Source organism: Haematobia irritans, chromosome 1, assembly GCF_050003625.1.
Source record: "Haematobia irritans isolate KBUSLIRL chromosome 1, ASM5000362v1, whole genome shotgun sequence".
NCBI lineage: Eukaryota > Metazoa > Arthropoda > Insecta > Diptera > Muscidae > Haematobia > Haematobia irritans.
This window is the reverse complement of record NC_134397.1, coordinates 219225749-220292717: the sequence shown is the minus strand read 5'-3', so window position 1 is coordinate 220292717 and position 1066969 is coordinate 219225749. Positions and strand designations below refer to the sequence as shown.

The window sequence follows — 1066969 nt, the reverse complement described above, 5'->3', positions numbered from 1 at the left end:
ATATCAGTGTTTTTTTCTTTTCGTGTATATGTTCGTTGGGAATAAAGTGACTTAAATCGAACTACGTGAAAGAGACGGTAATACAGTTCCAAAGTTTTGAAATCTATCTCGTGTTCCAGAACCGATTTCATAGTGTGCTTGTGCGAGATACATTCTTGGTACACGCAAAAAAGTTTTTCTACATTTTGAGATCCGGAAATAGCGAGTTTTTAATGCTGACCCTAATGTTTTTTCGTCTCTTGTAATGTTACATAGTGGTCCCAGTACATTAAGCCTTCGTTTACCTCCATTTGCGTATGAACTCAAACTTAACTCGGAATTGAAGATTCAATAGAGATCCGTAGACAGCAGTTGTTGGGGATTAATCGACATTTTATAATTTTCACTGTCCTCTTTTTGTTTATACCTGTCGTTTGGAATAATATCAGTAATTTGTGGGAAAGAATTATATATATAGTCGTGTGATACAGGGGTTCTAAACTACGGCTCCCTATGCAGTGGTTCCCAACCTCAGTTGATTTCAGACCCCATGTGTTCAAGTTGCAGTGGTTCCAACTAGCAGGGACTCTTGTTTACAGGGATATCCCAATTCGGAAACTGTTCGAAATTTCCATTTCTTTGTTCAGCTTCAATTGGCTTTTCGGGTTTGATTTTCACCGCGAGTTGTGGGCTTGTATATTGAGGAAAGTTTCGCCATAATAAAAATCTGTGTGGTTTTTTGATAACTTTCGATTGCCTCTACTCAAGTACAATATATTCGAGATTTGTAAATTGTTCGCTTGAATCAATTTTCACCATTGGGAAATTAACCCTTCCAAAAAATTAGCTTTTGGTAGCAAAGAGGTTTCAGACCCAATTTTACGGCGTTTTTTTTTTTTTTTTTTGCTTCGTCTTGGCAACGTTTGCTCTCAAACTTTGACGCAAGACATTACCATATACGATGGAGAAAGCAAAAAGTGAAAAGTTCGCAAATAGTTTGAATGATTTAAATGACTATGAAAGTACTTATGCAGTCGCAAAAACAGCAGTTGATATTCATGCTCTTGAGTCAATTCGGGTAGAGGCCACTACTTTATGGTCGAACGTTAAAAAGACCTATTTCAATTGTCGAGATCACGTCCAACAAGAGGGAGAACAACCTATCGACAAGGTAAAACTTCGGACCCTCTATAGTGAAGCTATGGAAACTTACAAGCGTATAATGGCCGCGGTCAATGATGATATATTGGCGTTGAAAGAACAAATTGACACAGACAAGAAAGAAAGGGAATCTCTTGAATCTCAGTCCACTAGTGTGGAGTTTTCGCCAGCACTGAAGCTTCCTCCAGTTGACACCGACACTTTTAAAGGGGGATATACTGCGTGGCCCACATTTCGTGATCTTTTCTCTGCTATTTATATTAAAAATTCGCGACTTAGTAATGTGGAGAAACTTTTTCATCTGACCCAGAAGACTACAGGTGAAGCAAGGGAAGTCATTAGTAATGTGCCTCTTACGAACGAGGGATTTGCGTTAGCGTGGAAGAACTTGACCGACAGGTATGAAAATAGAAGGATGCAAGTCAATGAACAGTTGCATGTTCTCTTTAACTTACCCCATGTCACATTAGACTCCACTGAAACCATACAGAGGTTACAGCGGACAGTTAATAGTAGCATTCAGACCCTTGAGACACTTGGAGTTGAAGTGAAGGAATGGGACCCGATTTTAGTTTACATTTGTTCATCCAAATTACCAAGACCTTTTCTAGAAGAGTTTGAGAGTTCATTGGATGATTGTAAATCTCTTCCGAAATGGACAACATTTGATACGTTTTTGACACACAAATTCAAAACGTTGGAATCGGTTGGCAACATCAAACCACATTTTAAAAAGCCAACTCAGAATAAACCCGAAAACAATCGTTTTAAATTAGGTCCAAATAAATTCGTCAACAGTTTCCAGACCAATATTTCACAAAGGTCACAAGGTAGAGTTGGAAGAAATAAAGCTAGCTCAAGACCCGCGACAATAAGCCCTGACCCGAATATTCTAAATTGCCAACTCTGTAAAGCGGTCCACTTTATTCGAGATTGTCCACGGTTTATTGAAAAGAATGTTAATGATCGTATACACATTGTTAAAGTTTCACATCTTTGTTATAATTGTTTATCGTCGAGCCACGGGGTAAAAGAATGTAAAAGTAAATACGGTTGTAGGGAATGCAAGATGCGTCATCACACGATGTTACACAAGGGTACCGAGACCCAAACAAGTTCTTCAGACACAAGAGATGTAGCACGACCTAGTACTAGTGCTGCAGCACTTAGTACACAGATACAGTCCGCTCCTCCTGTAGAGAACAATATCACTTCGTTGACCCTTCAGGATAATCAGCATCCTTGTGGAACGGTACTTTTTACTGCCTTGGTACTAATTGAACATCGTGGACAATTATTTGAGGCCAGAGCTATAATTGATTCTGGATCTCAGTCCACATTCATTTCAGAGAAAGTTAAGAATAAATTAAATCTGCCAACTAAAAGAAATTTAATACACGTCACGGGAATTAGTCAAGAGGTGGCAGAAACATCCACAAAGTCTTGTCTTTTCACTTTACGATCACGTTTCGACCCCAATTTTGCCTTAGACGTTTGGGCACCAGTTTTGAAAACCCTCCCTTCACATTTACCGCCACGAAACTTAGCTGTAACAGGGCTAAATGAAGTAGCTAACCTTGATTTAGCCGACCCTAGATTTCACATTAGCCAACCGGTGGATATGCTTATAGGCATGGACATTGGTCCTTTAATTTTCGAGATGGGGACCCCTATGAGATCCATCGGTACACTGATCGCTCAAAAAACAATTTTCGGGTGGATCGTTGGAGGGCCAATAGTACATCGAGCCTTCAACGATAACCGAATTGTATTACATAACACAGTTTCAATTGAAAACATTATCACGCGCTTTTGGGAGGTGGAGGAAATTCCAAAAAAGATCTTAAGGTCAGAGGAAGACACATTCTGCGAAACGAATTTTAGACGCACTACTAGGCGTAATGAGTTTGGAAGATACATCGTGACCCTACCTTTTAAAAGTTGTGAAGAGCTGGGAAGCTCTCGTAACATCGCAATGGCACAATTCTACAGAATGGAACGAAAATTGTTGAGAACCCCCGACATAAAAGAACAGTACGACAAAACCATATTAGAATATTTGGAGCTTGGTCATATGAGGAAAATTGCAGCCCATGAATTTGCTAAAACTCCAAACTATTATTTGCCACATCATGCAGTGATCAAACCTGATCGTCTTACAACGAAACTGCGTGTGGTTTTCAATGCCTCTAGTCCCTCTTCTAATAGGCGCAGTCTTAATGATAACTTGTTTGCTGGACCTATTCTTCAGCAAGATCTTGTTCTTCAAATTTTGAAATGGAGGTTTTTTAAGTATGTTTACAATGCCGATGTTACAAAAATGTACAGACAGATTCTTCTGGACCCTTCTCAGACACAATTCCAGCGCATACTCTTTAGGAAATCACCCACGGACCCACTGGAGGAATTTGAACTCCTAACGGTTACCTTTGGAGTAAATTGCGCTCCATTTCTTGCAATCCGAACACTTCTTCAACTTGCGGAAGATGTGTTGGACTCATACCCCTTGGCTTCCAAAATCATTCGTGAAAATCTTTATGTTGACGACGTTTTAGCTGGTGCACATACTATCGAAGACGCTATTAGATCACGAGAGGAATTGATTTCGGCTTTAGACTCGGCTGGGTTTCAACTTATGAAATGGACGGCCAATCACCAAAAAATTATCCAAGGGTTACCTACGGAACATTTACTTCCAGTGAATTGGTTAGACTTGTCGGAGGATTCATCCACAAAGACTCTGGGTGTTAGGTGGAATATTTCGGGAGATTATTTCACTTTTAATCAGCCTACAATCGAGATTAGGAAAAATTATACGAAACGAGATGTTCTGTCCACTATTGCCAAATTATTTGACCCTTGTGGTTGGTTAGCACCGGTAGTTGTCGTAGCCAAGTTAGTAATGCAGCAGGTATGGCTTGACAAAATCGACTGGGATGACCCACTAAAAGCCATCACCTTAATGAATTGGAACAAGTTCGTAAAAACCAGTAGCCATATAGAAACTGTAAAAATTCCAAGATGGATTCATTATGTACCCTCTTCACTAGTACAGATTCACGGTTTTTGCGATGCATCTGAGATTGCGTATGCTGCTACATTGTACATTAGGGTGGAACATAGTACAAACCAAGTTGACACTCATTTATTGGCCGCCAAGACACGAATAGCACCTATTAAAAAACTTTCCCTACCAAGACTCGAATTGTGCGGGGCGGTGTTATTATCAAAATTTGCCTCTTCCATTATTTCCAATCTCCAGATTTCAGACTTTACGACACACTTCTGGACTGATTCAACTATTGTATTAGCCTGGTTGAAGAAGCCTCCTTGCTCTTGGAGCACTTTTGTGGGAAATCGAGTTTCCGAAATCCAAGATACGTTTGCGAATAGTCAATGGAGTCACATAGATTCCGAAAACAATCCGGCTGATTTAGCTAGCCGGGGTTGCACACCACAGGAACTTCAACGTCACAATTTGTGGTGGCATGGACCAGAGTGGCTGAAATGGCCAAAAGAGCGATGGCCTATTTGTGAAGGCATCAATGATACAAACTTAGAAGCCAAAGCAGTAAAAGTCCTAACGACCACCACATTTGAAGATCCATTGTATAGATTTTCATCGTTGTCGCGAGCTTACCGCGTCCTGAGTTATGCTTTAAGGTGGTGGAGAAACACAGGCTCAAACCGACAGCATCTGAGGCTACCATCAGTTGAAATAACGCCGGAAGAAATTCACGAGGTAAAACGACGCTTGCTCAGAATGACACAGAGACAATATTTTCCCAAAGAATATAATGATTTAGAACAAAAAATTAGGATTTCACCCGACAGTGCGTTGCTTACAATGAACCCTTTTTTAGATCAACATGGTATTATGCGAGCTAATGGGCGCCTTGTTCAGTCACCCGTTTTAACGTATAGTGAGAGACATCCTATTCTGTTGCCATATGAGGCACGGTTAACTCAACTTCTAGTCGAATTCACACATAACATAACTATGCATGGGGGAAATCAGCTTATGACCCGAGTTTTGAGATCTGAATTTTGGATCTTTCGTCTAAAGCCACTTGTAAAGAAGATAATTCATAATTGCAAAATATGCATCTTGTTTAAACGACGTAACCAATCTCAAATTATGGCCTCGTTGCCTCCACAACGTTCACTACTTTCGCGACCCTTCACAAATACCGGGGTAGATTTTGCCGGTCCGGTCGACATTAAAAACTATAAGTCCCGTGGGTGCCTAATTACGAAGGGCTACATTTGTATTTTTGTGTGTTTTGCGACAAAAGCGATCCACTTGGAAGCGACGACTGATCTGTCCTCTCAATCGTTTCTTGCGGCTTTTGCACGTTTTATTGCTCGTCGAGGTTGTCCTTCATGCGTCTATTCAGATAATGGAAAGAATTTCGTAGGAGCGGTGGAGCTCCTCAAAAAGGATCGTCTTGAATTTCTTAAAACCATACAGACCCAAACTCTTAGCCAATACTCTCACCAAGATCTCGCATGGAAATTTATACCTCCTGGAGCTCCTCATATGGGAGGCTTGTGGGAGGCGGGAGTGAAGTCTCTAAAATCCCATTTGCGCAAATCTATTCCGAAAATGAGTTTCACATTTGAGGAACTCACCACAGTGTTGGCTCGTATTGAAGCCTGTTTAAATTCCAGACCCTTGTGCAGGTCTAGTGAAGATCCAAACGATTTCTCGGCATTGACCCCAGGCCACTTTTTGATTGGCACGTCAATGCTGGCGCCATCTGAGCCCAATTTTTCGGATCAAGAAGTAACATTAGCAAATAGATGGAAACGGCTTAAAATAATTTCGCAGTATTTTTGTTTGAGGTGGAAAAATGAATATTTAAATGAATTACATCGTAGGACAAAGTGGAAATACCAGCAGGAGAATCTTAAGGAAAACGACCTTGTTGTGATACGTGATGACAGATTTCCTCCAACAGACTGGTTAATGGGTCGCATTGAAAAAACATACCATGGGGTTGACGGCAATGTACGGGTCGTCGATATACGAACGTCGAACGGAACAGTAAACAGACCCATCACAAAAATTGTCAAATTGTTTTCCTCCTGACTAGGGTACTTTTCTCTAAACAAACAAACTTGGTACTCGCAGCGGTTTTTAATTACAGATATGGCAGCCTACTTACCACGACCAGAGTCTCGCGATGAGCGCCGCGGTCGCGAGCGGGGAGGTAGATCTGATGAAAGGCCACATACCTTAAACAGACAACGTTCGGTCAGTCGTCGAAATGGGCATGTGGACTGGAGAGGAAGACCCACGTCATGGCAATATTCATGCGGCATCTGCCAGGAAGATCACGCTCTGAACACAGGCCCTCGGTTCCGTGAAAAGAATCCGTCGCAAAGGTACGAGACGGTAGAGCGTCGTGGATATTGCCGGAACTGTTTGGCACGGAGCCACTTGGCCCCGGACTGCCCCTCACTCACCGGCTGCCGTCACTGTAACCGGCGTCATCACTCTCTACTACATGGAGCCCCTCAGTTTGAAGACCCTTTGCGGCCGGCTCATCTCTTTGAGGATAATGTCATCGCTGCCGCCGCTCCGCCGGCTAATCCAGTCCCATTCAGGTGGGACCTGGTCTTTGTACCAACAGCCATGGTACGGGTATCTGAGGACGAGGTTGACCGGTATACCACCATACGCGCCGTTGTCAGTCAATCGGCAACTATGACACGAATAGCGTATTCAACTTTCCGTCGAATTGGACTGAGGTCGTTCAACCATCGAGGGCAGCGGTTCACTACATTCAGGTTGATGCCTCGTAGTACTAGTGGAACGTGGGCTTTGAGGGTTAATGCCCTTATTACAGATGAATTGCCTACTAGACCCTACTCTGACCCTATCTTAGAAGACCCGACCCGAGACCTCGCCCAGGATACTTTAGCCGACATGGACCCTCGATCAAATTCACCTATCGATCTGGAACTTGGTGCTGATGTTTACCCCGCTCTTCGAAGAGATGGACACGTATTTACGGGCCTTGGCGACGTTCATGCATACCTCACAACACTCGGCTATGTCTTTGCGGGGCCTATTAGAAATATGCCGAGGGACTGAAGCTGTCACCAACATCTTTTCAAATAACACTGGTCACGGGGGGGCGGGATGTTTAGCATAGTGCTATAATTTTGGTCATTTTTGTATATACACTGGTTGTGCTAAAATTTTAACCAATGATGTCTCTAACGGTTGCTCTCATTTGCATTCATGTATGCGTATGTGATCAACCACCTGATGCATTCTCATTGCTGTTGATGTTGTAGTTTGCTGAATGTCAAAAAAGAGGACTGAAAAGACAATCAACAAAAGATCAATAGGGCAGTTAATTGTCATCGCTCTTCAACCGTGTACGTAACCCCCCGTGGCTAGTAAAAAGTATACAAAAAAGGGAAAATATATAAATAAATAGACATTTACCAATAAGAAAATAAAAGTTTTTAAACAATATAACTAAATAAAATTGCCCTATACTTACCTCAGTGTAACCTTATACTTACCTGTGAAAAACCATCATACTTACCCGCTTGTACATATTTTATACTTACCCTAAACTGAATTTACATGAAAAAGAAAACATTTACAAGCTAAAATTGTGAAATAAAATATAACTTAAAAACTAATATTGCACTTTACGTTCATTAAAACTAGTTTTATTGCACATTACATTGCACATTGTAATTAACTTAAACTACTTACCACCTTTGAATTCAAACCTAATTCAATACTTACCTATCCATGAACTTGTGAAAGCTTTGCTATACCTAGTGATACTTACCAATAAATGAAATTGAACTCAATTTAAAGTGTTTTTACAATTGGAAAATCAAATTAATAAACAAAAAAAAGGTTCGTAAGTAAACAGAATCCGTAGTTTAAATACAATTTGTCTGAAATTGGAAATTTATAGGTATTTGAGGACCATAAAGAGGTGTGCCACAAATGGTGAGTATCGGTCCATGTTTTGGTATAGCCCCCATATAGACCGATATCTAGATTTTACTTCTTGGGTTTCTAGAATCCGTAGTTTTTATGCGATTTGCCTGAAATTGTAAATATTATTTTAGGCTCCCAAAAACGTGTATCGGATTAAGTTTTTATCGGTCCTTTTGGTAATGCCTCCATATAGACCGACTTCATTTCTTGAGGGTATAGAAGGCGCACTGATCATGAAAATTGCTTGAAACTCAATGTAAAATTTTCAGATTTCAGATACTTCTCGGGTGAAAATCTACAGATTTAAGATTTCAAAGCAAGACGTTATTTTATAATTTTCTTGCACACTTACAACAGATGTTAATGATTCCTCTAAAACTCAAACAAAAATGGTTCTTATAAATCCAGAATCTGATATAGTCCTCATAGGTGAAATCTTTAAATTTATCTTCGGGAAGTGTCCTCAAGTCCTCAATCCCTCCTGAAATTTCAAAGGAAACCCTAACATTTGGTTTATGGTGGTGGGTATTTAAGATTCGACCCGGCCGAACTTAGTGCCGTATATACTTGTTTTTTTTTTTTTAATTTTTCCAATTTTTTTCCTATAGAAAATTTTGTCAAGATTTTATTTCTATAGAAAATTTTGTCCAAATTTTATTTCTATAGAAAATTTTGTCCAAATTTTATTTCTATAGAAAATTTTGTCAAATTTTAGTTTTATAGAAAGTTTTATTAAAATTTTATTTCTATATAAAATTTTGTCAAAATTTTATTTCTATAAAAAGTTTTGTCAAAATTTTATTTCTTTTTTTATTTCAGCTTAAAACCATAGATTGACTAAACTACAAGTGTAGCTTAACCAACAGAGGAAAAGATTGTTTGTCAAATTTATTTGGGCAAAGCCCACTGCAAGATGGTTGGATGGACGCACTTTTCGGAATTACCACATTTCTCATCAGCATCCTCTACTTGCAGCAAAACTATCAACCATTTAAGAGAATAAATAAAAACAAGTATATACAACACTAAGTTCGGCCGGGCCGAAGAAGAAGCTGTATTACTGTGCTCGCGGATGTGATTGAATATCTGAGATCTAAAATGGATGACAACAATGTATCTGTACTTATATTGCTTGATCATAGTAAGGCGTTTGATACTGTGAATCATGGTATTCTAACACGTAAACTGAAACATTTGTTTTACTTTTCTGATTCAGCTTGTAGACTTATTTCATCGTACCTTACTGGTAGAACCCAGTCTGTATATCACTGCAATGTAAAGTCTAGTGCTCTAAATACTAATAGAGGCGTACCTCAAGGCTCGGTGCTTGGACCGTTGCTTTTTTGCATATACGTGAATGATTTGCCTTCTGTCTTACAATATTGCAAAATTCATCTTTATGCTGACGATGTACAAGTCTATGCTAGCACATCTGTGAATAAATTACCAGACTGCATTGAGAAAATCAATACGGAATTAGAGAAAATAAACAATTGGGCATTGAATAATGATCTAATGATCAATCCAACAAAATCTAAATGCTTGTTCATCTACAAGTGAAATGTCAACATTAGTACACATTATGAAATATGTATTCATAACGAGCTGATAGATATTGTGCAAACTGCAGTAAATCTTGGTGTTACATTTAATGAGCGTCTAACGTGGACTAATCACATGCAAAGCAATATTGCGAAAACATACGGAATGTTGAGAAACTTGTGGACCGTGCAATCCTCAACCCCATATCATATACGGATGCTCTTGGCTAAAACTTATCTTGTTCCTGTTCTTCTGTATGGAGTTGAAATATTTGGAAACTGTAGCAGCGCTGACAAGAAAAAGCTAAATGTTGCTTACAACAGCATAGCAAGATATGTATTCAATAAAACTCGCTACGATCGGATATCATCTTTTGCCTACCAAATATACAATATGAGTTTCGACAGCCTCGTACATTTCAAATGCCTTGTATTTCTTCAAAGAATTATTTATTCCGGTGAACCTACCTATCTCTATGAAAGACTAAAATTTACTCAATCAAATCGTGGAAAGAAGATCATTCAACTGCGTTACAAGTATGCCATTTCGGAGTATCAATTCCTAGTCAGTACAATTCGTCTTTGGAACAATCTTCCAATCAATATACAGTTAATGAGCAACGCATTCGAATTCAAGAAAACACTTCAATCTTATTTTATAAATCAAATCTAACTTTTTTTTCTATTGCAACTATTTATTATATTTTCGTTCAATCAAAAAATGTTAAAAAAAAAAAAAAAACCTGTTCACAAATTATTTAGTTTTTATTGTAATCTTTTTTTTTTTTTTGCTGCAATGATATAATATTCAATTACTAACCTAGTACTGTAATTTATAAGATTAAACATCTTGTTGTGCTAGGAAGCCAAAATAAAAAAAATAAAAAAAAAAATAAATAAATACCCACCACCACGAACCAAATATTAGGGTTTGAGGATTTGAGGACACTTCCCTAAGATAAATTTAAAGATTTCACCTATGAGGACTATATCAGATTCTGGATTTATAAGAACCATTTTGGTTTGAGTTTTAGAGGAATCATTAACATCTCTTGTAAGTGTGCAAGGAAATTATAAAATAACGTCTTGATTTGAAATCTTAAATCTGTAGAAGTAAAATCTGGAAATTTTACATTGAGTTTCAAGCAATTTTCATGATCAGTGCGCCTTCTACACCCTCAAGAAGTGAAGTCGGTCTATATGGAGGCATTACTAAAATATGGACCGATACTCACCGTTTTCGGCACACCTCTTTATGACCCGAAAATACCTCTAGATTTCCAATTTCAGGCAAATAGGTTAAAAACTTCGGATTCTAGAAGCCCAAGATGTAAAATCGGGAAATCGGTCTATATGGGTGCTATACCAAAATATGGACCGATACTCACCATTTTCGGCACACCTCTTTATGGTCCTAAAATACCTCTAGATTTCCAATTTCAGATAAATTGGATTAAAACTACGGTTTCTATAAGCCCAAGACCCCAAATCGGGACGTCGTTTTATATGGGGACCATACCAAAACATGGACCGATACTCACAATTTTTGGCACACGTATTTGTGGTCCTACAATACCTTTAGATTTCCAATTTCAGGTAAATTGAATAAAAACTGCGGTTTCTATAAGCCCAAGAAGTAAAATCAGGAGATCGGTTTATATGGGGGCTATACCAAAATATGGACCGATACTCACAATTTTTGGCACACCTCTTTATGGTCATAAAATACCTCTAGATTTCAAATTTCAGGCAAATTGGATAGAAACTACGATTTCCATAAGCCCAAGACCCCAAATCGGGAGGTCGGTTTATATGGGGACTATATCAAAACCTTGACCGATATAGCCCATCTTCGAACTTGACCTGCCTGCAGACAAAAGACGAGTTTGTGCAAAATTCCAGCATGATTGCTTCATTATTGAAGACTGTAACATGATTACAACAGACAGACAGAGAGACAGACGGACATTGTTATATCGTCTTAGAATTTCTCCCTGATCAAGAATATATATACTTTATATAGTCGGAAATCGATATTTCGATTTGTTACAAACGGAATGACAAACTTATTATACCCCCGTCACCCTTCTATGGTGGTGTGTATAAAAAAAACAACAACAATGCTTGAAGAACAAAACCAACAATAACAAAACAAAACGAATGGAAAAAGAAGAAAAGCACGCTCAAAATAAACCCAGTGCAGTTGGACTCAAATCGATGATTTGAAAGTGGCATGCGAAGAGAGATATGTTTGTTTCGATTTTATTTCGGCATAAGCCGGCTATCATACAAAACCTTTTTTCGGAAGGTTCAAGTGTGGTTCATTGTTGGGTTTAATGAACTGCCTGAATTTATTGTGATAATTGCACGCACAGAAAAACCATGTTTGGACATGGTTGCCGCATCCATTTAATGCTTACCTAGAGCATGTAATTGCCGCGAAAACCATGTATTTTGTCTTTGTAAAAATAGTTTTCGAGCGGAGAAAAATGTATGGTGGCAATAAGCATTTGAATGGTTCTCAAATACCGCAAACATGTTCTATCATTTAAATGATAGAATTTGAGACCATTAAATGGTCGGGAAAATCATGTACCTGACCATTCAATTTTTTTTACTTTTTTACAAGGAAAAAAGTATTTTTATAGGTTAAGTATAGACATGTCTAGAACCATTACATGGTCATAAATACCATTTACATTTTTTTCGTGACCATTTAATTTTTTAACTTGTTTGCAGCGAAAAGAATTTTATAAAAAAATTTTCATTTGCGCGTCAGTCGTGTTTCATTTTGCGCGTCAGTCGTGTGTTGCTTCTTGGAATGGACGGAGAATACGGATTTACTGTGTTTTGTGTTAATTTATTTATTCAGAAGTGGCACGTGGTTTTATGTGAACACAAAAAAGGAAAGTGTAATTGAAAAAATTTACCTGTTTTTTGTTCTGCATTTTGCTATATGGTTTCATTTTTTTTATTTGCAGTTACATGATGTCTGCGTTTGTACATTTGGTGGGCACGAAGTAAATATGGAAAGATTACTTATTGTTGAAATTGAACCAAACTAGAGTGTGTAAAAATATGTGATGTTTGCTTGCACGACATTATAAATACAAATAAACAATGAATTAGTTTATAAATAAATAAAAACAAATAAATAAAGTTGATTTTGTGCTTTCTTTTATCGAGTGGCGTCCTGTTTTCGACGAAGAAAAAATTTTTTTCATAAAAATCAAAACATTTTAGGTTGTGACCATGTTCTTTTAACTAAAAGAAAAACATTTTTGACGAATAACATAACATTTTAGATCGTGACCATTGTCTTTTAATGGAAACAAAATTCTTTTTATCAATATAACATTTTAGATGAAGACAATTGTAATTTTCTTAGAACCATGTTCACTGCGCCAACATGGTTGCAGGCTAAAATGTTACATGGTCGCCGCAAAAATAGCTGCTATCATATTATTTTGCTCTTCGAATATGATTGTGACAATCATGTTTCTTCTCTGCGTGTGGTTGATAGTTTTGCTGCAAGTAGAGGATGCTGATGAGGTATGTGGTAATTCCGAAACGTGCGTCCATTCAACCATCTTGCAGTCTATAGGGCTTTGCCCAAATAAATTTGACAAACATTCTTTTTCTCTGTTGGTTAAGCTATTTACTTGTAGTTTAGTCAATGTATGGTTTTAAGCTGAAATAAAAAAACAACAACAATGCTTAAAGAACAAAACCAATAATAACAATAACAAAACAAAAAAATATTTCTATAGAATATTATGTTAAAAATTGTATTTCTATAGAAAATTTTGTCAAAATTTTATTTGTATGGAAAATTTTGTCAAAATTTTATTTCTATAGAAAATTTTGTCAAAATATTATTTCTATAACAAACTTTGTCGAAATTTTATTTCTGTAGAAAATTTTGTCAAAATTGTATTTCTAAGAAAATTTTGTCAAAATTTTATATCTATAGAAAAATTTGTCTAACTTGTATTTCTATAGAAAATTTTGTCAAAATTTTATCTCTGTAGAAAATTTTGTCAAAATTATATTTCTATAAAAAGTTTTGTCAAAATTTTATTTCTATTATTTTTTATTTTATTTTATTTTATTTTATTTATTTCTATAAAAAGTTTTGTCAAAATTTTATTTCTATTATTATTTATTTTATTTTATTAAAAAAAAATGGAATAAAAATAAGTTAAATTGTTATTTTGTCTACGTACTTTTTTCACACACATAAAGATGTAAACACATAAAAATATCCTTGGGATAAAAAAGTACCCATAGTTTGAAGAACAAACCCAAGAGGATATTTACTAGAATTCGAATTTCTTGGTCTCTTGAATTTCACTTTTAATTTCTATCATTTGAATCGAAATCAAGTGATATTTTCTATGAGAACAAATCATAAGTATTACAAAAAACTGGAGCAAATTTTAGTATTAGCTATGTTTTCTTGTTTTTAGAACTTTCTCCCAAGTTGCTCGCCATTAAAACATTGCAGTTTTACAGCAACCATAAAAAGATAGGTGTTTCGGATATCTTGTCTGGCATATAAGCCACCAAACGGAAAACATACACAAATCCTACCATGCATTATGTTTTTTTAACGCATTTTCTCTTAAAAAAATTATTTTTGAATAACTTGCAAAATTTTTTCCATTTAATTTGTTCAGAAACACAAAAAAAAAAACTAAAACCCAACGCACCACAAAATTAAATGCGCAAATGATTTTAAACCACTTAAACATGGGTTTCCGTTTTCTTGTTGTTCACAGAAAGATAGAAAGACAGACAGAGAAAAACTCAACTCGACTCTTGTAACAGGTTACATTCACCATCCCATTGACAGGTGTAAGCCAATGGACGAGATTTGGATGCATTACTCACGCAATGTACATAGACTTTTCTATCTGTAACGAAAAATGCGTTTTAAACGAATTCATTTAATTTTCTTTTGCTTGCATTGAGATGTTGTAAATTCTTGGCTATGTTTTTCTTTTAGGCTTCGAAAAAAAAAGAAACCAAAAAAAAAAGAAAATGTTAACAAGACTTACTAATCATTTCATAATAATTCAGTTGTCTTGTTGGAGTTGGCCAGGGGTAAAATATTTCAAGCCAACAATAACAATAATTAGCATAATTATAGAGTAAAAGTAAGCTTACATCATAAAATTCTTTATTTGTTGGTGGTATTACATTGACTTAAAAAAATATGTTCCAAGTGTTCTAGAAATTATTCATACAATGAAATATGAATTATTGCACAATATAAGGGCACTTATTACAGCATGCAACAACCCAGTAATTATTAACACCCGAACAAAAATAATTCTTTCCTCCCAAACGAAATTTTAGACAAACACAAATCGTTCCTCATTTGCTGTAAGGAAGTTTAATTGGAAGAAAAGTATATACTTTTTGTGGATTTAAAAAGAATTTCATAAAGACTAACTAAACAAAAAAACTATCTTTTCTGGCTAATTGCATTTTCCCTCACATCTTTCCCACTTCCACGAGGTTTTTTAGTTCTTAGCACCTTTTTCTGTAATACAAACAATGTAGAAGAAATTATTCGATTTTATAAATTCCCAGCAAAAACTGGGTAAGTAGTGATTCTTCCAGTAATACCGGTAATCAAAAACTTACTACCTGGGATTTTAAAATAATAACTTACCTGTGTAGACCAAAAGTGATTACTTTTATTAATACCAGTAATTAAAATCTTATCTTGAGGTCCGGGTTCGAATTCTGCTGAGACCCTCCATTATTATTTTTTGGTTTTTTTATTCTTATTAAATATTAATATGTTAAATTAATTTTTTCTTGAAAATTTGTTTTTTTTATCGTTAATAATAGCGAAAATAATATAAATAATGCCAAATTACATTTCAGCCAAAAATTGCAACACATTAATTGATAATGCCAATAAAATACACCCTTGTTTTTTTTTTTAATTTTATAGTACAAATTTGTATTGCAAAATTATATCATTGAATAAATCCATGCCGTGGAGTAAGGTATAGTGTGTTGGATTACAAAACAACAGGTCTGAGTTCGTTTTCTCCTGGAGTCATAGAGATTTTCAAACACAAATTGTGTACCATATATATATAAACAGAGGGAGAGAAAAGTGTAGAAAAAGGCCGAGAATAAAATCTATAAATAGATATGAGAGCAGCAACTCACTTGCACTTTTTTGGAGAGCTGTTATGCTTGCGACGATGTACTTATTATTCGACTGCTGGTATGCTTGCACCGAAACACTTTCCTCCAATTTCAGTGTAAAAGTATTACTGCTGTACAAAGAAGTTGTTATCTAATTTGGCGCAGGTACACTTGTACTCATATCTCTTAATAGGAGTTTTTGTTGTTTTTTTTTATACCCCCCACTACAGGATGGGGGGTAACAGGTTGGCTGATAAGTCCCCGGTCTAACAAAGAAAACACATTTTTTTTGTCAAAAATTCGTTTTTATTATTCAACATAGTTCCCTTCAAGAGCGATACAACGATTATTACGACCTTCCATTTTTTTGATACCATTTTGGTGGTACTCCTTCGGGTTTGCCTCAAAATTGGCCTCAGTTTCGGCGATCACCTCTTCATTGCAGCCAAATTTTTTCCCTGCGAGCATCCTTTTGAGGTCCGAGAACAAGAAAAAGTCGCTGGGGGCCAGATCTGGAGAATACGGTGGGTGGGGAAGCAATTCGAAGCCCAATTCATGAATTTTTGCCATCGTTCTCAAAGACTTGTGGCACGGTGCGTTGTCTTGGTGGAACAACACTTTTTTCTTTTTTTCATATGGGGCCGTTTTGCCGCGATTTCGACCTTCAAACGCTCCAATAACGCCATATAATAGTCACTGTTGATGGTTTTTCCCTTCTCAAGGTAATCGATAAAAATTATTCCATGCGCATCCACAAAAACAGAGGCCATTACTTTGCCAGCGGATTTTTGAGTCTTTCCACGCTTCGGAGACGGTTCACCGGTCGCTGTCCACTCAGCCGACTGTCGATTGGACTCAGGAGTGTAGTGATGGAGCCATGTTTCATCCATTGTCACATATCGACGAAAAAACTCGGGTGTATTACGAGTTAACAGCTGCAAACACCGCTCAGAATCATCAACACCTTATTATTTTTGGTCAAATGTGAGCTCCACAGAGCTTCCCATTTTGCACAGAGGATTCCGCATATCCAAATATTGATGAATGATATGACCAACACGTTCCTTTGATATTTTTAAGGCCTCTGCTATCTCGATCAACTTCATTTTACGGTCATTCAAAATCATTTTGTGGATTTTTTTGATGTTTTCGTCGGTAACCACCTCTTTCGGGCGTCCACTGCGTTCACCGTCCTCCGTGCTCATTTCACCACGCTTGAATTTTGCATACCAATCAATTATTGTTGATTTCCCTGGGGCAGAGTCCGGAAACCAAGTTTTTGCTTCCACCATATTTTTTCCCTTCAGAAAACAGTATTTTATCAAAACACGAAATTCCTTTTTTCCCCATTTTTTTTTTTCACAGTAACAAAAGTTGCTTCACAAAAGATGCTCTATCTCAAAAACTAAAGGGTGATACGGTCAAAATTTGGTCAAGGGAAAACGCATGTAAATCGGTGAAATCGTTTATTTAAAAAATCAAATTAAATTTCTTTTTCAAGTTCAATTAGTATAAAATTCAGGAAAAATATTCAGTTAAGCTTTCGCTTTTCCAAATCCGAATTGCCGGGCCTCACGCTTGACACCTGCCATCAGATTTTGTACAGTCTTCTTTAGGTTCCGCTTGACAATAGCCTAGTATTTCTCAATTGGGCGGAGCTCTGGCGTGTTGGGAGGTTTTTTGTCCTTGGGAAGCACCTGCACGTTGTTGGCGGCGTACCACTCCATGGCCTTTTTACCGTAATGGCAAGATGCCAAATCCGGCCAAAACAGTACGGAACAACCGTGTTTCTTCAGGAAAGGCAGCAGCCGTTTATTCAAACACTCTTTCACGTAAATTTCTTGGTTGAAAAGGAAAGCCACAGGTACAGATGGCTTGCCAAACCAGATATTTCTTTACGAACTTTGACAGTTTTATGTGCTTGAAAATATCTGCTATCTTTCCCCTTCCTTTTGCCGTATAAAACTCCTGTCCCGGAAGCTGCTTGTAGTCGGCTTTGACGTAGGTTTCGTCGTCCATTACCACGCAGTCAAACTTCGTATTGACTGTACAGCCTCCGGGATCGCGCTTTGGTCGTCGTATTTTGTTTATCATCGCGATTTGGAGTCACTACCTTCTTGTAAGTCGATAGTCCGGCTCGTTTTTTGGCTCGATGCACGGTTGTAGACGATACACCCAGCTTATTTGCGGCATCTCGGTGAGAGAGGTAAGGGTTTCGCTTGAAACTACCTGCAACTCTCTTTGTCGTCTCAGCGGCTTCCGGTTTTCGATTTCCCCCTGATCCAGACTTCCTGGCTGTCGACAAACGTTCCCCAAACACTTTAATTACATTTGTAACGGTTGATTTGGCAACTTTTAGCGATTTTGCCAGCTTTGCGTGCGAGTAGCTCGGATTTTCGCGATGCGCGAGCAAAATTTTGATACGCTGCTCTTCTTGCTTGGACGGCATTTTGACAACTGAAGAGTGAATTCCAAAATCAAAATAGGGGCAACATTCTACACACACACACCTTCAAAATGAGGGGTGTTCAGGTTTTTTAAATGTAAAATTGAAAGAAATACATCAAGTTTATATTGACCATATTTTGACCGTATCACCCTTTAATTGACTTACAGACGTCAAATTTTGACACGAATCGTTTGAAGGATGGTACTATAAAAAAATAATATGCATTTAATACTAGCGACGCCATCTATGTGTCAGACCGGGGACTTATCAGCCAACCTGTTATAAGGACAATACGACTTCATTGAAAAGTTTGTTGAATTTTGGACAAGGAAAAAAACTTTATATTAGAGAAATGCGTCTTCTATGCTAAATTTGCATTCGTATTTTAAGAATATGAAATCTTTGGCCTCACGACAATATTTTTTTCAGTGTAGGGTTGCTCAAGCCCAAAATATAAAAGCCAACCGTCGTATAAACATCTATGATGTTAAATCATGTAAAACCGAAGAAACGAGTGAAATAATATTTTTCCCCTTGTTAAGCATCCAAAACTAATTGAAGTGCGTCTTCAATATATTTATAGAGTGATTCTTCACTTCTTTGAATTGGAATAAATACCAGAGATGGTCTGTATCAAACATTTTAAGGTTTGCGACTGTCGCAAAGCTGTAAACGTCACATACAAGTCGTAAATGTAGAAAAAGTAGCAAACGTCGCAAACTCCAAATACTTCAGACCCTTCAGATAGGCAGCGAATGATATCCAAGATGATGATATATGCGAAGAAGTTTCAATTCTCAGGAATGTTCATAAAATTAAAGGGTGATTCTTTTGAGGTTAGGATTTTCATGCATTAGTATTTGACAGATCACGTGGGATTTCAGACATGGTGTCAAAGAGAAAGATGCTCAGTATGCTTTGACATTTCATCATGAATAGCCGAACGATCTGCCACAACGTCGAATTTTCAGTGAATGGGCCCTAGAAAAGTTGGCAGAAAATCCGCTTTTTTATCGACAAATTTTGTTCAGCGATGAGGCTCATTTCTGGTTGAATGGCTACGTAAATAAGCAAAATTGCCGCATTTGGAGTGAAGAGCAACCAGAAGCCGTTCAAGAACTGCCCATGCATCCCGAAAAATGCACTGTTTGGTGTGGTTTGTACGCTGGTGGAATCATTGGACCGTATTTTTTCAAAGATGCTGTTGGACGCAACGTTACGGTGAATGGCGATAGCTATCGTTCGATGCTAACAAACTTTTTGTTGCCAAAAATGGAAGAACTGAACTTGGTTGACATGTGGTTTCAACAAGATGGCGCTACATGCCACACAGCTCGCGATTCTATGGCCATTTTGAGGGAAAACTTCGGAGAACAATTCATCTCAAGAAATGGACCGGTAAGTTGGCCACCAAGATCATGCGATTTGACGCCTTTAGACTATTTTTTGTGGGGCTACGTCAAGTCTAAAGTCTACAGAAATAAGCCAGCAACTATTCCAGCTTTGGAAGACAACATTTCCGAAGTTGCCCAAAATTGGACTTTCCGAATGGACCACCTAAGACGCAGCCGCGGTCAACATTTAAATGAAATTATCTTCAAAAAGTAAATGTCATGGACCAATCTAACGTTTCAAATAAAGAACCGATGAGATTTTGCAAATTTTATGCGTTTTTTTTTTAAAAAAAGTTATCAAGCTCTTAACAAATCACCCTTTAGTTTGATATTAGGTTATATGGAAAATTTCCCAAAAATATTGAATGCGTCTTCAAATAAATCCAACATTCTTTAAACCCACGTAAAGTTCTATTCGCTATCAAGGTCTATGACCACCCATCGATTTTCCTATTCTCTGACATAACAATACTAGTATAACGAGAGTAAGGTGTTAACTAATTCGAAACAAATCTTCTTACAATGCTATGTAAAACCAAAAAAAAAAACAAAACTAAAACTTTTATTTTTTATGAATGCGCTGCTTCCTCTCATACATACTCACACACATTAACAATACAAAGATACTCGTAATCTTCGCTTTTCATAACGTTTTTATGAGTAACGGTTCTGCAACACTACATTTGGTTGGAAAAAGAACAACAAAACCCCCGACAAAATACTAAAGAAAAGGAAAAATGCATTTTCAAATTTGTTTTGTTTTTCTCCATTTCTAGTTGTGTTTGATGGCCACCTTACCATCTAACCCTCATTCACTAACGGCCACCACTGGCCTTTTTATGAGGAGGAAGATGCTTGATATTGATCTTCATTCATTCATTCATTCGATTTACATGGTTAAAAGCAATGGGCCAAGCATGCAACTTAGCTAGTAAACAATTGACCATCTCTAAACCAACAAAACCGTTTCAGGCAGAATGAACATAATGTTCAAAATGCATTCACACCAGAGGCGAATACAATTGAAAGGCGAGTGTTAATAAAAATGGAATCACAACAAAAGAAAGAAGTGGAAATACTCGATATGCTATTATCGAACCATATTATGAAAAAAAGCTCATACAAAGCGTTAACAATTGAAAACAATAACATAATACCAATGAATTCGTCAATATAATCCAATGGAGCACATGCACAGTGGTTGATTTAATTTTATTAATGGACAGCCCGAAATGCTGGGCAAATTACACACTCTAAAAAATCGTTTATTTCAGATATACTCTCAAACACATTTTGATTCAAGAATATATATTTTCAAAATATGTTCAAAAAAACTTTATAGCCCATTCACATTAGGCTCGAAATCTACTAAAAGTGGAATTGAAATCCCTTTTTATAAGGCAAATGACATTTGAAATCTAGTTAAAGTGGATTTTGAAAGTGTAATGTGTATGAGGTTTTAGATTATATCGTGCAAACATAATATACTGCGCCCGAAATTGAACCGAAATTCTTACCAGCGAACCATTTTTCCAAAATCAATTAATACCATTTACAAATTAATTTTTTTTTTTCTCGATAGAAAATTTTGTGAAATTCCTATTCAAAATTTTTATTTCTATAGAATTTTTTTTTTCAAAATTGTATTTCTGTAGATTTTTTTTTTTTAATTTTATTTCTATAGAAAAATTTGTCAAAATTTTATTTCCATAGAAAATTTTGTCAAAATTTTATTTCCATAGAAAATTTTATCAAATTTTATTTCCATAGACAATTTTGTCAAAGTGTTATTTCTACTCGTATGGAAAATTTTGTCAACATTTTATTTCTATAGAAAATTTTGTCAAAATTTTATTTCTATTGAAAATTTTGTTAAGGTTAGGTTAGGTGGCAGCCCGATGTATCAGGCTCACTTAGACTATTCAGTCCATTGTGATACCACATTGGTGAACTTCTCTCTTATCACTGAGTGCTGCCCGATTCCATGACAAGGGACATCCTTTTTATAGCCGAGTCCGAACGGCGGCAGTGAAACCACTTAGAGAAGCTTTGAAACCCTCAGAAATGTCACCAGCATTACTGAGGTGTGTGCAAGGCGGGCATGCTAACCATTGCACCACGGTGGCTCCCAAAATTGTGTCAAAGTTTTATTTCTATTGAAAATTTGGCCAAACTTTTATTTCTAAAGAAAATCTTGTCAATATAGAAAATTTTGTCAAAATTTCATTGCTATTGAAAATTTTGTAAAAATTGTATTTCTTTAGGAAATTTTGTCAAATTATTTATAGAAATAAACTTTAAAAAAATTTTGTATAGATATTTGTATAGAATTATGCAAAAATTTTGTATAGGAAGAAATTTTTGCCTAATTTGCTATAGAAATAAAATGTCGACAAAATTTTCTATAGAAATGAAATTTGACAACATTTCTATAGACTATTTGTCAAAATTTTATTTCTATAGAAAATTAGGCAAAATTTTATTTATATTAAAATTTTTACAAAATTTTCTTCCTATACAAAATTTTTGCATAATTCTGTACAAATTTTTCTATACAAATTTTTTTTAGGTTTATTTCTATACATAATTTTGGCAAAATTTTATTTCTACAGAAAATTTTGTGAAATTTTTTTTTTTTATAGAAATTTTTGAAAAAATTACCGATTTGACGAAAATGGACCAAAATCAATCAAATTCCATTTGGTCCAACCATCGGACCAAATTAAAAATTTATAATTTGTTGGACCAATTTTGGTCCGATCGGATGTTGCACATTCACGGAAGTTGCTTTGGATTTTGTTCACGACTCACGTGATTCACGCGTGTCACAACTAACTTCACTCAAACAAAGTTTACTTGGATCAAAAGATTTTGATTTGAATTTTTTGAGGATTATGGTATTGATTCCGAGTCAAATATGCGGCTTCTTTAAAATAAAGAAATTTTTAGCAACCTATCTAGCCTTAAATCTAGGATAAAAAAAAAAATAAAATTGGCAACCAAAACTCATTTCTAGAAATTTCCTTCTCATTTCGAGGAATATTAAAAAAGCTATTCACGTACAAACAAATACCACTTTAAAAATCCAAATTCTAACATAAACTTCAAAGTAAAAAATGTTTTCGTTTTAGCCTATATGTGAGGCGTTTTTATTTTAAATCAAAAGATTCAACATTTTAGTTAAGGACGATTTTTTGAAATCAAAAATGTGTTTCTTTACTTTAAGGAAAGTAATCCTTACACAGAAAAAAATTTCACGAAAAATTTTCCAATTAAAATTTTAATTGAGTTTTAAAAAATATTCAATTAAAAATTTAATTGAATCAACAAATTTTTTAATTGAAACAAAACTCAATCACAAAAATTAATAGTATCAATTAATTTTTTAATTGGATCAATTAATTTTTTAATTGACCTTCAATTAATTTTTAATTGATACTATCATTTCTGTGATTGAAGACATTTCAATTAAAAAATTAATTGGATCAATTAATTTCGTGATTGATTCAGAAAAAAAATTTTTTGTGTGTAGTTTAAAGATATACGACTTTAATGCAGGGATGCAAATTTCTAAAATTTGTGTCCTAAATTTAGTAAAAAAAAATTTTAATAATGAAAATAAACTTTCTTTTAATTTAAATTTCATTATTTTAAAGAAATTTGTCCTTAATATTGCATATCCTAAAATTGATATTATGAAATATTTAATAGCACATAAATATTTTTTTCAGTGTACCCTCAAAAACAGTGTAATTGGATCCAATGATTTTGACTTTACCTTAAGGATTTTGGTATTGATTCCGAGCCTACACTGGTAGAAAAAAGGCGGTATGTGGTCATTACCGTTTGGTATTAATTAATTTATTCGCGTTACCTTGTAGTTTTGATACCACTTTGTATCAAATCATTTACATCCGGTATTATTATGGTATTAACTATCATACCGCCGTAACACATGATATGTAGACGTTGCGACCAATTGTAATTGGTCGCCTTGGTAGTTTAGTTTTTTTCATGTGGTTTGTAAATAACAATTGTTTGGGATAAGATGACGAAACAATGACCCTTCAGTTTTTTTGGTGCCAATTGACCCCTTTTTCCAAGCAATTGGAATTTTATACCGGTCATGGGTCTGGTTGTATTTATCCAATTGGTAGCCACTTCATGCATTTGTCTCTAGACCACAATGAACCCATCCCCTAACCGGTTCAAATGTCTCTATCACAGGGTTAATTAACACATTTCTGACCCTTTTGCATCTATAACAGGGACAGTTCTATTTTTAGATTTTTTTCAGTTATATTTTTCCTACATTTGTTCATTTTCTACCAATACCACAAACATTTAAATTGACGTTTCAACGCTATGTGTTCAATGGCGTTTGTGGCTTAATGCATTAAGGCGTTCTGTTAAGCTGCCAGTAAACCCAGGTTCAAAACCTGGTCGGAGCGAAAAAGTTTTTCAAATTGTAAAAATTAGATAATAAGACAAATAAAAGTAAAAAACAACATTGATTGATATAAGAAGTAAAATTGGTGGAAAAATTTGTTTTTTTTTAGAACTGTCTCTCTAACATGTCTATTTGAACTGGTTAATTGATGGGTTGAAAACAACCGGTTAAAGGATTGGTTTGTAGGGATCTATGTGGGGGTCAATTGACCCTTCCTATGACAACCCCATGTTAATTTCACCGGTCACCTAACCAGTTAAAGGACCTGTACCGGCTATAAAGGACAGGTGAAACGACCGGTTTGGGACCAGTCCGAAGAACTGAAGGGGAATTCTGTGAATGTAGCAATGTATAGGTTAGTATAATATTTTTTAGCATTATTTATGTTTTCTAATTCGATCATTATTTAATTAGATGCGCAACTGAGATACAAAAACCATCCAAATACAACAACAGACGACTTGAGGGCTGCAGGGCCTGAATTGCGACATGGAGCTCAATTGGGAGGAAAACTTTGCATGGAGAAATGTTTAGGTGTTTGTATGTATGTTGTATATTGAATGAATTACATAAACAAAAACATTTTACGTTTATTTTATTAAACTAAATATGTATTACCATAATTAATACCGGGTTGGTATTAAACCCAATACCGTTTATGGAATAAATAATAGTACAGCTTAGGTATTATTTTCAATACCATATTGGTACTTTCATAACACCGAATGGTACTTTCATGCTTTGCGTACCGGCTGTACCATTCAGTATTGATATTGCACCATACGGAGTTGGCTAACTATCAATAACGTACGGTATAGCTCCCATATATATCTTTCGCCCGATTTTCCGTAATATGACCACAGAGATCAAAGTTGTAAACCGATTTACGTGAAATTGTGAACGGTAAAATTAACATTGTAGCTATGCATGTTAAATTTGGTTGAAATCGGTTCAGATTTAGATATAGCTTCCATATATATATTTTTCCAATTTGGGAAAAATGGCCAAAATATCGACATTTTCCTCATAAAATCGCTACTGCTAAGTCGAAAACTGGTAAAAATGACTCCAATTTTCCTATATGTTAATTCTAATACACATCTATCGACCGATAAATCATAAATACAATACAAAGTTGCCTCAAAATTGGTTCAGATTTAAATGTTTCTTTTTATACCCACCACCATAGAATGGTATAATAAGTTTGTCATTCCGTGTGTAACACATCGAAATATCGATTTCCGACTATAAAAGTATATATATATATTCTTGATCAGGGAGAAATTCTAAGACGATATAAGCATGTCCGTCTGTCTGTCTGTTGTAATCACGCTACAGCCTTCAATAATGGCGCTATCGTCGTGAAATTGGACACAGATTCGTTTTTTGTTTGCAGGCAGGTCAAGTTCGAAGATGGGCTATATCGGTCCAAGTTTTGATATAGTCCCCATATAAACCGACTTCCCGATTTGGGGTCTTGGGCTTATAAAAACCGTAGTTTTTATCCAATTTGCCTGAAATTGAAAATCTAGAGGTACTTGAGGTACCGATTTCTCGATTTGGCTTTTTTGGCGTCTAGAAACTGTATTTTTTATCCGATTAGCTTGAAATTGAAAATCTGGAAGTATTTTTGGACATTAAGGAGGTGTGTCGAAAATGGGGTGTATCGGTCCATATAGACCGATCTCCCGATTTTGCTTCTTAGGCTTCTAAAAACTGTATCTAATATCCGATTTGCGTGAAATTGGAAATCTGGAGGTATTTTGGGACCATAAAGAGGTGTGTAGAAAATGGTACGTATCGGTCCATATTTTGGGTTAGGCCCCTTATAGACCGATCTCCCGATTTTGCTTCTTGGGCGTCTAGAAACTGTATTTTCTATCCGATGTGCCTGAAATTGCAAATCTAGTGTTAATTTAGGACCATAAAGAGGTATATCGAAAATGGGGTGTATCGGTTCATGTTTTGGTATAGCCACCAGATAGACCGATATCCCGATTTTTATTCTTGGGCTTCTATAAACTGTATTTATTATCCGATTTGCCTGAAATTGGAAATCTAGAGGTATTTTGGGACCACAAATAGGTGTGCCGAAATTGAGGTGTATTGGTCCATTTTTTGGTATTCCCCCATATGGACCGATCTCCCGATTTTACTTCTTGGGCGTCTAGAGACTATATTTTCTAGCCGATTTGTTTGAAATTGAAAATCTGGAGGTATTTTAATATCACAAATAGGTGTGTCGCAAATGGTGCCTATCGGTCCATGTTTTCGCACTGAAAAAAATATTGTCGTGAGGTCAAAGATTTCATGTCTTTAAAATACGAATACAAATTTTGCTTAGCATAGAAGATGCATTTCTCTAAAATAAAGTTATTTTCCTTGTCCAAAAGTCGATAAACTTTTCAATGAAGTCGTATTGTCCTTATAATTAAGTGATTTGACTAAAAAATGGGTATCTTAACATGAAAGAAAAAATTTATAGGCTAAGGTCAACTTGACTTTAATAATTCAGAAAAATTCTTTAAATTTAATGAAATTGTCTTTAAATTTGTTGTCTTTTTGCATCTTGACTACAAAGCAAAAAATCGTTCAAATATAGGACATGTTTTTCGAAACTTTATTTTAAAGAAGTTTTTACTTCAAACATAGCATAATTTCTACTGGAAGTCGAGTCCTAATTTGGAAAATAAAGTTGCCGTTAACTCGTTTTTAAAGGACTTTGATAGCATATGAAGAAAAAATACTGAGAAAGCGAAAAATTAAAATTTGCTTCCTAGAAGCAAGTACACAAAACCTAAATTTAAAAGAGAATTGTGTCTTAAAAGTATCCTTACTTGTATTCTCCGCTTCTTTGGCTCGGAATCAATACCAAATTTTTTAAAGGAAAGACAAAATCTTTGGAACCGAGTATGCTTTTTTTCAGTGCGTATAGCCCCTATATAGACTGATCTCCCGATTTTACTTCTTGGGCTTCTAGAATTCGTAGTTTACACCCAATTCGTCTGAAAGTGGAATTCTAGAGGTATTTGTGGAAAATTAAGAGGTGGTGAGTATTGAACTTACTGCTGTATATACTTATTTTTACTAACAATGTGTTCCACCCCTGGTAGACGTCTAAAAAATTGTTATCCAGATCGAGTCAGATTTAAACATATGTATATGGGAAGATACACTCTTATATATACATCACATAACACATTTGACAGATTTGATATAGTATCGAAAATGTGGACCTACAAAGTGGTGCAGGGTATAATATAGTCGGCCCCGCCCGACTTTAGACTTTCTTACTTGTTTTAAACTGGCATTTGTTTGTACGGGAATAGCTTTATTGTTATACCGGAAAAGTAGCATGAAAATTCGATAAATGAGATCTGTATCCTAATTTTAATTTTATAGATCCTAGATTTAAAGCCAGATAGGTCGCCAAAACATGTCCTTATTTTAAAGAACCCGCATCTTTGGCTCGGAATCAATACCAAAATCCTTAAAGGAAGGTCAAACTCTTTGGAACCAAGTAAACTTTTTTTGGAGTGTAGCTGGGTTTTAGTATTACGTTCTACAAATATTATTTTTTTTTTTTTTGTAAAAAAGCTTCGTATTTGCTTTGGAATCAATACTAATACCAAGTAATGTGAAATTCCAAATAAAATTTTTTTGAGTGTAATACATCTCACTGTGCGTTTAGTGTTAATTCATCCAAACTTTCCATATTCGCATATGGATGAACGAACTGACAAATGCGCATATATAAGAGTAGTTTTAAATCTTTGAAATATTTATGACCATAAAACATGCATGTTAAGACAAAATTAAATGTCCGCTTAAAAACTAAAATGTGATGTGATATGATGACCACCGATGTAATGATGCAGTTGCATGAGAAAAAAATCTGGCATTTAGTTGATATTACGTATTTGTGAATATTTCGGAAGTTGCGAGTGAAAGAAAGAAAACTTAACAACTGACGACATTGATGAATATTTTTCCATTAAATATGAAGACAGATGATATTCCACGAATGTAAAGTGAATTCCATGGAATCATAATATGGAAGCTTTTATTATTGACTATTTATTTTCAATGTTTCAGCTTAAGGAGTGAAATGAGTCCTTTCACAAAAACTAAATGAACTTTCGAAATTACATCCTTTTGCAATAGAATTACATCGCCTCATAACCCATAATAGAAACTCATAAATTGCTTATAGCAAAAAACTATGGAATCCCCTTAATTGGTCCATGTAATTATTTATAGATTACAAGGAAATATATTTGCAATATAATACCATGGAGTAGCCATTAAAACCAGACAGAAAATCAGGTGTAATTAGACGAACGTACGTTCGTCCAAACTATTGGAAAGACTTTTAAATGCCTCTTGGGGATTTGGGTTGTCTTTAATTTTGTTATTAAATAATAGCAATGTGGTAAAAAAGCACCATTTCGAGAGCTTTTCCTTAGTCGTAATCGATAAAATACCGTCATTTTGTGTATAGAGACTGTCCAAAAAACTTCAGGTAAAAAAAATGAAATTTTGTGGCGATGAAAATGTATTTTTTTATTGAAACAACTGAAACTTTTGATTTGCATACAAACTAACATTATCCGTTGATTTCTGGTTTCACATCAATTTTCAAAACCAATTGCGGGGAAATTAATTTTTGGCATATGAACATCAATGAGTATTGGATAATGTCCATTTGAAGTACGCTACATTAAGGATTGTAAGGAGGATCAACAAGCATGCGTTTTTGAGCATTTCAATTTTAAATACCCTACATTTAGGATTGTAATGAGAATCAAAAAGTCAAATATATTGAAAATTTGGAAATTTCGAGTTTTGCAATAGTCCAATTTTTTCGATTTGTTATAACCACCACCATAGAATGGTGATGGGGGTATAATAAGTTTGTCATTCCGTGTGTAACACATCGAAATATCGATTTCCTACTATATAAAGTATATATATATTCTTGATCAGGGAGAAATTCTAAGACGATATTAGCATGTCCGTCTGTCCGTCCGTCTGTCCGTCCGTCTGTCTGTTGTAATCACCCTACATCCTTCAATAATGGTGCTATCGTCCTGAAATTTTGCACAGGCTCGTTTTCTATTTGCAGGTAGGTCAAGTTCGAAGATGGACTATATCGGTCCAAGTTTTGATACAGTCCCCATATAAACCAACTTCCCGATTTGGGGTCTTGGGCTTATAAAAACCGTAGTTTTTATCCAATTTGCCTGAAATTGAAAATCTAGAGGTACTTGAGAACCATAAAAAGGTGTGCCGAAAACAGTGACCATCGGTCCATGTTTTGGTATAGCCCCCATATAGACTGATCTCCCGATTTTACTTCTTGGGCGTCTAGAAACTGTATTTTCTATCCGATTTGCCTGAAATTGAAAACCTGGAAGTATTTTTGGACCTTAAAGAGGTGTATCGGTCCATGTTTTGGTATAGCCTCCATATATACCGATCTCGCGATTTTACTTCTTGGGCGTCTAGAAACTGTATTTACTATCCGATTTGCCTGAAATTGGAAACCTATAGGTATATAGGTCGAAAATGGTCCGTATCGGTCCATGTTTTGGTATAGCCGCAATGTAGACCGATCTCCCGATTTTTATACCCACCACCGTAGGATGGGGGTATATTAACTTTGACATTCCGTTTGCAACACATCGAAATATTGCTCTAAGACCCCATAAAGCATATATATTCTGGATCGTGGTGAAATTCTGAGTCAATCTGAGTATGTCCGTCCGTCCGTCCGTCTGTTGAAATCACGCAAACTTCCGAACGAAACAAGCTATCGACTTGAAACTTGACACAAGTAGTTGTTATTGATGTAGGTCGGATGATATTGTAAACGGGCCATATCGGTCCACTTTTACGTATAGCCCCAATATAAACGGACCCCCAAATTTGGCTTGCAGGCCCTCTAAGAGAAGCAAATTTCATCCGATCCGGCTGAAATTTGGTACATGATGTTAGAATATGGTCTCTAACAATCATGCAAAAATTGGTCCGCATCGGTCCATAATTATATATAGCCCCCATATAAACCGATCCCTCGATTTGGCTTGCGGAGCCTTTAAGAGAAGAAAATTTCATCCGATCCGGTTGAAATTTGGAACATGGTGTTAGTATATGATCTCTAACAACTATGCAAAAATTGGTCCACATCGGTTAATAATTATATATAGCCACCATATAAACCGATCCCCAGATTTGGTTTGCGGAGCCTCTAAGAGAAACAAATTTCATCCGATCATGGTGTTAGTATATGGTCTCTAACAAACACGCAAAAATTGGTCCACATCGGTCCATAATTATATATAGCCCCCATATAAACCGATCCCCAGATTTGACCTCCGGAGCCTCATGGATGAGGAAAATTCATTCGATTCGGTTGAAATTTGGTACGTGGTGTTAGTATAGGATCTCTAACAACCATGCAGGAATTGGTTCACATCGGTACACAATTATATATAGCCTCCATATAAATCGATCCTCAGATTTGACCTCCGGAGCTCTTGAAAGAGCAAAATTCATCCGATCCGGTTGAAATGTGGTAGGTGGTGAAATTTGGTACATTGCGCTTGTATATGGCCAGTAACAACCATGCAAAAAATTAAAATTTTATTACTATAGAAAATTTTGTCAAGATTTTATTTTTATAAAAAATTTTGTCAACATTTTATTTCAAAGAAAATTTTGTCAAGATTTTATTGCTATAGAAATTTTGCCAAACTGAATTATATACGTATTTAATCGGCCTTTTTTTGTTTCATATATTACCCGTGTGGACTCACTTACAATTGAGAGGGCGGTGTTAAGAAGTTTTACCTTGCCATCGGCAAGTGTTACCGCAACCCAAGTCATTCTATTGTGAATGACAGTTTTTAGTACAAGTTTCTATGCAATCCATGGTGGAGGGTATATAAGATTCGGCCTGGCCGAACTTACGGCCGTATATACTTGTTTTTTTTTTACGAGTATGTTATACATTGTTATTATTTTGTTGTTTTTTCGGTATATAAATTAAAAAAATCAACAAAATTAATAATTATCGTAATTTGCAAAACCTTCTCAAAAAAACTTCCAAACGGGATAGGTTCAAATCCCAGCGGGGATGAATTTTCTTTATTTTTGTACATTATTTTTTACCTTTTTATTTTATTGTCCCAAACTTAAATTTTCACTTAAAACGGCCTAATTCTGTACTTTCTTAGAATTGTCCAAAAGCATTTGCATCGGAAGTGGAAAAAATGTTTTTGGAACAACTTCCATTGTTTTGTTTTTTTTTTTTTTTTTGCCAGAAAACGTTGGGACACTTAGCGTAAAATTTCCCAGCAAAAATAGCATCTCCACAAAAGTAGTGAAAATGATCGTTTTGGATCCGGAAGTGGGGCAAAATTGGCGCCTAAGAGATAAATTTAACATGGGCTTATCTTAGGACGTATGTCCACCATTTCAACATCCGTTGCACTGAATTTGCATCACTTCTTAAAGTGTAATCCAAATTCAGTGTTTTCGATGTGAATAAAAAAAAGTATGCGATATTTTGCCAAATAATTAATTGTTATTATTTTTTTTTTTTAATTTTTAATCCATTCTAACGTTTTTCTGAAACGTTTAACCTCAAATATTTTCAAAAATTTGCAATTTTTCTAGAATGGCTTTAGCATTTTTTCCACAAAATTTAAATAATTTGTATCATCTTATAAACTCTTACTCTGTTTTAACCTATTTGAAACAAAAAAAAGTTAAAATTAACCATTAGAAATATTACAAAAGCGAGTTACAAAAAATCGATTTAAAAGAACTTCCTGTATAATTAAAATAAAGAACATCCTTGGGAGGGCATTTTTGGAAGTGCACAGAAAAAAAAATTATGAAAAAATTTTCAATTAAAATCTTAATTGAGTTAAAAAAATATTCAATTAAAAATTTAATTGATACAACAAATTTTTTAATTGTAACAAAAATCTATCATACAAATTAATAGTATCAATTAATTTTTTAATTGCATTAATTAATTTTTTAATTGACTGTCAATTAATTTTTTAATTGATATTATCATTTCTGTGATTGAAGACATTTCAATTAAAAAATTAATTGGATCAATTAATTTCGTGATTGAATCAGAAAAAAAATGTTTGTGTGTGCTTTTAAAGTTGTGCCTTTAGAATAACTTTCAAAATATTTTTTACTAATATTTACAGGAATTTAAGTCTTCTCGACTTCAACATTGATCTACAACATTTTTAAAAGTCAAAAATATTCGTATCGACCATAGTGAACTTTCCAAATTAACCGTTCCGGAAGACTATCTGGAGGAGGTCCTGCGTAAAAGTTATAATTACTTTCCTACTCGTTTCGTTATATTTCAGCTTGAATAGCCACATCCAAATACAATGTCAAGATCAAAGTCATAGATCTGGTTTGACTGGAGTTGGCAGCTAATGCATATGACCATTTTTGTGCACTCATCTAACATTACAGGCAACTGGCAATGAAAGTAAAATGTGGTCTTTTGGCAAATTTTACATAGCCCAACCACATCTAACTATATGGGGAAAAAGATCTTTGGGATATTTGGTTGAAAACTACCATGGGTTTCGGATGCTGGCTGCGAATGGAGGAGGTGGAAATGGAGTTTATTAATGGTCTCCATTGAGTAAGTCTAGTGTCCAAACTACATATGGCAGCCTTTTAAGTCATAGATAGAAAACACAAACTCTTTAACTTTCGTTTACGACCTGACCGTCAACAAAAAGACAAAACAAATTAATTTCTCCCAAAAAAAAGTTTCAAATTAAATTTTGTAAATTGTATTTCATGATTTGTTTAACTAGGTGTTTTGTTTTTTTTTTCTGGCCAAATAATTTATGTCCATAACGCCTGGCCTGGTAATTTTTCACATTTAAAGTCTTTCTTTTGTATGACTGTTTGAACTTAACCACCAGCCGCCAACCAGTCAGTCTGTCAGTCAATGACCCATTTAATCATCTACCAATGTGACCATTGACTGGCTAACTTGGCAATGCTCTTTGCCATCTGCACTTGAATTATGTTTGTAGTGTGAAATGTTTCTGGGCATTATGGTAGAAAGAACAAGTCGTTGTAGTTTGCCATTTACCTGGAACACGTCTAGTCTAAAATTAACTCTTAAGTGAAGTAATACAATGGCCTACTATAGACCAGTAATCCACTTTTGTCCACTTCGAATTGGGGTCATTTTATATTGTGGGAAAACAGGTCAAAATATTGCAATTCCCATTCATGTTGAATGTTCGATGATGATTTGAAGAACAATTTGCTGGTATTACTGCATTTCTACAAATCAAACAGAAAAAGAGGTATGCACCTAATTTAATGCAAATCGAATGGAAATAGAAGTTTTTATAAGAATTGTAACATGGCGGATTGTAATGAATTTCACTCAAATCAATTTTAACAGAGCGCGTCTGATTTCTGGACATTGCCAATCAAAGTCAATTGAGCATAGTTTAGATTCGTAAAAATTTCTTGGGAGAACTCTTTTGATTTCTAATGGATAAAATTCGAATATATGGGCATATAACAGATAGGTTAGGTTAGGTTAGGTTGTGTGGCAGCCCGATGTATCAGGCTCACTTAGACTATTCAGTCCATTGTGATACCACAGTGGTGAACTTCTCTCTTATCACTGATTGCTGCCCGATTCCATGTTAAACTCAATGACAAGGGACCTACTTTTTATAGCCGAGTCCGAACGGCGTTCCACATTCCAGTGAAACCACTTAGAGAAGCTTTGAAACCCTCAGAAATGTCACCAGCATTACTGAGGTGGGATAATCCACCGCTGAAAAACTTTTTGGTGTTCGGTCGTAGCAGGAATCGAACCCACGACCTTGTGTATGCAAGGCGGGCATGCTAACCATTGCACCACAGATAAGTCCTCTTTTCTTATAGTACACTGTATAAAGAGATTGACTTATGATGTTTTCTTTTCTGAAAGAACTGATTTGCCTTCATTTTGTCTGTACTTCAATGCGCATTTTCAAAATGTTGCCAGCCACCTATAAAAATTCATCATTTCAACGGGCAGAAAAGATTTTTTTTTATATTTTTGGTTTTTGTCCAGCTCAAGGTCATTAATGAAAAAATTCCAGATGTTTTTTATTTGAGTTTTACTTTATTGAAGCCAATATTTCGATTTGACATCGTCAATCTTCATCAGGGCCAGGTACTAAACAAATATATAACAAAAATATCACATTTTTATTTTAACATTACAAACATTTAAGTGTGTAATAATTACATTAAATAAAACAAAAGTGAATTGCACTTTACTGTTTTATGACACCTTACTGACTAACTTTCGTTGACGATCTCTGCTTTTTATAACGATATCTCTGTATATGTGTGAGCATCCATCTGTATTAGTGTTGGGAAAGTAACGAGTATTTGATTACAAGTACTCGTTACTGACTAATTTTTTGAGTACTCGTTACTAGTAAAAGAGTACTCAATATCTTCAATGCCAGTTTTTTTCTTCTGACGGTAAGTAAGTTGGCGGTTTGGAAGTAAAATTCTTGACTTCTTGGAAAATATTAATTGAAGTTTTCGAAAATCGTTTTATCAGTTAAAATAACACGAAAAGGATATATGGCTTCACCTTTGAACAAAGTGAAAAATTTATCTGATTTCTTAAAAACGTTTGCATTTGAAAAAATTTGCATTGGTTGACAGTCCAGGAAGCTATGAAAATGCTGCTTTTCAAGCCACAGGTACAGATGGCTTGCCAAACCAGATATTTCTTTGCGAACTTTGACAGTTTTATGTGCTTGAAAATATCTGCTACCTTTCCCCTTCCTTTTGCCGTATAAAACTCCTGTCCCGGAAGCTGCTTGTAGTCGGCTTTGACGTAGGTTTCGTCGTCCATTACCACGCCGTCAAACTTCGTCAGCATCGTCGTGTACAGCCTCCGGGATCGCGCTTTGGCCGTCGTATTTTGTTTATCATCGCGATTTGGAGTCACTACCTTCTTGTAAGACGATAGTCCGGCTCGTTTTTTGGCTCGATGCACGGTTGTAGACGATACACCCAGCTTATTTGCGGCATCTGGGGGAGAGAGAAGTTAGGGTTTCGCATGAAACTACCGGCAACTCTCTTTGTCGTCTCAGCGGCTTCCGGTTTTCGATTTCCCCCCGATCCAGACTTCCTGGCTATCGACAAACGTTCCCCAAACACTTTAGTTATATTTGTAACGGTTGATTTGGCAACTTTTAGCGATTTTGCCAGCTTTGCGTGCGAGTAGCTCGGATTTTCGCGATGGGCGAGCAAAATTTTGATACGCTACTCTTCTTGCTTGGACGTCATTTTGACAACTGAAGAGTGAATTTCAAAATCAAATTAGGAGCAACATTCTACATACACACACCTTCAAAATGAGGGGTGTTCAGGTTTTTTAAATGCAAAATTGAAAGAAATACGTCAAGTTTATATTGACCAAATTTTGACCGTATCACCCTTTAATCTTATAAACCACATCCGACTTTTCTTCTGTTTTTAACTTAGATTTCGTCCTAATATAAAGTTCATTAACTGTGCGATGTGTCTTCTCAGCTAACTGGAATTTTTCTTTGTCAAATATATTTGAATTCTCCAGGCTTTCCGTGAAGCCTGGTATATATGAGTCTGAAATATACTTTTTCGGATCCTCCAATCGAGTTAGTTTGTCCTCCTTTACATATTTAACTAATTGTTGTATAGTGCGAGTTGGAAACTCATTTTTATGTAAAATGTCTCCTATGCGTTTGATGTTTTTCTCGTAGAAATCCTCATCACTTACATTTAAAACTCTTCGAATGAAATTCGTGGCTATATTAATAATTGTCTTTCTTGGGTGTTTTGAATAGAAATTTATCAATCTACCCGATGCTGGGGGTTTTTTATACCAGTCAAGTTTTAGTACATTTCCTATCCGATGTACTATGGAGTCCAAATAGGGAAGTTTGTTGTCGTTTTCTTTTTCCATTGTGAATTGTATTTTTGGGTTATACTCATTGAGGATTTTTATTGTGGTATCAACTTCCCTTGTTTTGACAATTGCAAAGATGTCATCGACGTATTTTGTCAGAATTTTTGGTTTCGAAGGCATTTGTTGTATTGTTGTACTTAACAATTCTTCCATTATTATGTCAGCGACGATTGGCGATATTGGAGATCCCATTGGCATTCCTTTATTTGAACGTAAAACGTTATAAAATTCAACTCAACAAAATATAATAACGAAAAAAACAGAAAAAAATAATAAATTTAATACAACATTATAAGAATAAATACAATGCTATTAAATGATCTTCATTACATGTTCTACGTTAAACGAGGAGTTCATCAATAGAGTTATAAAGAAATGTTTTCACCCTTGATTTGAAAAGAGAGAAACATGTTAATGATTTTATCTCATTGGGCAAACTGTTAAAATTTATTGAGCCCGCGTATTCAATTCGTTGCTTTGTCGTTTCTGTTCTACAGAACGGAATTCTCAACTCATTAGCACCACGAGTATTGAATGGATTATGGTTCCTAACAAATGTAATAGTATGGTGACCAATGGAGTGTAAGCTTTTAAATATATAAAGATACAATTGAAGACAATAACTTCCATATATGGGAAGCATATTTGGGAAAATATCCCGATACAGTTTCAATGTCGGATATCTCATTGATAAGTTACCTACCGCTTTCAGCGCTTTCTTCTGCAATATTTGAAGCCCTTTAAGATCTGAACTTTTGCAACTTGCATGTACTATGCTCAAATAATTGCAATGACTTTGAATCAACGCCTGGTATAAAAGAAGTTTCATCCTTTGATCAAACTTTTTTCTAAATTTGTATAAAACACCAACAGCAGGTGCTATTCTAGATTTCACATATCTAATATGCTGATCCCAACCAAGATTACTCTGCAAATGTAGTCCTAAATACCTTAAGGAATCTACTTCCATTATTTCCTTCCCCTCGACATATATGCTAAACTCGTTGAGAAATCATGTGCGTGGTTTAAAGCGTATCAACTTAGTCTTAAGCGGGTTTACAAATAATTTATTAATACGAGCATATTCCAAGATCAATGACGAGTCACGTTCGATATAGGGCATAACCGCACCTTCAAATTTATAGCGATATAAAAGACAAATATCGTCGGCATATATAAACAATCTACCGGTTAACTCGAAACTTCCTAAATCGTTTATGTATAAGAGAAACAGTAATGGACCTAATACACTGCCCTGGGGAACACCATAACTCAATAATGCAGTGTCACTCTTTTCATTATCAATTTGCACAAACTGCGTCCTATTTTCCAAATAACTTTTTAACAATAGAAGTTCCCTACCTCGAACACCATAACACTCCAGTTTAGCTAACAATATATCATGATCAATAAGATCAAATGCCTTACTAAGGTCATAAAATACGCCACCTACCCCACAATTTCCCTCATCCAAACTTTTACATATAAAAATCTGATCATTTAGTACGGCTTCTTCCGTACCGCATCCTCTTCGGAACCCAAACTGGTAATTGTAAAGAATCTTCTTCTCAATGAGATACTCAAAAATGTTATCGTATATTAATCTCTCAAAGATATTATTTATAATTGGCAATACTGAAATAGGCCGAAATTTCTCAACACTGGATGAGGTTTTCACCTTCGGGATTGGAATAATTTTGTGGACCAGCAAAAAAAGAGCTTCCAAAAAAGTAGTTTGGATCCCCAATCTGTGATCCGGAAGTAGTGCAAACTTGGATCATCTCCAATGAATTTTACACGGGATTGTCATAGGACGGAAGTACTCCCTTTTTGGATCCTTTGCATTACTTTAGAAGTTGTGCCCTGGAAGTTAATTTGAATGAAGAAATTTAAAAAGCAAAAAAAAAATTTTTTTTCAACCAATTTCACTTTTTTTTTTCAACCATATGTTTTATTACACTATTATTTTCCTATTATCTAATTTTTACAATTTGAAAAACTTTTTCGCTCCGACCAGGGGTTGAACCTGTGTTTGCTGGCACCGTAACAGAACGCCTTAGCACACTCAACCACAAACGCCATTGAATATAAAGCGTCGAAAGGTCAATTCAAATGTGTGTGATATGTTCGTAATACGACACCAAGGAATAACATTCTAATTGCTTCTCGAGAAGTTCTTTATTAGTATGAACGAAAAAATAAGGAACGCAGGTTCAAATCTCGCCAGCGGCAATTTTTTTATCAAATATTTTTCCAAAAAAATATTTTTTTATGTTATGCACCCTTTTTATTTTTTATTTTCGACATATATTTTCGTATAAATTTATTTTTTTTTTATTACAAATCAACAAAAAAAACTAAAAATTCTCGTAATTTGCAAAATCTTCTCAAAAGAACTTCCTTGGAAGCGAAAAAGTCAAACGGCACAGGTTCAAATCCCAGCGGGGATGAAATTTATTTTTTATTATTATTATTATTTTTTTACCATTTTATTAATTTTCTATTTTTTTTTTATTTTTTTATTAGTTTTCTATTTTTTTAAATTTAATTGTCCGAAATTCGCACTTAAAATACCCTGATTGCGTTCTTTATAAGGACTGCATCGGAAGTAGAAACAAATCATTGGGGGATCCCAAGATGTGCTTTAGAGGAAATGTTAGTGCACTTGTCCAAAAGGACTGCATCGGAAGTGGAAAAAAATCATTGGGGGATCCCACGATGCTCTTTAGAAGAAAGGTTTGTGGACTTGTCCAAAAGAACTGCATCGGAAGTTTAAGAAACTCGATGGGGGATCCTGGGAAGGGCTTTAAAAGAAATGTTTGTGGAACAACTTCCAATTTTTTTTGCTGGGGCATTTTTAAATCCTAACCAAAAATGGTACCAAAATACCACAACAACATGTAACAACTTTGGCTGATATATTATCATGGCCACTGCTCTTCCCCCTAAAATCAAATTATGTATACTCTCATTCGTAGCATACGGAAATCGAAACGAATCTCTGCAAAATCTTAATGTACCAAAGGAGTTATAAGTATCAGTCGGAGAATAATCAATATTTCGCTTCAATTCATTTATTCAAAGGAGCAAAGAGAGCAATCGCAGGACTCTAGTTTGCCGGCTGTGCTGAAAATGCCCGTAATTTGCCTCTATGCGCGGCACTATTTTCACAACAGAATCCATAGCCTTTCCGCACTTTTACATGTTTTTATTAGAAAAGAACCGAAAAAGGTCATATTCCGGGAAAAATACAAAAAAGTGCGATTTTTTTACAAGAAAAGAAAATGCCATTAATGTCAAATATTACGCTAGTTTTCTTTTAGTACTGAATACCCTGAGCCGTGAAAGACTAAAAGAAAACAGAGCACTCGTCTATCCAATACATATTCACAAAATGTGCAACACTGATATCAGCTGTTTAAAAACAATCACAGAAAACAAGTGAAATCTTTAATTGTATGAAGTGTTCATATACACCCAAAGAAAAAATACTTTCTTCAGGAACGAAATTTTACACTCAAAAAAAAGTGAACTCTCTATATCACTAAAGCCAATTTAACTTTATTTTACTTCATGGAATTATTATATATGGAGAAAGTTTCCTTTAATCTAATAATTATTTGCGTACGTTAGTTAAATGAACTAAAAAACGGGAAAAAATTATACACAAATGAAGTAAAAATTTTTACTAAATTCGTATTTCTCACAAAATAGTTCATTATTTCTTTAACTTTTGTAAATTTTACTAAAAATGCGTCCATCATGAACTTCGTATGTCACTAAAGACATTCTTGCAATTCTGAACTCCAATTTTTTCTTTCAAACTACAAAATTTTCTTTAACAAGTGAAACAAATTAATTACGTCTAATAAATTTTCTTGAATTTATCGAAAAATATTTACTTATTTTTGTGATATCGGTGTGATGCCAACGTTTGTAATACTGTTTAGTTAAAATTTTCTAAAAATCTTAAGAATTTTCTAAAATTAGCCAAATGTTTTCTTCCTGGTGGGTTCACTGTTTTTTAAGTGTATAAAGCATTTTCTTGAAAAGCAGATAAACTCGAATTTATTATAAATGATTCAACGATTGTCTGTAAATTATGTTATGTATTTTTAAATAAAATTTTTTAGCGTCAAAAGAAATCTTTGCTTATCTGAAATTTCGATCCTCAGAAATCCCTTCTTTCAGTGTAGTAATAAATATTTATTGCTATGATTATTTATGACACTTTACCACTTTTAATTTCATGTTATTCAACAAATTATTCACAATAAATTGCTATTGTGAATGTAAGAAATGTCACTTTATCAAAATTTTATCTGGCAACACCTACGCGATGTGCATTGATGATATGTTCTGGATCAGTTTTGCCAGTATTGGGGATTTTTCATAGATGTACTCAAAAAAAGTTTACTTAGATCCAAAGATTTTGATCTTCCCTTAAGGATTTTGAAATTGATTCCGAGCCAAAGATGCCGCTCCTTAAAAAATAAAGACATTTTTTAGCGACTGGCTTTAAATCTAATATACGATCAATAAAATTAAAAATAGCATACAGATCTCATTTAAAAAAATTTAATTTTCTTTTCGCGGAATATTTATAAAACTACTCACGCACAAACAAAAATTCTAGTAAAGAATGTTTTCTTATTTTAAAATAAAACAAACGTTAAAGCAAAGATGTTAAATTCTCAAAATAGGTCATAACCCATATTTGAAGCGTTTTTCTTTTAAATCTTAAAATTCAATATTTCAGTTAATTTAAGAATTTGAATCAAAAATGTGTTTCTTTACTTTAAGAAAAATTTGCCTTTTACATGAAATTCTTTTTATTTTTACATTAATACACTGAAAAAAAAACATGTCCGGTCCCAACGATTTTGTTTTTACTTTAAAAATTTTGGTATTGATTTCGAGCCAAAGAAGCGGAGAATACAAGTGAAGATACTTTTAAGACACAATTCTCTTTTAAATTTGGATTTTGTGTACTTGCTTCTAGGAAGCAAATTTAAATTTTTCGCTTTTTCAGCATTTTTCCTTCATATGCTATCAAAGTCCTTTAAAAACGAGTTAACGACAACTTTATTCTCCAAATTAAGACTCGACGTCCAGTAGAAACTATGCTATGTTTCAAGTAATAAACCTCTTTAAAATAAAGTTTTGAAAAACATGTCCTATATTTGAATCATTTTTTGCTTTGCAGTCAAGATACAAAAACACAACAAATTTAAAGACAATTTCACTAAATTAAAGCTGACCTTAGCCCAAACATTTTTTTCTTTCATGTTATGATACCCATTTTGAAGTCAAATCACTTAATTATAAGGACAATACGACTTCATTGAAAAGTTTATCGACTTTTGGACAAGGAAAAAAAAAACTTCATATTAGAGAAATGCGTCTTCTATGCTAAGCAAAATTTGCATTCGTAGTTTAAAGACATGAAATCTTTGACCTCACGACAATATTTTTTTCAGTGTACTCATAAAAATGAAGCACATCGAATTGTCAAAATTTAAAAAAAGAAATCTTTGCTCGTCTTTATTCAGGGGCATACAATAGGCTACAAACAGAGCATTTGGACTAGAAACGTATATACACTGAAAAAAAAGCATGCCCGGTTGCAAAGATTTTGGCTTTACACTAATGAATTTGGTATTGATTCTGAGCCAAAGAAACGGAGAATTGAAGTAAGGATACTTTTAAGACAGAATTGTTTTTATATCCTCCACCATAGGATGGAGGTATATTAACTTTGTCATTCCGTTTGTAACACATCGAAATACTGCTCTAAGACCCCATAAAGTATATAATTCTGGGTCGTGGTGAAATTCTGAGTCGATCTGAGCATGTCCGTCCGTCCGTCTGTTGAAATCACGCTAACTTCCGAACGAAACAAGCTATTGACTTGAAACTTGGCACAAGTAGTTGTTATTGATGTAGGTCGGACGGTATTGCAAATGGGCCATATCGGTCCACTTTTACGTATAGCCCCCATATAAACGGACCCCCAAATTTGGCTTCCCGATCCTCTAAGAGAAGCAAATTTCATCCGATCCGGCTCAAATTTGGTACATGATGTTGGTATATGGTCTTTAACAACCATGCAAAAATTGGTCCACATCGGTCAATAATTATATATAGCCCCATATAAACCGATCCCCCGATTTGGCTTGCCGAGCCTCTAAGAGAAGCAAATTTCATCCGATCCGGCTGAAATTTGGTCCATGGTGTTGGTATATGGTCTCTAACAACCATGCAAAAATTGGTCCACATCGGTCCATAATTATATATAGCCCCCATATAAACCGATCCCCAGATTTGGCTTTGCCTCTACACAGAAAAAAATATCACCAAAATATTTCCAATTAAAAAGTTAATTGAAGTTGAAAATTTTTTCAATTAATAAATTAATTGATACAATTAACTTTTTAATCATGATAGAAGCATTAAGTTAATTAAGTCAATGATTGAAAATTTTTAAATTTTTAATTAAAAAATTAATTGATACAATTAACTTTTTAATCAAAGTGCTGATTTTTTTTAATTTTTAATTAAAAATGTATTTCAAACAACAATTTGTTAATCAAAATAAAAACTCTAAGCTAATTCAGAAAGTAATTAAAAATAGTTACCTTTTTTAATTAATAAATTAATTGAGTTTTGCAATCAACATCAATTAAATTTTTAATTGAATCAATTAAAAAATTAATTGAAATTAATTTGAAAATCAATTAATTTTTTAATCAAGAATTTTTTTTATGCCCAATTAAAACTATGATTGATACTATCATTTTCGTGATTGAAGACATTTCAATTAAAAACTTAATTGGATCAATTAATTTGGTGATTGAATCAGAAAAATTTTTTTTTGTGTGTAAGAGAAGAAAATTTCATCCGATCCGGCTGAAATTTGGTACATGGTGTTAGTATATGGTCTCTAAGAACCATGCAAAAATTGGTTCACATCGGTAAATAATTATATATAGCCTCCATATAAACCGATCCCCAGATTTGACCTCCGGAGCCGGAAATTTTGGTACATGATGTTAGTATATGATATTTAACAACCATGCCAAAAGTGGTCCATATCAGTCCATAATCATATATAGCCCCCATATAAACCGATCCCGAGATTTGGTTTTGGAGCCACTTGGAGGAGCAAATTTCATCCGAGTCAGTTGAAATTTGGTACATTGTGCTAGTATATGGCCGTTAACAACCATGCCTAACTAGGTCCATATCGGTCTATAGTTATATATAGCCCTCAGATAAATCGATCCCCAATCACACAAAAATTGGCCTATATCAAGTTCATAACTGTATATAGCCCACGTATATGCGACCCCCATATTTCAATTCTGGCTCTCTACCGTGCAAAAGTCCACATCGATTCGAAATTATTTGTAGACTTACCTATACATAGCTTTTTGGTCTAATATATACCACGTATGGACTAACTCACAATTTGGAAAACGATGTTAAGAAGTTTTAAGATACCACAACACAATTAATGTGGATGACAGTCTTTCGTAGAAGTTTCTACGCAATCCATGGTGGAGGGTACATAAGATTCGGCCTGGCCGAACTTACGGCCGTATATAGTTGTTACTACTACCTTAGAGTCGGCAGTGACATCAAGTGTCGACTAGTAGTATTAATGCTAGATTGACTGCGGTTGTGGACTGTGCTAAAACGTTATCGCGTTTACACTATAGTCAAACTAGATGTCGCTGATGCATATAAACTCCGTCAATGTTTTGGCGTTTGGCTACAATGTGAACGTAATGTAACATCTTTGAAACTACTACTACTTTTACAGGTGGCAACTATATTGTTGTTAATTTCCCAAATATTACATAGATGGCGCCTTATGTATTTTATGGGCAATATGCAAATTTCGATAATAAAAAAACAAAAAGTAGCAAAAATCAACCTCAAAAATTTAAATTGTTGCGAAATATGCATTTATCAATATTAACGTTTCTAAAAATGTATACGAAAATATAACGTTACATATGCGCCCTAAAGTATAACTTAGTTAAAATCTTATAAAACTTCTTAAAAAATCCCAATCCCACATACCCATACATACTCGTATGTTATTAAATATGCGTCTTAGAGGAAAACGAGTTTAATTTTTTCATAGATTTATATAATATAAAAAAATATCACACCCAAAAAAGTGAATCCACCATGAAAGAAAATATAGATTTATTTTCGAAAATTATAACTAAAATAGTTTTCTAATTGCAACATGTAATTTATCGATGTTTGTAACCCTATTCGTGATCACCTCAAAACAAAATCCAAAATTATCTTAATACGTGATCATGAAAAATCTCCTTTTTAAACTAAATGTGCGCAAAACGTTACATATTTGTGATACTACATGAAAATGCTTTTAACTCTACCATATCAAACATAAAAGCTTTAAATTTTATTCTTACTATCTGGGAAAATTCTCATGGGCATTAGACAACTAAATAAATGCGCTATTGTCATATTTGTTTGAATGAAGTTTTTAATCTTTCAAGTTACAAAAAACACTTTAAGAACTATTTTGAAAAAAAAACCATCTCATTTACAAACCAAATGCATGACTAGTACTTAATACTCTCTAAATTGTTTAATCCTTACAAACATATGAATCGACACGGTCATCAACCATAGAGACTGTGAAAAGCACATCCAATTTTCAAAGGACATATATCAAAGTCCTTTCGAAGTGTAAAATGTTTGAGTAGAAACAAAAAAAAAAAAACAGAACTGAACTGAATCCTCAAAATAAACAAAATATTATTTCAGGCAACTCAAATATGGAGCATATGTAAAAACTCTATCTCCAAAAAATGTATTTGTTTCAAAAGGAAAAGTGTTTTTTGGTGTAGTGCATACACTTAAATAAAAGTAATTGGATCGAAATATGTATATTGTCTTGGTGTTGATATGAAAGCATAACAAAACAAGTATAAACGGCCGTATGTTCGGCCAGGCCGAATCTTATGTACCCTCCACCATGGATTTCGTAGAAACTTCTACGAAAGACTGTTATACACAATGGAATTACTTGGGTTGTTGTATCTTAAATCGTTTTCTAAATTGTGAGTTAGTCCATACGTGGTATATATTAGACAAAAAGGTATGTAAGTCTACAAATAATTACGAATCGATATGGACTTTTGCACGGTACGTAGGGAGCCAGAATTGAAATATGGGGGTCGCTATATACAATTATGAACTTGATATGGACCAATTTTTGTGTGATTGGGGATCGATTTATCTGAAGGCTATATATAACTATAGACCGATATGGACCTAGTTAGGCATGGTTGCTAACGACCACATACTAGCACAATATACCAAGAGGCTCCAAAACCAAATCTTGGGATCGGTTTATATGGGGGCTATATATGATTATGGACTGATATGGACCACTTTTGGCATGGTTGTTAAATATCATATACTACCATCACGTACCAAATTTCAACCAGATCGGATGAATTTTGCTACTCCAAGAGGTTCCGGAGGCCAAATCGGGGGATCGGTTTATGTGGGGGCTATATATAATTATGGACTGATATGAACCAATTCATGCATGGTTGTTGGATACCACACTGAAAAGAAAAACATGCCCGGTTCCAAAGATTTTGTCTTTACTTTAAAAAATTTCGTATTGATTCCCAGTCAAAGAAGCGGAGAATACAAGTAAGGATACTTTTAAGACACAATTCTCTTTAAATTTGGGTTTTGTGTACTTGCTTCTAGGAAGCAAATTTTAATTTTTCGCTTTCTCAGCTTATTTTCATCATATGCTATCAAAGTCCTTTAAAAACGAGTTCAGGACAACTTTATTTTCCAAATTAAGACTCGACATCCAGTAGCAATTATGCTATGTTTCAAGTAAAAAACATCTTTAAAATAAAGTTTAGAAAAACATGTCCTAAATTTGAACGATTTTTTGCTTTATAGTCAAGACGCAAAAAGGCAACAAATTTAAAGACAAATTCATTAAATTTAAAGAATTTTTCTGAATTATTAAAGTCAAGTTGACCTTAGCCCAAACATTTTTTCTTTCATGTTATGATACCCATTTTTAAGTCAAATCACTTAATTGTAAGGACATTACGACTTCATTGAAAAGATTATCGACTTTTGGACAAAGAAAAAAACTTTATATTAGAGAAATGCGTCTTATATGCTAAGCAAAATTTGCATTCGTATTTTAAAGACATGAAATCTTTGACCTCACGACAATATTTTTTTCACTGCATATACTAACATCACGTACCAAATTTCAACCGAATCCGATGAATTTTACTCTTCCAAGGGGCTCCGCAGGTCAAATCTGGGGATCGGTTTATATGGAGCTATATATAATTATGCACCGATGTGGAGAATTTTTGCATGGTCATTAGAGACCATATACTAACACCATGTACCAAATTTCAGCCGGATCGGATGAAATTTTCTTCTCTTAGAGGCTCCGCAAGCCAAATCTGGGGATCGGTTTATATGGGAGCTATATATAATTATGGACCGATGTGGACCAATTTTTGCATGGTTGTTAAAGACTATATACTAACACAATGTACCAAATTTCAGCCGGATCGGATGAAATTTGCTTCTCTTAGCGGCTCTGAAAGCCAAATCGAGGGATCGGTTTATATGGGGGCTATATATAATTATGGACCGATGTGAACCAATTTTTGCATGGTTGTTAGAGACCATATTCTAACACCACGTACCAAATTTCAGCCGGATCGTATGAAATTTGCTTCTCTTAGAGGGTCTGCAAGCCAAATTTGGGGGTCCGTTTATATGGGGGCTATACGTAAAAGTAGACCGATATGGCCCATTTGCAATACCATCCGACCTACATCAATAACAACTACTTGTGCCAAGTTTCAAGTCGATAGCTTGTTTCCTTCGGAAGTTAGCGTGATTTCAACAGACGGACGGACGGACGGACATGCTGAGATCGACTCAGAATTTCACCACGACCCAGAATATATACTTTATGGGGTCTTAGAGCAATATTTCGATGTGTTACAAACGGAATGACAAAGTTAATATACCCCCCATCCTATGGTGGAGGGTATAAAAAATCCTAAAGAAAATATATCAACCCAATAACCGGTTAGGGCTAGTCGTTGGTGCGTATGGAGTAGACACAAAACGTATGCAATGGTCCCGCCACTTTAACATGGGGTTGCCATTGGCGGGGTAACTTTACACTTTAAGATACAGCATAGACTCATTACGAATATAACAGGTTAGCTGATAAGTCCCCGGTCTGACACATAGATGGCGTCGCTAGTATTAAATGCATATTATTTTTATATAGTACCAACCTTCAAATGATTCGTGTCAAAATTTAACATCTGTAAGTCAATTAGTTTGTGAGATACAGCTTTTTTTGTGAAGCAACTTTTGTTATTGTGAAAAAAATGTGAAAAAAGGAATTTCGTCTTTTGATAAAATACTGTTTTCTGAAGGGAAAAAATACGGTGGAAACAAAAACTTGGCTTGATAATGAGTTTCCGGACTCTGCCCCAGGGAAATCAACAATAATTAATTGGTATGCAAAATTCAAGCGTGGTGAAATGAGCACGGAGGACGGTGAACGCAGTGGACGCCCGAAAGAGGTGGTTACCGACGAAAACATCAAAAAAATCCACAAAATGACTTTGAATGACCGTAAAATGAAGTTGATCGAGATAGCAGAGGCCTTAAAGATATCAAAGGAACGTGTTGGTCATATCATTCATCAATATTTGGATATGCGGAAGCTCTGTGCAAAATGGGTGCCGCGCGAGCTCACATTTGACCAAAAACAACAACGTGTTGATGATTCTGAGCGGTGTTTGCAGCTGTTAACTCGTAATACACCTGAGTTTTTCCATCGATATGTGACAATGGATGAAACATGGCTCCATCACTACACTCCTGAGTCCAATCGACAGTCGGCTGTGTGGACAGCGACCGATGAACCGTCTCCGAAGCGTGGAAAGACTCAAAGTCCGCTGGCAAAGTAATGGCCTCTGTTTTTTGGGATGCGCATGGAATAATTTTTATCGATTATTTATCGATTGTGAAGGGAAAAACCATCAACAGTGACTATTATATGGCGTTATTGGAGCGTTTGAAGGTCGAAATCACGGCAAAACGGCACCATATGAAGAAGAAAAAAGTGTGGTTCCACCAAGACAACGCACCGCGCCACAAGTCTTTGAGAACGATGGCAAAAATTCATGAATTGGGCTTCGAATTGCTTCCCCACCCACCGTATTCTCCAGATCTGGCCCCCAGCGACTTTTTCTTGTTCTCGGACCTCAAAAGGATGCTCGCAGGGAAAAAATTTGGCTGCAATGAAGAGGTGATCGCCGAAACTGAGGCCTATTTTGAGGCAAAACCGAAGGAGTACTACCAAAATGGTATCAAAAAATTGGAAGGTCGTTATAATCGTTGTATCGCTTTTGAAGGGAACTATGTTGAATAATAAAAACGAATTTTGACAAAAAAAATGTGTTTTTCTTTGTTAGACCGGGGACTTATCAGCCAACCTGTTACATCCTGGAACAGCTTAGTAGGACCACATCATAGACAGGTCCCCATGAATGAGTATTGGACAACCTCTTAAGAATCTGTTTCATTTTGAACAGAAACAAAAAAATTGTTGGCAAGACAAAAATAAAAAAAAAGATATTTCGATATGTTACAAACGGAATGGCTAATTTATTATACTCCCATTACCGTTGTAGGGCGGCGGGTATAAAAAGTAGAATTATTTAATGACATGAACCCATTAAACATATGATAGGTTTTTGCCTATTGTAAAATTTTCTGCATGTAGAAGTGGATTTCTTCGGTTTAAGTGGTTGCGATGAATATTCATTTTTTATACCCACTACCATAGAATGGTGACAGGGGTATAATAAGTTTGTCATTCCGTTTGTAACACAACGAAATATCGATTTCCGACTATATATAGTATATAGATTCTTGATCAGGGAGAAATTCTAAGACGATATAACCATGTCCATCTGTCTGTCTGTTGTAATCACGCTACAGTCTTCAATAATAAAGCAATCGTGCTGAAATTTTGCACAAACTCGTCTTTTGTCTGCAGACAGGTCAAGTTCGAAGATGGGTTATATCGGTCCAGGACGTTATTTTATAATTTTCTTGCACACTTACAAGAGATGTTAATGATTCCTCTAAAACTCAAACAAAAATTGGTCTTATAAATCCAGAATCTGATATAGTCTTCATAGGTAAAATCTTTAAATTTATCTTCGGGAAATGTACTGGTTGAACTGTTCTGCTTGATTCACCCAGAAAAAAGTGACCCCTTCTTTAAGTTAAAATGAACTCATTGTGAAGAAAGTTGAACTTCGTATAGCGCCAAAGACATTTTTATTTGTTTGAACGATGTGATTTTCGTAGAAATTAGGAATAATGCATTCCATATATTAGTTAACATTTTCCTATATTTATATACCACTATACTACAGAATGAAAAAATTTAACTAATTTGAATTCATATATGGAATGATTTTATTGAGATTTTTTCATTCATTTCGACAAATCTTACACATTTGTGGTAAAACTTTTACTTCATAATTAGAACTGCTTACCTTCGTTTTTAAATACAATTTTATTTATTTCTATAAGCAATTTTATCTAAAAAATAAAAGACATGTTTATTAATATATTGAATATATTTATTAAGAATCAACAGCTTCGAATCTCTTTGAAATATTAGTTTATTATTCCACTATTTCCAATTTCCGTGTGATATTATCAACTGTAAAACGCACTTTTTCTTCTTCTTGTACTTTTCACTTTTAATAAGTTGCTGCCTAACGATTTTGTCCTCCTTTTACAATTTCAATACCTACAAATATAAAAAATCATAAAACATTTTTGTTGCAAAAGGTTAGCGTCACTGAATATTACCTGATAATTGAAGATTCCAAAATGAAGACAAATGAAAGGGTTGTTATTCTGCTGGTGTTTTCTTTCTTTATACACTATCACGAACATTGATAGATTTATTTAAAAAAACGAAAATTTTTCTCACTAATTTAAAATAACAAATATTTTATATATTTTATTTGTTATTTATTATATTATTTTACCATATTATTTTTTAACAATCTCTCCGTATACCAAAACAACGCGATTCCAACTAAAAAAACAACCGACGCGCAAATATATCGATTACACCCACGCGCAAACACATTGATTACGATGACAGGTATCGATTACAGGTAGACAATAGAAATTTAGGAAAATTTCCTATATTCTAACAAGTGTGCTTCCTTAAGTTTTGAAAGGATTGCATACTTCTTAGTACGAATGAACTAAAATATTTTTCTATGCCAAGTGTTGTTCGTATGTATGAAAAACTTTCTATTATAAAGGAAGTCGCAATTATCATTTTATAAGAAATTTTACTAATTTTGAAGAAACTTGATTTTAGTTCGGTTTTTGTTTATTTTTACGAATGCTTTGTTATCGGTGAATAAAATTTTCTTTTTCAGTAGTAAATTCTTATACCCAGCGAAGAAAATAGTATGAGTAAAATTCCATGCCTTATTCTAGTTAATGAACTATTCCTAACTGCTTACAGTTTAGGATTTTTTTACTGAAACGAGTAAATTTTATTATTTTTCACAAAAATTTACCTTAATGGAAATAAAATGGATAAACTATATTGATGAAAATTTTTTCCTTTAGTTTCGAAGGCACTTTTTTCTGGGTGTTTGTGCTCAAACCCCCTGAAATTTCAAAGGAAAGCCTAATATTTGATTCATGGTGGTGGGTATTTAAGTTTCGGCCCGGCCGAACTTACTGCTGTATATACTTGTTTCTTTTTTTTATACCCTGCGCCACACTGTGGAACAGGGTATTATAAGTTAGTGCATATGTTTGTAACACCCAGAAGGAGACGAGATAGGCACATGGTGTCTTTGGCAATAATGCTCAGGGTGGGTCCCTGAGTCGATATAACCATGTCCGTCTGTCCGTCCGTCCGTCTGTCTGTGAACACATTTTTGTGATCAAAGTCTAGGTCTCAATTTAAGTCCAATCGCCTTCAAATTTGGCATATGTTACTAATTTGGGCCAGAATAGAACCATATTGATTTTGGAAGAAATCGGTTCAGATTTAGATATAGCTCCCATATATATCTTTCGCCCGATATGCACTAATATGGACCCAGCAGCCAGAGTTTTGTACCGATTTGCTTGAAATTTTGTACAAACATAACACTTAGTCGTATAGTCATGTATGCAAAATTTGATTGAAATCGGTTCAGATTTAGATATAGCTCCCATATATATCTTTCGCCCGATATGGACTTATATGGCCCCAGAAGCCAGAGTTTTGGCCCAATTTGGTTGAAATTTTGCACTAGGAGTACAATAGGTAATATAGTCATGTGTGCCAAATTTGATTGAAATCGGTTCAGATTTAGATATAGTTCCCATATATATCTTTCGCCCGATATGGACTAATATGGTTCTAGAAGCCAGAGTTTTGGCCCAATTTGTTTGAAATTTTTCACTAGGAGTACAATTAGTAGTGCAGTTAAGTGTGCAACATTTGATTGAAATCGGTTCAGATTTAGATATAGCTCCCATATATATCTTTCGCCCGATATGGACTTATATGGCCCCAGAAGCCACAGTTTTGGCCCAATTTGGTTGTAATTTTGCACAGGGAGTAGATTTAGCATTGTAGCTATGCGTGCCAAATTTGGTTGAAATCGATTCAGATTTATATATAGCTCCCATATATATCTTTCGCCCGATGTGGACTAATATGGTTCTAGAAGCCAGAGTTTTGGCGCAATTTGTAGTGCAGTTAAGTGTGCAAAATTTGATTGAAATCGGTTCAGATTTAGATATAGCTCCCATATATATCTTTCGCCCGATATGGACTTATATGGCCCCAGAAGCCAGAGTTTTGACCCAATTTGGTTGAAATTTTGCACTAGGAGTACAATTGGTAATATAGTCATGTGTGCCAAATTTGATTGAAATCGGTTCAGATTTAGATATAGCTCCCATATATATGTTTTTCTGATTTCGACAAAAATTGTCAAAATACCAACATTTTCCTTGTAAAATCGCCACTGCTTAGTCGAAAAGTTGTAAAAATGACTCTAATTTTCCTAAACTTCTAATACATGTATATCGAGCGATAAATCATAAATAAACTTTTGCGAAGTTTCCTTAAAATTGCTTCAGATTTAAATGTTTCCCATATTTTTTACTAACATTGTGTTCCACCCTAGTTCATTAGCCGACTTAAAATTTGAGTCTATAGATTTTGTAGAAGTCTATCAAATTCTGTCCAGATCGACTGATATTTAAATGTATGTATTTGGGACAAACCTTTTGGAAGAAATCGGTTCAGATTTAGATATAGCTCCCATATATATCTTTCGCCCGATATGCACTAATATGGACCCAGCAGCCAGAGTTTTATACCGATTTGCTTGAAATTTTGTACAAACATAACACTTAGTCGTATAGTCAAGTGTGCAAAATTTGATTGAAATCGGTTTAGATTTAGATATAGCTTCCATATATATCTTTCGCCCGATATGGACTTATATGGCCCCAGAAGCCAGATTTTTAATTGAATTTGGTTGAAATTTTGTACAAACATAACACTTAGTCGTATAGTCAAGTGTGCAAAATTTGATTGAAATCGGTTCAGATTTAGATATAGCTCCCATATATATCTTTCGCCCGATATGGACTAATATGGTCCTAAAATCCAGAGTTTTGGCCCTATTTGGTTGAAACTTTGCACAGGGAGTAGATTTAGCATTGTAGCTATGCGTGCCAAATTTGATTGAAATCGGTTCAGATTTAGATATAGCTCCCATATATATCTTTCGCCCGATATGCACTTATATGTACCCAGAAGCCAGAGTTTTATCCCGATTAGCATGAAATTTCGCACAAGGAGTACAATTGGTAGTATAGTCATGTGTGCCAAATTTGATTGAGATTTAGATATAGCTTCCATATATTTATCGCCCGATTTGGACTTATATGGCCCCAGAAGCCAGAGTTATGGCCCAATTTGGTTGAAATTTTGCATAGGAGTACAATTAGAAATATAGTCATGTGTGCCAAAGTTGATTGAAATCGGTTCAGATTTAGATATAGCTCCCATATATATGTTTTTCTGATTTCGACAAAAATGGTCAAAATACCAACATTTTCCTTGTAAAATCGCCACTGCGTAGTCGAAAAGTTGTAAAAATGACTCTAATTTTCCTAAACTTCTAATACATATATATCGAGCGATAAATCATAAATTAACTTTTGCGAAGTTTCCTTAAAATTGCTTCAGATTTAAATGTTTCCTATAATTATACTCTGCGCCACACTGTGGAACAGGGTATTATAAGTTAGTGCATATGTTTGTAACACCCAGAAGGAGACGAGTTAGACTCATGGTGTCTTTGGCAATAATGCTCAGGGTGGGTCCCTGAGTCAATATAACCATGTCCGTCTGTCCGTTCGTCCGTCCGTCTGTCTGTGAACACATTTTTGTGATCAAAGTTTAGGTCGCAATTTAAGTCCAATCGCCTTCAAATTTGGCATATGTTACTAATTTGGGCCAGAATAGAACCATATTGATTTTTGAAGAAATCGGTTCAGATTTAGATATAGCTCCCATATATATCTTTCGCCCGATATGCACTAATATGGACCCAACAGCCAGAGTTTTGTACCGATTTGCTTGAAATTTTGTACAAACATAACACTTAGTCGTATAGTCATGTATGCAAAATTTGATTGAAATCGGTTCAGATTTAGATATAGCTCCCATATATATCTTTCGCCCGATATGGACTTATATGGCCCCAGAAGCCAGAGTTTTGGCCCAATTTGGTTGAAATTTTTCACTAGGAGTACAATAGGTAATATAGTCATGTGTGCCAAATTTGATTGAAATCGGTTCAGATTTAGATATAGTTCCCATATATATCTTTCGCCCGATATGGACTAATATGGTTCTAGAAGCCAGAGTTTTGGCCCAATTTGTTTGAAATTTTGCACTAGGAGTACAATTAGTAGTGCAGTTAAGTGTGCAACATTTGTTTGAAATCGGTTCAGATTTAGATATAGCTCCCATATATATCTTTCGCCCGATATGGACTTATATGGCCCCAGAAGCCACAGTTTTGGCCCAATTTGGTTGTAATTTTGCACAGGGAGTAGATTTAGCATTGTAGCTATGCGTGCCAAATTTGGTTGAAATCGATTCAGATTTATATATAGCTCCCATATATATCTTTCGCCCGATATGGACTTATATGGCCCCAGAAGCCACAGTTTTGGCCCAATTTGGTTGTAATTTTGCACAGGGAGTAGATTTAGCATTGTAGCTATGCGTGCCAAATTTGGTTGAAATCGATTCAGATTTATATATAGCTCCCATATATATCTTTCGCCCGATGTGGACTAATATGGTTCTAGAAGCCAGAGTTTTGGCGCAATTTGTAGTGCAGTTAAGTGTGCAAAATTTGATTGAAATCGGTTCAGATTTAGATATAGCTCCCATATATATCTTTCGCCCGATATGGACTTATATGGCCCCAGAAGCCAGAGTTTTAACCCAATTTGGTTGAAATTTTGCACTAGGAGTACAATTGGTAATATAGTCATGTGTGCCAAATTTGATTGAAATCGGTTCAGATTTAGATATAGCTCCCATATATATGTTTTTCTGATTTCGACAAAAATTGTCAAAATACCAACATTTTCCTTGTAAAATCGCCACTGCTTAGTCGAAAAGTTGTAAAAATGACTCTAATTTTCCTAAACTTCTAATACATGTATATCGAGCGATAAATCATAAATAAACTTTTGCGAAGTTTCCTTAAAATTGCTTCAGATTTAAATGTTTCCCATATTTTTTACTAACATTGTTTTCCACCCTAGTTCATTAGCCGACTTAAAATTTGAGTCTATAGATTTTGTAGAAGTCTATCAAATTCTGTCCAGATCGACTGATATTTAAATGTATGTATTTGGGACAAACCTTTATATATAACCCCCAACACATTTGACAAATGTGATATGGTATCGAAAATTTAGATCTACAAAGTGGTGCAGGGTATAATATAGTCGGCACCGCCCGACTTTAGACTTTCCTTATTTGTTTTGTTTGAAAAATATTTATATTTATTACCAAAAATGGTAGATTTTTTACAGTTTGGTAGAATGGTAGAATTCTTAATATTTTGAAAAATATTCCTCTCCAACAACTTTCCAATAGAAATACAATTTTGAATTTTTTTCTATAGAAATATAAATTTCACAAAATTTTCTATAGAAATGAAATTTTCACAAAAATTTTCTTTAGACATATAATTATGACAATATTTATTTAGAAATAAATTTTTAACAAAATTTTCTATAGAAAAAAAAAATTGACAAAATTTTCTAATGAAATAAAAAATTGACAAAATTTTCTAATGAAATAAAATTTTGATCGAATTTTCTATAGAAATAAAATTTTGAGAAAATTTTCTCAGAAATAAAATTTTGCGAAAATTTTCTATAGAAATAAAATTTTGTTGTTGCTTGATAGTTGGCCTTTAAATTGTTAATTATATTTGTTTAATTTGGCTTGAGGTCATGCGAATAAAATAACAGTTGTAAGTTTACTTGTTTGCCAATAGGTTCATTGTTCTTTACTTCTAAAATAATTTTCCCTGAAGACAAACATCGGAGATGTTTTGAAATATTGGATAATTTTAAATAAAAATTGCAACTCGCGAAAACAACAACATATGTTTTTTAAAGAAATATAAGAAATAAAATGTTGACAAAATTTTCTATAGAAATAAAATTTTGACAAAATTTACTCTACAGATAAGGTTTTGAAAAATTGTTCTACAGAAACACTTTTGACAAAATTTTCTATAGAAATAAAATTTTGAAAAAATTTTTTATAGAAATAAGATTTTGACAAAATTTTCTATAGAAATAGAATTTTGACAAAATTTTCTACAAAAATAAAATTTTGACAAAATTTTCTATAGAAATAAAATTTTAAGAAAATTTTCGATAGAACTAAAATTTTGACAAAATATTTTGTACAAATAAAATTGTGACAAAAAATTTTGTACAAATAAAATATTGAGAAAATTTTCTATAGAAATAAAATTTTGAAAAATAAATACAATTTTGATAAAATTTTCTATGGAAATAAAATTTTGACAAAATTTTCTATACACTCTTAGAAAAATATGTTTTTCATATGTTCTGATATAAACAAAATGTGTTTCGGGCACAATTTTTAAACACAATTTATTTAAGTGCAAACATGTAATGTTCCTAAACTAACACTAAATGTTTGGGACATCTATGTTAATATGTTAGAATATATTATGTTTGGGGCATGAATGTTTCATAAAAATCATATGTGTGAATGCCAACATATATGAATTTACAAATTTCGACTAAACATACATATGTTGTGATATTTTATTCAAAGCGACAGAGAGAGAGAGAGTATAGAGAAAGAAATAGAGATGGAAACCGGGAGAGTTGACGAAAGATATCAACATAACACACCGAAAGAATCAAAAGAGAAGAATTTCTGTGAAACCGCTTGCATGTTGTTTCGGAAAACTGTTTTATGATAAGGCCAAAAATTTGATATGCTTAAGTCTAAATATTATTTAATTTGAATAAAGAGAATGGACATTCCGAACCAAGAGAATAGACATTTGAAAAACAAACAGCATACGTTTTCGCCTTGAGAGCAGCATTTTATGTATGTGTGGACATGTGTTTTGTTTATCATTTTGGCATTATGGGCACAATTTTTTTCTTGGTTCGTTAAAAGAAATCAGTGGTCTTCATAAAAATAACAAAAAGGGCACTATACTCTTTTTAGAGTTGGGACAGTAAAATGAAATAAGGAGGAAATAGTGAAAAATTACGCAGTAAAATGTATAAAAACAAAGTTTAGTTCCTCTTTATTAATAAGTAGTCCACGAGGAGTTGACGGACACCTTCAAATATAAAAGCGGGCATTAAGTTCGAGTTTTGCAGCTAAAACAATTTAAAAAGTTTATTTTCTTTAAAATGAATTATTAAAGAAAAATAAAAGGCATTTTAGAGCGATGGTATTAAATGCTAGTAAAAAACTGTTCACGCCTAAATAAATTTATGTTTATATTATACAATTATTTATGTATGTTTATACTCGACTCCACGTTCTTCTTTGTTCGGTCGGACCAGGGATTGAAATGTTCGGTCGGACCAGGGATTGAACCCACGACCCTTTGCATGCAAAGCAGACATGCTAACCACTGCTCCACGTGGTAAACAAATGTATGTTTCTGTTAAATAATGTTATGTTTGCATGGACTCGTGGGCGCTGCAAACTATGCTATATAAATGTAACTTATAACGATAATTATCTGCTGGTGACCATAACAGCTACGTAGCCCAGTGGATAGTGTGTTGGTTTACAAACAGTATGGTCCTCGGTTCGATTCTCCGTGCAGGCGAAAGGTAAAATTTAAAAAATTTATAAAAGTGAATAATTTCTTCAACATTATTTGTATTACAGAAAAAGGTGCCAAGAACTAAAAATTTCGTGGAAGTGAAAATTACGATGTTAGGGAATGAGCACAATCGTCTTTGGGAAAAATTCTTCCAAGCATATAATATTTTTGGGCTCAAAATGCTTCCAAACATATCATATGTTCACATAAAACAAACATATTAATGTTTCGGCAGTATCCAATAATATATGTGCTTCCTGCAAAATATGTTTGGAACATATGTTAAAGAAGCGATTTTTTTTTGAGGGTGTAGAAATAAAATTTTGATAAAATTCTCTATAGATATAAAATTGTAATAAAATTGTCTATAGAAAAGTAAATGTTGACAACATTTTCCATAGAAATTTAATTTTCACAAGAAAGTTTAAAGAAGTACAATTTTGACAAAATTTTCGATAGAAATTAAATTTTGACAAGAATGTTTAATTTCGTTTTGTTTTCTTATTGTTGGTTTCCTTCTTTAATCATTGTTGTTGTTTTTGATTTCACCTTAAAACCATGCATTGACTAAACTACAAGTGTAGCTTAACCAACAGAGGAATATAATGTTTGTCAAATTTATTTAGGCAAAGCCCTATAGACTGCAAGATGGTTGGATGTACAGCTGTTTCGGAATTACCACATTCCTCATCAGCATCCTCTACTTGCAGCAAAACTATCAACCAATTATCAGAATAAATTCAGGCAGTTAACTAAACCCAAAAGTGAACCACACTTGAACCTTCCGAAAAAAGGGTTTACACGATAGACGGCTTTTGTCGAAATAAATTCTTACAAACATAGTTTAGTCAATGCATGGTTTTAAGCTGACATCAAAAACAACAACAAAAATGTTTAAAGAAATAAAATGTTGATAAAATTTTTAATAGAAATAAAATTTTGAAAAATTTTGAAAAAATTTCTATAGAAATAATATTTTACAAAAAAATTTCTACAGAAACAAAATTTTGACAAAATTTTCTATTGAAATAAAATTTTAAGAAAATTTTCGATAGAACTAAAATTTTGACAAAATTTGCTATAGAAGTGAAATTTTGACAAAATTTTGTCAGAATTTTCTATAGAAAAGAATTTTGTATTACATGTTAGCCTGATACCGAAACAGGCAATTGACGTCCAAATGCATTATATCTAATTATACAATTATTTTTCGAGCTTTATGGACAGATATAGATTAAGGAACATGGTTAATAGAGCCATTGAAAAGAAAACGCCAGATACAAATCTATACACGCCTGGACTTCGGTTCGGGCGAATGAACCTTTCCACAGCCTTTAGTATAGATCTGGCTGGGAGAGATGACTCAATTTTGGGCCCTTTATGCTAACTCCTTATGGAGAAAACATTTGGGAAATTTCCTCTTACAAATTGAATCATCTTTTCTCCCACTGTACATCATCTTTTCATATAACTTACGAGTCCCTTAATCTTATTTTTATTTCGTTTTTGTTACATAGTAATGCAACAACACGAAATTTATTTTTAGAAAGCTAATTTGTTAGAATTCACCTAAGTGGTGAACAGTCGAACAATGCTTATTGTTTCTACAGTCAACTACAACATATGACAATTAACAGAAACTGGTTTCCAGGATACAACAACAATTCTAACGCGTACATTAGTCGTGTTTTTCCTAGTTTTACGATGGGCTCATCGTTGCTTATTATATTACATGTAATATAATAAGCAAAGGCTGTGGAAAGGTTCATTCGCCCGAACCGAAACATGTACAGTCCAGGCGTGTATAGATTGGTATCTGGCGTTTTCTTTTCAATGGCTCTATTAACCATGTTCCTTAATCTATATCTGTCCATAAAGCTCGAAAAATAATTGTATAATTAGATATAATGCATTTGGATGTCAATTGCCTGTTTCGGTATCAGGCTAACATGTAATATAATAAGCAACGATGAGCCCGTCGTAAAACTAGGAAAAACACGACTAATGTACGCGTTAGAATTGTTGTTGTATCCTGGAAACCAGTTTCTGTTAATTGTCATATGTTGTAGTTGACTGTAGAAACAATAAGCATTGTTCGACTGTTCACCACTTAGGTGAATTCTAACAAATTAGCTTTCTAAAAATAAATTTCGTGTTGTTGCATTACTATGTAACAAAAACGAAATAAAAATAAGATTAAGGGACTCGTAAGTTATATGAAAAGATGATGTACAGTGGGAGAAAAGATGATTCAATTTGTAAGAGGAAATTTCCCAAATGATTTCTCCATAAGGAGTTAGCATAAAGGGCCCAAAATTGAGTTATCTCTCCCAGCCAGATCTATACTAAAGGCTGTGGAAAGGTTCATTCGCCCGAACCGAAACATGTACAGTCCAGGCGTGTATAGATTGGTATCTGGCGTTTTCTTTTCAATGGCTCTATTAACCATGTTCCTTAATCTATATCTGTCCATAAAGCTCGAAAAATAATTGTATAATTAAAAAAGAATTTTGGCAAAATTTTCTATAGAAATAAAATTTTGACAACAATTTTTTTAGAAATAAAATTTGGACAAAATTAACTATAGAAATAAAATGTTGTCAACATTTTCTATAGAAATAAAATTTTGCATAATAAGATAATTGGTTTAGTAGTTTTTTGGTAAAAGTTTCTTAAAATTTTGGTAGATTATATATGGCTCATTATCCTCATCTGTTAATGCAAAATCATCGTTCCTATTGCTCGGAGATTCACCCGCTTCGCTTTCCAAATCAAAATTTATTTCTGGACCATCCTGATGAATTCTTTTTCACTTTGAGCACTAATTCAACAAACTCCAAGATACAGAACAACACAAGTCACCTCTTACCCATTTGATAGAATTGCAGACTTGCCCAGGACAATTTTGTAAAACCATAAATGATCCTAATGGAAGGACAGGAAACATGTGTGCATTATTTGCTCAACCCCTTAACGGAGAAATGAACAAAGCTAAATTTTCCGTCTGTCATAACAATGTTTAACTTCAAATTCTAAAAAACAAAAATGATGTGACGGATGATAGATAGACTCCTAGCCTGCCTGACTGAAAGGCACCACCACTTTCAGAGCTAGTCATACATCCCAAAGCTCATAAATAATGACTCAATATGAAACAAAGTGTCCATTTAAATACATTCAATTATTAATCACACTCCAAAACAACACTGGACGCAAGGGAACACTGTACTCCAGGCGAATATGAAGTGCCTTAGTAACCACACAAACATACGTCATATATGTCGAGTTATAAAATTCTCAGGCGCAATTTTCTTCCTTTTGGTTTTTTTGCATGAAGTTCCGTTGTCGTGACCACAACGTGAAAGTGCCAGGATATAAGTGGCGGGTCACACTTTCGCTGTGTTCCTTGTGCATTTTGCAGACACACGTTATAGTACTCAGTGCCAACCCAGTCGTCTGGCATAAAACCAGAAATCCGTTTACCATAAAAAAAAATCATACAAAAGGATCTCTTGTCCGTGAAAAGTCGTGAACACGAGTGTGCACGGCATATCGTCGATGACTGTAGAGCTACGAAATCGAAACACAGCACGAAATTCTACAACGTAGAAAAGCGAAAGGAAGCTATGACAAATTCTTAAAATTGTCCTGCAGGAAGGAACCAAGAACGAAGTGACATATTGGTCATTACCACATATGCCACATAAATGTAAACGTGCAAAGAAACCATCACTGCATCCGGAATAGTAAAAAGAAATCAACCAAAGTAATAACCTTGATAATGAACAGTGGTTAATATGAGCGAATTAGCTGTGAATAATGTATTTAATTTTTCTATGTTTATCTAAATTTGATTTTGGCTCCTCTATTTCGAAAGGCAAGTCACTTCATATTTTGTTGTCGAGTAAATAGAAAACGAACGTATACAATATGTGTCAAAAAAAAGTAAAAACAATGTTCAAATTTGATAGAATTCTTAGGCAAAAAATTTTAAAATACTCATTTTTGATAATCAATGTATTCTCTTACAAACGACACACTGAAAAAAATATTTACCTGATATTAAAGAATACGCTACCTAAATTTTAGGATGCTCAATTTACAAAAAATATTGAGGATAAATTTCTTTAAAATAATGAAATTTAATTTAAAACAAAGTTTATAAAGTTTTGTTATTAAATTTTGTAAATTTGCGTCCCTTAGTTAAAGTACCAAAATCTTACAGACCGATCAGTCTTACATCATTTCTACTCAAAACCATGGAACGTATCGTAGACACCATGATAAAGAGTAAGATTCCAAAAACATTACTAAGGTTCAAACAACATGCATACGTGAAGGGAAGATCAGTAGAGACGGCCCTGCATGAGGTGGTGCACAATATTGAAAAATCCTTTGACGCCAAGATGTACACATTAGCGGTATGTATGGACATTGAAGGAGCCTTCAATAATGTAAGGACAGACGCGCTTATCGAATCCCTAGACCAGTATAAGGTAGACCGGGCACTATGGGACTGGATAAACCATATGCTAAGGAATAGATGGATAAGCTGTGGATTGTACGATACCAAAATAAGGGACAAAGTTACACGGGGAACACAACAGGGTGGAATTTTATCACCTCTATTGTGGGTAACCACCATTAACGGTCTGCTGAGGATTCTAACTAAGGAAGGATTTGAACCAGTCTGTTTTGCAGACAATGTTATAATACTTCTGAAGGGGACGGATCCAAACAAGCTATGTAGGAGAGCTGAGCGTGTTCTAAGGATAGCATATAATTGGGCTAGACCAAGGGGTCTGAACGTAAACCCAGAGAAGACTTATATATGCCTTTTCACCAGAAAGACGAAGATCGGCCAATACGTTGAACCTTGCTTTTTAAGCAATACTATAGCAGTATCTCACAGGGTGAAATACTTAGGAGTAATCCTTGACAGAAAGTTGAATTGTAAGTGCCACATCAAGGAGAGGGCAGAGAAAGCACACAGATGCTGGGCACTATGTCGAAAAGTCGTTGGCTCAAAATGGGGACTAAATCCCAAAATGTCGCTCTGGATACACACCGGCGTAATAAGCCCTATGGTGACTTACTCATCGGTAGTATGGTGGACATCAATGGAGAAGAAATGTAACGTAGAAACCCTGCAACGGGTCCAACGGACATGTTGTCTTGGTGTAGGCGGGGCAATGAGGACAACTTCAACTAGAGCACTAGAAACGATTCTAAACGTCCTCTAAACGTAGAGATAAAAAGTGAAGCAGCCATGACTGCAATGAGACTCAAGATGATGGGAGAATGGTACCAAATGGGGAAAAGATCAAACCATCAGAGGATAATTGAGGTGACGATAGGAGAGACGTCTGATTTAGGAGTACTCCATGATCGCATACCTGAAGAAACGCTAGAGACCGAGTGTGAAATACTCATACCGGAGAGACAATCATGGTCTAACGGAACCCTTATTGAAGCCCCTTATGGTAACAATTGTTACACAGACGAAGCGAAGATGGGGGATAGAACGGGATTGGGGGTATACTTTGAAAACTCTGGCACCGAAATCTCCTTTCGCTTGCCAGATCATACAACTATTCTGCAAGCAGAAATCAGAGCGATCACGGAGTGTGTAAAATGGCTCAGCACAAACACAAGGCCACTAAGTGTAAATGTTCTCACCGATAGCCAAATGGCTATACGAGCTATAGCATCCAATACGGTTAAATCACGAACCGTTTTGGAATGCAAAAAATATAATAAATTCCTACTCCGAGTATGGCTCCATTCGAATTATCTGGGTACCTGTTCACTGTGGGGTGGATGGAAACGAACATGTGTATGACCTAGCGATAAAAGCCAGGGAAGCTGAGGAAGTAAACTTGGATAACCCCAAGCCCTTTGGGGCTACCCGGTCCGAGTTAAAATTGTGGGCAAAGCGAGCACATGTAGAGCTGTGGAACAGAGAAATAGTCGGAAGGACCACGAAGATCATATGGAGATATCCCGATGAAGATAAAACAAGAGAACTACTGAAGGAGTGTAGGAGTACGATCAGTAGGGTTATTGGAATCATCACGGGACACTTGGACCTCAGGGCACACTTGAACCGTATAGGTGTAATAAACGATAGTTTATGCAGGGCATGTGGAGAGGACGAAGATACACTTGAACATTATCTGTGTCACTGCCCGGCATTTACAAGATACAGATCCCAACATTTGGGAGTCGAAAATATTCCAAATTTAAACCGATTGAAGGGAGTAAAATGGAAACAAATTAAGGAATTCGTCGAAAGCACAGAATTCTTAAAATAAGCATGGGGTTATAATTATAAACTAGAGCCCACAACAAGCCGATTTCTGGCTTAGGTTTATGTCATATGACATGAGACGGAGTAATCCGACTCCTCTTTTCAACCTAACCTAACCTAACCTAGTTAAAGTCATAGGTCTTTAAACTAACGAAATTTCTCCTTAAAGTTAAGAAACACATTTTTGATTTAAAGAAAGCGTCCTTCAATTAAGTGAACTATTGAATCTTTAGATCGAGATCCCCAATAAATTTTTTTCCACATCACTCCTTTTTAAAGTGAAAATTAAAGTTTTGCCCAATTAAATTTTAAAGTTTGGACAATAGAAAATAAATAAAAAAATAATAAAAAGAAAATAAAACAAAATTTTTCCCAGCTGGGATTTGAAACTGAGCCGTTTGACTATTTCACATTCATTGAAGGTCTTTTGAGAAGGTTTTGCAAATGTTTTAATTTTTTGTTGATTTTTAATGGAAAACAAGTATACACGGCAGTAAGTTCGGCTAGGCCGAAGCTTATGTAGCCTCCACCATGGATTGCGTAGAAACTTCTTCTAAACACAGCCATCAACAATCGAATGACTTGGGTTGCGGTAACGCTTGCCGAAGGCAAGGTATCTTAAAACCTCCTAACGTATATAATTCAGTTTGATAAAATTTTCTATAGAAATAAAATGTTGACAAAATTTTTTATAGAAATAAAATGTTGACAAAATTTTCTATAGAAATAAAATTTTAATTTTAATTTTGTAGAAATAAAATTAAAAAAAAAAATTTTCTATAGAAATAATATTTTGACAAAATTTTTTATAGAAATGAAATTTTAACAAAATTTTCTATAGAAATAAAATTTTAACAAAATTTTCTATAGAAATAAAATTTTTAGAAATAAAATGTTGACAAAATTTTTTATAGAAATAAAATGTTGACAAAATTTTCTATAGAAATAAAATGTTGACAAAATTTTCTATAGAAATAAAATTTTAACTTTAATTTTGTAGAAATAAAATTTTAAAAAAAATTTCTATAGAAATAATATTTTGACAAAATTTTTTATAGAAATGAAATTTTAACAAAATTTTCTATAGAAATAAAATTTTAACAAAATTTTCTATAGAAATAAAATTTTTGCAAAATTTTCTATAGACAAAAAATTTTAACAAAATTTTGTATAGAAATAAAATTTTGACAAAATTTTCAAGAGAAATAAAAATTTGGTTGATTATTTTTGGCTCGAGTGGCAACCACGATTTTGAACCGATATGGACCAATTTTTGCGTCATTGGGGATCGGTTATATATAACAATGGACTGAATAGTCTAAGTGAGTTTGAAACTTAATCGGGCTGCCACTTTAACCTAACCTAACTATACACCGATATGGACCAATTTTGGTATGGTTGTTAGCGGCCATATACTAACACCACGTTCCAAATTCCAACCGAATCGGATGAAATTTGCTTCTCTTTGAGGCTCCGCAAGCCAAATCTGGGGATCGGTTTATATGGGGGCTACATATAATTATGAACCGATGTGGACCAATTTTTGCATGGTTGTTATAGACCATATACTAACACCACGTTCCAAATTTGAACCGGATCGGATGAATTTTGCTCCTCCAAGAGGCTCCGGAGATCTAATCGGGAGAACGGTTTGTATGGGGGCTATATATAATTATGGACCGATATGCACAAATTCTGGCATGGTTGTTAGATACCATATACCAACACCATGTACCAAATTTCAGCCGGATCAGATGAAATATGCTTCTCTTCGAGGCTCCGCAAGCCAAATCTGGGGGTCCGTTTATATGGGGGTTATACGTAAAAGTGTACCGATATGGCCCATTTGCAATACCATCCGACCCACATCAATAAAAACTAATTGTGCCAAGTTTCAAGTCGATAGCTTGTTTCGTTCGGAAGATAGCGAGATTTCAACAGACGGACGGACGGACATGCTAATATCGACTCAGAATTTCACCACGACCCAGAATGTATATACTTTATGGGGTCTTAGAACAATATTTCGATGTGTTACAAACGCATTGACAATGACTATGGTGGAGGGTATACAAATATTTTTACGTTGTAAAAATATTTTTTTTTAGAACACTATTTGATAAAAAAATCGTCACTAGAGAAATTTGAACCAGCGTGTTTTTCACTCATAATAATAAAGAACATCTAAGGAAGTAGTTAGAATGTTATGCCATGGTGTCATAGTAGGCTCGTATCTCCAACATTTGCAAAGACGTTTTGAAGCATCGTGTTCAATGGCGTTTGTGGCTGAGTGTGCTTTATGCCTTAGCAAGAGCTTCCAAAACAGTAGTTTGGATCCCCAATTTGTTATCCGGAAATAGTGCAAACTTTGATCATCTGCAATAAATTTTACATGGACTTGGCATAGGCCAGAAGTACTCCATTTTTGGATTCTTTGATTTGGATGAAGAAATTTAAAAAACTAAAAAGCATTTCTTTTGTTTTTCAATTTTACTATTTATTTTTATCGGTATTTTTTGTTACACTTTTATTTTCTTATTATCTAATTATTACAAATTGAAAACTTTCTTCACTTCCACCTGGGTCTGTTGGCACCTTAACAGCACGCCTTAGAACACTCAGCCACAAACGCCAGAAAAGTCTATTAAATGTTTGTGATATGAACCTAATGTGACACCACGGCATGACATTGTAACTACTTCCTTAGATGTTCTTTATCATTATTAGGAATGCAAAAATAAATAACGCCGGTTCAAATTTCACCATCTGCAATTTTTTTATAAAATATTTTTCTAAAAAATAATTTTTTTATGTTATAACATACATCATTTTAATTTTGTTTTCTTTTTAAAGGCATATACTTTTGTATAAATTTTAATTAAATTTTTTCCATTAAAAATCGACAAAAAAAAAATTAAAAACCTTCTCAAAAGAAACTTCCATGGAAGTGAAAAAGTCAAACGGCACTGGTTCAAATCCCGGCGGGTATGATTTTTTATGTTGTTTTTTTTTGTGATTTTCTATTATTTTTTGGGAAACTTAATTGTCCAAAACTAAAATTTTGACTTAAATCTGCCAAATCCGTATTTGGTAAGATTTGCCCAAAAGAACTGCATCGGAAGTGGAAAAAATCGATAGGGGATCCCGGGATAGGCTTTAAAAGTAATGTTTGTGGAACAACTTCCAATTTTTATACCCTTCACCACTACTGTGGTACAGGGTATAATAAGTTTGTGCATTTGTATGTAACGCCGAGAAGGAGTACTCATAGACTCAACTTTTAGTATACCGATCGACTTAGAATTAAATTCTGAGTTGATTTAGCGATGTCCGTCTGTCTGTTGATGTATTTTTGTGTCGCAGTTTAAGTCCGATCGTCCTCAAATTTGGCATAGTGTCTTTTTCGGCTCAAAGACGATCTGTATTGATTTTGGAAAAATCGGTTCAGATTTAGAAATAGGTGTCATATATATATAACCGATCTGGTCATAAATGACCTATTTATCAACCGATCTTCTTCCAATTTCGTATAATCGAATATTTTATGAGTCTCATAAATTTTGCAAAATATCAGTCAAATCGGTTCAGATTCAGATATATCTCTCTTACATAGCTTTCGCCCGATTGGCCTCAGAGGCCAATCTTTTGTTACGATTTACGTGAAATTTTACACAGGGAGTAGAATTAACATTATAAATATCCACACCGAATTTGGTTGAAATCGGTTCAGATTTAGATTTAGCTCCCATATATAGCTTCAGCCCGATTTAAACTCCTATGGCCACAGAGGCCAAAATTTTACCCCGAGTTATGTAAAATTTTGCACACGGAGTAGAACTAACATTATAAATATGCATACCGGATTCGGTTGAAATCGGTTCAGATTTAGATATAGATCCCATACCCTCAAAAAAATCGCTTCTCTAACATATTTTCCAAACATATTTTGCAGGAAGCACATATATTATTGGATACCGCCGAAACATTAATATGTTTGTTTTATGTGAGCATATTATATGTTTGAAGCATTTTGAGTCCAAAAATAGTATATGCTTGGAAGAATTCCCCAAAGAAGATTGTGTTCATTCCCTCACATAATTTTCACTTCCACTAAATTTTTGAGTTCTTCGCATCTTTTTCTGTAATACAAATATGCTGTTTTTTTTTTCAAATGTCTATTATCTTGGTTCCGAATGTCTATTCTCTTTATTCCGAATACTCATTCTACTATTCAAATTAAATAATATTTAGACTTAAGCATACCAAATTTTTGGCCTTATTATAAAACAGTTTTCCGAAACAACATACAAGCGGTTTCACAGAAATTGCTCTCATTTCATTCTCTAGCTGTGTTATGTTGATATCTTTTTATTCAAATCTCCCGGTTTCCATCTCTATTTCTTTCTCTATACTAACTCTCTTTCTGTCGATCTCTGAATAAAGTATCACAACATATATATGTTTACTCGAAATTTGTAAATTTATATATGTTTACATTCACACATATTATTTTTATGAAACATTCATGCCCCAAACATAATATATTCTAACATATTAACATATGTGTCCCAAACATTTTGTGTTAGTTTAGGAACATTACATGTTTGCACTTAAATATATTGTGTTTAAAAATTGTGCCCGAAACACATTTTGTTTATATCGGAACATATGAAAAACATATTTTTCTAACAGTGCATATATAGCTTCAGCCCGATTTAAACTCCTATGGCCCCAGAAGCCAAAGTTTTACCCCGAGTTACGTAAAGTTTTGCACAGGGAGTTGAACTAACATTATAAATATGCATACCGAATTTGGTTGAAATCGGTTCAGATGTAGATATAGCTCCCATATATATCTGTCGTCCGATTTACAGATATGACCACCGTATATCAAAAGTTTCCTCCAAATTACTTAAAATTGTGAACAGGGAATGGAAATAACATTTTTTGCTATACATGCCAAATTTAATTCAAATTGGTTCAGATTTGGATATATCTACCAGAGGTCAAAATTTCACTCCGATTTACTTGAAGTTTTGCACAGACAGTAGAACTAACATTCTTGAAACACCCCAGCAAAAACTCTCATTACCCGGTAATCTTGTAGGTAAGCCTATTTAAAAATTAATAACCACTTATTAATTGGCATCGCTTCGGATTACATTTACATACGCATGTCCTAGGAGGGAAGTACTTCTTCCCAGGCGTACTTTCGGCCATAAAATAAGTAGTGCATTTAAAGCATATAATCACCTAATATGTAATGACTTATTCGTAGATACACCAGAGCTTGCAAAATAGCCACTTACTGTCTCAGGCAACCAAATCTCGAAAATATTGAGTTCTATCGCCGATTACAATGGATCAAAATATGGCGAGTGGTGCTGTAATAGGAGAACTACTTGAATAGAAACGAATATTGTATAAATAAACAAAAAATCTAATAAATAATCGAAATAAGATTACACGCAAATTAATTTCACACTTAAAATAGAAATAAATGTAGGTTGTTTAAGGTAGTTGGATTCGTGAATTACGATACAATATATCCAATAGCCAATTCACATAAGGTTCGAAATCTACTAAAAGTGGATTTTAAGTCTCTTTTTTATAAGGCAAATGGCATTTGAAATTTAGTTTAAACGCATTTTGGAAGTGTAATGTGAATGAGGTATAAGAAAGCATTTATTTAAAACATAATATGATATGTCATTAAACACAATTATTATGAAATATTTGTGATAAAAAATTCTTAACGGAAAAATCTTCAGAATTACCGTTACATTACATATTCTTTTTGATTTTTTATGTAAGTGCTCGATTATGTGAATAATTATATTAACTACAAATGCCTAAAAATTTGAGAATAACAATTCGAAAATTACCGAGAAGTATTTATTTTTGTCATTACAAGTTAGTCATTATAACTCGCCGCAATGTAATGCAACGTGTAAGAAAATGTTCATGTTTTGCACTGAGAGTTCAATTAACATTTTAGCAATGTGTGCCAAATTTGTTCAAAATCGGCTCAGAATTAGACAAAGCCCCCATATATATGTTCTTCCGATTTTAGCAAATATGGCCAAAAAACCCACATGTTCCTTGTAAAATCCTCAATGTTAAGTCGAAAACTCGGAAAAATTATTTAAATACTCTAATTCGTATATATCGACCTATAAATCATAAATGAAGATTTCCGAAATTTTATGCAATTTAAATATTTACAATATTTTTGACTAACATTGTGGTCCGTCCCGATCATTAACCAATTTAAATTTTGAATCTAGACATTTTGTGGATGTTTAAAAAATGGGTTTATAAATATTTGTATATGGGAAAATAAACCTTTATATAGGTCCTAACAAATTTGAAGGTGTTAAGACGGTATCAAAAATGTTGGTATACATAGTGGTGAAGGGTATAATATAGTCGGTCCCGCCCGACTTTAGACTTTCCTTACTTGTTTTTTTTTCTGGGTTAGGATATAAGAAGTCGCTCAAAAATGTAAACATATAACATTTAGTGGCACAACAAAAAGTGTCATATTTGCCACTAAAGTGGCATAACGGCTCCGATGTTCGTCCGAAGCGATACAACTTTTTATTTTTTACTGATTTTACATTTTTACTACATTGATAATCTAGGGATATAAAATAAGGCTGAATACTCGAGAAAGACGAAATTAAATCACTGTTAAAACAATTGTAATTGCAGAAGCACCAACTGCAAATCCTTAGACATTCATCACCATCAACTAATCCGTCTTCTTGACATGACCATTAACACAGTGTCTCGCCATTTATATAAGTGTCTGGGATCATGGTATAGAATGTCACCATATCGTATCAGAGGAACAATGCATCATTGGTGGAATAAAATATTTTTCATAGCAGTGCGAGTGGTGATTTTCCTAAATCAACTTACACTAATGGCACCCATCATCTGCACCCGAGCACCGAGGAAGATGATATTACCACAGGATACTAGAGTTTTGAAGTTTCACACACACCCTATGATGACTGCAATGGCTATGTCTCGATGTCTAGCACTTTTGATAGTAATGCCATTTTGTATCCAAGTCGTACCTGATTTGTATGAAGAACAAGATAAAGCGTTTAAGCGTATAGCTCTTCTTACTACAGTTACCGATATGATTTGCACTTTGCTAACAATGATGACTCAAATATGGCATCGTTTTCGAATCGCAGAAATTTTAAATCTCTATGTGGATATCCTATCGAGGATGAACGATATTGGAGAGGACATCATTACATTTGAAATGTTTCTTTTATTTTTATTGAAATTGGTTATGACTATGACTGATGTGATTTGGACTACGATGTCCTATTCATACAAGTCTGTCTCATATGCATCCGGCCACCTTGTATATGCTTGCCTTGGGATGGCTTTAATGTTAGACTACATCTACATATTTAATTTGGCCATATTTGTGATGATGCTAACAATTCTGGCTTTATTGCAACAAATAGAAAAGCAGTTGATACTCACCCAAAACATTTGGAATGAAAAGAAATGGACTCAGTTGATTTATTTGCAAAATGCCCTGTATCGTCTTCTGCAGCTTTTTGGGACTTTAATGCAATTTCCCATATTTTTGATTATTTTAACGCATTTTATAACGATTTTATGTAATATTTATGCTTTTATGGATTTATACTCTGATATGGGCAGAGTCCATGGGATAATTATAGCCTACAACATATGGACTATGTTTGAATTATATTCCATAATTTTGATATCGTCCAAGTGTTATCGTAGCCAACAAGAAATTCGCGATTTATTTCTAATGCAAGAGAATCATTATGTTGTGAAGGTATGAGAGTAACTGGGAAATAGGCTTTCAATATTTGTTGATTTCGATTTTTTCTATTCTTCCAGATGTCTTGGGAACGTGAGTTTATCGAAACGAGTGTTGTATGGCCTCGGGTGTATGAGTTGCACATCTTAGGTTTGTTTCCTTTAAATAATACTTTTGCTTTATTCCTATTGGCTTATTCTGTAAATTTTATTGTTATTATATTAAATTTTTTTCGTAATAGATATTAATATGTTCTTGTGAAATAAATTGCAATTGTGGTGGAGAAGTAAATTTATGAATATTTTTCGATGCGTACTTTTACGGTTTTCAAAATTGGTTGTAAACTATAAGCCACTTTGTCAAAGCTTTTGGATGTAAGGATGTTACCTCACATTTGTTTGTAGCATTTCATTTATGTCTCGGTACTTTTGAAGTGAAATATTTTCCCATAGGAATTTGAAAAAAAAAAAACAAAAACAAAAAGATAGGTTAAGTTTTTTTTTTTTAATTTCTGGAGAACGGACAAAATTATGTTCTGATTAGAAAAAATATACTACATATATTATAAAAAATAATATATTGTTACGTTTTTATATTGAGGCGTGTTTAATCACCCGATAATTAAAACACAGATCTTTTCAAATAACGACAATCTACAATTTATTTGCTTAATTTTCACTTTAGTTTACGACCAGCGTTGCCACAATGAATTTTTATTTTGGACTAACATTTTTCCAAAATTCAACCAGAACTCGTACCAGCGGACCATTTGTCCAAATTAAATTAATATAATTTAAAATTTTACTTCGATAGAATAGTTTATCAAATTTTTATTTCTATTTATTTCTATAGAAAATTTTGTCAAATTTTTATTTTTATAGAAAATTTTGTCAAAATTTTATTTCTATAGAAAATTTTGTCAAAATTTCATTTCTATAGAAAATTATGTCAAAATTTTATTTCTATAGAAAATTTTGTCAAAAAATTGTATTTCTATAAAAAATTTTGTCAATTTTTTTTGTATAGGATGACAACATTTCCTATACAAAAAAAAATTGACAAAATTTTACTTCTATAGAAAATTTTGACAAAATTTTACTTCTATAGAAAATTTTGACAAAATTTTATTTCTATAGATAATTTTGTCAACATTTTATTTTTATAGAAAATTTTCTCAACATTTTATTTCTAAAGAAAATTTTGTCAAAATTTTATTTCTATAGAGAATTTTGTCAAAATTTTATTTCTATAGAAAATTTTGTCAAAATTTTATTTATTTAGAAAATTTTGTCAAAATTTTATTTATTTAGAAAATTTTGTCAAAATTTTATTTCTATAAAATAAAATTTTGTCAAAATTTTGTCAAAATATTTCTATAAAATAAAATTTTGTCAAAATTTTATTTCTATAGAAAATTTTGTCCAAATTATATTTGTATGGAAAATTATCGCAATTTTTTTTTCTATATAAAATTTTTACAAAATTTTCTTTTTTTTATGTTTATCTCTGTAACAAATTTTGGCAAGATTTTATTTCTATAGAAAATTTTGTTGAAATTTCCATAGAAATGTTTGTGCAAATTTTATTTCTACAGAAAATTTGTCAAAATTTAATTTCTATAGAAAATTTTGTCAAAATTTAATTTTTATAGAAAATGTTGTCAAAATTTTATTTCTATAGGAAATTTTGTAAAAATTTAATTTCATTCTGATTCTTAATTTTGTTCGTACACGACAGAAATTATAGTAAGTCACCGATGTCAACTGTTTATTTCTATAGAAAATTTTGTCAATTTGTTTTTTAGAAAATTTTTATAAAATTTTATTTCTATAGAAAATTTTGTCAAAATTTTATTTTTATAGAAAATTTTTTCAAAATTTTATTTCTATTGAAAATTTGTCAAAATTTTATTTCTATAGAAAATTTTGTCAAAATTTTATTTCTATAGAAAATGTGTGATGAGAAATACGCATTGTATACACGACAGAAATTATAGTAAGTCACCGAAATCAACTGTTTATTTCTATAGAAAATTTTATCAAAATTTTATTTCTATAGAAAAGTTTGTCAAAATTTTATTTCTATGGAAAATTATCGAAAACTTTTTTTTTTATATAAAATTTTTACAAAAATGTTCTTCTTGTACAATATTTTTGAATAATTTTGTATCTATAATATTTCTATTAAGTTTATTTCTGTAAAAAATTTTGGCAAAATGTTATTTCTATAGAAAACTTTTTTTTTAATTTCCACAAAAATTTTTGTCCAAATTTTATTTCTATAGAAAATTTTTCAGAAATTACCGATTTGATAAAAATGGACCAAAATCAACAAAATTCCATTTGGTCCGACCATTGGACCAAATTTAAAAATTAATCATTTTTTGGACCAAAATGGCAACCCTGTTTACGACTGACCTCACAGCTTCCTCTGTCATCGGCTTATGTTCATTGTCTTGGCTACAATCATCTAGAACATTCTACTATCTGACAGATGTCGCACAGGCATAAATGATTATGGTCATATTACTACAACTATAACAATAAACAATGAAGATAACAAAACAAAAGGGGTTACTTTACAATGAACGATTGGGAAACTAAGAACACAAGAGATGTTTAGGAAAGTACTAGAAAATAAACAAATGATTTGGGCAAGTGATGACGTAATTTGACCGTTACAATTTGAAATTGTAAATTAACGGAAACTAATTTGAATAAACTTAAATCTAGATCTAAAATACTGTCAATAATAACTGACAGTATTTTAGATTTATCAAATATAATGAAGTTTTCACTCTGTAAAATCTTTTCAAAATAACGTTACTTCAATCTTTCAACGAACCTCGTACTACGGACCCGCAGAACAGTAGATATCGGTGACTTATTATAATTTCTATCGTCTATACAATGTGTTTTCCCTATCACACATAAAACTTGGACTAATTTGCCTAATATCTATAGATTATGCTTATTGTATTATGACTTAGCACCGAATGACTACATTTTATTCCTGTTAGGTTAGGTTATAGAGAATGACCCCAATCCGTAGAAAAGGAATCGGTTTCTACTTAGACCATATTAGTCCCTTGTGAGACTACTTAGATGTTTCTCTCCTCTTCATCATATATTTTTCTCCGTCAGGATTGATCTCATCATATTTGCGTTTCCAAGCGAGTTTTCTAGATTTTCCATCCAGAAGCCTTAAAGTAGACAAGTATATCTTTCAGATTACAATCCCGTACGTCGTAGCCCAGATTCTTCTTTCCTATAGAAAATTTTGTCACAATTTTATTTCTACGAAAATGTTAACAAAATTTTATTTCTGTTGAACATTTTGACAAAATTTTATTTCTATAGAAAATTTTGTCAAAAAATTTATGTCTATAGAAAATTTTGTCAAAATTTTATTTCTATAGCAAATTTTGCCAAATATTATTCCTATAGAAAATTTGGCAAAATTTTATTTCTATAGAAAATTTTGTAAAAATTTTATTTCTATACAAAATTTTGTCAAAATTTTATTTTTACACAAAAATTTTGTCGAAATTTTATTTCTATAAAAAATTTTATTAAAATTTAATTTATAATGAAAATTTTGTCAACATTTAATTTCTATAGCAAATTTTGCCAAATATTATTACTACAGAAAATTTGGCAAAATTTTATTTCTATAGAAAATGTGTGATAGGGAATACGCATTGTATACACGACAGAAATTATAGTAAGTAACCGAAATCAACTGTTTATTTCTACAGAAAATTTTGTCAATTTTTTTTATAGAAAATTTTGTCAATTTTATAGAAAATTTTGTCACAATTTTATTTATATAGAAAATTTTGTCAAAATTTTATTTCTATAGAAAATTTTGTCACAATTTTATTTCTATAGAAAAGTTTGTCACAATTTTTGTCACAACAGAAAATTTTGTCAACATTTTATTTCTATAGAAAATGTGTAATAGGGAAAACGCATTGTATACACGACAGAAATTATAGTAAGTCACCGAAATCCACTGTTTATTTCTATAGAACATTTTGTCACTTTTTTTCCATAGAAAATGTTGTCAAAATTTAATTTCTATAGAAAATTTTGATAAAATTTTATTTCTATAGAAAATTTTGTCACAATTTAATTTCTATAGAAAATTATGTCAAAATTTTATTTCTATAGAAAATTTTGTCAAAATTTTATTTATAAAGGAAATTTTGTCGAATCTTTTTTTATTTGTAAAAAATTTTGTCAAAATTTTATTTCTGTAGGAAAATTTGTCAAAACTTTATTTCCATAAAAAATTTTGTCAAAATTTCATTATATAGAAAAATTTGTCAAAATTGTATTTCTATAGAAAATTTTGTCAAAATGTTATTTTTAGAAAAAAAATTGTCAACATTTTATTTCTATAGAAAATTTTTTCAAAATTTTATTTCTATAGAAAATGTGTGATAGGGAAAACGCATTGTATACACGATGGAAATTATAGTAAGTCGCTGAAATCCACTGTTTATTTCTATACAAAATTTTATTTCTATATAAAATTTTGCCAAAATTTCATTTATAAGAAAATTTTGTCAAAACTTCATTTCTATAGAAAATTTTGTCAAAATTTTATTTCTATAGAAAACTATATCAACATTTTATTTCTACAGAAAATGTTGACAAAATTTTATTTCTATAGAAAATTTTGTCAAAATTTTATTTCTATAGGGAATTTTGTGAACATTTTATTTCTATAGACAATTTTTTTTTTGTTGCAAAATTTTATTTAATTTCTTTAAAACATTTTGTCAAAAGTTGTCAAAAAAAAAAATTGCCAAAATTTTATTTCTGAAAAAAAAAATCAAAAATTTTATTTCTAAAAAAAATTCAAAAATTTTATTTCTAAAAAAATTCAAAAATTTTTATCTGTAGAAAATTTTGACAATACTTGCAGCAAAACTATCAACCAATTATCAGAATAAAGTCAGGCAGTTTATTAAACCCAACAAAAACCACACTTGAACCCTCCGAAAAGAGGTTTTACATTGATAGCCGGCTTATGCCGAAATAAATTCGTACAAAAATATCTCTTTTCCTTCGCCACCGTCAAATCATCGATTTGAGTGCAGTTAGCTGGGTTTATTTTGAGTGTGCTTCTTCTTTGATTCATTCGTTTTGTTTTGTTATTGTTGTTTTTTTTTTTTCTTTAATCACTGTTGTTTTTTTATTTCAGCTTAAAACCATGCATTGACTAAACTACAAGTTTAGCTTAACCAACAGAGGAAAATAATGTTTGTCAAATTTATTTGGGCAAAGCCCTATAGACTGCAAGATGGTTGGATGAATTTTATTTCTATAGAAAATTAAGTCAAAATTCTATTTCTGTAGAAAACTTTGTCAACATTTTATTTCTATAGATAATTTTGTCAAAATTTTATTTCTGTACAAAACTTTGTCAAAATACCATTTCTAAAGAAATTTTGTCGATTTTTTGTGTTTAGAAAATTTTGTTAAAATTTTATTTCTATAGAAAATTTTGTCGAAAACTCTAACGAAAAGTGGAAATAATTCGCGAAGTAATTTATGAGACTTCACAGTCATTTAAATTGACAGATTTGCAAGCAACCGCGGTTTTTTTTGTGTATATATTCAACAACGTGCAAACAAAATCCACTTAAACTTTCATTTGACGCGCCCTTTATCCTTGCCTGAAAATAAAAAACATAACAAAAAAAAAAAAAGCCAAAGAAAATCGAATTGAAGAAAAACAAATTTTCGAAAATTAACGATTAACACGGAAATGACAAATGATGTTCAGGACGCCTTTCAGCCACGCCACCCTAACCGATATAGACAGACATACAGACAGGCAGGGCGGTTTTATAACGACAACGAGCTATCGTGAGTTGGCTGATTAGCCGGCTTAAAGGAAGTTCTGATGATTGATAGAAATCTGATTTGATTTGTTTGCCAACAATATTGGTGTGAATGAAGCATATACAACGCCAATGCTGTAACATTTACAGCAAAGGTATATACCTATATAGAGATGCCAGTGAAGAAACGCAAATCCTGGAATTCATTTGTCTGTTAAGAAATTTTCGGGATTTCATTCCTCAACAACAAAATTTTGTCATGAAATCATGATTATAATAAGGAATTGTAATCAGAATGAAAAGAGTCGATTTTTCGTCCTTTCGGCTTTTTCAAAATTTCAAAAGTCTACTTTTCGAGTTTTTATAAATTCGAGTTTATTTTCTTTTAAGGCAAATACTTTGTCACAGAGGGGAATTTTGTTTGTCTAAATTTTCGGTCTGGAGTGAATTCTTCCTAGTGTTTAACTTTAAAGTTTATTCAATGCTCCAATGATGAGCCGTCTCGGCTAAGTTTTCCTATCTAGCTTATGCCTAAAGTTTTTCCATGATCGGTGATATGAGTTTTTGCAGTTAAACTAATGGAAAGTTCTTAAACCTTTCAACAGATAAACATCCCAGACTTTTATTGCTGAAAATAATTCCTAAAATGTCAACGCTAAACGATAAAATTTCAAAAAGAGACAAACTGAGTACCTTAAACAGCCAACAAGCGTTTTGTCAGATTTTAAATGGATTTCATACCACAAAATTCACATGGCACCCTAAACACGGGCATTTATGCACCCGTCTCACTGAGATACATCTCGTATGGCCAAACTCCCAACGACAAGCAATCGAGGAAAGCAATTTTGATGATTCTATGAATGAGAGAAACGCCTCTTTTTGCTGTTGCTTTGGCAATAAGGAAACTACAACAGGAACAATGATAGCAACAACAACAACAACATTGTTAAAGGAAATGGGGGGAAATTCAAATGACAACGATGGGCAATCGAAGTGGGGAAATGATGTCATTTGCTTTTTGTCTCGTTTTCGGATTAAAACGCAATTTGGCTTCCCCCCTCCACGATTTTCTGTACTCTAATCCTGTGTGAGTGTTGTTTGTTTTTTCGTTTGTTTCTTTAGAATCCATTTTAGCTTTGAATAATTGCGATTTAAGGACAAAATTGTATCGAAATCCATAATGACCGTAGTTATGAAAAGTCACTGTAGCATGAATATACGCATATGTGTCCATTTAGTGGTAGATTACATTGGATATGGTCAAAGAGATAGAAAGAGAGAGGAGAGATGGAGACAATGTGTGAGTAAAATGAGGGTACAGTGATTAATATGAAATGTAGAGGTAAGCATTGACGATTGATGGGTTTGCAAGATGTTTACCAATTGCCAAAACTCTTAGGAGAACTGAGAGTATGTTAAACTTTGAACGTGGTGAAATTGTTACACCCAAATAAGTGAACCCACTACAAAAGAAAAATTGTAGAATAATTTTACGAAAATATATTACAAGTGGCAACTTGATAACAACCAAGTATCATAGACAAATTAGAAGAGGACGCAGTCTTGTCATTGCAAAACTGAAGCACCAGAGGACTCTGCCAACAAAATATCATAAAGTTTGCGTCGACGTGTTTCTCAGATGTACTGCCGTTTGCTTCGGAAAATATCATAACATTTGTGTTTTTCATAAATTTCTGAATTAACAAGTAAGGAAAGTCTAAAGTCGGGCGGGTCCGACTATATTATACCCTGCACCACTTTGTAGATCTAAATTTTCGATACCATATCACATCCGTCAAATGTGTTGTGTGCCATATATAAATGTTTGTCCCAAATACATACATTTAAATATCACTCGATTTGGACAGAATTTGATAGACTTTTACAAAATCTATAGACTCAAAATTTAAGTTGGGTAATGCACTAGGGTGGAACACAATTTTAGTAAAACAAAAATATGGGAAACATTTAAATCTGAAGCAATTTTAAGGAAACTTCCCAAAAGTTTATTTATGATTTATCGCTCGATATATATGTATTTATGTATTTTAGGAAAATTAGAGTCATTTTTACAACTTTTCGACTAAGCAGTGGCGATTTAACAAGGAAAATGTTGGTATTTTGACCATTTTTGTCGAAATCAGAAAAACATATATATGGGAGCTATATCTAAATCTGAACCGATTTCAATCAAATTTGGCACACATAACTATACTACCAATTGTACTCCTTGTGCAACATTTCAAGCTAATTGGGATAAAACTCTGGCTTCTGGGTCCATATAAGTGCATATCGGGCGAAATATATATATGGGAGCTATATCTAAATCTGAATCGATTTCAACCAAATTTGGCACGCATAGCTACAATGCTAAATCTACTCCCTGTGCAAAATTTCAACCAAATTGAGCCAAAACTCTGGCTTTTAGGACCATATTAGTCCATATCGGTCGAAAGATATGTATGGGAGCTATATCTAAATCTGAACCGATTTCAATCAAATTTGGCACACTTAACTATACTACTAATTGTACTCCTAGAGCAAAATTTCAACCAAATTCGGCCAAAAATCTGGCTTCTGGGGCCATATAAGTCCATATCGGGCGAAAGATATATATGGGAGCTATATCTAAATCTGAACCGATTTTAATCAAATTTTGCACACTTGACTATACGACTAAGTGTTATGTTTGTACAAAATTTCAAGCAACTCGGTATAAAACTCTGGCTGCTGGGTCCATATTAGTGCATATCGGGCGAAAGATATATATGGGAGCTATATCTAAATCTGAACCGATTTCTTCCAAAATCAATAGGGTTCTTTTCTGACCCAAATTAGGAACATGTGCCAAATTTGAAGGCGATTGGACTTAAATTGCGACCTAGACTTTGATCACAAAAATGTGTTCACAGACAGACGGACGGACGGACGGACGGACGGACGGACAGACGGACATGGTTATATCGACTCAGGGACCCACCCTGAGCATTATTGCCAAAGACACCCTGTGTCTATCTCGTCTCCTTCTGGGTGTTACAAACATATGCACTAACTTATAATACCCTGTTCCACAGTGTGGCGCAGGGTATAAATATGGGAAACATTTAAATCTGAAGCAATTTTAAGGAAACTTCGCAAAAGTTTATTTATGATTTATCGCTCGATATACATGTATTAGAAGTTTAGGAAAATTAGAGTCATTTTTACAACTTTTCGAACAAGCAGTGGCGATTTAACAAGAACAAATTTGGTATTTTGACCATTTTTGTCGAAGTCAGAAAAACATATATATGGGAGCTATATCTAAATCTGAACCGATTTCAATCAAATTTTGCACACATGACTATATTACTAATTGTACCCCTAGTGCAAAATTTCAAGCTAATCGGGATAAAACTCTGGCTTCTGGGGCCATATAAGTCCATATCGGGCGAAAAATATATATGGAAATATATATGGATGTTTGTAACACCCAGAAGGAGACGAGATAGACACATGGTGTCTTTGGCAATAATGCTCAGGGTGGGTCCCTGAGTCGATATAACCATGTCCGTCTGTCCGTCCGTCCGTCTGTCTGTTAACACATTTTTGTGATCAAAGTCTAGGTCGCAATTTAATTCCAATCGCCTTCAAAATTTGGCACATGTTCCTAATTTGGATCAGAAAAGAACCCTATTGATTTTGGAAGAAATCGGTTCAGATTTAGATATAGCTCCCATATATATCTTTCGCCCGATATGCACTAATATGGACCCAGCAGCCAGAGTTTTATACCGAGTTGCTTGAAATTTTGTACAAACATAAAACTTAGTCGTATAGTAAAGTGTGCAAAATTTGATTAAAATCGGTTCAGATTTAGATATAGCTCCCATATATATCTTTCGCCCGATATGGACTTATATGGCCCCAGAAGCCAGATTTTTGGCCGAATTTGGTTGAAATTTTGCTCTAGGAGTACAATTAGTTGTATAGTCAAGTGTGCCAAATTTGATTGAAATCGGTTCAGCTTTAGATATAGCTCCCATATATATCTTTCGACCGATATGGACTAATATGGTCCTAAAAGCCAGAGTTTTGGCCCAATTTGGTTGAAATTTTGCACATGGAGTAGATTTAGCATTGTAGCTATGCGTGCCAAATTTGGTTGAAATCGATTCAGATTTAGATATAGCTCCCATATATATATTTCGCCCGATATGAACTTATATGGACCCAGAAGCCAGAGTTTTATCCCAATTAGCTTGAAATGTTGCACAAGGAGTGCAATTGGTAGTATAGTCATGTGTGCCAAATTTGATTGAAATCGGTTCAGATTTAGATATATCTTCCATATATATTTTTCGCCTGATATGGACTTATATGGCCCCAGAAGCCAGAGTTTTGGCCCAATTTGGTTGAAATTTTCCACTAGGAGTACAATTAGTAATATAGTCATGTGTCCCAAATTTGATTGAAATCGGTTCAGATTTAGATATAGCTCCCATATATATGTTTTTCTGATTTCGACAAAAATGGTCAAAATACCAACATTTTCCTTTTTAAATCGCCACTGCTTAGTCGAAAAGTTGTAAAAATGACTCTAATTTTCCTAAAATACATAAATACATATATATCGAGCGATAAATCATAAATAAACTTTTGGGAAGTTTCCTTAAAATTGCTTCAGATTTAAATGTTTCCCATATTTTTGTTTTACTAAAATTGTGTTCCACCCTAGTGCATTACCCTACTTAAATTTTGAGTCTATAGATTTTGTAAAAGTCTATCAAATTCTGTCCAAATCGAGTGATATTTAAATGTATGTATTTGGGACAAACCTTTATATATAGCTCCCAACACATTTGACGGATGTGATATGGTATCGAAAATTTAGATCTACAAAGTGGTGCAGGGTATAATATAGTCGGCCCCGCCCGACTTTAGACTTTCCTTACTTGTTTTCTCATAGCCCTTTACACCTTGACATTAGTTTTCTCTCTATAAGAGCACAATGCTAAATCTTGTTATACTCAATTATCTTTGCAAGTATATAAAGCAGTAAGTTCGGCCAGGCCGAACCCTAAATACCATCCACCATGAATCAAATATAATAGTTTACTTTGAAAATTTCAGGTCAGTTCAACCAGTACGCTTCCCGAATGTAAGTTTGAAGATTTTATCTATGAAGACTAGATCCGATTCTGGATTTATAAGAACCATTTTTGTTTAAAATTTAGAGGAATCATAAATATCGCTTGTAAGTGTGTAAGAAAATTATGCAATAACGCCTTGATTTGAAATCTAAAATCCGTAGATTTTGACCCCCATTATTTAAATGATTACGAGAAGTAAAATCTGGAAGTTATACATTCAGTTTAAAGCAATTTTCATGATCAGTGCACTTTCTGTACCCTCAAGTAGTGGAGGCCTTACCAAATGGACCGATAAAAACTAAATCCTATATGAATTTTTGTGGGTCTAAAATAGCAGTATATTTACAATTTCATGCAAATCGGATAAAAACTACGGTTTCGAGAAACCCATGGAGTTAAATCGGGAGATCAGTCCTATGGGGGCTATGCAAAAAACATGGACGGATACACACAATTACGTCTGTAGCGTCTATGTAATTTGTACATACACATGTAAGCATGGCAATAAGCATATGTTTGCGTGTGCGTCCTGAAAAACAAACGGTAAAAAGTTCAACAGAAAACTTGTCTGATGGGCAAACCTTAACATTTACGTTCTTTTGACTGAAGAGTGCACAGGCTCATTACAGTTTCGTTGTGAATAATAAACATAGATGGTGGGTGAGTTAAATTGGTGTTTTTGGATATTCGCAAGAAATTTTGTGTAAGTTTTTAATCTTTAGTGAAAATGCCCCGGGAAGTGAACTTTGAGATGAAGGAGGCGGAACAATTAATGAACCTTGGTTGCAAAAACATTGGATAAATGGACACGGCGATACGATTATAATTTTTTGGTCTTAGAAATAAGAAGCTTTTTTTTCTTAAGTGAAAGTCACAATATATGATTATTAAATTACTTAATGTATCAATAAATATTATTTCCTAGTGTATATAAATCATATTTCAAAGATTTTAACAAAAAATAATACACTACCATTGACTGCACTCAAATGCAATAGTTGCTTGGGTTTCATTAATATAACGTTTTTGTTCATTTATACAACGTTCGCAATTCATTCATACAATGAAAAAACTGGGTTCATACAATGAGTGATTTTCATTCATACAACGTATAAGCTGCATCCATACAATGTATAAATTTCATTCATACAACGAATAATATTCGTTAATACAACGAAAAGGCTACGTAATATCAACATAATTATTCGTTAATTCTACGAAATGTATTCAATAAAGGGTTTCGTAAATATAACGTAAAATTACGTTGTTATAACGAAATGGTACGTTGACTGACAACGTAGAAATTCATCGTATTAACGAAACTTTTTCTACCAGGGTACGAGGGGGCTACATCAATTTCAGGCAAATTGAACATGAACTACTGATTCTAACATAAAAGTCCAAGAAGTAAAATCGGGAGATCGGTCTATATGGGGGCTATATCAAAACATGGACCAATACCCACCATTTTCGGCACACCTCTTTGTGGTCCTAAAATACCTCCAGATTTCGAATTCCATGCAAATTGGATAAAAACTACAGTTTCTATAAGCCCAAGACCCAAATCGGGAGGTCGGTTTATATGGGGACTATATCAAAACATGGACCGATAAACACCATTTTCGGCACACTTCTTTGTGGTCCTAAACTACCTCTAGATTTCCAATTTCAGGCAAATTGGATAAAAACTGCGGTTTCTATAAGCCCAAGACCGCAAATCGAGAGGTAGGTTTATATGGGGACTATATCATAACCTGGACCGATATAGCCCAGCTGCGAACTTGACCTGCCTGCAGACAAAAGACGAGCTTGTGCGAAATTTCAGCACGATTGCTTTATTATTGAAGACTGTAACGTGATTTCAACAGACGGACAGACAGACAGACGGACAGACGAACATGGTTAAATCGTCTTAGAATTTCTCCCTGATCAAGAATATATATACTTTATATAGTCGGAAATCGATATTTCGATGTGTTACAAACGGATTCTATGGTGGTGGGTATAAAAAAGTAGGATATTCAGTCATCGGTAAAACTGCGACCTAGACTTTGATTACAAAAATGTGTTCACGGACAGACGGACATGGCTATATCGACTGAGGAGCCCACCCTGAGCATTTTTGCCAAAGACACCATGTGTCTATCTCGTCTCTTGCTGGGTGTTGCAAACATATGCACTAACTTATAATACCCTGTTCCACAGTGTGGTACAGGGTATAAAAATTAATAAAATATATAACCTCCTCGCGCGTCAATGACATTTAGCAATCTTCTTGGAACCGAATTCAGCAATGTTTTAACGAAATCTATAGGAATTTCTCTTCAAAGATCCTTAATTTCAGAAATCGTATCCTCGAGAGTCCTTGTCAATTATGTGTTTCGTGTTTGCTTCTTATAGGCCCATACATTATTGCTTCTTATAGGCCCATCATAAAGGGTGATTCTTTTGAGGTTAGGATTTTCATGCATTAGTATTTGACAGATCACGTGGGATTTCAGACATGGTGTCAAAGAGAAAGATGCTCAGTATGCTTTGACATTTCATCATGAATAGACGAACGATCTGCTACAACGTCGAATTTTCAGTGAATGGGCCCTAGAAAAGTTGGCAGAAAATCCGCTTTTTTATCGACAAATTTTGTTCAGCGATGAGGCTCATTTCTGGTTGAATGGCTACGTAAATAAGCAAAATTGCCGCATTTGGAGTGAAGAGCAACCAGAAGCCGTTCAAGAACTGCCCATGCATCCCGAAAAATGCACTGTTTGGTGTGGTTTGTACGCTGGTGGAATCATTGGACCGTATTTTTTCAAAGATGCTGTTGGACGCAACGTTACGGTGAATGGCGATCGCTATCGTTCGATGCTAACAAACTTTTTGTTGCCAAAAATGGAAGAACTGAACTTGGTTGACATGTGGTTTCAACAAGATGGCGCTACATGCCACACAGCTCGCGATTCTATGGCCATTTTGAGGGAAAACTTCGGAGAACAATTCATCTCAAGAAATGGACCGGTAAGTTGGCCACCAAGATCATGCGATTTGACGCCTTTAGACTATTTTTTGTGGGGCTACGTCAAGTCTAAAGTCTACAGAAATAAGCCAGCAACTATTCCAGCTTTGGAAGACAACATTTCCGAAGAAATTCGGGCTATTCCGGCCGAAATGCTCGAAAAAGTTGCCCAAAATTGGACTTTCCGAATGGACCACCTAAGACGCAGCCGCGGTCAACATTTAAATGAAATTATCTTCAAAAAGTAAATGTCATGGACCAATCTAACGTTTCAAATAAAGAACCGATGAGATTTTGCAAATTTTATGCGTTTTTTTTTTTTAAAAGTTATCAAGCTCTTAACAAATCACCCTTTATTAGTTCATAGAATCATTATGTTTGGAAAAAGTTTACTTTACTCAAATAATTTTTTGCGTACGTTAGTTAAATGAACTAAAACACAGGAAAAAATTATACAAAAATAAAGCATAAAGGTTTCCTAATTTCGTATTTCTCACAAAATAGTTCATTATTTCCTTAAATTTGTAAATTTTACCAAAAATGTGTCCATCATGAACTTCGTATGGCACTAAAGACATTCTTGCAATTTTGAACTCCAAGATTTCTCATAAAACTACAAAATTTTCTTTAACAAGTGCAAGAACTTAGTTATGTCTAATAAATTTTCTTGAATTTGTCGAAAAATATTTACTTATTTTTACCATATCGGAGTGATGCCAGCGCTTGTAATACTGTTTAGTTAAAATTTTCTAAAAAAATTCAAAATTTTCTAAAATTAATCGAAAGTTATCTTTCCTGGTGGGTTCACTGTTTTTTCAGTGTATATAACCTCCTCGCGCGTCAATGACATTTAGCAATCTTCTTGGAACCGAATTCACCAATGTTTTAACGAAATCTATAGGAATTTCTCTCCAAAGATCCTTAATTTCAGAAATCGTATCCTCGAGAGTCCTTGTCAATTATGTGTTTCGTGTTTGCTTCTTATAGGCCCATACATTATTGCTTCTTATAGGCCCATCATACATATAATTACTCTGGCTTTATGACATGGAGCGTTATCCAGCTGAAAAATAAAGGACTCTCCGATAAGTTTGTCATTTGATGGGAATGAATTTTCGCTCAGAACTTGTAAATATTTTTCCTTATCCATTGTTCCATCAACAGGAACTATATTTCCGTCCCCGTTGTATTCAATACATCCCCAGAACATTACAGAACCGCCACTATGACTTATTCCCTCACAAACTGGAGCTTTCGTTTCTCGTAAAATTGTTTGAAGTCTTACGTAAACTTTATTTTTGGATGCGTGATATTGAAAAGTACTTTCGTCCGTCTATAAAACACTGTTCCAATATTATTAAGGCATCTGTATATATTTTTTTCCAAACTCCAAGCGTTTAGCCTTATTTTTAACGGAAATTTTTCTAGCAATGTAAGTGCCGAAACCACCATCCTTTCGTTGTCCCCGGATTGTCCTTTCGCTGACTTGAATGCATTCATTTTCACGGGATTCATTTGCGACTAATTTTGGAGTCTTCAGCGGGTCATTTTGAAATTGTCGCAGAATAAGGCGATCATCATGACCACTTGTTTTGCGTGGCCTTCCAGATCTTGAAAGATTTTTTCTAGTATAAGACTTCTTAAATTTGTTTATTTGATCATTTCAACCGAAATTCCTGCGTTATACTTCGCCACAATGTCAATCCTGACGCTATCACTTATTTCACCAATTTTCCCTATGATGTACTTTCGTTGAAATTAGAAAAAAAAACTCTTTGTCATCCACATACATGAACTTATTTTGCCAATCCACAGTATTTAGAAAAATTTCCGTCAACCTATACGCACCGCGAACCACGTGGAAGTGATGTCAAAGTACTTTTGTCCGTCTAAAATCATCAGGTCACTACAAAAAACAAACGGTATCATGAAGAGAAGGAGAAAGCAATTGAAACAAGTATATACGGCCGTAAGTTCGGCCAGGCCGAATCTTATGTACCCTCCACCATGGATTGCGTAGAAACTTCTACGAAAGACTGTCATCCACAATCGAATTACTTGGGTTGTGGTATCTTAAAACTTCTTAACATCGTTTTCTAAATTGTGAGTTAGTCCATACGTGGTATATATTAGACAAAAAAGTTATGTATAGTTAAGTCTACAAATAATTACGAATCGATATGAACTTTTTGCACGGTACGTAGAGAGCCAGAATTGAAATATGGGGGTCGCTTATATGGGGGCTATATACAATTATGAACTTCATATGGACCAATTTTTGTGTGATTGGAAATCGATTTATCTGAGGGATATAAATATAACTACAGACCGATATGGACCTAGTTAGGCATGGTTGTTAACAACCATATACTAGCACAATGTACCAAATTTCAACTCACTCGGATGAAATTTGCTCCTCCAAGAGGCTCCAAAACCAAATCTCGGGATCGGTTTATATGGGGCGATATATATGATTATGGACTGATATGGACCACTTTTGGCATACGATAACCACGTACCAAATTTCAAGCAGATCGGATGAATTTTGCTTCTTCAAAAGGCACCGGACGTCAAATCTGGGGATCAGCTTATATGGGAGCTATATATAATTATGGGCTGATAGGAACCAATTCCTGCATGGTTGTTGGATACCATATACTAACATCACGTACCAAATTTCAACCGAATGGGAAGAATTTTGCTCTTCCAAGGGGCTCTGGAGGTCAAATCTGGGGATCGGTTTATATGGGGCCTATATATAATTATGGTCCGATTTCGACCAATTTTTGCATGGTCATTAGAGACCATATACTAACACCATGTACCCAATTTCAGCCGGATCGGATGAAATTTGCTTCTCTTAGAGGCCTCGCAAGCCAATTCGGGGGATCGGTTTATATGGGGGCTATATATAATTATATATATATATATATAGCCGATGTGGACCAATTTTTGCATGGTTGTTAGAGACCATATACTAACACCATGTACCAAATTTCAGCCGGATCGGACGAAATTTGCTTCTCTTACAGGCCTCGCAAGCCAAATTTGGGGGTCCGTTTATATGGGGGCTATACGTAAAAGTGGACCGATATGGCCCATTTGCAATACCATCCGATCTACATCAATAACAACTACTGGTGCCAAGTTTCAAGTCGATAGCTTGTTTCGTTCGGAAGTTAGCGTGATTTCAACAGACGGACGGACGGCCATGCTCAGATCGACTCAGAATTTCACCACGACCCAGAATATATATACTTTATGGGGTCTTAGAGCAATATTTCAATGTGTTACAAACGGAATGACAAAGTTAATATACCCCCATCCTATGGTGGAGGGTATAAAAATAGTTTACATATTTTGTTCCAAAGGCACTCTGACTCTGTATTCATACGCGAAAGTAACGTTACTTTCAAACAACCCTGTTTAACTTAAAGCAAAACATTAGTAACAGGTATGTCAAAATACTTATGCCGATGACCGTATATTTGATCCGTTTGCATGGCCTATGATTTCGTTCACGTTAACTAATGTTCATTTGTTTTGATAAAGTTTTACTTGTTTGGCCCACGGTGTGACCAATCAAAAATGTCATGACAAGCCTTCCCCTATCATCTTGTAACATCCTGAAAGAAAATATTACCCTTTATCACTACTCAGTTAGCCTTATTAACTTCACAAGACGCCAATCCCACATATATTTATTTAAAGTGTTATACGTTAAAATCATTTTCACCAAGGGGTCGACAGGAACAAGCAACTGGAACAAATAACATCGACAAAATACTTACAATTATTCCCAACATTCACATAAATCATACGTCAACAACACCAACCAAAACAACGTCATTGTTACGTATCCAGCGCCTTTGCCATAAGGAAATTGCGGAAACCGGATATGGGAACGGATGCTTTTACAAACATATCGCAGTACAAAAATCAAAATTGTTTGCCATTTGTTTGTGAAAAAAAAGTGGGCAATACGATGACAGGCGAAGAGAAAATCATCATCAAACCATAACGCTAGACATACACGCTCACTCATTCTTAGACGAGTGCTACCCATACATACCACAAGACACAATGGCCCATGAAAATTTATCATCGTTCAAGTGATACGCAATGAGGGAAAAATGAAAGGAAAATTGTGATTGACAAAACCAAAACAAAAAGGCATGCTGCTCAGCCCGCATCACAGGCAGAGGGTATATTAATGCAGCACAATGAAACAACCACAACAACATGCCATTGTCAGTTTAGTGGGAACAGTTTTTTTGCATTTTGTTTATACAAAGCTGCTGCACTGTTGGAAAAGCAACAATTTGTAATGGGAACAGCTAATGTATAGTGAGAGCAATTAAGCAAGGATGTCAACAAAATTGAGAGCTCATCAATAACAAATGAGAGTTGGAGAGAGCATTCTAAGTAATTCTCCACAAAAGTAACGAGTGTCATAACTGAAAAGAGTTGCCACAATTATTTTATATTCTGCATCATTATGTAGTTCAGGGATGGAAAATGCAGTACTATAGTAGCTTTTCAATAATTTTACACCCTGGTCAGTACCGTAGTACCCACGCAAATGATTTAGTACCTTTTGTGTAGACATTTTTGTGCCGATATCAGATTTATTGACAAAATATTTTAATATTTTGAAAAAAGTCTTTAACAGACTTATTAAAACTTCAAAAAAATATTATTTAGCAAAAATGTTGTCAAAATTTTATTTCTACAGAAATTTTTGTTAATTTTTTTCTTTTGGAAAATTTTGTCAAAATTTTATTTCTATAGGAAATTTTATCACAATTTAATTTCTCTAGAAAATGTTGTCAACATTTTATTTCTATAAAACATTTTGTCAAAATTTTATTTTTAAAGAAAATTTTGTTTAAATTTTATTCCTATAGAAATGTTTAAATTTTATTTCTATAGAATATGTAGTTAAACTTTTATTTGTGTTGAAAATTTTGTTAAATTTTATTTTTATAGAAAATTTTATCAAGTTAGAAAGTTTTGTCAAAACTTTATTTCGGTAGAAAATTTTGTCAACATTTTATTTCTATAGAAACTTTTGTCAAAATGTTTTCTACACTAAATTTTTTAAAAAATTTTATTTCTATAAAAAATTTTGTCAAAATTTTATTTCTATAAAACATTTTGTCAAAATGTTATTTCATTGTTGTTGTTTTTGATTTCCGCTTAAAATCATGCATTGACAAGCAACAACAATGATTAAAGAAAAAAAAAAAAACAACAATAACAAAACAAAACGAATGGAAAATTTTATTTCTATAGAATATTTAGTCAAACTTTTATTTCTGTTGAAAATTTTGTTAAATTTTATTTTTATAGAATATTTTGTCAAAATTTTATATCTATAGAAAGTTTTGTAAAAATTTTATTTCTATAGAAAATTTCGTCAAAAAATTATTTTTATTTATCTACAGAAAATGTATGAAGTACCATGAATTCTACCAATCTACCAAACCGTGATTACAATACTACTGTTATCTTTGTAAGTGGATAAAAAAAAAACAACAAAAATAATTAAAATTGAGGAAATTCAGTCTTAAGGTACTCTTGACAATAATATTCCAATGGAATTTGTTTTTTAAATTTAGTGAAAAGTACTTTTTTGCTCAAAAAAAAACTTTTTTGTACTTTCTTAAAAATTCTATTTTCCATCCCTGATGTAGTTGGTGAATTCTAACTATAGCTATATTATAAACTAATGCTAAATTTAACTTAATTTTATTGGGAAACGCGTATTTGTTTGTTGTTAAATGCTATTATTTGTTGCGAAATTGTCGACAGCCCAATGAAATTTTCCTTATCCTTAGTATGTCCTAAAAATTTTATGAACTAAACTCGGGCATAAAATAATTCGGGTATAAAAAATTAACTAAAGCGGAAGATCATTTTTGTACGAGGTTTCTTTACTATAAGTTCATTTTATACAGATATTAAATTTCATATCCAGGCGTTATTTCATCATTTTCTTGCACATTTAGACGATATGTTTATGATCCCGCAAAAAGTCAAAAAAAAAAAATGGTTCGTATAATTCCAGAATCTAATCTAGTCTTCATAGGTAGTATCTAGTCTTCATAAGCGTACTGGTGGAACTGATCTGCTTAGGAGAATACCTGTTATCAAAACTCTTGAAATTCTATATATTATCATGTAACCCGCTACGATGAAGAGTTTTCAAAGGAAAAAAGTGATAGTTGGATATGTTGTGTGTTCGGAAAAGTCGTTGGAATATTAATATTAATTTAATGTAAAAAAAAAAACATTTTTCGTTACAGTAAAAAAATCCCTTGATGTCGCCATTCATACATCGACGAAACGTTGGGAAACATGTAATTAAAAATTGTTTTATATACATCAATGCGTTAGGCCCTATTAGCTAATGGAACATCATCCAAAAATGGAAACTATTATATTTGATTCATGGTGTAGGGTATTAAAGATTAGGCCGGGCCGAACATACTGCTCTATATACACGTTTTTAGTATACTGAAGACATCCTTAGTCATTTTGACACATTTTAGGCGCTATGTATTCCATCGCGAGTAAAAATACGAACCAAAAGTGTCTTTATATTTTAATTGAGTTAATTTTTATTAAATATTAAACAAACATGCTTCAAAGTTTTCATATTAATCTGAAAACACGAAATTTTCCGATTGGGATATTTTTCATCTCGCGCTTCATAATATTTTTTTGTGTTCAAATATTTACATAAAATTTCTCGAAAAGACAACAAATTTATTTTGTGTTATAGGAATTATATTAATATTATAAACTTTTTTTTTTAAATTGAGCGATGGCAGCCCTACCCATAAAACAAACTACTCGTTGCAAATAAAGACCACAAGTTGCTGCCACACACAACACAGCTGGCAGCTGTGGGCTGGAAAAACTCACCTCAACCAGCGAGCAGTACACACCCAAACAAACATCTTCTCCAGCAAAACGTATGGAGAATGGAAGGCCATTTAGTCTTTACGTGAACGTTGAAGGGATAAAACCTATGAACGCGCTTGAATTATTGTAGGTAGAATATGTTGCACAGTCGCATCAAATCGTTCTCGGTCAATTTGAAAATAGCAGCACATTGTTACGCACAATATTGAATTTCATACAATCGGCCCTGTCCCCAACCCAACTTACACCCACAATAATAACAAATACTCAAACCCATAGTGAAGGAAACAAGTGAGACCACAAAGAAATTCACCATAGTGAGAATAAAAAACAAAAAACAACAACAACAAGTCACAATTGCGTGTAATGTATATGTGGGGGATAAACGTCAGAGTTCTAGAGTTTCCGTTTCAGTTGCATGGTGACTTGCACTAACAACGGGTGTATTAGTCCAATCTTATCGAGAGGAAATAAAGTGAATTTAACGAAACGCAGCGAACGAACACGGTCGACAAATAACGGTATAACCATATATTGGAATAACAGCTAGCAAGCTTAGTTACGAAGCTAAAGTGAAAAAAGGAAATAATAAATATTCTCAAAGATATAGTAGCAAGTGAAAAATAATTTTTAGAAAATAATACAATAATAATACATTTGAAATTTTTAAAACATACAAAATTGTGTTTAAAAGTGTGGTGCTTTTAATAAAACCAAGAATAAAAAAAGTGTGTAAGAAATATTGCCCTTATAAAAAGTTACAAATATTAGTGATATGAAATCTTTGTAAATTGAAGTGAATTTTCGAATATTACAAGAGAAAAATCGTCTTCAGAATATCAAGAAATATCGTTAAAGCCTTCGATACAAAAAAAAAATAAACCTAGTTCTGTGTGACCCATTCCAAACAATTCAAGGAGTTTTAATCAAAGTAATTTATGGATAATTAATTGAATATCTCTTCAAAGCTGTACAGAAAAACGAAACAAAAAGGTAATTAAAGATTAACAGGAATTTGAAATATGCGAAGCAATTTTTCCTCTTTCCTCTCAACCTCCCGCCAAGAGGCTACAATGTGACATTGTAAACACCTCTCCCTATGGCTTTATAAAATGTAAACCTTAACAACAAAGGTAGCAATCGATAAAGAGAAGATGAATTTCAATTGTCTGTGATGGAGTACCTTACAGGCTTTGTTTTTGTTATTTTACTTGGTTTTTTGTTTTGCTTACTGGTGTGAGAGATGTTTTAGTGAGAGTTTCAGTTGTGTTGTATGAAAATCTTGTTTGGTTATTTATTGTTTAGCAAGGAGGGCAGTTTTGCATCTGTTTGTTGTTGTTGATGTTGCCATTCATCTACCTTGGCTCTCACTCTCAATCACACTTACTCACTCCCCTTATAGGGAGAGCATATATAACCTGGTTATGTGGATAAAGTAATAAACAAACCATGGCAAACAACAAAAACCATAACAGCTAAACAAACCAAAAACCAGGGTGGATTACAACAATCAACACCGGGCCATGTCATAGAAATACAACAACTACCCAAATCAAACATGAATGTGACAAAAAAAAAAAGAATTGAACAAAAATGAAAACAGGAATTTAAAAAAAAATGTGGAAGTATTTTTGCAGAGAGATCTGTTATCTGTATTCACCACAAAAAAAAACAATAAAGGGTCTTTGAAAAGTAACACCAAAACACGAAAAGTTCCCATTACACTCCCACACTCTAGCCCTAATCAAGAAGTGTATATATGTTCTTGTTGTTTTTATATTTTTTAGTTCACAGACAATTGAAAATTTCTACGCACCGCTATAAATGGTTAAAAAAATTACATTTTAAATTCTTGACACGCAAAACCCGGAATGATTGAACACTTTTTTGTGTTTTTTTTTTTTTATTTTCTGAGGTTCTCTCTCCCGTGTTCCATAGAAATATTTCGCTCAGATAACATCTAAGGATTGGATGCAAAAATAATGAATGCTATCTATCACGGGATGTTATCTTATTACAGGATTTTAGCGTGCAAACTTTTAAAGCGATAGGGAATGTTGGAAATATTTATTTTATGGTGATGAATGAAAAGTTTCCTGGTAAAATTTTTAAGGGCATTTAATTAAACAGATTATTTTCAAAGTTTTAAGGAATTTTTTCTAGGAAAACTTGTGTTAGAATTTTATTTCCATTTAAAGGAACACACAGAAAAAATCCATGGTTAAAGTAGCTCTAATTTAATTTATTTTTATTGTAAAACAAGTATATACGGCCGTAAGTTCGGCCAGGCCGAATCTTATCTAACATACCCTCCACCATGGATGGCAAGGTATCTTAAAACTTCTTAACACCTTGTTCTCAATTGTAAGTTAGTCCATACGGGGTATATATCAAACAAAAAGAGGCCGATTAAATACGTAAATATTTCAGTTTGACAAAATTTTCTATAGAAATAAAATTTTGACAAAAATTTCTATAGCAATAAAATTTGACAAAATTTTCTATAAAATAAAATTTTGACAAAATTTTCAATAGAAATAAAATCTTGACAAAATTTTGTATAGTAATAAAATTTTCACAAAATTGTTTATAGAAATAAAATTTTTACAAATTTTTCTATAGAAATAAAATTTTGACGAAATTTTGTATAGTAATAAAATTTTCACAAAATTTTCTACAGTAATAATATTTTGGCAAAATTTTCTATAGTAATAAAATTTTTTTTCTATAGTAATAAAATTTTGACAAAATTTTCTATAGCAATACAATTTGACAAAATTTTCTATAGAAATAAAATTTTGACAACATTTTCTATACAAATAAAATTTTGACAATATTTTCTATAGTAATAAAATCTTGACAAAATTTTGTATAGTAATAAAATTTTGACAAAATTTTGTATAGTAATAAAATTTTGACAAAATTTTCTATAGTAATAAAATTTTGACCAAATTTTCTACAGTAATAATATTTTGACAAAATTTTCTACAGTAATAAAAATTTGACAAGTTTTTCTATAGTAATAAAATTTTGACAAAATTTTCTATAGTAATACAATTTTGACAAAATTTTCTACGGTAATAAAATTTTGATAAAATTTTCTACAGTAATAAAATTTTGACAAAATTTTCTACAGTAATAAAATTTTGACCAAATTTTCTACAGTAATAGAATTTTGACAAAATTTTCTATAGAAATAAAATTTTGGTAAATTAGTTTTGGGGATCGGCTATATATAACTATAGACCGATATGGACCAATTTTGGCATGGTTGTTAGCGGTCATATACTAGCGCAATGTACCAAATTTTACCACGTACCAAATTTCAAGCGGGTCGGATGAATTTTGCTTCTCCAATAGCTTCGGAGGTTAAATCTGGGGATCGGTTTAAATAGGGGTTATATATAATTAAAACCGGGGGATCGGTTTTAATAGGGGTTGTATATAAAATTCCTGCATGGTTGTCAGAGACCATATACTAACACCACCTACCAAATTTCAACCGAATCGGATGAGTTTTGCTCATCCATGAAGCACCGGATGTCAAATCTGTTGATCGGTTTATATGAGGGCTATATATATTTATGGACCGATATAAACCAAACTTTGCATGGCTGTTAGATACCATATACTTACAGCATGTAACAAATTTCAGCTGGATCGGACAGCTGACATTACATTTTTGTTGACCTAAATTCGTAACTAAATTACACTTTAAAAAAAGATGTTCGAAATGATTGCATCATGTATCTCATAATCAGATTTAATTTCCTTGAAGTAATACTAAGAAGTGTTTTGATTATGATTCCAGTGAAAACTCTTCCAATAAAGTGTTTTGGATTTCAAACTTATATCATATTTTTTGTCATGAGGTTATGGTATTTTCATTTATTTTTTATTAATTTCATCACTTCAGAAGTTATATCATTACTTGATTTGGGAGATTTGAAAATATGAAGAAAGACATTCATACATTTTTATCTACATCAAAAAAAATGTTTACTTAGATCTAACGATTTTGACCTTCCAATAAGAAGTTTCTATATTGTTTTCGAGGCAAAATGAGACTTTTTGAAAATAAATACATATTTAGTAACCGACTTAGCTTTAAATCTGGGATCAATAGTGTTTCAAATTAAAATTCAGGTATCATTTAGCGAAATTTCATTTGTTTACTATATATTTAACAGGTTTGCTGATAAGTTCCCGGTCTAACAAAGAAAAACACTTTTTTTTGCAAAATTCGTTTTCATTATTCAACATAGTTCCCTTCAAGAGCGATACAACGATTATAACGACTTTCCAATTTTTTGATACCATTTTGGTAGTACTCCTTCGGTTTTTCCTCAAAATAGGCCTCAGTTTCGGCGATCACCTCTTCATTGCAGCCAAATTTTTTCCCTGCGAGCATCCTTTTGAGGTCTGAGAACAAGAAAAAGTCGCTGGGGGCCAGATCTGGAGAATACGGTGGGTGGGGAAGCAATTCGAAGCCCAATTCATGAATTTTTGCCATCGTTCTCAATGACTTGTGGCATGGTGCGTTGTCTTGGTGGAACAACACTTGTTTCTTCTTCATATGGTGCCGTTTTGCCGCGATTTCGATCTTCAAACGCTCCAATAACGATATAATAGTCACTGTTGATGGTTTTTCCCTTCTCAAGACAATCGATAAAAAATATTCCATGCGCATCCCAAAAAACAGAGGTCATTACTTTGCCAGCGGACTTTTGAGTCTTTCCACGCTTCGGAGACGGTTCACCGGTCGCTGTCCACTCAGCCGACTGTCGATTGGACTCAGGAGTGTAGTGATGGAGCCATGTTTTATCCATTGTAACATATCGACGGAAAAACTCTGGTGTATTACGAGTTAACAGCTGCAAACACCGCTCAGAATCATCAACACGTTGTTGTTTTTGGTCAAATGTGAGCTCGCGCGGCACCCATTTTGCACAGAGCTTCCGCATATCCAAATATTGATTAATGATATGACCAACACGTTCCTTTGATATCTTTAAGGCCTCTGCTATGTCGATCAACTTCATTTTACGGTGATTAAAAATCATTTTGTGGATTTTTTTGATGTTTTCGTCGGTAACCACCTCTTTCGGGCGTCCACTGCGTTCACCGTCCTCCGTGCTCATTTCACCACGCTAGAATTTTGCATACCAATCAATTATTGTTGATTTCCTTGGGACAGAGTCCGGAAAGTCATTATCAAACCAAGATTTTGCTTCCACAGTATTTTTTCCCTTCAGAATTTTATCAAAACACGAAATTCCTTTTTTCCATTTTTCACAATAACAAAAGTTGCTTCACAAAAGACGCTCTATCTCACAATCTAATTGACTTACAGACGTCAAATTTTGACACGAATCATTTGAAGGTTGGTACTATATAAAAATAATATGCATTTAATACTATCGACGCCATCTATGTGTCAGACCGGGGACTTATCAGCCAACCTGTTATACAGCTATTCAAGTAAAACATAATGCCAGTTCAAAAGTCCAAATTATAACAGATATCAAAGGAAAGAATGTCTTAAAGGGAGATACGGTCAAAATTTGGTCAATATAAACTTGACGTAGTTCTTTCAATTTTGCATTTAAAAAACCTAAACACCCCACATTTTGAAGGTGTGTGTGTAGAATGTTGCTCCTATTTTGATTTTGGAATTCACTCTTCAGTTGTCAAAATGCCGTCCAAGCAAGAAGAGCAGCGTATCAAAATTTTGCTCGCGCATCGCGAAAATCCGAGCTACTCGCACGCAAAGCTGGCAAAATCGCTAAAAGTTGCCAAATCAACCGTTAAAAATGTAATTAAAGTGTTTGGGGAACGTTTGTCGACAGCCAGGAAGTCTGGATCGACAGCCAGGAAGTCTGGATCAGATATCGAAGGAAAAATGTCTTATGCTCTGTTCCTGTATATAGAATGAAAGTTTTCTTTCGTATTCCAAACGAAAGAAAATTGATTTTGTTTCCTCTATTTGGAAAGGCACATCATGTTTTGTTATCGAGTAATAAAGGAACATATACAAAGTGTGTCAAGAAAAACGTAACACCGTTTTTAACATTTGAATGCATTCTTAGGTCAAAAATTAAAAAAAAAAAAAACATTTTTGATAATGTATTCTCATACGAAACGAACCTTCAAAAGTAGAATGCAGTACTTTCACAAATTTCCTCACGATTCTATACTGATACAATTTAATGATGTTCCATCCGTCTGTTCGATCGTAACTGCAACAGTTTTCCCAAAAACTTGCAAAGATCACTTGAAATTAAGTTATGGCTCCCATATTACGAGTCCTACCAATGAGAATGTTTATTTATGTCAAGGAAAAATGAAATGTGTTCATGATACTACAGTTTCGGATTTCATATGCTTTCTATTATCCGATATACTCTTGAATGTAAGCATCGTATTTTCGAGGCCGCAATTAAATTCCAGGCTCACGTTCGTGTTATATTAGCTAATAAGAGATGTAGAAAGTATACCTAGTTTGCCATTCTTTGCAAATATTCCGCCCATATGCTTAGGGTATGGTTACACAGATGTATAACATATGTATATCATCCTCTATTGATCCGGTTTTTTAGCGCTGATACAGACCTGTGCTATATCTAATTAAGAACAAGTATAAACGGCCGTAAGTTCGGCCAGGACGAATCTTATGTACCCTCCACCATGGATTGCATTGAAACTTGTACTAAAGACAAAAATTTCTATAGTAATACAATTTTGACAAAATTTTCTATAGAAATAAAATTTTAACAAAATTTTCTATCGAAATAAAATGTTGACAAAATTTTCTATAGTAATAAAATTTTGACAAAATTTTCTATAGAAACAAAATTTTGCTAGATTACTTTTGGTGATCGGCTATATATAACTATAGACGGCTATGGACCAATTTTGGCATGGTTGTTAGCGGCCATATACTGCACAATGTACAAAATTCCACCACGTACCAAATCTTAACCGGATCCGATGAATTTTGGTCCTCTAAGAGGTCCGGAGGTCAAATCTGGGGATTAGTTTAAATGGGGGTTATATAATTAAGACCGGCATGGACCAATTTTTGCATGGTTGTTATAGACCATATACTAACACCACGTACCAAATTTCAGCCGGATCGGATGGAATTTGCTCTTCCAAGGGGTTCCGGAGGTCAAATCTGGGGATCGGTTTATATGGGGGCTATATATAATTATGGACTGATATGAACCAATTCATGCATGGTTGTTGGATACCATATACTAACATCACGTACCAAATTTCAACCGAATCCGATGAATTTTGCTCTTCCAAGGGGCTCCGGAGGTCAAATCTGGGGATCATTTTATATGGGGGCTATATATAATTATGGACCGATTTCGACCAATTTCTGCATAGTGGTTAGAGACCATATACTAACACAATGTACCAAATTTCAGCCGGATCATGTGAAATTTTCTTCTCTTAGAGGCTCCGCAAGCCAAATCTGGGGATCGGTTTATATGGGAGCTATATATAATTATAGACCGATATGGACCAATTTTTGCATGGTTGTTGGAGACCATATACTAACACCATGTACCCAATTTCAGCCGGATCGGATGAAATTTGCTTCTCTTAGAGGCCTCGCAATCCAAATCGGGGGATCGGTTTATATGGGGGCTATATATAATTATGGACCGATGTCGACCAATTTTTGCATGGTTGTTAGAGACCATATACTAACACCATGTACCAAATTTCAGCCGGATCGGATGAAATTTGCTTCTCTTAGAGGCCTCGCAAGCCCAATCGCGGGATCGGTTTATATGGGGGCTATATATAATTATTGACCGATATGGACCAATTTTTGCATGGTTGTTAGAGACCATATACTAACACCCTGTACCAAATTTCAGCCGGATCGGATGAAATTTGTTTCTCTTAGAGGCCTCGCAAGCCAAATTTGGGGGTCCGTTTATATGGGGGCTATACATAAAAGTGGACCGATATGGCCCATTTGCAATACCATCCGACCTACATCAATAACAACTACGTGTGCAAAGTTTCAAGTCGATAGTTTATCTCGTTCGGAAGTTAGCGTGATTTCAACAGACGGACGGACGGACATGCTCAGATCGACTCAGAATTTCACCACGACCCAGAATATATATACTTTATGGGGTCGTAGAGCAATATTTAGATGTGTTACAAACGGAATGACAAAGTTAATATACCCCCCATCCTATGGTGTAGGGTATAAAAAGGTTACAATTTCTAATTAAAAAAAAAGATTACAAAAAGTTACACACAGTCAACTTTAGGATCGAAAGGGTTAAGTACCGTGTAGCTAGCTAGCGATGCATTAAATCTTCGAATATACAAAATTAGTTATTGCAATTGCAGACCCGTTTAATTTTTTTAGCAATACCTCTAAAAATTGGCATTGACTTCCATCACTTTATCGAATACCAATGCAACATTTTACTAAATACCGCATAAAAATCTTATATGCAGTTTAAACGAAATCCAGCCATAATAATGAACTTCATTTCTTTAATTTTCTTTAACCAAGATAGTATTTTATCGGAAAATACTTAGCCAAATATATTTGAAGTTTGAAGCCAATTGCATACAAACATTCACAAGCATATTCACAAGTTAATCATCGTCTTAATTTAAACCCCTCAGGTATGAATATGAAAACCAAAGCCAATATGAGAATACCAAACATAGCAATTGTGTAAATACCTGTGGTTTATGGTTTCATTATTCAGGAACATATTTTGAGATTAGCCCATGGCTTCACAGCAGGTATAAAAGGGGCAGGAATGATGACAGACAGCCATCCACTATCTACATGAAAGAATCCAAAAAGTATCTAGGCAACAAGCGCCTTCAACTTTAAAAATGCCACCTGTCTGCTGCTGCCAACAGAAAACATCAAATGCAACTTTGAACCCTTGAGTGAGTTCTCAGTCACAGAATCATTAAACGTGCACCAAATTTTACTGCATTTTTCATGAATTTAACACATACTGAAAATTACCATCTAAATCACATAGTTTAGTGCGCCATAGAGACACACACACGCACACGCACGTATGCACACCCATACAAACACACATGGATTTTTATTTTACACTACTACCCTGTAAAAAGCTTAAGTTTTATCTTGATTTTAGCGCATTTAACAATTGTTCGCATTTAATTGCTTTCATTTCACAGCAGTTCCTCCTACTTTCTTTAGTTAAGTCATTGCTTGTTTTATATGCTTGTCGTGTTAGAGTAAAGAGGTGGTAGAACAAGGAAAGGCCTTGGGTTAAGTCTTAGCTTATTAAGGCCTCTTAAGCAAGAAGCCGAAAGGTTTATATGGAAATCTTATTATATATTAGTAGTTTAGTTTGGGAAATGAGGTTCCAGATGACACGAGCCTTGAGAATGTTGAGAAGACTGCAATTTTTTTATCCCTAAATAGACATTAACTTTGGGAATATAGTAAATATAGAAAAAATCATAAACGGCGTTCACGTTTCAAAACGATACGTTCACGAAAATGAATCAATACACATGTGGTGTCAAACGGAGAACAGACGGTGTTAATCTGACAATGGTAAAATGACTCCGTGCCTTGACAAAACAACCAGCGTTTATAATCTGAAAACATAATGGTTGCGAATTTATAAACAAAATCGCGTTAACAACCGCCTTAGAACATTGCACCTCCGACGGAGTTGTCATAAGAACGTCTTAGGAATATTTGAAGGATTTTCATGGCCAAAGAAAAACAAAAGCCCATCATGAAATCGTGGACGAAACCGTGAACATTCCATTTTGATTTTTCGTGAACGTTTTCGTTTTATTTTGTTACCATCCGTTCATGATTTTCAAAATTTCATAGTGCCCATCTTTTATTCTGTAATTTTGTTTCCAGTGACCAGTTTTCAAAAGCCCATCATGAAATCGTGGACGAAACCGTGAACATTCCGTTTTGATTTTTCACGAACGTTTTCGTTTTATTTTTTTACCATCCGTTCATGATTTTCAAAATTTCATAGAGCCCATTTTTTATTCTGTAATTTTGTTTCCAGTGTCCAGTTTTCAAAAGCCCATTATGAAATTGTGGACGAAACCGTGAACATTCCGTTTTGATTTTTCGTGAACGTTTTCGTTTTATTTTGTTACCATCCGTTCATGATTTTCAAAATTTCATAGTGCCCATCTTTTATTCTGTAATTTTGTTTCCAGGGTCCAGTTTGCAAAAGCCCATCATGAAATCGTGGACGAAACCGTGAACATTCCATTTTGATTTTTCGTGAACGTTTTCGTTTTATTTTGTTACCATCCGTTCATGATTTTCAAAATTTCATAGTGCCCATCTTTTATTCTGTAATTTTGTTTCCAGTGTCCAGTTTTCAAAAGCCCATCATGAAATCGTGGACGAAGCCGTGAACATTCCGTTTTGATTTTTCGCGAACGTTTTCGTTTTATTTTTTTACCATCCGTTTATGATTTTTAAAATTCCATAGTGCCCATTTTTTATTCTGTAATTTTGTTTCCAGTGTCCAGTTTTCAAAAGCCCATCATGAAATTGTGGATGAAACCGTGAACATTCCGTTTTGATTTTTCGTGAACGTTTTCGTTTTATTTTGTTACCATCCGTTCATGATTTTCAAAATTTCATAGTGCCCATCTTTTATTCTGTAATTTTGTTTCCAGTGTCCAGTTTTCAAAAGCCCATCATGAAATCGTGGACGAAGCCGTGAACATTCCGTTTTGATTTTTCGCGAACGTTTTCGTTTAATTTTTTTACCATCCGTTCATGATTTTGAAATTTCATAGTACCCATCTTTTATTCTGTAATTTTTTTTCCCAGTGTCCAGTTTTCAAAAGCCCATCATGAAATTGTGGATGAAACAGTGAACATTCCGTTTTGATTTTTCGTTAACGTTTTCGTTTTATTTTGTTACCATCCGTTCATGATTTTCAAAATTTCATAGTGCCCATCTTTTATTCTGTTTTTTCCAGTCCAGTTTTCCCCTGCTCCGAATAACCTCTTTGTAAAGCTAGAGCAGTGACAAAAGTAGTGTTCCAAGGTTTTATCATCCTCAAAACAAGCCCCATATGCACCATCCTCTGCTGCTCCTATTCGGCACGGATGTGCCCTCAATTCTTCTCTTATTTCGGCATGTCCGGGCACCATATGACGCAGATACTGACGTATTTGGAGTATTCGTTGATCACGCTTTTGCATTCCTATCACGGTTACCACTCGAGCCAAAAATAATCTACCAAAATTTGGAGAAAACTTCACCAAACCAAAAAATTTTATTTTGTCAAAATTTTGTTTCTATGGAGAATTTTGCCAAAATTTTATTTCTCTAGAAATTTTGTCAAAATCTTATTTCTATAGAAAATGTTGTCAATTTTTTGCTTTACAGAAAATTTTATCATAGTTTTATTTCTATAGAATATGTAGCCAAAATTTTATATCTATAGAAAATTTTGTAAAAATTTTATTTCCACGCAAAATTTTGTCAAAATTTTATTTCCAATGAAAATTTCTTACGTACCTCTTAGTTGGAGGGGGAATATTTTACAAAATCTACCAAAACATCAAGAATACTACAAATCTACAATGAAACAAATATTTGCGTGATATTAAAGAATACGCAACCTCAATTTTAGGATGCGAAATTTACTAAATATTAAGGAAAACTTTTTTAAAATAATGACATTTTAATTATAATAAAGTTAATATACTTTGCTTCAAAATTTTTTTTCATTATATGTAGGACACAAATTTTGTAAATTTGTTAAAGTCCCATGTCTTTGAACTAAGGCTAATTTTCCTTAAAGTAAAGAAACACATTTTTGATTTAAAGAAATTGTCCTTAAATTAACTGAAATATTTAAACTTTATATTTAAGATAAAAACGCTTCAAATACAGGCTAAGACTTATTTTGAGGATTTAATGTCTTTGGTTTAAAGTTTTTTTTTTTTTTTTTTTTGAATTGAGAAAACATTTTTTACTTTGAAGTATTCGTTATAATAATTGGATTTTTAAACTGACATTTGTTTGTACGTGAGTACCTTTATTAATAAACCGCGAAAAGAGAATGAAAATTTGATAAATGAGATCTGTATCCTAATTTTAATTTTATTTGTCCTAGTTTTAAAGCCAGATAGATCGCTAAAAAAAATATTTATATTAAAGAAGCCGCATCTTTGGCTCGGAATCAATACAAAAATCCTTAAGGGAAGGTCAAAATCTTTGGCCCCAAGTAAACTTTTGTTTGAGTGTACCAAACAGTAAAAGATCTACCAGTTTTGGTAGAATTCTGCCAATTGTGGCAACCGTGATTATTATACGATTTGCGATCGAATGTCTGTTATTGTCCTCTGGCAATCTATGAAAATGTTCTCGATTTTTGTTATTTCCGAGTCATTTAAGACATTGCGTGGCACCTACTTCTGAATGCAGGATTTTGCTGTGGTCCGGTAATCGGAATAGGATCTTGGTGTCTAGGTCCTCCACATATACACCCAGTCTCGTCCTTTCACTCATCTTTGATCCATCGGTATACCAGTTATTTCCCTCTGCACGGACGAAAAAGACTCTTTTTCATATGTTTGGGTGTAAAAATTATATGTTTGAAACTCTAATTTTTTAACACAATATTTTTAAGTGCCAGCATATAATGTTCATAAACTAGAATAACATTTTTTGGACATATATGTTAATATGTTAGACCATATTATGTTTGGGACATAAAATGTTTGTAAATATAATATGCTTGGATGCAAACATATATTAATTTAGAAATAGCCTATAAACATATATGTGTTTAGAAAGAGAGACTTAGAGAGTATGCTGCAAGTAAAATAATGGAAGTAACCAATTGGCGCCTTAAAAATATATATACACAAAGAAAATGTCATTAAAATTTTTTTTAGTGCATGCCTAATGTGAAACATAATTTGTTTGAACGATACAACCAATATTTTGTTTAGACCAATCCTGAAAATATATATGCTTGAAGCAAAATGTGTTTGGGGCATATGTTACAGAAGCGATTTTTTTTGAAGGTGTGGTATCTGTTCTGGGGTCCCATTCTCCCTGGATCATCTTACTGGCGTCAGAATGTCACACTCGGTAGTCATGGCTACCTCATGTTTACGATCATGTTGTGACATTCACCAGTTCACCTACCGTCTCCACCGTTGTAAATAAATATACACAGAAAAAAGTGAACTGAGCACAGAAAAATGGGACAAGGAATTGCGTGGGACGAGGAAATTGAACAAAATTTTATTTTATTTCTTTTAGATTTTCATATTGAGGAATTACTGAGATTTTTGAATTTTGAATTAACATTTAAGAAACTCTTCCTTCTCATAGAAATAAACAAAAATTGAAGCAAAAATAATTGACGTGGAATCATCACCATATACACCCTCAAAAAATCGCTTCTGTAACATATACCCCAAACACATTTTGCTTCAAGCATATATATTTTCAGGATTGGTCCAAACAAAATATTGTTTGTATTGTTCAAACATATTATGTTTCACCTTAGGGCATACACTGGTAGAAAAAAATTTTAAACAAATTTTCTTTGTGTGGATATATTTTTAAGGCACCAATTGGTTACTTCCATTATTTTACTTGCAGCATACTCGCTAGGTCTCTCTTTCTAAACATATATATGTTTATAGCCTATTTCAAAATTAATATAAATATATGTTTGCATCTAAGCATATTATATGTACAAACATTTTATGTCCCAAACATAATATGTTCTAACATATTAACATATATGTCCCAAACATGTTATGCTAACTTATGAGCATTATATGCTTGCACTTAAAAATATTGGGTTAACAAATTTGAGTTCCAAACATATAATTTTTACACCCAAACATAAGAAAAAGAGTCTTTTTCGTCCGTGTAGTTAACACTGAACTTATTAGTATGGTCGTTGAAGTTTATTCCCACATTTAGTTCATACAATTTTCGAGACATATTTGAAATAGAGAAAATTTCATTTAGCTGGGGAAATTTTCTGCAAAAAACACATTTCTGACATTAACACATTTCGCTCTGTCCCTCGATTTTACACAGAAAAAATATCATTAAATTATTTCCAATTAAAAAGTTGATTGATGATGGAAATGTAGTAATTGAAAGTTACGAAGAAATATTTGTAATTTTCAAATAATTCTGTGATTCATCATTGTCGTGATTGAAGCTAAATTCCAATCAAACAATTAATGGGATCAATTAATTTCGTGATTGAAATTATGTGCAAAAAATTTTAAGGAAATTTTTGTATAAAAATTTTTTAGAAAATAAAAAAACCCCTTCCGACGCTCTCTTGTGGGAGTGGAATGGGAGTTTATAAGAGAATTTTCAAAAATCCACATATAACGATAATGTTTTAATTATATAAAATAGTCAAATAATAATAATAAAACTGTGATCGGAATTATTGTTATATATATATATATATATATATATATATATATATATATATATATATATATATATATATATATATATATATATATATATATATATATATATATATATATATATATATATATATATATATATATATATATATATATATATATATATATATATATATATATATCAGTTTTCTATTTTTTTTTATTTTTGGAATCACTTTAACTTGAAAAAAGAGGCCCTTTAAATTCCTCCCACTGGGAAGTTACAATCACACATTCCATACATACGAATATACATATATAGGTTCATTCCTATATATTTGTTTGTTTGCTTTTTTCATTTCTTCATTTCATTTCATCGTCGTTGTCGACATTTCTTGATCTAACTCCAGCTGTGATTTAATTGTCCTACACTTACGAACAAAAATCCTACTACAGGCTACTACACACAACAAGAATTTCTATGGCAGTTATGGCAGCAGCAGCAGCGATGGTGGTGATAGAAGCCGCGTTGACAGCGGCTGGTGGAAACTTTGGTAAAATGAATCCCAGATCCCAGATTTCCAAGAGTTTAGTGTGAGTAAAATAATAATTGTCAGATTGTTTCACAATCTTTTTTGCGGCTTTTCCACCATTTTTGCACTGGTTATACAATGTTCTACCTTTCTTCTTGGAATCTATGCAATGCCACCCCCCCGTTTGTCCTATATTTATTATGATGGTAAGGAAAACAAAATACTTCCTAATGCAGTTGGAAGCTGCAAAAAAAAGAGGGCTGGGAGTGATTTTCTCTTTAGAGGATTTTATTTCTTCTTAAATGAAATAAATGTGAAAATTACGAATGGAATACTCTGGCCCACATCGCAAAATCGTTTGTGTAAAAACAGAATTTTTGACACAGATTGTCTTTGTCGTCGTCATTTATTACATTTCATTCATTTATTTCATCCAGGATTTGCAGGAGATGTCAGTCACAATGGGGTACGGTAAAATGAGTTGGGAATGTGTTAAATGAGTGTAGTATAGTGAGAGATTTTTGTGAAATTTTATATGTCGATTAATTTAAGATGCAAATTCGAGTCTATAGGTCCGATGTTCCAATTTGGAACATGGACTTTTCGAACACTCGAAAAAAAAAACAATTACTTGGATCCAAATATTTTAACCTTCTCTTAAGTATCTAGGCATTCATTCCGTGCCAAAGATATGGCTTCTTCAAACTAACATTTTTATGGAGCTATCTACAAAAAAATGTTTACTTGATTTTATTTTAGATTTCATTTTTCTCTTTAAAATATATACAGTAGCCTTTTATATCGTTTGCAGCATTTATTGACGGGAGAGACATTCAGAGAAATGGTCTACTTGTGGCCTTAAAGGCTCTATGCTATTATATGGGAAAAAATGCAAAAAAATGTAGCAGCATGCAGAGAAGGAATATGATCACCTCAAACATGTTTCAAGAGCAAAATGTTATTTTTGTATGGTGACCATGTAACATGTTTGTCACTAAAAAATATAACCTTCTTGCCGAAATCAGATACATGATTTCCGAGAAAATAACATGGTTGCGAAAACCATGTTACATGTTCACCACCCAAAAATAACATTTTGCTCTTAAAACATGTTTGAGGTGATGATATTCCTTCTCTGGGTGAGGTCAACGTATTTAGGTTGGGATTCAGGGACATTATCTACAAAAAATATTACAGTATAAAAGGAATTAAATAAAAAGTGGCATAATATTAGATAAAAAGTGTCATAAAAATGAAAAAGTATGCCAGTGTTTACAAAAAACGTGGCACAAAATTATATTCTTGCAACCACATTCTATGGATTCTATATCCGGGTTTCAAATCACATATACGGTCATGATACGAGGGTTGCCTTTTATTTGGTGGGATTGAGCACCCCTAGTATTGCAATCTGTCAACTGACAGCTCTATCGTAAAACTTGCCATTTTTGAGATTACACGTACTGAGAATGTTTTGACATATTTGTGCTATTTGTATTATTTATAGCAACATAAAAGATTAATTTCGCCCCGAAAAAATTGTATTTTTGTGCTATTTTTTTTTAAAACTTTAACTCAACAACCGTTCGTCAATGAACTTAATTCAATTCAATTGGTGATGAAGCTCCATCAAGGATCAGTGTTTATCGTTAGGTTAGGTTAGGTGGCAGCCCGATGTATCAGGCTCACTTAGACTATTCAGTCCATTGTGATACCACATCAGGGATGGAAAATTCAATTTTTAAGAAAGTACTAAAAACGTATTTTTTGAGCGAAAAAGTACTTTTCACTAAATTTCAACAAAAATTCCATTGGTAGATTATTGTCAAGAGCTCTTTGGACTGAATTTTAAAGAAAATAAAACTTTGTTTCCCAACTCCTCAATTTTAAATATTTTTTTTAGTTTTATATCCGCTTACAAAGACTACGTAGTATTGTAATCACGGTTGCCACAGTTAATAAAATTCTACTGTTTGGTAGATTAATAGAAATCTTGGTACTTCATAAATTTTCTGTAAATAAATAAATAAAAAAAAATCTATTGAAATAAAATTTTGACAAAATATTCTATGGAAATAAAATTTTGACAAATTTTTCCATAGAAATAAAATTTTGACAAAATTTTCCATAGAAATAAAATTTTGACAAAATATTCAATGGAAATAAAATTTTGACAAATTTTTCTATAGAAATAAAATTTTCATCAGAAATAAAATTTTGACTAAATTTTCTATAGATATAAAATTTTTACCAAATTTTCCATAAAATAAAAATTTCAACAAATTTCCCATACAAATCAAATTTTGACCAAATTTCCTATAAAAATAAAATTTTGACCAAATTTCCCATAAAAATAAAATTTTGATCAAATTATCTATAAAAATAAAATGTTGACAAAATTTTCTATGGAAATAAAATGTTGACAAAATATTCTATAGAAATAAAATTTTCATCAGAAATAAAATTTTGAAAAAATTGTTTACAAAAATAAAATTTGACAAAATTTTCTGTAGAAATAAACTTTTGACAAAAATTTCTATACAAATAAAATTTTTCTGAAGAAATAAATTTTTGCAAAATAATATGTTTTGGTAGTTTTTGGTAAGATTTTCTCCAAATCTTGGTAGATTTTTTTTTGTCTCAAGTTTCAAACGTGACTGTAATGGTTCGCATTATTTTAGTACGCGATCGATAATTTCTTATCTAGAAAGTGTTCGTGTGGAAGCGTAATATAGAATCACATGCTTTTTCAACTAAAACATTCTTGAAATTCAATAAAATCGTGTGTTTGACTATGGCTAATAAGCAAATTTGTTAGACTTTCTCAAAATATTAAAATATTTCGTCAAAACTATTGTACCATAAATCTAATATCGGCTAAAAAATTTCTACACAAAAGGTACTAAATTGTTCGCGGGGGTACTACGGTACTGATCAGGATGAAAAAGTATTGAAAAAAAGTACTATAGTACTGCATTTTCCATCCCTGTACCACATTGGTGAGCTTCTCTCTTATCACTGGGTGCTGCCCGATTCCATGTTAAGCTCAATGACAAGGGACCTCCTTTTTATAGCCGAGTCCGAACGGCGTTCCATATTGCAGTAAAACCACTTAGAGAAGCTTTGAAACCCTCAGAAATATCACCAGCATTACTGAGGTGGGATAATCCGGCGCTGAAAAACTTTTTGGTGTTCGGCCGAAACAGGAATCGAACCCACGACCTTGTGTATGCAAGGCGGGAATGCTAACCATTGCACCACGGTGGCTCCCGTTGGTTGGTTGGTTGGCTACTTGTCAATCGAGGATCTTGTCGATACTCTAAAAATATGATCGCGGTACTTCGAAACATGTCTATGACATCGTGACAGATTATGAATATGAGCCCGAATGTAAATAGCACTCGATTGCATGGGTCTTTCAAGATGAGCCAAATCCACCAAAAGTTGTTTGCGCCTGAAGCACTTCCAAGCCTATGGCCGCCTGTTGTTTTCCGGAAAAAATTGACATGTTGCTATTGTATCACTAGAACAACGCAGAACAGTCAATTCTGATAGGTACACAAACACTTGTTTGCCAGCGATCTTCCAAGAAATCGGAAAAAGCAATAGCCGAAGATGGATCACTCTTCACTAGGACAATGCAAGCTCGAGCACTCAAAACTGATGGGTCATCTTCCAGGTTTCGATCTCCAGCCTTCAAATCACGCACATGGTCATCATATTTTTCAAAAATTGCTCATAAAAAATAGAAATTTCCCAAAATTTCTTCATAAAACCCTACCACTGTGACAGTTGATGGGGGCCACGTATCTATATCTAAAATACTCAAAATTACACCATAACATTGTCATGAAACACTTTTGCTTTTCATGGCAACACAAGTGTGCCATTCACAAATCGTCCTGTTTTCATTTTCATTCCCTGATTTTTGTTGTTGTCATTCTTTCCATCACAATCTGGTCCTGTTGCAAAACCCCACCACAATGATTCCCAGTACACCCGCACCCTCACCCTCACCCTCCCACCAACGATGCATAACAAAAAAAAAACGTCATCTATTCTACCTTGTGAATTCATTTGACATGAATTTCTGCTCTGATGGCTTTATTGTCGTTCACTTTTGCGTAACATCCTGAAATTGTTCTAAAGAAGAAAATCTGTTTATGGAAATTGTTGATGCTTTATAAGCATTTTTAATGATTTCCATAGATACTTGAGTTGATTCATTCAAACCCTGGGATCGGTTGGTGTTTTGGTATGGGACACACACACCATGCTCATAGAATGTGGTAAAAAGAGGCTTTATGGCAAGTTTGTATGACCAAGGTGAATCATTCAAGGAAGAAATGAAAATATAGAATTACGTTTTTCTTGGGGTAGGGGTTAGGAATACGCGCTTATGGGTGTTTAGTGGTTACTTGGTGAATTTTAAGAAGATTTCTTTTCCACTTCGCTCTGACAAAACAATATTCATATAAAACTAATAAAAGATGCAAATATTTCTAAGTAGGCTTCTACATCCTGATAGGGGCCGACGGTAGAACCTATTTTAAGATATTTGTGGTGTGGAGTGAAAAATGTAAAATGAAACACAATGTTGGTAAACTTTTTATTTTCCCCTGATAATTGAATTCCTTTTGGGAGAATGTTACCTTTAATTTGAGATGGTGATGGGGGAAAAGTTTTGGGATTGTAAGCAGGTAATATTTGCTGAAATATTTGGTTGATTTTAGAATATTTTCAATGTGCATTAACGTGGTTTTATTAGGACGAAACAATAAAGGCAGAAACTTGGTGGGAATATAAATTCATTTTAACGAAAACTTACAACTTCCTTCCTTTTGCAATTGAGGCATGTCTAAACTCGGGCTATATTCCAAAAACGGGAATATCCCAGAAAATCATAAATCGTATGTAAAATTTGAGAACGATCGGACTTGGACTATGAGCTTTACTTTGCACCCAAAAATTATAAACAAACAGACGGATAGACATAGAAAAATCGACACAAAATTTAATTCTGATCCGATTGGTATAATAAACGATGGGTCTTAGACTGGTCCTTCTTGGCGTTACATAAAAATAATACAAAGGCACAACTTACCACCCTGTACTACAGTAGTGATGAAAGCTATAAAAGTTATCCCTCTCACGTATATTATAGCCAAATTCACGTTTTGAAATTTGCTACCCACATGGGTAGCAAATTTCATCAGTTTAGGTTAGCTTGAGAACAGAATTTAGGTATCCTCACCTTCCGTTCCATGGCCAGAGAAAGCAGCCGCTGAGTCGAGGTTGAGAACTGGATGCAGGTCTCCGTCCTTCTGTCCCATTGTCGGAGAAGGAAGCAGTTTGTTATTCACGACAATTAATGCAAATATCTTTATTAGGTGGGATCCAACCACGGTTGCAACAGTTGATAGAATTCTACCAACAAATTTAAAAAAATAAATAAAATAAAATAAAATTTTGACAAAATTTTCCATAGAAATAAAATTTTTACAAAATTTTCTATAGAAATAAAAGTTTGACAAAATTTTCTATATAAATAAAATTTTGACACAATTTTCTATAGAAATAAAATTTTGACAAAATAAAATGTTGACAAAATTGTCTGTATACACAAAAATTTGACAAATTTTTTTATAGGAATATAATTTTGTCTAAATTCTCTAAAGAATTTGCAAAAATTTTCTATAGAAAGAAAATTTTGAAACAATTTTCTATACATTAAAATTTTGTTAAAAAAAATCTATTGAAATAAAATTTTGACAAAATTTTCTATAAACTAAAATTTTGACAACATTTCTTATAGGAATAAAATTTTGACAAAATTTTCGATAGAAATTACATGTCGACAAATGTTTCTACAAAAATAAAATTTTGACAAAACTTTCTGTAGAAATAACATTTTCTATAGAAATAAAATTTTGACAAAATTTTCTATAGAAATAAAATTTTGACAAAATTTTCTATAGAAATAAAATTTTGACGATATTTTCTATCGAAATAAAATTTTGACAAAATTTTCTATAGAAATAAAATTTTGACAAAATTTTCTATACAAATAAAATTTTGACAAGAAATTTTTAAAGAAATAAAATTTTGACACAATTTTCTAAAGAAATAAAAATTTGACAAAAAATTTCTGTAGAAATAAAATGTTGATAAAATTTTCTATAGAAATAAAATTTTGACAAAATTTTCTATAGAGATAAAATTTTGACAATATTTTCTATACAAATAAAATTTTGACAAGAAATTTTTAAAGAAATAAAATTTTGACACAATTTTCTAAAGAAATAAAAATTTGACAAAAAATTTCTGTAGAAATAAAATGTTGATAAAATTTTCTATAGAAATAAAATTTTGACAAAATTTTCTATAGAGATACAATTTTGACAAAATTTTCAATAGAAATAAAATTTTGACAATATTTTCTATAGATATAAACTGTTGACAAAATTTTCTTTAGAAATCAAATTTTGACAAAATGTTCTATAGAAATAAAATTTTGACAAAATTTTCTATAGAAATAAAATATTGACAAAATTTTCTATAGAAATAAAATTTTTACAAAATTTTCTTTAGAAATAAAAAATTGACAAAATTTTCTTTAGAAATAAAATTTTGGCAAAACTGTCAAAAATAAACATTTTGACAAAATTTTGTATAGAAATAAGATTTTGACAACATTTTCTATCGAAATAAAATTTTGACAACATTTTCTATAGAGATAAAATTTTGACAAAATTTGACAAAATTTTCTATAGAAATAAAATTTTGACAAAATTCTCTAAAGAAATAAAATTTTGACCACATTTTCTATAGAAATAAAAATTAAAAAAAAAATTGTATAAAAATAAAATTGTGACATAGAAATAAAGTTTTCGTGTTTGTTTTCATTGTTGGTTTGTACTGTAATCATATTTGCTGTTTTGATCTCAGCTTTAAAACCAGAAACTACAAGAGTAGCTTAACCAACAGAGGAAAAGAATGTTTGTCAAATTTAGTTGGGCAAAGCCCAATAGACTGCAAGATGGTTGGATGGACGCACGTTTCGTAATTACCACATTCCTCATCAGCATCCTCTACTTGCAGCAAAACTATCAACCAATTATCACAATAAATTCGGGTAGTTCAATAAACCCACAGTGAACCACACTCGAACAAAAAAAAATCCAAAAATGTTTAAAATAACCACAAAAATATGATCGAAAACTTAAAAAACGATATTTTAATATGGTACATTGGTTGCAAAAATTTCTTCAAATTGTGGTAAATTATTATTGGCAAGAGTGGCAATAATGACAAAGGTTTCCCAATCTCACAATAAGTCGCATGACTATCTTGTAATATCAGTTGGGGAAGGGCTTCAATGGTTTCCGGAACACCAACCGATTTTGAACGACGAAATTCGTCTTAAAGTGAACTACGATCATGGTTGAATGCACTTTATCATCGATATACGCTGGTTCTGGCCGAAGCATCATCGTCAAAAATCTAATAAAGTTCATCAATGCACTGCACGCAGAGAAGGATTATGATCACCTCAAACATGTTTTAAGAGCAAAATGTTATTTTTGTATGGTGACCATGTAACATGTTTGTCACTAAAATTTTATTTTCTCGTCAAATATAACTTGCTTGCCGAAATCAGATACATGATTTCCGAGAAAATAACTTGGTTGCGAAAACCATGTTACATGGTCACCACCCAAAAATAACATTTTGCTCCTAAAACATGTTTGAGGTGATATTCCTTCTCTGGGTGTGTAGTTCAGATAATCCACATCGAAAAATGTATGCAATAATCGCACGAAAATGCTCACGATTTTATTCCATTTTTTGTGGGCGAGAAGAATCCTTTAAGTAACATAGCAAGACAACATAAACAAGACAAGATTATTTAACCCAAAATTATAATCTTTGTTTTGAACATTTCCTTCTTAAATTCAGGCAACAAGTCTTTGAAATTTGAATCCTTTCGTTAAAGTCGTATGCCGCTGAAGTAAGATCAAGTTTTCTTAAGAAAAAACAAACATTTTTAATTTAAAGAAATAATTTTTTTTTTATTAACTGAGTTATTAAGTCTTTCGAAGAAAGATAAAAAGGCTTCAAAATTAGACTAATGCTTATTAGGATTTTGAATCTTTGGTTTAAAGTTTTTTTTCTGAAATTAAGAAAATACTATTTACATTAAAGTATTTGTCATAATGTGGATTTTTGACTGACTGTAATTTTTACATAAATAGATTTGTTAATATTGAAAATTCGATAAATGACATCTGTCTCCCAATTTTAATTTTATGAAGCCTAGATTTCAAGCTAAATAAATTAAAATTCAATTTAAATTATTAAAAAAAAAATCATTTTAATTTTCTTTTTTATTATATAAAAGAAAATTATTTTAATTTTCTTAAAAAGAAATAACTCTTAACATATTTTAGGAAATTATTATGTTGTCTGTCTTCTTCTTATTGTAGAATTTCTTAATCCCCATGCTAACATAAGAAAAACGGATATTATGTATATTTATTTGAGACACAAACACACACAAATTCCATCATGTCGGTCCATTTCATAAATTTGTCCCTTCATCCTTCCGTCTTTCTTTCTTTTAAGCCATTCATTCATTTCACCCGACAAAACCCTTGATTTGTTTCTAGAATTTTTGAATACAATTTTTATGTTTTTTTTTCTGTCGGACTTCTTTTTTCCTTTCCATCATCATCATCATCATCGTTGGGATGTTTGTTTATTTATAGAACCATTAAAAGACCTTAATGAAGTACTTGAGTTATGTTGATGTGGGTGTCGGTGTCGGTAGGGTCTTCGTGTACCAACAGACTCTTAGAGTATCTTCTCCCGGGGTTAAGTAAGATCTTGGAAGTGTTTGTTTTTTGCTTCTATGCTAAAACCTCTTGTTGAGTGAATGTTGCATCTACTACCACTCGTAAATGGGTAGTCATACAACAATCAAGGACTACCTGAATACTATTACTCCTCTTCGCCTCGTTTTTTGTTCTTAAGTTGCAATGTTTCAGTTTATGGGATGGAGGAAGGTTCATTCGTACTTCATTTTATTTGATCCTTCTTTCATACTCAGGGTTTTTCTGTTTCTGTTTTTGTGCTTGTGTTGGATCTCCTTTCCCAAGGAGCTCTTTAGAAGTTATCATTACAGTGACTTAATTTCAAAAGTCAATTACACGTTGTATATTTATGTTTATATATAAATTTTATACATCTTTATTAGTTGCTTTTCTTTAACAAATAAATGCAGCTCTCAATGCCACGGAGCAATGAATTATTTTTTTTTTTCCAATTTATTACTCTTGTTGCTTTGTATTATTTATATCTATTTATTTTAATTTATAAAATTTATGAGCTACTTAGAATGAGTTGGAAACTTAGGTTTAATCATTGCAGAATTTTTCATGAAAAAAAGAATTAAAATGAATATTATTAAATATGAGTAATCACTTTCGGTAGACAAATTCTGCTATCTGGAAAGCATACTGGACATAGATGACGACACGGAAGTAGATGTAGTAATAAAGCAAATCAGCATTTGGAATATTTGGGATCTATCGTATTACGCTGTGCATAGCTCCAAACCGAGTGAGATGGAATCTTAATTTTTGGAAAGGTTGGGTTAAGGGTTTTCAAAAGATAATAGTTCTAAAATCAATTTGTAGTTCATTACAAATTAAATTAATACGACTATGATTTAATGTATCGAAGATTTAGCTAATCTGCTTCCACTTTATTAACTCTCTGAACGTTCCCTAGTATTTGAAGGTAAATGTGGTGATTTCAAAAAGTTATCAAGACTCCAACCTCAGGTATGAACCTGGAGTTAGGAAACAATGACAAAAGATTACCCTCCTATTTAAGATGCCAGAACGTCAGCTAATGTCATTCCATTTGATTAACTCTCTAAGCGTTCCCTACTATTGGAAAGTAAATTGGTTTAGTTACCATAAATTAAAATGAAATCAAGTCTCCAAGCCGCCCATTCATTCACCTAAATTAGAAAAAGACCTCTAAGGATCAGTCAGAAGGAGCTAACCTCTATATAAGTGGAAAGAACCTCTATATAAGAAAGAAACATAAAATTGAACAGAAACCAAGATTACAGAAATGTTTAAGAAATTATATGTGTCGCATAAGTGGAAAGTTGCATGTTAAACGATTTGGCAACATTGACTTTCCAAATGGCTGACAAGGAAAGTCCCCGTTTTGATCACAGAAAAGTGGCATATCAGGAGGTCCGATATACAAAAAAAAAAAAATAATAATAATAATAATTTTACAGCAGTGTCATTCCATAAATTTCCAGTTAATCACGAGGGAGTTCCCCCTCCCCATCTAAATCACAAGTAGAAAGTACCTAATTTCTGTCTTAGGTCTCTTCTTAAATCGGATAATTTATTATTATTCAAAATGTCGAGGTCCGCTAAAATAAGTGGAGGTTACTTAGTTTTTAACTTGAAAAATGGATCACGATGGAATCCCCATTCTTTTTCTAAAAGTAAAATACCGATTTTTTTATTGCGGATTCGCCCTCTACCCACGACTACTGTTTGGTAGAATTCTTGATGTTTTGGTAGATTCTGCAAAACCTTCCTCTCCAACCAAGAGATACTATAGGAATAAATTTTGACAAAATTTTCTATAGAAATAAAACTTTGAGAAAAATTTCTATAGAAATAAAATTTTCAGAGAATTTTCTATAGAAATAAAATTTTGACAAAATTTTAACTATAAATAAATATTTTGGTAAAATTTTCTATAGAAATAAAATGTGGATAAAATTTTGACAAAATTTTCTATAGACATTAAATTTTGACAAAATATTATATAGAAATAACATTTTGAGAAAATTTTCTATAGAAATAAAATTTTTGACAAAATTTTCTATTGAAATAAAATTTGGATAAAATTTTCTATAGAAATAAAATTTTGACAAAATTTTCTATAGAAATAAAATTTTGAGAAAATTTTCAATAGAAATAAAATTTTGACAGAATTTTCAATAGAAATAAAATTTTGAACTTTTTTTCTAAAGAAATAAAATTTTGACAAAATTTTCTATAGAAAAAAAAATTGACAAAATGTTTTATAGAAATAAAACTTCCACAAGATTTTCTATAAAAATAAAATTTTGACAAAATATTCTATAGAAATAAAATTTTCACTAAATTTTCTATAGAAATAAAATTTTGAGAAAATTTTCTATAGAAATAAAATGTGGATAAAATTTTAACAAAATTTTCTATAGAAATAAAATTTTGAGAAAATTTTCTATAGAAATAAAATTTTGAGAAAATTTTTTATTGAAATAAAATTTGGAGAACGTTTTCTAAAGAAATAAAATTTTGAGAAAATTTTTTATTGAAATAAAATTTGGAGAACGTTTTCTATAGAAATAAAATTTTGAGAGAATATTCTATAGAAATAAATTTTGACAAAATTTTCTATACAAAATAAATTTTGAGAAAATTTTCACTAGAAACAAAATTTTGGTAAAATTTTCTATAGAAATAAAATGTGGATAAAATTTTGACAAAATATTCTATAGAAATAAAATTTTGACAAAATTTTCTATAGAAGTAAAATTTTGACAAAATTTTCAATAGAAATAAAATGTTGACAGAATTTTCAATAAAAATAAAATTTTGACAAAGTTTTCTAAAGAAATAAAATTTTGACAAAATTTTCTATAGAAAAAAACTTTAACAAAAATTTTTATAGAAATAAAATTTTGACAAAATATTCTAGAGAAAAAAATTTGACAAAATATTCTATAGAAATAAAATTTTCACTAAATTTTCTATAGAAATAAAATTTTGAAAAAATTTTCTATAGAAATAAAATTTTGACAGAATTTTCAATAAATTTTTACAACATTTCTAAAAAAAATAAAATTTTGACAAAATATTCTATAGAACATAAAATTGACAAAATTTTTTTTAGAAATAAAACTTCCACAAGATATTCTATAGAAATAAAATTTTGACCAAATATTCTATACAAATAAAATGTTCACTAAATTTTCTATAGAAATAAAATTTTCACTAAATTTTCTATAGAAATAAAAATTTTGAGAAAATTGTGTATAGAAATAAAATTTTGAGAAAATTGTGTATAGAAATAGAATTCCGACAAAATTGTCTACAGAACTAGCATTTTGACAAGATTTTCTATAAAAATAAAATGTTGACAAATTTTTTTATAGAAATAAAAGTTGGACAACATTTTTTATGGAAATAAAATTATGAAAGAATATTGTATAGAAATAAATTTTGACAAAATTTTCTATACAAAATAAATTTTGAGAAATTTTTCACTAGAAATAAAATTTTGTTAAAATTTTCTATAGAAATAAAATGTGGATAAAATTTTGATAAAAATTGATAAAATTTTCTATAGAAATAACATTTTGAGAAAATTTTCTATTGAAATAAAATTTGGAGAAAATTTGCTATAGAAATAAAATTGTGACAAAATTTCTAAAGAAATACAATTTTGACAAAATTTTCTATAGAAAATAAATTGACAAAATTTTTTATAGAGATAAATCTTCCACAAGATTTTCTATAGAAATAAAATTTTGACAAAATATTCTATACAAATATAATTTTCACTAAATTTTCTATAGAAATAAAATTTTGAGAAAATTTTCAATAGAAATAAAATTTTGACAAAGGTTAGGTTAGGTGGCAGCCCGATGTATCAGGCTCACTTAGACTATTCAGTCCATTGTGATACCACAGTGGTGAACTTCTCTCTTATCATTGAGTGCTGCCCGATTCCATGTTAAGCTCAATGACAAGGGACCTCCTTTTTATAGCCGAGTCCGAACGGCGTTCCACATTCCAGGGAAACCACTTAGAGAAGCTTTGAAACCTTCAGAAATGTCACCAGCATTACTGAGGTAGGATAATCCACCGCTGAAAAACTTTTTGGTGTTCGGTCGTAGCAGGAATCGAACCCACGACCTTGTGTATGCAAGGCGGGCATGCTAACCATTGCACCACGGTGGCTCCCAAAAAAATTAGTCAAATTTTGACAAAATTTTCTATAGAAATAAAATTTTGACAAGATTTTCTATAAAAATAAAATTTTGAAAATTTTTTATAAAAATAAAAGTTGGACAACATTTTCTATAGAAATAAAATTTTGAGAGAATATTATATAGAAATAAATTTTGACAAAATTTTCTATACAAAATAAATTTTGAGAAAATTTTCTATAGAAATAAAATGTGGATAAAATTTTGACAAAATATTCTATAGAAATAAAATTGTGAGAACATTTTCTATAGAAATAACATTTTCACAAAATTTTTCACTAGAAATAAAATTTTCTATAGAAATAAATTGTGGATAAAATTTTAACAAAATTTTCTATAGGCATAAAATTTTGACAAAATATTCTATGGGAATAAATTTTTGAGAAAAATTTCTATAGAACTAACATTTTGAGAAAATTTTCTATAGAAATTACATTTTGACAAAATTTTCTATAGAAATAAAATTTTGACAAAATTTTCTATACAAATAAAAATTTGAGAAAATTTTCAATAGACATTTTGGTAAAATTTTCTATAGAAATAAAATGTTCATAAAATTTTGAGAAAATTTTCTCTTGAAATAAATTTTTGAGAAAATTTTCAATAGAAATAAAATTTTGAGAAAATTTTCACTAGAAATAAAATTTTGCAATAATTTCCAATAGAAATAAAATTTTGCAATAATTTCCAATAGAAATAAAATTTTGACAAAATTATCAGTGGAATTAAAATTATTCTATAGAAGTAAAATTTTAATGAACTTCATAATATATATATTTTTTTAATTTGGCACACTTTTGTTATTGTGATTTTAAAATTTGATAGATTAGTTTTTGCACGAGTTGCAACCATGCCTCTACCCAACCTGAAAGTTTATTTTATATGTGAGAAACTAAGTTGCGTTTTCCATAAGTTTAGCAGTGGGGAATTGTACTTCGACAAATAAGGAGCTTTTATAATTAAAGAAAATGAACAAGAAGACATTTACCGACTTTTATATAACTTCAACCATATATTATCAAAACCAGCTTCCAAGAAGTCAAATCTAGCTTTCCGTTTATATTGCGGCTGGGTATAATTATAGACCAATTTTTGCATGGAAATTAGAAGGCATAACATGTCGAATTTCAAATAAATCAGATTGCGACCTTAGGATGATCAAAAAGTCGAATGTGGAATCGGTGTATATGGGGGGTTTATCTAAAAGTGGCACAATATTACCATCCGACCTAAATCAATAATTACTACTTGTATCAAGTTACAGGCGGATTTCAACAGATGGATGGACGAATGTCGTTGGATGGACATAGAATTTCTCCACTGCGAAGAATATTATATATACTTTATATACTATTCCATCTCCCTTCAAATATCACAAACGTCAAACATTTTTGTTGCAGTATTGCCTTCTACATTCCCTAGATAATTAAAGTAATTAGGAATACTTTAAGTGATTTTGGAAAAAATGTAGTAATGTAGCTAGCAGATAGCGATTCTATAGTCGGGTTGCTCTCCTACAGCAACCCGACAAAGCAAACCTTTAACATATCTGGAAATACAATATTGTTTTACCGATTTAGTACATTCAAAATGAATAATGAATAACTGTAGAAAAAATTACAAAGATGATGTCTGATAAGCAAAGTACCATGATTCAATGTAGGATTGAATGAATGATTTAAGTAGGTAAATATTCCAAAAAACCAGCAGACAAAAAAGAATCAACAACAAACAAGAGAATCACAACAGAAAAGTCAAAGAAGAATATGGCGACAAAAAAAATTAAAGCGAATAGATACATTTGCCAATAATATTAGCAAAGTGTTTTCCATTCCAAGGGATGAGAATAGATTTTACCTACTTAAGGCCAACAATTTTCATGTTGGTTCAACAGAAATTTCCTTCCTTCCTTACTTACTTCCGTTGAAATCTCTGTCATCGGAACAAGTGAAAATGCTATAGAATATAAAACCCTAGGTGGTATCCTTATTACAACGGGGTGGTAAACAGGGTTGCATAGTGAAGAATACTGTTTACCTTACTGGGCTCTAACCTCCCCTTACCCCATCCCCAGGAATCACGTTCACGTGTAGGCAAAGTTATTTAAAAGAAAACCGATAAGAATCTATTTGTCTGCTCTACTGCTCAACGCTCTCTGTAATCGTCTGGGTTTTTATTTCCGTAAAATGCGATTTTATGCGTATCGTAATCGTAATTTCAATATTTATTTATAATTTGTTGAATATGCAAATGTACGCTCTTGCCTCTATCCATCCAACCACCCTCACTTTCCGGCCACCCTTGAAATCAATCTGGAAAATGAGTATGAGAGGAAAGTCTATAGAATTTTTGTAACGTAGTCACACATTAATCTTTGAGTAAATAGCTGATTTTTGTTTTTTTGATACCGTGTGATGTGTACATAACATATAATCCCCGTGTGCAATGAAATTGGGTCGGTACTTTAGGGATTATTTCATGAACTGTTGTATAGATTTTCTGCTAATGTTGATGATTTTAGAGCATTAAAAAATGTACAAGTCTATTGATTATTCAAAGTTTATTGTCAAAGACAGTTCAAGGTTATATTAAATGTAGAAGATGGAGATGTAAAGTCTACTTTGAGGAATGGATCAGAGAAGCATTGTAAAAGAGAGGACTTTGGATAGCCTTTCGGATGGGGCCTAATTTTTTTTTACTTCTTCACCAAAAATGTATTATTTTGAGCGAAAATGTACTTTTCACTACATTTAAAAAAAATCCATTGGTAGATTATTGTCAAGAGCTCATTTAGACTGAATTTTAAAGAAAATAAAATTTTGATAAAACTTTCTACAGAAATAATATTTTGACAAAATTTTCTATAGATATAAAATTTTACAAAAATTGTCTTTAGAAATAAAATTTTACTAAAATTGTCTTTAGAAATAAAATTTTGCAAACATTTTCTATAGATATAAAATTTTGAAAAAAATTTCTTTCTTTCTACGAAAATAAAATTTTCTATTGAAACAAAATTTTGCACAAATTTTCCATAGAAATACAATTTTGATAAAATATTGTAAAGAAATAAAATTTTGCACAAATTTTCTATAGAAATAAAATTTTTCACAAATTTTCAGTAGAAATAAAATTTTGCACAAATTTTCAGTAGAAATGTTTGCAAAAATTTTCTTAGAAATAAAATGTTGCACATTTTCTAAAGAAATAAAATTTTGCAAAAATTTTCCATAGAAATAAAATATTACACAAATTTTCAGTAAAATTTTCCATAGAAATAAAATTTTGCACAAATTTTCTGTAGAAATAAAATTTTGCACAAATTTTCTAAAGAAATAAAATTTTGCACAAATTTTCTAAAGAAATAAAATTTTGCACAAATTTTCAGTAGAAATGTTTGCAAAAATTTTCTTAGAAATAAAATTTTGCACATTTTCTAAAGAAATAAAATTTTGCAAAAATTTTCTATAGAAATAAAATTTTCGTTTTTTTTATTGTTGGTTGTGTACTTCAATCATATTTGTTGTTTTGATTTCAGCTTTAAAACCATTGCGTTGTCTAAACTACAAGAGTAGCTTAACCAACAGAGAAAAAGATTGTTTGTTAAATTTATTTGGGAAAAGCCCTATAGACTGTAGGTTAGGCTAGGTTAGGTTACGTGGCAGCCCGATGTATCCGGCTCACTTAAACTATTCAGTCCATTGTGATACCACAGTGGTGAACTTCTCTCTCATCACTGAGTGCTGCCCGATTCCATGTTAAGCTCAATGACAAGGGACCTCCTTTTTATAGCCGAGTCCGAACGGCGTTCCACATTCCAGTGAAACCACTTAGAGAAGCTTTGAAACCCTCAGAAATGTCACCAGCATTACTGAGGTGGGATAATCCACCGCTGAAAAACTTTTTGGTGTTCGGTCGTAGCAGGAATCGAACCCACGACCTTGTGTATGCAAGGCGGGCATGCTAACCATTGCACCACGGTGGCTCCCTATAGACTGTAAGATGGTTGAATGGACGCACGTTTCGGAATTACCACATTCCTCATCAGCATACAATACTTGCAGCAAAACTATCAACCATTTATCAGAATAAATTCAGGCAGTTCACTAAACCCAAAGTGAACCACAGTTGAACCTTCCGAAAAAAGGTATATGATAGCCGATCTAAAAAATAAAATTTTGCAAAAATTTTCTATAGAAATGAAATTTTGAAAAATTTTCTACCAAAAAAAATTTTCTATAGAAACAAAATTTTGCACAAATTTTCTATAGAAATAAAATTTTGTAAAAATTTTCTATATAAATAAAATTTTTATAAAAAATTCTAAAGAAATAAAATTTTGCACAAATTTTCTATAAAATTAAAATTTGGCAAATTTTTTTTTTTTAAAATAAAATTTTCCATAGAAATAAAATTTTGCACACATTTTTCATACATTTGCACAAATTTTCAGTAGAAATGTTTGCAAAAAAATTCCTAGAAATAAAATGTGTGAAGAAAATAAAATTTTGATAAAATTTTCTACAGAAATATAATTTTCTATAGAAATGAAATTTTGCAAAAATTGTCTTTAGAAAGAAAATTTTTGCAAAAATTTTCTATAAAATAAAATGTTGACAAAATTTTCTATTAAAATAAAATTGTGACAAAATTTTCTTAGAAATAAAATTTTTACAAAATTTTCTATAGAAATAAAATTTTGCAATAATTTTCTATAGAAACGAAATTTTGAAAAAATTTTATAGAAACAAAATTTTGCACAAATTTTCTAAAGAAATAAAATTTTGCACAAATTTTCTAAAGAAATAAAATTTTGCAAAAATTTTCTCTTGAAATAAAATTTTGATAAAATTTTCGATAGAAACAAAATTTTGTAGAAATTTTCTAAAGAAATTAAATTTTGAAAAATTTTCTACAGAAACAAAATTTTCTACAGAAATAAAATATTGCACAAATTTTCTATAGAAATAAAATATTGCAAAAATTTTCTATAGAAATAAAATTTTGATAAAATTTTGCAAAAATTTTCTATAGAAATAAAATTTTGACAAACATTTCTATAGAAATAAAATTTTGACAAAATCTCTTTAGAAATAAACTTTTGACAAAATTTTCTATAGAAATAAAATTTTGCATACATTTTCTATAGAAATAAAATTATGAAAAATTTTCAATTGAAATAAAATTTTGACAAAATATTCTATAGAAGTAAAATTTTGCAACATAAAAATTTTGTATGTGGTAGTTTTTGTTTGGTAAAATTTTCTCCAAATTTTGGTTTTTTTTTGGCTCGAGTGGCAACCATGATTGTTACGCAGTTTTGGCTAACCATTTGTTAGGAAATGTTCAATAATTTTGACAAAATTTTCTATAGAAATAAAATTTTGCAAAAATTTTCTATAGAAATTAAATTTTGAAAAATTTTCTACTAAAATAAAATTTTCTATAGAAACAAAATTTTGAACAAATTTTCTACAGAAATAAAATATTGCACAAATTTTCTATAGAAATAAAATATTGCACAAATTTTCTACAGAAATAAAATATTGTAAAAATTTTCTATAGAAATAAAATATTGCAAAAATTTTCTATAGAAATAAAGTTTTGATAAAATTTTCTATAGAAATAAACTTTTGACAAAATTTTCTATAGAAATAAAACTTTGCATACATTTTCTATAGAAATAAAATTATGACAAAATTTTCTAGAGAAATAAAATTTTGAAAAAATTTTCTACAGAAATAAAGTTTTTTTAAAGCAACATAAAATTTTTTTGTGTGATAGTTTTTTTGGTAAAATTTTCTCCAAATTTTGGTAGTTTTTTTGTTTTGCTTGCAACCATGATTGTTACACAGTTTTGGCTTACCATTTGTTAGGAGATGTTCACTAAATTTCCGAGAGTGATATTTTCTATCAATGCATAAAATTTCTAAACTATTCATACATTTTTGTGTAGAATAGTTTTACTGATAAAAAAAAAAACTCTTCTCAAATATTTTCCAAAACAAAAACCTCATTGGTGGAATCCAAGCATGAATGCTTGACCCAGTTCTATTGGAATATCACTTAGTTGTATATTTAGATTGTTAACCCTGGGTATAAATGTTCTAAAATGTATCATTAATTGACAGACATTATAAATCACAGAAAACTTTCGCAGATCTCACATTTCCGTCATAAGTGACACACATCTGTCCAAAATCATCGCCATCACCATCATCATCATCATCATCAGCAGCAGCAGCAGTTTTCATAACCCAAAGTTACCCAAGCCAAATGCCTGCCTTTATGGATTCGTGGAATGTCACATCATCCATCCCGCAATGAGGGTAGTCAACATTGTCGTTGTCAATGACCACTTGTTCACACAATTATGTCTTAATACAATTTATCAAGAAAACGAAAAAAAGCTACTTCAAAAGTCCTTAAGTCATCATGCAGCAGCAGCAGCTTTGAACGCCCCACACATGTGCATACTTGTTGGCATGTACTCTTAAAAATTTTATTATTCCAAAAAATGGAATCAAGTGCAACTTTTAACACTTGTTGAAATTCTAAAAAAAAGTGGAAAAATATAAATTTTACAATGTTACATAAAGAAACAAAATAGGCAAAGAGCTTCATGAGATTTTAACTCTTGAAAACTCGACACAACATTTTTTTTTTCATTTTCATTTTTTGGCCAGATAAATTAAAATCAGCCCCCCAGAACCCATATGCGCTGAATTTACATATTTCGCTAGTACACCCTCCCACACCACAACGAGATTTTTAGAGATTTTTTTTATGCAAGTTCCCCCCAAAAAAATATAAAATAAAAAACCACATCACAAAAAACAGCTACATTGTCCGCCTTCTAGTTCCATGAGATTGTGGCATCAACATCAGCAACCGTTTTACCATGAACAAGGAAATCCTTTGCCAGCCACTAGAGCAAATGTGTTCAGTTCTGTCCTCCTCGTTCTGCTACTCCAGCATGCTTGTTGAGAACATTAACGAAAAGAAACAGAGGGAAAAAATACTAAAGTACTCCCACTGAAAAATAAAAACTGTTGATGTTGCATGTACTGCAGAAGTGATGGTTCTTGGATTTTTTTTTTGTTTAATCCTTCAATTCATTGTTAAAAGCTAAGTTTGTTGCTGTTGTTTGGAATTTTTAATTTCGTTCTATGACAATGAGAATTTCCCTGAAAACTGAAAACAGTTAGATATGAAAACTAGTCTAGTAAAACGAATATTGTAAATCTGACTAACATGGGATGATGAATAAAATGAATATTTTTTTGTTTTGAATTTGAAACATTTTTGCTTACAAAATGTAAATTTTTTTGAAAATTGCAATTAACATATATCAATGGGGCTTAAGCAAAAAACTACACAGTTCCCAAAATAGGCGCCCAACGCGGGGCATCACAAAATCGTTGCGGCGGGCAAAAAGTCCCGTTAGTCATTGATTTTATGTCTTTATTATAGGAACATTTTTCGATTATTATTGTTTTTATTTCACCTTAAAATCATGCGTTGACTTTTATTACAAGTCTAACTCAAGCAAAAAATTATGTTCGTCAAAGTTATTTGGGCAGAGCCCTTTAAACTGCAAGATAGTTGGATGGACAGTCGTTTCGAAATTACCACATTCCTACTTGCAACGAAATTATCAACCAATTATCAGAAAAAAAAATAATTTTTTTTAAATTTAATTTTTCTCATGAAAAAAAAAACTAAGGAAGGTAAGGAATTCGTATATCCTTCAATTTAAAACATGTTTATTCACACAACCACAATTAAATAAACTGGTGCTCAAGCAATAAACTAATTCTTTAAAATTGGCGCCCAACGTGGGACATCAGAAAATCGTTGTGAATATCGACAATTCCCGTGATCCAAATTTCGGTCATATCCAGAGAGATCATTTGTTGATAAAATCTAAGTTTTTTGCAATTATTATGCATTTTTTTTGCATTCTATTCAAAAGACCACATCCCCCAAAAACACGCAAATGTCACAAAATTTCTACAGAATAATGCGAATGTATTATATCCGCGAAAATGAATATGAATTCACAAAAAAACGTGAATTTAAAAGAAAGTAATTGTTTAGAAAATCAAAATTATCTACAAAATTCTTAAAATTGGCGCCCAACGTGGGACATCAGAAAATCGTTGTGAATATCAACAATTCCCGTGATCCAAATTTCGATCATATCCAGAGAGATCATTTGTTGAAAAAGTCTAAGTTTTGTTGTAATTATTATGCATTTTTATTTGCATTCTATTCAAAAGACCACTTCCCCCAAAAACTCGCAAATGTCAGAAAATTTCTACAGAATAATGCGAATGTATTATATCCGCGAAAATGAATATAAATAATATGAATTCACAAAAATCGTGAATTTAAAAGAAAGTAATTGTTTAGAAAATCAAAATTATCTACAAAATTCTTAAAATTGGCGCCCAACATGAGATGTAAGAGATAGCTGGACTTCTATGGAAATATATTAAGTTGTAAAATTGGAAATGGAATATCATGTTTTTTAGAACAGTATTTTTTTCTGAAAATGGAACAACAGAGCTATTTAAATTGGCGCCCAACGTGGGGAATGTAGAAGTGTAGCTCCACATAGAGCTGGATTTTACACAATCATATTATTCAGGACGGTAACCCATACAGTACTACCCGACTCTATGTCCATCTCAAGGACATGGAATCGGGAAGCATGAACTGGATTGTCTATCACAATACTTGACCTAACCTAACCCTTACATAAAATAGTTGACATTCGAACATTTTCTTATTTTGCGAAAGTGTACTTCACAACAAAATTTTAAATTGAGTTAATTGTTTAAAGTCGATTTTTGGCAAAATCAATATAAATTTTTGTATTTGGATAACATCAATCACGGTATCTTGAAAGTCATGAAAAATCGGTAAATCAAACTTTCTGATAGGAAAATGCTAATTTCGATTTCCGTTGGGCGCCAATTCTGATCAGAATCTTAGTGAAACATAGAGTTGTACATTGTTATAAGATAAGTTCTCTATTGAGTGTAATATTATCGCGCCAGAGCATTGATTATACTTGACATACATTTCAGTCCAATTCCGCTTAATTTCTGTTAATGGGCTTGGAAACGGAAGCACTTATCTCATATTATGCAAAAGCGGTGGATGGGCACATAAATAGAAGTGACTTTTGAAAACCTTAGAGCTTTTTACCATATAGCAATCTATGTTTCACTAAGATTCTGATCAGAATTGGCGCCCAACAGCGAAGGCATTCACGGCCATACGCCATGAACATCTCGTTAGGCACAGTGAATAGTTTCTTTAATATTATAATAGCTGTCATTTGGGAACCTTACAATTGTATGCTCTCAATTTGTAACTGGCGCCCAACGTTAAGTATCCTTTTTGAAAAACATTCATACACATTTTCAAATATACGCATAGTTTACATTTGATTTTCTAATTCTATGATCTAAAAAAATTTTTTTTAAAACAATTATTTTAACTGGCGTCCAACGGAAAATATCTATTCAGCTTTCTCATATCAATGAGATCAAGCTAAAGATATTGGGGAATACACAAAATTACTCGTTGTAAAATAATTCCAAATAAATTAGGTAGCTATAATAAGGTATGCGTAGTTTATTAAGCTAAATTTTAATAATCTTATTATAACTGGCGCCCAACGGGAAACGGTCCCCTTCAAAACGATTTATGCAAATGTTTAACGAATTGCGTAGGCCATTGCGTTTCATTCCCAAGTTAAACCTCCTTTTTTTGGACCATAGCTATGACCTGAATAATATGAGTTTTTATAGTGTAATGGCGCCCAATGGGAAGTGTTCTCTTAACTTTCCTTGTATCAATGAAATTTCTTATGAAATGTCCATGGTTATAAACATGGGAATATTTTGTTTTAATTTCCTGGACAACAGAGACGATTGGCTCTTAACGTAGAAATGCTTAGCACCCAGTGCTATTTGATACAAATATCCAGAAAATACCATCACACCATAATTAATTAAATTTCCCGTTGAATTTAATGCAATCTTTCACCGAAATGATGAAAACCATGATTCCCCCTCCCTGATTCAAAACAAAGTAACAAATCTAGCGGCAGTAAATGAAATCCATACAAAAGCAATATAACGCATTAAAACTCATCATACATTTTTATATGAGTCCTCCCTTTTTGGTCACCTCGGGCTTTGAACCGAAATCAACTGACAGTCAGACACTGTCAAGTATAATGCCCACTTTAAATGAAAACCATCATCGTTTATAAACTATAATTTGAACATTTCACACAATCCCATTTGTGGGACTCCTCCCCATTCTCTGCTTCTTCTTTTATGATAAATGGAAGGGGAATCGATGGTAGTATGGTGGCGGAATATCTTTTACAAAAAGTTAATTTCTTAATTTTCACCTTCCGCTGCACAAATCCAACGGTTGGGGCAATCATGAGCATTATTCCGGCTGCCATTCCCATTATGGTGGCTGCAGACAATGTTGCCGTACCCACAAGCCGTAGCCTTTTGTTGTCAATTTGAAGGCATAAAAAAGCGTTTTTTATAATACCGGCAATGGACCACAAATTTTTACATGTATGTACATGCTAGGGCTTCGAACATAATAATAGCCGGCATTATATCATATAAGAGCCTTTATTCTGTGTCATATTTGTGGTAGTTGTTGATGCCGAAACAATTTAAAGCAGTTGCTTGATTTTCGTTCACACTTCCCATCCATCCATGTATTTTCAGTCATAAATTTTACCTCCGAAATATGAGTTGTAATATTATTTAAGCTGTCACTTTGTTTTGGTTCCTTGAAATTGATGCGAGAAACGAGTCAAAATTAAAAAAAGGATTTTATAAATATTTAATGCGAAAGACCTTTATGTTTCTGCTGTATGCTTGACATTTGTGATCCTCTTATATAGGATTATTGGACGACATATCAAAAGTTGGAGGATTGCTTCTTGAGTTTCAACGAATTTATGGCTAACTGGCGCCCAACGTAAGGCATTGGAAAATTACTTGTTAAATTTCAATGAATTGGGAGGAAACTATAAGGAACCGACGTTTGGTACCAATAGAATTCAGCCATGAAACTTTACTGTATAATATTGCGAGGTTGGTCTGATATGTTCTTAGACCACAAAGCAGAAAACAAACAAATTGTTTGAGCTATATATATATCTCGAGACTTGTTAAAGAAACCTCAGTGTTGGCTATGAGCTTCTTTTATGATTCTGCGGTATACTTGACATTTTGTGTATGGATTTCAACAAAGTCTGGGCTAACTGGCGCCCAACGAAAGGCATTGAAAATTACTTATGGATTTTCAAGTAGCTGAGTAGAAAATGTGAGGTATCGACATTTGGTCCCATATTTACATATATCATAGAGCTCGTACTTCAGCCATGAAACTTTACGAGCATGGCCCGATAAGTAATTAGAAACACTTGGTTCATTGACATCTTTTAAATCGTCTGACGGTCTATTTTTTTTGGGACTTGTAACATAGTTCTCTGGGTTGATTAAGAATGATGGGAAGTGTGAGCGTGGGAATGACCATAGGACTCAAAGAGCACCTTCGTAACCACTCTTCATTTAGGAGTTATATTATTAACCGCTACACTAAATGACGTATGGACGGACATGCAGGGCTACTTTCTGCTCCTTATGTGGAGCAATTTTGCTAGCCACCTTGGTGCAATAGTTAATATGCCTGCCTTGCACACAAAGTGTCGCGGGTTCAATCCCAGTTTTGACCGTAAACCAAAATGTTTTCCAACGGTGGTTTATGACCTCTCAGAAATGCAGGTGACATAACTGAGTGTATCAAATTTCTCTAAGGTGGTTTCACCGTATTGTGAAACACCGTTTTGTTTTGGCTATAGGAAGTAATAGATCGACACTTTAGCATTTTTAGTGCCAACTTTACTCTCCAAAATACTCTAAGCGGAAAAGTACAACGGATTAATATCCGGAGGTTTTCATGGCCATCGTGCGGAAGAAATGACGACTGGTGAGTGGGATGGTACTGAGACTTATTACAATGTCCATGGTCTACGGACGAAATATTTGTCTGCCCCGGGGGCTTCAATACTGTCTTTAGGGAATTTTCCCGATAATATTTGGCATTTATTTTCACCTCAGTGTCGATAAATATTAGCGGAGAGCGTTCAGCGGCGCTTGAGTACTTGTATATATATAGCTTAGCACTTAACCACTTACATCACAATACCGAATGCAAATGACTAATGGCGATTTCGATTGGGAAAAAAGGTGCAACATTCTCGAAATTGATTGCAACATATCAAGGACACTGCCATAAATTTTGTATCCTTTATGCCTCACAATATTATAAATTAACAATAACTTTAGAATTACACTATTATTTGGGCGAAATGTCAATTAGGGAATAAGTAGTGTAACACCAAGGCAACATATTTTTTGCGAATCGAAAACGCCCTAAGAAATCAATTGCTATTCGCCCTCACCCTACCTATCCCGTCCCTATCTCCCACTGTGATATATATCACATGACCCATTAATGGGAGGTCCTACATCTCTGTCACTGTATCATGCCCGGTATAAAAATAGCAAATAATAAATAGATAAATAAATAAATAAATAAATAAATAAATATGATACCAATAAATTGTAAATATATAAATGATGCCCTATAACCCTATCCAACACTCCCATCCTAATAATGAGAATATTGTCCTCATTTCTGAGGAAAATCCTTATATCTACCTCAACATATTGCCGTCTAGGCCCCTAATTGGCTTGCCTATAGCGCTTTCGACCCACGCCAACGAGTCTCATCAGTAGGCCTACTACCCCCAACCAACAGCGTAAATTTAAGCTGGCATCTTTGGTATTTCGTTTGTTTACACCCTGCTCAATTCGGAGTGGCATCTCATCGGAGAAAACCATATTCGGTAAGTGCAAGCAAAGCAACTCCTGGGCTTCTTTCAGTCCAAGTTTTTTTGTGCATCAGTGAGCACTTGCACTTTTTGGACCTTCAAGTTTAGTTAAAGCTCATTTTTTATACCCTCCACCATAGGATGGGGGTATATTAACTTTGTCATTCCGTTTGTAACACATCGAAATATTGTCGTGGTCGTGGTGAAATTCTGAGTCGATCTGAGCATGTCCGTCCGTCCGTCCGTCTGTTGAAATCACGCTAACTTCCGAACGAAACAAGCTATCGACTTGAAACTTGGCACAAGTAGTTGTTATTGATGTAGGTCGGGTGGTATTGCAAATGGGCCATATCGGTCCAATTTTACGCATAGCCCCCATATAAACGGACCCCCAAATTTGGCTTGCAGACCCACTAAGAGAAGTAAATTTCATCCGATCCGGCTGAAATTTGGTACATGGTATTTGTATATGGTCTCTAACAACCATGCAAAAATTGGTCCACATCGGTCCATAATTATATATAGCCCCCATATAAACCATTCCCCCGATTTGGCTTTCGGAGCCTCTAAGAGAAGCAAATTTCATTCGATCCGGCTGAAATTTGGTACATGATGTTAGTATATGGTATTTAACAACCATGCAAAAATTGGTCCACATCGGTCCATAATTATATATAGCCCCCATATAAACCGATCCCCCGATTTGGCTTTCGGAGCCTCTAAGAGAAGTAAATTTCATCCCATCCGACTGAAATTTGGTACATGATGTTAGTATATGGTCTTTAACAACCATGCAAAAATCGGTCCACATCGGTGTTAATATATGGCCTCAAACACCCATTCAAAAATTGGTCCACATCGGTCCATAATTATATATAGCCCCCATATAAACCGATCCCCAGATTTGACCTCCGGAGCCCCTTGGAAGAGCAAAATTCATCCGATTCGGTTGAAATTTGGTACGTGATGTTAGTACATGATATTTAACAACCATGCCAAAAGTGGTCCATATCAGTCCATAATCATATATAGCCCCCATATAAACCGATCCCGAGATTTGGTTTTGGAGGCACTTGGAGGAGCAAATTTCATCCGAGTCAGTTGAAATTTGGTACATTGTGCTAGTATATGGCCGTTAACAACCATGCCCACCTAAGTCCGTATCGGTCTATAGTTATATATAGCCCTCAGATAAATAGATCCCCAATCACACAAAAATTGGTCTATATCAAGTTCATAATTGTATATAGCCCACATATAAGCGACCCCCATATTTCAATTCTGGCTCGCTACGTATTGTCTAATATATACCACGTATGGACTAACTCACAATTTAGAAAACGATGTTAAGAAGTTTTAAGATACCCCAACTCTAGTAATTCGTAGAAGTTTCTACGAAATCCATGGTGGAGGGTACAAAAGATTCGGCCTGGCCGAACTTACGGCCGTATATACTTGTTCAAATATGTGTTGCATCAACTCTCGCGATATGTTCATCTCCCGAACAAGTTTTCTACAAGTGATTCGTAGATTTCGATCCAATCTGACCTTCAGTTTTTCGTATTTCTGGTATTGTTACCGTTTTTTGTCGTCCACTTTTTGGACGCAATGCAATATTCCCTGCATAATGGTAACGAGCAACCGTATAAGAAAAAAAAGATTTATTCACACTTACGGTCATCGTGTAACATTTTGATCGCAAACGTTACAATATTTTAGCGCCAAAAATGATACATGTTCCCTATTAAAAAAACCTCCATGAGGTGATCATATACTTTTTCTGCGAGCAAATATAAAACGGTCGTGATTGATTTTTGTTTCAATTAAAGAATTTATTGAATCAATTAAATTTTTAATTGAATATTTCTTAAAACTCAATTAGAATTTTAATTGGAAAATTTTTCATGAATTTTTTTTGTGTGTAATATTCAAATATATTGTCAACATTTCCATAATTGCAATCTCATCCATATACCTTGCGTCACCTTATATTATATAGTGGAATACATCTTTCTTTTAAACAAATTTAGTTTACATTATATTAATTAAATTCCAACTCAGTGAAGGTTAGAATTTTATGCTAAAATTAAAAAAAAAAAATCAATATATTGAGTGTTCTTTGAAAAGAGTTCTTGAAATCATTTCTCAAAAATTCATAGTTGTCTTCCTCATCGTTTATTTTAATTTCCTGGCCTGAACAAAACGAAAAGGAATAACACTTCTGCATTTTCCCAAAAGCATCGACACAGATAGTCGTCGTACATAAGCAGCTATTGCGAAGACAAAATCATGTACCGCCTGTCATTGTCCCATTTAATATTGATACCCATTAAACCCTCCAGCTCTTGAAAGTTTCAAATAATAGCTTTGTGAATTCCGCCAAAATAATTTCCGTATTGTGCCAATATCACCAAAGCTCTACTCGATTGGTGGTAGTTGCTTTGGCACATTTTTCTAAAACGATAATGATGCTGCTGGTTCATTATGAACTGGCAATGGCATAATAAAAAAAATACCCTTGATGATCATTATTAAGACTATAGTAAAGTCTATTGGATTTATATGGACTTCATTTCTCTTGAGTTGAACTGCAATTGATTTTGGAAAGGAATTTGACAAAATTCTTTCGTTTTATTTTTGTAAGAATGATTTTCTATGAACTATGAATAATTTGAAGGAAGGTAGCAAACTAAGGATTTTCAAATTTATGATACACAAAGAGAAATAGGTTTTGTAAACATTGTAACTGTGTACTTGCGATAATACAAGGTAACTCGAGTTCTGATATTTGGGCGCAAGCATTGGTCTAGACGTTTTTCTATAGGTCAGAAGATACAAGTAAAAACTCGCTTTATTTTGATTTTTTTAATAATAAAAAGCAATAGAGTTTTTTTGTTTTTTAGAACATCAAAAAATCAATACAAGTCTTGTCAATAGGCAAAAGAACCGACTTTTCCAAATGTTCGAAAAGTCAAAAAAATTATATACAAAATATCTCTGTCTGTCTATGTTGTTTAAAGATCTCTTAAGTTACGATTTCCTCATATACCCGAAAACCTCTCAAAAATCGAAAACCTTTCAAAAGTAGAAATTTTTCGTGAGACATACGTTCAAAATAAAATTTCTCTTCTCCTAAGTAGTAATTCATTGTTGTGGTTTATCAGCAATATCTCTCTCATAATATTTCTGAGTGTATGTTCTACTATCCTTCTCTTTGCGCCCAAGGCTCTCTCTGTGTATATGTAGTTGTGTTCTGTTCTCAAAAATATTACTTTCATCCTATAGAAAAGCTATACTCTTGATTACAAACACACACACATACATTTATACAGGCCGATTGGCACATATAGCCTTTGGTTATGGAAGTATATAATTTTTTACATTTCAATGGATAACATTTCATTGCTATTCTCCTGAATTTTGTATTATTCTGTGGTCCAAACTCATGTTTTTTTGATTTTCTTCAATAATGGTAGGATTATATATTTTCACAATAATAATCATAATAATAACAATCATCATATTTTTGATGATATTTTTGAATTTTGTATCGATGTCAAGTGTTTGTGTCATGACTTTAGGAAAAGAATGAGACATAGGTGGTAAGAATGAAGATGACATAGCACTGTGGTGTAACGAGAACGGTTGTTACTCGAGCCAAAAAAAAACTACCAAAAATTTTACCAAAAAAAATCCAAACAAATATAAAATCTTATTTTACAAAATTTTATTTCTATAGACAATTTTATCAAAATTTTATTTCTATATAGAAAATTTTGTCAAAATTTTATTTCTATATAGAAAATTTTGTCAAAATTTTATTTCTATATAGAAAATGTTGGCAAAACTTTATTTCTACAGAATTATTTTGCCAAAATTTTATTGACAAAATGTCAATATTTTATTTCCATATAGAAAGTTTTGTCAAAATTTTATTTCTATAGATAATTTTGTCAAAATTTTATTTCTATAGATAATTTTGTCAACATTTTATTTCTTAAGAAAATTTTGTTAAAATTTTATTTCTATAGAAAAATTTTGTTTTTCTATAGAAAATTTTGTTAAAATTTGATTTCTATAGAACATTTTTTATTTCTATAGATAATTTTGTCAACATTTTATTTCTTAAGAAAATTTTGTTAAAATTTTATTTCTATAGAAAAAAAATTGTTTTTTCTATAGAAAATTTTGTTAAAATTTGATTTCTATAGAACATTTTTTATTTCTATAGATAATTTTGTCAAAATTTTATTTCTATAGATAATTTTGTCAACATTTTATTTCTATAGAAAATTTTTTATTTCTATAGAAAATTTTTTTAAGATTTTATTTCTATAAAAAAATTTATCAAACTTTGATCAAATTTTAAAAATTCAAAATTTTATTTCTATAGAAATATTTTATTTAAAATTTTACTGCTATAGAAAATTTTGTCAAATTTTTTTTCTATAGAAAATTTTGCCAAAATTTTATTTCTGTAGCAAATGTTGTCAGATACCGTGGTGCAATGGTTAGCATTCCCGCCTTGCATACACAAGGTCGTGGGTTCGATTCCTGCTTCGACTGAACACCAAAAAGTTTTTCAGCGGTGGATTATCCCACCTCAGTAATGCTGGTGACATTCTGATCTGAGGGTTTCAAAGCTTCTCTAAGTGGCAATGTGGAACGCCGTTCGGACTCGGCTATAAAAAGGAGGTTCCTTGTCATTGAGCTTAACATGGAATCGGGCAGCACTCAGTGATAAGAGAGAAGTTCACCAATGTGGTATCACAATGGAATGAATTATCTAAGTGAGCCTGATACATCGGGCGGCCACCTAAACTAACCTAACCTAAATGTTGTCAAAATTTTATTTTTATGGAAAATTTTTGCAAAATTTTATTGTTTTTATTACAATAGTTTTTGTTTTTTAAATTGTATTTCTATAAAAAATATTGTCAAAATTTGATTTCTTTAGAAAATTTTGCCAAAATTTAATTTCTATAGAAATTTTTGCCAACATTTTATTTCTGTAGAAAATTTTGCCAAAATTTTAGTTTCTGTAGCAATTTTCAGATAATTTTATTTCTTCTATATATCAAATGTTTTCAAATTTTTTTTCCATAGCAAATTCTGTCAAAATTTTATTTCTATGTATAAAAGTTTCTCAAAATTTTTAGTTCTATAGATTTTTTTTAAGTTTTATTTCGATAGAATATTTTATCAAAATTTTATTTCTATAGAAAATTTTGTCAAAACTTTATCTCTATAGAAAATTTTATCTCTATAGCAAATTTTCTGAAAATTTTATTTGTATAGAAAATTTTCTTAAACTTTTTCTATTGAACATTTTCTGAAAATTTATTTCTTTAGAGAATTTTCTGAATATATTACTTCTATTGAAAAATTGATCAAATTTTTATTTGTATAGAAAAATTAATTTCTATACAAAATTTATCAAGATTTTATTTCTATAAAAAATTTTGTCAAAATTTTATTTCCATAGAAAATTTTGGTAAAATTTTATTTCTATAGAATATTTTATTTAAAATTTTACTGCTATAGAAAATTTTGTCAACATTTTTTTCTATAGAAAATTTTGCCAACATTTGTTTCTACAGAAAATTTTGCCTAAATGTTATTTCTATTGAAATTTTTTGAAAAATTTTATTTCCATAGAAATAAATTTTTTGTGAAAACTTTATTTCTATAAAAAATTTTGTCAAAATTTTATTTCTATAAAAAAGTTTGAGAATAATTTATTTCTGTAGAAAATGTTGTCAAAATTTTATTTTTAGACAAAATTTTGTCAAAATTTTATTTCTATAGAAAAGGTTGTCAAAATTTGATTTCTATAGAAAATTTGGCCAAAATTTTATTTCTGTAAAATTTTGCCAAAATTTTATTTCTGTTGTAAATTTTCTGAAAATTTTATTTCTATATATCAATTTTTTAAAATTTTTTTTCTTTATTAACGTCTGTCAAAGTTTTTTTTTTATGTAAAAAAGTTTCTCAAAATTTTATTTCTATAGAAAATTTTGTTAAAATTTTATTTCTATTGAAAATTTTATGGAAATTTTGTTTCTGTAGAAAATTTTGTCAACATTTTATTTCTATAGAAAATTTTGTCCATTTTTATTCCATAGAAGATTTTATCAAAATTTTATTTCTGTAGAAAGTGTTGTTAATTTTTATTTTTATAGAAAATTTTGCCAAATTGTTATTTCTATAGAAAATTTTTGAAAAATTTTATTGTCATAGAACATTTTGTGAAAATTTTATTTCTATGTGGAAAGTTTTGTCAAAATTTTAGTTCTATAGAAAATTTTGAGAAAATTTTATTTCTGTAGAAAATGTTGTCAAAATTTTGCTGTAGGAATTTTTTAAATTATATTTCCTTAGAAAATTTCGTCAAAATTCTATTTCTATAGAAAATGTTGTCGAAATTTGATTTCTATAGAAAATTTAGCCAAAATATTATTTCTATAGAAAATTTTGCCAAAATGTTATTTCTATAGAAAATTTTTGAAAAATTTTATTTTCATTGAAAATTTTTATTTCTATAGAACATTTTGTGAAAATGTGGAAAGTTTTGTATTTCTATAGAAAATTTTGAGAAAATTTTATTTTTGTAGAAAATGTTATCAAAATTTAATTTTTATAGAAAATTTTGCAATTTTATTGTTTTTGTTACAATAGGTAATTTTTTAAATTGTATTTCCTTAGAAAATTTCGTCAAAATTCTATTTCTATAGAAAATGTTGTTAAAATTGGATTTCTATAGAAAATTTTGCCAAAATTTTATTTCTGTAGAATTTTGCCAAACTTTTATTTCTGTTGTAAATTTTCTGAAAATTTTATCTCTATATACCAAATTTCTTCAATTATTTTTTTCTATAGCAAATTCTGTCAAAATTTTATTTCTATAGAAAATTTTGTCAATTTTTATTTCTATAGAAGATTTTATCAAAATTTTATTTCTGTAGAAAATGTTGTTAATTTTTATTTCTATAGAAAATTTGTGAACATTTTATTTCTATATGGAAAATTCTGTTAAAATTCTATTTCAATAGAAAATTTTGTCATAATTTTATATCTTAAGAAAATGTTGTCCAAATTTTATTTTTATAGAAAATTTTGTCAAAATTATATTTTTATAGAAAATTTTGCCAAAATTATATTTCTATAGAAAATTTTATTAAAATTTTATTTCTATAGAAAATTTTGTCAAAATATTATTTCTACAGAAAATTGTTTAAATATGATATTTCTGTAGAAAATTGAGTCAAAATTTTATTTCTATAAAATTTTTTTTAAAATGTTATTTCTATAGAAAATTTTGTCCATATTTCCTTTCTATAGAAATTTTGTCAAAATTTTATTTCCATAAAAAATTTTGTCAAAATATCTACGAAAATTGTTTGAATATGATATTTCTGTAGAAAATTGAGTCAAAATTTTATTTCTATAAATTTAATTTAAAATGCTATTTCTATAGAAATTTTGTCAAAATTTTATTTCTACAGAGAATTTTGTCAAAATTTTATTTCCATAGAAAATTTTGTCAAAATTTTATTTCTATAGAAAGTTTATCAAAATATTATTTCTATAGAAAATTTTGTTAAAAGTTTATTTCTATAGAAATCTTTTTAAAAATTTTATTTATGTATTGAACATTTCGTCAAAATTTTATTTCTGTATTGAAAAATTTCGTCAAAATTTTATTTCTATAGACAGTTTTGTCAAAAATTTTTTGCTACAGAAAATTTTGTCAAAATTTTATTTCTACAGATAATTTTGTCAAAATTTTATTTCTATAGAAAAGTTTGTCAAATTTTTTTTTTCAATAGAAAATTTTGTACAAACTTTATTTCAATAGAATATTTTTTTAAAAACTTAATTTCAAGCGAAACTTTTGTCAAAATTTTATTTCTATTGAAAATTTTGTCAAAATCTTATTTCTATAGAAAATTTTGTCAAAATTTTATTTCTATGGAAATTTTTATTTATTAGGTTTTTTTTCGTTAAAAAATTGCGTCAAAATTATATTTCTATAGAAAATTTTGTCAAAATGTTATTTCTATATAGAAAATTTTGTCAAAGTTTTATTTCTATAGGAAGTTTTTGTCAAAATTTTATTTCTTTAAGAAGTTTTGTCAAAATTTCATTTCTATAGGAATTGTTTTCAAATTTTATTTCTAAGCAAAATTTTGTGAAAATGCTATTTCTATATAGAAAATTTTGTCAACATTTTATTTTTATGTAAACAATTTTGTCAAAATTTTATTTCTACAGAGAATTTTGTCAAAATTTTATTTCCATAGAAAATTTTGTCAAAATTTTATTTCTATAGAAAGTTTATCAAAATTTTATTTCTATAGAAAATTTTGTTAAAAGTTTATTTCTATAGAAATCTTTTTAAAAATTTTATTTATGTATTGAACATTTCGTCAAAATTTTATTTTTGTATTGAAAAATTTCGTCAAAATTTTATTTCTATAGACAGTTTTGTCAAAAATTTTTTGCTACAGAAAATTTTGTCAAAATTTTATTTCTACAGATAATTTTGTCAAAATTTTATTTCTATAGAAAAGTTTGTCAAATTTTTTTTTCAATAGAAAATTTTGTACAAACTTTATTTCAATAGAATATTTTTTTTAAAACTTAATTTCAAGCGAAAATTTTGTCAAAATCTTATTTCTATAGAAAATTTTGTCAAAATTTTATTTCTATGGAAAATTTTATTTATTAGGTTTTTTTCGTCAAAAAATTGCGTCAAAATTATATTTCTATAGAAAATTTTGTCAAAATGTTATTTCTATATAGAAAATTTTGTCAAAGTTTTATTTCTATAGGAAGTTTTTGTCAAAATTTTATTTCTTTAAGAAGTTTTGTCAAAATTTAATTTCTATAGGAATTGTTTTCAAATTTTATTTCTAAGCAAAATTTTGTGAAAATGCTATTTCTATATAGAAAATTTTGTCAACATTTTATTTTTATGTAAACAATTTTGGTCTAAATTTTATTTCTACAGAAAATTTTGTCAAAATATTATTTCTATAGAAAATTTTGTCAAAATATTATTTCTCCAATTAATGAATTGTACAATAAAAACAAGTTTGTAAAATATTATTTCTGTAGAAAATTTTGTCAAAATCAGCTGATGAACTTCTATGGATTATTTTCTAATGAAAACCGGATTAATCAAAGTCACAAAAGTGTTAAAATACACAAATTGAATTCCTTTCATATGCAATGACAGCTAGTGGAAGGATTCACAAATTTTCCCAATTAACTTCAACCCTTATATCGCAATACATTACCACATTTACATTGCGTGACATTTCCAAATTCGTAAAATAGTCCTTCATAGCACCCGCACTTTACACGACATACAAAATGGAATTCCCATTGGTGATATTACAAAAGGCAAATCAAATCACTGTCTCATCATTACAATAATTCATCCATGGCAAACGCAATTGCCTCTCCATCATTGCTCCAACAACAGTACGGCCGTATTCATTGACTGACGACTAGCATTATTGTGTGGTGTTAGTTGTCATTCAGCCATCCACCCGCTTACCTAAGACCGCTCTATGCAATGTTGTATGAAAGAAAGACTACGAGCTATGAGATTTCATGCTGTACACACCACTCTCACTCGGGGCGTCAATGGCCATATAGTCAGTCATATTATCGTCATCACAATCCTCATCATTAGAATCGGAATCATTGTTTAATGTTGTGCAAAAGCAGTCACGATGATGGCGGGCGTGTTTTTGTTTTAATGCTTTAATACCTTCCAGAGCTTTAGTCATGGGTGGATGGACGGGAATTGAGGAGCGACCAGAAGAATAAGAGCAATAACGACAATAATACAGCTATAATACCGGTTGATGCAAAGCATCATCAGCACCATTCAGCACCATCCAGCACCATCATCATCATCACAACCAGCATCAGAATCGGAATCTATGACGTGGGCTTATTCGTTCAAGCCTACACGACGACAAAATGCCATTAACCAAACGAACGATAAAATGGATACACAGGGAGGAAAATTGTGGGAAAATTGATTGAAGGTAAAAAGATTGTCATTGATCTGCTGTTCATTTTTATTTGGGTTGTTGGCGATCATCTTCCTTCAATAGTGACATCAGATGGTCTTCTTAGAATTCTGTCGCTCGTTATGCTTCGAGTCGTGTCTCCAAGGTCAAAGCCGTCACCTCACGAATCATTTTTGTTTAGTAGAAACGTCCAATATACCTTCTACGTATACATTGCGATCCAATATGTATACCTCCAAGAGATGACTAAACAGCCCATCTGGCTAATAGATGAAAATTCCATTGTTGAGGCGTAGATCAATAATTGAGGTGAAGATCAATGCTCACCTTGTGGATTTATTTGGTGAAATAAATATGAAGCTCTCTGCGCCCAACGCATCAGCAGGTATTGTTGCGTTGGGCACTAAGAAAGTGAACTAGGAGATAGAAAATCAATGATTTAGGTAAAGATCAATCCTTACTCCTTAATGTTTACCTCCACGAATTTGGGGACTTATTTGTCGACAGGAACATGAAATTTTTCGCGCTCAAATGGCGTCGGGCACTAAAAGAGTGAACTAGGAGATCGATATCCAGATCCATATCCGTGGACGGAGGAGCAAAAAATAGATCCTGAATGTATTATAGAGTCGTTACAGATGTCAAGGAACTAAGACGATGATCAACTATTTCATCCTTACATTTGGGGACTTCTATGTCGACAGGAATTCGAAACTGTTTGCCCACAAATCGGCGTCGTGGACTAAAGAATTGAACTAGGACTTGGAAATCCACATTCGTAACAGTTCCCCGTCCAAGAACTCCAAGTACTTTGGCGTGATGTTTGATGGGGAGCAGAAAAAAGATCCTGAAGGCATTGACTGGTAACACTTGGCGGACAATGCAAAATGTTGGAGACCATGATATTGAGAACCTATTTAGACTCCCTATGGGAGCCACCGTAGTGCAATGGTTAGCATGCCTGGCTTGCATACAAAAGGTCGTGGGTTCGATTCCTGCTTCGACTGAACACCAAAAAGTTTTTCAGTGGTGGATTGGTAGTAAAGGGTGATACGGTCAAAATTTGGTCAAGGGAAAATGCGTGTAAATCGGTGAAATCGTTTATTTAAAAAATCAAATTAAATTTCTTTTTCAAGTTCAATTAGTATAAAATTCAGGAAAAATATTCAGTAAGGCTTTCGCTTTTCCAAATCCGAATTGCCGGGCCTCACGCTTGATACCTGCCATCAGATTTTGTACAGCCACCTTGTCCACCTTCTTCGCCGCAGAAAGCCAGTTTGCCTTGAACTGCTGCTCGTCCTTAGCAGTTTTTTTGGTCTTCTTTAGGTTCCGCTTGACAATAGCCCAGTATTTCCCAATTGGGCGGAGATCTGGCGTGTTGGGAGGGCTCTTGTCCTTGGGAACCACCTGTACGTTGTTGGCGGCGTACCATGGCCTTTTTACCGTAATGGCAAGATGCCAAATCCGGCCAAAACAGTACGGAACAACCGTGTTTCTTCAGGAAAGGCAGCAGACGTTTATTCAAACACTCTTTCACGTAAATTTCTTGGTTGACAGTCCCGGAAGCTATGAAAATGCTGCTTTTCAAGCCACAGGTACAGATGGCTTGCCAAACCAGATATTTCTTTGCGAACTTTGCTACCTTTCCCCTTCCTTTTGCCGTATAAAACTCCTGTCCCGGAAGCTGCTTGTAGTCGGTTTTGACGTAGGTTTCGTCGTCCATTACCACGCAGTCAAACTTCGTCAGCATCGTCGGGGATCGCGCTTTGGCCGTCGTATTTTGTTTATCATCGCGATTTGGAGTCACTACCTTCTTGTAAGTCGATAGTCCGGCTCGTTTTTTGGCTCGATGCACGGTTGTAGACGATACACCCAGCTTATTTGCGGCATCTCGGAGAGAGAGGTTAGGGTTTCGCTTGAAACTACCGGCAACTATCTTTGTCGTCTCAGCGGCTTCCGGTTTTCGATTTCCCCCCGATCCAGACTTCCTGGCTGTCGACAAACGTTCCCCAAACACTTTAATTACATTTGTAACGGTTGATTTGGCAACTTTTAGCGATTTTGCCAGCTTTGCGTGCGAGTAGCTCGGATTTTCGCGATGCGCGAGCAAAATGTTGATACGCTGCTCTTCTTGCTTGGACGGCATTTTGACAACTGAAGAGTGAATTCCAAAATCAAAATAGGAGCAACATTCTACACACACACACCTTCAAAATGAAGGGTGTTCAGGTTTTTTAAATGCAAAATTGAAAGAAATACGTCAAGTTTATATTGACCAAAGTTTGACCGTATCACCCTTTACTCAGAATCTTATTGTCAATTTTTTTTTTTGAAAAGCTATCGGAGTAAGCAGAGTTTGTTTAAATTTGTCAAAGATAGATTGAATATCCCGAAAAGTCTCCAATGAACATTTTTGCTAAGTGTGTAAAATGTTGTTGTAGCATAATTTGTACTCAGTCAACTAATGGTAAATACTGCTCCTGCGACAATGGGGTATAGGCATCGCCATAATCACCATCATCATTATCGTCATCATTGCCCATCTATCGCTTCAGAATTTCACTACAAAACACTTCAGTCACATTGAAATTAACCCCTTTTGGCATAAATGTTCTATGCCATTACAACGGGCAAAACGTTTGCTTTTCTCAACGTGTTTTCGTTTTTCATATTTTTTTTCTTCTTTATTCTCAATTCCACTCTGTTGCTCTGGGTGATTTGGTGAACGAATAAAATGAACGAACTGAAGCTGGTATTTATTTTGATGGCATGGAGAAGCCTGTGCACTCTATATTTTTTCGAGTATGTTGCGCTCAATTTAGCTTTCATAATTGTATAAAAATTTATGATTTAACATAAAATGTACCCGCATTTAAAACGTACTCACTCCTCTGCTCCCCTTGAAAAAAAAATATATTTCGATATCCCAATGGAAATATGAAGTGGGCTTAGTTTGTTTTTCTGTAGCTGTATGAGCTCAAACAGCAATATGTCAGCAGAGTAGTATTGCCAAATGGCTCGTGGGGGAATTGAAAAACAAGACTAGTGAGTGCTGATGTTTAAAGGAAATGGTCAGGAAATTTTTGTGTTATAATTGGAAAATAATGACAGATGTACGAAAAAGGGATGTTGTTTTAGAAATGTCGCATAACTCACAAAAAACGGGGCGTGGTAATTCGTCAATGAAAATTGGGTTTTGGATTGGTTTGGGAATCTAGGCTTACCGATTGCACTCAGTTCGATTTTCAATTAAATTTGTTAATATTCTAGATTTAATATATTTTTATACCCTCCACCATAGGATGGGGGGTATATTAACTTTGTCATTTCGTTTGTAACACATCGAAATATTGTTCTAAGGCCCCATAAAGTATATATTCTGGGTCGTGGTGAAATTCTGAGTCGATCTCAGAATGTCCGTCTGTTGAAATCACGCTAACTTCCGAACGAAACAAGGTATCGACTTGAAACCTGACATATCGGTTCACTTTTATGTATAGCCCCATATAAACGTACCCCCAAATTTGGCTTGCGGAGCCTCTAAGAAAAGCAAATTTCATCCGATCCGGCTGAAATTTGATACATAGTGTTAGTATAAGGTCCCTAACAACCATGCACAAATTGGTTCACATCAGTCCATAATTATATATAGCCCCCATATAAACCGATCCCCAGATTTGGCTTGCGGAGCCTCAAAGAGAAGCAAATTTCATCCGATTGGGGTAAAATTTGGTACATGGTGCTAGAATATGGTCTCTAACAACCATGCAAAAATTGGCCTACATCGGTCCATTATTATATATAACCCCCATATAAACCGATCCCCAGATTTGGCTTGCGGAGCCTCAAAGAGAAGCAAATTTCATCCGATCCGGTTGAAATTTGGTATGTGGTATAAGTATATGGTATCTAACAACCATGCCAGAATTCGTCTATATCGGTCCATTATTATATATAGCCCCCATATAAACCGATTCCCAGATTTGGCTTGCGGAGCCTCTAAGGGAAGCAAATTTCATCCGATCCGGTTGAAATTTGGTACGTGGTATAAGTATATGGTATCTAACAACCATGCAAAAATTGGTCCATATTTAATTATATATAGCCCTTATATAAACTCCTTCCTTATATAAACCTCTTCAAGGAGCAAACTTCATCCGATCCGGTTGAAACTTAGTACGTGGCCTTAGTATGTGATCTCTAACAACCATGCAAAAATTGGCCCATATTGGTCCATAATTATGTATAGCCCCCATATAAACCGATCCCAAGATTTGACCTCCGGATCGTCTTGAAGGAGCAAAATTCATCCGATCTGGTTGAAATTTGGTACATTTCGCTAGTGTATGGCCGATAACAACCATGCCAAAATTGGTCCGTATCGATCTATATTATATATTGTTTAAACGGATTCTCTAGTTCTCTATGTTGGTTCTCGATTGGATTGACAAAGTATCGACGAATTATCACCTCGTTCACGATATCGATATGAAATGGGAAGAAAGGTATTTCAAGCTTGACAAAAACCTCACCAGGTGGAATGTAGTGAAAAGCTTACCGAACAGTTTAAGTGTTAAATCTAAAGTGATCATTTATTTCATTGTTACTTAAAAGCTATTGTATGGTTTCGTTAAAAAAATTAAGTGAGAGTAATATTTCGAATTTAGAAAATAGATACATGCGCCATCTGCTGATAGAAAATATACTTTAGTACAAGTAATCGTTCATGTAATGGAAGTACTTAAATGGCTGTTACACGTTCTTAATATTTACAATATAATATTTACAATAGAAAAATCAAGATAGCCACAGGAGCCAAAAAAAAAATCTACCAACATTTTATTACCATAGAAAATTTTGTCAAAATGTTATATTTCTATAGAAAATTTTGTAAAAATTTTATTTCTATAGAAAATTTTGTCAAAATTTTATGTCTTTTGGAAATTTTGTCAGAATATAATTTCTATACAAAATTTTTTCAAAAATTTGTTTTTAGAGAAAATTTTGTCAAAATTTTATTTCTTTAAAAAATTTTGTCAAAAGTTTATTTCTGTAGAAAATTTTGTTAAAATGTTATTTCTATAGAAAATTTTGTGAAGCATTTCATAATTGGAGAGGAATATTTTGCAAAATCTTCCAAAACATCAAGAATTCTACCAATCTACCAAACAGTAAAAATCTGCCATTTTTGGTAGACTCGTGTTCGTAATTGTATACAGCCCCTATATAAAGCGACCCAGATATTTCAATTCTGACTCTATAATTACCACACAAAATTTCATATCGGTTCATAATTATTTCTTCCCTATATATACCGGTCAATAACTGAATATATACGTATTTAATCGACCTTTCTGTTGCCTGTTATATATTATCCCGCATGGACTAACTTACAATTTAGAAGATTATGTTAAGAAGTTTTAAGATGCCTTGATGCCACCCCAAGTAATTTAATTGTGGATGACCGTCTTTAGTAGAAGTTTCTACGCAAACCATGGGAGAGGGTACATAAGATTCGGCCTGGCCGAACTTACGGCCGTATATACTTGTTAGTTTTAACTACACCCAAAAAAAAAAATATCGCTTCTGTAACATAACAGGTTGGCTGATAAGTCCCCGGCCTGGCAACTTTTGTTATTGTGAAAAAAATGGAAAAAAAGCAATTTCGTGTTTTGATAAAATACTGTTTTCTGAAGGGAAAAAATACGGTGGAAGCAAAAACTTGGCTTGATAATGAGTTTCCGGACTCTGTCCCAGGGAAATCAACAATAATAGATTGGTATGCAAAATTCAAGCGTGGTGAAATGAGCACGGAGGTCGGTGAACGCAGTGGATGCCCGAAAAAGGTGGTTACCGACGAAAACATCAAAAAAATCCACAAAATGATTTTGAATGACCGTAAAATGAAGTTGATCGAGATAGCAGAGGCCTTAAAGATATCAAAGGAACGTGTTGGTCATATCATTCATCAATATTTGGATATGCCGAAGCTCTGTGCAAAATGGGTGCCGCGCGAGCTCACATTTGACCAAAAACAACAACGTGTTGATGATTCTGAGCGGTGTTTGCAGCTATTAACTCGTAATACACCCGAGTTTTTCCGTCGATATGTGACAATGGATGAAACATGGCTCCATCACTACATTCCTGAGTCCAATTGACAGTCGGCTGAGTGGACAGCGACCGGTGAACCGTCTCCGAAGCTTGGAAAGACTCAAAAGTCCGCTGGCAAAGTAATGGCCTGTGTTTTTTGGGATGCGCATGGAATAATTTTTATCGATTATCTTGAGAAGGGAAAAACCATCAACAGTGACTATTTTATGGCGTTATTGGAGCGTTTGAAGGTCGAAATCGCGGCAAAACGACCCCATATGAAGAAGAAAAAAGTATTGTTCTACCAAGACAACGCACCGTACCACAAGTCATTGAGAACGATGGCAAAAATTCATGAATTGGGCTTCGAATTGCTTCCCCACCCACCGTATTCTCCAGATCTGACCCCCAGCGACGTTTTCTTGTTCTCAGACCTCAAAAGGATGCTCGCAGGGAAAAAATTTGGCTGCAATGAAGAGGTGATCGCCGAAACTGAGGCCTATTTTGAGGCAAAACCGAAGGAGTACTACCAAAATGGTATCAAAAAATTGGAAGGTCGTTATAATCGTTGTAGCGCTCTTGAAGGGAACTATGTTGAATAATAAAAACGAATTTAGAAAAAAAATGTGTTTTTCTTTGTTAGACCGGGGACTTATCAGCCAACCTGTTATGCCCCAAACACAGTTTGCTTCAAGCATATATATTTTCAGGATTGGTCCAAACAAAATATTGTTTGTATTGTTAAAACATATTATGTTTCACCTCAGGCACACACTGGTAGAAAAAAAAATTGAATGAAATTTTCTTTGTGGGGATATATTTTTAAGGAGCCAATTGGTTACTTCCATTATTTTACTTGCAGCATACTCTCTAGGTCTCTCTTTCTAAACACATAAATGTCTATAGGCTATTTGTAAATTAATATATGTTTGCACCCAATCATATTATATTTCCAAACATTTTATGTCCCAAACATGTTATGCTAGTTTATGAACATTATATGCTAGCACTTAAAGATATTGTGTTAAAAAATTTTAGTTCCAAACATATAATTTTTACACCCAAATATATGAAAAACAGTCTTTTTCATCCGTCTGTAAGGAATTTTGTATTTCCATTAAAAATTCCCAAATTTAAAGGTGGTGCCTTCGATTGAGGAAGAATATGATATTATTTAAGCCAATCGCCAAATAATTTTGTTGCTTGACTTACCAACAACTCGTAAAATTGAAAGGATTATGGTGGTATTTTACAATTAGATGGTTTTTTTTGCATATAATCTAAATCCCTAAACTATTAATGCAAATATCAGGGGGGATTTAATCATTAAGAAAAATTGTATTTATGTTTTTTTGTTTGTTTTTAATACAGGATAAAGTCCATACACCTTTCTAAAGCCATATAAAACTCTACCCTGGCTCATTACTGTGGACAAATGTTGTAGATGTAAAATATTTGCATTTCCAAACGTTTTAATGCTAATAGCTTTTAAATGTAATTTGCTCTTGCCAAAAGAGCTTTATCAGTTCAACATGATAGAATATATTTTTTTTTTTGAAAAAAAATCCTCATCTGCACATAGATCCCGTAATACGCCATGGATAGAGATAGCAGTCAGCTTTATCCTAGAGAATGACTGAACGAATGAATGAATGAATGAATGTTTATGGGATGGTTTCGGGTTGTAACATTCAACACCATTCAATGATACAAAGTAACACAAAATGGAAATGCTTCAAAGCCATGATGCTTTCATTCAAAGCAATTATCTTCACACGATGACATGAGGAAGAGGAGAGATCAGGACAAAGCATGAATCTGGAAATGAAACCGAAAGGAATTCTCTAACAACCAGTGTTGCCATAATGTTCTGAAACTTCTTTTTTTTTGTTTCCTGGTAATGTTACTGTGGTAATGTAACAGTTTTATTTTTTTTGGTGGGGGAGGAGGGAGGTATGTAAATTTTTTCCTACCTCGGTTATCCAGCAAAATTAAAAAAAAAATTCAACAACATTTGAAAGTTCATTGTTTGCTTGGTTGGTTTGATGTTCATGAGGGTTTGTTTCGAGGTTTGTAATGCAACAAAATCAGTTGTCGTTTGTTTTTTTTTGTTATGTGTGCTCTTCTCTTCTATCCTTCATATTTGACTTCCTGTACGAGTTTCTGTTTGAGTGTGTGTGTGTGTGTGGGCTTAAGGGCTACCCTTCTTATTCATTTTTATCCTAAAACTGATGGTCGTCGGAGTAACATGAGATTTTTGTTAAATTCATTTTGGAGTTTATTTTTGTTATTGTCTTTTTTTACGGGTTAGCTGCTGCATTAACTGGAAAATTAACTTTGTTTGTTCTTCAACAAACGAAAGGACGGACGGACGGACGGACGAACATCCATTAGTTCCTCACCAGCTTGCTTTGCGATCTGAACTCTCCATTACGGCTGAAAATTTTGTCACAATATCCTCTTTTCTGTTTCAGGCCCTTTTTGGTGATGAATAGCTTGGGATAATGAGTACAAAAGGATGTTAATAATGTATCCAGATAAGTGTGTGTGCGTGAATATGTGTGCGCATATACATGGTTCAAGGATTAAAATGACATTTATTAAAGATTCTGATAAAAATTGAGGAATTGCTGGGATTAAATTACCCTCAAAAATGTTAGCCAAAGCAGTTTGTGTGTTAGCTTTACAATCATATTGGATTACATAACACCTTTCTCTGGGTTAATTAGTAGAGAACAAAAGAATCCCAGAGATTCCGATAAATAAAACTATGGCTTTAGGGCATATTTTGTTTTGGAATTTCTCTATGTTATAGAAGACCTTTTTGTTTTGGTTTAAGGAGGGAGGGGGGATTTATTAGTGGTGATACAATTAATTATGATAATGTTACCTCTATTGTGTGTGTGTATTTTTGTATGAATGTGTATGTGTGTTAAATATATTAGGAAAATTCCATTACACGTTTTTGGGTAGGCGTTACATTACACAGATTGAAATCTTCTTATCTAGATTTTGCTAATATGTATAGCATGTAAAAGACAAATGGAATTTCATATAATTGCAAAGGGAATGCTTATAATTAACTACAGTGTGTGTGGTTTGTTTTTTTTTTCATTGTTTAAAAATATATTAATATTCATGCTCGGGCGCCAGTTTTATTTATTTGGGAAAATATTAGCAATGCATACATTTTACTATCCAATGAAAAAACAAACCACACACAGTGTGTGTGTGTGTGTGTGGTTTGTTTTTTCATTGTTTAAAAATATATTAATGTTCATGCTCGGGCGCCACTTTTTTTTATTTGGGAAAATATTTGCAATGCATAAATTTTAATATCCGATAATGATGTGAGCTTCGCTCTCTTCGACTAAATGGACAATATATTTGTTTTTAACAATACATTAATGTTCATGCTCGGGCGCCGGTTTTCTTTATTTTGGAAAATATTAGCAATGCATAAATTTTAATATCCGATAATGATGTGAGCTTCGCTCTCTTCGACTAAATGGACAATATATTTGGTTTTAACAATATATTAATGTTCATGCTCGGGCGCCAGTTTTCTTTATTTTGGAAAATATTAGCAATGCATAAATTTTAATATCCGATAATGATGTGAGCTTCGCTCTCTTCGACTAAATGGACATTATATTTGTTTTTAAAAAATATATTAATGTTCATGCCCGGGCGCCAGTTTTCTTTAATTGGGAGAATATTTGCAATGCATAAATTTTAATATCCGATGATGATATGGGCTTCGCTCTCTTCGATTAATGGACAATATGTTTATTTTTAATAATATTTAATATAACTGTTTACTGTGAAGAAATAAACATTCTTCTTATGAATTACGAAAATTCCACAAATTTGTCTTAGCCTTATATCATACACAAAAAAAAAATATTATTCAACAAATACAATTCTTAATACATATTTTCTATACCTTATTTATAGATATTATGATGACACTTTTATTTTTTTGATTAGCTTACTTTACAAAACTTTTCAAAGGAAAATAAGCGATAAAGCTTTATTTTAAAGACCAAAAAATATTACCACAATTTTTACAATTAAAATTTTAATTGAATTTTAAAAAAGACTTATAGAAGATATTTTTATTTTCGGCTGGATATGGTGGCCGAGACTGCTTTTAATTGACTACAGTGTATTTATTTTTCTTTTTTTACAATCATATCTAAACATGATTTCATGTTTCGTTTTATTTTTCTTTTTAGGTAATTATTCAACTAAATTGTGTTCATTGCATATTTGTGAGATCTCATTACACCAAATATAGACATTTTTTGTATTTTTAATACATTGTAAGTTAAATGGAATTTTATATACCTGGCAAGAGGATGCTTATAATTACAAAGTGAGTATCTTTTTAATTTGTTAAAATACCTGCTAGGGCGCCAGTTATAGTGTGTTATTGCGGTATTCATAGAAAAAGGATTTTTTTTAAAGATAAATGGCCAGATATTTATTTCATAATTAAGAGGAAAGTAAGGAAAATCTAATGTTGGTAGGGCTCAACTATATTATACCCTGCACCATTTTGTAAATTTTCGTTACTACGTCAAATGGCCAGATATTTATTTCATAATTAAGAGGAAAGTAAGGAAAATCTAATGTTGGTAGGGCTCAACTATATTATACCCTGCACCATTTTGTAAATTTTCGTTACTACGTCAAATCCTTCAAATTTGTTGGGTGCCATATATAAACGTTTAAGTTCTCATATACATATATTTAAATCTGAATCAATTTGGACAACATTTGTTAGATTTCTGCAAAATCTCGAAACATAATATTAAAATCAGCTAATAAATATTCTCATATTTTAGTAAAAACAAGTATATATGGCCGTAAGTTCGGCCAGACCGAATCTTTTGTACCCTCCACCATGGATTGCGTAGAAACTTCTACTAAAGACTGTCATCCACAATCGAATTACTTGGGTTGCGGCAACACTTGCCTATGGCAAGGTATCTAAAAACTTCTAAATATCGTCTTCTAAATTGTAAGTTAGTCCATGCAGGCGTATATATTAAACAAAAAAAGGCCGATTAAATACGTATATAATTCAGTTTGACAAAATTTTCTATAGAAATAAAATGTTGACAAAATTTTCTATACAAATAAAATTTTGACAAAATTTTCTATACAAATAAAATTTTGACAAAATTTTCTATAGAAATAAAATTTTGACAAAATTTTCTATAGAAATAAAATTTTGACAAAATTTTCTATAGAAATAAAATTTTGACAAAATTTTCTATACAAATAAAATTTTGTCAAAAATTTCTATAGATATAAAATTTTGACAAAATTTTCTATACAAATAAAATTTTGTCAAAATTTTCTATAGAAATAAAATTTTGACAAAATTTTCTATACAAATAAAATTTTGTCAAAATTTTCTATAGAAATAAAATTTTGACAAAATTTTCTATAGAAATAAAATTTTGTCAAAATTTTCTATAGAAGTAAAATTTTGGTAGATTTTTTTTTGGCGATTTGGACCAATTTTTGTGTGATTGGCCATCGGCTATAGTTATATATAGAACGATATGGACCAATTTTTGCATGGCTGTTAGCGACCCTCTACTAGCGCAATGTACCAAATTTCAACCGAATAGGATGAATTTTGCTCCTCCAAGAAGTTTCGGATGTCAAATCTGGGTATCGATTTATATGGGGGCTATATATAATTATGGACCTATATGGATCAATTTTTGCATGGTTGTTAGATACCACATACTAACACCAAGTACCACATTTGAACCTGACCTCCTTCCGGAGGTCAAATCTGGGGATTGGATTATATGGGGGCTATATATAATTATCGACCGATATGGACCAATTTTTGCATGATTGTTAGAGACCATATACTAACACCACGTACCAGATTTCATCCGGATCGGATGAATTTTGCTCCTCCAAGAGGTTTCGCAAGCCAAATCTGCCGGTCGGTTTATATGGGGGCTATACGTAAAAGTGGTCCGATATGGCCCATTTGCAATACCATCTGACCTACATCAATAACAACTACTTGTGCCAAGTTTCAAGTCGATAGCTTGTGTCGTTCGGAAGTTAGCGTGATTTCAACAGACGGACGGACGGGCATGCTTAGATCGACTCAGAATTTCACCACGACCCAGAATATATATACTTTATGGGGTCTTAGAGCAATATTTCGATGTGTTACAAACGGAATGACAAAGTTAATATACCCCCCATCCTATGGTGGAGGGTATAAAAATATGAGAATATTTAAATTTAATATCATTTTTATGCAATTTCGCAAACGTGGATCTATGATTTATCCATCGATACGTATTAGAGGTATAGGCAAATTTTACAAGTTTTCGACTTTACAAGGAAAATATGAACATCGGAAAAACATATATCGGGGATTTTGTCTGAACCTCAGCCGATTCGGACCACAAATTTGCCACACATTGCTAAAATGTTATTTGTTCTCTTTGTGCAAAATTTCAAGTAAATCAAAATGAAATTTTGGCCAACTTTGGTCATATGAATAAAACGGGCGAAAGCTATATCTTAATCTGAACTGATTTCAATAAAATTTGGCACACTTTACGACATTGTGTACTCCATGTGCAAAATTTAAAACTCGTATAAAACTCTGGCTTTTGGGGCCATATAAGTCTATATCGGGCGAATGATATATATGAGAGCTATATCTAAATCTGAACCGATTTCAATAGGGTTCTATTTTGGTCCAAACATATACTTGGGACAAATTTGAAACGGTTGAACTAAGACTGCGACCTAGACTTTTGTCACACAAAAATGTGTTCACAGACATGCGGATCGACTGGCTAGATCGACTCAGGGCCGGTTCTGAGCATAATTGCCAAAGACACTATGTGCCTATCTCGTCTCCTTCTGGTTGTTCGCCACGACTACACTTGCAGGACCATGAATTTTTGTATGACGAAAACTAGAAGTGATTGGCAGTTATCCTCAATAGCCTTATGAATTTTCTATATGAGGTCATGAGTGGATTCTCATTCAGGTGGCTCGAATGAAAGAGTCGTAAGTAGTTCAATCACAAGATCAATGTTGCCAATTTTGGTCACCTCTTCCAGAGATATATTGGTCCTCAAATTTTTCCGTGAAGAAACAACGCTTTTCTGTGCATGATATCTAACGCCGTCTTGTTGAAAGCAAACGCCGTCTTGTTGAAACTTCGACCATAAAAAATCATTAACTACCCAGAGCTTCAAAAAAGGTAGTTTTGATCTCCAACTTGTGATCCGTAAGTAGTTCAAATTTGTATAATCTTCGCATACAACAAATATTCAGCCAGAAGCGAACTTTAAAGACAACCATTAATGATGCATAGCGATTGATATCATGTAGGTCATATGATAACTACGGTCCTGGCCATAACACCCTCGCCACACTTCCTCCCTTTTGAAAGTAAAAAAAACGTGATGATGCCAATGTTTGGTAAACAAAGCAGTAAAGTTGCCAAATATATAAGTCCACTCCTTGGACAAAATGGTAAATTTTTCCTTTTCTGTTTAGGTCAGTGTCCAATTTTGGGCAATAAAATAACCTTGAAGAGTCAACAACCTGGCAGGATAACATTGTCCAACGTTTTGGGTGCATGAAAATGAAGACGGCAGTCGTTCCCTCATCAAAACAGAGTGGCTGGTAATAGAGATGTGTATTGACTTTCAATGAGCAAAAAAGGACAATGAATGACCCAACATCCAAATGTGACTAGAAACGAGTCAGGACTAAGGGAAAATTTAATTTTGTTTGTTTTTTCGTTTGCTTTGCTACTGCTACTGCTATTGCTATTGCTCATTGATTTTATTGTTAGTCCCCTTATTATGCCCTATTCTTCAATGATTGACCATCTGATGCAGTAGCTATTTCGTTTTGCCTCACTGCACGTAGAAATCTTTTAACGAATCGTAAATTAAGCTCACCAAAGATCTCAAAACAAAAGGGAACGATTTCATTAAAATTAATTTGTGAAAACTAAATAAAGACCATCCATCCATCCAAAGTCTCACCACCCATCGTGCCTTTACGAATATATAAAATTTCCCAATTCAATTGGAGCAAATGAAGCCAATAAGCCAACTACGAAAAACAAGAGAAACCGATTTTTTGTTTTGTGTTAAATAAAGAAAACAATATTTTGTAAACCAAAATAAAAAAAACACACTTTTTGAAAATACTGGATATAGGGATGTCGTTAAAGAAATATTGCGTTATTTTAATAAATCTCGGAGATTCACATTCCTAAATAAATTTTCATCATTCTAAGGTTTTAACAGATTTTTTGTCGAAGGGAGCCAAATATACTTGAAGTTCTAATCCAAGACCCAATGGAATAATGCCTCAAACCGAATCAGAAAGATTAGACCAAAATTAGGGTAGATTTCGTATTAACAAAATTTTATTTCTATAGGAAGTTTTGTCAAAATTTTATTTCCATGGAATATTTTGTTAAAGTTCTGTTTCTATAGAAAATTTTGTCACAATTTTATTTCTATAGAAAGTTTTGTCAAAATTTTATTTCTATGGAAATTTTTCTCAAAATTTTCTTTCCATAGAAAACTTTCTCAAATTTTCTATAGAAAAACAATTTTCGCAACATTTTACTTCTATATAAAATGTTGTCAAAACTTTATTTCTCTAGAAAATAATGTCAAAAGTTTATTTTTATAGAAAATTTTGTCAAAATTTTATTTCTATAGAAAATTTTGTCAAAATTTTATTTTTATAGAAAATGTTGTCAAAACTTTATTTCTCTAGAAAATAATGTCAAAATTTTATTTTTATAAAAAATTTCTCAAAATGTTATTTCTATTGAAAGTTTTGTCACAATTTTATTTCTATAGAAAATTTTATAATATTTTTTTCAAAACTTTATTTCTATATAAAATTTTTTTCAAAATGTTATTTCTATATAAAATTTTTACAAAATTTTATTGCTATTTCTTTGACTCCATTGGAAATTTTGTCAAAATTTTATTTCTATAGAAAATTTTGCCAAAACTTTACTTCTATAAAAAAATTGTGTCAAAATTTTATTTCTATACAAAATTTTTCAAAATTTTGCTTCTATAGAAAATTTTGACAAAATTGTACTTCTATAGAAAATTTTGTCAAAATTTTATTTCTATACAAAATTTTGTCAAAATTTTGCTTCTATAGAAAATTATGACAAAATTTTACTTCTATAGAAAATTTTATCAAAATTTAATTTTTATAGAAAATTTTGCCAAAAATTTTATTTGTATGGACAATTTTGTCAAAATTTTATTTCTATAGAAAATTTTGTCAAAATTTTATATCCATAGAAAATTTTGTCAAAATTTTATTTCTGTAGAAAATTTTGGCAAAATTGAATTTCTATAGAAAATTTTGCCTAAACTTTATTTATATAGAAACTTTTGTCAAAATTTTATTTCTATAGAAAATTTTACCAAAATTTTACTTCCATAGAAACTTTTGTCAAAATTTTATTTCTATATAAAGTTTTGTCAAAATGTTACTTCTATAGAAATTTTTTTCAAAATTTTATTTCTATATAAAATTTTCACAAAATTTTATTTTAATTCTATAGAAAATTTTAATTCTATAGAAAATTTTGTCAAAATTTTTTTTCTATAGAAAAATTTTCCAAAACTTTACTTCTATAGAAAATTTTTTCAAAACTTTATTTCTATAGAAAGTTTTGTCAAAATTTTACTTCTATAGAAAATTTTGTCAAAATTGTTTATCTATAGAAAATTTTGTCAAAATTTTATTTTTATAAAAAAATTCTCAAAATTTTATTTCTATAGCAAATTTTTTCAAAATTTTATTTCTTTAGATAACTTTGTCAAAATTTTATTTCTATGGATAATTTTTTCAAAATTTTATTTCTATGGATAATTTGGTCAAAATTTTATTTTCATAGAAAATTTTGTAAAAATTTTATTTCTAAAGAAAATTTTGTCAAAATTTTATTTCTATAGAAAATTGTGTCAAAATTTTATTTTTATAGAAAATTTTGTCAAATTTTTATTTTTATAGAAAATTTTATTTCTATAGAAAATTTTCTGAAGATTTTGTTTCTTTAGAAAATGTTTCCAAAGTTTTACTTCTATAGAAAATGTTGTAAAAATTTTATTTCTATAGAAAATTTTGTCAAAATTTTATTTTTTTAGATAATTTTGTCAACATTTTATTTCTATGAATAATTTTGTCAAAATTTTATTTCTATAGATAATTTTGTCAAATTTTTATTTTAATAGAAAATTTTGTCAAAATTTTATTTTTAAAGAAAATATTGTCAAAATTTTATTTCTATAGAAAATGTTCTCAAGATTTTGTTTCTTAAGGAAATGTTTCCAAGGTTTTACTTTTATAGAAAATGTTTCCAACATTTTATTTCTATAGTAAATTTTCTCAAAATTTTATTTCTATAGAAAATTTTGTCAACATTTTATTTTTATAGAAAATTTTGTCAAAATTTTATTTTTATAGAAAATTTTGTCAAAATTTTATTTCTATAGGAAATTTTGTCAAAATTTAATTTTTATAGAAAATTTTGTCAACATTTTATTTCTATAGAAAATTTCTCAAAAAAATTTGTATTTCTATAGAAAATTTTGTCAAAATTTTATTTTTATAGAAAATTTTGTCAAAATTTTATTTTTATAGAAAATTTTGTCAAAATTTTATTTTTATAGAAAATTTTGTCAACATTTAATTTCTATAGAAAATTTTCTCAAAATTTTGTTTTGTTAGAAAATGTTTCCAAAGTTTTACCTCTATAGAAAATGTTGACAACATTTTATTTCTATAGAAAATTTTCAACAAAATTTTATTTTTATAAAAATTGTTTCAAAATGTCATTTCTATAGAAAGTTTTGTCACAATTTTATTTCTATAGTAAATTTTGCCAAAATTTTATTTCTATAGAAATGACGTTTATTTGTTTCTTTAGAAAATGTTTTCAAAATTTTACTCCTATAGAAAATTTTATTTCTATAGAAAATTTTTTCAAAATTTCGCCAAAATTTTATTTCTATTGAAAATTTTGGCAAAATTTTATTTCTATTGAAAATTTTGGCAAAATTTTATTTCTATTGAAAATTTTGGCAAAATTTTATTTCTATTGAAAATTTTGGCAAAATTTTATTTGTATAGAAAATTTTGTCAAAATTTTATTTGTATAGAAAATTTTGTCAAAATTTTATTTGTATAGAAAATTTTGTCAAAATTTTATTTCTATAGGAAATTTTCTAAAAATTTCGTCAAAATTTTATTTCTAGTGAAAATTTTATTTCTATAGAAAATTTTCACTAAATTTTATGTCTACAGAAAATTTTGTAAAAATTTTATGTCTACAGAAAATTTTGTCAAAATTTTATTTCTATGGAAAATTTTGTCAAAATTTTTATTTCTATAAAAAACTTTCTAAACGTTGTTTCTTAGGAAAATTTTAGTTCTTATTTGCTGAAACTGGCGTCTTATGTTAAGTCGTAAAAACATAAACTCCCAAGAAGTAATATGAAAAAATCCCCAAACAGGAGGTGCCCGGCGTTGTGAAGATAGACCCTAAGAAAATTTGCGCAAGACAGGACCCCAGAAGTGGAGCGACATTTCATTATGAATATGAGCCCTATGAAAATTATCGTCAACAATAATAATTGAAGCATGAATATCGATTTCAGAGCAAAATTAGAGCTTGTTTTCACTTTTGTTTTAAAAGACAGTGAAAGAATGAAAATTGGCCCTGTGAAAATGAGTCCTAAAAATAATAACTGAAGCATGAAAATCACACCCAAAGCAAAATTATGGCTCATTTTAACGTTCAATAAAACGAGTGTGAGAAAAGAAACTCTAAATATTGGTTCGCGTTAGCTTACATTGGACTCTGTCCATAGGAGAAAGTTTTAAACCTTGGCGGAAGGTCGCCCATTTATATCGATTTAAAACCGCGATAGCGCATTTCAAATTCTGCCCATAAAATGAAGTCTTAAACGGCTTGTGATAGCCCACCTGAGACTCTTTTCATAGAACAAAGACTTCTTCGTTGTACCCGATATACCATCACCGGCTTCTCGGCTATAGCCCAAACAATGACTTTTTCCGATCTAATTTCTTACCAAGGCGTTCTTCGGATTTCCCTCACTCCGTTCTTTGGATCTGCAGTTCCCACATAGGTAACCTAAGGGCATGGGTATGGCATTCCTATTATCTCAAACTATTTTAGCAAACACAAAAAGCATAACAAGCATTAAAAAAAAAAATAAAATTGAACTTTTGCACTTGAAACTCCTTAATGGAACTAATTGAAAATTGTATTCAATTGTTATGCATTCACAAGAAGCAAGCAATTCATTGGCCCCTTCATGAAAGAGAATCATCAAGAAGCAGTACGAGCTAGAAGTCATTCAATTTCAATGTGCATTCCATTTAATTCACATCTGTGGGTGATGTTTTGTCTTCAATGACCGTTCTAGACTTCCATTCATTGTTCAGATGACATTTTTAGTTCGTTTTTTGGGTTCATATTTTGTTTTTTTTTTTTTTTTTTTTTGAAACGTCTCGAAACTTTTCTTTTGTTCCTTACCCTGGTTAGAAAATGGTTTGTTACGGCTACAAGGGAGAATTTTTATTGTTTTCGGTTTTGGAGAAAGGAGTTCATTTTTCTCATTGTCCTAGAAAACAAAATCCTTATTACTGACTTTAATGACCATATCGAAAATACTATGCTGGTTAGTAGATTGTACTATGTTGCAGTGGTGAAACTCAATGAAGGCCATTGGCCATTGTAGTGGTCATTATTGCAATTTCGATGCATTCAAAAGTAGCGAACTAGATGCAAAAACATATTCGAATAGATATTGTGATAACCCACAAAAAATATATGAGCCCCTTGAGAAGACATAAGTATAATTTTATCACATACGAGGCCCACAATGATAATGACGGAAACAGGACAATAGCAAAACTAAAGACCTAGAATTAAAATCCATGGTGTTTTCCATTAGATCTTCGATAGAGTCTAAAATTAACGTCAATATTGCTTTCCTAACCAACATAGCTTTGCTAATTATGTCCTAGCCTTAACTGATTAAAAATACGTTAAAAAAGGTTGAAAAATCATCACTTTTTATCGACCTATGAGATATTGTACTATATTGGTACATATTTCTACCAGCTTAGTACCTAAACGATAGGAGTTTGATATATCTCCTTCTGCCTTGCAATTACAAGATATAATCCCGCGCCGAAATGAATATTTCAACTACATTCCCTTTCGTATAAACTAATTGGTACCATACAGTACGTTTTTGTACAATTGGAGAAATTCGTACATATAGAATTTACATACTCTTTACTCACATCAAAACATAACTACGACCCTACATTCAAGATTCCAATTCACTCTGTAAATTATGTGCGACATAGTACCAATGGGATATATTTTAAACATTTTATTACCTAAACGTACGAATTCCGTCAAAGGTACGAAATGTGTTTCCATGTCATAAATTTACATCTCAATGACTAAATTTTTTTTTTAAATTCTTTTTATTTATGAATGATTCTTTTTAATTATGAAAAAACTATCGATCTGTTATTGACATAGTATGTGTTTAAAAATATGAAACTGGTACCATTTAGTACGTTTTTGTAAAACCAATTGAAATATTGCTTCTAAATTGGGGTCTTATTTCTCTATGTAATAAATCCCCATTTTAACGAGATGCAAATAATTTCCCAAATATGAAATAACCCTTCAATAACATTAACAGGCAACAGATAAGTCATAATTTAACAATAAAATAAAATTTACAGAAAACGAAAATGCGCACGAAGTTTATTTCTATCGTATTCTCAAATCTCAACCTAAAAATGAAATAACACCCCATCATATGTTGTGTTTACTCTTTATATAAACATTTTGGACCTTATTTCATTTCCAACTTGGGGCTATATTTCATTGCGCCAAATATCCATACGACATTCACGTGTTAGTAAAAACCTAACCCTGCTTCAACGTTAACGAATTCAATACACTCGATTAAATCGGTGTGGACTCTATGGCACAATTTAGTATTTTTTAAAAATTAGGTACAAAAATGTGTACTTTATTTTAGTTTTAGATATATTGAATTAAATTAAATTTAAAATTTTCTCTGTATTCTTCTAAACTCATTATTGTTAACAATAAAATTGTTCCTAAAATACACGATTATTTCAACGGTTAGTCAATGTATGGTACTACAGGTAATCAACTAAATGTACGGTACTATTTAGTACCTTTCTCATGTTATTAATGCGCATGTAAATAGCTAAATGTAATACATTATTCATACATATTTCTAAACTACAAGATTATTACGATCGTTCTAGGATGTATGGGTACTATTTAGTACCTTCTCGTTGTTCTTATTAAACACCCGATTATTCGAACTGTTATGCCATGTATGGTAATATTTAGTACAATGCCCATGTTATAACCATTATGTCAACAACTAAACTATTGCCTAAATATTGTACACGATTATGCTATACGAGGCTTGGCACTATTTAGTATCTCCTCCATGTTATTAATAGTCATGTGAGGAAGTAAATTATTTCTAAAATACACCATCATTCCAACTGTTATACCAGCTATGATACTATTTAGTATCATAGCTGGTATATTTACGGTACTATTTCGTACGCCCTCCATGTTATTAACGGTCGTTCAATAACTAAATTGTTCCTAGAATACCCGACTATTCCAATTGCTCTACTATGTATGTTACTACATTTTACCTTTTACATATTATAAATTATATTAAATGTACGGGACTATTTAGTACCTTTTGCATATTATTACTGGACAGGTAAACCACTTAATTAGGTAAGGTACAATCGCAGTCCGATATTTCAGGCTCATTAAGACTATTCAGTCCATTGTGGGAGAACAGTGGTGAACTTCTCTCTTATCACTGAGTGCTGCACGATTGCGAGTCCGAAATGTGGGACCCCGACATTGCGGTGAAACCACTTAGAAAATCACTCAGAAATGTTACCAACATTACTGAGAGAGGATAATCCACTGTTTATTATACCCACCACCATAGAATGGTGACGGGGGTATAATAAGTTTGTCATTCCGTTTGTAACACATCGAAATATTGATTTCCGACTATATAAAGTATATATATTCTTGATCAGGGAGAAATTCTAAGACGATATAACGATGTCCGTCTGTCTGTTGTAATCACGCTACAGTCTTCAATAATGAAGCAATCGTTCTGAAATTTTGCACAAACTCGTCTTTTGTCTGCAGGCAAGTCAAGTTCGAAGATGGGCTATATCGGTCCAGGTTTTGATATAGTCCCCATATAAACCGACCTCCCGATTTGGGGTCTTGGGCTTATAGAAATCCAAGTTTTTATCCAATTTGCCTGAAATTTGAAATCTAGAGGTATTTTATGACCATAAAGAAGTGTGCCAAAAATAGTGAGTATCGGTCCATGGTTTGGTATAGCCCCCATATAGACCGATCTCCCGATTTTATTTCTTGGGCTTATAGAAACCGCAGTTTTTATTCAATTTACCTGAAATTGGAAATCTAGAGGTATTGTAGGACCACAAATACGTGTGCCAAAAATTGTGAGTATCGGTCCATGTATTGGTATGGTCCCCATATAGAACGACCTCCCGATTTGGGGTCTTGGGTTTATAGAAACCGTAGTTTTTATCCAATTTGTCTCAAATTGGAAATCTAGAGGTATTTTAGGACCATAAATACGTGTGCCAAAAATTGTGAGTATCGGTCCATGTTTTGGTATGGTCCCCATATAGAATGACCTCCCGATTTGGGGTCTTGGGCTTATAGAAACCGCAGTTTTAATCCAATTTGTCTCAAATTGGAAATCTAGAAGTATTTTAGGAACATAAATACGTGTGCCAAAAATTGTGAGTATCGGTCCATGTTTTGGTATGATCCCCATATAGAATGACCTCCCGATTTGGGGTCTTGGGCTTATAGAAACCGTAGTTTTTATCCAATTTGTCTCAAATTGGAAATCTAGAGGTATTTTCAGGCCATAAAGAAAACGGTGAGTATCGGTCCATATTTTAGTATAGCCCTCATAAGAACGATCTCCCGATTTAACTCCTTGGGTTTCTAGAAACCGTAGTTTTTATCTGATTTGCCTGAAATTGTAAATATTCTGGTATTTTAGGCTCACAAAAACGTGTATCGGATTAAGTTTTTATCGGTCCATTTGGTAATGCCTCCATATAGACCAACTTCACTTCTTGAGGGTGTAGAAGGCGCACTGATCATGAAAATTGCTTGAAACTCAATGTAAAATTTCCAGAGTTTGCTTCTACAGATTTAAGATTTCAAATCAAGACGTTATTTTATAATTTTCTTGCACACTTACAAGAGATGTTAATGATTCCTCTAAAACTCAAACAAAAATGGTTCTTATAAATCCAGAATCTGATATAGTCCTCATAGGTGAAATCTTTAAATTTATCTTCGGGAAGTGTCCTCAAGTCCTCAAGCCCTCCTGAAATTTCAAAGGAAACCCTAATATTTGGTTCATGGTGGTGGGTATTTAAAATTCGGCCCGTCCGAACTTAGTCCGAACTTTAAATTTATCTTCGGGAAGTGTCCTCAAGCCCTCCTGAAATTTCAAAGGAAACCCTAATATTTGGTTCATGGTGGTGGGTATTTAAGATTCGGCCCGTCCGAACTTAGTGCTGTGTATACTTGTTTTTTTTGGCGTTCGATCGAAATTGTGCTTGAACCCAGGACCATTGCACGACGGTGGCTCACTTCAATTTAGTACCTCCATATCACTAACAAAATTGTTTCTAAAATACTTTTACCTAAATACTTATACTTATTGAAGAAGGTATACTCCATGTTATTATTAATGGTTAGGTCAACAACTAAATGTACGTCACTATATAGTACCCGCTACATTTTATTAACTCCGTTTATTGCATGTATATTTTAATCTCTTTATTTCGTTACATAGTATGTCGGTACTTTCTTGAATCTATTTCGGTTCTGAGTTTTAAATTATCTCTTCACTCTATGTAAGCAAATTTTCTAATATATTTCAGTACATTTTTGTACCATTTTGCAACAAATGGTACTATCTAGTTAATTGTTTTACCTCTTTGGTACAAAAAAAAGCAATTATAAAAACCAGGTCTTTTTATTCTGTTCTTTCCTATTGTATTGATTGCCTCGCATTAATACAACAACACTAATGACAATTTTTATTCAGTATTCCGATGGTAATTTTAATTTTATTGTTTTTCGAAAATAAAAGAGACAACTGAGAATAAAGAAAATCGACAATAATGAGTACTCTGTTCTCTATCTACAATCGATGAATGTTTAAATTGATGATTTTTAAAGTACCAGCGACAGAATTTGCATCCCCTCCAACTTTCCATTTTGAGAATGAGAACAATAAACAATTCACTTGAACGCCAATAACAATACCATAGCAAAGTCAACGGGGGCCATCATTAAAAATCCTCCTCCACCTCCTATCCTAATTTATTATCGATTAATGGAGAGGGGTGATATGCGAGACACATTTGGTATATGTATATAAGCCAATGTATCAATGTGTATAACAATGCACCAATATCAATAACAATCGTCATACGTTCGATCATACACCCAGAGAAGGAATATGACCACCTCAAACCGGTTTTAAGAGCAAAATGTTATTTTTGGGTGGTGACCATGTAACATGGTGTTCGCAACCATGTTATTTTCTCGGAAATCATGTATCTGATTTCGCAAGCAGGTTATATTTGACGAGAAAATAACATTTTAGTGACAAACATGTTACCTGGTCACCATACAAAAATAACATTTTGCTCTTGAAACATGTTTGAGGTGATCATATTCCTTCTCTGCGTGTACAATAGATTCGTTGAGTTACGTTCAATACAATTCTCATATCGCCATCATCATCATCGTCATTCATGCTTATCAATTGTATCTATCAATTGAGAAATTCGATTCAGATATTTGTGCATAATTTGAATACATTCATATGTGAATGTTACTTTATATATATGTGTCAATAGATTAGCATGTACCGTATGGGAAAGATGTTTTAAATTAAAAATAAAAAAATTAATGGTAATGTTAACACCTAAATTACCTAAATAAAATACATTTTTATTCCAATTTATTTACGGTGCATGGGACAATTTGATATTTCCTCCATGTTATTGATGGCCATGTCAACAACTTAATTTTTCCTACAATACACGATTATAGCATGTATGGTACTATTTAGTACCTTCTACATATTAATATCGGTTAGGTCAACAACAAAATGTACGGTACTATTTAGTAGGCCTTCCATGTTTTTAGCGGTAATGTCAGCAACTAAATTATTTCTAAAATACACGATTTCTATCTGTTCCATTTTTTACGGTTTGTAGCATTTGACAATCGAAGTCTACGAAACATATATCGATTTCCCAAAAATCCCACTAACATATTCAGTTAAATTAAAAATTACAATTAAATTTTGATTTTAAATTAAATTTTAAGTTAACATTAAAATTAAATAATATTAAATACAATTAAAATAAAAATTAAAATTAAAATTGAAATTAAAATTAAAAGTAAAATTAAAAGTAAAATAAAAAGTAAAATTAAAAATAAAATTAAAAGTAAAATTAAAAGTAAAAGTAAAAGTAAAATAAAAAGTAAAATTAAAAGTAAATTTAAAATTGTATTTAAAATTAAACTTCTTTTCCTCAGTTGGTTAAGCTACACTTGCAGTTTAGTCAATGCATGGTTTTAATCTGAAATCAAAAACAATAAAATGATTGAAGAATAAACCATCAATAATAAAACGAATTAAAACTAAAATTAAAATTTAATCTTAAGTAAAATTAAGATATTTCAATCTTAAAATTAAAAAAAAGTAAAAAAATTAAATTAAATTAAAATGATAATGAAATTAAGTTTTAAAATTAAAATATTACTATTACAATACAAATTAAAAGTAAAATTAAAATTGATATTAAAAGTAAAAGTAAAATAAAAGTAAAATTAAAATTGAAATTAAAATTAAAATTCTTTTCCTCTGTTGGTTAAGCTTGCAGTTTAGTCAGTGTATAGTTTTAAGCTGAAATCAAAAACAACAAACTGATTGAAGAATAAACCAACAATAACAAAACGAATTAAATTTAAAATTAAAACTAAAATTGACATTAAAATTAAAATTTAATCTTAAGTTAATTTAAGATGTTTCAATCTTAATTAAAAAATATGTAAAAAATTAAAATATTACTATTACAATAAAAATGAAAATTAAAAGTAAATTAAAAGTAAATTAAAATTTAAATTTAAAGCAAAATTAAAATTCTTTTCCTCAGTTGGTTAAGCTACACTTGTAGTTTAGTCACTGCATGGTTTTAAGCTGAAATCAAAAACAACAAAATGATTGAAGAATAAACCAACAATAATAAAACGAATTAAATTTAAAACTAAAATTTAAATTTAAATTTAATCTTAAGTTAAATTAAGATGTTTCAATCTTAAAATTAACAAAAAGTAAAAAAAAATAAATTTAAATGAAAATTAAATTAAGTTTTAAAACTAAAATATTACTATTACAATAAAAATAAAAATTAAAAGTGAAATTAAAAGTAAATTAAAAGTAAAATTAAAAGTAAAATTGAAATTAAAATTAAAATTCTTTTCCTCTGTTGGTTAAGCTATACTTGTAGTTTAGTCAGTGCATAGTTTTAAGCTGAAATCAAAAACAACAAAATGATTGAAGAATAAACCAACAATAACAAAAAGAATTAAAATTAAAATTTAATCTTAAGTTAAATTAAGATTTTTCAATCTTAAAATTAAAAAAGTAAAAAAATTAAATTAAATTAAAATGAAAATTAAATTAAGTTTTAAAATTAAAATATTACTATTACAATAAAAATTAAAAGTAAAATTAAAATTGAAATTAAAAGTAAAATTAAAAGTAAAATTAAAATTGAAATTAAAATTAAAATTCTTTTCCTCTGTTGGTTAAGCTACACTTGTATTTTAGTCAGTGTATAGTTTTAAGCTGAAATCAAAAACAACAAAATGATTGAAGAATAAACCAACAATAACAAAACGAATTAAATTTAAAATTAAAAGTAAAATTGACATTAAAATTAAAATTTAATCTTAAGTTAATTTAAGATGTTTCAATCTTAAAATTGAAAAATATAGAAAAAAATAAATTAAAATGAAAATTAAATTAAGTTTTAAAATTAAAATATTACTATTACGATAAAAAAAAATTAAAAGTAAATTAAAAGTGAATTGAAATTGAAATTAAAAGCAAAATTAAATATAAAATTAAAATTTTAATTCTTTTCCTCTGTTGGTTAAGCTACACTTGTAGTTTAGCCAATGCATGGTTTTAAGCTGAAATCAAAAACAGCAAAATGATTGGAGAATAAACCAACAATGACAAAACGAATTAAAATTAAAACTAAAATTGAAATTAAAATTAAAATTTTAATTAAAATTTAATCTTAAGTTAAATTAAGATGTTTCAATCTTAAACTAAAACAAGTATATACGGCCGTAAGTTCGGTCAGGCCGAATCTTATGTACCCTCCACCATGGATTGCGTAGGAACTTCTACTAAAGGCTGTCATCCACAATCGAATTACTTGGGTTGCGATAACACTTGCCGATGGCAAGTTATCGTAAAACTTTTTAACACTGTCTTCTAAATTGTAAGTTAGCCCATACGGGGTATATATTAAACAAAAAAAGGCCGATTAAATACGTATATAGTATAGTTTGACAAAAAAAAAAAATTTGACAAAATTTTCTATAGAAATAAAAACTTGACAAAATTTTCTATAGAAATAAACGTTTGACAAAACTTTCTATAGAAATGAAATTTTGACACAACTTTCTATAGTAATAAAATTTGACAAAATTTTCTATGGAAATAAAGTTTTGGTAGATTATTTTTGGCGATATAGACCAATTTTTGTGTAATAAGTCATCGGCTATATACACTCAAAAAAAAGTGAACCCTATATTTCACTAAAGCTGATTTAATTTAATTTAAGTTCATGGAATTTTTACATTTTAAGAAAGTTTCCATGACGTTAATAATTTTTTGCGTACGTTAGTTAAAATAACTAAAATAAAGGAAAAAATTATGCACAAATGAAGCATAAAGATTAACTAAATTCGGGTCTCCCACAAAATAGTTCAGAATTTCTTAAAATTTGTAAATTTTACTAGTAATGAGTCCATCATGAACTTCGTATGGTACTAAAGACGTTTTTGCAATTTTTAACTCCAATTTTTTCCTTCAAACTTCGAAATTTTCTTTAACAAGTGAAAAAAATTAATTCTGTCTAATAAATTTTCTTGAATTTATCGAAAATTATTTACTTAGTTTTGTGAAATCGGCGTGACATCTGCGTTTCTAATACAGTTTAGTTAAAATTTTCTAAAATTAATATATTTTTTCTAAAACTAACCAAAATTTTCTTTCCTGGTGGGTTCACTGTTTTTTCAGTGTATAACTAAAGACCGATATTGCCCAATTTTTACATGGCTGTTAGAGGCCATATATTGACAAAATGTACCAAATTTCAACCGCATCGGATGACTTTTGCTATATATAATTATGGACCGATATGGACCAATTTTTGCATGGTTGTTAGATACCATATACCAAACACCATGTACCAAATTTCAACTGGATCGGATGAATTTCGCTCCTCCAAGAGGCTCCTGAGGTCAAATCTGGGGATCGGTTTATATGGGAGCTATATATAATTATGAACCGATATGGACCAATTTTTCCATGGTTGTGAGACTATATACTAACACCACGTACTAAATTTCAATTGGATCGGATGAATTTTGCTCCTCCAAGAGGCTCCGGAGTTCAAATCTGGGGATCGGTTTATATGGGAGCTATATGTAATTATGAACCGATATGGACCAATTTTTGCATGGTTGTTAGAGGCCGTATACTAACATCAGGTACCAAATTTCAACAGGATCGGATGAATTTTGCCCCTCCAAGAGGCTCCGGAGGTCAAATCTGGGGATCGGTTTATATGGGGGCTATATATAATTATGGACCGATATGGACCAATTTTTGCATGGTTGTTAGAGACTGTATACTAACATCAGGTACCACATTTCAACCGGATCGGATGTATTTTTCCCCTCCAAGAGGCTCCGGAGGTCAAATCTGGGGATCGGTTTATATGGGGGCTATATATAATTATGAACCGACATGAACCAATTTTTGCATGGGTGTTAGAGACCGTATACTAAGACCACGTACTAAATTTCAACCGGATCGGATGAATTTTGCTCGTCCAAGAGGCTCCGGAGGTCAAATCTGGGGATCGGTTTATATGGGAGCTATATATAATTATGGACCGATATGGACCAATTTTTTCGTGGTTGTTAGAGGCCGTATACTAACATCAGGTACCAAATTTCAACCGGATCGGACGAATTTTGCTGCTCCGGGAGGCTCCCCAAGCCAAATTTGGGGATCGGTTTATATGGGGGCTATACGTAAACGTGGTCCGATATGGCCGATTTTCAATACCATCCGACCTACATCAATAACAACTACTTGTGCCAAGTTCCAAGTCGATAGCTTGTTTCGTTCGGAAGTTAGCGTGATTTCCACAGACGGACGGACAGCCGGACAGACGGACAGACGGACGGACGGACGGACGGACGGACATGCTTAGATCGACTCAGAATTTCACCACGACCCAGAATATATATACTTTATGGGGTCTTAGAGCAATATTTCGATGTGTTACAAACGGAATGACAAAGTTAATATACCCCCATCCTATGGTGGAGGGTATAAAAAGTAAAAAAAAAAATTAAATTAATTTTTAAAATTAAAATATTACTATTACAATAAAAATAAAAATTAAAAGTAAAATTAAAAGTATATTAAAATGAAAGTAAAATTAAAAATAAAAGTAAAAGTAAAATTAAATTAAAATTCTTTTTCTCTATTGGTTAAGCTATACTTGTAGTTTAGTCAATGTATGGTTTTAAGCTTAAATCAAAAACAACAAAATGATTGAAGAATAAACCAACAATAACAAAACTAATTAAAATTAAAATTAAAATTGAAATTAAAAGTAAAATAAAATTGAAATTAATATTAATATTAAAACTGAAATTTAAATTAAAATTATAATAAAATTTAAAATTATAATAAAAATTAAAATTGAAATTAAAATAAAATAAAAATTTTAAAATTAAGATTAACATTAAAATTATAATTAAAACAACAATTTGAATTAAAACTCAATTTTAATTGAAAAACAAGATTATTACAGCTATTATACGATATATGGTACTATTTAGTACCTTCTCCACCGTGGTGCAATGGTTAGCATGCCCGCCTTGCATACACAAGGTCGTGGGTTCGATTCCTGCTTCGACCGAACACCAAAAAGTTTTTCAGCGGTGGATTATCCCACCTCAGTAATGCTGGTTACATTTCTGAGGGTTTCAAAGCTTCTCTAAGTGGTTTCACTTCAATGTGGAACGCCGTTCGGACTCGGCTATAAAAAGGAGGTCCCTTGTCATTGAGCTTAACATGGAATCGGGCAGCACTCAGTGATAAGAGAGAAGTTCACCAATGTGGTATCACAATGGACTGAATAGTCTAAGTGAGCCTGATACATCGGGCTGCCACATAACCGAACCTAACCTAACCTTCTCCATATAACTAGGGGTTAGGACAACAACAAAATGTTTAGTAGTATTTAGTACCCCCACCATGTTATTATCAAAGTTTTCATTACATTTCATACGGTTTGTAGCATGTTCAATTTCATTAGCAATTCCCTAAAAACCTTCTATTCGGCTAAATTACAACTAAAATAAAAAATTAATATAAGTAAAATTTTTAGCTGAAATTAAAAATAATAAATAAATAAAACTAAAATTAAAGATTAAATTCTTAAGTTTAAATTAAATTTAAATTTAAATTAAATTTTAAGTTAAAATAAAAATTAATATTAAGTTGATATTTATTAAAATTAAATTTTAAATAAAATTATAGATTAAAAATAAAAATTAATTTTAAGTTAAAATTTAAAATAAAATTAAAATGTATAAATCTTAAAATTAAAGCTAAAAAAGAAAATAAGATTTTAAAATAAGAAGTAATATTAAGTTGTAAAATTAAAATCACAATAAAAATAGAATTGAATTTAATATTAAAATTAAGTTTTAAATTAAAAAAAATAAGTTTTAAATTAAAAGTGTAAATAAAAATCAAAATTTAAATTAAAAGTTAAAAGTTAAAAGAATTAAAATAAAAACTGAAATTTTAATTCAATTTTAGTTTTAAAATTAAAACTAAAAATAAGATTAAAGTAATTTGCGTTGAAATTAAAATTAAAGTTAAAATAAAAATTACAATTATAATTAAATTAAAAATTTAAATTATGTTTTAAAATTAAAACTAAAAATAGTATTAAAATTAAACTTCATAAAATACAAATTAAAATTTAAGTTGAAGTTAAAACTAAAAATAAAATAAACATGTTTAAATCATAAAAAAATAATAATAAAATAATAAAAATAATAATAGAAATTAAAATAAAGTTTTAAATTAAAATCAAAAATAGAATTAAAATTAAGTTTTTACTTAAAATTAAATCAAAATGAAAATTTAAATTATATTTTAATTTTAAAATAAAAATTTAAATTATATTTTAATTTTAAAATAAAAATAAGAATTAAAATTGAATTAAAATTAAATTAACAACTAGAAATAAAATCAAAATTAAAATAATAATGAAAATTGAAATGAAAAACAAGTATATACGGCCGTAAGTTCGGCCAGGCCGAATCTTATGTACCCTCCACCATGGATTGCGTAGGAACTTCTACTAAAGGCTGTCATCCACAATCGAATTACTTGGGTTGCGATAACACTTGCCGATGGCAAGGAATCGTAAAACTTTTTAACACTGTCTTCTAAATTGTAAGTTAGTCCATAAGGGGTATATATTAAACAAAAAAAAGGCCGATTAAATACGTATATAATTCAGTTTGACAAAATTTTCTATAGAAATAAAATTTTGACAAAATTTTCTATAGAAATAAAAACTTGACAAAATTTTCTATAGAAATAAAATGTTGACAAACATTGCTATAGAAATAAACTTTTTACAAAACTTTCTATAGAAATGAAATTTTGACAAAACTTTCTATAGTAATAAAATTTGACAATTTTTACATGGCTGTTAGAGGCCATATACTAACGAAATGTACCAAATTTCAACCGCATCGGATGACTTTTGCTCCTCCAAGAGGCTCCGGAGGTCAAATCTGGGGATCGGTTTATATGGGAGCTATATATAATTATGGACCGATATGGACCAATTTTTGCATGGTTGTTAGAGACCATATACTAACACCACGCACTAAATTTCAATTGGATCGGATGAAGTTTGCTCCTCCAAGAGGTTCCGGAGGTCAAATCTGGGGATCGGTTTATATGGGAGCTATATATATTTATGGACCGATATGGACCAATTTTTGCATGGTTGTTAGAGACCGTATACTAACATCAGGTACCAAATTTCAACCGGATCGGATGAATTTTGCCCCTCCAAGAGGCTCCGGAGGTCAAATCTGGGGATCGGTTTATATGGGGGCTATATATAATTATGGACCGATATGGACCAATTTTTGCATGGTTGTTAGAGACCGTATACATAGACCACGTACCAAATTTCAACCGGATCGGGTGAATTTTGCTGCTTCGGAAGGCTCCGCAAGCCAAATTTGGGGATCGGTTTATATGGGGGCTATACGTAAACGTGGGCCGATATGGCCCATTTTCAATACCATCCGACCTACATCAATAACAACTACTTGTGCCAAGTTTCAAGTCGATAGCTAGTTTCGTTCGGAAGTTAGCGTGATTTCCACAGACGGACGGACAGCCGGACAGACGGACGGACATGCTTAGATCGACTCAGAATTTCACCACGACCCAGAATATATATACTTTATGGGGTCTTAGAGCAATATTTCGATGTGTTACAAACGGAATGACAAAGTTAATATACCCCCATCCTATGGTGGAGGGTATAATAAACCGAAATATTGCTTCGCCGAAAACCACTTTTCGTGTTCCTAATAAAACTGTAACTCAGTTTATTTTGTATACACTGAGCAAAAAAAAAAGAACTTGGGAAACGATATGGAAAATATGAAGTGAATATTTATTTATTATACCTTAAATTAAAGCTCGGATCTCAGTCTTTAATTTAAGTTATAATAAATATGTATTTACTTGATATTTTCCATATCGTTTCATATTGGTGTACAACTTTTTTTTTTTGCTAACTGTATACGATTAATTAATTTTGCGTGAAATATGTTCCATTTTGAATTGAATTTCCAATTGAATTTATTAATTTTTGTTATACGATATACGATGCAATAAAATCGCCGTTCCACCCTAACATTGTTAATCATATGCGATACATGAATCGCACACATCACACAAGATATCGAGTAATGATTTTGGTAAACATTTTATTATATTTCAGTGTACAGACACAAACATCTGTACCCAAATATTTCGATTGGTTTAGATGTAGGATATGCTCTGTAAGTATCTGCGCGTATATCTTCTTAATGAATTGTAATGTATGGTTGTTTAACAATGTTGCCCATATTGAAAACAAATGAATGAACATCTACACTTTAATTCAATCAATTTTTCAACTTGTGTGGCATTTATGTTCCAAATTCAGAATATCAATGAACAAACGCGAGGGGTAGTTCGCTAATGTAAGGAAAAGGGATCTATGGTAGAGGAAACCAAGGATTATTCGTTAGTTTGCAATGGGCACATGAAAAATGCTTTAAATCCTGATGGCCTTGTGTTAGATATATAAAAACCCAAGAAAAAAATTATATTAGCTTTGGTTGACCTTAATATTTCATGCGCACCTCGCTAATTTTTTGTGCCAACGTCTATCTTGAATTGAAGGAATACGACAATGTGCGATATTGCTTTACTGCATATGCTTGAAAGGCAAGTCATATATATTTGACATATATCAGAAAAACTGAAGTATATTGCACTGTTCAGTGTGATCGCTTGATGAATGATTGATTAAATTATGGTTCTCATTCTAAAATAAAAAAAAATTGAAATACATTTTCCATCAAGTAAGCGTTATATACGTGCAATGCTGAACATGTGAATGTTTCAAAAATTCTCTGTGATATAGCTTTTGAGTGTTTCTTTTCTCTTTTGCTTCCTTGAAGGAATTTTAATTCAATTACAATAAATGTTAACTGAATTTAATTTTACTTCAATTGAGTTTGCTTTATTTTTACTTCCATTCTTTCGTTTTGCAGTTGCTTTTTAGGGAAGTAAAAAAAAAGAACAAAATTACAACAGATGTTAGATATTGAAAACTAAATCTAATTGCAAAATTTTTACTTTAAATAATCAAGTTATTTTATTCATATAAATGGAATAAAGAAAACTTTTTTCACAAAAAGTAGGTTAGGTTCTTGAATCGAATGGATGTCCACTTAGACCACTATATTTTAATTCAGATTTTTCAATTTTTCTGATTTTTCGATTTGTCCATTTATCCGTCTTCTGCACCCAGAGAAGGAATATGATCACCTCAAACATGTTTTAAGAGCAAAATTTTATTTTTGGGTGGTGACCATGTAACATGGTTTTCGCAACCATGTTATTTTCTCGGAAAGCATGTATCTGATTTCGGCAAGTAGGTTATATTTGACGAGAAAATAACATTTTAGTGACAAACATGTTACATGGTTACCATACAAAAATAACATTTTGCTCTTGAAACATGTTTGAGGTGATCATATTCCTTCTCTGCGTGTGTAAAGTTACATAAAACCTCCAACCAGAGGCTCTAATTAAGGAGAGTATGTTCCGTAAGGTACACCTCCACAGATCGGTGTGGGCCTGAAAGAGAAAGGAGATTCGTCCTTCCTTTCTTTCGAAGGATAATTCTGGATACTGCAATGGGAAGTGAACAAGTCCACCGGGTCCAAACCCCCATTTCCAAATGTCATCATCTTTACGGCATATTCTTGTCATATGTTTCCCAAGTGTGTTGTGTCCAGTTATAATTCCAATTAAAGATCTCAACTCCTGGCTGTCCATAGCCATCAGTGTTTCAGAAATCCTACGTTTCTTTTCTTCCCATATCCGACAGACCCCACGTTCTCGCCACAGTTCATCATATTTGACATAAAGGGTGATACGGTCAAAATTTGGTCAAGGGAAAACGCGTGTAAATCGGTGAAATCGTTTATTTAAAAAATCAAATTAAATTTCTTTTTCAAGTTCAATTAGTATAAAATTCAGGAAAAATATTTAGTTAGGCTTTCGCTTTTCCAAATGCGAATTGCCGGGCCTCACGCTTGACACATGCCGTCAGATTTTGTACAGCCACCTTATCCACTTTCTTCGCCGCAGAAAGCCAGCTTGCCTTGAACTGCTGCTCGTCCTTAGCAGTTTTTTTGGTCTTCTTTAGGTTCCGCTTGACAATAGCCCAGTATTTCTCAATTGGGCGGAGCTCTGGCGTGTTGGGAGGGTTCTTGTCCTTGGGAACCACCTGCACGTTGTTGGCGGCGTACCACTCCATGACCTTTTTACCGTAATGGCAAGATGCCAAATCCGGCCCAAACAGTACGGAACAACCGTGTTTCTTCAGGAAAGGCAGCAGACGTTTATTCAAACACTCTTTCACGTAAATTTCTTGGTTGACAGTCCCGGAAGCTATGAAAATGCTGCTTTTCAAGCCACAGGTACAGATGGCTTGCCAAACCAGATATTTATTTGCGAACTTTGACAGTTTTATGTGCTTGAAAATATCTGATACCTTTCCCCTTCCTTTTGCCGTATAAAACTCCTGTCCCGGAAGCTGCTTGTAGACGGCTTTGACGTAGGTTTCGTCGTCCATTACCACGCAGTCAAACTTCGTCAGCATCGTCGTGTACAGCCTCCGGGATCGCCTTTGGCCGTCGTATTTTGTTTATCATCGAGTTTTGGAGTCACTACCTTCTTGTAAGTCGATAGTCCGGTTCGTTTTTTGGCTCTATGCACGGTTGTAGACGATACACCCAGCTTATTTGCGGCATCTCGGAGAGAGGGGTTAGGGTTTCGCTTGAAACTACTGGCAACTCTCTTTGTCGTCTCAGCGGCTTCCGGTTTTCGATTTCCCACCGATCCAGACTTCCTGGCTGTCGACAAACGTTCCCCAAACACTTTTATTACATTTGTAACGGTTGATTTGGTAACTTTTAGCGATTTTGCCAGCTTTGCGTGCGAGTATCTCGGATTTTCGCGATGCGCGAGCAAAATTTTGATACGCTGTTCTTCTTGCTTGGACGGCATTTTGACAACTGAAGAGTGAATTCCAAAATCAAGATAGGAGCAACATTCTACACACACACACACCTTCAAAATGAGGGGTGTTCAGGTTTTTTAAATGCAAAATTGAAAGAAATACGTCAAGTTTATATTGACCAAATTTTGACCGTATCACCCTTTATGAAGACATCGGAAGAACAACGTCCTCAAGGACGTTCCAGGGGCGGCCTCTTTAACACATCTGTTGCTTCTTTTGCCATTATTCAACAGTGCCAGGGCATCGAATTGAATTGATCGAATTTATGTGCACTTAGACCACTATTTGTTTATTGTGATTTTTCGATGTTATTTTCTCCATTTATCCTTCTTCTGTAAAATTGCTTAAAACTTCCAACCAGAGGCCCTATGAAGAGGAGTATGTTTATGTATGTTTCTTAAGCTACACCCCCGCAGATCGGTGAGAGTGTGAAAGAGAAAGGAGCCCGGTCTCTTGTTTCTTTCAAAGGATATTGCTGGAAACTGGAATAGGAAAGGAACAAGTCTTCCGGGTACAGACACCATCTGCAAATGCCATCGTCTTATGTTTCCCAAGTGTGTTTACGTCCACTTATAATGTCAATTAAAGACCACAATTCGCATCTGCTCATCACCATCAGAGTTTCGTAATTTATACGTTTCTTATCGTACCATATCTACTTGGTTTGCCCGCAACCTTCCGAAGGTGGCCCAACGTCCTTGCCTTAGTTCCTTATATTTGGAATTATTCCTGTAAAGATCTGAAAACAGCGGTGGAATAGCAACCGCAAAGACGTTATTCATTCTACGAGCACCCTCCTTAGCCAGCACATCTGTTTCTTTATTCCATATTTCCAGCCCGGTCTCATGTTTCTTTGAAAGGAAATTGCTGGACACTGGAATAGGAAGGGAACAAGTCTTCCGGTCTCTTGTTTCTTTCAAAGGATATTGCTGGACACTTGAATAGGAAAGGAACAAGTCTTCCGGGTCCAGACACCATCTGCAAATGCCATCGTCTTATGTTTCCCAAGCGTGTTTACGTCCACTTATAATGCCAATTAAAGACCTCAATTCGCATCTGTTCATCACCATCAGAGTTTCGTAATTTATACGTTTCTTATCGTCTCATATCTACTTGGTTTGCCCTTAAACTTCCGAGGAGGCCCAACGTCCTCGCCTTAGTTCCTTATATTTGGAATTATTCCTGTAAAGATATGAAAACAGCGGAGGAATAGCAACCGCAAGGACATTATTCGTTCCACGAGCGCCCTCCTTAGCCAGCACGTCTGTTTCTTTATTCCATATTGCTCCACAGTAGCCTGGTACCCAGCACAGAGTAAGGTAAGTTAGGTTAGGTTAGGTGGCAGCTCGATGTATCAGGCTCATTTAGACTCTTCAGTCCATTGTGACATCGCAGTGGTGAACTTCTCTCTTATCACTGAGTGCTGCCCGATTCTATGTTAATCTCAATGACAAGAGACCTACTTTTTATAGCCGAGACCGAACGGCGTTCCACATTGCAGTGAAACCACTTAGAGAAGCTTTGAAACCCTCAGAAATGTCACCAGCATTACTGAGGTGGGACAATCCACCGCTGAAAAACTTTTTGGTGTTTGGTCGAAACTGGGTTTGAACCCACGACCCTGTGTTTGCAAGGCGGGCATGCTAACAATAACACCACGGTGGTTCCCTATCCAACACAGAGTTCATTGAGAACTCTGAGCTCTCTACGACAGTACTGACTACCTTGGAGCTTATGTCCGCATTGTCCATGGCCTTTATAGCTGCCTGTCGATGAAGAAGCTGATATAGCTTCTGAAGATTTACTGATAGCAGAAATGTATGCCTGAAAAATATTGACACCGTTATCTAACTTATGTGACCCTCGGATTCCTAGTTCACAGCAATTAATGCCGCTACCAGTTCCTCTATCCATTTTAGATCCATCTTTATACATATTCAGAGTTACGAAAGGTATCCTCCTGTCGTCCCACTCTTCCATACTTGGTATAATATATTTCAGCTTGTCGTGATAAATAAGGCTCGGCAAAAAGTCATGTATGCCTGCAAACAGTGTTTTCCAAATCGAGTTGGTAGACTCCCATCAGTACCTCTAAAATAGCAGCGGCTGTGGTCCTCAGAGTTCCGGAAGGTTATCCTCCTTCCACATTCTCCATCGTCCGCTGATTCATTTTTTTTAGAAGAGTACAATACATTCTTTAGGCTAAGATAACTCCCAAGTATCTTGCAGATTTCAAAAGATTCAACTTCGTCCTTTGAAATTCAGGAGCTTTGTATCTAATCATTTTTCTTCTTGTAATGAAGAATAGCATCACTAATTCGCCAGGGTTCACAGCCAAAAGTAACAAAGACCATTTCCCTAAATTGATATCTACGTTCGTTCAGTTACTTATGTTCAGTTCTCCTAAAGTTTCCCAAATTAGGAGAATACGGAGAATGGACCAGCACTTAGTAATCCAATTTCACAAAATTGACCATGATAGGGCGAAAGGGGTGCATTATCGTAACTAAAAGCACTTTTTTCTATTAGCCTCAAATTGGTTCACGAATTCAGCAATGCTGTATACCTCATGAATGTTGTACCAAGACGGAACTGGGCGTTTATGTAGAGACATCGAATCGAGACAGCACAATCCTGCAGGCAGATATACTCGGTGACTCGGAATTAACATGAGGCCACAAACGAGAATAATCTCACAGATTGCCAGAGGGCAATGAAGCCAATAGCAGATATTAGGGTCCGATCACAAACCGTATTGTAATGCAAAAACATGATCAAGGAATACACGGAATATGACAGGATGGCGGGATATGTCGGAATAAGGGACAAGTAAAGCCAAATGGCGATCAGAGTTAGAGCACATAGGGAAGTGAATTTAGAGAACCTAAAGCCCATAGGCGAAACATGGGCCGAGTTGGATGAATGGTGACGGGAGACACATAAGGCGATGTGGACCAATGCAACGGTCGGAAGGTCGCCGAAAATACCATTGGGGGACCCACACAAAAAAAAGTCTGAAGAACTACTCAAGGAGAGTTGGAAGACTGTTAGCAGGAAATTCGTTATAGATACAGAGTTTCTGGAATAAACAAAGGGTATGATGGAAAGGTATATGTCAGCTGACATAGTACAGGACAACCTAAATCCTCTTTTCAACCTAATCTAGCCTCATGATTACCAACAAATACAGGTCACCAACTTTCCGATTGTCTTTGTATTCTTCAGAGTGTACCAGACTCATTGACTTTCACGACACACAAACTCCCTCAGATTGGGCTTATCCAGTGCTCTGTATCCGTCCAGCGGTCTTCATATATGACATCGTAGTTTCTTTTCCTCCGTTGTAGCCCATTTTGGGACACATATCAAATTTACTAAACCAGCCCTCATACGGGGTACAGTCACCATACACAACGTCCACATTTTGTGGCTCGATTTGAGTTTTAGAAAATATCGAATCACCCCCATAATGATGTTCTTCCATTTTTCAAGTGTTCGTAGACATTGGAATCTCCATATATTTATCCAAATTGTCACAGTTTGATTTCTACTGGTCCTTGTTTGATTCCTACTGCTCCTGGTTTGATTCATACTGCTCCTGGTATGATAATACGGCCACTTGTTGGATCCATGCCACTGATTGTTCGATCGAAACCGCTCGTTGTTCGATTAAAATTGAAGGCCGACTGATTCACACTGATTATAGTTTGATTCAAACCACCGTGGTTTGATTCAAACTATTCGTCACTACTAGGCTTCTCATTTTACAAACAAGACATTAATAATCAACTTCACTTTCAAAAGGACCCTATATTAATCCAAATTGTCACAGTTTGATTCCTACTGCTCCTGGTTTGATTCATACTGCTCCCGGCATAATGATACGGCAACTTGTTGGATCCATGCCACTGATTGTTCGATTCAAAAAGCTCGTTGTTCGATTAATGGTGGTTTGATTCAAACCACCATTGATTGATTCAAACTATTCGTCACTACTAGGCTTCTCATTTTACAAACAAGACTTTAATAATCAACTTCATACTTATCGGTGTACGTTATGATATAATTGACCAGTTTGGCTTTAATCCCTTGTCTTTTCCATTTAATTAAACTATTTTCATTTTATTTCTCGTTTCAGTTGATTTCTTAACATGTAAGTATTCTTTCGAAACTACTAAAATTAAAAGGGACTTTAAACTTATTCCTAAATCTCTATTTCTATATGATGGAAGATGAAAACGCCGTTGTAATCATTTTTAAATTTATGGTTAACTTAATTCATTGCCCCCCTCCTTGGATCCAATATTTGGGTTGCAAATAGGCAACTCTTTCAACACTTTCGCTTAATTACGAGATTTGGCCAAAACACCGCGATTAGATTAACGCGGCCAGCATTTGAAGATCACCAAACCAAAGGACCACCATCTTTCAACCGCAGTAGGATTATTTAACATCCCCTTTATCCTTCAGTCCAATTCCTCGTAGGCATTACAATTTCCCAACTTCCTTTTGGAAGCATCAACGAATTGAAAAACCACAGCTAAACTGTATCACCAACGCTCTGGTGATTTTAGCTGATTCAGAGGAAATGACAATCAGCTAGTGGAAGACGGACTACCAGGAGGAATGCAAGGGAAGTGAAATGAAAATCACGGAGGACGAAGGTAAAAAGCAAAAACAAGAAAACATGCTGTAAATCCCAGAGAGTCACTTGTAGTACAATTTCCCCGGACGGCGGCCCCAAACGAACAAGGATGGCAATGCGCTAAAAACTTTGGTTGGCTGATTGGGGATTGCAGTTTAAAAATTAATTGTTTTGCAACCAAAGCCAAAATAGTGCAGTGGGTCTGAAAGACCAAATATGCTGGTTTGGGTTTAGTTTTTGGCGGGCCAGATAACGAAGTGAAATTGCAAAATTGCACAATTTCATTTTGGCTTCGGTAAAAGTGAATGAACACAGCATGAGCAAGTTAAAGGACAAAGGTAATCCAATTCGATTTCAGTCCCATATAGTTAGGAACAAAGTTAGCTTAGGCAATACCCAGGTAGGTAGGTACTAAGTGTGTAAGAAAAATTAAAGGATTTAATGTCAAAGACATATTAACGCTTCCGTTCTTCAACGTCATAGTCACAGTCCTGGTCCTTGTGGCATTCCTTGTTCACCTTTATCCTTGTGGAAGATATTAGCAGCTGAGCTACTACTAAGACGCTGCCACCACCATTGGTGCAGTATTAGTTGGTGGTTGTAGACCTAGTGGTAAGCTTACAAATGACTTAAGTGACTCATAAGCCAAAGCTTCAAAACCATCGTGTCGCACCATTCAACTCAGCTCAGGGGAGATAGGCAGAGGATGCCATAGTGGTGGCAGACATGTAGAAAACCTACGACATAAAAATTTGTTAAATTTGTCTACCCAACTATGCCTTCCTTTGGGCGCATTATTCACTTATGCACTCATTCACTCACTCATTTTGTGCCTCGGCAACCTCGTGTGTCTCAGCAAATATCCTCGTCCTTGTCCGGGTTACTCATGGAACATAGTACCCACAATCCAGCGACAACGAATGGCAGTTTGTCAGGTATTAGTGTCGCCTGTTATAATGTCAACTTACTCAGATACCATGTGTTCTTCTCCTCTTCACTACCTCGGTTTCCGTTCCTTTTAGTCGTCCTTATTGTCATCCTACCAACCATAGTTGCTACTACGACATGTAGACGATAATGGGTACAGGTTTCTCCATGGAGAGCTACATAAATTCAAATAAAAACCACAAAGCAATTACTTCAAGTAAAAGTACAAAAAAACAAAATGAGTACAAACTTTAACACTGGCTTCCATGGAAGAGAACTTGAAGTAGTTTTGGGCTTCCTTACCCAAGCTAGGAACACCATTTTTTTCCTTCATTTTCTCTCTGGCTTTGTTATATGTATGTTCGTCCTTTAGTGCGGTTAATTTTTTTTTTTTTTGCAAATATTAATGTATGTACTTCTACTTACACTTAGGTGGTGTAATAACACCTTTAAAGTGTGGAACAGTGGATTGGAGTTAAAAGGAAAATAGAAATAATTGAAGTCAAGTTTTCACTTCATTGAAAAGATTTAATCTGCAATTAGTTTGATTCAGAATATTTATTTGAGTCACTCAAAGGCGGATTCAAACTACCCTTCAGTTGATTCGAACCACTCATAGTTCGATTCAAACCAGATATAGTATGGTTCGAACCAACGAATGAATAACACTTCCTACAGTTTGATGCAACTTGTCACAGTTTGATACGAACTTCTTATTGTTTGATTCAAAGTGTTTACACTTTGATTCGAACCGAAGATATAGTTTACGGATCGTAACTTGATTCAAGCTGTAACAAATGTAGTTCCGGATACAGCAGCAAGTTGTTTCTTAAACATTTTAATAGCGGTTAGGTTAGGTTAGGTTAGGTTAGGTTAGGTTAGGTGGCAGCCCGATGTTTCAAACTCACTTAGACTATTCAGTCCATTGTGATACCGCATTGGTGAACTTCTCTCTTATCACTGAGTGCTGCCCGATTCCATGTTAAGCACAATGACAAGGGACCTCCTTTTTATAGCCGAGTCCGAACGGCGTTCCACATTGCAGTGAAACCTCTTAAAGAAGCTTTGGAACCCTCAGAAATGTCACCAGCATTGCTGAGGTTGGATAATCCACCGGTGAAAAACATTTTGGTGTTCGGTCGAAGCAGGAATCGAACCCACGACCTTGTGTTTGCAAGGCGGACATGCTAACCATTGCACCACGGTGGCTAATAGCGGTTGCTACAAACGTTAATTAGGGAAACAATTTTCAAGCACAGAGAGGTGTTCCTATTTATTTTTCAACATAGTCTTCTTTGGAATCCCTATATTTGGCTATACGGTGCTTCAATTCGATTTTTCGAGACCATCTTATTCGACTGATATTCGTTCCACGCGAGTGAGTTTTTAGGTGTGGACACTAAAATAAGTCGCATGGGATCAGGTGAACAAGATGAATGCGTCTGTCTGGCAATTTTAATTTCGTGAGTTTGTCACGCATAATGCGACAAGCCGTTCGCTAAAAGTGGGTCTCTTGTCATTGAACTAACCACGTAAAAAATTTGTTAAACAAATTTTTGGAAGCCAATCATTGCATCGGGAAGAATTACAAAAATTATTTCCAAAATTATGAATCGAATCAGCGAGCTATCCCAGCAAAAAATTTTGGAAGTTCATCTAAAGGCATAACTTTAAAAGCACTTCCAAAAATGTCCTCCCAAAGATGTTCTTTATTTTAACTACACAGGAAGTTCATTTGAGTCAATTTTTGAAATGGTGGATATCCGTCCTATGACAAGCCCATGTTAAATTCATCGCTTCTGCGTCAATTGTGCACCACTTCCGGATCCAAAAAGGGCATTTTCACTACATTTTTGGTGACGCATTTTTTGCTGGGATATTGCTCTGTTTCCATTTTTCTAAAATTCGCAAATATTCCGATCTCCATATATTGAGCAAACTTCAAGCTATTGAAAGTTTGGTTTAAACTGTTCCTTGTTCGATTCACACCGATCATAGTTTGATTCAAACTACTCTCTAGTTTGTTTCATGCTCAAACTTATTTTAGGTTGGTTCAAACTCAAACTGATTTTAGTTTGATTTAAATTCAAATTGATTTTAGGTTGATTCAAGCCAAAGACAATAAACTTCTCGCAGTTCAAACTATTGAATGTTTGGTTCAAAATGATCCTTGTTTGATTCTAGTTTGATTCAACCCCTTTTAGGTTAAGATCAATTGGCCAAAGACCACATATTCAAATAGTCCCTAATTTTGTAGGGCGAGTTATTTCTAAGAACAAAAATCGAATAAATGAGTTATTCCCACAGTTCAAACTATTTAAAGTTTGATTCAAACTACTCCTAGCTCAATTCACACCTATCATAGTTCGATTCAAACTGCTTGTGGTTTGATTCAACCTGTTTCTATTTTGAATCAAACCGCTCATAGCTTGTGTGCTACTCGCAGTTTGATGTGAACTGATTTCGTTTTGATTCAAACCACCCTTGGTCTGATTCAAACTATCTGAAATAAAAAATAACCTTAAGTTTATTAAATTCAATTGTATACCCTCCAAGATTTCTTCCAAATACTGTACCTTCAAAGGCTATTTCCATCATGACTCCTTTTGTATAAGCAGAGCTTAAATGGGATTTCAGTCAAAGGTTCTAGCCTTTTAGTGTTCAAAAGAAAACCATAGAAATTGTGGTGCAACAAGATAAGAAGGAACGAGCAACAACAACAACAATACCATACCATACCACACACAAAAAACGAACAACAACAAACAAGAAAAACACGACAAATGAGCAAATTACTTAAATGCTTGAACACAATTTGCTTTTTTTTGCTTTGCATAAAACTACTAGACCACCTTGTTTCTCATATAAAATCCGCTTATTCAATATAGGCTGCGATGAACAATTCCTTTAGGTCTGTTGGTGGGATGGTTGTTAAATGTGGTGTCTTAAACACCACTTGGCCTCTGGTCTTTCTGTTGAGGAGCGATATTGCTTGCTGTGTTTATTGTTATTCTTTGACTGGTTGTTAATATCTTAGCATTTTGCGATATCTTCCTTTTTTGTGTGCTGCCACATCCATTCAGTTCTTGGATATCCCACTGTGTATTTTTATTATATTTTTTGGTGGGCCATGTAGGTTCGCAGATTGCTTCTTTTCCGGCAATAAAAGCCCATTTGACCATGTGTTATGTGGTAGAGCAAAAAATAACAGCAACAACAAAACAACAAAATTTTATGCCACCTATTTAATTCTCTTATGCTTTGGCTTTAATAATGTCCAAGTATTCATCCACTTGTCTGTCTGCTTCCCTTGTCCATCCTAGTGGTCATCTCTCATGACCACCGAGACTCTGTGTGTTTGTGTTCTATTTACCTCACTTAGCTTATCCTGGCCTTTTGCTTTGTTCCTTCCTTGATCGTTCCCTTAAGTGTTTAAGCCTTTCTAAGCCACATTCCGTTTGTCGCCTCACATATGTAAAGACCATGTCATGTTGGCCAACCTGATGTCCGTCGTTTTGTCCAATGTAAATTTGTCTAACTTCTATCTACGAATACCGTATTCTTCTAAGGTTTTATGCAATTCCCCTTTTGGCCTCACTTGAAGGCCTTTTGCCCTCTTCACTTGATGTAGTCTTGTAGACCATTCTGTTTTCTATTTTAGCCTTTAGTTCTTTTTGTTTATTCGCCTTCTACATTTTGTTTTGCAATGGGCAATTTTCCTCTTGGGCTTTGGGCTTTGTTTTTATTAAAGTTTAACATGTCTTGTTTGGATAGTTTTGTACCTTTTTTGGGTGTTGATACACATACACATAGAGAAATTTTCCATAGAAATGAAATGTTGAGAAAATTTCCCATAGAAATGGGAAATAAAATTTTAGCAAAATTTAATATATTTTGATAAAATTGACAAAATTCCTATATAAATGAAATTTTGACAAAATTTTCTATAAAACTGAAATTTTGAGAAAATTTCCTATCAAAATGAAATTTTAACAAAATTCTCTATAGAAATAAAATTTTGACAAAAGATTTTGACACAATTTTCTATAGAAATAAAATTTTGAGAAACTTTCCCATAGAAATGAAATTTTAACAAAATTTCCCACAGAAATAAAATTTTAATACAATATCCTATAGAAATAAAATTCTGACAAAATTAATAATTGAAATGAAATGAAAAATAGAAAAGAAATTTTGACACAATTTTTGATAGAAATGAAATTTTGACAAAATTTCCTTTAGAAATGGAATTTTGACAAAATTTTCTATTGAAATAAAATTTTGACAAAGTCTCCCATAGAAATGAAATTTTAACAATTTTTGATAGAAATGAAATTTTGAGAAAAATTCCTATAGAAATAAAATGTTGACAAAAGTTCCTAGAGTAATAAAATGTTGACAAAATTTCCTATAGAAATGAAATTTTGACAGAATTTCTTATAAAACTAAAATTTTGACACAATTTCCTATAGAAATGAAATTTTGACAAAATATCCTATAGAATGTAAATTTTGACAATATTTCTAAAAGAAATTAAATTTTTAAGAAAATTTACTGTAGAAATTGAATTTGAGGAAATTTTCTAAAGATTTGTGGGAAAATGTCCTATGGAAATTAAATTTTTACAATATTTCCTATAGAAATAAAACTTTGAGAAAATTTCCTATAAAAATAAAATTTTGAGAAAATTTCCTATAAAAATAAAATTGCGACAAAAACTCATATAAAAATAAACTTTTGTCAAAATTTTTCTATAGAAATGAAATTTTGACAAAATTTCTTGTTGAAATGAAATTTTTAAAAAATATTCAATAAAAATAAAATTTTGATAAAATTTTCTATAACAATAAAATTTTGACAAATTTTTCTATAACAATAAAATTTTGACAAAAATTTTTATAAAAATAAAATTTTGACAAAATTTTCTATAAAAATAAAATTTTGACACAATTTCTTATAGAAATGAAATTTTGCCAATATTTCCTATTTTCATTCCTAAATTTTGGTAATATATGTAAAATAAACGAAATTTTAAGACAATTTCCTTTAGAAATATAATTAGTAGAAATTTTCCTATAAAAACGAAATTTTGACACAATTTTCTATAGAAATAAAATTGTGACAAAACTTGTAATAGAAATTAAATGTTAACAAAATTTCCTGTAGAAATGAAATTTTGATAAAATTTCTTATAGAAATTAAATTCTGACAAAATTTTTTATAAAAAATAAATCTTGACAAAATTTCCTAAAGAAATTCAATTTTTACAAAATTTCCTATAGAAATGAAATTTTGACACAATTTTCTATAGAAATGAAATTTTGACAAAATTTCTCATAGAAAATAAATTTTGACAAAATTTCTCATAGAAATTAAATTTTGACAAAATTTCTCATAGAAATTAAATTCTATAAAAGTTAAATTTTGACACAATTTCCTATAAAAATTAATTTTTTTTTTTTAAATTACCTATAGGAATAAAATCTTGACAAAATTTCCTAAAGAAATTAAATTTTTAAAAAATTTCCTATAAAAATGAAGTTTTGGCACAATTTTCTATAGAAATGAAATTGTGACAAAATTTCGTATAGAAATGAAATTTTGACAAAATTTCTCATAGAAATAAAAGTTTGACAAAATTTTCTATAAAAATGAAATTTTGACAAAATTTCCTATAAAAAATAAATTTTGACACAATTTCCTATAGGAATGAAATCTTGACAAAATGTCCTAGAGAAATTAAATTTTTGCAAAATTTCCTATGGAAATGAAATCTTGACAAAATTTCCTATAAAAAAATACATTTTGACACAATTTCCTATAGAAATGAAATTTTGATAAAATTGCCTATAGAAATGAAATTTTGACAACATTTCTTATAGAAATTAAATTTTGAAAAAATTTTTTATAAAAATTAAATTTTGACACAATTTCCTATAAAAATTAAATTTTGACAAAATATATGAAATTTTGGCACAATTTTCTATAGAAATGAAATTTTAACAAATTTGCCCATAGAAATGAAATTTTGACAAAATTTCTCATAGAAATTAAATTATGACAAAATTTCTCATAGAAATTAAATTTTGACAAAATTTCTCATAGAAATTAAATTTTGACAAAATTTTCTATAAAAGTTAAATTTTGACACAATTTCCTATAAAAATTATTTTTTTTTTAAATTACCTATAGGAATGAAATCTTGACAAAATTTCCTAAAGAAATTAAATTTGTACAAAATTTCCTATAGAAATTAAGTTTTGGCACAATTTTCTATAGAAATGAAATTGTGACAAAATTTCGTATAGAAATGAAATTTTAACAAAATTGCCCATAGAAATGAAATTTTGACAAAATTTCTCATAGAAATAAAAGTTTGACAAAATTTTCTATAAAAATTAAATTTTGACACAATTTTCTATAAAAATGAAATTTTGACAAAATTTTCTATAAAAAATAAATTTTAACACAATTTCCTATAGGAATGAAATCTTGACAAAATGTCCTAAAGAAATTAAATTTTTACAAAATTTCCTATGGAAATGAAATCTTGACAAAATTTCCTATAAAAAATACGTTTTGACACAATTTCCTATAGAAATGAAATGTTGATAAAATTGCCTATAGAAATGAAATTTTGACAACATTTCTTAAAATTAAATTAAATTTTGAAAAAATTTTCTATAAAAATTAAATTTTGACACAATTTTCTATAAAAATTAAATTTTGACAAAATATCCTATAAAAAAAATACATTCTGACACAATTTCCTATAGGAATGAAATCTTAACAAAATTTCCTAAAGAAATTAAATTTTTACAAAATTTCCTATATAAAAGAAATATTGACAAAATTTCCTATAAAAAATAGATTTTGACACAATTTCCTATAGAAATGAAATCTTCCTATAGAAATAAAGTTTTGCCAAAATTTCCTATAGAAAATAAATTTTGATAAAAAATTTCCTATACAAATTAAAGTGTGAGAAAAGTTTCTATAAAAATAAAATTTTGAAAAAATTTCCTGCTGTAAAGAAATTTTGACAAAATTTCCTATAGAAATAAAAATTTGTCTTTTCCGGTGTAAAATCTATTTTCAGTAAGTAAAACTATTCTTTTCCCGTATACCACTTGGGGCTTTCATCCCAACCACATCCTTTTGTTGGTGGATTCCGCTGTTTGTATGTAGATGATTGGCAGAGAAAGATATTCTTGTTGTTTAAGTCATTATTACATTTCTGGTATACGAGTATGCTTTACGCTTTTGGGTTTAGATCTTGTGAGGGAGATAGAAAAGTGAATAAAGCAAATTCATTCATACAAACCGATAGGATATTATCTAACGTATGCGAAAACAAACTAGTATTCATATACACTTCTTATTGATGGATGTAGCGACAAACGATGACATATATAGCTTCCATCCATCTAAATTTGTTTTTTGTTTTGTCAAAATTTTATTTCTATATAAATTTTTGTCAAATTTTATTTCTATAAAAAAAGTTAATCAAACTCTTATTCCTATACAACATTTTGTCAAAATTTTATTTCTATAGAAAACTTTTTAAAAATTTTATTTCTATATAAAATTGTGTCAAAATTTTATTTCTATAGAACATTTGGCCAAAATATTATTTTTTAGAAGATTTTGTCAACATTTTTTTTAAAGAAAAATTTGTCAAAGTTTTATTTCTATAGAAAATTTTGTCAAAATTTTATTTCTATAGAAAATTGTGTCAAAATTTTATTTCTATAGAAAGTTGTGTCAAATTCTATTTCTATAGAAAATTTTTTCAAAATTTTACTTCCATAGAACATTTAGTCAAAATATTATTTTTTAGACAATTTTGTCAAAATTTTATTTCCATAGAAAAATTTGTCAAAATTTTATTTCTATAGAAAATTTCGTCAAAATTTTATTTCTATAGAAAATTTTGTCAAAATTTTATTTCTATAGAATATTTGGTCAACATTTTATTTATATAGAACATTTTGTCAACATTTTATTTTGTCAAAATGTTATTTATATAGAACATTTTGTCAACATTTTATTTTTATGGACAATTTTTTTTCAAAGATTTTTTCTATTCTAATTTTTGTCCAAATTTTATTTTTATAGAAAATTTTGTCAAAGGTTTATATCTATAGAAAATTTTGTCAAAATTTTATTTTTATAAAAAATTTTGTCAAAATTTTATTACTAGAGAAAATTTTGTCGTAATTTTATTTCTATAGAAAATTTTGTCAACATTTTATTTCTATAGAAAATTTTGTCAACATTTTATTTTTATGGACAATTTTTTCAAAGATTTTTTTCTATAGACAATTTTTTCAAAATTTTATTTTTATAGAAAATTTTGTCAAAGTTTTATTTCTATAGAAAACTTTGTCAAAATTCTATTTCTATAGAAAATTTTGTCAAAATTCTATCTATAGAAAATGTTGTCAAAATTCTATTTCTATAGAAAATTTTGTCAAGATTTTATTTCAATAGAAAATTTTGTCAAAATTTTATTTCTATAGAAAATTGTGTCAAAATTTTATTTCTATAGAAAGTTGTGTCAAATTCTATTTCTATTGAAAATTGTTTCAAAATTTTACTTCTATAGAACATTTAGTCAAAATATTATTTTTTGGAAAATTTTGTCAAAATTTTATTTCCATAGAAAATTTTGTGAAAATTTTATTTCTATAGAAAATTTCGTTTAAATTTTATTTCTATAGAAAATTTTGTCAAAATTTGATTTTGTCAAAATTTTATTTCTATAGAAAATTTTGTCAAAATTTTATTTCTATAGAATATTTGGTCAACATTTAATTTCTATAGAACATTTTGTCAACATTTTATTTTGTCAAAATTTTATTTCTATAGAATATTTTGTCAACATTTTATTTTTATGGACAATTTTTTTCAAAGATTTGTTCTAATAGAAAATAGAAAATTTTGTCAAAAGTTTATATCTATAGGAAATTTTGTCAAAATTTTATTTTTATAGAAAATTTTGTCAAAAATTTTATTACTAGAGAAAATTTTGTCATAATTTTATTTCTATAGAAAATTTTGTCAACATTTCATTTCTATAGAAAATTTTGTCAAAATTTTATTTCTATATAGAACATTTTGACAACGTTTTATTTTTATGGACAATTTTTTTCTATAGAAAATTTTTCCAAAATTTTATTTTTGTGGAAAATTTTGTCAAAGTTTTATTTCTATAGAAAACTTTGTCAAAACTTTATTTCTATAGAAAATTTTGTCAAAATTCTATTTCTATAGAAAATGTTGTCAAAATTTTATTTCTATAAAAAAAAATTGTCAAACTCTTATTTCTATAGAAAATTTTGTCATAGTTTTATTTCTTTAGAAATTTTTGTCAAAGTTTTATTTTTATAGAAAATTTTGTCAAAGTTTTATGTCTATAGAAAATTTTGTCAAAATTTTATTTCTATAGAAAATTTTGTCACCATTTTATTTCTATAGAACATTTTGCCGAAATTTGATTTATATAGAAAATCTTGTCAACATTTTATTTCTATAAACAAAAAGTTTATCGAACTTTTATTTTTATAGAAAATTTTGTCATAATTTTATTTTTTTAGAAAATTTTGTTAAGGCTTTATTTCCATAGAAAATGTTGTCAAAATTTTATTTCTATAGGAAATTTTGTCAAAGTTTTATTTCGATAAAAAATTTTGTCAAAATTTTATTTCTATAGAAAGTTTTGTCAAAATTTTATTTCTATAGAAAAATAAAAATATAAAAAAAAATGTAAAGTATCTTTTATTTGGAGAGGAATGTTTTGAAAAATATATCAAATCATCAGGAATTTTACCAATCTACCAACAGAAAACAATTTACCATTTTTGTTAGAATTCTACCAACTGTGACAGCCGTGCTTACAACATGTTTGTAACACCATACTTACACGCATATACAATCTAATTGTAATTGTAGTTGTAGTTTGGGGAAGAAAACATTGCTTTCATCCCATTAGGAAACAAATTAAACTATTTGTGACATGCATGTATTTAGTTTCCTTTTTATGTCTTCAATAACACATTGCCACAGTTGCTGATGCTGAAGCCGATGCCGATGCCGGTGGTGATGGTGCCTGTTTTTGCTCTTTGCTATTAATGATGTGAGACTATGACAAGCGATGGATGCTGCTTAAGCTCTTGGTGATGCTTTAGCTAGCCGCCCTCTCCTCCCACCCCTTTGTAGAGATCTAGCCCCACCAACAATTATAGTCATATAGCTCGATTCATACACTAAGCAAGTACTGCAGTGGCATTTGTTGTATGGTGTGCTGTATATGAGTACATGCGTGTGTGTGTGAGAGTGTATAATAAAAAGCAGCACTTTATTAAGTTATTTATTGTGTTAATAACAAAAACCCAAATGGAGCTGCTGTGTTAGAGAGACTCTCTTACTTAATATGTGAGTGAACAGTGTGTTGCTGTTGTTGCTATTGTTGTTCCATTGCTGTTGTCGCAGCAGTTTAGTACTTCAGTTAAACATGCCATCGTACAACAGAATAGAATAGGATAGACAGACGGACGGACGGACGGACAGACGGCCAAGTAGTTCACAACACCACATAACACGTCTAGCAATTACTTCCATTATTGGTTCCAGTTCAACTGTAGTGAATGTGAATGAATACGCCAAACGAACCAACCAACCAACGAATGAATGAATGAACATAATAAGGAACTTATTAAGGGGGGCATATGGTGGTCGTCGTCGGTGACGGTGGTCGGAAATTGTCGTCTGTTTAATATTTAGCCATTCTAAACCACCCACATACAATGCTGGCTAACTGACTGACTATCCGTGTGCATGCCGCCAGCCTCTGCCTCTTGTTTTGTCCATCATAAACGTGTCACATAAAATGGGAAATTCCATCTAAATACAGAGCAGCATAATTTGTGCACTTTTACAACATGGCATTTTTATTTTTGCCTGGGAAAAAACATTTAAAATATACAGGATATAAAAACATGACCATGGACATGTGAGGAAGGAAGAGGATACTCACCCACACACAGATGACTAGGCTTTTGGAAACACCCACGCCCGTCATTGGAGAATTGTAATCAAAATATTTACTCAAGCAATTATTTATGGAAATATCCACCGGAGTGTAAGTGACAGAGATAACACATTGCATGCTCAACCTGATACGGAGCTGAGGCCTGATATACCACCACACACAGAATCAGTTGAATGTCCGTAATGGACATGTATGTCACACACACACACACACTCACCCACACATTTACATAACCTTATTGTGACATGTGTCCATTATACGAAATAAGAAGAAATTATTGTACACAAATTTTCCGGTTTATTTTTAATGATCAAAAAATTATTGTTATAATTTGCAAAAATTATGTAAATCGAAAGTAGATTCAATTTGGTCAAGTTAAAAGAAATTGCAGAAGAGATTTTCAAGGGGCTTATAACTGTTTAAATGTGCTGAGAATATTTCCAACATTCTTATAGACTCCGAATAAAGTCAAGAACGGGAGAAGCTAAGATTTTAGTCTCAGGTACTTCATCAGAATTTAAGAATTTTTGAGTTTAGGAATTTTTTTTTTAAATAGGGAGAAGTCGACCACACGACCTTTTTAAAACTGGAATGGCTGTCAAATTTAAAATTCGACTTTTCAACTCAAAAAAAGTTGGGCCAGGTCCAATCTTATAGAATGAAATTGGTTCCTCCAGAAGGCTCTAGATATCAAATCTTACAACGCTAATATTAATCAAATTCGTCATTGAAATTGAGTCAACGAAACAATTTTATAAACACAATGAAAGTTTTCGTTAATGTAATAATTTTTCTATTAAATAACGAAACGTTTCATACTATTAACCCTTTCACTACCGATGTCCACCTAGGAGGACATTCGAAAACGACACCAAACTCTATTTCCCCTCTTAGTTTTAATTTATTTCTCGATGTTATTTTAAAGTAGAGGCTTTAATCTAAATAAGCTACAAATATTGTCCATATTGGAGGGCACTAAAATTCAGTTTTATAATTTTCTTTAACAATAAACGAAAAATACGAAGAGACGCGCGGAAGACCCAGAACTATCGACGAAGTCCTCAGTACTTGAAGTACAAGCACGGATTTTTTTTATAGCTTAGAGGATGGTTTCAGTTCTGCTCTTATTTTTTTTGTATGGTTGATCTGAAGACCTAATTCACAATGACTTAACTACAGCGATTGAATTTAAGGTCTTCCGAAACCCGATTGAGCAGGGCTATGGAGTTGGAGTCTGAAGATTTTGCTATCAAATCAAATAAGCGTCTTTTTATTTTACTTCTTTAACTTCTGAAAGCCTAAATATTTCCGGTTTAACAAACATCAGGTAGGGGGTGTTCCCCTTCAACCAATTTTTATACCCTCCACCATAGGATGGGGGGTATATTAACTGTGTAATTCCGTTTGTAACACATCGAAATATTGCTCTAAGACCCCATAAAGTATATATATTCTGGGTCGTGGTGAAATTTTGAGTCGATCTGAGAATGTCCGTCCGTCCGACCGCCTGTTGAAATCACGCTAACTTCCGAACGAAACAAGCTATCGACTTGAAACTTGGCACAAGTAGTTGTTATTGATGTAGGTCGGATGGTATTGCAAATGGGCCATATCGGTCCACTATAAACCGATCCATATAAACCGATCCCCCGATTTGGCTTGCAGAGCCTCTAAGAGAAACAATTTTCATCCGATCCGGCTGACATTTGGTACATGGTGTTAGTATATGGTCTCTAACAACCATGCAAAAATTGGTCCATATCAGTCCATAATTATATATAGCTCCCATATAAACCGATCCCCAGATTTGACCTCCGGTGCCTTTTGGAGAAGCAAAATTCATCCGATCTGGTTGAAATTTGGTATGTGGTGGTAGTATATGATATTTAACAACCGTGTGAGTTGAAATTTGCGGATGACAGTCTTTCGTAGAAGTTTCTACGCAATCCATGGTGGAGTGTACATAAGATTCGGCCTGGCCGAACTTACGGCCGTTTATACTTGTTGTTTCTTAATTGTTCTGTATTCAAATCGTTGGACAATCTTCTACATTTCCTGAGAATTTCATGCGTGGTTTGTCAAAGGGAGATATACTTCTCCTCAACATACCGTCAATAAGTCGTGTTAGACACGGAGAATATGCCTTCGCCAAATGAAGCATCCTCTACGTTGCCTGTCAACTTCATGTAAATTTAGGTTTTTTACTGAAAAAAGTCTGCCAGAAGCCTGTGAAAAAATCATAAAATTATGTACCGAGTTCCCATTTATCTGCTGTTTTAAAAAAATCGGGCAAAATGGAATCACCCCTCCTTCGCTCCTCCCCGACCAGATATCGTAAATTCACGTATACCCTATATTCATTTCACAAACTATTCAACTTCGCAATTCCCCTTCCCCAACCAGACATCGAAAAATCATGTACCCTGTATAAATTTAATCATGTTCTCCCAATTTCAAGTAAATCGGAGAAGGTTAGATTTTGCTCTATTTTTTGTAAAGGGATGACACTTTCTCTGCAAATTCCAAGAAAATCGGTAAACTTTCCTTCAATTTTCATAGTGTGGGGCAAGTCCAAATACCCAAAAATCAAGTACACCATATTGATTTCATAACCTTCCCCTACGGCCTTTGTAAATATCAAGTAAACTTGAGAATTCTATTTTTGTCAGTTTTCGAGAGGGTCTCCCTCCCCGTCCCAATATAGAAAAATGATATAGCGCAAATTATAAGCCCAACAGGGCAAGAGAAGGCCTTTCTTTGCTATAAACCTTACTGAGCCCGAGACCTTTCCAACGAATGCAAACGCGTGGAAATCGGGTAAACTTAAGCAATCATGCCATTATTATGTGCATTGAAGTTATTAACTGAAAATTTATTATCTTACAAATGAAAGATTTACACTAGAAGATTTTCTCTTTCTTTCATCAATTCGTTATTTGTTCCTTTGAAACCTTATTCAAATTTCTGAATTTTATTCAGATATTCATCCTTATCTTAGAGCGCTTTTCCCTTAACAAATACATATATATCATTACAAATAATAATCAAACATTTGTCAAATATAATTGAAATTCATATCATTTGCCATTGATTGCAAACATACCATGAAAGGTTTAAATTTCTACATTTCAAACACATACCACCGACCACCACATCTTTACATCTTATATGCATGAATACAATTTCGATTATCATTTTCTAATGAAATTTCTGGAAATGGTGAAAATCAATTTAATAGGAAGTGAAATATTGCTTTTGGAATATTTTGAATTATTGCTGACATGAAGAGAAAATAACCTGAAACAGTTGAATCAAATCGTAGTAACAGACAACTTCACAGTCGTCTGCAATAATGGAGAAATAACAAAAAAAGGGGGAAAAACGAAAGGACAAGACAATCTATAGCAATCATCCTGACAACGAATTCTATGACAGCAATTGTATTTGGAACAGATGAATACTGATGTATGTAAATGTTGCTATGACCGAAATGAAATTGAATGACAATCTTTGGGGAGGGGGGAAATGGTGTAACGAACCTGTAGACAATCTTCACCCATATCATCATCATTCTCAAGCATATGAGCATAGCAAAAAAATGTATGTTTTTTTTGGCAATAAGTCAATCTTCAATCATTACCATTATGCATATGGAGAGTGCGGCGGAAGGGGATGATGCAACTGTAGTCTGGGGGCAATCTAGTTTCAAAGACATACACAGAGCAGACCTGCATATATGGAAATTTATTTTCTTATGAATTGGAAGATATTGAAAATTGTGACAGTAGTGAAGAGATAAGAAGCAGTAGAAACCCGACTGCAATTGGATGTAATGATCTCTGGACTGAAGTCACTAGCACCCAATACGAGGGTTGCCTTATATGTTTTGGGGATTGGGTTACCCTAAACTAATAGAAAGTATATACGGCCATAAGTTCAGCCAGGCCGAATCTAATGTACCCTCCACCATGGATTGCGTAGAAATTTCTACTTCCTGTCACCCACAGTCGAATTACTTGGGTTGTGGTAATACTTGCCGAAGGCAAGGTATCTAAGGGTATATACTAAGGGTATATACTAAAAAAAGGCAGATTAAATACGTATATAATTCAGTTGGACAAAATTTTCTATAGAAATAAAATGTTGACAAAATTTTCTACAGAAATAAAATTTTAACAAAATTTTCTATAGAAATAAAATTTTGGTAGATTATTTTTGGGATCGGCTATATATAGACCGATATGGACCAATTTTGGCATGGCAGCTAGCGGCTGTATACTAGCGCAATTTACCAAATTTCACCACGTACCAAATTTCAACCGGATCGGATGAATTTTGCTTCTCCAATAGCTCCGAAGGTCAAATCTGGGGATCGGTTTAATATAATTAAGACCAGTATGTTATGGACCAATTTTTGAATGGTTGTTAGAGACCATATACTAACACCAACGTGAGCCACCGTGGTGCAATGGTTAGCATGCCCTCCTTGCATACACAAGGTCGTGGGTTCGATTCCTGCTTCGATCGAACACCTAAAAGTTTTTCAGCGGTGGGTTATGTAATGTTGGTGACATTTCTGAGGGTTTCAAAGCTTCTCTAAGCGGTTTCACTGTAATGTGGAACGCCGTTCGGCCTCGGCTATAAAAAGGAGGTCCCTTGTCATTGAGCTCAACATGGAATCGGGCAGCACTCAGTGATAAGAGAAAAGTTCACCAATGTGGTATATCGGGCTGCAACCTAACCTAACCTAATACCACGTACCAAATTTCAACCGGATCGGGTGAATTTTTCTCTTCCAAGGGGCTCCGGAGGTCAAATCGGGGGATCGGTTTATATGGGGGCTATGTATAATTATGGACCGATGTGGACCAATTTTGGGGTAGTTATTAGAGACCATATACTGACACCATGTACCAATATTCAGCCGGATCGGATGAAATTTGCTTCTCTTAGAGGCTCCGCAAGCCAAATCGGTGGATCGATTTATATGGGGGCTATATATAATTATAGACCGATATGGACCAATTCCTGCATGGTTGTTAGAGACCATATACTAACACCATGTACCAAATTTCAGCCGGATCGGATGAAATTTGCTTCTCTTAGAAGCTCCGCAAGCCAAATCGGGGGATCGGTTTATATGGGGGCTATATATAATTATGAACCGATGTGGACCAATTTTTGCGTAGTTGTTAGAGACTATGTACTAACACCACGTACCAAATTTCAACCGGATCGGGTGAATTTTGCTCTTCCAAGGGGCTCCGGAGGTCAAATCTGGGGATCGGTTTGTATGGGGGCTACATATAATTATAGACCGATGTGGACCAATTCCTGGATGGTTGTTAGAGATCATATACTAACACCATGTACCAATATTCAGCCGGATCGGATGAAATTTGCTTCTCTTAGAGGCTCCGCAAGCCAAATCGGTGGATCGGTTTATATGGGGGCTATATATAATTATAGACCGACATGAACCAATTCCTGCATGGTTGTTAGAGACCATATACTAACACCATGTACCAAATTTCAGCCGGATCGGATGTAATTTTCTTCCCTTAGAGACTCCGCAAACCAAATCGGGGGATCGGTTTATATGGGGGCTATATACATATAATTATGAACCGATGTGGACCAATTCCTGCATGGTTGTTAGAGATCATATACTAACACCATGTACCAAATTTCGACCGGATCGGGTGAATTATGCTCTTCCAAAGGGCCCCGGAGGTCAAATCGGGGGATCGGTTTATATGGGGGCTATATATAATTATGGACCGATATGGACCAATTCCTGATTGGTTGCTAGAGACCATATACTGACACCATGTACCAAATTTTAACCGGATCGGATGAAATTTGCTTCTCTTAGAGGCTCCGCAAGCCAAATCTGGGGATCGGTTTATATGGGGGCTATTTATAATTATGGACCGATGAGGACCAATTCCTAGATGGTTGTTAGAGATCATATGCTAACACCATGTACCAAATTTCAACCGGATCCGATGACATTTGCTTCTCTTAGAGGCTCCGGAAACCAAATCGGGGGATCGGTTTATATGGGGGCTGTATATAATTATGGACCGATGTAGACCAATTTTTGCATGGTTGTTAGAGACCATATACTACCACCATGTACCAAGTTTCAACCGGATTGGATGAAATGTGCTTCTCTTAGAGGCTCCGCAAGCCAAATCTGAGTAATTGGATCAATTAATTATTTAATTGACTTTCAATTAATTGTTTAATAGATACTATCATTTCTGTGATTGAAAACATTTCAATTAAAAAATGAATTGGATCAGTTGATTTCGGGATTGAAAGCAAAAAATCTTTTTTGTGTACAGAGGATCCGCAAGTAAAATCTGGGAATCAGATTATATGGTGGCTATACGAAAAAGTGGTCCGACATGGCCCATTTGGTATACCATCTGACCTACATAAAATACTTGTGTTTCAAGTCGATAGCTTGTTTCGTTCGGAAGTTAGCAGCGTCATTTCAACAGACGGAAGGACGGACTATGTTAGATCGACTCAGAATTTCACCACGACCCCGAATATGCTATATGTTTTATGAGGTCTTAGACCCATATTTCGATGTGTTACAAACGCAATGACAAATTATAAAAATTATATTCCAAAATCGTTAACGGACTGTGATAAAATGAAACGGAAACCTTCACAAAAAATCGAAACGGAATGTTCATATTTTCGTCTACGTGCGTTTCATGAACGGCTTTCGTATTTCTTCAATCATAAAAAATCTTAAAATATTCGCTAGACGTTCTAATGGCAAGTACGTCGGTGGTGCAATTTGCTACACACAAAGAAAATTTCATTAAAAGTCAGCCAACGAAAAATGTTCATTGATATAACGAAACATTTTCATTAATACAATGAAAATATTCGTTAATAGTACGAAACGTTACGTTGATTTGCAGAAAATTAGTTATATTAATGAAAAAATCGTTGTATTAACGAATTTGTTTCATTGGCTGACTTTTAACGACACATTTCGTTAATATAACGAAACTTTTTCTATTAGTGTAAGGCGACTGTTAACGCGTATGGAGCAGACAATCCAGGTTTGAGTCACGGTAGCGGATTTTTTTGGTTATAAATTCGTGAGTGTGCGTGATTAAAATTTTTCCGTCGTGACTGTTCGTGAGTAAGACATTAGTGGGACGGGCATATATTCTATATTGCATGAGCATTTGTTGCATCCCACACAAATTGTCAATGGCTCAAAAAAGGCTCGAAGGAAATGATCCAAAAATATGATCGCGGTGCTTCGAAATACGTCTATGATATTGTGACATGTGATGAATTGTGGAGTTAGGCGTATGAGCCCGAAAGTAAACAGCAGTCGACTCTATGGTTATTTAAGGATGATCCAAATACAACAAATGTTGCTCAAAAAAACTGGACTTTGGCCACACAAAACATTGATTTGAACCGAGTGACTTCTTTTTGTTCATGAGGGGTCAACCTTTTTGTACACCTGAGGAAGCGTTTGATGCCTTCAAAATGAATGTTTTAGTGATACCTCAATCAGAGTGGCAAAAAAGCTTCGAAATTTTGAAAGACAACCCTCGTAAATACTTGGAAGTCATCTGCATAATGTCGACCTACATTGTCCCTCTCTATAAAAGTGGAAAGCAGTCAAAGTAACCAATATCACCAACATCACTATCATTAAAAGCTGCAATATTTGGAATGAATCTTTCAAAGATGGAGGGAGGGAGTCATTGTCATTATTATCTCAATTTTACCATCTAAAATTTTGGCGTACGTTTTTTTTTTTTGTCGAACACTTGAAGGTTACAACATAACTCCCTTGTTCCATAGAGTTTTTTGTTTTGCAACTTATTCTTCATCTCTCCTGGCTGGTGATGGTATTCACATTTGCAAAAGATGTGAAATGCAAATCATGTAACTCCTTGTGATTTTGTTTCTTGTTTTTCTTGTGTTGCTTCCTATCTGCAATGCATTGCTTTATCATCATATGACTTCATATACAATAAATCGCTGGCTTCTTTAGCACATCTTCGCAAGATAAGTAGAAAAGTCTTTGGATGAAGTTTTATGCGGTAAGATTGTTTAAGATATTCTACACTATCGTATACATACGCTTCAAATTAAGGGTATCATGTGAATCTCGGGTTAAGTATGGTAATGTTGCCAAAGGAATCTGAGTGAAATTATGCGAGAGTGTGTGTATGCAAGCTAATATTGAAATGGAATACTACTTGGGTGGAGAGTTATGATAAAGTTTTATGAGATGAGCTAACATATAGTCGGTAGTGGTCGGATGTGAACCTAAAATGGTTATCGATGGTGTTAGTAGAGTTTTAGTTTGTTAATGATAGGGGAATGAGGAATTCGTCGATAAGTAGATGAATTCGTTGACGGTCATGTTGATGGTCATGTTGACAATTCCGCTAAATCGTCCAAATCGGCGTTTGATGGTTAGGTTAGGTTTAGAGTAGGAACCTGTCATTTCCGAATCACTTAGGCTATTCAGACCATTCTGATATCCCTGTGGTGAACTTCTCTGTTATCACTGATACAACTGCTGAAAACCTTTTTCGCGTCCGGCAGAAACTGGTATTGAACATAGGACCTTTTGTGTGCAAGGCGGATAAGTCTAAAAATTGCAGCAAGACGGGTTCGTAGTGGTATTTTTTTTAAAGATCGACCGCTGTGTGGCCGTCACCACAATTGATTGATTGGCGAAGTCGAAAATCATGACATAAATCTATCTGATTGAAATGTTGGCAGACGGCTCTACTATTGAACTATAGAATTAAAACTTATTTATTGAACTGCTGCACGGAAACCTCAGTGCTAGAAATGCCAGACGAAATCTTGTCGATTGATTTGCTGGCCGAAATCTCAGTGATTGAGCTGATAATCAAAGTTTTAAAGAATAAAATCAAGCCGAAAATTTTGTGATTGAAGTTGTGAGCAAAATTATAGTGATTAGTAAGTGAATTGTAACACGAAATTTAAAGGATGGAACTGGATGAATGGATGGTCGCAACATCTGCAGTTGAAGAAGTGCCAGCCACAGACTCCGTGTTTGAAATGTAAGCGGAAGTTTCTGTAAATCCCTCAGTGCTTCAAAATTGAGGCTAATTTTCCAGGTTGTTTCGGGTATGACAATCGTTTTTGGTTCAGTAATTGAGCAATTTTGGAGAAGATCATTGGTTCCTACATTTAACTGCAGTCCAAAGGCTAAGTAATTGAAATGCAGGCAGAGCCATCAGTGTTTGACATTTTAAAGCAAATCGTAGTGATTAAACTCAGGGTAGTGAAACCGAAGTAATTGAACTCTAGGCCGAAATTCTAGGGATTGATCTCGGAGTTTGAAATATCGAATAAACCTATTTGATTGAAATCTTCGCTCGCAACTTCTCGATTGATCTACAGAACTAAATTAGAGCTGCAGTCCACCTATGCCGTGCATGAACTGCAGGCCGCGAACTCAACGATTGATCTGAAGCATGGAAACCTCAGTGATTGAAATGCAGGTCGAAATCGAAAAATTTTCGATCGAATTGCTGGCTGAAATCTCAGTGACTGAACTGATGACCAAAATCGTATGGAATAAAACCAAAGTCATAAGATTAGGTTAGATGGCAGCCCGATGTATCAGGCTCACTTAGACTATTCAGTCCATTGTGATACCACATTGGTGATCACTGAATGCTGCCCGATTCCATGTTAAGCTCAATGACAAGGGATCTCCTTTTTATAGCCGAGTCCTAACGGCGTTCCACATTGCAGTGAAACTACTTAGAAAAGCTTTGAAACCCTCAGAAATGTCACCAGCATTACTGAGGTGGGTTGGGTTAGGTTAGGTTATGTGGCAGCCCTATGTATCAGGCTCACTTAGACTATTCAGTCCATTGTGATACCACATTGGTGAACTTCTCTCTTATCACTGAGTGCTGCCCGATTCCATGTTAAGCTCAATGACAAGTGATCTCCTTTTTATAGCCGAGTCCTAACGGCCTTCCACATTGCAGTGAAACCACTTAGAAAAGCTTTGAAACCCTCAGAAATGTCACCAGCATTACTGAGGTGGGATAATCCACCGCTGAAAAACTTTTTTGGTGTTAGGTCGAAGCAGGAATCGAACCCACGACCTTGTGTATGCAAGGCGGGCATGCTAACCATTGCACCACGGTGGCTCCCTACTGAGGTGGGATAATCCACCGCTGAAAAACTTTTTGGTGTTCGGTCGAAGCAGAAATCTAACCCACGACCTTGTGTATACAAGGACGGTATGCTAACCATTGCACCACGGTGGCTCCCAAAAACCAAAGTCATAAACAAAGTGATTACTTTTCAAGCGAAATTGCTGTGATTAAACTGCTCAATGTGTGAACTTCTGCCAAAATTCCAAGGGTCGAAAAATCTGTAAATGAATGAAGTGCGGACCGAAAACTCAAAAATTGTTTCAATTGTAGAACTGTAAACCCTCAGTGCTGGAACTGCAGACGAAACCTCAGTGCGTGAAAGTGAGGGTGATATTTGTGGTAGGTTTGGATATGACAGTGGTTTTAGGTTCGGTGTTTTAGCTATACGCCGAAATCTCAGGAATTGCAGCTCTACAATTCAAAGATTGAAATGCAGACGGAAACCTTAGCGACTGAACTACTGGAAATTATTGAACTTTTAAGCAAAATCTTATGGAATAAGACCTTGGCCGAAGACTTAGTGATTGAGCGGATTGTTCAGTGACTGAACGGTTTAACATAGTGAGTGAACTGCGGTCCGAACTCTCAATGTACAAAAATCTGTTATTGAATGAAGTACGCAACGAATACTCAGCGTTCGAATTTTACATCGTAGCTTCAGAGATTCAACGGTGGATCGAATGCTCCACTGAACCTCAATGGTTGAAATTGAGGCTTAAAGTGGAGGAAGTTTTGGTTTTAACAGTCATTTTAGGTTTATAAACGGGGAATAAACGATATATAGATTTCTACACTGATGGCTCCAAATTGGAGACGAATTGACTGAGAAATAATGTTCCAAAACATTAATGTATACTCAGACAGTCAACCTGCAATAAATTCCTTGGACTTCGTTTTCCTTAACTCGAAAACGGTCATCGACTGCCGCAAATCTCTCAATGAGATGGCTGAGCAGAACAATATTCACCTAATATGGATGCCTGGCCATAGGAACATACCGAGGAACTGCGAAGCGGTTGAGCTAGCAAGGCTAGGGACTACCTTAATATTCCAGGGGAACTAGAATCTGTTGGTATGCCTCTGGCTACCTACAAGCTCTTACTGCATGAGAAGGCTGTTATGATGGCAAATGTTCGATGGGAGAATTGCAAGGGTTGTAACGATACCAAGCAAATATCACACCTGATATCTGCTATAACGGATCGCTGCCTGATAGGCGATTTTGCAGAAACTATTGGCGCGAAGTATAATGACTATTGCATGAGCTGTCATGATGCGGAGGAAAAGGAATCAATTAAACACCTCTTGTGTTAGTGTCCTGCATTTTGTGTGAGGCATAAGCAAATTGTTGGGGCATATAGCTTTAGATTAGCAATCTGATAATGTTTTTGGAACAAACTGCTTGGTTCAACAGAAGACAATAATCGAGAAGGTTCAGCGGTTAAAACTAGAAGTGCCCATATGTAATAGGTACTTTTAGTTAATGTGGTATCACAATGGACCGAATAGTCTAAGTGAGCCTGAAACTTAATCGGGCTGCCGCTTTAACCTAACCTAACCTAACCTAGGTTTAGTCATTGAACTACAATCCGAGACCTTAGTGATTGAATTGTAGCTCGAAAGCTCAGAGATGTTGGAGGAACCACAGTCTTATGGAAATTCCAGTGATTGAAATACTCAGCCTGAAATCTCAAGTATTTAAGTGAACGTCGAAATATCTGTAATTGAATAAGGTGCGGATCGTAGACTTAGTGTTTCAACTGTAAGTCGAAATCTCAGTGATTGTAGGCCGAAATTTCTGTAAAGCCTCAGCGCTTGAAGTGCAATCTTACGGTATGGTCACAATGAGTAAATATTTGACAGAACTCGCGATTGCAGTCAAAGCAGCTAAGATTTCTAGCTATTATTGGATATATATTACATCAAAATAGGAATATTTTCCATACACGGTATTCAGATATTTGGAAAGTGTTCCGGGAAAAATGTTTGACACTCATTTTGTATATTTGCCTAGTGTTACCATACCATACCATTAGTGCTTGAAATTTATCCTGAAGGTTGTGGAATTTTTGGAAGTTTGACTGTCGTTTTAGGCACAATAGTAGCTTCAGGGTTAGTTTTGATATAAACTTCGGGTCATAAAATTAATATACATAATATTTTCTAGTTCTTCTGCATCCCGGAACATCATTGATTAACTTTGAAGCTACAAGATCAGTGTTAGAATTGCCAGCCGATTAACTTTGAGACCACAACGTAAGTACTAGAATTACAAACCGAAACGTGATAGCGGCGTTTGGTTCAAACGAATAATGATTTGATTCAAGCTACTCGCGATCAGATTCAAACTACTTATGGTTCGATTCATACTACTAGCGGTTTGATTCAAACTGCCCGAGGTATGATTCAAACTTCAACTGAAAAAGAATCAAAGTCGAATTTAAATAGGAACACGTAGAGCATCTTCGATTCCTTTGTATGACTTTACAGTCCATAACACATTAAAGTAAACAATCAACTACTTTACGTTCCTTAAGTAGAAGACAACAAAGTGTGAAACTTGTATCGAATACAATGGGCAAAACTTAACATATTTCCCACATTCCTTTTTGCCACTTTACATATACTGTCATGGTACGTGGAATACATATTAAGAGCAGCTAAAAGGAAAAGCAAAAAAATGAAAAGTGGTCGGTGTTCTTTATCTTTGGGGCGTTATCAGTGTGTGGTCGAAGTCATCATCAGCATCGTCATCTCCTTTGTTGCTGTTATTTTTCTTTTTGTTTTGCTTCATCTTGTTTGGTTTCTTTTTTTTTTTTTTTTTTGCTTTTGTAGGGTTTATGAAGTTTTGTTGTTTTTTTTTTGGTTCAGTTTTTTAAACGCTTTGCTTTAAAGTTTAGAGACATTGGTGATATCCTTTAGACTTCGTATGTACATACATATGTCTGTGATAACCCAGCAAAAATATTGGGAAATTCTTTTCAAGTCATTACTTTTAGTGAACATCCAAAAAGGCTCTTCTAATAAATATAAAAACCATTTAACTTTTCGCTGATTTACCAAATTCCGAAATATTGAACTGACATCACATTAGAGGTGTGCACGTGAGTAATATTTTACTCACGCTCACGCACACTCACGACGGAAAAATCTTACTCACGCACACTCACGCACGATATTGTGTGGTAGGACTCACGCTCACGCACACTCACGAAAAGAAAATTTGTATTCACGCACACTCACGCACGAAAATGTCGTGACTCACGAAAAATACCGTAACTCACGAAAAATATCGTGACTCACGAAAAATGTCGTGACTCACGAACAATTTTTTGAGTAATTTACCTTAGCGACGCGTCTGAAAATATGAGCATTATTAAAATCGAGAGCGTTATTACACTCTTAACATCCCAGGTGTCACTAAAATTGTAAATGAATTTAACTCTTAAGCGTTTTATGTTGGTGAGCAGGATTATTTTCGTCAGCGTAAATCTTTACTCACGCACACTCACGAAGATAATATTTTCGTGACTCACGCTCACGCACGACATTTTGGTTTGTTAATCACGCTCACGCACACTCACGCCGTTGCCATGAGCGTGACTCACGACTCACGCGTGAGTCACGAAAATTTTCGTGAGTCACGACAATTTCGTGTCACGTGCACACCTCTACATCATATCTGAAGGACTAATAAGAAATCAACGACGTGGATGATTTCCACCCATGTAAAATTCATCCGATCGGGCTGAAATTTGGTATATGGTGTTAGTATAAGGTCTTCAACAACCATGCAAAAATTGGTCCACATCGGTCCATAATTATATATAGCCCCCATATAAACCGATCCCCCGATTTGGCTTGCGGAGCCTCGAAGAGAAGCAAATTTCATCCGATAAGGCTGAAATTTGGTACATGGTGTCAGCATATGATCTCTAACAACCATGCAAAAATTGGTACACATCGGGTCATAATTATATATATAGCCCCCATATAAACCGATCCCCCGATTTCGCTTGCGGAGCCTCTAAGAGAAGCAAATTTCATCCGATCCTGCTGAAATTTGGTACATTGTAATACCAAGTGATCTCTAATAACCATGCAAAAATTGGTCCACATCGGTCAATAATTATATATAGCCCCCATATAAACCGATCCCCCCATTTCGCTTGCGGAACCTCTAAGAGAAGCAAATTTCATCCGATCAGGCTGAAATTTGGTACATGGTGTCAGCGGATGATCTCTAACAACCATGACAAAAATGGTCCACATCGGTTCATAATTATATATAGCCCCCATATAAACCGATCTCCCGATTTGGCTTGCGGAGCCTCTAAGAGAAGCAAATTTCATCCGATCCGGCTGAAATTTGGTACATTGTGCTACCAAGTGATCTCTAACAACCATGCAAAAATTGGTCCACATCGGTCAATAATTATATATAGCCCCCATATAAACCCATCCCCCCGATTTGGCTTGCGGAGCCTCTAAGAGAAGCAAATTTCGTCCGATCCGGCTGAAATTTGGTACATGGTGTTAATATATGGTCTCAAACAACTATACAAAAATTGGTTCACATCGGTTCATAATTATATATAGCCCCCATATAAACCGATCCCCCGATTTCGCTTGCGGAGCCTCTAAGAGAAGCAAATTTCATCCGATCCGGCTGAAATTTGGTACATGGTGTTAATGTATGGTCTCAAACAACTATACAAAAATTGGTCCACATCGGTCATTAATTATATATAGCCCCCATATAAACCGATCCCCCGATTTGCCTTGCGGAGCCCCTAAGGGAAGCAAATTTCGTCCGATCCGGCTGAAATTTGGTACATAGTGTTAGTATATGGTCTCTAATGACCATGCAAAAATTGGTCCACATCGGTCCATAATTATATATAGCCCCCATATGAACCAATCCCCAGATCTGACATCCGCAGCCCCTTGGAAGAGAAAAATCCATCCGATTCGGTTGAAATTTGGTACGTGATGTTAGTATATGATATTTAACAACCATGCAGAAATTTGTTCATATCAGTCCATAATTATATATAACCCCTATATAAACCGATCCCTAGATTTAACCTCCGGTGCATTTTGGAGAAGCAAAATTCATCCGATCTGGTTGAAATTTGGTACGTGGTGGTAGTATATGATATTTAACAACCATGCCAAGAGTTGTCCTTATCAGTCTATAATCATATATAGCCCCCTATAAAACCGATCCCGAGATTGAGTTTTGGAGCCTCTTGGAGGAGCAAATTTCATCCGAGTCAGTTGATATTTGGTACATTGTGCTAGTATATGGCCGTTAACAACCATGCCTAACTAGGACCGTATCGGTCTATAGTTACATATAGTCCTCCGATACATCGATCCCCAATCGCACAAAAATTGGTCCATATCAAGTTCATAATTATATATAGCCGCCATATAAGCGACCCCATTTTTTCAATTCTGTCTCTCTACGTACCGTACAAAAAGTCCATATCGATTCGTAATTATTTGTAGACTTACATATACATATATTTTACATTGTATAGTATATATCACGTATGGGCTAACTCACAATTTAGAAAACGATGTTAAGAAGTTTTAAGATACCACAACCCAAGTAATTCGATTGTGGATGACAGTCTTTCGTAGAAGTTTCTACGCAATCCATGGTGGAGGGTACATAAGATTCGGCCTGGCCGAACTTACGGCCGTATATACTTGTTTTTTGCTGCGACACTTGTTGTTTGCTGGGAATGAATGAACATGAGTGAATGTGTTAGATAGGTAGGATCATTGTATCACCAAGTAACCTAGCAACAACCAGCAGTAAGCATAGAAATTTAAACTAAAGGATATCATGAAACCAAGCCAAAGTCAAAATACCGACAATTCAACCCAATATCAACCAAGAATCCTTAGAAACAAAACCAAATATACACTTGTTGGCTACAGATATGCCAAGGATACCCAGAGCTTGTGAACAAAGGCTTCATTGGTCTAACATAATCAGCACCAGTCAAGGGTTTTTGGTTTGCACCATTCATTCATATCGAAGAAATATCGTTAGATGTGAAGGGTTTGAGCTGAATGAACTGAAAGGAATAGTACAACAGTTTGCTATCTATCTCCAATAAGAAAAAAAAACATACATATATTGAAAAAGGATTATTGGTAGTTATTTATTTGCTAAATTTATTCCTTCCGCACAACTGAACATGAAAATGTTATAGCAGTTACAAGAAGAGACTGAACATACGTATACTTGATTTCGCATTTTTCGTAAGTAAACCAGAAAACCTGTTCGATTTCCAACCAAACCTTAATAATGCGAACTCTATGCTTACATTGGAATACAATGTTATGTTGGCATTGGGTGAGAAAATTCAATACCTATGATTATTTATTTGTATTTACTTGACTTGGTTACACCTTCTCATTGATACCCAAAGGTAACAAATATAATCTTGAGCCATATCATCATCAACAGCATCATGCTCAAAGTGAAACACAAATCACACATTGCATTTGGATTATCCACATCATTATCATCAGATCATTTGCCCATTTTAGTAGCATAAGAAATGGAAGATGAACCCCTTTGCATTGGGTATCCTTGAGGAATTGCTATCTCTTAACAAATGGGTGTAATCACAGTATACATTGTCTGCAAGCAGGATGCCATTATAGTTTGCATGTAAATGAATCGATATTTGTTGTGTTTGGGATTGGGAATTTTCTTGTGATTTAAATAAAGTTCAGATAGGTTGACTTTTACTCTTTGATTGGCCTAATAAATAATGTTCTAACATGTAATTTGCCTTAGGTGATAGACAATAGATTTATTATAAAAAGGAATGACCTGGGTTCTTTCAAATGAAAATGTAATTTTAAATAAATTTTCTAGGTATTGATGAAGTATATTAATCTAAAATATAATGAGAGGACATTGTTTGCTCTCTCAAAAAAAAAAAAAATTGTTCAAGAATCGAATACACGATACGATCAGATGATGTGGTACTATGGGCCAGGGATACAATTAGAGATACTACGTAGAAAAGGCTTCTGATGAATTTTATGTTAATCATGAATCATGGCATATTTTTTTTGCAATTCTCGAATATGAGGACTATATTTATATGTATATAGACAGATATGGAACAATTTGCGAATGATTATTAAAGGGCATGTATTGAGGTCCCAAGCCTAATCTCAAAAGGATCCGATAAACTATGCTCCTCCAGTAGGCTCCAGGAAAACTGGAGTTCGATTGATATGGTGGTCAGCGTTATTTTCTAGAAAGTTGCACAAAACGTGTCACAAAAAGGTGGCACACTCATTTTAAAACAAGTGGCACACTTTTTCATAGAGAAAATTCAACAATTAAACGCATTATATCAGCGTATAATGGACCAATTTTTGCATAATTTTTAGAGAGCATCACATCACATAATGCGGTTCATAGACAACTATGGACCGATATGGATTATTTTTTGTATGGTTGTTAGAAGGCATATAGTGACATCACGTACCAAATATCATTTGGCTCGTCTTGAATTTGCCCGTCAAGGAGGCTCAAGAAGTTAAATTCGGAGATGCACGGTTGTCACAGTTGGTAGAATTCTACCACAAATGTAAGATTTTTTACTGTTTGGTAGATTGGTAGAATTGTTTAAAGGTTTGGTCGATTTTGTTTTGTTTGTTTTTAGTTGGAGAGCAACTCCAACTACGAGGTACATCACAAATTTTCTATAGAATTAAAATTTTGACAAAATTTCCCAAAAATAAAATTTTTACAAAATTTTCTATAGAAATAAAATTTTGACAAAATTTTCTATAGAAATAAAATTTTGACAAAATTTTGTATAGAAATAAAATTTTTACAAATATGTCTATAGAAATAAATTTTCAATAGAAATAAAATGTTGATTATTTTTTTTTTATAGAAATAAAATTTTGACAAAATTTTCTATAGTAATAAGATTTTGACAACATTTTCTATATAAATAAAATTTTGACAAAATTTTCTATAGAAATAAAATTTTTACAAATATGTCTATAGAAATAAATTTTCAATAGAAATAAAATGTTGATTATTTTTTTTTTATAGAAATAAAATTTTGACAAAATTTTCTATAGTAATAAGATTTTGACAACATTTTCTATAGAAATAAAATTTTGACAAAATTTTCGAAAGAAATAAAATTTTGAAAAAAATTTCTATAGAAATAAAATTTTGACAAAAATTTATATAGAAATAAAATTTTGACAAAATTTTCTAAAGAAATAAAATTTTGAAAAAATTTTCTATAGAAATTAAATTTTCATTAGAAATAAAATTTTGATAAATTTTTTTTGAAATAAAATTTTGACAAAATTTTCTATAGTAATAAGATTTTGACAACATTTTCTATAGAAATAAAATTTTGACAAAATTTTCTATAGAAATAAAATTTTAACAAAATTTTCTATATAAACAAAATTTTAACAAAATTTTCTATAGAGATAAAAATTTTGACAAAATTTTCTATAAAAATAAAATATTGACAAAATTTTCTATAGAAATAAAATTTTCACAAAATTTTCTATAGAAATAAAATTTTCACAATATTTTTTATAGAAATAAAATTTTGACAAAATTTTCTACAGAAATATAATTTTGACAAAATTTTCTATAGAAATAAAATTTTAACAACATTTTCTATAGAAATAAAGTTTTGACAAAATTTTCTATAGAAATAAAATTTTGACAAAATTTTCTATAGAAATAAAATTTTGACAAAATTTTCTGTAGAAATAAAATTTTGACAAAATTTTCTATAGAAATAAAATTTCGACAAAATTTTCTATAGAAATAAAATTTTGACAAAATTTTCTATAGAAATAAAATTTTGACAAAATTTTGCATAGAAATAAAATTTTGACAAAATTTTCTATAGAAATAAAGTTTTGACAAAATTTTCTATAGAAATAAAGTTTTGACAAAATTTTCTATAGAAATAAAATTTTGACAAAATTTTTTATAGAAATAAAATTTTGACAAAATTTTCTATAGAAATAAAATTTTAACAAAATTTTCTACAGAAATAAAATTTTGATAAAATTTTCTATAGAAATTAAATTTTTAATAGAAATAAAATTTTCATAAATTTTTTTTTATAGAAATAAAGTTTTGACAAAATGTTCAATAGTAATAAAATGTTGACAACATTTTCTATGGAAATAAAATTTTGACAACAGTTTCTACAGAAATAAAATTTTCACAATATTTTCTATGAAAATAAAATGTTCACAATATTTTCTATGAAAATAAAATTTTGACAAAATTTTCTATAGAAATAAAATTTTAACAAAATTCTCTATAGAAATAAAATTTTGACAAAATATTCTACAGAAATAAATATTAGACAAAATATTCTATAGAAATAAAATTTTGACAAAATTTTCTATAGAAATTTTGACAACATTTTTTATAGAAATAAAATTTTGACAAAATTTTCTATAGAAATAAAAGTTTGACAGCATTTTTTATAGAAATAAAATTTTGTCAAAATTTTTTATAGAAATAACATTTTGACAAAATTTTCTATAGAAATAAAATTTTTACAAAATTTTCTATAGAAATAAAATTTTAACAAAATTTTCTAAAGAAATAAAATTTTGAAAAAATTTTCTATAGAAAAACAATTTTGACAAAATTTTCTATAGAAATACAATTTTGAAAAAATTTTCTATAGAAAAACAATATTGACAAAATTTTCTATAGAAATACAATTTTGACAAAAATTTCTACAGAAATAAACTGTTGACAAAAATTTCTATAGAAATAAAATTTTGATTAAATTTTCTTTAGAAATAAAGTTTTGACAATTTTGTCAATAATAAAGTTTTGACATTTGTTCTATAGAAATAAAATTTTTACAAAATTTTCTAAAGAAATAAAATTGTGAAAAAATTTTCTATAGAAAACAATTTTGACAAAATTTTCTATAGAAATAAAATTTTGACAAAATTTTTTATAGAATAAAATGTTCACAAAGTTTTCTATAGAAATAAAATTTTGACAAAATTGTCTATAGAAATAAAATTTTAACAAAATTTTCTATAGAAATAAAATTTTGACAAAATTTTCTACACATATAAAATTGCGACAAAATTTTCTATAGAAATAAAATTTTGATAAAATTTTCTATAGAAATAAAATTTTGACAAAATTTTCTATAGAAATAAAATTTTGACAAAATTTTGTACAGAAATAAAATTTTGACAAAATTTTCTATAGAAATAAAATTTTGATAAAATTTTCTATAGAAATAAAATGTTTACAAAATTTTCTATAGAAACAACATTTTGACAAAATTTTGTATAGAAATAAAATATTGACAAAATTTTTTGTAGAAATAAAATTTTAACAAAATTTTCTATAGAAATAAAGTTTTGACAAAATTTTCTATACAAATAAAATTGTGACAAAATTTTCTATAGAAATAAAATTTTGATAAAATTTTCAATAGAAATAAAATGTTCACAAAGTTTTCTATAGAAATAAAATTTTGACAAAATTGTCTATAGAAATAAAATGTTAACAAAATTTTCTATAGAAATAAAGTTTTGACAAAATTTTGTATACAAATAAAATTGTGACAAAATTTTCTATAGAAATAAAATTTTGATAAAATTTTCTATAGAAATAAAATTTTGACAAAATTTTCTATAGAAATAAAATTTTTACAAAATTTTCTATGGAAATAATATGTTGACAAAATTTTCTATAGAAATAAAATTTTGACAAAATTTTCTATAAACATAAAAATGATATCAAAATTGTTTATTTTTTGGGATTTGTTTTGGTAAAATTGTCTCAAAATTTTTGGCTCGAGTGGCACCGTCTTTAGTTGGTGACTATACACGTTAGTGGTACAATATGGCTCATTTCCAATAGTATCATCTTGTGCTAATTTTCAAGCCACGACCAATGGACTCTGAAGGCAATTTGTCGATTAGTTACAAATGGAAAACCTCCATCCTATGGAGTAAAAAAATCCTTCAGTAAACGTCGAATAAGACTTTTTCTAAAGGTTTCGGCAGTCGCAAAACTGTACTCGTCCTTGTGGACTAAGAGAAAAGAAATAGAACTTTTCTAGGCCAGTGCAAAAAAGTTCAACACGGAAAGCAAGTGATGCCTGGTATCTTTAACTCTAACTCATTATTTCCATTGTATCCTTTTTCTTTTTCCCGGACTTTTTTTCATTCCCGGGAAAGCTGGCATTTTTTTCGGATTTCCCGGGATCCCGGTCAAAGGGAAACCTTCTTTGATGTGGAATGCATTTACATCCACTTTAACTAGATTTCAATTGTCTTATAAATAAGGCCTTTACAACCCAATTTTAATAGATTTCAAGCCTAATGTGTATAAGGTATAAATTATCTTAAAAAGGTTGGAATTAACTTATTTCATAAAAAACATCCTTGCAATAATTATGAAATTTTGAAATTATGCAATTGTCACGTGGGGTTACTCAGTCTACCAGTCTATCGGAATGTCGGGTTACAGAAATATGACAATCATAAATTAGAAAGTGCAAACTTCTTTTTAACAATTGGGATGGTTACATCAAAACCATCCCTTCACATATGATGACAAACCGAGAACAGACATTGTCAATTTCACTACGATGAAATTACACCATGTGTGGTCAAATAACAACCACCGTTAACGATCTGAAAACGTAATTGTTACGAATTAATAATTAATTTTCAATTAAATTTTGAACTGAAATCGAACAAATGTGAGGACATTTTTTTTAAAATTTTTTTAATATCGTAATTCCTTTTTTAAAATTAATTAAATTGTTCCTTTATAGTAGGTTAGGTTAGGTTAGGTTAAAGTGGCAGCCCGATTAAGATTCAGGCTCACTTAGACTATTCAGTCCATTGTGATACCACATTAACTAAAAGTACCTATTACATATGGGCACTTCTAGTTTTAACCGCTGAACCTTCTTGATTATTTTTCTTTGTTGAACCAACCAGATTGTTCCAAAAACATTAGCAGACTGCTTAAGTTAACGTTTTCCAGATCCGCCAGTAATCTGAAGCTATATGCTCCTAAAAGTTGCTTGCGCTTTACACAAAATGCAGGACACTCACACAAGAGGTGTTTAATTGATTCTTTTTCCTCCGCATCATGACAGCTCATACAATAGTCATTATACTTCGCGCCAATAGTTTTTGCAAAATCGCCTATCAGGCAGCGACCCGTTATAGCAGATATCAGGAGTGATATCTGACGTCTCGAGAACATTAGCATATCTAGTGTGCGGTTTAAGTTGAAATGGGGCCATATTTGCTTGGTGTCGTTACAACCCTTGCAATTCTCCCATCGAACATTTGCCATCCTAACAGCCTTCTCACGCAGCATGAGCTTGCAGGTAGCTAGGGGCATACCAACAAATTCCAGTTCCCCTGGAATATGTAAGGTAGTCCCTAGCCTTGCCAACTCATCCGCTTCGCAGTTCCCCGGTATGTTCCTATGGCCAGGCACCCATATTAGGTGAATATTGTACTGCTCAGCCATCTCATTGAGAGATTTGCGGCAGTCGATGGCCGTTTTCGAGTTGAGGAACACAGAGTCCAAGGATTTTATTGCAGGTTGACTGTCTGAGTATATATTAATGCCAATATTTGTTGGAACATTACTTCTCAGCCAATTCGCCACCTCTCTTATTGCTAATATTTCAGCCTGAAAAACACTACAGTGATTAGGTAATCTTTTCGCTATTCGAATTTCCAGATCTTTAGAATATACTCCGAACCCCACTTGTCCATTCAATTTGGAGCCATCAGTATAGAAATCTATATATCTTTTATTCCCCGGGGTCTGTGTACACCACGTCTCACTGTTGGGAATTAGAGTTTCAAACTTTTTGTCGAAAAGTGGTTTTGCCAGGGTATAATCCACTACGTTAGGCACATCTGGCATTATTTTGAGGACCGAACTATGACCGTACATTTTTTCCGACCACAGCGATAGCTCGCGCAACCGCACAGCCGTTGTTGCAGCTGACTGTTTGGCCAAAATGTCTAAAGGCAATAGATGTAGCATGACATTAAGGGAGTCTGTTCCTGTCTTACTAAATGCGCCTGAGATACATAAGCTCGCCATACGCTGAACTTTATCTAAACAAGTCGGTTTCTGAAGTGCCGGCCACCAGACTACAACACCATATAGCATTATAGGTCTAACTACTGCAGTGTATAGCCAATGCACAATTTTTGGTTTTAGTCCCCACTTTTTCCCTATTGCCTTTTTGCACGAGTACAAAGCTACCGTGGCTTTTCTCGCCCTCTCTTCAATATTAAGCCTAAAATTCAGCTTCCTGTCCAAAATAACGCCAAGGTATTTTGCACACTCACCAAAGGGAATTTCAGTACCCCCTAAGGAAATGGGCCTAACCGTGGGAGTTTTACGATCTTTGCAGTACATGACTAGTTCTGTCTTTGCTGGATTTACACCAAGACCATTATCTTTCGCCCATTTCTCAGTCATCCGGAGAGCTCTCTGTATAATATCTCTGATTGTGGATGGAAATTTTCCCCTGACTGCTAGCGCCACATCATCTGCGTATGCCACCACTTTTATCCTTTCTTTTTCTAGGGAAACCAGAAGGTTGTTTATAGCAACATTCCAAAGAAGAGGTGATAGAACTCCTCCTTGGGGAGTGCCTCTGTTCACATACCTTTGTATGTTTGCTTGCCCTAGTGTGGCTGAAATACGTCTCTTTATTAGAAGTTCGTCTAACAGCCTAAGTATAACTGGATCAACATACAGAGTTGTCAGTCCATTTAATATCGAGCTCGGATGGACATTATTAACGCCCCTTCGATGTCTAGAAACGCCACGATTGTGTATTCTTTGACAGATAGTGAGCTTTCAATAAAGCTGACTAGTTCATGCAATGCGGTCTCAGTAGACCTGCCCTTCGAGTATGCATGCTGTCGTTTCGAGAGCAAACTTGAATCCACGCTATTTCTAAGATACATGTCTATCATCCTCTCCAGGGTCTTAAGTAGGAATGAGGATAAGCTGATTGGTCGGAAATCCTTCGCACTCGAGTGAGAGGCTTTTCCTGCTTTAGGTATGAAGACGACTTTTGTTTCCCTCCACTTTTCTGGAATATATGCTAAGTTTACACATCGTTTATATATCACCGTCAACCAGGGGATAACTCTTTCAGCCACTGCCTGTAACTCCGCCGGAGTAATTCCATCAGGTCCGGGGGATTTGAATGGTCCAAAGCTATTTAAAGCCCATTTTATTCTAGATTCTGACACAATTTCCTCGATAGGAAATGATCGCTGAGCCTCTGTTACACCGCCGGAACATGGTTCAACCGTCTGATTTCCAGGAAAGTGTGTGTCCAAAAGTACCTCCAACGTCTCCTCACTGGACGTTGTCCAATTTCCCTCCGATGTTTTAATGAAACCTGGAGCGGTGTTAGTGGATGCTAGTACCTTCCGTAGTCTGGAAGCCTCTGACGTATTCTCAATACTGCTACAGTAATCATCCCAAGAGTTTTGTTGAGACCTTCTCAGTTCTCGTTTATATTCTCTCAGATTCATCTTGTAAGTGTCCCAATCCTCCGGAGCTCTTGTGGACTTTGCTTTGTTAAAGAGCTTCCTGCAGGATTTCCTCATATTACTTAGCTCCGTAGTCCACCATGGCGGCCGATTTTTTCCCCTTGGCTTTCCTCTAGGGCAAGCAGCTTTCAGTGAAATGTTGAAGGCCTTAGTAATCCGCTCCACTGCGTGTTCGATATCTTGCACAGTGCAAATAGTAAAAATGGAAAAAATAAATTTTTATAATTTTTTTTATATAACATATCATTCGTATATATTAAGGACTTGAAATTTTTATTTTTGCCACACTATGTGTTCATTATAGGGCCCCGTTCAAAATTTACTAGAAGGAAAGACAAATTATACTTGAACTTAGCTACCATTTCATAAGATCTTCCCCATATTCTTACGAAACTTTAGTTGATGATTTTTTGACTTTTAATAGCATACACATGATGTACTCCTACTACTACCGAAATAATCCCTGGTGTGTAACAAATTTGGTGCATATCACATTTAAATAATGTTGATTCACCACCTTAACAAAATATAAATATTGAGTTTCCAGGAAAATTGTCAAACTTCACCCGGATGATTGTGGTCTTTTCACTTCTGCGACAAAAAAAGAAGAATGTAAATCCTCTTCGTTCACTCCATTTACTTATCAATCTTTGCACTTTGATTAGACCCCATGGAAAACATGATTTTGTTATTTTGCTCTCCTCTCTCTCTACGGTGTTATATCTTATGGGTATCATGGGAAAATTACTTCATATTTTCATGGGTCTTGGTTTGGTTTTTTTTTTTGAGGGGTAGTAAAGGCGATAAAAGTTTAAGCTTTAAATTGTAAAGAATTCTAAACTCTAGAGAGAAGAAGAAAAAAAAACGAAAGGCTAAGAAATTGCTTACCATCTTTATAGGTATGTATATATATTTGCAAAAAAAACATATACACACAAGTATGTATGTGTATACGTAAGTTTAGTTTCCATAAGGGCTAGACAAAGTGAAACAAAAAAAAAAAACATTTTTGCAATTTCCGAAAATTTAAACACGCACTCTGGTTAGTTTTTTTCATTTCCTTGGTATGAAACAATATTTTTGCTATCAAACAAACTCTTTCTCTTGCTCTCTCCTTTGCTCCCTCTCTTTTTTTATAGCTTAGTAAGGCAATAACAACAACCATAGATATCTATAAACTTACAAATTGTTGTAATAGCTCTAAAACAACAAACTTCAAGTAGGACAAACAAAACAAAAAAAAAAAGACCAACCAACCAATCTAGACAGTCAGCCACATGGAAAAAGGTACTACATACTTTCAAGACATCAAGGATGTGTAAAATAGCTTCAAAGAAGTTTCAATGGCTTCGTATGTGCGTGTATGCGAGTGTGGGTGTGTGGGTGCGTGTGTGTTAAAATACCCAAGAAAAGAGAAAACTAAAAGGCGTTTAGGAATTCAACAGAGAATGGAATTACAATTAACTAACATTCTACACCCACTGGCATCTTTCTAGAGTCATTCATCCAAGTAGCGTCGTTGTGTATTTGTTTTTGTTTCTTTAGTCACTCACTTTACCTCACAAGTTATTTCAAGATCTTTGCTGTAAAGTAAATACCAAAAGTTGTTGTACTTTCATTGAGAATGATTTTATTTTTTCTCTATTGAAAATTGTTGGTATTTTGTGTGTTTAGGTTAACGGCCATTTTCATGTAGCTCCGTTAGTGCTACGTTAGCTAACGAACTTTTAAACCGCTCTATGGACATATCTGTCATCTTGACTATATATTCCATATGCCAGTTATGAATATAATTGCTGAAAAATTTTCAGTTAAAGTTAACCGGAGAGAAAAAATTTGCAATTTAGTTTCTGTTAACTGGTAGTTAAAGCCTAACGGAGCTACATGAAAATGGCCGTAAGAGTTAAAATTAAATCCAAAGATAATATAAAATCAAAGAGAGAAATGTAGAGAGAGAGAGAGAGAGAGAGAAGTTGGTTAATGGGGATTTTTAAGCCTTTTTGTGATGGATTTAATTACACCAAAGGTTGGGAAGGAATACCCCCCTGACCACAATGCCCGTTATTGTGTTCGACAAAGAAATGTTCTTGGTTAATTCTCGTAAAAAACATAAATACATTTAGGAATATAGTTTATAGTAGTTTTGTGACGTTTGCCTTGAGTTCTTTGCTCAAAACTGCAGACTTTACTTTATCGATCGTGGCTTCTGAAAAAGACTAACATCAATGAGAAAAACTTTCCTGATCACATTTTAAAACAAAAAACGAAATTTTGTATTTTATATATGATTTGGAAAAGATGTACAAATAAATAATTACTTGCCTTTTTAAGATTTACTTGAATACTTTATCCGCACTTAATAATTTCTTAAGCTACAAGCCTTCTTAATCTTGTTATTGACTAACACAGAAATAGCGTATAACAAAATAAAATAAGTATATACGGTCGTAAGTTCGGCCAGGCCGAATCTTATGTACCCTCCACCATGGATTGCGTAGAAACTTCTCCGAAAGACTGTCACCCCCATTCGAATTAGTTGGGTTGTGGTATCTTAAAACTTCTTAACATCGTTTTCTAAATTGTGAGTTAGTCCATACGTGGTATATATTAGACAATACGTAGAGAGCCAGAATTGAAATATGGGGGTCGCTTATATGGGGGCTATATACAAATATGAACTTGATATGGACCAATTTTTGTGTGATTGGAGATCGATTTATCTGATGGCTATATATAACTATAGACCGATATGGACCTAGTTAGGCATGGTTGTTAACGGCCATATACTAGCACAATGTACCAAATTTCAACTGACTCGGATGAAATTTGCTCCTCCAAGAGGCTCCAAAACCAAATCGCGGGATCGGTTTATATGGGGGATATATATGATATGATATGGACCACTTTTGGCATAGTTGTTAAATATCATATACTACCACAACACACAAAAAAAAATTTTCTGATTCAATCACGAAATTAATTGATCCAATTAATTTTTTAATTGAAATGTCTTCAATCACAGAATTGATAGTATCAATTAAAAAATTAATTGACAGTCAATTAAAAAATTAATTGATCCAATTAAATATTTAATTGATACTATTAATTTGTGTGATTGATTTTTATTTCAATTAAAAAATTTGTTGAATCAATTAAATTTTTAATTGAATATTTTTTAAAACTCAATTAAGATTTTAATTGGAAAAATTTTCGTGAAATTTTTTTCTGTGAACGTACCAAATTTCAACTAGATCGGATGAATTTTGCTTCTCCAAAAGGCACCGGAGGTCAAATCTGGGGATCGGTTTATATGGGAGCTATATATAATTATGGACTGATATGAACCAATTCCTGCATGGTTGTTGGATACCATATACTAACTTTACGTACCAAATTTCAACTGAATCGGATGAATTTTGCTCTTCCAAGTGGCTCCGGAGGTCAAATCTGGGGATCGGTATATATAGGGCCTATATATAATTATGGACCGATTTCGACCAATTTTTGCATGAGTGTTTGAGGCCATATATTAACACCACGTACCAAATTTCAACTGAATCAGATGAATTTTGGTCTTCTAAGAGGCTCCGGAGGTTCAAATCGTTGTTAGAGACCATATACTAACACCATGTACCAAATTTCAGCCGGATCGGATGAAATTTGCTTCTCTTAGAGGCTCCGCAAGCCAAATCGGGGGATCGGTTTATATGGGGGCTATATATAATTATGGACCGATGTCGACCAATTTTTGCATGGTTGTTAGAGACCATATACTAACACCATGTACCAAATTTCAGCCGGATCGGATGAAATTTGCTTCTCTTGGAGGCCTCGCAAACCAAATCGGGGGATCGGTTTATATGGGGGCTATATATAATTATGGACCGATGTGGACCAATTTTTGCATGGTTGTTAGAGACCGTATACTAACACCATGTACCAAATTTCAGCCGGATCGGATGAAATTTGCTTCTCTTAGAGGCCTCGCAAGCCAAATCGGGGGATCGGTTTATATGGGGGCTATACGTAAAAGTGGACCGATATGGCCCATTTGCAATACCATCCGACCTACATCAATAACAACTACTTGTACCAAGTTTCAAGTCGATAGCTTGTTTCGTTCGGAAGTTAGCGTGATTTCAACAGACGGACGGACGGACATGCTCAGATCGACTCAGAATTTCACCACGACCCAGAATATATATACTTTATGGGATCTTAGAGCAATATTTCGATGTGTTACAAACGGAATGACAAAGTTAATATACCCCCATCCTATGATGGAGGGTATAAAAAAGGTTCAAATATAGGCTAAAATATATCTTAAGGATTTTGCATCTTTTGTTTAAAGTTTTGTTTTAATTAAGAAGATATACTTTACTTTGAACTATATTTCATAATTTGGAGTTTTTAACTATATATTTTCCACTATAGATATTTTAAATAAAAACCCACTCGAAAAGGCCGAAAAAATCGACGAAACATCAAGAAAATAAGTGAAATAAACTTGTATTTGTAAGAGGTCGTAAAAAGACAAAAAAGGAACCGTTTTCTTTCCTAAAGAACCACATTTTATACAAACGAATTAATATTGTAACAAAGAGGAATTTCGGTTTTGAAAAGATTTTCTTTGTGTGTCTACCTGTTTGAATTATGCCAATCAAGATCGATTCATGTTAGCCCCGATGGATTTCACTCAATTGCCAAAGTTTCTCCTTTGCCTACAACTTAAACCCAAAAACATTATTTGCCAAGGATGAAAAATCAAATTTTTAAATTTTACCAACGAGTATAAGAAAGTGTACTTTTTGGGTTAAAATTGTACCAAAATTCAAAAATAATGGATTGGAATATAGTAACTGAAAAAATAAAAAAATATTTATCAACTTGTACGATTTATTTATAAAGGATTTTGTTGTTATAGCCTTCATCATATTTTCGTATGAAAATATTCGGTCAAACACATAACAAAATTGGGGAATTTTGGTTAAACAAATTAGGAATAAAGCATTCAATATTTGAAATTAATTGAGTGAAAACAATTTTTCACTGGCAGAAGTTTCGAAGACATGACCTCAGTATCAAGACTAAAGTTCAATGGAAATTCTTTATAAAATCATAAATATATTTTTTATCCATTTCAGGATATAGAAAAATGGTCTATGTGGAGTCATGTCTTGAATAGTTTAAAAATTGCAATATTTTATTGTAAGATAAGTATCGAACTCCAAATTTTAAATAGGAATTTTGTATCCCATTTGATTGTAAATTGATCAGTACTTGATGTCCATTTTAACCGAAAACAACACAATACTAAATTTTTAATGAAATAAATTGTTTTTTCTGAATATTACGACTCGTTTACGTTGTGCAAACGTTGGGCAATCGTTTGTATGGGCTGTCGTATATTAAAAGCAAACAGCTGACACGCCACGCTACGTTTACGACCCGTTTTTGGATGCATAGCCAAACCTTAACTGGGTATTAAATAGGTCATTGTAGTACCATTGTACTTTTGAGAAATGGAATGTATCAAATTTAGTACAATTGTACCAACTTTTACATCCCCGTTATTTGCTATTACTTTACCTAAAATGTATATTAAATAAATAAGGAAATGCTGTCTAATTAAAAAAATATATTTCTCTTTGGTTTGCTTCTTCTCTTACTAAAATCAATTTTCCCTTTCTGCGGTTATATTAAAACAAAAAACTTCACTTACGGGAATATAGAAAACTAATCGATAATAAATTAAAGAAAAAATTCTACAAAAAACATAGTCTGATGGTATTGAACAAACGCTCTAATGTTTCCTCACATGATCTCCAATAGTCTTGGAAAATCTAGATAGCGTCGTGTCTGTGTGAATTCTATAGATTTATGTAAGTGTAGTAGATAGTTTTCGTAATAGCAGGGATAATGAGTTCAAAAAACAAAACCAAACCTCATTCATTTACTCTACTCTCACTCACTCCCACTCCCAGTCTCTCTGAGACTCTCTTATTGTCTTTATTCATTGGTATTTACTCGTACTAGTGCTGTAAACCAAGAGCGGCAAAAATCTTATAGTTTTTGTTTTTTCATGAGCCCCTATTGATGCTCTTGTTATTGTACTTTCTCATTGCAACACTAGTACATGGACAACAACAAGAACAACGACTACAAATAAAACGTCGAGACTTGTTCAACTTTACGAGACTTGACTAGACAAGATGAGACGACTCTTCGCGTCGTAACCATTGAAATAAACTAACACCACTATCACTTCTCTGCTCTACCACCAGACTATGTTACTTCTCAGACAACCCCCCACCCATCCTACCATTCAATTGTAAGGGCAAACCAGAATAAAGGCTTTATTGGGAGTGCGATATGAATGTGTACGTGTGTGTGTCTGTGAATTTTTGCCAACTCTTAAGTGAAATAAAATAAATCCAACAAAAAACCGAAAAAAAAGAATCGCACAAGATTCTCTGGTGTAAAGCATGATTTTGATTAAATGAATTTTATAAATTTCTTTTGGCTGGCTTGGTTGTTGTATCTTTTCGCCGACTTTGCCAAAACAGAGGGTTATGGCAGTGGCAGCAACATGTCCTGGCAGCTGCTGCTTCTTTCCTGATGATGGCTCCTTATGTGTTAGGGAACCGGAAAAGGCATTTTAAGTTGTCTTCTTGAGCGCCAATGCCGAGTGGCATGGCAAGGCGAAGTGAAGAAGTTTTCTTAATTTACAAATTGGTGCAAAATTCTGTTAAGTTTTTCCCATTTGTTCTGGGTTTTCTTTTGCTGGTCCTCTGTTTTTTTTTGTTTTCATTCAATTTCTTAAGTTTATTTTTCCCCCTTTTGTTTTGTTGGTGAATATTTTTTTCCCCTATCCAAAATAAATTTGAAAAATGAATTAAGTATATTATATTGCATGTATGAACGAGAGAGAGAGAGAGAGAGAGAGTGTGTGTATGTGTTTGTGTATTAAGCCAAGAGTATACCAAGAGACTTGTAGGTATTTAATTTAACGCTTATAATGAATGCAATGAAGAGAAACAACAAATAGATAAATAGAGGACGGACGGATGGATGGACGGACGGACAAATAGACAAAGGAGCTAACTTACAAAGTCTCAAACAAAAGGGGAAATATTTAAAAGAAAAGTTTTAAAGAGGTATTCAATGTCTTAAGGGGATTTTCCTGATGTGCTTGGAATATTTAAAAATATCGTTTGGGATTTGAATATGGGGACATTAGACTTTAAATCCTCCAGTAAAATATTAAATCCATAGAATGTGCTAAAGGTTTCGTGAAGAATTAGGTTAAAATATCATTCAGAGAAAACACTTTTTTACCATAAAACATAGCTTAAGTTAATTAGCAAAGTGGATACCGAGGATAATAAGAAAATGTATACCATTGGCAGTTCCTTTTATTGTTTACAAGTTTATAAAAGCACTTTGATCTATTGCCTTAAAAAATAGATATTCGTGATGGAATTCAAGCGTGATAGAGTGATTGCTTTATATATGGCTGGGAAACCACAAGTTAGAGCCCTCCAGCATTTTCAATGTGAATAAATATTTTCCTTCTCATGCCATTGGTCTTTATCGTAATACTGACAGTATTGTGACAACACCAGAAATAATCCGAAACGCCAGTTTTTATCGAAATCTACGCCGCATTTTCTACCAAATTTACTCGTGAGCAAGAAGTACAAGATTAAAAAAATCAAAAACGCTAGCTGGAAAGAACAGAAATATTTCTTAAATCCATCAACATACAGCCATAAACAGCCGCAAATCTCTCAACGAGATGACTGGACAGCACAAAATTCACCTAATATTGGTGTCTGTCCATAAGAACCTACCGGAGAACTAACCAGAATTTAATTAGATTACTGGCAGGCCTGAAAAATGTTAACTTAAACAGTCTGCTAATGTTTTTGGAACAAAACTGCAAAGTATGGCGAATTAAAGAAATAATCTATAAAATAACTGAGATAGGGAATCTCGGAATTAAAAATAATAAAACTTCAAGTATATAAGCTGACTTATTCTTAGGATTTAGCATCTTTGGTTTATTTTTTTTAATTATGAAAAAAAAACCGTTTACTTCGAACTCTCTGTTATAATTTAACATTTTAAACTGAACTTTATTTTTACATTAATAGCCTTGTAAATGTCCTTAATTTTAATTTTATACCGATTTAAAGCTAGATAAATGCGTAAAAATGTTTTTATTTTAAAGAATCATCATCTTTGGCCTGGAGTCGCCGCTCTGAATATGAGCCCCATGAAAATAAGCCAAAAAACCTAAGTAAAGTAGGACCTCCAAAAATTATATGGAAAACAACAACACCAATTTTTTGTGTTTTTGGGGTGTAACTTTATTTTATCTTTGGAGCCCATTTGCATTATACAAATAAACCACAATATTTCAAATAAGAATGACCCCAAATTCCCTTTTTGAGAGGGTGATTTGTTATCAAGTGGAACCTATTTTCGTATTCTACGATTTAACATGTATGTAGAGGATGCTGATGAGAAATGTGGTAATTCCGAATAAATTTGACAAACATTCTTTTCCTCTGTTGATAAGCTACTCTTGTATTGTATAGTTTAGTCAACGCAATGGCTTTAAAGCTGAGATCAAACCAACAAATATGAAATAAAATTTTGAAAAATTTGCTATAGAAATAAAATTTTAAAAAAATTTTCTACAGAAATAAAATTTTGGAAAAATTTTCTATAGAAATAACATTTTGACAAAAATTTTCTATAAAAATAAAATTTTGACAAATATTTCTCCAGAAATAGAATTTTCACAAAATTTTCTATAGAAATATAATTTTGACAACAATTTCTCTAGAAATAATTTCTATAGAAATAAATAATTTTAATTTTAACAAAATTTTCTATAGAAATAAATTTTGATAAAATTTTCTATGGAAATAAATGTTGACACAATTTTCTATTACTTCAATCATATTTGTTGTTCTCAGCTTAAAAACTATTCCATTGACTAAACTACAGAAATAAAATGTTGGAAAAATTTTCTATAGAAATAAATTTTGACAAAATTTTCTATAAAAATAAAATTTTGTCAAATATTTCTACAGAAATAAAATTTCGACAAAACTTTCTATAGAAATAAAATTTTGACTAAATTTTCTATAGAAATAAAATTTTGACAAAATTTTCTATAGAAATAAATTTTTTTTTAAATTTTCAATTGAAATAAATTTTAACAAAATTTTCTATAGAAATAAATTTTGACAAAATTTCTATAGAAATAAATTTTGACAAAATTTTCTATAAAAATAAAATTTTGGAAATATTTCTCCAGAAATAAAATTGTGACAAAATTTTTTATCGAACTAAAATGTTGAGAAAATTTTTGTATGACATAACAAAACATTTTGACAAAATTTTGTATATAGTTAAAACTATAAAATAAAAAAAAAAATACTTTTTCTATAAAAATAAAATTTTGACAAATATTTCTCCAGAAATAAAATGTTGACAAAATTTTCTCTAGAAATAAAATTTTGACAACATTTTCTATAGAAATAAATTTTGGCAAAGTTTTCTATAGAAATAAATTTTAACAAAATTTTCTATAAAAATAAAATTTTGCAAATATTTCTCCAGAAATAAAATTCGATAAAATTTTTTATCGAAATAAAATTTTGAAAAATTTTTGTATAGAAATAACATGTTGACAAAATTTTGTATAGAAATACAATTTTGACAAAATTTTGTATAGAAATAAAATTTTGATAAAATTTTTTATGGAAATAAAATTTTGTCAAAAATTTGATCAAAAACTGTAAAATAAAAAAATTTTCGACAAATATTTCTCCAGAAATAAAATGTTGACAAAATGTTCTATACAACTAAAATGTTGACAAAATTTTCTATAGAAATAACATTTTGACAATTTCTCTAGAAATAAAATTTTGACAACATTTTCTGTAGAAATAAATTTTTACAAAATTTTCTATAGAAATAAATTTTCACAAAATTTTCTAAAGAAATACAATTTTGACAAAATTTTGTATAGAAATAAAATTTTGATAAAATTTCCAATGGAAATAAAATTATGTAAAAAAATTGATCAAAAACAATAAAACAAAAAAAAATTTCTATAAAAATAAAATTTTGACAAATATTTCTCCAGAAATAAATTAAAAAAAAAAAAATCTATAGAAATAAATTTTGACAAAATTTTCTATAGAAATAAATTTAGACAAAATTTTCTATAAAAATAAAATTTTGAAATTATTTCTCCAGAAATAAAATTTTGACAAAATTTTCTATAAAAATAAAATTTTGAAAAAATTTTCTATAAAAATAAAATTTTGCAAATAGTTCTCTAGAAATAAAATTGTGACAAAATTGTTTTATCGAAATAAAATTTTGACAAACTTTTGAATAGAAATAACATTTAGACAAAATTTTCTATAGAAATAAAATTTTGATAAAATTTTCATTAGAAATAAATTTTGACAAAATTTTCTATAAAACTAAAATTTTGAGAAAATTTTCTATAGAAACAAAATTTTGAGAAAATTTTCTATAGAAACAAAATTTTGAGAAAATTTTCTATAGAAACAAAATTTTCTATAGAATTAAAAATTTTACAAAATTTTTTATAAAAAAAAGTTTTGACAAAATTTTCTATAGAAATAAAATTTTGACAATTTCTCTAGAAATAAAATTTTGACAACATTTTCTATAGAAATAAATTTTGACAAAGTTTTGTATAGAAATAAATTTTGACAAAATTTTCTATAAAAAAACAATTTTGCAAATATTTCTCCAGAAATAGAATTGTGGCCGAATGTTGATCGAAACAAAATTTTGAAAAATTTTTGTATAGAAATAACATTTTGACAAAATTTTGTATATAAATACAATTTTGACAAAATTTTGTATAGAAATATAATTTTGACAAAATTTTGTATAGAAATAACATTTTGATAAAATTTTCAATGGAAATAAAATTATGTCAAAAATTTGATCAAAAACTATAAAACAAAAAAAAATTCTATAAAAGTAAAATTTTGACAAATATTTCTCCAGAAATAAATTTTGAAAAAATTTTTTATAGAAATAAATTTTGACAAAATTTTCGATAGAAATAAATTTTGACAAAATTTTCTATAAAAATAAATTTTTGCAAATATTTCTCCAGAAATAAAATTGTGGCACAATTTTTTATCGGAATAAAATTTTGACAAACTTTTGAACAGAAATAACATTTTGACAAAATTTTGTATAGAAATAAAATTTTGACAAAATTTTGTATAGAAATAAAATTTTGATAAAATTTTCATTAGAAATAAATTTTGACAAAATTACAAAATATAAAAGTAAAATTTTGCAAATATGTCTCCAGAAATAAAATTGTGACAAAATTTTTTATCGAAATAAAATTTTGACAAATTTTTGTATAGAAATAACATTTTGACAAAATTTTGTATAGAAATAAAATTTTGACAAAATTTTGTATAGAAATAAAATTTTGATAAAAATTTCGATGGAAATAAAAGTTTGTCAAAAACTTTATCAAAAACTATAAAATAAAAAAATTTTCTATAAAAATAAAATTTTGACAAATATTTCTCCAGAAATAAAATTTTCACAAAATTTTCAATAGAAATATAATTTTGACAACAATTTCTCTAGAAATAAAATTTTGACAACATTATCTATAGAAATAATTTTTGACAAAGTTTTCTATAGAAATAAATTTTGGATTTGAAATTTTTTGAAATAAATTTTTGATACAATTTTCTATGGAAATAAAGTTTTGTCAAAAATGTGATCAAAAACTACAAAATAAGATTTAAAATTTCCTTAATTTATTGGTAGATTACTTTTGGCAGATGGGTATTATTATTTTTTTTTATTCAAATTGATTTAATTTAAATAGTGGGTTTAATGTAAAAGATGTTTCTTAAGAATTAAATAATTAAAAAAAAAAAAAAAACAAGAAGAAAAACGAGACTCTTAGAATTTCTAAATAAATTTTAGAAATTTAATATTCTTAATTTTCCTTTAAGACTTAGCAGCATTTCGAGTTAACCAAGAAAATATTTTCCTTCTTTATTTTTTTTTCTCTTTTTATCTTGAGGATATGAAATTGTGAATATAAAGTTCTGGGATTAAAAAACTTTCAACAAATAGAGTGCTTAAATTTCACAACAACCTGAGAAATTGGCTCACATAGAAATGTTAAATCATGCAAGAGATAAGAGCTGCTACCGTTCTTGCATTTAAATCTAAAAAAAAACATATTTTTTTTGTTTTTCTTTCTTGTTTTCTAAAACTTCTCAAACCACTTTTGTCTCATGCTATTTTGTTTGTTTTTTTTACTTCTTTTTCCCTTGCAGTATAAAAAGGATGACAATTTTTTGAACAGGTCTTAAATTAAACTCAACAACAGATGAGAAAACAACATCAAACGAAAATAAGAAATCCAAGAGAGAACGGAAAAATATCCAAACAGTAGAAAAACCAAGACAAAGGCCCATGAATGTAAGGGAATTTCAAAGAAAAATATTCGAAATAAAGGCAACAACTAAAAGTGACAAAATTTGTAAAAATGAAATGCTGTTGATGTTGTTGTTTGGCTAAAACAAAAAAAAAAGTTACATGAAAAGGTAACACTTGAAAACAAGGACACAAAACCGAAACCGAAGAAGAGCAGTAAAATACCAAGAAATATTAAAAAAAAACAACTAAATGCTGTTGATATTGCTGTTGGGCTAAAAAAAAAGTTACTTGAAAAGGACCCAAAACACTGAGCCCAAGAAAAAAACAAAATCATCTAGAACATCTCATAGTTCTCACACATTGGTTAGCCTGTAGAAGACAAGAGACTTATTGGCTAAAAAAAAAACCTTCCAGACCTTTGGGAACTATACAAGGTGTGATTTGTTGTGGCCTTTGCAGGATGTTTAGTCAAGCCATTTGATAGTCCTTACTAGGGTTTCGTTTTTTCAACTATGCCTTCTCTTCAATGTTTACCATAAACAAATGTTATAGTCAACTAAATACAAGCTGATTCTCTAGAAAACCCAGCAAGAGACCTTAGAATTGGAAAAATATCAAATTTTAACTCTTCCCTAATCTTTATACTCCTCGATAGAAGGAGAGAGAGAGCGACAGAGAGAAGTCCTGCTGAAAACCTATTTCCTTTAATCATTTGACTGTTCATTTTATTGAAGAATCCTGTGTGACACACAGTTTTGCTGTTTTTCTAAAGAAAATCCTGGCATTCATATGCTCACGAACACGCATACACTCTCTATACGCATAACCGTACAAAGGATAAACTCCTCTAGTCCTTCGAATGCCCTCAAGGAGTCTTGGCTATAGTTTACATTTACTTTACTTTTGCATGATTTGACAGCAGACAACAACGACAGCAAAAAGGACATTCTCCTAGAGAAACGTCATTATTGTCACAACAGGATACAAAAACAATTACCTCATAAGAAAGGAATTGGGAGTATATGCTTCTCTTGGATTTTGCTAAACAAAACAAAAGGACCTTAGATAACAAAAGCCAAAAGGCATCATCATATTCACTTGAATTGTTTGACAATATTGCAAAAAGGATACAAAATTTGACATAAAAAGGACATCTAACATTGGAAAACTATAAGAGCAGGAGATACAGAGAGAGAGCGAGAGGGAGCGAGTGACAGAGATCCCAAAAAAAAAACCCCAAGTGATGAGAAATCTCGTTTTAGGGTGATGAGACGACCATACCGCAAATCCTTACACAAACTGCAACCACAACAATAAAATCCATGAGCAGAGAATCAATGTCAAAAACAACAGTTGCCAGCAAAGACAATATGGTGGGTCTTATGCCCCCCGCAATATCAGATTCGGAAAATTCCAAAAGAGCAACAGGACTAGAAAACTCCACAACGGTAGGAGCAGCGGCATCAGCGCCGCTTTATCATCATCATCATCAGCAGCATTATCACAGCAATGCAAACTGTGATAAAACAACACCAACAACAATGGCTACAACAAAAACATATCATGGCCACAATGGCAAGAAAATGTCACAGAATACAACAGCATCAACAAATAATGAAATGTCCTTGAAGGATATCTTAGCAAAGGAAATGAATACTACTAGCCCGGGAAAAAGTGAAACACAATCGAAAACCACAATGCCACAGCAAACTAGTCGCCTTGAAGGATTTAATCATCACAAAAGAAATCCTTCATCACCTCATTTGAAAACGCAAACCACCAATACCAACACCGCCACTTCGACGAGACAACAACAGAATCCTGTACATATAGCCAGCTCTATGCCAGAGAAAACACAGGACTCACGAAAGGATAATTGTCCCCAAGCTAAAAGTAATCCCACAACATCCAGCTCTTCCAGCACCAACTCGAACACCACCACCTCCTCTGCGCTAACAGTAAAGCCACCTGCATCATTCCATATAAAATCTCTAATTGCCACAGCCTCTGGAGGAGGAGGTAGCAGCGGTCCCAGCTTCACAAAATCCTCCTCCACTTCCTTATCGCTATTAAATTTATTTTTCTTTTTGATATGCCTTAGTTCACTGGCCCTGTCACTCTATGCCAATATACGGCAAACGCATAGTGAACATTCTCTAAGGCATTTGCGGCTAATTGATGAACGTCTCGATGATATGGAAATGCAATTACGCTTGCAGCAACAACAATTGCAGCAGGTCAATGCCGATATGTTGCAATCACGTTTGTCAGCAGCAAACAAAGGTAAAAATGGCGAGAATGGTGCTGGGGCTGATGATGATGATGAAGAGATCGATGGCGATGAATTGGATGAGGATTTCGATGGTAATCAAGATTCGTCGAGTGTTTTGGACAATAGTGACGATGGTGATTATTCTGACGTGGCGTATACACCGCCATTTGGCTCCTCGCTGCATCACAATCGTGGCTTGAATGCCGTATTGAATTTGGACAATACCAAGGATGTAACGCAGGCGGTACGTTTACTGACACGGCAGGTGGGTGAACTACATCGTCTTAGACGTGATGTTTCCCAATTGCAATTGAGTAGACGTCAACATACACGACGACAAACAGGTGGTGGTGGTATAGGATCGGGCGCCACCTCATCACATGAACGTTTAGCTCCCCTACAGGATTGTGGCTGTCAACCAGGTGAGTTGAAAATAATTTTATATCCAGTAACAGTAATAAGGGGAAAGGGGATTATAGACGGAGGGGAATGAAATTAAGGGATGGTAAGGAGGGAAGTGGTTAAGCCGTTCCAGGCAAATCCCTCACAATTTGACATCAAATAAGTTTTGAGATATAAATCGGGTAACTTTGACAATCCATCCCTCTCCTAAAAATTCCGATTTACGCTTTTGGCAGCGTAATATTTCAGGGTCACTTAGCATATTCAGTGCATTGTGGTTAGGTTAGGTTAGGTGGCAGCCCGATGTATCAGGTTCACTTAGACTATTCAGTCCATTGTGATACCACAGTGGTGAACTTCTCTCTTATCACTGAGTGCTGCCCGAATCCATGTTAAGCTCAATGACAAGGGACATCCTTTTTATAGCCGAGTCTGAACGGCGTTCCGCATTGCAGTGAAACCACTTAGAGAAGCTTTGAAACCCCCAGAAATGTCACCAGTATTACTGAGGTGGGATAATCCACCTCTCAAAAACTTTTTGGTGTTCGGTCGAAGCAGAAATCGAACCCACAACCTTGTGTATGCAAGGCGGGCATGCTAACCATTGCACCACGGTGGTTCCCGAAATCCATTGTGGTAACACAGGTGGTGAATTCCTCTCTAGTCCCTGAATGCTGTCCGATTACATGTTTGGCTCAACGACAAGGGACCTCAATTTTATAGCCGAGTCCGAGTGGCGTTCCAATTGCGCTGAAACAACTTAGAAAAGTCATCACCATTACTGACAGCGGAAACCATCTCTGAAACCCTCTTTAGCTTTTGGTCGGAACTTTGATTGAACCCTTTACCTTTTTAAGGCGCTAACTAATCATTGCACCACGGTTGCTCGTGAACTTCTATGTTTTTCAATGAGTGCTGCCTGCTCTGAATCACCTATATTGTAAACTGTTTCTCTCACAAAGGCAGTATAGTGCCAAAAGTTGGGGTTCCGACGTCTCATCATCCTCAAAACACACCCCCTACATGCACCATCCTTCGTTGCTTGTATTCGATACAGATGTGTTCTCAGTGCTCTAGGTGCGCGGTCATTATTTCCACGATCCTTCTGATTGCCGTCCCACTCTCTCAAGTTCTCCAGTCAGTTTTTATACCCTCCACCATAGGATGGGGGTATATTAACTTTGTCATTCCGTTTGTAACACATCGAAATATTTCTCTAAGACCCCATAAGGTATATATATTCTGGGTCGTGGTGAAATTCTGAGTCGATCTGAGCATGTCCGTCCGTCCGTCTGTTGAAACCACGCTAACTTCCAAACGAAACAAGCTATCGACTTGAAATTTGGCACAAGTAGTTTTTATTGATGTAGGTTGGATGGTATTGCGTACGGGCCATATCGGTCCACTTTTACGTATAGCCCCCATATAAACGGACCCTCAAATTTGGCTTGCGGGGACTCTAAGACAAGCAAATTTCATCCGATCCAGCTGAAATTTGGTACATGGTGTCAGAATATGATCTTAAACAACTATACAAAAATTGGTCCACATCGCTCCATAATTATATATAGCCCCCATATAAACCGATCCCCCGATGTGGCTTGCGGAGCCTCTAAGAGAAGCAAATTTCACCCGATCCGGCTGAAATTTGGTATGTGGTGTTAGTATATGGTCTCTAACAACCATGCAAAAAATTGTCCACATCGGTCCATAATTATATATAGCCCCCATATAAACCGATCCCCCGATTTGGCTTGCGGAGCCTCTAAGAGAAGCAAATTTCATCCGATCCGGCTGAAATTTGGTACATGGTGTAAGTATATGGTCTCTAACAACTATGCAAAAATTGGTCCACATCGGTCCATAATTATATATAGCCCCCATATAAACCGATCTCCCGATTTGGCTTGCGGAGCCTCTAAGAGAAGCAAATTTCATCCGATCCGGCTGAAATTTGATACATAGTGTTAGTGCATGGTCTCTAGTGACCATGCAAAAAATAGTCCACATCGCTCCATAATTATATATAGCCCCCATATAAACCGATCACCAGATTTGACCTCCGGAGCCTCTTGGAAGACCAAAATTAATCTGATTCAGTTGAAATTTGGTACGTGGTGTTAATATATGGCCTCAAACACCCATGCAAAAATTGGTCCACATCGGTCCATAATTATATATAGCCCTCATATAAACCGATCCCCAGATTTGACCTCCGGAGCTCCTTGGAAGAGCAAAATTCATCCGATTCGGTTGAAATTTGGTACGTGATGTTAGTATATGGTATCCAATAACCATGCAGGAATTGGTTCATATCAGTCCATAATTATATATAGCCCCCATATAAACCGATCTCCAGATTTGACCTCCGCTGTCTTTTGGAGAAGCAAAATTCATCCGATCTGGTTGAAATTTGGTACGTGGTGGTAGTATATGATATTTAACAGCCATGCCAAAAATGGTCCCTATCAGTCCATAATCATATATAGCCCCCATATAAACCGATCCCGCGATTTGGTTTGGGAGCCTCTTGGAGGAGCAAATTTCATCCGTGTCAGTTGAAATTTGGTATATTGTGCAAGTATGTGGCCGTTAACAACCATGCCTAACTAGGACCATATCGGTCTATAGTTATATATAGCCCTCAGACAAATCGGCCCATATCAAGTTCATAATTGTATATAGCCCCCATATAAGCGACCCCCATATTTCAATTCTGGCTCTCTACCACGTATGTACTAACTTAACAATTTAGAAAACGATGTTAAGAAGTTTTAAGATACCACAAGCCAATTAATTCGATTGTGGATGACAGTCTTTCGTAGAAGTTTCTACGCAATCCATGGTGGAGGGTACATAAGATTCGGCCTGGTCGAACTTACGGCCGTATGTACTTGTGTTTATCTGTGTCACTCCATAGTTCTTTCGTCGAAGGGTCTTTCGGCCATTGTTGCTTCATGTGTCTCCAGTTTCCATTTATTCAACTCGGCCAGCGTTCGCTCTTTTGGCTTTGCGTTCTCTTCCATATGTGTCCTAGCCGTTAGTGCCAGTTCATTTGACTTTACGTATCCCTGAATTGCGGTCTTCTCCCGGCACCCATATTATGCGGATCTTGCCGTATTCCTATTATTCATTGACCCTGCTTTTGCTCTCCAATACGATTCGCGATCGAACCGTAATGTCTGCTATTACCTTCAGTGCCCTCTGGCAATCTGTGAAAATGTTCATGTGCTGTGGCCTCGTGTTATTTACGAGCCATTTAACATATTTCGTTATGGTACGCACTTCTGGGTCTTCTCATCCATCTTCGATTCATCGGTGTAGCACATGTCTATCCCTCTGCTATTTGTTCTGGGTCTCATTTTCACAAGACCATCATACTGGCTTCAAAATGTCACTCAATCGGCAGCTATGGCCACCTAAAATTGTTGCGGCATCCGCCATTTCACCCACCGTTTCTCCTATTGCCCTTTGATGGTTCGTTTGTCTCATGTTTCCGCCCACGTACAGTCTTATGCGCCGTTCATATTACAATTTTAATTTCCAAAAAAAAAAAACATATGGTAACACTTATTCAATTAATTGAAATTATTGACATTCAAATCAAGGTTACCACGTGTTTTATATAAAATCTCAAATAAAATTGTAATATGGTCAGGGTCACAATGGATAGTCTAAGTGAGCCTGAATCTTAATGGGGCTGCCACTTTAACCTAATATGGTCAGAGTCATGTTTTCTGATTGCCATTATGCAGATGTTCACATAGGCGTCAGCTAAGTGTTAGTTTAGAATCGGGCGCCACCGTATTACGCGATAGTATTTAGCTCCCTTCCAAGATTGGGAATATAGAAAAAATAACGCATAGCAGATATGAATGAAATGCCAAGTTGATTTTAAAATTCGTTGTACAATTAATCTCATAAGCGCATACACGCTTCCGCCGGTGTCAAAAGTTTAGTTGTCGGTATGAACGGCCCATTAGACATGACGCTTGCCAATTGGAATTAAACAGATGTCAACATATGAGGCCAAACACAGAAGTCTTAGGACCAACGAGTTGTACAGCCTATACACCTATAAAGCAACAACTAAGAGACGACTTAGAATCGGGCGCCACATTATGGCAATGGCGTTTGTGAATATCTATCGAATGACTTGAAATTAATTTGAATTTATGCATAAACAATAAAATGAATTACAAAGCTTCCCCTTAGTATGGTATTAACGTTGATTTGGAGGTTCTATAAAGAGAGAGAGAGAGAGAGAGAGAGAGAGAGAGAGAGAAGGGGCAGTTAAACCACTATCAGCTAAATCTAAACCCTTCCTCCTAGTTTTTGATCAGCATTGCAAATTTTAATATTAAGATGCATCTGGAGGGCTTAAATCCTCCTAAAGATTCTTTTTAAAAAAACCTCCTATTCATGGCATAGAAGGCTGTTGTTCAAACCTTCCGCCACCCTCCCACCTCACAATTCACTACAAAACCAAAATTTCCCCTGACATATTTAACTTTGTGGTCAACCACATTTCATTCGAAGCAAAGCAAAGCAACATTTCCCTACCGACATTTAATCATGAGTGTCAAGCATGTGGTCAATATGGACGGTTTTCCCTCATTATAAATTTTATTTTGGTTTGGCATTAGCCAAGAGGTTTTGTTGTTGTGGTTAACTGGGTGTAAATTGAAAGATTTCTATCTTTGTAATTGGTTTTATGGTTTTATGAGTACTGCAATGTCTTTTGGAAGGGTCTCATCAAGTAGGCGTTTAATTAGATGCAGATAATCAAACTGGGTAACTTAAAAGGACACAATTTTATATAATTTGTTGATGGGTGATTTAATTGTAAGATGATGATATAATGTTGACCTTAAAGAAATTTGAAGCATAACCATGGAGTGTAATTAAATCCAACGCAATGGGATTAGAATTTATCAAAGATTTGATTGGATTTTGTAAATGGAACTATAACAAAATTGGTATGGTAGGATAGATTAGGCAATTTTTTCAAAATTTTATTTCCATTGAAAATTTTGTCAACATTTGATTTCTATTGAAAATTTTGTTAAAATTTTATTTTCATTGAAAATTTTGTCAAAATTTTATTTCTAAAGAAAATTTTCTTAAAATTGTATTTCTATACAAAAAATTTTATTTCTATAGAAAATTTTAACAAAATTTTATCTCTATAGAAAGATTTCTTAAAAATTTATTTTTATAGAAAAATTTCTAAAAATGTTATTTCTATAGAAAACTATCTCTATAAAAAATTTTATTTCTATAGAAAACTATCTCTATAAAAAATTTTATTTCTATAGAAAAATTTCTCAAAATTTTATATCTATAGAAAATTTTGTTAAAATTATACTTCTATAAAAAATTATGTCGCAATTTTATTTCTATAGAAACTTTTGCAAACTTTTAGTTCTACAGAAAATTTTATACAAATTTTATTTCCAAAGAAAATTTTCTGAAAATTTTATTTCTTTTGAAAATTTTCTAAAAACTTTATTTCTATAGCAAATTTTCTCTAAATTTTATGTCTCTAGAAAATTTTATTAAAATTTTATGTCTGTAGAAAATATTGATAAAATTTTATTTCTATAGAAAATTTTCTGAAAATTTTATTTCTATAGAAAATTTTCTAAAAATTTTATTTTTATAGGAAATTTTTCTCAAAATTGTATTTCTTATAAAATTTTCTCAAAATTTTATACCTGTAGAAAATTTTCTCAAAATTTTATACATGTAGAAAATTTTCTCTAAATTTTATGTCTCTAAAAAATTTTGTTATAATTTTACGTCTCTAGAAAAGTTTGTTAAAATTTTTATTGTTATAGAAAATTTTGTTTAAATTATACTTCTATAAAAAATTATGTCGTAATTTTTTTCTATAGAAAATTTTTGCAAAATTTTATTTCCAAAGAAAATTTTCTGAAAATTTTATTTTTGCTGAAAATTTTCTGAAAATTTTATTTCTATAGCAAATTTTCTCTAAATTTTATGTCTCTAGAAAATTTTGTTAAAATTGTATGTCTCTTCTGATAATTTTATTTCTTTTGAAAATTTTCTGAAAATTTTATTTCTATAGAAAATTTTCTGAAAATTTTATTTCTATAGAAAACTTTATCAAAATTTTATCTCTATAGAAAACTTTGTCAAAATTTTATCTCTACAGAAGTTTATTTCTATAGAAATTTTTCTGAAAATTTTATTTCTATAGAAAATTTTGTCAAAGTTTTATCTCTATAGAAATTTTGTTTCTATAGAAAATTCTCTCATAATTTTATTTTTATAGACAATTTTCACTAATTTTCATTATTTATAGAAAATTTTCTCGAAATTTTATTTCTATAGTAAATGTTGTCACAATTTTAAAGGGTGATACGGTCAAAATTTGGTCAATATCAACATGACGTTTTTCTTTTAATTTTGCATTTAAAAAACCTGAATGGACCTTATTTTGAAGGTGTGTGTGTGTAGAATGTTGCTCCTATTTTTATTTTGGAATTCTCTCTTCAGTTGTCAAAATGCCGTCCAAACAAGAAGAGCAGCGTTTCAAAATTTTGCTCGCGCATCGCGAAAATCCGAGCTACTCGCACGCAAAGCTGGCAAAATCGCTAAAAGTTGCCAAATCAACCGTTACAAATGTAATTAAAGTGTTTGGGGAACGTTTGTCGACAGCCAGGAAGTCTGGATCGGGGGGAAATCGAAAACCGGAAGCCGCTGAGACGACAAAGAGAGTTGCCGGTAGTTTCAAGCGAAACCCTAACCTCTCTCTCCGAGATGCCGCAAATAAGCTGGGTGTATCGTCTACAACCGTGCATCGAGCCAAAAAACGAGCCGGACTCTCGACTTACAAGAAGGTAGTGACTCCAAATCGCGATGATAAATAAAATACGACGGCCAAAGCGCGATCCCGGAGGCTGTACACGACGATGCTCACGAAGTTTGACTGCGTGGTAATGGACGACGAAACCTACGTCAAAGCAGACTACAAGCAGCTTCGGGGACAGGAGTTTTATACGGCAAAAGGAAGGGGAAAGGTAGCGGATATTTTCAAGCACATAAAACTGTCAAATTTCGCAAAGAAATATCTGGTTTGGCAAGGCATCTGTACCTGTGGCTTGAAAAGCAGCATTTTCATAGCTTCCGGGACTGTCAACCAAGAAATTTACGTGAAAGAGTGTTTGAATAAACGTCTGCTGCCCTTCCTGAAGAAACACGGTTGTTCCGTACTGTAAAAAGGCCATGGAGTGGTACGCCGCCAACAACGTGCAGGTGGTTCCCAAGGACAAGAACCCTCCCAACACGCCAGAGCTCCGCCCAATTGAGAAATACTGGGCTATTGTCAAGCGGAACCTAAAGAAGACCAAAAAAACTGCTAAGGACGAGCAGCAGTTCAAGGCAAACTGGCTTTCTGCGGCGAAGAAGGTGGACAAGGTGGCTGTACAAAATCTGATGGCAGGTGTCAAGCGTGAGGCCCGGCAATTCGGATTTGGAAAAGCGAAAGCCTAACTGAATATTTTTCCTGAATTTTATACTAATTGAACTTGAAAAAGAAATTTAATTTGATTTTTTAAATAAACGATTTCACCGATTTACACGCGTTTTCCCTTGACCAAATTTTGACCGTATCACCCTTTATCTCTTTAGAAAATTTTATATAAAAATAAAATTTTGTCAAAAATTTTTTTTTGTATAGAACTTTTCTCAATTTTTATACCCTGCGCCACACTGTGGAACAGGGTATTATAAGTTAGTGCATATGTTTGCAACACCCAGAAGGAGACGAGATAGACACATGGTGTCTTTGGCAAAAATGCTCAGGGTGGGCTCCTGAGTCGATATAGCCATGTCCGTCTGTCCGTGATCAAAGTCTAGGTCGCAGGTTTAGTCCAATCGACTTCAAATTTGGCACAAGTATGTGTTTTGGCTCAGAATAGATACCTATTGATTTTGGAAGAAATCGGTTCAGATTTAGATATAGCTCCCATATATATCCTTCGCCCGATATAGTCTAATACGGTCACAGAAGCCAGAGTTTTACCCCAAATTGGTTGAAAATTTGCACTAGGAGTTCAATTAGCAGTGTAGTCTAGTGTGCCAAATTTGGTTGAAATCGGTTCAGATTTAGATATAGCTCCCATATATAGCTTTCGCCCGATTTACACTCATATCACACAGAGGCCAATTTTTAATTCCGTTTTAGTTGAAATTTTGCACAGGGAGTAGAATTAGCATTGTCGCTATGTGTGCCAAATTTGATTGAAATCGGTTCAGATTTAGATATAGCTCCCATATATAGGTTTCGCCCGATTTACACTCATATGACCACAGAGGCCAATTTTTTTGCTACGATTTAATTGAAACTTTGCACAGGGAGTAGAATTACCATTGTAGCTATGCGTGCCAAATTTGGTTGAAGTCGGTTCAGATTTAGATATATCTCCCATATATAGGTTTCGCCCGATTTACTCTCGTATGACCAAAGAGGCCAATTTTTAACTCCGTTTTAGTTGAAATTTTGCACAGGGAGTAGAATTAGCATTGTAGCTATGCGTTCTGATTTCGACAAAAATGGTCAAAATACCAACATTTCCCTTGTAAAATCGCCACTGCTTAGTCGAAAAGTTGTAAAAATGACTCTAATTTTCCTAAACTTCTATTACATATTTATTGAGCGATAAATCATAAATAAATTTTTGCGAAGTTTCCTTAAAATTGCCTCAGATTTACATGTTTCCCATATTTTTTTACTAACATTGTGTTCCAGCCTAGTCCATTAGCCGACTTAAATTTTGAGTCTATAGATTTTGTAAAAGTCTATCAAATTCTGTCCAGACCGAGTGATATTTAAATGTATGTATGTATATTTGATGGATCTGATATGGTATCGAAAATTTAGATCTACAAAGTGGTTCAGGGTATAATATAGTCGGCTTCGCCCGACTTTAGACTTTCCTTACTTGTTTTTTTTTTATAGAAAATTTGCTTAGAATTGTGTTTTTTATAGAAAATTTTCTGAAAATTTTATTTCTTTAGAAAATTTTTGCAAAATTTTATTGCTATATAAAATTTTTGCAAAATTTATTTTTTTTTTACAAAAGTTAGTCAAAATTGGATCCCTATAGAAAATTTTCTCAAAGCTTTTTTCATTGAAGATTTTATCAAAATTTTATTTCTACAGAAAATCTCTAGAAAATGTTCTCAAAATTTTATTTCTTTAGAAAATCTTCTCAAAATTTTTTTTCTATAGAAAATTTTGTCAAATTTTATTTCTATAGAAAATTTTGTCAAATTTTATTTCTATAGAATTTTTTTTCAAAATTTAATTTCTAAGAATATTTTCTGAAAATTTGATTTCTATAGAAAATGTTCTCAAAATTTTATTTCTATAGAAAATGTTCTCAAAAGTTTATTTCTATAGAAAATGTTCCCAACATTTTATTTCCATAGAAAATGGTGTCAAAAAATTTTTTAAAATTTTTATTTCTATAGAAAATTGTTTAAAAATATTCGTGATACTAACTCTAGAGGACTAAAATCAATTGCAGCTCCTAATATCCGCAATTTCTATTCTGATTGAGATATAGCTGCCATAAAGATGTGCTCCTTAATTTTCTTAAATATGGAAATACGATTTTTTTCTCCCAAACCTATGTTAATTATACCCTACAAATACTTATATATTATATATTGCTGAAATACTCCATGTCTTTAATAGTCCAACCTAATTTTAACATTAAAATGAAATCGATAATGCCATCGAATAGTCGAAATTCCTTTGAAAAGGAAATCCACCAACATAATGTCCTCCCTCTCCATTAACTATTTATGCCACTTAAATCCGAAAGTATTGGAAACATTTAAATCCTAATGGCTTACACATGCACCCACACACACACACACACACATACAATATTTCCTTTCAACATTTGCACAATACCAGGGCGTTGATATTTCAAACGAAATTATTCCACTCAATTATGAAAGAAGACCTCCGACCTCCTTTCAATATGACCGACCTTCTTTATTTAAGCTTTCACTAAGTCCTTTGCATTTAACCTTTACTTTGACTCGGACGGAAAGGAAAAGTTCTACAGTAGATTGGTCTCAATTCTTCTACATTCTCATAGCTGGCATTTCTGTCTATCCGGTGGCTTTGGAAAGGAAAAGCAAATGTTGTTTGTTAGCAAAGATGACAAAAACCAAGAAATGTTTGCAAAACTGGAAAAAGACCAACCATCCAACCAACCAACCAAACCAAACTGACAAGGACAATGGTGGTATTATTGTTGTCTTCAAAAGTAGGTGGATGAACTCTCTTCTTCTATTTCTCTTGATGGGGCTAAAAGATTTACGAGAATGGTAAAGGATTGTGTGTGGCTGTGTTTGTGCGAGGAGCAAAGCTTCTGTGAAAGTGAAACAAATAACAAATTTTGACAAACAAATGATGCTAATACAACATGGAATACTTAAATTTAACCATAAAATGAGCACAGATGTTCTTCACTACAAAAGACAAAGCGTGCATGCGAAAAATTATAATAGGGTTATTTAAATGAAGCTATAAAAATACAATAAAGCTCTGTTCCATGCTGTAAAAAAACGACGTTCAAGATGGACTACCTCATTAGGATTGTAGGTCTAGTGAGTCTAAAATAAAACAGCATACTAAAACGGCTCTAATACATTCTCATGACAGACCCAAAAAGTTTGGATATCCTACACCATTTTAGGTATATTATGTTGGGTTAGGTTAGATTAGGTGTAGTAGCAGCCCTATATATCAGGCTTGCTTCGACTTTTCAGTCCATTGTGATACTACACAAGACAAGACCAAACGGCACTCCGAATTGTCGTGAAACCACTTAGAGAAGGTTTCACGACATCTTTACTAATGGAAATATAGGTATCATCTCACCTGACTTGACCATCTAACTAAGATTGTTCGTTTCCTGTCGCTCAACGTATAACCCTTTAGCTCTCTCGCAGCACCCATTCATTCATTTATGAGGTTTAGCAAAGTCTGTTTACCATTTAGAAAAGCCACCATCTTCTTTGGAGGAAAAGCCAACAAACAGGCAAAGTGAGTCTTCTGTATGTACACAGACTGAATATGACAGCAGAATAGAGTATGAGAATGCTACAATGTTTTTATGGAGTATAAAGTATCTCCTTAATGGTGAAACTTTTTGTTGTTTTTTTTTGTTTGTATTATTCAGACGTTTGCATGTTTGTGTTCGATATGAACTCAAGTAGCGTATGTTTGAGATGAGACCAAATGTTTAACAAGTCCTTGCTGTCGTCATTTAATCCCATCTTCTTCGTTGGCTAATGCTGGTCTACTCTAGATAATATTTGGCTGATGTTCATTTCATTTTGTTCTCGATTTCATTTTATCTGCTCTCTAATGTCTGTTAATTGTTTGGCAAATGTCATCACCATTAACAAAACCACCAGCAGAGCAAGGCACAAGCACAGGCGTTCGCTCAAACCAAAGCAATTTATTTTGGCCATCAAGTGGACTTCTAACATCTGTACTACCAACTCACTCTGTATCTCACTCTCTCTCTTTCACTCTATTTCTCCCATTATGTTATTAGATTTTAGCAAAACTAAATAAATTTCATTGGTAATATGCGAAGCTCTTTAACAAAAGAACACAACACCAACAAATTACTTTTTGTTTTACTCCTTCCTGCCCCCCTCCTCACACTCTCTCACTCTTTGTATTCCATTTAATGATAATGAATATGGGGATAGCCAATCTGTTGTTGAAGAGTTTTATGATGAAAGGCAATATTTAGAAGTTTTAAGCTGAGGGTATACGAATACGAATTACAGACAACTATTAACACATGACAAATTTTATTATAGCTGACAGTTAATGGATGAATATTAAAACGATGACATCTGTCAACATCAGTGATATAGTTGAAGATTACGTCTACAATTCGAGAGTTAAGTAGCTGTATGATTTATGTGAACAAAATATATTTCAAGGAATATAAAATATAACAAAAAAGCTATAGATGTATTAAATAATACTGTTGTATGTCTCTTCAGGTGTATGCTAGATTTTCCAGCCATTTGATTGAGAGATGTGATTTATTGACATTTCTTTGTATCAGAACATTTGTCGAAATAACAGAAACAAATAAATAAAACAAATATATACGGCCGTAAGTTCGGCCAGACCGAATCTTATGTATTCTCCACCATGGATTGCATAGAAACTTGTACTAAACTTTGTCATCCACAATCGAATCACTTGTGTTGCGGTAACACTTGCCAATGGCAAGGTATCTTGAAACTTCTTAACATCGTCTTCTCAATTGTAAGTTAGTTCATACGGGGTATATATTACACAAAAAAGGCCGATTAAATACGTATACAATTCAGTTTGACAAAATTTTCTATAGAAATAAAATTTTGACAAAATTTGTTATAGAAATAAAATTTTGAAAAATTTTTATATAGAAATAAAAATTTGACAAAATTTTCTATACCAATAAAATTTTGACAAAATTGTCTATAGAAATAAAATTTTGACAAAATTTTGTATAGTAATAAAATTTTGACAAAATTTTGTATAGTAATAAAATTTTTAAAAAAAAATTCTATAGAAATAAAATTTTGGTAAATTTTTTTTGGGGATCAGCTATATATAGGTTAGGTTAGGTTAGTTGGCAGCCCGATGTATCAGGCTCACTTAGACTATTCAGTCCATTGTGATAGCACATTGATGAACTTCTCTCTTATCACTGAGGGCTGCCCGATTCCATGTTAAGCTCAATGACAAGGGACCTCCTTTTTATAGCCGAGTCCGAACGGCGTTCCACATTGCAGTGAAACCACTTAGAGAAGCTGTGAAACCCTCAGAAATGTCACCAGCATTACTGTGGTGGAATAATCCAACGCTGAAACACTTTTTGGTGTACGGTCGAAGCAGGAATCGAACCCACGACCTTATGTATGCAAGGCGGGCATGCTAACCATTGCACCACGGTGGCCCGATATGGACCATGTTTGGCATGGTTGTTAGCGGCCATATACTAGCGCAATGTACCAAATTTCAACCGGATCGGATGAGTTTTGCTCCTCCAAGAGCTTCGGAGGTTAAATCTGGGGATCAGTTTAAATGGGGGCTATATAGAATTATTGACTGATATGGACCAATTTTTTCATGGTTGTTAGAGACCATATACTACCACCACGTACCAAATTTCAACCGGATCGGATGAAGTTTGCTCATCCACGAGGCTCTGGAGGTCAAATCTGGGGATCGGTTTATATGGGGGCTATATAATTATGGACGGATGTGGACGAATTCTTGCATGATTGTTAGGGACCATATACTACCACCACGGACCAAGTTTTACATGGTTGTTAGAGACCATATACTAACACCATGTACCAAATTTCAACCGGATCGGATGAATTTTGCTCCTCCAAGTGGCTCCGCAAGCCAAATCTGGGGATCGGTTTATATGGGGGCTATATATAATTATGGACCGATGTGAACCAATTTTTGCATGGTTGTTAGAGACCATATACTACCACCACGTACCAAATTTCAGGCGGATCGGATGAAATTTGCTTCTCTTAGAAGCTCCGCAAGCCAAATCTGGGGATCGGTTTATATGGGGGCTATATATAATTATGGACCGATGTAGACCAATTCTTGCATGATGGTTAGGGACGCTATACTAACACCATGTACCAAATTTCAACCGGATCGGATGAAATGTGCTTCTCTTGGGGCTCCGTAAGCCAAATCTGGGGATTGTTTTATATGGGGGCTACATATAATTATAGACCGATGTGGACCAATTTTTGCATGGTTGTGGGTTCAATCCCAATTTCAACCGAATACCAACAAATTTGACCGTCGTGGTTTATCCCCACTCGGGATTCTCAGATCTCTCTCCATTGGTCGACAGTTAAACTATTGAAAGTTTGATTCATACTGCTCTTTGTTCGATTCACACCGATCATAGTTCGATTCAAAGTGCTCGTGGTTTGATTCCAGCTGTTCTTAGTTTGATTCAAACTGCTCTTAGCTTGTTTGCCACTCGCGATTTGATTCGAACTGATTTTGAGGTTGATTCAAATCATCCTTGTTAAACAACGTGGTGCATAGGTTAGCATACAGACCTTGCATACAATCGTTAAGTTTTTGAATTTTGCTTTAATTTTAACTTGAACAGTATATTTATCTCTTTTCTTCATGAATTTTTGAATATGACCTAGTGTCATTAGTTTATAAGTTTTTTCTTTTGTTGTTAGTTACGAGTAACTAGCCAGTTCTCTTGCATTTAAAAACGAAAGTTTTTTCTGGTTTTTTCATTGGTTGGGAAAGGCTTTCTCCCTCAAATTAATGAGCTCTCAGCTGGGTAGCGAAGAGTTCATCAGTAACAACACTTAAATGGATTCCAGTTGATTACTGATTTGATTAAACTGAACAAACAGGGAATGTCTTACAGATCGAGATCTCAACGATTGGGCTGCAGTCTCAGTTTTTGGATTGAAGGCCGAAATTGAATTGAAATTTCTGTGATTGTAAACCGAAATCTCTGTGATTGAACTATTGACTGAAGTCTCAGTGATGGAACCTCTGACTGAAGTCTCTGTGATTGAATTACGAACCGAGGTCTCAAATGGTTTAATGATGTCTCATTGGAAGAAATGATCCATGTTTTACTGCGGAAAGTAGTCTCAGTAATTGAAGTACAGAGGAAATGTATCAGTGGCCCCTTAATTTATCAGAGAATTTATTTACATCAGCTTCGTTTACTCGAAAATTTACGAATGTTATCACTGATCAATATCTCAATCTTATCTAATTCTTTGGAGATTCAATAGCACAAAAAGGTTGAGAGGATTTAAGTGGATCTGTTCTACTATAGCTTTTAGTTACTTTTCGAAGTATGGAAAAAAGAAGTTACCATAGGTCCAAATTTAACTGCAGCTTCTATGTAAACCGAAGTATCTGTGATTGGACCCTTGACTGAAGTCTCAGTAATCGAACCGTGATTGAATCATAGTTGTCAGGGGAAATCTTTTGTGTTTCACTGCTAAAATCAGACTCAGTGATTGAACGACAGACCAAAATTTATCACTTTCGTTTATTTGCAAGAATATTTTCACTGAAAAATATCTCAATCTTATCTAATTCCTTGGAGATTCAATAGCACAAAAAGGTTGCGAGTATTTAAGTGGATCTGTGCTATTAAAGATTGTACTGGATAGATTTTCATATATAGAGAATAGAGCCTAAGATGATTACGGCTATAGATAACTCAAACCGATTTCGAAACAATGATCTCCTTGTCAACGAAAGATTTGGCATCAATTTGACATACTGTTTGACTTCATCAATACTAGCCTTATATTATTATCCTTTAATTTATTTCTGAGTATAGCAGTTTTTCTTAAACTTTTTCCTAAAGAGTATCTACCCTACTCTGTATTTCCTAGTATCTCTTTTGAAATGTTTATGGAAACAAATTAATGTTTGGCAATGAGGGTGAAATCGGTGTAAATCTGCCAAAGTTAAGTACTATCATTATTAAATATTTATACGCATACTTGACTTAAGAAAGCAAATAAGCCATATTACTAAACCAAATCAAATGGTCTAATGTCAGTAATATCACCAGAGCAATATACGTATGTGAGGACCTCTATTTATGCATATACCACACGCAACATTGTTGACAGCAAAATGGACCCCATAGCCGGGTATATATACCCATACAGTATGGCATTCAATATTAAGTATACGCAACAAGAAACATAACAAAGCAAACCATAAGAAAAACTAGAAATAGTTTGACTTAAAGTTCAAGTTACTTTTAATCTAAAATGTAATCAAACTTTTGTGGTTTCAATAGAAAAATCCCCATAACATGGAAACATCTTAAGGAAACTAACCCCACATAACCATATCACAATATTATAAGCTTGCTTAACCAAATAGCAAAAATTCTTTGGAAATGAAGGTCATTAGTAAATTCTTGGGGAAAAGTTTAACATGATTGCAAAGTTTTACTTCCGCCCCCTCCCCCCCTAAACTGAATGTTTTATTTTCCTATATTGGTACTCATTACTTAGTGGTCATTTTCATTATGTTTCTCATAAGTGTACATGACTGGGATTTCTTTGATGTTATACATATTTTGGGGAAAATAGATTTGTACACTGAAAGAAACAATTACTAGATAACAATCACTTCACACAAAGAAAATTTCACTAAAATTAAGCCAACGAAAATTTTTCATTGATATTACGAAACATTTTCATTAATACAATGAAAATATTCGTAAATAGTACGAAACGTTACGTTGATTAACTAAAAAAATAAGGTTCAAAGTTCAAGTGTGGTTCACTTTGGGTTTAGTGAACTACCCGAATTTATGCTCATGAGGAAAGTGGTAATCTCGAAAAGTGCGTCCATCCAACCATCTTGCAGTCTATAGGGCTTTGTCCAAATAAATTTGAAAACATTCTTTTCCTCTGTTGGTTAAATTGCCACTTTTCTACTTTGTTTGTTTGATACTATTTGAGAACAATACATTTGGTACCATTTTCAACCTTCTTTGCATCACTTCTTAAGGCGTGATCCTTATTCGCAAATTTTTAATAGAAATAAAATTTTCTATAGAAATAAAATTTTGTCAAAATTTTATATAGAAATAAAATTTTGACAACATTTTCTACAGAAATAAAATGTTGACAAAATTTTCTATAGAAATAAAATTTTTACAAAATTTTCTATAGAAATAATATATTGACAAAATTTTATATAGAAATAACATTTTGAAAAAAATTTCTATAGAAATAAAATTTCGACAAAATTTTCTATAGAAATAAAATTTTTAAAATTTTTCGATTGCAAAAAAATTGTTGTCAAAATTTTCTATAGAAATAAAATTTTGACAAAATTTTTTATAGAAAAAAATTTTGACAAAATTTTCTATAGAAATAAAATTTCGACAAAATTTTCTATAGAAATAAAATTTTAACAAAATTTTTTATAGAAATAAAATTTTAACAAATTTTTTTATAGAAATAAAATTTCTATAGAAATAAAATTTTGACAAAATTTTCAAAAAATTGACAAAATTAAAAAAATGTCAAAATTTTCTATAGAAGTAAACTTTTGTATAAAAAGAAAATTTTAAGAAAATTTTCTAAAGAAATAAAATGTTGACAAAATTTTCTATAGATATAAAATTGTGACAAAATATTCTATAAAAATAAAATTTTGACAAAATTTTCTATAGAAAAAAAAATTTGACAAAATTTTCTATAGAAATAAAATGTTCACAAAATTGTCTATAGAAATAAAATTTTGACAAAATTTTCTGTAGAAATAAAGTTTTGATAAAACTTTCTATAAAAATAAAATTTTGACAAAATTTTCTATAGAAATAAAATTTTGACAAAATTTTCGATAGAAATAAAATTTTGACAAAATTTTCGATAGAAATAAAATTTTCTATAGAAATAAAATTTTGACAAAATTTTCTATAGAAATAAAATTTTGACAAAATTTTCTATAGAAATAAAATTTTGGCAAAATTTTCTATAGAAATAAAATTTTGATAAAACTTTCCATAAAAATAAAATTTTGACAATCTTTTCTATAGAAATAAAATGTACACAAAATTGTCTATAGAAATAAAATTTTGACAAAATTTTTTGTAGAAATAAAATTTTGATAAAACTTTCTATAAAAATAAAATTTTGACAATCTTTTCTATAGAAATAAAATTTTGAAAAAATTTTCTATAGAAATAAAATTTTGACAAAATTTTCTATAGAAATAAAATTTTGACAAAATTTTCTATAGAAATAAAATGTTGACAAAATTTTCTATAGAAATGAAATTTTGACAAAATTTTCTATAGAAATAAAATTTTGACAAAATTTTCTATAGAAATAAAATTTTGACAAAATTTTCTATAGAAATAAAATTTTGGCAAAATTTTCTGTAGAAATAAAATTTTGATAAAACTTTCTATAAAAATAAAATTTTGACAATCTTTTCTATAGAAATAAAATTTTGACAAAATTTTCTATAGAAATAAATTTTTGACAAAATTTTCTATAGAAATAAAATTTTGACAAAATTTTCTATAGAAATAAAATTTTGACAAAATTTTTTATAGAAATAAAATTTTGGCAAAATTTTCTATAGAAATAAAATTTTGGCAAAATTTTCTATAGAAATAAAATTTTGACAAAATTTTCTGTAGAAATAAAATTTTGACAAAATTTTCTATAGAAATGAAATTTTGACAAAATTTCCTGTAGAAATAAAATTTTGACAAAACTTTCTATAGAAATAAAATTTTGACAATATTTTTCATAGAAATAAAATTTTGACAATATTTTGTATAGAAATAAAATTTTGACAAATTTTTTGTATAGAAATAAAATTTTGACAAAATTTTCTATAGAAATAAATTGTTTAAAAATTTTCTGTAGAAATAAAATTTTGACAAGATTTTCTATAGAAATAAAATTTTGACAAAATTTGCTATAGAAATAAAATTTTTACAAAATTTTCTCCAAAAAAAAGTAAAATTTTGACAAAATTGTCTATAGAACTAAAATTTTGACATAATTTTGTATAGAAATAAAATTTTTACAAAATTTTCTATAGAAATGAATTGTTTACAAAATTTTCTATAGAAATAAAATTTTGACAAAATTTTCTATAGAAATAAAATTTTGACAAGATTTTCTATAGAAATGAAATGTTGACAAAGTTTCCTATAGAAATAAAATTTTAACAAAATTTTCTATAGAAATAAAATTTTACCAAAATTTTCGATAGAAATAAAATTTTTACAAAATTTTTTATGTAAATAAAATTTTTACAAAATTTTTTATAGAATTAAAGTTTTGACAAAATTTTCTATAGAAATAAAATTGTGGCAAAATTTTCATTAGAAATTAAATTTTCACAATATTTTTCATAGAAATAAAATTGTTACAAAATTTTTTACAGAAATAAAATTTTGACAATCTTTTCTATACAAATACAATTTTGACAAAACTTTCTATAGAAATAAAATTTTGACAAAATTTTCTATAGAAATAAAATTTTGACAAAATTTTCTATAGAAATAAAATTTTGAAAAAAATGTCTATAGAAATAAAATCTTGACAAAATTTTGACCAAATTTTCTATTAAAATTAAATTTTGACAAAATTTTCAATAGAAATTTTAATAAAATTTTTGCAATATTTTCTATAGAAATATTTTTTTGTTTAAATAAGAATTTTTTTATTTGGGTAGGTTTTTGGTAAAATTGTCTCCAAATTTTGGTAGATTATTTTCGGTTCGAGTGGCAACCGTGTTTGTAATGCATTCAAACGCTTGTCTGAGACATTTAATCTTAAATGTTATAAAAAAGAATGCATTAATCAAAATTAGTATATGCGTACAATCCAATTTGAGACTGATTCAGTATAATTTCAAGAATGATATATATCATCCCCTCGCAACCATCTTGACACTTTTTTTATTGTGCCACAAATTGTTATTCATTTTACAGTTTTCTGCCACCTTTTTGCCATGTTGTGGCACTTTTTAATTAATACCAAAAACCTTAAGGGAAGGTAAGCTTCCAATAAGGCGAGTAAACATTTCTTGGAGTGTATGTATGAGATCTTTTGGTCATACAAAATTCAGAGTAGCCTCATCCAGTCTTGTGTCTTTTCAAACCATGTCGTACACAGGAACAGCTTGTGCGAATGGTATTAATAAAAATCTCTTGTAGTTTTTCTAATTAATAAAATCTCAAAAGGGCTATAAATTATATTTGGCCTTTTTTGCCATACAAGGAATAGACTCCACCTCTACCATGTTCCTTCCCTTATTTCCATCTCCATAGACTTTTGATTTTTGTTATTGATTCTATAAAAGAGGCCAAAGGAATTGGAATGGAATGTTAATGCTTTATTGTTTTAGGACTTTTGGTGGTCGATAGTTTTAATCCCCCCCATGCGAACCATCCCCCTCCCCCCCTCCTCGACCACTATTATCACTCACCGAAAAACAATTAGTTTAAGACCTTCAGATTATTTTGTCCTTTGTTGATGTTGTTGTCATTGGCCCATATCCATGTATAGTTAACCAAACTACGTAAATTAAGGGTAGCACTTTATCCCATCATATTAGTTATTTTTTTGTTTACAATGTTTCCCTCCTTTTTGCACGCGACAAATTTTCTACTTCAAAATGCACTTCGAGCCAATGTCAACCGTCGACCATCGTTTGGTTGGTGCCTTTGTGGTCAAACAAAAGAGGGGGACGAACGAAACCAGAATGTCACTTTTGTGGGTGCGGTTATAACGTTTAAAATAAAAGCACATGGGTGGGGGGATTGACCACAGTGATCTCGTTTTTGTTCTTCGTTTTGGCAAATATGTATTGGATTACATGTGAATTGGCCTTTTTGGTCAATTGCTCTTTGTTGAAAGGGGCAGGGGGAATTTAGTGTCTCGTGTAAAAAGGGAATAAACGGTAAAAATGGAATATCGATAAGTTCTAAAAACTAAAACTAGTCCGGGGGGAGATTATAATAACAATTAGCCCTCCACCTCAAAAATAAAGCACTAAAAAAAGTTAAACCCCTTCCCTTTGGTATTAATGTCCAATTACTAGAGACGTACAGTAGAAAAATTGCCTCAAATTTGCAAAATTGGCAAAATTTTCTATAGAAATAAATTTTTTAAATTTTGGCAAAATTTTCTATAGAAATAAAATTTTCTAAATTTTTCCAAAATTTTCTATAAAAAAATTAACAAAATTTTCTATTAAAAAAAACAAAAAATTTTCAACATTTTATATAACAAAAAAAAACAAAATTGACACAAAATGTTCTTGTCATTTTTTTCTATAGAAATATGATTTTGGCAAAATTTTCTATTTATAGAAATAAAATTTTCTATAAAAATAAAATTTTCTATTGAAATAAAATTTTCTAAATTTTGGCGAAATTTTCTACAGAAATAAAATGTTGGCAAATTTTTCTATAGAAATAAAATTTTGGCAAAATTTTCTATAGAAATAAAGTTTTCTAAATTTTGCCAAAATTTTCTATAGAAATAAAATTTTCTATAAAAATAAAATTTTCTATATTCTTTCAAAATTTTGGCAAATTTTTTTATAGAAATAAAATTTTGGGAAATTTTTCTATAGAAATAAAATTTTGGCAAATTTTTCTATAGAATTAAAATTTTCTAAAGGAAAAAAAAATTGGCAAAATTTTCTACAGAAATAAAATGCTGGGAAATTTTTCTATAGAAATAAAATGTTAGCAAAATTTTCTATAGAAATAAAATTTTTGGCAAAATTTTCTATAGAAATGAAATTTAGACAAAATTTTCTGGAGAATGTTGACCAAATTTTCTACAGAAATATTAGTTTGAAAAAATTTTCTAGAGAAATAAAATATTGACTAAATTTTCTGAAGATATACAGTTTTGGCAAAATTTTGAACAAAAACTTCAAAATACATTTTTTTTTTAAATTTGGTAGATTTTTGGTAAAATTTTCTTCAACTTGTGGTAGATTATTTTTTACACGAACGGCAACCGTGGTTGGAAATATTGTCTGCCCAAGAATTCAATACGGTCTTTAAGATATTTTCCGGATAATATTCCCCATTTCGTTTACCACAAGGTCGATAAATACGAGCGGTGATGGACCATCAGTCATTACGACGGGCCAAACCGTTACCAATGGCGGCGTTTAAGTTCTGGTGGCATAGTTTCGTCAAGCCATCAGAAAGTATTTCAGCGGTGGATTATGCCCTCTCAGAAATATTGGTGATATTTTTTTTTCTTCTTCGCTTCTCTAAGTGGTTGCAGGTCCGTTTCCATCGGTGCTCTGCAAGTTTCGACTAAACTTAGGTTGTTTGCATAAAAGTCCTGCAGTGTCCTTAATACTAGAAAATTCCTCTATCAAATGCATAAAATCGATTCTTTTAACCTTCCTAGTTTCGTTTTTAAAAATTTTTCAGACGGTCTTTGCATTCATTTCACAACTGCTCGAATTTGCTAAATATTTCAAAATTTTGCAGCTTAAATCAAACTCTAAAAATCCATGCTTAGAGCAGTCTAGTCTAGTATCTGGAAATATAAGCAATTTGTAGACAGACCCAAGGGGACCACAGACAAACAGTAGTCCACAAATAAACAAAAATTCTTGTCCAGCCGTAACATAAGGTTCAGTCACATTTTCTCTTTCAAAACTTGCCAAAAACAGTAGCCCGAAAGTGTGTGCCACACTAAAATAAAAACCCCAAAATCAAATAATTTTCTTTTTTTTCATAAAGCCAAGTATGCAGTATGGGGGAATTGAATGGGTAAGGGGTGGTGGAGGATCTGGTTGGCTAGAATACACAAACAAATACCAACTACTGCTATACCCCCTAATATAAACAAACATATAAATTATGTGACAAAAAAAAAAAATAATGGAAAAGAAAAAACAAAAACGAATATTTGGCATTGTTTATATTCCTTATTTAGACCAAATATTTAGCAATAACCAAACGACCATGCTACCATCCATCCATAATGCGCATACACTCAGCTACTACACCCTCAAAAAAATCGCCTCTGCACACAAAACAAGAAAATAACTTAGATCCACAGATTTTGACCTTCCTCTAGAGATTGATTCCGAGCCAGTAATGCGGGTTTTTTTTTAATAAAAACATTTTAGGGACCTACTAGCTTTAAATTTAGGACCAATAAAATTAAAATTAGGACACAGATCTCGTTTATGGAGTTTTCATTTTGTTTTGCGATATACCTAATAATACAACTATTTACGAACAAACAAATGTCACTTTAAAAATCCATTTTTTAACATATACATCAAAGTACAAAATGTTTTATTACCTAACAAAAAAAAAAAAAAAACTAAACTAAAGATATCAAAACCTCTGAATAAGTCTTAGCCTATAATTGAAACGTTTTAAAAAGCTTTTTGCAAAATTTTAATTTTGACAAAATTTTATTTCTATAAATAGTTTTGTCAAAATTATATTGCTATATAAATTTTTTGCAAAATTTTATTTCTATAGAAAATTTTATTTTTGTAGAAAATTTTTGCAAAATTTTATTTCTATAGAAAATTTGTGCAAAATTTTATTTCTATAGAAAATTTTGCAAAATTTTATTTTTGTAGAAAATAAAGTCAAAATTTTATTTCTATAGAATTTTTTTGCAAAATTTTATCTCTATGGAAAATTTTTGCAAAATTTTGTTAAAATTTTATTGCTATGGAAAATTTTGTTAAAATTTTACTTTTGTAGAAAAATTTTATTTCTATAGAAAATTTTGTCAACATTTTATTTCTATAGAAAATGAAGTCAGAGTTTTATTTCTATAGATTTTTTTAACTCTGATGTCTATAGAAAATGTTATTTCTCTAGAAAATTTTGTTAAATTTTATTTTTATAGAAAATTTTGTCAAAAGTTTATTTCTATAGAAAATTTTGTCAAAAGTTTATTACTATAGAAAATTATTGGAAAATGTTATTTCTATAGAACATTTTGTCAAATTTTTATTTCTATAGAAAATTTTATTCAAATTTTATTTCCATAAAAAATTTTTGTTAAAATTTTATTTCTATAGAAAATTTTGCTAAAATGTTATTGCCATGGAAAATTTTGTCATAATTTAATTTCTATAGATAATATTTTTTTCAAAATTTTATTTATATAAAAAATTTTGTCAAAATTTTATTTATATAAAAAATTTTGTCAAAATTTTATTTATATAGAAAATTTTGTTAAAATTTTATTTTGAAAAATTTGTGAAAATGTTATTTCTATAGACAAGTTTGTTAAAGTTTTTGTCAAAACTTTATTTCTATGGACAATTTTGTCCAAGTTTTATTTCTGAAGAAAATTTTATTAAAATTTTATTTCTATAGATTTTTTTTAAATTTTACTCCTATAGAAGTTTTTATCAAAATTTTATTTATATAGAAAATTTTGTCAAAATTTTATTTCTATAGAAAATGTAGTAAAAGGTTTATTTCGATTGATTTCATGTCTATTTCGATTGATTTCATGTCTATAAAAATTTTTATTACTTTAGAAAATTTTGTTAACATTGTATTTCTATAGAAAATATTTTTTCAAAATTTTATTTATATAGAAAATTTTGTCAAAATTTTATTTATATAGAAAATTTTGTTAAAATTTTATTTTGAAAATTTTGTGAAAATGTTATTTCTATAGAAAATTTTGTTAAAGTTTTTGTCAAAACTTTATTTCTATGGACAATTTTGTCCAAGTTTTATTTCTGTAGAAAATTTTGTTAAAATTTTATTTCTACAGATTTTTTTTTTGAAATTTTAATCCTATAGAAGTTTTTATCAAAATTTTATTTATATAGAAAATTTTGTCAAAATTTTATTTATATAGAAAATTTTGTCAAAATTTTATTTATATAGAAAATTTTGTTAAAATTTTATTGAAATTGAAAATTTTGTCAAAATTTTATTTCTATAGAAAATGGAGTCAAAGTTTTATTTCTATTGATTTTTTTTCAAATTTCATGTCTATAGAAAATTTTGTTAAAATTTTATTTCTATAGAAAATTTTATTCAAATTTTATTACCATAAAAAATGTTGATAAAATTTTATTTCTATACAAAATTTTGCTAAAATGTTATTGCAATGGAAAATTTTGTCATAATTAATTTTCTATAGAAAATATTTTTTCAAAATTTTATTTATATAGAAAATTTTGTCAAAATTTTATTTATATAGAAAATTTTGTCAAAATTTTATTTATATAGAAAATTTTGTTAAAATTTTATTTTGATAATTTTGTGAAAATGTTATTTCTATAGAAAATTTTGTTAAAATTTTATTTTGAAAATTTTGTGAAAATGTTATTTCTATAGAAATTTTTGTTAAAGTTTTTGTCAAAACTTTATTTCTATAGACAATTTTGTCCAAGTTTTATTTCTGTAGAAAATTTTGTTAAAATTTTATTTCTACAGATTTTTTTTTTTAATTTTAATCCTATAGAAGTTTTTATCAAAATTTTATTTATATAGAAAATTTTGTCAACATTTTATTTATATAGAAAATGAAGTTAAAGTTTTATTTCTATAGATTTTTTTTTTGTAAATTTCATGTCTATAGAAAATTTGGTAACATTTTATTTCTGTAGAAAATTTTGCTAAAACTTTATTTGTATAGAAAATTTTGTCAAAATTTTATTTCTATAGAAAATGAAGTCACAGTTTTATTTCTATTGATTTTTTTCAAATTTCATGTCCATAGAAAATTTTGTTAAGATTGTATTTCTATAGAAAATTTTGTCAACATTTTAATTCTATAGAAAATTTTGTTAAAATTTTATTGAAATAGAAAATTGTGACAAAATTTCATTTCTATAGAAAATGAAGTCAAATTTTATTTATATATAGAAAATTTTTTATATAGAAAATTTGATTTTGAAAAATTTGCGAAAATGTTATTTCTATAGAAAATTTTGTTAATGTTTTTGTCAAAACTTTATTTCTATAGACAATTTTGTCCAAGTTTTATATCTGTAGAAAATTTTGTTAAAATTTTATTTCTATAGATTTTTTTTTAAATTTTACTCCTATAGAAGTTTTTATCAAAATTTGATTTATATAGAAAATTTTGTTAACATTTTATTTATATAGAAAATGAAACTAAAGTTTTATTTCTATATTTTTTTTTAAATTTCATGTCTATAGAAATAAAAACTAATAAAATTTTGTTAACATTTTATTTCTGTAGAAAATTTTGCTAAAATTTTATTACTATAGAAAATTTTGTCAAAATTTTATTTCTATAGAAAATGAAGTCACACTTTTATTTCTATTGAATTTTTTTGTTTTTCAAATTTCATGTCTATAGAAAATTTTATTATTATAGAAAATTTTCTTAAAATTGTATTTCTATAGAAAATTTTGTCAACATTTTAATTCTATAGAAAATTTTGTTAAAATTTTATTGAAATAAAAAATTGTGACAAAATTGTATTTCTATAAAAAATGAAGTCAAAGTTTTATTTCTATTGAATTTTTGTTTTCAAATTTCATGTCTATAGAACATTTTATTGCTATAAAAAATTTTGTTAAAATTGTATTTCTATAGAAAATTTTGTCAACATTTTATTTCTATAGAAAATTTTATTTAATAAGAAAATTGTGACAAAATTTTATTTCTATAGAAAATTTTGTTTAAAATTTTATTTCTATAGAAAGTTTTTTTTTTAATTTTATTTCTATAGAATATTTTGTTAAAATTTTCTTGCTATAGAAAAGTTTGTCCAAATTTTAATTTTGTATAAAAATTTTATTTCTGTAGAAAATTTTATCAAAATTATATTTCTATAGAAATCCAGCAAGAAAAGCGTCGCCAAAAAAAGTAATGAAAATGTTCTTTTTGGATCCGGAAGTGGTGCAAAATTGACGCAGAAGCGATGAATTTAACATGGGCTTGTCATAGGACGGAAGTTCTCCATTTCAACAGCCGGTGCACTGAATTTACATCACTTCTTTAGGTGTGATCCGAATTCAATGTTTTGGATGTAAATTAAAAAATTCTGTGATACTTTGTCAAATAAATTATTTTTTATAATTTTTAATGGATTCTAACGCTTGTCTGAAACGTTTGACTTCAAATATTTTCAAACATTCACAATTTTTTCAGATTTAATTTAGCATTTTTTGTCCACAAAAATTGAATAACTTGTACCATTTTATGAATTTTTAAACTGTTTTTAACCAATTTGAAACAAAAAAAGTAAAAACTACCCATTAAAAATATGAAAAAAAATTGTTATAAAAAATTTAATAAAAAGAACTTGCTGTGTAGTTTAAATAAAGAATATCATTGGGAGTACATCTTCTGGAAGTGCTTTTAAAGTTGTGTCTTTGGAAGAACTTCCAAATTTTTTTTTGCTGGGAAATTAATGTACCTCTTAGGAATATTTGGAAAAATCTCTCAAAACATCAATAATTCTACCAATATAGAATTATATATATTCCTTTTTTGTTGAATTATACCAACTGTGGTACCAACGTGGTAGAGAACCATTAGCTCACACTTGATTCTTTCACTGGGTAACGTTGAAGTCTTTCGTTATCTCTGTCCGTAGCCATCTTTATCTTTTTTATCTCTCTCTCTCTCTCTCTCTGACGTTTCTAAACATTTATATATTTATATGAAATTTCTAAATAAATATATATGTTTGCATCCAAAGGTATTTTATTTAAGAAAATAATGTCCCGAATATAATTATTATGGTGTATACATTAACAGACATGTCCCAAATATGTTATACTAGTTTACGAACATAATATACTTGCATTTAAAAATAAAGTGCTAAAAATTTAGGTTCCAAACATATGAAGATTCCGCACCCAAACATATGAAACCGCGACAGTCTTTTTCGTCCGTGTAGTCTGCAATCACAGATGCAGGAGACATTTTCAGCATCATGATGAAGGTGACAAAGCCACAATCATGATGCTTGCTATAGCTAAACTTGTAGGCAAGAAGTGTGGAGTGGAGCCTGAAATGGGAGTCACTCTTGTGAAGGTGCCAAAAACATATGAAGGCAGAGAGGGAGAAGAGGTGCGTTTACCATGACTATCCTAGGAGACACCAATTCGCTTGGAAACCAAGGCCAAAAACTAATGTGAATTCACCATTTGAATACGTATGCATGCCATGGTTGTTGCCTTGCCTGCATTTTGTTGTTGATATAGTAGCTGATGCTCTCTTGCCTGCCTGCCTGCCCGGATTGCCTGCTACTCTCATGATGTATAATGCCACTCGATTTCTTCTTTTTTTTTGCAAAGGCGTAGTACCACTAGTCCTCTGGGTGTGCAGTTTATGGAAAAAGGTGTTCGGCGGGGGGAGATGTTCCGGAGGGGAAACATGTACTGGTAAACCAGACCATAACGGGAAACAATAAATGACATTTTTAACACTTGAGTTAGACATGAATAAGAGCAACAACTGTTTGCTCTAAAACTATAGAGACGACACACACACACACTCACCTAAGTGAAGCAATAACAAGAAACTCTGGCCTGTACCACATGACATACAGCCATGTGGAAATCTTTGGGTGTGTGCGTAAGTCATTATATAAGGATTTAATGGAGGGAAATTATTGTATATGATATATTTATTTTTCACAGCCAAATTTCATTATTTGCTCAACTAATTTTCCTCACACAAATCATTTTAGTGTTAAGCAGATCAAATGCGCATTTCACAGAATGTGAATGTGATGAGTGAAAATTTGTATTTGAATTTGTACAATGAAATGAAGATGTTTGGTACTGACTACTGTTTACATAGAGTTTTGAAGATCATCCGCATACATTCGTAATTTAGAATAAATCAAGGTATTCGTTCGCATAGATAATAAATAGTAAAGGTCATAAGATAAAACCATGTGGTATACCTTGCGAAACTGGTAGTTGTTTAGATTTATTCCGACCAAACGGAACACATTGCGGATCTATTACTGAGATATGATGACATTAGACGTGAATAGCACACCGAGAAGTGCTTAAATGATGATGAACAATTGTAACGTGGTTTTATCGTGGGCTAAAGTAGGCTAGTGGCCGTTCAGGATTATCTTTTAAGGGTCCACAAACCTTAAGCAATAACACACTATTTTATTCCTTTACTGGGATTTTATTAACAATTCTTATTGCGTGAACAATACAAGTGTGGATGAGAGCAAAGAGCGGGCAGGTGACGGTGATGAGACGGTGTGATGCTGACTGGTGAAGGTTATGGACAAAATAATACGGACTAGTGACTATGATGAGATGGTGGGATGCTGACGGTGTCGGGCCAACTGGTACTCGTGAACGGGGGTAGCGATGGTGTCATGCCGACTGGTGATAGTGAACAGTGTTGTCAGATTAGGAGATTTTTTCCCCAAACTGGGGCTTTTTTCTCGTGGTTGGGGATATTTTTTCACTTTGGGGATCTGGTGATTTGGCTGGGGATAATGTCTTTTCTGGGGATATTTCCACTTTCAATCACAGTATTAAATTTGTTATAGAAAGTGTAAAAGCGAATTACAATAACGTTTATGGGTTTTGGTAGATTTTGCAAAATATTCCCATCCGACTAAGAGGTAATTCACAAATTTTCTATATAAATAAAATTTTGACAAAATTTTCTATATAAAAAAAATTTGACAAAATTATCTATAGAAATGAAATTTCGATAATATTTGCTATAAAAATAAAATTTTTTTAAAATGTTCTATATATAAATAAAATTTTGACAATATTTGCTATAGAAATAAAATTTTGACACAATTTTCTATAGAAATAAAATTTTGTCAAAATTTTATTTCTATAGAAAATTATTATCAAAAAAAATTATTATCAAATATTATCAAAATATTATTTCTATAGAAAATTTTGTCAAAAATTATTTTTCTATAGAAAATTTTGTCAAAATTTTATTTCTATAGAAAATTTTGTCAAAATTTTATTTATATAGAAAATTTGTGAATTACCTATTAGTTAGAAATGTAATTATGACAAAATTTGCTGCCATAGAAATAAAATTTTGACTACATTTTCTATAGAGGTAAAATTGTGACAAAATTTTCTATACAAATAGAATTTTGACAACATTTGCTATAGAAAAAAAATTTTGGAAAAATTAAATATTGTCAAAATTTTATTTCTATAGAAAATTGTGTCAAAATTTTATTTCTATAGCAAATATTGTCAAAATTTTATTTCTATAGAAAATTTTAAAAAATTTTATTTTTATAGCAAATATTATCAAAATTTTATTTCTCTAGAAAATTTTGTCAAAAAAATTTTTTTTCTATAGAAAATTCTGTCAAAATTTTATTTCTATAGAAAATTTTGTCAAAATTTTATTTATATAGAAAATTTGTGAATTACCTATTAGTTAGAAATGTAATTATGACAAAAGTTGCTGCCATAGAAATAAAATTTTGACTACATTTTCTATAGAGGTAAAATTGTGACAAAATTTTCTATAGAAATAGAATTTTGACAACATTTGCTATCGAAAAAAATTTTGAGAAAATTAAATATTGTCAAAATTTTATTTGTATAGAAAATTAAAAAAAAATATATTTTTATAGCAAATATTATCAAAATTTTATTTCTACAGAAAATTTTGTCAAAAATTTTTTTCTATAGAAAATTTTGTCAAAATTTTATTTCTATAGAAAATTGTGTAAAAATTTTATATATATAGAAAATTTGTGAGTTACCTCTTAGTTAGAAATGTAATTACGACAAAATTTGCTGCCACAGAAATTTTGACTACATTTTCTATAGAGATAAAATTGTGACAAAATTTTCTATTGAAATAAAAATTTTGGGAAAATTTTCTATAGAAATAGAATTTTGAGAACATTTACTATAGAAAAAAAAAATTGAGAAAATTATCTAAAGAAATAAAATTTTGAGAAAATTTTCTATAGAAATAAATTTTGACAAAATTTCCTATAAATAAAATATTCACAAAATAATTTTTGCTTGGATTTTCTAAAATTTTTGGTAGATTATTTTTGGCTCGAATAGTATAACTTTCTGAAAAACAAACTCCGCAATTTTTATAGCAAAACACACATCGATTACAAGAAATGACAAGCTAACAGGCTTGCTGAAATCCTTACCTATTAAAGAATTCGATATTTTAAGATTGTTTTTATTTTTCATAGAATAAACTTTACATAATATGTTGGCTGATAAGTCCCCGGTCTAACAAAGAAAAACACATTTTTTGTCAAAATTTGTTTTTATTATATCAACATAGTTCCCTTCATGAGCGATACAACGATTATAACGACCTTCCAATTTTTTGATACCATTTTGGTAGTACTCCTTCGGTTTTGCCTCAAAATAGGCCTCAGTTTCGGCGATCACCTCTTCATTGCAGCCAAATTTTTTTCCCTGCGAGCATCCTTTTGAGGTCTGAGAAGTCGCTGGGGGCCAGATCTGGAGAATACGGTGGGTGGGGAAGCAATTCGAAGCCCAATTCATGAATTTTTGCCATTGTTCTCAATGACTTATGGCACGGTGCGTTGTCTTGGTGGAACAACGCTTTTTATACCCTTCACCACTACTGTGGTACAGGGTATAATAAGTTTGTGCTGTTGTATGTAACGCCAAGAAATAGTGGTCATAGACCCATCTTTTAGTATACCGATCGGCTTAGAATTAAATTCTGAGTCGATTTAGCGATGTCCGTCTGTCTGTCTGTCTGTCCGTCCGTCTGTCTGTATATGTAATTTTGTGCACAAAGTACAGCTCGCAATTTAAGTCCGATCGTCCTCAAATTTGGCAGAGGGCCGTTTCTTGGGACAGAGACAATCGTTATTGGTTTTGGAAAAAATCGGTTCAGATTTAGATATAGCTGCCATATATATTTATCCCCGATGTGGTCATAGTTAGCGTGTTTATCAACCGATTTTCTTGAAATACCGTACATCCAAATATTTTATGAAGGTCGAAAATCTTGCAAAATATCAGCCAAATCGGTTCAGATTTAGATATAGCTCCCATATATATCTTTCGCCCGATATGGACTTATATGGCCCCAGAAGCCAGAGTTTTGGCCCAATTTGGTTGAAAGTTTGCACTAGGAGTACAATTAGTTAAATAGTCATGTGTGCCAAATTTGAGTGAAATCGGTTCAGATTTAGATATAGCTCCCATATATATGTTTTTCTGATTTCGACAAAAATGGTAAAAATACCAACATTTTCCTTGTTAAATCACCACTGCTTAGTCGAAAAGTTGTAAAAATGACTCTAATTTTCCTAAACTTCTAATACATATATATCGAGCGATAAATCATAAATAAACTTTTGCGAAGTTTCCTTAAAATTGCTTCAGATTTAATTGTTTCCCATATTTTTTTACTACAATTGTGTTCCACTCTAGTGCATTAGTCAACTTAAATTTTGAGTCTATAGATTTTGTAAAAGTCTATCAAATTCTGTCCAAATCGAGTGATATTTAAATGTATGTATTTGGGACAAACCTTTATATATAGGATGTGATATGATATCGAAAATTTAGATCTACAAAGTGGTGCAGGGTATAATATAGTCGGCCCCGCCCAACTTTAGACTTTCCTACTTGTTTCTTCTTCATATGGGGCCGCTGTGCCGCGATTTCGACATTCAAACGCTCCAATAACGCCATATAATAGTCACTGTTGATGGTTTTTCCCTTCTCGAGATAATCGATAAAAATTATTCCATGCGCATCGCAAAAAACAGAGGTCATTACTTTGCCAGCGGACTTTTGTGTCTTTCCACGCTTCGGAGACGGTTCACCGGTCGCTGTCCACTCAGCCGACTGTCGATTGGACTCAGGAGTGTAGTGATGGAGCCATGTTTCATCCATTGTCACATATCGACGGAAAAACTCGGGTGTATTACGAGTTAACAGCTGCAAACACCGCTCAGAATCATTAACACGTTGTTGTTTTTGGTCAAATGTGAGCTCGCGCGGCACCCATTTTGCACAGAGCTTCCGCATATCCAAATATTGATGAGTGATATGGCCAACACGTTCCTTTCTTTAAGGCCTCTGCTATCTCGATCGACTTCATTTTATGGTCATTCAAAATCATTTTGTGTTTTTTTTATGTTTTCGTCGGTAACCACCTCTTTCGGGCGTCCACTGCGTTCACCGTCCTCCGTGCTCATTTCACCACGCTTGAATTTTGCATACCAATCAATTATTGTTGATTTCCTTGGGGCAGAGTCCGGAAACTCATTATCAAGCCAAGTTTTTGCTTCCACCGTATTTTTTCCCTTCAGAAAACAGTATTTTATCAAAACACGAAATTCCTTTTTTCCCATTTTTTCACAATAACAAAAGTTGCTTCACAAAAGACGCTCTATCTCACAAACTAATTGACTTACATACGTCAAATTTTGACACGAATCATTTGAAGCTTGGTACTATATATAAATAATATGCATTTAATACTAGCGACGCCATCTATGTTTCAGACCGGGGACTTATCAGCCAACCGTTACGTAAGCCTCAACGACTTAATCATAAACTGATGTTTCGGTGGTTGAAATGCAGAACTAAATTCCAGTGAATGGATTGCAGACCTAAGTCTCAGTGATGGAATTGAGGGAGGAAGAGTCAATAGTTTAATTAACTATCCAACGTTCAGTGCTTTAATTGTTTATCGAAGCTTCAATGTTCTATCTTCGTTAGTAATTCTGCGACTATCTTAGAAATAAATGGAACTAGTTCCTTATTATTACCATATGCTTTTTAACTTTGTAAAATACCTTTCATATTATGAATCTCTATTCTTCATAGAATTGTTATAAAATTCTTCTTTGAGCTTTGAATAAAGTCATTTATTGTGTCCTTTTCTTATCTAACACTATCTTCACAGAAAACAACATAATAAAATTTCTCATGTTTCCATCTAGAACATAACAATTGTTCCTTTCTTTGCACATTTTTCTTTTTTGTTTTATTGTCATACCATCAATGACTAGTTTTCATCTCTATTCCATTTTTTTCTATTCCACTCCCTTTTAAAATGGTCGAGGCAATTTGTTTGTCATTTCGTAGTTATGAAGTTGGATTATTTCAATTTTCGAAAGGAGTTATGTTATGTCTGCAAAACTACTTCCCAAACTGTAAAAGGGTTCTCTGATGATTTGTTCAAAATTGGCTTTTGAAGAGTAGTAGTACTGCCATAATAGTCTATAATAAAAACTGTGATATTGTCTTTGTCATCATTGTCATGACAAAGAGATAGAGAGAGAGACTGAGAGTCTGTGTGTGTATGCTTGTGTATATAAGAACAGCCCAGGACTAGACAAATCATAGGGCAAATTACCAAGTCCTAGGAGTCAATTCATATGTCTGTCTGCGATAAAATACCAATGGCCGTGTAGTTTTCTGAGCAAGGATGCTTTTCTATGGAATAGAAATCCATTTTAGGTATTCCCACTAAATCATAACATACATTGCAGGACATTCTTTCTCCATGAAAATATTCAGCTCTGATTTAGCATCCATACAAGTCATCCATACACCATTCTCCTTTCTATCACTGACACTATGTCCTTTTTCACACAAATGTCCTGGTGAAATTCTCAATTCCTCCCAATCTTGTACACAAAGGCTAAGATTTAATTCCAAACTTCCCTACCCACTATGGAAAGAAATCAATGGCTGTGATTGTCAGCTGTGTGAAGCTGTAAATAAAACAAAACCGTTTGTTATTTAACCAAAGTGAAATTTTTCTTTTCAGCAATTTTTAGTGGATTTGCTCTTTCTTTGCGGAATAAGATTAAAACTAGAAAAAATCGAACTATTCTTAGACACTAAATAAAAAAAAATAAAAACTAAAATTAATATATATGTCTTTCAAACTTTTTGCAGTATGATTCAAACTACGTTAAAAGTACTCTTACACTTAGAGTGGTTTTAAAACTACACCCATACTTTCGCATTTTAAAAATGATTTCAATCAGTCAGTTGATTCACGCTAAATTTTTGTATTTCTTAATGTAATTGAAATGTGATAGTTCAAAACAAAAAAATACTATCAAACTGTGATTATTTGTGATGTAACAGGAAGTTGTTGTGTTAAATTAATAAATCCTAAATATTAACTTGAACTAAACTAAATAAAATTAAAAGCGAAATAAAACTAAAATATGTGTCTTTCAAACTTTTTTTTTCAGTATGATTGAAACTACGTTAATTTCATACTTACATTTAACGTAGTTTTAAAACTATAATACGCACACTTTATTCTAGTAACACAGATTTAAACTAGTCATACCTTTTAAATATTCATATTCTCTTATTGAAGTCCAAATGTTATCGTTTAACAAAAAGGATTTCAATCTGTAAAGTGTAAAGCTATAATCCAAATTCATTTCCTACTATAACATTTTGTTATTTGTTCAAGGAATAAAACGCAGATCTTAAACCCAAATAAACTAATTTAAGAGAAAAAAAAAATAAAATTAACATAGGTTTCTTTCAAACTCTTCAGTGCGATTCAAACTACGTTAATTTTATTCTTACACTTAAAGTGGTTTTAAAACTGTACCCACACTTAATTCTATTGGTACAGATTTAAATCGGTCAGTTACTTCCCTTTAAAGTAAAAAAAAACAAAAAAATAAATAAATTAAATGTTGTGTCTTTCAAACTTTTTCCAATATGATTCAAATTGTTTTAACTTTATATATAAAAGTAAAGTACACCCGATTTTACCGACATTTGGTCATAGTCAGCATAAAGTAAACAGACTGTAAACAATCTCACAGCAGATTAAACACGAAATTGATTGAGATGGCTATCTGGAGAATTCAGATCTGGTACCTCCAGGTACTTGAACAGTGACCTCTCACTTCTGAACTCAGCAGATCAAGATGAATACCACTAGTTTATTTAGAGTTGGTTTTCAACTACGCTCTCAATTTGTATACAGGTTTAAAACAGTCACTTTCATTTTTTCTTATTGCAGTCCATAATGTTATAATAAAACAAAGAGACTATCAAACTGTAATTGTTTGCTATAGATCAAATTAATCTCATACTATAACTGGGTGTTATTGTGTTCAATGAATAAATCCCTGGTATTAAATTTGTTAAAATTATAACTAAATAGAAATTAAACAAAATTTATGTATGCCTATATATATTTTTCAAACTAAAGCATTATGATTCAAACTGTTGTAATTTTATATAAACATTTCGTGGTTGGTTTTTAAACTACAGCCATTCTCTGATAACACAGGTTTAAATCTACTCACACACAAAAATTTTTTTGTGGTTCAATCACGAAACTAATTGATCCAATTAATTTTTTAATTGAAATGTCTTCAAACACAGAAATGATAGTATCAATTAAAAAATTATTTGAAGGTCAATTAAAAAATTAATTGATCCAATTAAAAAAATAATTGATACTATTAATTTTTGTGATTGATTTTTGTTTCAATTAAAAAATTTGTTGAATCAATTAAATTTTTAATTGAATATTTTTTAAAACTCAATTAAAATTTTAATTGGAAAAATTTCCGTGAATTTTTTTTCTGTGCTGATAATTGATTCACTTTAAAGTTTTAAGTTCCCTCATTGAAATCTAAGTGATATAGCCGAAGACTTTCAAACTGTGATAGGGCAACTAAAAATCTTTTATTACTATATTAAACGTTGTTGCTGGTTGAATTCCGATATTAAATTAAACTGAATTTAGTTATTTTCAATTAATAGTAAGAACAAACATACAATTAAAATAATGTTTTTGTTTTTAAACTTTCTTCAGTACGAATCAAACTGTGCTATTTTTGTTACTTACAATTACAGTGGTTTTTAAACTACACACACCCAAAGGTCTTTTGATACAAATTGGTATTAGACTAGTGATAGTTGATTGATTTAAAAAAAATGTATTCCCTTATTGAAATCCGTAAGTTATAGTTAAAAAAAAACTATCAAACTGTAATTGCTTGTTGTCTAGGCTCATACAAGGAATAATAGAATAATATATAGAATATAGTCTGTGTATTAAGTTGAAATATATTTAATTATTTTAAATTAAAGGTCAGGATAAACATAAAATTTAAATTAAAATCTGTGCTTTTGAGACTTTTTCAGTATAATTCAAACTTTGCTAGCTTTATACTTACAATTACAATAGTCTGTATATATAGTCTATGTATTAATTTGAAATATATTTAATTATTTTAAATTAAAGTTCAAGATAAACATAAAATTTAAATTAAAATCTATGGTGTTTAAACTTTTTCAGTATAATTCAAACTTTGCTAGCTTTATACTTACAATTACAATGGTCTGTAAGCTACACCCACAATTTAGTCTCTTAATACACATTGAAATTAGTCTAGTGATAGTTTATTGATTTTAAAAATCCATATTCTCTCATTGATCCTAACCAACAACAAAGACTATCAAACTGCGATTGCTTGTTGCCTGGGCTCATATAAGGAATAATAGAAAATATGGAATTAATTCAAGTTATTAAGTTAAACTAAGTTTATTTATTTTAAATTAAAGGTCAGGATAAACATAACATTTAAAAATCTATGGTGTTTAAACTTTTTCAGTATAATTCAAACTTTGCTAGCTTTATACTTACAATTACAATGGTCTGTAAACTACATCCACAATTTAGTCTCTTAATACACATTGAAATTAGTCTACTGATAGTTAATTGATTTTAAAAATCCATATGCTCTCATTGATCCTAACCAACAACAAAGACTATCAAACTGTGATTGCTTGTTGTCTGGGCTCATATAAGGAATAATAGAAAATATGGAATAAATTCAAGTTATTAAGTTAAACTAAGTTTATTTATTTTAAATGAAAGGTCAGGATAAACATAAAATTTAAATTAAAATCTGTGCTGTTGAAACTTTTTCAGTATAATTCAAACTTTGCTAACAATTACAATGGTCTGTAACCTACATCCACAATTTAGTCTCTTAATACACATTGAAATTAGTCTAGTGATAGTTAATTGATTTTAAAAATCCATATTCTCTCATTGATCCTAACCAACAATAAAGACTATCAAACTGTAATTGCTTGTTGTCTAGGCTCATATAAGGAATAATTGAAAATATGGAATAAATTCAAGTTATTAAGTTAAACTAAGTTTATTTATTTTAAATTAAAGCTAAGAATAAACATAAAATTTAAATTAAAATTAAAATTAAAATAAGTGATTTTTAAACTTTTTCAGTACAATTCAAACTATACATAGAATTTGAATGGTTTTGAAATTACACCCACACTTTAGTCTCTTAACAAAGATTTCAATGAGTCTAGTGATAATTGATAATCACTTTAAACTATTGTTTCATTGAAATCCTATAGTCCAACAAAAAGACTATCAAACTGTGATTGTTTGTTGGGTAAAGCTATAAATATAAGTCATTTCATACTCGTTCACGTTGTTATGTGATTTAACTTTTCTGTTGCTTTGTATCAACAAAAGTTTCATTCATATTTTTTTTATTTCTGTTATCCTTTGTTGGTTTGCCGCTTGTGGTCCCTTGGACTGTTTTATTTTTCGGTCAAATTCACCCAAATCGAAATAAAAAGGTAACGGGCAAAATAAATTTGTCATCAATTGTAGACATTTGGTCGTAGTCAGCAGACTTGGACTATGGTCTGGCTGTGCGGTTGTTGACCAGATTTTTATATCGGTTCGGCTGTTTTTTTTTTGTGAGAAGACATCGCTTAAGGTGTGTCCTTTATGTTCAATTCCGGTTCGAGGTCAGTTGTGTGTCATGTTTGTGTACATTATTATTAGTTCCCTTGGAATCATTCGTTGTAACAATATTGGGCTCACGTTGCCATTTGTGTTATTGTCGTTTAGGAAGCAGGAAAGGTGATTGAATTATTACTGACTACTGGCGATGTGGCGCTGCCGTAAGTTGTACATTGTTTAGGTTTTCTTCGTTGGTCTCTCCTACATGGTATCATTATAGAAGAAGTCATAAATAAAATTTTTGCGACATTTTCCTCTATTGGCCCACACTTCCTAGTCTTAGGGTGTGGGCTGGGAAAGCCATTTAGAAAATCCGTTACTGTTGCGAAAAGTCGTTAAGGGTACTGTTTTCCATCCATATGGATTAGAAATGTGTCGATATTTTTCACTCTTCAGAAATCATAAAAATGACATTAGGAGGTTGTGAGGAGAAAGTTTTCACCAGTTGGTTCAACACTTGCAGCATTTATTAATAAATGTTGAGAGTAACATTTTATCATAAAATATGACATTTAAAGTAGGAAAATATTGATCACTTTAGTCTGGAAGAAAATGGGAAGTAGGAGGTTATGGGGATTTTATGATACCCTATAGAAATTCTAAAAGAATTTTTCACATTTCCAAGGGTTATAGTTGGGCCAAATTTTAAGAAGACTTGTTACATGATGGAAATATGATTTGGCATCTACACTAAAAAAACGTTTAATTGTATCCAAAGATTTTGATCTTCCTTAAGGACCTTATTGATTCCTAGCCAAAGATGTGGCTTTAAATCCAGTATAGAAATAAAATTTTAACAAAATTTTCTATAGAAATAAAATGTTGACAAAATTTTGTATAGAAATAAAATTTTGACAAAATTTTCTATAGAAATAAAATGTTGACAAAATTTTCTATAGAAATAAAATTTTGACAACATTTTCTAGGGAAATAAAATTTTGATAAAAATTTCTATGGAAATAAAATTTTGACAACATTTTCTATGGAAAAAATGTTGATAAAATTTTCTATGGAAATAACATTATGACAAAATTTTCTATAGAACTAAAATTTGGACAAAATTTTCTATAGAAATAAAATTTTTACAAAATTTTCTATAGAAATTGAATTCTGACAAGATTTTCTATTGAAATAAAATTTTGACAAAATTTTCTATAGAAATAAAATTTTGACCAAATTTTCAATGGAAATAAAATTTTGACAAACTTTTCTATAGAAATAAATTTTTTAAAAAATTTTCTATAGTAATACAATTTTCTATAGAAATAGTAATAATTTTATTACAATTTTTTTTTTATAAAAATATAACTTGGAGAAAATGTTCTATAGAAATAAAATTTTGACAAAATTTTCTATAGAAATAAAATTTTGGCAAAAATTTCTATAGAAATAAAATTTTGACAAAATTTTTAATAGAAATAAAATTTTTGGCAAAATTTTCTATAAGAATAAATATTTGACAAAATTTTCTATACAAATACAAGTTTGACAAAATTTTCTATAGACATAAAATTTTGACAAAGTTTTCTGTACAAATAGAATATTGACAAAATTTTCTATGGAAATAAAATTTTGACACAATTTTCTATGGAAATATAATTTTGACAAAATTTTCTATGGAAATAAAATTGTGACAAAATTTTCTAAGAAAATAAAATTTTGAAAAAATTTTCTATGGAAATAATATTTTGAAATAATTTTCTATGGAAATAAAATTTTGACAAAATTTTCTATGGAAATAAAATTTTGACAAAATTTTCTATAAAACTAAAATTATGACAAAATTTTCTATGGAAATAAAATTTTGACAAAATTTTCTATGGAAATAAAATTTTGACAGAATTTTCTATAGAAATAAAATTTTGACAAAATTTTCTATAGATATACAATTTTGACAGAATTGTCTATAGAAATAAAATTTTGAGAAAACTTTCAATAGAAATAAATTGTTACAAAATTTTCAATAGAAATAAACTGTTTACAAAATTTTGAATGGAATAAAATTTTTACAAATTTTTCAATAGAAATAAAATGTTGACAAAATTTTCTATGGAAATAAAATTTTGACAAAATTTTCTATGAAAATAAAATTTTGACAAAATTTTCTATGGAAATAATATTTTGAAATAATTTTCCATGGAAATAAAATTTTGACAAAATTTTCTATGGAAATAAAATTTTGACAAAATTTTCTATAAATCCAAAATTATAACAAAATTTTCTATAGAAATAAAAATTTGACAAAATTTTCTATAAAATAAAATTTTTACAAAATTTTCTATAGAAATAAAATTTTGACAAAATTTTCTATGGAAATAAAATTTTGACAAAATTTTCTATAGGAATAAAATTTTGACAAAATTTTCTATAGAAATACAATTTTTACAAAATTTTCTATAGAAATAAAATTTAGACAAAATTTTGTATACAAATAAAACATTGACAAATTTTCTATAGAAATAAGAGTTTGACAAAATTTTCTATAGAAATAAAAGTTTGACAAAATTTTCCATAGAAATAAAATTTGGCACATTTTTCTATAGAAATAAAATGTTGACAAAATTTTCTATGGAAATAAAATTTTGTCCAAATTTTCTTTAGAAATAAAAATTTGACAAAATTTTTTATAAAATAAAATTTTTACAAAATATTCTATAGAAATAAAATTTTGACAAAATTTTCTATAGAAATAAAATTTTGGCAAAATTTTCTATAGAAATAAAATTTTGGCAAAATTTTCTATAGAAATAAAATTTTGGCAAAATTTTCTATAGAAATAAAATTTTGGCAGAATTTGTTATAGAAAAACAATTTTGATAAAATTTTCTATTGAAACAAATTTGACAGAATTTTCTCTGAAAATAAAATTTTGACAAAATTTTCTATAGAAAAAAAAATTGCAAAAATTTTCTATAGAAATAAAATTTTGACAAAATTTTCTATAGAAATTAAACTTGGCACATTTTCTATAGAAATAAAATTTTGTAAAAAATTTCTTTAAAAATAAAAATTTGACAAATTTTTCTATAGAAATAAAAATTTGACCAAATTTTCTATAAAATAAAATTTTTACAAAATTTTCTATAGAAATAAAATGTTTACAAAATTTTCTATAGAAATACAATTTTGACAAAATTTTGTATAGAAATAAAAGTTTGACAAAATTTTCTATATAAATAAAATTTTGACAATATTTTCTATAGAAATAAAATTTTGTATAAAAATAAAATTTTGACAAAATTTTCAATAGGAATAAAATTGTAACAAAATTTTCTATAGAAATAAAATTTTGTCAAAATTTTCTTTAGAAATAAAAATTTGACAAATTTTTCTATAGAAATAAAAATTTGACAAAATTTTCTATAAAATAAAATTTTCTATAGAAAAAATTTTCTTTTTTTATGATTTTTTATCTCATAATCTCGGCAGTAGGTCTATAAATTAAACTTGATATTGTTGGTTTCTTGTTTTTTTTTCTTTCCGATATTTCGGTTGACTTCGTCAGAACCGTTTTCAAGGCTACAAATTACAAAATTGTACAAAAATTAATTACAAAATTCACAAAATAAAATGAAACTATCTATTGTACTTTACATTTTCTCCGCTGTCTGTTTTTCTACTGGTGATTACTTTCTCTTGTGTTTTTGTATCGTATGCCGATATATTCTCGCGCAGTTCTCAATATCTTTCTTATAATTTATTCTCTCGTTAATTGGAGTGTTAATGATGTGTAACATCTCCAGAGTAAAACTTCGTCTGTAGTTGTTTTCCTTGCTTAGGATTTCTACGTCGTTTAAGTTAGGTTTGTGACCAGTCAAAGTACAGTGGGCCGTAAGTGCTGTTTTTTGTTCCATTGGCTTGTCTGTTGTTTTTAAATCCGATTTATGTGAAGACAATCTTGTTTTTAATTTTGTCATTGTTGTACCAATATATGTCTTTTCTATAGAAATTTCCTATAGAAATAAAATTTTGACAATATTTTCTATAGAAATAACATCTTGACAAAATTTTCTATAGAAATAAAATTTTGACAAAATTTTGTATAGAAATAAAATTTTGACAAAATTTTCTATAGAAATAAAATTATAACAAAATTTTATACAGAAATAAAAATTTGGAAAATGAAAATTATTTTGTTTGGTAGATTATTTATGGCTCAAGTGTCAACCATGCCACCGTGGACTTATTTTTTATAGCCGAGTCCGAACGGCGTTCCACATTGCAGTGAAACCACTTAGAGAAGCTTTGAAACACTCAGAAATGTCACCAGCATTACTGAGAGCGGATAATCCACATCCGTCATTCGGAGGGCTCTCTTTATATTAGACTCTTGTGACCAGAACTAATAGCCCTCATGGAATAGTTCTGCCCTGGTTACGGGGTATATCCATTTCCCTTAGTGTATAAAATAATTTAAAAATTTTATTTACATTTCATAAATACAAAGGATGTAATTTAATCCTCAATTCTAGGTATTTGAAATTTCGTTAGAAAAATGTTTTCTAAAAATATAAAATCTTCATTATTATTTGTTTATGTTTTCCCAGAAAAATTTTTTTCCAGGAATACCACATTTAAAGCTTTTGCAAAATCGATTCCTTCTATATGTGAGGTTTTAAATATGGGAAAATCAATTTTCCAAGCAAAGTGATATTACCACACCACAATTTCATTTGGATTATTCATCATCTTCCGTTTTGCTGTCTCCAATGTTTTTGTTTCGAAAATGTCCCAAGGAAATTATAAAATAATATTTTTTGTTGCTCTCTAAAGAAAATCCATAGATAAAATTTAATTAAATGCAAATTAATTTGCATGATTTAGCAGGCTATCTCTAGACACATAGGAAGCTATAATCGAAATTGGGTATAGGAGGAGATTTTAAGAAACAATAATAATAACTTTGTAGGACATTGCATAATTTACTGTCCATATGAGAAAAATATTTACACAGGGGAAAAAAAAACAAAAATGTTTGGAAACAGTACAAAAAATATGCGGCTTTTATAGTTTACATCAAGCTATAAATGCATGGTCCAAGAAAGGCTTAATTGTGGCCTTTGAGAATTTCGAAGGAATGTCTCAAAATTTGTCACGCAATAAAAGGTGGCACACTTATATTAAAAAGTGGCATAAAAAGTGATAAACTTTTTTTTACCACAAAAAAAAAAATATATGAATTAGATACACTTACATTATCTTTTCAATATAGAATATATCTAGATCTACAGTGTGGCTGATATGTATTGCAACCTCTTCTGACCGCTAATATATTTTTTCCCAGGGACAGTTAATTTTTTTATTTACAAGCTTATAAAAGCATTTTGATCTCTTGCATTTAGAACTAAAATTATTCGTGATGACATTCAAGTATGATTGCTTTAAATTTGGCTGAAAACCACAAGTGGCAACATTTCAATGTTACCGTGATACTGGTAATGGATACTGGCCCAAAAGTGGACGAAAACACGGTAACACGAACAAAAATGATCCCAAGGCCAAATTTGATCGAAATCCACATCCACATGGGTGAAAACTGAGTTCTAAATTTACAAGAGCCCACCGTCGCACAAAAACGACGAATTTACTTGCCAAAGTTGTCAGCTGACAATTTATATAGATCAGAACTCAAGCGTGCCGCCAATGGTAATGGCGTGGTCTTCCGTAACGGCCGATTATCGCTCACCGCCAACCAAGAATAGCTTCAAAATGAGTTTCTCGCTTCATTTCTACCATTCAATGGCCACTGCAACATCTCTGGATTTCAATCCGTTGAATTTTTACGCCTGGTTGGCACTAAAAATATCGAAATGCCGATCATTTCAAGACGACGATTCGCTGTGAATGGGTCAAAATACGGCAGAATCACTTTTCGTGCAGCATGTGATGGGATTATCGATCGTTTGAAGGCCATAATTTGTGCCAAAGGTAGCCATTTTAAAACAATCTAAACTGATGCTTAAAAGCGATGTTATTTCCGACATTTGTTTTGAAAAATAATAAAAACAAGTAAGGAAAGTCTAAAGTCGGGCGGGGCCGACTATATTATACCCTGCACCACTTTGTAGATCTAAATTTTCGATACCATATCACATCTGTCAAATGTGTTGGGTGCTATATATAAAGGTTTGTCCCAAATAAATACATTTAAATATAACTCGATCTGGACGGAATTTGATAGACTTCTACAAAATCTATAGACTCAAAATGTAAGTCGGCTAACGCACTAGGGTGGAACACAATGTTAGTAAAAACATATGGGAAACATTTAAATCTGAAGCAATTTTAAGGAAACTTAGCAAAAGTTTATTTATGATTTATCGCTCGATATATATGTATTAGAAGTTTAGGAAAATTAGAGTCATTTTTACAACTTTTCGACTAAGCAGTGGCGATTTAACAAGGAAAATGTTGGTATTTTGACCATTTTTGTCGAAATCAGAAAAACATATATATGGGAGCTATTTCTAAATCTGAACCGATGTCAACCAAATTTGGCACGCATAGCTCCAATGCTAATTCTACTCCCTGTGCAAAATTTCAACCAAATCGGAGTAAAAAATTTGCCTCTGTGGTCATATGAGTGTAAATCGGGCGAAAGCTATACATTGGAGCTATATCTAAATCTCAACCGATTTCAACCAAATTTGGCACGCATAGCTACAATGCTAATTCTACTTCCTGTGCAAAATTTCAACTAAATCGGAGTAAAAAATTGGCCTCTGTGGTCATATGAGTGTAAATCGTGCGAAAGCTATATATGGGAGATATATCTAAATCTGAACCGATTTTAACCAAATTTGGCACGCATAGCTACAATGCTAATTCTACTCCCTGTGCAAAATTTCAACTAAATCGGAGCAAGAAATTGGCCTCTGTGGTCATATGAGTGTAAATCGGGCGAAAGCTATATATTGGAGCTATATCTAAATCTCAACCGATTTCAACCAAATTTGGCACGCATGACAACAATGCTAATTCTACTCCCTGTGCAAAATTTCAACTAATTCTACTCCCTGTGCAAAATTTCAACTAAATCGGAGCAAAGTATTGGCCTCTGTGGTCATATGAGTGTAAATCGGCCGAAAGCTATATATTGGAGCTATATCTAAATCTGAACCAATTTCTTCCAAAATCAATAGGGATCTATTCTGAACCAAAACACATACTTGTGCCAAATTTGAAGTCGATTGGACTAAAACTGCGACCTAGACTTGGATTACAAAAATGTGTTTACGGACAGACGGACATGGCTATATCGACTCAAGAGCCCACCCTGAGCATTTTTGCTAAAGACACCCTGTGTCTAACTCGTCTCCTTCTGGGTGTTGCAAACATATGCACTAACTTATAATACCCTGTTCCACAGTGTGGCGCAGGGTATAAAAATTTCCATTGAATTGTGTCAATGTGCTTTTGAATGATGATCTTAACACGATTATAAACTTCCTTCATTATCCTTTAAAAATTCAAATCTATGTTGGAGGATAAATCTAATTCAACCCGAAATATCAATTTTTATTCGGAATCTAAAACCAAATAAATTTCCATGGTCTTCGTTGGTCCCAGCATACATTGTTATCTACATCATGAAAATATTCCATATAATCCATTAAATCTATGGCAATTGCAAATAATTCATGATAGATTGAATCTTCCTCTCCAAAATTTCCCACATCATCGATTATCACCATTTAATATTTCACGAAAATTTGATTTCATCTTTCCCAACAATGGGGTCTCAGTTGGTCGAAAATTTAATGCTACATAGCAACACAAATTGGTTTAACTTGGAAATTCAATATGACCACAAGATTTCCAAGGGAAATTATCAAATATAATACAGGCAAACGCACACACACACAAACACATGCTTGTATACACTCAAAGTCATATGTATTCTATATTGAATTATCCTTATAAAGATGCGTAGATGAAAACTCATAGACGTCCGTGTATGTGTATGTATTGACCACAAAATTCATACACAATTCTCAACATGCTGACTTATATGCAATCACACAAGCGAAACATGACCATTTACACGAAGAAACTTGAAATATAGATAGGCAAAGAACCACACGCACTGGTATAGACACTCGCACAAACACACACACACTCGCACACACATGCCACATTTATTACGGATGTCATTAATTTATCTTAAGTTGGCAGTTACCCTCACACCGCTATCATCACTGTACCACCATCACCATTCAGTAGCTAAAACAGAAATCCTGGTGGTGGTGAAGACCAGCCATTCCATACTTAACCGCCTCCCCGCTTCCACCCATAATGCTGACCAAAAATTCGTATAGATTTTTGATTTATTTATTATCGGTAGATTGGTTTAGTGGCATACACCCGGAACTGAAGGGGGCGAAATGAAAGCGATTCGATAAGGAGGGAAAAGAAACCGGCTGTATGTCCTTTAGGACATATCATGCGTCAGCTTGGTTTCATTATGTCCAGTCTGTGGAATTAGAAATTTCAAAATCATAATTTACCAAACATTATCTAAACATCGTTCGTCTAGAATATTGAGGTTCTTCTAGGATATTGTGGGCCTTAAATTCATTGATTCATTGTATGCATAATCAATGAAGCTCCAAATCAAATCCATCTGTGTTGCTTCTGTCTCGTCTGTGGGAAATCCTTAAAGGACAAGCCACATGGTTTGGTCATGAAAAGTGTGTGTTTATTAAATATTTCCATTATTATGATTATTTGAATTTGCCAGTTGATAAAAATAAATTGGTCTCTGTCTCTTGGAATACACAGAAAAAAAAAATATAACATTATAAAATAAAATAACAATATGTGAATAACATACGTATTAAAATAAAGTAAAATTCAAAAGCACATTGAAATTGAAATTAGCATTCAAATTAAAATTAGAACTTAAATTAAAATTTAAACATAAATTAAAATCAAAAGATGAAAGTACATAAAAAAAATTAAATTAAAATTAACAAATACATTTAAAATTTTTATTAAAATTGGGGACTTTGGGAAAATGTGTCCCAAAACACAAAAGAAAAAGGACCACAAATATGGGGCTACGTATAATGAATATGAGCCTCTGAAAAAAGCCCAAACAATATAACTGAAGCATGACAATTATCTTTAAAAATTATAGATCACCGTCTGAAAGTGACCCCTAACCACGGTTGCCACTCGAGCTACCCAAACTAATCTAGCAATATTTTATTTCTATAGAAAGTTTTATCAAAATTTTACTTCTATAGAACATTTTGACAAAATTTTATATCTATAGAAAATTTTGTCAAAATTTTATTTCTATAGAACATTTTGTCAAAATCATAGAAAATTTTAGCAAAATTTTATTTCCATAAAAATTTTATTCAAAATTTTATTTCTATAATAAAGTTTTGCAAAACTGTATTTCTTTAGAAAATTTTATCAAAATTTTATTTCTATAGAAAATTTTATGAATTTTTTTTTATAGAAAAGTTTGTCAAAATTTTATTTCTATAGAAATTTTTTTTCAAAATTTTATTTCTATAGAAAATGTGGTCAAAATTTTATTTCTATAGAAATTTTATTAAAAATTTTATTTCTATAGAAAGTTATGCAAAACTGTATTCCTTTGGAAAATTTTATCAACATTTTATTTCTACAGAAAGTTTTGTAAAAATTTGATTTCTATAAAAGATTTTGTGAAAATGTTATTTCTATAGAAAATTTTGTGAAAATTTTATTTCTATAGAAAATTGTGTCAAAATTTTATTTCAATAGAAAATTTTGCCAAATTTTATTTCTATAGAAAATTATTTCAAATTTTATTTCAATAGAAAAATTTATCATAATTTTATTTCTATAGAAAATTTTATCAAAATTTTATCTCTATAGAAAATGTTGGCAAATGTTATCTCCATATGAAATGCTGGCAAACTTTTATTTCTATGGAAAATTTTATCAACATTTTATTTCTATAGAATATTTTGTCAAAATTTTATTTCTGTAGAAAATTTTGGCAAAATTTTATTTCTATAGAAAATTTTGTCAAAATTTTACTTCTATAGAAAATTTTATTTCTATAGAAAATTTTATTTCTATAGAAAATTTTGTCAAAATTTTATTTGTATAGAAATTTTTTTTCAAAATTTTATTTCTATAGAAAATTTTGACAAAATTTTATATCTATAGAAAATTTTATCAAAATTTTATTGCTATAGAAAATTTTGTCAAAATTTTATTTCTATAGAAAATTTTGGCAAAATTTTATATCTATAGAAAATTTTGTCAAAAATTTTATTTCTATAGAAAATTTTGTCAAAATTTTATTTCTATAGAAAATTTTGTCAAAATCTTATTTTTATAGAAAATTTTGTCAAAATTTTATTTCTATAGAAAATTCTGTCCAAATTTTAATTCTATAGAAGATTTTGTCAAAATTTTATTTTTATTGAAAATTTTGTTTCTATAGAAAACTTTATATCTATAGAAAATTTTGTCCACATTGTCAATTTTTTTTTCTATAGAAAATTTTGTCAAAATTGTATGTCTATAGAAATTTTTGTCAAAATTTTATTTCTATAGATAATTTTATTAAAAATGTTTTTTTCTGTAGAAAATTTTGTCAAAATTTTATTTCTATAGAAACTTTTGTCAAAAATTTTATTTCTACAGAAAGTTTTGTCAAAATTGTATTTGTATAGAAAATTTTGTCTAAATCTTATTTTTATAGAAAATTTTGTCAAAATTTTATTTCAGTAGAAAATTCTGTCTAAATTTTATTTCTATAGAAAATTTTGTCAAAATTGTATTTCTATAGAAAATGTTGTCAACATTTTATTTTTATAGACAATTTTGTGAAAATTTAATTTCAGTAGAAAATTTTTTCAAAATCTTATTTTTATAGAAAATTTTATTTCAGTAGAAAATTTTGTCAAAATATTATTTAGTTGTGTTTTGTTATTGTTGGTTTTGTTCTTTAAGCATTGTTGTTGTTTTCTATCTCAGCTTAAAACCATACATTGACTAAACTACAAGTGTAGCTTAACCAACAGAGGAAAAGAATGTTTGTCAAATTCAGAATTACCACATTCCTCATCAGCATCCTCAACAAAATTTTATTTTTATAAAAAATTCTGTAAAAATTTTAATTCTATAGAAGATTTTGTCAAAATTTTATTATTATTGAAAATATGTTAAAACTTTATTTCTATAGAAAACTTTATATCTGAAGAAAATTTTGTCAAAATTTTATTTCTATAGAAAATTTTGTCAAAATTGTATATCTATAGAAAATTTTGTCAAAATTTTGTTTCTAAGCAAATGTTGTCAAAATTTTATTCCTATAGATAATTTTACTAAAAATTTTATTTCTATAGAAAATGTTGTCAAAATTTTATTTCTATAGGAACTTTTGTCAAAAATGTTATTTCTACAGAAAATTTTGTCAAAATTTTATTTGTATAGAAAATTTTGTCAAAATCTAATTTTTATAGAAAATTTTGTCAAAATTTTATTTCAGTAGAAAATGTTGTCAAAATTTTTATTTCTATAGAAAATGTTGTCAAAAATTTTTTCTATAGAAAATTTTGTTAGATTTTATATTTCAATAGAGATTTTGTCTAAATCTAATTATACAATTATTTTTCGAGCTTTATGGACAGATATAGATTAAGGAACATGGTTAATAGAGCCATTGAAAAGAAAACGCCAGATACAAATCTATACACGCCTGGACTGTACATGTTTCGGTTCGGGCGAATGAACCTTTCCACAGCCTTTAGTATAGATCTGGCTGGGAGAGATAACTCAATTTTGGGCCCTTTATGCTAACTCCCTATGGAGAAAACATTTGGGAAATTTCCTCTTACAAATTGAATCATCTTTTCTCCCACTGTACATCATCTTTTCATATAACTTACAAGTCCCTTAATCTTATTTTAATTTCGTTTTGTTACATAGTAATGCAACAACACGAAATTTATTTTTAGAAAGCTAATTTGTTACAATTCACCTAAGTGGTCAACAGTCGAACAATGCTTATTGTTTCTACAACATGTGACAACTTACAGAAACTGGTTTCCAGGATACAACAACAATTCTAACGCGTACATTAGTCGTGTTTTTCCTAGTTTTACGACGGGCTCATCGTTGCTTATTACATTTTATTTCTATAGAGATTTTGTCAAAATTTCATTTTTATAGAAAATTTTGTCAAAAATTTTATTTGTATACATAATTTTGTCAAAATTTTATTTCTATATAGAGAATTTCATCAAAATTTTATTTTATGTTGGTTCACATTTAAATGCTGGATGGTTCTAACTATAACCGCATGTGATTTTACAGCCAAATATAAAGCAATCACACTAAAACGCTTGAATTTCATCACGAAAAACTTTATTTCTGAATTCAATGGATCAGAGTGATCTTGTAAACAATAAAATAAACTGGAACTGGAGCTGGTAACAGATTTAGACAAGCGGTTACGGGTGGAAAAACATATCATCCACCTTGTAAAAAAAACTAATGAAAAATTTGTCCACATTTTATTTCTATAGAAAATTTTGTCAAAATTTTATTTTTATAGAAAATGTTGTCAATTTTTTTTTTCTATAGAAAATTTTGTCAAAATTGTATGTCTATAGAAAATTTTGTCAAAATTTTATTTCTATAGAAAATTGTGGCAAAATTTAATTTCCATAGAAAATTTTGTCCACATTTTATTTCTATAGAAAATTTTGTCAAAATTTTATTTCTATAGCAAATTTTGTCAAAATTTTATTTCTATTGAAAATTTTGTCGAACTTTTATTTCTATAGAAAATGTCAAAAAATTTTTCTATAGAAAATTTTGTTAGATTTTCATTTCTACAGAGATTTTGTCAAAATTTTATTTCTATAGAAAATTTTGTTAAAATGTTCATTTCTATAGAAAATTTTGACAAAATTTCATTTTTATAGAAAATTTTGTCAAAAATTTTACTTGTATACACAATTTCATCAAAATTTTTTTTCTGTATAGAAAATTTCATCAACATTTTATTTTTATGTTGGTTCACATTTAAATACTGGATGGTTCTAACGATAGCCGCATGTGATTTTAAAGCAAAATATAAAGCAATCACACTATAACGCTTGAATTTCATTACGAATAATTTTATTTCTGAATGCAATAGATCAGAGTGCTCTTGTAAATATGTAAATAATAATATATACTGTAACTGGAATAAATCTGTTAGACAAGCGGTTTAGAAATGTTAGCAACCAGTTATGGGTGGCAAAACATATCAGCCACCTTGTGAAAAAACGATAATCTTGAACCAATTACAAAATTTATTGAAAGTGCCAAAGAAATCAAATAGTTTCATCAATATTTCTTATTTTTAATTCTGTGAATGATCTATCATTTTCGTTATTAGAGCAATCGTAGTTAAAAAAATAATCGGAGCAATTAATTTTGTGATTGAATCAAAAGATTTTTTTTTTCTGTGAATTTTCTTCCTACGTATATCCCATTAGAAAAAAATCCAAGTTAAATTTTTCACATATTTAAAAAAAAGCCAGTTGTCTATTTCAGTATAAAATTGATACATGACTCTTCTATACATTCGATATGAATCAATTTCGTTTCGATCGTTTTCATCGTTTTTCATTCCTACAGATGGATGTTCTTCAATGTGAACATTTGTGTAATGTCATGGGTGGTTAGAAATATTTTTGCCATGCATAAATACTCCCATACCCTGACAACAAAAAAAAAACCAAACCGTACGAAACGAAACCGAATCTCAATTCTAGTTGAATCCTTGTGTATAGAAATATAAGTATACACCAACCAACCATCATGTATAGATGGGCAAAAGGACACAAAGCCAACCATAAAATCAGACAGATGAAAGGACCTATGTATGGCCCGAGGGACGGACATATGCGAGATGCTGTGGTGTGATATGTTTTTGGTCATTGATTCTATATGAGTTTGATTAAGAGTTTTAGCTTGTAAATGACATTTTTCATTTGCCTTCTCTCGTACAAATGTGTTATCTCGATATTTTGCTCCCTACTCCCCCACACTCTCTATATCTCTCTGTTGGTAGGTACTTTGAATCTATTGAACACACGCTATGGTTTATTTTGGTGAGTATAGAGAGCATTGTGTTCTTTCTCCCCATGTACATATATGTATATTGTTCTGGTTGGCTTTATGTCAATGATTTTATTCACACATTCCACAATCAAACATTTGGTTATGATTCGTGTGTGTGCCAGTGTATGTGTTAGTGGTAATTGCATTTTATTTGTATGCGTGCCCATAGTTAAGAGTGAGGGAGTATGGAATTGATGGTCTTTGATTTCGACAATAGGATTTTGAATGTTGAAAACTCTTTTGAGTGTATATGGTCCAATAGCATATTGTGTTATTACTGGTCCTCCTGCTTCAAAGTGAGCTTTATTGAAAGCATTAATGTTATTCCCCTCTCCGTTGCTCGCATTCTCTCTCTCACCATAATTTGCGAAAGTCTATGGAGTAGTAGTTTTGATGATGATTTAGTATCTGTTGGAGGCATAAAGTGTGTTCAATTGCTGCTGCAAATATTCAAAATATCTCCAATGATGTCGACGATGATGATGATGATGAAAAATAGAATTATGGACAAATGTATAAGAGGATATTGCATATTTCCCCCTATATGTGTATGTCCATGGGTCATATTCAATATATGTTAACTACATCCCAAATCAATGGTGAAAAGCAAAGGAATAATGATGATCCCAAATAAATTGAGAGAATTAAACGAGGGCTTACATAGAACATTTTTCAATATCTAAAGGATGTGGGCAATTGCATGAAATGTGATCGACTGTGAAGATCAATTGGAGATGATATGTGGATGGTAAATAAATCTTAATGGCAATTGCTTCCACTTAAGAGACAATACTCACACAAATGAGTCATGTTTTTGTTAGCTTATGGATGATAAAATCTTAAGTAGTAATCAAATATGAGGGAAAATGTTGTCCGATATTTAATATTTTCGTCTTTTATGCAGGGGGTAATGTACTGAGAAGAATAGTGGAACATTAATCCTAAAATGGTATTCGCTGATAATTAATAATCTGTAATATCAGTAATACTGAGAACATACCTCAATAATTTAATACCGCTCGGATTTGACTATAGGAAAGAGCCCTCTAAAAATATATCATCATAGGGTTTTCCTGTAAAGTTATAGCCAATCAGATATCAATTGTATATAAAAAAAAAAAAAAACAAGTATATACAGTAGTAAGTTCGGCCGGGCCGAATCTTAAATACCCACCACCATGAATCAAATATAATAGTTTCCTTTGAAAATTTCAGGGGGGTTTGATGTCGGATATTTTCCCAAGCAGATCAGTTCAACCAGTACGCTTCCCACAGAAAAATGTAAACATTTCACCTATGAAGACTAGATCAAATTCTGAATTTATAAGAACCATTTTTTGTTTGAGTTTTAGAGGAATCATAAACATCTCTTTTAAGTGTACAAGAAAATGATGAAATAACGCCTTGATTTCAAATCTAAAATATGTAGATTTTTACCCCAATTATTTAAATGATTACGAGAAGTAAATTTGCATTCAGAAAATTATGTGTCAAGTCCGTTGGCTTTACAGAGCATACTAAAAGGTAGCCCGTAATGTGAGAGGACCTTTATTTTCTATTGCTGGCTTCAGGAGAAAGAGATAGCTGTCCCAAGTACCCAAAGATATCAGACCTGAGATGGGATAAGACCTCCATAGGTACTCTTCTATCGTATTCCCTAATCGTAGGTGGTCGTCCACCAAGGACAACTGTGTACCGATAGGACAGCATTGCGCCCTGAGCTGTTTCCATGCCAGTCTGCTCATCGCTATTATCGCTGATCCGATGACCAATACAGTGGAATCTTATGGACTGGCTTCTTGGGAAATATTGCTGCTAATTTTGGATTTCTTCACTCCACAACTCTAAATTATGGACTAATTTTTGAGGCGCTTCGCATCTGTCTTAGGGAGAGGATAGCAAAAGTTCGATGGGAGAATTGCAAGGGTTGTAACGACACCAAGCAAATATGGCCCCATTTAAACTTGAACCGCACACTAGATATGCTAGTGTTCTCAAGACGTCAGATATCACTTCTGCTATAACGGGTTGCTGCCTCATAGGCGAATTCGCAAAAACTATTGGTGCGAAGTATAATGACTACTGTATGAGCTGGTTGTCATGATGCGGAGGAAGAGGAATCAATTAAACACCACTTGTGTGAGTGTCCTGCTATTTGTGTAAGGCGTAAGCAAATTTTAGGGGCATATAGCTTCAGATTACTGGCGGACCTGGAAAACGTTAACTTTAGCAGTCTGTTAATGTTTTTGGTACAATCAGGTGGTTCAACAAAAGAAAATAATAGAGAAGGTTCAATGGTTAAAACTAGTACTTATGTAATAGGTACTTTCAGTTGAATGTGGTATCACAATGAGCTTGAAACTTAATCGGGCTGCCACTTTAACCTAACCTAGGCAGAGGACTTGATGCGATTCCCCGTCGCCTGTATGTTTCTCCACTTCATTGTACTGAGGACCGGAGTACAAATGTAGTACTCCATCTCCACTCCAGTCTTTGGCCCACGGGCTTCTTGCCATCAACTTCACGATCTTGTTTTTCGGGGACGAGTTCCTACTGTTTGCTAATTAATAAATGGTGAACGATTGAGACTTCAAAAATATTAGGGTTCTTTAAAATAAAAACCCTTCGGCTACAATTGTGGATGTCATAGTGCATTTTAATCTTTACAAGCTTACAAAAGCACTTTGGATCTATTGAACTCAGAAATAAAGTTAATCACATCAAGCGTGATAGTGTGATTGCTTCATATTTGCCTGAAAAAACACAAGTGACTATCGTAAGATGCCTCCAGCATTTAAAGGTGAATAAATCTTTTGTGTTTGCTTGTGATACTGGCAGTATTGCATCGCAATCAACAAGTGGTTGGTGAGGACACCAGATCTGATTTTGGTTTTCCCCAAGGAGAAGCAATTCCTAATTGAGCAGTTTTTGAATAAACAGAATGATCGGATTTACTTGCCAAAAAAAGGGGGTTGAGAATTTACACCTTTGATTGGCGACCAGAACTCAAGCGCCGCCTATGGTAATGGTCTTAATAGTCGACGGGCCGACATAGTGGTCGATGGTCCCGCTCCCCGCTTGTATTCATCGACCGTGTGGTCAAAATAAATACCAAATATTGTCGGGTAAATGTTATAAAGACAGTATTGAAACCCTGGTTTGAAAAATATGTCGGCGGCCTACCATGGACATTCCGACAGGGCTCAGAATTCGTCAACAAATATAGCTTAGAAATGGACATTCCTACACCCAAAGAAAAAAAATGCTTATAAAGAGCACATAACATATATTCCAATCTATAACAAGTATATACGGCCGTAAGTTCGGCAAGGTCGAATCTTATGTACCCTCTACCATGGATTGCATAGAAACTTGTACTAAATACTGTCATCCACAATTGAATTAATTGGGTTGCGGTAAAACTTGCTGGTGGCAAGGTATCTTAAAACTTCTTAACACCGTCTTCTCAATTGTAAGTTAGTCCATACGGCCGATTAAATACGTAAATAATTCAGTTTGACAAAACTTTCTATAGAAATAAAATTTTGACAAAATTTTCTATAGCAATAAAATTTGGCAATATTTTCTATAGAAATAAAATTTTGACAAAATTTTCTATAGAAATAAAATTATTACAATACTTTCTATAGAAATAAAATTTTGACACAATTTTCTATAGAAATAAAATCTTGACAAAATTTTGTATAGTAATAAAATTTTCACAAAATTTTCTATAGAAATAAGATCTTGATAAAATTTTGTATAGTAATAAAATTTTGATAAAATTTTCTATAGTAATAAAATTTTGACAAAATTTTCTATAGTAATAACATTTTGACAAAATTTTCTATGAAATAAAATTTTGGTAGATTATTTTAGGGATCAATTTTGGCATGGTTGTTAGCGGCCATATACTAGCGCAATGTACGAAATTTCACCACGTACCAAATTTCAACCGGATCGGATGAATTTTTCTCCTCCAAGAGCTCCGGAGGTCAAATCTGGGGATCGGTTTAAATGGGGGTTATATATAATTAAGACCGGTACGGACAAATTTTTGCATGGTTGTTAGACACTATATACTAACACCACGTACCAAATTTCAACCGAATCGGATGAATTTTGCTCATCCATGAGGTCAAATCTGGGGATTTGTTTATATGGGGGCTATATATAATTATAGACCGATGTGGACCAATTTTTGCATGGTTGTTAGAGACCATATACTAACACCATGCACAAAATTTCAACCGAATTGGATGAATATTGCTCCTCCAAGAGGCTCTGCAAGCCAAATTTGGGGGTCCGTTTATATGGGGCCTGTACGTAAGAGTGGTCCAATATGTCTCATTTGCAATACCATCCGACCTACATCAATAACAACGACTTGTCCCAAGTTTCAAGTCGAAAGCTTGTTTCGTTCGGCACTTAATGCGATTTCAACAGACGGAAGGACGGACATGCTTAGATCGATTCAGAATTTCACCACGACCCGGAATACAAAGGGTGATACGGTCAAATTTTGGTCAAGGGAAAACGCGTGTAAATCGGTGAAATCGTTTTTTTAAAAAATCAAATTAAATTTCTTTTTCAAGTTCAATTAGAATAAAATTCAGGAAAAATATTCAGTTAGGGCCTCGCGCTTGACACCTGCCATCAGATTTTGTACAGCCACCTTGTCCACCTTCTTCGCCACAGAAAGCCAGTTTGCCTTGAACTGCTGCTCGTCCTTAGCAGTTTTTTGGTCTTCTTTAGGTTCCGCTTGACAATAGCCCAGTATTTCTCAATTGGGCGGAGCTCTGGCGTGTTGGGAGGGTTCTTGTCCTTGGGAACCACCTGCACGTTGTTTGGCAAGATGCCAAATCCGGTCAAAACAGTACGGAACAACCGTGTTTCTTCAGGAAAGGCAGCAGACGTTTATTCAAACACTCTTTCACGTAAATTTCTTGGTTGACAGTCCCGGAAGCTATGAAAATGCTGCTTTTCAAGCCACAGGTACAGATGGCTTGCCAAACCAGATATTTCTTTGCGAACTTTGACAGTTTTATGTGCTTGAAAATATCTGCTACCTTTCCCTTCCTTTTGCCGTATAAAACTCCTGTCCCGGAAGCTGCTTGTAGTCGGCTTTGACGTAGGTTTCGTCGTCCATTACCACGCAGTCAAACTTTGTCAGCATCGTCGTGTACAGCTTCCGGGATCGCGCTTTGGCCGTCGTATTTTGTTTATCATCGCGATTTGGAGTCACTACCTTCTTGAAAGTCGATAGTCCGGCTCGTTTTTTGGCTCGATGCACGGTTGTAGACGATACACCCAGCTTATTTGCGGCATCTCGGAGAGAGAGAGGTTAGGGTTTCGCTTGAAACTACCGGCAACTCTCTTTGTCGTCTCAGCGGCTTCCGGTTTTCGATTTCCCCCGATCCAGACTTCCTGGCTGTCGACAAACGTTCCCCAAACATTTGTAACGGTTGATTTGGCAACTTTTAGCGATTTTGCCAGCTTTGCGTGCGAGTAGCTCGGATTTTCGCGATGCGCGAGCAAAATTTTGATACGCTGCTCTTCTTGCTTGGGCGGCATTTTGACAACTGAAGAGTGAATTCCAAAATCAAAATAGGAGCAACATTCTACGCACACACACCTTCAAAATGAGGGGCGTTCAGGTTTTTTAAATGCAAAATTGAAAGAAATACGTCAAGTTTATATTGACCAAATTTTGACCGTATCACCCTTTATATACTTTATGGGGTCTTAGAGCAATATTTCAATGTGTTACAATCGGAATGACAAAGTTAATATACCCCCCATCCTATGGTGGAGGGTATAAAAAGCGTTGCAATGATTGTCCCCAATCTTTTTTATTTGCCTTTAAAGAATATTTTTTTAGGTTCAAAAGAAAACGTTGTTTGTCTAAAATTTCATTCCTCAGAAAAGAAAACTCGTCTTTCATTGAAGCCTAATTTCTACAATGCCCACTAAAGTCTCCGAATCTTAATCCGTTTGACTTTTGCCCCGGCAGCATATTGAAGTCTAAGGTTGGCACTAAAAAATACCAAATTGCCAATCATCTGAAGACGGCTCTTCGCCAGGATTTGGCCAAATTACCGCGGAGTCACTGATGTACAGTGTGCGAAGGATTTTCCGGGCATTATTCGTGTTAAAGGTACAAAGCTTGATGTTATTTCTATCAGTTTTTGCAATACAATTATCAAAATTAAAAAATTCAGCGCTCTAGTTTGATTTACTTTCTGACATATTAACTACCCTATAATTTGGAATATTAACGATTTCCCATGGATTTTAAACGACCCCAAATCATTAAATCATTTCCAAAGGCTGTATGGATTCTTACCATTTAAAAAAAATTTTAAATTTATTGGGAGATCAATGAATTTTTGAAATTTATGGTCCCATTTTCGAAAGAGAAGAAATTGGTTTTTAATCTTTTTCCACCTAGGTTTCCTTCGCCATCCCCCCTCCACCATTATGACATAAATTATAATTTACAGTGTGGTGAAAGAATTTTTGTTTAGTAAGCATTTCGATAAATCCTAAATTTCTTTCATTAGACCGAGTTAACTAATGGGAGTGTCATCCATATACCCTTCCACTTGGTGGAATATCCCACCATGTATTAACACGTGGTGGCCACAGAAGAATGAACCAAACCAAATGCTTACAACCTTATGATTTGAATTTTTGGAAATATTTGTGAGAGGGGGAGGGGAGTATGTTTTAATCCTTGTGTAGAGAAGATCTGTTGGTGCTACTGGCAATCTTTGTCACTTGCCATAGTCATACACTTCTGAAGGTAGTTGGTAGAGAGCTAGAACACATCGAAATCCCTGAACATGCCAAGGTTTTGTCTACACAATGTTTTGTGTCATGTAAAATTCAACACTTTGGACGACTATTCATCGATTTTAAGGGGCATGAGAGAGCCAAATGGTGGCTGCTGATGTATCCTCAAACTAAAAATAGGAATGTGAATGACCAGACACAATAAGTGGACAAATGTCATAGCCATATAGAAGTTAAATCAGGCATAGTGTTAACTGGTATTTGCCTCCATTCCCTTATGGCCTACACCTATGGTAATACCTTGGCCAAAGTGTGGACATACCTTTAAATTGTCCTTTGGTTAGGTTGTTTTATTCTCTGCACCATGGTATGGTACTAACCATCTCACTCAGTGATTATGAATGAGCCTAGGCATCAATTATCCTTAACTTGGCACATTTGGCCAACAAATTGGAGGCAACATTGATAGTGAACCAAATGAATGTCCGCACATCATCTTCACCAAAGACAGAACAATAATCCCATAGTTATGGACATTTGTCGTTTTTTTTTTTGTTCTACGACAATAGAGTCACTTATCCAAGGGGTTACCATAGACAGTTCGATTGAGAAAGAACTCAGAGACTTTTAAACTTCAATCTGCTTGGGGTTTTCCCCCCTTCATTTAAGTGAGGTTAGTTGCTCTAGCATTCCCTGCAACATTGTGGACTATGGAAATTTCCAATTATGGTCTAATGTCGATACATTCGAACTGAGAAGGAAGGAAATTCTCTATTTGCTTTTGCAATTGAATTCCGGAAGAAACGACCATAATTGTGGAGAAGGAAAAAAAAACAGGAAAACTTTCCATATCATGATGTAGTCATCTGAGAATATAGCAATAAACCAAAAAACATGATATGAGCAAATATTGAAAATATTTCTTGTTTACCTTTTAATTGAGGTTGCTGCCAAGCAGGCTGTGGTTTCATCAAGTGACCTTCATTGAGGAGAAGAAAGATGTTGTTGCTTTAATAAGAAATGAGACTAATAATGTGAATGGCCATGAGATGTGTACACACCCAGAGAAGGAATATGATCACCTCAAATATGTTTTAAGAGCAAAATGTTATTTTTGGGTGGTGACCATGTAACATGGTTTTCACAAACATTTTATTTTCTCGGAAATCATGTATCTGATTTCGGCAAGCAGGTTATATTTGACGAGAAAATAACATTTTAATGACAAACATGTTACATGGTCAACATACAAAACTAACATTTTGCTCTTGAAACTTGTTTGAGGTGATCATATTCCTTCTCTGTGTGCAGGCTTTATTGGGTATATCAGCCAAAATTAATAAAACACTTACTTATTCTCTTAATGTCATATTGCATATTTTGTCTTTAGATATATTTTCTAAACAGTCAGCAGCAACAACGGCAAAAATCACTATGATCGTCAAAAGATCACTGGTAGGGTGAGATCTAATGAGATCTTTCCACCACATCAAGAGAAGGACTATGATCATAACAAACATGTTTGAAGAGCCACATGTTATTTTAGAATGGGGAATAGGCAACATGTTTGTAGCAATCAAGTTATGTTCTTGAAAATTATGTATCTGATTTCGGCAACTATGAATATATTCAAATAACCTGGAGAGTTACCAAGGCTCAACGGTTACCTTATGTAGTATACTATTAAAGAGAAATTTTTGCAACGATGTAATATTTTTATACCCTCCACCATAGGATGGGGGTATATTAATTTTGTCATTCCGTTTGTAACACATCGAAATATTGCTCTACGACCCTATAAAGTATATATATTCTGGGTCGTGGTGGAATTCTGAGTCGACCTGAGCTTGTCCGTACGTCCGTCTAACTGCCGAAGGAAACAAGCTATTACTTGAAACTTGGCACAAGTAGTTGTTATTGATGTAGGTCGGATGGTATTGCAAATGGGCCATATCGGTCCACTTTTACGTATAGCCCCCATATAGACAGACCGCAAAATTTGGCTTGCGATTGCTCTAAGAGAAGCAAAATTTGGTACATGGTGTAAGTACATGGTATCTCACAATCATGCACAAATTGGTCCACATCGGTCCATAATTACATATAGCCCCCATATAAACCAATCCCCCGATTTGGCTTGCGAAGCAAATTTCATCCGATCCGGCAGAAATTTGGTATATGGTGTTAGTATATGGTCTCTAATGACCATGTAAAAATTGGTCCACATCGGTCCATGATTGTATATAGCCCCCATCACCAGATTTGACCTCCGGAGCCTCTTGCAGGAGCAAAATTCATCCGATCCGGTTGAAATTTGGTACATGGTATTAGTATATGGTCTCTAATAACCATGCAAAAATTGGTCCATATCGGACCATAATTATATATAGCCCTCATATAAAAAGATCCCCAGATTTGATCTCCGGAGCCTCTTAGAGGAGCAAAATTCATCCGATCCGGCTGAAATTTGGTACATGGTGTAAGTATATGGTCTCTAATAACCATGCAAAAATTGGTCCATATTGGTCCATAATTATATATAGCCCCCATATAAACCGATCCGCAGATTTGACCTCCGGAGCCTCTGGCAGGAGCAAAATTCATCCGATCCGGTTGAAATTTGGTACGTGGTGTTAGTATATGGTCTCTAACAACCATGCCAGAAATGGTTCATATCTGTCCATAATTATATATAGCCCCCATATAAATCGATCCCCAGTTTTGGTTTGCGGATCCTCTAAGAGTAGCATATTTCATCCGATCTGGTACATGGTGTAAGTATATGGTCTCTAACAACTATGCAAAAATTGGTCCATATCGGTCCATAATTATATGTAGCCCCCATATAAATCGATCCCCAGATTTGGTTTACGGATCCTCTTGCAGGAGCAAAATTCATCCGATCCAGTTAAAATTTTGTACGTGCTGTTAGTATATGGCCGCTAATAACCATGTCAAAATTAGTCCCTATCGATCTATAGTTATATATAGCCCATCCCCAATCACACAAAAATTGGTCAATATCGGTTCATAATCATCGTTGCCACTCGAGCCAAAAATAATCTACCAAAATTTTGTCAATTTTATTTCTATAGAAAATTTTGTCAAAATTTTATTCCTATAGAAAATTTTGTCAAATTTTATGTCTATAGAAAATTTTGGCAAAATTTTATTTCTATAGAAAATTTTGTCAAAATTTTATTTCAATATAAAATTTTGTCCAAATTTTGTTTCTGTAGAAAATTTTGTCCAAATTTTATTTCTATAGCAAATTTTGTCAAAATTTTATTTCTGTAGAAAATTTTGTCAACATTTTATTTCTATTGAAAATTTTGTAAAAATTTTATTTCTATTGAAAATTATGTCAAAATTTTATTTCCATAGAAAATTTTGTCATAATGTTATTTCCATAGAAAATTTTATCAACATTTTATTTCCATAGAAAATGTTGTCAAAATTGTATTTCTATAGAAAATTTTATTTCTATGGAACATTTTGTCAAAATTTTATTACTATAGAAAATTTTGTCAAAATTTTATTTCTATAAAAAATTTTGTCAAAATTTTATTTCTATACAAAAATTTTGTCAAAATGTTATTTCCATAGAAAATTTTGTCAAAATTTTATTTCTATAGAAAATTTTGTCAAAATTTTATTTCTATAGAAAATTTTATTTCTATGGAAAATTTTGTCAAAATTTTATTTCTATAGAAAATTTTGTAAAAATTTTATTTCTATAGAAAATGTTGTCAAATTTTATTTCTATAGAACATTTTGTCAAAATTTTATTTCTATAGAAAATTTTATTTCTATGGAAAATTTTGTCAAAATTTTATTTCTATAGAAAATTTTGTCAAAATTTTATTTCTATAGAAAATTTTGTCAAAATTTTATTCCTATAGAAAATGTTGTCAAATTTTATTTCTATAGAACATTTTGTCAAAATTTTATTTCTATAGAAAATTTTGTCAAAATTTTATTTCTATAGAAAATTTTGTCAAAATTTTATTTCTATAGAAAATTTTGTCAAAATTTTATTTCTATAGAAAATTTTGTCAAAATTTTATTTCTATAGAAAATTTTGTCCAAATTTTATTTCTATAGAAAATTTTGTCAAAATTTTATTTCTATAGAAAATTTTGTCAAAATTTTATTTCTATAGAAAAATTTTGTCGAAATATTATTTCTATAGAAAATTTTGTCAAAATTTTATTTCTATACAAAATTTTGTGAAAATTTTATTTCTAAAGAAATTTTGTCCAAATTTTACTTCTACAGAAAATGTTGTCAACATTTTATTTCTATAGAAACTTTTGTCAAAATTTTATTTCTATAGTAAATTTTTTCAAACTTTATTATTTATATACGTATTTAATCAGCCTTGTTTAGTTTAATATATACCACGTATGGACTATCTTGAAATTTTGGGAAGTTAGGAAGTTTTAAGATACCTTGCCATCGGCAAGTGTTATCGCAACCCAAGTAATTCTATTGTGGATGCCAGTCTTCAGTAGAAGTTTCTACGCAATCCATGGTGGAGGGAACGTAAGCTCCGGCCTGGCCGAACTTACGGCCGTATATACTTTTTCTTTTTTTTTTTTGAACCAATCTTACTCCGTCTCAGGCTCAAAACTCATTTCACGCTATACTTAGTTGAATTGTACTGAGTTCGATGGTGCTAAGGCATATTGGTCTGCGTCAATACTTTAGGACATATTCCCGATAATTTTCGTTTTTTTTTTGGACCCCACGGTCGATGACTAAGAGTGGGAAGCGACCGATCGGACGTCCATACCGTTACCATCGGTGGCGCTTGAGTTCTGGTGGCTACTCGAAGGTACAGATTTTCAGCTGACCTCTTCGAAAGCCTTTATTTCATTTGTTTGTAAACTGATCAATTTGGAATGGCTTCTCATAGGAGAAAAATAAATTCCTAACTTGTTACTTTCACCCAGAGAAGGAATATGATCACCTCAAACATGTTTTAAGAGCAAAATGTTATTTTTGGGTGGTGACCATTTAACATGGTTTTCGCAACCATGTTATTTCCTCGGAAATCATGTATCTGATTTCGGCTAGCAGGTTATATTTGACGAGAAAATAACATTTTAATGACAAACATGTTACATGGTCACCATACAAAAATAACATTTTGCTATTGAAACATGTTTGAGGTGATCACATTCCTTCTCTGCGTGTTGGTACAAACGAAGCAACTCCTTGGATTTTTTTTGTGTGCATCGGTGTGCTCTGGCAATTTTTGAGATCTTCGCTGGCTTTAACATAGTCCTCATTTCATATTTCAACATGTGTTGCATTCATTCTCGCGATATATTCAGCTCACAAGGAAGTTTTCGGTTTCGGCCTTCACATGGCCATATAATATTAGTGACTGGTTCAAACAGCCGAGATTAATATAATTTTATTTTTTTTGTTCGAAAAGAATAACCCTACTAATTCACGTTTTTTACTTTTTTTCTTTTTTTAGGTATGTTTATCACATTAGTTTTTAACGCAAAACGTCAAGTAAGTAAAACACATTGATATACATGGCTATATATACCCTAAGAGATGCAAGGCAAAGTATGTCTAAAAAATTTGGTAACTATATCAAATTCCAGTAGAAATAAAATCGTACGATTCATAAAACTAGTAAGAATGAAATATTAACGCCCAGTAATTATGGTAATAATTCAGTGCCAATGATTTTCTTTATTTTAGTTTAGTGAATTGCTATTTGAAAGTATAGCAAGATTTTCTTTTCATTGTGGAAATCTCAAACAAATGCAGTACAATTTAGTTAAATTTCTACACGGAATAGTTCATTTGTTCCCTTAAACTGTTTACTTGTTTTCTTGGTATACAGATCTCTACTATTTATCCTACATCGTCTACATCTATGACATTGAAATTTTTTTCTTCCCATAACTCAATCACAGTTCCTAAGGTAAAATCCCATTCACCTGTCATATTCATAATGCAAATCCAAAGGACAAAAGATGACAATATCATGGTGAGCAGTAGTAGTTACCCAAAAGCTACCATCATCATCATAGTCATCATTATCCTGCACATTATATGCCTACTGTTTGAGAGCAAAAACAAAGAGTTCAATAGATGACAGACGGTTTTGAAGTTAAATTATTACGATAGGGAGCAAATCAAAAACAGATAGAAAATCAATGACAATACCTACTAATAACATCAAGCAAATTGGCAAGAAAGCAAATTCTAGGAGTGCCAACTTACCATCGTAGGATCTGGGCTGGGAGAGGGGGTTAGAAGTTATGCAAACAAAAAAATTTTGTTGTTCAACTAGGGAAATATTCTCTATCAGAAAAAAATCGAAAAATTGCTGTTAAGTGTCAATAACACCAAAGACAAGTATCGGAAATTTATTAAACCATAAATTTTCATTTTATGCTGTGTTTGTATAGTCTCACAATATTTCCATGCTCTTTTCTTCACCACATGGCACTAACTCTCTCACACACACACACAATCGAAACCAGCAAAAGTAAAATATCATCATCATCTTTAGCATTTAGGAAAAATCTAATTTCCGACATTTCCTTTTAACCAAAGTAAGCAGTCATTGGTGTACGTACCCCCATGGTACTCACTCACTAACTCACTGCAATCACAACGACTCCTTGTTTGATGATACGCACTGGGATATTGGAGTCTAGCATAAAAGCAATCTTATTCGTTTATTTTCAGATGTATACATATGTATGTATTTCATTTATTTTGTGTTTACAATAGGTTAAGAAGGAATTTAATTTTATGAAATTGAATTTTATCAAATTAAATTAAAAAACTTTTGTTTTAATATTTCCTTTGAAATCTCTTCGATTTATCGAATTAGTTGGAAACGTGTAGAATTTCAGCCGGATTTGATGGCAGATACTCTCTCAAACAGATCGATTCAAATGATCGGCTGTTAGAATTTAAATTTAAAGTTTAAAATACCCCGAAGTGACCACTTTCAGGTAAATCGGATAAAGATTTCGGTTTCTGAAAGTCCACGAAGTCAAATCGAGAGATCGGTCCATATGGAGTCTACACCAAATCATGGACTAATACATAGCACATTCAGCATTCAGTACATCTACATCTAAAATACTTTTCGATTTCAGCCAAATTGGATAACAATTGAAGTGTCGCTGAGGATCCCAAATCGGAGGGTCGGCTTATACACCCAGAGAAGGAATAGGATCACCTCAAAACATATTTCAACAGCAAACTATTATTTTTAGATGGGGAATATGTGACATGTTTGTCCCCCCCTTTTTTTCGTGTAATGGTTTTCTTCACTGCATCCACACTGACATATTTTTATTGCACCATAGAAACATCGAAATATTTGTATCTCAGCCCATAAAGTAGCCATATTCTGGTCCATGGTGAAATTTTGAGTCGATCCAGTGATTCTGAGATGATCTAGTGATTTCACCGTCTAACAATAACAGTTTGCTCTTGAAACATGTTTGGGGTAGGGATGGAACATTTTTGAGCGAAAAAGTACTTTTCACTAACTTTCGGGATTTATTCAACAAGAAAATACTATGAACATGAGTTTGTCTAATTCATTTTGAATGATGCTGGCATTTCGGCAAAAATTACTAACGGTATTATGTTTTTGTTGGTCAGAAAAAAAAATCAGATTTCATTTTCTCTCATCAGGGAAAAATTTAGTTTATTTTAAGTATTTTCCATACTCTTATTTCAAAAATATTGCATATATAAGAGTTTCATTTTGGAATCGAAACTGTATATACAAGAGGTACTAAATCATTCGCGAGGGTACTGCCGTACTGATCAGAGTGAAAAAAATACAATAGTACTGCATTTTCCATCCCTGGTTTGGGGGATCATATTCCTTCTATGCTTATATAACAGGTGATAAGTCTCCGGTCTAACAAAAAAACACATTTTTTTTGTCAAAATTCGTTTTTATTATTCAACACAGTTCCCTTTAAGAGCGATGCAACGATTATAACGACCTTCCAATTTTGTGATAACATTTTGGTAGTAGTCCTTCGGTTTTGCCTCAAAATAGGCCTCAGTTTCGGCGATCGCCTCTTCATTGCAGCCAATTTTTTTTCCTGCGAGCATCCTTTTGAGGTCTGAGAACAAGAAAAAGTCGCTGGGGGCCAGATCTGGAAAATACGGTGGGTGGGGAAGCAATTCGAAGCCCAATTCATGAATTTTTGCCATCGTTCTCAATGACTTGTGGCACGGTGCGTTGTCTTGGTGGAACAACACTTTTTTCTTCTTCATATGGGGCCGTTTTGCCGCGATTTCGACCTTCAAACGCTCCAATAACGCCATATAATAGTCACTGTTGATGGTTTTTTCCCTTCTCAAGATAATCGATAAAAATTATTCCATGCGCATCCCAAAAAACAGAGGCCATTACTTTGCCAGCGGACTTTTGAGTCTTTCCACGCTTCGGAGACGGTTCACCGGTCGCTGTCCACTTAGCCGACTGTCGATTTGACTCAGGAGTGTCGATTTGACTCAGGAGCCATGTTTCATCCATTATCACATGGAAAAACTCGGGTGTATTACGAGTTAACAACTGCAAACACCGCTCAGAATCATCAACACGTTGTTGTTTTGGTTAAATGTGAGCTCGCGCGGCACCCATTTTGCACAGAGCTTCCGCATATCCAAATATTGATGAATGATATGACCAACACGTTCCTTTGTTATCTTTAAGGCCTCTGCTATCTCGATCAACTTCATTTTACGGTCATTCAAAATCATTTTGTGGATTTTTCCGATGTTTTCGTCGGTAACCACCTCTTTCGGGCGTCCACTGCGTTCACCGTCCCCCGTGCTCATTTCACCACGCTTGAATTTTGCATACCAATCAATTATTGTTGATTTCCCTGGGGCAAAGTCCGGAAACTCATTATCAAGCCAAGTTTTTGCTTCCACCGTATTTTTTCCCCTTCAGAAAACAGTATTTTATCAAAACACGAAATTCCTTTTTTTCCATTTTTTTCACAATAACAAAAGTTGCTTCACTAAGAATGCTCTATCTCACAAACTAATTGACCTACAGACGTCAAATTTTGACACGAGTCATTTGAAGGTTGGTACTATATAAAAATAATATGCATTTAGTACTAGCGACGCCATCTATGTGTCAGACCGGGGACTTATCAGCCAACCTGTTATATATAGCCACCATAAAACCGTTCTCCAGATTTGTCCTCCGGAGCCTCCTAAAGGAGTAAAATTCATCCGATCCGGTTGAAATTTAGTACGTGGTGTTAGTATATAGTTTCTAATAATCATGCAAAAAATTGGTCCATATCGGTCCATGATTATATATAACCGTTCTCCAGATTTGTCCTCCGGAGCCTCTTGGAGGAGCAAAATCCATCCGACCCGGTTCAAATTTGGAACATGGTGTTAGTATATCCCCCATATAAACCGATCCCCAAATTTGGCTTGTGGAGCCTCTAAGAGAAGCAAATTTCATCCGATCCGGTTGAAATTGGATCATGGTGTTAATATATGATCTCTAACAACCATGCAGGAATTGGTCAATATCGGTCCATAATTATATATAGCCCCCATATAAACCGTTCCCCAGATTTGACTTCCGGAGCTTCTTGGAGTAGCAAAATTCATCCGATCCGGGTCAAATATGGAACGTGGTGTTAGTATATGGTCTCTAACAACCATACAAAAATTGGCCCACATCGATCCATAATTATATATAGCCCCCATATAAACCGATCCCCAAATTAGACTTGCGGAGCCTCAAAGAGAAGCAAATTTCATCCGATCCGGTTGAAATTTAGTACATGGTATTAGTATATGGTCTCTAATAACCATGCAAAAATTGGTCCACATCGGCCCATAATTATATATAGCCCCCATATAAACCGATCCCCAGGTTTGGCTTGCGGAGCCTCAAAGAGAAGCAAATTTCATCCGATCCGGTTCAAATATGGAACGTGATGTTAGTATATGGTCTCTAACAACCATGCCAGAATTGGTCCATATCGGTCCACAATTATATATGGCCCCCATATAAACCGTTCTCCAGATTAGCCTCCGGAACTTCTTGGAGCAGCAAAATTCATCCGATCCGGTTCAAATTTGGAAAGTGTTTTTAGTATATGGCCGCTAACAACCATACAAAAATTGGTCCATATCGGTATATAGTTAGGTTAGGGTAAAGTGGCTACCCGATTAAGTTTCAGACTCACTTAGACTATTCAGTCCATTGTTATATATAGCCGATCCCGAATCACACAAAAATTGGTCCATATCGGTTCATAATCATGGTTGCCACTCGAGCCAAAAATAATCTACCAAAATTTTATTTCTATAGAAAATTTTGTTAAAATTTTATTTCTATAGAAAATTTTGTAAAAATTGTATTTCTATAAAAAACTTTTGACAAAATTTTATTTCTATAGAAAATTTTGTTAAAATTTTATTTCTATAAAAAAGTTTTGACAAAATTGTATTTCTATAGAAAATTTTGTTAAAATTTTATTTCAATAGAAAATTTTGTCAAACTGAATTATATACGTATTTAATCGGTCTTTTTTAACTTAAAATATACCACGTATGGACTAACTTACAATTTACACACAAAAAAATAATACATTTATTTTATGAATAGTGTTCATAAAATTTTTCCAAACACTGGATTCATAAACTATATGAAAACAATTCATAAATTAAAATACAGGTTTTCATTGATTACGAATGTATACATAATATGAATGGAAATTTTAATATTATAAATGAAGTATACATATTTTTGTCATTGAAAAATATGAACTTTTACATAATATATAATGAAACCGTCATGCATTAAATGTAACTTTTCATTTAGATATCGGATTCTTAATGCCTGCATAATTGGTCAAAATATATGAACCCATTTATTAAAACCCGCATTAAAGTCCAGCCAGCAAAGAACATAATTATATAATTAATAATTATAATATTTTATATTATTTATAAACATAAGCACCAACGGTTCCAGTTAATATTGTTTTTTCGTCAATTTTTTTACGGCAATAAATAATCTTGGAATCGCGACGGAGACTCAACCTGTACTGAAAAACTCAAACACACGTGTTGCCTTCAAAACGTTATGTTTCGTTTTTTTTGTCTCATATTATATGCTTGTATTGTATACACATGAGAGTAACTCTATGTTGTGGCTCTCTCACGCTAAGAGAAAACCAGTATTTTTGATATATTAAGTAAAGTTTCATTAATTTTATGAAACCGTCACTATATGTTATTAAAAAATTCATAATTTCATAACAAGTATTTACGAAAAATATATATTTTATAGGTGTACACATTTTTTATGAAAAAGTCCATAAATTTATAAAAATGTACAAATTTATGTACAAATTCATATTTTATTTTTTTGTGTGTAGAAGACGGTGTTAGGAGGTTTTAAGATACCTTGCCATCGGCAAGCCCTACCGCAACCCAAGTAATTCGATTGTGGATGGCAGTGTTAAGAAGAAGTTTCTTCGGCCTAGCCGAACTTACGGCCGTATATACTTGTTTTTTTAAGACAGTTAATTTTAAAAATATTTCTTTAAATCAAAAATGGGTTTCTTTAGTTTTGACTTACTTCAAAGAGGACTTTAACGAAGGGCCCCAAATTTCAAAGATTAGTTTCCTAAATTTAATGAAAAAATATTTTTTTTTTAGTTTTTTTTTTTTAAATTTTTAGTTTTTTTTTTAATTTCTTCATTCAAATGAACTTCAAGGCACAACATTTCAAGCAATGCAGAGGATTCAAAACTGGAGTTCTTTCGTCATATGACAAGCCCAGGAAGCTCTTTTTTTGCTGGGCATATATGCGAGGTAATCGTTCCACCCCAATACCTATAAATATAGATATTGTGCCATCATCAAAACCCGAAGAATCATCTTCATCATCGTCATATTATTATAGTATTATGTGATTATTGCCGTTATGTTTTATATACAACTACATCCAAAAAATATAGGGTAGTGTTTAGAAATAGAGAGTTTATTTGTATGCGTGCAAATGTATCTCTCCATTTTGTTTATGCTCTCACAGGTGTGAATTAGCAGTTTCCGTTTCCGTATGCCAATTTATATATGTAAGTACACGTCTTTGGCACATTTTTTACCCACGTTTAGTTCATAAAATGATTAAGACATACACTGAAAAAAAAAATTTCGTAGTTAAACTAAAGCTAAATTTAAATTATTTTTAGTGCAAAAATATTATTTATTTGTTGTTAAATTTTATTTATTTTTCTCATATTTGTTCTTTTTTCTCATATTTGTTCTCAGCTTAAAAACCATTGCGTTGACTAAACTACAAAGTAGCTTAACCAACAGAGGAAATGAATATTTGTTAAATTTATTTATATTTTTTTTTCGAATTATAATTTTTTATTTATTCTCATATTTGTTCTTTTTTCTCATATTTGTTCTCAGCTTAAAAACTATTGCGTTGACTAAACTACAAGAGTAGCTTAACCAACAGAGGAAATGAATGTTTGTTAAATTTATTTATATTTTTTTTCGAATAAATATATTTTTATTTTATATTTTTTTCGAAATTTTCCAATGCCCAATGAAATTTTTCTTTTGTTAAGTATGTCTCAAATATTGTATGAACTAAACGTGGGTATAAAGTTCAATGACCGTACTCATAGGTTCAATATGAACTATAGCAGAAGAAAATTTTCGTGCGATTCCCAAAAATAGTAAGAATGAACTACTGTATGGTTAAAATGGTCATGATTTGGGGCCAATAATGTTCTTTTTTACTTTTTGTTAATTTTTTTTCTTTGAATTGTAGTAAAAATTTGGACTGAGGAAATTTTCGAAAAAAAATAATAAATTTTAATTAAAACCAAATAATTGTTATCCAATAAAATTAAATGAAATTTAGCAATTGATGAATGATGAACTTATTTCTATGTGTATATCCATTGGTCCATAGAATTTCCCACATACTAAATACCCTAATGTATGGTATGTGTTTGTCTTTCAATAAACATGAAACTTAACCACTCTATTTTGGTAGTGAATCTCCCTGGGAGGAAAGGTGATGATGGTCATGATGATTTCATCGAGGAAAATCTAATAAAAATATTATCTTTTATAAGTTTCCTTCCCCCCTTATCATTTGTGGTAATATTTTCTTAGAGAGTGGGTAGAGGGTAGGGAGTTTTTTTTTTGATGTTCTCACCGGAGAAAGGAAACAACAAATAAACCAAAAGTCATCAACACCATAATCATCATCATCATCATTTTTGCCAGACATTATTATTTTCTCTCAACTATGAAAGCCTTTCATCACTTATGCTACTCCTACATCTTCCCCTCCTCCACAGGAAAAAAAGAACATAATCAGTTTTCATTTTTGGTTTAGAATTTGTGCACCCCCCACCAAAAAAAAAAGATTTTTCTTTTCTTGAATTTATGAGTGCCACGTGTTAATATTTGCTATTTTAAGAATTTGTTTCCAAAATCCCAAGATGGCAAAAGGCAACCAAGGAACCACACAACATGTCTCCAATAATTTTGTATCGCGTGCCCTGATGCGATTTGTCGTCGATGTATTATGGTTTCCTCTTTAGCTCTTCCGGTGATGTGTGTGGTTTTTTTGTTTTCTCGTTTTTCTACCATTCATTCGTCCATCCATGATTTGGGTGTTCTCTGGGGTTACGCCCTGTTAGGCTTTAAATGATTCTTAATAGCTGGCCAATAAACACAATTCATCATTTCGCCGTTCGAATGAACACGCACCACCAAGCTACACTATGGAGGATAGAGGCCAGACCAAGGGAATTTTTCGGGTAAGTCAGTTGGTCTGTTGATCCATGGATCTCATTGTGGCCAGGCGTTTGTCGAATAACCACAAAAACATTAATAATACAAAGCTGCCGACACAGTGGAAAATACAAATGAGTGGCTGTGGCAGCAATGGAAGTGGCTTCTTAAAATAGGGATGCCCCTAAAGACGGCATTTTTATATGGGCTATAGATTAGCCATACATCGATAATCAAATTTAATTTTTAATAGGAAATTAAGAATCCATGGTTGAAATGGGTAATTTTAACATTACTTTTACAAAAATCTAAAAATAAAAATTCCACTATGTCATCCCTATACAACATCATAATGAATGAGAGATTTTTTGGTTCATCAAGCTTATTGCCATGAAACGGAAAACCAAGCACCAAATGCCAGCCAGGAAGAAAAATATTCTCATAATGTTTTATGAAAACACACAAAAACAAATTATCATTAATTAGTGAATAAATTTCTTATAAGAAAAATTGTCATCATTATTTATTATGTTGTTGTATTTGCTATAATCGAATACAAAGGGAAATGGATGATAATCCTTAAAAAAAAAAAAAACAAAAGAAAAAACAAAAATGTGGGAGCCATTCTAATTTCCCACACCCTCCCCCCAACAAAAAAGCTAATTTTAATACCACCACTTTAGGTGATTCGTGACAATATGTGGGATTGGATTATTTTCCATAGAATATTTTATAGAAGGGTTTGTAGGAAACGAAATTTATTGAATATTTCTAGTATTTTGAAGATAAAATTAAATTCGAGCATTGTTTGTATGTGCAACATGGTATCATAACCACCCAGCAAAAAATTTTGGAAGTTCTTGCAAAGGCACAACTTTAAAAGCACTTCCAGAAGATGCACTCCCTATGATGTTCTTTATTTTAACTACCCTGGAAGTTCTTTTAATTCAATTTTTTATAACTTGGTTTTTTCATACTTTAAATGGATAATTTTAACTTTTTTTGTTTCAAATAGGTTAAAAACAGAGTAAAAATTCATAAAATGGTACAAATCATTTAAATTTTGTCGACAAAAATAAATAAATCCAATCTGAAAAAAATTGTGAAATTTTGAAAATGTTTGAGGTCAAACGGTTCCGACAATCCTTAGAATCCATTAAAACTTATAAAAAATTATAAAAATGATTTATTTGACAAAATATCACAGAATTTTAAAATTTACATCCAAAACATTGAATTCGGATCGCACACAAAAAAAAAATTTCACGAAAAATTTTCCAATTAAAATTTTAATTGAGTTTTAAAAAAATATTCAATTAAAAATTTAATTGATTCAACAAATTTTTTAATTGAAACAAAAATCAATCACAAAAATAATGGTATCAGTTAATTTTTTAATTGGATCAATTAACTTTTTAATTGACCTTCAATTAATCTTTTAATTGATACTATCATTTCTGTGATTGAAGACATTTCAATTAAAAATTAATTGGATCAATTAATTTCGTGATTGAATCAGAAAAATAATTTTTTGTGTGCACTTAAAGAAGTGATGCAAATTCAATGCAACGGCTGTTGAAATGGAGGACTTCCGTCCTATGACAAGCCCATGTTAAATTCATCGCTTCTGCGTCAATTTTGCACCACTTCCGGATCCAAAGAGAACATTTTCATTACTTTTTTGGCGACGCTTTTTTTTGCTGGGCACGGTTGGCACATTTGGTAGAATTCTATCCAAAATGGTAGATTTTTACTGCTTGCCTAGACATACTTTTCTATGAAAATAAAATTTCGAAAAAATGCAGAAATAAAATTTTGACAAAATTTTCTATAGCAAAAAAATGTTAACAAAAATTTCTATAGAAATAAAGTTTTGACAAAATTTTCTATAGCAAAAAAATTTAAACAAAATTTTTTTATAGAAATAAAGTTTTGACAAAATTTTTTATAGAAAAAAAAGTAAATTTTTTATAAAAAAAATTGAGAAAAATTTTCATTACAAATAAAATCTTGACAACACTTTCTATAGAAATAAAATGTCGATAAAATTTTCTATAGGAATAAAATTTTTGACAAAATTTCTTATAGAAATAAAATTTTGGCAAAATTTTCCATAAAAAATTAAATTTTGAAAAAATTTACTGTAGAAATAAAATTTTCTATAGAAATTTTCTGCAGAAATAAAATTTTGACAAAATTTTGTATAGAAATAAAATGTTGACAAGATTTTCTATACAAATAAAATTTTGAGAAAATTTTCTATAGAAATAAAATTTTGAAAAAATTTTGTATAGAAATAAAATGTTGAAAAAAATTTCTATACAAATAAAATTTTGACAACATTTTCAATATAAATAAATTCTTGACAACATTTTGAGAAAGTTATCTATAGAAATAAAACTTAGACAAAATTTTCTATAGAAATAAAATTTTGATAAAATCTTCTATAGAGATAAAAGCTGACAAAGTCTTCTATAGAAATAAAATTTTCACACAGGTTTCAATAGAAATAAAATTTTGACAAAAATTTCCATAGAAATTAAATTTTGAGAACATTTACTATAGAAATAAAATTTTCTATTGAAATTTTCTGCAGAAATAAAATTTTCACAAAATTTTCTATAGAAAATAAAATTGTGACAAAATTTTCTATAGAAATAAAATTTTGACAAAATATTCTATAGATATAAAATTTTGACAAATTTTCTATAGAAATAAAATGTTGACAAAATTTTCTATACAAATAAAATTTTGACAACATTTTCAATATAAATAAATTTTTGACAAAATTTTCTATATAAACAATATTTTGAGAAAGTTATCTATAGAAGAAATAAAATTTTGATAAAATCTTTTATAGAGATAAAAGCTGACAAAGTTTTCTATAGAAATAAAATTTTCACACAGGTTTTTATAGAAATAAAACGTTGACAAAATTTTCCATAGAAATTAAATTTTTAGAAAATTTACTATAGAAATAAAATTTTCTATAGAAATTTTCTGCAGAAATAAAATATTCACAAAATTTTCTATAGAAATAAAATTTTCAAAAACTTTCTATTAAAATAAAATTTTGACAAAATTTTCAATATAAATAAATTTTTGACAAGATTTTCTATATAAACAAAATTTTGAGAAAATTATCTATAGAAATAAAACTTAGACAAAATTTTCTATAGAATCTTCTACAGAAATAAAAGTTTACAAAATTTTTTTTAGAAATAAAATCTTGACAGAATATTGTATAGATATAAAATGTTGACAAGATTTTCTATAAAAATAAAATTTTGAGAAAATTTTCTATAGAAATAAAATTTTCACAAAACTTTCTATTGAAATAAAATGTTGACATTTTGAGAAAATTATCTATAGAAATAAAACTGAGACAAAATTTTCTATAGAAATAAAATTTTGACAAAATATTCTATAGAAATAAAATGTTGACAACATTTTCTATAGAAATAAAATTATGACAAAATTTTCTTTAGAAATAAAATTTTGATAAAATCGTATGTAGGTTAGGTTATGTTGCAGCCCGATGTATCAGGCTCACTTAGACTATTCAGTCCATTGTGATACCACAGTGGTGAACTTCTCTCTTATCACTGAGTGCTGCCCGATTCCATGTTAAGGTCAATGACAAGGGACCTCCTTTTTATAGCCGAGTCCGAACGGCGTTCCACATGGCAGTGCAACCACTTTGTGAAGCTTTGAAACCCTCAGAAATGTCACCAGCATTACTGAGGTGGGATAATCCACCGCTGAAAAACTTTTTGGTGTTCGGTCGTAGCAGGAATCGAACCCACGACCTTGTGTATGCAAGGCGTGCATGCAAACCATTGCATCACGGTGACTCCCAAAAATCTTCTATAGAAATAAAAGTTGACAAAATTTTCTATAGAAATAAAAATTTCACACAATTTTCTATAGAAATAAAATTTTGACAAAATTTTCTATTGAAATAAAATTTTGACAAAATTTTCTATAGAAATAAAATTTTGACAAACTTTTCTATAGAAATAAAATTTCGACAAAATTTTCTATAGAAATAAAATTTTTGGAAAATTTTCTATTAAAATAAAATTTTGTTGTTGTTCTTGATTTCAGCTTGAAACCATGCATTGACTAAACTACAAGTGTAAACTTAACCAACAGAGGAAAAGAAGAAGAGGATGCTGATGAGGAATGCGGTAATTCCGAAACGTGCGTCCATCCAACCATCTTGCAGTCTATAGGGCTTTGCCCAAATAAATTTGACAAACATTCCTTTCCTCTGTTGGTTAAGCTACACTTGTAGTTTAGTCAATGCATGGTTTCAAGCTGAAATCAAAAACAACATTAATGATTAAAAGCAAAAAATCAACAATAACAAAACAAAACGAATGAAAATAAAATTTTGAAAAATTTTTTTATAGAAATCAAATTATGACTAAATTTTGTATAGAAATATAATTATGACAAAATTTTCTATCGAAATAAAATATATATTTTAGAGGCATTGCATACAATTTTGGCAAAATTGTCCATAGAAACAAAATTTTCTATAGAAATAAAATTTTGACAAAATTTTCAATAGAAATAAAATTTGACAAAATTTTCTAAAGAAATAAAATTTTGACAAAATTTTCAATAGAACTAAAATTTAAAAAAAAAAATTTCAATAGAACTTAAATTTAAAAAATAAAATTTCAATAGAAATAAAATTTTCTGTAGAAAAAAAAAATTTTGAGAAAATTTTCTATAGAAATAAAATTTTGACAAAATTTTCTAAATAAATAAAATGTTGACAAAGTTTTTTGTATAGAAATGAAATTTTGAGAAATTTTTCTTTAGAAATAAAACCTATAGCAGAAAACCAATTGTGGTAACTGTCCACTTTCATGCAAGCGAAACAACTCATTGACTCTTTTCAGTCGAACGTTTTTTGGTGCATCGTTGAGCTCTTGAAGTTTTTCGAACTTCAATGGTTAAATGCGAAATCTAAAAATTTGGGTTATATTTTATCTTAATAAGCTCATCAATTATTTCAACATCACTTACTGTAGTTTCTCATAAAAAAATTAATAAATCTTTTTCCAAGAGCAATCCTTTGACTTCAGCTAATTTTGCCTTATCAGAAAAAAATGAAAGAAAATCTGATCAATGCTTAACGCAAAAAAAAAAAAAAATACAAACTCATAAATATTTTGCGTGTTTTCCATTTCTTTGAATACATTCCATTTTTCAGAAAAAAGAAAAATATATTTTAAAAAGGCCATACCAACGAAAAAAACAAATGTAAAACATAACTCTTTAAAAATGCATATATGCATGCCGCCGTAGCTGTCGTTGAAATATTTTTTAAATCGACTCTTTCTTTTTTCCTGCATGTTTAACACATCAAACTGTCATTTATTGGCCTCCATCAGCAACAACATCGAGCATGCATATTTGCAATCACACATCTGGATCATGGTAATGTATAGGAGGTAGGGGTGGAGGAGGTGGTAGAATGGACTTGCGACAACAGCAAAAATTCTGTAAATGTGCAATGAATGACAATATGATCACCACCCAATCAACCCCGTGCGATTCCATATCTCCTATTACAAATGTGTTAAAGCTACGGACCTGGGAAATTGCTCCAGTGGGGGCAAAAGGCATCACAGTGGAAAATTTCAAATAAAAATATTTTCTATAGACAATTTTATTTACTCGGAATTCTCTTTATAGGACCACTTTCCGAGAAATTTTGTAATTTGTTTTTGTCGTCGGTTGCCACCATATTACTTCTAAAGAAAAAAAATTTTCCTTATTTCTATGGAAATTTTGTCAGAATTTTATTTCCATCGAAAATTTTGTCAAAATTGCATTCCTATACAAAATGTTCACAAAATATTATTTCTATAGAAAATTTTGTCAAGATTTTATTTCTATAGAAAATTTTGTCAAAATTTTACTTCTATAGAAAATTTCCTCAAAATTTTATTTCTACAGAAAATTTTTTCAAAAAATTTATTTCTATAGAAAATTTTGTCAAAATTTTATTTCTACAGAAGACTTTCTCAAAGTTTTATTTCTGCAACACATTTTCTCAAAATTTTAGTACTATAGAAAATTTTGTCAAAATTTTAGTACTATAGAAAATTTGTCAAAATGTCATTTCAATAAAAATTTCTGTCAAAAATTTAGTTCTAAAGAAAATTTTGTAAAATTTTTAGTTCTATAGATAATCTTGCCAAAATTTTAGTTTTATAGAAATTTTTCTCAAAATATTATTGCTGTACAAAATTTTGTCAAAATTTTATGTCTATAGACAATTTTGTAAAAATTTTATTTCTATAGAAAAATTTGTAAAAATTTTAGTTCTACAGAAAAATTTTTAAAATTTTTAGTTCTGTAGAATTTCTTGTCCAAATTTTAGTTTTTTAGAAAATTTTCTCAAAATACTATTGCTGTAGAAAATTTTATTTCTATAGAAAATTTTGTCAAAATTTTAGCTCTATAGATTTTGTATAAATTTTAGGTCTACAGGATTTTCTTTTCAAAAATTTAGTTCTGTAGAAAATTTTGTTAAAATATTAGTTCTATAGAAATTTTTGTAAAAATTTTAGTTCCATAGAAAATTTTGTACAAATTTTATTTCTATAGAAAATTTTGTAAAAATGTTATTTCGATAGAAAATTTTGTCAAAATTTTATTTCTAGAAAAGGTTGTCAAAATTTCTATAGAAAATTTTGTCAAAATTTTATTTCTACAGAAGATTTTCTACAAGTTTTATTTCTACAGCACATTTTCTCAAAATTTTAGTTCCACAGAAAATTTGGTCAAAATTTTAGTACTATAGAAAATTTGCCAAAATGTAATTTCTATAGAAAATGTTTGCTTCTATAGAAAATTTCTTCCAAATTTTATTTCTATATAAAATTTTGTCACAAATTTAGTTCTAAAGAAAATTTTGTCAAAAAATTTAGTTCCAAACAAAATTTTGTAAAATTTTTAGTTCTATCGAAAATCTTGCCCAAATTTTAGTTTTATATTAGTTTTATTTTATATTTTTAATTTTCTCAAAATATTATTGCTGTAGAAAATTTTATTTCTAGACAAAATTATGTCAAAATTTTAGTTCTATAGGATATTTTTTCAAAATTTTAGTTCTAAAGAAAATTTTGTTAACATATTAGTTGTATAGAAAATTTTGTAAAGATTTTATTTCTATAGAAAGTTTTGTAAAAATTTTATTTCGATAGAAAATTTAGTCAAAATTTTATTTCTATTGAAAATTTTGTCAAAATTTTACTTCTATAGAAACTTTCTCAAAATTTTATTTCTATAGAAAAATTTGTCAATATTTTATTTCTATAGAAAAGTTGCCAAATTTTATTTCTATAAAAAATTTTCTCAAATTTTTATTTCTATAAAAATTTTTGTCAAAATTTTATTTCTATAGAAAATTTTGTCAAAATCTTATTTCTGTAGAAAATCTTGTCAAAATTTTATTTCTATAAAAATTTTTGTCAAAATTTTATTTCTATAGAAAATTTTATCAAAATTTTATTTCTATAGACATTTTTTTTTAACGTTAGTTCTATAGCATTGTTTTTTTCACAATTTTGGTTCTATTGAAAATTTTGTAAAAATATTAGTTGTATAGAAAATGTATTCAAAAATTTATTTCTAGGGAAAATTTTGTAAAAATTTTATTTCGATAGAAAATTTTATCAAAATTTTATTTCTATTGGAAATTTTGTCAAAATGTTAGTTGTATTGAAAATTTTGTTAAAATTTTAGTTCTATAGAAAATTGTGTCAAAATTTTATTTCTATAGAAAATTTTGTCAAAATTTTATTTCTATAGAAAATTTTTTTAAAATTTTATTTCTATAGAAAATTTTCTCAAAATTTTATTTAATAGAAAATTGTCTCAAAATTATTTTTCTATAGATAAATTTGTCAATATTTTATTTCTATTGAAAAGTGGCCAAATTTTATTTCTATAAACAATTTTTTTTTAATTTTATTCCCATAAAAATTTTTGTCAAAATTTTATTTCTATAGAAAATTTTGTCAAAATCTTATTTCTGTAGAAAATTTTGTCAAAAATTTATTTCTATAGAAAATTTTGTCAAAATGTTAGTTCTATAAATTTTTTTTTCAAAATTTTGTAAAAATATTAGTTGTATAGAACATGTGTTCTAAAATTTATTTCTATAGAAAAGTTTGTAAAATTTTATTTCTATTGAAAATTTTGTCAAAATGTTAGTTCTATAGAAAATTTTGTTAAAATTGTAATTCTATAGAAAATTTTGTCAAAATTTTATTTCTATAGAAAATTTTCTCAGAATTTTATTTCTATAGAAAATTTTCTCAAAATTTTATTTCTATAGAAAATTTTGTCAAAATTTTATGTCTATAGAAAATTTTGTCAAAATTTTATTTCTATAGAAAATTTTGTCAAAACTTTATTTGTATAGAAAAATTTGTCAATATTTTATTTCTATAGAAAATTTTCTCCAAATTTTATTTCTATAGAAAAATTTGTCAATATTTTATTTCTATAGAAAAGTTGCCAAATTTTATTTCTATAAAAAGTTTTCTCTAATTTTGATTTCTATAAAATTTTTTGTCAAAATCTTATTTCTGTAGAAAATCTTGTCAAAATTTTATTTCTATAGAAAATTTTGTCAAAATGTTAGTTCTATAGTAAATTTTATTTCTTTAGAAAATTTTGTCAAAAATTTATTTCTATAGATAAATTGTCAACATTTTTTTCTATAGAAAAATTTGCCAAAAATATTTTTTTCCATAGAAAATTTTGTCAAAATTGTTTTTCCATTTAATTTTATTCTATAGGACTTTTTGTAAAAGTTGTATTTCTATATTTTATTTATTTGTTTCAAATTAAAAAATGTTCATAACATTTTTTTTTCTAATACTTATTTTAATTTCAAAAATTTGCAAATTTTTTTCTTATATTAAAGGCCTTTTTATAGCCACTCTTGACTTTATTTTGCTCTTTTTGAAATAACAGGACTACGTCATTAAGTCTGATTTTGCTTCTTGTTGTGGACTCCATACACAAATGTGTCTGCCTGATTGTGTCATCTGAATGAATAAACGAATGTCGGTCGACCAGTGTATTTTTAATGGCTTGAAACTTCTGTTACCAATTTAAAATGTAAGACAACCGAAAAAGCCAACATGAGTACATGCCACAAAACAACATAAGCACACAAACACAAACACACACACACACACATTCACATTCACTTCCAAAGACCAAATCCAAATTTCCTACAGTACCAAATTGAGTTTTGTGGAGGAAGGATGTGAGGAAACAGAGTGCGGTGATGTAGGAGACGAAAGCCCCAAAGCATTTTCAGGCTTTAATTGAACATAATATACATGCGTATATGCTGCTTCATGCACTTGTTTATTGTACGAGGATCAATTTTTCGTTTTTGAAAATATGACAATGATTGGGAATCTGTAAATTGATGATATTTGAAGAGTTTTTTTCATAGTTAGGAAATACTTCTTCAGAATTCTTTTAATCTTCAGAATTATTTTTAATCATAATACTTTAAGGCCCATAACTTTCCCAACGTACCTCGTTAATGTCTTGGGATTTATTGCATATTGTCACTGCTTTAAAGCGTGCGAAAAATTAAAGTTTTTCACATTTTTTTGTTCTGGTCATACAAGACAGAAACATTTTACTAGCAACACTGGTTGACTGACAAACTGACTGAGTGCTTTAACTTGCAGCAAACAGCACATTTCATTATGTTGCGACAGCCATGTTAAACACAGCCCCAAAAGCAAGCAATGCAATTTGTTTGCCTGCAACCAACCAACTAGCCAGCAATGGCAATCAAATAGAATGCTAATGACAACTACAAGGCAATTTTCGTAAATGAGGCTCACACACGCTTTCAAAATATGTCCAAAAACCACAAAAGAAAGACATCCCAATCAAAGTCCAGGGAGTGGTGTGTCTCTGTCTCTTCTGCCATTCATGTGTCATGTGTGTGGCAAGCGATTGACAAAAGTGGCTATAACCGCAATACCAGACGGGTCATATGGCAATAAGGCCAAAAAAAACAAAAGAAGCTTCTAACAAAAGAGACCTAATTATTGGTAACTAAGTTAGTACCGGTTTTTGTCTAAAGATAGAAAATGAGGTTGCAGTAAAGTGGTGCCGTTTGTAGAGTTAGAACTTCAGAAAATCCTTCATAGCTTCAGTCCCTTGCCTCACGAAAACAACCTCAAAAAGCTTCCTATGTGAATTGAAGTTAGCTGTCGAAATAATTAATGCGGAAGAAAGTTTGCTGCCGAAAGAACTAGTGTCTTCACGTTCCTATTGCGTTTAGTTTGAACGGAAAGCGGGTATGCCACTGGCCTTGTTCTTGCCTTTCGCTGTCGGGGCTCTATTTTATATTATCGTACTATCAAAACGTAGGTGGGAAGTATGTTCTTACTACGGAAAATTCATGTTGTTGTAGGTCAGAATATCATGTTAATCCATCTAATTGAAGAAGCAATCAGTGCGGAAGAAAGTTAAACCCTAAGCATTTAGTGCGGAAGCAAACTTACTGCCGAAGAATTAGTACAGAAGCAAGCTAAATGGCAGAGGCAATCTAATCTTCGAAGCAATCAGTTAGTGCAGACCCAAATTAATTTCCGATACAATCTGTGCGGACGCATGCTAGTTGCCGGAAGAATTAGTGTGGTATGTTTGAATTTTGGTGGTACGACTTTTATTCTCTGTATAAAAAATTGTTTTTAGAAATTTTTTCGAATAAAAATTCAAAATATTTTCATATCGAAAAACAAAATCTTATAGAAAATGTTTTTCTATAAACAAAATATGAATTACCATTGGGATTTTAAGATTAGTGGACAAATATGGTAGACTTAATATAGCATAATGCATTCACGGTTGCCACTCGAGCCAAAAATAATCTATCAAAATTTGGAGAAAATTTTACCGCAAAACAACCAAACCAAAAAATTTATTGAGCAAAATTTCTATATTCTATAGGAAATTTTGTCAAAATTTTATTTCTATAAATTTGTTTTCCAAATTTTTTCCAAAATTTTATTTCTATAGAAAACTTTGTCAATTTTTTTTTAGAAAATTTTTTAATAATTATATTTCTATACAATTTTTTTTTATTTCTATAGAAAATATTTCAAAATTTTATTTCTAAAGAAAATTTTGTCAAAATTTTATTTCTATAGAAAATGTTGTCAAATTTTTATTTCTATAGAATTTTTTTTTCAAAATTTTATTTCTAAACCACATAGTGGTTAGGGTATAATAAGCTCGATTGGCCAAAAAATGTGCCTATATACCGATCGACTCAGAATCACCCCCTGAGTCGATCTAGCGCTTAGTGTCCGTCCGTCCGTCTGTCCATGTATTTGTTGTTCACAGGATTCCGGTCGCAATTATTAACCGATTTAGATGAAATTTGGTACAGGGTGTTTTTTGGGCATAAGGACGAACGCTATTGAATTTGGAAGAAATCGGATCAAATTTAGATATAACTCCCATATATATGTATCGCCCGACTTCGACAAATGGAGTCACGTTGCGCTGTTTAACAAACCGATCGTCATCAAATTTTGCACATAGTAAACGTTTTCATCGCCCTTCAAGTCTGCAAAATTTCATCGAAATCGGTTTAGATTTAGATATAGCTCCCATATATATGTATTGCCCGATTTTCCCAAATTTGGCCATAAAAACCTTATTTATAAGCGATCTAACTTAAACTTGGCTTACTCTAATCTTTTATGGTACTGACAATATGTGCCAAAAATAATCGAAATCGGTTCAGATTTAGATATAGCTCCCATATATATGTATCGCCCGATTTTGCCAAATTTGGCCGAAAACCCCCTTATTTATCAACCGATAGTACTCAAAGTTGGCTAAATATAATACTCTATAGCTCTAACTATATGTGCGCAATTTCATCGAAATCGGTTCAGATTTAGATATAGCTCCCATATATATGTATCGCCCGATTTTGCCAAATTTGGCCGAAAAACCCCTTATTTATCAACCGATAGTACTCAAAGTTGGCTAAATGTAATCTTCTATAGCTCTAACTGTATGTGCGAAATTTCATCGAAATCGGTTCAGATTTAGATATAGCTCCCATATATATGTATCGCCCGATTTGGTCAAATTTGGCCGTAAAACCCTTATTTATCAACTGATCGTACTCAAAGTTGGCTAAATGTAATCTTCTATAGCTCTAACTGTATGTGCGAAATTTCATCGAAATCGGTTCAGATTTAGATATAGCTCCCATATATATGCATCGCCCGATTTTTAAAAATTTGCCCTTAATAACCTTATTTTTGGCCATAGGGGCCTCATTTATTAACTGATCGTACTCAAATTTTATACCAAGTGACCTTCTGTGGTATCAATCATACCTGCAAAATATTATACAAATTGGTTCAGATTTAGATATAGGTCCCATATATATGCATCGCTCGATTTTCCCAAATTTGGTCATAATACTTTTATTTATTAACCAATGTTACTCAGATTTCAAATTTTGATGTACTAGCCGATCGTATTTAGACTTACATTTAGCTCTTACATAAATCTATTGCCCTATTTGCAGAAATTTGGATTTATTACCCACAACTAATTGACCGATTTCCTCTTTTTTAATAATGGACTCAATATTAGTGGCATACTAACTCTTTTGGTGCAAAATAAACTATAGCTCTTAATATTAGACATTTCTGCTCAGATTGTGACAAGACACTCATAAACATGTACCCCCCTTTATGTTCTCCAAAACCTATACCAATGATACTCCAAAACCTATACCAATGATACCCCACAAATGCTTATGTTTACTAATTCAGTAGGTGTGGTTTAGGGTATGATATAGTTGGCCCCGTCGACTTTCTACTTTACTCACTGGTTTTTTTATAAGTTTAGTTGGAGAGGAATATTTTGCAAAATCTACCAAAACATGACGAATTCTACTGTGGCAACCGTGAGTGCAATCCCTATTGTGTTAGAATTAAGAAGCAAAGGAAGCTGGCTAATCACTGCCAAGGACAAATGGAAGGATAGACTTCAAAATTCAGTTAGTGAATGAACTTCAGCTAATAGTTAAGGCACATTGTAATGACCACTATGTCAACTACGATGTCTTTTTGTCCAGAATTATTCGTATTCTACGTTGCCGCACTTTGCCACCACAGATACCAAAGAATGTCTTCATACTTCGTTAATGTTGGAGATTTTTGTATGCGGTCATGTAAACATGTTAATTCTGGTTATAACTTGGCTGGTTGGTTGGCTAGCTGCCGCACTTAATCTGATGCCATTATTGCTGTGGATCTTCATATACTACCGAGTACTCGTCTTCATTTATAAGACCACAAGACATGAGACACACTCAATGAATGGGTAGATGGGACCACAAAAACACACGGCCACATCATTGCAGAAACCACTCGTAGTCGTACAGGCATCACCATTATCGTCACATCATGTCAGGACAGCTGCATGATTAATTAACCCTTGTGGGCTTTCTTGGTTACTGTTAAAGATATTAATTTGTCTTTTGTTTTCTGGTTATTAAAAATGATTATCGACGCTCATTGATTTACATTAAAGGCCAAGCATGTAATACTTGTGGTGGGTTCGTTGAAAGACCTTGAAATGATCAATTACTCAGTTTGGTTGAATTGTGGTTACAACAGAAGGAACATGATGGGACAAGGTCTGGAGGTCTAGGTTCAAAGTGGCATAACTTCTAATCAAAAATACGAAATTCCTATAATTTTATTTCCATTTAATCAAAAATCATTCATTGATATTAACCACGGTTGCCACTGTTGGTAGAATTTTAAGAAGAATTGTATTTTTTTTACTGTTTGGTGGATTGATAGAATTATTGATGCATTGGTAGATTTTGCAAAATATCCCAGCAAAAAAAGCGTCGCCAAAAAAGTAGTGAAAGTGTTCTTTCTGGATCCGGAAGTAGTGCAAAATTTGCGCAGAAGCGATGAATTTAACGTGGGAGCCACCGTGGTGCAATGGTTAGCATGCCCGCCTTGCATACACAAGGTCGTGGGTTCGATTCCTGCTTCGACCGAACACCAAAAAGTTTTTCAGCGGTGGATTATCCCACCTCAGTAATGCTGGTGACATTTCTGAGGGTTTCAAAGCATCTCTAAGTGGTTTCACTGGAATGTGGAACGCCGTTCGGACTCGGTTATAAAAAGGAGGCCCCTTGTCATTGAGCATAACATGGAATCGGGCAGCACTCAGTGATAAGAGAGAAGTTCACCAATGTGGTATCACAATGGACTGAATAGTCTAAGTGAGCCTGATACATCGGGCTGCCACCTAACCTAACCTAACATGGGCTTGTCATAGTATGAATGTCCACCATTTCAACAGCCGCTGCACTTAATTTGCATCACTTATTACGGTGTGATCCGAATTCATTGTTTTGGATGTGAATTAAAAAATTTTGCGACATTTTGCTAAATAAATAATTTTTATATTTTTTTTTTTAAATGTTTTTTAATACATTCTAACGCTTTTCTGAAACGTCTGAATTAAAATATTTGGAAAAATTCGTAATATATCTTGAATGGATTTATAATTTTTTTCGACAAAATTTCATAAATGGTGCATGCTTATTCTGTTTTTAACCATTTTAAACAAAAAAAAAAAAATAAATTTACGCATTAAAAATAAGAAAAAAGCGAGTTATAAATAATTGAATAAAAGAACTTCCTGTGTAGTTAAATAAAGAACATCTTTGGGAACACATTCTTTGGAAGTGTTTTTTAAAGTTGTGCCTTTAGAAGAACTTCCAAATTTTTTGCTGGGATTCCCAACTAAGAGGTACTTTAAAAATGTTCTATACAAATAAAAATTTGACAAATTTTTTTACAACATTTTTTATAGAAATAAAATTTTGACAAAATTTTCTATAGAAATAAAATTTTGACAAAATTTTCTATAGAAATAAAATTTTGACAAAATTTTCTATAGAAAAAAATATTTACAAAATTTTCTATAGAAATAAAATTTTGACAAAATTTTCTATAGAAATAAAATTTTGACAAAATTTTGTATAGAAATAAAACGTTGACAGAATTTTCTATAAAAAAAATTACAAAATTTTCTATAGAAATAAAAAGTTGACAAAATTTTTTATAGAAAGAAAATTGAAAAAATTTTCTATATAAAATTTCGACAAAATTTTATATAGAAATAAAATTTTGACAAAATTTTCTTCAGAAAAAAATTTAACAAAATTTTCTATAGAAATAAAAATTTGACACAATTTTCTTTAGAAATAAAATTTTGATAAAATTTTCTATAGAAATACAATTTTGACAAAATTTTCTTTAGAAATAAAATTTTGACAAAATTTTCTTCAGGAAAAAAATTTTACAAAATTTTCTATAGAAATAAAATTTTGACACAATTTTATATTGAAATAAAATCGTTACAACAATTTCTATAGAAATAAAAATTTGACAAAATTTTCTATAGATATAAAATTAAAAAAAAAATCTATATAAATAAAATTTTGACTAAATTTTTTATAGAAATAAAATTTTGAAAAAAATTTCTATAGAAATAAAATTTTTGAAAAAATTTCTATACAAATAAAATTTTGAAAAAAACTTTTATAGAAATAAAATTTTGACAAAATTTAGTATAGGAATAAAAATTTAAAATTTCGTGTTTTGTTTTTTATTGTTGGTTTGTACTGTAATCATATTTGTTATTTTGATCTCAGCTTTAAAACCATTGTGTTGACTAAACTACAAGAGTAGCTTAACCAACAGAGGAAAAGAATGTTTGTTAAATTTATTTGGGCAAAGTACTATAGACTGCAAGATGGTTGGATGGACGCACGTTTCGGAATTACCGCATTACTGATCAGCATCCTCTACTTGCAGCAAACCTATTAACCAATTATCAGAATAAATTCAGAAAGTTCGCTAAACCCTAAGTGAACCACACTTGAACCTTCCGAAAAAATAAAATTTTGAAAAAATTTTCCACAGAAATAAAATTTTGACGAAAATTTATATAGAAATAAAATTTTGACAAAATTTTCTTTAGAAATAAAATTTTGACGAAATTTTTTATAGAAATAAACATTTGAAAAAATATTCTATAGAAATAAAATTTTTACAAAAATTTTCTATATAAATAAAATAAAAAAATGTTAACAAAATTTTCTATAGAAAAAAATTTTTGAGACAATTTTATATTGAAATAAAATTTTGACAAAATGTTCTATAGAAATAAAATTTTGAAAAAAATTTCTATAGAAATAAATTTTGGGACAATTTTATATTGAAATAAAATTTTAACAAAATTTTCTATAGAAATAAAATTTTGAGACAATTTTATATTGAACTAAAATGTTGACAAAATTTTCTTTAGAAATAAAATTTTGACAAAAATTTCCTTTAGAAATAAAATTTTGACAAAATTTTCTATAGAAATACAAATTTTACAAAAATTTTCTATATAAATAAAATGTTGACAAAAAATTCTATAGAAATAAAATTTTGACACAATTTTCTATACAAATAAAATATTGAGCAATTTTATATTGAAATATAATTTTGTTTAGAAATAAAATTTTGACAAAATTTTCTATAGAAATAAAAGTTTGACAACATTTTCTTTAGACAAAATTTTCTATAGAAATAAAGTTTTGACAAAAAATTTTCTATAGAAATAATATTTGGACATTATTTTTTATTGAAATAAAATTTTAACAAAATTTTTTATAGAAATAAAATTAAATTTTTTCAAAACTTTCTATAGAAATAAAATTTTGACAAAATTTTTTATAGAAATAAAATTTTGACGAAAATTTCTATAGAAATAAAATTTTGATAAAATTTTCTTTAGAAATAAAAAATATTGAAATAAAATTTTAACAAAATTTTCTATAGAAATAAAATTTTTACAAAAATTTTCTATATAAATAAAATGTTGACAAAAATTTCTATAGAAATAAAATTTTGACACAATTTTCTATACAAATAAAATATTGAGCAATTTTATATTGAAATATAATTTTGTTTAGAAATAAAATTTTGACAAAATTTCTTTTAAAAATAAAATTTTGATAAAATTTTCTTTAGAAATAAAATTTTGATAAAATTTTCTTTAGAAATAAAAAATATTGAAATAAAATTTAAACAAAATTTTCTATAGAAATAAAATTTTGAGACAATAATATTGAAATAAAATTTTGATGAGATTTATATAGAAATAAAATTTTGAAAAAAAAATCCTTTAGAAATAAAATTTTGACAAAATAGAAATAAAATTTTGACATCAATTTTCTATACAAATAAAATTTTGACAAAAATTTTCTATACAAATAAAATTTTGACAAAATTTTGTATAGAAATAAAATTTTTACAAAATTTTCTATTGAAATACAATTTTGACAAATATTGCTATGGAAATAAAATTTTGAAAAAATTTTCTTTAGAAATAAAATTTTGACAAAAATTTCTATGGAAATATAATTTTGACAAAATTTTCTATACAAATACATTTTTTAAAACAATTTTCTCCAAATTTTGGTAGATTAGCTTTGGCTCGAGTGGCACTGGGTTTAGCAATTTACAAAATATTATAATAAAAAAAATACAGAATAATATGAATTATTTAATTAAATGTAGGAAAACATGGCCAAAAATGTTAAAATTAATAAAAGAATTTTTTTTTGAAAATTTTAAGCTTTTTAAGTAGGCCTTCCCTTAATATGCCTACCTCTTCAGCTGGCTTACTCTTAAAAAAAAATCTGTATGAATTTATTTAATGAGAAGATATTCCAATATGCATTGCAAAATTTTCGTTTTTGTCTGCTTCAAGTACACTAAACCCGTTTCCACTTTCCATAGTGTAGATGAAAATTTATGCTAATTTTCCTTATTGAGATTACCTAGCAAGTCTTTCTATTGTTCTTTAAAATATATTAAGGAAAACAAAAAAAAAACGCTGTCTTAGTTCATGGAAACTAATCCTTATACCTTTTCTATGGAATATTACACCAATATAATAATAAAGAAAGAAAGAAAAATGCTAAACACAATAAAGTTTTATTCTTTAACAATTCATTAATCGGTTATATGCACAAACAACATTAAAACAAAATTTTTAATGCCAAGTTTGTTATGGCTACCAATTTTTTTGATTTTTTAATCAAAAAATATATTCCATAGATTGAATAAATAAATAAATATATAGAAAAATATAAAATGTCGATTTGCCGATTTTTGTCTCGCAATTTTATTTTAGAAAATTAAATTTTTTATTAAATTTTTTTAAATTAAATTTTTAGTCTCAGAGTTTAATGAAATAAACTTTTTAAATTGTGAAGAACTTTTGAAACTATTGACATAAATTTGAAATTTCGGAAATAAAACGTGGGAACTTCTTTTTGACTTCTCCAGCTTTGTCAAAAATTTCTAAAAAACTTAAGTGATTTTTCCGCCATTTCAAGGCCATAATTCGTGGCAAAGGTTGCAATTTCGTACGAATCTATATTGATTCTGAAATTTCCGACATTTTCTTGTTTTTGAGTAATAAAATTAACTATATACGTGTTAAACTTCGCGCAGCCCGAATCTTATGTACCCTCCACTATACATTGCCTAAAGAATTATACCAGAGACTGTCATTCGGAATCTAATTACTTGGGTTGTGATAACTGTTGAGGAGGGCAACTGGCATTTTGGAGAGTGAATTTGGCACTAAATAATACCAAATTGTCGATCATCTCAAAACAGTGGGCAAAAATACCGCAGAGCCACTTTCGTGGATCCTTTCAAGGATTTGTTGGTCTTTGGATACCATAATTCGACACTTTTTGTTTTTGAAAAAAAAAAAAACAATAAAGAAAATTCGAAAACATAGAATTTTATTTTATTGCATTACATATCAGCCACCCTTTATATCACACAGAACCACATTTTACAACTCTTAAACACCTTTTTTTAAGATCAATTAAATTGCATTGAAAAAAAAAAACTTAAAAAAAAAATTATAATAATAGTACAATTACTTTAAATTTAAATATTGCTGCACATATTCAAAAGTGATGCACACATAAAAACTGGAATTACATTGTGGTACTAGAAGCAAAGCTAATTTTATATTTGATATTTGTATTGACAAATCAATTCCTAATTTAACAAAAACTATGTAGTCTCTGTCGATCATGCAATGAAAGTCCAACAATTCGGGTTAATGCACCGATTTATAATTTCACGTTTTCATAGATGGATTGTTCTATATTTTAAAATGAAATCTTCGTTATTGTAGGTTAGGTTTGGTATAGTGACATCCCGTTATTTCAGGCTATTCGGTCCAATGTATTAGCACATTGATGAACTTCTCGTTATTATAAGCTGTGGCTTGATTACTATAGACAGACGGATATCGATATATCGCTTCAGAGCATTAAACTGCTCAAAAAGGCATATACTGCTAAAACTGGTATTTCGATTTATTATAAATAAAAACAATGCACACATGGAAATCCTTTTGAAGTTAGTTACCAGGGAGAAAATAGGTCATACTTTTGACCGTAGTTGCCATTGATCAATTGATTTGCTTTAAAGAAGGGTATACAGATTATTACTAATAATAGAACACATTGCACTGAATTTACGTGTTGCACACATAAACAACTTTATTGTATTCTGATACAAGAACCACAGACGTTTTTATGTGTAATAATTATTCTCATAAATCAATTAAAATTAATTGTAAATTTTCCAATTTTAATTAATGGTTTGTAATGCAGGCCATAAATACATAACTGCTTGTATTGGCTTGTTTTAATAAAGGGCCATCTGTTCTGATTTTTTCTTTTTTTTTAATCTTTTTATGAATATTATCTCATGTTTGAGATTATTTCCCAATAATGTTTTCCCAATTTATATCTTAAATATTATTAAGCGCCAGCTTATTTGTTAACATTCACACAACATTCTTTCCTATAATTTTTTTTTTTTTTTGATTTTTATTACCAAGTAAATTTTTCATTACAAAATAGGGGTATCATAAATTCCACATTAAAAAAACCCTTATTAAAAAAAAAAAAACAAACAAACATATGCATGACCCTGTCACGGCTATCAAAATTTGTTTTTATCACTTCAATGATGCTTGACAATCAGCTACATAAAGACATAAAATATTCTGAACACAAAGATAAAAATTCTGGAAAAAAATAAAATTCTTTAAAATATTATTTCTTAAGAAAATTATTTTGGTAAAATGTGAAAAGGGGGGGGGGAGCCTTGTTAGTCCATCTCTTGATAAACATAAGACAAATTCTCTATGAGGCATGCCTCATTTATTTGATGAGATAATACGGTTGAGAGACGATGTCATTTGTGGTGTTAACGCCAATGGTGATTGTGTGGTAGTGGTGTGAAATACAACCATAACCCATTTTGGTACTTGATACGTGCATTTATCAAAACAGGCAGACAAGTCCACAAAAGCTTCCATTTCAAGGTGTGTTTTCGGGGAAAATTAATGCATTGGAATGTTACATCAAAACATAAAGCGAAACGTTTCTTCTCTACAGTAAACAAAAAAAGAGGAGAAAACACGTCTGTTTCGAAAATTTTGTAATAGTGTAGGTAAATATGGGACCGAATATTAGGTGGTTTCGCACCTTTGCCCTTGTCTGTATCGAGGATGAAAAATGTTCTTCACCCTAACCAATAGACCATGACCAAGTGTCTACCATTATCATTATAACACCTCATTATTATCGCCATCATAATCTCATCATGATACAGGAGGGGTAGAAACAACACCACACCATACAATAGATGACTGGATAACTTAGCGATATCTGCTGGTATAGAAAATGTCTTTTTCTTCACTACTGACTGGGGTTTTAGTAGTTTTGGTGTTGATGCAAAGTTGCAGCATCAATTACATGGACGTTGAAAGATATCCAGACATTCATCTCATTCTCATGGCACTCATCGTCATTCATACAACTATTCAACTTTTGGTATCATTCCATCTCTCTCCTCTGAGTGGGTGTTGGACAAACACTATCATTGGGTATCTGGACGATGGACACTTAATAAATAAACAAACACCGGCATTAACTTAAAATAAACAAAACCAACAACGACTCCGCCACTTGCAAATGGTGCAACATCATCAACACTATGAGGCCCAAAATTTTCACGAAAACAGGCCACAACAAAAAGTAGACTCATGCAGTACTGAGTCAATGAAAGCATCATAATGTTCCCTTAACCTCATATAAATATATGCATAATATGGGGCCATACTGATGGGATTATATGTATCAACTTTAGTGATACATTCACAACAAAGTTTCATAGATAAACACTCAAAAATCTCATTTTGCCAAATTTTATTTATTCTATGAAAAATTTTTTCAAAGCATTATTTTTTTAAATTTTATTTTTGTATAACATTTTGTCAAAATTTTATTACTATAGCAAATTTTGTCAAAATTTTATTTTTATGGAAAATTTTGTCAAAATTTTATTTCTATAGAAAATTTTGTCAAAATTTTATATCTATAGAAAATTTTTACAAAATTTTATTTCTGCAGAAAATTTTGTCAAAATTTTATTTCTATAGAAAATTTTGTCTAAATTTTATTTCTACAGAAAATTTTGACAAAATTTTATTTCTATAGAAAATTTTGTCAAATTTCATTTCTACAGAAAATTTTGTCAAAATTTTATTTCTTTAGAAAATTTTGTCAAAATTTTACTTCTATAGAAAATTTTGTCAAAATTTTATGTCTATAGAAAATTTTGTCAAAATTTTATGTCTATAGAAAATTTTGCAAAATTTTATTTCTATAGAAAATTTTGTCAAAATTTTATTTCTATAGAAAATTTTGTTAAAATTTTATTTCTACAGAAAATTTTGTCAAAATTTTATTTCTATAGAAAATTTTTACAAAATTTTATTTCTGCAGAAAATTTTGTCAAAACTTTATTTCTATAGAAAATTTTTTCTAAATTTTATTTCTACAGAAAATTTTGACAAAATTTTATTTCTATAGAAAATTTTGTCAAATTTCATTTCTACAGAAAATTTTGTCAAAATTTTATTTTTATAGAAAATTTTGTCAAAATTTTATTTCTACTGAAAATTTTGTCTAAATTTTATTTATACAGAAAATTTTGACAAAATTTTATTTCTATATAAAATTTTATAAAAATTTTACTTCCGCAGAAAATTTTGTCTAAATTTTATTTTTATAGAAAATTTTGTCTAAATTTTACTTCTATAGAAAAATTTGTCAATATTTTATTTCTCCAGAAAATTTCGTCATAATTTTATTTCTATAGAAAATTTTGTCACAATTTTATTTCTATAGAAAATTTTGTCATAATTTTATTTCTATAGAAAATTTTGTCACAATTTTTTTTCTATAGAAAATTTTGTCAAAATTTTATTTTTATAGAAAATGTTGTCAAAATTTATTTCTATAGAAATTTTTGTCAAAATTTTATTTCTTTAGAAAATTTTGTCAAAATTTTACTTCTATAGAAAATTTTGTCAAAATTTTATTTCTATAGAAAATGTTATCAAAATTTTATTTTTATAGAAAATTTTGTCAAAATTTTATTTCTATAGAAAATTTTGACAAAATTTTATTTCTATAGAAAATTTTGACAAAATTTTATTTCTATAGAAATTTTTGTCACAATTTTATTTCTTTAGAAAAATTTGTCAAAATTTTACTTCTATAGAAAATTTTGTCAAAATGTTATTTCTATAGAAATTTTTGTCAAAATTTTATTTCTTTAGAAAATTTTGTCAAAATTTTACTTCTATAGAAAATTTTGTCAACATTTTATTTCTATAGAAAATGTTATCAAAATTTTATTTTTATAGAAAATTTTGTCAAAATTTTATTTCTATAGAAAATTTTGACAAAATTTTATTTCTATAGAAAATTTTGACAAAATTTTATTTCTATAGAAATTTTTGTCACAATTTTATTTCTTTAGAAAATTTTGTCAAAATTTTACTTCTATAGAAAATTTTGTCAAAATGTTATTTCTATAGAAAATTTTGTCAAAATTTCATTTCTATAGAAAATTTTGTCAAAATTTCATTTCTATAGAAAATTTTGTCAAAATTTTATTTCTACAGAAAATTTTGTCAAAATTTTATTTCTATAGAAAATTTTGTCAACATTTTATTTCTATAGAAAATGTTGTCAAAACTTTATTTCCATTTATCAGAATAAATTCAGGCAGTTCGCTAAAAAATTTTTTATAAAAATAAAATCTTGACAAAATTTTTATTTCTATACAAATTTTGCTAAATTTTATTTGTATAGATAATTTTGGAAAAATTTTATTTCTATTGAAAATTTTATAAAATTTTTATTTCTATCGAAAATGTTGTCAAAATTTTATTTCTATAGAACATTTTTTCAAAATTTTATTTCTATAGAATATCTTGTCAAAATTGTATTTCTATAAACAATTTTGCCAAAATTTTATTTTTAAAGAAAATTTTGTCAAAACTTTATTTCTATAAAAAATTTTGTCAAAATGTCATTTCTATAAAAAATTTTGTCAAAATTTCATTTCTATAAAAAATTTTGTCAAAATTTCATTTCTATAAAAAATTTTGTCAAAATTTTATTTCTGTAGAAAATTTTGTCAAGATTTTATTTCTATAAAAAATTTGTTAGCGAACTGCCTGAATTTATTCTGATAAATGGTTGATAGTTTTGTTGCAAGTAGAGGATGCTGATGAGGAATGTGGTAATTCTGAAACGTGCGCCCATCCAACCATCTTGCAGTCTATAGGGCTTTGCCCAACTAAATTTAACAAACATTATTTTCCTCTGTTGGTTAAGCTACTTGTAGTTCCGTCAACATAATGGTTTTAAAGCTGTGATCAAACAAATGTAGAATATTTTGTAAACATTTCAGTTCTATAGAAATTTTTATCACAATTTTACTTCTTTAGAAAATTTTGTCAAAATTTTACTTCTATAGAAAATTTTGTCAAAATTTTATTTTTATAGAAAATTTTGTCAACATTTTATTTCTATAGAAAATTTTGTCAAAATTTTATTTCTATAGAAAATTTAGTCAAAATTTTATTTCTATAGAAAATTTTGTCAAAATTTCATTTCTATAGAAAATTTTGCCACAATTTTATTTTTATAGAAAATTTTGTCTAAATTTTATTTCTACACAAAATTTTGACAAAATTTTATTTCTATAGAAAATTTTATAAAAATTTTATTTCTGCAGAAAATTTTGTCAAAAATTTGTTTCTATAGGAAATTTTGGTTAAATTTTATTTCTACAGAAAATTTTGTCTAAATTTTATTTCTACAGAAAATTTTGTCTAAATTTTATTTCTACAGAAAATTTTGTCAAGATTGTATTTTTATAGAAAATTTTGTCAAAATTTTATTTCTATAGAAAATTTTGTCAAAATTTTATTTCTATAGAAAATTTGGTCACAATTTTATTTCTATAGAATATTTTGTCAAAATTTTATTTCTATAGAATATTTTGTCAAAATTTTATTTCTTTAGAAAATTTTGTCAAAATTTTCTTTCAGTAGAAAATTTTGCCAAAATTTTATTTCTATAAAAAAAATTGTCAAAATTTTATTTCTGTAGAAAATTTTGGCAAAATTTTATTTCTAGAAACAAAACGCCTTTTGTATGTAATAATCGCAAATTTAATTTAATTAATTTCTTTTTTGTTTTTTGCTGGTAAGGGTAGGAAAATACTTTATGCACCTGAGAGTGTGTCCACTCGTGAGCCGGACTTCAAATGGCTACCGGCTAAAAACCCATCCCTATTCCTTTGGGGTATGATTACCACCCGCTTTCGCATTACTTCGAGGTGGACGCACCGTGGTCCGTGACCATCTCCTTGTAGTCTGCATCCAGATTCAAGCTTACATTACTCATATCGTAGTGTCCATGATAATCTTTTTCCTGGTGAGAACGTGTTCTACAAATCGCCCTATGGCCTCCCTGTTCTTCTCACTCTGTACCATCTTCTGGACTATATTTCTCGAACAGACTTGTCCATTTTCACCCTCTAGCGCTGTCCGTCGTTCTGCCCTACGGCTACATATAATAAATGTATTTTCGGCATTATCCGCGACCTCTTCTTCTTCCTTAATGTACTTCTCTGAGCAGCATTCTTCCATACGATGCATACGATACTTTCTAAAGTATCCGTGACCAGAGAGCATCTGAGTCATGTAATACGTTACTTATCCGCATCTTCTCTCTCGCCATAACTGAGAGCATCTGAGGAATACATAATACGTTACTTCTCCGCATCGCCATAACTCTATGTTAGTTCTAAGGCGGTGTGTCCATCTGCCCTTTGTCGCATTGATCCATCGTTCCAGCCATCTATCTCTGGTGTCATGTGCATCACGTCTTGTTGGAGGTTTATTGGGATCGTTCCTGCTTGCTATCAATAATGCGTCTTCCCCGATACCGTGCGGTATGCTGAAGTGATTCTCAGATGTGCCGTTCTCTGTACTGAAAACAGCTTCTTCGCTAGTCCGTCTTTGTAGGTTCGACGTCCAGATCTCACATCCATAGTCATCACCAACTCTGTAAATTTTACAAAAATTAATTATTACTATAATTTAAATTGAATTAATTTAATTTAAATTACTAAAATTCAAATTAAATATTGCTGTAATATAAATTGAAAATTGAAACCGATCAAATTAATTAAATCCAAATAAATTAAATAAATTTTAAAGTAATATCACCCAAATAAAATCACATTAAAGTATACAAAAAAGTTTACATTAAATTAAAATAAATTAAACTTTATTCTTTTTCGCTTCCTCTATTTGGGTCCACTGTTATGGTATGGCCTATTTTCATTCGTCCAGTTAGGGGATGCATATTTCCATATCTTTGTGTGTGTGTGTGTGCGTTTTTAAATTATGTGAGACAGAGCACGTGTATCATGTCACTCTCTGTGTGTCAGAGTAGTTGTAAGTCAGTGCAAGGATACGCTACAAGTATGTGCTCTTTGCATAATACATGCAAATTCTGCTGGTATCACATCTGCTGCTTATGCGGCTTTTAATTTAGCAGAGTTGACTTGTTAAAACCGTAAAATGGAGTGAAAGAACATTGCGGTGCAACGTGACTGACCAAACTAACGAAAGGCAAACGGAGAACCGACATGGAGACTTAAGAACCGAAAAAAGCTGGCACACTACAAAAAGGAATTGCAATATGCCATAGATATTATTCTAAAGAAAGCACACAATAGAAGAGGAAAAAATGGAATACATGAAAGGAAGAAGTAATGATGCTTTTTCTTAGCATATTCACATATATATTTTACCCATTCAGTCAGTCGATGGATACTATGTCTTTTCTCAGATAGGTCATGTAAAACACTGTCAAAGAATTTCTTTAAAAATGTAAAAAAAAAAAAATTGAAAAAATTATCCAATGAAACCTCCCAAGTGGTGACACTTGTGACAAAAATGGAAAATCTCTCAAATTTGGACAAAATTTAGAAGACATTGGGTATGTTAACAATTCTATTAATTAAAAATTTATCCATGCTTGACCTTTAAGGAAATAACCTTATCATAGTAAAGAAAATTGTATTGCGATAATTTTCTTTGATTAACAATTCTTTTGTTTCACTACATTAAGGCCACAAATGTTAAAGCCTCACCTCGTAACTTCGATGATGAGGTTTACTTCTACCTCTCTCGGACAATATGTCTATCCATTCATGTCTATACGTAAGCCACTCGTATGACCCTATTCCGAATAAGCTACACTTGAATCAAGGTTTCTCATGTTTTGTTTCCTCCTTTTTTTTGGGATTTTCCCCAGTTTTTGACTCTAGGGTGCGTTTGTCCCCAAGCGGAAAAAAATCCATGGCAGCCAGACAGAGTGACTGACTATGGTCTATGTATCTAGTTAAGACTCATGCATTAGTATGCAGCAACATTGTTGAATATTGTCATTCGTATTTGGCCAAATGCAATTGCCAAGAGGATAAAATCGCCTATACTCGTATAACCCATGTGAAGTATGACGTTGTTGAAAAATGTTGTCAGTTCATTAAGCGATATGTGAGAAAATTTGGTATGTATCAGATTTTCAATAAGAAAAAAAAAGTTTTAATAAAATTAGCTGAAGACACAAATTATGTGATTTTTTTTATACTACGTTGAAATTTTTTAAAAATTCTCTACACTGAAAAAATAATGAACCCTATGTCCATTATATTAAAATTGACCATTTGTTAGCATTTAGGATGGATTTCTTCTTGCTTTTTAGTTCACCAAAACCGTAGTATATCTAAATTACGTATCTCGTTCTTATATACTATAACAGGTTAGCTGATAAGTCACCGGGTTTTTTTGTCAAAATTCGTTTTTATTATTCAACGTAGTTCCCTTCAGGAGCGATACAACGATTATAACGACCTTCCAATTTTTTGATACCATTTTGGTAGTACTCTTTCGTTTTTGCTTCAAAATACGCCTCAGTTTCGGCGATCACCTTTTGAGGTCGCTGGGGGCCAGATCTGGAGAATACGGTTGGTGGGGAAGAAATTCGAAGCCCATTTCATGAATTTTTGCCATCGTTCTCAATGACTTGTGGTACGGTGCGTTGTCTTGTTCGAACAACACTTTTTTCTTCTTCATATGGGGCCGTTTTGCCGCGATTTCGACCTTCAAACGCTCCAATAACACCATATAATAGTAACTGTTGATGGTTTTTCCCTTCTCAAGATAATCGATAAAAATTATTCCCTGCGCATCCCAAAAAACAGAGGCCATTACTTTGCCAGCGGACTTTTGAGTCTTTCCACGCTTCGGAGACGGTTCACCGGTCGCTGTCCACTCAGCCGACTTTCGATTGGACTCAGGAGTGTAGTGATGGAGCCATGTTTCATCCATTGTCACATATCGACAGAAAAACTCGGGTGTATTACGAGTTAATAGCTGCAAACACCGCTCAGAATCATCATCACGTTGTTGTTTTTGGTCAAATGTGAGCTCACGCGGCACCCATTTTGCACAGAGCTTCCGCATATCCAATTATTGATAAATGATATGACCAAGACGTTCCTTTGATATCTTTAAGGCCTCTGCTATCTCTATCAACTTCATTTTATGGTCATTCAAAATCATTTTGTGGATTTTTTTGATGTTTTCGTTGGTAACCACTTCTTTCGGGCGTCCACTACGTTCACCGTCCTCCGTGCTCATTTCACCACACTTGAATTTTGCATACCAATCAATTATTGTTGATTTCCTTGGGGCAGAGTCCGGAAAATCATTATCAAGCCAAGTTTTTGCTTCCACCGTATTTTTTCCCTTCAGAAAACACGAAATTCTTTTTTTCCATTTTTTTCACAACAACAAAAGTTGCTTCACAAAAGACGCTCTATCTCACAAACTAATTGACTTACAGACGTCAAATTTTGACACGAATCATTTGAAGGTTGGTACTATATAAAAATAATATGCATTTAATACTAGCAACGCCATCTATGTGTCAGACCGGGGACTTATCAGCCAACCTGTTATATGGTTCATGAATAAGAACCACATCTGTGTTCCATTTCATCAGGAGAATTTTTAAGGCAGTACAAGCAGCTGACTTATCTGGAAAAGAAGCATCAAACTCTTCAACCACCGTCACATCAGTCATTTTCATTTAGTCATCAAGAATTTCCTCTTCACAGATCTCGGTAACTTTCGGAACAACCTTTGGTTCAACTTTGGTGGTTTTTGAAGCTGTCGAAACTTCTCGCATACGATGTTCGTCAATATCTGCATTTTTTTATGTCTGCTTCGACTTCGCAAGGAGGTCTGTTCACTTCTGGTTCTAATAAAGGATTTTCCGATTCATAATTCTTTGGCTGATTGCTTTTGTATATCTTGCTTTCGATAACATGAAAGCCTTAACTTGCACAGCCTTGGTCCTTGGCTAGATGTGGCAGAGACTCAACATTCAATATAAACCCCGCATGTCGCCTCGGTCCATCCGGACAACTTTCCAATCGGCTATTGGAAGATCTGGATTGCATTCCTTTAGTCTGTTTAATGTAGACTCATACTCATGGCAGGAGGGTACATGTGCTCTAGGTCTAGCGGGTATGTCCTTCTCGACTAACTCCAAAGCGGCTCGTCCGCAAAAGCTATTAACCTAAATCGTCCATGATACCATCCAACTTCTTGGCGTCGAGAACTTGGTCCGGGAAACTTTTCTAGTATCTGCGAATAGATACCAGACATCGCGTTCTCAATTTCCCCCCATTTTTGCTTTGCAACCATACCGTCCAATGCTCCTTTATTAATTATAGCCATCACAAAGCTGTCTTTTGCAACTGAGGGAAACTATATTTGATACTTTTTGGAGGATGGTAGCTAATCCAGCGATCGTTCCATTTTGTCAGCTTCAAACCGAAAACGTGCTTAACCGAAAACGTGTTTGAGTTGACTGATACTAGCATTTATGCGTTCCTTGAACCTCTTTCTTGATGTATTACCACCTTTCGATGTCGTTACCTTAGCAATGAATGGTTCGTCTTGCCAAAGAGGTGTTGCAACATGTCGACCTGTCTATAGATTGACTAATTGGGCCTAACTCTTGATCAGTCGAAGCTAGCGGCCAAGTGGATGACTTCGCTGCAAGGTGGCTTAATGTATCACCTCATTTGCAATTCGTAATAAGAACTTTTGACGGTAAATTAAATCAATCCGATATGTGAAAAACACGTCTGTTCAGTTCGACGGTTGAATTTTTAAGTATACCTTTGGACGATATTCCATACTCTATGGGGTTCCAATCTGAAGATTGGGGAAGGTGAATTGAGCTGATATTTAACAATCACAACTGCACATTTAGAGCGGTATGCTTCAGATCGTTGTCCTGCTGGAACCATGAATCATCTCCAAGGGCAAGTTTCTCAACACTTTGGCGTAAATATTGTCTCAAAATATTGATGTAGCCTTATTGATCCATAGTAGTCTCTATAAATGTTAATTTTCCAACATGCACCCCCGTACCATGACACTTTCTCCTTCCTTTCTGTACTCCTTGTGGAAAATTGCAAGCAAGTCAGGATAAAACTCTGGCTTCTGGCGTCATATAAGCCCATGTCGGGCGAATGATATATATGGGAGCTATATCTAAATCTGAACGGATTTCAATCAAATTTCGCATACTTGACGGTACTACCAATTGTACTCCTTGTGGAAAATTTCAAGCAAATCAGGGTAAAACTCTGGATTTTGGGACCATATTAGTTCATATGGGGCGAAAGATATATATGGGAGCTATAACTAAATCTGAACCGATTTCAATCAAATTTCGCACACTTGACGGTACTACCAATTGTACTCCTTGTGGAAAATTTCAAGCAAATCAGGGTAAAACTCTGGATTTTGGGACCATATTAGTTCATATGGGGCGAAAGATATATATGGGAGCTATAACTAAATCTGAACCGATTTCAATCAAATTTCGCACACTTGACGGTACTACCAATTGTACTCCTTTTGGAAAATTGCAAGCAAATCATGGTAAAACTCTGGATTTTGGGACCATATTAGTGCATATGGGGCGAAAGATATATATGGGAGCTATAACTAAATCTGAACCGATTTCAATCAAATTTCGCACACTTGACGGTACTACCAATTGTACTCCTTTTGGAAAATTGCAAGCAAATCATGGTAAAACTCTGGATTTTGGGACTATATTAGTGCATATGGGGCGAAAGATTTATATGGGAGCTATAACTAAATCTGAACCGATTTCAATCAAATTTCGCATACTTGACGGTACTACCAATTGTACTCCTTGTGGAAAATTTCAAGCAAATCAGGGTAAAACTCTGGATTTTGGGACCATATTAGTTCATATGGGGCGAAAGATATATATGGGAGCTATAACTAAATCTGAACGGATTTCAATCAAATTTCGCATACTTGACGGTACTATCAATTGTACTCCTTGTGGAAAATTTCAAGCAAATCAGGGTAAAACTCTGGATTTTGGGACCATATTAGTGCATATGGGGCGAAAGATATATATGGGAGCTATAACTAAATCTGAACCGATTTCAATCAAATTTCGCACACTTGAAGGTACTACCGATTGTACTCCTTTTGGAAAATTGCAAGCAAATCAGGGTAAAACTCTGGATTTTGGGACCATATTAGTGCATATGGGGCGAAAGATATATATGGGAGCTATATCTATATCTGAACCGATTTCAATCAAATTTCGCACACTTGACGGTACTACCAATTGTACTCCTTGTGGAAGATTGCAAGCAAATCAGGATAAAACTCTGGATTCTGGGGTCATATAAGCCCATGTCGGGCGAAAAATATATATGGGAGCTATATCTATATCTGAACCGATTTCAATCAAATTTTGCACACTTGACGGTACTGCCAAGTGTACTCACCGTGCAAAATTTCAAGTAAATCAGGGTAAAACTCTGTCTTTTGGTACCATATGAGTGCATATCGGGCGAAAGATATATATGGGAGCTATATCTAAATCTGAACCAATTTCTTTCAAAATCAATAGGGTTCTATTCTGACCCAAAACAGAAACTTGTGCCAAATTTGAAGTCGATTGAAATAAAACTGCGTCCTGAACAATATTGCCAAAAACACATGGTGTCTATTTCGTCTCCTTCTGGATGTTGCAAATATATACACTAACTTATAACACCCTGTTCCACAGTGTGGCACAGGGTTGGGAGCCACCGTGGTGCAATGGTTAGCATGCCCGCCTTGCATACACAAGGTCGTGGATTCGATTCCTACTTCGACCGAACACCAAAAAGTTTTTCAGCGGTGGATTATCCTACCTCAGTAATGCTGGTGACATTTCTGAGGGTTTCAAAGCTTCTCTAAGTGATTTCACTGCAATGTGGAATGCCGTTCGGACTCGGCTATAAAAAGGAGGTCCCTTGTCATTGAGCTTAACATAGAATCGGGCAGCACTCAGTGATAAGAGAGATGTTCACCAATGTGGTACCACAATGGAGTGAATAGTCTAAGTGAGCCTGATACATCGGGCTGCCACCTAACCTAACCTAAACGTAGTTAAAAAAGAAATATTCAAATGCGTAATTAAATTTCATTTTATTACATTAACGGCCATTTTCATGTAGCTCCGTTAGGCTTTAACTGCCAGTTAACAGAAAGAAAAATGGAAATATCTTTTCTCCGGTTAACTTTAACTGAAAAATTTTCAACAGTTAAGTTCCTAACTGGCATTTGAAATATATATACGCAAAGTGACAGATATGTAGATATCACGGTTTAAAAGTTCGTTAGCTAACGTAGCACTAACGGAGCTTCATAAAAATGGGGGTTAATAGTATACACTTACATTTTCTAATAAAATGTGAATTTAAAACTATCAAAAAAATATTTATTTATTAATTGCGATGATGAAAATTCTTTCAAAATTCTTCAAATTGTTTGCAGTGGTAATTCATGTAGAGAAAGCACTGTGTCCACTAACAAATTTGATTATTTTCCACAGTAATTGTCTGTGTATGTATGAAAATATTGCAACACACTCGCACAGACTCAAATAAGCTCTATTACACACATTACCAATTCCAGTAGTAGCGTATGAGTGAGTGCATTACATTTAAGTGACAACTGGTTTATGGTCATTTTGATAAAAATAAACCAAAAAAAAAAAAAAAAAAAGAATTACAAAATGTGCAAGAATGTTGAAAAATGTGTATGGAGTAATGCTAAAGAATCATACAGATTCTGGGATTGTCAGTCAAATGGAAATAATCGTGAGGGGAAGGGAAAATGTGAAAAATACGATAAAATACAAAATCATGATCCTGTTGACAAGTGCCAGAACTCCTACATAAATCCAGTCTTGACAGTGACATTTGCCATGACAGTGATGTCGGCCTTCATGATATCTTTATTGCCCAGAGCAGATAAAGGATATATTTATGTATGCCTTTTGGTTATGTGATTAACCCTTTTTGCCAGTGATTCAAAATGTCGCCAATAACTGTAGGCAAATGTAGAAAAGGTAGACATTGTGAATAATTTTAATCGTAATGTTAAAAGATTAAAGAAATTAAATTAAAAAACGTAAAGGTTAAACCATATAGTATCACTATCAGAAATCGCCTCAATAATTCATTAACTATATATTGTTTTGCTGCCGTTACATAGTTCAATGAAATTTTTAATTCTTGTGGAATATTTTCTTTTTTATTTGTTGCTATTGGGATGATGTGAAAGTTACTCGTATTACTTATGAAAGTTATATCCAAAGAGTGCAGTTTCGAATTTTCAAAAACCCAAAGATTATGTTTACAGAGAAGTCGCGATGGTCCATAATGGTTAGTATCTCCGACGTTTTTCCTCCGCTTTCTTTGTTTATGTACAGGATCAATATGAAGATTTATGGAAGATACCATAGGCTTCTTATGTAGGCTGTGAACAAACGAAACTAATATGGGACCAAAATAATATTAGGAACTCTGAAATCCTAATGTCATTGCAAATAGAGGAGGTGAGGCCTATAATAGGTATCATAACAGGACACAACACTCTGGGAAAACATATGGTAAGGATTGGTCTAGCGAATGATGATATTTGTAGGTGGTGTCTGGAACCCGAGGCTACGGAAGATTCCTCACTAACTTTCAGGAGAAACAAGATATTGGGCTCTTATTTCTTTCAGACTATGACCGACTTGCGAGAATGCAACCTGAGGAGTATTCTCGCTTTCATTAAGACATCGGGGTGGAGGATGGACTCATTCCGGCCGGAGTGAGACAGACTCGAAGAGGAAGATGGAAAGAAGTGTAAGGAAAAGCAATGGATCAACTATGGTTTAAGTGGACACAAATCCGTTAGCACGGATTCGTGTCATCCTTCATAACCTAACCTAACCATAAGGGTTTGTATTCTAAGTAACTGATGCAGATAAACTTCATGTGTTGCATAAGTATAACCATTTTTGAGTTTAGAGTTAGACCTATTGATTGATAAAATAAATTTGTTTACTAAAAACGGTTAGTATTCACGTCTACCATCAAAAAAATTTGGAAGTTCTTCTAAAGGCACAATTTTAAAAGCACTTTCAAAACTGTTCTCCCAAAGATGTTCTTTATTTTAGCTATACAGGAAGTTCTTTTAATTCGATTTCTTATAACTCGCTTTTTCATATTATTGATGGGTAGGTAATTTTAACTATTTTTGTTTTAAATAGCTTAGAAAACATATTAGGGAGTAACAAAATGGTACAAATTATTTAAATTTTATCGAAATAAGTGCTTAGTCCATTCTAGAAAAATTGCGAATTTAAAAAAAAAATTGAGGTCAAACGTTTCAGACAAGCATTAGAATGCAATAAAAATCATAAAAATTAAAACAATAGTTTATTGGGCAAAATACCACAATTTTTTTTTTAATTCACAATAAAAACACTGAATTCGGATCACACCTTAAGAAGTGATGTACATTCAGTGCAACGGCTATGAAATGGTGGACAACCGTCCTTTGAGAAGCCGGTGTTCAACTAATTGCTTCTGTGCAAATTTTACACAACTTCCCGATCCAGTAAGAACATTTTCACTTCGTTTTTGACGACGTTTTTAAAACCCTCCACCATAGGATGGGGGAATATTAACTTTGTCATTCCGTTTTTAACACATCGAAATATTGATCTAAGTAACCATAAAGTAAAGGGTGATTTGTTAAGAGCTTGATAACTTTTTTTTAAAAAAAAACGCATAAAATTTGCAAAATCTCATCGGTTCTTTATTTGAAACGTTAGATTGGTCCATGACATTTACTTTTTGAAGATAATTTCATTTAAATGTTGACCGCGGCTGCGTCTTAGGTGGTCCATTCGGAAAGTCCAAGTTTGGGCAACTTTTTCGAGCATTTCGGCCGGAATAGCCCGAATTTCTTCGGAAATGTTGTCTTCCAAAGCTGGAATAGTTGCTGGCTTATTTCTGTAGACTTTAGACTTGACGTAGCCCCACAAAAAATAGTCTAAAGGCGTCAAATCGCATGATCTTGGTGGCCAACTTACCGGTCCATTTCTTGAGATGAATTGTTCTCCGAAGTTTTCCCTCAAAATGGCCATAGAATCGCGAGCTGTGTGGCATGTAGCGCCATCTTGTTGAAACCACATGTCAACCAAGTTCAGTTCTTCCATTTTTGGCAACAAAAAGTTTGTTAGCATCGAACGATAGCGATCGCCATTCACCGTAACGTTGCGTCCAACAGCATCTTTGAAAAAATACGGTCCAATGATTCCACCAGCGTACAAACCACACCAAACAGTGCATTTTTCGGGATGCATGGGCAGTTCTTGAACGGCTTCTGGTTGCTCTTCACTCCAAATGCGGCAATTTTGCTTATTTACGTAGCCATTCAACCAGAAATGAGCCTCATCTCTGAACAAAATTTGTCGATAAAAAAGCGGATTTTCTGCCAACTTTTCTAGGGCCCATTCACTGAAAATTCGACGTTGTGGCAGATCTTTCGGCTTCAGTTCTTGCACGAGCTGTATTTTATACGGTTTTACACCAAGATCTTTGCGTAAAATCTTCCATGTGGTCGAATAACACAAACCCAATTGCTGCGAACGGCGACGAATCGACATTTCACGGTCTTCAGCAACACTCTCAGAAACAGACGCAATATTCTCTTCTGTACGCACTGTACGCATTCGTGTGGTTGGTTTAATGTCCAATAAAGTAAACTGAGTGCGAAACTTGGTCACAATCGCATTAATTGTTTGCTCACTTGGTCGATTATGTAGACCATAAATCGGACGTAAAGCGCGAAACACATTTCGAACCGAACACTGATTTTGGTAATAAAATTCAATGATTTGCAAGCGTTGCTCGTTAGTAAGTCTATTCATGATGAAATGTCAAAGCATACTGAGCATCTTTCTCTTTGACACCATGTCTGAAATCCCACGTGATCTGTCAAATACTAATGCATGAAAATCCTAACCTCAAAAGAATCACCCTTTATATATATATTTTATGGGTCGTGGTGAAATTCTGAATCTATCTAGCGATGTGCGTCCGTCTGTCCGTCCGTCTGTTGAAATCACGGTAACTTGCGAACGAAACAAACTATCGACTTGAAACTTGGCACAAGTAGTTGGTATTGTAGTAGGTCGGATTGTATTGCAAATGGGCCATATCGAACCACTTTTACGTATAGCCCCCATATAAACGGGCCTCCAGATTTGGCTTGCGGAGCCCCTTAGAGAAGCAAATTTCATCCGATCCGGTTGAAATTTGATACGTGGTGTTAGTATTCGGTCTCTAACATTCACGCTAAAATTGGTCCATATCGGTCCATAATTATATATAGGCCCCATATAAACCGATCCCCATATTTTGCTTGCGGATCCTCTTGGAGAAGCAAGTTTCATCCGATCCGGTTGAAATTTGGTACGTAGTGTAAGTATGCGGTCTCTAACATTCACGCTAAAATTGGTCCATATCGGTCCATAATTATATATGGGCCCCATATAAACCGATCCTCTTGCGGATCCTCTTGGAGAAGCAAGTTTCATCCGATCCGGTTGAAATTTGGTACGTAGTGTAAGTATGCGGTCTCTAACATTCACGCTAAAATTGGTACATATCGGTCCATAATTATATAGGCCCCATATAAACCGATCCCCAGATTTTGCTTGCGGATCCTCTTGGAGGAGCAAAATTAATCCGATGCGGTTGAAAGTTCGTACGTGGTGTTAGTATGTGGGTTCTAACAACCATACAAAAATTGGTCCATATCGGTCCATAATTATATATAGCCCCCTTATAAACCGATCTCCAGATTTGGCCTCCGGAGACCCTTGGAGGAGCAAAATAATCCGATCCGGTTGAAATTTGGTACGTGGTGTCGAACAACCATGCAAAAATTGGTCCATAATTGTATAACATATAGCTACTAGATAAACCGATCCCCAATCACTCAAAAATTGGCCCTTTTCGGTTCATAATCACGGTTGCCACTCGAGCCAAAAACAATCTATCAAAATTTTATTGCAATAGAAAATTTTGTCAAAATGTTATTCCTAGAGAAAATTTTGTCAAAATTTTATTGCCATAAAAGTTTTATCAAAATTTTATTTATATAGAAAATTTTGTCAAAATTTTATTTCTATAGAAAATTTTGTCAAAATTTTATTTCTATAGAAATTTTTGTCAAAATTTTATTTCTATAGAAAATTGTGTCAAAATTTTATTTCTATAGGAAATTTTTAAAGTGCTTCTTAGTTGGAGAGGAATATTTTACAAAATCTTTCAAAACATCAAGAATTCCACCAATCTGCCAAACAGTAAAAAATCTGCCATTTTTGGTAGAATTCAACAACTGTGACTCATAATTGTATATAGCCCCCATATAAAGCGACCCCCATACTTCAATTCGGTACGTACACGCAAAAAAATAATTCTTTCCTCCCAAACGAAATTTTAGACAAACAAAGTTCGTTTCTCATTTGCTTGTCGCTGTAAGGAAGTGAATTTGGGAGAAAAGTACATACTTTTTGTGATAAACGTTTATACTTTTCCAGGATGTAAAAGCAATTTCATAAGGACAAACTCAAAAAAAAAAAAAAAAACATTGTTTTCTTGCTAATTGCATTTTCCCTCACATCTTTCTCACATCCACGATGTTTTTTAGTTCTTAACACCTTTTCCTGTAATACCAACAATGTAGAAGAAATTATACGATTTTATAAATTTTTAAATTTTTTTTTACCTTTCGCCTGGACGGAGAATCGAACCACGGACCATGCACTTTGTAAGCCAACACACTAACCACTGAGCTATGTACCTGTTATGGTCATCAATAGATAAATATCCATATAAGTTATATTTATATAGCATAGCTTGCGGCGCCCACGAACCGAATAAACAAAGTTTATTTAACAGAAACAAACATTTAGTTTGGCACCGTGGTGCAGTGGTTACTACGTCCGACTTGCATGCCAAGGGTCGTGGGTTCGATCCCTGCTTCGACCAAAGTTTTTTTTTGTTTTTTTTTTTTACATATATTCCAGATATGTTCGGAAGATTCCGAAAAAATGTTCAACATTACATTGTAGTATATAAAATTTTGAACTGTAAAATGTGTCTTATTAAAGACCTAAAGTCAGAAAAAAACAGTGTTTGATATAAACGAAATGGACTGTGTTGATGTTTAAAAAATAACTTTTTTTATTGAAAAAATAAAAATTTTGTAACAAACGAATTTTTTTTTGGTGATAAAAGTTTTAAATTTTCGAAGCAATTCAAAAAACTCTAACAAAAGAAAAACGTTTTCGGTACACGTTTTTCAAACGTTTTTTTTTCTTTGCGTGTAATTATTTATTCCCTATATATACCGGGAAAGAACTGAATATATACATACGTATTTAATCGACATTTGTTTGTCTAATATATATCCCGTATGGACTAACATACATTTTAGAAGATGATATTAAGAAGTTTTAAGATGCCTTGCCATCAGCCGCAACCCAATTAATTCGATTGTGGATGACAGTCTTTAGTAGAAATTTCTGCGCAATCCATGGTGGAGGCTACATAAAATTCGGTCTGGTCCAACTTGCAGCCGTATATACTTGTTTTTCTAGGGCTTGTATATAAGAGTTCATGCGTTCCAATTTATCTCCCCTCCGTTTTGCAATTTTGGTTCAATCGGAGCAAAATAGATCCAAACGATTTGTTCCGAATCCTAATTTTTTAGGGTTTCAATAATCTATTCACTGAAATGTTTAATTTCTCGTAACTTAAATCATACAATCAAATATATGATTATTGGGGAAATAAAACTATAACTATATTAAATATTGTGCTATTCTCCAAAAATTTTATATCCAAAATTATTGCTCCATAAAATATTCAAACTGTTGTCTTAAAACTTTACGCTTGGCTGAAAGTTTGTTACTCGTGATGTGGAAAAAAATCCAGAGACGAACGGCTTTTATATAAAGAATTGGCATTCGTAAATTCGTACCACTAACTACACGGGTGAAAAAGACTGTTTTTCATATGTTTGGATGTAAAAATTATATGTTTAGAACTCAAATTTTTTAACACTATATTTTTAAGTGCAAGCACATTATGTTCATAAATTAGCATAACATGATTGGGATATATATGTTAATATGTTAGAACATATTATGTTTGGGACATGAAATGTTTGTAAATATAATATGCTTAGATGCAAACATATATTAATTTAGAAATAGCCTGTAAACATATATGTGTTTAGAAAGAGAAACCTACAGAATATGCTGCAAGTAAAATAATGGAAGTAACCAATTGGCGCCTTAAAAAATATATCCACACAATGATAATTTCATTAAATTTTTTTTCTACCAGTGTATGTCCTAAGGTGAAACATAATATGTTTGAACAATACAAACAATATTTTGTTTGGACCAATCCTGAAAATATATACGCTTGAAGCAAAATTTGTTTGGGGTATATGTTACAGAAGCGATTTTTTTTTTTTTGAGGGTGTACCTACGAAGATAATCTTCAGGGATCGTAGCCTGGAAGATGACGTCGTATTTCTTTGAATGGCAGCTTGGAATATAAAATGTAAAACAGTGGAAGATCTTCGGTCTATAAATTCTAAAATTCTATAGTCAATTAATTAAAATGCGACAAACCCTTTTAGATAACCGAAAATAAATAAATCTTATATTTTACCTCTTAAACCCTTTCGAAAATTTTATACTGTTGCAAGTTTGGCAGTGAAGCCTTATTTTCCTAACGACATATATTACTATGACTTATTACGAATCTTTTTAAAATAATTGCATAAAAAAGTTGTACAATAAATCTTATTGCTCCTTTTTGTCTTTTCCGTTTCAGGTATGTTTTATTCTCCCTATGTTTATTCGTCAAAATTTATGTAAGTAAAAAAAAATGGATTACTGCAAGGACTATCAAATATTAATCCATATTCTTCGATGCAAATACAAAAAGTCATGGACGAATTTTTTACTCCTAATTAAAATGAATTTCTATAAAAATTCGAACAATGACAATAAACATGAAAACACTTTTTACACAAAATTAGTGCAAGTCACATCAATTATTTATTCAAATGGATGATGTTGCAAATTCCATGAACTATTTTAATATAACTGAGGTAAAATAAAAATCACAAAAAAATTATATTTATTACTTTAAAAAAGGCGTCTAAAATCCTAGCTAAGAAATTTATCCAAAAAAAAATCACTGACGATATTTCAAATGGCTAAATAAGCCAATCCAACAGATGTCATGTTCAACAAAATTAATAGTTTTTATTGCAAACAACCACCACACTTTACATCAATACATCATTTACACCATTGTATAACAACTTAATTGAGGAAAAAAAGGATTTTTATTACCATTGTATAGGCCATTGAAAAATCGTGATGGAAAAGATGGATGGACGGACAAATCAACGAACGATCGGACACACGCTTTGTGGATCCAACCGTTAAATAAACACAAATTAAAGACACACTCTCAATTTTTATATCCAGCAAAGAATTTATGAGCTCAAATCCAAAAAGCAATTTTTGTTATATGATAGAGAGAGAGAAGGGGGCCAGACAAATGGAAGGATGGACGGACTTCCATATTCAGTCATCCACTTGACAATGATCGATGATTGTTTGGAAATGTCTGAAGTGGTTCATTTCGTGTGGACTTTTGTGCGTTTTTTTGTAAGCCTAGGTATAAATATATCATTGTCCAAAGACTTGTGATGCAATTAATATGGAACAAGTTATAAAAATAATAATATAAAAAAAAACATAATCGAAGGGATGGATAAAGAAAACGACAAACAAGGAAAACAATCAAAAATGTATAAAAGAGCTAAGGAAAATACATTATGAGAAGATTGAAAGGCAAGAGGAAAATGCCTTTTAATGCCTTAACAAGGGGATGCCAGCAAATATGTATTCTTCTTACAATAGAGATGCGTTTTGAGAAGTCATCGAAATGGACACTTTTATTTAATTTAAAATTTTATAATTTATTTAAAATTAATATTTTAATTTAATTTTTTTTTTACTGTAGTTTAATTTAATTTACTTGAATTTTTATTTAATTTTAATTTTATTAATTTAACCTAATTTAATTTAATTCATTTAATTTACATACATTTATTTTAAATTAATTTAGGAAAACTTTAATTTCATTGCATTTTCTCCTCTTCATAAAGGGTGATTTGTTAAGAGCTTGATAACTTTTTTTTTTTAAAAAACGCATAAAATTTGCAAAATCTCATCGGTTCTTTATTTGAAACGTTAGATTGGTCCATGACATTTACTTTTTGAAGATAATTTCATTTAAATGTTGACCGCGGCTGCGTCTTAGGTGGTCCATTCGGAAAGTCCAATTTTGGGCAACTTTTTCAAGCATTTCGGCAGGAATAGCCCGAATTTCTTCGGAAATGTTGTCTTCCAAAGCTGGAATAGTTGCTGGCTTATTTCTGTAAACTTTAGACTTGACGTAGCCCCACAAAAAATAGTCTAAAGGCGTCAAATCGCATGATCTTGGTGGCCAACTTACCGGTCCATTTCTTGAGATGAATTGTTCTCCGAAGTTTTCCCTCAAAATGGCCATAGAATCGCGAGCTGTGTGGCATGTAGCGCCATCTTGTTGAAACCACATGTCAACCAAGTTCAGTTCTTCCATTTTTGGCAACAAAAAGTTTGTTAGCATCGAACGATAGCGATCGCCATTTACCGTAACGTTGCGTCCAACAGCATCTTTGAAAAAATACGGTCCAATGATTCCACCAGCGTACAAACCACACCAAACAGTGCATTTTTCGGGATGCATGGGCAGTTCTTGAACGGCTTCTGGTTGCTCTTCACTCCAAATGCGGCAATTTTGCTTATTTACGTAGCCATTCAACCAGAAATGAGCCTCATCGCTGAACAAAATTTGTCGATAAAAAAGCGGAATTTCTGCCAACTTTTCTAGGGCCCATTCACTGAAAATTCGACGTTGTGGCAGATCGTAAGTCTATTCATGATGAAATGTCAAAGCATACTGAGCATCTTTCTCTTTGACACCATGTCTGAAATCCCACGTGATCTGTCAAATACTAATGCATGAAAATCCTAACCTCAAAAGAATCACCCTTTAGTAGCCTCCATTTCAATATCTATATTGGAATCCCTACTACAATTTTTTTGATCGAAAAGACCCACTAGCCCAACTATCACCAAGTAACTCTTGTTTCCAGTATTTTCGCCATAACTCAAGCCTAAGAAAGCCAAGAAAATAACTTCATTTGAAGACACAAGTATCTGGTAATACCACGAAAATTGATAACATCATCTTGCCATTGTTTTCTGGCCTGGAGATTTCTTGCAATTCTCCCCTCCATTACCATTTTGTGGCTCATTTCTATAGCACATAGCCTTTATCGTTTATGTACGAACAAATACCTCTCGTACGTACATGGTAAAGATGACACAGTAAAGCCGGGAAAATTTTCAATAAAAAAAGCATCTTGGTTGGTTTGGCTGAACGCAACAACAATGGCCAAGATTGATTTCACTTTGAGCCGCCAGACAATGTTGTAATACCCTGTTACATTGCTGACAATTCCAATCCCCGGAAAAGAAACCCAAAATGATGATTTCGTTTTTTGTCGTTTCTTGTATCATAGTCCTTCTCAATGGATGATAATATGGGGTGGGGGGAATATAGTGTTGATGACAAGAATGATGAAAAGAAGTAGTGTAGAAAAATAATAAAAACAAAAAAGAGACAGAAAAACAAAAATAAACGAAGAAACTTCCAGGAATATCTGGAAATGATGACAAAATGGTCAACACTATTATCTCTGGTGAGGACATGAGATTTAATAAAGAATTGTCCCAGGGAGAATACATGACGGTGACCAGTTCAATGAAATATGTAATTAAGAAATGCTGATAATAATTCGAGGTGTTCACAAAAGGGACATATACTCGTTAATAGAAACAAGTAAAAAAAAAACAACAAAACAAAAAAATATTTTCTTCAGAAAATTTTGTCAAAATTTTGTTGTCGATAGGAAATTTTGTTAACATTTTATTTCTATAGATAATTTTGTCAAAATTTTATTTCTATAAAAATTTGTCAAAATTTTATTTCTATAAAAAATTTGTCAAAATTTTATTTCTATAGAAAATTTTTTCACTTCTACAAAAAATTTTGTCAATTTTTTTATGCAATAAAAAAATTTGTCAAATTCAAATGTCAAATTTTATTTCTATAGAAACTGTTGTTTTTTATTTTATACAAAATTTTATTTCCATAGAAAATTTTGTAAAAATTTTATTTCTATAAAAAACTTTGTCAAAATTTTATTTTCATAGAAAATTTTGTCAAAATTTCTATAGAAATAAAATTTTGACAAAATTTTCTACATAAATAACATTTTGACAAAACTTTCTATAGAAATAAAATTTTTACCACATTTTCTGTAGAAATGAAATATTGACATAATTTTCTATAGAAATAAAATTTTGACAAAATTTTCTATAGAAATAAAAATTTGACAAAATTTTCTATAGAAATAAAATTTTGACAAAATTTTCTATGGAAATAAAATTTTGACAAAATTTTCTTTAGAAATAAAATTTTGGCAAAATTTTCTATAGAAATAAAATCTTGCCAAAATTTTCTATAGAAATAAAATTTTTGCAAAATTTTCTAAAGAAATAAAATTTTGGCAAAATTTTCTATAGAAATAAAATTTTGGCAAAATTTTCTATAGAAATAAAATTTTGGCAAAATTTTCTATAGAAATAAAATTTTAGCAAAATTTTCTAAAAAAATAAAATTTTGGCAAAATTTTCTATAGAAATAAAATTTTGACAAAATTTTCTATAGAAACAAAATTTTGACAAATTTTTTATAGAAATAAAATTTTGACAAAATTTTCTATGGAAATAAAATGTTGAGAAAAATTTCTATAGAAATAAAATTTTGGCAAAATTTTCTATACAAATAAAATTTTGGCAAAATTTTCTATAGAAACAAAATTTTGACAAATTTTTTATAGAAATAAAATTTTGACAAAATTTTCTATGGAAATAAAATGTTGAGAAAAATTTCTATAGAAATAAAATTTTGGCAAAATTTTCTATAGAAATAAAATGTTGACAAAATTTTCGATATAAATAAAATATTGACAAAATTTTCTATAGAAATAAAATTTTGACAAAATTTTCTATAGAAATAAAATGTTTACCAAATTTTCTGTAGAAATAAAATTTTGACAAATTTTTTATAGAAATACAATTTTGACAAAATTTTCTATATAAATAAAATTTTGACAAAATTTTCTATAGAAATAAAATTTTTAGAAAATTTTCTACATAAATAAGATTTTTCTATAGAAATAAAATGTTTACCAAATTTTCTGTAGAAATGAAATCTTGGCATAATTTTCTATAGAAATCAAATTTTTACAAAATTTTTTATAAAAATAAAATGTTTGCAAAATTTTCTAAAGAAATAAAATTTTGACAAATTTTTTATGGAAATAAAATTTTAAAAAAATTTTCAATAGAAATAACATTTTGATAAAATTTTCTATAGAAATAACATTTTGGCAAAATTTTCTATAGAAATAACATTTTGGCAAAATTTTCTCTAGAAATAAAAATTTTCTATAAAAATACATTTTTGACAATTTTGATAAAATTTTGACAAATTTTTTTAAAGAAATCTGTAGAAATTAAATCTTGAAAAAATTTTCTATAGAAATCAAATTTTGACAAAATACCAAAAATAGTAGATTTTTTACTGTAGAATTCTTGGTAGAATTCTTTATGTTTTTATAGATTTTGCAAATTGTTCCTCTTCACAAACTTTGAATAGAAATAACATTTTGACAAAATTTTCTATAAAAATAGTAATAATTTTGACAAAATTTCTATAGATAATTTTATTTTATATAAAATTTTGTCAAAATTTTATTTCTATTCAAAGTTTGTGAAGAGGAACAATTTGCAAAATCTAGAAAAACATCAAGAATTCTACCAAATTATTTACCAAACAGTAAAAAATCTACTATTTTTGGTATTTTGTCAAAATTTAATTTCTATAGAAAATTATGTTGTTTCATATCTACAGAAACTTTTGTCAAAATTTTGTTCTATAAAACATTTTGTCAAAATTTTATCAAAATTGTCAAAATTGTATTTGTATAAAAAATTTTGTCAAAATTTTATTTCGATAAAAAAAAAAAAAAAAAATTAAGAAAATTTTATTTTTATAGAAAATTTTGGCAAAATTTTATTTCCATAGAAAATTTTGCCAAAATTTTATTTCCATAGAAAATTTTGTCAAAATTGTATTTCCATAGAAAATTTTGTCAAAATTTTATATCCATAGAAAATTTTGTCAAAATTTTATATCCATAGAAAATTTTGTCAAAATTTTATTTCTATAGAACATTTTATTTCTATCAAAAATTTGTGAAGAGGAATAATTTGCAAAATCTACAAAAATATCAAGAATTCTACCAATTTATGTTACCAAACAGTAAAAAATCTACTATTTTTGGTAGAATTCTACCAAGTGTGGCAACGCCTACTCAAGAGGCCAAATCGGGGGTTGATGGTGTAGAGTAAAAAATTAGCGAAGGAGGGGTGAATAGAATACGTCGGGCAATGGCTTATTAAATGCAAATTTTTTCTTCATCTTCGTCTTGCCTGCAAAAGACATTCAATTCCCATGGATTGGGGGTATAATCAATGACCAACGGATACTACCTTGGGATTTTTTATGCAATGAAATTGAGAGGTAGAGATGATGGAAAGTGCCAATAGGAAAATTGGCTTAAGCAAGTCGCGAACATCCACAAGGAGCTGTTTTTCTTGCTCGAAATCATAAAAGATTCTCCTCCTTTGATAGTCTCATCGATGTTTTCGCTCTCTCTCTCTCGCTTCCAGTTTCGGATATTCTTTTGTTGGGTGTGTCACAATTTATTTGTTGTGTTTTTTGTAGCTTAATTCATTCAATTTTTTTGTTTTGTTTATATTCCCCTGAGTTTTTCCATTGCGTTTTCTCCCACACCTCGGTTCCCGATTATCGTTGTTTTCTGGCTATTTAAGCTGATATAAACGATTGACTGTGGTGTGAGTATGAGTGATTTTTATTTAATGGTTAACATGATGGTTCTCTTGGCCCAAAGTGAAAAAGTGATAAATTTCAATTTAAATATTCACACAATATTTTACGCTTCGATTTGGGAGGGACTATTCATTCGGTTTTACTTCCGCAAAGCCATACCAACTCCAATCCAAGTAGGCCTTATTGATGGTTTTTGTGGTGGCGATTATTCGGTTTAAACTTTTTAGTTAATAGCCGAATATAGATTAATATTCGGTGTGCAATTATGCAAAATTTTAAAGTCCGACTAAAGGTTGCTCTCACTTCTTAATCGCTCGTCTGATAGCTGACAGATTTTTTTTATTATTGACAAGCTTACAACGATGCACCATAAAGTTAGACTGGAAAGAGCAGCTACCAATTTTGGTTTCTTGCTTTCCAAATTTATGAGTTTGTGAACAAACAAAATGATTAGGTAAGCTGAATATATACACATGAAAATATACACGATTATGTATGTATTTCTATAGAATATTTTTGTCAAAATTTTATTGCTATAGAATATTTTTGTCAACATTTTATTTCTATAGAAAATTTTGTCAAAATTTTATTTTATAGAAAATTTTGTCAATATTTTATTTCTATAGAAAATTTTGTCAGAATTTTATGTCCATAGAAAATTGTTGTCTGGATTTTATGTCCATAGAAAATTTTGTCAAAATGTTATCTATATAGAAAATTTTGTCAAAATTTTATTTCTATAGAAAATTTTGTCAAAATTTTATTTCTATAGAAAATTTTGTCAAAATTTTATTTCTATAGAAAATTTTATCAAAATTTTATTTCTATAGAAAATTTTGTCAAAATTTTATTTCTATAGAAAATTTTATCAAAATTTTATTTCTATAGAAAATTTTGTAAAAATTTTATTTCTATAGAATATTTTGTAAAAAATTCAATTCGATAAAAAATGTCGTCAAAAATTTTATCTCTATAGACAATTTTGTCAAAATTCTATCTCTATAAAGAGATGTCAAAATTTTATTTCTATAGAAAATTTTGTCAAAATTTTATTTCTATTGAACATTTTTGTCAGAGTTTTATGTCCATAGAAAATTTTGTCAAAATGTTATCTATATAGAAAATTTTGTGAAAATTTTATTTTTATAGAAAATTTTGTCAAAATTTTATTGTATACAAAATTTTGTCAAAATTTTATTCTATACAAAATTTTGTCAATGTTTTTGTTCTATAGAAAATTTTGTCAAAATTTTATTTCTATAGACAATTTTGTCAACATTTTATTTCTATAGAAAATTTTGTCAAAATTTTATTTCTATAATATATTTTGTTAAAATTTTACTGTATAGAAAATTTTGTCAAAATTTTATTCTATAGAAAATTTTATCAAAATTTTATTTCTATAGAAAATTTTGTCAAAATTTTATTTCTATAGAAAATTTTGTAAAAATATTATTTCTAAAGAAAATTTTGTCAAAATTTTATTCTATACAAAATTTTGTCAAAATATTTGATCCAAATTAGGTCCGAAATCTCCTTTTGATTCGTTTTAGCCGTGGTTGTGCCCGTTCTTTTTTCGTCAGTGGGACATTGCAGATCTTAATGACATGTCGCACAGAAACCTTTTTGGTACAAGGGCCGTATTGAATGAGGGAAAAAATCTGAACAAATTAGGATTTATATTTATATTGCCCGATATGCTAAATATAATCATATGCCTAAGAATCTTCTTGATGCCCCACATAGAAAAACAATATTCGGTGAGGCAAATATAAAAATGCATTTTTCATTTACCTACGACAAAACTTCGGTTGAACGAAATATCCACCATACTCTATAGTCTTTTTTTATATTTTTCCTTCAATCTCGCGGGAGAGTCATTAATTAATTGAGCCTTAAATCATTTTAAACAATTATAAATTATTTGTTTTTATGACTTTGCATATATCAGGGATTTGGTGTTTTTTTTTTTTTCTTAACGTCATGACCTACGTATGCTGGTTCGCTTGGCTGGACGCAGGGTATTTAAAAATTTAATACATCGCTCATCTCTTGCAATTTTTGTAGCGGATAAGTATGATTCCTGTTTTTCTTTTGTAATTGGATATTTTCAGTTCATGCGTTTTACATGAAAGGCATTTGTGATGGGCAGAAAAGAAAAAAAAAACACAAAACGAGAATGGTAAATATTGCGAATGTTGAATAATGCTAATTAGTGGGCTTAAATAAAATGCGACTTGAACTTTGAATCGATTTTTGTTTTTGGTAGCCGGCTTAAGTTGTGAAGGAAAAGCTTTTAATAAGGGCAAAAAAAATTCCATCGTTTACATATAAAAGTATAAATATGCCAGATTATCGTTTATTTTTGGTTTTTTGTTTTCAAAAGGCTTGCAAAATTTTTCTTGGTATTTATTCCATAAATACGGATTACATTTGGAACATGGATATTGACGAAAAAATATGAACCAAAAGTTTATTGAATTGGAATCTGTTTTGTTGCTTCAAGAGGCTACGGATGCAAGCGTGCCTAAGCTCAACAAATGGTCTAGATTTGAGGGGGGGTCAATTCTGGTTTTGCACCCAAATTGGGGGGGGGGCGTGATTGCAAAGAAATCAGCAACTATAAGGTGTTAGAGCATGGTCGAGCGAAAGGACTTTTTCGACAATTAAATCCGTAAAACTTTTTTTTGGAAACTTAATTTTGTTAAATTTAATTCAAATTAGTTAAATTTTTATAATAATTGTTATTTGAAATTTTAATTGTAATTTAAACTCAATTTTTTAATTCTTGTTCAAATTTTATTTGCAGTTTTATTTAAATTTCTAATTGTGAAATTGAGTCTATGACATTAGAACATAGTTTTAATTTTATTTTGATATGAATTTTAGTTTTAATTTTAGTTTAGGCTTAAATTTTACTTTTAACTTTAATTTTAATTTAGTTTTAGTTTTAATTTGATTTAAAAATTTTAATTTAAAATTTAATTTAAACTTTTTTAAATTAATTTTAATTTAAATTTAGAATTTTATTTTCAAAATTGTATTTCTATAGAATATTTTTGCCAAAATTTTATTTCTATAGAAAATTTTGTTAACATTTTATTTCTTTGAAAATTTCGTCAAAATTTTATTCTGCAGAAAATTTTGTCAAAATTTTATTCTATACAAAATTTTGTCAAAATTTTATTCTATACAAAATTTTGTCAATATTTTTTTTGCTATAGAAAATTTTGTCAGAATTTTATTTCTATTGAAAATTGTTGTCTAAATTTTATGTCCATAAAAAATTTTGTCAAAATTTTTTTTTCTATAGAAAATTTTGTCAAAATCTTATTTCTATAGAAAATTTTGTCAAAATTTTATTTCTACAGAAAAACTTAAAAAAAAAAAACTTTAATATTAATTCAGTTTTATTTTGATTTCAAATTTTAATTTAAAATGTAATTTGAACTTTTTTAAATTAATTTTAGTTTAAAATTAGTTTTAATTTTAAATTTAATTTTAATTTCAATTTTATTTAAATTAAAAGTAAAAGCAAAAGTAACATATACAGTTTAATTTTAATTAAAATTTTAGTTTATTTAATTTAAAAGTATTTAATAATAATAAATATAATTAATTTAATTAAAACTAACTAAAATTAAAATTAAATTTTATATTTTATTTTTACTTTTAATTTAAATAAATAAATAAAATTGAAATTAAATTAAATATTATCTTTAAAATTAAAATTAATTTAAAATAAAAATCAAGGTTTAAATTACATTTTAAATTAAAGTTATAACTACAATAAAATTTGAAATTAAAATAAAGCTAAATTAAAATTAAAAGTAAAAGTAAAATTTAAACTTAAATAAAACTAAAATTCATATCAAAATAAAATTTAGTTTCATTTTAATTTTAAAAAATTTAAAATAAAAATTTTAATTTAAAATTTAATTTAAACTTTTTAATTTAAATTAACATTAATTTAAATTTAGTTTTAATTTTAGTTTAGTGCTAATTTTAATTTCAATTTCAGTTATTTATTTGAATTAAAAGTAAAAGTAACATATACATTTTAACTAAATGACAATTTTAGTTTATTTAATTTAAAAGTAAATTTGAAATTTAATTAAAACTAACTCAAATTAACATTAAATTTTTTGCTTAAATTGTACTTCTTCTTAAATAAATAAATAAAAGTGAAATTATATTAAATTTAGTTTTAAAATTAAAAATAATTTAAAATAAAAATCAAAGTTTAAATTAGATTTTAAATTAAAATTACAACTACAATAAAAAAATGAAATTAAAATTAAAATAACACTAAATTAAAATTAAAGTTAATATTAAAAGTAAAAGTAAAATTTAAAGTTAAATTAAAATTAAAACTAAAATTCATATCAAAATAAATTTAAGTTTTATTTTAATTTAAAATTTTAATTTAAAATTTAATATAAACTCTTCATTTTAAATTAATTTAGATTTAGTTTTAATTTTAATTTTAATTTCAATTTTATCTATTTATTTGAATTAAAAGTAAAAGTAACATATACATTTTAATTAAAATGAGAATTTTAGTTTATTTAATTTAAAAATAAAATTTAAATTTGAAATTTAATTAAAACTAACTAAAATTAAAATTAAATTTTATATTTCAAATTTACTTTTAATTTAAATAAATAAATAAAATTTAAATTAATTTAAAATTACTTTTTAAATTAAAATTAATTTAAAATAAAAATCAAAGTTTAAATTAGATTTTAAATTAAAATTACAGCTACAATAAAAACTGAAATTATAGAAAAACTTAATTAAAATTAAAAGTAAAATATAAACTTAAATTAAAATTAAAATTCATATAAAAATAAAATTAAGTTTTATTTTAATTTAAAATTTAATATAAACTTTTTATTTTAAATTAATTTTAATTTAAATTTAGTTTTAATTTTATTTTATTTTCAATTTTATTTATTTATTTGAATTAAAAATAAAAGTAACATATACATTTTAATTAAAACGAGAATTTTAGTTTATTTAATTCAAAAGTAAAATTTAAATTTGAAATTTAATTAAAACTAACTAAAATTTAAATTAAATTTTTTACTTAAATTTTAGTTTTAATTTAAATAAATAAATAAAATAAAAATTTAGTTTAATAAAAAATTTAGTTTTAAAATTAAAATTATTTTAAAATAAAAATCAAAGTTTAAATTAGATTCAAAATTACAATTACAACTACAATAAAAATTGAAATTAAAATAAAACTAAATTAAAATTAAACTTAAAATTAAAAGTAAAAGTAAAATTTAAACTTAAATTAAAATTAAAACTAAAATTCATATCAAAATAAAATTTAGTTTTATTTTAATTTAAAATTTTAATTTAAACTTTTTATTTTAAATTAGTTTTAATTTAAATTTAGATTTAATTTTAATGTTATTTATTTATTTAAATTAAAAGTAAAAGTAACATATACATTTTAATTAAAACTAAAATTTTAGTTTTTTTCATTTAAAAGTAAAATTTAAAATTTAATTAAAACTAATTAAAATTAAAATTAAATTTTATATTTAAAATTTACTTTTAATTTAAATAAATAAATAAAATTGAAATTAAATTTAGTTTTAAAATTAAAAATAATTTAAAATAAAAATCAAAGTTTAAATTAGATTTTAAATTAAAATTACAACTACAATAAAAATTGAAATTAAAATTAAGATAAAACTAAATTAAAATTAAATTTAATATTAAAAGTAAAAGTAAAATTTAAATTTAAATTAAAACTAAAATTCATATCAAAATAAAATTAAGTTTTATTTTAATTTAAAATTTAATATAAAATTTTTATTTTAAATTAATTTTAATTTTAATTTAAATTTAATTTTATTTTTTTATTTATTTATTTGAATTAAAAGTAAAAGTAACATATACATTTTAATTAAAATGAGAATTTTAGTTTATTTAATTTAAAAATAAAATTTAAATTTGAAATTTAATTAAAACTAACTAAAATTAAAATTAAATTTTATATTTAAAATTTACTTTTAATTTAAATAAATAAATTAAATTTAAATTAAATTACTTCTTAAATTAAAATTAATTTAAAATAAAAATCAAAGTTTAAAATAGATTTTAAATTAAAATTACAACTACAATAAAAATTGAAATCAAAATAAAACTAAATTAAAATTAAAGTTAAAAGTAAAATATAAACTTAAATAAAAATTAAAACTAAAATTCATATCAAAATAAAATTAAAAATTAAATTTTAATCAAAATTTTTATTTCAATTAAATTTGAAATTTAAATTTTAGTTTTACTTTTAATTTAAATATTAAACTCAATTAAAATTTACATTTTTTTTGTAAACGTATTTGTATTTTCTTGTTCATAATTTTTTAAATTCTGTTTCTATACTTTGTCATCCATTTTTCCAATTTTCCAACATCCTAATCCCTTAAATCTCAAAATTGCATGGCTACCTTTAAAGTTGCAGCATGTTATCCTTGCAACATGTCTTCCTTAGTACTGCTACTTACTTCACCACAGCTCACATGGACATAAAATAAAGACAACTTTGTTATGGTAATAAATCATAGGAGTCTTTAAACCCGGACACACGTCATCGTTTCTAGTCTCCGGCATGGCATCGGTAAATAGCGTTGGCAACACCTAGGTTCATGGTCCTTCTGTGTATTTAGTTTTAAGTCTTCGAACGTGTTAATATTTAAGCCTCACTGCGACAGTTGTCTGGCAATAAATACGTTGTGCAAAACAAGACAAGAGTCGAACTGAAAACTGTCAGTAACAAAAATCGACAATAATCAAATAACATCAAGTCCAGGCAGTTGACATAGACCTGACACAATGGCAATTCCATGAAAGACACAATGCGACACATAGTAGATAGATAGAAAAATAACGAGAACCAACAAACCCATAGACGAAGAGACAATGCGCCGTCCGTCTTCTGTAAATCCTTAGCAATAGAATAAATATTGAGACAGACCATGGCCAAATGATGAGGCAGATGAAGTATGGTGGGAAAAAAACTTAATCACAAATAAAAACGTTTGCGTGCATCTGAGCTAATCAATGAAATTGACAATGATTTAGGATCCCAGGAGCCCAAGAATAAATGGAATGGAATATATTTTTGATATCAAATAAGAAATGAATACTGACTGGGGCTTTATCAAGGTGATAAGGATAAATAAAATTGCCTGTCATTTGGGAAATATTCGAATGAATGGTGGGGTAATTGAAATTTCTATATACGAGTATATCCAAATATTACTTTGACGTTGATTTACTTTTGATGGAAAAATTGCTTAGACTTACAAGTCCAGATTAGTGGATATGTACTCTATAAAAACAGTATGTAGACTTCCAATGACGTATACATGGCGCAATATGATGATCTTCAATTCAAATTCTGGAATCCTTATATTAAGTTTAGTTAGGTTACATTGAAAAGAGAGTCCAGGATTCCCTGTCTCATATCGACTAACATAACTAACCCAGGTTATGTTAGGTTAGGTTTAGGTGGCAGTCCGACGTATCAGGCTCACTTAGACTATTCAGTCCATTGTGATACCACATTGGTAAACTTCTCTCTTATCACTGAGTGCTGCCCGATTCCATGTTAAGCTCAATGATAGCCGAGTCCGAACGACGTTCCACATTTCAGTGAAACCACTTAGAGAAGCTTTGAAAACCTCAGAAATGTCACCAGCATTACTGAGGTGGAATAATCCACCGCTGAAAAAAACTTTTTGGTGTTCGGTCGACGAAGAAATCGAACCTACGACCTTGTGTATGCAAGGCGGACATGCTAACCATTGCACCACGGTGGCCCCTAACCCAGTATTCAGCTTATTGTGATCTCTAACTTCTTCTTTCCATGATATTCTTTTTTATTCGAGGAACTCGAGGACTTTAAAAAATTTCCTAATTTCTTTCTAGTTCACGTTTTCAAGACAGACCATGTCCCGAACTATCCCTACTCCGATATGAAGTCGTGCTCTCCTTTTCAAAACTTCTTCAGTCTTTTGCTTATTTCAGTCACTCCAAAATAAATTTTGTCGCCTTTCCAACTGTGTTGTCGTCCGTCAATCGAAATAAGATCTCGGTGTCCGGATCCACCATTTCTCATCGACAATCCATAGCTATAATAGTATTAGTTCTTGGATTCCATTTTCCCAAGACTGTCTTTCAGACGTCAGAAAGTCACACGCGGAGATCATGGGCAACTGAGTAATGCTAACGTGGATTGCCGATCCGCCGATACACTCAGATAATATGACCACCCCAAACATGTATCAGGCATCTGTTCTAGGGTTCCATTCTTCCAGGACTGACACGCGGAGATGATGGGCTCCTCAATTACGCGATCGGTATCCGTCGCTACACCCAGCGAAGGAATAAGATGGCCTCAAACATTTTTCACCGAACATGTTACATGTTTGTCGCAACCATGTTATTTTCTGTTCTAGAGTTCCATTCTTCCAGGTCTGACACACGGAGATGATGGGCTCCTCAATTACGCGATCTGTATCTGTCGCTACACCCAGCGAAGGAATAAGATGGCCTCAAATATTTTTCACAGAACATGTTACATGTTTGTCGCAACCATGTTATTTTCTGTTCTAGAGTTCCATTCTTCCAGGTCTGACACACGGAGATGATGGACTCCTCAATTACGCGATCAGTATCCGTCGCTACACCCAGCGAAGGAATAAGATGGCCTCAAACATTGTTCACAGAACATGTTACATGTTTGTCGCAACCATGTTATTTTCTCGAACTAATGTTTTTGATTCCGGTAAGCAGACATACGTTTTGTAAGATAACAATATTTTTTGAACAATATGTTTGAGGTGATCGTATTCCTTCTCTTCCTGTTCTCCCATTGTCACCTCTGTTATCCTATGAGAGGTTAGTGGCAGCCCGTTATTTCAGGCCCACTTAGACTACTCAGTCCATTGTGATACCACAAGTGCTGAACTTCTCTCTTATCACTGAGTGCTGCCCGATTCTATTTTTAGCTCAATACCAAGGGACCTCCTTGTAAGCTACCGTGGTGCAATGGTTAGCATGTCCGCCTTGCATACACAAGGTCGTGGGTTCGATTCCTGCTTCGACCGAACACCAACAAGTTTTTCAGCGGTGGATTATCCCACCTCAGTAATGCTGGTGACATTTCTGAGGGTTTCAAAGCTTCTCTAAGTGGTTTCACTGAAATGTGGAACGCCGTTTGGACTCGGCTATAAAAAAGAGGTCACTTGTCATTGAGCTTAACATGGAATCGGGCAGCACTCAGTGATAAGAGAGAAGTTCACCAATGTGGTATCACAAAGGACTGAAAAGTCTAAGTGAGCCTGATACGTCGGGCTGCCACCTAACCTAACCTATCACTGAGTGCTGCCTGATTCTATTTTTAGCTCAATGCCAAGGGACCTCCTTTTTATAGCTGTGTCGTAAAAGCTTTGAAACGCTCAGGAATATCACCAGCAATACTGAGAGGGGATAATCCATCGCTGGAAAACGTTTTGGTGTTTAGTAGAAACTGGGATTGAATCGAAGATCCCTTGTATAGAAGGCGGACATGCTAGCCATTGCACCACGTTATGTTTCATGCTTCCGTATATTGTCCAATAATTTAAATCTCATCACTGTCATGGCGATAACCGATATAGCGGTTTCTTCTACTTAAAAGGCAAAGTTAATACTTATCCGGGTCCACATACAGGATCCGTCCCCTCTATAGTACCTTTGGAATCCACTGCGTATCAAACAGGTTCCTATTCTTCCTTGGTGAAAATCTTTAGTAGGCCATGTATAGTGATTACCCACGTCCGTCTGCCCTGATTCCGCCCATTTCCCAATATTTTATCGACGCCATGGCTGCCTCGATTTTGAGGTTTATGGTTGGATTGGTTCAATTAGGCTCTCATATATCCAGGTCGTCTTTGGATTTAGGCCCCACTTCGAACCTACAGCTCTTCTGCATGTTGCCCAACATCTGTATCTGATTTCACTCCTGTTCGCTGTTTGATGTGACTCAGTGAAATTTCGCATATATAAAGCGTTTTTTTTTTCTAGTGACAAGGCGAGGCAAAATTCTGTATTCTCGGGATTCACATTCTGTTCCCATGGTTTATCCCAGACATAAACAATCCTCAGGACTTTCTCTGCTTTCCAGTCGTGCCTATTTAGATCGATCGCCCGAAAAATAGCTATAGTATTACCTGCGTGATGGGAGCTACCGTGGTGCAATGGTTAGCAAGGCCGCCTTGCATACACAAAGTCGTGGGTTCGATTCCTGCTTCGACCGAACACCAAAAAGTCTTTCAGCGGTGGATTATCCCACCTCAGTAATGCTGGTGACATTTCTGCGGGTTTCAAGACTTCTCTATGTAGTTTCACTGCAATGTGGAACGCCGTTCGGACTCGGCTATAAAAAGGAGGTCCCTTGTCATTGAGCTTAACATGGAATCGTGCAACACTCAGTGATAAGAGAGAAGTTCACCAATGTGGTATCACAATGGACTGAATAGTCTAAGTGAGCCTGATACATCGGGCTGCCACCTAACCTAACCATTACCTGCGTGATAGACTGGTTCAATTCTTTCCTTGGGCAAAATCCTTAGTACGCCGTACAGAGTGATTACCCCCTTCCATCTGTCATGTTTCCTGCTTGTCTCCATTCTCCCAATATTATTAATCTAATAACGGTCATTGTGGCCTAGCTTTTGAGTCCTAAAGTCCAGTCTCGTTTCCTACACTCTTTTTGGCGTGTTCTTCATTGTCCCGGTTATGCCAAGACAACATGTCCGTTTGACCTGATTCGATCGACGCCTATGTTAGGATTGGCCTAATTACTCTCTCATATACCCAGTGTGTCATCTTTGGATTCAGGCGCCATTTCGAACTCAACGATCTTCTGCATATTGCCCAACATCTGTAGCCGATTCCAGTTCAGTCTGCTGTTTGATGCGACACTTTCAGTTCAGTTTCCTGTCTAAGAGTACTCCTAAGTACATAACCTTATCCCATACTGGGATCAACTTGCCCAATTCCTGTAGCTGTTCTTTCTAGTGACAAGGCACTGTTCTGTATTCTCTGTATTCAGATTCATTCCCCTGGGAATAGCTCAGACATAAGCGATCCTCTCTCTCTCTGTCCTCCTGCCGAGCCTGTTAGGATCCGTCTCCTTCAAAAGCATTATCATACCATCTGCGTAAAAGACAGGTTCGAATCCCTTCTTGGTCCCTTAGTTAGCCGTGTATGTTAGGTTAGGTGGCAGCCCGATGTATCAGGCTCACTTAGACTATTCAGTCCATTGTGATACCACATTGGTGAACTTCTCCCTTATCACTGAGTGCTGCCCGATTCCATGTTAAGCTCAATGACAAGGGACCTCCTTTTTATAGCCGAGTCCGGACGGCATTCCACATTGCAGTGAAACTACTTAGAGAAGCTTTGAAACCCTCAGAAATGTCACCAGCATTACTGAGGTGGGATAATCCACCGCTGAAAAACTTTTTGGTGTTCGGTCGAAGCAGGAATCGAACCCACGACCTTGTGTATGCAAGGCGGGCATGCTAACCATTGTACCACGGTGGCTCCCATCCGTCCCCGTAATGTCATCCGAACTTGTTAGAATCCATCCCACGGAAAAGAATTACAATATCTTCTGCGTAACATACAGATTCGAATCCTTCCTTGATCAGAATATTTAGTAGGCCGTATATACGTTTCATGCTACATTCCTCAATAATGTAGAAATCGTTCTGAAGATTGGTACAAATTCGCGTTTGGTCTAGAGCAGGACATGTTCGAAGAAATCATAAAAACAATCGGGGACAGGAGAATATGGTGACAGGACTCCTTTTTATGGGACCATTTTCCCTTCAATTCAGCATTTAATCAACACAACAATTCGGCAGGACTCTGGTTATTTTAAGCTTTTCCAGGTAGTCGATGTGGATCAAATCTGGTGCATGCCAGGAAATGGTAGTCATCACCTCTTTTGGCGATGGGACTTTGCCTTCTTCTGTACCGTTTTTAACCAACTATTTCGAATTTGCAAATTTCTTGGCTTACTAGCAATCCATGTCTGATGTATTGAAATTCATATGATCCCTTTAACATGCAGTAAACCTTGCAAAAAAATTGCGTGTGATCACACTCAACTGACGTATGAAGAATTTTTGCAAACGCATTTGTCGCATTTGCTTCACTTTAGCAACATCGCCAATTTTTTTTATTGCATCGGATTACCGGGCTTTGTCATAGTCCCAGATGAGTTCTCCTATGTTTCATTCTTTGCATTTGGGCGGCAATGGTGCATATAAATGGGAATTGCTATCGAAATGAATGGATGTCTTGTTGGTTATGAATGTTTCTGGTACTGCTGGAACTGCTGCTGGTTGCTCGAGCTAAAACTGAATCTGAAGTTGTCGTTGTCGTTGGTTGATGCCGCTTATGATGTTGGTGTTGTCTTGGTCATATTTAACAGATAAATATTCTACGTTTTATGATGTATAATAAATGGCTTCATTGTTGGGTGACAAATAGTCCGGTTTGTCATTGTTGGAATTCTCATTCTCTCGTCGTCGTTTGTCTGGATGATGCTTTGCTTTAGCTTTGCAGTCAGCCAGAAAACAAAAAAAAGCGTTTTGTTCTGCTTTTTTATGGTTTATTTGGATTTTTCGCCATATATTCTTGTCAACTCTCAGCGCTATGGCAATGGCAAATGGTGACGGTTTGGTGTAAAAGATTTACCCTAAGGTCGCTTGATTTGTTTTTCGCAAAAAAAAATTTTTTTTTTGCTTCGATATGATTCTTTTTTCTGTAGCTTTAAAACTATTCATGTGAAATGTATTAAAAATTGTCCTTGTTAACGAGTCATATACAAAACGCCTTTATTACACGCACAAGTTTCAAGTGGGTTTTTGTGCGTTTTTTTTGTTTGCATTGCAAGACTTTACCTTCTTGACTTTTGCTCAGATTTTAAGGAGGTGTTAAAGAAAGTCTATAAAGATTTCATGTGTCACGAAGGCTTTAATTTATGAGCAATAAATATTATTAATTGCATTGGCAATGTCAACTTTGGTTTTACTGATTTCTCCAAGGGTCCAGAATTATGTTACCTTAAATGATTTTGCTGTGCAAACCCACAGTTTGAGATTTAATGAATTTCCTCTTTTTTTTGCCTTGGCTGATACAGAATTCTAAGTATACCAGTGGGTGTTTTAGGCAAAAGTTAAAAGAATTTAATTTATATCTAACCTTAGGGTTGTATACCTACACATGATTCAAAAAAAAAAAAACAGTCTTCTTTTGGACTTTTTGAAAAAAAAAAACTTTATAATAAGCCTTGTAAAAGTCCATATACTTTATTCCTAAACATGTGACAGAAAATATTGACAAGATTTTTCTTTTCAATATATTTTTAAAATGTTGACCTTTGCCTTTCATCTGAATTCTTAAGAATCAAAAATTCAAAATCCTTCATAAATGTAGAAATTTGTAATCAGTAAAACAAAACACTTCCACTTCTAATGTGATCTAACAAAGTTATAAAAAGAATATAGCACACATTGTTACAAAGTCATTAAAGATTTTTTTTCATGTTGATACTTGGAAGAATAGATTGAAACTATGCACATTTAATACCAGATCCAATTACCTGCTATTTTATATCCTCATAAATTGTAACCTTTTTTCAAACATTTAGCCTTTAAATTAACTAACTCGATAGAGATTTTTTTCTAGAGCCTGTAAATTTAATATAAAACAATAGATACAATACTCTCATAGAAATACTGTGGAAAGTGGAGAAAAATGTTGACAAAAAAATAGAGTATCAAAATATTATGTGAGATAGCCTGAGAATATGGTGTCAATTAACCGATTACCTTTGATGGTGGTCACAATGAATGGTCACACGAACAATATGGAACAGTGTAAGAAAAAAACAATTTCAGATTTAATAAATAAAATTGTGTATACATTGAGATCGCTCAAACTTGGACGGATGACTTTCGTGGGACATTGGCTATATTAACACACTAAAATTAACCACTAATAAGTAGATATCTTCAAAATTTGGACAAAAAATTAGAAGTTTCACAGTATTTGCACAATTCGATCCTAGTTTATTAAATCCCATTATATTCATAGTAAGAAAAGAGAGTTGGTTGGATCCAAAACTTGTGATCTGGAAGTGTTGCAAATTTGGATAATTTCCCTCAGAATTTTGAATGGACTTGTCCTTGGTCAACCTATCATTCTAAAAGTCAATGAAATTATGGAAAAGATTGATCAGGCCTACACGCAGAGAAGGAATATGATCACCCCAACCATGTTTCGAGAGCAAAATGTTATTTTTGGACGGTGACCATGGAACATTTTTGTCGCAAAAATTTTGTTTTCTCGGCAAATATATACATGGTTGCCGAAGTCAGACATATGCTTTTTGAGAAAATAACATGGTTGCCGCAAACATGTTACATGTTCTCCGTCCAAAAAAAAAACATTTTGCTCTCGAAACATGGTTGAGGTGATCACATTCCTTCTCTAGGTGTATCGTTGAAAAGTTCAACTAAAATATGAATGATGTGTAAAGCAAAGCATTTTTATACCCTCCACCATAGGATGGGGGTACATTAACTTTGTCATTCCGTTTGTAACACACCGAAATATTGCTCTAAGACCCCATAAAGTATATATATTCTGGGTCGTGGTGAAATTCTGAGTCGATCTGAGCATGTCCGTCCGTCCGTCCGTCCATCTGTTGAAATCACGCTAACTTTCGAACGAAACAAGGTATCGACTTGAAACTTGGCACAAGTAGTTGTTATTGATGTAGGTCGGATGGTATTGCAAATGGGCCATATCGGTCCACTTTAACGTATAGCCCCCATATAAAGGGACCCCCAAATTTGGCCTGTGATTGCTCTAAGACAAGCAAATTTCATCCGATCCGGCTGACATTTGGTACATGGTGTTAGTATATGGTCTCTAACAACCATGCAAAAATTGGTCCATATCGGTCCACTTTTACGTATAGCCCCCATATAAACGGACCCCCAAATTTGGCTTGCGATTGCTTTAAAAGAAGCAAATTTTATCCAATCCGGCTGAAATTTGGTACATGGTGTTATTATATGGTCTCTAACAACCATGCAAAAATTGGTCCATATATGTCCACTTTTACGTATAGCTCCCATATAAACGGACCCCTAAATTTGGCTTGCGATTGCTCTAAGAGAGGCAAATTTCATCCGATCCGGCTGAAATTTGGTACATGATGTTAGTATATGGTCTCTAACAACCATGCAAAAATTGGTCCACATCGGTCCATAATTATATATAGCTCCCATATAAACCGATCCCCCGATTTGGCATGAGGAGCCTCTAAGAGAAGCAAATTTCATCCGATGTGGCTGAAATTTGGTACATGGTGTTGGTATATGTTCTCTAATGACCATGCAAAAATTGGTCCACATCGACCCATAATTATATATAGCCCCATATAAGCCGATCCCCAGATTTGACCTCCGGAGCCTCTTGGAGGAGAAAAATTCATCCGATCCGGTTGAATTTTGGAACATGGTATTAGAATTTGGTCTCTAACAAACACGCAAGAATTGGTCCATATCGGTCTATAATTATATATAGCCCCCATATAAACCGTTCCCCAGATTTGATCTCCGGAGCCTCTTGGAGGAGTAAAATTCATCCGATCCGGTTGAAATTTGCAACGTGGTGTTAGTATAAGGCCGCTAATAACCATGCCAAAATTGGTCCATATCGGTCTATAGTTATATATAGCCGATCCCCAATCACACAAAAATTGGTCCATATCGGTTCATAATCATGGTTGCCACTCGAGCCAAAAATAACCTACCAAAATTTTATTTTTATAGAAAACATTGTCAAAATGTTATTTCTATAGAAAATTTTGTCAAAATTTTATTTTTATAGAAAATTTTGTCAAAATTTTTAGTTCTATAGAAAATTTTGACAAAATTTTATTTCTATAGAAAATGTTGTCAAAATTTTATTTCTATAGAAAATTTTTTCCAAAACTCCATTTTTGGTTGTTGAGTGCGATGGTGGTGAAGTGATGTCCGTTGGTCAGCGGCCGAAATGTTTGTCTGCCCAGGGCTTCAATATTCTCTTTATGACATCTTCCCAATAAAATTCAGCATTTATTTTGACGAATATAAGCGGGCAGCGACCACCAGCTATTACGGCCACAAACACCAGAGACTGCGTTCGAGTTCTGGTAGTCACTTGAAAGTGTAAATTTTAAGCTGCCATCTTTGGCATGTAAACCCGATCAATTTGTTTGTTGACTCAATTGCTCAATTTGTAATGGCTTCTGATCGGAGAAAACCAAATTCGGTAACTGGCCACTTTCGTGCAAGCGAAGAAACTCCTTACTGCACTAGGCAAATATTTGACATAAATTGAAAAAGAATTCATAGCTCATATTTCATATATAACAAAACGATAGGAGTAATTTCAAAAACGGTATCAAAAATTGTCCTGGGAAAAAGGTTGGTCAAATATTTGTCTAGTATGACAATGGACTGAATAGTCTAAGTGAGCCTGAAACTAAATCGGGCTGCCACTTTAACCTTTTTAACTTTAACCTAGTATGACTCATTCCAGTCTAACTTTTTTTGTGCATCTGTGAGCTCTTGGACTTTTTGGAACTTCAATGGCTTAGTCCAAGCTCGTTTTTTCAATATTAGTTGCTTCCGTTTTAGCGATATGTTCTACTCTCGACCAAGATTTCTATCATTGCGGTGGTTAATTAACCGATCAAATCTGGCCTTCACTTTTCAGATTATTTCCGATGTTGTTACCGTTTTCTTGTCCATTTTTTGGATGCGATGTAAAACTACCAGTATCACAGTAACGAGCAATGTTATGAAAAATAAACGTAGTTTTCGCATTTAAATGCTGGAGGTACTCTAACGATAGCCATTTGTGGCACCCCATCCAAATATAAAGCAATCACACTATCACGCTTGAATTCCATTACGAATAACTTTATTTCTGAATACAATAAATCAAAATGCTTTCGTAAGCTTGTATACAATAAAATGAACTGTCACTGGAATAAATCTGTCAGCTGCCAGGCGAGCGCTTTAGAAATTATTACAATCTGTAGTTGGTTGTATCAGCCAAACTGTAAATATTTGACAATAAGACAATATTTTTTGAGTAAAAATATTCCATGTTCCCCATGCAGTAGTTACAATATGCTCTTGAAGGATTTCTGAGGAGATTACATTCCTTTTCTGTGTGTGGCTTCAAGAGAAGCCTGAGAAAATTATTTGTCGCAGTTTTTCGTCGAGATACCACATACGATCTACACTGATGTAATAACGGCTCTAGCAAAACACCGACTAAACAAAAAAAAAAAACATAAATAAATAAAATTTCGTCGGATATGTCCATAGTGCGGTTTAAAAGTTCGTTAGCGAACGAAGCACTAACGGAGCTTCATAAAAATGGGGGTCAATTAACTTAATGTTTATATCTCTATAAAAAAAGTTAATTGTATCACTTAACTTATTAATTGAAAAAAAAAAAAAAATTCAACTTCAATCAACTTTTTAAGTGGAAATATTTTGGTGGTATTTTTTTATGTGTACCCACACCCATAAAAAAGACAACGAAATTTTTTTATAGACGATTTAACTTTATTTTAGTTCATAAAAGTTAGTTGATTTTAGTTCAATTTTGCCAAATTTCTCTCATTTAAGTATTTTTTGCTTCCTTTAATGACGTGAACTAAAAATGAGAAAAAAACGTTTTATACACAATTTTACTAAATAAGAAAAGTGTTATTTTCTTCCTAAAACAGGTGAATTTTGCAGAAATTGGGTTCACAAGTTCCTCAAATGAGTATATGTTACATAAATTGTTTCGGTCTAGAACTTCATATAGCGCTAAAGACATTTTAAAAATTTTTAACTCAAATTTTTATACCCTCCACCATAGGATGGGGGTATATTAACTTTGTCATCCCGTTTGTAACACATCGAAATATTGCTCTAAGACCCCATAAAGTATATACACTTAGAGAAGGAATGTGATCACCTCAACCATGTTTCGAGAGCAAAATGTTATTTTTGGACGGAGAACATGTAACATGTTTGCGGCAACCATGTTATTTTCTCAAAAAGCATATGTCTGACTTCGGCAACCATGTATATGTTTGCCGAGAAAACAAAATTTTTGCGACAAAAATGTTCCATGTTCACCGTCCAAAAATAACATTTTGCTCTCGAAACATGGTTGAGGTGATCATATTCCTTCTCTGCGTGTATATTCTGGGTCGTGGTGAAATTCTGAGTCGATCTGAGCATGTCCGTCCGTCCGTCTGTTGAAATCACGCTAAATTCCGAACGAAACAAGCTATCGACTTGAAACGTGGCACAAGTAGTTGTTATTAATGTAGGTCGGATGGTATTGCAAATGGGCCATATCGGTCCACTTTTACGTATAGCCCCCATATAAACGGACCCCAAAATTTGGCTTGCGATTGCTCTAAGAGAAGCAAATTTCATCCGATCCGGCTGAAATTTGGTACGTGGTGTTAGTATACGGTCTCTAACAACCATGGAAAAATTGGTCCATATCGGTCCACTTTTACGTATAGCCCCCATATAAACGGACCCCCAAATTTGGCTTACGATTGCTCTAAGAGAAGCAAATTTCATCCGATCCGGCAGAAATTTGGTACATAGTGTTAGTATATGGTCTCTAACAACCATGCAAACATTGGTCCACATCGGTCCATAATTATATATAGCCCCCATATAAACCGATCCCCCGATTTGGCTTGCGGAGCCTCTAAGAGAACCAAATTTCATCCGATCCGGCAGAAATTTGGTACATGGTGTTAGTATATGGTCTCTAACAACCATGCAAACATTGGTCCACATCGGTCCATAATTATATATAGCCCCCATATAAACCGATCCCCCGATTTGGCTTGTGGAGCCTCTAAGAGAAACAAATTTCATGCGATCCGGCTAAAATTTGGTACATGGTGTTGGTATATGTTCTCTAATGATCATGCAAAAATTGATCCACATAGGCCCATAATTATATATAGCCCCCATATAAACCGATCCCCAGATTTGACCTCCGGAGCCTCTTGGAGGAGCAAAATTCATCCGATCCGGTTGAAATTTGGAACATGGTGTTAGAATGTGGTCTCTGAGTAACACGCAAGTTGGTCCATATCGGTCCATAATTACATAAAGCCCCCATATAAACCGTTCCCCAGATTTGATCTCCGGAGCCTGTTGGAGGAGCAAAATTCATCCGATCCGGTTGAAATTTTCAACGTGGTGTTAGTATAAGGCCGCTAATAACCATGCCAAAATTGGTCTGTATCGGTCTATAGTTATATATAGCCGATCCCCAATCACGCAAAAATTGGTCCATATCGGTTCATAATCATGGTTGCCACTCGAGCCAAAAATAATCTACCAAAATTTTATTTTTATAGAAAACATTGTCAAAATGTTATTTCTATAGAAAATTTTGTCAAAATGTTATTTCTATAGAAAATTTTGTATATACTTGTTTCTTCTAAAATATATAAAAAATATTATTTTCAATCATTTTTCTTTAATTTGATAAAAATTATAAACTAATTTGAATCATGTTGCAATGCTAAAATATTTTAATTAAATTTTTCTAATATAAATCTACATTTTCTTTCATGGTGGGTTAACTTTTTTTTTTTGGGTGCAATAATAAAAAAAAATTAATAAAAAATAAAATTTTTGTATTACAGTAAATCAGGTTGCTAAATTTAGCAAACTTATATTTAAATTAATATTAAAGAAACTATGATTACTATGAAAATTAATTAAAATTAAAGCTTAACTTAAAATTATAAACTATAAAGAAAAATTTTAAAATTCATCATCGGCCCACTGTCCCATTGAGTATAGATGCCGATGCACATGTAAATGAACTGCAACTCATACAATGGCAATGGACCGCACATAGAGATCTATAGAGAAAAAAAGAAACCTGTACACCGGTAACAAAAAACAAAAACATTGACACCAACACCTCCAGAGTGTTAAAATGTCATTGCAGGTTTGTCTGTCTGTCTGTCTAGCCGGCCATCCAGCCAGCCAGCAGGTTATATTAACGTCGACACTCATAGAATTCTAAACTATTCACGGGAAACACTAAATATTGCATTGGCCATGAAGCCACAAGAGACCTTAGTTGACCAGGACCACCACTATTGTCAACATCCACCATGACCAACATCGTCGTCGTCGTCATCATCATCACCATCATCGCTGTCGTTAGTGTCAACTTAAGCGTCACTAGGGTATATAATGGCGCAGAATCTAGATGAACAAAACAAATTACAAAAAAAATAGTTGGAAACAAATACTGAACTATGTGGCAGCAATAAGAGCAAAAGGTCCAGAATGCTATGCAACAAAATCCAGTTTAGATTGTGTGGCCTGCTCAACACTTTAAAATAACACCGAGGCGGCCGGCCCAAAACTAAATTGAGCCAAAAACACATGTAAACCCACGAAGACCACCACCACCAGACCGCCGACCCATTGATATCTTCTTCATCTACATCATCATCGCTGGAACCACACAAAACATAACACTCTGAAAAATAGCCACTCTGTGGGTTCCGCTTAAAAAGAAGAGATAAAATAGTGGAGTGTTTTTCGAGAGAAAAAACAAAACCAGCACGAGATTTTAAAACACCTTTCGAACAAATATTCTAGATTAGCTTCAATGTGTTCTGATCCTCATTCTCATCGTCCAGTTTTAGTTCTGGCCAAGATATCATTTGTATGTTTGGGTATATTTCCTTCCAAAAAGGTTTTTTTATTTTTTGAAGCATCATTTATGAATGGACACGTCGCTGGAAATTGTAAACGATGGCGAGACTAAAGGCTCATTTGCCAGCTCAACTTTGCTTGAGCTCTTGTAGGTAAATACAATTGAAAAAATTGCAAATAATCGATTGTTTACAATAGAGCAATTGTGGAGAATGGATTTTTTTTTGAGAAGACTCAATACATAATAATATGAAAAAATGCTCTATAAAAGCGGATTCTTACAGTTAGAAGGACAAGATCGAATAAAGAGAGGACATGTTGAGATCTCCATAAAAATCCAGCAAAAAATGGAATTTATTCAACAAGTGTTAGTTTTTAAACACACTTGGGATCCGACATCCCTTCCCACTTTCGTGGTAGTTTTTTTTTTACTAATTACGGTTGTAGCTCGTCTTAATGCTTTCTTCAAAGTGTTTTATTATTTCTTTTGGAATATCTGCCTAATTGTGCGAACTTTGTTCTAGAGCTCATCGCTATTTTTAGATGCCTTTTGGTGTAACCTCAAGCGTCTCAAGGTATCTGGTTAACGTTACATTTTCGATGGGTTTGAGATCGGGCCTTGTGGTGGCTATTTGAGTATTTGAGAACTTTGCTCCGACAACCATTTCTTTACAATTTTGTAAGTATGCTTGGGTTTGTCGTCTAGTTGAAAAAACAAATTGTTCCTCCTCCACAAACTTAGAGAAATTTGATTGCAATTGATATTTTTATACCCTCTATTATACCCTCCATTAACTTTGTTATTCCGTTTGTAACACATCGAAATATTGCTTTAAGACCCCATAAAGTATACATATTTTGGGTCGCGGTGAAATTCTGAGTCGATCTAAGCATGTCCGTCCGTCTGTTGAAATTTCCGAACGAAACAAGCTATGGACTTGAAACTTGGCACAAGTAGTTGTTATTGATGTAGGTCGGATGGTATTGCAAATGGGCCATATCGGTCCACTTTTAGGTATAGCCCCCATATAAACCGATCCCCAGATTTGGCTTGCGGAGCCTCTAAGAGAAGCAATTTTCATCTGATCCGGTTGAAATTTGGAACATGGGGTTAGTATATGGTCTCTAACAACCGTGCCAGAATTGGTCCACATAGGTCCATAATTAAATATAGCCCCCATACACACCGATCCCCAGATTTGGCTTGCGGAGCCTCTAAGAGAAGCAAATTACATCCGATCCGGTTGAAATTTGATACATGGTGTTAGTATATGGTCTTTAATAACCATGCAAAAATTGGTTCACATCCGTCCATAATTATATATAGCCCCTATATAAACGGATCCCCAGATTTGGTTGCGGAGCCTCAAAGAGAAGCAAATTTCATACGATCCGGTTGAAATTTGGTACATTGTGTTAGAATATGGTCTCTAATAACCATGCCAGAATTGGTCCATATCGGTCCATAATTATATATAGCCCCCATATAAACCGATCCCCAGATTTGGCTTGCGGAGCCTCAAAGAGAAGCAAATTTCATCCAATCCGGTTGAAATTTGGTACATGGTGTTAGAATATGATCTCTAATAACCATGCCAGAATTGGTCCATATCGGTTCATAATTATATATAGCCCCCATATACACCGATCCCCAGATTTGGCTTGCGGAGCCTCAAAGAAAAGCAAATTTCATCCGATCCGGTTGAAATTTGGGACATGGGGTTAGTATATGGTATCTAACAACCATGCCAGAATTGGTCCACATCGGTCCATAATTATATGTAGCTCCCATATAAACTGTTCTCCAGATTTGACCTCCATAGCTTCTTGGAGCAGCAAAATTCATTCGATCCGGTTCAAATTTGGAACGTGGTGTTAGTATATGGCTGCTAACAACCATACCAAAATTGGTCCATATCGATCTATAGTTAGGTTAGGTTAAAGTGACAGCCCGATTAAGTTTCAGACTCACTTAGACTATTCAGTCCATTGTTATATATAGCTGATCCCCAATCACACAAAAATTGGTCCATATCCGTTCATAATCATGGTTGCCACTCGAGCCAAAAATAATCTACCAAAATTTTATTTCTATCGAAAATTTTCAAAGCTTCACTAAGTGCTTTCACTGCAATGTGGAACACCGTTGGGACTGGGCAATAAAACGGAGGGCGATTTGAAGAGGTCGCTGAATGGTCTAAGTGAGCCTGATACATGCACTGTTAGAAAAATATGTTTTTCATATGTTCCGATATAAACAAAATGTGTTTCGGGCACAATTTTTAAACACAATATATTTAAGTGCAAGCATGTAATGTTCCTAAACTAACACAAAATGTTTGGGACACATATGTTAATATGTTAGAATATATTATGTTTGGGGCATGAATGTTTCATAAAAATAATATGCGTGAATGTAAACATATATAAATTTACAAATTTCGAGTAAACATATATATGTTGTGATACTTTATTCAGAGAGCGACATAGAGAGAGAGAGAGTTAGTATAGAGAAAGAAATAGAGATGGAAACCGGGAGGGTTGAATCAAAAGATATCAACATAACACAGCGAGAGAATGAAATGAGAGCAATTTCTGTGAAACCGCTTGTATGTTGTTTCGGAAAACTGTTTTATAATATGGCCAAAAATTTGGTATGCTTAAGTCTAAATATTATTTAATTTGAATAGTAGATTGAGTATTCGGAATAAAGAGAATAGACATTCGGAACCAAGAAAATAGACATTTGAAAAAAAAACAGCATATTTGTATTACAGAAAAAGATACGAAGAACTCAAAAATTTCGTGGAAGTTAAAAATATGTGAGGGAATGAACACAATCTTCTTTGGGGAATTATTCCAAGCATATACTATTTTTGGACTCAAAATGCTTCCAAACATATAATATGCTCACATAAAACAAACATGTTAATGTTTCGGCGGTATCCAATAATATATGTGCTTCCTGCAAAATATGTTTGGAACATATGTTAGAGAAGCGATTTTTGAGGGTGTGGGGCTGAAACCTAGCTTAGGTCGATTTTTTGAATTTATTTTGTTCACCGTTCCAAGAGAGTTGCTTTGCTTTCGGGCCTATAACAGACATTTGAAAAGACCTACAAATTGTGGGCATGAGAATACTTTCGTCGTGAAAACTGCCGGCTGAAACATCCTCGCCTCACCACTATCGAATTGTGCTAAGAGTTGTTGCCCCATAATCGAACGCTTTCCCATGGACCGCAAAAGGTAATGAGCTAATGCTGAAGCAACCATGAGCTAATGCTGAAACTGTTGCAGAGCTATGCTTTGACAAATTATTAGGTCCAATCGATGCCGAATTCGTCGGTTCCAGAAGAAGAAGTTCTCTTCTTGATTATAAAGCAGGGGTATAAATCTCCTCGCCACTCCACAATCGAAGTGGGCTAAGAGTTGCTGTCCCATAGGCCGCAGAAAGTGTTGGTTACGGTTGCCAGGCCAATGGTAAAACGATTATAGGGCTACATTTGGACGAAATGTTAGGCCGCATCGGCGGTTCCAGTAGACCGAGAAAAGTGATGTTTCTCATAATCCTTGTTTTCCCACGAACGAATTGGGTTAAGATTTGCTATTCCATAGGCCCTTAAAGTTTATGGTCTTTGTTACAGAGCTGAACTTTGACGAATCTAAGCTGAATTTTTAATAACGCAATAGCTCAAACCTCCTCGCCACGAACGAATTCGTGACGAGTGTTGCTAGTATTGGAGATTTTCCCCAAATTTGGAATATTTCTTGGGAACTTTCCATAAATTTGCAGATTTTTTCCACGGCATACAATAGGGTGCACATAGTGGGAGCCACCGTGGTACATGCACACCTTGCATACACAAGGTCGTGGGTTCGATCCCTGCTTCGACCGAACACCAAAAAGTTTTTTAGCGGTGCATTAACCCACCTCAGTAATGCTGGTGACATTTCTGAGGGTTTCAAAGCTTCTGTAAGTGGTTTCACTGCAATGTGGAACGCCGTTCGGACTCGACTATAAAAAGGAGGTCCCTTGTCATTGAGCTTAACATGGAATCGGGCAGCACTCAGTGATAAGAGAGAAGTTCACCAATGTGGTATCACAATGGACTGAATAGTCTAAGTGAGCCTGATACATCGAGCTGCCACCTAACCTAACCTACTAAAAAAGAGGTTTGGATCTCCAACTTGTACTTCGGAATTACTACAAATTATGATCATCCCAAATATCTATATTGGTATCATTGTAGCTTATATCCCACTGTATTGTGATATTTTTCTTTTATTTTCCCCAAAATTACAAAAAAAAGGTGTCGCCATTTGACACCTTATTTTGTTGTTCACTCGTTAGTTAGTTCTACCTGTTCTGACTATCGTTTGATCCTTTTTAGTTTTTTTTTTTGCTTTTTGGTCGTCATGTGGATGTTAGTTTACCATAAATTTGTAAATATTTTGTTGAATGGACAGTTTTGTTGAAACTATCCATGAATCTCATTCAATGATTTGTTGTTATTAGTTGAGTTCATCCAGGATGGTTGGTTGGTTCTGGTCTGTCTACCATTCAATCTCTGGAGTCTCGTGAATATGATGTTCACATGGTTATTTATTCTCGGTCTTATTTTAGCTTATTTGTTGGCTAGGGAAAAACCCAAACCATTTAAATCTCATGAGTGGGTAGCTTATCGAAGTGCATACAAGTATAGATGACAAAATTGTACTGAAGAGTTATGTTGCAGTTACCAGGGAAAATATTTTAGTTTTTGTTTTTTTTTTTTTTTGCTGATAATCGTTGTCTGGTGGGGGATAGATATGATGTAGTTGCAGTTGCTACAAAAATCCCTTTTAATAAAACACATTTGTAATATCTGTTGAAATAGTCCCAAATGCATAGAGAAGCAAATAGTTGTTCGTTATAAGTATCCAAAGGGTTATGAAATTCGTGGGAAAATTATAATAATGAAGAAGACGTTGGGATGCTCCAGAGTTGATATGCTCTCTGTTCTTTGTAATCAAGCTATAGCCTACGTAATGGAGATATTGTCCGAGAAGTTGGCACATATTCATCTACTGTCTGACAACCAGGGTGGAACCTTTGTGGAAAATTTGCCAATTTTTACACAAGCGATAATACTTTGACGATCCCCTTTTGTTGTGCCACCAATTATCATATTTGTTTATTTTGTGCCACTTTTTACTAAATCCTGATTTTCTTTTCTATATTTTGAATTTAAAATTTTACGAATTTTGAAAAAAATTTAGCTTTGGTGTTAGTCAAGATCTTCGAATTTTTAAAAATTTGGAAGAGTTGTATTTTTACATAGCGACCTTTGAAAATAATCGTTACATCGCTTCCCCTTTTTAATTATAAGTCAACTTTTTGGGTTTATTATTAAAATTCGATTAGCCTATTTTGGTCGCTATATAATCCTTAAAGATCGATAGGACAATAAATCTTCCTAAAAGGTCGATTAGTCGAATTTTAAAATTGCACAATATCAGCTACGACTTTTCGGCATTTATCCTCAGATCATGCCCTGCCCAGCCAATGGTGTTTTTTCTCCCCAAATTGCGAGGCTTTCATCTCCAAAATGTTTCAGAAGTTTTTGTAAATAATCCGGTGTGTTATTCTAGTCCAAATGCACTATGTTAGGTGGCAGCCCGATGTATCAGGCTCACTTTGGCTATTTAGTCCATTGTGATACCACATTGGTGAACTTCTCTCCTATCACTGAGTGCTGCCCGATTCCATGTTAAGCTCAATGACAAGGGACCTCCTTTTTATAGCCGAGTCCGAACGGCATTCCACATTGCAGTGAATCTACTTAGAGAAGCTTTGAAACACTCAGAAATGTCACCAGCATTACTGAGGTGGGATAATCCACCGCTAAAAAACTTTTTGGTGTTCGGTCGAAGCAGGAATCGAACCCACGACCTTGTGTATGCAAGGCGTGCATGCTAACCATTGCACCTCGGTGGCTCCCACTATGTGCCGTGGAAAAAATCTGCAATTTTTTGGAAATTTCCCACGAAATATTTCAAATTTGGGGAAAATATCCAATACTAGCAACACTCGTCACGAATTCGATCGTGGCGAGGAGGTTTGAGCCATTGCGTTATTACAAATTCAGCTTAGATTCGTCAAAGTTCAGCCCTGTAACCAAGACCATAAACTTTTAAGGTCTATGGAATAGCAAATATTAACCCAATTCGTTCGTGGGAAAACAAGGATTATGAGAAAGAACACTTTTCTTGGTCTACTGGAACCGCTGATTCGACCTAACAATTCGTCAAAGTGTAGCCCTATAATCGTTTTACCATTAGCCTGGCAACCGTAACCAACACTTTCTGCGGCCTATGGGACAGCAACTCTTAGCCCAATTCGATCGAGGCGTGGCGAGGGGATCTATACCCCTGCTTCATAATCAAGAAGTGCACTTCTTCTGGAACCGACGAATTCAGCATCGATTGGACCTAATAGTTTGTCGAAGCATAGCCCTGTAACTGTTTCAGCATTAGCAACCATGATCATTACCTTTTGGGGTCCATGGGATAGCGTTCGATTATGGGGCAACAACTCTTAGCCCAATTCGATAGTGGTGAGGCGAGAATGTCCACAATTTGTAGGTCTTTTCAAATGTCTGATATAGACCCGAAAGCAAAGCAACTACTCTTAGCCTAATTCGATAGTGGTGAGTCGAGGATGTTTCAGCCGACATTTTTCACGACGAAAGCATTCTCATGCCCACAACTTGTAGGTCTTTTCAAATGTCTGATATAGGCCCGAAGGCAAAGCAACTATCTTGGAACGGTGAAAAAAATGAATTTAAAAAATCTACCCAAGCTAGGTGACACCTCGATGTATCAGACTCACTTAGACTATTCAGTGACCTCTTCAAATCGACCTGGAAGTTTACCAAATCGGCGCCGCATATTATGAACGAAGTTTGCAATTCAAAATCGTGGTGGGAGTTCATGAGTTTGTCGGTTTTGAGAGTGTTTAACCAGGACATGCGCAATCTTGTGATCATCTTATGTAAATAAACTTCAAACCGTAAAAAAAACTTCAGTACCTACCCCCTTCATATATGTCCCTGCTCGGGCGCCACAGAAAAGCCTTTCAAAAATATTTTGATATATTTTCCAAAAATAAGCCCTTATTATAGAATCATAGATATAGAATCTCCCTTATAGATATAGAATCTCCCATATTCTATTGATTAATCCATTGCCTACCTTGGTCACACATCGACGCCGCATATCATTAGCGGAGCGATCAGTTTACAATTCATATTTTCGGAGTGTATAAGCAGGACATGCACAATCTTAAGATCATCTCTATGCAAATACATTTTCTACCATGAAAAAATTTCATTGTCTATCCGTTTCTCTATGTCCCTGCTCGGGCGCCACGGAAAAGCCCTCCTCATAAGTATCTCTCAGTTTCTATTGAATAACCACTTGGCTAATATATTGATCGAACTATTAACGCTGTTTTTTGTTCTGAGGCTACGTTTGTGCCTGGATAGCACTCACCTCTAAGTGACTTTTTTGCATACTATGCCCATAATTCCAAAACTTGACCTAGAAATTTGCCCGCATAGATCATCATATCATTAACGAAGCGATCAGTTTTCAATTCATATTCGTTGTTGTAGTTCCAGAGTTTATACTTTTTCAGAGTGTGCCACCAGGATATGCGTAATCTTATGATCATCTCTATCAAAACAAACCAACCCGAAAGATCTCCTTTTCTGCTCGGGCGCCTCAGAAATAGTTTTTTTTTTTAAATATATTGCATTTTTTTTAATGGGCTTTCATCATACGATCATAGTGCAAAGCAAAATGTAAAATCGACGTTGCGTATCCTTGCGAATCGTTCTGTTTTGGACTCACTGCGGTAGTTCATGGGTTTGTCTCAGGATGTATAAGAAGGACCCCCTAATATTGTGCTTATCTCATTGTAAATAGTCTTTATACAAAGACAGGACTTCTTTGTCTATCCCTTTCATTATGTCTCTGCTCGGGCGCGACAGAAAACAGCTATAGTTTTTTCCAATACAGGACTTTTTTGTCTATCACTTTCATTATGTCTCTGCTCGGGCGCCACAGAAAAAATCCATTCTCTATGTAAATAGTCTTTATAACAAGACAGGACTTCTTTGCCTATCCCTTTCATTGTGGTTCTGCTCGGGCGCCACAGAAAAATCCATTCTCTATGTAAACAGTCTTTATACCAAGACAGGACTTCTTTGCCTATCCCTTTCATTATGTCTCTGCTCGGGCGCCACAGGAAAAAGCCTTTTTACAAAATATTTTGAATTTAAAGGAAAAAATAGAATCTCTCAGTTTCTATTGAATAACCCGTTGTCTTGATCACACTATCAGCTAGAGGTGTTATACTAATGCTGATTGTACATGACCATAACATAGATGAGGGTTCGTCCTCCACTTGTTGTTCCAGCAGAATATCGTCCCTAACCGACAATGCCTATGTAGCTATCTAGACGAACCAAACCAAATTTAGTATTAATAACATTTCCGTCCAGACAATACCGTGGAGGGGTCTATAACAAACAAAACAATGAATACTACAGACTATGGTCCATTAGCGATAATGAAATAATGACCATTTCACACCATTTTACAATTTTGTTTTTTTTTTTTTTAATGAATTTTCATATGGACAAACAACCAGCGAAGAATTGGAAAAAAGGGGCAGAGATGATAGCTAATGTTTTTATGAGAGAATTTCTAGGGAAAGGGAAATCTAACTTCAATGAGAAAGAATTGCTGCTGCATCATTATGGATACCCACACACACACACACTACTATTGCTGGTTGATAATATGGTTGGACAAATCAAATGATAGTTTATGGTACAATTTCCAATATCATCATTATCTCTGCTGAAGTAGAATCATCTGTATTGTGTCATAACAGAAACAACAGAAATCGAGACAATGACTAAATTAATTTCATTTGTTTATTGTTGTTAAATATTGACATGGTTAGAGAAAGATTCTTAGATGACAAAGTTTGGAATGCAGCAGTCATTTTTCCCGATTTAATACCAATTTTTATTAGTTTGAACAAAGAGTTTTTGTTTTTCTTTTTATTCATCAATGAGCTTTTGGAGGAAGAAAATCCCTTAAAAGCTTCCAAATTCCCCAAAATTTATTGAAAAGAAAATCTATACAAATATTTAATGATACCGAAATAAAAAAGGTTTTAACTACCATAACTTCATATTAATTTAATCTGAAGCAATGTTAAGGGTTTTAAGCTTAATAATAAGGATTTGAGTATATTTAAAAATTTTAATAGTTCTATTTAATAACTGGGGTCAGTTATAGTAGACCATGACATAAATGGAGTAATCCCAAAATGTTTGTCTAAACTAATCCATAAAATAATGCTCTAGGTGGTGGTCTTTGTAGTGTTTGCTTTTTTCTGGAGTACTTATTTTATGGTGCTATCATAAAAATCGCTATGGGAGGTCCATTGATTGATAAAGAAGCTGTATGCGGTCTGGTCTTTATTTTATAAAGCTTCAGAGTTGAATAGTGGGTGGGTGGCATGTTAAAGCAATTGACATGAAAAATCTAAAATAGAGCGATGCAGAATTGAAATTTCTTAAAAGTGGCAAAAAGTATGAGATTCACAAAAAAAAAGTGAACCCTCTATTTCACTAAAGCCAATTTAACTTTAGTATAGTTCATGGAACTATCAGTTTTGAAGAAAGTCTCCTTTACTCTAAAAATTTTTTGCGTACGTTAGATAAATGAACTAAAAACGGGAAAAAATTATACACAAATGAAGCATAAAGATTTACTAAATTCGTACTTCTCACGAAATAGTTCATTATTTCTTTAAATTTGTAAATTTTACTAAAAATTGCGCCCATACACGCAAAAAAATAATTCTTTCCTCCCAAACGAAATTTTAGACAAACAAAGTTCGTTTCTCATTTGCTTTTCGCTGTAAGGAAGTGTATTTGGAAGAAAAGTATATACTTTTTGTGATAAACGTTTATTCTTTTCCAGGATGTAAAAACAAATTCATAAAGACAAACTCAAAAAAAAAAAACATTGTTTTCTTGCAAATTGCATTTTCCCTCACATCTTTCTCACATCCACGAGGTTTTTCAGTTCTTAACACCTTTTCCTGTAATACCAACAATGTACAAGAAATTATACGATTTTATAAATTTTTAAAATTTGTTTTACCTTTCGCCTGGACGGAGAATCGAACCACGGACCATGCACTTTGTAAGGCAACACACTAACCACTGAGCTATGTACCTGTTATGGTCATCAATAGATAAATATCCATATAAGTTATATTTATATAGCATAGCTTGCGGCGCCCACGAACCGAATAAACAAAGTTTATTTAACAGAAACAAACTTTTAGTTTGGCACCGTGGAGCAGTGGTTGCTACGTCCGGCTTGCATGCCAAGGGTCGTGGGTTCGATCCCTGCTTCGACCAAAGTTTTTTTTTTACATATATTCCAGATATGTTCGGAAGATTCCGAAAAAATGATCAACATTACATTGTAGTAAAGGGTGATACGGTCAAAATTTGGTCAATATAAACTTGATGTATTTCTTTCAATTTTGCATTTAAAAAACCTGAACACCCCTCATTTTGAAGGTGTGTGTGTGTAGAATGTTGCTCCTATTTTGATTTTGGAATTCACTCTTCAGTTGTCAAAATGCCATCCAAGCAAGAAGAGCAGCGTATCAAAGTTTTGCTCGCGCATCGCGAAAATCCGAGCTACTCGCACGCAAAGCTGGCAAAATCGCTAAAAGTTGCCAAATCAACCGTTACAAATATAATTAAAGTGTTTTGGGAACGTTTGTCGACAGCCAGGAAGTCTGGATCGGGGGGAAATAGAAATCCGGAAGCCGCTGAGACGACAAAGAGAGTTGCCGGTAGTTTCAAGCGAAACCCTAACCTCTCTCTCCGAGATGCCGCAAATAAGCTGGGTGTATCGTCTACAACCGTGCATCGAGCCAAAACACGAGCCGGACTATCGACTTACAAGAAGGTAGTGACTCCAAATCGCCATGATAAACAAAATACGATGGCCAAAGCGCGATCCCGGAGGCTGTACACGACGATGCTGACGAAGTTTGACTGCGTGGTAATGGACGACGAAACCTACGTCAAAGCCGACTACAAGCAGCTTCCGGGACAGGAGTTTTATACGGCAAAAGGAAGGGGAAAGGTAGCAGATATTTTCAAGCACATAAAACTGTCAAAGTTCGCAAAGAATTATCTGGTTTGGAAAGCCATCTGTACCTGTGGCTTGAAAAGCAGCAGTTTCATAGCTTCCGGGACTGTCAACCAAGAAATTTACGTGAAAGAGTGTTTGAATAAACGTCTGCTGCCTTTCCTGAAGAAACACGGTTGTTCCGTACTGTTTTGGCCGGATTTGGCATCTTGCCATTACGGTAAAAAGGCCATGGAGTGGTACGCCGCCAACAACGTGCAGGTGGTTCCCAAGGACAAGAACCTTCCCTACACGCCAGAGCTCCGCCCAATTGAGAAATACTGGGCTATTGTCAAGCGGAACCTAAAGAAGACCAAAAAGACTGCTAAGGACGAGCAGCAGTTCTAGGCAAACTGGCTTTCTGCGGCGAAGAAGGTGGACAAGGTGGCTGTACAAAATCTGATGGCAGGGGTCACGCGTGAGGCCCGGCAATTCGGATTGGGAAAAGCGAAAGCCTAACTGAATATTTTTCCTGAATTTTATACTAATTGAACTTGAAAAAGAAATTTAATTTGATTTTTTAAATAAACGATTTCACCGATTTACACGCGTTTTCCCTTGACCAAATTATGACCGTATCACCCTTTATATTAAATTTTGAACTGTAAAAGGTGTCTTATTAAAGACCTAAAGTCAGAAAAGAACAGTGTTTGATATAAACGAAATGGACTGTGTTATTGTTTCAAAAATATTTTTTTTTATTAAAAAAATAAAAATTTTGTAACAAACGAATTTTTTTTGGTGATAAAAGTTTAACATTTTCGAAGCAATTCAAAGAACTCTAACAAAAGAAAAACGTTTTCGGTACACGTTTTCCAAACGTTTTTTTTTTGCGTGTAGTGAACTTTGTATGGCACTAAAGACACTCCTGCAATTTTGAACCATATAAACCGATCCCCCGATTTGGTTTGCGGAGCCTCTAAGAGAATCACATTTCATCCGATCCGGTTGAAATTTGGTACATGGTGTTAGTATATAGTCTCTAATAACCACGCAAAAATTGGTCCACATCGGTCTATAATTACATATAGCCCCCATATAAACCGATTCCCCGATTTGGCTTGCGGAGCCTCTAAGAGAAGCAAATTTCATCCGATCCGACTGAAATTTTGTACATGGTGTTAGTATATAGTCTCTAATAACCACGCAAAAATTGGTCCACATCGGTCTATAATTACATATAGCCCCCATATAAACCGATTCCCCGATTTGGCTTGCGGAGCCTCTAAGAGAAGCAAATTTCATCCGATCCGGCTGAAATTTCGTACATGGTGTTAGTATAGGGTCTCTAGTGACCATGCAAAAATTGGTCGAAATCGGTCCATAACTATATATAGCCCCCATATAAACCGATCCCCCGATTTGGCCTGCGGAGCCTCTAAGAGAAGCAAATTTCATCCGATCCGGCTGAAATTTGGTACATGGTGTTAGTATATGGGCTCTAATGACCATGCAAAAATTGGTCCACATCGGTCCATAATTATATATAGCCCCCATATAAACCGATCCCCCGATTTGGCTTGCGGAGTCTCTAAGAGAAGCAAATTTCATCCGATCCGGCTGAAATCTGGTACATGGTGCTACTATATGGTCTCTAAAAACTATGCAAAAATTGGTCCACATCGGTTCATAATTGCATATAGCTCCCACATAAACCGATCCCCCGATTTGGCTTGCGGAGCCTCTAAGAGAAGCAAATTTCATCCGATCCGGCTGAAATTTGGTACATGGTGTTAGTAAATGGTCTCTAACAACCATGCAAAAATTGGTCCACATCGGTCTATAATTGCATATAGTCCCCATATAAACCGATACCCCGATTTGGCTTGCGGAGACTCTAAGAGAAGCAAATTTCATCCGATCCGGCTGAAATGTGGTACATGGTGTTAGTATATGATCTCTAACAACCATGTAAAAATTGGTCCACATCGGTCCATAATTATATATAGCCCCCATATAAACCGATCCCCCGATTTGGCTTGCGGAGCCTCTAAGAGAAGCAAATTTCATCCGATCTGGCTGAAATTTTGTACATGGTCTCTAACAACCATGCAGAAATTGGTCGAAATCGGTCCATAACTATATATAGCCCCCATATAAACCTATTACCAGATTTGACCTCCGGAGCCTCTTGGAAGACCAAAATTCATCTGATTCAGTTGAAATTTGGTACGTGGTGTTAATATATAGCCTCAAGGTTAGGTTAGGTTAGGTTATGGGGCAAGCCGATGTATCAGGCTCAATTAGACTATTCAGTCCATTGTGATACCACATTGGTGAACTTCTCTCTTATCACTGAGTGCTGCCCGATTCCATGTTAAGCTCAATGACAAGGGACCTCCTTTTTATAGCCGAGTCCGAACGGCGTTCCACATTGCAGTGAAACCACTTAGAGAAGCTTTGAAACCCTCAGAACTGTCACCAGCATTACTGAGGTGGGATAATCCACCGCTGAAAAATTTTTTGGTGTTCGGTCGGAGCAGGAATCGAACCCACGACCTTGTGTATGCAAGGCGGGCATGCTAACCATTGCACCACGGTGGCTCCCATATATGGCCTCAAACACCCATGCAAAAATTGGTCGAAATCGGTCAATAATTCTTTATATAGGCCCCATATACACCGATCCCCAGATTTGACCTCCGGAGCCCCTAGGAAGAGCAAAATTCATCCGATTCGGTTGAAATTTGGTACGTGATGTTAGTATATGGTATCCAACAACCATGCAGGAATTGGTTCATATCAGTTCATAATTATATATAGCCCCCATATAAACCGATCCCCAGATTTGACCTCTGGTGCCTTTTGGAGAAGCAAAATTCATCCGATCTGGTTGAAATTTGGTACGTGAATTTAGTACATGATATTTAACAACCATGCCAAAAGTGGTCCACATCAGTCCATAATCATATATAGCCCCCATAGAAACCGATCCTGAGATTTTGTTTTGGAGCCTCTTAGAGGAGCAAATTTCATCCGAGTCAGATGAAATTTGGTACATTGTGCTAGTATATGGCCGTTAACAACAATGCCTAACTAGATCCATATTGGTCTATAGTTATATATAGCCCTCAGATAAATCGAACTCCAATCACACAAAAATTGGTCCATGCCAAGTTCATAATTGTATATAGCCCCCATATAAGCGACCCCCATATTTCAATTCTGGTTATCTACGTACCGTGCAAAAGTCCATGTCGATTCGTAATTATTTGTAGACTTACATATACATAACTTTTTTGTCTAATATATACCACGTATGGACTAACTCACAATTTAGAAAACGATTTAAGATACCACAACCCAAGTAATTCGATTGTGGATGACAGTCTTCCGTAGAAGTTTCTACGCAATCCATGGTGGGGGGTACATAAGATTCGCCCTGGCCGAACTTACGACCGTATATACTAGTTTATTTTAAATCTAAAGATTCAATATTTCAATAGCGATTTCTTTAAATCAAAAATGTGTTTCTTTATTTTAAATAAAATTTGCTTTGGTTCAAAGACATACGACCTTAATAGAGCGACGAAAATTTCCCAGATTTGTGTCCTAAAATTACGCAATGAGAATTTCTGTAAGCATGGATTATACACTTTCTTTTAATTAAAATGTTATTATTTTAAAGAAATTTGTCCTTAAAATTGTATAAATTCCTTAACCAAAAACATAATTTTTATATAATCTTTCATATTAAGTCAATATTTTTTCAGTGTACACATAACTTTAAATGAGCTTCATCCCTACCTAACTCAGAGCCGTTTTATTGTTTCATTCTTTTCCATTATAAAATTAACTTAAATTTCGAGTTCAATGTAGGTTTTTTTCTCTCTAGATTCTAGAGAAATTCAATATTCCAGAAAAATATAATTCCTTTGAAATTCTATTGCATTTGTTTTTAGAATATGAAAGAAATGGTCTGACTGACCGTTCTGTCTATCACATTTAGGTTGATGTGGATATTTTGTAAATGTCTTTATTGTTTTAACAAAAAATAAAGAAGTCTGTAAATATTTTACTTTGTCTGTCACTTTCGGGGAGACACCTGATGTTACGAACAAATGTCATTGTTGTCATCATCATCATCTTCATCATACATCAAATGAAAATTTTTCTATAGAATAAAATAGCAACCTAGTACGTGCTTTTGCACACAAAGACATAGCCAATAAAACCGATTCAAATATAAAACAAATGTTCAACCAATTGTTCTACTTAAGATGTTCTCCTTTTTTTCAGAACTGAACTGCTACTAATAAATTCTAAGGACTTAGTGTTTTGCAAAAAAACATTCTATAAATATCACGTAAAGATATTTCGTAGAAAACTAAATGACAAATGTAATATTTGTGTAAATGCATTAAAATGTCTGGTATAAATTTCACATAATGAAAAATGACAATGAATTAAAAGAATAGTTATTATGTGGAAAGTGAAGCATGGTTAGGTTAGGTAAAGTATACAGAAAATTTTATATGGAAATAATTTTATATAGAAACAAAATTTTCTATAGAAATAAAATTTTGACAAAATTTTCTATAGAAGTAAAATTTTAACAAATTTTTTATAGAAATAAAACTTTGACGACATTTTCTATAGAAATAAAATTTTGACAAAATTATCAATAGAAACAAAATTTTTGACAAATTTTCTATAGAAATAAAGTTTTTGACAAAATTTTGTATAGAAATAGAATTTTGACAAAATTTTCTATAGAAATAAAATTTTTGACAAATTTTCTATAGAAATAAAGTTTTTGAAAAAATTTTCTATAGAAATGAAATTTTGACAAAATTTTCTATAGAAATAAAATTTTGACAAAATTTTTTAATAAATAAAATGTTGACAAAATTTTCTATAGAAATAAATTTTTGACAAAATTTTCTATAGAAATAAAATTATGACAAAATTTTCTATAGAAATAAAATGTTGACAAATTTTTCTATAGAAATAAAATTTTGACAAAATTTTCTATAGAAATAAAATTTTGACAAAATTTTCTATGGAAATAAAATTTTGACAAAATTTTCTATAGAAATAAAATTTTGACTAAATTTTCTATAGAAATAAAATTTTGACAAAATTTTCTATAGAAATAAAATCTTGACAAAATTGTCTAGAGAAATAAAATGTTGACAACATTTTCTATAGAAATAAAATTTTTGACACTATTTTGTATAGAAATAAAATTTTGACAAAATTTTCTATAGAAATAAAATTTTGACAAAATTTTCTATAGAAATAAAATTTTGACAAAATTTTCTATAGAAATAGAATTTTGATAAATTTTCTAAGGAATAAAATTTTGACAAATTTTCTATAGAAATAAAATTATGACAAAATTTTCTATAGAAATAACATTTTGACAAAATTTTCTATAGAAATTAAATTTTGACAAAATTATCAATAGAAATAAAATTTTGACGAAATTATCAATAGAAATAAAATTTTGACAAAATTATCAATAGAAATAAAATTTTGGCAAAATTATCAATAGAAATAAATTTTTTGACAAAATTTTCTATAGAAATAAATTTTTGACAAAATTTTCTATAGAAATAAAATTTTGACAACATTTTCTATAGAAATAAAATTTTGATAAAATTTGCCATAGAAATAAAATTTTTACAAAATCTTCTATATTGTTGTTTGTGATCTCAGCTTAAAGCCATGCATTGACTAAACTACAAGTGTAGCTTAACCAACAGAGGAAAAGTATGCTTGTCAAATTTATTTGGGCAAAGCCCAATTTTGACAACATTTTCTATAGAAATAAAATTTTGACAAAATTTTCTATAGAAATAAAATTTTGACAAAATTTTCTATAAAAATAAATTTTTGTATAGAAATAAAATTTTGACAAAATTATCAATAGAAATAAAATTTTTGACAAAATTTTCTACAGAAATAAAATTTTGACACAATTTTCTATAGAAATAACATTTTAGCAAATTTTCTATAGAAATAAAATTTTGACAAAATTTTCTATAGAAATAAAATATGACAAAATTTTCTATAGAAATAACATTTTAACAAAATTTTCTATAAAAATAATAATTTTGATAAAATTGTTCTATAGATATAAAATTTTGATAAAATTGTTCTATATATACAATTTTGATAAAATTTTCTATAGAAATAAAATTTTGACAACATTTTCTATAGAAATAAAATTTTGACAAAATTTTCTATAGAAATAAAATTTTGTTCTAGAAACAAAATTTTCTATAGAAATAAAATTTTTGACAAAATTTTGTATAGAAATAAAATATTTGTATAGAAATGAACTTTTGACAATATTTTCTATAGAAATAAAGTTTTTGACAAAATTTTGTATAGAAAAAGAATTTTGACAAAATTTTGTATAGAAATAGAATTTTGACAAAATTTTCTATAGAAATAAAATTTTGACAAAATTTTCTATAGAAATGATGATCCCAGCTCGGACCGGAATATATGAAAATCACACTTATATTGTTTCCTTCTGTTCTTTCCTTTTTACCTTGTAATATAAAAATTAATCAAATTCTATTTCTTTCATTTCAGGTATGTGTTTCTCTCAATATTTATAAGCATAAATTGTGGTAAGTTATTTTTTTCAATGAAGAGAAATTATTTCGTTTACAGGACAGATTTCTAATCAGGCATATTGTCTTAATTTTTATAGAGTTTTTAAATTGATTATATTGTTTGTAGCTAATAAAAAAAAAAACGTTTTATATCTTGGTAACAATCAATATATAATGAATTCAATATATGGTGATGAATACAAAACATCATAAAAATTTTGAAACCTTTGAATTTTCAAAAAACAAGAAACGAAAACACTTCAAAAGCAATCATCTTTGGTAACAAACAAACCATTAAGGAGATTTCCAAAGACACCCACAAAGAGCCATTTAATTTTTTCCAGCATCACCTTAGATCCATACACCCTTGGCGAGAGTAGAATAAATACAAGGAACTCTAAAAGCCAAAACTTACAATAAGAAGTCATTAAGATAAGCTATTCATAGGTCCCCCTAAAAACCAAAACACACACCTCTCCAGAAAAAGGCATCCCATAGGACAAATATCAACAATCCTCTAGACAACCATAGAAAAGCAAAAGACTGCTGCTGTCTGTAAAAATGCATCTGCAAAATGGAAAATCGCATTAAAGTGCAGTCAAAGTGTTTATGTTTTGAAGAAATAAAAAAACTAACACATAGATCCAATTGTTTTGCATAAAAATAATAAAATTTCACAGTATTTTGTCTGGCATGTGGTTTGTTTCTGTCTGTTCTTATGGCCCAAAGATATTTAAACGAGATCTACTTCAGAGTTTGAATATTTGTTGTTCAAGTTTTTTCTCCCGTATATAAGTATCAAGGCTTGAATAGGGATTCAGGTATTTTTTCTCCCTTCATTTCGGCCATCAACCTTTCTGGAAATGGTAATTTCACATTCAGTTTTTTTTTTTTACATTTACGACTACGGTGCACGGTTGCCACTCGAGCCAAAAATAAACTACCAAACTTGAAGGAATATTTTACAAAATATTACCAAACAAAAAATTTTTATTTCTATAGAAAATTTTGTAAAAATTTTATTTTGTAAAAGTTTTATTTCTATAGAACATTTTGTCAAAATTTCATTTCTATAACAAAATTTTATTTGTATAGAAAATTTTGTCAAAATTGTATACCTATAAATAATTTTATAAAAATGTTATACCTATAGAAAATTTTATTTCTATAGAAAATTTTTTCAAATGTTTATTTGTATTGAACAATTTGTCAATTTTGTAAAAATTTTATACCTATAGAAAATTTTGTGAAAATTTTATTTCTATAGAATTTTGTCAAAACTTTATTTCTATAGAAATTTTTGTTAAAATTTTATTTCTATAGAAAATTTTATCAACATTTTATTTCTACAGAAAATTTTATATATATTTCATTTCTACAGAAAATTTTATTTATATTTCATTTCTATAGAAAATTTTGGCAACATTTTCTTTTTATAGAAAATTTAGTCAACATTTTATTTCTATATAATATTTTTGCTAAATTTTATTTCTATAGAAAATTTTGTAAAAATTTTAGATCTATAAAAAATTTTGTCAAAAATTCATTTATTTAGAAAATGTTGTCAACATTTTATTTCTATAGGAAATTTTTTAAAATTTAATTTCTATAGAAAATTTTTTTCACAATTTTACTTCTGTAGAAAATTTTGTCAAAAAAACAAGTTCTAAAGAAAATTTTGTCAAAATTTTATTTCTGTAGAAAAATTTGTCAACATTTTATATCTATTTTGTCAAAATTTTATTTCTATTGAAAATTTTGTCAAAAATCAAGTTCTATAGAAAATTTTGTCAAAATTTTATTCCCATAGAAAAATTTGTAAAAATTTTATTTTTCTAGAATTTTTTTTTCAAAATCTCATTTCAATAGAAAATTTTGTCAATTTTTTTCTATAGAAAATTTTGTAATTTTTTTATAGAAAATTTTGCCAACATTTTATTTCTATACAAAATTTTGCCAAAATTTTATTTCTATAGAAAATTTTGTGAAAACTTTATTTGTGTTCAAAATTTTGTCAACATTTTATTTCGATATAAAATTATGTCAAAATTTTATTTCTATAGAAAATTTTGTCAAAATTTGTATTGCTATAGAAAATTTTGCGAAAATTTTATTTCTATAGAAAAATTTGTCAAAATTTTATTTCTATAGGAAATTTTGTGAACATTTTATTTCTGTTGAAAATTTTGTCAAAATTTTATTTCGATACAAAATTATTTCAAAATTTTATTTCTATCGAAAATTTTGTCAAAATTTGTATTGCTATAGAAAATTTTGTCAAAATTTTACTTCTATAGAAAAATTTGTCAAAATTTTAATTCTATAGGAAATGTTGTTAAAATAATATTTTTATAGAAAATTTTGTCAAAATTGTATTTCTATAGAAAATTTTGTAAAAATTTGTATTGCTATAGAAAATTTTGTCAAAATTTTATTTCTATAGAAAAATTTGTCAAAATTTTATTTCTATAGGAAATATTGTCAAAATTTTATTTCTGTAGAAAAAGTCGAAATTTTGTCAAAATTTTATTTGTATAGAAAATTTGTTCAAAATTTTTATTGCTATAGAAAATTTTATCAAAATTGAATTTCTATAGAAAATGTTGTCAAAATTTTATTTCTATAGAAAAATTTGTCAAAATTTTATTTCTGTAGAAAAAGTCAAAATTTTATTTCTATAAAAAAATTTTGTCAAAATTTTATTTCAATAGGAAATTTAGTCAAAATTTTATTTCTATAGAAAATTTTGCCAAAATGTTATTTCTATAGAAAAATTTGTCAAAATTTTATTTCTATAGGAAATTTTGTGAACATTTTATTTCTGTTGAAAATTTTGTCAAAATTTTATTTCGATATAAAATTATGTCAAAATTTTATTTCTATCGAAAATTTTGTCAACATTTTATTTCTATAGAAAATGTTGTTAAAATTTTATTTTTATAGAAAATTTTGTCAAAATTGTATTTCTATAGAAAATTTTGTCAAAATTTGTATTGCTATAGAAAATTTTGTCCAAATTTTATTTCTATAGGAAAATTTGTCAAAATTTCATTTCTATAGGAAATATTGTCAAAATTTTGTTTCTGTAGAAAAAGTCAAAATTTTGTTTCTATAAAAAAATTTTGTCATAATTTTATTTCTATAGGAAATTTTGTCAAAATTTTATTTGTATAGACAATTTGTTCAAAATTTTTATTGCTATAGAAAATTTTATCAAAATTGAATTTCTATAGAAAATGTTGTCAAAATTTTAATTCTATAGAAAATTTGTCAAAATTTTATTTCTATAGAAAATTTAGTCAAAATTTCATTTCTATAGAAAATTTAGTCAAAATTTTATTTCTATAGAAAATTTTGTCAAAATTTTATTTCTATAGAAAATTTTGTCAAAATTTTATTTCTTTAGAAAATTTTGTCAAAAGTTTATTTCTATAGAAAATTTTGTCAACATTTTATTTCTATAGCAAATTTGGTAAAAATTTTGTTTTTATAGAAAATTTTGTCAAAATTTTATTTCTATAGAAAATTTTGTCAAAATTTTATTTCTATAGAAAATTTTGTCAAAATTGTATTTCTATAGAAAATTTTGTCAAAATTTTATTTCTATAGAAAATTTTGTCAAAATTGTATTTCTATAAAAAATTTTGTCAAAATTTCATTTCTCTAGAATTTTTTTCAAAATTTCATTTCTATCGAAAATTTTGTCAATTTTTTTATATATAAAAAGTTTTGTCATTTTTTTATAGAAAAATTTGTCAAAATTTTATTTCTATAGAAAATTTTGTCAAAATTTTATTTCTATAGAAAATTTTGTCAAAAGTTTATTTCTATAGAAAATTTTATCAACATTTTATTTCTATAGCAAATTTGGTCAAAATTTTATTTCTATAGAAAATTTTGTCAAAATTTTATTTCTATAGAAAATTTTGTCAAAATTTTATTTCTATAGAAAATTTGTGAGTCAACCAAAACATTAGGAATTCTTGCAATCTAGCAAACAGTAAAAAATCTACCATTTTTGATAGAATTCTACCGACTGTGGCAACCGTGCTAGGGTGACATTTAACTTTGGCGATAGTACCTTTGCCCCTTTGTGTCCCTCTTGTGTTAGGTGGGTGGATTGCCTCATCATCAGGAAGAAAACAAAATAGAAACATTAAGTGGTCGTTAAACCGACATTTGCAGTTAAAACTTTTATTATTATATTTTTATATATTTTTTATATCAATATGCTACATTTTTGCTGGCATATGCTTTGGGTAAAAGAACATCAGACAGAATCAAAAAATGGATCGATTTAGTAACACCAATTATTAGTAAAGCTATGAAAATTAAACAAACAGGAATTGAATTTGTTTTTTTATCAAACGAAAGAAAATATTCTAGAGGGGTTAAGTTATGCTGGTAGTGATATACCAAAAAAAAAAAAACGAACAAAAAAAACCTATTAATTCCTTTAAGATGTTTTTTATTATGTTTTCCCCCATCATCAAATCGCTATTATCCTTCCGAATACGATCCTATTAAAGTGTTGTGTTAAAATAAGGATTTTTTTCACTATTTTTATATCATTAGCTTACACTTGTTTGGTAATCGGCAATAAAAGAAGGGTATAGTTATCGCCCATCCACCCTTAGTTACTTTGTCTTCTTTATTATCATCATCATAGTCATCGAGTTGTCCTTTTCACAAAAGTTTAAGCAAAATGTCTTAGTTATGAGTGATGATTACAATCGCCAAGAAAAAGTTTTTAAGTGTTTTCAGTAGAAGAGAAGTAAAAATCCCATTAATTTTGACCGGTACTTATGTCATATAGTCTAAATAAAATATGTTATTGTGAGAATTTTATTCGGATCTATTATTCGGGCTGAATTTGGTTCATAAAGGAGAATATTGGACAAAAACACAAAAAAATATATAACCAAAATATTTCCAATTAAAAATTTGATTGATTGCAACGTAATCAATTAAAAAATTTAATGATACAATTAACTTGTTAATCAATCTAAAGAATAAGGTCAATTAAGGAAATGATTGAAAATTGTTTCCTTTGTTACTAAAAAAACAAGTATATACGGCCGCAAGTTCGGCCAGACCGAATCTCATGTACCCTCCACCATGGACTGCGTAGAAACTTCTAATACAGACTGTCATCCACAATCGAATTACTTGGGTTGCAGTAACACTTGCCAATGGCAAGGTATCTTAAAATTTCTTAACAACGTCTTTTAAATTGTAAGTTAGTCCATACGGGGAATATATTAAACAAAAAAGGCCGATTGAATACGTATATAATTCAGATTGACAAAATTTTCTTTAGAAATACAATTTTGACAAAATTTTCTATAGAAATAAAATTTTAATAAAATTTTTCTATAGAAATAAAATTTTCACAAAAAATTCTATAGAAACAAAATTTTTACAAAATTTTCTATAGAAATAAAATTTTGGCACAATTTTCTATAGAAATAAAATTTTGACCAAATTTTCTATTGAAATAAAATTTTGACAAAATTTTCTATAGAAATGAAATTTTGACAAAATAAAATGTTGGTAGTTTATTTTTGGCGATATGGACCAATTTTTGTGTGACTGGGGATCGGCTATATATAACTATATACCGATATGGACTAATTTTGGCATGGACATATACTAGCTTAATGAGCCAAATTTCAACCGAATCAGATGAATTTTGCTCCAGGAAAATTTATATATTTTTTTAATTTTTATACCCTCCAGCATAGGATGGGGGTATATTAACTTTGTCATTCCGTTTGTAACACATCGAAATATTGCTCTAAGACCCCATAAAGTATATATATTCTGGGTCGTGGTGAAATTCTGAGTCGATCTGAGCATGTCCGTCCGTCCGTCCGTCCGTCTGTTGAAATCACGCTGACTTCCGAACGAAACAAGCTATCGACTTGAAACTTGGCACAAGTAGTTGTTATTGATGTAGGTCGTATGGTATTGCAAATGGGCCATATCGGTCCACTTTTACGTATAGTCCCCATATAAACGGACCCCCAAATTTGGCTTGCCGATCCTCTAAGAGAAGCAAATTTCATCCGGTCAGGCTGAAATTTTGTAGATGGTGTTGGTATATGGTCTCTAACGACCATGCAAAAATTGGTCCACATCGGTCCATAATTATGTATATCCCCCATATAAACCGATCCCCCCATTTGGCTTGCCGAGCCTCTAAGAGAAGCAAATTCCATCCGATCAGGCTGAAATTTTGTACATGCTGTTGGTATATGGTCTCTAACAACCATGCAAAAATTGGTCCACATCTGTCCATAATTATATATAGCCTCCATATAAACCGATCCCCCGATTTGGCTTGCGGAGCCTCTAAGAGAAGCAAATTTCATCCGATCCGGCTGAAATTTGGTACATGGTGCTAGTATATGGTCTCTAACAACCATGCAAAAATTGGTCGAAATCGATCCATAATTATATATAGCCCCCATATATACCGATCCTCAGATTTGCCTTCCGGAGCCCCTTGGAAGAGCAAAATTCATCCGATTCGGTTGAAATTTGGTACGTGATGTTAGAAACTTGGCACAAGTAGTTGTTATTGATGTAGGTCGTATGGTATTGCAAATGGGCCATATCGGTCCACTTTTACGTATAGCCCCCATATAAACGGACCCAAATTTGGCTTGCCGATCCTCTAAGAGAAGAAAATTTCATCCGATCAGGCTGAAATTTTGTAGATGGTGTTGGTATATGGTCTCTAACGACCATGCAAAAATTGGTCCACATCGGTCCATAATTATATATAGCCCCCATATAAACCGATCCCCCCATTTGGCTTGCCGAGCCTCTAAGAGAAGCAAATTCCATCCGATCAGGCTGAAATTTTGTACATGCTGTTGGTATATGGTCTCTAACAACCATGCAAAAATTGGTCCACATCTGTCCATAATTATATATAGCCTCCATATAAACCGATCCCCCCATTTGGCTTGCCGAGCCTCTAAAAGAAGCATATTTCATCCGATCCTGCTGAAATTCGGTACATGGTGTTGGTATATGGTCTCTAGCAACCATGCAAAAATTGGTCCACATCGGTCCATAATTATATATAGCCTCCATATAAACCGATCCCCCGATTTGGCTTGCGGAGCCTCTAAGAGAAGCAAATTTCATCCGATCCGGCTGAAATTTGGTACATGGTGCTAGTATATGGTCTCTAACAACCATGCAAAAATTGGTCGAAATCGATCCATAATTATATATAGCCCCCATATATACCGATCCTCAGATTTGCCTTCCGGAGCCCCTTGGAAGAGCAAAATTCACCGATTCGGTTGAAATTTGGTACGTGGTGTTAATATATGGCCTCAAACACCCATGCAAAAATTAGTCGAAATCGGTCCATAATTATATATAGCCCCCATATAAACCGATCCCCAGATTTGGCTTGCGGAGCCTCCAAGAGAAGCAAATTTCATCCGATCCGGCTGAAATTTGGTACATGGTGCTAGTATATGGTCTCTAACAACCATGCAAAAATTTGTCCACATCGATCCATAATTATATATAGCCCCCATATAAACCGATCCCCAGATTTGACCTCCGGAGCCCCTTGGAATGATATTTACCAACCATGCCAAAAGTGGTCCATATCAGTCCATAATCATATATAGTCCCCATATAAACCGATCCCAAGATTTGGTTTTGGAGCCACTTGGAGGAGCAAATTTCATCCGAGTCAGTTGAAATTTGGTACATTGTGCTAGTATATGGCCGTTAACAACCATGCCTAATTAGGTCCATATCAGTCTATAGGTATATATAGCCCTCAGATAAATAGATCCCCAATCACACAAAAATTGGTCCATATCAATTTCATAATTGTTTTTATTGTAATTATTTGTAGACTTACCTATACATACCTTTTTGTCTAATATATACCACGTATGGACTAACTCACAATTTAGAAAACGATGTTAAGAAGTTTTAAGATACCACAACCCAATTAATTCGATTGTGGATGACAGTCTTTCGTAGAAGTTTCTACGCAAACCATGGTGGAGGGTACATAAGATTCGGCCTGGCCGAACTTACGGCCGTATATACTTGTTTTACATATTGTATTTGTATTTAATATGTCGAAGATGTTACTGAGCCAGATTTTAAGGTCGTCTTCGCCATCAAAGGTAACAGCCCTTATTTGATTTTAGTTCAATTTCCGATTTTTTTTCTCTGTAAAATAAATGAATAGTTTATATAATCTTCCATAATATCAATTTTCTTTTATTCTGTTTTAAAATTTTTATTTTTTTTAATTATTTTTTGTTTCTTAAAAAAAATTGTTTGTTTTTCATTAAATCCTCCAAAAAAAAGACAAATTCATTCACAGATACCCATGAACTATTGTCAGTAAATCTTCATTTGAAATTCTATTATGATTGTTTACATTTTCGCCCATTCCCAGGAAATCATTTCTGTCATTTTATTTTCTGTTCTCTATAGTCAAGACTTTGGTCAATGACTCATAATGTAAACCCCTCTGAGTTTTTCCAACCACATACATATTTTTCACAAAGCTGTCAACGAAAAAACACACAACAAACAAAATATTCCCTTTTGTGGGCCAGCATAAGTCCGCCGCCACCCTGTGGACAATTTCTTGAAAATATCCAATGACTTGGAATAAACATCTGTATCTTTGAAGAGCTATGGGTCTGGTCTATCTACCCTATTCTGTTGATAGTTTATGGAGTTCTTAGTCTATTCTTTTTTCAGTTTTTTTTTTTTTTTGTTACTTTCAGTAAACCTCAACACATTTCATTGCCTTCGCATTTTTGGCTTGCAAGAAATAAGAAATCAATTTTATTGACCTATAAATCTATTAACAATAGCAGTATTCACTATAACAATAGACCTAATAAATTATAATAGATGTTGGCGTTTTTTTATCTTTTCTTCAGATTTTTTTTATTTGGCTGCTTCTTCGATGCGTTTTATTTGCTGGCCTCTATGTCAGGGCATTTGAACAAGGAGACAATTTATGACAAACTATATTTCTTTGAAGGCAGATGTAATAATTTTTTTTTTATCTATTATCATTTCTAGTATTTTTTGTCGTTTGTGAAAATCTAGACTGTAAATAAACCAGTATGTTGAATACTATGAAAATTTATTTTTTATTTGGTGGAAAATTGATAGAAAATTGATTGTTGTAAATTAAGAGTACACACAGAGAAATGATTTGTATAATCATTTAAATATCATTCTTTTGATAACACTGTGGTCGTAGAAAGTTGTTCATAATTTTATAGACTACATTTCTTCCCTTGATTGTTTGGTAAACTTTTCAATGGTTCAAGAGCTGTAGACGAAAAGACGGAAAAAATCGCTGATAAAACTGGTGACATATTTGCGGTTTTGAGCATGAAGATGAAATTTTTCCGATTCAGCACTTTTGTTGGCCGAGACAAGCGCTAGAACTTTGTTGTAGACTGCAAAAGAAATTCACAGCATTTTTTGAGCTAAGGCTATGCGAAAATTGCAAAAAAGGGCTCAAAATTGAATTTGGCGAATAAAACATTAGAGGCTCATAAAAATCGAACGGCAATCAATCTAGAAAATAAAATCTAGAAAATACTTTTCTACTTTCAACGAGTACATTCGTCTGGGATAAGTGATTTTTATACCCGGCGCCACACTGTGGAACAGGGTATTATAAGTTAGTCAATATGTTTGCAACACCCAGAAGGAGACGAAATAGACACATGGTGTCTTTGGCAAAAATGCTCAAGGTGGGCTCCTGAGTCGATATAGACATGTCCGTCTGTCCGTCTGTCCGTGAACAAATTTTTGTAATCAAAGTCTAGGTCGCAGTTTTAGCCCAATCCAATCAAATTTGGTAGAAGTATGTGTTTTGGCTCAGAATAGATCCCTATTGATTTTGGAAGAAATCGGTTCAGATTTAGATATAGCTCCCATATATATCTTTCGCCCGATATGGACTAATACGGTCCCAGAAGCCAGAGTTTTACCCCAATTTGGTTGAAATTTTGCACAGGGAGTAGAATTAGTAGTGTAGTCAAGTGTGCCAAATTTTATTGAAATCGGTTCAGATTTAGATATAGCTCCCATATATAGCTTTCGCCCGATTTACACTCATATGACCACAGTGGCCAATCTTTTACTCCGATTTATTTGAAATTTTGCACAGGGAGTAGAATTAGCATTGTAGCTATGCGTGCCAAATTTGGTTGAAATCGGTTCAGATTTAGATATATCTACCATATATAGCTTTCGCCCGATTTACACTCATATGACCACAGAGGCCAATTTTTTGCTCCGATTTATTTGAAATTTTGCACAGGGAGTAGAATTAGCATTGTAGCTATGCGTGCCAAATTTGGTTGAAATCGGTTCAGATTTAGATATATCTACCATATATAGCTTTCGCCCGATTTACACTCATATGACCACAGAGGCCAATTTTTTGCTCCGATTTAGTTGAAATTTTGCACAGGAAGTAGAATTAGCATTGTAGCTATGCGTGCCAAATTTGATTGAAATCGGTTCAGATTTAGATATAGCTCCCATATATATGTTTTTCTGATTTCGACAAAAATGGTCAAAATACCAAAATTTTCCTTGTAAAATCGCCACTGCTTAGTCGAAAAGTTGTAAAAATTACTCTAATTTTCCTAAACTTCTAATACATATATATCGAGCGATAAATCATAAATAATCTTTTGCGAAGTTTCCTTAAAATTGCTTCAGATTTAAATGTTTCCCATATTTTTTACTAACATTGTGTTCCACCCTAGTGCATTAGTCGACTTAAATTTTGTGTCTATAGATTTTGTAGAAGTCTATCAAATTCTGTCCAGATCGAGTGATATTTAAATGTATGTATTTGGGACAAACCTTTATATATAGCCCCCAACACATTTGACGGATGTGATATGGTATCGAAAATTTAGATCTACAAAGTGGTGTAGGGTTTAATATAGTCGGCCCGACTTTAGACTTTCCTTACTTGTTTGACTGAAATTTGTGTGTTGCACTGTGTAATTATTGAATTCGTTTGTATTTGATTGAAGACTCCACCAATGGCAATCATGCTCTCTTGGTTCTTCATTATCATAATGTCAAATATTGTTCTACAATATCTCACCAATATATCTACCGATTCTTACTTTGTAGTATTTAAGATAATAAAAGCAAAATTAGTATTTCTTTGGCTTCTTTTCTTGAGGTTTTCTTCTTCTTTTTTTTTTTGCTGTTAAACCTTGGTTATAGCTTTACAACATTTTTTTTGTCCATTAACTCTGAGACATTATATCAATCGTCCTTTATATAGCTTGGTAATGTATAATATGATATATGATCCATGTAATTGTTGAATCATAAAATAAGGACATCGTAAAAGAGGACATCATAAAAGTCCAGTATATACTTACTCTAAACTAAGTAACATCAACATTAAACTTAACCAAAGAATAGTGACCATCAAACATTAAGTATGGTCTTTCTATAATTACTTGTACTTTAAGTACAACACTAAAGTTGGGGACAATTTAAGCTTCACACAAGCAATGGATTAAGCAATAAAATATGAGAAAATATGACCAATATATAAAAGGAACTAAAATACTAATTAAAGATGTAAGAGATTGTAGTTGGGTGAAATGACTGATATTTAGCCATTTTATGGGCGAAAAAATCCATTAAGTTGATTAACATAGAATATTTTCCAACTGATATAATTTAAAAACAAGTAAGTAAAGTCTAAATTCGGGCGGACCGACTATATTATACCCTTCACCCCTATGTAGGCTAAAATTTGTGTTACCATCTCAACTACTTCACATTTGCTGGAAGCTATATAAAGGAGACAATTTTTTTACTTCTACAAAATCTCTAGAATTAAAATTTAAATCGGCTAACGCTATCCAGTTAATTGCAGGAAACTTCCATTGAAAATCGGTCTAAAATGTGTAACAGTCTACCTTTTTTCCCCAACTCTGGTGTACGTATATATGGGAGCTATATATAATCTGAACCGATTTTGACTAAATTTGACATGTATAGTTAGAATAATAATTCTGCTATCTATGCGAAATTTCACGTAAATGGGAGTATAACTTTGGCCGCCTGGTCATATGAGTGCAAATCGGACGGAGGATATATATGGGAGCCATATCTAAATCTGAACCGATTTCAACCAAATTTGGCACAATTACCGATACTACTAAACGTACTCCTTGTGCGAAATTTGAAGCAAATCACGGCAAATCCCTGGATTTTGAGGCCATATAAGTTCAAATCCGATGTAAGATATATATGGGAGCTATATCTAAATTTCAACCGATTTCAATCAAACTTACCAAACATTGGTAGAATGTGAATTCTACCTACTGTGCAAAATTTCACGAAGATCGGTATTAAACTTTGGCCTCTGTGGTCATATGAGTCCAAATCGGACGAAAGATATATATGGGAGCTATATCTAAATCTGAATCGATTTTGACCATATTTGGCACATACAATAGTACCGTTAAAATTACCGCTTGTGCAAATTTTGAAGTAAGTCAGGGCAAAACTCTGGCTTTTGAATGAAACCATATAAGTCCAAATCGGGCGAAAGATATATATATTTGAGCTATATCTAAATCTGAACCGATTTTAACAAAATTTGACACACTTAACGATACTATTAAACGTACCCCTTTTGCAAAATTTGAAGCAAATCACGGCAAAACTCTAGCTTCTGTGGCCATATAATTAAATCGGACGAAAGATATATATGGGAGCTATATCTAAATTTGAACCGATTTCAATCAAATTTACCAAGCATTGGTAGTATGTCCATTCTACCCTCTCTGCAAAATTTCACGAAGATCGGTAGTAAACTTTGGCCTCTGTGGACATATGAGTCTAAATCGGTCGAAAGATATATATGGGAGCTATATCTAAATCTGAACCGATTTGGCTGATGTTTTGCAAGATTTTGGAGATTCATAAAATATTTGGATGTACGGTATTTCAAGAAAATCGCTTGATAAACACGCTAACTTTGACCAAATCGGGGATAAATATATATGGAAGCTATATCTAAATCTGAACCGATTTTTTCGAAAACCAATAGCGATTGTCTCTGTCCCAAGAAACGACCCTCTGCCAAATTTAAGGACGATCGGACTTAAATTGCGAGCTGTACTTTGTGCACAAAATTACATATACAGACAGACAGACAGACGGACGGACAGACGGACATCGCTAAATCGACGCAGAATTTAATTCTAAGCCGATCGGTATACTAAAAGATGGGTCTAAGACCACTATTTCTTGGCGTTACATACAAATGCACAAACTTATTATACCCACAGTAGTGGTGAAGGGTATAAAAATTGGCCACAAGGATTTTCGTCTTTTTCCCAACCGTATTTTACAAAACACTATTAGTTAAATCACACTTAAAACTGGTACACTGTTACTCCTCCTTACCACTAAATGGAACAATAAAATAAATAAACAAGAAAAAAAAGGTTAGCAAAAACCTAAAACACCAAATTGTCACAAATGTCGTTTTGGGCCATGTGAGACCTGAAAAATTACTTCCTGTATTTTTTTTTATTTATTATCGAGGGAGTTGAATAAAGAGACGAAAAGACACACAGATACTTTTTTTTTTTGGCAAAGGATCAAATAAAGTTCACTTGGTAAAGGATAATGAAATGGAAAAGAAGAATAAAAGCAAAAAAAACTAAACTAAACTCTCAGCAAAACCGGAAGAAATAAAACTAAACTTTGGTTAGACATCGTATTTCTTATCACTAGAACTGGTGTTAAGGGAGTTTTCAAACTAAAAATAAAATATATTCCTAAATATAGGCCAACTTGTATTGTCAATATTCGTGGTGGTGGTTAATGGAAACCATGCCGGGGGGACAAGCAATTAATTTATGGTTTGTCCAGTACCATAAAAATGAAACTAATTTTATTTAGAGGAAGATAACTAAATTGTTTCTGTTTTATAATAAATGAATGGGGTTGATGTTAATTTTGAAATTTACTATATATAAATTGTTGTGATTTTTTTTTTGTGCTACTGAATACACACACACAAAAAAAGTTTATCGCAAAACTTATATGCAGACAAAAGTAAACTGTTTTATAGCAAGAATAATCTATGTCGTGGGAAAATTTAAATAAATTACACTTCACATTTTAATATTTCCACAAAGCGTTGTTTCACAACCAGGAAAATTTAATGCTCTAGTGTACTTTTTAACTACAATCCACGAAATTGCTCATAGAAGACAATAATGAACTAAAAGTAACGAAAAATTCATTGGTGCCAAATCATGACCATTATAACCATACTGTAGTCAATTCCTACTATTTTTGGAAATCGTACGAAATTTTTCTTTTGCTTAAGTGCATACTGAACTTATAACTTTGAACTAAACGTGGGTATAAAGTTCAATGCCGTAATTAATACCCACGTTCAGTTCAAAGTAAAACAAGTATATACGGCCGAAAGTTCGGCCAGGCCGAATCTTATGTACCCTCCACTATGGATTGCGTAGAAACTGAAGACTGTCATCCACAATCGAATTACTTGGGTTGCGGTAACACTTGCCGATGGCAAGGTACCTTAAAACCTTAACACCGTCTTCTCAATTGTAAGTTAGTCCATACGGGGTATATATTAAACAAAAATAAAAACAGCCCGATTAAATATGTATATAATTCAGTTCGACGAAATTTTCTATAGAAATAAAATTTTGACAAAATTTTCTATAGAAATAAAATTTTGTATAGAAATAAAATTTTTACAAAATTTTCTATAGAAATAAAATTTTGACAAAATTTTCTATAGAAATAAAATCTTGACAAAATTTTCTATAGAAATAAAATGTTGACAAAATTTTCTATAGAAATAAAATTTTGACAAAATTTTCTATAGAAATAAAATTTTTACAAAATTTTCTATAGAAATAAAATGTTGACAAAATTTTCTATAGAAATAAAATTTTTACAAAATTTTCTATAGAAATAAAATTTTTACGAAATTTTCTAAAGAAATAAAATTTTGACAAAATTTTCTATAGAAATTAAATTTTGACAAAATTTTCTATAGAAATAAAATTTTTACGAAATTTTCTAAAGAAATAAAATTTTGACAAAATTTTCTATAGAAATAAAATTTTTACAAAATTTTCTATAGAAATAAAATTTTTACGAAATTTTCTAAAGAAATAAAATTTTGACAAAATTTTCTATAGAAATAAAATTTTTACAAAATTTTCTATAGAAATAAAATTTTTACGAAATTTTCTAAAGAAATAAAATGTTGACAAAATTTTCTATAGAAATAAAATTTTGACAAAATTTTCTATAGAAATAAAATGTTGACAAAATTTCCTTTGGAAATAAAATTTTAACAAAATTTTCTACAGAAATAACATGTTGACAAAATTTTCTATAGAAATAAAATTTTGACAAAATTTTCTATAGAAATAAAATTTTTACAAAATTTTCTATAGAAATTAAATTTTGACAAAATTTTCTATAGAAATAAAATGATGACAAAATTTTCTATGGAAATAAAATTTTTACAAAATTTTCTATAGAAATAAAATGTTGACAAAATTTTCTAAAAAATAAAATGTTGACAAAATTTTCTATAGAAATAAAATTTTGACAAAATTTTCTATAGAAATAAAATTTTGACAAAATTTTCTATAGAAATAAAATTTTGACAAAATTTTCTATAGAAATAAAATTTTTACAAAATTTTCTATCGAAATAAAATTTTTACGAAATTTTCTAAAGAAATAAAATTTTGAAAAAATTTTCTATAGAAATAAAATTTTGACAAAATTTTCTATAGAAATAAAATGTTGACAAAATTTTCTATAGAAATAAAATGTTGACAAAGTTTCCTTTGGAAATAAAATAGAAATAAAATGTTGACAAAATTTCCTTTGGAAATAAAATTTTGACAAAATTTTCTATAGAAATAAAATTTTGACAAAATTTTCTATAGAAATAAAATGTTGACAAAATTTTCTATAGAAATAAAATTTTTACAAAATTTTCTATAGAAATAAAATTTTTACGAAATTTTCTAAAGAAATAAAATTTTGACAAAATTTTCTATAGAAATAAAATTTTGTCAACATTTCTATAGACATAAAATTTTGCCAAAATTTTCGATAGAAATAAAATTTGACCAAATTTTCTATAGAAATAAAATTTTGACAAAATTTTCTATAGAAATAAAATGTTGACAAAATTTTCTTTAGATATAAAATGTTGACAAATTTTTCTATAGAAATAAAATGTTGACAAAATTTTCTATAGAAATAAAATTTTGGTAGATTATTTTTGGGAATCGGCTATGTATAACTATAGACCGATATGGACCAAGTTGGGCATGGTTGTTAGCGGCCATATACTAGCGCAATGTACCAAATTTCAACCCGATCTGATGAATTTTGCTCCTCCAAGAACTCTGGAGGTCACATCTGGGGATCGGTTTACATGGGGGCTATATATAATTATGGACCGATGTGGACCATTTTTTGCGTGATAGGTAGAGACTATATACTAAAACCATGTACCAAATTTCAGCCGGATGGGATGAAATTTGCTTCTCTTAGAGGCTCCGCAGTCCAAATCTGGGGATCGGCGTATATGGGGGCTATACATAACTATAGACCAATGTGGACCAATTTTTGCGTAGTTATTAGATACCGTATACTAACACCATGTAGCAAATTTCAGCAGGATCTGATGAAATTTGGTTCTCTTAGAGGCTCCGCAAGACAAATCGGGGGATCGGTTTATATGGGGGCTATACATAATTATGGACCGATGTGGACCAATTTTTGCATGGTTGTTAGAGACTATATACTAACACCATGTACCAAATTTCAACTGGATCGGATGAATTTTGCTCCTCCAAGAGGCTCCGAAGTCCAAATCTGGGGATCGGTTTATATGGGGACTATATATAATTATGGACCGATATGGATCAATATTTGCATGGGTGTTACAGACTAAGCATCCGTCGATGCTTAGATCGACTCAGAATTTCACCACGACCCAGAATATATATACTTTATGGGGTCTTAGAGCAATATTTCGATGTGTTACAAACGGAATGACAAAGTTAATATACCCCCATCCTATGGTGGAGGGTATAAAATAATTAATTGAGATGTGGAAAATTTCGAAAAAAAAAAATAAAATTTAACTACAAAAAAATTTGTTTGCAATAAAAATAAGTTATATACAACTTTAGTTTAACTGTGGATTTTTCCGGTGTCCAAATTGTCATTATTTTTATTGCAAATAAATAATTATTTTGTTTTAATTTAATTTTATTTTTTCGAAATTTCCACAGCCCAATACAAATTTGCTTGTCCCCTTGGATATAAATTTAAATAAGTTCAATGTAAACTAAAGCAGAAGAAAATTTTCCCAAAACTACTAAGAGTGAACTACTACCCATTTAGTACGGCGTCAATGATTTTTTCTTTGCTTTTGGTATAAGTTTTTTATGAGAAGGTGTAATTTAAACAAATAAACAAATTGTGGAAATCTCCAAAAAAGAAGTAAAATTTAGTTAAGTTCTCCCAAAGTTAATTTCAAAAAGAAATGTTTCCTTTTGATCTCTGTGTATTTGCAATTTTTAATTTAAAAATAATAACAAAAATTTAAATTTAAATTATTTTTATAGTTTTTTCTTTTTTCATTTTATGAAAAGAGGACAGTTTTGTGGATATCACCATAAATGTAGTACAATTTAGTTCAATTTTCAAACGAGGTAGTTCATTTTTCCCAAAACCAATTTCCCTTTTGTCTGTTTATATTTTCCATTTTAATAAAAATTTATATTTATTTTTGTTTTACTTTCCCTGTTTTTTTACTTTGCGACCCAAATTTTGATGACACAGATTCCAGTGAAGCTTTATCAATGTCATTGAAATATGTACCTGTCCTTGCATGTCCATCTCCATCATTGTCATCATCAACTTCAATATGCACAGCATAAAAATATGACCATCAATTTTTTCATTTTTCATATTTTATCTATATACCTTAAATGATGAATTATAGATAGCTGTGATATTTTTGACCTTCTCCAAGCATAGATGAGGAAAAACACATTTTGGTTATATGTCAAGAAAAATAATTTTCTTATGAACATTTTTTATCTTAGTCTTGTCTGTTTATGGATGCTTTAGTTCGAGAGTATGGTAAATGAAAGGCAACTTAAACTGGCTAAAAATTGGCTTAAAATTTTACTCTGAATATCAGTGACTAAAATTATCCGGTTTAACCACAGCTCGAAAATTTAAAAAATCGAAAAAGGGGATTATAAGTCTAAACCTCAAAGATGCGATTTTTCAAAATTTGTAAATATAGTTGAAAAGTCGAAAATTCTAAATATTGGACTATTCCAAATTTTCACAAAGTCGAAAACTCAAAAAGTTGACTTTTCCAAAATTAAAAAAAAATTGGTCGACAAGTAATCGATTTGGTTATGATTACAATTTCTAGTTTGTTCTTCAAAAGAGAATCCAGGTTTCCCTGTCTAAGTCAGTATTCGGCTTGCAGAGAGATTTAAATTGTCTTTCCATCACGAGGTTTGCTCCGGATATTCGATGTCTTCAAGGAATTCCCTAATATGTCTCCAGATCCCGAAACAGATTTTGCCGATATAGTGGGCTTTATATCGTTCAAAAGCAGATAAAATTCCAAGGTCTCAACCTTGTCAAACATGTCTTATATACACCAACGTCGTCTACACAGAAAAAAAAATTCACGAAAGTTTTTCCAATTAAAGTCTTAATTGAGTTCTAAAAAATATTAATTTAAAAATTTTATTGATTCAAAAACTTTTTTTTAATTGAAACAAAAATCAGTCACAAAAATTAATAGTATCAAATAATTTTTTAATTGAATCAATTAATTTTTTAATTGACGTTCAATTAATTTTTTAATTGATACTATCGTTTCCGTGATTGATATTTCAATTTAAAAATTATTTGGATCAATTAATTTCGTGATTGAATCAGAAACAATTTTTTGTGTACTGCTCTTATTCGGCGCACATGTTCTCTAACTTTAGGTTAGGTTAGGTTAGGATATAGAGGATGACAAAAATCCTTGGAAATGAATTGTTGTCCATTTTGACCATAATGGACTAACGTGTTATTTTATCTTCCTCATCTTGATATTGCTCCCCGTCAAGATTAATGCCATCATATTTGTGTACCTTCCATTAAAGTTTCCTTAAATCTTCGACCCAGAAGCTTTCATGAATACGAGTATATTCCTCACACCACTTGTAGACTGAACAGTAAAAGGGAGTTGACAAAATGTACTGCCACTATACCTAAACTTCCTCACTATGCTGTCGCTCAAATCAGTAATAGTCTGATGGAAAAAGGAACTCAGTACCTTTGTAATGATTCACCATATCGCTATAAGTAGTATGCTAAAAAGTGGAAGTTTTCATTCCCCAACGTTATCCAAGAAACCTTAAATGTCGCCTAGGTATTATTTGGACAATCAATTTAGTCTGACAAATAATAAAAATGCCAAGAACCTTGCCGATTTTGAAAGTCTCACATTTTTCCCTTGAAATTTTGGACTTTAGTATCCTTTTTTTTAATTAACATCGGATCCTTGTCCAGTCTCTAAACTCAAGGTTTTCGGTTATAGCTCTCACGGCCTTTCTGATTGTCGTTCTAATCCTTCTCAGTAGTTTTTCATCAATGCTACGAGTATTTTCCCTTTCTATCGAAAGCAACGCCGGCTGAAGTTTCGCTTCGGTGGATGCTAATCTGTATGAATTGGATCATCCGTCCTCTGTTTGCTTCTTTCGGTCACCTCATAATATTTTTATCGCTATTGCGAACGTTACACTCTTTAATATCGCTTTATGGAGGGCCACATTCTCCTTTCGTCCAACTCGGTCCGCACAGCTTCTATGGGTTTCGTTTTCTTAGTTCTCTTTTTCTCCCAACTGTTCATTTGACTTTATCATTCCCCTTATTCCGGTGTGTCCAGGTGTTTAACTATGCTGTGGTACAGCAATTGGATACGACGAACTTCGTGTCATGGGTTTTGGTCAGAGTAAACTAAGGGGCCTGATCCAGGTCCATCTCCAAGGCAGTACCATATTTATCCTCCTCTTCGTGAAAAACTTTTAAGTTTTGGCGTCAACGACTCTACACCGCTCTGTGTGTCCTTTGACTCCAAATTCCATGAATCTTGGCTTCGCTTCTCTGCCTGTTCTCCAACGAAGGCTGCTCCCTAAACCTTGTCTTTCATACTGAAAAAAACGTATTCCCGTATGGATAATCTTTAACTGTCCTTTCGCATTACAAGACGGTTTGTCATCTCTGCTCTTACTTTCATTTCCCTCTGCCTATCAGCAATAATATTTACGTTCTCAGGTCTCAGATTTTATTTCTGAGCCACTACACACTTTGCATTATCACCTACACTTCTCGCAGCAAAACTAGGCTGTGGTCCACCAATCGAATTTCCTCGCATCACATTAACTTGATTTTCGGTTTAGCGTCGGTGATAAACTCCGAGGAGGGTTGCTCCCCGATCCTCTCCCATTATGAAAGGTTTGTTCCCGTTACAAAGAACAGCATAGTATTGGTTTTGATCAGGTGGGCTAGGTAGGAGACCTGGTCCAGGCCCAACATTAACACAGTGCCATAAAGGGAGATACGGTCAAAATTTGGTCAATATAAACTTGACGTATTTCTTTCAATTTTGCATTTAAAAATCCTGAACACCCCTCATTTTGAAGGTGTGTGTGTAGAATGTTGCTCCTATTTTGATTTTGGAATTCACTCTTCAGTTGTCAAAATGCCGTTCAAGCACGAAGAGCAGCGTATCAAAATTTTGCTCGCGCATCGCGAAAATCCGAGCTACTCGCACGCAAAGCTCGCAAAATCGCTAAAAGTTGTCAAATCAACCGTTACAAATGTAATTAAAGTGTTTGAGGAACGTTTGTCGACAGCCAGGAAGTCTGGATCGTGGGGAAATCGAAAACCAGAGGCCGCTGAGACGACAAAGAGAGTTGCCGGTAGTTTCAAGCGAAACCCTAACCTCTCTCTCCGAGATGCCGCAAATAAGCTGGGTGTATCGCCTACAACCGTGCATCGAGACAAAAAACGAGCCGGACTATCGACTTACAAGAAGGTAGTGACTCCAAATCGCGATGATAAACAAAAAACGACGGCCAAATCGTGATCCCGGAGGCTGTACACGACGATGCTGACGAAGTTTGACTGCGTGGTAATGGACGACGAAACCTACGTCAAAGCCGACTACAAGCAGCTTCCGGGACAGGAGTTTTATACGGCAAAAGGAAGGGGAAAGGTAGCAGATATTTTCAAGCACATAAAACTGTCAAAGTTCGCAAAGAAATATCTGGTTTGGCAAGCCATCTGTACCTGTGGCTTGAAAAGCAGCATTTTCATAGCTTCCGGGACTGTCAACCAAGAAATTTACGTGAAAGAGTGTTTGAATAAACGTCTGCTGACTTTCCTGAAGAAACACGGTTGTTCCGTACTGTTTTGGCCGGATTTGGCATCTTGCCATTACGGTAAAAAGGTCATGGAGTGGTACGCCGCCAACAACGTGCTGGTGGTTCCCAAGGACAAGAACCCTCCCAACACGCCAGAGCTCCGCCCAATTGAGAAATACTGGGCTATTGTCAAGCGGAACCTAAAGAAAACCAAAAAAACTGCTAAGGACGAGCAGCAGTTCAAGGCAAACTGGCTTTCTGCGGCGAAGAAGGTGGACAAGTTGGACAAGGTGGCTGCACAAAATCTGATGGCAGGTGTCAAGCGTGAGGCCCGGCAATTCGGATTTGGAAAAGCGAAAGCCTAACTGAATATTTTTCCTGAATTTCATACTAATTGAACTTGAAAAAGAAATTTAATTTGATTTTTTAAATAAACGATTTCGCCGATTTACACGCGTTTTCCCTTGACCAAATTTTGACCGTATCACCCTTTAGTCTAAGTGAGCCTGATACATCGGGCTGCCACAAAACCTAACCTAACTTATCTTTGTCTTCCTTTTTGTGAAAAATCTCTGAGTGACCCAGCATTCGGATATCCTCGCATCCCTGCTTAACATTTTAACCCAGATTGCTAGATTTTCGGCTTAGCATCGGTGATAAATTCCGAGGAGGACTGTTTGCCGACCCTTTCTCATCATGAAAAAATAGCTACGGTAACGAAAAACGCTATGTGTTTTGATCAGAGGGGACTAGCAGACTTGATACAGACCAAACACTAAGACAGTGCCATCTTTATCTTCCTCTAAGTGGTCCAGCAATGGGATTGCAGCGCGATTCTATGTTGAGATCAATGACAAGGGACCTCCTTTTTATAGCCGAGTCCGACCGATGAAAAGCTTTGTGTGGAATAAGAGACCTAAGTCAGGGCCAACACAAAGACAGTACGACCACTGGGCAATTGGATGTCGGATTTCTTCTTGTCCAATTCTTCATTTTGTCTATTCAAACCCTTTAGAATCTTAAAATGTATTAAAATTTCCGACCCATCATTTACATCGATAGAAGTCTTAGTCATATGTGGGATATTCCCTTTGTTCATCAGTTTGAGATTGAGATAACCTTTAAAATAGTAACAGTTATCAAAGTGGTCCATATTTGATCTAAATCGGATCGGAAAAACAATGGATCTCTTTATTCTGCACTTGATATTTAATTTTGTTTAATCTAATGAAATAAAATTAACTAGAATTGATTTCAGAAGACTGGATGCAATGGATTTGCAATTTCCTCTGCATTTAGTTTCTCCTCAGTGTATCATCAATGATTGGCTCAGTATCTTCTTCATGTTTTTTTTTTTTTTTGACAACCAACTATATATATCAAGATACTACAACAAATTGTATAAATTCTTTGACAAAGTAACACTGTGTTTTTTCTTAATTAATAGCACTCAACAGTGAAACTACTATGAGGGTATAAAAAATCCACTATGGAAAGAAAAAAATCTGTCTGTGTAGGAGTCCTTGTCATACAAGAGAGCAGACAGATAGAGGACTTCTACACAAACAACATTGTGTTGCCGGCCAACCTTACGACTTTGCCCATACCTTGCACCACGATTAACAAGAGTGAAGTTGCCTTTCTTGCATCAGTTTAGTTTGACAATTGCCGCATTTAAGTGCTGGAAAAATTGGTGGTACTCTTGGTAGTACTTGAAGCGTCTGGACGTTGCTCGGTTGGTTGGTTGGTGTTGACTTAAACCCTGTGTCTTCCATCTTTTTGGTTTAATGGTGTTGGTCATAAGTGACTTTAAGACCAGTAGTCATTTTTTGTTTCGTCGGTTTGTTGGTTCTCACATTTCCATGTGAAGTAGTTTATGTGCAGTGCAGTTGTTGGTGAAGTTTGCTGTTGCTCCGCGCTATTCTCAAGCATTTACACTTTATTGAAGGACAGTGATTTCGAAGGGGCGAAAAATGGTAACACAGTAATCTTCGCTTACATACCTCGCGGAAAATTTCCAAATTTGAGAGTTCCATTCGGCAAGAAACCAACTCATAGCAAGTAATTCCCTGCCAATATTGAAGGACAGTGATTTCGGAGAGAGGAAAAATGGTAATACAGTAATAATCTTCGCTTAAATACATCGCGGAAAATTTCCAAATTTGAGAGTTCCATTCGGTAAGAAACCAACTCATAGCAAATAATTCCCTGCCAATTTCATTACACTCACACAGGGAAATTTTCCTAGACGCCATTCCTAACATGGGAACCTTTTTCACTGTCCCTTTGCGTTTCGACCACAACCGTTTCCGCCTGATATTTTTGATCTAGTTTTCAGTGACCCATCGTTTTGGGAAAGGGTCGATTTAGCAACGATTCACAGGCCACCTTTATATCCAGCTTCTTTTCATATCCGAATGGTTCTGCAATTTTCTTTAGCTATTGCATGGTACGCCTGAGATATCAAAACTACCGGAATGATAGCGATGAAAAAAAATAAGGTATTGTCAGTTTTGTATTAGGACCGTGGTGCAATGGTTAGCATGCCCGCCTTGCATACACAAGGTCGTGGGTTCGATTCCTGCTTCGACCGAACACCAAAAAGTTTTTCAGCGGTGGATTATCCCACCATAGTAATTCTGGTGACATTTCTCTAAGTGGTTTCACTGCAATGTGGAACGCCGTTCGGACTCGGCTATAAAAAGGAGGACCCTTGTCATTGAGATTAACATGGAATCGGGCAGCACTCAGTGATAAAAGAGAGAAGTTCAGCAATGTGGTATCACAATGGACTGAATAGTCTAAGTGAGCCTAATACATCGGGCTGCCACCTAACCTAACCTAGGACCAGAAACGCTCTTCAAATATTCAGCCTTTAAATTGCGTTTTCGCCCTAAAAAAAATACTGTAGAACGTAGTATATTTCTGCCTCGCTAGGTTTCATCTCCCAATTGAATTTCATGAGCATTCTTGAATTTCGCTGGATGAAAAATTATATCCGACTATCACAACCATTAGAACAATTGCTTTATTAAACTCTGCAATTTAATTTCACTTCCATCCTTAGCCCACTGTCCATTATCATTTGCCTGTCTCAAGTACCAAGACTGGCCTTCTGGCCACTTCATGCAGTCAACATTGTATTACGAATGCCTTTGCAATTTCATATTGAAATTGTCTTTTTGGGATGCAAACATATTTTTTCATTTGCCGCTGGAGCGCCATCATGACGATGACAATGTTGGCATTCCAACAATAAAGGATATACCGGACTGCAAATAAAACAAAGCAAAAAAACCAAAAAACATATTTTTTAACAGCTCACACTCTTTCTGAGTATGAGCAGCACATATTTTTTTTTGTTTTGTGTCTGAAAAGCATAAGGAGAAAAGCTGGAAAAGATGCGTCGTTTGGGAGAAATAAAGTTCAGTACAAATGTGGCCCAAGCATCTTTGCAAATTGCCGAAATTGTTGACATTGTGTTAAAAGAGCTGTATTTAAGGGGTCAGTAGTCAGCATAAATAAACGAAAATGCAATAAAAGAACTATCCACGAGAAGGACATTCATTAAAATGCTCTTTTGTTTTTTTATCGCCTTTCCATGATGCGGAACAGAGAAGGAAGCTTGGAAGGAAGAAAGTTATGAAACAAGGGATATTTAAATTGTTAACAGAACAGAGGTCATCAAGGAGCAAAATAAAGGAAAGTTGGAACGTGGTTTTTTCGACGGCTGAGGTTTGAGGATCTTATGGGAGTAGACATTGGAGAACAGCAAAATTTCTTGAGTTCTAGTTGATCGGAAACTCGTGTATTCGCTGAGATGTGGGTGATGGGAAATTGGTGAGCACTTTGGTTTGCATCCGATTCTAAGTTAGTTAGTTTCCTGGTAATCGGTAATCCATGAGATCTTTGGTGTGCAGGTAATCGAAAACTGAAGAAGTCATCGCTATGTTCGATTAGGTTAGATTGATATACACCTAAGCAGGTATTCGGCTTCATGTACGCTCTAACTTCTGTTTTTTTCATTCTAACCCTTTACTGCAGGAACTCGATGTCCATAACAAGGTCTCTAATTTGCTTCCAATCCCTGTTTTTAAGTTGGGTCATATCTCGATTGTTGTGGGCTTTACATCTTGGAAAGACATAGTTACTATTGCAAGGGTGCATCCTTCTCGAAACATGTCCTATGTTACATGTACCACCATCCACTGGTTTCATTTGGTTCAGGTGTGCCATAAACTCTAGGGGTTGGGGACCCATTCGAACTGGACCTTCATGTCCACTTCAGTTATCCGATCATAGATTGTTGCTACATTCGCCACTACTCCCATTGTCTTCCCTATTAGTCTTTGATGGTTCCTTTTTCCTTTCATTTTCGCCATCGTAGTGGTCTCCCATTTGATCTGCAACTCTATACGTGTCAAAGCCAAGTATCGTTCCCAAAGCACTGTTGGACGTGGTCTTTATTGACACGATTATGCCAAGGCAACATGTTATTCCACTTCCTCGTCATCGATGTTGACGCTTACTTTACAGTTGATCCTACATATTCAGTACAAGTTCACCAATGTGGTATCACAATGGACTGAATAGTCTAAGTGAGCCTGATACATCGGGCTGCCACCTAACCTAACCTAACCTATATATTCAGTATGTGGATTCATTCCTATTTTGAGTCCACCGATGTGTCCAATATCTGTAGGTCCACTCGGTAATTCAGTTTCTGTCTAAATTCCAAAAATCCTCATATATTGAGCTGTATTAGTCTTCCCGGTGATGTGTATTCTAGCAGATTGGGATTTTGTACATGCTTGGAGATAGGCGAACGGGCGTCATTTGGTCTCCAAGTAACTTAGTTTGGACACAGTTGGTGGCATATGCTGTCTCGGAGACGACTCATAGAAGTGGACTGTTCGATATTGGTTTTAACTTCGATTTCGGTAATAGCAGTCGAAAATACGAGTAAGGATAAAAAATTGGTTTATGCGTCCACCCGATTGCAGGACTCCATTACAATCAGCGATACCGACTAAAAACCCACCGCTCTTCCCTAGGAGTTCCGATGGAACCGCATTCGCATTACTTCGAGTTGGACTCTCACGAGGTCCGTGAACGTCTCCTTTAAGTCTGCGTCCCGACGAAAGCTTAAATTTTTCATGTTGTCGCGTTCCTGTCAACCATTTTTTTGCGGAAGAACTTGTTCGGCAAATCGCCTTACTGCCTCCCTTTCAATTTGAACCATTTTGTGGATTCTATTGCTCGGGGAGACATGTCCCATTTCATTTTCAAGTTCCGTCATTGAACTATAGTCTCAATGGATTTTACTATAGGCCCCTATGATTTCTATGAAGAAACTGTGGGCCTTTGGATTTAGTGCTTGAACTGTAGGAACCGAAGGTCGTATTTTTAGATCTGTAAGCCAGAGCATGTCATTTGTGGAATTATATCCTTAAAGGTTTCAGTTTTGGTGCTGTAATGCCGAAAGTCTCATGGATACAAGACAAGGTTCGATGGTTTCAGTGGTGCAACTGTAGATCCGAAGGCCTTAGTGGTAGTACTGATAACACGACCGTTTCAGTTGAGGAATTGTAGAAGATTTCACTGGACTGGAGATCGGACCTACTGATGGTCTTGGTGATGCAACTGTACGACCCGAATAAATATGTAATTATAGGCCCGAAGGTTTCGAGAGCGGATTTGTAGATGTGATGGCCTTAGTGGTGGAGCTGCAGACCCGAAGGTCTCTGTGGAACTGTAGGCCCGAAAGAGTCAGTGGTAGGAGTGTAGGCCCGAAGGTCTTGGGCTTGTATCTATAGATGTCGAGGCCTTAATGGTGGAACTGAAAAACAACACAGGAGTGGATTAGTAGAGGCAGAGGCCTCTTCCCTCGGAGTTCCGATGGAACCGCTTTCGCATTACTTCGAGTTGGACTCTCACGAGGTCCGTAACCATCTCCTATAAGTCCGCGTCCCGACGAAAGCTTAAATTTTTCATGTTGTCGCGTTAATGTCAACCATTTTCTTGCAGAAGTACTTGTTCGGCAAATCGCCTTACCCTTTCAATTTGAACCATCTTGTGGATTCTATTGCTCGGGGAGACATGCCCCATTTCATTTTCAAGCTCAGTCATTGAACTATAGTCTCAATGGTGTCAGTGATTGAACCGTAGGCTCAATGGTATCAGCAGTGTAACTGTAGGTTCCAAGATCTCATGGGTTTTACTATAGCCCCCTAAGATTTCTATGGTGAAACTGTGGGCCTTTGGATTTAGTGCTTGAACTGTAGGAACCGAAGGTCGTATTTTTAGATCTGTAAGCCAGAGCATGTCATTTGTGGAATTATATCCTTAAAGGTATCAGTTTTGGTGCTGTAATGCCGAAAGTCTCAGGGATACAAGACAAGGTTCGATGGTTTCAGTGGTGCAACTGTAGACGGGAGCCACCGTGGTGCAATGGTTTGCATGCCCGCCTTGCATACACAAGGTCGTGGGTTCGATTCCTGCTTCGACCGAACACCAAAAAGGTTTTCAGCGGTGGATTATCCCACCTCAGTAATGCTGTTGACATTTCTGAGGAGGTCCCTTGTCATTGAGCTTAACATGGAATCGGGCAGCACTCAGTGATAAGAGAGAAGTTCACCAATGTGGTATCACAATGGACTGAATAGTCTAAGTGAGCCTTATACATCGGCTGCCACCTAACCTAACCTAACTGTAGGCTCGAAATATTTTTTGGTAGAACTGTAGATCCGAAGGCCTTAGTGGTGGTTCTGATAGCACGACCGTTTCAGTTGAGGAATTGTAGACCAAAATGTCTCTGTGGTGGTATTGCACTATCGAAGATCTCACTGGGCTGGAGATCGGACCTACTGATGGTCTTGGTGATGCAACTGTACGGCCCGAATAATTATGTAATATAATTATGTTATAGGCCCAAAGGTCTCGGGAGCGGATTTGTAGATGTGATGACCTTAGTGGTGGAGCAGCAGACCCGAAGGTCTCTGTGGAACTGTAGGCCCGAAAGATTCAGTGGTACGAGTGTAGGCCCGAAGATCTTGGGCTTGAATCTATAGATGTCGAGGCCTTATTCGTGGAACTGAAAAACAACAGAGGAGTGGATTAGTAGATGCGGAGGCCTTATTGGTGGAACTGAAAAACCAAACGGGAGTGGATGAGTAGATGCGGGGGCCTAAGCGGAGGACCTATACGCCAGAATGTGCCAGTTGTGCAATTATGGCCCTAAATGTACAAATGTCAGGGATATAAGCGAATGGCCTATGGTATCAGTGGTGCAACTGTAAACCCAAAAGATTGAGTGGTAGAATTGCAGGCCTAAAGGTCTAATTTTTGGTGCAGTAATTCCGAAAGTCTCAGGAATATATAGGGGTAGGTCCTAAGGACTCTGTGGTGAAACCGTAAACCCGAAAGATTCCGTGGTGCAATTATAGGCCGAAAGGTCGAGGGTGTGGATCTGTAGATCCGAAGGCCTTATGGTGTCACTGCAGGCCCGAAGGTCTGTAGCAAAGAAGGTATCAGTCATGGAACTGTATGCTCCAAGTGATTTGGCACCCAAAAGCGAATTCCATGGCTTTAAAGCACAACTGATGAGGATGTGCAAATCAGAAAAGGCCGCCTTTTATACTTTTATGCCATAGTAACTCCTCACTCAATCCACTCAATTTTTCGTTGAAATCCTTCCAAGGATATTAGTAGAAGCGAGTTTATTTCGTGCCACCCAACTACACCGCTTACTAGCATTGTAATATTCAACTTTTCCCTCGTTAATATTTAATAGCTTTTAATAATTAGTACGCTTTCCATATAATTTCCAATTTTTTCGTTGTTTTTAATTGAAATCCAGAAAAATAAACGGAATTATTTAATCAATGAAATTCATTTTGTGGCTTAAGTTTAATTGCATTGAATTGCCATCATCTGACCTAGAGTGTCTTTTAATTAAAGCCTACTGAACATTGTTCGTTTTATTTTTCTCCTATAGAATTTTCGATTTTTAATGAGAAAAAAAAAAATTCAAACGAAAATCAATGGTGGTTGCTACCACCATTTAAATGTGAAAATGCGTTTCAATTTCTAGTCCTTCCTTGTGGATTCTACAATTTGTTGTAGTTGTTCGTCTTTTTTTTCCACTGTGGCTTTTCTCTCATTTTATTCCCCATGATTGATGAGGGGTTAATTAACTTTATTATTGGTTACTTCCCTTCGATTTCATTCGTCCAAGGACCATTTATATTCTTGACTTTAAAATTCTTGGTTTCAAATTTTCGTTTTTTTTTTTTTGGTTTTTTTGTGGGGGGAGAAACTAAATGAATTGGTTTTTTGACAAGAAATTGGCAACAACACTTGAATTAGTGCTCACCCCAACTAGAGGAAAAAAGGTGAAGCAACTCGGAAGGACCATAGGATAGAGAAGGCGTTGAAATGAACGAAACTAAGGCAGATTAGTAAAAAACCAAATATAAAATCTCGTTCATTTGGTGGGTCAAATCGAATTTTGACATGCTCTTCTATAGAAATAAAATTTTAACAAAATTTCCTATAGAAATAAGATTTTGATCAATTCTTCTATAGAAATAAGATTAGTAAAAAACCAAATATAAAATCTCGTTCATTTGGTGGGTCAAATCGAATTTTGACATGCTCTTCTATAGAAATAAAATTTTAACAAAATTTCCTATAGAAATAAGATTTTGATCAATTCTTCTATAGAAATAAAATTTTGCAAAAAATTTCTATAAAAATAAAATTTTACAAAATTTTCTATAGAAATAAAATTTTGCAAAAATTTTCTGTAGAAATAAAATTTTAAAAAATTTTCTATAGAAATAAAATTTTGCAAAAATTTTCTATAGAAATAAAATTTTGCAAAAATTTTCTATAGAAGTAAAATTTTGCAAAAAATTTCTATAGCAATAAAATTTTGCAAAAATTTTCTATAGAAATAAAATTTTGACGAAATTTTCTATAGAAATAAAATTTTGACAAGATTTTCTATAGAAATAAAATTTTGCAAAAATTTTCTATAGAAATAAAATTTTGCAACAATTTTCTATAGAAATAAAGTTGTGACAAAATTTTCGATAGAAATAAAATTTTGACAAAAGTTTCTATAGAAATAAAGTTTGGACATAATTTTCTATAGAAATAACATTTTGCAAAAATTTTCTATACAAATAAAATTTGGCAAAAATTTTCTATAGAAATAAAATTTTGCAAACTTTTCTATAGAAATAAAATTTCGACAAAATTTTCTATAGCAATAAAGATTGGACAAAATTTTCTACAGAAATAAAATTTTGACAAAATTTTCTATAGAAATACAATTTTGAAAAAAATTTCTATAAAAATAAAATTTTGCAAAAAATTTTCTATGGATGTAAAGTTTGGACAAAATCTTCTATAGAAATAAAATTTTGCAAAAATTTTCTATAGAAATAAAATTTTGCAAAAAATTTTCTATAGAAATAAAATTTTGCAAAAAATTTTCTATGGATGTAAAGTTTGGACAGAATTTTCTATAGAAATAAAATTTTGCAAAAATTGTCTATAGAAAAAAAATTTTTACAAAATTTTCTATAGAAATAAAATTTTGACAAAATTTTCGATAGAAATAAAATTTTGACAAAATTTTCTATAGAAAAGGTTTTGCAAAAATTTTCTATAGAAATAAAATTTTGACAAAATTTTCTATAGAAATAAAATTTTGACAAAATTTTCTATAGAAATGAAAAGTTGCAAAAATTTTCTGTAGAAATAAAATTTGCACAAATTTTCTATAGAAATGAAATTTTGCAAAAATTTTCAATAGAAATAAACTTTTGACAAAAAATTCTACTGAAATTGAATTTTGACAAAATTTTCTATAGAAATACAATTTTGAGAAAATTTTATATAGAAATAACATTTTGCAAAAATTTTCTATGGAAATAAAATTTTGCAAAATTTTCTATAGAAATAAAATTTTTCAAAAATTTTCTATAGAAATAAAATTTTTCAAAAATTTTCTATAGAAATAAAATTTTGCAAAAATTTTCTATAGAAATAAAATTTCGCAAAAATTTTCTATAGAAATAAAATTTTGCAAAAATTTTCTATAGAAATAAAATTTTTCAAAAATTTTCTATAGAAATAAAATTTTTCAAAAATTTTCTATAGAAATAAAATTTTTCAAAAATTTTCTATAGAACTAAAATTTTGCAAAAATTTTCTATAGAAATAAAATTTTGCAAAAATTTTCTATAGAAATAAAATTTTGCAAAAATTTTCTATAGAAATAAAATTTTGCAAAAATTTTCTATAAAAATAAAATTTTGACAAAATTTTCTATAGAAATAAAATTTTGACAAAATTTTCTATAGAAATAAAATTTTGACAAAATTTTCTATAGAAATAAAATTTTGACAAAATTTTCTTTAGAAATAAAATTTTGACAAAATTTTCTATAGCAATAAAAATTTGGACACAAATTTCTATAGAAATAAAATTCTGACAAAAATTTTCTATAGAAATTACATTTTGACAAGATTTTCTATAGAAATAAAATTTTGACAAATTTTTCTATAGAAATAAAATTTTGACAAAATTTTCTATAGAAATAAAATTTTGACAAAATTTTCTATAGATTTTCCTTCGAAAATCTGGAGATACGTTGAGGGATACAACATTGTAGATGCTCTTGGTTTTGTTGGTTAGGTTGTCGTTTGAACATCCTATTGAAACACGCTCTTTTTGGACAGTGTTTAAAACCAACAAAATCCAATACCCTAAAAGAGGGACTGAAGTATGTATGTTTGGAAATTTAAAAAGGGATTTTTGAAAGAAAATAAGCAAGGATAACTGTCCGTCTGCATACGTCTGTTTGCATGCAATATAATAAGATAAATTGGTAAAAGATAATATTAATTATTTTCAGTAAATATATTTCAATTGTTTGGTATTTGTAAAATTAAATAGTTATTAATTTTTAATTTTTTATATTAATATGATTCAATTGAATTTATTTCAATTTAATTAAATTTAGTTGATTGTAATTTATCTTAACTGCAACGATCCTCAGCTCGACTAAGCTCATTATTATAAAAACTGTTGCCCTCATAAGAGATATCTCTTACTTTGAGCTTGCCATACTATATTTGCTTAATTTAAAGTTTATAATCTACATTTCAATATCTTGGTGAACATTAGAAGTTTTTCGTTTATTCTATCATTGAAATGCACTCCCCATCTTTTTAATTTGTACGAAGAAGATACCTTCATGAAAATTTCAATACTGTCTTTGAGATCTCATTTACTGCATCAAATTGCATTTTCTCGCAAATTATTCCAATATAACGTAATGCTCACAAAATTCTTTTGCTGCACACTTTATTCCTCTCCTTGTGGGATAATCACTTCAAATACAGTTTGGTCCCAATGAATATCCGAGAAAGAAATTAAATTTTAAATTTTTGAAGCAAACTAACCAAATAATCACCATTGCAATTACCATCAATATCATCAGGATACCACAGACATTACCATGGTTATTGGTTCACACAAACACACACACACGCACACAGGAATATTGAAAACTTAGAAGTTGATTATCATTATCATCATTTTCATGGATATCATGAAGTGAAATTTCATTGAACCATTCAGTAACTAATTGACTTTTAGGTGTCATGCCATGATAAAATTTCAACAACAACAAAAACTTCTTTCCAAAATTAAGAAAATGACAAGGAATGAAAACTTCCTTAAAGTAGAACAAAAACGAAATTAACGAAAATCAAGTAGAATCCTAGAGAGAACCAACAAAAAAATAACGAAACGGTAAAAACGCCCGACAAATTGAGATTAAAAGCAAAAAAGTGGATTGTCCAACTATGGATGATGGCTGGACATTATTGGTTTTGGAACTTTTTCTCTTAATTTTCAATGAAATGTTCTTACAGATCAAGTATTTGATGTCAAGGAGGAATTTCTTTTTCTTTTGGAATTCTAGTTATAGAAATTCCATACTTTGGTTGGTAGCAAATAATTATAAGTGTTAACTATTGTAATATTTTGTCAAAATTTTATTTCTATAGAAAATTTTTGTCAGAATTTTATTTCTATAGAATTTTTTTTCCAAATTTTTATTGCTATAGAAAATTTTGTCAAAATTTTATTTCTATAAAAAATTTTCTCAACATTTTTTTTCTATAGAAAATTTTGTCAAAATTTTATTTCTATAGAAAACTTTGTCAAAATTTATTATAAAAATTTTTCAAAATTTTATTTCTTTAGAAAATTTTATCAACAATTTATTGCTATGGAAAATTTTATTAAAATTTTATTTTTGTGGAAAATTTTCTCAAAATTTTTATTGCTCCAGAAAATTTTCTCAAAATTTTATTGTTATAGAAAGTTTTGTCAACATTTTGTTTTAATAGAAAATTTTGTAAACATTTTATTCCTATAGAAAATTTTGTCAAAACTTTATGTCTATAGAAAATTTTGTCAAAATTTCCTTTCAATAGAAAATTTTCTGAAAATTTTATTTCTATAGAAAAATTTGTCAAAATTTTATTCCTATAGAAAAATTTCTCAAAATTTTATTTCTATAGAAAATTTTGTCAAAATTTTATTTCTATCGAAAATTTTGTCAAAATTTTATTTCTATAAAAAACTTTGTCAAAATTGTATTTCTATGGAAAATTATGTCAAAATTTTATTTCTGTAGAAAATCTTTCTCAAAATTTTATTTCTATAAAAATTTTTCTCAACATTTTATAACTATAGAAAATGTTGTAGAAATTTTATTTCCATAAAAATTTTCTCAAAATTTTTTTAGCTATAGAAAATTGTCTCAAAATTTTATTTCTATAGAAAAATTTGTCAAAATTTTATTTCTATAGAAAATTTTGTCAAAATGTTATTTCTATAAAAAATTTTGTCAAAATTTTATTTCTATGGAAAATTTTGTCAAAATTGTATTTCTGTAGTAATTTTTTCTCAAAATTTTATTTCTATAAAAATTTTTCTCAACATTTTATAACTATAGAAAATGTTGTAAAAATTTTATTTCCATAAAAATGTTCTCAAAATTTTTATAGCTATAGAAAATTGTCTCAAATTTTTATTTCTATAGAAAAAGTTGTCAAAATTTTATTCCTATAGAAAAATTTGTCAAAATTTTATTTCTATAGAAAATGTTGTAAAAATTTTATTTCTGTAGAGAGTTTTTCTCAACATTTTATTTCTATAAAAATTTTTCTCAACATTTTATAACTACAGAAAATGTTGTAAAAATTTTATTTCCATAAAAATTTTCTCAAAATTTTTATAGCTATAGAAAATTGTCTCAAATTTTTATTTCTATAGAAAATTTTGTCAAAATTTTATTTCTATAGAAAATTTTGTCAAAATTTTATTTCTATAAAAAATTTTGTCAAAATTTTATTTCTATAGAAAATTTTGTCAACATTTTATTTCCATTAAAAAAATTATCAATATTTTATTTCTATAGAAAATTTTGTCAAAATTTTATTTCAGTAGAAGAATTTCTGAAAATTTTATTTCTATAGAAAATTTTGTCAAGTATTTATTTCTATAAAAAATTTTGTCAACATTTTATTTCTATTGAAAATTGTGTCAAAATTTTATTTCTATAGAAAATTTTGTCAAGTATTTATTTCTATAAAAAATTTTGTCAACATTTTATTTCTATTGAAAATGTTGTAAAAATTTTATTTCTGTAGAGAGTTTTTCTCAACATTTTATTTCTATAAAAATTTTTCTCAACATTTTATAACTACAGAAAATGTAAAAATTTTATTTCCATAAAAATTTTCTCAAAATGGAAAATTGTCTTAAAATTTTATTTCTATAGAAAAATTTGTCAAAATTTTATTCATATAGAAAATTTATCAAAATTTTATTTCTATAAATTTGTTTTAACATTGCATTTCTGTAGAAAATTTCTGTCACAATTCCATTTCGATAGAAAAATTTTCCCAAGATGCAATTTCTATAGAAAATATTGTAAAAATTTTATTTCTATAGAAATTTTCTCTAAATTTATATTGCTATATAAAATTTTTATTTCTATAGAAAAATGTCAAAATTTTATTTCTATAGAAAATTTTGTCAAAATTTTGTTTCTATAAAAAATTTTTCAAGATTTTATTTCTATGGAAAATTTTTTTAACATTGCATTTCTGTAGAAAATTTTTCTCACAATTTCATTTCTATAAAAAATTTTTCCCAAGATGCCATTTCTATAGAAAATGTTGTAAAAATTTTATTTCTATAGAAATTTTCTTAAAAATTTTATTGCTATATATAATTTTTATTTCTATAGAGTTTTATTTCTATAGAAAATTGTCAAAATTTTCTCAACATTTTATTTCATAGAAAATTTTCTGAAAATTTTATTTTAGAAAAATTTGACAAAATTTTATTTCGAAAGCAAATGTTGTAAAAATTGTATTTCTATAACATTTTTCTCAAAATTTGTATTGCTATAGAAAATTGTCTCAACGTTTTATTTCTATGGAAAATTTTGTCAAAATTTTATTTCTATAAAATTTTTTTCAAAATTTTATTTCTATAGAAAAATTTGTCAAAATTTTATTCCTATAGAACAATTTGTCAAAATTTTAATTCTTTAGAAAATTTTGTCCAAATTTTCTAAAAATTTTATTTTAGTAGAAAATTTTCTGAAAATTTTATTTCAATAAAATTTTTTTTCAAAATTTTATTTCTATGGAAAACTTTGTCAAAATTGTATTTCTATAAAAAAAATTTGTCAAAATTTTATTTCTGTGGCAAATTTTGTAAAATTTTGTTTCTGTAGTAATTTTTCGCAAAATTTTATTTCTATAAAAATTGTTTTCAAAATTTTATAACTATAGAAAATGTTGTACAAATGTTATTTCCATAAAAATGTTCTCAAAATTTTATTTCTATAGAAAATTTTGACAAAATTTTATTTCTATAATTTTTTTTTAACATTGCATTTCTGTAGAATATTTTTCTCACAATTTCATTTCAATAAAAAAAATTTCCCATGATGCCATTTCTATAGAAAATGTTGTAAAAATTTTATTTCTCTAAAAATGTTCTCAACATTTTTATTGCTATATAAAATTTTTATTTCTGTAGAATTTTATTCCTATAGAAAAATTTGTCAAAATTTTCTCAACATTTTATTTCATAGAAAATTTTCTGAAAATTTTATTTTACAAAAATTTTACAAAATTTTATTTCGAAAGAAAATGTTGTAAAAATTTTATTTCAATAAAATTTTTCTCAAAATTTGTATCATTGTGTTTATTTCTATGGAAATTTTTGTCAAAATTTTATTTCTATAAAAATTTTCTCAAAATGTTATTTCTATAGAAAAATTTGCCAAAATTTTATTCCTATAGAAAAATCTGTCAAAATTTTATTTTTATAGAAAATGTTGTCCAAATTTTTTCAAAATTTTATTTTAGTAGAAAATTTTTGAAAATTTTATTTCAATAAAAAAATTTATCAAAATTTTATTTCTATGGAAAATTTTGTCAAAATTTTATTTCTATGAAAAATTTTGCCAACATTTTATTTCTATGGAAAATTTTCTAAAGATTTTATTTCTTTAAAAAAATTTTCTCAAAATTTTATTTCTACAGAAAATTTTGTCAACATTTTATTTCTATTGAAAATGTTCTCAATATTATTTTTTGTATATAAAATTTTCTCATACTTTTATTTCTTCAGAAAAATTTGTTAAAATTGAATTTCCATAGAAAATTTTCTCAAAATTGTATTTCCATAGAAAATGTTCTCAAAATTTTATTTTCTATTTCCACATTTCTCAAAATTTTATTTCTGTTGAAAATTTCTACTACGAGTATATAAATTACCTCTTAGTTGGAGAGAAATATTTTGCAAAATCCACCAATACTTCGAGAATTCTACCAATCGACCAAACAGTAAAAAATCTACCATTTTTGATAAAATTCTACCAATTGTAGCAACCATGATGTAGAAAAGTATCAAAAAAAAAAAAAAAAAAAAAAAAACAAAAAAAAAAAACTTGAGTTCAAAGAATTGGACCTTCCAAAAGTTTTGTATAGGAGATACTACTTCTACAAAATAAAGACCTTTTTTAGGGAACTAAATATTTGGGCTCTGTATTTTTAAAATTACGATATAAATGTATTATCGTTTTGATTTCAGCTTAAAACAATGCGTTGACTAAATTAAGCAAGAGTAGCTTAACCAACTGAGGAAAAGTATGTTTGTCAAATTTATTTTGGGCAATGACATGCATATGCCATTTGTTATCAATCCCGCATTACCAATTCACGCCGGATTATATATTGACCCTTAAATGCAAAAGAACACATATTCCTCAAAAAAAAAAGTATATATAATATGCAAAATGGTAAAAAAACATGCGCATTTGTTTTATTTATTTATTTATTTTTTTTTTTTTTGCAAAATAGTGGTTTTATCTTAAAATATACAGTGCGTATTAAATTATGTTTTTGTTTACATATAAACAATTTGATTGTATAGAGCATTTGATGTGATGGAGCATAGAGATATTTTTACACTACACAAATTTTTTACTAACATCCCTTTTATTTCTGTTAAAAATTAATTATTCTCCAATTTGTAGGTTTTGTAATTTTCGGGCAAACTTTTATTTAAATTTTCTTTAATTTTAGGGTTAGTATTATAGATTTTCCGGAAAAACATATTTTTTGGAAGTGCGTTATGATGTTTTAAATTACTCAAACTTGATTTCGTAGAATTCGGTCAAAATTTTAAGATGTAAGAATTTTTTCCTGGTTGTTCTTAAAAGATACAGTGCGCATTTAAGGGTTAACTGGAATGTAGGGTATTGAATGCTATTTCAATGCCTAAAAAACTACAAATTGTATACTCGTTAACAGATAGTGAGTCTCCAGCAAAGTCGACCACTTCATGCAATATAGTCCCAATAAAGCTGTAATTATGTTCTCATTTTGAGAGGAATCTTGAATTAAAAATTTGTGATTCTTTTTAATTTGAGTTTACTTCATTACTATTCCATTTAATTTGACTTAGTTTATTTTAATTTTAGATAATTATCTCTATATGCGCCTGTATTTAATAGTTTCGATTTTTTTCCTGTTTCATGTCTATGAATGTTTCCTGTCATTCAAGCATTTTAATTTCATTCCAATCGCAAATGTAATGACTGTTCTTAAGGATTCAATTTTTCTCTTCGATTCCTTAAACAAAAAGAGAATCATAATAAAATTGTAATTAACCCTAAAGAATGGTAGCAGTATACAAGGCTAAATATTATTGTTAACCTTTATGGGTCACATAGCATTGCCATCAACATCATCATCATAGCATTGTCATTAATGATCCTTTGCTCTGTGACGAAAACTCATCCTGCTTCCTTACTGAAGCAAAACATTTATTTGTTACACATTTCAGTTTGGGTTTTTTTTTTGGTTCTTCTTTTTTGTTTTGTAGATTATTTTTGTGCCCTGGTTTGCTGTGTTATGATTATATATTTTTTTTGTATTTTTAATCCCCAGGGTCCTCTTTAACCTCTCCCATTATAAAATCATATCCCGGTAGTTTCACTAAAGAATAAAAAAAATGTCAGTTTTTTTTGAGATTCCATTTTCCTTCTCTTTGATTTGGTAGCCCAGTCGGCACTTCTTTGGTTGTGTGGCAAAAAGGTGTGTCACATTTAAGTTGATCCGATTATGTTGTCGTGATGTTATGTGATTTCTGTTTTTTTTTTTTTTTGTTTTTGAGTTCGATGGAGAGGTACATTGAATTGTTATGCTTTTTCTTGTGTATTGGTTTTTATATGGAAATACTTTTCGTTTATAATGATGGGAGATTTTTTTTTTGATTTGTCTCTAAGGTAACCCTAAGTGCCAGCATTATGATAGGGCACCACAGATTGGTGAACCCTTTTTTCTTCCAACAATTTTCACAATATTGGTCTGCTTAGTCATTTTCTTATTCATAATTTGGGGTTTCTTTAACAATGCTTCTTCTTCTTTTTCTTTTGATTTTTTTGTGTAATTCACTTAATATTGAAATTGCTTTAAGTAGCGGTATAAAGGTAATGCCATATGGTTGTTATTGATGGGTGGATAGGGGAAGATTATAAAAAAAAAAATTAATTATGATCCATGCTATTGGTGTTTACCTAAGAGATTAAAGACAAATAATTACCATTAAAATTGTTTCAGAATTCAATTGGTTTGGCATTTAAAAATATTGCATCTGGTCTTTATTTCCAAGAAAAAATGATTGCATAGAAAAAAGTAATTGTAAGATTGACCTATATGCATTTAATGCTTATTAGGAGTTGTTAATTCTACGGGAAATTGGTGCATTGTCACTGAAGGATATATCACAGAACTACACTACAAATTTGCACAACTTTTTATACCCTCCACCATGGGATGGGGGTATATTAACTTTGTCATTCCGTTTGTAACACATCGAAATTTTGGTCTGGGTTGTGGTGAAATTCTGAGTCGATCTAAGCATGTCCGTCCGTCCGTCTGTTTAAATCACGCTAATTTCCGAACGCCATATACTCACACCACGTTTCAAATTTGATACGTGGTCTTAGTATATGGCCTCTAACAATCATGCAAAAACTGGTCCATATCGGTCCATAAATATATATAGCCCCCATATAAACCGATCACCAGATTTGACCTCCGGAGCCTCCTGGAGGACCAAAATTCATCCGATCCGGTTGAAATTTGGTACGTGGTGCTAGTATATGGTTGCTAATAGCCATGCAAAAATTGGTCCATATCGGTCCATAATTATATATAGCCCCAATATAAACCGATCCCCAGATTTGACCTCCGGAGCCTCTAAGAGGAGCAAAATTCATCCGATCCGGTTGAAATTTGGTATGTGGTGTGAGTATATGGCCTCTAACATTCACGCAAAAATTGGTCCATATCAGTTCATAATTATATATAGCCCCCATATAAACCGATCACCAGATTTGACCTCCGGAGCCTCCTGGAGGACCAAAATTCATCCGATCCGGTTGAAATTTGGTACGTGGTGCTAGTATATGGTTGCTAATAGCCATGCAAAAATTGGTCCATATCGGTCCATAATTATATATAGCCCCAATATAAACCGATCCCCAGATTTGACCTCCGGAGCCTCTAAGAGGAGCAAAATTCATCCGATCCGGTTGAAATTTGGTACGTGGTGCTAGTATATGGTTAGGTTAGGTTAGGTGGCAGCCCGATGTATCAGGCTCACTTAGACTATTCAGTCCATTGTGATACCACATTGGTGAACTTCTCTCTTATCACTGAGTGCTGCCCGATTCCATGTTAAGCTCAATGACAAGGGACCTCCTTTTTATAGCCGAGTCCGAACGGCGTTCCACAATGCAGTGAAACCACTTAGAGAAGTTTTGAAACCCTCAGAAATGTCACCAGCATTACTGAGGTGGGATAATCCACCGCTGAAAAACTTTTTGGTGTTCGGTCGAAGCAGGAATCGAACCCACGACCTTGTGCATGCAAGGCGGGCATGCTAACCATTGCACCACGGTGGCTCCCGGTGGTATATGGTTGCTAACAAGCATGGAAAAATTAATCCTTATCGGCCCATAATCATATATAGCCCCAATATAATCCTACACCCATGTTTTGGAGCCTCATAGAGGATCACATTTAAAGGGTGATACGGTCAAAATTTGGTCAAGGGAAAACGCGTGTAAATCGGTGAAATCGTTTATTAAAAAAATCAAATAAAATTTCTTTTTCAAGTTCAATTAGTATAAAATTCAGGAAAAATATTCAGTTAAGCTTTCGCTTTTCCAAATCCGAATTGCCGGGCCTCACGCTTGACACCTGCCATCAGATTTTGTACAGCCACCTTGTCCACCTTTTTCGCCGCAGAAAGCCAGTTTGCCTTGAACTGCTGCTCGTCCTTAGCAGTTTTTTTGGTCTTGTTTAGGTTCCGCTTGACAATAGCCCAGTATTTCTCAATTGGGCGGAGCTCTGGCGTGTTGGGAGGGTTCTTGTCCTTGGGAACCACCTGCACGTTGTTGGCGGCGTACCACTCCATGGCCTTTTTACCGTAATGGCAAGATACCAAATCCGGCCAAAACAGTACGGAACAACCGTGTTTCTTCAGGAAAGGCAGCAGACGTTTATTCAAACACTTTTTCACGTAAATTTCTTGGTTGACAGTCCCGGAAGCTATGAAAGTGCTGCTTTTCAAGCCACAGGTACAGATGGCTTGCCAAACCAGATATTTCTTTGCGAACTTTGACAGTTTTATGTGCTTGAAAATATCTGCTACCTTTCCCCTTCCTCTTGCCGTATAAAACTCCTGTCCCGAAAGCTGCTTGTAGTCGGCTTTCACGTAGGTTTCGTCGTCCATTACCACGCAGAAAACTGTGAGTATTTGTCCGTATTTTAGAATAGCCCCCATAAGAACGATTTCCCGATTTAACTCCTTAGGTTTCTAGAAACCGTAGTTTTTATCCGATTTGCCTGAAATTGTAAATATTCTGGTATTTTAGGCTCACAAAAACGTGTATCGGATTAAGTTTTTATCGGTCCATTCGGTAATGCCTCCATATAGACCGATTTCACTTCTTGAGAGTATAGAAGGCGCACTGATCATGAAAATTGCTTGAAACTCAATGTAAAATTTCCAGAATTTATTTCTCGGGTGAAAATCTACAGATTTAAGATTTCAAATCAAGACGTTATTTTATAATTTTCTTACACACTTACAAGAGATGTTAATGATACCTCTAAAACTCAAACAAAAAATGGTTCTTATAAATCCAGAATCTGATATAGTCTTCATAGGTAAAATCTTTAAATTTATTTTTGGGAAGTGTATTGATTGAACTGCTCTGGTTAATTTGGCCTCAAACCCCCCTGAATTTCAAAGGAAACCCTAATATTTGATTCATGGTGGTGGGTGTTTAAGATTCGGTCCGGCCGAACTTACTGCTGTATATACTTGTTTTGACTAATATGGTAACTAGGTATAGACTAACTTACAATTTAGAAGACGATTTTAAGAAGTTTTAAGATACCTTGTCATCTTTAAGTATTACAACAACCCAAGTAATTCGATTGTGGATGACAGTGCTGATGTGTTCCATAAACCGGCCATATTAAAATCTACAATTGAAGGAAATCCATTGTTCTGGCACTAAACAATCTTGCCTTGCAAAAGTGATTGATTAATTTTATTGTTATTTGGCTATTCTCTAGAGCTTAAGTCAATAATCCTTGAAAACACGATTACCTATCAATCTGAGTAGACAACATGCAATATTGCACCATATAAATACATTGGAAACACGGCAAACCGTTGAATTTTTAATTGATTTTTTTCGTTAAACATTACACGAAACACTTGACTATGAGACTATCAGTTGGACAGATGCAATGATGTCCCTTCAAGTTGTTGCAAATAACTGCAAATTTGTGTTTTTTTTACAACTTTCCTAGGGTATTGGCATGGCATGACTGTAATTCTTCATCGCATTTCAAGAGCAAAGCAATTAACAGATAGCACTTGAAATCAAATGAGATTCGTATAAAAATCGACAAAAATATCGACAAATTGCCATAGAAATTAAACAGCATAGCGATGCGTTAGCATCACTCATCAAAATCACGTCACGTTTAACGAGATGTAGGAAAAAAAATCTGAAAAGAAGAAATCACAGAATAATCTTTGCGTTTAATTGGAATCTGTGGTAATTTGCCTTGGCCGCCTGTTTTTGTCATTTTTTCCATCATTTTTTTATTGAAAATTATATTACAAAAATTACTGTTCATGTAATTTGCCAATTTTTGATTATTTTGTATTACGGTTTGATTTTTTCAACAATTCACTTCCATTGTAACAGATTTTTGTTTAATGCGTATTCACTCGTTTATTTTTTTTTTTTTTTTGCTGGGCTCATATCATATTCCACATCGTTAAAATGTGGCTTATGAATCAATCATGACCGATATGGGAATGTCATGGCAACCATCAAAGAGTTAATATTATTTTACACCTATAATGCACATTGATTACTTTTTCTCATGGAGAAACAAAGTCGTCAAAAATTCTTACAAGGATCAGTTTACAAAAAAATGAAATAAAATACAATAAAATAATAAATATATAAAAATAAAGCCAATAATAAAATAATAAAATAAAGCCAAACGTCAAAATTTTCAAAAATTAATGAATTTAAATAAAAAGTAATAAAAACAAAAATAAAATTATATATAAAGTCAGAATTTAAATGTACTAAAAAATTTAAAAATTAAAATTAATATGAAAACTGAAGTAAGAGTTAAAATTTTATTTAATTTTCAAATTGAAATTAGAAACAAAGTAAAAAAATTCACTTCAAAATGAAAATAAAATTGAAAACTCAAATTAAAATAAAAATAAAATTATAATTTAATGTAAAATTTCATATAAGAATTAAAATGAGTGTATAAAATAAAATGTGGTATAGATACCCAGCAAAAAAAGCATCGCCAAAAAAGTAATGAAAATGTTCTTTATGGATCTGGAAGTGGTGCAAAATTGACGCAGAAGCGATGAATTTAACATGGGCTTGTCATAGGACGGAAGTTCTCCATTTCAACAGGCGTTGCACTGAATTTGCATCACTTCTTTAGGTGTGATCCGAATTCAATGTTTTGGATGTAAATTCCAAAAATCTGTGATATTTTGTCAAATAAATAATTTTCATAATTTTTTATAATTTTTAATGGACGCTTGTCAGATTTTTTTTTCGACAAAATTTATATGTTTTGTACCATTTTATAAATTCTATTTGAAACAAAAAAAAAGTTAAAATTACCCATTAAAAGTATGAAAAAACAAGTTATAAAAAATTGAATTAAAAGAACTTCCTGGTTAGTTAAAATAAAGAACATTATTGGGAGTTCATCTTCTGGAAGTGTTTTTAAAGTTGTGCCTATGGAAGAACTTCCAAATTTTTTTGCTGGGATAAGGTTAAGTATACAGGGTAGCTGATATGTAGTGCTATAAAATATACACGCAAAAAAAATATTTTTTTGTCTCCAATCATGAAATTAATTAATCGAATAAATTTTTAATTGAAATGTCTTCATTCACAGAAGTGATAGTATCAATTTAAACAACTATATACGGCCGTAAGTCTGGCCAGGCCGAATCTTCTGTACCCTCCACCATGGATTGCATAGAAACTTGTACTAAAGACTGTCATCCATAATCGGATGTGGTAACATTTGCCGATCGAAAGCTATCTTAAAACATCTTAACACCGTGTTCTCAATTGTAAGTTAGTCCTTACGGGGTATATATTAAACAAAAAAAGGCCGATTAAATACGTAAATAATTCAGTTTGCAAAATTTTCTATAGAAATAAAATTTTGACAAAATTTCCTATAGAAATAAAATTTTGACAACATTTTCTAGAGAAATAAAATTTTGACAAAATTTTCTATAGCAATAAAATTTGACAAAATTTTCCACAGAAATAAAATTTTGACAAAATTTTCTATAGAAATAAAATTTTGACAAAATTTTCCATAGAAATAAAATTTTGACAACATTTTCTATACAAATAAAATTTTGACAAAATTTTCTATAGAAATAAAATTTTGACAAAATTTTCTATAGAAATAAAATTTTGACACAATTTTCTATAGAAATAAAATTTTGACCAAATTTTCTATAGAAATAAATTTTTGACAAAATTTTCTATAGAAATAAATTTTTGACAAAATTTTCTATAGAAATAAAATTTTGACAAAATTTTCTATAGAAATAAAATTTTGACCAAATTTTCTATAGAAATAAATTTTTGACAAAATTTTCTATAGATATAAAATTTTTACAAAATTTGCTATAGAAATAAAATTTTCACAAAATTTTCTACAACAATAAAATTTGACAAAATTTTCTATAGAAAAAAAATTTTGACAAAATTTTCTATAGAAATAAAATTTTGACAAAATTTTCTATAGAAATAAAATTATGAAAAAATTTTCTATAGAAATAAAATTTTGGTAGATTATTTTTGGGGATCGGCTATATATAACTATAGACCGATTTGGACAAATTTTGGCATGGTTGTTAGCAGCCATATACTAGCGCAATGTACCAAATTTCACCACGTACCAAATTTCAACCGGGTCGGGTGAATTTTGCTCTTCCAAGGGGCTCCGGAGGTCAAATCTGGGGATCGGTTTATATGGGGGCTATATATAATTATGGACCGATATGGACCAATTTTACATGGTTGTTAGAGACCATATACTAACACCACGTACCAAATTTCAACCGGATCGGATGAATTTTTCTCCTCTAAGAGGCTCCGGAGATCAAATCTGGGGATCGGTTTATATGGGGGCTATATAATTAAGGACCGATATGGACCAATTTTTGCACGGTTGTTAGAGACCACATACTTACACCATGTACCAAATTTCAGGCAGATCGGATGAAATGTGCTACTCTTATAGGCTCCGCAAGCCAAATCTGAGCGTCAGATTTGCCAAGTTTCAAGTCGATAGCTTGTTTCGTGCGGAAGTTAGCGCGATTTCAACAGACGGACGGACGGACGTAGATGCTTAGATGGACTCAGAATATCATCACGACCCAGAATGTATATACTTTATGGGGTCTTAGAGCAATATTTCGACGAAATGACAAAGTTAATATATCCCCATCCTATGGTGGAGGGTATAAAAATTAATTGATTAAAAATTAATTAATTTTTGTGATAATTAAATTTTTTATTGAATATTTTTTAAAACTCAATTAAGACTTTAATTGGAAACATGATGTATTTTAGCGCCAGTATCAATGACCACAGATTTATTCAAATTTAACTGCTCGAGGGCTCTGGCGATATCCACTTGTGGTTTACCAGTCAAAGAGGGAGCCACCGTGGGTCAATGGTTAGCATGCCCACCTTGCATACACAAGGTCATGGGTTCGATTCCTGCATCGACCGAACACCAAAAAGTTTTTCAGCGGTGGATTATCCCACCTCAGTAATGCTAGTGACATTTCTGAGGGTTGCAAAGCAATGTGGAATGCCGTTCGGACTCGGCTATAAAAAGGAGGTCCCTTGTCATTGAGCTTAACATGGAATCGGGCAGCACTCAGTGATAAGAGAGAAGTTCACCAATGTGGTATCACAATGGACTGAATAATCTAAGTGAGCCTGATACATCGACCTAACCTAACCTTACCAGTCACGCTTGAATTCCGTTTCAAGCGTGACTGGTATCAAAATGCTTTTGTATGCTTGTCAGCAATAAAATGAATTGTAACTGAAATAAACATGTCAGCTGTCAGGCAAATGGCTCTTATTTTAAGTTCCATTTGACTATTCTCTACATTAGGGATAGATTTCCCATGGAATATCTCATATATGTATTGCCTTCGCGCGTAAAATATTCATTACTGTTTGTGGAATTTTCATTTTATTCCATATTTATTATTAACTCACACATACTTTTCGGTGATGCAGGCAAAACTGTGTTATTGCATAAAAACGGCCATATTCAATGCTATATACATAAGTTATTAAATATGTACGGTGACAACAGGAAAAAAAAAGTCCAAATATTGAAAAGAGGATAAGCCTGGGGGGAAGTATTTAAGTAAAACTTCACCAAAAAGGATCAAACTGTTTTAAGCCGTATATCACAACAAAAAAACTATGATGAAATAAAAATCATTTTGACATATGCACCGTGAGTGTTCGATAATGCTATACATATGATTTTGATAAGCACTAATTACGCCCTAGAACAGTGGTTGGTAAATTTGTGTGAATTTTTGGCTACCAGGGGTACTGCTTCTAGGTCCCTTATTGCACTCAAAAAAAAAAAAAAAATAATAATAAATAAATACTTGGATCCAACTGTTTTGATTTCCCTTAAAGGATTTTGGTATTGATTCTGATTTTTTTTATCTACACTTAAAAAAAAAAATATTGTCATGAGGACAAATATTTCATGTCCTTAAAATACGAATGCGAATTTTGCTGAGCGCAGAAGACATTTTTCTTATAAGAAAAAAAGCTTTTCATTGTCCAAAAGTCGATAAACTTTCCAATGAAGTCATGTTGTCCTTATAGTTAAGTGATTCAACTTAAAAATGTGTCTCTTAACATGACAGAAATCTGTGCTTGGCTAAGGTCAACTTAGCTTCAGAAAAATTCTTCCAAATTAATGAAATCGTCTTCAAGTTCGTTTAATCTTGACTGCAATGCAAAAATTCATTCATTCGAAACTTTATTTTAAAGGCTTTTTTTTGCTTGAAACATAGCACAATTTCTACTTGAAGTCGAGATCGAATTTGAAAATTTAAATTGTCGTTAACACGTTTTTTAAGGACTTGCATAGCTTATGAAGAATCAGGTACGCAAAACATAAATTTAAATTATATCTTGTGTTACTACAATTCTCCGCTTCATTCACTCGGAATCAATACCAAATCTTTGGAACAGTGCATGCTTTTTTTTTCAGTGCAGCTAAATCTAGTCTCTGTAACATTAAAATTAGGATGCATATCGCATTGATTGAATTTTCATTATCTATTTTTATACCCACCACCATGGAATGGTGATGGGGGTATAATAAGTTTGTCATTCCGTTTGTAACACATCGAAATATCGATTTCCGACTATATAAAGTATATATATATTCTTGATCAGGGAGAAATTCTAAGGCGATATAGCCATGTCCGTCTGTCTGTCTGTTGTAATCACGGTACAGCCTTCAATAATGGCGCTATCGTTCTGAAATTTGGCACAGATTCGTTTTTTGTTTGCAGGCAGGTCAAGTTCAAAGATGGGCTATATCGGTCCAAGTTTTGATATAGTCCCCATATAAACCGACTTCCCGATTTAGGGTCTTGGGCTTAAGAACCGTAGTTTTTATCCAATTTGCCTGAAATTGAAAATCTAGAGGTACTTGAGGACCATAAAAAGGTGTGCAGAAAATGGTGCCCATTGGTTCATGTTTTGGTATAGCCCCCATATAGACCGATCTCCCGATTTTACTTCTTGGGCGTCTAGAAACTGTATTTTCTATCCGATTTGCCTGAAATTGAAAATGTGGAAGTATTTTTGGACCTTAAAGAGGTGTATCGAAAATGGGGTGTATCGGTCCATGCTTTGATATAGCCTCCATATAGACGGATCTCCCGATTTTACTTCTTGGGTGTCTAGAAACTGTATTTACTATCCGATTTGCCTGAAATTGAAAACGTGGAAGTATTTTTGGACCCTAAAGAGGTGTATCGAAAATGGGGTGTATCGGTCCATGTTTTGGTATAGCCTCCATATAGACGGATCTCCCGATTTTACTTCTTGGGTGTCTAGAAACTATCCGATTTGCCTGAAATTGAAAATCTGGAAGTATTTTTAGACCTTAAAGAGGTATATCGAAAATTGGGTGTATCGGTATAGCCTCCATATAGACGGATCTCCCGATTTTACTTCTTGGGTGTCTAGAAACTGTATGTACTATCCGATTTGCCTGAAATTGGAAATCTAGAGGTATCTTAGGACCATAAAGAGGTGTGTCGAAAATGGTCCGTATCGGTCCATGTTTTGGTATAACTGCAATGTAGACCGATCTTCCGATTTTTATTCTTAGGCTTCTATAAACTGTATATATTACCCGATTTGCCTGAAATTGGAAATCTAGAGATATTTTTGGACCACAAATAGGTGTGCCGAAATTGAGGTGTATGGGTCCATTTTTTGGAATAACCCCCATATAGACCGATTTCCCGATTTTACTTCTTGGGCTTCTAGAGACTATATTTTCTAGCCGATTTGCTTGAAATTGAACATCTAGAGGTATTTTAAGATCACAAATAGACGTGGCGCAAATGGCGCTTATCGGTCCATGTTTTGGTGCTGATATATGTTCGAAGAAGTTGTTACTTAAGTTGGCGCAGGTATACTTCTACTCGTACCTGGTAATAGGAACTTTTGCTGGGTATATATTGATGTTATTAAATTTTAAAAATATTAAAAAATATAATAATAATAATTTCTCTTTCTTCTCTCTTTTCAGGTATGTGTCCCATTTGTTGTAGACTTTTTAAACTAAAAATCATGTAAGTTTAACACAAAAGTCAATTCACAGAAGTCAATTCAGTTCTTGATCGGTTTATATAGAAGAGTCTTTAGATGACTAAAAGGAGAAAGCACGGGTCGGCGTCAACTGGATCGTGAAGGTTCCCATCCAGTAGGCTCCTGAAACCAAATATGGGCATCGGTTCATATGGGGACTATATGTAATTATTGACCGTTATAGACCAATGACTGGTAGGGGCCAATGACTAGGTTAGGGTAAGTTGTGAAGGACGACATCGATTTTGTGTTGAATTGATGTCCACTTAGACCACTATAGGTTCATTGTGATTCCTCGATGTAATCATTCCTTCATCTCCCTTCCGATGTGGTCCCCTTTGAATTGGTCTCAGAACTTCCATGTGTCCGTCTTTCATAAAAGAAATCTTAGAACAACCAACCAGTGGCCCTCATAAAGGAAGTATGTTCCCTAAGCTGTACTCCCGCAGATCTTGTTTCTTCGTACGAGGGAGCCACCGTGGTGCAATGGTTAGCATGCCCGTCTTGCATACACAAGGTCGTGGGTTCGATTCCTGCTTCGACCGAACACCAAAATGTTTTTCAGCGGTGGATTATCCCACCTCAGTAATGCTGGTGACATTTCTGAGGGTTTCAAAGCTACTCTAAGTGGTTTCACTGCAATGTGGAACGCCGTTCGGACTCGGCTATAAAAAGGACCTCCTTTTTATAGCCGAGTCATTGAGCTTAACATGGAATCGGGCAGCACTCAGTGATAAGAAAGAAGTTCACCAATGTGGTATTACAATGGAGTGAATATTCTAAGTGAGCCTAATACATCGGGCTGCCTTCGTACGAGTCTTCCTTAACCTCCCGGTCCAGACTCCATCGACAGATGTCATCATCTTTAAGACCTATTCTTACCATGTATTTCCCAAGTGTGTTATGTCCCGGTATAAATCCAACCAAAGGCCGCAATTCCTCTCTGTTCTTCGACATTAAAATTTCACAGTTTCGTCTCATATCAACTTGGTTTGCTCGCAACCTTCCGTAAAGATCCAACGTCTTCGCGCATAGTTCATCATATTTGACTTCTTTCCTGTAAAGATAGAGAAGCTAGTGGAGGAAAAACGTCCGCTAGAACATTATTCGTTCCACGAGCGCCCTCCTTAGCCACCACATCCGCCTCTTCATTCCCTATTATTCCACAGTGCCCAAGTACACAGCTATTCAGTGAGAACCTTTAGTTCTCTACGACAGCAGCTGACTGCCTTAGACTTTATGTCAGCTCTGCATAAGGCTTTTATAGCTGTTTGACTGTAAATAAATAAGCTGATATCGCTTTTGAATAACGGCCTCATCAACAGCGATTCAGCAGTTTTTGTGATCGTAGAAATCTCCTACTGAAAAATACTGCAATAAATGCCGCTGTCCGTTCCTTCTTCCATCTTTGATACGTCCGTATACATCTTCAGGGTTCCGAAGGGTATCCTCCTGTCGCCCCACTCCTCCATACTTGGTATAATGTGTGTGGACTTATGATGGTAAACATGATCCGTAGCCATATGGTCCGCCTGTCTATAATGTCCGGCAAGAATTTCAGTATACCTGCAGACAGTATTCTCCAGCGTGTCCAAGCTCTTAAGTGTCAACTCTCTGCAACTCTGCTGTTTTCCTTACGTGTAATGGAGTGAGAAATCTCCCATCAATGGGTTCCCAAGGGTATCCTCCTGTCTCTCCACTCCTCCATACTTGGTATAATGTGTGTGGGCTTGTGATGGTAAACATGTTCCGTGGCCATATGGTCCGCATCTCTGTAATGTCCGGCAAGAATTTCAGTATGCCTGCAGACAGTATTCTCCAGCGTCTCCAAGCTCTTAAGTGTCAACTCTGCTGTTTTCCTTACGTGTAACGGAGTGAGAAAACTCCCATCAGTACCTCCAAAGCGGTAGTGGCGGAGGTCCTCATAGCACCTGTCATATAAATAAGTGATATTATATGATTTTGGTGGCTCATGATTGTCCACCAAACATGACAACCCTATGTGGCTCCGCCCTCGTCGCAATCGGGTCTACGTCCCGGGGCGGACACAGAGTCTTCAACTCCGTCCAAGGACTGCAAACCTCCATTTCCCGAAAAAAACTCGTAAATACCAACTCCAAAGGGCTACAGCAACAACAACAACCATATGTGGCTACAGATCTTACAACCGCTGTGTAAAGCCAACCAAAAAGGGAAGGGGCCTATGCGGTCTGCAGTATTCTCCACCCAGTTCAGTTTGGAATGCAAGAGAACTCCCAAGTACCTTGCTGATTTCGAGAGGCTCAATTTCGTCCCTTGTGATTCAGGAGCCTTGTATTCGATAACCTTTCTCCTCCTGGTAAAAAGTACTGTCTCTGTTTTCCCAGGGTCCGAAATCGAATCCAGAAATTTTCTCGATACCAGTATCACAATATCATCCGTGTATGCCACCACCTTGAGGCATCCGCGTATACCATCTTACAACCGCGGTGTAAGCCAACCAAAAAGGGAAGGCCTCATTCCCCATCTTTCCCGGTAAGACTACCGATACCTTGCTGATTTCGAGAGGCTCAACTTCGTCCCTTGGAATTCAGGAGCCTTCTATTCGATAATATTTCGCCTCCTGGAGAAAAGTACTGTCTCTGTTTTCCCAGGGTCCGAAATCGAATCCAGAATTTTTCTCGTTATCAGTATCACAATTTCATACGCGTATGCCACCACCTTGAGGCATCCGCGTATACCATCTTACAACCGCTGTGTAAAGCCAACCAAAAAGGGAAGGCCTCATTCCGCATCTTTCCCCGACCAATTTCGGGTAAGAGTACAATTCCGCATGGGCCCCCTTTATGCGGTCTGTAGTATTCTCCACCCAGTTCAGTTTGGAATGCAAGAGAACTCCCAATTATTTACCTTGCTGATATCGAGAGGCTCAACTGCCACCACCTTGAGGCATCGCTTCAGAATAACGGCCTTATCAACAGCGATTCAGCAGACTTTGTGATGGGTGAAATCTCCTACTGAAAAATACTGCAATAAATGCCGCTGTCCGTTCCTTCTTCCATCTTTGATCCGTCCGTATACATGTTCAGGGTTCCGAAGGGTATCTTCCTGTCTCCCCATTCCTCCATACTTGATATAATATGTGTCGGCTTGTGATGATAAACATGATTCGTGGCTATACGGCCCGCCTCTCTATAAAGTCCGACAAGAATTTCTGTATGTCTGCAGACAGTATTCTCCAGCGTGTCCAATCTCTTAAGTTTCATAAGTGTCAACTCTGCTGCTTTCCTTATGTGTAATCGAGTGAGAAACTCCCACCAGTACCTCCAAAGCGGCAGTGGCTGTGGTCCTCATAGCACCTGTCATATAAATAAATAATATCCTATCTATTCTCCACATATGATTTTGGTGGCTCACGATTGTCCACCAAACATGACCCTGTGTTCAAGGACTGCAAACCTGAAGTATGCTTATTTGCCGAAGTATGCTTAAACTCGAAAATATCAACTCCAAAGGGCTACAACAACAACCAAATGTGGCTACAGATCTTACAACCGCTGGGTAAAGCCAACCAAAAAGGGAAGGTCCGAAATCGAATCCAGAAATTTTCTCGATACCAGTATCACAATATCATCCGCGTATGCCACCACCTTGAAGCATCCTCGTATACCATCTTACAACCGTGGTGTAAGCCAATACAAAAGGGAAGGCCCCATTCCCCATCTTTCCCCGACCAATTTCTGGTAAGAGTTCAATGCCGCATAGGCCCCCTTTATGCGGTTTGCAGTATTCTCCACCCAGTTCAGTTTGGAATGCAAGAGAACTCCCAATTATTTACCTTGCTGATATCGAGAGGCTCAACTTCGTACCTTGGAATTCAGGAGCCTTGCATTCGATAACCTTTCTCCTCCTGGTGAAAAGTACTTTCTCTGTTTTCCCAGGGTCCGAAATCGAATCCAGAATTGTTCTCGTTATCAGTATCACAATGTTATAGGCGTATGCCACCACCTTGAGGCATCCGCGTATACCATCTTACAACCGCTGTGTAAAGCCAACCAAAAAGGGAAGGCCTCATTCCCCATCTTTCCCCGACCAATTTCGGGTAAGAGTACAATTCCGCATGGGCCCCCTTTATGCGGTCTGCAGTATTCTCCATCCAGTTCAGTTTGTAATGCAAGAGAACTCCCAAATACCTTGCTGATTTCGAGAGGTTCAACTTCGTACCTTGGAATTCAGGAGCCTTGTATTCGATAACCTTTCTCCTCCTGGTGAAAAGTACTTTCTCTGTTTTCCCAGGGTCCGAAATCGAATCCAGAATTTTTCTCGTTATCAGTATCACAATGTCATAGGCGATGTGTAAAGCCAACCAAAAAGGGAAGGCCTCATTCCCCATCTTTCCCCGACCAATTTCGGGTAAGAGTACAATTCCGCATGGGCCCCCTTTATGCGGTCTGTAGTATTCTCCACCCAGTTCAGTTTGGAATGCAAGAGAACTCCCAAGTACCTTGCTGATTTCGAGAGGCTCAACTTCGTCCCTTGGAATTCAGGAGCCTTTCTCCTCCTGGTGAAAAGTACTGTCTCTGTTTTCCCAGGGTACGAAATCGAATCCAGAAATTTTCTCGATACCAGTATCACATTGTCATCCGCGTATGCCACCACCTTGAGGCGTCCGCGTATACTATCTTACAACCGCGGTGTAAGCCAACCAAAAATGGAAGGCCTCATTCCCCATCTTTTCCCCACCAATTTCTGGTAAGAGTACAATGCCGCATAGGCCCCCTTTACGCGGTCTGCAGTATTCTCCACCCAGTTCAGTTTAAAAAGCAGGAGAACTCCCAAGTACCTTGCTGATCTCGAGAGGCTCAACTTCGTACCTTGGAATTCAGTAGCCTTGTATTCGATGACCTTTCTCCTCCTGGTGAAAAGTACTGTCTCTGTTTTCTCAGGGTCCGAAATCGAATCCAGAAATTTTCTCGATGCCAGTATCACAATGTCATCCGCGGATGCCACCACCTTGAGGCCAATGACTAACATTACATAACAAATTCCAACTGGATCTGATGAAATTTGCTCCCCCAAGAGCCTTCGCAAGCCAAATCTAAGGATCGATTTGGGGCTAAACTTAAACTTGGTCCAATATAGCCCATTTCGAATATAGCAATAACAACTAACTGTGCCAAGTTTAACGTCGACAAATTGTTTCATTCGGAAGCTAAAGTGATATCAAATATATGTAGTTTATGGGGTCTGAGACCAAAATTAGATAATCGATATGGCTCCCATGAGACATATTATCTTGGAATTTCTACACCCTGGAACGGATGAAACACCATCATTGGAAATGTACATGTGATATAAGCACTTTTTTATTGTAAAATTCCCACATATATCATTGTCTGCAAACTTTTGCCATGGCTTTTGAGTCGCCCCTGCATGGACGCATCATGCAGCCCACCCTATCCATAATGTAACCAAAAACCAATATTCAAAAGAATCATAAAAATTATTTTATGCCATCCTTGCCGTTGTAATTCTAGAGTCAAAAAGAGTATCGGGAAAATAAATAAACGGCCAACCATTTGTATCGCATCAAACAGAAGGCTTAATGTAAAGATTAAAAAAAAAGAAGAAACAGAAATCATGGAGCCAATAGCAATTACTCCATCACACTGTTGGTACAGTTGTAATTCATCAAATTACAAACATTGCCTTGAAATACTGCTGCCCCAGAGTACATTAAAAAGTCTGCCAGACGGTTAAAATCATTCAGACGGCAGTTCAGTAAAGTGAACTGAATTGTGGTGGGAGATGCCGCCTACATATGCTTGGTCAGCATTAAGGGCGTTTGTTTTATTTGCAAATCGAAAAAAAAATACACAGAAATGCAATGCAATGTAAGGCATCAATTTCAGAATTGGCGGCTATTGTGGCGTCATCAGCCACTTTAGTGAAATATCCATCATTTCTTGGATATTCTCCATTTAACACATACCATATATGAAGCTAGCCAAAAACAACGCATATTTTTTGTAAACTTCGCTTAAAGGGCTATACTAGGATGCTATGACGTGGAATTTGAAGAGAAAAACCAGACACCCTTGGCCGAGTAAAAGGCGCTCTTTGACACCACCCTCCTGGCAGAGTTACCCTTGTGGCAAATTTCCTACATACTTTTAAGCCATGGTACTTTTGTGATACCTTTTTCGTTATGCCACTAAATTTCATACTTTTTCATATTTGTGTCACTTTTTCGCTGTAGTGTGCCACGTTTTTAATAATTTCTTTGGAAACGCGATGCAATGTACGGACTCAATTTCAGGATTGGCAAGTATTGTGGCGTCATCAGCCACTTTGGTGAAATATCCATCAATTTTTGGATATTCTTCCTACCTACCATATAACATATAGCCCCCATATAAACCGATCTCCAGATTTGGCTTGCGGAGCCTAAAAGAGAAGCAAATTTCATCCGATCCGGCTGAAAGTTGGTACATGGTGTTAGTATATGGTCTCTTACAACCATACAAAAATTGGTCCATATCGGTCCATAATTACATATAGCTCCCATATAAACCCATCCCCAGATTTGACCTCCGGAGCCTCTTGGAAGAGCAAAATTCATCCGATCCGGATGACAGTCTTTGGTACAAGTTTCTATGCAATCCATGGTGGAGGGTTCATAAGATTCGGCCTGGCCGAACGGCCGTATATACTTGTTAGTTTTTTTTTCGGAAAAATCTAGAATATATAGTCAAACAATTCGGGCAACGCTGATCTTGACCACGTATGCCGCTACGGATGTGACGGGTGCTTTGGCATATAATCGAAATTATGATCAAATTTTCTTTTCCTAACACAGGGGTTTGAAGTGTTAGGAAAAATGCAGATATTATGCAGAGATAATTTTCTCGCTACACTGAAAAAAAATATTGTCGTGAAGTCTGATCTTGACCACGGATGCCGCTACGGATGTGACGGGTGCTTTGGCATATAATCGAAATTAAAGGGTGTTACCGTCAAAATTTGGTCAATATAAACTTGACGATTTTCTTTCAATTTTGCATTTAAAAAAACCTGAACACCCCTCATTTTGAAGGTGTGTGTTGTAGAATGTTGCTCCTATTAAGATTTTGGAATTCACTCTTCAGTTGTCAAAATGCCGTCAAAGCAAGAATCCGAGCTACTCGCACGCAAAGCTGGCAAAATCGCTAAAAGTTGCCAAATCAACCGTTACAAATGTAATTAAAGTGTTTGGGGAACGTTTGTCGACAGCCAGGAAGTCTGGATCGGGGGGAAATCGAAAACCGGAAGCCGCTGAGACGACAAAGAGAGTTGCCGGTAATTTCAAGCGAAACCCTAACCTCTCTCTCCGAGATGCCGCAAATAAGCTGGGTGTATCGTCTACAACCGTGCATCGAGCCCAAAAAACGAGCCGGACTATCGACTTACAAGAAGGTAGTGACTCCAAATCGCAATGATAAACAATATACGACGGCCAAAGCGCGATCCCGGAGGCTGTACACGACGATGCTGACGAAGTTTGACTGCGTGGTAATGGACGACGAAACCTACGTCAAAGCCGACTACAAGCAGCTTCCGGGACAGGAGTTTTATACGGCAAAATGAAGGGGAAAGGTAGCAGATATTTTCAAGCACATAAAACTGTCAAAGTTCGCAAAGAAATATCTGGTTTGGCAAGCCATCTGTACCTGTGGCTTGAAAATCAGCATTTTAATAGCTTCCGGGACTGTCAACCAGGAAATTTACGTGAAAGAGTGTTTGAATAAACGTCTGCTGCTTTTCCTGAAGAAACACGGTTGTTCCGTACTTTTTTTTTTGGCCGGATTCGGCATCTTGCCATTACGATAAAAAGGCCATGGAGTGGTACGCCGCCAACAACGTGCAGGTGGTTCCCAAGGACCAGAACCCTCCCAACACGCCAGAGCTCCGCCCAATTGAGAAATACTGGGCTATTGTCAAGCGGAACCTACAGAAGACCAAAAAAAAACTGCTAAGGACGAGCAGCAGTTCAAGGCAAACTGGCTTTCTGCGGCGAAGAAGGTGGACAAGGTGGCTGTACAAAATCTGATGGCAGGTGTCAAGCGTGAGGCCCGGCAATTCGGATTTCGAAAAGCGAAAGCCTAACTGAATATTTTTCCTGAATTTTATACTAATTGAACTTGAAAAAGAAATTTAATTTGATTTTTTAAATAAACGATTTCACCGATTTACACGCGTTTTCCCTTGACCAAATTTTGACCGTATCACCCTTAATGATCAAATTTTCTTTTCATGATTTAGGGGGTTTCAAGTGAACATTTGTATCGTATTCAAGTGGACATTCTCGCTACACTGAAAAAAAAATATTGTCGTGAAGTCAAAGATTTCATGTCCTTAAAATACGAATGCAAATTTTACTAAGCATAAATTACGAAATCTCTCGTATAAAGTTTTTTCCGTGTCCAAAAGTGAATGAAGTCGTTTGGTTCTTATAGTTAGGTACTTCGACTTAAAACTAGGTATCTTTAAATTAAAGATTTTTTTTTTTTGACTAAGGTCAACTTGGTTTTAACAATCCCAAAAAAAAATCTCCAAAATTAATGAAATCGTCTTTAAATTTGTTGACTTTTTATATGGGACATTTGTACAGCCTGAAAGTATGCAAAGGAAATGTGTTTGCCATATATCCATGATTGCTCACCATATACCCATGTCTACCCATTGTGATGTTAGTGTCCTTGGATTGAAACCTTAGAATCAGAAATCAATTTGAGTGCTTTTAATGGACAACCCTTTCTCTACACTCCACTTTTAAGAGATATTAAGGACACAAAGGATATATTGAATATTCTAACCCAATATATCAAGGGATAACAACTAAATAAGCTTTTTAAGCTATTTGCCCAATTTAACAAGAAGCAAAAAAAAAAAACGAAATGACATCCCAAAAAACTCATTAGGATTTTTATTGCCTCATGTATGTGGTGATTGACTAATGTCGTTCAAGCAAAAAATGGTAATCCATCAAATCCTATGGTCTCTTAAAAACTTAAAAACCCTTTTTCCGAAGCCTCTACACTAGTACGGCTGCTTCTATATGGTTGGGTTTCAAAAACGTATGACAACATTCTTATGTCACTATGAAATTCGTTACGGAATGATATTTTTTCCCCAATGTAAAGTACATATTCAAAAAAAAACACAAACACACATATACGAGATTCGCAGAGTATCGTCCTCGCTGTCATCAGAGTCCTTCGTTCGTGATGTCTGCGGTTGATTTCCGGAGCCAAAATTTCCAATCAATTGAACACGTACACATTTTCATATATATTCTCGAATATCAATAAAACTCCCGTAAACGTAAAGCGAATTTCGTTTTTTTTTTGATGGCGACCGTAAGGTGAGAAGGAGGAATCGTAGGCAACGAAGGGAAGGAGAGAGGGAGCTTCACTACCATTAATGATTTTATTTAATTTCTTTGCAACATCATCATATGCTGGCATTTTATTTGAGCCGCAATTATCTCATGTATTCAATTGGATAATGTTGATGATTTTTAATGTCTTTTCGAAAAAAACCTCGAAAGTGGTGCAAAGGAGGCATAACGATGTAAAGTAGATGAGAATTAAGCAGTGCTCCACTACTAAGAATACATTCAATGAAATGTTGATAAAATTTTTATTGAATATGTTTTGTCCTTAGATTTAGGTGATTCGATTGAATATTGCTACCTTCTTGGTATCTAGACGGCAAAGTTAAAATCTATTCCAAAATAGTAGAAGTCTTTCAAGACTTTATTTTGAAGACTCTTTATACCCTTCACCACTACTGTGGTACAGGATATAATAAGTTTGTTCATTTGTATGTAACGCCAAGAAGGAAAAGTCTGAGACCCATCGTTTAGTACAACGATCGTCTTAGAATTAAATTCTGAGTCGTTTTAGCGATGTCCGTCTGTTCATGTATTTTTGTGTGCACAGTACAGGTCACAGTTTATGTCCGATAGGGAGCCACCGTGGTGCAATAGTTAGCATGCCCGCCTTGCATACACAAGGTCGTGGGTTCGATTCCTGCTTCGACCGAACACCAAAAAGTTTTTCAGCGGTGTATTATCCCACCTCAGTAATGGTGGTGACATTTCTGAGAGTTTCAAAGCTTCTCTAAGTGGTTTCACTGGAATGTGGAACGCCGTTCGGACTCGGCTATAAAAAGGAGGTCCCTTGTCATTGAGCTTAACATGGAATCGGGCAGCACTCAGTGATAAGAGAGAAGTTCATCAATGTGGTATCACAATGGACTGAATAGTCTAAGTGAGCCTGATACATCGGGCTGCCACCTAACCTAACCTTAAGTCCGATCGTCCTCAAATTTGACATAGGGTCGTTTTTTGGGACAACGGCAATCGCTATTGATTGTGCCATATATATTTATCCCCGATCTGATCATAATTGACGTCGTTATCAACCGATGTTCTTCAAATTCCGTACATCTGAATATTTTAGGAGTCTCGAAAAACTTGCAAAATATCAGCCAAATCGGTTCAGATTTAGATATAGCTTCCATATATATCTTTCGTCCGATTTAGACTCATATGACTACAGAGACCAAAGTTTATTGCAGATTTTCTTGAAATTTTTCACAGAGAGTAAAATTGACATTCTACCAATGCTTGGTAAATTTTATTGAAATCGGTTCATATTTAGCTATAGCTGCCATATATATCTTTCGACCGATTTAAACTTATATGGCCTCAAAAGCCAGAGTTTTGCCCTGACTTACTTAAAATTTTGCACAAGGAGTACGTTTAATAGTATCAGTAAGTGTGCTAAATTTAAATCCCATATATATTTTTCGGCCGATTTGCACTTATATGGCCTCAAAAGCCAGAGTTTTTCCGTGATTTGCTTCAAATTGTAATGATGCTGTTATGTGTGCCAAATTTGTTTAAAATCGGTTCAGATTTAGATATAGCTCCCATATATATTTTTCGTCCGATGTAAACTCATATGACCACGGGGGTTAAAGTTATACTCCTACACGGATGAAAAAGACTGTTTTTCATATGTTTGGCTATAAACATTATATGTTTGGAACACAAATTTTTAAACACAATATTTTTGAGTGCAAGCATATAATGTTCATAAACTAGCATAACATGTTTGGGACATATATGTTAATATGTTAGAACATATTATGTTTGGGACATAAAATGTTTGTAAATATAATATGCTTGGATGCAAACATATATTAATTTAGAAATAGCCTATAAACATATATGTGTTTAATAGCTTGGAGCGCTATTTAACAGGGAGCGATATTGAATTAAGTTGGTGGTTGTTGCTTGTTATTACAAAATTAACATTTTATTTTTCCTTGGGCAATTGATCAGCTACTTCTTTGATCCTTACAAACTGTGTGGTCCGCCGTTCGAATCCCCGTCTGGCAAAAGGTAAAATTAAAATAAAAAAAATCATAAAATTGAATAATTTCTTCTACAGAAAAAGGTGCTAAGAACTAAAAAATCTCGTGGGAGTGAGAAAGATGTGGGGGAATATACAATTAGGCAGAAACAAAATTTTGAGCATTCAGGTCTATGTTGTTAGCACCTATATTACCTGTTTATTTTCGTAATTCATTATGATTTTAAATATATAAATAAATAAATAAAATTTTGAGTACAATATTGTTTGGGAGAATATTTTTTAAGCATATAATATTTTTGGGTGCAAAATGCTTCCAAACATATTATATGTTCACATAATAACATATTGTTTTTTGGAAGACAACATTATTGAATTTTGATGCAAAAATACAAAATGTTTGGAACTTAGACTACCCAAACATATATTGTTTAGACCAATATGCTTTCAAACATATTATATATTGGAAGAGATCAAACATATAAATGTTTGGGCAATACCCAAAAATGTATATGCTTGAAGCAAAATATGTTTGGGAGTATATGTTACAGAAGCGATTTTTTGTGAGCGTGTATTTACGTGAAATTTTGCAGAGATAGTAGAATTATTATTAAATACTTCAAATTTTGAGTAAATTTGCTATAGAAATAAACTTTTGACCAAAATATCTATAGAAATAAAATTTTGACAAATTTTTCCATAGACATAACATTTTAACAAAATTTTCTATAGACATAAAATTTTAACAAAATTTTCTATAGAAATAAAATTTCGATAAAATTTTCTATAGAAATAAAATTTTGACAAAAATTTCTATACAAATAATTTTTTGAAAAAAATATCAATAGAAATAAAATTTTGCAAAATTTTCTATAGAAATAAAATTTTGCAAAATATTCTATAAAAATAAAATTTTGCAAAATTTTCTATAGAAATAAAATTTTGCAAAATTTTCTATAGAAATAAAATTTTGACAAAATTGTCTATAGAAATAAAAGTTTGTAAAATTTTCTGTAGAAATAACATTTTGCGAAAATTATCAATAGAAATAAAATTTTGCAATATTCTATATAGAAAAAAATGCAAAATTTTCTATAGAAATACAAGTTTGCAAAATAAAATATTGAGAAAATTATCAATAGAAATAAAAGTTTGCAAAATTTTCCATAGAAATTAAATTTTGACAATTTTTTTTTATAGAATCAAAATACTGACAAAATTTTTTATAGCAATCAAATTTTGCAAACTTTTCTGTAGAAATAAAATTTTGACAAAATTTTCTACAGAAATAATTTTTTGAAACAATTGCCAATAGAAATGAAATTTTAAAAAAATATTCTATAGAAATAAAATTTTGACAAAATTGTCTATAGAAATAAAATTTTGAAAAAACTTTCTATAGAAGTAAATTTTGACAAAATTTTGTATAGAAAAAAAAATTGACAAAATTTTCTTTAGAAATAAAATTTTGAAAAAACTTTCTATAGAAGTAAAATTTTGAAAAAAAATTGTATAAAATTTTTTTTTTGACAAAATTTTCTAAAGAAATAAAATTTAGATAAAATTTTCTATAGGAAAAAAAATTTGACAAAATTTTCTAAAGAAATAAAATTTAGATAAAATTTTCTATAGAAAATTTTTTTTAAAATAATTTTCTTTCAATATTTGACATATGTATATAAGTATGTGATCAATTATTATTAAATACTTAAAATTTTGAGAAAATTTGCTATAGAAATAAAATTTTGAGAAAATTTTCTATAGAAATACAACTTCGACCAAAATATCTATAGAAATAAAATTTTGACAAATTTTTCCATAGACATACAATTTTAACAAAATTTTCTCTAGAAATAAAATTTTGATAAAATTTTCTATACAAATAATTTTTTTAAAAAAATATCAATAGAAATAAAATGTTGCAAAATTTTCTATAGAAATAAAATTTTGCAATATTCTATATAGAAATAAAATTTTGAGAAAATTATCAATAGAAATTAAATTTTGACAATTTTTTTTATAGAAATAAAATTTTGACAAAATTTTCTATAGAAATCAAATTTTGCAAACTTTTCTGTAGAAATAAAATTTTGACAACATGTTCTACAGAAATAATTTTTTGAAAAAATTGCCAATAGAAATAAAATGTTCACAAAATTTTCTATAGAAAGAAAATTTTGACAAAATTGTCTATAGAAATAAAATTTTGAAAAAACTTTGTATAGAAGTAAATTTTGACAAAATTTTGTATGGAAAAAAAATTTGACAAAATTTTCTTTAGATATAAAATTTTGAAAAAACTTTCTATAGAAGTAAAATTTTGGGAAAATTTTGTATAAATTTTTTTTTTTTTGACAAAATTTTCTTTAGAAATAAAATTTTTACAAAATTTTCTATAGAAAGATAATTTTGCCAAATTTTCTAAAGAAATAAAATTTAGATAAAATTTTCTATAGAAATAAAATTTTGACAAAATTTTCTATACAAATAATTTTTTGAAAAAAATATAGAAATAAAATGTTGCAAAATTTTCTATAAAAATAAAATTTTGCAATATTCTATATAGAAATGAAATTTTGAGAAAATTATCAATAGAAATTACATTTTGACAATTTTTTTTATAGAAATAAAATTTTGACAAAATTTTCTATAGAAATCAAATTTTGCAAACTTTTCTGTAGAAATAAAATTTTGACAAAATTTTCTACAGAAATAATTTTTTGAAAAAATTGCCAATAGAAATAAAATGTTCACAAAATTTTCTATAGAAATAAAATTTTGACAAAATTGTCTATAGAAATAAAATTTTGAACAAACTTTCTATAGAAATAAAATTTTGAACAAACTTTCTATTGAAGTAAATTTTGACAAAATTTTCTTTAGATATAAAATTTTGAAAAAACTTTCTATAGAAGTAAAATTTTGAGAAAATTTTGTATACAAAATTTTTTTTGACAAAATTTTCTTTAGAAATAAAATTTAGATAAAATTTTCTATAGAAAAAATTTTTTAAAAATAATTTTCTTTCAATATTTGACATAATTTTATTTCTATAGAAATATGATCAATTATTATTAAATACTTCAAATGTTGAGTAAATTTGCTATAGAAATAAAATTTTGAGAAAATTTTCTATAGAAATAAGATTTTGACAAATTTTTCCATAGACATAAAATTTTAACAAAATTTTCTCTAGAAATAAAATTTTGATAAAATTTTCTATAGAAATAAAATTTTGACAAATAATTTTTTGAAAAAAATATCAATAGAAATAAAATGTTGCAAAATTTTCTATAGAAATAAAATTTTGCAATATTCTATATAGAAATAAAATTTTGAGAAAATTATCCATAGAAATTAAATTTTGACAATTTTTTTTTATAGAAATAAAATTTTGACAAAATTTTCTATAGAAATCAAATTTTGCAAACTTTTCTGTAGAAATAAAATTTTGACAAAATTTTCTACAGAAATAATTTTTTGAAAAAATTGCCAATAGAAATAAAATGTTCACAAAATTTTCTATAGAAATAAAATTTTGACAAAATTGTCTATAGAAATAAAATTTTGAAAAAAACTTTCTATAGAAGTAAATTTTGACAAAATATTGTATAGAAAAAAAATTTTGACAAAATTTTCTTTAGATATAAAATTTTGAAAAAACTTTCTATATAAGTAAAATTTTGAGATAAATTTTGTATAAAAAAATTTTTTTTTGACAAAATTTTCTTTAGAAATAAATTTTTTATAAAATTTTGATAAAATTTGCTTTCTTTAGAAAATTTTGTTTATTTAATTTATTTCTATAGACAATTTTATCAAAATTTTATTTCTTTAGAAAATTTTGTCAAAATTTTCTATAGAAGTAAATTTTAAAAAATAATTTTTTTTAATATTCGACATGTGTATATAGGTATATGAACTTAAATTAAAATTAAAAAAATAAAATCGATTGAAATATTTCAAATAAATTGTTATGGTGGTGGGCATTAAAATGGATCGATTCAGCCCATCCGCTAGTATAACATTGTAGGAACCATAAAATGATCTCCGTAATTGGAATTTGTTTTTCATTTACATTGATCTAATGAATAAGGCAATGGAAACTAATTTGCGTAAAAACTTGTTTAGTTACAAAAATGTGTAGGGTTTTAAAAAATTTAGTTTATCCGGAGTCGAAAATTTTTACGACTCCAACTCCAACAAAATCTTCAGACTCCGACTCCACAGCCCTGATTCCAACACCATGTTTTTTTTTTTTTTTTTTTTTTTTTTTTTTTTTTTTTTTTTGAACGAAAATGTTCTTCTGAATACTAAAGTGATAAAATTGGATAGTAGATCAATATGAAGATCATCATCATTTTTATATTTAAACGATATATTGCCAAAATCACAATGAACGGCAACATTTGAGCCCCAGTCCTTACAAAATGGTTTGTCTAGGTGTGTAAAATTATAAATTAGCGCTGGGACCCCTAAATTAAAATCTTGTATCCAGTGGCAGACCGAATGATCCATTTGCATTCTATTGTATGCCGCGGATTAAAGAGGAACAATTTTTTTTTTTTTATTCGACCACTTTTTCTTAATAATGTAGAAATGCAAACCATTATTGCAAACCTGATGAACTGCAATGCAACCCCATTTTTGGAAGCTCTGTTTTTTGCAACTGCAAATTAACTTCATTAATTTGCATTAACTTCATTAGTTCAATGACTCTGAATATGTTCATAAAAATTTATTATATTCATTTTAATTAAATTCGATTTTTTTAAGTTAATACCAAACTTAAAGTTCTCATCATCTCTACAGTAGTTGATGGATTTGCATGGACGAAAATACAGTGTTTTTTTTTTGCTACGATTTATGGTTTAAACAATTCTCTCTGGCTAGTTTGGTTTTATTGTTGATTTTATCCAGACTATATTGTTTTTGGGTTTCAATCATTGGTTTGTGTTTTTTTTTTATGTTCTCTCGTACAATTGATAATTTTTTTTATGTGATTTTTATTTAACGAATGTTGTTCGATGATGGTGAAAAACACTGGTGTTGTTTTGTGGGTAACATGTGAATGAGTTTTTGTCGAATTGTATCCGATGTGCTGTCTATTTGTCTATTGTCATCTCTCTCCCTCAATCTGTATAGCGTTATTTCACTCTGAATATATGTTTTATGGATATTTTCAATGATTTGTGATGCGGTTGTGTTGTGGCCATTTGGGATGTTATTTGCAGCAGTTCAATTATTCGAGGTTTATTCGTTTGTATCAGCAGCCAACTTGTAAGCTAGGTATTTAGTTTGTAGGCCAGGTTAATATGATGATTGTGGTTAAGTTTTTTTTTTTTTTTGTTTTATACAATAATGACAATACCATCTCCCTACCAATGATCATCTCCCTAGAAATGGACAATAAATATGGAAACAAATTGGAGGAAATATATTAAAATTAATAAACAAAAGTTATGTTAAGTTTTATGCTGAAGATTAAATATTTGCGTTAAGTTATCAGGGCGACAAAGAGAAAAGTCATGTGGTAAAAATATCAAAGCTTCTCGAAGTTCTTTCATTATATATAAATGTAGGTTAAGTGATTAAAGTGATACATAAAATAAAGACTAATCGAATAGCAGCTACAGATCTCAGCCTCTTCCTTAATTTCGAAATAAGGTTTCCTCGAACTTGATTAACATCGACTTTCATACGAATTTATTAATAGACAATTCTTTTGACAATATTTTTCGACTCACATCCACGGTTGCCACTCGTGCCAAAACTAATCTATCAAATTTTGGAAAAACATTTTACCCAAAAACTACCATACAAAAAAATCTTATTTTGTAAAATTTTACTTCTAAAGAAAATTTTGGCAAATTTTATTTCTATAAAAATTTTGTCAAAATTTTATTTCTATAAAAATTTTGTTAAAATTTTATTTCTACAGAAAATTTTACTAAAAAACTACCATACAAAAAATCTTATTTTGTAAAATTTTACTTCTAAAGAAAATTTTGTCAAAATTTTATTTCTATAGAAAATTTTGTCAAAATTTTATTTCTATAAAAATTTTGTCAAAATTTTATTTCTAAAGAAAATTTTGTAAAAAATTAATTTCTATAGAAAATTTTGTCAAAATTATAATTCTATAGAAAATTGTGTCAAAATTTTATTTCTATAGAAAATTTTGTCAAAATTTTATTTCTATAGAAAATTTTATCATAATTTCATTTCTATAGAAAATATTGTCAAAATTTTATTTCTATAGAGAATTTTGTCAAAATCTTATTTCTATAGAAAATTTTGTCAAAATTTTATTTCTAAAGAAAATTTTATTTCTATAGAGAATTTTGTCAAAATCTTATTTTCATAAATTTAAAAAAAAAAATTTGTCAAAATTTTATTTCTATAGAAAATTTCGTTTCTATAGAAATTTTAATTTCTATAGAAAATTTTGTAAAAATTTTATTTCTATAGAAAATTTTGCTAACATTTCATTTCTATAGAAAATTTTGCCAAAATTTTATTTCTATAGAAAATTTTGTCAAAATTTTATTTCTATAGAACATTTTTTAAAAAATTTATTTCTACAGAAAATTTTGTCAAAATTTTATTTCTATAGAAAATTTTGTTAAAATTTTATTTCTATAAAAAAAAATTACCAAAATTTTAATTCTCTAGAAAACTGTGCCAAAATGTTATTTCTATAGAAAAATTTGCCAAAATTTTATATCTATAGAAATTTTTATCAAAATTGTATTTCTATTGATGAATTACGTCTTAAGTGGAAAGGAATATTTTGCAGGCCCTGCGAACCCAACAGACCTGACAAATATGATAATTTTTTTTTTTTTTTTTTGAGGAGTCTGTCACTGGGAACCATTACCATTTGAAATTCAAATTCCAAGATTTTAGGAAAAATCATCACATAATTCAAACCAAAGGAATACAATGTCCATGACCATTCACATCATAGAGTAAACGTTAAATTACAGGAAAAGGGTAACATATCAGCAATAACGAAAGTCGATGACTGGTTGATATAGCAACACAAAAGCATAGGTTTTTGGCATTCAAATGGCCAAAAAAAAATGGCAATCTTTACTGAATAGGTGGAGTTGGTGAAGTGAGTATTGTAAGGCTCCCAGCTAGGAGTTGATGAATGTAGAAAGCTTAACGATATACTTTTTTTTTTTTTTTGATTTGATTGTTCATGTTAGTCTAACCTATAAGCGAAAAAACTTCTGGCTCTGGTAGCAGTCAACGTATCTTGGCAAACAATTAAATGCCAGTTTCATGTACCACTCTTAGAATAAGCCAAGCGAATGTATAGCAATTGAAGGCACAGTGGATTGGTACCACGTTTGCCATAGTTGGTATAATTCTACCAAAAATGGTAGATTTTTTACTCTTTGGTAAATTGGTAGAATTCCATATATTTTGGTAGATTTTGCAAAATACATTTTCTATAGAAATGGAATTTTGAAACAATTTTTTATAGAAATAAAATTCTGACAAAATCTTCTATAGAAATAACATTTTGACAAAAATTTCCATAGAAATGAAATTTAGCCAAAATTTTTTAGAAATATAATTTTGACAAAATTTCCTATAGAAATAAATTTTTTACACAATATTGTGCTGAAATAAAATATTGACATTTTTTATAAAAATAAAATTTTTACATTTATATAAAAAAAATATATATGAATAAAATTTAGACAATATTTTCTAAAGAAATACAATTTTTACAAAATTTTCTAAAGAAATAAAATATTTTGATTTTCTTTATAGAAATAAAATTTAAACGAACTCTTTCATAGAAATAAACTTTTGGCAAAATCTTCTATAGAAATAAAATTGTGACAAAATTTTCAATCGAAACAAAATTGTCCCTAGAAATAAAAAAAAAATAAAAATTGTTACCAAAATTTTGTATGGAAATAAAATTTTGACTAAATTTTCTACAGAAATAAATTTTTGACACAATATTGTGCTGAAATAAAGTATTAACAACATTTTTTATAAAAATAAAATTTTTACATTTATATAAAAAAAATATATATATGAATAAAATTTTGACAATATTTTCTAAAGAAATAAAATTTTGACAAAATTTCCCAAGAAATAAAATTTTTACAAAATTTTCTAAAGAAATAAAATATTTTGACTTTTCTTTATAGAAACAAAATTTTAACGAACTCTTTCATAGAAATAAACATGTGGCAAAATCTTCTATAGAAATAAAATTATGACAAAATTTTCAATAGAAACAAAATTATCCCTAGAAATAAAAAAAATAAAATTTTTTTATATAAATAAAATCTTGACAAATAATATTTTTTTTTGTAAAATTTTCCCCAAATTTTGGTAAATTATTTTTGGCTGGAGCAGTAACCTTAACAAAAATTGAGCGATCATGGGTGTTAATTTTTCAGAGAATTCACTATATTGGTATTTTTTAATACATAGTTTTCGTCCCAAATAAATTGTCCACTATTGACAGGTGTCCATTTATCGGAGAGTCTAGGTTTGAGAGATTCCACTGTATTTGCCTTTAGTTCTTCCTGTGGTTATATACCAAAAAAGGTTGCTACCGTTCCATATTCTCTAGGACGAAAGCACGTACTCACCGAATAGTAGATGAGTTTTGAGAACAATGTGGTAAAGATGATGATGGGTAGGTGTAACGATGATGGTGACGAAGGCATGGGTTTCAATCATTTGCATCCATTAATCAATTCAATTTATTCCTAAAGTTCTACCCTCTTTACCACCTCATAAAGGCAACCGAACTAGACCTAGCCAAAGGTAAAGCAAATCCATGGATACAAATTCAAATTCAATTTTTTTTCTTCAATTCATGAATTCCTTTTATTCACTTTTGATGGGCTCCGGGAAGGAGGCATAGAAAACAAACCCGCCTACTCCATGTTTCATCATCATGGGACCATGTCTGGGTCATCATCATGGCTAGCTAAACCTTTGCTTTTTGTGGACAACTAATTTGTGAAGAAGTGCTCTACTGTTGGCAACTCCTTCCAACTGTAGAGAATAGAAAAACCAACTTCCCGCCTAACAATCTGGGTGTTTGTCCATTGTTCGCGAATGTCTATTTTTACGAGCTCTTCATTAAGTCCTACGGTAGACTCATTCATCACTCAGGAAGAATGAAGAACAGCATCCTGTAATTTGTACGCCTACAATTTGTTTTTGAATTCATTTCCAAAGCTGACCACCTTTTTTGATTTTTTTATTTCCAATCTGCCTTATGGAAATCATGTCGAGAGCTTATGAATTCAAATTTTAACAATAGTTTTATCGATAAGCTATGTATAAGATTTTGTGGAATTTTATGGCTATATGTGGAGAAAAATTAAAAAATATGTTACCATAAAATGGTCATGGGGCTAATATAAGTTTGCCATTCCATTAACTAAACCAGGTAGATTGGAAGAATACTCGATGAAGTCAATATCTATAGAAATAAAATTTTGACAAAATTTTCTATACAAATAAAATTTTGAGAAACTTTTTTATTTTTGAAAAAATTTTCTATAGAAATAAAATTTTGACAAAATTTTATATAGAAATAAACTTTTGACAAAATTTTCTATAGAAATAAAATGTTGACAACATTTTCTATAGAAATAAAATTTTGACAAAATTTTCTATAGAAATAAACTTTTGGCAAAATTTTCTATAGAAATAAAATTTAGACAAAATTTTATATAATAATAAAATTTTGACAAAATTGTCTATAGAATTAAAATTTTGATAAAATTTTCTATAGAAATAAAATTTTGAGAAACTTTCTTATACCAACAAAATTTTTGAGAAATTTTCCATAGAAATAAAAGTTTGAAAACAATTTCTAAAAAAATAAAATTTTGACAAAATTTTCTATAGAAATAAAATGTTGACAAAAACTTTCTATAGAAATAAAATTTTGACAAAATTTTCTATAGAAATAAAATTCCGACAAAATCTTCTATAGAAATGACAAAGTTTTATAGAAATAAATTTTTGACACAATTTTCTATAAAAATAGAAGTTTGACACAATTTACTATAGAAATACAATTTTGACAATATTTTCCAAAAAAAATAAATGTTGACAAAATTTTCTAAAAAAAATAAAATTTTTACAAGATTTTCTAAAGAAATAAAATTTTTACAAAATTTTGTAAAGAAATAAAATTTTGATAAAATTTTCTACAGAAATAAAATTTTGACAAAATTCTTTATAGAAATAAAATTTTAGCGAACTCTTTCATAAAAATATAATTTTGACAAAATTTTCTATAGAGATATAATTTTGGCAAATTTTTCTATAGAAATAAAATGTTGACAAAAATGTTCTATAGAGATAAAATTTTGACAAAATTTTCTATAGAAATAAAATGTTTGGAAAATTTTCTATAGAAATAAAATGTTGACAAATTTTTTTATAGAAATAAAATTTTGACAAAATTTTATATAACAATAAAATTTTGACAACATTTTCTAGAGAATTAAAATTTTGACAAAATTTTCTGTAGAAATAAAATTTTGACAAAATTTTCTATAGACATAAAATTTTGAGAAACTTTCTTATACCAACAACATTTTTGAGAATCTTTCTTATACCAACAAAATTTTTGAGAAATTTTCCATAGAAATAAAATTTTGAAAATAATTTCTAAAAAAAATAAAAATTTGACAAAATTTTCTATAGAAATAAAATTAACAAAAATCTATAAAATTAAAATTTTGCAAAATTTTTTTATGCAAACAAAATTTTTGAGAAAATTTTCTATAGAAATAAAATTATTGACAAAATTTTTTAAGAAATACAATTTTTGAGAATTTTTTTTATAGAAATAAAATATTCAGAAAATATTCGATATCTTTTATTTCTATTTTTATTATTTTTATTTAAAAAATTTAATGTGCATTTTTGCAGACTACTCCCTTAAAATCGCTAAAAGATTTAAAATTCGAATTAATAGAAGATATCATAATATATAATATTGCAAATACTGATATAAACTTCTAAATTAAAATAATAAAACGTTTCTTGCGAAGAAAATAAACATTTTCTTCATACTAAATTTCGGTAAAATTTTGGTAAATTTTGGTAAAATTTTCCTCAAATTTTTGTAGACGAGTGGCAACCGTGCCAAACAAGATTGAGTTGAACGCAAACTTTACTTTAGCTATATTTCAGCAAAACTCTCATTACCACATGCAAACAAAAATACTTTCATCCCAAACGAAAATTTAGTGGAAAAATTGTTTGGCAAGTAAAATTTACGTTTACGAATATAAATTAATTAAAAATCCCATTGCCTCAATATCCGATATATTTACCACTTTTTAATACTCATTATTCTCTTGAAATACGATTTTTAAATTGCCCACAAGACAGCGAAATTACTAACACACTAACACATCCCCCTTCTAAACATAGCGAAGTTTAAGAAGAAATTAAGCAAGCAATTGCCTTTGAGATATCCGAGCCAAGCAAGGAATAAGGGCATCTGGGGACGATTTAGTGAGTAAAGTGTTTCAAATTGACCTTAATCAGCGAGTAACTATAGTTGTGAGTTCTTACTTTGAGGGATGTGAAATTTTTGTTTTTCTTTGAATACCACCCAAAAGTTTACCATCTACCCCAGTGGCTTAGTAGTAAATAAGAGAAACTTGTATCAGCTAAACAACAAATATTTATATCAAAGAAAACTTCAACAATTTCACTCTTATCCTTGGGGGTTCTTAAAACCGAAAACAAGTCTTCTTCTTCTTCTTCTTATTTTTTATTATTACACAACCCTACATTCCCCAAGCTTTGAGGGATTGTAACATTTCCAAAGTGGAAGTCAAAATAACTTTGATGCAATGCAGTTGCAATTTGGTGGACTGCAAAGAAATTCTAAATAAATATTTCTTACAAATTTGTTTTACAAAACCTTCATAGCAAATTTTCAATTCAATATCTTAGTGGGAAAGTTGAAAGCCAAAAATGTACAGGAATGATTGAATTCTTTGATAAGGGTTTTTTTTTTGTTTTGTGTAGTTTTGTGGTTATTGAAAGTAAAACAAATTGTATTGGGATCATTTATATTTTTATAAGAAAAATTTACCCTGAGGAGGTAAACAAAAATTTATTGCGTCTTAAAAATATCAATTTAAGAAATCTGTAAAAAATCTATTTGATTTAGGAATATAAAAGCATACTTTAAAAAATGAACCGTATATGGTTCTAAAATTATATTACAATGGTAGAATTATAGGATTTATATTTTGTTGCATAGGAACTTCGTGTAAATAAATGAATAAATGACCTAATCGAACTTTTGGGGACAAAGAATGTTAAAATTTGCTATAGAAATAAAATTTTGCCAAAATTTATTATAGAAATAAAATTTTGACGTGATTTTCTATAGAAATGCAATTTCGACAAACTTTTTTATAAAAATAAAATTTTGGCAAAATTTTCTATGGAAATTAAATTTTTCTAAAATATTTAATAGAAATAATATTTTGACAAAATTTTCTATAGAAATAAAATTTTGACAAAATTTTCTATAGAAATAAAATTTTGACAAAATTTTCTATAGAAATAAAATTTTGACAAAATTTTCTATATAAGTAAAATTTTGCAAAAAAATTCTATAGAAATAAATTTTTACGAAATTTTCTATAGAAATAAATTTTTGACGAAATTTTCTATAGATATAAAATTTTGGAAAAATTTTCTATAGAAATAAAATTTTGACAAAATTTTCTATAAAGGGTGATACGGTCAAAATTTGGTCAAGGGAAAACGCGTGTAAATCGGTGAAATCGTCTATTTAAAAAATCAAATTAAATTTCTTTTTCAAGTTCAATTAGTATAAAATTCAGGAAAAATATTCAGTTAGGCTTTCGCTTTTCCAAATCCGAATTGCCGGGCCTCACGCTTGACACCTGCCAGTTTGCCTTGAACTGCTGCTCGCCCTTAGCAGTTTTTTGGTCTTCTTTAGGTTCCGCTTGACAATAGCCCAGTATTTCTCAATTGGGCGGAGCTCTGGCGTGTTGGGAGGGTTCTTGTCCTTGGGAACCACCTGCACGTTGTTGGCGGCGTACCACTCCATGGCCTTTTTACCGTAATGGCAAGATGCCAAATCCGGCCAAAACAGTACTGAACAACCGTGTTTCTTCAGGAAAGGCAGCAGACGTTTATTCAAACACTCTTTCACATAAATTTCTTGGTTGACAGTCCCGGAAGCTATGAAAATGCTGCTTTTCAAGCCACAGGTACAGATGGCAGTTTTATGTGCTAGAAAATATCTGCTATCTTTCCCCTTCCTTTTGCCGTATAAAACTCCTGTCCCGGAAGCTGCTTGTAGTCGGCTTTAACGTAGGTTTCGTCGTCCATTACCACGCAGTCAAACTTCGTCAGCATCGTCGTGTACAGCCTCCGGGATCGCGCTTTGGCCGTCGTATTTTGTTTATCATCGCAATTTGGAGTCACTACCTTCTTGTAAGTCGGTAGTCCGGCTCATTTTTTGGCTCGATGCACGGTTGTAGACGATACACCCAGCTTATTTGCGGCATCTCGGAGAGAGAGGTTAGGGTTTCGCTTGAAACTACCGGCAACTCTCTTTGTCGTCTCAGCGGCTTCCGGTTTGCGATTACCCCCCGATCCACACTTCCTGGCTGTCGACAAACGTTCCCCAAACACTTTAATTACATTTGTAACGGTTGATTTGGCAACTTTTAGCGATTTTGCCAGCTTTGCGTGCGAGTAGCTCGGATTTTCGCGATGCGCGAGCAAAATTTTGATACGCTGCTCTTCTTGCTTGGAAGGCATTTTGACAACTGAAGAGTGAATTCCAAAATCAAAATAGGAGCAACATTCTACACACACACACCTTCAAAATGAGGGGTGTTCAGGTTTTTTTAATGCAAATTGAAAGAAATACGTCAAGTTTATTTTGACCGTATCACCCTTTAGAAATAAGAATTTGCCAAAATTTTCTATAGAAACAAAATTTTGTAAAAATTTTCTATAGAAATAAAATTTTGACAAAATTTTCTATAGAAATAAATTTTTTGCAAAATTTTCTACAGAAATAAAATTTAGACAAAATTTCCTATAAAAATTAAAATTTGCCAAAATTTTCTGTAGAAATAAAATATTGGCAAAGTTTTCGCGAGAAATTAAATATTGACAAAGTGTTATATAGAAATAAAATTTTATAAAAATTTTCTAAAGAAATAAATTTTTTGCAAAATTTTCTATAAAAATAAAATTTTGACAAAATTTTTATAGAAAAAAAATTTTGACAAAATTTTCTATAGAAATAAAATTTTGACAAAATTTGCTATAGAAATAAAATGTTGACAAAATTTTCTATAGAAATAAAATTTTGACAAAATTTTCTAATGAAATGAAATTTTGACAAAATTTTCTAATGAAATTAAATGTTGACAAAATTTTCTATAGAAATAAAATTTTGTAAAAATTTTCTATAGAAGTAAAATTTTGCAAAAAAATTCTATAGAAACAAATTTGTACGAAATTTTCTATAGAAATGAAATTTTCACGAAATTTTCTATAGAAATGAAATTTTCACGAAATTTTCTATATAAATAAAATTTTGACAAAATTTTCTATAAAAATAAAAATTTGCCAAAATTTTCTATAGAAACAAAATTTTGTAAAAATTTTCTGTAGAAATAAAATTTTGACAAAATTATCTATTGAAATAATTTGTTTGCAAAATTTTCTATAGAAATAAATTATTTGCAAAATTTTCTATAGAAATAAAATTTTGACAACATGTGCTATAGAAATAATTTTTTGCAATTTTTTTTATAGAAATAAAACTTTGGCAAAGTTTTCTATAGAATTAAAATATTGATAAAGTTTTCTATGAAATAAAATTTTGACAAATTTTTCTACAGAAATAAAATTTTGACAAAAATTTCAATAGAAATAAAATTTTGACAAACTTTTCTATAGAAATACAATTTTGACAAAATTTTCTATAGAAATAAAATTTTGACAAAATTTGCTAGAACCAGCTTTTCTATAGAAATAAAATATTGCCAAAGTTTTCTATAGAAATTAAATTTTGACAAAATTTTCTATAGGAATAAAATTTTGACAACATTTTTTATAGGAATAAAATTTTGTAAAAATTTTCTATAGTAATAAAATTTTGACAAAATTTTCTGTAGAAATAATTTTTTTGCAAAATTTTTTATAGAAATAAAATTTTGACTAAATTTGGTATAGAACCAAAATTTTGACAAAATTTTCTATAGAAATAAAATTTTGACAAAATTTTCTATAGAAACTAAATTTTGACAAAATTTTCTATAGAAATAAACTTTTAACAAAATTTTAGTGCTATAGAAAATTTTGACAAAATTTTCTATAGAAATAAACTTTTACAATATTTTCTATAGAAATAAAATTTGGACAAAATTTTCAATAGAAATATCATTTTTCTTTAGAATTAAAATTTGGCAAAATTTTCTACAAAACTTAAATTTTGGTAATATGTTCTATAAAAATAAAATTTTGGTAAATTTTTCTATAGAAATATTATTTTTGGCAAATTTTTCTATAGAAATAAAATTTTGGTAAATTTTTCTATAGAAATAAAATGTTGGTAACATTTTCTCTAGAAATAAAATTTTGGCAAAATGTTAAATTTGTTGTAAGAATAAAATTTTGACAAAATATTCTATAGTAATAAAACATTGCCTAGAAAATTTGATTAGAAAATGTTCTACATAATAATTTTGCTATATTTTCTATAGAAATATTTTTTTTCCATTAAAATAAAATTTAGACAAAATTTTCAATAAAAGTCAAAATTTTCTATAGAAATTAAATTTTGTACAAATATTTCTATCAAAATAAAATGTTGTCAACATTCTGGTGTCTAATTGAAGCAGTATTTTCAGCTGACCTTTTTGGCAAGTAAATCCGATCGTTTTGTTTGTTCACAAACCAATTGAGCGGTTTGTATAGAATTGCTCCTTATTGGAAAAAATAAAGTATGCAATTGATCACTTTCGACCTGCGATGAGGATGTTTTTGAAACTATAGTGGCTTTAATCCAAGTTAATTTTTTAATATGTATTCCATTCATTCTCGTAATATATTCAGATCACTGGCAAGTTTTCTACCACTGTGGCATGAATTTCAATCAAATCTTGGCTTCACGTTTCGGATCATTTCAGGTGTTATTGCTGTTTTTTCTTCCCATTTTTGGATGCGTTGCAACGCTGCAATGATACGGGAAACAAACGAATTATTCACATTTAAATACTGGAGGACTCTAGCTATAGTCACTTGTGATTTTCCAGGCAAAAATAAAGCAATGACATTATCACGCTTGAATTCCATCACGAATAACTCTATTTTTCAATGCAATAGATCAAAAAGCTTTTGTAAGCTGGTAAACAATAAGGTAAGCTGTCACTGTAATATACTTGTCAGCTGTCAGACGAGCGTTTTAGAAATGATAGCATATATATATTCATCCGACTCTTAATAGGGAGTCTCTGAACTCTAATTACAGGTGTTACATAGTTTGTTTGTATCTCATCTCTCTAATTGATATGATGAGTATACTTCATCTTCGTATAGGGTATACAAGTTCGTAATTATTTTACACTTTGTCACTATGATTTATATACCTCCTCAGCATTCCTTCAAGAATTTAATTTATTTCATTACATTCATAAGCTGTCCCTCTTCACAAAAAACAAAAAACTTTTACTTATCTTTTTTTCTAAAATGTGGATTTTTTTTTTGGAAAACGAACATTATTTGTCCAGCCCCCACTCAATAGCAACCAACGAAAAATTCATTCATTTCTCTTCTTAATTTAATTCATTTATCACCATGATAACATTTAGATAGACCTTAATTCGTTACAGCATTCTAGATATGACACAGAGAGAGGGAGAGACAGGACGGACACACAGATGATGTGATATCTTAATTTAGGAAATTATATTTTTTATTTGTTTGGGGTTTTTGTACTTCTTATTATTTGATATACAACAGCAACAACAGCAAAACGAACAAATACAAATGTCACAAAATTTTATTCTTGTTGGTCTTTTCAATGTCAAGTACATCAAAAGCAGAAAATGGTCTATCAAAAAAGGGGGTAGAACAACAAATTAAACTGGAGGAGAAGTTGAATGGTGTTTTAATAAATTTCAATTAAAATCTGTGGCAGACAGTGATAAGAGCAGTAGTCTAAGCATACAAATATGTGGCTTTCCATGCAGTAACATAGATAGAAATGAGTTCTACTATAAGATGAGAAGATGCTTAGGATAAGTTATAACCTTGGCTTTATAGTTGGCACTTTGGATGGCCAAATGTCCTTTGGAGCCTTATTAGATGAAATGTACGACGAACTTCAGGCTGCTATCATTTCTAAACCACTCGTCTGACAGCTGTACGATTTATTCCAGTGACAGTTCATTTTATTGTTTACAAACATTTCGATCTATTGCATACAGAAATAAAGTTATTCGTGATGGAATTCAAGGGTGATAGTGTGATCACTTTATATTTGACTGGAAACCCACAAGTGGCTATCTTTAGAGCTCTACCGCATTCAAATATGAATAAATCTTTTACCACGATACTGGCAGTGTTGCATTGCACCCGAAAGTGGACAAAAAATGTTAACAACGCCAGAAATGATCCGAAAAGTGAAGGCCGTATTTAATGGAAATCTTCGCCGAAGGGACAGAAAACTAGATCTTGAGATGAACGTATGCTACAAATATTGAAAAATAAACTTGGACTAAGGCCATTGAAGCTTCAACTAGTAGTCACTTTTCGAATTTGATTTTTTGCGATAAGAAGCCATTCCAAATTGAGCAGTTTGTGAATAAACAAAATGATGGTGTTTACTTGCCAAATAAGTCAGCTGAACCTTCAATTAGAACCAGAACTCAAACGCAGACTATGGTAATGATAAGGACTGCCGTAAAGGCCGGCTCAGTATGCGTCATCCAACAACTTAATTTCTATTACACTGTGGGTTCCAAAATCTTGGCACAAAAAAACCAAAGTATTAATCATCTCAAGGCATGCTTCCCCGAGAATGGGACAAAATACCGAGAAGCCAATTTCGCGGAACCAATGTTTCAGCGTGCGATGGCTTTGTTGGCCGTTTGAAGACCATAATTCCAGTCAAACGAAAAAGGAAAAGTGAACGTTTTTTACAAACATGTATTACGACAAAGTCGATTATCAAAAACGGGGATGTTCAAGTATAATTCACTTTGGGTTTAGCGAATTATCCGAATTTTCTCTGGTAATTGGTTGATAGTTTCGCTGCAAGTAGGGGATGGTTAGGTTAGGTTAGGTTAGGTTATGTGGCAGCCCGATGTATCAGGCTCACTTAGACTATTCAGTCCATTGTGATACCACATTGGTGAACTTCTCTCTTATCACTGAGTGCTGCCCGATTCAATGGCGTTCCACATTCCAGTGAAACCTGAGTATACTTCATCTTCGATAAGGGTATACAAGTTCGTAATTATTTTACACTTTGTCACTGTGATAAGTAAAAGTTTTTTGTTTTTCGTGAAAAGGGATAGCTTAATGCGGAGGAGGTATATAAATCATAGTGACAAAGTGTAAAATAATTACGAACTTGTATACCCTATACGAAGATGAAGTATACTCAGGTTTCACTGGAATGTGGAACGCCGTTCGGACTCAGCTATAAAAAGGAGGTCCCTTGTCATTGAGCTTAACATTGAATCGGAATTGAATCAGGAATCGAACCCACGACCTTGTGTATGCAAGGCGGGCATGCTAACCATAGCACCACGGTGGCTCCCATCTAGGTGATAAGCTGACTCAAACGAAGTGGCCGTCCGGAACTCTTACCATCTCAGAATCTTTCCTCGTTTTTCCAGTTGGACAAGCTCAAAGGGGACTTGTAAAGAAAGATTCTAATGAATCTATCTTTACATCCTACCCAAGTGAATAATGTCCAAAGAAAATTGAGGAAAGATAAGTAATCTTATACAATGTTCTTCTACAATCCTATCAAAGTAGAGATTGCAGGAGAATCCCCAGAATTAGGAAAGATCCCCCTGCCGACCGAACAACAGGGACAAGCTTCTTGGTAGGTGGAATTGCACTGGAACAGCTCAGAGCCTTGCTACGTCCACCTAGGTGACAAGCTGACTCAAACAAAGTGCCCGTCCGGACCCCTTACCATCTCAGAATCTTTCCTCGTTTTTCCAGTTGGACAAGCTCAAAGGGGAGTTGTAAAAAAAGATTCTTATGAATCTATCTTTACATCCTAGCTAAGTGAATAATCTCCTAAGAGAATTGAGGAATGATAAGCACTCTTGTACAATGTTCTTCTACAATCCGATCCAAGTAGAGATTGCAGGAGAATCCCCAGAAGTAAGGAAGACACCCCTGCTGACCGAACAACACGGACAAGCTTCGCGGTAGGTGGTAGGAATAGCTCAGAACCTTTCTACGTCCATCTAGGTGACAAGCTGACTCAAACAAAGTGCCCGTCCGAACCCCTTACCATCTCAGAATCTTTCCTCGTCTTTCCAGTCTGAACAAGCTCAAAGGGGAGTTGTAAAGAAATATTCTTATGAATCTATCTTTACATCCTAGCCAAGTGAATAATCTCCTAAGAGAATTGAGGAATGATAAGTACTATTGTACAATGTTCTCCTACAATCCGATCCAAGTAGAGATTGCAGGAGAATCCCCAGAAGTATCGAAGACCCCCTGCTGACCGAACAAGTACACGAACAAGCTTCTTGGTAGGTGGAATTGCTCTGGAACAGCTCAGAACCTTTCTACGTCCATCTAGGTGACAAGCTGACTCAAATAAAGTGTCCGTCCGGACCCCGCAGCTTCTCAGAATCTTTCCTCGATTTTCCAGTTGGACGAGAACAAAGGGGAGTTGTAAAGAAAGATTCTAATGAATCTATCTTTACATCCTAGCCAAGTGAATAATCTCCTAAGAGAATTGAGGAATGATAAGTACTCTTGTACAATGTTCTCCTACAATCCGATCCAAGTAGAGATTGCAGGAGAATCCCCAGAAGTAGGGAAGACACCCCTGCTGACCGAACAACACGGACAAGCTTCTCGGTAGGTGGTAGGAATAGCACTGGAATAGCTCAGAACCTTGCTACGTCCATCTAGGTAACAAGCTGACTCAAACGAAGTGTCCGTCCGAACCCCTCAGCTTCTCAGAATCTTTCCTCGTCTTTCCATTTGGACAAGCTCAAAGGGGAGTTGTAAAGAAATATTCTTATGAATCTATCTTTACATCCTAGCCGAGTGAATAATCTCCTAAGAGAATTGAGGAAAGATAAGTACTCTTGTACAATGTTCTTCTACAATCCGATCCAAGTAGAGATTGCAGGAGAATCCCCAGAAGTAAGGAAGACCCCCCTGCTGACCGAACAACAGGGATAAGCTTCTTGGTAAGTGGTAGGAATTGCACTGGAACAGCTCAGAGCCTTGCTACGTCCATCTAGGTGACAAGCTGACTCAAACGAAGTGTCCGTCCGAACCCCTTACCATCTCAGAATATTTCCTCGTCTTTCCAGTTGGACAAGCTCAAAGGGGATTTGTAAAGAAAGATTCTTATGAATCTATATTTACATCCTAGCCAAGTGAATAATCTCCTATGAGAATTGAGGAGAGGTAAGTACGCTTGTACAATGTTCTCCTACAATCCGATCCAAGTAGAGATTGCACGAGAATCCCTAGAAGTAAGGAAGACCCCCCTGCTGACCGAACAACACGGATAAGCTTCTCGGTAGGTGGTAGGAATAGCACTGGAATAGCTCAAAACCTTGCTACGTCCATCTAGGTAACAAGCTGACTCAAACGAAGTGTCCGTCCGAACCCCTTACCATCTCAGAATATTTCCTCGTCTTTCCTGTTGGACAAGCTCAAAGGGGAGTTGTAAAGAAAGATTCTTAGGAATCTATATTTAAATCCTAGCCAAGTGAATAATCTCCTATGAGAATTGAGGAGAGGTAAGTACGCTTGTACAATGTTCTCCCACAATGCGATCCAAGTAGAGATTGCAGGAGAATCCCTAGAAGTAGGGAAGACCCCCTGCTGACCGAACAAGTACACGGACAAGCTTCTTGGTAGGTGGAATTGCACTGGAACAGCTCAGAACCTTGCTACTTTCATCTAGGTGAACAAGCTCAAAGGAGAATTGTAACGAAAGATTCGAACGAATGATTATTAATCTTAATACTACCGGAGAAGAGAAAATATTAATAAATTAGTAGAGATTAATAACTAATCGAGTAACATAAAAAGTACGGTCATTTGAATTGCTAATACTTCGTATCATCTATTCTATATTGCCACATTTCTCTTTTACTATTCATGTAGCGATAACACATCTTCCGAATTGAACTGGACTATTATCTAGACCTGTCATATGTATTTAAGATTGTACACTTTTTAGTTTCATTGAAAAGAGACAAAAGCCTTGGTGTAACGATTGAAGTCCTTGTTGGAGGGTATACCAATTTCCCACCCGGGCGAAACTCTGTGCCTTTATAACATTTTCATTATATTTGATATGCTGTTTATGACAACAATAATTGAATGTTGTCATAAAAGACTAATCCTCTCTGTTTTGCTACAATCAGTTTAACTTTATATTGCTGTTCTTCACATTTCCTTTTTCCAATGAAAACTTTACAATAACACTTTCTCTTGTTTGGGAAACCATTTCATAATAATATTATTTACATATACTGCACTGATAATAAAATGTAAATAAAATGTGAATAAAATCAATAGAGGTTGTTAAATTAACTGTAAAAGAGGATTTTTAATATGATTGAGTTTTAGTAAAATGTATGAGTTTGGTTCTCTATATGCAAAATAAATATTTCTCAATAAGAAGGATTTGAAGAAATAAATGCCACACAGTTTTATTGCAGACAAAGTATTTAGAATTCTTCATGGATTGTAACTGACAAACAGTATATTTCCTAAAATTAAATTGAATTGAACTAAGATGGCTATCATTTTCAAATAATCATCACATAAATTTTACCAATTGTAATAAAATGAAATATGGGAAATAATTCCTGAAAATTTCAAACTTTGATAATGAGGGATATTAACATTAATAAAGCAGCAGCGTCAAAAATGATTCCACCTCCTTCACTACATTCAGATCTCAGATTTCTTTTTAAAAACTGTCTTCATTGAAGATAACTGATGCATATCCTAGTTTCTTATACAATGCTTCCAGTGCTTGTTAAAAAAAAAAGAAGGCGAAACTTGAAATGTCTACGCCTTTAATTTAAGTTGTGAAACGCTATAAAGAGCTGATGGCTTGCCTACATCCCACAATTTTCTATTAGAGTTTATCGTTTTCCTTTCTCCCTCTATGAAGTTGTGAAATGTGAACCATGCTTATTACTCCTTTCGTATCTAAGTACTTTAGCATTTCCTACAAAACGACGATAAGCAACCAACATCTCAGCGTGTTACTGCCTTGTCGTTGAATTTGAAGAGCCTAGCGCCACCTCTTTAATAAAAATGAAATAAATAAATGTTTACATGAGTTTTCACAGCACATCCTTCTATAATAAATAAAAAATGAGTTGAAACTATAAGCGAAGAAGCAACAAAAGAAAATGTATTAATAAACAAGTATTGCTAGTGTCAAAACATAGATGCACAGTGATTAGTAGATACGAAGATTGGGTTTATCTCTTTTTCTTTTTTTATCTTTCTCAAACGCAATTTTTTTCTTTTCTCTGCAAAAGGCATCGCAAAGCCTTCTTGAGTTTCAATCTAGATTATAGTTTGAGCTAGCAGTAAGCAGCCATTAATTACTGGTGCTGTAAAGTCCTTCTTACATACGGATAGATTTTAAAGGGGATACCACTGCCCTTAAAAATGTTATTTATGTAAGACTGCTGCGAAGTTGGTATTCGTAAGCCTAACAAAACCTCTCCTTCAAAGCTAAACTTCATCAGTCAAACTCTCCTGTGGTCATTGCCGGACAAAGTTAACAAATTCTATATGTATTGATTCTGGCTACACAGCCACAGTGATAAAGATCATCGAGGGGCCATGTCGGACCTTTTGAAGATGACTAACTTCTTGATGAAGTTAATCTTGTGTCAAGATAGCAACCCTCTCCTTCAACGTTAATGTTTATCCGTCTAACTCTCCTGCATTAAAGGGTGATACGGTCAAAATTTGGTCAATATAAACTTGACGTATTTCTTTCAATTTTGCATTTAAAAAACGCCCCTCATTTTGAAGGTGTGTGTGTGTAGAATGTTGCTCCTATTTTGATTTTGGAATTCACTCTTCAGTTGTCAAAATGCCGTCCAAGCAAGAAGAGCAGCGTATCAAAATTTTGCTCGCGCATCGCGAAAATCCGAGCTACTCGCATGCAAAGCTGGCAAAATCGCTAAAAGTTGCCAAATCAACCGTTCCAAATGTAATTAAAGTGTTTGGGGAACGTTTGTCGACAGCCAGGAAGTCTGGATCGGGGGGAAATCGAAAACCAGTAGTTTCAAGCGAAACCCGTGGTGCAATGGTTAGCATGCCCGCCTTGCATACACAAGGTCGTGGGTTCGATTCCTGCTACGACCGAACACCAAAAAGTTTTTCAGCGGTGGATTATCCCACCTCAGTAATGCTGGTGACATTTCTGAGGGTGTCAAAGCTTCTCGAAGTGGTTTTACTGGAATGTGGAACGCCGTTCGGACTCGGCTATAAAAAGGAGGTCCCTTGTCATTGAGCTTAACATGGAATCCGGCAGCACTCAGTGATAAGGGAGAAGTTCACCACTGTGGTATCACAATAAACTGAATAGTCTAAGTGGGCCTGATACATCGGGCTGCCACATTACCTAACCTAACCTTCAAGCGAAACCCTAACCTCTCTCTCCGAGATGCCGCAAATAAGCAGGGTGTATCGTCTACAACCGTGCATCGAGCCAAAAAACGAGCCGGACTTACGACTTACAAGAAGGTAGTGACTCCAAATCGCGATGATAAACAAAATACGACGGCCAAAGCGCGATCCCGGAGGCTGTACACGACGATGCTGACGAAGTTTGACTGCGTGGTAATGGACGACGAAACCTACATCAAAGCCGACTACAAGCAGCTTCCAGGACAGGAGTTTTATACGGCAAAAGGAAGGGGAAAGGTAGCAGATATTTTCAAGCACATAAAACTGTCAAAGTTCGCAAAGAAATATCTGGTTTGGCAAGCCATCTGTACCTGTGGCTTGAAAAGCAGCATTTTCATAGCTTCCGGGACTGTCAACCAAGAAATTTACGTGAAAGAGTGTTTGAATAAACGTCTGCTGCACGGTTGAAAAAGACTGTTTTTCATATGTTTGGCTATAAACATTATATGTTTGGAACACAAATTTTTAAACACAATATTTTTGAGTGCAAGCATATAATGTTCATAAACTAGCATAACATGTTTGGGACATATATGTTAATATGTTAGAACATATTATGTTTGGGACATAAAATGTTTGTAAATATAATATGCTTGAATGCAAACATATATTAATTTAGAAATAGCCTATAAACATATATGTGTTTAGTAGCTTGGAGCGCTATTTAACAGAGAGCGATATTGAATTAAGTTGGTGGTTGTTGCTTGTTATTACAAAATTAACATTTTATTTTTCCTTGGGCAATTGATCAGCTACTTCTTTGATCCTTACAAACTGTGTGGTCCGCTGTTCGAATCCCCGTCCGGCAAAAGGTAAAATTAAAATAAAAAAAAATCATAAAATTGAATAATTTCTTCTACAATGTTTGTATTACAGAAAAAGGTGCTAAGAACTAAAAAATCTCGTGGAAGTGAGAAAGATGTCGGGGAATATACAATTGGGCAGAAACAAAATTTTGAGCATTCAGGTCGAAAACCTATGTTGTTAACACCTATATTACCTGTTTATTTTCATAATTCATTATGATTGTAAATATATATATAAATAAATAAATAAAATTTTGAGCACAATATTGTTTGGGAGAATTTTTTTTAAGCATATAATATTTTTGGGTGCAAAATGCTTCCAAACATATTATATGGTCACATAATAACATATTGTTTTTTGGAAGACAACATTATTGAATTTGGATGCAAAAATACAAAATGTTTGGAACTTAGACTACCCAAACATATATTGTTTAGACCAATATGCTTTCAAACAGATTATATATTGGTAGAGATCAAACATATAAATGTTTGGGCAATACCCAAAAATGTATATGCTTGAAGCAAAATATGTTTGGGAGTATATGTTACAGAAGCGATTTTTTGTGAGGGTGTGCCTTTCCAAAAGAAACACGGTTGTTCCATACTGTTTTGGCCGGATTTGGCATCTTGCCATTACGGTAAAAAGGCCATGGAGTGGTACGCCGCCAACAACGTGCAGGTGGTTCCCAAGGACAAGAACCCTCCCAACACGCCAGAGCTCCGCCCAATTGAGAAATACTGGGCTATTGTCAAGCGGAACCTAAAGAAGACCAAAAAAACTGCTAAGGACGTTCAAGGCAAACTGGCTTTCTGCGGCGAAGAAGGTGGACAAGGTGGCTGTACAAAATCTGATGGCAGGTGTCAAGCGTGAGGCCCGGCAATTAGAATTTGGAAAAGCGAAAGCCTAACTGAATATTTTTCCTGAATTTTATACTAATTGAACTTGAAAAAGAAATTTAATTTGATTTTTTAAATAAACGATTTCACCGATTTACACGCGTTTTCCCTTGACCAAATTTTGGCCGTATCACCCTTTAGTTACACCAACGTTTCTTCTTCATCGCAGCTATCTCCGTCAGAGTAACTAATAATTCGGGGTGCGATATAGCCCTCCAAGGAACTGCATCCCCTCTTGACTAACTTCACTTAGTGCGAAGTTGAATTTCATTATGCTCAAGTCTCCCATTATTCATTTCCAATGATAATCTGAAGGGCTAGTTACACTGAAACTAATTTAGTATCCGTGAGGCTAGACGCCTGAGCAGAGGTTTTGATCTAGTTTCAAGTTTAATTAAAGTAGGCACTCTCTTCTTCCAAGTTGATCTTAGTATGATTCTAACTGTATTGCTATTATCGTCAGATCAATTCTACTATGTTCGTCTCCTTGATCCCTCTCATCAGAGAAGTACATCTTTGACTCAATCTAATTCGGTATGCTTTTGTCTCCGTTAAACTAATCGCCTGTGCAGCTATATAGATCTCCAAGAAAACACGTCCACTCTTGCTAAGATGACAAATATCCCTTTTACTGCGATGTTTATCAACATAAAACTCGCAATCTTCGCTGTTAAAGTTGATCGTATCGTCAAACTAACTCATTTCCGATGATCAGCTAAGATACAAGTTATTCTACAACCAAGACAATCTCCTCCAAACGAGACCCTTGAGAAGAGGAATTGATCATGCAAGACTGCGAGTTTCAAGATCAAATAAAATAGCAACCATCTCTTTCCAAGTTGATCTTTATGGTATTAACTGTCCTGCGATTATTATCAGATTAACTCGTCTCCTTGGTACAAACCTCCTCGTCAGAGTAGTAGACCCGTAACTTAAACTAATTCCGTATGTCTTTGTCTCTGAGCAACCAACCGGTTGTGCAGCGATATATGTCTTCAAATTACCGCATTCGCTCATACTAAGATGACTAATTTTCCCTCTACTGTGGAGTTGATCAACATCAGACCAATGATTCTTCCTGTTAGAGTTTATATTTGTGAAAATTAATCTTTTGCGAAGAGGGGCAAGGTACGCTGAAATTAAGATAATCTCCGCCAGACAATATAAAATTCCTATGATCAGGCGTTTGATCATAGGAATTTTATATTGTCAGACTTCGAGTTTGAACTTCAATAGGAAACTCTGGATATATTCAAGAGTTCCTCAAATAGTGGGGAAGTTGGTCATCTTTACCAATTTTCTTTTGCTATCATCGTCATTTGGGCGAGGTACTCGAAACTAATCCGCTCTTGTTAAGATGACTAACATTCCTTTTACTGCGAAGTTTATCAACTTAAAACTCGCAATTTTCCCTGTCAAAGTTTATCTTCGTCAAACTATGATCATCTAAGAGACAAGTTATTCTACAACTAAGACAATCTCCACCAAACGAGACCCCTGAGAAGAGGAATTGATCTTGCAAGAATTTTATCTTGCCAGACTTCGAGTTTGAACTTCAATTAAAGTAGCAACCCTCGCCTTCCATGTTGATCTTGGTCGAATTAACTGTGGTTCGTTGCCAAGGTCCAAATCTCCTCATCATAAAAGTAGATCTTCGACTTATACTAATTCTATATCATTTTGCATACGAGCTAGCGGCCACTTGCGTAACTCTGGTTAGATTCAAGATGACCAACTTCCACAGTAGAGGGGAAGTTGGTCATCTTTACCATTTTTTTCGGTCATCGTGAGTTGGGCGAGGTACTCGAAACTAAGTTAATCTCCGTCAGGCCATACTCCTGAGCAGAAGCATTGATGTTCTCAGACTAGCTTTCGTCTACTATGAACTTCCCTCAGTCTATGACCATCGAAAAATTCGGCTCGTTGAGGATTGGTAGTAGATGAGAAATTCTCAGTTCGTTAACGATCCATATTTGATGAGATCAATTCATTGACGTTCGGTACTTGACGAGAAATTCAGTTCGCTGGTGATCGGTAGTGAATGTGAACGTCGGTCCATTGATGTTTGTTAGTTGTAGAGAAATTCTGTTCGCTGATGATCGGTAATGAGTGAGAAAGGCGACTTCGGTAGAATTTCGAAGACTGTTGCATTCGTTTATAGGTAGATGATTGGTTGTTGCTGGGTAGTTTGGTTTACTGGTGATCGGAAAGTTGAGTATTCGTAAATTTGTAGTTGATCCTGAAATTTTTTATTGATAGATTTCTAGTTGATCGGGAACTGGAATATTTTAAGTGATTAATAACTGCTGATGCCATTTTCGTCTTGCAGACTGCTGCTACAGTTGATGGTTGGTATTGTCTCGAAAATGATTCGCAGATGTGGTCTGCCCTTAACTTCGGCATTGTTAGTAGTCACATTACATACCTCGATTATCTCTAGTTTACCAACAAAAACTATACTAACTACCTTTGTGAAGGTCGAGATCATAATTAAAGTCTTTAGTCCAAGATGTGAACAAAGATGCAATTGACTTTAGTTCCTTACTTCTCGACTTTGTGTCAATAATGAAGTTAATGTCTGTTTACGCTTTCTGGTTGAAATTTCGGCAGCAATTCATTTCCTAGCCGATAATCTTAAAGAGAACGTATTCGTTCTTGTCAGGATACAAAGTTCCTGTGGTGTAGATCAAAATCAGGCTCACAATCCTCCCAGTCAAAGTTTATCCTTGTCAAGCTAACTCCTTTGCGATCATCGTGTGAGAGGGGATGTACTCTACAACTAAGATAACCTCTGCCAGACTAAACCTTATGACCAGAGGAGTTGAACTTGTCTTGCCTTCGCAATTTATTATGTGAATGTCGAGATCATAGATAAAGTCATTAGTCAGGTTGAAATCATGTCAGAAAACCACAGCCTATCCTATACATACAAATTATTGGAATTATGGAACCCAATCCTGCAGACTACCATATTTAACAGGTTGGCTGATAAGTCCCCGGTCTGACACATAGATGGCGTCGCTAGTATTAAATGCATATTATTTTTATATAGTACCAACCTTCAAATGATTCGTGTCAAAATTTGACGTCTGTAAGTCAATTGGTTTGTGAGATAGAGCGTCTTTTGTGAAGGAACTTTTGTTATTGTGAAAAAAATGGAAAGAAGGAATTTCGTGTTTTGATAAAATACTGTTTTCTGAAGGGAAAAAATACGGTGGAAACAAAAACTTGGCTTGATAATGAGTTTCCGGACTCTGCCCCATGGAAATCAACAATAATGGATTGGTATGCAAAATTCAAGCGTGGTGAAATGAGCATGGAGGACGGTGAACGCAGTGGACGCCCGAAAGAGGTGGTTACCGACGAAAACATCAAAAAATCCACAAAATGATTTTGAATGACCGTAAAATGAAGTTGATCGAGATAGCAGAGGTCTTAAAAATATCAAAGGAACGTGTTGGTCATATAATTCATCAATATTTGGATATGCGGATACACCCCAGTTTTTCCGTCGATATGTGACAATGGATGAAACATGGCTCCATCACTACACTCCTGAGTCCAATCGACAGTCGGCTGAGTGGACAGCGACCGGTGAACCGTCTCCGAAGCGTGGAAAGACTCAAAAGTCCGCTGGCAAAGTAATGGCCTCTGTTTTTAGGGATGCGCATGGAATAATTTTTATCGATTATCTTGAGAAGGGAAAAACCATCAACAGTGACTATTATATGGCGTTTGAAGGTTGAAATCGCGGCAAAACGGTCCCATATGAAGAAAAAAAAAGTGTTGTTCCACCAAGACAACGCACCGTGCCAGAAGTCATTGAGAACGATGGCAAAAATTCATGAATTGGGCTTCGAATTGCTTCCCCACCCAACGTATTCTCCAGATCTGGCCCCAGCGACTTTTTCTTGTTCTCAGACCTCAAAAGGATGCTCACAGGGAAAAAAATTTGGCTGCAACGAAGAGGTGATCGCCGAAACTGAGGCCTACTTTGAGGCAAAACCGAAGGAGTACTACCAAAATGGTATCAAAAAATTGGAAGGTCGTTATAATCGTTGTATCGCTCTTGAAGGGGGGAACTATGTTGAATAATAAAAACGAATTTTGACAAAAAAATGTGGTTTTCTTTGATTTTGAATTAAGGTGCTTGTTTTTTACAATGCTTCCTTACTAAGGGCTTACTCGGGAGAGACTTCTTTCTTAAAAACTCTAATAAAATCCTCGGCAAGTATTTGTTCTTGCCTTGGCTGATAAGTCCCCGGTCTATCAGCCAACCTGTTATTTGTTCTTGCCGATGATTTTTCTTCTCTAGGCTGAAAAGGATTTTATTGGAGTTTTTAAGAAAGAAGTCTCTACCGAGTAAAGCCCTTAGTAAGGAAGCATTGTAAAAAACAAGCCCCTTAATTCAACATCTTCCTGCCGACGACCTTTAACTTAATACTTTCCTTTTAATTCTCCCTGAACCACAGTGGATCTCCCCCACAGAAAATATAAAATTTCAACAATTAATTATAATAAAAGCCTCTACAAATATACAGAAAACATAGTAAGACCTTATTCACTTCTCTTCAACAGCCGATCCAACAATACCAGAGGAGTCTATACTCCGCTGGAGCAATTGCAGCTCCTATTCCTCCCATCTTAAAGTCTTTATAAGCCACTGGGGATGCATTCATCTTATTTGTCTGCCATAAATTATTTCTCATCGTTTTCGCACCTTCTGGGCAGCGACATCAACAGCATCATCTTTCTACGGTCGTTTTGTTTTTTCCATCAATGGTTCTTGGCTGAGGAGAAAAGTCCAACCGCAGTTGGTTGGTTGCTTCATTTGGGCACTCCAACCAGAATTGTGGTGGCGCTGAGAGGTGTTTATTTTTTATTTACACTCGACGTGAAATTGTTTTTAATTAAACAATTGTAACATAAAGTTTATGTTAGTTTAGCTTCAGCTTCACCATTCAAAAATTGTTTTTTTTTTCACTATAATTTTTCATTTCTGTTTTCAGTTGGAACATAAAATAGTAGCTCTGGCACAGGGGATTTTGAGAGTTGCAGTTGCACCCAAGTATTTGCTTGTTGCCATAGTTCTTGGTTTTTTTTAGTTTATTTGGGATTTTGTTGGTGTTACTGTTGATATTATTTAATGCCTGAGACTTCATCATAAACATGGTCCATTGTGAATTGGCATAAAGGTGGTGTATCCATGGATGATGATGATGCTGGTAGGGTAGGGTAGGATCTTCAATCAGCTCTTTCACAAGTTCTTGAGTTGTGAAGAGGCCCCAGTAGTAGTCGTAGTAGTTGCATTAGAGCTCTTGTTTCTACAATACTCAATGGCTAGATTGTTGTTTGAGGTGTTTTGAAAAAAGCACCAGCACTACACCATTTTAATGCCTTCAGTTTGCCAATCTTGAGGGACCAACTGCATCTGCATAGTAGTTCTTCTGTAATCACCCATTCGTGATGTTTCAAGAGTTTTCAAAAGATAATATTTCAATTTTCTTTCATCAGATAGTTGGATAAGTTTTTCAATCCATAGAATTATAGATCATGCTAACGAATAATTTGCAAATTTGAAATGGGTCAGAAGAAGGTGAGCATATAGATGCTTAGAAATTCTATACGAAATTCGTAGAGAGAAGAAAATAAATTAATTAGAGATTATGGGTATTCAAGATGGATTAATATATTTTGCTGAAGGTGGGACAAAATTCTCAATGGGTGAATTAAAGCTAGCATGAATAAAGTTTTCTATGGGAGCCAAATTTTTGGGTGAAATTTTATTATGACGGGTAGGAAACTTTAATTTGGACTGAAAGAGGATTTGCAAAGGATAATTAATGCCAACTCTCCTTAAATTTGTTTACAGTAATTTCTTCTCCAGAAATTGCATATATAAAGTACGTGCTGGCTCTTCCTTTGCAATTTAAGGTAATGTCGAAATCATATTTAAAGGCTTTGATTAAAGGCGTGAATATGGATGCAGTTGACTTGACTTCCTCACATCTTTATGTACCTATGCAATTATAGTCCGATCGGGAACTGGCTTATTCATCAAATTTATATGACCGATAACTGCCAATCCACCGCTTGCACACAGTTACTACAGGGGATTGGTTTTGTCTCAAAGAATATTCGTATATGTTAGGTTAGGTTAGGTTATGTGGCAGCCCGATGTATCAGGCTCACTTAGACTATTCAGTCCATTGTGATACCACAGTGGTGAACTTCTCTCTTATCACTGAGTGCTGCCCGATTCCATGTTAAGCTCAATGACAAGGGACCTCCTTTTTATAGCCGGGTCCGAATGGCGTGCCACATTCCAGTGAAACCACTTAGAGAAGCTTTGAAACCCTCAGAAATGTCACCAGCATTACTGAGGTGGGATAATGCACCGCTGAAAATCTTTTTGGTGTTCGGTCGTAGCAGGAATCGAACCCACGACCTTGTGTATGCAAGGCGGGCTTGCTAACCATTGCACCACGGTGGCTCCCTCGTATACGTGGTCTGGCCTTCGAAACTTCGGCATCGGTAGTAGCCACATTACACACCTCCGGTATATCTTCTTTACTCCCCCTTGAGATCGATCACCTTCCTCTAAATAACAACAAACACCTACCTATTGGGAAGATGTTTGTGTTTTAAGGCTGAAATCATAGCTAAAGTATTAAGTCCAAGACGTGAATATAGTTGCAGTTCACTGGACCTCCTTACTTTTAGACTTTATGTAACTATGTAATTATGGACCATTAACGCTTTCAGGATGAAATCACGTAGAAATCCATTTCCTAGACTAAATAGATCTTCACGAGACCGCATTCGCTCTTTCCAAGGTACCAACTTCCTGTAGAGTAGATCAACATCAGAATTACAATCCTCCCTGCCCAAGTCTATCCTCATCGAACTAACTATTTAGCCATCATCTGCAATATTCCCCCTTAGCTTCTTAATTCTATATCTTTCTATCGGCATAAGGTCTGCCGATTCCTGATCCCTATATCCATTTCTTCTCCTGACATTGAATCTTTTTTTGGTGAATCATTGATCAATAATTAAGACTCATACATCTCTACAAATTGAAGAAGATCTAGGGGCATCTGCTTTATAATCTCCAAACAAGGAGATGTAATGCATGTGAGTGTTTTTCATGAAGAGTAGTTCTATCATTTCTTTACTACAACAAGTCTGCTCTTCTCAGTTGAAACCAGGATAACGGAGATGACATGTCCTCAGTAGCTGGACAACAATCCGAAGTCTCAGTAACTGAACAGCAATCCGAAGTCTCAGTAATTGAATTGAAGTCGAAAATCTCAGTGATTGAATACCGATGCATTATAGATTCAACGAAACTCTCAATGCTCAATAATTTAACGAAAGAGCGGAGTCTCATTTAGAAATCTCCAGGCCGAAATCGGGTTTCAGGTTTTATTGAAACCTATAAAATACTAGGCATTATGCTTCGCCAGAATATCAACAATTAAACTGTGAGCCAAAGCTGCAGTTCTTAAAACGAAGAAGGGTTGCTAAAGTTGATACTTTAGTAACATTTTGCGTACTGTTTAAGTAAATCAAGTAGTGTGATACCTTCGTGCCACATTTGGTACCGGTTTCAACTTTTTGGCTGAATGAGGTTTTCGACAGGAAAACTTTAATTCAGCTAGGCTGAATAAATTTTTTCGATAAGAAAAATTTTAATTCATTTAGGTTATCTATAGGAAAAATTTAATTCAGACAGGTCGATAATGTTTTCTATAGGAAAACTTTAATTCAGCCTCGATGAATAAGGGTTTCTATGGGAAAACTTTTTGATTCAGCTTGGCTGAATAAGGTTTTCTATAGGAAAACTTTAATTCAGCTTGGCTGAATAAGGTTTTCTTTAGAAAAACTTTAATTCAGACAGGCTGAATAAGGTTTTCTTTAGAAAAACTTTAATTCAGACAGGCTGAATAAGGTTTTCTAGAGGAAAACTATAATTCAGCTTGGTTGAATAAGTTTTTCTATAGGAAAACTTTAATTCAGCTAGGCTGAATAAGTTTTTCTAGAGGAAAACTTTAATTCAGCTTGGCTGAATAAGGTTTTCTTTAGAAAAACTTTAATTCAGACAGGCTGAATGAGGTTTTCTTTAGAAAAACTTTAATTCAGACAGGCTGAATAACTTTTTCTACAGGAAAACTTTTCAATTTAGCTTGGCTGCATAATATTTTCTAAACGAAAACTTTAATGCAGCTTGGCTGAATAAGGTTTTCTATGAGAAAACTATAATCCAGCCTTGCTGAATAAGGTTTTCTATAGGAAAACTTTAATTCAGCTTGGCTGAATAAAGTTTTCTATGAGAAAACTTTAATTCAACCAGGCTGAATAAAGTTTTCTATCGGAAACCTTTAATTCATCCTGGCTAAATAAAGTTTTCTTAAAAAAAAACTTTAATTCAGACAGGTTTAATAATGTTTTATATAAGAAAACTTTGATAAATAAGGCTAAATAAGGTTTTCTATAGGAAAGCTTTAATTCATCTAGGCTGAATAACTTTTTCTACAGGAAAACTTTTTAATTCAGCCTGGCTGAATAAGATTTTCTATAGGAAAACTTTAATCCAGCCTTGCTGAATAAGGGTTTCTATAGGAAAACTTTAATTCAGCTTGGTTGAATTGATTTGCTTTAGAAAACTTTAATTCATCTAGGTTGAATAATGTTTTCGATAGGAAAACTTTAATTCAGCCTGGCTGAATAAGATTTTCTATAGGAAAACTTTAATCCAGCCTATCTGAATAATGTTTTCTATTAGAAAACTTTGATTCAGCCAGGTTGAATAGAGTTTCTTTAGAAAAACTTTAATTCAGCCCGGCTGAATAACTTTTTCTACAGGAAAACTTTTCAATTTAGCTTGGCTGTATAATGTTTTCTAAACGAAAACTTCAATTCAGCCTAGCTGAATAAGGTTTCTATAGGAAAACTTTAATTTAGCCTAGCTGAATAAGGCTTTCTATAGGAAAACTTTAATTCAGCTTTGCTGAATAAGGTTTTCTATGAGAAAACTTTAATTCAGCCTGGCTGAAAAATGTTTTCTATAGGAAAACTTTACTTCAGCCAGGCCGAATAATGTTTTCTTTGCGAAAACTTTAATTCAGCATGGCTGAATAACTTTTTTTACAGGAAAACTTTTCAATTCAGCTTGGCTGCATAATGTTTTCTAAACGAAAACTTTAATTCAGCCAGTCTGAATAAGGTTCTCTATGAGAAAACTTTAATTCAGTTTGGTTGAATAGATTTGCTTTAGAATAACTTTAATTCATCTAGGCTGAATAATGTTTTCGATAGGAAAACTTAATTTCAGCCTGGTTAAATAAAGTTTTCTATAAGAAAACTTTGATAAATCAGGCTAAATAAAGTTTTCTATAGGAAAGCTCTAATTCATCTAGGCTGAATAACTTTCAGCTTGGCTGAATAAGGTTTTCTATGAGAAAACTTTAATTCAGCCTGGCTGAAAAATGTTTTCTATAGGAAAACTTTAATTCAGCCTGGCTGAATAATGTTTTCTATACGAAAACTTTAATTCAGCCTGGCTGAATAAGGTTTTCTATACGAAAACTTTAATTCAGCCTGGCTGAATAAGGTTTTCTATAGGAGAATATTAATTCAGCCACTCGGAATAAGGTTTTCTATGAGAAAACTTTAATTCAGCCTGGTTGAATAGATTTTTTTTTAGAAAAACTTTAATTCATCCTGGCTGAAAATGTTTTCTTTAAGAAAACTTTAATTCAGCCTTGCTGAATAAGGTTTTCTATAGGAAAACTTTAATTCATCTAGGCTGAATAATGTTTTCGATAGGAAAACTTTTCAATTCAGCTTGGTTGCATAATGTTTTCTATACGAAAACTTAAATTCAGCTACACTACGTAATGTTTTTCGATGGAGAAACTGTAAATTCATCCTGGAAAACATTATTTTTCTATAGGTATATCATTTTCTATAGGAAAACTTTAATTCAGCCAGGCGAAATTATTATTTCACCTGGCTTAATTAGAGTTTTTATAAAAGAAAAAAGTTTATTTGTATTTAATAAAATCTTGAATTCATCTAGGTAAAATTCTTTTGGTTGCTTACTTGTTTATTTAAAAACTATTTGTTTTGCATTTTCCTTACCCTTCACATTATCCTTATCATCCTTACCTATGGAAAAGTTGTGTAAATTCGTTACATGCCTTCATTAAGATTGCATAACATAATTGCCCCCTCAAATACCTACCTCCTCTATGTTTGTGCAGTGCTTGGTAACACTCAAGTACCTTAACCTTATTAAGGACTTGATGTTGAAGCATGATGTTGCATTTAATGTTGAGTTGTTTGTGGATGGGCAACACAACAACTGCTTGAGTTTTTTTATTATCCTTTGAACTCAAAGGATTATGAATAAATGTACATGTGACTCAATGAAATAAATGAAAAACAATTTTTTTTTCAAAGTCAATACTAATTAACTGTTAATTAATGTTTGCAAAAATTTTTCGATTTATTTGCAGGTATGTTACGTAAATAAAATCAATATGGGAATTAGAATTTTTATAAAGAGTGAGTTGGTGAGTTTTTGCTATTTAATATCAAAAATAAATAAATTTTATTTTAATTTTTAATTTACTATTAAACATTAATTAGCTTCTGTATAGAAAAGTTATTTATTTAGCTAGCTAACCTCCTCGCCACAAACCACGAAATCCCTCGAGCTATATTTCTTTACTAATTTAATGCCATTTTAATATCTTGCAGAGCAAATCCTATTATCCTTGCATTCCCAAAATGTCAGCATGTTTAAAGCAAACCAGGACATATTATGAAATGATAAATGCATGCTGCACATGATATCCCTATGGGGGTTGTTGGTAACGGGAAAAAGTGATGGCTTAAAAGCAAAGAAAGCATTTTATTATAAATTATGCAAATGACATTTCGAAAAATATTATGTGGGAAGAAATTCCATTTATTTTCAAATGGGAAGCAATCTCATTTTCATTTTGCCATTCACCGAAGAATAGCATTTCAGTTTAGTGCTCTAGAGCAAAACATTTCCTAAAAACTAAAACTTATTTAATTTCTTTGTTGTTCTAAATTAAAAAGGCGGTTTATTATTCTGCCTTCCAGTGAAACTCCATAACTTTTTCGCCTAACCAAAAATAAAAAGCATAAATATTCTTTTGCCTATTCTTTGTTTATGGAATAATTCATAGTTGTGTTTTCTAGGGGCTAAATAAATAGAATAATATTTTTTCTTGTTGAGTTTTCAATTTTCCTCCAAAAAAAAAAAAAAAACAAAATTTAATGGCGTAAACACAAAAAAAAAACTCATATTTCCTCTAAACAATGAACAAAATCGAGTGGCATTGTTTATCAAGAGTAATGCTTTTTTCTCCAAAAAAAAAGAGATATAAAATAGGATTTTATTACAATAAACTCATAACTTACTCCCCACACACGTTGTGATTGCTGTCTAGAGTGCACTGATGTGGAGTTTATGAAAACTCCTTCTTATTATTATGGATATGCAAAATGGTTTTTGGGAAATACAATAAAATAAGACACAAAAATATACGTATGAGACAATACCAATGAACTATTTTGGAATGGACAAAATTTTCCGGAGCCAGAGATCGTTATACTGTCGCTAATATATAGTAGCATGTATGGTCTCTATAGTAATGTATTAGGTACAATATAGCATTAAGAGCATCTATACCTCTTTTCTTTCTAAGTGCGAATGAGATACACGTATTAGGATGGACAAAAATTTCCCGGAGCCAGAGATCGTTATACTGTCGTAGTAGCATGCATTGCCTATATAGTAATGTATTAGGTGCAATATAGCGTTAAGAGCATCAATACCTCTGTTCTTTCTAAATAAGTGCGAATGAGATACACATATTAGGATGAACAAAATTTTCCGGGTACAGAGATCGTTATACTGTCGCTAATATATAGTAGCATGCTGGCCTATATATTAATGTAATAAGTGCAATATAGCGTTAAGAGCATCAATACCTCTTTTACCAAATGCGAATGAGATACACATAGACACCTGACAATAATCGGTCAGCTATTCGAATAAAGCTGCGATCACCGGTTTCACAATATTTTTTTTATACCCTCCACCATAGGATGGTGGTATATTGACTTTGTCATTCCGTTTGTAACACATCGAAATATTGCACTAAGACCCCATAAAGTATATATATTCTGGGTCGTGGTGAAATTCTGAGTCGATCTGAGCATGTCCGTCCGTCCGTCTGTTGAAATCACGCTAACTTCCGAACGAAACAAGCTATCGACTTGAAACTTGGCACAAGTAGTTGTTATTGATGTAGGTCGGATGGTATTGCAAATGGGCCATATCGGTCCACTTTTACGTATAGCCCCCATATAAACGGACCCCCAAATTTGGCCTCTAAGAGAAGCAAATTTCATCCGATCCGGTTGAAATTTGGTACGTGGTGTTAGTATATGGTATCTAACAACCATGTTGTCAAAATTTTATTTCTGTAGAAACTTTAAACTTTATTATATACGTATTTAATCGGTCTTTTTTAGTTTAATATATACCACGTATGGACTATGTGGTATATATTACGGTGTTAGGAAGTTTTAAGATACCTTGCCATCGGCAAGTTTTGCGCAACCCAAGTAATTCGATTGTGGATGACAGTCTTCAGTAGAAGTTTCTACGCAATCCATGGTGGAGGGTACATAAGCTTCGGCCTGGCCGAACTTACGGCCGTATATACTTGTTTTTTTTTTTGGTAAGGATATGAATACTGTTTATAGCATCATTTGTTAGTAAAGATGAAAAATTCAGAGTGATGTTAGATTCCAAAACGGATTAAGGGGCTCCGATATGGCACAGAGAATATCAGGAAAACATAACACAAATCACGCATCTCCATCGAAGGTGCTAGGCCCCGAAAGAATTTCCATGTCAATTATGAAGCATCTTTGAACACTAGTAGTCGAGCACTTGAACAGACTCCACAATTTGTCCTTTATTTATACCTGATTTCTGGGAAATAAATAGTGTGATTGCACTACTGAAGTCAGACAAAGGCTCGAGCAAAGGCGATTCGTAAAATGTAATTCTTTCTCAAGTACATTCGAGGCACTACTCCTCTCAGCATTGTAGAGAATTTCCCAGCTGCCAACCGTCAACATGGATTCCGTACAGTACATGGCACAGTAACAGCATTTTATGCTATTTCAGCATACAACAAGTATATACAGCAGTAAATTCGGCCAGGCCGAATCTTAAATACCCACTACCGTGAATCAAATATTAGGGTTTCCTTTGAAATTTCAGGGGGGTTTGATGACAGATCAAGCAGAGCAGTTCAACTTCCCAAAGATAAATGTAAATATTTTACCTATGAAGACTATATCAGATTCTGAATTTATAAGAAAAATTTTTGTTTGACTTTTAGAGGAATCATTAACATATCTTGTAAGAGCGCAAGAAAATTATAAAATAACGCTTTGATTTTAAACCTATAGATTTTCACCCGAGAAATAAAAGCTTGAAATTTTACAATGAGTTTCAAGCAATTTTCATGATCAGTGCGCCTTCTATACCTCCAAGAAGTGAAATCGGTCTATATGGAGGCCTTACCAAATGGACCGATAGAAACTAAATCCGATACCCGTTTTTGTGACCCTAAAATACCAGAATATTTACAATTTCAGGCAAATCGGATAAACACTACGGTTTCTAGAAACCCAAGGAGTTAAATCGGGAGATCGTTCTTATGGGGGTTATACTAAAACATGGACCTGTCAGTCACACAGTTTTCGCCACACCTCTTTATGGTCCGAAAATACCTCTAGATTTCCAATTTCAGGCACATTGGATACAAACTTCGGATTCTAGAAGCCCAAGAAGTAAAATCGGGAAATCGGTCTATATGGGGGCTATACCAAACATGGACCGATACTCACCATTTTCGGCATACCTTTTTATGGTCCTACAATACCTCCAGATTTCAAATCTCAGGCAAATTGGATGAAAACTACGGTTTCTATAAGCACAAGAAATAAAATCGGGAAATCGGTCTATATGGGGGCTATACCAAAACATGGACCGATACTCATTATTGAAGACTGTAGCGTGATTACAACATACATACAGCCAGACAGACGGACGGACATGGTTATATCGTTTTAGAATTTCTCCCTGATCAAGAATATATATACTTTACTAGCGTAACCCGGCCCGCTTCGCTGCGCCTTCCGAAGCGTATTTGGAGGAACATTTTGCATTAACTTAGTCAACTATATCCTTCGTGCTGAAAACAAATTCCAAAAGATTTAAATTCTTTTAAACAAATCGGACTACTTGATTTTTCGTTTATAGGTACAAATACGGCGGGAGAGGGTGTACCCTTTCCTCCAAATTTTTTTAATAATGTTCTGTATTCAAGTAGTTGGACAATCTTCTATATTTCTTGTGAATTTTAAGTGGGGTTTGTCAAGGAAAGGTATCCTTCTCCTCAACATATCTGAAAATTAAGCACTATATTATAATAACATACAAAGAATTACTGTTTACCATCCAATAAATCGGAAAAAGCAAAAGTAGTAAAAAATTTTACCACATTAACATTTGCTAAAATGTTGGAAAATGATGCACGCTCTACGTTGGCTGCCAATTTCATGTAAATTTAAGTTCTTTACTAAAAAGAAGTCTGGCAGAAGCCTGTACAAAAAGCATAAAATTATATACCGAGTTCCCATTTACGGACAACCCTCTACTTTCAACTTAAGAAAAAAAAACGGACCAAAGGGAACCCTCTCTTTACTAAAAGGAAGATTAAAAAAGTCTGGCAGAAGCCTGTGCAAAAATCATAAAATTATGTACCGAGTTCCCATTTACGGACAACCCTCTACATTCAATTTAAGAAAAAAAAAAAACGGACAAAAGGGAACCCTCTCCCCACCTTCGCTCCACTCCGACCTGATATCGGACTATCACGTACCCTATATTAATTTCGCAACTACTCAATGGTCCCTATAAATTCTATCGAAGTAAATCGATAAAGTTTATTTCAATTTTCCCCTTCCCCAACCAGATATCGAAAAATCATATACTAATTTAAAAATTATGTATAAATTTAATCACCTCCTGCCACGTCCCTGTAAATTTCAAGTAGATCGGAGATGTTTAAATTGTGCTCTATTGTTTTAAAGGGACGTCACTTTCCCCGACACAATATCGACACCCCTAACCCCTAAGGTATCCTGAAAATTCTTGAAACTTTCCTTCAAGTGTGGGGCAAGGAAGGTTGCCTCTTCGTTCATAACCTTCCCCCACTGCTTTTGTAAATTTCAAGAAAACTTAAATTTTTTTGTAGTTTTAGAGGAGGACCTCCTCCCCGACCAAATGTCGAAAAGCGTATCTTTTGTAAACGTCCCAGAAAATGTCAATTAAATTATAAGCCTAAAGGGGCGGCCTCTCTTCCGTCCAAATATCACAAAATCAGGTATCAACTATTACGGTTGACGGAGGTTACGATCTCTCCCCAGTCCTCTGTAAATTTCAAGTAACTCCATAAAGTTTAATTGTTTCTCTGTATGTACTTAAGAGAAGCGGATGTCTCCCTATGCCCTTTTATTTTTATTAAAAAATCAGGAACCTGATATAAATTTCGTAACCCATGTTTTCTGTAAAATTTCAGTCGGGGGTGTCTAGTTTTGTTTGAACTTTCAAAAAAAAAAAAAACAAAATTGGGCAAAGGGGTGGTCCCCCTACCCGACCAAATATCGAAAAATAATGTAGCGGATTTTTGTCTACATGCCAACCCCAACATTCAATGAAAATTTCAAGCAAATCGCATAATTTTGTTCCAAGTTTCAAAAAGTATGGCAAGGGGGAGGTCCCCCTCCCCATCCACATATGAAATCATCGGGTACCCCATATTAATTCCATAACCTCACCACATGTTCTCTGTAAATCTCAGATAATTCGGAGAATTTTAGTTTTTTCACTGTACTTTAAAAAAAGTCGAACAAAGGAGAGGCCCCCCTCCGCCACCAAATATCGAAATAAAAAGTAGCGGATCTTTGTCTAGATGCCAACCCCAATCTTCAACGAAAATTTCAACCAAATCGGTCAACTTTGGTCCAATTTTCAAAAAGTCCGACAAAGGGCAGGTCCCCCTCCGCGACCAGGTGTCAAAAAATGAGGTACCCTAATTTTATATATATTTATTTTATATATATAGATATAGTCGGAAATCGATATTTCGATGTTTTGCAAACGGAATGACAAACTTATTATACCCCCATCACCATTCTATGGTGGTAGGTATAAAAATAGAGGACTCAACCAGCCCAAGTCGTATCACAGTACGCCCCTTGTGGGGCATTCGATACGGTCAAACATACCAGACTATTCGAGGACATCGAGAATACGTCCCTACCGGCAGGAACCAAGCGTTGGGTGACTAATTATCTGTGCGGGTTCCAGTCGTACGTGGAATATAGGGATCGGAAGCCAAGACACCGTAGAGTAAAATAAGGAGTTTCTCAAGGTAGCGTGATATCTCCGCCACTGTTCAACCTCTAGGTATCCTCTATTTCATCCCCTTCTGACTGCGTTGAGATTGTATCATATGCGGGCTACTGTACAATCATGGCCCCATTGTTGAGGACATCTGCCAGAAATTTGAGGATATCCGACAATCATGGCCCCATTGTTGAGGATACCTGCCAGAAATTTGAGGATATCCGTCACCAAATCCTCATTTATTATTCTCTACATGGGCGGCAGAAAAACTTTGGCAGTTGACTATAACCTACACCAAGATTCTCGAGGTTACATTCGACAGCCTTTTAAAGCGTCTGTCCATGCCAATATGTGATAAGCTCCGCGGTAAAAACAAAGTTTTCAGGTCGTGTGCGACAGTAGTTAGGGTGTGTACAAATAGTTTGCTGAAATTTTGTTTTCACGGGGCCGGTCAAATAGCTGGCTGATATGTCCAGCCAGCCATTTGACCGAATATATCGCCCAAAATAATTTTTGGTCGTTATGACCTTCTTTGGGGCGGTCAAATCGCCCAATTTTAGTTTGTGTTTTATGTCCTTCCTCATCGCGGTCATATGCCCCGACCGATCACAAAAAGTTTTTCAGCGGTGGATTATCCCACCTCAGTAATGTTGGTGACATTTCTGAGGATTTCAAAGCTTCTCTAAGTGGTTTCACTGCAATGTGGAACGCCGTTCGGAACACGATGAATGAAATACAGTTTTTTTTGCCCATTGTAGTATGTAAAGTAATTCTTAGTTTAAGAAACTCAAGTGCCTTGAAGTTGTGACCAGCCAATTGATCTGCCATCTCATCGAGTTTTCCCCAGTATCACTAATTCCGTTATCCCCAGTATCACTAATTCCATTGACTTTTTTTATTTGTCCGTAATCCAATTTAATATGAAAATCGTTCATATCCTTTCTCCTTGCCCTCTTTATGTCAAACGTTTTTTGTCTCCATATTTTGCTGTTGTTGTTTTTGCCAACACATCAAAACCAAAGTGGATATGGTTCAAAACATTAGACAGGCTCATAATAAACACCACAGGATTGCAAAAAAACAAACCAAAAAAGAAAACAGCGACAGAAAATAACATCAGCAGCAAAAGAAACAATCAACATACGAGTACGAACAACAGGCACCGCAAAAAGAAGAGAACAATCATGACCATAAAACCATCCAATAGATGCTTTAATAACCGACAATTAAAATAACAAATGTTACATTTGGAAAATGCATCATCCGAATAACCACATGCGCTCACAAAAACATATACACGCGCACAAATAGATAAATATACCAGAGCCCTGCAAACATTTTCTATCGTAAAAGCATTTTGGCATAGAAGAAAGAACTTTCGCAAGTGATAAACATTGACTTCTAGGAGTCGAATCAGGGCTAAGAGAAGTCTAAAAAATCATCCCTATTTCAAAATATGTATGGAGAAGATCCAATAAATTTTACATCGATTGATTAAAAAAGTAACCGTGAAAATAAGTTGGTTTTCTGCTTGAATACTGAACACAGTACTTACCTTAAGATTGGGATAAATCACCGATGAGAAAAAAACATATTTGGTGTTTGGTTCGACCATTGGGATTGAACCCATGACTCACTGTATGTAGGACACCATTGCTCGACGGTGGAACCGTACGTCTTAATTCCTGTATGGAAAAGATCCGTTCACCCCATACGAGATTTTAGACCAACGAATATAGTTTGCAATTTTTTGAGGCATAGAAATTTGCTTGGAAAATCAATATATTATTTTTATGATAAACATTGACTTCTTTTACAGGATGTAATAATAAAGAATAGCGAAAAAATTTTCTTTGGAATTGCATCTTCCCTAAATCGTTCTCACTGCCATCTCACCACTTTCTCTTTTTACTTACTTGGAGAAAAAGTCAGATCGTCACTTTTTTGCGAAAAAAATCGTCATAATCGTCAATTTTTGACAAAGTTTTCTATAGAACTAAAATTTTGACAAAATTTCCTATAGAACTAAAATTTTGACAAAATTTTCTATAGAACTAAAATTTTCACAAAATTTTCTATAAAAATAAAATTTTGACAAAATTTTCTATAGAAATAAAATTTTGACAAAATTTTCTATAGAAATAAAATTTTGACAAGATTTTCTATAGAACTAAAATTTTAACAAAATTTTCTATAGACCTCAAATGTTGACAAAATTTTTTATGGAACTAAAATTTTGACACAAATTTCTATAGAACTAAATTTTTGACAACATTTTCTATAGAAATAAAATTTTAACAAAATTTTCTATAGAAATAAAATTTTGACAAGATTTTCTATAGAACTAAAATTTTGACAAAATTTTCTTTAGAAATAAAATTTTGACAAGATTTTCTATAGAACTAAAATTTTAACAAAATTTTCTATAGACCTAAAATTTTGACAAAATTTTTTATGGAACTAAAATTTTGACAAAATTTTCTATAGAACTAAAATTTTGAAAACATTTTCTATAGAAATAAAATTTTTACAAAATTTTTATAGAAATAAAATTTTTACAAAATTTTCTATAAACAAAAATTTTGACAAAATTTTTATAGAAATAAAATTTTGAAAAAAAATTTATACAGAAATAAAATTTTGACAAAATTTTCTATAGAAATAAATTGTTGACAAAATTTTATATAGGAATTACATTTTAACAAAATTTTCAATAGAAATAAAATTTTTACAAAATTTTTTATAGAAATAAAATTTCTACAAAATTTTCTATAGAAATAAAATTTTTACAAAATTTTCTATAGAAATAAAATTTTGACAAAATTTTCTATAGAAATAAAATTTTGATAAAAATTTCTACAGAAATAAAATTTTTGACAAAATTATCTATAGAACTAAAATGTTGACAAAATTTTCTATGCACTACAATTTTGACAAAATTTTCTATAAAACTAAAATTTTGACAACATTTTCCATAGAAATAAAATTTTTACAAAATTTTTATAGAAATAAAATTTTTACAAAATTTTCTATAGAAATAAAATTTTGATAAAAATTTCTATAGAAGTAAAATTTTGACAAAATTTTCTATAAAAATAAAATTTTGACAAAATTTTCTATAGAACAAAAATTTTGACAAAATTTTCTATAGAACTAAATTTTGAAAAAAAATTTCTATGGAAATAAAATTTTGACAAAATTTTCTATAGAAATAAAATTTTGACAATATTTTCTATAGAACTAAAATTTTAACAAAATTTTCTATAGACCTAAAATTTTGACAACATTTTTTATGGCACTAAATTTTTGACAAAATTTTCGATAGAACTAAAATTTTGACAACATTTTCCATAGAAGTAAAATTTTCACAAAATTTTATAGAAATGAAATTTTGACAAAATTTTCTATAGAAATAAAATTTTTTACAAAATTTTCTATAGAAATAAAATTTTTGACAAAATTTTCTATATAAATAAAATGTTTGACAAAATTTTCTATAGAACTAGGTTAGGTTATGTGGCAGCCCGATGTATCAGGCTCACTTAGACTATTCAGTCCATTGTGATACCACAGTGGTGAACTTCTCTCTTATCACTGAGTGCTGCCCGATTCCATGTTAAACTCAATGACAAGGGACCTCCTTTTTATAGCCGAGTCCGAACGGCGTTCCACATTCTAGTGAAACCACTTAGAGAAGCTTTGAAACCCTCAGAAATGTCACCAGCATTACTGAGGTGGGATAATCCACCGCTGAAAAACTTTTAGGTGTTCGGTCGTAGCAGGAATCGAACCCACGACCTTGTGTATGCAAGGCGGGCATGCTAACCATTGCACCACGGTGGCTCCCTATAGAACTAACAATTTTACAAAATTTTCTATAGAACTAAAATTTTGACAAAATTTTCTATGGAAATAAAATTTTGGCAAAATTGTCTATGGTACTAAAATTTTGACAAAATTTTCTATAGAATTAAATTTTGAAAGAAATTTGGTATGGACATAAAATTTTGACAAAATTTGTTATAGAAATTAAATTTTGACAAAATTTTTTATGGAACTACAATTTTGTCAAAATTTTCTATAGAACTAAAATTTTGACAAAATTTTCTATAGAACTAAAATTTTGAAAAAAAATTCTATAGAAATAAAATTTTGACAAAATTTTCTATAGAAATAAAATTTTGGCAAAATTTTCTATAGAAATAAAATTTTTGACATAATTTTCTATAGAACTAAAATTTTGACAAAATTTTCTATGAACTACAATTTTGATAAAATTTTCTATAGAACTAAAATTTTGACAAAATTTTCTATGGAACTACAATTTTGACAAAATTTTCTATAGGAATAAAATTTTGACAAAATTTTCTATAGAAATAAAATTTTGACAAAATTTTTATAGAAATAAAATTTTGAAAAAAATTTCCATAGAAATAAAATGTTGACAAAATTTTCTATAAAATTTTTGACAAAAATTTTTACAAAATTTTCTATGAACTACAAGATTGACAAAATTTTCTATGAAACTAAAATTTTGGCAAAATTTTCTATAGAACTAAATTTTGAAAGAAATTTGCTATGGAAATAAAATTTTGACAAAATTTTCTATAGAAATAAAATTTTGACAATATTTTCTATAGAACTAACATTTTGACAAAAGTTTCTATGGAACTAAAATTTTGACAAATTTTCTATAGAAATAAAATTTTGACAAAATTTTCTATAGAAATAAAATTTTGACAAAATTTTCTATGGAAATAAAATTTTGACAAAATTTTCTATAGAACTAAAGTTTTGAAAAAAATTTCAATAGAGATAAAATGTTGACAACATTTTCTGTAGAAATAAACTTTTCTGTCACTTCACAAAATTTTCTATAAAAATAAAATTTAGACGAAATTTTCTATAGAAATTAAATTTTTACAACTTATTCTGTAGAAAAAAATTCTATCAATTCAATATAAAACATTTCTTTCGAATAAAACAAAATATTTTTTATATACTAACCACAAAAAGTTGATCAAGAACTTCAAAATATTTTTTTTACTTTGGTAGATTTTTGTTAAAAATTTCTTCAAATTTTGGTGGAGTATTTTTGGCGCGAGTGGCAACCGTTATACTAATACTGTAGGTGTAAAATGAGGTATGGATCCTACATGTATGAAATCTCTAGCAAAAACTCGCAATTTCTCTATCTGGCAACGTGAAATGTATACTCTTTTTTGCTGGCTCTAAACGTGTAAACGAACTGCTTCTAGCCAAAGTTTTTGAACGCAGATAATATCGTCATTTTTGAGGCAAAAATCGGAAAATCGGCATTTGCTATTTTTTGAGTAAAAAATCGTCAAAATGCCGATATAGCTCTTATAAATATCGCTCTAGTCACCAGTACACAATTAATGCATACTACCAAGCGTGTCTATTTATGGACGATATTGTGTAATGCACACACACGCGCATTTTAAGAAGCTTCTTCTGTGGGAAACAACCAGAATTAGTTGCAAACATCTGATACTCCGTTTCTTACAAACTATGTATTTTAAATATATTCAAAAATATTTCCTTTTGAAAGGGTAAATTTAGAACATGTGGAATTTCATAGCCCAATTTTAAATTTTTACATTCGGTGTAATTCTATTGGTTCTTCAAAAAACAAAAAAACAGCCCTTGATATAAAAGGGAAAATGAACATGTTATAACCAAAATATTTCTGTGGTATAAAATTTTGAACTTTTTAGAAGAATTTGAAATAAAAGTATAACGTTTGCGACAAGCGTTTTTCAAACATTTTATAAATAAATAAAATTAATAAATATAAATAAAAAAATAAATGTTTGCAGGGAGAAAGCTTATGTTTCCTCACACCAAGATGATGTCCACGGCCAATGAATAACATTTGAATTACATGGCAATGCATCGTGTGTTGAGTGAAGTGGAACAAAAAGGGCTTTTCATGCAATGTAATAATCACTGATGCCAGTCACCAGGACCACTTTACACATACACACGTACGTACAAAATCATCCCAGCATACAGTCACTCAGCCAACCAGTCGACCAAAAAACCCACACTCGAGCGATGGTCCTCATAAGAGGATAATGCTTAGAATAGAACAGGGATTTCATTGCACTATTCGCGATTATTATGAGAATTTTTTTTTTTTGAGAAAAATTACAATGATTGTTGGCATGTGAACAAGGTCAATTAATTGATTTAATAAATGACATAGATTTTTATTTCACATTTGTTTAATTAATAGGTCGAAAACCTTTATTGCTAGGACCTAATTTTTTATATCTATTTTCATAATTTATTATGATTGCATAATAATATTAATAAATTAAATGAAAGTAATGCTGAGTGTTTCAAAGCTTCTCTAAGTGGTTTCACTGCAATGTGGAACGCCGTTCGGACTTGGCTATAAACAGGAGGTTCCTTGTCATTAAGCTTAACATAGAATCTGTCAGCACTCAGTGATAAGAGAGAAGTTCACCACTGTGGTATCACAATGGACTGAATAGTCTAAGTGAGCCTGTTACATCGGGCTGGCATTTAACATAACTACAACTCACGAAATTGCACCCTCTCTTAGAAGAAAATATGAACTAAAAGTAAAGAAGAAAATCATTGGCGCCAAATCATGACCATTTTAACCATACTATAGTTCATTCTTACTATTTTTGGGAAACTTAGCTTTAGTTGAACTTTTGAACTTATGTGTACGGTTATTGACCCTTATACCCACGTTTAGTTCATAAAATATTTGAGATATACTTAAAAAATGATTTTTTTTTTTGTATACAAAATGCCTAGTATGTAATGGGGAAAAGTTAAGCTCTGTATATTTTTCAATTTAATTGTTTAAAGCCAATAAATTTCGGAAATAACACCAAATTTTAGAATCAATTTAACAGGTTGGCTGATAAGTCCCCGGTCTAACAAAGAAAAATACAGTTTTTTGTCCAAATTCGTTTTTATTATTCAACATAGTTCCCTTCAAGAGCGATACAACGATTATAACGACCTTCCAATTTTTTGATACCATGGTAGTACTCCTTCTGTTTTGCCTCAAAATAGGCCTCAGTTACGGCGATCACCTCTTCATTGCAGCCAAATTGTTTCCCTGCGAGCATCCTTTTGAGATGTGAGAACAAGAAAAAGTCGCTGGGGGCCAGATCTGGAGAATACGGTGGGTGGAGAAGCAATTCGAAGCCCAATTCATGAATTTTTGCCATCGTTCTCAATGACTTGTGGCACGGTGCGTTGTCTTGGTGGAACAACACTTTTTTCTTCTTCATATGGGGCCGTTTTGCCGCGATTTCAACCTTCAAACGCTCCAATAACGTCATATAATAGTCACTGTTGATGGTTTTTCCCTTCTCAAGATAATCGATAAAAATTATTTTATGCGCATCCCAAAAAAACAGAGGCCATTACTTTGCCAGCGGACTTTTGAGTCTTTCCACGCTTCGGAGACGGTTCACCGGTCGCTGTCCACTCAGCCAACTGTTGATTGGACTCAGGAGTTTCATCCATGTTTCATCCATTGTTACATATCGATGGAAAAACTCGGGTGTATTACGAGTTAACATCTGCAAACACCGCTCAGAATCATCAACACGTTGTTGTTTTTGGTCGAATGTGAGCTTGAGCGGCACCCATTTTGCACAGAGCTTCCGCATATCCAAATATTGATGACTGATATGACCAACACGTTCCTTTGATACCTTTAAGGACTCTGCTATCTCGATCAAATTCATTTTAGGGACATTCAAAATCATTTTGTGGATTATTTTGATGTTTTCGTTGGTATCTACCTCTTTCGGGCGTCCACTGCGTTCACCGTCCTCCGTGCTCATTTCACCAAGCTTGAATTTTGCATACCAATCAATTATTGTTGATTTCCCTGGGGCAGAGTCCGGAAACTCATTATCAAGCCAAATTTTTGCTTCCACCGTATTTGTCCCCTTCAGAAAACAGTATTTTATCAAAACACGAAATTCCTTTCTTTCCATTTTTTTCACAATAACAAAAGTTCCTTCACAAAAGACGCTCTATCTCACAAACTAATTTACTTACAGACACGAATCATTTGAAGGTTGGTACTATATAAAAATAATATGCATTTAATACTAGCGACGCCATCTATATGTCGGACTGGGGACTTATCAGCCAACCTGTTATCTTTATGCTTCTGACGATATTCTGTTCAGTCTGTGATCGATAATTTCCAGTCATCCGATCTGGCAATATGATAATCTCCTCCAAAACTATTCCCCATAATTAAATCAAAATGGAATTATGATTTTTTTTTTGGGGAATTTTGTAAATATATTTTCGAAAATTCCTGTTATGTCTACTCTACTCTAGAATAAAACATAACTCTTCAATACCCTGCATTTGGATTGTGAATCTAAAACTCATAAAAATCATAATGAAAATATCCCATACCGAACGACAACATTAACACCGCCATCAGTAAAACCAAGAAGAACAAGGACATTGGCAGCTAACCCTACCCCACGGTAGTCCAAGATGACAAACAGCCTACCAAGCAAGGAAAAGAGGCAGAGAAAAAGGCAACAATTGTGGCACTGATTTAGACCGAATGGACTAAAAGCAATGGGGACCATTATGCATTTAGAGAGGATGGAATAAAAAGGCGCAAATTACTGCAACTGTTTGCATTTCCAAGCCAAGAGAGTTGAACAAAAGCGGAAAACAGGCAGCAAACCCCCCAAACCCCCACACTGGTGGAACACACCCAGGCCAAGATTTATTATTTATTATGACACATGAATGTCCATGGAGTCCTTTGTAGCTAAAATGGTAGCTAAAATGAAAGTGTGTGTGTGTGTGTTTGCAATATTTGCGCATTTGGTTTTCACTGGTGATGGCCACTTTTGGTTCTTGCCATTTTTGCCCCCCACTACCAGATGGCTGAGTGTTTAGAGAGACCACAGTGGGCTTTGGTTGTGCTCGGCACTGCAAACCATAGCTTATGCGGTACTGCGGAATTTTCTCCCTCTGGGCGACTTGTATGCTATGCGAAATTCTCATTTGGCCCTGTTTCCTCGCTCAAAACCATCAGCATTGGTGTGAATTTGTTTCTATAAGCCCCCTTGGAAAGTTAAGTGTCTGTTGCTCAAAAGTAATTTAACTGAAGTGGCAATTCATTAATTATACCCAACGTTGTGAGCACCGAAGGGCAGGAACAGCGGAGCAGTGTAGAGTCACATCCTCAATTCTATGTTCCAAATGACAAAAGATGAATCGAATCCCTTAACCAAATAGCCCCCTTGTAGTGTGACCCTCAAAGACTTTAAAGCGCATCTTATTGCTTTTTGTAATGCAGCAAAGTAGGAGCAATGAATGAATCGCTGTTCTACTGTTGGCGATGGTGATGGTGGTCACCATTATCTTTGGTTCATATGGTTGGATGGTTGGCGTTATGTTACATTGCTTCACAAATGGCAAAAATCATTTAATTGAGAGCATGGAATAGAATTTTATTTGTGACTTGCTTATGGTACCCCCTCTCCCAACACTTTTAGATTGCAACGATAATGGCCAATTATGAAGTGTAACTGCATCGAATTAGAACAAAATATTACTCACACCGGAACTTAGGTCCACTAATGCCATAATTCAAAGGAACTAAAAAATTATGAATATAAATTAAGAAGCACAAAACAGAGGACGAAAGTGGTCAAGTGATCAGTGTATGAACCAAATAATGAAATGATGCTTAAAAGTTAAGGGATTTACATTTTACAAATGGCCTTTGTTTGGGTACCACAATTTTTCGTTTTAGGGTTAGGGAAGATAACCACCAACTTAAAGTGGCATAAAAAGTTTCAGACATATTAAAAAGTAGCACAATCACTTTAAGAAAAAGTACCACACTATCCATAGAGCAAAAATACAAACTAAATTAATTTATATAAGCTTTTCCAAATAGAAATGAGAATTCACATTTGTATTGGATCGCTTTTAAATTATCCTAATAAATTTATCAAGATTTTATATAAAGTCTCCTACAAATTATGTTGCATAATTTTAGGCGACACGAAAACATTTTTGTAGAGCAGGGAAACGTAAGGTATATACGTTGCCACTCGAGCCAAAAATAATCTACGAAAATTTGAATTGCTACAATTCTTGTTGTTTTTGGTAGATTTTACATAATATTCTTCTAACATATTTTTATAAAAATAAAATTTTGAGAAAATATTCTATAGAAATAAAATTTTGAAAAAATCTTCTATAAATATAAAAAATTTTGATAAAATTTTCTATAGAAATAAAATTTTAAGAACATTTTCTGTAGAAATAAAATTTTGAGAAAATTTTCTATAGAAATAAAATTTTGCGAAAAATTTCTATAGAAATAAAAAAAATTGAGAAAATTTTTTATAGAAATAAAATTTTGCGAAAATCCTCTATAAAAATAAAAAATTTTGAGAAAATTTTCTATATAAATAAAATTTTGAGAACATTTTCTATATAAATAACATTTTGAGAACATTTTCTATAGAAAGAAATAACATTTTAGGAAATAAAATATCGACAAAAATTTTCTATAGAAATAAAATTTTAAGAAAATTTTCTATAGAAATAAAATTTTGAAAAAATTTCTATAGAAATAAATTTTTGACATCATTTTTTAAAGAAATAAAATCTTGAGAAAATTTTATACAGAAATAAAATTTTGAGAAAATTTTCTACAAAAATAAAATTTTGAAAAAATTTTCTATAGAAATAAAATTTTGAGAAAATCTTCTATAGAAATAAAATTTTGAGAACATTTTCTATAGAAAGAAATAACATTTTAGGAAATAAAATTTCGACAAAAATTTTCTATAGAAATAAAATCTTAAGAAAATTTTCTATAGAAATAAAATTTTGAGAAAATTATCTCTAAAATTATAATATTGAGAACATTTTCTCTAGAAATAAAATTTTGACAAATTTTTTTAAAGAAATAAAATTTTGAGAAAATTTTCTATAGAAATAAAATTTTGGCAACATTTTTTAAAGAAGTAAAATTTTGAGGCAATTTTATACAGAAATAAAATTCTGAGACACATTTCTATAGAAATAAAATTTTTAGAAAATTTTCTACAAAAATAAAATTTTGAGAAAATTTTCTATAGAAATAAAATTTTAAAAAAATCGTCTATACACACAAAAAAATTTTTTTTGATTTCAATCACGAAAATCGCGGATTCAATCATTTTTTTAATTGAAATGTCTTCAATCACGAAAATGATAGTATCAATCACCCATTTTGATTGAAAACCAACACGATTTTCAATTAAAATTTTAATTGGCCTTTGTCACGGAATCAATTAATTGTGTGATTGAATCAATTAAAAATGTGATTGATTTTTAACATAAAATTCAATCACAGTTTTAATTGAATCAATTAAAATTTTAATTAATTTCGCGACAAAAATCAATCAACTATTTGATTGATTCAATTAAATAATTAATTGAAATTGGCTTTAAATTTCTATCAAAAAATTTATATATTGCGACCCCAAAATCGTATTTAGTTTTATTTAAAATTAAAGAAAATATGTGTTTCTTATAAAACATATTTAATATTTTATTATTTTTTGAATTATGCAATAGACAAATAAATTTGGTTCTTGTCATTTGTGTTTTGTTCTAACATAACTTACAAATACAATTACTATCAATAACAACTATAGGGTGAAAAAATAAATTATATAAATCATTATCTTCCTTATAATAATAACCATGTTAGCATGTTCCTTCTAATATGTAGATGCGCCTAGATTTCCAATAAATCAGCAGCCTATAAGCTAAATTAGTTTTTCTGAAAGTAAACAGAATAATTCGATTTTAATTTTGTTCAATTAAAAGTTAATTTTGTTAAACATTACCTGCATAGAATATCAAGTTCAATTCTTGGTTCCAGGTTGTAGATTTATAATCTTCTTTTGCAGTTCTAGTCTTTTAGCATAAATAGGTGTATTAAGGAGCTCGGTAATTTAATTTGACTAACAAGCCCTTTCCAAAATTTCCACACATTGAAATCGTCTATTAAAATTTGAACCAATCAAAGACAAAAATAATGGGAAAGCAATGTAATATTTGGTATTATATTGATGATACTTTGCAAAGTCTAGAAAAAAAATATAAATGGAAAATACATATTTTTATTATTTTCGGATATTTTTCATATTTTTAAATCCAAAAGAAAGAACTTTTTTACTATTACGTAATTCAGCTCATTAGTTTATATATCAGATATATTGCTCTCTACTTGGGTTCAAACTGAAAAAGGCAGGTAAAACAAAAATGCAATTTAATGCCAACGCCACTTCGCAACTTCAAGGTGAATCTTACAACAAACCCATACCGCTCTTGGTTTTAAGAAAACTAGGAGTGAACAAAATTTATAATTTTAAAAGATCAATACGGTACCCACTTTTTTATTGCAAACATATTCTTATATATTTGATAAAATGATGGAGTTGATGGGATTGATTGGACAATTTCACGAAATAAAATTGGTCACTAAAAGAAATGAATAAAAAATATATTATTTTAGTCCGTTTAATGTAAACAGTCTTCAATGGAAAACGGTATTCACATTTCACAATTTCTTACCTTCAATAAACGTAGATTGTTTTCCATTTTTACAATACCACAAAACACAAACACAGGTAATTTCAAATGCGTTCTCTCATATATTTTTTTCAAACCTTTACCACGTGGTCGTTTGTTGTTGCACACTTTATTTATTTCAACCCTTTGCTATGATTTGTTGTTGCGTTCAAAATATTTATGCACACATTTTGAATGCAGCAGACAGAATGTCGCCAATCATGTTTTTCAATTTACGCGAAAAACAAAAACCAAACCGTTCGTTACGAGTTACTTCCACAGACTGATCTCTCCATCATAAATTGTTGAATAAATTCTCTTGTTCTCTTTTCGCTCTTTCCATTGCTCAAAATTATTCAATTTCAATTACAAAGGTGATTGGATCAATCACATGTGTAATTGGAAACGGAAAAAATTTGAATCGCTTTTGTAATTGAAAATTATTTCCGAATTGATTAACAAATTGATTGAATCAATTAATATTTTAATTGGAAACGTAACAAATATCAATCATTTTTTTAATTGGTTTTTATTCGAATTTGATTAAATAATTAATTGAATCAATTAACATATTAATTGAATCCGTTTCCAAATTCAATTAAGTGTTTAATTGAAAAAATGTTTGTGATAATTTTTTGTGTGTAGAAATAAAATTTTGAGGACATTTTCTATAGAAAGAAATTTTTGAAAGAAATACAATTTTGAGAAATAAAATTTCGAGGAAATTTTCTATAGAAATAAAATTTTAAGAACATTTTCTATAGAAATAAAATTTTGAGAAAAATTTCTATAGAAATACAATTTTGAGAAAATCTTCTATAAAAATAAAATTTTGAGAACATTTTCTATAGAGAGAAATAACATTTTAGGAAATAAAATTTCGACAAAAATTTTCTATAGAAATAAAATTTTAAAAAAATTTCTATAGAAATAAAATTTTGAGAAAAATTTCTATAGAAATAAAATTTTGAGAAAATTGTCTCTAAAATTATATTGAGAACATTTTCTCTAGAAATAAAAATTTTTAAAGAAATAAAATTTTGAGAAATAAAATTTTGAGACAATTTTATACAGAAATAAAATTCTAAAAAAAATTCTATAGAAATAAAATTTTGAGACAATTTTATACAGAAATAAAATTTTGAGAAAATTTTCTATAGAAATAAAATTTTGAGAAAATTTTCTATAGAAATAAAATTTGGAGAAAATTTTCTATAGAAATAAAATTTTGAGAACATTTTCTATAGAAATAAAATTTTGAGAAAATTTTCTATAAAAATAAAATTTTGCGAAAATCTTCTATAGAAATAAAAAATTTTGAGAACATTTTCTACAGAACGAAAATTTTGAAAATATTTTCTACAGAAATAAAATTTTGAGAAAATTATCTCTAAAATTAAAATTTTGGAAAAATTTTCTATAGAAATATAATTTTGACAACATTTTTTAAAGAAATAAAATTTCGAGAAAATTTTCTGTAGAAATAAAATTTGGAGAAAATTTTCTATAGAAATAAAATTTCGAGACAATGATCTATAGAAAAAAAATTGTGAGAAAATTTTCTATAGAAATAAATTTTTGAAAGAAATACAATTTTGAGAAATAAAAATTCGAGGAAATTTTCTATAAAAATAAAATTTTAAGAAAATTTTCTATAGAAATAACATTTTGAGAAAATGTTCTATAGAAATAAAATCTTGAGAAAATCTTCTATAGAAATAAAATCTTGAGAATATTTTCTATAGAAAGAAATAACATTTTAGGGAATAAAATTTCGACAAAAATTTTCTATAGAAATAAAATTTTAAGAAAATTTTCTATAGAAATAAAATTTTGAGAAAATTTTCTATAGAAATAAAATTTTGAGAAAATTATCTCTAAAATTATAATATTGAGAACATTTTCTATAGAATTAAAATTTTGACAACATTTTTTAAAGAAATAAAATTTTGAGACAATTTTATACAGAAATAAAATTCTGAGAAAAATTTCTATAGAAATAAAATTTTGAGAAAATTTTCTATAGAAATAAAATTTTGAGAAAATTTTCTATAGAAATAAAATTTTGAGAAAATTTTCTATATAAATAAAATTTTGAGAAAATCTTCTATAGAAATAAAATTTTGAGAACATTTTCTATAGAAAGAAATTTTTGAAAGAAATACAATTTTAAGAAATAAAATTTCGAGGAAATTTTCTATAGAAATAAAATTTTAAGAAAATTTTCTATAGAAATAAAATTTTGCGAAAATCTTCTATAGAAATAAAAAATTTTGAGAACATTTTCTACAGAACGAAAAATTTGAAAACATTTTCTACAGAAATAAAATTTTGAGAAAATTATCTCTAAAATTAAAATTTTGGAAACATTTTCTATAGAAATATAAATTTGACAACATTTTTTAAAGAAATAAAATTTTGAGAAAATTTTCTGTAGAAATAAAATTTCGAGAAAATTTTCTATAGAAATAAAATTTCGAGAAAATGATCTATAGAAATAAAATTTCGAGAAAATTTTCTATCGAATTAAAATTTTGAAACTTAAGATATTTTGAGAATAACATTTTGAGAAATAAAATTTTGAGAAAATTTTATATAGAAATAAAATTTTAAGAAATTTTTCTATAGAAATAAAATTTTGAGAAAATTTTCTATAGAAATAAAATGTTGAGAAAATCTTCTATAGAAATAAAATTTTAAGAACATTTTCTATAGAAAGAAATTTTTGAAAGAATACAATTTTGAGAAATAAAATTTCGAGGAAAAAAATTTTGAGAACATTTTCTATAGAAATACAATTTTGAGAAAATTTTCTATAAAATCTAATTTTGCAAAATTAGATATTTTGGTTTGATAGTTTTTTGGTAAAATAATTAAATCAAAGTATATGTTATATGTATACTTCCTCACATATTTCTCACTTCTACTTGTTTCGTATACTTCTCAACACCTTTTTATAAATAATAGGGCTGTTTTCTTTTTGCACAGGATGCAACATTTGTATGGGCTATCTAGAACATCGTTGCACTGGTATTCTATGCAGAACATCTCATCAGTGCAAGTCGAGCCGATGTTGCCAGATTGTATTTTGATAAAGTGACTCTTCATCGATTCACAATAGCAATTTATTGTGACTAATTTATCGAAAAACATGGAATTCAAAGTGGTACAGTGTCATAAATAATCGCAGCAGTAAATATTTATTATTAATTGGAGCATTTCATACATTAAAAATGCAAGAGTTCACTTTTAAACAGCTGATGACAGTGTTGCATATTTTTGGAGATGTCCTGGATAAACGAGTACTCTGTTTTCTTTTAGTCCTTCACGGCTTAGGGTATGCAGTGCTAAAAGAAAACAACACTAATGTAGAAAATTTAAAAATTTTTTAAGAACAAAAGAAGAGTTTTCTTTTCTAATCGACGAAATTTTAGACCAGCGAAGTTTTTTTCCTTATATTATCTATGTAAGTTCTTACCATTGAACTTAATTTTGCTACAGCAATTGTAAATTTTCTATGGAAGACCATACATTGGGGTATAATAAAATTTTACAACATTTTCAGGTTAACCATGACCATCAAGGAGTAACTTGTGGTTTACCATCAACTTACCATTGGATATAAAGACATTGTCATTGCTGTAAATGTATTTTACGTGAAACGATAGCCATTATCCCCATAAAGACTTTAGAATATTTTCTCCTTACAAATAGAGATCTTAACGTTGCCTTCGTCACATGTTAATGGATTATTACAGATTTTTATTTGGCTTGCGTTTTTTTGTCTGTCTTAAGACATCTAATCTCTTCACGAACAAGTGTGCAAGTAGCCAGCAATGGTCAAGTGGCATTCAAGCGTTTCTATTATAAAAATTCAATTATTACCAATCTGATTGGAAGCAAGGGAGAAATTAACGACACAAACACGTTGCTCATAATTGAAATTCTCCATAATAATATCCAGAAAATATATGAACTTGAGCAACTAAAAGGAGCATTTTGTGGAATTGATTTTGAGATTTTCATTCAAGATTTTTCCAATTGTATAAATGCCCATGTTTTCATTACAAATCTTTTTTTTTTTACAATTTTATTTTTGTCCTCACATTTCGCATTCATGTTCAATGCGTGGCAATATTAAATGGCTATTGCAACAATCAATTAAGAGAACTCATTAGAATGTTTTGTTGTGGTCGTCGTCATGATTGAATCAATTACACTCGGCCATAATTAGAGGACTAATAAATTTTAATTGAAAGGAATAGATTGAATGAGCATAATTAAAATGTTAATTATTCGAAAGTCGGATTGGGATTTTGGCCTTTGTAATTTATAGGTTCGTAGCATATAAAACCGCAAATTAGAGTTTGTTATTTTTTTCAGAATTGTTTCATCAGGACAAGTGCCATTAGATTGGATATATTAAATAATGAGGCCATTAAATTAATGGCAAAAAGAATTGTTAAACGTTTCTGTTGGACATGGAAAATCATACATTTACAATGAATAACAAAACAGGCTTTAAAAAAAAGAAAATTTTGTCAAAATTTTATTTCTATAGAAAATATTGTCAAAATTTTATTTCAATAGAAAATTTTGTCAATATTTTATTTCTATAAAAATGTTGTCAAAATTTTATATCTATAGAACAATTTTATCAAAATTTCATTTCTTTAGAAAATTTTCTCAACATTTTATTTCTATAGAAAATTTTGTCAAAATGTTATTTCTATAGAAAATTTTTGCAAAATTTCATTTCTATAGAAAATTTTTGCAAAATTTTATTTCTATAGAAGATTTTGTCAACATTTTATTTCTATAGAAAATTTTGTCAACATTTTATTTCTATAGAAAATTTTATCAAAATTTTATTACTATAGAAAATGTTGTCAAAATTTTATTTCTATAGAATATTTTATCAAAATTTTATTACTATAGAAAATGTTGTCAAAATTTTATTTCTATAGAAAATTTTGTCAAAATTTTATTTCTATAGAAAATTTTGTCAAAATTTTATTTCTATAGAAAATATTGTCACAATTTTATTTCAATAGAAAATTTTGTCAACATTTTATTTCTATAGAAAATTTTGTCAACATTTTATTTCTATAGAAAATTTTTGCAAATTTTTTTTCTATAGAAAAATTTTGCAAAATTTTATTTCTATAGAAAATTTTGTCAAAATTTTATTTCTATAGAAAATTTTGTCAACATTTTATTTCTATAGAAAATTTTGTCAAAATTTTTTTTTCTATAGAAAATTTTATCAAAATTTTATTTCTATAGAAAATTTTGTCAAAATATCATTTCTATAGAAAATTTTGTCAAAATATCATTTCTATAGAAATGTTGTCAAAATTTTATTTCCATAGAAAATTTTGTCAACATTTTATTTCTATAGAAAATTTTGTCAAAATTTTATTTCTATAGAAAATTTTATCAAAATTTTATTACTATAGAAAATGTTGTCAAAAATTTATTTCTATAGAAAATTTTATCAAAATTTTATTTCTATAGAAAATTTTTGCAAAATTTTATTTCTATAGAAAATTTTGTAAAAATTTTGTGAAAATTTTGTCAAAATTTCTATAGAAAATTTTGTCAAAATTTTATTTCTATAGAAAATTTTGTAAAAATTTCATTTATACAGAAAATTTTGTCAAAATTTCATTTCTATAGAATATTTTGTCAAAATTGTATATCTATAGAACAGTTTTAGCAAAATTTTATATTGACAAAATTGACAAAATTTATTTCTACAGAAAATTTTGTCAATATTTTTTTTCTATAGAAAATTTTATCAACATTTTATTTCTATAGGAAATTTTGTCAAAATTTTATTTCTATAGAAAATTTTGTCAAAATTTTATTTTTATAGAAAATTTTGTCAACATTTTATTTCTATAGAAAATTTTGTCAATAATTTAATTCCATAGAAAATTTTGTTGAAATTTTATTTTTATAGAAAATTTTGTCAACTTTTATTTCTATAGAAAATTTTGTCAATGTTTTATTTCTATAGAAAATTTTATCAAAATTTTATTTCTATAGAAAACTTTGTCAATACTTTATTTCTTTAAAAAATTTTCCCAAAATTTTATTTTTATAGAAAATTTTGTCAAAATTTTATTTCTATAGAAAATTTTTTCAAATTTTATTTCTATAGAAAATTTTGTCAAAATTTTATTTCTATAGAAAATGTTGTCAAATCTTTATTTCTATAGAAAATTTTGTCAAATTTTTATTTCTATAGAAAATTTTGTAATATTTTATTTCTAGAGAAAATTTTGTCAAAATTTCATTTCTATTGAAAATTTTGTCTAATTTTTTTTTTCTATAGAAAATTTTGTCAAAATTTTGTTTCTATAGAAAATTTTGTCAATATTTTATTTCTATAGACAACTTCGTCAAAATTTTATATCTCTAGAACAATTTTATCAAAATTTTATTTCTATAGAAAAGTTTGTCAAAATTCCATTTCTACAGAAAATTTTGTCAAAAAATATCATTTCTATAGAAATTTTGTCCACATTTTATTTCTATAGAAAATTTTGTCAACATTTTATTTCTATAGAAAATTTTGTCAATAATTTAATTCCATAGAAAATCTTGTTAACATTTTATTTTTATAGAAAATTTTGTCAACTTTTATTTCTATAGAAAATTTTGTCAAAATTTCATTTCTATGGAAAATTTTGTCAAAATTATATTTCTATAGAAAATTTTGTCAATATTTTATTTCTTTAAAAAATTTCTCAACATTTGATTTCTATAGAAAATTTTGTCAACATTTTATTTCTATAGATAATTTTTTCAAAATTTTATTTCTATAGAAAATTTTGTAAAAATTCCATTTCTATAGAAAATTCTGTCAAAATTTTATTTCTATAGACAATTTTGTCAAAATTTTATATCCATAGAAAAATGTTATCAAAATTATTATTGTCAAAATTTTAATTTTATAGAAAATTTTGCCAATTTTTTTTTTCTATAGAAAACTTTGTCAAAATTTCATTTCTATAGAAAATTTTGTAAAGAATTTATTTCTATAAAATGTTGTCAAAATTTTATTTCTATAGAAAATTTTGTCAAAACTTTATTTTATAGAAAATTTTGTCAAAATTTTATAGAAAATTATTTTCTCTTAATTGAAGTGGAAAAAATTTACCAAAAATATTTAGATGACTTAAGGCTCCTTTCATTAAAAATGTTTTCATTAAATTTTAAAGTGTAGTTTTTCCCTTAAAAACGTATGCTTTGGTAGTAAAGCCTATCGTCCTTAATGCAAAGATATGCATTCGCGCTTTAAAAATATAATCTTTGATATCATCAAATTTTTGATTGTTTCGAATACGAGTGTTGCCTTTTTATATTTCGAGATTAGAGAACAAAAACAAATATTTTTGTTCTCTAAATATTTCCCATTAAAATCTATACACCTTTGTCAATAGCCGAAGCATTTTTGCCACTATGATTGATGTATCTCCGAAAAATGCATTCCAAACGCATCAACCGCTTCTCCAGATGTCGAAAAACAATGACCTTTATTTTTTTTTTACGTACGAAAATCAAATATGTAATTCGTATAGTCAGAACTATACGGTAGATTATCCATCAAATCAATGCTAGGAATGATGAAAAAATTCAGTTTTTGAACAGTGATCGGTCTTCAACCGTTGGTTTTCCTGATCTCTTCGAAGACAACCGGAAACGAAATGGGTGAGTACCACTCACAATAGCATGTCCGACATGTCCATTTTTGCCGAAAAACCAGGGAACATTTTCTATAGAAAAACAATTTTGAGAAAATTTTTTATAGGAAAAAAAAATTGATAAATTTTTCTATGGAAATAAAAATTTGAGAAAAGTTTTGATAGAAATAAAATGTTGACAAAATTGTCTATAGAAATAAAATTTTGACATAATCTTCTATAGAAATAAAATTTTGACAAAATTTTCCATAGGAATAAAATTTTGACATAATTTTATATCGAAATATAATTTTGACAAAATTTTCCACAGAAATAAAATTTTGACAAAATTTTCTATAGAAATAAAATTTTGACAAAATTTTCTATAGAAATAAAATTTTGACAATATTTTCTATAGAAATAAAATTTTGACAAAAATTTATAGAGATTTTGTATAAGACCAAAAAATATGTAAGGTTTTGTAAAAAAATGCAATTTTATTGCTTACATTTAACTAAAATATTTCAAGCGGCATCTATAAAACCTTTCCTCTCTGATAAGCAGGACCTATGTATTCATGCAATATTCTAACAACAACAAAAAACTGACATTAAACTTTCCCGACTATTCCCTCTTCGATTTATCTATGGCTTTGAACACCATCTCATTCTCTAACCAAAAGAAAAATAAAACCCATAACACAAGAACTTAATTATACCGAAAGGATACATTAAACGAAGCAAACTGAAACTGAAAATGCAACCAGAAACCAAATAAAAGGATATGAAATAGATGAGCAGGGAGTAACAACGAGAATAATTTATGGATAAAAATTGTTGCATTAAAACCCTTCCCACACACCCCAAAAACACATAAAACTCTATATAGATGCCAAGGAATGACAATAGAAGAAAGTTATTGCATTGGGCTATGCCCATCTTAAGAGGACACTTGAACTGAAGATAAACATGATACCAAACCCAATAGAAAACCATCATAGAAATAATAAAGGGTACACAAAGAGAATACAAAGAGAGATAACTAACAATATTTTTTCGGAAAATATTAAACTATTTACTGTTAGTTGTTAATATCGCTAAGTGAATCGCAGAAAGTTGCGATATTTTCTTGTATGTTTTAAGCCATTTTATAATTCACTGAATTTTTAATCGACTTTATCTTGCGAAGCAAGGCTTACAATTTTTTTATATACTCATACACTCAAAAAAAAAAGGATAATCACCATGGAAGACAGTTTTAGTGGCAGTTTTCACAAAAACGTCATCCGCAATAGTTTTCTATTAAAATAAATTTGGCAAAAGTTTTCTATAAAATTAAAAAATTTGAAAAAAAATTCTATAAAAATAAAATGTTGACAAAATTTTCTATAGAAATAAAATGATGACAACGTTGTTTATAGAAATAAAAAATTGACAAATTTTCTATAGAAATAATGGGTATCATAACACGAAAGAAAACTTTTTTGGGCTAAGGACAACATGGCTTTAATAATCCAGAAAAATTCTGTAAAATTAATAAAATTGTCTTTAAATTTATTGTCTTTTTGCATCTTGACTACAAAGCAAAAACATCGTTTAAAAATAGGACATGTTTTTCAGCACTTTATTTTTAAAGACTTTTTTTTACTTGAAACATATCATAATTTCTACTGGAATTCATGTCTGAATTTGGAAAATAAAGTTGTCGTTAAATTGTTTTTAAAGGACTTTGATAGCATATGAAGAAAAAAAGTTGAAACAGCGAACAATTAAAATTTGCTTCCTACAATCAAGTACACAAAACCCAAATTTAAAAGAGAATTGTGTCTTAAAAGTATCCTTACTTGAATTCTCCGCTTCTTTGGCTCTGAATCAATACCAAAATTGTTAACGTAAAGACAAAATCTTTGGAACCGGGCATGCTTTTTTTTCAGTGTAGGTTTTATATTTTTGGCAACATTTTCTATAGAAATACATTTTTGCAAAAGTTTTCTATAGAAATAAAATTTTCTATAGCAATAAAATGTTCACAAAATTTTTTATAGAAATAAAATTTTGACAAAATTGCTATAGCAATAAAATTTTGACAATATTTTATATAGCAATACAATTTTGACAAAATTTTCTATAGAAATAAAATTTTAACAAAAATTTTGCAAAAATTTTCTATAGAAATAAAATTTTGAGCTAATTTATTAAAAAAAATACACATTTGCAAAAATTTCCTTTAGAAATAAAATTTTGCAAAAATTTTTTATTGAAATAAAATTTTGCCAAAATTTTCTATAGAAATAAAATTTTGACTAAATTTTCAATAGCAGTAAAATTTTGACAAAATTTTCTATAGAAATAAAATTTTGGAAAAATTTTCTATAGAAATAAAATTTTGGAAAAATTTTCGATAGAAATAAAATTTTGACATAATTTTCCAAGAAATAAATTTGTGACCACATTTTCTGTAGAAATAAAATTTTGACAAATTTTTCTGTAGAAATAAAATTTTGACAAATTTTTCTGTAGAAATAAAATTTTGACTAAATTTTCTATAGCAACAAAATTTTGACAAAATTTTCTATAGAAATAAAATTTTGCAAAAATTTTCTATAGAAATAAAATTTTGCAAAAATTTTCTACAGAAATAAAATTTTTACAAAATTTTTATAGAAATAAAATTTTGACAAAATTTTCTATAGAAATAAAATTTTGACAAAATTTTCTATAGAAATAAAATTTTGACAAAATATTCTATAGCAATAAAATTTTGGCAAAATTTCTAACAAAATTTTAACACAATTTTCTATAGAAATAAAATTTTGCAAAAATTTTCTATGGAAATAAAATTTTGCAAAAATTTTCTATAGCAATCAAATTTTGACAAAATTTTCTATAGAAATAATATTTTGCAAAAATTTTCTGTAGAAATAAAATCTTGACATAATTTTCTATAGAAATAGAATTTTGAAAAAATTTTCTATAGATATAAAATATTGACAAAATTTTCTATAGCAATAAAATTCTAACAAAATTTTCTATAGCAATAAAATTCTAACAAAATTTTCTACAGAAATAAAATTTTGCAAAAATTTTCTATAGAAATAAAATTTTGCCAAAACTTTCTATAGTAATAAAATTTTGCTAAAAATTTCTATAGAAATAAAATGTTGACAAAATTTTCTATAGAAATAAAATGTTGAAAAAATTTTCTATAGAAATAAAATTTTTGGCAAAATTTTCTATAGAAATAACATTTTGATCAAATTTTCTATAGAAATAAAATTTTGACAAAATTTTCTATAGCAATAAAATTCTAACAAAATTTTGCCAAAAATTTCTATAGAAATAAAATTTTGCCAAAAACTTCTATAGAAATGAAATTTTGCAAAAATATTTGTATAGAAACAACATTTTGACAAAATTTTATATAGAAACAAAAATTTTGGCAAAATTGTCTATAGAAATAAAATTTTGACAAAAATTTCTATAGAAATAAAATTTTGACAAAATTATATATAGACATAAAATTTTGACAAAATTAACTATAGAAATAAAATTTTGCAAAAATTTTCAATAAAAATGAAATGTTGCCAAAAATTTCTATAGAAATAAAATTTTGCCAAAAATTTCTATAGTAATAAAATTTTGCCAAAAATTTCTATACAAATAAAATTTTGCAAAAATTTTCTATAGAAATAACATTTTGCGAAAATTTTCTATAAAAATAAAATTTTGCCAAAAATTTATATAGAAATAAAATGTTGAGAAACATTTCTATAGAAATAAAATTTTGCCAAAAAATTCTACAGAAATAAAATTTTGACAAAATTTTCTATATAGAAATAAAATTTTGACAAAATTTTCTATAGAAATAAAATTTTGACAAAACTTTCTATAGAAATAAAATTTTGACAAAATTTTCTATAGCAACAAAATTTTGCAAAAGTTTTCTATAGAAACAAAATTTTGACAACAAAATTTTTGGTAAAATTTTCTATAGAAATACAATTTTGACAAAATTTTCTATAGAAATACAATTTTGCAAAAATTTTCTATAGAAATAAAATTTTGACAAAATTTGCTATAAAAATAAATTTTTGAAAAAATTTTCTAAAGCAATAAAATTCTGACAAAATTTTCTATAGAAATAAAATTTTGCCAAAAATTTCTACAGAAATAAAATTTTGCTAAAATTTTCTATAGAAATCAAATTTTGAAAAAATTTGCTATAGAAATAATAGTTTGTCAAAAGTTTCTATAGTAATAAATTTTTGCCAAAAATTTCTATAGAAATAAAATTGTGCAAACATTTTCTATAGAAATGAAAATTTGACAACATTTTCTATAACAATAAAATGTTGAAAAAATTTGCTATAGCAATAAAATTTTAACAAAATTTTCTATCGAAATAAAATTTTGACAAAATCTTCTATATAATAAAATTTTGACAGAATTTTCTTTACAAGTAAAAGTTGGGCAAAATTGTCTATAGTCATGCATTATATATCGGAGCTAGTGGTAATCGGGACGACCATTTATAGAACCAAGAAACAACATTTTGACAAAATTTTATAAAGAAACAAAATTTTTGGTAAAATTTTCTATTGATTTTGACAAAATTTTCTATAGAAATACAATTTTGCAAAACTTTTCTATAGAAATACAATTTTCACAAAATTGTCTATAGAAATGAATTTTTGACAAAATTTTCTAAAGCAATAAAATTCTGACAAAAATTTCTATAGAAATAAAATTTTGCAAACATTTTCTATAGAAATAAAATTTTGCAAAAATTTTCTATAGAAATAAAATTTTGCCAAAAATTTCTATAGAAATAAAATTTTGCCAAAAAATTCTACAGAAATAAAATTTTGCTAAAATTTTCTATAGAAAAAAAATTTTACAAAAATTTTCTATAGAAATGAAATTTTAACAAAATTTTCTATAAAAATAATAATTTTGATAAAATTGTTCTATAGAAATAAAATTTTGACAAAAATTTCTATAGAAATAAAATTTTGACAAAAATTTCTATAGAAATAAAATTTTGCCAAAATTTCTATAGAAATAAAATTTTGCAAAAATTTTCTATAGAAACAACATTTTGACAAAATTTTATATAGAAACGAAATTTTTGGCAAAATTTTCTATAGAAATAAAATTTTGACAAAATTTTCTATAGAAATAAAATTTTGACAATATTTTCTATAGAAATAAAATTTTGACAATATTTTCTATAGAAATAAAATGTTGACAAAATATTCTATAGCAATAAAATGTTGAAAACATTTCTTTCTTTACAAGTAAAATTTGGGCAAAATTGTCTATAGTCATGCATTATAGATCGGAGCAAGTGGTAATCGGGACGACCATTTATAAAATCAAGAACATTCATTGATATTTCATATATGGGTGTTTTCACGTTCACAATTTTAAAACAGTCGAATAGGCGAACATTTGCAAAAATTTAAATTTGCAAAAATGTAATATTTATTTTCATCTTTTTTTTCTGAGTTTATAAAAATGCATGAGTTTGAAATAAACAAGTATCAGTAAAACACAAGAGCAGCAATAATAAAAGTTTAACAATAAGACAAGAAGGAGAAGCATACTGAAATAGAGGGAGAGACGTCGCAAGACAATGCAATAAAATTGCTTCAAAGGAAGTTGAACAGGATGTATAAGGAAATTACTATTAGAATACAGTTTATTCAAGGACCATAAGGATAACAAACACAAATACAAAGAAAAAAAGGGAAACGACATTCCTACCATGGATAAGCTTTTCTTGAGAAGTATCACAAGATGGTTATGCTTCTCGTTTTCTTTTCTCTGCCTTCTTTAAATATTGTAAATTCTTCTTAAGAATCTTTAGCAACCATCTAAGGAGTGCAGCAGACAGAAATAAAAAGGCAAACATGAAAAATGATGAGTCCCCCCAGTGCACGAAAGTGAACATGCAACTATAAAATGGTACCTTTGAAGAACTTTTTCCCATGGAAGGAATTTCTTCAAAGGCAAATTCATTGCTGGTGAGTGCGTGTGTGTGGAAATGAAAATTTAGAGAAAAACAACTTAATGATAAGCTCCTTTAAAATGGGATGGGCGAACTGCACGTATGTTGAGACAGGTGAAATAAAACCAATGGTAGTTGGAATAATAAAAGTGGCGCTTCGATAGCGAGTTTATGGAGGAACTCGGAATACTTGAAATGATTTTAAAGGATATTTAAAAATGCAATGATTTCATTACCTTGATCATGAAAATTAATTACACTAAATGAGTCAATTAAGTTAATTAAAATATTACGTCTTAGTCGTAATTGAACTATTCAAACACAACCAAATAAATTTCTACTGAAAGTTTGATTCTGCCTAGACATAAAGCAGGGTTTCGTTTTTCTTATCTTCATCGTAACTCACCCACGGTTGCCACTGGTAGCAAAAATAAACTACCAGTATTTGCAGAAAATTTCTACAAATCTACCATTTAAAAAATCTTAATTTTAATTTGTCAAAATTTTATTTTTATAGAAAATTTTGCCAACTTTTTATTTATATAACATTTCCTTGCAAAATTTTATTTCTATAGCAAATGTTGTTAATTTTTTTTCTATAGAATTTTTTTTTCGCAAAATTTTATTTTTATAGAATATTTTTGCAAATTTTTATTTCTATAGAAAATATTTGCAAAATTTTACTTCTATAGAAATTTTTTGCAACATTGTATATCTATACAAAATTCTTTGCAAAAATTTATTTGCTTAGAAAATTTTTGCAAAATTTCATTTCTATACAAAATTGTATAAAAATATACTTATCTATAGAGAACTTTGCCAAAATTTTATTTTTAAATAAAATTCTGGCAAAATTTTATTTTCATAAAAATATTGCCAAAATTTTATTTTTATAGAAAATTTCGCCAACATTTTATTTCTGTAGAATTTTTGTCAAATTTTATTTATATTGACAATTTTATTAAAATTTTATTACGATAGCACATTGTGTCAAAATTTTATTTCTATAGAAAATGTTGTAAAAATTTTATTTATTTTTTTTATTATCATTATTATAAAAAATTTTAAATGTTTGCCAAATTTGTCAGAGTAATATATCTATAGAAGATTTTTTCAAAATTGTATTTCAATAGATTTTTTTTTTCAAAATTTTATTTCTGTAGAATATTTTGTTAAAATTTTATTTTTACAGAAAATTTTTGCAAAATTTTATTTCTATAAAAAATTTTTGGGAAAATTTATTTGCATTTCTATAAAAAAAATAATTGCCAAAATTTTATTCTTAGAAAATATTGCTACAATTTTATTTTTATACAAAATATTGCTAATTTTTTATTTTTATAGAAAATATTGCTAACATTTTATTTTTATAGCAAATTTTGTCAAAATTTTATTTCTACATCCTCAAAAAAAATCGCTTCTGTAACATATACCCCAAACACATTTTGCTTCAAGCATATATATTTGCAGGATTGGTCCAAACAAAATATTGTTTGTATTGTTCAAACATATTATGTTACACCTTAGGACATACACTGGTAGAAAAAAAAATTTCATGAAATTTTCTTTGTGTGTCTCTCTTTCCAAACACATATATGTTTATAGGCTATTTCTAAATTAAAATATGTTTGAATCCACGCATATTATATTTATAAACATTTTGTGTCCCAAACATAATATGTTCTAACATATTAACATATATGTCCCAAACATGTTATGCTAGTTTATGAACATTATATACTTGCACTTAAAAATATTAAAAATTTTAGTTCCAAACATATAATTATTACACCCAAACATATAAAAAGCAGTCTTTTTCGTCCGTGTATAGAAAATTTTGTCAAAATTTTATTACGATAGAAAATTTTGTCTAAATTGTTGTCAAAATTTTATTGCGATAGAAAATGTTGTCAAAATTGTATTTAGCTTTTTATTTATTTTTATTTTAATTTATTTATTTTTAAAATATTTGCAGAATGTTGCTTCTATAGAAGAGTTTGTCAAAATTATATATCTATTGAAAAGTTTTTCAACTTTTTATTTCAATAGAACATTGTGTCAAAATTTTATTTTTATAGAAAATTTTGTCAAAATTTTATTTCTATAGAAAATTATTTTATTATTCTTATTATTTTTAGTTCTATAGATTTTTTTTTTCAAAATTTTATTTCCATAAAAATTTTTGTCAAAATTTTATTTTTACAGAAAATTTTGTCAAAATTTTTTTTTTACAGAAAATGTTTTCAAAATTTTATTCCTATAGAAATTTTTTGCAAAATTTTATTTCTATAGGAAAAATTTTTGTAAAAATTGTATTGCCATATTATTATTCTTATTATTTCTATAGATTTTTTTTTCAAAATTTTATTTCCCTACACAAATTTTGTCAAAATGTTATTTTTTTATCTTTTCAAAATTTTATTCCTATAGAAATTTTTTGCAAAATTGTATTTCTATAGGAAAATTTTTTGTAAAAATTTTATTGCCATAGAAAATTTTGTCAAAATTTATTTTGGTAGAAAACTTTGTCAAATTTTTGTTTTCCATAGAAAATTTTGTCAAAATTTTTGTTTTCCATAGAAAATTTTGTCAAAATTTTATTTCTGTAGAAAATTTTGTCAAAATAAGTTTTTCAACTTTTTATTTCAATAGAACATTGTGTAAAAATTTTATTTTTATAGAAAATTTTGTCAATAGAAAATTATTTTATTATTCTTATTATTTCTATTTCTATAGAATTTTTTTTTTTTTCAAAATTTTATTTCCATAAAAAATTTTGTCAAAATTTTATTTTTACAGAAAATGTTTTCAAAATTTTATTCCTATAGAAATTTTATGCAAAATTTTATTTCTATAGGAAAAATTTTTGTAAAAATTTTATTGCCATATTATTACTCTTATCTTAAATCTATAGAACTAGATTTTTTTCTCAAAATTTTATTTCCCTACACAAATTTTGTCAAAATTTTATTTTACAGAAAATCTTTTCAAAATTTTATTCCTATAGAAATTTTTTGCAAAATTTTATTTCTATAGGAAAATTTTTTGTAAAAATTTTATTGCCATAGAAAATTTTGTCAAAATTTATTTTGGTAGAAAACTTTGTCAAATTTTTGTTTTCCATAGAAAATTTTGTCAAAATTTTTGTTTTCCATAGAAAATTTTGTCAAAATTTTATTTCTGTAGAAAATTTTGTCAAAATAAGTGTTTCAACTTTTTATTTCAATAGAACATTGTGTCAAAATTTTATTTTTATAGAAAATTTTGTCAATAGAAAATTATTTTATTATTCTTATTATTTCTATTTCTATAGAATTTTTTTTTCAAAATTTTATTTCCATAAAAATTTTTGTCAAAATTTTATTTTTACAGAAAATGTTTTCAAAATTTTATTCCTATAAAAATTTTTTTGCAAAATTTTATTTCTATAGGAAAAATTTTTGTAAAAATTTTATTGCCATATTATTACTCTTATCTTAAATCTATAGAACTAGATTTTTTTCTCAAAATTTTATTTCCCTACACAAATTTTGTCAAAATTTTATTTTACAGAAAATCTTTTCAAAATTTTATTCCTATAGAAATTTTTTGCATAATTTTATTTCTATAGGAAAATTTTTTGTAAAAATTTTATTGCCATAGAAAATTTTGTCAAAATTTATTTTGGTAGAAAACTTTGTCAAATTTTTGGTTTCCATAGAAAATTTTATCAAAATTTTTGTTTTCCATAGAAAATTTTGTCAAAATTTTATTTCTGTAGAAAATTTTGTCAAAATAAGTTTTTCAACTTTTTATTTCAATAGAACATTGTGTCAAAATTTTATTTTTATAGAAAATTTTGTCAATAGAAAATTATTTTATTATTCTTATTATTTCTATTTCTATAGAATTTTTTTTTTTCAAAATTTTATTTCCATAAAAATTTTTGTCAAAATTTTATTTTTACAGAAAATGTTTTCAAAATTTTATTCCTATAAAAATTTTTTTGCAAAATTTTATTTCTATAGGAAAAATTTTTGTAAGAATTTTATTCTTATTATTTCTATAGATTTTTTTCTCAAAATTTTATTTCCCTACAAAAATGTTGTCAAAATTTTATTTTTACTAAAAATTTTTTCAAAATTTTATTCCTATAGAAATTTTTTGCAAAATTTTATTTCTATAGGAAAATTTTTTGTAAAAATTTTATTGCCATAGAAAATTTTGTCAAAATTTATTTTAGTAGAAAACTTTGTCAAATTTTTGTTTTCCATAGAAAATTTTGTCAAAATTTTTGTTTTCCATAGAAAATTTTGTCAAAATTTTATTTCTGTAGAAAATTTTGTCAAAATATTTTTTCTATAAAAAAATTTTGCAAAATGTTACTTCTTTAGAAATTTTATGCAAAATTTTATTTCTATAGAAAATCTTTGCAAAACGTTATATCTATAGAAAGTGTTTGCAAAATTTTTCTTCAATCCAAAGAGCTTTACCGAAATGACTTTGACACACATACTTTTCCTCTGTTGGTTAGTCAATGAATGGTTTTAAGCTCAAATCAAAACAATTATAATGGTTATGCAAATTTTAAAAATAAAAAGAATATATTAAAAATTCTACTACTGTCGAAAATTGATTAAAAACAAAGTCTAGACAATTGGCAAATTCTTTGGAGTACAACTAATGAAGTTCCTCTGGCTCGTTTTGATTTGGTTCTATGCCACATTAGGAAAAACTTGCACGCCTTCCTAAAACAGAAAAAATCCCATTTTATACCTCTTCATTATTTTGTTGTTTATTTTGAGTGCATTTGACTGCAAAACCTAACTTTTCTACTTTAGAACGTTTTAAATCAAATACAGACACTTTTAATCAAGCATGCTGCAAAATGTTGCAATGTAGCGCCAAGTCAAAGGAAAACAGATTGTCGGAAACACTGAAAAAAATATTTGATAAATATGCATTTATTTCGTATTTTTTCATCATAGAATAATGCCACTTTAGAAATTCTTTACGGCAATTACGATCAATCTGCGTTGCGTCATGGTAGTATGTAAAGTAAAGCCTCATTTACAAAAAGGTGGCAAAAATAGTGGCACACATTTACTTAATAAATTATCGTATGTATATGGGATTGGTACTCTAGCCTAAGACCTTAAGCTATGGTCAAGTCTTTTGCTTCAAAATTCATAGAAAAAATCATTCGACAAAACCCTAAGTCTCCAACTTCTACAAGATTTTTTGCAGTGTACCAAATCACCCAATCTCTGGGAGTAGCTACAATGTCGCAATGAATGCCAAAACAAAAACAAAACAAGGCACGCTTCTTCGTTACACTTTAAATATAGTGAAGCCGGTTTTGCTGAGTCGAGTTCATCAGCACGTTTGCAACATCCAGCATTGTCCTGCAGCATAGTAGCCATTGTCATGGCCATTTCTCATCTCATTGCCAAGAGTTGGAAATATTTGGCTTACGTTTTTCTTGTTTTTATTTTGTTGAAAACAATGTTGTCTTGTTTGCATTAAATCATGGTCTCGATTTAAAAACAAACTCCCCTATAGCATAGAGTTTCCGATGGACACATGAGTGATGGCCAATTGTTCGGTCATGAAAGATTTAGAGGCAATGGAATATCTTTTTTCTACTTTGTGGCGAATAGTTTCAAACAATTTGGTGTAGATAGAAGAGCGTATGGGTAAAAAATTAACTGGGCTTAGAATTTTTCTCATAATGTGGGGGTGTAGATAGAGGTGGCATTAAAGAAACTTTGGCATTTATTTGAATTGCTTTTCTATAGAAAATTTCGGAGTATAAAAATAAAATTTTGATGAAATTTTCTATAAAAATAAATTTTTGTCAAAATTTCCTATAAAAATAAAATTTTGATGAAATTTTCTATAAAAATAACATTTCGACGAAATTTTGTACACAAATAAAATGTCGACGAAATTTTCTATAGAAATAAAATGTTGGCACAGTTTTCTATAAAAATAAAATTTCGACGAAATTTTCTATAGAAATGTAAATTCAACGAAATTTTCTATAAAAATAAAACTTCGACGAAATTTTCTATAAAAATAAAATTTTGACGAAATACTCTATATAAATAAAATTTCGACGAAATTTTCTATAAAAATAAAATTTCGAAAAAAAATTTCCAGAGAAATTAAATTTCGACGAAATTTTTTATAAAATAGAATTTCAACGAAATTTCCTATAAAAATAAAATTTTGATGAAATTTTCTATAAAAATAAAATTACGACGAAATTTTGTACAAAAATAAAATGTCGATGAAATTTTCTAGAGAAATAAAAAATTTTCTAGAGTAAAGCTTTATATAAAAATAAAATTTCGACGAAGTTTTCTATAGAAATATAAATTCTACAAAATTTTCTATAAAAAAAACAATTTCGATGAAATTTTCTATAAAAATAAAATTTCGAAAAAAATTTCTAGAGAAATAAAATTTCGACGAAAATTCCTATAAAAATAAAATTTCGACGAAATATTCTATAAAAATAAAATTTCGACGAAATTTTCTATAAAAATAAAATTTTGACGAAATTTTCTATAAAAATTAAGTTTCGACGAAATTTTCTATAAAATAAAATTTTGACGAAATTTTCTATAGAAATGTAAATTCGACGAAATTTTCTATAGAAATAAAATTTTGGCAAAGTTTTCTATAAAAATAGAATTTCTGCGAAATTTTCTATAAAAATAAAACTTCGATGAAATTTTCTATAAAAATAAAATTTCGATTAAATTTGCTATAAAAAAAATAAAAAAAAAAATTTAGAGAAATAAAGTTTCGACGAAAATTCCTATAAAAATAAAATTTCGACGAAATATCCTATAAAAATAAAATTTCGACGAAATTTTCTATAAAAATAAAATTTTGACGAAATTTTCTAAAAAAATTAAATTTCAAAGAAATTTTCTATAAAATAGAATTTCAACGAAATTGCCATAGAAATAAAATTTTGATGAAATTTTCTATAAAAATAAAATTTCGACGAAATTTTGTACAAAAATAAAATGTCGATGAAATTTTCTATAGAAACAAAATTTGGTAAAGTTTTATATAAAAATAAAATTTCAACGAAATTTTCTATAGAAATATAAATTCCATAAAATTTTCCATAGAAATATAAATTCGGCAAAATTTTCTATATCAATAAAATTTCGACGAAATTTTCTATAAAAATAAAATTTCGAAAAAAATTTCTAGAGCAATAAAATTTCGGGAAAAATTCCTATAAAAATAAAATTTCGACGAAATTTTCTATCAAAATAAAATTTTAACGAAATTTTCTATAAAAATTAAATTTCGACGAAATTTTCTATAAAATAGTATTTTAACGAAATTTTGTACAAAAATAAAATGTCGATGAAATTTTTTATAGAAATAAAATGTTGGCAAAGTTTTCTATAAAAATAAAATTTCGGCGAAATTATCTATAACAATACAATTTCCAAGAAATTTTCTATAAAAATAAAATTTCGATGAAAAAATAAAATTTCGACGAAATTTTCTACGGAAAGGCAATTCAAATAAATCCCAAAGTTTCTCTAATGCCACCCCTAACGCACCCGCATTTCAAGAAAAATTCTAAGCACTGTTAATTTTTTACCCATACACTCTTATTGTAGCCCATCTACGACAAAAATTTCTACAAAAATAAAATTTCGACGAAATTTTCTATAATATAATATATATAATTTTTGACTAAATTTTCTATAAAAATAAAATTTTTGACAACATTTTTTACAAAAATAAAAATTTGGCAAAATTTTCTATAAAAGTAAAATTTTACAAATTTTCTATAGAATTAAAATTTTGGGAAAATTTTTTGTAAAAATAAAAATTTGACGAAATTTTCTATAGAAATAAAAATTCGACGAAATTTTCTATAAAAATTCAACGAAATTTTCTATAAAAATTCGACGAAATTTTCTATGAAAATAAATTTTCTGCGCAATTTTCTAAAAAATAAAATTTCAACGAAATTTTCTATACAAATAAATTTTTGAAGAAGTTTTCTGTAAAAATAGAATTTTGACGAAATTTTCAATAAAAATACAATTTGTACGAAATTTTCTGCAAAAATAAAATTTCGATGAAATTTTCTATAAAAATAAAATTTCGATGAAATTTTCTATAAAAATAAAATTTCGACGAAATTTTTTATAAAACTGAAATTTCGACGAAATTTTCTTTAAAACTGATATTTCGACGAAATTTTCTATAAAATAAAATTTGGGCGAAATTTTCTTTAAAATTCAAATTTCACCGAAATTTTATAAAAATATAATTTTGACAAAGTTTTTTATAATAATTAAATTTCAACGAAATTTTCTATAAAATAGAATTTCAACGAAATTTCCTATAAAAATAAAATTTCGACGAAATTTTGTACAAAAATAAAATTTCGACGAAATTTTTTACAAAAATAAAATGTCGACGAAATTTTCTATGGAAATAAAATTTTGGCAAAGCTTTCTATAAATATAAAATTTCGACGAAATTTTCTATAAAAATATAAATTTTCTATAAAAAATTTTTCGATGAAATCTGCTATAAAAAATACAATTTTACGAAATTGTTTATAGAAATATATATTCGACGAAATTTTCTATAAAAATAAAATTTCGGCGAAATTTTCTATAAAAATAAAATTTCGGCGAAATTTTCTATAAAAATAAAATTTCGGCGAAATTTTCTATAGAAATATATATTCGACGAAGTTTTCTTTAAAAATAAAATTTCGACGAAATGTGCTATAAAAATAAATTTTCTAAAAATATTTCTATAGAAATAAAATTTCGACAATAATTGCTATAAAAATAAAATTTTGACGAAATTTTCTGTAAAAATAAGATTTCGACGAAATTTTCTATAAAAATAAAATTTCGACGAAATTTTCTATAAAATAAAATTTCCACGAAATTTTCTATAGAAACGAATAATTTCGATGAAATTTTCTATAGAAATAAAAATTCGACGAAATTTTCTTTTAAAATAAAAATTTCAACAAAATTTTCTATAAGAATGAAATTTTGACTAAATTTTCAAAACAAAAAAATAAACTTATACTACTTACATACTCAACGTAATTTAATGATTCACATGATATTGTAGCACAAAAATTTATAAACTCCTGAGATACTGTCAGGTAGAACTTTCAGACCTGTATAGTCATACCAAATTTGATTACAATGTCTCAAAATTCCCCACATCCCCATGTTAAATCCCTAATCATAGCAGGAATTTTCCAATTTTTTTTTTCTTTTGTAAAAATATCTGGTATTTTGTAGCCTGATCGTCCTTTCAGTTAGTCTAAAAAACAAATATGCTTGTCATGTTTCGTTATATCCATATCTTCAGACTTCATATTCCACGAGCTATGTTGAAACAATTGCTGTTTATTGGAGATAACAAAAAACTGTTTAGATTAACTGAGATGTTGAATAACACATCGGTGGCTTCATCTGCGGGTACCCCTCTCAAAATACACCCCCTAGCCAACAAAAAATCATCACTTTTGCAATGTTGCTAGGTTACCTGACAGAGTGGCGTGGCGGCTGCATTGGTTGGGTGGCCTGACAAAACCACTTGCTTAACACCCACATAAAATGCAATTTGCTTGTAACAACCAACGAACCAACCATCACCGGATGCTAGTGGGCTAAGATTTAAACATAGAGTTCGCCATTGCAATCGCCACCTTGCCTCTGGTAATAAACGAGATGAAAATCAAACCATTTGTTAGTGAAATCCCCCCCAAATGGGAAAATTTGAATACAAGGAAACGAAAAGAAGAAATCGTCGTAACGATTTGTAAAAATGTAAATTTCCTCCCAAAAAAGAAGTGATGGAAGTTGTAATGCGTCAAATTCTCAAGAAAAGTTATGACAAAGAAAGTTTGAGAAGTGAAACAAATGAAAAACAGTGTAATAGAATTGTACCAAATAAAGCTCTCAATTTTTTGGTGATTTTTTGATAGCTTAAGAAGGTAGAGCCAAAACTCTAAAATCTTGGAATTTCGAAGGGCGAACTAAAAAAACTACAAATATACCAAAAACTAAAAAATACCCAGTTCTCGATTATCACAGGACGGCGCTTAGCCGGGAGGGGGCTAATACACAGAGCCACTTTCGTGCCGAGTGTAATGCCGCTTTCGTACAATTCTAAACTGATTCGTACAATTCTAAACTGATTCTAAATTTTAATATTATTTACTACATGTTTTTGCTTCTGAATACTAAAATTTAAGAAAAAATAGCGCCTTATTTTGTTACTTTACATATCAGCCACACTGTATGTCTTAGAATTTACTCTCATTCCAGATTTTATTTCCTTCTATTCGAAGAATATAAGGTGGTACTGCTCTTCACATGTTTGTACCAATTTAGTGCCTAAAGTTACCAATTTTGAAAAATGCATCACTGCCAATTTTAAAAAATAATATTTTTCTAAAATTTTTATAGAAATAAAATTTTTCAAAAATTTTTTACGGAAACAACAAAGAATTAAAATTTTTAAAAAAATTTCTATGGAAATATAGTTTGGAGAAAATTTTCTATAGAAATAAAGTTTTAAAAAAAATTCTACAGAAACCAAATTTTCTATACAAATAACATTTTTTAAAAATGTTATATAGAAATAATATATTGCAACAATTTTGTATTTGAATTTTGTATAGAATTAAAATTTTTGAAAAATTTTCTATAGAAATATATTTTGGAGAAAATTTTCTATAGAAATAAAGTTTTGAAAAATATTCCACAGAAAAAAATGTTTCAAAAATGTTTTACAGTTTTTCAAAAAATATCTATAGAAATAAAGTTGTTAAAAAATTTTCTATAGAAGAAAAATTTTTCAAACTATTTCGTTGGAAAAATTTTTTTTTTCAAAAATTTCTAAAGAAATACAATTTTTTAAAAATTTTCTACAGAAATAAAATTTCTCAAAAATTTTCTATAGAAATAAAAATTTTTCAAAAATTGTTTATGGAAATAAAATTTTTCAAAAATTTTTTATAGAAATAAAATATTTCAAAAATTTTCTATAGAAATAAAAATTTTCAAATATTTTCTATTGAAATAAAATTGTCAAAACTTTTCTGCAGAAATAAAATTTTTCAAAAATTTTCTGTAGAAATTAAATTTTTCAACAAATTTCTAGTAAATAAATTTTTTTAAAAATTTTCTATAGAAATAAATTCTTTCAAAACATTTCTATAAAATAAAATTTTCAAAAATTTTCTGTAGAAATAAAATTTTTCAAAAATTTTCTGTAGAAATTAAATTTCTATGGAAATATTTTTTTTTTAAATTTTCGATAGAAATAAAATTTTTCAACAAGTTTCTATGGAAATGATTTTTTTTTTAATTTTTCAAAACATTTCTTTAGAAATAAAAATTTTCAAATATTTTCTGTAGAAATAACATTTTTCAAACTATTTCGCTGGAATTTTTTTTTTTTTTAAATTTCTAAAGAAATAAAATTTTTTAAACATTTTCTACAGAAATAAAATTTCTCAAAAATTTTCTATCGAAATAATAATTTTTCAAAAATTGTTTATGGAAATAAAATTTTTAAAAAATTTTTTATGGAAATGAAATTTTTCAAAAATTTTCTATAGGCATAACAAACATTTTTCAAACGTTCTCTATGGAAATAAAGTTTTTCAAAAAATGTCTATAAAAATTAAATTTTCTATGAATATATTTTTTTTTTTTAGAAATTTTCTATAGAAATAAAAATTTTCAAATATTTTCTATAGAAATAAAATTGTCAAAACTTTTCTGCAGAAATAAAATTTTTCAAAAATTTTCTGTAGAAATTAAATTTTTCAACAAATTTCTATGGAAATAAACTTTTTAAAAATTTTCTATAGAAATAAATTCTTTCAAAATATTTCTATAGAAATAAAATTTTCAAAAATTTTCTGTAGAAATAAAATTTTTCCAAAAATTTTCTGTAGAAATAAAATTTTTCAACAAATTTCTTGGAAATAAATTTTTTTAAAAATTTTCTATAGAAATAAAATTTTTTAAAAATTTTCTATAGAAATACAATTTTTCAAAACATTTCTATAGAAATAAAATTTTTCAACAAGTTTCTATGGAAATAAATTTTTTTAAAAATTTTATATAGAAATAACATTTTTCAAAACATTTCTGTAGAAATAAAAATTTTCAAATATTTTCTATAGAAAAAAAATTTTCAAAAATTTTCTGTAGAAATAAAATTTTTCAAAAATTTTCTGTAGAAATAAAATTTTTCAAAAATTTTCTGTAGAAATTAAATTTTTCAACAAATTTCTATGAAAATAAATTTTTTAAAAAATTTTCTATAGAAATAAAATTTTTCAAAACATTTCTATAGAAATAAAAATTTTCAACAAATTTCTATGGATTTTTTTAAATTTTTTTTTTTTTAATTTTCTCTAGAAATAAAATTTTTCAAAAATTTTCTGTAGAAATTAAATTTTTCAACAAATTTCTATGGAAATAATTTTTTTAAAAATTTTCTATAGAAATAAAATTTTTCAAAACATTTCTGTAGAAATAAATATTTTCTATAGAAATAAAATTTTCAAAAATTTTCTGTAGAAATAAAATTTTTCAAAAATTTTCTGTAGAAATTAAATTTTTCAACAAATTTCTATGAAACTAATTTTTTTTTTAAATTTTTAAACATTTTTCAAAACATTTCTGTAGAAATAAAAATTTTCAAATATTTTCTATAGAAGTAAAATTTTCAAAAAATTTCTGTAGAAATAAAATTTTTCAAAAATTTTCTGTAGAAATTAAATTTTTCATGAAAATAATTTTTTTTTTAAATTTCCTATAGAAAAAACATTTTTCAAAAATTTTCTGTAGAAATAAATATACTCTCTTGTGAAAAGTTCATTGCTTTTTTAATTCCAAATTAATTTTTCTGAGGACGAACATCTGAGATGTCTCGAAATATTGGATATGTTTAAATAAAAATTACAACTCACAAAAACAACAACATCTGTTTTTATCCACATGACCTCGAGCCGAACTAATTAGAAATAATTTTTTTCAAAAAATTTCTATAGAAATAAATGTTTTTCAAAAAATTTCTATAGAAATAAAATTTTGATAAAATTTTGTATAGAAATAAAAATTTTTCAAAAATTGTGTATGAAATGAAATTTTAAAAAAAAAAATTAGAAATAAAATTTAAAAAAAATTATAGAAAATTTTTGCAAATAATAGAAATAGAATTTTGCAAAATAAAATTTTTTCGTTTGAAAGTTGTTTTTTGTAAAAACTTCTCCATATTTTTGTACTACTACCATACTCTTGTACCACTTATATTTACGATTTTAAAAAGCACATTCTGGTACTATTTAGTACGTTTTATAACACTTTATAATTTTAAAAGTAATTTTATTGGATCTTCCAAGCTATAAATATACGAAAAATTATCCTCAGGTTATATTTCATTGGTTATATCTTAAAGAAACGTACGGAAACGTACCCCTTAAACAATTTTAACTGGTACCTTCAGGAACTTTTGCGTACTAGTTGTTTCCATACAGATATGTAAAGGATTTGAATACGCCTCCTTCAAGTTTCCTTCAATATTAAATTGTAGGGTTCTTAATATGACCAGACCTGAATTTTATACACGATTTAGTAGCTCCATCCTAATTTAAGAGATCAATAGTCTGGTAGCGTAATTTTGTGATCCTAGTCTTAAGCATCTTAAATTTCTTGACCTTTCCATTTCTCAAACCCTTAGCAAGTACTGTGCAAACCACTCTCGTTGCTTTTTGAACAATAAAATTTCCATCAAAGTCTCTTCCAATTCCTCTTGTCCTGACGGCGAAACAAAAACTCTAATGAAAACAGAACGTGTAAAATTTCTTAGATTCCTGTTCGTTTCGGTTTTTCACGTTCCATTCACATTGGGCGGACAAATATTTTGTTTGTTTGTTTTAGTCCATTTTTGTCCCATAACTTTTGCAGCTCGATGTGGCAGTTTTCCCTTACGTTTTAGCGCTTTGTGACTCCGGGTTTGTACTTCTACAATTTTATGATTATTGGTTTTCTTGTTGAAAATTGAGGCAAATGATGTTTTCTTCGTTTTTCACACTTGTCGGGTGTTTGTTTTATTTTTTTTCTTAGTCCATTTCCATGGACTACCGTAGTTGTTTTCTTTCTTGAGAACTCGAAACGAGAATAGGAAAATTGGTTAGTGCTGAAAATAAAAGTCGCCATGAATTTTTTTACTATCACCTTAAGCTAACAGGGGATATTTCTTTCAAAGATCTCAATAATTCGTAGTGTTGCAATGGTATTGTATGCTGAATGCAATGCAATTGGTCTAAGGAAGGATATCCTGTTAAACGGTTTACTTTTGCAAAAAAATAGTTTTTCTTGTTTGACACTTGGAGAAAATTGTGGACAAAATTAAAAAACAAAAAATAATGACAATGTATTGGAATTCCAGATATGACACAAAATATTTTGTTTCTCTTAGATTTCAAAAATGTTTTCGGAAAGAGAAACATTTTTTTTCAAGGCTACAACAATTCGTAAAACGATTTTTTCCATGAAAAATCATAAGTCGCAAACTTCGACTTCGAATTAATGTAATCTTCAAAATCGGATTTTTTATATTGGTCAAAATTGATTTATTGCCTTTAGTATTTGCCAAAATCGACTTATCGATTTTTGATATTTGTCAAATCGACTTATCAACTCTAGCTTGTGGCCAAAATCGTTTATCTTAAAACCGTGTTAATCAATTTTATATTTGTTTAATAATCGAGTCATCGATTTTTAACATTTTTTAAAATATTTTTTAAAATAGATTGATAGGTACATGATAGCTACCAAAATCGATTAATAGTCAGGTCACATCAACTTATAATATTGACCAAAATCTATGCATCGATCTTTGATAGTAAACAAAATCGATTTATCGGCAATTTCCAAAATCGTTTAGTAGACTTTTGATTTTTTTTTAATAATAGAATCTTATCGACTTTTGGTATTTGTCAAAAACCGATTCCCAAACTTTTGGTAGCAACCAAAATAGGTTTATCTATTATTTTCAGAATAGGTTAATCGACTTTGGTTTTTAAATAGTCAAGACACATCGACATTTGATATTAGTAAAAATCCTCATCGCTTATTGATAGCAACCAAAATCAATTTAAAACAATACTTTAAGTAGCAACTAAAATCGATTTGTCGACTATCTGCAAACTCGGTTAATCGATAGTTGCACTTTAATAATCGAATCACATAAGCTTCAGATATTGGCCAAATTCCTTAAGACAGCAACACAAACCGATTTATAGACTATTATAAAAAAATCGGTTAATCGAATTTTAATTTTTAAATAATCGAGTCACATCACCTTTTGATATTGGTAAAAATCGATTTATCCACAATTGATAGCAAATCTTTAAATTGAGCTAATTTTTTTTGCTAATCCAGTCACTTCGATTTTTGATATTGGACAAAATCGATTTCATTACTTTTGACAGGGATCAAAATGGATTTCTCAACCTTTGGTAGCATCCAAAATCGATTTATCGACTATATTCAAAATTGGTTAATTCACTTTTGATTTATAGAACAATCCAGCCTCATCGCCTATTGATAGCAACTAAAATTGATTTATCGACGTATGGTAGTAAACAAAATCGGTTTATTTATTATATACAAAATTGCAAAATTGGCTCAAACCCCAAATATATTTGATAATTGAATGAATTCAATTTTCGATATTCGCAAAAATCGATATCTCGGCTTCTGATAGTGATCAAAATGGATTTCTCGACCGTTGGTTGCTTGCAAATTCGATTTCTCGATTATATTCAAAATGCTTTCATCCATTATTGATGTATTTATCGATTATTGATGGAAACTTAAATCGATTTATCGATTTTCTTCAAATTCTGTTATTCCACTTTTGATTATATATTAAAAATTGGTCTTTCGATATTCACCAAAATCGATTTATCGACCTTCGAAAACGAATTTGGTAGTGACCAAAATTGATGTATAGATTACCTCCAAAATCGATTTATCGACTTCTGATAGTGATTAAATTGGATTTTTTGCCTTGTGATAGAGACAAAAATCGATTAATCGATGTTTATAGTACCGAAAATCGATTTTGCGACTATCTTCAAAACGGGTTCATCCACTATTAACTTATTTGTCGATTATTGATAGCAATTAAAGTCGGTTAATCGGCGTTTAATTTTCATTAATAATCTGGTCATACCAACATTTGTGGCCAAAACCGATTTGTCAAATTTTGGTAACAATCAAATTCTAAAAAAATCGACATTTTATAAATAATCGAGTCACGTGGACTTTTGTTATTGACCAGAATAGATTTATCGACTGTTGAAAGCAATAGTGGCCAAAATCGATTTGTCGAAGTTTGGTAACAACCAAAATAAAAAATATCGACATTTTATAAATTATCCAGTCACATCGACTTTTGATATTTACCAAAATAGATTTATCAATGAAGTTTGGTAATGACCAAAATCGATTCCTAGATCTTCTGATTTTGATAAACATTTATCGACTACCTTCAAAATCGGCTAATCCACCAAAAAAAAAATCGACAATTTATAAATTATCCAGTCACGTCGACTTTTGATATTTACCAATCAAATTTTATTGATCAAATTTGGTAATGACCAAAATCGATTCATATACTTTCTGATTTTTATATACACATATCGACTACCTTCAAAATCGGCTAATCAACTTTTGATGTAATAAACAATCGATTCTCATCGGCTATTGATAAAGTTTGTAAAAGACAAAAATCGATTATCTTTAAAATCGGTTTTGATTTTTTAATAACTGAGTAACATCAGCTTTTTGGCTACAATCGAACGACGGTAGCAAACAAAATCGATTTATCAACTATTTTCAAAATTGCTTGATCTTTATATCATTTTAATAATCGCGTCACATGATTTGAAATTGACACAACTCGATATGTGATAGCAATTTTGTTTAGTGACCAAAGTCGATTTATCGACTTTAAAATCTTAAAAATCCTTCAATCAACATTAGATTTATGTATCGATCAAATTGATTTTTGATATTGACCAAAATCGATTTATCGATATTTGATAACAACACAAATCGATTTGTCAACATTTAGTATTGTTGATCATAATGGATTTATAAACCATCTCCAACATCGATTATTCCACTTTTTATGTTTTTAATACTCTAGTCAAATTTTTGATATTGCCCAAAATGGATTTAACGATTTTTGATAGCAATTAAAATCGATTTATCACATTACTTTAGTAAACGAAAACGTCGGAAGACTTTTGATAGTGCGGAAAATCGGTTTATCGACTATTGATATAAGCCAATATCAATTCATCGACTTTTGATTGTGTTTGGTTGAACCGGTTGATCGACTATTGGTATAAGCCAAGATCGTTTTATCGACTTCTAATAGTGACCATAGTGGATTAATAGACTTTTAAAGTTAAATCGAACAGTAGTCTTTGAATTGAATTGTGATTTACATTTTCTTCGTCAAAAGTCTTCAATTGCATTTTACTTTCTCTCAGTGTATTGCATTTTCGTAATCATGTATTTGTATTTATCTTTTGGTTATTTCCAAACTTAAATATACTGTCACCTCTATGTGATATATGATATTGGCTTAAGGATATTCTACTGGAAAAAAATATATTAGAATGTTTTCCCCACCCATCCCTCTCCTACGTCGGCACTCATCTAGTGTCTAGTGTAAATAGCCTGGTCGTTGTTTAAACGAAAAGAGAAAATATCACTTGAAAAGTTTATGGGATTTTTAGCAAAAGAGATTGCAAATGCAGTAACAATTTTTTATTCTTCACATCACATATAGAGCTATTGTCTGTATTAGAAATCCGTCCGTCTTAGTTCGTAAAATGCTTTCCAGAATATAAGATGATTTATCAGGATGAATGTTATAAAATAGAATTGGTGTTGTTTTCTTGACTTTTCTTGTCAAAATAAACTATTACATGTTCGCATTGCCGGTGGATAAAGAGAGATTGGGTATTAAACTAAGATGTGACCATTTATGGGTATATGAGAGTAGATTCTAATCTTCATAAATTGGCCAATGAGAAAACCTTTGCATTGAATATAATATGTAATGTTCAGTTGTTCTCTTAAATAAAACAATGTAGTTTTGTATTCTATAAATAGATTAATTTTTACTCAAAATATGATTTAGAAGTTTGTTTAAAGACATTTATAATGGAAGTAAACATTTAATAAAGAACTCTGATTTGTTATTATTAATGTTATTTTTCCTTAAAATAATAATAATAATAAAATAATAAATATTTTTTTTTTTTGACTTAAAGAATAATATTGAAAATTAACGGAGATATTAAATATTTTTATGACTTTTATTGCATTCTAACACTTGTCTGAAACGCTTGACCTCTAATATTTCCAAAAATTCACAATTTTTCTAGATTGAATTTCATTTTTATTAATCCTTACTCTGTTTTTAACTTTTTTGAAACAAAAAAAGTTAAAAGTTAAAACCTTTAAAAATATGAAAAAAGAGTTATAAAAAATTTAATGAAAAGGACTTCCTGAGTAGTTCAAATAAAGAACATCCTTGGGAAGACATTTTGGAAGAGCTTTTAAAGTTCTGCCTTTAGAAGTACTTCCAAATTTTTTGCTGGGTTGTCTTAGGAAATCATCCTAATTAAAAATATGTGGTTGATATATTGTTATCATAGGAAAATGGCTCATCTGGCAGTTGTCACATTTATTCCATTGACAGCTCATTGTATTGTTGACAAGTTTAAACAAGCATTTTTATCTATTACATTCAGAAATAAAGGGTGATACGGTCAAAATTTGGTCAATTGACGTAATTCTTTCAATTTTGCATTTAAAAAACCTGAACACTCCTCATTTTGAAGGTGTGTGTGTAGAATGTTGCTCCTATTTTGATTTTGAATTCACTCTTCAGTTGTCAAAATGCCGTCCAAGCAAGAAGAGCAGCGTATCAAAATTTTGCTCGCGCATCGCGAAAATCCGAGCTACTCGCACGCAAAGCTGGCAAAATCGCTAAAAGTTGCCAAATCAACCGTTAAAAATGTAATTAAAGTGTTTGGGGAACGTTTGTCGACAGCCAGGAAGTCTGGATCGGGGGGAAATCGAAAACAGGAAGCCGCTGAGACGACAAAGAGAGTTGCCGGTAGTTTCAAGCGAAACCCTAACATCTCTCTCCAAGATGCCGCAAATAAGCTGGGTGTATCGTCTACAACCGTGCATCGAGCCAAAAAACGAGCCAGACTATCGACTTACAAGAAGGTAGTGACTCCAAATCGCGATGATAAACAAAATACGACGGCCAAAGCGCGATCCCCGACGATGCTGACGAAGTTTGACTGCGTGGTAATGGACGACGAAACCTACGTCAAAGCCGACTACAAGCAGCTTCCGGGACAGGAGTTTTATACGGCAAAAGGAAGGGGAAAGGTAGCAGATATTTTCAAGCACATAAAACTGCCATCTGTACCTGTGGCTTGAAAAGCAGCATTTTCATAGCTTCCGGGACTGTCAACCAAGAAATTTACGTGAAAGAGTGTTTGAATAAACGTCTGCTGCCTTTCCTGAAGAAACACGGTTGTTCCGTACTGTTTTGGCCGGATTTGGCATCTTGCCATTACGGTAAAAAGGCCATGGAGTGGTACGCCGCCAACAACGTGCAGGTGGTTCCCAAGGACAATAACCCTCCCAACACGCCAGAGCTCCGACCAATTGAGAAATACTGGGCTATTGTCAAGCGGAACCTAAAGAAAGAAACTGCTAAGGACGAGCAGCAGTTCAAGGCAAACTGGCTTTCTGCGGCGAAGAAGGTGGACAAGGTGGCTGTACAAAATCTGATGGCAGGTGTCAAGCGTGAGGCCCGGCAATTCGGATTTGGAAAAGCGAAAGCCTTGAATATTTTTCCTGAATTTTATACTAATACTGAACTTGAAAAAGAAATTTAATTTGATTTTTTAAATAAACGATTTCACCGATTTACACGCGTTTTCCCTTGACCAAATTTTGACCTATCACCCTTTACTTAAATAACAACTTTTTATACAAAGTTTGAAGTCGATAGTTGGTTCCGTTGGGAAGTTAGCGTGATTTTCACAGATGAACGGACATCGCTAGATTGACTCAAAATTTCACCACGACCTAGAAAATATATACGTTATGGGGTCTGAGATCAATATTTCAATGTGTAATAAATGGAATGACAACCTTAATATACTCCCTCCCCCTCCAACCCCATCCTATGGTGCAGGGCATAAACAATTATTGCAAGAGACAGACAGACGGACGGACATAGTTAGGTTCCCAGCAAAAAAAAAGTAGTGAAAATGTTCCTTTTGGATCCGGAATTGGTGCAAAATTGCCGCAGAAGTGATGAATTTTACATGGGCTTGTTATAGAACGAATGTTCTATAACAGGACTCAGCAGTATCGCCCTTAGCACCCAGATTGGTTTATAAACGAGGTTCCTCTTCATTTCTACCGCACAATGGCCTCAAAAATCTCCCGATCTCATTACTTTGGGTCCTTTGCGTCTGAGTCATCTTTGGCACTTAAAAAAATCAAAAGTTTCGATCATCTCAAGACGGCGCAGATCAGCTTGTGATGTCTTTGTCGGATGTTTGAAGGTCATAGCTCAAGTTCAGCCGATGGTAATGGCGTGGCCGCCGAAACGGCTGATGCTTATTAGACAGTATTGAAGCTCAGGGCTGACAAATATTTCGGTTGCATAGCATGGACAATCAAACAGGACTCATCACCATGGCATTCAACATACGTCAACCAAGAATGGCTTAAAAACGAGATCCCTCCTCATTTCTACCGCACAATGGCCTCAAAAATCTCCAGATCACATTCCGTTCGACTTTAGCGTATGGGTCATTTTTGAGAGTAAAGCTGGTGTCGATCGTCTCAAGAAGGGGCAGAGCCACATTCGTGCAGCTTGTGATGGTTTTATCAGCTGTTTGAAGGTTATAGTTGGTGTCCAAGGAAGCCATTTCGAAAAAATCTAAACTAATTCTAGAATTTAATGTTGTTTCTGACATTTCATTATTAAAAAAAAAAAAAAACAAGTAAGGAAAGTCTAAAGTCGGGCGGGGCCGACTATATTATACCCTGCGCCACTTTGTAGATCTAAATTTTCGATACCATATCACATCCGTCAAATGTGTTGGGGGCTATATATAAAGGTTTGTCCCAAATACATACATTTAAATATCAGTCGATCTGGACAGAATTTGATAGACTTCTACAAAATCTATAGACTCAAAATGTAAGTCGGCTAATGGGGAGACACCGTGGTACAATGGTTCCTGCTTCGACCGAACACCAACAAGTTTTCAGCGGTGGATTATCCCACTTCAGTAATGCTGGTGACATTTCTGAGGGTTTCAAAGCTTCTCTAAGTGGTTTCACTGCAATGTGGAACGCCTTTCGGACTCGGCTATAAAAAGGAGGTCCCTTGTAATTGAGCTTAACATCGCATCGGGCATCACTCAGTGATAAGAGAGAAGTTCACCAATGTGGTATCACAATGGACTGAATAGTCTAAGTGAGCCTGATACTTCGGGCTGCCACCTAACCTAACCTAATGCACTAGGGTGGAACACAATGTTAGTAAAAAAATATGGGAAACATTTAAATCTGAAGCAATTTTAAGGAAACTTCGCAAAAGTTTATTTATGATTTATAGCTCGATGTATATGTATTAGAAGTTTTGGAAAATTAGAGTCTTTTTACAACTTTTCGACTAAGCAGTGGCGATTTTACAAGGAAAATGTTGGTATTTGTACAATTTTTGTCGAAATCAGAAAAACATATATATGGGATCTATATCTAAATCTGAACCGATTTCAACCAAATTTGGCACACATAGTTACAAAGCTAATTCTACTCCCTGTGCAAAATTTCAATTAAATCGGAGTAAAATATTGGCCACTGTGGTCATATGAGTGTAAATTGGGCGAACGATATAAATGGGAGCTATATCTAAATCTGAACCGATTTCAATAAAATTTGGCACACTTGACTACACTACTAATTGTACTACTAGTGCAAAATTTCAATCAAATTGGGGTAAAACTCTGGCTTCTGGGACCGTATTAGTCCATATCGGGCGAAAGATATATATGGGAGCTATATCTAAATCTGAATCGATTTCAACCAAATTTAGCACGCATAGCTACAATGCTAAATCTACTCACTGTGCAAAATTTCAACCAAATTGGGCCAAAACTCTGGCTTTTAGGACCATATTAGTCCACATCAGGCGAAAGATATATATGGGAGCTATATCTAAATCTGAACCGATTTCAATCAAATTTGGCACACATGACTATACTACTAATTATACTCCTAGTGCAAAATTTCAACCAAATTCGGCCAAAAATCTGGCTTCTGGGGCCATATAAGTCCATATCGGGTTAAAGATATATATGGGAGCTATATCTAAATCTGAACCGATTTCAACCAAATTTTGCGCACTTGACTATACGACTAAATGTTATGTTTGTACAAAATTTCAAGCAAATCGGTATAAAACTCTGGCTGCTGGGTCCATATTAGTACATATCGGGCGAAAGATATATATGGGAGCTATATCTAAATCTGAACCGATTTCTTCCAAAATCAATAGGGTTCTATTCTGACCCAAATTAGGAACATATGCCAAATTTGAAGGCGATTGGAAATGGAATTGGAAAATGTGTTCACAGACAGACGGACGGACGGACGGACGCACGGACGGACAGACGGACATGGCTATATCGACTCAGGGACCCACACTGAGCATTATTGCCAAAGACACCATGTGTCTATCTCGTCTCCTTCTGGGTGTTACAAACATATGCACTAACTTATAATACCCTGTTCCACAGTGTGGCGCAGGGTATAATGAAAAAATATAACGCTTTATTTTTATGTTGGCCTCAATGTTGGATATAAACGCAGGCTGGAAAATTCGTCCAAATTAATTACTTCACATATTATCAGAATTTTACTACGAGCTTATAGGACTTTAAGATTAAGGGATTGACAATATTAAGTTATTGAAATTAAAATGCCAGATACCAATTTCCACAAGCCTGACTATACACATTTTTCATCGCTGGCTAAGTCGAATTTCCACAGTTTTTAGTGTAGATCTGCCGGGGTGAGATGATTCAATTTGAATTCTTTATGATACTTTCCTATGGAAATTATGAAAATAAGAATTATTCCTCCCAAATTGAATCAGTCTTCATCACCAGTGGACATCATTTTCTCATATAATATAAAAAAATTATTATCGGTTTGTGTTACTACACTAATGTAATAGTAAATCGATATATATATATATATATCTTTATGAGCCACCATATACTTTCTATAGTCTGAAATTGATTTTTCGATGTAGGTGTGAAGTTTTAAAACCAATGTTGCATAGATTAAACTCCAACATTGCTAACTGTAATAAAATTTTGTGTACATCAATGTTTGTTAAAATTTTCCTGTCAATTTTTTAATCCTGATCTATTTTTGTTTGTTTCATTTCAGGTAAATTTTAAGAACATAAATCAGTAAATATACTTATGTAAAGTAAGTATTATCGAAATATAATAAAATTTGTATTGCATTGAATATAAAATTGTGGCAATTTGGGTAAAACTAATTAACCCTTTCATGCCCGAATTTATTTCCGCTGCGGGAAAATTATGACCAATTAAGACTTGTGTGAAGCCTCAGGTCTCTCCAATAGATTTGAAATGTACGTTCAGAGCAAATTAACAAAGTTGCTTGGGAACAACATCGGGGCTGAAAGGGTTAAAACAAATGTGAAAATAATTTAAAAAATTTAAAACATTCCCTATAATAGCAAGTTTTGTGTAACTTTTATACCTTTGCAGTGATTAAACATTTCCCAATGTACCTCTCACAGATCACAGAATTTCCGTTAAACAACAAATAAATGCTCTAGGCTATACAACAGAACTCACTTAGTAACAAACCTTGACAATGACGGAGAAAATATGCTGGAATCGAATACACCTGCAACGAAATGTTTAACATATGTATATAGGGATTCATTTGGTGGTTCCATATATGTATTTCATGGAAAAAGAGAACTCTTACAGCATTGACTTTAATGAAATTAAAAAATAATAAATTAATACACTGAAGAAAATATTGTCGTGATTGTAGTGGAAGCTTGGAAATACTCAGAAATGTCACCAGCATTGGGGTGACTACCACTGAAAAGCTTTTTGGTGTACGGTCGAATATGGGATTGAACCCATGTCCCTCTTTGTATACGGACATGCTAACACATTGTACCGCGGAGTCTCCATAACAGCATAAATGTGTGGAAATTTAGAAAAATAAAATCTTTTCTTTTATTCATGCCTAGTCACCCAGAACTGTAGGAGGTCTCTCGATTCCCCCTGTTTTTATCTCTAATTGCATAAAAATATTTCCTCTTCGTTTAAATGTCACTTTAAACTAAACCTCTAAACATCACAACTCCGACCCATTCATTACAATGCTACAGCCTATAATTACATTAAGTCGATGAATGTGAAATTCCCCAATGTGCCTATTGATTACGAACTGAATATCTCTCTCTCGTCCTTCATCCATATAATATGACTACGTGTTACATTGTTTCGTTGCTGTGGTATCACATTTTTCCTCTCGACACTGAAAACTTTATTCTGGTCATTGGTCATTTCAATTCTAACTTCATTTATAATTAACCCCATGTATGGTTAGTTGGTATGCTCATCAGAATGGATATATTTGCCTTTGGCAACAACCATATGTCCACCATATCCAAATGGAGAAAGACAAAACAAAAGGGCAAAATTAAAAGAGAGGGTAGAGAAAAAAATTCACTTAACTCAATTTTCATGTATTGACATCAATGCACTGGTAGAAAAGCTTTCGTAATATTAGATAAATTAGTCAAATTGAGCACCAACACCTATTTCATAAATAAATTGAATGGGTTCGTTATTGTTATGATTTTTCTGTTAAGCAATGAAACATTTCGTACTATTGATGAACATTTTCATTGCGCTTGTGAAATTTGTTCGTAATGTCAATAAAAAAAAATTTGGTTAACTCAATTGTAATGAAATTTTCCTGTATTTGCTTTATGGTACACAAAACACTTCAACGATAAGAAGATAACTTTTCTTGTCTGAAAATTTGTTGGAAGGACCGATAGATTCATATTACGAAGAATACGAACTGGGAGATCCACACCACTACCAAGTTTAATTCTAAATTAAATTAAATTTTGATTCTGGCTCTTTGAATCCATTTTAATGAACTCTACTATTTAAGACTTTTAGTACGGCAATTATTTTTAAATGTATAGAATTCAAGAAAAACCCGCTGAAACCCCGTTTTCATGTCAATACCTCGAAGTTTATGCTTTTACTTCTAGTCGTGCTTGGTACTATCAAGAGACCTACAAAAATTAGTTTGGCTTAAATCCCTTCCCTTGGGTATATACTAAATAGTACTATTAGGTACGTTTTTTTCTAACCTTAAAGAAGCTTGAAAATAGAACCAAATGGTTCGGTACTAAATTAACTCAAATAGTTGTAAAAAATACATAAATATTAGATTTGTCAGTGGTGAAATTCTACGATCGAAAATCTCAGTGATAACAAATCAAACACGGGGGTCCTTTCCACGGTTGCTACAGTTGGTAGATTTCTACCACAAATCTTAGATTTTTTACTGTTCGGTAGATTGGTAGAATTTTTGATGTTTTGGTAGATTTTGCAAAATATTCCTCTCCAACAAAGAGGTACTTCACAAATTTCCTCTAGAAATCAAATGTTGATAAAATTTTCTATATAAATAAAATTGTGACAAAATTTTCTATAGAAATAAAATGTTGACAAAATTTTGTATATAAATACTATATTGGCAAAATTTTCTATAAAAATAAACTTTTGACAAAATTTTCTATAGAAATAAAATTTCGACAAAATTTTCTATAAAAATAAAATTTTAACAAAAATTTTCTATAGATATACAATTTTAACAAAAATTTTCTATAGATATAAAATTTTGAAAAAATTTTCTATAGAAATAAAATTTTGACAAAATTTTCTATAGAAATAAAATTTTGACAAAATTTTCTATCGAAATAAAACTTTGACAAAATTTTCTATAAAATAAAATGTTGACTACATTTGTATAGAAATTAAATTGAGAAAAAATTTTGAAAAAATGTATGTATGTTTAATATTGTAATAATATGTAGAAAAAAAATATAACACCATTTTCTATAGACATAAATTTTGACAACATTTTCTATAGAAATGAAATTTTGAAAAAAGAAATGAAATTCTGAGAAAATTTTCTATAGAAATAAAATTTTGACAAAATTTTCTATAGAAATAAAATTTTGTGAAAATTTTCTATAGACATAAAATTTTGAAAAAATTTTTTATAGAAATAAAATTTTGAAAAAATTTTCTATAGAAATAAAATTTTGACAAAATTTTCTATAGAAATAAAATTTTGACAAAATAATCTATAGAAATAAAATTTTGACAAAATTTTCTATAGAAATAAAATTTTGACAAAATTTTCTATAGAAATACAGTTTTGTAAACATTTTCTATAGAAATAAAAAAAAAATTTTCTACATATATAAAATTTTGTGAAAATTTTCGATAGAAATAAAATTTTGAAAAAATTTTCTATAGAAATAAAATTTTGAACGAATTTTCTATAGAAATAAAATTTTGAAAAAAATTTTCTATAGAAATAAAATATTGACAAAATTTTCTATAGAAATAAAATTTCGACAAAATTTTCTATAAAATTAAAATTTTAACAAAAATTTTCTATAGATATAAATTTTTGACAAAATGTTCTATATAAATAAACTTTTTTGAACATTTTTTATAGAATTAAAATTTTGACAAAATTTTCTACATAAATAAAATTTTGTGAAAATTTTCTATAGAAATAAAATTTTGAAAGAATTTTCTATAGAAATAAAATGTTGACAAAATTTTCTATAGAAATAAAATTTTGAGAAAATTTTCTATCGAAATAAAATTTTGTGAAAATTTTCTATAGAAATAAAATTTTGAAAAATTTTTCTATAAAAATAAAATAATTAAAATGAAATTTTGACAAAATTTTCTATAGAAATAAAATTTTGACAAAATTTTCTATAAAAGTAAAATTTTGTTAAAATTTTCTATAGAAATAAAATTTTGAAAAAAATTTCTATGAAAATAAAAATTAGAAATAAAATTTTGACATAATTTTTTCTAGATATAAAATTTTTATTAAATTTGTATAGAACTTAAATTGAGAAAAAATTTTGAAAAAATTTTCTATTGAAAAAATTTTTTATGTTAGTCTGATATCAATACGGGCTTGTTCAATGTCCAAATCATTTAATATATTAATAATATGTATGCTTAATATTGTAATAATATGTAGAAAAAAATTATAACACCATTTCCTATAGACATAAATTTTGACAACATTTTCTATAGAAATGAAATTTTGAGAAAATTTTCTATAAAAATAAAATTTTGTGAACATTCTCTATAGAAATAAAATTTTGACAGCATTTTCTATAGAAATAAAATTTTGTGAAAATTTTCTATAGAAATAAAATTTTGAAAAAATTTTCTATAAAAATAAAATTTTGTGAACATTTTCTGTAGAAATAAAATTTTGACAAAATTTTCTATAGAAATAAAATTTTCACAAAATTTTTTATAGAAATAAAATTTCGACAACATTTTCTATAGAAGTAAAATGTTGGCAAAATTTTCTATAAAAACAAAATTTTGATTACATATGTATAGAAATTAAATTGAGATAAAAGTTTGACAAAAATTTCTATAGAAAAAATTATTTTTATGTTAGCCTGATATCAATACCGGCTGGTTAAATGTCCAAATCATTTAATATATTAATAATATGTATATTTAATATTGTAATAATATGTAGAAAATTTTGACAAGTTTTTCTATAGAAAAAAATTTTATAAAATTTTTTATATAAATTAAATTTTTACAAAATTTTGTGTAGAAATAAAGTTTTGACAAAATTTTCTATGTAAATAAAATTTTGGAAATATTTTCTACATAAATAAAATTTTGATTACATTTTTATAGAAATACATTTTATAGAAATTTATATGGCAAAAATTTCTCTATAAATAAAATTGAGATACAATTTTCTATTGAAATAAAATTTTGACAATATTTTCTATAGAAAAAAAATATTTTTATATTAGCCTGATATCAATACAGACTGTCTTAATGTCCAACTTAATGTCCAAATCATTTAATATATTAATAATATGTATGTTTTATATTGTAATAATATGTAGAAACAAATTATGACAACATTTTCTATATAAATAAAATTGAGATAAAAGTTTCCATTGAAATAAAATTTAAAAAAAAATATTCTATATACATAAAATTTTGTCCAAATGTCCAAATCATTTAATATATTAATAATATGTATGTTTTATATTATAATAATATGTAGAAACAAATTATGACAACCTTTTCTATATAAATAAAATTGAGATAAAATTTTCCATTGAAATAAAATTAAAAAAAAAATTCTATATACATAAAATTTTGACAAAATTTTTTATAAAAATAAAATTTCAACAAAATTGTCTATTGAAATAAAATGTTGGCAAAATTTTTTATATAAATAAAATTTGGTAAAAGTTTTATAGAAATTAAATTGCGCCAAAATGTTCTATATATAAAATTGTGACAAAATTTACCATAGGAAACAACAATGACAAAATTGTCTATATAAATAAAATTTTAACAAAATTTTCTATAAGAATAAAATGTTGATTAAATTTCTATAAAGTCAATATTAAAACAATGTCTTTAAAATTTTTAGTTTTCATTACAGGTCATACTATCAAAGTCTCCCTTTTTGTAGAAGTAGTAACTTTCCCTTTTTGGTTCCCACTAAAAATATTTAAAACTTCGACACATTTACAATTCAAGGGATATTTATATACACAAAAAAATGTGTCATAAAATTATAAATACACTTCTAAAATAAAATAATAATAATAATAATAATAATAATAATAATAATAATAATAATAATAATAATAATAATAATAATAATAATAATAATAATAATAATAATAATAATAATAATAATAATAATAATAATAATAATAATAATAATAATAATAATAATAATAATAATAATAATAATAATAATAATAATAATAATAATAATAATAATAATAATAATAATAATAATAATAATAATAATAATAATAATAATAATAATAATAATAATAATAATAATAATAATAATAATAATAATAATAATAATAATAATAATAATAATAATAATAATAATAATAATAATAATAATAATAATAATAATAATAATAATAATAATAATAATAATAATAATAATAATAATAATAATAATAATAATAATAATAATAATAATAATAATAATAATAATAATAATAATAATAATAATAATAATAATAATAATAATAATAATAATAATAATAATAATAATAATAATAATAATAATAATAATAATAATAATAATAATAATAATAATAATAATAATAATAATAATAATAATAATAATAATAATAATAATAATAATAATAATAATAATAATAATAATAATAATAATAATAATAATAATAATAATAATAATAATAATAATAATAATAATAATAATAATAATAATAATAATAAGTTTGTTGGTTTTTTGGAGTTTTCCAAATTTTCCAATTGTTTTCCAAATTTTCCAATTGACCACCAATACATAATCGACCTTTGAAAAAATAAACTGCAAATTACATGGCGCATACAAAGAACCAAATAACCCCTCTCGAAATCAGTCTTTCCAATCTAACCAACCATCCAACGAATCTCAATTCTTCTACATCCCACACACTTACACATATTTTTCGAATGTTGATTCCAATAATGAGAACCCTCGATGCAAAAAAAAAAAATGGAGTAATACTTCATAGTAAACTATAACAAGGATATATCGCCTAAAGCTTAACATGATCCATCATGTGATGCTATTACGTTTGCTCAATTTTGTTTTCAATCCGTCGTGGAAACATTTGCATTTCGTAACCATCATACACTTGTTGTCCTCCGTTGTGGGAAATGTACGTCAAAAATGGCCGAAGGAAGGGTAACATCTATGGCAAAGGATTCATGGATAGTATGGCGGTAGAAAATTCTTTGTGAGCTGTGTAATACTATACACCGGGTCAGCAGACATGGAGGATGTCTATGTAAATTTATGTCGTAACATATTTACATACGCATACGTGAACGCACACACACACACACATACACAAATCCATATCACCATCATCATCAGCATCATATAAAACCAATAGTTAAGTGACAATAATACATATGCCGTCTGTTAGAGGACGCATCAGTGTAGTATCAATAAAGGGAAAATAGAGCAGCATAGCGTGAAAACATCATAGGAATAGGGAATCATACGTTACCATTTTGTGTTAGACCAAGTACGCCAAAGGGCATTTAAAGGAGAGACACATGACAAATTTATTGTTGAATAGAAAAAACAGAAACATATTCAGCCAGAGGGTAGAAGTATTAGATTAATGGGGAAGAAGGTTAGTTTTATAAAGAAAGGCCTTTAAAAAATTTTGGATTCATTGGCAAATATGTCATTGATTTTAGAATCCATTTTTTTTCAAATCATCTGCACGCCATAGTAATATTTGGTATACTGTCATGGAATACTTGTGTACACTGAAAAACAGCATGACCGGTTCCAAAGATTTTGTCTCTGCTCTAAGATTTTGGAGTATGGACAAATATAAGACACAATTCTCTTTTTATACCCTCCACCATAGGATGGGGGTATATTAACTTTGTCACTTCGTTTGTAACACATCGAAATATTGCACTAAGACCCCATAAAGTATATATATTCTGGGTCGTGGTGAAATTCTGAGTCGATCTGAGAATGTCCCTCTGTCCGTCCGTCGTCTGTTTAAATCACGCTAACTTTCGAACGAAACAAGCTATCGCCTTGAAACTTGGCACAAGTAGTTGTTATTGATGTAGGTCGGATGGTATTGCAAATGGGCCATATCGGTCCACGTTTACGTATAGCCCCCATATAAACGGACCCCAAAATTTGGCTTGCGATTGCTCTAAGAGAAGCAAATTTCATCCGATCCGGCTGAAATTTGGTACATGGTGTTAGTATATGGTCTCTAACAACCGTGCAAAAATTGGTCTACATCGGTCCATAATTATATATAGCCCCCATATAAACCGGTCCCCCGATTTGGCTTGCGAGACCTCTAAGAGAAGCAAGTATCATCCGATCCGGCTGAAATTTGGTACATGGTGTTAGTATATGGTCTTTAACAACCGTGCAAAAATTGGTCTACATCGGTCCATAATTATATATAGCCCCCATATAAACCGATTCCCCGATTTGGCTTGCGAGGCCTCTAAGAGAAGCAAATTTCATCCGATCCGGCTGAAATTTGATACATGGTGTAAGTATGTGGTCTCTAACAACCATACAAAAGTTGGTCCACTTCGGTCCATAACTATATATAGCCCCCATATAAACCGATCCTCCGATTTGGCTTGCGAGGCCTCTAAGAGAAGCAAATTTCATCCGATCCGGCTGAAATTTGATACATGGTGTTAGTATATGGTCTCTAACAACCATGCAAAAATTGGTCCACATCGGTCCATAATTATATATAGCCCCCATATAAGCCGATCGCCAGATTTGACCTCCGGAGCCTCTTGGAAGACCAAAATTCATCTGATTCAGTTGAAATTTGGTACGTGGTGTTAATATATGGCCCCAAACTCCCATGCAAAAATTGGTCGAAATCGGTCCATAATGATATATAGCCCCCATATAAACCGATCCCCAGATTTGACCTCCGGAGCCCCTTGGAAGAGCAAAATTCATCCGATTCGGTTGAAATTTGGTACGTGATGTTAGTATATGGTATCCAACAACCATGCTAAAAGTGGTCCATATCAGTCCATAATCATGTATTGACCCCATATAAACCGATCCCGAGATTTGGTTTTGCAGCCTCTTGGAGGAGCAAATTTCATCCGAGTTAGTTGAAATTTGGTACATTGTGCTAGTATATGACCGTTAACAGTTTTCTACGCAATCCATGGTGGAGGGTACATAAGATTCGGCCTGGCCGAACTTACGGCCGTTTATACTTGTTTAATTTAAGTTTTGCGCACTTGATTTTAGGAAACAAAGTTTGATTTATTCGTTTTTTTTTCAGCTTTTTTCGTTAGGTGCTATAAGGCCCTTTATAATTATGTTAACGATAACTTCGATTTCCAAATTCAGACTCCACTACAAGTATAAATTATGCTTTGTTTCAAGTAAAGCTTTTTTGCCTTTTTAAAGCTTTTTTGCTTTTTAGTACACACAAAAAAATTTTGTCTGATTCAAACACGTAATTAATTAATGCAATTATTTTTTAATTGAAATCTCTTCACAGAAATGGTAGTACCAATTAAAAAAATTATTGAAATTCAATTAATTTTTGCGATTGATCTTTGTTTCAATTAAAAATAATTGTTGAATCCGTTTATATATTTTTTAAAATCAATTAAGACTTTAATTGGATAAATGTTCGTAAAATTTTGCCAAAAATCTACAATTTTAAATACGATTTCATTAATTTTGAAGAAATTTTCAAAATTATTAAAGTCAAGTTGATCTTAGTCAAACAAAACTTTCTTTCATAGCCAATTTTAAGTCGAATCACTTAACAATAAGGACAAAACGACTTCATTGAAAAGTTTATCGACTTTTAAACCAAGAAAAAAAAAAACTTTTATATCCGAGACATGAGTTCTATATGCTAAGAAAAATTCGTATTCGTATTTTAAGGCCATAGGTTAGGTTAGGTTAGGGTGCTGCCCGATGTATCAGGCTCACTTAACTAGACTATTCAGTCCATTGTGATACCACATTGGTGAACTTCTCTCTTATCACTGAGTGCTGCCCGATTCCATGTTAAGCTCAATGACGAGGGACCTCCGAGCGGCGTTCCACATTACAGAGAAACCATTTAGAAAATGTTGACAAGTTTTTTTCTATAGAAAATTTTTCCAAATTTTTTTTCTATAGAAAATTTTATTTCTACCAAAAATTTTGCAAAATTTTATTTCTATAAAAACTTTTGTCAACATTTTCTTTCTACAGAAAATTTTGTGAAAATTTTATTTCTATAGTATATAATATAATATATAATTCTGTAGAAAAATTTTGCAAAACTGTATTGCTGTAGAATATTTTGTCAAAATTTTGTTTCTATGGAAAATTCTGTCAAGATTTTATTTCTTTAGAAAATTTTGCGAACATTTTGTTTATATAGAAAATTTTGTAAACTATAAAAAATGTCAAATTGTCAATTGTCAAAATTGTATTTCTATAGAAAAGCTTGTTTTCATTGTACTTTAAAAAAAAGTCGGGCAAAGAGTAGGTCCCCCTCCGCGCTAAATGCCAACCCCAACCTTCAATGAAAATTTCAAGCAAATCGCATAATTTTGTTCTAAGTTTCAAAAACTAGGGCAAGGGGGAGGTCCCCCTCCGCGACCAGGTGTCAAAAACTGAGGTACCCTATTTTCACCACACATGAGCGCCCCCTACGATCTCTGAAAGTTTCAAGTAAATCGGTTCAGCCGTTTCCGACCCTACCCGGAACAAACAAATAAACAAACATACTTTGAATTTTATATTTATAGATTTTTGCAAAATTTTATTTCCATAGAAAATTTTTGCAAAATTTTATTTCTATAGAAAATTTTTTAAAATTGCATTTCCATATAAAATTTTTTGAAATTTAATTTCTCTAAAAATTTTTTTAAAATTTATCAAAATTTTATTTCCGTAGAAAATTTTGTAACAATTTTTTTTTATAATTTTTTTTGCAAAATTTTATTTCTATAGGAAATATTTTGAAATTTCATTTCTATCGAAAATTTTTGCAAAATTTTATTTCTATAGAAAATTTTTTGAAATTTCATTTCCATAAAAAATTTTTTGAAATTTAATTTATCTAAAAATTTTTTTAAAATTTCATTTCCATAGAAAAATTTATCAAAATTTTATATCCGTAGAAAATTTTGTAACAATTTTTTTCCATATTTTTTTTTTTTTAAATTTCATTTCTATAGAAAATTTTTTGAAAATTCATTTCTATAGAAATTTTTATCTAAATTTTTTTGCAAAATTTACCAAAACATAAAGAATTCTACCAATCTACTAAACAGTGAAAAATCTAGCAGTGTTGGTAGGATTCTACCAACTGTGGCGAACGTGACTGTAGGCCCAACTTTTAAAAAATTGCGAAAGTTGACCTTCGATTTTTTCAATTGGAATTTTTGGCGAATTTTTAGCATAAAAAGAGCAACATCATATTTCCCTTTACTTTCTTTTAAAATTCGAATTTTTGTTTTTTTTTTTTTTTGTTGAAGTTCAATTAGGTGATTTTGTCCAACACAAACTTTTTCTGAGTTTTAAAAAAATTCCAAAGAAAATTCTATATATTACAAATAGTGAGCATCGACTTTTTTTGGCAAATTGTCAAAACATCATTATCGACTTTTATATCCGTAACTTCGTATGGGGGAAGTGAAGTAAAGGCAAACTGGAAGATTTCACTTTTGAAACTTTTATTCTAACTTTTAGCAAGTAGTAACTATAAAGTTCACCAATGTGGTATCACAATGGACTGAATAGTCTAAGTGAGCCTGATACATCGGGCTGCCACCTAACCTAACTTAACTATAAAGTCAACTTTTCGAGGCTTACCGGGAAGAGCAGCCGAAAATATTGCAACTACTTCAAAAATATACCAATCTAATGCTATTGAAAAAGGTCTAGACGCCATTCAAAAATAAAAGGCCCTTAGGATAAAAAAAATAAAAATGTTATCTTCTTATTTCGCCCTGCTTTTTTGCATGCCTTCTTCATATGGTTTAGCTTCAAACTTAAGTGTAAATTCCAATGTGGTGTGAATGTATTAGACTGGATTATAGACCCATCTATGTTTAAAGCCATCATACTATAATGGTGCTATGAAACACGAATGGAACATCATAAGGCAACCTATTCCCTCCCATAAGCTATTGCTTTCTTCCTCTCTCTCTCTTTCTAACTTTCGCAATATATCCCCCTATACGAGTATGAAGGATATAAACAAAATTTCCTGTGGATATTGTCATTTCATTGTGGTAGCATGTAGCTCTTGGTATTTGCTGTGAAATGGAATACTCTCTCAATTATTCAAATTATTTAAATTAATTGTATTTATTTATATCCACTCACAATGCTTGGCGTCCATTCATCCTAAATAAACAATGAACCAAATAACAAATTTTTTTTGTTGCTTTTTTTTTTTAATTTAGCCAATTCATGGAGCCCGTGTCATTTGGTAAACAAAATTCATTGTTGCCATAGCCAATATGGGATATAACGGGAGAAAATTTTTTTTTAAATTTTCACCAATTAATTAAAGCAAAACCTCCTTTTCCAAAACAAAACAAAAAAAAACTTGGTTGTGATGAAGCGAGTAATGGTGTTGTGGTTTGGATATGGCGGTATGGTAGCGAAAAACAAAAAAAAAATAATACCAAAAAGAAATTCATTTGGAATTACCCCAAAATCTCTGGTGACTTTGGAATTGTTTTTGAAAAGTTCTTCAGTTTTTGAGTACGAAGTTTTCAATTTACATGACATATGAGTTCAGTGATAAATGTAAAAACTTTTTTTTTCGGAAATTTTTTAGGCAATTAATTAAATCGATGCCACTGGGATTCTATGGCAAAACAGTTGAGTTATGATAAATTGAAAAATGTGGAAATTGCCAGGAGCAATGGGAAAATGATTTTTTAAGGATTCACAATGACAAAATGGAAATTTCAGTAAATGAAAACGTAAGTCTGGTTAATTAGATTAAGAAAATGTTTGCATGGGATTTTGTTTTGTAAGAGTTTTCTTTGGGAGTTTGGTAAAAAAAAAAAAAAATATTACCTTACACACAAAGAAAATATAGTCATGCAGTCACGCGTTTTTTTAGCCGGCTACGCCACACTGTGGAACAGGCTATTATAAGTTAGTGCATATGTTTGCAACTCCCAGAAGGAGACGAGATAGACACATGGTGTCTTTGGCAAATAATGCTCAGGGTGGGTCCCTGAGTCGATCTAGCCATGTGCGTCTGTCCGTCCGTCTGTCTGTGAACACATTTTTGTGATCAAAGTCTAGGTCGCAATTTAAGTCCAATCGCCTTCAAATTTGGCACATGTTCCTAATTTGGGTCAGAATAGAACCCTATTGATTTTGGAAGAAATCGGTTCAGATTTAGATATAGCTCCCATATAAATCATTCGCCCGATATGCACTAATAAGGACCCAGCAGCCAGAGTTTTATACCGATTTGCTTGAAATTTTGTGCAAACATAACACTTAGTCGTATAGTCAAGTGTGCAAAATTTGAGTGAAATCGGTTCAGATTTAGATATAGCTCCCATATATATCTTTAGCCCTATATGGACTTATATGGTCCAAGAAGCCACAGTTTTACCCTAATTTGCTTAAACTTTTGCACCAGGAGAACAATAAGTACTATAGTCAGGCGTGCAAAATTTTATTGAAATCGGTTCAGATTGAGATATAGCAGTCATATATATCTTTCACCCGATATGCACTTATATGGCTCCAGAAGCCAGAGTTTTAGCCCGATTTGGTTGAAATTTTGCACTAGGTAGTACAATTGGTAGTGTAGTCAAGTGTGCTAAATTTTATTGAAATCGGTTCAGATTTAGATATAGCTCCCATATATATGTTTTTCTGATTTCGACAAAAATGGTCAAAATACCAACATTTTCCTTGTTAAATCGCCTCTGCTTAGTCGAAAAGTTGTAAAAATGACTCTAATTTTCCTGAAATTCTAATGCATATATATCGAGCGATAAATCATAAATAAACTTTTGCGAAGTTTCCTTAAAATTGCTTCAGATTTAAATGTTTCCCATATTTTTATACCCACCACCATAGAATGGTGACGGGGGTATAATAAGTTTGTCATTCCGTTTGTAACACATCGAAATATCGATTTCCGACTATATAAAGTATATATATTCTTGATCAGGGAGAAATTCTAAGACGATATAACGATGTCCGTCTGTCCGTCTGTCTGTCTGTTTGTCTATTGTAATCACGCTACAGTCTTCAATAATGAAGCAATCGTGCTGAAATTTTGCACAAACTCGTCTTTTGCCTGCAGGCAAGTTCGAAGATGGGCTATATCGGTCCAGGTTTTGATATAGTCCCCATATAAACCGACCTCCCGATTTGGGGTCTTGGGCTTATAGAAATCGAAGTCTTTATCCAATTTGCCTGAAATTTGAAATCTAGAGGTATTTTACGACCATAAAGAGGTGTGCCAAAAATGGTCCATGTTTTGGTATAGCCCCCATATAGACCGATCTCCCGATTTTACTTCTTGGGCTTATAGAAACCGCAGTTTTTATTCAAATTACCTGAAATTGGAAATCTAGAGGTATTGTAGGACCACAAATACGTGTACCAAATATTGTGAGTATCGGTCCATATTTTGGTATAGCCCCCATATATAGACCGATCTCCCGATTTTACTTCTTGGGCTTATAGAAACCGTAGTTTTTATTCAATTTACCTGAAATTGGAAATCTAGAGGTATTGTAGGACCACAATTACGTGTGCCAAAAATTGTGAGTATCGGTCCATGTTTTGGTATGGTCCCCATATAAACCGACCTCCCGATTTGGGGGTCTTGGGCTTATAGAAATGGTAGCTTTTATCCGATTTGCCTGAAATTTGAAATCTAGAGGTATTTTATGACCATAAAGAGGTGTGCCAAAAATGGTGAGTATCAGTCCATATTTTTGTATAGCCCCCATATAGACCGATTTCCCGATTTTACTTCTTGGGCTTCTAGAATCCGAAGTTTTTATCCAATTTGCCTGAAATTGGAAATCTATAGGTATTTTCGGGTCATAAAGAGGTGTGCCGAAAACGGTGAATATCGCTCCATATTTTGGTATAGCCCCCATAAGAACGATTTAACTCCTTGGGTTTCTAGAAACCGTAGGTTTTATCTGATTTGCCTGAAATTGTAAATATTCTGGTATTTTAGGCTCACAAAAACGTGTATCGGATTAAGTTTTTATCGGTCCATTTGGTAATGCCTCCATATAGACCGACTTCACTTCTTGAGGGTATAGAAAGCGCACTGATCATGAAATTTGCTTGACATTTCCAGATTTTACTTCTACAGATTAAAGATTTCAAATCAAGACGTTATTTTATAATTTTCTTGCACACTTACAAGAGATGTTAATGATTCCTCTAAAACTCAGACAAAAATGGTTCTTATAAATCCAGAATCTGATATAGTCCTCATAGGGGATATCTTTAAATTTATCTTCGGGAAGTGTCCTCAAGCCCTCCTGAAATTTCAAAGGAAACCCTAATATTTGGTTCATGGTGGTGGGTATTTAAGATTCGGCCCGGCCGAACTTAGTGCTGTATATACTTGTTTTTACTAAAATTGTGTTCCACCCTAGTGCATTAGCCAACTTAAATTTTGAGTCTATAGATTTTGTTCTATCAAATTCTGTCCAAATCGAGTGATATTTATATGTATGTATTTGGGACAAGCCTTTATATATAGCCCGCAACACATTTGACGGATGTGATATTGTATCGAAAATTTAGATCTACAAAGTGGTGCAGGGTATAATATAGTCGGACCCGCCCGACTTTAGACTTTCCTTACTTGTTTTCCTTATAAAATTGCCACTGCTAAGTCGAAAACTTGTAAAAGTGACTCTAATTTTCCTTTATTTCTAATACATATCTATCGACCGATAAATCATAAATACACTTTTGCGAAGTTGCCTCAAAATTGGTTCAGATTAAAATTTTTCCCATATTTATACCCTGCGCCACACTGTGTACCATCCCAGGACATTAGCCGACTTAAATTTTAAGTCTATGGATTATAAATTTTGTTCATATGGAGTCAGATTTAAATGTATGTATTTGGGACATATATAGCACCCAACACATTTGACGGATTTGATATAGTATCGAAAATGTGGATTTACAAAGTGGTGCAGGGTATAATATAGTCGGCCCCACCCGACTTTGGACTTTCCTTACTTGTTTTATTTTATTTTTGTATTTGGAGGTCTAGCGTACAAAAATTCGTAAAATTTGTAGATTCCAGAATGTTACCCAAAGAACCAAAATATTTCTTTGTATATTCGTGCCCTCCAGAATTCTTAAAGGCTCCTAAATAAAATCATAAAATTGTTTGTTGTTTGTAAAATATTCAGATTTTTTATTATTTAAGTGTGTTAAAAAGCAAAAACTTTGAGTTTAAAAAAATTGCAGACAAACAGTAACTTGTTTGCCTTTTTCACTTCCAGACCTTCTGCTGTTTTAGAAGACTTTTATACTGCAAAATTCTTTAGGTGTAGCCAGTGTGTTAGTGGAATGGGTTAGAAAGACCAAACGCTTCCCTATTTATCATCTGATCCAAATATTGGAATCATTTCCTTTTGAAATGAATCCTTTATTGATATAAACATTTCTTAAGGATATTCAATTTCCTTTCTTCCTATTCAATGTAATGTGGTCATGGCTGAACTGAATAAATACCCCAATTGCTTACAAAAAAAGAAATAAAAAAACCGATAATCTTTTAACCACTGCAAGACTTTATCAATGCTGATTCTACACAAAAAAAATGCAAAAAATACCAACAATTATTTCAACCACATCACAAAATCCTTTAAATATTTGCTTATACTTGTTGCAAAATTTTAGATCAATTTATTTGTGGTTGAAAATTTATTTTTTTAATATTTTTTATAAAAAAAGGAAAGAATCTTTTCGCCCATTTATTTGATGTGGTTTCGTTGGAAATGTGTTAAAACCGCATAACGATAAAAAATTTTAAAAAATTTTCAGTTTTCATTGCACCGCAACCATAAACCATATGTCAGTCACTCAAACAGCTAGCCACAGTCTGTCACTTGCTTGTATCAGGCTTTTGGATCTGACTTCTTGCCTTTTTTTAACTTTTTTTTTTGCCACTCAGCCTCTTTTCATTCCATCAACAACATTGGAACATATTAATTTCATTTATTTTAATCCCAAACCAAAATGCAAGAATTCCCGGTGAAAACCTCAACAAAAGGGGATTTTTTGCTTTCGTTTCTTTATACATTCATCATGACATGTGCCATACAGCCTGAATCCGGGAATAAGGGAGTTATCCCATATGTGTGTGTATGCGTATGTGAGTGATGATGCGACACGCGAAAAGTGATATCCAATTGTTTGCGTTTGTTTTTTCCTCTCTTCTCGCCATCTGAGTCCTGCTTGTCAAGCGGCATGTTAATGTCACTTCATTAGTAAGAAACTATGGAACTGATATTCATTGAAGGAGCATAAAAGCAGGGGTTTATTATGTTGTGATGATATCTTCAATTTGACACTTAAGAAGAATGGGGACCATCAAAGGGGTGGATGATGGTGGAGAGAGCCAAAGAAGTTAAATGCTTTGTTCCATATAAATCATGTGACACAAAGAACAACAAAGTGTCGTGTCATGCGACAATTAATCAGTCGTATGGTCGTCATTAGGGCATCTTCACATTTAGACATGTAATGTCAAATTAATTTATTTCCGAGACAACATCAGGTTTTAGAATTAAGATAAATGTTTTTAGAAAAAATTAAAGAGAATTTTATTACATACAACAAGTAAAATAGGTTCCGAATTGGAATTAGATCCCTGCCCCTTTTAAGAAATAATTTTGTATACTTGATATTCGGAAGCAAATTTGAATGTATTCGTGTTTCTCTAATTTTTAAAAACTTTTGGCCTAATATGAGAGATTATGCAAACTAAATTTTAAGAGACAAACCATGGACTCAGTTAAATGATATTTGAAATATCTCCTTGTGGATTACCACCTATGGATTTCGACTTTCAATCAATTAAATTTTAATATAACTTTATATCACTGATACAATACAATTATCAGAATAATCTTCTACTGTTGAAAATATTCCAAAACTTTTTCCTTCCTTTGAATGCTCAAATTGCAACAGATTCCTAAGAATTTTTATTAGACTGGTTCATGAGGATCTATCTATGGGGTGGTCTACAAAATTGTTACAGGATGTATCCTTTACAATGAGTTCAAGTCCTGTCCTCAATTATAAATTTACCCCGTAATGACAATTTCAGGTTAAAGTGACCGGTCCAAAAGTCCTCAATTATAAATTCACCCCGTAATGACAATTCCAGGTTAAAGTGACCGGTCCCTTCCATCTGTTTTGATCAGATCTGGCACTGGTCCAAACACACCAGGGACTAGACTTGTACCCGTCTTGAGAAGGTTAGATATGGTTGTTGTAGAAAACTTTGTCAAATACTAAAAAAACGACATTGGAATTTCAAAAAAAAAAAATGCAAGAGCTCACCGCTGCACAAAAGAGATAGACAAGAGAGAGACAAGGATTTGTTTCGCTTGTGCGAAAGTGCCCAGTTACCGAATCTGATCTTCTGGTTCAATAAGAAGCAATTCCAAATCGAGCAGTTTGGTTTACTTGCCAAAGAGGCCAGCTAAAAATCGACACCCTCGATTGGCCAACAGAAGTCAAGAGTCGGTAATGGTGTGGACCGCCGCAACGGCCGTGCTCCACGCCATTATTTTGACCGTGGGGTCAAAATAAACGCCGACTATTATTGGGAAAATGTGCTACAGCTCATTTAAACCTCACTAAATACCAAAATTTCCGGATTTTAATCCGTTGGACTTTTGCCACTGAGGCATTTTGGACAGTAAGGTTGGCACTAAAATATACCAACGTATCGATCATCTCAATACGCCACTTCCCCGGCTATGTACAAATACCGTACAGCGTAGTACTGTAGAGATTTTTGTGAACATTTTATTTCTAAAGAAAAATTTTCCTAATTTCTTTTCCTACAGAAAATGTTGTCAAAAGTTTTTTTTTATAGAAAAATTTCTCTAAATTTTATTTCTATAGAAAATTTTGTCAAAGTGTTATTTCTATAGTAAACTTTGTCAAAATTGCATTTCTATAGGTAATTTTGTCAACATTTTATTTCTATAGTAAATTTTATTAAAATTTTATTTCTATAGAAAATTTTGTCAAAATGTTATTTTTATAGAAAATTTTGTCAAAGTTTTATTTCTATAGGAAATTTTGCTAAAATTTTATTTCTATAGAAATTTTTTTAAAAATTGTATTCCTTTAGAAAATTTTGTAAACAATTTATTTCTTTAAAAAATGTTGTCAAAATTTTATTTCTATAGGAAATTTTGCGAAAATTTTATTTCTTTAGAATATTTTGTCAAAGTTTCATTTCTATACAAAATTTTGTCAAAATTTTATTTCAATAGAAAATTTATAAAAATTTTATTACTAAAGAAAATTTTGTCAAAATTTTATTTCTATAAAAAATTTTGTCAAAATTGTATTTCTGTAGGAAATTTCGCTAAAATTTTATTCCTTTAGGAAATTTTGTAAACATTTTATTTCCTTAAGAAATGTTGTCAAAATTTTATTTCTATAAAAAAATTTGGTCAAAATTTTATTTCTATAGGAAATTTTGCTAAAATTTTATGTCTATAGAAAATTTATCAAAATTTTATTTCTAAAGAAAATTTTGTCAAAATCTTATTTTTATAAAAATTTTGTCAAAATTTTATTTCTGTAGGAAATTTTGCTAAAATTTTATTTCTATAGAAATGTCTTTAAAAATTTTATTCCTTTAGAAAATTTTGTACACATTTTATTTCTTTAAAAAATTTTGTCAAAATTTTATTTCTATAAAAAATTTGCTCAAAATTTTATTTCTATAGGAAATTTTGTCCAAATTTTATTTCTATACAAAATTTTATTTCTGTAGAAAATTTTGTCGAAATTTATTTCTATAGAAAATTTCTCAAAATTTTATTTCTATATCAACTTTTATCAAAATTTTATTTCTATAAACAATTTTGTCAAAATTTTATTTCTATAGAAAATTTTGTCAAATTTTTATATCTGTATAAAATTTATCAAAATTTTATTACTAACGAAAATTTTGTCAAAATTGTATTTCTATAGAAAATTTTGTCAGAATTTTATTTCTATAGAAAATTTGCTAAAATTTTATTTCTATAGAAAATTTTTTAAAAATGTTATTCCTTTAGGAAATTTTGTAAACATTTTATTTCTTTAAAAAATGTTGTCAAAATTTTATTTCTATAAAAAATTTGGTCAAAATTTTATTTCTATAGGAAATTTTGTCAAAATTTTATTTCTAAAGAAAATTTTGTAAAAATTTTATTTCTATAGAAAATGTTGTCAACATTTTTTTCTAAAGAAAATTGTATAAAAATTTTATTTCGTTAGAAAATTTTGTAAAAGTTTTATTTTTTTAGAAAATTTTGTCAAAATTTTATTTCTATAAAAAATTTGTCAAAGTGTTATTTCTATAGGAAATTTTCCAAAAATTTTATTTCTATAGAAAATTTTGTCAAAATTTTATTTCTATTGAAAATTTTGTCCAAAATTTATTTCTATAGAAAATCTTATTCCTGTAGAAAATTTTGTCAAAATTTATTTCTATAGAAAATTGGTCATAATTTTATTTCTATAAAAAAATTTGTCAAAATTTGTTTCTATAGAACATTTTGTCAAAATTTTATTTCTATAGAAAATTTTGTCAAAATTTTATTTCTATAGAAAATTTTGTCAAAATTTTATTTCTAAAGAAAATTTTGTAAAAATTTTATTTCTATAGAAAATGTTGTCAACATTTTTTTCTAAAGAAAATTGTATAAAAATTTTATTTCGTTAGAAAATTTTGTAAAAGTTTTATTTTTTTAGAAAATTTTGTCAAAATTTTATTTCTATAAAAAATTTGTCAAAGTGTTATTTCTATAGGAAATTTTCCAAAAATTTTATTTCAATAGAAAATTTTGTCAAAATTTTATTTCTATAGAAAATGTTGTCAAAAATTTTTTCTATACAGAATTTTGTAAAAATTTTATTTCCGTAAAAAATTTGTCAAAATTTTATTTCTATAGAAAATTTCTCAAAATTTTATTTCTATAACAGCTTTTGTCAAAATTTTATTTCTATAAAAAATGTTGTCAAAATTTTATTTTTTTAGAAAATTTTGTCAAAATTTTATTTCTATAAAAAATTTGTCAAAGTGTTATTTCTATAGGAAATTTTCCAAAAATTTTATTTTTATAGAAAATTTTGTGAAAATTTTATTTCTATAAAAAATTTTGTCAAAATTTTATTTCTATAGAAAATTTTGTCAAAATTTTATTTCTATAGGAAATTTTGCTAAAATTTTATTTCTAAGGAAAATTTTGTAAAATTTTATTTCTATAGAAAATGTTGTCAAAATTTTATTTCTATAGAAAATTTTGTCAAAAATTTATTTCTACAGAAAATTTTGTCAAAATTTTATTTCTGTAGAAAAATTTGTCAAAATTTTATTTCTATAGAAAAATTTCTCAAAATATTTATGCTGCTCGTGCAGCGTTTTGTTATGTTCTAACTAGCAAGAAGATTTCCGAATATTGTTAAAATACTTGTGACAATTTAATTTCCTCTCGTGAATCTGGACCAAATTTTTTGAAGTCTCTATTATCAGTGAATTTATCGTTTCGTTTATCGTAAGTTTGTGATAGCCACACTGAAAAAACAGCATGCCCGGTTGCAAAGATTTTGTCTTCATTTTAACAATTCTGGTATTGATTCCGAGCCAAAGAAGCGGAGGATACAAGTAAGACACAATTTAAGACACAATTCTCTTTTGGTATTGATTCCGAGCCAAAGAAACGGAGAATACAAGTAAGGACACTTTTAAGACACAATTCTATTTAAAATTTAGGTTTTGTGTTCTTGATTCTAGGAGCAAATTTTAATTATTCGTTTTTCAGCTTTTTTTTCTTCATCATCTTCTGCATCTTCATCAAGAGTTAACGACAATTTTATTTTTCAAATTCAGACTCGACTTCCAGTACAATTTATGCTATGTTTCAAGTAAAAAACGTCTTTAAAATAAAGTGTTGAAAAACATGTCCTATTTTTGAACGATTTTTTGCTTTGTAGTCAAGATGCAAAAAGGCAACAAAGTTAAAGACAATTTCATTAATTTTAAAGAATTTTTCTGAATTATTAAAGACAAGTTGACCCTACTCCAAAAAAATTTTTCTTTCATGTTATGATACCCATTTTTAAGTCAAATCACTTAATTATAAGGACAATACGACTTCATTGAAAAGTTTATCGACTTTCGGACAAAGAAAAAATCTTTATATTAGAAAAATGCGTCTTCTATGCTAAGCAAAATTTCCATTCGTATTTTAAGGACATGAAATCTTTGGCCTCATGACAAGATTTTTTTCAGTGCGAGACTAGCGACAAACTATTGTGGTATGAAATCTTTAAAATGTATTATTGCTATAGTTAGATGTGGATATCATAATAGTCTAATGTCGTAAAATCTCCTACTTTATGTTTACCCTATCCAATTTGTTAAATATTGGTATTCTTTGGTCTCTTTAAATATGGCTTTAAACCATATGACCAGTTTTATGCAATATTTTATGCATCATGATATTGTGATTTATTTCGTTTTCCTGCATCCCATGAATTTGCAATTTTGTTTTTTAGCTGCTGTTGTTTTTTAATAAATAAATTAATACATTACACCATCATAGACCAAGCTATACAAATTTATAGGTTTTCATGTTTATATTGGATTATTCGACACTTATTTTTATAAAGAATAAACAACAACAAAAATATGAATGCGTAAGCAAGCCATAGCAAAAAAACAAAACAAAAAAACAAAAAGAAACCTTTAATATAAAAACGAGGGGAGGTTTTGAGAAAACAATTACGAGGGTAGTATGGCTCAAAACAAAACAAATAATGGGAGCTTCCAATAAATATCAAAGCTAGTACGTGGAACTTTGCTTATGTTCCAGATCCACTCTGTGGGTAAGTTACTGCATTTGCAACAGTTCAGTTTCTTTTTTAAAAATTTTCAAACCAACCTCTTTTTTTGTGATTTATGATTTTCATCAATGCTTTGATTTATTTCTTGTCAGAAATCATGTCTACTCTTTTACTTCAGTTAAAATGCCTCAATCATCATCCCTTTCTGCTGCAAAAGTTGAAGCAGAGAGCCTAGTTCATTACCACATATATGTAGGTGTGAGTGTATGTTAAGTAAACATATGAGTCAGTAAATGGCAACAGGATGCGTCTCCGAATGATAATGATGACGATGATATTCATAACAGTCACCATGTTATTGTTGTTACAAATTGTAATGTTACTCCCGTATTTGGTTTGGTCGAATGTACCCTGTAGTTGAGTTTGGGTGGGAGTTTATGGCATAAACGTTATCAGCAAATTTATGCAGTCACTGGTATTCATTTTCTCCCTTCCTACCTCTCTCTCTCTCTCATTTATTTATTCACCCATACTCATTTATTTAACCAGAATCAGAGCCATTCCATGACATGCCATCATTCAATTCAATTCATTTTATGATATGATGATGTTGCTACGTCACTTTATGTTGTTGCTAGTACTTGCTACTGCCACTGTTACTGCTACTGTGTTACTATAACAAGACAAATGATATGTATAAAATGTATACAACTTTTTTTTGCCTAGTGTTATATTTGTATGGTTCGTTATAGGGTTATGGGTTTATACGAGATGAGATTTTTACGACCACATCATATTCGCCCACAGAGTATGGTTAACGGTTGGATGTTGCCGCTTAGTTATTTCGTTGGGTCACATAAAATATTCCATTATTTGTGTTATTTACACTGCTCCTACTATGTAAGAGAAGCTGTTGCAGTTACTAGCAATATATTCGTCCGTCAATAAAACAGTGTTTTTAAATGGGAGTTCATAGCAAATGTAATCATCATTTTTAATTCAGGGAATTTTATCACATTTGTTTATTACAATAGAAAATGTAGCCAAAATTTTGTTTTTTTACAAAATTTTATTTCTATAGAAATTTTATTTCTATAAATAATTTTGTGAAATTTTATTTCTATAGAAAATTTTACCAACATTTTATTTCTATAGAAAATTTTGCCAATTTTTTTTTCCAAAAAAAAAAATTTGGCGAGATTTTATTTCTATAGAAAATTTTGTCGAATTTTTTTTATAAAAAATTTTGTCAAAATTTTATTTCTATAGAAATTTTTTAAAAATTTTATTTCCATAGAAAATTGTGTCAAAATTGTACTTCTATAAAAATGTTTTAAAAATTTTGTAAAAATTTTATTTTATAGAAAGTTTTGTCTAAATATTAATTCTAGAACAAATTTTCTAAAATTTGTATTTCTATACATTTTGTACGTCAAAATGCAGAGTTTTATTATTTAAAGAATATCTTTGCAGAATTTTATTTCTATAGAAAAAATTTTCAAAATTTTATTTCCATAGAAAATTTTTTCATAATTTCATTTCTAGAGAAAAATTTCTCAATTTTTTGATTGACAATTTTGTCAAAATTTTATTTCTATAGAAAATTTTTATTTCTATAGAAAATTTCGTCACATGTGATTTCCACAGAAAATGTTGTCAAAATGTTACTCTATAGAAATCTTTGCAAAATTTTATTTCTATAGAAAATTTTGTCAAAATTTTATTTCCATAGAAAATGTTTTCAAAATTTAATTTCTAGAGAAACATTTCTCAATTTTTTGATTGACAATTTTGTCAAAATTTTATTTCTGTAAAAAATTTCGTCAAATGTGACTTCTATAGAAAATATTGACAAAATTTTATTTCTATAGAAAATTTTGATACAATTTTACTTCTATAGAATATTTTGCCAAAATTGTATTTCTATAAAAAAAATTGTTCTCAACATTTTATTTCTATAGAAAATTTTGTCGAAATTGTTTTATTTTATTTCTATAGAAATTTTTTAAAAATTTTATTTCTATGGAAAATTTTTTAAAAATTTTATTTCTATAGCAAATTTTTAAAAAATTGTATTTCTATAGAAAATTTTCAAAATTTTATTTCTATAGAAAATTTTTTCAAAATTTTATTTCTATAGAAAAGTTTTTCAAAATTTTATTTCTATAGAAAATTTTGTAAAAATTTGGTTTCTATAGAAAATTTTGTCGATTTTTTTTTTTATAGAAAATTTTATCAAAATTTTATTTCTATAGACATTTTTTAAAAATTTTATTTCCATAAAAAATTGTGTCAAAATTTTATTTCAATAGAAAAGTTTGTCAACATTTTATTTCTATAGAAAATTTTGTAAAAATTTTATTTCTATAGAAAATTTTTTTAAAATTTTATTTCTATAGAAAATTTTGTCAACATTTCATTTTTATAGAAAATCTTGTCAACAATTTATTTCTATAGAAAATTTTGTAAAAATGTTATTTCTATAGCAAACTGTGTCAAAATCTTATAGAAAGTTTTGTCAAAATTTTATGTCTGTAGAAAATTTTATAAAATTTTATTTCTATAAAAATTTTGCACAATTTTATTTCTATAGAAAATTTTGCAAAATTGTATTTCTCTAGAACATTTTGTCAACATTTTATTTCTACATAAAATTTTGCCAAATTTTATTTCTATAGAAAATTTTGCAAAATTTTATTTCTATAGAAAATTTTGTCAAAATTTTATTTCTATAGAAAATTTTGCAAATTTTATTTCTATATAAAAATTTTGCAAAATTTTATTTCTCTAAAAAATGGTGACAACAATTTAATTCTATAGAAAATTTTGTTAAAATTTTATTGCTATAGAACATTTTGTCAAAATTTTATTTCTCTAGAAAATTTTGTCAAAATTTTATTTCTCTAGAAAATTTTGTCAAAATTTTATTTCTCTAGAAAATTTTGTCAAAATTATAAAATTTATAAAAATCTATAATAAATTTTTAAAAAATTTTATTTCTGTGGAAAATGGTGTCAACATTTTATTATATAGAAAATTTTGTCAAAATTTTATTTCTATAGAAAATTTTCTCAAAATTTTCTGACAAATTTTATTTCTATAGAAAATTTTTTAACATTTTATTTCTATAGAAAAATTTGTAAAATGTTATTTTTATAGCAAATTGTGCCAAAATCTTATTTCCATAGAAAATTTTGTCAAAATTTTATGTCTGTAGAAAATTTTGCAAAATTTTATTTCTATAAAAATTTTGCAAAATTTTATTTCTATAAAAATTTTGCACAATTTTATTTCTATAGAAAATTTTGCCAAATTTTATTTCTATAGAAAATTTTGCTAAATTTTATTTCTATAGAAAATTTTGTGAATATTTTATTTCTATAAAAATTTTTGTCAAAATTTTATTTCTATAGAAAATTTTGTTAAAATTTTTTTGCTATGGAAATTTCGGTCAAAATTTTATGTCTCTAGAAAATTTTGTCAAAATTTTATTTCTATAGAAAATTTTGTTAAAATTTTATTGCTATAGTAAATTTTGCCAAAATTTTATTTCTATAGAAAATTTTGCCAAAATTTTATTTCTATAAGAAATTCTTCTCAAAATTTGATTTCTACAGAAAATTTTGCAAATTTTATTTCTATGTAAAAATTTTGCAAAATTTTATTTCTCTGAAAAATGTTGACAACATTTTAATTCTATAGAAAATTTTGTTAAAATTTTATTGCTATAGAACAGTTTGTCAAAATTTTATTTCTCTGAAAATTTTGTCAAAATTTTATTTCTCTAGAAAATTTTGTCAAAATTGTATTTCTATAAAAAAATTTAAAAAAATTTTATATCTGTTGAAAATGTTGTCAAAATTTTATTTTATAGAAAATTTTGTCAAAATTTTATTTCTATAGAAAATTTTCTCAAAATTTTATTTCTATAGAAAATTTTCTCAAAATTTTATTTCTATAGAAAATTTTCTCAAAATTTTATTTCTATAGAAAATTTTCTCAAAATTTTATTTCTGTAGAAAATTTTGTCAAAATTTCATTTCTATAGAACATTTTGTCAACATTTTATTTCTATAGAAAATTTGGTAAAATGTTATTTTTATAGCAAATTGTGCCAAAATCTTATTTCTATAGAAAATTTTGTCAAAATTTTATGTCTGTAGAAAATTTTGCGAAATTTTATTTCTATAAAAATTTTGCACAATTTTATTTCTATAGAAAATTTTGCCAAATTTTATTTCTATAGAAAATTTTGCAAACTTTCATTTCTCTAGAATATTGTGTCAACATTTAATTTCTATAGAAAATTTGGTCAAAATTTTATTTCTATAAAAAATTTTATTTCTATAGAAAATTTTGTTAAAATTGTAGTGCTATAGAAAATTTTGTCAAAATTTTATTTCTATAAAAATTGTTTAAAAAAATTATTTCTATAGAAAATTTTGTCAAAATTTTATGTCTATAGAAAACTCAAAATTTTATTTCTGTGGAAAATGTTGTCAACATTTTATTTCTATAGAAAATTTTGTTAAAATTTTTTTTCTATAGAAAATTTTCTCAAAATTGTTATTCTATAAAATCATAATCGGCATTTTATTTCCATAGAAAATTTTACACAAATTTTATTTCCATAGATAATTTAGCATAATTATTTTTTTTTTTGCGTTAGATAATTTGCCAAATTTTCATTAATCACACCACGGTTCGATAGCCCGCTATAATGGATAGGTGTGTATGTATGAGAGTTTGTGCCACTGTCTGTGAAGGGATTAATTTGTTTGAATTTGTGTTTACCGATATTATCACTCAGACATAGTAGCCACCAGTGTAGACCATAGCACTGCCAATACTGTGTTGATGACATCTTTTTGAACCTTTTGCATATTTCATGAGGAAATTGTTATGCAAAATCATACACAAAACGACAATCAAGCATAGCCATCTCAGAGTTTGTATGACCATCATGGAGCTTAAATATCATAATCACTCTCACCATCACTAACACTGATGAGGAGACTCACCAAACCCGTAACCAGCTTTATAACTCTGCTACATCAATAGTCTCTCTTTTTGTTGTCAGTCTCTTCACCTCTTCACCCCATTTCGAATGTCCTATCGTAAATCAGCCAAAACAGTCTCAGTATTGTTACAAATTGCCCGTGTATTTTTGGTTAAGCTACAAGCAGACTACAAGGCTGATTATGATGTTAGCTTTTGGAGTTACTTCGCATTGTGAGTGGCTCGATTTGAAGTCAGAGATATGAACCGTTTTAATATCCAGATGTTTATGGACAAATTTTTCACACTCCATTAGATGATGTGAAGTTGAACGTAGAGCCCAAGACTTTGCCATTATTCGAAAGGATGAACACAATAATAATGATAATAAAAATCGTTATTATATGACTAAAGTTCGCATAGAATTTATTGAACAAAAATATATATTCAGCATACTGTTCATAGAGAAAAAAAATGCAATTTATTTGAAGGAAGCTATAGACAACCACAGTGACTGAGACATATATGTTTGTGAATTTTTTGTTTTATTATTTCATTTTTATAAAATTTTTAATTTTTTTAATTAACAATAATTAATTTAAAGGGAATATTTAAATGAAAATGAAATGAAAGGGATGTTATGATTTATCGATTTAATTTAATTTATTTAATGGGAAAACAAAAATTTTGTTTTTGTTTTAAATATAAATAAATAGTTAAAATCAAAAAAAAAAAAAAAAAAAAAACAATAATAAAATAAAATAAGATGTTATTTTTTATTTTTAAATGAAAAGTGTAAAAGAATAGAGTGCAATGAAAAAACAATGAAATGGAATGCCATGTAGAGCAATAAAATTATAGCAGATTTTTAATGGGGGAAAACTTATGTTTTTATTAAATATAAAAATTAAAAAAGTAAAATAAGATGTTTTTATTTATCTTTACTTGATAATACCAAAGAGTTTAACGACAATATGAATGACTCTATCTATCTATCGAGAGACTCTTGGACAGATACGCGTTATCAATTAAAATTTTCATAGGCAATATACAAATTAAGGAAGTTTATTATAGTTTGTTTTAACAAAATTTAGAATATGCAAACTTTTTACTAGATAATAATTGCTAACACTGATTTCTCTATAACGGCCAGTAGAAAATTTTTAAAATTCACTATACATTCAAAACTTCTCTTCTAGAGATGGACTTAATGTTCATTTCACAAGAAATTCCCAGCAAAAAAATTTGGAAGTTCTTCCAAAGGCACAACTTTAAAAGCACTTCCAGAAGATGTACTCCCAATGATGTTCTTTATTTTAACTACAAAGGAAGTTCTTTTCATTCAATGTTTTATAACAAGCTTTTTCATATTTTTAATGGGTAATTTTAACTTTTTTTGTTTCAAATTGTTTAAAAACAGTTTAAGAATTCATAAAATGATAAAAATCATTTAAATGTTGTCGACAAAAATGCTAAATCCAATCTGAAAAAATTGTGAATTTTTGAAAATATTTGAGTTCAAACGTTTCCGACAAGCTTTAGAATCCATTAAAAATTATAAAAAATTTATAAAAATTATTTATTTGACAAAATATCACCGAATTTTTTAATTTACATCCAAAACATTGAATTCGGATCACACCTAAAGAAGTGATGCAAATTCAGTGCAACGGCTATTGAAATGGAGGACTTCCGTCCTATGACAAGCCCACGTTAAATTCATCGCTTCTGCGTCAATTTTGCACCACTTCCGGATCCAAAAAGAACATTTTCATTACTTTTTTGGCGACACTTTTTTTGCTGGGTTCTTTTGAGATGTTATAAAAATCCTTTGTTTTATGCAGTTTACAAAGTAAATTTAAAATTTCTGGATTGTTTTTTTTTTTGTTTAATTATCTATCCAAACAATAAAAATCAAATTTCGACAAAATAATTTATGAAAATAAAAAATATCGATAAAATTTTCTATGTAAAAACAAAAATTAAAAATTTCGACAAAATTTTCTATAAAAATAAAATTTTGGACAGAAATGTCTATTTAAACAAAATTTCGACAAAATTTTCTATGAAACTAAAATTTTGACAAAATTTTTTACGAAAATAAAATTTCGACAAAATTTTCTACAGAAGTAAAATTTTGACATAATTTTGTATGAAAATAAAATTTTAACAAAATCTATCGAAACAAAATTTTGACAAAATTTTCTATATAAACCAAAAATTTCGACAAAATTTTCTATGAAATAAAATTTCGACAAAATTATTTACGAAAATAAAATTTCGACAATATTTTTCACCAAAATAAAATTTTGACAACATTTTCTTCAAAAATAAAATTTTGACATAATTTTGTATGAAAATAAAATTTTGACAAAACTTTCTATGAAAATAAAATTTCGACAAAGTTTACTATTTTTCACGGTGGGTTGGTCTATAAAACCGTCTATAAAAAATAAAATTTCGACAATATTTTTCATCAAAATAAAATTTCGACAAAATTTTCTATGAAAATAAAATTTTGACAAAACTTTGTAGCAAAATAAAATTTTGCCAAAATTTACAATGAAAATAAAATTTCGACAAAATTGTCTATGAAAATAAAATTTTGACAAAGTTTTCTATTTTTCTCGGTGGGTTGGTCTATAAAACCAAACTATAAAAATATATGGACAACATTTTCTACACACAGAAAACAAATTTGTTGGGACAACCAATTCTTTTGCCAACCGAATTATTTGGTTGCATCTACTATCATAATAAAACCGACATAATTGGTTGTGATAACCAATTGGCAATTATATTGGTAATCACAACCAATAGAATTTCATTCGCTAGTTGGCGTAACTACCTGATAATTTAACGGAACAACCAATATTTTGCTATCGGTACCATTTGTGAAATAAGAATAACGAGCAAATTTCAGTTTAGTTTATTTTTATTTGAATAAAGATATACGTGTAACCATTGGAAATATTAAATATACGACAAATTAATAGTACATGGTAATATACCACAGAAAGGCAGCCACTCAGGAATGTCAATGCCATGGACGTGCAAAGCTGCAAAAAATAACAAATAATTATTGCAAATATTCACTTTATTTTTAGTTGTACCTATCTCAAAAGTTGCGTTCACGCAGCATACCATGTCAGGTTTTCATCATATTTGAGTAGATATCTCTTGATATATAGCATCTATATAAAATTGGAGAAAAATTAAAAAACTTTCGTGAGAAGTAAAAATGTAATTTCATATTTATACTTACTTGTCTCTTGAGAATGCAACTGCAGAATTAGAAACAAGCTTATAATTCACATCGCACATCATCACTTGAGTTAAATTAAACATTGGCTTAAATAAACTTTATTCTATAAAAATTCTCAATAACGAAACAAAAAAAACTTATTTGTTGTCTAAATATTAGTAGTCCATAGCAACCATTTCACTTTATAACTATCAAATCGGTAAGCCCAACCAATTATTTGCTAGACTGACTTTCAATCAGGTTTGGTGATAGATTGGAAAAATAAATCAGTTACCACAACAGGGAGGAATAAATAGAAATGGTTGCTTACTTCAATTTATAAATAACGACCAATATTTGATCGTGTGTACCAACTTTTGGTCACACTGCTATTTTATTGGTTATATAAAGCATCAAATAATAGAAATGACTAACAATTATTCCACACAATTAAAAATTGTGGGTCTCCACTATCAAATTGTTGTCGTACTAGAATTCCAACCAATCATTTCTATAGGTGTATGGAAACAAAAATGTCTATTTAAACAAAATCTATCGAAATAACATTTTGACAAAATAAATATAAAATTTTAACAAAATCTATCGAAATAACATTTTGACAAAATTTTCTATGAAAATAAAATTTTAACAAAATCTATCGAAATAAAATTTTGACAAAATTTTCTATATAAAAAAAAAAATCGTTATTGTTGTTTTTGATCTCAGCTTATAGCCTGGCTTTATCGATTGAACAACAATAACGATTGAAGCCAACAATAACAAACAAAACGAAAAAAAAATTTCGACAAACTTTTCTATGAACTAAAATTTCTACAAAATTATTTACGAAAATAAAATTTCGACAATATTTTTCACCAAAATAAAATTTCCACAAAATTTTCTAACCAAATAAAATTTTGACAAAATTTTCTATGAAAATAAAATTTTGACAAAATTTTCTAAGAAAATAAAATTTCGACAGAATTTTTTACCAAAATAAAATTTTGACAAAATTTTCAATGAAAATAAAATGTTAAAAAAAAAACCGTACAGATCCATTTTTCCGAGTACGTGGAATTTGCAATAAAATATTTACTAGTATTGTGCCTTTACATAGAGATACAAGTCGAAAAAGTTCAGCAAAATTTTGCTTTATATATAAAGCACATTACAAATTTTATATAGAAATAAAATTTTGACAAAATTTTCTATGGAAATGGGGAGCCACCGTCGTGCATACACAAGGTCGTGGGTTCGATTCCTGCTTCAACCGAACACCAAAAATTTTTCAGCGGTGGATTATCCCACCTCAGTAATGCTGGTGAATTTTCTGAGTGTTTCAAAGCTTTTCTAAGTGGTTTCACTGCTATGTGGAACGCCGTTCGGACTCGGCTATAAAAAGGAGGTCCCTTGTCATTGAGCTTAATATGGAATCGGGCAGCACTCAGTGATAAGAGAGAAGTTCACCAATGTGGTATCACAATGGACTGAATAGTCTAAGTGAGCCTGATAAATACATATGGCTGCCACGTAACCTAACCTATGGAAATTCGAAAAATATTGTATGAAAACAAAATTTCGAAAAAATTTTGTATAAAAATAAAATTTCAATAAGAATATTCTAATATATAAAAAAAAATTTCGAAAAAATAACTTCGAGAAACCTTTCTATATAAATAAAATTTTAAGGAAATTTCTATCAACAAATTTTTGAGAAAAAGATTTGAACAATGTCTTGCCAGACGAGAAATATGAGATAAAATATTTGCTAGTATTATTGAAAATTCCTGTACAAGATAAAGAAGTAAAATGTTAAGATGATTTTTTTTTTTAATTTTCCGTTTTATTTTTTTTTTTAACAAAATTCGAAATACTGAAATACTATTACATCAGTAGAACTAATGCGTAAGCAATGCAGCGGACTCTGGAAAAAGACGACTTCCGTCCTGTAACAACCCAGCAAAAAAATTTGGAAGTTCTTCTCAAGGCACAACTTTAAAAGATCTTCCAAAAATGTCCTCCCAAAGATGTTCTTTAGTTTAACTACACACAAAAATTCTTTTTTTTCTGATTCAATCACCAAATTAATTGATCCAATTAATTTTTTAATTGAAATGTCTTCAATCACAAAAATGATAGTATCAATCACAGTTTTAATTGGGCATAGAAAAAATTCGTGATTAAAAAATTAATTGATTTTTTCAGCAAATTTCAATTAATTTTTTAATTGATCCAATTAAAAATTTAATTGATGTTGATTGCAAAACTCAATTAATTTATTAATTAAAAAAGGTAACTATTTTTAATTACTTTCTGAATTGGCTTAGAGTTTTTATTTGGATTAACAAATGATTGTTTGAAATACATTTTTAGTTAAAAATTAAAAAAAAAATTGCGCTTTTTTTAACTGAATTAGTCTTCCGAATTTGATTAAAAAGTTAATTGTATCAAGTAATTTTTTAATTAAAACTTTTAAAATTTTCAATCATTAACTTAATTAACTTAATGTTTCTATCATGATTAAAAAGTTAATTGTATCAATTAATTTATTAATTGAAAAAATTTTCAACTTCAATTAAATTTTTAATTGGAAATATTTTGGTATTTTTTTCTGTGTACACAGGAAGTTAATTTGTGTCAATTTTTTATAACTTGTGTTTTTCATATTTTTAATGGGAAATTAATTTTTTTTAATAAAATGGTACTAAATAATCTGTACCATTTTATTAAAAAAAAGATTTCCCATTGAAAATATGAAAAACACGAGTTATAAAAAATCGACACAAATTAACCTCCTGTGCAGTTAAAATAAAGAACATCTTTGGGAGGACATTTTTGGAATTTAGCCGAAAAAATGTTAAGTCATTTCCAGAAAAATTGCGAACTTTTGAAAATATTTGATGACAAACGTTCCAGACAAGCGTTATAATGCATTAAAAATCATAAAAATTTTTAAAAATTATTTATATGTCAAAATATCACAAAATTTCTTAATTCACATCCAAAACACTGAATTCACCCCACACCTTAAGAAGTGATGCAAATTCAGAGCACATGACTAGCCCATATTAAATTAATCGCTTCTGTGTCAATTTGGCACCACTTCCGAAAAAAAAACATTTTCACTACTATTTCTGTGACTCTTTTTTTGCTGGGAACCCCATTAATAGCTTCTAAGCTAATTTGGCACCACTTTCGGATACATAAAGGTAATTTTCGTAGTTTTTTTACTGTTCTTTTTTCAATTTTTTTTTTTTTAAATTTCTCAGAAAAGAATTCCTTCTTGAAATCCAATGTGTCCAATGTGCCATCATCAAGAAACCACACATTTTTTATTTTTATTTTTCCATCTAAAAATATAGATGTTAAATTTGGTGTATTTTATAAAATCAATTTTCAATTCGATCTGTTTTTAGCGTCTCAAATTTTTTTTTTTTTTGAGTTTTTTTCTTTGTCATTCTTATCGCTATTTTTAGTGCAATTGCTTGGAAATGATTTTAACGTTTATTGGATATTGGCAAACATCGCCAACAATGGCAAAGAAAAGGTTAAAAAAATTACAAAGGAAAGAAGTCCAAAGTCTCATAGACTTACACAGATGAACCACTACAACAATCTTTAGCAAAAGAAAATCGTAAGATATGCATACATAAAAAAGGAGTGCTTGAAAAGGATGATGTGACAAAATTTTATTCTCAAGTGGTATTACATAGAAGCATAGTTTTATTATCCCCCCCCCCCCCCCCCCCCATTCAAGTGATTTTGTAAGTTTACATTTTGTGAAATATGCATAAAACGAGAACAGAAAAAGAGATGAAAAACAAATCTTTTGTGGAAAATATCTTAATTTCCCGTTAAACTTTTAATGGATTTCTCTGTCACATGGAGATTTTCTTTGATGCAACGGAATTAAGATTTTAGAGAGGAAAAAAAGAAAACTAGGTTATTTGAATTGAACCGCATAAATTGATAGGTATGACAATAGCGAATATGGAGTCTTTGTCGTCTTCAAGAAGATTTCCTTCAATTTTTTTTTTCGAAAAATAAATTTAAACATTTCTTTTAAATATTCACTCAGAAAAGAAACATGGATTTGACTATCATATTCGATGAGCAGAATAATGTGATTGGGGCTTTTTGGTGGCGACCTTGCAACATTTTTACCGTAACCAAACTCGTCCGACAATTTTATGTAAAATTCAATGTTTATAGGATTTTAAATTCTTATTTAAAATTAAATAATTATAATGGAATCTCATCAATATGGACAAAATGTCGTCGGTATATATTAAACGTCTCACGAAAATTGTCCGGTTTTCAGAGTATCGATGTTTGAGAAGTTTCGATATAAAAAAATCTGGTTAAATTATTACTGCATTAAAATATATTTTTGATTTAAATATCGTAAACATTTTTATGTACAAATATTAATACATTTCCTATAAAATAAATTAAAAAAATTGAAATAATTTATAGGAAATAATTTAAAAACAAATTGAAATAAATGTTCCTTTCATTTACTATGAAAATATTTTATCTTTTTAAAATTTGATATTTATTAAGAGGATTTTTGGTAAATTCATGTAAAATTCTTAACTATTTGATGATTTTTCCATTACAATATTGAAATTTTATATTCATGCCAATTTTGTCATATTCCCAATGGAATCCCTGCATTCTATTAACTTTCTTTATTTAAGTATGCAGATCAAATAATCACATCTTGAAGCATGTTTTCTCCTTTTTTCGGTTCTATTTGATTTGACTGAAGCTGAAAATATATTTATCTTGAAATGTTTAAGTGTGTCACATCGACTGAATAGAAGACATAGAAGAAAAAAAAAAAAATAAAAATTACAGTATGGTGAAACCGTTAAATTTTTCGAGTCAATATAGCACAAAATTTCATTTGATCAGTCATTTTCTAAAAGAAATGAAACCTTTTTCAAAGCAAATGATTTTTTTTTTAAATCAAATGAATTTTTTCTCAATTTAAATGAAACTTTTTTTTTCAAATAATATGAGACTGTGTACACGAAAAAAACAAAAGTTTACTACTTAGCTCCAAAAATGTTGATATTCCCTCAAGGCTTTTGGTATTGATTTTGAACCAAAGATGCGACTTTCTTAATTCCAAAAAAAAAAAAAAAAAATAAATAAATAAATAAATAACTTTAACCCAAAGATGCTAAGTCTTCAAAATAAGCCTGAACCTACAATTGTAGCGTTTTTATCCTAAATTTAAAGATTCAATATTTCAATTAATCTAACCACGATTTCTTTAAAACGAAAATGTGTTTATTTACTTTAAGGAAAATTTTCCTTATTTCAAAGATATACGACTTAAACAGAGGGACGCAAATTACCAAAAATGTTTGTCCTAGATATAATAAAAAAAAATTAGAGTTTTTATAAACTTTCTTTTAATTAAAATTTTATAATTAAAAAAAAAAATTTTTTTCTTAATATTGTGTACATTGGGTATCCTACAATTAAGGTTACGTTATTTTTGATATCACGTAAATATAATTTCCACTGTAGAATATATTCACCTTTGCCTACAAATTTTTGTTTCTATATGAAATGTTGACCAAATTTCATATTGAAATGAAATGTTGACCAAATTTGATATAGAATTGAAATTTTGACCAAATTCCTAATCGAAATGAAATTTTGACAAAATTTCCTATACAAATAAAATTTTAACAAAATTTCCTATATTAATAAATTTTTAACAAAATTTCCTATAGAAATGAATTTTTGACCACATTTCCTATAGAAATAAAATTTTAACAAAATTTCCTATAGAAATTAAATTTTGACAAAATTTTCTATAGAATTGAAATTTTGACAAAATTTTCTATAAAAATGAAATTTTGACAAAATTTCCTATATAAATAAAATTTCAACAAAATTTCCTATAGAAATGAATTTTTGACAAACTTCCCTACAGAAATGAAATTTTGACAAAATTTCCTATAGAAATGAAATTTTGACAAAATTTCCTGTAGAAATGTAATTTTGACCAAATTTCCTATAAAAAAAATGAAATTTTGACAAAATTTCCTATAGAAATGAAATTTTGACAAAATTTCCAATAGAAATGAAATGTTGACAAAATTTCCTATAGAATTGAAATTTTGTCAAAATTTCCAATAGAAATTAAATTTTGACAAAATTTCCTATAGAAATGAATTTTTGACAAAATTTCCTATATAAATAAAATTTCAAAAAAATTTCCAATAGAAATTAAATTTTTACAAAATTTCCTATAAAAATGAAATTTTGACAAAATTTCCTATAAAAATGAAATTTTGACAAAATTTCCTATAAAAAAAATTTACAAAATTTCCTACAGAAATGAAATTTTGACAAAATTTCCTATAGAACTGAAATTTTGACAAAAATTTCAATAGAAATGCAATTTTGAAAAAATTTCCTATAGAAATGAAATTTTGAAAAAATTTCCTATAGAAATGAAATTTTGACAAAATTTCCCATAGAAATGAAATTTTAAAATAATTTCCCATTGAAATGAAATTTTGACAAAATTTCCATTAGAAACGAAATTTTGACAAAATTTCCTATAGAAATGAAATTTTGACTAAAATTCCTATAGAAATTAAATTTTGACAAAATTTCCTATAGAAATGAATTTTAGACAAAATTTCCTATATAAATAAAATTTCAACAAAATTTCCTATAGAACTGAAATTTTGACAAAATTTCCTATAGAAATGAAATTTTGGCGAAATTTCCTATAGAAATGAAATTTTGACAAAATTTTCTATAGAATTGAAATTTTGATAAAATTTTCTATAAAAATGAAATTTTGACAAAATTTCCTTTATAAATAAAATTTCAACAAAATTTCCTATAGAAATGAATTTTTGACAAAATTTCCTATAGAAATGAAATTTTGACCAAATTTCCTATAAAAATGAAATGTTGACAAAAATTTCCTATAGAAATAAAATTTTAATTAAATTTCCTATAGAAATAAAATTTTGACAAAATTTTCTATAGAATTGAAATTTTGACCAAATTTCCCATAGAAATGAAATTTTGACCAAATTTGACAAAAATTTCAATAGAAATGCAATTTTGAAAAAATTTCCTATAGAAATGAAATTTTGAAAAAATTTCCTATAGAAATGAAATTTTGACAAAATTTCCAATAGAAACGAAATTTTGACAAAATTTCCAATATAAATAAAATTTCAACAAAATTTCCTATAGAAATGATTTTTTGATAAAATTTCCTATAGAACTGAAATTTTGACAAAATTTCCTATAGATCTGAAATTTTGACAAAATTTCCTATAGAACTGAAATTTTGACAAAATTTCCTATAGAAATGAAATTTTGACAAAATTTCCTATAGAAATGAAATTTTCAAAAATTTTCCAATAGAAATAAAATTTTGGCCAAATTTTCTATAGAAATGAAATTTTTAAAAATTTTCCTATAGAAATGAAATTTTGACCAAATTTCCTATAAAAATGAAATGTTGACAAAAATTTCCTATAGAAATAAAATTTTAACTAAATTTCCTATAGAAATAAAATTTTGACAAAATTTTCTATAGAATTGAAATTTTGACCAAATTTCCCATAGAAATGAAATTTTGACCAAATTTCCGATAGAAATGAAATTTTGACAAATTTTCCTATAGAAATTAAATTTTGACAAAATTTCCTATAGAAATGAAATTTTAACTAAATTTCCTATAGAAATGAAATTTTAACTAAATTTCCTATATAAATGAAATTTTAACAAAATTTCTTATAAAAATTTAATGTTGGCAAAATTTCCCATAGAAATGAAATTTTAAAATAATTTCCCATACAAATGATATTTTGACAAAATTTCCTATAGAAATGAAATTGTAACAAAATGTCCTATAGAAATGAAATTTTAACAAAATTTCCCATAGAAATGAAATTTTGACAACATTTGCTATAGAAGTGAAATTTTGAGAAAAATTTCCTATAGAAATAAAATTTTAACTAAATTCCCTATAGAACTAAAATTTTAACAAAATTTCTTATATATAGGAAATTTTGACCAAATTTCCTATAGAAATGAAATTTTGACAAATTTTCCTATAGAAATTAAATTTTGACAAAATTTCCATTAGAAATGAAATTTTGACAAAATTTCCTATAAAAATTAAATTTTAACTAAATTTCCTATATAAATGAAATTTTAACAAAATTTCTTATAAAAATTTAATGTTGGCAAAATTTCCCATAGAAATGAAATTTTAAAATAATTTCCCATAGAAATGATATTTTGACAAAATTTCCTATAGAAATGAAATTGTAGCAAAATGTCCTATAGAAAGGAAAATTTTAACAAAATTTCCAATAGAAATGAAATTTTGACAACATTTTCTATAGAAGTGAAATTTTGAGAAAAATTTCCTATAGAAATAAAATTTTAACTAAATTTCCTATAGAAATAAAATTTTAACAAAATTTCTTATATATAGGAAATTTTGACCAAATTTCCTATAGAAATAAAATTTTTACAAAATTTCCTATGGAAATTAAATTTTTACTAAATTTCCTATGGAAATGAAATTTTGACAAAATTTCCTATGGAAATGAAATTTTTACAAAATTTCCTATAGAAATGAAATTTTGACAAAATTTTTTTATAGAAATTAAATTTTAACAAAATTTCCTATAGAAATTAAATTTTGACAAAATTTCCTAGAGAAATGAAATTTTGACAAAATTTCCGATAGAAGTGAAATTTGGCAAAAATTTCCTATAGAAATGAAATGTTGACCAAATTCCCTATAGAATTGAAATTTTGACAAAATTTCCTATACAATGTAAATTTGGACAAAATTTCCTATAGAAATGAAATCTTGACAAAATTTCCTATAGTTCATTTCTATGTTGACGAAATTTCCTATAGAAATAAAATTTTGACCAAATTACCAAATATAAATAAAATAAAATTTCCTAGAGAAATAACATTTTCCAAAGTTTTCCGTCTGGTAGTTCTTTGGTAAAACTTTCTCCAAAATTAGATAGATATGGCCCGTTTTAGGGCCATATTTCATGCCATAGGTAGTCAATTGGCATAAATTTAAACTGATTGTACAATTTGATATTATTTCCGACATATTTTGTTTTTGCAAAAATAGTAAAAAGACATGTAGCACCTTACTTTGCTGCATTATATATCAGTCACCCTGTATATTATATTATTTTGCTAAAAGACGTATATAACAAAATTGATTCTGTATATTTAATTTCACCGAAATATGTATAGGAAAAGCAATTTTCTGTCCGTCTTTCCACCACGTCTTTCATCAAATTATCCAATAGACAAGACCATCTTCATTCACATTATTGTTCACATGCTGGTTTATTCAAATGCCATTTAATCCTCACTTTGTACTCTAGCCAAAGCCTCTTTGCACTCGTAACACTATGCCATTCCACATACCTCTTGACACATTTGCATTTGAAAATCATTTCCATTCAATATTCTCTAGGTACGGCGAGAAAACTGCATGAGAACGGATTAGAGATGGTAATGTGAACGAATACAGAGGCTGCTAAAACTTTGGCTCCACATTGAAAACTAAATTCAATTTCAATCAATAGAGGAAATCTATTTATACGTAGCCATTGTAGTGTTCCAGTAGTCGTTAGAAATAGCCAAAAATCAGGTTAAGAGAGGTAAAGACCTTATTGTCATTTCCCGTTTGAAATTCGATATTGAGGGAATTGGTCCCGCATTGATTAGCAGTAGTTTTCTAAATGAAATTCAGTTTCGTTTTTTGTTCATACATTGAATCTTCGATTTATTTTGTTGGGATGTCCATTTTCAGTGGGACAAAGTATTGGTTCATTTAAAGATTTGTTTTCCAATTTCTTTTTGTGTTGGTATATTAATTTGAACCGTTGTTTTTCTGAAGAAGCTTCAGCATCTGTTATTGTTTACTATTGATGTTTACCTTTGTCTTTTGTTATTACAATGTCATTATTATTACTGTATAATATATTGTAACATTTACTTTTCATTAACCTCTCAAATCCTTTCTACAATGAAGATTAATTCTTCTTAAAAAAAAAAGTATACGCGATTAAAATCGAATTTCGTATAAATTACAAAGAAGCCATAATGAAAAGAATCAATTTATTCACTTCATCAATAGAAACATCTGCTGTTTATTTTCATTGTTTCCCCCCCACTGCAATTCGGGTAGATTTTTCTCTGAATTCTTTGCTGGAGTGATTGGCATTGAAGAGGGATCACATAAATAATTGGTATAATATGACAGATTAACGAACAGAAATATAAAAATACCGAAAAATTATATTGGATAATTTTGAATGATTTTTCCATGACATTTATTGTAATACTTTTCAATATGAAAGTAACATTGTTGATCACCAACAAGACAATAAGAACTGACTCAGGTCGTCAAGACCGTAGTTGACACAGTACATCAGCTTAAGTAAACAATTTGTCTAGTAGAAAATATACCCAGGACTGTAACCTCAACAGATGAGGTAATTGTTTGTTGTTATAGACCACCCACGTTTTGATTGCTCAATCCACCGAGAAATTTAGTGAAGAATTCTCCTGAAAAATTGCCTTGCATAATTTCCAAAAACAAAAACGACCATGTCAATATGCAACATAGTTCCATATATGTAACACCAAGCTCATCATCATCCTAATGTTGATGTGTGATTGTGTATGCAAATGGTATAAGCTCCCACTGCTCCCACTTATATGTTATGTGGGTGGGTGGTGAACATTTCAAGAGAATCCGGTTGACATAGAATGCATTTTAACATGAGTGTATTTGTGAGTAATTCCACAGAATTGTATCCCTGACAAGCATGATGTTCTCCTTGAGTGTGTGGAAGCAAAGAAGTTTATAAGGGAGCAGATGGGGAGTATAGAGATATGTAGTAAGTGAGTATATGAGATCATATACAAATGGCTCTTGTTACTTTCAACGACAATGTAATAATGTCATGTAATTCTCTTCTCCTACCTATGATGGTTCTCATTGCCACAAGGCTTGTGTCTTAGAGAAAGGTTTCCCAAAAAATTGTCATGGGCTATAAGTATGTTAGTCTATGTATGTATGTTATTCATGTAAGTGTGTCTTACACTAATAGCAATGATAATGTTGTTGTTGTTGTTGTTGTAGTAAGTTAATGATTGTTATACATCCATTACACATACGCTCATAGACAGATACATATCAGACTTCCTTCCTAACTCACAGTTTAATATCGAAGACAGCAGCTACTGTTTCCTTCTGTTTTCTATTCTCATAATTGAAGATTTCCGTATCGTTTTACCTCCTGCTGGTGAACTTGAAGTGAAAGTGAAAGACACACAAATGTATGGTATTTGGTGTGTGTGTGTGTGTTTTTTTTTTGTGTAAAAATTAGCAAATAAAAGTTTTTAACTTCTCATAATGATATAATGAAGTTTTGATGTCATACTTCAAGTGGATAATTTCCATTGAATATTTTAACGAATTAAGTATATATAGCGAAATTTTTATGCACATATTTTTTTGTTATTAAAGGTTTTAAACATGTACATTCTTACAAACTAATAGGTACTTTATTACTTTTATACACTAATAGAAAAAATTGCGTTCCACAATCATGAACGGACGGTGACCAAATGAAACGGACACGTTCACAAAAAATCAAAACGGAATGTTCACGATTTCGTCCACGGCGTTCACGTTCATGAATGAACGGCATTCGTTTTTCTTTGGCCATGAAAAGTCTTAAAATAATCGTTAGACGATGTTATGGGAACTCCGCCGGTGGTGCAATGTTCGAGTCACGGTAGAGGAAATCTTTTTTTTATTTTAATTTTGTTTATAAATTCATAACCATTAGGTTACAATGGTTAGTATGCCCGCCTTGCATACACAAGGTCGTGGGGTCGATTTCTGCTTCGACCGAACACCAAAAAGTTTCTCGGCTGTGGATTATCCCACCTGAGTAATGTTGGTGGCATTTCTGAGGGTTTCAAAACTTCTCTAAATGGTTTCACTGCAATGTGGAACGCCGTGCGGACTCGGCTATAAAAAGGAGGTCCCTTGTCATTGAGCTTAACATGGAATCGGGCAGCACTCAGTGATAAGAGAGAAGTTCACCACTGTGATATCACAATGGACTGAATAGTCTAGGAGAGCCTGAAATATTGGGCTGCCACCTAACCTAACCTAACGTTTAGGTTAGGTACGTTTTCAGATCATGAACGTGGGTTGTTGTTTTGACAACACATGATGTCATTTTTACGTTGTCAGATTGACCCCGTCTGTTCTCAATTTGACAACACATGTCGGTTGATTCACTTTCATAAACGGAACGTTTTGAAATGACCACGCCGTTCATGGTTTTTTTCTTTGGGTGTATTTAGATGTAAAATAATATTTCTTTTTAACGATACTCGACTCTCATACAAGTTTTTGATGTCATAAAGTTGATTAAATTGTAGGCATAACTGACGAAAGGGATAATTATAAGCATAGTTGACTCCTTAGTAAGAAATGCGTAATAATTCAAGAAGAATATCATTACAAATGGTATAATACGGCTACCAAACACCATTAATAAAATCCAAGTTGGATTTTATTAATGGTGTAGAAAGTTATCGTGACCACGGGATCCTTGAATTCTTTGCTCCACCGTTTCATTTAACTAAGGACAATGTAAGCTTTACTAACTACCATTAGAATATTCCTAGGTGAGTTTAGACGTTGATCTATAAGTAAACCTAGATCGTAATAGGAATCTACAGCTCTAGTTCGTTAGATCCAAAAAAAAATAATTAGTGTTGAGAGGAGTTCCTCTTGAAAGTCGCATTAGTTTACACTTAGATATGTTTAATCCCATCAAATTAACATCACACGATTTATAAAAGTCGTCGAGATCACCTTTAATATAGCATTGTTCGTCTAATAAAAAGAAGTCATTCAGTGCCAAGACAGGACTATCAGGCGGATGACCCATCAAATCGATGTTTAGAGTGCTCAAAAATGGAGTTGTTTGAGCAGATGTGTGAGAGTCTTGGTGATGAGTGACCCGTCTTCAGCGGTTGATTTTTCTAATTATTTTGGAAGACAAGGGGCAAACAATTGTTTGTGTACAACCCAGAATTGACTGTTCTGCCTTGGTCTAGTGACATGTCCGGTTTTGCTCAGAAAGCAGGCAATCATTTGCTTGGAAGTGCTTTATGCGCGAGAAACCTTTGTAGGATTTGGCTCGCATTGAAACACCGATATAATCGACTGCTTTTTGCTGTCGAGCTCATACGCGTAAATCAACGATTCATCACCTGTCACGATGTCATGGAACATTTCATTTTACCAATCGACATGAGCCTTTTTGTAGAATCGAGATGAATCTTTTAAGTTTCTGTAAAAAAAAAAACACAAATAGCGCACGTATGTCAAAACGTTCTGAGTACGAATAACCTCAAAAATTTTACTATTTATGATCAAGTTGGCAGATTGCAACACTAAGATCACCCAATCCCGAAATATATTCACGTGGTCACGAAGGAATAAAAATGAAGGCCTTATTTCATAAAATCTTGGTGACCATTGTCTAGAAAGAACATGGTCCGGAAGCTTTTCGCGTTAAAAGGCAATGGTTTCGATGAATATGTGGCTCGTTACATCGTCTTGTTGAATTTAATAGGTATAATGACAGCGCCATATATTTTACGCCCACTTTGAATATTCAGTCCATTGTTATATCACTGGTGGTGAAATTCGGTCTTATCAATGAATGCAGGCCGATTCTATATTTAGCTCGATGACAAAGGACCTGAGAGGGAATAAACCACCGATGAAAACTTTTTTGGTGTTCTCTCGAAACACCAAGGTCTTGAACCAAAGATCCTTTGTATGCAAAACGGGCATGCTAACCATTGTACCACTGTGACTCCCAATATCATCTAACTACAACCATAAATGAATCAGTAATCACATCTCGATAATGCAATCCATTCCTGATGGTCCCAGAAACTACACCAAGCAATCCCATATAGAGGGTTGAGAAGCTTGTCAACAATAATTCTTGAATTTTCGGAGGCCAATATGCCATAATTTTTCTTGTTACGAGCTGACTTGAGACAACGTGCTTTACGCCCACCCAAAAATGCTTTAGGTTCCGAATTGTAAGATGTCGAAGGTGACAACTACCAAAATACCGCGAGATTCAGAATAACACCTTTGGTTCGAAAACCAAGGTTCGACTACGAGCGATACAGTCCCATAAAAATGTATACGAGATGGAAGTTTAGTTTGTTTCTTCTAAAAATTCAGTATATTTGATATACTATATTGTAAGAAGAGTTCTCCTTTGAAGGCAAATAGAAAAGACTACAGACAATCGTTGCAATGGATGTTTTAAATTGAGGTTTATTTTCTCTTACAGAAAAGGGGATTTTTTTGTCTAACCCTCATTTTCATGAAGCTCCGTTAGTGCTACGTTATCTAACGAATTTTTAAACCGTACTATAGACATATTAGTCATTCCGCCTATATATTCTATATGTCAGTTAGACACCTAACTGCTAAAAATGTTTTAGTTAAAGTTAACCGGAGAGAAGATATTTCCATTTTACTTTCTGTTAACTGGGAATTATAGTCTAACGGAGCTACATGAAAATGGCCGTAAATGTTTACCCTGGATGAAAGCATATGTTATATAGTTTCTGAAAAAAAGCCACTTATATGTAAATATCATAACACTTTTCCAATGTCCAAATAGTAACTTCAAGTAACCCGAACACTTTTTGAGAGTATTTTCAAAAATTCCCAAATAGTTCTTTCTACAACAATTTATTCCACTTTCATACCTTCATTGAAACTTTCTCTTTGAAAAGTTTCAAAGGCAAATGAACGTCCTTGTTACGAAATATCCTTAATTTATTTACATAACCCAAAAGCATATTCGTACATCTCCACGCTCCACACTTAAGATGTCCAATATGCATAATTCTTGTAGAACTATAGAAACGTCATCCGTCATCAGCATAGTCTTGAAAAGTACAATGATTCTCATCATCATCATCAAATGCCAGAGGCGTAACAATCAAAAGAGAAAACTTGCTGTTTTGCTGTCGCTTGCAAAAACCCACAACATAGAAAGTCAGACGCGAATTGATAGGAAGTGAAAGAGTGAGTGATGTTCATAAAGTTTTTTTTTGCCTTAAATAAAACTTACTGCCAACCTGAACATCTGAGGCAATATTTGACTTCACAAGCCCATGCTCTTCATTCTTCTTAAATATTGGCTGGTTTCAAGTTTTTGGTGATGGATCTACAACTTCTACTGCAATGGATGCTAAAGCATCAGCATAGTTCCCTTCTTTGCATTCTGTCCCTAATGTCACATATTGCACATATTCCAGCAATGTGGATGGGAAACAGTGTTTTAAGTTTCCAAAATTACGGAATAGTGCATCAGTATCGCAGCTTCGCTCCATAGTGAATTTATGTGCAGTAAAATTTTTAAACTAATACCGTCATTGAAGTGAGTAGTAGTCACCTCTGCCTTTTGCTGTTAGAGGTTCAACAGTCGAAGGCTATTTGTCAGTTGAATAATACAAAGTCCTTGGACCTAAATGAATCTTTAACAACTTCCCAGAAAAACCTGGGTAACTGCTTACCAAGAGCATTTGTGACATACCCTCAACAATATAGCATGTCTTAGAATAATGACTTACCATCTGGAGCCACCGTGGTGCAATGGTTATCATGCCCGCTTTGCACACACAAGGTCGTGGGTTCGATTCCTGCTTCGACCGAAAACCAAAAAGTGGATTATCCCTCCTCAGTAATGCTGGTAACATTTCTGAGTGTTTTAAAGGAACGCCGTTCGGACTCGGCTATAAAAAGGAGGTCCTTGTCATTGAGCTAAACATGGAATCGGGCAGCACCCAGTGGTAAGAGAGAAGTTCACCACTGCGGTACTACAATGGACTGTATAGTCTAAGTGAGACTGATAGACCGGGCTGCCATCTAACCTAACCTACCATTACCGGATAGTTTCCGTTACCACAAATCAAATTTTCATGAATACTACCACATTATTTGTTACCGGATAGTTTCCGTTACCACAAATCAAATTTTCATGAATACTACCACATTATTTGTTATTTATTTCTTACACACTATATTTTTAGAGTTGTCACAAAGAGTATCTGCTTCTCCAAAGACTGCAAGTTCCCACGGGGCAAGTAACATATATCAGTTCCAATATTCTGATTTTTCGATTTTTCCTACATCCTTAGTTCTCTTTCCTTTCTAAGTAGAAAATGCCGCATAAACTGTTGAGTCTGCTCCATGGACAAGTGACATTGCTTTTACCAGTTTCGTACCGAACATCGACAAAGCCAACTCAGATTGTGAGAGCAATCGAGACAGTCCGTCACAAAGCGTACAATTGGTTCAGGGACATATCGGGCTTGTAGGTAACAAAGCCCATTCGATATTTCACCTGCAAAATGTAAGAAACTCTGAATTATCTTACCTCTGAATTTGCCCTACACTTTCACCTACCTCTTAAAATGCTGACAATAAAACCAACCTAACAATAACGCTGACTTCCTTTTCAACACCGACTTCGAGACACTAGCCCCGCAGCGGAAATCGTAAAATTTAGTACCCATCTTTAGACAGGATAGAGGACGAAACTCCCGTAGCGAAGGGCCTTCAGTGTCCATGATTCTGTTGAAAGCTCACCATGCCATGAGTTCTAAATTCGCATGCTCACACAATTGCCATGAATTTCGACATGCTAATGATCAGCATTTCCGAAAAAAGAGCAGGACAGAGGACGAAACTCCCGTGGAGAAGGGCCTTCAGTGTCCATGATTCTGCTCTTACCAGTTTCGTTCCGAACAACCACAAAGCCAACTTAGGTTGTGAGAGCAATCGCTACATCCAACAGGGCTCGATACCCGAGACAGTCCGTCACAAAGCGTACAATTGGTTCAGGGACATATCGGGCTTGTAGGTAACAAAGCCCATTCGATATTCCACCTGCAAAATGTAAGAAACTCTGAATTACCTTACCTCTGAATTTGCCCTACAGTTTCACCTACGTCTTAATATGCTGACAATAAAACCAACCTAACAATAACGCTGACTTCCTTTTCAACACCGACTTCGAGACACTAGCCCCGCAGCGGAAATCGTAAAATTTAGTACCCACCTTTAGACAGGACAGAGGACGAAACTCCCGTGGCGAAGGGCCTTCCGTGTCCATGATTCTGTTGAAAGCTTACCATGCCATGAGTTCTAAACTCGCATGCTCACACAATTGCCATGAATTTCGACATGCTGATGATCAGCATTCCCGAAAAAAGAGCAGGACAGAGGACGAAACTCCCGTGGAGAAGGGCCTTCAGTGTCCATGATTCTGCTCTTACCAGTTTCGTTCCGAACAACCACAAAGCCAACTTAGGTTGTGAGAGCAATCGCTACATCCAACAGGGCTCGATACCCGAGACAGTCCGTCACAAAGCGTACAATTGGTTCAGGGACATATCGGGCTTGTAGGTAACAAAGCCCATTCGATATTCCACCTGCAAAATGTAAGAAACTCTGAATTACCTTACCTCTGAATTTGCCCTACATTTTCACCTACCTCTTAATATGCTGACAATAAAACCAACTTAACAATAACGCTGGCTTGTCAGCGCCGAATTCTAGACTCTAGCCTCGCGGCGGAAATCGAAAAATGTAGTACCCATCTTTAGACAGGATAGAGGATGAAACTCCCGTAGCGAAGGGCCTTCAGTGTCCATGATTCTGTTGAAAGCTCACCATGCCATGAGTTCTAAACTCGCGTCCTCACACATGAATTGCGACATGCTGATGATCAGCATTCCCGAAAAAAGAGCAGGACAGAGGACGAAACTCCCGTGGCGAAGGGCCTTCAGTGTCCATGATTCTGCTTTTACCAGTTTCGTTCCGAACAACCACAAAGCCAACTTAGGTAGTGAGAGCAAACGCCACATCCCCCAGGGCCCTATACACAAGGCAGTCCGTCACAAAGCGTGCTATTGGTTCAGGAACATATCGGGCTTGTAGGTAATAAAGCCCATTCGATATTCCACCTGCAAAATGTAAGAAACTCTGAATTACCTTACCTCTGAATTTGACCTACAGTTTCACCTACCTCTCAATATGCTGACAATAAAACCAACTTAACAATAACGCTGGCTTGTCAGCGCCGAATTCTAGACTCTAGCCTCGCGGTGGAAATCGTAAAATTTTGTACTCACCTTTAGACAGGACAGAGGACGAAACTCTAGTGGCGAAGGGTCTTCAGTGTCTATGATTCTGTTGAAAGCTCACCATGCCATGAGTTCTAAACTCGCATGCTCACACAATTGCCATGAATTTCGACATGCTGATGATCAGCATTCCCGAAAAAAGAGCAGGACATAGGACGAAACTCTGTTGAAAGCTCCCAATGCCTTGAGTTCTAAATTCGCGTGCTCACACAATTGCCATGAATTTCAACACGCTGATGGTCAGCATTCCCGAAAAAAGAGCAACTAATTTCGATTATGAAAGACTGGATTACCAAGGGCCCACTTCCAACGTCAGTGTTGGCTGGAATAAAAAGCTTTGTGGATATTTGGACAAGAATTTTTAAAAATCCACTCAGCGGAGGACTTCGCTGATTACAAGAAAGGTTAGTTTAGGTATAAAGGGTGATACGGTAAAAATTTGGTCAATATAAACTTGACGTATTTCTTTCAATTTTGCATTTAAAAAACCTGAACACCCCTCATTTTGAAGGTGTGTGTGTGTGTAGAATGTTGATTTTGGAATTCACTCTTCAGTTGTCAAAATGCCGTCCGAGCAAGAAGAGCAACGTATCAAAATTTTGCTCGCGCATCGCGAAAATCCGAGCTACTCGCACGCAAAGCTTGCAAAATCGCTAAAAGTTGCCAAATCAACCGTTACAAATGTAATTAAAGTGTTTGGGAACGTTTGTCGATAGCCAGGAAGTCTGGATCGGGGGGAAATCGAAAACCGGAAGCCGTTGCGACTACAAAGAGAGTTGCCGGTAGTTTCAAGCGAAACCCTAACATCTCTCTCCGAGATGCCGCAAATAAGCTGGGTGTATCGTCTACAACCGTGCATCGAGCCAAAAAATGAGCCGGACTATCGACTTACAAGAAGGTAGTGACTCCAAATCCGGATGATAAACAAAATACGACGGCCAAAGCGCGATCCCGGAGGCTGTACACGACGATGCTGACGAAGTTTGACTGCGTGGTAATGGACAACGAAACCTACGCCAAAGACGACTACAAGCAGCTTCCGGGACAGGAGTTTTATACGGCAAAAGGAAGGGGAAAGGTAGCAGATACTCTCAAGCACATAAAACTGTCAAAGTTCGCAAAGAAATATCTGGTTTGGCAAGCCATCTGTACCTGTGGCTTGAAAAGCAGCATTTTCATAGCTTCCGGGACTGTCAACCAAGAAATTTACGTGAAAGACTGTTTGAATAAACGTCTGCTGCCTTTCCTGAAGAAACACGGTTGTTCCGTACTGTTTTGGCCGGATTTGGTATCTTGCCATTACGGTAAAAAGGACATGGAGTGGTACGCCGCCAACAACGTGCAGGTGGTTCCCAAGGACAAGAACCCTCCCAACACGCCAGAGCTCCGCCCAATTGAGAAATACTGGGCTATTGTCAAGCGGAACCTAAAGAAGACCAAAAAAACTGCTAAGGACGAGCAGCAGTTCAAGGCAAACTGGCTTTCTGCGGCGTAGAAGGTGGACAAGGTGGCTGTACAAAATCTGATGGCAGGTATCAAGCGTGAGGCCCGGCAATTCGGATTTGGAAAAGCGGAAGCCTAACTGAATATTTTTCCTGTATTTTATACTAATTGAACTTGAAAAAGAAATTTAATTTGATTTTTTAAATAAACGATTTCACCGATTTACACGCGTTTTCCCTTGACCAAATTTTGACCGTATCACCCTTTAGCGACAGTCGATTATTGTAGGCTCACATAGACTACTCAGTCCCTTGGAATACCACAGTGGCCAACTCTTCTGTTATCAATGAGTGGTCCCCAATTCCATGTTTAGCTCAATGACAAGGTGCATCCTTTTACAGCCGAATCAGAATGGCATTCCACATTGCGGTGAAACCACTTGGAGAAGTTTGAGACACCAAGAAATGCGGTCCCTCCGTAGTTATAAAGGAGCAAATATCTTGCGATTGTGATTACCGGAACAAGGGGGGGGGGGGATCGACTAGCTTTTACCTCCACATAACCGAGAAAAATGGCAGTTGGAGAAGTCCGATCTCGAATCTTAGTGGCTGTGGTCGACAGCTCCAAATCTCTTTAGTTCCAAAGGGAAAGAAATCTGTCTTCAAGTTTTTTCAGAAGCTTGCGTTAATTTTCAGTATTTTGTTTGGGGAGCAAACGCCCAACGGGAAATGTATCAACCCTAGGACCCAGTGTATGGTTCAGTCACAAATTTAGTCAAAATGTATTAAAGGGACCGATCACTTTAGCAAATACCCAACGGGAAATGTATCAACCCTAGGACCCAGTGTATGGTTCAGTCACAAATTTAGACAAAATGTATTAATGGGACCGATCACTTTAGCATGGTTTTGTCATTGACGAGGTGATTTTTGAACTTCAGGAAACGACTTAGACTCATTCCAAAGGACACGACCTGTGACAATTTATTAGGACTACCCCATAGACAGGTCCTCATGAAACAGTTTGGGACAAATTCTTAGGAATCTGTTTCATGTTGAGTGTATGAAACGCACCAGAAAGAAAAGCAATTGGAATATGTAGAGCAATAGATGTGTAGATCCAACAAAATATTAAAATCCAGAGAGTATAAAATTAAAAAAATTTTAGGAAAATTTTAGAACCACAACGATGTCGAGTAATGGTACATGTCCTCTGATAGGCTCGTCAGAGGAAATTTGTGGTGGTCGACAGCTCCAAATCTCTTTAGTTGCAAAGGGAAAGAAATCTGTCTTCAAATTTTTTCAGAAGCTTGCGTTAATTTTCAGTATTTTTTTTGTTTTGGGGAGCAAACGCCCAACGGGAAATGTATCAACTTCTAGGGTATGGTTTAGTCACAGATTTAGTCAAAACGTAATAAAGGGACCGGTCTCTTTAGCATGGTTTTGTCATTGACAAGGTGATTTTTGAACTTCAGGAAACGACTTAGAGTCATTCCAAAGGACACGAACTGTGACAATTTATTAGGACTACCCCCTAGACAGGTCCTCATGAACCAGTTTGGGACAAATTCTTGGACAAATGAAACGCACCAGAAAGAAAAGCAATTGGAATATGTAGGCCAACAGATGTGTAAATCCAATAAAATATTAAAATCCACAGATTATAGAATTCAAAAAAAAATGTAGGAAAATTTAAGATCCACAACGATCTCGAGTAATGGTTCCTGTCCTCTGATAGGCTCGTCAGTGGAAATTTGTGGTGATCGACAGCTCCAAATCTCTTTAGTTCCACAGGGAAAGAAATCTGTCTTCAAGCTATTTCAGAAGCTTGCGTTAATTTTCAATATTTTGTTTGGGGAGCAAATACCCAACGGGAAATGTATCAACCCTAGGACCCAGTGTATGGTTCAGTCACAAATTTAGACAAAATGTATTAATGGGACCGATCACTTTAGCATGGTTTTGTCATTGACGAGGTGATTTTTGAACTTCAGGAAACGACTTAGACTCATTCCAAAGGACACGACCTGTGACAATTTATTAGGACCACCCCATAGCCAGGTCTCCATGCAACAGTTTAGGACAAATTCTTAGGAATCTGTTTAATGTTGGGTATATGAAACGCACCATAAAGAAAAGCAATTGGAATATGTAGAGCAATAGATGTTTAGATCCAACAAAATATTAAAATCCAGAGAGTATAGAATTCTAAAAACTTGTAGGAAAATTTAAGATTCACAACGATCTCGAGTAATGGTTCCTGTCCTCTGATAGGCTCGTCAGTGGAAATTTGTGGTGGTCGACAGCTCCAAATCTTTTTAGTTCCAAAGGGAAAGAAATCTGTCTTCACGATTTTCCAGATGCTTGCGTTAATTTTCAGTATTTTGTTTGGGGAGCTAACGCTCAACGGGAAATGTATCAACCCCAGGGCCAAGGGCCCAGTGTATGGCTCAGTCACAGATTTAGTCAAAACGTAATAAAGGGACCGGTCTCTTTAGCATGGTTTTGTCATTGACAAGGTGATTTTTGAACTTCAGGAAACGACTTAGAGTCATTCCAAAGGACACGAACTGTGACAATTTATTAGGACTATCCCATAGACAGGTCCTCATGAACGAGTTTGGGACAAATTCTTAGGAATATACCGACGATGAATGATTTCGGATATCTTGAAAATATGCAAGGATTTTCCTGTAGTAGCAACCAGGAAATAAAGCACACCTTGGAGACTCGTTTGGGCTAATTAGTCTACTTCCCCCTGTAACCAAAATTCTGCTGCCGCACTTCGAAGGGCATTTAATGTTGTCAGGACATTAGTTTCAAGTTCAGACAGAGCCTGAATAGTAAAATGCTGCATATATGTTCTGTTGAAGTGGTATTGAACTTGTCTAAAGTCTTTGACCCGGTAAGCACCACTAAGATCTTCTTTAGATATTACACAGCAACAAGAATCGGTTGTTAAAACACTGTTCACTTTAGTCCGTCTATCGTGTAATTCTTTCATTTCGTATGTCCTTGCACGTTATAGTCTTATACACGTACGAATAGATTTTTGGCCAAGTTTTCGCGTCAATACTACTCCAAAAGTTTTGGCTCAAACTTTCCCAACACGTCTCACGAGCTCTCCAACAAAAACGCAACTTTTGTTGTCAAGTTTTCGTGCTCGTCTTCAATTTTTCTTTCTTTTTTTTTTTGTTGGTTAAGTTTTTTTTCGGATGCTGCCGCCACTATGAATTTTTTCGAAATAAAAACTCTTGAATTGCGAGCAGGATGATGGCTCCATAAAGGAATAATCTATGGAGCAGTAGTAGCGGAGAAACATAAGAGTAGAGTTTGTGTTAGGAGGGGGCAGTAGGGAAGGGATATACTTATGCAACACATGCAGTTTTTTTTTTTTTGCAGGTTTTTCTTCGTCGATGTATATGTGGAAGCATATGCATGTACGCATCAAATGTACAGACAGCAAGGATACGCACTCATACAACTTTGCCAACTCAGCAAAAACATACTAACTGACATGTGTATGTACATAGCATGAATTTGTATGTAGATATCAACTAAGTCCTTGTTCATTTGACTCTACATATAAATGAAATCAAATGTGGATAGAGACATTTCAATAAAAAAAAATTGGCAATGAAAAAAATGTTCACAAAATTTGAAAAAAAAAATATTTCAAAATTTTACAACAATCTTATCTTTGATGTTTTTACAAATTTAATTTAAGAAATATTAAAAAAAAACTATTGCTAAATATTAATATGAGAAAAATATTATCATGGAATGTCCCATCACCTTGTACGCAGTCATTTGTATAGTTTACACATGTTCTCCGTTTTTCTACGCGTAGTCCATTCCCTCGTTTCTCTTCATTTTTACAAAACTTTAGCATGACACTTCCATAAAATAACTTTTTTCTCCACTGGCAGCGCAAAAAATTTCTTTTTCGCTATTTTGCGACATTACCCCTTTTATGAAACCATACAGAAGTGTATTGGAATGTTTACTTATGTCCCCTTTTCCCGCAAAGCACACGCCATTAAAATGTGAACATGAAATTAAGCGGAACGTAAAAAAAAATTGGTTAAGGGAGCAATAACTACACACACAAATAATAAAATATTAATTTGTACACACATTTAAAGATTTTAATAGATTTATGAAATTTTTCGTATAATAAATGAACTTTTACCTAAAATATTTTATTTTCACAAATACTTGTAATTAAATTATGTTTCTTAATAAATGAAGGCATGAGAGAGCCATAGAACAGGTTTCATAAAATGTATGAAGTTTTCGTAAATATTAGGTAAATTACATATTGTCCAAAGGAATGTAAATTTCATTTATAATATAAAACATTTCATGAAAACAATCTATAAACCACCGTCTTATTTTTTTAGTTTTACCAAATCACACAATTTATGAATTCCATCATTGGAATATTTTTGTGAACACTATTCATAAATTAATTATGCATTTTTTTTATGTGTAGCCAGCATCCATAACGTATGATGGTCATGTTTTTCTGATGAAACAAAGCAAAGGTAAAACAAAAAACATGTTCCCAGAAATTGTGAATTTTCTAGGAAAATGTTTTTCGACTGTGAATCGAAGAATACTGCTTACAGGTATATGATGGTCCAGATTTTGTTGATTTGCAAAAAAAAAAAACAACAACAAACACAAATGGAAATTCTAATTAAGTCAAACGTACTGATTCTAGTTCCATACAATTTAACATGAAAACTTCATCTTTTTACCTAATAGAAAACCTGATTTTTGTGGTGGGGCTATGGAAGGGGGGAATATCCTACCCAGAAAAACATACATTTCAATTAGACTAGTTAGGATGAAATTCTTCTGCCATGGTTGTTAACAACTAAACGAAAAAGCAGGACGAATGGAGGATACCCCACACATATCCAAAATTTATTTCATTTCCATAGCATATTTTCCCAATAATTTGGTTCTATAGAAAATTTTTTCAAAAGTTTATTTCTGTAGAAAATTTTGTAAAAATTTTATTTCTACAAAACAAATTTAGCAAAATTTTTTTTCTAAAAAAAAATTTTGCAAATTTTTGAAAACTTGTGCAAAATTTTATTTCTATAGAAAATGAGAAAAAAAAACATTATTTCGACAGAAACTCTTGTCAGCATTGTCTATAGTCTTTACAATTTTTTTAAAAAACTATAGAAAATTTTTTAAAAATTTTACTTCTATAGAACTTTTTTCAAAATTTTATTTCTATACACAATTTTGTCAAAATTTAGAAAATTTAAAAAAAAATGTATTTAGACAGAAACTTTTGTCAACATTGTATTTTTAAAAATTTTACTTCTAGAGAATTTTTTAAAAAAATTTATTTTATACAAAATTTTGTCGAAATTTTATTTATAAAAAAATTTTTAACAAAATTTTATTTCTGTAGAAAATGTTTGCAAAATTTTGTTCTCTAAATTTTGTTACTATAGACAATTTTGTCAAAACTTTATTTCTATAAAAACAGTTGTCAACATTTTATTTCTAAAGACATTTTTCTCAAAATTTTTTTTTATAGATTTTTTTTTTTTTGTCGAAATTTTATTTCTCTATAAAAAAATTGCCAACATTTTATTTCTATAGAAAATTTTCGCTAAATTTTACTTCTGTAGAAAATGTTTGCATATTTTGTTTTTTTTCTGTAGAAATTTTTACAAAGTTTTATTTCCATAGAAAACTTTTGCAAAATGCTATCTCTATAGAAAATTTAAAAAAAAATTATATCGACAGAAACTTTTGTCAACATTGTATTTTTAAAAATTTTACTTCTATAGAATTTTTTTCAAAATTGTATTTGATATAAAAATTTTATTTATAAAAAAAATTTTTACAAAATATTATTTATACAGAAAATGATTGCAAAATTTTGTATCTATAGAAAATTTTCTCTACACTTTATTTCTATAGAAATTTTTTTCAAAACTTTATTTCTATAAATACTGTTGTCAAAATTTTATTACTAAAGAAATTTTTCTCAAAAATTTTATTTCTATTGAAAATTTTGTCCAAAGTTTATTTCTATAGAAAATTTTTTAAAAATTTCCTTTCTATAGAAAATTTTCTCAAAATTTTATTTCTATTGAAATTTTTGCAAAATTTTATTTTCTATAATATTGTCAAAATTTTATTTTTATAGAAGGTTTTGCAAAATTTTATTTCTATAGATTTATTTTTTAATTCCATAGAAAACGTTTGCAAAATTTTATCTCTATAGAAAATTAAAAAAAAAAATATTTCTACAGAAACTTCTGTCAACATTAAATTAAAAAAAATACTTCTATTCAATTTTTTTGAAAATTTTATTTTATACAAAATTTTGTCGAAATTTTATGTATACAAAAATTTGTACCAAAATTTTATTTCTACAGAAAATGTTTGCAAAATTTTGTTTCTGTAGAAAATTTTCTCTAAATTTTATTTTTGTAGACAATTTTGTCAAAACTTTATTTCTATAAATACTGCTATTTTATTTCTAAAGAAATTTTTCTCAAAATTTTATTTCTATTGAAAATTTTGTCAAAATTTTATTGTTTTAGAAGGTTTTTGCAAAATTTTATTTCTATAGATTGTTTTTGATTTCCATAGAAAACTTTTGCAAAATTTTATCTCTATAGAAAACTAAAAAAAAAATATTTCTACAGAAACTATTGTCAACATTGAATTTTTAAAAAATTTACTTCTATTGATTTTTTTTTTAATTTTATTTTATACAAAATTTTTTCGAAATTTTATGTATACAAAAATGTGTACCAAAATTTTATTTCTACAGAAAATGTTTGCAAAATTTTGTTTCTATAGAAAATTTTCTCAAAATTTTATTTCTATAGAAAATTTTTTGAAAACTTTATTTCTATAAATACTGTTGTCAAAATTTTATTTCTAAAGAAATTTTTGTCAAATGTTTATTTCTATAGAAAATTTTGTCAAAATTTTTTTCTATAGATAATTTTCTCAAAATTTTTTTTTCTATAGAAAATTTTGTCTAAATTTTATTTATATAGAAAATTTTTTCAAAATTTTATTTATATAGAAATTTTTTTCAAAATTTTATTTCTATTGAAAATTTTTGCAAAATTTTATTTCTATAGAAAATTTTGTCAAAATTTTATTTTTATAGAAGGTTTTTGCAAAATTTTATTTCTATAGAATTTTTTTTATTTCCATAGAAAACTTTTGCAAAATTTTATCTCTGTAGAAAATTAACTAAAAAAATTATTTATACAGAAACTTTTGTCAACATTGAATTAAAAAAAAAAATACTTCTATTGAATTTTTTTTAAAAATTTTATTTTATACAAAATGTTGTCGAAATTTTATGTATACATTTTTTTTATTTTATCAAAATTTTATTTCTACAGAAATTTTGTTTCTATACAAAATTTTTCTCGAAATTTTATTTCTATAGACAATTTTGTGAAAACTTTATTTCTATAAATACTGTTGTCAAAATTTTATTTCTAAAGAAATTTTTCTCAAAATTTTATTTCTACTGAAAATTTTGTCAAAAGTTTATTTGTATACAAAATGTTTTCAAAATTTTAGTTCTATAGAAATTTTTGTCAAAATTTTATTTCTATAGAAAATTTTCCTAAAAATTTGGGTCTATAGAAAAGTTTGTCAAAAGTTTATTTCTATAGAAATTTTGTTAAAATTTTAGTTCTGTTGAAATTTTTGTCAAAATTTAATTTCTATAGCAAATTTTCCCCAAAAATGTTGTCTATAGAACATTTTGTCAAAAATTTTTTATAGCAATATTCCCCAAAAATTTGGGTCTATAGAAAAGTTTGTCAAAAGTTTATTTCTATAGAAAATTTTGTCAAAATTTTAGTTCTATTGAAATTTTTGTCAAAATTTTATTTCTATAGCAAATTTTCCCAAAAATGTTGTCTATAGAACATTTTGTCAAAAACAAATTTTATAGCAAAATTTTCCAAAAATTTGGGTCTATAGAAAATTTTGTCAAAAGTTTATTTCTATGCAAAATTTTATCAAAATTTTAGTTCTATAGGAATTTTTGTCAAAATTTTATTTCAATAGCAAATTTTCCCAAAAATATTGGTCTATAGAACATTTTGTCAAAACTTTATTTTTATAGCAAATTTTCCCAAAAATTTGGGTCTATATTAAAGTTTGTCAAAAGTTTATTTCTATAGAAAATTTAGTAAAAATTTTAGTTCTATTGAAATTTTTGTCAAAGTTTTGTTTCTATAGCAAATTTTCCCAAAAATGTTGCCCACAGAACATTTTGTCAAAATTTAATTTTTATAGCAAATTTTCCCAAAAATTTGGGTCTATAGAAAAGTTTGTCAAAAGTATATTTCTATATAAAATTTTTGTCAAAATTTTATTTCTGTAGCAAATTTTCCCAAAACAGTTGGTCTATAGAACATTTTGTAAAAATTTTATTTTTATAGCAAATTTTCCCAAAAATTTAGGTATATAGAAAACATTGTCAAAAGTTTATTTCTATAGAAAATTTTGTCAAAACGTTATTTCTATACGAAATTTTGTCAAAATTTTATTTCTATAGAACATTTTGTAAAAATTTTATTTTTTTAGCAAATTTTCTCCAAAAATTTGGGTCCATAGAAAATTTTTTCAAAATTTTATTTCTAAAGAAAATGTTGTCAAAATTTTATTTCTAAAGAAAATGTTGTCAAAATGTTATTTCTATACATAATTTAGTCAAAATTTTAGTTCTATAGAAAATTTTGTCAAAATTTTATTTCTATAGAAAATTTTGTCAAAATTTTATTTCTATAGAAAATTTTGTCAAAATTTTATTTCTATAGAAAATTTTGTCAAAATTTTATTTCTATAGAAAATTTTGTCAAAATTTTATTTCTATAGAAAATTTTGTCAAAATTTTATTTCTATAGAAAATTTTGTCAAAATTTTATTTCTATACAAAATTTTGTGAAAATTTTATTTTTATAGACAATTCTATACAAAAGTTTCTTAAAATTTTATTTGTATAGGAAATTTTTTCCAAACTTTTCTGCAGAAAAATTTCTCAAAAATGTTTAAAAAAAAAAAAAAAAAATATCAAAATATTACTTCTATCAAAAAATTGTGCAACTGTTCTCAATTTCAAAAGTTTGTCATTTAAATAAAACAAGAAATACCTATAATTTTTTTTAATCTCTTCCTAATTACATTTCCCACGGAGCGTGATAAGATTGTATGCTAAGCCGATTAATGTAGAAACATTAGATATTTTACTATTGATGATATATGAAATTTAAATTTGATGTTAATTTCAGTTTCAACTTTGACAGGAATAGTTTAAGTAAATTATTTGGTTTATATATCAGATTTTAGCCTTTAACATGTAACCTTCATTAATCTTTATTTTCAACTTTACTCACACTACCTGCTAAACTTTTGCTATCTTTCATTTAATGATTACTTCATAAGTAATACATGATAATTAAACTCAAATAATACAATAGAGTGTCATACATTCTTAACATTGTACAGGCAAATGGATGTCTATGCCAGCAAAGATGATTCCTATATAACTATATGGGTGGAATGGTATTAGTCTTAAAGATTCATTTAATAGGTAAAGTTCAAGTAATTATACAAATAGTGGCATTATTAGATTGTATAATAGGTTGTAACGAATGTCACATGAGTAGAATATATTTCAATAACAGGTTATTTCTAGAAATTATTATTAATGAAAATTAAAAAAGAACTTAGTTTTATTTTTTATAATTTTTTTTTCGATCTTTTGCATAGATATCCCATTATCTCATGCACAACCTAGAAATCAAATGTAAATGTACGTTTTCTAACACGGACAAAATGTACCGACATAAACAATTGTGACATAATTATTTAATCAACCGACTAATGAATGTCAATAATAGCTAATTAGGAAAGTTGTTGGTTTTTGTTTTGTTTGTTGTACATATTCCATTATTCTTCACCGTATAGCTTTCCCCCTTGTGAACATCATTGTCTATCACATTTTGGTTTTGTATTGTTCTCTGCGTGTGTCTGTGTATATGTAGAAGAGGGAACAGGAAACGGAAATACGCACACAAAAATGTCTAGTGGTTGTAACATAGGCCCAAAAATATCTACCACACAATAAATTAGGTAATTTTTATACTAAATACAATGGCATTTTACACAATTACGCACATGCAATCCAACACATTTACATCATCAGTTTAGCGTGTGTGTGTGTATGCCTGACTGTTAGTGTTGATTATAATGGTCATTATTTTAATTGAAATGAATTTATTTCCATGAGAATTGACTGTTGTAGGCATGTTATGGTGGTCAATCGGAAAAAATTCCGGTAAATTTTTAATGTAAATTAGATAAATGTTTAAAGTAGATTTTAAAAATACAATATTTTCGGTTAAGTAGGGAATTAGTTTGCTTTGGTGAGGAATTTTACACTTAAAGAAAATGAAAATGAAAAATTATATATAGCGATAATAACAAATATTTTTTAAATGTATAGAAGGATTTGGAAGTAATCGTAGATTTTTATTTCAGGTACGTTAAATATTACCAAAGATGGTATAATAATTTACAATATTATTTGGTGAGTATTCAACAAAACCCTGGATAAATATAAAGCTCGGAAAAGATGGCAGCAGAAAGAAAATATTTCATCACAGTTCCATCTATATTAAAAAGTTATTCCAGGAAAAAAATTAACGCTTTAATTCTATATAACAAAATTATTTCAATCTAAATTTTGCCAGAATTTTACTTCTAGAAAATTTTATCAAAATTTCATTTTTGCAGAAAATGTTATTTCTTTTTTATCTCTAACATTTCTACTTCTATGGAAATTTTTTTTCAAAAAATTTTTTACTTCTAGAAAATTTTATCAAAATTTCATTTTTGCAGAAAATGTTATTTCTTTTTTATCTCTAACATTTCTACTTCTATGGAATTTTTTTTTTCAAAATTTCTATTTCTATAGGGAATGTGTTCAAAATTTTATATCTATAGAAATTGAATCTAGTTTTTCTTTTCTATAGAAAATTTTCTCAAAATTTTATATCAACAGAAAATTTTCTGAAAAATTTATATCTTTAGAAATTTTGTATTAATTTTATTTTTATAGAACAATTTCTTAAAATTTTTATTTTTATAGAAAATGTTGTATTTTTTTTTAATTTCTATGTAAACTTTTCTCAAAATGTCTATTTCTGTGGTATCACAATGGACTGAATAGTCTAAGTGAGCCTGATACATCGGGCTGCCACATAACCTAACCTAACCTAACCTAACCTATGGAAAATTTTCTCAAAATATAGAAAATGTCTCCAAACTTTATTTCTATAGAAATTTTCTCATCACTTTTGTATCTGTAGAAAACTTTTGAAAAATTTTGTCTAAACATTACTTCTTTAGAAAATGTTTTTTCAAAATTGCATTTATATATAAAATGCCTCAAAATTTTAATTTAAAAAATTATTTTTTAAATTTTAAGTTTTTATTTCTACAGAAAAAAATTAATTCTATAGATTTTTTTTTTATTTTTTTTTAATTTTTTTTTAACTTTTTTTTTTTTTTAATTTTATTCCTATAAAACATATTCTCAAAACTTTATTGCTATATAAATTGTCTCAAACTTTTATCCCTATAGAAAAAATTCTCAACATTTTTATTTCTATGGACCATTTTGTAATTTCTTTCCCGATAGAATTTTTTTAAATATCTATGTAAAATTTTCTCAACATTTCTATTTCTACGGAAAATTATCTCAAAATTTTATTTCTTTATTTATTTAGAAAAATTTTTTAATTTTTTTCTACAGATGCTTTTTTAAATTGTTATTATTATTTCTATAAAAAAATCTCTAAACTCTATTTCTACACACAAAAAAAAATTTCTGATTCAAATACGAAATTAATTGATCCAATTAATTTTTTAATTGAAATGTCTTCAATCACGAAAATGACAGTATCAATCACAGTTTTAATTGGGCAAAGAAAAAAATCTTGATTAAAAAATTAATTGATGTCATTAGCAATTTTCAATTAATTTTTTAATTGATTCAATTAAAAACTTAATTGATTTTGAATTCAAACCCCAATTAATTTTTTATTTAAAAAAGTAACTATTTTCAATTAGTTTCTGAATTGGCTTAGATTTTTTATTTGGATTAAGAAATGTTCATCACTTTTTTTAACTGACTTAGTCTTCCGAATTTGATTAAAAAGTTAATTGTATCAATTATTTTTTTAATTAAAAATTTTAAAATTTTCAATCATTGACTTACTTAACTTAATGTTTCTATCTTGATTAAAAAGTTAATTGTATCAATTAATTTATTAATTGAAAAAACATTCAACTTCAATAGTTAATTGGAAATATTTTGGTGATATTTTTTTCTGTGTACATAAATTGTCTCAAGCTTTTATTTCTATAGAAATTTTATATCTCAAAAATTTATATATAAAGCAAATTTTGTTAAAATGTCTATAGAAAATATTGTCAAAATTATATTTTATAAACATTTTTCTCAAAATTTTATTTCTATATTTCTAAATTTTGTTATTTATTGTTTTATTTTTATAGAAGGTTAGATTAGGTTAGGTGGCAGTCCGATATATCAGGCTCACTTAGACTATTCAGTCCATTGTTATACTACAGTGTTGAACTTCTCTCTTATCACTGTGGTATCACAATGGGCTGAATAGTCTAAGTGAGCCCATAGAAAATTTTGTAAAAATTTCTCTATCTATAGGGAATGTTTTCAAAATTTTCTATCTATAGAAAGTGAGTCTAGATTTATATCTATAGAAAATTTTGTCAAAATTGTATATCTATAAAAATTTTGTCTTAATTTTATTTCTATAGAAAAACTTCTATTTCAATGGAAAATTGTGTATTTTTTTTTTAATTTCTATGTAAAATTTTCATTCTATAGAAAATTTTATTTTTATATAATTTTTTTTTTCAAAATGTTATTTCTATAAAAAATGTTCTCAATTTTTTTTTCTACAGAAATTTTCTCAAACTGTTATTTCAAAAGAAAATTTTGAAAAATTTTTATATCTATAAAAATTTTGTCTACATTTTATTTGTCTATTAATTTTTTTTTTAATTTCTATTTCTGTAGAAAATTTTGTCAAAATTTTATTTCTATAAAATATCTTCTCACAATTTTTATTCAAAATGTTATTTCTATAAAAAATGTTCTCAATTTTTTTTTTCTACCGAAATTTTCTCAAATTGTTTGAGAAAATTATTTCAAAAGAAAATTTTTGAAAAATTTTATATCTATAAAAATTGTGTCTACATTTTATTTCAATAGATTTTCATTTTTTTTTTTTAAATTTCTATTTCTATAGAAAATTTTGTCAAAATTTTATTTCTATAAAATTTCTTCTCACAATTTTTATTCAAAATGTTATTTCTATAAAAAATGTTCTCATTTTTTTTCTACCGAAATTTTCTCAAACTGATATGTTTGAGAAAATTATTTCAAAAGAAAATTTTTGAAAAATTTTATATCTATAAAAATTTTGTCTACATTTTATTTCAATAGATTTTCATTTTTTTTTTTTTTAAATTTCTATTTCTATAGAAAATTTTGTCAAAATTTTATTTCTATAAAATATCTTCTCACAATTTTTATTCAAAATGTTATTTCTATAAAAAATGTTCTCATTTTTTTTTCTACCGAAATTTTCTCAAACTGATATGTTTGAGAAAATTATTTCAAAAGAAAATTTTTGAAAATGTTTATATCTATAAAAATTTTGTCTACATTTTATTTCAATAGACAATTTTTTTTTTTTTAAATTTCTATTTCTATAGGAAATTTTCTCAAAATTGTATTTCTATAAAATATCTTCTCACAATTTTATGTCTACAAATAATTTTTTGAAATTTTTATTGGTATAGAAAATTTTCCCAAAAATTTGGGTCTATCGAACATTTTGTCAAAATTTTATTTTTATAGCAAATTTTTCCAAAAATTTGTTTCCATAGAAAATTTTTTCAAAATTTTATTTCTATACAAAATTTAGTAAAAAAAATTATTTCTATAGAAAATTTTGTCAAAATTTTATGTCTATAGAAAATTTTGTCAAAATTTTATTTCTATAGAAAATTTTGTCAAAATTTTATTTCTCTAGAAAATTTTGTCAAAATTTTATGTCTATAGAAAATTTTGTCAAAATTTTATTTCTATAGAAAATTTTTGTCAAAATTTTATTTCTCTAAAATATCTTCTCACAATTTTATGTCTATAAATAATTTTCTGAAATTTTTATTTCTATAGAAAATTTTCCCAAAAAATTGGGTCTATAGAACATTTTGTCAAAATTTTATTTTTATAGCAAATTTTTCCAAAAATTTGTTTCCATAGAAAATTTTTTCAAAATTTTATTTCTAAAGAAAATTTTATTTCTATGGAAAATGTAGTCAAAATCTTATTTCTATACAAAATTTAGTCAAAATTGTAGTTCTATAGAAAATTTTATTTCTATAGAAAATTTTTGTAAAAATGTTATGTCTATAGAAAATTTTGTCAAAATTTTATTTCTATAGAAAATTTTTGTCAAAATTTTATTTCTATAGAAAATTTTATGAAAATGTTATTTCTATAGAAAATTTTATGAAAATTTTATTTTTATAGAAAATTTTGTCAAAATTTTATTTCTATACAAAAATTTCTTAAAATTTTATTTGTATAGGAAATTTTTTCCAAACCTTTCTGTAGAAAAATTTCTCAAAAATGTTTTTGCAAAAAAAAAAAAATCAAAATATTACTTCCATCAAAAAATTTTGCAACTGTTCTCAATTTCAAAAGTTTGTAATTTTTTTTTGTTAAATAAAACAAAAAATAATTATAAATTTTTTAATCTCTTCCTAATTATATTTCCCACGGACGGTGATAAGATTGTATGTTAAGTCGATTAATGTAGAAACATTCGATATTTTACTATTATTGATGATATATGAAATTGTATAACTTAAATTTGATATTAATTAATTTCAGTTTCATAGAAAAAATATTTTTATAAAAATTTTCTTTAAACCTTTTTCCACAGAATATTTTCTAACAAATTTCATTTCTATAAAAAAATTTTTAAAAGTTTATATCTATAGAAAATTTTTTCAAAAATTTATTTCTATAGAAAATGTTTTCAAAATTTTATTTCTAAAGAGAAATTTGTTAAAATTTCTATTTCTATAGAACATTTTGTTCAAGTTTTCGATTAAAAATGTTTAACGTTAAAACGTGGCAAATATGTCGCTAAAGTGGCACAATGGCAGTGTTGCTTTCATTACATTAAACATATTTTCCAGATATCTATTAGAAGATACGAAATTCATTTATACTGGATCAAAACGCAGGAAAGGTCCATGCTTTGTGTATGACTTCAGCAAAAAGTAGTACGAAACATGATAATATCATTAGTAAAATGGGCTGTTGATGTAGGATTATTTTTACTAGTGTTATTTTGTTCGATTTGTGTATATTTTGGGTTATTCACGCTTTTTGTAAAATTTATATCTGCACAGAGGGGAGACGTAGCAAGAGCTTTGACACTCATAAACAATACATTCCTCTAAATATGAACAATTGGAAATTTCAGTTAAATACTTATACAGTGAGAGCCAAGAAAGAATGATCTATTTTTGAAAATAATTTAAATAGGAAAGGTGGTTGTTGAAATGGTCGAAACGAATAGGTCTGCTAAATTTAAATTAATAAATTTCGAGGAGTTTAAATTGTCCATATTTTTTCCAAGTTCTCTCTTAATTCTTTGTTTTTTTCTTACTCTTCTCCAATATTCCACTCTTATTAAATTTCCCATTGCATTTCTCAATTCCCCGTCCAAAATCATGATATCCAATTTAGATTTCTCTAATTATCTGAAAGGTCATTTTGTGTGTGTGGGTGGTTTGTGTTGGTGGGCTTAATGTCATTGTTATTTCTTTTGGTCCTGGTCAAATCCATGGAGTGTTTATAGATTCCAATTAACATTTTGTTACATTATTATTTATGGGTCTTTGGCCTACACCAAGTGAGATTATGTATTTTGGTGTTGGTGTAAATTTTTACATCTGTATAAATCTGTGTTGAAATTACGTTTCTATAGACATGATTTAGAGGGATTTAAAATCATGGTAGGGCAAAAGGTTGTACAATCAAATATTACATGTCCTTGCCATTGAGTTTGGGAAAGTTGATGAATACTTGTGTGAACTAGGATAGCAAATATATTATCCATTACATGCTACTAGCTATAGTACGCACACTTAATTGCCACTTTCTATGCAAAGAGAATGGAATATTTTATGCTACCCCACTACTACTAGTACTGGTGATATGTTTTCAGCTTTGCTTATCGTTTTAAATACATCTGGGAGATATTCTGTGTACAATTTATAGCTGACATTTAATTAGTTTGCTAAAAGTTAAGCCATTTGTTTTTGGCCTCATATAAATACACTGAGAAAATTACAAGGTAGAATTTTTAAATTGGCACAAACTATAGATGTTTCAAATGTCCCCCAAATTGAGTTGATGATGATATCCTAGCTGTCTGGGGGTCTGGCCATCTCCATGCGATTTGACGACAATGATTTTGTTCTTCATGTTTAGTATTTCGTATTTCGTAAATGGTAGTTAAAAAACCACAAAAACTTAAATAATACTGGGTTTGAAATTTCACTTAAAAATATTCAAAAATTATTTGATATTTCGGATGTCACAATATCATATTATGTGACGATTTTCATAGATGCTGACCTTTGAAACCTAAACCCTTTGATCCAATAGGAATTAACAGAGCAATATACGACAATGTTAATTACCGGTTTTCACAGTGTACGACAAAAATTTCTGCCGCATTGGGAAAAGTTTTAAAACTATTGTCTAAAATAACAACAAATGTTTAAACAATGCAATAAATTTGTCAACATTGGAGTTTTTGCCACATTCGTTTCATACATGACAGTTTAGGGATCAAGGTTTTGGCTCTTTGACATTGGTATGTTGATGCCCATTGAAATATTGCTGATGCTGATAACGTCTGAAACCACAGCTAAATATTTGCCTGTAATTAGTTCAGTTCAGCCTAACTTGTCGACAAATAAATCAATTAGTTTTGTGGGGTAAATGCTTTAGGATAGGGTATTCCAATATGGGCCTGTTTTTAGTTATGGGGACATAGATATATTAAATTTGAAAAATAAATTTAAATTTATTGCAATAGGGGGAAAACAATTAATACTAGAGGATTGCGTAAATTAAAGTAAAATAAAATAAAACTTAATTAATGGATATTAAAATAATATGATAATAATATAAAATTAAATATAAAAAATAAAATAAAACAAAATAGAATAAAATAAAATAAAATAAAAATTTGTTCAATAAAATGAAATTTAAAAAAATAGAATAAAGAACAATAAAATAAAAAGGAAATAATATAAAGTAACACAAGTATATACGGCTGTAAGCTCAGCCAGGCCGAATCTTATGGTCTGCGTAGAAACTTCTACGAAAGACTGTCATCCACAATCGAATTACTTGTCGATGGCAAAGTATCTTAAAACTTCTTAACACCGTCTTCTAAATTGTAAATTAGTCCATACGGGGTATATATTAAACAAAAAAGGCCGATAAAATACGTATATAATTCAAAATTTTCTATAGAAAAAAAATGGACAAAATATTCTTAGTAATAAAATTTTGAGAAAAATTTCTATAGAAAAAAATTTTGACAAAATTTTCAATAGAAATAAAATTTTTACAAAATTTTCTAAAGTAATAAAATTTTGAAAAAATGTCCTATAGAAATAAAATTTTGACAAAATTTTCTATACAAATAAAATTTTGACAAAATTTTCTATAGAAATAAAACTTTGACAAAATTTTTTATAGTAATACAATTTTGATAAAATTTTCTATAGAAATAAAATTTTGACAAAATTTCCTATAGAAATAAAATTTTGACAAAATTTTCTATAGAAATAAAATTTTGACAAATTTTTCTATATTAATAAGTTGTTGAGAAAAATTTTTAGAGAAATAAAATTTTGAAAAAATTTTCTATAGAAATAAAATTTTGAGAAAAATTTGAATAGAAATAAAATTTTGACAAAATTTTCTATAGAAATAAAATATTAACAAAATTTTCTATATAAATAAAATTTTGGCAAATTTTTCTATATAAAAAAAATTTATATATAAATAAGATGTTGAGAAAATTTTTTATAGAAATAAAATTTTGAGAAAATTTTCTATAGAAAATTTGACAGAATATTCTATAGTAAAAAATTTTCTACAAAAATAATATTTTGATAAAATTTTCTATAGAAATACAATTTTGACAACATTTTGTATAGATATAAAATTTTGACAAAATTTTCTATAGAAATAAAATTTTGAGAAAATTTTCTATAGAAAAAAAATTTTGACCAAACATTCTACAGTAATAAAATTTTGATAACATTTTCTATAGAAATAAAATTTTGATAAAATTTTCTATAGAAATAAAATTTTGATAAAATTTGAAAGAATTTTCTACAGTAATAAAATATTGACAAAATTTTCTATATAAATAAAATTTTGACAACATTTTCTATATAAATAAGATGTTGAGAAATTTTTTATCAAAATAAAATTTTGACAACATTTTCTATAGTAATAAAATTTTGACAAAATTTTCTATAGAAAAAATTTTGACAAAATATTCTATAGTAATAAAATTTTGAGAAAATTTTCCAAAGTAAAAAGTTTTGACAAAATTTTCTAGAAAATTTTGATAAAATTTTCTATAGAAATAAAATTTTGACAAAACTTTCTATAGAAAAAAATTTTGACAAAATTTTCTATAGAAATAAAATATTGACAAAATTTTCTATAGAAATAACATTTTGAGAAAATTTTCTATAGAAATAAAATTTTGACAAAATTTTCTATAGAAATAAAATGTTGCCAAATTTTCTATAGAAATAACATTTTGACTAAATGTTCTATAAAAATAAAATTTTGACAAAATTTTCTATAGAAATAAAATGTTGCCAAATTTTCTATAGAAATAAAATTTTGACTAAATGTTCTATAAAAATAAAATTTTGACAAAATTTTCTATAGAAATAAAATTTTGATAAAATTTTTTACAGAAATAAAATTTTGACAAAATTTTCTATATGAATAAAATTTTGAGAAAATTTAATAACGCAATAAAATTTAGACGAAATTTTCTGTAGAAATAAAATTTTGATAAAATTTTCTATAGAAATAAAATTTTGACAAAATTTTCTATAGAAATAAAATTTTGACAAAACTTTTTATATAAATAAGATGTTGAGAAAATTTTTTATCGAAATAAAATTTTGAGAAAATTTTCTATAGAAACAAAATTTTGACAAAATTTTCTATAGAAAAAAACAAAATATTCTATAGTAATAAAATTTTAAGAAAATTTTCTATAGAAAAAAGTTTTGACAAAATTTTCTATAGAAATAAAATTTTGACAAAATTTTTTATAGAAATAAAATTTTGACAAAATTTGCTATAGAAATAAAATATTAACAAAATTTTCTATAGAAATAAAATTTTGACAATATTTTCATAGAAATAAAATTTTGAGAAAATTTTCTATAGAAATAAAATTTTGACAAAATTTTCTATAGAAAGAAAATATTAAAAATTTTGACAAAATTTTCTATTAAAAAAAAGTTTTGACTAAATTTTCTATAAAAAAAGTTTTGACTAAATTTTCTATAGAAATAAATTTGTGGTAGATTGTATTTGGCGATATGGATCAATTTTTGCGTGTTTCGCGATCGGCTATATATAACTATAGACCGATATGGACATATTTTTGCATGGCTGTTAGCGGTCATATACTAGCACAATGTACCAAATTTCAAACGAATGGGATGAATTGTGCTTCTCCAAGAGGTTCCGGAGTTCAAATCTGGGGATCGATTTATATGGGGGCTATATATAATTATGGATTGATATGAACCAATTTTTGCATGGTTGCTAGAGACCCTATACTAACACCACGTACCAAATTTCAACCGGATCGGATGAATTTTACTCCACCAAGAGGCTCCGGAGGTCCAAATCTATGGGGGCTATATATAATTATGGACCAATTTTTGCATGGTTGTTAGAGACCATATACTTACACCACGTACTAAATTTAAAATTTCTCAAAATTTATATGGGGGCTATATGTAAAATTGGTCCGATATGGCCCATTTGCCAAGTTTTAAGTCGATAGCTTGTTTCGTTCGGAAGTTAGCGTGATTTCAACAGACGCACGGGCGGACATGCTTAGATCGACTCAGAATTTCACCCAGAATATATATACTCTATGGAGTCTTAGAGCAATAATTCGATGTATTACAAACGGAGGGTATAAAAAGAATTAAAAATAACATAAAATAAAGTAAAATAAAAAATAAGAAATAAAATCATATTTTTTAATATATTTTATTTTACTTTATTTTATGTTATTTTTAATCCTAAATAATAATCATATTAAAGTGAGAAAAAATAAGATAATTTCTGGTCAAAAGCCTTTGTATTTTTTTATGGTATAATATAATTTATTGGGGTTATAAATAAATAAATAAATAAATACAATAAAATTAATCTAAGTTAAATTAATTTGTACCAATGCATACTGCTTACGGCTTTACAAAAATTTAGAAGTTGTTCTAAAGGCAAAACTTTAAAAGCATTTCCCAAAATATCCCACCAAAGAAGTTCTTTAATTTAACTACCCACGAGGTTCTTTAGATTTAAACTTGTATAACTTTCATTTTTCACATTTTTAAGTAGCAATTTTTATTTATTTTGTTTCAAATACTTTGAAAACAGAGTATGAATTAAGAAAATAGTACAAATTATTAGAATTTTGCTAAAGAAAATGCTAAATACCTTTTAGAAAAGTTAAGAATTTTTGAAATTATTTGAGATCGAACGTTCGAGACAAGCGTTGGAATGTATTCAAAATCATAAAAAAGTTTTAAAATTATTTGTTTGGTAAAATATTACAGAATTTTATAACTCACATCCAAAACACTGCATTCGGATGCAACCTTTAGAAGTGATGCAAATTCAGTGCAACGGCTGTTGAAATGATGCAGCGCTTCTGCGTCATTTTTGCACCACTTCCGAATCCAAAACGAAAATTTTCACTTTTTGGCGACGCTTTTTTTTTTTGCTGGGATGTCTCAATCTCTCCTCACAATTTGTCATCAACAAGTTAATTGTGCCTAGAGTTTTTAACTTTCTTAGCATATAAATCTACAATATGACTACCCCAAAAAAATAATATCCAACCCCATTAGAAAAGCAGTAGCATACCCTTAAGTACCACATTTAACAATTATGAATAAATCCCTTGAATTTATGCTAATTTCTTAATATTTCCGAAACCATTTCCTTCGTTTAATAACCATAGTAACTAAGCAACCAACAGTCATAACTTCATTAAATTTGAATAAAAATGTTGTTTTTTGTACATTTCAGTTATATTGCTCAAAAGTACATAAAAATGCCTCACAAAGTGTCTATTTAAGATTTTTCCACCCATAATCGTTTTGAGGCGAGAAACCACCGCCGTCGCCATACAGAAGAAACGTAAAATAAAGCAACCACAATTGAAGCTATGCAATAGCAACTCAAGTTCGTTGGCATAAGGGAGGGAAATATATAAATTTTCAAGAATTCCGAAGTAGCAGTTGGATGTATTAAAGAAAATATGAAATGAAAAGCCAAAATACTTTTGTAACTTTTTTATTGTTTTCATAATGACGATTATTATGATTATGCTGTAATTAGATTAAGAATCGTATTTTAAGCGTCTAATGCCACCAGCACAACAACAGCTATGGCAACACACAAAGAACATCATCATTGCTGGCAGTGCAAAAACATTTATAACATTTCAACAATACGAAGAAGAATAAGAATTCCAAAATTGAGGCTTTTGTTTGTTACTACTTTGTTGCTCCTCAGAGAGAGAGAGAGAGAGAGAGAGAGAGAGAGAGCGGGAGAGAGAAAGAAAGCTAAAGCTATTCTCCTATAATGTAATATGGAATATAGGAAATTCATCTATAATTTTGTAACATCTTATTTAAGACGTTGATATTTTTGTTAAATTGTACAAAAGGTACCGAATGGTACCATTCACATTATGTGGAATGTATTGAAAATGTGACATTTACGACGGAGAGTGGTGAATTTCAATCACCGACCATATATTAAAAGCTTATGTAAACAATACAAATGAAAGTTTTGCGATAGGCCAAGGAGTTTAAGAACAAATTAATTTTTTGCCATAGGGCCACTTACCGTTTTCCCTAAAAATTACAAATAAATCCGGACCTTCTGTCACGCTTGTCACTCGACAAAAACAATCTTCCAAAATTTGAGGAAAATTTTACGAAAAAACTACCACATAAAAAATATTATTTTGCAGTGTTTGTTATTTTGCAGAAAAGGGAGCAAAAAGGGAGATTTTGATAGTAAAACAAAAAAAAAATTAAAGATAGATAGATAGAAAATGTTGTCAAAACTTTATTTCTATAGACAAATTTGTCAAAATTTTATTTCTATAGAAAATGTTGTCAAAATTGTATTTCTATAGAAAATGTTGTCAAAATTGTATTTCTATAGAAAATTTTGTCAAAATTTTATTTCTATTGAAAATTTTATCAAAATTTTATTCCTATAGAAAATTTTGGCAAAATTTTATTTCTACACGCAGAGAAAAAACATGATTGTCACAATCATATTCGAAGAGCAAAATATTATGATAGGAGCTATTTTTGCGGCAACCATGTAACATTTTAACCTGCAACCATGTTGGCTCAGTGAACATGGTTCTAAGAAAAATGTAATTGTCCTCATCTAAAATGTTATTATATTGATAAAAAAGAATTTTGTTTGAATAAAAAGACAATGGTCACGATTTAAAATGTTATGGTATTCATTAAAAATGTTTTTCTCCTAGTTAAAAGAACATGGTCACAACCTAAAATGTTTTGATCTTTATGAAAAAATATCGAAAAAAGGACGCCACTTGAGAAAAGAAAACACAAAATTAACTTTATTTGTTTGTTTTTATTTATTTATAAACTAATTCATTGTTTATTTGTATTTATAATGCCGTTAAAGCAAACATCATATATTTTTACACACTCTATTTTATTTCAATGTCAACAATAAGTAATTATTCCATACTTAAATCGTGCCCATCAAATGTACAAACGCAGACATCCTGTAACTGCAAATAAAAATAAATGATATCATATAGCAAAATGCAGAACAAAAAACAGGTACATTTTTTCAATTACACTTTCCTTTTTTGTGTTCACATAAAACCACGTGTCACTTCTGAATAAATAAATTAACACAAAACACAGTAAATTCGTATTCTCCGTCCACTCCAAGAAACAATCAACACACGACTGACGCGCAAAATTAAAATCGTGTGTACCTGCTCAATGTTTTTATAAAATTCTTTTCGCTGCAAACAAGTTAAAAAATTAAATGGTCACGAATGGTCAAAAAATAGATAAGCATTAAATGGATGCGGCAACCATGTCCAAACATGGTTTTTCTGTGCGTGTATAGAAAATTGTTGTCAAAATTTTATTTCTATTGAAAATTTTTTCAAAATTGTATTTTTATAGAAAAGTTAGTCAAATTTTTTATTTATATAGAAAATTTTGTCAAAATTTTATTTCTATAAAAAATTTTGTCAAAATTTTATTTCTATAGAAAATTGTTGTCAAAATTGTATTTTTATAGAAGAGTTAGTCAAATGTTTTTCTATAGAAAATTTGACAAAATTTTATTTCTATCGAAAAATTTGTCAAAATTTTATTTCTATAGAAAATTTTGTCAAAATTTTATTTCTATACAAAAATTTGTCACAATTATATTTCTATAGAAAATTTTGTCAAAATTTTATTTCTATAGACAATTTTGTCAAAATTTTATTTCTATAGAAAATTGTTGTCAAAATTTTATTTATATAGAAAATTTTGTCAAAATTTTATTTCTATAGAAAATTTGGTAAAATATTACTTCTATAGCAAACTTTGATAAAAAATTTATTTCTATAGCAAACTTTGTGAAAAATTTATTTCTATAGAACAATTTGTCAAAATTTTATTTCTTTAGAAAATGTTGTCAAAATTTCATTTCTAATGAAAATTGCTGCAAAATTTTATTTCTATAGACAATTTTGTCAAAATTTAATTTCTATAGAAAATTTTGTCAATTTTTTTTTCTACTCAAAATTTTGTTAAAATTTTATTTCTATGCGAAATTTTGTCAAAATTATATTTCTATAGAAAATTTGGTCAAAATTTTATTTATACAGAAAATTTTGTCAAAATTTCGTTTCTATAGAAAATTGTTTTTTCAAAATTTTATTTCTATAGAAAACTTTGTCAAAATTGTGTTTCTATAGAAACTTGTTTCAAAATTTTATTTCTATAGAAAATGTCAAATTTTTTTTTTCTATAAAAAATTTTTCAAAATTTTATTTCTATAGAAAATGTCAAATTTTTTTTCTATAGAAAATTTTATTTTATAGAAAATTTTGTCAAAATTTTAGTTCTATAGAAAATTTGGCAAAAAAAATTTATAGCAAATTTTGCAAAATGTTATTTATACGGAAAATTTTGTCAACATTTTATTTCTATAGAAAATGTTGTCACAATTGTATATTTAGATAGAAAAGTTATTCAATTTTTTTTCTATAGAAAATATTATTTCTATAGCAAACTTTGGTAACATTTTATGTCTATAGCAAACCTTGTTAAAGTTTTATTCCTATAGAAAATTTTGTCAAAATGTTATTTCTATAGAAAATTGTTGTCAAAATTTTATTTCTATAGAAAATTTTGTCAAAATTGTATTTTTATAGAAAAGTTAGTCACAATTTTATTTCTATAGCAAACTATGGTAACATTTTATTTCTATAGCAAACTTTGTTAAAATTTTATTTAATTTTGTCAAAATTTCTATAGCAAACTTTGTTAAAATGTTATGTCTATAGAAAACTTTGTTAAAATTTTATTTATATAGAAAATTTTGTCAAAATTTTATTTCTACAGAAAATTTTGTCAAAATTTTATTTCTATAGAAAATTTTGTCAAATTGTATTTTTATAGAAAATTTAGTAAATTTTTTTTCTATAGAAAATTTGACAAAATTTTATTTCTATAGCAAATTTTGGTAACATTTAATTTCTATAGCAAACTTTGTTAAAATTTTATTTATATAGAAAATTTTGTCAACATTTTATTTGTACAGAAAATTTTGTCAAAATTTTATTTCTACAGAAAATTTTGTCAAAATTTTATTTCTATAGAAAATTTTGTAAAATTGTATTTTGATAGAAAAATTAGTCAAATTTTTTTCTATAGAAAATTTGGCAAAATTTTATTTCTATAGCAAACTTTGGTAATATTTTATTTGTTTAGCAAACTTTGTTAAAATTTTATTTATATAGAAAATTTTGTCAAAATTTTATTTCTATAGAAAATTTGGTAAAATTTTATTTCTATAGCAAACTTTGGTAAAAATTATATTTTTATAGCAAACTTTGTTAAAATTTTATTTCTGTAGAAAAAATTGTCAAAATTTTATTTCTATCGAAAATTTTGTCAAAATTTTATTTCTATAGAAAATTTTGTCAAAATTTTATTTCTAATGAAAATTGTTGCAAAATTTTATTTCTATAGACAATTTTGTGAAAATGTAATTTCTATAGAAAATTTTGTCAAAATTCTGTCTGTTTTTCTACTGTAGAAAAACAGCGAAGTAACTAGACAGCGGAGAAAATCCTTGAAAACGGCTCTGACGAAGTCAACCGAAATGTCGGAAAATAAAAAATCAAGAAACCAACAATTTCAAGTTTAATTTATAGACCTATAGCCGAGATTATTAGATAAAAAGTCATAAAAATTAAAATAAAAAGGTCAACAATATCAACAACAAACACAAATTTTATTTCTGTATAATACATTTTCAAGATTTTATTTCTATAGAAGACTTTGTCCAAATTTTATTTCCATAGACAATTTTGTCAAAATTTAATTTCTATACAAAATTTTGTCAAAATTTTATTTCTATAGAAAATTTTGTCAAAATTTTATTTCTGTAGAAAATTTTGTTAAAATTTTATTTCTATAGAAAATTTTGTCAAAAATTTATTTCTGTAGAAAATTTGGTAAAAATTGTATTTTTATAGAAAATTTGGTCAACATTTTTTCTATAGAAAATTTGGCTAAATTTTATTTCTATAGAAAATTTGGTCAAAATTTTATTTATACAGAAAATTTTGTCTAAATTTCGTTTATATAGAAAATTTTGTCAAATTTTTATTTCCATATAAAATTTCTTCAAAATTTTCTTTCAACAGAAAACTTTTTCAAAATTTTATTTCTATAGAAAACTTTGTCAAAATTGTATTTCTAGAGAAAATTGTTTCAAAATTTTATTTCTATAGAAAATGTTGTAAAATTTTTTTCTATAGGAAATTTTTTCAAAATTTTATTTCTATAGAAAATTTGCCAAAATTTTATTCCTACACCAAACTTTGTCAAAATTTTATTTCTACAGGAAATTTTGTCAAAAATTTATTTTGCCTTCTGTCCGATAAAATTTTGCGTCACCCATATATATACCATAAATAGTTAGGGTGTATATAATCCGTAATCACCATTGTACCCTTCTTCCTTTTCTTTTTTAATTTCTCAGTTTGTAAATTTTCCCCTCATTATGCCAACATGCAATAGAATTTGGCAAGTACAAATTCAAGGAATAAATTTATGAAAAGTAGGTGTTAATGACTACCCTCAAATAACTGCTTTTTAGTGTGTAGAAGAAAGGATGAAATAAACGATTTTAGTGGCAAGAGGTTATTGTGGCTGAATTCCAAAAACGATTTTCATTGTTTCTCCACTTGACTTTGTACGAAATGAATGCCATGGCAAAGGCTCATTTGTTGCAATTTTGTTATGCTTAATTGGTGTGAAATATTTTGTAAATATGGCAAAAAGCAACTTGCTTTCAATTATTAAAAGACCTGAAAGAGTCAAAGAACAATAAAGTAAAGTAATAATGAAAGGCCTCCTGGCGACCTTTTGGGTTAAATGGAATTTTAAATTTAATGGGAATTTAAATTATTGAATTTTTAAGAATTTTAAGATATTTGCAATTATTTCAATTATGGAAATAAAATCAGTAAATTATTAGTCCTCTTTAAAAACCCTTTTTTACATCTAGTCTAATAAGACCTAGAGTTTAATCTTTTGTTTATCCTTATTTTTTACCAGATATTCTATATAAATACTTTTGTATAACTACTAACTTTAATTAACTAATTCTACAAGTACATATTGTTTTAGAAAATCCTCGTTTCTCTATTTTTTATTGTTTGTTTAAATCTTTGTTTATTTTTTTTTTATTGTCCAGCTTAGTTATAAAAAATCACAATGATTTTATTAAGAGGGTGTGAAATAAAAGTTATAAATTGTCTAGCTACTACACGTTATTTCTATTCTCAATTCTTAATCCCACCATCTCTTTTGCTCTCTCTCTCTCTACCATTGTTGCCCTTTTTCACTACACTGAAAAAACAGTGAACCCACCAGGAAAGATAACTTTCGATTAATTTTAGAAAATTTTGAACTTTTTTAGAAAATTTTAACTAAACGGTATTACAAGCGCTGGCATCACTCCGATATGGCAAAAATAAGTAAATATTTTTCGACAAATTCAAGAAAATTTATTAGACATAACTAAATTTTTTCAGTAGTTAAAGAAAATTTTGTAGTTTTAAGAGAAATCTTGGAGTTCAAAATTGCAAGAATGTCTTTAGTGACATACGAAGTTCATGATGGACACATTTTTGGTAAAATTTACAAATTTAAAGAAATAATGAACTATTTTGTAAGAAATACGAAATTAGGAAATCTTTATGCTTTATTTGTGTATAACTTTTTCCCGTTTTTTAGTTCATTTAACTAACATACGCAAAAAATTATTTGACTAAAATAAACTTTTTCCAAACATAATGATTCTATGAACTAATATAAAGTTAATATGGCTTTAGTGAAATAGAGAGTTCACTTTTTTTTGAGTGTACGAGTTCCGGCATTAAATTGTTCTGTTGTTTCGTTTAATTAAATATTTCCTGTAAAGTCATATATTTACCGGTACAAAAGGAGAATGTGTTTTTCAAAAATTAGCAAAATTCTGTATTAGCACAGTGGTGTGAAAAAAGCAAATAATAAATGAATTATAATTCTATTATTAATGTTTTTTTTTTTGATTTTTTTATAAAGCTTTCTTCAAAAATTAGCAAACATATATAACAGCACAATGGTCTGAAAAATAATAAATAATAATAAATTAATTATAATTAATTATTTAATGGAATTAATTAATAAATTGAACTTTTTTTGATTTCTCTCTTGTAAAGCTTTCGCAAATATTTTCATATCTCTCGGGAGATATTTTAAGGAATTATTTAGCAAAATTCTATATTAGCACAGTGGTGTGAAAAATACCAAATAATAAATTAATTATAATTCTATTATTAATGGATTTTTTATTTTTTTTTTTCTTATAAATCTTTTTTAAAAGTAAGCATAGTGGTCTGAAAAATAAAAAATAATAAAAGATTTATTATAATTAATTAATGGAATTAAATAATTACTCGAACTTTTTTGTAATTTTTTTTTCTTGTGAAGTTTTCGAAAATATTATTTTATCTCTCGGGATACATTTTAAGAAATTATATAGATTTTTTGAATACGATATTTTGGAAAAAAAATAGTACAACTTCTTTCCATAAAGGGGAGAAAAAAGGGAGATTTTGATAGTAAAACAAAAAAATTTGAAAGATAGATAGATAGAAAATGTTGTCAAAACTTTATTTCTATAGATAATTTTGTTAAAATTTTATTTCTATAGAAAATTTGATCTAAATTTTATTACTATAGAAAATGTTGTCAAAATTTTATTTCTATAGAAAAATTTGTCAAAACTTTTTTCTATAGAAAATTTTGTCAAAATTTTGTTTCTATAGAAAATTTTCTCAAAATTTTATTTCTATAGAAAATTTTTCCAAAATTTTATTTCTATAGAAAATTTTGTCAAAATTTTATTTCTATAAAAAGTTTTGTCAAAATTTTATTTCTATAGAAAATTTTCTCAAAATTTTATTTCTATAGAAAACTTTGTTATTTCTATAGAAAACTTTTTTATAGTATAATAATACACTTCAAACATCCTTAATGCGGCTTCCGCCGATTATTGCTTTTTTGCCGAACCCGATGTTGGTCGAGCTCTAAATGCCATATGACATCTATTGTCTTAAGATATCTAATATATAGAATTTTCACTTCAAATAATTCTTTTTTCAAATAAAATAAAACCTTTTGCAAATTAAATGAATCCTTTTTTAAATCATATGAAACCTTTTTCAAATCAAATGAAATTTTTCTCAAATTATATGAAACCTTTTACATTTAAAATGAAACTTTTTTTTAAATCAAATGAACCTCTTAAATCAAACAAATTCTTTCTAATGGATGAGTGAGCCACCGTGGTGCAATGATTAGCATGCCCACCTGGCATACACAAGGTCGTGGGTTGGATTCCTGCTTTGACCGAATTCCAAAAAGTTTTTCAGCGGTCGATTATCCCACCTCAGTAATGCTGGTGACATTTCTGAGGGGTTCAAAGCTTCTCTAAGTGTTTTAACGGAAATGTGGAACGCCGTTCGGACTCGACTATAAAAAGGAGGTCCTTTGTCATTGGTCCTTAGAGACCACATTCTAACACCATGTTCCAAATTTCAACTGGATCGGAAGAATTTTGCTCCTCCAAGAGGCTCCGGAGGATAAATCTGGGGATCGGTTTATATGGGGGCTATATGTAATTATGGACTGATATGGACCAATTTCTGCATGGTTGTTAGAGTCTTTAGTGACATACGAAGTTCATGATGGACACATTTTTGGTAAAATTTACAAATTTAAAGAAATAATGAACTATTTTGTAAGAAATACGAAATTAGGAAATCTTTATGCTTTATTTGTGTATAACTTTTTCCCGTTTTTTAGTTCATTTAACTAACATACGCAAAAAATTATTTGACTAAAATAAACTTTTTCCAAACATAATGATTCTATGAACTAATATAAAGTTAATATGGCTTTAGTGAAATAGAGAGTTCACTTTTTTTTGAGTGTACGAGTTCCGGCATTAAATTGTTCTGTTGTTTCGTTTAATTAAATATTTCCTGTAAAGTCATATATTTACCGGTACAAAAGGAGAATGTGTTTTTCAAAAATTAGCAAAATTCTGTATTAGCACAGTGGTGTGAAAAAAGCAAATAATAAATGAATTATAATTCTATTATTAATGTTTTTTTTTTTTTGATTTTTTTATAAAGCTTTCTTCAAAAATTAGCAAACATATATAACAGCACAATGGTCTGAAAAATAATAAATAATAATAAATTAATTATAATTAATTATTTAATGGAATTAATTAATAAATTGAACTTTTTTTGATTTCTCTCTTGTAAAGCTTTCGCAAATATTTTCATATCTCTCGGGAGATATTTTAAGGAATTATTTAGCAAAATTCTATATTAGCACAGTGGTGTGAAAAATACCAAATAATAAATTAATTATAATTCTATTATTAATGGATTTTTTATTTTTTTTTTTCTTATAAATCTTTTTTAAAAGTAAGCATAGTGGTCTGAAAAATAAAAAATAATAAAAGATTTATTATAATTAATTAATAGAATTAAATAATTACTCGAACTTTTTTGTAATTTTTTTTCTTGTGAAGTTTTCGAAAATATTATTTTATCTCTCGGGATACATTTTAAGAAATTATATAGATTTTTTGAATACGATATTTTGGAAAAAAAATAGTACAACTTCTTTCCATAAAGGGGAGAAAAAAGGGAGATTTTGATAGTAAAACAAAAAAATTTGAAAGATAGATAGATAGAAAATGTTGTCAAAACTTTATTTCTACAGAATTTTTTTTTTAATTTTATTTCTATAGACAATTTGATCTAAATTTTATTACTATAGAAAATTTTGTCAAAACTTTTTTCTATAGAAAATTTTCTCAAAATTTTATTTCTATAGAAAATTTTCTCAAAATTTTATTTCTATAGAAAATTTTGCCAAAATTTTATTTCTATAGAAAATTTTGCCAAAATTTTATTTCTATAGAAAATTTTGTCAAAATTTTATTTCTTTTTTTTCTCAAATTTTCTCAACATTTTATTTCTATAGAAAATTTTGTTATTTCTATAGAAAACTTTGTTATCTCTATAGAAAACTTTTTTATAGTATAATAATACACTTCAAACATCCTTAAATACGATTTTAGAAAAACATGCGGCTTCCGCCGATTATTGCTTTTTTGCCGAACCCGATGTTGGTCGAGCTCTAAATGCCATATGACATCTGTTGTCTTAAGATATCTAATATATAGAATTTTCACTTCAAATTAATCTTTTTTCAAATCAAATGAAACCTTTTTCAAATCAAATGAATCCTTCTTTAAATCATATGAAACCTTTTTCAGATCAAATGAAATTTTTCTCAAATTATATGAAACCTTTTACATTTAAAATGAAACTTTTTTTTTTTAAATCAAATGAACCTCTTAAATCAAACAAATTCTTTCTAATGAATGAGGGAGCCACCGTGGTGCAATGGTTAGCATGTCCGCCTTGCATACACAAGGTGGTGGATTCGATTCCTGCTTCGACCGAACACCAAAAAGTTTTTCAGCGGTGGATTATCCCACCTCAGTAATGCTGGTGACATTTCTGAGGGTTTCAAAGCTTCTCTAAGTGGTTTCACGGAAATGTGGAACGCCGTTCGGACTCGGCTATAAAAAGGAGGTCCTTTGTCATTGGTCCTTAGAGACCACATTCTAACACCATGTTCCAAATTTCAACCGGATCGGATGAATTTTGCTCCTCCAGGAGGCTCCGGAGGATAAATCTGGGGATCGATTTATATGGGGGCTATATATAATTATGGACCGATATGGACCAATTCTTGCATGGTCATTAGAGAACATATATCAACACCATGTACCAAATTTCAGCCGGATCGGACGAAATTTGCTTCTCTTAGAGGCTCCGCAAGCCAAATCGGGGGATCGGTTTATATGGGGGCTATATGTAATTATGGACTGATATGGACCAATTTCTGCATGGTTGTTAGAGACATATACTAACACCACGTACCAAATTTCAGCCGGATCGGATGAAATTTGCTTCTCTTAGAAGCTTCGCAAGCCAAATCGGGGGATCGGTTTATATGCGGGCTATATATAATTATGGACCGATGTGGACCAATTTTTGCATGGTTGTTAGATACCATATACTAACACCATGTACCAAATTTCAGACGGATCGGATGAAATTTGGTTCTCTTGGAGGCTCCGCAGGCCAAATCGGGGGATCAGTTTATATGGACCAATTTTTGCATGGTTGTTAGATACCATATACTAACACCATGTACCAAATTTCAGCCGGATCGGATGAAATTTGCTTCTCTTAGAGGCTCCGCAAGCCAAATCGGGGGATCGGTTTATATGCGGGCTATATATAATTATGGGCCGATGTAGACCAATTTTTGCATGGTTGTTAGAGACCATATACTAACACCATGTACCAAATTTCTGCCGGATCGGATGAAATTTGCTTCTCTTAGAGCAATCGCAAGCCAAATTTGGGTGTCCGTTTATATGGGGGCTATACGTAAAAGTGGACCGATATGGCCCATTTGTAATACCATCCGACCTACATCAATAACAACTACTTGTGCCAAGTTTCAAGTCGATAGCTCGTTTCGTTCGGAAGTTAGCGTGATTTCAACAGACGGACGGACATGCTCAGATCGACTCAGAATTTCACCACGACCCAGAATATATATACTTTATGGGGTCTTGGAGCAATATTTCGATGTGTTACAAACGGAATGACAAAGTTAATATACCCCCATCCTATGGTGGAGGGTATAAAAATCTATGCTGGTCTAGTTATTTTTTATCAACGTTTTATTTTAGGTATGCACGTCGTCTGAAATATTTATAGTAATACCTAAGTATTATTCATAAATTTTATAAGAATATTAATTAAATTAAAATCACTAAAACTAATGGTTTTTTTTAATATTGTCATAGACAATATTATCCAAGTGGAAATTCACTTGGATAATATTTTTTCGCACAAAATTTGAAAATAAAACCAAATTTCTTTAAGGTCAGTTGTAAAATAAGGGTTTGGTGGCATTATAGTCAAAATATTATATAGTATAGACACCTAAATTTATTTTTAATTGTGCCCATATCACACTCAAAAACTAAAAATGTTGGATTTTGTTAAAAAATAAAACAAAACAAAAAAACAAATACCATGAAAAGGAAAGCGCAAATGATATTAGTACCCAACCCCAATCATCAATAATCTAAATTACGAATTGAAATAAAAGTGTCCTAAAATATTATCAAAAGATTCATTAGTTTTGAAAAAAGATTCTTTTGAAATGAAAAAGGTTTCATTTAATTTGTAAAAGGTTTCATTTGATTTGAAAAAAGTTTTAGTTGATTTGAAAATTGATTCATTTGATTCGAAATGTAAAAGGCTTCATTTGAAGTGAAAACGCTATATCTTCTGTCTGCTGCAACAATATAACTCCAAATCCAATGTAGGCGCTACTGTGCAAGTTCAATCGTTCAATTCAATGTACGTGTAACAGAAAACTTTTGGCAAGCATCATCAAGGTAACGTACTTCCTCTGCTATTACTGTACAAACTGCACTACAACTTAATTCCGGAACCTCACGCAAAAATGTAGATTACAACCGAGGTTTATTGCTGTATTCAAGAGCAGAGAGCGTGGGCAAGGATAACGATATGAATGAAAGAACATTGTTGAAGGTTAAAAGTTGATTGCCTTTCTAGTGCCTCTAGGATTCTATGTGGAAGAGTTGTTTTTATGTTTCCATACCAAGGGTTTTTGCTGAATCGGCAAAGAAACCCCACTCTCCTCTCATTAGAATGGCAAAGGCAAATTGTGTTAAGCCAAACTTTTTCTTTTTTTTTTGAGTTTGGCAATGAAATTATTTTAAATTGCCAGCTTTAATAGCCTCACACGATGCCACTTACTGGCTAGAACATCAACACCATTGCTATGCCTATACCTAACGAGCTTACAAAGTCATTGTGGCAATACCTTAACGAAGCCACGAAACATGGATGGACGGACGGACGGACGGACAGAATTGCTTAATTATAACAATTATACAACGGTCACGTTATATTGGCACTAGAATTGCCTTGCACACATATATGTGCCTAGTTTTGCCTAGTTGGGAGCTTTATCGAGATGGGTTGGAGAATGATACGAGAACGATTTGTAATCTTAGGGAAAATCAAGAGAGAGCTTTTGTAAAATGGAGGGTAATAGAATTTCTGTAATTTTATGGGTGAGGTTAAAATTAATCAAAATATGATTATCCTTTGAAAAATCACCTTGACTATACCGTAGGATATAAAATTTGTACAATAGTAAGAACAAAAAACAGGGAGGAAAGGACGTTTTATCAATTGTACCAATTAGAAAACAAGTATATACGGCCGTAAGTTCTGCCAGGCCGAATCTTATGTACCCTCCACCATGGATTGCGTAGAAACTTCTACGAAAGACTGTCATCCACAATCGAATTACTTGGGTTGTGTTATCTTAAAACTTATTAACATTGTTTTCTCAATTGTGAGTTAGTCCATACGTGGTATATATTGGACAAAAAAGGTATGTATAGATAAGTCTACAAATAATTACGAATCGATATGGACTTTTGCACGGTACGTAGAGAGCCAGAATTGAAAAATAGGGGTAGCTTATATGGGGGCTATATACAATTATGAACTTGATATGGACCAATTTTTGTGTGATTGGGGAACCACCACGTACCAAATTTCAACCAGACCGGATGAATTTTGCTTCTCCAAAGACACCGGAGGGCAAATCTGGGGAATCGGTTTATATGGAGGCTATATATAATTATATATAATTCCTGCATGGTTATTGGATACCATATACTAACATCACGTACCAAATTTCAACCTAATCGTTTGAATTTTGCTCTTTCATGGGGCTCCGGAAGTCAAATCTGGGGGTTTGTATGGAGGCTATATATAATTATGGACCGATTTCGACCGATTTCGACCAATTTTTGCATTGGTATTTGAGGCCAAATATTAACACCACATACCAAATTTCAACTGAATCAGATGAATTTTGGTTTTCCAAGAGGCTCCTGAGGTCAAATCAGGTGATCGGTTTATATGGGGGCTATATATAATTATGGACCGATTTCGACCAATGTTTGCATGGTTGTTAGAGATCATATACTAACACCATGTACCAAAATTCAGCCGGATCAGATGAAATTTTCTTCTCCTAGAGACTCCGCAAGCCAAATCGGGGGATCGGTTTATTTGGAGGCTATATATAATTATGGACCGATTTCGACCAATTTTTGCATTGGTGTTTGAGGCCATATATTAACACCACATACCAAATTTCAACTGAATCAGATGAATTTTGGTCTTCCAAGAGGCTCCGAAGGTCAAATCTGGTGATCGGTTTATATGGGGGCTGTATATAATTATGGACCGATGTGGACCAATTTTTGCATGGTTATTAGAGACCATATACTAACACCATGTACCAAATTTCAGCCGGATCGGGGCTATATATAATTATGGACCGATGTGGACCAATTTTTGCATGGTTGTTAAAGACCATATACTAACACCATGTACCAAATTTCAGCCGGATTGGATGAAATTTGCTTCTCTTAGAGACTCCGCAAACCAAATCGGGGGATCGGTCTATATGGGTCCTATATATAATTATGGACCGATGTGGACCAATTTTTGTATGGTTATTAGAGACCATATACTAACACCATGTACCAAATTTCAGCCGGATCGGATGAAATTTGCTTCTCTTAGAGCAATCGCAAGCCAAATTTGGGGGTCCGTTTATATGGGGGCTATACGTAAAAGTGGACCGATATGGCCCATTTGCAATACCATCTGACCTACATTAATAGCAACTGCTTGTGCCAAATTTCAAGTCGATAGCGTTTTTCGTTCGGAATTTAGCGTGATTTCAACAGACGGACGAACGGACGAACATGCTCAGATCGACTCAGAATTTCACCACGACCCAGAATATATATACTTTATGGATTCTTAGAGTTTATATACCCCCATCCTATGGTGGAGGGTATAACAAAAAAATACTTTCGTACTTTTCATTTATTATTAAAGAAGTTTATCAAAATGCATGTTAGTACTCACCAATATGGGAAATATTTATAGCTTATTTAGAGTAAAGCTTCTACTTTAAAATAACATCGAGAAATAAATCGAAACTAAGTGGAAAAATAGAGTTATTTGTCGTTTTCGAATGTCCTCATAAGTGGACGTCGGTAGTAAAAAGGGTTAAGCGTTTCAAAGACGAACTAAATATTAAATGGAAAAGTAGATATGTGAAATTGTACCAAATAGGTCATTGTAGTACCATTGGACTTTTGGAATATGGAGTGCACAACATTTAGTACAATTGTTTTGTATCGCGGATTTTCAAATTGCAATAGATCTGTTAGCTAATCTACCACCACTATCTAGCATCATGTCAAAAACTGAATGGAATGTCAAATTAAATATTTGAAATTGCACCAAATTGGTCATTGTAGCACCATTGTACCTTTTGAATATGGAATGTACCAAATTTAGTACAATTGTACCAACAGTTACATCGTTTATTTTGTAAGTGGCATAGGGGACTAGAATATTATAGAGTAACCCAAAGAAGACTGATGAACTCCTGAATTGTAGTACGATTACAGTAAGATGGGTTGTGGGAATAATAATCGGGAACCTATTTGTCCCATTGATAGCCATGATTACCTGGAAGTCACAATCTACCACCTGAGGAAGTAAAAACAAATATAATCACAGGCACATATGCAGAAACATGGGTCCGATCCCATTCAGGGGGAAATTCTTAGAAGATGTAACATGTCCGTATATTTGTCTGTCCCATAAACCGGAACGCTGATAGCCACGGGTTTCTGGAACTCATAAAGTGTAATCCTAATCTACCACCTGAAGAAGTATACAACTGTCAAAGGGACATACGATGCAGAAATATTGGGCCGTTTTAACTCTGTGTGAAATTCTGAGACCAACTAACGATGTCTGCCCTGCTGCCTGCCTGCCTGTCGCATTAACCGGAAGGCTGATAGCCACGGTTTTCTGGAATTCATTCACAACTGAAGAAGGACAAAACTGTCACAGGGAAATACGATGCGCAAACATTGGGCCGACTCAACTCAGTGTGTAATTCTAAGACGATCTAACGATTTCCGACCTGCCGTCTATCTGGTTGCCTGTCTCTCTTCCCATTCAACCGGAAGGATGATAGGTTAGGTTAGGTGACAGCCCGATGTATCAGGCTCATTGTGATACCACATTGGTGAACTTCTCTCTTATCACTCAGTGCTGCCCGATTCCATGTTAAGCTCAATGACAAGGGACCTCCTTTTTATAGCCGATTCCGAACGGCGTTCCACATTGCAGTGAAACCACTTAGAGAAGCTTTGAAACCTTCAGAAATGTCACCAGCATTACTGAGGTGGAATAATCCACCGGTGAAAAACTTTTTGGTGTTCGGTCGAAGCAGGAATCGAACCCTCGACCTTGTGTATGCAAGGCGGGCATGCTAACCATTGCACCACGGTGGATGATGGGCAAGGTTATCTGGGATTCACAATCTACCACCTGAGAAAGGATAAAACTGTCACAGGGACATGTCCGTCCGGGTGTCTGCTTATCTGGCCCATCAATCGAAAGGATGGCAGCCACGATTTTCTGGAATTAACATGGTGTAATCGTAATCACAGGGACATGCAGAAACATTGGGCCGCTCCCACTCAGGGTGAAATACTAAGACCATTTAGCCATGTCCGTCCGTCGGTCTGTCTTCCCTTAAACCGGAAGGACGAATCTACCACCTGTAGTATAAACCGCCACAGGATCGGTTAAAATCAGGGTGAAATTCTAAGACGATCTAAAGGTGTCTGTCGATGCAAACCGATCCCCCCATTTGGCTTCATGAGCCTATATATACCGCAAATTTTATCATTCATTATAAAAATCTCTAAGTATTTTAGGTCCGTAACGGGATACACCTTAGCCCTCATATAGACTGATCTCCTGATTGGAATTTTTAAGAGCTTGATAGGTATTTTAAGTTTGTAAAGAGCTGTGCTTAATTTGTTACATATCGGTTCATGTTTATATATATTTTATAGATCCCATATAGATCGATCTTCTCATTTTGATTCCTGAGGGTGGTAGCCGCAACTTTTATCCAGTTTCCATTATAAAATTCTATAAGTATTTTAGGTTCATAATGGCATACACCATAGCCCTCATCTAGACCGATCTCCTGATTGGAATTTTTAAGAGCATGGAAGATTTGCTTTAAATTTAAGATCTGGTCCATGTTTATATATGTTTTATAGACCGGTCTCCTCATTTTAATTCCTGAGGACATGGTAGCAGCAACTTTCATCTGATTTGCTGGAAGCCTGAAGGTATTTTAAAGAGCTGTGCTTAATGTATTATATATCGGTTCATGTTTTTATATAGCGATCATATAGACCGATCTCCTGATTTGACTGTTTGAGGACATGGAAGCTGCAATTTTTATCCGATTTGCATTAAAAGTTAAAATGAATAAATGTCATTTTCAATCTGCTTCAAAAGCCATCATATGTTCTCAAAGAAATTTTTTGCTTTTAAGATTTTACACGGCCAAACGTTTGGCCATATATACTTGATTGATATATACCCAACGGGAAATGGATCAATCACAGAACCGGTATAGGACTAGTCCCTGGTGTGTATGCACCAGTCCCAGTTCTGATCAAAACGTATGGAAGGGACCGGTCACTTTAGCATATGTTTGTCATTGACGGGGTAAATTAACATTTTAGGACGCGTCTTGGACTCATCCCAAAGGACACGTCCTGGGACAATTTAGCAGGAGTACCCCATAGACAGGTCCTCAGGAACCAACGGGAAATGATATATACCCTACGGGAAATGGATCAATCACAGAACCGGTACAGGACTAGTCCCTGGTGTGTATGGACCAGTCCCAGTTCTGGTCAAAACGTATGAAAGGGACCGGTCACTTTAACATGGGTTTTTCATTGACGGGGTAAATTTTTATTTTAGGACGCGTCTTGGACTCATCCCAAAGGACACGTTCTGGGACAATTTAGCAGGAGCACCCCATAGACAGGACCTCAGGAACCAGTCTAGGACAAACTCTTAGAAATCTGTTTCAATTTGGGCAACCCAATCGAACCCGAAATGAAAAAAAACTTTTGAAATATGTCGAACAATAGGTTATTCTGATACTTTCACGCGAAAATGTTTGATATTAAAATCTTAATGGATCTAAGATTTTAATATCAAGCAATAACGGAAATAAATAAATTACGACTATATAAAAATTGCAACTAACTGGAGCACAGGTACCAGTTCTGTAATAGGTCCGTCAGTGGCAATTTGCACCAATTTCCCGTAGGGATACTATTGACTTAACCGCCTTACTATACCACCCTCCTTCTAAAACAAAATTACAGTTGACTTTATCCCATTTGTCTATTACAATTCTTAGTCGATGTAATATGGCATTAACTTAAGTATTTCATTTATTTTGCCCTTTCATTACTCCTACGTTCGTGATTTCGATGGTTCTTGATGTCATGGCTTATTTGATAACATCTTTTGGTCCTCATTAGCTTCTACATGGTTCCCTGGAATTTTGCTCAGGCCAAAAATTCTTCGAAAATCTAGCTTCAGGCCCACTATCGCGTATCATGTTGTGTTTGTGTTTGCCTGTTGTATTTTATTTCGTTGCGTCTTTTTTTTTGCTATTTCAATGTAATTTAATTAAATGCCTTTTTAACACCCACTCATTAACATTTAGATTAAAAATAATCTCCTTTTTCCGGAGTTTTCTTTCTGTCATTGAAAAATGGAAGCAAGTATTTGCTGACTATAGCGCACCACAAAAAAAGGATAATAATGTGGTGTGTTGTTATTAATGATAAGCCATCTTAAAAATAATTTATTTGAAAAGTTGGCCCATAGTATTGAGGCAGCGCGTAGCTGACGAAAGAATTTGATTAATCGAATTCAATAAGAATTCGAAAATGTTTCTTGCCACAGCACAATATCAAGATATATGAGCCTAAGGGTTTGTTTAAAATTGAATGCAATGGGGCTGAGAGAGGGTGGTCAAGTGGAAAACGTCTTTGAAGTATACCCACTAAGCGTAAGGGGGAAAATATAAATTAATTTTAATGGCTAATAAAAATGTTCATAGGCAAATGGGATCCATTACTGAGTGTTATTGAATTCTACCATAAAAGAAATTAAAATTAAAAAAAAATGAAATAAAATAAAAATTTTACTGCGATGAAAATTTCGCACCTGATATAATGATCTTTAAATACCATTAAGGATTAGGAAATTAAAGCGACTGTCTTTAAGGTAATGAATTTGTTTTAATATACACAAATAAATATTGATTTAAAGAAAACAATTTTTATTATATTATATTATATTTTGAATATTTAAGTTCGTTTTCTAAAATTCTTCATTAGTACAATGTCTTGTTTTTGAAAAGTCCCTGGATATGCATTTTTACCAAGTAGACAAACAACCAGTCAACTTGACATAATTTTGTGCAATGTCAGTTGTAAGGATGTCATTTTATTCACGACTGAAAAGTCAATGCTCCATTTTCATGTCCTCGAAATTAAGCCATATACATAGCGATAGTGATGTTATAAAATTATTTTGTTATAGTCAACCTACATACAACAAAATAATTATCTCCTACGAAACAAATATCTAGATCAACAAAGTTTTCTTTTCTTGATAAATTTGTCTGCTTGACGATACAGGAATCTAAGAAATAAAATTTCGCGTGTACCTATTTAGTTTGAAATTTGCAAAATACTTTTTTAAAATGAGTTACTAGTTGTCCTTGGTATGAAAAACCCTCATTATATGAATAAATGAGTGGGAATCCACCTTATATTCATAACACATTTAAATCTTCTCACAAAGGGTGACTCATATGTAACGCAAATTTTAAAAAACATTTAAGATTTGTTCGAATTGGTTCCCCTCTGCATGAATTGTGGATTTGAAAGGGCCACCAAACGCTGGACTATAGTGGTTCTGCGGTATTTTGGCTCCTTCCCGGCCAAGAGCCGTCATCTCGGGAATTTGGTATTTTTTAGTATCAACCATACACCCCAAAAATGCCTGAGACACAAATGTCCAATGGATTTAGATCCGGTGGCAATATGCGGTTAAAATGAAGTGAAGAACCTACAACCAAGAGTGGCTTAACTTGGTTGAAGCATTCTAAGTGCGCTTATGCTGAGTCCTGTGGAAGTGTCCATGGTCTGCGTCCAAAATGTTTGTCCTTAGAACGTTTTCCTAATAATATTCGGCATTTATTTTGGCCCCTAGATCGATGACTACCTGGAGGTAGCGACTACGGTTGCCACAGTTGGTAGAATTCTACCAAATATGGTAGACTTTTTATTGTTTGGTAGATTCGTAGAATTCTTGATGTTTGATATAGATTTTTCAAAGAGCTACTTCATAAATTTTCTATAGAAACAAAATTTGGACAAAAATTTCTATAGAAATAAAATGTCGACAAAATTTCCTATAGAAATAAAATTTTGCAAAAATTTTCTTTAGAAATAAAAGTTAGCAAAAATTTTCTACAGAAATAAAGTTTTGCAAAAAATTTTCTATAGAAATTTTGACAAAATTTTCTATAGAAACAAAATTTTGACAACATTGTTCTATAGAAATAAAATTTTGACAACATTTTCTATAGAAATAAACTTTTGGCGAAATTTTCCATAAAAATAAAATTTTGACAAAATTTTCTATAGAAGTTTTGTAAAAAATCCTATAGAAATAAAATTTTACAAAAATTTTCTATAGAAATAAAATTTTGACAAAATTTTCTATAGAAATAAAACTTTGACGACATTTTCAATAGAAATAAAATTTTAACAAAATTTTCTATAGAAACAAAATTTTGACAAAATTTTCTATAGAAGTAAAATTTTGAAAAAAAATTTTATAGTAACAAAATTTTGCAAAAGTTTCTATTGAAATAAAATTTTGTTAATTTTTTTTATAGAAATATAATTTTGCAAAAAATTTCTATAGAAATAATATTTTGTTATTTTTTTAGGAATAGAATTTTGACAAAATTTTCTATACATATAAAATTTTACAAAAATTTTCTATGTAAATAAAATTTTGCAAAAATTTTCTATAGAAATAAAATTTTGCAAAAAAATTTCCATAGAAATAAACTTTTTACAAAATTTTCTATAGAAATAAAATTTTGTAAAAATTTTCTATAGAAATAAAATTTTGTAAAAATTTTCTAAGAAATAAAATTTTGAACGAATTTTTTATAGAAATAAAATTTTGGTAAAATTTTCTACAGAAATAAAATTTTGGCAAACTTTTCTACAGAAATAAAATTTTGCAAAAATTTTCTATAAAAATAAAATGTTGACAAAATTTTCTATAGAAACAAAATTTTGATAAAATTTTCTATAGAAATAAAATGTTGACAAAATTTTCTATAGAAACAAAATTTTGACAACATTGTTCTATAGAAATAAAATTTTAAAAAATTTTCTATAGAAATACAATTTTGACAAAATTTTCTATAGAAATAAAATTTTGACACAATTTTCTATAGAAATAAAATTTAAACAAAATTTTTTATAGAAATAAAATGTTGCCAAAATTTACTATAAAAATAAAATTTTGACAAAATCTTCTATAGAAATAAAATTTTGCAAAAATTTTCTATAGAAATAAAATTTTGTTAAATTTTTTTATAGGAATATAATTTTTACAAAATTTTCTATACAAACAAAATTTTGCGAAAATTGTCTATAAAATATTTTAACAAAATTTTTTTATAGAAATCAAATTTTGACAAAATTTTTTATAGAAATCAAATTTTGACAAAATTTTCTATATAAATAAAATTTTGACAAAATTTTCTATAGAAATAAAATATTGACAAAATTTTCTATAGAAAGAAAATTTTTATTGTTGTTTTTGATTTCAGCTTAAAACCATGCATTGACTAAACTACAAATGTAGCTTAAGCAAATCGATGATTTGACAGTGGCAAAGGAAAAGAGAGATGTTTGTACAAAGATTTATTTCGGCAAAAGTCGATTATCATAAACCGTTTTTCGGAAGGTTCAAGTGTGGTTCACTTTGGGTTTAGTGAACTGCCCGAATTTGTTCTGATAATTAGTTTATAGTTTTGCTACCAGTAGAGGATTCCGAAACGTCTATAGGGCTTTACCCAAATAAATCCAGTCTATAGGGCTTTACCCAAATAAATTTGACAAACATTTTTTTCCCCTGTTGGTTAAGCTACACTTTTAGTTTAGTCAATGCATGGTTTTAAGCTGAAATCAAAATTTTGCAAAATTTTCTATAGTAATAAAATTTTGCAAAATTTTCTATAGAAATAAAATTTTGTTAATTTTTTTATAGGAATATAATTTTGCAAAAAATATCTATATAAATAATATATTGTTAATTTTTTTAGTAATAGAATTTTGACAAAATTTTCTATAGATATCAAATTTTACAAAAATTTTCTATAAAAATAAAATTTTGCAAAAATTTTCTATAGAAATAAAAGTGGCAAAAATTTTCTATGGAAATAAAATTTTGAAAAATTTTCTATAGAAATAAAATGTTGACAACTATTTTCTATAGAAATAAAATTTTGCGATTTTAGTTTTTAAATAAAATTTTCCAAAAATGTTCTATTGAAATAAACTGTTGACAATATTTTCTATAGCACTAAAATTATGACAAAATCTATATATATAAAATTCAAATTATGTTTGTTTATTTGTTTGTTTGTTTGTTTGTTTATTTGTATGTTCCGGGTTGGCGCGAAAACGGCTGAACCGATTTACTTGAAACTTTCAGAGATCGTGGGGGGCACTCATGTGCTGAAAATAGGGTACCTCATTTTTTGACATATGGTCGCGGAGAGGAACCTCCCTTTTGTCCGACTTTTTGAAAATTAAACCAAACTTGACCGATTTGCACGAAGTTTTCAGGGATAGTAGGGGGTAATCCCTAGACAAAGATTCGCAATTTTTTTTTCGAAATTTGATCGGGAGGGGGTACCTCCCCTTAAGCGACTTTTTGTTTGTTTGTATGGTCCGAGTTGGCTACGAAACGGCTGAACCGATTTACTTGAAACTTTCAGAGATCGTAGGGGGCGTTCATGTGGTGAAAATAGGGACCAACCCCTTGGCCCGACATTTTTTAAAGTACAGTGAAAATAAAACTAAATTCCCCCGACTGAAATTTTACGGAAAAAATGGGCGAGGTTATGAAATTTATATCAGGTTTCTGATTTTTTAATAAAAACAAAGGGGTATGGGGAGATATCGGCTTCTCTTAAGTACATACAGAGAAACAATTAAAATTTACCGAGTTACTTGAAATTTACAGAGGAGTGGGGAGAGGTTACGATATTAATAGTTGATACCTGACTTTGTGATATTTGGACGGAAGAGAGGCCGCCCCTTTAGTCTTATAATTCCGATATCAGGTCGGTGTGGAGTGAAGGTGGGGAGAGGGTTCCCTTTTGTCCGTTTTTTTTTTTTTCTTAAATTGAAAGTAGAGGGTTGTCCATAAATGGGAACTCGGTACATAATTTTATGATTTTTGCACAGGCTTCTGCCAGACTTCTTTTTAGTAACGAACTTAAATTTACATGAAATTGGCAGCCAACATAGAGGGTTAATGTGGTAAACTTTTTTACTACTTTTGCTTTTTCCGATTTATTGGATGGGAAACAGTAATTCTTGGTATGTTATTATAATATAGTGCTTAATTTTGAGGAGAAGGATACCTTTCAAACAAACCACACTTAAAATTCTCAAGAAATATAGAAGATTGTCCAACTACTTGAATACAGAACATTATTTAAAAAATTTGGAGGAAAGGGTACACCCTCTCCCAGACATTTATTAAGACGAACCGTTTTACATATGAATATCCTCCGTATTTTCGAATTTGTTTTCAGCACGAAGGATATGGTTGACTAAGTTAACGCAAATTATTCCTACAAATATGCTTCGGAATGCGCAGCGAAGCGGGCCGGGTTACGCTAGTTTTCTATAAAAATAAAATTTGGACAAAATTATAAAATTTTGCAAAAACTTTCTATAGAAATAAAATTTCGCAAAAATTTTCTATAGAAATAAAATTTTGTAAAAATTTTCTATAGAATTTAAATTTTGCAAAAATTTTCTATAGAAATAATATTTTGACAAAAATTTTCCATAGAAATAAAATTTGGACAAAATTTTCTATAGAAATACAATTTTGCAAAAATCTTCTATAAAAATAAAATTTTCTAAAAATTTTCTATAGTAACAAAATTTTGCAAAATTTTCTATAGTAATAAAATTTTGCAAAAATTTCTATAGAAATAAAATGATGTTAATTTTTTTTATAGGAATATAATTTTGCAAAAAATTTCTATATAAATAATATTTTGTTAATTTTTTTTAGTAATAGAATTTTGACAAAATTTTCTATAGATTTAAAATTTTACAAAAATTTTCTATGAAAATAAAATTTTGCAAAAATTTTCTATAGCAATAAAATTTTGCAAAAATTTCTATAGAAATAAAATTTTCCAAAAATTTTCTATAGAAATAAAAGTTTGCAAAAATTATCTATGGAAATAAAATTTTGAAAAATTTTCTATAGAAATAAAATTTTGCAATTTTAGTTTTTAAATAAAATTTTGCAAAAATTTTGTATAGAAAAAAATATTTTCAAAAATTTTCTATGGAAATAAACTGTTGACAATATTTTCTATAGCAATAAAATTTTGACAAAATTTTCCATAAAAATAAAATTTGGACAAAATTATAAAATTAGGATAAAATTATAAAATTTGTTCGTTTTGTTTGTTATTGTTGGCTTCTCTTCAATCGTTATTGTTGTTTTTTTGTTTTTTGATCTCAGCTTAAAGCCATGCATTGACTAAACTACAAGTGTAGTTTAACCAACAGAGGAAAAGTATGCTTGTCAAATTTATTTGGGCAAAGCCCTATAGACTGCAAGATGGTTGGATGTACAGCTGTTTCGGAATTACCACATTCCTCATCAGCATCCTCTACTTGCAGCAAAAACAAACCCAGCCAAATACATGCAAATCGATGATTTGAGTTTGGCAAAGGAAAAGAGATATGCTGGCAAATTTGTTTAGGCAGTAGCCGACTATCAAACCCTTTTTTCGGGAGGTTCAAGTGTAGTTCACGTTGGGTTGAGTGAATTACCCGAATTTATTCTGATAATTGGTTGATAGTTTTGCTGCAAGTAGAGGATGCTGATGAGGAATGTGGTAATTCCGAAACAGCTGTACATCCAACCATCTTGCAGTCTATAGGGCTTTGCCCAAATAAATTTGACAAGCATACTTTTCCTCTGTTGGTTAAGCTACACTTGTAGATTAGTCAATGCATGGCTTTAAGCTGAGATCAAAAAACAAAAAAACAACAATAACGATTATAAAATTTGGATAAAATTATAAAATTTGGACAAAATTATAAAATTTTGTAAAAACTTTCTATAGAAATAAAATTTTGAAAAAATTTTCTATAGAAATAAAATTTTGTAAAAATTTTCTATAGAAATTAAATTTTGCAAAAATTTTCTATAGAAATAAAATTTGGACAAAATTTTCTATAGAAATACAATTTTCCAAAATTTTCTATAGGAATAAAATTTTATACAAATTTTCTATAGAAATATTATTTTGCAAAAATTGTTTATAGAAATAAAATTTTGCAAAAAATTTCTATACAAATAAAATTTTGCAAAATTATAGAAATAAAATAAAGAAAAAAAAATTTGCAAAAAATTTCTGTAGAAATAGAATTTTGACTAAATTTGGTATAGAAATACAATTTTGACAAAACTTTCTATAGAAATAAATTTTGACAAAAATTTCTATAGAAACAAAATTTAAAAAAAAAATTCTAAAGAATCAAAATTTTGACAAAATTTTCAATAGAAATAATATTTTGAAAAAAAAAATCTATAGAAATAAGATTTTGTAAGATTTTTTTTATAGAAATAAAATGTGGACAAAATTTTGTGTAGAATAAAATTGCGACAAAATTTTCTATAGAAAAAAATGTTGACATGAAATGCTTTTGCAATCGTGTAAACAATAAAATGAACTGTCACTGAAATAAATGTGTCTGATTTCAGACAATCATCCGATTGGAAATAATAGCAACCTGGAATTGATTGCAATACATGGCAACCATCCTGTACTTAGATGTTATGAAAGTTCTTAATTATTGTCATCCTACTTATTTAGGTTGAAACTTGCAACATATTTATTAAAATGACTTACTACATGTCCTTGCTATGCAAAACCTTCATTAGATTACATGAGTTGAACATAGTGTAAACATGAGGACCCATTTAAATCCTCTCATAATATGGTTTAACGTTAGAAAAAGGAGAGATTCAACTATGTGGAAAAAACGCTGTAATGACTTTTTGTAGTAGATATTCTATTTGCACAAAAACTTTACTTATATGCTGTAAAGCTTTTTTATTAAAATTAAATTTAAAAATAATAACATGATCTCAAATACCTAATAAAATTATTATAAAAAATCCGATTCTACTATGTCTAGTTTCCTTAGTTTCCTTATCCTGAAACTTCGACATATGGAGAAATCCAATCAAATTATCCAATTATCTTATTTCCCAATTAAATTCACACATAAAAACACATATCTTGTTATCATTTTTAATAATTTCTATTTGCCCATTACTAAATGTATGACAGACATAATCATCCCATTCCGTGTGTGGGCGATAATGAAAAGCACCAAATTATAAGGGGGTAACAATCAACGACATCCCTAAAAGCCATATCGTCATAGCAGCATCATCATAACATAATTCAGTCTTAATGTCTCCTTGAACGTTTATGTGCGTGCCTGGATATATTCATCTATTCATCTGTCTGTGTGTCTGGATGACTGGTTGCTTGTCTGAATGCTTGGAATACCATGGAATATGAAGACATAATGCTCTGTCATATTTATAGCATATACGCATCTAAATCTTTTGAGTCTGTGTCAAACGTGTATCTAAATCACTTCAATGCTATCCTAGACTTAAGTACATAAGTTATGGGGTGAAATACAGAAGAACGTAACAAAATTCAATAATTTTGAAAATAAAATAAAACCAAAAATAAATCAATTAAGCTATAACACATATTATTATATATATATAATAAAAAGCAACTAGCAACTACTGCTATCGGCTTACTTATAATTTTTACGAGCTCATTGGATAAGAAGATGAAGGGAATTTGTATTATTGAAATGGAAATGCCAGCTTCCGAAAAAAAGCTTGCAATCCAACAATTCTTAGCATTATTTGACATATTGTCAAAGTCAATCTTCAATTACAGACATCAAGCTCAAAGACCCGTTGTTCATAAAAAACTGATACTTAAGCCCTTTCGAATTACAGCTATTGAAAAAGCACATACTTTAATTGAAAGTGTGATTAGGTTGTAGGTGTCCTTGCCAAATGTTGCCTTACATGAACCCTGCTTCAAGAATTTTCCAACTAAAGATATAAATATCTATTATGTATGAGTGGAAAGGCTGGTTAAATATGTGTCGTCTATAGGTAATAAATACGTAACTTGGGCAGGATATAGATATAACCTTAATGTTCAATTAACTTTGCATTATTCTATGACATTATCTTAAAATTTCATGAATGTATTGGGACACTTACTGGTTGAGCAGCAGCAGGTGATGGGCCCATAGTAGATCTAATTTGCCAAAAGGCTATATATTTAATAGCATGTGTATAGGGTGGCTAAAGTCTATTGCAACCAATTTCAGACAGTTTATTTCATTGTTTACAAACTTACAAAAGTATTTTGGTCTATTGCATTCAGAAATTTGGTTATACGTGATGGAATTTAGGTACGATTGCTTTATATTGACTGAAAAATCATAAATGTTAATTCATCTTTGGAAGCCACCGTGGTGCAATGGTTAGCATGCCCGCCTTACATACACAAGGTCGTGGGTTCGATTCCTACTTCGACTTAATACCAAAAAGTTTTTCAGCGTTGGATTATCCCACCTCAGTAATGCTGGTGACAGTTCTGAGGGTTTCAAAGCTTCTCTAAGTGGTTTCACTGCAATGGTTTCACTCCGCTATAAAAAGGAGGTCCCTTCTCATTGAGCTTAACATGAAATCGGCCAGCACTCAGTGATAAGAGAGAAGTTCACCAATGTGGCATCACAATGGACTGAATAGTCTAATTGAGCCCGATACATCGGGCTGCCACCTAACCTAACTTAACCTAATTCAACTTTTGTTTCTCGTACAACTGATCGTTACCATGGTAGTGGCAGTGTTGCATCGCGAAGACGAAAAAACTGTAAAACCACCAGATCTGATCACAAAAGTGAACGGCAGTGAAATGTACATATCGCGAGAATGGACGGAACACATATTGTAAACTGAGTTTGGTCTAAAGTCATTGTAGTTCCAAAATGTTCAAGAGCTCACCGATTCACAAAAAAAAAGTTAGATTGGAGAGAGCTAAGGAGTTACTTCTCATGAACGAATGTGGCCATTGCCTTGCTCATTATTTTATTTAAAATTGAAATCTAACCAAATAAATGTCTGCTAAACCAGAATCTGTTGATTGCTCTATCCCCCAACAAAAAGCCAGGAAACTTTCATCTGTTTTTTGACATTCCATTGCAACAGACTGTTAACAAAAGTTATATATTATAATTGTTTGGTAGATTGGTAGAATTCTTGATGTTTTGGTAGAAATAATTTTTTTTCCATAACATATAAATAAAATTTGGACTAAAATTTACATATAAATAAAAAAAATTCTATAAAAATAAAATTTTGCCAAAATTAAAAAAAAAATCTATAGAAATAAAATTTTTACAAAATTGTCTATAGAAATAAAATTTTTACAAAATTTTCTATAGAAATAAAATGTTGACAAAATTTTCTTTAGAAATAAAATTTTGACAAAAATTTCTATAGAATTAATTTTTTGAAAAAAATTTTCTATAAAAATAAAATTTTGACAAAATTGTCTATAGAAATAAGATTTTGACAAAATTTGCTATAGAAATAAAATGTTGACAAAAATTTCAAAAAAAAAAAATTAAAATTTTGGCAAAATTTTCTATAGAAATAAAATTTGACTAAATTTTCTATAAATATAAAACATTGACAAAATTTTCTATAGAAACAAAATTTTGACTAAAATTTCCAAAAAATAAAATTATGACAAAATTTTCTATAAAAATGAAATGTTGACAAAATTTTTTATAGAAATAAAATTTTGACAAAATTTCCTATAGAAATAAAATTTTGACAAAATTTTCTATTGAAATAAAATTTTGACAAAATTTTCTATTGAAATAAAATTTTGACAAAAATTTCTATATAATTAAATTTTTGACACAAATTTTCTATAGAAATAAAATTTTGACAAAATTTCCTATAGAAATAAAATTTTGACAAAATTTTCTATAGAAATAAAACTTTGACAAAATTTTCTATAGAATTAAATTTTTGACAAAAATTTTCTATAGAAATAAAATTTTGACAAAATTATCTATAGAAATAAAATTTTGACAAAATTTGCTATAGACATAGAAATAAAATTTTCTATTTATTAAACCCAACAAAAACCACACTTGAACCCTCCGAAAAAAGGTTTTACATTGATAGCCGGCTTATGCCGAAATAAACTCGAAACAAACATATCTCTTTTCCTATGCCACTGTCAAATCATCGATTTGAATTCACATGGCTGGGTTTATTTTGAGCGTGCCTCCTCTTCTTTTTCCATTTGTTTTGTTTTGTTATTGTTGGTTTTGTTCTTTAAGCATTGTTGTTGTTTTTTTATTTCAGCTTAAAACCATACATTGACTAAACTACAAGAGTAGCTTAACCAACAGAGGAAAAGAATGTTTGTCAAATTTATTTGGGCAAAGCCCTATAGACTGCAAGATGGTTGGATGGACGCACGTTTCGGAATTACCACATTCCTCATCAGCATCCTCTACTTGCAGCAAAACTATCAACCAATTATCAGAATAAATTCAGGCAGTTTATTAAACCCAACAAAAACCACACTTGAACCCTCCGAAAAAAGGTTTTACATTGATAGCCGGCTTATGCCGAAATAAACTCGGGCTTTGCCCAAATAAATTTGACAAACATTCTTTTCCTCTGTTGGTTAAGCTACTCTTGTAGTTTAGTCAATGTATGGTTTTAAGCTGAAATAAAAAAAACAACAACAATGCTTAAAGAACAAAACCAACAATAACAAAACAAAACAAATGGAAAAAGAAGAGGAGGCACGCTCAAAATAAACCCAGCCATGTGAATTCAAATCGATGATTTGACAGTGGCATAGGAAAAGAGATATGTTTGTTTCGAGTTTATTTCGGCATAAGCCGGCTATCAATGTAAAACCTTTTTTCGGAGGGTTCAAGTGTGGTTTTTGTTGGGTTTAATAAACTGCCTGAATTTATTCTGATAATTGGTTGATAGTTTTGCTGCAAGTAGAGGATGCTGATGAGGAATGTGGTAATTCCGAAACGTGCGTCCATCCAACCATCTTGCAGTCTATAGGGCTTTGCCCAAATAAATTTGACAAACATTCTTTTCCTCTGTTGGTTAAGCTACTCTTGTAGTTTAGTCAATGTATGGTTTTAAGCTGAAATAAAAAAACAACAACAATGCTTAAAGAACAAAACCAACAATAACAAAACGAAATAAAATTTTGGCAAAATTTTCTATAGAAATAAAATGTTGACCAAATTTTCTATAAATATAAAACATCGACAAAATTTTCTATAAAAACAAAATTTTGACAAAAATTTCCAAAAAATAAAATTTTGACAAAATTTTCTATAGAAATAAAATGTTGACAAAATTTTCTATAGAAATAAAATTTTGACAAAATAAAAAAAAAAAATCTATAGAAATAAAATTTAGACAAAATTTTCTATAGAACTAAAATTTTGACAAAATTTTTTATATAAATAAAATTTTGACAAAATTTTCTATAGAAATAAAATTTTGACAAAATTTTCTATAGAAATAAAATTTTGACAAAATTTTCTATAGAAATAAAATTTTGACAAAATTTTCTATATAAAAAAATTTTCTTTAGAAATAAAATTTTGACAAAAATTTCTATAGAATTAATTTTTTGAAAAAAATTTTCTATAAAAATAAAATTTTGACAAAATTGTCTATAGAAATAAGATTTTGACAAAATTTGCTATAGAAATAAAATGTTGACAAAAATTTCAAAAAAAAAAAATTAAAATTTTGGCAAAATTTTCTATAGAAATAAAATTTGACTAAATTTTCTATAAATATAAAACATTGACAAAATTTTCTATAGAAACAAAATTTTGACTAAAATTTCCAAAAAATAAAATTATGACAAAATTTTCTATAAAAATGAAATGTTGACAAAATTTTCTATAGAAATAAAATTTTGACAAAATTTCCTATAGAAATAAAATTTTGACAAAATTTTCTATTGAAATAAAATTTTGACAAAAATTTCTATATAATTAAATTTTTGACACAAATTTTCTATAGAAATAAAATTTTGACAAAATTTCCTATAGAAATAAAATTTTGACAAAATTTTCTATAGAAATAAAACTTTGACAAAATTTTCTACTGAAATAAAATTTTGACAAAAATTTCTATAGAATTAAATTTTTGACAAAAATTTTCTATAGAAATAAAATTTTGACAAAATTATCTATAGAAATAAAATTTTGACAAAATTTGCTATAGACACAGAAATAAAATTTTCTATAGAAATAAAATTTTGGCAAAATTTTCTATAGAAATAAAATGTTGACCAAATTTTCTATAAATATAAAACATCGACAAAATTTTCTATAAAAACAAAATTTTGACAAAAATTTCCAAAAAATAAAATTTTGACAAAATTTTCTATAGAAATAAAATGTTGACAAAATTTTCTATAGAAATAAAATTTTGACAAAATAAAAAAAAAATCTATAGAAATAAAATTTAGACAAAATTTTCTATAGAACTAAAATTTTGACAAAATTTTTTATATAAATAAAATTTTGACAAAATTTTCTATAGAAATAAAATTTTGACAAAATTTTCTATAGAAATAAAATTTTGACAAAATTTTATATATAATAAATTTTCTATATAAATTTTCTATATAAAATTTTGCCAAAATTAAAAAAAAAATCTATAGAACTAAAATTTTGACAAAATTTTCTATAGAAATAAAATTTCGACTAAATTTTCTATAGAAATAAATTTTTGACAAAATTTTCTATAGAAATAAAATTTTGACAAAAATTTCCAAAAAAATTGACAAAACTTTCTATAGTAGAAAATGTTGACAAAATTTTCTATACAAATAAAATTTTCACTAAATTTTCTATAGATATAAAATTTAGACAAAATTTTCTATAGAAATAAAATTTTGACAAAATTTTCTATAGAAATAAAATTTTGACAAAATTTTCTATTGAAATAAAATTTTGACAAAATTTTCTATAGAAATAAAATTTTGACAAAATTGTCTATAGAAATAAAATTTTGACAAAATTTGCTACAGAAATAAAATGTTGACAAAATTTTCTATAGAAATAAAATTTTGACAAAATTTTCTATAAAAATAAAATTTTGACAAAATTTTCTATAGAAATAAAATTTTGACAAAATTTTCTATAGAAATAAAATTTTGACAAAATTTTCTATAGAAATAAAATTTTGACAAAATTTTCTATAGAAATAAAATTTTGACAAAATTTTCTATAGAAATAAAATTTTGACAAAATTTTCTATAGAAATAACATTTTGACAAAATTTTCTATAGAAATAAAATGTTGACAAAATTTTTTATAGAAATAAAATTTTGACAAAATTTTCTATAGATATAAAATTTTGACAAAAATTTCCAAAAAAAAATAAATTTTGACAAAATTTTCTATAGAAATAAAATTTTTGACAAAATTTTCTATAGAAATAAAATTTTCACAAAATTTTCTATAGAAATAAATTTTTGACAAAATTTTCAATTGATATAAAATTTTGACAAAATTTTCTATAGAAATAAATTTTTTGCCAAAATTTTCAATAGATATAAAATTTTGACAAAATTTTCTATAGAAATAAAATTTTTGACAAAATTTTCTATAGAAATAAAATTTTTTGTAGAAATCAAAAAAATGCAAAATAAGATTTTTTTATTTGGTAGTTTTTTGGTAAAATTTTCTTAAAATGTTGGTAGATTATTTTTGGATGGATGCTGCGACCAATATTAAATTGAAAAATAACTTTTAATAAATAGCCTAAAAAAATAAATGAACATTTTGAAAAATCGCTAACACGTATTTTTCTCTCCCATATGTTTTCAGGTCCTCCAGGCCCTCCCGGACCACCTGGAAAACGGGGGAAACGTGGAAAGAAAGGTGATCAAGGTGATAAAGGAGAACCGGTAAGTGATGAGACAATTATATATTATATATAAAACTTTGTTATTTCATACAAAAAAATAATATTTTTGGATTCAATCAGGAAATAATTATTATATGAAATGTCTTCAAACTCAGAAATGATAGTATCAGTCACCAAAGTCAATCAAAAATGAATTGAACCAATTAAATTAAATCAGGGACCCTAAATAACTGTTATCCAGAAAATTTAAACTCAAAAACTCTTCATGTTAGAGTCAACGGAGACCTATATTGTCATATACCAATAGATTCATCGCGGAAAGATCTTTCAGAATCTATGGTGATATTAAAAAAACACTCTCAACTCCAAAGTTAACGGTTATTTTTCAACGTAAAAATAAAAGGTCATAAATAAACTTTTTTTTATGATTTTATTTTTTCCTTCAGAAAATAATACTCTTTTTTGGAGTTTTATTTTTTTCTTCGGAAAATAAAACTCTTTTCAGAAGTTTTATTTTTTTCGTCTTAAATAACATGCATATTCATTTTTTTTACAGTTTCTTGTTTTATTGAGTTTATCTCACATTAAGTTTGTATTAATTTATTTATTTAATTTAACGAACATATTCTTTCCAAATATTCAACGGAAAGATTTAAACACAGGTCGCTCATTACCAATTTAGGAGCAGAGAATGCTCTTCCCACGCTTACTTGGGTTGCAGGCTCCTTCGCTATGATGCGCTGAAGACGCGGATCCAAATATAAGCCTGCAAGGAGTGTTGGATTTTTTAGCAGCAAGTTTTCACGCCGTTCTAATATTGTCAGAAATTCTGAGCTGGCGGCTTCGACGAATTTCTAGCTTCATTTGAAGCCATATTTTAAAGAAATCGCTATAAAATAATCGCTCTGCTTGCTCCAAGAGGGCTTTCCCATTCTGACAGACTTAGATTAGGCGCGGCATCGACATTTTTCAATCAGAAGGATTTATAACGCATTAAGCTTTTTAGCATCAAGTAGGATGAATTCCATCCCGTCTGCGGTAAAGGTAAATTAAGATGACTAGTCATGTTCCTAAAATAATTTTTAACTTAAGCTGAGTACTATGTTCAGTTTTCAAGCTGAAAACCAGCTTGTTTTCACGGTTACTTTTTTTAATTAATTAATTTAGAAATATACAATTATTTACAATCAATTGCTTGAATCTTTTCCATCAATTATTTTGCAAGACTTGATCAAAATATAATCGTCTTCCTAAATATATTTGTACTATTAATTTAGTGTTTTGGTGAAAACCCCGAGCATAGTACTCACCTTTATCGTCTAAAAATGAGTTTTATTTTCCGAAGAAAAAAATAAAACTCCAAAAAAGAGTTTTATTTTCCGAAGAAAAAAAATAAAACTCCAAAAAAGAGTATCATTTTCTGAAGGAAAAATAAAACTCATAAAAAGTGTTTTATTTATGACGGATAAATAAAACTATCTTTTTAACAGTTTCATTCGAGTTTTTATTTTTTTAGTCACAAAATAACGATTAAAAAATAACTTTTTTGATAGCGGTCTCTGAATTAAATTAATTAATATTATTTAGTCCTGTGATTGCTTTTTGTTTTAACTAAAATTTGTATGAATCAATCAAACTAATTGGAAATATTTTGATAAAAAATTTTGCTGTGCTTAGCAAATTTTTTTCTCGGAAATTCTTAATATACACACAAAAAAATATTTTTTTTTTGATTCAATCACCAAATTAATTCAACCAATTAATCAATCACAGAAATGATGCTATCGATCACCGAATTCAATTAATAAATTCATTGATCCAATTTAAAATTCATTTGTTACCATTAATTTTTGTGTTTCGTATTTGTTTTAATTTAAAAAATTATTGCATCAGTTAAATTTTGAACTGAATATTTTTTAAAATATTAAAATATTAATTGGAAATATTTTGGTGAAGTTTTAATCTGTGTATGATTTCGATATGATATATTTTTAGCGAAAAAAATATTTTTGTGACATTTTTTTTTTGTATTTAAGTCATAAAAAGTAACAGTAAATATTATAAAAATATATTTTTCTCAACAGGGTATTAATGGTTTCAATGGTGAGAAAGGTGCTCCAGGAAGACCAGGTGATAAGGGCTCCAAAGGAGATGTTGGTCATCCGGGCATTGATGTTTTCCAAACAGTAAAGGTAAGTTGTGAAGTGGAAAATCTATTCGCAAAAAAAAAAATAAAAAAATATAATTGATTATAATATTTGTTATATGTGCTAATACAGATTGCAATGAAAATGTCAAAGAAAAAAATTAATCTCTAAAATGTTATTTGTTTCCCTTTTTACCTTTCATGCCCTTTTCAACAAAATAAAACAAATACGAAAACGTAAATAATAATAGGGTCTTAAAAGATCAGTAACTACATTACATGGCGGCACTTTAGGCTATGCGGAAATTGTCGCAGTTAAGGTATTTCGAAAATTGATAATAAAAATATAAGTCTTTAAAACAATGGGTCTAGAAGTAAATTTTTGTTTGTTTTCTTAAGTAGTCAAATTTTGGTAGATTTTAGCTTATTTCCATTAACCTAGAGGTAAGAATTTTTAATATAGCTGTTATTTTCAAAATTTTTGTTTGGTTATTTCTCTAAAATATATATAATTTTTTTTGAGTTAGTATTTATGGAATTATTATTATTATTATTATTTTTTTTTTTTTTGACAAGCCCCAAAAATTTATCATTAAATTTTCTTATTGAAAATTATTGGATGGTAAGAGTACACTGAAAGAAGACGTTTCTTTTCTTAGGAATGAAAATTTTATATAAAACGATTGACAAAAAAACAAATAAAATTGTTTTCATAAATTCATGTTTATTAGATTTTAAAGAAAATAGTGTGTGGCAAAGGCAAATTTCGTCAGTCTAAAATTTGTTTTTACAATTAACAATCTTTTTTGGAATAAATGTTGAATTTCAGGTAATCCGGACAGATATTGCGATGTCTATCAGCCCAAGAAGTCAAATCGGGATATCGGTCTATTTGGAGGAGGGGCGTATATCGAAATGTGGATCGATACGCCCCATATTCGGCTTACTTATGTGTGGACTCAAAATACTTCTATATTTTGAATTTCTGGTATATCGGATGAAAATTGAGATACAGACGCTCAAGAGGTCAAATCGGGAGACCGGCCTATACACAGAAAAAAAGTAAACTACATTATGGGAAAAATGCACTATCTCATGCAAAAATTGAACTAAATTGTATTCCAAATTTTGAGATTCATTAAACTAACTAAAATTTTCCGATATTTTTGGATTTTTAATTAGCATTTACGAAATGCATCTTCCTCGAAAAGAAAAAATGAACTAAAAATAAAGAAAAAATCTTAAGCGCCAGATCATTCCCATTTTAACCACGCTATAGTTCATTCTTACTATTTTTGAGAAGTGTACGAAAAACTTCTTCTATTTTAGTTAGAATTTAACTAATATGTATGCGATTAAAATTTTACTGCCATTTAGTTCATAAAATTTTTGAGACATACTTGGAATAAAGAAAAAATTGTTGGACTGGGGAAAATTTCTTACAAAATTTTAAAAATGAACTAAAACAAAATAAAATGTTTGCAATAAATATTAGTTCATTTTAGCATCAGATTTACAACAGATTTTTTTTTCTGTGTATCAGGGAAACGCCAAAACCTAGACCGATACACTCCATCTTCGGCACACTTAACATATGTGTGGACATAAAATACGTCTAGATTTCCAATTTTAGGCAAATCGGATATGCCCGTTTCTAGAAGCTATACCGTAACATGGACCGATATACACCATCTTCCGCACACTTGTTTATGAACCAAAAATACATCTAACAGGTTTGCTAATAAGTCCCCGGTCTAACAAAGAAAAACACATTTTTTGTCAAAATTAGTTTTTATTATTCAACATAGGTCCTTTCAAGAGCGATACAACGATTATAAGGACCATCCAATTTTTTGATACAATTTTGGTAGTAGTCCTTCGGTTTTGCCTCAAAATAGGCCTCAGTTTCGGCGATCACCTCTTCATTGCAGCCAAATTTTTTCCCTGCAAGCATACTTTTGAGGTCTGAGAACAAGAAAAAGTCGCAGGGTCCAGATCTGGAGAATACGGTGGGTGGGGAAGCAATTCGAAGCACAATTCATGAATTTTTGCCATCGTTCTCAATGACTTGTGGCACGGTGCGTTGTCTTGGTGGAACAACACTTTTTTCTTCTTCATATGGGACCGTTTTGCAACGATTTCGACCTTCAAACGCTCCAATAACGCCATATAATAGTCACTGTTGATGGTTTTTCCCTTCTCAAGATAATCGATAAAAATTATTCCATGCGCATCCCAAAACACAGAGGCCATTACTTTGCCAACGGACTTTTGAGTCTTTCCAAGCTTCGGAGACAGTTCACCGGCCGCTGTCCACTCAGCCGACTGTCGATTGGACTCAGGAGTGTAGTGATGGAGCCATGTTTCATCCATTGTCACATATCGACGGAAAAACTCGGGTGTATTACGAGTTAACAGCTGCAAACACCGCTCAGAATCATCAATACGTTGTTGTTTTTGGTCAAATGTGAGCTCGCGCGGCACCCATTTTGCACAGAGCTTCCGCATATCCAAATATTGATGAATGATATGACCAATACGTTCCTTTAATACCATTAAGGCCTCTGCTATCTCGATCAACTTCAGTTTACGGTCATTCAAAATCATTTTGTGGATGTTTTTGATGTTTTCGTCGGTGGTTACCGACTTTCGGGCATCCACTGCGTTCACCGTCCTCCGTGCTCATTTCACCACGCTTGAATTTTGCATACCAATCAATTATTGTTATTTCCCTGGGGCAGAGTCCGGAAACTCATTATCAAGCCAAGTTTTTGCTTCCACCGTATTTTTTCCCTTCAGAAAACAGTTTTTTATCAAAACACGAAATTCCTTTTTTTCCATTTTTCACAATGTCAAAAGTTGCTTCACAAAAGACGCTCTATCTCACAAACTAATTGACTTACAGACGTCAAATTTTGACACGAATCATTTGAAGGTTGGTACTATATAAAAATAATATGCATTTAATACTAGCGACGCCATCTATGTGTCAGACCGGGGATTTATCAGACAACCTGTTAGATTTTGAATTTGAGGCAAATCGGATAAAAATTCGGATTTTTAGATGCTAAATACTTCTAGATTTTTAAATTCATGAAAGACCCCAAAATCAGAGGGTCGGTTAGTATGGGGGTTATATCAAAATTTGGTTCGATATAGCCCATCTTCGAACTTGACCTGCCTGTAGACAAAAGACGAGTTTTTTGGAAAATTTTAGCACAACAGAAAGGCGTGATTATATTGTCTCTGAATTTCTCCAAGGTCAAAAAACGGAGAATGAAACCGCCGAGTCGCGCCGCTGATTTCAGTGGCCGCCGACCAGTTTTTTCCCAGTCGACACCGCCGCCGAATATGTCGATTCGAATTTAGCTACCAATTAATCAAAAATATTGATTTAAATTAGATACATGTATTTATAATTGGCGATTTTTTTGCCAAAATTTTGAACCTTCCACCCATAATCAATCAATTTCAAGCTGCTATAATAGTTTTGCAAAAATTTAGCTCAAAAAATTTTAACGAAATGTAAATTTGATTGCAAGCTTGGTCGTACAACTAATCTCATTAATATTCGAATAATTTTATATTGATTTTATAATGGATAATTGTCCGCCACCGAATAGATAAATTTATATCGGCTTAGCCGTCAAGCCGCCGAAGGCATAAAATTTAGTGTCAACCGCCGCTGACAAAAATGGATCGGCTTCATTCTCTGGTCAATAATATATACTTTTGTAGTCGGAAATCGATATTTCGATGTGTTACACACGGAATGACAAACTTATTATAACCCCACCACCATTCCAAGGTGGTGGGTATAAACAGATCCCAAGAGTTTGTATTTCTTTTTCTTAAATTCAATTTTCACTTCAATTTTATCTCAAAAAAGCTCATACAAATATTAACAAAAATTTAAATTAATTTAAAATTTAATTTAAAAAAATTTTGTTCATCAAAGATTTTAAATTACTTTTTAATGAAATTTCTCAAGCTAATATCACGAAGAACGGAAATCAAATTACAAAATAATGACCTTATTTTATTTCAATTAAAATGTCTGTAAAATTCATTATTAATACAGCAAAAAATAAAAAACAAACAAAAAATATTTTACAATTGAAAAAGTTTAAAAGTCAACGGATAAACAAAACACATTTCCCAATTAGAAAGAAAGCAGAATCTTAAAACAAACAAAAAAATAGACAGCTTAAAATGTCCAGGGTCAGAGGTTTAAAATAAAAAAAAGAAAAAAAAAACGTAAAACATTCTTAATCTACAATCCGCCTATAACATGACCATAGGATGGTGCTAAAAAAATGAAGTTTCTTACAGAAGAGTCATTAAATTCTCTTACTCATAGTGGCTAAAAGGAAACTTTTGCAATTTTTCCTATTTTGCTTTTAGGTTTATTTTTTGTGAATGTTTGTTGAGCATTTTCATCAACAAAAAAAGTTTGTAATAATTTTTTTATTACTGCAGAAGAAGATAAAAAATCTCTTTTTTGGCTAGTCAGCAACAACGTGCTAACAAAACATTAATATTTAAGCCCAGACGAAGGAAAAAGTAGAAAAAAAAACTAGAGAAAAATTAAATTTTGTGGTCAAAATTTAAGTAAGGAAAAGGACCCTTTGGTTTGGTATGACTAAATTCAATGCAATGAAGTGATTGCTTTGCTGCACTATCATAATTTCCAAATAAAAAAATATTTTATTTAGAAATTAAAAAAAAATAAAGAAATCAGTTTTAAAATACAAAGAAATGGTATTGCCGAATATACCAAGAAAATTCAATTCAACGGGCTGCCACTATAAATAATATAATCTAAACTATATACAGTGAAACCTCTCAAAAGTGGACACACACAGTCGCCTAAAGTTTGCCCACATTTGGGAGGTATCCACTTGTAAGAGATTAATTTTAATGTGAAACGTCTTACGAAAGTTCTCCAATTTGTGAGAGGTGTCCGCTTTTCAGAGTGTCCACGTTTGAAAGGTTTCACGGTATATGATTTTGGTCTACGGTTTTGTAATTATTATACATTTTGATTTTTAAAATTTGTGAGGGGTGTCCGCTTTTCAGAGTGTCCACGTCTGAGAGGTTTCACTTTATGTGATTTTGGTCTGCCGTTTTGTAATTATTATAAATTTTGATTTTTAATATTAATATGTTTTATTAATTTTATATTTTATTTATTATAAATTACTTTTATTAGATTTTATTTTTTTTTTGTTTTTCTCTCATATTTTCTATTTTTATGTTTTAACGTTTTGGGTGTAATATGATTTTTTGGATACTTAAACAATTAATTTAATTAACACAACTACACATTAACAAACATAATCCTATCAACCAAAAGGGATTACAAGAAGCCGGTGTTAATGTTTCAACGGCCACTGTAATACAATTGAAGGTAAGTACTGTTATTGGTGGGGGGAGACATGGATTATTTGCTAACCTTTGGAAAAAATAGAAAATGCATGCAAATCAGATGTTTTTGGCTTTTGGTAATTTTTAATATTTTCAAAATTTCTTTTCTTAATTTGTAGATAGAATAAAATTTTTAATTGAGTGGTATAATGATATGAAATTTATTTATTTCATCTAGGGTGAACCCGGTGAGCCTGGTCCACCTGGACCTCCAGGACCACCTGGTGATTTAGGCTCTCCCGGTTTAAATGGTGAACCTGGACCTCCTGGTGAAACCGGACCAGCTGGCCCTGCCGGACCTGCAGGAGAACCTGGACCAATGGGACCACCTGGTCCTCCTGGCCCGGCTGGATTAAAGGTAAGTCTGAAGGGTTTTATGCTAAATACCATATACACTCAAAAACAAGTAAACCGTATATGGCATTTAAAGCCAATTTTCTATTGTAGTTCACGGAATTATTATGCCTGAGAGAAAGTTTTTTTAGATTTAATAATCTTTTGCGTACGTTAGTTAAATGAACTAGGAAAGGGGGATAATATATACACAAATTAAACGTAAAGTTTTTCTAAATTCGTGTCTCTCACAAAATATTTCAGAATTTCTTAAAATTTGTTCATTTTGCTAATAATGCGCCCATCTTGAACATCGTACCCAGCAAAAATAATACCCTGTTCCACAGTGTGGCGCAGGGTATAAAAAGCGTAGCGAAAATTTCATTTTTGGATCCTGAAGTGGTGCAAAATTGCCGCAGAAGCGATGAATATAACATGGGCTTGTCATAGGACGGATGTCCACCATTTTAACAGCTGTTGCAATGAATTTGAATCACTTCTTAAGGTTTGACCCGAATTCAGTGTTTTGGATGTAATATTTTGTCAAAAAATATTTTTTAAAATTTTATTTATAATTTTTGAAGCATCCTAATGCTTGTCTGAAGCGTTTGACCTCAAATATTTTCAAAAATTCGCAATTTTTCTACAATGAATTTAGCCACCGTGGTGCAATAGTTAGCATGCCTGACTTGCATACACAAGGTCGTGGGTTCGATTCCTGCTTCGACCGAACACCAAAAAAGTTTTCCAGCGGTGGATTATCCCACCTCAGTAATGTTGGTGACATTTCTGAGGGTTTCAAAGCTTCTCTAAGTGGTTTCACTGCAAGGTGGAACGCCGTTCGGACTCGGCTATAAAAAGGAGGTCCCTTGCCATCGAGCTTAACATGGAATCGGGCAGCACTCAGTGATAAGAGAGAAGTTCACCAATGTGGTATCACAATGGACTGAATAGTCTAATTGAGCCTGCTACATCGGGCTGCCCCCTAACCTAACCTAACCATAGTCAAATGTGCCAAATTTGATTGAAATCGGTTCAGATTTAGATATAGCTCCCATATATATCTTTCGCCCGATATGGACTTATATATGCCCAGAAGTCAGATTTGTATGCTGATTTGCTTGAAATTTTGCATAAGGAGTGCAATCGATAGTATAATCAGGTGTGCTAAATTTGACTGAAATCGGTTCAGATTTAGATATAGCTGTCATATACAGTTGATGACTGAGCAATGGGCGAAAGACAATGGTCTTGGGGTAAATCCTGCAAAGACAGAATTAGTCATGTACTGCAAAGATCGCAAAACTCCCACGGTTAGGCCCATTTCCTTAGGGGGTATTGAAATTCCCTTTGGTGAGTGTGCAAAATACCTTGGCGTTATTTTGGACAGGAAGCTGAACTTTAAGCTTAATATTGAAGAAAGGGCGAGAAAAGCAACTGTAGCTTTGTACTCGTGCAAAAAGGCAATAGGAAAAAAGTGGGGACTAAAACCAAAAATTGTGCATTGGCTATACACGGCAGTGGTTAGACCTATAATGCTACACAGAAAAAAATTTCGCGAAAATTTTTCCAATTAAAATTTTAATTGAGTTTTAAAAAATATTCAATTAAAAATTTAATTGATTCAACAAATTTTTTAATTGAAACAAAAACCAATCACAAAAACTAATAGTATCAATTAATTGTTTAATTGGATCAATTAATTTTTTAATTGACCTTCAATTAATTTGTTAATTGATACTATCATTTCTGTGATTGAAGACATTTCAATTAAAAAATTAATTGGATCAATTAATTTCGTGATTGAACCAGAAAAAAATTTTTTGTGTATATATGGTGTTGTAGTCTGGTGGCCGGCACTTCAGAAACCGACTTGTTTAGATAAAGTTCAGCGTATGGCGTGTTTGTGTATTTCAGGCGCATTCAGCAAGACAGGAACAAATTCCCTTAATGTCATATTGCATCTATTGCCTTTAGACATTTTGGTCAAACAGTCAGCTGCAACAACGGCTGTGCGGTTGCGCGAGCTATCGCTGTGGTCGGAAAAAAGTTACGGTCATAGTTCGGTCCTCAAAATAATGCCAGATGTACCTAACGTAGTGGATTACACTTTGGCGAGTCCACTTTTCGACAAAAAGTTTGAGACTCTAATCCCCAACAGTGAGGCGTGGTGCACACAGACCCCGGGGAATAAAGAATATATAGATTTCTACACTGATGGCTCCAAATTGGATGGACAAGTGGGGTTCGGAGTATATTCTAATGATCTGGAACTTCGAATAGCGAAAAGATTACCTAATCACTGTAGTGTTTTTCAGGCTGAAATATTAGCAATAAGAGAGGTGGCAAATTGGCTGAAAAGTAATGTTCCAAAAAATGTGGGCATTAATATATACTCAGACAGTCAACCTGCAATAAAATCCTTGGACTCTGTGTTCCTCAACTCGAAAACGGCCATCGACTGACGCAAATCTCTCAATGAGATGGCTGAGCAGTACAATACTCACCTAATATGGGTGCCTGGCCATAGGAACATACCGGGGAACTGCGAAGCGGATGAGTTGGCAAGGCTAGGGACTACCTTACATATTCCAGGGGAACTAGAATTTGTTGGTATGCCCCTAGCTACCTGCAAGCTCATACTGCGTGAGAAGGCTGTTATGATGGCAAATGTTCGATGGGAGAATTGCAAGGGTTGTAACGACACCAAGTAAATATGGCCCCATTTCAACTTAAACCGCACACTAGATATGCTAATGTTCGCGAGACGTCAGATATCACTCCTGATATCTGCTATAACGGGTCGCTGCCTGATAGGCGATTTTGCAAAAACTATTGGCGCGAAGTATATTGACTATTGTATGAGCTGTCATGATGCGGTGGAAAAAGAATCAATTAAACATCTCTTATGTGAGTGTCCTGCATTTTGTGTAAAGCGCAAGCAACTTTTAGGAGCATATAGCTTCAGATTACTGGCGGATCTGGAAAACGTTAACTTAAGCAGTCTGCTAATGTTTTTGGAACAATCTGGTTGGTTCAACAGAAGAAAATAATCGAGAAGGTTCAGCGGTTAAAACTAGAAGTGCCCATATGTAATAGGTACTTCTAGTTAATGTGGTATCACAATGGACTGAATAGTCTAAGTGAGCCTGAATCTTAATCGGACTGCCCCTTTAACCTAACCTAACCTAAACTAACCTAACCTAACCTAACCTAACCATATACAGTTTTCGACCGATTTACTCTCATATGACCCAAGAGGCTAATTTTTTGCTCCGATTTAGTTGAAATTTTGCACGGGGAGTAGAATTAGCATTGTAGCTATGTGTGCCAAATTTGGTTGAAATCGATTCAAATTTAGATATAGCTCCCATATATATGTTTTTCTCATTTGGACAAAAATGGTCAATATACCAACATTGTCCTTGTAAAATCGTCACAGCTTAGTCGAAAACTTGTTAAATTGACTCCAATTTTCCTATACTTCCAACACATATCTATCGACCGATAAATCATAAATACACTTTGGCGGATTTGCCTTAAAATTGATTCAGATTTAAATGTTTCCCATATGGTTTTACTAACATTGTGTTCCACCACAGGACATTAATCAACTTAAATTTTAAGACAATAGATTTTCTAAGAAGGCATAAATATATTGTCGGCTCAGATTTAAATGTATGTATATGGTAACATAAACCTTTATATATAGCACCCAACAAATTTGAAGGATTTCAGATGGTATCGAAAATGTAGATCCACAAAGTGGTGCAGGGTATAATACTATAGTCGGCCCCGTCCGACTTTAGACTTTTCTTACTTGTTTATAAATAGAATTATTAAGACTAAAGAATTTAATTTTTTTTCAACAAATCATAGACGTAGAAATTCTATTAAATCTTTTTATAAGTTTTATGTATCTATATCAAAAAGCGAAATCCCACAAAAAATTCGTCCTTCTACACATTCCTTCAGAATCTGCTACGCTTTAAAACAAAAATTCATTTATCGAGAATAGTATCCTTTGTTGATATGCCTTTTGTGAGTCTTTAAACAAACATTAGACCAAAGTTTTATCATTGTCTATAGTGCAAAAAAACAGTATACTCACTAACACATACAAACTGAAAGGACATCACAAACATCGTAAATGACCTCTTGTGTCGCCATGGTTTATGGCTTAAATTCATCACAAGGTTCTTAACCAATCAAAGGCAATAAAAAAAAAAATAAATAAAACAAAACAGACGTCTCTTTTCTCTACCATAGGCTATTGTTTTTCATTTGAATGTCCTTTTGTTTATTTTACACTTTATTTACATGACCTTAGACACAAATATATTTACTCTATCTGAGCTGTGTATAGTGGTGTATGTGTACATCATCATTAAGACTGTCCAAATATTTACAGATTGACTTGTCCTTTTTGCTGTTTTTAATGTGTGTCCTTTTTTATTCTTCATTGTGTGTTTCTCTTGGTTTTTCAGGGTGATAAAGGTGACCGTGGCGATCGTGGCCTTACCACAACAATCAATGGTGATGAATTTCCAACAGGCATTATAGAAGGTCCCCCAGGACCTCCAGGACCACCAGGTAAGAAGTAGTAAATGATTAGCCTGTAGCATTATACTATACTCTACATACACATTGATGACCAACCCTCAAGCCATCATGGATTGCATTTGTATTCGATTTATTTATTTGATTGTTAGCATTTGTAGAAAAATCTAAAGCAAAACAACTCATTAACTCCATGACAACAAGGCAGCTGGTCTATTGATTTTACTCTTATGCTCGAGTTATTCAATTTGTCCTTCTTGGTACAAGTAAACGTCGTTATGAACGACCAATTTCGTATGAAAGAAAATGCGTTTTCAATGAAATAACGACAAGGATGATTGAAAAACCTTAATGATGACCGGTCACTATACTATGTTGGTTGTGTCAACGTAATACCTGCGTCTTAGTTTATTTATGAGTCTTGTAGAATATACAGTGGTTTATTACAAAGAACATGTTAAAAAACAATTACTTAATTAAAGTAATTTATTTATTTATTTATTTTTTGTTTTTTTGTGCGGGTAAGGCTCCAGCAGTGTGCCATCCAATGGACGATACTGGCTAAAATCGATCTCTCTTCCCTCGGGATATGACTACCATTTAGGAACTGCTATCCCATTAGTTTGAGGTGGACCACAAGGGGTCCATTAAAAAACAATCATTTAATTTAAATTTGGGTTGGAAAATGCACCGGACAGTGTGTCCTCCTGGATGCCATCACAATCGACGATACGGTTAAAAACCCATACATCTTCCCTCGGGGTGTGATTACCTCCTCGGAACCGCTTTTGCATTACATCGAGGTGGACCCGTCTTCTTTTCGTCTGCATCCAGACTAAAGCTTACGTTTCTCATGTCGTCGCGTCCATTTCTACATTTTTCCTGCGGAGAACGTGTTTTACAGGATGCCTTATAGCCTCCCAGTTCCTCTCACATTGTACCATTTTGTGGAATATATGTCTCGATCAGACGTGTCCAATTTCGTCTTCAAGCACTCTCCGCCCTTCTGCCCACCGGCTACATCTACAGAATGTATGGTCGGCTTCATACGTTACCTCTTCCTCTTTACAAATACAAATTTCTGAGCTGCATTTCCCCATACGGTTCAGCAGTGTTGCCAGTATTGGGGATTTTTCCCCAAATTGGAGATATTTTTTCGTGAATGGGGACGAAATTTTTGAGTTGGGGACTTGGGGATTTAGTGGGGAATTTCCATAAATTTGGGGATTTTTGTGGGGATTTTTTTTTTCGAGAAATCGGTTTAATCTTTTTTAACAAAATTTTATTTCTATAGGAAATTTTGCCAAAGTTCTATTTCTGTAGAATATTTTGTGAAAATTTTCTCAACATTTTATTTCTATAGAAAATTTTGTAAAAAAATTTTAGTTTTATAGAAGATTTTATCAACATTTTATTTTTATAGAAAAATTTCTCAAAAGTTTATTTTTATAGAAAATTTTGTCAAACTTGTAGGTTTATGGAAATTTTTATCAAAATTTTATTTCTATAAGAAATTTTCTCAAAAATTGTTTTACATAGAAAATTTTGTGAAAATTTCTACAGAAAATTTTCTCAAAAAAAAAATGTATATAGAAAATGTTGTCAAAGTTTTATTTATAGACAATTTTTCCAAAATTTTATTCCTATAGAAAATTTTGTGAAAAATTTATTTCTACAGAAAATTTTCTCAAAAAAAAAAATATATAGAAAATTTTGTCAAAGTTTTATTGACAATTTTGCCAAAATTTTATTCCTATAGAAAATTTTGTGAAAATTTTATTTCTATAGAAAATTTTGTGAAAATTTTATTCTTATAGAAAATTTTTTGAAAATTTTATTTCTATAGAGAATTTTGTCAAAATTTTATTTCTATAGAAAATTTTGTCAAAATTTTATTTCTATATACAAATTTTGTCAAAGTTTTATTTCTATAAAAAATTTAGTCAAAATTGTATTTCTATAGAAAATTTTGTGAAAATTTTATTTCTACAGAAAATTTTATTCCTATAGAAAATTTTGTGAAAATTTTATTTCTATAGAAAATTTTGTCAAAATTTTATTTCTATACAGAAAATTTTCTCAAAAAAAATTTTTATAGAGAAAATTTTGTCAAAGTTGTATTTATAGACAATTTTGCCAAAATGTTATTCCTATAGAAAATTTTGTGAAAATTTTATTTCTATAGAAAATTTTGTCAACATTTTATTCCTATAGAAAATTTTGTGAAAATTTTATTTCTATAGAAAATTTTGCCAAAATTTTATTTCTATAGAGAATTTTGTCAAAATTTTATTTCTATATACAAAGTTTGTCACAATTTTATTTCTATAGAATATTTTGTTAAAATTGTATTTCTATAGAAAGTTTTGTAAAAATTTTATTTCTATATAAAAGTTTTGTCAAAATTTTATTTCTATTTTTTTTTTTTTTTTAATTGTCAAAAATTTGATATGGTTTTTTGTGAGGAATTTAAATTTTATTTGGGGATTTTTGGGGACGAAAACATCTTAATGTAGGGAAAAAGAGTCAGAAAAATACTGGCAACACTGCGGTTCAGACGCTTTCGATAGTGGCCGTGATAGGAGAACATCTGAGTCATGTAGCATGTCACTTCCCCATATCTTTTCTCTCGCCATAATGTATGTCGTTTATGAGTCAGTGTGTGCGCTCAATCGCCTGGAGGTCTATTGGGATCATTCCTTCTATTAATCCCCTGATACTGTGCGATAATCTGAAGTGATTCTCTGAACTGAAGGCAGTTTTTTGCTCGTTTCTCTAGAGTCGACACCAAGATCTTACATCCATTGAAGAAAAAACTTTTTTGGTATCTGGTCGAAACTGGGATTAAAACCACGATCATTTGTATGCAAGGCGGCCATACTGACCATTGCATCGCGGTGGTCCCTCCAACATCAGTCTCAGGTGTTTGATTGACTGCTTTGATGGGATAACGATGTCATCTATGTGCATCTCTATTTGTAGAAGCCGATGCCGTCTCGTTGGTAGTAGCAATTCGGTTTTTTGCATAGCTAATTTTAAGCCATGCGTGTATAGCCAGTCTTTCGCTCATATCATGGTTTGGAAGAGTTTGCGTTGAGCCCCTTCAGTATTCCCCGCTTTTATCACAGCGGCAAAGTCATTATCGTACCCAATATCGATTGTATCACCCGGCATCGGTATCTTCAGTATTTCGTTGTATGTTGCATTGCAGAGATCTGGTCCGAGGAATGAGCCTTGCGAGGCACCTGAGCTTACTCCCATTCTTCTTGGACCCTATATAGTTTCATATATATGATAGTCTTTCAATATCCTCGTTAAGTATTTCGGTATTGGTAATATTGTATCTAGGGAGAATATTATGTCCAGCCGTCTTAGGCTGTTGAAAGTGTTCCTAATATCTGGCGATACCAGTAGAATTATAGATCTTGAAGCGTGAGTGCCCTGTCGTTTCACCTGTACGACATCTGATACTTTCAAGCGATTTACTAGCGTCGATTTTCCAGGTCTGAATCCATATGATCTCGCGGCTAGACACCAACCAATTCCTGATAGCTTCATTAAGTCTTGGTTTGATGAGCCGTTCGAGTAGTTTTCCAGCTGTGTCCAGCCTCGATAATGATCTGTGCGACGATGGCTACGTTTGGTCGTCCTTGTCCTTGATCATCGGAACTATTCTTCGTCCTTTCCACACATTAGGTTAAATACCTTCTACTGGGTAGATCTTGTATATAACAAGTAGGGTTTCGAGTCATTTGGTTGTTATCTCTTTAATAATCTCTGCCGGTAAGCCGTCAGACAGCCGTTGCCTTCTTCTTCTCGACGCTTTTGACAGCATGTTGCAGTTCCTCTGTTGTAAAGTCAGGGATGTTTATGAACGTTTTTGTTTCTTTCTCGTCTTCTCTAATCCCATGTCTTGGGAATAAAGTTTCATCAATGTTTCACATTTTATTCTCGTCCATCTTGTCAACCAAATTCCTCGTGCCCAAGTAGAGTTTCGAGTCGTTCGGTTGCCATCTCTTTAATGACCTCTGCCGGTATGCCATCAGGATCGGGTGCCTTCTTCTACTTAATGCTTTTGACAGGATGTTGTGAAGTTCTTCCTCCAATTCCTGATAGCTTCATTAAGTCTTGGTTTGATGAGCCGCTCGAGTAGTTTTCCAGCTGTGTCCAGCCTCTATAATGGTCTGTGCGACGATGGGCACGTTTGGTCGTCCTTATTCTTGCTCATCAGAACTTTTGTACATGGCAAGTAGGGTTTCGAGTCGTTTGGTTGTTATCTCTTTAATAATCTCTGCCGGTAAGCCGTCAGACACCCGTTGCCTTCTTCTCCTTGAGGCTTTTGACAGCATGTTGCAATTCCTCTGTTATAAAGTCAGGGATGTTTATGAGCGTGTTTGTTTCTTTCTCGTCTTCTCTAATCCCATGTCTTGGGAATAAAGTTTCATCGATATTTCACATTTTATTCTCGTCCATCTTGTCTACCGAATTTCTCGTGCCCAAGTAGAGTTTCGAGTCGTTCGGTTGCCATCTCTTTAATGACCTCTGCCGGTATGTCATCAGGATCGGGTGCCTTCTTCTCCTTAAAGCTTTTGACAGCATCTTGTGCAGTTCTTCTGTTGTAAAGACAGGAATGTTTGGGAGCGCTTAATGGATTCTTTAATCTCATGTCTTGGGAATAAAATTTCAACGATGTTTCGCATTTCATTCTCGTCCATCTTGTCTACCGAACTTCTGCCGTGCCGTGTTTGTGCAGAACTATTTGGTATCCTAGTCCACAAGGATTATTATTTATGTCTAGTCTTATATCTTCCATATATCCCTCTTGCTCTTACTTGCTTGTTTCTTTGCCTCCTTGTACATATTGTGTTCTGTCACTGCATCACTCCTAGGTCTTGTCCAGGTGTATATTCTCTTGGTCTTTATGCAGTTACATCTGCATTCGTCGATGTCGGTATTACATCAGAATACTTCCATGCGACCAGTGCAATGCTTCTTATTTGGCATGGTCTTGTTGCAAGAGGTTTTTAATGTTAACATCGCGGATTTTGAGTAAGTCCGTTTGAATTCTCTTTCGAGTGCATGTCCAGTTCAAAGACCAATACATCCCTTTCTAGCGTATTGACGTTCCTAGAGGTCTTGTGAGTTTCTTTCGGCCGTGTGGCAACTTTTCCTTAGGTTAGCTTTAGGTTAGGTGGCAGCCCGATATATCAGGCTCACTTAGACTATTCAGTCCATTGTGATACCACATTGGTGAACTTCTCTCTTATCACTGAGTGCTGCCAGATTCCATGTTAAGCTCAATTACAAGGGACCTCCTTTTTATAGCCGAGTCCGAACGGCGTTCCACATTGCAGTGAAACCACTTAGAGAAGTTTTGAGACCCTCAGAAATGTCACCAGCATTACTGAGGTGGGATAATCCACCGCTGAAAAACTTTTTGGTGTTTGGTCGAAGCAGGAATCGAACCCACGACCTTGTGTATGCAATGCAGGCATGCTAACCATTGCACAACGGTGGCTCCCGACTTATTTAATTTTGTGCAAACACTATATGATGATAGCTGCCTGCAGTGAACAGTAATCATCCATGCCAGGGGCATATTTTTCTTTACATTTGACTCCTTCTAGTTGTACATATTTTTTTGTTTTTGTACATGGTTATGAGTGTCATTGTCGTTATATCCTATCCTATGACCATTATCCTGCTGGGTGTCCTGTTTGTTTTCCCTATCCTAAAGTAGTTTTCCTATAAAAAGGACAATCTGACGCTTTCTCTCTCTCTCCCTGTTAATTAAGTCACTTGAGTGCTGTTTAATGATATTACCGAGTAGATGATGGTGATGGAGTAGTAGTAGTGGTAGTACCTTAAGGTATGTCAAGGATGTTTTCTATTGCTGTTGTATTTAATGTTTATTTTATTGTTACCTCCCTCTTCATTCACTTACCAATTGAGGTCTTCTATTGATTATCAACAATCTGTTGTCGGATGTTTGTATTTGTAATAAGTGCCTGGTATTTTATATATTATCATTCTTGTTGGAAACAACTAGAATTCTGATTACGATGAAGGACGAGTTAGAGTTAATTAAAGGGATACAACTATGTTGGAATTCAAGGAAATGTGAAATCATGAAACGAAGAGGTCATTCCAGGAACATGATGTAAGTTATGTTCGCATTATTAGATCTATTAAATACAGAGATGTTGTGTAAATCTTGTTGCGTATTCATAGGCGGAAGAGTGGACAATATTGATGAGATAGTAGGGAAGTCCTATGTAGGCGATGATTCACTAGTCCAATGGTAAATGTTTGGAAAAGTAAGCACAGAGTATCATCATTTCTGACTTCCGAGTTCAAGAGATATGTGTCACAGTAACTATGAAACCACATGGAAAAACTTTAAAAAACTCCGAAATATCACCAATGAGGATAAGTCGATTTAAAACTCAAACAATTGCACCTCGATAGGATTTCTATTTCCTCAGTTCTATATATATTTAAAATTTTCCATAATTTTGTGGTTTTCCCCAATAGAGTTAGAGGGGTTAACAGCCCCTTTTGTAAACGCTTCATAAGAATGATTATTTATATCATTAAGAACGGAAGTTCTTACTCCATAAAAGTCATTAAGCATTTTTCAATTATAAACAATACTAATTTGGAAGCGCCCCGTATTTAGTTTTCCAAAAAAAAAAGAAAAGAAACAATAAATCCAATATTTTATTGAACTTCTAAAAATATTATTGTGGTTAGGAGGAAATTCTCATAAATCTTTCATTACAACTCTGTACATACAATCGCACAAGACATTGGCTTTAGAATTTCCATAAACATTTTATGAAGTGTTAAATTAAAGACAAAAACAAATTGTTAAATAAACAATTAAACATAGTTCATGTACCAAAACATACATACCATACATATATAGGAACTTGACATTTATCGCAGTTTTTCAAAACAATCGAACCAACAAATTGGGGGTAGCTTCCCCCCAGTCAAAAAAAAAAAAAAAAAACAATTAAATTTCTGATGCCAATTGGAAAACAATAAGACATAGATGATAGTGACAACAATTGAAGGGCATTCTTTCGCTTCATATAGTATACAGAAATTGGGTTTCCATATGATTCAAGTCAATTCACTGATGGCCCTCTCTCGTACTCCATTTCCCTATGGACTTTCCAAAACAAAACCTCAAGAAAAACAATAAAAACAGAAGTTTTATTTTATGAAAAATAAAATAAACATTTTTCCAAAATTTAAGAGTGTTCTTCAAGAAGCATACAGAAGCTGCAAAGAAAAAAACACAAAACACGCTAAAAACTCCACCCCAACAAATGGTCATAAATTTTCGTCCCCCAAATACCAGAGGCACTGAAAAAGAAAAACAAACATTAAAAACAATGACAATGTGTGAAAACACATTCTCATGTCGCGTGTGTCTTAGATCTCGAATTGGCCATGAAGACCTAGAGGGGATTGAGATGAGACATTTGCTCTTGTTTATTTGCTTATTTAATTTTCTCGACTATTTGAAGTAGTTAAATTTTATTCTCATATTTGTTTAATATTTACTAACTCAAAGATATCATCTACACAGAGGAAAAAAGAGAGAGAGAGAGAGCAACATTAAGAAGATCATGGCTTGTGAGCTTGGATAACTATTCTGCGGTTGTTTATAGGTTAGATGAGGTGATTTTATTTTGTTATAATGTTACATTAAACTGTAGGTTAGGTTAGGTTATGTGGCAGCCCGATGTATCAGGCTCACTTAGACTATTCAGTCCATTGTGATACCACAGTGGTGAACTCTCTATGGTATCACATTAAACTGTAACATCTATGATTTTTTCTCTTATCAGTGACAGTGAACTTAACCACTTCTCCCAAAAATCATGGTGATGTATTTCCATACGCATTTACTACTTACAGAGAAATTCGCTATGTAGTATAAGAATGAAATTGAGAGTCTTGCAATTTCTTAACAACAGACAGACAACTTACATAAAATAACTTGATATATATTTAAAATAAGTAAACAGTGTTTATTTCTGTTAGAGCTCACATTACTTTATATCAAGACATTCCTCTTAACTAAGAGTAAATATTGAAAAGTAGTTGTTCCTGCAAATATGTACGTTGTGTTATTATTCCCGCCAAGTCACCAATATATGTGTATGATAGAGTACGAAAATTTCTTGCTCAATTACATTACTCTCAGCTATTTTTGCTTTTTAAGTTGGTGATATGAGTAAGCGAGTGGTGTAGAAACTTAGAAGCTGAAGAGCCTAAGAGAGCATAGAGCTAGGGCAAGTTGATAGAAGGACTGCCAATAAAATTTCATACATACATAAAAAAACAAACACCCGCTACTGAGATTAGAGAAATATTTTTCCATCTGTTAGGAGGGTACTTCGAAACAATAATCTCAATGCTAGAAGCCCAAGAAAAGTACCTGTTAAGAAAAATCCATGTAACAAACAGGTTAAGTTTCACAAAATTACATATGGAATGACCAACCTCAAAGTGGAGAAACATATATTATAGTGGTCCGACGAATCCAAAATTGTTTTGTATGGTGGAACTGAATCCAGAACTGGAACTGAATCCTCTGAACAAAGAATATGATCCGCGGTATACAACAAAAACCGTAAAACATGGTTGATCAAGTACAATGATTTGGGCATGTTTTTCATATTATGGTGTGGGTCGAATATATTGGATTAAAAATACTATAGATTCAGCACAATATGTTGCAATACTCCAAAATATTATGCTTTCATATGCCGAGTACGAAATGCCTCTATAATGGATCTTCTAACAGGACATTGATCCAAAACATACAAGCCGCCTTGCAAGAAAATGAAATTGTTGTAATGGAATGGCCAGGTCAGTCACCTAATCTCAACCCAATTGAGAATTTAGGGTGTGACGTCAAAAACGCGGTTGCTGCAAAAAGGTCAAAGAACAATCTTGAACTTTGGATAGTCATAAAGGAAGCTTGGGAAAAAATACCATAGGAGTGATGTGAAGTATTAGTAAATTCAAAGCGACGTCGCTGCGCAGCCGTTTTGAGGAACAAAGGCAACGCAACGAAATACAAATTTGGCATAAACTATATATTTATACCCTGCGCCACACTGTGGAACAGGGTATTATAAGTTAGTGAATATGTTTGCAACACCCAGAAGGAGACGAGATAGACGCATGGTGTCTTTGACAAAAATGCTTAGGGTGGGCTCTTGAGTCGATATAGACATGTCCGTCTGCCCGTGAACACATTTTTGTAGTCAAAATCTAGGTCGCAGTTTAAGTCCAATCGACTTCAAATTTGGCACAACTATGTCTTTTGGGTCAGAATAGAACCCTATTGATTTTGGAAGAAATCGGTTCTGATGTAGATATAACTCCCATATATATCTTTTTCGCGATATGCACTTATATGGGCCCAGAAGTCCGTCTGTCCGTGAACACATTTTTGTAATCAAAGTCTCGATCGCAGTTTTAGTCCAATCGACTTCAAATTTGGCACAAGTATGTCTTTTGGGTCAGAATAGAACCCTATTGATTTTGGAAGAAATCGGTTCAGATTTAGATATAGCTCCCATATATATCTTTCTCTCGATATGCCCTTATATGGTTGAAAGTTTTGCTGCAAATAGAGGATGCTGATGAGGAATGTGGAAATTCCGAAACGTGCGACCATCCAACCATCTTGCAGTCTATAGGGCTTTGCCCAAATAAATTTGACAAACATTCTTTTCCTCTGTTGGTTAAGCTACACTTGTAGTTTAGTCAATACATGGTTTTAAGCTGAAATCAAAAACAACAACAATGCTTAAAGAACAAAACCAACAACAACAACAAAACAAAACGTATGAAATAAAATTTTGACAAAATTTTCTATAGAAATGAAATTTTAACAAAATTTTGTATAGATATAAAATTTTGGTAGATTATTTTTGGCTCGAGTGGCAACCGCGATTATGAACCGATATGGACCAATTTTTGTGTGATTGAGGATCGGCTATATATAACGATAGACCGATATGGACCAATTTTGGTATGGCTGTTAGCGGCCATATACTAACACCACGTTCCAAATTTGAACAAGATCGGATGAATTTTGCTCCTCTAGTTAAGAGGCTCCGGAGGTCAAATCTGGGGATCGGTTTATATGGGGGCTATATATAATTATTGACCGATATAGACCAATTCTGGCACGGTTGTTAGAAACCATATACTAACGATATGTTCCAAATTTCAACAGGATCGGATGAAATTTGCTTATCTTAGAGGCTCCGCATGCCAAATGTGGGGATTGCTTTATATGAGGGCTATATATAATTATGAACCGATGTGGACCAATTTTTGCATGGTTGTTAGACACCATATACCAACACCATGTACCAAATTTCAGCCGGATCGAATAAAATTTGCTTCTCCTTGAGGCTCCGCAAGCCAAATCTGGGGATCAGTTTATATGGGGGCTATATATAATTATTAACCGATGTCGACCAATTTTTGCGTGGTTGTAAGAGACCATATACCAACACCATGTACCAAATTTCAGCCAGATCGGATGAAATATGCTTCCCTTAGAGGCTCCGCAAGCCAAATCTGAGGGTCCGTTTATATGGGGGCTATACGTAAAAGTGGACCGATATGGCCCATTTGCAATACCATCCGATCGGCCAAGTTTCAAGTCGATAGCGTGTTTCGTTCGGAAGTTAGCGTGATTTCAACAGACGGACGGACGGACATGCTTAGAGCAATATTTCGATTTGTTACAAACGGAATGACAAAGTTAATATACCCCCCATCCCATGGTGGGGAATTAACCAATTTTTTCAGTTAAGATTTCTATTTATTTACCGATCTTTTTCAATGTTGGTACAATGTTATCTTCTATAGTAAAACCTATATCTGCAAAAAGCAGATATAGGTCAATATCGTAATTTTTTTGAGCCAAAAATCGAAAAATCGGCAACTGCAATTTTGTTTTTATACCCTCCACCATAGGATGGGGGTATATTAACTTTGTCATTCCGTTTGTAACACATCGAAATATTGCTCTAAGACCCCATAAAGTATATATATTCTGGGTCGTGGTGAAATTCTGAGTCGATCTAAGCATGTCCGTCCGTCCGTCCGTCTGTCCGTCTGTCCGGCTGTCCGTCCGTCTGTGGAAATCACGCTAACTTCCGAACGAAACAAGCTATCGACTTGAAACTTGGCACAAGTAGTTGTTATTGATGTAGGTCGGACGGTATTGAAAATGGGCCATATCGGACCACGTTTACGTATAGCCCCCATATAAACCGATCCACAAATTTGGCTTGGGGAGCCTCCCGGAGCAGCAAAATTCATCCGATCCGGTTGAAATTTGGTACGTGGTCTTAGTATACGGTCTCTAACAACCGTGCAAAAATTGGTCCATATCGGTCCATAAATATATATAGCCCCCATATAAACCGATCCCCAGATTTGACCTCCGGAGAATTTTGGAGGGGCAAAATTCATCCGATCCGGTTGAAATTTGGTACCTGATGTTAGTATACGGCCTCTAACAACCATGCAAAAATTGGTCCATATCGGTCCATAATTATATATAGCTCCCATATAAACCGATCCCCAGATTTGACCACCGGAGCCCCTTGGAGGAGCAAAATTCATCCGATCCGGTTGAAATTTAGTACGTGGTCTAAGTATACGGTCTCTAACAACCATGCAAAAATTGGTCCATATCGGTCCATAATTATATAGCCCCCATATAAACCGATCCCCAGATTTGACCTCCGGAGCCTCTTGGAGGGGCAAAATTCATCCGATCCGGTTGAAATTTGGTACCTGATGTTAGTTTACGGCCTCTAATAACCATGCAAAAATTGGTCCATATCGGTCCATAATTATATAGCCCCCATATAAACCGATCCCCAGATTTGACCTCCGGAGCCTCTTGGAAGAGCAAATTTCATCGGATCCAGTTGATTGGTACATGGTGTTAGTATATGGTCTCTAACAACCATGCAAAAATTGGTCCATATCGGTCCATAATTATATATAGTTCCCATATAAACCGTCCCCAGATTTGACGTCCGGAACCTCTTGGAGGAGCAAAAGTCATCCGATACGGTTGAAATTTGGTACATTTTGTCAATATATGGCCTCTAACAGCCATGTAAAAATTGGTCCATATCGGTCTTTAGTTATATATAGCCGATGACTTATTACACAAAAATTGGTCCATATCGCCAAACACAATCTACCAAAACTTTATTTCCATAGAAAATTTTGTCAAATTTTATTACTATGGAAAGTTTTGTCAAAATTTCATTTCTATAGAAAGTTTTGTCAAAAGTTTATTTCTATACAAATGTTTGTCAAAATTTTATTTCCATAGAAAATTTTGTCAAAATTTTAATTCTATAGAAAATTTTGTAATCTACCAAAACTTTATTTCCATAGAAAATTTTGTCAAATTTTATTACTATAGAAAGTTTTGTTAAAATTTCATTTCTATAGAAAGTTTTATCAAAAGTTTATTTCTATAGAAATGTTTGTCAAAATTTTATTTCTATAGAAAATTTTGTAAAAAAATTATTTCTGTAGAAAATTTTGTCAACATTTTATTTCTATACAACATTTTGTCAAAATTTCATTTCTATACAAAATTTTGTCAACATTTTATTTCTATAGAAATTTTTGTCAAAATTGTATTGCTATAGAAAATTTTGTCAACATTTTACTTCCATAGAAAATTTTGTCAACATTTTATTTCTATAGAAAATTTTGTCAAGTTTTTATTTCTATACAAAATTTTGTCAAATTTTTATTTCTATAGAAAATTTTGTCAAAATTTTATTTCTATAGAAAATTTTGTCAAGGTTTCATTTCTATAAAAAATTTTGTCAAAATTTTATTTCTATAGAAAATTTTGTCAAACTAGATTATATACGTATTTAATCGGCCTTTTTTTGTTTAATATATACCCCGTATGGGCTAACTTACAATTTAGAAGACAGTGTTAAAAAGTTTTACGATACCTTGCCATCGGCAAGTGTTATCGCAACCCAAGTAATTCGATTGTGGATGACAGCCTTTAGTAGAAGTTCCTACGCAATCCATGGTGGAGGGTACATAAGATTCGGCCTGGCCGAACTTACGGCCGTATATACTTGTTTTTTTTTTTTTTTTTTGTCAAAAATCGTCAAGTTGCCGATAAATCGGCAAAATTGGCAGCACTGGCTATGGAGTAATATCAAAAACTTATCATTGTTATTTTATTATTTATGTTAGTGGTATTTGTTCTATCGGTGAAAGTATTTGGGTCAGACATAATAAATAGCATCCTTGTACTGAATCATCTTCGAAAAATACTTTTCCAACACCCAGAGAAGGAATATGATCAGCTGAAACACGTTTTAAGGGCAAAATGTTATTTTTGGGTGGTGACCATGTAACATTAGGGCTGTTTTCTTTTTGCACTGGATACCCTAAGCAGTCACGGACTAAAAGAAAACTGAGTACTCGTTTATCCAGGACATCTCCAAAAAATATGCAACACTGTCGTCTCCTGCTTAAAAACAATCACAGAAAACAAGTGAAATCTTAAATTTTTAATGTATGAAATGCTCAAATAGTTATAAATATGTACTACTGCGATTATTCATGACACTGTATCACTTTGAATTTCATGATATTCGATAAATTAGTCACAATAAACTGCTATTGTGAATCTAAAAAGCGTCACTTTATCAAAATGCAATCTGGTAACACCGACTCGACTTGCACTGATGAGATGTTCTGGATAGAACACCAGTGCAACGATGTTCTGGATAGCCCATACAAATGCTGCATCCAGTGTTAAAAGAAAACAGCCCTATTGTTGTTGGTCGCAACCATGTTATTTTCTCAAAAATTATGTATCTGATTTCGGCAAGCAGGTTATATTTGACGAGAAAACAGCATTTTTGTGACAAACATGTTACATGGTCACCATACAAAAATAACATTTTGCTCTTGAAACATGTTTGAGGTGATCATATTCCTTCTCTGTGTGAAGTCAAATTGTACTTTTTCACTTTCCTTTATGCAATAGAAAGAGATCCTTCAAAATGAAATTTAAATGGAATAATAGACATTCAAGGTTGAGACGATCGTTGTGTCATGTCTAACAGTGCGTGATTTACGATGGCTCAGGCCTTGGGCGTTCAGAAATAAAATTTTCAATTTGATTTGAGAAAAATGTCTCAACTGACTGTAAGGATAAACTGATTTTGTCTATTGTTCATATCATAGCAAATGTGTCGTGGGTATAGCACGGTACAGTATCAAAAAAGAGAACAAAAGTGTTACAGCTAACACCTCCCAACTTTGTATCTTTCTTACTTGTTTTCATTGAGAATCCGATATACTTGCTTTTCACAGAAATTTTCAGAATTTACCCGAACTGTATTCACCTCTTTCACTCTCTCTTCCATGCTTCAATGGACCAATGTTGCCATTATTCCACCATAAAATCTATGAAAATTTTAAGTAAATTATGTCATAAAACTTTTCACAATTCGCCTACAAACTCCTTACCACCCACAATTCCATGGAAATCAGTATCCCATATTCAGTGGTCCATTAGATTTCCTTTGCCTCTCTGGAGTATTGCTTTGGCGTTATCCATAAAATTGCTTTAGCACCACACTTTCAATACTCAATTCACAAATGTCATAAATTAAAATTTAACTGAGTGTTAAGACGTGCGTGAAACACAGAACAAAAGAATAAAAAATGAAATAAAAATTTAAAACAATGACAAGAGAAGACAAAGTTGTCGGGCATACAGAATAAATATTGATTAATGATGTTTTGATTTCACTTAATATTTTTCTTTTTCAGTCAAAAACAATTTTTTGGTTATTTTTCGTTGTTCTGTTTGAAATTGCTTATAAATTGAAAAATTAATGCAAAACAATTTTTTTTTGTATTATAATAAATGATAAGAAGGATTTATGGCAGACAAATAAATTGGAAATGAAAGTGAAATGGAATTGAACATGAAGATGACATGTGTATATATGTGTGATTCATAAGCTTGATGATTACAATCCTTATTTTTTTCCCCTCCCCCTTCTTGTAAATCACATTTATTTTATTTTATATAGTTAAAAATGTCTGCTCTCGATTTGCTTGACTTCTTATTGTACTTAGACAATAAAATTGTCTTTTGGAATTACAAATTTTTAAATGCCTTTATCATGTATTGTATGTACTTACATACATACGAGTATGTCCTAGAATTGTGATTTTCGTCTTCATGGCATAGGATTTGAATTATTTAGTATTTTCTATTACGGGATTAAATTTACGAATACATGGAATTAAATTTTTTTATTTTTCTCATAGAAATTAATTTTCAAACCTATATAATGTCTGTTGCCTTAGGACTGGCGGATATGCTGCCGCGTTTATATAATTAATTATGTTTATGTTTAAATTGATACTTTTTTTATTGGAAATGTTACTAGCTCCAATAGAGCAAGCGAAAGTGGACAATAGGAAATATCAGAGGCGTCGATAATATTTCATTGAAGACCAAGCTGAGGATAAGTTGTATGCTTGTGATAGTAAAAAGAATCGAAAATTGGACTTTCTACTTTTTCTAAATTCTAAAGGTCGCTTTTCGACTTTTTAAAATGTTGAAAATCTAGGCTTTCGACTTTAGCGACTTTAGATTTTTTTTGTGAATTATCAGCAGAAACGTCTGGAACGAAATTCTGCTGTGGGTGTCTGTCGAAAACTTGTTGTTTTCTATAGAAATAAAATTTTGACTAAATTTTCTATACAAATAAAATTTTTACAAAATTTTCTATAGAAATAAAATGTTAACAAAATTTTATACGGAAATAAAATTTTGACAAAATTTTATATAGACATAAAATTTTGACAAAATTTTCTATAGAAATACAATTTCGACAAAATTTTCTATAGAAATAAAATTTTGACAAAATTTTCTATAGATATAAAATGTTGACAAAATTTTCAATAGAAATAAAATTTTGACAAAATTTTCTATAGAAATAAAATGTTGACAAAATTTTCTATAGATATAAAATGTTGACAAAATTTTCAATAGAAATAAAATTTTGACAAAATTTTCTATAGAAATAAAATTTGAACAAAATTTTCCCTAGAAATAAAATTTTGACAAACTTTTCTATAGAAATAAAATGTTGACAAAATTTTCTATAGAAATAAAATTATGACAAAAATTTCTATAGAAATAACATTTTCCCAAATTTTTTATAGAAATAAAATTTTGAAAAATTTTTTTATAGAAATAAATCACTCTACGGGGTCTTGACTTCCGATTCCTAAATTCTACAAACGACTGACGCCTCATAGATAATTAGTAACCCAATACTTGGTTCCTGCCGGTAGGGATGTAGGGATGTTCTCGATTAGTCTGGCATTTTGACAAAATTTTCTATAGAAATAAAATTTTAACAAATTTTTCTATGGAAATAAAATTTTAACAAAATTTTCTATAGAAATAAAAATTTGACAAAATTTTCTATAGAAATAGAATTTTGACAAAATTTTCTATAAAATAAAATTTTGACAAAATTTTCTATAGAAATATAATTTTGACTAAATTTTCTATAGAAATGAAATTTTGACAAAATTTTCAGTAGAAATAAAATTTTGACAAAATCTACTATGGAGATAAAATTTTGACAAAATGTTCTATAGAAATAAAATTTTGACATATTTTCTATAGAAATAAAATTTGAACAAAATTTTCTATAGAAATAAAATTTTGACAAAGTTTTCTATAGAAATAAAATTTTGACAAAATTTTCTATAGAAATAAAATTTTGACAAAATTTTCTATAGAAATAAAATTTTGACAAAATTTTCTATAGAAATAAAAATTTGACAAAATTTTCTATAGAAATAAAATTTTGACAAAATTTTCTATTGAAATAAAATTTTGACAAAATTTTCTATAGAAATAAAATTTTGACAAAATTTTCTATAGAAATAAAATTTTGACAAAATTTTTTATAGAAATAAAATTTTGACAAAATTTTCTATAGAAATAAAAATTTGACAAAATTTTCTATAGAAATAAAATTTTGACAAAATTTTCTATAGAAATAAAATTTTGGCAAAATTTTCTATAGAAATGAAGCTTTGACAAAATTTTGTATAGAAATTAAATTTTGACAAAATTTTCTATAGAAATAAAATTTTGAAAAAATTTTCTATAGAAATAATATTTCATTGAAGACCATGCTTACGATAAGTTGTATGCTTGTTATAGTAAAAAGAATCGAAAATTGGACTTTCTACTTTTTCTAAATTCTAAAGGTCGCTTTTCGACTTTTTAAAATTTTGAAAATGTAGGCTTTCGACTTTAAAATTTTTTGTGAATTATCAGCAGAAACGTCTGCAACGAAATTCTGCTGTGGGTGTATGTCGACAACTTGTTGTTTTCTATAGAAATAAAATTTTGACAAATTTTTCTATAGAAACAAAATTTTGACAAAATTTTCTATAGAAATAAAATTTTGACAAAATCTTCTATAGAATTAAAATTTTGACAAAATTTTCTATAGAATTAAAACTTTGACAAAATTTTCTATAGAAATAATATTTTGACAAAATTTTCTATAGAAATAAAATTTTGAATAAATTTTCTACAGAAAAAAAATTTTGACAACATTTTCTATAGAAATAAAATTTTGACAAAATTTGCTATAGAAATGAAATTTTGACAAAATTTTCTGAAGAAATAAAATTTTGACAAATCTACTATGGAGATAAAATTTTGACAAAATGTTCTATAGAAATAAAATTTTGACAAAATTTTCTATAGAAATAAAATTTGAACAAAATTTTCTATAGAAATAAAATTTTGACAAAATTTTTTATAGAAATAAAATTTTGACAAAATTTTCTATAGAAATAAAATTATGACAAAAATTTCTATAGAAATATTATTTTCCCAAATTTTTTATAGAAATAAAAATTTGAAAAAAAAAATTATAGAAATAAATCACTCTACGGGGTCTTGACTTCCGATTCCTAAATTCTACATACGACTGACGCCTCACAGATAATTAGTAACACAATACTTGGTTACTGCCGGTAGGGATGTAGGGATGTTCTCGATAAGTCTGGCATTTTGACAAAAGTTTCTATAGAAATAAAATTTTAACAAATTTTTCTATGGAAATAAAATTTTAACAAAATTTTCTATAGAAAAAAAAATTTGACAAAATTTTCTATAGAAATAAAATTTTGACAAAATTTTCTATAGAAATAAATTTTATACAGAATTAAGATTTTGACTAAATTTTCGATAGAAATAATTTTTTGACAAAATTTCCTATAGAAATAAAATTTTGACAAAATTTTCTAAAGAAATAAAATTTTGACAAAACTTTCTAGAGAAATAAAATTTTGACAAAAATTTCTATAGAAATAAAATTTTGACAAAATTTTCTATAGAAATAAAATTTTGACAAAATTTTCTATAGAAATAAAATTTTGACAAAATTTTCTATAGAAATAAAATTTTGACTAAATTATCTATAGAAATAAAATTTTGACAAAATTTTCTATAGAAATAAAATTTTGACAAAATAGAAATAAAATTTTGACAAAATGTTCTTGAGAAATAAAATTTTCACAAAATTTTTTATAGAAATAAAATTTTGAAAAAAATTTTTATAGAAATAAAATTTTGAAAAAATTTTCTATAGAATTTTTTTTTTTTACAAAATCACTCTTGTCTTGCCTTCCTATCCCTAAATTCTACATACGACTGACGCCCTCACAGATAATTAGTAACCCAACGCTTGGTTCCTGCCGGTAGGGACGTGTTCTCAATGTCCGCGATTAGTCTGGCATGGTTGACCGTATCGAATGCTTTCGCGACAAGGATACGGCTTGTGCTGATTGAGTCCCCTATTTATTTATGCTGAAATGGCATGTAAAGCTGGGATCGTACTATGAACTTTGCGGAATCAATGTTGATGATTAGCAGCTAGTTAATTTTAACTAGTTTACCGAATTTCTGCTGGAAGTTGTATGACAGTAGGTCCATTCCAACCAATTCTTCAGTATCTGCTCGTTCGACTCGTGGACTCCATTTGCACAGTATTTCTCCAATTATAACCTAGGTCCGCCTATTTTCAGAATCGTTGTGTAATTCGATACCTGTTTAAAAATTGGCAACGATTTGTTTTGAAAATGTTGCGTCCTTGATATATTTTGTTGGGGTTGAAATCATGGCGAAGTCATTGAACCAAAGGCACGGAAGAATCAGTGAATACCATACACATAACTTTTTTTGAAATCCCCGTCCACATGATTTCTTAAGGTCCAGAGAGCACAAATGTCGTTCAATTTACTTTCGGATCCCATCTTCAAATACCGGAACCTAAGTTAAATATCTAATCGCTTGCTTGTGTTAAGTTCTTCGCTTTCGAAAAAGGATGAATTCTATGACGCTAAGGGACCTTCGTCCATTGCACACTTGAGGTCACACTTAGGTCAGCCAGTGTAAGGTGGATAGTCGATACATGTTCTAGGCTATTTCCGTTAGTTCAGCCTTCCGCGTTCCGCTGGAAGGCTATCTGTAAGTTATCTTTATTTGCAGCTGCTAATATTCCTTAAGAAATTAGTCTCATCATATATCTTTCAATGTTTGCCTACCCTAGAGTGGCCTAAATACGTTCTTTTTGGATGATTAAATCTGGATAAGGATTAAATTCTGCCAGTTATGTCGTACAACTCCCTAAGGAAAGTCATTCAAGACTATTTGTTAAAAGCAAACTACGACTCTGCTCAAAATTCCCCAAGTCATGGTTTGACACGTCAACGTCACGATTGTATATTTATTGCAAAGTATTTAATTAATTTTCTATGCTAACAACACCATGAAATCATGTTTACATAGAATTTTGTAGTCACTGAAGTGATATTAAATTTGCATTTGTTGCAAAATGCAAACAGCAATTGATGACAGTTTGCCCGGAAAGTTTTTGTTTTTCCGATTTCCAGAAAAAAAAACATGAAACACAAATTGGAAAATATGAAACATTTCAAAAAGTCAAATCACGTCGACAGACATTAAATACGGTCAATAATAATATTGCAAGGAACGGTGGAGCATTTTGAATAAGGTCGAGAACATTTCCCAAAGGGCTATTGCTGAAATCATACCAACTAGCGTCTGATTCCCGGGAAATATGTATGTTAGTTCCTAATTTTGCCCATTAATCTGTTATGTATTTGCGATATTAGATGACTATTCAAATACGCTGAAATCGTGTTAAAAAATTTGCGGCAGTTTGACAAAGTTTATATTTTAAGACCTACGATACACGCTTGCCACTCGTGCCACAAATAATCTACCAAAGTTTGAATAAAATTTTATCACAATCTACCAAATTTAAAAATCTTATTTTTGTAGCTTTCGATCAAAATTTTGTGGTTAGTATGAAGAAAATGTCTTGAATAAATGACCCCTCCTATTGTTTTAGTGTATAGCTTCCAATTTTTTGGGTGTATGGCTTCCAACCAACATGGGAATATTTCCACAAACAAGGAGAACTTACTCCAATCGACATTGATGGAATGAAATAATACGAAAAATTGTTGAAGAATTTTTTAAAGAAATTGAATTTATACAAAATTTTGTCAAAATCTCATTTCTATAGGGAATTTTTTCAAAATATTGGATACATTTGAATAAATTCACAACTCAAAAAAAAATACAACATCAGTTTTTATTTCCATTTCTATAAGAAATTTTATCAAAAGTTTATTCTATAGGAAATTTGGCAAAATTTCACTTTCTATTGAAAATTTTCTCAAAATTTTATTTGTACAGAAAATTTTGTCAAATTTTATTTTTATAGGAAATTTTGTCAAAATTTCATTTCTATTGAAAATTTTGTCAGAATTTCATTTCTATAGGAAATTTTGTCAAAATGTTATTTCTCTCAAAAATTTTGTCAAAATTTCATTTCTATAGAAAATTTTGTCAAAATTTCTTTTCCATAGGAAAATTTTTCAAAATTTAATTTCAATAGGAAATTTTGTCCAAATTTCTTTTCCATAGGAAAATTTGTCAAAATTTCAATTCAATAGGAAATTTTGTAAAAATTTCATTTGTATAGAAAATTCATTTCTATATCTCTCATTTCTATAGGGAATTTTTTCAAAATATTGGATACATTTGAATAAATTCACAACTCAAAAAAAAATACAACATCAGTTTTTATTTCCATTTCTATAAGAAATTTTATCAAAAGTTTATTCTATAGGAAATTTGGCAAAATTTCACTTTCTATTGAAAATTTTCTCAAAATTTTATTTGTACAGAAAATTTTGTCAAATTTTATTTTTATAGGAAATTTTGTCAAAATTTCATTTCTATTGAAAATTTTGTCAGAATTTCATTCCTATAGGAAATTTTGTCAAAATTTTATTTCTCTCAAAAATTTTGTCAAAATTTCATTTCTATAGAAAATTTTGTCAAAATTTCTTTTCCATAGGAAAATTTTTCAAAATTTAATTTCAATAGGAAATTTTGTCCAAATTTCTTATCCATAGGAAAATTTGTCAAAATTTCAATTCAATAGGAAATTTTTTAAAAATTTCATTTGTATAGAAAATTGTGTCAAAATTTAATTTGCAAAGGAAATTTTATTTCTATAGGAATTTTTTTCAAAATTTGATTCCTATAAGAAGAATTTTTTAAAGAAATTGAATTTATACAAAATTTTGTCAAAATCTCATTTCTATAGGAAATTTTTTCAAAATATTAGATACATTTGAATAAATTCACAACTCACAAAAAAAACATCTGTTTTTATTTCCATGACCTCGAATAAAAAAGTAATTAAAATTTATTTCTATAGACAATTTCATTAAAATTTCATTTCTATAAGAAATTTTATCAAAATTTTATTCTATAGGAAATTTGTCAAAATTTCACTTTCTATTGAAAATTTTGTCAAAATTTTATTTCTACAGAAAATTTTGTCAAATTTTATTCCTATAGGAAATTTTGTCAAATTTTATTTCTATAGAAAATCTGGTCAATATTTTATTTCTCTCAAAAATTTTGTCAAAATTTCATTTCTATTGAAAATTTTGTCAAAATTTCATTTCTATAGGAAATTTTGTCAAAATTTTATTTCTCTCAAAAATTTTGTCAAAATTTCATTTCTATAGAAAATTTTTTTCAAAATTTAATTTCTATAGGAAATTTTGTTAAAATTTCATTTCTATAGGAAATTTTGTCCAAATTTTATTTCTATAGAAAATTTTGTCAAAATTTCATTTCAATAGGAAATTTTGTCAAAATTTCTTTTCCATAGGAAAATTTTTCAAAATTTCTTTTCCATAGGAAAATTTGTCAAAATTTCATTTTAATAGGAAATTTTGTCAAAATTTCATTTCTATAGAAAATTGTGTCAGAATTTAATTTCCAAAGGAAATTTTATTTCTATAGGAATTTTTTTTTCTCAAAATTTGATTCCTATAGAAAATTTTTTCAAAATTTTATTTAAACTACTAATACTACCTACTCTAAGGCTTCAGTGGCCATTGTCCTCATCGCACTGGTCATATAAACAAGAGTATATGATTGCGGGCCACCGGCCGTGACAACTGTATGTAGCTACTGGGCTTATTGCCGCAGTATAAATCCTGTTAAAAAGAGATGGTGTCATTCCCCAATGTTCTCCAACCAACTTCTGGCATGGATATAATGCTGCATAGGTCTTCTTCAGACCATCCGTGGTTTTCTCGAGGTAATTCAACCTGGAGTCTATGACAACTTCCGAGTATCGTACCGATTTTTAGAGAGTCAACTTTGTCCCTTGAAATTCCAGGTTCTTATATCCGTTATTCTCCTTCTTCTGGTGAAAAGCACGAAAACAGTCTTCCTAGAGATTGATTCACTCATGACATCCGAGATTGTGCCCAAGAATTTTCCTGATATGATTATGACAATATCATATGCATACGCCACTACATGTATACCCTTGGGAGCCACCGTGGTGCAATGATTAGCATGCCCGCCTTGCATACACAAGGTCGTGGGTTCGATTCCTGCTTCGACCGAACACCAAAAGGTTTTCCAGCGGTGGATTATCCCACCTCAGTAATGATGGTGACATTTCTAAGGGCTTCAAAGCTTCTCTAAGTGGTTTCACTGCAATGTGGAACGCCGTTCGGACTCGGCTATAAAAAGGATGTCCCTTGTCATTGAGCTTAACATGGAATCGGGCAGCACTCAGTGATAAGAGAGAAGTTCACCAATGTGGTATCACAATGGACTGAATAGTCTAAGTGAGCCTGATACATCGGGCTGCCACCTAACCTAACCTAACCTACATGTATACCCTTATTACTCAGAACGGTAAAGGTTGAGTTACATATCATGCGTTAATCCGTGCGTTGATGGGTGGGTTGATATTTTTCGGTTTAAAGCACTCTAACAAAACTGTTGTTTTCAAAGAGAAAATTCAACTCTTCAATCAACGGACGCATTAACGCATGGTATGTAACTCAACCTTAAGAATCTCATCCACTATCCGTAGCCAGAGCACATATGATATAATCCCGCTCCCCTTGAAGCAGGCCTATTGTCATAGTCGCATATCTCTTAGAATCTGCTAATTCCGCATCTATGATCCTGCGGCGTAGAATTCCATCAATTCATTCCATTTCAAACTCGCTCACACATTTCTCTCTAGTGCAAGTATTACTTTCTCGACCCTTGTGTTATTGAGGGTGTCTTCATCCAAAAGTCATAATTTTATTTCTTGACCGCATTAAGCGAAAATTTCAGTTTACTTATCATCTCAGTATTCTAGAACTTCAACCGCATTTTTATAAGTTCACATTTTTTTACAAATTGTCTACTGTATATTAGCAATTGTTTCATATTCCCTCCGAAGATTCATTCCAACACCAGCAAGTGGCGATAATAAAATTATTTTAACATAAATATTGCAATTGCAAACTATTTACAAAACATTAAGGCCAACGCAATAACACCAAACTCAGCTATAATAAAAACCATTAATGGGTGGAGAGATAGGTGCTGGTGATGATATCGAGTGATGGTTTTAAATTGAAATGAATTGTTTAAAAAAAAAAATTATATCACTTCAAACTTAAAGCCACACGTTCATAATGACATAAATGATAAAAGCAGAATTTTTGCATTTTTCATGTCTCGCTGGAAATGAATATTGTTTCGTTATACAATTTGTTGTTGATGTTAAGGCATTAATATTCATAAGGCATTTTGGAAAATTAATCATAAATAAAATAAAGTAGCTCTTCAGCACAACCAAAATACAATCAATAATAAAATACCGCGAGGAATAGCAATCAACAATGCGTCATAGTAAATATACCCTTCATGTTTGTCTAAAAGTTGTGAAATAATAAATTAACTTCATGTATGTAGTAGATATTAAAGGAAGATGAAAAATAAGGATCGCTATGATGGCAATAAGGAGGCAAAATATTTTTTAGTATTTGCTTCAAGACTTAATTTAATTTAATTTTTTTTTTTGCATGTAAGGGTGTCCGACTCCATCACAATCGACGATACGATATGCATCCCTCTTCCCACAGGGTTTTATTAATACCCCGGAACCGCTTTCGTATTACTTCGCGGTGCAACCCACGTGGTCCGTGACCATTTCCCTTCATGCGCTTTACAGACTATCAGTTATTCCGGACGACAGTGCTCGTGTCGAACATATCCCATATATTGTGCACATTATAAGTTAAGTCCGAAGGCATAATCGCTACATGTTTATGGGATCGATAACACATTTACCGATTATTTAGTCATCGCCGACAAGTCGTATCGATCCGACACACTGTAAGATTCTTTACAAACACCGACATTCCGTCCGGAATAACTGATAGTCTGTAAAGCGCATTAGTCCGCATCCAGACTAAAGCTTACATTACTCATATCGTCGGATCCATGTCAATTTTTTCCTGCGAAGAACGTGTTCTACAAAACGCCTTATAGTGTCCCAGTTCCTCTCACATTGTACCATCTTCTGGTCTATACTTCTCGGAGAGACATGTCCAATTTCATCCTCAAACGCCATCCGCCCAGAGGCTACTTCTAGATAATGTATACCTGACATTATTCCTGACGTCTTTGTTTTCGTAAATACATTTCTCTGGTCTACATTTCCCCATACAGTGCAGGTACTTTCGAAAGTATTCGTGACCGGAAAGCATCTGAGTCAGCTCTCCAGGTATAGGTGGATGTGTTCATCTACCTTTGTTCCTCCATCGTGCCTGCCATTTATCTCTGGTCCCTTGTTGGATGTTCGGTATCAAGTTTGTCGCGCTTCGTTGTTTGCCCACGAAAACTTTTTGGCGCTCAATCGCTGGATGTTTATTGGGATCGTTCTTGCTACTACTAATGCGGAGTCTATCATAATGGACGAACCAGCTAAAAAGCCATCCCTGTTCCATCGTGGTTTTAGCATTACGTCGCTGTGCATCCCAAGTGATCTGTGACCGTATCATTTTAATCTGCATCCAGACTTAGGCTTATATTACTCATGTCGCCGTATACATGTCAACTTTTTTTCGCCTTTTAGCGCCCCAGTTCCCCTCATTTTGTACCATCTTCTCGACTATATTTCTCGGAGAGAAATGACCAATTTCATCCTCAAGCGTTGTCCGACGTTCTGCCCATCGGCTACATCTAAAGAATGTGTGCCTGGCATCATCCGTCTTCGACTTCGTAAATATAGTTATCTGGCCTACATTTCCCCATACAGTACAGGTTTTTTCGAAGGTATTCGTAACCAGAAAGCATCTGAGTCATCTCCCCATATCTTCTCTCTCTCTCACCATAATTGTATGGCAGGTATAGGTCGGTGTGTTCATCTACCTTTGATTCTCATCTACCCTTTGTTCCTCCATGGTACCTGCCGTTTGTCTCTGATCCATTGTTGGATGTTCGGTATCAAGTTTGTCGCGCTTCGTTGGTTGGCCACGAAAACCTTTTGCCACTTATCGCCTGGAGGTCTATTGGGATCGTTCGTGCTACTACTAATGCGGAGCCTATCACAATCGACGATACCAGCTAAAAATCCATCCCTGTTCCATCGCGGTATGATTACTATCGCTTTAGCATTACGTCGCGGTGCATCCCAAGTGATCTGTGACCGTATCCTTTTAGTCTGCATCCAGACTTAAGCTTATATTACTCATGTCGCCGTATCCATGTCAACTTTTTTCGCCTTTTAGCGCCCCAGTTCCCCTCATTTTGTACCATCTTCTCGACTATATTTCTCGGAGAGAAATAACCAATTTCATCCTCAAGCGTTGTCCGACGTTCTGCCCATCGGCTACATCTAAAGAATGTGTGCCTGGCATCATCCGTCTTCGACTTCGTAAATATAGTTCTCTGGCCTACATTTCCCCATACAGTGCAGGTTGTTTCGAAAGCATTCGTGACCAGAAAGCATCTGAGTCATCTCCCCATATCTTCTCTCTCTCTCACCTTAATTGTATAGCAGGTATAGGTCGATGTGTTCATCTACCTTTGTTTCTCATATACCCTTTGTTCCTCCATCGTGCCTGCCGTTTATCTCTGGTCCCTTGTTTGATGTTCGGTATCAAGTTTGTCGCGCTTCGTTGGTTAGCCACGAAAACCTTTTGCCACTTAATTGCCTGGAGGTCTATTGAAATTGTTCTTGCTACTACTAATGCGGAGTCTATCACAATCGACGATACCGGCTACAAAGCCATCCCTCTTTCATCGGGGTATGATTACTACCGCTTTCGCATTACGTCTCGGTGTACCCCCACGTGATCTGTGACCGTCTCCTTTTAGTCCGCAGCAAGACTAAAACTTACATTACACATGTCGTCGTATCCATGTCAACTTTTTTTCCTGTGGATCGTTCTTGCTACTACAAAGGCAAAGTCTATCACAATCGACGATACCGGCTAAAAAGCCATCCCTCTTTCATCGGGGTATGATTACTACCGCTTTCGCGCTTACATTACACATGTCGTCGTATCCATGTCAACTTTTTTTCTGTGGATATCGTGTTTTACAAAACACCTTATAGCGCCCAATTCCTCTCATTTAGTACCGTCTTCTTGACTGTATTTCTCGGAGAGAAATGTTCATCCTCAAGCGTTCTCAGGTGTTCTGCCCTCCGGCTACATTTAAAGAATGTGTACTCGACATTATCCGTCTTCGACTTCGTAAATATAGTTCTCTGACCTACTTTTCGAAAAAGCTAAAAAGCCATCCTTGTTCCCCTCATTTTGTACCATCTTCCCGACTATATTTCTCGGAGAGAAATGTCCAATTTCATCCTCAAGCATTGTCCGATGTTCTGCCCACCAGCTACATCTAAGGAATGTGTGCTCGGCATCATCCGTCTTCGACTTCGTAAATATAGTTCTATGACCTACATTTATCCATACAGTACAGGAACATTCGATAGTATTCGTGACCAGAAAGCATCTGACTCATGTATTACGTCACCTCCCCATATCTTTTTGCTCGCCTTAATTGTATGTCGGTTATACGTCAGAGTATCCATCTGCCCTTTGTCTTGTTTCTACCATTTATCACTGGTCTCTTATTGGATGTTCGGTATCAAGTTTTTCGGGCTTTGGTGTTTGGCCTCGAAAACCTTTGGCTGCTCCATCGCTTGGAGGTTTATTGAGATCCTTCTGGCTATTACTAACGCAGCTTCTTTTGACACTGTACGGTATGCCGATGTGATTCTCAGTGCTGCCGTTCTCTGTACTGAAAGCAGCTTTTTTGCTCTTGTTCGCCTCTGTAGGGTTAACGCCCAGATCTCACATCCGTAGAGGAGTTCATCACCATGAGTATCCTTCTTTTGCTTGAATGAAGGCCTCCTATGTTTGCCATTATCCTGCTCAGTCGTGACGTTATCATAGCAGCTGTTTGTCTTTTGTACTCTATCTGTTTGGAGTACGTTTGAGTTTTGAGTTCAGCATTAGTCTCCTTGTTGGGATTACTAGCAGCACTTCGACCTTGCGAATGACTAGTTGTAAGCCATGCGTGCCTATCCAATATTTCGCACGTATCATGGTTTGCCGAAGTTTGCGTTGAGCCTCTTCAGTATTCCTCGCTATGTCATCAGCGTATTTCGTCGTATGTTGCATTCTAGAGATCCATTCCGAGGATTGAGCCTTGTGTGGCATCTTAGGTTACTTCCATTCTTCTTTGGTATAGTGTCATATATCAAAACTCGGTCTTTAAGACAGTCTTTCAATATTCCCATTAAATATTTAGGTATGTGAAATATCGTGTCTAGCGTTTGTATTTCGTATGTCTACCTTTTGGCTGCTGATGTTACCAATAGAATAAAAAATCTTGAAGCGTGACTGCCCTCTCGTATCGCCTGTACGACATCTGATACTCCCTTAAGGGTTCTTAGTATCGATTTTCCATTGGTATCACAATGGACTGAATAGTCTAAGTAAGCCGATACATCGGGCTGCCACCTTACCTAACCTAGGTCTAACTTCGCTTTGTCTATCTCGCGAATAGACCCTCAGCAGTATTAATAGGTTCGTCAAGTCTTGGTTTGATAAACTTTTCGAAAAGTTGTTCAGTTGTGTCTCTCATGCACAATGGCGATGCTTCGTCTTTACCCTTACTTATATAATCTCAGTTTAATGTCACCTAATCAATCTTTAATCCATTTAACTCAATTTAAACTCATTGCATTTAGGACTTTTCGAAGCTTTATGTTTAATATACCCTGCGTGCTAAAACTATTTGTAATTTCCAAGGATTTCTCATAAAACATTCCATCGTAAGAATATCCTTAGAATTTCCTCCATTGTCCATTCCAAGGTCTAAACGTTAGTAAAACTTTGGTCATTGGTAAATTGTCCTTCCATTATGCTTTTGAAAATTTGAATAATTTTCAAAAACTTATCTATTCTCTATTAGTCTCTAGAGCACATTTTCAGCTACAACACTTCCATTTTAACTTTTTGGTCACTATCCTTGCTAGGTGTCCCATGATACTACTACTACTGGTATTTGGTTACTTGGGGTATTGTACTAAATAAATTTATTACCATAATAAATTTTATTATTATTATTTATAGAAGTGTCTTTTGTTGGAGGTAGTTTCGAATGCTACTGCCAATTTAACTCTTTGCTGCTGGAGATGATGCTTATGATGATGATGATGATGATGTTGATCTTATCCATAAAATATACAAGAGTCGTTTGTCGAAAACACTTCAAAAGTTTTGCTTGAGTGGTTATATTATTATGCTCTCTTGCCGTTTATCTCAAATAGAATGATTTATAATAGCTTTAATTAAGATATCATTTTTGGGTGAAAGAGTGGCCAATGTTGGTAGGGATTAATGAAAAACTTCTCTCTCCTAAATGGATGATTTACGATTTAGCATATTTAACGTATTGCTACTTTTATAGTTGGCCAAAAACGTGACACAATGGTCAAGAGATGAACGATTGGCATTGGTAAGAGTTTTGTATATGTGTTCAGAGATGGATGAAATTTAGTTTAATTAAGTCAAAAGAATTAACTTAAAGTAAATCAAATTAATATTTTCACATTAAAACTAAAACAAATTAATTTAAAAATATTATTAAAAATGTAATTAAATTCTAAAGAAATTGGCTAAGGGTACATCTTCAGAATTTTAAGACTTTTAAGGTTAGTAAATTGTAGTAATATGACCAGCATGAACTAGAAATAAATAAATATCCAATTAATTTTTTGAAACTAATTTGTAAATTTACTCAGCAAGTGATGTTAGGATAGGTTAATCAAGGAAGTATTTGTCGCAACAGTCAAACCATCAAATATTTTAGCTTTTATTGAATAGCATATGTAACATCATGGTAGGGTTACTATCCATGCAGATATTTCGAAGGTGATCCTGGAAAAATGTTTGACACTCATTTTAGTCAAATATTTGCCTAGTTTTACCGTACCTTCAGATATCACAAGCGTTGAACTTCTCTCTTATCACTAAGAGTTGCCCGTTTCTATGTTTAGTTCAATGACAAGGGACGAGTTCGACGACATTTCACACTACGGCGAAATCGTTTAGAGAAGCTTTGTAACACACAGATGGAGATTATTTTCACTCGGCTGAAAAAGGATCAGTTGCTCCTGGGCCTCTGTGAGGACGCACTGAACCTTTCACAATGAAAATACCAGTAGTGAGATGTCGTCGGTTGGTAGATGATCGGGAACTGGTATCTACGCTGAGATGAAGTTGATGACGAATTGAGTGGGAAACTATAGAATTCGTTTGTAGGTTGATGATGTGGAGATTAAATGGCTTTTGCAGTTGATCGGATGGTAGTTTGTGAACGGATGAGTGTTTACAACTCCCGTTCGTTGAAGATCAGTAGTTGGTGAGAAATGGTATTCATTGATGATCGGTAATTTTCATGGAGCTTATATTCATTATAAAGTATCGCTCCACATTTGTAGCTCTGTTCCATTAGGGTTTTGGGGCTAATTTCCCTGGGTCCCATTGTCATACCGCTTTTTTATATTTTTTTTGGGGAGTAACTTCAATTTACTTCTGGGGACTGTTTGTATTGTGAAAATAGACTCTAAAATTTCAATTGAAAATGGACTCCTATTTTCCTTTTGGATTGTACTTCGTTTCTGTTAATTTACAAATTCCAGCCATTTAGCTGCTGCGAATAGAATTGTATTGCATCAAATTTGTTCCTTGGCAGGGGTTGGACAGCGTCCAAAGTGGGCTAACGCAATTAATTTTTTTCCCTTATGACAGGGTCCAAAGTGGGCAAACGCTAATCCCATTATATACAAGTGGATTATCTTCGATTGCTGTTTTTATACCCTCCACCATAGGATGGGGGTATATTAACTTTGTCATTCCGTTTGTAACACATCGAAATATTGCTCTAAGACCCCATGAAGTATATATATATTCTGGGTCGTAGTGAAATTCTGAGTCGATCTGCTATAGACTTGAAACTTTACAAAAGTGGTTGTTATTGATGTAGGTCGCATGGTTTCGCAAATGGGCCATTATCGGTCCACTTTTACGTATAGCCCCCATATAAATCGAACCCCAAATTTGGCTTGCAGAAGCAAATTTCATCCGATCCGGCTGAAATTTGGTACATGGTGTTAGTATATGATCCCTAACAACCATGCAAAAATTGGTCCACATTGGTCCATAATTATATATAGCCCCCATATAAACCGATATCCATATTTGGCTTGCGGAGCCGTTAAGAGAAGAAAATTTCATCTGATCCGGCTGAAATTTGGTACATGGTGTTAGTATATGGTTTCTAACAACTATGCAAAAATTGGTTCACATCGGTCAATAATTATATATAGCCCCCATATAAACCGATCACCAGATTTGACCTCCAGAGCCTCTTGGAAGACCAAAATTCATTTGATTCAGTTGATATTTGGTACGTGATGTTTATATATGGCCTCAAACACCCATGCAAAAATTGGCCGAAATAGGTCCATAATTATATAGCCCCCATATAAACCGATCCCCAGATTTGACCTCCGGAGGCCTTGGAAGAGCAAAATTCACCCGAGTCGGTTGAAATTTGGTACGTGATGTTAGTATATGGTATCCAACAACCATACAAGAATTGGTTCATATCAGTCCATAATTCTATATAACCCCCATATAAATCGATCCCCAGATTTGACCTCCGGCGCCTTTTGGGGAAGCAAAATTCGTCCGATCTGGTTGAAATTTAGTACGTGGTGGTAGTATATGATATTTAAGAACCATGCCAAAAGTGTTCCATATCAGTCCATAATCATATATAGCCCCCATATAAACCGATCCTGAGATTTGGTTTTGGAGCCTTTTGGAGGAGCAAATTTCATCCGAGTCAGTTGAAATTTGGTACAGTATATGGCCGTTAACAACCATGCCTAAATTGGTCGATATCGGTCTATAGTTATATATAGCCCTCAGATAAATCGATCCCCAATCACACAAAAATTGGTTCATATCAAATTCATAATTGTATATAGCCCCCATATAAGCGACCCCCATATTTCAATTCTGGCTCTCTACGTACCGTGCAAAAAGTCCATATCGATTCGTAATTATTTGTAGACTTAACTATACATAACTTTTTTGTCTAATATATACCACGTATGGACTAACTCACAATTTAGAAAACGATTTAAGCTACCACAACCCAAGTAATTCGGTTGTGGATGACAGTCTTTCGTAGAAGTTTCTACGCTATCCATGGTGGAGGGTACATAAGATTCGGCCTGGCCGAACTTTCGGCCATATATACTTGTTAGATTTTATCCAAAACATAGAGTAAAACGTAGGCTAAAAGGATTCCAAACATATATAAATGACTGTAGTTAGACACTTGGACAGAGTCCGAAGTAGACAAATGCGCATATAAAGTGATACTTTCTGGGCGCTGTTTTATTTGGACTTTGGAGCTCGTTTCTTGGGACCCATTTTCATAACGCCAACTTTGGTTCGTTAATAAATGGCAACTTTAGAATTTATTGGAAGGGGTCGTTGATGAGTAAGTAGTTCGTTTCATTGATGATCGGGAACTTCTGTATTCGGCGATTTGTTATTGATCAGGGATTCGTGTAGTTTTGTTGCTGATCCGGAACTGTATTCGTAGGTTTTTAGTTTATCGTAAACTTCTGATGAGATTTTCGGCTTTAAGACGGATCCTTGCTGCTATAGTTAGTTGTACTTATCATCTCGAAGACGACATGTAGAAGAGGTCTGACATCCGTTTCGGGATAGGAAATAGTGTAGTAGTCAATAGATGCGTTGGGTCAGTAGTCGGTTATGGTCGATTTTAGTATATCTGATGACTACCATGGAAGCAAATTTATGTGAGAACAGTATATTTGAAGATCTCAATGGCTTAACTGTAGGGTTGAAGGTCTCAGCTGATGGAATTGAAGGCCAAAGGTCTCAGTTTGTGGAATGGTATGTCTGTTAGTCTCAGTGGTGGAATTGTAGGCTCGTGAAAGGAGCTTGGGATTATAGGACCAAAGATCTCAACGCCCAGAAACGTATGCTTAAAAATTAATACCGAGCTATGAACAGAGCGATGTGCAATAAGCCTAAGTAGAATAATCAGCAAAAATATGCTGTGATGTTCAAACTCCAAGGCAATCTCCTTTTCGAGTCTTTCGTTTCTTGCCAAATATTAAACCATTCAATTGAATGACTGATTGAGAATTATTTCTTCCCCAGCAAAAAAAAAAAAAATGAAAGTTCTTCCAAAGGCACAATTTTACTTATTTACTATGTCAACCAAAATAATGTTGGCATAGTCAACCACCAACGCCGAGAAATCGTGCTGGTTGATTAGTGGTGTGAGTATGCCTTGATTTGTTTGAAGGTAAGGAGGTGGTTCATATGCATTTGTTGGTTTAATTCTAAAATATATATTTATTAGTGGTTTAATTCCAAAATATAGAATCGGAAATCTCTCAGTGATAATAGTGAAGTTCACGACCTGTGGTACTACAATGGACTTAATATTCTTAGTGAGCCACTATTCCTAACTTAATATAAACTTCCCTTGTACTATGTCGATGGACTAGCAGATGGTGCCTATGTTGTTAGCATTAAAAACCCCTAGATTAATTTTTTCACGTCACAATATCAAACCTTATATGTCTCCTGTATGGAGATCCACCGCCCATTCTCTTTCCGAAAGTTCCACCTAAATAAAAACATTGAATACGTCGACCAAATACATTTTAAATTGTAATTTTACTTATACTTATATTCTGTGTTCCTAATTTTTTTTTTTTAATAAAATTCCCTCTCTCCTCTTACAGGACCTCCTGGTGTACCTGGCGACAGAGGTGAAGCTGGCCCAGCTGGTCCTCCAGGACCACCTGGTGAGAAAGGACCACGAGGAAAACGTGGCAAGCGGGTAAGTACTTTCAATTCTTTTAAAAAAATATTTCCATCCCCACTGATATTTTTTTAGAGGAGGGGTGGAAATTTAGTATTTAATCTTTTGTAAATACAAAGCTCTCTTCTTCTAAACAAAAAACACTATATACAAATAAACAATCACACATACATATGTAAAGTAAAAAAAAAAACACCAAAACCACATTACACTTAAACCAACAACAAAAATACAAAAATGCAAATGCTGTAAATATTTTTTGTTTTGTAAGTTAAAACAAAAGTTTTAAATCCATTACGAAAATATTTTGTACAAAGTGTAAAAATTTTATATAACTCTAAGCAATGATTGCATGGCATGGCGATATGGAATGGGAAATGTCAAGCCATTAGAAAAAAATGTAGCACCTTTTCAAGAAACAAAAACAAAAAAACTCTCAAAACCCTAAAACCCCCGAAAAAAAGAAACTCCCATAGACAAAAGACAAGGAAAGACGGACAGACAATGAAATGAAAAATATCTTCAGCAGCACCCAGTAAAACACACCCTTTTATAACCCAAATGCATGTTGAACATGATTTGTATTTATCTTATTTTACCACAAAAGCCCCTTCCAAAACAAAAACAAGCTGAAGTGAAGGAAACTAGAAAAAATACAGAAAAACCAACAATTACCAAACTATTGACATTCGACTTATCGTTGTACCGGCAACATCTCGAAACTCGTATAAACTTTCGAAAAATGTGTTTTTGTTTTTTTTTGTGACTAAGAAAAACCGCGTCGTACCAATCTAGAAGTACTCTCTGAAACTCATGGAAACTACGAGACAAACAAACATTCTCAAGTAATTTAGGAAGTTTGTCAAGCCGTAAAATTATGTTTGTTTTTTTGTTTGTTTCTATCGAGCTCCCACCTATCCCAAGAAAAACGTCCACGTGAACCTAAGGAATCAACTCTATTGCTAACCTAAATACTGTGAGAGTGTGTAAGCAGCGGCAGGAACAGCAACTAAGACATGTCAAACAATGTTGTAAAGTAAGTTTACCACCCAAACTCTAACTATAGGTCGTGAAAATCTCTATGCCCTAGAATAAATGAGCCACATAATATTACCAACCTACCTACCAACCGCATGTTAAGACAGGGATTGAAATTGTGAATCTTAGTCATCGAACTTGTAACCGAGATAATTATGGTTGTTCCAACAACCTCGTTTTGTGTGTAGTGGGAAAACTAAATTGAATTGCTCTATTAGGATAATACAAGCATAAAACATTTTCCACACAGTGGGAATAAAAGGTGAATTATTTTATCGAACAGATTATTGTGCATATTCCAAGCACGGTTGCCAATCGTGCCAAAAATAATCTATCAAAATTTGAAGAAAATTTTACTAAAAATCTATCAAATTAAAAATTCTTATTTTTAAGTTGTTGAACAAATTTTTGCGGTTAGTATAAACAAACGGTGTGTTATTCGAAAGAAATGTTTTATACTGAATTTATAGACAATTTTGTTAAAATTTATTTCTATAGAAAAAGTTGACAAAATTTTATTTCTGTAAAAAATGTTTGCAAAATTTTATTTCTATAGAAAATTTTGTCACAATTTGTCAACATTTTATTTCTATAGATTTTTTTTTGTAAAATTTAATTTTTATAGAAATTTTTTGTAAAATTTAATTTTTATAGTTTTATAGAAAATTTTGTTTCTATAGAAAATTTTGTCAAAAATTTTTTATATATAGAAATTTTTGCAAAATTTTACTTCTATAGAAATTATTTGTAAAATAATATTTATATAGAAAATTTTTGCAAAATTTTATTTCTATAGAAAATTTTTACAAAATTTTATTTCTATAGAAAATTTTGTCAAAATTTTATATCTACAGAAAATTTTATCAAAATTTTATTTCTATAGAAAATTTTTGAAAATTTTATTTCTATAGAAAATTTTTGAAAATTTTGATTTCTATAGAAAACTTTTGCAAAATTTTATTTCTGTAGAAATTTTTTGCAAAAATTTTTTATTTATAGAAATTTTTGCAAAATTTTACTTCTATAGAAATTATTTCTAAAATATTATTTATATAGAAAATTTTTGCAAAATTTTATTTCTATAAAATAATTTTTGCAAAATTTTATTTCTATAGAAAATTTTGTCAAAATTTGATTTCTACAGAAAATTTTATCAAAATTTTATTTCTATAGATTTTTGCAAAATTTTATTTCTATAGAACATTTTTGGAAAATATGATTTCTATAGAAAAATTTTGCAAAATTTTATTTCTATTGAACATTTTATCAAAATTTTAGTTCTATAGATAAACTTTGCAAAATTTTATTTCTATAGAAATTTTTTGCAAAATATTATTTCTATAGAAAATTTTTCAAAATTTTATTTCTATAGAAAGTTTTAACAAAATTTTATTTCAACAGAAAATATTTCAAAAATTTGATTTCCATAGAAAAATTTTGCAAAAATTTTTTTTTCTATAGACAACTTTTACAAAATTTTATTCCTATAGAAAAGTTGTGCAAAAGTTTAGTTCTATAGAGTTTTGCAAAATTTTATTTCAATAAAAAATTTTGTCAAAATTTTATTGCTATAGACAATTTTTGCTAAATTTTATTTCTATAGAAAATTTTTCAAAATTTTATTTCTATAGAAAGTTTTAACAAAATTTTATTTCAACAGAAAATATTTCAAAAATTTGATTTCCATAGAAAAATTTTGCAAAATTTTTTTTTTCTATAGACAACTTTTACAAAATTTTATTTCTATAGACAATTTTTGCAAAATTTTATTTCTATAAAAAATTTTGTCAAAATTTTATTTCTATAGACAATTTTTGCTAAATTTTATTTCTATAGAAAATTTTATCTCTGTAAAAATTTTATCAAAATTGTATTTCTAAAGTTTTTGGCAAAATTTGATTTCTATAGAAAAATTTTGCAAAATTTTATTTCTATAGAAGATTTTTGCAAAATTTTATTTCAATAGAAATGTTTTGCAAAATTTTATTTCTATAGAAGATTTGTCAACATTTTATTTCTATAGAAAATTTTGTCAAAATTTTATTTCTGTAGAAAATTTTATCAAAATTTTATTTCTACAGAAAATTTGTGCAAAATTTTATTTCTACAGAAAATTTTAGTAAAATTTTATTTCTATAGAAAACTTTTGCCAAATTTTATTTTTATAAAAAAAATTTTGTGAAAATTTTATTTCTGTGGAAAATTTTAGGAAAATTTTATTTATATAGAAAAGTTTACAAAATTTTATTTCTGTAGAAAATTTTATCAAAATTTTATTTCTATAGATTTTTGCAAAATTTAATTTCTACAGAAAAAATTTGCAAAATTTTATTTTTATAGAAATTTTTTGCAAAATAGTATTTCTACAGAACATTTTTGCAAAATTTTATTACTGTAGAAAAGTTTTACGAAATTTTATTTCTATAAAAAATTTTGTAAAAATGTTATTTCTGTAGAAAATTTTATCAACATTTTATTTCTATAGATTTTTGCTAAATTTTGTTTCTATAGACAATTTTTGCAAAATTTTATTTCAATAGATTTTTTTTTTGCAAAATTTTATTTCTATAGAAAATGTTTGCAAAATTTTATTTCTATAGAACATTTTTGCAAAACTTAATTTTTTAGAAAATTTTCTCAAAATTTTTATTTTTATAAAATATTTTGTCAAAATTTAATTTCTGTAGAATTTTTTTCAAAATTTTATTTCTATAGAAAATTTTTGCAAAATTTTATTTCTATAGAAAATTTTAGCAAAATTTTATTTCTATAGAAAATGTTTGCTAAAATTTATTTCTATACAAAATATTTGCTAAAATTTATTTCTATAGGCTATTTTTGCTAAATTTTATTTCTATAGAAAATTTTTTGCAAAATGTTATTTCTATCGAAAATTTTATTAAAATTTTATTTATATAGTTTGTATGTTGTCTAAATTTTATTTTCTTCGAATCTGTGCCAATCTTCATAAAATTCTGCTGAAGAGAGACTCTCTTTCGGGTAGCATAAGATCGTATCGGAGTACTCGATTGCGAGTTGTTTGTTTTTTACCGCCCTGCAATTTTCTAGCGGGTGATCTGATTCTTTTTGCTTTTACCATAGGATTGAACTGAGTCTTCATACGTTTTATTCTACACCGAGTCTCTTCAGTATCTTATTTTGTGAGCTTTCGTATATGTGTCCCTGTCCTCCCTTAATGATTTAGTTGGCCTTTGATTTCCCTAAGGGGGTTATATTAATCATAGGTTTAAGGTATGAGTCGTTATCAATATTTTCATTATCTCTTTGGGAAGAGTTTACCTTCGCTCGATCCTTAATCCTAATCGATCTTTTTGCCATTGAAACCACTAATAAATATAAATCAGAACCCAAATGAATTCTATCTATTTTCATTTTTTTTCTTCCAAATATTTCGAATTTAACCCAATTGCTTTCAATGTAAAATCATTCATCTATCCGTACACAGGACTATCGGAATTTAGTGCTAAACACATTTGTAGTCTCGGTAATGTAAAAGTCTTCTAATGATGGGAAACCGATAATGATTACTTTATCGGTTCAAAACTAAAGATATGACTCCCCAAGCACCTACAAAGAAAATGTGAAATGTAAAAGATGATAATGATGTCGATGATGAGAACAAATTCTAAATAGAATTCAATGTGAAGGAAAATGATGAAAAGGAGAATACAGTGTCATAATGCCTTTTATATTTCGGGATTTGAGAACACCAAAAAAATTTAAATATTATTACAATTTTAATATTAGCTAATTTGTCTAATTGAAGATTAAGGAATTGGTATTATTAAATTATTGAAAAGAAAATGTCAGATACCAATCTCCACAAGCATGACTATATTGCTTTTCAATTTACTCCCTATTAAGATCTATACACTTTTGCATGTGTTTCAACTGATTGTCACTCTGATTGAGGTACTTTTGGAGCATTTCTTTCGACAAATCAACATGATTTTTAGCGATTGATAAATTGTGAGGAATGCCACGCGAACAAAGTCTAGGTCGCAATTTAGGTCCAATCGCCTTCAAATTTGGCACAAGTTCCTAATTGGGGTCAGAATAAAACCCTATTGATTTTGGAAGAAATTGGTTCAGATTTAGATATAGCTCCCATATATATCTTTCGCCCGATATGCAATAATATGGACCCAGCAGCCAGAGCGTTATACCGATTTGCTTGAAATTTTGTACAAACATAACACTTAATCGTATAGTCAAGTGTGCAAAATTTGGTTGAAATCGACTCAGATTTAGATATAGCTCCCATATATATCTTTCGCCCGATATGCATTTATATGGACCCAGAAGCCAGAGTTTTATCCCGGTTAGATTTAAAATTTTGCACAAGGAGTACAATTGGTAGTATAGTCATGTGTGCCAAATTTGATTGAAATCGGTTCAGATTTCGATATAGCTCCCATATATATGTATTTCTGATTTCGTCAAAAATGGTCAAAATACCAACATTTTCCTGCTTAGTCGAAAAGTTGTAAAAATGACTCTAATTTTCCTAAACTTGTAACACATATATATCGAGCGATAAATCATAAATAAACATTTCCCAAGTTTCCTTAAAATTGCTTCAGATTTAAATGTTTCAGATATTTTTTTACTAAAATTGTGTTCCACCCTAGTGGATTAGCCAGAGATGGTCTGTATCAAACTTTTTTAGGTTTGCGACTGTCGCAAAGTTGTAAACGTCACATACGCGTCGTAAATGTAGAAAAAGTAACAAAAGTCGCTAACTCAAAATACTTTAGCCGCGTCAGCTAGGCAGCGAATTCGATGATATACAAGGCGATTGTATGTGCGAAGAAGTTTCAATTCTTAGGAATGTTCACAATTTTCGGTTTCAGTCCCCACATTTTCCCTATTGGCTTTTGCACGAGTACAGGGTAACCGTGGATTTTCTCGTCCTTTCTTAGCTTTAAATTCAGTCTCCTGTCCAATATAACCCCAAGGTATTTTGCACACTCATCAACGGGAATTTCGATACCACCTAAGAAAATAGGCTTGACCGTGGGAAAACTTTCACAAATTTCTACAGAAACTCACAGCGAATGCTGTCAAACTAAGTTTAAAAATGTTCAGGATTTCTTCTATTCAAAATTAGTTTTTTTACAGTAGGTTTACGACTTTTGCGACATACGTATTATACCGTCGCAAATGTATGTCGCAAAAGTCACAGTTTGTGACAGGCCAACCCTGGCATTAGCCAACTTAAATTTTGAGTCTATAGATTTTGTAAAAGTCTATCAAATTCTGTCCAAATCGAGTGATATTTAAATGTAGGTATTTGGGACAAACCTTTATATATAGCATCCAACACATTTGACGGATGTGATATGGTATCGAAAATTTATATCTACAAAGTGGTGCAGGGTATAATATAGTCGGCCCCGCCCGACTTTAGACTTTCCTTACTTGTTTTATTTAAAAAAAGTTTAAAACAGATTAAGCATTAATAAAATGGTACCAATTATGAAATTTTTTCGAAAAAAGATCTAAATCCATTCAAGAAATATTGCAAATTTTTCAAAATATTTTAATTCAGACTTTTCAGAAAAGCCTTAGAATGTATTAAAAATCATAAAAAATTATAAAAATTATTTATTTAGCAAAATATCGCAAAATTATTTAATTCACATCCTAAACAATGAATTTGGATCGAGCCTTAAGATGTGATGCACACTTTTTTTGCTGGGTACATGTGGAAATTCAAACCCCGGTTTTGAACACAAAGTCCAAGCATTTACTATATTTCATAGTATGAAGATCTGATAAGTAATTTGCCTAATATTCTGAGGCAAGAATATTACAAGAATAATTTGCTATAGTTTCGTACCTCCTTGTCTTCAAAATTCCATCCTGATGGATGAAATTTACAGTGTGTTGTAGCGAGAATATCCGTCGAAGTAAGAAAAATTAAAGAAAACCAATATAGATCGGCGATTCGATTCTACTTTATGAAAGGCAAGGCGCATAACAATCATAATTTTTCATACTATGGCTTTTTCATAATTTTAATGTAGAGACATTCGAAAGCATAAGAGGGACCAATTCAGTTCACCCTATTATTTAAAGAAAATGTATCCGCTAAACGATTCGATTAAATGTCACATTCATACATTGAACATCCAATAAATCCTGCAAAAATTGCTATATTGCTCCGCAATTTCTTTCCAATGCATTTTCTAGCAAAGAGAAAAAACTCAAATCATTGCCCTTTGATAAAATGTTTCACTACGAGAAGTGTATCGTAGCGTTGTCTTCTGCCAAATCCCTACCACGGAAGAAAAAACAAGTATATACAGCAGTAAGTTCGGCCGGGCCGAATCTTAAATTCCCACCACCATGAACCAAATATTAGGGTTTCCTTTGAAATTTCAGGAGGGCTTGAGGACTTGAGGACACAACCCGAAGATAAATTTAAAGATTTCACCTATGAGGACTATATCAGATTCTGGATTTATAAGAACCATTTTTGTTTGAGGTTTAGAGGAATCATTAACATCTCTTGTAAGTGTGCAAGAAAATTATAAAATAACGTCTTGATTTGAAATCTTAAATCTGTAGAAGTAAAATCTGGAAATTTTACATTGAGTTTCAAACAATTTTCATGATCAGTGCGCCTTCTACACCCTCAAGAAGTGAAGTCGGTCTATATGGAGGCATTACCAAATGGACCGATAAAAACTTAATCCGATACACGTTTTTGTGAGCCTAAAATACCAGAATATTTACAATTTCAGGCATATCAGATAAAAACTACGGTTTCTAGAAACCCAAGGAGTTAAATCGGAAGATCGTTCTTATGGGGGCTATACTAAAATATTGACCGATACGCACCATTTTCGGCACACCTCTTTGTGACCCGAAAATACCTCTAGATTTCCAATTTCAGGCAAATAGGATAAAAACTTCGGATTCTAGAAGCCCAAGAAGTAAAATTGGGAAATCGGTCTATATGGGGGCTATACCAAAATGGATCGATACTCACCATTTTCGGCACACCTCTTTATGGTCCTAAAATACCTCTAGATTTCCAATTTCAGACAAATTGGATAAAAACTACGGTTTCCCAAGACCCCAAATCGGGAGATCGGTCTATATGGGGGCTATCCCAAAATATGGACCGATACTCACAATTTTTGGCACACGTATTTGTGGTCCTACAATACCTCTAGATTTCCAATTTCAGGTAAATTGAATAAAAACTGCGGTTTCTATAAGCCCAAGAAGTAAAATCGGGAGATCGGTCTATATGGGGGCTATACCAAAATATGGACCGATACTCACAATTTTTGGCACACATATTTGTGGTCCTACAATACCTCTAGATTTCCAATTTCAGGTAAATTGAATAAAAACTGCGTTTTCTATAAGCCCAAGAAGTAAAATCGGGAGATCGGTCTATATGGAGGCTATACCAAAATATGGACCGATACTCACAATTTTTGGCACACGTATTTGTGGTCCTACAATACCTCTAGATTTCAAATTTCAGGTAAATTGAATAAAAACTGCGGTTTCTATAAGCCCAAGAAGTAAAATCGGGAGATCGGTCTATATGGGGGCTATACCAAAACGTGGACCGATACTCACCATTTTTGGCACATCTCTTTATGGTCTTAAAATACCTCCAGATTTCAAATTTCAGGCAAATTGGATAAAAATTACGATTTCTATAAGCCCAAGACCCCAAATCGGGAGGTCGGTTTATATGGGGACTATATCAAAACCTGGACCGATATAGCCCATCTTCGAACTTGACCTGCCTGCAGACAAAAGACGAGCTTGTGCAAAATTTCAGCACGATTGCTTCATTATTGAAGTCTGTAGCGTGATTACAACAGACAGACAGACAGACAGACAGACAGACAGACAGACGGACAGACGGACATCGTTATATCGTCTTAGAATTTCTCCCTGATCAAGAATATATATACTTTATATAGTCGGAAATCGATATTTCGATGCGTTACAAACGGAATGACAAACTTATTATACCCCCGTCACCATTCTATGGTGGTGGGTATAAAAATGACTAAAGGTTAAAATGGTAAAATAAATGATAATAACATGAAATAAATCGATGCTAACATTGCCACCTTTAGCACAGCACTTTCATTTCCATTTAGAATCTTTGAACGATGCTCCAACGACGAGTCATCATCGTCATCAACAATGAACGCGACAGACTGCATTACTCTCGACTTTGTTGTGAGGATAAGGATCCAGGAAAATGCTATTACAAGGAAAATTTCATACGACAAGTCATAGTTCAGGTTTTTTCATTTAGAATTTTTTTTTAGTTTGATTTATTGTAACCTAGTGTGAGTTGAGCAGAATGTGTTGCGTATCATGTGAGGGGGTCTAGAGAGATTTTTCGCTAAAATGGTAAAATTGCAATGGAAAATAACAACATGGTGCATTATTGACAATGTCATTGTAAATCTCTTTTTCAGTTCTCTTTCACATGGCAATATTGCCGATAATGACGGTGAAATTGTTGGAGGATACTGAAAAAAAAAACAGATTAGTCAATTGTCAAAAAAGTTATTAAACGAATTTTAGGATTACAAAATAACGATTGATATTCGATTTGTTATCCCTAGCACAATTTTATTAGGGGCCTTTGGCGATAACCACTTGTCACCGTGCTTATTGACACCAGAGTTCCTATCCTCTCCTTTTGCTTAGCTTAAGGAGTAATTTTCCTCTACCTAATAGTATTTTTCCTATCACTTACTTTCGCTTTTCTTAAGTAGTAACTTTCCTCTACCTAATATTATTTTTCGAGTGTATGCTTTTACATCTCAAGTTCAAATTGTTGATCAATGTTGTCATGGACATCCATCCTGTGGCATTATTTGGTTTCTACCACCTGATGCTTACATTTAAATTAAAAAGGTTTGCTTAAGTTGCAGATGTTGCCATGTTGTCCTCCCAAATGGGAAAACGTGAAGTTTCACTTCAGTTTCAAAATAATGAAGTTACGAGTATAGCAGTGAAATGTAATCACTTTTAGCTAACAATGTAATTTTACCACATTACCACCAGGAGGTACAAACTCGTACTAATTGGAAAGGAAAATATGTAAATTGAAAAGCGAGTTAACGCAAGTTTAACTTTTACAGGTTTTCGTATTTCGTTACTGGTCGACCAGTGAGAGATAGGGTCATAGTAAAGCGCTCCAATTTAAGGATAACGCATCAACAAATTCTGTGAAACCAATATAAGAGAAGTAATGACACTTGTTCGACAAATGATAAAAAGTTTCGTTGACTAGTTAAATTAGAAACTCGAATAAACCAAAAGTGGAAACATTAATTGTGAGTAGTTTTTAATGTCATTCGTTGTTTAACGAGATGCTATGGGATTTTGGAATTACTTAAATAATTATTAGAGGGACGGAAAAATCCCATGAGCGATATGGAAAACTCGATGGGCTTTTATACTCTGGGCTTTTATACCACACTCCGTAACAGGGTTTTATAAGTTACTGTAAATGTTTGCAACATCCAACAGGAGACGAGGTAATATTGCTCCGCGCCGACTCCTGAGACGATTGAGCCATATGCGTCTGTCCATCCGTCCGCCTATATGCGAACACATTTTTGTGATCAATGTCTACATCATCAAAAAAAAATCGCTTCTGTAACATATACCCCAAACACATTCTGCTTCAAGCATATATATTTTCCGAATTGGTCCAAACAAAATATTGTTTGTATTGTTCAAACATATTATATTTCACATTAGGCATGAACTGGTAGAAAAATATTGTAATGATATTTTCTTTGTATATATATATTTTTAAGGCACCAATTGGTAACTTCCATTTTTATACATTCTACCATAGGATGGGGGTATATTAACTTTGTCATTCCGTTTGTAACACATCGAAATATTGATCTAAGACCCCATAACGTTATATATTCTGGGACGTGGTGAAATTTTGAGTCGATCTGAGCATGTCCGTCCGTCCGTCTGTTGAAATCACGCTCACTTCCGAACGAAACAAGCTATCAACTTGAAACTTGGCACAAGTAGCTGTTATTGATGTAGGTCGGATGGTATTGCAAATGGGTTATATCGGTCCACTTTTACGTATAGCCCCCATATAAACGGACCCCCAAATTTGGCTTGCGCGGCCTCTAAGAAAAGCAAATTTCATCCGATCCGGCTGAAATTTGGTAAATAGTGTTAGTATATGGTCTCTAACAACCATGCAAAAATTGGTCCACATCGGTCCATGATTATATATAGCCCCCATATAAACCGTTCCCCCGATTTGGCTTGCAGAGCCTCTAAGAGAAACAAATTTCATCCGATCTGGCTGAAATTTGGTACATGATGTTAGTATATAGTCTCTAATGACCATGCAAATAGTGGTCCATATCGGTCCATAATTATATATAGCCCCCATATAAACCGATCACCAGATTTGACCTCCTGAGCCTCTTGGAAGACCAAAATTCATCTGATTCAGTTGAAATTTGGTACGTGATGTTAATATATGGCCTCAAACACCCATGCAAAAATTGGTCGATATCGGTCCATAATTATATATAGGCCCCATATTAACCGATCCCCAGATTTGGCCTCCGGAGCATCTTGGAAGAGCAAAATTCTTCCCATTCGGTTGAAATTTGGTACGTGATGTTAGTATATGGTATCCAACAACCATGCAGGAATTGGTTCCTATCAGTCCATAATTATATATAGCTCCCATATAAACCGATCCCGAGATTTGGTTTTGGAGCCTCTTGGAGGAGCAAATTTCATCCGAGTGAGTTGAAATTTGGTACATTGCGCTAGTATATGGCCGTTAACAACCATGTCTAACTAGGTCCATATCGGTCTATAGTTATATATAGCCCTCGGATAAATCGATCCCCAATCACACAAAAATTGGTCCATATCAAGTGCATAATTCTATATAGCCCCCATATAAGCCACCCCCATATTTCAATTCTGGCTTCCTACGTACAGTGCAAAAGTCCATATCGATTCGTAATTATTTGTAGACTTACCTATACATAACTTTTTTGTCTAATATATACCACGTATGGACTAACTCACAATTTAGAAAACGATTTAAGATACCACAACCCAAGTAATTCGACTGTGGACGACAGTCTTTCGTAGAAGTTTCTACGCAATCCATGGTGGAGGGTATATAATTTCTAAACAAATATATGTTTATAGGACATTTCTAAATTAATATATGTTTGTATCTAAACCTATTATATTTGCATAAATTTTATGTCCCAAACATAATATGTTGTAACATATTAACATATATGTCCCAAACATGTTATGCTAGTTTATGAATATTGTATGCTTGCACTTAAAAATATTGTGTAAAAAAATTTAACTTCCAAACATATAATTTTTACACCCAAACATATGAAAAACAGTCTTTTTCGTCCGTGCAGTTTCGGCAGAAAATCATAAAAATTTCATCGGTTTTTTTTCTGAATATTTTAAATTTTATCTAAGTGCTTTCAAACATAGTGTAATCACCCTTAGTGCTTGGTTTTAAAAAGGAAGTCCCTAATCATTCAGATTTGTATAGAATCGGGCAGCACTTGGTATTCTCAGAGTACCTGTAATAACAAATATGCCCCCTACCAAACCTAGTTATAAATTGATGAAGGACACCTTCAGGGTCTTAGAGAAAATTTTGAGTCCCAATATCTCTTGGGGTCCAGAATAGAGGTGTGCACTTCGAAAAAACACACACACTTCTAAATTCCAACCGCAACAAACGTCTCATCGGTGTGTCAGGATAATTTCCGTGATTATTCTGACACCGTGATTTCCGTGATAAAATTATATTCGACAGTCAAGAACATTTTCGTGAGGCAGGAAAATATTCATGGTTAACGAGAATTCGGGAGCCACGGTGGTGCAATGGTTAGCTTGCCCGCCTTGCATACACAAGGTCGTGGGTTCGATTCCTGCCAAAAGACCGAATACCAAAAAGTTTTTCAGCGGTGGATTATCCCACCTCAGTAATGCTGGTGACATTTCTGAGGGTTTCAAAGCTTCTCTAAGTGGTGTCACTGCAATGTGGAACGCCGTTCGGACTCGGCTATCAAAAGGAGGTCCCTTGTCATTGAGCTTAACCTGGAGTCGGGCAGCACTCAGTGATAAGAGAGAAATTCACCACTGTGGTATCACAATGGACTGTATAGTCTAAGTGAGCCTAACCTAACCTATAGTGGTCTAAGTGGACAGTAATTCGATTCAAGAATAGTTGTCACCTAACCTAACCTTTCTTTAAAATTTTCATGTAAAGCCTAACGATTTAAATCCATGGTGACTGATATTCAACCTATCTCAGATCCGTGGTTTAGTAGTGTATGCTTGAGTCCTTAAAAGTTCATTGATTTCAATAAAACTACCATACTGAGTACAAAAGTTTAAAGGCATTACAAATAAAAATCTATTGTAAGCTTTAATAAAAAACTGTAGCACAAAACATAATCTCTTAAAAAAAACACAACATAAAAATTTATTATCCTCGAAAATATTACCGAAAATAAAATTCCACTTGTTTTATGATATATTGGCCACATGTATCACTTCGATTCTAATATGCTCATATATTTTTTGCCACATCCAGACACGAAAACAAAAAAAAAACGAATGGAAAAACCATATGTGCTACTTGTACTGATTCGTTTTTTGTGAACTGGATTAGTATCAAATATTTAAAAGCAATTACATTATGACAGTCAAGAAATGAAATAAAAAAAATCCACAAACATTTTCGGGTTATGAAGTACCTCTATAAAGGGCATACACATTTATCCTTAAGCTCGCATACACACACACACACAAATCCAATATAATGCATAGTCCTTAGCTCGTTAAATGGTTTTGACGTGTTAGCGAACGCGTGTTTTAGTATTTATTCTTTATGTTCAATTGTTCCTGTCAGGATCATGATGGTGCGAAGGCATGGCATTGATAGTAAAGTACCAGGATTTCTGTTAACATCACGTTTCTGTATTGGAATCATAATTCTTTTTAAATCAACTCAATGCGTTTGCTGCTACTTGCACGATAGAAACTACCACATACAAGACCAAAACAAGTGCTATAGACAAATAAACGGAAGGGAGAGTGGGACGGACAGATAGACGGACAGACGACGGAAATGGAATAGAAACAAACAGACAAATCTCAGCCGCATCGTAAAATAAGGAACATGATGCGTTGATTGCTTTTTTTGCTGCCAGGAATTTATTTATTTTTTTTTTGTAAGGGAAGGAGAAGGATAATAACTTTTCGTACAGACCTGTTTAGAGCAATGCACTGTGGTGTCATTCGCTAGTGAATGTGTAATGATGAAAAAATTTACAGGTGTTCATATAAATTTGGAGGGTTTTACCAAGCCCACACCCTAAAAAAACTGCTTCTGTAACATATACCCCAAACACATTTTGCTTTTTTTTAATTTTATCTAAGTGCTTTCAAACATAGTGTAATCACCCTTAGTGCTTGGCCTTAAAAAGGAAGTCCCTAATCATTCAGTTATGTATAGAATCGGGTAGCACTCATTGATAAAAGAAATGTCCACGGTCTGTGGTATCACAATGGACTTGGTATTCTCAAAGTACCTGTAATAACAAATATGCCCGCCATTTGGATTAAACTGACATATATTTCCACATGAATAGTTGTAATATATCGCAAAAATATAATGAAAATTCGCTAGATGATATCTATATCCTAATTTTAATTTTATGGAGACTAGATTTTGAGAGCCAAATAGCTGCTTAAAAGATGTCTTGAATTTAAAGAAGCCGCATCTTTGGCATCTGTGCTTGAATGACTTCTTTCAAAATTTACAAAAATTACGATTGTCTAAAATATTGGGTAATAAAACCATGCATCGGAAAATCTGTCTAAACGTAAATATGGAAGCTTATCTTAAGTTGATATGATTTTAGCCGAACTGGCTAGCATTCTACCATGTGACAAAAAAAACTTCTTGCACGAATCTTCATAAAGATGTATTGCGAATTTCTACCACCATTTTGCGAATGACAAATGAATGGACAGCAGATTGACTTGGGGGATGGATGAATTCCGAACCCATCACTATATATAGAAAAATTTCTACCATGTCCATTTTCCCTGATCGCAAAGCGGCTTAGGTCATAATGATTTAAATATCAGACGTTTGCAACGAATGCAGTTTCTTTAAATGCGCTTGTGTGTGAATTACACTTTGGCCTATAAATAGATGGCTATATGCGTTTCTTGTATGCTAATGACTATAGCGATATTTGTGTATTGATGAGTATAGGACTCCAGTGTATCAGACGTTTGCATATCAGACGTTTGCAACGAATGCAGTTTCTTTAAATGCGCTTGTGTGTGAATTACACTCTGGCCTATAAATAGATGCCTATAAGCGTTACTTGTATACTAATGACTATAGCGATATTTGTGTATTGATGAGTATAGGACTCCAGTGTATGTTATAGGGTATAGACTTGCAAAAGCGATAGACTGTGGTTCGATTCTCCGTGCGGACAAAAGGAACAATTTTAAAATAATTTGTGAAATTTAATATTCTTTACATTATAGAAGAGATATTGGCGGCAAATAAATAAATCATTTATAAGAGCTACAGGCAAAATAAAATTAGCCTGAAAATTAAAAATAAAAAAAATTGGAGCTAATATTTATTTTTATTTTTTACATGCTTCACTGAAAAAAATATTTACGTGATAATAAAGATTATGCAACCTAAATTTTAGGATGTACAATTTACAAAATATTAAGGACAAATTTCTTTAAAATAATGACATTTCAATTAAAACAAAGTTTATAATCTTCATTTAAAAAATTTTTTCATTCAAGATAGGACACAAATTTTGTAAATTTGCGTCCCTCCGTTAAAGTCGTATGTCCTTGAACTAAGGAAAATTTTCTTTAAAATAAAGAAACACATTTTTGATTTAAAGAAATCTTCATTAAATTAACTGAAATATTGAATCTTTAGATTTAAGATAAAAAAGCTTCAAATATAGGCTATGTCTTATTTTGTTATTTTAGCATCTTTGGTTTAAAGTTTTTTTTTTTTGGAAATAAGAAAACATTTTTACTTTGAGATATCCGCAATAATTTGGATTTTTAAACTGACATTTGTTTGCACATGAATAGCTTCATTAATATACGGCGAAAAGAAAATGAAAATTCGATAAATAAGATCTAAATCCTAATTTTAATTTTATTGATCCTAGATTTAAGGCCAGATAGGTCGCTAAAAAATGTCTTTATTTTAAAGAAGCCGCATCTTTAGCTCGGAATCAATGCCAAAATCTTTAAGAGAAGGTCAAAATCTTTGGATCCAAGTAATTTTTTGTTGAGCATGTGACAATGTTTATCACAAAAATAATATGTTTTAATTTTAAAGAAGCCGAATCTTTAGCTCGGAATCAATGCCAAAATCCTTAAGAGAAGGTCAAAATCTTTGGATCCAAGTAAACTTTTTTTTTTGAGCATGTGACAATGTTTATCACAAAAATAATATGATATTCTGTCAAGCAAACATTTTTACCGCGAATAGAAATTTCCAAAAAATGTCCTTGGTCTAATTTCGTTGAAAAATTTGTTTTTTCCCCACATTACTGTGATCTCATGGTATAAGGATAATAACTTTTCTTCCTGTACTGGTATGATATATATTCGAGAAGGAAACATGTGCGAGGATATATTACCACTTATTCACATATATATAGAAAAAATATCCTTAGCCCGTTCCACTAAGAACTGAGTGAGTTTGTTTTTTTCCATTTTTCTCCCCTCTAAACTCATGACGATGATGATGGGAACGAATGTTGAAAATGTCGACGAGACAAGTGCACATTATTGGATTTATAAAGTCGAAGAGAAAATACTTTCATCCCATGGATATATTGGCGATGATTATTATGATGATGATGGTGGATGGCTAAACATGTCGAACTCATGTAAAACTTCCAAAGAATAAAGCAAAACTCGCTATTCAAAAATGAAAAATCCCAACACATTTGTATATAAATGTGAAAGTATATCCACATATTCTTAAATATGGCCCACAGATCTGTAAGCGTATGTGTGTGTGTGCAAAAAGTTTTCCATGGTTTCCCCACGCAAACACGCTGTTACGCTAAACGGCAACTGGTACTTGCGTATGTAGATATACACTGAGAAAAATATTGTCGTGAGGCCAAAGATTTCACGTCCTTAAAATACGAATGTAAATTTTGCTTAGCGTAGAAGACGCATTTCTCTAATATAAAGTTTTTTTCCTTGTCCAAAAGTCGATAAACTTTTCAATGAAGTCCTGTTGTCCTTATAATTAGGTGATTGGACTTAAAAATGGGTATAATAACATGAAAGAAAATTTTTTTGGGAAAAATTCTTTAAAATTAATGAAATTGTCTACTGGAAGTCATGTCTGAATCTGGAAAATAATTTTTTCGTTAACTCGATTTTAAAGGACTTTGATAGCATATGAAAAAAAACTGAAAAAGCAAAAAATTCAAATTTGCTTCCTAGAGTCAAGTACACAAAATCCAAATTTAAAAGAGAATTGTGTCTTAAAAGTATCCTTAGGTTAGGTTAGGGTAGGTGACAGCCCGATGTATCAGGCTCACTTAGACTATTCAGTCCATTGTGATACCATATTGGTGAACTTCTCTCTTATCACTGAGTGCTGCCCGATTCCATGTTAAGCTCAATGACAAGGGACCTTCTTTTTATAGCCGAGTCCGAACGGCGTTCCACATTGCAGTGAAACCACTTAGAGAAGCTTTGAAACCCTCAGAAATGTCACCAGCATTACTGAGGTGGGATAATCCACCGCTGAAAAATTTTTTGGTGTTCGGTCGAAGCAAGAATCGAACCCACGACCTTGTGTATGCAAGGCGAGCATGCTAACCATTGCACCACGGTGGCTCCCAATCCTATCCTTACTTGAATTCTCCGCTTCTTTGGTTCGGAATCAATACCAATCTTGTTAAAGTAAAGACAAAATCTTTGGAACCGGGCATGCTTTTTTCTTCAGTGTAGAGAACACATTGTGTAAATGTGTTTGTATTAATATGACATGGATGAAGCATTTTATGAATGTATGTGAATGAATAAATGTTGAACATTAGAATGTACGTGAGCAAGGCTTACTAAATGTGCCCATATCTATGACTTCGGCTATGTGTGTGTGTGCGGATTTGTTGGGAAGACGGGTTGTCCTTTCCCAGGCAGTGGATGAACAAGTGTCTAAAGATTGTATTTGAAGTATTACAAGTGTTACTTGACATATAATAATAAGCAAAATGGCGGTAAGTAAGTCTTAGACGCCAACAGAACATACCAAAAGGACATACGAACACACACACCCGTGTGTCATACATTATCCAACATATTTCATACGTATACTTTGGCAACAAAAGAAATAAGAATGGATGGTAACATCGGTTACATAGAAACCATCATCATCATCAGTGAGTGAGAGAAAAGAACAGTGGTTTCATAAGGGAAAATATTCGATTTATTACTTACTAAGTGCACTCAAAAAAAAAAAAACAAATATATAAAAAAATTAACCCTATATTTCACTAAAGCCAATTTAACTTAATTTTAGTTCATGCAATTATTATGTTTGAATAAAGTTTTCTTTACTCTAAAAGTTATTTGGGAACGTTAGTTAAATTAACTAAAAAACACATACACAAATGAAGCATAAAGATTTACGAAATTCGTACTTCGCACAATATACTTCATTATTTATTTAAATTAGTAATTTTTATTACAAATGCGCCCATCTTTAACTTCGTATGGCACTAAAGACTTTCTTGGAGTTTTGAACTCCAATTTTCTCCTTCTACTATAAAATTTTCTTTAACAAGTGAAACATATTAATTATTTCTAATAAATTTTCTTCAAAAATATTTACTTATTTTTTTTTATATAGGCGTGATGTCAGCGTTTTTAGTACTGTTTAGTTAAAATTTTCTAAAAATAATCTAAATGTTCTAAAATTAAATTTTTCTTCCTGGTGGGTTCAGTGTACCTTCATGACATAAGGACATTTTGTTAAGGAACCGTCTAGCTTTAAATCTATGCTATATAAATTTACAAATTTAAATTTAAATCTATGCGATATAAAAATACAAATGAGATTCAGATCTTATTTATCGATTTGGCAATGAATGTTAGTTTAAAAATCTCAAAGCAAGTTTTCTGAATTTTAAATAAAAGCAAAGCAAATAAACTAAAGATGCAAAATCCTCAAAATAAATATTAGCCTATTTATGAAACTTTTTTTTTATTTTTAATCCAAGGATGCAATATCTCAGCTAAATTTTCCCTACTTCAAAGACATACGACTTTAACGGAAGGGCATAGACTTCAAAGATTCATGTCCTAAGTTTAAAGAAAATAGTTCTTAAAGCAATGATTTTTAACTTTCTTTTAATTAAAATTCTTCTATTTAAAGGGAATACTTTGTTGGGTTGGGTTTCCTAAAATTAGAGAATAGTTCATAATTATTGTTTTAAAAAATATTACCTTTAAATTTGGGTCTCGTTAAAGTCGTACGTAAGGAAAATTTTCTTTACGGGAAAGGAAAAGCATTTTTGATTCTACAAAATAATCGTTAAATTAAATGAAATACTGATTCTTATGATTAAAGATAAAAACTGCTTCAAATATAGACCAAAACTTATTTTGTATATTTTTCATTTTTGGTTAAAGTGTTTTTTGAAATTAAGAAAATATGTTTTACTTTGAAGAATCAGTCATAATGTGGATTTTTCATACGACTATACATCAAGAGCTTTGTCACCATATCGCAAAAAGATAATGCAAATCCGAAAACTGCCCGGTTCAAAAGATTTTGTCTTTACTTTAACAATTTTGGTATTGATTCCGAGCCAAAAAGCGGAGAATTCAAGTAAGGATATTTTTAAGATACAATTGTCTTTTAAATTTGAGTTTTGTGTACTTGACTCTAGGAAGCAAATTTTAATTTTTTCGCTTTTGCAGCTTTTCACAGTCCTTTAAAAACAAGTTAATGACCACTTTATTTTTCAAATTCATACACAGTAGAAACAGCAGAAAGTATGTCATGTTTCAAGTAAAAAACGTCTTTAATAGAAAGTGTTGAAAAACATGTCCTATTTTTGAACGATTTTTTGCTTTGTAGTCAAGATGCAAAAAGACCACAAATTTAAAGACAATTTCATTAATTTTTAATGATTTTTTTCTGAATTATTAAAGTCAAGTTGACCTTAGCCCAAACATTTTTTCTTTCATGTTATGATACCCATTTTTAAGCCAAATCACTTAATTGTAAGGACAACATGTTTTCATTGAAAAGTTTGTCGACTTTTGGACAAGGAAAAAACTTTATATTAGAGAAATGCGTCTTCTACGCTAAGCAAAATTTGCATTCGTATTTTAAGGACATGAAATCTTTGGCCTCACGACAATATTTTTTTCAGTGAGAGAGATATTTTTTTTTTCAGTGAGAGAGATTTTTTTTCAGTGAGAGAGATCTGTAACCTAAATTTAATTTTTTAGAGCTAGATAGGCCCTTAAAAGCTGTCCTTACTTTAAAGAAGCCGAATCTTTGACACGGAATCAATACGAAAATCCTTAAGGGATGGAGAAAATCTCCGCAAAAATTATGCAAAGTTATACCGATGGACGGACACAATTATATCTACTAAAGGCAAAAGAGTCCTTAGTTGATAAAAAACTAGAGACTATGACACAAGAAGTGACACATTTTTTTTAAGCTTTATTAGTTATAAATAAGATATGATCCTCGGGATTACTTTGGTGAGTCAAATAATCAGAAGTACTGCACAGAAAAACATTCCACGAAAATTTTTCTAATTAAAGTCCTAAGGTTAGGTTAGGTTAGGTAGCAGCCCGATGTATCGGGCTCACTTAGACTATTCAGTCCATTGTGATACCACATTGGTGAACTTCTCTCTTATCACTGAGTGCTGCTCGATTCCATGTTAAGCTCAATGACAAGCGACCTCCTTTTTATAGCCGAGTCCGAACGGCGTTCCACATTGCAGTGAAACCACTTAGAGAAGTTTTGAAACCCTCAGAAATGTCACCAGTATTACTGAGGTGGGATAATCCACCGTTGAAAAACTTGTTGGTGTTCGGTCGAAGCAGGAATCGAACCCACGACCTTGTGTATGCAAGGCGGGCATGCTAACCATTGCACCAGTTTTCAAAAATATACAATTAAAAATTTAATTGATTGAACAAAATTTTTTAATTGAAACAAAAATCAATCACAAAACTTAATAGTATCAATTATTAATTATATTTGCTTAGTTCGGCTTGAGGTCATGTGAATAAAAACAGATGTTGTTGTTTTTTGAGTTGTATTTTTATATTTAAAATTTTCCAATATTTCGAGACATCTCCGATGCTCGTCTTCAGGGAAATTACTTTAAACAAAAAGACAAAACATTTAACACATTAACAAAAAATATATCATTACATGAAAAACACAGATAATTACATTTAAATTTAAAGAACAGTGAACTTCTTTACAAGGGAGTATATTTACAACTAAAAGCTAATCTGTCTTTCTATATTTTCGTACAATATTTCTATAAATATAGTTGTAAATATACTCCCTTGTAAAGAAGTTCACTGTTCTTTAAATTTTAATGTAATTATCTGTGTTTTTCATGTAATGATATATTTTTTGTTAATGTGTTAAATGTTTTGTCTTTTTGTTTAAAGTAATTTCCCTGAAAACGAGCATCGGAGATGTCTCGAAATATTGGAAAATTTTAAATATAAAAATACAACTCAAAAAACAACAACATCTGTTTTTATTCACATGACCTCAAGCCGAACTAAGCAAATATAATTAAAAGTTTAAAGGTCAACTAATTAAAACAACAGTATCAATTATTATTTTTTTTTTTTATTGACTTTCAATTAACTTTATAGTTGACTTTCAATAAACTTTTTAATTGATATTATCATTTCGGTGATTGAAGACATTTCAATTAAAAAATTTATTGGATCAATTAATTTCGTGATTGAATCAGAAAAAAATGATAGTACGTGTTTGTAAATAGGTAGTAATGGTTATTGGCTTATTCCATTTTTGGACAATTGTTGTAATTGTAACTATGAAATTTACATGCAAAGTGGTCAATGTGCCACTTTTTTTGATACTCTTCCCCTGAAAGAAAATTGTAATTTGCAAAATGTATAAAATAACTCTCACTAAACAGTGTGACTGATCGAATATCGTAATGCTTCGTAATGCTCTGGCTGCTTTAAAAATCACAATATCATAAAGAGTTACGTATACTAATCTTAAAGTACTAAGGATCCAGTGTTGTTATGCATATTTCATAGCATAACATTATTGAGTATGTTGCTCAATGGAAGCGCTGGATGTTCCCAATGCTACAACAAACTCATATTATATGCCATACATAGAGGAATTCAAATAAATACTTATGATGGTCTCATTTTGAGTTTACTAAAGTCCCAAAGTTTCATCCTTTTTCTTCAGTATATACTACATACACAAATGTATATTTAAAGAGAGAGAGAGAGAGAGAGAGAGAGCGACACAGAGTGAAAGAGGCAAAGGAAACGGAACTCCAAGCAAAGATATGAAATAAAATATTAAAATATGTGAATATAATAATAAGAGTACAGAATACATTCTCAACATATTTCAAATACAAATAGAACATTGTCCGACCATTGTCCTTTTTGTTTTGGGGTGTTGGTTAGCCATAAGATGGGATAGGGCAAAATATTAAACAGTGATGTACCATCATAATACCACAATTATCATAGGATATGGCCTTATTTCTTTGTTCAATATAATCAACCAGACAATAAAGGCAAATGTTGAAATAGGTTACATGCTCATTGACCATATATTAAGACCTAAAGGATTATTTAAATGAGACAATTTACGAGACCTAAAAGGACACAATTGGTATTTATTTTATAATTGAACAAGAAAATGGTTTAGATGGTAAATTATGCCAAAAACCTCCTATAGGCTAATTTGGAAATATGTCGAAATAATTAATGCATATAATAGTAGGAATAAATTAATACGAAAATTAAAGATGGGAAAGATTTTATGAAACTTAGAACTCTGTTACTTATTAGCAGTTTTCATAATGTCAACAAGTTTTTTTGTGTAAGATCAAATATTCCGGAAACTATTTACTTTCATAATATCACGAGCTTGAGAACCATTAGTGCCCTCTGTCATATTGAAACATCAGTTTTATACAAATCAATTCATTTCAATTTTTATATGATCTGCCGCCCTTTACCCAAAATATTGCTCCCAGCACCATCTTGTCATATTACTTATCTAGAGATGTTTTAAACAAATCCTATGTGCTAATAAAATTCAAATAGTTTCAATTAAAATTCTTAACGCATCCGTTATGATTTCCTTTCTTATTTTCTTGGATTTAAACAATTTCCGTTATCCTTTCTTATGAATGAACTACACTAGATTTCTAATAAGCCTCAATAAAGGACATTCTGTGAAATCGTTTTGAAGTAATAGCCCATCCCATAGGAAAATGCAAGTAAATTCTTATGCTTTCAACAGCATCTTGACTTTTCCACACCCTCACTTCAATGTCATTATGAAAGTACAACAGATGTTGTTTTACCAACGAAGGACTATGTAAGCAGAATGTCTATAACTTGTAATGTCCTTTTCGTGGTGTTGCGAATAAGTATAGGCATTGCGTCGATGACAAGGACTAGTCAGACAATTGCTAATATGTGACTCAGTGGCTGTAGGCCAGCCATTTTGCACAATCTAGGGGACGACAGCAATGAGAAGCTATGTTGCGAACGTGGCGAAGATTGACAATCTAAACAACAGCTTAGTACATACTTTAGAGGCACATCAGCTGGCACAAATGGAGCCTTTTAACGAGTCATGAGCACACTGGGGGAATTTATACTCTGAACTACGTTAACTATGGCTATGAAAATACATCAAGTTCTTCTTTGGTTTGATGTGTGTAAGGAGAGGCGACAACCTACATTTATTTATTTTATTCCATTTAATTATTTATTACCTATATTCTCACAGTTTACGAATACGCTTTATAGTATACCCAGCATACCAATTTTTTTCTCAATTAAGTCCATGTTTGATATCGTCTTAGTTCCCACATGACAAAATATCAATTTTTCGAATCAGGACAGTGTTAGAGGAAATGTGTTCTCTACCCCAAGGGTCGGTCAAAATTCTCTCCTTCAGCTTTTTCTATCATATCTTGTCATTTTTCCAGCTTCCCCCTGTTTTTGAGTTTTTTTTATGCATCGTGTCCTAAATAGGTTCATGTTAGGTAAATAGTTTCAAGTTTAGGATCTACTTATTATTGCTCCTACTTCGGCAGAAGTACTGTTACTAGGTTTCGTTATCCTTTCCAATCTTGTCAAATTTCTACAACAACTGTGACCATTTTGAACCGTTTCGCCGTTACATTCACTCAGAATTGCCGGTCTATTCACTCCAGCCTCAGGGTTTCTGTGTTATATTGTAGAATCAGTAGTGTCTCCTCTTCTTGCATTTCTCAAATTGTTCATCTAGTTCCTTACCTCGGTCCAATCTTTCGCAATTAAAACCCAGCAAAGAAATTGGAAGTTGTTCCACAAACATTTCTTTTAAAGCCCATCCCAGAATCCCCCATCGAGTTTTTTCAACTTCCGATGCAGTCCTTTTGGACAAGTATTAGAAAGAACGCAATCAGGCTATCTTAAGTGCAAATTTTGTATAATTAAATTTAAAAAAAAATGGAAATAATAAAAAACTAAAAAATAGAAATTAATTTAAAAAAAAAAAAAAACTAAAAAAAAAAATAAATTTCATCCCCGCTGGGATTTGAACCTGTGCCGTTTGACTTTTTCGCTTCCATGGAAGTTCTAGTTCCTTACCTGGGTCCAATCTTTCGCAATTAAAACCCAGCAAAAAAAATTGGAAACATTTCTTTTAAAGCCCATCCACAAACATTTCTTTTAAAGCCCATCCCAGAATCCCCCATCGAGTTTTTTCAACTTCCGATGCAGTCCTTTTGGACAAGTGCACAAACATTTCTTTTAAAGCCCATCCCAGAATCCTCCATCGAGTTTTTTCAACTTCCGATGCAGTCCTTTTGGACAAGTATTAGAAAGAACGCAATCAGGCTATCTTAAGTGCAAATTTTGTATAATTAAATTTAAAAAAAAAATGGAAATTAATAAAAAACTAAAAAAAATAGAAATTAATTTAAAAAAAAATAAAAAAAAAAATAAATTTCATTCCGCTGGGATTTGAACCTGTGCCGTTTGACTTTTTCGCTTCCATGGAAGTTCTTTTGAGAAGGTTTTGCAAATTACGAGAATTTTTAATATTTTTGTTGATTTTTAATGGAAAAATATATTTATACGAAAATATATACCGAAAATAAAAATTGCCGCCTATGAGATTTGAACCTGCGTTTCTTATTTTTTCGTTCATACTAATAAATAACGTCTCGAGAAGCAATTAGAATGTTATTCCTTGGTGTCGTATTACGATCATATCACAAACATTTGAATTGACCTTTCGACGCTTTATGTTCAATGGCGTTTGTGGCTGAGTGTGCTAAGGCGTTCTGTTATAGTGCCAGCAAACACAGGTTCAACCCCTGGACGGAAAGAAAAAGTTTTTCAAATTGTAAAAATTAGATAATAGGAAAATAATTGTGTAATAAAACATATGGATGAAAAAAAGTGAAATTGGTTGAAAAAAAAAATTTCGCTTTTTAAATTTCTTCATTCAAAATAACTTCCAGGGCACAACTTCTAAAGCAATGCAAAGGATCCAAAAAGGGAGTACTTCCATCCTATGACAAGCCCATGTAAAATTCATTGGAGATGATCTAAGTTTGCACTACTTCCGGATCACAGATTGGGGATCCAAACTACTTTTTTGGAAGCTCTTTTTTTGCTGGGAAGTTTAGTCTTCACCATTGCGTCCTTCCTATTGGGTTCTAGCTCAATAGATCTGAATTATACTAACATCTTATAGACTTGCACTTGCTACATTTGAACCTACTATCCAGAATTTGCAAGCCTTTTCAGTCATGCCCTTAATGCCGCTTCTCCAATTTTGTGTTCTGTCTTAGGTTAATTCTAGGCATTCATCTTACCAGATACAGTTACAGTCTGGCTGGAATGACGGTTCGGAGTAAGAGATACATTTCTGCGAAGATATACATTTCTGCAATCCTCGGGTTGACATTTGAACCAATGGCTTCATATGAAATTATAAATTATCAATCCTACAGATTCTATATTTTATAGCTAGCGAATCAGCGAAACAGATTTCCGATTTTTCTTTTTGTTTCAATATTCTCCCATTGTTCCTTACTCTGTGAAGATTTTAATCCCTATACCAGCTTACTGTGGAAACTGTGATTTTTGCCAACGGTTATAAAAACTCACAACGTCTATGACTTGAAACTACTGAGAATTGTTTTGAACGAAAGTGACAATACCAATGTTAAGTGGCTTCAATAATACAGCGATTACCATTGCTAGCAGAGGCTTTGGCACACTCTAACCCAATCAGTACCACCAACTGGTACAGATTCTGAAAAATTTTTGAAATTTTCAAAATACTTAAAATTCAAGCCCATTCATTCAGATTTGTTCAAATACCAAAGATCTTAAAGAAGACAAAAACAAGAAACTCTATTCGAATGTTGTTGTTTTTAAATTCATAAATATGACTGCAATAATTTACAAAAGTTGATGCGGCTGTCATAGGTTTGCTAGTACAATGTAACTACCCAGCGAAAAAAATATTCACAAAATTTGGAAGTAGTAGGAAATATCACTCACTGTAAGCAGTAAATTTCTGGGCCGCCTTGCATACACAAGGTCGTGGGTTCGATTCCTGCTTCGAGCGAACACCAAAAAGTTTTTCAGCGGTGGATTATCCCACCTCAGTAATGCTGGTGACATTTCTGAGGGTTTCAAAACTTCTCTAAGTGGTTTCACTGCAATGTGGAACGCCGTTCGGACTCGGCTATAAAAAGGAGGTCCCTTGTCATTGAGCTTAGCATGGATTCGGGCAGCACTCAGTGATAAGAGAGAAGTTCACCAATGTGCTATCACAATGGACTGAATAGTCTAAGTGAGCCTGATACATCGGGCTGCCACCTAACCTAACCTATATGAATTCGTTTCTCTGTCATTAATCATCAAAAAAATTGTGACAAAAAGATACTAGAACAAAAATGACACGAATCCTGATTTCAATAAATTCAGTAGTTGAAAGGTCGTTTAGTGCTATAAAACTCTCTTAGCCAGTTGCACTAAAGTAAGCTTTTGTCGAAGTCCATGAGTGTTTCCAGTAAAAAAAAAAAACCTACACAATTTTGGAAACAATAGAAGAACTCCATTACTTAGGTTAGGTCTAGTGGCAGCTCTTAATTATAGGCTCATTTAAAATATTCCGTCCATTTTGATACCACAAGTGCTGAACTTATCTCTTATCAATGAGTGCTGTCCGATTCTATGTTTATCTCAACGACAAGGGACCTTCTTCTTATACCATCACCTATAATAAGAGAGAAGATAAGAGAGAAGTTCACCAATGTGGTATCACAATGGACGGAATAGTCTAAGTGAGCCTGATACATCGGGCTGCCACCTAACTTACCCTAACCTATACCACACCTAATGAAGCTATATAATTTCAGCCCTACTTTTATAATTTCAGCAATAACTTAAACTAGAGTCTACATTTTGTTATCATGCGAATATTCTGCCTAGCATTCCCACAAAATCGGAAGTTGGGTAACAGATATTCTCTGATAAATCTGAATTTATTTCATTTCAGGAAGATTCCATAAGACTCATCATATCCATAAGACTCAGCATATGCAAATATGTAGTAGGTAGTGTTGTATAGCTGATGAAGCGATCTTCTTTAGGTGAGATATCCAAATGTATTGCTTAAATGAGCTTCTTACATTCTCCTGAGGTAAATTAAGTTCATCTTCCTTAAAAATGGAAAACCCTACCAATTTGGTGATTTTGTGCCAACGATATAAGGCATAATATGACATGACAATCTCTTGCTTACACTATTGCCCAAGAATAAAGCCGAGTTTAATATATAACGCTTGGATATCCTCTGGTATTAGAACACTTCCAAAAATTGGAAAATTTATTTCTGGGTTGTGACTTTATTTCCAGTCTGAAAGCCAAGTCAAGAAATTGTTTTTGAACATGTGTTTCAATTCTCATATTCGATTTTTATCAGCTTAATAAGCTCTTTCCATCATTGCCTTTGTAGCACATATCGTCCTAAACCCACATATTGTTAATTTTACAAATAAACTACTCTCACAACGTAAAGTACTGGAAGTTCGTTTACAAACCCTCAAATTGTTTGCTGGGATACAGCAACTTATTGCTGCGATAAGTATCTTCTTCATAACTATTGAAGGACTGACTTACTGCTCACTTCTTGAAAGAGAGAAGAAACAGTTGCCTTAGCATTTTTGTAGTATTTTGTATGTTTTTTTTTTTTGTATCTTTAAGATGACAGCAAATGACAAATATAAGTGTCAGCTTGACAACAACAATAATTACAACAATATTATCGGCAATGGGCAACAACGAATTGAAAAGTACAAAACTACTATCGCTTGGCAAAAAAACAACTGTGACAGCAAATCGACGATTACAAGAAGACATGAACCAATAAGCCTGCTGCAATAATGGGGAATTTAGTTTTTCTCGGGGGCCTTGAGGACGATTGATGAAGCCATGAGGTAATGAAAGAAATTTATTTGTAACAGAAAATTTTTAAATAATCAAAATCGAACTCCTATCTTCTTCTTGGTAGGAAATTTTCCCATCCCAAATAATATCCAAAATTTAATCAGTACTAAAAGTACACAGCAAAACAAGCGTCGTCAAAATAGTAGTGAAACTGTTCTTTTTGGAACCGGTGTGGTGCAAAATTGCCTTAGAAGCGATAAATTTTACATGTGCTTGTCATACACACAAAAAAAAATGTGACCCCACCGTGGAAGAAAATGTAGGTTTATTTTAGAAAATTTTAACTAAAATAGTTTTCTAATTGCAACATGTTACAAATAAGTTAATACCTTTTGTCAAATTGAAGAAAACTTTTTAAAAATAAATAATTTTTTCTGTTGTTTAAGAAAATTTCATATGTTGGAAGAAAAAATTTGATTTAAAAATTGTTAAAATGTCTTTAGCGCTGTACGAAGTTCGAGACAGGTACAATTTTAATAAAATTTACTCATTTGAGAGACTTATGAACTCAATTCAAGCAAACTTCTGCCATTTTAGGAAAATATGAACTATTTTATTTTGTGATCCGAATTCAGTGCATTGGTTGTCAATTAAATAAGTTTGTAATATTTTGCAAAAAAAAAATTTAATGCATTCCAGCACTTGTCTGAAACGTTTGACCTCAACTATTTTCAAGAATTAGCAATTTTTCTAGAATGAATTTATCATTTATTTTTTACCTACTTGAAATAAAACAAAAATTAAAATTACCTATTAAAAATATGAAAAATGCAATTTATTAAAAAAATTTAATCAAAAAACTTCTTGTGTAGTTAAAATAAAGGACATCTTTTGGAGGACATTTTTGGAATAAGGTAAACCAAAGTTATAAAATTGATTGGTCTTCAATTGAAAACGCTCTAGGTCCATGACCATTTGCAAAACATTTCGGGCATGAGGGAAATTCTAATACAAGGTTCGCTTTTTTTGCTTTACTAAGACTGAACTCCCGCTTTTAATTCTCATCCTATGATAACCATGATTTGTATATCATTACAACGACATCTGCTGTTCAATGTTTCTTTTGACCAAAATATGGTCGAGATTTTATTTCTGCACGGACGAAAAAGACTGCTTTCCATATGTTTGGGTGTAAAAATTATATGTTTGGAACTCAATTTTTTTAACACAATATTTTTAAGTGCAAGCATATAATGTTCATAAACTTGCATAATATGATTGAGACATATATGTTAATATGTTAGAACATATTATGTTTGGGACATAAAATGTTTGCAAATATAATATGCTTAGATGCAAACATATATTAATTTAGAAACAGCCTATAAACATATATGTGTTTAGAAAGAGAGATCTAGAGAGCAGGGTGCAAGCAAAATAATGGAAGTACCCAATTGGCGCCTTAAACATATATCCACACAAAGAAAATTTCATTAATTTTTGAAGCAAAATGTGTTTAGGGTATATGTTACAGAAGCTAGTTTTTTAGGGTGTGGAAATCCCCATATGCCCATGTACAAATTGAAGGATTTAATCTGATATGATTGTATCTGATCGGATTCGAGAAATGGTTACGATAATTACGTCTAATTTATATGGGATTTGATTGGTTTGGATTGGATAAGATCTCAAAAATAATATTAGATCAAATAGAATTAGTTATAGCAACAGATATCGTCGGATCTTATATTATATCAGGTCTGATGGTAACTAGCACCATGCTTATCCTTTCATGTATGCACAGATCTACACCCGTTGAAAAAAGCATGAACAGTGTGCACGTTTCTAAAAGATCCGTTCATGAGAGTGAATCAACACGCTGGCAAAAGGAGAACTACCGGTGTCAATTTGACATGGACAAAATTGCACCATGCTTTGTCAAAACAACAACCAGCGTTCATGATCTGAAAACTTAATGTCCGGTACCGTGACTCGAACCTGGATTGTCAGCTCCATACATGTTAACAGTCGCTTTAGCACATTGCGCCACCGACGGAGCTGCATTAAGAACTTCCAATGAATATTTTAAGACTTTTCATGGCCAAAGAAAAACGAAAACCGAAACCGTGAACATCCAGTTTTGATTTTTCGTGAACGTTTCCCTTTCATTTTGTTACCGTCCGTTCATGATTTTTGAACGTAATTTTATCTATTAGTATCTCATTTTTGAGATACAATTAGTATCAAACTTGATACCTCAGTTTTAACGTACCTTTGAGGCCCTTAATGGACATCTATATCAAAAGCAATCCATCTGTTTATTTGCTTTTTCAAACAGCCCATAATAAATTGTCAACCAATGAAAAATGACGATGACAACAACAAAAGTTCAAATAAGATTTTTCAAATCCCTGCGCAAATACTGTAATGATAATCGAATCTGCAAACGGCAGCAGAAGCAGCAGCAATATCTTGTCTAAGGCACACGGGCTGACTTTTAGACCGTCTTGGTCTGCTGTTGAAAAAGTTGTTTTATATTTTTAGTTTTTTTTTTTCGTCTGCTTGTTTTGCCACGAGAGTACTTGTTTTACTGACTCATTGAATGCGGTTGAATTGTGGTGTTGGGATACATTTTTTTTGCTTTGATTGCAGATTACCAGAGATAAATATCAGAGATGATGTTGTAATGCTGGTAGTTTTACTAACTTATTCTTCTTCATCTCTATCGTATCGTTCTTTCATGTCAATTTTCTTAAATTTGAAATATTAATAGGCAGCTTAACAAACCAAGATAATATCTTCTTTGATTTCGTCTAATGCCGATATTGGTTTTTATTACGGCTTAAAATGTTTGTTTTAGTGGCGTGGAAATGCCAAATGGTAAAATGCAGCAAAATTAAATAGAGATAGACCATAAAATGTGTATTGCATTTTAAGCTTGATTTTAGAGATATTGATATTTTATTTTTACTTAAAGTTCATAAATGTTTTGGAAGAGTCAGGTTAACATTAAGTAATTTGTAGTAGACCTATTTTATTTTACCTTACTTCAACTATTTCCATTTTATGGAATTTATTCTAAGTCTAATCAGACGTTGAGTGTTATGAAATTATTGCCTAGAAAAACCTGGGTAAGTAGTTGATCTGAAAAAACTATTATACATCAATTTTTCAGTGATCGAGTATTATGAAAACAAACTTAATAAAATATTATCCACCATGGTGGAAAACTGCTTACCAAGAAGATTTGTGTTATACTCCTAGAAATACCGTAGATTTGTTCTTTATTTCTGGAAATCTACACTGTTTTATCATATCTCGTCCACTTTTGGTAATGCTGCAGAAAAGTAATTTGCCCGTAGAACCCTTCCCTTGAAAAAGTAAGCAAGATTTCTATTTATTATTAATTGCTTACCGATTTTGGACTAGCAGGTAATTATTTGACAATGATAATTTCTGCTGAGTAAATAAAGGGTGGCTAAAATTTGAAGGGCCGATGTTGATTTTGAATAAAACACAAACTATTTAGGAAATTATTGTAATTTTATTTTATTATGATATATTGGTATTACTCAATTATGTATGGAACAAGAAATCGGCCAAATGGGCGCCGCGACCTCGGTGGCACACCTTCATCCGATCGTCCAAATTTTCGATGACGCTGAGGCATAATGGAGGTTCTATGCCGTTAATGTGCCGAATTATCTCATCCTTTAGCTCTTGCATTGTTGCTGGCTTATCGACGTACACCTTTTCTTTCAAATAACCCCAAAGAAAAAAGTCCAACGGTGTCAAATCACATGATCTTGGCGGCCAATTGACATCGCCATTACGTGAGATAACACGGCCATTGAATTTGTTGCGCAAAAGAGCCATTGTTTCGTTAGCTGTGTTGCAAGTGGCACCGTCCTGCTGAAACCACATATCGTCCACATCCATATCTTCCAATTCGGGCCATAAAAAGTTCGTTATCATCTCCCGATAGCGAACATCATTCACAGTAACTGCCTGACCAGCCTCATTTTGGAAAAAATACGGCCCGATGATGGCACCATCCCATAAACCACACCAAACAGTCACTCTTCGTGGGTGCATTGGTTTTTCGTTACAATCACTCTTGGATTCTCATTCGCCCAAATGCGGCAATTCTGTTTATTGACGAATCCACTGAGGTAGAAATGTGCCTCATCACTGAAGATGATTTTCTTCGAAAATTGATAATCTACTGTTGCCATTTCTTGGAACCACTCTGCCCATTCACGACGTCCATGGTTCAAATTGAGTAAGTCTGAAATAGAGAAATGTCAAATAAAATTCGAAAAAAAAAAACTTTAGGTGTGGTTCACTTTCAACATCGGCCCTTACAATTTAACCACCCTTTACAATGCTAATTCTACTCCCTGTGCAAAATTTCAATTAAATCGGAGAAAAAGATTGGCCACTGTGGTCATATGAGTGTAAATCGGGCGAACGATATATATGGGAGCTATATCTAAATCTAAACCGATTTCAATAAAATTTGGCACACTTGACTACACTACTAATTGTATTCCTAGTACAAAATTTCAATCAAATTGGGGTAAAACTCTGGCTTTTGGGACCATATTAGTCCATATCGCGCGAAATATATATATGGGAGCTATATCTAAATCTGAACCGATTTCTTCCAAAATCAATAGGTTTCTATTCTGAGCCAAAACACAATCTTGTGGCAAATTTGAAGTCGATTGGACTAAAACTGTGACTTAGACTTTGATCACAAAAATGTGTTCATAGACAGACGGACATGACTATATCGACTCAGGAGGCCACCCTGAGCATTTTTGCCAAAGACACCATGTGTCTATCTCGTCTCCTTCTGGGTATTGCAAACAAACATATGCACTAACTTATAATACCCGGTTCCACACACAGTGTGGCGCAGGGTATAAAAATAGGGAAAATCGTAAAAAATTTTGGGCTTTTAGACTTTCATGAAATTAAATGGGAAAATAACATAAAATTATGTATTTATCTTGGATATGACACCTGTAGGCTCTAGCCGTATTTTACATATTATGTACTTATCTGGGATATGACACCTGTTGTGTCGGAGAAGTTCCAAAAGTTCGACTTTTAATTTTTTCTTCTATTGGAAAAAAATAATTTTTATCTTTGTCCAATTATAAAAAATGCTTGAGTAGGACTTTTTTGGATTATTGCAAAGATCGGTTTCATGAATTTTCGATTTGTGGATAAATTGTGCGAACAAAATTTCGATTGAGATTTTTTTCGACTGTTTTTTCCACTTTCGGTGAACTCTTAAACAACATTTTTGTGACAAGCATTTGACATGGTAACCATCCAAAAATAACATTTTGATATTGAAAGATGTGTGAGGTGAACATATTGCTTCTCTGCGTGTGGAATCTTATTTTGATGTTGGCAAACTTCTTTAGAAGAATGAAAACTTAAATAAAAACGTTAATAATCTTTATTTTAAACATTTTCTTCTTCAAATTTAAGACATGAACATTTGAAATGATAGTCCCTTAATTAATATCATGTGTTTTTGCAGTAAGGCAATTATTTTTGATATAGAGAAATCTCTCTTAATTAATATCGTATGTTTTTGCAATAAGCAAATATTTTTGATTTAAAGAAATAATCTATAAATTAACTGAAATATTGAATCTTAGATATAACAAGTATATACGGCCGTAAGTTCGGCCAGGCCGAATCTTATGTACCCTCCACCATGGATTGCGTAGGAACTTCTACTAAAGGCTGTCATCCACAATCGAATTACTTGGGTTGCGATAACACTTGCCGATGGCAAGGTATCGTAAAACTTTTTAACACTGTCTTCTAAATTGTAAGTTAGCCCATACGGGGTATATATTAAACAAAAAAAGGCCGATTAAATACGTATATAATCTAGTTTGACAAAATTTTCTATAGAAATAAAATTTTGACAAAATTTTCTATAGAAATGAAACCTTGACAAAATTTTCTATAGAAATGAAACCTTGACAAAATTTTCTATAGAAATAAAATTTTGACAAAATTTTCTATAGAAATAAAAATTTGACAAAATTTTCTATAAAAATAAAAACTTGACAAAATTTTCTATAGCAATACAATTTTGACAAAAATTTCTATAGAAATAAAATGTTGACAAAATTTTGTATAGAAATGAAATTTTGACAAAATTTTGTATAGAAATAAAATGTTGACAAAATTTTCTACAGAAATAAATTTTTTACAAAATTTTCTATAGAAATAAAATTTTGACAAACATTTCTATAGAAATAAACTTTTGACAAAACTTTCTATAGAAATGAAATTTTAACAAAACTTTCTATAGTAATAAAATTTGACAAAATTTTCTATGGAAATAAAGTTTTGGTAGATTACAAAATTTTCTATAGAAATAAAATTTTGACAAAATTTTCTATGGAAATAAAATTTTGACAAACATTTGTATAGAAATAAACTTTTGACAAAACTTTCTATAGAAGTGAAATTTTGACAAAACTTTCTATAGTAATAAAATTTGACAAAATTTTCTATGGAAATAAAGTTTTGGTAGATTATTTTTGGCGATATGGACCAATTTTTGTGTAATAAGTCATCGGCTATATATAACTAAAGACCGATATGGACCAATTTTTACATGGCTGTTAGAGGCCATATATTGACAAAATGTACCAAATTTCAACCGTATCGGATGACTTTTGCTCCTCCAAGAGGTTCCGGACGTCAAATCTGGGGACGGTTTATATGGGAACTATATATAATTATGGACCGATATGGACCAATTTTTGCATGGTTGTTAGAGACCATATACTAACACCATGTACCAAATTTCAACTGGATCAGATGAATTTTGCTCTTCCAAGAGGCTCCGGAGGTCAAATCTGGGGATCGGTTTATATGGGGGCTATATATAATTATGGACCGATATGGACCAATTTTTGCATGGTTATAAGAGGCCGTAAACTAACATCAGGTACCAAATTTCAACCGGATCGGATGAATTTTGCCCCTCCAAGAGGCTCCGGAGGTCAAATCTGGGGATCGGTTTATATGGGGGCTATATATAATTATGGACCGATATGGACCAATTTTTGCATGGTTGTTAAAAACCGTATACTAAGACCACGTACTAAATTTCAACCGGATCGGATGAATTTTGCTCCTCCAAGAGGCTCCGGTGGTCAAATCTGGGGATCGGTTTATATGGGAGCTATATATAATTATGGACCGATATGGACCAATTTTTGCATGGTTGTTAGAGGCCGTATACTAACATCAGGTACCAAATTTCAACCGGATCGGATGAATTTTTGCCCCTCCAAAAGTCTCCGGAGGTCAAATCTGGGGATCGGTTTATATGGGGGCTATATATAATTATGGACCGATATGGACCAATTTTTGCATGGTTGTTAGAGACCATATACTAACATCAGGTACCAAATTTCAATCGGATCGGATGAATTTTGCCCCTCCAAGAGGCTCCGGAGGTCAAATCAGGGGATCGGTTTATATGGGGGCTATATATAATTATGGACTGATATGGACCAATTTTTGCATGGTTGTTAGAGACCGTATACTAAGACCACGTACCAAGTTTCAACCAGATCGGATGAATTTTGCTGCTCCGGGAGGCTCCCCAAGCCAAATTTGGGGATCGGTTTATATGGGGGCTATACGTAAACGTGGTCCGATATGACCCATTTTCAATACCATCCGACCTACATCAATAACAACTACTTGTGCCAAGTTTCAAGTCGATAGCTTGTTTCGTTCGGAAGTTAGCGTGATTTCCACAGACGGACGGACAGCCGGACAGACGGACAGACGGACGGACGGACAGACGGACAGACGGACGGACGGACGGACATGCTTAGATCGACTCAGAATTTCACCACGACCCAGAATATATATACTTTATGGGGTCTTAGAGCAATATTTCGATGTGTTACAAACGGAATGACAAAGTTAATATACCCCCATCCTATGGTGGAGGGTATAAAAATAGGCTAATACTTCTTTTGGAGGAATTTGCATCTTTAGTTTAAAGTTTTTTTGAAATTAAACAAAAATATGTTTTACTTTGAAATATCTGTTATATTGTGGATTTTTAACAAATTTTTATTTATACGTGTAGACAGAATGGAAATTCGACAAATGAGTATCTGTATTAATTTTATAGAGCCTAGATTTAAAGCTAGATAGCATCCTAAACAATGTCCGTACTATAAAGAAGCGGCATCATTGACTCGGAATCAATACCAAAATGATAAAGAGAAGGTAAAAATCTTTGGATCCATGTAAACTTTTCCTGAGTGCACAATTTACCAGAAAATTTACATTCTTTTATTGACGTTCTTTTACACTCATAAGGACATAAGTTAGAAATTGTGAAGTGGGTTATTCTGAAAGATTAGAAGTTGTCTTTTGACACTAAGATATAAGAAATATAATCAAAAATTAAAGAGAATCGTAAATTTGAGTTTAGTTACTCTTAAAGTGAATATTTTTGAACAAAGAAGAATTTCGTTTGTCTTGAATTTTGTTTCTTAGTTTTTCTTTGTATAGTTACCCGCTTTTTTTAGTCCTTATGTTAACGTCATACGATCCAGTGTTTTTGTTTATTGGAAAATTGTAAGCGATTTTGTTTTATGCGCACTTATAATTCAGTAAGGATAGTTTAGGATATTATCATGTAATCTGCTTTCACCGACCCAAACTCTCATATTTGTTTCAGTTTTTTTTTTTACAAATCTGTTTGAGTGTAATTATATTGACAGTAGCAGATTTGTCAATACAGTATTGCAATATTCAGTTTCTATTTATTTACATTTCGAACATAATGCTGCAATTTATTTATATGGACGGAAATTGAGAACCATCCCAAAACAAAAAAAAAAACAACAACAAAAATGAAAATTTACTATAAAAACAAATATTCAATTTTATTTCGAAATAAAATTGCTCTAAAATTTGAGCCTTTAAAAGCTGTGTTTTAGCAATTTGTTTTACTCTATATATTTTACATGAAGTAATATCCAATAACGACAAAAAACCAATCTAAATATTCTCCCCCCGAAAAAGAACAACATAAAAATATAACATTTATGCTAAAATCGCCAAATGTCATGAATGTGAAAAAATAGAAAAATTATGTATATTATATATCCACCCTGCAGTTATCACGTTCGATAGATGGCTTTTCGTTTAATACAATCGAGCGGAATGGCTTTGGCGGGAAAAAAATTAATAGTTTTTCAAAGTGGCATTCTTTTTTGTTGGTTTCTAACGCTTCATAAAAACAATTTTGTTTGAAATTAGTATGTTTGCCTAGGGGGCAATATGGAAGTAAAAATGAAATAGCAAAATAGCAAAAATTTCGTATGCAATGTAAATATTTCAAATATTGTTTTAAATAAAATCAAGCAAATGCATGAGAGCAATTTAATTCAATCACAGAATCAAAATGCCAATATTGGACAATTTTATCATAGTACATTTGTAACAAAAAATAATAAACGAAACATTTTGACCTTTAAATGTATTGCTTTCATTTAAAACTTTATTATATTGCGGGGGTATTTTAAATAGGTTTGCTAGTAGTAAATAAAAAAAAATATTATTATTCAAATTTTCTAGAAAATAAATTGATCCACAAATTATGTTTACTTAAGTTTATTCGAAACTCATTTCCATTCAACAGCAGTTGAATTTTTAATGAACATTTATGTAGCTGAACACCATTTTGCTAATGGTCTTCATTATCGTATTGACCTTACCCTCTTCTGATGCATAGCAAAGCAACCTCTTATTAATGGGAGCGAGGAAGGAATAAAGGTGAATTTTTAGCAATGTATACTAATAGTCTGTATAAAATGGTAACATAGTAGTAGCGATTCATTATGGAATTTAATGAAGAAAGACCTGTTCTCTTCGCCATAGGAAAAATATGGCGAAGAGAACAGGATTCTCCAAAAGATTTTTGTAGCGAATCATGACATCGAAATTTCGAAGATTGAGTGCATTGAGTTATTTTAGACCATTTTTTATACCCTCCAACATAGGTAACACATTGAAGTATTAGGTTAGGTAACACATCGAAGTATTAGGTTAGGTGGCAGCCCGACGTATCAGGCTCACTTAGACTATTCAGTCCATTGTGATACCACATTGGTGAACTTCTCTCTTATCACTGAGTGCTGCCCGATTTCACACATCGAAGTATTGCTTCCGTCCGTCTATTAAACTCAAATTTGGTACTCGATGCCAATGCTTCTTAACTCTATTGTAAAATTGGTCCCTATCTGTCCATAATGACATGTGGCCCCCATATAAACCGATATTCAGATTTGACTTTGGTGGAGCAAATTTCGTAAGATCCGGCTGAAATTTATGTGGGTTGGATAATATGAAAACGGACCCTTTTAGGTATAGCTGCCATTTTGATTTCTGAAGCCTCATGGAGGAACAAATTTCATCTAATCCAGTTGAAATTTGGCCCTTTAATTTCTATGCGAAAATTGGTTCATATCCGTTCATAATTATTCTGTTGTCAATTAGCCAACATTGGTCACTAGAAAAAGTTTCATATTGATTTTTTTCAACACAAAAATTCGATTAGTAGATTTCACTTGATAAAAAAAAACAAAAGTTGGTGAGTCGAATTTGAAAATTACAAAAATTTAACCACGACTTTTCTTTTTTCACAGGAAGTATATAAGTTGAAAACCCGATTTTCCAATTTTGTATCTCTTTTAACAGGTTGGCTGATAAGTCCCCGGTATAGCAAAGAAAACCACATTTTTTTTGTCAAAATTCGTTTTTATTATTCAACATAGTTCCCTTCAAGAGCGATACAACGATTATAAGGACCTTCCAATTTTTTGATACCATTTTGGTAGTACTCCTTCGGTTTTGCCTCAAAATAGGCCTCAGTTTCGGCGATCACCTCTTCATTGCAGCCAAATTTTTTCCCTGCAAGCATCCTTTTGAAGTCTGAGAACAAGAAAAAGTCGCTGGGGCTAGATCTGGAGAATACGGTGGGTGGGGAAGCAATTCGAAGCCCAATTCATGAATTTTTGCCATCGTTCTCAATGACTTGTGGCACGGTGCGTTGTCTTGGTGGAACAACACTTTTTTCTTCTTCATATGGGGCCGTTTTGCCGCGATTTCGATCTTCAAACGCTCAAATAACGCCATATAATAGTCTGGTAATCGATAAAAATTATTCCATGTGCGCATCCCAAAAAACAGAGGCCATTACACTGAAAAAACAGTGAACCCTTTTCCATTGCAAAATGAACTAAACTGTAGTAATATTGACCATGATTTAGCCCTTAAGATTTTTTTCAACTTGTCTAGTTTATAATTCTCTTAAATTTTAGTTCATCTATAACATTGTATTTTAGTTCATTTTTACAACGCCATAAGATTTATATACCACTACCAAGTTAAAAAGTCAGTATTATTTTGTTTTACTTGCTTATTTTTTGGGAAACCCGATAATAAAAATTGGTTAACAGTCTCTTTAAAATGTCGACGACTAAACTATTTTTAAATCAATCATTCCACAGTACAGAGAAATTAAATAATTAAAGGAACAACAAACTGTTTTACTATTATGAAAATTTTCATACATTAAAATTAAACTTTCTTTAAGCAAAAGTACTTTATTATAAAAACTTATGATGAAAGTTCTTAATACAATGTTTTTTGTGAATAAAAATTATGACCACGTGGAACAGAGAGTAGTTCATTTGAACTCGCTGTTTGAACATTTTGACTTATCCTTGTTTTATTCATCGTAGGTAATTTTTTCACATATCTTGCTGGAAAAAAATGGAAGCAATGATGAAAATTGTTAAAAATTAACACCATGTAATGAAATATAATTTTTTAAATCTTTATTTTAGCTTGTAACTTACCATATTTGGGGGCATTTTATCAAATGGTGTAAGGAATTCAACTTTTCTTTGGAAAACGTATCTCATAAAATTTGTACCTGAAACAATTAGAGAAATAATGAAGTATTCTATATAAACTCATAAAACTGTGTTTTTATCGATGTGAAGGATATAATAAAATAAATATTCTAGTTGAAAGAAAGCCAAAGTTTTAATATAAAACTTACCAATTCTCTATTAAATTGTACGCTGAGGGGAAATATAAAAAGTTGTCCAAATTTATTTGGGTTACTCTGAAATTAAATATTAAATAAAATTATTAAATAAGTTTTCAAAAAATTTAATGAAAAAAATAATAATATGCATAAAAAACCAAATATTCTTGATAACCCTAGACAGTCATCATTCGTCAAAATGACGACACGTAATTTCATTTTCGATTTAAAATGCATTTTAGTCTATTGGGAAATGGTAAATTTAAGTTATACTAATTCGACCGTTTTATTAATTTTTGTTTTATACTACTTAAAACCAAATTGAATAAGAAAATAAACTCAAGTTTGGTTCACTTTTTCGCTCACGATGAAAATTATAGCGTCTTGAAATGAGCCGTAGTCAAAATGACGAAGGATGACGTTAAGTACAAAAAATAAGGATGACTGTCCAGGGCTAAAAGAAAGTTAAAGAATCCTTACCAATTCACTATTAAATTACAGGCAAAGGAGTACTAAAAATTTGTCCAAATTTTTAAGGGGTTATTCTGAAATTAAATATTTGTTTTTACATTAAAAATATTACATTGGTTTCCAAAAAATTTGATTAAAAAATACTAAAATAAGGCATTAAAAATCTGTAATTTTGATGATAAAAGGTCACAAAAACGTAAATATTCTAGTTGAAATAAAGCCAATTTTTAAAAGAAAACTTACCAATTCTCTATTTTTTAAATTTGTCCGAATCCATCTGGAGTTGCTCTGAAATTAAATATTTTTTTTACAACAAAGAAAAACATTAAACTGGTTTCCAAAAAAAAAAATAATTAACAAATAATAATATACATAAAAAATATTCTTTTTAAAAGAAAGTCATGTTAAAAAAATACTTACCAATTTATGAATAAACTATACGCTGAGATATAATAAAAATTTTCCAAATTCATCTGGAATTGAATATTAATTAATAGAATACTAAAAATTTCAATACACTTTCAACATATTTTCCTAAATATTCGTAATAACTTTTTTCTAAACTACCGATAAAATATTAATAACTTTCATTTAAAAGGTTTAATAAACAAACACCAATATATGTCTCAAAAATCCAAAATATTCCATGCCTTTATATTCCCTTGTTGCATACCTACTTAAAAGATGCAACAGTCCACGCCAACGCCAAATATACAACTGAAGCATGACAAACAAAACCAAGCAAAGCCAAAACATTCCTACAACAACAAAAACACATGTGCCTTTATTGAAAACAACACCTCATCCAGCCAAATAAACCATCCACACAATAAACACACACACACACAAACCACTAAATGAACAAAAATAAAAACAACCCACGCTCATGTATACACAACAAAACTCAAGTAACATCATCTTTACATTAATCACATTCCACTATGCCGATAAAAATCTCTGTACTATTCATTAGTTCATCGCATCTGCTGAAAATTTACTCTAAGAATAATATTCGTAAAGGCACACCAGTTTATGAACGATGAAACGTTTAACTTAAAATTTGCAAAATTTTCAAGAAATGTTATCTACCATTTTTGACGAAAATGTCTATAAATTTAATTACATGTGAACTAAAAATATTTCATTGGGTAATTTTTTACCAACAATTATTAACTATAAGAATTGTCAGTAAGAAATTGCTATCCACTTTCAAGTTCATTTTTCGTAAAAAAATATTTTCTCATACAAAAAAATCTTATAGTAAATTGCACTTATTATTTAGAAAGTACTTTACATTTCACAAGTAGATTTATAGCATGACAAACGAATTTTCAACTACCAGTTAAGAAATTTTTTAAGGAAATTTCCATCGTATTTTGTAGGCCATGAACTAAACGATTGCTACTTAGAATTTGTAAAATTTCCTTTCGAGTAGTTAATTTTCGTTGAAGATACGAAAAATGAACTAAAATTCTGGAAAATTCTTGTAATAAATTATTGTAAAAATCTTCTTAAATTTACGAGACTCTTTTTTTTTCTGTGTACTTTGCCAACGGACTTTTGAGTCTTTCCACGCTTCGGAGACGTTTCACCGGTCGCTGTCCACTCAGCCGACTGTCGATTGGACTCAGGAGTGTGGTGATGGAGCCATGTTTCATCCATTGTCACATATCGACGGAAAAACTCGGGTGTATTACGAGTTAACAGCTGCAAACACCGCTCAGAATCATCAACACGTTGTTGTTTTTGGTCAAATGTGAGCTCGCGCGGCACCCATTTTGCACAGAGCGTCCGCATATCCAAATATTGATGAATGATATGACCCACACGTTCCTTTGATATCTTTAAGGCCTCTGCTATCTCGATCAACTTCATTTTACGGTCATTCAAAATCATTTTGTGGATTTTCTTGATGTTTTCGTCGGTAACCACCTCTTTCGGGCGTCCACTGCGTTCACTGTCCTCCGTGCTCATTTCAACACGCTTGAATTTTGCATACCAATCAATTATTGTTGATTTCCCTGGGGCAGAGTCCGGAAACTCATCAAGCCAAGTTTTTGCTTCCACCGTATTTTTCCCTTCAGAAAACAGTATTTTATCAAAACACGAAATTCCTTTTTTTCCATTTTCTCACAATAACAAAAGTTGCTTCACAAAAGACGCTATATCTCATAAAATAATTGACTTACAGACGTCAAATTTTGACACGAATCATTTGAAGGTTGGTACTATATAAAAATAATATGCATTTAATACAAGCGACGCCATGTATGTGTCAGACCGGGAACTTATCAGCCAACCTGTTAACTCCATTGTAAAATTGGTCCCTATCTGTCCATAATGACATGTAGCCCCCATATAAACCGATCTTCAGATTTGACTTGGCCCATTGATGGAGCAAACTTCGTAAGAATCGGCTGAAATTTATGTGGGTTGGATAATATGAAAATGGACTCTTTTAGGTATAGGTGCCATTTTGATTTCTGAAGCCTCATGGAGGAAGAAATTTCATCTAATCCAGTTGAAATTTGACCCTATAATTTCTATGCGAAAATTGGTTCATATGGGTTCATAATTATTCTGTTGTCAATTACCCAACATTGGTAACTAGAAAAAGTTTCATATTGATTTTTTTCAACATAAAAATTCCATTAATAGATTTCACTTGATACAAACAAAAAAAAAAAAGTTGGTGAGTCCCTTTTACATATCGATTCTAAACCTATAGATTTTCTACAGCAGGACCTAATACATGGTGTATTCTTTATGATTTCCGGATAGTCTAAAGCGAAACAGTCGGCCATTCGTAATTTTATTTTACTTCGAAACCATATTACCGGAGCCACCGTGGTGCAATGGTTAGCATGCCCGCCTTGCATACACAAGGTCGTGGGTTCGATTCCTGCTTCGACCGAACACCAAAAAGTTTTTCAGCGGTGGATTATCCCACCTCAGTAATGCTGGTGACATTTCTGAGGGTTTCAAAGCTTCTCTAAGTGGTTTCACTGCAATGTGGAACGCCGTTCGGACTCGGCTATAAAAAGGAGGTCCCTTGTCATTGAGCTTAACATGGAATCGGGCAGCACTCAGTGATAAGAGAGAAGTTCACCAATGTGGTATCACAATGGACTGAATAGTCTAAGTGAGCCTGATACGTCGGGTTGCCACCTAACCTACCGATAACATAGATGAGTATCTTAATTTTCTTAGAATTCAACAAATTTCTTTGTTGAGCCAAAAAAAATCCTGAATAGTTAATGATAAGATAAACGAACATAGATAAATTGATTCGGCCTGTGACCTTGATTCGATCTATGCACAGAAAATGTGTTTATCTGAATTAATATTCAGTTATTATTTATTTACATTTCACGAAATTAGTTGATCCAATTAATTTTTTTTATTGAAATTGCTTGAATCATAAAAATGATAGTATCAATCACAGATTCAAAAGTTTTATCATAGAACCTCTTTAAAAAGTCAGAAAAAAAGCCGACGAAACGTCCAGGAAACGTGGTGATGGGGGCATAATAAGTTTGTTATTCCGTTTGTAACACAACGAAATATCGATTTCCGACTATATAAACTATATATATTCTTGATCAGGGAGAAATTCTAAGACGATATAACCATGTCCGTCTGTGTGCCTTTTGTAATCACGCTACAGCATTCAATAATGGCGCTATCGTCCTGAAATTTGGCACAGATTAGTTTTTTTTATGCAGGTAGGTCAAGGTTGAAGATGGGCTATATCGGTCCAAGTTTTGAATATGGTGTGTATCGGTCAATGTTTTTGGAATAGCCCCTATATAGACCGATCTCCCGGGCTTCTAGAAACCGTAGTTTTATCCGATTTGCGTAAATTGTAAGGCCTCCATATAGACCAATTTCACTGCTAGAAACAGAAAGTAAAATTTCTTCATTTTATTGCTTATTCGAAATGTTTATGATTCTTCTAAAACTCAATAAAAATTCGTTCTTATAAATCCAGAATCTGGTCTAGTCTTTGTAGGTAGAATCTGAACTGAACTGATCTGTTTGGGAGAATAACTGTCATCAAAACCCCCTTAAATTCTATATATTATCAAGTAACCCAATACGACGTAGAGTTTTCATAGGAAACTTTTATATATTCACTTCGGATTTCTTATGGAAATCATTGTTAATCGTCTTCACCCGATTTGAGGTTATTCAAATTTAATTCAAGTTTGTCAATTTTAATTTCGAAAATGTCAATACATCGTCGTATACACAATAATGGTTCACCCTGTTTCTTTATTATTATTTATAATTAAAACAACCCGCCAAATTCTAATAGTCTGGTTTCATTCCACCACACCATTCTTGGAAATTATAGAACGTATACATGTGCGTGTCATAAACTTTGTCACACAAAATATGTCAAAAATAAACAAAAGAAAAGTTTATGGATATATTAATTTATAACCATATTTTTTGTGTGTAAGCAACTTTGTTTTATTTTAATTAAATTCATTAAAAACTCATCAGGAAAACTCAAATGAAACTGATAGCAATAAATGAGAAATAGTTTGGGGGAAAATATAACCCTTCATCTAAAAATTCTCTAAACTAAATAGGGAGACTTTTGCTTGGGTTGGGTAGAATATCATGGCAAATATATACAGGAATATTCACATCATCAAAGTGATGCTGGAGGTGGAGGTGAGGTGTCATAGTTGTTGATATAGTCCATATTCCCCACGTTCAAGTCATTAGAATATTTTCTATAGGGGTCGTTATTTTTAATTTGATAAATGAATCAACTCAACTCGAAAAAGTTTAGTGTTTGTTTTTTTGCAAAAAAAAAAACAAAACGGAAGAGGATGGTTTATGTGTATAACAATTTAAACTTTAATTTCAATGGACGCAAGGCGACAACGACAATCTGTTGCCCATCCCCCAAAAATAGACTCTGATCCAAGGCAATTGTGATTTTTCCCTATATATTTATTTTGTTGTCTACATTATCAAAACATATCTAAAGTATTTATTTAATATTTTCATAACAGTTTTTATTAAATAAACAAAATAGTTTTATTTCATTAAGAGGCTACAAACACCCATACATATCTATGATACGAGTATGTATATGTTTATCACTGGTGTCTCGTCCATGACCAAGCCATATTTTAATGGATTTTCTAGCAAATAAACATGAAAATATATGGAGGGCGAGAAGAGGAGGCTTTGTTTTGTTTAAATGAAATTATTATTATCAGATTATAAACTGTCAGTTTATCACAATCATAAAATTTTCACAAAAGGAAAATCACATTCTATTTACTCCATCTGGTAGTCGTTAAAGTTTGTGGTTTATAATGTAGAGTGTTTATGTGTGGGTAATGTATGGAAAAAATACGAATTCAAACTTTTTCTGGTGCCTGGGCTGGGATAATAAAAAGATGCAAATCACGACGGATATGTGGGAGTTCATATGAAATTACTTTTATTTGAAATATTTTAAGGACAGTGGTTGAACAAATCAAAAATCTTAGTGAAATATATTCAAGAATACAAGGCTCAAATGAACCGTAATAGGGATGTCTGGTTAAGATCTGTCAGTGTAAATTGCCTGTTTATACCCTGTGCCGCACTTTGGAATGATAACCCAGCCACAAAAGCAATGAAATCGTTCTTTCTGAGTGGAAGCACTTTTTTTTAGCATCCGCTTCATTCATTATGCAACAGTTCTTCATATCATGCTATTCAAAATTTCCAAACTCAGTTTAAATAATTAGGATACACTTAAAAAATGCAACTTTTCTTATCTTTTCGAAATGAATCGATACACTTTTTAAATATTTGTATATTTTTTTTTTTTTGGAAATTTCCATTATTTTACTTGTCCTAACTGTAAATTACCCATACACAGTAAACTTCAGAAATTTTAAACTTATTACGACAATGGCGTAAAATCAAAAGTTTTTATATATCACCTCAAAAGATCTTCTTGTGAAGTAAAAGTAATTACTTCCAATTTTTGTGTTGGGAGTTAGTGCATATGTTTGCAACACCTCGAAGGAGACGTGTTAAACACATGGTGCCTCTGTCGGTTTTGTCAAAATCTTACTACTAAAGAAAATTTTGTAAAAATTTTATTTCTATAGAAAATTTTGTTAACATTTTATTTCTATAGAACATTTTGTCAAAATTTTATTTCTATAGGAAATTTTGTCAAAATTTTATTTCTATAGAAAAATTTGTGAAAATTTTATTTCTAAGAAAACTTTATCAAAATTTTATTTCTATAGAAAATTTGACAAAATTTTATTTCTATAGAAAATTTTGTCAAAATTTTATTTCTATAGAATATTTTGTCAAAATTTTATTTCTATAGAAAATTTTGTCAAAAGTTTATTTCTATATAGAAAATTTTGTAAAAATTTAGAAAAATTTGTCAAAATTTTATTTCTAAGAAAATTTTGTAAAAATTTTATTTCTATAGAAAATTTTGTCAAAATATTATTTCTATAGAAAAATTTGTCAAAATGTTATTTGTATAGAAAATTTTGTCAAAATTTTATTTCCATAGAATATTTTGTAAACATTTTATTTGTATCGAAAATTTTGTCAAAATTTTATTTGTATAGAAAAATTTGTCAAAATTTTATTTCAATAAAAAAATTTGTCAAAATTTTATTTCCATAGAAAATGTTATCAAAATTATATTTCTATATAGAAAATTTGGTCAAAATTTTATTTCTATAGAAAATTTTGTCAAAATTTTATTTCTATACAAAATCTTGTCAAAAATATTTAGATCTATAGAAAATTTTGTCAAAATTTTATTTCTAAAGAAAATTTTGTCAAAATTTTATTTCTATACAAAATTTTGTCAATTTTTTTCCTATCGAATATTTTGCCAAATTTTATTTCTACAGAAAATTTTGTCAAAATTTTATTTCTATAGAAAATTTTGTCAAAATTTTATTTCTACACAAAATTTTGTCAAAATTTTATTTCTATACAAAATTTTGTCAATTTTTTTCCTATAGAATATTTTGTCAAAATTTTATTTCTACAGAAAATTTTGTCAAAATTGTATTTCTATAGAAAATTTTGTCAAAATTTTATTTCTACACAAAATTTTGTCAAAATTTTATTTCTATACAAAATTTTGTCAATTTTTTTCCTATAGAATATTTTGTCAAAATTTAATTTCTACAGAAAATTTTGTCAAAATTTTATTTCTATAGAAAATTTTGTCAAAATTTTATTTCTACACAAAATTTTGTCAAAATTTTATTTCTATAGAAAATTTTGTCAAAAAATTTAATTCTAGAGAAAATTTTGTCAAAATTGTATTTCGATAGAAAATTTTGTCAAAATTTTATTTCTATAGAAAATTTTGTCAAAATTTTATTTCTATAGAAAATTTTGTCAATATTTTATTTCTATAAAAAATTTTGTCATAATTTATTTCTATCGAAAATATTGTCAAAATTTTATTTCTATACAAAATTTTATTCCTATAGAAAATTTTGTCAAAATTTTATTTCTATAGAAAATTTTGTCAAAAAAATTTAATTCTATAGAAAATTTTGTCAAAATTTTACTTCTATAGAAAATTTTGTCAAAATTTTATTACTGTACAAAATTTTGTCAAAATTTTATTTCTATAGAAAATTTTGTCAAAAAAATTTATTTCTATAGAAAATTTTGTAAAAATTTTATTTCTATAGACAATTTTATCAAGATTTTATTTCTATAGAAAATTTTGTCAAAATTTTATTTCTATAGAAAATTTTGTCAAAATTTTATTTCTATCGAAAATTTTGTCAAAATTTTATTTCTATAGAAAATTTTGTCAACATTTAATTTCGATAGAATATTTTGCCAAATTTTATTTCTATAAAAAATTTTGTCAAAATTTTATTTCTAAAGAAAATTTTGTCAAAAATTTATTTCTATAGAAAATTTTGACAAAATTTTATTTCTATAGAAAATTTTGACAAAATTTTATTTCTATAGAAAATTTTGTCAAAAAAAATTTAATTCTATAGAAAATTTTGTCAAAATTTTATTTCTATAGAAAATTTTTTCAAAAAAATTTAATTCTATAGAAAATTTTGTCAAAATTTTATTTTCTATAAATATTTTCTATAAATTTTGTCAACATTTTATTTCTATAGAAAATTTTGTCAAAATTTAATTTCTATAGAAAATTTTGTCAATATTTTATTTGTATAGAAAAAAGTTAAAGTACATCTTAGTTGGAGAGGAATAATAATTTTTCAAATCTACCAAGACATCAAGAATGCTACCAATCTACCAAACAGTAAAAAATCTACCATTTTTGGTAGAATTCTAGCAACTGTGGCAACCGTGCCCCTGAGTCGATATAGTCATGTCCGTCTGTCTGTCAACAGTTTTTGGTGATCAAAGTCTAGATGGCACTTTTAGGCCAATCGACTTGAAATTCACACTCAATATGGTATTTGCAAAGTATGTATTTTGGATCAGAATAGAACCCTATTGACTGAGGAAGAAATCGGTTCAGTTTTAGACATAAGTCACATATATCATGTATCCGGCTCACTGAGACTATTCAGTCCATTATCCGGCTCACTGAGACTATTCAGTCCATTGTGATACCACAGTGGTGAACTTCCCTCTTGTCACTGAGTGCTGCCCGATTCCATGTTAAGCTCAATGACAAGGGACCTCCTTTTTATAACCGAGTCCGAACGGCGTCCCACATTGCAGTGAAACCACTTTGAAACACTCAGAAATGTTACCAGCATTTCTGAGGTGGGATAATCCACCGCTGAAAAAGTTTTTGGTGTTCGGTCGAAGCAGGAATCAAACCCACGACCTTGTGTATGCAAGGCGGGCATGCTAACCATTGCACCACGGTAGCTCCCGTGCTAATAACCCTGATCTGATTCCAGAGATTAATAAGAAATTCGATTACCAAACGAACACTTCATGACTCGAAGCTTTCGAGGAATTAGGATTACGCAGAGATAAATTTTGATCGACAGAAAGAGCCGTTTCTAACGCAGATTAACAGTCACATATGGTACGATTTTTAACCCAATGGTTAAAACCGTATATAGACGGAGTTCAGAGAACTCTATCTTACAACCAGTGCAGTAGAGTACTGCGAGAAAAATCACCACCTATCAGCCAACGCGGACGGATGTCTAAAGAGACCAGATCGGTGTTGTCAATTTTCGATTAAGTATGTCTTCGTACCTCTCACTTCTAGACCTGGCGATTCAAGACTCCCGCATTTCCTCCGAACAAGTTTCCTACACGGACGATAAAGACTGTTTTTGATACATTTAGGTTTAAAAAATATATGCTTGAACTCGAATTTTTTAACACAATATTTTTAAGTGCAAGCATATAATATGAAATAGCCTATAAACATATATGTGTTTAGAATGACAGACCTAGAGAGTATGCTGCAAGTAAAATTATGGCAGTAACCAATTGGCGCCTTAAAAATATATCCACACAAAGAAAATTTAACTAAAATTTTTTACTACCACTGTATGCCCTAATGTGACACATAATAAAGGGTGATTCTTTTGAGGTTAGGATTTTCATGCATTAGTATTTGACAGATCACGTGGGATTTCAGACATGGTGTCAAAGAGAAAGATGCTCAGTATGCTTTGACATTTCATCATGAATAGACTTACGATCTGCCACAACGTCGAATTTTCAGTGAATGGGCCCTAGAAAAGTTGGCAGAAAATCCGCTTTTTTATCGACAAATTTTGTTCAGCGATGAGGCTCATTTCTGGTTGAATGGCTACGTAAATAAGCAAAATTGCCGCATTTGGAGTGAAGAGCAACCAGAAGCCGTTCAAGAACTGCCCATGCATCCCGAAAAATGCACTGTTTGGTGTGGTTTGTACGCTGGTGGAATCATTGGACCGTATTTTTTCAAAGATGCTGTTGGACGCAACGTTACGGTGAATGGCGATCGCTATCGTTCGATGCTAACAAACTTTTTGTTGCCAAAAATGGAAGAACTGAACTTGGTTGACATGTGGTTTCAACAAGATGGCGCTACATGCCACACAGCTCGCGATTCTATGGCCATTTTGAGGGAAAACTTCGGAGAACAATTCATCTCAAGAAATGGACCGGTAAGTTGGCCACCAAGATCATGCGATTTGACGCCTTTAGACTATTTTTTGTGGGGCTACGTCAAGTCTAAAGTCTACAGAAATAAGCCAGCAACTATTCCAGCTTTGGAAGACAACATTTCCGAAGAAATTCGGGCTATTCCGGCCGAAATGCTCGAAAAAGTTGCCCAAAATTGGACTTTCCGAATGGACCACCTAAGACGCAGCCGCGGTCAACATTTAAATGAAATTATCTTCAAAAAGTAAATGTCATGGACCAATCTAACGTTTCAAATAAAGAACCGATGAGATTTTGCAAATTTTATGCGTTTTTTTTTAAAAAAAAGTTATCAAGCTCTTAACAAATCACCCTTTATGTTTGAACAATACAAACAATATTTTGTTTGGACCAATCCTGAAAATATATATGCTTAAAGCAAAATGTGTTTGGGGTATATGTTACAGAAGCGATTTTTTTTTGAGGGTGTAGGGATGCATGACGTCGCTTAAAATTAGAAATTCCAGAATTACCTTGCATAGTAGAACCGTACTGTGAGATGGATGCCTAGAGAGACCACATCGGTACAGACCCATCTATCATTAAATTTATTAATACTTAAATATACTACTTTCCATCAGTGAAAAATTCAAATCTAAATTACAAATTCTCACCAATATCTTGATTTAAACCATTTTCACATAAAATTTATCCAAAAGAATATAAAATCATATATATACAACAAACAAATATATAAAAAAAACCAGTGTCCTTTTTTCAGTTCGAAAAAAAACTGGAAGACGACCTTGTTTGTTTATGATGGGTTTCCTTCCATTTCTGTTTTTTTTTTGTTAGCTCAAGGGGATTTTTCCACATCTTTATGTTCGTTTTCAACTTTACATGAGCATTTTTTTCTTTTAATAAAGTTAGCCAAGACATCACCATGGGAAAATCCACATACAAATCCTATACTCAATGAAACATTTATGTTAAATATTTGTATGAAAATAATAGAAATTGTTGAAACGTACGGGTGGTACTTCAATAACCTTCCTTTCTTGAACTTTGCATAAAAGCATGTTTCTCAAAAATTAAAGGGAGAATAAACAGAAAACATTATCTATGAAAGGGACGAAAGAGAAAAGCGACAAGGGGCAAGAATTCCCTTAAGATATTTATGCAAAAGTAAAGTGAAGTAAACATACAGTTCTCTTTTTATCAATATTTTACGAATATTATTTATTAAATAGAAAAAAATATACGAGAGACATGGTGATATAAGAAGGAGGGTAGAGGGTTTTAATTATTGGCTTTAAGAGACTAAGTCTTTGACTCGTAATAGGATTTTTAAATTGATTAATGGTAAAAAGTGGAGGTACAAAGTTCATTACATTGCTAAGAAATAAAGTAACTTAAATTCAACTTAACAAATTTAAAATTTCTTATATTATACTAAAATAAATTAACTTACATAGAAAAAAGGTAAAGGTGGGAAAAATAAATTTTAAATAGCCCTAAATATAAATGTTCACTTAAAACGGTGTATTTTCTAAGACTTGTCCAAAAGAGCTTAATCGAAATTGGAGAAAAATTGATGGAGGATCCCTGGATGCGTTTTAAAGGAAATGTTTGCGGAACAACATTCATTTTTTGCTGTGCGATTAACATAATCAGTTACCATTTCAACTTGGTAACAGCTTACTTTGAGAGCTAATATTCACACATTTTCCCTGGAGTTTGTTGGCTTTTTCTTATATCTTCTTTCCATGTCATATTGAAGTTATTCTTTTTGGGGGGGATTTTCTTAAGCACAAATCTTATAAAAGAAAACATTCATATGGGACAACATTAAAATGAAGCCATAAAAATTGCCACAATTTACAAGATTTCAGTTTCAATCCTTCAGCCGTAAGCAAATACAAAGGAGCAATATTCAGCAATTTTAATCCCCCTGCCATCATAGACCATATCACCATACTAACACCCTCTTTTTAACGCATTGCCCATAAAATAATCAAGCTATACCCCCCACATCCGTTATGGTCCTCTGAATTTTTTTGTTTTCGCTATGGTCATAGATTAAGACTAACACATAAAGCTCCTTACAACAACAAAAAAAAAAAACAGAACAACAACAATAGTGTAAAAAATCGACCAATACATAGATAGCTATTTTGGTTTTTTGGTGTCCCTTCATCAGCAATGCCTTTGGTATACACATCACTCCTTTCGTTAAACTACATTTCCATGTTACAATGAACGCTAACGAAAAATATGATTGGGAGGACAAAACAAAAAGAAAAAAATGCAGCCAGAGACAATTGCTGTATTTCACCAAGGATACCCTTCATTAAAAGATCGATATACATTGTCAATTGGAAACTGTATGCGGAGGATATGGAGAAAGGCTTAAACAGTGTAGGGCCTTTAAGAAATTTAACTTCATATTTTTTCATTAGTGTACCGCTTATTTTTACTTTATGATATGGGCCGACATATTGTGATTGTGGTAAGCATACGACGATTTCGTCCTTGTAAATCCCCAATTTAAAGTAAAATTACTCACTAATATTCTTAACAAATTTGTGACAAATTTTTATGAAAAATGCCCAGACCGGGCAGAGGTATGTAACATGTTGGCTGATAAGTCCCCGGTCTAACGAAGAAAAACATATCTTTTTGTCAAAATTCGTTTTTTTTTTATTCAGCATAGTTCCCTTCAAGAGCGATACAACGATTATAACGAGCTTCCAATTTATTGATACCATTTTGGTAGTACTCCTTCGGTTTTGCCTCAAAATAAACCTCAGTTTGGCCGTTCACCTCTTCATTGCAGCCAATTTTTTTCCCTGCGAGCATCCTTTTGAGGTCTGAGAACAAGAAAAAGTCGCTGGGGGCCAGATCTGGAGAATACGGTGGTGGGGAAGCAATTCGAAGCCCAATTCATGAATTTTTGCCATCGTTCTCAATGACTTGTGGCACGGTGCCTTGTCTTGGTGGAACAACACTTTTTTCTTCTTCATATGGTGCCGTTTTGTCGCGATTTCGACCTTCAAACGCTCCAATAACGCCATATAATAGTCACTGTTGATGGTTTTTCCCTTCTCAAGATAATCGATAAAAATTATTCCATGCGCATGCCAAAAACAGAGGCCATTACTTTGCCAGCCGACTTTTGAGTCTATCCACGCTTCGGAGACGGTTCACCGGTCGCTGTCCACTCAGCCGACTGTCTATTGGACTCAGGAGTGTAGTGATGGAGCCATGTTTCATCCATTGTCACATATCGACGGAAAAACTCGGGTGTATTACGAGTTAACAGCTGAAAACACCGCTCCGAATCATCAACACGTTGTTGTTGGTTTTGCTCAAATGTGAGCTCGCGCGGCACCCATTTTGCACAGAGCTTCCGCATATCCAAATATTGATCAATAATATGACCAACACGTTCCTTTGATATCTTTAAGGCCTCTGCTATCTCGATCAACTTCATTTTACGGCCATTCAAAATCATTTTGTGGATTTTTTTGATGTTTTCGTCGGTAACCACCTCTTTCGGGCGTCCACTGCGTTCACCGTCCTCCGTGCTCATTTCACCACGCTTGAATTTTGCATACCAATCAATTATTGTTGATTTCCCTGGGGCAGATTCCGGAAACTCATTATCAAGCCAAGTTTTTGCTTCCACCGTATTTTTTCCCTTCAGAAAACAGTATTTTACCAAAAGACGAAATTCCTTTTTTTCCATTTTTTTTTCACAATAACAGAAGTTGCTTCACAAAAGACGCTCTATCTCACAAACTAATTGACTTACAGCCGTCGAATTTTGACACGAATCGTTTGAAGGTTGCTACTATATAAACATAATATGCATTTAATACTAGCGACGCCATCTATGTGTCAGACCGGGGACTTATCAGCCAACCTGTTAGTAGAGGAGTTCATTTAAAAAGGGGTTTAACTTTATATTTGTTTAATTTTGTATTTTATTCCTAGACTTGAATAGAGCGACTAGGCTCAGGATTCGCTTAGGAATCGCTAGTGTTGAGATCCTCCTGAGTCTTAGCGATTATTTTCTGTTTTATATGGTTTTTCTTCTGGTTTTATCCTTCTGAAAGGAAACTTTGAACTTGGGTTTATTCATTCACTATTCGACCAGAATGATGTTACAATTTCCACACTTCTTACCATCAAACTTTTCGCCAGATTAAAGTATGTAAATTTAATGATGAGAACACTCAGTACATCATGCATAGTGATTTGCAGTGAGTATATGAGAGTAAAAAAATATGCAATTGAGAGCAAGAGAAAAGCAGTTATCATTGACATTATATACAATTCAAGCACTACAACATAACAATGAGAGCAAGAGATTTAAAGCTTTTGTTATTTTAATGATCACTAGCATAGCAATAACTACTTAACGCTGTAATGAGTATTTACCATGAATTATCTCTGTTAATGCTATTTAACATTAGAAAGAATTTTACATAAATAGTTTAATGTAAAATGAATAAATGCGAGAAATATGGAATGTTTAATGGCCTGCTACCGAAATAGGATTTGTTGTAGAAAATCAGTGACAATTTAAATATTGAAAGAAGAAAATATAAAAATGTATGTCATACCAATGAAATTCTCCATTTGCATCCTTTTGGAATGGGGTGGAATAAAGAAGAGTAAATTATAAATTTTGAAATTTTATCCCAGTTTCGATCAAATACTAAAAAGTTTTTTAGCGGTGAATATCCCTTCACAGTAATGCTGGTGAGATTTCTGAGTGTTTCAAAGCTTCTCTATAAAGCTTTTACCGAAATGTAAAACGCCGTTAGGACGTGGCTATAGAAAGGAAGTAACGTGTCGTTGAGCTAAACATACACGGACAAAAAAGTTTGTTTTTCAAATTTTTGGGTGTAAAAATTACGTTTGGAACTCAATTTTAGCACATAATTTTTAAGAAGAAGCATAGAATGATCATAAACTAGTATAACATATTTGGGATATATGTTAGAACATATTATGTTTGGGACATTAAATTTTCTTAAATATAATATTTTTGGAAGCAAACATATATTAATTTAAAATAGAATATATGTTTAGAAACGTCAGAGAGAGCGAGAGAGAATAGAAAAAAAGACCAGAGAAAACATCATCATTATTTTCCATTTCTTCGTAGATAATTAAATGGTTAAAAAATGAAAAACATTTTCAGTGATTACATTAGTCCGCAATAACTATAAAGTTGGGCCTTAAAATCATAGCCTGCTTTCACAGTATAAACAATTTGTTTTTTTTTTAACAAATTCTGAAAAAATATATGCCTGCAGCAGAATATGTTTGGGAGTATATGTTACAGAGGCAATTTTTTGAGGATATAGAATAGGGCAGTACTCAGTAATTAGAGAGAAGTTCATCACTGTGACATCACAATGGACTCATGAGTCTAAGTAAGCTTGAAATATGAGGCTGCCACTATACCTAACATAACCTAAGCTATATATGTTCTTGATCAGGAAGACATTTTAAGACGATATAATCATGTCCGTGTGCGTCCTTCTTTTTGTCTGTTGTAATAACACTACAGTCTTCAATAATGACGCTATCATCCTCAAATTTGGAACAGGTAGATTTTATGCCTGCCGGCAGGTAAAGTTTGAACATGGACTATTTCAGTCTAGGTTTTGATATATCGCCCATATAAATTTTTAATTTTTATCCGATTTGGCTAAAATTGGAAATCCATAGGTATTTAAGGCCACACATAAGTGTACCGAATATGGTGTGTATACGTCCAAGTTTTGGGATAGTCCCCATATAGATCGATCTTTCGATTTGAGTTCTTGGTCTTCTAGAAGCAGTAGGTTTTATCCGATCTTCCTGAAATTAACAATTTAGAGACATTTTAAGACCACATAGAGGTGTGCCAATCAATTATTGATGGTATGGGAGACACACTGGTCATCCAAATTACTCGAAACTAAGAGAAAATTTTCCAAATTTTACTTTTCGTTATCATTTAAATAATGTGCGCAAAAATGTGTAGAATTTAGATTTTCAAAAGAACTCATATTTCATAGCTTTCTTGCACATTTACACGAAATGTTTAAGATTCCTCTAAAACTCAATCAAACTATTTTAAATTTATCTTCGAGAAGCGTATCATTAACCAATCTGCATGAGGTAGTTTCTCAAAATTCATCGAAAATTATATATAAATTCAAGTAACCTGATACCACGAAGAGTTTCTAAAAGAATCTATTATATTTGATTAATGACGGTGGATGTTTAAGAATATATTTTTTAAAGTTTTTATTTTTTAATTTAAATAATGTAGAAATCACAAGTATATACGGCCGTAAGTTCGGCCAGGCCGAATCTTATGTACGCCCCACCATGGATTGCGTAGAAACTTCTACGAAAGACTGTCATCCACAATCGAATTACTTGGGTTGTGGTATCTTAAAACTTCTTAACATCTTTTTCTAAATTGTGAGTTAGTTCATACGTGGTAGAGAGCCAGAATTGAAATATGGGGGTCGCTTATATGGGGGCTATATACAAACATGAACTTGATATGGACCAATATTTGTGTGACCGATATGGACATAGTTATGCATGGTTGTTAATGGCCATATACTAGCACAATGTATCCAATTTTAACTGATTCGGATGAAATTTGCTCCTCCAAGAGGCTCCAAAACCAAATCGCATGATCGGTTTATTGGAGGCTATATATGATTATGGACTGATATGGACCACTTTTGGCATGGCTGTTAAATATCATATACTACCACCACGTACTAAATTTCAAACAGATCGGATGAATTTTGCTTTTCCAAAAGGCACCGGAGGTCAAATCTGGGGATCGGTTTATATGGGGGCTATATATAATTATGGATCGATTGCGACCAATTTTTGCTTGGGTGTTTAAGGCCATATATTAACACCACGTACCAAATTTCAACCGAATCGGATGAATTTTGCTCTTCCAAGGGGATCCGGAGGTTAAATCTGGTGATCGGTTTATATGGGGGCTATATATAATTCTTGACCGATGTGGACCATTTTTTGCATGGTCAGTAGTGACCATATACAAACGCCATGTACCAAATTTCAGCCGGATCGGATGAAATTTGCTTCTCTTAGAGTCCCCGCAAGCCAAATTTGGGGGTCCGTTTATATGGGGGCTATACGTAAAAGTGACCGATATGACCCATTTGCAATACCATCCGACCTACATCAGTAACAACTACTTGTGCCAAGTTTCAAGTCGATAGCTTGTTTCGTTCGGAAGTTAGCGTGATTTCAACAGACGGACGGACGGACGGACATGCTCAGATCGACTCAGAATTTCACCACAACCCAGAATATATATACTTTATGGGACCTTGGAGCAATATTTCGATGTGTTACAAACGGAATGACAAAGTTAATATACCCCCCATCTTATGGTGGAGGATATAAAAATAAATTCATGTAACCCAGATTTATTATACAGACCCAATATGGAATCAAATCCCCAAATTTATGTAAATGCTTCACCAAATCCCCCAGTCCACAGCTTACAACTTTCGTCCCGTCCACGTAAAATATCCCAAATTTAAGGAAAAATCTGCAATATTGGCAACACTGGTGATCACGTAATAATCGTAATGACCACGTAAATATTATGGTGCCCATGTCGAAAAGTATTTTTTTAACATGTCTAAATATATATTGGATATCAAGTTATAATTATAGCGACCACAACATTATGACAACGAGCATATGTAAAAATTTAATTTTTTTAACCATCTATTTATTTCTATGCCCACTGCCTATAGGGTATATCAATATATCCACCATCTTGCCTCTTGCCACATTTATATCTAATCCTTTCACCATGCGTTATAGTTGTTTGCTGCGTTATCCTTTGTCGATATTTTTCTCCATTGTTCTCTGCGATTAAAAAATGTATGTCAATGAGCCCAACTATGCCAATATCTATGTGCAGTTTTGTTTTTGTGGTCCGAAGCCTTGCTGTCATTGTATGCCTTGGACCCGGTGTACGCATTTGTTTGTTAGCCAAAAAAAAAAAAACAATTGATGGGGAGAAAACTATAAAGCAATTGTTCTTTTTTCGCTACACTTGGTTTTTGTGTTTTTTGGTCGAGGGTGATAACATCATCATGGTGTTCCAGTTCTTGCGTTCGTTTTTCTTCTTTTTTTCACCCAATATGTTAGTGATAGCATGAAGGCAATAAACCTTCATCTCCTGCCGCAATTGCAAAAAAAAGTTTGTTTTGCAAAAGGACCTTACTGTCTTCTCTCTCCCCCATAAATGTAAACTTTTTGAATATGGCTAAACGGGGGGATGGATAACGGGCAAACGAAAAACGTTTTTTTCTTCTATGACGCGTAACGACTTTGTGATATAAAAATAATGGGCTTTGAAAAGAAATTGTCGTTGGGGTTTACTACTTTTGTGTATGTGTGTTTTTTTTTCTTTTCGGTTGGTTTACTCAAGTGATAGTTACATAAATTGTGGCTTAGCCCTCTAAGACTAAGGGAAAGACAGGCGCAAACGAACTTTAATAACTTTAAGTACTTTTTGGGTTTTATACCTTGACCACATTGGCTTAAGTTTCGGCAGATTGAAGTGGCATTAGCAAAAGAGTGTATGCTTAAGGTGATAATGCAATAAAAGTATTAGAGGGCAGTAAAAAAAAGGTGATAACTTTGTAAGGTTAACCTCAGAAAATTGTGGATTTATAAGAGAAAAACAGCTTTAGAAGGTAAACAACAGTGGAAACGGAAAAGGAAGATGAGAGAGTACTAAAAAATCTATTACAATTTGGTCTAAAAGTCTTCAATATTTTCAAAAACAGCTATTAAAAGACCATTTGGAAAAAGAAGAGGAAAATGAGAGTGTATAAAAAAAAATCTATTACAATTTGGTCTAAAAGCCTTTAATACAATGGTGGGTAATACTATCGGTTTATCCGCCAAAAATCTCTAAAATAAAACCGCAAAACTACAATGAAAGAGTTTCCTTTTCTAAGAATGAAATTTTAGACAAGCAAAAATCTAAAAAAGTCGATTTCACAACTTTTTAAAAATTTTACTCAACAAAACTATCATGCACAAGCGTGAGCCATTAAAGTAATATGTTCGTGAGTGTGCCTGGGCAACAGATTTTGAAAAAATACGTTCGCGAAAATACTCAATCTCTCAAACATAATCACGCTCACGAGTTGAATTTTGCTTACAAAGTGGGCTTTCGAAATGCCGAAAGCCCATTTTGTAAACAAAATTCATAATTTGACAATAGGTATTCCGACATTTACCAAATTTGGTCAATTCGAATTTTTGACACGAAATTCTAGTGAAATTTTACTTTAAAATATTATTCACGTGCCTCTACTTTTAATATTGCAACTTTCGATTTTGTCATGATTCATCAAAAAAGCGACTTGTATAACATTCCCCTTTCAATTCAAATTAGAAATTTTTCCTAAAAGGCCGATTAGTGGATTTTAATCACTGCCAACAATAGATTAGTAGTTTCAGACCAAAATCAATAATCGATTTTTTAAAAATTCAAAAAAAAAATTTTTTCGATAACTCTCCTGCTTCGATGGCTATCGCCAAGTGATATTTGTAGGCGGAAGTATCCCAAATTTTGGAAAAATATCAATATAGGTCAGTATTTCTATTCCTGTTTATCGGTAAAATTGAACGTGGTCGTATGTGTGTTTTTATTGAGCCACGTTCCTATTCAGCAGCAATAAGAGTGACGAGACCATTACCGACACATGGATCGATTGGTATAACCCAAACGACAGTCCCATAGCCCGAAAAACTAAAAACAACAGTTTTCTAAGATGCACAATCTTAACCCTAGAAGCCGCTTAAGAGGCGATCTTTTTGTAAAAATATGAAAAAAATGTTTTTATTGTAATTTTTTATGAAATATTTGTAGAATTTTTTGGAAAAATTGTGAATAGTGAATCCCTCTCTTTTTATACCCTGCGCCATACTGTGGAACAGGGTATTACAAGTTAGTGCATATGTTTGCAACACCCAGAAGGTAACGAGATAGACACATTGTGTCTTTGGTAATAATGCTCAGGGTCGGTCCTTGAGTCGATATAGCCATGTCCGTCAGTCTGTGAACACATTTTTGTGATCAAAGTCACAGGTCACAGGTTTAGTCTAATCGACTTAAAATTTGACGCAAGTTTCTATTTTGGGTCGGAATAGAATCCTATTGATTTTGGAAGTAATCGGTTCTGATTTAGATATAGCTCCCATATATATCTTTCGCTCGACATGCACTTATATGGGCCCGGAAGCAAGAGTTTTACTCTGGTCACACAGGTCACAGGTTTAGTCTAATCGACTTAAAATTTGGAGCAAGTTTCTATTTTAGGTCGGAATAGAATCCTATTGATTTTGGAAATAATCGGTTCTGATTTAGATATAGCTCCCATATATATCTTTCGCTCGATATGCACTTATATGGGCCCGGAAACCAGAGTTTTACTCTGATGTGCTGGAAATTTTGAACAAGAACAACAATTAGTACTATAGTCAAGTGTGCCAAATTTGATTGAAATCGGTTCAGATTTAGATATAGCTCCCATATATATCTTTCGCCCGATTTGCCCTATTATGACCACAGAGGCCAAAGTTCTACTTTGATTTACGTCAAATTTTGCACAGGGAAAAGAATAGTAACTATGCATGTCAAATTTGTTTGAAATCGGTTCAGATTTCGATATATCTTCCATATAAATATATGTTTTCTCGATTTGGGTAAAAATGGCCACATTTTCCTAATAAAGTCGCCACTGCCAAGTCGAAAACTTGTAAAAATTACTTCAATTTGCATGTACTTCAAATACATATACATCGACCGATAAACCAGGGCATTAGCCGACTTAAATTTAAAGTTTATAAATTTTGTTGTTGTTTTTTTTGTTTTTGTTTTTTTTTTTTAATATTGTATAACACTGTCAAATTTTGTACAGATCTGTCCAGATTTGAATATATGTATATGGGAACATAAACCTTTATATATAGCATCCAACACATTGGATATGCGATCGAAAATGTGGATCTACAAAGTGGTGCAGGGTATAATATAGTCGGCCCGCCCGACTTCAGACTTTCCTTACAAGTATATACGGCCGTAAGTTCGGCCAGGCCGAAGCTTATGTACCCTCCACCATGGATTGCGTAGATACTTCTACTGAAGCCGATGGCAAGGTATCTTAAAACTTCCTGACACCGTTATATATACCACATAGTCCATACGTGGTATATATTAAACTTAAAAATGGCCGATTAAATACGTATATAATTAAGTTTAAAATTTCTATAGAAATAAAATCTTGACAAAATAAAATGTTGACAACATTTTCTATAGAAGTAAAATTTGGAAAAAAATTTCTATAGAAATAAAATTTGGAAAAAATTTTCTATAGAAATAAAATTTTGACAAAATCTTCTATAGAAATAACATTTTGACAATGTTTTCTATAAAAATAAAATTTTGGTAGATTATTTTTGGCTCGAGTGGCAACCATGATTATGAACCGATATGGGCCAATTTTTGTGTGATTGGGGATCAGCTATATATAACTATAGACCGATATGGACCAATTTTGGCATGGTTATTAGCGGCCTTATACTAATACCACATTGCAAATTTCAACCGGATCGGATAAATTTTGCTCCTCCAAGAGGCTCCGGAGATCAAATCTGGGGAACGGTTTATATGGGGGCTATATATAATTATGGACCGATATGGACCAATTCTTGCGCGTTTCTTAGAGACCACATTCTAACACCACGTTCCAAATTTCAACCGGATCGGATGAATTTTGCTCCTCCAAGAAGCTCCGGAGGACAAATCTGGGGATCGATTTATATGGGGGCTATATAAAGGGTGATTCTTTTGAGGTTAGGATTTTCATGCATTAGTATTTGACAGATCACGTGGGATTTCAGACATGGTGTCAAAGAGAAAGATGCTCAGTATGCTTTGACATTTCATCATGAATAGACTTACTAACGAGCCACAACGTCGAATTTTCAGTGAATGGGCCCTAGAAAAGTTGGCAGAAAATCCGCTTTTTTATCGACAAATTTTGTTCAGCGATGAGGCTCATTTCTGGTTGAATGGCTACGTAAATAAGCAAAATTGCCGCATTTGGAGTGAAGAGCAACCAGAAGCCGTTCAAGAACTGCCCATGCATCCCGAAAAATGCACTGTTTGGTGTGGTTTGTACGCTGGTGGAATCATTGGACCGTATTTTTTCAAAGATGCTGTTGGACGCAACGTTACGGTGAATGGGGATCGCTATCGTTCGATGCTAACAAACTTTTTGTTGCCAAAAATGGAAGAACTGAACTTGGTTGACATGTGGTTTCAACAAGATGGCGCTACATGCCACACAGCTCGCGATTCTATGGCCATTTTGAGGGAAAACTTCGGAGAACAATTCATCTCAAGAAATGGACCGGTAAGTTGGCCACCAAGATCATGCGATTTGACGCCTTTAGACTATTTTTTGTGGGGCTACGTCAAGTCTAAAGTCTACAGAAATAAGCCAGCAACTATTCCAGCTTTGGAAGACAACATTTCCGAAGAAATTCGGGCTATTCCGGCCGAAATGCTCGAAAAAGTTACCCAAAATTGGACTTTCCGAATGGACCACCTAAGACGCAGCCGCGGTCAACATTTAAATGAAATTATCTTCAAAAAGTAAATGTCATGGACCAATCTAACGTTTCAAATAAAGAACCGATGAGATTTTGCAAATTTTATGCGTTTTTTTAAAAAAAAAAGTTATCAAGCTCTTAACAAATCACCCTTTATAATTATGGACCGATATGGACCAATTCTTGCATGGTTGTTAGAGACCATATACTAATGCCACGTACCAAATTTCAAGCGGGTCGGATGAATTTTCCTCTAAGGGGCTCCGGAGGTCAAATCTGGGGATCGGCTTGTATGGGGGCTTTATATAATTATGGGTCGATGTGGACCAATTTTTGCATGGTTGTTAGAGACCATATAATAACACCATGTACCAAATTTCAGCCCGATCGGATGAAATTTGCTTCTCTTAGAGCAATCGCAAGCCAAATTTGGGGGTCCGTTTATATGGAGGCTATACGTAAAAGTGGACCGATATGGCCCATTTGCAATACCATCCGACAATAGCAACTACTTGTGCCAAGTTTCAAGTCGATAGCTTGTTTCGTTCGGAAGTTAGCGTGATTTCACCAGACGGACGGACGGACATGCTCAGATCGACTCAGAATTTCACCACGACCCAGAATATATATACTTTATGGGGTCTTAGAGCAATATTTCGATGTGTTACAAACGTAATGACAAAGTTTATATACACCCATCCTATGGTGGAGGGTATAAAAATAGTTTCTTACTTTAATACTAAACTAAAGATTAAAAAATAGGTTTAGTTTTTATTAAATCCGAATTCGATAAGAAAAAGTATATAAATTTCTCAAATAAGTTAATTTTATCCAAATTGTCATTTTGACATTTTATAAATTTTAAGACCAATGTTCGTTCTTTTTTTTTTGTAATAACGAATTTTCTTAAACAACAGAAACCCCCAGAATAACCAATACAATGAACAAATATCCCTTAAAGACTAATTTTTTTGCCACTGTTGCTACAGTTATTTGGTAAAGAAATCGGTTATTAATGTTCACAGATATACAGATTTTGGGGTGTAAAAAAGCTGTTAGCAAAGCTTTAGGCAAATTTGTCCTCCGAAAACAAATCATACTACCCTTTATGCTCTCCACCGAATATAGATTATGATCTAGAGAGATACAGTTTCTTGGGATGAAAATGAGCCTTCTTCATTATATCCTTATTGGGCTTTCCGTTGTGTTTTTTTGCTTTGTTGGAAACATTATTTAGCCTTAGGTTTATTGTCTTAACACATAACATATTCACATATTTTTCATTTGTCTTTCATACTTTTGGGAACCCTTTCCGTTATATTTTACCAGGGATTTTTTTTGAGGTTTGTCTTTGTTTCTATTCTCCCTTTTCCCTTTTGCAACAAATATGACCTTGTGTTTTGTTTTGTGTTACCAATAATGAGGCTATGTTTTTGGATCCCTTACCCCGTGTTCTTTTGTTTCCAACATTGCAATTTCCGAAAATTAGCTTAGAAATATTGTTTGTAATTTTTATTGGTATAAAAAAACCAAGGGTTCAATACAAGGGAGGAAGATTCGATAGGCTTTGCTTAAGAATCTCTTTTATTGTCCCTTTTGACATTACCACTAAAAAAAAAAAACAAGAAAATCCTAAAAAGTTCAAATAAACACTTGAAACATGGGTTCAGATCCTCTTCAATTGTTCTACATTGGTGTTTATCTTATTAATGTTTGTGTATTTGTATAGTCTGTCGGTATATCCTTTTTCTGGCCCACTCCCAAAATTTATTTTAGTTCATGTTTCTGGGAGAGTGTTTGTTTGTCCATTTGGGTTTGTTTGTTGTTTCTGTTTTTATGGCCATGGCTGGGCGTTCGTTTATGTTTTTCTATATTTTATGTTTCAATAACTTTTCTTTACTTCCGTTTTTTCCCACTTGTCCTGCCTTTTTCGCCCCCCGCGTCCTCTGTATCTGGGTACTTTATAGATTTTCTTGTGTTAGCTATGGTCCCTAATATTCCTTCCATTTGCTTTCACTTTCATTTCGAACATACACTTCAATTTAATTTTATTTTGTTTCAGTTTTTTGCTGAGAAAAATCTTGAAATCCATCTGTGCCAAAAAGTTTATGTTTTTTTTCTTCTGTAAAAATCTTCATAAAATAAATGTTTCTTAATGCTTGAAGAGTTTATTATTACTTTGTTAATAATCCTAGCGAATGAACATAAAAATCGTTTCGATACTAAACTAAGCTTTGTGTTAAAGTCGTTTAAAAGATTAACTGTCATTGGAGATAAAGTCCGTTAAAAATAAAATGACACTTGACAATAAAATTATCCACAAAAAATGACAATGTTGTTCATTTTATAAAATCATATTAAAAGTAATGGGGACAATTTAGAAAATGAGATTTAAACACAAATTGAAATAGTTTGCTATCAATATTTTCATTTCAATGTATTTTTATAAGAAATATAAAATTATTTTTATTTTTTTCATACACGTGGTTCACTCGAAAAGGAATTACTTGGAGCCAAAGAATTTGACTTTCTATGTTTAGGTTAGTATGTTATCAAAGCAGGCTAGTTTTAAAGGGTGATACGGTCAAAATTTGGTCAAGGGAAAACGCGTGTAAATCGGTGAAATCGTTTATTTAAAAAATCAAATTAAATTTCTTTTTCAAGTTCAATTAGTATAAAATTCAGGAAACATATTCAGTTAGGCTTTCGCTTTTCCAAATCCTAATTGCCGGGCCTCACGCTTGACACCTGCCATCAGATTTTGTACAGCCACCTTGTCCACCTTCTTCGCCGCAGAAAGCCAGTTTGCCTGCTGCTCGTCCTTAGCAGTTTTTTGGTCTTCTTTAGCTTCCGCTTGACAATAGCCCAGTATTTCTCAATTGGGCGAAGCTCTGGCGTGTTGGGAGGGTTCTTGTCCTTGGGAACCACCTGCACGTTGTTGGCGGCGTACCACTCCATGGCCTTTTTATCGTAATGGCAAGATGCCAAATCCGGCCAAAACAGTACGGAACAACCGTGTTTCTTCAGGAAAGGCAGCAGACGTTTATTCAAACATTCTTTCACGTAAATTTCTTGGTTGACACTCCCTTTTCAAGCCACAGGTACAGATGGCTTGCCAAACCAGATATTTTTTTGCGAACTTTGACAGTTTTATGTGCTTGAAAATATCTGCTACCTTTCCCCTTCTTTTTGCCGTATAAAACTCCTGTCCCGGAAGCTGCTTGTAGTCGTCTTTGACGTAGGTTTCGTCGTCCATTACCACGCAGTCAAACTTCGTCAGCATCGTCGTGTACAGCCTCCGGGATCGCGCTTTGGCCGTCGTATTTTGTTTATCATCGCGATTTGGAGTCACTACCTTCTTGTAAGTCGATAGCCCGGCTCGTTTTTTGGCTCGATGCACGGTTGTAGACGATACACCCAGCTTATTTGCTGCATCTCGGAGAGAGAGGTTAGGGTTTCGCTTGAAACTACCGGCAACTCTCTTTGTCGTCTCAGCGGCTTCCGGTTTTCGATTTCCCCCCGTTCCAGACTTCCTGGCTGTCGACAAACGTTCCCCAAACACTTTAATTACATTTGTAACGGTTGATTTGGCAACTTTTAGCGATTTTGCCAGCTTTGCGTGCGAGTAGCTCGGATTTTCGCGATGCGCGAGCAAAATTTTGATACAACTGAAGAGTGAATTCCAAAATCAAAATAGGAGCAACATTCTACACACACACACATCTTCAAAATGAGGGGTGTTCAGGTTTTTTAAATGCAAAATTGAAAGAAATACGTCAAGTTTATATTGACTAAATTTTGACCGTATCACCCTAATGATGGTGACATTTCTGAGGGTTTCAAAGCTTCTCTAAGTGGTTTCACTGCAATGTGGAACGCCGTTCGGACTCGGCTATAAAAAGGAGGTCCCTTGTCGTTGAGCTTAACATAGAATCGGGCAGCACTCAGTGATAAGAGAGAAGTTCACCACTGTGGTATCACAATGGACTGAATAGTCCAAGTGAGCCTTAAATATCGGGCTGCCACTATACCTAACCTAACCTATGTTAATGATTCTACAAATTATTAAAATTTTATACGAGCTTCTTGGACAAGTAGATGAATCAATTGGTATTATTGCATTGAACCAATTGTCGAAACACTTCTGCCACTCTGATTGAGGTATCTCCAAAACCCACCGTGGTGCAATGGTTAGCATACACAGGGTCATGCGTTTAAACCCAGGGTCGACCAAACACCAAAAAGTTTTTCACGGGTGGCTTATATCACCTCAGTAATGCTGGTGACATTTCTGAGTGTTTCAAAGCTTCTCTAAGTGGTTTCATTGCAATGTGGAACGCCGTTTGGACTCGGCTATAAAAAGGAGATCCCTTGTCATTGAGCTTAACATAGAATCGGGCAGCATTCAGTGATAAGAGAAAAGTTCACCACTGTGGTATCACAATGGACTGAATAGTCTATGTGAGCCTGAAATATCGGGCTGCCACTATACCTAACCTATTTCCAAAACCTACATTTTGAACGCATCAACCGCTTCTTCAGGCGTCGAACAGCCGACTGCTGTTTACTTCGATTTCATACGCGTAAATCCACGATTCATCACCTGTCACAATGTCGTAGACGTCTTTCGAAGTACCGCGATACTTTGTAGCATATCTTTCGACCAATCGACACGACACTAGCCTTTTTTAAGCGATTGAGAAAGTGTGTGGGGTCAAACGCGAACAAAATTTTTTGACGGTCAAACGTTCATGCATGGTCTCACTAATGCCTAGAGTTGCCTCAATCTCGCTATAGGTCACATGATGATTTTGCAATATCAGACCATCACGAAATTTGTCTTACGAGTGAACTACGATCTTGGTTGAATTGATTATACCATCGATAAACACAGGTCATTGATGGCACTTCATCGTCAAAAATTTAATTAAATTCGTCGATGTATTGTTGTTGAGTAAATCCACGTCGAAAATTATAAAAAAATAATAGCACGAAAATATTGACGATTTAGTACCACGTTTTGGGCGAGATGAATCCCTTGAACTGTTGTAAACCCGCTATATAAATGCAAACCTTCCCGGGATTCACAATATGTGATCCACATCAAATACGTGAAGAAACGTAAAACTATTACAAAACAGTTCCGTACCGATTTAGGGGTCCTATTCAATGATGAGATAAAAGAACCAACGGACTTATTTGACACTCTACATTATAATGGACCAGTTTACAATTTTTGCTACTTCGAGTTCCCTTATTTGAACACGTGAGTTTCCAAACCAAAAAAGTCACTTTCTTAGTACACATCTCAATGGAATGGGAAGGAATTCGCCTCTACAACCAGAGAGGAAATATGATCACCACATTATTTATAAATCTATATCTAAATGTGAACCAATAAGGTATGAAAAGTAGCAATAAAACCCAAATTACTGAAACCGATTCCTTTTTCTTAATTGAGAAAGAATGACAATTAAATATTTAAATATATTACAAATGTAATGACATATTTGAGGGACGAATGGAGAAAAATCTTCGCACAAATAGGTTTGACTTAGAAAAAATTAGGAAAATTCGGTCTAAGAGAAAACAAATTAAAAACCAAATTTTCCAAGATTTATTTTGGTTCATTAATAATGTCCGTTGGTCCATAGTACCACATTCACTTATCATAGATCAAACAATGTTTAACAATTTGCCCGCAGTAAAAAATCGAAAACATCAATCACTCCTTTTATTATGAGAAAAAAAAACAAAAAAGCGAATCAATTACATTTCACCTGGTCCAGTCCAAAGGCCAATTCAATAACATCCTAAACAATATCGAGACACATGATAAGCATACAAATTTCTCCATAGCTACATAAAGCTTATGAGCCGAAAAAACCAAAAAAAGAAAAAAAAAACAAAATCCACGTGACCGTTCAACGTGAAAATATCCAGAAAATTTCCATAACAATTTTATTTCCAAAATAATGGTCGCATAGATTAAAATTGTACCCAAAATGGAAATTTGTTCTAGACCAATTCCATCAACACTGCCATAAGCAATACCATCATAGTTACCACCTTGTTCTCTACCTCTGTATCTAATCCCCAGATGTTGGTCAAATCACATAATGGCGAGGGCATTACCCTCTTAAAAACAACCGAACAAAAAATCCCATCAATGATTTTTCAATTTAATGGCCTTTGACATGGAGGGGAGGCATTCCAGTCAAAACCCCATCCATCTCCATTCTATGGTCATTGAGAAGCATTGTGGTGATAGTCCCGAGAGCCTTGCTATGATATTTAGGACCTTTGGCCATTTTCAGTTTAATGTCTACAACAAATTGTGATTTAGTCCACACTTTGGCCCCCATTTTGTGCTCTTTTTTAATTTCGTTGTGAAACATTTACCGCTAACACTTTGTGACGCGTCATGCACTTTTCAATTTAAATGGAAATTTTCACAATCAATCAGTGGTGAGATGCTCAGGTTATAGAGCCTTAAAGAAGGCCTTTTGCGAGGGAAAAAAGTCTAGGGTCTATGTACAAATAGTTGAGGTGAAAAACTGCTTATTCGTGTCATACACCTAGCAATACCGTATGATTGAGAATAACGACTTACAATTTAGCTTTTGCTAACACTGCCGAGAAGTACTTTCCTCATAGAATATGGTTACTGATTTTGATGATGCTATGGAAATATGAAAATGTTGTCCAAAATGGAGTATTTTTGCTAAAACAGTGAAACCACTCAGAAGTAAACATTCACGGTCATCTAAATTTTGTCCACATATCGGAGCTTTCTTTGCATGTGGTAATATAGCAAAAGTCTCACGAAAATGTCCCACTTTTGAGAGGTGTCCAAACTTGAGAGGTTTCACTGTACAACATCATGGTCGGTGTATTTTCATGGGTCATCCGCCGTATTGTCCTGGCTTGGCATTGAATGACTATTGACACTCTGAGGAATCTCCACTATTGCATGCGTTTGGACCAATTGTCGAAACAGCACTATTGCCACTCCGATTTAGGTATCACCAAAATATGCATTCTGAACGCATCAACCGCTTCTTCAGGCGTCGGGAACACAGTTGCCACTCGTGACAAAAATAATCTACCACAATTTGGAGAAAATTCTACCAAACAAAAATAAATGTTCTATTTTGTAAAAATTGTATTTCTATAGAAAATGTTGTCAATTTTTTTTTTCTATTGAAAATTTTGTCAACATTTTATTTCTATAGAAAATTTTTTCAAAATTTAATTTCTACAGAAAATTTTGTAAAAACTTTATTTCTATAGAAAATTTTGTGAACATTTTATTTCTATAGAAAATTTGTTGAGAGGGATATTTTGCAAAATCATTTTATTTCTATAGAAAATTTTGTCAAAATTAAATTTTATAGAAAAATTTTTTCAAATTTTTTTTATAGAAAAATTTTTCAAAATTTTATTTCTATAGAAAATTTTTCAAAATTTAATTTCTACAGAAAATTTAGTAAAAATTTTATTTCTATGGTAGATTTTGTCAACATTTTATTTCTATAGAAACATTTTATTTCTATAGAAAATTTGTTGAGAGGGATATTTTGCAAAATCATTTTATTTCTATAGAAAATTTTGTGAACATTTTATTTCTATAGAAAATTTGTTGAGAGGGATATTTTGCAAAATCATTTTATTTCTATAGAAAATTTTGTCAACATTTTATTTCTATAGAAAATGTTGTTAAAATTTAATTTTATAGAAAAATTTTTTTCAAATTTTTTTTCTATAGAAAATTTTTTCAAAATTTTATTTCTATAGAAAATTTTTTCAAAATTTAATTTCTACAGAAAATTTTGTAAACATTTTATTTCTATAGTAGATTTTGTCAACATTTTATTTCTATAGAAAATTTTGTCAACATTTTATTTCCATAGAAAATTTGTTGAGAGGGATATTTTGCAAAATCATTTTATTTCTATAGAAAATGTTATTTCTATACAAAATTTTGTCAACATTTTATTTCTATAGAAAATTTTGTCAAAATTTAATTTTATAGAATAATTTTTTCAATTTTTTTTTCTTTAGAAAATTTTTTCAAAATTTAATTTCTATAGAAAATTTTTTCAAAAGTTTATTTCTACAGAAAATTTTGTAAAAATTTTATTTCTATAGTAGATTTTGTCAACATTTTATTTCTATAGAAAATCTTGTCAAAATTTTATTTCTATAGAAAATCTTGTCAAAATTTTATTTCTATAGAAAATTTTGTCAACATTTTATTTCTATAGAAAATTTGTTGAGAGGGATATTTTGCAAAATCTACCAAAAATTCTAACAATCTACCAAACAGTAAAAAATCTACCACAGTTGGTAGAATTCTACCAACTGTGGTCGGGAAACGTTGACCACTCATTTTATTTTTTAAGGATGTGAATAAAAATTTTGCTTAAAAAATACAATGAGAGGTCAACGTTTTTGAACACCTGAAGAAGAGGTTGATGTGTTCAGAATGCATACTTTGGAGATACCTCAATCAGAGTAGCAATAGTGCTGTTTCGACAATTGGTTCAAATGCATACAATATTGTATGGATCTTAATGAGGTGTATTTTGAAAAACGTTAATGCGATTTTCAATTATTAATATTTATTTTTATTCTTTCATACCGAAATATAAAAGGCCACCCTCATATCATTATGGCCGTATTTGAATTTTATTAGATTCCAGTAAAAAAATAATTTTATTTAGGCCTTTTCTACATAGACCCTGCAAATTGTAATAACATGAGTAAGCATGAATACATCCATGTGACCATGTTCTGTAGATATACAAATAATGTGTTTTTCCCTTAGCTTTACCCTGTGGAAAAATAGGACTTCAATAAAATGTTTCCACTCATGGACCCTCTTGTACATTACATCCCCCCATATAAGGGAGTCGAACGAAATCTCCACGCTCCATGCACTTGATATTAAATGAGAAAACAAATATGCCATGTTTCACATTACACCAATGACAGTGTATGTGTGTGTGTCACATGCATACGCACAAACACCTCCGATATTGAGCCATAGATCCTAGTGCGGAATTATACCCTGAAAATCCAGAAAAATCACAGTTCTATACAATTCTACCGCCTCCACCACGACATCCTCCAAAAATGACTATTGAAACAAAAGCAATCAGCGAAAATAAATTATACGTTCCCATAAAGGCGCGTATATATTTTTGTCGAACAATTTTTTGTTTTGGCGTTTGAAAACTATGCAGACATCCTATCGATCGATGGCATTGTATTGAAGGGAAGGGAGAGGAAGGTGGAAGAGAGCTGCCACGCTCCCCACCCGCATAATGTATTGCTGCATGGTAATCTGTGTTGTATTGTGTTGAATAAATGACAATTAATTTGCAATAAATTTGAAACGACATTTGCAATGCCTCCAATATCCATCTGCATTTGTGTAGGTGGTGCTTGAAATTGTACCTTCCATCGTTGTTAGCATGTGCTGAAATATTGGGCGAATTTTACAACATTGATTACAATTGTTGGTGGTGCTATGTTATCACCCTCACCGCAGAGTGTTTCATATCCATGTTGAACAAATTGACATTTTCCTCCCTATACTTGATTAATTTCTTTTGACTTTTATTAAAAAAAAAGAACGCAGCAAACTGAGATAGTCAACAATATAAATCGCTTTTTTCGCTTCTTTTTGCTTCATATAAAGTTCTGGAGTGTTTTACAAAATAGCATTAAAATGTTGATAAAAAAATATTTAAGTTTTATTGATGGGGGTTCAACCATGAACAGTTTGTTATGTAGTTCCCTTTTTTTTAGGAGTGGTTGTGTAGCCTAAAGGAATATTGTTGTTAAAGACTACAAGTGTTGCATATTTTAAGGAGCTCTTTAAATTAATTATACAAATGCTATGATATTTTTTGTACGATTTATGCTCTCATATTTTACTTATTATGATTAATTAAATTGTGATCAAAAAAGAAATATTAAAGGAAGAAACAAAATAAAGCTGTTTTCCATTTGATATAAAGTTTTTTTTTATTATGTAGTTCAGGTTATTATGTAGTTCAGTTTTTAATTATTTTGAATAGAGTTTTGCAATCGCTAAGAATATAGAGTTTTACGACAATAATATTTCTTACTTCAGTAAGCTATTCGATATAAAGTTTTGCAGTCTTTTTGTGTAATAAAAACGGAGGTTTATAAACAATTTTTTATTGATTTGCACGGGATAAAGGGGGCTTGTCTCTTGACTGAAAGAAGACTTTCCTTTCTCTCAAATAAACGAAGCTTTCATTTGATGCTAAAAAATTTTCTTTATAAGCAAATAAAAAAGATTAAAGACAATTCGTTTTAAAAAAATCTTTCTAACGAAGGAGAATTTCTTTTGTCTTAAATTTCGTTCCGAAGAAAAGTATTTTTTCTTAGAGTGCAATTGAATTTAGTATTCAGTACGAATACGGGGGCTGCCTTTTGTATTTCTGGATTAGAGAACGAAAGAAATATTTATCATCGTAAATTGTCAAGGTAATTTAGCCACTCTGAAACATGCATTCATTCAACCGCTCCTTCAGTTATCGGAAAATTATTTTTTAATTAAGACTATAAGGCGGATGACCCATCAAATCGATGTTTTGAGTGCTCAAAAATGCAGTTGTTTGAGACGATGTGTACGAGCTCACCTTTTCGTGGAGAAGGTTGATCCATCTTCGGTAGTACGGGACGAGAGCCACCGTAGTGCAATGGTTTGCATGCCCGCCTTGCATACACAAGGTCGTGGGTTTGATTCCTGCTTTGACCGAACACTAAAAAGTTTTTCAGCGGTGGATTATCCCACCTCAGTAATGCTGGTGACATTTCTGAGGGTTTCAAAGCTTCTCTAAGTGGTTTCACTGCAATGTGGAACGCCGTTCGGACTCGGCTATAAAAAGGAGGTCCCTTGTCATTGAGCTTAACATGGAATCGGGCAGCACTCAGTGATAAGAGAGAAGTTCACCAATGTGGTATCACAATGGACTGAATAGTCTAAGTGAGCCTGATACATCGGGCTGCCACCTAACCTAACCTTCGGTGGTTGGTTTTCCTGATTTCTTAAACGACAAGAGGCAAACAAACGCTTGTTACCACTCAGAAATGACTGCTCTGCTGAGTGATCTAGAGGTACGATTGTGACATGTCCAGTTTTTCCGAAGTAAAAGGCGATCAGTTGCTTGAAAATGCTTCGTGTTGGATTTGGGTTATCTTGAAATATCCACAAAGTCGACTGCTGATTACTTTCGGCCTCATACTCGTAAATCCAAAATTCGTCACCTGTCGCAGTGTCATAGACCTGTTTTGAAGCACCGCAATCGTAGTTTTGGGGTATTTTTTGAGCCTTTTTGAGCGATTGACAAATTGTATGGGATGCAACAAGAACAATTTTTTTTTTTGTAGAAAAAGTAACAAAAGTCGCAAACTGAAAATACGTTAGTCGCGTCAGCTAGGCAGCGAATTCGATGGTATTTAAGACGATGGTATGTGCGAGGAAGTTTCAATTCTTAGGAATGTTCACAATTTTCGGTTTTACTTCCCACATTTTCCCTATTGCCTTTTGCACGAGTACAGGGTAACCGTGGATTTTCTCGTCCTTTCTTAGATTTAAGTTCAGTCTCCTGCCCAATATAACCCCAAGGTATTTTGCACACTCACCAACGGGAATTTCGATACCACCTAAGGAAATAGGCTTGACCATGGGAAAACTTTCATAAATGTCTGCAGAAACTCACAGCGAATACTGCCAAACTAAATTTAAAAATATTCAGGATTTCTTCTATTCAAAATTTAGTTTTCTACAGTAGGTTTACGACTTTTGCGACATACGTATTATACCGTCGCAAATGTATGTCGCAAAAGTCACAGTTTGTGACAGGCCAACCCTGCTTTGAAGTGAACTACAATTTCGGTTGAATTCATCATACCGTCGATAAACACTGATCCTCGCCGGAGCTTTATCGCCAAAAATTTAATTCATCGATGTACTGCTGTTGAGTTAATCCACGTCGAAGGTAGTAAAAATATTCGCATGAAAATGTTCACGTTTTAATTCAAAGTTTTGGGCGAGATAAATCTCCCAAGTTGATGTAAACAACTCAAATAGCACTCGTATGTCAAAACTTTCTGAACACATATAAATTCAAAAATGTCAAGCATTACAGTAGAACTGGCATATTGCAACACTAGGGTTGTTTAATTCCGAAATAAAAAAAAAACCAGGCCTCGAATTGAATTTTGCTATAAAAATGTTGCATAGTTTGGAGAAGCAAATAAATAGATTTGAGACAATCGTTGTAACCTTTGTCATTAATTCGATTTTATTAATTCTAAATAATTTTTTTTTTAGAATAAAGGTATATTTCGTTTGTCTAAAATTTTGTTCCAGAGGAAAGTAGTTTTTCTTTGGAGGTGGTTTTGAAACAAAAAATATAGCATACATTAAATATATTGGAATTAGAATAAAAAAAATATTGTTTCGGATTTTTACACAATATCAATAATTGAAGAATGGCTAGGTTAGGTTAGGTGGCAGCCCGATGTATCAGGCTCACTTAGACTATTCAGTCCATTGTAATACCACATTGGTGAACTTGTCTCTTATCACTGAGTGCTGCCCGATTCCATGTTAAGCTCAATGACAAGGGACCTCCCTTTTATAGCCGAGTCCGAACGGCGTACCACATTGCAGTGAAACCACTTAGAGAAGCTTTGAAACCCTCAGAAATGTCACCAGCATTACTGAGGTGGGATAATCCAACGCTGAATAACTTTTTGGTGTTCGGTCGAAGCAGGAATCGAACCCACGACCTTGTGTATGCAAGGCGGGTATGCTAAACATTGCACCACGGTGGCTCACAATGGCTAGGTCATTTCTGAACGATGTTCTCACATATATATACACGTCTTTGGGTGGGTTTAATACAATCCCAAATGGAAAGAAATTCTCCAAAACTCTATAACTTGGCATCTCATGGTGATTAATGGCCAAAAAATTATTGTACACAAAGGCCAAGATTAAATGTCCACAAAATACACACATCTTTAATTTAAACAAAATTGCATTTACAATACTTTGTACAGCATCTACAAATAGCTAATTGGAGTCTGTTCCAACAAACCCAACAAAAAGAAAACCAACTTTTTATTTCCGAAACTCCCTTAGGAAAATCCAATAAATTTAATAAACCACCCAAAACAGACTGGCCAGTAAATTCACACTAAGCATCATTAATTGAAATCCACTAATAAAATTGTTTTTAAACAACAATTTAAAAAGTTTCTAAAATCTCCTCATAAAATTACCCTTAGAAAACTTATTCGAAAATCCCGCCCCACCTACTGCCCTTTCCACTCCATCCATCACATACAAATAAATAAAAAAGCAATACTGGCGAAACCTAAGCTTTCTATGGAAAACATCTACAAACACCATTCAAATGTTAAACCTATCAAGGAGATTCTCAATGACCTCTTATCGCCAAAGTCATTTTGAAAGTTTTCAAGTGCGAAACGACAAGCCTGAGACATTCAACATTATTTTCACTTAATTAAAAGCCATTCAAAAATGGACTCAACTTCTATGGGAAGCAAAAAAAAAAAATAAAGGAAACCCAAAAGAAAGGTTCATCAACCTAATCTTGTGTTCAAATAACCAGAGAATGGTAGAAAGAAAAAAACAGAAGTGTGATGGGTAAAGTTCCATTTCCTACTGAAAATTCATACACTTACTTGTCACCAGGGTGTCAGATAGTGGCTACGACATGATGGCCGTGAAAGTTCCAATGAAAAAAAAACACACTAAAATCTACAACTGATGGCAACAAACAACACCACACAAAATTTAAGGATCTTTATGTGCTTAAAAATGTTTCGAAAAGCTGCAGAAAAGTTTTTCACTTAAAAAAAAAACAAAAAAACCAAAAAAAACTTTCAACGAGAGAATTTTTTATTTTGCATTTGAAACGCAGCTTTGTTAAAACTGGAATAAAGTCCTATTATTGCTTCATCCTCTTTGAATACATGTGTGCTGGCATAGACAGTTTCTCTAAGTTTCCCTGAAACAGTGGTGAAAAACTTTGACGAATATATACGATGTTTTGTTTGATAGCACTTCACTTGTTGTTAAAATGTAATGTTTCGAAAGGGAATTGCGAATGACCATCACTATTGGTCATGATATTTCGCACTTTTCTCCAATGTAGGTAATTTCAGAGAATACCCCATGGCACAAATTAGAGTTTTGATATGTCAGCCAGTGGGAATTTATAGTTAAAATTTGTAACGATATTTTCTAAAATATCATAAAATATAATATCGGTGAAATTATGTTTAGTTATCATACGATTTTGAGAGCAAACTAACCAATAATATGAAGATTGAAGAAAAACAAGTATGTATGGCTGAAATTCGGCCAGGCTGTCATCCACAATCGAATTAGATAAAAAGGCAGAATAAATAACTATATAAAAATAGTTCTTGGTCCGTTTATATAGAGGAGTCAATAAATAAGTATGAACCGTAATGAACCAATTTTCGCATGGTTATTAGAGGGACACATTTCAACCGGATCAAATGAAATTTGTTCCTCCTTGAGACTTCCAAAGCTAAAAGCAGATATGGATTCATTTTTGCAGGGTTGCCTGAGGATAATGAAAATTGCTCATCCAAGAGGTGGTCCAATATGGTGTATATACAATACCATCTGATTTACATTGACCTACAAAGTTGCAAGTCGGTAGCTTGTCTTATTAGAAAATTAGCTTGATTTCAACAGACGGACGGGCAGCCGGACGGATGAACATCGCCAGATCAATTTCACCACGACCGAGAATATATTTTCTTTATTGGGAGATCAATATTTCGATATTGACCACTCCACTCCTTCTATGGTAGAGGGTATAAAAATCAGCAATAGCAAAACGACATGAACGCAATATTCTCTAAAAGTAAAATTTCGACGCAATTTCCTCTAAATGTAAACTTTCTATAAATACGACGGGCACCCGGACGGATGAACATCGCCAGATCAATTTCACCACGACCCAGAATATATTTTCTTTACTGGGAGACCAATATTTCGATATTGACCACTCCACTCCTTCTGTGGTTGAGGGTATAAAAACCAGCAATAGCAAAACGACATGAAAACAATGACAATTTCAACGAAATTTTCGGTAAAGGTAAAATTTCGACGCAATATTCTCTAAAAGTAAAATTTCTATAAATACGATTCTGACGAAATTTTTGTATGAAAATAAAATGTCGGCATAATTGTCTTTCAAAGTAATGTTTCAATGAAATTTTCTACACCTATACACAGAAAAAATATCACCAAAAAATATTTCTAATTAATATGTAGATTGAAGTTGAAAATGTAATTAATTAAACAATTTAAGTGATAAAATTAAACTTTTAATCGAATTAAACAATTAAGTCACTTAAGATAATGATTGACAATGTTTACGTTTGAAATTAAAATATTTATAAACTCAATTAAAAATTTAAATTAAATTAATATTTCCAAAAAACATAATTGAAAATTTGATTCGCAAATAATTAAACTTTTAAAATAAATCAAATAATTGAGTTATTAAATTTTGGATAAAAAATTATTTCATCTAAATATAAAATAATTATTAATAAATAAATATTAATACAATAAATAATGTATTACCCCACTTTGAGTTTTGAGGGGAAAAATCAATAAAAATTTTAATTAATTCATTTTTTAATCAAGAAAATGTTTAGCTTGAAGCAATGCAACTTAAAAAATGAACTGATTCAATTAATTTTTTGGTTGAATCACAAAAAAATTCCGTGTGTAATAATACAATAAATAATTGATTACCTTATTTAAACAATTAACTGAGTTTTTGGGGGAAAAATCAATCAACATTTAAGTGACCCAATTAAAAATTGATTAATTTTTAATTAATTTTTTAATTTTTTAAACAAGAAAATGTTGTAGTTTCCAATTAAGTCTGTATCTCATTTTAGAGATTGAAGCAATGCCACCTAAAAAATAAATTAGTTCAATTAATTTCATGGTTGAATTACAAAAAAGTCTTTGTAAAATTTTTATGAATCAAAATTTTGTCATGTTTTTCACATGCAATGAATTGATTACTTCATTAAAAAAATTAATTGAACTTTGAGGCTAAAATCAATAAATTTTTTAGTTCATTAAATTTTTATTGATTTTAAATTTTTATTGATTTTCAGTTGATAAAAATTTAAAAACAAATAATAATTGAAAATGCCGAAGAAATCAATTAATATTTTACTCAATAATATTTGTAGTTTCAAATTAGTACTGTGATTGATACTATCCTTTTTGTGATTGAAGTATTTTCAAAAAAAATCTGTTTAAAATTTTTCATGATTTCAAATTAGTGCTGTGATTGATACTATCCTTTTTGTGATTGAAGTATTTTCAAAAAAAAATCTGTTTACAATTTTTCATGATTTTAAAATGCTGTGCTTTTTCACAAACCAATCCAGTTGAACCATAGAAACAATTAAAGCTGTATAATCCCCACTTCATGGGAAAAAGTCATTACCATTCTGACCATGTGAATATGTCTCCTGTTTGCAATAAATCTAGAGCAAGGTCATAAAATGGAATCAATTCTAGGAAAGTATTTCCCATTGAACCTCTAATCCACCCGTTTTGTGAAATTCTCTATCTTTCACCATTTGGGAGGAATATGTTCGTTTCGTATTTGCGGTTTGTTTTGGAATAGCAGTTCTATATGAAAGCAAAAAAAAAAAAATCTATGGAAATCCTTCAAATGTCTATATATAAATTTCCATTTAAATTGTATCCCCACTGGCTCACAAAACTACATGCCATTATTAGAAATCTTAGCTTTAGAATAGATAGTGAGGGCAATTTAAAAAGTTATCCCCCTTCTGAATTGCCAGCAACACACAACACTTCTGGAATATGAATTGGGACAATAATTTGCGAAAAAATATTATACGCACAACTACCACCACCGCAACTAGATATCCTTTGTCTAAATACATTTTTCGTTTTGCAGGCAAAAAAGGCAATTTAAAGAAGATTTAACAGATTTTCTCTACGACCAGCCATACACGATGACGAGTGCTACGTGTATTGCCTGTCTGTTGGCCATTATGATTTTTACCTTCACACCAACAACATTACTCTAAGGGAAGCTTATGTTAAATACCAATTTCCGGACTTCATTCGCCTTTCCAAAAAAAAAAAAGCAAAAACCCCCTCCCTCAGTTCCAAATCGTTTTATCTATGGCACATGGCTTTTGTCATATCGTGCGTGGTGTGTGGTGTACTAGGGATCTTTGAGACGATGCTTCCAAGAAGATTCGCATTTGAATTTAATAAACATTTACTTACGCACATTATGTTAATACACCTCGTACCAGTGATTTTGTTTTGTGAACAGCAGGAACCAGTAGTACCTAACTGCTGTCATCCATGCATCACTGTAGGGTTTGGGGTAAGGATTTGCAGAAAGACAAGAAAATTCAGAGAGACAACATATTTGAAACACGTTTCACTCTTTGCAAATAGCGAAGGAAAGATTTTCGTGTGATTGTCCTTGGATAAATGGAATATGAATTTACGAGTGAAATGAAGGCATCTGGGAACTTGTAGTTCATATTTTGTTTCTTTTTCAACATGTTGACCATCGTTAATGGGTTGGAAATTAGGAAAAGTTTTGGTATTCGGTCGAAACTGGATTAGAATCCATGACTCAAGGATGGGCATATAGAACATTGCAACATGCACAGACAAAAATATCACCAACATTTTTCCATATAGAACATTGCAACATGCACAGACAAAAATATCACCAACATTTTTCCAATTAAAATTTTAATCGAATTCATTTGAATTTTAATTGAATAATAGTCAGTTAAAAATTTCATTGGTTCAAAAAATTTTTAATTGAAACAAAAATCAATTACAAAAATTCGTTGTATCAATTAATATTTTAATTGGAACAATTAATTAATTAATTGGCATTGGTGATTGATACTATCATTTTTGTGGTAGAAAACATTTCAATTAAAAATTAATTGGATCAATATAAAAATATCTTGATGCCAAAAACGAGATTTTGTGGAAACAATATCACTACGATTAAAATTTTAATTAATTGCTCCAATTAGATTTTTTTCACCAAAACAAAAATCAAGTACAGGAATTAATTGAATCAAGTAAATTTTTAATATAACGAATAAATTTTTTAATTGACCTTGGAGATTTGGAAGCCAGCGTGATGCAATTGTTAGCATGCCTGCCTTAGATACACAGGGTTGTTGGTTCAAACCCAGTTTCGATCAAACACCAAAAAGTTTTTCAGTCGTGGACTATGCCACCTCTGCAATGCTGGTGATATTTCTGAGTGTTTCAAAACTTCTCTAAGCGATTTCACTGCAATGCTGACTCAGCCATAAAAATGAGGCCTCTTGTCATTGAGCTTAACATAGAATCACAATGGACTGAATAGTCTAAGTGAGCCTGAAATATCGGGCTGCCACTCTACCTAACCTAGCCTGTCCTTGGAGATTGATATTAGCATAGATTAAAGCAATTTCAATTCAAATTGAATTGGATCAATGAATTTCGTTATCGGAGACCAACAATTTGAAAATAAAACATTTTTTGTAGGATATAAAATTATTCCAAACCAAAGGAGTTTAACTGGGAAAACTTATCTAAATGTTGACAGATTTCAATGATGGATTCTTTAAAGGGAAAAATATACATTCCAATTAAAAATTAATTAGATCAATATAAAAATATCTTCATGTCAAAAACGAGATTTTGTGGAAACAATATCACTACGATTAAAATTTTAATTAATTGCTCCAATTAGATTTTTTTCACCAAAACAAAAATCAAGTACAGGAATTAATTGAATCAAGTAAATTTTCAATATAACCAATAATTTTTTTAATTGACCTTGGAGATTTGGGAGCCACCGTGGCACAATGGTTAGCATTGTCCGTCTTACGTACACAGGGTTGTTGGTTCAAACCCAGTTTCGATCAAACACCAAAAAGTTTTTCAATCGTGGACTATGCCACCTCTGCAATTCTGGTGATATTTCTGAGTGTTTCAAAGCTTCTCTAAGTGATTTCACTGCAATGCGGACTCAGCTATAAATATGAGGCCTCTTGTCATTGAGCTTAACATAGAATCACAATGGACTGAATAATTTGAAAATAAAACATTTTTTGTAGGATATAAAATTATTCCAAACAAAAGGAGTTTAACTGGGAAAACTTATCTAAATGTGGACAAATTTCAATGATGGATTCTTTAAAGGGAAAAATATACCAATTTAGACTTTTCTGAACTATTTTATGCGAAATCCAATTTTAGTAATAATATTTGATTTATTTGTGAACAAACTATCGTTGTTTATTCTTATGGTAGCCTGATATGGTTGAAGGCTAGTTTTCGGTCAAACTGAAATTCTATTATTTATATGGGCTTACGGGAATAAAGTTAACTAGAATAAATTTAAATAGGCTGTAATTTTTTGTTTTGAGTGTAGGACATACTATTACATTAATGTCGCAATTTCTACAAAAGAAGAACATGTCCATATTGTAAAACTTATTTCTTCGTTAATGTTTTTGTCTTTTTAAGCTTTAAAAATACTTTTGTATATGTAAAATATTAGTAGTAACGCGAATAGCGTAGGGTACAATATAGTCAACGTCTCCTGAATAATGACTTTTCTTTTTTGATTTTTTCATAAGACCATATTTTGCGTTCCTTACACATATATTTGCCAATTTTGCGCAGTGTCTGTTGTTGCTAAAAATACTTGGAATTTTATTTCTTGTAATTCACATTTAATGTGTCATATATATGTATTATTCTGCTAATACCCATAGTTGGTCTGACGAAATTAGAGACCCCCCTCAATGGCATGGGGCGAATAGTATGTGTGAATGTTACGTGTAAATTTCTAATTCAATATAGACGGGCGGGGGCAGGAGTAAAGTGATTTACTTTGTTTGCTTATCCATAAAGAATGTGGGCGTGTCTCATGTTCTTGTAAAAATGTTTTACAAGATTTTCCATATTTGCTGCATTAAAACGTAAATGATATAAAAACCAGAACACCAGAAGTTTAAGATAAAATAGGAAGAAATACACACACACACACATTAATGAAATAGAAAACATACAAAGCAATAACAAGGAAATAGCATGAGAATAATGAAATCGACAAAAAGGCTTCAGGAGGCATGAGTGTAAGTGACTGTAACATCCTTACACACACACACGCTAGGAGACTTAAACACATATGTACACCCTCAAAAAAAATCGCTTCTTTAACATATGTTCCAAACATATTTTGCAGGAAGCACATATATTATTGCATACTGCCGAAACATTAATATGTTTGTTTTATGTGAACATATTATATGTTTGGAAGCATTTTGAGCCAAAAATATTATATGCTTGGAAGAATTTTTCCCAAACACGATTGTGCTCATTCCCTAACATACTCGTAATTTTCACTTCCACGAATTTTTTTAGTTATTGGCACCTTTCTCTGTAATACAAATAATGCTGAAGAAATTATTCACTTTTATAAATTTTTTAAATTTTACCTTTCGCCTGCACGGAGAATCGAACCGAGGACCATACAGTTTGTAAGCCAACACACTATCCACTGGGCTACGTAGCTGTTATAGTCACCAGTAGATAATTATAGTTTTAAGTTACATTTATGTAGCATAGTTTGCAGCGCCCACGAGCCTATGCAAACATAACATTATTTAACAGAAACATACATTTGTTTGCTACGTGGAGCAGTGGTTAGCATGTCTGCCTTGCATGCAAAGGGTCGTGGGTTCAATCCCTGCTCCGACCGAACATTTTTTTTTTGTTTTTTTTTTTTTAATTTACACATTTATATTTATACTATATTAATTTTTTTTTTAAATGAAACTTCGAAATGTGCGTTATTAAAGATTTATAGTCAGTAACAGTGCTTGATATAAACGAAATTGACTGATTTTTGGATAAAATATTATTTTTTATTGCAAAAATAACAATTTTGTAATAAAAAACTGTTTTTGGATAAAACTTTAAAATTTGGAAGGAATTCAAAAACTAACAAAAGAAGAACGTGGAGTCGAGTATAAACATACATACATAATTTTATAATATAAACATAAATTTATTTAGGAGTGAACAGTTTTTGTACTAGCATTTAACACCATCGCTCTAAAATTCCTTTTATTTTTCTTTAATAATTCATTTTAAAGAAAATAAACTTTTTAAATTGTTTTAGCTGTAAAACTCGAACTTAATGCCCGCTTTTATATTTGATGGTGTCCGTCAACTCCTCGTGGACTACTTTTTAATAAAGAGGAACTAAAGTTTGTTTTTTTACATTTTACTGTGTAATTTTTCACTATTTCCTCCTTATTTCATTTTACTGTCCCAACTCTAAAAAGAGTATAGTGCCCTTTCGTTATTTTTATGAAGACCCCTGATTTCTTTTAACGAACCAAGAAAAAAATTGTGCCCATAATGCCAAAATGATAAACAAAACACATGTCCACACATACATAAAATGCTGCTCTCAAGGCGAAAACATAAGCAGTTTGTTTTTCAAATGTCTATTCTCATGGTTCAGAATGTATATTCTCTTTATTCAAATTAAATAATATTTAGACTTAAACATATCAAATTTTTGGCCTTATCATAAAACAGTTTTCCGAAACAACATACAAGCGGTTTCACAGAAATTGTTCTCTTTTGACTCTTTTGCTGTGTTATATTGATATCTTTCGTCAACTCTCCCGGTTTCCATCTCTATTTCTCTCTATACTCTCTCTGTCGCTTTGAATAAAATATCACAACATATGTATGTTTAGTCGAAATTTGTAAATTTTTATATGTTTGTATTCACACATATGATTTTTATGAAACATTCATGCCCCAAACATAATATATTCTAACATATTAACATAGATGTCCCAAACATTTAGTGTTAGTTCAGGAACATTACATGTTCGCACTTAAATATATTGTGGTTTAAAGTCGAGCCCGAAACACATTTTGTTTACATCGGAACATATGAAAAACATATTTTTCTAACAGTGTATGCCTTTGTAATTTCCTATATATGAGAACATGCGTTCACTTTCATTTCGTTTAGCTCACATATGTCTCTAATGGTAACATCAGGCACAAATTGTTTTAAATTTTCTCAACTTGTTCTTTATTTTATTTATCTTTTCTGTTTTATTACTATTATTGTTATGTTTGTTTTTTTCCCCCTTTGGGGTTATACAATTTATGATTTAGTTCATTATTAAATGTTAAGGAAAAAGGGGACATTATTTAATTATCTTAGGAAAAATTTAAGAGGAGGTCAATTTGTAAGCTTATCGCATTGCGTAAGCTGAAAAATTGTTTTAATGGATGATATTGCAAATGAGTCATATATGACCACTTTAAAGTATAGCACCCATGCAAACCGACTTGGTTTGCTGAGCCAAATCTCCATCCATTATTATATTTAGCTCCATATAAACCGATCGCCAGATTTAGCTTTCGGTGCCTCCTTGAGGAGTAAATTTCATCCGATCCGGTTGAAATTTGGTCGCAATGTCATTATGTGCACTCTTACACTGAACAAAAAAATTGTCGTGAGGTCAAAGATTTCAAGTCTTTAAAATACGAATACAAATTTTGCTTAGCATAGAAGACGCACTTCTCTAAAATAAACTTATTTTCCTTGTACAAAAGTCGATAAACTTTTCAATGAAGTCGTATTGTCCTTATAATTAAGTGATTTGACTTAAAAATGGGTATCTTAACATGAAAGAAAAAATTTATAGGCTAAGGTAAACTTAACTTTAATAATTCAGAAAAATTCTTTAAATTTAATGAAATTGTCTTAAAATTTATTGTGTTTTTGAATCTTGACTACAAAGCAAAAAATCGTTCAAATATAGGACATGTTTTTCAAAACTTTATTTTAAAGAAGTTTTTTACTTCAAACATAGCATAGTTTCTACTGGAAGTCTAGTCTTAATTTGGAAAATAAAATTGCCATTAACTCGTTTTTAAAGGACTTTGATAGCATATGAAGAAAAAAAAAGCTGAGAAAGCAAAAAATTAAAACTTGCTTCCTAGAGGCGAGTACACAAAACCTAAATTTAAAAGAGAATTGTGTCTTAAAAGTATCCTTACTTGTATTCTCCGCTTCTTTGGCTCGGAATCAATACCAAATTTTCTAAAGTAAAGACAAAATCTTTTGGAACCGAGTATGCTTTTTTTTCAGTGTACGGTCATGCAAAAATTCGTCAAAATTTTATTTTTATAGAAAATTTTATTTTTATAAACACATAAAATTTTATATTTATAGAAAATTTAGTCAAAATTTTATTTTTATAGAAAATTTTGTCAACATTTTATTTTTATAGAAAATTTTGTCAAAACTATATTTTTACAGAAAATTTTGTCAAAATTATATTTATAGAAAATTTTGTCAAATTTCATTTACATACAAAATTTTGTCTAAATTTTATTTTTATAGAAAATTTTGTTAAAATTATATTTTTATAGAAAATTTTGTTAAAATTATATTTTTATAGAAAATTTTGTTAAAATTTTATTTATGTACAAAATTTTGTCAAAATTATATTTTTGTAGAAAATTTTGTGAAAATTTTTTTTTATAGAAAATTTTGTGAAAATTTTATAAAAAATTTTGTCAAAATTATATTTTTATAGGAAATTTTGTCAAAAATTTTTTTTTATAGGAAATTTTGTCAAAATTTTATTTTTTAGAAAATTTTGTCAAAATTATATTTTTATAGGAAATTTTGTCAAAATTTTATTTTTATAGAAAATTTTGTAAAAAATTAATTTTTATAGAAAATTTTGTCAAGATTATATTTTTATAGAAAATATTGTCAACATTTTATTTATATACAAAATTTTGTCAAAATTTTATTTATATACAAAATTTTGTCGAAATTATATTTTTATAGAAAATTTTGTCAAAAATATATTTTATAGAAAATTTTGCCAAAATTTTATTTGCCAGCTACAATAATGGGCAAAAAATATACGAAAGTTCATTTCATGCTAGAAATGTGTAACTGCTTTTGCTAATTTCAAACAAAGTACTAGACTAGGTTTTTAATGCCTGCCTCGTCAAAATTATATTTTTATAGGAAATTTTGTCAAAATTATATTTTTATAGGAAATTTTGTCAATATTGTATTTTTTAATAAATTTTGTCAAAATTATATTTTTATAGGAAATTTTGTCAAAATTTTATTTTTATAGGAAATTTTGTCAATATTGTATTTTTTAATAAATTTTGTCAAAATTATATTTTTATAGGAAATTTTATTTTTATAGAAAATTTTATAAAAATTTAATTTTTATAGAAAATTTTGTCAAATTTACTTTTTATAGAAAATTTTGTCAAGATTATAGTTTTATAGAAAATTTTGTCAAAATTTTATTTATATACAAAATTTTGTCAAAATTATATTTTTATAGAAAATTTTGTCAAAACTTTATTTTTATAGAAAATTTTGTCAGCATTTTATTTTTGTAGAAAATTTTGTCAAAATTTTATTTTTATAGCAAATGTTGTCAAAATTTTATTTTTATAGAAAATTTTGTGAAAATTTTATTTTTATAGAAAATGTTGTGAAAATGTTATTTCTATAGAAAATTTTGTCAAAATTTAATTTTTAGGGAAATTTTTGTCAAAATCTTTTTTTATCGAAAATTTTGGCAAATTTTAATATTTATAGAAAATTTTGTCAAAATTTTATTTTTATAGAAAATTTTGTCAAAATTTTATTTTTTTAGGAAATTTTGTCAAAATTTTATTTTTATAGGAATCTTTATTAAAAATGCAAATCGCATGATACATATGGGCTCTATATCTAAATTTGGTTAAATTTTTCCTCATGTTTTTTTTTTTTTTAATATTTGAAGACCTCTCCAACTAGGTTAGGTTTTTATCGATTTTTTTTATTCTCTCTTATCAATAAAATAGCAATTTATAAAATATTTTGCCACATTATATCAGCTCGATCAAATCTAAATGAGTTTTCCTATCAAAATGAATATTCCAAACAGAATTATGTTTCTGATGTTCACAATAAAGGACTTTAGTGTAGCCCACTTCCCCTCATTCTTAAATACTAAATAAAGCAATACAATTCACTTCATTCCTCCCCCAACCAACTGTTATCCCACGGTCATCAAATTAAACTTGAGATATTGCTATACGCCTCCACTAAACTACATGGACTGATGACTCGTGTCCATAATTTTGTGACTTCTTAATCTTTAATCTCTGCAGAAAAAATTATATTTATAAGACAACGAACGACCAACACAAATAAAACACACAAAAAAAAAATCAAGAATCAACGATCCAAAAACAAGTACAGAGAAGGCAGTAAAATAACAATGAATACTTGTTAATATTATCATTTATCTCAACTAAAATAAATTGTTGTCATTTATTGTTGGCTGGACGATGGCAAGGAGCATTGTGGAATAAGGACAACAACAACTACAAAAAATTCCTCCATAAAATCCTAAGGAAGAGCAGTAACATTCCAGGCAATACTACAAAACAATTGTCTAATCTTAATTACTTAGTGGGGACCAAAAGGACATACAGAAAAGATACTATAGTAAAAACCAAAAATTGTGGTCTGCCCCTCCTATGGGCTGAGGTGGTGGAGGAAAAACCACATAAAATTACTTTAAATCAAGGATGACAAAAAGCAACAGACGAAAACAAGTATTCCCAGGATGTACCAAAGACTGTAGTCTGACCATATCCTATTTTTAAGGAAACGTTTATACAAGAATCACTTTTAATAACTTTAATAAATTGTCAAATCACCAAAGAGAGAATATTGGTTTTCCTGTTTCTTCTTTTTTGGCATTTAAACAATTTGCAATTTATTCAGTAAATTCTTAAAGCCCAAATCACATACAACAGCCATTTGAATACTTCAATGTCTATTTACTTTTAATGTTTTTTTTTTTTTTTTTGGTTATAAAAACTCGCATTTTCTATTTTTCTGGCAATAAGCAAAATTAAAGTTTTCGAGACGAGGGTTTCGAGATATCAAAACCACCAACCCGGCTCTATGGTTGTCTGGCTGGGAATCATCAAGTTCATCGAGTTAATGGAAAACAAAAGAAGAATTCCCCTTTGTCACTTGCAATATGGTTAAGTTCATAATGTCTACAACTACAACCAACAATAGAACAGGAACTAAAATACTCTGATGTATGAGTATGCCAGCTACAATAATGGGCAAAAAAAATATACGAAAGTTCATTTCATGCTAGAAATGTGTAACTGAAATTCCTTAGGGCTTTTGCTAATTTCAAACAAAGTACTAGACTAGGTTTTAATGCCTGGCTCTTGCAATGGCAAATAAAGATAGTTACACCATTTCCATTTGCAATGAGGATTTATAAATAGTATACGAATTTATTATTAAGGACCTCGACTAAAATATTTTAAATTGCGGTCTATATTTAAATATTTGGCATCATACTTCGAAAATATAACAGATGAGAATCAATTTGGGTTTATAAAAAAATATTAAAGTGGAGGAAGCTTTCTCATACTGGGATAGTTTTAACTAAACCGCAATAGTAGTAAATTGGTTGGTTTTCAGTGTATTAGTTTTTTCTAATTCTCTAGCAGAACATTTTTGTATACCAAATTATAATGAAACCCCTTCTAAATTACCTCGGCAAAAATCTTAATTTTTTGAGTAATTATCCGAGGAAGACATTAGGTTAGGTTAGGTTAGGTGGCAGCCCGATGTATGTTATCAGGCTCACTTAGACTATTCAGTCCATTGTGATACCACATTGGTGAACTTCTCTCTTATCACTGAGTGCTGACCGATTCCATGTTAAGCTCAATGACAAGGGACCTCCTTTTTATAGCAGAGTCCGAACGGCGTTCCAAATTGCACTGAAACCACTTAGAGAAGCTTTGAAACCCTCAGAAATGTCACCAGCATTACTGAGGTGGGATAATCAACCGTTGAAAAACTTTTTGGTGTTCGGTCGAAGCAGGAATCGAACCCACGACCTTATGTATGCAAGGCGGGCATGCTAACCATTGCACCATTGGAATTATCATTGTGATTTATAAAAAAGTTTCCCAACAAAAACAACATTTATTAAAAATATTTTTGATCGCCTTACACACACAAAAATTTCACGAAAATTTTTCCAATTAAAATTTTAATTGAGTTTTAAAAAATATTCAATTAAAAATTTAATTAATTCAACAAATTTTTTAATTGAAACAAAAATCAATCACAAAAATAATAGTATCAATTAATTTTTTAATTGGATCAATTAACTTTTTAATTGACCTTCAATTAATTTTTTAATTGATACTATCATTTCTGTGATTGAAGACATTTCAATTAAAAATTAATTGGATCAACTAATTTCGTGATTGCATCAGAAAAAAAATTTTTGTGTGTAGAAGCAATAAAAGTCGTAAATTCTACAAAAAAAAAATAGAGAACGTTGGATTAACTTCAAACTATTTGGTCTGAGACTTCGGTTTTCAAAATTTAAGTTTACAAATTCCCAATTTCTTCTACTTCATATTTAGAATTTGGTATTACAATCTATCTAATCTCTATGAAGAAATCTCCTCAACGATTTCTTCATCGGTTAATAACTCTGTGGCAACTACAATCATTTCCAATTGGCCTTCATTATAGTTGACAAATTTATTGTACAATTATTACGAGAATGCCACACCAAAATGTGCTAGTGTAAGGTTATATAAACGTTACACTAGCACATTGCACTGTGGAACAGGATATTATATGTTAGCTACTTTAAAAATTTTGCAAAAATTTAGCACAGAAAATTATAATGAAATGGAAATTTGATTGTATGATTGGTTGTACAACTAACATCATTACCATTCGGGTAACTTCAAATTGATTTTATAGTGGATAATTGTCCGATGTCGAATAGAAAAATTTATATGGGCTTAGCAGTTAAGCCGCCTCTGCAGGATGCAAACATTTTAATGTCAGCCGCCGCCGAAAAAAATGCTCGGCTTGATTCTCTGCCCCTGAGTCGATCTAGCTATGCCCGTCTGCCTGTGAACACATTTTTGAGATCAACGTCTAGGTCGTAGATTTACTCTAATCGACTTCAAATTTGACACAAGTATATGTTTTCAGATTTAGATATATCTACCATATACATTTTTCCCGATTTACACAAATGCCATAATTTTACTCCGATTTATTTTACAAATATTGTACATCACATTTTGTTTTAATATCGGGGGTCTGATCATTATGAAGCGTAATTTGAAGATTCAGACCAGTGAAATATACATACACTGAAAAAAAATATTGTTGTGAGGCCAAAAATTTCACGACCTTAAAATACGAATGCGAATTTTGCTTAGACGCATTTGTCTGACATAAAGTTTTTTTATCTAATTATACAATTATTTTTCGAGCTTTATGGACAGATATAGATTAAGGAACATGGTTAATAGAGCCATTGAAAAGAAAACGCCAGATACTAATCTATACACGCCTGGACTGTACATGTTTCGGTTCGGGCGAATGAATCTTTCCACAGCCTTTAAAGGGTGATACGGTCAAAATTTGGTCAATATAAACTTGACGTATTTCTTTCAATTTTGCATTAAATAAACCTGAACACCCCTCATTTTGAAGGTGTGTGTGTGTAGAATGTTGCTCCTATTTTGATTTTGGAATTCACTCTTCAGTTGTCAAAATGCCGTCCAAGCAAGAAGAGCAGCGTATCAAAATTTTGCTCGCGCATCGCGAAAATCCGAGCTACTCGCACGCAAAGCTGGCAAAATCGCTAAAAGTTGCCAAATCAACCGTTACAAATGTAAATAAGTGTTTGGGGAACGTTTGTCGACAGCCAGGAAGTCTGGATCGGGGGGAAATCGAAAACCGGAAGCCGCTGAGACGACAAAGAGAGTTGCCGGTAGTTTCAAGCGAAACCCTAACGTCTCTCTCCGAGGTGCCGCAAATAAGCTGGGTGTATCGTCTACAACCGTGAATCGAGGCAAAAAACGAGCCGGACTAACGACCTACAGGAAGGTAGTGACTCCACATCGCGATGATAAACAAAATACGACGGCCAAAGCGCGATCCCGGAGGCTGTACACGACGATGTTGACGAAGTTTGACTGCGTGGTAATGGACGACGAAACCTACGTCAAAGCCGCCTACAAGCAGCTTCCGGGACAGGAGCTTTATATGACAAAAGGAAGGGGAAAGGTAGCAGATATTTTCAAGCACATAAAACTGTCATAGCTCGCAAAGAAATATCTGGTTTGGCAAGCCATCTGTACCTGTGGCTTGAAAAGCAGCATTTTCATAGCTTCAGGGACTGTCAACCAAGAAATTTACGTGAAAGAGTGTTTGAATAAACGTCTGCTGCATTTCCTGAAGAAACATGGTTGTTCCGTACTGTTTTGGCCGGATTTGGCATCTTGCCATTACGGTAAAAAGGCAATGGAGTGGTACGCCGCCAACAACTTGCAGGTGGTTCCCAAGGACAAGAACCCTCCCAACACGCCAGAGCTCCGCCCAATTGAGAAATACTGGGCTATTGTCAAGCGGAACCTAAAGAAGACCAAAAAACTGCTAAGGACGAGCAGCAGTTCAAGGCAAACTGGCTTTCTGCGGCGAAGAAGGTGGCTGTACAAAATATGATGGCACGTGTCAAGCGTGAGGCCCGGCAATTCGGATTTGGAAAAGCGAAAGCCTAACTGAATATTTTTCCTGAATTTTATACTAATTGAACTTGAAAAAGAAATTTAATTTGATTTTTTAAATAAACGATTTCACCGATTTACACGCGTTTTCCCTTGACCAAATTTTGACCGTATCACCCTTTACTATAGATCTGGTTGGGAGAGATAACTCAATTTTGGGCCCTTTATGCTAACTCCTTATGGAGAGAACATTTCGGAATTTTCTTTAAATTTAATAAAATTATCTCTAAAGTTGTTGTCGTTTTGCATCTTGACTACGCAAAAAAGTGTTCAAAAAGTGTTTTTACCCGAAACATGGCATAATTTCTGCAGGAAGTCGAATCTGAATTTGGAAATTTAAGTTGTCGTTATCGCTTTTCTAAAAGACTTTGACAGCATATGAAAAAAAAGAAAAAATAAAATTTGTTTCCTAGAATCAAGTACGCAAAACTCAAATTTAAAAGAGAATTGGGTCTTTAATTTGCCCTTACTTGAATTCTACGCATCTTTCGCTCGGAATCATTACCAAAATCATTAGTGTAAAGAAAAAATATTTGGAACAGGACATGTTTTTTTTTCAGTGTATCTTAGGTGATGGAATTCTCTCTTATCATTGAGTTTTCACAAATTCTATACATAAGGGAACAGCGTGTAGCGGTAAGTGGCTACCACAACACTGACAAAAAATGCCTTTATATTAAATTATAATAGAAACTTTAAGTCATCGAAGTACTTCTTACGAATTTTTGAAATGGTGTACATTACGTCAAAGTATATATTCCGTTTTTGTGTATTTTTGCTTTATTACTCAAGAACAATGTTGGTTCTTTGAATTTGGTGGTTTTGCAAGAAAAGTCGTGAAAAAACAGGATTCCTTTAATTTTTTATGGAAACAATGGATAGAGATACAAATAAACTCGCATACATAAAACATACTATATAATGAAACCAGGCTATAAAAGGAAAAACCACTTTTACCCATAGATATCTAAAAGTCATATCCTAACTTCAACAACAAGAATGTTTGTGGAAATTTTCGTATTACATTGGTAGTCATATTTACTTAGGTATGATTGAGGATACTAACCAAAAATTCACTTGTGTTTGCATAGCTCTCGATTTTTCTCGAGAACCTGCTGATGTTTTCGGTGAGCCATGGCCAATATGCTGTTTTTTCCATAGTAAGCTAAAGTACATATGCTAATGGATTTAAGCCTATAATAGTAACAAGATTAAAATACATTTTTCGTTCATTTTTTGATTTCGCAGGAAATGAAACGAATGTTGTAAATTGATTGCTAGTATATAGTCAAATCTGATCCTGAGCTAGCGAAACTTATTTTATTTACCCTCGTTCAGGGAGAGGGAGAAAAGTGTTTCCCGACAAAATAATTTTAATGTACTTTATTCCATATGCTAACGTACCGCATATTTCTTAGATGTTTTTCATTGTCCTTAATGCCTTGTTTCTTGTATGAATTGCTTTTTTTCTCACAATCTTCCTGATTTCCATTGTTGTTGTTGTCATTGTTTGGTCATGGTATCCTTACCACAGAAAATTACTACCACTACTCTCCCTATTGTAGTCATTTGCGTACGTGAGTATAAAACATATGAATGTCCTTGTTTAGAAAAACCATATACTAAACCACATACGACACAATGTCCTTTTTGTTATAGTAAATTTGTTTCCTTACTGGAGTTTAATGTGAACGCTAAGGGTTTTGTATTTTAGTATTTCCTTCATTTATTTCCCAGAGATGGAAGGAGCAAAAAAACGACTATGATGGTATACAAATACTACAATATATTGTTGTCATCATTTGTCATGTGCTGGCTTTTAGATTTCCTTTTCATTTTTTTTGTCTTTGATGGGTATAAATTTAAAGAAAAAAACAATAAAAATAGAAAATATATGCAGTCCCAAAGCCACAAACTGATGGAAATGGAAATATTCTCAGAGAAACCGGAAAAAAATCGTTTGTTTCCGTTTCCTGAAGTGTTGCCATTGTAAATGCATTTTTCAATTGTCGTATTCGCATTCTCTTCTATGCTTTGAGTATGTTTCATTTTAAAAATCAAATGAGAGTAAGAGTGCTTTTTATAGTCAGAGAATATATGTGTGTGTAAGTTTATTAAATATTCTAGCCATTTTTCTTAATAGTCTTTGCGATATTTTCGTTTTCTTTTGTGATATACTTTCCAAATAAGAGTAAAAGTCCGTGTCCGTTCTCGATATTCCATCCATTAGTCTCCATTATGATATTTTAGAAAAATTTCTCCATATAAACCTAATATACATATATATGTATGTATGTATGGAAAACCCTTTCGAAAAGGAAATATACATATGAATATATGTGCCTTTTAACACTTTCCGATTCTGATTCGTAGAAACTCTTTGGTATTCTTTTGTCTACATCCTTGTGAGAATATATTTCAACTCGTTGCCTTACTACCATAACACAGTATGGTGATAACTGAAAGGAATATCTCAGTGATTCTTTTCTATGGATTTCTTCGATATTGCTGGCTATTGTGACAGAGTACCAGAATTTAAAATTCATGCAATATGTTTTAAACCTTGGTATTTTTCTCTTGGTGCTGAAATATTTTCCAGCTCCAATCACTCCTACATACCCACATCAGATACAGAGGATAACATATTACTCAGTACACTTGGATCAAAAGTTGAAAGTTAACTTTTTGCTCTCAGATACTTGTCCTTTTTGCATACGTTTTTTTTTGTATTGTTGGTTTCATCTCGAATAGAGCACAAAACGGTTGAAAGGAGTAGAATATAAGGATTTATTGAACACCTTGTTAAAGGTTAAATGTTTTCAACAAATGTATTATTGGGTAGACAGACAACTTGAACTATGATTGTAAGCATAGGAATATTTATTTCATGTCTTGGCAAAGGATTGATCAAAATGTTCAGTAAATGTAAAAAATCGGGAGATACAGTGAGGAGGAAAACCTAGTGTATTTTGACCACTTAGGAATATGCTTTATTTGCTTAATAAAAACCGTCTTTTAAGTGCAATTACTACAACATTTATTTCATTTACAGTTTATTTCCTGATAAACAAACCTGTACATTCAGAAAAATTATGTACCCACACTAATGCATTAAATAAAATAAAAATAGGTTAGGTTAGGTAGCAGGCTCACTTAGACTATTCAGTCCACTGTGATACCACATTGGTGAATTTCTCTCTTATCACTGAGTGCTGCCCGATTCCATGTTAAGCTCAATGACAAGGGACCTCCATTTTATAGCCGAGTCGGAACGGCTTTCCACCTTGCAGTGAAACCACTTAGAGAAGCTTTGAATCCCTCAGAAATGTCACCAGCATTACTGAGGTGGGATAATCCACCGCTGGAAAACTTTTTTGGTGTTCGGTCAAAGCAGGAATCGAACCCACGACCTTGTGTATGCAAGGCGGCATTGCTAACCATTGCACCACGGTGGCTCCCAAAATATAAAAGTAAGTCTGAATCCAGTTTTGCACTGTTTGCATAATACATAAAAATCAAATGTCTTAGTATTTAGCCCATAGACCTTTATTTCTAATTATGGTTTTAACTCGTCTTGACATACTTCTACTAAGCTTTTTTATTATTTCTTTTGGAATATCCGACTAATTGTGCTAAACTTGGCTCTAGATCTCATCGCTATTTTTGGCGCACTTTGGTGTAATCTCAAGCACCTTTTAACCAGAGACCATAAATTCTCAATGCGATTGAAATCGGGGCTTTGTGGTAGCCTTTTGAGCTTTTTAGAACTGTGCTCCGACAACCATTTCCTTACTATTTTGTAAGTATGCTTGGGTTTGCCTTTTTGAAAAATAACTTGATCCTCAAGGTAGGCGCAAACTCCACAAACTCTGGTAAATTTAATTGCACAATATCAAGGTCTCCTTTTTCATGATTCCTTATCACTAACCAACGGTCAAGTGTGTCTCCATCCCCATACCATGGTACTTCCCCCTCTATGTTTTACGGTTTATATGATGTGGTGTTTTTGTAGACTTTGTCATTACCAGTAATGTTCGGAGGTCGTTACCAGTAATGTTCTATCATTAGATAGAATGACCATGTAACATATATCCAGTTATCAACGACTCAATCTCTGTGGGCCTTACTAGACATTTTCTATTTAATAAAAATTGCAAAAAGTGAAAACATGCACTCGGGTTGCTCCGCACTGTATTTTAAATTGACATTTTAAAGTGTATGTGTACTTAGTTGATGCACTGCAAAAACTGATCATAATATTTAGTAAATTTAATAAGTGGAGAGTTATATTGTTCATGCACTGCAAAAATTTTACCCAGATTACTATTTGTTAGATATACATTTCTCCAGTTATAAAGGTGATTGAAGCTGAAAAGTTTTTTAATTAAAAAATAATTCATACAATTAACGTTTTAATCAAACCGGGAAGACTGCGAAGTCAGTTCAGAAAGTGATTAAAAATAACTATTTCAAATATTTTTTAATTCAAAAATTATTTAAGTTTTGCAAGCAACATCAATTAAATGTTTAATAGAACCAATTAAACTTTTAATTGAATCAATTGAAAATTGCTAATGAAATCAATTATTTTTTTTATTCAAGTATATTATTATTCCCAATTAAAACTGTGATTGATGTCACATTTTCGTGATTGAAGACTTTTTAATAAAAAAATAATTAGAATAATTAATGTAGTGATTGAATCAGAATTTTTGTTCTTTGTATGTTAGAAAACAAGTTGTTTGTAAGGTATTATTTCAATTAATTTCAGCTATCTTATTTATCCCAATGGAATTAGCCTGAGAAAATACCTCAATACGTAATTGCCTCCCTATGATCTGACAAGAGAAATACATTTCATTGATATTCCATAAAGATATAGAATATCAATAAAATGTAATATCTGTTCAGACCAATTGAGGCGATTTAACTATGATAACTTTAACAGAATACAATTTTTTTTTTGCATTTATATGAACTTTTCAATTAACCAATAGAAATATTATTTTCACACTGATTGTTTACTTCTCTATATTTCAATAGTCATTGTTCAACCAATGAATTGTATATTTTCAATCTTAAAACTACAAAAAAGCAACGAACATTATATGTTGTGACTTCTTCACTCTAGTACTTTAAACCAGTTTCTTAGAAACTTTAATTAACTAACTTTATAATGTTATGGGATATGTTGTGGAATAACACCTTGCAAGAGGATAACATGATATCTTCAATATAAACACTCACATACTGGCATATTACTGCGGTTCTATGTACATAATAATATTTAGATGAGTTTGGTATTTGAGGCCATACATAGTGTACGTGTTTGCCGGAAGACACTAACATACCGGTATGAATAACTTCCGGTTAGATACAAATGGTATAGGTGTACGAGCATGCGGTTTATATCATTCATTGTTTATTGTATATGTGGGTATGCGTGTGGTAAGCATACACCATACGCTACTCACATTATATGTATAAATTTCATAAATCCGCAAAGATAGATAGAAGAGTAGAAACTATTGAACTATATTTCGATGTAGAAGATTTTCGACAAAAATCAATTCTATTGAATAATATGCCTTAATTAAAAAGAGTAAGTAAGTCAGGCAATTTATATGGGTACTAAACCAACAACTATACAGAAAAGGCAACTTAAGAAGTGATTTGGCTTCCTTACGTCTCAAAAAATAAACGAAAGTTTTTTTGCAAATATACATGGATTAAACCGAAATATTAATAATTTCCATATTAAGACGACAGATTTCGTTTATGTGACCAATTATAAGAGCACTGACACCACTATATTCATTGAATATTCTGAAAAATTTAGCTTATCTGAAAGACAGATAAAATTATTAAATAAATTAATGTATTTCATTTTTCAATCGGGAGTTGCCCCCAAAAACTCCAATTTAATTTAAAATTCCACACAAAAATCTTCAAAAACTTTTTGTTAAGTTTTTATGAATGAAATAAAGCAATAAACTCTCTTCTAAAAACAACCTAATAATTCAAAATGTTTAAAAATATTTATATTTATCATAGCAACAGTTTGCAAATTAATAACATCATAATTTCAAAACCAGGAGGTGGGTGATCAAACACAATTAATGAGTATTAATGTATGGGTAAATAATAATCGAATTTATATTATATGAAAATCGTTCTCGAGAAATAAAAATAGGAGTTCTGTCAGCAAGTATTTATGAACCAAAATTTACTTCTATATACACTCAAAAAAAAGTTTACTTGGATCCAAAGATTTTGACCTTCCCTTAAGGATTGTGGTATTGATTCCGAGCCAAAGATGCCGCTTCTTTAAAATAAAGACATTTTTAGCGACCTATCTGGCTTTAAATCAAGGACCAATAAAATTAAAATAAGGATACAAATCTCATTTATCAAATTTCCATTCTCTGTTCGCGGTTTATTAATAAAGGTACTCACGTGCAAACAAATGCCAGTTTAAAAATCCAAATTATAACGGATACTTAAAAGTAAAAAATGTTTTCTTAATTCAAAAAAAAAAAACTTTAAACCAAAGACGCTAATCCTCAAAATAAGTATTAGGCTATATTTGAAGCTTTTTTATCTTAAATCTAAAGATTCAATATTTCAGTTCATTTAAGGACAATTTCTTTAAATTAAAAATGCGTTTCTTTACTTTAAGGAAAATTAGCCTTAGTTCAAAGACATGCGACTTTAAGGGAGAGGCACAAATTTACAAACTTTGTGTCCTAAATTTAATGAAAAAAAATTTTGAAGCAAAGATTATAATCTTTATTTGAATTAAAATGTCATTATTTTAAAGCAATTTTCCTTAATATTTAGTAAATTTCGCATCCTAAAGTTTAGGTTGCGTAATCTTTAATATCACGTAAATATTTTTTCAGTATACCCAAGAAGTAAAATTGGGTGATCTATCAATTTGAAGGCGTCCTTAAAAATGGGATATATTGTCCAAATCAGTAATGTACGTAGATGAGAGGGCAACATTCGACCCGAGTCCTCTCGAATATAAATTAGCGCTTCAACCTATCGAATAAACCCCAAATCCTCTATTTGCACCATATGTATGCCGTAGAATGGAAAGGAACAACGTTTTTTTTTTTTATTTTTAACATTTGATAAGGAATAGAGCGCTGGTATGAATCCATATCATCAACAGCGAACATAATATTTTAAGATAAGGACTATTTCTATATTTTTGGCTTGAATTTACTTTCTTCAAAATTACATTAAAAAAAGATAGGCCCTTAAATTGCTTTGACAGTTTTTTTTTTTGTAATTTATAGTAGTGTTATTTCGTCATGGGTTTGAAGCATAACCAACTTGCCACTGTTTTAGGGCAAATATCCGAATAGATCTAATCCCACTACGTTTCTCTAATATACGAAATCTTTTTCTGTACCGATTTTAAACGTCAGTAAGTTTCTTAACGAAAAAGAGTTTCACAATAATTTGATTTTATTTATGGGGAGCAGAGCAAAAATCACCTTCTGCTTCTTGAAACTTCTATAAAAATTTGGACTTCAACATATAATTTTGGCAACTGGGATAAATTAATACTTAACATATTTATATTTTTAATCTATAATCATCTAAACACGATGTTGCAATTGCACCTAATATACACAAGCACAAATATTGGGCGAAGGATGGTAATAACAATTCCACAAACTTTTTAACAAACAAATCTTCGCACTCAGGAATAAAAATTTGTCAAACCCCACACAAACGAATTGAAGCCAACATGGTTTTAAAAATATTTACATAAATATTTACACAGCAAAACACACAAAACTAAAACCACTACAGCACATAAGTGTCCTCCAGAGAGAGAGAGAGAGAGAGAGAGAGAGAGTAAATGTATTATGATCTTCCCAATTGTTCAAAGAACTTATCGGATTTCCCTTCACTTCTTTTACTTTGAATTGGTTCTAAATGCCATTCTCTTTAGATATTTGGACCTGGTGGTGCTAAAGATGAAGACTATGATGATCCTCCAGTTACTTTATTACGTGGTCCTCCTGGTCCACCCGGTAATCCTGGTAAAGATGGTCGCGATGGACGTGATGGTTCAAAGGGTGAACCAGGAGAACCCGGCGAACCTGGTTCATTGGGTCCTCGTGGCTTAGATGGTTTGCCAGGTGAACCTGGTATTGAAGGACCTCCTGGTCTACCTGGTTATCAAGGACCTCCCGGAGAAAAAGGTGATCGCGGTGATATTGGACCTCCCGGCCTTATGGGACCACCTGGTCTGCCCGGACCTCCAGGTTATCCTGGTGTGAAAGGAGATAAAGGCGATCGTGGTGACTCAGTGAGTATTTAAAATGTTCTATTAAATGATGAAAAGATTTCTGATTAGCCCTTTCACTAGAAGTACAGAAAAATGCGTAGACGTCAAGACGATGGTATGGCCGATGCACCCCACCATATGCCCACTATTGAATATGTAAGTATTAATTTAATGCTTGGTCTTTGAATAGTAATAAAAATGTTTTATTTAATTTTAGTTATATGGACCCCCTGGTCCACCTGGCCCCATGGGTCCTCCAGGCCATCCTGGCAAGACTGGCGAAAGAGGTTTGGATGGTCGTAAAGGAGATCCAGGCGAGAAGGGCACTAAAGGTGATCAAGGTCCCATGGGTTTACCGGTAAGTAGTGCATCCGAACTGCACAGATGTATAAAATAATTTAATAGATGAATATTAGAATATTCGAAGATTAGTATTTTCAAATCCTGCTTTTGCTTTTTTAATTTAATCTACATCTACTTCCGCGCCACCATCTGGGTCCACCATGCTTTCCAGGCTTTGTAGAATTTGTCTACTGAGGCATTAGGTTAGGTGGCAGCCCGATGTATCAGGCTCACTTAGACTATTCAGTCCATTGTGATAACACAGTGGTGAACTTCTCTCTTATCACTGAGTGCTGCCCGATTCCATGTTAAGCTCAATGACAAGGGACCTCCTTTTTATAGCCGAGTCCGAACGGCGTTCCACATTGCAGTGAAACCACTTAGAGAAGCTTTGAAACCCTCAGAATTGTCACCAGCATTACTGAGGTGGGATAATCCACCGTTGAAAAACTTTTTTTTGGTATTCGGCAGTAGCAGGAATCGAACCCACGACCTTTGTGTGTGCAAGGCGGGCATGCTAACCATTGCACCACGGTGGCTGAGGCATTACTTTGGCCTTCCGCGTATTTTGCGGTATTGATATTAATACTTTGAGTTTTGTAGAATTTATTTACAATACTGTGTCATTCAAGTTGTTTTGGACGAAACCCCTATAGAGTTCAATTTAGGAATGTCAGTCTTTCCAAAAGATTTCCACAAAGTCATATCAGTCCCTACTAGTTTTGGATCGCAAAATACTTCTTTTAAATAGAATTCATTATTGTACTATTTTATTTTTTGTAGGGTCCTATGGGAATGCGTGGTGATTCTGGACCAATGGGACCTTCGGGAAAAGCTGGCCTTCCGGTAAGTTAAAATATCTTTTTATACATTGTAAACGCAAATAGTTTTCAATAAAAAATTGCTTTGGCTTATAGACACACACACATACATATATTAAAACAAAATCAAAATTTTTTTAATGTAGCTAACAAAAATCACAAATTTAATGTTGGTGTGACTAATATTCTAAAACATAACAATTTCTTTCCTTTTCTTTCTCTCTTTTTCACCAGGCGTGGGAATACTAATATTCATAATATAAAATAAAAAAGATTGAATTAATAGAGAACCGTTTATAAACTTTAACCAAAATTAAAAAAAAAAAACAGTGCAGCTAAAGACAAATATAATTTAATTTTCCTTTGTAATTTAAATTGCATTGCATCGTAAAAGTGGTTTTAAAATCTCCATGACAATTGATCGGTTAAAAGGAAAATCCTTAAAAAAAAATCCGTGTACAAATATCGTTTATAAATTTAAATCAAAAAAAAAAAAAAATAATACTCATTTAATCTCATTATGTATATGCAATAATTTACTAATATATCATTTACGAAATCATTCAAATCTCCAAGTATTTTCAAGACCATTAAAATATTTAATGAAAAACAATTGAAAAAAAAACACATTTTGGTTAAATCCAAGATAATAACTGCTTTGAATGTAACTCTGACAGATTAAATTTACATAATACAAATGATAACCAGTTCAAATGTTACCAATGCTAACAACGCAATCATATCAATTACGAAAATATTTAAAAACATAATCTAAATCGAAGGTGTTGACAAAAAAATCTTTAAACTAAAATCTTCAAAACAGATCCGAAAACCTATTTACACACTCAAACGAAAAAAAAAAACAACAACAAATAATATTATATATAATATAAATTATTCCCATATTTTCAATTATCTCTTCTAACCAATACCCTATAATAATTTCAAAACATTCTGTTCTCTTAACAATTTTGAATATATTTCCAATCCAACCAAATATCCATCCGTTGAAAACGGTTATACATCCCAGAAAAAATGCAAAAAAAAACTTAAGAAAAATCAAACGCTTTTGCATAAAACTCAAAATATTTACATTGTGTTTTAAGGAAATACATTAGAAGGTACCGTCCATGGGCTTTGAACACAGAACATATTAATAATATACAATTTCAAAACAAATGATCTAAAAAGAAAATATATTAAAATATTTTAAATTGTACATTTAATGTCTGCCAAAGCTTAAAGTTCGAAGGAAGAGAAACACACAAAAAATGAAAAATAAAGATTACACACTTCATGTACAATAACTAATTAAATAGAAATAATAGATTAATAAATTAAACCGTGTAAAATTGTGTAGTTATAAACCACATCAACTAATGAACGCATTAAAGAGGTCTTTAAAAAGCTAATAATGTGTAATAATATACAGTATGTGTCATAATTGTGGTGATTTTTATTAAAATTCGCCAGTTAAAAAAATTAATTGATCCAATTAAAAATTTGATTCCAGTTTTGATTAAGCAATTCATTAAATCAATTATATCTTTAATAGATTTAATTAATTAAATTTATTAAAATTTTATTTGTACTAAAATTTTAGTCAATAAAAATATTTTGTCTGTGTATATAAAAAGTATTTGTGACCGAACAAAATTTCCAATTACATTTTCAATTGGAAATATTTTTTCATTTTATTAAAAAAATAATTGGGATAACTAATATTTTAATTGCAAATGTAAAAGCTTTAATCATTTTCTTAACTGACTTCCTTTTTTAATTTGATTAAAAAGTTGAATGCATCAGGTTTTATTACGTTTTCAACTTCAATACTTAGTCAAAAAACCAATTTATTAAAAAGCATTGATAATGGGTAAATGTTGGTAATGGAGTACATATTTCAAACAAGAAATCTATCCTGGAAGCTTGGTTTATTTAGAATCAGCTTATTAAAAATTTGGCAAAAAAAAATTTAAAACTAATTGAAACTTTCGCAAAATTAATAAAAGTCGAATTTTTCAATTTCAATTCAATTTCAATTCATCCAAAATTACATAGGTTTACATATAGTATTGAAGACAATTTTGAGATTTTATCTATAAGATATTGCAACAAATAAATACTATATTTAAATTTATGCTAACTTATTTAATATATTATATATTTATTGTATTAAGTTAGATTTTGTAGGCAAAAGTGGGAAAAACCTTAATTTAATTTACAGAGAAGGAAATTTTTTAATTTTTTTTTTTTTTGTTTTATATTAGGAAAACCGATTGTTGGTTATAGTTCACAACCGGGCTAAATAGCCGAGAAGAGGAAAATTGAGAATCACATTTTAAGGTCAGACGGGAACTTAGGCTCCAACATAGCACACAGAAAAAAATATCACCAAAATATTTCCAATTAAAAAGTTAATTGAAGTTGAAAATTTTTTCAATTAATAAATTAATTGATACAATTAACTTTTTAATCATGATAGAAACATTAAGTTAATTAAGTCAATGATTGAAAATTTTTAAATTTTTAATTAAAAAATTAATTGATACAATTAACTTTTTAATCAAATTCGGAAGACTAATTCTGTTAACCCTTTCACTACCGAAATAAACCTAATGTTAAAAACTTTAATTTTTCTTCTGTTTTTACTTGTACTACCAGTATGTAGAACAAAAATTGCCATTTTGAAAACCTACTACAAGAGCTATATGAGCTTGTTTTGAAAATTTGATTCTTGAATTGTGACCAAGTGGCCTTACGAAAATAAGCGCTATTTGGCCTATATTGTCCTTCAAAGTGTGAGCAAAAATACAAAAAAGTGTCAGCTATAGTTTTCGTATGAATGTCCATTTACTAGAAACATACAGTAGAAAAATTGTCTCAAATTTTCGTATTTTTCGTTTATTTCTAAAGAAGTTTACAAAAATGTATTTTGGACCTCACCAATATAGAAAATATTTATAGGTTATTTAGATTAAAGCCTCTACTTTGAAATAACATCGAGAAATAAATCAAAACTAAGTGGAAAAACAGAATTTGGTGTCTTTTTCGAATATCCTTCAAAGCGGACATCGGTAGTGAAAGGGTTAAAAAAGTGCTGATTTTTTTTTTAAATTTTAATTAAAAATGTGTTTCAAACAATCATTTGTTAATTCAAATAAAAACTCTAAGCCAATTCAGAAAGTAATTAAAAATAGTTACCTTTTTTAATTAATAAATTAATTGAGTTTTGCAATCAACATCAATTAAATTTTTAATTGAATCAATTAAAAATTAATTGAAATTTGCTGAAAAAATCAATTAATTTTTTAATCAAGAATTTTTTCTATGTCCAATTAAAACTGTGATTGATACTATAATTTTCGTGATTGAAGACATTTCAATCAAAAAAAAAAATTTTTTTGTGGGCACTGATAATACAAGCGAAACACATCACAATGATGTAGAGCTCAGTCTACCTGGAATGGAAGCATTTTTTTTTCATTTCTTCATTAAAAGTCGATTCGAAATTGGGCAAAAAGTGGGCTTTCAATTTTTGTATTCCTACACACAAAAAAAATTCACGAAAATTTTTCAAATTAAAATTTTAATTGAGTTTTAAAAAATATTCAATTAAAAATTTAATTGATTGAACAAAAAATTTTAATTGAAACAAAAATCAATCACAAAAATAATAGTATCAATTAATTTTTTAATTGGATCAATTAACTTTTTAATTGACCTTCAATTAATTTTTTAATTGATACTATCATTTCTGTGATTGAAGACATTTCAATTAAAAATTAATTGGATCAATTAATTTCGTGATTTAATCAGAAAATTTTTTTTTGTGTGTAGTTCATATTTATAAACTATTTTCATTAAATTCAAAAACGCATTTTTAGTTTCGTAATAAAACTTTGTAATTTTCATGCTAAAACATTTGCACAAACTTTCACATCGCCACATTTATGATCTGTACTGTAAAAGCGTTTACAACACAAGCAAACAAATAATTCAAACCAAATATAAATTAAATTAGATAGGCTGATAATAATTTCAATAAAATATAAATCATTTATAGTTTTTGCGGCAAATAACAAAATCTAACATAAATTCACCAAACAGATAGATTTTAAGCCTTTTTTTCGGTCAAAACAAAGTAAATTATATAATTTCATCATCAACACCAAAGTTTTCATCCCATACTAATCATCATCATTGGAAACCAGCAATTGCAGTAACAAAAACCCAATTACAAATAAACACAAAGCTAAAGATAAATATATTTTAAATACTTAAAAAAAAGTTAAAAACTTTAAAACCAACTTTATGGGTTTCACATCATCATATAAAAATGTAATAAAATAAAAATAATAACAATAAAATAATTAAATAAAAACAAATATGACAAATACATGAAAGGATATTTTTTTGGTGTGTGAGTGTGTATGATATCATCTGTATATCTACTACATACAGACAGACAACAAACAAAACACATATGCAAATATACAAGATATACAAATAAACGAATATGGAAAGGATAAATTATTTACATAAAAATGCATCTACGCCAACAAAAAAAATGAATATGACATGAAAAATAAGTCAAGAAAAACAAAACTGATATGAAAATTTAATTGAATGTTAAAGTAAAACAAAAAAATATATTAACGAGGAAACTGAATGTAAATGTAAATCTGTAATATTATATAAATAATAATATATCCATACATACATACGTTCATATATATATGCATATATCTGACTAACGCTAACAATTTCCTTCCATTTCCCAAATCCTCTATTAAAAAGTTTTAACAGATATCGAAATGGATTTTAGCTAATTACATGTCAATTTTTTTCAATTATTAAGACTCCGAAAATGTTATTTAAAACATTGAAATAATATTGGAATTAGTATATATTCCTTTCAGATTCAAATCTACAAACCTTTTATGAGAACTTAGTTATCAGCATCGTACATTTGTACATATTTACACAGATTTTTGTATATTTATCAATTTTAATTTATTTGTTCATTGAATCCCTTTGGTAATGTAAATAGTTATAGAAATACCAAATATTTACGTTGTCATACATATGTATACGTGTTCAGCAACACATTTTGTTTTTCTTCAATTCAATTTAGATGATCACTTCCCATATGGTATTATTTTTCTTTAATTAAAGTTTTGAATTCAATATTAGTTTTAACCATTAATATAAGACATACTATAAGTTTTCCTTCCAAATACTCATCATCATTCATTATTATTAAATAGTACTGTAAGTATTTTAAAAATTAGTTTGTGTAAAATAGGTTAATACAATTATAAAGAGATTAGTTTAGTTGTATAGGTTGGTTTGTGCGCAAAATTTAAAACACAAGTCAACAGAAATTAGTTTTAGGAATAATATGTGTATATATAATTTAAATATAAATATTCCCTAAAACGGCCTTTAAAACGCATCTATTAAAAAATTGTGTTCACTGAGTAAAAAGTTGAATCGGAAGTTTTCCTATGATATGAAGATGTTTGCTTATGTATTTACCAGGGCTGTGGAGTCGAGCCAATTTTGCTCATTTTCTTTCTTAATTTTCTTAATTGCCGTATGTGTCTAAAAGAACACGAATTTGCAAATTGTACAAGAATTGCACACTGAAAAAGTGTGTGAGTCTGCAAGAACTCTATATTTCAAATTTCAGGCCAATAAATTAAAAAGGACAAAAGTTTATATAGAGGCTTCATCAAAGATACCAACAATCGCTAAATGGAATGTTTAAGTTATGATTGTGGACCATAAAATGGATCAATTGATCCCATATTCTAATCTAACCTACTAGAAAACACAAAACAAATCTCCATCATTGGAAGCGCGATTAGTTTATAACACCGTGAAATTTCAACCATATCAATACCTTTTATACCCTCCACCATAGGATGGGGGGTATATTAACTTTGTCATTCCGTTTGTAACACATCGAAATATTGCTCTAAGACCCCATAAAGTATATATATTCTGGGTCGTGGTGAAATTCTGAGTCGATCTGAGCATGTCCGTCCGTCCGTCCGTCTGTTGAAATCACGCTAACTTCCGAACGAAACAAGCTATCGACTTGAAACTTGGCACAAGTAGTTATTATATATGTAGGTCGGATGGTATTGCAAATGGGCCATATCGGTCCACTTTTACGTATAGCCCCCATATAAACGGACCCCCAAATTTGGCTTGCGAGGCCTCTAAGGGAAGCAAATTCCATCCGATCCGGCTGAAATTTGGTACATGGTGTTAGTCTATGGTCTCTAACAACCATGCAAAAATTGGTCCACATCGGTCCATAATTATATATAGCCCCCATATAAACCGATCCCCCGATTTGGCTTGCGAGGCCTCTAAGTGAAGCAAATTTCATCCGATCCGGCTGAAATTTGGTACATGGTGTTAGTATATGGTCTCTAACAACCATGCAAAAAGTGGTCCACATCGGTCCATAATTATATATAGCCTTCATATAAACCGATCCCCCGATTTGGCTTGCGAGGCCTCTAAGAGAAGCAAATTTCATCCGATCCGGCTGGAATTTGGTACATGGTGTTAGTATATGGTCTCTAACAACTATGCAAAAATTGGTCCACATCGGTCCATAATTATATATAGCCCCCATATAAACCGATCCCCAGATTTGACCTCCGGAGCCCCTTGGAAGAGCAAAATTCATCCGATTCGGTTGAAATTTGGTATGTGATGTTAGTATATGGTATCCAACAACCATGCAGGAATTGGTTCATATCAGTCCATAATTATATATAGCACCCATATAAACCGATCCCCAGATTTGACCTCCGGTGCCTTTTGGAGAAGCAAAATTTATCCGATCTGGTTGAAATTTTGTACGTGTATAGTATATGACATTTAACAACCATGCCAAAAGTGGTCCATATCAGTCCATAATCACATATAGCCCCCATATAAACCGATCCCGAGATTTGGTTTTGGAGCCTCTTGGAGGAGCAAATTTCATCCGAGTCAGTTGAAATTTGGTACATTGTTCTAGTATATGGCCGTTAACAACCATGCCTAGCTAGGTCCATATCGGTTTATAGTTATATATAGCCCTCAGATCCATATCACTAATTGTATATAGCCCCCATATAAGCGACCCCCATATGTCAATTCTGGCTCCCTACGTACCGTGCAAAAGTCCATATCGATCCGTAATTATTTGAAGACTTACCTACACATTTTTTTATACCCTCCACCATAGGATGGGGGGTATATTAACTTTGTCATTCCGTTTGTAACACATCGAAATATTGCTCTAAGACCCCATAAAGTATATATATTCTGGGTCGTGGTGAAATTCTGAGTCGATCTGAGCATGTCCGTCCGTCCGTCCGTCCGTCCGTCCGTCTGTTGAAATCACGCTAACTTCCGAACGAAACAAGCTATCGACTTGAAACTTGGCACAAGTAGTTGTTATATATGTAGGTCGGATGGTATTGCAAATGGGCCATATCGGTCCACTTTTACGTATAGCCCCCATATAAACGGACCCCCAAATTTGGCTTGCGAGGCCTCTAAGAGAAGCAAATTCCATCCGATCCGGCTGAAATTTGGTACATGGTGTTAGTATATGGTCTCTAACAACCATGCAAAAATTGGTTCACATCGGTCCATAATTGTATATAGCCCCCATATAAACCGATCCCCCGATTTGGCTTGCGAGGCCTCTAAGAGAAGCAAATTTCAGCCGATCCGGCTGAAATTTGGTACATGGTGTTAGTCTATGGTCTCTAACAACCATGCAAAAATTGGTCCACATCGGTCCATAATTATATATAGCCCCCATATAAACCGATCCCCCGATTTGGCTTGCGAGGCCTCTAAGTGAAGCAAATTTCATCCGATCCGGCTGAAATTTGGTACATGGTGTTAGTATATGGTCTCTAACAACCATGCAAAAAGTGGTCCACATCGGTCCATAATTATATATAGCCTTCATATAAACCGATCCCCCGATTTGGCTTGCGAGGCCTCTAAGAGAAGCAAATTTCATCCGATCCGGCTGGAATTTGGTACATGGTGTTAGTATATGGTCTCTAACAACTATGCAAAAATTGGTCCACATCGGTCCATAATTATATATAGCCCCCATATAAACCGATCCCCAGATTTGACCTCCGGAGCCCCTTGGAAGAGCAAAATTCATCCGATTCGGTAGAAATTTGGTATGTGATGTTAGTATATGGTATCCAACAACCATGCAGGAATTGGTTCATATCAGTCCATAATTATATATAGCACCCATATAAACCGATCCCCAGATTTGACCTCCGGTGCCTTTTGGAGAAGCAAAATTTATCCGATCTGGTTGAAATTTTGTACGTGTATAGTATATGACATTTAACAACCATGCCAAAAGTGGTCCATATCAGTCCATAATCACATATAGCCCCCATATAAACCGATCCCGAGATTTGGTTTTGGAGCCTCTTGGAGGAGCAAATTTCATCCGAGTCAGTTGAAATTTGGTACATTGTTCTAGTATATGGCCGTTAACAACCATGCCTAGCTAGGTCCATATCGGTTTATAGTTATATATAGCCCTCAGATCCATATCACTAATTGTATATAGCCCCCATATAAGCGACCCCCATATGTCAATTCTGGCTCCCTACGTACCGTGCCATATCGATCCGTAATTATTTGAAGACTTACCTACACATTTTTTTTTTTTGTCTAATGTATACCACGTATGGACTAACTCACAATTTAGAAAACGATTTAAGATACCACAACCCAAGTAATTCGATTGTGGATGACAGTCTTTCGTAGAAGTTTCTACGCAATCCATGGTGGAGGGTACATAAGATTCGGCCTGGCCGAACTTACGGCCGTTTATACTTGTTCGAAATTGAAGCAGTAAATGCTTTATTTCACGACTTCCAATTACAAAAATATGAAGTGTTTTTCAGATTTTGGTTTCACCGAAGTCGAGCAATATTTCTGCAACTTCGGCTCTGACTCCATCAAAATCATCGGACTTCGACTCCATAGCCCTGGTAGTCTGGAACACTTTTCGAAGTTCTCAATTAACCGAACTTCTTCATTTTTTTTATAAGTCAAATATATACTTCATTGGAAATCATCAATCGACACTCAAAAAAAGTGAACTCTATATTTCAGTAAAGCCGATTTAATTCTACTTTAGTTCATGGAATTATTACGTGTTAAGAAAGTTTTCATGACTTATATTTTTATTGCGTACGTTAGTTAAATGAACTAAAACAGAGGAATAAATCATACTCAAATGAAGCATAAAGATGAACTAAATTCGTGTCTTCCACAAAAAAGTTCAGAAATTCTTAAAATTTGTAAATTTTACCAATAATGCGCACATCTTGAACTTCGTGTGGCACTAAAGACAATTTTGCAATTTTGAACTCCAATTGTTTCCTACATACTACGTAATTTTCTTTAATAAGTGAAAAATAATAATTTTGTCTAATAACTGTTCTTGAACATGTCGAAAATTATGACATCTGCGTTTCTAATACAGTTTAGTTAAAATTTTCTAAAATTAATCTAATTTTTTTTAACTAAAGTGTTCTTTCCTAGTTTCCTCAGTGTATATTTTAAAAAGATAAATTAACAAGTTTGTTAAGAAATATTCTTCTACCACGAGTTACAAATGTCCGTCCATCTGTTGAAATCACGCTAACTTCTGAACGAAGCAAGTTTGCCAGAAACGTGGTACAAGTAATTGATATTGATGTTAGTACATACTTCCTAACAACCGTGCAAACATTGGATTATATCAGTCCCCAGATTTGACCTGCGGAGTCGCCTGGACGAGTAAAATTCCTCCTATGCGGTTTAAATTTGGTACACATTCGTATATTCCCTCTAACCGCCATACCAAAATTGGTCCATATCGGTCCTTAATTATATATAGAGCGCCTGAAAAAACCTAAATTTGATATTTAATTTTTTGTAGGTTTTAATTAATTTCGCTAGGTTTAAAAATAGACAATTGATTGTCATTTGCCAATTTCAGTATATCCTTTACACCTTCTCATATTGAAAGCTATGCATACACTTTTCGGAATGTTCAAATAGACACCATAAAATTCCTGAGCTATATTCAACTTATATATATGAAACTGGTGATTTGTGTATATCATTTTCATTGCAAATGATTATTTTTAAATAAACAAAACAAACAATATACACAATTATATTGCTGGCAGGCAAATAAGAAAATATATATAATAATAAAATCTTATCTATAAGTTGTTAATATTTACATATAATAACTACAAATAACTCTTAATATCCCTACGAATATATTGTCCTTCCATTTTTCCTCAAAAACAAATATTATTTATAAATATGCATATATGTTAACTATAATATACATGAACTCTTATATAAATATTTCATCCTTTTCCCTGAAACTAAATAACATATTCTAATCTCTACATGCATATGTACAAGTATTACACAAAATAACTAACATAAAAAAAATTAAAACTAATATTTATATAACATCAATGTATGTTTAATTTTGAAAAATGTTTACTAAATGTCATTACTAATAATTCAGCATCTAACAATGAAAATAATATTGTATCTGGTCTAAAGGTAATGGAAAGCGCAAAATGATATGCCATGCAATGATAACAATAAATGCATTAAAAAATCAGAAAACTGCTACATATTTTTCTCTTAATGAAAACAAAAATATATTTTAATTTGTCTATAAATCAGAAATCTGTCATCTGTGGAATGTGATTTATTTTATATATATATTGTTTGAATGATGATGACAAATATGAGTAAAATACATATGAACTTCCTTTGTTTGTATTGAACCAAGAAAAAAAAATAGGAACAATAAACCAGCTTGAAAAAAAAAGAGACAAACAAGTTAGTAAAAGATCTCTTCGTGAAAGATCTGAATGTAATCCTTTTGTGAATATTAGAAAACAAAATAAAAACTGAAACGACAAATGTGTTCTATGTTTGTCATACTAAAACATGAAATGAAATGTAAGAAAAAAGAAAATTTTAAATAAGAGCTATTGTGTATTACGATTTGCGAATGTACAACATTTCATTCATATTTTATTTGAAATGAATTGTATTGATAGTTTACTTTTTTGCTGTTTTGTCCATACCTCCTACAAGGATAGTAGATGACTTGAGTTATCCTTTAGTTAAAGCAAATTAAATTATATATTTATAAAGTATGAGCATACAAGTAACATTTTTCTTTTGTGTATTGCATTATTCAATAAAGTGATGAGTTTTTTACAGAAAGATATAAAAAAATAAAAAACATAATGAGTTTGATTTTATATATACAATAAAGGATGAAAATACTAAACTAAACTGGAAAAGACCATCAATAAAGCGGACATATTTATAGTCAATTCAGTTTTGGGAATTATGACCACTGTTTTCAACAACTCGAAGTATTTTCGACATTACTAAAATAGATTACGTTACGTTATTTCAGGCCTACTTTGACTATTTAGCCCAATGTAATATACTCCGAGAAAAAGCATGACCGGTTCCGAAGATTTAGTGTTTACACTAATGATTTTGGTTTTAATTCCGAGCCAAAAAATCAAAATTCTCTTAAATTTAAGTTTTGCGTACTTGATTCTTGGAAAAAATTTTAATTTATTCATTTTATCTTATCGTTATGTCTTAACGACAACTTAAATTTCCAAATTCAGACTAGACTTCAGTAGATTATGCTATATTTCAAGTAAAAACATCTTTAAAATGTTTCGAAAAATAGCTCCCATTTTTGAACGCGATTTTGCGTTGCGAAGCGTATTCGATTTGTAAGACATATCTCTTATTAATGAGTACTACCTTATACTATGTTTAGCTCAATGAAAAGTACAGTATATTCGCTTTCTTGAACTCAAATGTATTTTTTTGTAAACCGTTTAACATTTTTATTAAATAGTTTTATTGAAATGTTTCCATGGACATACATAAAAGGAAAACGTAAATAAAAAGTCAAGAAATTAACTTCACTGTATTAATTCTAAACATTAAATCAAAAAATTAAAACAAAATGTTCACAAAAAATACATTTGATTTCAAAAAAGCAAAAAAAAAACAATACTTTTGTGAGTCACTGTAAGTCTCTTTTTATAGCTAAGTCTGAACTTCCGACTGAAAAACTTAGCGATGTTTGGTCGAAACTGGGGTTGGACCCAGTGCAAGACGGGTATTGCTATGCAAGTAGGCCACTCTAACCATTGCACCATGGTGGCTCACAATTTTTTAGACTTAAGAGTATGTTCAAAACATCAGACTGTTTTGAAGACCATACAATGGAAAAATGTGGAATTTCTCTTACATCTTCAAATAGTTCAGGCATACTGTGAGCAGCTGAGTTAAAAAACGAACGAATTTTTAACGTAATCGATGGCTTTAATATTTTACACCTGAAAACATTTTTTGGTTCTTGAGATTCCATTGAGTACACACAAAAAAAATTCTGATTCAATCACGAAATTTATTGATCCAATTAATATTTTAATTGAAATGTCTTCAATAACAGCAATTATAGTATCAATTAAAAGATTAATTGAAAGTCAATTAACACATTAATTGATCCAATTAAAAAATTCATTAATTTTGTTTCAATTATAAAAAATTTGTTGAACAATTAAATTTTTAATTGAATATTTTTTTCAACTCAATTAAGACATTAATTGGAAAAAATTTTAGAGAAAATAATTAAAAACATGGAACTGCAATGAAAGAATGATGCTGGTTGCAGAGTTTATTCTATTAATATGCATGAGATTTGAACAATTTAGGGTGCCCGATTAATTTTTTTTTTTTTTTTTTTGAGAGGTTATTCTTATAGCAAAATCAAATATTTTGAATGAGACGGCATAATTGTTGTACCATATGAGAACGACTAATTATGGACATCGAATAATCCCACTTTAAGCGAGGTTATTTGTGGAGGTTTGATATAATCATAATTACTAACCACTTTCAATTTTTTATATTGCATTTTTGATTGCTTGATTTTGTTTGCTTTAATATTAAAATTAATTTTATCTCAATTCCTTATAATTTTATTTAAATATTATTTAGCTTACCTTTATATTATGACGTTTATTTATTTGTTGTTTTTTTTTCTTTTTATTTCAATTTACTTTATTTCACATAGGGGCCTCCTGGTCTAGATGGTATGAAGGTAAGTGTAAGATTCCTGAAAAGAAAAGATGAAAAATATTATTCTGATATTATTCTATTATAGGGTGCTCAAGGTGAAACAGGCTTAAAGGGAGAACGTGGAGATCCAGGTCTACCGGTAAGTCATATTATAAAAAAATAAAGTAGTATTATAATAAAAAATATGTTTGCTGCATGTCTAAATGGTCTCTAAAACCCCTTTTTCTATTTTTCTTTTCGTCTCTACATGTTGTCTTATATACCCTGAAAATATAACTAACCTAAATTTAAATAAAATTTTAAATATTATGAACAATTTTCATGATATAAAATAAAAGGGTACCGATGGTATACCCGGTCAAGAAGGTCCCCGAGGTGAAAAGGGCTCAAGAGGAGATCCTGGTCCACCAGGTAAACGTGGACGCAAAGGTGATCGTGGTGATAAAGGCGAACAAGGTGTACCAGGCTTAGATGCACCCTGCCCATTGGGCTCTGATGGTTTGCCATTACCAGGCTGTGGTTGGAGACCACCTAAGGTTAGCATGCGTTAAGGATTACAATTGATAAAGAAACAAACCAATACTTCCACAAAGCTAAAATGCTATACCACATCCATTATCCCAAGCTTCCCTTTTTCCGATTGGTTTTGGTTAACAAATTTATGCTGATAAATAAATTGTGTCTTTTTAACTTATTGTATGTTGTAATAACTATAGTTACTAACACTTTTGTAATTTTTCTTGTATTTTTGTGTCTAACCTCAATACCAAACAAACAATCATCTTCATCATCGTACTGAATTTAGGAAACTGTAATATCAACACCAGTACACAAAGATTATTTACCGGATGTTACGGGTCCTGAAAGTAATAATGCCAGTGATTATGAACAAGAAGAGGAGGAAGAAGAACAAAATGAAAACGAAGATGAATATGATGAATACCAAGATAATTTACATAACGATTAAAACTATGGCAATGGGTACCCCATGAAATGAAGGAATAATGCAAACCAAGAACTAAAGCCATGAACAATTAAAAAAAAATCCCATATCATTCCACTTAGCTACAATTTCATATGTGTAAAAGAAAAAAATGTGAATGATATGACAAAGTGCTAAAAGCCTTTTCAGGCAAACGATTAACAACATTTTAACGAGAATTACAAACAGAAAGTAGAAGAAATACACAAAACATTTGAAGACAACCCACTTGGGGGAGTATGCTTTTAAAATTTAACTGGCCGAAATAGACGGTTGCAGCCGCATTCATTGCATTTCTATTTAACCCAAACGCCATACGCCACAACAACCAACGAAGAGAACCATTCATCCAAGCACTTCACATTAGCTGCTTACTCACGTGTCGTTTAGGCCATTAGCACCTGCTTTTTACACATCCCATTTCACCAAGCACCGCCAACCATGGCATTCAATTGTAATGACAACATAAATTGTAATTAACATTTGTGGTAAAAGGCAACCGGGAGTATGCTATCCAAGAGCCACTACACAATCCGCTATAATAACCTATTTGTTTTGTTTTAACAATTGTCTTTAAGTAGCTTTACTAATTTTCTTTTTGTTTTTTTTTATTAAAAAGCTTTTTTATTTCTTTATTAAAACCAACAAATGCAAGCATCTTAGCACCGATTTGTTATAACATTTTTTTGTCGCTGTTGAGTATTTTGTATGGTGAAGGCTGTAACATCTAATACAAAACATACACAGTAATGTATTTGAATTTCATTGAAATACTTTTTTATGTTTGTAGAAAATATATAATGCGGAAATATTTGATAATGATGTAAGGTCGTGGAAAACGATTGATCTTTAATTATCCCCATGTTCTGGTTTACGATTTCGCAAAACGCAAAATTTTGTATTGCCAATAACTCGCCAACCGATACGTCTTTAGAAATGAAATGTTTACAAATTATATTTCTTATCGATAGGAGGAGTTTGTGAAAATTTCGTATTATATATTATAGCGGTTCAGAAAATAAAGATGGAGAAACATTTTGAGTTTTGCGAATTCGTCGAGGGATATATATTTTTTAATGTTTTGAATTTTTACCAATATAAATAAATCAATAAAAAACGAAAAATCTAAGGACTATATGGTAGCCTAAACCAAAGGTAATGAATGACAAGGTTGTATGGTGCGATATAAAAACATATGCGAGCTATATCAAGCCATGGACCCATATAAATCAACTTTGGCATAACACTTCATGGTTCTAAAATAAAATTTGGGCTTCGTAGATAAAAATTGGGGCGTCAAGACTACCAAGAAATCAAATAGAGCATATAGGTCAAAATATAAAATGTATACATTTACGTGTATAAATTACTGATAACTTCTAAATATCAGGCAAATCGGAAAAATGCGACGTCCTCAAGAAGTCAAATCTGGCCAATAGTTTATATGGAGACTATAACATATATATATATAAGGAATCATTGTCCTTAAACTAAACGTAAAATCGGCTTGTAGTATCATACAGTCAAATGGCCAATTTCTCATACACGATCAGCTTTTTATCGATAAATAATAATAACCGGTCCTAAGTGTAGCTAAAATAACTAGTTACTACTACACCCAACCTAACCATGGGGTCTATACAAAGCCATGCAGCGATTTCAATCAAATTCCGGATTTAAAATTTTCTAAATGCTCATAACAGACAAATCGATGGGGGTTATATCAAAACATGGACGGATATAACATAAAAATGCTTGTCCGGTTCCAAAAGACATTATCTTTACAATAATGATTCCGATCAGAGTTGATAAAGATCATTCTTGAAATTGTACTGAATCAGTTTCGATAAGTACCCTTTTAAGTCTGAAGGTACTTTTTTCCAGTTTGTTGGAGGTCTTTTCGTTTTTGTTTCTGAAAGAGATCCGCCATGATAAGTGAACCCCGTGTACCTCTCGAGTACATCGTATGAAAAAGGACTACAATTGAAACAAATGACTATTTCATGAAAGTTGGAACCATCGATGCATTGAGAACGAAAATTAGGTAGAATCATGGGCATTCAAAGCTAAGCCGACTAAGCTGATGATGATCATATCTAGCAAAATCGAGACATCGGGTCTGTCTCATTCGGATTCACACTTATGTCTTTTATTTTCTCCACACAGGCTTTCACAAATAATATTTTCTATTTTATTTGAGAGAAATACTACAAAGAGGATAGGATGATTGAATTGATTAATATGAACTGAAAGATGGTTGAAAAAGGTACCTAATGTGTCGCGGAGGTACCATGCTACGTATTTTACTCAAAAAGTGTCCAAAAAAGTGCAGAAGTGTCAACATTATCAACACTGATTCCGAGAATTTTTATTATATTTTAGTTTTACGTATTTGATACTCTATCAAGTATCAATTATGCCATATTTAAAGTAAAAAAACTATCGTTCGTTTTGTTTGTTATTGTTGGCTTCTCTTCAATCGTTATTGTTGTTTTTGATCTCAGCTTAAAGCCATGCAGTGACTAAACTACAAGTGTAGCTTAACCAACAGAGGAAAAGTATGCTTGTCAAATTTATTTGGGCAAAGCCCTATAGACTGCAAGATGGTTGGATGTACAGCTGTTTCGGAATTACCACATTCCTCGTCAGCATCCTCTACTTGCGGCAAAACTATCAACCAATTATCAGAATAAATTCGGGTAATTCACTCAACCCAAAGTGAAATACACTTGAACCTTCCGAAAAAGGGGTTAATAGTCGGCTACTGCCTAAACAAATTTGCAAGCATATCTCTTATCCTTTGCCAAACTCAAATCATCGATTTGTATTTAGTTGGCTGGGTTTGTTTTTGAGCGTGCTTCCTCTATCTTCATTCGTTTTGTTTGTTATTGTTGGCTTCTCTTCAATCGTTATTGTTGTTTTTGATCTCAGCTTAAAGCCATGCATTGACTAAACTACAAGTGTAGCTTAACCAACAGATTGAATAACGATTGAAGAGAAGCCAACAATAACAAACAAAACAAATGAAGATAGAGGAAGCACGCTCAAAAACAAACCCAGCCAACTAAATACAAATCGATGATTTGAGTTTGGCAAAGGAAAAGAGATATGCTTGCAAATTTGTTTAGGCAGTAGCCGACTATTAAACCCTTTTTCGGAAGGTTCAAGTGTATTTCACTTTGGGTTGAGTGAATTACCCGAATTTATTCTGAGAATTGGTTGATAGTTTTGCTGCAAGTAGAGGATGCTGATGAGGAATGTGGTAATTCCGAAACAGCTGTACATCCAAACATCTTGCAGTCTATAGGACTTTGCCCAAATAAATTTGACAAGCATACTTTTCCTCTGTTGGTTAAGCTACACTTGTAGTTTAGTCAATTCATGGCTTTAAGCTGAGATCAAAAACAACAGTAAAACTATCGTCCTGAAATTTGGCACAGATTCGTCTTTTGTCTCCACACAGGCCAAATTCGAAGATGGGCGATATCGGTCCAGGTTTTGATATTGCTCCCATATAAACCGGAGCCACCGTGGTGCAATGGTTAGCATGTCAGCCTTGCATACACAAGGTCGTGGGTTCGATTCCTGCTTCGACCCAACACCAAAAAGTTTTTCAGCGGTGGATTATCCCACCTCAGTAATGCTGGTGATATTTCTGAGGGTTTCAAAACTTCTCTAAGTGGTTTCACTGCAATGTGGAACGCCGTTCGGACTCGGCTATAAAAAGGAGGTCCCTTGTCATTGAGCGTAACATGGAATCGGGCAGCACTCAGTGATAAGAGAGAAGTTCACCAATGTGGTATCACAATGGACTGACACAATGGACTTATGGCAATTTCGATTGGAAAAAAAGGTGCAACATTCTCGAAATTGATTGCAACATATCAAGGACACTGTCATAGATTTTGGATCCTTTATACCTCACAATATTATAAATTAACAATAACTTTAGAATTACACTATCATTTGGGCGAAATGTCAATTAGGGAAAAAGTAGTGTAACACCAAGGCAACATATTTTTTGCGAATCGAAAACGCCTTTAGACTAAGTGAGCCTGATACATCGGGCTGCCACCTAACCTAACCAAAAACCAGATTTGGGGACTTGGACTTATAGAAACCGTAGTTTTTATCTGATTTGCCTGAAATCTAGAGGTATTTTAGGACCACAAATAGGTGTGTCTAAAATAGTGTGTATCGATCCATGTTTTGGTATAGACCGATCTTGGGCTTCTAGAAAGCGTAGTTTTTATCCGATTTCTCTGAAATTGGAAATCTAGAAGTATTTTAGGATAACAAACTAGTGTGTGAAAAATGCTATTTATTGGTCCATGTTTTGGTATAGCCTCCTTATAGACCGATCTCGCGAGTTTACTTCTTGGACTTCTAGACACCGCAATTTTTATACGATTTACCTGAAATTTAAAATCTAGAGGTATTTTGGGTTCATAAAAAGACGTGCAGAATATGGAGTGGATCGATCCAAGGTTCAGTTTAGCCTCCATCTGGAGAATATTTTGGGTCTACGCATAAGTACGCCGAATATAGTGTGTATCGGTTCATGTTTTGGTATTTATCTCATATACCATATGGTAGACCGATCTCAAGATTTGACCTTTTAAGTGTGTAGACATCCCAATTTTTATGCGATTTGTCTGAAATTCAAAATGTTGAAGTATTTTCGGTCAGTAAATAGGTGTAGCGAATATGGTGTGGATCGGTCCATGTTTTGCTATAACCCCCATGTGTTAAGTCTCTCGATTTCCATGTTGGTATATATGCTTGCTTGGCAGAGTATCTGTCATCAAATCCACCTGAAATTCGATATATGTATTTTCAAGTTACCTGACAAAGAGTTTTCTACAGAAACAATTAAATTTTTTGATTCATGTTGGTGGGTATTTAAGATTCGGCCCGGCCGAAACTAAATCCGTATATACTTGTTTTTAGATAAAAAATACCCATTTCAAAATTGAATCTCCTAACACTAAGGACAAAACGCCTTCATTGGAAATTTTATCAACTTTTGGTTAAAGCAAAAAAATTTGCGTCAAGAAATACATCTTCTATGCTAAGCAAATTTTGCATTCATAGTTTAAGAACAAGACATTTTTGAGCTTAGAACAAAATTTTTCCAATCACAAAAAATATCTCTGAAAACATTACACATTACAAAATCATTCCGACACAGTTAGGCGATTATTGCTGCGAAAATAAAATTTTGAAAGCGGTTAATAACAAGTCTGTAGTCTGAGTCGTTACCGTCATAGTTATCGACATGCCATGTTTACGTATGCCACAAATATGGCATATAAATCACTTTCCCGGTTTCAGGCAAATCGTATCAAATTTTCATTATCAATTATTTCCGTAATAATAAATCAAAAGTTTGTCTCTTTAAAAAATTACTAAACCCTATATAAATAAATATTTTTTTGCAGGACAATTGGGAAGAATGGCTTAGAGATGAAGTGAAATTGATAATCAAAAGTATGCCAAAAATTCGACGATAGATTATGTCAATCTCAAGTATTTTTTCACGCCCCCTCTTGTCAGAACCACCATCTAGAAGCTTTAAAAACACCCATACACAAATAATTGCACAGCTTAGAAGATATTTTTGTGGCATAGTAATGGATAACATAGCAGCTTTCACAACTACTTTATATACACTATTTCATGTTTTTCCCCCATATTTATATATATATATATGATATATTATAATTTAATAATAAGACAAAAAATGCAAATAAATTGTGTTAAATAAATATAAAAATAAAAAGTATTGTTATTTCAGAAAAAAATTGTTATAAAATATTTCCAAGTGTAATGATATAGAATAATATATTCGATAGAGTAAATATATTTGTATTTACAAATTTTTACAATACAATTTAAAGCTTTATTAAGGTTTTATTAATAATAATTTAAGATTATATTAAATATTTTCTATGAATTATCATTTAGCAAGTTATTAAAGTAAGAAACTTTGACAATGTTATTTATATATAAATTGTTATAACAAGTTTCAGTTGACATTATTAACAAAAATCTGTATTTTAATTTCTCTATCACTAAAATGTTTAAGAGGTTGTGCATATATTCCATAACATTTCTACAATAAATTTGCGTATATGTAATCTCATAGTAAAACTTTAAATAAATAAAACATTTGCAATATAATTTTAAGAAATTGATTTTATGTACTCATTTATATACGTGTCATTAGTATAATAATTTTTCAATTTTAATTCGAATAATATTTTGTATTATTTTATGATATACGATTTTCTTTAGTTCCCTAACTACTTTTGACTTTTTAATGTTCAATGAATCTTTATGTTATTTTTAATAGTCCTTAAGCATTAAATTTAAAAATAGATTTTCCTACAAATTTTGTATTAGAAATATATCCATTATTATAAAATTATTACTTCTATTAAACTAAATAATTAATAATAATAGAACGAAACTTATTCATTTTAATAAATCATAAATCATTTTAATAAATCATATAAACAAATATGTGTGGAATATGTTTTAATTGTGGGTGACTAGGAGAATCGGTCTCTATATTTTTTTTTTTTGGTTCAAACTCTGGACCAATTTTTGTGTGATTGGTGATCGATTTATCTGAGGGCTATATATATAACTATAGACCGATACGGACCTAGTTAGACATGGTTGTTAACGGCCATATACTAGTACAATGTACCAAATTTCAACTGACTCGGATGAAATTTGCTCCTCCAAGAGGCTCCAAAACCAAATCTCGGGATCGGTTTATATGGGCGCTATATATGATTATGGACTGATATGGACCACTTTTGGCATGATTGTTAAATATCGTATACTACCACCACGTACCAAATTTCAACCAAATCGGATGAAATTAGCTTCTCTTAGAGGCTCTGCAAGCCAAATCGGGGGATCGGTTTATATGGGGGATATATATATAATTATGAACCGATGTGGACCAATTTTTGCACGGTTGTTAGAGATCACAATTTTTGAATGGTCATTAGAGATCACATACTAACTTCATGTACCACATTTCAGACGGATCGGATGAAATTTGCTTCTCCAAGAGGCTCCGCAAGACAAATCTGGGGATCGGTTTAAATCGGGGCTATATATAATTATTGACCGATGTGGACCAATTTTTACATGGTTGTTAGAGACCATATACTAACACCATGTACCAAATTTCAGCCGGATGGGATGAAATTTGCTTCTCTTAGAGGATTCGCAAGCCAAATTTGGGGGTCGGTTTATATGGGGGCTATACGTAAATGTGGACCGATATGGCCCATTTGCAATACCATCCGACCTACATCAATAACAAGTCGATAGCTTGTTTCGTTCGTAAGTTAGGGTGATTTCAACAGACGGACGGACTTGCTCAGATCGACTCAGAATTTCACCACGACCCAGAGTATATATGAATGACAAAGTTAATATACCTCCATCCTATGGTGGAGGGTATAAAAACTCGCATGTACTCAATTTTGCACTTTTTGATGCACTCATCATAAAACCAAAATATACCGTTAGTTTTGTATTTGTTGTCTTTCTTTATGATCAGTAATACAACTTTGTGTTTAGAAACGTGTTTTCTAGTAAGTCAGTCTGTGGTCTTTCGCGTCCAAAAAAGACGAAGTACTACTCCCAAAGAGCAAACCAGAAGCCGCCGAAAACTGTTGACCGAAGCGGACGCTCGCCTTATGATGGCAGAAATGAGGCAGAACAAGTCCGTAATGCAAAAATATTACTGTTGCGAAAAATAAGCAAGTTAGTGAAAGGATAGCGCTCCACAACATTGGTTATGTTTCAGCTTAAAAAAAAATAAACCTGCATTTTCCAAAAAGAATCAAAAGGCGGGAATGAAATTTGGAAGAGAGCATAAAAATTGGACGACAGATGATTGGAAACGTGTTATCTGGTCCGATGAAACAAAATTTAACCGTTTCCAATCGGACGGTAAACAATATTGCTGACATCGTCCTGGTGATACCATTTAACGCCACCAATTTTAAGCAAACTGTGAAGCATGGTGGTGGAAGCTTCATGGTTTGGGGCTGCTTCACTTGGTGGCACATTGGGCCATTGCAGAAAATTGATGGTATAAAGAAGAAGGAATACTACCTCCCCATTTTTTCACGAGTTTGTTGACAAGAGTGCCTATCCTGAAGATGAAGTCGTATTTCAACAGGATCGTGATCCCAAGCATAGTGTAAAAATGGTGAAAAATGACTTAGTGAGCAAAAATTTCAAGTGATGAATTGGCCAGCGCAAAGCCCCCGTCTTCAACCCGATTGAGAATTTATGTTCAATCGTGGGAAGACGGCTGGGATTGTACAAATTAGCTGCATCAAAATTAGAAGACCTATGGGAACGAGTACAGCTTGAGTGGGAGAATATTCCTGATGAAATTATAAAGGAATTGGTTGAAAGTATGCCAAAATATGGTATTAAAGTACTAGAAAATGTTCCAGGTGACACCGGTATAGAAAATGCTTTACTTTTTGTCTTGAGTTTTTTGTTGTTTGAATTGAATTGAATTTGAATTGAAGAAGGAATAAAGGAAAAATAAAATTATTTTGAGTTTCTTTATTACTGCTTATTTTATTCGTTTAGAAATGAAAAAAATTAATTATGTACTCATTTCTTCACGCCACTTCATATATTTCATATTTCAGGCCAATAAATTAAAATTGGAAACAAGTTCCCATAAAAAATCGACAATCTTTGTATTTCTAAAAATACATAACTTTAAAAAAATTCTAAAATTCCCTATCAGAAAAAAATATGGTAGCCCTCTTGGCAAACACCAGACATGGTTTACGCATTAAAACCCAAATTGGAAGATCGGTTCATATACAGGTGCTATATCACAAAATTGGCCGTTATGACCCAAATATCTAAAATATGATGGTGGCCACGACTTCGTTTTGTTGTTCCATTGAAGAACTTAAGGGAATCTAAATAATTGTTTAGTTACAAAAATATGAAGTGTTTTTCCAATTTCGTGTTTTGCCGGATTCGGAGTCAAGAAAAATTTCTACGACTCCAACAAAATATTTAGACCCCCGACTCCACAGCCCAGATGAATTCTTTATTAATAGAATTCTAGTGAAATTTCGCAAGATCATAGCATGATTAAATAAGAACTTTAGAACAAAAGCAGGCAATACATACCTATCATGGTTTTAATTTCTTTTGTATTGCCTGATTTAGTTAAGTGAATTTTGCTTACCTTACCATCGACCAAATTTGGGCGTCTTAGTTCTTGCATATTTCATATTTTAATTTTACGGCCACAATTTCTTTTATTCTTTTAACAACTTAAGATTTTTAACAAATTTATGTACGTCGTCCTTAATATAAGGCTTAATAGCTATACAGGTTGGAATATTTTCGGGTTGTTCTATCCACATTTTATGATGTATATCATTCTCTTTTAGTTTTTCCGAAAGCTTACGTAGGGCATCCTCATCTTTGGCCTAAGATATATGGAGAATAAAGATACCAGGTTTTGTTAGAGAATAAATTGTACTCAATATCAAACTTACGCCCAACACTACTTTGTGCATATTATCCAAATCTTCCAAATATTTTTTAGTGGTCTCATCGTCGCTATGCAAATGCATAACGGCCGTTGAGGCATGACAACATTGTGCGATAACAGCCCCCAAAGGCCAACCAAGAACTGACTTTAAATCACTTCGCACTATAATATATTGTACTATATTGGACATAATGATAAATGGTATATATGAAAATTTATAAAAGAAATGTGGCTATAGTTGACAATAATGTGGAAATATGCCGGCCAAGTAAACAAAGCAGAACAGCTGTTCTACAAGGTAGATTTTTCTGGCATTAAATTTTATATGCAGTCATACAACCCTGTTTTTATCATAGGTTATTGTGATTGGATGGCCACTCTTGTTTTAGAACAATTGCAAAGAATCGTTAGTATTTAAATTTTCTCAATATCTTTATGAAATCATAATAATAAAATATAACGAATTGAAACTTTTCCAATATATTTATAATTATATATCGCTGTTTAGAGTTTCAATTGAACATAATATTTGCTTAGTGAAAATTCTTTATAAACACCCTGTTTTTTCAAATGACATTACACAGGGTGTCGCAACTGAACAGAGCTTATTTCTTTAAAAGAGCGGCTCAATTATTTATCTAATCATATAACAAATTTTCATAATTTTTAAAATAGAAAACTTCACAATTGTTAAGCACAAAAAATTATAATACTAATTATGCCTGCACTGATAAAAAAGAACTCACCACTACCCCTTTGCCAATCGAAGTATTTTGGGCTTTTGATACCGTTTTGTGGGTGTTCGTATGATCATTTCTTCTATCAAATGAAAGTATTTGAAACCTTACTAAATGCAACCTTTTACAAATTAAAAGATTCCATTTTGTCATTTAAATTAAAATTAAATTAAAACTTTTGCAATTCAAATGAAAGCGTACACCCAAAAAAATTTGTTAGTAGGAACAGCAGAAAAATCTGCCAAAGTAGCAAAAACTCTCCTGAAAAAAAGAAAGGAGTCACTGTATACTGAAATAGCAAATATTGTCTGCTATTTCTGAAGCTTAAGCGATTACACTAAACATATTTTAGTTTGGTTGAAATAAATAAAAATGAACTTAAGGTGAGTATTATGTTCGTATTTTTCACCAAAACACTAAATTAAAAGTACAAAAATTTGTATGAAGACGATTATATTTTTATAAAGTCTTGTGAAATAATGAATGGAAAACATCTAAGGAATTGATTGTGAACCATTTTATATTTATAATTAATTTAAAAAAGTAACCGTGAAAACAAGCTGGTTTTCAGCTTGAAAACTGAACATAGTACTCAGGTACTTAGGGGCATAGTACATAGGGGCAAATTGAGACATAACAGCAAACAAAATGTTTGCTCATCGCATTTAGGAGCTTATAAGTATATTACAGTGCAAAATGATACCAAAACTACATTTGGTTCTTAAATAGGCTTTGATTTAGATTTATAACCTAAAAATTTTATAATTTATTGTTCGTTAGACCCTGAAGTACAAAAATATAACAGCAGACATCGACTGACATTCTTAACAAAGTTTTTTCCATGAGTGTATTTTCATATTATTTCAGTATTAAAGATTATAAAATACACTCATAGAAAAAAGTCTGCTAAAAACAGCAGTCGATGTCTGATGTTATATTTTTGTACTTCAGGACCTAATAAATAACAAATTATAAAATTTTTAGGTTATAAATTTTTCCTCAAAGCATATTTAAGAACCAAAAGTAGTTTTTTTGTATATTTTTGCACTGTAATATACTTACCAGCTCCTAAATACGATCAGCAAACATTTTGTTTGCTGTTATGCCTCAATTCGAGAAATATTCAGATTTTTGGTTAAATACTATAGTTATTCATAAAATATTGTTTTAATTATGTTAAAACACTATATGTCAGTTGACATTTTTATTTGTTTCAGCCAAGGCCGTATTAAGGGGGGGGGGGGATGAGGGGGATCAAACCCCCCCGGAAATGAATGAATATTTTTATATAAATAAATATATATTTTTAGCTGCATAGAAAAATCTTATCGAAGATGTTGAAGAAAAGCTGGAGGTTTTATTTTGAAAAACGCTTACCTATAAAACTTGCACAAATCATAGAATACTAGTTGAAAAGACCGTCAAACGACGGTCGAAAAAAACAAATTGTTTTTGTTCTCGCACCACAAATTTCATTTTTGGAAAATGTATTTCTGCTTTTTATGTTCTTTTTGTGAACATGACTCGCTTTGTTTGGCCATAGAACAACAACGAAACAGCCAAACACACGTGTGTAAATGAAATGGAGCAAAACCTGCGAAAAGAACCTGCCTAATTTAGCGATGGAAGCAATAAAGAGATATTTCCAAACGTGTATATTTTAAAAATGTTGGCCACTTTGCCAGTTACTCAGGGGTGGAAAATACAATTTTTAAGAAAGTACAAAAAAGGTATTTTTTGATCGGAAAGGTACTTGTTACTAAATTTCAACAAAAATTTCCCTTGAATATTATTGTCAAGAGACTGAATTTTAAAGAAAATAAAATATTGACAAAATTTTCTATATAAATAAAATTTTGCAAAAATTTTCAATAGAAATAAAATTTTCCCTTCGTTTTGTTTTGTTATTGTTGGTTTTGATCTTTAAGCATTGTTGTTTTTTGTTGCAGCTTAAAACCATACATTGACTAAACTACAAGTGTAGTTTAACCAACAGAGGAAAAGAATGTTTGTCAAATTTATTTGGGCAAAGACCTATAGACTGCAAGATGGTTGGATGGTTTCGGAATTACCACATTCCTTATCAGCATCCTCTATTTGCAGCAAAACTATCAACCAATTATCAGAATAAATTCAGGCAGTTCATTAAACTCAACAATGAACCACACTTGAACCCTCCGAAAAAAGGTTTTGTATGATAACCGGCTTATGCCGAAATAATTTTGCAAAAAAATTCTATAGAAAAAAAATTTTGCAAAATTTTTTTTATAGAAATAAAATTTTGCAAAAATTTCCTATACAAATACAATTTTTACAAAATTTTCAATTGAAATAAAATTTTGACAAAATTTTCTATAAAAATAAAATTTTGCAAAAATTCTATATAGAAATAAAATGTTGACAACATTTTCTACCGAAATAAAAAATCGATAATATAGAATCGCATTCTTTTTTCGACTAAAACATTCTTGAAGTTCAATAAAATCCTGGTTTTGACTATATCTTTTACAAAATCGAGATTTTCTTCCCACATGAACATGTCTGTTTTGCCATATTTGTAAAAGACTATTAGCAAATAAGGTTGATAAAGACTTTCTCAAAATATTAAAATATTTTGTCAAAGCTATTGTACCATAAATCTGATATCGACTCAAAAATGTCTACACAAAAGGTACTAAATCATTCGCGGGGGTACTACGTTACTGACCGGGGTGAAAAAGTTTTGAAAAAAGTACTATAGTACTGCATTTTCCATCCCTGCAGTTACTACGTGCTCATCCGAACGTTCATTTTCAACAATGAAGAGATTCATGGCTGAAAAAGAAGGTTAAATCATGGGGCCATATGATTACAATTTTTTTATTTCGACCAAATTTTAAGATGTCAAAATCATATGTTTATGGTGATTGCAGCTCTCCAAATGACACTGCATAGCAAATGCATCTCAAACAAACTGAGTATCTTGATAACATATTCCAGACCCAAAATACCACGCACATCAGTTTTTAAACTGCATCATAAACTGTTTTTGTTAATAGATGGCGAATATCCATTTGACTGACTTCCATTATTAACTTTGGTCTCATATCTGCGTTCCTCGGATGAATTATCCACTTCACTATAACTCATAGGTGACGCAATTAAATTTGAACCTTTATTTTATCTGGATTTGAATTATTTTTTCAGGACAATTGAAAGAATAAATAATTGCCACTTTTACCAATGCCATACGATTCTTTTATCAGCTGATTTTGACTTCTTAAAATTGTAAACAACATATTGAAATTTGTTGTTTTTGTTATCGTGATTCAACCTCCTTATTCAGCCATGGAAGAGATTAAAGACGTATGGGTAGGTACTATGTTCGGTTTTCGAGTTGAAAACCACTTTATTTTCGCGATTACTTTTCCTTAAATAATCAAAATTATAAATGAAAACAAACTTATTCCTGTAAAGTCTTACCGAAATATAGAGGAACAAGAAACTACGCATCAATTGTGTTAATTTGTCCGCTTTATATTGAACTGTTTTAATAAAGTAACCACGAAGATTTCAACGCGAAAAGCGAACATAGTACTTACCTTATCTTAGAAATTCGACTAGCGAGAGTAGACTCAAAGAATTGGCATTAATGTCGGTTCATCGCCGAATAAATGTGCCGACTGAAGAAGTCATTGATTTAATTGCTGCCCAAAAAGCCCGTCGGTTCAATTTAATATTATAAAAATATTGTATACATACCTATGCATAATTAAAATGTTCTACACATGAGATTATATGAATATGTTTTTTAAGTTGAAGTTAAGTTGAAAAAATTATTCATTTTTTTTTAAAAAGATTTTACTCGAAGTGAAATTTGAAGTGAAAATGCTGTACAAACTGATTTCAAAGTGATAACAAGTGCTGATAATTTCCTCAGGGAATAGATTGTCACTAATTGTTGATACCATTTAGGTGTCGATGTCTAAATTTATAAGGGAATATTTAACGGTATAAAACCCTGGTAATATTTTCACTACCCGGCGGCATTAATTTTTTTTTCTATTAAGAAATAAATAAAAACTTAAGTGATCTAGATATTTTTTTAATCAACGCAATCCTACAATTGCATTGAGTTAATTAAATTTTTAATCACATTAATTAATTCCTTTAATTTATATCGATGATCATTTCGGTGATTGAGGCCACAAAATATTTATAATTCTATGCAATAATTTCAAAGTTCGATTTCATCATCTTTACCATAGTCACTTTTTCGTAACATTATGGATCGTCCACTTTGATAGCAAATCGACACTTCTATCAATAAATGGAAAAATAATTAAATAAATCAATATTCAAAATATTACAAAGCTCAAAATTGTTAAAGATTTAATTTTTGCAATTACGATATATTCAAAGTTGACAAAAATGATGTATAGCTTAAATTTGTTATCGCCCCTAGTATTCAGAAGAGCTTTTATTTTCATATAACTTCTGATTGAAAATATTAACAAAATATGTTAATGCAACTGAAATTGGGATGTCTTTGAGATGGAATGCTTTGTAAATTTAATTGGATTATTGCTGATATTATGGCGAATTCCACTGTATGAGTACGTTTCTAGTTTAGAACCTATTTTGTTTTTCACTACAATACTCATCTAACATTTTATCTTAGCATTTGAAACCTTGCTGATTTCAAGCATATCTCAAACCATTATGTTTATTGTCAAGCTATTAAAGTTTGATTCTAACGGCCAGGTGTATAAAACTGCTGTAATTTTGAATATGCATGTGTTTACCATTCACAATAGATATAATAGGAAACGCTATTGTGCGTGTGTCATCATTTGATTATATTTGCTATAATTTGGTGTTTGTTGATAATTCACAATATATTTCACATGGAAAAACCTATTGTGAGCGTGTTACTAACATAATGCTTTACATGATTTGTACACATTTAATGTTATAGCAATTTGGCCGTTAGAATTGAGAGTACACTCCACCATAGGATGGGGGTATATTAACTTTGTCATTCCGTTACAAATGTAATTAAAGTGTTTGGGGAACGTTTGTCGACAGCCAGGAAGTCTGGATCGGGGGGAAATCGAAAACCGGAAGCCGCTGAGACGACAAAGAGAGTTGCCGGTAGTTTCAAGCGAAGCCCTAACCTCTCTCTCCGAGATGCCGCAAATAAGCTGGGTGTATCGTCTGCAACCGTGCATCGAGCCAAAAAACGAGCCGGACTATCGACTTACAAGAAGGTAGTGACTCCAAATCGCAATGATAAACAAAATACGACGGCCAAAGCGCGATCCCGGAGGCTGTACACGACGATGCTGACGAAGTTTGACTGCGTGGTAATGGACGACGAAACCTACGTCAAAGCCGACTACAAGCAGCTTCCGGGACAGGTGTTTTATATGGCAAAAGGAAGGGGAAAGGTAGCAGATATTTTCAAGCACATAAAACTGTCAAAGTTCGCAAAGAAATATCTGGTTTGGCAAGCCATCTGTACCTGTGGCTTGAAAAGCAGCATTTTCATAGCTTCCGGGACTGTCAGCCAAGAAATTTACGTGAAAGATTGTTTGAATAAACGTCTGCTGCCTTTCCTGAAGAAACACGGTTGTTCCGTACTGTTTTGGCCGGATTTGGCATCTTGCCATTACGGTAAAAAGGCCATGGAGTGGTACGCCGCCAACAACGTGCAGGTGGTTCCCAAGGACAAGTACCCTCCCAACACGCCAGAGCTCCGTCCAATTGAGAAATACTGGGCTATTGTCAAGCGGAACCTAAAGAAGACCAAAAAAACTGCTAAGAACGAGCACCAGTTCAAGGCAAACTGGCTTTCTGCGGCGAAGAAGGTGGACAAGGTGGCTGTACAAAATCTGATGGTAGGTGTCAAGCGTGAGGCCCGGCAATTCGGATTTGGAAAAGCGAAAGCCTAACTGAATATTTTTCCTGAATTTTATACTAATTGAACTTGAAAAAGAAATTTAATTTGATTTTTTAATTAAACAATTTCACCGATTTACACACGTTTTCCCTTGACCAAATTTTGACCGTCTCACCCTTTATAAACTTTCTTTAATTAAAATTTCATTATTTTAAAGTAATTTATCCTTAATATTGTGTAAAGTGCTCATCCTAAAATTAATCTTCAATACCACATTAATATTTTTTTCAGTGTATAAAACCTTTGTTCCTCATTTTTGTTTTCAAGGTATTTAAGTAACCACAAAATCTATCTAAAATCAACTAATTTACATGAGCCAAATTAAAGAGCCTTTGGCTTTTTTTCTGAGGGTACATAATTTGTTTAATATAATTAAGCGATAAATACGACCTATACTTTGATAACACGAATACTTGGCCAGACAGAAGGACACATTTCAATTTAAATCAATTCTTCCACAAAAGCATAATATAGAAAATAATTCTTTTTTTTTTTTTTTAATAATAATGCAACCCTAAGCATTTCATTCAACTACCATTTTAAAGTGGCTTTTGTAAATGATTTCAAGCTAGCAATTTGTCAGATACGAATTATTTTCTTAAAATTCAAATATATAAATATAATGAGGCTAAAAGAAATACCAACACTATTAATTGGTTCGACTTGAAATGGTAAAGCAGAACAAGAGACATGTCCTATGGCAAGGTCCTCTTCAAGATCTGAATGAGAAATACCTCATATAGACATAACCACTTGAATGGCTATTTGCTGATAATCTCAAAGAAAACTAAACAGGTGCAGACGGCATTGTACCATTTCACCCCAAGGCAAGAAATAAACCCCTTTTCCCAAAAAGGACATGTGTCAAACAAATAGGACAAATGCACAATCTCCCAGTATATCAACAGCATCATTACTAATAACCACACAATGTCATTGTGCAACATTCAGTACATGAGATTTGTTGTTGTTGATGTTGCCACTTTAGCCTTAGTTGCATTTGGTCTTTTGAAGAATGGTTTATGCATTTGCTTGAGGGTGTGTGTGTGTGTGTGTGCGTGCATAGTATGCCACAATTTTAAACTTGAAACGATTCAATTCAATATTTGCTTTAGCTGTCTAGCTAAATTAAGTCCCATAATGAAAAGACAAAAATCCTCGATGACTCAAAGGTTTATTTCGGAGAATATTTACTGCACTTATAAGGGGATGCTTAGAGTTCGAGTGTTTGAATGAATTTGGAGGCAACCCAGCAAACATAACCATAAAATTTGAAAAAAAAAATATTTTTGTCGTGTCAGATTGGTCGAAAGCCTTTATTTACTGTAATCAAAACTTGAATTTTTTAAAGGACGGGCGAAAAAAATTAAAATCTGATAGACGTGAGTTTGTGAATCGAAAAAAAAATATACAGATATGTAAAGTTTAGAGTTAAATATACATGAGGAATGCATTAAATATTATGCGACAAGAATCGTTTCTGTTTGTGTTTCTAGGAAACGACATTTTAGAAGTTTTCTTCTATTGTTGGAATTATTTTTTGAAGCCAAACAAAGTTCATTGAGGGTAAACGGGTACCATAAACAAAGATGTGCGTGCATGCAAATCAAGATGATTAAAAACAAGTATATACAGCACAAAGTTCGGCCGGGCCGAATCTTAAGTACCCACCACCATGAACCAAATATTAGGGTTTCCTTTGAAATTTCAGGAGGGCTTGAGGACACTCCCCGAAGATAAATTTAAAGATTTCACCTATGAGGACCATATCAGATTCTGGATTTATAAGAACCATTTTTGTTTGAGTTTTAGAGGAATCATTAACATCTCTTGTAAGTGTGCAAGAAAATTATAAAATAACCCAGCAAAAAAAATTGGAAGTTGTTCCACAAACATTTCTTTTAAAGCCCATCCCAGAATCCGCCATCGAGTTTTTTCAACTTCCAATGCAGTCCTTTTGGACAAGTCCACAAACATTTCTTCTAAAGCGCATCGTGGGATCCCCCAACGATTTTTTTCCACTTCCGAAGCAGTCCTTGTGGACAAGTATTGGAAAGAACGCAATCAGGCTATTTTAAATGCAAATTTTGCACAATTAAATTAAAAAAAAAATAGAAAACTAATAAAAAAACTAAAAAAATAGAAAATTAATAAAAAAAGTAAAAAAGTAATAAAAAAAATAAATTTCATCCCCGCTGGGATTTGAACCTGTATCGTTTGACTTTTTCGCTTCCATGGAAGTTCTTTTGAGAAGGTTTTGCAAATTACGAGAATTTTTATTTTTTATTTTTTGTTGATTTTTAATGGAAAAAATATATTTATACGAAAATATATGCCGAAAATAAAAAATAAAAACGATGCATGACATAAAAAATAATTTTTTAGAAAAATATTTGATAAAAAAAATTGCCGCTGGTGAGATTTGAACCTGCGCTTCTTATTTTTTCGTTCATACTAATAAAGAACATCTCAAGAAGCAATTAGAATGTTATTCCTTGGTGCGTATTACGATCATATCACAAACATTTGAATTGACCTTTCGACGCTTTATGTTCAATGCCGTTTGTGGCTGAGTGTGCTAAGGCGTTCTGTTATGGTGCCAGCAAACCCAGGTTCAATCCTTGGTCGGAGCGAAAAAGTTTTTCAAATTGTAAAAATTAGATAATAGGAAAATAAGTGTGTAATAAAACATATGGATGAAATTGGTTGAAAGAAATTTTTTTTTCGCTTTTTAAATTTCTTCATTCAAATTAACTTCCAGGGCACAGCTTCTAAAGCAATGCAAAGGATCCAAAAAGGGAGTACTTCCGTCCTATGACAAGCCAATGTAAAATTCATTGGAGATGATCCAAGTTTGCACTACTTCCGGATCACAGATTGGGGATCCAAACTACATTTTTGGAAGCTCTTTTTTTGCTGGGAACGTCTTGATTTGAAATCTTAAATCTGTAGAAGTAAAATCTGGAAATTTTACATTGAGTTTCAAGCAATTTTCATGATCAGTGCGCCTAACACCCTCAAGAAGTGAAGTCGGTCTATATGGATGCATTACCAAATGGACCGATAAAAACTTAATCCGATACACGTTTTTGTGAACCTAAAATACCAGAATATTTACAATTTCAGGCAAATCAGATAAAAACTACGGTTTCTAGAAACAGAAGGAGTTAAATCGGGAGATCGCTCTTATGGGGGCTATACTAAAATATGGACCGATACTCACCGTTTTCGGCACACCTCTTTATGACCCGAAAATACCTCTAGATTTCCAATTTCAAGCAAATAGGATAAAAATTTCGGATTCTAGAAGCCCAAGAAGTAAAATCGGGAAATTGGTCTATATGGGGGCTATACCAAAATATGGACCGATACTCTCCATTTTCGGCACACCTCTTTATGGCCCTAAAATACTTCTAGATTTCCAATTTCAGACAAATGGGATAAAAACTATGGTTACTATAAGACCACGACCCCAAATCGGGAGCGCGTTTTATATGGGGACCATACCAAAACATGGACCGATACTCACAATTTTTGGCACACGTATTTGTGGTCCTACAATACCTCTAGATTTCCAATTTCAGGTAAATTGAATAAAAACTGCGGTTTCTATAAGCCCAAGAAGTAAAATCGGGAGATCGATCTATATGGGGGCTATACCAAAATATGGACCGATACTCACAATTTTTGGCACACGTATTTGTGGTCCTACAATACCTCTAGATTTTAAATTTTAGGCAAATTGGATAAAAACTACGATTTCTATAAGCCCAAGACCCCAAATCGGGAGGTCGTTTTATATGGGGACCATACCAAAACATGGACCAATACTCACAATTTTTGGCACACGTATTTGTGGTCCTACAATACCTCTAGATTTCCAATTTCAGGTAAATTGAATAAAAACTGCGGTTTCTATAAGCCCAAGAAATAAAATCGGGAGATCGGTATATTGGGGGCTATAACAAAACATGGACCGATACTCACCATTTTTGGCACACCTCTTTATGGTCATAAAATACCTCTAGATTTCAAATTTCAGGCAAATTTGATAAAAACTACGATTTCTATAAGCCCAAGACCCCAAATCGGGAGGTCGGTTTATATGGGGACTATACCAAAACCTGGACCGATATAGCCCATCTTCGAACTTGACCTGCCTGCAGACAAAAGACGAGTTTGTGCAAAATTTCAGCACGATTGCTTCATTATTGAAGACTGTAGCGTGATTACAACAGACAGACAGACAGACTGACAGACGGATAGACGGACATCGTTATATCGTCTTAGAATTTCTCCCTGATCAAGAATATATATACTTTATATAGTCGGAAATCGATATTTCGATGTGTTACAAACGGAATGACAAACTTATTATACCCCCGTCACCATTCTATGGTGGTGGGTATAAAAAGGCCGATTAAATACGTATATAATTAAGTTTGACAAAATTTTCTATAGAAATAAAATGTTGACAAAAGTTTCTATAGAAATAAAATTATGACAAAATAAAATTTTGACAACATTTTCTATAGAAATAAAATTTTGACAAAATTCTCTATAGACATAAAATTTTGACAAAATTTTTTATAGAAATAAAATTTTTTATAGAAATAAAATTTTGACAAAGTTTTCTATAGAAATAAAATTTTGACAAAATTTTCTATAGAAATAAAATTTTGACAAAATTTTCTATAGAAATAAAATTTTGACAAAATTTCTATAGAAATAAAATTTTGACAAAATTTTCTATAGAACAAAAATTTTGACAAAATTTTCTATAGAAATAAAATGTTGACAAAGTTTTCTATAGAAATAAAATTTTGGTAGATTACTTTTGGTTCGAGTGGCAACCATGATTATGAACCGATATGGACCAATTATTGGTGTGATTGGGGATCGGCTATATATAACTATAGACCGATATGGACCAATTTTGGCATGGTTATTAGCGGCCATATACTAACACCACGTTCCAAATTTCAACCGGATCGGATGAATTTTGCTTCTCCAAGAGGCTCCGGAGATCAAATCTGGGGATCGGTTTATATGGGGGCTATATATAATTATGGACCGATGTGGAGCAATTTTTGCATCTTTGTTAAAGACCATATAATAACACCACGTACCAAATTTCAACCGGATCGGATGAATTTTGCTCTTCCAAAAGGCTCCGGAGGACAAATCTGGAAATCGGTTTATATGGGGGCTATATATAATTATGGACCGATGTGGACCAATTTTTGCATGTTTGTTAAAGACCATATACTAGCACTATGTACCAATTTCAGCCGGATCGGATAAAATTTGGTTCTCTTAGAGGCTCCGCAAGCCAAATCTGGGGATCGGTTTAACAGATTGGCTGATAAGTCCCCGGTCTGACTCATAGATGCATATTATTTTTATATAGTATCAACCTTCAAAAGATTCGTGTCAAAATTTGACGTCTGTAGGTTAGGTTAGGTTATGTGGCAGCCCGATGTATCAGGCTCACTTCGACTATTCAGTCCATTGTGATACCACAGTGGTGAATTTCTCTCTTATCACTGAGTGCTGCCCGATTCCATGTTAAGCTCAATGACAAGGGACCTCCTTTTTATAGCCGAGTCCGAACGGCGTTCCACATTCCAGTGAAACCACTTAGAGAAGCTTTGAAACCCTCAGAAATGTCACCAGCATTACTGAGGTGGGATAATCCACCGCTGAAAAACTTTTTGGTATTCGGTCGTAGCAGGAATCGAACCCACGACCTTGTGTATGCAAGGCGGGCATGCTAACCATTGCACCACGGTGGCTCCCTTTGACGTCTGTGAGTCAATTAGTTTGTGAGATAGAGCGTCTTTTGTGAAGCAAATTTTGTTATTGTGAAAAAAATGGAAAAAAGGAATTTCGTGTTTTGATAAAATACCGTTTTCTGAAGGGGAAAACTACGGTGGAAGCAAAAACTTGGCTTTATAATGAGTTTCCGGACTCTGCCCCAGGGAAATCAACAATAATTGATTGGTATGCAAAATTCAAGCGTGGTGAAATGAGCACGGAGGACGGTGAACGCAGTAGACTCCCGAAAGAGGTGGTTACCGACGAAAACATCAAAAAAATCCACAAAATGATTTTGAATGACCGTAAAATGAAGTTGATCGAGATAGCAGAGGCCTTAAAAATATCAAAGGAACGTGTTGGTCATATCATTCATCAATATTTTGATATGCGGAAGCTCTGTGCAAAATGGGTGCCGCGCGAGATCACATTTGACCAAAAACAACAACGTGTTGATGATTCTGAGCGGTGTTTGCAGCTGTTAACTCGTAATACACCCGAGTTTTTCCGCCGATATGTGACAATGGGTGAAACATGGCTCCATTACTACACTCCTGAGTCCAATCGACAGTCGGCTGAGTAGACAGCGACCGGTGAACCATCTCCGAAGCGTGGAAAGACTCAAAAGTCCGCTGGCATATTAATGGCCTCTGTTTTTTGGGATGCGCATGGAATAATTTTTATCGATTATCTTGAGAAGGGAAAAACCATCAACAGTGACTATTATATGGCGTTATTGGAGCGTTTGAAGGTCGAAATCGCGGCAAAACGGCCCCCGTGCCACAAGTCATTGAGAATGATGGCAAAAATTCATAAATTGGGCTTCGAATTGCTTCCCCACCCACCGTATTCTCCAGATCTGGCTCCCAGCGACGTTTTCTTGTTCTCAGACCTCAAAAGGATGCTCGCAGGAAAAAAATTTGGCTGCAATGAAGAGGTGATCGCCGAAACTGAGGCCTATTTTGAGGCAAAACCGAAGGAGTACTACCAAAATGGTATCAAAAAATTGGAAGGTCGTTATAATCGTTGCATCGCTCTTGAAGGGAACTATGTTGAATAATAAAATAGAATTTTGACAGAATTTTGAAAAAAAATGTTTTTTCTTTGTTAGACCTGATACTTCTCAGCCAACCTATTACATCCTAATCTGCTCGTCAATTAATTTGCTGAAAAGCTTGGCACATTTTCCATACAAATTAGCCTCCGCAGCGTTAGGTGCACGTTGACTCTTTCGCTTATAAGACCTTCTCACTTTAATACATTTGATGATGTTAGTAGGTAAGTGGTAGTTATCAGATTTATCAACTGCAGATTTATCAGATGCGTTAATTTTGAGATTTCAAAATTAATAAATTCTTTTAAATGATTGTCTTGTAATACTATTATGTTGGTTTTCAATCAAAATGGGTGATTGATACTATCATTTTCGTGATTGAAGACATTTCAATTAAAAAATGATTGAATCCGCGATTTTCGTGATTGAAATCAAAAAAATTTTTTGTGTGTAGTTAAAAATGGGTATCTTTACAGAAAAAATAAAAATTGTTGGACTAAGATCAGCTTAGCTTTAATATAGCAATCCTGCCCATATGTCGTTGTGCCTCGGTCGTGGATACAACTCCTAAAACTGATTTTGGCTTTTTCCTTCCCTTTCGCCTTTAATTATTTTCACATTTTTGTTTAAAATTAGGTACACTGCAAAAATATTCTTACAGTTAAATGATAATAGTTAAAAATGGGTCAACTTAGCTTTAATAATTCTGAAAAATCTCCACATGTAATGAAACCGTCTTTATCTTTATTTATTTGTTGACGTTTTGTATCTTGACCATAAAGCTAAAAAGCGTTCAAACATAGAAGTTGCCGTTAACACTTTTCTAAAGACTTTGATGGCACATGAACAAAAAAATTAGAAAATTTAAATGTGTCATAATTGTATTCGTGCTTCAATTCTCTTCTTCTTTGACCTGGAAAAGGAGGCTTAAAACCAGAATGCTCAAAACCAACCAAGAATGCTTAAAAAAGAGGTTTCCCGTTTTCATTCCTACTCCAATATGGTCTTTTGCGCTTGGGGCGTTTAAGAGAGTAAGATTGGGACTAACAAGTACCAAACTGTTGATCATCTCAAGACGGCGTTTCGTCAGGATTGGGCTAAAATACCACAGAGCCACTTTCGTGAAGCATGTTTTAGCTTTTTCGGCCGTTTGAAAGCCATAATTCGTGCCACAGGTACCTAATTCTAACAAATCTAAAATGTTTCTAAAAGTTGATGTTATTTTCGATAATTTTTAATTTTGAATCATTAATTAAAAAAATAATAAATATAGCGTATCAATTTGCTGCATTACTTACCAGCCACCCTGTAGTGTAGGGTATAAAAACAAACATCCATTTGTAGCGAAGATCAACTAAAATTTTGAATTGTTAGATTAAAAAAAATAATAATTTGTATATATAGGTTAGGTTGTAGAGGGTGACATCAATGTTCTTGTATTGATGCCCACTTAGACCAGTATAGGTCCATTGTGATCCCTCGATGTGATTTTTCAATCTTTATCCTTCCGATGCGGCCGCTTTGTCCCAGAAACTTCCACCTGCTCATTCTCTTTGAAAGAAAGAATAACCAACCAGAGGCCCTGATGAATGCAAGTATGTTCCTTAAGCTGCACTCTCGCAGATCAGTGAGAGTTTGAAAGAAAAAGGAGCCCAGTATTTTGTTTCTTCTAAAGGATAAAGCTGGGCACTGACACAGGAAGTGGTACGAGCCCTAACTTCCGGGTCCAGGCACCATCTACAGATATCATCGTCTTTAAGTTCTATTCTTACCATGTGTTTCCCAAGTGTGTTGTGTCCTGTTATGATACCAATCAATGGCCGTAATTCCTCTCTCTTCATCGACAACAAAATTTCACAGTTCCTACGTTTTTTTTCATCCCATATCAACTTGGTTTGCTCGCAACCATCCGAAGAGACCTAGCATCTTCGCCATTGCTCATCATATTTAACCTCTATCCTGTAATGATAGTGGAGGAAAAACGTCCGCTAGGACGTTGTTCGTTCCACGAGCACCCTCCTTAGCCAGCACATCCGCTTTCTCATTTCCTATTATCCCATAGTGCCCAGGTTCCCAGCACAGATTTATATTATGCAGTTCAGTGAGGACCTTGAGTTCTCGACTTCAGCGGCTGACTACCCTAGATCTTATGTCAGCACTGCACAATGCCTTTATAAAGGGTGATACGGTCAAAATGTGGTCAAGGGAAAACGCGTGTAAATCGGTGAAATCGTTTATTTAAATCAAATAAAATTTCTTTTTCAAGTTCAATTAGTATACAATTCAGGAAAATTATTCACTTAGGCTTTCGCTTTTCCAAATGCGAATTGCCGGGCCTTACGCTTGACACCTGCCATCAGATTTTGTACAGCCACCTTGTCCACCTTCTTCGCCGCAGAAAGCCAGTTTGCCTTGAACTGCTGCTCGTCCTTAGCAGTTTTTTGGTCTTCTTTAGGTTCCGCTTGACAATAGCCCAGTATTTCTCAATTGGGCGGAGCTCTGGCGTGTTGGGAGGGTTCTTGTCCTTGGGACCCACCTGCGCGTTGTTGGCGGCGTACCACTCCATGGCCTTTTTACCGTAATGGCAAGATGCCAAATCCGGCCAAAACAGTACGGAACAACCGTGTTTTTTTCAGGAAAGGGAGCAGACGTTTATTCAAACACTCTTTCACGTAAATTTCTTGGTTGACAGTCCCGGAAGCTATGAAAATGCTGCTTTTCAAGCCACAGGTACAGATGGCTTGCCAAACCAGATATTTCTTTGCGAACTTTGACATTTTTATGTGCTTGAAAATATCTGCTACCTTTCCCCTTCCTTTTGCCGTATAAAACTCCTGTCCCGGAAGCTGCTTGTAGTCGGCTTTGACGTAGGTTTCGTCGTCCATTACCACGCAGTCAAACTTCGTCAGCATCGTCGTGTACAGTCTCCGGGATCGCGCTTTGGCCGTCGTATTTTGTTTATCATTGCGATTTGGAGTCACTACCTTCTTGTAAGTCGATAGTCCGGCACGTTTTTTGGCTCGATGCACGGTTGTAGACGATACACCCAGCTTATTTGCGGCATCTCGGAGAGAGAAGTTAGGGTTTCGCTTTAAACTACCGGCAACTTTCTTTGTCGTCTCAGCGGCTTCGGGTTTTCGATTTCCCCCCGATCCAGACATCCTGGCTGTCGACAAACGTTCCCCAAACACTTTAATTACATTTGTAACGGTTGATTTGGCAACATTTAGTGATTTTGCCAGCTTTGCTTGCGAGTAGCTCGGATTTTCGCGATGCGCGAGCAAAATTTTGATACGCTGCTCTTCTTGCTTGGACGGCATTTTGACAACTGAAGAGTGAATTCCAAACTCAAAATAGGAGCAACATTCTACACACACACACACCTTCAAAATGTGGGGTTTTTTAAATGCAAAATTGAAAGAAATACGTCAAGTTTATATTGACCAAATTTTGACCGTATCACTCTTTAGCTGCCTGACTGTCGATGAAGAAGCTGATATCGCTCTGTATAACGGCCTCATCAACAGCGACTCAGCAGCCTTTGTGATCGCAGAAATCTCAGCCTGAAAAATACTCGTATAAGTTTCCACATATAATCAATCAATAGTTCGATTTCAAAACATCACACAATGCTTATTGGGTTTTTTGCACTATGATGTCCCCCATTTTTTGTGCGGCCCCTATTAACGATAACACGCATATATCATATACTAACAATCTGACACACTTTCTGTTTCATACTCAAGGGAATGCTGCAAAAAAAGCAACCCAATCGAGCATATAAAATCCACTTGAACTCAAAAGAATGGCAACAAGCTGGCGAGCAAACAAAAGACCACATAACAAATTAACCAGAAAGGACACTACCAGAACTTGCCTTGAGCTCAGCATACTCGTAGTGTAGCAGCAGGAGCCGCAACGAAAGCAGCAGGATGTAAAATATGTACGTTTTGATTAAGTGGGTGATGCTACCCAAATAGCTTTTGTTGAGAGACAGAGATGATACACGCGCCAAATTTTCAGTGTTGTTAAGATTCGTGGGTGTGTGTGTGTGTGACTGTGAAGATTTTGTGAGTTAACACACACGAGTAAACTTACGACTCTTGTTTATTGTCTGAGTGTGTTAAAACACTGCAATTTGTGTTCAAATTTCTTCTTTGGTCACTCACAAACACACGCATACAAAATTATTTGCTTCTTGTGTGTGTGCCTGTAAATGTGCAGCGTTGTTGAGTTGTTAGCTTAAGGTGCCAAATTAAGATGGACGCTCTTATCCCTAAGAGGATGACGAAGTTGTCTTTGCACTGTGGATTGTTAAATAAATGTTTTAAAATTTGCCACAGGCATTTAATGCTTATTTAGAGCATTTCATCGTGGCAAACAACATCCCAACAATACCGTATGCTTGAGAATAATGGCTAACCAACACTGATAATAAATGTGTGGTCGTAACGAACAATGGTCGCTCCCCGATTGGATTCATCGATCGTGGTGTCAAAATAAATGCCTAATATTATCGGGAAAATGTCATAAAGACAGAACATAGACATTCCAACAGGACTCAGCACTAGAGGTATCACGAACGATTTTTTTCCCAATCACGCACACTCATGAAATGAAAATTCGTACCTACGCACGAAAAACTTTTAATGATTCCCACTCAAGTATGGAAATTTTTTTATTTACGCATACTCACAATCAGAAAACGGTACTAAAGTACAGAAAAGTCGTGACTAAAGACAAAAAATCAGGAGACTCACATACACTCAAGTGACTTACGAAAAATATCTTCATTCACGAAAATACGCACCACTCAAGAAAATAATTTATTTATTCGTATGTTACGTTTGAATTTGGTGGCCAGCACTTCAACAGTCTACAAGTTTAGTTAAACATCAATGAATCCCATGCGCATTCAGTTAAAACAGGATCAGATCAGATTCCCTTAATGTCTGTTGCTAAAACTGTCAGCTGCAATAACTGTTGTACGGTTGCGCGAGCTATCGCTGTGATAGGAAAGAAAGCACGGTTACAGTTCGGCCCTCAAAATAGGGCCAAACGTATTGGATTATACTCTGGCGAAACCGCTTTTCGACAATAAATTTGAAACCTTAATTCCCAATAATGGGGCGTGGTGCATACAGACTCTGACAAACAAAAATTATATAGTTTTCTATAACGATGGCCCAGAATTAGATGCACATGCTAACACCTCTCAAGAAAACATAAAAATCTACAGGAACTTTAACAAATATATTACCAACTTATCTACAGAGAAAAAAAATATCATCAAAATATTTCCAAGTAAAAAGCAACACAATGCAATTTAAACCAGTAAGGAAAGTCTAAAGTCGGGCGGGGCCGACTATATTATACCCTGCACCACTTTGTAGATCTAAATTTTCGATACCATATCACATCCGTCAAATATGTTTGGGGCTATATATAAAGGTTTGTCCCAAATACATACATTTAAATATCGCTCGATCTGGAAGAATTTGATAGACTTCTACAAAATCTATAGACTCAAAATTTAAGTCGGCTAATGCACTAGGGTGGAACACAATGTTAGTAAAAAAATATGGGAAACATTTAAATCTGAAGCAATTTTAAGGAAACTTTGCAAAAGTTTATTTATGATTTATCGCTCGATATATATGTATTAGAAGTTTAGGAAATTAGAGTCATTTTTACAACTTTACGACTAAACAGTGCGATTTTACAAGGAAATTGTTGGTATTTTGACCATTTTTGTCGAAATCAGAAAAACATATATATGGGAGCTATATCTAAATCTGAACCGATTTCAACCAAATTTGGCACGAATAGCAACAATGCTAATTCTACTCTCTGTGCAAAATTTCAACTAAATTGGAGTTAAAAATTGGCCTCTGTGGTCATATGAGTGTAAATCGGGCGAAAGCTATATATGGGAGATATATCTAAATCTGAACCGATTTCAACCAAATTTGGCACGCATAGTTTCAATGCTAATTCTACTCCCTGTGCAAAATTTCAACTAAATCGGAGTTAAAAATTGGCCTCTGTGGTCATATGAGTGTAAATCGGGCGAAAGCTATATATGGGAGATATATCCAAATCTGAACCGATTTCAACCAAATTTGGCACGCATAGTTACAATGCTAATTCTACTCCCTCTGCAAAATTTCAACCAAATCGGAGTTAAAAATTGGCCTCTTTGGGCAAATGAGTGTAAATCGGTCGAAAGCTATATATGAGAGCTATATCTAAATCTGCACCGATTTGGCTGGTATTTTGCAAGTTTTTCGAGACCCATAAAATATTCGGATGTACGGAATTTGAGGAAGATCGGTTGATATATACGCCAATTATGACCAGATCGGCGAAAAATATATATGGCAGCTATATCTAAATCTGAACCGATTTTTTCCAAAATCAATAGGGATCGTCTTTGAGCCGAAACAGGACCCTATACCAAATTTTAGGACAATCGGACTAAAACTGCGAGCTGTACTTTGCACACAAAAATACATCAACAGACAGACAGACAGACAGACAGACAGACAGACGGACAGACAGACGGACAGACAGACGGACAGACAGACAGACGGACATCGCTAAATCGACTCAGAATTTAATTCTAAGCTGATCCGTATACTAAAAGGTTGGTCTATGATTACTCCTTCTTGGCGTTACATACAAATGCACAAACTTATTATACCCTGTACCACAGTAGTGGTGAAGGGTATAAAAAACGTTTATTTGATCATTATTCAAATGTACAATAAATATAGTACATTTTTTTTATTAATTGTTATTTATCTTCATTTTTCTTTTTATATATTAATTTTTTTGATATTAATTCATTCATTAATTTTTCACTCATTTAATTTATTACTTTAATTTATATTTTATTTTTTTTTAAATTTATTTATTCACTTTATTTGTCATTTATATTTTCTTTTTTACTCAAACAAACAATTGTTGTAGTTAATTTCATTTCTGTTTTTTATCTTCAAATTATTTTATTTTAATTTGTATAATATAAGGATGTTATTGTTGGACACTAAATGCCTGTACTGTAATTATAAGAATTAATTCTTGTTGTGCTGGTTATTAAAATACACAATAGAAAATAAAAAATAAAAAAAAATTTAATTGAATTTTAAAAAAATATTCAATTAAAATTTTAATTGGTCCAACAAATTTTTTAATTGAAACAAAGATCAATCACGTAAATTAATTGTAATTTTTTAATTGACTTTGGCTTCTTGGTTTCATTTCTGTGATTGGAAATGGATATGAAAAATTCACAAAAAAACAATGAAAAACTCTCCAAATCCTTTATGAAAAATTCCCAATGAAATATTCCCCAAATATAATGCAAAATTGCCCGAAATTAATATACAATTGTAAAAATTCAAAAAAGTGTATTTTTCAAAACTAAAAGATGTCTATTTGTTCTTTTTGGTCATTAAAAAATTTGGGTGTAAAAACTATAAGTTTGGAACTCAAATTTGTTAACACAATATTTTGAAGTGCAAGCATACGATTTTTTTTTTTGTGTATAAACTCAGATGTTTTTGTCACTTTATGGAAGGAGAGAGTTTGTGCGACTTAATAATACCCCACAAAAAAATTTGGAAGCACAACTTTAAAAGCTTTAAAAGCACTTCCAAACATTTCCTCCCAAAGATGTTCTTTATTTTACTACGTACTTCGGAATTTTTTTCACTTAAATTTTTTATAATTCGCTTTTTTTAATTTAATTTTAATTTTTTTGTTTCAAATAGGTTAAAAACAGAGTAAGGATTAATAAAATGGTACAAATTATTTAAATTTTGTCGAAAAAAATGCTAAATCCGTTCTAGAAAAATTGCGAATTTTTGAAAATATTTCAGGTCAATCGTTTCGGATAAAAGTTAGAATTCATTAAAAATCATACAAAATTTCTAAAATTATTTATTTATCAAAATATCACAGAATTTTTAATTCACATCCAACGGTACAACGGCTGTTGAAATGGTGGACAATGGTGGATAGTGCAACGGCTGTTGAAATGGTGGACAGACGTCCGATGTCAATGCCATGTTTAATTTATCGCTTCTGCGCCAATTTTGCACCACTTCCGCATCCAAAAAGAACATTTTCACTACTTTTTTGGCGACGTTTTTTCTTTGCTGGGACTGTATAGATTTGGAAAAATTCCTAAATTTATTGAAATCCTCTATCACATCACTATGTCCCCAAACTCATGAGAAAAACCTTCAATACTGACAACACTGATCACGAATTTTTATACCCTGCGCCACACTGTGTGTGGTGTCTTTGGCAATAATGCTCAGGGTGGGTCCCTGAGTCGATATAACGATGTCCGTCCGTCTGTCTGTGAACACATTTTTGTGATCAAAGTCTAGGTCGCAATTTAAGTCCAATCGCCTTCAAATTTGGCACATATTTCTAATTTGGGTCAGAATAGAACCCTTTTGATTTTGGAAGAAATCGGTTCAGATTTAGATATAGCTCCCATATATATTTTTCGCCCGATATGCACTAATATGGACCAACAGCAGCCAGAGTTGTGTACCGATTTACTTGAAATTTTGTACAAGCATAACACTTAGTCGTATAGTCAAGTGTGCAAAATTTGATTGAAATCGGTTCAGATTTAGATATAGCTCCCATATATATCTTTCGCCCGATATGGACTTATATGGCCCCAGAAGACAGATTTTTGGCCCAATTTGTTTGAAATTTTGCACAGGGAGTAGATTTAGCATTGCAGCTATGCATGCCAAATTTGATTGAAATCGATTCAGATTTAGATATAGCTCCCATATATATCTTTCGCCCGATATGAACTTATATGGACCCAGAAGCCAGAGTTTTATCCCGATTAGTTTGAAACTTTGCACAAGGAGTACAATTGGTAGTACAGTCATGTGTGCCAAATTTGATTGAAATCGGTTCAGATTTAGATATAGCTTCCATATATATTTTTCGCCCGATATGGACTTATATGGCCCCAGAACCCACAGTTTTGGCCCAATTTGTTTGAAATTTTCCACTAGGAGTACAATTAGTAACATAGTCATGTATGCCACATTTGATTGAAAGCGGTTCAGATTTAGATATAGCTCCCATATATATGTTTTTTTGATTTCGACAAAAATGGTCAAAATACCAACATTTTCCTTGTTAAATCGCCACTGCTTAGTCGAAAATTGCTTAGGGTAAAACTCTGGCTTCTGGGACCGTATTAGTCCATATCGTGCGAAAGATATATATGGGAGCTACATCTAAATCTGAACCGATTTCAACAAAATTTGGCACACTTGACTATAGTACTAATTGTTCTTCTTGTGCAAAATTTTAAGCAAATTAAGTAAAACTCTGGCTTCTGGGGCCATATAAGTCCATATCGGGCGAAATATATATATGGGAGCTATATCTAAATCTGAACCGATTTCTTCCAAAATCAATAGGGTTCTATTCTGAGCCAAAGCACATAGTTGTGCCAAATTTGAAGACGATTGGACTAAAACTGCGACCTAGACTTTGATTACAAAAATGTGTTCACGGACAGACGAATAGACGGACATGGCTATATCGACTCAGGAGCCCACCCTGAGCATTTTTGCCAAAGACACCATGTGTCTATCTCGTCTCCTTCTGGGTGTTGCAAACATATGCACTGACTTATAATACCCTGTTCCACAGTGTGGCGCAGGGTATAAAAACACGGTGCTCTTTGTTCATTCTATATTACACACTATCGTATTCTTTTCACTAATACAAAAGTATACATATATGTGCACACATAAGTGTTGTTGTTTATTATCGGATGAAATGGTGTTGTATTCTGTAAAGTAAATACTGTCTCCACTATTGTTGCTAGAGCTTTTCCTGCATTTTCTGTGGTTTGGTCATCTTCCATGGAATGCCTTGTTGTTTGAAGTGATGGTCTTTGTGGTATTTGAAGAGTGTTCATGGGCTAGTATATCTCTTTTTCTCCAATGCCAATGCCGTTGCTATGTCAAGTATACAATTATGATAAGATTTTATGCAGTTTATGCAAATATTTTCAATTTCAGATAAAAAGGTGATACTAACCCACACTGTCAACTTGCAAAAATAATACAGTCGTTACATTTACCCTTTCAGTTTTACTTTGAGCTGCAGTGGCTAGTATGGTATATTTTAGGGATGCCATTTAAGATAGTTTTAGGATCTATTAAACGGAGGGTACAATAGCTTTGTAAGATAAATAAATAAAAATGTATATGTATACCCTTACAAAAAATCGCTTCTGTAACATATACTCCCAAACATATTTTGCTTCAATCATATACATTTTTGGGTATTGCCCACACATTTATATGTTTGATCTCTTCCAATATATAATATGTTTGAAAGCATATTGGTCTAAACAATATATGTTTGGGTAGTCTAAGTTCCAAACATTTTGTATTTTTGCATCCAAATTCAATAATGTTGTCTTCTAAAAAACAATATGTTATTATGTGAACATATAATATGTTTGGAAGCATTTTGCGCCCAAAAATATTATATGCTTAAAAAAAATTCTCCCAAACAATATTGTGCTCAAAATTTTATTTATTTATTTATATATTTACAATCATAATGAATTATGAAAATAAACAGGTAATATAGGTGCTAACAACATAGGTTTTCGACCTGAATGCTCAAAATTTTGTTTCTGCCTAATTGTACATTCCCCCACATCTTTCTCACTTCCACGAGATTTTTTAGTTCTTAGCACCTTTTTCTGTAATACAAACATTGTAGAAGAAATTATTCAATTTTATGATTTTTTTTTATTTTAATTTTACCTTTTGCCGGACGGGGATTCGAACAGCGGACCACACAGTTTGTAAGGATCAAAGAAGTAGCTGATCAATTGCCCAAGGAAAAATAAAATGTTAATTTTGTAATAACAAGCAACAACCACCAACTTAATTCAATATCGCTCCCTGTTAAATAGCGCTCCAAGCTACTAAACACATATATGTTTATAGGCTATTTCTAAATTAATATATGTTTGCATCCAAGCATATTATATTTACAAACATTTTATGTCCCAAACATAATATGTTCTAACATATTAACATATATGTCCCAAACATCTTATGCTAGTTTATGAACATTATATGCTTGCACTCAAAAATATTGTGTTTAAAAATTTGTGTTCCAAACATATAATGTTTATAGCGAAACATATGAAAAACAGTCTTTTTCATCCGTGCATATATTTAGGATTACAGTTATTACTTTATTAGAAAATATGTAACAATTGTAATATATTTTCGGCTATAAATAAGTAGCGTTTTGATTTATAAAATTTATGAATTAATACAATCGAATTGTAGCTTTGTCATCGCTATACTAGTAGGGAATTTTAATCGTCCTAAATGTTTAAGATAAATTTAACGACAATCTATCGAAATCACGTTATCTTTCGAACAAAACGGAATATAGTCGTAGAAATCTGTTTTGGTGTAGTTATAATCGGTCGTCATTGAAATAAAATTTGATGAGGCCATCAATAACCACTATGAATACGATCTTATTTTTTGATATCCAGATTTCATTCTTAAAAGACTTAATACATTTTTCACAAATAAAAAGTTCACAGAAAAAGTTTTACCAAAATGATTCAAATTAAGAAGTTCATTAAATTATTAAAACTCGAACCCAAAGAAGTATAATTATAATAGGAAAATTCATAAAAAAATATTTTTTTTTTCTAAAACTACAAACCTTTTTTTCTAAAGGAAAATTAATTATAAGTAATAAAATAAATTAAATTAACTTAATTGAGGTTTGTGATCAAAACCAGTTAAAGATTTAATTGAAAGTAGCGAAGATATCAATTAAATTTTTAAATAAGCATCATTTTTATTTCTAATTAATTTTATGATTGAAGCTATAATTTTCGTGATTGAAGCAGTTTCACTAAAAAAATTAATTAAAAAATTAATTTCTTGAAAAATTATGATAAATTTATTTTTAAAAAAATATTTTCTGTGCAGAATTTTAAATCAATCGGTAATTTCTCCTATTGCATCCACGGTTGCCACTCGAGCCATAAATAATCTACCAAAATTTGGAGAAAATATAACCAAAAAACTACAAAAAATTGTATTTCTTTCAAAATTTTATTTCTATAGAAAATTTTGTCAAAATTTTATTTCTATATAGACTTAGACGTCAAAATTTTATTTCTATAGAAAATTTTGTCAAAATTTTATTTCTGTATAAAATTTTGTCAACATTTTATTTCTTTAGAAGATTTTATCAAAATTTTATTTCCATAGAAAATTTTTTATTTTATTTTATTTCTATAGAAAATTTTGTCAAAATTTTATTTCTATAGAAAATTTTGTCAAAATTTTATTTCTATAGAAAATGTTGTCAAAATTTAATTTCTATAGAAAACTTTGTTTTTTTTATTTCTATAGAAAATTTTGTCAAAATTTTATTTCTATAGAAAATTTTGTCAAAATTTTATTTCTATAGAATATTTTGTCAAAATTTGATTTCTATAGAAAATTGATATTTGTGTTGACATTTTATTTCTATAGAAAATTTTGTCAAAATTTTATTTTACAGAAAATTTTGTCAAAATTTTATTTCTATAGAAAATTTTATAAAAATTTTATTTCCATAAAAACTTTTGTCACAATTTTATCTCCATAGAACATTTTGTCAAAATTTTATTTCTATAAAAAATTTTGTCAAAATTTTAATTCTATAGAAAATTTTGTCAAAATTTTATATCTATAGAAAATTTTGCCAAAATTTTATATCTATAGAAAATTTTGCCAAAATTTTATATCTATAGAAAATTTTGCCAAAATTTTATTTTTATAGAAAATTTTGCCAAAATTTTATTTCTATAGAAAATTATGCCAAAATTTTATTTCTAAAGAAAATTTTTCCAAAATTTTATTTCTATAGAAAATTTTGCCAAAATTTTATTTCTATAGAAAATTTTGCCAAAACTTTATTTCTATAGAAAATTTTATTAAAATCTTATTTCTGTAGAAAATTTTGTCAAAATTTTATTTCTATAGAAAATTTTATAAAAATTTTATTTCTGTAGAAAATTTTGCCAAGATTTTATTTCTATAGAAAATGTTGTCAACTTTTTATTCCTATAGAATTTTTTTTCAAAATGTTATTTCTATAGACAATTTTATCAAAATTTTATTTCTATAGAAAATTATGTCAAAAATTAAAAAAAAAACAACAATAACGATTGAAGAGAAGCCAACAATAACAAACAAAACGAATGAAGATAGAGGAAGCACGCTCAAAAACAAACCCAGCCAAATACATACAAATCGATGATTTGAGTTTGGCAAAGGAAAAGAGATATGCTGGCAAATTTGTTTAGGCAGTAGCCGACTATCAAACCCTTTTTCGGGAGGTTCAAGTGTAGTTCACGTTGGGTTGAGTGAATTACCCGAATTTATTCTGATAATTGGTTGATAGTTTTGCTGCAAGTAGAGGATGCTGATGAGGAATGTGGTAATTCCGAAACAGCTGTACATCCAACCATCTTGCAGTCTATAGGGCTTTGCCCAAATAAATTTGACAAGCATACTTTTCCTCTGTTGGTTAAGCTACACTTGTAGTTTAGTCAATGCATGGCTTTAAGCTGAGATAAAAAAAAACAACAATAAAAATTTATTTCTATAGAAAATTTTGTCAAAAATTTATTTCTACACCCTCAAAAAAAAAAAAACGCTTCTGTGACATATATCCCAAACACATTTTGCTTCAAGCATATATATTTTCAGGATTGGTCCCAACAAAATATTATTTGTATTGCTAAAACATATTATATTTCACATTAGGGCATACACTGGTAGTAAAAAATTTTAATGAAATTTTCTTTGTGTGGATATATTTTTAAGGCGCTCTAGATCTCTCTTTGTAAACACATATAGGCTATTATAGGCTATTTCCAAATTAATATATGTTTGCATCTAAGCATATTATATTTACAAACATTTTATGTTCCAAACATAATATGTTCTAACATATTAACATATATGTCCCAAACATGTTATGCTAGATTATTAACATTATATGCTTGCACTTAAAATATTGTGTTAAAAAATTTGAGTTCCAAACATATAATTTTTACACCCAAACATATGAAAAACAGTCTTTTTTGTCCGTGTATGGAGAATTTAGTCAAAATTTTATTTCTATGGAAAATTTTGTCAAAATGTTTTTTCTATGAAAAATTTTGTCAAAATTTTATTTCTATGGAATATTTTGTCAAATCTTTATTTCTATAGAATATTTTGTCAAAATTTGATTTCTATACAAAATTAACAGTTTTGTTGACATTTTATTTCTATAAAAGATTTTGTCAAAATTTTATTTCTTAAGAAAATTTTGTCAAAATTTTATTTCTATAGAAAATTTTGTCAGAATTTTATTTCTTAAGAAAATTATGTCAAAATGTTATTTCTATAGAAAATTTTGTCAAAATTTTATTTCTATAGAAAATTTGTGAAATAACTCTTAGTTGGAGAGGAATATACATCAATAGAATATACATTGATAGAATTCTACCAATTGTGTCAACCGTGATTGCATCTCTATTATCGACCCAGTTGGATGTCGAGCATTTAAAGCCCGACACTAAGTGCTCTGTGTGCTTGATTTTGGAAAGCAACATAAAGACATAGCATATCAAGGATATTTCTAGAAGCTGTTGTCAATGTTGTTGCCAAGTTGTTAGGTTCTATGGTTAGCCGATGTTGTTTCTTGATTATATTCATGATTGTTCTTTCCAGTTCCAGTTATCGTCATTGTTATAGCTGTTGTTATAGTTATTGTTATTATTTGAATGTTAAGGTTAAGGTTGTCCTTAAAATTTATTTTGGGGATAGTTTGTATTTTTGTTCTAAACCACCTACCGTAGTAAAGATTATAAATTTTCGTTGTTTTTTTTGGCATTCATTTTCAACAATAGCCGAGATTTTTTGGCATTGAATTTATTAAGGTTTTGTAGTAGGTGGCATAAAAGTTTTAGCCATGTATTAGAATATCTCTAGGTCAAAGAAATTAATTTTGTGGCCAAAAGTGCAATCATTTTATTGGATAATAATTACTTTGAGTTGGATGGAACTTGAGAGCAGAGATAAAAATCTGTCACTAGTCCGAGTTAAATTGACTTCGCTGGTTTTTGTATTTGTATACGGTACAATTGGGCAATAAATTTTTTGAAGTAAAAAAAAAAAAAAACATTAGCAAAGGAAATGGTATATGTTTCTACAAATTTATTAAGGCAAAGTCTACTATCGAAAACTGTTTTTCAGCAGGTCAATTGTAATTCACTTCGGGTTAGTGAATTATCCAAATTTATTCTGATAATTTATTGATAGTTTTGCTGCAAATGGTGGATGCTGATGAGGAATGTGGTAATTCCAAAACGGCCGTCCATATAACTATTTTGCAGGCTATGTCCAAACAAATTTGACAAATATATTTAGATATAATGCATTTGGACGTCAATTGCCTGTTACGATATCAGGCTAACATGAGATATAAATATATTTAAGCTACTCTTGTAATTTGGTCAGGGCATGGTTTAAGCTGAAATCAAAAGCATAATAGTGAAAAATTAATTGCTACGAAACACTATTAATTAAAAATCTTAACAAACGTCATATAAAGGGTGTTTCAACAAGAGATGTTATCTTGTTAGTTTTTTTGTAAAAAATATTCGTTAACAATGAAAATAAGTACCAGCTAAGTGGCCGCAAAGGCCACGTGTCATGAAAATTTGCATAACCAAATCACAGAGGGGCCAAAGAATGAAGTCGGAAGGTGTTAAATCTCAAGATCACGGTACTAAATTAAGATCACTATTTTTGAGAGATAATATGGGCCGGAAACATTTCCGTAAAATCGCAATGATTTCTTTATTTGCATGGCTTGTAGCACCATCTTGTTGAAAGTAAATGACATCCCGATCAATTTAATACAACTCCGACTAAAAAAAGTCATTAATTGATAGTGCAATCCATGTTGATCGCACCTCATTTTCATAATAAGGTCAAATTACTCCGCAGGGTCCAACAACAGCACTAAACACTCATTCGTTGAGATTTTTCCATCTTATACGAATTATGTTAATTCTCATTTCGATGGCTATTCACACTATAGACACTGGCGATATGATACCAGAGTCCATAGTGTCATATTGATTTGCTTTGAATTTTGCACAAGCAGCAGATTTGATATCAAATGTGCCAAATTTGGTTGAAATCAGTCCCGATTTAGATATAGGTCCCATGTATCCCTCGATTGCCACCAAAGACCATTATTTCACCTTGATTCGCTTCAAATATTCCACGAACTGATGGAATCGTTAAGCATGCTAAATATGATTCAAATCGGTACAGATTTTTTTTTTTTTAATTTAAAAAGTTATTTTTATTAGCTTATATAAACAAATAAGCTTTGTTTAAATCCTTAAGAAAACATTACAGTTTAATCTTCCTCTTCTTCGGCACCACCGGAACCACCTTGGATCTTCTTCATGTTCTTCCTCTTAACGCGACCAGGGCGGCCACCACCGAAGGGTGACTTCAATGAGAAGTCAATGTGTTTCTGGGAATCCAAACGGACAACAAATGAGTGAATGTTGACCACTTGTTTGCGGACGCGAATGTGACGTTGACGGATCAAGACACGAGCATGATGGATGGACTTGGCCAATCCCAATTTGAAAACTTGGGTTTGGAGACGGCGTTCCAAGAAATCTTCGATTTTCAAACCCAACACGTAATCGAGCTTCATGCGAGACTCATCCAAGACGCCAATGCGAACCAAACGACGCAACAAAGCGTTACCTTGGAACAATCTTTTTTCGTCCTTCTCTTCCAATGTCAACAATTCACGGGCAGCCTTACGGATTTTAGCCAAAGCATACTTGACACGCCATACCTCACGTTTGTTACGGAGACCATATTCACCAATGATCTTCAATTCATGGTCCAAGCGTGCCTTTTCATAAGGACGACGAGGAGTGACATAGGTCTTTGAAAAGACCGAGGGTATACGTCCGTTCACCATGTTGTTTCCAACTCAAGCCGATTAATTCGGTTTGACGATTCAACAAAGAACGCTTATATATATCATACGACCGATTTATATTCCTAGTTTTTCCTATTCCTAATTTTGCGCTACTTTCGGATTCCATTGCTTTTTGTTTTGGTTTATACACGCAAAGAAAAAAAACGTTTGGAAAACGTGTACCGAAAACGTTTTTCTTTTGTTAGAGTTTTTTGAATTGCTTCGAAAAGTATACACTTTTATCACCAAAAAAATTCGTTTGTTACAAAATGTTAATTTTTTTAATAAAAAAAGATATTTTTGAACCAAAAACACAGTCCATTTCGTTTATATCAAACACTGTTCTTTTCTGACTTTAGGTCTTTAATAAGACACATTTTACAGTTCAAAATTGAATATACTACAATGTAATGTTGAACATTTTTTCGGAATCTTCCTAATATAGAATAGAATATATGTAAAAAAAAAAAAAAACTTTGGTCGAAGGAGGGATCGAACCCACGACCCTTGGCATGCAAGTCAGACGTAGCAACCACTGCTCCATGGTGCCCAACTAAATGTATTTTTCTGTGAAATAAACTTTGTTTAATCGGCTCGTGGGCGCCGCAAGCTATGCTATATAAATATAACTTATATGGGTAATTGTCTATTGATGACAATAACGGCTACATAGCTCAGTGGGTAGTGTGTTGGCTTACAAATTGCATGGTCCGCGGTTCGATTCTCCGTCCAGGCGAAAGGTAAAAAAAAAATTTTAAATTTATAAAATCGTATAATTTCTTCTACATTGTTTGTATTACAGAAAAAGGTGCTAAAGAACTAAAAAACTTCGTGGAAGTGAGGAAGATGTGAGGGAAAATGCAATTAGCCAGAAAAAGATTTTTTTCAGTTAGTCTTTATGAAATTGTTTTTACATCCTGGAAAAGAATAAACGTTTATCACAAAAAGTATATACTTTTCTTCCAAATACACTTCCTTTCAACGAAAAGCAAATGAGAAACGAACTTTGTTTGTCTAAAATTTCGTTTGGTAGGAAAGAATTATTTTTTTGCGTGTATGACCACCGGAAGTCATCATTCTGATTTAGTATGTATACATTTGTATGTATACATCATTTGATTAGAATTGTTTGTTCTATTGTCTCGGAATATAAAAGACTACCCTCGTATTCATAATTTCCAGGGCAAATGGCAGCCACAGTTGGTAGAATTTTACCAAAAATGGTAGATTTTTTAATGTTTGGTAGATTGGTCGAATTCTTGGTGTTTTGGTAGATTTTACAAAATATTCCACTCCAATTAAGAGGTACTTCAATTTTTTTATAGAAATAAAAACAAAAATTTCCAATAGAAAAAAAATTGGCATAAACTGTTAATAAATAAAATTGTGGCAACATTTTCTATAAAAATGAAATATCGACAAAATATTTTATAGAAATAACATTTTTACAATATTTTCTGTAGAATTAAAATGTTGACAAAATTTTCTATAGAAATAACATTTTGACGAAATTTTCTATAGAAATAAAATTTTGACAAACTTTTCTATAAGAGTATAATCTTGTCAAAATTTTCTAAAAAAATAAAATTTTGACAAATTTTTTTTTTGAAATAAAATGTAGACAAAATTTTCTATAGGAATAAAAATTTCTATAGAAATGAAATTTTGACAAAATTTTCTATAGAAATAAATTTTTGGAAAAATTTTCTATTGAAATGAAATTTTGCAATAATTTTCTATAGGAATAAAATTTTGATAAAATTTTCTACAGAAATAAAATTGTTGTTGTTTTTTTTTTATTTCAGCCAGTGTTGCCAGTATTTTTTTGGCTCTTGTCCGCAAATTATGATGTTTTCGTCCCCAAAAATCCCCAATTTAAATTTAAATTCCTCACAAAAATCCCCAATACATTTTTGACTATTAAAAAAAATATATATAGGCATAAAATTTTGACAAAATTTTCTATATAGAAATAAAATTTTGACAAAATTTTCTATAGAAATAGAATTTTAAAAAAACTTTCTATAGAAATAAAATATTAACAAAATTTTCCATAAAAATAAAATTTTGACAAAAGTTTCCATAGAAATAAAAGTTTGACAACATTTTCTATGGAAATAAAATTTTAATAAAAGTGTCTATAGAAATAAAATTTTAATAAAATTTTCACACAATTTTCTATAGAAATACAATTTTGACAAAATTTTCTATAGAAATAAACTTTTCACCAAATTGTCTATAGAAATAGAATTTTGGCAAAATTTTCTATAGAAATAAAATTTTCACAAAATTTTCTACATAGAAATAAAATTTTTACAACATTTTCTATATAGAAATAAAATTTTGACAAAATTTTCTATAGAAGTAAAATTTGGAAAAAATTTTATATAGAATTAAAATTTGGACAAAATTTTATATAGAAATAAAATTTTGGCAAAATCGTCTATAGAAATAAAATTTTGACAAAATTTTCTATTGAAAAAAAAAATTGAAGAAAAAAATAAGAGCATAATTTTGTCGAAATTTTCTATAAAAATAAAATTTTGACAAAACTTTCTATTGAAATAAAATGTAGACAAAATTTTCTATAAGAATAAAAATTTCTATAGAAATGAAATTTTGACAAAATTTTCTATAGAAATAAATTTTTGGAAAAAATTTCTATTGAAATGAAATTTTGCAATAATTTTCTATAGGAATAAAATTTTGTTAAAATTTTCTACAGAAATAAAATTGTTGTTGTTTTTTTTATTTCAGCCAGTGTTGCCAGTATTTTTTTGGCTCTTGTCCCCAAATTATGATGTTTTCGTCCCCAAAAATCCCCAATTAAATTTAAATTCCTCAAAAAAATCACCAATACCTTTTTGGCAATTAAAAAAAAATTATATAGACATAAAATTTTGACAAAATTTTCTATACAGAAATAAAATTTTGACAAAATTTTCTATAGAAATACAATTTTGACAAAACTTTCTATAGAAGTAAAATTTTAACAAAATTTTCCATAAAAATAAAATTTTGACAAAAGTTTCCATAGAAATAAAAGTTTGACAAAATTTTCTACGGAAATAAAATTTTAATAAAAATGTCTATAGAAATAAAATTTTAATAAAATTATTTTAATAAAATCTATAAAAATAAAATTTTGACAAAATTTTCTATAAAAATAAAATTTTGATAAATTTTTCTATATAGAAATAAAATTTTGACAAAATTTTCTATAGAAATAAAAGGTTGACAAAACTTTCTATAGAAATAAAATTTTGTCTATGGAAATTGTCTATAGAAATAGAATTTTGGCAAAATTTCCTATAGAAATAAAATTTTGTTAAAAAAGATTAAACCGATTTCTCAAAAAAAAACCCTACAAAATTCCCCAAATTTATGGAAATTCCCCACCAAATCCCCAAGTCCCCAACTCAAAAATGTCGTCCCCATTCACGAAAAAATATCCCCAATTTGGGGAAAAATCCCTAATACTGGCAACACTGATTTCAGCTTAAAACAATGCATTGACCAAACTACAAGTGTAGCTTAACCAACAGAGGAAAAGAATGTTTGTCAAATTTATTTGGGCAAAGCCCTATAGACGGCAAGATGGTTGGATGGACGCACGTTTCGGAATTACCACATTCCTCATCAGCATCCTCTACTTGCAGCAAAACTATCAACCAATTATGAGAATAAATTCAGGCAGTTCACTAAACCCAAAAGTAAACCACACTTGAACCTTCCGAAAAAGGTTTTACATGATATCCGGCTTATGCCGAAATAAATTCATACAAACATATCTCTTTTCCTATTTTCCTTTTTTCGGAAGGTTCAAGTGTGGTCTACTTTTGGGTTTAATGAACTACTGCTGCAAGTAGAGGATGCTGATGAGGAACGTGGTAATTCCGAAACGTTCGTCCATCCAACCATCTTGCCGTCTATAGAGCTTTGCCCAAATAAATTTGACAAACATTCTTTTCCTCTGTTGGTTAAGCTACACTTGTAGTTTGGTCAATGCATGGTTTTAACCTGAAATAAAAAAAAAACAACAACAATGATTAAAGAAAAAAAACCAACAATAACAAAACAAAACAACAGAAATAAAATTTTGTTAAAATTTTCTACAGAAATAATATTTTGACAAAATTTTCTATAAAAATAAAATTTTGACAATATTTTCTATAGAAAGAATTTTTGACAAACTTTTTCTATAAGAATTTAATTTTGTCAACATTTTCTATAGAATTAAAATTTTGTCAAAATTTTCTATAAAAATAAAATTTTGACAATATTTTCTATGGAACTCCGACTATAAACAGTTAGTAATTGATAGTACTATAAAAAAAAGTTTTGACAAAATTTTCTATAGAAATGATATTTTGACAAAATATAATAAATAAATTTTTGCAAAATAAAATAAAATTTTGACAAACTTTTCTATAAGAATATAATTTTGTCAAAATTTTCTATAGAAATTAAATTTTGACAAAACTTTCTATTGAAATCAAGTGTGGACGAAATTTTCCATAGAAATAAAATTTTCTATAGAAATGAAATTTTAACAAAATATAATAAATAAATTTTTGGAAAAAAATTCTATTGAAATGAAATTTTGCAAAAATTTTCTATAGAAATAATATTTTGCTAAAATTTTTTATAAAAATAAAATTTTGACAAAATTTTCTATAGAAATAAAATTTTTAAAAAAACTTTTCTATATGAATATAATTTTGTCAAATTTTCAATAGAATTAAAATTTTGTCAAAATTTTCTATAAGAATATAATTTTGTCAAAATTTTCTATAAAAATGAGATTTTGACAAAACTTTCTATTGAAATAAAATGTGGACAAAATTTTCTATAGAAATGAAATTTTGACAAAATTTTGTGTAAAATAAAACTTTGACAAACATTTTCTATAAGAATTTAATTTTGTCAAAATTTTCTATAAAAATAAAATTTTGACAAAATTTTCTATAAAAATAAAATTTTGACAATATTTTCTATAGAACTCCGACTATAAACAGTCATTAATTGTACTAAAATTTTGACAAAATTTTCTATAGAAATGAAATTTTGACAAAATATAATAAATAAATTTTTGCAAAATAAAATAAAATTTTGACACACTTTTCTATAAGAATATAATTTTGTTAAAATTTTCTATAAAAATAAAGTTTTGACAAAACTTTCTATTGAAATAAAATGTGGACAAAATTTTTTATGGAAATGAAATTTTGCAAAAATTTTCTATAGAAATAAAATTTTGTTAAAATTTTCTACAGAAATAATATTTTGACAAAATTTTTTATAAAAATAAAGTTTTGACAAAATTTTCTATAGAAATAAAATTTTTAAAAAACTTTTCTATAAGAATATAATTTTGTCAAATTTTCTTTAAAATTAAAATTTTGTCAAAAATTTTCTATAAAAATAAAATTTTGACAAAATTTTCTATTGAAAGAAAGTGTTGACAAAATTTTCTATAGAAATGAAATTTTAACAATATATAATAAATAAATTTTTGGAAAAATTTTCTATTGAAATAAAATTTTGCTAAAATTGTCTACAGAAATAATATTTTGACAACATTTTCTATAAAAATGAAATTTTGAAAAATTTTTCTATGGAAATGCATTTTCTACAAAAATTTGATGCAAAGCTTCAAAATAAGATTTTTTAAAATTGGTAGATTTTTGGTAATATTTTCTTCAAATTTTCGTAGTTAATTTTTGGTTATATTCCTTTGAGGCGTGCACGTGACAATTTCGTGTCACGTGCACGCCTCAAGTGAATCTTGAGTCACGCTGATGGCAAGGGTGTGAGTGTGAGCGTGATTAACAAACCAAATGTCGTGCGTGAGCATTAATCACGAAAATAATTTCTTCGTTAGTGTGCGTGAGTAATGAATTTCGGAAAAATACGCTCACGAAAATAATCCCACCAACGGACATAAAACCCTTACGAGTTGAATTCATTTACAACTTTAATGGCACCTGGTATGTTAAGAGTTTAACAATGTTCTCGATTTTAATCCTGCTCATGTTTTCAGACATGTCTCTAAGGTAAATTACTCATAAAATTATTCGTGAGTCACGAAAATTTTTTGAGTCATGATATTTTCGAGCGTGAGTACAAATTTTCTTTTCGTGAGTCCTACCAAACAATGTCGTGCGTGAGTGTGCGTGAGTAAGATTTTTCCGTCGTGAGTGTGCGTGAGCGTGAGTAAAATATTACTCACGTGCATACCTCTACTTTGAACCTAGTTGATTAAGAAACGCTGAACATGGTAGCGTATGAGTGTTACATTATATCGTATACGCACCCAATACCCATCAACAATAACCCCCTAAAGTATGCAATATTTTTTGTGTCTGAATAAACAATGAACTAAAATCCTGAACAATTGTATTTATTTACTCTCACCTTAATTTGCCATCCAAAGAAACAAAAAAAAAACGCATTTACCACATTTATTTAGTTTTAGTTAAAACAATTTAATATTTATTTATTGACATTAGTTTTTGTTGTTTTATATAATTGGTTTCTCAGAGTTACATTTAAAATTTTAAAATTGACATCACATATCTACACATTAAACATTTATTTTAATTTTCTTGTTGTTGTTCTTCTTCATTTGTTTAAATCTGTGTATTTTTGTTCTGTGTGTGTGTTTTAAAGTTTTTGCTCAGCTTTCAATTTTCATTTAGTTTTTTGTTCAAGTTTGAATGTGGTTTATTTAGAATTTATTTGACAATAAATAAATAGGTTATACCACCAAATGACATTGTTTTTTTTCTAGTTTTGTATTCCTTGGCTTGTGCTGACTGCTCGTATTTGTTGGTTAGCATACTGTTCAACGTTGTTGTTGTTGCTGTTTCTGTTAGTATTATTATAATATTAGTAATAGATACTTATCATTTATATGTATATATTATTTAAAGATTTTTTGCTGTTGTTGTTGTCTTTGAAAAAATATCTAGTTTGTTGTTATTCAAATTGACCCATAAAAAGAGAACACTAATCTGGCTTTTAGTTACTGTGTGACATAAAAACTATAATAATTGTATGACATAAATATTTACTAATACACTTTGATTTTCTGTTGGTATTTATTTATGTTTGTATTTTTTGATTGGTTTGGTTTGGCTTATTAAAGTTTTGGGGTTTTTAGGGACTTACTGTGTTGTTGTTTTTTTTTGTTTGTTTTGATAAAAATTACACTAATGCTAAAAAGTAAATAAATTGTTGCCAAGTTGGGGCCTTTTTAAGGAATGTGAAAAGAGTATGATTTTGCAGTAACATTCCATATTTCAGTAATCAGAAACGGCAGATTTTCTCCTATAACTTCGTATTGATGTTGAAGATTATATCACTAGTTTGACTAGTTTAACATTTACCAGACCTATAACTTGGCCGACCTTTTTTTTTAACTCTCTAGACTCTTTTTTTTTATTGAATATTGTACATACCTTAAATCCGGTAAAGCCGATATTTTTCCCATCAAAATATTCAAAATAAATATGCTTCATAATATTTTAATATGGTGCTGGGAATATGAGGAAATTAGATTCCACTTTTTGAGAACAAATAGGAGTTAATTTTGAAGAGTGCTACGGAAAATGTTTGTAAACATTTATTTAAAACCCAAAAAAAATCAAAAAAGGAATGTAAAATTTCAAATTAATAAGGTTGTATATAATTAATAATAAATATTTTGATGAATAATTTAATGATTGATTTCTAGCAAACATTCTTTACTAGATAAACAGCAAAAGGACTTATCATAATTTTGACTATTTTTTTGGGGACCAAAAATAGGAACGAAACCATTTTAGGGTAGCATTTTTGAAAATTATGGCGTCAAAAACCGACTTTAATATATATTACAATACTATAATGAACGATATGTTATCTCCGAGATATATAGGCGAGCTAAAATAGAAAGGATCTTACTATGTGAGTCTGTGGTAACCTTGCTCACTTAGGGAATTTCGATGCACTTGAAAGAAGCCATACAAAAGGAGATGTTGGTCCATGTTATAGACAGATATTTTGGTGATTTGCATTCATGAAAATCATCTATAAAAGAATTCTTCTGAAGTCAAACGGAGATACTGAAAAAAAAACCAAAAATAACAATACGAGTTATTCAATTTTAAGACAACCGATCAAAGGGTGATCCAGGTTTTGTCCAAATATTTTATCATAATAAGTATCAAATGTTTTACCAGGAGCATTTTCGTAATATCTGGTATCGTTTTAAAAAAATAAAGAGTGATAAACAAGTAAGAAAAGTCGAAAGACGGGGGGGGGGGACTATATTATACCCTTCACCCCTATGTAGGCCAAAATTTGTGTTACCATTTCAACTATACACAAAAAAAAATTTTTCTGATTCAATCACGAAATTAATTGATCCAATTAATTTTTTAATTGAAATGTCTTCAATCACAGAAATGCTAATATCAATTAAAAAATTAATTGATAGTCAATTAAAAAATTAATTGATCCAATTAAAAAATTAATTGATATTATTAATTTGTGTGATTGATTTTTGTTTCAATTAAAAAATTTGTTGAATCAATTAAATTTTTAATTGAATATTTCTTAAAAGTCAATTAAGATTTTAATTGGAAAAATTTCCGTGAAATTTTTTTCTGTGTACTTCACATTTGCTGGAAGCTATACAAAGGAGACAATTTTTTTACTTCTACAAAATCTCTAGAATTAAAATTTAAATCGGCTAATGCTATCCAGTTAATTGGAGGAAACTTCCGTTGAAAATGGGTCTAAAATGTGTAACAGTCTACCATATTTCCCCAACTCTGGTGTACGTATATATGGGAGCTATATATAATATGAACCGATTTTTTGCTATCTATGCGAAATTTCACACAAATGGGAGTATTACTTTGGCGCCCCTAGTCATATGAGTACAAATCGGACGGAAAATATATATGGGAGCCATATCTAAATCTGAACCGATTTCAACCAAATTTGGCACAATTAACGATACTACTAAACGTACTCCTTGTGCGAAATTTGAAGCAAATCACGGCAAAACCCTGGATTTTGAGGCCATATAAGTTCAAATCGGACGAAAGATGTATATGGGAGCTATATATAAATCTGAATCGATTTTGACCATATTTGTCACATACAATAGTATCGTTAAAAGTACCGCTTGTGCAAAATTTGAAGTAAGTCAGGGCAAAACTCTGGCTTTTGAGGTCATATAAGTCTAAATCGGGCGAAAGATATATATGTGAGCTATATCTAAATCTGAACCGATTTTAACAAAATTTGACACACTTAACGATACTATTAAACGTACCCCTTGTGCAAAATTTGAAGCAAATCACGGAAAAACTCTGGCTTTTGTGGCAATATAAGTTAAAATCGGACGAAAGATATATATGGGAGCTATATCTAAATTCTAACCGATTTCAATCAAATTTACCAAGCATTGGTAGAATGTCAACTTTGGCCTCTGTAGTCATATGAGTCTAAATCGGAAGAAAGATATGTATGGGAGCTATATATAAATCTGAACCGATTTGGATGATATTTTACAAGATTTTCGAGATTCATAAAATATTTGGATGTACGGTATTTGAAGAAAATCGGTTGATAAACACGCTAACTATGACCAAATCGGGGATAAATATATATGGCAGCTATATCTAAATCTGAACCGATTTTTTCCAAAACCAATAGCGATTGTCTCTGTCCCAAGAAACGGCCCTATGCCAAGTTTGAGGACAATCGGACTTAAATTGCGAGCTGTACTTTGTGCACAAAATTACATATACAGACAGAAGGACGGACAGACAGACATGCAGACAGACAGACAGACGGACATCGCTAAATCGACTCAGAATTTAATTATAAGACGATCGGTATACTAAAAGATGGGTCTATGACCACTATTTCTTGGCGTTACATAAAAATGCACAAACTTATTATACCTTGTACCACAGTAGTGGTGAAGGGTATAAAAAGGGAAGCATTATAACATCCGAAGGTCTTACCTACGAAGATATAAAAAGTCGCCTCAACAAGGGCCGAGCCGCTTCCGCGTCCCTGAGAAGGTATGGCGTTCAACATATATATCGAGGAACACGAAAATTAAGATCTTCAAAGCCAGTATAAAATCAGTAATACTATTGTATGGCTGTGAGACATGGAATTCCGCAAACAAAAAACTACAGGCTATTCAAGTGTTTATTAATCGCTGATCCGAATATTTTCGGCCAAACTTTATCACTAACGAAGACCTATGGCGTACCACCAAGCAGCAATATGTATTATTGGAATTTCGTAGAAGAAAATGGATGTGGATCGGGTATACCTGGAGGAAGCCGCACGATACGTTAGGTTAGGTTAGGTGGCAGCCCGATGTTTCAGGCTCACTTAGACTATTCAGTCCATTGTGATACCACATTGGTGAATTGGTGGCGGGCATGCTAACCATTGCACCACGGTGGCTCCCTTTTAATTAATTAAATTAATTACTTTCATTGCCGCACGATGACATAACAAGAACAGCACTGGACTGGAATCCACAGGGAAGCTGAAGAAGAGGGAGACCAGCGAACACGTGGAGAAGATTAGTAGATGCCGAAGTACACGATGCGGGACACATATGACGAGAACTAAAATACTTAGCTAATGACAGAACACAATGGACTGCATTTGTTACGGCCGCCATATATGTTCCTCTTAGGAATTTCAGGAAAATATATTCCAGGAGAATTTTCGAACATACAAAAAAATATCAATTAATTTGATTGTCAATACAATTAAAATTATGTTTAAATTTGAGCTAACAAAGTAATTTGTAAATACAATTACGATTTTAGTCACTTTAGCAACCAATTTTGTTATATCAACAAAAATGTTGTTGAACTTAAAAATTTTCTGTAGCAACAATTTATTGTTAGCTCAAAAATGATAAAATTATTTTCTGTGAACTATCTGGTTATATTTGTCCATTATGGATGCACCGTAATTTTTGACCAAATTTATATCTGGCAAAATTGTCTAAAGGGGGTTTCAAAGAAAATCTATTTATTGAGAGACAGGCTTGTGCTCTAGAAATGAGCGAACAAGTGTTAAAGTGTAGAAGGCTATGATAAGGATTTGCTTTTCTGACAATGTTTGCCAAGGCAGCCCAAAAAAAAAGACCGTTATGTTCAAAAGTCACAATGAATATTGGCTTTTAAATTTATTCACTTTGGATTTTTTGTAATACTTCTGGGGTTTATATATTTTAGAGTGACCGCAACTTATATGGGGCAAAAAAACTGCCGGAATCTTGTTCGCCTTAACCCCGTAAAACGAATCCCCTTTCCAGATATTGGGATAGCCAAAATTTGAGCCCGATTAAACGACGTGCCGCTCGTCGCTGAGTCAAACCGAGTTACGCCAGCCTTTAGCATCGAAAACGCGACCTGGTGCCACTAGGAGCATTCGCCTTAACCCCACAAAACGAATCCCCTTTCCATATATTGGGATAGCCAACATTTGAGCCCGATTAAACGACGTTAACATTTTTTTCGACAAAATTTAAATGATTTGTACCATTTTATGAATTCTTACTCTGTTTTTAACCTATTTGAAACAAAATTAATTGATTAAGTTTTCAACCTTAATCAAATTTTTATTGGAAAATATTTTAATCCATTTAAAAAAAAGGGCAGTTAAAAAAGAGATTGGATTTTTTTTTTTAATTTTTTTAGTGAAAATATTAATTATCCTAATTCTGATTAAATAAAAAATATTTCCAACCAGTCAGTTAAAAACATATTGGATTTTTATTTTACTTTTTTAGTTAAATTATCCTAATTCTAATTAACCCTAGACAGCTTATCTACGTCTAAGAGACGTATGCGTTTTTTTAGTTTTCGTCGCTCTCCCTCACTGAAAATGAATACTGAAAATGTGATTTGTTTGTTACACAATAAATAACAATTTATCCAAAAACATGTTTAAATTATAAGGATTTGTTTAAGGAATTTGTGTAAGTACAAAAAATTAAAAAAAAATCCACAGATATTGTCACCATACGTCCCACAAACGTATGTTTATCTTTTCTGTAACTTTCAGTAAGTTAAGATTTCTAGGGTTAAAAAAAAAATATTTAATGAACATTTTGCTCAGAAATAATTAGTTTATACCCTACAGGAAATGGATTAACCAAAGGACCGGTATAGGATTAGTTCCTGGTGTTTATAGACCAATCCTAGTTCTGGTCAAGACATATGGAAGGTACCGGTCACTTTAGCATGGTAAACGGTCTCTTAAGTGTAAAATTTACATTGACGGGGTAAATTTACACTTTAGGATACATCTTGGACTTGTTCCTAAGGCCATGTCCTAGGACATTTTAGTAGTAGCACTCCATAGACAGGTCCTCATGAACCAGTCTCGGACAAACTCTTAGGAATCTGTTTCATTTTGGTTATCCGAATCGCACCAGAAATGAAAAACTTTTCAAATATGTTGAACAATAGGTTATTCTGGTAATTCTACTTCACTAAATGTTTAGATCCAATAAGATTTTTATATCAAGCGAGTATGGAAATCATTAAATTATGACTATTTAAAAACTACGACAAACTGGATCACCGGCACCAGTCCTGCGATAGGTCCATCAGTGGCAATTTGCACTAATTTCCCGTAAGGTATATATACCACTATTAGCTTATTACATGTTCACTAAAATCCAGGGACAAACTGGAATTGCCATTGAAAACACACATAAAAAAGCCTTAAATCATCTTATAGTTTCCTTTTCTAAAAATTTTAAAGAATACTTTAAGGCTTCTGTTGCCATATAAATTCCTTTGATAAACTGTTAGAAAATTGTTTCGAATTTGGGCAATGCATTAGTTTTAATGAAACATCCTAAAAATTATTGGGGTTTGCTATCAAAATATATTTTTTATTTTTAATTGAATCAATATAAAAATTAGTTGAAAATTTCGAAAAACATTTATATTTTTTATATTACTATCATTTTCATGATTGAAGTAATGCCAATTAAAAAGTTAATTGGATCAATTAATGTCGATTTAATCAGAGAAATTTCAAATCTGTTTCTAAACAATAGTCAATATTTGGTTAATTGACAAATCAACAAAGATTTTAATATTTGTTCAATATTCCAGATATATTTAAATAAAAAATTATCGGTTTAATTAATATATTAATCGATAAAAAAATCAACTAAAATGATTGATATTATCGCTGATTTAATCAATTTCAATTAGTTTTAATTAAGTAAAATAATTGGATCAATTAATTTCTTGACTGAAAATAAGAATATTGTTTTCCTTATACAACAGCCATTATTTGGATAAGTGGTCAAACCAAAAAGAATTGAATATTAATATTTGAGGAAAAATAATTCTAACCATTATTTATTAACGTAGTTTTAATTAATTATAATAATTGGATCAAATAATTTCTTGACTGAAAACAAAAGTATTGTTTTTTTTTTTGTGTATACAATACCCAATAATTTGGTTAATGGATAAACCAAAGAAATTTAATATTTTTTTTAATATTTCCAATGCAAATAATTTAAATAACACTTTATAACAAATAGTATGAAAGTGTTTTAATATATTCGATAAACCACCAAAAAAGAGCCAAAAAGAATTGAATATTAATATTTGAGGAAAAATAATTCTAACCATTATTTATTAACGTAGTTTTAATTAATTAAAATAATTGAATCAAATAATTTCTTGACTGAAAACAAAAGTATTGTTTTTTTTGTATATAATACCCAATGTTTTGGTTAATGGATAAACCAAAGAAATTTAATATTCTTTAATATTTCAGATGCATATAATTTTAATAACACTTTATAACAAATAGTATGAAAGAATTTTACTATATTCGATAAACCACCAAAAAAGAGCCAAAAAGAATTGAATATTAATATTTGAGGAAAAATATTTCTAACCATTATTTATTAACGTAGTTTTAATTAATTATAATAATTGAATCAAATAATTTCTTGACTGAAAACAAAAGTATTGTTTTTTTTTTGTATATAATACCCAATGTTTTGGTTAATAGCTAAACCAAAGAAATTTAATATTTTTTAATATTTCCGATGCAAATAATTTTAATAACACTTTATAACAAATAGTATGAAAGAATTTTACTATATTCGATAATGTTTTTTTAAAATTAATGTATACTATTAGGGTACTTTAGGTATTATGAGTCATCCTATAACAAGTTTTATTCCAATTCTTGATATTATACCATCCAATTGCTGCCGCTTCGCCAAAAATACACTTGGCCAATATTCAAACAAAATAGTATCTGAGTACTGTGTAGTATTATTTTTTTGCTTTTTCAATTTTATTTACTTTATATATATAAATAAATATATATGTATATAACATTTATATATAAGTTAGTATTTTCATATTGATTTGATTTTATTATTTTAAATTCAACATTTAGTTTTCAGTTACTTTGTTTATTGTGTTCTGTTTTGGTTTGGATTTATTTTCTTTGGACTAATTCAAAAAAATTTGTTTGCTTTGGTTAGTATTCATATAACAGATTTTAAGGTTTTGGGTTTCAGAAAGAAAAAACGAAAAACACATTAAGGAAGTGGAAAAATAAAGTTCATTCATCATTTTCTTAGAATGTCAATATATTGTTTGTTTGTATTTTTTTTTTTTTTTTTGGTTTTCATTATATTAATTCCTCTTTATGTTTGCACTTCATTATAATTAAATATTTATTTCTTTTGGTGTTGCTTGTTGAAAAATTTTTTTTGTTGTCCTTTTGCCTTTCATTTAATTTTGTTAAAATGAAGTTTTGCCAAAAATGAAATTTCCAGGTGCATTGGCATCTTCTGCCGAGAAATATTCCTTCCACAAGGCAGCAAATTGGTCACGTGTTACTTCAGCATTACCCTGGGCCATTTTGGCAAAGGCCTGTTCACATTCGCTCTTCTCCAAACCATAGCTGGAGCAAACCAAGGCAAATTCATCAACATCAATGCTACCATCATTGGAGGCATCTTCTAAATCGAACATAAAGTTCATGTATTTATTTTGCCAATCCATAACAGTGCTGGGATCCTTGGCATAAGCGTCCCACATGTTGCACCATTCGTCAACGGAAACCTGCAAGCATACAGATAACAAAAATAATATTTTTGTTTTTAGAATTTCTATGGAAAGTTTTATGAGAGAAAAACATTGGGAAGAAATACAAAAAACTTTGTATTTGTGATAACTAAAGTTTTTCTTAATTTTAGAAATCATTTATTTTATAGACTATATTCAAATATGTTCACAATGATTGATGGTTCTAAGTTTTCAAAACAATATGGAGAATTGTTACGATTATATTTAGTTTTGTAATTTAATTTTGTTATATTTAAGTTATGTAGAATTTTATATAAGACATTAATAAGTTCCTCACACACTCAAAAAAATGGAACCCTCAATTTCACTAAAGCCAATTTAACTTTATTTTAGTTTATGGTATTATTACGTTTGAAGAAAGTTGCCTTTACTCCATATTTCTTTAAATTTGCACATTGTACAGCAAATGAGCCCATCTTGAATTTCGTATGGCCTCAAAAAAATTCTTGCAATTTTGAACACCAAGTCTTTCCTTCAAACTATAAAATTTTCTTTAGCAAGTGAACAAAAATTATTATGTCTATTGTCGAAAAATATTTATTTATTTTTGAGATATCGGCGTGATGTCAGCGTTTGTAATAATCAGCGTTGCCAGAATTGTTTCACCAAAAACCGCTAGATTTGCCCAAAAAAATAGCTAAAAAAAGCTAAAAAATGCTAAAAAATAGCTAGAAAAAAAGCTAAATTTTTTTGTATCAAAAGTCACATTTTTGATTGAAATTTAACAAACTTAAAGGCTTTATTTCACTTACAATGCATATTATTTTCATTTTAGTTCCACTTCTGTGAGACTGTAACAATATCTAAGGCATAGTAGCTCTGTTTGCGTATTCGATACATTTTGATTACTATCACAAATTTTTTACTGGAAGTCCTTCGTTTTGTGGGAGCTACCTTCCCAACACCTCTATTTTATTTACTTGTTATTTTAAAATAATAAATGATCTAAGCATGCTTTGGATTTGGTAAAAAAATGATTTGTCATTTTTTTAAATAAAATTTTAGTTTGGATTTGAAATTGTGAAAAATTCGAAATACATTACTTTTATTTAAATTGTAGAAAATACTATCAAAGTGCCTATCAAAGTGCTTTAAAAACGTGCTAACGCCAACTTAAATTTCCAAATTCAGACTCGACTTCAAGTAGAAATTATTGTATATATACGTTTTTAAAATAAAGTGTTGAAAAACATCTTCTATTTTTGAACGCTATTTTGGTTTGTGGTTAAGATGCAAAAACTCCTCACATTTAAAGACTATTTCATTAATTCTTCCTTCTTTCATGAAAACATACCCATTTTTAAGTTGAATCGCTTAATTATAAGGACAAAACGACTTTATCGTCTTTTGGACAAGGAAAACATAAAAGAAATTCACAAATGCTATTATAACCAAAATTCGCGTTCGTATTTTAAGGAGACGACAATATTTTTCAGTGCACAAAGCTATTCACATCTACTATTTTAATTTAGTAATATCGTAATAACTTTAGAATATTATAATAACATAAAAAGGATAAACGAGTCAAATGATAATATTCCCAATAATTTACTGACAGTTTATCTAACAAATTTGTATGGTAATAGTAGATTTAAAGTTTACGATAACTTTTATGTATATAATGAAAAAACTTTACAACAAGGTGTATTTGCTACAAAAATGCCCGCATAATGGCTGGACTCATTATTAATGTTTCAACTGTGCTTTGAAATATGTGGAAGCCCTTATACTTGCAGCAAGGCTTAGATAAAAACGACGATTTATCCATATTTCAATAGAAACATGTCGAAAATAAAAAAAGCCAAAAATAGCTAAAAGGGTCATGAAAAAAAGCCAGAAAAAAAGCTAAAAGCTAAATACATTTTTTTCCCGCTAAACGTCTTCAAAAAAAGCCAAATCTAGCGGGAAAAAAGCTAAATTGGCAACGCTGGTAATAATGTTTAGTTTCAATTTTTTAAAAATAATTTAAATTTTCTAAAATAAACCAACATTTTTCTTCATGGTGCGTTCACTGGTTTTTCAGTGTATATAAGGTATATTGGTTTCCCCAGTTTATACACAGACAAAAAAAATATTCTTTGTCTTCAATCACGAAATTAATTGAATCAGTTTTAATTGAAATTTCTTCAATCACGGAATTCATAATAGCAATCACCAAAGTCAATTAAAAATTCCATTGATCCAAGTATTTGATACAAATAATTTTGTTATTGACTTTTGTTTGAATTATAAAATTTGTTGAATTAAATAAATTTTTAATTGAATATTTTTTTAAAATTTAATTAAAATTTTAATTGGAAAAATTTTGATGATATTAAAAAATTGAAAAAAAAACAATTAAACATTTCATTGATCCAAGTATTTGATACAATTAATTTTGTGATTGAGTTTTGTTTCAATTATAAAATTTGTTGAATTAATTAAAATTTTAATTAATAATTTATATATATAATTTATATATATTATAATTTAAAATGCAAAGTATGTTTGTTTATTTGTTTGTATGTTCGAAATATTGCTCTAAGACCCCATAAAGTATATATATTCTGGGTCGTGCTGAAATTCTGAGTCGATCTGAGCATGTCCGTCCGTCCGTCTGTTGGAATCACGCTAACTTCCGAACGAAATAAGCTATCGACTTGAAACTTGGCACAAGTAGTTGTTATTGATGTAGGTCGGATGGTATTCAAAATGGGCCATATCGGTCCACTTTTACGTATAGCCCCCATACAAACGGACCCCATTTGGTACATGGTGTTAGTATATGGTCTCTAACAACCATGCAAAAATTGGTCCATATCGGTCCACTTTTACGTATAGCCCCCATATAAACCGATCCCCCGATTTGGCTTGCGGAGCCTCTAAGAGAACCAAATTTCATCCGATCCGGCTGAAATTTGGTACATGGTGTTAGTATATGGTCTCTAACAACCATGCAAAAATTGGTTCACATCGGCCCATAATTATATATAGCCCCCATTAAAAACCAATCCCCCGATTTGGCTTGCGGAGCCTCTAAGAGAAGCAAATTTCATTCGATCCGGCTGAAATTTGGTACATGGTGTTAGTATATGGTCTCTAACAACCATGCAAAAATTGGTCCACATCGGCCCATAATTATATATAGCCCCCATATAAACCGATCCCCAGATTTGACCTCCGGAGCCTCTTAGAGGAGCAAAAGTCATCCCATCCGATTGAAACTTGGTACGTGGTGTTAGTATATTGTCTCTAACAACCATGCCAAAATTGGTCCATATCGGTCCATAATTATATATAGCCCCCATATAAATCGATCCCCAGATTTGTCCTCCGGAGCCTCTTGGAGGAGCAAAATTCATCCGTTGAAATTTGCAACGTGGTGTTAGTATAAGGCCGCTAATAACCATGCCAAAATTGGTCCATATCGGGCTATAGTTATATATAGCCGATCCCCTATCACACAAAAATTGGTCCATATCGGTTCATAATCATGGTTGCCACTCGAGCCAAAAATAATTTACCAAAATTTTATTTTTATAGAAAACATTGTCAAAATGTTATTTCTATAGAAAATTTTGTCATAATTTTATTTCTATAGAAAATTTTGTCAAAATTTTATTTCTATTGAAAAATTTGTGAAAATATTATTTCTATAGCAAATTTTGTCAACATTTTATTTCTATAGAAACATTTGTGAAAATTTTATTTCTATAGAAAATTTTTTCCAAATTTTATTTCTACAGAAAATTTTTTCCAAATTTTACTTATATAGAAAATGTTGTCAAAATTTTATTTTGTCAAAATTGTATTTCTATAGAAACTTTAAACTTAATAATATACGTATTTAATCGGCCTTTTTAGTTTAATATATACCACGTATGGACTATGTGGTATATATTACGGTGTTAGGAAGTTTTAAGATATCTTGCCATCGGCAAGTGTTACCGCAACCCAAGTAATTCGATTGTGGATGACAGTCTTCAATAGAAGTTTCTACGCAATCCATGGTGGAGGGTACATAAGCTTCGGCCTGGCCGAACTTACGGCCGTATATACTTGTTATGTGTGAAGAAAGTTGCCTTTACTCCATATTTCTTTAAATTTGTAAATTTTACTGCAAATGAGCCCATCTTGAATTTCGTATGGCCCCAAAAAATTCTTGCAATTTTGAACACCAAGTGATTTGCTTGAAATTTTCATTGAAGGTTGGGGTTGGCATCTAGACAAAGATCAGCTATATTATTTTTCGATATTTGGTGGCGGAGGGGGACCTTCCTTTGTCCGACTTTTTTTGAAAGTACAGTGAAAACAAAACTAAACTCCCCCAACTGAAATTTTACGGAAAAAATGGGTGAGGTTATGAAATTTATATTAGGTTCTTGATTTTTTTAATATTTGGTCGGGGAAAAATAAAAGGGCATAGGGAGACATCCGCTTCTCTTAAGTACATACAGAGAAAAAATTAAACTTTACCTAGTTACTTGAAATCTACAGAGGACTGGGGAGAGGTTACGATATTAATATTTGATACCTGATTTTGTGATGTTTGGTCGGAAGAGGGCCGCCCCTTTGGGCTTATAATTTGCTTGATATTTTCTGAGACGTTTACAAAAGATACGCTACATCACTTTTCGATATTTGGTCGGGGAAGAGGACCTCCTCTAAAACTGAAAATAAAATTCTTAGGTTTTCTTGAAATTTACAAAGGCAGTAGGGGGAATTTTATGAACGGGGAGGCAACCTTCCTTACACCACACTTGATGGTGTAAGGAAGGGAAGGTTAAGGGTACTATTTACTTCGGTGTTTGTCGATATTGTATCGGGGAAAGTGACGTCCCTTTAAAACAATAGAGCAAAATTTAAACTTCTCCGATTTACTTGAAATTTACAGGGAACGTGGGAGGAGGTGATTAGGGTATTATAAGTTAGTGCATATGTTTGCAACACCCACAAGGAGACGAGATAGACACATGATGCCTTTGGCAATAACACTCAAGGCGGGTCCCAGAGTCGATCTAGCCATGTCCGTCTGTCCGTCCGTCTGTCTGTGTATACATTTTTGTGATCAAAGTCTAGGTCGCAGTTTAAGTCCAATCGCCTTCAAATTTGCCACAAGTTCCTGTTTTGGGTCAGAATAGAAACCCTATTGATTTTGGAAGAAATCGGTTCAGATTTAGATATAGCTCCCATATATATCTTGCGCCCGATGTGGACTTATATGGCCCCAGAAGCCAGAGTTTTACCCTAATTAGTTTGAAATTATGCACCAGGAGAACAATAAGTACTATAGTCAGGAGTGCCAAATTTGATTGAAATCGGTTCAGATTGAGATATAACTCTCATATACATCTATCGCCCGATATAGACTTATATGGCCCCAGAAGCCAGAGTTTTAGCCGAATTTGGTTGAAATTTTGCACTAGGAGTACAATTAGTAATGTAGTCTTGTGTGATAAATTTTACTGAAATCGGTTCAGATTTAGATAGAGCCCGATATTGACTAATATGATCCTAGAAGCCAGAGTTTTGGCCCAATTTGGTTGAAATTTTGCACTAGAAGTACAATTAGTAGTGTAGTCATGTGTGCTAAATTTGGTTGAAATCGGTTCAGATTTATATATATATATATATATATATATATATATATATATATATATATATATATATATATATATATATATATATATATATATATATATATATATATATATATATATATATATATATATATATATATATATATTATATATATATATTTATATATATATATATATATATATATATATATATATATATATATATATATATATATATATATATATATATATATATATATATATATATATAAATATATATATATATATATTAAAATACGTATATTATTAAGTTTAAAGTTTCTATAGAAATACAATATATATATATATATATATATATATATATATATATATATATATATATATATATATATATATATATATATATATATATATATATATATATATATATATATATATATATATATATATATATATATATATATATATATATATATATATATATATTGTATTTCTATAGAAACTTTAAACTTAATAATATACGTATTTAATATATATATATATATATATATATATATATATATATATATATATATATATATATATATATATATCTTTCGCCCGATATGGACTAATATGGTCCTAGAAGCTAGAGGTTTGGCCCAATTTGATTGAAATTTTGCACTAGGAGTACAACTAGTAGTGTAGTCAAGTGTGCTAAATTTGATGGAAATCGGTTCAGATTTAGATATAGTTCCCATATATAGCTTTCGCCCGATTTACACTCATATGACCACAGAGGCCAACTTTTTACTGCGATTTAGTTGAAATTTTGCACAGGCAGTATAATAAGCATTGTTGCTATGCGTGCCAAATTTGGTTGAAATCGGTTCAGATTTAGTTATGCGTGCCAAATTTGGTTGAAATCGGTTCAGATTTAGGTATAGCTGCCATATATATGTTTTTCTGATTTCGACAAAAATGGTCAAAATACGAACATTTCCCTTTTAAAATCGCCTCTGCTTAGTCGAACAGTTAAAAAAATTACTCTAATTTTCCTCTACTTCTAATACATATATATCGAGCGATAAATCATAAATAAAAGTTTGTGAAGTTTCCTTACAGTTGCTTCAGATTTAAATGTTTCCCATATTATTTTTTACTAACATTGTGTTCCATTGCATTAGCCGACTTAAATTTTGAGTCTGTAGATTTTGTAGAAGTCTATCAAATTCTGTCCAGATCGAGTGATATTTAAATGTATGTATTTGGGACAAACCTTTATATATAGCCCCCAACACATTTGATGGATGTGATATGGTATCGAAAATTTAGATCTACAAAGTGGTGCAGGGTATAATATAGTCGGCCCCGCCCGACTTTAGACTTTCCTTACTTGTTTTTTACTAACATAGTGTACCATCCCAGGGCATTAGCCGTGGGATGGTACACTATGTATTTGGGACAAAAACCTTTATATATAGCACCCAACACATTTGACGGATTTGATATAGTATCGAAAATGTGGATTTACAGGGTAGAATATAGTCGGCCCCGCCCGACTTTAGACTTTCCTTACTTGTTTAAAATTCAATTAAAATTTTAATTGGAACAATTTTGGTGGTATTTTTTCCCCCTTAAGGCATTTGTATTTTCGAATGCCCGAAAAATATTTTCATACTGAGTACCAAACATTTATATGGAAATCAATTTTCGTTACGAATATCTCCAAAGTACATAACATTATAAGTTGAATTAAACGAAAAATTTTCTATTTTATTGTATTGGACATTTTTCATTTCGTCATACTAAAGAATATGATGCTACGTGTTCAAATTACTTTAACTTACTGTGAACATTGTTCGAAATGCTATTTGCAATAAAAGTAAAAAATGGAAGAAAAAACGTAGTAATTCCCAACCATTAATTGTACAAAGTATATTTGCTCCCAATGGATGTCACTCAAAAAAAAAAATGCCTTGTCATCATCATTTACATTTTCATTGAAAATATTTCGCTTCAGGCTCAAATGAAAGGCCATATTTAATTGCAGTTACAAGTAAGATACGTTGTTCAATAAAACTGCACGTAAGTTATAAGAATGCCATTGAGTTTTGAGGAATAATATTGATGCCACAAAGTTAAGAGCGTATGACATACATCGGTCACATTAAATAATTGTGACTACGGGTTCTTTATATTTCTTGCAATTAAACTACACTCAAGAAAATATGTGCACATTATCTATTAATTTTCAATATATTTCAGTTAACCACTCTCAATTGTACTGTAACACTTAAGTTTTGTTTGGGTTTTGCCCTTCACTTTGGAAGTGTATAATTAGTGGATCAAATTGTCGGTAGCTCATTTAAATATTTGTGACAGGTGGAAATTTCCAATGGTTTAACGGTGTGCGTCCGTCTTTGACTCACTGTTTGGCTCTATATTAGTTTATTTTCAGTTATTAGTAATGAAACTCGATCCACGTAAAATATAGGTGGAGAATATTATATTCTGATTAAGTTTTTACTTGACCTTGAGTCGATAAACTTTTCAATGAAGACTTGTTGTTCTTAAAGTTATGTGATTCAACTTTAAAATGGATATCTTAACGAGGTCGCATCGTTAATACCAGGGATACCGGGATGAAGTGAGCGGCAAATTTTTCCAATTAAAATTTTAATTGAGTTTTAAAAAATATTCAATTAAAAATTTAATTGATTCAACAAATTTTTTAATTGAAACAAAAATCAATCACAAAAATGATAGTATCAATTAATTTTTTAATTGGATCAGTTAACTTTATAATTGACCTTCAATTAAGTTTTTAATTGATACTATCATTTCTGTGATTGAAGACATTTCAATTAAAAATTAATTGGATCAATTAATTTCGTGATTGAATCAGAAAAAATATTTTTTGTGTGTAGGGAACTGTTGTTGTGAACGAGCCCTTATTATACCCACCACCATAGAATGGTGACGGGGGTATAATAAGTTTGTCATTCCGTTTGTAATACATCGAAATATCGATTTCCGACTATATAAAGTATATATATTCTTGATCAGGGAGAAATTCTAAGACGATATAACGATGTCCGTCTGTCTGCTGTAATCACGCTACAGTCTTCAATAATGAAGCAATTGTGCTGAATTTTTGCACAAACTCGTCTTTTGTCTGCAGGCAGGTCAAGTTCGAAGATGAGCTATATCGGTCCAGGTTTTGATATAGTCCCCATATAAACCGACCTCCCGATTTGGGGTCTTGGACTTATAGAAATCGTAGTTTTTATCCAATTTGCCTGAAATTTGAAATCTAGAGGTATTTTATGACCATAAAGAGGTGTGCCAAAAATGGTGAGAATCGGTCCATGTTTTGGTATAGCCCCCATATAGACCGATCTCCCGATTTTATTTCTTGGGCTTATAGGAACCGCAGTTTTTATTCAATTTACCTGAAATTGGAAATCTAGAGGTATTGTATTGAAAAAAACAAACGTTTATAATCTTTGATTTATAAAATTCCTTCTTTATGTTTAGGACACGAAAATTTGAAATTCGCGTCCCTCTGTCAAAATCGCAAGAAAAACTTTTTTGATTTAAAGAAATAGTCATTAAATTAAGTGATATGTTGAATCTTTGTATCAATCAAATTTGGCACACATGACTATACTACTAATTGTACTCCTTGTGCAAAATTTCAAGCTAATCGGGATAAAACTCTGGCTTCTGGGTCCATATAAGTGCATATCGGGCGAAATATATATATATGGGAGCTATATCTAAATCTGAACCGATTTCTTCCAAAATCAATAGGGTTCTAATCTGACCCAAAAAAGGAACACGTTCCTAATTTGAAGGCGATTGGACTTATATTGCGACCTAGACTTTGATCACAAAAATGTGTTCACAGACAGACGGACGGACAGACGGACATGGTTATATCGACTCAGGGAACCACCCTGAGCATTATTGCCAAAGATACCATATGTCTACCTCGTCTCCTTCTGGGTGTTACAAACATATGCACTAACTTATAATACCCTGTTCCACAGTGTGGCGCAGGGTATAAAAATATTGACCCAATGTGAACGATTATGCAACCTAAACATTAAGACATGAAATTTACAAAATAAATATTAAGGCTAACTTTCTTAAATATAAAGAAATTAAAAGTAGTTTACAATCTTTGCTATAGAAAATATTTCGGCCAGATATTATAGTCACAAATCTTGGAATTAAGTAAAATTTTCGTTAAAGGAAAAAATGCATTTGTGATATAAAGTAACAAAATAAGGTAACAATGCCTCTGGCGGACCTTTCACAGGACTTAAGCCAATGCTCCGGTGTATAGTAATTTTGTAATGTTAATTTATAATAAATCCCATAATCTCATATTATTTCCACCTTATATTAAAATATGTCTAACTTCGAAATTAATCCCATCAGTGACAACCCCATGTCAAAATGACGTTTTGAACAGAACTAGGATTGGTCCGTTCACATGAAGGACTATTCCTATATCGATGCTGGGGATAAATCATTTCCCATAGAGTAAATTTAAGTTTTTAAGTTTTTTTTTCAAATTTTTCTATTAATTAAGAAAACATTTTTTTTGCAATCAAGTATTTTCTATAAATTTGATTTTGACGTAAATATATTTATTACAATATTGCTAAAATAGAAGATCTTTATTTTAATGAATCGACATCTTTGGCTATAAATGAATACCAAAATCCTTAAGGGAAGGTCAAAATCTTTGGCATTTCCAAATATGGTGAGAGGCAACTTCAATTACTGTATATTTAGTATCATTAATCGATCTAAACTAATCACATGGAAAGTTTTACAAATATTATAGTTTTCCCATACAACACTGAATTAATGCTTAGGTAAAATTTTACTATTTTTCATTGGTTCATTGCAATACTCTTGTGAAGAACATAATTTTAAAGTTTCCAAAACTAACTATTTTAGCATACCGTATTTGGGCTCTTTAAAAGTTGAACACGTGTTTCCAAATGAATAGCCTTTTGGAAAATTTCTCAACACCATTTTCATTCTTATCGTCGTCCCCTTTTTGGCGTTTTGCATACATTATGTGCTGCCGCCTTCAAATTATTCGCATTGAGTTGGAATGTAAAATAAAATGGTATTCACCATGCGGATGTGCATAGAGGCAGAAACTATATAATCTGCTTTAAGGCACTTACACAAAGTGTAATTTCATAGCCTAGTTTTGGTAGCATTAAATCATTTAAATAATTTTTGTGGATATTCATAATTCCACTGACAATGTGTAGAAGAAGAAGAAGAATATGGAAAATTTAAGGGTTTTTCAGGTTTAAGGAGTATATTGAGTTTAAACATTTTAGAAGAAATTTAATGTAGAAAAATAAAATATATGGGAGTATCCAACAAGAGGTGTTATTTCACCCAAAATCACCCAGTTTTTTGGTAGTTCCCACTGTCGAGCCTTTTATTCTTTATTATTTTTAAATTAGAAAGTGTGATATTACTAAAAGCCAATATAGCAGAAGTTATAAAGAAAAATCAGTTGTGGCATATAAGTCGAACGAAAGCGTTAATTTCGGATATGATAAATTGGCTGTGAAAATGGAAAAATGAAATTAAACAAGTATATACGGCCGTAAGCTCGGCCAGGCCGAATCTTATGTACCCTCCACCATGGATTGCATAGAAACTTGTACTAAAGACTGTCATCCACAATCGAATTACTTGGGTTGCGGTAACGCTTGGCGATGGCAAGGTATCTTAGAACTTCTTAACACCGTCTTCTCAATTGTAAGTTAGTCCATATGGGGTATATATTAAACAAGAAAAAAAAGACCGATTAAATACGTAAATAATTCAGTTGGAAAAAATTTTCTATAGAAGTAAAATGTTGACAAAAATTTCCATAGAAATAAAATATTGATAAAATTTTCTATAACAATAAAATTTTGACAAATTTTTCTATACAAATAAAATCCAATGAAGGACTGGGAATTCTTCCCACTTAAATATGAGCTAAATTATTAGTTTTTGTACCCAAAAGAATAGCAACAACTGAATTCCAATTACACCAAACAACAACAATGCAGCAATTTTAAATTAAGCCAAACGAAGTTTCAACAACCCACAAAACGGCGAAGAAAGCAACTACAGGGATTGATGGCAACAACAACAACAATGATGTGAAGTCTAAGTAAGATTTTCCACTTCCACAAAAGTTGAAGGTACCACCAGTAATCATAAGTTTTGTTGGGCATAGTAATAAAATGTTAACAAAATTTTCTATAGTAAAAACATTTTGACAAAATTTTCTATAGTAAAAAAAATTGACAACATTTTCTATAGAAATAAAAATTTTGGTAGATTATTTTTGGAGATCGGCTATATATAACTATAGATCGATATGGACCAATTTTGGCATGGTTGTTAGCGGCTATATACTAGCGCAATATACCAAATTTCACCACGTACCAAATTTCAAGTGGGTCGGATGAATTCTGCTCCTCCAATAGCTCCGGAAGTCAAATCTGGGGATCGGTTTAAATGGGGGTTATATATAATTAAAATCGGTGTAGACCAATTTTTGCCTGGTTGTTAGAGACCATATACTAACACCACGTACCAAATTTCAACCGGATCGGGAGAATTTTGCTCTTCCAAGGGGCTCCTGAGGTCAAATCTGGAGATCGGTTTATATGGGGGCTATATATAATTATGGACCGATGTGAACCAATTTTTTCATGGTTGTTAGAGACCATATACTAACACCATGTACCAAATTTCAGCCGGATCGGATGAAATTTGATTCTCTTAGAGGCTCCGCAAGCCAAATCGGGGGATTGGTTTATATGGGGGTTATATATAATTATGGACCGATGTGGACCAATTTTTGCATGTTTGGTAAATACCATATACTAGCACTACGAGTATGTACCAAATTTCAGCCGGATCGGATGAAATTTGCTTCTCTTAGAGGCTCCGCAAGCCAAATCTGGGGATCGGTTTATATGGGGGCTATATATAATTAAGGACCGATGTGGACCAATTTTCGCATGTCTGTTAAAGACCATATACTTACACCATGTACCAAATTTCGGCCGGATCGGATGAAATTTGTTTCTCTTAGAGGCTCCGCAAACCAAATCTGAGGATCGGTTTATATGGGGGCTATATATAATTATGGACCGATTTGGACCAGTTTTTGCATGGTTGTGAGAGACCATATACTAACACCATGTACCAAATTTCAGCCGGATCGGATGAAATTTACTTCTCTTAGGGGCACCGCAAACCAAATCGGGAGATCGGTTTATATGGGGGCTATTTATAATTATGGACCGATGTGGACCAATTTTGGCATCGTTGTTAGCGGCCATATACTAGCGCAATATACCAAATTTCACCGCATACCATATTTCAAGCGGGTCGGATGAATTTTGCTCCTCCAATAGCTTCGGAGGTCAAATCTGGGGATCGGTTTATATGGGGGCCATATATAATTATGAACACAACTTTGCATGGTTGTTAGAAACCATATACTAACATCATGTACCAAATTTCAGCTGGATCGGATGAAATTTGCTTCTCTTTGAGGCACCGCAAGCCAAATCGGGGGATCGGTTTATATGGGGGCTATATATAATTATGGACCGATGTGAAGCAATTTTTGCGTAGTTGTTAGAGACCACATACTTACACCATGTACCAAATTTCGGCCGGATCGGATGAAATTTGCTTCTCTTAGAGGCACCGCAAGCCAAATCGGGGGATCGGTTTATATGGGGGCTATATATAATTATGGACCGATTTAGATCAGTTTTTGCATGGTTGTGAAAGACTTACACCATGTACCAAATTTCGGCCGGATCGGATGAAATTTGTTTCTCTTAGAGGCTCCGCAAACCAAATCTGAGGATCGGTTTATATGGGGGCTATATATAATTATGGACCGATTTGGACCAGTTTTTGCATGGTTGTGAGAGACCATATACTAACACCATGTACCAAATTTCAGCCGGATCGGATGAAATTTACTTCTCTTAGAGGCACCGCAAGCCAAACCGGGAGATCGGTTTATATGGGGGCTATTTATAATTATGGACTGATGTGGACCAATTTTTCATAGGTGTTAGAGACCATATACTTACACCATGTACTAAATTTCGGCCAGATCGGATGAAATTTGCTTCTCTTAGAGGCTCCGCAAACCAAATCTGGGGATCGGTTTATATGGGGGCTATATATAATTATTGACCGATGTGGACCAATTTTCAGCCGGATCGGATAAAATTTGCTTCTCTTAGAGGCTCCTCAAGCCAAATCTGGGGATTGGTTTATATGGGGGCTATATATAATTATGGACCGATTTGGACCAGTTTTTGCATGGTTGTGGGAGACCATATACAAACACCATGTACCAAATTTCAACCGGATCGGATGAATTTTGCTCCTCCAACAGGCTCCGCAAGCCAAATCTGAGCGTCGGTTTATATAGGGGCTATACGTAAAAGTGGTCCGATAAGGCCCATTTTCAATACCGTCCGACCTACATCAATAACAACTACTTGTGTCAAGTTTCAAGTCGATAGCTTGTTTCGTTCGGAAGATAGCGTGATTTCAACAGACGGACGGACATGCTTTGATCGACTCAGAACTTCACCACGACCCAGAATACATATACTTTATGGGGTCTTAGAGCAATATTTCGATGTGTTACAAACGGAATGACAAAGTTAATATACCCCCCATCTTATGGTGGGGGCTATAAAAACTTCACTATAAAAATGGTGAAAATCCTTTCCGCAAAAAATTCATATTGACTGCTTAGGACCAATTGTGCCTCTGTAGTTATGCCAACAAGCAAAATTATCACATAAGAGCAGAGTTACCGTTGAGAATTTCTGAAAAGTGGCACACAAAATTGCACTCGCACTAAAAGGTTACACACTGATTTTAAAGTAGAAGTTTGCACGTGACACGAAATTGTCGTGACTCAAGATAATTTTCGTGACTCACGAGTGAATCGTGATTCACGCTGATTAACCAACCAAATGTCGTGAGTGAGCGTGAGTCACGAAATAATATCTTCGTGAGTGTGCGTGAGTAACGAATTTCGGAAAAACACACTCACGAAAAAATTTACGCGTACGAACATAAGATGCTTACGAGTTGAATTCATTTATAATTTTAGTGACACCCTAGGTGTAAAGAGTTTTATAACGCTCTCGATTTTACACTACTCATGTTTTCAATCAGGTTCCATAGGTAAATTACTCATAAATTTATTCGTGAGTCACGACATTTTTCGTGAGTCACGACATTTAACAGATTTTCGTGCGTGAGTACAAATTTTCTTTTCGCGAGCGTGAGTCCTACCAAGAAAATGCGTGAGTGTGCGTGAATAAGATTTCTCCGTCGTGAGTGTGCGTGAGTGTGAGCAAAATATTACTCACGTGCACACCTCTATTTTAACGTGACAACTTTTTCATAAAGAAAAATTAGCAATTTGCCAATAATTTATATCAGTATTTTATAAAGAATTGTGAAATATATATTTCTTTAACTTAGATAATAATTAACTCAAAATCATCTTAATTTAATTTCATTTTAAATCATTCCTTGAAATTTAATATTAAACCGGTTTATCTAGTTTAGAAAATTTCCTTTGCATACTTTTAGGCGGAACATTTGTCCACTACGAACATTATGCACAAAAGGGAAATTGTTCACAAATATAGTACTTGAATGATAATGATCGAATTATTATTTATTTAGATACCGACCATATACGTAACCTTAACGATATGTAGGATCACAAATGCCGTTAAGGTTACAGAAAAAAGAAATGGTATTAAAAAGTGGCACAATATGACGAAAAGTTGGAACAAAAATTTAAAATATATCATAATTAGTGGCATAAGAAAAAAAGTGGCACCAAAGTATCACCGCTTAAAATAAGTGGCAAATTTAACACTAAAGTGGCACAACGGTAGCATTGCATGTAAGGCTCAAATCCTCAAGAGTTATTGTTGAGAAGCCTCTCCCCCTTTTAAATGTGTGACTGTTTAGCTTATGCTTAGGAGTGTCCCATGGCAGCCACTTTGCGATTTTTTTTATACATTTTTATACCCTGCGCCACATTGTGGAACAGGGTATTATATGTTAGTGCATATGTTTGTAACACCCAGAAGGAGACGAGGTAGACATATTGTGTCTTTGGCAATAATGCTCAGGGTGGTTCCCTGAGTCGATATAACCATGTCCGTCTGTCCGTCCGTCCGTCTGTCTGTGAACACATTTTTGTGATCAAAGTCTAGGTCGCAATATAAGTCCAATCGCCTTCAAATTTGGCACGTGTTCCTTTTTTGGGTCAGAATAGAACCCTATTGATTTTGGAAGAAATCGGTTCAGATTTGATATAGCTCCCATATATATCTTTCGCCCAAAATGCACTTATATGGACCCAGAAGCCAGAGTTTTATTCCGATTAGCTTGAAATTTTGCACAAGGAGTACAATTGGTAGTATAGTCATATGTGCCAAATTTGATTGAAATCGGTTCAGATTTAGATATAGCTTCCATATATATTTTCGCCCGATGTGGACTTATATGGCCCCAGAAGCCAAATTTTTGGCCCAATTTGGTTGAAATTTTGCACTAGGAGTGCAATTAGTAATATAGTCATGTGTGCCAAATTTGATTGAAATCGGTTCAGATTTAGATATAGCTCCCATATATAGCTTTCGCCCGATATGGACTAATATGATCCAAGAAGCCAGAGTTTTGGTCCAATTTGGTTCAAATTTTGCACAAGGAGTACAATTCGTAGTATAGTCACGTGTGCCAAATTTGGTTGAAATCGGTTCAGATTTAGATATAGCTCCCATATATATGTTTTTCTGATTTTGACAAAAATGTCAACATTTTCCCTGTAAAATCGCCACTGCTTAGTCGAAAAGTTATAAAAATCGCTCTAATTTTCCTAAACTTCTAATACATATATATCGAGCGATAAATCATAAATAAACTTTTGCGAAGCTATATATAATTAAGGACCGATGTGGACCAATTTTCGCATGTCTGTTAAAGACCATATACTTACACCATGTACCAAATTTCGGCCGGATCGGATGAAATTTGTTTCTCTTAGAGGCTCCGCAAACCAAATCTGAGGATCGGTTTATATGGGGGCTATATATAATTATGGACCGATTTGGACCAGTTTTTGCATGGTTGTGAGAGACCATATACTAACACCATGTACCAAATTTCAGCCGGATCGGATGAAATTTACTTCTCTTAGGGGCACCGCAAACCAAATCGGGAGATCGGTTTATATGGGGGCTATTTATAATTATGGACCGATGTGGACCAATTTTGGCATCGTTGTTAGCGGCCATATACTAGCGCAATATACCAAATTTCACCGCATACCATATTTCAAGCGGGTCGGATGAATTTTGCTCCTCCAATAGCTTCGGAGGTCAAATCTGGGGATCGGTTTATATGGGGGCCATATATAATTATGAACACAACTTTGCATGGTTGTTAGAAACCATATACTAACATCATGTACCAAATTTCAGCTGGATCGGATGAAATTTGCTTCTCTTTGAGGCACCGCAAGCCAAATCGGGGGATCGGTTTATATGGGGGCTATATATAATTATGGACCGATGTGAAGCAATTTTTGCGTAGTTGTTAGAGACCACATACTTACACCATGTACCAAATTTCGGCCGGATCGGATGAAATTTGCTTCTCTTAGAGGCACCGCAAGCCAAATCGGGGGATCGGTTTATATGGGGGCTATATATAATTATGGACCGATTTAGATCAGTTTTTGCATGGTTGTGAAAGACTTACACCATGTACCAAATTTCGGCCGGATCGGATGAAATTTGTTTCTCTTAGAGGCTCCGCAAACCAAATCTGAGGATCGGTTTATATGGGGGCTATATATAATTATGGACCGATTTGGACCAGTTTTTGCATGGTTGTGAGAGACCATATACTAACACCATGTACCAAATTTCAGCCGGATCGGATGAAATTTACTTCTCTTAGAGGCACCGCAAGCCAAACCGGGAGATCGGTTTATATGGGGGCTATTTATAATTATGGACCGATGTGGACCAATTTTTCATAGGTGTTAGAGACCATATACTTACACCATGTACTAAATTTCGGCCAGATCGGATGAAATTTGCTTCTCTTAGAGGCTCCGCAAACCAAATCTGGGGATCGGTTTATATGGGGGCTATATATAATTATTGACCGATGTGGACCAATTTTCAGCCGGATCGGATAAAATTTGCTTCTCTTAGAGGCTCCTCAAGCCAAATCTGGGGATTGGTTTATATGGGGGCTATATATAATTATGGACCGATTTGGACCAGTTTTTGCATGGTTGTGGGAGACCATATACAAACACCATGTACCAAATTTCAACCGGATCGGATGAATTTTGCTCCTCCAACAGGCTCCGCAAGCCAAATCTGAGCGTCGGTTTATATAGGGGCTATACGTAAAAGTGGTCCGATAAGGCCCATTTTCAATACCGTCCGACCTACATCAATAACAACTACTTGTGTCAAGTTTCAAGTCGATAGCTTGTTTCGTTCGGAAGATAGCGTGATTTCAACAGACGGACGGACATGCTTTGATCGACTCAGAACTTCACCACGACCCAGAATACATATACTTTATGGGGTCTTAGAGCAATATTTCGATGTGTTACAAACGGAATGACAAAGTTAATATACCCCCCATCTTATGGTGGGGGCTATAAAAACTTCACTATAAAAATGGTGAAAATCCTTTCCGCAAAAAATTCATATTGACTGCTTAGGACCAATTGTGCCTCTGTAGTTATGCCAACAAGCAAAATTATCACATAAGAGCAGAGTTACCGTTGAGAATTTTTGAAAAGTGGCACACAAAATTGCACTCGCACTAAAAGGTTACACACTGATTTTAAAGTAGAAGTTTGCACGTGACACGAAATTGTCGTGACTCAAGATAATTTTCGTGACTCACGAGTGAATCGTGATTCACGCTGATTAACCAACCAAATGTCGTGAGTGAGCGTGAGTCACGAAATAATATCTTCGTGAGTGTGCGTGAGTAACGAATTTCGGAAAAACACACTCACGAAAAAATTTACGCGTACGAACATAAGATGCTTACGAGTTGAATTCATTTATAATTTTAGTGACACCCTAGGTGTAAAGAGTTTTATAACGCTCTCGATTTTACACTACTCATGTTTTCAATCAGGTTCCATAGGTAAATTACTCATAAATTTATTCGTGAGTCACGACATTTTTCGTGAGTCACGACATTTAACAGATTTTCGTGCGTGAGTACAAATTTTCTTTTCGCGAGCGTGAGTCCTACCAAGAAAATGCGTGAGTGTGCGTGAATAAGATTTCTCCGTCGTGAGTGTGCGTGAGTGTGAGCAAAATATTACTCACGTGCACACCTCTATTTTAACGTGACAACTTTTTCATAAAGAAAAATTAGCAATTTGCCAATAATTTATATCAGTATTTTATAAAGAATTGTGAAATATATATTTCTTTAACTTAGATAATAATTAACTCAAAATCATCTTAATTTAATTTCATTTTAAATCATTCCTTGAAATTTAATATTAAACCGGTTTATCTAGTTTAGAAAATTTCCTTTGCATACTTTTAGGCGGAACATTTGTCCACTACGAACATTATGCACAAAAGGGAAATTGTTCACAAATATAGTACTTGAATGATAATGATCGAATTATTATTTATTTAGATACCGACCATATACGTAACCTTAACGATATGTAGGATCACAAATGCCGTTAAGGTTACAGAAAAAAGAAATGGTATTAAAAAGTGGCACAATATGACGAAAAGTTGGAACAAAAATTTAAAATATATCATAATTAGTGGCATAAGAAAAAAAGTGGCACCAAAGTATCACCGCTTAAAATAAGTGGCAAATTTAACACTAAAGTGGCACAACGGTAGCATTGCATGTAAGGCTCAAATCCTCAAGAGTTATTGTTGAGAAGCCTCTCCCCCTTTTAAATGTGTGACTGTTTAGCTTATGCTTAGGAGTGTCCCATGGCAGCCACTTTGCGATTTTTTTTATACATTTTTATACCCTGCGCCACATTGTGGAACAGGGTATTATATGTTAGTGCATATGTTTGTAACACCCAGAAGGAGACGAGGTAGACATATTGTGTCTTTGGCAATAATGCTCAGGGTGGTTCCCTGAGTCGATATAACCATGTCCGTCTGTCCGTCCGTCCGTCTGTCTGTGAACACATTTTTGTGATCAAAGTCTAGGTCGCAATATAAGTCCAATCGCCTTCAAATTTGGCACGTGTTCCTTTTTTGGGTCAGAATAGAACCCTATTGATTTTGGAAGAAATCGGTTCAGATTTGATATAGCTCCCATATATATCTTTCGCCCAAAATGCACTTATATGGACCCAGAAGCCAGAGTTTTATTCCGATTAGCTTGAAATTTTGCACAAGGAGTACAATTGGTAGTATAGTCATATGTGCCAAATTTGATTGAAATCGGTTCAGATTTAGATATAGCTTCCATATATATTTTCGCCCGATGTGGACTTATATGGCCCCAGAAGCCAAATTTTTGGCCCAATTTGGTTGAAATTTTGCACTAGGAGTGCAATTAGTAATATAGTCATGTGTGCCAAATTTGATTGAAATCGGTTCAGATTTAGATATAGCTCCCATATATAGCTTTCGCCCGATATGGACTAATATGATCCAAGAAGCCAGAGTTTTGGTCCAATTTGGTTCAAATTTTGCACAAGGAGTACAATTCGTAGTATAGTCACGTGTGCCAAATTTGGTTGAAATCGGTTCAGATTTAGATATAGCTCCCATATATATGTTTTTCTGATTTTGACAAAAATGTCAACATTTTCCCTGTAAAATCGCCACTGCTTAGTCGAAAAGTTATAAAAATCGCTCTAATTTTCCTAAACTTCTAATACATATATATCGAGCGATAAATCATAAATAAACTTTTGCGAAGCTATATATAATTAAGGACCGATGTGGACCAATTTTCGCATGTCTGTTAAAGACCATATACTTACACCATGTACCAAATTTCGGCCGGATCGGATGAAATTTGTTTCTCTTAGAGGCTCCGCAAACCAAATCTGAGGATCGGTTTATATGGGGGCTATATATAATTATGGACCGATTTGGACCAGTTTTTGCATGGTTGTGAGAGACCATATACTAACACCATGTACCAAATTTCAGCCGGATCGGATGAAATTTACTTCTCTTAGGGGCACCGCAAACCAAATCGGGAGATCGGTTTATATGGGGGCTATTTATAATTATGGACCGATGTGGACCAATTTTGGCATCGTTGTTAGCGGCCATATACTAGCGCAATATACCAAATTTCACCGCATACCATATTTCAAGCGGGTCGGATGAATTTTGCTCCTCCAATAGCTTCGGAGGTCAAATCTGGGGATCGGTTTATATGGGGGCCATATATAATTATGAACACAACTTTGCATGGTTGTTAGAAACCATATACTAACATCATGTACCAAATTTCAGCTGGATCGGATGAAATTTGCTTCTCTTTGAGGCACCGCAAGCCAAATCGGGGGATCGGTTTATATGGGGGCTATATATAATTATGGACCGATGTGAAGCAATTTTTGCGTAGTTGTTAGAGACCACATACTTACACCATGTACCAAATTTCGGCCGGATCGGATGAAATTTGCTTCTCTTAGAGGCACCGCAAGCCAAATCGGGGGATCGGTTTATATGGGGGCTATATATAATTATGGACCGATTTAGATCAGTTTTTGCATGGTTGTGAAAGACTTACACCATGTACCAAATTTCGGCCGGATCGGATGAAATTTGTTTCTCTTAGAGGCTCCGCAAACCAAATCTGAGGATCGGTTTATATGGGGGCTATATATAATTATGGACCGATTTGGACCAGTTTTTGCATGGTTGTGAGAGACCATATACTAACACCATGTACCAAATTTCAGCCGGATCGGATGAAATTTACTTCTCTTAGAGGCACCGCAAGCCAAACCGGGAGATCGGTTTATATGGGGGCTATTTATAATTATGGACCGATGTGGACCAATTTTTCATAGGTGTTAGAGACCATATACTTACACCATGTACTAAATTTCGGCCAGATCGGATGAAATTTGCTTCTCTTAGAGGCTCCGCAAACCAAATCTGGGGATCGGTTTATATGGGGGCTATATATAATTATTGACCGATGTGGACCAATTTTCAGCCGGATCGGATAAAATTTGCTTCTCTTAGAGGCTCCTCAAGCCAAATCTGGGGATTGGTTTATATGGGGGCTATATATAATTATGGACCGATTTGGACCAGTTTTTGCATGGTTGTGGGAGACCATATACAAACACCATGTACCAAATTTCAACCGGATCGGACGAATTTTGCTCCTCCAACAGGCTCCGCCAGCCAAATCTGAGCGTCGGTTTATATAGGGGCTATACGTAAAAGTGGTCCGATAAGGCCCATTTTCAATACCGTCCGACCTACATCAATAACAACTACTTGTGTCAAGTTTCAAGTCGATAGCTTGTTTCGTTCGGAAGATAGCGTGATTTCAACAGACGGACGGACATGCTTTGATCGACTCAGAACTTCACCACGACCCAGAATACATATACTTTATGGGGTCTTAGAGCAATATTTCGATGTGTTACAAACGGAATGACAAAGTTAATATACCCCCCATCTTATGGTGGGGGCTATAAAAACTTCACTATAAAAATGGTGAAAATCCTTTCCGCAAAAAATTCATATTGACTGCTTAGGACCAATTGTGCCTCTGTAGTTATGCCAACAAGCAAAATTATCACATAAGAGCAGAGTTACCGTTGAGAATTTCTGAAAAGTGGCACACAAAATTGCACTCGCACTAAAAGGTTACACACTGATTTTAAAGTAGAAGTTTGCACGTGACACGAAATTGTCGTGACTCAAGATAATTTTCGTGACTCACGAGTGAATCGTGATTCACGCTGATTAACCAACCAAATGTCGTGAGTGAGCGTGAGTCACGAAATAATATCTTCGTGAGTGTGCGTGAGTAACGAATTTCGGAAAAACACACTCACGAAAAAATTTACGCGTACGAACATAAGATGCTTACGAGTTGAATTCATTTATAATTTTAGTGACACCCTAGGTGTAAAGAGTTTTATAACGCTCTCGATTTTACACTACTCATGTTTTCAATCAGGTTCCATAGGTAAATTACTCATAAATTTATTCGTGAGTCACGACATTTTTCGTGAGTCACGACATTTAACAGATTTTCGTGCGTGAGTACAAATTTTCTTTTCGCGAGCGTGAGTCCTACCAAGAAAATGCGTGAGTGTGCGTGAATAAGATTTCTCCGTCGTGAGTGTGAGCAAAATATTACTCACGTGCACACCTCTATTTTAACGTGACAACTTTTTCATAAAGAAAAATTAGCAATTTGCCAATAATTTATATCAGTATTTTATAAAGAATTGTGAAATATATATTTCTTTAACTTAGATAATAATTAACTCAAAATCATCTTAATTTAATTTCATTTTAAATCATTCCTTGAAATTTAATATTAAACCGGTTTATCTAGTTTAGAAAATTTCCTTTGCATACTTTTAGGCGGAACATTTGTCCACTACGAACATTATGCACAAAAGGGAAATTGTTCACAAATATAGTACTTGAATGATAATGATCGAATTATTATTTATTTAGATACCGACCATATACGTAACCTTAACGATATGTAGGATCACAAATGCCGTTAAGGTTACAGAAAAAAGAAATGGTATTAAAAAGTGGCACAATATGACGAAAAGTTGGAACAAAAATTTAAAATATATCATAATTAGTGGCATAAGAAAAAAAGTGGCACCAAAGTATCACCGCTTAAAATAAGTGGCAAATTTAACACTAAAGTGGCACAACGGTAGCATTGCATGTAAGGCTCAAATCCTCAAGAGTTATTGTTGAGAAGCCTCTCCCCCTTTTAAATGTGTGACTGTTTAGCTTATGCTTAGGAGTGTCCCATGGCAGCCACTTTGCGATTTTTTTTATACATTTTTATACCCTGCGCCACATTGTGGAACAGGGTATTATATGTTAGTGCATATGTTTGTAACACCCAGAAGGAGACGAGGTAGACATATTGTGTCTTTGGCAATAATGCTCAGGGTGGTTCCCTGAGTCGATATAACCATGTCCGTCTGTCCGTCCGTCCGTCTGTCTGTGAACACATTTTTGTGATCAAAGTCTAGGTCGCAATATAAGTCCAATCGCCTTCAAATTTGGCACGTGTTCCTTTTTTGGGTCAGAATAGAACCCTATTGATTTTGGAAGAAATCGGTTCAGATTTGATATAGCTCCCATATATATCTTTCGCCCAAAATGCACTTATATGGACCCAGAAGCCAGAGTTTTATTCCGATTAGCTTGAAATTTTGCACAAGGAGTACAATTGGTAGTATAGTCATATGTGCCAAATTTGATTGAAATATATATTTTCGCCCGATGTGGACTTATATGGCCCCAGAAGCCAAATTTTTGGCCCAATTTGGTTGAAATTTTGCACTAGGAGTGCAATTAGTAATATAGTCATGTGTGCCAAATTTGATTGAAATCGGTTCAGATTTAGATATAGCTCCCATATATAGCTTTCGCCCGATATGGACTAATATGATCCAAGAAGCCAGAGTTTTGGTCCAATTTGGTTCAAATTTTGCACAAGGAGTACAATTCGTAGTATAGTCACGTGTGCCAAATTTGGTTGAAATCGGTTCAGATTTAGATATAGCTCCCATATATATGTTTTTCTGATTTTGACAAAAATGTCAACATTTTCCCTGTAAAATCGCCACTGCTTAGTCGAAAAGTTATAAAAATCGCTCTAATTTTCCTAAACTTCTAATACATATATATCGAGCGATAAATCATAAATAAACTTTTGCAAAGTTTCCTTAAAATTGCTTCAGATTTAAATGTTTCCAATATTTTTTACTAACATTGTGTTCCACCCTAGTGCATTAGCCGACTTAAATTTTGAGTCTATAGATTTTGGAGAAGTCTATCAAATTCTGTCCAGATCGAGTGATATGTAATGTATGTATTTGGGACCTTTATATAGCCCCCAACACATTTGACGGATGTGATATGGTATCGAGAATTTAGATCTACAAAAAGGCGCAGGGTATAATATAATCGGCCCCGCCCGACTTTAGACTTTCCTTACTTGTTTTTGATATGATATGGTCCTGTAAGAGTGGTTATTGTGCCCATTTGGTTGATATTGCTTTTTATATTTTTAGACAAATTCAAGAAAATGTATTAAATTATTTTATTACCTTATTGCAAAAAAAAAATCGTAGTTTGAAGGAACAAATTGGAGTTGAAAATCGCAAAAAATGTCTTTAGTACCAGATGGGTACATTATTGGTAGACTACAAATTTTAAGAAATTCTGAATTATTTTGTGGGAGACAGAAATTTAGTAAATATTTATACTGCACTTGTGTATAATTTTCCCCCTTGTTTAGTTCATTTAACTAAGGTACGAAAAAATTATTAAGGTCAAGAAAACTTTTCTCAAAATATAGAAATTCAGCAGGATTTAGTATCATGTCACTATTCACAAATGATTCTTGAACAGTATGCCAACAACGATTTGTACCTCCTGAGGAAAGTCAACCAAACTGATTAACTCGATTGAAATTTATATGTAAATAACATTATTTCCAGAAGCTCGAATAAAAAAATGTTTTAAATTTCAGTTATTAATATTTCCAGATCAAATTGAACTTTAATCATTTCAAGGAAAATAAATATATATTTATGCCAAGTATTTGGTGATAATTATCAATAGTGCATAAAAAATCAATTTGATTAAAATTTTATTATGAGCTGCTCATAACATTCACATGTAATTATTTCATGCTTGAAAGGATATATGTTAAATTTCAGTTATTAATGTATCGATATCAAATATTAATTATGAATGGTTTTTAATCAATTATATTTACAATCTTTGGAATATACTCACAATTATGTGTGATAATTATAAAATAAAGTATTAAAAAAAAATCTCTTTGATTAAAATTTCAAATAAGATGCGAATAACTTTACATAACTTTATGTAAAGCTTGAATGGATGACTTTGAAATGACAGTTATTAATTTTTCAGGATAAAATATTAAAATTTTATTATGAGCTGCGCATAATATTCACATGTAATTATTTCAAGCTTGAAAGGATATATTTTAAATTTCAGTTATTAATGCATCGAGATCAAATATTAATTATAAATTGATTTTAATTAATTATATTTATGTTCTTTGAAATATACTCACAGTTATATGTGATAATTATATAATAATGTATTAAAACAATCTCTTTGATTAAAATTTCAAATAAAGTGCGAATAACATTCATATAACTTTATTTGAGTCTTCGAAGGATATATTTGAAATGACAGTTATTAATGTTTCAGGATCAAATATTAAAATTGATTGGACTTTAACTATCTCTATATATATTTATATTCTTTAAAATGTAGGTCAATTTTGTTTGATAATTATTAAAAAAATGTATAAACAAATTCATTTCTATTAAAATTTTATTATGAGCAGTGAATAACCTTCGCGTGTAATTATTTCAAGCTTGAAAGGATATATTTTAAATTTGATTTAATTTTATAGTTTAATTAAATATTAAAATACAGTTGGATCTATTTAATAATATACTATATACTAAAAGTTTATGAATAATGTATTCAAAAAATTCTTTTTGATTAATATTTCAAATAAGATGAAAAAATAATGTTAATTTTTCTAAATTTGCAAAATTTTAGTTTTTGAATTGAATGCAAACAACAACTATAAACCAAAATCAAAAAAGAAATAAAATTCGGAGATATAATTTTTTGTTACAAGTCCCTAAAGTACCAAGATGGACAAAAAGGAAAACAATTGAAATTTCAAAAAGGAAACACAAAGGAAAACCATTAACATTTTACAAAATTTTGCAAAAATATCGCTAATTTTTAAAAATTAGCAAAATTTTATTTTTTTTTTTTTTTTGAATGGAAAATTTAAAACAAGTATATACGGCCGTAAGTTCGGCCAGGTTGAAGCTTATGTATCCTCCACCATGGATTGCGTAGAAACTTCTCCTAAACACTGTCATCCACAATCGAATTACTTAAGTTGCGGTAACGCTTGCCGATGGCAAGGTATCTTAAAACCTCCTAACACCGTCTTCTAAATTGTATGTAAGTCCATACGTGGTATATATTAAATCAAAAAAGATCGATTAAATACGTTATAATTCAGTTTGACAAAATTTTCTATAGACATAAAATTTTAACAAAATTTATTATAGAAATAAAATTTTCACAAATTTTATTATAGATATAAAATTTTCACAAAATTTTCTATAAAAATAAAATTTTGACAAAATTTTCTATAGAAATAAAATTTTAACAAAATTAACTATAGGAATAAAATTTTCACAAAATTTTCTATAGAAATAAAATTTTGACAAAATTTTCTATAGAAATAAAATTTTAACAAAATTTTCTATAGAAATAAAATTTTGACAAAATTTTCTATAGAAATAAAATTTTAACAAAATTTTCTATAGAAATAAAATTTTGACAAAATTTTCTATAGAAATAAAATTTTAACAAAATTTTCTATAGCAATAAAAATTTTAACAAAATTGTCTATAGAAATAAAATTTTGACAATATTTCTATACAAAGAAAATTTTGACAAAATTTTCTATAGAAATAAAATTTTAACAAAATTTTCTATAGAAATAAAATTTTAACAAAATTTTCTATAGCAATAAAAATTTTCGCAAAATTTTCTATAAAAATAAAATTTTGACAAAATTTTCTATAGAAATAAAATTTTGACAAAATTTTCTATAGAAATAAAATTTTAACAAAATTTTCTATAGAAATAAAATTTTAACAAAATATTCTATAGCAATAAAAGTTTCACAAAATTTTCTATAGAAATTGAAAAAAGAAATTAGAATAAACAAAATATTGAACTTGGTTAAAATCGTATTGGATTCATTCTTTTATACTAATTTAACCACATTTTCAACCAAAAAAGCTTTAAATTAAGATATTTAAAAAAAATAGTTTTAGTCAATTATAGCAAAATTTTATTTTTATATTCGAAGCTAGATATTGTAGACTTTTGAAAACAGAATTTAGAATAAACATCGGAGCTCGTATTTTTTAACATGGGTGGCGCCCATATTAATTTCTTGGTTTTGTATTAAACGCAAACCAAAAACTTCTCAAAGCGGTGTATGAGAAAAATTACATCATTAGTCTAGTTAACTTTTTATATTGATATGTGTAATAACATCTATCCAATAAATCTTAAACGATTTTTTTTAGTTCACCATGTGACATTATACAACACTAACTGATACATGGCTAAATACTTTAAGCATGTAGAGAACTTTATCATAATTGAGTTAATATCAATTTCAATTGCCTTTCCATATTAATAATAAAAGTTAACTATTCCTTGATATGAATATTAAAATTTCAGTCCAATTGCTTTTTGCATATATTTTTATACAATATGTGGGATAATGATATGCGTTACAAGATATGTGTAATTACTTGAGGACCAGCGTTGCCAAATGCTTTTCTTTTTTTTGAAGTATTTTTTGAGGGGAAAAAAATGATTTTATGTCCCTTTTTAGCTGTTTTTAGTCTTTTTTATACCCTCCAGCGTTGCCACAATTGTTTCACCAAAAACCGCTAGATTTGCCCAAAAAAATAGCTAGAAAAAAAGCTAAATTTTTTTGTATCAAAAGTCACATTTTTGATTGAAATTTAACAAACTTAAAGGCTTTATTTCACTTACAATGCATATTATTTTCATTTTAATTCCACTTCTGTGAGACTGTAACGATATCTAAGGCATAGTAGCTCTGTTTGCGTATTCGATACATTTTGATTACTATCACAAATTTTTTACTGGAAGTCCTTCGTTTTGTGGGAGCTACCTTCCCAACACCTCTATTTTATTTACTTGTTATTTTAAAATATTAAATGATCTAAGCATGCTTTGGATTTGGTAAAAAAATGATTTGTCATTTTTTTAAATAAAATTTTAGTTTGGTTTTGAAATTGTGAAAAATTCGAAATACATTACTTTTATTTAAATTGTAAAAAATACCTATAGTTTACATTTCCCAGTAAAAACATTTTCCTTTTCTTCATGAGCTATCAAAGTGCTTTAAAAACGTGCTAACGCCAACTTAAATTTCCAAATTCAGACTCGACTTCAAGTAGAAATTATTGTATATATATATATGTTTTTAAAATAAAGTGTTGAAAAACATCTTCTATTTTTGAACGCTATTTTGGTTTGTGGTTAAGATGCAAAAACTCCTCACATTTAAAGACTATTTCATTAATTCTTCCTTCTTTCATGAAAACATACCCATTTTTAAGTTGAATCATAAGGACAAAACGACTTTATCGTCTTTTGGACAAGGAAAACAGTTTATATAAAAGAAATTCACAAATGCTATTATAACCAAAATTCGCGTTCGTATTTTAAGGCGATGAAATCTTTGGCCTCACGACAATATTTTTTCAGTGCACAAAGCGATTCACATCTACTATTTTAATTTAGTAATATCGTAATAACTTTAGAATATTATAATAACATAAAAAGGATAAACGAGTCAAATGATAATATTCCCAATAATTTACTGACAGTCTATCTAACAAATTTGTAATAGTAGATTTAAATTTTACGATAACTTTTATGTATATAATGAAAAAACTTTACAACAAGGTGTATTTTCTACAAAAATGCCCGCATAATGGCTGGAATCATTATTAATGTTTCAACTGAGCTTTGAAATATGTGGAAACCCTTATTCTTGCAGCAAGGCTTAGATAAAAACGCCGATTTATCCATATTTCAATAGAAACATGTCGAAAATAAAAAAAGCCAAAAATAGCTAAAAGGGTCATGAAAAAAAGCCAGAAAAAAAGCTAAAAGCTAAATGCATTTTTTCCCCGCTAAACGTCTTCAAAAAAAGCCAAATCTAGCGGGAAAAAAGCTAAATTGGCAACGCTGATACCCTCCACCATAGGATGGGGGTATATTAACTTTGTCATTCCGTTTGTAACACATCGAAATATTGCTCTAAGACCCCATAAAGTATATATATTCTGGGTCGTGGTGAAATTCTGAGTCGATCTGAGCATGTCCGCCCATCTGTTGAAATCACGCTAACTTCCGAACAAAACAAGCTATCGACTTGAAACTTGGCACAAGTAGTTGTTATTGATGTAGGTCATACGGTATTGAAAATGGGCCATATCGGTCCCCATATAAACGGACCCCCAAATTTGGCTTGAGATTGCTCTAAGAGAAGCAAATTTCATCCGATCCGACTGAACTGTGGTACATGGTGCTAGTATATGGTCTTTTAACACCACGCAAAAATAGGTCAACATCGGTCAATAATTATATACAGCCCTCATATAAACCGATCCCCCAATTTGGCTCTAAGAGAAGCAAATTTCATCCGATCCGGCTGAAATTTGGTACATAGTGTTAGTATATGGTCTCTAATGACCATGCAAAAATTGGTCCACATCGGTCCATAATTATCTATATCCCCCATATTATCCGATCACCAGATTTGACATCCGGAGCCTCTTGGTATACCAAAATTCATCTGATTCTGTTGAAATTTGGTACGTGGTGTTAATATATGGCCTCAAACAGCCATGCAAAAATTGGTCGAAATCGGTCCATAATTATATATAGCCCTCATATAAACCGATTCCCAGATTTGACCTCCGGAGCCTCTTGGGAGAGCAAAATTCATCCGATTCGGTTGAAATTTAGTACGTGGTGTTAGTATATGGTATCCAATAGCCATGCAAGAATTGGTTCATATCAGTCCGTAATTATATATAGCCCCCATATAAACCGATCCCCAGATTTGACCTCTGGTACCTTTTGGAGAAGCAAAATTCATCCGATCTGGTTGAAATTTGGTACGTAGTATATGATATTTAACAACCATGCCAAAAGTGGTCCATATCAGTCCATAATCATATATAGCCCCCATATAAACCGATCCCGAGATTTGGTTTGGAGCCTCTTGGAGGAGCAAATTTCATTCGAGTCAGTTGAAATTTGGTACATTGTGCTAGTGGCCGTTAACAACCATGTCTAACTAGGTCCGTATCGGTCTATAGTTATATATAGCCCTCAGATAAATCGATCCCCAATCACACAAAAATTGGTCCATATCAAGTTCATAATTCTATATAGCCCCGATATAAGCGACCCCCATATTTCAATTCTGGCTCTCTACGTACCGTGCAAATGTCCATGTCGATTCGTAATTACTTGTAGACATACCTATACTTTTTTGTCTAATATATACCACGTATGGAATAACTCACAATTTAGAAAACGATGTTAAGAAGTTTTAAGATACCACAACCCAAGTAATTCGATTGTAGATGACAGTCTTTCGTAGAAGTTTATACGCAATCTGTGGTGGAGGGTACATAAGATTCGGCCTGGCCGAGCTTACGGCCGTATATACTTGTTTAAATTAAAGTAAGTGACAAACATTGTAAGTAGTTATGAAGGGCATTCTTATCATAATTACTGCCAGAATTTGATTTTCTACATATTTAAAATCTCAATCCAAATATTAACAATAATTCTTGCCGTGAATTTTGTTTAAAAAAATATATATTTAGGGATTTTTTCAGCCTGTTTTTGCTTTTCTAAGCAGCTGTTTTTTTTTTATAAAAAAAAGAATTCTGGTAATGCTCATGAGGACATCATGCCTATAGTTCTCAATTGTATGGCCTTTAAATTCATCACAGAACATTAGTGCGTATAAGTGTTGAACAATAATTATTATTACTTATACGACACCGCGTGATTTGTATTAAGCACTTTAAACAACCGGAGAACTTCATTAACATTGAGTTCATATCAATTTTAATTGTCTTTACATATCCGAGTAATATTCCACAGACATTCATTCGTTTATCTTTTTCCATTGTGTCAATCAACAAGGCCAATTGGCCATTGTTTATGAAATAATATAAAAAAAAAAATAATTAATGAGCTTCATCACTTTTATAAATTATAAATCAATTACATTCATTTGTGTACACATGTCCTTTGTTATTTACGAATTCAGTCATGTATTTATATAACGTAATTTATATGTTTACAATAAAATTTAATAAATTAAATTGCAAAGTGGTGGGAAATTGAATTGAACCATACATAACACACGTGCGAGAGAACATTAATATTGTAATTGCATAATATTCTCTGTTTTTTTTTTATCGATGTTAAACAAAATTCACATTTGTAATGCACACAAAACGGAGAACTTATACAAAGCACTGACATAATCCAAAGCAGAATTAACAAAAGTGTCATCTCTCTCTCTTAAAGGACATATAAAAGCATGTTTGCACTTTTGTTTCTATATTGGAAAGTAGCCAGAATTCATACAATATAATCTAGGTAATATGTATAAAAAAGGGTAATTGCGTATATATACAAAATGAGTTGACGTTTATATTCTCGTTATAAGATGAATGGAAGGTATACAAGTGGCATTCGAAGGGCCTAAAGGCTCAAATCCATGGAGGAGCTAATATAAGCTTCGCACTCTTGGAGTGTCGTTTCTATTTGCATTTAATCCCCAAAATACCCCAAAGGAATCATGACTCACATGTGGTCCCCTCCCATTTTTGAAATCCCATATTTGGAATTATTCGTAAAATCATAAAATTGAACCATCGTTTAAGCTGGGAAGGTAATAACACACATTTTACCAGCTCTCCAGCATATTCCAATTTTTAATTGTATGACCTTTACGTACGATTCGTGTTCATATGTTATGACTACGTGTCATACATGTGTATGACACGTGTATGTGTATGTTTTGTTGCTATATACAAATGTACTGTTGTATGTGTTGGATTATCCTGAATATATCATTATAATGATTATCTTTTATGAAAACACAATGAAACACATGGAAATGTTGGGTGACAAAATATTTGTGTTCTTTTTGTTGTCATTCCTTTTGGTGAGTCGAGAAAGAAATTCACAGCAGATACATTTAAATTAAAAATTGCTGATCAAAACGTACGGCGCAAATGGATTGTCCCTATAGTGGAATAAGAAGACCTAGATTGTATACCGAGAGCGCTGAGAGTTCACGATTTATACGAGGGTGCTTTGATAATAATTTGGCCTAAGTACAAAATTTTTGACAAAATTTTGACAAAATTTTCTATAGAAGTAAAATTTTGACAAAATATTTTATAGAAATAAAATTTTGACAAAATATTCTATAGAAATAAAATTTGACAACCTTTTCTATAGAAAACAAGTAAGGAAAGTCTAAAGTCGGGCGGGGCCGACTATATTATACCCTGCACCACTTTGTAGATCCACATTTTCGATACTATATCAAATCCGTCCAATGTGTTGGGTTCTATATATAAAGATTTGTCCCAAATACATACATTTAAATATCACTCGATCCTGACAGAATTTGATAGACTTCTACAAAATCTATAGACTCAAAATTTAATATCGGCTAATGCACTAGGATGGAACACAATGTTAGTAAAAAAAAATATGGGAAACATTTAAATCTGAAGCAATTTTAAGGAAACTTCACAAAAGCTTATTTATGATTTATCGCTTGATATATATGTATTAGAAGTTTAGGAAAATTAGAGTCATTTTTACAACTTTTCGACTAAGCAGTGGCGATTTAACAAGGAAAATGTTGGTATTTTGACCATTTTTGTCGAAATCAGAAAAACATATATATGGGAGCTATATCTAAATCTGAACCGATTTCAATCACATTTGGCACACATGACTATACTACCAATTGTACTCCTTGTGCAAAATTTCAAGCTAATCGGGATAAAATTCTGGCTTCTGGGTCCATATAAGTCCATATCAGGGCCAAAACTCTGGCTTCTGGGGCCATATAAGTCCATATCGGGCGAAAAATATATATGGAAGCTATATCTAAATCTGAACCGATTTCAATCAAATTTGGCACACATAACTATACTACCAATTGTACTCCTTGTGCAAAATTTCAAACTAATCGGGATAAAACTCTGGCATCTGGGTCCATATAAGTGCATATCGGGCGAAAGATATATATGGGAGCTATATCTAAATCAGAATAGATTTCAACCAAATTTGGCACAAATAGTTACAATGTTAAATCTACTCCCTGTGCAAAATTTCAACCAAATTGGGCCAAAACTCTGGCTTTTAGGACCATATTAGTCCATATCGGGCGAAAAATATATATGGGAGCTATATCTAAATCTGAACCGATTTCAATCAAATTTTGCACACTTCACTATACGACTAAGTGTTATGTTTGCACAAAATTTCAAGCAAATTGGTATAAAACTCTGTCTGCTGGGTCCATATTAGTGCATATCAGGCGAAATATATATATGGGAGCTATATCTAAATCTGAACCGATTTCTTCCAAAATCAATAGAGTTCTATTCTGACGCAAATTAGGAACATGTGCCAAATTTGAAGGCGATTGGACTTAAATTGCGATCTAGACTTTGATCACAAAAATGTGTTCACAGACAGACCGACGGACGGACGGACGGACGGACCGACGGACAGACGGACATGGTTATATCGACTCAGGGACCCAACCTGAGCATTATTGCCAAAGACACCATGTGTCTATCTCGTCTCCTTCTGGGTGTTACAAACATATGCACTAACTTATAATACCCTGTTCCACAGTCTGGCACAGGGTATAAAAATCTTGAAAGAAATAATTTTTTTCTAAAGAAATACAATTTTGACAAAATTTTCTATATTCTATAAAAATAAAGTTTTGACATTTTCAATAGAAATAACAGTTTGACAAAATTTTCTATAGAAATAAAATTTTGACAAATTTTTTTTTAGAAATAAAATTTTGAGAAAATTTTCTATAGAAATAAAATTTTGAGAAAATTTTCTATAGAAAAAAATTTTGACAAAATTTTCTATAGAAATAAAATTTTTACAAAATTTTCTATAGAAATAAAATTTTGACAAAATTTTCTATAGAAATAAAATTTTGACAATATTTTCTATAGAAATAAAATTTTGAAAAAATTTTCTATAGACATAAAATTTTGACAAAATTTTCTATAGAAATAAAATTTTGACAAAACTTCCTATAGAAATGAAATTTTGACAAAACTTTCTATAGAAATAAAATTTTGATAAAACTTTCTATAGAAATAAAATTTTGACAAAATCTATAGAAATAAAATTTTGACAAAATTTTCTAGATTTTGACAGAAATAGAAAATTCTGTCAAAAATAAAATTTGACAAAACTTTCTATAGAAATAACATTTTGACAAAATTTTCTATAGAAATAAAATTTTGACAAAATTTTCTATAGAAATAAAATTTTGATAAAACTTTCTATAGAAATAAAATTTTGTTAAAACTTTCTATTTTCTATTTTTCTATTTTGACAAAATTTTCTAGATTTTGACAGAAATAGAAAATTCTTTCAAAAATAAAATTTGACAAAATTTTCTTTAGAAATAAAATTTTGACAAAACTTTCTATAGAAATAAAATTTTGACAAAATTTTCTATAGAAATAAAATTTTGACAAAATTTTCCATAGAAATAAAATTTTAATAAAACTTTCTATAGAAATAAAATTCTTACAAAATTTTCTAGATTTTGACAGAAATATTAAATTCTGTCAAAAATAAAATTTGACAAAATTTTCTATAGAAAAAAATTTTTTGACAAAACTTTCTATAGAAATAAAATTTTTATTATATTTCAAGTTAGCCTGTTACCGAAGCAGGCAATTGACGTCCAAATGCATTATATCTAATTATACAATTATTTTTCGAGCTTTATTGACAGATATAGATTAGGGAACATGGTTAATAGAGCCATTGAAAAGAAAACGCCAGATACAAATCTATACACGCCTGGACTGTACATGTTTCGGTTCGGGCGAATGAACCTTTCCACAGCCTTTAGTATAGATCTGGCTGGGAGAGATAACTCAATTTTGGGCCCTTTATGCGCTTTACAGACTATCAGCTATTCCGGACGACAGTGCTCGTGTCGAACATATCCCATATATTGTGCACATTATAAGTTAAGTCCGAAGGCATAATCGATACTGCTGCATGTTTATGGGATCGATAACACATTTACCAATTATTTAGTCATCGCCGACAAGTCGTATCGATCCGACACACAGTAAGATTCTTAACAAACACCGACATTCCGTCCGGAATAACTGATAGTCTGTAAAGCGCATTATGCTAACTCCTTATGGAGAAAACATTTGGGAAATTTCCTATTACAAATTGAATCATCTTTTCTCCCACCGTACATCATCTTTTCATATAACTTACAAGTCCCTTAATCTTATTTTTATTTCGTTTTGTTACATAGTAATGCAACAATACGAAATTTATTTTTAGAAAGCTAATTTGTTAGAATTCACCTAAGTGGTGAACGTGTATAGATTTGTATCTGGCGTTTTCTTTTCAATGGCTCTATTAACCATGTTCCCTAATCTATATCTGTCCATAAAGCTCGAAAAATAATTGTATAATTGGAAATAAAATTTTGACAACATTTTCTATAGAAATAAAATTTTGACAAAATTTTCCATAGAAATAAAATTTTGACAAAAATGTCTATAGAAATAAAATTTTGACAAAATATTCTAAGGAGACAAAATTTGGACAAAATTTTCTAGATCGAATTTCATCCAACCCAGAATATACCATATATTTTGTGGGGTCTAAGACCAATATTTCCATGTCCTATGGTGGAGAGTATAAAAATTCTCGATTTAAGCATTTGAAAAAAAATTCAGAACAGCGTTTGATCCTGTTTTAGCGTAATTCAAAGTAGTTTTCTAAATAATCGAACCAGTTAATAAAATTTGGATAAGCTGTTACAAAGCAAAAAATGATCGTCGAGGAAGACTCTGTGTGTTCTTAAAATTGGTTCAAAATGATAACACTCTCAAATTTGAAGATTGAACTACTAGAGATATTAGTCCTTGGCGAGAGAGACTTCTTTTTGATGATGATGAATTGTTAAAAAACCACCTGACTTGATGAAGAAAAATCAGTCCTTTTACCATCGGCTTACACCTCAAGCTATCCAACGATCAAGTTGATAGATTGGTCTACGAACTGCTGATCCCCTCTAATGGGGACCTGCGAAACTTATTGAAGTCATATAGTCCTTGGTGAAGAAACAAGTGTCCATGACAACAAATCAGCTAACCACTGACGCTTCGCCACTTATTGAAGTCATATAGTCCATGGTGACGAAACAAGTGCCCATGATAGCAAATCAGCTAACCACTGACGCTTCGCCACTGACAACTTGATTGGGCTATAATATGGGAGCATATTCTAATTTGCGTGAAACATACATCAATTTTTCAGGCCTCGGGAAACATATTTTGCAGAAAGGTCAAAACCAATGGAGCATCACCCTCTCTCACTGGGTCAAGTGTATCGAATTGAAATGTGACAAGGTTCAAAAATAAATCGCCAAAAAATAAAAAACAAAAAAGAAAACAAACATATATAAAGAAATTACTGCTTTCTTAAAAATAATATTCTGAAATGTAGAGAGCAGCTTTATATATATATATATATATATATTTATATAACTCAAAAACAAAAATGTTATAACAAACATGAAAGTGCTGGACATTTTCTTCACTTTTCCAAATTTGTTGTTCTGTTTTTTGTAGAATGAGTGCCACTCTTCCGCAAGCGCACCTTGTATCCTCTTCTGATGAGTATTGTGAGAAATTGTTTTCCGATATCACTGTTCGAGATATTGATTGTAGATATATAGTGTCATTGCCTTTTAAAGAGTAATTTTTGGACAAATCCATTTCTCAATTTTCAATTTCACAATTTCTCGTAATAGTACTTGCCTTCCAAACCAAATTTTAGGAGGACGATAGATGGGAGATGGCATTAAATCTAGGATTTCTCAAAAATAATAATTATGATGATCATCATAGAAGGAGGTGTAATGGCAATTATGCTTGGTATTCAAACTAAGTGTCATGGTTTCATTCTCAGTTTTTGGCAAATATCAGGTGGTTAAATTGTAAGGGCCGATGTTGAATGTGAACCACACCTAAACGCCAAGTTTTTTTTCCGAATTTTATTTGACATTTCTCTATTTCAGACCTACTCAATTTGAACCGTGGAGAGATACACAATCCAACAACGTGTTAAATGGTTCCAAGAAATGACAACAGTGGATGATCAATTTTCGAAGAAAATCATCTTCAGTGATGAGGCACACTTTCACCTCAGTGGATTTGTCAATAAACAGAATTGCCGCATTTGGGCGAATGAGAATCCAAGGGTGATTGTCGAAAAACCAATGCACCCACAAGGAGTGACTGTTTGGTTAGTTTGTGTTTTATTCAAAATCAACATCGGCCGTTGAAATTTTAACCACCCTTTAAATGTTGTAGGTTTTTTCAGCTTTTTAACTGCAATTTAACAATGAAAATTTGTTCCTTGACAATATAACTGCTTTAATATAAATGAGATATATGAGATGCCATGGTTTCATTCTCAGTTTTTGGCAAATATCAGGTGGTTAAATTGTAAGGGCCGATGTTGAATGTGAACCACACCTAAACGCCAAGTTTTTTTCCGAATTTTATTTGACATTTCTCTATTTCAGACCTACTCAATTTGAACCGTGGAGAGATACACAATCCAACAACGTGTTAAATGGTTCCAAGAAATGACAACAGTGGATGATCAATTTTCGAAGAAAATCATCTTCGGTGATGAGGCACATTTTCACCTCAGTGGATTTGTCAATAAACAGAATTGCCGCGAATGAGAATCCAAGGGTGATTGTCGAAAAACCAATGCACCCACAAGGAGTGACTGTTTGTTTAGTTTGTGTTTTATTCAAAATCAACATCGGCCGTTGAAATTTTAACCACCCTTTAAATGTTGTAGTTTTTTCAGCTTTTTAACTGCAATAAAAGAATGAACATTTGCTCCTTGACAATATAACTGTTTTAATATAAGTGAGATATACCCATATAATACTGGCAGTTTATCGAAGATATTTGTTTAAAGCTTACGTTAACTTTTTGTGAATATGGGGGTTTAAATTTAATTTTTTTGTCGGGAATTTTTTCAAAAATGACTTTCAAATCTCAAATTTAAATTTTGAACAAAAAAAGAAAATGACAAACAATTTTTGGCCTTTTTCATGCCATTTTATTTATCAGTAAATATCTTTATTATATTTTCTGAGTACCCGATGCTGAATGTTGGTCAGTGGTTAGTATGGTATGGTATTGTAATGATGTGACAATGTGTTGTTGTTGTTTTTTTTCTCCTACAGCAATGTCATGATGGTTGCCAATGCTATGTTGAACATAACAAGAATACATATATTTGGCATAATGAAAACGAAAAATACAATTATTTCCATCTCAAATACATCCTACCACCTTTCTTTTCTCTCCTCCCAATTTTGTAACCACCTTAAAATTCTGATTCAAAACTAAAAGAAACAAATCCTGGGAATTTATTTCGTTTTGGTTGGAGGCTTTTTTTTTCTTTTTCGTATTCAATTACAGCATGTTTTTCTAAGGGGTGTTGGTTTGTAGGTGAGTATAAATTTGATATTTCATCCAATTGCATGCATACACCAAGCCACCCATAAACACACACATATATCGAGAAACTCAAACTCATGTCAACACCTACTGGCAGTAGGCCAAAATTGTGTCAAAAAAGAATTGTACCCAATGTGCACTGACACTGTGATACTCAGTGTTGGTATGTTCTGCTGCTAGTGTGGTTCAAAGAGGAACAAAAATCATTGCTTTCAATATATGGAAAATAACATACTCACAATATGTACTCACGTGTGAGAGTGAACACGCACACGCATCGCATATACAAAGAGGGCATACTTATGCAAACACAAAGGCAACCACAATACAACAAATGCAATTGAAAAGCCAGGACAATAAAACACTTTGTGAGGTTTACCAAGCTGAGCACGTCTGTGTGTGCGTTCGTTTTGCCTTTCTCGAGGTAGGGCAGAACGATAGATGCGAACATGTGGATATCGTTGAATATCTCAAACACCTGGCATTTATGATTTTGTTGTCGTTGTTGTTGTGAAATATTTCAGGATATCCTTCAATGGATTTGATTTTCCTTTATTAAGGGAATTTTTTAGATTTTAGCTATAAAGTACAATTTAGTGAAAAATATTGTTTTTTTTTGTCAAAGAAATGAAAATTTATTTGGCTCGTGAATTAGGCAACATTTTGAATTTATTGTTGCTTGTATCGTTGATAAGTCTTACAGAAGTATTGATTTTGTAAAAAATTTGCAAGATAGAAAGTTTAAGAGTTTTCCGATCGTTATAGAATTTGTAGAAAGAACTGGAACATGCAAACGACCCAGTATAAAAAACCGTCTTCAAAAATGTAGTGAAAATTTTCTTTTTGGAACAGTAAGTGGTGCAAAATTGGCGCGGAAGCGATGAATTTAACATCTACTTGCCATAGGACGCATGTCCACCATTTCAACAACCGTTGCATTGAATTTGCATCACTTATTAATCACTTTCGACCCTAAAGTTGCCTGTGGGCAACTTTTTGTATTTTGAGACTCACTGTCAGCGTTGTTTTTGTTCATAAAACTGTAACGGTATCGAAAGCTACAAGTGTTTTCTTCAAGTTGAATGAAAAATCAGCTAATTTGGTTATCAATTTGCAAACAATTTTTCATTAATACGTACGTACTTCAAGAAAAAAATATTTGCGAATTTAAAAAGAGGTTTTTATACATGTGACTTTTTTCAAAAATTACAACTAAAATGTTGAAAGTTTTTATTAAATCTATTGTAGTACATGTCAAATAAAATATTTCTGGAAGTCAAATCTTAGAATTGCAAAAAAATAACAGATGAGAAATTTTTAAAATTGAAAAGTTGAAAACTTTGGGCAATTGTGGTAGTAAAATTCATATTTTTGAACATAAGGCCTGGAGAAAAAAGGTTTGAAAAACAATGATTTTGAAAAAATTTTGATCTTCAATTGGGATGTCCCAGTGACGAGAAATGCGGCGCTGGTGTGGAAAACATATCTGCAGTGCAGTGGGGAATTTGGAAGGAATCGTAAAAAGGGAGGAAGCCACTTCTTGGCAACATACTAGTGGATTAGCACGAATATTGACGCTTTATACTACTTTGGTTTTTTACACCGCCAGTTAAATTGCCATGGGTTAAAAACAAAAAAAAACAAAAAAAAAACATTTTAGTGAGTCACGCGTGATTCACGCGAAGCCGTGAATGAAATTTAAACGAAATCTCGTGAATATGCGTGAACGGAATTAAAGAAAAATGTGTGGCGCGTGAGCGTGAGTAAAAATCTAATTGTGTTCGTGATTGTGAGTGAGTAAACTTTCTCCGAAATCACGCTCCCGATAAAAATTTACTTTCAAGATCCAACCCACGCTCACGATCCAACTCACGCTCAAGATAAAATTCACGTTAACAATAAAATTCATATTCACGATAAAATTCGCACTCACGGTAAAACAGACACAAAAAGTGACAATCACGAACAAATTCACGTTCACGATTAAATTCAAGCTCACCGATTTTAATCACCTTTACATATTTAATCACGCTTAAGATTTCAATAGCGTGAGTCACGAGAAATTTCGTTAATTACCAGAATTTTATTGAGTCACGAAAATTGTCGTGTTCCGAAAATATTCATGACTTACGAGATTTGTCGTGAACTACGAAAATTGTCGTGAATCGTGCGAATGCGTGAGACATAAACATTGTTCATGTGTGAGCGTGTGCGAGTATGACTTTTCATTTCGTGACCGTGAATTCCTACCCACATGGCATGCGTGAGTACAAATATTTCTTCGTGAATGTGTTTGAGCGTGATTGAAATTCCACTCACGCGCGCATCTAAGTATATATTTACTGTAAAATAACAAAAAACTTAACAAAAATCCAATAAAACGTAATACGTCTATCATTACAAAACAAAATAGTTTGTAGTCACAATTGCCCAAAGTTGCCCACAGGCAACATTCTCTAGACGCTTCAACATTCTCTAGACATTTGGCTAGACGCTTCTTAAATGACTTCAACATGATTAAAAATAAAAAAAAAATTAGCGATAACTATAAAAATTCGGGGTCGAAAGGGTTAAGGTGTGTTCCAAATTCAGAGTTTTGGATGTGAATTGAAAAATTGTGTAATATTTTGTCAAATAAATAAATTTTTTTATACCCTCCACCATAGGATGGGGGTATATTAACTTTGTCATTCCGTTTGTAACACATCGAAATATTGCTCTAAGACCCCGTAAAGTATATATATTCTGGGTCGTGGTGAAATTCTGAGTCGATCTGAGCATGTCCGTCCGTCCGTCCGTCTGTTGAAATCACGCTAACTTCCGAACGAAACAAGCTATCGACTTGAAACTTGGCACAATTAGTTGTTATTGATGTAGGTCGGATGGTATTGCAAATGGGCTATATCGGTCCACTTTTACGTATAGCCCCCATATAAACGGACTCTCAGATTTGGCTTGCGGAGCCTCTAAATGAAGCAAATTTCATCTCATCCGGCTGAAATTTGATACATGGTGTTGATATATGGTCTCTAACAACCACGCAAAAATTGGTCCAAATCGGTCCATAATTATATATAGACCCCATATAAACCGATCCCCAGATTTGGCTTGCGGAGCCTCAAAGAGAAGCAAATTTTATCCGATCCGGCTGAAATTTGGTACATGGTGCTGGTATATGGTCTCTAACAATCGTGCCAGAATTGGTCCATATCGGTCCATAATTATATATAGCCTCATATAAACCGTTCTCCAGATTTGACCTCCGGAGCCTCTTGGAAGAGCAAACTTCATCCGATCCGGTTCAAATGTTGAACCTGGTGTTAGTATATGGTCCCACATCCATGCAAAAATTGGTGCACATCGGTTCATAATTACATATATATATAAGCCCCATATAAACCGATCCCCAGATTTGACCTCCGGAGCCTCTTGGAGGAGCAATCCGATCGGGTTCAAATTTGGAACGTGGTGTTAGTATATGGTCGCTAACAACCATACCAAAATTGGTCCATATCGGTCTATAGTTATATATAACAGATCCCCAATCACACAAAAATTGGTCCATATCGGTTCATAATCATGGTTGCCAATCGAGCCAAAAATAAGCTACCAAAATTTTATTTCTATATAAAATTTTGTTAAAATTTTATTTCTATAGAAATTTTTGTCAAATTTTTATTTCTATAGAAAATTTTGTAAAACTGAATTATATACGTATTTAATCGGTCTTTTTTAAGTTAATATATACCACGTATGGACTTACTTACAATTTAGAAGACGGTGTTAGGAGATTTTAAGATACCTTGCCATCGGCAAGCGTTACCCCAACCCAAGTAATTCGATTGTGTATGGCAGTATGTAGAAGAAGTTTCTAAGCAATACATGGTGGAGGGTACATAAGCTTCGGCCTGGCCGAACTTACCGTATATACTTGTTGGTATTTTATTTTATTCTACTTACGACTCAATAGTGAATGATTTCTTTATAATTACCTGAAATTAAATTGAATAAAATATTGGTTATTATTCAAGTATTAAAATTTTTCTTAATCATCTATTTTAAATATAAAATTTAGTTGTTGCGTCTACTGAAAATTGGAAGTTCTTCTTAAGGTACAACTTTAAAAGCACTTTCAAATATGTTCTCCTAAAGATGTTCTTTATTTTAACTCCAAAGGAAGTTCAAATGAGTAACTTTTTTTTGTAACTTGCTTTTTTCATATTTTTAATAGGAAATTTAAAATTTGTTTCTTTCAAATGAGTTATAAAAAATTATTGTTTAATAATTAATTATTTAATTAATTATTAAAAATTATTAAAATTTGGCCGAAAAAAATGCTAAATATTTTCTAGAAAAATTGAGAATTGTTGAAAATATTTGATGTTAAACATTAAACAAGACACGCTTCATAATGCATTGAAAATTTTAAAAATTATTTATTTGTCTAAATATCAGAAAATTTCTTAATTCTCACCCCAAACACTGAATTTGGATTACACCTTAAGAAGTGGTGCAAATTTTTGGTGACGCTTTTTTTTGCTGCCCAGTAGAAAAAGCGTCGCCAAACAAGTACCGAAAATGTTCTTTTTGTATCCGGAAGTGGTGCAAAATTGGCGCAAAAGAGATGAATTTAACATGGACTTGTCATAGGACGGATGTCCACCATTTCAACAGCCGTTGCAATGAATATGCATCAGTTCTTAAGGCGTGATCCGAATTCAGTGTTATGGATGTAAATTAAAACAAGTATATACGGCCGTAAGTTCGGCCAGGCCGAATCTTATCTACCCTCCACCATGGATTGCGTAGAAACTTCTACGAAAGACTGTCATCCACAAATTTCAACTCACTCGGATGAAATTTGCTCCTCCAAGAGGCTCCAAAACCAAATCTCGGGATCGGTTTATATGGGGGCTATAAATGATTATGGACTGATATGGACCACTTTTGGCATGAATGTTAAATATCATATACTTCCACCACGTACCGAATTTCAACCAGATCGGATGAATTTTGCTTCCCCAAAAGGCACCGGAGGTCAAATCTGGCGATCGGTTTATATGGGAGCTATATATAATTATGGACTGATAGGAACCAATTCCTGCCTGGTTGTTGGGTACCATATACTAACATCACGTACCAAGTTTCAACCGAATGGGAAGAATTTTGCTCTTCCAAGATGCTCCGGAGGTCAAATCTGGGGATCGGTTTATATGGGGCCTATATATAATTATGGACCGATATGGACCAATTTTTGCGTGGTCATTAGATACCATATACTAACATCATGAACCAAATTTCAGCCGGATCGGATGAAATTTGTTTCTCTTAGAGGCTCTGCAAGCCAAATCAGAGGATCGGTTTATATGGGGGCTATATATAATTATGGACCGATATGGACCAATTTTTGCATGGTTGTTAGAGACCATATACCACACCATGTACCAAATTTCAGCCGTATCGGATGAAATTTGCTTCGCTTCGCCAAAACGGGGGATCGTTTTATATGGGGGCTATATATAATTATGGACCGATGTGAACCAATTTTTGCATGGTTGTTAGAGACCATATACTAACACCATGTACTAAATTTCAGCCGGATCGGATGAAATTTGCTTCTCTTAGAGGCCTCGCAAGCCAAATTTGGGGGTCCGTTTATATGGGGGCTATACGTAAAAGTGGACCGATATGGCCCATCCGATCTACATCAATAACAACTAATTGTGCCAGGTTTCAAGTCGATAGCTTGTTTCGTTCGGAAGTTAGCGTGATTTCAACAGACGGACGGACGGACGGACATGCTCAGATCGACTCAGAATTTCACCACGACCCAGAATATACAATTTATGGGGTCTTAGATCAATATTTTGATGTGTTACAAACGGAATGACAAAATTAATATACCCCCCATCCTATGGTCGAGGGTATAAAAATGTTTTGATATTTTGATAAATAAATAATTTTTAAAATTTGTTATGGTTTTTAATGCATTCTAACGCTTATCGGAAATGCTTGACTTCAAATATTTTCCAAAATTTGCAAATTTTCTAGGTAAAAAAAAATTTAAAATTAAAAAAAATTTATTTTTTTATTAATCATTTTTTAACCTATTTGAAATACAAGAAAAGTAAAAAGTAACGGTTAAAAATACGAAAAAGGCGAGTTATAAAAAAATTGAATCAAAATATATTCTGGAAGAAATTAATCTTCTGCCATCTCGAATATTCAAAACTACAGCTAATTTTAGAATGTCCCTACAAGTGAGTGCGTAAAGGACCTGGTTGGTAAGTTAGGTATAGTGGCTGTTAGGTTGGCTATAGTGGCAGACCGATATTTCAGGCTCACTTAGACTATTCAGTCCATTGTGATAACACAAGTGTTGGAATTCTCTTTCATTAATGAGTGTTGCCCAATTCTATGTTTAGCTTAATGCCGAGTCCGAACGGCGTTCCACATTTCGTTAAAACCATTTAAAACTCTCACAAGCATCACTGGGAGGCGATAATCCACCGCTGAAAATTGTTTTGGTGTTCGGTCAAAACTGTGGTTGAACTCACGACCCTATGTATGCAAGGCAAGCATGTTAACCATTGCACGACGGTGGCTATATGTAATTATAAACCGACATTGACCAATTTTTTCATGGTTGTTAGGGGACATATACCAACATCGCTTAGCTATTTTCAATCGGATCGTATGGAACCTGATTTTTCTAGAGGATCCCCAAGTCAAATCTGGTGCTCGTTTTATATGGGGGTTTTACCTATAAGTGGCCCTTATTAAAGCGCTATACATTACTTCCAACAAAAGTGTTAATATTTTGAAGGCTTTAATTTATTCTGTTTGAGTTTTCCGTTGAAATATTGTCTTGTGTCAAAATATTTCACTGAAATAGCATCTTGGTTCCATTTAGTGGAAGGTGAAATTTAACATCAAATTTCCATACAAGAAATCCGCCAATATTAATAATTAGTTGCCACAAACACATCCCTCTTCTGTTTTCACTATTGAGGGACTCTTCAACAATACTATTATCTGAAGTGTAAATAATTGAAATTTTCCACACACACACTCGATTTAATTAATGGCAAAAAAAATTGCAAGCAATTAATTTCCAATATCATACAATCAGTACTTACACAAAACACAAATGAATAGTATTTGCAATTTGCAACACATATCCTGTGGCTTTCATTTGTTATGGCATATTTTTTGGAGCATTGGCTCTAATTGCAGATTCAATGTGTGAAAGCGAACACATCACCACAAATCAGTGGAAAATATTTTTGGTTGAACTCAAAATTAAAACAACGTACACAAATGGTGAATAAGATTAAATTAAAAATTCCGAATATTTAATTAATATTTTGTTTTTTTTTTTTGGCATCAGTGATCTGTAATGAATTTCTTTTTTTTTAATATTATTACCACCAATTTATAAGAAATGCAATTTGTTGGTTTCTTAAATTTATTTGCGATTTTGAAATCGTCTATATTTGGTATTTCATACCATGGTAGGGAATGTTGGCGTAATAATTTTAAAAATTTTATTGCACACGAAAGCATTGTGGCTTTTCATCATAAGAATTTCAATATTTTCTTTTGGTATTTGTGGTATATTTTAGGGTGTATTTTAGGTAGTAATCAACAGATGTTGGCACTTCATAAGATTTTCATTTAATCTCATAAAATCGTATACGTGAAAACCACACACTTAGCCCACTCCAAAAATCGTTTTGTACATTTATCAAACTTTAACTTTAGCTGATCACAAAAAAAAAAATATATATATAATATAATTTAAGGCGGTGAGGAGGCTGGTAAGATTTCTTGTAGATGGAGGAACTTTTTACAATTTAATGGAAAAGTTTAAATACGTGAAAGTAAATACAGTAGAACTTTTTTCGCTCAGCTTCTTGTAAATCGCTTGGATTTGGAGGCCACAATTTTGTTTGTACATTTGAAGTTCATTTAATTATAATAACCAACGAATGTCTTTATACGGAAGTTCATGGAATAAATTAAGTCTAACTTAATGCCTAAAGGTATGCTTCTTAAACATTATTTTTTGTACTTAGAAATCTTTGAATAAGCAAGAAGTTTGTTACATCTTTCAACGATTGTTACATCAACTTATAAAGGAATTTTTCACAATTGAGAGTTTATGCACAGTGGGTGTTTTTTGTCATGCCTAAAAGTATACTTTGTAAAAAACATTATTTCTTGCATTTACCGGTGAAGCAAGCAATTATTATTACTGCTTTTTAGTTTAATTCATCGATTTATTAATGGAAAATGATATCTACTGAAAAGAACTCGGATAAAAATTTAAAAGAAAACAAATAAGGAAAGTTTTAAGTCGGGCGGGGCCGACTATACTATACCCTGTACCACTTTGTAGATCTAAATTTTCGATACCATATCACATCCCTCAAATGTGTTGGGGGCTTTATATAAACGTTTGTCCCAAATACATACATTCAAATATCACTCGATCTGGACAGAATTTGATAGACTTCTACAAAATCTATAGACTCAAAATTTAAGTCGGCTAATGCACTAGGGCGGAACACAATGTTAATGTAAAAAAATATGGGAAACATTTAAATCTGAAGCAATTTTAAGGAAACTTCGCAAAAGTTTATTTATGATTTATCGCACGATGTATATGTATTAGAAGTTTAGGAAAATTAGTGGCGATTTTTCAAGGGAAATGTTTGTATTTTGACTATTTTCGACAAAATCAAAAAAACATATATATGGGAGCTATATCTAAATCTCAACCGATTTCAACCAAATTTGGCACGCATAGCTACAATGCTAATTCTACTCCTTTTGCAAAATTGCAACTAAATCGGAGTTAAAAATTGGCCTCTGTGGTCATATGAGTGTAAATCGGGCGAAAGCTATATATGGGAGCTATATCTAAATCTGAACCGATTTCAACCAAATTTGGCACGCACAGCCACAATGCTAATTCTACTCCCTGTGCAAAATTTCAATTAAATCGGAGTAAAAGATTGGCCACTGTGGTCATATGAGTGTAAATCGGGCGAACGATATATATGGGAGCTATATCTAAATCCGAACCAATTTCAATAAAATTTGGCACAGTTGACTATACTACTAATTGTACTCCTAGTGCAAAATTTCAACCAAATTGGGGTAAAACTCTGGCTTCTGGGACCGTATTAGTCCATATCGGGTGAAAGATATATATGGGAGCTATATCTAAATCTGAACCGATTTCAGTAAAATTTGCAAACTTGACTATGGTACTAATTGCTCTTCTTGTGCAAAATTTTAAGCAAATTGGGGTAAAATTCTGGCTTCTGGGTCCATATCGGGCGAAATATATATATGGGAGCTATATCTAAATCTGAACCGATTTCTTCCAAAATCAATAGGGTTCTATTCAGAGCCAAAACACACACTTGTGCCAAATTTGAAGTCGATTGCACTAAAACTGCGACCTAGACTTTGATTACAAAAATGTGTTCACGGACAGACGGACATGGCTACATCGACTCAGGAGCCCAACCTGAGCATTTTTGCCAAAGACACTATGTGTCTATCTCGTCTGCTTCTGGGATTTGCAATCATATGCCCTAACTTATAATACCCTTTCCATAGTGTGGCGCAGGGTATAAAAATTTAAATACCACAGGAGGTAGGTGAGGTTAGATCTAGTGGCAGCCCCATATTTCAGGCTTACTAAAACTTTTCAGACCATTGTGACACCATAGTGGTGAACTTATCTTTTATCAGTTCAATGACAAGGGACCTCGTCTCTTATCAATGAGATCTGCATGATTTTATGGAAATGAAAAAGGACCTCCTCTTAATATTCGAGCTCGAACGGTATATAAAATAATGAGTGAAACCCATCTGTAAACATTCTGAAAAATATTGACCTAATATTAAGGGTGTGAAACCTAAATTTTAGGTTACACAATATAAATGAAAATTTTGTTTAAAATAAAGAAAATTTAATTAAAACAAAATTAATAATCTCTGCTTTGAGAATTGTTTTCTTTAAATTTAGGACAAGAATTTTTGAAATTTGCTTCTCCCCGTTTAAGTAGTACGTCTTTGAAATGAGGCAAATTTCTCTTAAAATAAAGAAAAAAATTTTTGACTTAAAGAAATAATCTTTAAATTAAGACATTAAATCTTTAGATTAACATAAATCCAAAAAAGCTAAAAAAATTAGCTTATACTTATTTTAAAAACTTTGAATCTTTGATTTCAACTAAACTTTTTTTGAGTGCACAAATGTCACCGCCATCACTGAGGAGGATGAATCACCATAAGCCTTTGTAGCACCCTATTTAGAAAAAGGAATTAATTATACGGCTTTAATGATAAAACCTCCTTAAAGCCAAGTACAAGCAGTTCTTTACACTATCGACACAAAAGGATAATTAAGATTTAAAATACATTTGATTGTATCATTTACGTAAACCAAAAAGACTCAATAAAAATAATTACAAAATTAAAAATTACATTTGCCAATTTGTAATAAATTTCTAGTTAACAAAAAAATTTTTCTGTAGCATACATTTAGGCACTAAAATCGAATATCATTTATATCATTGCAATTTTCCGCTCGATCCATTGTAACCATTGAATTTCCCTAATAAAATAATTATGTATTAGCCTTTTTCTGATACCAAAATATTATATTTCCCCCACTTCATCAATCAACAAAAAAAAAAATTGCGACTGTTTCACGTCATAGCAATTGATTTGATTCATTTATAAAATAAAATTTATTGAATAATTATTCGCTTTATGATCAATTTGTGGCTTTTCTACTATCCTTCATCATAAGTGACGAAACCACAATGTCCAAAACAAATTATCCATTAAAAAGTTTATAAAAATCAACTATAAAATATAATTTATTTGTATAGCATACTTTGTATTTTCCGACCAATATAATAATGGGTGTGTATACTTTTCCAAATGATTTATTTGTTTAAAAATGAAATGTTTGCAATTTGTGATGGATAAAAACAGATGCCAAAAGTTTACACAGATTCCAAGCGGGGTTATGGTTATGTGGAAGCTTTTGATATTTTATTTTTACCATTATGTGGCATACTTTTAGGGGTGAATTGATTTAAAAAGGAAACCACAAATGTGATTTAACCCAATTGGTCGATCGAACGAATGAATAAATTATTTAAATGTATAAAGCATATACGAAAACAAGAGAAAGTAGAGATAAATAGTAGGATATAGACTTATTATGTATTTGTTTCATTTTAAGTCACAACTTGAAATGTGGACAAATAAGATGTCCATGAGTAGCTTCCGTTCTTAAAACCCTCAGGCTATGGTCTTAAACACTGCTGATTTCATTAAGATTAATTTCGTATTTTTGGTTTTATCCCAATGCAGTAGGACGAAGATCAATATCGGTCGGTAATTCGAAGTTTGATTTTGGAAGAAAAATTGAGTAATAAGCACAAAAATCCTTTGGTTTAGGTACGGTAAATTTTCTCTTTTGATAGCTATTTTTGACTTTTTATGAGTCACATCCAGGTGCATCGAAAAAAGTTGCCACAGAGGATAAAATTAAAAAATTGGTTCACATTTCCTATTTCACCTGAAATTAGCTTCGAATAGGGAGTGTCACCGCTTTCCAGAATTCATGTCTATTACTTGGACAAAGGTCGGAGGACCACATGACTGTACTTTTCGAAATGTTTTGACTCATTCGACCCTGTATCCATCGTATTTTACTCATCTGAGCCCTGACGACTTCTGTTTCCCTTTGCGAAGCAAAAAAATCACTTCTTGGGCACCGATATCAGAGGAATGAAAACATTATCTTCGCAAAGGAGGCAAAGTTTTCTCGATCCTGATTTGAAGCAAATATAAGCCAACTTGGCGAAGAAAAGAGCACCCCCATCATAAACAAATTGAAAACATCATCTTCACCAAGCAGATCAATTTTCCAGGCCTTCTGAAAAAGAAATGTATGTTTTTTTGGGATTCCCAAAATGAATACGATTAAATAAATTACAGGCTGTAATTTGCAGAACTATTGGGCTAATAAATAAAATTTGGACAATATGTGTTTTATTTTTCTATAGAAATAAAGTTTCCACAATATTTTCCATAGAATTAAAATTTTGAACACATTTTCTCAAACCAAAAAAAAAATATGGCAAAATTTTCTATAGGAATAAAATGTTAACAAAATTTTTTGTATAGAAATACAATTTTGACAAAATTTTCTATAGAAATAAAATATTGACAACATTTTTCTATAGAAATAAAATTTTTACAAAAGGTTTCTAAAGAAATAAAATTTTGACAACATATTCTAGATGAATAAAAATGTTGATAATATTTTTCTAAAGAAATAAAATGTTGACAAAATTTTCTAAAGAAATAAAATTTTAACAAAATTTTCTATTGAAATAAAATTTTAACAAAATTTTCTATAAAAATAAAATTACGACAAAATTTTCTATAGAAGTAAAAATGTTGCCAAAATTTTTCAATAGAAATAAAGTTTTGACAAAATTTTCTTTAGAAATAAAGTTTCTACAATATTTTCTATAGAAATAAAATGTTGATAAAAGATTCTATAAAAATAAAATTTCAACAAAATTTTCTGCGAAAATAAAAAAAAACAAATTATGGCAAATTTTCTATAGGAATAAAATGTTGACAAAATGTTTTGTATAGAAATACAATTTTGACAAAATTTGCTATAGAAATAAAATATTGACAACATTTTTCTATAGAAATAAAATTTTTACAAAAGGTTTCTAACGAAATAAAATTTTTACAACATTTTCTAGATGAATAAAAATGTTGATAATATTTTTCTATAGAAATAAAATGTTGACGAAATTTTCTATAGAAATAAAATATTGACAAAATTTTCTATAGAAATAGAATTTTAACAAAATTTTCTATAGAAATAAAATTTTGACAAAATTTTCTGTAGATATAAAATTTTGACTAAATTTTTCGTCTATATGAAATTTTGACAAAATTTTCCATGTATATGAAATTTTGACAAAATTTTCTATAGAAGTAAAAAATGTTGCCAACATTTCAATAGAAATAAAGTTTTGAAAAAAATTTTCTTTAGAAATAAAGTTTCTACAATATTTTCTATAGAAATAAATTTTGACAAAATTTTTTAAAAGATTCTATAGAAACAAAATTTCAACAAAATTTTCTGCGAAAATAAAAAAACCAAATTATGGCAAAATTTTCTATAGGAATAAAATGTTGACAAAATTTTTTGTATAGAAATACAATTTTGACAAAATTTTCTATAGAAATAAAATATTGACAACATTTTTCTATATAAATAAAATTTTTACAAAAGGTTAGGTTTCTAAAGAAATAAAATTTTGACAAAATTTTCTAGACGAATAAAAATGTTTATAATATTTTTCTATAGAAATAAAATGTTGACAAAATTTTCTATAGAAATAAAATGTTGACAAAATTTCCTATAGAAATAAAATTTTAACAAAATTTTCTACAGAAATAAAATTTTAACAAAATTTTCTATAGAAATAAAATTTTGACAACATTTTTCGTGTCCATGAAATTTTGACAAAATTTTTCGTGTCTATGAAATTTTGCCAAATTTTTCGTGTCTATGAAATTTTGACAAAATTTTCTATAGAAGTAAAAAATGTTGCCAAAATTTTTGAATAGAAATAAAGTTTTGATAAAATTTTCTTTAGAAATAAAGTTTCTACAATATTTTCTAGAAATACAATTTTGACAAAATTTTCTATAGAAATAAAATATTGACAACATTTTTCTATAGAAATAAAATTTTTGCAAAAGGTTTCCAAAAAAATAAAATTTTGACAACATTTTCTAGACGAATCAAAATGTTGATAATATTTTTCTATACAAATAAAATGCTAACGAAATTTTCTATAGAAATAAAATGTTGACAAAATTTTCTATAGAAATAGAATTTTAACAAAATTTTCTATAGAAATAAAATTTTGACAAATTTTTCTATAGAAATAAAATTTTGACTACATTTTCCGTGTATATAAAATTTTGACAAAATTTTCTATAGAAATAAATATTAACAAAATTTTTCTATAGAAATAAAATTTTGATAAAAAATTCTGTAGAAATAAAATTTTGATAAAATATTCTATAGAAATAAAATTTCAACAAAATTTTCTGCGAAAATAAAATTTTGATAAAAATTTCTCTAGAAATGCAATTTTGAGAAAATTGTCCATAGAAATAAAATTTTGACAATATTTTATATAGATATACATTTTTGACAAAATATTCTGTAGAAATAAAATTGTATATGAAATTTTGACAAAATCTTCTATAGAAATAAATATTAACAAAATTTTTCTATAGAAATAAAATTTTGATAAAAAATTCTGTAGAAATAAAATTTTGATAAAATATTCTATAGAAATAAAATTTCAACAAAATTTTCTGCGAAAATAAAATTTTGATAAAAATTTCTCTAGAAATACAATTTTGAGAAAATTGTCCATAGAAATAAAATGTTGACTATTTTTTATATAGATATAAATTTTTGACAAAATATTCTGTAGAAATAAAATTTTGACAACTTTTCTGTGGGAATAAAATTTTGGGAAAATTGTTTATAGAAATAAAAATTTGATTTGAAAATTTTCTGTAGAAATAAAATTTTAACAAAATTTTCTATAGAAATAAAATTTTGACAAAATTTTCCATGTATATGAAATTTTGACAAAATTTCCAATAGAAATAAAAATGTTGCCAAAATTTTTCGATAGAAATAAAATTTTCAATAGAAATAAAGTTTTGATAAAATATTCTATAGAAATAAAATTTCAACAAAATTTTCTGCGAAAATAAAATTTTGATAAAAATTTCTATAGAAATAAAAATGTTCCCAAAATTTTTCAATAGAAATAAATTTTTGACAAAATTTTCTATAGAAATAAAATTTTGACATAATTTTCTATAGAAATAAAATTTGACAAAGTTTTCTTTACAAATAACGTTTCTACAATATTTTCTATAGAAATAAAATTTTGAGAAAATTTTCCATAGAAATAAAATGTTGACTAAATTTTATATAGATATAAATTTTTGACAAACTTTTCTGTAGAAATAAAATTTTGACAAAATTTTCTATAGGAATAAAATTTTGAGAAAAGTTTTTATAGAAATAAACATTTGACAACATTTTCTATAGAAAAAGAAACTTACAATATACATTTTGACAAAATGTTTCTATAGAAATGAAATTTTGAAAAATTTTCTATAGGAATAAACTTTGACAAAATTTTCTGTGGAAATAGAATGTTGAAAATTTTTTCTATAGAAATAGAAATTTTATAAAATTTTCAACAGAAAAAAATTTGACAAAATTTTCTATTGAAATAGAATTTTTACATTTTCCATTAAAATAAATTTTTGACAAAGTTTTCGATAGAAACAAAAATATTGAAAAAATTTTCTGTGTAAGTAAAATGTTGAAAAAATGTTCTATAATAATAAAATGTTGACAAAAATTTCTATAGAAATGAAATTTTGACAATACTTTAAATAGAAACAAAATTTTGAAAAAAATTTCCGTAGAAATACTATTTTGAAAAAATTTTCTATAAAAACAAAATTTTGAGAAAATTTTCTATATGAATTAAATTTTGAGAAAAATTTTTATAGAAATAAAAATGTTACATTATTTTCTATAGAAAGAAAAAAATTGACATTATTTTCCATATAAATAAAATTCTTCGTTTGGTAGTATTTTGGTAAAATTTTCTCCAAATTTTAATAGATAATTTTTGGCTCGAGTGGCAACTGGGCTCAGAAACCGGCCCTAAGCATTATTGCCAAGGACACCATGGGTCCATCTTATCTTTGTTTGTGTTGCAAACATAAACACTAACTTATAATATCCTGTTCCAAAACAAATCAAATCTCAAGTAGTTGTTCATTGAACCGTATATATAGCGTTACGGTGACTTGACTTTACCAACACATCACAATGAAGCCACAAAAACTACCAAATAAAAGGGAAAAGGTTCAAAGCTGACCAAAAAAAAAAACAGCAATCAAAGGCATGTTACGGTCTTCGTTTTAGAATCAGGAACAACAGATTTTTCATGTAAAATTTACACCCAACCCATCCCACACTCAAATAACTCATACGACTACAAAGTTATATTCCCTTTTTAAATAAAAAAAATGGGGAAATCGAATTCTCTCTTCCGTACTCTTATGTGGCCAATGTATTACTTTAGCAAAACAAAAAAGTGAAGCCTCCAAGTGAAGTTAAGTTTAGTAGTAAATCATGTGTATCTGTGGGAGTATGTGTCTGATACACATCACTTGTACTCAGAGATCTCTTAGTGGGGATATGGAATATGAGTGTGTGTATGTTCTCTGACCTGTATTACCCCTTAAAATAGGCAATATTTTTTCACCTATACATGTAATATAGCCTGTCTGGTCATTTTTAATGGCCAAACTGATGGCCGAACAGTGACTACATATGGAAAAGGAAGATAATTAAGAAATTTTATAAAATCCACAAATCTTAAATTAGTCTATTAAAGGTCATTTTGTTTTTGGCCTTTCCACACTTGTGATGACCCACTGTAAATATTTTATAGATTTCATTGTAAATGTGTAAAGTACCATGATGGGATTTTCTATTGTTTTGCCTATACAGATATGAAGGTGTGTAGATGTTGGAAATTTATTAGCCAAAACGAACCATAGAAATTCCTCTGTATAGTAATTGTTTATCGAAACCTCTATGGTATACATACGCATGCACACACACACGCACACACCCAAATACACTTTGATGAAGGCTATATCGAACTGAAGGTACCTTCATTCACGATTTGTTGAAATTTATGTAAGGTTCGTCCATTCATTGTATTGACCAAATTGGGTAGCAGTTGTTGATATTGGTATTGTTTTCTTTGGCTTTTTGTTTGTTGTGGCCATTTGTACGAAAAAAAATGTGCAAGTAAACACAGGTCTATGTGAAAATATTACACTGGGGCTTTTCGGTTGTGAACTTAATGGGGAGTGAGGGGCCATATTAAAAGTGTTGAGTATGGCACTAAATGTACGACTGAATGATTTGTGACTATTTTGGGGGGTCGATCCTTTTGAGAACAGCATGTTCTAAGTGGTAAATACGGTCCAGCTCTATGCTAATAACACAATATAGGTGGTAAGAAGTATTGAACTAATGTCTGTATGGGATTTTAGCTTCGCAATACACATGTCTACAAGGGTGGCAGAAAAAAAGGAGTTTGGTTTTCACTTATATCAGAAACTTTGGTGTATAGAAAATTTGCTATCCAATAAGGCTGTGAAACCTAACCCCGATCTATGTAACCAATGAGAACTTTTAAAAAGTGGGAGCAAGTATAATTTAAAGTTTAAAGTGATACGCTCATTTTAAGAAAATTGTCATAAAAGTATCAAAATATTTTATTGGGAAATATATGAACTAAATGTGTAGATATTAATTTCTATGGAAGTGTGAAATCATTTTTATTTTTGTCAAATTAGATCTTAATTAGACCAACAGTAATTTTATATACATTTCACTGAAAATCAATCCGTAGGATTTACAATGTGCAACTTCTCTCATGAGAACTTTGGAAAAGTGTCACTCGCAAAAATTGTGGCATAAAAATTACACAGCTTCTCATAAAATAAGCAAGTTAAATCTGTATGTTATGTATGTATATGAAATTCTCATTTTGAAAAGTGTTAACCTTGAGAATTTCGGAAAAGTGGCACAAAAAGTGTCACTCCCAAAAAAGGTAGCAAACTCTTTTAAAAAGTGTCATAAAAATTACACACCTTTTTATGAAAACTACGAATCAAATGTCTTTGTGTTATATTATTGAATTGTAAAATCACAATTATTGTATCCCCATAATAATTTCTAACGATTAACACTTCGGGCAATTAACCAGGTTTACATATTACCGAATATTTTTTTATACTTTTAATAAACTTAATGAGTAAAAAATTTACTTTTTATTTATACCAGAAACGTTGGTGTATAAACTATTTAGCCTCCATTAAAATCGTAGACTTTGAAACTTAATCGATATCCCATCTATCTGCCCCGATCGTTGTTACCATTGAGAATTTTTAAGAAAGGGAAGCAAATGTAATTCGCAGTATAAGGTGGTGCTTTCATTTTCAGAAAAGTGGCATAAAAAGTGTCACATTTCTTTATTGGGAAAAATATGAATTAAATAAATTGATATTAATTTGAATTCTATGGAAGTTTTAGTTCCATTTCATTAAAACTCATTCCTTGGGATTGAGTGTTCATTGTCTCACTTTATATTGCGACAGAAATTTATATGCCACTGTTCTGAAATTTTCAACGGTAACACGATAGTATTATCATTGAACTTTTCGGAAAAGTGGTACAAAAAATGTTACCCGCAAAACAACAGGAGCACATTCCTTTACAAAGTGGTACAAAAACTGTACAGCTTCTCATATAAATAGGAATTAAATGCCTCTGTACCAAATGGCCACATTTTGGAACGGGGTTTTACAAGTTAGTACATATGTCATCCAGAAGAGGGCGGGATAGACACATGATGCTTTTGGCGATAATGCTCAGGGCCAGACCCTAAGTCGATCTAGCATTGTTCGTCTGTTGGTGAACACTTTTTTGTAATCAAAGGTTGCAATTTAGATCAATATGTTTCAAATTTGGCAGAAGTATATATTTTGAAATCGGTTCAGATTTAGATATAGTTGCCATATATATCATTAGCCCGATATACACTTATATGGCCCCAGACGCTATAATTTTACCCGCATTTGCTTTAAATTTTGCACGTCAGTAAAATTTATAATGCCGTCTAGTTGATCTAAATATATTACTCGCCCGATTTACATTCATATGACCACAGAGACAAAAGTTTTACTCCGATTTACGTGAATTAACATTCAAAGAATTAACATTGAAAGGTATTCAAAATGGAATTGGTTACTGAGTGTCACATGAGGAGAAAAAATATCACAAAAATTTTAGAAAACGACACGAAAAATTCTTCACAAAATTATAATCGTTTAAATAATGTATAAGCTCGATTGCATGCTGAGGCACAAAATTATTTAATTAAAACGGGTCGCAATATGACCCAAAGGTGGTAACTAAATATAACAAGTATACACTGAAAAAAATATTTACGTGATATTAAAGATTACGAAACCCAAAATTTGGGAAATTTATGAAATTTTCATTAAAATAAAGTTTATAATATTTGCTTCAAAAAGTTTTTTCCTTAAATTTAGGACACAAATTTTTGTAAATTTGCGTCCCTCCGCATGTCTTTGAACTAAGGCTAATTTTCCCTAAAACACATTTCAAAACAAAATTTCTTCATTTTAAAGAAGCAGCATCTTTGGCTCGGAATTAATACCAAAATCCTTAAGGGAAGTTCAAAATCTTTGGATCCAAGTAAACTTTTTTTTGAGCGTATACAGTAGTAAGTTCGGCTGGGCCGAATCTTAAAAACCCACCACCATGAAGAAAATATTATAGTTTCCTTTGAAATTTCAGGTGAGGTTTGATGGCAGATATTCTCCCAAGCAGAGTAGTTCAACCATATCCCGAAAATAAATTTAGAGATTTAACCTATGAAGACTATATCACATTCTGGATTTATAACAACCATTTTTGTTTGAATTTTAGAGGAATCATTAACATCTCTTGTAAGTGTACACGAAAATGATGAAATAATTTGATTTGATATCCAAAATCTGCAGTTTTTCACCCCCATTTTTTAAATGATTACAAAAAGTAAAATCTGGAAATTTTATATTCAGTTTCAAGCAATTTTCATGATCAGTGCGCCTTCTATACCTTCAAGAATCGATAAAAACTACAGTTTTTAGAAACCCAAACCCAACCCTACAATACCTCCAGATTTCCAATTTCAGGCAATTTGGATAAAAGCTACGGTTTCTATAAGCCCAAGAAATAAAATCTGGAGATCGGTCTATATGGGGGCTACACCAAAACATGGACCGATACTCACCATTTTTGGCACACCTCTTTATGGTCCTCAAATACCTCTAGATTTCTACATTCAGGCAAATTGCATAACAACTAAGGATTCTAGAAGCCTAAGAAATAAAATCTGGATATGGGGGCTATACCAAAACATGGACCGATACTCATTATTTTTGGCACACCTCTTTATGGTCCTAAAATACCTCTAGATTTCCTATTTCAGGTAAATTGGATAAAAACTAAGGATTCTGGAAAATCGGGAGATCGGTCTATATGGGGGCTATACCAAAATATGGATCGATACTCACCATTTTTGGCACACCTGTTTATGGTCCCAAAATACCTCATGATTTCCTATTTCAGATAAATTGGATAAAAACTACTGTTTCTATAAGCCCAAGGCCTCAAATCGGGAGGTCTGTTTATATGGGGACTATATCAAAACCTGACCTGCCTGCAGATACAAGACGAGTTTGTGCAAAATTTCAGCACGATGGCTTCATTATTGAAGACTGTAGCGTAGTTACAACAGACAGCCAGACAGACAGACAAACAGGCGGACAGACGAACATGGCTATATCGTCTTAGAATTTCTCCCTGATCAAGAATATATATACATTATATAGTCGTAAGTCGATATTTCGATGTGTTACAAACGGAATGACAAACTTATTATACCCCCGTCACCATTCTATGGTGGTGGGTATAAAAAGTATGGTATTTAGTGGTACAACAAAAAAGTGCCTCATAAGTGTCATTGGTTGAATAAAAGGGACCTTAACCCAATTTTTCTACTATGCAATTTTCTGTCGAGACGGTTGCATATTTTCAGGTGCTCCCCGTATCCTCTTGAAATGTAGTATTGCATACAGGAATTAGTTTCTATTCTTATACACTGGCACCTCGACTCCAAAACTGATTAGATTTTACATGAAGCCACTGTGAAGCAATTGGCCACCTTGCATACGCAAGGAGCTGGGGTCAATCCCAGTTTCGACCGACCACAAAAAAAATGTTCAATGGTATGTCCCTTGACATTGAGCTACACACGGAATGGGGCAACAGTCAGTGATAAAAGAGAAGTTCCCCACAGAGGTGTTTAGAGACAACCGATAATTTCAATATAAAAATCCATGTCGGTGATAGAAGTCATATTTCTCTTTATGCAAGTGACTTTTGTAGTGTGACGACCATAGGTTTGATGTACTGGATATAAAAATTGAGTCAAAGGACCCTGGATTAAAGTGATGTTAAACTTTATGACGAATACGCATCTTATTAGGTTAGGTTAGGTTATGTGGCAGCCCGATGTATCAGGCTCACTTAGACTATTCAGTCCCTTGTGACACCACAGTGGTGAACTTCTCTCTTATCACTGTGTGCTGCCCGATTCCATGTTAAACTCAATGAAAAAGGGACCTCCTTTTTATAGCCGAGTCCGAACGGCGTTCCACATTCCAGTGAAACCACTTAGAGAAGCTTTGAAACCCTCAGAAATGTCACCAGCATTACTGAGGTGGGATAATCCACCGCTGAAAACCTTTTTGGTGTTCGGTCGTAGCAGGAATCGAACCCACGACCTTGTGTATGCAAGGCGGGCATGCTAACCATTGCACCACGGTGGCTCCCAACGCATCTTATTAAAATCTCTATGATATAACGCTTTACTACGGAGATAAAAGCTGATTTTATTTTCCCTTTGCTATCTATTATTTTCAGATCCTAAAATTATGCTTTATAAGTATTTTTAAATTTAAAGATATTCTTTATATTTCAAATTCGACTAGCTATCCTTTATCGGAAAGGATGTTGGCTTTCCTCAATATCTCATTTAAATAAAATATCCCCAGTAATCCTGTGTTTTTCGTTTACCTTCCTGCTAGTTGAGAGTGTGTATGGCAATTTTAGAGGTATGGTTTTTTTTTTGGCTCAATGCTAAGTGCAAGTGTTGGGCCCTTAATAACTTTGCGTGAATGTAAGATGGGTGCGTGCGTCAGTTTTTCAATTCAATAACAGATGTGAACTGCAAATGTCATGGAAAACTCTTAAGAGCACTTAAGTCAAGTATGAGATATGAGTGAAATTTAAATATTTTACAGATTAAATAAATTGAAGCACATCTATAAGCGTTTAAAATTCCAAACCTCGAAAAAGTTAAAAAGAAGGACAAGGGAAAAGGGTTGAAAAAAACTAATGTAATTTAATTCGCTTAATAATAAAAAAAATATCTAGAAAATTCTAGTGTTAATTGCAATGAATTATTTATAGTGGTATTATGTTGCTTTTGTTTTTTTTTTTTTCGATTATATAATAAACTGTTTATGAAAAATAAACAAGCACACAGAGTCGCAAACACTGATTAGTTTAACTAAATTAAATATGCCACAAAATATGCAATGTTTTGTGTAAACAAGGACATATACAATGACATGAACTAATAGCTTTAAAATTTTAAATAACCTCAGTGATTAATAATGCATAAAAGTTGATAGTATATATCCGCAACTCAACTTGGAATAATAAATTTAACATAATTAAAAAACTAAAAACTAATTGGAAAGGGTGCAAGCGATTAATAGGGTATGATATAACGTTCATATTTTAGAACTAAAGTAAATAGAAGCTAAACAGATTTTTTTAAGAAAAATGCAAACAATACCACAATATTTAAAGTGAATCCGAAATATTTTTTTTTCTGAAATTGTCAATAAGTCGCCGTTTTAATATTTTAATATTAATATTTTCTAATTTTACTTTTCTACCTACAATGATACGTTTTAAGATAGAGAGAGAGGGAGTAGAACGATTTTTTAGCATATTTTCGGGCAGAACCCTGCTGTGCTAAGAGTATGCCATTTTGATTTTGTTTAAAGCTTTTATGGGACGCATTAAATTATTAATGAATTTAGTAGCTGGTATGCATTGCAACCAAATTCAATTTGCTATCGTTTCTACTAGAGGTCTGCATCGAATAACTTTTCACTACATGTATGCAATTCGCTGTCGAATATAGTACATACACTGTCTTTCTCTCAGAGCGCAAGTAGTGAAGTGAAGAGAACACTTGCTTGTCAAATACCACCAAGTACTTATCCGAAAAAATATGTGTTCCGAAAAAAAGAAACAATAAAAATGCAAGTACTTGAGAAAAAGTACAACAAGGATTCTCTTCACTTCGCGTGGTACCACAAGTATTTCTCAGTTATATGCCACACACAAGTATTTCTCAGTTATATGCGAAGCAAAACTTTCCATTATTATTCATCATAGATATGTATGTATGTCACATATTTCATATATTTATGTATGTCACACACTGACCTTAACGTTTGCCGTTCTTTATAACAAACCGAAAAAATATATTATGGAGAGTAACTGTTTTTTGTATTTCTGAAACTGCACGTCGTACATGGAGTACTCTATGAAGCTTTGTTCTCGCAACATACTCAACGTGATCGCTCTGAGTACACTTCAATAAGAGAGAAAGAGGAATATGTGTTTGTTGGTAGTGAAGACATCAGAGTAGCAACAAGAAGTTGCTCGTGGCTTTTGGTGTTCATCAAAATGTGTACCAATTGTTTTGCGACCCTCTCAAATAGATGTACTCATGTAGCAAGTACACGTGTACTCTTCATTTACAAATGGAATTGTGCAGACCTCTAGTTTCTACACCACTCCCCTGATATTCTATTACATTCGGATATAAAGTTATTCATTATTGATTTAAAACTACATCAGATTTGGGATTTGCAAGAACCATTTTTGTTTGAGTTTTAGAGGATTCCTAATCTTATCGTCTAAGCGTGCATGAAAATACGATAAGAGAATACCTTACATATGATTTGAAATTTGAATTATATACATTTTTATCCGCATAACAGCTTTGATAAAAAAAATTCGAATTTCTAGAAACTCAAGAAGTCAAATCGACAAATCCGTCTGTATGGGGACTACACCAAAACAGGGACCAATAAACACCACAGTGAGCACAGCTGTTTGTAGATCTAAAATACCTCTGGCTTTTGAATTTCAAGCAAATCGAATACAAACTAAAAGCCAAATAAATAGTCCTTCTATATGGAACCAATACTAAAACATGGATCAGTGCACACCATATTGCGCACAGCCGTTTGTAGACCTAAACTAGTTTTGGTATTTGAATTCCAGGTAAATTTGATTTCACGAAGCCAAGGCTGTCAAATCGAGAGATCGGTCTATATAAGGGTTATACCAAAACTTGGACGGATACACACAATATTCATCAGGGCTATTTCTGAAACCAAAGCACTTCAGAATTTCCTCTATCAGTCAAATCGTATAACAAGTATTTACGGCCGTAAGTTCGGCCAGACCAAATCTTATGTATCCTCCACCATGGATTGCGTAGAAACTTCTACAAAAGACTGTCATCCACAATCGAATTACTTGTGTTGTGGTATCTTAAAACTTCTTAACATCGTTTTCTAAATTATGAGTTAGTCCATACGTGGTAGAGAGCCAGAATTGAGATATGGGGGTCTCTTATATGGGGGCTATATACAATTATGAACTTGATATGGACCAATTTTTTGTGATTGGGGATCGATTTATCTGAGGGCTATATATAACTATAGACCGATATGGATCTAGTTAGGCATGGTTGTTAACGGCCATATACTAGCATAATGTACCAAATTTCAACTGACTCGGATGAAATTTGCACCTACAAGAGGCTCCAAAATCAAATCTCGGGAGCTATATATGATTATGGACTGATATGGACCACTTTTGGCATGGCTGTTAAATATCATATATTACCACCACGTACCAAATTTCAACCAGATCGGATGAATTTTGCTTCTCCAAAAGGCACCGGAGGTCAAATCTGGGGATCGGTTTATATGGGGGCTATATATAATTATGGACTGATATGAACCAATTCCTGCATGGTTGTTGGATAACATATACTAACATCACGTATCAAATTTCAACCGAATCGTATGAATTTTGCTCTTCCAAGGTGCTCTGGAGGTCAAATCTGGGGATCGGTTTATATGGGGGCTATATATAATTATGGACCGATTTCGACCAATTTTTGCATGGGTGTTTGAGGCCATATATTAACACCACCTACCAAATTTCAACTGAATCAGATGAATTTTGGTCTTCCAAGAGGCTCCGGAGGTCGAATCTGGTGACCGGTTTATATGGGGGCTATATATAATTATGTACCGATAAGGACCATATTTTGCATGGTCATTAGACCATATACTAACACCATGTACCAAATTTCAGCCGGATCGGATGAAATTTGCTTCTCTTAGAGGCTCCGCAAGCCAAATCGAGGGATCGGTTTATATGGGGGCTATATATAATTATGGACCGATGTGGACCAATTTTTGCATAGTTGTTAGGTACCATATACATACACAATGTACCAAATTTTCGGCCGGATCGCATGAAATTTGCTTCTCTTAGAGGCTCCGCAAGCCAAATCGGTGAATAGGTTTATATGGGGGCTATATATTATTATGGACCGATGAGGACCAATTTTTGCATGGTTGTTAGAGATCATATGCTGACACCATGTACCAAATTTCAACTGGATCGGATGAAATTTGCTTCTCTTAGAGTCCCCGTAAGCCAAATCGGGGGATCGGTTTATATGGGGGCTATATATAATTATGGACCGATGTGGACCAATTTTTGCACAGTTGTTAGATACCATATACATACACCATGTACCAAATTTCAGCCGGATCGCAAGAATTTTGCTTCTCTTAGAGGCTCCGCAAGCCAAATCGGGGGATCGGTTTATATGGGGGCTATATATAATTATGGACCGATGTGGACCAATTTTTGCATGGTTGTTAGAGATCATATGCTGACACCATGTACCAAATTTCAGCCGGATCGGATGAAATTTGCTTCTCTTAGTGGGTCTGCAAGCTAAATTTGGGGGTCCGTTTATATGGTGGCTATACGTAAAAGTGGTCCGATATGGCCCATTTTCAATACCGTCCGACCTACGTCAATAACAACTACTTGTGTCAAGTTTCAAGTCGATAGCTTGTTTTATTCGGAATTTAGCGCGATTTCAACAGACGGACGAACGGACGGACGGACATGCTCAGATCGACTCAGAATTTCACCACGACCCAGAATATATATATATACTTTATGGGGTCTTAGAGCAATATTTCGATGTGTTACAAACGGAATGACAAAGTTAATATACCCCCATCCTATGGTGGAGGGTATAAAAATGGGCCAGTGCACACCATATTGCGCACAGCCGTTTGTGGACCTTAGCTACCTTTGGTATTTGAATTCCAGGTAAATTTGATTTCAAGAAGCCAAAGCTTTCAAATCGAGATATCGGTCTATATAAGGGTTATACCAAAACTTGGACCGATACACACAATATCCATCAGGGCTATTTCTGAACCCAAAGCACTTCTGAATTTCCTCTATCAGTCAAATCGTATAAAAATTGCGGTGTCTAGAAGCCCAAGCAGTCAAATTGGATGCGAAAATATGGACCGATTCAAGTACCTCTGAATTTCCAATTTCAGGTAAATTGGATAAAAACTGTGGAGACTAAATGCTCAAGACCCTTAATCGTGAGGTCGGTTTATAAGATGAGCCTGTCTCGAATTTCGGCATGACAGGTTCACTATTGAAGTAATTAAAACAGACAGACGGACAATATCGTTTAAAAAGTGATGACTTTGTTGACCGTTTGAAGGCCATAATTCATGCCAAAGGTAGCCAAGTTATATGTTAAAATATATAGCGCTTTACTTTGTAGCATATCAGCCGCCCTATGAAAGCAAATTGGTAAAAGTGGGACAAAAAGTTATACGAAAATTTGAAAGTATGACATTTACCCCCATTTTCAGGAAGCTCCGTTAGTGCTACGTTAGCTAACGAACTTTTAAACCGTACTATGGACATGTCTGCCATCTTGTCTATATGTTCCATATGCCAGTTATGAAGATATTTCGGAGGGAAGATATTTCGATTTTACTTTCTGCTAACTGGGAGTTAAAGTCTAACGGAGATACATGAAAATGGTCGTTAGTGGCACATAAATATTTTTCAGTACAAAAAAGTGTCATATTTGCCACTAAAGTAGTGCATTAGTAACACAACTCTCTGTTTTAAAGATTGCATACAAGAAAATTTTTCTAGAAACACTAGCATCAATGATCCGATTACTGGTTTAGTGAAGTAAATCGCGTGACCAAAATAATGAGTTATTGAATGCTGGGTAGATGACTCTTTACCTTCCATGGCTACAGTAACAAATTGACTTAAAGGCATTCAACATGGTCGATCGTTGGTTTTTAAGAAAAAAGTCAATTGATCCCGAAAAGGACTATCATCAGACTACCACCAGTTAAAGTTTCACATAGGCCGTTAGTCAAGTGCTTGGCCTATGAAAACACAATCCGAGAGAGAGAGAGAGAGAGAGAGAGAGAGAGAGAGAGAGTTTCTCTATCGTTTTGTTGACACAGAAACCATCATTCCGACGTAATATTCCAATGATCAAAATTTCCACTACTGGCGGATCACATTTTGGGGCACCATAAATACTTTTCGAAAGCATTCTATACTACGATATTACAATTTGACAAAATTACGCTATACACAAATCAATGAAATTATAATAATATATTATCAATCCAAATGCTTTAAAAACTTGTATGTGTCTAATTTAAAATTGTTTAATCTCTTAATATCTTGCTAATTTTCACCTTGACTTCAGGCTCTCTAGAAAACAGAACTACTGAAAATGTTGCCTATCATTAGGCTCATTGAATATTGTTGCTTTTTTTGTTATGCTCATTAAAAGAAAATACAAAATTAACATTTTTCGTATTTCGTATTTCGAAAACTGCTACATTGTCCACTTTTATGCTTCCATTAATAACTAGAATTTGTCCATTTCACAGAGCAATGATATTGCCAGTGATTAGCAAGTTAATTATGTGCCATTAAAAATTGTCTGCCAGCATAATCATAAGGGGGACTTCATTTGTTTTATTAAACCGTAGAAAGTCATTGTATACTGGTACTCAGTAAGAACCCTACAAAATATCTACTATATAAAATTAGCTAAGGGCGAAACATTAAACCAGTTGGATTTTAATAGACACACTTAGTGAAGCATACTTTTGGGTGCATTGCTTTAGGTGAACTTTTGTTATTTTGTATTCTTCTCTATATTGAGTTTGTGGAAAATTTTCATTTCATGACTTTTGAATAGGAAATGCAAAAAGCAAGGGAAATTTTTTTCATATCATACAGTGGTGTGGGATAAAAACAAATTAAAGCTGTTAGTTTAATTTCTTCGGAACTCATATTTATCCACGATTTGCCTTTTTGGCAAAATTTCATGATTTTGAATATAGAATATAAAAAAAGGGGTTGGGTTGTTTTATCCCATACAGTGGAATAACAGAAATTAGAGCGGTAAGTTGAATCTCCTTGAAATTCATATTTCATCCACCATTGCTTGGAAAAACAAAAAAATATTTATTTAAAACGGAATATCTACACTTCTTTTGAAATGTGAGAAATTTTGAATATGTTGTACATGATATTTTCGTCATCTGGCCAGGATCCAGTTGAATCAAATCTTTGCGTTCCTTGTCCACCGTTCAATATAGATTTAAAAATTGAAAACAAAAACAAAAATATAGACCGAATCATTCTCTTAGACTTTGTAAAGAACATCATTATGTATGTACGTTTTCAACTTGAATATGAAATTTTAATTAGAAATCTAAGCGACGTTTCACAATGAATACAAGCTCCATGAAAATGAGTCCAAACTAAATTCAACTGATGCCTGAATATCGTCCACAAAATAAATGTAGGTCTCATTTTCACATTCAATTTAAAACAAATGAACCTAACTTAAGAAAATATAAATGAGTAAAAACCTCGGGGGTATCGCGTTAGCCCCACATTGGACTCTGTCCATAGGAGAAAGACCGGCTACGCGAAAGGCAGACTGCTGATGATGCTATTCAGAACAACAAAAGTGTGTACAGTTGCCATCATTGCCAAATGCTAAATAGACCCCACTTTAAAACGAAGGTCAATCTCAAAAATTAAATTAGTGTTCATTTTCGTCTGAAATATTGGGGTTTATTTTCACAATGCAAATGGGCTCCAAAAATAAAATGAATTTACTCCCCCAAAAACGTACAAATTGGAAATTGGTGTTTTTAGTTTTTTTCTTTTTATTTTCCATATAATTTTTACTTCATTAAGGTATTGGTGCTAACTTTCATGAGACCCATATTCATAGGGCCGGGAAAGCTGATTAAGAGAAGGTGAATCCTTTAAACGATTAACAAAAAAATTCTATTTTTTCAGTTTCGTTGAATTTTTCTTTGTATTTAAATTAAAAAAAAAAATATGTTAATGTATACCTTAGGGCGACTAAACGAAATAAGAAGTTTACTTTGCCTTTGTTAATTATTGTTTCAATTTAATTATAATTTTTCCCCAAAACAAAAAAAAAAACATTAACCCCATTTTCATCAATCTCCGTTAGTGCTAATTTAGCTAACGAACTTTTAAACCGTTCTATGGAACCATTTGTCATCATGTCTATATATTCAATATGTCAGTTAGGAATTTGACTGCTGAAAAATTTTCCGTTAAAGTTAACCGGAGGAATGATATTTGCAATTTACTTTCGTTTAACTGGAAGTTAAAGCTTACATGAAAATGGCCGTAAGAGGTACTATAATTTTCAATGGAAATAAAATTTTGACAAAATTTTTGTATAGAAATAAAATTTTGGCAAAATTTTCGAAAATAAAATGTTGCCATAATGTTCAATAGAAATAAAATTTTGACAAATTTTTCAATAGAAATAAACTTTTGACAAAATTTTCGATAGAAGTATAATATTGACAAAATTTTTTATAGAAATCAAATTTTGACAAATTAAATTTTGGCAAAATTTTCGATAAAAATAAAATGTTGACAAATTTTTTGATAGAAGTAAAATTTTGACAAAATTTTCGATAGAAATAAAATTTTGACAAAATTTTCGACAAAAATATAATATTGACAAAATTTTCTATAGAAATAAAATATTGACAAATTTTTCAATAGAAATAAAATTTTATCAAAATTTTCGATAAAAATAAAATTTTGACAAATTTTTTGGTAGAAATAAAATTTTGACAAAATTTTCAATAGAAAGGTCCGATAGAAATAAAATTTTGAAAAAAAATAAATAATCTTTTGCCAAATTTTCAACTGATATCAAATGTTTGATAGAAACAAAATTTTGACAAAATTTGTGATAGAAATTAAATTATTACAAAATTTTCGATGAAATCGAATTTTCACAAAATTTGAGATAGAAATAAAATTTTGCCAACATTTTCGATAGAAATAAAATTTTTCCAAAATTTTCAATAGAAATAAAATTTTGACAAATATTTCAATAGAAATAAACTTTTGACAAAATTTTCGATAGAAGTATAATATTGACAAAATTTTCTATAAAAATAAAATTTTGACAAATTTTTCCATAGAAATAAAATTTTGCCAAAATTTTCGATAAAAATAAAATTTTGACAAATTTTTTGATAGAAATATAATATTGACAAATTTTTCGATAGAAATAAAATTTTGTCAAAATTTTCGATAAAAATAAAATTTTGACAAATTTTTTGATAGAAATAAAATTTTCACAAAATTTTCGATAGAAAGGTCCGATAGCAATAAAATTTTGAAAAAAAAAAAATAAATAAACAAAAAATAAATAAAACATAACATTTTCAACAGATATAAAATGTTCGATAGAAACAAAATTTTGACAAAATTTGTGATACAAATTAAATTATTACAAAATTGTCGATGAAATAGAATTTTCACAAAATTTTCAATAGAAATAAAAGATTTACAAAATTTTCGATAGAAATAAAATTTTGACAAAATTTTCGATAGAATGATCCGATAGAAATAAAATTTTGAAAAAAAACTTTTGGCAAATTTTCAACAGATATAAAATGTTCGATACAAACAAAATTTTGAAAAATATTGATAGAAATTAAATTATTACAAAATTTTCGATGAAATAGAATTTTCACAAAATTTTCAATAGAAATAAAATTTTGCCAAAATTTTCAATAGAAATGAAAGTTTGACAAATTTTTCTATAGAAATAAAAATTTTACAAAATTTTCGATATACAAAAAAGTTTGAAAAAATTAAATTAAATTAACTTTTGCCAAATTTTCTATAGATATAAAATATTTGATAGAAATAAAATTTTCTATAGAAATAAAATTTTGAATAAATTGTCTATAGAAATAAAATGTTGGCAAAATTTTCGATAAAACTAAAATTTTGACAAATTTTTTGATAGAAATAAAAATTTGAAAAAATAAATAAACTTTTGCCAAATTTTCAGCAGATATAAAATGTTCGATAGAAACTACATTTTGACAAAATTTTTGATAGCAATTAAATTATTACAAAATGTTCGATGAAATAGAATTTTCACAAAATTTTCGATAGAAATAAAATTTTGACAAAATTTTCTATAGAAATAAAAGTTTTCCAAAATTTTCTATAGAAATAAAATTTGGACAAATTTTTCGAAAGAAATAAAATTTTGACAAAATTTTCGATAAAAATAAAATTTTGACAAAATTTTCGACAGAAATATAATATTGACAAAATTTTCTATAGACATAAAATTTTGACAAAATCTTCTATAGAAATAAAATTTTGACAAATTTTTCGATAGAAATAAAATTTTGACAAAATTTTCGATAGAAATATAATATTGACAAAATTTTCTATAGACATCAAATTTTGACAAATTTTTCAAAAGAAATAAAATTTTGGCAAAATTTTCTATAGAAATAAAATTTTGACAAAATTTTCTATAGAAATGAAACTTTAACAAAATTTGCTATAGAAATAAAATTTTGACAAATTTTTCCATAGAAAATTAAATTTTTGCAAAATTTTCGATAGAAATAAAATTTTGCCAACATTTGCAATAGAAGTAAAATTTTGCCAAAAATTTCGATAGAAATAAAAGTTTGACAAAATTTTCTATAGAAATAAAATTTTGACCAATTTTTCAATAGAAATAAAATTTTGACAAAATTTTCGATAAAAATAAAATTTAGACAAAATTTTCGATAGAAATAAAAGTGAGACAAAATTTTCTATAAAAATAAATATTTGACAAATTTTTCGATAGAAATAACATTTTGACAAAATTTTCGATAGAAATAAAATTATGACAAAATTTTCGATAGAAATTAAATTATAAAATTTTCGATAGGCATAACATTTTGAAAAAATAACTTAACTTTTGCCAAATTTTCTATAGATATAAAATGTTCGATAGATATAAAATTTTGACAAAATTTTTGATAGAAATAAAATTATTACAACATTTTTTACCTTGCAAAATCTCACTGCTAAGTTGAAAACTTGTCAGAATGACTCAAAGTTTTCTAAACCTCTAACTTTTGCTAAATTACATAAAAATGTTTTTTTTTTTTTTGATTTAAATATATCTCATATTTTAGCTGATTAAAATTTCATGTCCAGAAATTTCTAAAAAAAAATGTCCAAATCGGTTCAGATTTGTATTTAATTAAATTTAAAATAAATTTATGGGAATGTATTCCTTTATATATGGCACCCAAAAAAGTTGAAGTTATGAGTTGATGTCAGTGCTGCCGCTAGTGAAAAATTGAGTGAAGTAGATTTTGGAAAAAAGTGGAGTAGATTGAATAAAATTGAAGTAGCATACATTTTTGAAAACAAAACAATAGAATTCATTTTATTATACCCTCCACCATAGGATGGGGGTATATTAACTTTGTCATTCCGTTTGTAACACATCGAAATATTGCTCTAAGGCCCCATAAAGTATATATATTTTGGGTCGTGGTAAAATTCTGTGGCGATCTGAGCATGTCCGTCCGTCTGTTGAAATCACGCTAACTTCCGGACGAAAGAAGCTATCATCTTGAAACTTGGCACAAGTACTTGTTATTGATGTAGGTCGGATGGTATTGCAAATGGGCCATATCGGTCCACTTTTACGTATAGCCCCCATATAAACGAGAAGCAAATTTAATCCGATCCAGCTGAAATTTGGTACATGGTGTAAGTATATGGTCTTTAACAACTATGCAAAAATTAGTCCACATCGGTTAATAATTCAATGATTAAAACCGCTATGTTCATCGCAATTAATGGAATAGGAAAAACAATTATGTAATATGGGGAAAAATTTTAAAATATGAAGCAGAACAAAAAGTGAAGCAGATTTTTGAAAGAAGGAGTGACGAAGTAAATTTTGTGAAAATGAAGCAAAATACTTAGATTGAAGTAGTAGCGGCAGCACTGGTTGATGTCGAAAATGTTGCTAGCATTTCCATTATCAATACATTTTAAAGCATAGTTTAAGGGGCATAGTTCATGATAGAAATTTCATTATTCCCTATTTCATGAAGCTACGTTAGTGGAAGCTTAGTTAACAAATTTCTACAGATGTCAGTTAGCATTTTGAAGAACATTTTCCAGTTAATGTTAACTGGAGAGAAAAAATGGTAATTTAATGGAAATATAATTGACGACTTTTTGTACAAAGAAAGTTCTACATTTTATTTATTTCCATATAAGATATACCTCATGTACGAATTACTAAATCAAAATATTTTATTAAAATGCATTTTCCATCAGTGATGCGATTTCGAGACCTTTTTGTTGTACGAATTACACATAGTGTACCGTAATTAAATTATTAAAATTAAAAAAAAAAAATCTAACTTCGGAATATTTTTTCTCTAAAGCAAATCACTTCACGGCTCATTAGAAAACTACTCCACTAATGATTTCTCAATGTTCATGACTTTGACTCTCGACAAAAATACAACACAGACCATAACCATAAGCAGCCCATGGAAAACCATATTCAATAAACAGAATACTCTCGGGCAAATGACCACATACAATGCTTTGGCAATTTATTTTCATTTCCATTTGAATGAGAATCAAAATCGGAATTTCCTCATCTGCATAAAATGCCGCTTGCACAAAATCATTTCAACTATTTAGTGTCCATTGTGTAGTAGCATTGTTACCCAGATAAAAACCGGAAAGAATCCTCCAAAATTTTTCTATACGAAAATAATAAACCGAATTGTTGTGTAAAGAGTAAAAGCATACAGCACAACAAAAAAAAACTCAAAATTCCCACAACAATAAAACCCAAATGAAGAGTTCATTTTTTTCTGTGAGTGTAAGTCTGTGTGTACGATTTTTCTGAGAAAATTTTATTCGATTATTTCTTCAATGCAATGGTGCTGCATTAAATGATTGTGTGGTTTTTCTTCTGCCTGAATAAATGTAACAGCTCATTTTTGATTTTCTATTGAGATAACAAAGAAATGTAAAGACTATAAATCCATATTTTATAAAATTGTGTGTGTTTTTTGTTTAGTTTATGAACTTGGTTTATTTTGGGAAAACTCATGCTTATTTTCTTGCAGTTGTGGTTGTTGGAAAAAATCATTTAATGATTGAATAAATTTATAAGTGAATATTTTCTGGTTTTTAGAAGAAAACTCTCTCAGCTGACTACCTTTCTCCCTTGATGATTATCATCAAACATTGATTTAAGCAGACCTTCAGGTGCTCTAAACACGAAGAACACGAAAGATAAAGTAGGAATACAAAATTTTAAAATCGTATTTTCAAAATGTTTCAAAACCCACTTTTGGCCACAATCGACTAACCACACGCAAAGAAAAAAAAACGTTTGGAAAACGTGTACCGAAAACGTTTTTCTTTTGTTAGAGTTTTTTGAATTGCTTCGAAAATTTTAAACTTTTATCACCAAAAAAATTCGTTTGTTGCAAATTTTTTATTTTTTTTTTTTCAATAAAAAAGTTATTTTTGAAACAACAACACAGTCCATTTCGTTTATATCAAACACTGTTCTTTTCTGACTTTAGGTCTTTAATAAGACACATTTTACAGTTCAAAATTTAATATAGTACAATGTAATGTTGAACATTTTTTCGGAATCATCCGAACATATCTGGAATATATGTAAAAAAAGAACAGTGGTCGAAGCAGGGATCGAACCCACGACCCTTGGCATGCAAGTCGGACGTAGCAACCACTGCTCCACGGTGCCAAACTAAATGTTTGTTTCTGTTAAATAAACTTTGTTTGTTCGGTTCGTGGGCGCCGCAAGCTATGCTATATAAATATAACTTATATGGATATTTATTTATTGATGACCATAACAGGTACATAGCTCAGTGGTTAGGGTGTTGGCTTCCAAAGTGCACGGTCCGCGGTTCGATTCTCCGTCCAGGCGAAAGTTAAAAAAAATTTTAAAATTTATAAAATCGTATAATTTCTTTACATTGTTGGTATTACAGGAAAAGGTGTTAAGAACTAAAAAACCGTGGATGTGAGAAAGATGTGAGGGAAAATGCAATTTGCAAGAAAACAATTTTTTTTTTTGAGTTTGTCTTTATGAAATTGTTTTTACATCCTGGAAAAGAATAAACGTTTATCACAAAAAGTATATACTTTTCTTCCAAATACACTTCCTTACAGCGAAAAGCAAATGAGAAACGAACTTCGTTTGTCTAAAATTTCGTTTGGGAGGAAAGAATTATTTTTTTGCGTGCAGATTTTAACTAAGAAAATGTTATTTTTGGCCTACTACTCATCACAAAGTCGCGACTCAACCACACCAAAAGTCAAAAGTCATCTTTTCTAAAACTTAAAAAATCCACACAGTTGAAAATTCACCTTTTTTTTGAAGTTGAAAAGTCAAAGGTTACACAAATTTTGGATTTTGTGTTGACAGGAAGTCGTTTGGAGATTAGTGAGATAGCTGAGAAAGTAGACATTGGAAATGCTTGAGTGGGCAGCACGATCGATGCTTGTTCCGGATGACAGGCGCAACCGCGAAACCATTTTAGTGTTGTATTTCAAGCGCAATTCCATAGAGTTCCTAAATCGATATAGTACTGAATATGAATCTACTGCAATACACTAGAGACCATGGAACAGTCGAAACAGTAGATTTTTAGAGGCGAACGGATTTCCACACAGAAAAAAATATATTTTTTGTCTTCAATAATAAAATTAATTGGACCAATTAAAACGTATTTCAATTAATAAGTTTGTTGTGCCAATTAAATTTTTTATTGGATATTTTTTTAAAAATCAATTAAAATTTTAATTGGAAAAAATTTGATGATATTTTTTCTTTGCAAGAAGACTAAAACTATCCTATCAGACGGAAGTGCGATATCCTAAATTTTCTGCGGTTAGTAATATCCACATCGATATCCCGTAGAAGGTTAAATCATCCAGAGGGTTGCACTATAACGAATCATTGGGAAGATTCGATGATGAAATTATAGCCTCAATTTGCTGTGATTCGCAAGATGGTAGTCCGTCTATCTATAGGGTTCCTACATCGTTTCATTATAGTGACAGTAAATTGATTTCATGGATCCCATTGTTGTCCAACGAACAGTCGAAACAGTAGATTATAGGCGACGATCATGGTCTCTACTGTTTCGACTGTTCGTTGGACAACAATGAGCTCCATGAAATCAGTTTACTGTCACTATAATGAAACGAAAATAAATTTTAGCAAGACCAAGCATTGTCAGTTTAGTGCTAATTCGAGTGTTTCGAAAATTCCAAAAAGTTTTCACTGTTCCAAAATATTTGCTCTTTTTACCAGTCTATTCCCGCGTTCCGATAAGTACGTACTAATTTAAAATATGAGCTAAAATTGTGTGTTTACAACGCTTTTCAGTTATCAGTCTTTCATGATTGGTATTTAAGTTTTCCTTAAATAGAAAAAATCCAAAGTGGGTTGTAGTGAAATCTTGAGACAAGCAAGCGATGTCCGTCCGTTCGTTGAAATCACACTAACTTTCGACGAACTTGAACGAACTTAACTTGAAATTTGACATATGAAAATTTTATCATATTGGTGCAATTTGAAGAATAGCCCCCAGATTTGACTTGTCTTCTAACAATCATGCAAACATTTGATCCATATCGTCCTATAATTATATATAGCCCCCATAAAAACGGATGGCCAGATTTGACTTTCGGAGCTACTTGGAGTGGAAAAGTTCGTTCGATCCGGTTAAAATTTGGTACAAATATTGATCCATATCGATCCTTTATTATATAAAGCCCCCATATAAATCAACCCAGTTGATATTCCGTTCATAATTATCTATTACCCAACTAATTCGATTGTCATTGACTGCCTTTAGCAGAATTCTGTACGCAATCCAGGGAGTGCATATAAGCTTCGGACCAGTGTTACTTTTACTACAATTTAGTGGCAAATTTGACACTTTTTTCAAGCAGTGATACTTTTGTGCCACTTTTTTGTTGTACCACTTAATGTGATACTTTTTTATCAATTTGCGCCACACTCTCTAAGAATGTGCCACATTTTAATTACATTCAGATTAGATAACAGATAACAAAAATAGCGCTACAATAGGAATCTTAATATATAATCGAATTTACGAGTTTAATTTTATATTTGTGAACAATTTTTCGTTTTTAATGCAACATATTATCAGTGTAAACTTTTGCCGCCTAAAAGTATGCATGCAATTTTTTCTATAGTAATAAACCGGGTGATTAATTAATGTTGGAACAGTCAAGATCTAAATAAAAAATGGGTCTATTTTTCTTCATGAATAAGTGTGTCAGTTTTTGTGCCACTTTTTTAAATAAGTGTGCAACGTTATATGGTTTGCGACATTATTTGTGCCACTTTCTAGAAATTTTCAACGGTAACGCAGCTTCGGTCTATAGAATGGTGACGGGGGTATAATAAGCTTGTCATTCCATTTGTAACACATCGAAATATCGATTTCCGACTATATAAAGTATATATACTCTTGATCAGGGAGAAATTCTAAGGCGGTATAACCATGTCCGTCTGTCTTGCTGTCTGTTGTAATCACGCTACAGTCTTCAATAATGGAAATATCGTCTTGCAATTTGGCACAGATTCGTGTTTTGTATGCAGGCAGGTCAAGTTTGAAGATGGGCTATATCGGTCCAGTTTTTGATATAGCCTCCATATAAAGCGACCCCCCCGATTTGAGGTCTTGGGCTTCAAGAAACCGTATTTTCTATCCGATTTGCATGAAATTGGATATCTAGAGGTATTTTAGGACCATAAAGAGGTGTGACAAAAATTGTGAGTATCGATCCATGTTTTGATATAGCCCCCATATAGACCGATCTCCCGATTTTACTTCTTGGGCTTTTGGAAACCGTATTTTCAGTTCGATTTGCCTGAAATGTGAAATCTAGAGATATTTTAGGACCACAAATAGGAGTGACGAAAATGGGACGTATCGGTCCAGGTTTTGATATAGCCCCCATATAAACCGACCCCCCGATTTGAGGTCTTGGGCTTCAAGAAACCGTATTTTCTATCCGATTTTCCTGAAATTGGATATCTAGAGGTGTTTGAGGACCATAAATAAGTGTGCCGAAAATGGTGTCTATCGGTCCATAGCCCCCACATAGACCGATCTCCCGATTTGAGGTCTTGGGCTTCAAGAAACCGTATTTTCAATCCGATTTGCCTGAAATTTGAAATCTAGAGGTATTTTAGAACCACAAATAGGTGTGATGAAAAGGTGCGTATCGGTCCATTTTCTGATATAGCCCTATATAGACCGATCTCCCGGTTTTACTTCTTGGGCTTCTAAAAACCATAGTTTTTATCAAATTTGCCTAAAATTTGAAATCTAGAGGGTTTTTAGGGCCAAAAATAATTGTTCCGAATAGCGATAGAGATTTTGATATATCCTCGTATAAACCCGCCCTACGATTTGGGGTATAGATTCTGTAGGTTTTTCAGAAACACAATGAGGTATGCTGAATTTTGTATGTAAAGGGTGATACGGTCAAAATTTGGTCAATATAAACTTGACGTATTTCTTTCAATTTTGCATTTAAAAAACCTGAACACCCCTCATTTTGAAGGTGTGTGTGTGTAGAATGTTGCTCCTATTTTGATTTTGGAATTCAGAAGGTAGTGACTCCAAATCGCGATGATAAACAAAATACGACGGCCAAAGCGCGATCCCCGACGATGCTGACGAAGTTTGACTGCGTGGTAATGGACGAGGAAACCTACGTCAAAGCCGACTACAAGCAGCTTCCGGGACAGGAGTTTTATACGGCAAAAGGAAGGGGAAAGGTAGCAGATATTTTCAAGCACATAAAACTGTCAAAGTTCGCAAAGAAATATCTGGTTTGGCAAGCCATCTGTACCTGTGGCTTGAAAAGCAGCATTTTCATAGCTTCCGAGACTGTCAACCAAGAAATTTACGTGAAAGAGTGTTCGAATAAACGTCTGCTGCCTTTCCTGAAGAAGCACGGTTGTTCCGTGCTGTTTTGGTCGGATTTGGCATCTTGCCATTACGGTAAAAAGGCCATGGAGTGGTACGCCGCCAACAACGTGCAGGTGGTTCACAAGGGCAAGAACCCTCCCAACACGCCAGAGCTCCGCCCAATTGAGAAATACTGGGCTATTGTCAAGCGGAACCTAAAGAAGACCAAAAAAAAACTGCTAAGGACGAGCAGCAGTTCAAGGCAAACTGGCTTTCTGCGGCGAAGAAGGTGGACAAGGTGGCTGTACAAAATCTGATGGCAGATGTCAAGCGTGAGGCCCGGCAATTCGGATTTGGAAAAGCGAAAGCCTAAATGAATATTTTTCCTGAATTTTATACTAATTGAACTTGAAAAAGAAATTTAATTTGATTTTTTAAATAAACGATTTCACCGATTTACACGCGTTTTCCCTTGACCAAATTTTGACCGTATCACCCTTTAGACTGATCTCCCGATTTATCTCCCTGGGTTTATATAAACAATAGTTGTTATAAAATTTGCCTGAAATTTTAACTGGTTTAGTTTGGTAAGTCCTCCATATAGACCGATGCCACTTCTCGAGGATATTGGAGGTGCACTGATAATGAATATTGCATGAAACTGAAAGCACAATTTTCAGATTTAATTTCTTCTAATCATTTGAATAATGGGGCTAAACATATACAGATTTTGGATTTCAAATCAAGGCGTTAGTTCATCATGTTCTGGAACACCTACACGAAATGTTTGTGGTTCCTCTAAAACTCATACAAAAATGATTGTTATAAATCAAGAATCTGATCTAGTCTTTCTAGGTAGAATCTTTAAATTTCTCTTTGAGAAGGGTTCTGGTTGAACTAGACTGCTTTGCAGAATATCTGGCATCAGACCCCCTGAAATTCTATATATTATGAACCCGCTACAACGAAGAGATTTAAAAGGAAGTTTCCTTATTATATTTGATTCGGCCCGGCCGAACTTACTGCTGTATATACTTGTTTTTCATTGGGACTTAATTTAGTGAAATTTTAAAATTTTGTTTTATTATTTTCCTATTTTCTTTTTTTTTTAAATAATTTTCAAGTACGTAGTTTTAATAGCTTGGACTGACTATTCATTACAAAAATATGTATTTTAGTAAAAATATGTTTCCGGCTACAAAAAATTCGTTCGATATTGCAGGGTATATGACATTGGGCTTAGCCAAACTAAGTATTTTTTATAATTCTTTTTACATTATTTGTTGACATCGTAATAATATGTACATATTTAATCCCACATATGTACAAAATCAAGCATGCAAAAAATTTAAAATTATTCTGGGTTTACTATGTTAAATACTAGTACCATAAATATATAAAATTTATCCTATTGTCTGTGAAGGCTTTAGAAAAATTATGCCAGAAAATCACAATGGAATACCATAGACACATAACATAAGGAATAAAAAAAATGCTAATAGAGCCTGGGGTACAACATTTACTGGTTGGCATAATAAAATAGAAAAAGACAACAGTTTATGGACATTTGGGGACCCATGACCAAAAGCCCCTCAAACCATTAAAATTTCTAAAATATGTTTTCATTGTATCTTCAATTTGACCAAAAGAAGATCTATTCGATTTTCTAATTTTTCTCTTTTTGCCCTTAGAAAAGCAAAATATTGGATTTGTTTTGGGAATGTGTAGATTGGATATGCATTTGCATTCCATTTGTATGTGGAAGAGCTTTCATTCAATTGTCAGTAACTGACAATGGATGAATGAGCACCCAAGTATTGATGATGTGAAAACGAAATTTTATATTTCCTCCTGGTTTCCTGGCGTATTTGCATTCCTTTGGTTTTTACCTATGACCTGGACTTTTGCTAGTAGCCTTGTTTGGTTTTTATGTTTTTTTTTGTGGTATTTTACACTACATTCTTAGTTTATAGTACCTACCTGTCCATCATTGTCCTTGTCAGCTTTTGAGCGTAGTCCTTCCCAAATTTCCAACATGACACTATGGATTTCCTTGTTCTTTGGTGTGTCCTTTGCCCAGCCACGTAGTTGACAAACACGCTGCATGATTGTAGGTGATTGGTTTGATTATCCACCGCATCGAATGAAGAGTATAAAACAAGAACAACGCCCAAGTTTTGAAAGAAGAAGAAATGAGAAGAGAGACGGAATAAAGTTAGAAAAAAATCTTTGCATAAATTTAGACACCCAAAACAAACGAGACAAGTAAGAATCTCTAAATAAAACTCACTCATGCACAAACAATTTACATATGACAAATAAATGCATATTCGAACATTTTCAATGGCAGTCTCATCGAAACAAATTGGTATCTGTGTTTGTTTTTCCTTCTATTTTGAAGAGGTTTTATGTTACTCCTAATGCCATTTCCTGTGATGATGTGATAAATTCAATTCAAATATGTTTGTGACATTTTAAATTTGCGTGCCATAAGAGATTTGCAATTTTATTTTTTTTAACGAAATTAGATTAAAATCGGTGAAATGAAATAGAAAGTAACTAAAGAATGAAGTCTTATTGGTTAGGTTAGGTGGCAGCCCGATATATCAGGCTCACGTAGACTATTCAGTCCATTGTGATACCACAGTGGTGAACTTCTCTCTTATCACTGAATGCTGCCCGATTCCATGTTAAGCTCTGCGACTGAAGAGGCTTGGAATGTAAAAATACAAACGATTGGGTCTTTTTGGTTTTTTAATATTTGAAATAAAAATTGTGACAAAAAAATATTTAATTTCTTTTTATTTTAAAAAATTTTACATAATTTTGGCATTCTGATTAACGTTATCTCCCATTATTCGAATATGCATTTAAAATTACGCATCAACTTTACGACGAAAATAAATTTAAATGAAAACTTACCTCAATGGCCAACTCGAAATCTTTAATGTCAATTTCACCGCTTTGATTCACATCTGTTATGGTTGTCAATTTTTAGCATTTTCGTATTGTGGGTAGTCCACACATACACAAACAAACAAATAAATATCAATATTCACACCCCGAAGATATGGCAAAACACCGCAATAAATTGGACAGACATAAAGTACGGTACGGAAAATGTGGTACCAAATTTTTTAAATAGCCGAGGAAACAGATGTAAAAAAGAATCCATTGTCATGAAAATATTTTTGCATATTGTGAGTGTATGTGTATGTGTGCGTTTGAGTATTGTTTGTTTGTTTTCCAATATAAAATAAACATTGAGAACGCACAAACAGGACATTGCAGAGAAAAATGCCACCGGATATATATGACAAATACAGCAACAAAAGCAATAGACGGGTAGTCGCATTTAAGTTTTTTGTTTTGTTTTCATGACAATGCCAGTTTTTGGGTTTAACAGGAAAGAACCAACCGTATTTTACGCGAACAAATTTGTCACCAATAAAATTCCATGGAGTTATACACACACACACGCATATAGACAATTGTTAGAGATTTGTAGAATGTCACCATTTGTTGCCATCATTTTTATCCATCAGTATTGTAGTTACAGTTGTTTATAATGTTGCAAATGTAGTCATTACCAATAAAAGCATTCAGGTTTTTTGTTATTGGATTTGGCAGGATATGAAAAAGGATATAAAAATAAATGAAAAATTTATGAGATTTATTTTATTTAATTTTTATTTTTGAATAGATAATTTAAATTCTTGTATTAGTAAATTATGTTACTTTTATTCTACTAATTTTGAAATATAAGATTAAAATATCTTATCTCAATTTCTTATAGGTAATTTATGGCTATATATCTCTTTAAAACTTTAATAAATAAACCATATTCCAAAATTCAAGAAAATCGGTTAAAAATTGTATTATTTCTCATGGACTGAGTCGCTCAGTGCATAAAGTGAAATATGTCCCAAGCAGAACCGGCCAATTAGTAAGCTTCCCGATGTTAAATTTAAGGTTTCTATGGAGACTACATTTTTACCCACATTACTCGAATGAGCAAATCGAGAGATCGGTCTATACATACATTAACGGAGACACACCATATTTGAGGACCAATATGAGGACCTACAGTTCCTTCATACAGTTTTTTTTAAGCATGACCTTGCCTGCAGACAAAAAATGAGTCTGAGCAGATTCATTACTGAAGGCTGTAGCGTGATGACAACAGCCAGAAATAGATCCCCAGTAAAAAAACGTCACCAAAAACGTACAAAATTGGCGATGAATTTAACACGGGCTTGTCATAGGACGGATGTCCACCATTTCAACAGCCGTTGCAATGAATTTGCATCAGTTCTTACTCTGTGATTCAAATTAGGTGTTTTGGATGTGAATTAAAAAATTTTGTCATATTTTGACAAAAAAAATTTATAATTTTTTATGATTTTTAATGCATTCTAACGCTTGTCCGAAACGTTTGAATTAAAATATTTTGAAAAATTCGCAATATTTCTTGAATGGATTTTGAATTTTTTTTTTCGACAAAATTTCAATAATTTGTACCATTTTTTTAAAGCTTACTCTGTTTTTAACCTTTTTGAAACCAAAAAATTAAATTTACCCATTAAAATAAGAACAAGTATATAAAGCAGTAAGTTCGGCCGGGCCGAATCTTAAATACCCATCATCATGAATATAATAAATAGTTTACTTTGAAAATTCTTCGTCATAGCGGGTTACTTCATAATATATAGAATTTTAGGGGGGTTTGATGACAAATTTTCTCCCAAGCAAATCAGTTCAATCAGTATGCTTCCCCAAGAAACAATTTAAAGATTCTACCTATGAAGACAAGATCAGATCCTGTATTTATGAGAACCAATTTTGTTTGAGTTTTAATCACATATCGTGTATATGATGAAATAACGCCTTGATTTGAAATATTAAAGCTGAAGATTTTTTTCCACCATTATTTATATGAATACGATGAGTAAAATCTGGAAATTTTATTTTCAGTTTCAAGTAATGTTCATGATCAGTGCGCCTGCTATACCCTGAAAGAAGTGTTTTCTTTTCTGAGGAACGAAACTATAGACAAGCAAAGTTTTCTTTTGACTCAAATTTTACAGACAATCGTTTCTTAAAAATTCGGATTAGTTTGCTCTAAATGAAAATACTTTATACGAAAGGGGAATTTCGTTTGTCTAAAATTTCATTCCGTAGGAAAATATTTTTTCTTTGGGTGTAGGTTAGGTTAGGTGGCAGCCCGGATGTATCAGGCTCACTTAGACTATTCAGTCCATTGTGAAACTACATTGGTGAACTTCTCTCTTATCACTGAGTGCTGCCCGATTCCATGTTAAGCTCAATGACAAGGGACCCCCTTTTTATAGCCGAGTCCGAACGGCGTTCCATATTGCAGTGAAACCACTTAGAGAAGCATTGAAACTCTCAGAAATGTCACGAGCATTTCTGAAAAACTTTTTGGTGTTCGGTCGAAGCAGGAATCGAACCCACGACCTTGTGTATGCAAGGTGGGCATGCTAACCATTGCACCACGGTGGCTCCTTGCTCCTTCAAGAAGTTCCGAAATCCAAACCTGGCGATCGGTGTATATGGGTGCTACATATAATTATGGGCTGCTATGGACCAATTTTTGCATGGCTGTAAGAGGCTATAGACTAACAACACCTTCCAAATTACAACCGGATCGGATGATATCTGCTTCTCCAAGAGGATTCGCAAGCAAAATCTGGGGATCGATTTATATTGGGGCTATATATAGTTATTGACCGATATGGACCAATTTTTGCATGGTAGTTAGAGGCCATATACTAACAAAACAAACCGAATTTCAACCTGGTAGGATGAATTTTGCACCTTCAAGAGGCTCCACAATTCAAATCGGGTGATCGGTGTATATGGGTGCTACATATAATTATGGGCTGCTATTGACCAATTTTTGCGTGGCTGTTAGAGGTTATATACTAACACCAGCTTCCAAATTACAACCGGATCGGATGATATCTGCTTCTTCAAGAGGATTCACAAGCAAAATCTGGGGATCGATTTATATGGGGGCTATATATATTTATGGACCGATATTGACTCAGTTTTGCATGGGTGTTACAGGCCATATTTGTGTACCTCGTGCCAAATTTCAACCGGATCGGATAAAATTTACTCGCTTAAATTTGTGTGGGTCGGTTTATGTGGGGGCTTTACGTAAAACCGTAATCCGATATAATCCGTTTGCAATACCATCTGACCTACATCACATACACAACTAGTTGTGCCAAATTTCAAGTCGATAGCTTGTTGCGTTTGGAAGCTAGCGTGACGGACGGACATCGCTAGATAGACTCAGAAATTCATCACGACCCACAATATACATATACTTGTACTTTATGGGGTATGACAAAGTTAATATACCCCCCCCCCACTTTCTATGGTATAAAAACTAAAAAAAGGATTTTTATGTATTTTTTATTAAATTTGAATTATACTATAATTTTTACAACTTGAAAAACTTTTATATAATATATTTTTTAATTTTATATAATAATTTTATATTTTATTTTTTTATATTTTAATTTTATATAATAAATATTTTTTTTATTTGAAATCAATAAAAATTAGAAAATTCTCGTAATTTGCAAAACCTTTTCAAAAGAACTCCCATGGAAGAGGAAAAGTTAACATACTCTGGTTAACATTCACCCTCGGGATGAAATTTTTAGTTGTATTGTCATGATATTTTATTTTTATTGTTGGTTCTCTATTCCTTTTTATGACATCTTTTTATTAACATTTAAATTTGGACTTTAAACCGTCACTTAGAGTATTTTCTAAGACTGGTCCAAAAGAACTTTATATGAAGTTGAAAAAATTAATTAATCCATTTTTCTGTTGTTGGAACTAACATCAGGTTACAAATTTTTAGCATCTCGTATGAAGATTTCGGTTTCTAGATGCTTTTAAATTAAAATCGGCGGAATGGTTTACTGTTTCATAGCAAATAAATGAATTTTTTATACTTTTCTCTATTTGGAGCCAAAATAATGCTAGGTTAAAAATTTTAGGCAAATCGGAGGAATGAAACTTATTCTTTTTCCTGGATTTCTTCATACCGATATACATAGAATGTATGAATAACTTTCCCAAAATTTTATTTCAAAAGTATTTTATGAAGTCTTCATAAGCTTTGAAAAAATGTCTCTCTTCGTATGCTGGCCATCTAACTGCTTTTAGTCTTTAAATCTTATAGACTTTGTTAGTGCTATTCCTCAAATAAAAACTGATTGCATCAGTATTCTCATTTCTTTGTTTTATTTTGTTACCGTGGATTTCAAGACTATTGTATTCTGCTGAATTTACTTTTTTCTATATATTCGTCTTGTTTCTCCTTTTTGTTTATTGATAAATTCCCATTTTGTTTTCACTGATGTGGAAAAATAAACATGAAATACATTGTAGTCTATGGTATCTTGTATGGCATATTCATAGATGTTTTGTAAGCGATTCTCATGAAGTCACGCAATATAGCTGACCTACGAGTTTCATCTCATCGAGCATGATTTTGAACAGGCCAATCTGCCATCAGGATTAACAGAAAGACATACAGATGTATTGGTTCTCATGAACTGGACGGGGCAAAGCTTAAAGTGAAATATGTCCGTATGTGTATCACTTTTTATTCATTTTCCGGTGCTGACAAATTGAAAATAAAAAGTCTTCTACGTGTTGGTATTAAAATAAAATTGCTTTGTTTAAATTTTTAATAACGCATCCAATTCAATATTTTGGGATATATGTATATAAAAAATACAAAAAAAAATTGTATATACCAATAACACACGTTTAAGGTTTATTTAAAAAAAAAGTTAAGCAAGTATTTTTGGAAAAAAAATCGTTGAACTCCAGTTGTTTCATTTTGCCTTCTTTACTCCGCACAGATAAAAAAATATTTTAGGGTTCATTTTCGTCTTTAAGGTGTCTTTGACCATAATACATAGGCCCGGCTCCAGAGCACGGTTGCCATTCATGCCAAAAATAATGTAACAAAATTTAAAGAAAATTTTACCAAAATTCTATCAAAATAAAATATGTTTCATTTTAAATTTTTGATCCAATTTTTTGTGGTTAGTATGAAAAAATGTTTTTTATTTTTTATTTTGAAAGAAATGTTTTATTATTTTGTTTTGAAAGTTTATTTAAGTAATTGCAATATTAAATGTTATGATCTCTCCTACCAGCGACCATTTTCAGATGCATAAATATCTCTTGAATTGTAAACATATGGAATTTTAAATGTAATAACGATTTTAGCTTTCACCAACAAGAGAAAGTTACTACTTCTACTAAAAGGGAGAACTTAAAATTTTGTCAAAATTTTATTTCGGTAGAAAATTTTATTTTTTCAAAATTTTATTTCTATAGAAATTTTTGTAAAAATTGTGTTTCTATAGGAAATTTTGCCAAAAAAATTATTTATATAGAAAATTGTATCCATTTTTTTCTATAAAAATTTTGTCAAAATAATACTTCTATAGCAAATTTTGTCACAATTTTTTTTTCTATAGAAAATTTTGTCAAAACTTTATATCTATAGAAAATTTTGTGAACATTTTATTTCTATAGGAAAAAATTTTGTAAAATTGTTATTTCTATAGAAAATTTTGTTAAAATTTTATTTCTATAGAAAATTTTGTTAAAATTTTATTTCTATCGAATATTTTTTTGCAAAAATTTTATTTCTATAGAAAATTTTGTTAAAATTTTATTTCTAAAAAAATTTTGCCAAAATTGTATTTCTATAGAAAATTCTGTCAACATTTTATTTCTATAGAAAATTTGTCAAAAATTTGATTTTTATAGAAACTTTTTGTTAAAATTTTTTTCTATAGAAAATTCTGTCAACATGTTATTTCTATAGAAAATTTTATTTTTATAGAAAATTATGTTAAAATTTTGTTTCTATAGAAAATTTTTGTCAAATTTTTATTTCTATAGCAAAGATTGTCAAAATTTTATTTCTATAGAAAATTTTGTCAAAATTTTATTTCTATAGAAAATTTTATCAACATTTTATTTTTATAGAAAATTTGTCAAAAATTTTATTTTTATAAAAAATTTTGTTTCTATAGAAAATCTTGTCAAAATGTTATTTCTATAGAAAATTTTATCAAAATTTTATTTCTATAGAAAATTTTGTCAAAATTTTATTTCTATAGAAAATTTTGTCAAAATTGTATATCTATAGAAAATTTTGTCAAAATTTTATTTTTATAGAAACGTTTGTTAAATTATATGTCTGTAAATGTCTGAAATGTAAAAATGTTATTTCTATAGAACATTTTGTCAAAATTTTATTTCTATAGAATTTTTTTAAAAAATTTATTTCTGTAGAAATTGTTGTAAACATTTTATTTCTACAGAAAATTTTGTCAAAAATTTACTTTTATAGAAAATTCCGTCAAAATTTTATTTCTATACAAAATTTTGTAAAAATTTTATTTCTATAGAAAATTTTGTCAAAATTTTATTTATTTCTATAGAAAATTTTCGTTCTATAGAAAATTTTGTCAAAATTTTATTTCTACAGAATATTTTGTCGAATTTTTATTTCTCTAGAAAATTGTGCCAAACAAAATTATTTCTATTGAAAATTTTGTCATTCATTTTTCAAATTCTTCTTTATTAATTTGATTTTTAAATACAATTCATTTAATGAGATTTTATCACAGTAGATATTACAACAAATGAGACACTGGCTGGCAATATAAGCTATGTCATTTAAGATACATATTATTAAAGGCAAAAACAGGTTAAAGACCTTTATATGAAATTAAACAAAAGTCAAATATTGTTGAAAATGAACATGCATGCAGAAGATTATCTAATTCAATAACCTAAAACAACATATATTTTCAATTTGATAATTTAATAGAAAAAAAAGAAATATTTTAATATACTTGCTCTACAATTTTGTTAAAATTTTATTTCTATAGAAAATTTTGTCAAAAATTTTATTTCAATAGAAAATTTTGTCAAAAATTTATTTCTATAAAAAATTTTGTCAAATTGTTATTTCTCTAGAAAATTGTGCCAAAAAAAATATTTCTATTGAATATTTTGTCAAAAATGTATTTTTAAAAAAATTTTGTCAAATTGTTATTTCTATCGAAAATTTTGTCAAAATTTAATTTCTATAAAAATTTTGTCAAAATTGTATTTTTATAGAAAATTCTGTCAAAATTTTATTTCTATAGAAAATTTTCTAAAAATTGTATGTCTATAGAAAATTTTGTCAAAATTTTATTACCATAGAAAATTTTTCAATTTTTCCCTATAGAAAATTTTGTAAAAATTTCACTTCAATAGCAAATTTTGTCAAAATTTTATTCCTATAGAAAATTTTGTCAAAATTTTATTTCTATAGAAATTTTTGTCAAAATTTTATCTCTTTAAAAATATTGTCAAAATTTCGCTTCGAGAGAAAGTGTTATCAACATTTTATTTCTATATAAACGTTTGCCAACATTTTATTTCTATAGAAAATTTTGTCAAATTTTTATATCTATAAAAAATTTTGCCAAAATTTTATTTCTATAAAAAAATTTTGTTAATATTTTATTTCGATAGAAAATTTTGCTAAACCTTTATTTCTTCAGAAAATTTTGTCAAAATTTTATTTCTACACAAAATTTTATTTCTATACAAAATTTTGTAAAAATTTTATTTCTATAGAAAATTTTCTTTCTATAGAAAATTTTCTTTCTATAGAAAATTTTGTAAAAAATTTTATTTCTACAGCAAATTTTGTCCAATTTTAATTTCTCTAGCAAATTGTGCCAAACAAAATTATTTCTATTGAAAATTTTGTCAAAAATTTATTTCACAAAACCAACAATAACAAAACAAAACAAATGGAAAAAGAAGAGGAGGCACGCTCAAAATAAACCCAGCCATGTGAATTCAAATCGATGATTTGACAGTGGCATAGGAAAAGAGATATGTTTGTTTCGAATTTATTTCGGCATAAGCCGGCTATCAATGTAAAACCTTTTTTCGGAGGGTTCAAGTGTGGTTTTTGTTGGGTTTAATAAACTGCCTGAATTTATTCTGATAATTGGTTGATAGTTTTGCTGCAAGTAGAGGATGCTGATGAGGAATGTGGTAATTCCGAAACGTGCGTCCATCCAACCATCTTGCAGTCTATAGGGCTTTGCCCAAATAAATTTGACAAACATTCTTTTCCTCTGTTGGTTAAGCTACACTTGTAGTTTAGTCAATGTATGGTTTTAAGCTGCAATAAAAAACAACAACAATGCTTAAAGAACAAAACCAACAATAACAAAACAAAACAAATGGAAAAATTTATTTCTATAAAAAATTTTGTCAAATTGTTATTTCTCTAGAAAATTGTGCCAAAAAAATTATTTCTATTGAATATTTTGTCAAAAATGTATTTCTAAAAAAATTTTGTCAAATTGTTATTTCTATAGAAAATTTTGTTAAAATTTTATTTCTATAGAAAACTTTGTCAAAATTTTATTTCAATAGAAAATTTTGTCAAAATTTCATTTCTATAGAAAATTTCGTTAAACTTTTATTTCGATATAAAATTTTGTCAAAATTTTATTTTTATAGAAAATTTTGTCAAAATTTTATTTCTATAAAAATTTTGTCAAAATTTTATTTTTATAGAAAATTTTCTAAAAATTGTATGTCTATAGAAAATTTTGTAAAAATTTTATTTCCATAGAAAATTTTGCAATTTTTCTCTATAGAAAGTTTTATCAAAATTTTATCTCTTTAACAATTTTTTTAAATTTTATTCCTATAGAAAATTTTGTAAAAATTTCACTTCAATAGCAAATTTTGTCAAAATTTTATTCCTATAGAAAATTTTGTCAAAATTTTATTTCTATAGAAATTTTTGTCAAAATTTTATCTCTTTAAAAATATTGTCAAAATTTCGTTTAGAGAGAAAATGTTATCAACATTTTATTTCTATAGAAAATTTTGTCAAATTTTTATTCCTATAAAAAATTTTGCCAAAATTTTATTTCTATAAAAAATTTTGTTAATATTTTATTTCGATATAAAATTTTGCTAAAACTTTATTTCTTCAGAAAATTTTGTCAAAATTTTATTTCTACACAAAATTTTATTTCTATAGAAAAATTTATTTTTATAGATATTTTGTGAAAATTTATTTCTACAAAAAAATTTCTATAAAATTTTATTTTTTCTAGAAAACTTTGTGAATATTTTATTTCTATTGAAAATTTTGTCAATATTTTATTTCTAGAGAAAATTTTGCCAAAATTTTATTTATATAGAAAATTTTGCGATTTATGGTAATCACATCTGTAAGGGATTAGGGATCAGAATTTACGAAAACTAATGACTATAAAAAAATTATAAAAGGTAGCACAATGGTAATAAAGGTATCAAATAGAGGGTGTTGCAGCCTATAATTTCTTTATTTTTACAATGTTTTTTTTTTGTATAATGAAAACCCCAAAATTTTTTTGTGTGTATTTAAAGGAAATTTAAGTAAAATTTGATTTTTAGAGATTCTATTAAAATTTACTAGAACTCTTACAATTACTAACAATGAACTTCAATTCACCCAATACAGGTTCGTTTGTAATATTCTTAAAATTCCATAAAATTATGGTTTTAAGGTACAAAAAAAAAAATGCAAACAAAAATTTTTGTTGCATACTTATAGGCATATGCAGAGATTTATTATTGTTACATACCATTATGGCTTCAAGCATTCATAAATCTATCTATTATTGAATAGACTTATATATAATTTGTGCTTCATTGAACACTCCAATGTCCAGCTAACCTTTACTTTATTGAGGACTTGGACTGTTCTGAGCCATATAGAAAATTTGGGTAATATTTCAAGGCAAATTAAATGAAGGCATATGCCATCAACAGTCTTTGCAAGCTAAGTTATTGCTTCTTTGGTGAAATAATTTGGCAAGAATAGATGCTGGATTATTAAATATAAAATGAAAATATGTATTTTGGGGTAATATGCATAGTTTGTTAGATGAATTTTTAAGTAATTGGTAAACGTATGCCAAGTAGTTTAGAAGGATTATGTTTTCATTATGATTAAGACGATTTTTCTTAAAAATGTTATTCATTTAAACATTGTACTCATGTATGGTACTTGTGAGCTCACTATTTAAACGCCAAACTATAGATACATCCATAAATGTTCCAATTAGATTGTACGTTTTTCTGTTATTCGAAAGTGAAAGTTTTATTCGAAATTTAATAATTTAACATACAGAGACCTTGAATACCATGTTGCTTCAATTTAGAAAATATAGTTTTTCTATAAATACCATTTGATGGAATTTTTAAATGGAAATTCTCTAAATGATGTTGACCAATAAATTAGTACTTTCGCCGAATTTCATATCCATGTCATGGCAGCTGATGCTTCGGGTTCAGTTAATGCAATAATCATTGTACTTAACACAATGGCATAATACATTTGCAAATAATGTGGACTGTGAATTACCAGTATGGCTCATTAGGTGTTACAAATATGCGGACACATGTAACGACATCATCACCATCATAATATGTGGGCACACAAATGTCATTTATCTAATAATCAGACGCACTTGAACACTCAGATAGCTTTAGCAAGGTCCTTTGTCAATGTCCACCCAACATAATATAATGAAATTCATAGTCGCAGATGTGGAATTAATAATTTATCGATACACACATTAATTGGCAAAATGGCAGGGAATTTAGTTCACAATGCATGGAAATTTTCTCATTGTGGTCAGAGTTTAAGTTAATTTAATTTCCCCCGATAGTTCAACATTGTGGTTTCCAATGGATTTCCTGTGAATGACAGTTTATCCATAAACATACACAAAGGCTATATCCGCACACACACAGACATGGACCGAATGTAGTATACTGTCCAAAGGGGGTTATGGCTTATATGAAAGTAAAGGAGTATATGAAACATGCATAGGTGTGTGTGTTTGTGTTATGAGTTTGTAGTAAGTGAGCGCAGCAGTTGTCTGAATTCACAGCCACAAACAGGATTCAAGAGTAAAGAAGATAGGAAAAAACAAATCTTGAAATTCCTATAACATTGTCCGTTTCTTATAGAAAACCGGAAATTATTTTCTCCATGGCATTTCAGTATATATATACACCATCTGACCATCTACCTATCTCTGCTCCCGAGTCTTTAGTTCTGCTATTTCCGGCCTTGATTGTTTGAGATAAAATTTATTTACTTTTTTTGGTGTGTATTTGGTTTTTCTGCTCGTTAGGTTTTGTAGAATTCTGATTTTGTCATTTCTTTCAATTTGAAGTAGTCGAACAAATGTGTTCCTACAAATTACATGTTTATCTGTAATACCATAAATCTATTACCAAACAAAATAGTAGTTCAAATTGTTCGCCTTTTTTCTTTCTTTGTTGGATGGTAGCCAAATGGAGAGCCAATCGCAGAAAGGAGGTAGTCTACATTTCAAGACAATGCTAGTAGTCCAACATTTGTTAAAAGAATAATGCAGTTAATAAATATTGTCTGTGCCAAAAAGTCATAGAATAAAGCCTATTTTGTTAAATGGCAAGTATTAGGGGTATTTTGTAGAAAGGATATTATAAAATTAGAGTCAACAAATGGTTGTAGGCGTACAGGAGGAGAAGGTTGAAGATGCCTGAAGAATTTAGTTCCAGTAATAGTTGCACCAAAAATGAGGGCTTTATTGCGATTTTAAGGAATTTCAAGTACACTGTAGCGTATGAGTGTTGCTCTATGGAATGATCGATAACGTATACGCACCACCATTACAACAGTTTTTTTTATACATACCACCATAGAATGGTGATGGGGGCATAATAAGTTTGTCATTCCGTTTGTAACACATCGAAATATCGATTTCCGATCAGGGAGAAATTCTAAGGCGATATAACCATGTCCGTCTGTCTGGCTGTCTGTCTGACTGTTGTAATCACGCTACAGTCTTCAATAATAACGCAATCGTGCTGAAATTTTGCACAAACTCATATTTTGACTGCAGACAGGTCATGTTAGAAGATGGGCTATATCGGTCCAGGTTTTGATATATTCCCCATACAAACTGCCCTCCCGATTTGAGGTCTTGGGTTTATAGAAACCGTAGTTTTTATGCAAATTGCCTGAAATTGGAAATCTAGAGGTATTTTAGGACCACAAAGAGGTGTGCCAAAAATTGATAGTATCGGTCCATGTCAGGGCTGCCAATAAAATTTCAAGAATAATCGTCAGTTTTTTCCGAAAAAATCGTCATAATCGTCACTTCCATTTTAAAAATCGTAAAAAAAAAAAATCTGCAATGTTAATAATATTAAAACCAAACTAAATTTATGGTTAAAAACAAAAATATTTATTTCATATAAAGAACAGAAAATTAACACAACTATGCATATTAACAACAAAATCATAATGAATTCAGTCTTGTATAAAAACAAAATAAAAAAACATGTTTATGCAATGCAATGCCTGCAATACCAAAAATAATATAAAAAATATTTTTTAATATATAGTTTTAATTCAGTAAGTTTTTTATTTAAAAATAAAAATAAAGATCTTCAATATTTACATATGTGTTGCCCGATTTTCCAAAATTTGACAATTTGCAAAAATTTTATTAAAAATAAAATTTTGCAAAATTTTCTTAGAAATATAGTTTTGCAAAAATGTTCATAAAAATACATTTTTGCAAAAATTTACTATAGAAAATAATTGCCAAAAATGTTCTATAGAAATAAATGTTTGCAAGAATATTCTATAGAAATAAAAATGTGCAAAAAATTTCTACAGATATAAAGGCTTGAGAAAGTTTTCTATAGAAATAAAATGTTGACAAAATTTTTTATAGAAATAAAATTTTGACAAAATTTTCTATGGAAATACAATTTTGACACAATTTTCTATAGAAATAAAGATTTGACAAAATTTTCTATAGAAATAAAGATTTGACAAAATTTTCTATAGAAATAAAATTTTGACAAAACTTTCTATACAAATATAATTTTGACAAAATTTTCTATAGAAATAAAGATTTGACAAAATTTTTTATAGAAATAAAATTTTGACAAAATTTTTTATAGAAATAAAATTTTGACAACATTTTCTATAGAAATAAAATTTTGACAAAATTTTCTATAGAAATAAAATTTTGACAAAAATTTCTACAGAAATTAAATTTTGACAAAATTTTCTGTAGAAATAAAATTTTGACAAAATTTTATACAGAAATTAAATTTTGACAAAATTTACTGTAGAAATAACATTTTGACAAAATTTTCTATAGAAGTAAAGATTTGACAAAATTTTCTATAGAAATAAAGATTTGACAAAATTTTTTATAGAAATAAAATTTTGACAAAATTTTTTATAGAAATAAAATTTTGACAAAATTTTTTATAGAAATAAAATTTCGACAACATTTTCTATAGAAATAAAATTTTGACAAAATTTTCTATACAAATAAAATTTTGCCAAAATTTACGATTGAAATAAAACTTGAACAACTTTTTATAGAAATAAAATTTTGCAAAATTTGCTATAGAAATAAAATTCTGACAAAATTTTCTATAGAAATAAAATTCTGACAAAATTTTCTATAGAAATAAAATTTTGACAACATTTTCTGTAGAAATAAAATGTTAACAAAATTTTCTATAAATTCCATATTAAACATTTCTTTCGTATAAAACAAAATTTTGATATATACTAACCATTTGATCAACAACTTCAAGATATTTTTGTAATTTGGTAGATTTTTGATAAAATTTTCTTCATATTTTGTTGGTATATTTTTGGCAAGAGTGATAACCGTGATAATAACACTGTAAATGTAAGATAAAATGAGGTATATCTCCTACATGTGTGAAATCTCTAGCAAAAACTTGCAATTTCTCTATCTTACTATTTTCAATTGAATTCTCTCATTTGCTGGCTCTAATTGTGTAAACGAACCGTTTCTAGTCCAAATTTTTTAACCGAGCTAATATCGTCATTTTTGGGGCAAAAATCGAAAAATCGGCATTTGCTATTTTTTGACTAAAAAATCTTCGAAATGCCGATAAATCGGCAAAATTGGCAGCCCTGGTTCATGTTCTGGTATAGCCCCCATAAAGATTGATCTCCCGAGTTTACTTCTTGGGCTTATAGAAACCATGAATTGGAAATCTAGAGGTACTTTTGAAACATAAAGAGGTGTGTCAAGTATCGTGAGTATCGGCCCATGTTTTGGTATAGCCCCCATATAGACCGATCACCATATTTTATTCTTGGGCTTCTAGAATCCGTAGTTTTTATCCAATTCTCCTGAAATTGAAAACCTAGAGTTATTTTAGGTCCATAGAGAAGTGTGCAAACAACTGTGAGTATCGGTTCGTGTTTTGCTTTAGCTCCAATTTAGATGTTTTATGAAGAGGTGGGCCAAAAATGGTGAGTATCGGTCCATGTTTTGATATAGCCTCAATATAGACCGATCTCCAGATATTACTTCTCGGGCTTATATAAATCGTAGTTGTTATGCAATTTACCTGAAATTGGAAATCTAAAGGTTCTTTAGGACTATAAAGAAGTGGGCCAAAACTTGTGAGTATCGGTCCATGTTTTGATATAGCCTCAATATAGACCGATCTCCAGACCGTAGCTTTTATCCAATTTACCTGAAATTGGAACTCTAGAGGTATTGTATGACCATAAAGAAGCTCGCCGAAACTGGTGAGTATCGGTCCACGTTTTGCTATAGCCCCAATTTAGATCGATCTCCATATATTACTTCTTGGGCTACTATAATTCGTAGTTGTTATCCAATTTGCCTGAAATTGGAAATCTAGAGGTATTTTAGAACCACAAAGAGGTGTGTCAAAAATGGTGAGTATCGGTCCATAGTCCCCATATAGCCCGATCTCCCGATTTTACTTTTTGATAATAATATTTGATTCATGGTGGTGGGTATTTAAGATTCGGCCCGGCCGAACTTACTGCTGTATATACTTGTTTAAAATTCTATGAGAATCTAAATTTTTTCTGCAGGGCCTTTCTACGCTTACAACTATAACAAGTCCATGTAAACTTCATTGAAGATTATGCCAATTTACAATACTTTCGCCTAAAACGTTGGAGAGCAAAACTATTTTTGGAAGCTCTTTTTTATTGAGATATTTTAAAAGTTTATCTTTGATGTATAATTCAACCTTCCTTCTTTGTATTTACAAGAAAAAATCTTTTGCAATACCACACCACTGACATTTTCATATTTTTATAATTAAAACATCAATTGATAAAATAAATTATATTATTAAAATAAATATTGATTACTCACCAAAGAACACATTGAACAAGAACAACAACTTCTTTTTGCGGAAATCAGAGATGGACATATTGATATAGGGTTTTTATTTGTGGTTGACAGCAAAAAAATATCAAAGAGGAAGCGAAGAAAATACTGCAAAGAGACAAAAAGAAAAAAAAAACAAAATCAATACAATCCAATTACCATAAAGTAGTGACGTTTATACATATAGATAAGGCCTCATATAAAGGCATATATTTATAAATGAATGGTAGAGTAAAGTGAAAAATGAAAAAAAAAAAATTAAAAAAAAGAAATCTGGATATATTATAATGATCAGGTATAATTAAAATACCTGATCTTTATAATATCTAAGATTTTCTTTTTCTTTAAGTTTTTTTTTTTTAATTTTAAGATAAATTCAATCTTATAGTGGGAAATTTTTGTACACCTATGGATACACCATTTAATTCTTCACCCAAAATAATATTATAATTTTTGTTAAAGAAAATTTTTAAGTTCAACAAAATTTTTGTTGATATAACAAAATTGGTTTCTAATGTGACAAAATATTACTAAAATCATAATTGTATTTACAAATTACGTTGTTAGCTCAAATTTAAACATAATTTCAATCGTATTGACAAGAAAATTGATATTTTGATATTTTTTATTTTTTGTGTGTTATCCGTCAGTCTAAAGAAATTTGTATACATATTCCTGTAAATATTCCATCAGTTTAGGATCGAATATATTGCATATCGCTCAACATCTCAAAGGAGAATAGCAGAGGTCCTTCACATTAGATTTGATTAATTTTTTCTATTTCTTTGAAATCATCAATTGGAAATTTATTTCGATAAAAGATATATAGCTTGGCTATATGTGGCTATCGATCTCACTTGGCTTCTTAGGCTGTATAAATTTGCGTATATCACTTATTGTTTTGTATTTCCTTTCATTAAAATACCGACATTTTTTAAAAGAAACTTAATTGTAATTGGCTCTATGACCTACGTGCCAAAAGATAAATATCATAAATCAAGAAATCCTTGTATTCATATGGGATTTTAACATCAAATCGTATTTGATGCATAACATTTTGTTCGTTAAGTGATATGTATGTAGGCGCCATCTAATAACTCATGGGATGTCAAAAGGGGTTTATTTAAAAATGATTTGGTTTCTTTTGATTTTTCAAATAGGGCTTATGGGATGACTGATATCTTTTTGTAAGGGTCAATTTAGGTTTTGATTGGAAAGTGTTGGCAATTTATACCACTTTTATAAAGATTTATTGGCATTTGAAATTTAAAAGGTAAAGAGAAACAAGTATATACGGCCGTAAGTTAGGCCATGGCGAATCTTATGTACCCTCCACCATGGATTGCATAGAAACTTGTACTAAAGGCTGTCATCCACAATCGAATTACTTGGGATGCGATCACACTTGCCGATGGCAAGGTATCTTAAATCTTCTTAACACCGTCTTCTCAATTGTAAATTAGTCCATATGGGGTATATATTAAACCAAAAAAAGGTCGTATATAATTCAGTTTGACAAAATTTGCTATAGAAATAAAATTTTGACGAAATTTTCTATAAAAATAAAATTTTGACAAAATTTTCTATAGAAATAAAATTTTGACAAAATTTTCTATAGAAAATAAATCTTGACAAAATCTTGTAGAGTAATAAAATTTTGATAAAAATTTTCTATAAAAATAAAAAATAAAAAATTTTCTATAGAAACAAAATCTTGACAAAATTTTGTATAGTAATAAAATTTGACGAAATTTTCTATAAAAATAAAATTTCGACAAAATTTTCTATAGAAATAAAATTTTGACAAAATTTTCTATAAAAATAAAATTTTGACAAAATTTTCTATAGAAATAAAATTTTGACAAAATTTTCTATAGAAATAAAATTTTGACAAAATTTTCTATAGCAATACAATGTTAACAAAATTTTTTACAGAAATAAAATCTTGACAAAATTTTGTATAGAAATAAAATTTTGACAAAATTTTCTATAGAAATAAAATTTTGACAAAATTTTCTATAGAAATAAAATTTTGACGAAATTTTCTATAAAAATAAAATTTTGACAAAATTTTCTATAGAAATAAAATTTTGACAAAATTTTCTATAGAAATAAAATCTTGACAAAATCTTGTAGAGTAATAAAATTTTGATAAAAATTTTCTATAAATATAAAAAATAAAAAATTTTCTATAGAAACAAAATCTAGACAAAATTGTGTATAGTAATAAAATTTGACGAAATTTTCTATAGAAATAAAATTTTGACAAAATTTTCTATAGAAATAAAATCTTGACAAAATCTGGTATAGTAATAAAATTTTGACGAAATTTTCTATAAAAATAAAATTTTGAAAAAATTTTCTACAGAAATAAAATTTTGAAAAATTTTCTATAGCAATATAATGTTGAAAAAATTTTCTATAGAAATAAAATCTTGACAAAATTTTGTATAGTAATAAAATTTTCACAAAATTTTCTACAGTAATAAAATTTTGACAAAATTTTCTATAGTAATAAAATTTTGACAAAATTTCCTATAGTAATAATTTTCTATAGAAATAAAATTTTGACGAAATTTTCTGTAAAGTAACATTTTGACAAAATTTTCTATAAAAATAAAATCTTGACAAAATTTTGTATAGTAATAAAATTTTGGGAAATTTTCTATAAAAATAAAATTTTGACAAAATTTTCTTTAGAAATAAAATTTTGACAAAATTGTCTATAGAAATAAAACCTTGACAAAATTTTGTATAGTAATAAAATTTTCACAAAATTGTTTATAGAAATAAAATTTTGACAAAATTTTCTATAGCAATACAATGTTGACAAAATTTTCTATAGAAATAAAATCTTGAAAAAAAATGTGTATAGAAATAAAATTTTGACGAAATTTTCTATAAAAATAAAATTTTGACAAAATTTTCTATAGAAATAAAATCTTGACAAAATTTTGTATACTAATAAATTTTTGGGAAATTTTCTATAAAAATAAAATTTTGGAAAAATTTTCTATACACTCAAAAAAAATTGAACTCTCTATTTCACTAAAACCAATTTAACTTTATTTTAGTTCATAGAATTATTATGTTTGGAGAAAGTTTTCTTTACTCTAATAATTTTTTATGTACGTTAGTTAAATTAACTAAACCCGGGGAAAAAATATACTCAAATGAAGCATAAAGATTAACTAAATTCGTGTCTTCCACAAAATAGTTCAGAATTGTTTTAAATTTGTAAATTTTGCCAAAAATGTGTCCATCATGAACTTCGTATGTCACTAAAGACATTCTTGCAATTTTGAACTCCAAGTTTTTCCTTCAAACTACAAAATTTTTTTTAACAAGTGAAAAAACTTAGTTATGTCTAATAAATTTTCTTGAATTTGTCGAAAAATATTTACTTATTTTTATGACATCGGCGTGATGCCAACGGTAGTAATACTGTTTAGTTAAAATTTTCTACAAATATTCAACATTTTCTAAAATTAACCGAAAGTTTTCTTCTTGGTGGGTTCACTGTTTTTTTCAGTGTAGAAATAAAATTTTAATAAAATTGTCGATAGAAATAAAATCTTGACAATATTTTGTATAGTAATAAAATATTCACAAAATTGTTTACCGAAATAAAATTTTGACAAAATTTTCTATAGAAATAAAATCTTGTATAGTAATAAAATTTTCACAAAATTTTCTACAGTAATAAAATTTTGTCAAAATGTTCTATAATAATAAAGTCTTGACAAAATTTTGTATAGTAATACAATTTTGACAAAATTTTGTATAGTAATACAATTTTGACAAAATTTTGTATAGTAATACAATTTTGACAAAAATTTTCTATAGAAATAAAATTTTGGTAGATTATATTTGGGGATCGGATATATATAACTATAGACCGATATGGACCAATTTTGGCACGGTTGTTAGCAGCCATATACTAACGCAATGTACCAAATTTCACCATATACCAAATTTAAACCGGATCGGATAAATTTTGTTCCTCCAAGAGCTCTGCATTTTATATGCAGCTCTGCATATAAAATTAAGACCGGTATGGACCAATTTTTGCATGGTTGTTAGAGACCATATACTAACACCACGTACCAAATTTCAACCGGATCGGGCGAATTTATTGTAATTTTTTGTTTTTGTATTTTTTTGGTCAATATTTTTATTATTTAACTATTTACCTTTTAATTTTAAGCCATTATATTATTCATAAAATGTTTATATTATATTTTTTGAGTAGTTCTATTGTAATTTATCTTGCATCGGCCTTATGACTTTAAATTACAAAATTGAGCGAATAAATGAAATGAATTTTTGCTCTTCCAAGGGGCTCCGGAGGTCAAATCTGGTTATCGGTTTATATGGGGGCTATATATAATTATAGACTGATATGGACAATTCCTGCATGGTTGTTAGAAACCATATACTAACACCACGTACCAAATTTCAAACGAATCGGATGAATTTTGCTCATCCATGGGGCTCCTGAGGTCAAATATGGGGATCGGTTTATATGGAGGCTACATATAATTATGGACTGATATGGACCAATTCCTGCATGGTTGTTAGAGACCATATACTAACACCGTGTACCAAATTTCAACCGAATCGGAAGAATTTTGCTCATCCATGAGGTTCCGGAGGTCAAATCTGGGGATCGGTTTATATGTGCGCTATATATTATTATGGACCGATGTGGATCAATTTTTGCATGGTTCTTAGAAACCATATACTAACACCATGTACCAAATTTAAATCGAATTGGAAGAATTTTGCTCATCCATGAAGTTCCGGAGGTCAAATCTGGGGATCGGTTTATATGTGCGCTATATATAATTATGGACCGATGTGGATCTATTTTTGCATGGTTGTTGGAGACCATATACTAACACCATGTACCAAATTTTAGCCACATTAGATGAAATTTGCTTCTCTTAGAGGCTCCGCAAGCCAAATCGGGAGATCGGTTTATATGTGCGCTATATATAATTATGGACCGATATGGACCAATTTTTGCATGGTTGTTAGAGACCATATACTAACACCATGTACCAAATTTAAAACGGATCAGATGAATTTTGCTCCTCCAAGAGGCTCCGCAAGCCAAATCTGAGCGTCGGTTTATATGGGGGCTATACGTAAAAGTGGTCCGATATGGCCCATTTGCAATACCATCTGACCTAGATCAATAACAACTACTTGTGCCAAGTTTCAAATCGATAGCTTGTTTCGTTCGGAAGTTAGCGTGATTCCAACAGACGGACATGCTTAGATCGATTCAGAATTTCACCATGACCCAAAAGATATATACACTATGGGGTCAATATTTCGATGTGTTACAAACGGAATGACAAAGTTAATATACCCCCCATCCTATGGTGGAGGGTATAAAAGCACTATGATAAATTTTTAAGATTTCAAATTAAAATAAAATTAGGAATAATATTAAGATTACGATTTTTCTTCTACTTCGAAAGGCGATACACTACATATTTAACTATCGAACGTATACAATATATGTATACAAGAAAAATTAAAAAAACATGTTTAAAATGTCAATGAAATCACAGCGCAAAATACTTTTTTTGGTTAATAAAACAGTTATGAAGGACTGCTTTTTTCATGTCAACCTGTAAAATTTTATGCACTTAGTACATTAATATTTTTCGGGATACGACTTTAAACTTTCAGCAAATAACATCAAGGGAATACATCTTTAAAATTAACGGCATAAAAAACTTGAATAAATGAAAAGCAAAATGATTTCGAGACAATTTCCATTTTCTCGAAATGCATATGCATTAAATGTCAGCTCGTAAAAGTGGATAACAATAAACTCTTAACTACTGGATGTACTGAGTCAAGAACAATTCAAATAAACATGTTACTGTCTTCCACTTCGTGGAAGACAGTAACATGTTTTTGGGAAGAAAATACTTTCAGTTAAATTGTGGAATGTCGCCCTCAATGAATGACACGATGATGGAATTGCGAGAAACTAAAATCACTTTAACGGCAAAGTACCTAATAATATACCCAATAATAAAAACAGCAACTATTTGATACGTACTTATGCTTGTTGAACTTATTTTTTTTTTTTTAATTTTACCCATGTAAAGGATAAAATATAATTAAATAATTTTTCTATTTCAAAATATTAAATGGAATTTTAAATAATTATTTTAATATATTTTTTTTTTGTTAATTTAAATGAATCAAGCAAAAAAATAAAAAACAAGTATATACGGCCATAAGTTCGGTCAGGCCGAAGCTTATGTACCCTCCATCATGGATTGCGTAGAAACTTCTTCTAAACACTGCCATCCACAATCGAATTACTTAAGTTGCGGTAACGCTTGCCGATGGCAAGGTATCTTAAAACCTCCTAACACCATCTTCTAAATTGTATGTAAGTCCATACGTGGTATATATTAAATCAAAAAAGATCGATCCAATACGTATATAATTCAGTTTGACAAAGTAGACATAAAATTTTGACAAAATTTTCTACAGAAATAAAACTTTAACAAAATTTTCTATAGAAATAAAATTTTCACAAAATTTTCTATAGAAATAAAAATTTTGACAAAATTTTCTATAGAAATAAAAATTTTGAAAAAATTTTCTATAGAAAGAAAATTTTGACAAAAATTTCTGCAGAAATAAAATTTTAACATAGAAATAACATATTGGTAGATTATTTTTGGCTCGAGTGGCAACCATGATTATGAACCGAATAAAATTTGAACAAAATTTTCTATAGAAATAAAAATAAAAAAAATTTTATTATGAACCGAATAGAATTTTAACAAATTTTTCTCTAGAAATCAAATTTTGACAAAACTTTCTATAGAAATAAAATTTTGACAAAATTTCTATATAAATAAAATTTTGGTAGATTATTTTTGGCTCTAGTGGAAACCATGATTATGAACCGATATGGACCAATTTTTGTGTGATTGGACCAATTTTGGTATGGTTATTAGCGACCGTATACTAACACCACGTTCCTAATTTGAACGGGATCGGATGAATTTTGCTCCTCCAAGAGGCTCCGGAGGTCAAATCTGGAGAACGTTTTATATGGGGGCTATATATAATTATAAACCGATGTGGACCAATTTTTGCACGGTTGTTAGAGATCATATACCAATACCATGTACCAAATTTCAGCCGGATCGGATGAAATTTGCTTCTCTTTGAGGCTCCGCAAGTCAAATCTGAGGATCGGTTTATATGGGGGCTATATATAATTATGGACCGATGTGGACCAATTTTTGCATGGTTATTAAAGACCATATACCAACACCATGTATCAAATTTCAGGCGGATCGGATGAAATATGCTTCTGTTAGAGGCTCCACAAGCCAAATCTAAGGGTCCCTTTATATGGGGGCTATACGTAAAAGTGGACCAATATTGACCAATTTTTGCATGGTTGTTAGAGACCATATAGTAACACCTTGTACCAAATTTCAGCCGTATCGGATGAAATTTGCTTCTCTTAGAGGGTCTGCAAGCCAAATTTGGGGGTCCGTTTATATGGGGGCTATACGTGAAAGTGGAGCGATATGGCCCATTTGCAATACCATCCGACTTAAATCAATAACAACTACTTGTGCCAAGTTTCAAGTCGATAGCTTGTTTCGTTCGGAAGTTAGCGTGATTTCAACAGACGGACGGACGGACATGCTCAGATCGATTCAGAATTTCACCACGACTCAGGATATATATACTTTATGGGGTCTTAGAGCAATATTTCGATGTGTTGCAAACGGAATGACAAAGTTAATATACCCCAATCCTATGGTGGAGGGTATAAAAAGGGTATAAGTATGGGTATCGTGTGTTTTATTACGAAGAGAAGAGATCAAATGGATGCTCACCTTGATGGATACAAAGTAAAACAGAACCAAATTCAAACGATATTCTATCTATCAAACCTATGATTCTAATTTTCGTTTAATTGACAATTCACAATAAAATTCACTCGATAACAATTCAGCTAAATATATGGAAATAAAAATTCACAATAGAGAAAATTAACCAGAACTGATAATTCAAAAAATTCATTAAATTTTAATTTTTTAAATATAATATCATAATTTAAGGGCAAATTAAATTTGTCCACTCATATCTCCTACACAAAGTGAGAAGGCAATTAATTCGTGATCACCGCCAAAAAATTTGGTCATTTTATATTTTCCTATTACAAGTTTTGGAAAATCTTCCAAATAGTTGGTCAAATTGTAGCCTCTAACCAATAGCTGTGAGACCATTTTTCTTCCTGTGCCATATTATGTATTTATAGTAAAATTTCCCTGATACTTTTTAAAAACACTGGAAATCGTATTCCTCTTTACCTTAAGATGCCTTAATTAATGTTTTTTTTTTTGATTTTGATTATATTTTTCCCCATTCCATTCCATTTTCGTTGTAGTGCAATTTTTTTTTTGCAATCGCAGTCCTTATTATAAATTATTATTAAAATATTAGAAATTTTAAAAATGTATCTATTTTGAAAATTGTCTATTTTTAAAATTTTCCTAAAATAGTCCTAGGCGTCATTTTCAATGCCATAATACAAACAAAAGGTAAATTCATGAGGAATTAAATGTGCAACACAAAAAAACTTAAGATTTCTATTCCTTTATCCATTGCCATTTAAAGATTGTTTTCTTAAAGACCACCATTTGTATTTGTACAATACAAAGACCAACACAAATACATGTCCATACGAATGTGCAAAATTTTTTTGCGATATATTTCCTCTTCAGACGGTGATGGGACTTAGGTAAATCCTTCATGGTTTTTGTGATTTTGTTTTTGTTTGTATTGATGCGGTTGGTGGTAGTGCTACTGGCTTTGCTTGGCTGGGTTTTCAAGTACAAGGAAAACATGACGAATTGTTTAACAGTGTCTTTTTGATCCTTTTGTTATGTTGGCAGAGAACAAACAAAAGACACATTTCCACCTTTTAGAGAAAATGCATTGCAAGGCATCGTGATGATGATGATGATGCTGCTGCTGCTTTCCTACATATCCATATATTTGTATTACACCAACACCTTCTCTGTCCCTATCACCCCTCTAAAGTCAGGGACTAATATGCACTGGGCTAAGGGCAAAACAATGACAAAGACCTAGAGAACTACATAGAAAAATGTGAGTGCAAAAAAAAAATGAAACCACGTGCATAATGATTCCTCACATTTCCCTTGATGTCCTATGGTGTGGATGATAGAGGAGGAAGAAGAAAAAACCTCCAGTTCTTGCTGTTGTTGTTGTTGAGAGAATACAGATATCCACAAAGTTTAAGCTTGGCAATCTCAGAAATTGCTCACTTAAAACTTGTCTCGGAAATTAGTTTGAATGAATTGAAGGTCTTTGCTTAGCTATTATGATAAAATATTTACACACACACATCTATATACCCATATATTTTCTTAAAATTAGGGGGGAAATTACAATAAACTGCTGCAAGACAATGATTGTTGATTTTACCCTAGCCATCATATGTGCCATAATTTGATTTTATTTATTTTTGTAATTTAAACTTTATGCATTTGTTGTTGCTATTGCGTTTGGTTTTGTAAATCTTTCTGCGTTAATCTTCCCCGTGGTCCTATGTTTAGAAAAATTAAACAAACAACTATAGAATTCAATTATTTTGTTTATCCTTGTTTGCATATAAAATTAAAATAAATATTTTAGTGTTTTTGTTTTTACCGATGGAAACACAAAAATATATGAGGGTCAAACCAGAAAATCTGTTATGGATCTGCAGCTAGGAAATTGACCAGAGATTTTTTCTTCCAGTATTAAATACTAATACTGAGGGGTAAGGCAAAGGTATTACGTAGATACTCTTTCGTTTTATGAAACAGTAGAAATACCCAACAAAAAAAGCGTCGCCAAAGTGCTACTAAATTTTTTATAGATATAAAAATTTTGACAAAATTTTCTATAGATATAAAAAATTTGACATATATCAATAATCTGTTGACAATATTTTCTACAGAATTAAAATGTTGACAAAATTTTCTATAGAAATTAAATTATTACAAAGTTTTGTAAAGAAATAAAATTTTGACAAAATTCTCTATAGAAATAAATGGGAATAAAGTTTTGACAAAATTTTCTACAGAAATTTAATTTTGACAAAATTTTCTATAGAAATAAAATTAAAAATAAAAAACTATAGAAATAAAATATAGACAAAATTTTCTATAAAAATAAAATGTTCACAAAATTTTCTATAGAAATAAAAATTTTCTAAAGAAATTTAATTTTGACAAAATTTTCTATATCAATAAAATGTTGACAATATTTTCTACATAATTAAAATGTTGACAAAATTTTCTATAGAAATAAAATTTTTACAAAGTTTTCTAAAGAAATAAAATTTTGACAAAATTCTCTATAGAAATAAATGGGATTTAATTTTGACAAAATTTTCTATAGAAATAAAATTAAAAATAAAAACTATAGAAATAAAATATTGACAAAATTTTCTATAGAAATAAAATGTTGACAAAATTTTCTAAAGAAGTTTAATTTTGACAAAATTTTCTATAGAAATAAAAATTTTGACTAAATTTTTTATGGAAATAAAATTAAAAATAAAAAAACTATAGAAATAAAATATTGACAAAGTTTTCTACAGAAATAAAATGTTGACAAAATTTTCTATAGAAATAACAATTTTGACAAAATTTTCTACAGAAATAAAATGTTGACAAAATTTTCTAAAGAAATTTAATTTTGACAAAATTTTCTATAGAAATACAATTTTTGACTAAATTTCAATAGAAATAAAAATGTTGACTACATTTTCTATACCAATAAAATTAAAAATAAAAAAACTATAAAAATAAAATGTTGACAAAATTTTGACAAAATTTTCTATACAAATAAAATTTTAAAAATATTTTCTATAGAAATAAAATTTGACAAAATTTTCTATAGAAATAAATGGGAATAAAATTTTGACAAAATTTTCTATAGAAATGCAATTTTGACAAAATTTTCTATACAAAAAAAATTTTAACAATATTTTCTATAGAAATAAAATTTGACAAAATTTTTTATAGAAATGCAATTTTGACAAAATTTTGACAAAGTTTTCTATACAAATAAAATTTTAACAATATTTTCTATAGAAATAAAATTTGACAAAATTTTCTATAGAAATAACTGGGAATAAAATTTTGACAAAATTTTCTATAGATATTAAATTTTGACAGATTTTTTATAGATATTAAATTTTGACAAAATTTTCTACAGAAATTAAATTATGACAAAATTTTTTATAGAAATAAAATTTTAAAAAAATTTTGTATATACAATTTTGAAAAATTTGACAAAATTTTCTATACAAATAAAATTTTAACAATATTTTCTATAGAAAAAAAAAAATTGCCAAAATTTTCTATAGAAATAAATGGGAATAAAATTTTGACAAACTTTTCCATAGATATTAAATTTTGACAAAATTTTCTATAGATATTAAATTTTGACAAGATTTTCTATAGAAATAAAAATTTTGATTAAATTTTCTATAGAAATAAAATTAAAAAAAAAATCTATAGAAATAAAATTTTGACAACATTTCTTATAGAAATAAAATTTTAACAAAATTTTCCTTAGAAATAAAAACGTTGACAAAATTTTATATAGAAATAAAATTTTTACAAAGTTTTCTACAGAAATAAAATTTTGATAAAAGTTTCTATACAAATAAATTTTTACAATATTTTCTATACGAATAAATGGGGATAAAATGTTGAAAAAAAATTTAATAGATATTGAATTTCTATAGGAATAAATGGGAATAAAATTTTGACAAAATTTTCAATAGATATTAAATTTTGACAAAATTATCTACAGAAATAAAAAAGACTAAAGTTTCTATAGGAATAAATTAAAAAAAATCTATAGAAATAAAATTTTGACAAAATTTTCTAGAGACATACAAATGTTGACAAAATTTTCTATAGAAGTAACATTTTTGCAAAGTTTTCTATAGAAATAAAATGTTGACAAAAATTTCTATACAAATAAAATTTTAGCAATAAAGGGTAATACGGTCAAAATCTGGTCAAGGGAAAATGCGTGTAAATCGGTGAAATCGTTTATTTAAAAAATCAAATTAAATTTCTTTTTCAAGTTCAATTAGTATAAAATTCAGGAAAAATATTCAGTTAGGCTTTCGCTTTTCCAAATCCGAATTGCCGGGCCTCACGCTTGACGCCTGACACCGGATTTTGTACAGCCACCTTGTCCACCTTCTTCGCCGCAGAAAGCCAGTTTGCCTTGAACTGCTGCTCGTCCTTAGCAGTTTTTTTGGTCTTCTTTAGGTTCCGCTTGACAATAGCCCAGTATTTCTCAATTGGGCGGAGCTCTGGCGTGTTGGGAGGGTTCTTGTCCTTGGGAACCACCTGCACGTTGTTGGCGACGTACCACTCCATGGCCTTTTTACCGTAATGGCAAGATGCCAAATCCGACCGAAACAGTACGGGACAACCTTGTTTCTTCAGGAAAGGCAGCAGACGTTTATTCAAAACACTCTTTTACATAAATTTCTTGGTTGACAGTCCCGGAAGCTATGAAAATGCTGCTTTTCAAGCCACAGGTACAGATGGCTTGCCAAACCAGATATTTCTTTGCGAACTTTGACAGTTTTATGCGCTTGAAAATATCTGCTACCTTTTCCCTTCCTTTTGCCGTATAAAACTCCTGTCCCGGAAGCTGCTTGTAGTCGGCTTTGACGCAGGTTTCGTCGTCCATTACCACGCAGTCAAACTTCGTCAACATCGTCGTGTACAGCCTCCGGGATCACGCTATGGCCGTCGTATTTTGTTTATCATCGCGATTTGGAGTCACTACCTTCTTGTAAGTCGATAGTCCGGCTCGATGCACGCTTGTAGACGATACACCCAGCTTATTTGCGGCATCTCGGAGAGAGAGGTTAGGGTTTCGCTTGAAACTACCGGCAACTCTCTTTGTCGTCTCAGCGGCTTCCGGTTTTCGATTTCCCCCCGATCCAGACTTCCTGGCTGTCGACAAACATTCCCCAAACACTCTAGTTACATTTGTAACGGTTGATTTGGCAACTTTTAGCGATTTTGCTTTTAACAACTGAAGAGAGAATTCCAAAATCAAAATAGAAGCAACATTCTACACACACACACCTTCAAAATGAGGGGTGATCAGGTTTTTTAAATGCAAAATTGAAAGAAATACGTCAAGTTTATATTGACCAAATTTTGACCGTATCACCCTTTATTTTCTAAAGAAATAAAATTTGACAACATTTTCTATAGAAATAAATGGGAATAAAATTTTGACAAAATTTTCTATAGATATTAAATTTTGACAAAATTTTCTATAGAAATAAAAAGTTTGACTAAATTTTCTATAGAAATAAAATTAAAAAAAAAAAAAACTATAGAAATAAAATTTTGACAACATTTCTTATAGAAATAAAGTTTTAATAAAATTTTCTATAGTAATAAAAATGGTGACCAAATTTTATATAGAAATAAAATTTTTACAAAGTTTCCTACAGAAAAAAAAAAATTTAATAAAATTCTCTATACAAATAAAATTTTTATAATATTTTCGATAGGTATAAATGGGAATAAAATTTGACAAAATTTTAAATAGATATTAAATTTTGACAAAATTTTCTACAGAAATAAAAATGTTGACTAAAATTTCTATAGAAATAAATTAAAAAAAAAATCCATAGAAATAAAATGTTGACAAAATTTTCTATAGACATAAAAATGTTGACAAAATTTTCTAGAGAAATGAAATTTTTACAAAAATTTCTATAGACATAAAATTTTCACAAAATTTTCTACAGAATAAAATTTTGATAAAGTTTTCTATAGGAATCGAATTTTGCACAATAAAATTTTTGTGTATGGTAGTATTTTGGTAAAATGTTCTCCAAATTTGATATATTAGTGTGTGATTGTAAAACACAAATTTTAACAAAATTTTCTATAGAAATAAAATTTTGATAAAATTTTTCTATAGAAATAAAATGTTCACAAAATTTTCTAGAGAAATGAGATTTTTACAAAAATTTCTATAGACATAAAATTTTCACAAAATTTTCTACAGAAATAAAATTTTGATAAAGTTTTCTATAGGAATCGAATTTTGCACAATAAGATTTTTGTGTATGGTAGTATTTTGGTAAAATGTTCTCCAAATTTGATATATTATTATGTGATTGTAAACCACTTCAAGCAGCTCTAAGCATCACTGACAATTTATTGGGGTTTGAGGCTGATACTCTCTATTCAAGAATCAGCTCTAATATTATAACTTCTAAATTCTTCTTCACCAATACTATTATAATATCCTTTTCATTTATTTTGGTCTTATAGAAAAACTAAAAATATCCTTTTGAATGTATTTCAGTACTAAACTTTAACTCTAAAAATGCATCGTATTCCTATCTTTATGGTCTCTATTGTGTGTATACTCTTAGATAACCTCAATTTTTATAATTTCACCCTATGGTAATTGGGAGTTTTATGAAAAAGAGTAATGTTCATCCATTTAATTTTAATATATCCCTTCAATCATGCTTATCCATATCTCTTTTAATACAATCCCTGAGATGTCATAAGAATTTAATAGGATTTTTATATTTCACAAGAGTTTTACTAAAATAACTAAAATATTTATCACATTTAGAGTGCATATACATGGAGTGGGTGTGATGTTTCTCTGCGTTGTTTTCGAGTTGATTTTATTTAAAAGGCATCCAATGCCAACAGCGGGTTATAAGGTCAGTGAAATTAAATTAGTGAAATGGAAAAAGTCCTTGTAATTGCAATATACACTAAACTATTAAATGTGCTATTTACTGCATAATTTTGACTTTTCATATTATTGAGGGTGATATCTTTGTATTCAATTTCAAATAGTATTCCGGTCGTTAAATAATGGATAAAAAATCTATTATTTTAAAGCTCTGTCTATGTGCATTAGCGGTGTGCGGAGGTGTTAGCCACTGTATGCAATTTGTTTAATTACACATCATAATTTTTAAATTGCTCTCATTGTACATTAAAAAGGTTTACACACTTGTGCATATTTGTGAACAAATAATAAGGCTCACGAATTTAAAAGGTCTAAATGACACTCACACATACACACACGTTAGTGTTTGCCTGAATAAATATATTCACTATCACACTTTAGTAAATTTCATTCCAAATCTCTCACCCATAGCCAAAACTGACAGTCTGAAAATAAACTGAAATGCATTCACTTTCCCGTGAATATTCGGGATTATACACTCGACAGTGTGTTTGTGTGTGTGTGTTTCTATTTAAACACCATCATTTCCACTACGATTTAAAATTCTCTTTTAGTAGTCTCCTTGTGTGATGTTACAAAAACTTTTACGCCTTGCTTCGCTCCCACTCTCTCTCTCTCTCTCACACAATCATACTGTTAACACCGAGAACTAGTAAAACTAAAACAACAACTGCACAGTGGTGTATTTTGATGGAATTTCCATATTAAACAAACATTGATGAAGATAAAATTTTATGTATTTTTGTGGGTTATTTAGGATAATTAAAACTAATGGCATTTTTTTTTTGAACAATGTAATCATTTACATTTTAATTACTCATAGATTAAGATAATGTTAAAATGTTATATGCAAATTAGAGTTTTTTCAAATAGAAATTACCATTATTTTTATTTGAATGTTAACATATGCATTGTAAAAAATCATAGTTATAACTAAACGAAAAATATATTATTTATAAGTTTATAGAATAATAGTTCAAACTACATCTGGTACATCCACCCAAAGTAGAGAGAAGATATTATTTGATACCACATCTACACAAATCTACTCACACCATAAACAGGGACTCCATTACGTTTAGCAAGGGAGAAGCTATCAACCATCACGCGTTGATTTCAGCCATGAGGATATGCAAAAGAAAATCTTTAATAATCGTATCATTTGATTAAAAAAATTTAATCTTTCATCCATGTGAATTTAAGCAAACACATGAAACGTGAGTTCGGTATAGTCGGATGTTGTACTAAACTATTAGTTAAAAATAAACAAATGTTATAATTATTGCTTTAGTTAGAGAGAATTCTGTCACTAAAACTCAGTTTTAGTAGAATACCAATTTAATTCAAATCGGTGAGATAAATGATGTGTGTGTGTGAGAGAGAGAGAGAGTTCAACGTCTGTAGCGTTATAAAGAATTTGATGGTTCGACGGCGTCTGCTCAAGCAAATCAATTAGTTGTGTTTAAGTATCGGTATAACTAAACAACAAAATTCAGGTTACTATCATTTCCATTTAAAATTGAGCATTTTGTGAACAGGTTACTATCCTTTCTAAACCGATCGTCTGATAGATGACAGATTTGTTCAACTGACCTTTCACTTTATTGTTTTTGAGCGTAAAAAAGCATTTTGATATACTGCATTCCAAAAAAAAAAAAACGTAGCTTCGTTAGAGCCATCCAGCACTTAAATGTGAATAAATATTTCTGGTGCCAGTGCTCGTTACTGTGATACTGACAGCAGTAAGAAACCCATAAATGCTCCGAATGTGAACTCCAGCTTTTATCGAAATCCACGCCGCAGTGGTAGAAAACTTGAGCATAACGCGAGAACGGATGCAGCACATATTAAAAAAAAAAAGATTGAACTAAAGCCACTGAAGCTTCCAAAAGACCAAGAGTTCGCCGATTCACAAAAAAGTTAGACTGAAATGAGTCAGTTACAAAAGTGGCCAGTTAACGAATTTGGTTGAGAAGCCATTATAAATTGAGCAGTTTGTGAACAAACAAAATGGTCGGATTTACTAAAAGCAATATTGAAGACCAGAGTAGGTAAACACTTCGGTTGCAAACCATGGGCATTCCAAAAGGTAATGGTGTAGGCCGAATCAGATGAATTTTGGTCTTCCAAGAGGCTCCGGAGGTCAAATCTGGGGATCGGTTTATATCGGGGCTATATATAATTATGGACCGATGTGGACCAATTTTTGCATGGTCATTAGAGACCATATACCAACACCATGTACCAAATTTAAGCCGGAGCGGATGAAATTTGCATCTCTTGGAGGCTCCGCAAGCTAAATCGGGGGATCGGTTTATATGGGGGATATATATTGTTATTGACCGATGTGGACCATTTGCGTGGTCATTAGAGACCATATACCAACACCATGTACCAAATTTCAGCCGGATCGGATGAAATTTGCTTCTCTTACAGGCTCCGCAAGCCAAATCGGGGGATCGGTTTATATGAGGGCTATATATAGTTATTGACCGATGTGGACCAATTTTTGCATAGTTGTTAGAGATCATATACCAACACCATGTACCAAATTTGAGCCGGATCGGATGAAATTTTCTTCTCTTAGAGCAATCGCAAGCCAAATCTGGGGGTCCGTTTATATGGGGGCTATACTAAAATTGGACCGATATGGCCCATTTGCAATACCATCCAATCTACATCAATAACAACTACTTGTGCCAAGTTTCAAGTCGATAGCTTGTTTCGTTCGGAAGTTAGCGTGATTTCAAAAGACGGACGGACATGCTCAGATCGACTCAGAATTTCACCACGAAATATTGCTCTAAGACCCCATATATACTTTATGGGGCCTTAGAGCAATATTTCGATGTGTTTCAAAACGGAATGACAAAGTTAATATACCCCCATCTTATGGTGGAGGGTATAAAATTGAGATTGGACTAAAGCCATTGAAGCTTCAAAAAGAGCAAGAGTTCGCCGATGCACAAAAAAGTTAGACTGAAATGAGTCAGTTATAAAAGTGGCCACTTAACGAATTTGGTTGAGAAGCCATTTCACATGGAGCATTTTGTTAATAAACAAAATGGTCGGATTTAATAAAAGCAATATTGAAGACCAGAGTACCGATGAGTAATGGTGTATGCCGCCGTAACGGCCGATGGTTGCTCACTGCTCGTATTCATCGATTCTGGCGGTCAAAATAAGTTCCAAATATTATAAAGACAATATTGAAGCCCTCAGTAGGCAAAAATTTCGACAATTCGAATAAATCTAAATTAATTCTAAAATTTGATGTTGTTTCCGACATTTTTTGCTTTTGAACAATAAAATTTAAAAAAAAGCGTTTTACTTTGTTGCATTACATACCAGCCACCCTGTGGACATCTCAAGGGAAGTTAACAGTGCGGCTGCTTGTCTACATTATTCAATTGTGTATACGATTCTCCTAATCGGTGTTCAGCTTCAAGAGGCCGATTAACCGAAGCCAAAGTTTTTTTTTGTTCAATAATTTTGTTCATTATCTTTTTGTTTATTTTAGTTTAGCAGGGATTTACTTTTTAATACAAAGTTCGCACTATGCTAGAAATCGCCTTTTTTAACATTTGATATGGATTTAAGGTCTCCATCGATAAGCGTGACCAGCTGGAGAAAATGTACAAAAAATCCTTTAATTACTTTAATTTAGGAAAATATTCGGCTTTGACCAAAAAAACCCGCATCGGTCGAGCTCTAATACAAATCAATAAATTTGAATTTAAAAAGTATTAATTTTGCAGAATTATATGCATTTTTTTGAAAAAATATTTTTTCTTTTGTTAAGAAGAAAAGAAAGAATTGAAGAAAAATTATTTTGTTATTATTATTAAGAAGGAAAAAAAATATAAATATAAACTAAAAACTTCCTTTAAAATGTATTTGTTGATTCCAGGATATATTTGCAATCCCCGCCAACTTCGTAGCTGTTTTGTGGCTAATTGTTTTTTGCCTAATTGCCCACATACATAATTACATTTATATAAATTATTATACTGTAATTCTATGAATATTTGGTGCGAAAATATTAATTATGTTAAATATTCATGAATGTTTAGTATACAAAAATTGATATAAACTCAACTGCTAGTTGATAGCATTAAAATGGTTTTGCGAATGTCACTAATTATCTGGTGAGCCGGAAATAAATTCACCATAGGTTGAACATTGTTGTTGTATAGTTATAATGTTAGATGGGATATGCAATGGGAGATCCTGTACACTCCTTATACATAAAGAGTAATATCTCTGTTAATACATGCATGTTGGGGTGTATGTTTCCATTACACTGTTAACATGCAAGATTACAATCATAGTAACATAGACACTAGAGCAGTTTTATTTACTTCTTAGAGAGCCGGAAATAAATTCACCCATTGTTGTTATATAGTTATAATGTTAGAGGGTATATGCAATGGGAAATCCTGTACACACCTTACACATAGAGAGTAATATATCTGCTAATACATGTTTTTTGCTGTGTAAGTTTCCATTACACTGTTAACATGGAAGATTATGTTAACATAGATGGATAGATACAGTTTTAGTTCTCAGAGTGGGAGATAAACTAATTTTTTTAATGTGTCGAGAAATTGATAAGCGAACTGATATCTTAAATGTATTTAAAATTTGTATAAAATTCATATAACAGCTAACAATTATTATCAATTTTGTTCTTAATGAGATATTGAGATATGAGAGATATTTATTCTTAGAGAAGGCAAATATGCCTATTTTCTAATATTTAATTGTAGCTCTCGAGTAATTCGAATTTATATTGCTTCTTAAGCATTCAGAAAGTTTCATTTTTATCCGATTTCCTTGTAGTTATTAACACGAAGTTGTTATGAAAATCTGTAAGTTTTTTCATTTGACTAAAACTATAAGAAATTTATTTTTTTGCCATTCTCACGAATTTCTCTAATTTTCTCTCTTGACGATTCCTCATCCGTATTTGCTTTTCTCTTGTTTAATATAATTAACAATTAAAATTACATTTAGCGCATATATTTTTGTACATTTTTTTTCTATCATATTCTCATCAATTTAATTTTGTATTACAAAAGAAAAATCCGGAAATGTATTTTTTCATTACATTTTATAATTAAATCTATGGTCAGTCCTAATTAGATTCGTGGTAAATGTTCTTTGATGTAATCTCATTGCCACATTGTCATTGAATATCACTTTGGCGACCTATATAAGATGTGAAAAAAAATGAATGTAACATCTGATTAGACACTACAAATCAGGCAAAGTTCAAAAGTGCTTGTTCATCTATGGCTGTCTTATAATTTTTTTCAAAAGAATATTCAAGAGTAAGCAGTTTACGCTTTGTGTGGTCCTTCAATGAGCGTCAGCTAAAGAAAATTTAAAATATTTTTTGATGAAAGGATAAGTAAGGATGTACAATTAAAAATTAAAAAAAAAAAACCTATAGGTGGTTTTTCTTGATACTTGTCGTACATGCTCTTTAAAATAAGTTAAATCAAATGTTAAAATTTCTTGAAATATTTTTGTAAGGGCTCTATAATTTTGACATTATTAAAAGTCCTCAAATTGAGTGATATAAATCGCAAAATAAATTCATATAGACGTGGTATGTGTAATATACTACACAACGTTGATGATGATGATAGAGAGCATTTTGTCAAGTGTTATTAATAATGACAATATATTATTTGACTGGTTTGATGATTGGCTTGACTTGTCGTCTGTCGTCTCTTCTTTGATATTGCTGAGAAGAGATTTTTTTACGACAATATGATATAAAAAAGACCTAGGGTTTGTAAGAGGGATACCACAATGTCCCAAAATTTGTGGTTATTCTATGTTGTAAGTTTGTTGGAAATTTTTCTTTCAATTTTTCCTCTTTTGTTAGCTATGGTGTTGAACTAAATGAATGTCCTGCCATGTTCATGGGTGTTGGCTTTGGGATTTCGACATACATGTTTAAATGACCATTTTTTTTTGGTTTACAACAAGACAACCAAATGATGGGGGTATCTTCTTATAGAAAATTTTCTAACATATAAAAACGTATGTATATGGCGATTTGATAGTGTATATTGTGTGTGTGTGTGTTTGATAAATCTTTCGTGGTCTCGGGCTTTGATATGGATCATTTATAAAATCAAATAAAAAAAAATTGTTAATAAAAAATTTCATGTTCGACCATGTGATGTTCATGTAATGCACAATGAAAAGTTATAGTCTTGGCCTTCTCATGGAGTGTTTATATGAATTTATATTTCTGTGTTTCTTAGCAATTCTTTGTGTTTGAAAAAAATTATATTAGCTTGATAATAGAGTCTTTGTATTGCAAGAAGTTAGTAATGTTTCAATTACCCATGGAAGATATGTTATTTTTTTAAGGTTTCTTTAATAAAGTCTTTGTGTTTTTTTTTTTTTTGAGGAAACCTATGAGGGTAAATTCAAAATATAGCTTTAATAGTAAAAATAAGTAAAAAATTAGTGCCTAAACTTAATGAGTAAGGAAACCATTGCGCCTTGCTAATCGCTTGACAGAGCGCTTCTAGGCAATCTGGTATGCAAATTCCACATGAAGCACAAAGTAAAAAATTGGTAAAGTCTTGCAAATTGGTGTATGGAGTTATTTTTTTTTTCAAAAGCCAACCACAAAAACAGATGCAAAATTAAAAAACAAAAACCTTTTGTCCCTAATTGTGTAAAATTCAGTTAATTAAATATTTTTAATATTTTACTTACGACTTTAATTACAGAATATTTGGTGATAATTACCTGTAATTAAATAAAAAGAAAATTTTGGATTATTAATCAAATATTTTTTTTTTTGGAAAAATACATAAAATATATTTTTTATTATTAGTCTGAGATTGTAGGTTTTAGGGCTAGATCAATTAAAATTTTTGGGAAATTTTTAATAAAGTAATAAATGTTACAAAGAAATTAAAATTTTATTAACCATTTGGAAACTTTATTTTGTTTTTAATTTTAAAAATATTTTTTTAGTTTTTTGTTTATATACGAATAATCACATAAACATAAACTGAAGTTTATAAAAAAATAATAAAAACAATTCTTAAATATTAAAAAGTATATACGGCCGTAAGTTCGGCCAGGCCGAAGCTTATGTACCCTCCACTATGGATTGCGTAGAAACTTCTACTGAAGACTGTCATCCACAATCGAATTACTTGGGTTGCGGTAAAACTTGCCGATGGCAAGGTATCTTAAAACTTCCTAACACCGTAATATATACCACATAGTCCATACGTGGTATATATTAAACTAAAAAAGGCCAATTAAATACGTATATAATTAAGTTTAAAGTTTCTATAGAAATAAAATTTTGACAAAATAAAATTTTGACAGCATTTTCTATAGAAATAAAATTTGGAAACAATTTTCTATAGAAATAAAATTTGGAAAAAATTTTCTATAGAAATAACATTTGGAAAAAATTTTCTATAGAAATAAAATTTGGAAAAAATTTCCTATAGAAATAAAATTTTGACAAAATTTTCTATAGAAATAAAATGTTGACAAATTTTTCTATAGAAATAACATTTTGACAATGTTTTCTATAAAAATAAAATGTTGGTAGATTATTTTTGGCTCGAGTGGCAACCATGATTATGAACCGATATGGACCAATCATTGTGTGATTGGTGATCGGCTATATATAACTATAGACCGATATGGACCAATTATGGCATGGTTATAAGCGGCCTTATACTAACACCTCGTTGCAAATTTCAACCGGATCGGATGAATTTTGCTCCTCCAAGAGGCTCCGGAGATCAAATCTGGGGAACGGTTTATATGGGGGCTATATATAATTATGAGCCGATGTGGACCATGGTCATTAGAGAACATATACCAACACCCTGTACCAAATTTCAGCCGGATCGGATGAAATTTGGTTCTCTTAGAGGCTCCGCAAGCCAAATCGGGGGATCGGTTTATATGGGGGCTATACGTAATTATAACCCGATATGGACCAATTTTTGCATGGTTATTAGAGACCACATACTAACACCATGTACCAAATTTCTGCCGGATGGGATGACATTTGATTCTCTTTGAGCAATAGCAAGCCAAATTTGGGAGTCCGTTTATATGGGGGCTATACGTAAAAGTGGACCGATATGGACCAATTTTTGCATGGTTGTTAGAGACCATATACTAACATCATGTACCAAATTTCAGCCAGATCGGATGAAATTTGCTTCTCTTAGAGCAATCGCAAGCCAAATTTGGGGGTCCGTTTTTATGGGGGCTATACGTAAAAGTGGTCCGATATGGCCCATTTGCAATACCATCCGACCTACATCAATAATGACTACTTGTGCCAAGTTTCAAGTCGATAGCTTGTTTCGTTCGGAAGTTAGCCTGATTTCAACAGACGGACGGACGGACATGCTCAGATCGACTCAGAATTTCACCAGGACCCAGAATATATATACTTTATGCGGTCTTAGAGCAATATTTCGATGTGTTACAAACAGAATGACAAAGTTAATATACCCCCATCCTATGGTGGAGGGTATGAAAAAAATATATAGAATTATTACAAAATATATCCAAAAGTAATTTGCCTTAGATCTGACTTCTAAAACTGGCCATACCAAATGACATAGAAACCCATAGGAATTAAATAAAAATCGCTCCAAATTATCGAAACGATGTGGCTCTGAAATTGAAATGAAATCGAATGATAATGTATCAGCTCAAATCTATAATTTTCCTGATAAAATGTTCGTAGCAATTGGGTCTCTGTTACTCAAGAAAGGGAAACATTTTGCGGAAGATGTGAAGCCATGAATTTAGTACATATCTTCGCAACGCCCAGAGAGTAACAAGATAGACACATAGGGTCCTTGACAATAATGCTCAAGACCGACCCCTTAGTCGATCTAGCCATGTCCATCTGTATTTATACACTTTTTTGTGATAAAGTTCTAGATCACAGATTTATTCCAATCGACTTTAAATTTAGCACAACTATCGATTTTGGAAATTTGGGTCAGATTTAGATAAACCCAGTAAAAAAGCGTCGCCAAATAAGTAGTGAAAACGTTATTTTTGGATCCGAAAGTGATGCAAAATTGGCAAAAAGCCCAAAAAATGACTTTAGATTTTTTTATTTTAAATAAGTATTTCTTAAATTTTTCTACTAACATCATGCTCGGCCACAAAACAATAGCTTATTTAAATTTTAAGTATAGAGATTTTTTAAACGTCAAAAATTTATGTCCAAATATCGGTTCAGATTTTAGTATATCCTAATGGGAACATTTTGTCGACAAAAATGCTAAATCCAATCTGAAAAAATTATGAATTTTTGAAAATATTTGAAGTCAAACGTTTCAGACAAGCGTTAGAATCCATTAAAAATTATAAAAATTATTTATTTGACAAAATATCACAGAATTTTTTAATTTACATCCAAAACATTGAATTCGGATCACACCTAAAGAAGTGATGCAAATTCAGTGCAACGGCTGTTGAAATGGAGGACTTCCGTCCTATGACAAGCCCATGTTAAATTCATCGCTTCTGCGTCAATTTAGCACCACTTTCGGATCCGAAAAAAAAACCTTTTCATTACATTTTTGGCGACGTTTTTTATACCCTCCACCATAGGATGGGGGTATATTAACTTTGTCATTCCGTTTGTAACACATCGAAATATTGCTCTAAGACCCCATAAAGTATATATATTCTGGGTCGTGGTGAAATTCTGAGTCGATCTGAGCATGTCCGTCCGTCCGTCCGTCTGTTGAAATCACGCTAACTTCCGAACGAAACAAGCTATCGACTTGAAACTTGGCACAAATTGTTGTTATTGATGTAGGTCGGATGGTATTGCAAATGGGCCATATCGGTCCACTTTTACGTATAGCCCCATATAGACGGACCCTCAAATTTGGCTTGCAAAGCCTCTAAGAGAAACAATTTTCATCCGATCCGGCTGAAATTTGGTACATGTTGTTAGTATATGGTCTCTAACAACCATGCAAAAATTGGTCCACATCGGTCCATAATTATATATAGCCCACATATAAACCGGTCCCCCGATTTTACTTGCAGAGCCTCTAAGAGAAACAATTTTCATCCAATCCGGCTGAAATTTGGTACATGGTGTTAGTGTATGGTCTCTAACAACCATGCAAAAATTGGTTCACATCGGTCCATAATTATATATAGCCCCCATCATAAGCGTAGGAAGGCCTCTGGGGAGGGGGCTTAGACCCCCCCAGAAAAAATTTAGCCCCCCCAGAATTTGAAAACCTATTTACGATTTTACATTTTTATAAAAATTAAACAAGTATATACTCGTACAATGCACAAAGTTCCACTAAATACTTTCATGAACAATCGAATTACTTGGGTTGTGGTAAAAGTCTGATATTTATGAAATAAAGCTGTGGTTGAACTTATGATTTAGTTGAATAAAAAATAGTAATTGATATTAAAACTATTCTTTCATAAATTAATATCTTAATAACGCTGCAAAAAAGCGTCGCCAAAAAAAGAAGTGAAAATGTTCTTTTTGGGTCTGAAAGTGGTACAAAATTGGCGGAGAAGCGATGAATGTAATATGAACTTGTCATAAAACGAATGTCCACCGTTTCAACAGCCGTTGCAATGAATTTGCACCACTTCTTAAGGTGTGATCCGAATTCAGTGTTTTGAATGTGAATTAAAAATTTTGTGATATTTTCCCAAATAAATAATTTTTATACTTTTTTATGAATTTTAATGCGTTCTAACGCTTGTTTGAAACGTTTTCCCTCGAATATTTTCAAATATTATCGATTTTTCTATAATGGATTTAGCAAAATTTGAATAATTTGTACCATTTTATTTATTCTTACTCTTTTTTTAAACTATTTGAAAAAAGAAAACAAAAAATTACGCATTAAAATATAAAAAAATGAAGTAAAAAAACTGCTTGTGTAGTTAAAATAGTTAACTTCTTTGTGAGGACATTTTTGGAAGTGCTTTTAAAGTTGTGCCTTTAGAACAACTCCCAATTTTTTGCTGGGAAAAGTGTGGAACTACCCTACGGGAAACGGATCAACCACAGAACTGGTACAGGACTAGTCCCTGGTGTGTATGGACCAGTCCCAGTTCTGATCAAAACATATGGAAGGGACCGTCCACTTTAACATGGGTTTGCCATTGACGGAGTAAACTTACATTTTAGGACGCGTCTTGGACTCATCCCAAAGGACACGTTCTGGGACAATTTAGAAGGAGCAACCCATAAACAGGTCCTCAGGAACCAGTCTCGGACAAACTCTTAGAAATCTCTTTCAATTTGGGCTCCTAATCGAACCAGAAATGAAAATTTTTTTTTGAAATATGTCGAACAAAAGGTTATTCTGATAATTTTATTTCACTAAATGTGAAAATTGCAACTAACTGGAGCACAGGTACCAGTTCTGTGATAGGTCCGTCAGTGGCAATTTGCACCAATTTCCCGTAGGGTACTTTTAGTTGCTTTATTATAAATTGATTGTCGAGTTATTTTGATGTCTATTTTTTTATTCAATTTTATGAAATAAAACATTAGTTGAACCTATAAGTTCAGTCTATAAAGTTTTAGCTAGGGGGGCTATAGCCCCCCCCCTAGGAAAATTGTCTAGCTACGCTAATGGCCCCCATATAAACTGATCCCCCGATTTGGCTTGCGGAGCCTCTAAGAGAAGCAAATTTCATCCGATCCGGCTGAAATTTGGTACATGGTGTTAGTATATGGTCTCTAACAACCATGCAAAAATTGGTCCATATCGGTCCATAATTATATATAGCCCCCATGTAAACCGATCACCAGATTTGACCTCCGGAGCCTCTTAGAAGACCAAAATTCATCTGATTCAGTTGAAATTTGGTACGTGATGTTAATATATGGCCTCAAACACTCATGCATAAATTGGTCGATATCGGTCCATAATTATATATAGGCCCCATATAAACCGATCCCCAGATTTGACCTCCGGAGCACCTTGGAAAAGCAAAATTCTTCCCATTCGGTTGAAATTTGGTACGTGATATTAGTATAGGGTATCCAACAACCATGCAGGAATTGGTTCCTATCAGTCCATAATAATATATAGCTCCCATATAAACCGATCCCGAGATTTGACCTCTGGTGCCTTTTGAAGAAGCAAAATTCATCCGATCTGGTTGAAATTTGGTACGTGTTGGTAGCATATGACATTTAACAACCATGTGAGTTGAAATTTGTGGATGAAAGTCTTTCGTATAAATTTCTAGGCAAACCATGGTGGAGGGTACATAAGATTCGGCCTGGCCGAACATACGGCCGTATATACTTGTTTTTGTTGGGATCTTCATCATTTCTGTATACATATGGGATATATTGTCCAAATCAATAGTCCACACGAAATAAGTAAAATTTTAAATTAGCCCCTGGGCACCCACAATAAAATCCTGTGCCTCATTATAGTCCAGATGCTCCATTTGCACCCTATTGTATACCGTGAAATAAAGAGGAACAACGTTTTCTATTTTAAATTTTTAAGATGAGCATATTTAGTAATGTAGAAATTAAAGATTTCCATGGAAATCTCATTTACTATACTGAACCATTTTCCATCAAAAAAAGAAAAATTCCCAAATTTATAGAAATTCCCTATCAAATCCCCAAGTCACCAACTCAAAGTGTTTTTTGGCCAAACCGTATTATGACAGCGAATGTGATTGTGGCTAACAGTGAATATTGATAATGAAACAAGTTGGCAAATCCACATAGACAGACCTTTATAGCGATTTTGGTTTTATTTCACAATGCTCAAAAAATTTGTTTTTCGATATAATTTATAAATAAAAAGTCTTTTATAAAATTTCTCAAAACACAACAATAATATTAATGCTTTTTTTGAATTAAATATGCAAAATAAAAATATATACACTGAAAAAGACATTCGCTTCATCAAATCAATCATTCAAAATTGACTTCATTTCATATTCAAACGAAGAACTTTCTAAATAAAATTCTCATCACTTAAAGCGATTTATTTAACTTATTGATAGGATTTTGTTTTTCTAATATTTCCCCCACACCCCCTATTAATAACACTGACATCGTAAAAGGAATATTTGCCTTTGGTAATATCGGTAAAGAGGCGGGGGTAAGGGAAAACAAAAACCAATTCCTATACACTTTTTTTATTCAACAGATTGAAAAGATATTTCACTCTCTTCAGATTGTCAGACCATGGATGCATTCAAGTGATAAATATGAAAAGAAGTTCTTTTATAAATGGTTTTTTGCCAATATACCAATACAGAAATGGGGTATTTGTGTATTCTTTAAAGTTTTACACCAAAACAAAGGGGTTGGGAGATTTCTGGTGAAGGGTAAATTGTCCTCAATATAAGTTAGAGCTAAGGTTCTTAAATCTTTATTGCCATTTAAATTGAAACACAATTTTTGTTTATATTCAACTTATCAAAAGTTTACACAAACAACCAAAGTAAATTTCAAGGGGCCATAAAATTAGGACCAGGAAAACAAAAAGAAAGAAAGACACAAATGTTGATAAGAAAACACAACAAAGTTCTTTGAAAAAGAACAAGGGAATGAGTTAAGTTGTGGGGGGTAGGGGTAAGTCCATCATCTTTCATGAAAAGATTTTAACAAAAAATATGATACCAAGAAGTTGGTAAATTTAAATTCCCAACAATTTACATAAAGAAACCCACTTATAAATGAACATTATTGGCTATTGTTGTTGAGCACAAACCCATAGATATGTCCATTAAATAAATTTGTTAATTATCACCACTACACTTGACTATGAGAATTTATGAATTAACTTTGCTAAGAAGTCAGCCTTATGAAGCCACTGAAAACATTAAAACTTTTCTTGTGCAACCCCCACCCCTGCCCCAAGATAATTGGCATTGAAGCTAAGGAAAATGCTACTCTTCGTAATAAAAGTTTAATAATGAGCTGGTATTCTTACTCGCTCTCTCTCTCTCACTCTCTCGCTCACTCAAAGAATAATTTATTACCTTGGTATGATTCTTCTTATATAGACACAATAAATCTTTATTAGGGGACCAATATTATGGTTTTTTATTGGTCTGTATAATTTTTGTTGTTGGTACCCATCATCATCCAACCAACACCACCACTACCAATCTTCATAAAGTTCAAATTGCCAGAAGATGTTAATTCAGTTGTAATGTTATTGTGGCTGAGAACAATACTCTCACTTACTCACATATACTCACATGAGTTTTTTCTCTTTTTTTATTGTGGCATTAATCTATAAAATCAAATTTATGCATACATTTATTGGTACTTTGAGGCTTATGAGTTATGGCAAAGCGTATGTCATCAATCATACGCTCCCTATTATCACTTTTACGAACGAAAACTTGGTTAGCAAATGGTGTTGGGTGTTATATGAATGTGTGAATATTTTTGACATTGGAATGAAATATAATCAAATATCTACATTAGACTATATTCGAAAATGACAGCAGGCAATACAAGATGATTGTATTTTATACAAATTGAAAGGAGAAAAAACTAAAAGCAAGCTCGTACCATACACTAAACCCAAAGGTAGTACGTAGAAAAAATATCACCTAAATATTTCCAGTTAAAATTTTGATTGACGTTGAAAAATTAAATCAAATTGAAACAATAAAGCCAAACAAAATTTTTTTATTGTTTTTACTTTCAATTCAAATATTATTATTTCTTTTAACAGTTTAATTAAATAATAAAAAAATATTTCAATTAAAAACTTTATGGAAAATTTTGTTGAGGAATATATAACCAGAAAATTCATAAGAAATCAAAAACTCTTACAAGAACATGTTTTTATATAAAGTTAAAAAAAAACAACAAAAAATAATTGATAGCCTCAATTAAAAATTTAATTGCATTACGGTCTCTTAAGTAATTGAGCCAATTAAAAAATTAATTGAATGTATCACGTTCAGATAATGAAGCCAACTCGTTTTTTGTCGTCTGTGCCTAATAATTAATTTTGTCTACTGGCGCCAGGGGCTTGATGGCTAAGATGATATAAATTTGTAAAAAGTATATTTTACTTCTTAAAAATACTTTGATTGGTACAAAATTAGTTGTATTAATTAATTTCGTGACCAGATTTTTTTTTGTTTCTGTGCAGAAATGCCAAAAACGGGAACGAAAAATAAGATCCATTTTTATACACTGTGGAACAGGGTATTATAAGTTAGTGCAACACCCAGAAGTAGACGAGATAGACACATATGATGTTTTCTTTTCTGAAAAAAGTTCTTTGCCTTCATTTTGTCTGTACACAATGCGTATTTTTAAAATGTTGCCAGCAACCTAAAAAATGCTATCATTTCAGCGGACAGAAAAGAATTCGAAGAAGGAAACAGGGCAATCGCAGCACTCTCGTTTGTTGGCGGTGCTGAAAATGCGCGCAATTTGCCTCTATGCGTGGCACTACTTTCACAAGAGAATTCGAACCCTTTTCGTACTTTTGCCTGTTTTTTTTTTTATTAGAAAAGAACCTAAAAAGTAAAATTTCCGGTCAAAATGCAAAAAAGTGCTAATTTTTGTACAAGAAGAGAAAACTCCAATAGTGTCTTTGGCAGTAATGCTCATGGTCGGCTCCTGAGTCGATCTAGCCATAACCATCGGTCAGCCCGTCCGGACAAACGAACAGATACTTTTTTGTGATCAAGATCTAAGTAGCTACTTAAGTCCAATTGATTTCAAATTTGACAAAATTATGTGTTTTTGGTCAGTGTAGAATCCTATAGGTTTTGAAAAAAATCGGTTCAGATGTAGATATATATCTTTCGGCCGGTATTCACTTATATGTCCCCAAAAGCCAGAGTTTTACTCGGATTTATATGAAATCTTGTATAGGGAGTAGAATTAACTTTCTGGATATCCATGCCAAATTTGGTTGAAATCGTTTCAGATATGGATATAGCTCCCATATATATGTTTTTGTGATTCCGGCAAAAATGGTGAAAATACCAAAATTTTCCATATAAAATCGCCACTGCTAAGTCGAAAACTTGTAGAAATGACTTCAATTTTCTTATACTTCTAACACATATCTATCGACCGATAGGTTAGGTTAGGTTAGGTGGCAGCCCGATGTATCAGGCTCACTTAGACTATTCAGTCCATTGTGGAACAACATTGGTGAACTTCTCTCTTTATCTTCTCTCTCTATCGACCGATAAATCATAACTACACTTTTGCGAAGTTGCCTAAAAATTATTTCAGGTTTAAATGTTTCCCATATTTTTATACCCTCCACCGTAGGATGGGGGTATATTAACTTTGTCATTCCGTTTGTAACATATCGAAATATTGCTCTAAGACCCTATAAAGTATATATATTCTGGGTTGTGGTGAAATTCTGAGTCGATATGAGCATGTCCGTCCGTCCGTCTGTTGAAATCACTTCCGAACGAAACAAGCTATCGACTTGAAACTTGGCTCAAGTAGTTGTTATTGATGTAGGTCGGATGGTATTGCATATGGACCATATCGGTCCACTTTTACGTATAGCCCCCATATAAACGGACCCCCAAAATTTGGCTTGCGGAGACTCTAAGAGAAGCAAATTTCACCCGATCCGGCAGAAATTTGGTACATGGTGTAAGTATATGGTCTCTAATAACTATGCAAAAATTGGTCCACATCGGTCAATAATAATATATAGCCCCCATATAAACCGATCCCCCGATTTGGCTTGCGGAGCCTCTAAGAGAAGCAAATTTCATCCGATCCGACTGAAATTTGGTACATGGTATTAGTAAATAGTATCTAAGAACCATTCAAAAATTGGTCCATATCAGTCCATAATTATATATAGCCCTATATAAACCGATCCCCAGATTTGAACTCCGGAGCCACTTGGACGAGCAAAATTCACCCGATCCGGTTGAAATTTGCAACGTGGTGTTAATATATGGCCGCTAATAACCATGCCAAAATTGGTCCATATCGGTCTATAGTTATATATAGCCGATCCCCAATCACACAAAAATTGGTCCATATCGGTTCATAATCATGCCACTCGAGCAAAAATAATCGAACAAAATTTTATTTCTATAGAAAATTTTGTCAAAATGTCATTTCTATAGAAAATGTTGTCGAAATTTTATTCCTATAGAAAATTTTGTCAAATTTTATTTCTATCGAAAATTTTGGCAAAATTTTATTTCTTTTGAAAATGTTGTCAAAATTTTAATCCTATAGAAAATGCTGTCAAAATTTTAAATCTTTTGAAAATTTTGTAAAAATTTTATTTCTATTGAAAATTTTGTCAAAATATTATTTCTATAGAAAATTTGTTAAAATCGTATTTCTAAAGAAAATTTTGTCCAAATTTTACTTCTATAGAAAATGTTGTCAAAATTTTATTTCTATAGAAAATTTTGTCAAACTTAATTATATACGTATTTAATCGGTCATTTTAAGTTTAATATATACCACGTATGGAATACGTGGTATATATTACGGTATTGGGAAGTTTTAAGATACCCTGTCATCGGGAAAAGTTATCAAAATCCAAGTAATTCGATTGTGGATGACAGTCTTCAGTACAAGTTTCTACGCAATCCATGGTGGAGGGTACATAAGCTTCGGCCTGGCCGAACTTACGGCCGTATATACTTGTGTTTTACTAATATTGTGTTCTGTTTTAAGTCTATAGATTTTGTAGAAGTCTAAAAAATGTTGTCCAGATCGAGACAGATTTAAATGTGTGTATTTGGGATAAAAGCCTCTATTACACACAAATTTTTTTCTCTGATTCAATCACGAAATTAATTGACCCAATTAAATTTTTAATTAAAATGTCTTCAATCACAGAAATTAAACAATTAAATCATCCAATTAAAAAATTAATTGATACTATTAATTTTTGTGATTAATTTTTGTTTTAATTAAAAAAAATTGTTGTATCAATTAAATTTTTAATTGAATATTTTTCAAAACTCAATTTAGACTTTAATTGGAAAAATTTCCGTTAAATTTTTTTTTCTGTGTAATAGCACCCAACACTTTTGATGGATTTGATATGGTATCGAAAATACGGATCTACAAAGTGGTACAGGGTATAATATAGTTGGCCCCGCACGACTTTAGACTTTTCTTACTTGTTTTTCGTAAAACTTTGTTCTAATTCGTTCTAATTTAATTTATACAAAATTTAAGTAATACAAATTAATTTAATTGTATTAATATTGAATTAAGAAATAAGTTTGCCATCTTTTATAGCGACTTACATTTTTGTACCAATTTGTAGAAAATCTCAATGTTAACGCTTATAAAGCCATATAGGTTTTATATAAATGATCCTGCCTAACTAGATAATTTATTTTCCTTTATTTTCATTACTAGAATATAAATAATAAATGATATCACCTAATACTTAATTAATATTTCTATCCACATTAAAATGAATCTAGGAAATGACAAAACGGTTTATGTTCAATTAAGATTTCTTCTTAAAATTACACATCTGTTCTTCAGAAGTTTGCCATAACTAGTTTTGCTCCCCTATACACTTTGTTCGCTTGCCAAAGCAAAACACAATAAATACAATTCTAATGATTAAGAAACAAAAGTTATTAATTGACAATCATTATAGACAATTTTTCATTGGAATTGTGGTAGCTGTGATGGTGGTTAGTTGATTCTACTGGTTGCTTTAGTTTCTGCTATTTTTTTTCTCCTAACATATGATATATATTTCAGGTTAAAAAGGAAATCTGGTAAATTTCCCATTTCCTTTTGATTGTCCCCCACCCCCTCCACAAACATCTGTGGATCCTTGGATTTAGTTGTCTATACCACCCATCTCCACTCCATATATTTGGGAGTAAAAACAACGATATCAAAAAGACAAATGTTACTAATTTATAGAAACACTTTTACTGAATTATTTCCAAAATTCGTATCGAGGGGGAGGGGAGTATACAGAACCCTTATGTTAGGTGAAAATCTAATAATGGAGGGCTTTCTGAATGTTCCAATTGTTTTGGTAGTTGGCCTTTTCTGGATGTTTTCAGTTTTTGTCAAGATTCACATTCATCTGTTGTTGAATTTGTTACAGCAAGAGGATTTACTATTTGCAAAGGGAGGGGGAACTGAAGATGTTTTTGGTTTCTTAAATTCTCTTGTATTCAAGAGCTTATGTGGGCATGGGTGTTTGTATGCGCGAGCGTTTGTATGAGAATACGGAAATTTGCCTATAGTATAAACACGAATGTCGGTGTGTGTATCACTCTCTCTCTCCCTCTTTCTCTCGCTGTTTGTTTTTCTTCAATATTACCAAAATGGGTCTTTACTTGATAAAATTTCGAAATATTAAAATCCATTTCCATTTCTATTTGATTTTATACGAATGTCCTCACATTTCGGGATTTTATTGCTTTTATCCCGGATATTGATTATAATCTTAAGGGAAATGGCAAATATTATCATCTTATCTTGGACAAATTTTGTTTTTGTTGTTGTTGTGGACGGAAAAGTTGGATATCCGTTTAATTTTATTTTGATGTTGAGTAGGGTGTAAACATCAAATCTAGTTCGTTTTCTTTTTTTTTTAATGCTATTGTAAATGGACATTTTGATTGTCGATTTGTCTGCTTGTCCATTAAGGATAATTGCTAGGGATTATCGCAATGATAACATTGTCAAGGCAAATGTAAAATGGAAAGGATTTTCTTTAAAACAATCCATAAGAAGGAAGAGAAGTTCATAAGGGCCAATAGATATTTGTTTAGTATTGAAATAGTTTACATTTTAAGAACAATTTTTAGAAAATTGGAATTTATTTTTATTTGGTTAAAATGTCGTTGGAAGGGTGAAGAAATTTGCAATCAATTTGGAGGGCGGAACATGCTTTCCTCCGGAACGAAATTGTAGACAAACGCAAAAAGATTAGAAAAAAGTCTTTATTATATTCTTTAATATCAATTACTTATATTACATGTAGCTTTAACTGCCAGTTAACAGAAAGTAAATTGCAAATATCTTCTCTCCGGTTAACTTTAACTGAAAATTTTTCGTCAGTTAAGTTCCTAACTGACCTATGGAATATAAAGGCAGGATGACAGCTTCGTCTAGAATACGGTTTAAAAGTTGGTTAGTTAACGGAACACTAACGGAGCTTTATGAAAATGGGGATTAAAGATAAGCGTGCAATGGTTGTCTGTTAATATTTTTTTGTAGGTTTATTTGCTTTTATTTGTAGTAGAAATCCTAAAATTTTTATTCAAATTCAGATTCGGGCTTTGCACTGAAGATTGCATACTATTTTCATACCCTCCACCAGAGGATGGGGGTATATAACTTTGTCATTCCGTTTGTAACACATCGAAATATTCCTCTAAGACCCCATAAAGTATATACATTTTGGGTCGTGGTGAATTTCTGAGTCGATCTGAGCATGTCCGTCCGTCTGTCCGTCTGTTGAAATCACGCTAACTTTCGAACGAAACAAGCTATCGACTTGAAACTTGGCACAAGTAGTTGTTATTGATGTAGGTCGGATGGTATTGCAAATGGGCCATATCGGTCCACTTTTACGTATAGCCCACATATAAACGGTCCCCCAAATTTGGCTTACGAGGACTCTAAGAGAAGCAAATTTCATCTGATCCAGCTGAAATTTGGTACATGGTGTCAACATACCATCTCTAACAACCATGCAAAAAATGGTCCACATCGGACCATAAATATATATAGCCCCCATATAAACCGATCCCCCGATTTGGCTTGCGGAGCCTCTAAGAGAAGCAAATTTCATCCGAACCGACTGAAATTTGGTATATGGTGTTAGTATATGGTCTCTAATGACCATGCAAAAAATGGTCCATATCGGTCAATAATTATATATAGCCCACATATAAACCGATCACCAGATTTGACCACCGGAGCCTCTTGGAAGACCAAAATTCATCTGATTCAGTTGAAATTTGGTACGTGGTGTTAATATATGGCCTCAAACACCCATGCAAAAATTGGTCGAAATCGGTCCAGAATTATATATAGCCCCCATATAAACCGATCCCCAGATTTGACCTCCGGAGCCCCTTGGAAGAGCAAAATTCATCCGATTCGGTTGAAATTTGGTACGTGATGTTAGTATATGGTATCCAACAACCATGCAGGTATTGGTTCATATCAGTCCATAACCTCCATATAAACCGATCCCCAGATTTGACCTCCGGTACCTTTTGGAGAAGCAAAATTCATCCGATCTGGTTGAAATTTGGTACGTGGTGGTAGTATATGATATTTAACAGCCATGTCTAAAAGTGGTCCACATCAGTCCATAATCATATATATAACCCCAGTCCATAATCATATATAGCCCCCATATAAACCGATCCCGAGATTTGGTTATGGAGCCTCTTGGAGGAGCAAATTTCATACGAGTCAGTTGAAATTTGGTACATTGTGCTAATATATGGCCGTTAACAAACATGCCTAACTAGGTCCATATCGGTCTATAGTTATATATAGTCCTTAGATAAATCGATCCCCAATCACAAAAAATTGGTCCATATAAAGTTCATAATTGTATATAGCACCCATATAAGAAACCCCCATATTTCAATTCTGGCCACGTATGGACTAGCTCACAATTTAGAAAACGATGTAAAGAAGGTTTAAGATACCACAACCCAAGTAATTCGATTGTGGATGAGAGTCTGTAGTACAAGTTTCTACGCAATCCATGGTGGAGGGTACATAAAATTCCGCCTGGCCGAACTTACGGCCGTATATACTTGTTTTTATTTGATACTTAATTCTTCACTATCTTTGGTGTATGCTCTGGATCCCAGACCGGTTGAAAAACCACTTTTTTCTCTGGGTGAGAACTTTGGTCTACAAAATCAAGTAACTTATTCTCTTTGAATGCCGAGGTAATATTCCATTTTATTTTTGTCCATCATCTCCGGAAATTAGCAAAACAAAATATTTTTTCCCGTCAACTGTTTTTAAAAATTTTTGTACTAAAAAAATCGCAAAGTAGCAAAAGTTTCTGATTTAAATTTTTTTTGTTTTTGCGAAATTTTTAATAATTTATATATTATTAAAAAAATGAGAAAACTATTCTCTGCTTTATCGTGGAAATTACGATAATTACACATTGGTCTCATATCAGATATAAAACACAAACAACACTGTGAAAAATAATATGAAGGCTCGTTTTTAAATTTTACAAAGAGCACAAATGTTGAAAGCAAACTAAATAATTTTTAGTCGGGCAACACGAGAAATAAATAAGAAAGAAAAATGTGAAAGATTGATTGTTTGGGCATGTTTCACTTGGTCGCCCCTCGGTCTATTGGTAAAAATCGATAGTCTGATTAAAATGGAAAATTAGCTCGGTATTCTACAAAACAATTTATCCATTTTGTGGATTGAGATTAAAATTATACAGCAAAAAATAATGATGACTATCAAATAAAAAAATTTAAATTATTCAATGTCAAAAAGCTGTCTATTGCAATGAACCTCTTTGAAATAGAAGTCAAATATTCTGTAGGAACATATAGAGACCCTTGAGCAGAGTATGGTATACTCGTAGTTTGGTTCTCCATTCATATTTATGTTGCCTAATGTCTGTCATTCAATCTATGAGAGCAGAGCAGAGATTAAATATCATTAGCAAATAGTTTGGTTCTCCAATCATATTTATGCTGCCTATTATCTGTCATTCAATCTATAAGAGCAGAGCAGAGATTAAATATCATAAGCAAATAGTTTGGTTCTCCCATTCGTATTTATGCTGTCTATGCTCTGCCATTCAATCTATAAGAGCAGAACAGAGATTAAATTTCATTAGCAAATAGTTAGATTCTCCCATTCATATTTATGCTGCCTATGCACTGCTATTCAAGAGATGAGAGCAAATCAGAGAATAAATGTCAATAACAAAAAGTTGGATTCTCTCATTCATATTAATGCAGTCTGTACTCTGCCATTCAAAGTATGAGAGCAGAGCAGAGAATAAATATCATTAGCAAATAGTGTGGTTCTCTCATTCATACTTATGCTGTCTATGCTCTGCCACTCAAAGTATGAGAACAGAGCGAATATCTCAGAGGTGAGTTTCACCAAAGACAACTTTAATGAATTTCAATTCAATTAGGCAACCAAACTAATTGCTTAATTGAATTAAAATTCAATTCATTTGTTCTTGGTGAAACTCGCCACTAAAGAATGTGCCAAATTTTCCACTGATTTCCATAAGAAGTGATTTGTCACATAGGAGGAACATTGATTTGATTATTGCGGTTGATTATGTCAGGCTTTAAGGAAGGAGAGAAAAGAACTAGCAGCCAAAAGTTTATTGTATTACAAGAACGGACACAATGTTATTATCATATGTTATCATCAAAGCCTCTTGTTGAAAGTTTTAAGCAGCATTAACGAAGATAGATAAATGAAAGTTCTTGAAAAAAGAAGAAAAAGACAGGACTCGCAATGGGCCTATGGTGGTCTATGTGCACATCAATTTAATTCAACAATTGTTGTCATCCTCTATAACCTAACATAACTATTAAGAGTTACATTAAACTATAATATTTTAAAATAAAGTACTTACAAATTAAATATAAAAACAACGATGCTGCTCTATTTTATTATTATTAATTTACAGAAAATGGAAAAAATAGGCAAATTGATGACCTTTTTCACCCCAAATTATGCACTTATGCTGGAAACTGCCATTGAAAATATATCCATCTTTATACATTGAATTTTTATTTGCAAAAATTTAACTAAATTTGAAGATGCAATTTAAACGCGAAAGAGAGATATTATTCAATTTTTTGGGATAATATCCAACGTTAAGAAAATTTAGGGTTCATAACTTTCAAGTGCAAACCTTAACACAATCGAAAATGGTTGACATCTTGAATGGAATCGGCGATGACGATTGAATTAAACTTGCCAAATATGTAGATACAGCTTAAAAATACAGATCAATTCTAATAAATAAATATAACTGAATATAACTTTAATATATCTGGAATCATGGCAGACGGTCACTCTTGACACATTGTCATTAAGCCTAATTTTTTTTCCTTTATTAAATTAATTTTGTATTGTCAAATTAGTTAATGTAAAGATTATATGAAATATTTTGTATATAAAGAAATTGAATTGAAACATTGATGGTGATTTTAGAGATTTCTCTTCTTGGGTTAATGCCAATATACCCTGAACTCAAGATATTTATTTTAATTTTCTTGAAAGAGCATTCTCTTGCATTCTCCCCATTTGGGGTTTCTCCTTATTCTCTTGTAATCTTCACTATTGGCTTCTTTTTTTCTCTTTCTGTTACCAAACTCTCTGGACACAAACAATCAGAACTATGATTATTTGTGTCATATCAAATATCAGAGATATGAATGGGTCGTCTCAACCGAGAATTCCTATTTTGCAAGAGAAATTTTCAGGCGATTTTAATATAATGAACATATATTCATGTATTATAAAGTTATTATTATTTCGTTTTTACTGCTATTAAAATTATATAAACTAAATTTATTATATTATCAATATTTTCTGTTGAAACTATTTAAGACAAGTATATACGGCGGTAAGTTCGGCCAGGCCGAAGCTTATGTACCCTCCACCATGGATTGCGTAGAAACTTCTACTGAAGACTGTCATCCACAATCGAATTACTTGGGTTGCGGTAACTTTTGCCGATGACAAGGTATCTTAGAACTTCCTAATACCGTAATATATACCACGTAGTCCATACGTGGTATATATTAAACTTAAAATGGCCGATTAAATACATATATAATTAAGTTTGACAAAATTTTCTATAGAAATAAAATCTTGACAAAATAAAATTTTGACAACATTTTTTATATAGAAGTAAAATTTGGACAAAATTTTCTATAGAAATACGATTTTAACAAAATTTTCTATAGAAATAACATTTTGACAAAATTTTCTATAGAAATACAATTTTTACAAAATTTTCAAAAGATTTAAAATTTTGACAACATTTTCTATAGAATTAAAATTTTGACAACATTTTCTATAGAAATAAAACTTTGCGAAAATTTTCTATAGAAATAAAATTTGACAAAATTTTATATAGGAATAAAATTTCGACAAAATTTTCTATAGAAATACAATTTTGCTAGATTATTTTTGCTCGAGTGGCAAGCATGATTATGAACCGATATGGACCAATTTTTGTGTGATTGGGGATCGGCTATATATAACTATAGACCGATATAGACCAATTTTAGCATGGTTATTTGCGGCCATATATTAACACAACGTTGCAAATTTCAACCGGTTCGGATCCAAGCGGCTCCGGAGTTCAAATCTGGGGATCGGTTTATATAGGGGCTATATATAATTATGAACTGATATGGACCAATTTTTGAATGGTTCTTAGAGACTATATACTAATACCATGTACCAAATTTCAGCCGGATCGGATGAAATTTGCTTCTCTTAGCGGATCCGCAAACCAAATCTGGGAATCTTTTTATATGGGGGCTATATATAATTATGAACCGATATGGACCTAGTTAGGCATGGTTGTAAGAGACCATATACTACCACCATATACCAAATTTCAACCGGATCGGACGAATTTTGCTCCTTTAAGAGGCTCCGGAGTTCAAATCTGGGGATAGGTTTATATGGGGCTATATATAATTATGGACCGATATGGACCAATTTTTGCATGGTTGTTATAGACCATATACTAATACCATGTACCAAATTTCAGTCGGATCGGACGAATTTTGCTCCTTTAAGAGGCTCCGGAGTTCAAATCTGGGGATCGGTTTATATGGGGCCTATATATAATTATGGACCGATATGGACCAATTTTTGCATGGTTGTTAGAGACTATATACTAATACCATGTACCAAATTTCACCCGGATCGGATGAAATTTGCTTCTCTTATAGCAATCGCAAACCAAATTTGTGGGTCCGTTTATATGGGGGCTATACGTAAAGGGGACCGATATGGACCAATTTTTGCATGGTTGTTAGGGACCATATACTAACACCATGTACCAAATTTCAGCCGGATCGGATGAAATTTGCTTCTCTTAGAGCAATCGCAAGCCAAATTTGGGGGTCCGTTTATATAGGGGCTATACGTTAAAGTGGACCGATACGGCCCATTTGCAATACCATCCGACCTACATCAATAACAACTACTTGTGCCAAGTTTCAAGTCTATAGCTTGTTTCGTTCGGAAGTTAGCGTGATTTCAACAGACGGACGGACGGACATGCTCAGATCGACTCAGAATTTCACCACGACCCAGAATATATATACTTTATGGGGTCTTAGAGCAATATTTCGATGTGTTACAAACGGAATGACAAAGTTAATATACCCCCATCCTAGGGTGGAGGGTATAAAAATTGTGAAATATTGAAAATAAAACTAATAAAAATACAAAGAGCTCAAGCTCGAGAAAACTTGGAATTTTCTTTATGATAAAAAAAGAAAATTTTTCCAAAATGTTTTTACAATAATTTGTCTTATAAACTTTTTTTTTTAAATATGGCCAAAATGTTCATTATTTTCTTAAAATGTTTTTAGACTGATCAATTTAAATTCAACTCGTAATTAGTTTTATTCTATTTAAAATTTTTTTAAATATATTTTTTTAAATATCGCTAAATTTTTCTTTATATTCTTAAGATGTTATTATATTGATTAATTTAAATTAAAATCGTAATTAATCTTATTTTATTTTATACCTCTAAATGAAGTTTTAAACTATATTTTCTGAGTGTGTATACACATGTGCTCGCCATTATATTTCTCACATAAATTCCAAACCCCTTGAAAAGAAAAATGCATTAATTTTCCGAAAAATCACGTACCTTTCGAAGCATCAAATGGTTCCTCTTAAATTAATTCTTTACAAGTAGCAAAAAATCTCAATTTATGAGATAAATGGAATACAATAAAAACTTTAAAGAACTCTCTCTCTCTCTCTCTATCTCTCGCTCTCCCTTGGCACTCTTGTTTTATATTTTTCCAGATGTAAAACTCTTTTGTTTTGTGTTTCAGTCTTTGAAGATATTATTTTAGAAATTTTTGAAGTTGTTTATAAACAGAAACCAAACGAGTAAAGTAAACATACATAAAATTTACTTCTTCTACTTCTTTGAGTATGTCTTTGTATTGTTTTATATGTGCTTGTGGATTTCCACAGAACATTTGAGAAAATATGAGTTTGAGCATGTAGGTGTCCTTCAATATCCTGTTGAATAGATACACTTGTATACCGATGTATTCTATGTGGAATACAAAGGAATATTTTTGGAAGTTGTCTTTGAAGGCGGATAGGAAATGGGAAATTTCTTGTTAAGGCCATATATCGATAGTAAATATCGTAAAAGCTGGTTTGGTTTTGTCAATGTGTAGAAGGCCAAAGAATACATACTGGAGTGAAGACCAAAACTCAATGTGTTTGTTTTAAAAATAACTTTTAAAATTGTACTATGGTTATATGTACCTTCTTTGTAGAGGGTGAGCCAAACATAGTGTCCATAGAACCCATTGTGTATCAGCTGATATGAAAAAAAAATTTTTGAATGCCCACCCTTTATCTATCACAAAATCTAAGAGTAACAAAAAAAACGCCAGGAAATAAATGAAATACCAAAAATTTCATATCTCAAATCACATCCACCACTCAACCAAATGGTCATCTTCTGAGGCTGGAAGGAAAAATTGCATGCCTCTATTATCTTTACCCATTAATCAAATCAAATGGAACCTTCTGTCACTCATACAATCAGGTATGCTTCTTTAGCTTTACTTTGATTTAGAAAAAATCACCTAGAAAACATAAACAAAGGTGTGAACCAACAAAGCCTAAGGCAGAAACGAAAACAAAACGAAACACGAAACAAGACCAAAAAATATTCGGTTTAATGCTCGTTTACATTAATTATTCAAAATGAAACTGATGATTGGGTCAAGTTAGAGAGGAGGCCTCTGTTTGAGGTTGGTTGTCTTGGCCCTCCGGTAATAAATTGTGTCAATTTGGTGTTAGTTTGTTTTAGGTTGAGATACTCTCGGCCAACAGCAAGTAACCCTTGATGAAATGAGAAAACTTCCAAGCAATGTGAATTTCTTTGCGAGGGGTGGAGAGGAGTAGGTCTAAAATGAAAAACTGATAAACAAACTGAAGTTTTGAAGAGCCACATATTTGCCACATTCTCTACTTTAAGGGTTTAAGTTGAACACATTTGCTGCTGTGTTAAGTGTCCTTTGGTTGAATATAATTTTTTCAATTAAAACATTTTTAAGGATTTGTGTAAATGGAATTAAAGTTTCTAGTCTAGAAATATTACATACATAAATATGGTAGCTTCAGAGATTTATATCATTTAGATGACTGTTGACAAAATTGCACTATTTTATTAAAGATTCCAGGGTGAAGAATTCATACATACAAATTCCCTAAAACTTTTGTAAGTTGTCAGTTTGCTTATAAATTAAGTCTATTTGGAAATTGGCCTATCATGAATATTGGTCGACTTATATGCTATAGTAGAGTTGTAAAATTGAATCCGATTTTAATGGAATTTGACACACACACAGAGAAGAAACATGATTGTCACTATAATATTCGAAGATCAAAATAATATGATTGTGCTAATAAAAATAATATGATTGCCATATTATAGATGTTATGATCTTGTTTGAATTAAACAAATATGAACACTGTTGTGGCCTTCGGCAAAAATGTTTTTCTTTCAGTGAGAATAACATGGTCACAATCTAGAATATTGTGATATTTAAGAAAATAATTTTCCCCAATTAATATAATCTTATGTCTTATAGATATTCCTCTAAGAGGAGGTAAAGATTTACACGTTTCACAGTAGTGTCTAGGCAATCTACTGGTGTTGATAGCAATAGTTTCTAAGGTCTTTGTTTTATAGTTCTCGGAAATATCACTGGCATTGGGAATATAGTTGCCACGGTTGGTATAATTTCACTCAAAATTGTAGATTTTTTACTTTTTTGATAAATTGGTAGAATTCTTTCTTAAAATGTTTTTTTTTGTTTTTTTTTTTAATTTGGCCTATTTTTTGAAAATTTTTATGAGATTATTTTTAACTCGTGAGACAACCGTTATTGACAATTTCTATTAGGTTAGGTGGCAGACCGATGTAACTATTATGCTCCCAGCAAAAAAAGAGCTTCCAAAAAAGTAGTTTGGATCCCCAATCTGTGATCCGGAAGTAGTGCAAACTTGGATCATCTCCAATGAATTTTACATGGGCTTGTCATAGGACGGAAGTACTCCCTTTTTGGATCCTTTGCATTGCTTTAGATGTTGTGCCCTGGAAGTTAATTTGAATGAAAAAATTTTAAAAGCGAAAAAAAAACAGTTTTTTTCAACCAATTTCAATTTTTATACCCTTCACCACTACTGTGGTACAGGGTATAATAAGTTTGTGCATTTGTATGTAACGCCAAGAAGGAAAAGTCTTAGACCCATCGTTTAGTATACCGATCGTCTTAGAATTAAATTCTGAGTAGATTTAGCGATGTCCGTCTGTCTGTCTGTTTTTCCGTCCGTCTGTCTGTCTGTCTGTTCATGTATTTTTGTGCGCAAAGTACAGGTCGCAGTTTAAGTTTTAAATTTGGCATAGAGCCGTTTTTAGGGACAAAGACAATCGCTATTGATTTTAGAAAAAATCGGTTCAGATTTAGATATAGCTGCCATATATATTTATCCCCGATCTGGTCACAATTGGCGTGTTTATCAACCGATGTTCTTCAAATTCAGTACATCCGAATATTTTATGAGTCTCGAAAAACTTGCGAAATATCAACTAAATCGGTTCAGATTTAGATATAGCTCCCATATATATCTCTCGTCCGATTTAGACTCATATGACCACAGAGGCCAAAGTTTACTACCGATTTACGTGAAATTTTGCACAAAGAGTAGAATTGACATTCTACCAATGCTTGGTAAATTTGATTGAAATCGGTTCAGATGTAGATATAGCTCCCATATATATCTTTCGTCCGATTTGCACTTATATGGCCTCAAAAGCCAGAGTTTTGCCGTGATTTAGTTCAAATTTTGTACAAGGAGTACGTTTAATAGTATCGATTAGTGTACCAAATTTGGTTGAAATCGGTTCAAATTTAGATATAGCTCCCATATATATCTTTCGTCCGATTTGAACTTATATGGTCTCAAAAGCCAGAGTTTTGCCGTGATTTGGTTCAAATTTTGCACAAGGAGTACGTATAACAGTATCGGTAAGTGTGCTAAATTTGGTTGAAATCGGTTCAGATTTAGATATAGCTCCCATATATATCTTTCGCCCGATCTATACTCAAATTTTTGGTTTACATAGTGGTGAAGGGTATAGTATAGTCGGCCCCGCCCGACTTTAGACTTTCCTTACTTGTTTTTTTTTTTTAATTTGGTCTATTTTTTTGAAAATTTTTATGAGATTATTTTTAACTCGTGAGGAAACCGTTATTGACAATTTCTATTAGGTTAAGTGGCAGCCCGATGTATGTTATTAGGCTCACTTAGAATATTCAGTCCATTGTGATACCGAAGTGGTGAACTTCTCTCTTATCATTGAGTGCTGCCCGATTCCATGTTAAGCTCAATGAAAAGAAACCTCCTTTTTATAGCCGAGTCCGAACAGCGTTCCACATTGCAGTGAAACCACTTAGAGAAGCTTTTAAACACTCGGAAATGTCACAATTATTACTAGGGTGGTAATGCTGGTGACCGCTGAAAAACTTGGTATTCGGTCGAAGCAGGAATCGAACCCACTACCTTGTGTATGCAAGGCGAGCATGTTAACCATTGCACCACGATTTCTCCCAATTTGGATTTCCAATGCGCTTTCTCTCCCGTAAAGGGTAAACTTTAGAAATCGGTTTATAAGAGGGCAGTTCGGAAACTTCTTAGCCTAAATAGCACAAAAAGCGCGGTATAATTAGAAAAAAATTAAGTGTTTTGGAAACTTCCATCTCTGTTATGAACACATGTTAAATTTTGTTTCGATCTGGCAACTCCTTCATATAGAAACAGGTGTTCAAAAAAGACGCATCCGTAATTTTTATATCCTGCGCCACACTGTGGAACAGGGTATTATAAGTTAGTGGATATGTTTGCAGCACCCAGAAGGAGACGAGATAGACACATGGTGTCTTTGGCAAAAATGCTCAGGGTGGGCTCCTGAGTCGATATAACCATGTCCGTCTGTCCATGAACACATTATTGTAATCAAAGTCTAAGTGGTAGTTTTAGTCCAATTGACTTCAAATTTGGCACAAGTATGTATTTTGGCTCAGAATAGAACCCTATTGATTTTGGAAGAAATCAGTTCAGATTTAGATATAGCTTCCATATATATATGTCGCCCGATATGGACTTCTATGGCCCCAGAAGCCAGAATTTTACCCTAATTTGCTTAAAATTTTGCACAAGAAGAACAATTAGTACTATAGTCAAGTGTGCCAAATTTTATTGCAAACGGTTCAGATTTAGATATAGCTCCCATATATATCTTTCGCCCGATATGGACTAATACGGTCCCAGAAGCCAGAGTTTTACCCCAATTTGGTTGAAATTTTGCACTAAGAGTACAACTAGAAGTGTAGTCAATTGTGCCAAATTTTAATGAAATCGGTTCAGATTTAGATATAGCTCCCATATATATCATTCCCCCGATTTACACTCATATGACCACAGTGGCCAATCTTTTACTCCGATTTAATTGAAATTTTCCACAGGGAGTAGAATTAGCATTGTAGCTATGTGTGCCAAATTTGGTTGAAATCGGTTAAGATTTAGATATAGCTCCTATATATAGCTTTCGCCCGATTTACGCTCATATGACCACAGAGGCCAATTTTTTGCTCCGATTTAATTGAAATTTTGCACAGGGAGTAGAATTAGCATTGTAGCTATGCGTGCCAAATTTGGTTGAAATCGGTTCAGATTTAGATATAGCTCCTATATATAGCTTTCGCCCGATTTGCACTCATATGACCACAGATGCCAATTTTTTGCTCCGATTTAGTTGAAATTTTGCACAGGGAGTAGAATTAGCATTGTAGCTATGCGTGCCAAATTTGGTTGAAATCGGTTCAGATTTAGATATAGCTCTCATATATATGTTTTTCTTATTTCGACAAAATTGGTCAAAATAGCAACATTCTCTTTATAAAATCGCCACTGCTTAGTCGAATAGTTGTAAAAATGACTCTAATTTTCCTAAACTTCTAATGCATATATATCGAGCGATAAATCATAAATAAAATTTTGGGAAGATTCCTTAAAATTGCTTCAGATTTAAATGTTTCCCATATTTTCTTTACTAACATTGTGTTCAACCCTAGTGCATTAGCCGACTTAAATTTTGAGTCTATAGATTTTGTAAAAGTCTATCAAATTCTGTCCAAATCGAGTCATATTTAAATGTATCTATTTGGGACAAACCTTTATATATAGCCCCCAACACATTTGACGGATGTGATATGGTATCGAAAATTTAGATCAACAAAGTGGTGCAGGGTATAATATAGTCTGCCCCGCCCGACTTTAGATTTTCCTTACTTGTTTTTATTGATTATGTTTTCAAGATTAATCAAATTTTTAATCTTACATCGTCGAACTTGACCTGTCTGCAGATCAAAAGTGAATCTGGGCCAATTTTGAGGACGATAGCCCCATTACGAGTATTGACAAAAAAACAGTGTGATTACAAAAAAAAAAACAGACAGACGGACATGATTATATAGCCTTAGATTTTTTGTTTTAAATTTCTTCATTTAACTGGACTTCCAAGGTCTAACATCTAAAGCAATGCCAAGGACGATAAATCAAATTATTTCTGTCGTATGATAAGTCCATGTAAAATTCATTGGAGAGAAATTAGCGGACTTTAACAAACAATATCCCATCGTCATAATTGACTCTAAAATTTTCACGGCCAGATCACAATTTCGATGCGATGCAAATATAATTAGATAGTCGGTATACCATGGTGGAGGACATGACATTAAGAAAAAACATATATTTTTCTAAATGTTTGCCACATTTTCGCATTTAAACCAGTTCACTTTCAGTCCAGTTATTTCGTCTAAATGCTTGGTATTGCAAAAAACCCTCAAACAATATTTAAATATTTATTAAATCTTTTGAAGAATTTTTTTGTGAAAAAAATTTAAAAAATATTTTCGTATGTCCATATATGTATAGAACTACAAATAAAATATTTAAAAGAATTCTGATTTAGCCTTGTATCGGCCTAATGAAAATAAACGACAATTTGTTGACAAATGAAGGAAATTGAAATTGCAGTGAAATTTTTATGAGGCCACATTTCACATTGTGGTTGTGATAAAGAAACAACATTGCCTTTTTTTTGGCTAGAAAATATTTATCCTAATGATGTCTATACAAAAAAAAAGAAGAAGAAAAAGAACATGAACCATATCGTTAAGTCTGTCAATTGTAAAACGACATACCATTCTTAGTAAGAAACGGAAGCAAGGATACTCACATTTATATAAAGCAAAATACAAAATATTTTTTCTTTTTTCTTATATAATAAATCCATGGAATATACTACAAAGGAATTTTATGGATTAAATCACATTTCAATGTCTTACTTTTCATATATAAATCATTTATATGATTCTTCTTGTATTTTTTTTTTTTTTTGTATATGTGGATTTTGGTCAGAGCGTATGGAGTATGCATATATGATAAATGTATAAATTATTTTAATTGGATCATTCCAAACATTTCATTGTTAAATAAGATTTCTTTAAATTGAAACGATATTGTCTTCGCAAAATTTAGAGATTAAGATTGTCAACACTTAAGTTGTGTGGAATTATTGAAGAGAAAACAATGTTTTATATATGTTTTTAAATAAATTTTCAATTTTTTTGATCTATTGGTATTAATTTGCAATGAATATCAAAGCATATGGAGGAAATATATGTCACCATATTTTTTCACTTTTTAGATTTAAAATTTTTAGCAAATCGTCAAAAAACAACTGCCACCTTCATGCCTTAAAGAAATCAAATAGGAATATCGGGCCATATGGGAAATATACCAAGTTTGGCAAAGAACATTTCGTACTTTAATGGAAAAAATTATAGTTCATAATTGTAAATTCCATACGATGGGGCTATTTGTGATAAAATGTCCAAATTTTAAGGAATTCTTCTATTCTATTTTTTGAGAAATACGAATTCAATAAATCCTTGTGTTTCATTTATGTTTAATTTTTTCTTCTTTTTGGTTCATTTAAAGAACGTAAACAAAACATATATATACAACCAAAAGTTCGACTGGGTGGAATCTTAAATACTCACCACCATGGAATATATTGATTAATTTTCTTTTCTTCGTTTTAATGTTAGAATTTGAAATGGATTTGATGGATCATATTCCTCTCACTAGGTAATCGTTTTAAATGAAGTTAAATTTGAAATTTGTAATACTTAATATCAAATTTCAAGCAAATCGGATAAAAATTGCGACTCCAATGCACGGTTTCCCCAGATGGTAGAATTCTACCAAAAATTTTAGATTTTTTTATTGTTTGGTAAATTGGTAAAATTCTTGATGTTTTGGTACATTTTGCAAAACATTCCTCTCCAACTAAGAAGCACTTTAATTTTCTATATAAATAAAATTTTGTACAAATTTTCCATATAAATAAATTTTTGAAAAAAAATATAGAAATAAAATCTTGACAAAATTCTATGTAGAAATAAATTTTTGGGAAAATTTTCTATAGAAATAAATATTAATTAGAACAATTATGTGGAAAATTTTTCTATAGAAATAAATATTAACTGGAAAAATTATTTGGGAAAATTTTCCATAGAAATAAAATGTTATCCAAATTATTAAAAAAAAATCTGTACAAATAACATTTTTACCAAATTTTCCATAGAAATAAAATTTTGATTATTAATTCGAAAAATTATTTGAGAAACTTTTCTATATAAATAAAATTTTGACAAAATTTTCGATAGAAAGAAAACTTTGATCAAATTGTCTATAGGAATAAAATTTTGAGAAAATTTTCTACAGATATAAAATTTTAAAAATTAAATTTAAAAAAAAAATTTTAATTTTCGTGTTAGTAACTTTCCCTATTTGGTGCAAGTTAAAATCGCATTTAAAATTCGACCCATTAACAATCCAAGGGACATTTGTAAAACCAAAAAATTGAAGCTACTAGTAGGGATTCAATCCAAAATAAAAAATCACACTAACCATAAAAATTTGATAAAAACTTCAAAATAAATATTTTTTTAATGTGGTCGATTGTGGAAAATTGTTTTTCTAATTGTGGTAGATTGTTTTTGGCACCAGTGGCAACCGTGCTCCCATGCCCTCAAGAATTCAAATCAGAAGATCTTCTATAGGGGGCCTATATCAAACCATGAAACGATATATACTGGATTTAGTATAGCATTTTACGAAGCTAAAATACCTCTAGATGTAAAATTTAAAGCAAATTGGGTGAAAATTGCGTATCCCATTACCTCATGAAATCAAATGGGAATATGGGTCAATATGGGGGGCTATATTAAAACATGGATTGATATATACCAAATTTAGCACAGATCCTTACGTACCTAAAATATCTCTAGATTTTAAATTTCAAGCTAATCGGGTGAAAATTGCCACTCCCATCCCCAACCCAGGAAGTCCCATCGGGAGTTTAGCATATATGGGGGCTATATCAAAACATAGGCCGAAATATACCAAATTTGGCATAGATCTTTCCCAACCTAAAATACATCTAGATTTTAAATATCAAGTAAGTCGGTTGAAAACTGCAACCCCCATGTCATGAAGAAATTAAATCGGGAAATCGGTCTATATGGGCGCTATATCAAAACATGGACCGAAATATTTCAAATTGAGCACAGCTTTCTCTGAACCTAAAATACCTCTAGATTTAAAATTTCAAGCAAATCGGGTTAAAATTGCGAATCCCATGCCCGCAGGAATTCAAATTGGGAGATCGGTCTGTATGGGGCCTATATCAAAACATGGACACATAAATATAAAATTTAGAACAGATTTCTCAGAACCTAAAATATCCAATCAAAATTTCTAATTTCTAACCTAAAATATCTATAGATTTAAAATTTTTTGCAAATCGACTAAAACAATTCCCACCTTCATGCCTTAGAGAAATCAAATCGGAACATCGGTTCATATGGGAAATATGTTATATCAAATTTGGCAAAGCTCTTTATGGACCCAAAAATATCCCTGTATTTCTAATTTAAAGGTGAAAAATCAGATCCCATGCCTTCAAGAAGTCTAACTTTAGCACAGCTCCTCCTTAACCTAAAATACCTCTAGATGTCTGGCTATCTATCCGTTTTATTGTTGTAATCCTGCTAGAAACTTTAATAATGAGCACAGACTCATCTTTTGTCTGTACACAGGTCCAGGTCGAAGGCTACAGTGAGATTCTCAAACTTGAACACTCTGAAAACCGGACCCCTCCAGAAGTAGGCAGTTGTCTGGGGGCGCTTGCAATATTAATACATTAAAATTAGACACTAATAACTGGACATCTCTTATATGCGGTCAAAAATTAGGCGACCGTTGGTGTCCACTTTTCAAAGCTTTCACTGTATATTGGTCCAGGTTATAATTTGTGGTTTTGAACATCTAGACGCTTCATTTTTTTCCCGATTTGGTTGAAATGTAAAATCAAGAGATGTGACACGGTAATTTTTATCCGATTCGCTTGAAATTGGAAATCTTAAGGTATTATAGGTCCATAAACAAGTGTGACGAATATGGTGTGTATCAGTCCATGTTATCACAATGGACTGAATAGTCTAAATGAGCCTGAAATTTAATCGGGCTGCCACTTTAACCTAACCTACTCAGTCCATGTTTTGACATTGCCCCCATATCGACTGATCTCCAAATTTTATTTCTTGTCACCACCATTTTTATCCGATTGGCCTGAATTTCAAAATGTCAAGGTATCGTAGGTCCACATATAGTCCATAATATTATGAATATCGGTCTCCATATAGCTCCCATATAATCCGATTTCCCGATTTCCCGATTCGACTTATTGGGCTTCTATATTATGCATTTTTCATTCGATTTGCTAGAAATGAATGGAATGGAAATATTTTAGGTCCACAAACACGAGTGACGAATGTGGTGCTTACCAGTCCATGTTTTGTTATAGCCCCCACATATATATCGATCTCCCGATTTTACTTCTTGAGCTTCTAGAAATCGCAATTTTTATCAGACTAACACAAACAAAATGTTTTTGTCTTTCTTAAAAACATTAATGGATACAACTAAAGATTTAATTGACTATTAATTTCTGTTATTGATTTTTGTTTCAATTAAAAAATTTGCTAAACCAATTAAATTTTTAATTGATTTTTTAGAATTCAATTAAAATTTCAATTGGAAAAATTTTGGTGATATTTTTTTGTGTGAAATTTGAAATCATTTGAAATGCGTTCTTTCATCGGATTTTCTTGTGCGCTTTGATGAGAAGTCTAATATTGCTTTAAAACTGAAAAAAAATTGTTCTTATAAATCCCAAATCTGATGTAGTCTACTTATGTAGAAACTTAAAATTTAACTTCGGGATGCGATCTGCTTGGAAAAGTATCTGTCATCAAACCCCCTGAAATTTTATATACTTTCGTGTAACTCGCTGCGACGAAGAATTTTGAAAGGAATCTATTACTCATGGTGGTGGGTATTTAAGATTCGGCCCTGGAGAATATACTAAGGTCGTATATAGGAGCTTAGAATGAGTTAGTCAGAATCCATTGTCCCTCCGTTCCTTATAGCTGCAAACTAATATACCTGGAATGGTCCAACATTTAAATTTCAGCCTCTAAAAGTCACTTATTTCTCTCAGCATTCTTCATATCCCAGCAAAAAAAATTGGAAGTTGTTCCACAAACATTTCTTTTAAAGCCCATCCCAGAGTCCCCCATCGGGGTTTTTCAACTTCCGATGCAGTCCTTTCTAAAGTGCATCGTGGGATTCCCCAATAATTTTTTTCCACTTCTGATGCAGTCCTTTTGGACAAGTGCACAAACATTTTTTCTAAAGCGCATCTTGGGATCCCCGAATGATTTTTTCTACTTCCAATGCAGTTCTTGTGGACAAGTGTTAGAAAAAGCTATTTTAAGTGCAAATGTTGGCCAATTAAAGTTTACAAAAAAAATAGAAAACTAATAAAAAAATAAAAAAAACAGAAAATTAATAAAAAAGTAAAAAAATAATAATAAAAAAAAAATAATTTCATCCCCGCTGGGATTTGAACCTGTTAGACTTTTTCGCTTCCATAGAAGTTCTTTTGAGAAGGTTTTGCAAATTACGAGAATTTTTATTTTTTTTTTTTGTTGATTTTTAATGGAAAAAATATATTTATACGAAAATATATACCGAAAATAAAAAATAAAAACGATGAATAACATAAAAAAATATTTTTTAGAAAAATATTTGATAAAAAATTGCCGCTGGTGAGATTTGAACCTGCCTTTCTTATTTTTTTCGTTCATACTAATAAAGAACATCTTGAGAAGCAATTAGAATGTTATTCCTTGGTGTCGTATTACGATCATTTGAAATTACCTTTCGGCGCTTTACGTTCAAGTGTGTTTGTGGCTGAGTGTGCTAAGGCGTTCTGTTATGGTGCCAGCAAACACAGGTTCAATCCCTGGTCGGAGCGAAAAAGTCTTTCAAATTGTGAAAATTAGATAATAGAAAAATAATAGTTTAAAAAAACATATGGATGAAAAAAAAGTGAAATTGGTTAAAATTTTTTTTTTCGCTTTTTAAATTTCTTCATTCAAATAAACTTCCAGGGCACAACTTCTAAAGCAATGCAAAGGATCCAAAAAGGGAATACTTCCGTCCTATGACAAGCCCATGTAAAATTCATTGGAGATGATCCAAGTTTGCACTACTTCCGGATCACAGATTGGGGATCCAAACTACTTTTTTGGAAGCTCTTTTTTTGCTGGGATATTAAATAAGAAAAATTTGGAGGGCCATTTGTTTGTGTTTATAGCCGAGCCCACCGTTTTTATACCCTTCACCACTACTGTGGTACTGGGTATAATAAGTTTGTGCATTTGTATGTAACGCCAAGAAGGAGTAATCATAGACCAACCTTTTAGTATACGGATCGGCTTAGAATTAAATTCTGAGTCGATTTAGCGATGTCCGTCTGTCTGTCTGTCTGTCTGTCTGTCTGTCTGTCCGTCTGTCCGTCTGTCTGTCTGTCTGTCTGTCTGTCTGCCTGTCTGTTGATGTATTTTTGTGTGCAAAGTACAGCTCGCAGTTTTAGTCCGATTGTCCTAAAATTTGGTATAGGGTCCTGCTTCGGCTCAAAGACGATCCCTATTGATTTTGGAAAAAATCGGTTCAGATTTAGATATAGCTGCCATATATATTTGTTACCGATCTGGTCATAATTGGCGTGTATATCAACCGATCTTCCTCAAATTCCGTACATCCGAATATTTTATGAGTCTCGAAAAACTTGCAAAATATCAGCCAAATCGGTTCAGATTTAGATATAGCTCCCATATATAGCTTTCGCCCGATTTACACTCACTTGCCCACAGAGGCCAATTTTTTGCTCCGATTTAGTTGAAATTTTGCACAAGGAGTAGAATTAGCGTTGTAACTATGCGTGCCAAATTTGCTTGAAATCGGTTCAGATTTGGATATATCTCCCATATAAAGCTTTCGCCCGATTTACACTCATATGACCACAGAGGTCAATTTTTAACTCCGATTTAGTTGAAATTTTGCACAGGGAGTAGAATTAGCATTGTAACTATGCGTGCCAAATTTGGTTGAAATCGGTTCAGATTTAGATATAGCTCCCATATATATGTTTTTCTGATTTCGACAAAAATGGTCAAAATACCAACACTTTCCTTGTAAAATCGCCACTGCTTAGTCGAAAAGTTGTAAAAGTGAATCTAATTTTCCTAAACTTCTAATACATATATATCGAGCGATAAATCATAAATAAACTTTTTCGAAGTTTCCTTAAAATTGCTTCAGATTTAAACGTTTCCCATATTTTTTTACTAACATTGTGTTCCACCCTAGTGCATTAGCCAACTTAAATTTTGAGTCTATAGATTTTGTAGAAGTCTATCAAATTCTTCCAGATCGAGTAATATTTAAAGGTATGTATTTGGGACAAACCTTTATATATAGCCCCCAACACATTTGACGGATATGATATGGTATCGAAAATTTAGATCTACAAAGTGGTGCAGGGTATAATATAGTCGGCCCCGCCCGACTTTAGACTTTCCTTACTTGTTTTACTTGGCAAACTCAATCTCGACATATGTATATCGATTATTTACAAACACTTTATTCCAAATCATAAGAAAACTTTTTGGTCTACACACAGTACTTTAAAGTAGCTTATATATGAGAGTATAAATCAAGTTAAGTATCCATTAGGATGACCACTAATCTGATCAATAACCACCAACTAATAAAATCGTATTATGTGTGTGTGTATGTATGGTATTTCTAGTACATATTCCGAAAATTATTGCAATAAATTCCAAACACGCACTAACAACACACTCTAAGTCATACAGGAAATGAAGTAGAATCAAAATAACAACAACAAACGAATGAACAACAAAAACCACAAATAAAAACTCTCTTCGATGGATTTGATGAATATGGTCAATTATGGCACGTAACCTTTACAACTTATTTATTTATGAGTGCGGATTGAAAGAGGGTTGCACTGCGATATATGAGATTGTTTTTAGAGTACAAATGATTTTGGTTGACAGAAAAAACCAAAAATCAAAATAAACAAACAATGTCCTTTGAACTTTTGTGACATTGTTGAGTAAATGGACATAATCAATTATACCACCAAAAAAAAGGGCTGAATTATAAATCAGCAAACAACCAACCATACTAAAATAAAATATGCACGTGTGCGTGTGTGTCATTTGAAATATTGCAGTTTTATATTTTTGAAGTGTTTATAGGTTTATTTCTTTTTTTGCATTTGTATGTGTTTTTACATTGTGTCAAATAGCTGCCATTACTGACAACCTGAAATACATTCTAGTACCTGAAGCTTCAAGTGATATGTTAATAAATTTAACGGCAGTTAGCATTGTAAAAAAATTACTAAAAAATCTGGATCTGATGTTTCATTTTTGTGCTGGAAAAAATGTATTATGCGTTCAGTTAAAACTTAAACATACCCATGTCACATTATAATAAAATAGAAAGGTTGGACCTCTAAAAAAATATTAATCTGATATAAACCTAAATTTTGGGAAATACAATTTAAAGAAATTTAGTGAGCAGAAGGTTAGGTTAGGTTAGGTGGCAGCCCGATGTATCAGGCTCACTTAGACTATTCAGTTCATTGTGATACCACAATGGTGAACTTAGCAGAAAATTCATAATCTTTCTTTTAAGAATGTTTGCTAAATTCTTTAAATTTACACTCAAAACTAAGTGAACCCTATATGGCACTGAAGCTAATTTAATCCGATTTTAGTTCATGGAATTATTATGTTTTGTGAAAGTTTCCATGACTTTAATTTAATTTTAAATGGGATAAAAATTATATACAAATGAAGAATCAAGATTTACTAAATTCGTGTCTCTCACAAAATAGTTCAGAAATTCTTAAAATTTAAAAATTTTACAAATAATGAGCCCATCATGAACTTCGTATAGTACTTAAGTAATGTTTGAATTTTGAACTCCAATTTTTCCATTAAACTTTGAAATTTTCTTTGACAAAAAAAAAAAAATATTTTGCATAATATTTTTTTTTCACAGATTTTTTTGTGAAATCGGCATGATATCTGTTATTGTAATACAGTTTAGTTAAAATTGTCCAAAATTAATCTACATTTTCTAAAATTAACCACAATTTTTCCTTATAGTATATTCACTGTTTTCACTGAGTGTAGGATCTTTGAAATTTGCATCTCTCCTTTAAAGTCGTCCTCCTCCTTAAAAGTGATCCCAACAGGAAGTTGACAAACGAAGATATGACAAAAAAAATAGATAAATATTTTTCGATAAATTCAAGCAAATTTATGAGACATTAATAATTTTTTCTTTTGTTAAAGAAAATTTCGTAGTTGGAATGAAAAAATGGAATTTGATAGTGCAAAAAATGTCTTTTGAGCCATACGAAGTTCAAGATGGTCGGACAGTGGTAAAATTTACAAATTTTAAGAAAATCTTAACTATTTTCTGGGAAATGGAAAATGCGAATTTAGTATAATTTTTTTTCTTTCTTTTAGTTACCCAGCAAAAAAAAAGCGTCGCCGAAAGTGGTGCAAAATTGAAGCGAAGAATTTAACATGGGCTTGTCATAGGTCAGATGTCCACAATTTTAACAGCCTTTGTACTGAATTTGCATCATTTCTTAAGGTGTGATTTGTTTTGGATGTGAATTAAGAAATTTTGTGATATTTTCACAAATAAATAATTTTTAATTTTTTTATGAGTTTTAATGCATTCTTTCGCTTGTGTAGAACGTTTGGCATTAAATATTTTCAAAAATTCGCAATTTTTCTAATGGATTTCGCATTTTTTCAAAAAAATTTAAATAATTTTTACCATTTCATTAATTCTTAATCTATTTTTAACCTATTTGAAACAAATTTTTTTAAATTTTCCATTAAAAATATGAAAAAAGCGAGTTATAAAAAATTGAATTAAAATAACTTCCTGTGCAGCTAACATAAAGAACTTCTTTGGGAGGACATTTTTGGAAGTGCTTTTAAAGTTGTGCCTTTAGAAGAACTTCCAAATTTGTTTTGCTGGGTAAACGTACACAAAAAAAGTATTAAAGTGAAGCAAATATTTTCATATTGAGGTAATTTTACCAAAAAGAGCCACCGTGGTGCCATGGTTAGCCCGCCTTGCATACACAGCTTCGTGTTCGAATCCATTATCGAACAAACACCAAAAAGTCTTTCAGCTATGGATTATCCCACCTGAATAATATTGGTAACAAAGCTTATTTAAGTGGTTTCACTGCAATATTGAACGCCGTTCGGACTCGGCTGTAAAACGGGAGGTCCTATGTCATTGAGCTTAAAATAGAATCGGGCTGCACACAGTGATTCACCATTGTGGTATCACAATGGACTGAATAGTCTAAGTGAGCCTGAAATATCGGGAAGTCACTATACCTAACCCAACCTAAGTAAAAGATATTATTTTAAATACACTCAACTGAAGACAAATTGTGCTTAGTGTCCTTATAAATGTCACCATATTTTGAGTGTAAAGCCATTTTTTCTTGATGTAAACAAAACAAGTAAGGAAAGTCTAAAGTCGGGTGGGGCCGACTATATTATACCCTGCACCACTTTGTAGATCTAAATTTGCGATACCATATCACATCCGTCAAATGTGTTGGGGGCTATATATAAAGGTTTGTCCCAAATACATACATTTAAATATCACTCGATCTGGACAGAATTTGATAGACTTCTACAAAATCTACAGACTCAAAATTGAAGTCGGCTAATGCACTAGGGTGGAACACAATGTTAGTAAATAAATATGGGAAACATTTAAATATGAAGCAATTTTAAGGAAACTTTATGATTTATGGGTCGATATATATGTATTAGAAGTTTAGGAAAATTAGAGTCATTTTTTACAACTTTTCGACTAAGCAGTGGCGATTTTACAAGGAAAATGTTGGTATTTTGACCATTTTTGTCGAAATCAGAAAAACATATATATATATGGGAGCTATATCTAAATTTGAACCAATTTCAACCAAATTTGGCACGCATAGCTACAATGCTAATTCTACCCCCTGTGCAAAATTTCAACTAAATCGGAGTTAAAAATTGGCCTCTGTGGTCATATGAGTGTAAATCGGGCGAAAGCTATATATGGGAGCTATATCTAAATCTGAATCGATTTCAATCAAATTTTGCACGCTTGACTATACTACTAATTGTACTCCCTGTGCACAATTTCAACTAAATCGGAGTTAAAAATTGGCCTCTGTGGTCATATGAGTGTAAATCGGGCGAAAGCTATATATGGGAGCTATATCTAAACCTGAACCGATTTCAACCAAATTTGACACGCATAGCAATAATGCTAATTCTACTCCTTGTGCAAAATTTCAACTAAATCGGAGTTAAAAATAGGCCTCTGTGGTCATATGAGTGTAAATCGGGCGAAAGCTATATATGGGAGATATATCTAAATCTGAACCGATTTCAACCAAATTTGGCACGCATAGCGACAATGATAATTCTACTCCCTGTGCAAAATTTCAACTAAATCGGGGTTAAAAATAGGCCTCTGTGGTCATATGAGTGTAAATCGGGCGAAAGCTATATATGGGAGATATATCTAAATCTGAACCGATTTCAACCAAATTTGGCACGCATAGCGACAATGCTAATTCTACTCCCTGTGCAAAATTTCAATCAAATTGGGGTAAATCTCTGGCTTCTGGGACCGTATTAGTCCATATCGGGCGAAAGATATATATGGGAGCTATATCTAAATCTGAACCGATTTCAATAAAATTCGGCACACTTGACTACAGTACTAATTGTTCTTCTTGTGCAAAATTTTAAGCAAATTAGGTTAAAACTCTGGCTTCTGGGGCCATATAAGTCCATATCGGGCGAAATATATATATGGGAGCTATATCTAAATCTGAACCGATTGCTTCCAAAATCAATAGGGTTCTATTCTGACCCAAAACACATACTTGTGCCAAATTTGAAGTCGATTGGACTAAAACTGCAACCCAGACTTCGATTACAAAAATGTATTCACGGACAGACGGACAGACTGACATGGCTATATCGACTCAGGAGCCCACCCTGAGCATTTATGCCAAAGACACCAGGTGTCTATCTCGTCTTCTTCTGGGTGTTGCAAACATATGCACTAACTTATAATACCCTGTTCCACAGTGTGGCGCATGGTATAAAAAAACAATTTTGAAGTAAAGAAATAATTCTTGAATTATCCGTGGTACTGAATCTTCGGATTAAGAAGAAAAATTCTTCAACTAGGACTTATTTTAAGTTTTTTTTTTAATTAAGAAAACATTTTTCAGTTTCAAGTATTTGTTACGATTAATTACGATTTTAAAACTGGCATTTAGCTTTGTTAATATATTTCTTAAAAATTTCTTAAGGTCAAATCTTTGGATCCAAATAAACTTTATGCCTGAGTGTAGTAAGGATTGTTACCTGAATCAAAACATCGAGTTATGTCGACTTTTCCAAAAATTAAAAAAAAAAACGAATTTCGTCGTTCGATTGTTAGTCTATTCAATTCATATTTATCTGTTTTATAATAAATGATATATGTACATTGAAAAATATTGACGTGATAGTAAAAACTAATAAACAAAATTTCAGGATGTCTAATAAACTACCGCAGACAATTTTTTTTTGTCCTACACTGGGATTATTGCCATGACCTTACAGCACAAAAATTTGGCAAAAAGTTAAAAAACACAAAAATATTGTCTAGAGCTTTGGAACCAGATACTGGACTCTATTCATGGATCATGGTTGAATAACCGAAATTATTATGAACGCTGAAAATAAGTGTCTAATTTTCCCTAAAGTCTTCTATCCTGTACTTCAGGATATAATAAATTTGCCAATAATGTCCAGAAGGAACAGTATGAGAATTATCATTGAGTGCACCACTCGTCTCTGGTTCAAATTCCGAGTCCATTCAGCTATGTCCGTCCGTCTATCTGTATGTGCTAAATATCAGTTAAGATACAAAAATATAGCTTCCATAGTTCAGTCATATTGTCCCATAATTTCTTATTCCATAGTGCTTGAAATGTGTATCGCCTATTGTTTGTGACTTAAAAGTCAAAAATCTTCAGGAGCGTTTAACTTGTTTTTATTTCTTTGAGAACTCAACCAGAATTCTTCACTATATATTTTTTGATAAAGTCACCAACATTATTCGATTTATATTTATTGGCTTTATTTGTGAGTGTAATGTACTGTAAACACATTTATTGACATATTCAAGGCAAAGATTATGTACCAGAAGAAGGACGGATAAATTTTATTTTGATTTTTTTTCTCGCACCAAAATTTCTTTAAAAAAGTTCAACATATGCTCGTTATCATTGACAATTGTTCTTATAAAGTTTTTTTCTTTTTTTTTGTAATTTTTATTGCGGTTTTTTGTTCTTTTATTTGCTATAGTCTTCATCCTAGTTTTAGATTTTACTTAGCTGCTTATAGGGCAGTTCAATCCTCCAACTAATGTCTTTCTATATTATTTCATATTTTTTTCTGACCAGTGTACAATTGTAAGTAACTTGCTTTCAAATTTGTTCCTTTTTTAATTGAAATATCCATATTTTCGTACTTAAAAAACTCCCTTCTATGCCAAATTTCTCATACAAAAATTAAAAAAAAAATTATTTTCTGTTGCCATTTCCAGCTAAAAATGTCCGAAACTTGATTTAATTTCTAAACCAAATTTTTTGATAGGTCCTTTCACATACAGATACTTTCGTTTAAAAGCACATTTTATGAATTAAACTTTGTAGTCTGTTGTTTTTGATTTAATGGAAAACGTTGCCGTTATTCTTTGCACATCACAATTTAGCCCCAAGTGAAAATTTAATTGGAAAGCACTTCATACCCAAACGAAAAAATATTTTTTTTTTGCTGTGGAACTTTATTTCATCAGAATTTTTCATCAAAGTACGTTTGAAAAAGTTCAAATGTTGCGAAAGAGCTTCTTTATTTTTTTGATTTAATCAAATTTTTGTATATCTCTCATATGGTTTATTACCATTTTCTTCTTTAAAACACTTTTTTGGCTTTAAATTTTTTTAGCAATTTTTGATTTTCAGTTTTTTTGCCACACTTACCGCTTTTAATTAATTTTTCGTTTAAATTTCGAAAAATGTAACGGAAATTTTACACTTTGTGTAGTGGTGTATTTTTGGATTTGTTGTTGTTGTCTTTTGTTTGAAATAGAGCCAGGGAATATTGGTCTATCTCTCCGTTTTGTTCTATTGATGTTGTGACTGAAAAAGCCGTTGGTTTGAGCACACGTTTGAAATAACAGTGATGTTCTTTAGAGCGCAGCACAGGCCTTTTATACTTTTGGTATCATTTGCCTGTCAAATGGTTTTTGGTAACAAAACGAAACGAACAACTACCTCGTCTCTGCTATGTTGCTGCGCACAACCTGTAACTGTATGAAATCTGGAGCAGAACCGATGACATCGGCGACGACGATGATGGCAACGATGCTGCAGCAACATATTCGTTTCATCAGTGAAAATAAGCGAAAGTGTTCTTATCATCTTTTTGATGGTACTCGATATTGGGTGCTGAACACTCTCACAAATTCATGCACACATACAAACAATAGAACACCTATAGTCAATGCATTGAATGACTGAGGGAGAGACAGAAACTTAAGTATGCGTTTGCGTCAATTTTGAATGTTACTGCGACGGCAACAGCATCAATTATTCGTTTAGCCGAGACGATGGGATTGCACTACATCGTCGTAATGTGTGTATGCATGTGTGTAGAACACATAACTGTAAACCTCATGATGCCAAGCCACCCACAACCACAGTCACTTTGAAAAGGTTTTCTGTTACAGCGAGTTATCTCTCTGTTATCTTCAATGTAGGAATGTTTTCCTAAGTCTACTGGCTAGACTTAACAGAGACTGAGTGTTTTGCTGTTGACAGACACATGCTGTACTATACCCCTGCTTGCTTGTACACTCTTATCCTACAAAATTATGTGTTCACGTGCAAATGTTCTTCACTATAGATTGAGCATTGGTATGGGTGGTGATGGATGCAATGGAATTCTATTGTGCTTGTGATTATCTCCCGTGTATCTCAAACCTAATAATTTGCATTGACGTTGGAGGTGTTATCGTTTTTCTTTTTGTTTTTATAAATGGTCTTTTGAGCATTCATTTACAAATGTAGCCATATTGAATTGAGTCTGTACATCATCGACCGACCTGATACTTGGTCAAAAAACCACGTGCATTTTCGGCTTTGCGGTGTTTAACATTGTTTTGGGGTTTTCACCAAGCCACATCTCTCTCTCAGTTCACGTTAACGTTACACTCTGGGAATTTTCATTTGGTGCAAAATTTAAGCCAGACAGAAAATAATCCCTCTGCGCTTAACAGGTTTTTTGTTTCTCGTTTGTAGTTCTGATGATTAAAGCGATTTATTTTAAACCCATCAGTGTGTCAATGAAAATTTGCTCATTTCGATTTTAAATCGAGTGCGTAAAAACTTAATTGAAAATTGTTGTAAATTGAAATTATTTGGATTTTTATCTTCCATATTAAAATTCATACCGGTAGAGAGAAGGATTTTTAATGATTGTTGAAAATTAATGATGAATTATTGAAATAAAGGAATCTATTTACTGTAATATCAAATTGAGTTATTAAATTACAGCAAATGATTTTGGGTCGAGATTGGGGATGAATAAAGTCATATTAGTCGGGTCACATATAATATAATATTGAGCTCATTTATTTTGCAAATTTTTAGCTGTCTACCTTACAGCATTCGCTTGTAAGGAAAGCAGCTATTATCGTACAGGAATTTTTTTAAAGGCTTGGAATTTTTAAAATCCAAATTAATGTGGAATTAGGAGAAATACCTCGTAATATTGGTTTCGGTTTATATCAAGTATAACGCTCTAAGATTCTAAAACGATCTGGGACCATCCGTTTGATTATCTGCCGTAATAACCCTATTGTGTTTTACCTACAGGAAATTGCAAATCGCTTTTTAGGAAATAAATCTGCAAATTTTGAATATAAACCTATAGGCGTTGAAACTTGGTCACCTCGAGTGTATACAATTTTATTTTAGCTATCAAATCTGTAATCATGAACCGTTCCATGTTTTTTTTTTCTTTGCTTGATAGAATTTGTAAGCCATTACAAAAAAGGTCGCTTACGTTTGCGAATATCTCTAAGAGTTTGCGAGATATGGGGCTTATAATTAATTTTATCCAACCTTTTAACAAAGTGGGGTCAGTATTTTGGACCTACAGGGTCCGGATTCTTGTCTTTTTTACTTTAACTGCATTCCTTCTATGCATTATAGAAGAAAATATGTTATATCTATGTGCTTTATATTAAAACTCCACAATTTGAAGTCTCAAAACAATTCCTAATTTTTAAACATTTTTCCGAAAAAAGTGCCTGCATTATTTCTATTGTAAAGTTTTGTTTTTCTAGACTTCTACGAATATTTTTTTGCTTATTTCTTCTAAAACTCTAAATAAGGATTTGTTTTAACTTTTATATCGTTCATTTTGGTCAAGAAGTATATGAGTTCTTCTTATCCCAAAATCGGAAATTTTTAAGACTTTTTTTATTCTACAAAATTCTCAAATCGCAAAGCAACGATTGCTAAGCCGACATCTTTTCTAGGAATACATCTTTTCTAGGTAACCTGTGGGCCACCTGTGGGAAAACACCTCAGCTTTCACACATTTATTGATCCAAAAGTTGCAGAATTTTTACCAAAAAAAAAAAGAGAAAAAACTGTGCCTTTTTGGTATATGGTAATCTCCCTTCTCTTGGGCCTAGACCCAGTAATTACAAAAAGTGAAAAGTGGCGGTTTTATTCCACATGGTCTCCTCGAACTTATTTATTTCGCCTGAACAACAGATTTTTAAAGCCTGTAAAATTGGTTTCCATGGTACCGAAAACACCTCATAGAAATAGGTTAAAAAAATGCTCAAAGCCTCGATGAAGACATCCTCATTGGACAGCCCAATGATTGGAGTAATGTTTCCACACTTAGGAAACATTACTCCAAATGGGCACCGAAGCGCCGCGATCGCATTTTTGCAAACATTTTCTTCGAACAATCGACACGAGCTTTTTTTAACGAATTACAAATTGTGACCGTCAATTTATTTTAATGTATGCTGGACCCTCTAATGCCTTTGATTGTCTCAATCTCTCGATATGTCACCTGACGATCTAGTGACGTTGCAGTTGGCGTACAGCATCAACGTTTCCAGAACAAACACTGATTTTGAACGACCTTCAAGAAATTCGTCTTGATATGAACTACGACCTCAGTAGAATTCACCATACCATCGATAAACACTGGTCCTTGATGGAGTTTCATCACCCAAAATTTAATTAAGTTTATCGATCCACTGTTCTTGAGTTCACCCACTTCGAAAGTTGTAAAAAATAATTGCAATATTTAATTCCATTTTTTGGGCGAAATGAATTTTTAAATCTTTGCTGTAAACAACCCAAATGTAACGCGCTTGTATGTCAAAAAGTTGCATGAGTTCCTGTAACCCCAAAAATTTCTAGCTTTACACCCAAAAAAAGTGACCCCACCGTGGAAGAAAATGTAGGTTTATTTTAGAAAATTTTAACTAAAATAGTTTTCTAATTGCAACATGTTACAAATAAATTAATACTTTTTGTCAAATTGAAGAAAATTTTTTAAAAATATTTAATTTTTTTCTGTTGTTTAAAAAAATTTCATATGTTGGAAGACAAAAGTGGATTTAAAAATTGTTAAAATGTCTTTAGCGCTGTACGAAGTTCGAGACATGTACAATTTTAGTAAAATGTATTCATTTGAGAGACTTATGAACTCAATTTAAGTAAACTTCTGCCATTTTAGGAAAATATGAACTATTTTATTTTTTAGTAAAATTGTGCACTATATTTGTGTACAACTTTTTTTCTTATTTTTAATTCACGTCATTAAAGTTGGCAAAAAAATTATTCAAATAAGGAACATTTACTCATATTGTGCTAAATTTAACTAAAATCAACTAATCTTCATGAACTAAAATAAAATTCAGTTGGCATTAGAGCCCCTTTTTTCTGCTATACTTTGGCAGATAGAGCTATCCTTTGGCAGATTGCAAAGCTAGGGAAAAAACACTAGCACCGATTTTTTGCAAACGGAGGTCGTTGTTTTGTAAATTCAGTTTCAAATTGACCCAATAATTTACAGACTTGTTATTATTTTGACCTTCCCTGAGCAATCGAAGTAGCGGTCTTCATATTTTTCGGTGCACTGTTTACTTTATTGCGAGCGACTCAACCAGCGAAGATGCTTTGTCTATTTTACCTATTTATTTTACGGAACAAACACCTTGAATGAGCTTCATTTCACAGGTTAGAAAAAGTAATGATTCAAAGTTATGTACAAATTTAGCTCTTTAAAGTTAAATGCAAATTTTTTACGCAAAACCATAATCTCAATACTTTTTACTGATCTAAAAAAATTAACCAAATTGCGTCTTAAATTTTCATGCATGTTTTGATAGTTATTTGCCGAATGAGTGTGCCTGTTATTAGGTTAGGTGGCAGCCCGATGTATCAGGCTCACTTAGACTATTCAGTCCATAGTGATACCACATTGGTGAACTTCTCTCTTATCACTGAGTGCTGCCCGATTCCATGTTAAGCTCAATGACAAGGGACCTCCTTTTTATAGCCGAGTCCGAACGGCGTTCCACATTACAGTGAAACCACTTAGAGAAGCTTTGAAACCCTCAGAAATGTCACCAGCATTACTGAGGTGGGATAATCCACCGCTGAAAAACTTTTTGGTGTTCGGTCGAAGTAGGAATCGAACCCACGACCTTGTGTATGCAAGGCGGGCATGCTAACCATTGCACCACGGTGGCTCCCAAAAAAATATATATGCCTGTTATTAAATGTCCTCTTTGCACAATAACAGAAATAAACACTTACAGATTTACATAAATGCGTTAGTGTGCATGCCCATTGACCTTGGCTTAACATTTTATGTCGCAACATAAACTCAATAATAGTCGCTGTTAAATCTTTAACAACTGGATTGTAAACAAACAAACAAACAGACATATAGAGCAAACATTGCTAGATAAAAAGGACAATGCGTATATGTATGTGTGTGTGTGGTGGGTAGCTTAATGCGACAACATAGGAATATTTTCACACTCTTGCAAAAACAATGGGTATAGGATTACCCCACTAATACTTTTTTTGTATTAGACTGGAGAGTGTTGTTGAGATTAGAAAGCCATACAAACACACACAAACACGCAAAGAGAAACATGGATTAACAGATTAAAAATTATTTCTTTTAACTATTATTTCATATCGAATAGTACCAGAGCTGGCAGGTGGTATTGGTTTATGAAACTTTTGTTTTTTTTTAATAAAGAATTTAACTTTTTTAGTCCCTCAAAAATGTTTTAGTTTTGTAGGTCAGTTAGTAATACTACAGTGTATTACAAAGTAAATGGCAATGTATTTGTTTCCACCCATAATACTCCAGGATGGTCTGATGAGTACATACATATGTCCCAAAATTGTTATACTACAACACTGTAAAAACACTTTCAAAACTGTCGACCCAAAGATGTTCTTTATTTTAACAACACAGGAAGTTCTTTTAGTGTATTTTTTATAACCCCCTTTTTCAGTTTTTAATGGGTAATTTTACCTTTTTGATTTCAAATAGGTTCAAAACAGAGACATCCCTCCACTGACAAGTACGGTTGCCACAATAGGTAGAATTCTAAAAAAAATTGTCGATTTTATACTGTTTGATAGAATTCTTGATATTTTGGTATATTTTCCAAATAATCTTCCCCACTTAAGAGGTACTTCACAAATTTTCTATAGAAATAAAATTTTGACAAAATTTTCTATAAGAAAAAAATTTCACAAAATTTTCTGTGGGAATAAAATTTAGACAAATTTTTCTGTAGGAATAAAATTTTGAAAAAATTATCTTTAGGAATAAAAATTTGACAAAATTTTCTGTAGCAAAAAGTTTGAAATTTTTTTTTTATAAAAATAAAATGCTGACAAAATTTTCGATAGAAGAAAAATTTAGACAACATTTTCTACTGAAAAAAAAAGATTTTTTATTTGGTAGTTTTTGGTAAAATTTCCTTCAAATTTTGGTAAATTATTGTTAGATTCTCGTATCGTATAATATAAGATGACGATTAGTGAAAGTGATATTAATTTAATTAAAAGTCGTAATAGATTTACGAATAACGATTACATATATTTAATTAAGAAAAATTTATATTTAAGAAGGCGAGTATTCCTTAAATAAAACTTGGTTAACCCTACATTATCTGCCACTATTTACATATGTAAATATTTTGTTTCCTTTGCTATTTTTAACTTCATAACCGCTTTTTTATGTTTGTTGTGCATTCTGATATTCACTACAGAAAAAATATTGTTGTTTTTGAACATTATCCGTTCGACATTATTGAAATCGGTTCAGTTCAGAGTTAAATATAGCTCCCATATATATCTTTCGCCGGATATACACCCATATTAACCCAGACGTCAAAGTTTTGCTCCGATCTACGTGAAATTTTGCACAGGGAGTAGAAATAATATTCTTACTATGCATGCCAAATTTGGTTGAAATAGGTTCACATTTAGATATAGCTCCCACATATATATCTTTCGCCCGATTTATACAGATATGGCCACAGAAGCTTAAATTTTACTCCGATTTACGTGAAATTTTGCACAGGTGTAGACTTATTATTCTTAATATGCATGCCAAATTTAGTTTAAACCGGTTCAGATTTAGATATAGCTCCCATGTCTATATTTAGTCCGATTTATACACATATGACCACAGAGTCCAAATTTTACTCCGATAGACATGAGAATGAAGTGGGGGAATATCATATGGAAAACGACGGTGAACTATCTGATAGACAGGTAGCAATTTTTGGTTAGTAAAAACGGATTTAAATTGGATAAAAGTCCTCAATGGAGCGAAAACATGAACTTTTCGGTGAATCTTGTTTTAACGGCTCTAAACCAATTATAAAAAAAAACTAATTTTGAACAACTGTAGCATTTGGTTTGCACCCATCTGTGCTCCACACAGACTGGTTTTTTACATTGCCCACGATAATGTGCCGCGCGAGCTCACATTTGACCAAAAACAACAACGTGTTGATGTTTCTGAGCGGTGTTTGCAGCTGTTGACCCGTAATATACCCGAGTTTTTCAGTCGATATGTGACAATGGATGAAACATGGCTCCATAACTACACTCCTGAGTCCAATCGACAGTCGGCTGAGTGGACAGCAACCGGTGAACCGTCTCCGAAGCGTGGAAAGACTCAAAAGTCCGCTGGCAAAGTAATGGCCTCTGTTTCTTGGGATGCGCATGGAATAATTTTTATCGATTATCTTCAGAAGGGAAAAACCATCAACAGTGACTATTATATGGCGTTATTGGAGCGTTTGAAGGTCGAAATCGCAGTAAAACGGCCTCATATGAAGACGAAAAAAGTGTTGTTCCACCAAGACAACGCACCGTGCCACAAGTCATTGAGAACGATGCCAAAAATTCATGAATTGGGCTTCGAATTGCTTCCCCACCCACCGTATTCTCCAGATCTGGCCCCAAGCGACTTTTTCCTGTTCTCAGACCTCAAAAGGATGCTCGCAGGTAAAAATTTTGACTGCAATGAAGAGGTGATCGCCGAAACTGAGGCCTATTTTGAGGCAAAACCGAAGGAGTACTACCAAAATGGTATCAAAAAATTGGAAGGTCGTTATAATCGTTGTATCGCTCTTGAAGGGAACTATGTTGAATAATAAAAACGAATTTTGTCAAAAAAAATGTGTTTTTCTTTGTTAGACCGGGGACTTATCAGCCAACATAATAATTTTGTGGGCTAATTATACATTCATTCATAAGAAAGAATTCGTTTAACTGTAAATGTCATTTTATTTGAAAAAAGTTTCATTTGATTTGAAAAAGTTTTTTTTTTTTTTTGGTTTGAAAAAGTTTTTTTTTTAGTTTGAAACATGAGATGCAAAAATCTCCATTTAACTGCAAAGGGCTGCAATCAAATGCAGAGATTATTACTTTTTTATGTTTGGAAAAACACACCGTAAAATCAGGGGAAAACGGTGGGCACGTCAGCAATTCGAGATAATAGCCGTTGCCGTATCTTGGTGGAAGAGCACGTTTGTTGGTTAATTAAACTTCGAATCGGGCCGATAATTTGACCTTTTCCATCCTTGTGATCGATTTTTCCATCTCATGCTAACTTTATATATTTTTCAATTAATTATAATTTCAAAATATTTCATTAGATATCGAAAGAATTAACTACACACAAAAAAATTTCACGAAAAATTTTCCAATTAAAATTTTAATTGAGTTTTAAAAAATATTCAATTAAAAATTTAATTGATTCAACAATTTTTTTAATTGAAACAAAAATCAATCACAAAAATAATAGTATCAATTAATTTTTGAATTGGATCAATCAACTTTTTAATTGACCTTCAATTAATTTTTTAATTGATACTATCATTTCTGTGATCGAAGACATTTCAATTAAAAATTAATTGGATCAATTAATGTCGTGATTGAATCAGAAAAATTTTTTTTGTGTGTAGAACAATTCTTCATATAATGTGAACATATTTGAATGGATTTCACTGTATTGTTCTCTCGACTCAGTAATTGTATTGCAATCATTAGCGTAGCTAGACAATTTTCTTAGGGGGGGCTATAGCCCCCCTAGCTGAAAATTTATAGACTGAACTTATAGGTTCAATTAATGTTTTATTTCATAAAAATGAATAACAATATAGGCATCAAAATAACTCGACAATTAATTTATAATAAAGCAACTAAAAGTAGTTCCACACTTTTCCCAGCAAAAAAATTGGGAGTTGTTCTAATGTCACATCTTTAAAAGCACTTCCAAAAATGTCCTCACAAAGAAGTTAATTATTTTAACTACACAGGAAGTTTTTTTACTTAATTTTTTCATATTTTAATGCGTAATTTTTTGTTTTCTTTTAAAAAAAGGTAAGAATAAATAAAATGGTACAAATTATTCAAATTTTGCCACAAAAATGCTAAATTCATTATAGACATTTTTATAGAATTTTTGAAAATATTCGAGGGAAAACGTTTCAAACAAGCGTTAGAATGCATTAAAAATCATAAAAAATATAAAAATTAATTATTTGGGAAAATATAACAAATTTTTTTAATTCACATTCAAAACACTGAATTTGGATCACAACTTAAGAAGTGATGCAAATTCATTGCAACGGCTGTTGAAACGGTGGACATTCGTTCTATGACAATTTCATATTACATTCATCGCTTCTCCGCCAATTTTGCACCACTTCCGGACCCAAAAAGAAGATTTTCACTTCTTTTTGGCTATGCTTTTTTGCAGCATTATTAAGATATTAATTTATGAAAGAATAGTATCAATTACTATTTTTTTAAATTAAATTGACAGACTGAATAAAATAATAAAGGAGCTTTAGTTATTCAACTAACGGCCATTTTCTTGTAGATCCGTTAGACTTTAACTGCCAGTTAAAAGAAAGTAAATTGCAAATATCTTCTCTCCGGTTAACTTTAATTGAAAAATTTTCAGCAGTTAAGTTTCTAACTGGCATATTTAATATATATGCAAGATGACAGATATGTAGATATCACGGTTTAAAAGTTCGTTAGCTAACGTAGCACTAACGGAGCTTCATGAAAATGGGGGTAAATCAAAAGTTCAACCACAGATTTATTTTATAAATATCAGATTTCAAACATTGCCATCGGCAACTGCTACCACAACTTATGATTGCAATGTGAACCAAATGGTTTATATTTACTAGAAACCAAACGAGATTGTTTCTTCGTTCTCTCTCTCTCTCACTAACTTGCTCTTCTCACACCTCTTTTAACATAATAACCTATTCCATTTTACTTATTCTATATTTAATTAAAATAAATTACTCTCCAGTACATAAAAATCAAAACAAGAAAAAAAAAAACAAAGAACAAAATGACCAACATTGACCAACATTGACCACATGAATATTTTTGGTAAAAAAAAACTAACATTAATTGTGAGAATCCAGTGACACGTGTCACACGAGAATGTTGTTTGATATTTCCATTCTATGTTGATGCTGCTACTACTGGAGCCAGCATTGTGTTTTGGCGGGCGTCTATTTATGAGTTTGTGTTTACTATATTGTTGTTATTTTTCAATGCTTCCATGTTTCATTCTCAATTCGTTTCACTTCATTAGCTTTGAAATATGCAATTGTGGGACCACGAGGGCATTATGTTACTATGCTGCTACTGTAAGCATTGGTCACCAAGTGAAAAGGTCATCGCATAAGAAGATTATGGCAATGTTTGTGTATTTTTGATAGCATTGTGGCTGTGGCATTGCTTTAATGTTTCAGAAGGCTCATAACGGTGGATAACTGCAGAGAAATTCTTAAACAACATAGGTCACTGCAGAGGAAATAAGGGGAAGGCAAAGAGAGAAGTTTGTATTAAAGATAGAAGAGCATTGAAAAAATCAAAATATATTATCATATTTAAGTGGGTTGAGAATGTTAAAAATCTTGTCACATTCTTTCGGGTGGGCTCTACCTTTAACTATTACCTTATTTTAGCCTGGTTAAAATAAGTTAATGCATTTGTATGTAACGCCCAGAAAGATATTCAGAAAACCATCGTTAAGTGTACCAATCATCGTAAAATAAAATTCTAAGTTTTTTTTTTGAGGAATGTCCGTCTGTCTGTCCATTCATGTATTTTTGTATTCAGAGTGCAGTTCACAATTTAAGTCCGATAGTCCTCTAATTTGGTATTTGGTTCTTACTTTAGCTCAGACAATCCATATTGATTTCGGAAACAAAGGAAATTCCAATGAAATCTATGGCATGGTTCCAAGCAAAATGTTAAATAGAAATCTGTAAAGAAACATTTGGAAAGAAAGCCCCATGAAATCATGTCCTTCTCCATCCACCTCCAAAAAGCAGAGAAAAACAAACGGTTCCCCAAAAATCTTATTGCGTAGTAAAAGCAACAACCATCATTGTCAGCCGCCAGCAATTTTTTGGGTTGCATCTTCTGCAGCTATGAAAAGCTCAGTTCTTGTTGCGGATGACCATTTTACCATTGTTTCGTTTCATCATGCGAAATAGGCATGACAAGCGAGATGGCGCTTACAGCTCATGTTTTCATCTTTGCCATGGTTAACATAAAGGACCATGGAAAAGAATTTAGTATCACTGCTTGCTGGCATGCCAAGATGAAAGTGAAACAGAAATGTGATGTGAACAAACACCAACAACAACAACAACAGCAATGACGGACTATGGTGAATTTTAGCCTACACCCACACACACACTGGAAGTCATAATGGCACAAACATGTCGGCACTCACATGTCTGCAGGGCCCAGCATACAATTACTCATTTACATCCCATTGCAGCAATTATGTATTTCGAGGAGATTGTGAAAAATTAGAGGGATGAGGGCAAATGCTCAAGGCCTTATTAGCTACATATAGAGAATAGGAAAAACAGGATCACCTCAAACTTGTTACCTTTTTCACTAGAAATGGAATATTTGTGTCGAAAAATTTTGTTTTTTTCGCCAAACATAAACATGCATGCTGAAATAAAATTTTGACAAAATTTTCTATAGAAATAAAATTTTGACAAAATTCTCTATACAAATTTTCTATAGAACAAAAATTTTGACAAAATCTTCTATAGAAGAAAAAATTTTCGCAAATTTATCAATAGAAATAAAATTTTGAAAAATTTTCTACAGAAATATAATTTTGACAGAATTTTTTATAGAAACAAAATTTTGACAAAACTTTCTATAGGAATAACATTTTGACAAAATTTTCTAGAGGAATAAAATTTTTACAATATTTTTTATAGATATAAAATTTTGACAAAATTATCTATAGAAATAAAATTTTGACAAAATTTTCTATAGACATAATTTTCTATAGACCAACACAGTCATTCCAATCCAAAAATGTTCAAATTTACTACAGGCTTGTTGATATGTAATGCAACAAAGTAAACAAAACTATTATTTTAAAGCAAAATCTGTCGGAAATAAAATAAAATTTTAAAATCACTTTAGATTTGTTCGAATTGGCTACTTTTGACACGAATTTTGGGCTCGAACGGTCAACAAAAATTTTATTTCTATAGAAATAAAATTTTGACACCATTTTCCAATGAAATAAAATTTTGACAAAATTCTCTATACAAATTTTCTATAGGACAAAAATTTTGACAAAATTTTCTATAGACGAAAAAATTTTCGCAAATTTATCTATAGAAATAAAATTTTGACAAATTTTCTACAGAAATAAAATATTGACAGAATTTTTTATAGAAATAATATTTTGACAAAACTTTCTATAGGAATAACATTTTGACAAAATTTTTTAGAGGAATAAAATTTTGACAATATTTTTTATAGTTATAAAATTTTGACAAAATTTTCTATAGAAAAACAAGTAAGGAAAGTCTAAAGTCGGGCAGTGCCGACTATATTATACCCTGCACCACTTTGTAGATCTAAATTTTCGATACCATATCACATCCGGCAAATGTGTTGATAGACTTCTACAAAATCTAACATATAGACTCAAAATTTAAGTCGGCTAATGGACTAGGGTGGAACACAATGTCAGTAAAAAAATATGGGAAATATTTAAATCTGAAGCAATTTTTAGGAAACTTCGCAAAAGTTTATTTATGATTTATCGCCCGATTATGTGTCTTAGAAGTTTAGGAAAATTAGAGTCATTTTTACAACTTTTCGATTAAGCAGTGGCGAGTTTACAAGGAAAATGTTGGTATTTTGACCATTTTTGTCGAAATCAGAAAAACATATATATGGGAGCTATATCTAAATCTGAACCGATTTCAACCAAATTTGGCACGCATAGCAACAATGCTAATTCTACTCCCTGTACAAAATTTCAACTAAATCGGAGTTAAAAATTAGCCTCTGTGGTCATATGAGTGTAAATCGGGCGAAAGCTATATATGGGAGATATATCTAAATCTGAACCGATTTCAACCAAATTTGGCACGCATGGCTACAATGCTAATTCTACTCCCTGTGCAAAATTTCAACTAAATCGGAGTTAAAAATTGGCCTCTGTGGTCATATGAGTGTAAATCGGGCGAAAGCTATATATGGGAGATATATATAAATCTGAACCGATTTCAACCAAATTTGGCACGCATAGCTACAATGCTAATTCTACTCCGTGTGCAAAATTTCAACTAAATCGGAGTTAAAAATTGGCCTCTGTGGTCATATGAGTGTAAATCGGGCGAAAGCTATATATGGGAGATATATCTAAATCTGAACCGATTTCAACCAAATTTGGCACGCATGGCTACAATGCTAATTCTACTCCCTGTGCAAAATTTCAACTAAATCGGAGTTAAAAATTGGCCTCTGTGGTCATATGAGTGTAAATCGGGCGAAAGCTATATATGGGAGCTATATCTAAATCTAAACCGATTTTGCTGATATTTTGCAAGTTTTTCAAGACTCATAAAATATTCGGATGTACGGAATTTGAGGAAGATCGGTTGATATACACGCCAATTATGACCAGATCGGTGAAAAATATATATGGCAGCTATATCTAAATCTGAACCGATTTTTTCCAAAATCAATAGGGATCGTCTTTGAGCCGAAACAGGACCCTGTACCAAATTTTAGGACAATCGGACTAAAACTGCGAGCTGTACTTTGCACACAAAAATACATCAACAGACAGACAGACGGACAGACAGACGGACAGACAGACGGACAGACAGACGGACATCGCTAAATCGACTCAGAATTTAATTCTAAGCCGATCCGTATACTAAAAGGTTGGTCTATGATTACTCCTTCTTGGCGTTACATACAAATGCACAAACTTATTATACCCTGTACCACAGTAGTGGTGAAGGGTATAAAAATTGTGACAAAATTTTCTATAGAAATAAAATTTTGAAAAAATTTTCTATAAAAATAAAATTTTGACAAAATTTTCTATAGAAAACAAATTTTGACAAAAATTTCTATAGACATAAAATTTTGACAAAATTTTCTATAGAAATAAGGTTAATTTCAAATAATTTCATTTAGAAACAAAATTTTGACAAAATTTTCTACAAGAATAAAATTTTGACAAAGTTTCCTATAGACATAAAATTGTGAGAAAAATTTCTATAGACATACAATTTTGACAAAATTTTCTATAGGAGTAAAATTTTGGGAAATTTTCCTTTCGAAATAAAGTTTTGAGAAAATTTTCTATAGAAATAAAATTTTTAGAAAAGTTTCTATAGAAATAACATTTTGACAAAATTATTTATAGAATCAAAATTTTGACTAAATTTTCCACACAAATAAAATATTAACAAAATTTTCTATAGAAATAAAATATTGACAAAATTTTTATAAAAATAAAGTTCTAACAAAGTTTTCTATAGAAACAAAATTGTCTATAGAAACGAAATTTTGACTACATTTTCTATGAAAATAAAGTTTTGAGAAATTTTCCCTTAGAAATAACATATTGAAAAAAAATTCTATAGAAATAAAATTTTGACAAAGAAACAAAATTTGACAGTTGTAAATATACTCCCTTGTAAAGAAGTTCACTGTTCTTTAAATTTAAATTAATTTCCCTGAAGACGAGCATCGGAGATGTCTCGAAATATTGGAAAATTTTAAATATAAAAATACAACTCAAAAAACAACAACATCTGTTTTTATTCACATGACCTCAAGCCGAACTAAGCAAATATAAAGAAATAAAATTTTGATAAAATTTTCTATAGAAATAAAATTCTGACAAAATTTTTTATAGAAATAAAATTTGGACAAAATTTTCTAGAGATACAATTTTGAGAAAATTTTCTATAGAAATAAAATATTGATAACATTTTCTATAGAAATATAATTTTGACAAAATTTTCTATAGGAATAATATTTTGACAAAATTTTCCATTGAAATAAAGTTTTGACAATAAAAATCTCATGGGAATAACATTTTGACAAAACTTTCTATAGAATTAAAATTTTGACCAATAATTTTTATAGAAATAATTTTGTTGTTTCTTGATTCCAGCTTAAAACCATGCATTGACTAAACCAGGGCTGTGGAGTCGAGTCAATTTTTTCGACTCCGGCTCCGACTCCAGCATTTCATATTAGCCTCGACTCCGACTCCGGAGTCGACTTCATGACCATTTTTGTCGAAATCAGAAAAACATTTATGTGGGAGCTATATCTAAATCTGAATCGATTTCAACCAAATTTGGCACGCATAGCTACAATGCTAATCCTACTCCCTGTGCGATATTTCAACTAAATCGGAGTTAAAAATTGGCCTCTGTGGTAATATGAGTGCATATCGGGCGAAAGCTATATATGGGAGCTATATCTAAATCTGAACCGATTTCAACCAAATTTGGCACGCATAGCAACAATGGTAATTCTACTCCCTGTGCAAAATTTCAACAAAATCGGAGTTAAAAATTGGCCTCTGTGATCATATGAGTGTAAATCGGGCGAAAGCTATATATGGGAGATATATCCACATCTGAACCGATTTCAACCAAATTTGGCACGCATAGTTATCTGAACCGATTTCAACCAAATTTGGCACGCATACTTACAATGCTAATCCTACTCCCTGTGCAATATTTCAACTAAATCGGAGTTAAAGATTGGTCTCTGTGGTCATATGAGTGTAAATCGGGCGAAAGCTATATATGGGAGATATATCCACATCTGAACCGATTTCAACCAAATTTGGCACGCATAGTTACAATGCTAATTCTACTCCCCATGCAAAATTGCAACTAAATCGGAGCAAAAAATTGGCCTCTGTGGGCAAATTAGTGTAAATCGGGCGAAAGCTATATATGGGAGCTATATCTGAATCTGAACCGATTTGGCTGATATTTTGCAAGTTTTTTGAGACCCATAAGATATTCGGATGTACGGAATTTGAGGAAGATCGGTTGATATACGCGCCAATTATGACCAGATCGGTGAAAAATATATATGGCAGCTATATCTAAATCTTAACCGATTTTTTCCAAAATCAATAGGGATCGTCTTTGAGTCGAAACAGGACCCTATACCAAATTTTAGGACAATCGGACTAAAACTGCGAGCTGTACTTTGCACACAAAAATACATCAACAGACAGACAGACGGACAGACAGACAGCTAAATCGACTCAGAATTTAATTCTAAGCCGATCCGTATACTAAAAGGTTGGTCTATGATTACTCCTTCTTGGCGTTACATACAAATGCACAAATTTATTATACCCTGTACCACAGTAGTGGTGAAGGGTATAAAGAACAAGTATATATGGCCGTAAGTTCGGACAGGCCGAATCTTATGTATCCTCCACCATGGATTGCGTAGAAACTTCTACGAAAGACTGTCATCCACAATCGAATTACTTGGGTTGTGGTATCTTAAATCGTTTTCTAAATTGTGAGTTAGTCCATACGTGGTATATATTAGACAAAAAAGGTATGTGTAGGTAAGTCTACAAATAATTACGAATCGATATGGACTTTTGGACGGTATGTAGAGAGCCAGAAATTAAATATGGGGGTCACTTATATGGGGGCTATATACAATTATGAACTTGATATGGACCAATTTTTGTGTGATTGGGGATCGATTTATCTGAGGGCTATATATAACTATAGACCGATGTGGACTTAGTTAGGCATGGTTGTTAACGGCCATACACTAGCACAATGTACCAAATTTCTACTGACTCGAATGAAATTTGCTCCTCAAAGAGGCTCCAAAACCGAATCTCGGGATCGGTTTATATGGGGCTATATATGATTATGAACTGATATAGACCACTTTTGGCATGGTTGTTAAATATCATATACCACCACCACGTACCAAATTTCAACCGGATCGGATGAATTTTGCTTCTCCAAAAGGAACCGGAGGTCAAATCTGCGGATCGGTTAATATGATTTGAACCAATTCCTGCATGGTTGTTGGATACCATATACTAACACCACGTACCAAATTTCAACCGAATCGGATGAATTTTGCTCTTCCAAGGGTCTCCGGAGGTCAAATCTGGGGATCGGTTTATATGGGGGCTATATATAATTATGGACCGATTTCGACCAATTTTTGCTTGAGTGTTTAAGGCCATATATAAACACCACGTACCAAATATCAACTGAATCAGATGAATTTTGGTCTTCCAAGAGGCTCTATAATTATGCACCGATGTGGACCAATTTTTGCATGGCCATTAGATACCATATACTAACACCATGTACCAAATTTCAGCCGGATCGGGTGAAATTTGGGCTATACGTAAAAGTGGACCGATATGACTATTTGCAATATCATCCGACCAACATCAATAACAACTACTTGTGCCAAGTTTCAAGTCGATAGCTTGTTTCGTTCGGAAGTTAGCGTGATTTCAACAGATTCACGACCACGACCCAGAATATATATACATTATGGGGTCTTAGAGCAATATTACGATGTATTACAAACGGAATGACAAAGTTAATATACCCCATTCCTATGGTGGAGGGTATAAAAATACACAAAAATCAAAATGTAGGGCTTATCAGATAGAAAGTTTAGATGTTAAAAAATGTAATGTGTCGGATATGTAAAACAAACATAAACTGTCATAAATTAGGACGAGCGGAATTTTAAATAACCACTACGATACAACAGATGACAGGAATAGCTGGACAGTTACGAATATTGTTTCTATAGAAGTAAAATGGTGAAACATCGATTTATAAATGGTCTATCAGGACATTATAGGCCATTCATTTAATGTAAAGAATTTCGAGTGACATTGATGAAACAAACTTTCTCCCAAAAGTCCGCCTCAGATGGCACGCTGACAGAGGTTTAATTTAAAATTACAGCTTCCAAGGACATCGGGTATACATGGAGATTTCTCAAAATATTATCTCCATATACAAAATCTGGGCCGACAGGAAATTTCCGCATTTATTTATGGATCTCAAATAATTCAAAATTTATGACAAATCTTATAAAAATTGTAGAATAGGAAAAATTTCTTAAAACAAATCGGAGATGGGTTTATATGTAGGTGCTATATCACAAAATTGTTCGGTATGACCCATATTCGAACACAACATGCCTGCCAAAAATTCAGAACGTTAGGCTCTACTGCTATATTGCCTTGTACCTTTATCAATAGTATATATAGGCTTAAAAATTTATAGTTAAATATATTAAAAATGGACTATACAATTGATCAATTCAGCCCATATTCTAGTAAAACCTATTCTTTATAGCACCGAGAAATTTCACCAATATAAATACACTTTGAATGGCCTGGAATCCAGTACTTCGTTGTTCGATTAAAACCCCCAATCGAAACTAATTTGTCGAAATAACATATTGCTTTTGTTACAAAGATGGAGTGTTTTTCAAATTTTGTTTCGCCGGAGTCGGAGTCGAGCAAAATTTATACGACTCCGGCTCCGACTCCGACTCCAGCAAAGTCTTCAGACTCCGACTCCGGCTCCGACTCCACAGCCCTGGACTAAACTACAAGTGTAGCTTAACCAACAAAGGAAAAGAATGTTTGTTAAATTTATTTGGCAATACTTAAAGAACAAAACCAACAATAACAAAACAAAACGAAAAAAATAATTTTTTAACAAAATTTTTATAGAAATAGAATATTGACAAAACTTTCTATGGGAATAAAATGTTGATAAAGTTTATACGAGTATAGAAATAAAATTTTGACAAACATTTCTATAGACATACATTTTGATATAATTTCCTTTTCTGTGTGCATCGGAGGGCTCTTGCACTTTTTGGAACTCCAATGGCTTTACTCCAATCAAAGTTTTCAATATGTGTTGTGTCTGTTCTCGGACTATGTTCAGCTCACGAGCGAGTTTTCTATCACTGCGCCGTGAATTTCAATCAACTCTGGCCTTCAGTTTTCGCATTTTCCCTTACTTTTTTGACCCAATTTATTGTATTCAATTCACATTTAAATGCTGCAAGGCTCTAGCGATAGCCAACTATGGGTTTTCCAACACCAATAACTTCCTGAAAGCAATAGATGAAAATGCCTTTGTAGGCTTGTAAACAATAAAATGAACAGTCATTATGTCGTTTTTTAAACGTGAAGTTTAGAAAAGATAGCAACCTGAATATGGTTGCAATACATATCATTTACACTGTACATCTCTCATTTAACCAATCAACCAAAATCATAAATCCATTATTACATCATAAATCTATAATTTAAAAAAGGCCCTTAAAAGATGACCAGCTGAACTAGCATCACACAAACAAGCACAAGCAATTCCATTTTAGTAGAGGTGAATCGTCTTTTCATTTGACTTTTGTTTATCGTTGCTGATGTTTTTTTTTCGTTGTTGTTGTTATAAACTGCATGACGAGGCTACTATGTCCTCTGTAGTAATATCAGCATTTGGTGTAAGCATCATTTAGGGATGAGTTGTATAAACGGAAGGATACGGAAGTGGGCCATTAATGTAGGTCGATGTGGGTGTTTTTTTTTTGTTTGGGTCCATTGAAAACCCAAATGCTTACAAAACCCACAAAAGGTGTATTCTGATGAGGAGGCAGAGCAATTATGCTTTAGCGCTTTAGTACCACTGCCTCTTTTGAAAATTTCAAATTGTTCTGGTTCACAGCAGGCGATTACAGATGGTAAACGTATCGGTTGCTGTGGATTCTCCGCTGACATTGACACACTTCTAGATGTTCATGTTTAACATGCAAAAAAAAAAAAAACAAACAGAAAATGCCATGATTTCTTTATGTTCATCTTCTGTTTTAAATACGAAACAGCAGGCCAATTGTTAAATTTTTCAACTATTGTAAGGAAATGTCTTTTAGTGTTAACTGAGCTAGGTAGAAGGAAACGAGATGATGATGAAGAGAAGCTTAGATTTTAATTTGACACAATTGGGTTTTATAGAGAATATTGAATTAAGTTAACAGTTCATAAGGAGGGATTTAAAATTAAAATAAAAATTATTATCAAACCAAAAGTCAAAAAACGAAATTTTATTTATTAATTATTATTGTTTTTTAATTGGATAAATTAATTTTTAATAATAATAGACTAATTCCATTATTTTCGTGATTTCGTAATGGAATTCAAAAAATATAGTTTTTTGTGTTTGAAAATCACGAAAGTGTTTGCTCTCTGAGACGTTTCACTGTGAATACTAGGCCAACCCATACCAACCGCGGTTGCCACTCATGTCAAAAATAACTTACCAAATAATATTAAAATAATCTACCAAAATAAAAAAATTAAAGTTTTTGTTCAAATTTTTTGTGGTTAGTTAGAAAAAAATTTCTTCGAATGAATGAATGATCCCTCCTATCCTTTTGAATTGTAAATGTGTCGAGTTTTAAAAATTTTAACGATTTTAGCTTGCGCCAACCAAGGGACTATATCTACAAAAGGGAAAACTTACTATTGTGAGTATGAAATAATACGAAAATTAAAATTTTTAAAGAAATTGAATTTTGTCAAATTTGTATACCCTGCGCCACACTGTGGAACAGGGTATTATAAGTTAGTGCATATGTTTGCAACACCCAGAAGGAGACGGGATGGACACATGGTGTCTTTGGCAAAAATGCTCAGGGTGGGCTCCTGAGTCGATGTAGCCATGTCCGTCTGTCTGTGAAAATATTTTTGTGATCAAAGTCTAGGTCGCAGTTTTAGACCAATCGACTTCAAATTTGGCACAAGTATGTGTTTTGGATCAGTATATAACCCTATTGATTTTGGTAGAAATCGGTTCAGATTTAGATATAGCTCCCATATATATCTTTCGACCGATATGGACTTATATGGCCCCAGAAGCCAGAGTTTTACCCTAATATGCTTAAAATTTTGCAAAAGAAGAACAATTAGTACTGTAGTCAAGTGTGCCAAATTTTATTGAAATCGGTTCAGATTTAGATATAGATCCCATATATATCTTTCACCCGATATGGACTTATATGGTCCCAGAAGTCAGAGTTTTACCACAATTTGTTTGAAATTTTGCACTAGGAGTACAATTAATAGCAGGGCTGTGGAGTCGAGCCAATTTTACTCGACTCCGACCCCGACTCCAGCATTTTTCATCAGCTCGACTCCGACTCCGGAGTTGACTCCGGGTAATATAACTAAATCTAATTTTAATACCACTAATTTGTAGTTCTATTGTGGGGGTACCGTAAGTGGATCGATCGTATTTATTTATGTGTGCAAAAAAGGTCTTAATTGCACATTAGATGACAATTGAACTCTATATTTCAAATTTAGGGCAATGTTTAATAAATAAAATAATGATATAAATACCCATCATAATATGAGAAGATTCCAACAGTATATGTATTTGTGGACCAAAATTATTGATACTATCTCAAATCCTTTAAATTTGTTGCGAGCTATATAAAGGTTTATATTCCCATATGCATGAATTTGAATCTGAATCGATTTAGACAAAATTGTATATACTTCTACAAAATCTATGCACTTAAAATTTAAATCTAACGTTATGGGACGTAACACAATTTTAACAAAAAATAAAAATGCAAGAAAAGTCTAAAGTCGGGCGGGCCGATTATAATATACTCTGCACAACTTTGTATTTAGATCTACATTTTGATAAAATCTCAAATCAGACTTCTACAAAATCTCGGGCAATATTTGGGAAATATTTATAATTGTTTAGACAATTTCGCATTGAAAAATTTGCAAATTTGAGTCATTTCTACAAAGTTTCGACTTAGCAGTGAGTATCAGTGAGCATACAATTTTAGAAAAATTGCAGAATTTTATATAGAAATAAAATTTTGCAAAATTTTCTACAGAAACAATATTTTGACTAAATTTTCTATAGAAATAAAATTTTGACCAAATATATAGAAATAAAATTTTGAATAAAATTTTTATAGAAATAAAATTTGGCAAAATTTTTTATAGAAATAAAAGTTTGAAAAAATTATCAATAGAAATACAATTTAAAAAAAATTGTGTATCAAACAAAATTTTGCAAAATTTTCTATAGAAATAAAATTTTGCAAAATATTCTATAGAAATAAAATTTTGACTATATTTTCTATAGAAATAAAATTTTGAGAAAAAAATATTTCTATAGTAATAAAATGTTGAATACATTTTTATAGCAGTATCAGTGAGCATCAGTAAGAAAAAAAATTTTTTGAGAAAATTTGCTATAGAAATAAAATTTGACAATTTTTTCTTATAGAAATAATTAATTATAATTAATTATCAATACAAATACAATTTTAGAAAAATTTTTGTGTAGTAAATAAAATTCTGCAAAATATTCTACAGAAACAAAATTTTGACTAAATTTTCTATAATTTTCAAAAAAAAAAAATTGACAAAACTTTTTATATAAATAACATTTTGACAAAATTTTCTATAAAAAAACAACTTCGAAAAAAATTTCTCTCAATATTCCACATATGTATATCGCCTTAAAATAAAATAAAAAACAATAACGATTGTTCGAAATATTTCAAATAAATTGATATGGGCATTAAAATGGATCGATACAGCCCATCTGCTAGTCTAACATTCTAGGAAACATAAAAAGATACCGTAATTGGAAGTTGTTGAAGTAGAATTAACCTTCTAACTGTCTGTGCCAAATTTGGTTGAAATCGGTTCAGATTTAGATATAGTTCCCATATATAGCTTTCGCCCGATTTACACTCTTATGACCACAGAGTCCAATTTTTTACTCCGATTTAGTTGAAATTTTGAGTCTATAGATTTCTATAGAAGTCTATCAAATTCTGTCCACATCGAGTGATATTTAAAAGTATGTATTTGGGACAAATCTTTATATATAGCACCCAACATATTTGACGGATGTGATAGGGTATCGATAATTTAGATCTACAAAGTGGTGCAGGGTATAATATAGTCGGCCCCGCCCGACTGTAGACTTTCCTTACTTGTTTTTTATAGAAAATTGTTTCATATAAATAAATAAATTGTATTTCCATGAGTTTAGTTTCAAAGTATTATTTCTATAGAATTTTTTTCCTAAATTATATTTATACCCAGAATAACAATTACCAAAAATTTTCCAATTAAAAAGTTAATTGAAACTGAAAACTTTTCAATTATATAACTAAATGATATATTTTTAAACAAATTCGAAACATTAGGTCAATGATTGGAAATATTTGAATTTTTTATTAAAAAATTAATTGATACAATAAATAAAAAAAAAACTTGAATAAACTGGTGAGAATAAGTCTGTAATATGTTTTTATAAATTTTAAAAATTAATACAATCAATTTTTAATCAAAATAAAAACACAAAGAAGTGATTGAAAATAATTACGCTTTTATTCAAAAAATTAATTGATACAATTATAATTTTAATCAAACCAAAAAATAAACCGTAGAACCCTTTTACAGAGTAGGCCCTTACTGGCACAAAATAATAAATTACACCTGTTTCTTCCTCTTTTGTGGTAAATAAATCATAAAAATAAATATTTAAAAGATCTTAACAAAAATAACATAATAATTTTTTTTTTTTTAATTTCGGACACGGGAAATATGCCTTTCCAAATATATATCTGAAATTGAAGCACCCTCTATTGACCTAATATGAATGATTTTGCAACTTAGCTCATAATTAAGACAAATTTCTTTAAAATAATGGCATTTAAAAGAAAGTTTATAATCTTTGCTTCAAAAAATTTGTATACCCACCACCATAAGGATGGGGAGTATATTAACTTTGTCATTCCGTTTGTAACACTTCGAAATATTGATCTAAGACCCCATAAAGTATATATATTGTGGGTCGTGGTGAAATTCTGAGTCGATCTGAGCATGTACGTCCGTCAGTCCGTCTGTTGAAATCACGCTAACTTCCGAACGAAACAAGCTATCGAGTTGAAACTTGGCGCAAGTAGTTGTTATTGATGTAGGTAGGATGGTATTGCAAATGGGCCATATCGGTCCACTTTTACGTATAGCCCCCATATAAACGGAGAAGCAAAATTCATCCGATCTGGTGGAAATTTGGTACGTGGTAGTATATGATATTTAACAACCATGCCAAAAGTGGTCCGTATCAGTCGATAATCCTTTATAGCCCCATATAAACCGATCCCGAGATTTGGTTTCGGAGCCTCTTGGAGGAGCAAATTTCATCCGAGTGAGTTGAAATTTGTGGATGACAGTCTTTCGTAGAAGTTTCTACGTAATCTATGGTGGAGGGTACATAAGATTCGGCCTGGCCGAACTTACGGCCGTATATACTTCTTCTTCATTAAATTTAGGACATGAGTCTTGTAATTTTTCGTTGCTCCGTTAAGGCCGCAGGTCTTTCAACTAAGAACATTTTTTTTTTAAATAAAGAAAAGCAATATTTATTTAAAGAAATCGTCTTTAAATTTACTGGTATAATGAATCTTTAAATTTAAAATAACAACGCTTCATATATAAGTATAATACCTTTTTGTGAGGACTTTTGCATCTTTGGTTAATAGTTGTTTTTTTTTTGGAATTAAGAAAATCTTTTCTGCTTTGAAGATTCTTGAATTTTTAAAATCCAATAAATGAGATCTGCGTCCTAAATTTAATTTTATCAACCCTTGATTTAAAGCTATATAGCTCCTTAAGAAATGTCTTTATTTGGAAGAATTTGTGATTTGGAATCAATACCACAATCCTTAAGGAAAGGACACAATCTTTTGATCCAAGTAAATTCTTTTTAAGTGTATATTTAAATACTTTATTTAAAAAAGTTTGGGCAAGAAAGACCTTCCCCTCCCATGCAAATATCAAAAAATTATGAACTAAGCATAGTTCATAATACAGGGACCACGCCCTATCTTCCATGCACATTTCAAAAATATCGAAAAACTTTCAATTTAAGAAAAAGTCGAGCAAGGAGGAGGTGTCACTCTCTATAGTTCCCAGTAAATTTCATGTAAATCCGAGAAGTTTACATAAAGTCTGCAAAACATTCAATTTTCAAAAAAAAAAAAAAATCAAGAAAGCAGGAGGTGTAATCCCCTGACCAGATATCGCAAAATCATATACCATATATTCACTTACTCACCTTCTCCTCGATCAAATATCGAAAACCAAATAGGGGTTTTTTTTTTTGTTCGAAGACAAACTTCCCTGAGAAGTCAAGAAAATCGGGGAGCTTTTCAAAATGTCGGGTAAGGAAAGGTCCCCCTCCTAACGAAATACTGAAAAATAAAGTAGCGGATCTATGTATAGACTCCACTTTAACCCGACTTCCTGTCCGAAAATTTCAAGCAAATCACAAAACTTTAGTCCAGTCCAAATATCAAAAAATCAAATACTCCTTATTGACTACATAACAGGTTGGCTGATAAGTCCCCGGTCTGACACATAGATGGCATCGCTAGTATTAAATGCATATTATTTTTATATAGTACCAACCTTCAAATGATTCGTGTCAAAATTTGACGTCTGTAAGTCAATTAGTTTGTGAGATAGAGCGTCTTTTGTGAAGCAACTTTTGTTATTGTGAAAAAATGGGAAAAATTGGAAAAATGGTAAAAAGGAATTTCGTGTTTTGATAAAATACTTTTCCTGAAGGGAAAAAATACGGTGGAAGCAAAAACTTGGCTTGATAATGAGTTTCCGGACTCTGCCCCAGGGAAATCAATAATAATGGATTGGTATGCAAAATTCAAGGGTGGTGAAATGAGCACGGTGGACGGTGAACGCAGCGGACGCCCGAAAGAGGTGGTTACCAACGAAAACATAAAAAAAATCCACAAAATGATTTTGAATGACCGTAAAATGAAGTTGATCGAGATAGCAGAGGCCTTAAAGATATCAAAGGAACGTGTTGCTCATATCATTCATCAATATTTAGATATGCGGAAGCTCTGTGCAAAAACAACAACGTGTTGATGATTCTGAGCGGTGTTTGCAGCTGTTAACTCGTAATACACCCGAGTTTTTCCATCGATATGTGACAATGGATGAAACATGGCTCCATCACTACACTCCTGAGTCCAATCGACAGTCGGCTGAATGGACAGCGACCGGTGAACCGTCTCCGAAACATGGAAAGACTCAAAAGTCCTGGCAAAGTAATCGCCTCTGTTTTTTGGGATGCGCATGGAATAATTTTTATCGATTTTCTTGAGAAGGGAAAAACCATCAACAGTGTCTATTATATGGCGTTATTGGAGCGTTTGAAGGTCGAAATCGCGGCAAAACGGCCCCATATGAAGAAGACAAAAGTGTTGTTCCAACAAGACAACGCACCGTGCCACAAGTCATTGAGAACGATGGCAAAAATTCATGAATTGGGCTTCGAATTGCTTCCCCACCCACCGTATTCTCCAGATCTGGCCCCCAGCGACTTTTTCTTGTTCTCAGCCCTCAAAAGGATGCTCGCAGGGAAAAATTTGGCTGCAATGAAGAGTTGATCGCCTAAACTGAGGCCTATTTTGAGGCAAAATGGTATCAAAAAATTGGAAGGTCGTTATAATCGTTGTATCGCTCTTGAAGGGAACTATGTTGAATAATAAAAACGAATTTTGACAAAAAAAATGTGTTTTTCTTTGTTAGACGGGGAACTTATCAGCCAACCTGTTATATTCACTTACTCACCTTCTCCTCGATCAAATATCGAAAATCAATTAAAGGTTTTTTTTTTGTTCAGAGACAAACTTCCGTGAGAATTCAAGAAAATCGGGCAACTTTTCAAAATGTCGGGCAAGGAAAGGTCCCCCTCCTAACGAAATACCAAAAAATAAAGAGGCGGATCTATGTCTAGACGCCACTTTGACCCGACTTTCTCTCCGAAAATTTCAAGCAAATCACAAAATTTTAGTCCAGTCCAGTCCAAGTATCAAAAAATCCAATACTCCTTATTGACTACATAGCCTCCCCCTGTTGACTGTGAATTCCAAGTAAATGTTTGAGATGTTTCGTGTACTTCACAAAAAAAAAACAAATAGCTTTTCCCTAGCCCTACTTCGCACTCCCCCTTCAAGTATTGAAAAATAAAGTAACGGATCTTTGTATAGAGGCCACCTTCAACCTTTCCTGAACATTTTAAGCTAATCGGAAAACTATTCTGCTATTTTCAAAAAATCGGGCAAGCGGGAGGTTTCCCTCTGATCACCAGCTATCTTCTCTGAAAATTTCAATTTAAAACAATCGGAAAACTTTGGTCAAAATTTCCAAAGATGGGCCAAGGAGGAAGCTCCTCTCCGCCCAAATATTAAAAACTTGGGTATCCCATATTAACTTCGTAATCTTCCCCACGTTCTCGATAAATTTCCACTCTACAAAAAGTATGGCAAAATGGAGGCCCCCCTCTCTCTAGATTTGGTCACTCCATAATAGGCCGTGAATATCCTTATCAATGATTCATGCATCGCCAGACACCATTCGACCATAGTCTGGTTATAAATCAACGCTGAAAATTAATTGGCAATTATTTGTAACAGCCATCTCTCTTATGACCAATAGACAATTTTTTTTTGTAAATTGCCTCACAAACAGGACGATTATTTATGAGATTATGACTCTCTGTTCTACAGAACCTTCCACGATTTCTTCACTAAGATGCGAAATAATTTTGAGTCATTTGATGTTTGAAGGATTTCATTCAATAAAAAAATTCAAATTATCATCTCATTCTTCACAGCGACATCGATTTAAGTAAGCCTCTATATCATGGTGTAGAACAAATTTTTTTTATGCAGCAAAACTGGTTACCACCAGCACTTGATGTTCTCTGATCAGACATTTGCTTTTCATATCATACAGCATACAGTCGATAATGTGCCACATGAAATTTAGCAGGATATATTCCTTTAGTGTTCGTCATGGCACACAAAGCATTCTCTTTTAGCGTCCATTAATGAATACCTCGTTAACCCACTTTGAGAAATTTGCAGAAGCAGATTTCCTTTCCCCTTTTGCTTTTGAATTCTCCCAGACCCCTTCACCATACGAAATTTAAAGATAAGCACTATAATGAAATGCTGGTTTCGAATAGGACAATGTGCTTGGCGTTCTCTCACTGCCTCACACTCCTAACCAGTCACGAGAGAGAGAGGTACGAGGTGAGACCAAGCGAATGTATCAAATAAATGAGTGACATTAAATCTTTTCGCTTCATCTGTTTGCTAGCCATATTCTGCTTTCTTTGGCATCTGTAAATTATCCTGAAATGTGAAAGCACTTGATGATGGAGAAGCAAAAGAAGATATTGCCCGCTGTGAATGGGTCATTTTGTGTCTGAGCGTATTTTTTGAGGGACTTTTAATTTTTGTGTTCATAGGATTTTTTCCTTCTTGATGAATGAACGACCCCCGAGAAATCCTCAGACATTGTGGTGGTTTAGACATAAGGATAATGTCTGCTAACATTTATCCTTTGTCAAGCCATACAACAACAAGTAATCAAATATGTCTACGAATTTTATGAGTATGGTTCTTCTTTTAAAGAGAATAGGAGGTAAACAAATGTTTGTTTTTTTATACCCACCACCATAGAATGGTGACGGGGTATAATAAGTTTGTCATTCCGTTTGTAACACATCGAAATATCGATTTCCGACTATATAAAGTATATATATTCTTGATCAGGGAGAAATTCTAAGACGATATAACGATGTCCGTCTGTCCGTCTGTCTGTCTGTCTGTCTGTCTGTCTGTCTGTTGTAATCACGCTACAGTCTTCATTAATGAAGCAATCGTGCTGAAATTTTGCACAAACTCGTCTTTTGTCTGCAGGCAGGTCAAGTTCGAAGATGGGCTATATCGGTCCAGGTTTTGATATAGTCCCCATATAAACCTACCTCCCGATTTGGGGTCTTGGGCTTATAGAAATCGTAGTTTTTATCCAATTTGCCTGAAATTTGAAATCTAGAGGTATTTTATGACCATAAAGCGGTGTGCCAAAAATGGTGAGTATCGGTCCATATTTTGGTATAGCCCCCATATAGACCGATCTCCCGATTTTACTTCTTGGGCTTATAGAAACCGCAGTTTTTATTCAATTTACCTGAAATTGGAAATCTAGAGGTATAATAGGACCACAAATACGTGTGCCAAAAATGCTGAGTATCGGTCCAAGTTTTGGTATGGTCCCCATATAAAACACCTCCCGATCTGGGGTCTTGGGCTTATAGAAACCGCAGTTTTTATCCAATTTGTCTGAAATTGGAAATCTAGAGGTATTTTAGGACCATAAAAAGGTGTGCCGAAAATGGTAAGTATCGGTCCATATTTTGGTATAACCCCCATAGAATCCGAAGTTTTTATCCTATTTGCCTGAAATTGGAAAGCTAAAGGTATTTTCGGGTCATAAAGAGGTGTGCCGAAAACGGTGAGTATCGGTCCATATTTTAGTATAGCCCCATAAGAACGATCACCCGATTTAACTCCTTGGGTTTCTAGAAACCGTAGTTTTTTTCTGATTTGCCTGAAATTGTAAATATTCCGGAATTTTAGGCTCACAAAACGTGTATCGGATTAAGTTTTTATCGGTCCATTTGGTAATGCCTCCATATAGACCGACTTTACTTCTTGCGGGTGTAGAAGGCGCACTCATCATGAAAATTGCTTGAAACTCAATGTAAAATTTCCAGATGTTACTTCTACAGATTTAAGATTTCAAATCAAGACGTTATTTTATAATTTTCTTGCACACTTACAAGAGATATTAATGATTCCTCCAAAACTCAAACAAAAATGGTTCTTATAAATCCATAATCTGATATAGTCCTCATAGGTGAAATCTTTAAATTTATCTTCGGGAAGTGTCCTCAAGTCCTCAAGCCCTCCTGAAATTGCAAAGGAAACCCTAATATTTGGTTCATGGTGGTGGGTATTTAAGATTCGGCCCGGCCGAACTTAGTGCTGTATATACTTGTTATCATATAAATTGGATTTAAGGTTGTTGAATTGTGTAGTTAAGTATGATTTGTTTATTTACACTGTTTTATCAACATTTTTATTTTTTTTTTATTTTTTTATTTCATGATTCTTTTAATATTCCTTTTCATATGAGTAAGTATGCTTCTTGCGAGCCCATTTTGAGAGCTTTAAAATAATTTAACAAATTGAATAATAACTTTAATTTTGATTTTTCAGTTTCTCTAAATAAATTTATTAATACTTCATTTAATTCATTTTTAAAATTGCTAGTCTGTAAGGATTGTAATCCATAGACTTAAATAAATATTGTAGTAAATGTTTTCAGACAACTTAATTTTTATGCAAAATTCAATACATTTTCAAAATATATAAACGATAAAGTTATGCAAGTACAAACAAATGCCAGTTTGAAACTTGAAATTACAACGGATACTTTAACAAAAACTGTTTTTTTGATAAAAAAAGATGCAAATCTTCAAAATATGTCTTAGGGTATATTTGAAGCGTTTTTTCTAAAATCTAAAGATTCAATATTTCAGTAAATTTAAGGACGATTTTCTTACATTTAAATTAAAATTTTGACAAAATTTTCTTTAAAAATAAAATTTTGACAAAGTTTTCTATAGAAATAAAATCTTGACAAAAATTTCTAACGAAATAAAAATTTGACAAAATTTTTAGAGAAATAAAAATTTGAAAAAATTAAAAAAAAAAACAAGTATATACGGCCGTAAGTTCGGCCAGGCCGAAGCTTATGTACCCTCCATCATGGATTGCGTAGAAACTTCTTCTAAACACTGCCATCCACAATCGAATAACTTAAGTTGCGGTAACGCTTGCCGATGGCAAGGCATCTTAAAACCTCCTCACACCATCTTCTAAATTGTAGGACAAAATTTTCTATAGAAAGAAAATTTTGACAAAAATTTCTACAGAAATAAAATTTTAACAAAATTTTCATTAGAAATAAACTTTTGACAAAATTTTCTATAGAAATAAAATCTTGGTAGATTATGAACCGAATAAAATTTGAACAACATTTTCTATAGAAATAAAATTTTGACAAAATTTTCTATAGAAATAAAATTTTGACAATGATGAAAATTTTATTATGAACCGAATAATATTTTAACAAAATTTTCTGTAGAAATAAAATTTTGACAAAATTTTCTATAGAAATAAAATTTTGACAAAATTTTCTATAGAAAAAAATTTTGGTAGATTATTTTTGGCTCTAATGGCAACCATGATTATGGACCGATATGGACCAATTTTTGTGTGATTGGACCAATTTTGGTATGGTTGTTAGCGACCATATACTAACACCACGTTCCTAATTTGAACCGGATCGGATGAATTTTGCTCCTCCAAGAGGCTCCGGAGGTCAAATCTGGAGAACGCTTTATATGGGGGCTATATATAATTATGGACCGATATGGACCAATTCTGGCACGGTTGTTAAAGATCATATACTAACACCATGTTCCAAATTACAACCGGATTGGATGAAAGTTGCTTCTCTTGGAGACTTCGCAAGCCAAATCTGGGGATCGGTTTATATGGGGGCTATATATAATTATGGACCGATGTGGACCAATTTTTGCATGGTTGTTAGAGACCACATACCAACATCATGTACCAAATTTCAGCCGGATCGGATGAAATTTGCTAATCTTTTAGGCTCCGCAAGCCAAATCTGGGGATCGGTTTATATGGGGGCTATATATAATTATGGACCGATGTGGACCAATTTTTGCACGGTTGTTAGAGACCATATACCAAATTTCAGCCGGATCGGATGAAATATGCTTCTCTTAGAGGCTCCACAAGCCAAATCTGGGGATCGGTTTCTATGGGGGCTATATATAAATATAGACCGATATGGACCAATTTTTGCATGGTTGTTAGAGACCATATACCAACATCATGTACCAAATTTCAGCCGGATCGGATGAAATTTGCTTCTCTTTTAGGCTCCGCAAGCCAAATCTGGGGATCGGTTTATATGGGGGCTATATATAATTATGGACCGATGTGGACCAATTTTTGCATGGTTGGTAGAGACCATATACCAACAGCATGTACCAAATTTCAGCCGGATGGGATGAAATTTGCTTCTCTTGGAGCAATCGCAAGCCAAATTTGGGGGTCCGTTTATATGGGGGCTATACGTAAAAGTGGACCGATATGGACCAATTTTCGCATGGTTGTTAGAGACCATATACCAACACCATGTACCAAATTTCAGCCGGATCGGATGAAATATGCTTCTGTTAGAGGCTCTACAAGCCAAATCTGAGGGTCCCTTTATATGGGGGCTATACGTAAAAGTGGACCGATATGGCCCATTTTCAATACCATCCGACCTACATCGATAACAACTACTTGTGCCAAGTTTCAAGTCGATAGCTTGTTTCGTTCGGAAGTTAGCGTGATTTCAACAGACGGACGGACGGACGGACATGCTTAGATCGACTCAGAATTTCACCACGACCCAGAATATATATACTTTATGGGGTCTTAGAGCAATATTTCGATGTGTTACAAACGGAATGACAAAGTTAATATACCCCCATCCTATGATGGAGGGTATAACAAGTAAGGAAAGTCTAAAGTCGGGCGGGCCGACTATATTATACCCTCCACCATTTTATAGATCTAAATTTTCGATATCACATCCGTCAAATGTGTTGGGTGCTATATATAAAGGTTTGTCCCAAATACTTACATTTAAATATCGCTCGATCTGGACAGAATTTGATAGTCTTCTACAAAATCTATAAACTCAAAATTTAAGTCGGCTAATGCACTAGGGTGGAACACAATGTTAGTAAAAAAATATGGGAAACATTTAAATCTGAAGCAATTTTAAGGAAACTTCGCAAAAGTTTTTTTTTTATGATTTATCGCTCGATATATATGTATTACAAGTTTAGGAAAATTAGAGTCATTTTTACAACTTTTCGACTAAGCAGTAGGGATTATACAAGAAAAATGTTGGTATTTTGACCATTTTTGTCGAAATCAGAAAAACATATATATATGGGAGCTATATCTAAATCTGAACCGATTTCAACCAAATTGGGCAAGCATAGCTAATTCTACTCCCTGTGCAAAATTTCAACTAAATCGGAGTAAAAAATTGGCCTCTGTGATCATATGAGTGTAAATCGGGCGATAGCTATATATGTGAGCTATATATAAATCTGAACCGATTTCAATCAAATTTGGCACACATAGCAACAATGCTAAATCTACTCCCTGTGCAAAATTTCAACCAAATTGAGCCAAAACTCTGGCTATTAGAACCATATTAGTCCATATCGGGCTAAAGATATATATGGGAGTTATATCTAAATCTGAACCGATTTCAATAAAATTTTGCACACTTGACTATACTACTAATTGTACTCCTAGTGCAAAATTTCAACCAAATTCGGCCAAAAATCTGGCTTCTGGGGCCATGTAAGTCCATATCGGGCGAAAGGTATATATGGGAGCTATATCTAAATCTGAACCGCTTTCAATCAACTTTTGCACACTTGACTATACGACTAAGTGTTATGTTTGTACAAAATTTCAGGCAAATCGGTATAAAACTCTGGCTGCTGGGTCCATATTAGTGCATATCGGGCGAAAGATATATATGGGAGCTATATCTAAATCTGAACGGATTTCTTCCAAAATTAATAGGGTTCTATTCTGACCCAAATTGGGAACATGTGCTAAATTTGAAGGCGATTGGACTTAAATTGCGACGTAGACTTTGATCACAAAAATGTGTTCACAGACAGACGGACGGACGGACGGACAGACGGACGTGGTTATATCGACTCAGGGACCCACCCTGAGCATTATTGCCAAAGACACTATGTGTCTATCTCGTCTCCTTCTGGGTGTTACAAACATATGCACTAACTTATAATACCGTGTTCCACAGTGTGGCGCAGGTTATAAAAAATAAATTTTGACAAAATTTTTTATAGAAATAAAATTTTGACAAAATTTTTTGTAGAAATAAAATTTTGACAAAATTTTCTATAGAACTCAAATTTTGTCAAAATATTCTATAGAAAACAAAATTTACAAAATTTTCTATAAAAACACAATTTTGACAAAATCTTCTATAGAAACAAAATTTTGACAAAATTTTGTATAGAATTAAAATTTTGACAAAATTTTCTAAAGAAATTAAATTTTCACCAAATTTCTATAGAAATAAAATTTTGACAAAATTTTCTATAGAAATAAATTAAAAAAAAAAATCTATAGAAATAAAATTTTGACAAAATTTTCTATAGAAATAAAATTTAAAAAAAAAAATTCTATAGAAATAACATTTTGACAAAATTTTCTATAGAAATAAAATGTTAACCAAATTTCTATACAACTAAAATGTTGGCAAAATTTTCTATAGAAATATAAAGTTTCGACAAAATTTTTTATAGAATTTCTATAGAAATAAAATTTTAACAAAATTTTCTACAGAAATTAAATTTTTACAAAATTATCTATAGAAATAAAATTTTGACAAACTATTATATAGGAAAAAAATTTTAACAAACTTTTCTATAGAAATAAAATTTTGAAAAAATTTTCTATAAAATTAAAAAAAAATTCTATAGAAATAAAATTTTGACAAAATTTTCTATAGAAATAAAATACTAACCAAATTTCAATAGAAATAAAATGTTGAAAAAAATTTCTATAGAAATATAAAGTTTTGACAAAATTTTTTATAGTATTACAATTTTGAAAAAATGTTTTATAGAAATAAAATTTTGACAAAATTTTCTATAGAAATAAAATTTTGACAAAATTTTCTACAGAAATTAAATTTTGACAAAATTATCTATAGAAATAAAATTTTGACAAACTATTATATAGGAAAAAAATTTTAACAAACTTTTCTATAGAAATAAAATTTTGAAAAAATTTTCTATAAAATTAAAAAAAAATTCTATAGAAATAAAATTTTGACAAAATTTTCTATAGAAATAAAATACTAACCAAATTTCAATAGAAATAAAATGTTGAAAAAATTTTCTATAGAAATATAAAGTTTTGACAAAATTTTTTATAGTATTACAATTTTGAAAAAATGTTTTATAGAAATAAAATTTTGACAAAATTTTCTATAGAAATAAAATTTTGACAAAATTTTCTACATTAATTAAATTTTGACAAAATTTTCTATAGAAATAAAATTTTTACAAAATATTCTACAGAAAAAAAATTTTAACAAAATTTTCTATAGAAATAAAATTTTGAGAAAATTTTCTATAGAAATAAAATTAATAAAAAAACTATAGAAATAAAATTTGGACAAAATTTTCTATGGAAATAAAATGTTGACAAAATT

The 1066969-nt window shown here is 31.5% G+C and overlaps 5 protein-coding genes and 1 long non-coding RNA gene across 18 annotated transcripts; 1 reads left to right on the top strand and 5 right to left on the bottom strand.

Annotated features, from left to right (window-relative positions):
• Nucleotides 1–35639: 35639 nt before the first annotated feature.
• Nucleotides 35640–36308, bottom strand: LOC142234912 (uncharacterized). Its single transcript, XM_075306122.1, has one exon. The coding sequence runs from the start codon at nucleotides 36306–36308 to the stop codon at nucleotides 35640–35642; it is 669 nt and encodes a 222-aa protein (XP_075162237.1).
• Nucleotides 36309–92877: 56569 nt separating this feature from the next.
• On the top strand, nucleotides 92878–822992 carry LOC142222608 (collagen alpha chain CG42342). 11 transcript variants are annotated; one of them, XM_075292830.1, is made up of 18 exons: nucleotides 92878–93772; nucleotides 183556–183570; nucleotides 233271–236067; nucleotides 652817–652896; nucleotides 654941–655048; nucleotides 660359–660412; nucleotides 660608–660787; nucleotides 665250–665355; nucleotides 699234–699331; nucleotides 801443–801802; nucleotides 801863–801937; nucleotides 801999–802139; nucleotides 802907–802969; nucleotides 816143–816169; nucleotides 816233–816286; nucleotides 816486–816683; nucleotides 816953–817875; nucleotides 822571–822992. In XM_075292830.1, the coding sequence occupies exons 3-17, from the start codon at nucleotides 234696–234698 to the stop codon at nucleotides 817112–817114; spliced, it is 3078 nt and encodes a 1025-aa protein (XP_075148945.1). In that variant the 5' UTR covers nucleotides 92878–93772; nucleotides 183556–183570; nucleotides 233271–234695; the 3' UTR covers nucleotides 817115–817875; nucleotides 822571–822992. The 11 variants fall into 11 exon arrangements, with proteins under 11 accessions (XP_075148945.1, XP_075148944.1, XP_075148941.1 ...); XM_075292829.1 differs by lacking the exon at nucleotides 660359–660412 and adding an exon at nucleotides 655254–655322 and having other exon boundaries at nucleotides 801866–801937; XM_075292826.1 differs by lacking the exon at nucleotides 660359–660412 and adding an exon at nucleotides 655254–655322.
• LOC142219476 (uncharacterized) lies at nucleotides 740679–741269 on the bottom strand. The gene is made up of 3 exons (XR_012717594.1): nucleotides 741213–741269; nucleotides 741036–741080; nucleotides 740679–740866 (listed from the first exon to the last, which is right to left on the bottom strand). It is a non-coding gene; the product is annotated as an uncharacterized LOC142219476 (long non-coding RNA).
• Nucleotides 822993–826425: 3433 nt separating the features above from the next.
• Nucleotides 826426–826993, bottom strand: LOC142222607 (putative peptidyl-tRNA hydrolase PTRHD1). 2 transcript variants are annotated; one of them, XM_075292825.1, is made up of 2 exons: nucleotides 826714–826993; nucleotides 826426–826632 (listed from the first exon to the last, which is right to left on the bottom strand). In XM_075292825.1, exons 1-2 carry the CDS (start codon nucleotides 826885–826887, stop codon nucleotides 826459–826461), a joined length of 348 nt encoding a protein of 115 aa, XP_075148940.1. In that variant the 5' UTR covers nucleotides 826888–826993; the 3' UTR covers nucleotides 826426–826458. The 2 variants fall into 2 exon arrangements, with proteins under 2 accessions (XP_075148940.1, XP_075148939.1); XM_075292824.1 differs by having other exon boundaries at nucleotides 826702–826987.
• Nucleotides 826994–856680: 29687 nt separating this feature from the next.
• LOC142222606 (small ribosomal subunit protein uS4-like) lies at nucleotides 856681–857399 on the bottom strand. Its single transcript, XM_075292823.1, has one exon. It carries the CDS (start codon nucleotides 857350–857352, stop codon nucleotides 856768–856770), a length of 585 nt encoding a protein of 194 aa, XP_075148938.1. The 5' UTR covers nucleotides 857353–857399; the 3' UTR covers nucleotides 856681–856767.
• A 14295-nt stretch (nucleotides 857400–871694) lies between these two features.
• On the bottom strand, nucleotides 871695–1031826 carry Scp2 (Sarcoplasmic calcium-binding protein 2). Of its 2 annotated transcripts, XM_075292822.1 has the most exons (6): nucleotides 1031635–1031826; nucleotides 991361–991393; nucleotides 969746–969868; nucleotides 954318–954370; nucleotides 953376–953495; nucleotides 871695–872507 (listed from the first exon to the last, which is right to left on the bottom strand). In XM_075292822.1, the coding sequence occupies exons 3-6, from the start codon at nucleotides 969801–969803 to the stop codon at nucleotides 872184–872186; spliced, it is 555 nt and encodes a 184-aa protein (XP_075148937.1). In that variant the 5' UTR covers nucleotides 969804–969868; nucleotides 991361–991393; nucleotides 1031635–1031826; the 3' UTR covers nucleotides 871695–872183. The 2 variants fall into 2 exon arrangements, with proteins under 2 accessions (XP_075148937.1, XP_075148936.1); XM_075292821.1 differs by lacking the exon at nucleotides 991361–991393 and having other exon boundaries at nucleotides 1031635–1031775.
• Between the last annotated feature and the right edge of the window lie 35143 nt (nucleotides 1031827–1066969).

What these genes read in the sequence shown, in the direction of transcription:
- LOC142222606 (XM_075292823.1), bottom strand. Translation starts at nt 857,352, where the DNA reads ATGGTGAACGGACGTATACCCTCGGTCTTTTCAAAGACCTATGTCACT.
- Scp2 (XM_075292822.1), bottom strand. Translation starts at nt 969,803, where the DNA reads ATGTCCATCTCTGATTTCCGCAAAAAGAAGTTGTTGTTCTTGTTCAAT. An exon ending in CTTGTTCAATGTGTTCTTTG is followed by an intron (nt 954,371 to 969,745) that starts GTGAGTAATCAA and finishes CAACCATAACAG; the next exon opens with ATGTGAATCAAAGCGGTGAA. An exon ending in ACAAGGACAATGATGGACAG is followed by an intron (nt 872,508 to 953,375) that starts GTAGGTACTATA and finishes GTATGCTTGCAG; the next exon opens with GTTTCCGTTGACGAATGGTG.
- LOC142222608 (XM_075292826.1), top strand. Translation starts at nt 234,696, where the DNA reads ATGAGCAGAGAATCAATGTCAAAAACAACAGTTGCCAGCAAAGACAAT. An exon ending in GGATTGTGGCTGTCAACCAG is followed by an intron (nt 236,068 to 652,816) that starts GTGAGTTGAAAA and finishes ATATGTTTTCAG; the next exon opens with GTCCTCCAGGCCCTCCCGGA. An exon ending in AAGGCGATCGTGGTGACTCA is followed by an intron (nt 801,803 to 801,862) that starts GTGAGTATTTAA and finishes CCCTTTCACTAG; the next exon opens with AAGTACAGAAAAATGCGTAG.
- LOC142234912 (XM_075306122.1), bottom strand. Translation starts at nt 36,308, where the DNA reads ATGGAAGAATTGTTAAGTACAACAATACAACAAATGCCTTCGAAACCA.
- LOC142222607 (XM_075292824.1), bottom strand. Translation starts at nt 826,887, where the DNA reads ATGTCCAATATAGTACAATATATTATAGTGCGAAGTGATTTAAAGTCA. An exon ending in TGCACAAAGTAGTGTTGGGC is followed by an intron (nt 826,633 to 826,701) that starts GTAAGTTTGATA and finishes CATATATCTTAG; the next exon opens with GCCAAAGATGAGGATGCCCT.